Here is a 1,153,433-nt window from a genome sequence, read left to right as displayed (position 1 = left end):
GCACAAAGTATTGGTTCATTACTTATACAAACAGCGAATTTACAGAGATGGAAAAATGATTGCTACTCAACAGAATTATTTTATTTCATTAGTTTAAGGTAGTATTAAACATAATTTCATAAGTAGTGATTTACCAGATGCTTTTAATGGAATAGTTGATTCGTTGCTTATTTTGAGCACTGGTTTTTATGTCATTTTAAAGAGGAGTACATCTTTTGAAATAAGGCATATTTAAGAAATTTAAAAACATGTCTCATAATTATATAATTATTTTAATTAACTTTATTTTCATCTAGTCTTGCACATTTAAAAAAATAATAGGTTACCGTGAGAGTGATGTATAACTAAAATGCAACCCCAGAACTAAAAATCTGAAATACAAATTGGTTGTCAATTTGGGTTTTTATGTTTCCCAATTCCATTTGTCCTTTCTTTCCAAAAAAGTAATATTTGTTTTAGAAAACAGTTCTGTTAAGTCAGTTTATTGACACTAGTATTTAAAATTTTAAGTACCCTGCCTCTTAAAAAAATTATTTAAATTTTTAAGAATGTGGGACTTCTAGTGTATTTACTTTTTTTCAAGTTTGTAAAAGATTTTATTTATTTATTTGACAGAGAGAGAGAGAAAGAGAGAGAGCACAAGTGGGGGAGCAGCAGGCAGAGGGAGAAGCAGGCTCCCCACTGAGCAAGGAGCCCAATGTGATGTGGAACTCCATCCCAGGACCCTGGGATCATGACCTGAGCCAAAGGCAGACGCTTAACCAACTGAGCCACTCAGGTGTCCCTAGTATATTTATTTTAGAGTAATCTAATCTTCCATGCAATGAGTATGTTTTCCACATTTTTGAAGTTTGTATGAAAAGAAAGATATTTAATGTTAATTTTTACTATGAAAAGAAAATGGAAGTGGGATATTTAAAAACAGGTCACTGGTCTTTGTGAAATGGATAACTGATTAAGGAGACTGACTGTAATTGAGCACTTTGTCTTTCCAATTTTTAAGACTCATAAGAAGGCACCTAGTGTGCCTGCTAAAAATGCAGAAATTTCTGCTTCTTAGCTTACTTTCCAAAATAAAAAGTTCCTAATCAAAATAGGAGAAACAATCCATGAATAAAGCCAGGATGGAGATGGAAGTAGGGAAATCTGAAAAGGTGAAAAAGAATCAAAATGTGTGTATAGATGTTAACATGTGGATGAATATTAAGTGGGGATGGGGTAGGGACTCTGACACACAATTATGAGATTGCCTGCCTTATTCTGAGCTCTGTTCAAAGGTAGAGTCTCAGATCCTGGAGATATAATCAAAGTTGTTAGTGTGTTCCAGGAGGAAGAGATGAAGTGTCATGGATGGTGTGTTGGGGGTCTCCAAGACCACTCTCAGGGTCCGTGATTCCCTAGGAGGATTCACAGAACTCAGCAGCTATGATACTTAGTTATAGATTATTATAGCGAAAAGATACAGATTAAATTCAGGAAAGAGAAAGGACACAGAGTGTGGAGTCCAGGAGAAATCAGGCACACGTTTTTGTTGTCCCCTCCCAGAGGAATGGCCCAGTTAGTGCTGAATTCTCACAAGAACAAGGTATGACAGAATGTGCAGAGTGTTGCCAACCAGGTTGGCTCACTAGCTCCTTGGGGGCCTGGGCTTTTATTGGCTGTTGGCCATGTAGACATGCGTGGCCTATGTGGCTGACCTTAGCTATTCAGTTTCCAACCGTCAGAGGTTACATTGATACAGCATGGTCCAAAGCCTCAGGCATACAAAAACAGGTGTTCACCATAAGGCACATTGTTGGCCTATGTGGCATGGCCCAAGGCCTCAGGCATACCAAAGCACTCTTATCAGGCAGGATATTCCAAGCATTCAGAAGTTTTCTCCCAGGAGCTGGGCAAAGGCCAGTTCTTTTTTTGATCTACAGGGTTTAAGTAATGAGGCCTGCTGAGTTAATCCTTTATTGCACAGATGGTGCTGTTCGGAGAGGATAACAAGTCATAATAGAGCCTGCCAGGCTTTACCAAACATACCAAACATCCTACAACTATTTTTCCTCTGGCGGGAACCAGTAAGTCCAAATGAAAGTGATATCTACTGCTTCTGAATCATTGGGAGGGAAACACTTGAAACTTGAAGTTTCATGTGGTCTTTTTATTGTACTTTATACTTGAAAAAAGAAGGAATAGGTGAGAAGGTCATGACCCTTATGAAAAACATTTGGTTTTCTGATGCCTTTAACTTCTACAATGGTGATTCTGACAGAGAGCAATGAATGTCTCAGACTAGAAGAATATTTATGAAAGGAAACCAATAGATCAGGAGGGCTTTAAACCGAAATGAGAAAGGAAGAACATGTTAATACACAGAAGGAAACTAAATCATTCTTCCTCTAAATATGCCTTGCTAATTCCCTTAGCAACTTCAAGTATTTGCTCACATCTTACCTTACCTTGACCACTTAGATAGGCTGAACTCTACAAAATAGCTATTTTCATAATTCAAAGACAATTTCATGTGGTTCAATCTAATATATTCTGCTGCATACACCAAACTCTCTCAATTCCTGCCCCTCAGCATTCTCATTTCCCACTTCCCTACACTCCTTTTTTTTAAATTTTTACTTAGTATTTAACCTCCATCTAAAATACTATAAAAGGAAAACTTATTATATTTACTATTTACTATCCATCTTACTCCTGCTACAAAGATACATGGGCAACTTTAACTTTAACTTACAGATGTATTCCAAGGGCTTAGAAAAGCCCTTGGAACAAATCACTAAATTACTATTTGTTAAACATAGGAATGAACAGATACTATAGCTTAGAAAGCAATAAAGGAGACATTTAGTCATCTATTCAATGGGAAATGTTTGGAAGCAATTCTTAAATCTTCTATGCCAGAATGAGCTAATTGCTAACTGCAAAACTTCATAGTCAGGTAACGGTTTTGGATCCCATCTCTGCTACTTACTCATTCCATAAACTTTGGACTTTTTTTTTCTCCTGTAAACAATAGTTTGCTTATCTTTACATACATTTCAATAATATGCAACTGTAGTGCTGTTATATAAAACACAACTCTCTCCATTCTTTCCTAGAGACTGGATGAGAAATTGCTTTTTACTAAAAAAAAGGAGACCTGTTACAATTAAATACCAATAGGATAGATATGAGTATAGAGATAGAAATAAGAGGATATGTATTTGTTCAAAAAATGTAAGCAGTGAAGGCCAAGGGAATATAAACAGAATATAGGAGGAAGTGGAGAATTGAACAATACAAAGGATAAAAGATGACTCAACTGAGATTCTAAATGTTCCCTGTGAGTGGTAGAAATGTAATGAAGATAAATTGTGAAAATTTTAGTAGCAGGAAATGTAACGTCATGCACTTAGAATAACAAAAATTCACAAAGCTGTAAGATGGAAGTGATCTGATTTAAGGGCAATTGTGATGGAAAAGAGTTAATAATCATATGACTTAAAAAGATCTAAGGCAATTTTAACTATCACCATTGGCTTTCCACTGGCCTACCATGTCTGCCATGATGGGTTTTCTTTTTGTTTCGTATTATTTGGCTGCACCACATCTCCCTTTTAGAGAAGCTCTTTTGGGGGTATCTTGGTGGGGGTTAAGGCTCACCACTAGAATGTAGCCAGGGAGTGGAGAAAATATTGCTTGGGTAATTGCCCCTAGGAGAATTTATGAAATTTGAACAAGAGATCATGACTGTTCTTGTGCTTTTCCATCTTCAAGGCTTTGCTGCCCGTCTGCCACTGATTCTGGCAATAGCTCTCCAAAAAATTTCTTTTTTCTTTCTTTCTTTTTTTTTTTTTGTTTAACATAGTTCATTTCTGTCACTTGTCATCAACAACCTTGACTGCCAGATGTGATTAGTTCTAGATATAGGGTCCAGGAGTGAGAGGTTACCAGGACAAGGGACTTATAGTGATAAAACCATGCAAGGCTCTATGAATTAGAGCCTATCTGGTTCCTGCCATTTAAGTCCAACATTGCTTTCCCATTTAAGTTATTGATTCCTCGTGACCTGAGTTTCTGTCAATATGATTGAGTAAATGCTCACAAACTCTCCCATTATAAAATATGTAGATGAAATATAACAACTAGATAAAATATCACAACATTCACTAGAATGCTGAGCTTGTCAGAATGTAAGGAAACTTCCCACTGACCCAAAATAAAAAGATAGCTCAAAAACTTTGGAGTAGACAGCTGTACCACAGTTGCGATTTGCCTGGAGGTGTTTTCCATTCTTGGTAACAGAAAGGTTTGTCTTTTAATGGACACTTGGAGGTAGAAGAGAAAGCCTTATTAGGGGAGTGGTGGGGGAATTGGTGAGGAGCTGGAACTGACAAAGCTGGGAATCTCTAATGGCCACACCCTAATGAGAGGGTGGAAAGGAAAAGAAAAACTCCACCAGAACTGCAAAGAGAGGATAACTTAGCTGTTTTGTCTTGAGCTCTGGATGGAGAAAAATTCCACCACTAAAAGTTTGTAACCATACATAGGCCCTCATGCTAGTGTGTAATTAAAATTTATCCTTCCATTGTAGCCCTGAAAATGTATAAATGAGTAATTAACATAAATAAGTCTCAGATTGGTAGAACATGAGGATGCTTGGCAGCAGCAAAAACAAATTCTCTTTTCAACGACACTCTCTCAACCCAGGCTGCACAGAATTCCCGCGGATTAAGTCTGGACAGTCCAAACTTTAAAAACCTGCAAGGCAACAAGCCCATTGTAAGCAAGAGCCCGGGGGATCAGACCTCCAGGATCTTCAGATAATAGAATTATACAATAAGGATGTAAAATGAACATTCTTAACACATTAATATTTAAAATAGGAAGAAGAACCACCTCACTGTTTTTAAAATGAGGAAAACAAAGACTTGAAAGAATGTACTAACTTAAAAAATGCAATGGGTAGGGTTAATAGCAGATTGGACAAAGTTGAAGACATGTTTGGCAAACAGACAGTCTGAAGAAATAACAGTGCAACATAAGACAGACAATGCAGTGAAAAATATGAAGGTGAGGAACAAAGAATGACAAGTACTAGCATGTGTTTAATGAGAATGCAAAAATAAGAGAGAAAGGAAGGGGCAGTATTTGATGAGATAATGACTGGTTATTTTCCCAGATTTGTTCAGTATCAAGCATCCACTGATTGAAAATTACAGTAAGTTCCAAGTAGGCGAAAAATAAATAAATCACAGTAAACTTATTTGCTTCTCTGCCTGTTCTAAAGATTTTTCATGATCTGACTTCACCATATACCTACCTAGTTATATTTCCCATGACTAATAATATGCATACAGTGTTATGAAAGTCTGCTTCTTATTTAATATAATTGTTAGTCTTTGCTATAAATTTGCTTCTTCTTAGTATAAAATGCTTTTTTCTTCTCTTCTAGTTGTCAAAATCCTATTTACTTATCAAATACTTTTTCAGAGATCCTTCATGATTATTCTAGTCACACTGATCTCTTTTTTTCTGAATTTCTATTACACTTACATTATGCAGCTCATTCATTCATTCCTGATATTTATTGAGAGTCTGCTATGTACTAGTTGGATACTAGTTACAACAATAAATTTGATAAGAACACTCCCTGTCTTTAGGAACATTAATATTCAGCCAAAATGATAATAAAAATCATTAGAATACAGTGATAAAGTATAAACAAGGTGGGAAAGGAACACATATTAGGATAGAGTAGGGAAAGTAATCAAATATATGGGTCAGTGTAGGTTTCCTAGGGGGAGTGACATTTCTGCTTATACATAAAGATCAGGTAAAAATTATCCAGGCTCAGATATGGGGTAGAGTGAAAAATGGTAAAAGAAAGATTTAGGCAGTGGGACTAGCATGTTTCACAGCTTAGAGGCTTAAGACCATTGGAAATTTTAGGGACTAAAGGAGTTTGATGTGTTTATAATGTAAAGCATAAAGAAGAGAAGGGTGAGCGATAAATCTGGAGTGATCGGCAGGACAGGGTGCAGATCTAGGTGGGCCATATAAGCCATGTTAAGAAATTTGAACTTTGTCCTAAAAGCATTGGAGAAGCATGGAGGGATGTGTTAAGTGGAGGCTATATTATTATATTTCTATATTAGAGAGGTTACTTTCATTGCCATGGAGGAGACCGATTCAAAGGAGGGGAAACCAGTTAAGAGCCTGCAACAATGCTGTAGACAGAAGTTAATGGTGACTGACACCACCATGGTTGCAGTGGGGATAGCAAGAACTGGGCAAATTTGCCAGACATTTGAAATAGGTGATCACTTTTCTTTAATGGTTAGCTGTGCATTTGTTTTGTCTCTTCAGTTAAGCTATATGCTATTTTAAGAGCAGAGACCATGTCTTATTATTCTTTTCTGTCTACCAAAACTTCCAAGTCATCACTAGCTGGGCCTCATAAATATTTGCTGACTGAATGAGTTTGGGGATGGAATTATTCAAACATTGAGAATTTGTAAAGATAGGTGGCTGAGGATCCAGGATGAAATTTTCCATAGTTCAGTTTTCAGGGTAGTACTAAAAATGGTACTGTGATGCAGAGTTCTCAAACATTACCTCCTTAGAGTGGCCAGAGTAGTGAGCTATAACCCTGGTGATGAAGAATGAACCAGTAGTTATAGCAGTAATCTTGGCTCTAGGGCAGGAAGTCAATGCCAGTGACAAACTGCCAATACATGACAATTTAAAATCCAGTAAGTGAAGTTAACAAAGTTGCTTAATAGCTCAGTGGACTTATGGGAAGGGCTGGAAGCCATTTCCATCCTGTATCATCAGGCTGGCTGTGTTATGGGCAATATAAATAGCAGTCTAGCAAGGAATCAGGATATCTCTTTTGAAAATAAATGATAAGGGTTTATTCAGGTTATGTCTGCATGTTCAATGGAGCAAAAATTAGAAATGTATAAAGATGATCATCCCTTTGGAGGGAAATACAGCAGGGGCTGAATGAGATTGAATTGTTTTGTTTTGTTTTGTTTTGTTTTTTTCCAGGATGGGAAATCTATCTCCTCATCCAAATAATTTCTCTCTTCAATTTTGTGAAACTGTAACCATAGTTTCTTCTGAAATGTGACAACTGTATTATATCCTGACTTATTTGGATAATTGCTCACCATGAAACTAAGCACAATCTATACTTTATTGTGTGTAAAATTTTAAGTGAGGATTTAAAACTTTTCTTGTGACAACTAATGAGATTTTTTTTTAAGTAAATCTAGGTATGAAGACTTCTCAACATTAAAAACTGCCTTATCTAGCCTGGTGTGTTCAATATTAAAAAGTGTTTTTTCTGGTATGATGTGCTCATAAAGTAAGCTGGAGCTAAAGAATTTTATGTATGGAGATGACAAACTAGACAGTGACATATTTCCCCAGAAACTTATCACAGGTGTATTTCATAAAAATAGATAGTAATTATTGGGTACATACAAATCTAAGCTTTGTATTAAATGTGTTGTTCATGTTCACAACAAAATTATATAAGAGGTGCTATTATTACTTACATTTTATAGGTAAGGAACCCATACTCAGAAGGTTTAGAAACTTATTCAACAGCCATAGGATTTGAATCCAGTTCTCAGAATCCAGAACTGATACTTTGTACCACTACACTGCTTATAGTCCTAATTAGTGCCTCTGAAGAAAGGAACATCTCTTGTATTTTCTACCAAGTTGGGTGGCAGGTAGTATGGTCTTCACTTTCCACCAATATAAAAAATGATTATTGGAAAGCAATGTATAGTGTAATGTGCTATCATTTCCAAAAGATTTTTATCCAGCTCTTAGGTTTAGAGTTCAAAATTTAACCAGAAGATGTGAGATACACCCTTTTGTTCTCCTGAAATTATTCCCTGTGAATAATGGATTTGGTTGGCTTGCTCATCCCCCAGGTGCTACATGCTTCCACTAATGGGTCACAACTGCAAACTTCTTTGGGCGATTCCCCCTCTTCACACAATCAAAATCTCTCTTTGATTCTCAAATTTTAGAATTCTTTACTTTCTATGACACCCACCTTTGCCATCAGCCCTTTTTTCTTCTGTATTTTTTACTTTATCTCCAAATATATCCACTCTATGTTATGCAAAGTTGCTGATATTAGTTCTTTAATCCGTCTCTCTTTAAACATGTCCTAATTCTACATTACATGTAAACATGTATGACACATACATGTACACACATGCAGGCACGTGCACACACACACACACACTGGCAGTACTAATAAAGCCTTCCTCCTCCCTAGAATGTAAGGGAGGAGACTGCTTGCATGGGCCAAGACAGAACGCTCTCAATTTTGTACTAAATGTTGCTACGTTTATAATACTACCACTGAATCTTTTATGATTTCTAGAATGTGTCATCAAATTTTGTGCAGATAATTATATCTTTTTTCCCTCCCATTATGCTGTTTCATACCTAGTCTATTTAATATTGCTATATATATTGAGCATTCTTGGTTTACATCTTTAATATTTCCATTTCCCAAAGAGAATGTGTGTCTGTTTCTGGGACTGTGTGTTTATCATATTGATTCCTATTTTATTGTAAATTTTATCAGAATGAATGTTAAGTTTTACACAATACCATTTGAAGTTTTGGTGGAGATAAGTATACACCTCTAAACTCTTAATATAAACATTTTTCAATATTGAACCATCTCAGCAGCCCAAGGCTGAATCCTATTTGTAATTCTCTTTAAATGCTGCTAGATTAACTTTACTGATGTTTCCGTCAGAGTTTAGGTCTTAATACTAGTAAGTGAGCTTTGCTTCTATTCCCCCCCTCTCTTTATTTCTTTTTTGAGGCCGTCTTTATTGTAGTTTGGGATTACAGTTATGACTTTAGAGAAAGACCTGGGAAGGGTGTTTTAAAATTTTTAAAAACAGTTTTTTTTTTAATGCTCTGGTACTGGTTCCTAAAGGTTTACCTGTTGAATCATCATTGCCTCATAAGTCTTAGAGAAGTAGCTCTTTGTCCACAGATTTAGTTACTTCTTTGGTAACTATATAGTCTTTTTCTATCTTCTGAGATAAATTCAGAAATCTACATTTTCCTTTAAAATAATTTAATCTGGGCTTCATGCATTGCAATTTAGCATTTATTTACATTTATGCAGCTGACCGAAACTAGGACCCACAATGCTTATTTCTTTTTTTATTATTATGTTAATCACCGTACATTACATCATTAGTTTTTTTTTCTTTTTTTTTTATTCTTATGTTAATCCCCATACATTACATCATTAGTTCTAGATGAAGTGTTCCATGATTCATTGTTTGTGCATAACACCCAGTGCTCCATGCAGAATGTGACAATGCTTATTTCTTTACTTTCCATGCTACCAACCTACTTCTATGAGGGTCTGTTTTTAACCTCATATCCAAGCATTAGCATGGAGAAGGCAGTCCAGGCATATTCCACTGGCTAATCCACTCACTCAAAATTCATGTCTTCAAGTAAGGTGTTATTTATTTGGTGCTTTAGGGTTGTGCTACATACAATAGTAACTTATACTTAAAAAAAAATCGTTTCAGGGACACCTGGGTGGCTCAGTTGGTTAAGTGTCTGCCTTCAGCTCAGGTCGTGATCCCAGGGTGCTGGGATCGAGTGCTGCATTGGGCTCCTTGCTCAGCAGGGAGCCTGCTTCTCCCTCTGCCTGCCTCTCTCTCTCTCTGACAAATAAACAAATAAAATCTTAAAAAAATTAAAAAAGTTAAAAAATTGTTTCATATTTTCCCCCCTATATTCTCTCTTGATTTCATTCAGATTTTACACTAATTTTCATATTTTTTTGGTTTGGGGTTGTTTTTTCCTAGTTTCACTGAAAATGAGACTTCTGTTACTGCTTTTATTGCTGTCTTTTTTACCTTAGTTTGAAAGTGGGAGTTGAAAAAGCAATGTTTCTCCCTGTTCAATTTAAGCAGAAGTCCCTACCATCTTGTTTTCTTTATAGCACCATCATTACCTAAGCAAAATGCTATATTTGCATGCTCCTTAGCTCCTCCATCGTCAAGTTGTATTAAAATCAGTTAATAACCTTTTGTCACCCCCCCAAAAAATAAAATAAAATAAAATCAGTTAATAATCACTGAATGGTTTCTGTGTATAAGTAGTTTTTCAAAAGTCTTCGTGGACATCAAGTTTAACACAGCCTGCCATCCCTTCACTTCATAGTCTCCTACTCTCATCATGAAGAAGTTTATCTGATGGGATGATTTATATTGACTCAATGATCTAAGGCAAAAGGTGAGAACTGACTAAATGGATCTGCTAACATAGGGCAGAAAGGTTGGGGAATGGGGAATGGAAGAGGTAGTGTAAGAATGAACTGTTCTTTTTTTTCTTATGTTCAGTTAGCCAGCATATAGTACATCATTAGTTTTTGATGTAGCGTTCAAGGATTCATTAGTTATGTATAACACCCAGTGCTCATCATAACATGTGACCTCCTTAATACCCATCACTCAGTTACACCAGCAACCCCCCCCCCCCCAGCCTCCTCCCTTCTGTAACCCTCAATTTGGTTCCTGGATTCCAAAGTCTCTCATGGTTTGTCTTCCTCTCTGATTTCTTCCCATTCAGTTTTCCCTCCCTTCCCCTGTGGCCCTCTCACTATTCCTTATGTTCCACATATGAGTGAAACCATATGATAATTGTCTTTCACTGCTTGACTTATTTCACTTAGCATAATCCCCTTCAGTTCCACCCATGTCGATGCAAATGGTAAGTATTCATCCTTTCTGATGGCTAAGGTTCCTCAAGACATTAAAAATAGAGCTACCCTCTGACCAGCAATTGAACTGCTCTTCAGAAGATAGACAGAATTTCAACAGGTGATGAGGCCACTCCCATTGGTGGAAAGGGTTGGTACAAAGGCATAAAGATAGGGAAGAGGAGAGTGTAAACTGGAGACTGGCTGGTTACCCAGAGGAAGGGAAGGGGGGAAGTGAGGATGGCATGGTGATTTAAGGAGTACTAAAGGAAAATAATATTGATATAGCTTACTTCGAGAAACTTCTTCAAAAGAAATAAACTTTAAATTCAATCAATTGCCATATTTCACTCCATCAAATAAAGCCAGCCCTTCCTTTTCCACTCCACTGTCAGTATCACCAACAAAAACATAAAAATTATGCTAGCATGTTTACCGAAGTCTCATTATATGTCAGGAACTTAGCATATACTTTACCTTTAGTAACTTATCGATGTCCCATTTGCTGTTTCATAACATAATGCTATACAGTGGGTATTTTCATGCTTATTTTTCAGCTGAGGAAGTTGAGGCACAAAAAGGTGAAAGAACTTACAAGCCATGTCAGTAGGATAACTGTGGCATGGATCTGGGTAGTCTGTTTATAAAGCATGTTTTTATTGACATATATTATATTCATAATTCTTAGTCTTCTTCGATTCCAAGAAACATGTTTTAAAATATTATTTTCTGATTCTAAATGCAGCTCATAGTAATTTTGGAAAATTTAGGAAAGATAAAAGTGTACACACCAAATCAGTAAAACCATAGCCTAACTTATTTTTTAAGGACAAATTATTAAAAATTTCCCTCTCAGGGTGCCTGGGTGGCTTGGTTGGTTAAGCAGCCAGTTCTTGACTTTTAACTCAGGTCATGATCTTAAGGTTTGGGATGAGCCCTGACAGGCATCCAAGCTTACCGGCTCAGCAGGGAGTCTGCTCCAGGATTCTCTTTTCCCGTCTTCCTCTGCCCCTCCCGTGCTCATTCCCACAAATAAATAAAAATAAATAAATAAATCTTTAAAAAATTTTTCACTTCTCTAATTCAACTTTATAGGGCTAACTATTGTCATAATAGTTTGTAAGCAATCTTTTGCTTCAGCATATATTTACACACATGAGTTTACCCAGCTTATTTATTGACCAATAATATGTTATTTATGTATTTCCAAGTTAGTAGATTTATTTCACTATTTTAAAATTTTCTGATGTATTTTGATTTTGGATCTATAATTCCTCTAATAATGGATATTGTGAGGTTTTATTTTTTCTTTATTGACTTATTTATTTATTATTATTATGTTATTTTAGTCACCAATACAGTACATCATTAGTTTTTGCTGTAGTGTTCCATGATTCATTGTTTGCGTTTTAAATTTTATTTTGTCTTTTGTTATTGTTGCTATAATAAGCTTTCTTGTGAACATAACTAAATTATCTATAGTCATTTAGTAGTAATGGTTTTAGTATTGCTGGGTTTGCTGGGCTATAGACTATACATATTTATAGTATTGATAATAATACCATATTAGACTCCAGAACAGTTGTACCAATTTATCATCCACCAAATGAATATTAGAGTATACATTTCCATATTCCATCGCCCACATTAGGTGTTTTAATCTTTTTTTAATTTTTTAATCTCATGGATTAGGCAGAAAAACCTATATCATATTTTTAAGAGTTTTGTATTTTTATGTGTTCACTGGTTGTAATTTTTATCTGGGGATTTATTGTTTATATACTTTGTCCATTTTTCCGTTGTGATGATCAAACTTTTTAGAAGTTGAGTTGTAGGAGCTCTCTGTGTTTTATAAATATTAACCTTGGGTTTTGCATGTGACAAGAATATGTCTGCTATTTGGTTATTTTTTAATTTGTTAATTTTTAATGGAGAATTAGTACATTATTATAATTCAAATGCCATATTTCTTCTATGGATCCTGAGTTTTGTATCATTCTCCTCTATTCAGCTAGTACATTTTTTATATCTAGATCTTTAATCCATTTAGCATGGATGTTCAGATGTTTGTGGCATAAGATAAACATCTAATTCTCTTGTCCTCTGAAGATCATTCAGTAGTTCTTAAACCATTTACTGACTTAGCCGTATTTCCCCTCTGATTTGAAATCCCATATTCTTCACATTCTTAATTTATTTGACACTCTATTCTGACTTATTTCACTATTCCTATGCCACTACACACTTTTAATATAGTACTTTTTTTACATTATTTTGATATCTATTAGGTTTTTTATTCTTGATCCTTAAGTTTTCCTCTGTGTTATAGTATCCTTTGTCTTCATTTTTGTTTTGTATTTTCTTTCAACTTCTTTCACCTGTAAGGCAATTCCTTAGGTCACGTCCGGGCTTCCTTCTCTATTCTGTCTATGTGGGGTTTCATCTACTGAGTTTAGAAGAAAAATCCACTAAAAACCACAAAGCTGTGAATCTCCTCTTGACATTAATGAACATCAAATATTTTCATATAACCCTGTCTCATCTTATCTGCCTTCTTGATCTTTCCAACTTGAAGTCCCATTGGGATGTCAAAGTCAGTGTATTTGAAGCCAAACCAAAATCTCCTTCTCACCTACAGGAACTTCTGCACAATAATATCCAGTTATAATAACGTAGGTGTGAAGTTTGTAGGACCTGGGTGTCTGATTTGTAAGTATCATCACTAGTATTAGAATGATGATAAACTATGCCAGGTATTGGGTTAAATATTGTACATAATTCTCATCTTAATCCTTAACTCTTCCCTATAGATTTTATGGGATCATCCTCATTTTTTAAACCTCGTCACTGAAAAAGAAAAAGGTTAAAAAATTCCCTCCCAGGATCATTCCTAATAAGTGGCAGAGCTGGACATTTATGGTAGATCTATATACCTTTCTAACACCTGCTATGCAAACGTGCTTCATATCGGTTATGGTGGTCAGGTCTGGAGGGTCTTGGTGAGTGACAGGATGGGATAAGGGGGGAAGGTGGTGGTTTATTATGTAAGAGTTGCCTTGTAGGGTTTGGAAAACTAGCCATACTTCTCAGATTTGTAAGATTCACTAAGTGAATATGTCTTATCACAAAATTTTCCAAAATATCTGCAAATTTATATTGTTCAGAAAACATGTTTAACTCTTAATTAAATACTAAGTAAAATGCCTAAGTAAATGGTATTCTCTTATTTAACTTCTAGCAACTACAGATAACTTCAATCATCACGTTTCCTTTTCCTCACAATAATGGCATGCCTACTTCAAGTTTTAATATATATAAGATACACATCAAGGACATAACATATTAGACAAGTACAACTCTTCAATTTCTTAACTTTTAAGATACATAATTGCTCCACTATGAAGACTTAAATGGGATTGTCACTTTTGTAATTAATTCTTTTTGTTTCATCCTTCTTACTAATTGAAAATAGGCTTTCAATATAGAATGCTTTGAAATTGGATGAAGAGACAGAATTGGAATGAACTTAATTAACTACAAACTGTCCAAATCAATCAGAGTTTGACAGTGCCTCGGTAACACACAGAGTTCATAATTTACTTGAGATCTGCTATGATGCATATGCCATAAATTGCACAGTAGACATGCTCACTGTGCACAAAATTTAGTGCCAGGCTATGAAGTTGCACTGACAGAAAACTGTTTCTGCAACACAGACTATTTGGGGAGGATATACTTTGTATTTTCATTTAGACAACTAATAAACTTTTGAAAGTAAGTGGTTTTCTATTTTGCCCTGATAGAATGTGATATAGGAATTAAAAAATGTTTAAATGTGTTTCCAAGCATTTAAACATTATAAAGGGCATGGTTAGGTCTGTTTGTTTTGTTACAGAGTCTTAAATGAGTCAGTCTTGGGAAATATTAGATATTATAGGTTATAAAGAAATATTTGTCTATGCAATTCTATTATCTCCTTCTTGATGTTATAAAAACAATTTTCTTGATATTCAAAAAGAATATTTACTGATCCTAAAACTGATTAATTACACTTGTTAGTATTTTATGAACTATCTCATGTTTCTAGTTTTTAAGAAAAAATATAATTATCCTTTGTTGAAGAAGAGAATAGTTGATAAAGATTATGACATACTTGGCTAGACAACATTACAGGATTATTTTGGCCAAAGATAATTTATACCAAATAGTCATTCTTCATGTGTAGATATCCTTAGCATATACACAGTTTTCTATATTCTCCAACTATTTAACAAATATAAATTGTCTCCATATTATCAGTGGCTTATTTCAATTCTTGGATATATAAAATGTTTAGAGGAGGAAGGGGAGTAATATTTATGGTATGTCTCCAATATATAGTCATAAAACCCTAAAAGATTATTATTGTTTTTCATCCCTATGCAAGAAACGTTGCAAGTATTTGATGAGTTATGATGAAAATTCAAGAAGAGGCAAATCAGGCATGTTATATAAATTCCCAGCTTGTATCAATGCATAGATAATTTCTGGTTTCTGGAAGAAATATAGTTGGTTAACATAATCCTTATGGCCATGAGATGATCACAGAAATCTTATGTGGCTATGCCATATCTCAGAACAAATGATCCTCAAGGTAGTGCAATAAATAAATGTGGTACCATTGTTGACTTATTTTCAGCTACATGAAAACCTGGACAGTTTCTGGTAAGAGTAAGTTGTATTTTTGAGAGGGCAGGGATCAACTTAGAAAAGCTATTAGAAAGAATAGCAGAGCACAAAAAAACACATCATTGTGGGGGAAAAAAACCCCACAGAAACCCATCAAGTCTTCTGAAATTAAAGAAAAAATTCTTGTTGTAATCAAGTTACCATTTCTTCATTTTTTAAAGATACATAAATCCTGGGTGCCTGGGTGGCTTAGTTGGTTAAGCGTCTGACTCTTGATCTCAGCTGGTCTTGATCTCAGGGTCATGAGCTCAAGCCCTGCATTGGGCTCCATGCTGGGTGTGGAGCCTACCTTAAAAAAAACAAAACAAAAAAACCCATAAATCCTTCTGAACAAAGGTAGGATTTACTAATAAGTATGAAGAAAAGCACACCAGTATTTGTTTATATTTTATTTTCTATTTATTTATTTATTTAAAAGATTTTATTTATTTATTTGAGAGAGAGAATGAGATAGAGCATGAGAGTGGGGAGGGTCAGAGGGAGAAGCAGACTCCCCGCTGAGCAGGGAGCCCAATGTGGGACTCGATCCCAGGACTCCAGGATCATGACCTGAGCCGAAGGCAGTCGCTTAACCAACTGAGCCACCCAGGCGCCCTATTTTGTTTTTTAATGGGGGAGTTTTGATCAACTCAAATTTCTTATTAAGTGGAATAAAAAATTAAGACAGGTGGCTAGAAGAAACATTACAATATTTTTTTCCTTTTTATAATCTTTTGAAGAAAAATTATAATACTAAATACTACTTGAACTGAGCTGAGTCTTTGGATATAAATTGGGTTTCATAAACAGTGAAGTAATGGACATACATCTCTCATTTCAGAATCTAAGGCATTAGAGGTTGCTGATTTTGGGGAGGAACACACAACAAAAAGTAGGAAAAATGCTTCTGGACAAGTGAAATTTATAAAGAATAGAAGGGGAAACTGTAAGCCAAGTAAAATCAACTGGAGTTGACTACTGAAAAGAAAAGATAGACTACCAAATTAATAATGAATAATCATAAAAAAACTTAGGTCAAAACTAAAATAATTTATATATAACAATCTATATATTTCTAGTTCCTTCAATTATTCATATAAATATCATGTGATATCTGTTATAGAAATTGTATAACTCAATTTGGAGACAATATGTTAGGAAAAAAAACCTAAGGCACTTTAGAATATACTGTAAATGTGAGGATTGAGGATATATTCCAGCTGGAAAAGCAAAGTTCTCTTTAGGTTGTAAATGATTTATTAATGGCTAAGCATAAAAAGCCCATTGTGGCCTCACATAAGTACATGAATTTAGAGATAGGGATACTTTCTGAAATGGCTCAAATAGGGCATCTCTGGTGTCACTAGTGAAATGGCTTCTCAATTCTCTGTACGCTAGCATTCTTTTGTGTTTTAATGTCACATGCAGGATATAAATGGTGCCAAGTTGGAGGCAGCATCTAACCTGTATGCTTTCAAGTTCAAAATTATTGGAGATTATTTCTGACCGTGCCTTTGTTAGAAAACTCTGACCAAACTTTAGCTTTGATGGGTCACATTTCACCCCGACCAACTACTGAGGACTGGTGAATGGCCACGTACTGATGGCTTAGGTCATGTGTCAGTCCCAACCAACTATGTGTGTTTGAAGTAGAGGAGGATGGCTGCTCAAAGAAAATCTAAGGAACTTCTCTACCTGCAGGGTAAGTGGGTGCTGATTGTCAAAAATAACAGATACTACTCCCTTCAGGACTACTCAGAAAATATGAGTGCTCTATACCCCCTTCAGTTACAGCAAGGAGACTTGATAGTACTTAGAGAAGAAAACCTTAAAACTATTCATTAAACTAATACTGTGAGAGTACCTTCTGTGTTGCAGACACAGCCCTAACCCCAGGAATGTTACAGTCTAGTAAGGTCAGTGCTACATGGCTCGCTTCTACCACCATATTACCTCTCACAAATAACTCTACTTGTATGAAAATTTTCGTACTTTATGGTGTCTCGTAACAGCAGAGATCAAGCGACATATAAGCAGTAAACAAATATTCTGAGTATGAGGAAACTAATTTGTATAAGTCTCTTCATTCAACTATAATTTTTAAAAATAAGGAATAAGAAGATACAAATGCTACTATTATTTTTTGTCCTGTTTCAGAAGTACTGCTTGTGTATTGCGACAAATTAAAAGTATGTAGAAGGGTAAAAAGTAAAAGATAAAAATCTATCATTCACACCCTTACCCCTTCCCTCATTCCTTAGATGTGAGAGGTGAGAAAGTTTGCAGTTTGGTATGTATTCTTTCTGAACTTAGAATGTGCCATCAACTAACGGATCAAATCTAAACCTCCAAGATATTGTTCAAGGACTGACCACATGGCCCTGAGATGCCTTCTCTAGCCTCTCTTATTATACTCCCCTAAAGGTCCTATTGCTTTAATTACACTTGACTTCTTGCTCTTTCCAGACTGTCTTAAACTTTACGTCATTGGTCCCTTTGTTGATGCTAGTCTCATTATGTAGAGTTTACTTCTATCCCAGTAGTCAATTGGTAAAGTCCTAATCATCCTTCAAGAACCAGCATAATTTCTCTTATTTTCTGTGTTCTGTATAGCACTTGTTGCAATTTTACTCTATCACTTCATGATTTTCTTATTTCAAGTGTATAAGAATAGCACTCTCTCTGAACTGTAAGTTCTTTATTTTTTTCAAAAAGCTCTACTGAGATATAATTGACAAAATTGTAAGGTATTTAAAGTGTACAACACGATGATTTGCTGTTTGTATACATTATGGAAGGATTCCCCTCATTGAGTTAAGTAACACAATTAATCCATCACTTCACATATTTACTTTTTTCTTCTTCTTCTTTTTTTTTTTTGGTGAGAACATTTAAATTTTACTGTCTTAGCAAATTTCAGATACTACTGTGTTACCAGCTATGATCATCATGTTATAGATTAGGTCCTCACATTTTACATTTTACACCTGAAAGTTGGTACTCTTTTGCCAGTCTCTTCCTATTTCCCTCACCCCACAGCTCCGGCAACCACTTTTCTCCTCTCTGTTTCTGTGAGTTCAACTCTATATTTTTTCCCCCAAGATTCTACATGTAAGGGATACCATGAAGTATTTGTCTTTCTCTGTCTGGCTTCTTTCACTTAGCATACAACTCTCCAGGTTCACTCATATTATCACAAATGACAGGATTTCCTTTGTTATTAGGGCTGAATAATTTTACATATATATAAATATATATTTTCTTTATCCATTCATCTGTCTACAGTTTATTTCCATGTTTGGCTATTAGGAATAATGCTGCAATAAAGTACGGATATCTCTTTGAGATAATGATTTTGTTTCCTTCTATACCCAGAAGTGGAATTGCTGGGTCATACAGTAGTTCCATTTTTAATTTCTTGAGGAATCTCAATACTCTTTTCCATAGCAGCGGCACCACTTTATATTCCCACCAATAGTGTACAAGGGTTTCCTTTTATCCACACCCATGCCAGCATTTGTTATCTCTTGTCTTTTTGATAATAGATAGGTATAAGGTGATATCTCTTTTCAGAGATGTGATTGCAAATATTTTCTCCCTTAGGTTTCTTTTCATTTTGTCGATGGTTTCCTTTGCTGTGCAAAAGCATTTTAGTTTGATGAAGTACTACTTGACTTATTTTTGCTTGTGTTGCCTTCGTTTTTGGTGTTAAATCTGAAAAATCATTGCCAAGACTGATGTCAAGGAGCTCACCTCCTCCATTTCCTTCTAGGAGTTTTATAATTTCAGGTCTTATGTTCAAGTGTTTATTCTATTTTGAGCTGATTTTTGTGTATGGTGTAAGATAGGGGTCTAGTGTCATTCTGTTGCATGTGGTTGTCCAGTTTTCCCAATACCATTTATTGAAGAGACTATCTTTCCCGTTATATATTCTTGGCTCCTTTGTTCTAAATTAATTGATTTGTATGCATTGGTTTATTTCTGAGCTTTCCATTCTGTTGCACTGACATATCTATTTTTGTGCCAATACTGTTTTTTTTATTACTATAGCTTTGTAATATAGTTTGAAATAAGGATAATGGCTCCAGCTTTGTTCTTTCTCAAGATTGCTTTGGCTCTTTCAGGTCTTTTGTGGTTCCATATACATTTTAGGATTGTTTGTTGTATTTTTGTGAAAAATGTTATTGGATAGAGATTGCATTGAATCTGTAGATCATTTGGGGTAAATCATTTTGGGTAGTATGGACATTTTAACCACATTAATTCTTCTAATCCATAAGCATGGAATATCTTTCCATTTATTTGTGTCTTCAATTTCCTTCATCAGTGTCTTATAGTTTTCAGTGTACAGATCTTTCACCTCCTTGGTTAAATTTATTCCCAAGTATTTTATTCTTTTTAATGCTATTTAAAAATGACACTGTTTTCTTAATTTCTCTTCCTGATAGTCTTTTGATATATAAAAGTGCAATTGATGTTGTATACTATTTTGTATCCTGCAAGTATACTGAAATCATTTATTTCATTCTAACAATTTTTGGTGGTATGGGCTCTTTAATTACATTTCTGTCACTCATTAATTTTTCTGTGCCTTACAGGTATGTGGCAGGGGTTAGCAAAACTAGAGTTTACTGCCTAAATTTGGCCTGCCACCTGTTTTTGTAAATAAAGTTTTACTGTAACACAGCATAATAGTCATTATATATTGCTTCCGGCTGCTTCTGTGGTACAACAGCACTGTTGAGTAGCTGTGAAAGACATCATATGTCTTGGAAACCAAAAATAGTTATAAAAAAAGTTTGTTGACACCTGGTATAAAGTTTTGCACATAATAGGTATCCAATAAATGCTTGATGAAATTTGCACATGGATATTCTTTAGCTGATACCACCCAAAAGTACAGCCCTAAATTGAGAATTTAAATGACCCAATTGTTTTATTTCTTTTTTAATTTAAACTCAATTAGCCAACATATAGTACATCCTTAGTTTCAGATGTAGAGTTCAGTAATTCATCAGTTGCATATAACACCCAGTGCTCATCACATCATGTGCCCTCTCTAATGCCCATCACCCAATTACCCCATTTTCCCACCCACCTCTCCTCTAGCAACCCTCGGTTTGTTTCCTATAGTTAAGAAACTCTCATGGTTTGTCTCCCTCTCTGATTACTTTCCATTCAGTTTTCCCTCCCTTCCCCTATGACCCTCTGTGCTGTTTCTTATATTCCACATATGAATGAAACCATGTGATAATTGTCTTTTTCTGACTTATTTCGCACAGCATAATACCCTCCACTTCTACCCACGTTGATATAAATGGTAACTATTCATCCTTTCTGATGGCTGAGTAATATTCCATTGTATATATATTACCACATCTTTATCCATTCATCTGTCAGTGGACATCTCGGCTCTTTCCATAGTTTGACTATTGTGGACATTGCTGCTATAAATATTGGGGTGCAGGTGGCTACTACTTAGTAGTGCACCTGTAGCTCTATTTTTAACTTCTTAAGGAACCTTCATACTGTTTTCCAGAGTGACTGTACCAACTTGCATTCCTACCAACAGTGTAAGAGGGTTCCCCTTTTTCTGCATCCTCACCAACATTTGTTGTTTCCTGACTTGTTAATTTTAGCCTCTCTGGTGTGAGGTGGTATCTCATTGTGGTTTTGATTTCTATATCCCTGGTGCCAAGTGATCTATAAAGAACTTATCAAACTCAACACCCAAAAACAAATAATCCAGTCAAGAAATGGGCAAGAAGACAGGAACAGACATTTCTCCGAAGAAGACATAGAAATGGCCAACAGACACATAAAAAAACGCTCAGCATCACTTGACCCAATTGTTCTAACACTGCAGTGTCAAACCCTGTTGGACTGACATCTGCACCTATTTGGATGTTTTATTTAATTTTGCATAGGCAGTCTGTATCTCGGTAATGGCGGCGAAATGGTAGTAAAATAGAGGTCAGAATCATTTTCACCAGGCCAGTTTATATTGGCTTGAAGTTACCTCTTCCTTCATAAGCAAATGTTTTTAGGGGAAAAATTTTATATACCATTTTATATAGATGCATCAAAAGTGTTTTACCGGTTGCTGTCACAACAACCAAAAATATGCTTTGAAAAAAATGCTTGTGCTGATAGGAAATACTTCCAGAATGAAACTCTTGATTATGATCATTTTGATTACAGAAGACATTTTGTTTGTGCCTGGTACAGGCCTTAACATTTCTCAAAAATGCTTCTAGCCCAGCTTTCAATGAGGAGACCACATCTTCTTTGAAAGAGATGAAAAAACTGTTCATGTAATATTTTAGCTACCAAGAACTGGCTAGAGTTTACATCTTGAAACTTTGCTTTTCAAGTGCAAACTTAAAAATGTGTTTAAGAAAAATCCCTAAGTTCCTGAACAAGATACACGCTTAGGCTAAATTAGATTCTGATGAGATGAATTTTTATAGTTGAAGGAGAAATTTGCTGTATGCTTTCAGAATTTTCGATTGAGATAAAATCTACTTAAATCTGGCTTCAACACATTTGATTATAAAATATGCAGTTATAGTGTAATTGAAAGTGTATAGTTTTGAGGACAGATTAGAATCATGGCAAATCCTACCATTTGTTAGTATTTTGTTGTTTTTGTTATTGTCCTCATCAACTGACTTTTATAAGTCAGAACTGCTAACAACCTCAGTAAAATGTGAAACAGATAATACTACTTATTTCATGATTTTGATGATGGGATTAAATGAGAGAACATAAATAAAAATAGCCAACAGTTCTAGACCATTGTAGGGAATCCATATCTATTGACAGACTAAAGAATCAAGGTCTAGTTTAATGATTTAATAAAACCCATTTTCAGATATAATGTGATTAACAATCACATGGCCAAACTGTATCATTTCCCCTTCTGTTTGCAGATTTCAAAGTTTCAGAGAGTATGAAAGCTTTGACAGTCATCTTTTGCCACCAAAATCACTGTCATGACTGGCCTTTTATGGATAATTATTTCATAGTCACTGGAAATAGAGCCTACCAAATTAAGTTCTGATGATAGTTGGCCACTAATAAAATGGAGAGCCTTCACCAATTTACTCTCCTAAAATTACCCTGTCTGTCTTCAAAAGTTGACGACTTACAAACTGAATCTTGAATGAAGAAAGAACATCTCCTTCATTACCAAGCCCTTGAGTTAGTGAGGTTCTATGCCCTCATTTCTCCTTTATTCATTACATATTATTCATATGTTTCAATTAAGCTAGCTGGATTAAAGCCCTTTTGTTTGGTTATTAATCATTTCATTTCAAAATGGTTATTTTGCTGGCCAAGCAGGTCTTCTAGAATTCTCCCTTGACACCATAAACTAATGGGATGTTTTAAATTTAAAATGAGGAATCATTAGAATTTCAGTTAGGTAAAATTAGGAGTAGGCCATACTGATATGAGTACCTGAATATGTCATGCTTCTGAGAAAGACTAGAACAAATTAAGATTTAAACCTTGACACTAAAGGGAAAGTTTATATTTCAGCACTGTGCTTCAGAAATCATAAATCATTAAAAAAAACAGGTTGCTGGAAAACCCGTCTATGAAATGAGAGAATTTTCACTAGGTTAGGGGTCAAACATGCCAGTGTTTCTAGATAGTAAATTTACTATGTTTGGCTAGGTATGGGAAATGAGTTATAAATCTCTGAGTGTAACTGAGTAATTTCACTAGAAAACACATGAATTTCACAGAGGTGAAAGCTAAATTACCTTCCCCTCTTAATCAATGTAGACAACCAATTGAAAATGTGGTGGCCTTAGAGTTTCTCTTTTTTTATACTCAACAACATATCAGTGCCTGAATTAACTGGATAAATGACTTTGCTTACTCAAAATCATGAACATTTTCTCTTACAAACAATCCTTTTAGTCAAGGTTAAAAAAAAAGTTGTTTTTTTTTTGTTTGTTTTTTTGCTTGTTTTTTAGAGAAAGAGAGAGAGTGTGTGTGCATGAGTGGGGGGAGGGTAGGGGCAGAGGCAGAGAGAGAATCTTAAGTAGGCTCCATGCCCCGTGGGGAGCTTGATGCAGGGCTCAGTCTCACAACCCTGAGATCATGACCTGAGTGGAAACCAAGAGTCAGATGCTCAACCAACTGAGCCACCCAGTTATCCCTTTGTACTTTTTCTTTTAAGATTTATTTGTTTATTTGAGAGAGAGAGAGCACACATGAGTGGGCTGGGGAGGGGCAGAGGAAGAAAGAGAATCTCAAGCAGACTCCTCTCTGAGCACGGAGCCTGAAGCAGGGTTTAATCCCACGACCCTTAGACCAAGACCTGAGCTGAAATCAAGAGTCCAATACTTAACCAACTGAGCCACCCAGGTTCCCCTGTATTTGTTTTTTAATCTAAATATTTTTATAGGAATTTGTGCTTTTCCTAAAAGTATATTTATGCAACTTTGTGATTAATCCATCAATAAATTGTAAATTAACACTTAATACTCAATATTATGCTAGTTTATGTGATACGTGTTTACGTAAGCCAAGACTTTGGACAAATAAGTAAGCAAACATGAAAAATAGAGATAAACAAGTCTCTAAATCTTAAATTGTTCTATTTTCAGGAATAATCTCTCTGTGATAATAGTGAATCTTAGGAATTTGGAGATACAGATATGAACAGAGCTTCAGAAACATAAGATATCAAAGGTGGGAAGAATTTTTGAAAAACCAGAGTAGGAGTGTGTGTATGGAGGGCAAGTTTCATGCTAAAGAGACAGCATGACCAAAGGAGAGGAATTTGGGGAAAGAAAGAAAACTAAATAGAGTCAAGTTGTCAGGCAATAAAAGGAAAAGAAACAATAAAAGAAGGTTACCAAGGAAGATAGCTGGGGGCATAATAGGAAAAAGCTTAAAAAAGTAAGCACTGAAGACTGTGGGAACAGGGAACCCTTCTTTGTAATTAATCACAAGAGTGACACAATAAAGTGTTTCGGCTTTTGAGAGGCATTTTAGAGGAGTGATTAAGAGTACTCACTATGCAAACAATGAATCAAGGAACACTACATCAAAAACTAATGATGTATGGTGATTAACATAACATAATAAAATGAAAAAAAAAGAGTACTCACTATGGAATCACACCTTGTGGTTCAAAACATACACTTCTAATTACATGGGGGTGTGTGTGCATGTGTATATGTCTGCCTTTATATCTGAATCTGTAAAATAAAAATAAAAATGCTTCCTATCTTCTAGGGTTATGGTGAAACCTAAATCAGTTAATGTACTTAAAGCACTGGAATATAGTTAGCAGTGAATAAAAGTGGGCTACCTGTTACCGGAGAGGGAGACTTCATAAGCCAATGGTATGAAAGATGGTTTGGAAGCACCTGGAACAAAATAAACAATTGAGTGTGATGTGGTAGTCACTAGACTTTGGGCTCTTACAGCCATAGAGCCTGTCAAACTCATCCTACATCTTCAATATCCAGGAGAGTGCCTGGTGCATAAAAGATATTTAACACATGCTGAGTATTATTAGAAAATGAGGTGAACCAGACATGGGCCTATTTTAATAAGTATGCAAACAAAAAGACACATGTGGGAGACGTTTTAAAGGAAAAACTGTACTGTAGAATATAGTTCAGTCCCAGTTTCGTAACTCAATAGCCCTTTCATATTGATTAGGTCCTTGTAATGCTTCTGAAATTGTTTCATCAAATGAGGGCAATAATATTTAGAGGATTATTGTAATGAAGTGAGAGTTTCCTAAGTTTTCTCAGTTCATTTCTTGTTTATAACATGAGCTGGAAAAATTTGAGGAACTCCTGCGCAGAGCAGCCTTCCCACCATTAGTTCTACCTTTATTGCTTAACTTTCCGTGAAGTTTTTTGAATTATCAAGTACTGAAATTGAAATTCCAGGTTTTCACTGTGAAGTTGAGCCCTAACAGCTGGGCCATGAGTCTCTACCATAACTGTCAATCTTCAGGGAAAAGATGGTGCTCAGCAGTGGAGTGTTCACTGGTTGTTCCCATTTCAGAAGGTATTGTCTGCAAAAAGGCTTTGTAGCTAATATTTAAAATAATCCCAAAGAAAATAAATTTTAAAATAAATTGAGTTTTATTGAACCATGGAATATGAACAGATCACTTGTCCAGCAGGCTTTGTCACCTTAAAATGTCAAGCATTTTGTTGCAACAGTGATGCAATCAGTAATGCAGGAGAGCATTGTCTCTAATTGAGCTCTTAATGTGGTAAATTGTTTACAAAAATGACTGCAAAAATTTTGTCCACACATATGCTCCTCTACAATGCTACTTTTCCTTTCCTCCCATTAAGAAGGGGAATCTGGTCCCTCTTCTCTCCAATGTGGAGAGATCCTGTGACTTGTTTGAACAAGAGAATGATACAGAACTAGTGCTGAAGAACTTCAAAGGCTAGGCCTTATAAAGTCTTGAACCTTCCATTTTGCCCTCTTAGAATTCTGAGAATAAATCACTGTTGCCTTAAGGCACTGCATTTTAGAATGATTTGTTATGTAGCAAAAGGAAGTAGATATCCTCTAACACATGATCCATACGTCAGACAAGTGTATAAACATATATAGTCCAGTGCATCAGAAAGGATAAACCTTTTTCCTTATGAAAAACCCTTATTGTCTCATCAACAAACTTACCTATTTATTTCTAGACTCATCTCTATAAAGATTTTTAAACAAGCTTTATGGTACATAGCATGCTACATTTCACAGAGGAAATGCCACGTGATTTATTACCCCATAAACCCTATGCCATTTTTCTGTCTTTGCTACAAAATGGGAAAGGAGTCACACATGCAAGTTAAAAAGAGGATTTAGGCCTAGAAGGACAGTGTGATGTGAAACAGGAAAAGAGTGGTATGCCCTTCTATTGATGTTAATTTTTATGTCTAGCTTCTGTTTATTTTCCACATCAGACATAACCCAATACCAATTCATCTGGATATATGAGATTGTCTTGTGTGCATGATAAAACACACATAAGTATGTTCTCTTTCTATTTAATTATAATAGAGTGACTCATATCTCTGTCACAATTCTATACTCTGTGACATTACAATATTTAGCATTCATTTAATAAATGCTCTCAACTGATGGGCTGAGATGTATTGGCAACTGTGATAAAATTTATGTTTGTAGATATTACCCAAAATTTTAACTACTAATTTTGAAAGAATCAAAATATTCATTAAGTGTTTTTAAGTCCAGTATACCATATATTATTGCTTGTATGTTTTCTAAGCCAAGAGAATTTAGCTGAAGTCCATTAAACAATTCTTTGAAGCTTTTAAGAACAATATTATGGATGGAAAATTCTCACCTTTTAAATCTTTGAGCAAATGTGCTTAGGTAAAATTTCAACTATTACTTTAGCTATATACTAGTTCCTGTAGTAGAATATATGAAAGCTTATTAATTTAAAATGACTTTTTTTGGGGGGGAGAGGTGAACTCACCAAGCTAAGTTATAATATATATGGGAAGAAAATTATACAAAGCATGATTGTGAAATAAAGTAAAATTACTCTTATTGTTGGTTCCTTTTAAGTGAGGTTGCACTTCTGAGCAGCTCTCTACAATGTTTTATCCAGTCCTACTCAAGAGAATACTTATTTTAGGATTCATCTGCCTACATAAGGCATACACATTTGTTCTATTACAGAGGTGAAAAATAAAATGTATACACTTCATCCAATATAGCAAAATGGGTATAGTGAGACACTTTATGGTCAGATTTTACTATACACAGCCTTCTTCATAAGTGAATTATATTAGCACGTGGAAAACACCAAAAGTGATCATAAGGTAAAAACAAAAGAAAACAAAAAACCCGCATCTCCTTTATGGGAAAGGGGACTGGGTACCAGTATCTACTCCATATTGTTTTGGTAAGGCTATCACACATGGTAGCTGACTCACCTGATCACAGGCTATAGGGTAAGCCAGACTGCAAGTATTCAGTTCTCACGGTTTGTCTTGGTTCATAGAATAAGGACAGTCAGTAAAAGCTTCTTCGAGATTGGTTAGATGAATTCAAATAAAGAGGGTTTGTCTTCTTTAGGGATTGCAAACTGTAGCTGCAACTGATTGTCTTTAATGGCACACAGGGAAATCTGCCTAGAACAAAGTCTCTATACATAGGAAACCAAGAGAAAGAGAGAGCCCAAATGACATTGTTTGAGGCATTTAGTCTTGTATAAAGCCACTTGCATCTACCCATGGACTTCCCAGACATGGACCCAGTAAATTTCATTTTTGATTAAACTTATTTGAATTGGTTTTATGTTACTTACAATTGAATCCCTGTAGTACAGTGCTCAATTCTTACAAGTCAGTAAGACACAAATAACTTTTTTTAAAAGTCATTCTGTATTTCTTTATAGTGATCAGAGAGACTAGATCTAAGACACTTATTTTAGTGAAGTATCTGAGGATCAATCCTTGGAGGACATGGCTTGCAAAATTCTGGGGAGAAATCAGAGTGTGTAATAAAGCTAAATGAACTCATGAGAATGAGATGGGCATTTCTATTCTACAATTAAATAAGTTTTAGTCATTATAAGCCTGTCAATATAGTCAATTTCACCTATTACATATCAGCCCTTTGTGATTTCCTTAGAGTATAAGTCAATGGGGTATCTCTATAGACTTTATTTTTCGGTTTATGTTTGAGTACTTAATTATATGACACCATTCAGAGATCCCCTATCTGAAATGTTTGTGATTGAATCTGTTTGGATAGAGAATTCAAAGAACTTTTTCAAGAACACTTTCTTGCAAGTATCAAGTTTACTTCATGATTCCATTGTATTGTTTAGAATCAACTGTATGACAGGAAAATGGAACTATTTTAAAGGATTTGTTGGATTTAACCTATATTTTCAAATATATAGACATTTTCTCAGTGTAGTTTTGAAAATAGCTCAGCTTTACAAAGTGAGTGCTTTGAAAAGATTCAAGAAGATGTGGTAAATACATACACTTGACATGACTCTGAAACAATGCTAGATGATGTAATTAACAAAGACTTTTTATTCAATAGCCTTCTGTAATAGTTCCATGCTTTTATAATGGGAATTATTTTCATAAAGCACACTAATGACACAGTCTTTACTGTTATCAGTTTTATATTTAAAGGTTTAACTTTTGTATACCACATATGCTTTAGTTATTTTTAGTATTTCCATAATTTATTAACTATAATAGACTGTCAGCTACACTAAATTTGGGAAGTTACAATTCTCTAGCCCATGTTGGATATTTGCCAAATTGTATTAACTTTAGATGAATGGGATCTCTATTTTATTTTGCAAATTTGATGGTAGCAAGTTCTAAGCACCATGTGTCACATAAAGTGGGTGACAGTAGGGTGGTATCTAGATGCAAAAGCACAAATATGAATAATGGAACTGAAGAATCTATAATAAGTTACTGCAGGTGGTCACTCCAGAGGAAGATAGTTCTGTGTAAAAACAGCACCAATTAATGACAGATGAAAAAAAAAAAAAGAGTAGAGAAAAATTCCTCTGGCATATCTAACAACCTAAGTCACCAGGACTATAAAAATCTCAAGTTTTTTAATATGCATTATGAATTTTAATTTTTTCTAATACCCTTAGAATGCTTTAAACTAACTTTTTCAGGATAAAGAATATTCATGCTATGTAAAGTACCCTTCCATACTTTGAAGGTTAATTCATTTTGGCCCAGGATCTTAGCCAGGGGCAACATTCAGTGCCATGAATGAGGCAAAGGTAAGTTTGAATTGCTGTAGACTGAAACACACAGTATGGAAGAAGAAAGCTTCAGGAATTATCAAAATTTTTATGTATTTGTTAAAGCATAGTTATAATATGTATTCCATGATTAATAGTTGCAGCTGTGAGAAGTGTACAAGGTTATGATAGCCTATAAAATGATGGTTATAACATAATTAGTATCTCCCTGGGTAGAACTCAAGGGTATTGCTTATGGAACCCAGTGTGAACCACCTTCAGAGCAGAAAGGAAAGTGAACTGTAGATGTAGTGATAGGAACCAAACAAACCTCATTGTAGAGAAGGGGACCCCGGGTTACTATCTGATCACATACCTGTATCACTTTAATAATTTAAATGAGTGAACCCTTATGCTAGTAATCTAGATTGTTTAAAATAATTTCACATGTAGATATGTTGCATAAGCTTAATTCTTACAAACAGATAACAGAAGCATTATGAAGACTTGTCTAGCACCTGAATGGGAAAGATGTCTTTGAATGACAGGGGCGAGCCTCAGAATTCAGCATCTTTTCACTGTCTCTTTGAATCAAGCCCATTTTATTTGAAGGTCTTTCTCAAAATAGAATCCAATGAAATAAAAAGTAACAACACCCACCATCAGTGTTTTTCTCCTCATGTTCACTTTGGTCCAGATATGAGAGACATGACTTTTGCTCACATTTATTAATGAAAACTAGTCAGAGGTCCCCAACTTAATCACAAAGGTGGGTAGGAAATGCAGTCAGTCTTCCCGTGCATCCAGAAAGAAGAAATGGGATGACACAGGTCTAGTCAGATTCTGCAACACTGACTATTGCAGACTGTTTCTATCATCCTGTTATACCAGGATCCTCAGAGATAATCTGTCTATTATCTTGAATTCAGAAGAAACTTTTTAAAAGAGTTTCATTGAGTGTTCAGTGAAGCACAATGAGCTGGCTAGTAATTTCAGTAGGAAGTTTTTGTTAGGTTGTTCCTGTTTTACACTTAATTGGATAAAGTCACACAGTCTCAAACTAAGCATCATTCTGCACATCATTCTTAACATACTTCTGATCTCAGTCTGGTTCTCATACCTCACTGGCTCATACCTCAATGGTTTTCTTGGAATCATTATAATGTGTAAAGAATCCATTAATCTCAAAATTCAAACCTCCCAGATTATAATATTCAAAATACAAGCCAATAATTTCTAAGAGATCATGACTCTTTCCTTTGTTCTTCATCATAGTCAATAAGTTATATCTCTTCCATAATTCTTGAAGAATATTGTGAATCTTTACTGAGAATTTTTCTTAAAGGAATGTTATAGAAATTTTACCTTTTGCTTCACATGGAAAGCTTTCTAAAATTATATTTTGGTCCCCTTTTCCTTTCTCCGGTTGAATTCCCAGCACAGACTAACAATTTTTCTTTCTGTCTTCAGTCTCTTAACTGTCTTGGTTGTAACCATCTTCACCTCCTCTCCTTCAGTCGTTACCTCAGCAATACTCAAACACCATGCTTCTGGCAGGTGAACCACTGGCACATTCTTTTATCATTAAACAACATTTACTCAACTAATTTTACAGCTATTTGACAAGCTATTATAGAAAAAAATATTTTGTATCTTCACTGAAATAAATGGCTTTGCAAGTAAAATTTTACCGAGCAAGGTGTTAAATGTATTATATCACAGAGCACACTCTAAAGCAAAATTTGTCTAATCTCTTTTCTTGTGACACCATCTTGCAAAATATGCTGGCAAATACTTTCCTATGAGGGATTCCATCACTCCCTGAAAACATTCTTATTTTACCTTGTATCACTGCTTAATGCTACTGACCTTTCAGTAGCACCTATTGTGAAGGATTTTTTTTTTTTCCAAGATGCATTTCATAAAAAAAACAGAAAACAAAACCAACAACCAAGACTGTGTTTTAAAATGCACTTTTGTCTATGTGAGCTTGTTTGCTAAAGATTTGTACAAGCTAAGTTTTTCTTTTTGGAATCTCTTGGATTACTGCCCATACTTTAGGAAAATAGTCCTATTACTCTTTCAATATTTAAAATATTTTTCTTTCACTGATGATTTATAACTGATTTGAAAAGTATATTCAGTTGTTTTTTCCTTCTATATTTAAGCAAATTTCTTTGGTTCTTATCTGAACCAGTATATATTGGTACACTGGCTTTTTTAAAATAATAAATGGTTAGAATTTATAATCTATCAAACACCTCTTGAGCTTGTAGTTTCTTTCATATAATCACTGATATATAATCAGTGATATATACATAGAATGTTTTTAATATTGTCTTTCTTCTGAAAAGTTGAAATGAAGTGAAATAAAAAATTTAAGAGGACATATCAAGGGGTCAGTTTTAGATTTTATTCTGTATCCCTGAATTGAATCACAACTTGAACACAGACCATCCAAAACGTGCTAGGAGTTGACCAGGGTTAGAACTTTTTAAATTTTTATTTATTTATTTTTATTTTTTAAGTACACCCTGTGCCCAATGTGAGGCTTGAACTCGTGACCCTGAGATGAAGAGTCATATGCTGTACCCACTGAGCCAGCCTGGTGCCCCCAGAATTAGAAACTTTTAATGACAGTATGAAATGTATCTGTTTGTAGGTATAATAAAAGCTGCTTGCATCGGTTGCCTCTTTCTTATCCTCCTTATCTATAACTGTATTCTGAATTTGGCAGGGGACTTCATGGGGGTGGGTCAGATTAATTTGAGAAACAGGAATAGAACGGAATGGAAATCAGTAGTGGGTAGCTCACTACATGGTGATCTCTGGTATGAAAACATGATTTAAAGAAAGACTTTCAAAAATACTCACCTATATGCTATTTTATTTTATTTTATTTTTAAAGATTTCATTTATTTGACAGAGAGAGACAGTGAGAGAGGGAGCACAGCAGGGGGAGTGGGAGAGGGAGAAGCAGGCTTCCCACTGAGCAGGAGCCAGATGTGGGGCTCGATCCCAGGACCCTGGGATCATGATCTGAGCCGAAGGCAGATGCCTAATGATGGAGCCACCCAGGCGCCCCACCTATATGCTATTTTAAAATAAGTATTGTAATGATTATAAACAAATATTAATGATAAATTAAACCATTAATAAATGTTCAATCTTAGGGGTTGTTAAATGATACATATTAAAAGTGGCCAGTTTGGGCTTTTAAGTACTCTCTTATTTTTATAATCCCACTTTGCTTTCTTGACTTTCTGTGATCATGAAATGTCTATGTCAATTAAGAGAGGATGAAATAAAAAGTCCTTTATATTCCTTCTAAGTCACCAGCCATAAACCAAACATCTTGAAAACATCTCTTTCCTAGTGAGGGATTAACTCTAGCAATCAAAACCCACCAGTGAATGTGTCAAACACAATCAAGCCTGGCATTTGTGTTATTATAATGTCAATATACCTTTGTTGTCCTAGAAAACTTAAAACATCATTGAGATTATCAATACTGGTACTTTTGCTTTATTTAAGAAATTGATTACTTTAACATTTCAGAATAGAAAAATAAACTTCTCACAGATCAATAAAACACTACTTTCTCCCATGCACTCCTTTCCCCCCTGATAAATGCTCTTGATAAATGCTACTTTTTTTTTAAGATTTTATTTATTTATTCATGAGAGACATAGAGAGAGAGAGAGGCAGAGGGAGAAGCAGGCTCCCAAAGAGCAGAGAGCCCGATGCGGGACTTGATCCCAGGATCCTGGGATCATGACCTGAGCTGAAGGCAGACGCTTAACCATCTGAGCCACCCAGGCACCCCAATAAATGCTACTTTTTAGTGCTAGCTTAGCTAACAGGTTCTACAAACTAGGTTTGAGCAGCTGTTGCTGACGCACTGTTCCATTCTCAGTGTCTCTTTCCTTTTCAGCAGCTCAGCCACAGTCTGGGCACCCAATCATGTACTAAAGACATAAAATTATTTTGATGGGAATTAATAGAAAACACTAGCCAAGAGATGATATAGGGCTCTCTCGACCATGCTCATACTTTAAAGAAAACAAGAATTCTCAATGGAAATAGTTACCAAAGCCAAAGAAACTAAGAAATGAGTAATGCCCCCAATACTTCACCTCACATAAAGATGACATGGTAAGAAGTAAAGATTGTAAAATTTCAAAAGCATTGATTCATTGATTCTTAGCCATGGCATGATATAAGCTCCCTCTTCTTAGTTTTAGTTGGTGTACAAGTGTATAAAATGTATATACATATATATGAATACATATTCTATTAATGATGTAAAATTAACAATATTTTATTATTAACTAATAATAATAACTAATTGCTTGTACTCTTCCTAATAATATATTTGTTTTTTTTCCTATAATCCCATGAGATCAGAGACTATAATCCAAGTGGTCTTAATTCAACATGACAGTGCATATTTGTTCAATGAATGAGTGAGTAGGTACATGAGTGGTGAAGGGAACTCACCATGGTAGACACTCTAAATAGGGGAGGCAGAGTATAATTTTGTGTTTCTTCTAAATGTCAACAGCCATTTTGGAAGGCAAAAGTTAATAATACAACAAAAATTAAGTAATTCAAGACAGTGACAATGGTGTAACAAGGCAAAGGTCATATGCCAAGTGAGTTGCACAGATCATTTTTAAAATAAAGATTGAACCAACAAGGGGTTGGACTGTTTGAGAAAAGATTGGTAGAGAACATGGAACTTGAAATTGGTTATTCAAAAAATATCTGAATTGAATGTCTACTATGTGCCACGTGCTATACTAAGTTTTTGACATGCATTATTTCTGTTAATTCTCACATGTCCAGAAGGTGAGAGTCGTGATTGTCCTAGTCAGCTGACAGGAGGACTGAGGCTTAGAGAGGTTATCAACTTGTACAGAACTAGGAAATAGTGAAGACAGGATTCAAAATCATGGATTCAGAAAGCAGAGCCCTTTGTTTCTATCTGCTACTGTATGTGCCCTTCCTAACTAAATCTCAAAGAAAATCTCTCTCTCTCTCTCTCTCTCTATATATATATATATATAGAGAGAGAGAGAGAGAGAGGCAATATAAATAAGTGTGGACATGGCAGTTCACATGACAACTTCAAATATTTAGGGAACCATGGGTTGATAGCCTGATTATTCTAAGGCCACCTTATATTGAAATAATGACATGGTGATATTGACTACAATATTTTCTACAATATTTGCCTCATGTGTTAGGCACTGTAATAAGCACTCTATGTGTAAAGTCCCACTGATGCCTTACTTCATCTCTGTGATCTCGTACCAACCTGAATTACAGCAGGTAGTAGAAGGCTCTCAGGGCCAGGTTAAGGTGCTTGCTTTTCATTCTAAATGAAAAGACATTTGAGATTTTCAAGTAGTGAAATGATATAATTAAACATATCAATATTTTGATGTCAGTATTTTATGTTTTTAGTGATGACTAGTGAAATTCTATAAATATATTTTAGTAAATTTACTAAGATTGGGAATAATAGATTTTTATGTGTGAGAACAAGTATGTGCTTTTGTGTGTATAATGGTGAGTGGAGCAATGTTCTCTGAGAACTTGAGGGCAGAGATTAATTTGGAGAATAGCACAGTAATACAAGTATAAGATGATAATGTCCTGAGAAACACTAACAATATTAGGAATGGAAAAAATGGGATAGATCATACCTATGGAGGCAAATATTATAACAAAGTAAAAAAACAGAATAGATTCTGAGTCCAAGAACACAAGCAAAATCTTTCTGTAGTTGCAAGCTGGGAGAAGAAAAGAGAGTTCAAATATATCCATCAGAAACTGGGCGCTGTACCAATAAGTGTCTCTCTCTACATTCGAACTACACTGTGCTTCTTATGGCTTGAATTTGCTGGCTGCACAGGCTCTGTAGTAGTCCTCTACTTTCTTATAGGGGTTTCTCCTGCCCAGGTCCTAATGCAGGACATGTCTGAACCCTGCCTGTTAGAAAGTAATCTTTATTTGAACCAATTTCCTAGTCTGAACAGAATCAGTGAATGAGGTGCAGCAGAGGTCTGCTTTCTCGCTGGCTTCTCAGGATGCATTGTAGCACCCAGAGCAGCTGCAAGGGAGGAATGGAGCAGCATATATTCTAATATGGCTAACTTATTCTAATGAGCTGCATTCTCTAAAATCAGACTTGCTGATGTTGGCAGGAAATAAATTTAACTCCCCTGCACAAATAGATGCAAAGCTGAATTCTCGGATACATTTCATTTTCCACAAGGTGATCAAGATTCATAAAACTTCAATTTAGGATCAGGGCACCAGGGAGTCAATGTCCTTGAGAAAAACAAAATCTTCTAATGAGAATTGTGTTTCAGTGGTGTTAATCTCACAGGATCTAATAAACGGACATAGTGGAATTGAATCTCATTTGACCTCATTGTCCTTTCTGCCATCCATTTCATTCAACATCAAAGTAATCAAATACATAAAATCTGCACTATTTGCTTTTGGCCCAGAAAACACTACTGGTGTTTTTAATCAAAAGAACAGGAGATGAAGTTGATGGCACTTTTTTTTTTTTTTTTTTTTTTTTTAAGAGAGCGAGCGCACAGGAGCAGGGGCGGGAATGGGGGTGGGGAGAGGGAGAGAGAGAATCTTAAGCAGGCTCACTCCCAGCCTGGAGCCCGATGTGAGCCCCAATCTTGGCCTCGGTCCCACGACTCAGATCATGACCTGGGTGAAATCAAGAGTTGGACGTTTAACTTACTGAGCCACCCAGGTTCCCCAATGGTGCATTAATTTCTAAAGTTATCAACATCTTCAAAATTATTCTAAGTTCTTAAATCTTCCCTTCATGGCCCCAAATCAAATTAACACCTCTCTTGTCTCCATTTTCTATAGAGCTTTATTAACTTCAAAACAGAAGGTGATAAAACCATCCCAAATATATTCTTTTCACCCTTTCAGCCCCCAGTGCATTATCATCAATAGCTCTTCAAATAACAGCCCATTAAGGAGGAGGAGAGTTTGGCAGCAAAGTGAGAGCTAGCAGAGAGAAGGCTGAGAAGTATGATCACACATAATTTTTAAAACTTGCTTATTTTAAAAACATGGCATACGATCAACCATTCTAACATAAATCATACAAAGCCCTGAGTACATGTCTGGACTAAGGAGTACTTAGAACTTCCAAGACAAGCATTTTGAATTGAAAGTCTAGATTGATGATATAAATAAGTCTTCTACTTGGATTCACCTGGAGATGAGTTTGTATTACTGAAATCAAAGTAATTAATTAATTCTTCCATTCCATGTGGAATAAGAAGCTACTGCTTAAGAAGTCAACTTAACCTCTTAGATTTCATGGTGTCTGACCCTGGATGCTTTAAGGAATCTACTGCTTGTAACTTGGAAATCACCAGTGCTTGTGTCTGTGATCAGGCAAATGTAAGACAAGAGAGGAAAAGAACTTCTTGGGAGGTTGAAGGCATGGTAGTATTTTGGTAGGCATTTAAGGAAATGTGGAAGTGAATTATGAAAGGCAAAATGTATTTATTAAATATTTGGTTATGGGAAATATAATTTCTTAAGTTTGAGTATATAAAGAGTTGATCTGATAAGATGGTGGTGTTTGTAGATGTGTTTAGTAAGGGTTTTGCTAATCTACTGTTAGGTATAAACCAAAAGACACTCAAGAAGAGATGTATTGTCATTACACTTGGAAAAAAATGCAGAATCCATTCCATGACCTGCAGAGCCCCGCGTGAGTGATTCTCAACTGATGCATAGGTACTGTCCATTTTGATTGAATTGGTTCCATGTTCAGCCTAGAGGTTGATAGTTAAGTGTGCAAAAAGGATTGAGCAACACTGCCCTCCATAATAGAACTCTTGATTCTCTCTCTCTAATCTCATGATCTGCACACCCAAAATATTCCTGCCATCACTAGTCTACTCAGTATTAGACTATAAGCCAAGCTCACTTTCACTTTAGGGCTTTGTATTTGCTGATTTTGCTTAGAATGTTCTGATATTGACCACTCCTTCCTTTTATCCTTCTTACCCCTAGTAGATAATAGCTACATGGCAGCCCCTTTGAATGTTCAAAGAGGCCATTTATAACCTATATTAAATATAAGAAGATTTCCCATTTCCAAATACTTTAATCACTTCAAACACTATTTTATTTGCTTTATGGAATTAGTCACTATTGGAAATCTTCATTCATTCCTTTTCTTGTTTATTGGCTGACAACCCTCACTACAAATTAGAGAATGTTGTCCCTGTCATACTATTCACTGATGTATCCTTTGTGTCTAAAACCATACCTAGCACAAAGGAGTATTCACTCTTTGTGTTGAATAAATATTTGTTGAATGAATAAATGAATGAATGAGTGAGTGAGTGATTGAAATGTCAACAAAAGAGAGAATGCACTGGAAACTCTTTCTTGACCATGAATTATTGTTCACTAAATCCCAATGCCCGCTTTATATTATAGAATACATTTTACCTCCTTTCTACTTACAGTATTTTTCTTCCCTAGGCCTTTCTCTTAACTTTTTCAAGCAAAGGCAAAAACAAACTTTGGATCAAAGAATATGCAACACATGTGCCAATGACCAAAACAATTTTCTATCAGAAAATTCAATCAAGGCTTCTTTAATCAGGGCATAAATCTTTCAGACACACATCACAGACGATATGACATTAGATCATAACTGCTCTTATTTTCAAGCTATTCCCCCACATCCATTTTGCAATTACAACCTCTCAGTGATAGAGGAATAGCACTGAAGTAGCAGAGGGAAAGCAATACCCTGAAAAAGCAGTTTTAAACATGATGAACTTTGTACTTTTAGTTTATCTCAGTCTGCAATTTCAACTCTCATGGGACTCAATGAAATGGAATCAGGCAATGCCAATCAATAATCTGAAATTCTGTTATAAAGGGTCTAGTATAAAATAAACATTAAGAACCAGTGTCTGTCTCCTCCTTCTACCAGCAACACCCTCATATCTCCCATGCCCATGGAATTTTTTTTTTTAAGATTTTATTTATTTATTTGAGAGAGAGAATGAGACAGAGAGAGAGAGCATGAGATGGGGGAGGATCAGAGGGAGAAGCAGACTCCCTGCTGAGCAGGGAGCCTGATGCAGGACTCAATCCCGGGACTCCAGGATCATGACCTGAGCCGAAGGCAGTCGCTTAACCAACTGAGCCACCCAGGCGCCCTGGAATTTTTTTTTTTAAGAGAGAGAGGGAGAGTGTGAGCAGGGGAGGGGGAGGGGTAGAAGGAGAGGGACAGAATCTCAAGCAGACTCCCTGCTGAGTGCAAAGTCTGAAGCGGGGCTCCATCTCATAACCCTGAGATCATGACCTGAGCCAAAATCAAGAGTCAGAAGTTTAACTGACTGAGCCACGTAGGCACCCCATCCATGGAATTCTTTAAATGGTGGTGAGAACTGTTTACATCTGTTTGCGTTTTCTACTTTTCTCCAGTCCAGGGAGAACATTTAATGAGAAGAGACTGAGTTCATCCCAGCCAATTTTTTCAGCAATGTCATATACTTGTCTTAAAGAGTGGCTGTTAGGGAAATGACTGTATTTGGCAATAGACATATTCAAAAAAATGTAAATCTGTAAAAAGAAAAACCTTATTAGATAGTATTTTCTTTTTTTTTTAGTACAGGTGAGTAAAATCCTATTATTCAGGGAGATTTTAATGGAAGTATTTGGTTAGTTCATTTAAACTTATTGAAGTTTTAAAGACAGACAATTTCACTTTGTATTTTTTGAACTTGAAGAGTTGAAAATATGCAGTGATAAAAATGATTAAAGTTGAAGTAAGAGATATACGAAAGTGATGTCATATTCCATAATCTACTGGTAAATTGGCTCAAAAGATCTCTTAATTGTTCCCAAGAGTGATGCATGAAGCTTTTCACAATGTAGCCAAACTATGGAACTGGAATATATGGCCAGAAATATAATACGTCCAACTCAGAGAGCATACATTGAGTTCTGGATGGGATACCAAAGCCATAGCAACTGTTCTTTACAGGAGTATCTTATATAACATAAGAACCTTTATAAAAGCATCGTTCTAAATGTAACAATAATAAAAATGATGTATTTCTTTAGTTCTTTTGTACATATGATTTATTTTTACAAAAAGAAACTCTATACATTCCATTCTGTAGATCACTTTGAAAGTTTTTTAAAATTTAAAATTTTAATTTTCATGATTTTTTTCAAATATCTGGAGACCCAAATACCCATCACCCAAACTTAGCAGATGTTGCCACCTTTCTATATTTTCTTAAATGGGTTCTCTCATTTTCAAGCAAATGTAAAGCCATAGATACTATTTAAACACCATAATCAGTAACTCTCCCCTGCTTCCATTATTTGGAAGTTAAAGGTATCAATCCCATAACTCATATCTATCCTCTTCTAGGTTTCTTCACTGCTCTTTCATGCTTTTATCTATTTATCTGCATGGACATTACTTGGGGTGAATTCTTTACTTACTAACTATATGTTTTTGAGCAAGTTAATCTCTTACACAAATCTTCCTCATTTGTAAAATATTGATAATAATAGTGTACCTCATAGGGTTGTTAGGAAACTGATTCATTTATGAGGCACTATAAAAAGAACTTGGTATAGCACATATAAATGTTTGATAAATTACTCATAATATGTTTCAATTCATTATGTCTTTCTTTGTCTCCAAATTAGAGTTTATCCCATCTGTTGTGATTTTCCTTATAATTTCAGTATTTTCTTCATTCTTTTTCACACCTATTTTATTTTTTCCTGTTTCACAAATTCTTACCCTTTTAAAATAGATGTTATCTTTTAATTTACTTGTTCATAGAATTGTTCAGCAGGTTCTACAAATTTCATTTCATCTGGAATAAATTCCTATTCAGATTTTTACCTGTTGGCTGCCTTTTTTGTTGACTCTTTTATTTTGCTTTTACTTCTTTTTTTCTTTCTTTTATTTATTTTTTATTTTTTCTTTTTTTTTCTTGATTCCTTGCTCAGCTTCTCCTCAAATCATCTACCTCTCCACAAACCTATGTTAACAACCTTGTGTATCTTTTCTGTATTTCACTTAACACACATACATGCACATGCACATGCACGCACAGGCACACATGACTGGAAGACATATTTTTATAAAATAACACATCTGTGTTTTGTAGAATACTTGGGGAGGATATTAATAGATCTATGAGGAAAATATCCTGTAATCAAATAGTTTTGGGAAACACTAGATACAACAAAATTGAATAGGTTTCTCTGCTGCCAGACTTCATAGTGCATTTATCATAGAAATGTGAGCAAACTGTGTATGCCTCCAAATCATTTGACAACAGAAACCTTTCTTAACAGGGAAATTCATATACTACTATTATGAGAACAGATTTTAGGAAACTCTGGCCTAACCCTTGCAAAAAGTATCATTTACTCTTTAACTATAAATTCAGCTTTCATCTGTTTGGAAACCAGATGTATTCTAGATCAAGAGGCCAAGCAGCTGTTACTCTACTCCAGCTTCTTATTTTGCATGCAGAACCTGGATTCTTATCCCTTTGCCTGGTAACCAAGCCCCTGCCTAAAACCTAAGGATCAGAAGCAAAGTATCTGTCTTGGTTTCCTGTCCTAGCCTTTGACCTAAATTGTCCTTCCAAGATCCAGGGTGCTGACTCTAAACCCAAGCAGTCTACTTCATGGTCCTCCTACTAATGAATTGTCTCCTCATTATGTGACCCAACTCACAAATTGCTATAATATCCAGATCTTCATTCTTAGTTTACCGCTTATCAATACATAAATTCAGAAGAGCGTATAGATTACAGAAGAAAAATAAAGAATGTAAAAGAATCATAGAGAAAGTGAGTTTTGACTTGGGCATTTATCAAAGTTGGGATGCGCAGGAGTTAAAAGGCTATTTCTTTTTAGCCATCTTTAGTTTTCCCCATACATTGTGTTAAATGAGTTAACATAAAATGAATTAAGTGAGTTAACATATAAGAGTATGTAGCATTATGCTAGTGCAGTAAAGGCAATAAATGTTAGTTCACATTCTGTTCTTCAAGTACGATCATATAGCCAGGAATTCTTCATTTATAATATGAAGAATGTCTAACAAGCATAGTGGGTATCACACTTTTATGGATCAGTTCATGTATCTTAAAACATAATTGCCACAAATTACTAGACAATAGTAAGCTATTTTCTGGTGTATATTATGATTAATAATATTCCTATATTATTAGGATATTTAGGTAACTTTAATAAGTTTGCACATAACTTCCTTAATGGGTAATGGGGCAAAATGGGTAATATATGAGAGGTAGGTAGAATTATTAGCATAGATACAAATGAAGAAACTCCAAATCAGAAAAGTTTAACAACTTGTCCAAAGTAATAAATTTAGTAAGTCAAGCAGCTGGGCCTCTAACTCTAAAGCTCATGCTGCTCCCACTATACCATATTGTTTTCTCACATTGTGGTTAATTTATTTTTTAAAATTTGTCCCTTTACGTGCAATTTGGTATTTTTGTCATTAATAGGCATCTTGCAAATTGTGTCAATATTTTCTCTGCTTTTTAAAGTTGCTAAATGTATATTCATCATCAAGACTGCTCTTTTTGTAAGTAAGCAGTTCCACAAATATACTCTAGTAATTATATAGTTAGTGGTAATAGCAGTAGTAGTTACAGAGTGTTACGTAAGCATGTGCCTTCTGCATGGTTTGAAATATAGATTATGGTATATTCATAATTTTTTTCTTGGTACATAAGTAAACTGAATTTATCATTATAATGACACCTTCATCATTGTGTATCATCTTATATAAATAAAATGTTCTTTAAAAAACATAATTGTATTTAGCAGTAACTTAATATACCCCCAAATAGCATGAAAACTATAATGGTCAGGTGTTCCAGCTCTTATGGATCCTATTTTATTTATTATTATTTATTGTCGTAGGTACCTTATATGCTTATACTATTTAATAAATACAAAAATCCTATGAAGTTCGCCAGGGTCACAGAGCTACTACATGAAAGTGACTGGATTCAAACCCTGGCAGTTGATAAAAGAGCCCTTATTTTACTTCGTATGCTACACTTCTTCCATATCAACTCTCACTGAGTAGGGGATGTATATTTAATATGAGGTTGCTTATAATTAAAATAAATGGAGGGGCACCTGGGTGGCTCAGTCAGTTAAGAATCTGATCTTGGTTTCGGCTTAGGTCATAATCTCTGGAGTCATGAGACCAACCCCCATGTCGTGGGCTCCGCATTCAGTGGGGAGTCTGCTTGAAGATTCTCTCCCTCTGCCCCTCCTCCCAGTCGTGCTCTCTCTCTCTCTCTCTCTCAAATAAATAAATCTTAAAAAAATAAATTGAAAACCAAAATTAAGAGGAAAGTTGTATCATATTATAGTCAGGTAGACGATGCTTCTCATCTCATGTTGTCTCCAATCTCTACAAGAGTGACTAAATCAGATACCTATACAATTCTTTTTTCAAGAAAATGTCAATTCTGATTATATTTTAAGTTTGGCATTTCGTATGGCCAACATTTTTTGGAGAATTTCCTCTTTAAGCAGAGGAGAGATGGAGATGCTAGAAAATTATCTAAGCAGAAGGCAAACAGTTTAAATGTATTGCAGAAATTAGAGTCAGTAAATACTTGAGAGTAATTGTCCAAAAAGGGAGAAATAGTGACAAATGCAATAAATTCCAAGAAATAAAGGCTGGTCAGATACAAAATCTGTTCCTCTGCCAAGAGTAGAATATTTCTAAGCATTGAACATGAGATTCATGACTACAAGGAATCAAGAATACAGTTGACCCTCGAACAATGCATGGGTTAGCAGCTTTGATCCTCTGCATAGTTGAAAACCTGCTTATAACTGTTAACTCCTTAAAAACATAACTACTAACAGCCTACTGTTGACCAGAAGCCTTACTGATAATACAAATAGTCAACACATATTTTGTTTGCTTTATGTGTTATATACTGTATTCTTAGAATAATGCATTTTTCTGCATTTTTTTAGTATTTCTAGGACACACAGTTCATCTGAGAGTTTTTTCAAATCATTACAAATTTCCAAAAATTATTCCAATATAATTATCAAAAAGAAATTCATATGTAAGTGCACCTGCCAGATCAAACCCATGTTGTTCAAAGGTCAACAGTACTAAAAAAGATAAATAACAGTCAATGGTAGAGAAAATAAATAATATTTCAGTGGCAAATCATTAACATACAAAAAAATCAATACAAGTTTTGTCACAGATGGTGAGTGAACAGTGACTACTGATACAACCAAAGGATGAAGCATTAAGTTTTTGTCGTTTAAAAGTCTGGGGATGAAGCAAGAAGGAAAATGGAATGTTAAAGGCTTGAACTCTGCATAGTGGTAGGAGTCTTATATTCCGCAAGATTGTTACTCCCACATGATTATATCTACATATAAACCTAGTTGAGCTGTCTTCAAAATGATCAATAAATCTGACAGAGATGCATTTGCCAATTATTCCCAGTCAATGCAAGGAAGAATGTTTTAGAGCACAGCAAGCAATCAAAATTCTCTTCTCTCCTGAATACCACAAGTACCTCCAGTTTTTCAAAACAATTCTTAATTTGTTCTCATTCTCAAATGAGAGTCTTTCATTTTGTTATTTAGTGATAAAAATTGAATATATGCTAAAACAATGGAAGTTTAAAACTAACAGTTACCTAAGAAATAATCTGGAGTCTAAATTCTAGACTAACATCCTCATGAGGAAATCAAAACCCTTTTAGGCTGTGACTAATTGAAGCTCATGAAGTCAGTTACTTACTAGGTCCTCAGTCTGTAGTCAGATTCTTGTATTATATTAGTAGTTAACTTACTCAATTATCTGGAGCTAATCTCTCTCCCTCCTTTCCTTCCTTACTTTCTCCCTGCTTCCCTCCTTTCCTTCTTCTCTACCTTTTTCTATTCTCTACACCTCTCTCCCACCCTCAACGTAGAAATTAAGGGAAATAACTATGCAATGAAATGGAGGGAAAATAATTTTTCCAGTGCTTTTAAAAAATCTTTGTATATATTCAAGTGTACCGTAATCCAAGTTCTATTGACATCTCTTGAACTATGCTCATATTAAAATAATATAGACCCCAAACGTAATCAAGACATGATAATAGTTATTTAAAATTATGGAGATTCATATTTACTTCTACATTTAACCATCAGATAGTTTAGTTTTCTTTAAAGTGTGTCTGTGGTCTTCACCATGTATGTAAAATTTATATTAAAAATGAAAAAAACGTAATGGAACAATGTTATAGAAAATAAGATGAATTAAAACAATTAGTGAAGTTTGAATAGATCTTCTTACACAGTGATTTAAAACAGCATTGGCTTAAACCTGAGGCAGAAAAAAGTAGAATCTGAATATAGCCTCTTTAGATGGGTCTCACCTTGGTGGTTAGTTAAGGTTTTACACATGTAATTTGGAGAGGTTCGGTGGTTTATGCTTATAAATTGAAAATCAGTAAACCTTCAGCCCCACAGGTTTATCTCTTTTTGCTCAGCATAGCAATAATGGGAATCCCCAGGAAGTATTTGACTTGAACCTTTTGACCTATCTTGAACTCTAGTTCAGTGTTCACTATGAATATCATTTGATCACTTTTTCTCTTTTGCTTCACTTAGCAGCCAATACACTCTAAGATAAATTTGAGGAAAAGCCATTTTTATGTCATAAATTCCTTTGACTTTAATTATACAATACCTTGGAAAACTTTCACATTTCTTTTCTCCTTTTACTTTCCCCAAATATTCACTCTGTCGTTTATGTTAAGGTATTTAGAAAGGCTCCATTATACTTATATGTCCTGCTTATATTTTAGAAAGAGTTAGACATATTTGTGTCCATTTGTTGTATACCAAGACGTGGAAAATGAATAGTATTTTGCTCTTTGGGGTTTGGCAGTGTTGTGTGAATTATAACATAAAAGCATTTTCATTTGCTTAATCTTTCTCTTCCTTTCCAATGCCCAGTACATTAAAACAAAACAAAACAAAACAAAACAAAACAAAAATCCAAATAAACAGAAAATGTCTTGTTGAGATAATAGCAGAGTGACCTCATTTTTATTGTTACCTTCAGATTCAGCTATGTCATTTTTTCCTATATGAAAGCAGACTGGATTTCTTGGCTTTTCCATTGCCCAATTTTTACAGATGTTTTTTGCCTCATTTTGAACTCAGCTGGAGAAAACAATGGTTTTCTAAGATTTTCTTTTTTCTTGAACCCATGATAAAAATGAGTCAAACACATCTGGAATAGTGATGCTGTTTACAGAAATAAAGGTAATCAAGAGAGTTTTAGATTTTTTTTTTCGTCTAGTAAATGTTAATAAGAAACATTTTTCTTCTTATGGTTACAACATCACTAATTCATTGTACAGACTGTGACCTGAGCATGGTCAGTATGTTACTTTAATATCAGTAACCACCACAAAGCAGTTTGGCCAAATTATTAGGACACTAAGACACAAGTCAAAGTTTTTTTTAATATAAAACCAGTGTTCTTACTCTGTCCTATGAAGTATGATAATCCAACTGCAACTTGTTTCTTGTTACTGCTAATCAGTCCTTTTATTTATCTCCTGCTGGCTTCTCAGTATGTACCCAACCTAAGTTGTTTCAGACTTTTTCTCTTCTCTTCTAGGATCTAATATCTACTTGCTCTTCTCAATATGTGGTCCCACTACTATCTGCCTGGAAAGGCTGAATTCATGAGCTTCAGCTTTTATGTTTGTCCCAATTCAATGTTTTGTTTGCACCCATCGTTTGTCTCTCTTTCAAGCCTCAGAAAAATCCTCATCTGTTTTTGTTGTCTAAAGCTAAACCTTCCTTTCTGAGCTCAGATTCCATCATGTCCCAACTCCAGAGACACTTTGCTACCATTTGTAATTCCTCTGGCTTTGAGCTGAAGACTGATGTCTTTTAATTGGATCTCTTTTCTCAACTTCACACACACACTCACTCTCCCTGATGTTCTTACTCTCTTATCCGTGTGGCATGTGAACTGTCTGTAGGACATCTTTCCTTTAAAACTAGTTGACAAGGGCTCTCTCCTTTATCAATAACTTGACTTCCTTGGTTGCCCGTATTTTTTCTAAGAACTACATATGTGTCCTCTTGTCTCTTTTTGTAAAATATTCCCTAAATATCCAATATATTCTGATCCCCAAATCGGTGTTGCCCAAATCTAAATGTCTAATCTGTAGTCACTCAAGCCCCAGTTCATATCCCCATAATCCCTCAGATATTTCAATTTTCTGTGATTTCCAAATCAGTATACACACAATTCCATCATGTAAAATACCTAGTTTAGTAATTATAGTAGTAAATAGGCAATTTATTTTTTATTTGGTATTAACTCTATATTTTAACATGTTATGGATAGGTGAGCCTTGGTTTCTTCTAGGTTTTGAACTTCCAGGTTTTCTGTCCATATCATTACCTTTAAAAGATGACAGAGTTTTCTATTTATATTCATACACTTACTCTAAAAGTAATAAAATAGTGTTGGACATAATGAGGGTTCAGATCCCTCTTACCCTATAATTCTATGATTCTGTGTTTCTCAGCACTATGTACTTAGCTATGAATTTATATGATAATCAGATTCATGTGAAAGAAAAAAAGGGCAGGTTTTTCCAAAATTCTTAACTCAGAGTTATAGATTTTTCATAACGTATAAAAACATGTAAGTGCATTCTGACAGGTTAATATACATGGCAGTCATATCATTTTTTGAGAAACTACACTAATCTGAAAAACAGTTTGAAAATAAAAAGTTGCACATACAAGTTTATTCATAATAAAACTTTTCATTGATTATTTCTAATCTACAATTGTTAGCTCTATTTTTATATAATTTCATTATATACATTTATTTACTATAAACTACTTCCTTTCAGTAAGATGATGCATTAGTTCTATTTTGACCCCAAAGTTCATTACCTTTCAGTGCTTTTTTACATTGGGGTACTTCCTCATATTTTTGATCATTTTATTTAAGAGTTTTCATAAGAAGTACACTTGGTCCCAGTGTCAATGGAGCCAAAGAATATGGACAAGGAAATTTTCACCATGCAGGATACAGAGTCTTACCACTATCACTTATGTACCCTAAATCTTTTGTGCCCACCCTGCTAATGAAGGACCTCAAGGGTCAGCAGGCAATTCAAAACATGTCATTCCACATAAGTTCACATATATTTTTGTAGTATTAATTTCTTCATTGCTGTATCCCACAAAATGCACAAATCAATTGTGGTAATATAGAGATGCAGAATCTCTTTTTACAAAAAGATTTTCTTATAAAGGTAGACTTAGGCACTGAAGTGTATCTTAACTTTTATCAGTTACTGCCTAATCTAATTCTTGTCTTCTCAGCAGGTTTGAATGTGGAATACTTTTTTAAACTTTAATCTTAGATCATTATATCTAGAATAACATTTAAATGGAATTTGGTATTCAAACAGAGGTATAGTTTTTTCATCTCAGTGGGCAAACTGCCCTCATCGTCCACTTTTATCACTTTTCTCTCTTCTTCCTCCCACAACTGAATCTTCATTCTTTGCAATTCCATTGTATTTCATAGTCTATACCTCACAATTTAGGAATAAAAAAATGTGGCTTTACAATGATGATAGTTATTTCATACCTAGTCATGTTTCTCAACAGAACTAATAATCTACTTTAGGATGGAATTTATCTTTTATGTTCTTATAAGAACAAGAACATGGTTGAGCTTGCATAATATATTTAAGCATGTATGAAGTGTCAACAATAACAGGTCACTCAACAAATTATGTGCAAGTAGCCACTTGTATTCCACAAATGTCAAATGCCAGGCAAATTTCACTGGTATATGCCACAATATTTCAACCAAAAGAAGAGCAGAAGTTTGGAGTCTATAAAACATGACCTTCATTTGGCAACAAATGAGGATTTTGTGTTCACGTGAATTGTATTGAGCCCAAAGAAAAGAAATAGGTATCTTGGCTTATGAAGAAGTATAAACATTTAGTCTCCTTGTTTTGAATGGACACAGGTCTTTCCTTTCATGTTTATATGGGTTTAAGACCTTGGCATTATTCCATTCTCTGTCCCTGTACCTGTCCAAACTCAGGGGTATGCTAAACTAGGGAGATCCACTTAGGTCAGTATGGGAGGGGTGATGGGAACACATCTGCTGAATGGAAGTAAAACAGAAATGGACCAGATGGCAGGAGTACTGAGGGTGAAGAGCAGAAAGGAAAATTCCCCAAAGATCTACCAATGGTATTACTACATCTGCTGAGGAAAAGTTGACTAAAAAGGGAGCCAGCATGGTCTCCAGACATCTGAATGAGCTGACTCAGTCAGGGGTTACTCTGCAGGGGTAGAATTAGAGTTGTTTAGGTACAGGGAAGGAATGGAACAGAAAGAAAGAAATGGACATTTTGCCTGATTTCTTTTGTAAGAACATTTCTCCATCTTTGAAAACTACAATTATTTACCAGCAATTAATATGCTTCTGATTCCAATCAACATTATAAACTCTGTAAAAAGTAATTTTCTTTAAAAAGGCCCACTGCTACCATCACAACCGATGTAAGCTTTTGCCTTCATTAAAGCTGTCTACAGCAAAATTTCCTACAATTTATAACAGGGAAAGAAAATAGCTTATTTAGTTTCCCACAGTCTGCAAAAATGAAACAGAAACAGAGATTCTGAAGATATTAAAAGATTAAAACAAAGATATTAAAAGATTATTGGTTTTGCATTGTTTACTTGATATAAAATTGACAGGAAACAAACTCTTTTTTTCTTTTTTTTTATTATGTTATGTTAATCACCATACATCATTAGTTTTTGAGGTAGTGTTCCATGACTCATTGTTTGCATATAACACCCAGTGCTCCATTCAGTACGTGCCCTCTTTAATACCCATCACCAGGCTAACCCATCCCCCTACCCCCTCCCCTCTAGAACCCTGAGTTTGTTTCTCAGAGTCCACAGTCTCTCATGATTCGTCTCCCCCTCCGATTTCCCCCCTTCATTTTTCCCTTCCTGCTCTCTTCTTCTTCTTCTTCTTCTTCTTTTTTAACATATAATGTATTATTTGTTTCAGAGGTACAGGTCTGTGATTCAACAGTCTTACACAATTCACAGCGCTCACCATAGCACATACCCTCCCCAATGTCTATCATCCAGTCACCCCATCCCTCCCACCCCCCACCACTCCAGTAACCCTCAGTTTGTTTCCTGAGATTAAGAATTCCTCATATCAGTGAGATCCTATGCTACATGTCTTTCTCTGATTGACTTATTTCGCTCAGCATAATACCCTCCAGTTCCATCCACGTTGTTGCAAATGGCAAGATTTCAGTTTTTTTCTTGATGGCTGCATAATATTCCATTGTATATATATACCACATCTTCTTTATCCATTCATCTGTTGATGGACATCTTGGCTCTTTCCATAGTTTGGCTATTGTGGACATTGCTGGTATAAACATCGGGTGCACATACCCCTTCAGATCCCTACATTTGTATCTTTGGGGTAAATACCCAGTAATGCAATTTGCTGGGTCCTATGGTAGCTCTATTTTCAACTATTTGAGGAATCTCCATACTGTTTTCCAGAGTGGCTGCACCAGCTTGCATTCCCACCAACAGTGGAGGAGGGTTCCCCTTTCTCCGCATCCCCGCCAACATCTGTCATTTCCTGACTTGTTAATTTTAGCCATTCTGACTAGTGTGAGGTGGTATCTCATTGAGGTTTCGATTTGGATTTCCCTGATGCCGAGCGATGTTGAGCACTTTTTCCTGTGTCTGTTGGCCATTTGGGTGTCTTCTTTGGAAAAATGTCTGTTCATGTCTTCTGTCCATTTCTTGATTGGATCATTTGTTCTTTGGGTGTTGAGTTTGATAAGTTCTTTATAGATTTTGTATACTAGCCCTTTATCTGATATGTCATTTGCAAATATCTTCTCCCATTCTGTCAGTTGTCAAGACCTGGCGGGCAGAAAGGACTGGCATGATACATTCAGAACACTAAATGAGAAAAATATGCAGCCAAGAATACTATATCCAGCTAGGCTGTCACTGAAAATAGAAGGAGAGATAAAAAGCTTCCAGGACAAACAAAAACTAAAGGAATTTGCAAACACAAAACCAGCCCTACAAGAAATATTGAAAGGGGTCCTCTAAGCAAAGAGAGAGAGCCTAAAAGTAACATAGACCAGAAAGGAACACAGACAATATACAGTAACAATCAGTCACCTTACAGGCAATACAATGGAACTAAATTCATATCTTTCAATAGTTATTCTAAATGTAAATGGGCTAAATGCCCCAATCAAAAGACACAGGCTATCAGATTGGATAAAAAAAACAAGACCCATCGATATGCTGTCTGCAAGAGACTCATTTGAGAGCCAAAGACACCCCCAGATTGAAAGTGAGGGGATGGAAAACCATTTACCATACTAATGGACACCAAAAGAAAGCTGGGGTGGCAATCTTATATCAGACAAATTAGATTTTAAACCAAAGACTATAATAAGAGATGAGGAAGGACACTATATCATACTTAAAGGGTCTATCCAACAAGAAGATCTAACAATTGTAAATATCTATGCCTGTAACATGGGAGCAGCCAATTATATAAGCCCATTAATGACAAAAGCAAAGAAACACATCAACAACACTACAATAATAGTGGAGGACTTTAACACCCCCCTCACTGAAATGGACAGATCGTCTAAGCAAAAGATCAACAAGGAAATAAAGACTTTAAATGACACACTGGACCAAATGGACTTCACAGACATATTCAGAACATTCCATCCCAAAGCAACGGAATACACATTCTTCTCTAGTGCCCATGGAACATTCTCCAGAATTGATCACATCCTAGGTCACAAATCTGGTCTCAACCGGTACCAAAAGATTGGGATCATTCCCTGCGTATTTTCAGACCACAGTGCTTTGAAACTAGAACTCAATCACAAGAGGAAAGTCAGAAAGAACTCAAATACATGGAGGCTAAAGAGCATCCTACTAAAGAATGAATGGGTCAACCAGGAAATTAAAGCAGAATTAAAAAAATTCATGGAAACCAATGAAAATGAAAACACAACTGTTCAAAATCTTTGGGATGCAGCAAAGGCAGTCGTAAGAGGAAAGTATATAGCAATACAAGTCTTTCTCAAGAAACAAGAAAGGTCTTAAATACACAACCTAACCCTACACCTCAAGGAGCTGGAGAAAGAACAACAAATAAAACCTAAACCCAGCAGAAGAGAAATAATAAAGATCAGAGCTGAAATCAATGAAATAGAAACCAAAAGAACAGTAGAACAGATCAACGAAACTAGGAGCTGGTTCTTTGAAAGAATTAACAAGATTGATGAACATGTATTTTTATATGTGTATGTATGTAGGAAGGAATACAGTTGCCAGGAAAAAAGGAAGCCAAAGCAATAGTCTTATTGCTCACTCATCCCTAAAATTTGGATTATAAAAACTTAGAGCCTTCCAATCAGGATAGCTTTGATACTTAGGAAGTATTATTTCAGTGTTCTGCCTCTTTCACTCTGAATACAGGTTGTATTTTCCAAGGTTAATCTGTGATGTAACATCAAAAATTCATGTATGTATTAGTTCAGTGAATATTTATTATCATAATCATAGCCATGTCGTAAATGATACATGCAATAAAAATAAAAGATTCTAAGCTAGCTAAATACAAAGATTTAGATTTATCAAATGGAAAACCAGAGTTCATAATAATTTGTTATAAAATATAATTGATAGAATAAAACTATTAGTTTAAGATCCAGTAGCAGAAATATGTAAATAGGAAAGAACAATTTTTGGCAAAGCAGTTTGGATAAATACTTGGCCAGATAAATAGCTTGGCCAGATAGGCTGGATTTAAGGCAAAGAAACAGTAATAGCTTATGTGTACTACATAATAAAAAATGAGGATTTTTGAGTTTCCCAAGTCAGTCCTTCAGAAAGAAGTGAGGGAGCCAGAGAAAGAGGAAAGGAGAAAGAGAAGGGGATGAGAAGACCTATTCCCTACTTGGAATACAGCTACTGAGAAATTGCTGAAGATGGAAATGGTTAAGGGACTTTTTAATTAGGAAATCTATTTTTCAATTTTAAGTTATCTTCATAGTAATGCAACCCTTCCCTGACCGTACCTTATTACTCTAAACAAGTGGTTCTCAAAGAATGATCTTCTGACCAGCAGCCTAAGCATTATGCAGGACCTTGTGACAAAAGCAATTCTCAGGAGCCATTCTTAGGAGACCTAGTGAATCAGAAACTCTGGGAAAAAAGTTTAAAAAAAAAACCAAAGAAACAACTGGGTTCAAGCTCTCCAGAGGACTGTAATGTGTGCTAAAGTTTGAGAACTTCTGACCTACATATAGCAGAAGTCTGCTGTTTCTTCAGTGTTGTTGAAGTGGTACTTCAGAAAATAAAGAAATTGGGTCATAGTCCAGCAGAGATGTTATGAGCAAGAAGTGAGATGCAAAGTGAAGAGAAAAGAATTCATTCATCCTGGATCAGGAAATGAGCCAACAGCAATAAGGTGTTCAATTCAATGAATACTTGTCACTCCCAAGAAATTCCAAAGATATTGTGAGAGACACTGAGTTTAACAGATTCTGTGGCATAGGGATTTGAGACAAGTTTATAAATATTAAACGATGAAGTGACTAATCATAAGTATATAGTATGAAGATTTGGGGAATATACATAATATCTGATAGACATTCAGGAAATTCCCTATTTGGAGAACTATTTAGATTATTCATAAATAAAAAATAATTATCACTTTCTTTATGGTTTCATTAAAAAAAACACCTGGGGCGCCTGGGTGGCTCAGTCGTTGAGCGTCTGCCTTCGGCTCAGGTCATGATCCCAGGGTCCTGGGATTGAGCCCCGCATTGGGTTCCCCGCTCTGCGGGAAGCCTGCCTCTCCCTCTTCCACACCCCCGCTTGTGTTCCTGCTCTCGCTAACTTTCTCTGTCAAATAAATAAATAAAATCTTAAAAACAAAAACAAAAACAAAAAAACCCCACCTAACTCACTGGAAAACAATTTTGTACAGGAAGAGTTTTTGAACTTAGGCATCTTTCTGAGAGTAGAAGTAATTCACACATGGGTAGATGGCCTCTTGTGCTTAGTTTAATACAATTTAATAGTTACAGAATTTTAGTTTTTTAAAAAATGTATTGACAATGATGTGTTTTAAAACAGCTTAAAGTGGTTGTTACAATTTGGGGAGTGTACACATCCCATTTTAGTTATGTGAATAAAAAATATTCTCTTAATGCTTAAGCCATTCCAGTTGCATCTTCAATATTTGAGAATAAAAGAAACATAACTGATAGGCGAGTAAGGAAAGAGCAGCACAACCACTGACAGGTTGACTAGGAAAACATCTCATATTGGGCTCCAAGAAATGTGGGAAGAAAGATTTTTTTTTCACTCAAAATAGGTTGTGTGAATAGGCTACAGAGTTTGAACACCAGTTTCTGTGTTTGCTCATTAGGGATTGCTGAATACACTGGGCACATTTGTATGCCCACTGTTGGGCTAACTGGAAATATCAGCGGTCCAGCTCTGTAATATCTAGAAATAAAAATCAGTAAATTATCCTAAGTTTCTTCAAGCCAGATCAATAGTTGTTGCTTTATACTTTATTGTCAAAAACTTAAGAGCCACAGTTGTTGAAAAGGGAATCCTAGTATTGGTAACTACTGTGAAGCTGTCTGTGCCTCCACCCATTTCTGGGGTTAGCTGGCTTTAGCCCCAGTTGTCAACAACATAATAATTATTTCCTTAACTCATCCTTTTTTGGCTGCTTTCCCTTCTGTATCTCACTTTCCTACTTCCCTAAAATTGCTCCTGGGATCACCTCAAAAATGAACTTCTTACTCTCAAATCCTTGCCTCTGGATCTGATTCTGTTACTAATGTGGGTAACTAAAATAAATGACTATATATGAAATCAGAAAAATAGGAGACACAACAAAAGTTTAAGGTAAGAAGAACCTGAGAACAACATAAGCTGGAAAGTTCAGAACTAGTCCACGCAAAGATAAGGTATGTCTTTTAAATGAAAATATGTACTTAGAAGAGCTTCAGTCAACAGGCACCCAAATATACAGCCACCCACATTTTAATAAACAAATTATTTTCCAATCTTGAGGGTCAGTATGATTGCATTTTTCTCCCTACCCAACAAAGCTTATTTGGATATTCTGCAACTTAGTCTCTGTAGATAATGAGCAGATACTCAAAGAAATTGACAGGCAGCTTGTATCTTTGCAAAACCATCCAATAATATTTTCTGTAGTGGAACACTATAGTTTTTCCAGTAGACAATAGAAAAGAGTTACAATAAATAGGAAAACTTTGCTATCAGAAATCTGGAAAGAAACTGTCAAGAAACTTCACCCTGAAGTTTAATAGTTTGTGAACCATAACTTATTTCCAGTAACTATTTCTGTTGGTAATTATCTGCTATAGGACCAAAGAGAACAGGGCCTTCTGAATTCCCAATTTTGAAGAAGTTATAAAGAAAATCCCAGAGGAGTAAAAAAGCCTACAAATATCTATGCTTGAAATAAGCAGAGATTTGAATACCTGTTCTCAGGAATAGTAGGTTAAATCCTAGACGAGAAACATTCACTATGGGATAATAATAGAGCTAGCAACAGGCAGAAAAAAAAAATGCATCAGACATAAACATACTACCCACAGGAAAAGATCATCTTTATTGGGCAACTGGACATTAACTAGTACAATGCTTTCCTACCCTACCCCCAACACTTTAATATTTTAATTTAATTTCAAAAAAAGGACCAATGCCACATCTTAAGCCCACTGGAAAAAAAATAAACATAGTAATAAAATCTAATTTCAATAGCCAGTTACCATTATACTTTCCACTTTGTAACCCCATTATATCCATCTTTTTTTTTTCTTTTTTACTCTCTCCTCTCTCTTCAAGTTGGCACATTGATTTGAAATTCAATGAAAATCTCATTAAAAATATTTTTGGAGGCAATTCAGATAGCAAGAAGGAGAGAATGACCTGTGGGTGGTCTAGAATGCACTGGATATAATGCTGATGAGGACTCACTCTTTCTGAACACAGCTGCTCCTGATCTGTAGTTTATGTACATCATTATTCCTGGGACTTGGCTGACACATCTATCTCCTAAAAGAAAAGGGAAAATCTTAAGCTCCCAAAGTCTACATGACCATTTCTTGCAGTGATCAGCAATAAACGCCCAAGACTTGCCATAGTAATTGGCCCCGACCCTGGGATGATACAGGCAAGGTTCCAAGTTGAAACCCTGCCTCCTTACAGTGACTACATTGAAAACACAAGTATATGTCTAATAGGTTTGTTGGATCAGCCTGATTCCATAGCATACAATCTATGTACACATGATAAAAAAGATGAAAGAACCTCAATTCTAAGTTAGAAATAAATACACAGGAGACATATTTCACCTAATTCATATAGGCTCTGTCGGAAAGTAAAAGGTAACAATTTCTCTTTTTCACTTTTATAAATTATATTGTAGAATTACTATAAACTCATGTAAAACACACACACACACACACACACACAACCCTGGAAGATTTCAATCCAAAGCTAAATCCTTTTAGAGGAAGGAGAAGAGGTTATATTGAAGTGCAGAAAAAACAGTTTTGAATTTGTTTAAAAGAAATTATGGGACAATAACAAGGTATTATAAATTCGCTCTCTTTTAATGGACATGAGACATAAGAAGGTAAAGGTGATATAATGCAATTCTTCATGATTGAATTTATACTCTTCAAGATTGGCAATTTATGCTCAGGGAGTGTGCATTATTTTTTATTCAAAAATGATTAGAATTTTTCTCCCATTTTAAAAATGGAGAAAATGAGTTGCAAAAGGTGGTGTTGCCAGATCATTATCTTTCAGGAAAGAACTCAGAATAAAACTCTTGACCCAATTGTGGTACAAGGTTTTATAAATTTGAAGGTTTTTGAATTTGTAATTCTAATGTTGGGGTGAGAAACTGATTTATCATTTTCAGACTAATTATCTGGCAAAAATAAGATATATTCAGATAAATTCAGGAGATAGTGAAAACTAACTTTAAGAAAGCACAACTTAAGATGTTTAGAGCATACTTAGTTCAAGAAATCTCTAGATTCACTAGGAATTAGAACCTTAATTATATAATTAATTCTACCACTCCTCTCTAATATGCTATCACACAGTGCTATTTCCATTTATCATGCAAATTTTCTCAAAAATAATGGATGTAAGAGCCATATGGTGAACATTAGTTTTAGGAGGTCACCATCTTTTGATTTAGTTCATGATGCCTTTGGTAGAGCTCTATGTGTAAATATTTTCACAAAATGTATCTTGTTTTACTTATATGCTTCGTTTTAATACATTTTGTTTCCTCTTCGATATGATCATCAAGGTGCTCAGAAATGTTGTTTTTTTTTTTTTTCAAGATTTTATTTATTTGACAGAGAGAGAGCACAAGTAGGTAGAGAGGAAGGCAGAGAGAGAGAGAGAGAAGCAGGCTCTTTGCTGAGCAGGGAACCTGATGCGGGACTCGATCCCAGGACCCTGGGATCATGACCTGAGCCAAAGGCAGCCTCTTAACCAACTGAGCCACCTAGGTGCCCCTCAGAAATGTTTTTAATCATTTATAGTTTCAGCTTTCTATCTTTCCTTTGCATATTTTTCCTCCCCTATCCCACCACAACTAAGATATTTTCTATCTTCCCTGTTTAGTGGTGTTCTTAGTTCTTAATATTTTAATATAAAGTACCTTATATCATCTTGAAACAAATATGTACTCTATTTGCTACTGATACAGTCATTGATTATCTCCTAGTTTTCATATATTGGACATATATTCATACCTTATCTTGTTATTTATATAGCATTTCTTTTTCTTATTCTGTAGTTATTCCCTCCCCTAATTTTTCTTTTAATTGTCTAGAATCTGACCTCCAGTCTCCTTAAACAACCATTTTTTCTACTTACTTTACATACTGGTATTTCCAAGTATTCTGACGTTAGCTGTTATTCTTTCTTACTTCATAGGTGTAGGTAATATCATAATATCATACCTATGCTGTTGGTATCTATTCTCCCACTTTATAAATGAAGAAACTGACACAAAGAAATTAACAAAATTGTTCAAGGATATATATTTGATAAGAATCAGCGCTTTAATTTTAATGATGTTTATATTCTACCATTTCACGTATGTCTCTAGGATGGGTTGCCATAACAAAAGCCACATTAGCTCTGTGACTTGGATGATATCTGTTTCTTGTTTTTGTTACATGTTCTACTTTAGTAGAAAATCTCTACTTTCCTGTGTCGTGGATCCCAATTAACAGAGGCTCTATCATCTGGAAGGTTGCTTCCAGATTTGATGGTTTTAGAGGTAGGAAGAGGAGAATTGGAGAGTTGAATAATGTAATTAAACACTTAATGGAGATATGAAACACATCACTTTTGCTCACATGGCCAAAGAAAATCACATGACAATGATTCCAGTGGATGAAACGTTAGGAGAGCCAGGTAATTGTGGAAATAATGCTGACCACAATTTCCCCATGAGGTAGGCTACTCCTTGTGTATATTATAATTGTAGTGGAGTCTTTCAGTTTTAGGGTACCAATTCCATTACTTCCTTTTCAACAGCACCATAATTATTAGTGGGGGAGAACTTCCTCTCCCCCATTTTGTGTGCTCCTCAAGGGTGGATGCAAAAGTGGACAGTTCCTTCCTATCACTCTAGCACAGCAAGCAGTCAGACAGAGAACCTAAGGGAGTCAGTCAATTAGATGATGTGCTACTGAACTTGAAGCCTGTGACTTGATAGGAAAACAGGAAGAAGAATGGAACAATTCTGACAGAGCAAGCTGACCCAACCACTGCTATTAGAATGATCACTGTTCCATGGGGACCTCTAGAAATCTCTTATTTTATGTTTCTAAGCCTGTTCCACACATTTATACTGTGAACTTCCTTATAGCCTTTTGATAATTTTTTTTTTTTTGCATAAGGGGACAGAGTTAGAATCTGTTGCTTACAACCAGAGAACCCAAACTCATACATACTACTTACTAATATTCTGAAGATATGCTGAGGGTATTTAGGAGATCCAAATGTGAAGTTATAGATGTATGTGTCAATATATAAAATTTATAGAATAAGATTCAGGAATAAACTAATAGTGGTGTTGATATTTACATAACTTTACAACATAACACAGTAAAAAGTGTCAAGAAACCATAAGAAAGCCAGTGAGATCCTGCTAAAGAAGTATGAAGACTCCTTTGCTACAAGATCCTCCAATTCAGATTGCTTAGCACCTAGGTTAGAATCAGTTTAGTGATAATAGGATAAGCACTTCACTAATGTGATTCTGAATGAGCAATTTTCATATTAATGGCTTTCTCACTGTATTAATGAAAACACAATTTGCCACTATAATGGGAACATCACTTAAATTAGATCAAAATTGCTAACATGAACAAGGCTGTTAATAAAGCAAAGCTATTGTATGTGCTAATGGTTCTCCTATTGTATTAAGAATGTTCTTATATTCCAAAATTTGTATTACATTAGAAAAAACTGTGCCATTTTATTGACTGCTTGGTAATGTCTCTTACTGTATATACAAGCCATTGCCATCACATTAACTTTGCATAGATATGCCAGGAGCTGAGTAGAAGCCATATAGAAAGAATTCCACACACAGCAACTAACAATGAGCATTCTCCCTTAACCTGCGACTGTTGTCCTCAGTCATTTGGTATACATTATAAACTACTGAAGAGATAGAAAACACTGTAAGAAAAAGAAAAATTTAAACACTATAGTCATAAAAATAATAATGACTGTATTAGTTTGCAAGGGCTGCTATGTAAAAAAATAATACAGATTGTTGGCTTATACAACAGAACTTTGTTCTCACAGGTCCGGAGGCTAGAAGTTCAAGATCAAAATGTCAGTAGTATTGGTTCTTTCTGAGGGCCACAAGGGAGAGATCTGTTCCAGGACTCTCTCCTTGGCTTATAGAGGGCCATCTTTTCTCCATGTCTTCACTTAGTCTTCCCTCTGCATATGTCTATGTGTCCAAATTTCCTCTTCTTGTAAGAACGCTAGACAGATTAAGGCCTACCCTAATGATTTCATTTTCATTTAAGGACGTCTTCAAAGACACCGTGTCTAAATATGGTCACATTAGGAAGTACTAGGGGTTAGCATTTCAACATAACAACCTCAGGAAAGGAGACGCATTTCAGCCCATAACAACTTCCTGAAGTTATGCATATAGAAACATGTATTTATGAAATGTTTATATGCAAAGTTTGGCACAGGTAGGATTACCAGGTTATTTACAATTATTTAAATGGTTCTGATTTATATGATATGTAAATATCCCCCAAATTAAACTTGAACATGAAATATAACTAATGGTGGAATAATTATCTCACTACTTACAGCAAAAGATAACTAAAAGATAGTAGTAGAAGTAGCAGTTGTACTATATGTGTACCTAGGAAAGGAAACTCAAAAAGAGGAAATATTTTTTTTTTTTAATTTAAATTCCAGTTAGTTAACATACAATGTAGTATTAGTTTTAGGTGTACAACTTAGTGATTCAATACCCAGTGCTCATCACAAGTGCACTCCTTAATCCCCATCACCTATTTCACCCATTCCCCCACCCACCTCCTCTCTAGTAACCATCAGTTTGCTCTCTATAGTTAAGAGTCTCTTTCTTGGTTGGCCTCTCTCTCTTCTATTCACTATGCTTGTTTTGTTTCTTAAATTCCACATATGAGTGAAATCATAGGGTATTTGGGTTCCTCAAAAAGTTAAAAATAGAACTACCCCATGATCCAGCAATTGCACTACTATGTATTTACCCAAAGAATACAGAAATACTAATCTGTAGGGATACACGTACCCTGATGTTTATAGCAGCATTATTCTACAATAGCCAAATTATGGAAATAGCCCAAATGTCTATTGACTGATGAATGGCTAAATAAGATTTGGTAGATATATGCAATGAAATATTACTCAGCCTTCAAAAAGAATGAAATCTTGCCATTTGCAACAACATGGATGAAGTTAGAGAGTATGCTAAGCAAATTAAAAAAGGAAACATTTAAATGATAGTGTCATCTCTGTTAGTTTTATAGATATTTATATGTTCCCTGGTATATAACTTTTTACTGGGTTAAATTTAAAAAAAATTAAAACTCCTAATGCTCTTCATAAGGACTAAAAGATGGTCTCATCACTACTAGCTGAGATTAGGCATGCATTTCTAACACAATGTAATGCCTGGTTGTGTATTGCAGACCTAGCCTGAACTTCCAAAGGAGTCACTTTCTCATGATAGGAAGTAAGTCATGTTTACTTGGCTGTAGTCTATTCATTCATTCAATTAAACAAATATTTAGTAGGCATCAGTATGTGCCTGATGCTGTTGTCAGTACTGGGTGAAAGGAGCCAATAAAAGTCCACACAAGAGGATCTTTTAAATATTTTAAATATATGCAGATATTTCTTCATATTGGTAGGATTAAACAGAATCACCACAGGACTATTTAGTTAATTTTAAATATGTTGCCAATAGAATAGTCAGTTTGAAAGTAATTCACAAGACTTAATTGCTATTTAGCTAAAAAGACCATATGCCTTAAATATTTTTATTATAAGTATTCTCTTCCATTCTATTCTAATAAACTTGGAACTATCTGAGAAAATCTCAGTGTACTGGTGTTTAATATTTGAAATCTTGTAAATGAAGGCAAAGAAACCTAATTTTTGCCTCAGAATGAGTGGTTGAATAACCATCTTTTCCCAACACCTTTTTACCTAAAGCCATGAAAGATGAAATCAATAATTAAGAGACTTTAAAACCATTTGTTTAGCTCTTTCCCCTCCAGTGTTTTATCAATCCTAATGAAAATAAGAAATAAAATGGTTTTTAACATTATCTATTTTCACTTCTTTTTATTATATATATAAACTGGGGATATCATCCAATAATAGAAATGGCACACAAACAACACCCAGGTGGAAGAAGAGAAATGAGAATTTTAGTTGATTTAAAACTGAAAAATCAGAACAATCATAATAAATTAATTTTATAGATACAGATTTTTTCATTAGATCTTAGATTGTATTTTCATATAAATCAACAGCCAACATACACCTTTTTCATAATGCAATTGATTTTTAAGAAAATTTTCATTGATACCTGTGGAGGATCATTTTTGTGTCATCCTGGTTCAAAGGGAAGATCTTGGTTATTGATTGGACTGAGTAACTTGTACCAACTTATATAAAACAGTTGTAATTTGAGAAAACTGGATGCAAGCTGTTTAATTGTGAAATGATATAATGTAACATAATCCTCAAAGCATGTACTTGAATATAGTGCATATGTATTTGCATAGTAATGAATTCTCAAAATAAAGTATAAGGAATTAGGTGAAAGCTAAAAATGAAATAAGATATTGCCAGAAAGAAAACATGTGGCTGCATCACATTAAATTTAAATGAAAACTCTTTCTTTGAAACTCATTCTCAATGCATTTTTGTACTTAAAGAAAATAGTATTTGGGGGAAATATTTTCTAATCTTAGGGTGTGACTGATTGTATTATATTACACATTATATTCCTGACTAGAATAAGAATCAATAAATGTCTTAAATAATAATGTTTTTCATTAATAAAGTCATTTCTTTCATAAAGCATTTTCATATGTAAAATGAATCAAAAGAAAAGAAATACATCTACTGAACATTTATTATATGCTAGAAACTGCCTTGGCATTTTACATGCATTACTTCATTTAATCTTCACAACTCTGTGTGATAAAAACAATTCTCAATTTCTAGATGAGAAAAATCAGGTACAAAGAGACTAAGAAACTTTCTCAAAGTCACACAACTAGTAAGTTTAGAGTAGAGAGTTGAATCTTAGCAGCCTCACTGCAGAGCCGAAGCCCTCAAACCATCAGACCATGTTGTCTCTATGCTATATTCATGTACTGCCCTTATTGATCTTTGGGAAACGCCTATAACATTGTTATGAGTAAATATTAAATTCTTTCAGAGAAATTTTGAAGCTTCCCTATGTCACATAATTAGTAAATAGTCGAGTCCATTTTTGGTACCAAATCTTACTGGTCCAGAACCTTGACAAAGTAGCCTATTGAGACAGCATGACTCTTTCTTCCCTTATGCTCAGGGCTCGATGTACACGTAATTACCTAAAATGTGTCATCTTTTCCAGGTACTTCGAGATCTGTATTACAGAGTGATCTATATAGCCTACCATTCCAATCCTCCAGAATCACTTCAAGGCATTTTAAGTTTTACATGAAGGTAAAACAAAGGGATGCTTTGTACTGTCTTAAGATACCAAACACTGAATGGGACACTGTAAAATCCTTTTCTTTGTATCTATACCAGTCTTTGTTCCATACTCCCAAGGCTTTCAGAAATACACGTTAACAAGGCTTGAGCAGTAACATGAGTAATAAAAGTGATCTGTCAAAATATATGACTTCTGGCCATGTTGGCAATTTCTGTCTCAATTAAGTATCATCCATCTATCCATTCATACACTCAACAAACATTTATTCACTGTGTGAAGGAATTTTTCTAGACACTTGGTTTGTAGCATTAAAAAATAGAAATCTCTATTTAAATAGAACTTATATTTTAATGAGGGCAGGTAGTTGATAAACAGAATAAACAGGTACAAAATATAGAGCATCAGATGGTAGTAAGAGTTAAGGAGAGAAATAAAGCAGGGGAATGTGACAGATATATCAGGAACATGACATTGTTAAATACTATGATGAATTCCTTTCCTACCACTGTGTAACATCTTACCACAAATATATTGGCTTAAAGGAACCCCAATTTATTATTGCACAGTTTTTGTGGATAAGAATTCCAGGCATGTTTTAGAAGGGTCCTCTGCTCAGAATCTCACAAGGATGAAACCAAATTGTTGGCTGGGCTTCAGTCTCATTTAAGGTCTAACGAAGTAAAAATCTGTAACTAATTTCCTTGCAGCTGTTGAATTCACTGCAACTTGCTTCTTTGAAGCCAATAATGGAAAGATTCAGAGAGTCTCTACTGCTTTGAGTCTCTGACTTTAGAGAAGGTTTAGGCCCTTTTTAAATATCTGGCTTGATTAAGGTCAGGTCAACCCAATATAATTCCCATTGTGACTACCTCAAAGTCAACTGATTAGGAACCTTAATTACATTTGCAAAATCTCTTTATCTTTACCATTTAATATAACAATAACAGAGGAATAGCCCATATCCTTTGCTATATTCTATTGGTTGGAAGCTGATCATAGGTTCCACCCACCCTCAAAGGAAGAGGCCTGATCATCCTCAGTTATGTCACCACCGGTAATCAGGGAAAGTCTCTGAGAAGGTAATGTTTGAGCTAATACTTGGAAAAGATGAAAGAGGCCTATGGATAGCTGAAGGAGGAAGAATACAGACAGTAGAAACAGTATGTGTTAAGTTCTTGAGGCTGTAGTTTCCCTTGTGCATTAAAAACAGCAAGAGGGCAAGGTGGCTGGCTCAGAGTGACAGGAAACATAGAAGGGGATAAATTCAAAGTGATAACAGATCATGCAGGGCTTTGGTAAGGATTCTGTATGGGAGATAGGAAGCCATAGAATCTTCTTAGTGCAGGGATGACAAGATCTATCTTACAAATTTAGGAATATCATTTTGGATGCTAGTAGACATAAATGGTAGGAGTCATGGGTGAAAGCAGAGTGGCTTTAAAGGCTATTACTATAATGTTCGCATGCAACACAGTAGTGGTGGTGAAGGTAATGACAGTTTGTAGTTTCTGATATATTTTGAAGGTGAATACAACAGGATTCCTTAAATGATTGGATGTAGGAAATGAAAGAGCCAGAGATAACATCAAGGTTTTTGCATAAACCCTCTGTCACAACTGTTTTGCTTAATAAATTCTCAACACACAATAATACATACTATTGACATGATATCATTTATGATGTTAATTTTGATTACCTGGCCAAGTTGGTGCCTGCCAGGTTTTTCTACTCTAAAACTATTTCTTTCCCTTCTTTCCATACCCTCCTCTTTGGAAGCATCTTACTAAATGCAGCTCATACTCAAGGAGTGAAGAATTAAGCTCTATCTCATTTGGATGGTGGCAGATTTCTTCTACACTGGAGATTTGTATCTATCCTCTGTTCATTCATTAATTCAGTCAGTCAGTCATTGATTTATATTTATGTGCATTCATAGATATTTATGTTATGTTTTATATTTCTTGTATAATTTGTATTTAAGGCTTTATGCTTTATAATCTAATACTACTTTATTGATTTTATTGCTCAAATTGTCCCAGCTTTAGCTACTGGGAGAGCTTTCCAGTTTACTCCTGTGTCCCTTTGACATGACCCTAATCATTTGTTTTTTGAGCATTTCCTTACTTTGGGACATTACAAGATGCTTCGGGTTTATCTTGTATATGCCTTGTCTTAGCTCTAGAATAAGCTATTCCTCCAAGGAATCCTAATTCTTTTTTTAAGTAGGCTTCATGCCCAGCATGGAGTCCAGTGCAGGGCCTGAACTACAACACTGAGATCAAGACCCAACCTGAGATCAAGAGTCATATGCCCAACCAACTTAGCCACCCAGGTGCCCCCACCCAATTATTTTTATAGGACCATGGTATTAGAAATGAAGATTCCTAGTATGTGGGTGCTGTGTGTATTCATTGCTACACAGGACCATTCTTTTTTTTTTTTTTTAAGGTTTTATTTATTTATTTGACAGAGAGAGAGAGGGAAAGAACAAGCATAAGCAGGGGGAACAGCCGGCAGAGGAAAAAGCAGGCTCCCCACTGAGCAGAGAGCCCGACGGGGGGCTCGATCCCAGGACCCTGGAATCATGACCTAAGAAAAAGGCAGACGTTTAACTGACTGAGCCACCCAGGCGCGCCTACACAGCACTCTTCTTAATAGGAAAATATTTTTTAAATGGTATACATGACCATTTACAGTAAATTAATTAAATAAATATAATAAATCTGTATATCATGGAATATTATGCAATCTTAAAAATAAAAAAGCACTATGTTGATATTAAATAAAATTTAGCTATAGCATTACATGAAAAAAAAGCAGTGTGTGCATAACATGTTATGTATATGCATGTATGCTAACATTTGTATAAGAAGAAAGTAAAAAATAATTAGGTATGTCTACATACACAGTATCTTTAGGAGAGTACACATGAAATTACTAAAATAGTTTCTATAGAAAGGAAAACTTGGTAATTATGGGGTCAGAGGAGAGGGAGGAGTAGCACTATATACACACTTTTATATATTTTTAATAGGTATAAACCTATTACACATTCAAAAATATCTTGACTATACTTCAAACATGGGACACATATTTTAGATGGAGCTGTGTGCCATACTATCCAATATACCAAGATACTAGGTAAATAACAGGAGACCAAATCATGGTCAACCAGACATCATTCTTGGTTATTATCTCTCCGAATAGATTATACATTATTTTATAGAATGGCTGCCTTAATTTATTTTTTATGCACATCTCAGTTTCCTCCTTCCATATCACAGCTTCCATGAACTGAGGCCAAATTAATTGTCTTGCCTACAGTAGGCAGTAATTTCTTTTCCCTTGTATTTAACATGAAAAGAAAAGTGTGAAAATTCCTTATAGAAAATTATGTCCTTTCAATGGTATAATTTGCCATTTTCACTGTCCAGAAGCATCTCATCTTGAACAAAAATATCACAGAATGTTATAAACATACAGATTTGAGGGTTCTTGGGACATGTAAACTAGTTATAGGGAGAACCATATTGGACATAAGAAGACAGATTATCCGTAAGGGAAATGTGGCTTGTAGTAATGCAGCTTGGAGTTGGCAGCCAAATATCAGCTAAGAAGGATCTCAGACCCAGGAAAATTTTGCAAATGTTTTAGTTACAGAAGCAAGTAGGCCTCCAAGATACAGTACCGTGAATGAAAGCCAAGAGAATAATTTTAAAAGATGAAGGCATCCAAACCTTCTTCATGGAAAGCTTCTACTTAAGCCTTTAGCATCAAGTGCACTGTTACCTGCCTCAGAGTGTTGCCAACTCCAGTTATGAGTGTCTATGTGTTTGTTTCCTTGAGGTCTGATCACACTGGATTGCGATTTATCTATCTATATGGCCATGTCCTTGCCAAATTGTGAACTTTCACAGCCAGGGGCTATGCTAGATCTCCTGTTACAGACTTAGAGCTTAGTACATGACTGGAAACATTTTCTAAAAATGTGAAGAATAAAGAAATTTAAAAAGGAGAGAAGAAACCCAATACACAGTTTCAAATGCAATCGGCTTTGGGAAGAACAGTCTTTGGGTCATGTACAACTATGCATAGAAAACAAATGCCACACTTAGGCTTACAAAAGATAAGAAAAAGACAAGAGGAAAAAGAAGATGTATAGACACAGATGGGAAGTTTAAGAGAAAAAAATGTGGAAAGGTAATTGGGAGAGAGAAAAAACTGGAAGAGATAACTGTGTGGGAAATGGTAAGATGTGACTGCCATTTATTTTTCAATTCCCTTTCTTATTTAAGAATAATCAAAAAAATAAGCTAGTAAGTTTAAATATAGTGGTTAACATTTTTAGGGCACTTACTATAGGAGAGCTTTACCTAAAATAACATCATTTGGTTCTCACATCAGCCTTTTCTGGGAGTAAATAGTAACATCTTATTTAACAAAAGGAATATTCCAAGAGGAAGTACAGCAAGTCACCATCCTTCCCAATTTTCCTTCTATACTCTTCTGGATGAAAGAGGATTTGATATTCTAATGTGTACTAATCAGTATTTCTACAGCTTCCTGTTTTAATTTCAAATCATAATTACCTTTTTCATCTATAGCTAATAATAGTTCCTTGGTGTTGAATGTATATATCTTGGGCAATGAACATACCACTTTAGTCTTAGACTTTTATGTCTATACATTGCATCTAAATTTCTTAACTAGACCTTCACATTTTCTGAATTGGTTCTAGGGCTGATTTCAACCTAGTTGTATTGGTATAACCAGTGTCTACTCTGATGAGTTGCTGGCTTAACTGTACTTGTCACTGTATATTATATGACCCCAGATCTGGCCTAATACCATCTCCTTATTCTTATGTCCCATCACTTGGAATACAAACCCTTTTATCTTTTTACATGCCTCTAATACTCTGTTAACTTACTCTTCTATTTTTTGCTGTTGGCGTTCCCTGATCTAGAATGTTGTTCTATTCATTCCCTATTCATATCTTTCCAGGATTATTCAGAGTCTTCTATAATCTGATATGGATTGTATCCCCACTCCCAAAATTTACTTGTTGAATCTCTACCACCAAATACTTCAGAATGTGACCTAATTTGGAAATAGAGCCATTGCAGGCTTAATTACTTAAGATGAGATCATACTGGATTGGAGTGATTGTGTGCCACTTATCCAATATGACTGATGTCCTTATAAAAAGAATTCACACGGGGAGAACCTCATAGAAAGACTGGAGTCATGCTGCCAAAAGCCAAGGAACTACAAGAAGCTAGGAGAGAGGCCTCCAGAGGTAGCATGGCCCTACCAACACCTTGATTTCATGTTTCTGGCCTCCATAACTTTGAGATATAGTACAGTGAGAGACAATACATGTCTGTTCTAAGCCACCTATTTGTGGTAACTTGTTTCAACAGCCATAGGAAATGAAAACACCGTCCATGAAGCCATATTTTTGGCCCTTCCTTCCTTCCTTCCTTCCTTTTTTAACCTCATTTGTTGCCCAATGGTAATATTACTTAAAGAGCAAAACAAAACCAAAAAAATTTCATGAGTGTTACTGAATTTCATACTTTTCATGAATTCCAGACACTATGCCAAGAACCTGACATACATATTATTTCATTTTATTCTTATACAGACCTGTAAGACAAGTACTATTATTATTCAAATTTTAGTTATGAGAAAATAAAGCTTCAGAAAGCTTCAGTAACTGTGTTCATAGAGGTAGAGGTAGGACTCAAATTGACATTTCTCTGACTTTACTTTCTAGACTATTGTTCGATTTTTCTTAATGCCACATAACTAAGCATTTACTTATATATATTTTTTGTATTATTCTCAAGATATTTACACATCTCACACCAAAGGAAATAACAGCAATGAGCCCTGTAATCTACATTTACTTTGCTAAGTGTACTTTTTACAACAACCCTTTGTAGTAGGTTCTATAATTCTGTGTAGGTTCAATTTACAGATGAGGAAATTTAGGTATGGTATTTTAAACAGCTAGCCTAAAGCCAGACAACCTTGGAATGCCAAGGCCTGTATCAAACCCCAGAGTGTCCACTCCTAACCATTACCTTGCTCCAACTCCTTATTGGTATCTCTGAGGACAAGGACCATGTTTGATGTTTCAGTTGTTTCCTTCTAGACCTACCATAAAGCTGGAAAGAGAATAAGTTCTAAATAATTTTTTCTCAGTAAGAACAGAAGAGAACCCCAGGGGCAGTATGACTGGAACTGCTCCCAGTGCCTTTGGAAACAGGTCTGGGTTACTCACTATAAACTCTATGGATTGCTTTTTCTCTCATTTGAGAATCTCCTCCAAACCTGGTATAATATTCCACATGAAATGCCATTTAGTCAGTATTTATGGTTGACAGCTTCTACGAAAGTATTGCCTTTATCAGGAGAGTCCTTTCAAACAATAGGGAAATATTCATCTCCAAAAAAGGTTTACTAAAATCAACAAGTTAATCGTTAAAGAAGTTTTTTTTTATGGCATCACCAGTATAAATGAAAAGATACCATAGATATTTTAGAAAGGGAAGCACCTATTATAGATTTTGATTATTTAGATATTTAGATTATTAGATATTAGATTTTGACAAATGGACACTCAGAACTGCATAGAAAATTGTGAGTATCTCCTACTAAAGTGTGTGTGGATATATTTCTTAAATGAGTTCTGTAAGTATGCTAGCCCAAGGAGCAGGAAGTGTTGTAAGTATTACATAAACTCAAGGTGCATTTCTTTCATTCAACTTTTCCCCAATAAAACTTTTTTTAATTACTATACATGTGACTCCCATGTACTCCCTAATTTCATTTTTAGGCCAATGGGAAATATATTTTCTACTGTTGTTATGAAACCTCCAAAGTTAATTACTGAAGATAGCTGGATTATTTTTTTGCTTATCTTTATTCTATTGGGACTATACACCATTTGCATGTAGCAATGTAGGGTGAGTTCACTTCCGACACAGTCAATTATATAAGTCTATCAACTGCTATTTTATTATGAGAACAATAGAGACAGACGGCTTGGACTCTGTGATGAATGTAGATTAGAGAGAGGTCACCCTGACATACATAATTAGTTTTAGAATGTTAAATTAATAGGTAGAACGCCCCTAAGGAAACCATACATTAAGGCTGAAGCTGCAGGATCTGGAGTCCAGCTCCTGTCTGCTGTTGTCAGCACTGACATGGCTCAGCGCACTGCTTGTGAAATGGCATAAGGTATTATGGCAAAACTAAATGGCTGTAAAAACAAAATTTGCATAATACTATGGTCATACTGCATATATTTCCCTCTAGAAACATTTATGCAGCTAAATTATTATGCAGATTCCTAATAGGGGGTTGGCTTAAACAGATAAATCTTTGGGTGCCTTATGAGAACTAAATAGATGTTAAACAAGGGTTCGACGAGCAATCAATGATAATATTCAGAGAAATACTATATTTCTAGTCTGTACTTGCTGTAAATATTAGCTTAAAATGTGAAGGTGAAATAAAAGATTTATTTGTTTTCCCATCTATATGTAGGTAAAATATAATATCTGTGGCAGAACTCATCTACAAAAGAGAGATGAAAGATGATAACCAAATTTGACTTTTGTTTTAATCAATGGCTGACAATTTTATAATTTTTATTAACAATAATATATTAATAATAATAGTAATATTATTATTGTTATTAACCTGGCTGAATGACGAGAAGGATGATTTTTATAGAGAACAAACAATAGGATTTTCTAGATACTTCTAGGAGAAACTTGAAGCAATCCAGAGGCATATCTGCAGTATAATTTATACCATACATTATACTATTTTTCATCAATAGTATAATTTATTTGTTCACATTTTAGTATTTATTATGTAGCAAGTACTAAAGTAGACAGTCTATTATGCTATCTACATTAATATGCAGAGCATACCTTAAGAGATCGATATTATTACCCACATTTTACTGACAAGGTAAATGAGATACCTATTGGTTGTGAGACCCTGATCACACAACAAAATGATGACAGATCATGGATTGCCCGAATCTGAAGCCCATATTCTAATGGCTTTATATGATATTTTTTTCTTCCTATCATTCAGATCCCAAATGATTGAGCTAGACCATACACATTTAGGTTTAGGTTAAGTAAACAATGAGTAAGCATATTCTTTGTCTCCAGCACCAAATTAGATACTTTCCTCAATAATTCTATGGGATGTTTTCTGAATCTATAGCCCAGAGACATTAAGCAAGGTCACTGATCAGAGTGCAAAGATCATGCTTAATTTGTAAATGTTCAAGTTTATCACAGCCTCTGAGAATTCAGTGGATACCCACCAGTGAAAGCTTCAGTGTTTCTAATGCTACCATAAAAATATCAGGTTTGTGTTTGTATAATTTAGGTTGATTTGGGATAGTGGTTTAAACAGACCAATACACTCTGCTCCAGGCAATTATGAAAATTAAAATAAAAAGCTGATCATTATTTTCTCAGAGATAATGACAGTAAAATAAAATAACACAGAATAGCTATCCCCTGCTGTTAGATAAGTGCCAAGGTAAAACCAATTATTTATTTGATAATCATTATCTTATGGAAAATAAATATTGGAAAAGCACTGAGGTATTTTCAAAAGCTGAAGATTCTAATTCTATAGTAACTGAATATTATGGTGAAGCCTTTCATCTTATACTAAATGATTGATCAACTACAAATTAATTCGTCTGTTTTATACATATATATATATCTCAACAGTCACACTATTCTAGTATTTATTTCAGTTCTTTCCTTCTTTAACAAAGTTTTTAGAAGAACTAATTCTCTGAAGTCTTATGGACCTCACAAAATCTAAGTGATCCCTAAATCAACCATGTATTTCTTAGCAGAAATGAAACTTTTGTTTCTGTTTTTCCAAGGAGAGATATACAAGAGGATTTATGCCTGTGTTCAGTCAATAGGAATTAAGTAGCATTTTTGATACCCCAAGTTTTGCCCCTAACTTATTTGTCCCTAACCCGAGAGCTACCACCACCACAAAAAATTAAATTTAAAAAAAATGCCCGTGTTGCTTCTACATACAGGTGTGATAAATCAAGCATTTGAAATGTTACCATGTAGGAGATGACACTTTTGCCTAATTTTCAAATCTGCATTTGCAAATACAGGATTTTTTTTTTTTTTTTTTTAGTGAAAAGGGCAAGCTGGCCTTTATTTTCTTCTTAGCAAATTGCTGAGCTTTCATTTTAGACAGAGTACTGAAATGCTATATCCAGGTTATATATCCAGATATCAGAGTTTGGCATAAGGATGGAGTCATACTGCAAGAGCAAGGAGTAATATTTTAGCAGTAGCTCTGAGGATAAGATTGAATGTTTTAGGTAAAGACTTAGAATCTAGAATAAGGCTATAGAGAAAAAGATACGTGTACATGCATGCACACATATGTGTGCACACACATAAAGGTAAGAGCATTTGAGGTTTCCCTTCTATTGTAGGTATAGGGGTGCTTCTGGTCTAGACAGAGTCAGGGTTCATAGCTTGGTGAGTGGAGCACAGAATGGATTTCAACCGTAATACTCCTTTAGTACAGTTTATGATCCTTACAACCCTATATAGTGTCTATTTTCTCAAACCATGAACCTTCAACTATAGTATTTTGTCAAACACTATTTTCTGCATGATTAAAACAATATATTTTCCCCATATAAAATTGTAACACTGAATAAACCTATTTGAACAATACAACACTCTGTCCTCCATGAAATTCAGATATGTCCAACCCCCTACCATTCCAAACAGAATCATAATAAAACTGAAGAAAATAATAAAGATTTCAATGGAAAAAGAATAGAATCATTACTGTAGAAAATGCATTAGAATATAACTCTAAATATATTGAATCTTCTTGACTTCCACAAAAGGTGTTTTTTGTTTGTTTGTTTTTTCCCTTAATGTAGTTTTACCATTAGGTGCTTTCCTTTTATTATGATATGTTTGGAGAACATCTGACCCTGTTAATCTTGTTGATAGACCCAGAGAGTCCTACAATAACTGCTCACTGCCTCTTTTGGAAAGCCTTCCCTTCCTCCATTAGAACATCATGTGTTACTATAACATTTGGCAATATCTCATAAATTTAACACTGTTTACAACATGCAGCTGTGTTTTATTCCTGAATACAAGAAAGTAATTGTGAACAAGTTTAAACTACAAAGAAAAATTCTTACGACTACCAATAAAATGCACCTATTATTCAATAGGCAATAACCCAATTGAGGGTTCTTTTTTTTCATGATTGATCTCATTTTCTATTTTATAGTTCCAAGAAACTAATGGAAACATGCACAGAGCTGTTTTTTCTCTAAAATCTAGATGTTGCGAAAATTCTCATCAAACACAGTAGGTTGATGACAGGTACAAGGAAATGGCAGACATTTAAATGATCCAAATTATAATTGGTAATTAGCTCCCAAAATTATTCTTGTCTTTTTCAGTTGAAAAGAAGACATTTTTTACAGTTATGTAATTACCACAAAGAAATATAAATATCCTGTTTGGACCTAATATTCATGTGGATTATAACTTACAGTAGCTGAGAATGTATATTTGCCTCTATTATAAAAGTAATATATATAAAGGCATTTTAATAACCTTGAAAGGATATTTCCTTTTAAAAGTTACACCGTCATAAATAAGCGTCCTTAGAAAAAACTAACATCAAAAAAAAAAAAAAAAAAAGAAGAAGAAGAAGAATATAGCAGGAAGGGAAAAATGAAGGTGGGGAAATCGGAGGGGGAGACGAACCATGAGAGACTATGGACGCTGAGAAACAAACTGAGGGTTCTAAAGGGGAGGGGGGTGGGGGGATGGGTTAGCCTGGTGATGGGTATTAAAGAGGGCATGTACTGAATGGAGCACTGGGTGTTATACGCAAACAATGAATCATGGAACACTACATCAAAAACTAATGATGTAATGTATGATGATTAACATAGCATAATAAAATTAAAAAAAAAAGAAAAAAAACTAACATCATAAACTATCATTATAAGTTGTTAACGTTATCTAGAACATCTCTGTACTAGGGAAATTTATTTCTTTCCTTCTGTGTGATTTCAGCTACTGTACATATTTTTTATTTTAGTCACAATGTTCTGCTAATCAAAACTAGCAATATAATCTAGAGAGATCTGGGGAATTAATTAGGTACATCTCATTTCTACTCTGCTAATCTGTGTGTCTTCAGCTTAGGGAAAAGGAGCCCATCATTGACTGATAAACCAAGGAGATTCTATTTGCTTTATAGAAGGATCTGCTAAAAACGCTGGCTATGGTTTATAAATCTTTTAGTCCCATTCTGATATAGCAACATTTGAATGCTGACCTTAAAATGGAAAGCATTGTACTCTGTGGAAATCAGGTAGAGGTATTACCATATTAGCTGATTTTATTTATATATTTTTTTTGTCTATTTTGACCAGAGAGAGACAGAGGGAGAAGTATTAGTTAAAGCTGGAAAGGGGGGCACAGAACCTCAAAGGATGTGGAAGGATGCTTCATGACCATACACCACTTTTATTTGCAAACACTCTGAATGAAGACATGGCAAATCTATCTGCCTGCTAACTGCAATAAAATGAATCTTATCAAGAGGAAAGTTTGAAACATAAATCCAGGTTATAACCTTTTCATTTGAAGGGGAGTATTTGAAAAGGGAAAAGGACAGTTTTTTTCTTCCTTCCCAAGTGGTCAGAAATATCCCAGCAATCAAAGACGTTGCTCTTTCTAACTCAGATTAGAGAACTGGGAAGTCATGTTACAATAAATGGATAGATGCCACAGGTGTATCATGGATCCTTAAGATGACAGTGAGAGTTCAGTGTAATAATTCTCTAAAAGTTTGGATAATTAGGTTTAGGAATCTGGAATCTGTATTCCACTGGCTGCACATATCCCCCAGTAAAGGAACCAACATTTTTCTTGATGGTTAAATATTGACTAACTGGTATTTGCAATCCTTTGTGTGGTTTCTTAGCCAAAATACATGTTAAATTTTATTTGTCTTGGGAATATTTACTTTAAGAAATTATAACATAAGCATTTGCAGTTTAAATAAATTACAGTTCTAGAATTTAAAAAGATAGAAATTTTTCAAAAAATATATTTCAAAAAGTCAGGACATAGGGTTTCTATTTATAAAATAAGTACCATACTTTCATTAACTATACTAAAATGCAGTTTAGTGTCTTGTGTGTGTGTGTGTGTATGTGTGTGTGTGTTGCAGATGTTCATGTGGAGGGACAGGAAAGAGGGAAAGAAAAAGGGAACATGGCAGAGACACTCAGGAGTGCTATAGAGGGCCTGGGTCACAGTGCTCACTCCCAGGGCAGGGAGGAGTTCTGCTTTGGCCCATCCTAGAAGGGCTGTGGCTTTCCTCCAGCCAACAGTTTAATGTCTTTAAAGTGGTTCTCAAATACTTCCCTTTCAAACAATTATTAGGAAAACATTGATTTCAATTACTCATGAGTCCAACATGATACAGATATATTTTGTAATTTAAGGTGTAAGAAGTGGCATTTGCCACTGAACTATATACTTAAAAATGGTTAAAATGGTAAATTTTGTTATGTATATTTTGCCAAAATAAAAAAAAATAAAAAAAGTGATAGAATAAATATTCAAGGTACAATAGCAGTTTGATAAGTTACTAGAATTAGTTGTTTATAATGTCTGATTCCTGGGAACTGCCCAAACTCTCATCTCATAATTACAAGGAGGTCTGCAGAATTTCTGCACACAAATGGAATGGTTTTTATTTAAAACTTGTTTTCAAATTTTACCATCTATAGCAGGTTTCAGAGAACTGGTTTTCACATCCTTTTGTTTTTGTTGTCACTTCCTACCCTGCCAGTAGCAATTATATGGCAGTGGTAAAATGAACACAGAGATATTAAAGTTTTGACAAGTTCATTTCATGTTTTTTTTCCTATAGTTGTAGCTTCTTAAATCGAATTTCCTGCAGAATATAATAAAATTGTGAGTCTCATGTCTCCTTCTGAAATTGGGAGTAACTTTGTTACTGGCCCTGAGAAATTTGTTCTCCATCTAGCAATGGATCAGTTTCACCCCTTGAGCCTGGATATGAGCAATGTCCCAATCTTTAGTCTGATTTTCCTAGAGACTATTTTTGCATTGCCAGAATAGAAATGGCCCCAGAGCAGTGAATTTATACCTCCATAATGAATATGGTTAGTCCACAATCTCATGCCAAGTACATGTTCATATCATCTTTATGACCCACATAATATATCATGGAGCTACAGGCTGAAAAGAAACTAATTAACCTTTAATGAGATGAGGACACTGTAGGACAGTTGGCACTAAAGAACGGCTGCAATTTCCAGACTGAGACATTCACCTGGGCTCCATGCCATTGTAGATCTGCTACCTATGTTTGGCGCCAGCCTTCTCTACACTACCAAGTCTGTCCACAAAAACAAAGCAAAATAAGTCAAAATGTTACTCAAGAGAAGCCTATCCAGCTGGGCTAATACAGAGGATATGGAAATAAGTAAAATGTCTAATATAGCTGTCCTCAAAGTCTTCTTTAGTTAAAGGAAATTATACACTTTGTGACCTCATCATAGATCATTCTGCTTTAAAGGACTTTAACCATGCAGGTATGACATTAAAGGAACATTCTCAAACCAAACAGTGACATTAATATGCTCCCTCTTATCACGATGGAACATGACACATGTTCAATACAGTTTGATTCATATTAAATTTCAGTTGAAGATAAAGGTTCAGTGAGTTGATCTATACACAGTTTCCAGGATTCCCATAATTTCTGGAATTACAGATACAGGATTGGTTGTCTGACAAATGTGCAAAAGAATAATGCTCACAAAGTGTCTATTAGCATTCTGAAAGTCAAGAGAGTAGTCTCTTCGGAGTAGTTTGACCTTCATTCTAATTATGAGCTGACAGTTATTCTAGAAAGAAAATACAGAGCCTGTAAAACATCTTTCTGTTCATATTGATCTTTCCATTGAAACCGGACAAACATTTTTATCCGGTGGCACATTAATGTAGGGAACACTTAGGCATTTATCTGGGAAAGAGTAATGATATCATCCAGACTTCTCCACTATCACCTGTTCAGTTTTCCACATGTAAAAGGGGAGAATTCCATTTCCTTCTCTTAGCTCAAATCAGGCTGAAGTAAATTATAATGAGTGAAACTTCTTCCTTGTATTTATCACACTTAAGTAAGACTAATTCTCTTTGTTTGTAAACTGCATACATGTTATAGGATAGCATTAAGATAATTAAGGCCGTGAATTTTAAGGACTGTTTAATCTATAAAATAATGATATTACCTTAAAACTAGTGACTCATGTTTTTATAGCAAATTTCCTTCTCTCATTAATTCCTGTATCTTCTCAGGTCTAGTTTTGAAGGCCATATGACTAATACTTTGTTTTTCCCCAAACAGTCTGCTTTACTGATTACCAGAAGTATTGGCTTCTCTGAAGTTTATTTAGAAGAATGGGAGAACATGACAGGATTTTCAAGTTAAAAGTAGAGGAAAACATGCTACAGTTTTAAATCACTTTGGTCTTACGTTTAATGGCAGTTATGTGTAGGGAGGAATTATGATCCCAGGATGAAATAGTTTGTCGGTGCAATGTACTAGTAGAAGAATCCCTCAACCTCCTATCACCACACACACAAACTGAATAACACTTGTTATTTAATGGAAACTTGTCCACTAAAGGAGAAGGGAAATTTATTGACTATATATTGTATCTATTTCTTAGGAATATGGATCATTACAGTTATGTGTAAAGTGTTCTAAGCAGTCATCTGGTTCAGTGGTTCTCAAAACCTTGGACATAAGAATCACCCAAAGAGCTGGTTGAAAGTAAAGATGTGCTAGGGCCCACCTTAAGAAATTGTGAGTTAGTGGACCTGGGATGAGACCCAGGAATCTGCCTTTTGAATAAGCATCCCAGGTACTTCTGATGCAGGTGTTCCATGGGTCACTGAAAATGTTAGTTTATCCCTTCATTAAAGCATATGGTTCTGAATCCTAAAGTAAATAGGGCATGAGGAGATTCTTGTAGTCTTGGAATTAGGTTGTGGCAGAACCTCTTGTCTTGAGGCTGCTTCTAATAAAGATTGCTGAGACATTACAGATAAAAGGCTGGTATCCAAGATCTATAAAGAACTTCTCAAACTCGACACTCAAAAAACAAATAATCAAGTCAAAAAATGGGCAGAAGACATGAACAGACACTTCTCCAAAGAAGACATACAAATGGCTAACACACATGAAAAAATGTTCAACATCATTAGCCATCAGGGAAATTCAAATCAAAACCACATTGAGATACCATCTTACACCAGTTATAATGGCAAAAATTAACAAGGCAGGAAACAATAAGTGTTGGAGAGGATGTGGAGAAAGGGGAAGGCAAGTTGGTCCAGCCACTTTGGAAAACAGAATGGAGGTTCCTCAAGAAGTTAAAAATAGAGCTACCCTATGACCCAGCAATTGCACTACTGGGTATTTACCCCAAAGATACAGATGTAGTGAAAAGAAGGGGCTCATGCACCCCAATGTTCATAGCAGCAATGTCCACAATAGCCGAACTGTGGAAGGATCTGAGATACCCTTCAACAGATGAATGGGTAAAGAATATGTGGTTCATATACACAATAGAATATTAGACATCAGAAAGAATGAATACATACCACTTGCATCAACATGGATGGAACTGGAGGGGATTATGCTAAGTGAAATAAGTCAAGCAGAGAAAGACAATCATCATATGGTTTCACTTATTTGTGGAACATAAGGAATAGCACAAAGGACATTAGGGGAAGGAAGGGAAAACTGAAGGGGGGAATCAGAGTGAGGGATGAACCATGAGAGACTATGGACTCTGGGAAACAAGCTGAGGGTTTCAGAGGGGGTGAGTAGGGGGAGGGGGTAGGCCATGATGGGTATTAAGGAGGGCATGTATTGAATGGAGCACTGGTTGTTATATGCAAATAATGAATCATGGAACACTATATCAAAAACTAATGATGTAATGTATGGTGACTAACATAACATTAAAAAAAAAAAAAAAAAAGACTGCCAAGGGCCAATGCTGATTTCTTGGGAGGAGCTACACAATTTGCATTGACCCAGCAGCAATGTTAGGAGAGAAAGGATGAAATTCAAACTTAGAGAGACTTTTCTGAATGAGAACTGTCTGACTCCCACCAAGGCTCTGGAGAAGAAAAGGACAAAGAGACCCCTACATGAAAAATACCTATAATGAGAAACGGTTAGGTATCTGAGCATAAAACAAGAATTTCAGAATTTGTAGCAGAGAGTGACTGATGTTGGTTTATCTTCAGGACCCATGTCAGTTGTTAAATAACTGAATACTTCTCATTTTGAAACATATCTAGTCTTTCTCTCCTTTTGGACAGGGTAAGTTCCCAGGATTAATGGATATTTAGGAAAGTGAAATGAGTCCTAAAGAGACAGAGCTAATACTCTCCCTGCTAATTGGGATAGATCAGGATCAAATGATTTTAGGAAAAATAAAGTTACCCTTAATTTATGAACTAGTTCAGACAGTGTACAGAAGCTTAAAGAAAGAGAGGAATAAGCCTGAGTTTATTTCACTCCTCTTTTCTACTGGCTAATTTACTGGAGTAAGAGAATGAGTATCAATTTTGTCTAACTTTAAGGTCAAGAGGAATGCCTATGTGAATTCTAGCAATATATTCATTTTAGTAAAATTTGATCACCATAGAATAATTTTGAATAATTTGCATAGTTTGCTATTTAAGACTTTTACTGTCACTTAAATTTATATCAAGGTGACTATCAAATCCATTCAGATAACATCTAATCTTCTAAAATAATGTTGCAAATATTGATAAAGATACACCGTGAACTGATCATTTTTATTGTTTTATTGACTTTCTTGGTCCTACAAATAAACCACCAGGGTAAATTTATCTTTCTTATTTCTTGTTACAAAAATCACTCTTCATCTTAAAACTTTACCTTTACCTGTGCTTTTATTTTTCTGCAAGATATTTCTCTATCATATAATTTATTTTCAACAAGTGTCATTGGAATACAACCAATCCACCTGTTTATGTGTTGTCTATGCCTGCTTTCATACCGCAGCAATGGACTTAACCATTTGTGACATATACTGCATGACCTGCATATTTACTCATTGATGTTTTACAAAAAAAGTTTGCTAGCCTTCTTTTAGAATGTCTAGTTGTTCTTTTATATGGATTCCAAGTCTCTGTTTAAATTCTCCATCTCTTCATTTTGTTCATCTTTTCTTCAGTTGTTTTAATATTTTTACAATAATTATTTTAACGTCCTTGCCTACTATTTCCAACAATGTGACTACTACCTCCAATAATTTCTAGGTCTGCTTCTATTGTCTGATTTTTCTCTTGATCTATTGCCATATTTTCCTGACTCTCTTCAAGTCTCAACTTCTAAAAAAAATTATATTCTAGTAATTGTTTTTAAAAGAATAATAGTGACTAAAGTAATGTTACTATTATCCAGAGAGGATTGACTCTTTCCTTTAATAAGCAGATAGTTTTAAGGACCATTTGTATTTAAACAAATTGGGCCTGAGATTCTTTTTTAGTGAGACACAGCCTACAAGTGTCTGAAGGGCAAGCTCTGCAGTGTGTTTGTCAGTATCTGTCTTCTAAAGGCACTTTTTTTTTTTTTCCATAAGCGCCATGAGGCTGTACTTTCCCCTCTTTCACAATAGCCTTCCCCACTTTTGGTTGATGTTGTTGTTTGTCTTCCCTGAAATATTGCCTTTGGAGGTTTTAGGCTTAATAGTTTAGCTTCCTACCTCACACAGATTCAAAATCTTGCAAAGAGAGCATCAGTGAATTGTTTTGCAAGCCCCTTCCTTTAGAATAATTTCAGTGCCAAAGCAGTTCTTTCATGGTGCTTTCCTGCCTAACCCCCAGGTTTCTGCACCACACTAAGTACTCAGCAAATATCCTGTTGGGAAAACCAGCTGTACATTTGGGGCTCCTCTAGATTTCAATCTGTCATGAAGAAAACATGGCCCAAACTTGGTTTTCCTTTCCCCTATTAGAGTCTTTCTGCCTGTAGTTAGGGATCCTCAGTCTCAGCCTATTCCTCCTGGGGAAAAAAATCTAGCTGATGATCTCAACTTGCCCAGGAAAGCTCTTCTCTCTATAAAATTTAATTCATATAGTCTTATCTGGTTCCACAGCTGTACACTGCTTTTAGAAGTATGATTTTTATAATTTGCTCATTTTTTGCACTTGAAATGATTGTTTCCCACTATTACATCTTATTTGGAGGTGGAAATCCCAAATTACATATAATCCTAACTGCCATATTTAAGACCTGAACAATATATGCTCCAACTTACCTTTCTGCCTTTCTCTGTTACTACTCCCCAGGTCACATACTATGCTACAGCAAAACTGGATTTTTTAGTGTTTTTAATAACACACCAAATTTTCCTGCCTCTGAGTCCCTGCCCATGCTGGTCTAAGCAGCTCATACCCACTGGAATTCACTTTCAAATACTATTATTCTATGCAGTCTTTTCTTAAATCCTCATTTGGAAATAATTTCTCCCTGCTTTAAAACACTTTCTAGATGTATTTTACCTTCCTTATAATACACATTTTGTATTATCTTCTCTCTTTTAAAAAAATAATAATCTTATTCTCCTCAAAACAAAGATCATAGTGCCTTGTAAGTAAGATGGAGGCAATTCCTTACAAGTAAGGACTGTGCTTAACTTACTTTATAGGTTCTTATATCTTTTGGACATAAAAGGTTAAGACAGAGCAACTGATCACTTGATAAATCCCTGTTTTGTTGTGACTGTCTGTGCTTCTGTGTTAGGCATAGAACAGCTATTTTAAAAATAGCTTTCTTGAGGTACAATTGACTTACAGTAAAGTGTACATATTTGATGTGTACTATTTGACTAGTTTTGACCTAAGTATACACCCTTGAAACCATAACTACAATCAAGATAATGAACTGATAGGTATCTATCAGTGCAAAGTTTCCACAATCCCCTTTGTAATCTCTCCCTCCTACCCCCAAACTCACATAACCACTGATCTATTTTCTGTTACTAAAGATTGATTTGTCTTCCTGAATTTTGTATAAACACAATCATACAATGAGTGCTCTTTTTGTTTGGCTTGTTTAACTCATTGCAGTAAATATTTTGAGATTTATACATGTTGTTGCATGTTGATGGATATTTGGGTTGCTTTTATATAGTGGTTATTACAAATAAAGCTGTTATGAACATTCATGTATAAGTCTATATTTAAACACATGTTTTCATTTTTCTTGAGTAAATACCTAGAATTGCAATAGCTGGATCATATGGTAGATGTATATTTAATTAAGAAGCTGTGTTTCATTTTACCTCTTTAAATTCTCACCAACAGTTTATGAGAGTTCCAGCTTCTCCAGTCCTTGGTATGGTTAATCTTTTTAAACTATCCTAATGGGTATGTAAAGTAGTATCTCATTGTAGTTTTACTTTGTGTTTCTCTAGTGATAAATGACACTCAGCATTTTTTGTGTGGGATTATTTGTCATGTATTCATTTTCTAACAAGAGGTACACATATGCATACAAACACACGGGCCACTGCTGATTAAACACTAATTAGTTTCCTGCCCCTGAAATTGGCCAGGTTCCCTAATTTAGGAACATGTAGTTGAAATTTAAGAGATTTAATCTCTTTGAGTGACGGAACATTTTATCTTTGATAAAGTCTTATCAAAGTCGCAGTGAGTAGCCTTATTTCTTTCTAAGTCTTTGAAGCAAAGGAAGCTAATTTGGAGAGAGACAGAGAGAGAGAGAGATACATAATTCAAGAGAGGGAGAGATGGAAGATATATACAGGATACTGTTTAGATTCCACACATATCTCTACATTCCAGTTCCCATTATTCCCGAATCCCAACTGTTTTCTGACCTCAGGTCTCAGGAAGCACTACTTTCTTCTTGTTGACTTAATATAGCTCCAGTTGTCTCCTGTAATTTTCAGCCAAAGTTATTCAGGAAATGCTTATTTAATTCATCAAATATCTCTGCATGTTGGCAGTCGATTTTAAATGTTGAGTAGTTATTTTAGAGCAGTTCAAACATTTATTCTTTAGTAAGATGCTATATTTAGCAAGTATAATTTCACTGCATGTAAATATGCCATACTTCATTGTTTTCATTTTGAGCTTATAATAACTTCTGTATATAGTGTTTTCACAGGATTAATGGCTGGTTAGGGTTAATGGCTCTCAGCCATGCCATGGGCCATCAACTCTTCTCAATTGGCCATTAATCCCCAGGAAATGCCTTGTACCTCAATCATTATGGTTTAATTAGGTCATTACGAAGCTGCTGGTTAATTGCCACATTACAAGCATCATGAGATAGGCAGGTGGCTTCAAAGACCAGAAGAATCACAGCAATCATAAAAACAACAAAAAAAGTAACTCACACACATACACGCAGGCGTGCGTGTGTGTGTGTAGAATAACTAGAAAATGTTCACATGATAATTTTTAATTAAAATGTTTAAATTATTATAATTTTTTGAATGAGAAATATAATTGTATCAATAATCCCCAAAGAAGACAGCAAATTTCAAATTTTATAAACAATAATTGGCTAAAAATTTTCTAGGTGTGATTTAACATTAGTACATAGAATTAAAATAGTTTAAAATCTAGATGTTCCATCAACTGGCCACCTTCTCTCGGTGAAACCCTTTGTTTGTTCTGCATCTCAGTCCTCTCTGTAAAAAGGGAAAGCAATGCTAAAATTTGGGGTGCTCTGAAATTCTGGTAAAAACTTAATTATTGAAAATAAATTAAGAAAAAGTTAAGTTTCACAGAAGAAATAGACTTCTGTTAAATCCTATTTATCTTACAAACTCAAATTGAGATATAAAATTATATTTTTCACAAATCACCAATGTCAAGAATAAAAGAGTTTTCACTATACATCCTACAGATATGATGATGATAATAAGAAAACATTATGCATAATGCTGAGTGAAATGTCAATCAGAGAAAGACATGTATCATATGACCTCACTGATATGAGGAATTCTTAATCTCAGGAAGCAAACTGAGGGTTGCTGGAGTGGTGGGGGGTGGGAGGGATGGGGTGGCTAGGTGACAGACATTGGGGAGGGTATGTGCTATGGTGAGTGCTGTGAATTGTGTAAGACTGTTGAATCACAGACCTGTACCTCTGAAACAAATAACACATTATATGTTAAAAAAAAAAAAAGAAGAAGAAGAAGAAGATAGCAGGAAGGGAAAAATGAAGGGGGTGGATCGGAGGGGGAGACGAACCATGAGAAACTATGGACTCTGAAAAACAAACTGAGGGTTCTAGAGGGGAGGGGGGTGGGGGGATGGGTTAGCCTGGTGGTGGGTATTGAGGAGGGCACGTTCTGCATGGAGCACTGGGTATTATATGCAAACAATGAATCATGGAACACTACCTCAAAAACTAATGATGTAATGTATGGTGATTAACATAACATAATAATAAAAAAACATTGTGAACAACTTTATATCAATAATTTTAGCAGTTTATATGAACTAAACAATTCTCTGAAAGATAAAAACTATTAAAGCTCTCATAGGAATTAATGGATAACTAACATAAGCCCCATATTTATTAAAGAAATCAAATTTGAGGTAAAAATTTTTCCCAGAGAGAAAAATCCACAATGAGATGGCTTCATTGAACATTTAACAAAAAAATTATACTTATTCACACAAACTTTTCCAAAAACACATATCTAGGGGCGCCTGGGTGGCTCAGTCGTTAAGCGTCTGCCTTCGGCTCAGGTCATGATTCCAGGTCCTGGGATCGAGCCCCGCATCGGGCTCCCTGCTCAGCGGGAAGCCTGCTTCTCCCTCTCCCACTCCCCCTGCTTGTGTTCCCTCTCTCGCTGTGTCTCTCTCTGTCAAATAAATAAATAAAATCTTAAAAAAAAAAAAAAAAGGCCAAGCAAAGTGCTACTCTTTAAAAAAACAAAACAAAACAAAACAAAACAAAACCAAAAACATATATCTAAACACATGTTCTTCGGGGCGCCTGGGTGGCTCAGTTGGTTAAGCGACTGCCTTCGGCTCAGGTCATGATCCTGGAGTTCCGGGATCGAGTCCCACATTGGGCTCCCTGCTCAGCAGGGAGTCTGCTTCTCCCTCTCCCGCTCCCCCCTCTTGTGCTCTCTCTCTCTCAAAATAAAAATAAATAAAATCTTTAAATACATGTTCTTCTAGTCCCTTTCTTCTGGAAGAGAATTTGTATAAGAAGAGTCATCAGTTTGAATTTGGTAAATATGATTCTTCAGCTTTGACACTAAGGCTCTGAAATGATAGGCATATGAAATAAAAGATTATTAAATAAAGACAAATACCCAATGTCAACATTGAGTATGAAAAATTGTGCAAGAACTTCAAGATACAAACTACTGACACCATACAATATAAAAAGAGTATAAGAAGGAAACATTGAATTCATATAAAGAATTTACTTTCTCATAATATGACACTAAGGAACTTATACATGAACTGTTTTTCTAAAAGATATCATAAATTGTGAGTACCAAATAAATAACTCAGCAAATGTTCAAGGATTTTTTTTTACATTTATTTTTTAATGTAGAAACTAACATATCTTAAAGTTAATTCAAAACAAACCATTTATTAAATGCTCATTATCTAATAGGTACTGTGAAAATTTATGCTGGGAAAACAAGATGAAATCCAAGAAATTTTTAGAAACTAGACTGTTTTCTCAGTCCACATTTTCTGAATGACACAGTTCATCACATTCATTAAATAGCACTGCTGTTTGGTTGTATATATTATGCTGGGAAACATTTTGTGCCCATGAGACCATTACTCTACACACGTCTGTAATGCAGATAATAATAATTGACAATCTCAGGACCAGAGAGAGGGCAAATACATTGGAAGGTTTCCGTTAATTAGTTAATGTGGCCATTAGGGCAAAAGTGTATCTGAATTATAAATTGTTTAGAACTCAAAGGAATAACAGTTCTACATTTTTTAAGCTAGAGAAGAGTTCAGTCTAGAGAACCAATGAGCCTAGTTGGAAATCTGTTCTATGGTACCAGAGATCTCTCTACAGTACGTTATTCTTAATACTGAGATTTTAAAGGCCAAAAGAAGGTTGGTATTTGGGGGCAAGGATGGTGAGAGATGCCACATCCTCTTACTAATCTCAGTGTGTTATGATGCTGACACTGTTTTTGGACTCTTTTCCACTAGAATGTACTCATTCACTCATTTAGGCAATATATGATTACCCACTATGTGACAGGATCTGTTCTAAGTCTTAGAAACATCGTAGTGAACAAGACAAAGTAGGTTAGCTATTATGATAAAACAAATAAACAAATACACTTTCAAAGAGTTTTAACTGCCATTAAGTGAAAGAAAGGAAGATTAATAAATTTAGATTGGGTCATCTGGGAAGACTTCTGTATGGTGCCATTTGAGCTGGGATTTGAATGGACAGAAGCAGCCCTGTGAAGACTGGTGTGGGAAAATATTCTGAAGGCAGAGGGAGTGGTAGCTGCACAAGTAGTGAAGCTGAAATGAGAAGATGCACCTGGCTAGAACATAGTGGGTAAGAGAAGAGCAAGATGAAGCGAGATCAGGGAGGACATTGTTAGCAGCTGAGGAGTTGGGGCTTTCTGCTAAGTACATTTGCTGCCCTGTGAGTATGTTGAGCCACTGGAAAGCTCAAGAAGAGGTCAAAGCAGACAATAGAGATTTGGGTGTCATTGACAAAATAATTGTATTTAAGATCATGAGATTGAATCAAAATGTGTACATAAAGAACAGAAGTAGCCCCAAGATGGGGAAGAAGGCTATTCCTACAATGTGACTATGTGATCTGAGGCTCTGTAAGCACTGGTCTTATTCTTTTTTATTTTTATCAAGTTTAGGAAGGGGAGGTTAGAGAACATGGGTAGTTACTGGAGGCTTCATTAAGAAGGTAAAGTTCAGTTTGAGAATTAATAGCAGTCCCAGAGACAGAGCTGAATTCTGTACTTAGCACAGAGATTTGTCCTCCATTCGTTTCTGCCACCTTGGAAACAACAAATATTTGTTTGAAGCTTGCCACACTATAGGCAGGGAGTAGCCAACTTCCTGCCCAAGACATCAGCCTGAGGGCTCTTCAACCTGGAATCTCAGATTGCTTTCTCCACGTCTTGGAGGCCATTCTTGGAGGGAAAATCCACTGTTATCTCCCTTGATGCATGGTGCAATAGTCAGCAATTCTTAGCAATTTATATTCAGATAAATTGCATTTGCTCCTCTGTGAATTTTTTTCTTTAATTCTAGCAGATACCACAATTGTATTTTAACTTATAAAAATGTTTGTATTTGTTGTCATGAATGGTTCTTTATCAATCTTTTTTCCTCATTAGATTAGAAGTAAAAAGAGCAAATTTAAGGCAGACACAGCAGAGACTACTATTTACAGGGCTTACACACTCCTCCCTAGTGTTGGAGTTTCCTCCAACTTTGTAATATCTTTTTTTCCAGTTCCAAATAATCTTTCTGCCTTTAAGATGGCCCTCTGGCTAGTGTTGACCTGACCACATCTAGAAATTACAAATCTTGTCAGCTCAGAAATGTTGCAGGCTAAAAAGCTTCTCAAAGCCATCATTACTCCTGCTCTCTTCCCAAAGGAAACCAAAGCAGTAAAAACCACACATCAGTCAAGGTCCAAACAATAAAATAGAAACCATTATCCATTTTGAGAAGAGACCAAATTTAATGGAGGGAGTTTGTTATCCATGTATAGAATGGCTGAGAAGCCAAAGAGGGAAATACTGGATAATCAACCATGTTCATCAAGAGCAGGGGCACGGTCATCCCAGGGCTGGAGGGTTGAAGAGAGGGGATAGTGTTACTAGAACCTAAAAGTGGCCCTTTCGGTGGCTGCTAAGGCTGCCTAAAGCAGAGAAGAGAATCCATACCCAGTTTCTCTCTTTCTCCATCTCTCCAATCTGCCGGTCAGTGTCTCCCACTGGCCAAATCCTAGTGAAGGCAGATGGTAGGGGAGGCTGGGAAGTGCAGGCTGTTGGGATTAGCCCCACTGCTGTAGGGAGGAAAGAAGGGGAAGGGCAAGGAATGGTTCTGAGGGCAAACAGGCCGAGGATTACCACAGAGTACTGAACTAGATTATAGTTCAAAAGCGATAAAGACACTCTAGCACTACTCTTTATTTCATAAGTATAAATGCATATATAAGAATATATGAAGGGGGCACCTGGGTGGCTCAGTTGGTTAAGTGTCTGCCTTCTGCACAGGTCATGATCCCAGGAGAGCCCTGCCTCGGGCTCCCTGCTCAGTGGGGAGCCTGCTTCTCCCGTCTCCCTCTGCCTGTGCTCCCCTGCTTGTGTTCTTTCTCTCCCTCTCTTTCTGTCAAACAAATAAAATCTTTAAAAAATATGTATATATATGAAGGATTTGAGCTGCCTTTTTATTCAGTTTTAGGGTCTTAAATAAACCAAGTGTATTTTCCAATTTCCTAATTAAAAAAAAAAAAAACAACCTTACTAGTAACTTAATGTTACTCAAATTCCTACACATTAGAGTATTAAATATGTATCAAAGTAAGATTGAGAAGAAAAAAAGCACATTTTGTGCACATAGTAGTTCCCTACAGGTTTGCTGAAACTTCTGAGTTAAAGTTGGATTTTGGTACACATCTCTTTTCTTGGCAGAGATATACCAAGTAGAGCCTACTGCTAGTAAGTCTGTTCTTTCTTCTAGGTTTTTGTTGATACATAAAAACAGGATGAAACATCTAAACATCTGTGAAAGTCAACTAGTTTATTTTGATTCCTATGAGAACTGCTAAATTTAATTAGCAGGACAAAGAAAAACCAAGTTTACAGTCATGAAGTTTTTCTTTTTTTTTTCTTTTTTTTCTTTTTTTTAAAGATTTTATTTATTTATTTGACAGAGAGAGACACAGCGAGAGAGGGAATACAAGCAGGGGGAATGGGAGAGGGAGAAGCAGGCTTCCCGCGGAGCAGGGAGCCCGATGCGGGGCTCGATCCCAGGACCTGGAATCATGACCTGAGCCGAAGGCAGACGCTTAACGACTGAGTCACCCAGGCGCCCCAAGTTTTTCATGTATTAAAGAGGTCTGAGTACATTAAAGTGCTCCTATCTGTTTATTTATATGTAAGATGTAGTTAGCAACACCCTAGCTACATCAGAGGATTATTGTGAGGACAAAGAAGTTCAAAATGTTTTGAAAATGTATAATTAGGTACAAATGTGAGGTAATATTATCCGTGTTAATTTCTTGTCAATTAATACTTGACATTTTCCATAGCACACTTACAAGAAGTAGGGCTTAAAAATAATATTATGTTTCCCCACCGTGACCGTGACCCATAAGATATGATACTTTAAAAAGAATGACTAACAGAAGTTACTAGTAGAAGAGATTGAGGTGGCAAATGTCCCCACATGCTGCAAATAGTCATTATGGATGACTGTAGTGCATGTGCTAAATAAACAAATGAATAAGTAAGTGATGCTCTGCCCAACTAAGGGCTTGTAGCCAAGTAACCGCTGTAATTTTAAAGAAATAAATTCTTAAAGGAATAGCCAAAAAAGACATGCTTTATCTTAATTTTCTCTTGCTCAGAAGGGAGTTTTACTCCTATACATAATGAATGAGAGTATTTCAAGGGTCAGATTGATTCCATCACCAAAATTACAACTCAGGTTATAGAAAAATTCATCTACATCCTGCATTTTTAACCAAATTCAGTCAACTATCTCCTTAACTACATTTCTCAAGGTTACTTAATCCTCTGTGGGTAGCAACAGCAAAATTTTATATAGGCAAGGCCAACTAAGATTAAAGCTAAATCGAGGAACTAAAATTTTCATTTTACAGAGTTAGTAGAGCATCTCTCAAACTCTCCCAGTCTCACTGTAAAGGGAGTCAGGGTGCAGCTAAGGGATAGTAGAAGTAGAGACTATGGATGTCATCTCAGGTCCTTCTGAAGGATTTTAGTTCTCAATGTAGGTTTTGCTTAGTAGTGAAGTGGTGATCATTTGCTTTAATTCCTTTAACAAATAGTTATTCCTGTGTGCTAGCCCTGGGACTCTCATCAGAGATAATTTTGTGCATTTTGCAGTGCTTAGAGACATTTTTGTTTGTTTGTTTTCACATCTCTCTACTCATCACAGCCCTGGTGGCTAGAGGTCAAGAATGTTGTAGAAGTTTCCCATCCCTACCGCCAAGAAAAAATTATCAAGAAATTGTGGTTTGAACTGATATTTGAAATGATACAAAAAAATTTAAAAAAAAATAAAAAAAAAGAAATGATACCAAATCTGAAATGTCAACAGTGCTGAGATTAATATGCTTTGAGCAAGGCACAGTGCTAAGTGTTAGGTTATAATGATGAGCTAAATCAGACATAAAAGCATTTTGTTTTCATGGTGCTTAAAATTCGTTTTGGGGAAAATCCTTATTTGAATAATAGTCTAAAATATTTTTTCAAACATAAACTGTGATTATTGCTTTGAAATGGCAATGATCATCTTGGGAGAGCACATAGAACAGAGGGATTTGACCTACTCAGGAAAATCAGTTATAGTTTTTTCTAAAAAAATGACTGAATAGCTAAAGTACCAGAATTTTTTAGTAATTTGCTTTTTTCTGTATTACAGATTCACAGTTTTACTCATGTCACTATTGCTCAACTGCATTTTGAAATATATATATTTTTTGGTTAGGTTAATGATTATATATAGCCAAAAGCTTACCTAATCTTTGCTATGGTCTGTAGTTCCATATCCTAAGTTTAAAATGAAGCAGTGAATAAAGCACTGAAAATGTTCTTTAGGGATAGCTTGCCTGGTTTTGTGCTCTACAAAGGACTTTGTTAACATTATATATATATATTTAAGATTTATGCAAAATCTATCCTTGTATTTTTCAGGATCTTGTCTTTTTATCCCTTTTTTTCACACAGAACAGAATAAAAGACATTATCTTTTGAAGAAAATAATAGGCTTTTTTCAATAAAAAGAAATTACTATTCTTTGAGATAATCCATTACATTTTCTCATCTACTCATTTCTTAAGCTGATAAATCTGTTTTTCTGTATCCCTGTTTCTACTACAACTATTTTATGCAAGATCTTAAAGTTCAGGTCACATTTTATTGTCATTTTTAATTGTGGATCAAACCAATTCTTTTGTGAAATTCCTTTAGCTCTTAACTTTTATTCTACAACAGTTTCTTCTTTTTTCTGTTCCTTAGCCCATTCCTTCCCTGTCTCTCTTCCTAGTTGTGTTTCCTGTTCCTGCCCTGATATGTATTCAATCTACGTACCAAGTTCAGTTGTCAACAACTTTACTGTTTGGTTCAATACAGAGAACTCACTTATCTCTCTTGTTCATTTCATGCCCTTCTTGGGGTTTTGGAAATACATAGGCACTGACAGAAACTGTTTAAATATGTAAATAGCTAAACATTTAAATATCTAAATATTTAACATCCAAATCTGTTAATATACAAATAACCCTGGATACTGATGTAATTCAGCCTGAACCTATTCACATATTCTTAGTTGATCATCATTAAAATCTACATCTCCAACCTTTATCACCTTCACCTTCAAGATCTTCATAGTGTCTCAAATTTAACATTTCTATCAAAGTCTCAAAATGACCTTTAAAAAGAAAAAAAAAAAGATTTTCTCTTACTCCTCAGATGGAACTATCTCTGTCAATTAGATTCTCTTATGTCTACTTACCAAAGCTACCACATCAAGACAGTCATGCCTGTTTCCATTGCCACTTCTCCAGTAGTGGTCTCATTATTTCAAACCTGATCAACTGCATCATTCCCCTAACTGGTGACTCCTGTCTATGGACCTCACTACAGCCTCTTCCCTATAATTTATTTCACATATTGTTAACAAAGTAATCCAATATTCCCCAAACACCATGTCAAACACAATAATTTCTTCTTCAAAAGTTATTTTCTTTGCCATCATAATAAGGTTCACATTTTTATTCCTTGTTCTATGTATGCCCTCTTACAAATCTTTCCCTTAAAGTCTTCTTTAAAATACCCTTCTTTAGGGGCACCTGGGTGGCTCAGTTGGTTAAGCGACTGCCTTCGGCTCAGGTCATGATCCTGGAGTCCCGGGATCGAGTCCCGCATCAGGCTCCCTGCTCAGTGGGGAGTCTGCCTCTCCCTCTGACTCTCCCCCTCTCATGCTCTCTCTCTATCACTATCTCTCTCAATAAATAAATAAAAATCTTAAAAAAATATCCTTCTTTAAATTCCTTGCAATATTTCTTCTCAAAGACTCATAAAATACATTTATGAGTACAGTTCCTTTATGACTATTCCTTTCTCAATATTTATGACATGTATCATGGACAGCATCTGGAACTTCATGAAACTACCATATACTGTTAACCATCTTTGTTCTGTTCAACTCATTTCTCTCAAATTAGATTGTAAGATCCTATAGATGAGATGTTGGCCTTATACTTCTTTAAACTTAAAAAAAAAAAAGGATACCATTTTCTCTTCCAACATCTAGCCATTGCCCCAAGTCTAGTGAGCATTGAGACTAGTTGGTGATTCTGTTAATGATGCTTATTGTTTGTTATAGGAAGAAAAACTATTGTTCACTATCATAAAATAACACAGGGAGAAAAGAAAAATTTTAAAAATAGAAACATTTTTAGTTCTGAATTAATTTAATGAATATTTTAAATTATCAAGAGTAGGCATTCTTTACTCAATAGTCTTTTAGGATAATTTCAGTTTGGTATGATCTGTTAGATTTCCTTTGTTTTTCAAAGAAATAGACTTCAAGATGAACCAGTTTTGAATAAAAGTACAGATTTCTTTTATTTCTTCATAGTAAACAAACTCATATAATGCTCAAATAAAAAAGAACAAATTGCTTTCAGTAAGTATATTTTTTCATCTATATTTTCTTCTTTCAAATTCCAAAACACAGAAGAATTGAGATAGTCATCATTTTGTCAAAACCACCTAGCCTATAATTCTGCCAATAGAACTTCTAACCATTCTTCATAAAGCCCCTGAATATATAGAATTAGGAAATCAAACTCATTGGCTTAAACTCCAGGATACAAACCCTTACAAATGCCAAAACACTCACTGTGATACCAGCTCTTCTGTTTCTTTGCTAAGGATTTAGCGGTGAATACTACATCCTGAACATAATGGATGGACTGAGTTTACATGGCATGGACACAAGCACTACTTACTGGACAAGTGAGGAAGACGCAAAACCACCTGAGCTGATTAATTAGTGTCTGATTAGGGAGAGGAGCTGATGACTGATTTTCTCTTTCCCTCTAACTCTTTGACAGCCAACAGCACATGAACAATATTTGTTAGACTATTTTACCCATGCAGTTTTTCACTTTGAATCAAAGAAATGAGAAATTACATTGTTTGTCCCCACATTGATTCGAAGAAGTTAATATGATAGTGAAAATATTGCTAATTCTAGGGATATAGAACATTGAAATGTCTCTAATTTTCAAATGGTCCTTATTATAGGGCCTGAACTTGAAAATTTTTTTTAAAAAGTAAATTATTGAGAACTCTGAGAAACTTTAAAATATATGGTGCTAAATTTTGAATTACAGATAAATCAGCAATGAAAAAGTCTATACATTAAGTGTCATTATATCATACATCAGTATATGGCAAAGAAAAATTAAGCATGATCCAAAATGATTGTGTAATTGTGACAATATTTATGTCACCAGTTATGAATGCATCATTATGGGTTTTTGGATACACCAAATACCAGAACATAGAAGAGAATTCAACTAAAAAAATTTTTGAAATACATGAATTGGACTATATTTTAGCATTCCATCAGTTGTTATTTGATAGTTCAATAACAGTAAATTCTGTTTTTGCTTTGTAACATTACTTTGGGTTAATCAAATCTCCATTCCTTCATAATCTTTCCATTATCTCTTTATATAGAATCCCAATATACACTACTATGGATTTACTGCTATTTAATAGAAAGTAAGCTTCATGAAGACATTCATGTCTATAATAGTGATAATCAATGATAGGTAATATAGATATCATCAAATATCTAAATAAATTTTAGCACACATCATGAGCTTAGTCCTTTTTTCATCTATTATTATTTTATTGTTTATCACTTATGATTCATTTATTTCCTCACTTACTCTCAGTTTGTTTTGATGTATACTTGCAAGGACTCCTGCAAAGTTAAGTTTTATCTTTGCTTTGTCTTTGCAATCCTATCTCATTTCTTTCTTGTTTTTTTTAAAGATTTATTTATTTTATTTTAGAGAGAGAGCATGAGAGCAGGGGGAAAGGCAGAGGGAGTAGGAGAGAATCTCAAACAGACTCCCCGCTGAGCACAGAGCCCAGTGTCGGGCAATGTGGGGCTCTATCTCAGGTCCCAGAGATCACGACCTGAGCCCAAACCAAGAGGCGGGCGCTTAACCCACTGAGCCACCAGGCGCGCCTCATTTCTATAAAATAAATCTGTTCCCATCAAACTGTGAGTAGTTTAAACATAGAAACTTTGTGATCTTCATCTTATATTCTTAGAACAGCACCTGGCAGCTGGCAGCCAGTGGGTTAATGTTTGAGGAAATAAAATGTTTGAGATAAACATTGGCAGCTATGATGCTGTGGAGAAGAAATTAATTTACAGAATTAAATTTGACAGTCCAGTGTGGTTTTTTTTTTAAGTAAAACACTTTTCCCATTTGTAACTATGAACTGCTGTTTCACACACAAAAAAAAAGACGGTAATTACTTTAGATGCATATTTTAATGATTTTATGAATCACTAATGATTGTGCCAAACATGCATTTGAGTATATGTATTTGTTAGTGTAGGGTATGCACAAAGACCTAGCGATAAAGATGTTCATCACTAACTTGTTTACGATAGAGGACAATTAAAAAACACAGTCTGGGAGCACCTCGGTGGCTCAGTCGGTTAAAAGTCTCCCTTCGGCTCGGAGCATGATCTTGGGGTCCTGGGATCAAGCCCCGTGTGAGTTCCCTGTTCAGCGGGGAGTCTGCTTCTCCCTCTTTCTGCCCCTCCCCCTGCTCGTGCTCTCTCACTTATGCTCTCTTTTTCACTTGCATGCTCTCTCTCTCTCTCTTTCAAATGGATAAATAAAAATCTTTAAAAAAAATAGTCTCCCTCTTGAACAACAGGGGGGCTAGGAGCCCTGTGCAGTCAAAAATCAGTAAATATATTTTGACTCCCCCAAAACTTAACTATCAATATCCTAATGTTTACCAGAAGACTTATGATAACATAAATAGTAGATTAACACATATTTTGTATATTATTTGTATTATATATATTTTTACAATAAAGTAAGGTAGAAAAAGATGTTATTAAGAAAATCATGAGGAAGAGAAAGTACATTTATAATACTGTATTTATTGAAAAAAATCTGTGTATAAGCAGACCTATACAGTTCAAACCAATGTTGTTCGAGTCAACTGTATATAAATGACAAATAATGGAAAATTGGTTTGATAAAGTCATGTTAAATAGTAAGACAAAAATATTACCATAAAGAATAGTTAATGGCATGAAAAATGAATACTACATTAGGTAAGAAACATATGACAACATTTATACATAATATGATCCCTTATTTATAAAAGTAATATGTAGAAATATGTCAAGTAGGATTAAAGAACAGAAAGTCAAAGGTAAATGGAAGTTTTCTATGGGTAAGAAAATTGCACATTATTTTTATTTTTAACCTTTTGCTTTTTAGTGTTTTCTGTAATAATCCCATAGTAAACATGTTGCATTTTAAGTGTTACTTTTTAACTGAGATAAATGATCACTGTTATAATGAAAAAAATTTATTTCATGTGGTTACATAATTCACCAGAAAATGTTTTATATACAATTTCTATATAATTTTGGGCAAAATGACTTTCTTATTTTCTTATTTTATCCTTTATCATCTCTAAACCAAACCAAATTTAGATTTCCTAAATTTGAGTTCTCACAATATAAAATTTAATGTGAAAATCAAGTAAGTTCAACAAAATATTTTACTTTAAGCCCAGTAAGTTCTAGACACAAAGATGACCAGATAAGCAAGGTACAGCCTTTTTCCTTAAAGGCTCACAATTAAGAAGGAATAAGACATGTACACTTAGAAGTAGAAAAACAAGAAAAGAGTCATCAAAAGCACAGGGTTTTAGATGTGACACTCTAAGGAATTTCTAAATGTTTGCCAAGAAAATCCTAAAATATAAAACATCAAAGAAACTCACAAAGCATCAGGAACCTGATACTATAAAAGATTATATGATAATGGCACTTCCAACTTATTTCTATCAGGATAATTATAAATAAATAAAATACATTGCATTCTGTTTGTTAGTTTAATGCTTTCTGGAGCTCCACTTCCCTTAAAACCACACTCATGGCTATTAATGGATTATTCTCATCCAGTGCTATATCAATTAGAGGAGCAAATTGGAAAAAGGCAGGATGTAAATCAATTCTTTTTCAAACACAGAGGACAAGTAGATGAACCAATACACATCCCCTGAAGTTTTAGCAGCAAAACAATTTCTGCCTCTAGAAAGAATATTTGAAGAAAAACAGCATAGCTTCATTTTAATACTGACTTCTGTTTGCTCAGTTTTTGTTTTAATAAGATATATTGGTATGTTTGATTACTATAATTTTAATAACAAATAAAAATTTGGGGAATATAATGGTCTGATACTTATCCATGAACCTAACAATAATTATTCATATAAGTTAAACTTAAGTAATTCATTAAACTTAACAGTAATTTTGCTCATGCCATCTTCAGAATATATTATTCTTAGTAACTCCAAAATAAATGTTTAAGTGCAACCAGCTGAGAAGACTAACCAAAATTGGAAAATATTAAATCTTTTCATTAGAAAATTAACCAGTTTTTCTTAAGGTACAATTTCTTAAGGTTCATTTGGAATTTGTCATAGGTCAATGAATATTAATGACTACTTATTTTTTTCCCCACATTGTCCCATTTATCCCTATATTTACATAGAGCAACTTCTATTTCCTCATTGTATAATTGGAATTTATCCAGTTGGACAAAACCAGAGCTAGCTCAATGTTGTATTCATCACCTAGAGCACCGTTGGCCTTCAGTCAATGTTAAATATTAATAACAATAAAAGCTTCCGTAAGCAAAGCCAGGCAAAGCACAGGGGAATATAAGAAATCACTCACTCCAACACCAACAGCTTCACCCTCATCAGAAAAGATCACCCACAAGAGGAGAAGGTAGTATTCCTCTTCCTCTTTAGACCCACTCCCTCAGTTAGCTAGACTATACTATGACAGTTTTGTGATGAATCAACAATAAGGTCTAAAAATCATCCAGGAAATGAATTGAGACTATTTAGCATTAGACCTCTCAAGGAGCCATATTTTAATGATGAAACAAAGGTAGATTCTAAGTTGGGATACATATGTTACCCTGGTTTCTTAAATATGCACTGTTCCCTCCATCACTCTCAGACCTGCAAAGGACCAGAGATTAATGGTCATAATGTGAGAATTTAGTAAAAAAACAAACAGATTCCACAAAGAGCTCCATTTCCAGCCTGGCTCTTACATCTTGTGTTCTAGGGTTGCCTTCTAACAACATATGGGAAAGACATCAAGTGTTCCCAAACAACCTTGGCAAAACTGTAACTGTCAAATCTCTAGCAGAATATCAAGGGCTGTATTTGGCAACCATTAAATAAATGAGTAGGTTTTGGCAGGATCAACACTTCTATGCTCTCTTTCTTTACAACAAAACAAAACAAAAAGTCCAATGACTTCTTTATATAGTCTCAATCCATATAATAAAAAGCACCCTTTCCTGTAATTGAATTGTCATTTTTTACATTTATTTTCTGTAATGTCCTTGATATTTTCTATTTATTTCCTTCAAGATGATAAATGCAAAACAGAAGGCTTGCACTAATTACTGTACTATAGTTGTCTTTCACTCACATCTACTCAACATATTAATACCTGCATCTTAAAGGCTAAATTCATTCCACTCTTTGCTTCCTAATTTGTTACAGTTCCTATAGAAGCATACTGTGACAACAAAACTCTAGCTCTGAAACCCTGTAGTGTGTTAATTAACAAATGCTTCAGGGAGGTAAAAGATGATTGTTAAGGATCAAGTGATTCAATTTTTAGTGATCAACAGACATCCAAGGTTTATAATAATCCTTCATTGATAACACCCATGTATACAAGAAACTCAGCACTAATGGAATGTACCAAATATAAATGAGAAAAAGAAATCTGACCTAATGATTGGATAAGATTTACATGAAATGTACATTCATGCTAGTAAAAATGAATTGTTCCTATACACTGGATATTTCACACAGTGAGTATTCTTACACTTGGACTACCTCACACACTGAATATGAAGCTCTATTTTGTGTAGGCAAGTGATCACATTGAGATAGCTGTCTCCAGAGTACAGCAAATTGGCATTGCTATCTGGGTCCCATTCTTCGTGCAGCCTCACATGCTGTTACAGGCTCTGGGCAGCTGCTATGCAGACACCAAGCAGGCAGCATAGAGAGGAAAGGTGGTGCCTCCACCATCTGGTGATCAAAGACCCTTGGGGGGCTCATATTAGGTCACAAGCTTCTCTGCCACTGTATGACAGGAACTTGGCCAAACACACTTTTTCACTTCTTACCGTCCTCTTGAGGCAGAATGTGGGGTGGGTGGGTATTTTCCTATATGTGCATATTTGGCCTTTTCCAACCCATTCTCAACAGAGCAGCCAGAATCATCTTTATAGAACATAAATCAGATCAAGTCACACCACTGCTTTCCCACTGCACTTAGGAAAAAATCCAAACTGCTTTGGTCACAAGACCCTGCTTAATCTGGTTCCTGCCCAGTATCAATTTCTTTTCACATCTCTTTCCCAATGATTTGTCAGGCTCCAGTGCCACTGACCTCCTTGCTGTTTCTTGCATAAACCAAGATTTTCCCCACTTTTGGGATGAGGTACTCCATCTTCCCTCTGCCTGGAAATGGTTTCCTGTTTTTGGTATGGCTTCTGCCCACCATTCTTTAGGTCTTGACCCAGGTCATCTCCACAGAGAGACCTTCTATGACAACACTTCCTGAAGCACCTCCTGTAGTTATTAGCCATAATTCATGTATTTTCTTACATGCTTATAATAATCCATAATTACTTTAGTGTTTAACAGTTTGGGAGAGGTTTGTTGTCATTTTTCAGGTGTTCCCAGTAGAATGAAGCTTCCTGTGGGCAGAAACCATCCCCTTTTTCTTTCCTATTGTAATCTTAAGGACCCCTTTTTCTTTACTGTTGTAATCTTAAGGCCCAGGAGGTCCTTAGGGGCAACTCAATAGAGATATGTAATTAAATGAATATATCAACACATAAACTGAATGACTTAATGGGAATTAAGGACAAGTATCCCTTGAATACAATTCATTTCAATCATATGTTTTAAAAAATATAACAAATCCCACTTTCAACCAATGGATGGCTTATCAAATAAAGTCAGATTTTCCCTTTTATATTTATCATTCCTAGAATTTACATACTCTAGTTATGGAAGGAAAAATGTATTATGTTGAGCACCTAAATGTTAGTTGTGAAATTAGAGTTTAATTCAACCACCAGAACCACCCTGTGTGGAGGCATTCTACAGATTGGGAGCACAGAATTCAAGAAGTGTTAAATATCTAGGTGCTTGTACTAGTTATTTACTACTAATTTATCACTATAAAGCTCAGATTCAAACTTAAGTGTACTTATCACCTTGGGCTGATTTTACACTACATCTTGGCTGCTTTTGTTGTCAAATAACATCAGGCAGAATCTGAGAAAGACTAAAATCAACTTAAAGAATTCTTGTTGTGTGGATTTAAAAAAAAGTATGCCATGACACTGATAAGTGTTGTCAAATAAACAGTGACAAAATCACTGGGTACTCCATAGTGTCCTTCAGCAGAAGTTTTTGAGTTTTTAAATTAGTTTGTTACAATAATCAAGTAAATAGAGCTGCAAATAAGCATTTCCAGAAAAGTGAACTATATAAGCTTAGCTTAATAAATTATGTTCTTAATGATCAGAAAGGATGATTCACTGACATTCACTATCTCACAATGTCAAGGGACATTTTATTTATTGCAACCATCTATCCAATAATCAAATCCATATTGTTTCTTACTTTTATTGGTCATAGTAGTGAACAATAACATTTGTTTATAATTTAATGTCTTCTGTTATGATGAGTGAGAATGAGAGATTTCCTCAAAGGATGGACTAAAATTCCCTATCAGTAAATACTTGTTTTATTATGTTACAAAAATTTAAATTTTATAACAGTGTTTATATTGAAGGTAGCCTTTCTAAATAAATTACTGTTAGAAATATATTAAGGTAAAAAGCAAATCTATGACAAGAGGTAGCTTTTTTCCTACGTATTTTAAAACCTGGAATAAGCCAGACACAGAAAGAAAAAAAACTACCTGATCTCACTTCTGTGTGGAATCTCAGAAAGTTGAATACATAGAAGCAGAAAGTAGAATGATTGTTACTGGGGTGGAGAGGTAAAGGAAATAGAGAAATGTCGGTCAATGGGTACAAAGCTGCAGTTAGGTAAGATGAATCAGTATACAGATCTAATTACAGCATGATGACTATAGTTAATAATACTGAATACTGGAAATTTGCCAAGAGAGTAGATTTCAGTTGCTTTCATCACAACAAAAATTTTTAACTATGTGAAGAGAAGATATAAATTAGCTTGACTACAATAATCACCTCACTATGTATATGTATATCAAATCATCATGTTGTCATCTTGAATATATACAATTTTTATTAAAAAGTTAAAATTAAATTAAAAATCTGGGTGTGAGTACAGGGAAAAGAAGCAATAGTCAGATCCCCACAGAAATTTTAAAAACCCCAGAGTGAGGATAAACAGTAAGCCCAATATTCTGTCACTTTATAGGTGGATGGAATACCAGTTCTCCATTTCTTATCAGAAGTAGTCATGGGGAAGAGAACATTTCAGGCGTGGTGAACTTCCAAAAATCAGCTCCTCCTTAAAAACAGTAAGAACATTAGCAAAATTTGCCAATATCAACTTTTTCCGAGCTCTGGAAATTAACCAAAGGTTTGAAACAATCTGAGGAGCATTTATTCAAGAAAAATGGCAGAAAATGGTAAGAACAGTGACTCTGATATTTTAACTTGCTCTCTTCATATCCTTCTCTCTATAGTGGCCTTACAAACCCAAAGCTGCAGCCAAGGTAGCTGTGGAAATACAGCAGCCTAGTAGCTGCTGGAGAATATAGAATGGGTTTGGAGCTGCTTATAAAGTTTCATCACTAAATAACTGTCAATATCTTGACCTTTCTGGAAGCTCCCTTGAAAAGCTTTATTCACAGGGGTCATCTTTATTTGACCTGATTCAGTGTTTGGAAAAGCCCCACCCCCCAGGCATCATTGCAAAACAAGCATTAGCAATTTTTGTTTCATGTGGCAGCTGCCTGAGGTTGTGATAACAGCTGGGACAAACAAGAGGTTGACCACAATACATAGGAGGGAAAATCTGAGGAATGAGATGCCCAAATGTGACTGAAAATCTCCAACAACTTTCTGGGGATATAGAAAGCCATGAACATGTGCACAGCTGAGTAAGACCTACATAAGACCAATCAAGGCTCTACTATATCTTATTCTGGCTGGCCTTGAGCTCTGCGTATACAGAAGATAAAGGGTCAAGCAGAATTTTAAGCTGATGGAGCACTGAAAGTATAATCACACATACAGAGCTCCTTGGCAAATAGTGAGAGACATATTGATGCAAGGTCTTTAAATAAATTTATATCCAATCACTAGCTGACCACAAAGCTACCTTATCAGAAACCCCCAAAGTACAAACTTCAGCAGGAAGGAGCTTGTGCTAGTCAAAATCTTAAACTTATTCTGTGAAAAGCTGTCATTTCAATTTTGCTGAGCATAAATAAACAAATAAATACAAATACTGAGCTTGATTTAGCTACTAAAAGTTAATCTATCATGACAGTTAAAGAAGAAATAATACAAATCCTCCACAAAAACTTTCATAAAGTAGAAAAAGAGAAAAAAAATTCCCAATTCATTTTATCAGACCCTAATACTAAAACCAGATGGAAACACTGTAAGAAAACTATGAACTAATATCCCTTTTAAATATAGAAGCAAAAGTCCTCAAGAAAATACTAGCAAACTGAATTCAGCAAATAGACAAATGATTATACACTATCACCAATTAGAATTTATCCCACAAATGCAAGGTTGGTTTAGCATCTGAAAAATCAATGAAATACATTGTTAATAGAATAAGGGATATAAACCACATAATCATCTTAATAGATTCAGAAAAAAACAATTGAAAAATCAACCATCCTTTCATGATAACTCTCATCAAACTAGGAATAGATGGAAATATAGATTTAATAAAGGGCATCTATGAAAAAATCCCACAGCTAACATTATACTTAGTGGTGACAGACTGAATGCTTGCCACCAAATATTAAGAACAAGACAAAGGTGTCTGTTCTCACCACTTCTGTTCTACATTGTACAGAAGGTTCTATCAGGGCCAATTAAGAAAGAAAAAGAAATAAAAGGCACCCATATCAGAAAGGAAGAAGTAAAACTTTCTCTATTTGTAGATGACATGATGTTTTTTTATAGGAAATCCTAAGGAATCCACTAAATTGTTATTAAAACTAAAAACAAGATCAGCAAAGTTGCAGGATAAAAAACCAACATTAAAAACTCAATTATACTTCTATGTGCTAGCAATGGACAATGCAAAAGTGAATTTTATTGTATGTTCCAATACAATATACATTTCTATTGCTTCTTCTCCCTACATTGTCTATACTTTCAAAAGATCTTTTTTATTTGAATGCTCTTTTAACAAATAATTCACCTTTTTCTAGAACTTTGAGGCTTCTACTTTCCCAATTAAAGGATGTTCTACTTTTCCAGTCACCACTGAATTTGGGGTTACAAATATTATTAATAAACACTAATATACACAACCACTTTTTAAAAAAATCGAGTTATTCTATGTGATCACTACTTTGGATCATAGACCTGATTTTAGTGAGGTGGACTACCTTGTACCCCTCTGCATAGTCTTGAGGGGGACTGTACCTCAGGGTAAAACTGTACCCAAGTGCCTTCATTAAGAGTCTGATGCCAGTTGAAATACCTTCCAGTTGAAATACCTTCTTTCGGTGGCTAATCCCAACTGAAAAAAGGCATGCCCCACTAATACCGAAAAATTACATCTTTAAAGAAATAGTAGCTTTTTGATACATGATACACTTTACCATAAAATATACCCTTAACTGTACAACTCAGTGTTTTTAGTATATTCACAGAGTTTCGCAAACCATTATCACTAAGTTTAGAACAATTTTATCCCCCCCCTAAATAAAATCCTCAAACCCATTAGCAGTCACTCCCCATTCCTTCCTTCCCCTAGCCCCTGGCAACCATTAATCTACTTTCTGCCTTAATCGATTTGCATAATGTTTTCAGGTGTCATTCATGTTATAACATGTGCCATTACTTTATTCCTTTCTATTGGGGAATAATATTCTATTATGTGGATATACCACTTCTATGCATCCATTAATCAATTGATGAACATGTGGTTATTTCTACTTTTTACATATTATGAATAATGCTCTTATATAAGTTTTTATATGGACATACATTTTCATTTCTCTTGAGTATACAACTGAGAGTGTAATTGCTGGTTCATATAACTCTTGTTTAACCATGTGAGGAACTGCCAGGCTGTTTTTCAAAGTGACTATACCATTTTACATTCCAACCAGCAATCTATGAAGGTTCCAGTTTCTCCACAACATTGCCAATGCTGGTTATCTTTTTTATTATAGCCATCCTGGTGGATGTGAAGTGGTATCTCCCTGAGCTTTGATTTACATTTCTTTGATGGCTAATGATTTTGAGCATCTTTTCATATACTTATTTTTATTTCTATGTGTATGTCTGTTCAAATCATTTGCCCATTTTTTTAAAAAAATCGCGTTATATAAAAATTGGGTTAATTGCTGAGCTGGAAGTATTTCTTAGGTATTCTAAATAGAAGTCCCTTTTCAGAAATATGATTTTCTTCAATTTTATGGATTATCCTTTTCACTTTCTTGGTGTTGTCTTGGGAAACTCAAAAGATTTTAATTTTGGTAAGTCCAGTTTATCTATTTTATTCTTTTATTGTTTGTACTTTTGGCATCATATCTAAGAAGTCATTGCCTAACCTAAAATCACATTTATTCTGCTTTCTCCTAAGAGTTTTTTTTTTTTTAAGATGTATTTATTATTTGGGGGGGGTGGTAGAGGGGCAGAGGGAGAGGGAGGGAGAGAGAGAATCTCAAGCAGATTCCCGCTGAGCATGGAGCCTATCTCAAGGCCCTGAGATCATGACCTGAGCTGAAATCAAGAGTCAGATGCTTAACTGACTGAGCCACCCAAGTGCCGCATCACCTAAGAGTTTCATAATTTTCTCTTTTATCTTTGATCCATGTTGAAGTAATTTGTGTGTGTGGTCTATCATAGGGGTCCAACTTTATTCTTTTGTGAGTGAATACTGAGTTGTCCCAGCACAATTTGTAAAACAACCAAGGAACCCCAAAACTATTCCCTAGTTCTTTTCCACATCTTTTACCCTCTGTCCAAAAACCAGTATCTTACCTCCTCTCTCCAACCCCCCAATCTTGTAATCAGTCAGAGTAGCTTACCATGACAAAAGGTACATGTCCAACTCAGTTAGCCTGTGTGTCTCTACTCATTATAGCCTCTAGATACCCAGGCACATGGAGGCTCTGTGCAAATCTGTGTCTCTGCAGTCCGCTCAGTGGTGTAAAAGAATACAGTGAATCACTCGCTTGTTCTTCATCCCACTGCCTGGAGGTAATACACATACATCAACCCCATTTATATCTCATTGACTAAGTTTGGCCATGCCTAACTTCGGAGTGGGCACAGAAGTGCAATCCTTCCATTTGTCTGAAAGGTATACAGCTGGGCTTTTTATTTGTATTATTTTAAACAGCATTACTAAAATTTTACCTTTACACTACATTCATCCTTTAAGACACAGCCCAGGCATTGACTTAGTGGGAACCCTTCTTAGTCCATTTGGGTTTTTTCTGCACATCTTTCTCAGAGCATATATCAAACAATTGCAATTGTAGACTTTGGTGGTGAGGGGATCATCCTTAATTGACTTAACTCCATGAGGATAGAGGCTATATTTTGTTTATGCATTTCTAGTTCCTATGTTATATAGTATCTGGCATAGAGTAGTTATACAAATATTTATTCAGTGAATGAATGAATGAGTGAATGAATGAATTTTTATCAATTTCTGGAGATCCAGTTATGTGAGGAAGACTGACCCATCAGGGCCCTCTTTCAGAAGAGTGCTGCACCTTATTTAAAGGTAAGGTGACTCAAACTGAACCTAAAGCAAATTCTGATATATCAAATTTTGTATCTGAGAAAAATTGAAGCCATACATATTCTTTTTTTTGGAAAGATTTTTATTTATTTGAGAGAGAGAGAGCCAGCGAGAGGAGAGGCAGAGGGAGAAACAAGCTCCCCACTGAGCCAAGGAGCTTGACACAGGGCTCAATCCCAGGACCCTGAGACCGTGACCCAAGCCAAAGGCAGACGCTTAACCAGCTGAGACATCCAGGTGTCCCCAAGCCATACATATTCTTACAACCCTCTTCAGATATGATTTCCTCTGAAGCCTATGTATCTCACTCTACCTCACAATGGAGACACAAAGGAAAACTGCTTCTTTGAACCATAAGCCTTGTAGAAGATTGTGAACCCAATTATACCATAAATAAAAATGAAGGATTTTGTGTAGGAGGTTTGTCACTGGAAAATAGGTCAGGACCTAAGGAATTGTTTTTGTTTGTATCACTAAATTGCAATAATTAGAGGTGTATGGAAATAAATAATTCTATTATTAAACACATACAAATACATACAATTATTGATTTATAATTTGGGGAGTATTTCTCTTACCAAACTGTATTTCTCATGCAAACCATATACAGTTGACCGTGAACAACATAGGCTTGAACTGAGCAGATTTTTTTCGATGAATACAGTGTAGGACTATAAATGTATTTTCTCTTCCTTAAAACAATTTCTTTTCTGTAGCTTATTTTACTCTAAGAATATTGTTTATAGGGGCACCTAGGTGGTTCAGTTGCTTAAGTGTCTGACTCTTGATCTCAGTTCAGGTCTTGATCTCAGGGTCTTGGGATCGAGCCCCACATTGGGTTCTGCTCTCAGCATGGAGTCTGCTTGAGATTCACTGCCTCTCCCTCTGCGCCTCCTCTCCCACTCATGTTCTCTCTCTCTAAAATAAATAAATACATCTTTAAAAAATAAATAAAAGTCAGTGTCAAGTTCTGACTACCCAGAATTAGTAGTTCATATAAAAGATAAATTTATGTATTTTTTTCCAAGAACAATAAAGTAGCAGCCAGTACCTAATTTTTGAGTAATTATTCTGTACCAGGCTCTGTATACCTTATTTTGTTAAATCCTCATTTTGGTACTACTTTTATCCTCACCTTACACAAGAAGAGAGGAAGGCTTGGAAAGTAGAAATAGACTCCATGAGGTCATATGGTGCTGGGGTCCTACAATACTACACCATTCTGCCACTCCCCATCATATTTTCAGATGACTTAGATGATATGTCAGAGATGAACAAGGGTTTCAACTTCCATATCATTTAAATCTCTGCTACTTCAAAATAATAAGTTTAGAGGTAACACCCTGGCAAGAGACTTTTAGGGTTGTTTGGCAAATTCTGGCCTTGACCTACTGTGTTTCATTAGCACAGTATATAAGAAAAAGATTTTTAATGCTTTGAGGTTGGGAAAGTATTCATGTTCCATTCCGCACAACTACTCCTTATTGTCATCTACCCCTGTAAGTCACACATTATTTTAATAGCTTCTGAAGACATTTGAGTTTATCATATCTAATGACAATCAACAGCGTCTACCCACATGGTCTCCTTGGTTCCCCCCTTATATTCAGTTTAGCCTCTGACATAGTCCTCATCTCACTGGTAGGGTCCATAATCATTCTATCTTTAATTTTTTTTTTAAGATTTTATTTATTTATTTGAGAGAAAGAATGAGAGAGAGCACATGAGAGGGGGGAGGGTCAGAGGGCGAGGCAGACTCCCCGCTGAGCAGGGAGCCCAATGCCGGACTTGATCCTGGGACTCCAGGATCATGACCTGAGCTGAAGACAGTCGCCTAACCAACTGAGCCACCTAGGCACCCTATCTTTTAAATTTTTAATAAAAATCTCCTTTACCTCAAATTCTGTTAATATGGTCATAACACATATTCATTTAATGTGACTCTTTTGTAAGTTACATTGTGATTTTAATAGAAAAATTGTGTCAAGAGAAGAGAGGCAGAGAAAGCCAATCTCACAGGATGGAATTTCAGACTCTCAGGTTAATGTGAAGTTATTTTGAGGGATATGGAGCTTTTAGGGAGCCACTGAAATCCTAACTTGATACCTATTTCTGTATAAAATAGAACCCAGAAATGCCCAGAGTACTACTGCTGACTGTTATCTATGGGGTTAATTTTGTCTCTTAGGTGAATCATTTTGAGATTCTTTCCTTCAACTAAATTGGAAACAGGAATTCTACTGAATTAATTATTTTTCTCCTCATATTTATAATATGGGAAGAATTAATGCTTTATTTTTGCCTTTTTAAAGAACTTTGACCAGTTCTCAAAAAGTAATATACAGGTAGTAATTTATGTGCTATAATTTATTTACATATAATTAAACTTGTAGCAGAACTCGAAAATTTTCTTGGAAATCTTTATCTTATAAAGTCTAAATTCCGTAAGATAATGTCATAGAAAGTGTAGAAAATATTTATCAATACGTGATTTCTTTTTTGTTTATTTTCTTTTATATAAAGTAAATGGTGAAAGAGCTATTTTGTTCTAACTGCTTTCTTGATATTTCTTTGGAATACTTTTATAATCTGTAAAAGATAAATCTTATATGCTAGAGAATAACCATATAATAATGAAAACATTAGCCTTCCTGTCAGTTTTAAACTTTTTAATCTTTTAGAATTTAGATCAAATTCTCTGCTTGAATTGACAGTCCCTGCCTAATCCTTCCAAAATTTGGGAGCTTTACACATTATCATCTCAGCATTTAATGGAATAAAACTACACACAGTAAAGACAGAAATCCAAAATGCCTATAATTAAAGATAATAAACTCTTTTTTTAGAGATTGCATTTATACTCCAGGCTTTACCCAAATCAGTTGAGGAATTCCCTAAAATGTAATAAAATACTGTTTATCATCCATGTCCTCCACATTTCTCTCAGTTACATAAGGTACCTAGTTTAAGGGGTATTTGCATATGCAATATTTACCTTCCTTGCAATAATTTATTTAGCTGAGGAAGAAGATACTACCTGTGATAAAATAAAGAGGCCAGGAGATAAATAAATCCTCTTTGGACCTCATCCTCTTTGGTCAATCACCTTAGAAGAGTGACTTTTAAAATTCACCTGACTCTCTTAGTAGCAGTCAACCAGCCTAAAATTATCTACAGATTATTAATGCATCATTTCAAGCCAAAAAGGCCTTGATTCATCAGGAAAGCATGTATTTCTTAGTATGCAAGAGTTTTGCTAGCCAAAAAGATCAGTGATTATTATGTAATGTTGATTAGACTTAGAATATCCTGGATTTTAGAGTTAGGAAAGGGTACAGAGTAAAGTGGTCTATACCCCATAGAATCAGTATCCCTTCCACCTCTCAGTTACATTTGCCTACATTCAGAATGAGGGTACTCATCTTTAAAGGATATGATTTAGATAACTGAATAAGGTGTGAATGAGATTTCAGCTTTTCAGTGGAAACACAAGGATTTCCTTCAGTCTAGTACTTGATTTGGTTTCTTTTTGCTTTAATACAACTACAAATCCTCACAATGCTGTTTTCTAAAGCTATATTACATTTTTCAGAAGATTAAAGTTCATGAGCTTTTTAAATTAAGGTATCTAATTGAAATATTTTTTATTGATGTATATTCTGAAGATGTTTCTCCCTTACGTATATTGCTTAAATGTTTTCTAATCCCTCATAGCTAAAGTACCCTGAATATTTGAGGTGACAGTGCATGAAAATAGAAATATATGTATACATACTCATATATATGTATATATATTTTTTATATATATAAAAACTTGAACTTTATAAGAAGCCATTCTTGTGATATTATTGGGAGGTGTTTCTTGAGTATTTCTTTAGCCTCCATCCTTGCAGATAGGAAAAAATATATATATAGTAATTATAAAATATGTAACTTTATATATAATTTAGTAACATATATTTATTATAATATAAAATTTATAAAATTTTAAAATACACCTGAAAGCTAATAACAAACTGCAATCCTTGAAAGCATAAGAATAGCAATCAAGTTAATCTTAAAATATTTCTAATCACATTCCTTCCTTGTCCCCAAACCATTTGTGGATTCTATTTAGTTAAAAAAAAAACAAAGTCCCACCAACTCCTTACCCAGACACCCAAAGCTTTCCCTGGTACGTGCCTAACTTCTATTGGCAAACACTTCTCACTCTGTCCTTTTTATGCGATATACAGGTCTTGTTCTATCATGGTAAACTTTCTCAGTCTAGTCTCCCTTCTCAAAGTAGCCATTCCTGGCTTTTTACATGTCTGGATTGTACCTACTCTCTAAGGGCCTGCATAAATGCTACTTTGATCAGAAAGCCTTTCCTGATTTTATCTGGAGGTATTTATTTCTCCTGCTTCTAAATGACCAAAGGACTTTATTTCTGTCTCTTATTACACTCATAACTTTTTATTTTTCATTGTAGTAATTTCCATTGTTAGCCATTTCTTTCTTCAAGCAAAGGTAGTATCTGAGCATGACTGACTTTTGTATTCTTCACAATGCTGTGCATAGTAAGTGCTCAATATATTACTTACTGATGCAAGACTATAATAGCAGAAAAGTCACCATGACGGTAACAGTAACGAAGACGAATATTAAGTAGTTGTTAAGTACAGAACCCTGGGTTAAGCCCTTTACACTCACCAGGGAGAAACTGAAATACACAAAGTATAAGGATCAATTCATTGAATCTAAATATTCTGGGAATATGTCTATCCCAAATTACTACTAAATAATTTTAGAGATGATCAACAAAAATGTAAAAAAAACACGTTTCTTTGATTCAAAGTGAGCATTATAACAATGTGCTACTGTTATGATAACTCAGAGCCCTAAATGTTCTTCTCAATTTGATAGTTTGGGAAGATTTTTTTAAATCATATACATCGTTAAAGAAAAGACCACCAGTTTCTGGTGCTGTTCACAACCACAGAGCCTGAGAAGGTGAAAGGAATGCTATTAAATGCCACCGAAGCTTAGAAAAAGTGTTTCCAGACTTCATTCATTTCCTCTGTCAGTAAGGAAATACTGTGTTCAGACAATAGGAAAAGAAGCTTGTGATAGAAATTGCTGCAAATTCTGTTTGTGTTGATCCTTTAAGTTCAAACCTTCCGTTTCATGGGCTGCAGCCTTTAAGAAGAGAGCTGGTGGAGATGGATTATTCATTTCTATAATTAAAGAGATACTCAGCCATTGAAATATAATGCCCTTCTCTGTGACTGGCAGCTGCTATGATTGGATGTTAGCAATGGGCCACATGGAAGATGAATTCAGGTAATCTCTAATTTTTTTTTCTCCTTCTCTCAGAAATGCCTCAAATTGACACTAATTTGATAGTCTCGAATCCCAGAGCCCCTTGGATACTGAGAATGGAATGTAAAGAAATTCTCCTTGGTGTCAGTCAGTAACTTTCTCTTTTCTTCAGGTTATAAAAGGTGATTGACAGGAGGAGGCCTGCTCACTGTTCCAAGGGAGATGAACTTGAAAACTGGTTTGGCAGACATCTGCTCTGGACTTTTTTTTCTAATTGGGATACCAGTGATGATGATAAGAGTTTATGGGAAGATAGATACCTTTTAATGCCACTGTCAAAGTCAGATGGCACAACACAGAAGCCCTCAGACAAAATAAAGTCGGGATTCACAAACATATTTTCTGTATTCCTTTTATCCATTCACTAAACACGGAATTAAGGATTGGAGGTAAAAATACAGACCCCTACGCTCATTCTCATCACCTAGGACTTCCTTATAAAATATAGTATTCCTAACCCTTCGTTATGCACATTGTAAATAAGGAGTAAATACAAGTGACTGAAAGAAAGTCAGAAAAAGAAAATAAACTCTCCTTCAAAAGACAAAGAGAATAAAGCAAGTTGCCTATTTGCAGTATGAACTCTGAAGTGAACTGTAGATGGCCCCAAAGAGGCCACACATAGGAACATTATAGGTGATGGAGATGAAAACCCTGAATGGGGCAGGGACAGCCACTTGAGCATAATTAGATGCATCACCTCTCAGTGCACATTACTTTGCCCTGGGCATGTGAAATTTCACACACCGGCCAGGTCTGGCCAGATCTCAGGAGCTTGATTTTATGTGGTCTCACAGTCTATTTTTAATTCTACCATTATCTGGAAAGAACTTGTGCAATATATGTTTCAGGGAATATATATTCAGTATCAACAAGTCTGCCTTCTCATCCAGGGGAACAAAAGCAGAGTAAGTACACAAGCATTACAAATCACTATACTAGCACCCTAGAAAGCAATTTTACTCAAAGTATAGCACTTTCAAAAATACATGAAAGTCAAAACAGAAAAATAAATATGTTACTACTAAATTTAAAATTACAATTAATTCATTACCTGGTACAAGCATTAAAAAAGGAAATCTGAGACATATAAGCTTTAGAATAGAAACTCCTCATATTTCGCTGCCCTAATGTAAGCACCCAGAAGTACATAGCTGACTTATAATTATTTGTTGAGCTAATGAATATGCAAAAATATTCAGAATGCTGGGCCATCTCCCAGATACTGTTCAGAGCTCAGATGATCCAAACTAGCCTAGAAATAGAAAACACCCTGGGCACATCCAGTTCCAACACTGGCTTCTATTAGTCACATTTCCTACTTGATTGTTTCAGAAAATCCAAGTAGAGCTTATTTAATTAGCGGTAAGTATTGCAAGTTGCTAAAAGCACAGCTTTGGCTTAAACCCTTGCTCTTTTCTTCTCCATTGTGTTATTCAATCTCATGTTATATATTCTTCTGTTACAAGGGCTTCCTTTTATATTCCCTGAGGAGAGATAGGAATTGGGAGTCCCATTTGAGTTGCGGGTACTACCTAGATGCAGTTCCTGAAGTACTTGTGTGTTATTTTGTTTTGTAGATTTTCTTAGTATAGATAAGAACAAAATTGTTAGAAATGCTGAAATGATGTTCAGTCATCAACCAGGTATCAACCAGTAGGTGTTCTTCACAGGGACAATGTATACCCTTCATTCATTTAACTCAACAAATACATATTGAGCATTTACCTTATGTAAACTCTGTGCTATAAACTTGGAGAAAGAAGTGCATACACTTTTTGCTGTCAGGGAGCTCATAGTCTCAGAGGTAGAGATGCAGGAATGATCCTTGGTCAAATTCCTCTTTATGGGACAGAAAATGCCTGCCAAAAATGGGCAGACAGAAAATAACTTTGTATCCACCCCACCCAAAAATAAAGATGAAAATTACTATGTGTGATTACTAGTTATTAAGTTAGTCACAGTAATTTCTGTGTGCTCAAACATTTCAAAACAAAATAAGTAAGCAAGTACTGCAAGAAATATAACATGCAATACACCAGTGTTCCCACTAGAATTCCCTTTATCCAAAAACTATTCCTTTGCTGTTTTAATGTTGCCACCAAATAATAGCCTTTATTAGTTAAACCTGCCTCAAAAGAGGTAATGGGATCTTTACCAGATTTTACCACTACTAGTCATTCTGCCCCAGGAAAGGTATTAAGACAGGTGAGAATTTCTCCACCTTCTTTTCAAATACTCATCTGGTCATCCTTCTGTGTCACCCAAACCTTCCAAAAAAAGCGGGGGGTGGGGGGGAGGTGTAGAGTCTAAAATTGCTTATATTTAAAAATTCCTTACTGGTAGAGGGCTAAACCTAATGATATGGGACTTAAATAGTTCTTACTATTACTCATAGTATATAATAAATAAATAAACAGTAGAAAAACCCTTTGACAAGTTTCCATCTCTTCGTGATTCAGAATTTCATCTCATTACTCTTTATAAAGAACTGTAGAGGTGAGTTCAAGATGGCGATGTAAGAGGACTCTGAATCACCTCCTCCTGCGAATACACTGAATCTACAGCTACATGTGGAACACCTTCCTCTGGAAAAAAAATCTAGAAACTGACCAACAAACTCCTATGCATTAGAAAAGTCGAGAGAAGGCCCACATGAAAGCCGGTAGGAAGGACTGGGGGATGCAATCTCACCATAAGCCACACCCCTGGAGGCCACCTGCAGTCAAGAGGGAATTCAAAACCTGGAGCTACTCTCTGAGAAGCAAAGGGTTTGAACCCCACTTCGGCCACTCCCAACTTTTAAGACCTGAACCTGAGGGATGAGCCCCAACCAGCAGGGCTTGTCTCTAGGAGATCCACAAGGCTATAGCCTGAAAAAAGAACTCACGCTCAGACTCACCGCCTCTGGGCCCCACTGTGGAAGCAGCTGATGGAGGCGCTCCCAGACTTTGTGGTGAGGAAGTCCATTTGTTTGTCTTGGAGCATCAGGCTCAGGGGCAGTCACCTAATTTGATAGACATTTGAGGCCTGCTGGGGTGCTCTGTGGGGATGGAGACTGGCAGGGGACCTCTTTGTGCTTTCCCTTGGTCTAGCTCCAACTGGAGGGCTCCAAACTATCATTTTTTTTCTTTAAGCCCAAAGTTTTGTGTTTTTTTCTTTCTTTCTTTCTTTCTTTCTTTCTTTCTTTCTTTCTTTCTTTCTTTCTTTCTTTCTTTCTTTCTTTCTTTCTTTCTTTCTTTCTTTCTTTCTTTCTTTCTTCTCCTTCTCCTTCTCCTTCTCCTTCTCCTTCTTCTCCTCCTCCTCCTCCTCCTCCTCCTTCTTCTTCTTCTTCTCTTTCTTTTTTTTTTCCTTCTTTTTTCATTCCCAGAAGCAGGTGCCATCTCCATTTTTTCCTCTCAGCTTTGGTCAAGTTGATGAGCACCACCTTCATGCTCTCCTCTCTGCCTCACTCCAAAGCGCCAGTATCTCCCAGACAGGAATTTTATACATGACTAGTGCCCTGGTTTTTACTTCTGGTGTCCTGGTCTTTGTGACTCCTGCCCAGGGGACCCCTCTTAATTGTCTGACTCCATTAGCCAGCGGGGCTTGGATTCCTGGGTGCCACGGGACTGTAACAGAGAAGAGTTCTTGACAGGCTGCCACCCTTAGGGCACTGCACAGACAGCCCACTAAAACCACACCCCCAATCTTTCTGTGAAAAAGACCTGTTTGCATGTCCGGAAGCTTTGGCCTGAATCTTAAAAGTTCTCATCATAAGAAAAAAAAATTGTCACCGTGTCTGTTGACAGATGTTGGTTAGACTTACTGTGGTGGTCAATTCACAATATATGCAAATACTGAATTATAATGTACACCTGAAACTAATATGTGTTAACTATACCTCAGTTAAAACAAACAAACTATAATTAGGCCTTACTCAAAGAACAGAGTCACTTCTGATTTCAGCAGTTTCTCCAAAATAGTAGGTAGGGTGGAAAAAAGGCAATCAAAATCCAGCAAATTAAATGCTATACTGACAATATAAAACACCCCATGAAAGGAGCCTCAAATCTGATCTTAGGGGAGTCTTCAAAGAGAAGGTCATTGCTGGGATGAATCTTTGATGTTGAATAGGAATTAGCCAGGAGAAAGTAAGAAGGGGGAAAAAAGGAAAGTGATTCAGAAGAAGAAATAGCACATGCTAAGCGATAATGAACAGCATTAAAATCTAACTCAGAGGGAAGAAAGAGTATGTCCCACTATGGGCATTAAAGTTGAATCTAACTAAAGTATATATAAAAATGTAAGTTTGAGGTATATGGGAGGGGGGATTAGGATGGCAGTTAAAGGTACAGAAGTAAGACAAAGAATAGCGAGAGAAGAGGCTCAATAGGTAGGTGGGTGGGAAGCAAAGTTGGTCAAGATCATGAAGGATCTTATAATACATTGATATGAAACTTGACCCTTAGAATGGTGACCCAGAAATAATTTTAAACCAGGTCCTCAACTTTATGATTCAGAGAGGTCATTGTGACTCCAGTGTGGAGAGAAGGGTAGAGATCTGATAAGGCTGGAGACTGGGAAAGAATCAGGAGTTTCTAACATCTACTGAAGATTGACCTGGGAAGAAACTGACAGTTTTCAAAAAAATTTTGGATAATAGAGATAAGACAAAAGTGAGGGAAAGGGATGAATCAAGTGTGTTTCTAGGAGGGATATTACTAAAGTTTAATAGCCCTTGGTTAGGAAAGAGACTAAGTCTAAAAGAAAGTATATTCTTTTTACTTTTTTTAGAAAGTATATTCTGATAGGATCTTATATAAACTTCTCTGTGCTCATTTCCCAATAAGCAAGCTATTTCATAAAACTAAAAAAACTTAAATATAATTAAATCCAACTGCACAAAAAGGAAGAAAACCCAAATAAACTACTTGTGTATTTTTAAATGTCCTTCCTTTGATATCTATATTTATACTTTTTTGTGAAATTTAGTAGAATTTATAAGTATATAATTTAACTACAATAAAATATACCCATTTTTGTTTTATAGTTCAGTGAGTTTTGACAAATATATACAGTCAAGTAAGCACAACCAAAATAAAGGTATAGAACATTTCTATTACCTCAAGATATTCTCCCTCTTTACCATTAATCTCACCACCACCCTCAGACCCAGTCATTGATCTGCTTTATGCCACTCTAAATTAGTTTTCACTATTACAGGACTCCACATAAATAGAACCATATACTGTGGACTCTGTATCTGACTTAACTCGGCTTGAGGTTCATCCATGTTCATCCATATATATCAGTAATCTGTCTCTTTCTTGTATTACTGAGAAGTATTCCATTGCATAAAATACCACAGATTATTTATATACTACCCTGTTATATATTGTGGTTGTTTCCATTTTTTGACATGAATAAAGCTGCTTGTATATTCATGTAAAAGACTTTTATTAAATTTATAGTTTTGTTCTAGAATTCTCATGATTATGTAATGTAATTACAAGTGTAAGTACATAATCATGCTATTGGAAATAAAGACAAATACATTACTCCCTTTCAAATTTGTATACATATTTTTAATTGCCTCATTCCACATGCTAAAAACCCCAGAATAATTTTTTTAATTAAAAAAATTTTTTTTAATTAATTTATTTGACACACAGAGAGAGAGAACAAGCAGGGGGAGCAGCAGAGGGAAAGGGAGCTGCAGACTTTCCGCTGAGCAGGGAGCCCAATGCGGGGCTCAGTCCCAGGACCCCAGGGTCATGACCTGAACTGAAGGCAGATGGTTAGCCGATTAAGCCACCCAGCACACCCAGAATAATTTTGAATAGAAGTAGTGAGAGTAGATTTTGTCTTTTTTCCCCAGTCTTACAGTGAAAACGTAATTACTGATTTTCAAATGTTAAGCCAGCCTTGCATTCCTGAGAAGAACCTTAATTGGGCATGATGTATTATAGTTTTTATATTGCTAGATTCAAAATTTGTTAATATTTTCCTTAAGGTTCTTTTTATTTATGCTCATGAAGGATATTTATCTTAAATTTCTTATAATTGTCTGGTTTTAAAAACATGATTCTTGCCACTTAATGACCATTTCTGAATGGACACTGGGCATTTTATTTTTTTTTTATTTTTTTTAAAGATTTTATTTATTTATCTGAGAGAGAGAATGAGAGACAGAGAGCATGAGAGGGAGGAGGGTCAAAGGGAGAAGCAGACTCCCTGCTGAGCAGGAAGCCCGATGCGGGATTCAATCCAGGGACTCCAGGATCATGACCTGAGCCGAAGGCAGTCACTTGACCAACTGAGCCACCCAGGCGCCTGACACTGGGCATTTTAAAGATTACAATATTGAGTGTCTGAATTCTGTTGTCTAAAGAGTTGCAGTTTGGTTTAGAAAAAATGAAGTAACTTGAAAATCAGCTTTGTCTCATTAATGCTTTTTTCCCTCTTCCCTTCCTTCCTTCCTTCCTTCCTTCCTTCCTTCCTTCCTTCCTTCCTTCCTTCCTTCCTACTTTCCTTTCCTTCCTCCCCTCTCTTTTTACACATTCTTAGGGAAGGTCTAGAGCAACCATTACTCTAGAACTTTAAAAAAAAATACTGTTGAGTCATCATCTTTCTGGGATTTCTATCAATGCTCCAGTTTTTCAGTAAGGTCTCTCGACTCTGACTGGTTATAAATGTAGTATCTCCTGGCCCAGTGTGACTTCTAGAAATTGTTCCTCTCTCAGTTCTCCAGTAGTTCTTTACCCAGATTCATAGAAATTCATTCTACATAGTCACAAGTTAGTGTTCAGCAACAGATTCAAGGGAATTCTTTTCTTTTCTTTTCTTTTAGGAAATATTCCACTTTATTAAGCTATGTGCTTGAGGTAATATGGGGAATTCTACTGAGATCTTTTTCTGTGTAGCTCCCTGTTCTCCAGTATTCTTCCTCCCTAATCACACCTGCCCTTTTTTTCCTTTAAGTCCAAACACTATCTCCTCAACCAGTGGAATCACTGTCCTCTAGCTTGAATTACCATCTCTGGGCCACCATCTTGAAAGTTTTAGAAAACAGAAATCTAGGGCAATTGTAGGGCTCACCTTATCTATTTTGTTTCTTTTGGATATCACACACTGGTTGGCTGTTGTCTAAAAGATTTTCATGTTTTCCAGTTTTCTTGTGTTTACAGTGAAAAGAAACATCAAGTATTAGTTATTTCAATGTAGCCATAAGCAGAATTCCATAAATATATTTGCATTACATAAAATATTATATTAGACATAAGAAAATGGTCATACATTTTCAATTGACTTTTGAACAAGCCTCAATAAATTTTCACATTGTAACAATTTTAATGTCTTCATTTCTTAGGAAATGATTATATGGTAGCATAAAGTATTTTATTTTTCTGAAAGCTCTATTTATAGGAAAATGTGAGAAATTACAGATGAGGTGAGTTTCAATTTATACAGTGAGATTTAACAAAATATTTTTTGTAAGTCCAGTCACTGAACATGTTTAAGAATGAATTCTCTTTGTCAAAAATCCTACCTAAAAAGGGGGGGGGGGCTGTGAATAGCAGCTGAGATCCAGCGGAAGATAGTTGGAAAGAAGGGAACTGATGAAATGTGTAGACTGACAAGTGGAACCAGTTGTGGGAAATCTTATAAAGCACCAATCAAAACCTATCCCAAATACCCAATTTAAAAATTTGGTGGATAAGAAAACTATTTTCCTTGTGGATTTTATAACCAAGTAAATTTTTCTTTAAATGCAATTCAACAAGCAAACATTCTCAAATGCACAATAACTCAAGGGATTTTGCACCCATATCCACTTACATGGGAGCACTGGTGATGAGAGGTGAGTTAGGTTAATAATAGAACTGGGCTAGTATAAATGCTGGGTTGACAGAGCAGCATGTCATTGTTATATGCCCTGAAAAATGTAGAAATGATAAAACAACCCAAAAAAAGAAGGGTAGTAGGAAAAAAAGTAGGGAAGGTGGTTAAGTTCTTTGATTACTCAATATTTAACAGCTGGAGGCTAAATTAATTATTTTAAGCTGATAAATCAAAAAATGTGATAATAAGCCTATTTAAAATAAAAGTAAACACAGGGAGAGAGAACTTATGGACTAGTATCAGGTGGTAAAGGAGAGGGAGGAGACCGTAAAGGAAGAGGGAACACTCTGAAGTTTATCATTGCATTTAGAATGGAAGAGACACTGTTGAGAAAAATAGAAGACTAAGGGTCTTATGTAAAGTTATAGTTACAAAAACAAAACAAGAGAAAATTATAACTTCCTAGAGGTCAGAAGGACTATGAGCAAAAATAGTAAAGAAAATGCAGGCATCGTGTGAGACCTTAAAAATATATTTAAAAATTAAAAAGGCATAACATTATATGACAGAAGAGTAAACACCTTTCGTGTTTTAAATTATGATGGGCTCTATCTAATTATTATGGAGGAAATTTATGGAGGATTTTTAGATTAGATCAGTAAGCAAACCCAAATACTACTTTCTATACAATAGATACATTCAAAGAATATAATTCAGGCTAGGTGAAAACAAAATAATGGACAATCTGTTCAAGTCAAATGCAACCAAAAAAGAAGCAGTAATGAAGACTTTAATATCAGAAAAATTGGAATTAAGGCCAAAAAATATTAACTGATAAAAATAATACTTTATAATGCTAAAAGTTGTCATCCATGTTGATATTATAGCCATGAATATATGAATATCTATTCTCTAACATAGAATCAGTATTCCATAAAGCAGATAGTATAGAAGATACAGAAAATTGGAGAAAAAACCAATAATGATACCAACATTCCTACAGACCATAATGCTGAATATATCTTGAAAATTTCTTTCAAGATATTAAGTTTAGAAAATGTTTTTAATTTTTAAGAAAAAAAGAAAACGCTTTCTCCTGAAGAGGTTTCAATCTAGAATGCCCTACCTAATTCTATCCAAACCTTCCCATATTTTCAGAACTCATTTTGATTCTCACTTCTTTTTTATTAATAATAGTTGGCACATGTTATGCCTTTATTATGTTCCAGGCATATGTAATCATTTACTGTGTTGTCTCACTGAATCATCACAAAGCCCTATAAGATAAATGGCATATACATGCAATACAATGGAATACTGTGAGCCTTAAAAAGGCAGTAAGTCCTGCCATTTGTGACAACCCGGAGGACATTAAGCTAAGTGAAATAAAGCAGACACAGAAGGACAAATACAACATGATATGGCTTATATGAGAAATATAAAATAGTCAAACTCATAGATGCAAAAAGTAGAATGGTGGATGCCGGAGCATGCGGGGAAGGGGAAAGGAAAATGTATTAGTCAACAGTACAAAGTTTCAATTATACATGATAAATAAGTCCTAGAGACCTACTATACAATGTAGTACCTATAGTTAATAATAATAGATTGTATTGTATACTTAAGATGTGCCAAGAGTGTAGATCTTATGTTAACTGTTGTTATCACACACTAAAATAGTAATAGTAAATAAAGATGGTGGAACGAAACTTCTGCAGGTAATGGGTATGTTTAAGGTATAGATTGTGAGATGGTTTCATGGATATACACTCACCTCCAAACTCATCAAGCTGTGTATATTAAATATGTACAGCTTTTGGTAGGTCAATCATACCTTAATAAAGTGGTTTTCCAAAAAATTACAGATAAAATAAGGAAACAAATGAGACTCATAAATACTTAGTGTTTCCTCAAAGGCACCTTGCTTGTAAACTGTAGAGCTGGGATTTAAAGGCAGCCATTATAACCCCCCAGTTCACCTCTTAACCTATTCTGATGTTAGTGGAACTATCCTTTTTCTGAAATCTCATGGTTTCATGACTAATAAATAAAATGTAAAATATTATGTATTTATATCTATCTATTATGTATTTTTATCAAGTTTGTATATTTAACTTTTCTCTATTTCTCCATCCTGGCAATTTTTCCTTTGGAGAAAGAACTATATCGCACCTTTTCTTTGTACTCATCACTGTAGGTGAAATAATACTATCTAGTGACTCAGAAACTGAAAAAGTAAATGTTGTTTAAATGATTTTGGGAAACATTCAGTTTGTGTAGGAATTCTTGCCTTTCATGTTAAAATGCTAGAGAGATTCACAGCATAGACATGAAACCAAAAGACAAAATGTACAAAATAAATATCAAAGCTTGCTTGCCACTGGCTTTATCTCCAACTTGGGAAGCCTCCTTGCCTCATTCCCTCCTGCCCTCCCTCCTTCCCTCCTTCCCTCCCTTGCCCTCTCCCTCCCTTCCTTTCTTCCTCCCTTCTTCTTGGTCCCCATCACCAAAACTCATCACCTTCCACTCACACACAATGTGTTGAATAAACTTCTTTTTTATTTGTATGTTATCCTATAAGATGTTTTGTTTTATTTTGTGTGAATGGTGTATGTTATGCATCTTCTGCTTCTTGTTTATTTTATTCAACATTATGTTTCTAGGATACATGTGACTGTGTGAACATCTTTTTGTGTGTTGCTTTTTCCTAGGGCTATACAGTATCTCTATAAAGCCTCACATTTTCTTATCCACTCTTGTAAAATGGATATCCAACTTTTCCCCAACTTCTTAAAACTACAAACATCACTGCGAATGATAATTTCATTCATGTTCCCTTACAGACCCATGGAGAACATCTTTGGAAAACAGGAGTAGTATTTATGGGTCATATGGCATATATAAGAATACTTAATTTAACAGAATCAGTGCCATATTTCTCTTCAGAATGGTGTCACAACATAACACTCCCACTAGTACAGGAGGATTATTATAACTCCATGTCCAACTTTCCAATTTTTGATAATAATAAGAATATAAAGTGGCATCACATTGTTCTTTTCCTCCCTCTAAAAGATACTCTCTCTGTAGAAAACATGATCTTTGACATCATTTTTCATAGGACAGACTTTACATAACTTTATAGGACAGACTTTACATAACTTAGAAATCCAGAGAAAAAAACATTCTGTTGTGCACTGTTTATTTTATCAGAAGTAGGCTGTTTTATAGCTAATGAGGGGGTCAAACATAGCTATGTGACTATACCAACAATTTGCTCCTTGTGCTACTACCTTTTAAAAGAACAGAGAATATTCAGCTTACTCTTAATTACATAGGAGAGTGAATCATAGTTCCTTAAATATAAAGAGAACAGTTTATCAAAGGAAGCCACTCCCTGCCAGACATAAAAATTAGGACAGAAAATTTGGCTTGGTTTAGAATTTATGAGAAAATTATCCATAAATTCCATTAACTAAAAATATATATTAACTACTATAAAATTAACTTGAAAGGGGGTAAATATATATTAGCAAGTTTGAAGGGTTTTCACCTTTCAAATTTGCCTGAATATTATTCATTAATGGCAGTTCTGAAAAATATCTTTTTGAAAAAGAATAATAGTGATTATGAACTAAGAATCCACTTTCCCGTAATTTCTTTCTCTAACATTCAATTGATATAGTTCTAAATGATCATTCATAGATAAATTCATAGATAAATATATCAAGTTATTTCATCACTAATATATGCCTGATTTTTAAATGGATAGAATTGATTATCAACCAGAAAAAATACCACCTTTGAATACCAATATTTTATAACAATAACTTATCTTTTCTTCATGGATGATAATACAGCTATATATGATATATAAACAGAAATCTCACAATCTCATTCACTTCTGAATCTCCAGTGCTTATAATACTGTTTGGTTTAAGTCAATGCTTAATAGATATTTATTAAAAGAATATATTTTATAAACAGATCCACTTTATAAGACATTCTTTATTCTGTGATTAGGCCCTTCTACTTTTTAAGATGAAAACTTTTTTTAATGTGATTACATAATGATGGTAGGAAATACTAGGGTTTGTTTCCTTTATTATTTGTTGCTCAATGTTTATACTTGGCAAAATAAAATATGACTACCTTCAAAAATATATTTTAATATGTATTTCAGGTATCAAAAGTATAATGGGTTTAGAATGAGAGTTTATGAGTTTTTGTTGGAATCATTCACTTATGATGACACTGAAGTAAACATATACTCAAATTCTGTATGATCCCCATACCTTCTGCTGAGCATTGAGCTTATTTCAGAGGTATCGTGTTTTCATAAGAGAAATGGTGTGGGTCCTTTAGTAAAGCATATTTTAAAAGAAGGAGTTATTCAACAGTGAGATGGCTCCATGAAAGAGCTCCAAGCATGGATATCATATGATTCCTTTTGAAAGGCATAATCCTAAGAAACAGGATAGAGGTAGGGCATATGAGATCTTCAGATAGTCGGTAATAAGATGCCTTAGGAACCTATGAAGTGGGTTTGAACTGGGATCAGAAATTAGAAGAAGGTAATTCCATTTATCTATCTACAAATTTAGTTGGAGAGAGTTAAATTGGGGCACCATAGTTAAGAGGTTGGGATCTGAAATCACTGATATGGTTAAAATTACAGCCCTGTCTCTTCCTGTCCATATGACCTTGGGCAACTTTTTAACAGTATCCCATCTTTAAACTGGAAATAGTAATAATATTATCAACCAAGGTGGGTTATTGTGAAGATTGATAAGTTAATGCACTTAAATTTCATGACTTGCTAAGACTCTCAATAAACATTAACTGTTATCATTGCAATATTGTAGCTACCTTGTAAGACATCAACATTAATGCATCATATATATGTATAATATATATTTGCTCATATATAATATATATCCATATAAGCTACATATGTATATGCATGTATATTATATATGCATGTTTGTGTATATATACATATATGTGTATGTACGTGTAAGCTAATATATTTTGATTTCTATTTATTTTAGCTCCACTTCTCAAACAGTATGATGCTGCATAGGAACTATGTGCTTATTGTTGTCAGTCTTTCATTTCTTAAAAAAGCATAAGATAGTGATAAGCCACCTTAATATGTCCCTTGGTAGCCACTGTTCCAAGGGCATAAACTACCTTGTAATACTTGTACCACTTGAATCATATTGCATAAACAAAGATCATGAGTTCTGGGTCATTCTGTCTTCTGAAAACTGAAGTAATAGCAAGTTCAAAGCAATATTTTATGGGAAATCACTGAGATCTTGATGAGGGAAAAATAATATATATAATTCATATATATATAATAATTCATATGTATATGAATTATTTCCGTCTCGTTATCTCTCTCCATGAATTATTTTCAAGCTGTCAATACATACAGTGTTCAAGAGGGAATTATTTACCTGATTCTAAAGTCTATTTATGCATTTTTCAGGAACTAGCAAATACCACATTATATTTTCTCTTTTCTTTACCAAATGTTTTCTGATACATCTCCTTCTATTTAAAAATCAAAGGCTCACCTTTAAGAAACTGCATCATTCCCTTGGGCATGAATATCTGTAACAAATATACCAGTACTTTGGTTGCAAAGAGAATTAAGAATGCATTAGCTATTTAACATTCCATGAATGACAAGCATACTCATGCCTCAAATGTAGAACAGAACAGAAACTGTAGCATATAGACTTTAGGATCAACTGCTTTGGTAATTTGACATTGATAGTGATTATGGGAGCATACTGCCATGTTCTTGAAAAATAGGGTCCCTCCTCTAACATGATATTTATCTGAGTTATAAGATAAAACCCTAAGAACAATGCTATACATATTATAACCTTTCTGGAGCAATAATTAGCAACATGTACCAAAAGGCAAGCATCTGGATGATCTCTAATCTGGATGACCATTTCTAGAATTTATCCTAAAGAATAATGGATAGGTGAACAAGGGTCTTCCTTAGAATACAATTACAGTCCTGACAAAAACAAAAAAGTAGAAACAATATAATTTTTCAACAAATGAGAAATGACTATAGTAACCCATGCTATATACACAATAACAAATTTTTGTGAAAATGTATGTAAGGACATCATGTATGTAAATGTATGTAAATATGTAAATATATACAGACACATAAAAGTGCATATAGAAATACATTTATGTGTGCGTATATGCTGGTTTGCAGAGATGTTTAAAATATATCTGTAATGCAAATCACCCAAAGTTTTTCACCTTTCTGTGGTATTGTTTTCTTCTAAAAACTAATTACAGTGTCTGCAGTATTCATGTGATATCCTGTGGAAAATCCCAAACTCCACTATATGTCTTTATAAAGGCTCTCTTTCCCTACTCAAGTATTTTATATTTTTTTAATTTTTTTTTTTAAGATTTTTATTTATTTATTTGACAGATAGAGAGCACAAGTAGGCAGAGAGGCAGGCAGAGGGAGAGGGAGATGCAGACTCCCTGCTGAGCAGGGAGCCCGACGCGGGGCTCGATCCCAGGACTCCAGGATCATGACCTGAGCCGAAGGCAGCCGCTTAACCGACTGAGCCACCCAGGCGCCCCTATTTTTTTTAATTTTTAAAAAATATTTTATTTATTTATTTGAGAGAGAGAGAGAGACAGAGATAGTGAGAGAGAGCACGAGCGGGGAGCCCATTGCAGGGCTCAATCCCAGGACCCGAGGATCATGACCTGAGCCAAAGGCAGACTTAACCAACTGAGCCACCCAGGCACACCCCCTACTCAAGTATTTTTAAAAGCAGGAAATTGTTCTCAGTTTTGTTTCTAAATCAGTTTACATCACAGCTTTTTAAAATTTATTAATTTGATTTTTGGATAGTTAGTATTTTCATGTGCTTAAAATGTCAAAAACTATATGGACATATGTAGAAAACCCTTTCTTTCTTTGTTTTACTTTCAACATACCTTTGCCATTGTATCTGAAGTGAATTTCTTGTAGACAGCATATTGTTAGATCATATTAGAGAGAGAGAGAGAGAGAGCATAAGTGAGGGGGCAGGGCAGAAGGAGAGAGAAAGAATCTCAAGCAGACTCCCTGATGAGCGTGAAGCCTGATGCCTGGCTCCATCTCACAACCCTGAGATCATGACCTGAACTGAAATCAAGAGTCAGACACTGAACTGACTGAACCACCCATGTGCCCCAGTCTCTATCTTTTAATTGGCATGTTTAAACAATTTACATTTAAGACAATTGTTGATATGGATTAAGTCTGCCAGTTTATTATCTGTTTTCTGTTTGTTTCCTCTGTTTCTCCTATGTTACTGTAATGTGGGTTATTTGTTCTTATTTAGGACTCATTTTGATTTATCAGTAGTGTCTTTGAGTATAGCATTTTACATAATTTTCTTAGTGGGTACTTTGGGTATTACAATATACACACATAACTTCTCACAATCTATCAGTGTTGGCATTTCACAAGTTTGAGTGAAGTATGAAAACCTTACTTCATTTAGGTTCTTTAATCTGTCCAACTTTTTAATTATAACTTAACTGTCTTAAGTATTTCCTCTACATACACTGAGCACCACATCAGATGATGTTATAATTTTTTTCTTCATCCATCAAATTTGATTTAATGAACTCATAAGAAGTGGTTTAATTTCTCATATGCATCTTTTTTTTTTACTCATGCCAGTGATCTTCTTTTCTTTCTGAAGTTCCAAGACATCTTTTGTTCTGATTTCTTCCTGCTTAGAGAACTTATTTAGCCATTTTAAGGGTAGATTTGCTAGCAACAATTTATCTTAGTTTTCTTTCATCTGGGAATGTCTTCATTTCTCCTTCACTCCTGAAGGATATTTTTCACAGGATATAAAATTTGTGCTTGACAGTTCTTTTCTTTCAACATTTGAAAATGTTGTGTTCCTCACTGGGCATCCTCCCACTCCTTCTAGCCTTTAGGCTCATCTTTGGTTCATAAGAATTGTCTCTCACTGATCACAAGTTATCATATCTTTAGGCAAAGCAATATGCATCCTGTCTAAAGCCTTCCTTTTGGTGCCATGCCTTGCCTTTGTCAACTTAAATGCTCATTGGCATTTTTTCCTAAACAAGGCATCCACCAGTATATAATCTTTAAGAAAGGGGAAGGCTAGCAACCAATTTTATAGATTTTATTTTCCTGTTTAATGTGTAATGAATTTTTATAAAGTTAAAACTGTTACAATAAAATTGCATTTAAATTAATTTTAAAGTACTTATGTATATACTTGTATGTGCATATAAAAAATTCTCAAACATGGTTCTCAGTTCTTGTGATGCATTAGAATAATCTGGAGTGCCTTTTTTTTTTTTTTTTTAAAGATTTTATTTATTTATTTGCGAGAGAGAATGAGAGACAGAGAGCATGAGAGGGAAGAGGGTCAGAGGGAGAAGCAGACTCCCTGCCGAGCAGGGAGCCCGATGCGGGACTTGATCCCGGGACTCCAGGATCATGACCTGAGCCGAAGGCAGTTGCTTAACCGACTGAGCCACCCAGGCACCCTGGAGTGCTTTTAAAAAATGCTGATACCAGTGGTCTAAACCCATACACTTTGATTCATTTTGCTTGAGTGGGTCCCAAGTTTTGTGTTCTCTCATTCACAAAAGTCAAAATCTCAAGTCATCTTGGATTTTTTTTGCACTTTCATTTTCTATGTAACTAATTCCTGTATATGCTTTTATGGAATTCTTTTCAGTATCCACTTTTCCATTCTGCATTGCCTACCACTGTGCTAATCCAGACTCTCATTAATGTTTACTAGAATTATCATAATAGTGACCTCTTAAATAGTCTTTCTAATTTTTCTCATGGTACTAGGTCTATAAATGAAATGAGTAATAGTTACTATTTACTGAAGATTCTAATATGCCAGACACAGAGCTAGATATGTTATTTAGATCAACAGTGACCTGAAATATGTATTGTATTTTCTTTCCCATATTCCAGAGGTGGAAACTGAAGCACTGTGAGATAAAGAATCATGTCTAAAAGTGGCAGAACTGTGAGTAAAACCCAAATCCATTTGATTTTTCAAGTGTCTTCCCCTAAAATATCCCCTATCTCTTCTCTCTCTCTCAATATCTCTCTCTGTTGTTTTCATTCGGTGAAGATGCTCCTTTGTGTTAAAATTACATGTTTCCTTAAGCTTCTCTAGTCTACTGCATGCTCCCTAAGGGCAGGAACTTTCTGTCTTTCACGCAAAAATTGTCCTATAAATTTTTCAGACTCTAAATTATTTACTGAAATTTACATAAAGAAGATTTTACAGGATAAAGTTTTAAGTTTGCAGCATTAATTTTCTATCTTCTTTAAGATTATGTTTTTCTTTTAAGTCAAACATGATCCTTCATATTATTAATTTTTTTGGTATATCCATTGTTTAAATATGGCGTAAAGATAAATGTCAGCTCTTTTATGATAAAATCTCCAAGATTCCAAATTAGTGAATGAGAACATTATGAATAAGATTATTTAAGTGCTAAAATTGACCCTTCAAAATTAAAATTATCTTACATGGAGGTTAGATGCTATTAATATAGCCTGGGGCATGTATTATTTTTACAAGTAGAAAAATCAATTTAAAAATTAAAAATATAAATTTGTATCTCTTTTATTATCATAATAGTATATAAAATATGCACAGCAAAAGAACTGGACTGGTAGGATGTGGCACTGAAGTGTTAAGCATTTGTGGGATGATGGGATATTTTTTTTCCTACATTCTGCCTTTCTGGGCTTTTAAATTTTTTTAATGATAAATATATTTTGTACTTGAATGGAAAATAGAAAATTTATTTTCAAAAGAGAAGCATGTTAAAAATAATTGCATACCTTCCAGCAAAATCAGAGGTAAATGTCCTAGGAAAACCAAAAATTTATGATTTTACTTTTTAAGTGTCACAACCAAACAATGAAACAATGATGGGGGTGAGAGCCAAATTTTATCACTGACTGAAAATGTTAGGATTTTGGTCAATACATGGAAAGCTTCAAAATATAAATATTGAAACAAGGGAATGACAAAAATAATTTCAGAATAGGAACAAAGAAATATCTCTTACCATATTATTTAAAGAGAAAATTACTAAAACAATCATAACCCAAGGCCCTACTGGACAAATATTTTTTTGGAAGAAGTTACAGCAGCACAAAAACCCACTGGAAAATGTCACTAAGTATGCTGGGTGAGCCAGAGAAGGAATATCTAAATCATACTAAAACTATTTTGATATATGGCACCTAAACATGTACACTATTTACTAAGAAGTTTAATCATTTTTATAGAAATAATGATCTAGTTTAATTATCACAAGGTGAATATTAGTATAGAACAGATAAAAATGCTGAAAGAGATTTTAAAGACCAGCTCGTTAGATAATCAAGCAATAAAATAATAGAAAATAAGCATACCAATTATAAAATGTTCATTAAGTAATTTTATAAATATTTACAGTCCCTAGTATGGATAGGGAAGGTGCGTGTTCCTGGCAGAGGACAGAATATCTGCAAACAACCCAAAGCAGAAATCTTTGTGCATAGGAAAAGCTGAAAGAAAGGCAGTATCATGCAACAGAAAGTTCAGTGAAGTAGAATCTGGTGAACCAAGTTCAGCAGAAGAGAGTTGCAGGGCACAGTTCACATTTTAAATGATACATTGTGAAAAACAGGTGTAATTGGGGTGTTGGGAGGTGGTGGGATATATATCAGTCAGTGTCCAGCAGGAAATAGATGGCACACTCAAGGAGGAATAATTGAAGAGTGATTAATAAAGTGACTTTGCAAAGTGTGGTCAGGGTTAAAGGAAACCAACAAGCGTTGTTGAAACATCCTGGGCTAGCAAACTTGAAGGGGCAAAGGAAGAGGTTATAGGAACCTAAGGAAAAATTATAGCTACAGAAGAACACCCCTGGTAATAAAAGCCATGACCCCAGGAAAGAAAACTCATCACTGTCAAACTATGACCCATTTAGGAGGGAACAGGTGACTCCACAGACATCTCCTGTAGGTGACCTCCCATTGGCCAAATCCAGGGAAAACCAGAGCCTGAGAATGCTATCTGTGGAGATTAGTCTCTAGAGGCCCATAGCAGGGTGAAGAAGGGTAGAGAATAGATCTAGAGGTATAGAGTGATAGGGCAGCATAAGGAGAATAGTGAGCAGTCTGAAGCAGTTGTGCAGGTTAGAAATGATGGTACTTTGACTAGGGAGATTGTTGTGGAGATGGGTGAGAAAAGAGATATCTTGAAGTTGGAATTATCAGGACAGATATCTATTTCTAAAGCACTTCCTTTGCTAGCTCTTACGTAGCCAAATTGCATTTAAATTTGTAAGATTGACTCAACAAATACGAATTTTTTATATATGATTATGAATATCATTAACAAATTTATAACAACTCTATCATTCTCCATAGATGTCTAATTTTGTCAAGTCCTGACTACTTGCCAAATACTAAGTAGCCTCATATTTAATCCTCTTAAAATCTCTATGAGGTCAATGTTATCATATCTATTTTCAGGTGAGAAAAGATATGAAATGAAAGATAACATAATTTGTTCAAGTCAGAGAGGGTGCCACCATTTGAAGTCAGCTCTTTTTACCATAAGCCACCATTTTATCTTGCCTTACCATTCTACCAAACTGTTTCTCTATCTCCCATAGAGGGGATGCTGTGTTTGGTGCTGTGGACTTGTAGAGTATATATGAATCTCAAAATAGTCTTTGAATTTGTAATCTTAATAGAGGAAGGGACATACGTCTTAAGTGATACATGATGTTGCACAAACACAATAGTCACTGTATAAGTGGTATGGTTCACTTCAGAGGATGTCTTCATTGGGGGGGCAGTCTAGATGAATAAAAACTGATCTGTTCTATGGTTTTTTGTGTTTTTTTTAGATTTTATTTATTTGTTTGACAGAGAGAGATAGCAAGAGAGGGAACACAAGCAGGGGGAGTGGGAGAGGGAGAAGCAGGCTTCCAGCTGAGCCGGGAGCCCGACGCAGGGCTCGATCCCAGGACCCCGGGATCATGACCCGAGCTGAAGGCAGACGCCCAACGACTGAGCCACCCAGGCGCCCCGATCTGTTCTATGGTTTTAAGAGGAGATTTTATTGTTGCTTTATATACACACTCATGTACATGGACCCACAGAGAAATCCAGTATGGCATTTTCTGTCACATAAGTACATAAACATAATCCCACTCCTAGTATATTTTAACCAACAATTCCAAATTTCACCTGACCTACTTATAGGTACCTAGTTCATGCATTCTATTACCACATTGTCTGAAAACTTAAGACTATATTTATTCCAAAAGTTATCCTTTTTATTAAAATGTACCAAGAACAAAAAAGGAGAAACTAGAGAATTGTTTGTCTACTATTACCTGTTATTTTTTAGATGCTTTATGCTATCAGTAGAGAAGACTGGCCCATCACATTCTAACACACTTTTCAAATAAATGATGCTGTCCTTTCTGGTCTGTTTCCTGCTCTCACCAAAGACATGTGCCATGCTTTAGAGCATGGTTCTATGTCTCTTGCTTCATCATCACAAACTCAGCTATTGTCCTCCAAAGCACTGATAATTTGAATGGTTTCTGGGTGTTGAGTGTCTGGGACTTAACCTCAACTAGGACTTCTATCACTCTTCTCTCAGCAGAAGTTTCCAGCATGAATTCCCCCTATGTTTCTAAAGTCTTCTTTTGGGGTATTCTCTATTACCAAAAAAAAAAAAAAAAAAAATTCTGCCTTCTCTCAAAAAACCAGCTCTGTATACCGATGGCATGAGGTAACATTTTTAATCTACAAGGCAAAGAAAGTCCTACTGCTCTACATTTGTTTATCTAAGAAGGCTATATTTATGACTTTTAACAAGATTTCAAAAGCATAATGATTTAAAATTTTAAATTTTTAATCATTTGAAAATTTTTCATAATAAAGTTTAAAACTTACCTTATATCATACACACAAACATAGTATAAACATGACAAATTCATAGATTAAAATTATACAGAAATAGTGATTGCACATAAATATTAATACAAATAATGGAAAAAGAATCCTTGGGTCAAATGGACCATAATTGTGTTAAATAATTTTTAACTTAACACTATATTTTAAACACTCTAGAAAACCCAAATAGAAGGACTAACCAATGGGGATTAACTATGCAGTTAGCAAGTATAATAAAGAAAATATACTGGACAATTTCAGTTCTCATGGTGGAATTATTTTTTTAATTTTTAAAAAGTTTTTGATTTTTTAAAAGTTTTTATTTTAATTTAGTTAGTTAACATATAGTGTTATATTTTTTTCAGATGTACAATAAATATAGTGATTCAACACTTCCATACATGACCCGGTGCTCATCATGACAAGTGTACTCCTTAATCCCCATCACCTATTTAACCCATCCCTCCCACTCCCCTCCCTTCTGGTAACCATCAGTTTATTCTCTATAATTAAGAGTCTGTTTCTTGATTTGTCTCTCTCTCTCTTTTTTTCCCTCTGCTAGTTTGTTTGTTTCTTAAATGCCACATATGACTGAAATCATATGGTATTTTTCTTTCTCTGACAGATTTATTTCACTTAGCATTATACTCCCCAGCTCCATCCAGGTCATTGCAAATGGCAAGATTTCTTCCTTTTTTTTTTGTAGGTGAATAATATCCTAGTGTGTGTGTATATATGTATGTGTGTGCATGAATGTGTGTGTGTCTGTGTGTGTTTAACATCTTCTTTATCCATTCATCAATCAGTGGGCACTTGGGCTACTTCCATATTTTGACTATTATAAATAATGCTGCAATAAACCTAGGGGTGCATGTACCCCTTTGAATTAGTGTTTTTGTATTCTTTGGGTAAATACCCAGTATTGTGATTACTGGATCATAGGGTAGTTCTATTTTTAACTTTCTGAGGAATCTCCATGCTGTTTTCCACCATGGCTGCACCAGTTTGCATTCTCACCAGCAGTGCACGAGGGTTCCTTTTTCTCCACATTCTCACCAACACTTGTTTCCTATGTTTTTTATTTTAGCCATTCTGACAGGTGTGAGGTGATGTATCTCGTAATTTTGATTTGTATTTCTCTGATGATGAGTGATGTTGAGCATCTTTTCCTGTGTCTGTTGGCCATCTGGCCATCTTTTCATGTCTTCTGCCCATTTTGTAATTGGATTATTTGTTTTTTTGGGTGTTGAGTTTTATAAATTCTTTATATATTTTGGATACCTTTATCAGACATATCATTTGCAAATACCTTCTTCCATTCTGTAGGTTGTCTTTTAGTTTTGATTGTTTTCTTTGCTGTGCAGAAGCTTTTTTTTTTTTTAATGTAGTCCCAATAGTTTATTTTTGCTTTTGTTTCCCCTGCCTCAGGAGACATATCTAGAAAAAAGTTGCTATGGCCAATGTCAAAAGGTTACTACTGCCTGTCTTCTCCTATTAGATTTTGATGGTTTCGAGTCTCACATTTAGGTCTTTCATCCATTTTGAGTTTATTTTTGTGTATGGTGTAGGAAAGTGGTCCAGTTTCTTTCTTTTGCATATTCCTATCCAGTTTTCCCAATGCCACCTTTTGAAGAGACTTTTTCCTATTGCATATTCTTTCCTGCTTTGTCGAAGATTAATTGACCATATGCTTGTGGGTTTATTTCTGGGTTTTCTATTTTGTTTTGTAATATAACTTGAAGTCCAGAATTGTGATGCCTCCAGCTTTGCCTTTCTTTTTCAAGATTGCTTTGGCTATTCAGGGTCCTTTGTGGTTCCATACAAATTTTAGGATTTTTTGTTCTAACTCTGTGAAAAATGCTCTTATGTTGATAGAGATAGCATTAAATATGTAGATTGCTTTGGGTAACAATATTTGTTCTCTAATCCATGAGCATGGAATGTCTTTCCATTACTTTGTGTCATCTTCAATGTCTTCCATCAGTGTTTTATAGTTTTCAGAGTATAGGTCTTTCACTTCTTTAGTTAGGTTTATTCCTAGGTACCTTACTATTTTTGGTGCAACTGTAAATGGATTGTTTCCTTAATTTCTCTTTCTCCTGCTTTATTATTGGTGTATACAAATGCAACAGATTTCTGTACATTGATTTTGTATCCTGTGACTTTACTGAATTAGTTTACCAGTTGTGGCAGTTTTTGGGTGAGGTCTTTTGTGTTTTCTATATAGAGTATCATGTCATCTGCAAATAGTGAAAGTTTTGCCTCGCCCTTACCTATTTGGATGCCTTTTATTTTTTTGTTGTCTGATTGCTGTGGCTAAGACTTCCAGTACTATGTTGAATAAACGTGGTAAGAGTGTACATTCTTGTCTCTTTCCTGACCTTAGGGGAAAAGCTCTCTGTTTTTCCCCATTGAGGATGATGTAAGGTGTGGATTTTCCATATATGGCCTTTATTATGTTGAGGTATGTTCCCTCTAAACTTCCTTTGTTGAGGGTTTTTATCATGAACAGATGTTGTACTTTGTCAAATGCTTTTTCCAATCATATATATCTTATCATCTTATTGATGTAATGTAGTACCTTGATTGATCTGCGAATATTGAACCACCCTTGCAACCCTAAATAAATCCCACTTGATCCTAGTAAATGATTTTTTTAAATGTATTGTTGAATTCAGTTGCTAGCATTTTATTGAGGTTTTTTGCGTCTATATTCATCAGGGATATTGACCTGTCCTTCTCTTTTTTAGTGGTGTCTTTATCTGGTTTTGCTATCAGGATAATGCTGGCCTCATAGAATGAATTTGGAAGTTTTCATTCCTTTTCTATTTTTTTCAAATAGTTTGAGAAGAATAGGTATTAACTCTTCTTACAGGTTTGCAGAATTGCCTTTGAAGCCATCTGGTCCTGGACTTTTGTTTGTTGGGCGTTTTTGATTACTGATTCAATTTCCTTGCTGATTATTGGTCTGTTCAAATTTTCTTATTTCTTCCTGTTTCAGTTTTGATAGCTTCTGTGTTTCTAGGAGTTTATCCATTTCTTCTAGGTTGTCCAATTTGCTGGTATACAGCTTTTCATAATATTCTCTTGTAATTGTTTGTATTACTGTGGTGTTGGTTGTTATTTCTCCACTCTCATTTGTGATTTTATTTATTTATTCTTGATAATTCTGGTTAGATGTTTATCAGTTTTACTGATTTTTTTTCAAAGAACCAGCTCCTAGTTTCATTGATCTGTTCTATTGTGTTTTTTAGTTTCTATATTATTTATGTCTGCTTCAATCTTTATTATTTCCCTCTTCTGCTGGTATTAGGTTTTGTTTGTTGTTCTTTTTCTAGCTCCTTTAGGTATAAGGTTAGGTTATTTATTTGAGATATATTTTTTTTAAGATTTTATTTTATTTATTTGACAGGGAGAGACACCCCAAGAGAGTGAACACAAGCAGGGGGAGTGGGAGAGGGAGAAGCAGACTTTCCGCTGAGCAGGGAGCCCGATGTGGGGCTCGATCCCAATACCCTGGGATCATGATCTGAGACGAAGGCACCTGCTTAACCGACTGAGCCACCCAGGTGCCCCTATTTGAGATATTTCTTGATTCTTAAGGTAGGCCTGTATTGCTAGAAACTTCCCTCTAAGAACCAGTTCTGCTGCATCCCAGAGGTTTTGGACCATAGTGTTTTCGTTTTCATTTGTTTCCACGTACTTTTTTAGTTCTTTTATTTTTTTTTTAAGATTTAATTAATTTACTGAGAGAGGGAGAGAGAGCAAGTGAGCTGGGGGCCAGGGCAGGGGGAGAGGGAGGGAGAGAATCTCAAGCAGACTCTGTGCTAAGTGTGGAGCCTGATGCAAACACTTAAACCACTGAGCCATACCATTTTAGTTCTTTTATTTTCTGGTTGACCCATTCATTGTTTAGCATCATGTTATTTAACCTCCATGTATTTGTGGTCTTTCTAAAATTTTTCCTGTGGTTTCATAGTAGTGTGGCTAGAAAGGATACACGATATGACTTCAGTCTTCTTGAATTTGTTGAGGCTTGTTTTGTGGGCACTATGTGATCTATTCTGGAGAATGTTCCATAGGTACTTGAAAAGAATGTGTATTCTGCTGTTTTAGGATGAAATATTCTGAATATATCTGTTAAATCCATCTGTTCCAGTGTATCATTCAAAGCCATTATTTCCTTGTTGATATTCTGTTTACATGATCTGTTCATTGATGTAAGTGGGGTGTTAAAGTCCCCTACTATGATTGTATTATTATCAATTAGTTCCTTTATGTTTGTTATTAACTGTTTTATGTATTTGGGTGCTCCCATGTTGGATGCATAAATATTTACAGTTGTTATGCCTCTTTGTTAGATTGTCCCCTTTATTATTATATGTCTCTTGTTGTAGTCTTTGTTTTAAAGTCATTTTGTTTGATATAAGTATTGCTACTCCAGCTTTCTTTTGACATCTATTTGCATGATGTTTCTCCATGCTCTTTCAATCTGTAAGTGTCTTTAGGTCTAAAATGAGTCTCTTGTTGGCAGCATATAGATAGACTTTGTTTTTTTATCCATTCTGTCCACCCTTTTTCTTTTGATCGGAGCATGGTAGAATTCATGGTTCATGAATGGAATTATTTAAAACAACCTATTTCGGTAAAGGTAAAGTGCATGAGGTACTACAACTGTTTGTAAAATGTGAGGTCCATATCAGGCTTTGAGGGTACTGGATAGTTACTGTGTTGAATCAAAATGATAGCAAGACTAATATAATAAATCTGGAACTGTATCACAAAGTACAAAACAAAAAGAAATTAAAATCAGAAAAAGTGATAAAATTATTAGTGGATAAAAAAAGAGATAGTATGTTTTATCAGTATTGGAAACCAAATGGTTTGTGCATTTTAACAATTGTTAAGTATAATTTGGGGGAGACAATGGGGTGCCCGGGTGGCTCAGTCAGTTAAGCGTCTGCCTTTGGCTTAGGTCATAATCTCAGGGTCCTGGGATCGAGCCCCATGTTGGGCTCCCTGCTTAGCAGGGAGCCTGCTTCTCTCTCTCCTCCCCATTTGTGCTCTGCCTCACTATCTCTGTCTCTCTCTCTCTCTCTCTCTCTTAAATATATAAAATCTTAAAAAAAAAATTGGGGAAGGTGATTGTTGATACATGTTGCAGACAATCCTGAATAAGTTTGAGAATAAAGACTACATCTGAAGATCCAATTACTTTCACATTATAAATGAAATAAACAAAAAATATATTTTTGGTGTTACAAATTCAAGCCCAGCGTATTTTACTGGAATGAGCAAACACACCAGTAAGTGGAAAATAATATGATGTCTATATTCACTTATAATGTCTTTCTTCTATTTTATAAAGATACCCAGAGGTATTTTTGTTTGCTCTTATTCTTTCTCTTTAATAAGCCATTTTATTTTCATTTTTTAATAAGTCATTTTCAACAATTTCATAATACTACTCTTCATTCAACTTAAAACCACAATAAAAATTGGTATATAGAGAAATATAGGTGATATTTATACTTGGATTGATTTAAAAATTGTTCTGCTAGAGGAATAGTTTAGTATCACCTGGCTTATGATAAATGTTACCATGTAATACAAGTCTTGAAATTTCTATGTTATCCTTAATGTTAGGAGTTCAACACCTATGCAAATGTAAATATTCAAATTACAGGCAATAGAATTTAGAAGCTAAATTAAACATCTCTGTCTTTCTTTCCTTGGCTAAAGCTTGATGATGGGAAAGAGACAAAACTTTGGTTTTATAAAAGTCTTTGACTATTCTCACAAAGGAATAATCCCCAAAGAAAATAAAGCAAGCATAGATATTATCTTATTAACATTGTATAGAAATATTGTGACCTTGATGGAGATATTAGCCCTCCACCCGTCCCTGACATGCACACACACACACACACACATTTGGGATCATATGTCCTTGTTTATATTTTGGACAAAATTTCATTCTTTATTTTCTGTTACTGTATTTGACAGCATGCACCTGTTATGGCTGTTGCTGTTAGTGTCACCAAAACAAAGTTGTAACTAAGCAATATTTCTTTAAATTATATTTTTTAAATTAGCTCTAAACTGTCACCTGTTTTCAGATGATTCAGATCATAGATTTTATTCAGGAGAGGGGAAATAAGCCTGAGGAAGAAAAACCGTCATATTTTTAGGAGAGAGAATATATAGTGCAACATGAAGAGCCTTAACTAGGACAGAAACATCAGGTGAGAAAGCGGTGCCATTTAGAAAGCAACGTGAAAGTAAAGGACAAAAGAAAGTACCTAACACTTGAGAAAAACCAAGATGTGCTGGTGGAGAAAAGACATTGAACGATATGTAAAATCAGTCCTCCTTTCTCATTTATCATTAGCTTATTCTGTAAAATCGTATATAGTGAGAGTCCAGTTATATTTTCATTCACGTGTTCATTCAATATCTGTTAAATATCTAAGAAGTTTGAAGCAGGTGGGTAGTGGGGATAGGAAATGAAAAAGAATCATTCCCTTTAAGAAGTAGACAGTCTTACTGGAAAGATAAGACACTAACCACCTGTAACTCATTATGTCTTGAAACTGTGTAGAAGATAGTAGGTTGTTAGGTGCCAAAACAAACAGTTAGGAAGCAGGCACTAAAGAAGATTAGAGGAGGGAGCAATAAATGAAGATTAGTACAGAAGACTTAACAGAATTGGAACAAGTTCTTGTAAAATGTGGTAAGAATTTGGTTTCTGATGAGTGGAAGTTTTGTAAGTAGGAAATCCAGCATAAGCCATGGCATGGAGGCAAGGAATGGTGTGAGGGAACAAGATATATCTGTCTAATATTAAAGGATGGGTTGTATTAGGGAGTGTGAGAGAGAATAATAGGAAAAGAAGTATCTAGCTTTTATTGAGCATTACTATATACCAGATTCTTTACAGATTCTCACAATAACATCACAAGGTAAGTACTATTATCTCCATTTTATAGAAAGAAAAAAAAACCTTAAGAGATGTATTTGGAATTGATTAAAGAGACTTTCATAAAAGGAAATGCTATACTCTGTGTGCTAAGTGAGAGAGACAATTTACAGAAGGAAATGCAGATAGCTAAGAAAAAAAGGAGAATATAAATTAGAAGTAGGGACAATACACATTTTGTGAATTAAATTTCATTTTTCATAGACCACTGACTTTTTAAAAACTAATCTGTAAAGTGAATTAAAGAATGCCAGTCTAGGGAAATTCTTAGCTTCAGTGAATAAATTCACAATATTAGCAATGAACGGTGAGAAAGCAAAATTGCTTCTCTTTGAGGTAATGGCAGATCTCATTTGATATAATTTAAAAAAAAAATCCATCATGAAGATGCAAAAATCTGCCATACAGATTCTACTGTCTGTCAGTAGCTAAGGAGATATTATACCCATAAAAAAGTCACTTAATTTTCCTCAGAAATAAAATGGGAGAAGTACGAGTATAGAGAACAGCTGGGCATACTTTATAGAAGGTAATAGACTTGGTTCCTCTTTTCTTTTTTAAGTTTGTAGAGCTCTTGCATCCCTAAATACTTGTCCTTCCTTCCTTCTTCCTTTCCTTTCTACTTTCATTTCTCCCTTCCTTCCTTCCTTCCTTCCTTCCTTCCTTCCTTCCTTCCTTCCTTCCTTCCTTCCTCCTTCCCTCCCTCCTTCCCTCCCTCCCTCCCTCCCTCCCTCCTTTTTTATGGCTTGAATGCTGACATATCATGCTATAGGAAGTTCAAAGAACAGAAAAGTGATTATGCAGTTACAAACAAGAGTATAAAATCTGATAACGATGTGAAGCAGTAAAGGTGAAGCTTCATCTAAGTAACATACAATTAGTATATGTAATTTTTAATTTTTTAAATTGTGAGTGAACAAATGCAAACATTAGGAATAGGTAGTTTACTTTAGCTGAGTTCTCATATTTGGTAACCATGGCAAAGAAAACAGGTCAGTCCTGTGTTTTCCCCAGCTCACAGCCTTAAGAGAGTGTCCAGGTTATGGTGCAACGAGGGCAAACCCAAGGGAAGACTTGTGGACTCCCAGAGTTGAGGAGATGGAGATGAGAATCAAGAAAGGTTAAGGTACCTGAAGTTCATAGGACAGAGAACCAAAATGGAGATAGTTGCACAGAGTGAGCTCTGGAGATCTGTATGGGAGGAAATTACACAAGGCTGAAAAAGAACCATTAGAAAGAATTAATGAGAAGAGAGCTGGTTCTGGTCCTGGACTGAGAATATCATTTGGCTGTTCCTACCAGTCAGACTGGAGAAAAATATAATTCAGGGGGCACTGGGTAGAGTACATAGAAGGATCTAGACTCACTACTAGGGAATAATTAGACAAAACATTGCTCTAGTACAGCCTAACATATTTTACAAGCAAGAATAAAAAGGATCAAAATGTTTCTAAATAATTTTTTTTAAAGATTTTATTTATTTATTCATAAGAGACAGAGAGAGAGAGAGAGGCAGAGGGAGAAGCAGGCTCCGCTGAGCAGGGAGCCCGATGTGGGACTCGATCCCAGGACCCTGGGATCATGACCTGAGCCGAAGGCAGACGCTTAACCATCTGAGCCACCCAGGCGCCCGTTTCTAAATAATTTAATTGCATTGTAAAACAAAGCTCAAAAATATACACAGGAATATAAAAATATTCAGTATCCAACAAAGTAAAATTCACAATTTCTTGTGACTTTGTGAGTTAAGATTACCAGCCATAAAGCAAGTCTCAATAAATTTGAAAGAATTCAAGTCATACAAAGTATGTTCTCTGACCACTATGAAATAAATTAGAAATTAATAATAATTAAAAAAGTGTAAAAAAATCCCCAAACATTTCTAAGCTAAATAACATACCCACGAATCAAGGAAGAAATCAAAAAGGAAATTAGAACACAATTTGAACTGAATGAAAATAAAAACACAACCTATTAAAACTTGTGGAATATCACAAAAGCAGTCCTTAGAAGGTAATTTATAGTACTAACTACCTCTATCAGAAAAGGAGAATATTATCAAATAAATGATCTTGCTTTTTATATTAAGAAACTAGAAAAAGAAGAACAAATAAAACCCAAAGAGGAAAGAAAATAATAAAAATCAGAGCAAAAAATAATAAAATAGAAATAGAAACACAATATAGAAAAATCAATGACACCAAAAGCTGCTCCTTTGAGATTAAAAAAAATTGAAGAGGTTTCTCAGGAATGAGAGGTTTCTACCCGGACTGATCAGGATAAAGGAGACTGATCAGGATAAAGGACAAATTACCAATTTTAGGAATGAGAGAGGTGACATTATGACATATTTTATAAATATTAAGCAGATAATAAGGAAATATTATGAATAATTTTATGCCTATCAAATCGATGACTTAGATGAAATTGACATATTCCTTGAAAGATACAAACTATAAAAGTTTCTCAAGAAGAAAACTGAATAGATTTATGTCTGTTAAAGGAATTGAATTTGTACTTAAAGATCTTCCTACAAGGAAAATTTCAGGCCCATTGGTGTCACTGGTGAATTTCTCCAAATATTTAAGAAAGAAGTAGTACTCTTTTTACACAAATTTTTCCAGAAAATTGAAGAGGAGGAAATATGTCTCAGGTTTCTTCCCAAGCTCTGAATTATCTTACAAAAAAAGAAAACTGTAGGGGCACCTGGATGGCTCAGTCAGTTAAGCGTGTGACTCTTTTTTTTTTTTTTTTAAGATTTTATTTATTTATTTGACAGAGAGAGAGCGAGAGCGAGAGCAGGAACACAAGCAGGGGGAGTGGGAGAGGGAGAAGCAGGCTTCCCGCCGAGCAGGGAGCCCAATGTGGGACTCGATCCCGGGAAAGCGTGTGACTCTTGAGTTCAGCTCAGGGCATGATCTCAGGGTTGTGAGACTGAGCCCCACGTTTGCTCCATGCTCAACATGGAGTCTGCTTGAGAGATTCTCTGTCTCCCTCTCCCTTCCCTCATGGCCTCTCCCCCCCAAAAAAAACTATAGGCTGATATCCTTCTTGTATATAAATGCAAAGGTTTTTAAACAGACTTTTCAACACTATTGATGTGCTCCAACAGTACACAAAATACATCATGATCAAGTAGGGGTTGTCACAGGAATATAAGATTGGTTTAAAATTTGTAAATCAGTCCATGTTAATTCACCAAATTAGAAAATTGAAAAAGAAAAAAGAAGAGCCTTATGATCATCTCAATTCATGTAAAAAGAAAAAAAGAAAAAAAATTCACCACCCATCCCTCATAAAGATCTGCAGCAAACTAAGAATAGAAAGGAACTTCCTCAACCTGATAAAAGGTATCTATGTAAAACCTATAGCCAACATTATACTTAATATTAGGTGAAAGAATGTATGTTTTCTTCGTAAGGTCAGGAAAAAGGCAGGTATCTGTGGAATGAACTAGAAGTCGTAAGCCACAGCTACAAAACAAGAAAAATAAAAGAACTTCAGCTTGGAAAGGAAGTTATAATACTATCTTTATATACAGATGACAGCATCCTCTATGAAAATATTCTAAAGAATCTACAAAAAAGCTACTAGAACTAATAAATGAGATGGCAGATTTCAAGCTACAAACAATACACAAAAAGAAATTGTATTTCTATATAATAGCAATTGGAAATTGAAGTGTAAAACCCAATACCCTCTAAGCTAGCACCAAAATTAGGAAATATTCAATGTTTAATATGACAAAAGATGTGAAAGATTTATCCGATGAAAAATATAAAACATCAGAGAGAGAAAGAAGATAAAGAGGTACATCTTGTTGATGAGTTGAAAGACTCGATATTATTAATATGTCATTTCTCTCCAGATGGATCAATAGACTGAATGATATCCCAGTCAAAGTAGCAGCAAGTTTTTTGGTAGAAACTGACAAGCTTGTTCTAAAATATATATGGAAATACAGAGACTCCAGACAAGCCAAACAATGTTGAAAAAGAAGAAAAGGGTTTGGAGGACTCAGCTAATACTATTTGATTTCAAGGCTTATTATGAAGCTGTAATAATTCAGACAGTGTAGCCTTGGCATAAAGAGGGGCATATAAATCAGTGGAACAGAAAAGAGAGTCCAGAAATGGACCCTAGCATATATGGACAACTGATTTCTTTATAAAGGACAAAGATAATTCAGTGGAGAAAGGAAAGTATTTTCAACAAAATCATGCTAGAGCAATTGGACATTCATGCACACACAAAAAAATTGACTCTGATTCATACTTCATACCATATATAAAAATTAATTCAAAATGAAATATAGACTTAAGTATAAGTCCTAAAACTATAAAACTTCTAAAATAAAAGTATAGAAAAAAATCCATGTGACGTAGGCCAAGATACTTTAGATATAATACCTGAAGTACTATCCATAAAAAAAATTATTTAAGATTCCTTGAATGTCAAAAGACATTCATAGAATAAAAAAGAAACTTGAGACTGGTAGAAAATATTTGCAAAGCATATATCTGATAAAAGACTTGAACCAAGAATATTTTACAAACTCTCAAAACTCAACAACAATAAAAAAAATACAAATAAAAAATGGCAAATGATTTAAGCAGACATAAACCAAAAATGTTATATGAATGATAAATATATGAAAAAATGTTCAACTTCATTAATCAGAAAGAGAATGCAAATTAAAACTACAACTACAATATGTTTAGAATGGCAAAACAACAACAACCCTGAATGTACCACGTGTTGGCACTATGTGGAAGAGGTGGGACTTTCATATACTTCTGGTGTGAATGTAAAATGGTACAACTACTTTGGAAAGAATTTGCAGTTTCTTATAAAGTTAAACAGACACCTATTCCATGATCCAGTCATTTTAATCCCAGAGATTTATCACAAGAAAAGAAAGCATAGTTCATATCAAGACATAGACAGGGATATCCATAGTAGCTTTATTTGTAATAGTCAAAAACCAGAAAAAAACCACATGTCCATCAATAGGTAAACAGATAAACAAATTATGATATATCTATATAATTGGGAATATTACTCAAGAATAAAAAGGAATAAACTATTAGTTCACTCAGCATGTCTTAGTATCAAAATAATTATGCCGAGTGGTAGAAACCAGACCTCCTTCCCCCCCGCAAAAAAACCCTGCTAAATATTATGTGATTTCATTTTTTAAAACTCTCAAAAATGCATATGCCTCTTTAGTGACAGAAAGCAGCCCAGTAGTTACCTTGGGGATGCAAGAAAGTCTGGGGTCAGAGGGAGGCATTACAAAGCAGCAGAGGAAACTTACCTAGATTGTGATCATGGTTTCATCAGTCAAAACTTATCAAATTGTAGTCTTTAGGTATGGTTTATTTTATGTTGATTATACCTCAATAAAGCTGTTTAAAAAGTTGTTATATTGGCAATTACATATGTTCAACCTGTACAAACACTTCATTCTATTTATTCAGAGATATAGTTTGAAGGAATAGGACGGGATTTATATTGAGAATATTGCTTTGTGATTACTTTGTTATTAAATTCCTGTTAGTTCATTTAATTGTCCCACATATATTACTGAGTATCTACTCTGTGTCAAGAATTCTGCTGTGAAAGCTTTTTGCATTGTTTTTAGTTTTCTTCTTCATGTAGGAACTTCTTTTAAAAGCTTAGTACAGAAAAATTGTTCCAATTAATTGAGCATTCTAGTTAATTGTAAAATGGCCAGTTTAAGAAATTTAGAGTAAATAGAACAACTAAAATAGTGGCTTGTAAAGATCAATTTTACTATTCTACTCTGTCAGTATCCTCAATGCTGCCCTCCATGATAAACTACTATACAAATTTTAAAAAAACATAGTTATATGATAGTGTAGCCACTTAATATTCATGAAATGCCATAGGCAACTAAAGAGGAAGGAATCAGACCAAACCATTTTGTCCTCTGGCTTATCAAAAACACAGCTAGGTGACTTGAGGATTAGTATCATTAAGCACATCATTAATATTTTACTGTATGAGAAGAGCACATCATATTTGAAAACCTATTGCTCAACCTAATCACTGTCAACAATGGAATGATGCAAGAAAACAAATAAACAGAAAGTTGTCTAAATTGACTTCTGTGGTTCCAGAAAATTTTATCAATTTAATCATTGATCTTCATCTTCACAGGTCCTCAAGAAAGCCATTCAGAAACCTTTTCATGCTGATATCACTTAAGAAACACATTCAAGTTACCCTCATATTGAAAGTAAGGTGGCTTGCAGCAATTACAGCTGATAAACTTGACATCAGTCACTTAATAACTTTAGAATGAAATATTAATCAGAACATTTATAAATATTCAGAAAAGAAAATGATGTTTATTTGGCAGCAACATGGTTCTACCAAAGTTAATCAATACAAACTAATTTTATTTCCATTCCTAAATTGTCTAACCAAAAGTGAGTAAGAGAAAGCATAGAGAACATCTGGATCTTAGTAAGGTTGTTGCCAATGTTTTCCATCCCATGCATGTATATAAGATGGAAGAATGAGGTTTAATGAAAGAAGATACTGGTACAGTGAAGAAACAGGACCTATGTGATGAGATCAGAAAGCATCTTTATTTTTATCTCTTACTGATCCTTTAAACTAACTCAGAGAGGGATTACTTCCATTTCCCTAGGTAAAAACTGGGGCTGCTCCTTGACTTTTCTGAACCTTCTTAGAGGAGATACTTTGCAGCCATTTTAAGCAGCAAACGCAGACTCATTTCAGAAATTAAATATAAATTCATATAATAATTAAACTATATTTGATTCAAAATAGTTAAAATCTTCCCTCACCCCAACAGGACTTTCTAGGTGGGAAGCTGAAGAAAGGGGCATGATCCACCTTATCTTGCTTACTGCAGTGTTTTTTTTTTTTAAAGATTTTATTTATTTATTTGAGAGAGAGAGAATGAGAGAGAGAGTACATGAGAGGGGGGAGGGTCAGAGGGAGAAGCAGACTCCCTGCCGAGCAGGGAGCCTGATGTGGGACTCGATCCAGGGACTCCAGGATCATGACCTGAGCCGAAGGCAGTTGCTTAACCAACTGAGCCACCCAGGCGCCCGACTGCAGTTTTTTTTTTTTTGTTTGTTTTTGGGTGTTTTTTTTTTTTTTTTATATTGATTCCTATGTACCCTATTTTATGTCTTATTATTGTCTAGTATTTAATTTCACTTTGTTAAAGTCAAAGAAGGGAGGAGAATATTATATCAGAGGACAGGAAAATTCTTGTTTAGGATGACTTAAGACACTTTCACATTCTTCAGATTTGGCAAGGGTTGAAGGATGAGTCTTTCATGAATGCTTTTGTAGGTTCTTCATAGATCCACGATGTAAACTTTAATTTGCATTTCCTAGAAAATGCATGTTACTCTTGCTGGGCCAATCCCCATTCAGTCTCTGATTTCCTGGTTTGCTTTAGATAGTATGTTTATATTTAATTTAGTCTAGTTAGCCAGACTCGCATTAACATTCTCCTTGGATATCTTTTTAATTTTATTTATTTATTTTAAAGATTTTATTTATTTATTTGAGAGAGAGAGAGAGTGAGAGGTCAGAGGGAGAAGCAGACTCCCCGCTGAGCAGGGAGCCTGATGCGGGACTCGATCCTGGGACTCCAGGATCACGACCTGAGCCAAGGGCAGCCGCTTAAACAACTGAGCCACCCAGGCACCCTTGTATATCTTTTTAAATGACTCCAGGCCTTCTGTCTATCTCTGTCCCTTGACTCCATCTTCATCCCATTCTCTTCCTCCCTCCCTCTCTTCCCTCCTTCCTTTCTTCCTTTTCCTTCCTTCCAGTTGCACATCTGGCCATGAAAAACACATATACATTCTATGCTCTGACAGACTGTGGGGATGCAGGTAAATTCCAGAGCAATAGAAACTCTTCCTTTGTTTTGCCACCAGTTGGGTAGCCCATTATCAATCCTCCCGATTTCTCAGGCAGAGGCCCCTTAACTGCAGTGGGGCTTCCCTCAGTATATATCAAGCTTCTATCTGTATAACTACAGTGGCTTCCATCAGTATCTGTCAGGCTTTTTTCTATAATACTGGCACCAGTTCCAGTATAGGGGTGGGGTCTTCGTACCAACAAGCAATTCTCAGAGCACCAGCTGGGTGTCCTACAATTCAATTCAATTCTGACATCATCCACCCAGAAATAGCATCAGATTCCATATGTTGGGGTTCAGCCCTGCAAGACTGTCCATAACTGCACCTGCCACTACCAACTTTAAAACCAGTCTCAAGCCCAAGTTTTTACCTATACTTCTGACTGGCTAGCTAGAAGATCAGAGGTTCCCAAGGCCCCCTCCTTGGGTTCTACTAATTTGCTAAAGAGCTCACAGAACTCAGAGAATGGTGGAATATATAGCACTATTTTCCCAAAGAAATCTTCCCCACAGAAATATTCTCCTTTCTTCATTTTTGTCCCTTTTTATAACCGTAGTGTGATTGAAAGATGTTTAAGAGTTAAATCCTTTGAAAATGCCAGACTGTGTAATTTTATATCTGCTCTGTCTTTGTGCTTCAGTTGAAATCTCCAATTTAATATCCTGATATAGTATGTACTTCTGTAACTACCACTCCACTCAGAGCACTAATTAATAGATCCCTTTCTATCTGAAGCTAGTTTCTGATGGCCTGCTACGTATCCTCTTCAACATTTATAAATAAATACTATGGATGAAGATAGTAAAAGCTTGTTTAGGGTAGCCAATTTCTGAAAATAATGATATAAAATATAATAAAAGTATGCGTGCAGTCCTGAATTTAGGTATAATAAAATATCTTCCCAGGGATGATATTAAAAGAGGGAGATGTCTGGTGGGCAGCAAGTCAAGATGGCTGAATCCCAGGCAGGTCCATCAAAACATAGTGTCTACATATGACAGGCTACTTGAGGATTATCTCTTCTGCTACTTTTTAAGTTTCAATTCAAAGAACTCTTACTCAAATGGCTTCAGTTAGAAGGGGAATTTATGTCTGTAATAGCTCAAAAGTCTAAAGATAGGCCTCGTTCTCAAATGGATCTAGTGGTGTGAGAGATCCATTTCTATTTCTTTTCTTTCCTCCGTAGTGGATTATTTCTCAGAAAAAATACATACAATAGCAAGATGGCCACCTGTTATTCCAACATTAGAATTGTGGCTTAGCAGTGCTGATAGATTTCTTTCCTCAGTAGTTCCAATTTCAGTGCCAGGTGAGCTCAGAAAAGCTTATCTTGAGGCCATACATGCATCTCTGATCAAATTGCTGTGCCCAGTGGTGGAGTTCAACTCCACTTCAACCTTTTGGACACAAGGATGACTTAAAGGAGGGCAAAATTGAGTAGCATCCAATAGGAATTCTAGGTGTTGTTACCAGAAAAGGGAGAACAGAGATTATGTCGGTAGTAATAAAGCTAACTACTGAATCTGGACACAACTTTTCAAAGAAGTTTTACAAACTGTAGTGAGTTTGTTACCGGGTGATGGATTGTGGCATTACTTGGTTCTTGACTTCGAGAGTCGAGAGACTCCATAGAGAGTTAAAACAGCAAAGGTTTTTATTTAGCAAAGTGAAACTACACTCCAGAGACAGAGGAGCGGGTTAACCTATGGGTAAGTCGCAGCCTGCTGTGTTTTGTACTGTGTTTTTTACTGGGGTCTATTTGGTCTCCTCATACCCCTCTCGTCATTTATTATATTACCCTCTGGACCCGCTCTGGTTTCCTCCCCTCCAACATCTGCACATGTTCATGTCTGCCTTCTTCCCAGGAGCACCTGACTGAAACCCACGGGGCAGGGGAGGGAAGGCTAAAACCACAATGCAAATAATATTATAATGACATAACAGACTCGGGGGTACTAGCAGACAAGATTCTCCTTAAGTGTGCATGGTCCAAAGTTGGGAAAGCCCCTGCCGCCAGTATCTTTTGCTTATCACTGTGCTAACTGCAAAAGGGGTTGGTCTAAGGGAGACAGGTTGGTCTCTGGAGGGAGACTGGGCGGTCCCCAGCAATTTGCCATCTAAGGTCCTCCTTTCTCCCCTTCTGCTCGTGTCTGTCTAATTGCCTACTCTAGCAGGTTCAACTATGGGTAAAATTATAAAAGATACATTAAAAATGTCATCTGAGAAATTAGTGAAAATTAGTCATGTTTGGCTTAAACAAGGGAAAGGTAGGGCAAGGGAGTGAGGCAGTAAATGAGAGTTGTTTTCAAACATTATATAAACCAGTATATAAAGTGGAGATTAATCGGTCTCTAGAAGACAAAATTTCGACCAAGGTTTGGAACTTACAGGGAATTTATTTTTATATTAACTAATTTTGCAAAAATGTGTGGTGATGTTAATCAGTTGGAAATAAGATGTCTCATAGGTGTTATATTTCCTTTCATTAGTAGTACTCAATATGATACTTCAAAGATTTAGTTAAAAAAGTGAAAGGCCAAGCTGGTAGTCACACACTGACATTTACTATTCAAAATGGCACAGAATGAAAACATTTGGACCATCCTGCCTGCCCAACTTTGCCACTCTTACCTACATGGAATTATAGTAATAATGCTATTTCCAAATACAGGAGTATCTATTTGCTCAATTTGCTCACTAAGGTTATTTTTGCACTAAAATTTTATATATTATGCTGATTTTTTCTTAAAGATTTTATTTATTTACTTGACAGAGAGAGACACAGCGAGAGAGGGAACACAAGCAGGCGGAGTGGGAGAGGGAGAAGCAGGCTTCCTGCGAGGAGGGAGCCTGACGCGGGGGGACCCTGGAATCATGACCTGAGCCGAAGGCAGATGCTTAACGACTGAGCCACCTAGGCGCCCCTATGCTGATGTTTTTAAAAAAATTTTATTTATCCTAATGAACCCAGTGTTCATTAGGATAAGTATACTCATTAATCTCCATTACTTATTTCACCCATTCCCCTACCTCCCTCCCCTCTGGTAACCATCAGTGTGTTCTCTGTAGTCAAGAGTCTCTTTCTTGGTTTGCCCTTCTCTCTCTCTCTCTCCTCTCTTTTTTTCCATTGTGTTGACTTAATATTTTCTGCCCTGTAATAAGAAAATTGCTAATTCAGATTTAGCTTTAGTAAGGCTGAATTTTCTTTATTTCACAGTTTTATGGTTGTATGGTTTTTCTTCATTTATTCAGAAAACAAAAATCAAGAAGACAAATGAAATAATGAGTTTTTCTTATAATACTAGAAATTAATTTGCTAAGCAGAATTTTGAGTGGGATGAACTATGCTCACCCCATTCAGTAGGCATGACTAATGTTTACTCATTATCCTCTTCTGTTGTTCTAATTATCTATTTATGGGTCATCATTCACTAATTTGACTTGTGGAGGAGTTTTGAGTGTAGGAGGCTTGGGATGGGTCTGCAAATTTAAATTCAGTGTTCTCTAAAAGTCTTAAAAATTAAAAGCAATCTTGTTTATTTGCATGTCAAGAATCCTACTTCAATAGAAAAGAATCTACAGGTAGAACATTTTACATTTTTCTGTGACATCTAAGAAGAATAAATTATTTCTTTGTATATCTGACCACACACGCACACACACACACACACATATTCATTAAAGTTGCAAAAAGGAGTAATTTAATAAAAACAAAAAAAGGTGAGGATAGGGGAAAGAAAGAATGTGAGGCCTTCACCTGGACTAGAACTATAAAGTTATCAGGATCTATGCTGTCCAAAAGGAATGTATTTCTTTATGTGTGCATGTGTAGATATGTGTGTCTATATGTTTGCATACATACATAAACCTATAAATATATTAATATACATACTCCTTTCAGAAATATTAGCACTTACTTCAGAGGAAACTGAACCTAATAATGGCAGTTACCACTCTCATAATCCCATCTGGCAACCTTTTTTTTTTTTTTTTTAAACCACATAAATCTCATCTCATATGCCACACCTAATGGATCTAAGTTTGGGCACCATACCCAAGGAAAGCCAGGCAATAGCTTGCCTGTGACCTCTAAGACTATTGTGATTTCATCCAAATTTATTGGACCAATCAGATTTCCTCTCTTGGGAATTTGAACTAGAGAGAGTGGAAAACATTAAGCAGAAAGAGATCTGTAAAGCGGTACTTCATGAGGATTTATGGCAGAACGAAGTTATAAAGCAAAAAGGATGACTGTTATAGATTGCATGTTTGTTGCCCCCCCCAAATTCATATGCTGAAACCCTAACCCCCAGTGGAATGGTATTAGCAGATGGAGTCTTTGGGAGGTAATTAGGATTATATTAGATCATGAAGGTGGATCCTCCATGATGGGATTAATGTCCTTATAAAAATAGGAGGAAATCTCTCCCTCTCTTTTCCACCATGAGAGGATACAAGGACAAGATGGCCGTGTGCAAACCAGAAAGCAGGCCCCCACCAGACACCGGGCATGCTGGCACCTTGATTTTGGACTTTCTAGCCTCCAGAACTGGGGGCAATAAATGCTTGATGTTCAAGCCACCCAGTTGATCGTATTCTGTTATGGCAGTCTGAGCTAAGACAAATCAGCAGAAATTCAAAATAAACTTATAGATAAGAGGGTAAGAATCAATCATCTCTAGTGAGAACTGAAATATTCAGAAAGACACCATGGAGAAATATGGATTGGGGAGCTCATATCCTTGGAATGATCTCAAATTTGAATGCCAGTCTAGTTCCCACCATTCTCTCCTTTCCTCTTTCCTTGTTCTATTATTTTAATTCCTCATTCTTGCAACTAATTTCTAAATTTACCAAGAGTCAGCATAAATAACTAGTTAATAGGGAAAAAATTAGGATTCAAATTGTAGTGCTGCTCTTTACTGTGTGATCTTGAGCAAGTTACTTAATGGTCAGTGGATCAGTTTCTCATTTATTTTTAAGTCAACTTTATTGAGTAATGATTTACATAAAATAAAATACATTCACTTTAATTGCATAGTAGATAAGTTTGAAGAAATGTATGTATACAATATATATACATTATAACCACCACCATTATAACCATTCTAGGCTTTGATAGTCAAAGCCTAGAATAGGTCCTTCCTCTCAAAAAGTACTCTCATGCCATTTTGTACCCATATGTTCCCCTCCATACATAAAGAAACCCTGACCTCAGGCAAACACTGATCTTTTTCTGTCCATTATTTTAATTTTCATTTTTCCAGCATTGCACATAAGTGTGATGTTACATAATCTTATAAATTCATGCATGTAGTATGTATCAGTAGTATGTTCCTTTTTATTGTTGAGAAGTATTCTACTGTATAGATATGCCACAATTTATTTAGACATATGTTGATGGAAATTTCTTTTTTTCCTGTTTTTGGTTATTAATACAAAGCTGCTATGGACATTTGTGTATAAGTCTTTTGTGGACATTTTTTTTTTCACTTCTCTTGGTTGTTACATTGAGAAGTAGAATTCCTGAATCATGTGTATTTAACTTTATAAGAAGCTACCAAACAATTTCCCAAAATAGCAATGTGTAAGAGTTCTAGTTTATCCACATCCTCACTTAATAGCATCAGTCCTTTTAATTTTAACCATTCTAGTCAGGGAGTACTTATTTTATGTTTTTGCTTTGCATTTCCCTGACAATTAGGGATTTTGAGCATTTTTCATGTGCATATTGGCCATTTGCATATCTTCTTTTGTGAAATATTTGTTTAAAACTGCCCATTTTTAGGGGCGCCTGGGTGGCTCAGTTGGTTAAGCATCTGCCTTTGGCTCAGGTCATGATTCCAGGATCCTGGGATCGAACCCCACATCGGGCTCCCTACTCAGGGGAGTCTACTTCTCCCCCTCCTTCCTGCTTGTGCTCTCTCTCACTATTTCTGTCTCTCTCAAATAAATAGAATATTTTAAAAAACTGCCCTTTTTAAAATAAAATTATTATTCTTGTAATTTTAGAGTTTTATATCTATATATAATCTGAATGTAAATCTTTATTAGATGTAAGTATTTTAAGTATCTTTTCAAACACTGTGACTTGACTTTTCATTTTCTTAACGGTATCATTTTAATAGTAGAAGTTTTAAATTTTAATAAATTCTAATTTATACAATTTTCATTTTACAATTTTTGTTCTTTGATCTTGCATCACCGTCTTGATTACTGTAGCTTTATTATAAGTCTTCAAAACAGGTAGTGTAAATCCTTTAACTCTTTGGTTTTTTTTTTTTTGGTAAGGTTATTTTGGTTATTGTATGTCCTTCATATTTCCATATCCATTTTAAAATAAGCTTGTCCATTTCTGCAGTTCTAATAGGAATTGTGTTTACTCTATCAGTCAATCTAGGAAGAATTGTCATTTTAAAGATATTGAGTAATGAAGATGAATTTAGTCTTTGATTTTTCTTAGCAGTGTTTTTTAGTTTGCAGTGTACAAATATTGCACGTTTTGTTAAATCTGTTTTTAAGTATTACAAGTTTTTGGTGCTAACGTATATAAATTATGTGTATATGTGTGTACATATACATATATGTATATGTATGTACACTTTTGTTTTACAGTTTTTCATTGGTAGTATCTAGAAATATAATTTGTTTTGGTATATTTACATGTACAATTGTAATACTAAATTCACTTATTAGTTCTGATACCTTTTTATTTTTGAAATTCTTCAGGCTATTCTACATTAATAACCATATTGTCTGATAATAAAGATAGCTTTACTTCTTTCTTTCCATTCTGGTTGCCTTATATATTTTTTCTTATCTTACTGCAGTGGCTGGACATCCAAAACAAAGGTGAATAAAAGGGAAAGAATACACAATGCTATTTATTATGAATGAATGTTGAATTTTCAGTTTTCTACATTTATTAAAGTAATAATATAACTTTTCCCTTTAACTATATTAATATGATAAATCTATTGCTTGTTTTTTGGTTTTAACTCAAATTTGAATTCCAGTATAAAACTCTCTTGGTCATAATATATTACCCTTTACAAATATTGCTGGATTTTCTTTGCGGTGTACTGTTAAGGACATTTGTATCTTAGTTCGCGAGAGACATTTGTTTGTCCTTTTTTTTTGGCTTTGGTTTCAAGGTAATTCTGGCTCCATAAACTTAATTGGGCACTGTTTCTTCTTACTCTCTTTGCTGGAAGGACTTGTGAAGTTTTTGTGTTAATTGATATTATTTCTTCCTTGAATCTTGAATTGACAGGTACAGACTTTGAGCCTGGAGTGTTTTGTTTTGTTTGTGGGAAGGTTTTTTTATTATAAAATCAATTTCCTTAATTGACATATGACTATTAAGACTTTTTCTTGTGCCAATTTTGTTTATGTATGTGACTCCATTTCTTAATTCATAAAATGAGTAGAGTAATATACCCCTCATTAAGCTGCTGTGAAGATTACGTAAGTTCATATAGTATAAATACTTAAAGCAGGATCTGACATAGGGTATATACAAAATGAGCAAATATAATAATTATTATTACACACTGAAGCAAGATGAAAAGCACACAGAATAGTCTGTTATTCTAGTTAAATCCTGAGAAGTAATAATTATAATAAAAAACAATAGTTATTTACATTTATTGCATTTATGACATGTCCCCAACTCATTAATAAATTGGATTTCCAATCCACATGCAATGCCAAATTAAACTGTTAGAAAAATTAAATTAAATTTTAGAAACCATTTCAAATAAATAGACTGAAAATATCAAAGTCTGGTAGAAGTAGAGATTTACTAAGTCCTTTCTATTTTCTATTTTTAATTAAAAAAATAGGTATCACTGAGCCCTGGAGTTTCACACATGATGTTAAGACTGAGGACAAGGAATTAGACCAAATGCTTAATAAGGGAGGTTGATTCATGTAGAATTGAATGCTTTTTGTTACCAACAGAGAAGTATGTCAGAGTGGCTTAAAAATGCAGTGTATTGGTGCATATAACTACAATGTTAGAGTTAGTGTTGGCTTCTGTGTTGATTAATCCAAAATTTCATTGATTTCTTCAATTATTCAATTTCTTTCTCTTTCCTCCCAATTGTCATATTCATCTTAAAACAGGATCCTAAATCCTTTCTCCCACATTGAACAATTCTCCTTCCTTTGGTTTGATTGGGTCAGAGTTTAAAAATATACCATTGTTGGCAAATGACTGTCAACACCAAGGGACTACAATGCCCTGAATGTCTCAGGCCTGGGTTCCTGAACAATCTCATGTAAGCGTGATGATGTTTACCATGATTGGCTTAAATAGGGTCCTCTGTGGGGGATGGAATCAATTCCCTAAATTACATTGCAGTTATACAATGGGACAAGGGTGGAATAAATGTTACAGTATCATTTATAATATCCATTATTCTTTATCCTAGTATGGCAGACACTGCTATTTCTCCCCACATCCCACTGTTTCTTTCTTCCTTAGTAATTTTCAGTTTTTAGAATATTCAGATTTTTTAGCCATGTACATGGCCATTTCAAAGAGATACTCTATTTTTCAGGCTCCTAACATGCAGCTGGCTCTGTCCAAATGGTTAATTTCTGGTCAAAGACATATCACGTGCAACTTCTAGGATATATCCTTAAATAGGGAGCATATTCTCCTCATCCTTCTCTCTTCCTGAAGTCTGGGTATCAATTTGATGGCCACAACTTGAATAACCATCTGGGCCAAGTTGAAGATGACTAGCAGGGAGCTTACTTCCCTGATGATCATGGAACTTCAATCTAGATTTTTAAGCTACATACTTCTTTTTCATGAGGGATAGAAATTAATATTTTATTTCAGTCATTATTTATTGTAGGTATCTTAGCATTTTTAGATAAACCTAATTTTAACTTATACTTAAATTTTCCAAAAACTAATGTCTGAATTATAATATTGTGCTTTTAGAATATTATGATATTATTGTACTTTTATCCTAAGAGTATTAACTGGTTGGGACCAACATTGGGGGTATATAACTCAAAGCTCTGTATCCATAGTTCATTAACTTCCTGTAACTTTTTTAATATGAAAAAGAAAATTTCCTTTTTCCTTAGGTAAACATCTGTAGGTTATATTAATCTATGAAATAATTTCTGAATGCAGGATATATGTTAGCCTGTGTTTATTCATATATTAATACTTGCAAAACCCACAAAACATGAACTATATAAGTAGGATCTCTTTCTGTTATCAAACTGAATGATGGCTATAGGGAATCAGTGAGTCCCATTTATTTACTCTGTTCATTCCTTTGCACTTCTGTTCTTCCAGACTCGTTCATCAATTTCACTTTAGTTTATCTTAGTTTCTATTTTTGGCACCTGTGAGATAACTGATGCTTTTTGTTTGTTTGCTTACCTCCCCCCCAACCCCTTCCCACTCAGTCCCTCCAGAAATACTCAGACTAGAGAAATCCATCTTCCACTACCATGAAAACATTTATTTGGGGTCTAACAGAACTGATCTTTATCTTCAAAAGTTAGAAAATTCAGTCACTTTGGCAACAACTCAGGGATTATCTAGGTTCTCCAAGTTTAACATAATAGAAAACTATCTAAAACACCTCTGTTCAAGATGTTCAGCCAGTTAATACTAGAACTTCTATCCACAGAAAACAAGGTCCTCTAAAGGAGAAGCAAAGTCCTGAGCCAAACTTTACGATGCATGTTCCCATGAGGGAGGGCAAGGGGGATGCGGTCCACCTCCTAGCCTGGCTGCCTGGCCGTCTGCGGAGTTGCAGCGCGGAGTATCATTGCAGCGGTTTTTCAGGGAGTAACGTGCTGCACGGTTTCGGGGCTTTGTCTTTATTCACAACACATTCACGTGTCTCAGCGGGGGGTGGGGTGTGGGGGGGGAGGAACTGCACAGTTGCCTGCCAGCCTGTCCTCTTTGACTGTCTGCCGAATAAGCCGAATTGTAACTCTCCATTAGAGAGGGAAAGATACAGGGAGAGGAGAGAGACAGAGACAGAGGGAGACAGAGACAGAGAGACACGCCAGCACGCTGAGATACAGAGGAAGGAAAACCACGCAAAAAGGAGGGGGTGGGGGGAGAAAAAGGATGCTCTCGGCACGCTCATCTGTTAGGTCTTTCTGCAAAGGCGGAAGGCTGCAGGAGCCGCATCAGCAAGCTTTTGGGCTGTAATTCTAACTACTGCCTGTGAACACCGTTGTCAGGACGACTTTGAAGAGGCAATATATCTCTTACACGTAGAACACTTTAGCTCTGCTAAAAACTGGGAGTGCAAACACCCCCTGTTTTCTAATTTAGAGACTTGCATCTTTTTGACACTCAGCTCTACCAAGATACTGCTACTACAGGTAAGACGCAGTTAAGATTTATCTATTTGTGACATCACCGTAGTTTTACACACTTTAAGCATGACGACTTTTAAATATAATGCCTGGTTTACGTTGAACTGCTTTGTTTTATTTCCTAATTATTAGTCTCCCTTGAAGTAAATAATTTTATAAGAAAGCTGCAATTAAATGAGGGAGCCACCAAATCTTTCCTAATAGGAATGTGCACAGTTGTTTGCATTTCCATGAGCTCTTGAGTTCATAGTTAGGAACTGGACCTCAAACTGATCTGAGATGCAATTCATAATGTACATTATTTCTAAATGTATCCAATTATTCACCCTCATTTGTATAAATCATAATCCTTCCCTTTCTACAGTGTTGTGCTATATACATGGTATGTAGTGGTTTTTTTTTTTTTTAACTTTTGTAGTTTGGGGTAACCAGGGATGAGGCATATAACTTTTGGAGTTGGATCAAATCATTACAGTGTGGGTTAATTTACTCATCCAGGTGCATGTGCTGGGATAGTCTTACTAACAAGGTGTTGTCATGAGCAAATATATATATTAATTAAGGTAGCAAACATGTAAAATGTTTGTAATATTAGGAGAAAATGCAAGGATGTTGATAAATCATATGTTTATTGATATTATTGAGTCTCAGGTTTGCTTTTTTAATTAAAATTTACCTTTGTCATTATAACTGTGCTGCATCATTACCTGTCATAATTTTTTAAAAATAAGATTAGCTCTTAGGTGAGGTCATTCAATGTTGCTGACATTACTGAGAAAACTGAAACTACATAGATATATTAAGAATGTGTTATGGGTCTGTAGAATATAGGAGTAATATTGTCAACAGGTTTGTAAAATTTTTGCTCTGCTGAGTTTTGACAAGAGCATCTTGTAGTGTTAGTCACTTGTAACTTTGATTATATTCTGCTATCCCATTCAGGGTACCAGCAACTTGGAAGTCTAATTACATTGCTATATATGATCAGAGCTAAAAGCACTAGGCAATTTTAATTAGAAAGCTACTTTTTACTTGACATTTTAATTTAAATCAACACCAATTAATATATATGTTTCCTATCATTGTGTGTCTGTAATGTTCTATTAACTGTATTTTATATAATTGCTCCTAATCGAATTCCCTAACCTGAAATACTTAACATGCTAGTAATCTGCAATCATTAGAGTTACACGTGGTAGTTAATGGCTTTAACCCTTACATACAATAAAATGTGTAGCATAAGATTAAAGCAAATCCTAGAGGAGCACATGTTTAACAGTAGAGTATTGTGAAAACAGAAGCATTTACATGCAAAAATACATAATTCATTGGAAGCCTTGTGATTCTTGTTCCTGTGCATGACTTATTTCATTTTACAATTTCGCTTACAAAAGGTTTAAATCCATGGGAAGTGTATGTAAAATATTCAGTTGACTGAGGATGTGAGAATTAAAGGAGGAAAGAATTATTACTGCAGTGACTTTTTTAGGACTGGAAGTTGGTAACTAGCATGAATGTAATGAATTCATTTTAGAGTTTCTTCTAAGGTGCACTAAAAAATCAAGAGACGTTGATGTGAAATATATGTCAATATGTGAAATTTTTCAGAAGAAAAAAGTGAATGCTGAAAGAGTAGAGAGGAGGTTTACAGTTTGTAGAGGATAGAATATTTTCAGTAAATGTAATTGGTTTCTTTTATGACTGGCAGGGAGAAAGAGGTATCAAGAATATCATTTCTTAGGCATGAATGAAATCCCAATGGCCAAATATCTGATGGAAAAATAACTCTTCTTTTCACTTAGTTACCATATTTGAATATGCAGTTACCAAAATTATATCTTGCCTGAAAGATCTCTTGGGATCATAAAGTGAGAAAAGTTTCTTACAAACTATTCAGGTCTTTAAAGTTTATTAATGTTCTTTTTTTTTTTTTTGACTCACACAACTTATATGAGTTTTCCTTTCTAAGAAATGCATATACTGAACAAAACGGTTTGTGTGTGTTTGTCTTGACACTACAAAACTAATTTTTAAATGATTTACCCAAAGTTGTTTAGTCCACTCATCCCTTTTCTTCCAGAAAAAGGACATGCGCTAGATTTTCTTCTTTGATAGACTACAAAAGCACCATATTTGTATTTACACATATCAGAGCAATATGTGTAATTACATGATTTATGTACATTCAGTGTCATGCTTATTTTATTTTCATTTCCCCAAACTCTCTAGTTTTTCCAACTATGTAAGAACTTCAAAAATGTCTGATAAGAGTAAATTCATAATTAACATGATTTCCAGGACCTTGGAATTTCAAACTATTTCACAGAGAAACTTTATTTTTAATTATAGAGAATATCCATCCTATTAATAATACTTCTAAATAATGATCCCAAAGTTGTCCAAAACATTAGCAGAAATATGCTCCTGCTCTCAGTTTCCTTATAGTTTCAACTTTCTAATTGACAAAGTTTGAAAAAGTTTGCTTTCAGTACCATTTAAAGTTGAGCTATATCACAAGTAGGAAGTTTATCTGGATCTTTAAAAAGATGAGGTTAGGTTAGATGATAGAGTGTACTCTCTGAGACATTTGTTGAATTTCACTGTGGCACAGAGCATATTGGCAAAGATGGAGCTTGGTTAAGTGAATTTTGAGGCTTTGGCTGATGTAACAATAGTCAAAAACAAGAGTTTGTTTCCTTGTTACCTGAGAGGAGTTTATATTCTGTTATCTGCATGTACATTACATGAGCTCTTTATAACTTGTTGACATAGATTCTGTCTTCATTGATGTGACATTGTCTACTGAGATGTTCCTTCTTGATTTCTTCAGGAATTTGTTCTGGGGTATCAAATGAGTCTTTCATTTGGACTCATGGACAGTTTCTCTAAAACTACAAAAAAAAAAAAAAAAAAAGAAAGTAAAAGAAGAAAGAAGAAAAAACCCATATAATTCCAAGCCCTTTTCATGATGACTTCAATACTGAAACATGAATAGAAATAGCTATAACTAAAATATTCTGAAGTAACAAGCAAGAATATGTAATTAGAGACCTCCAGCTAGTTTTCTGGTTCAGTTACTTCACTTAAAAATATTCTTAGACTGTGGTGTGGATCCTGGAAATCAAAGCTCCTTACTGATCTCAGTGACATAATAGAACTGGCAAGAAGCAGCTTACTCATGCTACCCACAGGCACAAGTTAATGCTGACCCTTGGGAAGAATTTTTGGAACCAAAATAATTGTTGCATTTTTAAGTTATCTAAATGAAAAATATGAGTCTGTATAAAAAAGTTAAAAGTAATCATAATTGTAAATTGCTGATTGGCTATGTTAAAGTCAATTGTAGTCTACATTTTAAAGGTTATATTATAGAAGCCTGACATAGTCATAAACATCCAATGTAAAAAAAATCTGATCTCTGTATTCTTTTCACCAAATAATAATATTTCTATGCACATATTATACAGCCATCCTTAAAAATATAGTAATAGGTGTGTCCTGCTTCAAAGAGGGCTGGTACAGGAAAATCTGTTCATTCAGTAAAATGCTAAATTACAAAGTTTATTATTAGCTTTAAGAGTATTTTTTTCCAAAAAACTAGTTAAAACAGTTTTTAAAGAACATACTTAAATACATTCAAGATCATTAATTTTACCTAAAAAATGTGTTACTTGCACCTTTTTAGAAGCCTGACTACCAAAGTGAGGTAGATTTACAGCCACAGTTACATGAGTGTATGTGTATACTCACAAATGAAAACAATTCTAATTTTAAAATAAAGTGCCCATTAATTTACTTTCCTAAAACTGTGTACATGCAAAATGACAAAACCGTCTCAGTTTATACAGTCACTTGTAGGTTACATAATAGCACTATATATAACAAGGTAAATGAACTTGCACATATGTAGGAAGGTTTAATTGTTAGTTTTATAGCAAATGAAAGCCGGAGATTAAAGAGTTTTTCTTACATGAACTTTCTTTATCAGGTTAAAGGGTTTCTGACATTTTAGGAAAGTTCTGTTCAGATTAGCTTTCAGTGTTTGCTTTAATCTGCAGTGGCAAATATTATATGCTTTAAGGTTACTCTTAGAAGGATACAGATTCCAATTAATTAGTTTCTGATGACAGATATGTACATTATAAGTATAAACCATAGGGTTCCAGTAGAAATTAATTTAATTTTTACAGGAGAAGACTGAAATCAATATTCTCTTTTAAGTATTATAAGAAAACATACTAACCATTGGGAAATTACTTAATGAAGGCAAACTTCTAGTTGTGATTAAAAGAGATATTAGCACTTCAAAAGAGAGTATGTGATGCTTAATCTGTGTTTAATAAACACAAAATATGACTTGGGGGTCCTTTTAAATTGATATTACCCCCAAGATTCTTTTACTTTTTTGGAATGCAAATAATCATTGATTTTTTATAGAAAATATTATAAAAATAGATTAATTGTCATGTAATTAAATTTATTATTTCTTGAAACAGTAATCAGAACACTTAAGTGTGTGAAATAAGGGGAAGACCTATGATAAGAATTTTGGTAAAACTATTTCAGTTTAAAATATCATTTTACGTCCCTATTTGCTAAGGTAAATCTGAAATCATATTTGCAGAATACATTTCTTATCATCTGAAACACCTATAGAATGTCATCCCCATATCTTCCTTTTTTAAAAGCTAGTCTTGTAAATGATGTTTCATCTCCAAGTGAAAACATGTGCTAAGTCCAGATGTTCAAACACAATCACTCCCCAAAGGCTTACAGTTACAGGTTGATTCAAGTATGGCTGTGGATAAATATACACATCAGATCCCTAATTTAAAATTAGAATACAGGCTGTGAAGTGCATAAAAATGGTGAGAGACCACAGTTGGCTGTGTGAGTTCCTTGCTTAAATGAAAATGCGCTTTCTGCCCCATCAAAGTAGCACATTTGAGAGTCAATAATTTCTTACAAAAGTGTTAATATACATGTAAAAGGATACATAACAGATATGACAATATTATCTGAGAGAGAAACATGATTTACCCAGTAACCCCATTTTAAATAAATTTTAAATGGCATTATTGGTCCAGTTGGGAAATTCTGGGGTTCAAAGAATTTAAAATGATTCATTTCTCTAGTAATGTACAGTGATTAAGGCATACAGAAAGAAGTGGACTATAGGAATAATAACTTAATTGTTTTGATTTCCTAACAGTTTATTCAAACTTCACACTAACAAGAAAATCAGAAAGAGAATGCCTTTCCCAAAGGAAAGCTAGCCCTTGCTTCCTAAGGATATTTATGATGTTTTGCTGGCTAATTTATCTAGACAGATAAAACAAAAGCAAGTGGTACAGGATGGAGCAATAGTGAAAACAGCAGACAGATTTATGAACCACAGGGCGACTCTCTTGGGACTTTCCATAATTGAGTTCTTTAAAATTACGCATTTCATTGCTTTATATTTTCCTTTTCTTTCTGTCTCTTTTTATAGTCACATTTCCAAGAGTCTGAATAAGAGTAAGAAAACCCATCTTCAACATTTTCTTAGTTCAAAATTTATTATGCATGTTGTAATCAGATATCCCAACCACTCAATAACTTTCCTTCTACTCAAGCACTGTCACCAAGCCAAAACTGTAAGGTTGAAATGACCAAGAGAAACTCCACTATCAGTGATTGGTGCATGGTATTGGTTTCCACCTGTGTGTGGGAAGGAAATAGACTCTGCCTGGATGAAGGTCATGTTATCAGAAGCGGAGTCTTACAGTTTAATTAGTTCCCTGATTTAAATCCATCTTAGGCCAATCTTTGGCCCACTCTACTTAAATTAATGGAGGGCAAGCCTTACAAAGTTGGGGGAAAATAATTGAGTCTACTGCAAAACTCCATACAAGGGTTAGAAGCACGTGGCTAATGTAATAGATAGTAGTCTTCCTTAGTTCTTCTAATAGAATGGTGCAAGGGGAAAGAAACCAAACAGATTTAATGAACTGCTTCCACTTTTTAAACATCAGAGTGAGTAGGCCCTTGGTCAAGTTGTAATTAGAGAAATATTTCCTGATCAAAGGAAACTTTCATAATTAATAATTACTACTACTGCTTCTGATGTTGCTGCTAGTAATACTGATTGAGTGTTTTACCATATGCTATTCTAGACATATATGCATTATCCAATTACAAAAAAATAGAAATCAAAATTAGTATCCCTGTTTAAAAATGACAAAATAGGCCCGTTTAAGTTAAATATTTTGCTAAAGGACTTATTCAAAATTGAAAAGCAGTTCTGTGCATCTCCCAAGACCTATAACCACTAGGATTTGATATTTACTATTTTAATCTAGGAATCTGCATACTATTTAGTAGCAGTTAAACAAGAGATACAATAGCCATTAGAAAAACAGAAAAGAAGCAAGCATAAAAATATAACGCTTAAAGGGTTTTAAAAATTTGCATCTAGTTAATGAACTTTGGTAGTCAATCCTTGTTAACAACTATACTTCTTTTCCCTCTCTTTTTTTGTCTATTTATTTTACAAGTCTGCAATATATACTTCCTAAAAATGCTAAAACTAAACCACGTTCAATTTCCTTTCTCATTCCCAGAATTTATGAAGTAGTTATTTTCAACTAAATTGTCTAAATCATGGACATGTCAAAACATCAGTGTTATATACTGTCATAAAAATGGGAATAGGTTCTCCTTATTGTGGCTTAGTGCCTCTAGCCAAAAGCAGTGGATCTGCTTGCTGCATTTAAGTCAGGCGGGTTCATTTAAAGGGTTACTGTTCCTCAAACATTCATAAGATTTTAAAACGGATACTATCTGTGCAATGTAAATTGCAGTAATTAATTTATTGCTTTCTAGTCAATGCCAGTCTTCGCTTCAGCTATTATCACTTGAATCCCTTAGGAAAGCAAGGACACTGATCACTACAAATTATTAGCTAAATCACCTCAATTCATTTCATGAAATTATTTTTTTTAAATTGCAGATGTTATAGAATTTACAGATATTGCAAACACTTTAACTACAATGTACACCTACACTGTAATTATCCCATGTTTTTTCATGGGAGAGTCTCCAAACACTTGGCTAATTAGTCCCTCCCTTGACTTAAATCTTACAAGCTATAGCCCACTCTACTTAAAATAACAGAGGTCAAACCTTGTAAGCCTTCATTATACATAGTCTTTCCCAAGCCTTTAGTCTAGAAACATTTGTGTATGTGTGCATGTGTGTTTTAGTTTAAATGAACAGGTGGATAGGTGAGCAGATAAAGCAAACATCTCCGCATAGAAACTCTTAAGATTTGCTGATTTCCTTGCTCAGAATGAAATTTAAAGGCTATTATAAATATCTACATTTGACAAAATTCAGAAGACTTATCTACATCTAGTAAAACTCAAAATATTAAGAGGAAGAATTATAAGAAGTCACAAAGATTTAAAAGTAATTCATAACTTCCTTAAACTTGCTGAAACTATATTTATAAGCAAATCAATAGGGCCAGCTATGTGACTCAGCTGGGTGAGCGTCTGCCTTTTGGTTTCAGCTCAGGTCATGATCTCATGGGTTGTGAGATGGAGCCCCACATCTAGCTCCATGCTCAGTGGGGAGTCTCCTTGAAGATTCTTTCCCTCTGCCCCTCCCCCTCAATCTCGTGTGATCTCTCTCTCTAAAATAAATAAATAAATCTTTAAAAATTTTTAGAAGTGTAAAAAAAAAGTAGAGGAAATCAATACCTTAGAACAGTATAAGACACTCTTGCGCTAAATTGGGTTTAATCCTATCATGTAACAGCTACCTATATGTTTCATGGATTGTCAAGATTTAATTTTTAATTGCATATTTGGCTTTCTTTCCTCTTTTTCAGAGAGAAAGCTTATTATAGTCCTGCCCTTCTTTGATTGTAAGACTGTTTTAAGGGTATGGAGGTTGGTTGAGTAAATGAATACCTAGCATCTACATTTTCTTTGACAAAACTAGATGAAACATTACTTACTACCTCTTAGCTTTGGATGTTGTTTTGACAGGGTTACAGTAGCCACAATTCTCAGCTGTCATCATGTTAAGAAACAGGAATCAGTTGGTTACTGATAGATTTCCCACACCATAACTGGTTTTTAAGACAAACGTGGAGGCAAACAGCTGGAGATGCAGGTTCAACTCAGATTCATCAAGTATGCTGATCAAGGATATATTAATAGCTTTTGGCTAAGATACATATCTGCACATGAATCAGCTGAATGTTGGCTTAAAATATTGGTTTAAACTCAATAATAAAATAACAAAATAGTTTTGGATTATAACCCAAGGTATAATAATTATTCATAATCCATTCTGATATAAATAAATGATTGAAAAAATACATAAATAGGAGTATAGGCAAATCTCCTATACAGAAGAATTCCAAATAATTTATATAAATAGTCTGCCCTGAAGGAGGGGAGGCATGACTCTCCCCTCCTTAAGTGTTGGATGCTCCTCGTGACTTCATTCTGTAGAGTATCGTCTGAAAGGGGGAGGGGATTTTTATAGTGAAGAAAAATGTATAAGATAACCTGTGCAAATTCCTTGTTTAAATGAAAATGTTCTTTCTGCCCCATCAGTGTAACACATTTGAGAGAGTCAATGAAATTTTACATAAGTATTAATGTATACGTAAAACTACCTCACTACCACACCACCTCAGCCAGGTGGTCAAAGTCAACATCTGCAGCATGTCAAATAATAACAAATCCAGACTTAGACAAGGGGAAACTTTATTCAAAAAGATTTGTAATGGGGAAGTTGCTCTAATCTTGGAAATCTGCAAGGGCCTCAAAACTAGACAGTAGAAGCTGTTCTTACGTAGAATAAGAAGGAATAAGTAGTAAGTAAGAAGAAGTTGGGTATTATGGGTTGAGTTGTGTCCACTCCAAATTTTTATGTTGAAGCCCTAACCCCCAGGACCTTAAAAGATAGGGCCTTTAAAGGGGTAATGAAGGTGAAATGATGTCAAATGGATGGGCCCTACAGCAATCTGATGGGAATCCTTCTACGAAGAGGAAATTTGGACACGCTAAGAGATACTGACTGTGCACACACACCCAGAGGAAAGGTCTTGTGACGACATAGTGAGAAGACAATCATAAGGTGATCTGCAAGCTGAGGAAAGAAGCCTTGGAAGGAACCAAACTGCCAACATCTTGATCTTTGACTTCTAGCCTTTAGAACTGCGAAAAAATTAATTTCTATTGTTTAAGCCACCCAGCCTGTGGTGTTTTGTTATGGCAGCCCTAGGAAACTAATAGACTGGGCAAATGAGGGAGAAAATGACCTGTGTGGTTTGATAGGAAATGTGTCTCACTGTAGTCAGCCAATTTTCAGGAAAAGCTAACAAGGGAGCACATTCTGCATTTAGTACTTGCTCAGGCTTGGGGGCAAGCAAAGAGCAGGGGCCCATGGAGAGCAGAGAAGCCTGACAAAAATCTGGTCAAGACAACGCAGAAGGTAACAAATGGGCAATTGTGAGCACTTGGTCAAGTGATAAGTTGTGTAGATAGTATGTTCCCTTGATACGATGTGATGAATGGCACTTCACCTTTGTTGTCTTCCATCTAAAAATCCATAACGTCAGCATAATCATGAAAAAAACATCAGACAAGTCAAAACTGAAGATACTCTACAAAATACCTGACCAGAATTCCTCAAATCTGTCAAGGTTATAAAAAATAAGAAAAGTCTTAGAAACTGTCATAATCAAGAGCCTAAGGAGACTTGATTATTAAGTGGAATGTGGTACCTGAGATAGGATCCTGGAATTTAAAAAAATGCCATTAGGTAAAAACTAAGGAATTCTAAATAAAGTATGCACTTTAGTAGCAATGTCTTGATATTGGGTTCCTTAACTGTGACAAATGAGCCATAGTAATGTAAGATGTTAGTAAACGGTAAAATTGGGTGTGGGGCATATGAGAATTTTATGTACTGTCTTCACAAACTTTCTGTAAATCTGAATCTATTCTAAAATAAAAAGTTTACTTAATGACAGAAACAAAGAATCTCAAGAAGAGTCCATTTCCAACAATATAGCACAAATCCATCATTAAAAAGTTTAAATCTGCCTTGAAGTATCACTTTATCTATTATAACTCATGATTCACCTACCACTTTAGGAGATTGCGGTTTTGGTAGAAAACCAATTTTGCATGTACCAAATTCTATGAAAGGAAAATTTATTTGCTTTATGCAAAGTGTCAATCTATGCAGAATTTAGAATGCCGACTCATGTACATTTACTTCTAGAACATCTTTTCCCCCAAGTCTCCAACTTCATTTGGTCTGGAAGGAATCATACGTACACCCAGGCCTTCACAGATTCTTTTCAATGACCATGGTTTTCAGGGTCGTTTTTGACAGGGGCCCTTGTTGCCCTCAATGCTAAGCCTCCCTCCATGTCTACCTTGCTAATTAATTTATCTGTTATTCTATTAATTAAAAAAAATATTTTTGCATTCTTACAATACAACACTAAATGCAATCCATCAGATAAGAATCCTGCCTTTTCCTTCCAGGAGCAACAAGAACAAAGTCTATTTCATTTAACTACTTCTTGTATTTAAATAAAAAGTAACTTTTTTTCTGCCTCTGGTACCATTCCTTACATGTGCAGAGAAATGAATGCTGACTTTGTTTCTAAATGTCAGGAAGCATTGTCTCATTGTAGTATTTCCACTGATGAAAATACTTTTATGCACCATTGTCGAATTAGAGCTATCTCCCACTTAAGAAATCACCCTGCAAGGATACTGCAGAAATAGCTTTTGTGCCCATAGACTTGAAAATTTTATCACACTCTTCACTTGGCATTTGTATTTCACTTGCTTTGAATTTTTTAAAAATCATTTCTGCTTTCTTTAGGATAATCAAAAAGGGAAATAAGAAGAAAGCTGACTGGGCAAAAGATAGTCATTTGATTTTACTGGCTGCTTGGCATTTTGCTGCTCACTTCATAATTAAAATCTGATTACTACAGGACAAAAAAAAAATTCTCCCAAGAATAATAATATTATTATTTAGCAGATTTTTTTTATTCTTTGAAAAAATGGTTCATGCTGACAAGTTTGAATTATTATAGGTATAGAATTTTATTTTTCCTGGGTTCAATAATTTAATGTGATTAGCCTTTTGGAAAATGAATGTAATATTTCAGTAGCTCAAAAACATGATCTGTGTGTACATATTACACTTAGAGTTTAATTAGGAAACTAATGAGGTGAAATTGGCAATCTGATTGGTGGGGAACTGGTACAGTAAATTTCTATTAGCAGACTTGAGTATTTCCCTTCCAGCTCTGCATTCACCCAACCTCAGAATATAGGAATTATTACATTGGACACCTGCCATCCTGGTCTTTGGAAGCCATCCTTCTGTAAAGCCACCAAATTAATTATAGCTCAGAGTAAGGGAGTAGTGGAAGATTCAACTACTAGTGAATTTACCTTAGAAGAGCAAATTATGGAATAGATTAAATATGACTATTAATTAGATGTAAGTGAACTAATTAACAGAAATAAAGCTTGATGTACAGAATAATTTGTTTAGCTAGAATTTATATTTTTATAAAGGTAGGCATGTATGTACATACATATATTTGTAATATAGTATTCAGTATTGCTGGTGAATGGAAGAGATACTCATTTTCAGTGTCATTGACTTTTGATTTGGAAATCAGAAATATTTATCACCTTCCTATGCAATTCACAAACTTGATGTAATTATAACACACACACACATATATTTAGCACGAGTGTACTTCTCGTGATTTATAGCAAATTCATACTTAGAGCATTTTCCACACTTACCTTCCAACTGTAGGAGTCTTGTTGTCACAAACATCATAAATTCTAATGATAATCCTATCAAATGCAGAGCTTGAATTGAGAGTGAATCAACAATCTCATTGGCTGTTGTGAATAAAACCAACATTCCATTGTTAGATTTCATTTCAGTATTATTGAACCATTATTTATAAAACATTAGATTTTAGATCTAGCCAATAAAAGACCTAAAACAGATTCTTATTTTCTTGTTGAAAGCCAGCAAATTTGTTTAGACAGTAAAGCTTGAATCAGAAGTAACAGTAAATGTGCCAGTATTTACTTACTAATGAAAAAAGTAATGACAAAAACAGTATTAATAATACAGCTATTGGGCGCCTGGGTGGCTCAGTCGGTTAAGCGACTGCCTTCGGCTCAGGTCATGATCCTGGAGACCCGGGATCGAGTCCCATATCAGGCTCCCTGCTCAGCGGGGAGTCTGCTTCTCCCTCTGACCTTCCTCCCTCTCGTGCTCTCTGTCTCTCATTCTCTCTCGCAAATAAATAAATAAAATCTTTTAAAAAAATAATAATAATACAGCTATTGTGTTCTACACATTGTGTAAAGCACTTTACCATTATTATTGTAGTTTATCCTCTTAAAAATCCTGTGTTGTTATTGTTGCAATTTTTAGTGATGAAGATTAGAGACCAAGAAGTTTAATAATTTGCCCAAAGATACAAATACAGTGAGTGCTGAGATCGAATTTGAAGCCAGCCACACCTTTTATTATTTTGCTGGACTACAATTTAACTACCTGCGAATGAGCAATACTTTCCATGGAAAAGACAGAAGACTGATGAAAAGGGTGTGAAAATTAATTTGAAGTGAAATGAAATTCATTGTTAAAGAACAATGTTGGTTCATAATTTCTACACTCCAATGTAACTCAATACTGCCGTTATTCCATAATAAACTGTTTTCCCAAAATGACTACTGCTATAGAAAAAGAAGTACATCTCCTTTTTAAAACACTGATATGTAAAATTAAAATATTATTAGAAAAAAATTCATTTTTTTCTATTAGGTGCTATATTATATATATAATTATATATTGTATCTATTATATACATTAGTAATGGGATTCTTTTTGTGTAGTAGTTGCTTAGATCACTAACTACTTGAGATGGGGGCAGGTAAATTAGAAGAGGAAGTAGCAGGGGAGTTCAATTAAAGGTAAATTGAGCCAACTGAAGATCAATCCAAAATGAAGGCTAAGAGCTCTGAGTAGATAATGTAAATCAATAGAAATTATGATTGGACTGCAAATGGTGTGATTTTTCAAGCTGCTTTTCAGGAAACTATCTATTGTGTAAATTAATATCCCTGAATTTATTCAGAAGTTTGCAGGTGGCATATTCTTGAGCTCCCCTAATCACCATGCCAATTTCTATCCCATATGTCCCAAACATCATCTTGTATAAACTTTCATTCCATATTCTAGATTTCAACAAACATTTGAGCACCTATATGGGCAAAGTAAACTGCTCGGTATTGATAATACAGCAGTGGACAATCTAGTATGGTGACTATTAGCTCATAGCCCACAATCATGCATAACCTAGTGTTGAGTGAATGACTAGAAACCCCAAAACAGATTGTCAACATACCAAATACTAGGTACTAGAGAGGTCCTACCTTACCTAATCATGGAGGATGTATAAATTATACCTTAGCTATAATCTAAAAGATGATAGAGATGAAACTACTCCTCATCTCTAACCCATGCTTGGCCTCCTTATAGAAATTCATTTCAAACCTGGTAGCTGCTGCTTAAGAAAGCCATCTCTCAAAAACTCTTTTAGAAAATGAGCTTGGGGTTCTGGGTTTTATATACTCTAGTTCTTTCCAGCTCTGTGTTACACTGGACTGGCTTTTGTTTCCCCTTCTTTAAAATAAGGATAATAATTGTGCTTATCTTATAACTTGGAGTGAGAATTGAATGAGTATATGTGAAATTCTTGTAGCACACATAAATGTCAGCAAGAATTATTATTAGGCTGTATCTCCATAATGTGACTAGTTTTCAATGGTTAGTTGAATAGACTGTTTAGTTGATTAGGTCAATAATTCATGAAGAAATGAGAGGACCTCAAACATAGGAGACTTACACACACAGATTAATTTTATTTTGAATGTGAAATCTTAAAATTATTAAATAAACTAAAATTCACAAGACCTCAATCTTTGATAATCCTTACAGAAACTGAGATCACCTTATTTTTCATTAGTAAAACAAAACTTTCATTCTGTTTTGAAGAGCATTGTAGAGGGCATTTTGTCATTGTTATTTACTATGGTTCTTGGAAAATGAAACATCCATCATCTCCTTTTGACTACAGTTAAGGCCTTGAATGAGAAAGTGTGGATACATGAACACAACATGTCTGTTAAAAAATATCAGGATCCTAAAACAGTCATATTCTAAGTAACTGAGTAGAAATATTTTAAGTAGTGGAAATATTTGAAAGTCCATCAGTTTTCTTCCATTTAATGTCTCTTTTCACACACTGTGGATTTTTATAGCTCCAAAAAAATATATGCATTTCTATGATGACATATGCTACTCAAAAGGCTGGATTTCAGAAAAGAATGTGAATTGGAAATACTCTCCTCTAGTGAGGTGTCTTAACCTCAGGGGAGCAGATTATTGATCTAGGTTCTGTCCATGGATAGATCAATGTGCACTATTATAAATTATATTAATACCTGATGGATATGTACACATGTAAATTTTGTACTTTTCGGTTTTCATCAAATTCTAATATAGCATGACATTATTGATCTAGGTTCTGTCCATGGATGGATCAATGTGCACTATTATAAATTATATTAATACCTGATGGATATGTACACGTGTAAATTTTGTACTTTTCGGTTTTCATCAAATTCTAATATAGCATGACTTTGGATGGTTAAGAACAATTGTCATAGAAGACATTTTCACAAATGCATCTGACTAAATGAGATTGTTTGCCATAATGCTTTTCTCTTTTGCCTTTATTTCTTTAGATCCATGATATCCTTCATCAGTCCCTTTCAAATTCAGAGGTAAAGTTCATTTCACTGTAAAGAATTCATAAATCAGTCTCTCAAGTCCCAAGTTTTCTCTCAAGCATCATCAAGTGGATAAACATCGCCAACTGGGTTAGACTCAATTGTTCTAACATATGATAGTACATTTGCTCTTTCAGACATGCATTATTCATTCTTATTAATGGAAAAAATCCTAAATAATTCATCATGGTATTTTTTACACAGTTATTGAAATAACTAGTCTTTAGTCATGGTCGTTGTTCATTTATCTCATAATAAAGTGGGATGGTGGCATAGAGATGAAATTTTGTTGACAATACTGAAAACAGGTGCTTGAAATAGATTCATCATGATGAGGGCTAAACCAAAACAAATTTATATTTTGTGGTTGGATACTTTTTTAACAAAAGAAATACACATTTGCTACACATTTTTAAAGAATTCAAGCAATACAGGGAAGAGTGAGGAGCAAACAGAATAGCTTTTTGGAGTGAAATAGGGATTAGTTAATATACTAGTCTTGATGTGCTATATCTGTTAGCTATTGCTGCATAACAAACCATGCAAAATTTAGTGGTCTTTCTTTTTTTCCCCCCTCACAAGTCTATTAATTGGTTGGTTGTTTCGGCTGATCTGCTCCAGTAATGGCTGGGAAACTTGGGCTTGCTCATACGTCTCTGGTCACCTAGTCAATCAGCCAGGAGTTGATTGGTCTAGGATGGTGCTGGCTGGGATTAGTCAGTTCTTCTGCACATGGTTTTCAATCCTTTAGCAGTCTGACCCAGATATGATCTCATGCCAATAACAGATATGCAAAAGAAGTATGAATGTGCAAGGTTACTGGGAAGCCACTGCCAGGGTCAGATTTTTTATTGCCCAATTGAGCAGAACAATTAACACAGTCAACTCAGATTCTTTGTCCTAGAGCTCAATCAAAGGGCAAGACTGCAGAGAGGGCATTAGTGAGAGCCATCAGTGCAATTAATATACCACAACTCACGTTATGCTCCTATTGTGACAGATGACTCCAAATCTCAGAGAACTGACACACATGACAGATTTATCTTTCTGCTATCATAGTCACTCAAGAATACAACTTGATAGAGGCTCCATCTCTGTTCCAGATGATATACAGCATTGTTTTTAAAAGAAAATGTTTGAAAAAAATCTAAATTCCCACTGTGATGAGATTTGTTAACTGAAATATGGTATATCTATTTCATAGGATAATATGTAACTGCAAAATTAATTGGGAAAATGTGTTGATATGCAAATATATGTAAGATATATATTTTTGAAAGATACATAAAAGGATGAAGAATCTGTTAGCCTGGCATTAGAAAGGGGAGGAGAAAGAACAAACACACAGACACACACGTGTGCATAGAGGGTCTTGTGTGTTCATGAGTCTCCTAGAAGTATAAACCAAAAAGAAAAAATAATGGTATGGGGATAAGTTGGAAGAAAACCAGGAGTCAAAGGAAGTCTTCTCAGAGAATATATTTTTAAACTTTTTAAAAAGTTTTAATTTTAATTCTAGTTAGTTAACAGACAGTGTAATATTAGTTTTAGGTGTACAACATAGTGATTCATCACTTCCATACATTACCTGGTGCTCATCACAGGTGCACTCCTTACTCCCCATCACCTATTAAACCCATCTCCCCACCATATTTTTATGTTTTTTGATGTTTGAACCATATAGTTTTATTAGTTATTGATAACTAAACAAAAATATATATAAAAAAGGGAAAACAAAAAGAGCATGGATTGCTGCCAGATACCTGTATTCTAATCCTGACCTACCTCTTACTAATGAGAATTTTAATTTACATAACTTTTGTAAACTAGGATTTTCACCTGTAAAACTAAGGAATAACAATACCTCCGCCACATAATTGCTATGCAGTTTAAATGGGAGAATCTATGTAAAGCACTTATCTGGTATTTGACACATAGTAGCTGCTTAATGAGTTTAATATTTTTGCTGCCATAATTGTTCATTTCATCATTTAATCAAAAGAAATAAATTGCAAGATAGCTAAGGTACAAGTCAAGTTGGATTTCCAATGAGAATGCCGTTCTGGTGGAAAGCACTAGCAAGCTCTCTCTTTTACTTGTAATATAACCTTTGCTCTCTTTCTGATATCTTCCTATCTTAATATAATTGAGAGATCAAAATCAACTATCAAAACATGGCATATAAATACAGTAAACATATTCTTTAATATCGTACTAGAATTTTTGGTTACTCCTTCCTTATGTTAGCTGCATGAAACAAATGAATTTGAGAATTTCTCTGTGTAGAAAATGTAGTGGGGTGATACTAAGTTTTCTAGTGGTGGAAATTTGGACTTTGTTTGCTTATTTTTGTTATTTTGGATCTTGGTAGTTTCAGATGTTGCAAGAGTTAGATAATACTATGGTGCCCTTCGCTGAAGAGAAGTTCTGAACTTTTTTATAAACAGATACATTGGCTTTTCATTTTAAGGCTTGTGCTTTGGGGATCTTATTTAATAGTCTGGGAAGTTTTTTTATTGTTTATCTGCTTTAGACAATAGAAGCCTCTTTCCCCCCAGTCAAAAAACTGAACATAGATTATTAAATGACATCAAGAAACTAATGTTAATTTTGTTAATGTCAGTGTGAATATCTAATAATATAGACATAACTTTAGAGATGCCTACTAAAGTTTTAACGAGGACGACCAGTGAGTAGGATTGCTTACACTGCATCAATTCAGCCTCAAAAAAAAAAAAAGTGTGGTAAATTCTTGATAATTGTTGAATCTGAGTGATAGATTTTGTAATTTTAAGGATATTTAAATTTTTTTCATAATGGCATTTAAAAAAATCTAGACAAATTCTGTATTCAGATTACTGCCCATGTATCATTCTCATCTGACCTTCAAAAAAACCCAACCTTGAACAGTGACCTAGTGTTTTAGAGGTGTAATTTGTGCAAGAAAGCCATCCTCAGAGCCCCAATGATCAGAATTCACCAAGAGGAATTTCAGTTTCAGTTCCCAACATATTCTTCTTTCATGATGAACTTCCATGTTTTACAAAGGACAGCTCTGGGTCAGACCCTATTTATTCTGGATCTTTTCTGGCTAGAGTAAACACATAACATAAGGGAAGGATGAAGGCAATTAACCAATACTTACAGCCTAAGACATTTCATGCATAAGCATCCTTAGTCTCATTGTTATTCATCTTGTTAAGAGTAAAATAAACATGGGTGTAAACAAGGAAAAGAATTTACACTTACTCTAAAAATGAAGAGAATGCCATGTAAAGCATAAACTAAGAAACTTCAATAAATAAATAACCAAGGGTGCATATCTGTCAAGGAAGAATTCATTGCTTATTAATCACAAACTGGATTTTATAATGGTTTATACGTGTTTCAAAGTCCTATTTTTCCAACCCCCAAATGAGCAGTGTTTTTTCCTAATTAAATTGGATTTCTTCCAGTTTGCTTTGGAATACTCACCAAGATTTATTCTTATTTTTATCCATGTGGCGAAAGTAATATAAATAGCAGGTATAAAGATTTTCCTTCAGCCATACTTAAAATTTTAACTGAAAAGTTCCTCCCTATATTAATGTATTCCAGCCACTTGACAAGATAATGCTCCTCTGATGTTGTATATCTGATCTAACCTTTTGTCTTTGTCAGGAAAGGGAAGATTTTTCATGGAGATATCTGAGTTTAAAAGAATGCAGTTTGTCTCTTTAATAGTCAGGTCCGGGAGTTGTGGCATGGTATGCGCTATATTTTGGGACAGGCACATGCCACTTAAAATGAAATGGTTCATTTATAAAGCAATAAGAACACTGGCTAAATTTGTGTTCCTACATGGGAACAGAGAAGTCAAGTAAAGGTTTTAATTTAAACAAAAATTCCCGATGTGCAGTGTTGCTGGGTTTTTGACAGTTGCTGGTCTGATTGGCCATCTTTCATTAGTCACAGGAAACATTAAAGCCTTTCTGGAATTTAATTTCATCAGTGATATAATCAGCTGTTGTTTGTCCTTAAGCATGCTTCACTTGTTCTTCTGATTAGTAATAATCCTTAATATTCTATTACTAAAATCTTCATTTAATAGGAGACTCTACCGAGTTATAACCTCAAGCTGTAACTTGAACTCATAAGTTCAAGAGGACCACTTTTTTTTATTCGTGGCTTCTGAATAAAAGATAATAAATGCTCTTTTAAACTCCTTCAGAATTAGTGAAACAAACTTACACTCTTAAAGAAATTAATTTTCCCAAAGAATAAAAACTAGAAGTTTATTATTTTGGTGGAGCTATATTGTCCCTCCTATTCTGATTTCTCTTCAGTTAACAGCAAACTATCCCTATGTTTGTCTTCTTTACTTACCGACTATATAAAAATAAAGTAAAATATGTTTCAGTAACATAATACTATTTGAGTAAAGTTATTAGTATTTATTTTATTTTATTATTTTTTTAAAGATTTTATTTTTTATTTGACAGAGAGAGAGACAGTGAGAGAGGGAACACAGCAGGGGGAGTGGGAGCAGGAGAGGGAGAAGCAGGTTTCCCACTTGAGCAGGGAGCCTGATGCAGGGCTCGATCCCAGGACCCTGGGATCATGACCTGAGCCGAAGGCAGATGCTTAAAGACTGAGCCACCCAGGTGCCCCAAGTTATTAGTATTTAAAGTATTTTTCTTAAGTTATTCATCTAAGAGAATATGGTTCATATTATATCTTTAGTGTATCATTTACTTTTATAGAAATTAGTCGTTTTACAGCTATCATTGAAAATTCAGGCACTTGACTTTTAGTTTTAACAAGCAGAAAAATGACTTGACATGGCATATATCCTTTATTCTAGAAAATGTCTGCATAATTGTTTGGAACATAAACATGCATCAATCACCAGTAGTTATCCTGTGTTGCACACCTGAGTGGGTAATAATACATGGGATTCTAGTTAGTCTAGCTTGCATTGTTAGACTTGATTTTAAAATGATTATTATTGTACTATATGTTCTTTCAAGGCTCTTCTACTTCCTTTCCCCTTAATTTTACTGTCATGGAGGTTAAAGCTTAGAGCTACAAAAAAAAAAGTGATTCTATTATGTAAGAAAAAAATAATAATTTTATTATTCTTTAAGTGGGGTAAACATTTAAGCAATTTTAAGCTATTTTCCCCAATAAAAGAATTTTTGGGGTCTATGTTAAAAGAGTAAATGTTATTACAGATAAACCACCACAATTGAGTAAAATGAAGTAACATTTATGAAACAGATTATCTAAAATCAGATTTAGATGATCATATAATCAGCTTTGGAACACATATCATCTTGTAATGTTTTAAGTTCCAAAATACAAATATTGGGAATCTCTTTATAATCACCAAATTCCTGCTAACCTAGAACGGTAGGAAAAGGGACCTTTCTGTTTCAGTATTCTGATTAAAATGGATTTATTCTTTTATTAAAATATTATAAGATACAAAGTATGCCACATCTAGTTTCATTTTTCTTTGGCAATTCAAAATATAATGAACTATATATATAGTTTATCTTTCTGAACATTTTTACGATAAAATTGCTGCCAAGCTTTTTAGTTGTCGGTATTCTAGGTAAATAGGACATTGCTCTTGTGAATAATTATACCATGTAGGATTACTATTCATGTCCCAGGTTGATAGAATAATACAGTCTTACGAAATGGTAGAGACCTTATGGATCATCTAATGCGCAATTACTTTTCTGTTAACACGACCCACTTTAAAGTATCCTCAGTGGTCAGCCAGCCAGAGACACAACATCTGAGGCAGTAAGTCTGTGTCTTCTGAGGGGTTCTGAAGCTCTATGATGAGACCTTGCTTATTCGTATTTATAAATGCAAGTTTTGGTATGGTGCTCAGCATATGGTGCTCAATAAACTCATCCTTGAACTGAGATAATAATCAGTCTTTAGGTAAGGTCTTTTAAACATATCCAAACAAACTATCTTTTTTCTGTGTTTTGCCATCTTTTTATTCATTTACTTAGTCAACACTTACTACCATTTAATAGAAGCCAAGTACAGTGCTAGGTGCTGAACAAGATTATTAAAATCCTTGCCACCATTGAACTTACTTATTTTCTGGGTCTGCCAGGAAAAATATTAGAACTCATCACTGGCTAATTGTATTTTAGAATATAATCTCATTGTCATCATATTACTTTATAATAACTGTTCAAATTACATTGATCGACGTTTTACAATTCCTGATTTTGCTCTGGATTTCCCACAGGAACCTTCAATACAGATTATGAATATAAATTATGAGAGGAGAAATGAGGAGTGTGAAAGAGAGGGACAGAGTAAGTTTGAAGGTTACAAGCGAAACATACACACAAACACACACAAAACAGCTATACTATATCAATTTCCTTTTGATTGTCTTTACTATAAGGTTGTGTTTTATGGTTATGTATACACAAAATAACTAAGAAATAGAGACTTGTATTATCTTTTATGATGTCTCCCCAAAGCTGCACTAGTGTTCCCTGTCGAAACTGGGTCTAAGCTTTTCCCTGCTGAGAATATGACTTTGTTCTCATTAAGTATTCCCCACCACCAATGCACATGCTAAACATAACTTTGGAAAATGAATCAAGGAGACTTCTAATGTAGGGTTTTAATCAATGGCCACTTCATTAATAAAATATCATGGTAGTAGTTAGCAATATCAGTTTGCCTGGGCCTGCAGACTTGGTATCCAAGTCACTGTGTTGGGGTTTTATACGTTTGTATAACTTGCCCCTTCCTGGGATATCCTTTGCAACAAACTGTTTCCTCCTCCTCAAACCCCACTTTTAAAATAAGTGTTTCATGGGTTGGATAACATCAAATATTTGGGAAAAAAATGGTATAATAAATGTTAGTCTTTTTCTTTCCCCTCCATAGCTCATTATTAGTAAGTTAGTTAGACCATTGGAAACAAGTGTACCTCCATGGGAGTTTTATGAGAAGTGAAAACCTGAACTCTCCTAGCCAGTAGTTAGAGCTTCCATTCCATGCAGAACAAATGATCCTTTATTCATGAAAAGAGCTACTTCTAACAAATAATTGTGTTTAATGGAAAAGCTATGTTACAACATTCTAAATTCTGAAATATTTACTAAAAAACACAGGATTTAAGTGAATTAAATGGATTTCCTAAGAATAGAAGAATTGAATATTCTAACAGAAAAGTAAGCATTTTGTTTGTTTTATTTTTTGTTTGTTTTGTGTGTGTGTGTATTTGACAAAATTTCTCAAATTATTATCTAAGTAATAATGGCCAGGGATGTTTCATGTGATAAATGGGTAAAATATTCAATACTGGGGAACACAGTTAATGCGAGATTTTGTGAACAAGACACTGTGTGTTAGAGTTTAATATGTATAAATTAAATCTTCTACTTGGAAATATACTAATAAAAGCAGTGAATTAAACATTAGGACGAAGAGATTTGGGCTTATTAATGTGGTATAATTCTATTTAGCAAACCTTAATTTGCTGAACACTGATACTACTGGTAAAATTAATAAGTAGAAACTGTTTATTCAACAAAAGCCAAATATATGAAATATTAAACTTTAAAACTTAATAAAGATATAGTACAATATTAAGAGTTGGAAGGAAAAGAAACTGGATAATTTTAAATAGCCATATGCTAGTATTGACTACCAACAATGAAATGAACAGTTTTACAATATACTGAAGACACAAGAGTGATAAATGTGTTGTTTTCCTTATTTGCTATCTAGTCAACACAATAATTCTTTCTTATACTGGAGGTTTTAATAAAGTGTGCAATAGAATATTGAATGCCTTTTAAATGTCAGGCATCGTTCTAGATGATGGGGATACAAAGGCAGGAGACATCCATGTATTTGGCCATTATGGAATATGTGTTTAAAGGAGATAGATAAAGAATAATTCAAAAATAAAGTAATAAGTGATATAAGAATAAAATTTAAAAGGATGTGACAAAAGATAAAATGTGCATGGTAAAGGGGGACCTGTGTCTGGTCCATCAGGTTATTTTTCTGTGACCTATAGATACACACACACATCACACACAGAATATACAGAATTAGGGGATGGATATATATATATGAACAGCAAATCAAAACTTTTGGTTATAGTAGAAGTGGTTATTCGCATTTAATTGGGACTTATGAGGACGAATTTGGGAAGGTTTTTCATGTTTCTCCAAATACATGATTGATACACCTAAATATGATATTCACATATTGTAAAAAAAACCCAGAAGTCCAATTCTGGGGAAAAATGGACTTAAAATGAGTATCTGTGTACAAATCAATGCACACATTTTGTTTTCCAGAATGACTCTTTTGGCACTCCTTTTTAGGAACCCACTCTGAAGCAGTTGTATTATTTTTAATAAAAACATTATCCACTGGATTCTAAACATACTAAGTGAGGAAATGTTATATTTTTTTATTTATAAACTTTACAGTCAGAAGGGAACTATGCTATTTTATTTACTTGTTGTTATTAAGAGAAAGTGTGACTTCAGTTTTAGAAATACTAAGTTTGGAATGAAAAGAGACCATTCAAGAAATTTGAAGAGGGGCAAGGCAAGACAAACAGGACCAGATAAGGATTCTAATGTTGAAGGTTTAATTTTGAAAGTTATCCATATGGGTGTGTATGTGTGTGTGTGTGTGAATTGTAAAAAAAAAAAAAAAAAAAAAAAAAGACTCAGTTTTGTGTAACTATTAAAAAGGGAAGTCTGAGGGTGACAGGTGTCAGGTTTCAGGGGAATTAGTGGTGAATAAATTATAAGAAAAAGACATGGTTCATGGAGATCACTTTTCAGAGGAGCCTAGTAGTCGAGACTAGGATTCCAGTGATGGAAAGGCATAACTCACCATGATACATCTGTTTTAAACACATATTTTAAAACATTTTTAACATCATTGAAACTGGATACATCATAAAATTGATAATATCATTATAATAGATTATTATTTTTTTAAGATTTATTTATTTTAGAGAGAGAGATCATGAGCAGGGGAAGGGCAGAAGGAGAGGGAGAGAGAGAGAAGCAGACTCCCTGATGATCGCAGAGTGTGACATGGGGCCAGTCTCATGACCCTGAGATCAGGTCCTGAGCCAAAATCAAGAGCCAGACGCTTAACTGACTGAGCCACCCAGGTGCCCAATAATAGATTATTTTTTTTAAATGAAATATGAAGTGATAGTGATCTCCTATTGATGATCTTTTTAGATTTGGTTAAACAACTATTCCCTTCCTGGTTGAGAAGCATACCTCTTTGGAAAGCTTTGGGCAAGATAATTAACCTTCAAGAGCCTGAGAGCCTCTGTGTTTAAAATGGGAATAATATGGGAATAATATAGGGATGCCTGGGTGGCTCAGTAGTTAAGTGTCTGCCTTCGGCTCAGTTCATGATCCCAGGGTCCTGAGATTGAGCCCCACATCGGGCTCCCTGCTCTGTGGGAAGCCTGCTTCTCCCTCTCCTGCTTCCCCTGCTTGTGTTCCCTCTCTCACTGTGTCTCTCTCTGTCAAATAAATAAAATCTTTAAAAAAAAAATAAAATGGGAATGTTATGAAAGCAGCTCATGGCATTATGGGGGCCAAGTAAGAGAAATTATGTAAAAGTGCTTTGTGAAATACAAAGGGTTACAAACATGTAGAGATACAATTATCGTCATTATTAGTCTTTGACTACAGAGGGCTTGCTCTTTGGCTAGAGAGCACAGTATATTTAAAAAGGGAAATCTGGATTGATTGTTCTGAAATTATATTAAAACATCCACCCACTACCACTCATCCTACAAGGCACAACAGAATATAGGTAAAAATCGCATGAACATACAAGGATTTTTTTTTTTCAAATATAAAAATGCGTGTTGAGGTTTTAACGTTAGTTCTTACAAATAACCCATTGATAATAGTTCATGCCAAGTCTGAGCATTTTCAGTTATTTAAATGATCTGATTAGACACAATTTTATAAAACTAAAAAAAAATTCCAACATTAAAATAAACTTTCTTTTTGATATGTAGTCCTTCCTGGATATTTGACCATTGAATCTAATGGAAATTCCTTTTTTTTTTTTTTAAAGTTCCCTGCACTATCCAAGAAAGAGAGCTATCACTTCAAACATAGTCTTGTCACCTGTCAGAATCTCATACCGCCTGAAGATGTACTGTAGGAGATAAAGAATCTGACTCTACAGTTTGCAACATCAAAATGGATTGAATGATTGCAGGCACAAAAGGTAGAATTAAGAAACCTTACTAGGAGACAGGTTTAGCTTGTGACCTTAGGCAATCCACTTAATCTCTCGCTCTCTCTCTCCCTCTCTTAGGCACTCAATCTATAAAATGAGATTTATGATTTCTGCCAGGACCTGTGGTTATAAAGCCACAATGCATATATTGTTTTTGTTGGTCAGAACATTGCATATATATTTGCATAAAAGATTTAGGATTTGGTTAAAATGAAATCGTATAAAAAATAAGTAGGTTGAACATTTGTCTATATAACTGAATTTTCCACAACAGTGGACCTGTAATCTGTCATGTTTCAAATAACATCCCATGGACAGAGAATTTGAGGAAGAAATAGAGGCAGAGAAAAGATCAGGTAAGTTCTTGGATGGGAACTTATCAAGCTGGTAAATGCCTCCCTTTGACGATTGAAGCATGTGTGAATAAATACTTGAAATACCGTGAACCCTGAGTATATACCAGTTTAGGAAAATGAAAATGTAGGTTTGGTTGGTTGGGACCCTCACCAATACATAACTAAGGGATATTATTATAATAGGAGATGATTTTCTGTGCCATGGTTGCTTCCTTTACCTTAAAATCTCTAAATATTGCCTGTTATCAAACCTGGCACTTTATAATTACTCCCACATTTGAAAGAATGAAAACATGATGCCATTTATAGGAAATTCCTAAGAACCTTTTCTTTTTTGCTGTCATTTCCCATTCTCATTGTTCCTTTCTCACCAATGCCACTTTAAAGATTCCAGTTGTTGCTAATAAAAGGTGAAGGTCAGTCTATTCCTCACTCATTGCCAGAAAAGGTCTTTTTCTGCCTCTTTCATTATGTAAGAATTCAGCATGAATGTCTTTATATTGCATAGAATATTGAGAAATGTCAAATGCAATATATAACACAGTCTTTTAAAAGGAATCTTCATTTTCATGATAGACATTTAAAGACATTGATCGTGGACTTCCCCGAACAGAACTATCTTGTCCAGCGTCTTTCTTGTTCAATTCTTCGTAGATTTCTCAGTGCTAGAAAGCCTTCCTAAAATATCAATTGCATTATGTCACTTTCTAGTTCAAAAATCTTTCCTTGCTACTCATATCTGTATTAGAATAGAATAAAATTTATTTCCTTTTTGAGGCTCTGCTCTTATTTTCAATTGAAGCTTCCTTCCCAGGGGTATTTTCCTTGACTTCTGTGCAGTGAAACCATGGTTTCAATCAGACTTGTATGAGCATACAAAGGATAGCCACAACTTTTGGAGTACTTAATGTGTACTTAATTCTCACATAGCCCCATGAATTAAGTGTCTCCATTTTAAGGAAAGGAAGTGAAACTCAGAAAAAATGAAGCACTTTGTCCAAGTTTATATAACTCTTAATTGCGAGAACTAAGAATTAAATCCAGATATGATACCAAATGTGTGTTTCTCTTCACCAGGCTAAGCACAGTCAATAGAATGCCACGTGTCTTTCTATTGTTTATGCTTCCTGCATGGAAATGTTTTCCTCAGTCTTCACTACCCATCCATATCTCACCCTTTTGTTTGTTTGTTTCAATTACAACCTTCTGCAGATAGCCAAAGCTGGGCATCTCACTGCATGGTGGTCAGTTTCTTATACCTGAAAGCATACACTGACAATACTTAGTCCAATCTTGTGATGTCTCTGTTTTTGTGATTTTTGTTTCCTTTTACAGATACTACTTTTTGATCTTCCACTATGCATTTACCTTAGTTTTGACAGAAATACCCGAATTTTTTTCTGGGGAACTAAACCCTGCCTGACTCTTAGATTTGTGTGCTCATCCTCTGTTGGGTGTGAGGAGGAGATTGAGATCTGTTTAATGAACGTATAATTTTCCCTGGACACAGTGATCGGTTCAGGAATAATTATGCAGCGTAATTAAAGTTAACAAAATGCAACGAAACTTCTATTTGTAGGGAGGAGTTCTCTCCCTTGTAATGGTATTGTGGTGGTAGGAATAACATGAGCCTGGAACCTATCTGGGTCCCTTGCCTGAGACTAAAAATAATGTAGTAGAAGACAGAGCTGAGATATAATAGAAAACTCATCCTGATAACAGTTTGAGCCCTGGATCGCTTCTCGGCCTTTTGGCTAAGATCAAGTGTAGTTTGAGCCCTGGATCAAGCTTCACTTGAAGTTGGTCTCTGGAATTTTAGTTAGCAGAGTCAATAAATTCCTTGTTTTATTTAGACGAGTTTGTGTTGGGTCTTCTGTCTCCTACAACTGAAGACCTAGTCCAGGTATTGGCAAGTTGAATAGTTGTGACAGGGACCACATGGCCTTCAGAGCCTAAAATATTCATTATCTTGACTTTTATTTAAAAAAAGTTGCAGACTCCTGAAAATCACATCATAACGAATTAGTGGGGGTTTTGTTGTTGTTTTTGTTTTCGTTTTCTTTTCCCAAGTAGACTTTTTAAGAGATCCCTTTTAAAGAGACCCCTTAAAGATTCCCTCTAAGACAGAGACCTAAATATCTGTTATTTGAGTATTCCCTCACACTCTTCACCCCTTGCCACCATAATCTTAATACTTAGCATTGTTAATAGACATCATGTGAATTCAATATGTATTTATAAACCTGTGCTTTGCAAAGTATGATCTGCATGCAGGAGCCAGTTTCTGATGCTAAGTATGGAATAAATATAGAAGTAACAGGAAGCATTTAGAAAGTTTAATAGCAATTTGATTTTTGTCTCCAAGTGTGTGATCACACATTTTCTCCCTAGTAATTAATTTTATTACATTTTATAAAAGTATTGTTCTGCAGTGGAATGCAGGACAATAGCTGGTTCTTCAACACAGATAGTTTGAGAATCATTTTGTTAAATGCATGAATACCTGATTATCCTTGAATACATATATATGTGCTACATATATATGGCATATTATATATAATATATGTACATTCCCCTTCTTAGGTCCTGAATTAATTAAGGACAGAATTATATTTTATTTATTTTCAGATTTTTCTCAACATTGATTTCAATGTAAAATGTAGTAGGTATTCTTTTTTTTTTTTTAAAGATTTTATTTATTCATTTGAGACACAGAGATACAGAGAGAGAGAGAGAGAGCACGAGCAGGGGGAGAGGCAGAGGGAGAAGCGGCTCCCCACTGAGCCAGGAGCCGGACACGGGGCTTGATCCCAGGACCCTAGGATCATGACCTGAGCCAAAGGCAGATGCTTAACCATCTGAGCCACCCAGGCGCCCCTGTAGTAGGTATTCTATTCTTATTTACTAAGTTAAATAAAATTACAAAGCAATTGTAAACTGGAGGGAAGGAATTGTGCTTTGGGTTCCTCTTATTCTATACTCTATTAAAAGTGGTGGGGGGTGGGAGGGATGGGGTGGCTGGGTGATAGACATTGGGACAGTATGTGCTATGGTGAGCGCTGTGAATTGTGTAGGACTGTTGAATCACAGACCTGTACCTCTGAAACAAACAATACATTATATGTTAAAAAAAATAAGATAGTAGGAAGAGTAAAATGAAGGGGGAGAGAATCGGAGGGGGAGACGAACACATGAGAGACTATGGACTCTGAGAAACAAACTGAGGGTTCTAGAGGGGAGGGGGATGGGGGGATGGGTTAGCCTGGTGATGGGTATTAAAGAGGGCACGTATTGAATAGAGCACTGGGTGTTATATGCAAACAATGAATCATGGAACACTACATCAAAAACTAATGATGTAATGTATGGTGATTAACATAACATAATAAAATTTAAAAAAAAATGGATCTTTCCTTCCCAACATAAGAGGTCCAATTATTCTTTCAGAGATTTTTCCTTCTTAAAATAGCCTCAGTGTTCACTGAGGGATCCACATCTCCCCCAACTTGTTCACATGGTTTAGGTGGGACAATATTATGTGTTGCATGGGTTGATGACATCATACAGGGCTACAGTCATCAGCGTTCGATTTCCTTCTCCACAACACTTGGTTCAGGTATGGGCTGGTGAATGAAGCCTGTAAGTTAGAGCTTCTGTGGAGATCGCTTGGGCTAAGAATCTGAACTTTTTTTTTTAATGTTGGATGTATTATATTTTCTATTTATTTTTGGAATCCCAAAGGATATCACCCCAGGAGATGATGATTATTTTCTTATACCCATGAAGGGAGAGACTCTAAGGGAATGAAAGAAACATGTGAAGATGAGCAGGGTTTAGTCAGGAGAGAAACAGAGTCCTGCCAACATTATCTGAAGCCCCTGAATGAAGGTTCACCTGAAGCCTTCCCAGCCACCATGCTTTCTAAATACATGAGGCAGTAAATCCTCTTTGTGTGTTTGTCTATTCTCCTTAGCCAGGTTCTATCGTGTACTGTAATGCTTTCAAGCAAGGAAGCCCTGATACAGATATATAGTTTAATTCAACATTCAAACTAGCATTTTTTTAAAAGACTTTTTAAAATTTATTTATTTGACAGAGGGAGAGACAGCAAGAGAGGGAACACAAGCAGGGGGAATGGGAGAGGGAGAAGCAGGCTCCCCGCTGAGCAGGGAGCCCGATGCGGGGCTCAATCCCAGGACCCTGGGGTCATGACCTGAGCCGAAGGCAGACGCTTAACGACTGAGTCACTCAGGTGCCCCTCAAACTAGCATTTCTTGATAAATTACTACTACTGAAATAAAATTGAGGTAAGAAACCTAGAAGTTCAATCTTTTTCATATTGTTGAGTTGTTAGAGATGAAAGAGTAGGACCTTTATCTCAAAAAGAAAACTTATATGTAAAAAGTTCTTATAAAACAAAAGTAAATTTATGAGTAATGTTTGATAAGCACTCAAAGGACTAAAGAATTCTGGAAGAGACTTTGGAAAAATGGGACAATATCTTAAGTGCTTCTTTTGCCTCTTCAAATGCAGCTTTATATAATTTTTAAACTGTGGTTAATCTCTATTATCTGACCTAAGATGATCAGAGTCTATTATTAATGTTGAAAACTCAGATTATGGGTGAACTGAATGACAGGTTCTTCTAGTTAATTTGGATTGATATTCCATAGAAAGAGCTTTGAGGGAGCCAAGAATTGTTATCACAATGAATGATCACAAATGGACATTTACTGAATCTGATTTCATACTAGCTCACAAGTTCTTTCTATGCTTATCTGGAGGTTAAAAACAGATATATATACACAATATATATATATACAAAATGATGTTCTCGGTGCTCTTCCAAGTTTTCTAAGTAGTTATATTTATGTATCTATATGTTGTTATAGTTCCATCTTATTTAATTCTATAGTGACTCTTAAGAAGTGGATACTGTTTTTTTTTTTTTTTTAAAGATTTTATTTATTTATTTGAGAGAGAGAATGAGAGACAGAGAGCATGAGAGGGAGGAGGGTCAGAGGAAGAAGCAGACTCCCTGCCGAGCAGGGAGCCCGATGCGGGACTCGATCCCGGGACTCCAGGATCATGACCTGAGCCGAAGGCAGTCGCTTAACCAACTGAGCCACCCAGGCGCCCATTATTAGACCATATTATAGAGGTTGAAACAAGGTAGAGAAAAATCAAGTAACTTAAGTAAAATATTAAGGTCATGAGCTAGTAAGTGATTTGAATCCAATCAGTCTGGCTTTCAAGTTCTTTCTTAAAAACCTTACCATCCCATCTGTACCATTTGTATGAAATGAATGCATGACTCATTTTACTTTTCTTAGAAATAAGTATAGTCAAATTGTTATTGGAGAATTAGTCCCTGCCTTCCACCACACACTCTAAGAAGCATGCCTTTTCAGGCTTCCTCCCCAAATTTAATTAACAGCACTTGAAGACAACAACTTGATCATATAAGTTTTTGTATTCCATATTGCACTGGGTAACTAACAGTTATTCAGTAAGTGTTTGGAATTTAATTGAGAAATTTACCGCTTGTTTGGATATTTTTAGTGTAACTTTTATTTTTGCTAATATGTACATATGGAGTTGCTTTTGATTGATTCAGAAATAGGGAGACTGAAGGACACTTAAATATCAATAACTAGTTTTGGGGGATAATGAGTTTCTAGTAGTGGACAAACTCTCAAGTCAGAGTAGCTTTGTAAGCTCTCTCTTGTAAATACAAAGAAACCCGTTCAGTTGAAAAAGTTCCCAAGTGCTTTACAGATAAATTCTGAGTCTCTTGGAAGATATTGCAATTACTTGCTTGCTGACATTAAAGATTTTGGTGCATCACACACACACACAAACACACACACACACACACACACCAGATAACTGTTGTAAGGTGTCTTCCTTATGCCTCAGGATATTCATAGGAGCATAGAACAAAACACCAACACCTCACATACTAATCAATGTGAGCAATCCAGTGTCTCTGAGGTTGACAAACTGGTTCTGGAAATTGCCCTTGTCAGCATTGCTACCTTCAAACAGGATGGGCAATACAGACTTTCTGAGTCTCTACAGAAATTTGGCTCAGAGCCCACAGAGCAATTGACAATCTTTTCTAAAATTTCTAACTATACAGTGGCTTGGGACTTTATGTTATAATTGCACTCTAAGCTTCAATCCATTTCTAATATGATCCTCAGGAAGGCTGAAAAATCCTCATCTTACAGGTGTTTATGTATTCATCCCAAAGCAAAATTGTGAACTCAGCATTATAGCTTAGAACATAAATCTAGAGAGTGAGAAAACTCACATCACTGCTCCCAGAGCAATTATAACTTAACCTCTTACACTTAAATAGCATTTTATTTGATTAGATATAATCTGAGCTGGTTTTTTCCTCATTACTTACATAAAATAAATTTCTTCAAATGGAAAGATTTGGCCAGTTTTCAGTTTGTTTTTACAAGTATTTGCTAAAACTTAATTGACCAAAAAAAGTTTTAAAGACATGTATTTGATGAGGAAGGTATAAAAAGATTTTAGGTTATAAATTCATGAAGTGGCTGAAGTGGAAGAAAAAATGGGACCAAATGCTTATAATTCTGCAGAAAATAAAAAGTCCCTATTTTTCTTGAGTCCTGATCCAACAGCAAATCCACTTATCAATGTTCTTCAAGTTAATGTAGGCATAAAAATCAAGAAACTTGTAAAAAATGAAGACCCTCTGATTGTATTTTCAGAAATTCTCATTCATTTGATCTAGAATGGAGTTATTAATTCGCATTTTTTGGCTAACACTTCAATGATTCTGACACAGGTAGATTGAGTTACACTCCCATAAGTCTAGAGGACACTAGTATAATCACTACCTTTGCCAAAATTTATACTTAGTATATGTCATCACAGCCTAAAATGTGTTTACAAATGCTGTCTTTATATACATTTATATACAAATAAAATCATATAAAGAATGGTGATGGGTATTAAAGAGGGCACATTCTGCGTGGAGCACTGGGTGTTATGCACAAACATTGAATCATGGAACACTACATCAGAAACTAATGATGTAATGTATGGTGATTAACATAGTATAATAATTAAAAAAGAATGAGAGAGTAGCTACTTCATTGCTCTTTAAGAATGTTCTAGAAGTTAGAAATTATACATCTAAATTTTCTGTGTTTACATATAACAGTTACCTAGTAATGAAGAATGTTAGGTACTCTTAAAGTCTTTATATAAGTAAGATATGATTTCTTCTTTTAATAATGGAGCTTGTGTGCATAGCTATTTTATTTTATTTTCTTAGGAGGGAAATGAGAAAACACCGAGTGAAATAATTCAGAAATGAATATCATCTCTTTCTATGTTTTAAAAATGTATCATATGGAAGAAGTTAATTGCATGAATCTTCTCTTGGGAGAAAACTCTCAAGAACACTATACAGTTTGTAATTAGGTAGATCTGTGAATAACTTATCCAGAAAAGCCAGAGATTTTTCACAGAAAAGTGATTGTTCATGAAATAAGATTTGTACCTTTGTTGTTGTTGTTAAAGAATGCATAGGGTAGAATTACGCTAGCAGAGATTTATAGTTTTCAAAAATGTGATTGAACAAGAAAGGAAAGGCCAAAGTGGTAATATTCTTTTGGAAACTGCTGTATAATTTCTACAAGACATTATAGTTTAGCTGGTAAGTGCTAAGACTAGTGTTCTGCTTAAATGATTGACAATATTGAATATATTTTTCTCTGCCTGAAATTAGAGCTCTGATTTACTCAGAGAAAAAGTTTGACATAATAATTAGAATCCACGCCTCACAATTGTCAGAACATATATCCAGCTTCTTGATTTAAAGAAAAAAAAAACAGAATTAAAGAAACATACACACACATACACACATACTTGCACGCTTGCTTGAAAGAAAGCATAAAATATTTTTAAAGTACTAGCTATAGGCATGTGACTTTTATAGCTTCATTTCAATTAAGTGTGAATTTGTAAAAGTTACTTTTCTGTGTGTTTTTACACACACAACTACTAAATGTAACTGTTACGGACAGGTCAACTTTGAAACCAAATTATTATATGCAGAATTTCTTGGAAATTTTAAATCTAAGTTGGGGAGGAGCCGTTTGGTCAGTCCTCTCTGCTTTATACTCCGAATGTTGGGACTTTTTGCTAACACTTGAATACAGTTGTGAGCCCTGTAGGCAGTGTTTCTTCTAGTGGAACATTTGGACAAGTTTTTAGGTTTTCAACCCTGCACATTACTTTGCATGTCTTTCCTCTTGGGGCAATGAATGAACAAATCCAAGGTGAAGTGTTTAAATTAGACCAGTTGTAATTAGGAGAATTTGGAGAGTATTATAAAGTCTATATGAATATAAAATCACCCCAATTTCTGCCACCTAGCACTTAGTAATTAAAAGTGTTTTCCATTTATTACTGCCTTGATCCTTTTGATTACCCTACCAAGTAGTTATTAAGGTGAATTTGCCACTAGTTAGTACAAGATGGGCAAGGACTCTTCAGTTATGCATTTGTTATTTAAAAAAAAATGTTTCTTTAAGACAGGGCCCATGACTTCTGTTTGATCAGATATTTCATTTTGTTTTTGAAAGTTAGATGCTGCTGGATTTAATATGTTATTTTTAGTCATGATGACTTTGGGTGAAGAAAACAGTGATGTATCTGAGGAGTTGCATATAATTTTTAATACTATAGTTTAAAATCAAATTATTATCTGGTCTGAAAAAGAAGAGGCTGAGAAGGAAGATTAAGAGTAGGGAGAAGAGAAGGAGAAAAAGAAAAGAGTTATAATACTGGCTGAAGAATCATTCTTGAATATTCCATATACCTCATTTGATTCTTATGGGGTTGCTTGGGTAGTATTCAGACCTTACTAGGATATATTTTGCTATTATACCACATCAGGATATATGTCCTGAATTTGAGTGAACATTGATAATTAGAAGCCCTAAAATCTTCAAATGACTGCTCACCAAAATGTAATGAGATAATATTGTCTTATGAGAAATCTGTACTTTTTTTTTTTGTTTTTTGGCAGTGTGTGCATTGTCAAAGTTTATTAGAAAATGTGAAGGAGAAAAGTATGCATGTAAGTTCTCTTTGTACACTTTAGTGTTGACAATAATAAAAATAATTTTTCAAGGGGCAGCACATTTACCTACAGTTTAAAAGGGACTAACCACAATATTGCTCTGGGTGTCCCATGGTAGTCACAAAATACTTTCAATCCTCAAATATAGCCAATTGCCAACATGTCTGTTTACACAATACAACGGTGACATGCTCTCCACCGAGACGAGGGGTGAAGGAGCTGGAGACCAAGACGGCTCAACCTTGTCATGCTTTGCCAAAAGAAAACAATGAACTGCTCAACCTCAGAGACACAAAGGCTCTTTTGATTTAATTCCAAATAAGCTAAGCTCTTTGTCATAAAATAAACCCTTTGCAGGCATTCTGTAACAACAATCGTTTCCCAGGTTTGTTGTAATCATAATTCTCCACAAGACCTCAGTAAGCTTAAAAAGTATTTCCAAATCTTTCCTGGAGGAATAGGCTTTTCTCTGTATTCGTTCTGGGGGAGAGCATACCTGTACTTGCAATGGCTTTGCATTTGAAAGTAGTGAAGATGGGCCTATTTTTCTTTCCTTATCTTCTCCTTTTTAAAAAATTGATAATGCTCATCTTTCTTCCCATGATTTGAAGAATGCAATTGCTTTATTTCTAAAGCTGCTCTTTAAACAAATCCAAATCCTGGGATTCTAGAATTTAAACATCTTTTATATATTTGGGAAGTATGCAAATGAAGGGATTGATGGCCTCATGTTACTACAAAAGTGAAATAAACTCACTAGCCATGAAAATACAAGATAAAATGAACAACAGAAGGAAGCAGTGGCAGGGAGACAAAGAGAGAAGCTGAAGGAGATAGTGATTATTTAGCCTGGCAGAGAGGACAGGACCAGGACCACAAATGATGGGCTAGAATGCTAAAATGTGAGGGGGAGAGAGAATCCTAATAAAATGTGGGTAAAAAATGTTCTGACAGGGGGAATTGGATTCAGAAGTACTGTCCTAAGGGAAATGGTAGAAAATCCATTACTCAATACACATGTAACAGAATAGAACCCAGCCTGGAAACTATGTTGTAGGTAGTGATTCTGTATCAGCTCCTGGGGAAGAGAGTGGAGAAGCTTTGGGAGTGATCTTATTTCTGTCACTATTTTTGATCAGTTCAAACAAACTTGACCATTTTTGAACAGATGGACCTGGAAAAAATGAGACCTAGAGAACTTGAGATAAGAGAAAGGGGCAGAGGGAGTGTCATATGCAGTGCATTTACCAGGATGGATGGGTCCAGGGACAATTATCAGGAGGCTGGGAAGTCAGACACAGTCATGACATGAGTTCTAGTGAGCCGAGCAGTGTCCTGGCAGTCAAAGATTATATCCGGATGACTCTGATGACATTGTCCCCCTCTGTTGGAATTCCCTTCTGTTTCTCTGAAATAGATACCAGCTTTTTCAGGTGGCTGAAGTTTCCCTGATAGACAGGAGCTCTTTAAATGATAGGAAATAAAGACTAAAGGACCAATTTTCTCATTACTTTTATTCGCCATAAACGTATAGGGGCAGTATTCCCCTTGAGTGATTTGACACATCATAGTAGAATCAAATATTTATATTAATACATGTAACCTGAAGCCTCATTCTAATTTGCCTACTTTGGCTGCAAGGTTCAACAGAGCGTGCACCAAAAATGCCTCATCAGATTCAGGCAGACCACGGTAGAGGAGGCATGATGATGGAAGAACCCACTTGTTGCTGTGTGACACCCAGCTTCTGTCTTCATTTCTCTGAGTCACCTTTTCAGTATTGAAATGCATTAGTGACTGAGAGGAATTCTGCAAAGATTAAGTATAAATAAATATCTGACACCATGATTAACATTCAGGAGGATCTCAACTGATATTTCCAACTGTAGAAACTTGTTCTCACAAGTTCATTATGGGATTTATTTGAATGCATTTGTAAATTATGTCTTATGAATAGTTCCATCTCTAGTACTCAGTTTTATTCATCTGTAAAATCAGGGGTTAGGAAGAGAGACTGATGTTAGTATATTCCACATTGTCATAAAACCATATTATACCTTTGGTGGCAATGTCAATTAATATAGCAAATTTAGAAGGTAATTTGTTCATGACCCAAATAAAAATGCATATATCCTAAGCCCCAGAAGTGCTGCTTAATCATTTTAGTCTTTTGAAGCCTTTATATGCCAACTTATATCAGAAATAAACAAGAAATGAATGAATTAAGTAACATTCCTCAAACTTGTTGACTGTGGAACCCTTGTTTGACGAAGCATTTCCTGTAACAACTATTTAGTGGAACATATTTTGGGAGAAGCTGATCTGGGGAGTAGGCAAAATTTGTGCATAAGAATGGAGGAACTCAAGGGCACCTGGGTGGCTCAGTTGGTTAAGCGACTGCCTTCGGCTCAGGTCATGATCCTGGAGTCTCTGGATCGAGTCCCGCATCGGGCTCCCTGCTCGGCGGGGAGCCTGCTTCTCCCTCTGACCCTCCCCCCTCTCATGTGCTCTCTCATTCTCTCTCTCTCAAATAAATAAATAAAATCTTAAAAAAAAAAAGAATGGAGGAACTCAAAACTTCTAAATTATGAATTAATTTCCACATGCCAGACTCCCCTCCCCCATGGGCAGAAGAAGGCAGTACAATGACATTTGATAAGAATATGATGAATAAATGAATGAGTGATATTGTCTCATTTGACCCTTGTAACAAACTTATGAAGTAGGTATTAGTGTCCCATGTTTAAAAAGCAAGGCTACCATAGGCTTAGTCGTCTTTCCAGAATATCACAGCTTTTAGTGGTAAATCCAGACTTCATTCCCAGATCTGTGCTTCTGTCTCTCTTTTATACTCTTTTCATTATATCTGACTGGAGAAGGAGGTCCTACTGGGGCAGTGGGAGGCAGGGAGAGAATCTGCAATCCTTAGAGAGTGTTAAGTATAATTAAGCATTTATAAAACCATAAGTGAATTTAAAATGGTACAGACAGAGTTAGTCTTCAGTTTTTTGGTTATCTGTTGGGGGAACATGGCACCTTAAATTTTTTTAATAAATGGAAGAAAAATTTACATCACATAGCAGCTGATAAATACATCCAAGTGATAATTCTAAGAAGTTATGAAGGCTGCAAAAGTCTAAATAGAAAAGAGTCAATGTCCCAGACTTATTAAATGCATGTAGATAAATAAATGAATAACATAACACTAGCAGCCATTTATTCAGTGCTTACTTTACCCCAGATCCCCACTCACCTTATGTTGGACAACTCACATGAAAAACTCGATAAATTGTTACATCTCTGCTTTAGGGATAAGCTGAGACACAGAGGAGTTGAGCATCTTTCCCAAGGCTCCTCAGTATATGAGCTGAGATTTGAACTCAACTCCAGTGAGTTTCAGATTCCCTATGCATTTTATTAAAGTGTGTTGTAATATGGGGAGGAAAAGACTTTTAAAAGTGAATGTAAGGGAGTGTCACTGTGATGTTATTTACAAATTGAATTTTTATGCTGTCAGGTTAATGGGCTTTAAGCATCACCTGGGTTTTCAGTGTGTGTGTGTGTGAAAGAAGGGAGGAGAGGGCAAGGAAGGGAAGAAGAATAGAGGGGAGAAGAGAGAAGAAGGGAGAGAAGAGGCTTCCATTTTATAAGAGGTTCTTTATCATGCATTGTTAATGTTAATTTTGAAGGGAGATGGCCAGTGACCCACACTGTGAAAGGTAGTAAATTAATAGTGGTGGATTTTCAAGGCTGGAATCTCTCTTTTGCAATCGTGGGCATTTCATTCAGAAGTAATCATGCATCTCGGCTCCCACATTTTAAATTAAATTTCCTTATTACTTTTTAAGTAGCTTGTCATGGATTATTGAGTATTTACTGAATGTTTATACTGTAATTCTCTGAAATGACATATAGTAATTGCTTTAGCTACTGCATCTGATGTCTAATTATTGTAAATGTATGTAAAGAAGTAATTAAATGGAAAAAATAAACTTTTGTTTTCATAGCATCATATTGCAGATTAAGCAGAGGATGTTAGTTCTTTCTCTGATTTTTGGTGAAAACAAATAAACTCACATGCAAGAAAATGATCAACAAGCTGCAAGGATAAATTGATTTAAGATGTGGCTTGCTCATATGTTCCGGCTAAGTTCCACTGAAGATGGCAGAACAACCCTGAACCTGAGCACAAGCTGTGAATTCATGCTGTCCTCTTCCATACCCTGAAGACAAGCCAAGGCTTTTACTGTTCAGCATGTTCCTCCTTCATCTTATAATTCGGATCCAGAACCCAACAGAACATCTCAAGGCACTTTGCATAAAACCGGCCTCTAGACATTTCTGGTTCAGTTGTGCAGACAAAAAAAAACAAAAAAACAAAAAACAAAAAACAAAAAAAACAAAGACTATTTAAAATGTCATATGCCCAAAGAAACATTTTAACAAATATTTAGTTCAATTTTGCAGAGTCTGGTTAATTTTTAAGTGATTTGCTGATCAGCAACCCTTTACTTTTATGAATGATGTAAACTATTAAGAGCAAGATGGTGATAGAAACTGGGCGTACAAAGCTGGAGTAGGAGTAGCAGGGATGAGGTCTATTTTAACATCAAAAACATCAGCACTATATTGGTTAGGCAATGCCAAAAATCGTCAAATGGCCTTTTTCCACGGGAAAAAGAATCACAGCAGGATGGACTTAAAGCAAGATCTGAAATTAAAGACTGCATTATTCCTCTCATCCTTCCAAGGGCAGGTGAACACAGAGGGGCATTTGCAACCACTGAGATAATAATAAAGGCAGACACAAAGAGCCCATTACAATCTTGCTGCTGTAAAGTTTAAGTTGATCCAATCTTTTTCTGACCTTTTGAATTGCCAATTGGAAAAACGCACACAAATGGTCCTCAGCTGAGAAGCAGCTCAGCGTGAGTTCTGGACAACCTGTGGTCATCCCCTTGAGCAAGGAGTTTGAAAAGGGACAAGATCTGTATGTGGCCTCTCAGAACAGGCGACTTTCCACTTAGTGGTTCGGTCTGGAAGTATGTCCCAGACTGCCGACAGGTTTCAACTAGACTCCATTATTTACTTCCCTTTTGGGTGCAATAGAAAATACTCCATTCCTGCCCCCAGGCTGGCAGATCTGACACTGCAAGAAGCCGATAGTCTGAATTTATCAATCAATCTCATTAGTGTGAACAAAGTTGGCTTTTTGCCTGCATCACTACTGGGTAAAATTAATAGTAAGACATCAGGAGAAGCCATCTCTTGGCTACCCAGAAGAATAGGAGTGGGGAAGAGGAATTCTTGGAATTCTATAGCAGTTCTTGGAAAACTTTTAGATTTATAATCATTTCCCCTTTTGCAGTTGCTCAATATGTAAACTTTAAAAACAGCCAGCACCCAGTCATTCAAGATTTTCTGCACTAGCCCCATTTTTCAGTTCTCTCAAGTGACCCTTTGAGGCAAATTCTTGGGAAGCATAATTTTAGAAACATCGCATTTTTAATTAATTTATTCATTTATTTTTTATTATTTGGCCATATGTTTATTCATCTGTTCAATCAACAAACATCTTTTTTTCCCCAGTTTTATTGAGAAACAATTGACATGCATCACCCTAAATTTAAGGCTTATAGCATGATGTTTCGATTGCTGGCCACTGGGCTAGGAAGCTAATCTTATTTTCTTTAAGGCCAAAGGATGGCAGCTCACCTTCCCCAAAGACATTTGATCTGGAAAGTCACCTTTTAGGACTTTCTTAGGTAGTCTAGATGGAGAGACTTGTTCACATATTACTTTTTTCCTGTTTGTTACAAAATGGAGCTAATGAAGTTTAACTTACAGGTTCAAGGTCAAACAGGACCTGTGAACATTAAGCTAGTCAGCATTCTAGCTCATTATATTGGTCAGATAACCAATATGTGCCTTGAATTTCTTAAAACTATGTGAATTGAGTTTGATGATTTCATCTTCATCATTCGATAAATAATAATAATCGCTAACATAGATGTCATGTTTTCTGGCACTCTTCTTAACGTGTATATATGTAAGTTATGTGTTACTATCATTTTACACACAAGTCATCTGGAACAAAGAATGCTTTGAGAACTGCGTAAGGTCACACAACGGTAGCACATGGTAGTGACAGGATCTGAAACTGGTAAGATTAGCTGCACAGCCTGGATTCATAACCACTCTATATTGGTTCCGGGGATATGATCTAATAAAAAGAGACCAACCTTATAGAAGTAGTACCCAAAGAACCGGGCTTTGGAGGCAATAAAGTTGGTAGCTGCAGATTTAAATGAATTTGAGATGCTTGAGGATAGTTGCTTTACCCTTTTCTCTCCTCCGACCACCCCGCCTTTTACACCAGGCCACACAAATCCACATTAAACAATATCTTCTCCATTTAGACTAAAACCAAACTTCCATCATAGAGATTAATTTCTGTCTATTACATTATAATAGATTATTATAAGCTGTTATAGGTTAACAGCAATATGTTATGCATTTTATTGAGGATAAACTGATTTTGATTATTTTGATTCAAGTGAACCATCATTATTGGTTATATACTGGATTATAGAAACTGTGCTAGGATTGGTGCATGTACAGAGGAACTTGGATGAACCCACAGAAAACTCACACAAACACTAAAGTCTTTACAACCAAGCTTTTGAGGATTTCACAGCCTCACCAGTTTTAGGTTAAAGAGTATGTATGATTGGAGGAAAAGCGCTCAAAATATAATCAACATGTTATGTGAATAAAGTCTTATTTTGCTTGGAGATGATAGTTGATGGCGGTGGTGTTTAGTGGGGAGGCTTCATAGAAAAGGTGAATTTGAAATTGAGCTGTGAGAGATTTTTGTCAGGTGTGAGGAACTATTATCTGGGGTCCTAAGCTCTAGAAACAAGATTAGCCCAAGGTTAAAGCTGGCAGAATGCCATAGTTCCACTGTGTATCTTGTGGTCTTGTTGTCATAATGATATGCTATGCTTTAGTCTGTATCAGTCCAGGGACATCTGTGGATAACAGAAACCATTCTAGCTATTGAGGAATCAATTAAGTACTCACAGAAGGGGTTGAAAGACTTTAAGGGCAAGCTCCAGAGTGGGCCTCCAAGACTGATTCCCATCAACACCACAGAGCTGGTCTGCCCAGAGAACTGTTTCCCTGGCCACAAAGAAGAAATTGGGGAAACTTAAAACCTTAGCTGTGATCAGGGAATCAGTAAACTGCTTCTAAATTTGTTGGATTCAGGGTCACGTCTTGGCAGGTACTGTGTACTCAAGCCAATATGGCTTTCTCGAGCACTGCCTTTGTTCCCGTAGAAGTCAGTTCTGAAAATCAAGTTTCCGAATAGTGAGTCTAACTGGCAGAACCTAGTGGGATCTAGAACCTTCCATGCAAGGTAATCTGGAAGTGTGATTTTTACCCCTATAGCCTCTGATGTACGGGAAGAGCCATGAAAAGGAAACTGGAATAGATGTTTAGCAAATCTATGCTATTTGCCACATCATCGCTGTCTGAGAACTAACCACCATGTCAACACATTACCTTAAAATCATTTAAAAGGGGCTTTTGGAGAATCTCTTCTCAATGTGGGGTTGGAGGAGATGTCTATAAAATAGAGATGTCACATGCCGTACCAAACATTGCTAATTGATCCTTGCACTTTTCCCACTGAGCCCCATTAAGCAACCTCCGAATATTTTCAACCAAGTTCCAAAGAATTGCTCCCAAAGTTGACACATTAGATAAAAATCTGTTTGATGTTCCTGGCTGGGGATATGGAATATATAAAGACAGGCCAGAGGGAATCAGAATATGGCACAGATAAACTGGTGAGGCTAGAAAAACAAAGGACTAAGATGTGCCGCCTCACAATTTTGTTTAAGGCTAACCCCAGGAAGAATTGTTACTGTTTAATTCACTAAAATTATTTATACCTCCCTTAACCAAGGAACATAATTTCTGAGATCTTGGCTAAAGCTTTATAAAGCAATAGAAAAAGTGCCATTGTGACTTAGACAGAGCGAATGCATCTAATTTAACTATGCCTGCATAATTGCTGGCAGTGAGCAGCATTCCTGCAATTAGGGCTCATCAGCCAGGCTGGCAGGTTCCCAGTAGAGTGCTAGTGAATTCCGTTGAGCCTGTGGAGAGAGCAGGGGCTGGGTGACATTGTTGGGCCTCTTTCATTTGAGTTACAAGAGGAGCCACGTCTGGACCATGTGCATAATCGTTTGTTTGCTTTTGTCACATTTGGAACCAATTTAAATAAACCCAATCTGTAAACGAGAAAGCAAAAGCCCAAAGCACCTGGAGGGTTTTGATGGAACTCAGTAAACTGAAAGCTTGTTGGCAGCCACAAGGGGGAAAATGACAAATAACGCACTAGTGGGAACGGGAAAATGGATTGAATGGTCACTCCCTGATGGTGCTCCATTTGTAATGTTCTTAAAAGATAATAAGGACCCATGAAGACACAGTCCCTGGAATGGAAGGAAAGGGTGATCTGCCCTGGAAATACTATTTAATTGCTCCATATGAAATGCAAAATACCTGCCTTAAAAAAAAAAAAAATACCTGCCTTAGGTGGCATTAAGTAATTTGTTGAAAAGGAGAAATAAGTTGAGGTGTTTGTGTAGATAGAGAATGCACACTCGTAATGAAACAAAAACCCCACTTGCAAGATTGTGATGCAGCCTGTCCGGTGCAGAGTGCGGTCTCCAGCATTGCCGTATAGTAGGGTCTGGGCTCAGGAGCGGGAAGCGGGCCGATGAAGAGCGTAGGAGACTTACCTAGGAATAGCCCTTGCAGAGCTTTGTGCATAAGATTAAAATATTTAAAAAGTATTTGTCCGTATGAAAGGATGGAAGAGAGAAACTTATGTAAGTCACTTTTCTCCCCTCCTCCCTTACAACTGAATATCCTTTTGATACTTCTGTTAGTGGCTTTTTGATTCTAGATAGCTTAAGAATTTGGGGAAATGGTAGCTTTATCTCCATAAGCCACAGCCTTCTATTTTATTAACCTTTACCCTCTCCATCAGAAGGCCCACACCCCTGTGTCCTTCCCCTTCAGAAATATAGTGGCCACTTCCTCCCCGTCTTCATCGCTCACAAATATTCTGTTTTCTGGAAATAATCGAATACCACTCCTTTGTACTTTGTGAATTTTTAATTACAGTGTTTCCCTCAGAAGTATCTGTCGTTATAGGAACTGTGAACGATAAATTTTTAACTCTTTTCATATTCTCTTTAGTATTCCTTTTTCCTCTTTCTTTTCCACAAATAGTTTTGAGCAAATATGTCATACTATGAGGAGACAGAGAAAGTAAGGTGCAGATAGAGCCTTCAAGAAGATCATATGTAGTGGAAAAGAAAGGCAAATCAGAGAAATCCATAGTACAGGGTGATAGGGGCTACAGTTAAGGTTGGAGCAGGTGCTAAGAGAGAGTCAGGAAACTTTCCCCTGCCCCTGGACATCTTCGGAGAAGTAATATCTGAACTGAACCTTAGTCTGAACATGGTTAAGGCAATGAAAAGAAAAGTGGTCTGTCAAAGCTTGAGACATGAAGATACGGAGACCAGGGGGCATGGTCCCGTGGGCGGACAGTACAAAAACCAAGAGTTTCACTTCACCTACAGCCCCGGGCGCCCCTAGAGGTGAAAGAAAAACGTTTAGGTAATAGATTAGATAGGGCATAAATGTCTGTCTGGTGGTCTCACTTTTAGTGATGCAATGATTGATCCTTGCCTGATTCTCCCATTGACAAGTTCCCATCAATCTTTTGGTGCTACTGTTTCATTTAGTTATAATACTAATATTTCATTAGTGTTTGAAAACAGTGATTTTTTCTCTATCATTTCTACTATAATAAAAGATTTTGTTTTCTGCAATAAAACCTATAACATAAAGATAATCCAGGCTCATCTTATACATCCCCTGCCCTAGACTGGATTCAGCCAGGTTCTTTTATTTAGAGACCCCCTTCCTGGCACATGAGAATGTTTATTTGCTGGCAGGTGACCTGCGCTGCCCATAAGGAGCCTTTTAAAATTGTTATTTATTAGCGTTTGATTGGTCATTTTTGTTTCTTTTGGCAAAAACGAGAATATATCCATGCATGTGTATTTTCTTTCTGACACAAAAGTAGTATGTTATGTTTAGTATTCTATCCTTTATTGTGTTTTGTTTTCTTTACTTAATGGCATATCTCTGATATTTTCTATCAGTACAGGTAGCCCTTCCTTATTCATTTTTGTGGTTTCCTAGTACTCTGTCCTGTGGATAGTTTATTCAGTTTTCTCTAGATGGATATTTAGTATTATTCCTATCTTTTGCTATTACTAATGACGCCACAGTGGATAATACTGCATATAAATCATTCTGTCTGTTTTTCAGTTTAACTTTGAGTCAGCTTCCAAGAAGGAGGATTATTGAGTCAAGTGGTAGAAGCATGTACAATTATGCTAAATATTTACCTATTCTTCTTGGGGAATCTTTGGGGATTATGCTATTTTGCGTTCCTACCATCAAAGCATGAGTAAGTCTTTTCACACACAGTCTCAAAAGCAGAATATGTTGTCAATGAATAGAAATTTGGTGATCTGATGGGTGAGAAACTCTGAAGTTTTCTTTGGTACTTTTTTTCCCCATTTCTAATCTTATGCATCTTTTTTACATAAGCGTCACTTGTGTATCTTCTTTCAGAAAAACTGCCTGTTAATAAGTTTTAGGAAAGACAAGTTTAATAGAGAAGGAGGAGAGAGTTCAGTTCGCGCGTCTGGTATCTTCACACCTTCAACTGATAGCCCTCTCTCTGCCATTCAAATTGGAGAGGTGAAAAAGGGGACCCTCACTCAAGGTGAACTCTTAGTAACCAGGCAACAAATGAAGGTTACCAAGCCCAGGGGGATGGCACTTAAAGAATAAGATTCCCTAGATGAAATTTCCTATTCTCTCCTTTTTCTTTCTCTTATTCTCTCTCTTTCACAGATCATAGAATTTGAAGGCAGGATAGGTCCTTTAAATCCTTAAAATCCAATACCTTGATTTACAGATAGACCAGGGTGGTGGCCAGACTCTTGTTCTCTTGATCAGTTTCTTTCCCCACTTCCACCCCTTCTGGGGCCCTAACTGGGTCCACTGGTGATAAAAATAGTATTACTTAACTCTTCTTGCAGTAAACAAGAAACAGGAAAGATAAACATCTCTTTTCTGGGATGGTAATACTTCCTAGTTATACCCTATTACAAATTCGCATCTTGTAATGTATATATGAGCCGTTAAAATTGCCCCTCCTCCAATTCTAAATGCCTAGATATTCCTGCAGTCTCCTTGTGTTTATTTTATCATATAATTTGCCCTTATTCCCAAGAGGAGGGGAGTCAGTGAAATATACTTGCAGTATATTTTATTCTGTTAAATAATAAATTATCCCAATGGGTTGATTATGGCGTGCTATTGAATGTCAAGAAGAACAAAGAACACCTCAATTTAATGTAACAAATATAGCACTACTTAGAAAATCACGTATTTGGGGGAATTAAAAAATACAGTCACCAGAACCTGAGAGTTACAAACTAGTTGGGAAGATGAAGTATCTGAAGGAAAATTATCTAATGCAGTGCAGAGGATGACTGTCATCATGAATACCACCAAGTTAATAGAGATTAATGCAAAATAAGATAAGGGACCAACAAGTGGAAAGTGTAGGCTAAAGAGTTAGACTTCTTATAATTAAAATGCAGCTGCATTACTTATTTTATCTGTGTGAGCTTTAGTTTCTCATCTGCAAATGGAGATTAAGCAGAATATCTACATCATCGTTGTAGTGTTCTATGAGGCTTCTATAAGAAGAGCATGTAAGGGCCTGATAGGGAAAGCTCAACACATGTCAGTCGTAACTGTTAAGGTGGCTTAGAGAAGTTGAAAAAAAAAATTGAGGGGAGGGTACCTGAGAAAAATTATTAGATTCAGTCATTAGCAAGTCTCAAATGACTTTCAAGAGGGCAGTTTCCACCAAGTGAAAAGGCAGGAAGGCAAAGTGCATCAGGTTAAGGGGTAAATAGGCAATAAATACTTGCCATAGAGAAATCAATACAAGCAGAAATCAATAGAGCCAAGGAAGTTCATCTATTTGAGATATTGGAGAGCAAAAATAAAATAGTAAAATAAATAAATAAAGCAAAATGGTAATGGGAACAAACAGGTTTCTGTCATTTAAGGAAAAGGTAGTGCTTGAGAGCAAAAGGCATTTAACTGACAGGGGTGAGAGAGCACGGTTTGGTGAAACTGAGGGTGCTTTAGGTTAATGCCCTAAGAGTCTTGAGTGAAACTCAAGGGAGTCTCGTTCTTAAGAGCAGGATGCCGTTGGATTTATATCCTGCAGGTTCAAGGGCATTTTTCTGCTAGACAGAGTAGCTTCCCACTATATCTAAAGCTAAAGAACCATAAAGAATTATTTGACCCTGACTAAAGGTTGCACAAAGCCGTGGCATTAATGAATTAAGTTGCAGGACCTTAAAATGTGTTTAGCTGTCATTTGAACAAACGGTCTTGAGTACAGATTAGGGCTGAATGGCCTGCTGCTGGGAACATAACTGGCATCATTGTGCTGACTGAGGACCTCAGTAGGGAAGAACTTAGCACGGCAAGTAACAAATGTGGTTATTTATGCCAACATAGACGTATTTAAGCAATATAAAAATAATTATCTCCTGATTCTGGCTTCAGTACAAAAAGTGGCCTAGAATCTAAAATCTCTTGTTCACATTTCAGAAATACTTTTCTGTCTTACAATGAGTTTGAGAGGCTTGGATTATCATATTCTTTAATGTCAAAGTCCTATTTTAACAGCAATTATAAAATATAGTAGCAAGCAGATGTCCATTCTTCCCAGGCTGTTGTGATGAGTCAAAACAAATCTATTATAACAATTGTAATAAACTGTGTAATCTGCTCAGTGAAGCAAGAAAAATATACAGAACACAGACAATATCCAGAGGGTCATAATTACAGTAGTAATAACAAGAGAGTTATAATAGCCTTGCATGACTACAAATGTGAGGTCCTTCAAACCAGATCATAGATACAATTCTAGTTTACCACTGAGGGATTTTGCTTAAATTCTCTGATTCTCAGTTTCTTCATCTTTGAGATAGAAATAATAATACATAACCTTCAGGATTAGTGAGATAATGAAAGAAGATAAATACATGAATACAATGTGCCTGACACATTAGGTAGCATATTACTTCTTAAGAACTGCATGGATCTCTATTGTTACTTTTCCCACTTCATTTACTTAATCTGCAAATTTTAATCTCAACTCCATCTGATGGGCTGTCATCCAAAATTACTGTTGAAAAATGCTTTGAATGGCACATTGTTGAGGACAGGCACTCCGCCCTCCAGTAAGTCCAAACCAAAGTTCTCTCTCCAGCTCTGGGATAGGTGACTAGTCCTCTGGTCGAATACTAGACATCCTGGCTGGAGTCATTAGTTTACATATAATATAATTTTTTTTTTCAGATTTTAAAGAAACCTTATAATCAGGTTGCTGCATTTAGGAACTGAGACTGAGGAAAAGAAAATATACATTCCCTGGTTTATTCACACATTGCAGTTACACCATTAGTTAACTGTGTATTCACATGCATGACAAAGTGTTACTCCCCCTTTCCCTTGTCCGAGAATATGTATTTGAATTTGCATAAAATTATGAGAAAATAATCATTTCATGTGCTTTTAGCTGGTTGAAGCAAACAGGACTGGAAATACCTGGCAACTAGACTTATAAATTCAGAAGGGTCATTTTGTGTCTGCCCCTGCTCTAAGTTATTTTCAATTATTATAGACAGGAACATCTACTGAAAATAAAATTTAAAAATTAACAACAACAAGATTTAAAATTTCTCATAGGCTTCTTTTCAAGTATGTCTGAATGTCGAATCTAAGCCCCTTAGGTTATAATTGAAGCCTTAGCCTTAAATGCTTTCTCTGATTTCCTAAAATGGTTTTGCTGAATTTCCCTGCCTCCTGAGTAGATTCTCGCCTTAGAAAACTCATCTGCCAAAAGGCATTCCTGTGGAGATATACTGCCAAGCTAGAAACAAAAAAATAGTAAACATTAGAGGCATTTTTACTGCTAAAGCCCCAGAGGCAACAATCTTATCTCTAAGTCTGTAACACAAGCAAATTAATCTGATTTGCATGTCATCTGAACAGAATATGGGTTTGGATAGCTCTGAATCATCTCAAGTGAAAATTAGATTAGCAATGTGGTGAAATGTTGGCCAATAAAAGAGAGGAGAATGTGTGTTTAAATAATTTTAAATGTAAAAGAATAAAAGTAATGGAAAACATACAGATATTTCTTTTTATTTTTTTTTTAAGATTTTATTTATTTATTTGAGACAGAGAGAATGAGAGAGAGAGAGCACATGAGAGGGGTGAGGGTCAGAGGGAGAAGCAGGCTCCCTGCCGAGCAGGGAGCCCGATGCGGGACTCGATCCCGGGACTCCAGGATCATGACCTGAGCCGAAAGCAGTCGCTTAACCAACTGAGCCACCCAGGCGCCCCCATACAGATATTTCTTTAAATAAAAAGTAGCTACTGTTCTATAACAATGATATAAGATGTTATAAAAATCTACAGTCTAACTTGATAAAGTAATGGGGTTAAAAGTCTATTTTTCTGGAACCGAATATAACTTTGGATCTTAAACACCCTCATGAATCTATAACAGCCATGAAAATATTCATTGGTCACTGTACCTAGAGCTTAATATAAGTCACAGAGGTGGATGACGGATGAAATCCCTACCCAAGGTGCTATGCTTGCCTACATGTTTTATTTATGTAGAGCCCTTTGGGAAATATTGACTATCTTTGCCAAAGACACATTTTTTAGTTCATCATGTCTTTTATCAATGTTATCACTTAGGAAAGTGGTATGACTGTTGTATCAATATTTTATATAAACATGGGTTGTTTCTAGTGACAAAAAGAACTTTAATCACTGAACCTGTGCTCTCTTTTTATTTTATTTATCTAAGGGATGCTTAGTATTCCACTGAGTTTCAAACTGCATTTATTTTTTCACATGTACACATCTCTCAAAAGAGATCACTTTTTATCATATCCCAGATTGACTTCCACCATCAGCATCCCCAAACCTCTCTCCCCTAAAAGTAAAAGGTGCAATATACCAAGTGAATTGCCTTGGTAAACAAAACTAAATTTAATAATTAAAACACATTGGCTCAGGGCTACCAACATACTTGCTCGAAGAGAGAAAACACTAGGGTAAAGTTTTACTTCTTTTGATGACTAATCTCAGAAGTCATTTAGTGTCACTTCTGCTTCATTTTACTGTTGAAGGCAGTTATAAAGTCCAGCCCAGTTTGAAAGAGAGAGAAAATAGACTCTACCTTTCGCTGGAGAAGTATCAATGTTACACAGTGAGAAATGAATTTGGGATGGGTTATATATTGGTTCAGCCTTTGAAAAATACAATCTGCCACCCCAGGGCTCCCATCTTGCTAAATTTAAACCATCACTTTCCTTCTTGGCTCTTACTCTTGTGCTGTGAACAACCTTCATAATCATACATGGTGACCTTGCTTAAGGGATCAAAAAGGTCTTTGTTTGATACCAGTTATCCCACTCTTCAGGTATGTGACTTAGGAAAGTTAATTGAAATTCCCAAATCTAAATTTCCATACAATATTGCAGTGAAAAGTAAATGAGGGAATATATTTCATGTGAATAGCACAGTGATCAATATAGAGGTCCTCTTATCCTTGTAGGTACAAATCTACTGGGTTGAACCATATGAAATTGCCATCTCTGAAGTTAAAAATGGTGAACCATTTTTATGGTTCAATCTAATACATTTTTTATGGATAAATAATTGCAACAGTATTTTATTCTGTTAAATCATAAATTATCCCAAATTGAGTAGAAAATTATATTTCTTTAGCTATTTCTGATTTTAAATAGACATTACTTATAGATTTAAGTAATACTAGAAAGTAAAATAAAATAAAAGCTGTGGCAAATGGCAATTCCAAATGTGCCTTTGAATTCCTCAAATCCATTCCTAGTATAATTCTTAAGAGTATGAGAACCTCTTCTAATATTATCACATTTTTAATTGGGCTGAGGTTGACAGTTGGCCAGAAAAGGGGAAATAATAAGTTTGCCACTTTTTTTTTTCTTATCCCTTCCTCGCCCCTCAAATTTAAGACGTTTCCAAACAGCTTACTTTTTTTTTTAATTAAACCTTATGCCTTCTTTATATTCTTTTGAGATCTGCCCCTCAACACCTAAAAGGCCAGTCATTAGCTCAATTTTCTTCATTCTGGGCATCCAGATTTGAATTCATATCTTCAGAAGTGACAGACCAGCCCATGAATCCATTGTATCTCCCTGGTTCTCTGCCTAACTTTGCACATTTAAATGATTTATGGTATTAAAGTTTTCCACATTATTCAGCATTGGCAATCCATCATCTGAGCAAATTATACCTCTAGCCTCCTATCAGTCCAAATGTGTTCAGATAATGAAGCTTCTCCAAAGCTTCAGTCATCTCAAAAAAGAAAGGTACAGAATTCACAAAGGTATATTGGAAACATATTACAAAGCCAGAAAGTTTTTTGTTTTGTTTTATTTTGTTTTGTTTTAGAGCAAGAGGAAGAAATAAAATGTTAAGTTAGTTAAGTAACTTCTTTAAATTTAAAAGGATAAATAAGAGAAAAATGGAAATATGGGAAGGTGGAAAAAATGGACTATAGTTTTATGTTTTCTTCTTTCTTGATACTTTGGCATGTTTCTATTTACATTGAAACATTATTAACTATTTAAAGGGTCATCTCTTGTTGTTGCACTGATACAGCAACCCATCATCAAAGCAAAAAGAAAAAAAATCAAAAGCATCACAGTGATGCATTTAGGGAAGAACAAATCCCCTGAAATCTCAGAGTCCATGAAGGTCAGTTCTTGGGGAAGTCTGTTATATATCTGAGTTCTCTCTGTGAACAATTTTTCCCACACATTTCAGCTTGCTAAGAATGTTCTGGTTTACTCCTGTTGTTCGAGCAGCCTGTCTTATTATTGTCCCCTTTTCACTCTCAAAAATAACCAGGTGTAGGCAATAATATATAACATCTCCCTCTCCTTGAAAATTATAGTACCTTCTTCTTGCTTTGGAGCAAAGAAAGAGAAAAACAAAGGGATCCATTCATAACCAAATTAGATTAGATGCCTCCAATTAAAAGGATCTCGGTATTGCTAATGGAAACATAAAAATAAGTTTAACATAAGGAGAGAGGATTTATAATGATGTTTTAACAATTCACTCAAAAATTAGTAATGAAGGGACAAGTGGTAATATTTCCATTCCTTTGACACCACTAAGATACAATTAATGAATAATGCAAATCACAGTTAATTAGTCATTGAAGTCAAACCCTTCGGTTAAAACTTCTCCTCTCTTCTAACTACTGATTTGGTGTTTCTATCCTCTCTCTACTAACCCCAGAAAGTGGCCTCCAACCTCTATTTGAATATTACCAGTCATGAAACTTAAATCATTTCTGAAGTTTTCCTGGACAGCTCTAACTGTTAATACCTTCTTTCTTGTTTTGAGTAGAAATCTATTTCCTCATAATTTCTAATTATTCCAAATTCTGTATTCAAGACTGTTTCTTACAAAGTGATCCTTAGAATTTTGAAGTACTCTTCCTAGTTAACCATTTCCATATACCTTTTTTTTTTAGTTTCCTCTCATTCTGTTTTTCTTTTTTTCAGTGCTTGTAGATGAAATTCAGTTTTTAATGCTTCTCCTATAATATGATACTCAGATCTATAGATGGTTTTATGAAGCTTAAGTGTTATGTTTTTTCTCCTCACATAGCAAAGTCTGTGTAATAAGTTAAAAAGAGCTACTAAATAACATTGCTTTGATACTTGCTGAAAATTTCATATTCTTAGTCAACACAAATTCCAAGAGGTAGTTATAGCAATTTCCATATTATACAAATGAGGAAATTGAGCCCAGAGAAATTAGATAAAATGCTAAAGATCACCCATGTAAGAAGTTAAATAGAATACAGGACTTAAATCTAGATCTGTCTGATTCCAAAGTCCATATTCTTATCCATTCTAAACTTATACACATGCTTTTTCCAGACAGAATATATTCCCATTAAATTCCTTATAGTTAGCATCATTGAATTTTTTTAAATCTTGTCAGGTTTTTTGGCTTTAGAGTCTCTCATCCTGCATATTGGATATTTCTTCTGGCATTTAATCACCTGCACATATGTTCATTTTACTGCCACTGTCCTTATCCAAATCTCCCATGAACATACACAATAACACAGGATTGGAGAAAGAGGTCAGAGTGTCTAGTGTGAGATTTCTCTGCATACTGGTGTTGATAAACATTTTCGTATATATACTAACTTGTGTTGAATCAAGTTGACTTAATTATTGTGACTTGGTCTATATTTTTCTTATTTATTTCAAAGATATTATTTTGAAAAATTTTAGTAGAGTGCTCTTTAATTATTTTATACTAAATCTTGATGCTTCGACCATTAATTCTTATGTTCACTCCACCATTCATTCATCTACTCTCTGTAGAAAACAAACAAGAAAACAAGCAAACCAACCAACAAATAATTACTGTTGTTAAGTGATAAGAGAATTGGAAGTGTCCGTCATTTGCTAGTTATTTATCCTTGGGCAAGCTACTTATCTCCATAAATCATAAGGAAATTTGTGTGGCTGGAATGCAGGGGTTATGGGGAAAATAAAGAGAGATGATGGTAAAATGCTGCTGTCTGATATGATTTGGAGTCTGTGCATGTCATTGAGTATTTTGACCAAACAATTTATAAGATATGATTTATTATGTTTTTCAAAGTTAACTCTATACCAGTGGTTCTCAAATTTGAACATGCACAAGGATCATCTGATTGCTCCTTAAACAAAGATGGCTGGTTCACATCTCCTAGAGTTTCTGATTCAGTAGGTGTGGTGTGAGCCCAAGAATTTGCATTTCTTCCAAGTTTCCAGCTGTTTCTAATGCTGCTGACTGGGACAGTATACTCTGAGAACCACTGGGAAGATGTGGAGAATGTTAGAAATGATGGGTATCTGAACTAAGACATGGACAGTGGGAATGAGCTCAAGATATTCACTGGATTGGTGATGGATCATTTATGAAAGGTGAAAGAGGCAGAAGAGTCAGAGCTATCTTCAAGGTTTATAAATGGGATGAAGTGATACTGATGCCAGCAATAAGGAATAGAGGAGGAAAAGGCTTGTGATTGTGAGACAAGCTCAGGTTTGGAAGAGCTGAGGTTCAGTGTTTGCAGGACCTGTAGATGGACATCTGCATGATAGACATGGCCATATGGGATGATGTTGGTCTCATGAAGAGCTAACTTTCTAGTTTTAGGAGTGGAACTAGAGGTAAGTTCTTTTTTTCCCTTCCAATAGGTGGGCCTTTCCATGCCGAAAAGAGACCTTTTGGGTATGGGTCAAACACAAACAAGCTTTAATGCCTTTGCCTTTCCTTCATAGGGATCGAAGGGTTACAGTTACTCACCATGTGAAGCAGAATGGCTGAAACCAATAGCAGAACAGAATATATTCATTGGCAGTGGGAAGTAGAAAGGTGGTCAGGTGCTATTAGGTTCTTCTGGTCAGGAGAAAGGCCAACTTTCTCTCTCTGGGTCACATCAGGCATAACTGTAGCATCATAGAGGTGCATTTCCTGTTGTCACCAATTTCCCTGAATAGAGGACCATTGTGTCTTGTCTTTTATAAAGTCCCTGGGTATAGTCTTTTATTAAGAGAGGCTAGGCATCCTAAACACAAATAGTGAACTTATGTCTTTATAATCTATAGCAAAAAAAAAGTCACATTCTCACATTTTAAATGTAGTGTTAGACCTGTACTATAAAAATATACGTTAGCCAGACACCAGCTGCTTTGGGATGGAGTCTATTGACCAAAAGAGACAAGTGTCAGTCAAAGGAATATTTACCTGGGCTGGGAGCTGGAGTGGAGAGGGAAAGGGAGTTTGATCTCTAGAGGGAATTTTTCTAATGTTCCTATACCAAAACAAGGACTGTAGCTAAAAAGAGAAAAAACGGCTAGAGATAAAAATGTGGAAATATTTAAGAATATTTAAGATTAATTGGAGCCATTGGGAAGATGTAATCAAATAGGCCTGGAAGAAAAAATGGCTGATAACATAATTCTGGAAGAAAAAAAAAATGTTGGGAACAGACAGAAGAATGGGAGTCATAAAAAAAAGAGAAGAAGCTGTCAGAGAAGTTGAAGCATCAAAAAGGGAAAACTTATTAGTCAGTTTTGACAGGTGCTTTTGATCATTGCTTCCTAAATATTTACACATCTTCTCTCTTCCAGTTTTTTTTTTAACTAATGAAAAATTTTGAAACTTACACTCTATTTCTTTTTCTTCTATAATATTTATACATGTAAAATGATCTAAAAAAGAATAAATTTGAACTCATGTTGATACAGTCACATCTCAATAATAACTACTTGTATTTTTTGGTGTACCCAGTGTTTCTTATTTTAAATGTCCAGTTTTTCAAGATAAATTTGTAATTATAACAAAATGCTTGTTAAAATATATCCCCAAGTAGGAAAAATCAAGGCACATACAACAAAGACATGTAATTTATTTTGATAACACCCTAAGACACGTCCACTAAAACTTCTAGAAAATCCAGTTTAGGATCTGGCAGAGATCTCGGTGCTGATAGATTAGGGACAGGTCTGAAAATTCAGCTTCTGAAGTCATAGGTGATTTTGTTGTAAGAAGTTATGGACGCTTAACTAATGGTAAGAGTTCAATTATCATTAAAGTTGGGAAAAATTTTGGGCGCCTGGGTGGCTCAGTCAGTTAAGCGTCTGCCTTCGGCTCAGGTCATGATCCCAGGGTCCTGGGATCAAGCTCCGTGTCAGGCTCTCTGCTCAGCGGGGAGCCTGCTTCTCCCTCTCCTCCCCGCGCATGCTCTCTCTCTCTGGCTATCTCTGTCTCTCTCTCTCAAATAAATAAATAAAAATCTTTAAAAAAAAAGTTGGGAAAAATTTTGATAAAAACAATGTTACTAGAAGTTCAAAGTGATGATACATAAACAATTAGCTCTTGCTGTCTCATCCACATTGAACTGTGAGCACCGCAGCTACATGGTGAGATTTGAATATGCCATGGCTTCAACTGCAGTTGGCAAAGTGACAGGCTTTGTATGTAGTCATGACTACGGCAGTTCTTGAACTGCCAGAAACTAGGGAATAACAACTGAGGGCAGGCTTCCACATAGCTGGGGTGATTACGGAAATGGTGTTACCAAATGAAGTGTAGCAGCTTACAAGTTCATATCCTCTGTGCAAGGAGGCTTGAGGGGAAGGAGATAGCAATTGAGAAATGGTGGGGGCAGGGGAAAAAAAACGTTAAGGTTTGGTTTTGTGCCATCTTTTTCTGATGCTCATTCTTTCCCCTTTTTTCACCTGGCATCCCGAGCTGCTGAGGGATTGGGGAACATTAATCTCTAAAATGAACGGTCATTCAGTAGCAGTGGGCTATGCATAAATCACCCAGTTGACTCTCAGGAGACATAAAGCTATTTCCAGAAAGGTCACATTAAAATTTAGCCATCATAATGTGAAAAAAGCAATCACATATGATATTCTAAGCAAACTAAGGGACATTTATTTGCCTATAATAGTAACTACTCGTTGAATTGTTGCTTGGAGACAAAATTATGCAACATGGGCAAAACATTAATTTATTTAGTGAAACAAACTAAAACATAGTAGATGTACCATAAAAAGTAGTTAAAGTCATTATGGAGAAATCCTTTTGATTTGATTCTCATCTCTGTCACTTACTTTGAACCTTAGTTTATATATTTGTTGAATTGAGCTAATAATATTGCACAAAGTTGTTAAGAACATTAGAAAGAATGTGTATGAAATGACTAGTACATTTTATGGCAAGTAGTAGGGTCCCTGTAAATGAGGGAGGGAATGAAGGAGTGGCAGAAGAAAGAACTGGGGAGGGAAGGACTATCTATGTGCCTAAGTAATATGTATACCTAAGAACAATGAGATAGTTTTCCTTCTTTTTTTTAGTACTGTAAAAGATCTAAAGATACAAAACTATTTTTGGGTAAGTTGTCATGAATACTTTAACTGAAATTTTAAAGAATATAACAAGCAGAGATTCAGAAAGTAATATTGGAGATTAGGAAAAGGACAAAATGCATATAACAGATTCAGAAAATTCAAGGCATAGAAAGGAGAATGGCTGGTAACCTGGTAGGGCACGAATCATTAGCATGGAAGAAGATTAAAAACTGCAGAGGTCAAATATGAAAGAGTTTCTATGCAATTTGGTAAGCAAAATATATGGAGGCAGAAAAGGTTTTGAAATAGGAAAAATCAAAAGGATACCAGAGGAAAGATTTTGTTTGGCCAGAATATGAAGAGTGAATTACAAGAGAAACTGAAGCAGGCAAGGCCATTTATAATAGATCATTATCAAGGCCAAAGCTCACAATTATGATGCCTTTGTCAAATCCTTGAGATCACACTCATGAAAAAGAAAAATAAATATGATAGTAACTGAAAGATAATACTTTTTTGGTCATAAAAAAGGCATTTAGTAATTAAATAATATATTAAGATCTTTAAAAACATTATCAGATTTTTTAAAAAGATTTTATGTGTTTGTCACAGAGAGGGAGAGAGGGAGAGCGAGAGAGGGAGAGAGTGCACAAGCTGGGGGAGTGGCAGGCAGAGGGAGAATCAGGCTCCCGGCTGAGCAGGGAGCCCTATGCAGGGCTCCATCCTAGGACCCTGAGATCATGACCTGAGCCAAAAGCAGACGATTAACCGACTGAGCCACCCAGGCATCCCAATCAGATATTTTTTTAATTTCTCTTTCTGTTAAAACTTTCAGGTGGCTATATGTTCTCCATTTTCACAAAATACATAACAATTTAAGAGAAGATACAGAAAAGTCACACTTAAAATGTGTTTAACAGTAAATACAGTTATTAACATGTATCAAGTTTATATTAAAATAGAAATCTACAAGCATCCTTCATTCATCTCTAGGGACTTGGAAACTTTTGTGTTCATTGGGTTTCCTTTTTTTTTTTTAAGTACATAGAAATAAATGCAGACACCTCTTCATGCAGTCATTCCTTTGTTTTTTTCTTTTTTCTTATTTCATTGGTTCATATATATTAGGGTGCTTAAAATTGCTGTAGAGGATTGTATACACAAACCCATGCACATTTTATAGGATGTGTAGGGAATTTTCAAGGATAATTTTGACCATAAAGGGTTTTCAGTACTCTAACTTGATACCATAACTTCAAGTAAACTGTCACACACACGTGGTTTGAAAAGAATGCATAAAATAATATTTAAAAACTCCATGCTTACTTTGTAGGATAATTTGTAAGTTATGGGTCATTTTTGTATTTGACATTCTCACTACTCTATAAAAGCCAATTAGTTTTTTTTTAATGAATCAACTTTCCTTATTTGGATAATGTGATATAAAGGTAAAGTAAAGCTATCAGGTTAGAGAGGCAACATTATAGAATAGCTCAAAGTTGCTGAAGATGCAAGAATTTAAATATAATGAATGGGCACTGCCCTAGGAAGGAAAAAGCATGAAAAACAAACCAACTTACTTTACAATCTTACTACATGTTTTTGGTCACATAAACATTAGATCTCCTGTTTGATCCTGAAACTTGTCATTCAACAAGACGTATGTCAAAGCAAATTAGTGTAGATGGACATCGTATTTTTTTTTTTTAAAGGAGATTGGCAAAGGGCTCAATCTTAAAATAGCAAGTTTGAAAACACTAGTTATTTTGTTATAGCCTGTTGTTTTTGTGTAATTCAGTGACAGTTTAGCATTGATACCCACTGCTGGCCTTATGTTCCCTCATCTGCTGTGTGAAGAAAACATTTTTCCCTTAAAAGTAGCATCCACCATACTAATTGTTTTCACTCCCAGTTCATGTTAAGCATTAGATGAGCAATTTGTCTTTCAAAGCATGTACATGAAATCATTTAACTAAGTCAATGGATTCCTTTTCATGGGATTCAGAGTTTGTATGTAGCTCTAGGACATTGCGATCACCTTCCATCCATAGTACTTGCCTGTATTCAGTCGAACCCAAAATGAATTTATACAACACAAAGAAAGCAGTTACAATGTGAAATATTCCATCAATCGACTCTTCTGTCTCCATGACACCAATGTAGCTGGCTAAAATAAAAATTATGTATTGCTTGTCTGTATGCCAGATAGGCATTATTATCAAGCTGCATCTATGAAATTCCTTTAAGCATTTTTATATTTTGGTCTGCTGAGAACCATATTTTGGAATATTTCTGAACTAATTCCATTGTCATTTTTCATTTGACTCATATGTGTTCTAGATGTGTTAATATCCCTATCTCCTTATTCCCTTTTCCCTACCCCCACATTTTGGACTATTGTTTAGTTTGAAGTTTTCCATGTATTTTAAAGGCAACAAGAGAGTATTATTATTGTTTTATGCTGTCAATATTCATTTAGATTTTTGTATATGTTTATTTAACCTTTTATATTCTTTACTTCTATCATTTCCCTCCTTACATTGTGGATCATTTTCCTTCTGTCAAAAGAACTCTTTTTAGCTTTTCTTTTAATGCATGGTTTGTGATGGACAAATTCTCTTAGTTTTCCTTTTTCTAAGAACATCTTAATTTTACCTTAATTATTTGAAGGATACTTTGAATGATGGCTATTATTTTCTTACAGCATTTTAAATTTGTCACTCATTTGTCTTCTGGTATATAGTCATTTATGCCGAAAAGGCAACTGTCACTCATTATTTTCATTTTCAAGATAATGTGTCTCTTTTTCTTCAGTCGCTTTTGTTGTTTTTTATTTTTTAGTGTTCTTTGCTTTTTAGATATTTTATTGTGATGTGATTAGGTATAGATTTCTTTGCATTTTCCCAGTTTTCGTTTATAGAGCTTTCAACTTCATTGGCTTGGGATTTTTTTTAAGCTTGGGAGATTCTTGGCTAATATGTCTATAAATATTGCTTTGGTCCTTTTTTTTCATGAGACTCTAATTATACTGCCTTAGACTTTCACCATCCTAAAATGTCTTATATTTTCTTCTGAATGTTTCAAATTATTTTCTCTAATATTCAATCTAGATATCTGTTGACCTATATTCCATTTAATTAATCATCTTTTCTGCTTTTTATAATTTTGCTATTAAACACATCTATTAAATTCATGATTTCAGTTATTCTACTTTTTTACCTAGAATTTCAATTTTATTTTATTTTATAGTTTTTACCATATCATTTATTTCATTGCTAATTATTATTTTAAGATCTGTGTCTAATTATGCTAATATCTAGATCACCTGGGGATTTGATTTTATTGATCTTTTTTTCTCTTGGTTTTTGGTCATTTGTTCCTATCTACTCGTCATTTGTCATTGAATGTATGAAAAATTGTGAAGTTCTGTATTTTATCTTTCTAGAGAAGATTCTTTGCTTTCCTTTCAGTAGGCTATTAAAGCAGGAACAGATTACCTTCATTCATTAGGGACTAAGATTGTTCAAGGTTGAGGTCTACTCTATGTGAGGTCTGGTTTATTTCAGTTTGGGCTTTCCTCTTAGAATACAGCCAGCCCATCATGGATATTGACTAAATGTTGATGCTCTTTCCCATAGCTCCTCCGGTTTGATGATCTTTGAGTTCCATTTTTTTCTTCAGTTCTGCTTAGCTGTTTAGCCACTTGGAAGCCACTTTTTGTTTGTCTTGTTACTTCTTGTCCCATAATAAGAGAAGCAAATTCTTGAAGTAAAATTAAAATCAATAAAGATTTGGTTTTCCTAGTCTTATGAAATGACCAAAGACTTTAAGCTACCATTTTCTGCTTGTTTTCTAGGCCCCTTAACACTACCACTCCCCACATGTACCAATACCCACAAAGGCAGAGGAGAAAGCCAGGCTCAAGGCAACACAATTCCCTTCTTTCTAAGATCTCGACTCTCTATGGTTGGCTCCTTCAATGATCTCTGATGCCTTCAAATACTGATTTTTAAAGAAATCTAGATTTCATATTTATTCTTAGTAGATGGACACTGACCTATATTCCATAGTAGCCAGACGTGGAAAGCCCCTAAGATCCTGAACAGAACATAGGCTAATTAGAATTATTTTTGGCCGTAGCACAGGAGGGGAAGCTAAAGAAACAACAAGAACAACAAAATAGAAAAGAGGAAATAAAATAGAAATTTAGAAAAAAATAGTCTTTTTTTTAAAAAAAAGATTTAAGTCTTTTATTTTAGAGGGGGAGAGAAAGATAGAGAATGTGAGCAGTGGGGGAGGGAGAGAGAGAATCTTAAGCAGACTCCCTGCTGAGCATGGAGCCTGACGCAGGGCTCAATCTCACCACCCAGAGATAATGACCTGAGCTGAAGTTGAGAGTTGGACACTTAACCGACTGAGCCACCCAAGTGCCCCAGAAAAAAAAAAAATCTTTTTTTAAAATTTAATTTAATTTTATTATGTTAGTCACCATACAGAAAAAAAATAGTCTTTAAAAATATATTCGTGACAGAAAAAACTTAATCCACGTTAACTTTTGTCAGTCCTTTCGTGATTACTATGTATCACCTCAAAAAATTTATGTCCAGCGTGGTTTTAAGGCACTATTTGAAAGAGATGGAAAGGGAGAATGTTGTAAATCAGGAAGGAATTTCCAGTCCCTAATTCCCATAGTTCAAGAAAGCAATTTCCTGCATCTATATGAAATTCTCAGGGCCAATTTCTTGGCCTACTAAGCCATTTTGAATGAAATAAAATAAGATCTATTGCTCCTACATTCTAATTTATAAAAAAAGAAAAGACAATTGTTAATTTTAGTTTGACGTAGTTTTTAGTCAGAAAAAGGTATTGCTTTTGTTCCTCATAAATAAACTTAAATCACTTATTTATACTGTATAAAAAATACATCAACTCATTTAACAAAAAGGAAACAGTTAAAAGCTACCATAAATTCACATAAAGGTGACAAAATTTTGAATAATATAAGTAAGCCTTAAGAAAACATGTTTTCTCTTTTCTAACATGCTTTGAAAGCAGTAGTCAGACTGGGATTTAAGTGCCATTCTCAACTAAAAGGATTTAAGACTTCTCAGAGAAATAGTTAATTCAAGTGTAGGACAATAACATCAAAATAAGCCTGGAACATATTGTCATACCAGAAAGCCAGGAAGCTTTAATAGACTATTAGAGTCTCTTCAAAAGGGCTGAGTAGGTACCTGAATATGTTCCACTTGTCAAACATTTAACCATGTGTTGCATCAGTAAGAATAACAACTGTAATACATTCAAATGCATAAGTTCATAATGGTACTAAATCAAACAAACAAATAAACAAAACTACCAGATGCTAGGGAACAAACTCGTTATTTTGAAAGCCAACAAATAAAAGGAAGCACTCAAATACTTTTTTTTTTTTTTTTTTCCTGATTTAGAATATAAACTGTGTCTCAGGGTAACCAGAGTTGATGAAGAAAGTTTTCTTTGCTGAAGTATTTCATGAATAAATAAATAAGAAATGATAGAATTAGCATTTCACTATTTTACGAACTAAGATGAAATCATTAATCTAGGCAGTGATAATCAATGGTCGCTAACATTTCAAATAGATACATTATATACACATATTGTAATTCCTGATGGAAAAACATTTAGGTGTTTTTTCATGGAAGAAAACTACACTACCTGTGATGTAGTCTTGTCCTCCACCTCGAGAAAAATGAAACCAGAATCTCATCAATCCTCTAGATGTAATTTAACTACCACTTAGAGAAAGTACCAGGGGCAGAGTTACCTGTTAACTCTGCAAGAGGATCCAAGAGCAGTATCCAAACTGTGGGAAACTGTATAAGATAACTGTTTTGTTTTATTCAACAAAAATTTATAAGGAAAAGAGAAAACAATAATCTGTATATTTGGTGACAATTCAGAAACTTATCTGTAGGGGCACCTGGGTGGCTCAGTCGGGTAAGTGTCTGCCTTCGGCTCAGGTCATGATCCCAGGGTCCTGGGCTCCCTGCTCAGTGGGAGTCGGCTTCTCCCCCTGCTCGTGCTATCTCTCTTGCTCTAGTTTGCTCACTCTCTCTCTCAAATAAATAAATAAAATCTTAAGAAAATATTGGCATATATACTTTATATACTTTTATTTATCTGTATTTTTAAAAGATTTATTTGAGAGAGTGCATGCACACAGGCGAGTTGGGGGAGGGGGAGAGAGAGAGGGGGAGAGAGAATCTCAAGCAGACTCCCCACTGAGCTTGCAGCCTGACGTGGGGTTCTATCTCATGACCCTGAGATCATGACCTGAGCAGAAATCAAGAGTCAGAGGCTTAACCTACTGAACTACCCAAGTGCCCCTATATACTTTTATTTTTTGTGTGTTGTTTATTTTTTGACTCACTTTTGATTAGTCTCTATCTTTTGTGTATATAAGGTGACATATTTACAAATAAAATAATATCTTTTGGATTTCCTTCAAAATAATCTGTAATGAGAGGACTTGATAGAAATAAAAATGAGTCAGGATTGACTATGAGGTCATAATTTTTGAAGTTAGGTAATAGGCACATGTAGTTTCATTATAAAATTCTCTCTAGAGTATATGGACACATAAAGAAATGAAGAAATATGATACTGTATATTAAGCAAAGTATAATAGGTAAGGTGCATTTAAGAAAGTAATATGAACGGCTCAATTTTTTCTACATAAAGAGATCTTGCAAGTAAAATTCCTTTCTGAGGGTCTGAAATTTGTCATTACCAAGATGGTTTTCATAAAACAATATTTCATGTTGTCTTCAGTAATCAAGTTCAATAAACATGGGCAATTTTTAATAAGAGGGAGGGAGAACCACTTAGGCTACTTTACTACCCACAAATATGCTAATGGGGATCAGTCACACCCAATTAAAACTCAAGGAATTATGAATCTTTAATGGATTTATCATGAGATAATTCAGCTGTTAAGTCTTCTTTAGGTTCATGCTAGGCAAGCTTTCTCAAGCTGGAAACCAGTCATCTTCATGACATCATTTTCAAACAGGCTTTGTGATTTTTGTTTGGAAAGAAGACAAAAGGGCTTTGCAATTTGCACCAGAATTAAAATTTCCGTTTATTGATTAGAAACTTCTAAGCTCTACACTATATGTATGAGCTCCTGTTTACATTTAATAGACCAGTTTTGGTAACACTAATTAAAGACTCTAAATAAACTTAGTCACCTGAGTTACTTTTATGTATTTTCCTTCAATAGCTTAACCTGGCTAATCTCCACAGCGCTCACTTAATCTATAGTTTATAGTAGAGCCTGCTGCTTACTTCATTAAAAATAATACTAAACCAGCAAAACGGATTTGAGCCTTGTCTCCTTGATTTCTGTAACAAATGGTAAAGAGAACAGACGTTAACATCAGGCCACCTGGTTTGACATTTCTAGATGAGCAGCATCAGCAGCCTTTCCATACTTTCTTTTCTTCGTCTATAAAATTGTAATAGCATTTCTCTTATATATTTATAGTGAGTGTTAAATGAGATATTACGTAGGAAGCATTTTAAGCCATGCCTAGTATATGATTGCTCTAGTAATTGCCTACTGGTGTAGAAAAACAGACATCTTTTCTTCTGTGGCTGGAACACATGATTTACAAAGACCACATTGCTCTGATGCTATCCTTTTCCATACTTCATCAGGGCAAATCATTTCCTTACCCAGTGTGAGAGTGAGGGCATGTGTGTGTGTGTATGTGTGTGTGTTTGTGTGTGTTGTGTGTTTGGAACAGAGCATCATGTGTCCTGATACAAATGCATGTGTTGATTAGTGGCTTTTGAGGAATTCTTAATCTCAGGAAACAAACTGAGGGTTGCTGGAGTGGTGGGGGGTGGGAGCGATGGGGTGGCTGGGTGATAGACATTGGGAGGGTATGTGCTATGGTGAGCACTGTGGATTGTGTAAGACTATTGAATCAGAGACCGGCACCTCTGAAACAAATAATACATTATATGTTAAAAAAAAAAAAAAAGAAGATAGTAGGAAGGGAAAAATGAAGAGGGGGAAATCGGAGGGGGAGATGAACCATGAGAGACTATGGACTCTGAGAAACAAACTGAGGGTTCTAGAGGCGAGGGGGGTGGGGGGATGGGTTAGCCTGGTGATGGGTATTAAAGAGGGCACGTATTGAATGGAGCACTGGGTGTTATACGCAAACAATGAATCATGGAACACTACCTCAAAAACTAATGATGTAATGTATGGTGATTAACATAACATAATAAAATAAAAAAAGAAAAGAAAAGAAAAAAATGTTCTGAGATGTTGGAATAAGGGAAAGGAAGGTTCTACTCAGGTTGTTTTTGCAGGAGTATTTTCTGCTATTTATTTTTAGACCCGACGAAGAGTAACTTTGCAGTGTTAAGAGGAATAGCCAAGGAGCCCTGTTTGAAACATTTGACAGAACCCCAACTGGCAATCTTGTCTTCACTGGAGTTTTCTCTGCATGCTAATTGTATCTACTAGTATGTATGTATGTATGTATGTATGTATGTATTTATTTATTTTTTAAGATTTTAAGATTTTATTTATTTGACAGAGGGAGAGAAAGAGAGCAAGCACAAGCAGGGGGAGCAGCAGAGGAAATGGGAGAAGCAGACTCCCCACTGAGGAGAAGCCCGATGCAGGACTCGATCTCGGGACCCCGAGATCATGACCTGAGCTGAAGCCAGATGCTTCACTGACTGAGGAACCCAGGCGCCCCTCTACTAGTTATCTATTTAGAAAAGATTTTTTTCCCCCAGCCTTTCCTTTTACTCTTGAATGACATATTTTTTGTAATATAATTATACTTGTATAATGAGTATAAATAAGTCATTAAGATTCACAAACAATGCATAATTAATTGATGTGATTATAATAAGAAATGAGTACACAGAATACATATTTGTTTATAAGCCCATTCAACCATGTAGGCACTGCTAATACTAGAGTTTAGTTAACACAATGAGTAGCAAACTCACTTATTAATGCCTACAATCAGACACAAGATGATACTAATGAAGGAACTTTTCATATTGATTCTACAAGCATGAAAAATTGGTAGTTTTATAGATGCTTTCTAGTGTTAACAAATTTATAAAAAAGGTATGATGATTTTGTGCAATGAGGTAATACCCTAATTTTGGCCTGAGATTATCACCAAATTTCAAAACAGTTGGTATTTCTCTCAAGATTTCCATTCTAATGTTTTATATGAAGTCCACATCACATTTGTTGCTCAAAGAAATATATGCTCAAGGTAGCTTGTTAATTTCTGAATAAGTCTTTTTTTCGATAAGCTAACAAATGAATTTATACACTCTTTTTTTCATTTGTTCATCTGTTCAAATATCTGCTAGGAACTGTGTGATATGCCTGTGTGTGTGTGTGTGTGTCTGTGTGCGTGTATGCACACTCTCACACATATATGTATCTGCACCTTCAAGGTCTGGCTTCTTAATGATGAATATAGCTAATATGAAACATGATTATTTATTGTATTACTTTTTCTTTCTCGAAGCCATGAAATAAGATGAGCAGCTTAACATTTTATATCCAGAATACATTTTGTTCTGTAAGTACAAATAACTATATTTTTAAAAAAGTCATTGGGTATGTTGTATAGTTTCTTAAACTCTAATAACAGGACAAACACTTAGGCAAGTGAGTAGCTTCTGTATTTTCCGAAAGCTTAAAAGATTTGTAAGAATCAAAGGATATGTTTACAGGGTCTTGCATATGCAAAATTGGAATAGCTCATTCTCTCAAGACAAACATCTAAGTTTCTCATCCAAAATATTGAGTACTTGAGCCTTTCCAAGTCTCTGCTAAGATACCCTGACTCATTCTCCTATTCTGGAAGAAGAAAGTATATTGCTTTACTGATAACTGTTCTATAAAGTTGGTTTATTTGAGATTGCCTGTTGGGGTGGCTAGAATAATAGCATTATAAACCTGGCCCCATTCCTAGATATCTGGCACCACCTGAGCCAAGGGCCCAACGGTTCCTCCCCCTTTGTGCCAAGGTTCAGCTCACGCTAGCTAAAATAATTCTCTGGTTCCATTATGGCACTTCTCTTGCTTGCTGCCAGAAATAAGACATTCCATCTGCCTGTCTAGACTCTTTTCTGTCATTACTTCAAAGTGAATTTTAGGTTATCTGTGCCACCCTGAAAGATATTTCCCTCTTTCAACCATAGTTGGACCCCAGATTCTGACAGTCATTATCATAATTAGTTTTTATGAAAAAATTAGATCACCACACATATAATGTAAGTCTAGGATACATTTATAGGGATGTGTTAAGGCTTAGACAATAGTGCCAGACTACCAGGTCGAAGACCTAGTACAACCACTTCTTAGCAGGATGATTCGGAAAATTGCCTAAATATTTTATATTTCAGTTTTCTTATATGTAAAGGACATGGATAAGAATACTCACCTGATAGGTTTAAATGTGCTTAACACAGTGTCTGTACATAATAAGAACTCAGTAACTCTTATGGTAATTATGATGTCCAGGGGTAATATTAACAATATTTAACAAATAGTATGATAGGCCTTTACTTGCTAGGTTTCCAAAGTCACTGCTAAGGGCACCATCTCATCCTTTTTTTAATATATGTTGATCCTTCGTAATTTGTTACCTGGAGTCCCAAATCCCAACTAGTTATAAATGCTTTAAGCTCTTTTTTTCCTCTTAAGTAAAATAACAGTGCTACAGTATTATTCGTGGTTAGATAATTTCTTTTAAAATATTGACAAGAGTGTATTTAATCTTCAATAGAATGATGTGATATTCTCAGAAATCACACACATTTGGTGAGAGCAAGCATTCATACATAACCTCTAGCGGTGATAAGAGATGATCTAGGAACAAAAGCTCTTGAGTGAAAATGCATTGTTTTCTGCTTCAATGCATTTGTGCCCTGGGATAACCAGAAATAATTGTTGAAACAAGCCTCTTGTTAATAATAATTACACTTCGTTCTATGAAAACAAGAACAAACAGCAATTATCTATAATTTCTCATTTGCAAAACACTCTCATTATGCCAAGACTTCTTGTCTGTGTTTGATAATATTGTTATGTGTGTTGGAAAAAGTATTTTTTTTTAATATTTCAAACTACACTGAGCAATGTTTGATCAATACAGTGCAGGCTTAAATGATTCCTGTTTTAAAACAGAACAGCTTCTTTGTGCAGTATATAAGTTATCATAGAATAATGTCTTTTGGATTCCTTCAAAGAAGACAGGTTCATTAACCAAAATAAATATACATTGTTCCTGTATCAGCAAAAATTGCATTAGGAATAAAGAAATAGAAATCAGCCAGCTGGCATTACAAATAGAGTCTTAGAAAAACTTAATATATATGAAACTTTATTTATGTATATAAATGATGAAGTATTTCCATTTTGATACCTTGTTGCTAATGTTTTCTTCCATTCCTATTACTTCAATAATTATGTGCTTAATTTAAATACAATAATTTTGTATTTTTTTTATATTTCATTAAGTGCATTATTGCATTTATCTTGATAGATTATAAATTCTTTGAGGGAAGGAATCATTTAATTCCCTTTGCTTCAGTCCTCCACTGTATTATTCACATTAATGGTTTGCATAGCACTTTTAAGTTTTTCTAACATGAGTGGCAGTTTATCAAACGATCAGCTGGCCAATAGGTTGATTGTTTCTCCATACTGAACTCTAGTTTCCTCATCTATAGAAAGAAAGACGATAATACCTAATTCTCATGGTTTCTAAGAAGCTTGACCATGCATTCAAAGCATTTAGCACAGTGTCTGGCACAAAATTAAGCTCTCCCTCAATACCTATCATGGTTTCATTATCATAATTATAGAGTTGAATCTAAATCGCATTCATTATTTTCATTTCTCTGAAAGGTCAGTATTGTGAGGAATTATACATCTGCCATTTCTTATGTCCTTTACTTTTTTCCTCGATCACAGCTCAACCCAGTATTGGTAACCAGCCATTATGAGGCCTGGAATAAGGCAGATCCGGTGAAGCAACAGCAACTAAACATTAATTGGAACTCAAATTCTTTACATGAATTATGTCAGGTACCAACACCCCTCAACACATCCATGAGTAAAGTAATATGGTTACCTCAACTTTCAAAGTAGATTTCAAATAATCTTTTTTAAGATCGCATAAATAATAAATGGAAGATTTGGATTTAAACCAGTCTGGCTGACTGCAGAGTCCATGATCACCTCTTCTCGAGAGGAAGGTGGATGGCTGGTCTACTCACTGAATATGGGTTTATCCTCCCCCTATAGCTCATAGAGTGACCTTTTAAACAAGTGTCAAGGTCAGCATTTGCCTACATTCTTCAAAGCACCATCTGTATTTAACACATACTATTCAGATTTCTATCAAATTATTATTTATGAATGTATGTATACAAACACATATACGTATATATTCATCAAATATTGTGTATCATATATTATTTATACAATATATTGCATATATCTTTATTTAAATATGTACCTTTCCTGCTTATGTAGTACTCATAATATCTTACTCAATTAATGCTTTTTTTAAAAAAGCACAAAATTGTGGTACCTGTGTGGTTCAGTTGGTTAAGCGTCCAACTCTTGATTTTGGCTCAGGTCATGATCTCAGGGTTGTGAGATCAAGCCCCACTTTGGGCTCCACACTGAGTGTGGAGCCTGCTTGAGATTCTCTCTTTCTCTCTCTCTGCTCCCCACCCCACCAACTTGTGCTCTCTCTCTCTCTCTCTCCAAAAAAAGCACAAAATATATTTTTATTCTCATTTTAAGGTTAGAAAAATGGAATGGAAGCACAAGAGGTTAAATAACTTCCCTACCCATTTCCCAGAGTTATGTTGTCAAATGGTTGATTTTCCCTTAAAAATGCACATACACACACGCACACACACAAATCTCGAGTCTCTCAGAATGCTTTCTAATTTTTATAACCAGAAAGTAGTGCTTTGACATTTCCACAAAGATTATTTGTGAGATTAGCCAAAGGGGAGAGAGGATGCCCTGCATAAAACATAGGTTTGTATCCTTGGAAAGGGGTGCATGCTATTTAGATTTCTTTCTTTCTCAGGAATTATAGGATGTCACTAATTTTTTACTGATGAGCATAGGCTAACAACTACCTGTGTTGTAATTAATTATTTCCCCAATGATTAGACTATCACCAGCCTTATGTAAACCTGTCCTTAATCCTTTCCTAGGATACAGATTGTTAGAATGAATTTATTCCAAATATGTAAAATTCACCTTATACGTGATAATAAAATATACTGACAGATCAGCTTGGCTGAAACTGTAATCTAAAGTTTCCACTCAAATAATTGGGCGCCTGCATTGCTCAGTCAGTTAACTATCTGACTCTTGATTTTGGCTCAGGTCATGATCTCATGGGTTGTGAGCCTGAGCCCCGGGTGGGGCTCCGTGCTCAGTGGGGAGTCTGCTTGAAGATTCTCTCCCTCTGCCCCTCCCCCCCTGCACATGTGCACACGCATGTGTGCTTGCTCTCTCTCAAATAAATAAAAATTAAAAAAATAAATTCTCCACTCAATTAAAAAGCTAAATATCTTATTACTGATTCTAAAGAAGAAACATTTGAAATAGAATTCCCAAGATGAGGTTCAGAGTCATATCACCTTTTTTTGAGATTAATAATGGAGGATTTTACAACTGCTACTGTTACACTATGTCATAGTAATTTATAGAGTTAGAATCTGGAAAATTAGACTTTGGGGGTTTCTCTTTAGAAGTCAGAGTCTAACTCTTCTAATCCTTTACTCCACAAAGATGTTTTCTAAGTTGATAGAAACACGTCCTAACTGATATCACCAAAGCTTTTGCCAGTTTTCTTCCCAGATAAAAAAGTGAGTACACACACACAGTTGTGATTTCAGTCCTCATGTATCATCTTTTTTTTTTTTACCTTGTCTTTTTTTTCTTTCAATCTGACCACCTCCCACCCATACTTATGTTGATACTTTTCACTTTTAACTGTTGATAATCAGTTTTAGTACACAAGGAAAGAAAACGTTTATTTTTAAATTGATATTTTCAAAAACTGAAATTTGTTCATGTTTTTGATAATCCATTTTTTTTAATTTAAGCAACTTTTCCATATCAAAAAAAAATTAGCAACAGTGGCCTAGTAGATATTTGGAAATTAAGGACCTTCTTAGATTTGTTTTTTGTGAATTCCTTGTAAAGATGGAGACATTTCATGTTTAATTTAAGATACACAGTAGTGGGCTTGTGCACAAGAAAATATTTTTCACAATAGCAGTTATCCTGCAACTAATTTGCTTTTAGAGCTTTATGCCTTTAGGCTAACAAACAATCTAAGTTTGTTTAATCTTAATTAAACTTTTCTCTCAAAATAACTTACTTGACTGACAAATGAAATATGTTTTCCCTTTGGACTCATACATACATGAATTAAAATGCAGGATGCTTTGAATCCCTAAAGAGAAAAACACTTAAGTTTTCACTCTGAAGCAGACAGCTTAAGTACTCAATAATATCCATCATCTGTATACTTCCTAGAGTCAGATGTGCCTATTACTTGGTGGTAATATAGACACCAAAGTAGCCTGTTGATGTTAGGAGGGAAAGGTATGGGTTACATTGATCAAAATCTATTTTATTTTTAATTTGCATCTCTGATTTAGTTCTTTTAAATATATATATATATATTTATATATACTGTATATAAATATATATAGTACAACTTTCAATCAATGGTGTCAACCACTGATAATTACACTCTCATCACCCTCACTGTCTCCTTTCACAACTAGCAACATTTTGACAACAGTAAACAGTAACAGTAAAGTCAAAATGTTGCTAGTTGTGAAAGGAGACAGTGAGGGTGATGAGAGTGTAATTATCAGTGGTTGACACCATTGATTGAAAGTTGTACTATTATTCAGTTTCTTTGGAACTGAGACTATAGCTTTTAGAATTATATTGGATAAATCTCTCTTACAGACCCACCATTTAGCATCAGTTCGTATGTCTGACTCTCACTGTGACTCTTTTATTATGACATCTTTGTGTGCCTTAAACTTAGCTCAATAGGTTACAAAGTAGATATTAAATAAATGTTAATTGAATGAATAAATGAATTAATTGGCCACTTTCTAAATTTTATAAAACTTAATAAAGCTATACATACTCAGTTTTGCCTCATGGTTTTGCCATAATACTGTCTATCTAAGCAGATTCTATCACCCCAGACAGGATGATACAAGATAGCTGATGATGCTGTTCGTGACTTACAGTGAATATTTTATTGTTGTTCCTGAAAAGTCAACTAGAACAAACAAATGAATTACTGGATGTAATTCCAACAATACTTCCAAAGAAATTGTAGAGAATTTAATAAAAGCATTTAAAAATTCATTTGGAAATTAAAAAAAAAGCACTTGAAAGCAGCAAAATATGTATTACTGGCATTGCATCAAATATATAAATCAGTTTCTGAGGATTGATAGCTTGACAATATTAAGTTTGACTATCCAGGAATGTATGCCTCCCAGTTTATTAATTTTGTTTTAATATCCTTCAGTAAAACATTATGGTTGCCTCCATATAGACCTTGGATACCTAATAATTTTGTCAAAGGCATTTTATATAATGATTTTGCTATTGTTGATAGTCTTTTATTGTACTTTCTAATATACTATTGCTAATATGTAGTAATTATTTTGGTATGCTTTTTGGTAACCAGATGTCTGACTAAACTTTTTTTCCAGGTATGTTTTGGATATTTTAGATATGTAACAATGTAGAAAGTACAGATTTTTTTCCTTCCTTCAGAAAGTGAGGTCTTTTCTCTCTGGTTCTACCTTACTTACAACATGGGCTACAAACTTTGAAATATATATTTTTAAGATTTTATTTACTTATTTGACAGAGAGAGAGAGACAGTGAGAGAGGGAACACAAGCAGGGGGAGTGGGAGAGGGAGAAGCAGGCTTCCCACGGAGTAGGGAGTCTAGTGTGGAGCTCCATCCCAGGATCCTGAGATCATGACCCGAGCCGAAGGCAGACACTTAACCGACTGAGCCACCCAGGCGCCCCCCAAAACTTTAAAATTTTTTTTAAAGATTTTATTTATTTATTTGACAGAGAGATACAGCAAGAGAGGGAACACAAGCAGGGGGAGTGGAAGACGGAAAAGCAGGCTTCCCATGGAGTAGGGAGCCTGATGCGGGGCTCGATCTCAGGACCCTGGGATCATGACCTGAGCCAAAGACAGACGCTTAACTGACTGAGCCACCCAGGTGCCCCTGAAATATTTTAAATAATAAAGGTGAAAGGGAAGATTCTTGTTTATTCCTTGACATTGATGAAATTGCTCCTGGTGTTTCACCATTAGGTGTATTATTGGGTATTGTATATGAGTCTGGTTAGATAATCTCTATTATAATTAGGGTGTATACAAACTAAGAACTTTTTTTTAAATAAGAAATTTTATTAAATGCTTTTAAAGTCAGCCCAAATGGTCAGGCACATTTTTCCTTAAAATATACTGTGATCAATTATATGCCCTGACAATTAAATATTCTTACATTTTAGTGTAAACTCATCTTGAATATGATGAATTCTTCTTTTAATACGTTGGTTAGTTCAGTATGATAGACTTTCTATTTACCTTTTTTGTTTTCATGTTTATAATCATTATTGGTCTTAAGTCTTCTGTTTTTATGCTCTCTCAGATTTTGTTATCCATAGTATGTGCAGTGTATGAAACACATCAGGACTTTTTCTCTCTCTCTCTTTTTTTCTTATGCTCCAGAGGGCTTATCTATAAAAAAGATGTTATTGTGTTTGAAAGCTTGAAAGAACTGGGCTATAAAACTGCATAGACCTGAGGCTATTTTGGAGGCAATTCTTTCACTACTTTTTTCAATTTCTTCTCCATTTGTTGGTCTATTCCATTTTCTACTTCCTGAATATGTTTTGGTTATTTATGTGTTTTAGATTTTCACATTTGTCAGCTCCTCATTTTCCCTAGTCATTCTCAGATTTTAAAAAATGAATTTTGTATTCTGGTGGTGTCTTTTCTTCTTTCTCTTCTTTCTCCTTCTGTTCTCTCTCCTCATTACATAGAACAGTGATATTAAAAGTATGGATTCTTCATCACCACCATTGTCAGCAAGAATTAACTTTGGGATCTCTGCCTACCACTGTGCACTGTAAGGAAGTGCTTCATATCCATAAATCACAAGTATATAGCCCCAGCGCATCTGCATAATAAGATGTCAGCTCAAATGTTATTAATTTAGTCAAAACTTAGATGAGTTTTTACGTATCTGTAAACATCTGCTCATTTCAAAACATTTTTAATTGATCGAATATTTATCATTATATGTAGATGTTTCACATAACAGGCAAAGTCATTGAAGTATACCATGCTGATGGTTAAGAATTCAGAATACACTTGGAAATTATTATATAGCAACTGAAATGGTTGAAATAATTGTTACTTAAGGGAAATGAAGATAGTTCTTTTAATACAGTTAATGGATTCCCTATGATAGAATTTCTCCTTGGTGGTTAAATAAAAAATCTAAAGTTGTTAAAGGATTATATTAAAAGATTAATATTTTTTTTTCTTTGCAAGTTTTGTTTCTCTATTTCCATATGCCAGGCCCTGTTCTAGATGCTGAGGATAAATAGAACATGGTATAAAACAAAGTCCTGCTTTTCAAAGAGTTAAGGTAGAAGGAAAGAGACAATAAATACATAAAATGAATGTCAAGCAAATTAGTATAAGGAACAAAATAATGAACCCCATCCCAGAAGGATCCTGTTTATGATAGGGTACCCAAATGTGCCTTTCCAACGAAGAGACATTTGACGAGAGACCTGGAAGCAGAAAAGGGGGAAATCATGTACATATTTGGAGGAGGCATTTTTCTAGGCAGAAGAAGCAAGGCATCCATTTGGGAGAAGGTCTGGTGTGCTTAAGGAACAGCAAGAAGAAAGGTCAGTGTGCCTGCCATAGTGAGTGAAGATGGGGAGTCAGGAAGCTCCATGGAGTGGTTTTAATGCCATCCCAGCATTCAAATGTATAATCAGGTGTATGCCTAAAAAGGAACCATCTGTCTTTAGCTATTTCCCATGTTTCCCAAGGAAATATTTCCTTTTTTTCTCTAGAGGTAATCATAGGGGGGTTGAGCATCATCTGCCAAGGAGAGTGGACGCGTATGACAGACTTCTTTGATTGGATGGACCCAAAAACTATTTTCTGCCCTAAGATCTTATGATGAGATGAGCCTGTGGGACACACACTTCACCTCCTACTAATAAGATTTGCCTTTTAACTCTTAGGCAGTTTTACAGGTAGAAAGGAAATTTTGCAATATGGTGAACTGGCATAAAGAAAAGGACATTAGTTTCAGGTTCTGGAGACTTTAGTCCAAATTGTGCTTCACAGCTGTGTGACATTGGGTGTGACTCTTATTTACTTTTTCAGGCTTTTACTTCCAAACAAGTTTTGAAGTAGGCAAACAGGAGGATTTTTAGTGACACCAACACTTCATTATGCAATACAGTGCCCAACCACCTTCATCTATGTCCATTTCTCATTCCATTTTCCTCACAGAATTTGTGTCTTCAGCTTGTTCTTCCTATAAACTTGAGAAATGACTGGCTTTTAAAACAGATATTATTAAAAAATAGGAACTGATACAACTTATTTTTATAATACTTCAAACTTACCAAAAATTATATCATCTCCTTTCCATATCAAAATAACTCCCTGTCACAGTAGGGCAGGTGTTATCATTACTTTTTGATAGAGGGGCAATTAAAAATATTAGTGCTAATGGTTTACTCAACATTACATAGCTGTGCCTCTTAAGTAAGGAATAAAACCTGGTTTTCATATAAGCTGTTTTATTAATGCCCTACTCTGGCTGAACTAGAATAAAAGTACCACCCAACCCTAAATAGTCTCCCCCAGGCATTTATTAAGGATGTGAGTGGGGAAGGCCTTACTCACTCATGTTTTTTACCTAAGTGGTGAATGTATGGTGGAATAAGGCCAGAGAAGGATATTCCTCAGATTCCCTTATCTTAGTAAATAATGGTTACTTCAACAGATCAGTCCAATTAATTAGATTATTTCTACACATAAATTTGCTTTTTCCACCAGAGCATTTTTTTGCTCTAGATTTTGTCCCCTCCAATTTAATATTTTGGCCAGAGAAAAAAAATATGTGACTCTGGTGTAGAGCTAAGTTATGGGGTTAAATATTTAATTCTTAATTGTGACATCAAGGCACATGGTGTATACTCTATAATACTGGATTTTTTTTTTCTGCTTCCCAAAGCTCAGCATTCTTATTGTTTCCTATCTTAAGCAGGTTCCTTATTCTCTAGCAGTGTGGTTGTTAGAGCACTGTCATCTGATAAAACAAAATTATTCAACAGCAGTTGAAGCTGTAATTATAATCAGAGTTCATACTTACGGGAGATGAAATAAAAATTAAAAGTACTAACTTTGTGACATTTTGATTATCTGGAAATTCTCCCAGTCTGACAGATGACTGTATGGGCACATGGCTACATTTAAATGTAGAGACAAGAGACTCCTTATAAATCAAACAAAATTGTTCTGGACTGGATTTCACATTATTGGCCAATTCTCCAGTTTTTTGTGGAATTCTAGGTTTTGATTAGAGATTTAGTTATGAATAATGGACACTTGCCTTTCAAATTATGGTCTCATAAAATGAAAAACTAGTATGTTTTACAATTGAAGAAAAGAGAGAAACAGTCTTTTCTGAAGAGTAAAGGGAATGGTACACATTTCCTGGTTAAAAATTTACATGCTCTTATTTATTTAAAAACGTGTACACCTAATACAAAGTCCTTCTTCTGCTACGCAGGTGGCTCTTCAATTAAGATGCCATTGTGTTCAGCAATAAATCGACATTCATGGAATCATTCACTTTGTTCACATCCTCCAACTCACACAGCAGGGTCGTCTTACATTTTTTAAGCAGAAATGATATAGCCACCAGTTCACTAACTCCAAAAGACCAACGGTATCCAAACTTTTTATAAAATAACACACGAAAGTCTAATGCAACTTCTCTCCCCAGCCTTACCTTCCTCAGCTCAGCTTGAATGAGTGAGTGATAGCATTATTTGAGGAGAAAAGGACCAGCAAATCTAAGAACTTCGCCTTCATGGCCGCTCTGTGAGAGAACGGGGCAGTCATACTAACCTCCAACTCTTCTTCAATACGTGAATTGTTTCTTGCTCAGTGATGGTAAAGAAAAATCAAGTGATGGGGCTCCTGGGTGGTTCAGTTGGCTAAGCGTCTGCCTTCAGCTTAGGTCATGATCTTGGGGTCCTAGGATCGAACCCCGTGTTAGGCTCCCTGCTCGCGGGGAGTCTGCTTCTCCCTGTCCTCACTGCTCGTGCTCTCTCTCTCACTATGTCTCTCTCTCTCAAATAAATAAATAAAATCTTAAAAAAAAAAGAAAAATCAAGTGATAATTGGGAAGACAAATTAAAGTGTATAACAGCATTATACAATTATAAAGTGAACCTAAACTTACCCTCCATCAGATTCTTCTTTAAAGATTTTTGTAACAAAATACACAACCATGATAATTGTTTTTCACCAAACTCAGAAAAGAAAATAACAATTACAGGAGACACAAATTATTGTTTTCTTTTTTATTCTTTATACTTTAAATGATATGATTTATTTTTAAAAATTGTTTTGTTGAAGGATAGTTGACACAGGATGTTACATTAGTTTCAGGTGTACATAGCGATTCACCAGCTCTATGTGTTATGCTGTGTTCATCGTGAGTATAGCTACCATCTGTCACCACAAAACACTGTTACAATACCATTGACTATATTCCGTATGCTGTGCCTTTTATCCCTATGACCTGTTCATTAGGTTCTGGAAGCCTGTACCTCCCGCTCCCCTTCACCCCTTTTCGTCTATTCCCACACCTTCCTCCCCACTGGCAGCCACCAGTCTGTTCTCTGTATTTATGGATCTGTTTCTGCATATTTTGTTTGTTCATATGTTTTGTTTTTGTAGATTCCACATGTAAGTAAAATCATAGGATATTTGTCTTTCTCTGTCTGACTTATTTCACTTAGGATAATACTTTCTAGGCCCATCCATGTTGTTGCAAATGGCAAGATCTCATTCTTTTTATGGCTGAGTAATAGTTCATTGTATTAATACACCACATCTTCCTTATTCATTCATCTATCAGTGGACACTTAGGTGGCTTCCATATCTTGACTGTTGTAAATAATGTTGCAATAAACATAGGGGTGCCTATATCTTTCTGAATTATTATTTCTATTTACTTTGGGAAATACCCTGTTGTATTACTGGAATTACTGGACTGTATGTATAAATAACATTTATTAAAGTGAGTATCTGGTGAGAAATGAGATTTCAGTTTCCACTCAGTCACTTCCTATTTGGCCCCTGGGGCAAAAACCTCATCTTTCATGGCCTCATTCTCCTTATCTTTAAAATGAGGGAAATACCTCACTACATGATTCCCACAGGGAATCATGGGGAGGAAACCAAATCTGTGACCAAACTTGATAAGAGAGAGAGAGACAGAAAGAGACAGAATTTGTTGCAATTATCTGTGAAGACATGAAATACCTCTGGCAAAAGCATGATTGTGAGCCACATGAAACTCAGAAATACAATGATAACACTAAGTATCATTTATTCGGTGCTTACTTCATGCTGGACTGTATGGTAAGTGCCTTCCATACATTCTCACAATTACTCTAGCAGGGAGATACTAAGGCTAAGGGAGGTTAAGTAATTTAATGAATGTTAATATGTGTCAAAACCCAGTTTATCTCTCTCCAGAATCCTTCAAATGATCACTATTAACCTCTTTAATATGTTTGCCTGATCTGTTCTTCCAACTTTTCGGGTGATCAATGTTTCATAAGAGTTGCATTCAAGTGACTGGGGTGGTACCCTCATTTATCTCTGTAAATCACCTACCAGAAAATCAGAATAAGTGAACTTTTGTATATGTCTGACAAGACAAACTGGAAATAAAATGACTAAAATTAAAATGAGTACTTGTTTCAGTCAAACCAACTTATATCCCATCTTTAAAATAAGCAGGATTGGGAGGAGGTGGACTTTAAGTATTTGATCAAAACACTTGCTACTTGTAGCCCTTGAAGAAATGGTTACAGAAGGAAAAGTTTTTAAAAGTGGAGGCAGAAGTAAGTAGTATTTCATATTCAGGAGCTGAATAATCTTTACTTGGCCATATTACACTGTTATCTAAATTAATTTTTACTCATTGATCAAAAAAATCCTTATTGGATGTAACCTCAAAGTCTTGCAGATTTGTTTTTCATGTAGAAAGATCAATACCCTATGTTGGATTTAAGGTCTAAGCAACTTTTTTAAAAACCAAATTAGTGACTGAGGAATTTGTCTTCTCTTCTTTCATTAAGGAAAACAAAGAAGTTTTTGAGAGTTGTAATGTTTTAGAGTTTCGTAATTGACTTGATGGATTGTACTTAATTGATTTAAGGTCTGTACTTATACTTGGACTACAAAGGTTGCACCACCAACATGTAAGGAGCTAAGTGAATAGCAAAGAGCTTTGTCTGCAGGGCTAAGTATCTGAATGCAAAGCCAGAGGAGGAGATAATTTTAAAGAAGGAATTAGAGTTAACTTTTCTAGGAATGTAAGAATCATTATTATCGGAAATGCTTTGTTTTATAGTTAAACAATTGCTGAGTGAATTTTACAACTTAATTTAGACTCCAGGAAAAATAAATGAACTCTATTGAACTTCAAATTAATTCTTCATTATGAAGATTTTTGTTCTTGGCCCTTTTTTCCCCCTACTACTCTTTATACACCCTCTTAATGAAGTATTCCACCATGCTATTTTCTACTCTTCCCTTATGACAATGAGTCAGACATTCAGAGCTTTCTTGTAGACGTATTTCTCTGTATATTCACTTAGCACCAACAACTCAAAATGGGAAACACTGAACTTACTCTGCTTCACACGCTTCCTTTATCTCCTATCTGGTAATAGTAATATTGTTCTTTTAGATGTAGAAGTAATGCTGTCAACCAAAGTTCCATTAAAGCCTCATATCTAATCAGTCATAGGTTTATTTCTTCATCTCCATACCAAAGTGAGAACATCATGACCTTTTATTACAAACTCTGCTGAGATTAATTCCCTTAGAAGAGCACTGAATATCTTTCCAAGATGGAGCTCTGATCGGATCACTACTGTGTTAAAACAAACAAAAACAAAAACAAAAACAAAACCAACTCATTCCTAGCAGTTCCATCTATTTTCTGCTGAGTAGTGGTCAAAAGTATTGGTACTCAATGCAGTCTGCAATCCACTATAGTCTCATCCTTTTTTTTTTTTTTTTTAAATCCAGCTGTCTTTCTCACTCTTTCCCTTCCCTCACTATATACTCATTCACTAAGTACAAAAAAGATGTGCTAGAAGTCTTTACCAGCCTCACGAGTGGTAAAGTTGATGGCAAAGTGGTAGCGTGGTGGTATAGACAGGCATCAACAGAGTCCTGGGCCCCCATTCTGCAATCAGCACAGCTTTGTATTTGTCCAACATACAAATTGAACTACCATCGACATTTTTGCTTGGAGAATTGTTTTATTTATTTATTTTTTAAATTTTTTAAAAAACTTTTAAAGATTTTATTTATTTATTTGACAGAGAGAGAGACACAGTGAGAGAGGGAACACAAGCAGGGGGAGTGGGAGAGGGAGAAGCAGGCTTCCCACGGAGCAGGGAGCCCGATGCAGGGTTCGATCCCAGGACCCTGGGATCATGACCTGAGCCGAAAGCAGACGCTTAACGACTGAGCCACCCAGGCCCCGCTGGAGAATCGTTTTAAAGATTGATGTCCTTTAGAAACATTCATACCTAGCATTTCCAAACCTGATGCCCATTGTTTTGTTGCTCCATAAGTGTTGGTGTGGTCTGACTCTGCTTTGAAATCACTTCTACTCTAATAGCTATTCACAAAAAAGATGGGCAGCATCTATGTAGTCCGTTTTTTTCCAAGAAGCTTTCTTACATTTTTTTTTAGTGAACTGTGACTACTTCCCTCTCTGAACTTCCAAATCACTTTGGATATGTCCCATTCTGTCTTGTATTATAAACTCCTGTGTGTGTCTCATTTCTTTTGGGGAGGAGCTAAGAGCCATTTGGGGACAAAGATAGGATCTTAATTTGTTTTCATAGTTTCCCAGTAAGTTTAGCATAGACCCTTGAACCTGGTGCATACTTAAATTTATTGGCTGAATATGTAACAGAAAGAATGCTGATACACTGTTTTTCAAAGGAGTCACAGAAATTCATTCCCTAAGAATGTTTCAGCGTAAGACACAACCCCTTAAGTAATTTATGAATAATTACACTTTGAGAATCAAGAGAGTTTCTATAAGGTGTTTACATTTCTAAAAGTACCATTTCATTTATAAAGAAAAAAGTTATAAAACTAGGTATGTGCATTATTACCTTAGTATTTTACAATTTTCTCAAAATAGAAAAAAGACAATAAAACTTAACCTAATATCGGAGGCAGTAAGAGACTTTTTAAAAAGTGTTACTTTTTCTGAGTCAGAAACTTACTCCATATAAAATAGAAAACTAGAATATATTTATTATAGTCATCCATTTCATTTCTTAAGTTAGAGTAATGTGATTATTTTTCCTCTGTTCTGCAGGCTCAAGCAGCATATGCCCTCCACCTTGAATGGATCAGCATATCCTCCAAATGTTCTATGGAACTGTTCCTTTCTTTTGACATTCTTGTACAATTCTTGTTACTTTATATTCTAATCAATCCATGCTGGCCAAAACTGCAATAACAATTAATCAATGTTTATATCGACAGAAACAGAGCAATCATGAGAAACTGCTGATCAGTAATAAACATGTTTGGGCCACATTTTGTAAATAGCTTGCAATAAGGGAGGGCTGGGTCTTATTGACTAACTAATAAATGACTTACAATCTATTTTCAAGCCTTAACCAGGCAAGAGTATCTCAAAACAAACAGTAGAGTGGCCATATTTCTAGTGAGAAAACCAAAACTTTTAAGTTGTTATTGAGAGTTTGTGTGGAAGAGGGATACAAGTTAGGTACAGGGAACAGACAGAAGGATAAGTCAAGGTTTATGCAACATGGACACAATGATATGTTTACTCAGATTTATAGCTTCAAAATTGTTCTCTAAATCTGGTCTAACTTTAACTTTCTTTCTAGCAGTTAGGCCTCATTTATTTTCATGATAATTGTTCTTTTTTATTTTTAACTGGTTAACTTCTACTTACTCCTCCTACTTGTTTGTTCTTAAAAACACCCAAATTTAAATCTTCAGTTTGTTTAATGCATTCTTTTTTTGTTTTACCCATGTATAAAATCCAATGTAAGCATTAAATTCCACCCATATGTGTCTCAGTTTACTTACTGCATTTGCTAATTACAGTGTGCATTTAGTCTATTATAATATTCTTGCCCAATTCTCTAAGTCCTTTGTGGGTATTTTAATACTCTTTGCAAGGCACAAAGCTACTTGAGGACAAGAACTAGGTCTTCAACTTCATTTGCATTCATATAGCTCTCAGAAATACACAAGCACGAAGTAATGCTCAAAATTACTTTTTGAGTGACAGGCTTTATAGATAGGATTATAAACTTAAGGCTTACAGGGACTAAATAGGTAACATAAACATGTAAAATTAACAGATACATGATGTGAGAAGGGAACTGACCTTCAAAATTGGAAAGACTTTGCAAGTAAATGGGGCCAGTGACTACATGGAAAACCTAGGTTCTGTCTCCAAATGGTAGCTGCTATTAATTCTATTCCTGGAAGAAAACTTGGGCCCAGTACTATCAAATATTGTAGGTTTTTTTTTTTGTTTTCTGGAGAAGCTATTGTCAAAATTCTATTAGAATTTCTGAATTTTAAAGTTAGGCAATTATTTCTATTTCAACCCACCCTAAAGAACAAATCAATAAATAGCTAATTTGTAGATTGTGTCTGTCTATATCCTATCAGTTAAGAATCTCAGCTTTATGGGAAATTAATCTTAATATATTGGTAATATGAGTGAGTTTAAGTTCTAGAAGTTTGTATGTCTATATAGTTGATAGTTCAGTGGATAAAGGAAGCAGTTTCTTAGATGCAATCAAGTCAGTCTATGTACTTTCAACTTTCATACTTAGAGGTAAATATTTTTGAGTTAAAATCATAATTTGATGGGTATGCAACTTGCTCAGTTGGTAGAGCATATAACTCTTGATCATGGGGTTGTGAGTTTGAGGCTCATGTGTGGTGTAGAATTTACTTAAAGTAAAAAAAAAATATATATATATATAATCTGATGAGAATTTTTGATAGGATTTATTACTGAGTATCTCTTCATCTAGAAGTCTGTTCTAAATTAAAATATGTATACCATATTGCTTTTGGAAACAAAATATAGAACCAAACAAAAAGGAACTATTTCTTAATATAAATTTGGAGAAAATGTTTTGAATTAAATTCTCCAGGAAACTTGGGAATTACAACAATATTCTTGCAATGTTTCTCAGCTCTCCCACATCCAGGCTTTTACCACTTTGTCCCAGCCACATCTGAGTGGATGGGATGATGTAGAACGTGAGGAGACCTTAAAACAATCTGTATGTGCTTTTAAAAATGTGGTGAGAGAGAGAAAGATGACTTTAACTCCCTGCTTTCCAGTGTTTGCCCACCAACTAATTAAACAAAACAAAACAAAAAAACAAAACAACAAAAAACTATCACACTTAACAGAATAGAAAAAACTGAAGTAAAATAAACCTACAGTTAAGCTATTTAAACTAATATAACCTGCTGGAGCTATCTAAGAGTACAAACTTCTCTTAAGAATCCTCAGACATTCAAGCTGGTGCAGCCACTCTGGAAAACAGTATGGAGGTTCCTCAAAAAGTTGAAAATAGAGCTACCATACAATCCAGCAATTGCACTACTGGGTATTTACCCCAAAGATACAAATGTAGGGATCTGAAGGGGTACGTGCACCCTGATGTTTATAGCAGCAATGTCCACAATAGCCAAACTGTGGAAAGAGCCAAGATGTCCATCGACAGATGAATGGATAAAGAAGATGTGGTAAACACACACACACACACACACACACACACACACACACTGGAATATTATGCAGCCATCAAAAGGAATGAAATCTTGCCATTTGCAACGACATGGATGGAACTGGAGGTTATTATGCTGAGCAAAATAAGTCAATCAGAGAAAGACATGTATCATATGACCTCACTGATATGAGGAATTCTTAATCTCAGGAAACAAACTGAGGGTTGCTGGAGTGGTGGGGGGTGGGAGGGATGGGGTGGCTGGGTGATAGACATTGGGGAGGGTATGTGTTCTGGTGATTGCTGTGAATTGTGTAAGACTGTTGAATCACAGACCTGTACCTCTGAAACAAATAATACCTCTGAAACAAATAATACATTATATGTTAAAAAAAGAAAAAAAAAAGCAGATAGCAGGAAGGGAAAAATGAAGGGGGGCAAATTGCGGGTGAGATGAACCATGAGACAATGGACTCTGAGAAACAAACTGAGGGTTCTAGAGGGGAGGGGAGTGGGGGGATGGGTTAGCTTGGTGATGGGTATTAAAGAGGGCACGTATTGAATGGAGCACTTGGTGTTATATGCAAACAATGAATCATGGAACACTACATCAAAAACTAATGATGTAATGTATGGTGATTAACATAACATAATAAAATAAAATAAAATAAAAAAAAGGAATCCTCAGACACTTCCTTCTTGTTGGATATTATTTGCTTAGAAAATATGTCTTTTAAAATGATAGTTAAAGGCAGTCTAAATGCGTAAGTTTATACTGTATCAAAAGGAACCAATTTGAAAGAATTAGGTGGCAAAAAGCATATCTTTCTCTTAATAAATGATACCTTTACTATGATATATGCTGTCTGGTGATGCACTATATTTACTTTAAATGAAATTCTTTGATGCAATATTGTTTTGATTTATTGGGTGGTTTTTTGATTTAGTAGGAAGCAGTTTTAAATCAGATGGGGAGGCTGATTTACTAGAGAAGGTATTTGATTTGATAGATGATGTATCTTCTTCAGTATTCAGTAAGTAATGATTCAATAGTGGATGTCTGATTTGGTATGTGAACTATTAGATTTGATTTTGATCTATTTTTCTCAGTAAGAGATACATTTATTTTAATAGTTGATGTATCTATTTTAATGTAAAATGTGTCAAATTTATGACTTCATGGTTTTTTTTCTTCACTTGTGATTTATGAACTTTACTAGTAATATATATGTTTCAATTAAAGGTAATATGGAACATTCATTACATTCTACCGCAGTTAAAGTACTCCAAACCTATATGAAAGTTTTTCCTTTTTTCCTGATAAAATGTTTGAAGTTATTAAGGTGAAAATATAAATTTCAGTTCAGGAAATATAAACATATCTTGGCAGAAAGTGTGTGTGTGTGTGCGTACATGCGCCTGTGTATGTCTTTGGAATCAAAGTTATATTATATTACAAATTTAGGTTAGTAAATGTCAAATCTTCCTTTTTCCCTTTTGCTCCACAAAAGTGGCTACTCAAGTAACTGTTCTGTTTCCATCTTCTCTAATAAAGAGCTTGCTGATATTTCTCTTTGTATTTAGAAATACTGATTAGCCTAGCTACTAGGCTATCAGGCTTTTGTTTGGATTTACTTTCAGGTTTTCTTACCATCATGGCTTACTTGTCTGAACTTTACAGGTTGATAAATGAATTACTATAAACTTCAGACAACAATTCTACTTGACATGTTTTTGAACCAGCATTTGTGGTATCTGCTTACAATATAAATCAGGGGAATCTATGATTAGAAAAGCTATACACCATTACCACATAAGCTGGAATACAAAATGTGATTAAGATTTGAGAGAAGCAAAATGTCTGACATATGTCATCTTAGTGCAGGTTCCTTTAAGTTTATCCTTGTAAATTTGCTCCTTAAGTAGGAGTCTAGCTGAAGTTGGTAACATCGAAGGAATCAGTCTTTTGCTTTTTTAAATTTTTTTTAAAGATAACCCACAAAATTATTTTAGGGAAACTCCAAGGAATCCATTCTCCGTCTGGGCAGTATCACCCACAAGAGGTTTAAAACTGGTTCTTGGTGGTGGTGGTAGGTGGAGTCTTGTTCTTTCTTGCTCTTTTTATGTATAAAGAATGGATGTACATACAGCACATAAACAGATAAACAGTATATCCGTGATATTAACATTTCATTTGTAGAAATGACAACTAGGTTTTCTCCACAAAGTCTCTTTTGAGAGGCAGTGATGAAGAAAAGGTTGAGGGGATTAATAAATACATTTTGTTTTAAATATTTCGTGATTCACTGTAAGTTCAAATACTAGATTATGCCACATAACCTGGGCGAGACATGAGACTGTTGTTGCTAATGATGTAAAAATCTCTTACATCCTCCATAATATTTTATGGAATTTCTGTGCCAATGAAAGGTGAGCTGAAACCTAATAGGAATTTACAGGGAAGTCGAGTGCTTCCTTTCAGTTAGTCAGGCAACCTAAGCCTACAGCAAGAGGAATGAGCTATAGAAGTCTCCTTAGGAATGGCAAGGGGAGACATCATCCACATCCTAATATGTGTTTATGGTTTTAATGATGCATCTACATGAAAACTATTCAGCCCAGTGCTTGGAGAAACTAGTTTTATCTTTTAAAAAAGCAATCTGCATTTTCTTCTCAAAATAAGAAACTTCCTAAGAAAAATTAATATAATTAATATAATATAAATTAATATAATACATTTTAGTCCCAGAGGAAACAAGTTATCTTTTTAGAAAGCACTTTTTAGTGGCACTTAAGTCACTTCTCTCCCCCGTAATTCATTGTGTGGACCATTCCCCCAAATAGCTCTTAACAAGCATCTCATCCACATCTTTCCCCCACCTTCCGCCAACCTCCTAGATCTACCATTTTCTTCACCACTTAGCTGTAAACTCATGTTAGTGTATTTATTGTGCGCTGTCATTTGGCTTCTTCCATTCTGATCTTCTACGTGTTATGCTAATCCCACAGGTCTGGTGAAAGCCCCAAGTAATGTAGAACAAAATGAGAATCTGCTTCAGGAAGCTAGAGTAGAAAAGGTGGTTGACATTTATACTTCCAAAATTTTGCCAATGTTATATGAATATACCTCATTAAATACAGAAAAAGCAATCAACATGCCCTGCTATTCTACACAATCTTCAACATGCCCTAGGCATCTCCTAATCCTTGCCTCAAAGCCTCTGTTTAGGCTGTGACAAAGTCCTCGGAGAAGCCATCCATTAAACTTATCCCTATCCAAATTCTTAATCGCAGGAAACAAACTGAGGGTTGCTGGAGTGAGGGGTGGGGTGGGAGAGATGGGGTGACTGGGTGATAGACATTGGGGAGGGTATGTGCTCTGGTAAGCGCTGTGAATTGTGCAAGACTGTTGAATCTCAGATCTGTACCTCTGAAACAAATAATGCAATATATGTTAAGAAAAAAAAAAAAGAAGAAGAAGAAGAAGGTAGCGGGAGGGGAAGAATGAAGGGGGGGAAATCGGAGGGGTAGACGAACCATGAGAGACGATGGACTCTGAAAAACAAACTGAGGGTTCTAGAGGGGAGGGGGGTAGGAGGATGGGTTAGCCTGGTGGTGGGTATTGAGGAGGGCACATTCTGCATGGAGCACTGGGTGTTATGCACAAACAATGAATCATGGAACACTACATCTAAAACTAATGATGTAATGTATGGGGATTAACATAAGAATAAAAAAAAAGAGAGAGAGAAAAAAAAAACAAAAAACTTATCCCTATCCAAATTGTGCCTCTCTGTAAAAGATCTCCTCAAGTCCTGTCTCCACCAGAAAACCTTCAGTGACTGGCTTTTTAATTTCTTGCTTTGTGGAACTCCTTTTGCACTTATATAGATTCTAATACAATTAGATTTTCAAACAGACTTCCACATTTTTTTAATGTGTTTCCCCCCCCCCTCGTCTTCTTTAGATTGGATATTTCTCAGGGAAAGTTCATGTTCTAACAATATAAGTAATTTCACAAATGAGGATGGAAGATAAGAAAAAATATGTATCTTAGGAGATTCTTAGGTGAGATGCATGGCAGCTAAATGTCTCCCTGCTATGCTCACTGTATTCTTAAACATTCTCAGAAAAAAAAAATAGAGAGATAATGAAAGAAAACTGTGAGAAAAAATATGTTTGAAAAAGGTATGTTTGAAAAGCGGAAGAGGTAAGATCATTTAAACGAGTAAAGCTGAAACTCAGACTAAGTTACATACAGTGTGCTATGGTTTTGACATCTTCCTGCCCTTACTTTTTAATAGCATGACAATTTATCCAGTTTCAGTAGTAATATTAAAATGTTGTACCCTTGAAATGCAGCCACAAATGTAGCCTAGAAGTAGAAGGAATTTTGAATTGTCAGATAGTACATGGATCATTAACCATTTTCAGGAAGAAAGGGTCCAGAAATGGATTTTGACATAAGTAAGGTCGAGAACATGATTCATGAGCTTGTTCTAAAGACTCTATCTGGGTTATTTAAAGTACGCAGATGGAATAGGTTTTACCAGTTCATTTTTAAAGCAAAGTCATATTTCTTGAAGGGCAGGAACAGTAGAGGGGTACAGAGAGTAAAACGCCAATTTTATGTAACAGTAAATTATTAAGACATGTGACATTTTACAATTTAAAATAATTTTAAATAAGACTGTTATGAGCTGAATTTTGTTCTTTTATCATTCGTATATTGAAGCCCTAACACTTAGTACCTCAAAATGTGACCGTTTTTGGAGATAGGGCCTTTAAAGAGATAATTACATTGAAATGAGGTCATGAGAATAGGCCCTAATTTGAGTAGTGTTATTATAAGGAGGGGATTAGGTCATACAGAGAGACACCAGGGGCTCCTGTACTCGGATGCAGGACTGTGCAGAGAGGAAGCAAGAGGGTGGCCATGTGCAAACAAAGGAGAGAGTCCTTGGAGGAAACCAACCCTGTGGGCACCACTGTCTGTTGTTTAAGCCACCCAGTCTGTGGAGTTTGTTTTTGTTTTTATGACAGCCCTAGCAGACTAATACAATAATCTAGAAAAAAATTATATTGAAAGCCTATTCTAAATGCTAAATCTTCATTTTCTAAGTATAATTATGCTAATATCAAATTATCTTACTTATTTAAGGGATGCAATGGTCTGAATGTTTGTGTTCCCTTAAAATTCATATTTTGGAACTCTAACCCCCAAGGTGATGGTATGTGGAGGTAAAGCCTTTGGGAGGTGATTATGTCATGAGGAGGGAGCCCTCATAATGTGATTAGTGCCCTTATTAAAGAAACCCCAGAGAAATCCCTTCCCTTTGTCCTGTGAGGACAACAGACAGTGGTGCCCACAGGGTTGGTTTCCTCCAAGGACTCTCTCCTTTGTTTGCACATGGCCACCCTCTTGCTTCCTCTCTGCACAGTCCTGCATCCGAGTACAGGAGCCCCTGGTGTCTCTCTGTATGACCTAATCCCCTCCTTATAATAACACTACTCAAATTAGGGCCTATTCTCATGACCTCATTTCAATGTAATTATCTCTTTAAAGGCCCTATCTCCAAAAACGGTCACATTTTGAGGTACTAAGTGTTAGGGCTTCAATATACGAATGATAAAAGAACAAAGATCACTGTCTGTGAACACAGAGTGGCCCCTCACCAGATACAGAATCTACTGGCATCTTGGACTTCCCAGAATGGTGAGAAATAAATTTCTGTAGCTTCTAAGGCACCCAGAGTATGGTATTTTGTTATGGGAACCCAAATAGACTAAGGTGGTAAAACAAATTTATTTTTTTACAACCAGTTAAAAAGTGAGTTCTATATAGGTCATCAGTTTTTCAAATATTTACCTTGGAATCAACTTCAAATATGTAAGTTAAACAATTTCCTGCACATGTCTACATCCTTACCATAGTAGGAATGATTGAAATACGATGAAGCAATGAGGTTAGAAAATATTATATGTATGTAGATATAAAATTTTAACTTTGCTTAACAAAAAATAGTTACTTTTATATGGAAGTAGAACCCTGGACTAGGAGCAGAAGAAATAGACTCACCATCATTTTAAGAAAATTCGCTTGTCTTCCTGGCCTGTTCCTTCATTAGTGATCAAACAACTATATAAACTTAGCTCTAACATTCTAAAATAGAATATGTAAGAAATCACATTTCTTCTTCTTTACAAAAATTCTTAAGCTGTTTTGAAGACATGACTTACAATTAATATAAGTATACAATAATAATAGCTAACATTTATTATTCACTTCGTACATACCATGAATAACCAAGTAGGTAATACTATTATTCCCATTTTATATATGAGATAATTGAGGCAAAGAGAAATTAGATAACTTGCCCAAAATGTCCGTTTGTAAGCTATAATTAGATCATAAACAATGAGGCTTCAGAGTCCAAACTATTAAGTTTATGCTTTATTGAATAAGATTAGAAATATCCTTAGCTATTATTTTTAGAAATCAATTGAAATGATTCACTTGCACACAGACTAGATATACTATGGGTCAGAATTACCCCTTGAAACCTTAGACATAGCACATTGTGAAAGCCAGATCTGGTCAGCTTGCAAGACTGAAACAAGCACCTACAGATCCCCTCTATAAATTATACTTATGAGAAATAGTATGTTTAGTATTCTTTAGTTTTTCATGTAGTCTTCCCTTTCCTATCTAATTCAAGTAATTCTTCTTATAGTCATTAGCTCAAAAGTAGAATTTTCCATCCCTTTTTCAGATCATTTATATTAGGTTCCAGGTTACAAATTGTCTATATTTTATGCTAATTTCATTGGTTTCTCTCTTTGTTACCTCAAATTCTTTTTTTTAAGATTTTATTTATTTATTTGATAGAGAGAGACCCAGTGAGAGAGGGAACACAAGCAGGGGGGAGTGGGAGAGGGAGAAGCAGGCCTCCCTCTGAGCAGGGAGCCCGACGCGGGGCTCCAACCCAGGACCCTGGGACCAGGACCTGAGCCAAAGGCAGACGCTTAACGACCTGAGCCACCTAGACGCCCCTCAAAATTTGAAACTGTTTGCTGACTGCTTTCCCTAAGGTTCATAGCCAATCTTGCTATGTTCCTGAGATTGCAATCATGTAGCAATTTTTCCCTCCCTGTTTCTGTTTCCTCAGTCAGCCCATATTATCTATCACTTCCTTCCTTTTACAACATTTGCAATTTGGCTTAGATGTTGATAATCCTCTCCCCCAGCTTCATTCAAGGATCTTTTTTCCTGTTACTCACATTCTGCCATTCACCATGATATGAAATTCCTGTCTATTGGATTTTGAACTGTGAAATCTACACTCATGTTGCTTAAAGGATATCAAATAAATATCTGCTAAATGCATTATTCTGTATTCTGAAAGTATGATTTGGTTATAAATTTTTCTAGAATAACACGACTTACTTGTTTATTTGATTCTTCCTTTACTAGCACATGATTTTTTCATATTTCATACTTTTTCATCTCTTAAAAAAATGGCATGCTCTTAACCTAAATGTGCTGGATTTTTGGGACTGGTCATTGTGTTGTTAATGTGTGTTTTGTTTTTGTTTTGTTTTGTTTTGTTTTGTTTAGAGAGAGCACGTGCACACTCGATGGTGGGGGGATAGAGTGAGAGGAAGACAGAGAATCTTAAGCAGGCTCCATGCCCAGTGAGGAGCCCGATAGGGGGCTCAATCTCACGCCCCTGAGATCATGACCTGAGCTGAAATTAAGTCAGACACTTAACTGACTGAGCCACCCAGGTGCCCTAATTGATCAGTTTTTTATTTGCAATTTTTTTTCTCTAACCAGACTGTAGATATGGGAGCTCCTTGAAATCTAATCAATGACTTCTACATTTATATCTCCAGCCAACATCCCTCCTCTGAGACTAGTTACCTCTATCAAGCAGCCTATTCATCTTTTGCTCTTGGGTGTCCTAATAATACCTCAAATTCAACATCTCTGAGGCCAAATTTAAAATCTTCAATCTAAGATAAAACCTGCTTATCTCTTGATGTAACATATCTCATTAAATGGGACTATCAGTCATCTGATTGAATGATGCTGGAATATAAGAGTAATCTTTGAATCCTCCCTAAGTATCTCTTGAATTCATTGTCCCCTCTATACCCTACACTCCCCATGCTGTAGTCCCACCTAAGCTACCACATTAGTCTCCTTACTGATATCCCTTCATTTACTTGGCCCATGCCACTATGTCTTAGAAATTTTTTACCCTGATGCTAAAGCAAACTTAATAACTTAAATGTGACCTGTTTATATACCTGTCAAAATCTTTCAGTAGTTCCCCACTGAATTTAGAATGAAGATCAGAATCCTCAGTGCCAGCCCTAATCTTTGCTTATGCTAGAAGACAACCTTTTCAGCTTCATGTCACACTTTGTGCCCTTCACATTCTGTTCTTCAGTATTTCTGGCCTTTAATTTTTTTTTTTTTTTTTTAACCTGGCTGTGATAATGCTGCTGGTTCAGGTCCAGGGATCACACGGGGTAGCAAAGTCCTACATTAAAGTATGGCTGAAAGAGGTTGATGCTCAGAAGGCTAAATAATAGTCAAAATATGGTAACACCTACTATGTGCCAGGTCCTTCTTTAAACACTTTATTCATTTGTTTGTTTGTTTATTTTTAATTTAGGTTCATAATTTTCCTGCAAATGAATCACTTCCACTCAAGATTGTATCTTTTTCACATGAATGACCTCTTTGGAGATGCACCCTGGAGAGCCACTTTAGCTCATAGTTTGCAATTATTTATGCAAAAAATTAGCAATCACCAAATTGAAATTTATATAAATAATTCTGGAAGAAATAAATTTGGGGCTGAACTATACTTTGGAAAATAACTTTATTATCCTTTATTGTAAAAGTAAAAATATTCGTTATATGTTATTCATAAAAATATAAAGTTGAATATGTATATTTCCTACTACTCTAGTACCCATATGTTACTTTGTTTACTTTGTAGTGAATAAGCTTTCTCTTTTTACCTTTAGACCTCCTTCACCTATTTGCAACATTTTTGACTATTATTCATGGTATATATAAAAAATGGACCAATGTCTCAAGAAACTTACAGGCAAATAGAAAATTTATATTAATTTGAGGTTGCTTCCTGCCCTTTGAAAATCAGAAAATTAGTACAAAAACTACTCAATAGTTCTCTAAAAATTAATTTCTATTATTTTAAGGCAGATGTCTTCTTAATGAATAGTGTTACTAACATACTTAGAAGCATGGTAGATTTAAATACTATTTTGCAGTGATTTGTTCTGCATCCATCTGCCTTCTGAAGGAAAATATTTTTTACAGCTGACCTGGTGGCGTCGGTTATGATGGAAAAGCTGTCTCACATAAGCTACTAAAACCAAAACCAAAATCAAAACAACCCACTCAACAAGGGCTACAACACACACCCACTTCCTTGACTCATTCCTCCAACAAGTATTTTTTTGAAGCAGGCCTATATGCCAGCTATAAATGTTATAGAAATTTGGGCTACTATATCTGTCAGTGAACAAGAGAAACAAAAATGTCTGCCTTCAGGGCGCCTGGGTGGCTCAGTTGGTTAAGCGACTGCCTTCGGCTCAGGTCATGATCCCGGAGTCCCGGGATCGAGTCCCGCATCGGGCTCCCTGCTTGGCAGGGAGTCTGCTTCTCCCTCTGACCCTCCCCCCTCTCATGTGCTCTCTCTCTCTCATTCTCTCTCTCAAATAAATAAATAAAATCTTTAAAAAAAAAAAGTCTGCCTTCATGGAGCTTACATTCTACCAAGGGGAGACAGACAGACACTGAAAAATAAATATGATACATACACTATGTCCCACAGTAATAAAGGCTATGGAAAAAGATTTTTAAAGTAGAGCAAATATAAAATCTATTAATGTAAAAAGTAGAGCAGAATAGTAAAAGGAGGGGAATGTATGGGGAATTAGCAGTTTGTAAGTGGAGTGATCAAGGTGGGCCTCAGCAAAGTGATGATTTTGAGTAAAAACATAAAGGAGGTAGAGAAGGCAGCGATGTGGCTATCTTGGGGAAGAAATTGCAGACAGAGGGAAGAGCCAGTGCAAAGACCCTAGGGAGAGAAGAAGCCCAGATGTTTGAGAAAGATCAAGGGAGCCACTGGCCACACTAAAGTGAACCAGGACACTGGAGGAATGGAAGTGATTGGGGGGCGGTGGTGAGGGCGTGGGGATGGGCCAGGGAGAGCACTGGGGCCTTGTAGGCCATTGTGAGAACTTGGACTTTGAATCAGAGTGAAATGGGGGAGCTATTGTTGAGGGCTAAGTGAAAGAGTGATATGCTCTTTCTTACATTTTAAACTCTGGTTGTTTTCTGGGGAAAAATCTCTGGTGGCAACAAGGAGAGCAACGGGGAAGCTAAAGAGGAGATAACCTCAGTCATCATGGTGAGAAATGATGATGATGACTATAATCAGGATGTTAACAGTCTGGCAGTGAAGGTAGTGAAAAGTGCTCAGATTCTAGAGACAGACACACACGTACATATTAACCTTTTTTCTTCTATATTTTATTATGAAAAATTCGAGTGTAAAGAAAAGTTAGACCATTACAATAAACATTTATTACCCAGTACCTAGATCTAGCAGTGTTTAATATTTTATCATATTTATCTTGGGAAGTATTGAAAGTGGCAGACATCATATCTCTCCATTTTGCCATACTTCAGCATCAGAAAATTAAGAATTCTATAATATCACTTAATATCCAGATAAAATGGATATTTTCAAATTTTGTGAATTATCTAAAAATATCCCTTACAACGTGTGTGTGTGTGTGTGTGTGTGTGTGTGTTTGATTCCAAGCCAGAACTTAATCCAGGTTCATACATTGTATTTGAGCATTAAATCTCTTTTAAATTAGAATAATTGTTTATCATTACATTTCCTTTAAAAAATCAGAAGATCTGTCTTATAGAAAGTTACCCACATTAGACTTGCCTGATTGTTAATCACGGTATTGTTTAATTTTTCCTGTATTTCCTATAAGTTGGAAGTTAGGCTTAATGTCTTGATTAATTCAGGTTAAATATCGTTGACAAGGAGACTTCATCAGTACAGCTATGAAGTTGAAGTATAACATATTAGGAAGCACATAGTGCTGTATTATCCAATTATTAGAGATGCTAGAATGATGTACAGTCAGAAGTCAATTGAGACATTCCTTTATTCTGTTATTATTTTATCGATTTTAAAGATTTTATTTAGTTATTTGAGAGAGTGTGTGGGGGGGAGGGGCAAAGGGAGAAGCAGACTCCCTGCTGAGCAGGGAGCTGGATGCAGAACTCGATCCCAGGACCCTGGGATCATGACCTGAGCCGAAGGCAGACACTTAACCGACTGAGCCACCCAGGTGCCCTATTTTATCACTCTAGTGTACGGTTAGATTATTTTGTGTCTATTGTTTTGAATTATAAGGTTTGTTTTTAATTTTATTTTTGAGTGTACAAAACATTTTCATGGTTCAAAAGTCAAAACTGTACTAGTAAATATCCTTGTAGAAGTCTTGCTTCCATCCTTAGCTGCTCTACTTTGTAAACTTTCACTCCCATAGAACAGGGTTTGACAAAATTTGTAAAGGGCCAGAGGATAACTAGGTTCGGTGTTATAGGCCATGTACAAATCAGTGGGTGTGGCTGCATTACAGCCGTCAGCCTTAAAAATGAAACAGCCAGTTTCATCCAGTAATAAGAGAGGAGTCACAAGTTGGCATGTGCAAGCTATGGTGAACCACAGGCAAGTGCAGAGAGACCAAGGGAAGGTGAGACTTCAGGTTTCAGGAGGAAATTGGGGAGAGCTGTTTTGAACAAATTTCCTTGAAAAAAAGAAAAGAGTTCAAGGTTGTGGTGGTTTCTCATTGGCTGCAAACGGTTGTTAGTATGTAATTGCAGAGGCAGGGAGGGATCTTTCCTTCTTTTTCTTAAAAGCAGGAGATGAAATTCCTATAGAAAAAAAGTTCTCCATTGTCAAAATAATTGTTATCTTCCTTCTTCCTGCTGGTTATGCAGGTTGCAAGCCGTGGTCCGGGTATGGAAGCTCCCCCTTCAAGGCTTCCTGACTCAAGCTCTGCATTGGCATCACATTCTGCAAGAGGCCATTCCTTCCAAAAGGGGCCTTTTTAAAAAACCTTGCAAAGAACCGTAAACCCATTTGTATTTCTCTTGGATGCAGGGAGACAGATCCCACTTAGATAAGAAAAAGTCTGTGGTGGAGGAACAAATTACAATTGGCAAACAGAGGCATTCAGCTGAGCTAATACGGTTACAACTGGGGAAAGGTTGAAACAGGGTTTCAGAACACCTGGTCCTAATAGCCTAACCTGATAAATAGCATCCATAGGCTTGTGGGTATGATTGGCAGTGGCATTTGGGACTAAAGAGGAGTGAGTTACAGCTAAGAGGAATGGGTCTCTGACGTTGTGAACAGAGTGAAGTTTCTGGTGACAGACCCAACAGTCAGAGAGATTTCCCCCTTTTGCAAATACTGAGGAATGTAGCTAAGATCATTGTGTCTCCGAGAGAAAGAAGGCAAAAACAAGGTAAGCAGCAGCAGTGAGAATAAGGTTTACAGTCCTGGCCCGGTCGTTTTGGATAAGTTGTCTCCTTCAGCTGTCCTCTACTTTAATTCCTGGAAATCTTCACATTCAGGTGACCAGTTCGTGTACAGGTCTAGTCAAGGTTTGGTGCTTTCTTTATATGTGATACGTGAACCGAAGAATCTGTTCCTTGGAGTTTGGTAGCACAGAGCTTGTTAACAGCACCTGATAGGGGCTTTTCCAACGAAGTTGAAGAGAGTCTTTTGGAGGGGTTTTTTTTCAGTAGATCTAATCTCTGGGTTGCAAGGTGTTAAGATCTTTGTTTCCTGGGAGTGTTCCTAGAGACTGCTCTACTCAAGCATGGTATTTTTCAAAAGAAGCAATTAGGCCCATATACTATTAAAGTATATTTCCCTTTATTAGGTATGGGTCAAAAGCATGATCCAGGTGCATTGGATGTCCTGTGATTATCTCAGTGAGAGTATTTTTTTTATTGAAATACAATTGACCTCTAATAATGTGTCAGTTTTAGGTGTACATCATAGTGATTCATTATCTTTGTATATTACAAAATGATCTCCACAATAAGTGTAGTTACCATCTGTCACCATAAAATATTATTGGCTATATTCCCTATGCTGTTGATTACATCCCCATGACTGACTTATTTATAACTGCAAGTTTGTACCTCTTCATCCCCTTCACCTATTTCATGCATTCCCCCACTCCTCCTTCTGGTAACCAACAGTTTGTTTCTTGTATGAGTCTTTTTCTGATGTGTTGTTTGTTGTTTTATCTTTTGGATTCCACATATAAGTAAAATCATACAGTATTTGTCTTCCTCTGTTTGACTTATTTCACATAGAATAATACCCTCTAGGTCCAGCCATGTTGTCACAAATGGCAAGATGCCATTATTTGTTGTGGCTGAGTAATATTCCATTGTGTGTGTGTGTGTGTGTGTGTGTAATGGAATATATATACCACATCTTCTTTATTCATTCATCTGTCCTTGGATACTTAGGTCATTTCTATATCTTGGCTATTGTAAATAATGCTGCAGTGAACATAGCTCTTCAAGTTGGTGTTTTTATTTTCTTCAGATAAATACCCCGAAGTGGAATTGCTGGATCATATAGTAGTTCTGTTTTTAAATTTTTTAAAGATTTTATTTATTTATTTGACAGAGAGAGACACAGCGAGAGAGGGAACACAAGCAGGGGGGTGGGAGAGGGAGAAGCCGGTTTCCCGCTGAGCAGGGAGCCTGATGCGGGGCTTGATCCCAGGACCTGGGATCGTGACCTGAGCCGAAGGCAGACACTTAACGACTGAGTCACCCAGGCGCCCCTGTTTTTAATTTTTTGAGGCACCTCCACACTGTTTTCCATGGTGGATACACCAATTTATATTCCCACCAACAGTGTATGAGAGTTCTCAAAGGGTGAGAATTTATGGTTACTAAAAAAGACCTGCAATTTAGAAGAACTAATGGCCGTGCTTTTGGCCAGAGTAGTTAAAGAGTTTCTATAAGTTTTGCTAATTGAGTCTTAATGATGTCACTTAGTCCTGAAGACTGAGGGTGGTAGGCACAGTGAAAAGATCCTTACCCATAGGATCTTAGCCATAGAGGAGGCAGTGGCCTGTCCACAAGGAGAACAGATTTTTATTAAACTCATGCAAATAATTAACTATATTGTCATTAAAAAACGTACTCAAGAATTTCCAAATTCTGGAGGGATCAGGTAGGACAATTCATCTTTGCTCACAAAAATTTTACCAAGTTGCTGTAAATCATAGCTTAAGAAAAACAATTTCTTTAAATCCAATTCAGGGGTATGATCTTAGTTCCCTGCATTCCAGAGTCCTTGCCAGAGTCCTTTCCATGAACTTCTCAGAAGATGAACATATTTGTAAAGGTACCAGAGTGAAACAATAACTGTCTACAAATAACAAAATACTTAAGTGCCCATTATTAAAGATCTGATGAGAGCTCCTTACAATGGAATTGTCAAGAGGATTTGCTTATTTTGTGATGTGAATTTTAAAATGATGACTGCTAACATTCTATCAGGACATACCAGAGTTCTTAGAATTTCACTCAAGTTCTGGAGCACTTATATATCTATACAGATGTAACATAACAAAGTGTTAGTATTCTTATTTAACAATGTGTGTCTCATGTAATTTAACATGTCAGCTAAGCCTAGTTAGTTTAATATCTCTCTTTTATAAGGAGAGGGAACACATCTTTTGAGATGTTTCAGGACACTCTGGAAGAACTCAAAGTTCGAAGTCAAAAACACTTTAATCAGAATTTGAATTTTGGGCACTTTATCAAAATATTAAGAATTTAGACATGATACGTAGGGTCACAGAAAATAATGAAACAGTACTTAATTTAACCAAAGTGATAAAAAGATTTCAAAGAAAAATGTAGAAAGTTACACAGCTCCAGAAAGCCATAGCTCTCTTATAGAGAAGACTTATCAGGTCTTTGGTTACTTAGAACAGCTAAAAACAAAACAAAAAGAATCTTTGTTTCCTAGGTGAATTACATTAAAAATAAAGAAACTTTGTTTACAGTTTCTCGTGAGAACAGATCAATAATCTAAGAAAGCTTTGTCCTTTTAACAGAGAGAAAACCAAATTCTAATTTTGCACCAGTATACTTTTGATATCAGAACTTAATTTTAAGTGAATTCATTTTAATCTTAGGTTGACCGCATATGAAATTCCTTTCCCAAGATTCCTTTTCCATAAACTTTTTATGTCCATTTTAGTTTGTTCCTTATTCTCTTCCACTTTCCAAAGTAACCAGCTTTACTTTAGTAAAAATTACTTTCATTTTCCTCAACAAAATGCATTTACATTCTTGATACCTTCTTTTACCAAAAACATACTCCTACTTTCCTTGCTTACTTTTTATATGCAGTCATTTTCTTTTATCCTTACTGTTTTTAGTAGTTTTATTTTTACATATACTAATTAGAATTCTTAACCCTTAGAATCTTTAATTCCCAGCAGATACTAAGAAATAAATAAATTTTGGCAAATTTATAAAAACATTCCATAATTTCTAGAAGTATATTTCCCCTTACAGTAAAAATTGTTTAATGTGGAATAAAAACTATTTATTAATATACATAAACATTTTTTCTCTATAGAAAGAAAAATTAAAAAGCCGAGAAGTAAATAAACTTAGATTTAGCAGTCAGTATCTCCATATATTATCTTATTTGGGAGTGATCTAGATATTCAGTAAATATCCATTACGTAGTTCAACTTAGCATAAACTTTGGTCTCATTTACATTTAGTTAAATTACTTGCTTTTAATAATTATACTTGGATTATACATGAGATAGCCAACCATCATCTTAAGTTATTTCTCTTGTTGATACATTTTGTAATGTAGAGGTAGCATGAGCTTATATGATTAGTATATTTAATACTGATACCCCAAAGAAATGTCTGCTTTTATTAAAAGAGCAAATTTAAAACTAGCATTTATCAAAGATTATCTCAGATTATATGAATTTGAAAATCATTTAGGTTGGTTTCTATTATATTTCTGGAAATTTTTGGAATACTTAATTTATATACATGCTTAATTTTCTTTAAGCCAATGAAATAGATCTTTTATAAATTAATTTTGGCAATACTATATGGAGATGGGAAATAGCACATATCTATAACATACATACATAACATAGATAAACTTAAATGGAAACCTTATAGTTTTATTTTAAAATTCGTGTCATCAATCTGGGACAAAACCTTGAGGATAGTTGAATCCAAATTGTGTTTCTGGCAGATGAACTAAATTAAGGTTATCTGCTCAGATGACCCAAGTCTTTTGGTAAGGATTTTTATTTGCATACTGTGACGATCCCTTTAGAGATATTTTTTGTTCATTTGTTTGTTTGTTTTTGGAATCATTTTAGAAGCTTCTTGTACCAAACAAAGAAGGCATTCCATTGTCCCCAACGGGTTTAGGATTCTTTTTCTTACAGATGTCCCTTAAGGTGGATTTATCTAAAAGGTTCCCCAGAGTGGCTGTGAGAGGAGTGGACTAAGGAAGTGGAGGGTGCAGAGGAGGTAGAGATGGCACTGAAGGGAAAGTGGAAGAAAAATGGAAAGCTGGACCCTCAAGGTAGCCACTGTAAGCCTGGAGACAAGGAAGGAAGAGGAAGGGAACAAGGTGGTGCCTGAGACAGGATGGGGGAGAGGGAAAGAGGCCTCAGAAGCCTTTATGCCTTTTTTTCAATCTTTTATTTGCCTCCATTAATTTAGAAACAGTATTTTGTAAAGAGGCAATTATAGAGTCCTGAATAAGTTTGGAAGCTCCTAGCTCCCATATAAAATAGGCATCCCATTCAGTCTGTTTAATTTTAGGGTCACTATCTTCTAATTTAATCAAGGAGGGGAGGTTGAAAATTCCCAAAATGGCCATTGAATTTCTAAAGTAATTTTGGCTAAATTTGTCCATTTAGTTAAAAATGCACAGAAGGAGGGACCATAGTTTTTAAATATGAAACTGGCTGCCTTCCCAGAAGGAGGACCCTCCTGGGAGAATTTAGCAGATTGGGAATCCCAATTCCCAAACCAGAGGTTCAGAAAAACAAAGGAGTACTCACCAGAAAGGGCAAAGCCTTTAGAGTAACAAATCCTGGAGAAAGTTGGAGAGCTCAACCAAAGGGAAGGAGCTTGAATCTGAGAGGCTTGCTGAACAGGATGCTCAAGAAAACTCATGGAAGCAGAGAGTGCAAAGGGCTCAAACGGGTACCTCACAGGATTCTGGAGGTTGCTAGATCCTCTGAATGTCCTTTGAATCCCACTTCTGATCACCATGTAAAGTCATCCTTAAAAATAAAACAGTTATTTTACGAGTAAAACAAGTTTATTTGGGAATAGCAGAGGAATTGCATGTTGGCACATACAAGCGGTGTTGTGCCAGAGGCAAGTCTGCAGGGACAAAGGAAGGTCACTTTTAGGAGGTTTGGGGAGGAAACTGGGGAGGGCTTTAGGTACAAAATTTACTGGAGAAGAACAAGAGTGTAAAGTCGTGGCAGCTTCTCATTGGTGGCAAGTGGTGATTAGCGCATTGTTGCAGGGGCAGAAAGGGATCTTCCTTCTTTTCCTTAAAAGCAGGAGATGATGAATAATCCTTTTAATGTACTGTTGGATCCTATTGGCTAGTATTTTGGTGAGAATTTTTGCATCCATGTTCATCAGGGATATTGGTCTGTAATTCTCCTTTTTGATGGGGTCTTTGTCTGGTTTTGGGATCAAGGTAATGCTGGCCTCATAAAATGAGTTTGGAAGTTTTCCTTCCGTTTCTATTTTTTGGAACAGTTTCAGAAGAATAGGTATTAATTCTTCTTGAAATGTTTGGTAGAATTCCCCTGGGAAGCCATCTGGCCCTGGGCTTTTGTTTTTTGGGAGATTTTTGATGACTGCTTCAATTTCCTTAGTGGTTATAGGTCTGTTCAGGTTTTCTATTTCATCCTGGTTCAGTTTTGGTAGTTGATACATCTCTAGGAATGCATCCATCTCTTCCGGGTTATCTAATTTGCTGCCATAGAGTTGCTCATAATATGTTCTTATAATTGTTTGTATTTCTTTGGTGTTGGTTGTGATCTCTCCTCTTTCATTCATGATTTTGTTGATTTGGGTCGTTTCTCTTCTCTTTTTGATAAGTCTGGCTGGGGGTTTATCAATCTTGTTAATTCTTTCAAAGAACCAGCTCCTAGTTTCATTGATCTGTTCTACTGTTCTTTTAGTTTCTATTTCATTGATTTCTGCTCTGATCTTTATTATTTCTCTTCTCCTGCTGGGTTTAGGCTTTATTTGCTGTTCTTTCTCCAGCTTCTTTAGGTGTAGGGTTAGGTTGTGTACTTGAGACCTTTCTTGTTTCTTGAGAAAGGCTTGTATTGCTATATACTTTCCTCTTAGGACTGCCTTTGCTGCTTCCCAAAGATTTTGAATAGTTGTGTTTTCATTTTCATTGGTTTCCATGTATTTTTTTAATTCTTCTTTAATTTCCTGGTTGACCCATTCATTCTTCAGTAGGGTGCTCTTTAGCCTCCATGTATTTGAGTTCTTTCCGACTTTCCTCTTGTGATTGAGTTCTAGTTTCAAAGCATTGTGGTCTGAAAATAGGCAGGGAATGATCCCAGTCTTTTGGTACCGGTTGAGACCTGATTTATGACCTAGGATGTGATCTATTCTGGAGAATGTTCCATGGACACTAGAGAAGAATGTGTATTCCGTTGCTTTGGGGTGGAATGTTCTGAATATGTCTGTGAAGTCCATTTGATCCAGTGTGTCATTTAAAGTCTTTATTTCCTTGTTGATCTTTTGCTTAGACGATCTGTCCATTTCAGTGAGGGGGATGTTAAAGTCCCCCACTATTATTGTATTGTTGTCGATGTGTTTCTTTGCTTTTGTTATTAATTGCCTTATATAATTGGCTGCTCCCATGTTAGGGGCATAGATATTTACAATTGTTAAATCTTCTTGTTGGATAGATCCTGTAAGTAGGATATAGTGTCCTTCCTCATCTCTTATTACAGTCTTTGGTTTAAAATCTAATTTGTCTGATATAAGGATTGCCACCCAGCTTTCTTTTGGTGTCCATTAGCATGGTAAATGGTTTTCCACCCCCTCACTTTCAATCTGGGGGTGTCTTTGGGTCTAAAATGAGTCTCTTGCAGACAGCATATCGATGGGTCTTGTTTTTTAATCCAGTCTGTTAGCCTGTGTCTTTTGATTGGGGCATTTAGCCCATTTACATTCAGGGTAACTATTGAAAGATAGGAATTTAGTGCCATTGTATTGCCTGTAAGGTGACTGTTACTGTGTATTGTCTGTGTTCCTTTCTGGTCTATGTTGCTTTTAGGCTCTCTCTTTGCTTAGAGGACCCCTTTCAAGATTTCCTGTAGGGCTGGTTTTGTGTTTGCAAATTCCTTTAGTTTTTGTTTGTCCTGGAAGCTTTTTATCTATCCTTCAATTTTCAATGACAGCCTAGCTGGATAGAGTATTCTTGGCTGCATATTTTTCTCATTTAGTGCTCTGAATATATCCTGCCAGTCCTTTCTGGCCTGCCAGGTCTCTGTGGATAGGTCTGTTGCCAATCTAGTGTTTCTACCCTTGTAGGTTAAAGAAGATGTGGTATATATATACAATGGAATATTATGCAGCCATCAAAAGGAATGAGATCTTGCCATTTGCAACCACGTGGATGGAATTGGAGGGTATTATGTTGAGTGAAATAAGTCAAACAGAGAAAGACATGTATCATATGATCTCACTGATATGAGGAATTCTTAATCGCAGGAAACAAACTGAGTGTTGTTGTAGTGGGGGGTGGGGTGGGAGGGATGGGGTGACTGGGTGATGGACACTGGGGAGGGTGTGTGCTCTGGTAAGCGCTGTGAATTGTGCAAGACTGTTGAATCTCAGATCTGTACCTCTGAAACAAATAATGCAATATATGTTAAGGAAAAAAAAAAGAAGAAGAAGAAGAAGGTAGCGGGAGGGGAAGAATGAAGCGGGGGAAATAGGAGGGGTAGACGAACCATGAGAGACTATGGACTCTGAAAAACAAACAGGGTTCTAGAGGGGAGGGGGGTGGGAGGATGGGTTAGCCTGGTGGTGGGTATTGAGGAGGGCACATTCTGCATGGAGTACTGGGTGTTGTGCACAAACAATGAATCATGGAACACTTCATCTAAAACTAATGATGTAATGTATGGGGATTAACATAAGAATAAAATTAAAAAAAAAAAAAAAGCAGGAGATGAAAATCCTTTGTGAAAAATGCCGTCTCTTGTCAATGTAATTCTTTCCTTCCTTTTTCCTGCTGGTTTTGTAGAACCCAGTGAGTGGTATGTGCATGAGCGGTCCCTCTTCAGGGCTTCCTGACTCTATTTTAGAGGAGATTTCCTTTATTTATTTTCACACAGTAAAACTTAATTTACAAAAGTGTGCAGCAGGTTGTATTTGGCCTGTGGGCCACAGTTTGCTGATTCTGATATAGATAATCATTTTTTAAAATTAGTTTCTGCCTTATTCTTCTCGTGTTTCTTTTTGCATCTTATTTTTCTTTCTTAAACAAAAATAGCATAGTATGTACACTGTTCTTTGCTTTGCTAATTTTACTTAAATCACACATACACAGAAACACACACTAGCACAATATCCATGCATGATATCTTCTTTATTTTGTTTTAGAACTCTATAGTATTTCGTTGTGTCGATGTGCTATAATCTATACAACGATCTCTTATTGATGGGCATTTGGATTGTTTTCTATCTTTTGAAACTGAGTAAAAACTGGCTTGTGAGGTGTATGAGCTATATCATCTCCAGAGTAGAGATATGTCATCTCTTGAAGTAGAATTATTGGTCCAAAATGGAAACATACCTATAATTCTGCTTAATATTGCAAAATTCTACTTCCTATCAAAGTACCATTTTGCACTCCCAATGTCAAACACATGCACGTTTTTCCATAGCCTTGCCAACAGACCGTGCTGTCAAGTTTTAGAATGTTTGCCAATATGATATATGAGATAGTATTTCAGTGTAGTTTTAATTTTTATTTAACTTATTATGAGTGAAATTGAACATCTTTTCATACGTTGAAGGGCCATTAGCTGTTCTATTTCTGTGAACTGTCTCTTATTTTTGCTCTCTTTTTTATTGGGTTTCATGATGTATTTTCAAATTAGAGCCAGTGGGCTTCCTGAAAGATTAGATGTGGTGTGTGAAAAAATAGATAAATATAACTCTAAGGTCTTTGTAAAGATAAAGCTGGTTTGGGGAAGAATGTACTTTGAGCAGGGTCAGGTCATCAGGTCAAGGGAACTGAGATTTCAGTTTCGGTCATTGTTGAGGTGATGCTGTTCATTAGACATCCAACTGGAAAAACAGAGAGGCATTTGGATATATGAGTCTAGATATGGTGGAGAGGCGTGTGCTAGAGATGGAAGTGTAGGAGTCATTTAGATCGAGATGCTGGTGAATGCCATCAGACTGATGGGGTCACAGTGCAACTGTGGAAAAGAGAGAAAAAAAAAACAGGATTAAATACTGTGTCTTTGATATTAAGAGTTAGAGAGAAGAGGAAGCTCCTGTGAAGAATCAGTGAAATAGAGAAAAACCAGCAGAAAGTGGTGCCCTGAAGCCAAATCAAGAACCTGTATCAAAGAGAAATGAGTGACTAAAGCTGGTAATAGGCCAAGAACATGAGGATAGATCATTCAGCATTGACAAGTTAGAACTTCTGTTCTCCCCAGACCCACTCTGGAGCTTCAGTTTGGAGCCCTCTCCCTCCACCGCACAATTTTGCCTGGCTGGCTCTTTGTCACCTTTACAACTTATTTGCACAAAAAATAAAATAAAAAATAAATTAAATTAAATTAAATTAAATTAAATTTATTTGCACAGTGAAACCTTTTTTGATTCCCAGATAAGCACATGACCATTATTTGCTTTCTCTGCCCCCAGAATTCTGCTGCATAGTCTCTGTTAAAGCACTCTCTTTCTTTTAACATTAGAATAGAAGCTCCCCGAGGGCAGGAGTCATGGTTTTTTTGTGTGTTTGTTTGTTTGTTTGTTTGTTTTTTGCAACTGAATTACAAGGTGCATTTGTACAACTGTAATCATCAAGACAGTATGGTACTGGCACAAAAACAGACACATAGATCAATGGAACAGAATAGAGAACCCAGAAATGGACCCTCAACTCTATGGTCAACTAATCTTTGACAAAGCAGGAAACAATGTCCAATGGAAAAAAAGACAGTCTCTTCAACAAATGGCATTGGGGAAAATTAGACAGCCACATGCAGAAGAATGAAACTGGACCATTTCCTTATACCACACACAAAAATAGACTCAAAATGGTTGAAAGACCTCAATGTGAGACAGGAGTCCATCAAAAACCTAAAGGAGAACACAGGCAGCAACCTCTTTGACCTCAGCTGCAGCAACTTCTTCCTAGAAACATCACCAAAGGCAAGGGAAACAAGGGCAAAAATGAACTATTGGGACTTCATCAAGATAAAAAGCTTTTGCAAAGCAAAGGAAACAGTCAACAAAACCAAAAGACAACCAACAGAATGGGAAAAGATATTTGCAAATGACATATCAGATAAAGGGCTAGTATCCAAAATCTATAAAGAATTTCTTAAACTCAACACCCAAAGAACAAATGATCCAATCAAGAAATGGGCAGAAGGCATGAACAGACATTTTTCCCAAGAAGACATCCAAATGGCCAACAGACACATGAAAAAGTGCTCAACATCGCTTGGCATCAGGGAAATCCAAATCAAAACCTCAATGAGATACCACCTCACACCAGTCAGAATGGCTAAAATGAACAAGTCAGGAAACGACAGATGTTGGCGGGGATGCAGAGAAAGGGGAACCCTCCTCCACTCTTGGTGGGAATGCAAGCTGGTGCAGCCACTCTGGAAAACAGTATGGAGGTTCCTCAAAAAGTTGAAAATAGAGCTACCATATGACCCAGCAATTGCACTACTGGGTATTTACCCCAAAGATACAAATGTAAGGATCCGAAGGGGTATGTGCACCCCGATTTTTATAGCAGCAATGTCCACAAAAGCCAAACTATGGAAAGAGCCAAGATATCCATTGATAGATGAATGGATAAAGAAGATGTGGTATACACACACACACACACAGGAATATTATGCAGCCATCAAAAGGAATGAGATCTTGCCATTTGCAACGACATGGATGGAACTGGGGGTTATTATGCTGAGCGAAATAAGTCAATCAGAGAAAGACATGTATCATATGATCTCACTGATATGAGGAATTCTTAATCTCAGGAAACAAACTGAGGGTTGCTGGAGTGGTGGGGGTGGGAGGGATGGAGTGTCTGGGTGATAGACATTGGGGAGGGTATGTGCTATGGTGAGCACTGTGAATTGTGTAAGACTGATGAATCACAGACCTGTACCTTTGAAACAAATAAAACATTATATGTTAAAAAAAAAAAAAAAAGAAGAAGAAGAGGATAGCAGGAAGGGAAGAAGAAGGGGGGAATCGGAGGGGGAGATGAACCATGAGAGACTATGGACTCTGAGAAACAAACTGAGGGTTCTAGAGGGGAGGGGTGTAGGGGGATGGGTTAGCCTGGTGATGGGTATTAAAGAGGGCAAGTATTGAATGGAGCACTGGGTGTTATATGCGAACAATGAATCATGGAACACTATATCAAATACTAATGATGTAATGTATGGTGATTAACATAACATAATAAAAAAATAAAATAAAATAAACTATGAAGCAGAATATTGAAAAAAAAAAAACAAGGTGCATTTGTAGTTAGAAAGTACTCAACAAATATTTGTTGAGTAAGTGCCATTATATCTATGTGTCCCTTCCTATGCCTTCAGCTCACAGGTAAATTATTCAAGTGCCCTCTCTTATCTTTATTCAGTTAGTAATTTTAAGGCCTATTTTCCATAAGTAAAAATTATAGATACCGGATGTTTTAATGATGGCGATATGATGCCATTTTGGGGTGAGTTTTCAATGGGAATATTGGTAGCTATACACCACAGATGGAAAATGATTTAAAAATTAATAAAAGGTGTCAGGAGATGAGTAAATCTCCTGTGTACAGTTCATTTAGAGCATAAGTAAGCATCTTTTAAGAAAAGTCCTTATAAATCCCTCAGGGGGGAAAAATAATTGCTCCATACTCTAAAAGAACTATTAATGAAAGGTAAAACACATAGACTTTGAAAATCAGACCTGTTGTTTGACTTAAGCATTGCCCTCTTTGTAAATAGGATAAAAATGGCACCCTGATCTTCCAAGTAATAGAATCCGGCCACTTAAGGGTTATGACACAACAATTTTTAACTTAAAAATCACATAATCTGAAAATTCCCACCTGTGACTATTGGTAGAGTCAAGTTTGAGGGAGTGCTAGGAAGGATAGAGGTGGAGGAATGTATGAAAGCAGGAGGTATCATGTAGGAAAACGCCATGAGGCTTCAGAGAAAGGACGTATAATACTGAGTGGGATGGGAAAGAGTATGAAATCTATAACCTAATTTTTAAGGTGGATGGGCTGACCTCAGCAATGAGTGACCCACACAGTTACGCAGTGCCCCTCACTTAGAAGGGCCCCATGCTTGGTTTAATGCTCTGCTATTGCCACCTTGAAATTCTCAATAATACTTGAAAACAGGGCCTTGCATTTTCATTTTGCACTGGGCCTCACAAATTATGTGGCCAGTCTTGAAGACCTATCATTGTGGGAAAGATCACTGTAGGAAACCTAAGAAAATAACACAAGCCTAAGATTTTTAGGGGTCTGAGTTCAATTTTAAGCAAGAGTGCTTTTCAGAAGAAAAGGAATTGTGTTAGGCATGAACTTTAACAGCACAGTACAACTCATTTCTCTTCACTCTCATTTGTCCCCTGTACTTCCAGGTGCTAACTCATTAGTTCTAAAAAGGTGCTGAGTTTGTGAAGCTACAATTTATAACATCTCCATATATCTACCTATATGTACTTTAATTACTGGGTTCTGACTTGCACAGCTTGATCAATGCTGCAATGCTAATGTCTTAAGGACTCAGGATTCATTTCATCATGAGTTAGTTATGCAAATGGAATAAAAAAAAAAAAGAGGAAGAGAAAGGGAGAAGGAAATCAGGAACAAAGCCCCAGTAACCTGTATTGATTGCTTGCTATAGCTCTCTTTTATCATATCCTACCTAGGCAGCCTTGTGACTTCCTGACCCTCCAAGGCAATATCTTTGATGACTTCAACCAAGCTTCCAAGTGTTCATTAGTATTAGTGCATAGTCAGAATTACCATTTTGTGGCTAATATCCACAGTCAAGGCATGTTTGAATACTATTTATCTTGAACATAAATGTGGGACAGTGAAGAAATGAGTGAATAGAGCATACTATTATTCTTACATGGAATATGACAGATATTGTTGATTTTAATAAGAAATGACCAGTGTGGTTATGACAGAATCACTGTTCAGTTGTGGCTCATTTTAAAATGTAAATAATTGCAAATAGTTTGCATTAACTTCAGATAAATATTCTCAGTAATCGTAGCACAGTACACCATACCCTCCGATAATCATTCACACAGTTATCATGAAAGAAACCTAACCAGTTTCTTGTTAAAAAAAAAAAAATCATGTATAATGCACCCCGATGTTCATAGCAGCATTATTAACAATAGCCAAATTATAGAAAGAGCCCAAATGTTCATTGACTGATGAATGGATAAAAAAAATGTGGTAAAATGTGATATATATATATATTTTTCTTTTTTTATGTTTGTTTATTTTTTAATTTTATTATGTTATGTTAGTCCCACCATATATTATATATATATACATAATGGAATATTACTCAGCCAGACAAAGAATGCAATCTTGCCATTTGCAATGATGTGGAGACAGCTAGAGAATATTATGCTAAGCGAAATAAATCAGAGAAAGACAAAATACCGTATGATTTCACTTATATGTGGAATTTAAGAAACAAAGCTGATGAACATGGTGGGGACAGAAAAAGAGGCAAACCATAAAACAGACTCTTAACTGAAGAGAACAAACTGAGGGTTGCTGGTAGGGAGGTGGGTGGGGGGATGGGCTAAGTGGGTGATGGATATTAAGGAGGGCACTTGTGAAGAGCCCTGGGTGTTGTATATAAGTGATGAATCACTAAATTCTACACTTGAAACTAATATTACACTGTATTTTACTAACTGGGATTTAAATAAAAACTTGAAAAAAAGGATAAGATGTGAAAAAAAAAAATCATGTATTGTCCACTGATCTTTTAAAAAAGAAACAAAAGCAGTTCTATGGAGAATGGTAGTCTTTTAAACAAATGGTTCTGGAACAACATGCAGAAAAAAATGAAATCATACGCTGACCTTATGCCTTTCATAAACATTAGCTCAAAAAGGACAATGCACATAAATGTAAAACACAAACTATAAAACTTCTGGAAGATAAACTAGAGAAAATCTAGGTGACATTGGATTGACAATGAGTTGTTAGATACACCACAAAAGCATAATCCATGAAAGAAAAAAGTGATAAATTGGACTTAATTAAAATTTAAAACTGCTTTGTGAAAGACACTGTTAAGAGAATGAAAAGACAAGCCACAGACTGGGAGAAAATATTTCCAAAACACATATCTGATACAGGACTTGTATCTGAAATATGCAAGGAATTCTTGAAACTCAATAAGAAAACAAACAGCCTAACTAAAGAGTGGGCAAAGATCTCAAGAGACACCTCTTGAAATATGGAAATGGAAAACAAGCTTATGAAAGGATGATCAACATCATATGTCATTGGGGTATGCAAATTAAACAGTAATATGCTACTACACACCTATTAGAATGGCTAAAATCCAAATCTAAAACTTGTCTTAAAGAGAAGGATCTGTTCATTAAAGAAATAGTCATGGCAGGGTGCCTGGGTGACTCAGTCGGTTAAGTGTCTGCCTTCAGCTCAAGTCATGATCCCAGAGTCCTGGGATCGAGTCCCCCATCAGGCTCTCTGCTCAGCAGGGAGTCTGCTTCTCCCTCTCACTTTCCCTCTCTTTCAAATAACTAAAATCTTTAAAAAAAAAAAAAAATCATGGCAGTCTTCTAAGAAAGGATACTTCTTCAGATTGATTATTTAGACTAAGCATCATGAATTTCAGTGGATTTAATATTACATTTAATTAAAAATATATATACTTTCAGGAATTTAAAATATAGGGGGCCTGTGTGGCTCAGTCATTAAGCATCTGCCTTCGGCTCAGGTCATGATACCAGTGATCTTGGATCAAGCTCCGTGTCGGGCTCCCTGCTCAGCAGAGAGTCAGCTTCTCCCTCTCCAGCTACCCCCTGCTTGTGTTCCCTCTTTCTCTGTCTCTGTCAAATAAATAAAATCTTTAAAAAATGGAAATGAAAATATATAAAAAATACACAAGGAAAGATGTATCTCAGGCATTATAGTCAGAAAAGAGAGTCTTGATCCTAGCTTCATAGCTTATTAACCTTTTACATTAGTTACATTCAGTTGTCTCCCTGAGCTTTACTTTCCAGATGCACAAACAGATAAGTAGCGATGCAGAGGGTTTTCCCAGGCTTCAGAATAGGCCTCATGGAGCATTTGCCCAGTTGAGGAACTTGCCTTTCAGGCTCAGAAGAAATGAGGAGGTGACAGTGGGTCCTCTGAAAGGGAGGTGTAAATGCACACAACACCTTTATCATTTAGAAAAGGAAATAATCACTTAGAGTTTGGAACATTCAAAGCCTTTGTGCCAGCTCATTTTCTTCTTAAAGGTAGACCTACAGAAAACCAGGTCATTGTCAGAAGGTTTCTTGGAGGATATTGGTTTAATCAGACCAGAGAGAATTCGACAAATAGAAAGTTTAATGATGTCAGGCAAGAGTGCCCTAACTCTTCTGCTTTACATTGGGAATGGCCTTTCCATGGGACTCGAGGCCCTTTAGCAGAGTGAGGCTCCCCATTACTGTAATGCCATGTCCGTGTTTGCTCGGCAGTCATCTTTTCCCCACATTTCCGTAGATCTCCAAACATCCTTTTGAATAATATGTTAATTAACTTTTTAGATTAGTGACCATATCTTCAACAAGGAAGGAGAGTCACTAAGAGAACTTAGAGCCTCTCTAAGGGAACTTTTGTGTGTCGAGGCTCTTACAGACTCTATGCTGATAGCGTTGTGTTTTAAGTACATGTTCCCCTATTTGACTATTTGGGTTCAAACTTGGCTCCACTGCTCTACCACTTGCCTCTCCTATCTATTTGATCTTAAGGAACTTGCTTAACTGCCTTAAACTTTAGTTTGCTTACCATTATTGATGATAGTAGCAATGACTATTTTATATTCTTTTTTATAAAAAATGAGTGATATTATGCAAATAGAGCATACAGCTCAGTTTCTGACTTCAGTTAAACAGTAAGTATTATCTGTTTTTATTAGTGAAGAACAAACTTATTTCCAAATTTTGGGTCATGTGTTATCTTTGTCTCCAAGTGATGGATCCAATATATGATGATACTCACTGAAGGAAAAAGTGTTTTGGCTATCATTCCTTGTTTCTCTGGAATCAGCATTTAGACTTCGAGGTGCCAGGACTCTCCCTAGATAACTTCAAAGTCCCTTTGTTTTACAGTAAAATATGTTGATGTACATGCTACCAAATATGAATCAAGTAGTACACCAAAGTGCCCCTGCCCATGGTAAGTAAATGCATAACTTTGGCGCCATGCTACAGAAATAAGATGGGCAAGATGAGCCAGTCCAAAAGAACTTGGATATGGGAGGATGAGTATGAGAATGAAACTGGTGGAAGGTACAAGTGAGTACTGACCAGCATCTGAAGCTTTAGATCAAGTCATGCCTGAGAGTGTTGGACTTTCCACTTACATGAACCAACACTTTCTCTTCTTAAACTAATTTGGGTTGGATTTTTTTAATACTTGCAAACTAAAGCTTCTTAACTGATGTAGCTTATGGCACGGGGCTTTTTTAAGACTCATGAGAAAACACATAACAACACTAGTAAACTGGTAAAAATGGAATAAAATATATAGTAATGCAACACTTTCTCTAGGCATTTTTTGTGCCACCATCATTTTTTTAAATTTTATTTTATTATGTTAGTCACCATACAATAAATTATTAGTTTTTTTTTTCTTTTAAAGATATTATGACTTTATTGAGTTTTCTTAAAAAGAGAAATGAGAACAAACATACACCAACTCCACTGGGTGCCATTCGAATGAGTAGACATACTTATTTCATTAGAGATGCTATTAAAATTATAACCCTTTGTCACACAATCTACCTTGTAATGTAATTGCTTGTACATGTGTCTCTTTTCCCACTAAATTGTTAGCCTCTAGAGAAAAAAGAACGGATCTTATTTATATTTGAATTCCCCACAGTGTCTAGTGGTGCCTTGCAAAACCTCAATAAATATTTATAGAATGAAAAAAATGGATGATCTCTTTGTTCCTTCCACATTTTGGAACTTTGTTCATTCTTTTTAGTGTGCTGTTAACCAAACTCGTGGCTGACCAGTTAGATAACTTAAAGCTCAAACCATTAAGAAGCTACCTGACTAATATGGCAGGGACCAATTAATCTCTGCAGATTTATCCATTTTCTCTGCTCTGTCAGAAGGGACTGTAGATTAGGTAAAACTAGTAAATAACTTCACAAAGAAAATAACTAAAGTTACTCTTATCTTTAGCACAAACATACCCTTCTCAACTCTTAAAAGTAATGACCTAAAATCCTCAGAATAATATCCTATCCATCAAGCCATCTTATAAATAGCCTTGCTTAGTAATGTAGGGAAAAAGACTGAAGGAAATTGTGCCTACTAAATTATGGGAAGAGACAAACTAAAAGAAAATGACCTAAGTTGAATAATAGGACATTTCTTCTTTTTGTAAGTGAAAATAATTGAATATGTTTCCTGTGGATCAAACTGATACCTTTTTGCAATTCCCAAGTTATTTATTTTATATCTTCGCATTGCCCACTGTTGTCTTTGAGGTAAAAGACTTTAAACCATACAGTAATTTCTGTCAACTCCAAAAGTTGAGTTTAGGAGATTCATAAATTTTGTATACCAAGGTTTTAAGAACACTTAAGGTTAGAAGCTCTGTGGGATTTTTTTAAAAATTTGAATTCTGCTTTTATTTGTTTCCTAATAAAAAGTTTCAAGATAAAACCGGAAGGAAATTGGAATATTTGATTATATTTTCTAAATTGTAGTTGCTAAGCAACATGTACTAGATCACTTTGGGTATTTATTAAAATGCAATTTTGTAGGCCTGACTTATTTTTTTTAAATTTTTTATTGTTATGTTAATCCCCATACATTACATCATTAGTTTTAGATGTAGTGTTCCATGATTCATTGTTTGTGCGTAGCACCCAGTGCTCCATGCAGAACGTGCCCTCTTTAATACCAATCACTGGGCTAACCCATCCTCCCACCCCCCTCCCCTCTAGAGCCCTCAGTTTGTTTTTCAGAGTCCATCGTCTCTCATGGTTTGTCTACCCCTCCGATTTCCCCCCCTTTATTCTTCCCCTCCTGCTATCTTCTTTTTTTTTTCTTCTTAACATATATTGCATTATTTGTTTCAGAGGTACAGATCTGAGATTCAACAGTCTTGCACAATTCACAGCGCTTACCAGAGCACATACCCTCCCCAGTGTCTATTACCCAGTCACCCCATCCCTCCCACCCCACCCCCCACTCCAACAACCCTCAGTTTATTTCCTGCGATTAAGAATTCCTCATATCAGTGACGTCATATGATACATGTCTTTCTCTGTTTGACTTATTTCACTCAGCATAATACCCTCCAGTTCCATCCACGTCGTTGCAAATGGCAAGATCTCATTCCTTTTGATGGCTGCATAATATTCCATTGTATATATATACCACATCTTCTTTATTGATTCATCTGTCGATGGACATCTTGGCTCTTTCCATAGTTTGGCTATTGTGGACATTGCTGCTATAAAAATCAGGGTGCATGTAGACTTTTGGATCCCTACTTTTGTATCTTTGGGGTGAATACCCAGTAGTGCAATTGCTGGGTCATATGGTAGCTCTATTTTCAACTTTTTGAGGAACCTCCATACTGTTTTCCAGAGTGGCTGCACCAGCTTGCATTCCCACCAAGAGTGGAGGAGGGTTCCCCTTTCTCTGCATCCCCGCCAACATCTGTCGTTTCCTGACTTGTTCATTTTAGCCATTCTGACTGGTGTGAGGTGGTATCTCATTGAGGTTTTGATTTGGATTTCCCTGATGCCAAGCGATGTTGAGCACTTTTTCATGTGTCTGTTGGCCATTTGGATGTCTTCTTGGGAAAAAATGTCTGTTCATGTCTTCTGCCCATTTCTTGATTGGATTCTTTGTTCTTTGGTGTTGAGTTTCATAAGTTCTTTATAGATTATGGATACTAGTCCTTTATCTGATATGTCATTTGCAAATATCTTCTCCCATTCTGTTGGTTGTCTTTTGGTTTTGTTGACTGTTTCCTTTGCTTTGCAAAAGCTTTTTATCTTGATGAAGTCCCAGTAGTTCATTTTTGCCCTTGTTTCCCTTGCCTTTGGCGATGTTTCTAGGAAGAAGTTGCTGCGGCTGAGGTTGAAGAGGTTGCTGCCTGTGTTCTCCTTTAGGATTTTGATGGACTCCTGTCTCACATTGAGGTCTTTCAACCATTTGGAGTCTATTTTTGTGTGTGGTGTAAGGAAGTGGTCCAGTTTCATTCTTCTGCATGTGGCTATCCAATTTTCCCAATGCCATTTGTTGAAGAGACTGTCTTTTTTCCATTGGACATTGTTTCCTGCTTTGTCAAAGATTAGTTGACCATAGAGTTGAGGGTCCATTTCTGGGTTCTCTATTCTGTTCCATTGATCTATGTGTCTGTTTTTGTTCCAGTACCATACTGTCTTGATGATGACAGCTTTGTAATAGAGCTGGAAGTCCGGAATTGTGATGCCGCCAGCTTTGCTTTTCTTTTTCAACATTCCTCTGGCTATGCGATGTCTTTTCTGGTTCCATACAAATTTTAGGATTATTTGTTCCATTTCTTTGAAAAAAGTGGTTGGTATTTTGATGGGGATTGCATTGAATGTGTAGATTGCTCTAGGTAGCATTGACATCTTCACAATATTTGTTCTTCCAATCCATGAGCATGGAACGTTTTTCCATTTCTTCGTGTCTTCCTCAATTTCTTTCATGAGTATTTTATAGTTTTCTGAGTACAGATCCTTTGCCTCTTTGGTTAGATTTATTCCTAGGTATCTTATGGTTTTGGATGCAATTATAAATGGGATCGACTCCTTAATTTCTCTTTCTTCTGTCTTGTTGTTGGTGTATAGGAATGCCACTGACTTCTGTGCATTGATTTTATATCCTGCCACTTTACTGAATTCCTGTATGAGTTCTAGCAGTTTTGGGGTGGAGTCTTTGGGGTTTTCCACATAAAGTAACATATCATCTGCAAAGAGTGAGAGTTTGACTTCTTTGCCAATTTGGATGCCTTTTATTTCTTTTTGTTGTCTCATTGCTGTGGCTAGGACTTCTAATACTATGTTGAATAGCAGTGGTGATAGTGGACATCCCTGCCGCGTTCCTGACCTTAGGGGGAAAGCTCTCAGTTTTTCCCCATTGAGAATGATATTCGCTGTAGGTTTTTCATAGATGGCTTTTATGATATTGAGGTATGTACCCTCTATGCCTATACTCTGAAGAGTTTTGATCAAGAAAGGATGCTGTACTTTGTCAAATGCTTTTTCTGCATCTATTGAGAGGATCATATGATTCTTGTTCTTTCTTTTGTTAATGTATTGTATCACATTGATTGATTTGCAGATGTTGAACCAACCTTGCAGCCCAGGGATAAATCCCACTTGGTCGTGGTGAATAATCCTTTTAATGTACTGTTGGATCCTATTGGCTAGTATTTTGGTGAGAATTTTTGCATCCATGTTCATCAGGGATATTGGTCTGTAATTCTCCTTTTTGATGAGGTCTTTGTCTGCTTTTGGATCAAGGTAATGGTGGCCTCATAAAATGAGTTTGGGAGTTTTTCCTTCCATTTCTATTTTTTGGAACAGTTTCAGAAGAATAGGTATTAATTCTTCTTTAAATGTTTGGTACAATTCCCCTGGGAAGCCATCTGGCCTTGGGCTTTTGTTTGTTGGGAGATTTTTCATGACTGCTTCAATTTCCTTAGTGGTTATAGGTCTGTGCAGGTTTTCTATTTCTTCCTGGTTCAGTTTTGGTAGTTGATACATCTCTAGGAATGCCTCCATTTCTTCCAGGTTATCTAATTTGCTGGCATAGAGTTGCTCATAATATGTTTTTATAATTGTTTGTATTTCTTTGGTGTTGGTTGTGATCTCTCCTCTTTCATTCATGATTTTGTTGATTTGGGTCATTTCTCTTTTCTTTTTGATAAGTCTGGCCAGGGGTTTATCAGTCTTGTTAATTCTTTCAAAGAACCAGCTCCTAGTTTCGTTGATCTGTTCTACTGTTCTTTTAGTTTCTATTTCATTGATTTCTGCTCTGATCTTTATTATTTCTCTTCTCCTGCTGGGTTTAGGCTTTATTTGCTGTTCTTTCTCCAGCTTCTTTAGGTGTAGGGTTAGGTTGTGTACTTGAGACCTTTCTTGTTTTTTGAGAAAGGTTTGTATTGCTATATACTTTCCTCTTAGGACTGCCTTTGCTGCATTCCAAAGATTTTGAATAGTTGTGTTTTCATTTTCATTTGTTTCCATGAATTTTTTAAATTCTTCTTTAATTTCTTGGTTGACCCATTCATTGTTTAGTAGGATGCTCTTTAGCCTCCATGTATTTGAGTTCTTTCCGACTTTCCTCTTGTGATTGAGTTCTAGTTTCAAAGCATTGTGGTCTGAAAATAGGCAGGGAATGATCCCAATCTTTTGGTACCAGTTGAGACCTGATTTATGACCTAGGATGTGATCTGTTTTGGAGAATGTTCCATGAGCACTAGAGAAGAATGTGTATTCCGTTGCTTTGGGATGGAATGTTCTGAATATGTCTGTGAAGTCCATTTGGTCCAGTGTGTCATTTAAAGTCTTTATTTCCTTGTTGATCTTTTGCTTAGACGATCTGTCCATTTCAGTGAGGGGGGTGTTAAAGTCTCCCACTATTATTGTATTGTTGTCGATGTGTTTCTTTGCTTTTGTTATTAATTGCCTTATATAATTGGCTGCTCCCATGTTAGGGGCATAGATATTTACAATTGTTAGGTCTTCTTGTTGGATAGACCCTTTAAGTAGGATATAGTGTCCTTCCTCATCTCTTATTACAATCTTTGGTTTAAAATCTAATTTGTCTGATATAAGGATTGCTACCCCAGCTTTCTTTTGGTGTCCATTAGCATGGTAAATGGTTTTCCACCCCCTCACTTTCAATCTGGGGGTGTCTTTGGCTCTCAAATGAGTCTCTTGCAGACAGCATATCAATGGGTCTTGTTTTTTAATCCAATCTGATAGTTTGTGTCTTTTGATTGGGGCATTTTGCCCATTTACATTCAGAATAACTACTGAAAGATATGAATTTAGTGCCATTGTATTGCCTGTAAGGTGACTGTTACTGTGTATTGTCTGTGTTCCTTTCTGGTCTATGTTGCTTTTAGGCTCTCTCTTTGCTTAGAGGACCCCTTTCAAGATTTCTTGTAGGACTGGTTTTGTGTTTGCAAATTCCTTTAGTTTTTGTTTGTCCTGGAAGCTTTTTATCTCTCCTTCTATTTTCAATGACAGCCTAGCTGGGTATAGTATTCTTGGCTGCATATTTTTCTCATTTAGTGCTCTGAATATATCCTGCCAGTCCTTTGTGGCCTGCCAGGTCTCTGTGGATAGGTCTGTTGCCAATGTAATGTTTCTACCATTGTAGGTTACAGATCTCTTGTCCCGAGCTGCTTTCAGGATTTTCTCTTTGTCTCTGAGACTCGTAAGTTTTACTATTAGATGTCGGGGTGTTGACCTATTTTTACTGATTTTGAGAGGGGTTCCCTGTGCTTCCTGGATTTTGATGCCTGTTTCCCTCCCCAAATTAGGGAAGTTCTCTGCTATAATTTGCTCCATTATACCGTCTGCCCCTCTCTCTCTTTCTTCCTCTGGGATCCCAATTATTCTAATGTTGTTTCGTCTTATGGTATCGCTTATCTCTCGAATTCTGCCCTCGTGATCCAGTCGTTGTTTATCTCTCTTTTTCTCAGCTTCTTTATTTTCCATCATTTGGTCTCTATATCACTGATTCTCTCTTCTGCCTCATTTATCCTAGCAGTTAGCGCCCCCATATTTGATTGCACCTCATTAATAGCCTTTTTGATTTCTACTTGGTTAGATTTTAGTTCCTTTACTTCTCCAGAAAGGGTTTCTCTAATAACTTGCATGCTTTTTTCAAGTCCAGCTAGTATCTTTAAAGTGATGATTCTGAACTCTAGATCTGACATCATACTAATGTCCATATTGAGTAGGTCCCTGGCAGTCGGTACTACCTCCTGTTCTTTTTGTTGAGGTGATTTTTTCCGTCTTGTCATTTTGTCCAGAGGAGAATAGATTAATTAGAGAACAAAATGCTAACAGGGTAACAACGTCCCCAGGAAATATACTCTAAACAAATCAGAAAAGACCTGAAGCAGTGGGAAAAGAAAGGGAAAGACAGAAAAAAGAAAAAAAAGAAAAAAGAAAAAAATAAAGATAAAAACAAACAGAAACAGAACAAAACAAAACAAAACAGAACGTGATCAAATATGATCAGGCTGGTATGTAGATCAGTGCCACACACTAGATTTTGGGTGTATTTTGGTCTGTTAGATGAAAGTGCCTCCCAAAATTTTAAAGAAAGAAAGACTTATATACGTACAAAATAAGGGTTGATATGATGAAGGGATGGAATATGACTGTAAAGATGGAAATTATAAATTATAAAAAATTTTATAAAAGGAATTGTTAAGAAGTTGTTTGAAAAAGAAAGAGAGGGGCGCCTGGGTGGCTCAGTTGGTTAAGCGACTGCCTTCGGCTCTGGTCATGATCCTGGAGTCCCTGGATCGAGTCCCGCATCAGGCTCTCTGCTCTGCAGGGAGTCTGCTTCTCCCTCCGACCCTCCCCCCTCTCATGTGCTCTCTCTCATTCTCTCTCTCTCAAATAAATAAATAAAATCTTAAAAAAAAAAAAGAAAAGAAAGAGAGGATTTAAAAAAAAAAAAGGGAGAGAATGTGATCAGGCAGGGGAATAGAAAAAAACCATACACTAGAGATTTAGGGTATATTTTGATCTGTTAGAAGAAACTATCTCAAAATTTTAAAGCGAGAACAACTTATATATATATGCCAAAAATACGGGTAACTACTATGAAGGGATAGAATATGACTCTGAAAATGAAAAATAAAAATGTTTTTTAAAAAAGGGATTGATAAGATGTTGGTTGAAAAAGGGAAAAAGAAAAATTTAAAAAAAAAAGAGTTAAGAAAAATTAACTTTGAAAGACTAAAGAATCATGGTAAAAAAGCCATGAATTCTATGTGCATTATTCCCCTAGCGCTGGAGGTCTGCCGTTCTCATTGATCGGTAAACTTGGTCTTGGCAGGCTATTCTCGCTGATCTTCTGGGGGAGGGGCCTGTTGCCGTGGTTTCCAAATGTCTTTGTCGGAGGTGGAATTGCCCCGTCCTTGCCCGGTCCGGGCTAAGTAATCTGCTCGGGTTTGCTCTCCGGAGCTTTTGTTCCCTGCAAGTTTTCTGTACAGCTTTGGAGGTGGAGAGTGAAAATTGCGGCCTCCCTATCTCTGCCTCGGAGGAGCTGAGAACTCGGGGCCCCACTTCTCAGGAGCCCCCAGAGAAAAGCCGTCAGTCACTCCTGTCTCCCCGGTCTCCAGCCGCACTCCGTGCTCACACGGCCTGTGACCGCACATTTCTATCTCTGGCACCCGACCCCATGTGGAGTCTCCAAACCCAGCAGATCCCTGCGGTGTACTCCCGGGCCGCTCCTCCCAGGGGAGGAAGGGGGAGTCTCCCCAGATCTGGTGCTTGTTGGGTCCCTGCTGGAGGAGCAGTGGCCTGACTGCGCCGCGGATCACGGTTTATGGCAACCCTGAGCTGAGAGCCTGCACTTGGCCTCTGTCTCTGCAACTGGCTTCCCCGCTCTGATACCTGAGAGCTCTGCTGCACTCAGGCACCCCCAGTCTTTCTGTGACCCTGAGGGTCCTGAGACCACACTGTCCCACGAGGCTTCCACCCCCAGCTTAGCCACCGGAGTGACGTCCCACAGTGGAGCAGACTTCTAAAAGTTCCGATTTTGTGCTCCACTGCTCTATCACTTGCCAGAAGCGGCGGACGGAGGCCCCTCCCCCGCTGTCTATCCTCCTGAATATCACCTTGGATTCACTTCTCTGCACGTCCTACCTTCCAGAAAGTGGTTGCTTTTCTGTTCAGAGAGTTGTTGCTATTCTTTTCTTCGATCTCCTGTTGAGTTTGTAGGTGTGCAGAATGGTTTGATCCCTATCCAGCTGAATTCCTGAGAGGAGACAAAATCCAGATCTCCTACTCCTCCGCCATCTTGCTCCGCCCCTAATCATTAGTTTTTGATATAGTGATCCACGCTTCATTGTTCTTGTATAACACCCAGTGCTCCATGAAGTGCCCTCCTTAATACCCATCACCAGGCTAACCCATCCCTTCAACCCCCTCCCCTCTAACACCCTCAGTTTGTTTCTCAGAGTCCATAGTCTCTCATGGTTCATCTCTCCCTCCGATTCCCCCTCTTCATTTTTCCCTTCCTTCTCCTAATGTCCTCCATGCTATTCCTTATGTTCCACAAATAAGTGAAACCATATGATAATTGACTTTCTCTGCTTATTTCACTTAGCATAATCTCCTCCAGTCCCATCCATGTTGATGTAAAAGTTGGGTATTCATCCATTCTGATAGCTGAGTAATATTCTATTGTATATATGGACCACATCTTCTTTATCCGTTCATCTGTTGAAGGGCATCTCAGCTCTTTCCACAGTTTGGCTATTGCAGGCATTTCTGCTATGAATATTGGGGTGCATATGGCCCTTCTTTTCACTACATCTGTGTCTTTGGGGTAAATACCCAGTAGTGCAATTGCTGGGTCATAGGGTAGCTCTATTTTTAATTTTTTGAGGCACTTCCACACTGTTTTCCAAAGTGGCTGTACCAACTTGTATTCCCACCAACAGTGTAAGAGGGTTCCCTTTCTCCACAACCTCTCCAACATTTGTTGTTTCTTGCCTTGTAAATTTTTGCCATTCTAACTGGTGTAAGGTGGTATCTCAATGTGGTTTTGATTTGAATTTCCCTGATGGCTAATGATGAACATTTTTTCATGTGTCTGTTAGCCATTTGTATGTCTTCTTTGGAGAAGTGTCTGTTGATGTCTTCTGCCCATTTTTTAACTTGATTATTTGTTTTTTGGGTGTTGAGTTTGAGAAGTTCTTCATAGGTCTTGAAAATCAGCCCTTTGTAGTGTTATTTGCAAATATCTTCTCCCATTCTATGGGGTGCCTCTTTGTTTTGTTGACCATTTCCTTTGCTGTGCAGAAGCTTTTTATCTTGGTGAAGTCCCAAAAGTTCATTTTGCTTTTTCATGAATCCATAAATTTGGATTCATGAATTTGGATTCATCTCCAAATAGCCTTTGGAGATGAATCTTGAAAGAAGTTGCTGTGGCCGATGTCGAAGAGGTTACTGCCTATGTTCTCCTCTAGGATTTTAATGGATTCCTGTCTCACATTGAGGTCTTTCATCCATTTTGAGTTTATCTTTGTGTATGGTGGTAGAGAATGGTTGAGTTTCATCCTTCTGCATGTGGCTGTCCAATTTTCCCAGCACCATTTATTGAACAGACTGTCTTTTCTCTATTGCATATTTTTTCCTGCTTTGTCAAAGATTATTTGACCATAGAGTTGAGGGTCCATATCTGGGCTCTCTATTCTGTTCCATTGGTCTATATGTCTGTTTTTGTGCCAGTACCATGCTGTCTTGGTGATCACTGCTTAGTAATACAGTTTGAAATTGGGCAATGTGATGCCCCCAGCTTTTTCTTTTTCAACATTTCCTTGGTGATTCAGGGTCTTTTCTGATTCCATACAAATTTTAGGATTGTTTGTTCCAGCACTTTGAAAAATGTCATTGGAATTTTGATTGGGATGGCATTGAAGGTATAGATTGCTCTGGGTAGCATAGAAATTTTAACAATGTTTATTCTTCCAATCCATGAGCATGGAATGTTTTTCCATCTTTTTGTGTCTTCTTCAATTTCTTTCATGAGTGTTCTGTAGTTCCTAGAGTATAGATCCTTTACCTCTTTGATTAGATTTATTCCGAGGTATCTTATGGTTTTTGGTGCTATTGTAAATGGAATCGTTTCTCTAATTTCTCTTTCTACAGTTGCATTGTTAGTGTATAAGAAAGCAACTGATTTCTGCACATTGATTTTTGTATCCTGCCACATTACTGAATTGCTGCTGTATGAGTTCAAGTAATTTGAGGGTGGAGTCTTTTGGATTTTCCACATAAAGTATCATGTCATCTGCAAAGAAGGAGAGTTTGACTTCTTCTTTGCCAATTTGAATACCTTTTATTTCTTTTTGTTGTCTGATTGCTGTTGCTAGGACTTCTAGTACAATGTTGAACAATAGTGGAGAGAGTGTGTGCCACCATCATTTTAAAGTATAGTCCTTACCATCAGAATATTGTAAATTAAACAAGGAGGAAGAGATGTAATGTTACTGTCTCTCACAAAGCAACTGTAAGACTACTGTTTTTCCTCCGTGTCAGGAGACCACAGAGCTGAAAACCAAGCTGAAAACCAGGCTACCAAGTCTCTTGTGTAGCCACTTCCAACTCAGCTCTAAGAAAGCAGTCCCCTGAATGTGGGAGGAGGTGAAGAGGGTAGACCACATGGCAGCAAAATCCCTGTCACAGAGCATTGTAGCTCTGCTTCCTGGTACCTTGGTCTACTTATGGATTTCAGATCCCTTGAGAAAGAAAGTAGATGGACCCTATACAATTGACAGGGAATGAAATCCACTCTTGAGCAAGAGCTCCACTGACTGGGTAAAATTCTTATGTTTCCCACAAGATCTGATTCCAATTACTATGGGAAAGGGACAGTATGTGTGTATTTCAATTAACAAGCCTCAACCAGTACCTCTTTGGTATGATGACTGACAAGAATTATTTTGTGGTTTGACTAAATCTATATGGAGATTTTAAATAATCACTAATAATAGTTGTAAATATTTATTTTAAATATATAACAAAGTTGTGGAAAAATATATATTATATTTCTAGGTATGCTTCTAGTTTCTTAAAAATAAATTTAAATTTTTTCTGTTATTAAATGTAAAACTTTTTAAAATTTGGAATACTTTTTATTCTATGGTATTATCTTCATTTGTTTGTCTATAAAGTAGAAATGTTTAGAGAGGCCTTTGTGAAGCTGAGTAATAGAATTCCATAGCTCATTTTCATTCACCAGTATCAATGCTCTATTTATAATTTTTGGATCAGGACAGTGGTTTTAACCTAACAGCCTTTCTTTAAAAGACTTATTGAATTATATTTCATATGTACTTGGATATATATTTATATATTCTAACATATATGTTATACAAGTATATATGTATTGTATACATATTATATATAAGTTTAATAACATAACATATATGTTACACAAGTATATAAAAATACCATATATATATAATGCAAGTATGTATGTATTGTATATATATCATATATGTTTAATAAATATATTTAATATATATACAAATATTTATATATCCATCTTTTCATTTCTATTAATAATTTTATGTATATATATGTGTATATATATATATATCAACCCCAGTTAAATAAGCTGTTCTGTCCAGTTTTACTCCTATTAAATATTTTCCACTTAAAAAAATACTAAAGTTTGAATTTAAAATGTACCCTGAAACATTAGCACACTCAAGTAAAAAAAGCCTCAAAGGGTGGTCAGACCAGGAGTCCGGAAAGAATAGTTAATGGTAAAAATTTTCCCAGAAGCTGCTTAAGTAGAATAAGCATGTAGGGCTGACAGAAGAATGTTTGAGTGAAAGACCCCTCTCTCTCTCTCTTTTTTTCTAGTCCTTTTCATTCCTCCTTCATCCTTGCCGTCAATGTCCCTATGGAGAACCTGGCCTTTAATAGGCCCCTAGTAGTGCCTCTTGCTGTAGTCTTAAACTTCTCTTTTTCCTGTTAAAATCTAATTATCCTTTTATCCTTCTCTAAGAACCTTGCAAGAAAACCTATGTGATAGCATCTCCAATTAATTAGCTCGTATAATTATGTTAATAGCTTAGGATTTTGTTTGTTTTTTTCTTATTTTGAAAATTGCTGGGAGTATTTGTTTTTCGAAAGAAGACTCCTGGAGACTTGAAGACAATACCATAGATTAAATCATAGCTGGTAAGAATTTATGAGGCCTGGGAGAGAGATATATTATGAAAGCTTATGGGGAAGGAATCTTTTATAACATTTCTCAAATTGTCCCAGATAGACAGCCTCTTCTCTGTTCACACATAAGATAGATCCTAATTCAAAACCGCTAAACCTTTTTGATGGTGTTACTCACATCATGAAGTCTCCATAATGTAAAAAAAAAAAGGAAAAAATAGAAGGAAAAAAAAGTAGGAAATAGAATGTGAAGAGATGAGTAATATTTCTGTCTTTCACAGGAATTCATGGCTCAGATACAGGTTCACTGAGATTTCAAACCTGGCACATTAGTAACAGCACAAGACAAACGAAATACAAAATGGACATGACAAATTTGATTTATTCCAGGCAAAGATATACCAACCGAGGGATAGCTATTGTGATATGAAATTATAAATGCTACCATCACATGCTGAAGAAGATAAACAGTCTCTTATTCACTTTGATTTTTCTATGTCTAAATTTAAACTGGAAAAATGCTTTCCACTTACGTGCATTTAAAGGTTAAATCCTATGACCAAGGTAAAAATAAGCACCCCAAAAATGGAGTTTGATTTAAGTAGTGCTGCTAAACCTCCTCCTTGTCATTCCAATAGAACTGATTCATTGCTTGGTTGTGAGTCAAGATGTTTGATGATTATCAGATTATTTATTTTTTGATTAAACTCTTTTCTGCCTCATGCAAGATCAAGCTCATTTAAATGAGGTTAAGGTCTTAGCTGATTCTTTTATGTGTTAAACAGTTTTCCTCTTTCAGAAACTTTCTTTCCATCAGGTGCTTGCAGTTGGAGAAATTTTTGTGTGTCCCCTAAGGAAATGTAAGGAGGGGTGTGCTAAAATGGTTAGTGGAAGAATCAGTAGTTAAATTTTCTTCAAATATTTAATAGGCCTCTAAGGTATTAGAGTTCTCTGTGGATCTACTTAACTGCTATTCTCAATTTTGGGTGACTAATTTTCTTCATCAAAGAAATGGAATCTTTTTTTTTTTAAGATTTTATTTATTTATTTGAGAGAGAGAGAATGAGAGACAGAGAGCATGAGAGGGAGGAGGGTCAGAGGGAGAAGCAGACTCCCTGCCAAGCAGGGAGCCCGATGCGGGACTCGATCCCGGGACTCCAGGATCATGACCTGAGCCGAAGGCAGTCGCTTAACCAACTGAGCCACCCAGGCGCCCAAAGAAATGGAATCTTTGCTGGCCTATGCAAAATACGCTTAACTTTCCTTGTTGACATTTCCACTGATGGAATAATCAGTGTAATTATTAGGATTATCCTGGGTATGGCTAAATGGACTCAAAGTTCATAAAATGAGCAGGATTTTCTTCAAAAGTTCAAAACTTTTAAAAGAATTTGTCATATAAAATGTTCATTGTGCCCAATCACAGTTAATCAATAATATCCTTAAAAATGTACAACTGAGAAAAGAAATAAAATATTTTGACTTAGGCCTTTATAAAATTATCAGCAAGTGGAATATTAGTCAATATTTTTTAGTCATGAAATATGTTAAATATGCACACTAGACATTAGGTACACGTAGTCCCTTTCTGACAAAGAATTAGATGGGATTAGTAAAACACATTGTATTAGCTATTATTCTCATGGTCAAAATGATAGGAACTAAACAAAAGCAAATTTAAAAGCAACAAGTATAATTTATTGGCTGATTCAGCCCAGGAAAAAGTTGAACAACCCACCCAAGAGAAAATGCAGGTGTGTTGCTTGCTGCCAATACACCACAAACCAGGAACCCAGATGCCATTGGTATCCTCTTGGCCTCTTACCTCTACTCTCCTCTCTCACTACAGGCCGGCTTTGTCCAGAGGGCGGTGTTGGAAATGATACCTCTCTAGCTAGTAACAACAGAAAGATATTTATTACATTTATCAAAAGTGCATAGGTTCTTAGGGAAGCTGAAAAAATAGAACCTTGGCTGAATTTCCAGGAACACCTTCCAAAGGCACATTGTAGAACTAAACCACCAAGAGCACTGCTGCCTCTGTCCTTACTGGTGGGTTTCCAACATAACTGTTAGTCCAGTAGAGCTGCTGATGGCAGAAACCTCTGCCTCTGCTCTACTCCATGCTAATAAAACCTATGTCTCATACCATGACTCTTGCCCCAGAAATTCAGTTTTGAAAGTATGTCTCATCCAAAGACACTGGATTGGCAGAGTCCAAAGCCTACCTAGAACCCTAGCTGAAAGGAAGTCTGCAAAGGTAGTTTTAGCCCGTCAGCTTCCGTAGTATAAGAAGGCACTCCAGAAGGAGGTTGAAATGGATAAAGGATACTGAGTAATCCATAATACACACTATAATCATGAAATATGCCTAGGATGTCTTGGGTTTATAGTTTAAAGATACAATTATTAGGAAGAGCTTTATACAATGCTCTTAGAAGTTTAAAAATTCCTAGGGAAGAGCCTCAGAATTTACCTCTTCTTTCATTGATATGAGCTCTAGACTAACTCTGGTCTGTGTAAAGGGTCACCTGTATAAAATGCTCATTGTTATGGTGACGCTGATAGGAACCAAAGTTTCTGGAAAGGAGTGCTGGACCAATAATCTTGTAAGTGTTCATTGTATGTTCATGTGTGTATATGTATGTATGAATTTATGGATTTATATCTGTATATGTACATGAATATATATTCAGGTATCTAAATTCAGATTTACTATAGTGAATAATAAATGCTAAGTAAGTGACAGTGTTACAGAAATTTGGACGTCAGAGATGATACAAAAGTTACAGAAGAATGTTTTCTGCTGCTGAACCTTCAAGCTGAACATTTCTTGGGCAAGGGTCAGAATAGCAAAAGCGCAATTTGGGGATCATAACTGACTCTTCTTTTTTTTTTAAGATTTTATTTATTTATTTGACAGGGAGAGATAGCGAAAGCAGGAACACAAGCTGGGGGAGTGGGAGAGGGAGAAGCAGGCTTCCTGCTGAGCCGGGAGCCCGATGCTGGGCATGATGCTGGGCGCGATGCTGGGCTCGATCCCAGGACTCTGGGATCATGACCTGAGCTGAAGGCAGACGTTTAATGACTGAGGCACCCAGGTGCCCCACAACTGACTCTTCTTAGAGGCAGAGAAGAATGGAAGAAATTTTGAAAAGGAAAATTTGAAGTCAGATTTTACTAACCCTTGATCTACTGGAAAACTTGATGTTTCCTTCTAAGTAATGTATTATTTATGAAGGCATTAAACAGTATTTTAGAAGGTTAATCTAGTAGTGGTGGTATGAAAGACAAATTTGGGAAAAAACCAGGTACAGAAAGACTAGAAAGGAGAATAATGCAAGTATTTATTTTAGGCATGAAATGATACAACTGAACTAGGATGGTGGAAGGAACAATGAAAAAGATGAAGCAAATAAATTGTGTTTTTTATCAAACATAGTTTTAATGTATAATATTTTTTCACATTATTTGGACAATGTATAAAACTTTTTGAGTTAAAAAAACATAAAACATAAAAACAAAACTTATTTTTCATGCAACAACACTCTATATTGCTACATATACTTAATAAAATGGTATATTTAAGTTTGAAAAACCATGGAGAGTTAGATCAGCCTAATTTTCCAAAGCTAAATTATACAAGTTAAATTATTGAACAGGAGCTAACAGAACTTCCAATTAGAGAAGGGGGAAAGCAGAGTCCCTAGAAACTGGTTAGGTAATCAGTATTCCAATTTTCCATTTCCAAGGAAAGCAGGCTTAGAAGATGCATGAACTGTCATAATTTGTGACTTACTTTGCCTGGCATCAGAGTGAAGACTTTAAAGGCTCACATTTCCTAAGGAAAAAAAGGCTAATTAGGTAAAGATGACATGGAAGTAAATCGCAATGTTCTAAAAATCTTGGCAACTACTCTCATTACTTGCTTTTTCATTTCTGCATAAGGGGACCTGTGCTAAGATGGCTTTACCCTCAAATAAATCCTAAACCTATTTCCCCCTTCACTTTATCTGACTATTCACCATTCAAATGGTTGTGTGTGTTTTAGGGAGAGCTTGGTATGCAAGAACTAGAGATGGCGGCAGACAGAGAAATTCTTTCTTGCTTGGCTACCTTAAATTTACTTTCCTGATTACAGGAATTAAAATTCAAGATGATTTTTAACAGTCATTTTAATTGTATTGTACCACTCTTGCCTTTTAAACTAGAGTGTCAGTCTGAAATAAGAGGATTTATAACAGCCATGATTCGCTTTTTTAGAAGGATACACATGAACAATCAATACACAGTAATGAAATGGAACACTTGAGTTGTGGATTTTTCAGATTCAAATTTCACTGGGAGCAAAAAACAAGGAAAGTTTCCTATCCATGCATGTCTATAAAATAGACATGGTGGTATATTATATAGAAATCTTTCTAAATTCCCATGGGCGAAGACTTTGACTTGTTTACAAGTATTTGCTCTTCAAGTTAATTCTATAGCTCTGTATCTGTGTCATTCACTTGACCTTCACTGAAACTATGCCTTGTTCCGAGTTGGATTATTTCAAGTTTGTAACTATAAGTTTTACAGTTTTACCCTAATATCCGTGATCTTTAGAAGAGTATATGGAAAAGTTACATGCCTTCCTTTTCAATATTACTCCCATAGGAAAGATGTCAGAATGCTTTTCAATAAAAGAAATGACTCACCTTTAAGTGAAATGTTAGCCAGTGCTTATGAAAAGGCAGTCCCATATCCATAATTTGCTACTTTATAGGATTAGTTGATGACAAATTGCCCTTTATTTATATTAGAATGCTGTTCTTTTTTTTTCATTTCCCCCAAATAAATTTTAAATTGTAATCATAGTCTCCAATATTAAATGTAATTCAGCAGCAGAAAGGATAATTCTTACTCTTTTCTTTCTTTAGCTTAGTTCGGAATATAAATTGGTGGAGGCTTAAAGCCTCTGTTTCAATTGGCTTTGCTTATTCTCAGCATAACCTTGAAATAAATTTATTGTTTTTCATTTATATTTAAGGTCAGAATGAAAGATAAGTTAGGATCTATTGCACTGTTTGTAACTACCAATAAAATATTTCACCACAGTCTGGGAGTACCTAGTACCTCATCAGAAACGGTATGAAACACAGTCTCTCAGAGGTTACTGTTTTGCATTACTTGTCCATACAAGAAAATAACGTATCTGCACAGCTGAAGTTTATATGATAGAAGATAATAGAATGATATTACAGTTTAGGGATTCTTTTAGCTGAGCTTCTTGGCAAATTGGGGAGCTGCAACATTTTAACAAATAATATTCATTAAATGAATATGTTAAGAGTAAAAATGTTTTCACTAATAAAAACCAGTACATTTCTTTTCATCTACATCATGAATACAAATATTTTTAGACTCAAATTGTCTAACGTGAGTGAAGCAAAATCAGTAGCTAAATACCTCCTATTCATTACTTTCATAATATTACTTCTGTAACATCAGTTAATACATAAATCCAATTAATTTTCCTCAGAAAATTTCTAACCTTTGAAATTGTATTTTACATATATTTTATATGCAAAATTTCACCAATTTTAATTGTACAGTTTGATATGTTTTAACAACTATATAAAGTGTTATAAATCCCACCACAATCATGATATAGAATATTTTCCTTGTCACAAAAAATCCCCTTGTGCTTGTTTCTATTAATTACTCCCATAATTCCCTACCCCTGGCAGCCACTTACCTGTTTTCTAGCCCTCAAGTTTTAGAATTTGCATTTCTACAATGTCATATATAAGTAGAATCATATATATGTAGGCTTGTGTTCTTGGATTTTTAAAATTAATGCTTTTGAGGTTTATTCATGCTGTTGCATGTGTCAGCAATTTGTTCTTTTTTTTTTTTTCCCCTGAGCGTTATTCCACTGTCGGACATACATTTTCATTTCAGATTTGAATAGAAGTGGTGATTGTGGATATTCTTGCCTTTTCCTGATCTTAGTATAGAGCCTGCTGTTGGTTTTTAGATGTCCTTATTTGGTTGAGGAAATTCCCTTCTACTTCTAGTGTACTGAGAGTTTTCATCATGAATGGGTATGGAATTTTGACACGTACTTTTCCTACATCTGTTGAGATAATCATAAACATTTTCTTCTTTGTTCTTTTGATATGGTGAATTGCATTCATTCCTGGAATAAATTTTACTTGTGATTTCTTATTATTTTTGATATTGCTATATGCATTTGCTAAAATATTGTTATATATTTTTAGATCTGTGCTTATGAGGCATATTTGCAATTTTCTTTTCTTGTAATGTCTTGGGGTTTTGTTATGAGAGTAATGCTGGCCTCCAGGTTTTAAATGGGAGCCAAACAATTGTTCTTAGAACTTTCTAGGGTCTGTTTTTATTTTCATATTGAGCACAGGTAGAGTACCAAGAAGTGAATTTCTCTTCTAGTTTCTGAAAGAATTTGTGAAAAATTGGTATTATTCCCAGTCCTGTGGGAAGGTTTTTAACTATAAATTCAATTTCATGAGTGCGCTTTTGTAGTTTGTGCTTACAAAGAATTTGTCCCATTTTATCTAAAGTTATCATATCCATTGGTATAGAGTTGTTCATATATTCTCTAATTATCCTTTCAATATCTGAGGCATTTGTCCCTCTTTCATTCCTAATATTGGTAATTTGTGTCTTTTCAAATCTTTTCACTTCTTTCCTTATCAGTCAGGTAATTGATTTGTCCATTTTGTTGTTTTTCAGTGCACCAGGCTTTGGTTTTATTGATTTTCTCTTTCTCTTAGTATTTTTTTTTATTGATTTCTGCTGTTATACTTAATTTTTCGCTTCCGCTTCCTGGGTTAATTTGCTTTTTTACCCAGGTTTAATTTACCCTTTTGTATTAAGTTTTTAAAGTTGGAATCTTAAATCATTCACTAAGTCTTTGATGTGTTTAAGCACAGGCAGTCCCTGAGTTCCAATTTTTCCACTTTATGATGGTGTGAAATTGGTACACATTTAGTAGAAACCATATTTCAGATTTTGAATTTTGATTTTTTTTCCTGGCATGGTGATATAGGGTACAGTACTCCCTGGTGATGCTGGGGAGAGGTGGTAAGCTGCAGCTTCCAGGCAGTCACGTGATCCCGAGGGTACACAGCTCATAAACTTATAACCATTCTGTTTTTCACTATGAGTACAGTATTCAATAAGTTACATGAGATATTCGACACCTTATTATAAAACGGACTTTGTGTTAGATGATTTTTTCCAACTGCAGGCTAGTGTAAGTGTTCTGAGCACATTTAAGATAGCTTAGGCTAAGCTATGATGTTCACTAGGTTAGGTATATTAAATGCATTCTGACTTAACAATATTTTCGTTTAGGATGGGTTTATTGGGATGTAATCTCATCGTAAGTCAAGGAAGATCTGCATAAATGTTTACTGCTATGCATTTCTCTCTGTGCACTGCTTTTACTGCACTCTACAAATTCTGATATTTTATGTTTTAATTTTTGTTCATTTCAAAATATTTTCTGATTTTCCTTTTGATTTCTGCTTTGATGTATTAGTTACTTAAAAATTATTAATTTTTAGGGGCGCCTGGGTGGCTCAGTCGTTAAACGTCTGCCTTCGGCTGGGGCCCTGATCCCAGCGTCCTGGGATCAAGCCCCGCATCGGGCTCCCTGCTCAGCGGGAAGCCTGTTTCTCCCTCTCCCGCTGTCCCTGCTTGTGTTCCCTCTCTCGCTGTGTCTTTCTCTGTCAAATAAATAAATAAAATATTTAAAAAATTATTAATTTTTAGTTACTTAAAAATATTAATTTCCTAATATTTTGGAGATTTTCCCCAAATCGTTTTGTTGTTGCATTCTAATTTCACTCTATTATAGTCAGAGAACATATTTTGTATGATTTCAATTCTTCTTAAATGTTTTAAGACTTGTTTTATGGCTTAGAATATGGCCTACCTTGATGAATATTCTGTGTACATTTGAAAAGAATGTGTATTCTGGTCTTGTTGAATGGAGTGTTTCATAGATGTCAGTCGGTCAAAATGGTTGATAATGCTGTTTAAGTCTTTCATATACTTATTGATTTTGTCTATCATTTACTAAGAAAGGAATATTAAAATTTCCAATTATAATTCCCACACAAGTCAAGGAAGGCTTCACATTGTGTGTGTAATGATAAGCAAGAGAACTGGGTCCTTCAAGATGTGAATGAGAATTCAAAGAAAGTTAACTGCAGAAAAAGAATCCTAGAGTAAAATATGTATCTAGTAAAAATTAGCTGAACAAAATTATAAAATTTTACCCATTTTGTAACTACAACTATCTTTTATTTTTTTAAATTTTTAAAAAATTTTTATTTTTTTAAAGATTTTATTTATTTGAGAGAGACAGAATGAGACAGAGAGAGAGCATGAGATGGGGGAGGGTCAGAGGGAGAAGCAGACTCCCCGCTGAGCAGGGAGCCTGATGCAGGACTCAATCCCAGGACTCCAGGATCATGACCTGAGCTGAAGGCAGTCGCTTAACCAACTGAGCCACCCAGGCACCCTACAACTATCTTTTAAAAATACTTTTGTTCATAGATAAGAATAAGAACAGATTAGAAAAAAAGTGGAATTTGGGGTATTTGTGAAAATTTTTTACTTTATTATTTTGTTAATGCTGCTTTAATGCACCTTGTATGATAGAAAAAAAAAGTTAGAATTTAGATTCAGTATATTGAGGTAATAAGTTCCTTAATGTGATATATCCAGAGTTTATTTACAAAACTAAAACCAAAAATATTTTCTGTGAAATGAGAAGTAGGTCTGAAGAAGGAGGGAACTGGGAGATTTGGCAATTTAATATTATTGCCAATTCATTAAGAGCCTCATAGTCATGCCAAGGGCTCAATACTTTATCCTACTGGCAATGGGAATCATCAAAGGATTTCAGGGAGTAAAGGATGGGATAACCTATGGAATTTGTCAAGACTACTTTGTCATGGAATTAGAGGATTGAGAGCAGAAAGAAGCAATTAAGCATTGAGAATTCCTCTGAAAGTTAATGAAAGCCTAAATAGGAGGGGGTTGCCCCAACTTGGGGAAAATTTCCTGAAGGAAATTCATAGGGCATCATTTGTAGGTGAATAATTAGAGTGGAGAGTTCCAATAAATTTAGGCTTGATGATAAGTTGCACTAGAAATCATGCTTAAAAATAAGAGAACTTTTATTAGGGGATAGGTAAATGCTTTGTCCAGTTTTAAGTATATGAAGTTTGAGTTCCCTATGGAACTTCTAGGTAGAATTCAGTAGATGGCTAGAAATCAAGCTTGAAGGTGTGGCACTAAATCCTAGAAATCGATGAAATTTTTTAGAAAGGGAGAAAAAGGTTTAAGAATAGTAATCTGGGCAGTAGGATTGGATCAGAAGTCAACAATGAATGGTTTAGGCAGAAGACACAAATCTATAGCAAACTTGGCCATATCATATCATGGTGTTTATTTTGTGAGCAGGTTAACTGGCTCTAATGAGAAGCAAAAGTTCATCTAATTGATCCCATGCTATTTCTGACCAAGATGAAACAAAATGAAAAAATCCTAGGTTTACATTTCTGGGATCATTTCCATTTTGAAATGGTTTGGCTTATTTTTTGGGACAAATCTTGAAGACTTTTTTTCATTTCTAATTATAGGGCATGATATAATACAGTTTTCTCTAAATTAAACCTGTTCATCTTGATCTCATAAACCCTCTTCCTTTCCCCCTCCCCCTCAAAAAAATAATTTTACAACAAATTACATATGAATCTGAGAGTTTGCTTCTTTGGGCAGTTGAACAATATAATTGGATAAGCATCATTAAGTTTAAGAATTCATAATTGTTGTTTTTTCTGCTGTGGTTTTTCTGCTGAGTGACTTTTTTTTTTCAAAGCCTCTTAGAGAACCCAAACTCATTCTCATATCCTCCAGATCTCCATTACCACATCAGCACAGATAAGCCATTGTTGAAAATGCTGGAGTCAAGATCAAGAGCACATTGATCTTTCATAGTAGAAGCAATTTCCTGTTTTCAAAAAGTTGTAATGAGATTTAAAAAATACAAACAAATCTAATATATCCCAGTAGAGATTACAGAGTTGGATAAATGCAGACAAACTGATGTTTAAACTCTTATAACCTTCTCTAACATTCTATTGTTCATTTGCCAGCAGGATTCTCTACTCAAAAAGTGGAGAGGATCTGAGACACACGTGGCCTAAAATATATGTCCCAAAGCTGAAATATATACATAATTTACATTCATTTAAAAAGGGAAGACTCTGTCTTTTGTAGCCTCTTAACTGTTTTAGAGATTAATTTTTATTTCAAAATATGACAAAAAGAGATTATTTCTATGGAACTAATTTTCTAATATTACCATTTGTGCGCTGAGAATACTCAGGACCAATTTTTTACCCCCAGATAGAAGACATATGATGTTATTTAATTATTGAAAGACTTCTGGTATATTAAAACTATAAGACAGTTTTTAGATTTTCAACTTTGAAGACTTTCTTTTAGATATTCAGCAATGTTACCACCCTCTACCAGTAATAACACAGCTATAATCATATCAGAGATGGTTGCAATTCACCATCCATATTTCAAGTTATCACATGCCTTTCAATTAATCATGAAAGAAAATGAGGAAGCCTGTTCCTGCTAGATGCATGCAATATTTAGCTGCCCCAGCCCACCCCCTACACCATCTGTTTCATTTTATTTCCAGTAAGGTCATCACGCTTGCTGAGGGGGACTTTGCCACTTAACCACCGGGCTAATGAAGTTGTTTCCTTAAGGATCTCCCCTTTTCCTTCCAAGCTGTTCACTCCACCTGACCCATCTATGTCAGATTAATATTCCCCAAAAGGCCTTCTGTGATCATTTTATCAGGACAGGATGGTCTGCCTTTCATGAGCTTTATATGAGATAAGAGACTAAATTGGTCTAGGACTGAAACAGTAAACACATGATTATTGATAGTCAAAGCGAAGAATGTTTTCTTGGTGACTTTTTATTTTACATTCAAACTTAATGAACTCTTCCTCCAAAAATTAAAAAATTAATAAATAAATTCTAATTTATTTAACACCGTGTTCCAGGAAGCTTTTATTACTTAAAGATGAGTGTTAAACTTCATTTCTTACCTTTTCTGCTGCCCCCATCTCCCTCTCCATTCCCTAGCACATCCTTTCATCTCATCATCCGTTAACTCTGGGAGGTCTCCAAATAGCCCTTATCCTTCCAGTGCTCTGTCTCTTTGCTTGTGGAGTCTGGTTTTGGCACATACGTTACAATTCACAAAAGCGTGTGCATTTGATGAGGTAGTCCTCAAACATTTCTGTGTACACTAGCCTAGTATCATCAGAGAGAAATAGCAGATTTGTCTTTTTGTGCCTTACTCATTGTACCATCAGTTTGTACATACTTACAAACTATAGCAAACTACTTCTAAACAGAAGGAACTTCTGACCATACTCATTCCTTTGTTCAATAAATGTTTACTTAAGGTATATTACCTTTTATGATCTACATAAAATGTACAATGCTAACAATGATTAAGTTCTTGCTTTCTCTAAGGCAGAGTACACAGAAATTAACATGTATCACAACATTTTCATTAATCCTTAAAAAACTCTCAAAGGTGAGTTTTATTGCCCTCATTGACAAGATGGGGTAACTCAGGTCCATAGAGACTGAAAAGCTTACTAATGCTGCCCAGCTGGGAACTGGAGGGCATCAGTGAACACAAAGCAATACTGCCCTTCTCTTAGACATATCTTACTTTTTATTCATGAGTCTGAAGTAGCAAGCACTGCTTAAGCTTTCTATAGGCCCTTGGAGATTCTGTGACTTGCCCAAGATTATTAGTTTAAGACACAGCTGAAATCAGCTAAAAGATCTATGTTCTATCTATGTTTTGAGATCTATGTTCTTACCACCCTGAACGAGCCCGATCTCGTCTGATCTCGGAAGCTAAGCAGGGTTGGGCCTGGTTAGTACTTGGATGGGAGATCTATGTTCTTTATTTTTTTTTAATATAAACTATTCCATTTATTGAATAAAAACTTATTGAATTATTCAGTTCTGTGTTCTTTTAATGACCCCTTCTTGTCACAATAATGTCCTTCTTTGGTTATTGGAAGGCAGCTATGCTAACCACTATACCACCAACGCTTCGGCATTCTTTGGTTATTGATTTTGAGTTTCCAGTGTAAGTTTCAGCCAGATTAAAGCAAGCAATACAATTTTGTGTGTTTCTAAAAATAATTCTCTCTTGCTTTTATGCCTTCGCCTAATGTTCTAACTGCATAAAGTTTCCACTCCAAGTGAAGAAAAACTGTCAATGTACTAGCACTCCAGCAACTTTATAACGTAACATTGCAAAAATCTGTGCAAAAATCAGACAGCTTCATTTGTCCGAAAGAAGTAGCTTTGTTTGAGCTTTATTATATATTTTTAAGCTAAAGAAAACACAGAGGCAATGATTTAGCATGCAGCATGGGTTTGCCAACACTAGTTCAAATTAGACCTGCCAGCTAACCCCTATTTCTCACCTGTGAGTCCAGCAAATAAATTATAAATGTTGGCACAATATTTATATTATTATTTTTATAGCCCACAATTTACAACCCTGGCTGTCCTTGAGAGGTTTCGTGTATTTGTTACAGTCTCCTCCAGGGAGGATTCATTGAATGGTGACTCGACCTCTGTGCTCAGGGATAATTCAGGCTCATTCTACTATATTCCATTTCCCAAGAAACATTACTATTCCTCATTGATTGTGTACAAAGGATTAATTATGCTGCCACTTGGTGTATTCACGTCCTTGGTGGTTGTATTGACTCACTGACTTGAAAATGGTCAGTACACGTCCTGCAGCGGGAGGTGTTTGTTCTGGAAGCTGTCTCCCTGCTGTAATTTGCTACCACACAGACGCTGTCTGTATTTCAGAAGAACCGGTGGAACAGGCAAGGTCTTCATCAGCTGCTTATTTTTACCTTTTCAAGAGAAAGTAGGTTTACTAAATTAACCAATAGCAGTACACAGTGGTGAAGAGCAAACATATCTAGGCTTGATCCCCAACTCTACCAGTTACTGGCTCTGTGACTCTTAGGTAGGCAGCTTACTTAAACATTCTGTGCTTGAATGTCCTCAACTTTAGAAACGTGGGTAACAATAATCTCCACATCACAGAGTGAGGAGAGGAGTCATTGAGATAAAGCAAATCACCTAACAGAATGTCTAGTAACTGACACTCAGAAATGTAGCCATCACTTTGATGCCATTATTATTGCACATAGATGCTGTTTAGGGGATAGTAAATACGTAGTCTAGGGCAGTGATTGCAAGCTTCTCTTTTTTCTTTTTCTTTTTTTTTTAAAAGATTTTATTTATTTATTTGACAGAGAGAGACACAGCAAGAGAGGGAACACAAGCAGGGGGAATGGGAGAGGGAAAAGTAGGCTCCCCGCAGAGCAGGGAGCCCGATGTGGGACTCGATTCCAGGACCCTGGGATCATGACCTGAGCCGAAAGCAATCGCTCAACCGACTGAGCCACCCAGGCGCCCTTCTTTTTCTTTTTTTAATGATCTATCTAGGAGCTTAATCTCTGCTTATCTATTTATATAATGTGTCTACTTCCTTTTCCTCAGACAACAGAAATAAATGACCACCGTTCAAAATATTCCTCCTTGGACTTTTTTTTTCCCTTCTTAGTACCTTATGTAAAGACTATGCTCAAATAATTGTGAGTTTTGTAACTGTCTAAAAGTAGGTCAGTGATTAACCTTGAAATATGATAGTTTCTTTCCATCCATATCATTTAAGTACGTTTCTTTGGACATAACCAGCGTCACCAAACAAATTTATCTCCCTCCCTCTGATGGGGAAACACACACTGGGATTTCTAAGCAGCACAATAACGCACTGTATCTTACCACCTAGACTGTTAGTACCCTAAGTACCACAATGTGTGCCATTTCATTATTTGTCTATAGTCCAGCAACAACCTTGTCTCACTTCTTCAGTCCTTGCCCTGAAGAAACTAGGTGCTCTTTTTTAAACTATATATAAACCACATCAGAATCCTGTTCAACACTGATCAGTTCTTGCTGTCGTACTTGGAAGAAACCCAAACTCCTCAGCACAGCCTACAGGGATTTCCCTGAGTTGACCCCTGCCTAGTTCTTTGACCCTGTCTCCTGCTTTTCCTTCCTTGGACACTAGGTTCATCATCTTAATCTTCTTGCTTTTCAAAGGCATCAAGTGCATTCCTGACCAGGGATCTTTGTACTTGTTCTTTCTCCTAGAGGCTTTTTCTCAGATCTTCAGATAGTTTCCAAAGTTGTGTCTCCCAGGTTTCTGCCAATACATTATTTCCATTGAAATGCCTTCCTTGACCGCCCTCCCTGCAATAGTCCTTCTCTTTTATCACTCCCATTCTCTTACTCTGTTTCTCTTTATAATACTTACCACTTATAATACTTACCATTTTTCTATATAAAACTTAACCAATATTTGAAATTTTAGTAATTTATGTATTTATTTATTTGTGATCTGTCTCTCCTACTAGAAGGTAAGCTGTAGGAAAGCAAAGATTTTTACCATTTTGTTAATGGCTCTGTCCTGACAATCCAGAGCCTGAAACAGTGACTGGCTGAGAGAAAGTAAGTTAGTATATGAATGAGCGACAAAAGAACCTATCATGTATTCACTCAGAAGTGAGGAACTCGAACCTTTATTATTTCAAACACAGACAACAATGTTTTGTCTTCTTGCTTTTTTTCATGAGAATGTCATCCTCTTCATTTATTGTAATTTATCTATTTAATCATGCAAATACCATTTAATGAACAAGCCTATCATTATAAAAATATGTTTTATCATGACATCCTTTAAAAATCTGCTGGATGAAAAGTAATAGCTATGAATCATTTAAACCATTTCTGTATTTCCAAGGTTATATTATTCACCTATATAATACCAAGAATCTGACCTACTATTTCACTGAAAGTTAATGAGATTCCTCTCACTGAAATAGTATTTTTACTCTACCTGAGTTTTAGAAATACAATTGTAAGAATGTGAGCTACTGTGACTATGATATCTTATTAGTGTGGCCTAATTTCAATTAGAACTTGGAGTTATGTGGGGTAAAAAAAATAATTTGTGTCTGGTTCAACACAGTCAGTGATGATACAGATGATTAGATCATAGTATCCAAATGTGGAGATTTAGTACAAGTGAACATAAAGTAGTTTTTGGTAACAAGCCAATAAAACAAAATAGAATTCATACTGAACTTTCAACCTTAAGGTATGGATATTAGAGTTATTACTCTCTACTGTCCTGCTTACACTACCATCCTGAAATGTATAATAATTTAGTATTCTTTCTAGAAGTTATTTTCCTCCAAGATTAAATTACAGGTCTGTCCCATTATAATGTATTCATTACAGTACATTTCAATGAGAAACAATATAATCTCTAGCAAAATCTTAACAGAAAGGCTCCTGTCATTAAAGATTTTGAATAATATACCCAATAATTTGGAAGAAGGTAGGTATGGATTTACCTGGGTATGAATAGTTTTATAGAAATAACAAAATCTTCATATATAATTACAATCTGCCTAAAAATAAGAACCATTTCCTCATAAAAGCTCACCCCTTCCCTTTGAGAGACGGATTGAAGGACTGAAAGAGCACCGTTCATCTTACAGCCTTTTATTGATTATGCTATATATTCCCACATCCCAGAAAAGGTGTTGGGAGTAAAAGGCAAGCAATTCCTGGTGATTCTCAATATTTACTAGGTGGGACACACACACACACACTCTCACACATACCTAATTGCAACATGTATCCTTAACTTTAGGAAGAGATGAGACTTCCAGAATCTAATATGAATTATCCATCTTTTTCTCTCAACATGGTCTGTACTTAGGTATCTACCATATAATTCAACACTTAAAATATGAAATATCTTGTATAATGTTTTAAGATGCATTTTTCTTTATTCTCAAAGTAGATAATCCACATTTTAAAATGTAGAACCATTATTTCTTAGTAGTTAAAATTTTTCCAAATTCCTAGCCTCATGAAGGACTCATAGTAGATACTAATCAAACAAAAAAAAATCATGATTATGTTCAATCTAGGTCTTAGTACAAATGAGTCACCATTTGTATTAGAATATCAAAGGAAGAAATCTAAATTATATAATCTTTGACCACCTATTTTAAATCAATTTCTAAATTCCAAATCTTCCTTTAAAAAATACATTTCTCTATAGTGCTTAGCATTTTCTTATTTAGTTTACATTTTACTTATTTATTTTGCTTAATGAAAATCATACCCTGTAGAATATAAGCTCCATGGGGGTAGATATTTTTGTCTAGTTAGTTCACTTTTTTTAATCCAAATGACTAAAATAGTGCCTGACACATATAAGTGCTCAATAAATATTTGTGGAATGAATTAATGAAGGAATGAATAATTTCTAACTTTGTAGTCATGAGGATGTTAATATACTTTACATTATATATAGGATACACACACACACACACATATATCCCCTTAAGTGAGCAAATAAATGAGCAAACTTTTGTGATAAGATCATAATGTGAATAAAATGTTTAGTACTAGTATGCACATAAAATATTTCAATATTTTAGAAACCAGACTGGGTCTTAAATTCACATGTATATACAATGTGGTAGTGTTTTAATTATTTTTCTCTCTATCGAAAGGCTGTTAGTCTGTGCTTTGTATGTTACAATTGATTTTTTTTTTAGAATTAAAGAAATGTGGTCATTTGCTTTGTATCAATGGTCAATATCATGTCATAATTTTAGCTATAACTGTGATTATTAGTAATTATAATGGTCAGCACCACTAACACTGAAAATATGAAATAAGTATCTTGTCCAGGGGCAAGTATTTCCTTTCTGAACTCTTCTCAACAATTCAGATAGCTCATTTAGGTACTTACCATATTTTGCTACTTAACACAGTCCTGGGAGGTAGTTGTTATTAGATGATGTTAATTAAATAGAAAAGAATAAGAAACTTTTATTAGCCTTCTATGGATTTATTTTTTCTAGTTTTATTGAGATGTAATTGACATACAACACTGCATAATTTTAAGATGTACAGTATGATTTAACTTATATTGTGAATGGACATTTTGATTAAAAAAAACATGCAAATGCTAACTAAACTGTAGTTCTCTTTTATGTTACTACACTAAATTTAAGTAGGACATCAGTAAGGATGACAAATAAAAGACATAAAAATATCCAGGGGCAAATTGTTTTCTTTCTTGACTCAAAATCAATGAGTTGTGATGTTTGATGGTTAGATGTTAGATGTTTGAAGCTGTGTTAGACGAACGTAGCGTGTACGGAATACCTACTGTATAGTGGGTACTATGAAAGGTGCTCTTTATGCACTGTGATCTCTGCTTTGGGGGTGAAGAAACTGAGGTTTAGATGAATCACTTGCTGGAGGTCACACTTGGGCAGTGGAGTCAGGATCAGAATCGAGATGCAACTCCATTGTGCTTTGAGTTCTTGCTTTCAGTGCTGGCTTCGTTTGAGCGTAGCCTCAGGTCAGACCGGTGGAGTCAACCTTCAGAAGCAAGGCCAGCTTCATGGGCGTGTGACACATATATTTTAGGTCCCCACACTTAGATGGGTCCCCTACTTGGTTTATAGCTCTGCTATTGCCATTTTGAAAATTTAATTTTGAACAAGTGGCCCTGCGTTTTCATTTTGTAGTGGGCTCTACAAATGAAGTAACCAGTCTTGTTCCATGGTTTTAGTACAGGAAATTCACAGAATCATTTCACCTTGGTTATTGCTCATTGAATTATTTTCCTTTTGAAGAAGATATCCAAGCAGACTAAAGTGTCTCCCAAATATGACTATGTGTTATTCAACCCTCCTGTAATTTCATTTTCAATGGACATAATCTCAATCTGATGCTAGTAGGCAAAAACGACTTTGTTTTAGGCTTGTCAATCCTTAGGCCCCACTTAAGGTACAGCTGTGAATTAACCTTTCATTATTTTTTTTTCCTTTTCAGAATACTTTTTAATAGGATAGGCTCCTTTCTCAGCCAGTTTTCTCTTTCAGATTATGGCCAAGGCTGTTAATTCAATTACTTATTCAAATAGGAATGAGAAAAAATTAATTACAAAGGTCTGCAGACAGTCACCTGTTCTAGGTTCCAGGACATTCTTCAGGAGGCAATTGCAGTTCAACTCCTTGATCAAAAGAAGTGCACCAACCTAATGCTCCACTTATTTATTCCTGTCGTATTATTTATTTCCTCTTTCTTTGCCGTCTAGAGTTGTTATATACTATCAGTCGCTAACGGGGCTTTTACGAAAGCAGGAAAAATGCATTTATGTCCTATGGAGGCTGCATGCTAATTACTAATCTGACAGGGTGTAATAACAATACAAAAGCATCAGTAAAGAGAAAAAATGAGCAGAATATGCAATTATTTTATGAAAGAGTTTCTTTCCTTGAGGGAGAAATCTGCACATTTACCATCTGCAACAAAGGAGATGTTGAACTACGTAAGTGAATTACCCTGGCTCTGTGCACATGTGTAAATGGAATAGGATGAACTTGAAATGACATTAGGTAATTTTGTTATTGTCAAAAAATAAAAATAAAGAACACCAAAAGACATGACTAACATGGTGAACTCCAAAGATGTATTTTCACATTTTTTTCAAAGGGCTATAGTAATTCATTTGAGAAATCAAATGCGATGTAAAGTAATATACATTTTCCCAGATCAAAAAATATATATATAAAGCTTTCATTATTCTTCATAATGCATGTGAACTGAACAACTGGAATATGCTATAAGGAAAAGGAATCAGTACATTAACACTCCAGCCTAAGAGAAAGTTTGTTACTAATAGCACATTTATGCAAGGAGTGGAATAACCTGCACAAGGTCCCTGGTTAACGTTTAGAGTCAGTCTTATTTTAAGTAACCATTGAGTTTAAGGGTTTTCATGCCAGGTTCAAATCTAATATTGAGTTCTTACCTTAATTTTTGTGTCTTTTAAGGTTCCAAAAGAGAAAATTAGTTACTCATCCCCCCCACCAAAAAATTGTCATATAACTGGGGAACAAAACTCTTACTTCAACAACACAATCAAATATTTCTCTACTCTTAGAAGTACAGGGTTTGTTGTTGTTGTTGTTTTAATATTAAGGATGCTAAATAATACAGATGGATATTCTTTCAAAATGAGAAAGAATGCACCCTTGGAGATAGGGAGATGTGAACTTGTACTAATCTTAATTGGTTTGTGAATTCCAACACCTAGTGATATCCCATGTGGCCATCAGCCTGCCACTCTCGAACACCTGCAGAGAACCGTTCAAAGATTGTGCTTTGGGTTAGGTTGGATGCCAGAGCAATGATTAAGTTAATAAGGTTGGAGGACAAACATGTTTATGAAAAAGAAGTACATTAGATCACATATGTTATTGTTAACTTTGCTCTTTCTCCTAAGGTTATTTCAGTCTTTGATTATACCTTAATTGATTTGGTATTGAATTTGGTATTTATTCAGAATTTGGGTTTTTAATTCTCAAGAATGGTTTTGTAATAAAAAATATTTTAAATGTAAGTCAACCATTAACTGTATTGAGTAGATATCCCTGAGCTCTGTTGCGAATGACCTGGGGTGTGGGCACTTCAGAGAAGCATTCTCCCCCCTACCCCTTACAGACTGTTCCCAGGTGACATCCATTTGAAAGATGGATATGGTGGAGCTTAAGCATGTCAGTGATTGTCTCCCTCTGTGAACATTTGGAGGATAAGGATCCAGTCTGTTCAACTAGACTTTTAAAGTGACGCTGACAGATCACTGCTTATTAAGCACACAATGAAATGGAAAAGGCATGTGTTTGTCTTATTTTATTCATTTCATGATCATAGAATAAGCAAGATGCGCATGTACCATTTAGGCAGTTTGAAAATATTCCCCTTTCACTTTTTGGAATTGGATGAATTTTTAGTATGCTCTATTATATTATTCTCATGTTTCTCTACTTTCTTATTGAATGTAATTTATTGGAAGTTTATCTCATATGTAAGGATGAACTCATTTCCCTTTTCTCTCCCATCTATCTGGATTATTTGGCATCTTGGAAATAATACATAAGTCTAAGTGTGATTCTAATTTCAATACTATTTTATCACCCAAATCACATTTAGTCCAAATTCATTTTATTTAAGGAAGTGGGTATCTCAAGAGGATGTTTATGAATCATCCCTAGTCTAATGATAAAGTGAGAGTGAGAAAGATCTAATAATGTCATTTTTTGTAGACCTGCACCAATTCCCGATTTCTCTCCCTTGCATTTTCCTGTGCCAACTAAATGTTTTTAAAAAATAAAAGAAAAAAGAAATCCCTAGTTCATATAGGGAAGGAATAATTTCTTTTCTGACTTTGTGAACATGAAGGATATTAGCATCAACAGCTACATCTAAACTGTTTCAGTCCCTAAGAGTATTCACTAAAGCATCATCCTGAAGGCCCTGCCTGCTTTACATTATGATGTGCCCAGTCATAGTTTAACTCTTTATATTACACCTGATTCCTCTGGTGGTCTTTCATATAAATGTTTCAAGGATGTTTATAATGACTGTAGTAAGCAGGACTCAACATCAACATCACTCCTTCAGTCAAAAAGGATTTGGGGGCACCAATAAAAGCTTACTTTAAATAATTTATTAATGTATTTATTTTGACCAGTAGAACCCCTAAAACCTGTGAATTAATTTTTGTCTAGTATAAGCTGTATTTCTGGTTATATTCTGTGACTATCACATGCTGATTTTTTTGGTACGAAATTATTAGACACAATCAGAAGTTACCTGATGAATGTGGTGGCATAGAGAGGCATTGTTATCCTGCTTAGTGTAATGGCACTTATTTTGTTGTAGTTGAAGTTCATTTGCATTAGAGGATTTTCAGCTGTCATGTCATAAAGAAGGCAAAAAAAAACAAACAACAGTTTCAGCCAACACCTGATTTCTTTAAAAATTCATGATCTTTTAAAATGTAGTGGTCTGTTTTTGCAGCTTATTTCACACATTCTATAGACTCAGAACTTACCTTCCTTGTCAAGTCAAAGGGCAATGGCAAAATGTGTCCCAGTGAAAAGCTAGGTATTTAACAACATGGTTGGTTGAGAACTGGGTATTAATATATTCTAAAAGCCCTTTACCCACCAGTCAAAAGATTCTTTGCCTATATTACTTTATTTGATTCCCAGTGGAATCCCATGATAACTTTTTACTGTCCCCAATTTACAGAAATGCAGACAAACTCATACAGGACAGTAAGAGGCAGTGTTAAATCCAGTGTATATACAGTGTTTTGTAAAAGTGTGATCATTAATGAACAACATAATTGGTGAAGCATAATTTAGTTAAGAATTTTTGGTTTTGAATGGAATAGAACAACAAAAAAAAGTTACTAAAAATAACACTGACCACAGCTTAGGTTAGTGTTTTTGTTATGGAATCTTCCTGTCTTTTCATCGGATCTGTTCAGTTTTTAAACAAATCTACATTCTCAACCCCACCTCAGAGCTCATTTCTACTTATTCGTTTTCCACGTATATTTCCCGTTGGAAATCATTTCATTCTCTTCTCAATTCTTACATCACATTTCCCAGAGAATAAAGTTGAGAGGCTCAGTTCACATTTCTGAATCCTGTCACAATATAAATCACTGGTCAACCTGTCATTTGGTTGCCTTTGAGTCACATCTATTCCAGATCCACTCAGCTTAGGTTGAATATGAAGGGTTGTGTGCCAAACACTGTTGCCTAAAAGTTGTCCCTTCAGCAGATCTATGGGATGGGCATGGAGACCTAGAATAAGCAGCGGGCAAATGACAGTAAGATGGGCAGGGGAGGGCACATACCTTTCTTGATATTTATAATGACAAAACTTAAAATAGTCAGGTTTGTCATAATTTAAAGTGATAAACTTCAAAGACATGTTACTGTTAGGGATGGCAAATAACCTATGTTTCATTCAGTGCTCAACTTTCATTTGATACTCAGAGAGCTCACACTGCCACTCAGACAAGTTCAATACAAAAAACTCTCAAAACAGAATTCTTTAGAATCCTTGAGAATTCCCTGGGAGCATCTCAGGATGAGGAGACTTGACTGTTACCTGTATCTTTTTCCTTCTCTACAATTTATATTCTTAGTTGAATTTCTTTAAGAATTCTTTAAGAATTGTATTAGAGAACATTTTAAAATAAAAGGACAGCATTTTAGCTGCTCTAATACAAACCTAACTTTTACAGCTGAGGAACAGAAAGATCCAGAAGGTAGTCAACTTGTAAAAGGCCATCTAACCAGTTACAGCTAAGGATTCAAATACCTTGATTATCATATCTGTTAGTGCACCTCAACCCACACGGCTTCTACCCAAAGCTAAATGTTAAAATATTCTGATTGACAGAAATATACCTTTTATTCAGCATGTTTGGGAACAAGGTAAACTAATTAACTGAATATTCTGTTTTCTGAAGAAATTTTGTATATCAACTCCTTGGGATTATTAATTTTCAATATTTAGAAAAGTGTAAGCTATGCTGTAATGAAAACTGAATCAGATTTATTTGGGATCTTTCTTTGATTCAGAAGGAATTCCAGTGCTACCTTTGAATTCATGTAGTTAGAAAACTATATTCAATTTATGCATAGCACCAAAACAGTTTTTGCTTTTAATGAATGCTGGTTATCCTAGTCTGTTTGGGTTGCCATAACAAAATACCAGAGACTGGGTAGCTTATAAACAACAGAAATTTATTTCTCACAGTTCTGGAGGCCAGGAAGTCCGAGATCAAGGTGCCAGCATGATCATATACTGGTGAGTCCCCTCTTCCTTGTTCATAGCCTGTGCTTTCTTGCTGTGTCCTCACATAATGAAAGGGCAAGGGAATCTCTGGGTTTCTTCTATAAGAAGATTAATTAATAAGTCCCACCTCCTAATACCATTATCTCTGGAAGTTAGGATTTCAACATATGAATTTGACAGGGACACAAACATTTAGACGATTGCACTGGTGTTTTCTTACTTGTTATTCATCTTTTTTACATAAAGGTAAAGTGCAGAAATTCCAAATTGCATAGCTTTTGTATATCTGTTCCACTTGCTGGTTCCTTAGTATCACATAGGTATAAAGTGAAGGAAGATGGGAATTTATTCCACCAGCTAAGCAGGCTTCTACTTTTCTGGTTCTGGGATCTACAGTGGGTTCCCTGAGCACTTGGAAAAACTCTTGGCTGCAACTAGGTGAGTAAGTTTGTTTAGTGAGTCACCCCCTTCTTTGTTCACTTTGCATTTATCAAAGGGGAGAAATATATTAATACAAAGAAATAAAACAAACCAAAACCAAGGCTATAGACTAGCACAGTTCAATAGTAATATAATACGGACTGCAAAAGAACTTTCCAATTTTCAAGTAGCCACATTGCAAAAGTAAAAAGAAACAGAGGAGATTAATTTTAGTAATATATTTAATTTGTCTAATGTATCAAAATGTTTTAATTTCAACATATAAGCAGTATAACATTATTGATAAGATTATTTCGTATTCCTGTTTTCATGCTAAGTCTTTGCAACCCAGTGTGTGTTTTACTCTTACCAACGCTTCTCAGTTTGAACTAGTCCCATTTCAAATGTCCAAAAATCATATCCACCCTGCATAGCTCTAACTTCTCACTTCTAAACAGTCTTAACAGTCCCTGAGGCAAGGGAGTGGGGATGATTTCATCATGATCAATAAATACATTGTAGCAAAACCTTACAGTGATCATTTCATACACAGTAATATTATTGGTTAGAACATCTTTAAAGATATATGCAAATCTTTCAATGAATGCACATTGCTAAATTGTTTATGGCAGAAAACTACAAAAATATAAATATAGCTCTTGTGCTATTAATGGGAAAGAATAAGTAACATCTATATTTTCTATAGTAAATATTTTTTGAGAAGAAAAGAAAAGCAATGTTATCTTAAAAGAAATTATAAAGCAGCTTTTAAATAATAATATTATCTGTGGGTATTAATTTTCCTTGGTGCCAATATATATCTTACTCTAATTGTACAATACAAATGTATGGCTGTATTACTATTCACAGTTTTAACATTATTTAAATTTTGCATTTGCCATGATAATCACTTAAGATGAAGAAAAAGCAATATGTGGGTTAGATATGTACCATGATCTCAGTTTTGTAAAAAGTATATGTAAACATACATAGAGGAATCCAGAAATAAGTACTAAGTTTCTAACAAGTATTTCCTCTAGATAATAGAATTGGAAGGGCAAGGAAAAAAACTGTAATTTTTATTTTGTGTATTGTTTTTTAGTAGTGAAGAATTAAGGATATTTTCACATTTTTGTGTTTATAGCTTTAAAACTAAACCAAAAGTCTAAAAGTGGATAATTCATTTCTCACCATTCATTTCGTTCAGTTAGCTTTATGTTGCTACCATACATTTTTGTCATTGTGTTGCTCTGTCTTAAATTAACTATATTTCCAAGTCTATCAGAAATTCAAGCAGATGCCATGAGTGTTCCAGCCTATTCACACAGTCCCAATAGTGGCAAGATTTTGCACTTTTCATTTATTTCTACCATGTATAGCTATATAACTCCATAACATCTTCAGTTTTGACTCCCTTTGGAAGGACTAGAAACAACTAAAATCACAATAAAGGATAATAATTTAACAAGCAGGACATCTCATTCAGTAATTATGTTCAAAATAGATTCACACTCTCTCTCTTAAAAGGAGGCTAAAGAGAGCCTTGCTTTTCTGGAGAATCAAAGAGTTAATCATTGTTTAAAGTATTATATGTTATGTTAATTTAACAATAAAGAAATTTATATGAGCTCGTCACCAAGGACACAAATCCTCCTGAATTAAAACAAAACAAAACAGGGGCGCCTGGGTGGCTTGGTCAGTTAAGCATCCGCCTTTGGCTCAGGTCACGATCCCAGGGTCCTGGGATTGAGTCCTACATCCGGCTCCCTGCTTAGCAGGGAGCTGCTTCTCCCTCTCCTGCTCCCTCGCTTGTGTGCTTTCTTTCTGTCAAATAAATAAATAAAATCATAAAAACAAAAACAAAAAACAGAACAAAACAGCACTTTACGAGGCTGAGCCATGACAGGATTGGTGGGAAAAACTGACTGTAATCTTTTTTTTAATGTTATGTTAATCACCATACATTACATCATTAGTGTTTGATGTAGTGTTCCATGATTCATTGTTTGCGTATAACACCCAGTGCTCCGTGCAAAACTGACTGTAATCTTTTTTTTTTTTAAGATTTTATTTATTTATTTGAGAGAGAGAGAGAGAGCACATGAGAGGGGGGAGGGTCAGAGGGAGAAGCAGACCCCCTGCTGAGCAAGGAGCCTGATATGGGACTCCATCCCCGGACTCCAGGATCATGACCTGAGCCGAAGGCAGTCGCTTAACCAACTGAGCCACCCAGGAGCCCAAAACTGACTGTAATCTTAAAGGAGAGTAGGAACCCAAAACAGTAAACAGATCCCAGGAATATTTAACTGTCTTCTCTGAGGCATTTGCTTATCTAAGTAGATTGGGCTTTGTTGCCCGGAGGAGCAGGGAGAGGAAGTCAAGGTCAGCACCTGCTTCCCCCAAGCTAGCGGTCCAGGGGGAGAGCAAACCCGGCTTAAACGGGGCCCACAGAATACTCCACCCCCAAAGGAAGAGGAAGTAATCTGACTCCCATTTCCAGGAATAGGGGTGGAGGTGCAAGCAGTCTACACTACCTAAGTAGAGCAAGGAAAAAACAGAAAAGGAAAGAAACAAAAAACCCTTCTGTGTTGTGTCTGCAACTTGTAAGTCATTATAAGGTCTTTTTATCTTTTATTCTGGATGAAATGGGGCCCTTCGAAGGTTCTGAGCACAAAAGTAATAGGATCTGAATTAAATCCAAAAGTACCTCAGAGGCTCCTGTGTAGGAGACAACCTATAGTGGGAAGGGTAGATCCAGGGAGGCCAGTTAGAGGCCACTGCAGTATCTTATCAAGAGAGGAAAACTGGACCAAAGAGACATTCAGTGGTGGTGATGAAAAGAGGTCACCTTCTCGACTGCCTTCAAAGGTACAGCTGTTAGGCTATTCTGACTCTTTGAATATGGGGTGTGAGCAAAAGGAATATGTGCCATCAATATAGTTGAAAACATACTCCACAATCTGGAAATCCCATATAAAGGTTATCTATCATAGAGATATATTTACCTATATGGACTAGGAGGAGACATGTACAAGAATATATGTTTCAGCATTATTGATTATTGTTCATTTTGGTCCCATCATAGGGAAGCATGTGATGTCTTTAAGTCATGTATTACTCGTAACAATTAAAGTGAACCAGATCTATATGTATTAACATGGCCAATTTCAAAAATAGAGTGAAAAAGTGAATAGATACAGTATAACACTCTATGTAAATAATAAAATCCACAATCCAATACTGTGTATTGAGTACAAATATATAAATTTCAAGAAATATTAAAAAACTTGAATTGGAAAAATATGCATGAAGAGGAGTGATAGATTTTCAGGAATGAAGGAAAGTAAGAAAATAGAGCTTGTTTGGAGGTTCTAGCAGGGGAGCGCAGCTACTCGTATACCCTTGACCGAAGAACGGTCCTCCTCTATCGGGGAAGGTCGTCCTCTTCGACCGAGCGCGCAGCTTCGGGAGGAACGCACATGGAGCGGTGAGGGAGGAAGGGGACACCCGCCTAGCCAGCCAGATCAGCCGAATCAACCCTGGCGATCAATGGGGTGACAGATGTCGCAGCCAGATCGCCCTCACATCTGAAAGTAAGAAAATAGAGATGGGTATGTGGGTATCTGTTACAATACTCTGATGTTCTCTGTATTTTCCAAAATTTTCCTAAAATCACTCAATGGCTTAGGCCAAAAAAAGCTGTCACTTTTTTACAAGTCACTTGATGAACATGGATATCATTTTGTACAGTCCCATGCTTGTAGATACTGAGATTCTGTTCAACAATTTTGGCAAAAAATAATTGAGAACTTACCGTGGACAAAGCAATATTCCTAACATTGAAGGAATACTTATAGAACACTATTGTAACTCCAAGAAACACACAATCAGGTGATGTTTCCTGTTTTTGATAAAATTGAGATCTTTTCCTCAAATGAGATAAGAAAGTACATAGCCAAAATAGGATAAGTATGTATTTATTCTGATTGGGAGAAATTCTTGATGGGGTATGGGCGAGGGGGTGGGGAGTACATATGACATCAGGTCCAAAATGTATTCAGTTGTTAGAAGAACAAAAACAGAGAGGTTGCTGATTCTACAGAAATACAGAAAAAAAAGCCAAGCATTTCAAGTGAGTAAATGCAGTAACTAAAACTAAGTAGCAAAACACTTAGAACTGAATCCCAAACCTAGCCAGCCTAGCAAAAAAAAGAGAGTATTCTGCAATTTTTTTTTTCCAACAGCAAAGCTGAGTTTCAGCCCCTGAAATTTCTATGTCATTTCTAAGACATAAAATTACCTATGTTAAGCCTATCATAATTAAATAAAACATGAAATGTTAAATAACATATGTATGGATACATTATGTATGAAAATACTTCGAAAGCTCTGCTATGCTACATGAATCTAAGATACTCAATTTTATAAATGCAGATAAATGAATCTAAGAATAATAATGAAAGCTGTCTTTTTAATACGTACTTACTCAAGGTCATGTATAACAGAAATTAAACTATTAAACTCTGTGCATTGTATTACTGGATTAGTACCTTAGCCCTAAGAGACTGTAGGCACTAATATTAACCCTATATTGCAAATATATGACATGAAGCTTAGAGAGAACAGCTTAGCTAGTAAGTGGTTTTCCAAGGTTCCAGCTGCTAAGACTTTCTACAGCTATCAGGTATTTATGATTCTATGGATGGCAGTACAACTTGGTGGTTGATTTTTAATCTGTAGTAAGGGGGATCTGGGTTCATATTATGGCTCAGTGACTCACCAGCTTGGTTACTTTGACAAAGATAAATTCTCTAAGCCTCATATTTCTCATTTATAAAATTATGGTCACACTAACTACATTAGAGATGTTGTAAGAATATTATGAAAATTAGAGAAGTAATGTATAACTTTAAAATAGTCCTTTGTGTCTAGTGAACATTTGTTTAATTTCTATTATATATTTTAAAAATTATCATCATCAGATAAATATGAAGATAATGGTCATTCTCAGGTTGACATATCAATTGAATTGCAGTTAGGGGATAGGAACAAATTAGGAAGCTTCCTTTAATCACATGTCCTTCTTTCAGGAATTGTTTTGTCACTATTTGGGATGACGTGCATTCTTAATACATTCAACATATTATAAATCTGAGTACTAATAATATCCTGGTATTAAGCATAGATGAAATTTTGACTGTTATAACTTTCTTTTGTTGATGAGGACAATTGAGAGATGATCACAATAGCATTTAGTTCACATGTTTAATCATTCTTGGCATTTTCTGACCGCAGTGTTAGAGTGTGACAGTTGATGATTTAATTTTTATATAATTCTATCTCATTTTTTTCCTTTGCTCCTTTACTTCATCCTTCTTACCTGAATTTTGTGTTAAAACCTCACAGTTACTGGGGAAAGATGCTTTGTGGAAGTAACAAGAGACTTGTTATCCAATAGTCCATACTTAATATATAATGAAGAAGAAAATAACATACTTTTAAGATACACTCGCTAATTTATTGGATTAAAAGTAAATTATGTTTTATCGATGATTATCATTGTCATTGTACAAAGACATTATTTTGTAAAATATTGTATTTTTTATTGGTATTCTTTCCCATATTCACATGATAAAACATTGTTTTCCTAATGTCTATTCACAAGTTCCTAAAACCATAGCCAATTTACAACTGGAAACACAGACTTTCTCCCTTCCTCCCTCTCCCGCCCACCCCCAAGCATTAATCTGTCTAATAAGCACACATTTAAGTAGGCCTCAATTTGCTTTTCTAAACCAATTTATCTCCCCAGTTCCTTAAGTGAACCCTCCATGAAACTAGACTGCACATATGTACCTGTTTTCACAAGAAGATAAGTTTGGAAGGATTGTGATCTATTCACTTTTAGTCAAATACGCAGATGATCAGGGTAGTCCAAAATTACCACTGTCTCTTGTAAAATAATCTTTGTTGAATCAAAGCCTAAACCATTCATAAAGTTCAAGCAGGAGTGTGCTTTCCTATGATTTTAATTCACTTTGCACTAAAAACCTCACATTAAAGCAGGCAAGCTACATCATGATCTATTATGAGGATCAAATCTTAATGCCCCATGGAAGAGACAGTCTTATGAAAATGAGACAAGGAAGAATGAAAATAACCAAGCCAAAAGAGCATTGAATACATGTTAATTTAACTTTTACCTGATCTCTTATTAATCCCTCAGTGTTCAATTCCTCATTATTATTTTCTGTGTAAAGCAAGGTTCCTGAAAAAACTAACAAGAAAAAGCTATTCTGTTTACAAAAAAAGAATTTGATCAAAACTGATCACAATATTAAAAAGTGCCATTAGGAGAAAATACAGTACATAGATAGAAATATGGACTCTGAGATCTAAAAAACAAGGATTAAAATGCTGAGGACTCATTTAATAGGTCTCTTGTCTCCCTATCTTAATCCAGTTCAAGATCCAGCTCTACTTCCTTATCCACAAAGTCTTCAATACAGAATACTGTAGATCACTTCTCTGAAGTCCTAAGCTCTTATTCTCAACTCATTTTATTCTATGTATGACACTGAACTTTAGAGGTAATATATGTATTAAACTTAATTATATTTACAATTTAAATGTAGGCTTCCCAACTAGACCTTGTACTACTTAATGGAAATAGGGTGATATCCCCCATGGTGGCTGGCATAATTCCTTAGACAAAGTTTGTGTTTAGTAAATGCCTGATTTCTAAATTGATAGACATAGTTGTTTAGGCTCAAGACAAAGGTTAAAACCACTGACCTTGACCTCATAAGTTTAAGAGAAACAGAAAAAATGTTGGTTTTGAATCAAGAGCAGTTTCAGTAATTGTTATGGTTATTAAAATTGGTGTCTAAATTACATCCAAAAATAAATAACTTCACACAAAAGCAAGAATAAAGGAAAAGAGGAAGGAAAAGGAGAAGATTTTGACTTAAGAACTGTGGTAATCTATACAGAAATGATTATGTGACCTAGATCAAAGAATCTGGATCATATGTGTTCAATTTAAGACCCTCTCTATTTTAACTCCTGACTTAGGATCTAGAAGTTATTTTTCCTTTCGTCTTTAGGTGGAAAGAAAATAAAACTTCTGCAAGTGCTATTTTCAGGCAGAAGAACACACGTTTTTAGAATGGATTAGCATTTCCAAATAAGTTATACCTTATATTGTTTTGTGCCAGATGTCCATATTTTATATCTGAATAATAAAGAAAACCGTGGGTACTTTGAAAACTTGAAATCTTACTTCAACAGTAGGAATTGAGAGGATTAATAACTATTCGGGGTGTATCTGCACATTTCAAATAAATTCATACTCACAGCTAGAATATCCTTTTTTCTTCCTGTTGCAGAGATTTGCACATGGCGCCACTTCAGCCTGGATACTTCTTGCCCGGTTTACCACCACTCACCTCATGTTGCCTATGTAACATCTATTTGTTTTTCAAATCCCTTTCAAGTGTCACTTTATCAGCAGAACTTCCCTTAGTTTCCTCTGAGATCACCTTCCTTTCCAATAAACTCTCACAGATGAACCCTTCTTTCATTTGGGACCCTTATCTTCTTGCTAAATATGGGAGTCGTTTGGGTGATAATTTCATTTATACCTTACCTCCTCTGGTAGACTGGAAGCTAGGAAGGTGATGATGAATCACATATTTTTATTCACAGTGTCAGATGCAGAGTTAGGTAGTTACCTTTATTGAATAATAAATCAAGGTGATTTATTTTAATATATAAATTAATTTTTAAAGTACTGCAGCTTTTGGGGCACTTGGGTGGCTCAGTCGTTCAGCGTCTGCCTTTGGCTCAAGTCATGATCCTAGTGTCCTGGGATCAAGCCCCACATCGGGCTCCCTGCTCAGTGGGAAGCCTGCTTCTCCCTCTCCCGCTCCCCCTGCTTGTGTTCCCTCTCTCTCTCTGTCTCTCTCTGTCAAATAAATAACTAAAATCTTAAAAAAAAAAAAAAAAAGTACTGCAGCTTTTTCATTTTGATGTGGAAGATGTTCCATGAAAGTTCCCAGTTATTTTGGTATCAGATTCAGTATTGATCAGTATTTTTAATTTGTCTCAAGCAATGAATTATGTTATACTCTTCACAAACCACTTATTATTGGTTAAATATACTGCATTCTTACTCCTCCCATCTAGTTCTGAAAACTAACTACATTTTTGCCCCAAGCTAGCAATAGGACTTTTGCTCCTTACTATTCTTAACACTGTTTTTGTGGAGACCAGTCTGTTTAGGAGCAAAAAACTCATGGACACCATTCCTGCTACAGCTGGCCACTAAAGATGCTCAGCCTCCCAACATACCCTCGTGTCTGTTCAGCCAGGCTCTGCTTATCCTTAAATACTCCCTTCCATCTCATCTTCTTGCTGGCAAACCCAGACTCTGTCCATTCCCTGCTACTCCTAATGTCTATTGTACTTTTATGCTGTTCCATGAAATTTAGCACTTCCTTACATAATGTCTTGTGTTGTTAGTGACTACTTGACGTGTTCTATCTTGTATTCCCCAACCAAAACACAAGCTTACAGAGTCGGGAATTGGGCAAAACCACTTCTGTATTCTAAGGCAGTTCTAAGTACATCATTGCCAGGGTCCAAATTGCCATCCAGGTCAGTCACTACTTATTCATCAAGTTTCAGCCCTAGATGCCTTTGTGAAGCCCCCATCGTGCCTTAGTACCTGGCATATCCCTGTGTAATCCCTGTTTATCAGGGTGTGTTGCCATTTTTTTCTTCTTTCTCTTTATCTCCCCACAAGAACAAAGCTTGGTAAGGTCAGGAATTATGTCTTTTATTACTGGTTTATCCTTAGGATCCAGCACAGTGTGTAGTGGAGGGTAGGGGCTCAATATGTATTTGCAAAATGAATAAATTAATGATCTCAGCCTCCTTTCATTTAGGCAGGCATAAGATTCTCTTATTTTGTAAGAAGATTAAGAAAATTTGTATAAACTCTGAAAAAAATTGCTTAGATTTTTAAAACATAGGGAAAATCAAGTAAATTTTTTAATTAACATTTTACTCTGTGCACAGAGTATAGCATAGTGGTTGGGTCTAAGACTTGACCTTTGCAATCAGACATGTTGGAGTTCTGATTCTGCATGACCTTGAGAAGGTTACCTTGCTTTAATAAAAGCCTCAGTAACCTCATAAAAAGTGAAAATATGACTAAATACCTCACAGTATTGTGAGAATTAAGCAGTGTAATGCATGTAAAATTCCTGGCAGATTGGCTGGCACGGAATGAGTCTTCAGTAAGCTTTAATCAATTATTATTAAAGCATTTTAAAAGGGGAAAAGGCTAAATGTTATTTATTGTGCTTCACAGATGTGAAAACAATCACATATTCCAGTTGATTATACCCTTAAAATGTAACATACATTTGGGCGCCTGGGTGGCTCAGTCAGTTTAAGTGTCCAGATCTTGGTTTTGGCTCAGGTTGTAATCTCAGGGACGTGAGATCAAGCCCGTGTTGGGTTCCACGCTCAGCGCGGGGGTTTGCTTAAGACTCTTTCTCTCCCTCTGCCTCTCCTCCCCTCAGGCTCTCTCTCTCTCAAATAATTACATGAAATCCTAAATAAATAAATAAATAAAAATGTAACCTACAAAGCCCACACACAGACACGTAGAATACCTTTTTATACGTCTATAAAAACCAAACCACCTTGAGATACTATATCAGGGGCTGGCAAATTTTCTCCAAAGAAGGCCAAATAGAAACTGTTTTTGGTTTTGAAACTGTATTGTTTCTGTCACAGCTACTCAATTTTATTTTTGTATCATGAATGCAGCTACAGACAACAAGAACATAAATGAACATGTCCCAATAAAACTTTATTTACAAAAACAGATGGTGGGTCAGTTTTGCCAACCCTTGTGCTAGCTAGATATATGTATAACTCACTATATAATTCTACCACAGGTAATAATTTATCATTTGTATAACACATTTCTGCAACGATGCCAAAACTTTAATGGAGCTAGAATGCTTAAAAAGTAACCTTTCAAAATTATTAATGCATAATTCCACCTTTATGCACATTTGAATATGTGTAATTTCTAATCTCAATTGTGAATAGCTGTTTACGAAAGCCAAAGCTCATGTTCTTCAATGTCGGTGGGTAAATCAAATTTATCATCACCTTTCACCCTGACATAGTACTTTGCAAATAGTAGATGTTCAGTTCACATATACAGAGAGTAAAAACTATGAAAGCCTCATAGCAACCTAGATATAATCTTGCTCCCGTATCTTTAAAGTCAGTTGGGAGACAATATCAATTAGTGCAAAGATCCTGGGTTTTCAATCCAAACGTCTCTCCTTCCCTGTCCAGATGTTCATCTTGCTGACTTTGTGTCCCTGGGTAAGTTCTGTTACAAGACAGAAGTACTAATATTTACCTTCAGGCAATGGTTGTCAACCAGAGGACAGTTTTTTCCCCAGGGGGTATTTGCAACTGACATTTCTGATTGTCACAACTTGGCAGGGAGGGGGTTACTGCTGGCATCTAATGGGTGGAGGCCAGAGATGCTGCTCAGTATCTTACAATGCATAGGACAGCCCCAATTTCTCCTCAAGTCACTATCCGACCCAAAGCGTTGGCAGTGCCAAGTTTGAGACACTGGGATCTAAAGGATTAATTCACACTATGCTGAAAGGTTTGGCAGGAGGCCTGGCTAATAATAAGACCGATTACAAAACTAGTTAATAATAAGACTGATTTCTGTTGACTGGTAGAAAAAAAAGAGTTACGCAAATTTGAACACAAACATGTATAAAAATAAATGAACTATCCATTGTTTGGGCTAGAAGCATGTTGATATCTCGTAGATTAGATAGTAAAATTGATACCTACTCATGTATGTATTGACATCTGGAATCCGTGTGCTCTTTGGGAGCCTGGAAAGGTTTTGAGTGATACTTGGCTGTTCTGTCACTGTTATAGTAAATGTTTTATCTTGATGTTAATATCTGACTTGCTTTAAATTCATGTGGGAAATATGAAAGTTCTATTTCCTATCTTAAAAATCAATGACAACTTTATCAGTGCTGCTAACAACAAGCCCCAGTTCTTATGCAGTAGAAAAGTAAACAAGCTGGAGAATTAAAAGTGACAGAATTTTCACATCAAGGACAGAGCGCATACTTGCAGCTAGCTCTTCTGTATTTGCAGCCTTAAAGGTTCCATCTGGGGATTGAGGCACCTTGAAAGGGATAAGATAACTTCAGCATTGCAATAATGTTTCATATCATTAGGTTTAAATTAAGTAAATAACAGAATACTAAACTGATAATGTATCCTGTTACACTAATCATAACATGGGATCTCCAGCACTGTCTTCACAACCTTCTTCCCTAGCAATAGCCCTGCTGCGGCTTCTGTTACCCATTTCTAGGTGCAACTGAAGGAGGAGGGATCCAGGAGGAAAAACAAAAATCTCTCTCAGATGGCACTTAACAAAACAGGAAAGCATACATACACACCTTGAAACTAATATTCTTACTAAGATGCAAATATGAGTCAACAGTGGTTTACTAGATGCAGTTAAAAGTGGCTGTGATTGTGCCAGTCTTCCATTACATCCAGATATGCCAACTCACACATACAGGTGTCAGTTGCTACCAAATGTGTGTATTGAGTTGAAATGATGGGTGAGGTCTACGGGGAATTGCACTGTTCATGCACCACCTAAAAAGTCAGTGAATCTTCAATTCCAGCTATTTCTGGACATGTAAATCCAATATTGTCAGGTCTCCCATTTTTTTCCCCCAGAAAGCCAGAAATCTGTGTTTTTGAGGTTAGCATAAAATTATCAATCGATAAAATTTAAATAAGTGTACAATTAAAAATTAGTATAAAATGGTACAACCACATTGCAGAACTGCCAGTTTCTAATGAAGGTAAATATATACCCAACAATTCTACTCCTAGGTATTTACCCCAGATAAATGAAAACATACATCTATAAAAAGATTTATGTAAAAAAATACAGCATCTTCTTTTTCATAGTCCCAAACCAGAAACAGTCCCACCATGGCTCTTCAGGTCATTGTTCAAATGACACATTTCATTACCCTCCTGACTGTTGTCCTCTGAATATGTTTCAATTTTGTCTGCATTCAAGTTAGAATGGACCTTGAGTCAACTACAAGATTTTCAATATTCTTTGACAACGAAGAGCACGAAGGATCTGATCTTTGCTTTTTATTACTATCTGTATATCTATAGATGTACTTAAAGAGGATGCTAAGTATTTTGGTAGTTATATTTTTCCATTGATTCATATTGAACATAGTTTCTGAAATGGTTCAAAAACTTCTATATCTGTCCCTGATAGAAAAGGTGTTTGTTTTTTTTTTTAATTCTATACCTCTACAAAAATGTTTTTGGTTTTGCTTTGGTTTTGCTCATATGGCATAACACAATTCATTTTAATCTTGTTGAGTTTGATTCATCCATTTCTGCAAGCTCTTTAACTATATGGAAACTCTATTGTTGATAGGTGGTATCTTTAGGAACAACAACATTGTAATTATCTCCGCCATAATGGAGATATATCATATGCTAAGTATATTTATGTTAGTTATCCCATGTGATTGATGCAATGTGTAGGTGCTCTTTCCTTTATAATAGTTTTATAGATGAGGAAACTGAGATTCAGAATGGTTAACTTACTTGCCTAAAGCCACACAAATAGTAAGTGGGAGAACCAGGGCCCTATACTTAAGTCTACCAATTTCAAAGTCCACATTCTTAACCATTTTAATTTTGATTATTTGAAATTTGAAAATAATTCCTAGTAATTCCATCCATTGGTAAAATGTACAGTAAGCCTTGTGTCAAAGTCCTAGAGCAATAAGAAAGTTATTCTTGGGTGACACACATTTATACTTTTGCTTACATAAGGTAACAAACAAACCAATTAAATTTATAAGTAGGAAATTCACCCACTCTAATTTTAAAAAAATTTTATCCAGAAGGATAAAACTAGAGGCTTCAATAAACCTATCTGGACTTCAGTATAGCATTTATGTCTATTTATAGTTTCCAATCTTGTTCTAGAAAACTTGTATGATTATCCTATGACACTTTTCTTGTGCACTCACATTCTCACATTTCTGAAATCAAATTGCATCTGAAGATGGATATATACATTTAATGAGGTAGAGTTTCTAAGGGTGGAGTTATAACAAGATGTCTCATTGAGCAACTAAGGTAACCTGTCCTAGAATCTTCTGAATGCTAAAAGTCATGTTCCAGTCTGTAGTTATCAATATTAATCCCTGTCTCCTTTTGAAAATGGGAGTTGTATTTTCCTTCTCAATTTTCCTGCATCTCTCTTCTTGGCTTTTTATTCCATGTGATTAATTCCACACTGAGTTTTCAGTGCCATTTGTAAGTTTCTCACTTTGGAATGTAGTAGCCACAAGCCAGCCACAAAGTCATTTAGGACAAGATAGTGTTCCTCAGTACTTTACCTGTATGATCCCCTCAACCATTTCTCTCAATTGTTTGTTTTACTCTTGGAATGCTATGCTTTTGAAAAAAAAAAAAAAGTGGCCTTGTTAACCTGAAGCACTTCTTTGTTTTGTATTTATGAATATAAAAACCTTGATAGATCTTCTGTTTGTCCTTTTGTCCTTGTAAACATCAACTCTTTGGATTTCAGCTTTCCTGACCTAATATTTTTAATGTTATTTTATTATGTTATGTTAATCACCATACATTACATCATTAGTTTTCAATGTAGTGTTCCATGATTCATTGTTTGAGCACAACACCCAGTGCTCCATTCAACACGTGCCCTCCCCAATACCCATCACCAGGCTAACCCATCCCCCCACCCCCCTCCCCTCTAGAACCCTCAGCTTGTGTCCCAGAGTCCATAGTCTCTCATGGTTTGTCTCCCTCTCCGATTCTGCCCCCCTTCATTTTTCCCTTCCTACTATCTTCTTTTTTTTTTTTTTAACATATAATGTCTCATTTTTAACTCAAAAGCTTCCATTTGTTTTTATACTTTGCACATGCACCTTAAAAATACAAGGTTAATACAGATTTCCTTGTTCAATAATGTTGAAGAACAAAAAGACCTAGCATTTTGGAATATGTATAGATGAGACATTCTAAACCTTCCAAAAATTGTAAGCTATTACCCCTATTTGACAGATGCAGAAATGGACATTTTAATTTGTGTAGGTTATATACCCATTAAAAAAGCAGAACTAATCCATATTACTCCAAACTCATGTTCTTAACTAACATTTTTGACAAAATCTCACCTGTCAAGTCCTGTCATACATTTTACCACTTTGCTAGACCTCTTATGCCACAGAATAATACCTACTTTTCCTCTCAACTGAAAAACATATTTCTGAAGATCATATATTCCTTATTTAACCAGGTCATATTTGTCATCTGTGGAGTAATTCAATAGTTTTTTGTTTGTTTGTTTGTTTTACCATATTGATATTTAATAAATATTCTTAAAGGAAAATTCATGTAAAATGTGAATTTTGCACTTATTTTTAACATTTCCCCACTAAATTGACCTGATTCTTATACTTTGGTAGATGTCAGACATAAATCATAAAGAAATAGGCTATTATAAGGGTAAAGAGATACATATTCATAGAGTCTACGGGTTGGTAGGAGGGAAGTGTGACTTCCAACAGGAGAAGTGTAATCATCATAAATGAACTGGACTTCTCATTAACTCCTCATAGCAGAGATCACAGTTTTCTATCCAAATCCAGTATCTTCTTTCCCTATGTTAATAGGGTTTTGCTGAATATATGGTTAATTACATAATTCCCAGGCTCCCTTGAAGGTTATTTTGACCATGTGACTAATTTATCTCCAAGGGAGTATAAATAGAAATGAGGTGGCCTCCAGGCCATGATTTTTAAAAGCAAGTAATTCTTGGGGCACCTGGGTGGCATAGCCGGTTAAGCGACTGACTTTTGGTTTCAGCTCAGGTCATGATCTCAGGGTTATGAGATCCAGCCCCAGTTCCAGCCCCCTGTTGGGTATAGAGTCTGCTTGGATTTCTCTCTCTCTTTCTCCCTTTGCCCCTCTCCCTTCTCTCTCTTTCTCTCAAACAAATAAATCTTAAAAAAAAAAAAAGTAGTTTTCTTGAAAGTTCTGTTTTTCCTTATAATGTCTGGATTCAAACAACAAGATAGGCCTTGGTGGGATGACAGAGCTAGGAAATAGAAGGAGCCTGATTCTTGAGTCAATGTGGATAAGAGCTATCAGCAGACCGAGAACACCTGCCTTGTGTTGTAAAGAAATAACTTTCTATTATGTTAAACCACTGATATTTGGAGGTCGGGGGAATGTCTGTTTGCAATAGCAGTTTAATGTAGTCTATAATATACTCTTTCAAACATTTAACAAAATATATCTACCCTCTTTCATAATTTTACAACTGGGATGATGTCCTAGGGAGCCCAGATTAAAAAAAAAAAAGGAAATAATTATAAAATACACTGATGATATGGAAGATATAGTCTCAATGAGTGTGCAAACGAGGGAGTGATTATGTCTGCCTGAGAGAGCTTTACAAAGTTTTTCAGAGTCGAGGACTTGAAGGACAAAGATTAAATTTTCAAAGAAGTTGGAGAACGACCATCTAGGAAGTGAGCACAGCTTGGACAAGGTTGAGGGAGTCCTGAGTGGATAATGACCTCCTCATGGGAAGTTCAGTTTGGCTGAAGCACTTGGCACAAAAGAAATGAGGATGACCCTGGAAGGGGATTAGGATGAAGAGTTAGACCAGGCCAGATCTTTAAGCACTTTCAATTTCAGGTGTGGTAGGCAGAATAATGCTCCCCCCGCCCCCCGCCAAATGTCTACATCCTAATCCCTAGAACCAGTAAATATATTAGGTTATGATGGGGAATTAAGGTTGAAGGTGGAATTAAGATTGCTAACCAGCAGACCTCAGAATAGGGAGATCATCTAGGATTGCCTAGGTGGGCCCAATGTAACCATAAAGGTCCTTACAAGACTTAGAGGAAGATGTGATTATGAAAAACCAGAGAAATTGTAACAGAAGAGCACTGGGCCCCATTGTGCTGGCTTTGATGACAGAGGAAGGGGCCATGAGCCAAAGAAAGTGGCAGGTGGCCCTTAGAAACTGGAGAAGAAAAGGAAATGGTTCCCCCCTAGAGCCTACAGTAAGTACTGCAGTCCTGTCCACACCATGAACTTAGCTCAGTGAGATCTGTGTCAGACTTGGATTTACAGAAAATAAATTTGTGTTTTTACAACTTAGTACATTTGTGCGAATGTGTCATAGCAGCAATAGGAAATCAATGCTCCTTGTTAAGCCTGACCTTAGAGAAAGAAGAGCACTGGATCAGAATTTCCTCAGAGCATCAACTTGGAAGCAGTGTGTAAAATGGGTTAATTGGGCAAGACCAGACAAAGAAAATCAGGGGCCTATTTGAACAGATCAGACCTTAGATAAGACGTTGGAAGAGGAGAAATAAGAAAGCAGAGAGGAAGAGTGTGGAAGGCAGTGAGAATAAGCTTAGTTTTGGGCCCTGTGCCATCCAGAAAGTGAAGGAGAAAGTGCATTGTGTTTTGGGAAGGCAATGTATGGGTTTATAGAGGTACAGGAGAATAATTCCAGCTTGGGGATACTTCTCAAGATACTGTTATAAATACCAATGACAAACCAAGAATTTTGGCTCCTGTTCATGCTTCTGAAGCATTTATAAATCTCCTCGGTGCTTTTCTTCTCCACGTACTATTTTATGCACACTGCAGATGTGGCTTTACCCTGGAAGCACAGGCCGATGTAAAAGTGACCTCTTGTGTTGCTTTGACGCATTGCATTTCTAGCTTTCCCTGTCATGATTCCTCTGTTCTGGAAACTCTTTTGCTTTTAGTTCCTTTATTAAACAGAAAAGAAACACACTACAATCACTGCAGTGGAAGGGATATAATTTGTGGTATATAAAAACAAAAAAACCAAACTAGTCTATTCTCTACCTTATTTACAAATTATACACCAGTGACAGGTAAATCATTCTAGGGATGGAGTTTGACATAATCCGTTACATTATCTTATAATGGACTGTGAATCTTAGAACAGTTTGATGTTTAAAATTAGATTGAATAACTATTATGAAAATGCTTTAAAATAGAAAATCCGTGATCTGCAATGGCTGGAAACTAGTCTGTTTTCTAGAAGCTATTTTCTTGAATTTTTTTTTTTTTTTTTTTTTTGTCACTAATGAGGCACATGTAGTTCCAGGTGGGAGTATATTATCCCATCTCATGCTACAAACTCCTTTCACTGTGGATTTGAGCCTTGGTGGCCATTATATCAAAACATGCCCATTCATTTTGGTTAGGCCACAAATAAGGTACTCATGTGTTGAGTAAATTCAACCATACAAAACCTGGAGAAGTATCTATGTGATCAATAAAATCAATAATGAGGGTGTCAGTACTTCCTCACAGTTAAAAGGCTGGTATCAGAAATGCTAGAGAGGGAAGACTCTTTCATGGGAAAGTTTCATGATGAAATCTAGAATAATAGGGGACAGAAAAGAATATATGATTGGAAAAAAAAAACAAAACAACTAAATGAAACAGCTTGGGCATGACCACCTCAGATGAAGCATAAGAGAAAAGCCCAAAGCTTAAAGCTGAAAGAGAAAGGTGGGTCTAAAATTCAGAATAGTAAAACAGGGGAATGCTGAGAAGAAACACGCTGGAGAATAAAGAGAAGGTGCCTAGATCAAAGATAGATGATACAGAATCTTAAACAAAGAGGGAAAAAATGGTTGTCAAAGAGAAAGAAAACCGCAGAGACTAGAAACCTAGTGTCGGAGAACATTATTACATATCCCAACCCCAGGAAGAGAATGAGTCAGAAGGATAGAGGGGAAGGACAGAGTTTCACATGTGTAATTAACCTGGTAAATTACAGCATGTATACACTCACCATTCACTCATCACCTATTGTCCCAACAAAACGAAGTGAAATACCAACTGTTTGATGTGGTTAAAAAAAATGGGTTGTAGAATTAGACATCTGGTTTGAACTGAAGCTGGCTTTCATTTCCTATGTGATCTTTGCAAGTTCCTTAACGGTTTATCGTGTTCCTCATCTGTAAAGTGAGGACAGTTGCACCTTCTTCATAATGCTATTTATGAGAAGTGAGATCAGGAAACCTTGTGCCTGGTTAACTTTAAAACTTTAACAATTTGTTGGGAGAATGGCAGGTACTGGTTTCAGTTCTTTCTGCCTATGTAAATCATAATGATGTGAGGGATCAATAAGAGAAATAAAATTCTAAAATTGCTCCTATAACACTTATGTGAAGGAAGGGAAGAAAATAACCATCACCACCTCTTTTTTGGTAGAAAGAACTAATTAAGAACACCAGAGAAGGGAGTTTGAGGCAGGCTACTTGGCAAAAGGTAGAAGTTTTAATCTTTTTACATGTTTCCCACATTAGCATGTAGAAGTTGTGGTAGGAAAAACATTATGCAGTTGCCTTTGTTTCAAAATTCACCGCACAAGATCAGGGATAATCTACTTGGAATAAAGTATGGGCTGTGGGCCCCCTGTAACATCACCCACTGTGGTACTTGTTCAAACTGTGACATCCTGGAGTCAGAACTAGGATTTCTGAAACAAATCCCTAGGTGTGGAACCCCATAATCTAATGTTTTTAATACAGAGGAATAGGTTTCAAGGGTGATTGGGTGGTATTTGTGAAAAGGAGACAGATAGGTTTGGCCTTGGGCCCCTTGCTGTGATCTCTCCTGGTGATTCTGATAACATGCTCCTGCCTATGTCCTGGCTGAGAATTGCTTCAGCAGCCCTTGCTTCTGTAACAGCAAACTGGAATCAGGTTCCTGGCAAGTTTCTTCAACCTGTGCAATTATATACATTGGTAAAGGAGGTGACTACTTTAGTAGAGTCCAAGTATCTGTTTGATGTGGCTTGTTAATGGTACCTCCTATTGGAAATCATGTTATTGCTTCAGGGAGCAGGGCAACCAGGGTGGGTCCATGGAACAGTTACTAAGTAAGGCCAAGAGATGCATGGACTGAGGTACATTGTATTATTATAGAAAAGTAGCTGATGGTAGGAGGATTAAAGTATGGGAAACTTTCATGGGAAAGTTTCATGGGGAAGTTTTCATGGCATGGGAAAACTTCATGCAGCAGACATTTAGGAAACTAAAGAAAAATAAGAAAATAAAATATAATTTGTTTAACCCACTTCTATTTTATGATCTGCATTTAGATCAATTCAAATAAGCAGGATAAATGGAAGAAGCTGAACATCTACCACATATAGTTCACAGCTGGAAAATCTCCTACGCATCTTTTAAGCGTCTTACTGGTCTTTAATCACTGTAGTAAGGTCAGTCACCACACCCAGACTACATGGAGATGACCATTTCTTTCTTCATCCCTTTCTTGTGCCTTGTATTGTGCTGTATTACTCTATAATTATGTTTTTAAATGTTTGTTTTATGCCCTAGAAAATGGTGTCTCCCTTAACCACAGACGCTGGGTCTCATTAATCTCTGTGTACCCCATATGTAGCTCAGGGCCTGGCACATGACAGATCAGTGCACATTTGTTTAATGACTGAAGTTATGGTAAAAGAAGTTGAATAAGTGTTCATCGTCTTTAAGGAAGACCATTTTAATAAAGTAAAGGCAAGCATACAAATTACTATGTTGTAAAGGAGAGTAAGGTTAGAGTCATCAGAGATTTCATCTAATTAAGGGGATTTCAAAAGGCTTCACAGAAAAGATGGTGCTCAAGATAGGACTTAAGGAATTAATAGGTTTTCAACAAATAGAGTGTGTTTGGAGGAGAGTAGCTATTTCAGATAAATGAAACAGCATGAACAAAGGTAGAGGCAAAAACTCAGGGAATATTGAGTGAACAAAGCAAAGGCCATTCTGAATAGAGCTCATTGTAAGAATGGCAATTAGATCTTATCTCATATGCTATATATGACAATCTGTAGAGGCCACCTGTATTGAACATAATTCCTGGGCTGAGTCTGAGTTCAGCATGCAAGAATATCATAATCAATAAAAAATAGCTGCCGTGGACTCAAGAGAATAACATCTCTGAATTAAGGCACTTAAAGCCTACCATCTCTATATAGATATGAGAACAGTGACATTTTCCACCATTTGTAATGACAGATACTGAGCATCAACTATGTGTCACACCCCAAACTAGATATTGCGATATCTATATCATAGCCAAGAAAGACAGTTATGGCACCTAAAAAAATTACAGTCACTAAACAATGGAGAATACACTCACTAAACAAATATTTTCACAAATAACTGTATAATCATAGTTATGGCTACTCCCATTATGGTCAATTACAGGGTGCTGTATGATTGCAAGGAAACCTATCCTAATATGAGAGTCAGATAAGACTTCCCTGAAGTGATCTTAAACTGTTACCTGAAGAATCTCTCTCCCAATATGGGACATAAAAAAGCCAGTGCTTCTTGACATTTATTGAATGATTTTATGAGGCTCCTATAACTTCTGTGTCAACAGCTTAGATAAAGGCTGGCTGAAATCCTTACATTTCTCCTCATTAACCTAACTTTCTCACAGTTAGTTGGAAATCTTTGATAAACAGACACAAACACATTTTCTTAAATTACTAGTTCTCATAGTGTGGGCCCTGCACCAGCCAATCAGTCTCACTTAGAAAACTGTTAGAAATGCACATTCTTGGGTTCTTGTAAATTCCCACATCACACCTACTAAATCCAAAACTATGGATTTAGTGGAGCCTAGCAAGCTATGTTTCAGCAGGCAGACCCTGGTAATTCTGATGCACACTAAGGTTTGAGAAGCACTGCCCTGAAGTAAAGTACACATTTCTGAACAGAAGGGGTTTTTTAATAAGGAAACTCCTCTTAAAGAGTTCCTTTCCCAGTGACAAAAAATAAATTAGAAATATAAATGAAATTTCTTCCTGACCACTTATAAAGTGAAAAGGATTCGATGGCAAGATATTCTAAATTGTTAGGAATGGTTTGTTTTCTTCCCCCCACCTAAAGTCTATTGTATGTGCTCACTTTCATAACATTCTCAAAAAAAGGTAAAACGCATTTTAAGAAATTGTCTTAGTGGAGTGTAAGGAATTACCACTGTGCCCTGAACTGGGTTACCAAACTGCTTAGTTCAAAGGGCAAACTAAGATGAAAAATATTACAAATATTTTACAATTTACAGTTCTAAATAGTGAAAACTTATAGAGATATCTTTCACATCAGCAATGGAGTGTGCTTGACAAGAAAGGAGAAGATAGAGAAAGGTAGAAAGGTAGAAAGGTAGAAAAAGGTAGTTCTGTTTGACTACAGAACTTTGGTCCTGCCAAAGGTACTATTTTATGAGTAGCAAACTGCTTTCCAGAAAAGTTGTGAGATTTGCAGTTATTAAAGACATCTTGTCCAATTTATTTTTGGCTTATAAGCGTTATCTAAACCCTTGCTACTCAAAGTGGCTTCATCACCATTTGAGTCTTCTTAGAAATGCAGACTCTTAGATCCTACCCCAGACCTACTGAATCGGGATCTACACACATTAACACTATCTCCAGGTGATTCACGTGGCCATTAAAGTTTGAGAAGCACTGAAACATTTTCATTATCCAAGGGCAAGACATTGACTGGAAATTTTTCTGGTACAGCCATACTTAATTTCTATAGGTGTTAGAGTTGTGGTATCAACCCTATCAACCCAACCTGTTACTGAAATGTTAATCTAAAAAAAGATAAGTGAGGAAGAAAGGTAATTGCAAACACTAGCAATAGAAGACATTGCTGAAGTTCAACATAAAATATTTAGAAGACCCAAAGCAATATAAATAAAGGTGTTTGAAAATTGTTTATTGAAGAAGAGTAAGTGATAACCATTTGGTCCATAATGGTGCAGGAGCTCTGGTGTTAAGGGCTATCTTATATAACATTTCCCATTAGAATCCATTAGAACAGAAGTCTAAACAAATCCCTTTTGTTAAAAAGAAGCCTTGGAGGAAGATAAAAGAGAATTAATTATACCTGAAATTTGCACAATGAACTGAGAGCAATACACATTAAAAATCAAAGGATCATTGCAGCCTATCAACAGTAAAGATGTCTACTGTGCTAGGAAAAAAATCTTAATTTTTTTAGTTTATGACTATGCTAATTCCCCAAACAGATCCTTGGGAGACATTTATGGGAGGAATGTTGGGAGGAAAATTTTCTCTCTCTTTAAGCACTGGAATTTGTATTTTCTAATGTCACATACATGCTAAAACATTGTCATGGAGGGAGTAAGTTATTCAGAAGTAGATTTAGCCTACAATAATATCAACACTTTCATTTCAAGCTCATTGATTTTTTTTTTTTTTTACCTTAATGAGCACTGGAATTAGTAGAGTACAAAAAGCCCTATATTGGTTGAAAATCTTCTCACAACTCAATTTAATTTAATTTGAAAATAGCTGTTTTACTGTCTCTCAAACTAAATTTAAGAAATCAAACAGAGCATTAACATGTTAATTAATAAGAGGTTCAGTGGGAAGGTAGGAAATGATTAGTTGCATTACGATTCCTTCAGATTTTCTCTAGGAAACTCATTAAAGGGCTCTTCAGAAGTGCTTTTCTGAAAAGATGACAAACACATGACACATGTTCTTCAGAAATCTCAAGGTGTAAGGCCTGTGTCTGGCTTCTCTCCACAGTATAAAGGTTCAAAGGTGTGTTCACAAGGGGAGACCCACCTGAGTGGCATTTGATAAGTGATGTGTATCATATGTCCCAGGCCAAGCGCATGCACCAATGTGGGAGGAGGTATGTCAAATTCAATGTACTCAGTGTAATGGGGAGCCATTTTCTTTGGGTTGGCCAAAGAAAAGTTGTTCCTTATTTTTCTTATAGTAGTCAGAGATGAGATGAGGAATTCTCTAAGTAACTTACAATGTATAGCTCTTTATATTATGCAGAAAGTTTCCATATATATTAATTCTTTTGATCTCAATCACTCTGGTAACTTGGGAGGGTACACATAGTTCCCAGAGGAAGCAAAGTACAGTCAAATGACCCAAACTCATGTTAGCTGTCCTGTTGCAAGTGTTTATAAGCTTTAGGTTCTTTGTCTCTATCTTTTTCTGATATGTAAACATGCAATTTTCTAAAATATTTTAGATGCTTAAATAATATATACAATTTTAGATAAAATATGCTTTAGATATCAGGATAGGAAAGTAAGAGGGCCAGTTATGAAACTAGTACTCAACATACCAAAGTCTTATATATACTCTTGCTAGAGGAAGACCCCAAGATTGGATCTCACCTTTATGCCAGCCAATGGAAGAAAGGAAATAGATGGCATTTAACAATAATTCTCAAAAAGTGTGGTCTCCAACTAATAGTAGGAGTATTACTTGGGAACTTGTTAGAAATGCAAATTCTTGGGGCACCTGGGTAACTCAGTCGGTTAAGCATCTGCCTTCAGCTCAGGTCATGATCCCAGGGTCCTGGGATCGAGCCCCACATTGGGCTCCCTGCTCCGCCAGGAGCCTGCTTCTCCCTCTCCCTCTGCCACTCCCTCTGCTTGTGCTCTGCTGCTCTCTCTCTCTGTCAAATAAATAAATAAATTCTTTAAAAAAAATGCAAATTATTGGGTCCCACCCCAGACTTAGTAAATCAGAATCTTGGAGGGTAGTCTAGTTTAACAAGATCTCCAGGTGAATCAGATGCCTACTCAAATTTGAGAACCACTGCACTACAAAATTAGTCATAAGATAGAAGCATTTGAACAGATACTTATGAGAGGATTATCTTCATGAGATGGGACCTCTTCTATTTTGTTCACCTTTGCATTCTTACCACATAGAACAGAACTAGGCATATAGAGCACACACACCACAAATTCTTCTTGAATCAGTAAACTATTCCTCAAGATGTGTTCTGAAAGTTCTTATAAAGTGGGTGCCATTTAATGTAGCAAAAAAATCTTAATAGAGCAGGACTTCTATAAAAGTATAAATGTAGGCATGGGTGAATAAAACTAAATGCATGGATAGCCAGTATTCTGTAAGCTAGAATAGCTGTTCTCAAATTTGGCTTTTCAAAACTGTCCTCATCATCAGAATTACCTGGGATGGCCCTAGTAATTCTGATATATTCAATAGGTCTGGAATGGGAATTTTAAAATGTTCTAAGATGATAATTTCTATGGACATATACATACATAAATGCATATGTGTGTATATAAACACATACAGTCCTATACACCTATATACTGTTTTCAAGAGATGTGTGCTACTTATGGACTTGAACATATAATTAAATGTATACACATATTTTATTGGAAAAGTTGCCTTGACTTGTTTGAAAACAATTAAGTGAAGAAATTTACCAAGTAAAATTCCCCTACCCGCCTCACTTTCTTCCTGAGGAAAAACAAATGTTTACAGTTTGGTAGCTTTTTCTGAACCCAAATTTAGGTCTGTATTAACACAAAACTATAAGCATTTTTGTTTTACAGAAAATAACAGAATTATTTACACTTTCTTCCAATTTGCAATTTCTCATTCAGTATATCTTGAGCAACCTTCCATGCCAGTATACTTAGAAGGCTAACTCATTCTTTTTAGTAATTACACACTATTCTATAACATGTATGGACTATATTTTATTTCATCATCTGTCTATAAGCATTTAGAACTAGAAATGACAATATAATAAACGTCTTTGCAATTTTTTTGCTGGAGAGGTCCAATAAATGGAATTCTTAAGGGAATAGGTATGTAAACTTAATTTAAATATAAAGTCAATTGAGTTTAAATGATAATGATTTTAAATGAAGGTATATTAATGGGAATCACCAGGAGAATTAATGATCTGAGAACCACAATATTTAAGAAGTTGATTCAGATGAATAAGGGAGAGGAAGGTAAGTCTTCTGCACGTTGTCCTTGATCTGACTTCTTTCTGCCTCCTTCACAGCCATGCTGTGGGTAGTCCTGTCCTGGAATCTACCTTCATGAACTTACTTAACATCTAAATCCTACCTTCAACTTAAATGTGGTAGAGTCATGTTTGTTTTGAGATAATTAAAAAATTTATACAATACTTTAATATCATAAAGTCTCAAGTTAACTTTTTTTATTTTGTCAACTAATGAGACAGCCAAAATAACAAAAGAAACATAAAAAAGAATTTGACAGTCCTTGATAAGCGAGAAATAGGATTAGCTATTTTACCAAATATTTTCATAATTTGATTAAAAATGTGTTTTTTTTACATTTAATACTATTATAAATCAGCTAACCAAGTTTTAAGTGTTTTTGTGATATTTAGTAAGTAAAAATTGGTTTTATTTTCATAATTTTGTTTCTTTAGGGATTTAAACTTACTATAATAATTCACTTTTAAAAAAACCAGAATTCTCAATGGCCTTGTGTGGGGTAGTCTAGACAATCCATTTGGAATCATTAAATTTTAATGTGCCTTTTTGGGTTATTATTCTTTTAAAAAATCAATAATTGATATGTTCCTTGATCTTCCTTTTGTATTAACCATGTTCTTAGACTTTTTTTTTCAGTTTAGTAATCTTTAGTATCAATAGAGAGACACAAAGTTATAGGAACTGTCAGAGTTTAATCATGAATATTTATGCTTTACTATTACAACTGTAGATAACACCTATAAAGAAATGTGGCTTTCCCCTAGGTTTTGGGATTGAAATATCTCCAAGATAGAAACGCAGTAAATTGACGCTATACATCCGTTGTATGGTGCTATTATTTATTAAATTAATTGAATAAATACCTTTAATTTTCAAGCATATATATAGTAGTTATTCTATGCTTTGCTTTTTCCAGAGCTTGATAGTGATTAACCAATGTAATTCTCCTAACAATGCCATAAAATAGATGCTATTATTTTTTTTAACACATAATGTATTATTTGTTTCAAAGGTACAGGTCTGTGATTCATCAGTCTTATGCAATTCACAGCGCTTATCATAGCACATACCCTCCCCAATGTCCATCACCCAGCCACCCCATCCCTCCCACCCCCACCACTCCAGCAACCCTCAGTTTGTTTCCTGAGATTAAGAATTCCTCATATCAGTGAGATTATATGATACTTGTCTTTCTCTGGAACACTACATCAAAAACTAAGGATGTAATGTATGGTGACTAATATAACATAATAAAATTAAATTAAAAAGAGAACAAACCTGAGTATATATCTATCATACAATCTAGTGATTTCACTCCTGGCCATTTATCCCAGAGAAATAAAGACATTTGTTCATAAATAAAAAATTTAAAAAACTGTAAAGAAAAATAGATGCTATTATTAATCCCATTTTATTGATGAGAAAACAGACAAAGATGTTAAGTAACTCACCCAGGGATTCACAGCTATTCAGGAGCAGAGAAGAGACTCAAAACCAGGCCGTCCGGGTTTAGAATTTGTGCATTCAGCCACTAAGCTGCCTCCCTGCACATTTTCAAATATGAAACCTCAATTGAACAATTTAACAACTCTCTTATATCTCAAAAATATATGGGTTTAAGGGAATATAGTAGTTGGGCAAACATCTAATCTTGATATTTTAAAAGTATGTTTAAAAAAAATCACAGCAGAGAGATTGCCTGAGTGGTTAAAGGAACTGAAAACTGGGAAGAAAGGAGGAAACCTCAAAGAAATTGGAGTAATTTGCCTAGGAACAAATATAATAATCTGTATAAACAGGGATGGTGCAGAATACATAAGACCGCATGAATGGTCTGATGACCCATAATCACAGCATAATTCTATATGAAGAAGGAAGACTTATAAAGATGAGTTGGTGGGAATCAAAGTTAAAAACAAAGTTAAGGTTCCCTTTAGTTCTAAGTTTTATGAATGTAATAAATGAGATGAATGTCATAAACTGATTAGCCCTTGCTGTACAAAGGATTCTTTTCCTGCCTTTTTTGAGAAGCCATGAAATCAGTTGTAAAAATTTAATGCAAATTTAAAATATACACAAAATACTCTTTTCTGACAAAAGATTGCTCATGTTTATATAAATAGGAAAACCAGAAAGAGCTGGCTTTTTTTTTTTTTTTTTGCCATTATCTATGGTCCATGTATTAGAAAGCTTTGTCCATTTTGCTAAGAAAGGCTCAGCAATTTATCCTTTAAGAGCATAAAATTACTGAGTGTTAAGTGGTGAAATGTGTTAGAATCATCTCTGGATTAACTATTTTCTGCCTAACAACCTGGAGTTTAGATAAAGATTGAAGTTTACATAGTTTTGATGATGTTTATCAATACCTTGAAGTTTTAAAATGAAATGTTTCCACTCTTGTTGACAAGGTTTCCATTTATGTTCAGCCCAATAAGATAGACTGCTCTTTAGTGTTTATCCAAACCTGCAATTTTGGTGTAAAACGTTCACTTACAATGAATGATGGAACTAAGGACAGGCTTAAAACTTACTTTCCCCACAAATTATAATTGGCTGAAATGGAACAATTTGATGATATCTTATCTGGAGGGAAATGTCAGAAATCAGGCTTAAAGTAACAGACAAGTGGGCATGTGGACAAATTCAGACTGCTGACAAGCCTGCCTTATATGACTTGTATTAGTACCTAATGTGCCAGATCCCAAAAAGGAGAATATGCATTTCACCATGTTATACTCTTACAAAATAATGGAAGGAAAGCTTTCAGATACCAGAAAGTAAATTAATATATTCCACATATTGACCAAGCTCCAGAACTTGATACAGTTCATCACTTTCTCCTTAAACACCTTCTTCAGTTGCCTTGTGAGGCACCATAATCTCCCATACCTCACTGGCATTTTCTTCTTCATATTCCTTGTTAGTTATTCCTCATTCCCCCACCTTCTAAAGGTTGGAGTTGCCAGCACTCAATCTTCCCATCTTTTCTCTTATAATCCATACTCACTTCCTTGGTTTATAAACCCCTCATATTAATGTTAAGTATTCTAGTTTCTGCCCTTTGTTCCACCATGATTCCAGAAATGCGTGTTGAGTATTATCACTTAATGAACTTGCCTAATTTATTAGAAGATTTTAATCATTTAATATATAACATTTTGGAATACTGCAGAAGCTGATGTCCAGGCAAGTATTTATTTTCCAAATTGTCACATGTCAGCCTCTGTATAAGTATTTATTTTCCAAATTATCATATGTCAGACTCTGTACAAATTATCATATGTCAGACTCTGTGCAAACATAGGTTATTTTATGTAATATCAATGCAATCCTGATGGGGGGGTATGTTGATCCCATTTCACAGATGACCAGTGTTCCCTAGGTTACATGCCCAGGCATAATAATAGCTGATATTTGAGTGCTTACTCTGTGCTCTCTGCACTTTAGCTCCTCGATTTACTCACCCAACAGTCCTCATAGGTAGACAGTATCCTTATTTGTATTTTACAGATGAGAAAACAGATTTATAAAGTAACTTACTGAAGATGGCAAAACTAACAAGGAGAATATCTACAGTTTACTTTTTAAACTCCAAAGTTACTGTCTCTTTCCCATGCTGGCACAATGTCTTCTGAGGAGGCAAAGAAAGAACAGTGTTTAGACGGGCTATAAAGACCTGAGTAAGACACAGTTGAGCTAAGAAAGCAGTAGGAACTGTATAATCAAGGGTCAACAAGATGACTGGAAACTCGTCCAAGGAGATAAAAATAAACAAGAGAAACTGTAAGAAGGAACTCTATCTACAATTTTGTTTGATGAATCTGCTGGCAGGTCTTGCCACATGTTATCTAAGTTAGGACAAACACTAAGAGCTACTGAAATTCTTCCATTACCATAAGAGCCATTTCCCTTGATTTGCTAGTTTTTCCTTTTGGTGAATAAGATCCATTTTTTTAATAATAGCTGACTTACCTTAAGGGTTCAGTGCTTCACTCTGATCTTAAATCATGTACTAAAACCACTGTAGGTTGCAATTTATAAAACTAAAGAAAAAAAACTATACTTTCTTACTATGGTTTCTACTTTTTCTTAAGATACATTTTTAAAGTTTAATAATTAAGATGATGAATTTAGCTATCTTACAAACCTGATTCTAACAATTGTACATTTATATTATTTCTTACATTTAAGGAAATCATGTTGACTTTCCTTGCTTAGTCTATAAATGCTATTGAACATCTAATATGTAACAGACTGAACTGTAGGCATTAGAGGTATGAAGATACCTAACATTTTAGTTCTTGCTCTAGAAGTTAATGGCCAAACAGTAGGGGGACACAGTGATAAAAGGGATACTCTGAGCCAATATGTAACAGACATACATACACACAACTAAAAGTAACAGATAAAATAAGGAAATTCATAATTTCTCATGAAGCGAACTTCAGGGTTAAGGCACACTCAAAGTTAGTTGAATCAGCAATTCAAAGGTATTGATCATTAAAGACCAACAAACGTAAACATGCATTCATGGGGATAAACTCAACTGATGTGATAAGCCAACAACTCAACCAGGTGGAAGAAAAAGTGATGGTTGAGGGAAAGGATATGGATTGTAGCCAACTGGTCACAAGTAGTCAAGACGTGTTGGGCATAGAATCAATAATTTAAACAGAATTGAATGTTGAATCTAAAGTCTATTAGGGCCTTCAAGTAAGAGAGTGTCTACTGTCCTAAGATCAGTTAGCCTGATTTTGTAGAGCAGAAAGAGTAAATAGCCATCACAGAGCATTAAATCCCAAGCATGGGGCCTTTCTGGGTACAGGGACCTATGCAGCTGCATTGGTGATATACCCATGAAGCCTGCCTTGCTCTGCCATATGGACTCATTAATTACCTTTCTCCGTTTCTTTATGGATGTTGTAAATAAAGTAGAAGTCATTCCTGCTCTGGGCTAGTAGCACAACAGTGCATTTAATGGGATTCATGGTGGGGGTCTCCCACTCATCCCTGAGTTGGGTACCAGTCATGTTCCATCATGGAAATTGCAGGCCCTTGAAGGGTGTCTCTCAGCCTTGGTTGGGGCAGCAGTTTAATGAGAAGGGGAGATTGACTTCTCTTCTCCCTGCAGCAGTCTCATATTCTCATTTTGCCCTGGGCTCAGCAAATTATGTAGCTGGCCCTGTGCTAAAGACTGGGGAAGGGGATTGAACTTTAGATTTCCTGAATAGTCGGAAAACCTCTTATTATGGGACATGGTAAAGAAGTGAGTGACAATGTTCATATCTAAACCCATTTATTTGGCCAATGAGGTAAAGTTTTAATATTCTTTTACTTAAAAGAAGAGGCAAAACAAACATGACAGAATGTGACCAATTATTTTATTTTTAATTTTTATCTTTTTTATTATTATGTTATGTTAATCACCATACTTTACATCATTAGTTTTTGATGGAGTGTTCCATGATTCCTTGTTTGTGTATAACACCCAGTGCTCCATTCAATACGTGCCCTCTTTAATACCCATCACCAGGCTAACCCATCCCCCCACCCCCCTCCCCTCTAGAACCCTCAGTTTGTTTCTCAGAGTCCATCATCTCTCATGGTTAGTCTCCCCCTCCGATTCCCCTTCATTTTTCTACTCCTGCTATCTTCTTCTTTTTTTTTTTAAACATATAATGTATTATTTATTTCAGAGGTACAGGTCTGTGATTCAACAGTCTTACACAATTCACAGCACTCACCATAGCAAATACCCTCCCCAATGTCTATCACCCAGCCACCCCATCCCTCCCACCCCCTACCACTCCAGCAACCCTCAGTTTGTTTCCTGAGATTAAGAATTCCTCATATCAGTGAGATCATATGATACATGTCTTTCTCTGGTTGACTTATTTTGCTCAGCATAATACCCTCCAGTTCCATCCACGTCGTTGCAAATGGCAAGATTTCATTCCTTTTGATGGCTGCATAATATTCCATTGTTTACATATACCACATCTTCTTTATCGATTCATCTGTCAGTGGACATCTTGTCTCTTTCCATAGTTTGGCTATTGTGGACATTGCTGCTATAAAAATCGGGTGCACGTACCCCTTCGGATCCCTACATTTGTATCTTTGGGGTAAATACCCAATAGTGAAATTGCTGGATCATAGGGTAGCTCTATTTTCAACTTTTTGAGGAACCTCCATACTGTTTTCCAGAGTGGCTGCACCAGCTTGCATTCCCACCAACAGTGTAAGAGGGTTCCCCTTTCTCCGCATCCCCGCCAACATCTGTCGGTTCCTGACTTGTTCATTTTAGCCATTCTGAGTGATGTGAGGTGGTATCTCATTGAGGTTTTGATTTGGATTTCTCTAATGCCAAGTGATGTTGAGCACTTTTTCATGTGTCTGTTGGCCATTTGGATTGTGACCATTTATTAATTATGATTGTTGACACAGGGGGTTTGTTAAGTTAGTCTCTAATTTTTAGTTTTCTTTTTCTTCCCTTCAAAATTCTTTTTTTTTAAAAAAAGGTGATAAAAACATTGTATTTAATGAATAATTTCAAGCAATTTACCTAAGAGTTTGAGACATGTGTATTCATTATATTGACTTTTGTTTTTTATTTTTTATTTATTTTTTATTATTATATTGACTTTTAGCCTTATGTAGTATGAACACCCTTTTCCCTCATTGATTTTCTACGTGGTCTCACCCTAGCTAATGAATTGCCAGTTAAAATATCTCACCAATATAACAGCATTCATTCATTTATTCATTCACTCCACAAATGTCTGTATGTGCAGATACTAGGAGTAAAGAAATTAAAACAAAAACAAAAAACAAGATTCTTCTTCTAAGATTCTTGAAAACATGTAAACTAAGGATTAGGAAATGATATGATAGAAACAGAAAAGCCCAGCATGCCATAATATTCCTAACACACATTGGGAAAGTATAAGAAATATTCCTGGAAAAAGTGGTATTAAAGGTACTCTTGGGCTTCCCAGGATGAGTAGCAAATACCTGTGCATAAAGGAGTAGGACATTTCACATAAGAGGAATCATATATGCAAAAGAAAATGGCATGTCGTGAATGTTGCAAAATGTCTGGATTGCATGGAGGGTCAGTTGTATATGGCAGAAGGGTCTTGAGTCAGTTTAGAGAGAAAGGAAGGCAGCAGAACATAAAGGGCCTTATATATCCTTCATATTTTCCTAGGACTTTTTTCAGTCTCCTTGGCACAGGGACAGAGCCTGTACTCACATTCTGGCAAAAAATTATAGATGGAAATATTTATATAGGTAATATATAAGCTGAAAGAGTAGATGCACCAAACAACACTCATAAAACTTTTATTCAGAGGAACGGAGGAAGTCTAAATGGACCTTACATAAATCTAACATTTTCCACAGTTTGAATAGCAAAAATCAAAGTTAGCTTTATCTGGATTGGATCAGCAATCTGGCTGAAATACTTTGTATTAAACTTCTCCCACACCAGCCTATGTTCTCATGATGAAATGCTTCCTCAATTTGTTCTGAGTTACTGGGAAGGGCACTTCTCCAATACACAGAATGAATCTGGGAAATCAATCTTCAAAGCATTTTGCCCTTGAGCTATCCATATATGTGTGTGTATTTATAAAAGAGAGAGAGGGTTAAAGTTTTTTTTCAATTGTTTATACTCACAGGATACATCCGATATTATGGCAGTGACGTATATTCTTAATAATTTCCAGGATAATTGGCTTCTAATTTGATTGTTTGAAAGTTTAGATTTTCCTTTGAAAATTTTCTTGAAGTAAGGGAATAAGCTTCTCTATTTTGCGCACGCACGCACCCTCAGTTTGTTTCCTGAGATTAAGAATTCCTCACACACACACATTTGAGTATATAGATACATACATCCATGAGGCCAATTCAAATCTAAAAGATATGTCAAAGTGAGAGCTTATTTTGAGAATTAGAAACTGTGATTATCAAATACAGCATACACAACTCTCAAAAGAAATAAGCACTTGATTCTTAAGCAGTAACTACTTCTCAGTGTCCAAATATGATAGGATGATTTTTAGCTCTCAAAACATATTTTTTGAAGGAAGGGAAACAAATTTCTATAATGATCTTAAATAAGCATATTTGTGAGAACAATTGCTTTGTCTTTTCAGAACGCTATTACTGAAAACCTAAAAAGTCTTGATTCTTCTCTCTCCTAATAGTCCTTTTAGACATATGTTTTGCCAAATAACGATAGTTTAAAATACTGTCTTCAGGACTGTCAGAGACAAATGACAATATTAAGTGGTTATGTACTGATGGCATGTTTCTTTGTTCTTAAAAAAATTTCAGATTACTTTCTTTATAACTCTTAACTAAATACCAGGCAGCCGATATATGGGACTCAGAAGTTAGATAGTAAGGAGCTCTAATTTCAACATTGCCTCTGCTGTGAGGATTAAATACGATAATTCAGATAAGACTCTTAGGCCAATGCTTGGTACTGATGAAATTTCATTTTTTATCAGCCTACATGAACATTTGAGGATAGGGGTTGCTTTTCCAGTCTATAGAACTTTTCTAGAAGATCACTAAGAATCTGGGGTTATTCTGATATAAGGCTGGTCTTTGATGGTGTATCAGTAAGGATATTCTGGATTATGCCATGGAAACAAACAATCCTCAAATCGCAGTGGTTTAACACCCCCAAAGTATGTTTCTTTCTCATTCCTAATGAGGGCCAATAGGGGTGCTACTAACCATAGTTACCTCAAGATCTAAGCTGGAGGGCACTCTGTCCCTAATGAGCTCCCAGAATTTTCTTGGCAAAGAGAAAGGAATATGGTGAATGAATCACTGGATCTTAAATCTTCAATAAGAAAGCAGCATGACTCTTTTGGTCCTGTGTCACTTGCCATTCATCTTCCTTCAGATAGGGTGGAGGAGTACAAATCTACCATGTGCCCTAATGGCAACTATCATCTCCTTTTAGATTAACTGTGAGGTGGATAATGAAAAATTAAAAGGTTTTCCTTGTTAGATATTGTGAACAAATGCATCTCTGCTAAGTAGGAATTGCCTAATATTTAGGGGGGATTTTTGCTAGTTACTCTCATTAGAATTGAAAACCTCCTCATAAATGAATATGGCTAAAATCCATATTTATAACTCCAAAGGAATCATAAACAAACTCTGGCTAAATACCCAGTTTCTTTACTCCATTTGCCAGGAATTCGGGAGACTTGGTAAGGACAAGATGCCACAGCACATCAATTTGATAATAAGGCTTGGAGAAATGTGATTTTCAAAGCTCAAACCTATCAGACTGATTCTAGTGTTTGCCAACTCCAGTCTCACATATAATTTTTCAACTAGGACAGGATGACAAAAAAAAAAAAAAAAAAAGGGAAAGAGGAAAGAAAAGAAAAGAAAACCCAAACCCTGCAGCAATTGCCTGAGGTGTTAATATGGAATGCAGGTTCAGATTGCAGATGGGTTTTGTTTCAGAAGCAATGAGACTGCCACACAGAGAAAGACATTTAAAACATCACCTTAAGCTAAACAAACACAACTTTTCCAAGGTGCCTCATCATTTACCTTGGAATGTTGATATGCCCAGGAACAGAAAAGCAGAAATCAACAAGATGACAGGCTATGGAAAGAGCGAAGAATATTTGTGATTAGTGGTGTGTGTGTGTGAGAGAGAGAGAGAGAGAGAGAGAGGAGAGAGAGTAACAACAGAGTTTGCGGGGAGGCAGAATGGGGATATTTAGCAATGGAGATGAATGGTAGCTCCAGAATTTCTGTGTTATACGGGGGTCATAGCATGTGCAAAGGTAGGGGCTGGAAGCTGCATTTTCTTATCTTTTTATACTTTATCTGAATCAAAGAATGGGGGTAGGTGGAGATAATGGGGGGAGGTATAGGCAACGAGTAACCACTCCTGAGACACCAGTGGTGATACCGTATTTTCTATTTTTAGGGCTTTCTTTTTCCCTACCCCAAACAGCAAAGTAGTCATTGTTATTACATTCTAGATAGCACTTGAGTTTTGTTTTAAAATTGTAAACATCTGGGGTTATTTAGAGACTATTTCTGCATTATCTGCAAATGTTCACAACATGCTTTTAAAAGAGCTGAGTGATCTCTTTTTGGGCGAGAAGTTGTCGCAGGTTTGTTCCCACATGCTATATTGCTGGCCACTCAGCCGAGTCAAATACTATCACAATATGACTGTGTTGTCCTGCTGTACATTACATCAACAATTTGGATATAACAAGAACACATTTCCTGGCCCTGGCTGATAGCCCATTTATTCCAAGTAATAGTTGATAAAACACAACTGCAAGACCGCAAGAGAATTTGGACAGTCCCTTGGAGTTTGCTAAAATGGATTAACTGTCTTTCCACTACCACATTTCTTCTTCTGTGAATGTTATTTATAGCTTTAAAATGTTTTCAAGGATAAAATGGTAGCACACACAAGGCATTTTCAGTGCTATGCCGATGATGGAAGCACTCAGAGAAATAACTGTTGTAGTAAGATAATCACTTTTTCATCCTTAAGGAAGCCCATTGTGAAGGAGCAAGCTGCCACTTCTTACTGGCTATTACCTATTGCTGACAATACCTCTTCCTGCTCTTCTTTTAAAAAGGACCTCAAATTAAACCTATTACACCTTAGATCCCAATTACATGGAAATCATAACCTTTCTGAAATGTGTCTAAGCACTAACATGAAGACCCACTCCATTCAATATTCCTACTAACTGGTTTAGGGTCTTGACATTGTCTAGTAAGAAGATTATAGAAATGCCTGAAGGACAATTCCGGGTATAAAACCAAATGCCCCCATGTGTATTACAATTGCCAAAAAAAAAAAAAAATCCCTTTTATCTTTTTATTAATTGTATAATTAATGCATTCTGTGTACTGATAAGAATAATGCCATGTAATTAATTTTTAAGAATTAAAAACTTGCCTTTATCCAGCCTCATGGTCTACTTTCATGTTTATAGCTGTGAATATAAATCTTCTTATCTAATTATAACATGACTGGTTTCACTGTTGAAACAAAGCAGTTCTTTGTCATTTTTTTATTTGATTATGTAATATTTATTTTATTATATTAATTATAATCTATCCAGGAAAAAAATAAGACCCAAGGACTTAAAATTTTAAGTCTTCCAAAGCTTATCAGAAAAATGCCATGCTGCTTTGGATAAGGTATGATATTTCATTTGTTTTCTGTGTCTGTTTTTGTCTTCCATGATTACCCATTCTGTTTACCAAAAGGCTCAATTAGCATTTGAATAGTGAGCCAGAGAGCAGACAGGTTGAGAATTCTTATAGAACTAATTTGGCAGTCCTTCTCTTTTCCCCCCTTCTCCCTTCATAGCCTTTTCTTTGCCTCTAATCAAGCTGCAGTTATTAAAGCTAGAATAAAAGACCTGATTTTCCATTACATTGATGCATGCTGAACAGAGCCTTGATTTGCTTTTTCTTTCAGCAATGCTAATTGGACTCAAAGGAAATATTTAGTTTATAATAGTGAATGAAGAATTCATTTAATTTTAGGGAAAGGGAAAGTCAGCAATGGAGCTAGCTTATATATATATGTTTTTCCAACTGTTTTCCTTTCTTTTAGGAGTATTTATCAGAATGCTTTCATAAATAATAGGGTTATTTAATTATCAATGCTAATAGCCTCAGGTCAGGGAAATTTTTCTGATTTCTACTTGGAAGGGAAAAAAAAATGTAATGTGTTTGGAAAATCTGGTTTCAACTATGCCTAATCAATATATAAGAAAGAATTCATTTAGGCACAATCATTTTCAAGGACTGTTTACACTTCAGGTAGCTGGGTTATCTTCTAGACTAAGGTCTCATCACCACTCTCCACATCAGATAATGAATGGGCTGGGCTTGTTCATGGGACTGTGCTGTTGAGATAGAATGAGTGCAAAACTTTAAACAAGAAGCATGGTTAATATTATATTAGGATGTCATGTCATATGCTGGTCCTCATCACTTTAAACCCTCACTTTGAAGAGGAAGTGCTTATTTTAAAAGTATGAATCAACAAATTAATGGAATTGCATCTCAGAAGAAGAAAAGCAAATTTTCACGTGGTAGAGGGGATTTTTGGATATACCGAGTTCTATATATAGTGTGCTATTTAGATACTACATAAAGATTAAAAGCAAATTCTTCACTTAGAGAAATGTTTTCCCCTATGTCAATGTGCAAAGCTTCCAAGAATGTTCTATCATTATGAAGGTGTTTATATTTTCATCTAATGCATCCCCTCCGATTATAGACTTGGCAAGAATCTCCTTGCCAACTATTTAACAGAAGCAAAACAAGACTGCATTTGAACATTTATGATTTAACTTCTACCCACTTGTTGAAATGAAGCCCTCCACCCATGCTAGTCATATCAAAGTACTTTTACTTCCCAGAAAGCATCATGCTCTTGACTCCGGGCCTTGAATATACTCTTCTGTGTTCTTGGAATCCTTCCTTTCCCCTGTGTGCTTGGCTTCCTTCTATTTATTCTTTAGGAGTCAGCCTAAAAATTACTTCCTCTACAAGTCTTCCATGGTCCTCTATGCCAAATCCCATTAAAATAGCACACAAAATATCCATAATATATATAACTATAGGTTCCTTAACACATGTAGTCTAGCACTTCCCCCACTCTGTGGTGACACTTTTACTTGTAGAATCTCTCCCTACAGCCTCTGGGAACCGGCTGGAACCTGTCTTATTCATTCTTGTGTTGTCAGTGTCTAACATAATGCTTGGCAGAGTGGGCTTTTGATATATATATGTAGAATAAGAAAATTTAGTCCAACTTGGAAAGGTAAAAAATGTAAAGTGAAATTTTAGTCCATTTATTGATTTACTTAAACAACTGGCTGAGGTTTTGATAATCTATAACACTAAATCACCTCAGAACTTTAAATCGTATTTTTGGCAGATGACATTTAAGAAAACATATATTAGCTATTTAATATTTAATATGTCTCATATTGGAATATCTTTATTTATATCATTGGAGCTGTCTTCTCCTTCCATATCTAGAAATTATCTTAGATTAATAACTCCCAAATTAATAACTATAGTCTATACCTCTCTTCTGAGCCCCTTATCCCTTTACCCAGTTGCTTATGTAACATCTCCTTTGAGATATCTCAAAGATACTTTATTTTCCACATGGCGCAATTCATGATCATCTCCCCACCCCACAAAACACCTAGTCTCCTTCCAGTGTCTTTTTCTTATTGAATGGCAATATCATCCATCCAGTTGGGCAAATCAGAAATCTTAGAACCATTCTGGTTACATCTCTTTACTTAATTGCTCATATCTAATATTATAAATCCCACCTTAAAATATATACCTTTCTGTTCTAAGCTACTTACTTGACCTACCCAAGTTGGTTTACTTAAGTCTTTTATTGTCCTGCTCCAACTCAATTTCAATGGAATGATCTTTCCACTGCCAAATTTGAGCACTTCATCTTCTTGCTTAAAATCTTTTTTAAAGATTTATTTATTTCAGAGAGAGAGTGTGCGAGTGCTTGAGTGTGTGCAAGCGGGGGATGGGCAGAGGGAGAGTGGGAATCCTAAGCAGATGTCCTCTGAGTGGGGAGCCTGATGGGCTTGATCCCACGACCCTGAGACCATGACCTGAGCCGAAACCAAGAGTCAGAGGCTTAACCAACTGAGCCATCCAGGTGCCCCTTGCTTAAAAACTTTTAATGTTTTCCTATTTCTCTTAGGTTTCGAATAAAATGAATTAACTTCATTTACAGCACTCCACATAGTTTAGCTCCTACCTACCCCTTATGTACCACACTCCTCATTGCTTTTCCTGCTCTAGTCCCTTTTTAAAGAACCCTGCTTTTGAAGAGTACTCTGCTAGGAGCTTTAGTTGTTCAATAAATATTTGTCAAATAAGTGAACTATTCAGTAAGCTGGATGTTTGGTAGCATGGAAAAAAAACTATATATTGAATTTTTTATCTCCTTAAAAAATCTATCACCATGAATTCTACATAAGCTTTTGGGATAAATCATTATGATGACAATGCCTGAAAAGTGCCTACTATTATCATCTTATGAAACAACAAATTAGCAGATATTTGTATACCCTTCAAGTATTAATTAGTTTATGAGGTGAGAAAGAGCCCGAGTACTTGAAGAAGTGAAAGAAAAGAAGGCAAGGAAGTTAACATTTATCAAGTATCCCCTCCTCTGACCTTTTCTTCCACACATTTTCTGATAACTTCAAAGATATTATTATCTATTCAGTTTTAAAAATCAGGTATTAAAGTGCCAGAAAGAGTAAGTAAGTAGCCTATATTGATTGTATTATCAACGTGTGGTTATACTAAAATGCAAATCTGTAATTTTTGGCCTTCATACAACTTTTCTTTATATCTTACACATATACAGTTTAAATGGTACAATTAGAATTCATTTACCCAAACAAAATCATTTGCTCCTTGGCAGTCAAGTTTATCAGCTTATATATATAACAACTAACTATTTCATTTCAACTTTAACTTCATTAAAAATGGTAAGTAAGTCCTTTCTGGGAGCATATTTATATCTGTTTTTTCAAGTACCTATTTCTCACTTTTAACATCTTCAAAAGAATTCTATTTTGTTAATTTTTCTTTATCGTTCCCCAATTGAAACCAGTAAAAACAATCTTTATTTACCTTTGATATATGCTTGGAGTGGGTTGAAATAGTGTCTTTCCAAAATTCATGTCCCCCAGAAATTCAGAATGGGATCTTATTTGGAAATAGGGCCTCTGCAGACATAATTAGGTAAATATTGAGATGATATCATAATGGATTTAGATGGGCCCTAAATCCAATGACTCGTTATTTTATAAAAAGAGGAGAGAATATAGAGACATAACAAAGAGAGTTATATGAAAGTGGAGGCAAAAATTGGAATTAATGTGTCTACACACCAAGGAATACCAAGGATTGCCAGCAACCATCAAAATTGGAAACAAGCAAAGAAGGATTCTTCCCTGGAGCATTGAGAGGAAGCTTAGCCCTCCCATCTTTAGACTTCTAGCCTCCAGAATGGTTAGAAAATATGTTTCTGTTTTAAGGAGGCAGCCTGTGGTAATTTGTATGGCATCCCTAGAAAACTAACACAGAGAATCGAACTACAATAATACATTTCACTTTAGGGAAGAGTTTAGTTGAGAGAAGCCTCTTAGGTCTGATGTTTCTACGAGCTTCCACCTCTACCACCTTTTCTGAAGCATATGGTTAACTGACTCATTAGTAATGTTTTAGTAGCTTTAAAAGAAGATGGACAGATTTCTTGGTGTCCACCAACTTTAAACCGTGATGGATGTAGGAGACAGAAGTACAATCCCTATGCCTAAACCTGGCCATCTATTTTAGGCAAGAGTATAGATTGGAATAAATCCCTGAGTTGTTTTCAAGAGGCAATCTAAATGACTAAGAAACTTCTTGTTTATGGGAGACAGGAGGGAAAAGTAGGGCAGGTTATTATGGAAGAGTTGATGTGCACACATGCACTCAACCACTTGTCCTTCAAATCTTTGCAAGCTGTAACAGTTAAAAAAACACACACACAAACTTTTGTAAGGGATTACATAAACCATCTCTGGTATTTAGAAAAATGTCCACTGCTTCCTTTTCCACACTGCACATTGTCTCCTATCTATGACTGAAGGTTTTTCTCTCAATTAACCAAAGATAAGAATGACTTCTTCAAACTCCAGACCCATAAATTTAGGAAAGTAAATTCATTCAAACCTGTATGTGATAACAGACCAAGTCTGTCCAAAGTGGATGATGTGCTGATCACACTTTTGGCTTCAGAAGATACAGATCATTAAAGCTCCATCCCAGTGTCTGTAGCTGGGTTGTTTATTACAAAAGTAAGAATCACTAACATGTCTTCTTTGCTAGAACCATAAATCTGAAAGTTCTATGAAAACTGAGATTTGACAACTGCAATACTATAGCTCCCCCTGCTGTTCCAATTCATATTGTCAGCTGCCTCTGGCAAAATCCTTTTTCTTCCCTTGTATTCTGCTCTCCTCTGTCTTGTTTCTGATATCTAGGGTTCCGTTTGCTCTGGAATCCTTCATCTCACCTTTCTGCGCTACTTAGCAACCCAAAGGCAATTTGAAAATCTGTTTTTTATGATTCTTGTGTTAATATCCTTTTTCACATGAAGGTGGTCCCTAAAATGAGTTTGCATTTCTTTAAGATCATTTCAGCTACTCTCCTAGAGCACCTTTGATCCTTTACCTCCTTCCTCTGAAATGCAGTTTCTACTTGCATGGACCACTCACACTAACCTCTCTGCACACTTACACAATAGCTAAATCAACTGGAAACAAATGAAAAGTACATAAAAGCAAAAAATGTTGCTAAAGATTTTTAGGAACAACCAGAGAGTAGCATTTTCAAAGCACTTGCAAATTCTTCTCTTTCGAAATTAACACTGCCAAAATAAAGGAGGCTACATTACCACAGGCTTTTGTGTCCATTAATATAAAGTACTTTTTTTTTGACCATTTAGGGAAAGCTAGTAGGTAGTCATTGCCTCATTTTTTTGCATGAAATGGAGTTTTCTTGCTCTGAGCCATAATTCTGTCATCTTGGATAAATTAACATATATATATGTATATAAATGTGTGTGTGTGTGTGTATGTGTGTATAGTTTAATTTATGACTTGAGGTACATTCTGTGAGGTGCCTGGAGCATAAGTAATGGGCAATTGCATAATCCTGATAAAGTAAGATCTAGACCCGGAGGACATTTTCCTAAGTTAAAATAATCTATTACACAGGGGATAAGGAGTATGTATATTCTTTGACAAGAGTGGATGGAAGGCTAACTAACTTCTTTTAAGGAAGACCAAACTGAAGGTGTCACCTGGTATTTGTATTATAAACTTCCATGTGTGCCTTACGTACTGGATTAGATGCTACTTGAAGACAAGCATTCTGAGTGGTTCTCTTGCTGTTTCAGCATCAGCATAGAAGTCATCTGATGAATTTTATGTGGTTTAAAGAGTTAATGCGTGGTGAGTACTATAGGCCCTGAAACTAGGGCAATATCCTTCCTTTCTAGATTAATCCTAGGATACATTCAAAATGAAGTCAAAGAAAATTCTGATTTCAGTCATTAGCTTTCCACTGAATATTTAGTTTGCTGTGTTTACATTTTCTCAAACAGCAGGGTATTACCTTTGTAAAATATCCTACAAAGTTCTTGGGACAGATATGGTAAGTATGTTACCAGATTTTAAAAAGTGTATTAGATATTCTGGAAGTCAACAAGCCACAAAGGAAATAATTTATGAAATATTTAATTTCCAAATTGTACTCTACAAATTTTTTAAAAAATTGATTGATAAATATTTATTAGCAGTCTTTGTGGCTCATCTCCATTGAGCAAAGCATGATGCTGACATAGTTTTCAAGAGGTGTGGACCTCAATTGATAAAGTAATAAACTTGAAGCTGTTGCTCTCAAAAAGCTTGTAGAAAAGGGTGCCTGGGTGGCTCAGTTGGTTAAGCGACTGCCTTCGGCTCAGGTCATGATCCTGGAGTCCCTGGATCGAGTCCCGCATCGGGCTCCCTGCTCAGCAGGGAGTCTGCTTCTCCCTCAGACCCTCCTCCCTCTCATGCTCTCTGTCTCTCATTCTCTCTCTCTCTCAAATAAATAAATAAAATCTTTAAAAAAAAAAAAAAAGCTTGTAGAAAAGTGTTTCCTGGATATCCCATCACCCAGGATAGCATAATAGGTGGGACCTGCTTTCAGTTAGAACCAAATGTGAAAATTCTTTTCAAACAGCGAGCATGTTAAGCCCCTCCCTCTGCTCCAGCGGTGGGCAGTTGTAACCAAGAAGACCAATGATCAAAGAAGAAAGAGGAATCATAAAGCACAGGAATGCAAAGGGTGTGAAGGAGGAGAAACAACACTGACGAGTAACTAAAACTAGGAGCCTCTTTGGGTGACAAATACCTGGGCACAGGCTTTTTTTTACACAGCATATTACATGAAGGAGTGCAATTATTAAAGCAGAGTCTTGATATGTACTTCAATTATTATAGATGGAGAATACAAATTCTGTTGTTTTGCTCTCAAATTATATTAAAAAAATGCTGATTGTAAAAAAAAATACAATATATCCCTATGTTCATTCATTATCACCCCTACATGGAACTATTAGGAACAATTTTATAATTTTAATTTCAGGTCATTTAAAAATACATTTTTTATTTTATTTTATTTATTTATTTGACAGAGACAGATACAGCGAGAGAGGGAACAGAAGCAGGGGGAGTGGGAGAGGGAGAAGCAGGCTTCCCGCTGAGCAGGTAGCCCGATGTGGGGCTCGAGCCCAGGACCCTAGGATTATGACCTGAGCTGAAGGCAGACACTTAACCCACTGAGCCACCCAGGCACCCCATTTAAAAATACATTTAATAAGCTTAAAAACACATTAATAATATTATTATTACACAATAATTATATACAGAAACTTTATTTGCAGCAAGTAAAGAGACCACAGGGCATAACCTCCAAAGCCATGAGTCCCCAAGCAAGGGTGAATGGATTCCTTTTATTTAGGGTTAGGATGAATATTCAGAAAGGGAGTTTCATCATCATCTGTAGAGGTGGGCATAAGGTCACACATGCATCTTAAGGAAACATGCCAATACACACACTGTATGCTAAAAAACCCACAAAACTTCCCATGTAAAATAATACTTTATTTCTCTCTTCCTCTGTGTGTGTGTGTTTAGACATTTGGTTTTAAAAACACAAATGAGATTTTATAACATTGATATTAATATCCTGATGGAATTAAGTAACCATTCCTAGAGACTGATAAAATGCTAACTATGGGGGACACAAAGAAGAATTAGTAGACCCTATATGTATAGAGAAAATAAGACAGAGGGAGCATCTAGACAAAAATGGAAATAATTTATTTTCAGTGTACCTGATTAGGTGTTATACAAACTCCTCAGTAAATAAGAATTTTAAATGTATCATATCTATTGGGTTTATATATATTTTGTCTGTTTTATTTTAAGACTATTTACTATACACTACACACACACACATTTACTACTGGAAATTTAGTTATTCTCAATTTTTCACAAGTTAAATAATTCTTTAACATATTATTAGATTCACAGAACCACACCCAGTAATTACTGCCAACATTCTGAATCCTAGTGTGATACAATCTAGGAAAGTCTTACCTGTCACAGAATGTTGTCCTAGCAGAGTTTATTCTTGTCTGAATGTGCTCACATCATAATTATGTCAACATTCTCCACTGATGTTCCATGGGATAGCCTTCCTCAGGATATTAATAGAGAAGCCAGGGTGAAAAAAGTTTCATTTAAAATTAGTTTGGGAAAGATGGGTGAAACAAAGTTCAACAGTAGTTCAGGAATTCTGAGCCTTGATAAGATACCAGTGTTCAGGATGCATGCCAAAGAGAGATAAGATGCCTGGTTTCCCAAATGAATTTCTTCAAAGAGCCTAATTCTGAGCAGTGGACCTATTTAGGTCTTCTAGACCTAGAATTCAGCGGCATCCAGTTTGGGAAATGTTTTAATCCTAACAGTGTGCAGTACATGAAGTTCTTAAGATTGGGGTGATCAATTGCAGCGTCTTCTGGGAAAACTCAAGCTGAGGCATATTTTTAAAAGAGGCAAGGAAAGCCCAGTAATTTCTGTATTTGGACAATAAGTCCATTTTTTAACTTATTTTTTGATATTAGTATATTTGAGCACCAATAATTTTCTCCTTAAGATCTATCTAGAGGCAAACAGAAGTGTTAAGACGCCAAAGTTATCTTGGAAGGAATGCTAATCATCTCTGTTGTACAAAATTTGCATCTATCTTTGTGAACAAAATTATCCTTTTATAATTGTCTTATTTCAAAATGACTGATACTTTTTACTTCGTTTAAATAGAGCTTTTTCTTCTCTTTCAAGTTCATATTAGCTTCAAGAAAAAACTCACAGCTGAGCCTGAGTTTAGTTATTTAAATCCATTCTATTCATCAGCATTAGAAAATATTCATATTTTCACAAAATATATACAGCATCAGATACTCCTTCAAATCCTTTACACCATTTCTATTTGGTAATTATCCTTCTAGCAGTGTTTATTAAATAGAGATGGTTTTACCCCTTTGCCGATAACCGAGGAGAGAGAGTCAATTGGCAGCAAATCTACTTAAAATATAAGCACATTGCCATTAGAACCAAATACATATATTTGAATGGACAGTATTTATTTTTATGTCATGAATTTCTTTGGAATTGAACTATTTGTCAAGTATAAAATGGTAAGGAGCATGGATTCGTTTGACTGCTACAATATAAAAGTTGTATATAACCCTTTCTCAGGTGAAGCTCACCATTTTGCTTGGTTAAATTCTAGACTAATAAAAATGGTCTCTGAGGGCGCCTGGGTGGCTCAGTTGGTTAAGCGACTGCCTTCGGCTCAGGTCATGATCCTGGAGTCCTGGGATCAAGTCCCGCATCGGGCTCCCTGCTCGGCAGGGAGTCTGCTTCTCCCTTTGACCCTCCTCCCTCTCATGCTCTCTGTCTCTCATTCTCTCTGTCTCAAATAAATAAATAAAATCTTTAAAAAAAAAAATGGTCTCTGAAAGGGAAAAAAAAATGGATTCCATTCACTTTTTTTTTAGAGATTTTATTTATTTGACAGAGAGAGACACAGCGAGAGGGAACACAAGCAGGGAGAGTGGGAGATGGAGAAGCAGGCTTCCCGTGAAGCAGGAACTGGATATGGGGCTCGATCCCAGAACCCTGGGATCATGACCTGAGCCGAAGGCAGATGCTTAAGACTGAGCCACCCAGGTGCCCCAAGGAGTCCATTCATTTTGATAGTAAATAAATGAATGCGTGTAAGAAAAACAGAATCAGTTTTATCATGTTATCCTAATTTTATTTATCATGTAAAGCTAATCAAGACACACTTCTCTACTAAATGATTTAATATTTATAAAGCATTTCACAAAATTTCTTCTTGATAAACAAAAGCAAACTTTCATAACTTCAATTCACTAAACTAAAAAAAATGTAAATTATGTCACTAAATCATTATTTGAATGAATAGAAAAAAAATGTTACTGGTAATAAAACATCAACTTCCATCTATTGAACACCTACTATGTATTAAGGATTGTAACACTCTATTTTTCCAGTTGTTCTAAGATAAATTGCAGGATTCACATCTGTTGTTCAGGGATGTGTTTTTACCTCCAGCCAATGTGTGGGGTCAGCTGAACCTGAGCTGCAAGGCTTAAAGAGAGGTTGGGTGGTTTCCTCAAAAGTAATATTGGGAGTCTATTACCAAAATAAGGAACATTGATACTTAGCAGGAAAATCAAGGTTTTACAACTTCCAGCCTTTTGAAAGAATCACCAGACTTACATATTTTTTTTTTTTTTTTTTTTTTTTTAGATTTTATTTGACAGACACAGTGAGAGAGGGAACACAAGCAGGGGGAGTGGGAGAGGGGAGAAGCAGGCTTCCCGTGGAGCAAGGAGCCCGATGCGGGGCTCGATCCCAGGACCCTGGGACCATGACCTGAGCCGAAGGCAGATGCTTAACAACTGAGCCACCCAGGTGCCCCCAGACTTACATATTTAACAGAATTTTAATCCTCAGTCATCTTCTGCTGGTAACAGTATGGGGTTTTGTTTCACTTAATATCACTTGAATTCTCAGCTGCTCTCTGGATCCTTCACCTCAACCCTTTGATTCCTATCTTATGCCTACCATTATATGTAAATATTTTTTTAAAGATTTTATTTATTCGTTTGAGAGAGAGACAAAGAGTGAGAGAGAGAGAGAGAAAGCACAAGCAGGGTGAGGGGAAGAGAAGCAGACTCTGCTGAACAGGGAGACCAATGCGGGACTCGATACCGGGACTCCAGGATCATGACCTGGGACAAAGGCAGACACTTAACCGACTGAGTCACCCATGTGCCCCCATTATATGTAAATATTTGCCAGCATTCTACTCTCTGTCCATTGTACATTGTCTTTTCCCCTTAAACAACCATTTTGAAGCAGTTAAATTGTTGTTGAATACAGAAAGGAGAGTGGACTCAGTTCTGCAACAACTTTCAAAATAAGAGCAGTAAGTGTGCAGTTCTAACCTTTGAAGGACAGCTCTGGCCATTGTCCTGGCAGAATGCCCAGGATTGAATCTGCCCCAGTGTTTTATGAAAATGGGCAAATAATATCATCTATTGGAGCTGAAATGTTTAAGGAAAAATTAGACCATCGGGAAAAGTTTGTTTATTATTTAAATTTATAGATCTATCAGTTAATTTCTCACCTAAGAGGTTTTTTGATCACCAGCCCAGAATATAGATTAATGATAGTCATTTACAAATAGATGTTTTCTCTTACAAAAACAAAGTGGGAAAACCAAGTATTAAATAGTTCCCACCTAGAGATTTTAAGAGTCCTATTTATACTAAATGAGATTAAGTTGCCTTTCAGTTATTTTCTCTTGACACACTAACAACTTCTCAAACAACATGCTTATTATTAAACTCAATGAAAATAAATTACAAATAAGAAAGAAAAGATGGAGATTTATTTTGGAAATCTATTTCCACTTAATACTTTCACGATACTTTGACATTAGGAAGTTTTGTTTTACTAAACAACAGAAAATTGAGATGTTCTGAGAAAAGTATGTGTTCAGATAAGTTGTACTATGTATTAAAGTTTTTTAAGCAGCAAATCAAATTTTAATATATTGTGCACTTTTCACATCCATAGCAATACAATTTTAATTGCATATTAAAGTTTGAAATCCATAAGTACCCGGAAATACTTTTTAAGATTTCTAGCATTTTAATAGAATAGTTTATGGAAGAAGAGAGAAAAAAAGTACCAAGTCAACATTCTTTGAATAAAAAAAGACTAAAAATGAGCATTTTTAATGTGTGTCTAATATAACCAGTCATCATCAGAAAACATAATAGCTATTTATCTTTGCAGTCACTTTGTTAAATGGAGGCAATGGAATTTTGATCTCTTAGAATTTATAATCAAAGATAACTAGCAATGAAGAGGAATATGAGTTAATTGTTTAGCATTTAGAGTGACATTTTATATCTCAATGTGCATTCTAAGAAAGTTACAATAAGTGTATTTTTTATAAAAGTGATAGTTTCTTAGTTCAGTAATTTGCTGCTCCTCATTGTTTCTATTTTATGCAGGTGCTTGCAATTATTTCTGATATCCTAGGTATAAAAATTACAAAATATTTCCAGTAAATACATTACTGATGACAAAAGTGTCATAACAGAGTTGAGGCTGCAAACAGACATTCAGCCTATAATTTCTTCACTAGATCTTGGAGCTAGAGTTCACTTGGCTTTCATTTCCTTCTTTTAAGATTTGGCATTCTGGACTCCCATCCCTAAAGATGTTACAGAATGTGCTCCATATCACAAGGCTGGTAAGGTGATAAAGACTTCATTTTAGTTCTAACCAGCACTGCACTACATCATGCTTAAAACAAAACCAAGGAGCAACAATAACAAAAAGCAGTATGCTTTATTTAATTGTTTTCTTCTAATAGCAGAGCTAACAAATTAAATTCCACCTTTACCAAGAGCCTTTAAACATTAACAGGAAGTGTGTAAGAAATTTAATGGCTGACTGAGCCATAATATATTATTCATGTAATGTTGGAACTGTTCATGGTACATCATTCACCATGTAAGAGAAAAACCACATTATCTCTGTGTATAATTTGAGAAAGCACTATGTTCAATGAACTATTATGTAATATAATAGTTTCATATAATCTATATAATGTTCCTTATCTCATTTTCATTGAATGACAAGTTTTAAGTAAAATTTAAGTAGCTTTCATAGCTGTTATTTATAAAAATTCACAAAGAAATGAGAGGGGGGAAAAATACCCAAATTATAATGAATTAAGATAAGCTGCTCAGAGATTGTTGTGGATGGGAAAAAATACACCATCAGAAAAACAAGTAGTGGTGTTATAATTTATATTCATTTATTTATTTATTCATTTGTTATTTTATTTATTATTTGACACAGAGAGACACAGCGAGAGAGGGAACACAAGCAGAGGGAGTGGGAGAGGGAGAAGCAGGCTTCCCATTGAGCAGGGAGCCTGATGTGGGGCTTGATCCCAGGACCCTGGGATCATGACCGGAGCCAAAGGTAGATGCTTAAAGACTGAGCCACCCAGGTACCCCATAATTTTTAAGAAACCTATATTTCTTTCCTAATTTTATTTCTAAATGATGCTCTGACTTTTGAAAGGTTTCTTGGCTGATTTCTGACTATTCTCCTAGTATTGGTAAAGAATAGTTGCCATCTTTTGAATACCTACTAAGTGCTGGATGGTGTTAGCACTAAGACTGCCCTGAGCCATGATAAATATCTTCCGTTTTTCATCATTACCTTTAGGTTATCGTTAGAGCACCTTATATGTATAAGATTAATCAAACAAAATAGAAATACCCTTGTAGGTAAATGTAGATTATGGAAAAAAGTCCTTCTTATAAGATATAGGAACATAACTGGTTATATCCCTGCTGCTTATTTGAACACAATATTTCAATATGAGAAAGCAACCTGGATATATGGCCAACAATTCTCTTTTGTGATGGATAATGTTTATGCTTTTTACTACTGTAAGTTTTAACTGTTATTTCTTATATTACTGCTATTACTGCTATATAAATATCAACTGTCATTTCTTATATTTATCCCTGATATATCTTTGTGAAGCTATAATGGCATTATTACAAATATTCATTATTATGGCTTCAAAATAAATTACTCTGAAAAATTGTTCTAAGAACTAGAACCACTTTCTTTCATTTATTTTGTTTTATTTTATATTTTTTATTTATTTTATTTATTTATTTTTAAAGATTTTATTTATTTATTTGAGAGAGAGCACATGAGAGGGGGGAGGGTCAGAGGGAGAAGCAGACTCCCTGCCGAGCAGGGAGCCCGATGCGGGACTCGATCCCGGGACTCCAGGATCATGACCTGAGCCGAAGGCAGTCGCTTAACCAACTGAGCCACCTAGGCGCCCTTAATTTATATTTTTTAAAGATTTTGTTTATTTATTTGAGAGAGAGAGTGAGTGAGAGCACGAGCCAGAGGAGAGGAGAGGAGAGCTCCCCCGCTGAGCAGGGAGCCAGACACGGGGCTTGATCCCAGGATACCGGGGTCATGACCTGAGCTGAAGGCAGATGCTCAACCAACTGAGCCATGCAGGTTCCCCTAGACCACTTCCTCTTTTAAACCTAACCCAGTTGTGATTACCTTCCCATGAGGAGCCTCCTTTCTCACCTTCATTAAAAGCAGGTCTCGAAAACAACCAGACCAGATTCAGTTCTGCAATGCATTAAAAAGAAATAAACATTTTACTGAAATATCAGAGTGAGATGTAACCATGGGGTAAACTTCATAAAATCCTCTTTGAACCTCTGTACTCTCTGCTCACCACCCAGAGTTTTTTTTGCCTCCCAAACCATTTCATCTACCACCTCCCATCACCCTGCTTGGTGTAGAGCATGGGTGCAGGGACAGGGGATAGCTGGTAGAAGAACTCTCCACTTCATGTACCCAATGAATTTACTCCACAGAGGGAGAGAGTTGGAAATTCCTATAAATTGAGCCTTATGTTTATGTGAATATTAGCTCAAAGACCCATCTTGGAACTTACCAGCAGTAGTACATCCGAAAACTTTTTAGTAGATGTGAGTCTCATTTTTTTTTTTTTTTTTAAGTTGTAGGAGTGGAACTTAATCTCTTCCTCATAAGATTGCTTTGAGGGTTAAATGAGATGAGGTAGGTACAATATTGAGAATATAGTAGGCCTCCAATAATAGTTTCTTTCCCTGCTTAAACTGTAGCATGTGGACTTCTTTGTCTGTATCCTGAGGATACTGGTTTCTTGATCCTTCTTGAGAAGTTTGCTATGCTTCTTTCTCTCTCTGTCTCTGGTCTCAGTGAGTAAACTGCATATTCTGCACGCAGACTCCATGAAGTTTCACCCAGTGCTGACTGCATACAGCACTCCAACACAAATGTGAAAAGCTTATTTCATACCCTGTGGAGCCAGGCAAGTGTTTAAGAGCCATAGCACAATGAAGTTGACATTTGTTAAAAGTATATGACATTCCTAATCCATTGAGTTAAGTGACTATAATTCACTAATAATTCAGCAGAGGATGTTGGACATGTGGCAATAACAAAATTAGTAGTTTTGGTATGTTATAATTTTATTCCATTAGTTATAAAATACAAGATAAAGCTTAATGCAAAGGGCCCATCCTGCCTTGTCCTTTCTTTCACTCTTATACTTGTTATACTGGACATTCATTCTTTTTTTTTTTTTTTTAAAGATTTTATTTATTTATTTGAGAGAGAGAGAATGAGAGAGAGCACATGAGAGAGGGGAGGGTCAGAGGGAGAAGCAGACTCCCTGCTGAGCAGGAAGCCCTATGCAGGACTCGATCCAGGGACTCCAGGATCATGACCCGAGCCAAAGGCAGTCGCTTAACCAACTGAGCCACCCAGGCGCCCTGGACATTCATTCTTTTTGTTAGTTTGGGTTTTTGTTGTTGTTGCCGTTGTTACTCTTTATTCTTACTTATTTTCACCAAAGCTCCCCTACACTTGGTCCGTATGATTTGGGTGATAAATCCCACCTGTGTCTCCAAGACTCGTATTCTCTTTAGATCTGATGACTCTGACAGTTACATTACAGGAGCCATACTACTTGATTCAGGGATAGCATCTGATCCAAGAAGAGCAAATATACCTGCTGTACTGTTGAGCGAAGAGAAGGCAGCCCATTGAATCTGGGGTCTTTTCCTTAGCGTAATGATTTATTCACATTGTCCGACTTGAGGTGATGGGAGGTGGGAGTTGTGCTGGCAACTGCTCGTATGGAATGAAGACAGAGGACACAAAATTAAAGAATGAAAGAGAAGAAAATTCAACCCCCGTGACATTGCTTAAAGTTCTGAATCAATGTTTCATATGAAAACTACAAACTACCTTAATTTTTACATGTGTTTCCTCATTGTAGATAAGCCTATCTTGCTATCTGGATTTTTTTGTGTATATGTGTTCTACCAATTAACTACTTTTGCAGTTTTAATCTTGTATTATTTCTTCTACTTTGTTTTGTGTGAAAGGAGGGAAATAAAAAAAGCTGGAATCCCTCAAAAAAAAAAAAAGTGTACATGAGGCTGCCATTTGACATATTTTTGTAAGCCCATAAATTTCTATTTTTCTTTAAGCCAATTTTATTCGGATTTCTATAACTCATGATATAAACACTCTTCTTTTTTACTTCCTTATCTCTATTTTTCTTTTGTGAATAGTGATTTCCAACTCATCCTTTTCTATTCACTCTGTTTTTTTTCTCTTTCCCTTCATGTACCATTTCCCTCCCTCTTTGTTATTCTACAGTTTAAGTAAAATTATGAAAATCGCCCCACATGAACAAAAATTCTTAAAATCATTTATTTATGATGTCTTTCCTTCCTTGAAGTGTTACTTGCCCTTTATATCTGATGTCTTTTTAAGACCTTTAATTAATTTCTATAACGCTTCTGAAGAGACCCGGCATGGCACCATGCACCCTATATGCATTCAAAGTATTAATTAGAAATAATGATAATGATCAACCTCATGAAACATTTTTAACTCTGTCCTTATTCACCTGGCAAGCTGTGAACATGAAAGATGGACAGACTACTGGCCACCAGGAAGCAGAATTAATGAGCAGGGACAATGTCTAATTCTATATATTTTTAATCATGTTTATTACAGTTAGCACTCAATTTAAATTAATAACATTAAGAACAGAATTAGCAATTCCCTTGTCAGATAAGTCAGTGGGTTCCATCCTAATAGGCAATGAACCAATACGTTGTGACAGCCATATTTTTATTTGTTCTTTCTTCCTCCTTTGGCTTTTCCATGGAAATGCTGAAGAATTCATTCAAAATACCTTAAAATAATCAGCATTTCTTCATTTCCTCATGTCTTCCAAAAGCAGATCACATACTGGATTCTCTTCCAGGGAATTTCATGTGGATTTACAAAGCCATTTTCGTATAACCTGGACCAACCATCTTTAATTTTATTCTGAGACAATTCTCGCTTCTCTGAGATACTGCTTCACCTGCAGAAATGTGAGCTGGGAAGAAGCCAACAGAGTGAAAGCAAATGTGTGTGGTCTGGACACGGCATACAGACGCTTCCAGGATCAGGCTGAGGGCTCAGAGTGGGGATCAGCTAAATCCCTTGTTTTTCCCCTTTCTCGTTCAGTCTTGGACAATGTGTATAAATGCACATCAGGGATAAAAGTAGTTACAGAGCTTGCCTTCTCCCTAAGTGCATTGTCACAAGGAACTCAGGGACATGACATATATTCTTTGGATATTCTTAAATTATACTTGGGATCTTAATTTTCCACGCTCCTTTTCCTTAGGCCAGTTCCACTGATATAAACTACTTAGTAAAATCAATAATTCTTCTCCATTGTAGTCTATACAACCAAAATTTTGCTTGTTTAAAAAAAAATGACATAGGTATATTGGTAGAAAAAAGACTGGAATAATATATACCAAATGACATATTTGGTTTCTCAAGGTGCTAAGCTAACATGGTAGTTATTTTTTTAAATTAACTTTCTACTTTCTTAAGTGTCTAGTTTTAGTGTGAGTTAATTTTTCATAGTAATCAAATTTTAAGTAAAAAAAAAGTACATTTTTACTCTAGTTCCCTGATATTTTTCCTTATGTATCCAAAGATTTCTAAACGAATGTGTTCATCCGGTTATACACAGAATGTTTCCCTGAATTAACTATAAGAGTAGTATAAGGAAAGAGTATTCGGTTTAAAATCACAATAGCCATTGCTGCCTGCTCAGGCTGTAACATAATTTCTCTTTAGTTTGAGTAAATAGTATATTTTTTTCTGATGAAAAGAAGGTGATGGGCTACTTGTTTTTGTAAAAGAAGATTTGAGTATGGCAGAGAAAGAGTGAAGTACAGAAATATAGTAAGAATTTTGAATTGTCTAGGAACTTCCTAAAAGTGAAGAGATGTGACCTCACTTCCCTAGGAGGCAGAGAAGGAGAAGATGGGCACTGAGAAAGTCCGAGGTTTCCTAAGAAAATGTGGAATAAGGACTCTACCCACTTCTTAAAAAATTGAATTAAACATGGGAGAAAATAACATAGGATCCATGGCTATTAAGAAGAGGGGAAAAAGGGGCTCCTGGGTGGCTCAGTCAGTTAAGCGTCTGCCTTCAGCTCAGATCATGATCCCAGGATCCTGGGATGGAGGCCCGCATCGGGCTCTCTGCTCCGTGGGGAGTCTGCTTCTCCCTCTGCCCCTCTCCCTCACTCATGCTCTCTCTCACTCAATCTCTCTCAAATAAATAAATAAAATCTTAAAAAAAAAAGAGGGAGAAAAGGAAAAGTAGAATTCAAGTGAACTGATTTTCTTGCTGAAGTAAAAATAAGCAGGTAGGTTACTTCTCTGCAGTGATTTTTAAAATGTAGTCATTCAATACCATCTGATTAACATACAAAGACATGATATAAAATTGATTTATACATAAATATGTCATGTCTTTAAACTGCTTTGCTAAGGTGAGTCTTCTAGTGCCCTTGCTTTCTTCTTGTTGCCCTTGCTAAAGAACACAATCGAAATCTTGGCTGGTTGAAGCTATGCTGGGATAACACGGCTCGTTTGGCTTCACCAATGTGATACGATAGAATATTTTATTTATTTATTTTTTGAACAGTTTTTCTTGGTTTACCCCACAGAAATAAATTTCACATCATGATAAATCATTGAAAACTTTGTATTCTCAAAAAAGAAAAAGCAAACAAATGAATCTTTTTGAAGGTTTTTTAACCTTTGCCTATATAAAGGCTTTGATAATTTTTTATTTCTTTAAGCCCTAAGGAAAAAATGACTTCCAGTTTCATGATTCCAGAAAATGGAATCTAAGCCAATGAAAGTAAGAAAGATCTATTAATGATAGTAATATATAATGGTGAGGCCACCTTACTGAAAGATCCTTTTCATTTACTGTAAGATATATTGACACTCTACTTTAATCCTTGGGATACACATACAAAGTCACGGTAAGACACTTTAGACATATGTAAGCCTAACTCTCATGTTTTTAAGTTCTTGTTACTACAGTAATGAACTTCAAATACATCAAATAGAAAAGATCAGTCACAAGCTTATACACTTAGAAGTTTCTCTGCTAGGAGCACAGACTGGACTTGTAGGGATACTTTATTACTGGTATCTGTAGGGGGAATCTCCTCTGAAATAGGATGAAATGTTAGACTCTTCTTTCTTTCATGTATTAAGCTAAAGGAACAATTTTAGTGAACTATGTAGTAAGTGACTATTCCCCACCGGTCCCTGAAATTTAAATATTCCTATACCAGTGGTCCTGGCCACTTTGAACTTTTAGTTTCTTAAAAGTTGAATGAATTCACACATTATGCCATAAAAAATTATTTGTATTTCCCCTAAGATAAAAAGGACAGACCATACTAAAGAACGTGCCCTTAAATTAAGTAGTAGTGACAAGAAGAGCAAGAAGAGTTATTATTTGTAATAACTAATCAGGAATGTTCTGTTTTGTATGTTTTTTTCTGAAAACCACATTAAATATCAATTATGCTCTTAATGTTCATGATATTAAAGAAACAACCAGAATACTCAAAGTATCCATTATACGCAGTTCTGATTCTGTTACAGGAGAAGGTAAAAACCTTCTTTTGTAATAGAGCACATTGTTACCTTATATATATTAATTGTTAGCAAAGAATGAGAAACGTAGGAAAAAGAATGAAACTTTTCCATTTGAGCTTTTAAAGGATTTCTGAGTCCCCTTCCCTTTTTTCTGACATATCAATCAGGAAATGTGATTATAATTCAGAAAGAATTATACACTTAACTATATACTTAAGTAAGAGGTTTGACTGGGCTGTTGGCTCTGAGGTTCAAGTAGCATTTACAAAATCAAAATCATGAGACACAGAGAACAAGGTTACCATTACCATAGCACTGAGAGACTCAGACGAGTGCCCAAGGGGAGTTAATATGGTTAGGGTTACCCATGTTAAGCGGCATCTTATAGAACATTCTGTCTTGAGTATTACTTCTATTTAAAAGAATAGCCTAATTCATTTATGTCAAATGTGGCTTTTGGATATTCAATTTTTTTAATGTCACTAAAATTATCTCAGAGGAGTAGCTCTGACAGGTCAATCATTGCAGATGGTAAGTGCTTTGTTAATTATACAGAAATTTAGAAACAACTGTAGAATGTCTTGCCTCAGGAGAAATTTCTCTCTTCCTGTTTGAGAACTGCTCCTCTCTACTGAATTAATTTTATGTTTGTGAACAGATAACAATCTCTGCCACGTGGTAGAAATAACTCCTTGCTCCTTGCTCAGATATGCAAGTGTAAATAAGCAGAGAATATCACAAATAAACAATGCCATTCTTTTTTAAATAATGCAGTGTGTGTAATTAGGAGTATGCAATTACAACAATGTACAGCTCTCAGTGTAACAATTAGGTTTTCAGTAAAATGTAATTTGTTCCAATGTAAATGTTTTACCTCAATTCAGAAGATTCCCTTGAGTTGTTTCAATAAGCATATTTCTTCAAATACGTGCAGTTGTATACTGTGTTCCAATATACAAATCAGAGAGGACAGCTCTGTTATAATAGGCTAGTGAAATTTTCAAAATATGAGGGTTCCAATGTTATCTTGAGATCAGAAAGTAGGGTGATCACTTTCTGAGAACTGTTGACATATTGCCTATGTGGTAGATTGTATGTGTGTGTGTGTGTGTGTGTACACACCCCTTTTTGTTGTAACTTTGCTGCTCCTTCCATAAAGAAGTGGAGTCTTGATCCCCACTTCTTGAATCTAGGCTGGCCTTGTGACTTGCTTTGACTACTATAGTGTAAGTGATTTTATTTGACTATCAAGGCTTTGTTTTAAAAGACTTTGGAATGTGGTCCTGACACTCCCATGTAAGGGAGCTAACTAGCCTATGGAGGAGGAGAGGCAGGTATAGAACTGAGGCTTCCAGTGATAGTTGACATCAACTGTCAGACATGTGAGTAAGGCCTCTTGGGTCTTCTAGCCTTGCTGACCCCTAGCTGACTCCAGCCGACTGAGTAAGACCAGATGAAATGTGTAGATGAATTCTCCAGTCAACTGATGGAACTGAGAGAATAAACTAATTATTTTTGCTTCAACCTCTACATTTTAGAGTGGTTGCATGTAGCAAAGGGCAATTGAAATAGTCCTTCAAGTTTTCTTCTGTCACAGTGTTTGGTGCTACCCCTGAATCAACTTTGTTTCCCCAGATACATTAAACATCATGACATGTTTAATGCTACTAGGATTTGAACTCAGGTCCCCTACTTCCTTAATGATTTAGCTCCTATCTACTTCCCTGGCCTTCTGTCTATTGGTCTAATGGGTCGTCAGATTCCTACCCTGAAGCTGTCTTTCCCCTAACTCAGTCATGGAGCTCACCATCATGCACAAGGTTCTTTCATCTCCCTGCCTTGGGACATGATGTATTGCTACAAACTGCCTACATCATCTCTATCAGGAAACCTTTTCAGGATTGCCCCCTCCCCATCAACCCAGGCTATGTTGGGTGTCCTCGTCAATATTTCAGTCACATCTTCTTTTTGTATTACAAGAATGAAGACCTACAGGGTGTAGTAGTAACTTTGTGTTGGTTTTTCTAGTGTCAAAGACTGCCAGACTTTGAGGTCAGGAAACATGACAATTTTATCTTCGTATCCCCAGGGCCTGGCATAAATAGAAGACATGCAACAAATACAGGAGGAATAAATGGACAGCTGAATGAAAAAAATGAAATTTCTAAATGAACAAAGGGGCTCTCTTTGAATTTATCAAATATAAGATTAGCTACAAATGAACAACGTTAATGTTGGGATTAGAAGGGAGGTGGGGGAGGGGCGCCTGGGTGGCTCAGTTGGTTAAGCAGCCAACTCTCGGTTTCAGCTCAGGCCAAGATCTCAGGGTCCTGGGATCAGTCCTGCGTTGGCCTCTGGCTCCCTGCTCAGCAGGGAGTCTGCTTCTCCCTCTGCCCCTCCCCCTGCTTCTGCTCTCTCTTTCCCTCTCTCTCTCACACTTTCACTCTCACTCTCTAAGAAATACATTTTAAAAATCTTTAAAAAAAATTAAAAAAAAAAAGGCAGGTGGGGGAAAGATTGTGTAGGGCCTTTTCTACCAAGTGTAACAAGAGGACGACAGAAAATTTTAAGCAGGGGCAGGATATGAAGAAGTAAACCTTTAGAAAGATCCCTCTAGCTATTTTGTGGAACCAGAAGATACAAAATTAAAAATAAAGAGATTACTTAGGAAGCTGGAAAATTTCAGTTATTTTTTGATAATTTTACCAATTATAAAAGTCAGGATTGAAAGAAAAGTGAGATTTAGAAGCAGGAGTCCTGAGTTCAAATCCTATCAGTTGCTGTTACCATATACCCTGGGTCCATTATTTATTTGCTGAGATCCCCAGTGTCTTCATTGGTGAAATAAATATTATAATTCAAGGTAATAGGAATAAAAGGATTAAATGGGGGAAACATGGTAATGCATTGTAAACTATAATGCACTAATTAAAAGCTAGATGATTAGAACTGATATTTTATACTTTCATAAGACATTGGGATTTTTTTTAATGAAAAATCTCACGAATTTAAGTTTTAGGTTTAGCAGTACAGACACTCTTACCAACATATAGCTGATTGGTTCTCACTATACTATAATGGTAAACTGGAAAGGTATTTCTGGTTTTGCTTTACTGGAAAAGCAGACAATAAATGGAAAATATCCTTGTAAGAGAAAAAATCCTGTTAAAGAATTGTTACAGGATAGAATTCAGTTATCAGGTTCATTTGAAGACAGTCCTAGTTGTCTATTGGCATGTGACAAACCACCCCAAAATTTAGTGTCCTAAAACAACAACCATTTAATTATGCTCATGGATTCTGTGGGTCAGGAGTTTGGGTAGTGACAATGCTTTCTTTTGTACCCTACAGTGACTTTAATTTTAAAGGGTATATACAGTGACTTTGTAGGGTACAAAAGAAAGCAGTGACAATGACTTATCTCTGTTCTATGATGTATGAGACCTAAGTTGGAAAGATTCAAATGGCCGGGAGCCTGGAATTATGTGGAGGTTTTTAACTCACATGTCCGAGGCCTGGGCTAAAAAGATTGAAAAGCTGGGTACAGCTGGATCTACGGATATCCTTCACGTGGTCTCTACATATGGCTTAGTCTTCTCTCAGTATGGCTACCTTGAGGTAATTAAACTTATTACTTGCAACAAGAGTGAATGTTCTCACAAACAAAACAGAAGCTTCATGGACTTTTGTCACGGAGCCTAGAAGTCACAAAGCATGACTGCCACTGTACCATCTTGATTGAAGTAGATCCAAACCAATCTAGATTTAAGGGGAGAAGATACAGACCTCACTCTTAATGGGAAGAATGTCAAGAAATTAATGGACATGTTTTAAAATATCCACACAGTTTCACTGAGGGAACTTAATACATGTTTTCTTTTTGAAAATGTGTGCTAATCAAACCATATATTATCTATGTGAAAGTCATTGAAAAGAAGATAAGGATTTCTTTTGAACTTTAGTTTTTGTTATTCTCATGATTTTTTTCCAATGTCCCTCAATAAAATTGAGCAGCAGTGTAGAACATTCCAGTTTGAGACTATAATTTAATGAAGTAGTGAGAGACATAACAGAAGAGGTAGGCAAGAGTTAAAACAATGGAGGAATTTAGGGGCACCTGGGTGGCTCAGGCGGTTGGTTAAGCATCTGCCTTTGGTTCAGGTCATGATCCCAGGATTCTGGGTTTAGAACTCCCCCCCCCCCCACCCACCCACATGTTAATGTGAACATATGAGAGTTTATTTGGTAACCAAATCACAAACTGATCAAAATACTTCTACACATCCATTTTCTAAATACTTTCTCCTTGTATAAGTTGTGTTTTTTTTCCCCCCAAACAGTGATTTTTTTTTTCACTCCTTGTTAAAGCAAACCATTTTATTGAAGGGAAAGATTAAGTGCTTATTTTTCAAAATTATTTTCTAAGTTGTATAGTTTTGACAGCCATTCATCATAAGAAATATTAAGTATTTATTTCTTTTAAGAGCCCTTAAAAAAAAAAAGAAAGGTGGGTAATTTTTACACTCCATCTTATTTATTTATTCATTTATTTTTACAGTTTGATGACTTGTGAACCTCATGTGATACAAATAACAGCCTCTCTGTCATTGAAAACATATTTTTATAATTATTATTGCCATCCTTTTTGAACTGTCTGTAGCACATATATAATTCTAGTTTCAACTTATTAGGTTTAATAAGCAATTAAGGTGTTATTAAACCCACTGAATGAACTTCCAAGTGTAGTGATAGCTTTTCAGCCTTACTCTAGACTCTCTCTCTTCTCCTCGCTCTCTTTCCCTCTCTCAATTCTAATCTGTTAAACTGCTCCATTAGTGGTTGTCTTGTAGTTAAAAAAAAATTTTTTTCCCACTTAAAGCCTTTTTTTTTTTCTTTCGACAATCTGTTGAGGACATGCTTTTTTGAATGCATTGTTTCTTTAAAAGCTCCTTTAGCTTTTATTTTTATCTAGCAAATGCATATTTCCAAAAGAAAAAAAGCTAAGAAAAAGCTAAGAAAGGTTGGATCATTTTATTTATTCAACTGTATAAGAAAAATGACTTAATTTGTTCTAATATGTATTTCTTCATAATTTCAGCAATATTTTCAATGCCTCTGACAGCACTATTTGCAAACAAAATCATGCATTTTAATTTGTTACCAAATCATTTGCCACATATTGTCTCAGTCATTTCTACTGTGTCAGGAATAATTACTGTTTTCTCAAAAGGGAAATTTTTTGTCTTTCATAAGGAAAAGACTTCAAAAGAGACTCTGAATGCTATTTTAAAAGTATCTTGCAAATTGTGATGGCTTTATTTTAACATTAGTACTCATATCTCAAGGCAACATAAACACGTAAAGCAAATTTCATCTGTATTTCAAATTACCACTAGATAATTTCACAATTTTCACCAGTTTCTTATGAGTTCTGATGGTTTTTTGTTTGTTTGTTTTTAACATAGTGCTGTGGTTAAGGAAAAGCTTCTATTTAACGAAGAGTGGACAAAGTGTTAGCTTGGCTATGTTCTTGTTGCCTACTTGGGTTTCCATTATTAGCATTATCTTAAATTTATGGTTAATCTGCAGTAATCTTTTTTAAACTACATCACCAGTTTACTGAAGTTAGTTTGTTTAAATTTTAGAGGATAATCCATAAATCCACATACACTTTGTGTTTCAGTAAGCTGAAAGTTGAACAAACAGTGAGGGTGTTTCAATGATTCTCCTGTAGAACTTTATACTTCCCTCAGGATAATTTAATAGTAAATCACACATAATGGTCTGTCCTATGGACCCAGTGAGGGAGCAGAGTCATTCCATATATTTGATATCATTAAAGTCTTTTTTCTTATTTTTGGATTATATTCTCTAATATTTTCCTCTGTGCTCACCAGCATATGTCCCCACATGTCTTGGTGTCTTAGTCCTTTAGACCTCTATAACAAAATATCACAGACTGGGTGGCTTATAAACAGCAGAAATTTATTTCTCACAGTTCTGAAAGCTGGGAATTCCAAGATCAAGGTACCAGCATGGCCACATTCTGGCTTCCTTGTTCGTAGCCAGCACCTTTTCTCTGAATCCTCACATGGTGAGGGGGCTAGGGATCTCTGTGGGGTCTTTCTTATAAAAACATTAATCCATTCACGAAGACTCCACCCTGGTGACCTAAACACCTCCCCAAAGCTCCACCACCTAATACTAATACCTAATAATAATTATAGTGGTTAGGAATTCAACATATGAATTTGGAGGAACATAAGATTCAGACCATAGCACATGTTATATACACATCACACTCCTAAGAATTTTGTTCTAGATCAAACTCCTCCAGAGATGGGGAATTTACCTCCAAACAAGAAAATTATTCTAATAACTCTGACAGTTCTAACTGTTGGAAATTCCATTGTCATACTAATTCAAAATCTATTTACTCACAACTTTCACCCACTATTCCTAGGTCAGCCAAAGGTGGCAGACCCAGAATGAGAATCCCTTATATATTTTATTATTTATTCTTTAATGCACATCATTTGGGTTTTCAAATGATTTGTATGGCTAAAACGGTTATCAACATCATCTATACAGAGATTTCTTTCATGTATTTCCAAAATAATTGTCTAATATATTTTAAATAATATGGTAATATTAAATAAGTTTGTTCATGAACTGTTTCATTACCTGATTCACCAGTGGAGGAAGTTTGAAGTTCTCCAGGATAGTTCTTCTGAAGTGACCCACAGAGATTCTGAAACTTGCATCTCTAGCTCTTTTGGCTCACTTGGAAAGAACTCACTTTCTGTATGGATGGTGCCTTTACTAAAAATTGTTTCTTCATTTCAATGGCAAGAACTGATGTGATCTTTGAGATGAAGGTTTAATCTTGCCATTTTAATGTGAAACTGAAATCAGGGAAGAGGATGAGTTTGAGGGTTGCATTATGAATGCCATACAAAAGGTGACACCTTAACATATTATCTGAAAACTCTCCAAATTGTCCATCATGTAATGATGGACACAATCTGAGAAGAGCTTGCTGCTTCTGGTGGTGTGATTTTAGCTTCTGGGACAATAAATATAAGAACAGTGAAAGGTACACAGTCAAAAATACCACACTTCAGCAAATGTTATAATCTTAGGGTTAGCAGTGTTGGTGATTGTCCTTATTAAAGGTTTGTTTGGGCCTTATAGACTTCTAAAAGCACAGCACATTTTTCTTTAGGGTTTTGTTTTTTTCTTGAAGACAAATTCTCAACACAGTGGATTCTCATTGGGTGGCCTGAGAATGAACTCTCCAATGGGCTTTTAATAGCCATTTTAAGAACAGAGTCTGCTTTATAAATATCAGAGGACAAACTGTTGGTTGCCAAAGGGGTGGGAAGTAGGCGGATGGGTAACTTGGGTAGAGAGTTGTGGGAGGTTTGGGCTTCCAGTTATGGAGTGAGTAAGTCATGGGGATGAAAGGTATAGCACAGGGAATATAGTCAATGGTATTATAATAGTGTTATATGGTGACAGATGGTAGCTACACCTGTGGTGAGCATACTGTAATATATAGAGTTATTGAGTCACTATGTTGTACACTTGAAACTAATATAGCATTGTATGTCAACTATACTTCGATCAAAAAAACAGTCTATTTACATTTCATGGCAAGGACATATAAATGGATTTCTTCTAGTTGTGATTATGTACCTTTTATCCATTCACATAGAATTATAGTGACCTTATAAAATGCCCCCACACTGGACACTTTTAAGAGTGAAAGCATTGTGGGGTGCCTGGGTGGCTCAGTCGCTTGAGCGTCTGCCTTTGGCTCAGGTCATGATCCCAGGGTCCTGGGATTGAGTCCCGCGTTGGGCTCCCTGCTCAGAGGGGAGTCTGCTTCTCCCTCTCCCTCTGCCTGCCACTCTGCCTACTTGTGCTCTCTATCTCTCTGTCAAATAAATAAATGAAATCTTAAAAAAAAAAAAGTGAAAGCATTGTGACTAGCAATCAGGGTAGGACAAGAGGCAAAGGCCAAGACTGTCTCAGGCTAGCCCAGATATATCTCATCATTCTATGTAAAATGTCTGATGGCCAGCAAGACACAACCAGTGAATCCCAGGACCTCCACAAAAATGTTCCCCTAATCTGACTACCTCAGAATCCCTGGGCTTTTTTTAAAATGCTGCTGCCCTGGCCTCACTCCCAAGATGGTTAGCTTGTCCATATTTTTAGGTCTCTAGGTGATTCTAATGACAATCATCAACTAAAACTAGTATGGGCTACTTCCCTTTGAAATCCTCTAAATTTGTATTTCACACTGGAATTAGCATATGCACACTTAACCTTATATATCCTCCATATTTTCTTCAGATCCAGGAAGCATATTTTCCCCTTTTAACATCTTAAAAATCCAGATATATCTTAGAACTGATGGCATCTTAAAATCAGGACATAATTTTCAGTGCCTCTGCATTCATGAACTTGGTTTATTCCTGGAAGCATGACTGAACTGTAGCCCATAAATGTTGATTTTTCATCAACAAACTGAGTATCAAATAAAGAAAGAATATGAGATCTAGTTGTTGTCTGAGGATTTTCTGTTGACACCTTCAAAAACAAGCAAGAAAACACAGAAGCATCAAATTTTGCATAATGGTATCACCAAATTTGAAAAAAATTTCCTGGAGGTGTTAGGCTCTTTTAAGAAATATTTCTTTAGGGCGCCTGGGTGGCTCAGATGGTTAAGCGTCTGCCTTCGGCTCAGGTCATGATCTCAGGGTCCTGGGATCGAGTCCCTCATCGGGCTCCCTGCTCCTTGGGAGCCTGCTTCTCCCTCCGCTTCTCTTTCTCTCTCTCTCTCTCTGTCTCTGAAGAATAAATAAATAAAATCTTAAAAAAAAAAATTTCATTATTGGTGAATCTGGTGGCAAGAGAGGATGATACTCTGTGGGAAAACTCAGGCATTAATGACTCTGAATTGAAGATTGATTCAGAATAAATGAATACAAAGTAAAGAAGTTCTAAGAACTTCTTAAAACAATTGTTTACCTTAATTTTTTTCTTATGTACAAGAACACTATGATAAAAATCTAAGTGTAGATAAATCTAAAACAGTTCTTTAAATTAAAGATGACATATAAAATAAAAACATGATGTTATTATTTATTTAGCAGGATTTTTTCTCAGTGATATATGAAAATTTTTTCTTAATTCCAGTGTAATTAACATACAGTGTTATATTAGTTTCAGGTGGACAATATAGTGATTCAATAGTTCTATACATGACTCAGTGCTCATGATGTAAGGGTACTCTTGAAAATGCTGTATCGTAATTGATGTCTGAGATTTGATATATGATATATACACGAGGCCAAAAGAAAAAGTAAGTTGAATCCTTTGGTAATTTTGCTGACTATTCCACTCAGACAGCACATGCCCCAGAGTCAGGGTATAATAAAGCACATTAATATCAGATAATCTCAGTTCCTCTGTACCTGTCATAATGTAAACATTTTCTCACAAAGTGTGTAAATTCAGAATTAAGGGTTTTTAAAATATGTTCCTTTAAACTAAGCAAAGGAATTATCTGAAGCTTTATCTAGATTGTTCCATGTTAGAAAAAAATCTGGGTTATTTATTGACATTTCAAGGGCTCTATCGAGTCTACCCAATGACCACCACCAGCCAATGCCTGTTTAGGATGTCACTCCACTATACAACGACACACACACACACACACACACACACACACGAAATAATAGCACTCCCTATCAGACTTTAGAGGATGCTTGCAATGTTTTCAGCCACCAAACACAGCCAGAGAGAGGAAATTCGGGCCTGAGTAAGGAGGAGGTTTGGTCCCTGCCCCCATCTTCCACAACTTTGCTCTCCAGTTGTGTTTCTTTTCAGACTCTACGGGGAAGCCCAGCTGCCTGCCAGCAGACAACAGGCTGAATGGTAGCCAGCTGCTTTATCACTGTGTTAGCCAGAAGCCCTCATGAGAAATATTTTTCCTGGAAAATAAATTATAACATGTCTAAGTGGTGCCTGACAAAGCTAAACAGGAGGCATGCCGCTCTACTGCAAATTCATCTGCAGTCTCTGGGTAGAGAGACAAATAAAAGCACTTCATCAAAATCAGTCACAGAAACCCAGGAATACCCATAGGAGACCACTAAACTCTAAATACCAATCAATTTCTCCAACTTTTTTTGTCAAACTTGCAAGTCCTTTTAAGCACTGTCTTCTGGAACTGCCAGGCAGCCGCTGGCTGGTATGGAGAAAGATCAGAAGGAATACAGTTTGGGGGCCTTCTATGACACAGCAGTTTATCTAGCTGAGGACCCTTACTGCTGAAGGGTTTTTTTGGCCTTAGAGCATCAAATAAGGTTAAAGCTAAATGCCTGCTTTTACTTCCGTATGTTTGCAATGTCTCTGCTTGAAGAAGTTTGCCTAAATATACTGGGGAAACAATACAAATAGAAAGTGTGTTAAGAAGCTGCCCCTCTGACTGGCAAGTTTAAAACTGCAACCCTGAAAGTAATTCAACATGGGGCCTGTAGATATTTTAATATTTGCTGGTCCCATAACAATCACAATTTCACTGGGGCGAGGTACTGATGATTTAATAAGATGCTAGTCTCGCTATTGACTTTGATTTAATCAAAATCTTACAATGATATTTAATCAAGGTATTTATGATGCACCTGTTATGCTGAGGACCTTTTGTTAGGTACTGCAAGTGATCATCAGAATATCTACCTTCGAGTTTGTATTTTCATTCCAGAATCTAATAGTCAGAAAAGATAGTTTTTCTCCAGGCTATGCCTTTGATTAGTTGTGTGACCATGAAAAAGTCAGTTAGATTTTGGCATGTGGTTAACATATAAAGAAATTCATTTTGGACAATAGATTGGGACAGTAAGAGCATGGAAAAAGGAAGACCAACTTTGAGCCCATAAAATTATGGAGAGCATAAATCAAGGTGACAATAGACATGGAGAGAAGTGGAAAGATCCGTGAAATATTTTGGAGAGGGATCCAAAGGTTCTACAAAACATTAATTGCCAGGCTAAATACCTTCTGTTAAATTTACATTGATTCTGTGGAGCCAGTGAAGTTGTCACTTGGAGGACTGCAATATTATACAGCTTTTTTATGACAAGGTGTGGGACCCTTCAAATGTCCTTTAATCTTGTTGGAGATCAGTCTTTTCTATGATGAAATATTTTGGTCCATCTCTCTTCCAAGCATATACAAAGAAAAAACAGATAATACGTGTGAAATAGTTGGAAAGGAAAATTATTTTTGGATGTGCAAGGCAATATTATTATTTGCAGAAAGGTTTTAAGTGCTAAGGACTCAGGTAGGTGAGCCACTTGCTTTTAAATGGCCTCCACTAATAACTGCAATTTACATAATATAAAATTAAAGACACTAAATAAACTAGAAGAGTTGGAAAAATATGCTATTTTATTAAATGCATCACATTCAAATTAGGGAAACCTAAGGCCCAATATCACAAGGTCAAAGTAATCTTACTCAAGTCTGACTTCAAATTGCCTTAATTTATGAAGTAGTTTCATCCATGAGGACATTTCCAAATGAGGTAATACTAAAAAAGTATTCATGAAATTATAGTGTCTACATTTTGATAAACTCTAATTCTATCCAGATTGTGCTGGATTTACTGATTTTTCCTCATGGCTAATAACATAATTATGTTTATATTATAGAGTTATCTGACTTAAAAAAAGGCAAAAAAGGGATGCCTGCATGGGGTTAAGCATCTGCCTTTGGATCAGGTCATGATCCCAGGGTCCTGGGATCAAGTCCCATATGGGGCTCCTTGCTTAGCGAGGAGCCTGCTTCTCCCACTGCCTGCCACTCCCCCTGCTTGTGCTCTCTCTCTCTGATAAATAAATAAATAAAATCTTTAAAAGAAAAAAGGCAAAATGTATGTTCTTAGCACGTACGTGTGAACCACTGGGCTGATATGCAACGTGAGTTGGGTTAGACAGAGGGATCTTTATTATATGAGTACAATTAACAACAACAAATAAAAGCAAAAGTGATTTCAAACATCAGGAAATGTTTTGATTTAAATTTCTTTTTAAAAAAGAACCCAAATGTCATGGAAAAATGTTGCTGACCATTTTTTTTAGGAATTCAAGTAAAAAAAGCACTTGTGACCTGCTTTTTAAAGAACAACTCAATTACAGATATTTTAATTGACAAAGTTATAAATAATTCCATAAAGTTGTTTACTTCTTAGTAGAATTTTAATAAAGTCTGCCAATATTTAACAGATATTTTAAAACTCTCATGTAGCTATATCATTCAGAAACTGACCTAAGTATTTCTGGTCATGTAATAGGATATGTCTCCATACACATTACTTTGAAAGATCTCATAGTTAAAATCTGGCTTAAAATAGGAAGCCTATCAAAAATTTTATCATTAAAACAAAGTTTAAGTAAGTTATATAAGTGATGCTTCATAGACCTTGGCTCCATGAGCTATCCTCAGACCCACACATTCTTTTTATTTTGTGCACTTATCTCTTAGTAGCAAAAATATACTATTGAAAAAGCCCTAGAATTACATAAAAATTTGATGGCAGTTGTGAGAAAGGATAGATTTGACATGACCCAATTGTTTAACGTTAATAAAAGTAATTTGTTTTATAGATACAGGAATATTTCACTGTACCTACATGCAAATGTAGGTTAGACTTAGAAAGATTGCAACGAGAAACTGGAAAATCATTAGTAACCTTAGCGTACTTCAAATTTCTGGTTTGCTCTCTCTCTCTCTGCGAATTTCGTTTTTGTTTTTGTTTTTTCTTCACTGTAGAGTGGTTTTTCCTTGTTTTTATTTGTTGGTTTGTTTTGTTTTAATTTGATTTTTGATTTTTGTTTTTTTCAAATGAGTTTGTCCAGAGCAGGAATCTTTTTGTTGTTAACACCATCAACCAACTGACTTGAACCCCTGGTGACCCAGCTCAAAAATATCTTTTAAAAAAGTTGGTTAGGGGTGCCTGGGTGCTCAGTTGGTTAAGCATCTGCCTTTGGTTCAGGTCATGATCCCAGGGTCCTGGGATGGAGCCCCTCATTGGGATCCCTGCTTTTCTCTCTCCCTCTGCCCCTCTCCCCTGCTCATGCTCACTCACTCACTCTCTCTCTCTCTCTCAAATAAATAAATAAATAAAATCTTTAAAAAAAAGTTGGTTAGTCCACCATGGGTGAGGTATCTGCTCTACTCAGTTGGTTTTGACCAAGGAGGTGAGCTCACATAGTCCAAATGTGTAGAGGTGAGTAGGAGGGGCAAAAAATTCCCTAAAATTTGTAATGGGGCTGGGCAGGTGCCCAGGAATCTTCTACTCCATTGTTAGTTCACCAGTGCTTAATTTCATGGGATGTGCATATTCAAATGCTGATGGCTCAGTGCCAGAGTGTTTCTTGGTCTGTTTTAACTTCTCTGTGATAAGTGTATTATACATATGAAAATGTAAACTTCAAAGAATGAAAACACATTCTTTCCATTTGGGACCACATTTGAAATGTGGCCAGGCAACAATCAACTAAAGTTAATTCCTATATACTGACTGGTAGTTTCTAGGGAAATTAATAAAAAAATAGCATTTCAATTATAGCAAGTCCCAGAGAAAAGAAATTCTATAAGGGAAGATTGTCTTGAGGCCAAGAGGAGGGGGAAGAAACTAAACTTTTTGTTACATACTTAAAATATCAACCTAAATGGTTAAATGCAAATCATTTCCCACATCTTAACTATCCATTATAATTACAGCTAACATTTATTGAAAGTACACCTATATATGAAGCAGGATGCTGCTTCTTAACATACAGAATTTCATGAAATACTATGAGGTAGGTATATTTCTGTTGAACATCAGAATATTTAAAAGTTGCTTGTGAAAGGCCATGAAATGAGGAAATAGAAGAGCCAGAATTCTAACCCAATTATATCTGAAACCAGAGCCTAGTTCTTTGCTCTATGTTTTTCAATCTTCAGGGTTGTTGTTTTAATCTTTACTCATAAAAAAAAAGGTCTCATACACATACCAGGAGTAATCATATCTTTTCTCTTTTTTCCATATAAGATTCTTTCTGTTAACTGTTCTAAGTATAGCATTTAATTTCCAATATTTTGTCATATTTAAAAAAAATTATATAGTGTTTACTTATTGTTTGCAGATATTTGTACTGTAAATCCAAATATTATCATAATTAAGGACCACACACATCGAGATTTGTGAAATTGGTGGTAAATTTAAAATCATGAAACTACAGCTATAAAGGCTAATGTAGTCGTCCCAACATAAATGTAAAAGAAAAATATTAAAACATATTTTTAAAAAATTAGAGGCATGGGGCACCTGGGTGGTGCAGTTGGTTAAGCTTCTGACTCTTGGTTTCAGCTCTTGTGATCTCAGGGTCCTGAGATCAAGCCCTGCACCAGGCTCCACACTCAATGTGGAGTCTACTTGAGATCTCTCTCCCTCTCCCTCTGCTCCTCCTGCTCATGCTCTTTCTCTAAAATAAATAAATCTTAAAAAAAAATAGAGGTATAAAGTTAGAGAAGCAAATTATAAAATCTTTTTACCAGAATGTCTTTCATCCCTATGTATATATTTAGTTGTCTTTTCTACACATTATACATTGTAATCGATATGGTTAGTACCTAAAACTCAAACAGTCTCCTTATTGATTTCTGTTTCTGGTCTTTGAGTTTTATTCCTTTTCCCATCATGCCTCTCCATGTCCTAACTGTCTCCTAACTTAATTCAGCAGCTGTCCTTTTAAATACTTCATGCCAGAATTAAAGAGACCACTAAATTCAGATTCCTTCTACCCAAATCAAGGTGAGAGTGTGCCAAGTGGAGAAATGGATTGCAGGTATTCCAAGATGAATCCTGGAACACATTTCCTCATAGGAACAGTGTGATAAACCAGAATAAAATTATTATATTATTCTGGATAAGGCGCTTAATGTTTGAAAAAGGTGAGTTGATCTGAGAAGTTAAATAATGCTAGAACCCTCCTGCAAACAGACTAATAACATACTTACTTAGGGGACACAGCCCAAATGTAACATAGTAGTGTTACATTGCAGCACACCCTAGCCAACAGCATTTATGGAACATATGATGTCTAGAGCACTCTGCCATTGGGGCAACGGTTATAGGTCCTGCTTTAAGAATTTTACCGCTTAGTAAGGAGTTGCAATGATTTTTGATTTGACTTAAATTACTGAGATGCTTAAAAATTATTGAAATTAAAGTTGACAAAATTAGTTCAGAATATATTTGAAAAGCAGTATAAATTTTCATTTATTTACAAAGAATATAAAGTACAGTTGTTTATTTTTAGCATTTTGTATGGATTTATGTTATGTAGAGGTACACACAATAAGTTAAGATGTGAAATACCTGCATCCAATGATATGGACAACTCTTTAAAAGCAAAAGGTGAAGGTAGATTAAGAATAGATGCTGAAAGGCAAAAAACCTAAAGCTACCAGAAAGAGTGCTATATTTCAAATTGGATAAGAGATAATATGTTTATAGCCAGTAGATGAATATTTAAAGGACATCAACCTCATCTCTTAGAATCAGATATGACATGTTTAAATCAAAGGGTGACATCATGTATGTGTTTATTCTAGAGGCATTTTTGTTAACATTTTCAACAGTTTTAATCACACATTATTTGGTGACTCATCTAACTGCTAAATTATGATCTCCCCAAATAGCTAGATGTACTTTTATGTAGTTTATTACATAATTATAGCCAGCTGGATTATTCCATAGTCATAAAATTATGAATGATGACTTTAAAAGAATTTGAATTGGCTGATTATAAACAACAGTGCATTCCTTAACTAATGTTTATTTTAATAAAAATCACCGACTCCAGAGAATTTGCTTCAAGCAGTAATATTTTCTATGCATCCTTTATTTTTACTTCCTTTATTATAAACTCCTAGAATGAGTTATTAGAAAAAGATGTTTAGCACAATATGACATTATGTAATTTTTAACTCCTTAATAATAATTTTCAAAATTGGTGATGGAAATTGATAAGCCATTTAATAAAGACCTGTGTGTGTATATGTGTATACATACATATTTTAGAAGTTTGTAGCTATAATTCATGTACAATTCAGGGAGCTGTTGTTTTAATTGCCAAGTAATAGATAAAAAAATATTTCTTTTCCTGTGAATATCAATGTTTTAATTTTTAGAATCATCAGATCTATATATATAATATAATTATAATATTTTATTTTATGAATATTATTAGCTGAAGGTTTAGAGAGACTCCCTTCTTCTTGACAAGTACTTAATCAGTGTGTTCTTTCTATACAGTATGTGAGTGAGTAAAATAGATTTTCAAAACATAGATAATCATCTATGTATCTTTAAACAAAATTATTCTTGTTATCTAAACATTGATTAAAATTATTCTTTAATATGTTATTTGTAAATGACATATTAGATGTAGGGCTAGTATCCAAAATCTATAAAGAACTTATCAAACTCAACACTCCAAAAAGAAAAAATCTAGTCAAGAAATGGGCAGAAGACATGAACAGACATTTCTCCAAAGAAGACATATAAATTGGCAACAGACAAATGAAAAATTCTCAACATCACTCATCATCAGGGAAATACAAATCAAAACTACAATGAGATACCACCTCACACCAGTCAGACTGGCTAAAATTAACAACACAGGAAACAACAGATGTTGGCAAAGATGCAGAGAAAGGGGAACCTTCTTGCACTGTTGGTGGGAATGCAAGCTGGCACAGCCACTCTGGAAAACAGTATGGACTTTCCTCAAGAAGTTAAAAACAGAAGTACCCTATGGCCCAGCAATTGCACCACTAGGTGTTTATCCCAAGGATACAAAAATAGGGATTCGAAGGGGCACATGCCTCCCAGTGTTAATAGCAGCAATGTCCACAATAGCTCAAACATGGGGAGAGCCCAGATGTCCATCAACTGATGAATGGATAACGAAGATGTGGTTTATGTACACAATGGAATATTACTCAGCTATCAAACAGAGTGAAATCTTGCCATTTGCAACAACGTGGATGGAAATAGAGTGTATTATGCTAAGCAAAATAAGTCAGTCAAAGACAAATACCATATGATTTCACTCGTATGAGGAATTCAAGAAACAAAACAGATGAACATAGGGGAAGGGAAGAAAAATAAAATAAAAGATAAAGACAGAGAGGTAGGCAAACCATAAGAGACTCTTAAATATAGGGAACACACTAAGGATTGCTGGAGAGGAGGTAGGTGGGGGAATGGTGTAATTGGGTGATGGGCATTACGGAGGGCACTTGAGGTAATGAGCGCTGGGTGACATATGCAACTGATGAGTCGCTAAATTCTGCCACTGAAACTAATATTATACTTTATGTGAGCTAAGTTGAATTTAAATAGAATTTTGAAAAAAAAAAAGGGAAAAAAGAAAAAAATCATTCTTCACACCCACTATCCCATATTTGTTAATAGAAATGTTTTGAAAGTTCAAATGATGCTGATTTTGTTTTAGTACCACCTGCCACTTTCATCTGAGATGTGACATCCACAGTGAAGTACCTCAACTGTCAAGCTCTGTGGGCACAATCTGTATATTGGTTCCCTTGGAAAGGTCACCTGACAACATCTGTATGCCCAAGACAGTTAACAAAATACCATCTATATAAAATGCTTCCTCTTGGGCGCCTGGGTGGCTCAGTTGGTTAAGCGACTGCCTTCGGCTCAGGTCATGATCCTGGAGTCCCTGGATCGAGTCCCGCATCGGCCTCCCTGCTCGGCAGGGAGTCTGCTTCTCCCTCTGGCCCTCCCCCATCTCATGTTCCCTCTCTCATTCTCTCTCTCTCAAATAAATAAATAAAATCTTAAAAAAAAAATGCTTCCTCTTTAGGGATCTTTTCCTGTATTTTTAAATAAATACATTACATGTAACATTAATGAAACATTTTCCATATTGTGCTTTCCTTCTCTTATCTTGTTGTGACATAAATATTAAAATAATCTCTCAGAAATAAACTGGTTAAAATCTTGTAGTACTGTGTTCTTCTGGAGATAATTTATCTAGTTCATCCTTTCCAGATGAAACGAAGAATTTAATATGGTAAATAGTCAAGAAAGTCCCATGGCCCAAGAGGCCAAGTTTTCCAAGTATATTGAGCAGAGGGACAAAAATATAACATTGAAATGATTGACTATCGTTAAGAGTGAATAGTATAGAGGTGCTAATACCACATGATTACCTCCACTGTACTCATAAGGAAATTGAACCTAGAGTGAAGGATTTATCTAGATTTATTTGCCTCCTATCTAAGTAAGATTATCTGCCTCTAAATATTATATTCTTGAGTTTAACTAAAAAACACCATGGTGAGATTTTTATTTTTTATTTATTTTAAAGATTTTATTTATTTATTTGAGAGAAAGAGAGAGTGAGCGAGAGAGCAGGAGCAGGGGAGCAGAGGGAGAAGGAGAAGCAGGCTCCCCACTGAGCTGAGCAGGGAGCCAGACGCGGGGCTCCATCCCAGGACCTTGGGATCATGACCCAAGCCTAAGGCAGATGCTCAACTGACTGACCACCCAGGTGCCCCCATGGTGAGATTTTTAAAATAAAGTTGACAGGATAGAAAATATAGAAAGGATAATTTATGGTATATGATATGTAGAGTTGGTGAGCTTTCTACATTTTTGTCTAACAAGCCTTTAGAAAAATCAATCACACATTAGGATATATAGATAAAGCCCTGACAAATATCTTTACCAAGAAGAAAAAAGTCTGACAGACACTGAACTATAGATGTCGTATGTTTCTGTCAGTTACAAAAAAAGTAGGGATGTTTATTGTAAACACAGTATCTGATAAAATGTTTGAAAAAAATTTGGAAGACGGACAGCTGAATGACACATGAGTCTGTAGGTTATTCTTTTCTCTCTTTTTTGGTGCTGGAAAGAACAGTGCTCTATTTGAACACTACAAATTAGGAGAATAAGGAAGTAAAATATTTCCGTAGTCAAGGGATATTGCTTAGGCCTCATTCTACCATTTCCTGGCTGTGGGACATTGGTTTAGTCATTAATCTTTCTGAGCTTAATTTTCTATTTAAACAAACAAACAAATGATACAAAATAATCATATTTTATTTGGAGACTGAATTCCTTAAGAACTTGTTTTTTCAAAATATATGCAATTTTGAGGTGAATACTGGTTCAGTATTTTAGAGATCCTTGGTTACCAGCTCAAGCTCCATTGTCACTTTCTTGACCAATCAGATATAAATGGCTAACATGTTCTTAGAAAATATTTCTTTAGAGAATATTGTCTATTGGGGTGCCTGGGTGGCTCAGTTGGTTAAGTGTCTGCCTTTGGCTCAGGTCATGATCTCAGGGTCCTGGGATCAAACCCCGTGTCTGGCTCCCTGCTCAGTGGGGAGTCTGCTTCTCCCTCTCCTTTTGCCCCTACCCCTGCTTTTGCTCTCTCTCTCAAATAAATAAATGAAATTTTAAAAAAAGAAAAAATAAGAAAAAGTTGTCTATCAAAGCCTGAATCTAAAATCAGTAAAGATAACAATAAAATTTATTGACCTGAAAATATAATAGTAGGAATAATAACAATATTAATGATAATGGTAAGTGTTCACTGGAGACTTAATATTATCGGGTTCTATAAGCATAATCTCATTAGATTCTTACAACAGCTCTATGAGTCAAGGCCTACTGTCTTCATTTTCTAAGCTTCCATAGAAAGTGGCAAAAACACAGTTTGGATCAAGAAAGCCAGACTTTGTAGTCTGCAAAGTTATTAATGATGCCAGCTCACCTTCTGTACAATCATACTGTGATTTTCAAATCTTCTGCCATGCTTCAAAACCATGTGTGTGTGTTGGGGGGTGGTGGATTATGTGTGACTATCAACTGTGGTCTTTTAGAGTAGAAGTGCCTGGTAACGGGAGGGCTTCACATATTTTTGGTACTAATGCTATTATTTTTTTTCCTTTTGTGTCTTATACTTTTTAAAAAAATTTTATTGTTATGTTAATCACCATACATTACATCATTAGTTTTTGATGTAGTGTTCCATGATTCACTGTTTGTGTATAACACCCAGTGCTCCATGGAGAACGTGCCTTCTTTAATACCCATCACCAGGCTAACCCATCCTCCCATCCCCCTCCCCTCTAGAACCCTCAGTTTGTTTTTCAGAGTACATCATCTCTCATGGTTCATCTCCCCCTCCGATTTCCCCCCTCCATTCTTCCCCTCCAGAATATATTCAAGCCAAATAATTCTGTAGTCTTCTGTCACATCGTACCATGGTTTCTAATTATAGGCCCATCTTTTTTACCCACATAAAAGCTCTGTGAGGTATGGACCATACATCATTCATTTTAAAATGCCCATAATGTTTCTCATAGTGAATCCTGAACAATATATTTAACAAATACTAAAAGAACAATGAACAATATAAAGCCATGTAACCATTTAACTCTACTCCAAGAGGCACAGAACTACATAAGTATATCAAAACAGAGTTCTTATATATGTACTCTAGACAAAATATACTTGCCTTCAGTGATTGACCATGTGCAAAACTAAATTAGAACAAGCTTCTTATATAATTATTCTTAGATATGTAAAATCAGTTAGTTCTCAGAGCCATTTTATAGAATGCTCCTTGTACCATTGAATATCTCTAAAACAATCAACATGGTTCTATGCTAAGAGTATTTCAGTGGTTAGTTTCTCTTAGAATGAATTGTATTTCAGAATATTAGAGAGTACTTGAAGATGTGCTTTGCAAAGCAAATGCCAGTTTGAATTTACAGTCTGTCCTTTTAACCTCTGATCATGTCAGGGATAACAATATGTTTTAGTATGTCAGTTATCCTCCCAGATAAGTAATACCTGCCATAGAAATCATTAAAACATGTTAAGGCATTAAATTTCATTATAGCAGTTCTTATTAGAGAGTTACATTAATTTGTTATCAGACTTTTTGCATCAGTAGAAATAAAGAATCAATTCTCAATAACTCTGTTCTTTAAACTGCATAATGATCCCTTATCTACAACAGGACAAACAAATCAAACAGTATTTTTAGTGGGTAATTTTTCACTTTGGACTATATTATGAGGACCAAAAAAATAACAATAAAAGCTTTTCCTGACAGTTTCATAATATGCAAATCGATGTGGTTCGCACTGCTTTAATAAATGGAGCATCATCCTGATGGTTTGGAGGAGTGCTAGCTGTGCTTAACATATCCATCCATCTTAACATTCTTGCATTTATTCTGTTTAGAAGATGGCTAAATCTCAGTGGAGAGAGCTTTAATTTCCTTTCAAATGTCATTGGCTTGGAATGCTTTGATCATGCTGAGATTTGTCCAACCTCTGTCATGGCAATTCTCTGTTGATTTCAGGCTGATTTACTTTGTACATCAAAGGCATGAAAGGACCATTCTACAACACATGCTTTTAGCTTCACATTTTCAAGTCTCTTGAATACTCATGAGCCATATTGTTATAAGAAATGGACCACTGTTACGCACTTAGAAAGAAAGGTTACTAGTTGCATCCAGCCTTTATTTGCTTTTTTTCAAAAGCAAGGGTTCTTATGTGGCTATTCCTTAATTATTTTATTATTTTGTTCAATTAAGTACTTACTTTAAAAATAGAAAAGATGACTTTTAAGTTACAGTCGAGTAACATGTCAAATTTTAATTTGCCAGGTATAAAACTCTTCAAGTGATGGAAAATTTAAAAGTCAAGAACTAAATTTAACAGGTATTTGAAAAAAGCAGTAGTCACAATGGTTTATACTCCACTGGTTTCTGATCTTATATTTCAGATATTGTAATAGAAAACATTCTAGAGAAATAGAAATAATTTTTTGTTATTGAGATGTAATTGACATACATTATATTAGTTTTAGATGGACAATATAATGATTTAATATATAAGTATTACTGAGAATGATCACCACAGTAAATCTAGTCACCATCTGTAACCATAAAAAGTTGCAAAAACTTTTTTTTTTGGTGCTGAGAACTTTCAAGATCCTTTTTTCCAGCAAACTTCAAATATGCATTATATTACCATGGTAACAAAAGTTACCGTGCTTCACACCACATCCCCATGACCTATTCATTTCACAACTGGAAGTCTGTATTTCCTGACCCCCTTTGCCCATTTCATCAAACCCCTAACCCCTTCCCTGTGCTGGCAGCCACCACTCTGTTCTCTGTATCTATTTTGTTTTTTATTTTGTTTTGTTCGTTCATTTGTTTTCTGTTTTAGATTCCACATATAAGTGAGTTCATACAGTATTTGTCTTTCTCTGTTGGACTTATTTCACTAAGCATAATAACTTCAAGGTCATCCATGTTGTCACAAAAGACAAGATTTTATTTTTTATGGTTAAATAGTATTCCATTATATATATAATATAACATATTATATATAATTTGAATATATATATAATTTTATAATTATAATTTATAATTACATTACATCTTGTTTATCCATTCGCCCATTGATCGGTGCTTAGGTTGTTTCCATATCTTGGCTATTATGAATAATGCTGCAATAAACATAGGGGTGCATATAACTTTTCAAATTAGTGTTTTTGTTTCTTTTGGATAAATACCTAAAAGTGGAATTGCTTGATCACATGGTGTTCTATTTTTAATTTTTTGAGGAACCTCCATATTGTATTCCCCAGTGGCTGCATCAATTTACATTCCCACCAACAGTGCATGCGGGTTCCCTTTCTCTACATCCTCACCAATTCTAGTTATCACTTGTCTTTTTGATAACAGCCATTCTTATAGGTATGAGGTGATATCTTATTACAGTTTTCCTATGATAGTGATGTTGAGCATCTTTTCATATACCTGCTGCCTATCTGTGTGTATTCTTTGGAAAAATGTCTATTCAGATTCCCTGCCTATATTTTTAATCAGTTTGTTTGCTTCTTTTGCTATTGAGTTATATGAGTTATTTATATATTTTGGCTATTAACCCCTTATTGGATATATAATTTGCAAATATTTTCTCCCACTTGGAGGTTGTTTTTGGTTTGCTCTGTTGATGATTTTCCTTCCTGTGCAGAAGTTTTCTAGTTTGATGTAATGACATTTGTTTATTTTTGCTTTCGTTGCCTTTGCTTTTAGAGTCAGATAAAAAAAACAAAACAAAACAAAACAAAAAACCATTGCTAAAACTAATGTCAAGGATCTTATAGCCTACTTTTTTTCTAGGAGTTTTATGGTTTTAGGTCTTGCAAGTCTTTAAATTTGACTTAATTTTCTGTGTTTGGTGTAAGGTAATGGTTCAGTTTATTGTTTTGCATGTGTCTGCCCATTTTCTTCAGCACTGTTTATTAAAGAAACTATTATTTTCCCATTGTATATTCTTGCCTCTTTTGTCATAAATAAATTGACCATATATGCTTGGGTTTTTCTCTGGGCTCTCTATTCTGTTCCATTGATCTGTGTATCTCTTTTTATGTCAATACTATACTGTTTTGATTACTATAGCTTTGTAATATTGTTTAATATCAGGAAGCATGATGCCTCCATCTTTGTTTTTCATTTTCAGGATTACTTTGGCTATTCAGGGTGTTTTGCAGTTCCATACAAATTTTAGGTTTTTTGTTCTATCTCTTGAAAAATGCCATTGGGATTTTGATCTATCTCTTGAAAAATGCCATTGGGATTGCATTCAATCTGTAGATTGCTTTGGTGAATATGGACTTTTTAACAATATTAATTCTTCTAATCAAGCACAGAATATCTTTAAATTTATTTGTATCTTCTTCAATTTTTCATCAATGTTTTATATGTCTTTCACCTCCTTGGTTAAATTTATTCCTAGGTATTTTATTCTTTTTGATGCAATTGTAAATTAGATTTTTTTTGATTTTTCTTTCTGATAGTTCATTTTTAGTGTAAAGAAACATTACAAATTTTTGTATGTTGATTTTGTATCCTGCAACTTTTCTGAATTCATTTATTCATTCTAACAGTTTTACCTAGAGTCTTTAGGGTTTTCTATATATAAAATCATGTTATTTGCAAATAATGACAAAATTACTTCTTCCTTTCCAATTTGGATGCCTTTTATTTCTTTGTCTTGTCTGATTGCTGCAGCTAGGATGTCCAGTATTAAGTTGAATAAAATTGGTGAGAGGGGGCATCCTTCTCTTGTTTCTGATCTTAGAGGAAGAGTTTTCAGCTTTTCACCATTGAGTATGATGTTACCTATGGGTTTGTCATATGTGGCCTTTATTATGTTGAGGTATGTTCCAGTATACCCTTCTTATTGAGCATTATTATCATAGATGAATGTTAGATTTTGTCAAATGCTTTTCCTGCATCTATTGAAAAGATTTAATGTTTCTAGGAATTTATCCTTTTCCTTCTAGGCTATCCAATTTGTTGGTATATAATTGTTCATAGTAGTCCCTTATGATCCTGTGTATTTTTGTGGTATCATTTGTAACTTCTCTTTCATTGCTGATTTATTTATTTGAAACTTCTCTTTTTTTTCTTGGTGAGTCTGGCTAAAGGTTGGTCAATTGTCTATCTTTTCACAGAACTAACTCTTTGTTTTAGTCATCTTTTCTATTGTCTTTTTAGTCTCTGTTTTGTTTATTTCCACTTTGATTTTTGTTATTTCCTTCCTTCTACTAAGTTTGGGCTTTGTTGGTGCTACTTTTTCTAGTTCCTTTAGGTGTAAATTTACATTGTTTATTTAGAGATTTTTTTTTTATTTCTTGAAGTAGGTCTGTTTCACTGAAAACTTCCCCCTTAGAATTGCTTTTACTGCACCCCATAGATTTTGGTAAGTTACATTTTTGTTTTCATTTGTCTCAAGGTATTTTTTATTTCTCCTTTGATTTATTATTGACCCACTGGTTGTTCAGTAGCATGTAGTTTAATCTCCAAATATTTGTGATTTTTCTAATTTTCTTCTTGTAATTGATTTCTAGTTTCAGACCATTATGGTCAGAAAAGATGATTGATATGATTTCAGTCTTCTTAAAATCTAGTGATACTTGTTTTGTGCTTAACATATGATCTGTCCTGGAGATTATTTCACATGCACTTGAGAAGAATGTGCATTCTGCTGCTTTGGGATGGAATGTTCTGTACGTATCTATTAAATCCATCTGGTCTAATGTAATGTTTAAGCCAATGTTTCCTTACTGGTTTTCTGCTGATGATCTATCCCTTGAAGCAAATGAGATATCCCCCTATTATTATTGTATTGCTGTCAATTTCTCTCTTTAGGTCTATTAATATTTGCTTTATATATTTAGATGCTCCTATGTTGGGTGCATAAACATTGACAAATGTTATATCTTCTTGTTGGATTGACCTTTTTATCATTATGTAATGCCTTTTGTCTTTTATTATAGTCTTGTTTTACAGTTTATTTTGTCCAATAAGAGTATAGCCACCCCAGCTTCCTTTTGGTGTTCATTTGTGTGGAATGTCTTCTTCTCCTTTCACTTTTGGTCTTTGTGTGTCCCTGCTTCCAAAGTGAGTCTCTTGTAGGCATGTAGATGTGTCTTGGTTTTTCTTTTTCTTTTCTTTCTTTCTTTTATTTATTTTTTAATCCATTCAGCCACTTTATGTCTTTTGACTGGAGAATTTAGTCCATTTACATGTAATGTAGTTATTGATAGGTATGTACTTATTCATAATTTGTTAATTGTTCCATGGCTGTTTTGTAGCCCACTCTGTTCCTTTCTTCTTCTCTTGCTCTCTTGTTTTGTGGTTTAATGAGTTTTCTGAGTGTTATGCTTATATTTCTTATTATCTTTTGCATTTATACTATAGGTTTTTGGTTTATGGTTACTTACATATAACAGCTTATATATATATAAAACAGTCTATTTTAAGTTGATAATTTAAATGTGAATGCATTCTAAAACTACATTTTTACTTTCCCCCAACTTTTTATGTTTTTGATGTCACATTTTATATTTTTTGATTTACTATATCCTTTAACAAATTATTGTAGTTATAGTTATTTTTACTACATTTGCCTTTTTAAAAAATTCAATTAGCCAACATGTAGTACATCATTAGTTTCAGATGTGGAGTTCAATAATTCATCAGTTGCCTATAACACCCAGTGCTTATCACATCACATGCCCTTCTTAATGCCCTCACTCACTTACCCCATCCCCTTACCCCCCTCCCCTCCAGCAACCCTCAGTTTGTTTCCTGTAGTTAAGAGTCTCTCATGATTTATCTCCCTGATTTCTTCCCATTCCATTTCCCCTCCTTTCCCCTATGATCCTCTGTGCTATTTCTTATATTCCACATATGAGTGAAACCATATGGTAATTGTCTTTCTCTGATTGACTTATTTCACTTAGCATAATACCCTCCAGTTCCATCCATGTTGATGTAAATGGTAAGATTTTTGATGGCTATGTAATATTCCATTATAAACATAATAATATATCTCACATCTTCTTTATCCATTCATCTGTCGATGGACATCTCAGCTCTTTCCATAGTTTAGCTGTTATGGACATTGCTGCTATAAACATCGGGGTGCAGGTGCCCCTTCAGATCACTACCTTTGATCTTTGGGGTAAATACCTAGTAGTGCAATTGCTAGGCTCTATTTTTAACTTCTTGAGGAACTTCCATTCTCTTTTCCAGGGCAGCTGTACCAGCTTGCATGCCCACCAACAGTGTAAAAGGGTTCCCCTTTCTCTACATCCTTGCCAAGATCTGTTGTTTCCTGCCTTGTTAATTTTAACCATCTGACTAGTGTGAGGTAGTATCTCATTGTGGTTTTAATTTGGTTTTGATTTGTATTTCCCTCATGATGAGTGATATTTGAGCATTTTTTTCATGTTGGCCATTTATATGTCTTCTTTGGAGAGATATCTGTTCATGTTTTCTGCCCATTTCTTGACTGGATTCTTTGTTTTTTTGGGTGTTGAGTTTAATAAGTTCTTTATAAATCTTGGATACTAACCCTTTATCTAATATGTCATTTGCAAATATCTTCTCCCATTCCATAGGTTGCCTTTTAGTTTTGTTGACTGATTCCTTTGCTGTGCAAAAGCTTTTTATCTCGATGAAGTCCCAATAGTTCATTTTTGCTTTTGTTTCCCTTGCTTTTGGAGACATGCCTAGCAAGAAGTTGCTGCTGCAGGGGCACCTGGGTGGCTCAGTTGGTTAAACGACTGCCTTCAGCTCAGGTCATGATCCTGGAGTCCCAGGTCGAGTCCTGCGTTGGGCTCCCTGCTCAGCAGGGAGTCTGCTTCTCCCTCTGACCCTCTCCCCTCTCATGTGCTATCTCTCTCTCTCTCGTTCTCTCTCTCTCAAATAAATAAATAAATAAATAAATAAATAAATAAATAAATAAATAAAATCTTTAAAAAAAAAAAAAGTTGCTGCCTCAGAGTTCATAGAGGTTGCTGCCTCTGTTCTCCTGTAGGATTTTGATGGTTTCCTGTCTCACCGATTATTGTAGTTATAGTTATTTTTACCATTGTTTGCCTATTTAACCTTCATACTAGCTTTATAAATGATTAATCTACTAGCTTTACTATATGTTTACCTTTACCAGGGAGACTTATACTTTTATATGTTTTCTTATTACTAATTAAGGTCCTTTCTTTTCAGCTTAAAGAAATGCCTTTAACATTTCTTGTAAACCTGTTGGTGAATTTCTTTAGCTTTTGCTTGTCTGGAAAACTCTATCTTTCCTACAATTCTGAATGATAATCTTTCCAGGTAAAGTATTCTTTGTTGGAAGTTTTTTTTTTTTTTTCCTTTCAGGCCTTTTGTCTATATTGTACCACTTTCTTCTGGCCTCCAAAGTTTCGGCTGAAAAATCTGCTGACAGTCTTGTGGGGGAGTTCACTTGTATGCAACAAGTTGTTTTTTTCTTGCTTCTTTTAAGATTTTCTCAAGTTTGACATTTTAATGATTGTATTTCTTGGCATTGATTTTATTTGGAACTTTCTGGGCCTCTTGGATTTGGATTTCTGTTTCCTTCTCCAATGTAGGGACACTTTCAGTCATTATTACTTTAAATTTTTTTCTTTCCCTTTCTCTTTCTCTTCTTATTGGATGCCTAAAATGAGAATGAGGATGTTATTCCTTTTATTGTTGCCCTATAGGTCCCTTAAGCTATCTTCATTTTAATATTTTTTTTCTTCTCTATGTGAGCTCATTGCCCTCTCTTCTGGATCACTGATTCTTCCTTTTGTTTCATCTGTTCTGCTGTTAAACCCTCCTGTATAATTTTTAAATTCAGCTTTATATTCTTCAGCTCCATGACTTCTGTTTGGTACTTCTTGATGTTTTTTTATCCTTTAAGTTCTTACTGTGTTCATCCATTTTTCCCCCCAAGTTTGGTGAGCATCTTTATGGCCATTACTTTGAACTCTTTTGCAGGGAAATTACTTATCTCTGTCTTATTAAGGTTTTATTCTAAGGTTTAATCTTGTTCTTTCATTTGGAACATATTCCTCTGTTTTCTCATTTTGCTTGACCCTCTGTGTTTGTTTCTATATATTAGGCAAAAGAGCTACCTTTCCCAATCTTGAAAAAGTGATCTGTGTAGGAGATAAACCTTATCATTCAACCTTGCCCTAGTTCTTGGTTGTGTCTCAAACCTTTGTGATTGTCCAAGCATCCTGATTTTTCTTGATAGGTCCCAACTGTTCAGGATATGCTGAGTCCTGTGAGTATTCCAAAGCAAGGGATCTCAGCACCTAGTTTCAGGCTAATTGTAAGCCAGACCCTGAGGCAGCAGCTTTTAAAGTGTGCAAATATATACAGTCTTGTGTGACACAATCTTAAACCCTGAAGGCCTCCAGACCAGGATATCTGGAGTCATCCCCTAGGTGACAGTTACAAAAATCAGGGCTTCAGACAAATGTATAAACTTCTTTCTGTGAGGTACCAGTGAGCTGAAGCACAAAGTTGGTATCCCTGGCCTATGTTACCTGAGAACTCCAAAGCCTCTATATCTGAGGCAAACCTGAAGACTAACCATTTATCAGAAGAGCTCCAAGACAAGTAAATAGTCCTTTCTTGCAAAAAGACCAGGTGTGTTTCAGTCTGCTGTCTGTAGTGTCCTGGGGTGGGTAGGCTGCCAAGAACTATCCCTCCAATTGTAATAGTCCTGTGGGACTCCAGAACACAAGCCCCTCTGTCCATTAGAGGCAGGTGTTCAGGGAGCATCCTCTGTGCAGACTGTGCATATCCACTGGCTTTAGTGGGGCTGTGGGAGAGTGCAGAGCCATGGCGCACACCCACTGGTTTTTGTGGAGCTGAGGGATAGTGCAGGGCTGGGGTGCACCCACTGGCACTATCAAAGTAAAGGGAGAGTACAAAAATGTTGCCTGCCAGTGCCTCAGTCCCAGGAGGGAGTCCCGGTGGACACTTGCCCCTCGGGCACATGCTTTAAGATTAAAAAATGAATCTCTTTCATATGTTGGGGTCTAGGCGCTTTCAAACTGCTGCTTTTGTGCTAGCCCCTGGGGTGAGTAAGTCTGCTTAGGAGCTCTTTAAGAAAAGTATCTCAGTTGTCTGCAGTTCTTTGGGTTTCATGGATGTGAGCCCCATTGGTTTTCAAAGCTAGACATTTTGGGGGCTCATTTCTCTGTTGCCAGTCCCAGGAGTTGGAGTACCTATGTGGGGCATGAACTCCTAAAGGGGAAGCCTCAGATTTATGAGCTCCTTTCCAATTGTAGGTTTTCACACTGGGGATGTAGTTTTGGTGGATGTAGTTTTTATGAGACTATGTCTCTGCCTGTCCTACCTGTTTCCATGTGGCTCTTTTATTGTTTGTTGTGAAGGAGCTGTTCAGCTAATTTTCAGAGTGAATTGTTCCATATTTAGCTATAGATTTGGCATGTTTGTGGGAGGAGGTAAGTTCAGGGTCTTACTACATTGACATCTTGGACTACTCCAGAAATAACTCTTGGTTTCTCTATCCATTTACTTCATGTTGCAGGACTTCTGTAAATCTTTGTTCCTTTCTGCTATTTGTGACTTAGTCATTTATGTGTGTGTGTGCATGTGTGTGTTAGGCAACCAGATAATGAACAGAAAAAATAGAAATTTAATTAAATCTAAGTTGTCCAATTAATATTTCTGATTTTAAATACAAATAAATTTTATCTATTGATTCTTATAAAAACAAACCAGAATGCTAGAAAATGTGATATTACCATCCATTATGATCATCATCACCATCATCATTTTCATCATCTTCATTGGGCAGAGACGAATAATGTTAGTAATAAGAGTGTTAGAATTTAGCTGTGATGGATAGATTATAAAAATAATAAAAACAGCTAGCATTTATTAGGCACTTACAGTGTACTTAGCGGTTTTCTAAGATACAGTTTTCAGAACTGTCTTCTGAATTAGTCAATTATTTACATGATTCTACAGATAAAGAAACTGAAGAGTAGATAAATTGTCTAAAGTCCAATGGCAGATGATTATCAGAGCCTGTATTTCTAACTTTTGTGCTCTACTGTCTCCCATATAGAGTATTATACCTTCATTAGTATTAAATATTTTATGATAATTTTAGATTTTAAAAGTTTCCTCAGTGATATTTTACTTTTTTACACCTAAAGATGTATTCATCTTATCGGTGGCAACAATCTAGTGAATAATTCAAAATTTTCATTATTGAATTTTGGGGTGGAGGGTACACTTGTTTTATAAAGATTTAAACATCGCTATAATGAAACAGTTATTTCATTACTTAAAATTAAATAAATATTAACTTTCTATTTGTTTATTATTTAATGAAAATATTTAAGCAATTTTTTAGACCTTTTTGTTGTTTGTAAATCAGAAATATATGTGTGTATATATATGCATGAAATATATATTATATATATTATAGAACATGGACAAACTAATAGAATTTTATAAAATTATATGTTCACAAGTCTCTGATAATTATAGCATATTCAATTCAATATAATAACCACCATTAAGTCTTACATATGCTCTAATTACTGATTAAAGCCTGTAAACATTATAATTATTTTTTGGGATTCTTCAGTAATTCATTGAAAGAGAAATTGTTAGAAGAGTCTTGGGTGGAATACCTGTAACATTATGTCAGATAATACTAAACACCTACAGTTAACTCTGCAGGGAAGTATCTTCAGACCTTATAACTTAACAAACTATAGATATATCAAGTGAATTATTTTTGTGTTGGTTTAACTGAAGTCTAAGCCCTGGAAAGACTAAAAAGTGTCAGATATATTTAAGCATTTAAATATGTTGGAAATATGAAAATATAATCCAATGTATTCTTCAGAATGTATTGAGAAATGATTAGAGTGGTTTAAATGAAGGTAATTGAATGTAAGGAAGTAATATTTTAATCCTAAATTCTATTCATAACAATTACTTTAATTCTTCTTAAGCCTTATGGAATGTGAATCATTGAAGTTGTATTTTAAGCTTTTATTTCATAACTTGTTTTATTATTAATGATTCTATTTTGTATTTGTAGTGAGCTTTAAAAATAATTTAATAAAATAATAATTCACCTATTAAAATAAAGCCTATAATGAGAATGACCTGAAAGGTAAATAATTAAACTCTTCAGACATTATTGATGAGAATTTATTGCTGTTAACAAGTTGAATACCAACTCTGAGAATATGAATGTGGGTAGTGATAGAAAGTCTAAACCCCAGAGATCATTGTCACCTGTTTCTTTAATCAAACTATTATCACATCAAAGTATGTTATCTAGACCTTCAATACTCCTGAAAAATGATTTCTCACCCAATTTACAAGTTACACACAATATACATCCTGTATCTTATGTATATTATTATATTCTATGTATAGGTAACTATATTTTTATAGTATGTATCATAATATACATTAATGTAATATATAAAATACATATAAATATTTATATTACATATAAATTTGATATCTAGTACATAATTTATATCTGTAAAATCACAATCTACCTTATTTCTTCTCTTTTGTGATATTGTTTAACTGGTAGCTGGTTTGAGGGAAGAGGTCATGTGCTAGAAGTATGTACCTTGATTTTAGAAACATTAAAATATGGGAAAATGTTCATGTAAAAGCCAGGAACATAAAATATATACCCCCAAATTCAAATCTGAGCCCAGATGTTTTCTCATGAGTTTATGGAAACCATATATTCACGTAATAATTCTTTGGTTTTCACAGAGTCTTTGAAATGAATCAATTTGGTGCATTCTACAAAATGCCAACACTCTCCATAAGTTCTGAGTATTATCAAAGCTTAAGAGTACTATCAGTTAAAAAGTACATAATTTGGGCACCTGGGTGGCTCAGTTGGTTAAGCGACTGCCTTCGGCTCAGGTCATGATCCCGGCTGGGATTGAGTCCCACATCAGGCTCCCCCTGCTCTGTGGGGAGCCTGCTTCTCCCTCTACCTCTGCCTGCCACTCCCCCTGCTTGTGCTCTCTCTCTCTCTCTTTGTCAAATAAATAAATAAAATCTTAAAAAAAAAAGTACATAATTTGGACTACTTTTGAAATGGTGTTATGTATCTAAGCTGTATGTACTGCACATTTCCTACATTGTTAACAACAGTTTTATAACAATTACTCTGTTTCTTTATTTACAAGGAAACAGCCCCTCTTCATTTCATTCTTGGCCCTATGGAAACGGCTTTTGTGAGAAATCTGGATTCCATTCCCAGTATAAATGCAAACTGACTGGCACCAAGTCTATGAAGTAGAGCATTTATACAGTATACTTAGCCAAAACAATTCACTTACTTATAAGGAAAAAACCATCATTTGGGTCTGTGAATTGGTTTCCTGTGTTGATTATAGTCAACATTAAATAGAAAGAACTTCGATCTCCATGTTTAATTGTTCTGTACTTCTCTCCCGATAAGTGGAAATTATACCAGTCCTTATTCAGATAGCAAGAAAATAAATGAGACTAGAACTAAAGTACATTTTCCATAACATGGAGAGCATAAAAAAGCCTTTTTAAGAAATTATTAAATAAAAAGTCTTAGTGTCTCCAGTATACACCACCAAAAAAGCAAAAAAAAAAAAAAAAGTTTATAAGTTTATATTTAAATACCTTATTTCTTTATTTAAATGGTGGCAATATACAAATGTAAATTTGCACTTCAAGATAATATTCATGGCAAGTATATCATTTCTTGTCCATGGAACATAACAAACCCCCTTAAGAAACCATGTAATATATTCATTTAAGCCTTTTTGGTGCACAATAAGAGTTCCCATTTAATGAACATCTATCATGTGGCTATTATACTTACATTTGCAACATGTACATTTGCATTAATTCACACAATAGCATATGCATTATTGCTCCCATTTAACAGATAGGAAAACTGAAGATACAGAGATTCTTTATATATTCATAAAGTTAGCAAATTCACATTGAACATAATTATGCTAATGTAATTTGCTAGTAAATAAATTAGGGATAAAAAAGCAAATAAGTTCGTTGTAATCCCTGAGCTCTCTGAGACTATTGACAGTTGGGTAAATAATATGTTTAATAAGCAGCTGGTAAGTACTTGAACTCAGCTTCCAAGTACTATACTTTTGTACTATATCTTGGCAGATGAATGGAACATGTTAAAGTAAATCTACAAAAAAGTCTGTATATTATCGTGATTTTTATTCTTGCCATTTCTATCATTAGACCATTTGAATATATATTAATTTCATTTGATTTAGGCATATGTAATTTCCAATCATGGCTATGAGTGAGGTATTCACAAAGATGCAATGAATTGGTATTGATTTGAGCCTTGAATTGATCTTGGAGTATAAAGAGTGAAAAAAAGCATATGTTGCTTTAACACATAACAGAGAATTTATTAATATGCTGAGAAGCTATGTATAATGTGTAAATGGAAATCTCTCATTGTAGCATTCTTTCATGGTTCTAAATGGTGCCATGACTGAGGTCATGCCATGATGTTAGCATGGTGTGTGAAACTGTAATAGCTTGGCTTTTTTGACAGATTTTTCATTTAAATATTTGGCTCCACTTATATAGGAGGTTGCCATCATTTGTAAGCTTTCCTCTTTTTCGTCTTGTAATCTCTGCAGGATGAAAAATGTTCTGATGCTATGGAAATTATTCCAGCACAGATGCATTTAGATTGCAGAAATTGCTTTGAGTTGTTTAAAGTAAGACATTTTTTTGATTGTTTCCATGATGATTGGATGCTTCATTAACCCCTTTATTGTTGACATCCTATGGAGACTCGATATGTAGTCTTAATTATTTTAAAAGACAATTCTTTGTTATTTAGCTGGTGATTAAAAACACATTAAAAGATGGCACAGAAAGACTATTTTTGTTCATTACCAGATCTGAAAATCTAATCATGTAGTAGGAGACTAATTTTCACATAATTCTTAAAACAATAAGTACACTACTGTAGAAATTATTTGTGCTGCCTATATCAGTTAATTAACCAAACTGCACGAGAGAGAAAGATGATTATTTTCTATTAATCAAATGGAAAAGTCAAGAGTGGACACTTTTATCAATGCTTTAAGAAAAATATCTCAGAGTGAATTCATGTGATGAAACTAAAATATTTGAATGCAAATAGAGAAAATACAAGGAAGAAAAACAATGCACTGAAAGCATGTGAAGTCAGTTTAAAAGAAAGAAAGAAAATGCCCAATGACAGAATTATAGGTTTTAGGCAGAAAAACATGAGGGCAGAGATACCATGTCTATTATGCAATGTATATATATTCCTAAGTAAAATATGTCACACTTGATCATTGCATAATACAACACATTTACCTTCGTGCATATAGTGACACGTAAATATGTATTTCACAATGTTTACATACTGGAAGCTTCCACTTCGAATAATCATTGCAACTTTAACAATAAAGGAAAATGTGATCACTCTAACATATTTCAGAAGAAAATGGCATATGCCACCCGGAATATGAGATTATTTCCATTATGAAGCTGTTACTACAGTTGCTAAAACTTTTAGGACAAAGAAATCCTCTTTTTTTTTTTTTTTTAACTTGAAGTCCCCACTTTTTCTGACCCCTCACCAAAGGCTTTTATTTAACAATGAGCGAATGTTCTGTGAGCAGGTTTTTCAACTAAAAATCTTCCTTCCCGTGTTTACTAATGTGCCAGGCAGTGAACTAAGTAGCTTTACATATAATATCATTTCAATCTTTAGCCAAAAATTTACCAGGTAAACATTATGTCCATAATATAGATGAAGAAATTGAGACTTAGAGAGATTAAGGTTAATAGCTAACAGATTTAGATTTAGATTTACACGATAATAGCTAACATTCTACTCAGGTTCTGTGGAATTCCAAAGCCAAGGAACTCAGTAACTACTATTGCACTATTGCTCACCTACTGTGCCTTTTGTTTTTCGTTTGTAACAGGCAAGGATCTAAAAATAAGTTTATTTTTATCAAACATACACTATTCACAAACATGTTAACTTTAGTCTTAAAAAGCCTGTGTAGTCTTTCTTAAAAAACAACAACAACAACAAAAAAAAACATTGCTGTGTTCCATTGACTCTCTTATTCATTTAGCCAACATGTATTGTATTGTTATTATGCTTAGTGACCAAAGCTCATTGGTAGAGTCTGTCATTGGCTCCCATGTGGGTAGTAACATGATATTGGGTTGTGTTAATATTACATTAATTTCCTTCATTCTCCAAAGTGACATGACACATGATCTTGAATTCTAATAGGGAAAGGGAGCAACTTAAGTTAACAAAAGCCAAGCTCATCCTTCTATTTTACTATATTCTGTTTATGCATATGGGGACAATGTAAAAATCCCCTACAACTGAGATTTGGCTCTTCATTGTCTGAACATCTAAAGAGAGTTAAAGCAGTTTTTTATTCTCACATCTGAGTGTTATCTAATTTTAATTTTAATTGAAGGCATGTAAAACAACTGGCTTCTGTTAGGCGTCAATTGGACTTCCTATACAAATAACAGTCTCCATCAAAAAACTGACCAGATGGCAACTCAGGTAAGGGTAAGATAGATGACTTTCTAAAACGAGGGATGCCCCACATAATGAGGGTCAGCTGAGAGGTATGAGTGTGATTTGTTTTGATGAATAATAAATTCATGTAAGTTACACAATAATTGTGATGCATGAGTTTGCATTGTAAATTCCTGGAGGATCAGTCTTACGTGATGGAGCACAGCTGCCTTTTTGGAGCAGATATCATATTGGAGGTCAGAGTAGTTTAAGGGAATGGGCAAGGCTTAGTGTGAGGAGAGAGCCCACACTGTTTAAAGCTTGAACTTTTGAACTTTTTTAGAATTACGCTTTATAAACACAAACTGGAAATACAACAAAGAACAGAAATTTCCCTCCTTTTTCTGGGGCTTGACAACAACATCTTCTGCAAGGAAAAGACATCTATTTGCCAGAGAGGCAGAGTGAAGCAGCACAACATTCATTTCTATCTTTGATGACCAACTATGCCAATGACTCAGAGCCCCATGGCTTTCCTGTGCTAAATGTACACATGAACATAGACTATATAAATACATGTACTGTGGCTTCAGCCCAATTTTAGAAATTTATTCTAAAAACCATTTTCCATGAATAATGTAACAATTTAGAAGCAAAAATTGAGAAATATAATGAATATTAAAAAGAAGCTTAGTGTTTGAAAACATCTGAATTATGAGACTATATGCAGCTATTTTCTGTGAAGAGAAAAAGAAAATTTTCAAGTAAGTTAAGTCAGAGTTAAAGCAAATAATAAGCTGAGAAATGGAATTGGTGACCAAGTAAAGGCATAGCTTGCCCTACAGAAAATCCAGGAATATGTTTGCCCTTCAGATAATTAAAAATGTAAACATTGGCAATTACATGTTTTGCCAATTACATGCCTTTCTCCTTTTATTAAAAAAGATAGAAGGAACAATATATCATAAAATGGAAAAAACTCCCAACTCTGAGAATTAAGTTGGAAGGTCAGGCCTACATAACAGAAAATGAAATGGACAGTTGGCATTCATCCAAAGAATTGTAGGGTATCAATCCAAATAATTTAATGCAAATAAAATGCTGTAATCTTGATGATTCAAGGAATAACCCATCAAGGCAGCATCTCATTAACCTGTTAAACTGGCATTTATTTAATTTGTAATTCTTAGGTCCCACTTGAAGATTATTGTAATAGCAAAAGCTTGTCGTTTATGCTAACTCCATCCTACAGTAAGGGAAGAGCAGCTCCAGGATAAGTAGTTGCAAGAAAACATAGTAACTTTCCAATGTTACTGAAAGTCTTAAAGAGGAAAAGAAAAAAAAAAAAAAAAACCTTATGTCTAGACAGTATTTTTTTTATATGTTTAAGATACTTTCTTACAATTAAGTAATACATTTCTTTGGACATAGTCAGAAATTTAAAAAAAAGTTATAGTCTATATAATAAAACTTAAAAGTTCCAGGTTTTTGCACATCTTTATTTGCACTTATTTTTTACAAAACAGCAATAGCTGGAATACGAATTTTTATATGGTTATATAAATTCAATTATGATAAGGCCAATACCTGGTTCAAGAAACAGGACACGGCCAACCTTCAGAGGCCACTCCTTGTGTCTTCTTAACAAAAGCAGCTGCTATGTTGAGCTGTGTGGTAATTATTTTCTTGCATTTATTATTTATCATCCAAGTGTACACCTCTAGACACCAATATTTAGTCTTGCTTATTTTTTTAAAAAATGAAAATTTTAAAAATGTAGTTTTCACCTTCATCCTCCTTTTCTCCCATTTCATTTATCTGTTGAAGAAACCAACCATTGGAATTATAATATTGATTTAACAATACTAATATAGGGGCCTGGGTGGCTCAGTCTTTAAGCATCTGCCTTCAGCTCAGGTCATGACCCCCGGGTCCTGGGATCGAGCCCCGCATCGGGCTCCCTGCTCAGCGGGAAGCCTGCTTCTCCCTCTCCCACTCCCCCTGCTTGTGTTCCCTCTCTCACTGTGTCTCTCTCTGTCAAATAAATAAATAGAATCTTTAAAAAAAAATACTAATATAACCACCAATAAGATGAATGAAATGTTTTATATTCTTATGCATATTCTTTCCCATATCCATATTGTTAGAGCATATAGCCATTAAATATCATACTTCCTGAAGTTAAACTCTCATTTAGTTTTGGCTCCAAAGTAATTATATATTTAATGCTCATAACCAATCTTTATGTTGATGTATTTTTGGATATGGTGGTTGTCTAGAGCTCATTCTCTAGTAAATTCCTGAGAAATTGAGTTTTGATATAAAATCTTTTATTCACATTTTCTTTGAGTATCTTAAAATTTTTGCACCATTTTCTTGTGTCATAGAAAAATCACTGTCAAAGTCTTGTGATAATCTCTTTTCATTCACTCTTTTTTGTCTGATATTCTTAAGCTTTTTTTATAACTTTTTCTTTAAAGTTTACTAATTTTATTAAAATATATCTTAGTGTTTATTGCCATGCATTCAAATTAACAGGCAGATGGCATGTTTTTCAATATGTAGTTTCATTGTTGTTGTTTTTTAATTTCAGTAATTTTTTCCCCCTCAAATTACAGCTTATAGTATTCATTCTATTTGGTGGCTTTAGTTTTATTCCTCAAGTATTTCTATTATTCTATGTGTTGGAACTTCATTTTGTCTGTTTTCAATATTTGTCATTTTCCCCCAAATTTCTTCTCTTTGTTAATTTCATTTCAATTTTTATACTTTCCCTCCTTTTCAACTTTTACTTCATTTGCTTTTGATTTGGTTGTTCCTGTCTTCTGGTTTTGTCTTTATTTTTGAAATAACTTTTTCTTTTATCTTGAATTCTTTCCTGAATTTTGTCACAACATGCCTGAGTTTTTCTAAAGATGATTTATGTAGTTATTTCATGTTTTATAATGTTTTCTTAAAGCCATTAGTGTATTTTGGAGTAGGTTTGAGTTGTAATCTGTTTTATGGGCATTTTTTTCTGGTTATTTCATTTTCAGTATGGCTGTTACTCTATTCAACATTGTCTTTTTCCTTTAGTAACTTCACATTCAATGTGATCTTGCTACTTTGCTATAAATTTCCTTTTAAATTAAAATTAGTTTTCCTGAAATTTTAGAATGTGGGAATCAATTTAGTTTTCATACTTCACAGAGCTCCTTTTGTTGTTTTGTGAAGGGTTAAAAAATATGGCAACTTCCTGTCTGAGGTTCTTTTGACTCTTCTCTTTTTTTCTAAAAACTTCTTTTAGATAAGTCTAAGATAAGTCTTTTTTTTTTTTTTTTTTTTTTTACCTAAGTCTTCTCTTTTCTGCATATCTATTATCCCTCTCCTCTTGAATTTTGATGGTTCTCAGATGTTTGCCCTCATTGTTCTGGAAGGAAGGAAGCCCTTAGCTTATGAAGTTGCAGAATTTATTAACAACCTCTTGCTCTCTTTGTTCTCAAATTAGCCCAGGGTGAGTTCCACTGTAAACCTACTGGCTATTCTGGTTTCTCCCATTCCCAGGTCTCTCAGAAGTTTCATTGTTTTCCTCTGCTCTCAGTAGTCCTTGACATTCAGGTTTTTTTATGTTTTTTCCTATGCGTATAGTTTGTATCCTAATATATGGTAAATGTTGTCCATGGGTTTTCGAATGACCGTTAGTAGTTCTGTGTGCTTTTAAATGGAGATTCAAGGAAATTCAGAATCCATTATTGTCTCAGAATCCTATCAGTAATATTAATGTTAATAGTAAAAATAGCTCTTGAGTTTTTATATATACTAGCCATTGAGCTAGGCAGTGTGTGTTAGATTATCTCATTTAATTTCATAGTAACACAATTATGCACTATTATTGCCTTTATTTTACAGATGATTTTTTAAAAAAGATAAATGATGTTACCTACTATCTCACATGTAGTGAAGGGTGGAAGCAAGATTCAAACACCCATCTAATTAATTCACAAGTTCTTCCTAACTCTGGCATCGACAATGTGTTTTAGAGTCCCATGTTCCATAGTGTGTAACAGTACTTCTTAATTTAAGTGAGTAACATTTTTTTCATATTTTTGGTTTAAACAAATGGTAATTCATTTTCTCACTAAAATCAGGGGTACTGCTAATAGTCAAATCTACTTTTATCTAGATAGTCCTTTCTTTCTTTTATTTTTTTTAAGATTTTATTGATTTATTTTTCAGAGAGAGAGCGCACATGAGCAGGGGGGAGCGGCAGGCAGAGGGAGAAGCAGGCTCCCCACTGAGCAAGGAACCCGATGCAAGACTCCATCCAGGACCCTGGGATCATGACCTGAGCCAAAAGCAGACACTTAACTGACTGAGCCACCCAGGTGTCCCTAGATAGTCATTTCATTTTTCACAGTGATACTACTCTTGTCTGTGTAATTGTTACAATGAAGTTCGAGAGAACTTTTCATTTAACTTCACAAAATTCCCTGTTTTGTTGTTTTTATGAATAATTTAGAAATAAAATGTCTTGCTATATGAGGGCTTTGGTCATTTTCATATGATGATTTTAAAAGTAAGATAGAAAAGGTGAGAAGTGGCTTGTTGTAATATAGAGTTAGTTAAAATACAATTCCAATTGCTTTAGCTCCATAGGACTGAGATATAGATGGAGGCACACAGAAGTTACCAAACAAAATGTTAAAATATTCCTCCCTAATAACTTTTGTTTATGGCACCAAACCATGATAAAAAGGACAAGAAGAAACCCCTTGTTATAGATCTTGTCTGGGATCCTTATTCTTTGGCATTTTAGAGGTTTCATCACCACAGTGCATGCCATCACCAGATATCTAAGGGTTCATAAAATATTCTCTTGGATACTAATTTTATTTCAAAGAGAAGGGAAACCTATTTTCCCCACATTTTCTCCCTCCCTTGTCCAAAATGGATCAAAGTCAAACATTCTCAAGAATTTTGCAACAAAAGTAGTTAGCTGGGATCAAAAGAAATGACAGGAAAGTTCTTATGAAAATATTGAAACATTTAGTTTGGAGAAAAAAACATCACTTCTATAGTCAATAAATTGGGATAAAGGCACATTCAAATATTTTCTATTTTTATTTTATTCTCATTCTATTTGCATTGCCTCTCCATATTGGTATGCATCCAATAGCCACAAACTTCTGACACTGGAAATCTAATGTTTTTCCACAGAATGCCTAACATTGTTATACATCAGGTCAAATATTGGTAATTGAAAGGTATCCTAAAACTGAATCATCTTTTAATCAATGGATGAATTAATCTTTATTACTTCTGTTAAATACCAAACTTATAAAGCATACTTTCCATGCATTAGTTTTTTATATTATTTCTTTAATACTATTTCATATAAAATGACCATATCCTCTTTATTTTTAAATGTTAATTCCAGTATAGTTAACATACAGTGTTGTATTAGTTTCAGGCATACAGTGTAGTGATTCAACAATTCTGTACATTACTCAGTGCCCATTGTGTTAAGCATACTCTTAATCCCCTTCACCTATTTCACCCATCCTCCCACCCACCTCCCTTCTTGTAACCACCAGCTTGTTTTCTATAGTTAAGAGTCTGTTTTTGGCTTGTCTCTTTTTCCTTTGTTCATTGCTTTGTTTCTTAAATTTCACATATGAATGAAATCATATGGTATCTGTCTTTTTCTGACTGACTTATTTCTCTTAGCATTATAATGTCTAGGTCCATGCATGTTGTTGTGAATAGTGAGATTTCATTCTTTTTTGTGGCTGAATAATATTCCATTGTGTGTGTGTGTGTGTGCACACGCCACTTCTTTATCCATTCATTTATCGATGGACACTTGAGCTGCTTCCATAATTTGGCTCTTATAAATAATGCTTCAGTAAACATACAGGAGCAAATATCTTTTCAAATTAGTGTTTTCATATTCTTCGGGTAAATACCCAGTAATGGAATTACTAGACCATATGGTACTTCTTTTTTTTAACATTTTGAGGAACTTCCATACTGTTTTAACTATCTGAGGAACCTCCATACTGTTTGCACAGGTTTGAATCCCCACCAGCAATGCAAGAGGGTTCCTTTTTCTCCACATCCTCGCTAACACTTGTTGTTTTTTGTGTTTATTTTAGCCATTCTGACAGGTGTGAGGTGATACCTCAGTAGAGTTTTGATTTGTATTTCCCTTACGGTAAGTGACGTTGTGCAGCTTTTCGTATGTCTGTTGGCCATCTGGATGTCTTTTTTGGAGAAAGGTTTGTTCATGTCTTCTGCCCATTTTGTAATTGGATTATTTGTTTTTTGGGGGTTGAGTTTCATAAGTTCTTTATATATTTTGGAGACTCACCCTTTATTGGATATGTCATTTGCAAATACCTTCTCCCATTTCATAGGTTGCCTTTTAGTTTGTTGATTATTTCCTTCACTGTGCAGAGACCTTTTGTTTTGATGTAGTCCCAATAGTTTATGTTTGCTTTTGTTTCCCTTGTGTCAGGAGACAAATTTGGAAAAACACTGCTACAGCTGATGTCAGAGTCATTACTGTCTGTGCTCTTTTCTAGGATTTTTATGGTTCCAGGTCTCACATTTGGTCTTTAATCCATTTTGGGTTTATTTTTGTGTATGGTGCAAAAAGGTGGGTGAGCATATTCTTTTAATGAAAAGTCAGGTCATGTGAAATAATAAGTAGTTGAATATCTGAAAGTAGAAATTTTCCAGAAATGCTGGGATATATGACCTCTTTAGATAAATATCCTTGTAAGAGATGCAAGAGCAATTTTTTAATGGACAAGATTAATGAGGACTATAGAATCACTGAGCCATGGACTACCATTTCAATTATTTTCAGACTAAGGATATTACATGTTCAAGATGTTTCCCACAGGTCTCAGATCCATTCGTCTAGTCTGTGTGGGAACTATGCTGAGGACATAATGTAAATGATTACACTAACAACATCTAGTCTTTTTTTCTAAGGTAGAAACACCAAAAAGTGTGTGTTGCTTGATTGAAATATGACATTCATCACTATTGGATTATTACTGTTTTGCAGATAAAACTATTATATTTGTGTCTCCAAATTCATCAGACAAATTATGTTTTGTAACAGCATCTTTACATCTGTAGATCAGAAATCATCACTGGGAACTTGAAAACAAAATAACATTATCAAGTTTAGTTTCTTATGAGAGCTAAGCCACTATTCAGATAGAATTATTAATTTCCAAGTCATTCTAAATCCCAAGGAGGAAGTGGCTAATTTAAATTCTCCCTTAGACTTTGTGAGCTGTCTAGTGGTATGATGAGCAAAATCAACATGTTTTTGGTAGAACACCTGATTTTCACACTGATTATACCTTTTAGTTAAAATGATATTCACATTAAGGTTTTGCTCTTCCTATAGTTGAGCTTCAACAATAATTCTGTCTATTCATTCATCCACTCTCATTTATTCACCAAATATTTTTTGGTATCTCCCTCTGGTCCTACACTATGCTGGCCACTGGTAATACAATGATGAACACTTATAGACATAGTTTCAGTCCTCTTGGCAGTGACACTCAAGTGGTAGAGACCAATCTTACATTTGTTGTGTGGATATTGATTTAAATTATAATTTTTATAGAGCATCTGAAGGGGAGGTTCAGAGTTCAATGAGAGTTTAAGAGAATTTGGTCTTGGAAAGAGATAGAAACTGATGAGATTAAAGAATATGCAAGAGTTAACTAGGAAACATGGAAGGAAAGAGAATTTCAGGGAAAAAACACAGTATTTATTAAAGTTCTTTTGGAGTGTATGGGCTCAGTTGAGTCCAGTTTTGGAAATATTGGACTTGGGATACAATTATGATCTTTAAAAAGGACTTGAAGTAATTTGAATATATGATTCTAAAGCTCTGGGGAAATGTGTGTAGGAAATAAATAAAGACATGGGTGTGTATGAAAGTCTTAGGGAGTAAGTATAGAGTGAAAACAAGAAATGGATTAGGATAAAGCCTTGAGAAATTATGACAGCTGCACCTTGCAGATGCCATAGAACTTATAAAAGAGAGGAACCAGAAAGGTGTGAGGACCACCATGTAAGTACTTTGAGAAGAGGAAAAGAACTCTTCCTACCCCAAAATAATTACATCACCAAGGCCCTCATCTATATGCTATTCCATTGGTTTTATTGTAGAATCAGATAATTTTTAAGTGTTATTTAATTATTTGCAAGATTTCTAGAAATATCCTCAGGCTTCAAAACCCACTGTTGCAGAAGATATAGCAGGTGTGCAAATGTAATTAGAAGTTGTGACTGCGGTCTCAATACAACTACTCCATTTGAAAACACTATATCCTAAGATTATAAATTAGGATAGCTCTCTGTTATCAGGTAGTATGCTCCTAACACCCTTTTCTATTCTATCTATCCTGAGGGTAGGCTTACTTGCTTGTACTTTTTGCATTTCATCTGATCTGGGTTGTCCAGAATCCATATAAGATGACAGACAGCTGAATAATTGAAGGCACATAAAACTTGTATACTCTCAGGCTTTCTTTTTAGCATCTAGTCTGGCAAGATGACTCAAAAAAACAGGATGATAAATCCTTAGGAAGGTAGGAGGAAAGTTCTCATGATTGAGTCTTCGAGATGGACCGAATTCGGTACACAAGTCTGTAAATTATAGAAATCTTTTTTGATGCGATGAGCTCCTTACAATGAAATGGTGACAAGCACAATTCATCATAGACCCTCAAAATTGGCAAAATGTTAAATGTTATAATAATTAATATATTTTTATTAATTCCTCATAGCTGATAACATTTGTCTGGACACCTAAAATGTATATTTTAAATGAACATGTATTAGTTTTTACTTTTCTATTTAATGAACATCAGAGACTAAGATCAAGGTAACATTTGCTACTATTAAAAATGGTCCTATAATTTTTGCTTGCTTGGTTCTAGTATTAATTGTGATTTGAGAAAATTTAGTTTATGACATTGGTGCTAACAAGTTTCATCTATATATCAAATCATTTCCTTATAAGAACTGACCTTTGCAAAAGCACACTCAGAAAGTTACGAGGTTTGGAATTAATCCAAATGGCAACTTTTTTTCCCCTGTTGATTTAAATTTAAGCATAAAGGCTATATTGTCGTTACAAACTTTTATATATAGTATCAAAGTCTTCAGTTTTTCCAATTCATATGACAGGTACAAAATCTTTTCCCTAAGCAAAGTAAGAATAAGGCTAAAAATAATCCCATACCACATAGTTAGAAAATTCAGTATTGGAAAACATTCCAAAAGAAAATGATTTTTCATTAGGCTATGAACATAATTCTGTAAACTCAAATGTTGCTGTTTCTAAAACATTAATATGAATGAAATGAACAGTCTTTAAGAAATAAAAAAGTCTCATTTATGTTGAAAAATAAGTAATTTTTTATCTGTAATATGTAGGCCAATTAATTGTACATTATTTTCCTAAATATCCGCCTCAGATATTGAGTAAATATAAAACATTGGTTTAAGGGGAGAGGGTAGTTCTTCAGAAAACCATCTTCCCTAATGGGGACCATCTTTTAGAAACTCTAAGCATGTGGGCTACATTCCTTTAAGATATAAATGACACCTCTTCGTTATATGTTTTTATATTTCTGGCACTCGGCATTGTGAGTGGTATGTTGTTGGGTTAATAAATGTTTGGCGAAGAGGTAAAAATAAAAGCACAGTGCATTAATAATTTCTGGTTACAAACTGTAAGTTTTAGAAAAATAGAATATTCTGTTTAAACTAAAGCAGCCATTTTGGCTAAAATGATTAGCCTAATGCAGAGAAACTGCGTTGTCATTTCTTTACCTTTACACAAATTAGACATAAAGCCGACCCCTGACTGGGACATGAGCAGGGAGAGATTAGAAGTTAAGGTGCTCTGGGGTCTTTTTGAAGATGGTTACTAGTGGGGAAGAGAGCAATCCTATTGTGAAGGGGTGACAAGATGAAAGAAGCTTCTGTTCACTATCAAGATCAGAAAGAAAATTGAAAAGCAACGGAGAAAGAATATCACAAAATGTTAGGCTTATGTTAAGGGAAAGAGCATAAGAAAGAGCTTCAGGGTACAAAGTAGCCCTTACCTAGCACCATCAAGAATTGGCCTTGCTTACTGAGAACACACCCATAATATACACACACATGCACCCCACATGCATACATGTACACATATTCCATACATAAATGTGAACAATTCGTGAGCACTTGCTAACATTACATTACATGATGTAAGATTTTAGGTACAGAGATAGAATTGGCACCAGCCATACCCTAATCAATTCACTATCCTGGCATCTTGCTTCTCTCATAAAATATGGGCACAGCATCTCCATTCAACTACACAGAGGTCTCATGTTACTTTCATGTATTGCGAGTCAGGTTAGGGATAGAAATCAAAGTAAAGGGAAGCAATGTGAGGGCTGCAAAACAAACGACAAGATCAATCTTGACTTTCTTTTTAAGTCTAGAAAGAAAAAAAAAAAAGCCTTGATCAATCAACACGTATTTATTGAGTGAAAAATCTCATTAAAATCTTAAATGTTAATTTTGACCTGAGAACATTTTTACATTCTTTTAATTAGACTTTTAAGCAAATATATTCTATTTGTGAGCTCTTATGAGCTAGTATACCATTGATCACCAAGTGTCTTGATATATGATCTGAATACTTTTTAAAAAAAATTTAGAGGAGACCACCATCTTTTATGTTTAATTAAGTATTTGAATTTTCTTAAAAAAATCTTTTCTGTATCATAGTTAAGAGTAATAAATGAGCTTTACAAACCCCAGAAGAAGCTGAGAAGGAAATTGAAGCAACCTATTCTTGAGTCATTTTCTTTTTGTAATCCAGTTACATCTTAATTATTTTAAACTACTTTGGAAGTTAAATTTTCTCTTATAAGCACTAGCACCCTAATGAGAGAGACATTTATAAATAAATAGACATTTTTGTGACTTGAGACAGTTAATTAAGTTTCCAAAGACATTTAACAGGTAGGAAATTATTTAGCCATTTAAATGATTGGACTTACTCTCTTTGGGCTGTTTTATTCTCAAAATAAGTAGGACCTCCACCAACAGTAAGCTAATATAGACCATGCTTTGGTCTTTTTTAAAGCCTGAATTAGTATGGTGATTCATTTCAGACTTTAAAACTTATTGTAGTAGATTTAAAAAATTCACAGCCAGTATGGAGGAAACTTTATGGTAAAAGCAAAGGGAAGTTGCCTGGGAGCGGAAAGGGGAGCAACAACCATCAAAAAAGTGATCATCAAAAGATAGGCTGGTATTTGCTGATATGAAGGGTATACTGAGCTTCTAAAAACAGTATAGAAGTGCTGTGTTCCAGTTAACGAGTTAAAATCCTTTCAAAATGTCAGAGAGACAATCTAACGAGGCTTCTCCATTTCTAATTCTACACAGTAACAAGGTTAATCAAACCATGAAGTAACACTGAGAGCTTTCACAATTAATGTTGTAAAATACATAAACCAACAGCTAATTAATCAGCCCTAAGGTCACTATATCGCTTGCAGAAAATTAGTAACAGCGAAGATTCATGACAGAGAGAGAGAGAGATGACAGGTCATGCTCTGTGAGTTTCAATTTTAACTAGCGAAGACTGTCAGAGTTCCATCTAAGCTGCAGTAGTCTCTCTCGCTCTTTCTTTTTTAACAGCAGTAGAAGCTTGACTAGTATTGGAAACAATTATATTTTGAACATATTTAGAAAGTTCAAGTAACTATGTCCCCTGTAGTTTTTAACTATGGGAAGAGAGGAGGATCGTTCAGTTAAATACATGAAACAAGCTTACTAGATGACATTTTTAACCTTTCAAACATTTTAGCGTAAAAATGTCTTACTTGCCTTTTTCATGCATACCAACTTCCAGTTTAACATATGCCCAAGAAAGATGAGAATCAGAAGATAATCATAAGAAATTAACTATATGAAAACATTACTGTAAATCTTTTGTTTTAGATACAGGAACTGAAATTATTATTTGTAAGCCTCATTTTCTTGGGGAGCCCACATTTGAAATCCCAAATAAAAGGAAATAAAGATAATATTCTAGGTATATTACTGTAGTACAAAATGATTTTGAATTTCTTTCAGTGGTTAAGGAAAATGAATGAGCAACAATAAATAAAACATCAATGTTTATGAGACCTTGTTAAAGGAAAAAGTAAAGAAATTAGTGATTCTAGGGAAAAGAGATTCTGGGTCAACAGAAATAATAAAAAATCTAAGCCATTACAGTATTGGGGGGTTATGTGTCCAAAGAGATAATTACCTCTTTGAAACAAGAAAAAGAAAAATAGATAAGTAAAATGCACATTCAGTTTGTAGTTTGGGGAATGATTTTTTGGTTTGTTAGGTGATAGAATTGCATTTAGAAATTAGGTGTATTTTATTTTTTTTAAAGATTTTATTTATTGAGAGAGAGAGAATGAGAGACAGAGAGCATGAGAGGGAGGAGGGTCAGAGGGAGAAGCAGACTCCCTGCCGAGCAGGGAGCCCGATGCGGGACTCGATCCAGGGACTCCAGGATCATGACCTGAGCCGAAGGCAGTTGCTTAACCAACTGAGCCACCCAGGCGCCCGAAATTAGGTGTATTCTATCATCAAAATTAAGTATGGCTTTCTAATCATTTGTAATTTTAAAAGTTTTTTCAAAAAAATGGATCAAACTCTACACACTGTCTTGTTTTTTTTTTTTAATTTTATTTATTTATTTGAGAGAGAGAGACAGAGATAGCAAAAGAGAGCACAAGCGGGGAGGAGAGGGAGAAGCAGGCTTCCCACCAAGCAGGGAGCCCGATGCGGGGCTGGATCTGGGGCTCGAACCCAGGACGCTGGGATCATGACCTGAGCCGAAGGCAGATGCTTAACCAACTGAGCCACCCAGGCGCCCCTCTACACACTGTCTTGTACTTTGATTTTCCCCACTTATATATCTCTTGGGACACATCCCATATTAGTGTATACAGATCTACTTTTTGAAAACAAAATCATATCCTTTTCTATATGGATATAGCACAATTTATTTAACCACTACAGCAGGTATGAGCATTTCTTCCATATATACAAATATCAGTCATTTTAGGTTCTCAAAATAAGTGATAAATCTGTTTTAAAATAAAAATTACTCCCTTTGATAAGTATTTTTGCATTAAATATTAAAGCAATACAAATAGCAAAATTAAAAAAAAATACAAGAATAGAGAAAATGCCCATGGTATCCAATCACAGAGAATGGTTATTAAGATTAGGAGAATATTGCTTATAGCATCTCTCTTGGAATATACATAACTAAAAGAGAGATAGCTAGGGAAGAATAATTGTAGTAAAATAGAATGATACTATATTTTTAACATTTAAATTAAATTTGTTGTACTTAAACCAAAAACAAGATAAAGAATTTAAGGAGAAATTGAAGAAATTGTTACGGTGCAGATAAATGTGTTTTTTCCTCATATAAAATGTATTCTTAAAAGATCATTCCCAGATTAAAAATAGTATAAAAATATTAAGGGAAGTAATGTTTAACTATAGTTTTCAAAATAGATAAGGTTTATGATTCCCTAAAGTGAAAGATAAGTATAATGGCACTCATACATTCCTAGCTCTCCTCTATCCATAACCTATTCTTTTATTATTATTATATAAACAATTGACAAGTTTTCACCCATTTTTGTTCTATTTTGTAATTGTAATAAACATTTTGTAGGGATTTAATTATCTGATGAAATCATTCAATATGCACCACCGATCCTTTTACTATACATTTTCATTCTTTAGGCCCTAATTTGAATTCATCATTTGGAAGCCCATTTTTTTATTGTTAAGTAGTGTTTTGCAGGGTGCCTGGGTGGCTCAGTCATTAAGCGTCTGCCTTCGGCTCAGGTCATGGTCCCTGGGTCCTGGGATGGAGCCCCGCATTGGGCTCCCTGCGCCATGGGAAGCTTGCTTCTCCCTATCCCACTCCCCCTGCTTGTGTTCCCTCTCTCACTGTCTCTCTCTGTCAAATAAATAAATAAAATCTTAAAAAAAAAAAAGTAGTGTTTTGCAATGTTGTGCTATAAATAATCCTACTTTAGGGGAAACCCCCAAGTTGCAGCATGCGTGGGCAAGCGAATCCAGCACTATAGTTAATTTCTCAGTAGCTGGTGAAAATTGCAATGAAATTGATTAAAAATATAAAAATATTTAAGATTGATTATTAAATATGTATTTGTAAGAGTTAAAAATCTTAGAGGAGAAAATACCTGTAAAATCTTAATGGAGAAAGTACTAGTAATTCACAACTCCCTCTTCTCATCCACTTACCACTTCTCTTTTTTGCTTTCCTAGCTCATCGATCGATCTATCTACATATCGATTGATGGATCGATCCATCCATCCATCCATCCATCTATCCATCTAATCTGTTGATATGGGGTAAAATGCTTGTTTGGTGTGGCTTTTTTAATTATAAAAAGAGTTCTAGTTTTCAATGACTATAATTCTGCTCATCCTTCCTACTTTGAGTACTTCTTTTTGATAGAACAGGGAAGAGACAATGATGGAAAAAAATAATAGAATGTGATTTAAACAGTATTGCCCCTCCACAACAGACATAACCTGGGCCAAAACATAATTATGTCAAAGGCTGAAGCTGAATTGTCTGTGTATGTTGTTTTGGTTTTCCTGTCTAATGTCCAGGGTAGTTGCTTTCATACATTCAGTTAGAATGTTGTGCCAAAAAAATTCTTATGGAACATTACTAAAATGAAGCTAAAATCCTTAATAAACTTGCAGGACTCTTTTGTATAAAGCTCAGATGGTGTTGCACAAATGTCCCCCCTATCCAGATAAACTGTTTTATCCTTATATATGCCTTGGAGTTCAGATATATATGCTCCCACCCCCCGAAAACACACACAAACACTCCATCCCACTGTATAAATAAATCAGAGATAAAGTGAATCTATCTTATTAGAAAGAGTAAAAACAGTTTTCTTTGGTTCCTATTCACCTATATAATGTGATTTCTTGAAGAATAAGATCTTAATTATTATGATTTATTCAGCATAGGAGTTCAAAGTTGTGCATTTTACATTTTGATTTGAAGATTCAAAAAGCCCTTTGCTATGAAAAAAAAGCCATTTCTATGATTACTTTATGAAATACAGTTCACTTGAAAATTGAGTGTATATAGCAAGTAAATTTTGACTTTAAAAAGTGAGACTGCCTTGCTTTCTAAGCTCATTTTTTTTAACATTTGATCCCATCTTTTCCTCCTTTCCACAGCTTTAATAAAATGGGAGATGAATGAAAAATGTTTTTGGGCCTGATTATAAAACAGTGAGCATTTCCTGTATGGGCACATGTGCATATGAATTACCGCGGAAATGGATCTTTGATTACTCCTATAGCTTTATGCAAGTTATGATTTGTGATATCAGTGAGGACCAGAAATCATTTTCAATATTTTCATTGCAGCACAGAGCAAGCCTCCTATGGAAAAACAAGTTAAGTGTTGTGCTAGCTGGTTGCTCTCCCTATCATTACAGAGCACTTTAGGAGGTCCCCTTGTATTCATTTCAGCGTATGGTTTAATTTAAAAGTAATTCCAAGCATTTAACACGCTTCCTTCATTTTAAAGAGTACTTCTTAAAAATGAAAAGGATTCAATCACTTTTTGGAGACAGGCAGAGGGTACAATATAAATGTAAGTCCCATCAGTGCAGGTCTGATGGTTTCTGATTTAAATAGTTTTTATTAAATATGAAATGTCCAAATTACCTAATCATTGTCTCCTGTAAGATAAACACAGTTTTCCAGGCCTTTCTCCAGAGTCTTATCTCAGAGCTGCAGGATGTCAGTTGATAATGTTGCCTTCATGTTAGACAAGCAGACAAAATAATTTGATTGTACTGCTTGCCATGTTGTTCTAAGCAGTTCTTTAAGAACTAAAACCACTTTGTTTCTGGTGGCATGACAAAGCCCATTACTTTCATTTTTTTGAACTCCTTAAAAAGCTTCAACATCAATAAGACTGCTTTCAGAGCACACTGGTATAATGTGTTTAGTCTTGTCTCATCTATCCATCCAGAGGTAGACATAAAACAAAAGTTAGGATAGTAGGAAAAACGTTTTTCATGCTGCAAAACATGGTAAAATTACAGGTAATTACTTTTTAAACTGACAATCACTGAATTGAGTGTTTAAAGCTAAATTTTAAATAAATTATTCAAAAACCTATAAACCTAAATCCAAATGCTAGACAGTAACTTCTGTACTGTTTGAATAATATTTTGCAATAATCACACAAAGAAAGACCATGAAAAAATGATCAAAATGATCTTTACCATTATTTTCTAGGAGTAAGAGTAATATATTTTAATTAAAAATGTTAAATGATAAGTCTTCTAATTATTTTACACTCGTGAGAGAGAGGCATAGGAAATGTAAAAATCACTTTAATATAATGAGAACTTTACTCCGAATAGGAGGGTAGGCTGAGGGATTGGGTATTTCTAAAGGATAAGCTTGAAAAAAAACAACAAAAAAACCAGATCCTTGCAAAAACAGATTTAAAATCAAAGCTTAAGGTGAATGGACACCCACTTTGTGACCTTATATAACACACACACATTTTAAGTCCAGTTTCCTTATTTATAAAATAAGAATAGCTACGTGAAATTAGAACATCTAATCAACTGGCTCTAGCCTGATACTGATTGAAAGAAATCTACACAGTCTCTGACCTAAGGTTGCTTACATTCTGGTCCAGAAAGCAAAAACCATAATCAAGTCAATGTACACATAAATATAAAATTGGGACTATAGTAAGTATTATGAAGAAGAGCGGCATAGAATTGTGAAACCTCCAGCTTTGCTTTTCTTTTTCAGGATTGCTTTGGCTATCTGGGGTCTTTTGTGGTTCCATACAAATTTTAGGGTTGTTTGTTCTAGTTCTGTGAAGAATGCTGTTGGTATTTTGATAGGGATTCCATTAAGTCTAAGATTGCTTCGGGTATAGACCTTTTAACAATATTTGTTCTTCCAATCCATGAGCATGGAATGTCTTCCCATTTCTTTGTATAATCTTCAATTTCTTTCATCAATGTTTTATAGTTTTCAGAGTATAGGATTTTTCACCTCTTTGGTTAGGTTTATTCCTAGGTATCTTATTATTTTTGGTGCAATTGTAAATGGAATTGTTTTCTTAATTTCTCTTTCTGCTGCTTCATTATTAGTGGATGGAACAGATTTCTGCACATTGATTTTGTATCCTGCAACTTTACTGAACTCATTTATCAGTTCCAGCAGTTTTTGGTGGAATCCTTCCAGTTTTCTATATACAATATCGTGTCATCTGCAAGTAGTGAAGATTTTACTCCTTCCTTACTGATTTGGATGCCTTTTATTTGTTTTTGTTGTCTGATTGCTGTGGCTTGGACTTCCAGTACAATATTGAATAAAAGATTCCAGACTTCAAGTTGTATTACAAAGCTGTAATGATCGGGGCGCCTGGGTGGCTCAGTCGTTAAGCGTCTGCCTTCGGCTCAGGTCGTGATCCCGGAGTCCTGGGATTGAGCCCTGCATCAGGCTCCCTGCTCCGCGGGAGGCCTGCTTCTCCCTCTCCCACTCCCCCTGCTTGTGTTCCCTCTCTGGCTGTATCTCTCTCTGTCAAATAAATAAAATCTTTAAAAACAAAGAACAAAAAACAAAGCTGTAATGATCAAAATGGTATGGTACTGGCATAAAAATAGACACGTAGATCAATAGAACAGAATAGAAAACCCAGAAATAAACCCACAATTATATGGTTGTTCCAGTTTTAGTATATGTGCTGCTGAAGCAAACACTTTATGGTCAATTAATCTTCAGTAAAACAGGAAAGGATGGGAAAAAGTCTCCTCAACAAATGGTATTGGGAAAACTGGACAGCTACATGCAAAAGAATGAAACCGGACCACTTTCTTTCACCATACACTAAAATAAACCCAAAATAGATTAAAGACCTAAATGTGAGACCTGGAGCCATAAAAATCTTACAAGAGAGCACAGGTAGTAATGTCTCTGACATCAGCTGTAGCAACATCTTTCTATATATGTCTCCTGAGGCAAGGGAAACAAAAGCAAAAATAAACTATTGGGACTACACCAAAATAAAAAAAAAAAAACTTCTGCATAGCAAAGGAAATAATCAACAAAACTAAAAGGCAACCTATGGAATGGGAGAAGGTATTTGCAAATGACATATCCAAAAAAGGGTTAGTCTCCAAAATATATAAAAAACTTATGAAACTCAACCCCCAAAAACCCCTAATAATCCAATTACAAAATGGACAGAAGACATGAACAGACCTTTCTCCAAAGAAGACATCCAGAGGGCCAACAGACACAGGAAAAGATGCTCAACATCACTCATCATAAGGGAAATGCAAATCAAAACTGTACCGAGATATCACCTCACACCTGTCAGAATGGCTAAAATAAAAAACACAAGAAATAACAAGTGTTGGTGAGGATGCAGAGAAAAAGGAACCCTCTTGCACTATGCAAACTGCTGCAGCCACTGTGGAAAACAGTATGAAAAAGTTAAAAATGGAACTAACCCATGATCTAGTAATTGCCCAAGTGGGTATTTACAAAAAATACAAAACACTAATTCAAAGGCATACATACACCCCCATGTTTACTGCAGCATTATTTACAATAGCCAAATTATTAAAGTAGCCCAAGTGTCCATCAACAGATGAATGGATAAGTAGCTATACACACACACATACATGTATGTGCATGCACACACAACAGAATATTATTTAGCTATAAAAAAGAATGAGTTCGGGGCGCCTGGGTGGCTCAGTTGGTTAAGCGACTGCCTTCGGCTCAGGTCATGATCCTGGAGTCCTGGGATCGAGTCCCGCATCGGGCTCCCTGCTCGGCAGGGAGTCTGCTTCTCCCTCTGACCCTCCTCCCTCTCATGCTCTCTGTCTCTCTCTCTCTGTCTCAAATAAATAAATAAATAAAATCTTAAAAAAAAAAAAAAAAAGAATGAGTTCTTGTGATTTGCACCAACATGCATGGGCCTAGATCGTATAATGCTAAGCAAAGTAAATCAGAGAAAGACAAATACCATACAATTTCATTCATATGTGTAATTTAAGAAACAAAACAAATGAACAAAGGTAAAAAAAGAGAAAGAGACAAACCAAGAAACAGACTTAACCATAGAGAACAAACTGATGGTTAACAGAGGGGAGGTGGGTAGAGGGATGGGTGAAATAGGTGATGGGGATTAGGGAGTGCACTCATTGTGATGAGCACGGGGTGATGTATGGAATTCTTGAATCACTATATTGTACACCTGAAATTAATATAACACTGTATGCTAACCGTACTGAAATTAAAATAAAGAAAAAGAGCTGCATGGTTCCATGACAGTTTGTATTAAGGACAGTTTAAAGTACTTAGGGAAGTTAGAAAAGATTTGTATGAGGACAAAGATGTGCTGCAGTTTGAAGGAATGAACTGGATAAATAAAGAAGGGAAGAACATTCTGTGCAGAGGGACTTGATATGTAAAGATACAATGTCAAGGAGGCCTGAAGGAAGAACTAGTAGTATAATAAAGAAAGAAAAACATGGTGGGAAGTGAGGTTTAAAAAAGGGAGACACCCAGTGTGTTGGAGGACACTGTAAGGACTTTTGTCCTTATTCCCCTTATTCCCTGAGGGAATCCTTTGAAAGGATTTAGGAAGAAAGATGATTTCTAATCTGCTCTTCAAAGAGACCATTCTGAGCCACGATGGAGGTTCTGGGATTGAAAATGTGTGTAAATTTTCAAATGCTTCCAGTGCTAGCTGGGCAATACTGGTTGTCCTTATCTTTATTATGACCACATTCTGAAGAGAATGTTACCTTTTTCTTTTTCATTTCATTTATTTATTGTTACGTTTTTAAGAACTAGGGATAGGACTAATATATATGTGATTATAATACAGAGTAGCAAATAGATGCAAATTTATTGGCACAATGAAATTGTAGGACAAATTTTTCAACAAAAGGTCCATTAGACAATTCTTAGATTTTAAGTATGAATATTCTTTCCAAGGAAAAACAATTCTTATATTCTAACATGATAATAATTCTACTCTTATTAATTATAAAAATACATTATGGAAAAGTAGTTATAAAATAATATGTTTAAATGAATGCATTTATAATTGAAATTATAGAAAAGTGATACATTTATGCCCGGGTTTTATTACTTAATCTCTTTTTTATTATTATTACTTAATCTTTTTAAGTTACATAGACTGATAATATTCAGTAACTCCAAAACAAACAAACGAACGAACAAAACCACACAGTAATATCTATAGCCTCCAATTCAGGAAGCAATGGGAGAATGATTATGATAGAAATACCTGCTCATTTGGGCTCTCCTTTAGGAGAAATTGGCATTCCCACCACCAAGTAACTATAAACTTGGGCAAGTTACTTAGCTTCTATGTGATGCAGAACGTTCATCTGCAAAATGAAGGTGCTGATTGGAATGGCTACTAAGATCCTCTAACATGGTGCCTTTAGATACCCTTTAATTTGTGATTATGAAAAGACTCTCAATGAACTGCTGTTGGGAGCCTGCCATCAAAACCATCTTCTTTTGTTCATCTGAGTATCAATATTATAAAATAGCACTTTGGGAAAATTGCCAACAAACTGTATCATAATGAATATGTCTGTTTATTCCCTCATTATCAGTTATCAAAGTTTGAATTTTTCAAGGTATATCCAGTGTATTTTATCACCACAAAATTCTATCTTCCATCAAATTAAAATCACCAAGAATAATTGCATTATTTTTTCACACTACTGTTGATATATGATTTTTTAAAAATATGAATTGATGCGCACATCTGGTTAAAAGATGTTTCCCCTGCTTTTTCTCTAAGTACTTGACTAACTTCTTAATTCTGAGGGATCAACACTAATTTCCAGTGTTTACCAGCAATCATAGATGACTAGCAGTTAAAAAGCCATCAGCCCTGTCACATTTTTCAAAGAACATAATCCCTTTCCAGATGGCCCTTCATTTGGCTAATGGAGAGCCTAAGGGGATAAAAATGTCACCTGTTGTAGCTAGTCAACAGTATTAATAAAAACACAAAAATATACCATTCATGTAATGGCAACAACCCAAAAACAGATTTATGAGTTCCTTTACTGAGTTCATTTGCAATGATCATAGTTTTAGCATTTTAAAGTTTCCAGTTCCTCTCTGAATGTTCCAACGCTAGTTCCAAAAAGCACCAAAAGATATTAGAAAATAAAAAGTTATTTTCAAAAGCTAAGAAAAATTTAAACATTGGTTAAAACAATGTAAATAGTTTTTAAATGTATTTCTCATGTGAAAGAGAATAATAAGGTAAAGAAACATCCATACCTGTTTTTTGAAACTCTGGTAAGATGTGGGCAACTACCTTTTCTAATTCACCTCTACTAAATTACATTTTACAAACTAAGCTAATACAACCCAAATGCTGTTTTTCAAAAGGCTCTTTTCCTTTTCCTCGTCTCTAATTTTATACAAAAGATGCCTGCTGTCTGCAGTGTATTCTCTACCTGGTTAAGTCTGACTGACCATTCAAATTCCAGTTCACAATACCCATCTTTAAATTTCCATTATTTGTATCCTTATTTCGAGTGACTAACAAGGTCACAGGTGCTCAAAAATGAAATGCATGAATGGCTAACCACTGCAAGGAGATTTTTCTGAAGTCATCCTTTCAAGTCACCCCCTGAGATTATGTTACAGAAGATGTTGAGTCTAATTTAGAGGTTAATCCAAAATCATAAGTGTATTAGTTAAATTCTTACTAAGTCATTTGCTTTTAATTTGTATGGAAAATTTATATCTTAGTTACTATGCAATAGAGAAATGTAGCAAGACAATATACATTTAAAAAGTTTACTAGAGTCTATTTTTTGTTTCTTTTTTATTTGTTGTTTGTTTTGTTTCTCAAATTCCACATGAGAATGAAATCAAATGGTATTTGTTTTTCTTTGTTCTTATTTCACTTAGCATTATACCCTGTAGATCCATCCATGTTGTTGCAAATGGCAAGATCTTATTCTTTTTTTATGACTGAGTAATATTCCATTGTGTATATATAACACATCTTCTTTACCCATTCATCTATGGATGGATACTTAGGTTGCTTCCATATCTTGGTTATTGTAAATAATGCTGCAATAAACATATGGGCTCATACATCTTTTTGAATTAGTGTTTTCATTTTCTTTGGGTAAATATCCAGTAGTGGAATTACTGAGTCATATGGTAGTAATTCTATTTTTAATTTTTTGAGGAACCTCAGTACTGTTTTCCACAGTGGCTACACCAATTTTCATTCCCATCAACAGTGCATGAGAGTTTCTTTTTTTCCACATCCTCACCAACACTTCTTATTTCTTGTCTTTTGTGGTAATAACCATTCAGGAGGGTATAAAGTGACATCTCACTGTGGTTTTGATTTATATTTCCCTGATGATTAGTGATGTTGAGCATCTTTCCATGTATCTGTGGCCATTTATATGTCTTCTTTGGAAAAAAAGTTTTATTCAGGTCCTTGGCCCATTTTAAAATTGGATGATTTGTTGTTTTTTGTTTTTTGGTGTTGAGTTGTATAAGTTCTTTATATATTTTGGATATTAATCCCTTATTGGACGTATCATTTGCAAATAGCTTTTCCCATGCATTAGGTTGCCTTGTCATTTTGTTGATGGTTTTATTCACTGTGCAAAAGTTTTTTATTTTGGTATGGTCTCAATAGTTTAATTTTTTTTATTCCCTTTACCTAATGAGACATATCTAGAAAAATGTTTCTATGACTCATATCAAATAAATTACTCTCCATGTGTTTTTCTAGGAGTTTTATGGTTTCAGATCTCACATTTAGGTCTTTAATCCATTTTGAGTTTATTTTTGTGTATGGTATGAAAACAACAACAACAAAATAGACTCTGAAATACAGAGAACAAACCTAGTGTTTGTCAGAGGGGAGGTCACCAGGGGGAATGGGTGAAATAGATAAAGGGGATAGTAGGCTTATTGTGATGAGCACTGAGTAATGTATAGATTTGTTGAATTATTATATTGCACACCTGAATCTAACACTGTATGTTCATTATACTTCATTTAAAAAAAAATCCACTAGAAATAAAACAAGCCAGGCCTGTTAGCTTATTTTACCTTATTTTTGTTGTTTCAGTGAAGTAAAACCAAGACACAAACATTCCATAATTTCCTTTTTTATGGCATAAAAACATTCCAAAATGATATTTTATGTATTTTAAATCATCAAAATTTTTACTTTTCTAGTTTTCTAGTGTGCTGTACTTTTTCTTCTTAAAAGTTATAGAGTATATTGAAAGCAAATGTCAACAATATGCATGCATAATATCATTATATACCCTTAAGGGATATGGTAAAAGTTCAACAAGTCTCCATAGTTCATTGAACAAGTCACTAACAAAGAGGTAAAATAGCATTTTTCTTCCAGGTCTAATTATGATGCCAGTGTCCATTCAACTACCTTTAATTATCAAGAAGGGGCATAATTAATAGTGGGAAGTCTTCCCACCAATAGCTGCACACATAAAGTAAAACTACAAGATGAGAAACTGGTTTAGATAGTCACACAATTAAATTACTGTGAACTGAAATACTGCTTTATGAGTTTATTGCTTTGGTTTTGATATTTGCCTAAAAATATGTAAGAAAGCTTTCAGGGATAATTTTAAAATTAATTATAACAATAAGAACTTTGGAAAAGATGTAAAATTCTCTTAAACGTAGTAAGATTCCTAATCTAGCATTATACAGGAAGGAACATGTCCTTCAGTTGGAGTGAAACAGAACAAAACAAAACAAACAGTCTTGATGTTAGTATTTTATTTTGTGAAATCTTAGAAACAGTATTTCAGAGTAATTAACTAAGTGCCTTGGCCAAATTCCTCATTGCATTCTTAGCAAATTTAATAAAAAAAATTTCAGATAGTAATATTTAATCAGTTTTCTAGAAGTCTTTGTTTTAGGCCCTGTAGCACATGAAAATGATTATACATCTCATATTGAGTACTTATATATTTCTACTACTAAATATTAGTTGTTCTAACTGCATTATAAAATGGAAGTTATAATTTCTAAACACCAAGGCCTATTATAAAGTTTGCATGAGATGAATCGTTGAAAGTATTCAGCACATTATTTGGGAAATAACAAATCCTTGATGAATGTTATATAATAATTATATTAAAATACATGGGAAATAATTAATTATGAAGAGCCTGCCTCCACTAATAATACATTAGAGTAAGTATAAGTACTTTAAGTTTTAGTTACATGTATAAATGTCTCTTCAAGTCATGGGATATAGAATTCTCCTTTTTCACCTAAATTGGCTATATAAAATAATTTTCTTATCTACCAGCTGTGATCATCATTTTTTAGAGAGGGAAAAAAAAAAAAACTAGAATGGTATTTGCTTTCCTAACAAGACAACTATTGCATTGATAAAGGTACATTTGGAAAACTTAATCTCAGGAAACAAACTGAGGGTTGCTGGAGTGGTGGGCGGTGGGACGGTTGGGGTGGCTGGGTGATAGACATTGGGGAGGGTATGTGCTATGGTGAGCGCTGTGAATTGTGTAAGACTGTTGAATCACAGACCTGTACCTCTGAAACAAATAATACATTATATGTTAAAAAAAAAAAAAAAAAAAGAAGATAGCAGGAGGGGAAGAATGAAGGGGGGGAATCGGAGGGGGGACCAACCATGAGAGACTATGGACGCTGAGAAACAAACTGAGGGTTTTAGAAGGGGGTGGGGGGATGGGTTAGCCTGGTGATGGGTATTAAAGAGGGAACGTTCTGCATGGAGCACTGGGTGTTATATGCAAACAATGAATCATGGAACACTACATCAAAAGCTAATGATGTAATGTATGGTGATCAACATAATTAAAAAAATAAATAAAATAGGAAATAAAAAATAACTATTCCCTTCTCATTTTTATGAATACACTAGTCTCATTAGGTATGTACTATTGTATTTCTTTGAATAATTCAGGGACTAACAAAAGAACATCTGTGAATCAAAGTACTACCACTTAAAATTTAAATTCGCAGAAAAAAACAGCATATTAACTACCACCAATATCATAGAATTAGCCAATTATGAAAATGATCATCCTCGTTTAACAAAGTCAATTGGAGATATTACAAGGATGTTGTCCAAGGTCACTGTGACTGACAAGTGAAATGTACAGTCTGCTTTTTTGATTCAATTTTGTTGCTAATTGATACATTTCAATGGATAATACAGTAACTACCTGGTACTAGACTTAATTTCTTAAATGCTTTGAAAGAATATTTCAGGGGCGCCTGGGTGGCTCAGTTGTTAAGCGTCTGCCCTTGGCTCAGGTCATGATCCCAGGGTCTTGGGATCGAGCCCCACATCGGGCTCCCTGCTCTGCGGGAAGCCTGCTTCTCCCTCTACCTCTCCCACTCCCCCTGCTTGTGTTCCTGCTCTCGCTGTGTCTCTCCCTGTAAAATAAATAAAATCTTTAAAAAAAAAAAAAAGGAAAGAATATTTCAAACACTTTACAAACATTTAATTATTTGTCTATTTTTCATATTTTTTTCAACACTGTAATTTACCTATGTTTGGAAACTGCATTTGCCTTGTTTACTGCTGTATACAGGGCAATAATGCCGGGATGCAATAGGTGGTCTGTAAATATCTGTTAATAGACAAATCAGTCTTGAAACATGAAGCAAGACTAAGCAGCTGCTTCTGTAACACTGAGTTTGGAGTTTTTTGAAGACCTAAAAAAATTCCCTTAAAAAAATCCTTTATTGAGTATGTACAGAGAAATGCGCTAGTTACAATGGGGGATGTAGACTATGAATTGAAGTTTATACTTTGCCCCCAGGAGTTTACAATACAGTAGGTGAACTAACAAACAATAGTAAATTACACATACATTATGAGAAGTAAAAATAAGTATAAGGGCATAAAAATCAGTAGTGATTAGAATAATCAAGAATAGTTCTGGAAGATTAAGTAAATGGGTGTGTCAGTGGTGATAAAGAGAAAGTTGTGCAGACAAAAACTTAATGGAAGCAAGATCAACTTGATGTGGTCCCAGACTGGATGTACAGGCAAGAAAGGTTGAAAGAGAGAGATAGGTGATACCAGACTGGATGGAGGGAGGGAGAGGGCGAGAAAATGAGAATGACAGCAAAGATAGTTATGTTTTTAGGGAAAAAAATGAGTAAGAAAAGGGATGCAAAGGAGAAGCTGGTTTGAATGCAAATGGTAAATGATGCATTTAAGATAACATGTTAGGGTTATTTTCTAGGATCCTGTTTTAGCTGAGTGCATTAGTAACAATTTTGCTGCTACAATATAAAGTGGTTAGGGGAACATTGAGGAATGTGTAGGTAAAAGGCTAGATAATTGAGATTTATTTTAGTGAAGAGTAAGCTTTCATATTAGTACCATGAAGAATGTGATGCTGTTAAGTTCATTATAGTGTTGCCAATTATCTGATAATTTACTGGTAAATGTGACAATTTGACCTACATTTAATAGTAAGTGATAAATCTTAAGTAGGTGATAATTTTGCTCCCTTATGTCAATATTTGAATATATCATGAAGTATATGTTTAAGTACTGATACAAAATTATAGGTTAGCTCCTACTATGCTTCAGGCACTTACTAGGGGCAGAGCAAAGTCAGGAGTAAAATTAAGTTTACAATTTGAGGGAGAAGTAGATACATATTTAATACCGTGCAATCCAATATTTTAAGTGCTTCACCACTGATATAAACAAATTACCTGGACTGGACACAGGACAGAGTGGCATTTCTCCTGGATTGAAGGAGGATTCAGAAATCTCCAGAAAGGAGATTTCACTTGAAATGTGCCTTAAGCAAAGATCAGTGTTACAACAGACAGAAAAAATAAAAAGGCAAGGAGAATAAAATTGGGGGAGGAGAGTATAGAAAGATCATGAATAAATTATCAGAAGAATTAACATATATCATTTGTTTTATGAATGGTATATATCTCAAAAGAGCTTACATATTAGAAATAGAAAAGTTGGAAGGGAAAAGAGATTTCAGCTGAGCTTTGCACTGCATTGTACATTGTGTTTCTCAATAGGTAAAAGTGAATTATTGAGTAGAAAGGGATAAATAGTAATAGCAACCCTTGGACTTCCAGTAGGCAATAGAAAAAACGCTTACCTCTTTGTGCCTAAGCAGTAGATTCCACCAGTCTGGATATCAGTGTGGGGCTTTTCCAGAAAAAGGGTCATGTTCAGAGAGCCTAGATAACTTTGAAATTAAATTTGGGGTGGTACTTTTAGGGGTACCATATAGCAGAAAGTAGTAAATCAGCATGGTGTTGCAACCTAAAGAACCAATTTTAAAAAGCAAGTGAAGACATATACAAGGCAATACCCACACATACCTACACATATGTATTTTTATATATACATATTCACCCATATACATCTGTAGACACAGACGTACATACACATATAAATGGACAAAGGTGCATGTTTTATATGCAGATTTATTGTACTCTCTTAAAGTTTCCATATTATTCCATGGCATGGTATAACAAAATGATTTCATTATTTCTTTATGGAGCATTTTTTCCATTTTTTTGGACTTACAATGAATAATATAATAAACATCTTCATACATATAACCTTGCCTACACTGATCTTGTACCTAGTAAATATTCTACTATTTACTCATTTTTAAAAAAGTCTCATTCTCTCATTCTCTTAGATTTGGGTAGGTATTAATGTTGCTAGCAATTAATAACATCTTTTTCTTTCTAGTACTTATAATTTTAATTCGAAATTTAATACATTTGAAAAGCTATGTAAGGTAAATTTGGGAACAAATGTCTTTGTAATGATAATACTTTTAATAGAAATGCCTTTAGGAATGAATCATTCTGTGTATTTGCTGTAGATTTCTAATAGATGATATTTAACATGAATTAAGAAATATTCCTTCTATTTTAAACTTATTCACTTTCAAAAAATCAAGAATAGCTCTTCAGTATTAATGTGTTTATATTTTTTATGCATCAAATGAAATGATTGTAAGGTTATTTTTCCTCTTTTGTTCTCTTTAACAGATTGAATTCTATTAATAAAGTTCCAGGTACTGACTCATACCTTAATTCCTGGAATAATCTCTAATTTATATTTGTGTCTTATTAATTTAATATTCTATGATACAAATCTTACTGATACTTGTATCTGTGTAATTTGTATTTTACATGAGTGTTTGTATGCTCCTATGCATTTCCTCTGAACTTTATTTCTCTAAAACAAATACAGATTTTTCTATTATTCTATATTCCAGCTTAATAACATGGATATTAAAATTTTCACCTCTACTAATATCTGGTCTTCATACCATTTATGTCATGTACCCATATTTTCTATTTCTAAGTTAGTTTAGGTGACTGATGCATTCTTAAAAATCTGTTAACTTAATTTCTCTCATTTAATCTAGATTGCTAAATTTATTGGTGTGAATTTACACGTTTTTCCCAATTACTTTTTTAAAAAGCAGCATTTATGGTTTTATGATGGCAATATTCCCAAACAAGTTATTCACACTCATGGACTTGTACGGCTCTTCAAAAGCTCTTATTAATTTCCCCTAATGGCACATTAATAATTCACCTAGCTCAGTCGATTAATTTAAGTCAGAAGGCAAATGCTATTTTTTCAAATAAAATATCAATGTTATATTTTGGAGTCAAATTGAAATTTTACTTTTTTTTTTTTTTTAAAGACAAAATAAGAGACGATAAAAAGACTTGCATTTGCAACCTTGGACCATACTCCGGTTCCTGAGGGATACACATATTCTCCCTTCAAATTAGAAGTATGAAAGAAGAACATTTTGTGAAGCAAGGGGAAAACAATTTGGATGGAGATACAAAAATGTCAGGCTTGATATCATTTCTCGTCCCCTCAGCTATAACAGACATTATTAATCAATGAATTCACTAGGTATCCCTGATGTAACCTGTAAGTGATTACCATTAGCAAGAGCAATGGAATCTTACTCTTGGACAGAAAATCAAGAAAGTTAGTTTCAAGATTCTACCGTGATCTTGAACACCACTTTAATCTTGGGCAAATCACTCACTTAGAGATTCTTCATCTATAGCAAGAGGCCATTCAAAGTTCCACTGGAATTTGGTGGGTAGTCTCACTGGGCTACTGTAGGAGGCTATGATAAAGCAGTAGAAGCATCAGACATCTAAATAGAATTATCATCACCAAAATTGCATAAAATCTAACTAAGGAATATCCTTTAGATGCTTTTACCACCAGTTCTTCAAGTGTTAATGTGTATTTTTTTTTAATTTTTGGAGAGAAAAATGATAAATACATGTGAAGGAATTTAAGATGCCCACAGACCTCATCCAAAATCAAATTCGTAGTCAGGCAAGAATGCTAAAAACAACAAAAAACACATAAATAAAAACCCCAGTAAGACTGAAGTATATAGGTAAAGTTAGAAGACAAAGCATGACATGGCATTATTCTGTCCTAAATTACAAGATATATCAAGTACATTCTCTTTTATTGTAGCTTTTTCTGAATAGCTTTCTTTTATTCCTTGCAGTCCCTGCAGTATTATCACAGGTTCTCTATAATCATAGTATTGTGGCAATCTATGATGATTATAATTTTTACCTGGGATTTCAATATTATGTTTTGATGATTTTCTTATCCTGGTGGAATTTTCTAAAATATTTGTTTAAATTGCTTCCTTTTTTTAAGTTTAAAAACTAGAAACAGAAAATAGCTACATTGCAATATCTGGGTTAATATAACATGTAGGTACCATATTCTTTAACATTAACTATTAAAGAATAATAAAGCTCCAGAGGGGGAAAGACTCACTAAAAATAGATGGGATTTAAAATTATATTTTCAGCCTGTTAATTTATCATATGGAGTAAAAATAAGCCATAGGTAGGAAATGGAAACTCTACCAAATACCTCTGTGTTGCAGTAAACTTAATTATACAGCACACCATAAAATGACAGTAATATTAGAGAGGAAAAGTAGCAATTTCAGATGTGCAATAACTGCTTTTTACAGGGATAGAAATTACATCAAGCACATATACCTATTCAGTCTAATACTGTTTTCTAGTGAGAGCCAGTGGGATTCACAGTCAAGGGGAGGGAAAGATTTAACTAAGAAATCTGCTTAGTTCAGAAAAGGCTTGACTACAAAAACCACTGAATGTAAGTGTTTTCATTTGCTAATACATAATAGGTATCTAATATAAAAATTCACATTTAATCTTTAAATGTATGTGTACACATGTAATTGTAATAGCTTCAATCAAAACCATTATTAACGGATGAATTCTTGGCTCTTAAAGGGGCTCTGAAATGCTTTTTATTACGTCTGTTCTATGTGTATATCACCTAGAATAACTTTATGAGGATAGCATCCTATTATGAATTTAATTGAATGAATCTTAATGCTTCTAAAGAGGCTCTTATATAATCATGCCAAAAATCTTTCATTTAAAAATTCAAAAGATTGTTACTGACATCCTGTTTTAAATTGAAAAGAGTATTATTGACTTTCTGCCTTCTATTATTATTTTCCTTAATTTAAGGGAAATTAACATAATATCTTTCTTGGTGTGTTTGTATTAGGTTTTTTGTTATTAATTAGTGTACCAATCATGACCTTGCTTGATATCTGTGCCTAAAGGTTTCTATAAAGAAGATTTCTTGCCACACAAACCTTGTTTAGAACGATAGCTCTGCCACGTACTATCCGTGTGACCTCAGGGGAATTCTCTAAAATTGAATCTATTTCCTCATCTATAAAATTGGTGTATTAATCTTCACAGATTTTATAATTGTTATCCAGAGTAGAAATAATGCATGTACAGTTGTTGCTACATTGCTAAGCAAATAGTAGGTTGATAAAGTACCGATAGCTGTTACTTCTTTTATCGTCATATACATGGTGTGATACACACTTGACAGGAGTTCTAATTTCAGTTTTAAATTTCTCTTTTGACCTTGGGCAAAATCAACGCTTTCAGGGAATTAATAATATCACTTATGTTCGTCAGATTATTGCAAAACCTCCAGATTCTATTAAAACATGTGCCTTGCTACGTTTGTCAGATAATTATTATCTCACATAAAAAATAAATTAAAAGTGGGGCACCTGGGTGGCTCAGTCGGTTAAGCGTCTGCCTTCGGCTCAGGTCATGATCACAGGGTCCTGGGATAGAGCCCCGCATCGGGCTCCGTGCTCGGTGGGAAGCCTGCTTCTCCCTCTCCCACCCCGCCTGCTTGTGTCCCTCTCTGGCTGTCTCTCTCTCTGTCAAATAAATAAATAAAATCTTTAAAAAATAAATTAATTAATTAAAAGTGACAGAATTGTGTTTCAAAAAACAGAAGTATGACTGTGGCATAAAAATATCACAGATTACTAAGTAGAAGTTTTACCTGACTGAAAACATAAAATGCATGCCTTTAAGGCTAAAGGAATTGGAAAGGGGGATTTTTTAAAAGGAAAGTGATTGTTAGAATACCCTAATTTTGTGCTCATGGAGTTAAAAAGAGTAATGGAGAGATAGTTTAGGAGGAATGGGCCCAAAGTTAGCTTTGATAGAACACAGTGAAATGTGTCCTGATAATCCTGAAGGAGGCATTGGTGAATGGATAAATTCTTCCAGTGTCATTGACAATAGGTTTTCATCAGCTGGGGCAAAAATTCTATCCCTACTTGTTTGTTAATGCCTAAAATTATTTTATCAGGTGTCCAAGTTTTTTGTTATACAACTAGAGGGTGAAAAAGCTCTATGCTTTTTTTTTTGCAATTTACAAAGAAATTTAATATGGTAATTGATTAGTCATGAGAGAAGGGGAGATGTTGCTAAGCTTGAGGAAATCCATCTCTTTACCCCAGTTTGCTAGTTAAATGGAAAATATGGTAGCAGTGACAGTGGAATCTGTCAGCTATTTTATGCTTCATTTACATTGTATAAAACACACATCATAGTTGATTGTCAGCATGAATATGGACTGTGCTTTTCAAAAGCTGCATTCGTCGCCTTTTTATTTTTTTATTATTTTTTATCTTATGTTAATCACAAAAACTTTTTTTAACATATAATGTATTATTTGTTTCAGAGGTACAGGTCTGTGATTCAACAGTCTTGCACAATTCACAACACTCACCATAGCACATACCGTCCCCAATGTCTATCACCCAGCTGCCCCATCCCTCCCACCCCCCACCACTCCAGCAACCCTCAGTTTGTTTCCTGAGATTAAGAATTCCTCATATCAGTGAGATCATATGATACATGTCTTTCTCTGATTGACTTACTTCGCTCAGCATAATACCCTCCAGTTCCATCCACGTCATTGCAAATGGCAAGATTTCATTCCATTTGATGGCTGCATAATATTCCATTGCATATATATACCACATCTTCTTTATCGATTCATCTGTCAGTGGACATCTTGGCTCTTTCCATAGTTTGGCTATTGTGGACATTGCTGCTATAAACATCAGGGTGCACGTACCCCTTCAGATCCCTACATTTGTATCTTTGGGGTAAATACCGAGGAGTGCAATTGCTGGATCATAGGGTAGCTCTATTTTCAACTTTTTGAGGAACCTCCATACTGTTTTCCAGAGTGGCTGCACCAGCTTGCATTCCCAACAACAATGGAGGAGGGTTCCCCTTTCTCCCCATCCCCGCCAACATCTGTCATTTCTTGACTTGTTAATTTTAGCCATTCTGACTGGTGTGAGGTGGTATTTCATTGAGGTTTTGATTTGGATTTCCCTGATGCCAAGCGATGTTGAGCACTTTTTCATGTGTCTGTTGTCCATTTGGATGTCTTCTTTGGAAAAATGTCTGTTCATGCCTTCTGCCCATTTCTTGATTGGATCATTTGTTCTTTGGGTGTTGAGTTTGATAAGTTCTTTATAGATTTTGGATACTAGCCCTTTATCTGATATGTCATTTGCAAATATCTTCTCCCATTCTGTTGGTTGCCTTTGGTTTTGTTGACTGTTTCTTTTGCTGTGCAAAAGCTTTTTATCTTGATGAAGTCCCAATAGTTCATTTTTGCCCTTGTTTCCCTTGCCTTTGGTGATGTTTCTAGGAAGAAGTTGCTGTGGCTGAGGTGGAAGAGGTTGCTGCCTGTGTTTTCCTCTAGGATTTTGATGGACTCCTATCTCACATTTAGGTCTTTCAACCATTTTGAGTCTGTTTTTGTGTGTGGTGTAAGGAAATGGACCAGTTTCATTCTTCTGCATGTGGCTGTCCAATTTTCCCAACACCATTTGTTGAAGAGACTGTCTTTTTTTCCATTGGACATTGTTTCCTGCTTTGTCAAAGATTAGTTGACCATAGAGTTGAGGGTCCATTTCTGGGTTCTCTATTCTGTTCCATTGATCTATGTGTCTACTTTTGTGCCAGTACCATACTGTCTTGATGAATACAGTGTTGTAATAGAGCTTGAAGTCTGGAATTGCGATGCCACCAGCTTTGCTTTTCTTTTTCAACATTCCTCTGGCTATTCGGGGTCTTTTCTGGTTCCATACAAATTTTAGGATTATTTGTTCCATTTCTTTGAAAAAAGTGGATGGTATTTTGATAAGGATTGCATTAAATGTGTAGATTGCTCTAGGTAGCATTGACATCTTCACAATATTTGTTCTTCCAGTCCATGAGCATGGAACGTTTTTCCATTTCTTTGTGTCTTCCTCAATTTCTTTTATGAGTATTTTATAGTTTTCTGAGTACAGATCCTTTGCCTCTTTGATTAGATTTATTCCTAGGTATCTTATGGTTTTGGGTGCAATTGTAAATGGGATCGACTCCTTAATTCTCTTTCTTCTGTCTTGTTGTTGGTGTATAGGAATGCCACTGATTTCTGTGCATTGATTTTATATCCTGACACTTGACTGAATTCCTGTATGAGTTCTAGCAGTTTTGGGGTGGAGTCTTTTGGGTTTTCCACATAAAGTATTATTTCATCTGCAAAGAGTGAGAGTTTGACTTCTTCTCTACCGATTCGGATGCCTTTTATTTCTTTTTGTTGTCTGATTGCTGAGGCTAGGACTTCTAATACTGTGTTGAACAGAGTGGTGATAGTGGACATCCCTGCCGCATTCCTGACTTTAGGAGGAAAGCTCTCAGTTTTTCCCCATTGAGAATGATTATTCGCTGTGGGTTTTTCATAGATGGCTTTTATGATATTGAGGTACATACCCTCTATCTCTATACTCTGAAGAGTTTTGATCAAGAAAGGATGCTGTACTTTGTCAAATGCTTTTTCTGCATCTATTGAGAGGATCATATGGTTCTTGTTCTTTCTTTTGTTAATGTATTGTATCACATTGATTGATTTGTGGATGTTGAACTAACCTTGCAGCCCAGGGATAAATCCCACTTGGTGGTGGTGAATAATCCTTTTAATGTACTGTTGGATCCTATTGGCTAGTATTTTGGTGAGAATTTTTGCATCCATGTTCATCAGGGATATTGGTCTGTAATTCTCCTTTTTGATGGGGTCTTTGTCTGGTTTTGGGATCAAGGTAATGGTGGCCTCATAAAACGAGTTTGGAAGTTTTCCTTCCATTACTATTTTTTGGAATAGTTTCAGAAGAATAGGTATTAATTATTCTTTTAATGTTTGGTAGAATTCCCTTGGGAAGCCATCTGGTCCTTGGCTTTTGTTTGTTGGGAGATTTTTGATGCCTGCTTCAATATCCTTAGTGGTTATAGGTCTGTACAGGTTTTCTATTTCTTCTTGGTTCAGTTTTGGTAGTTGATACATCTCTAGGAATGCATCCATTTCTTCCAGGTTATCTAATTTGCTGGCATAGAGTTGCTCATAATATGTTCTTATAATTGTTTGTATTTCTTTGGTGTTGGTTGTGATCTCTCCTCTTTCATTCATGATTTTCTTTAGTGGGGTCCTTTCTCTTTTCTTTTTGATAAGTCTGGCCAGTGGTTTATCAATCTTGTTAATTCTTTCAAAGAACCAGCTCCTAGTTTTGTTGATCTGTTCTACTGTTCTTTTGGTTTCTATTTCATTGATTTTGGCTCTGATCTTTATTATTGCTCTTCTCCTGCTGGGTTTAGGCTTTATTTGCTGTTCTTTCTCCAGCTCCTTGAGGTGTAGGGTTAGGTTGTGTATTTGAGACCTTTCTTGTTTCTTGAGAAGGCTTGTATTGCTGTATACTTTCCTCTTAGGACTGCCTTTGCTGCATCCCAAAGATTTTGAACAGTTGTGTTTTCATTTTCATTTGTTTCCATTAATTTTTTTAACTCTTCTTTAATTTCCTGGTTGACCCATTCATTCTTTAGTAGGATACTCTTTAGCCTCCATGTATTTGAGTTCTTTCTGACTTTCCTCTTGTGATTGAGTTCTAGTTTCAAAGCATTGTGGTCTGAAAATAGGCAGGGAATGATCCCAATCTTTTGGTACCAGTTGAGACCTGATTTATGACCTAGGATGTGATCTATTTTGGAGAATGTTCCATGGGCACTAGAGAAGAATGTGTATTCTGTTGCTTTGGGATGGAATGTTCTGATATATCTGTGAAGTCCATTTGGTCCAGTGTGTCATTTAAAGTCTTTATTTCCTTGTTGATCTTTTGCTTAGATGATCTGTCCATTTCAGTGAGGGGGGTGTTAAAGTCCCCCACTATTATTGTATTGTTGTTGATGAGTTTCTTTGCTTTTGTTATTAATTGGCTTATGTAATTTGCTGCTCCCATGTTAGGGGCATAGATATTTACAATTGTAAGATCTTCTTGTTGGATAGACCCTTTAAGTATGATATAGTGTCCTTCCTCATCTCTTATTATAGTCTTTGGTTTAAAATCTAATTTGTCTGAAATAAGGATTGCCACCCCAGCTTTCTTTTGGTGTCCATTAGCATGGTAAATGGTTTTCCACCCCCTCACTTTCAATCTGTGGGTGTCTTTGGGTCTAAAATGAGTCTCTTGCAGACAGCATATCGATGGGTCTTGTTCTTTTATCCAATCTGATAGTCTGTGTCTTTTGATTGGGGCATTTTGCCCATTTACATTCAGGGTAACTATTGAAAGATATGAATTTAGTGCCATTGTATTGCCTGTAAGGTGACTGTTACTCTATATTGTCTGTGTTCCTTTCTGGTCTATGTTACTTTTAGGCTCTCTCTTTGCTTAGAGGACCCCTTTCAATATTTCTTGTAGGGCTGGTTTCATGTTTGCAAATTCCTTTAGTTTTTTTTTTGTCCTGGAAGTTTTTATCTCTCCTTCTATTTTCAATGACAGCCTAGCTGGATAGAGTATTCTTGGCTGCATATTTTTCTCATTTAGTGCTCTGAATATATCATGCCAGTCCTCTCTGGCTTGCCGGGCCTCTGTGGATAGGTCTGTTGCCAATCTAATGTTTCTACCATTGTAAGTTACAGATCTCTTGTCCCGAGCTGTTTTCAGGATTTTCTCTTTGTCTCTGAGACTCGTAACTTTTACTATTAGATGTCAGGGTGTTGACCTATTTGTATTTATTTTGAGGGGTGTTCTCTGTGCCTCCTGGATTTTGATGCCTGTTTCCTTCCCCAAATTAGGGAAGTTCTCTGCTATAATTTGCTCCAATATACCTTCTGCCCCACTCTCTCTTTCTTCTTCTGGGATCCCAATTATTCTAATATTGTTTCATCTTATGGTATCACTTATCTCTTGAATTCTGCCCTTGTGATCCAGTAGTTGTTTATCTCTCTTTTTTCTCAGCTTTTTTATTTTCCATCATTTGGTCTTCTATATCACTAATTCTCTCTTCTGCCTCATTTGTCCTAGCAGTTAGAGCCTCCATTTTTTATTGAACCTCATTAATAGCCTTTTTGATTTCGACTTGGTTAGATTTTAGTTCTTTTATTTCTCCAGAAAGGGTTTCTCTAATATCTTCCATGCTTTTTTTCAAGCCCAGCTAGTATCTTTAAAATCATCATTCTGAACTCTAGTTCCAACATCTTACTAATGTCCATGTTGATTAAGTCCTGGCAGTCGGTACTGCCTCTTGTTCTTTTTTTTGAGGTGATTTTTTCCATCTTGTCATTTTGTCCAGAGGAGAATAGATGACTGAGAGAACAAACTGTTAACAGGGTAACAACAACCCCAGAAAAATATACACTAAGCAAATCAGAGGACACCTTCCAGAAAATGGTCGCTTTTCTGTTCAGAGAGTTGCTGCTATTGTTTTCTTCAATCTCCTGTTGAGTTCTTAGGTGTTCAGAATGGTTTGATCCCTATCTAGCTGAATTCCTGTGACCAGACAAAATTTAGGTCTCCTACTCCTCCACCATCTTGCTCCTCCCACTTTTGAGTATGTTTCAAGATGATCTGGTAAGCAAGTTCATGTTATCCCTCTGCACATATATATTTATGGTCTGTTTATGTTATGAATAAACTCCCTTCTTCCTTTTTCGCCTCATTCCTTTCTTCCAACCTACTCACTTCACCTGCCTACTCACCTAGTTTCCTTTCTTCCTTCCTACATACTTCCCACATACTTCCCTGGAGATGGATTTTTCATGTCCTTTCATAGGAAGTATTTACATTTATCTTTGTCTAATGTCTAAGAATGTGAGGACTAAGGATTGCAACCCTAAATTTCTTTATTTTCTCTGGTTGGTAAATTACAGAATATAACCAACAAGTGACATACTGGATAATTTGTAAAATAGAATCAGCCTTCTTCCATAAATCTGAATATGTGTTCCTTAGAGATAACATTTGAAATATTCGCTCATCTCTTAGGTTATTGGCCACACATGCTATATAGCATATGTAATAATGTTAAAGCAGAATTAATAGGATATTCCTCTTGGAAGACTGAAGAGTATGACAGGGCATTTTTAGGATGACTGGGATAATTGGTAATTGGTAATTGCCTACTTTGACAATGTATTAAGCTCTTGATATACGTTAACTCTAACCTTACAGCAACTCTGGGCTGGTAGACGATGTGATCCATCTTATTGAGAAAAAAATGATCATCAAAAAATCAAGGATTAAATCCACATTCAATAGTAATAAACAGTAAGATAAGTATTAAAATGATTTTGTGAAAACTCCAGAGCCAATGGAATCAACTTTTTACCACCTACTTTTAATTTTTCTATCATTATATAAACATTATTTCTGTTTTTTACACCTGTAAGGGTTATTACAAAAATAAGATGAAAAAACTCTGAAGATATGATATCAATATTTTAGATGTCAATTTATTTCTTAATTTTTTTAAATGGAAATAATAATTTTCACACTTGTAGGAAATAAGTAGTCAATAAGAAGAGGTCAAAGATATTCCGATGTGTTGTCATTCAAAACTTAAGTAGTGCTTTTCAGATTGAAGTAAGCATCTATCACCAGCTGTGTGAGCTCAGGGGAAAAAAATATGTTGCAAGAGTTCATTATTTTTCTCCATTTCTAGCCACTGTCCCGATTCAGGTATAGCAGCACAGATGGTGTTGTGGTAAAGACACATAACACTGTCAGGAGCTGTAACATATGGCACAAATCTGGCATTCCACGTTCCCACAAGTTTCAAGGTTAAGACAGAAACTTGTCATTTTTTTGACATTCAATTAAGTTTTTCCTTTGTCTTTACATTAAAATATAAACGGATCTTTCATGAGATATTTTTCCCATAACTAACTCATTCCCATTACTTATTTTTTTATTTCATTAACATTGAGCCAATGATGTTTTGAATTATTTTAGTGTATCCTGTGTTATATGATCAGTATATTCTTAGAAGTTATTCCATTAGAAATTGAATTATAGTCAAATAGATTAAAGAAGCTTGAAAGAAGGGTCAATGTGTGATGCTTTTGCAGCCAAAGTTATACCTTCCTTCTCATATATGTAATTTTCATACATATGGTTTACTTCACATAAAAATGTGAATATACTTATTTTCATCAGTAAATTACAGATTTGTTTTATGGTGTATATATATATATATATGTGAAGATGTTCTTTCCTGGGAGTATAAATTACAAAATTTCATAGGACTATAATAATCTAAAAAATTATGTGATAAAAAAATTCTACTAAGGATAAAAAAGCAGTAAATACCAGGCAATGAAGGAAAAAATGTGGTATGACATGAAGCACACATAAAAATAAATCTAAAATAATGGGCTCTCCTTCTGGGATTTTTTCTTTGAAATTCAATAACTTATTCATGTTTGCTCTCATAGTCTTCATCTAGATGACCCTTCATCACACAGTACAGAACAATGAGCCATCTTTCAGTGTAAAAAACTAATTAGAGAAATTTAAAATATGTATATGAGTATAGAGGGTATGTAACTCAACATGCATGCTGAAGGGTATTGATTAGTGTGCTTTCCCATAAAAGGCTGAATAAATTTTCTCTTTTGGATGCACACCACTGGAGTAGAGGAATAGGATTAAGTTGTTTTCAGAAAGGTGTGTTTGGATTTCCAAAACATTGAACCACAAAGGCTAATGTTTATAAGGAGCTGAAAACTGTGTTATATTTAGGACTACATAAAATATCTTCTTAAATATCTCTGAATCAAGTTAGATTACTAGACAGATAGGATGTTTCCCAAATTCAGTTTCTCAAAGGAAATTAACAAAGTCAGCTATATTTTTGTGGACCAAATGGGAAATTTAAATGAGAGGATGGTGAGAATAACATGTATAGTGACACATCAGGTTCCAGAAAAATTTTGAATGGTGGAAATGATGGGAGCAAATCTAATACATTGAAACTGAAAGAATTTTCCATTACATTTCAAATAAACATGTATAAAAGTACAAGTGAAAACAATTGAGTCCTTTTATAGGAAGTAAACCTAGAATCAACAGTGTCAAGAGTGTAGCATGGGAGTGTGTGGGTGGCTCAGATGGTTAAGCGTCTGCCTTCCGCTTGGGTCATGATCCCAGGGTCCTGGGATCGAGCCCCGCATCGGGTTCCCTGCTGAGCAGGGAGCCTGCTTCTCCCTCTCCCTTCTCCCTCTGCCTGCCTGCCTACTTCTGATCTCTCTCTCTGTCAAAAATAAATAAAATCTTAAAAAAAAAAAAGTGTAGCATGGCCACCAAGAAATTGATTGTAGTTCACATTAATAGAACTATTATATTCAGAAAATGGCCTTAATAGGCATTGCATAATTGGGTTTTATTACTTCTCCAGCCTTATTTTTCACCATTCATTTAGCTTGCACTCCAGAATCCAGTCATAGTGAGTTTTGCTTAGTTTCTCAAAGGCAATGTGCTTTCTTACTTCAGTGGTGGAAAATCATTCTTGACTTGATGCCTCAGATTTCACCCTAGAGACCCCATGATCAAATTAGTTGTCTTCGTGCATTCCTGCTGCACTCCATACTTAGTATTTAGTAATTCTATTCTGATCACACTGCCATGAAATTTTGCCTGCCTTACTTGATTCCCCCCATTAGACATTAAGCTCTATGGAGACAGAGCCATGTTTATTTTGTGATCACCATTGCATCTTCTATGCCTAACAGAGTATCTGGAACACATGTATCTATTGAATAAGAGTATTCAAATAAGGAAAGAGATTGTTCAATCCATTGTACCTGTGCAGAGAACTGCAAAATAAAGTGCTCTACTTTGGAATGTCACATGTACATTATCTGGCTAAATAATGTACCCAGAGGAGAAGCTACCAGTAGGGAGAGGGGAGAATATTCTATCTAAGACAGAATAGTTATCTTCAATAAGAAGAGAACCACTAGATAGGCTATAGTATTTTTTTTTTTTTTTTTTTTAACCATAGAAGGACAATTATACATGTTGCCTGCAGCACCAGAAGACATAACTAATCTTGACGGATGGAAGTAATACAGATATTAGTTCTACTTCATCATAAGAAAACATTATCTGATGATTAGCTCTGTTAGAAAATGGAATGGGCTCTTCTGGCATAAGTTGTTTGTCATTGGAATTTCCACTTCTGTGGGAAGAATAGAAATTTGTAAGTTCATGAATTATAAAAGGAGTAAGACCACATGGTTTTGTAGGGGAGGAAAACTCATTTTCCCTCTACCCTTCTAGATTCTTGGCTGAGACACCACACCCCCTCGTAATAAAAGATTAGCAAGAGAAAAACAAACAGAAGTATGATAACATGTATATCTCCTGTATAAATGGGAGATACCCAGGAATAGTGAGTAACTTCAGGGAATAGCCCAAGCCATCTCCTTAAATACCATCTGCAGGGAGAGACATAAGAAGTTGAGGAGTGCAGAGCCTGTTATGGGAGGTTATTAGGCATAGCACAATAAATGGAGAGTATGGTTATTATGCAAATTTAAGTCCTTGCCTTCTCCATTAATGCAAATTTGTAGAGATTTTAGTCATCCTCTTCCTGGTTCAGAGAGGGAAATAGCCTTATAAATGGAGATTTTGCCTGTAAAGATACATGTTTCTTACAAAAAGGTGACTTCTCATTTTCAGAGCTTCTTCTGTTTTTTGAATATAATCAGCCTAAAATAATCCTTATGCCAAAGAGGCCTATCTTAGGGTAGCAAATTCTGTTCCCCTTCAGTTTTGAAGACAGATTTAAGATTACATGGGATTATGTGGAGGAAGAAGGCTAAAGAAAAAAAAAATGAAGCAAAATATGTTGGAATGATAAACAATTTTTAGCTGCTGTTTTCTTTTGAGGTGACATTCACCAGCACTTACTGCGGTCCAGACACTGTGCAGAAGCCTTACGATGACACTTTGTCACTGTTTCTAATAGGAGATATTTATAACTACCAATCTTGGGAATAGTTGATTTTCCAATTATTATATGTCTATCTATACTTACATATAATTTTGTGTTTTATTTGGATACTTCACATTAAATTAAAAGGTATTTATTTAATAAATACTTACATGATGTTGTATGTCAGAAACAATTCTATGTCTTTTATTTTTTTATTTTTTTATTTTTTTTTAAAGATTTTATTTATTTATTTGAGAGAGAGAATGAGAGAGAGAGAGAGCGCACGAGGGTCAGAGGGAGAAGCAGACTCCCTGCCAAGCAGGGAGCCCGATGCGGGACTCGATCCAGGGACTCCAGGATCATGACCTGAGCCGAAGGCAGTCGCTCAACCAACTGAGCCACCCAGGCGCCCAATTCTATGTCTTTTATAAATAAGAAATGATTTAACCCACATGGTGGGCACTGTGTTTATTCCTAATTTGCAATTAAGAAAACTGAACCACAAAGAGGGTAATAACTTCCCCAGTGTCACATGTAGTAACTCAAGGCACTTGGAATCATCTGAAGAAACACCTCTGACCAAATGGCTAGGAGACACTCTAATATATTCATTTTAATTACTGCAGACTATTCTCTTGTATGAACATACTAATATAAGTGTTTGAAAATTGTTATTTTCAAAATTTTTGTGCTATTTTAGGAGCACTTTTTATAAGCAGTATATCATTCCATTTTGAAAACTTACCCAGTCTCATTCTATCTTTTAATTAGTGAGTTTAATCTGTTTACATTTATTTTCTTAATAGGTGTTTTGAGTGTATTTCTTTAGTCTTACCTTGTATTTTCTATTTACACTCTTAATTTCTTGGCCTTTTTTTTCCCTCTTCCTTTTCTGCCTTTTGTTAAATTGAAGATTTCCCTATTCTCCCATACACATATTATTTTCTTCTCTCTGCAGCTTTAAAAAATATAGATTATATATTTCAATGATAACTTTAAAGTGTTAAAGTTCATGCTTAATATATTGATATATTTTCATCTAACAAACTTTATGATCATGCAATATTTCTATCTCTTCTTCATAAGGACTTCAGTATGTGTTAACTATTTATTAACTATTTCTAACAACTTATTGCTTATTTTTTTCCTTAAGCACTACACACATGCACACACAAATATCATGTAAAGATTATTAGTTACTGAATACATACATATATTCTAAAATTTTCTATGTTCACCATTATACTTTTACCAATGCCTTTCCTCTGTTCACACTTTTCTTTTAGTTAAAATCTGTGCTCTAATTATTCATTTACTGAGAATTTATGTGGTGAACTCTTAATCTTTGTATGAATGGTTTAGCTAGAAATAATATTTTAGATTGATAATTATTTCATCTTAAGATTATAAAGGTATTTATTTAATCTATTTCTTTTTTATTTATTTATTCATTTATTTTTATTTTATTATGTTAATCACCATACATTACATCATTATTTTTTTTACTGTTTTTTTAAATTATTATGTTATGTTAATCACCATACATTACATCATTAGTTTTTGAGGTAGTGTTCCATGATTCATTGTTTGCATATAATACCCAGTGCTCCATGCAGTATGTGCCCTCTTTAATATCCATCACCAGGCTAACCTATCCCCCTACCCCCCTCCCCTCTAGAACCCTCAGTTTGTTTTTCAGAGTCCATAGTCTCTCATGGTTCATCTCCCCCTCTGATTTCTGCCCCCCTTCATTTTTCCCTTCCTGCTATCTTCTTCTTCTTCTTCTTTTTTTTTTTAACATATAATGTATTATTTGTTTCAGGGGTACAGGTCTGTGATTCAACAGTCTTACACAATACACAGCATTCACCATTGCACATACACTCCCCAATGTCCATCACCCAGCCACCCCATCCGCCCACCCCCCACCACTCCAGCAACCCTCAGTTTGTTTCCTGAGATTAAGAATTCCTCATATCAGTGAGATCATATGATACGTCTTTCTCTGATTGACTTATTTCGCTCAGCATAATACCCTCCAGTTCTATCCACGTCATTGCAAATGGCAAGATTTCTATTTCTATTGATAGGATATTTTCCTTTGTTTTTGTTTGGTTGTTTGTTTTGTTTTTTTGTTTTGTTTTATTTTGTTTTTGTTTTTTTCCTTCCCAGGTAATGTCATTTGTTTCTGGCTTTTAAGATTTTCAAATTATCACTGATGTGTGCAGTTTCTCTATCACGGTTAGGTGCACATTTTTATTTGTATTGTTCAGTACTTGGAGTGCCTTCTGAATCAGAAGCTACATGCCATTCCTTCATTCTGAAAAATTATTGCCATTTATTTTTTTCAAATATGACTTCCAGTCCATTCCCTTTATTTTATTTTTCTGAAACACTATAGATATATGCTGGAGCCTCCATTGTGTACTTTGTATTTCTTAAAATCTTTTAAATAATATTAACTACTTATGTTTTGGGATGGTATCCTAAGTAAATTCCTCAATACATTTTCTTTTTTTCTTTTTTAAGATTATTTATTTGAGAGAGAGAGAGTGTGTGTGAGTGGGAGGAGGGGCAAAGGGACAGAATCTTCAAACAGATCCCCACTGAGTGTGGAGCCCCACATGGGGCTCAATCTCATGACCCATGAGATCATGACTCATGAGATCACGACCTGAGCCAAAACCAGGAGTCAGTTGCTAAACTGACAGCCTCCCAGGTGCCCCCTCAATACCATTTTCAAATTCAGGAGGTCTTTCCTCAACTGCATCAACCATTTAGTTTACTGAGGTGGTTGTTTTTTTAGTGATACATGCTTCTTTATTAAGATTTCTTATGGGTCCCTTTTCTATCCACTTGCTTTCTTTTATCTCTGTTTATTTTGCTGTTTAATAGCTGATATAATTGTTATTTGTCTCTTTGAGGATTGTAAGCTGTTATTAATGTGCTTTACAGTTTTATTCATATAATAATTTCATCTTGGGTAACTTTAAGCTCTGATTGGTGATTCTGAGAACTATTTTTCTTAGTTTTATGTTTCTTCATCTGTTTTGGAACTTTGGTTTTGAGTAGGAGTTTCTTTTTCTCTTTCTTTCTTTCTTTCTTTCTTTCTTTCTTTCTTTCTTTCTTTCTTTCTTTCTTTCTTTCTTTCTCTTTCCTCTCTCTCTCTTTCTCTCTTTTTTTTCTTTCTCTTTCTGTATCTTTTCCCTTTCATACTAATCAGTGTGGTCGTTACCTCTGTCTTGCCCTTGAGTGCTTATTCAGGTCCTGGGCCTTAGAGTAACAGTTTGGTGCTCTCACTCATAAGCAAGGAACATAAATGACCACCCAAACAAGTAGGGAACTTGGTTCATTTCTTATTTATGAAGGTGTATCCTCCTGCTTTCATAATTTCACAAATTCATATAAATGACAGCCCTGGGGAACAGATTTTTTTTTTTCTTTTTAGTCTTCTATAATAGTAGGAGCCCTGGCATCTAATCTCTGCTTTAAGTATTAGGTCTGGCTCTATAAATCCATTTAATGGGAGCATTTTTAATTCCAATGGCCACAGAAAAATTGACCTCTTCTTACTGCTTGATTTTGAAGTTTAATCCCAAAAGACCACAGGTTGTAGTCCTACTCATTACCTGTCCAGTTTGTGAGGCCTACTATATACTTACAGTTTTTTCCTTTTCTATCTTATGTGTAAATATTATGTGATTGGTGTGATTTTACTGTCTTCTTGACAATAATTCTTCTAATTCATTAATTGGTCATCTGTGTTTGCTTCTGTTTATGATTGTGGAGGCATTGTACTTATTTCAGGATATTGATTAAAAGAGCAGAACTGGACTTAAAACATAGTAACACAGTATTGCTCATGGAAAGTCAAATGCATATATACTATACAGAAGATTGTATGGAGAAAAGTAGGGAGGAAACAGTCTTTTATGGTATACCCAGGGACATCAGTGAACTGAGCTTAAAAGGATTATGGTTTGACAATCATTTGTAGGGTTATATAAGCGGGACTGAGTTTCAGCACAACAACATCGTCTGTAATAAGAAATTAGTGTTGTTGATATGAATACCATTGGTATTGTTGTTTTGTTTGTATTTAGTTTGTAAATCTTTGGCTACATATGTGCACAAGAGTCCTACATATATAGACTTTAACCTCACTCTGGAAATGATCTTAATTATTCAATATAATAAATACAATGTGAAATAAATATATACATTTCCTTTTAAAGGGAAAAACTTCAACTTTAAGTAACATTAAATTCTATGATCTCATCCTTCTAATAATTATGTGAGGTAGACTCAACATTGATCTTGTTTCCCACATTCAGGTGAGGAAATATACCAAGTGATTGTCACAAGGTCAAATAACTAGTAAGCCACGATATAAATTTGTTTGCAGAACTCTTACACTTAAGGACTGAGAAATGTGCACAGACACACGGGGAGATAGGGAAAAGAAGGATCCATTTGTCAGGGAATGACTTAATTTCATCAAAGCTTTAGCACTTGCCCAGCTCACAATTTTCTCCAAAGTTCTAGTATACATTGGATTTAAAGATAAACAAAGCCTGGGCTTCCCACTGCACATGATCAAAACCTGAGAGAGAGGGAAATGTAAGTCCTGTAAAAAAGAATTAAAAAAGAATTTACAAGATACAGAAAATCATTAGATAATCAGTCACTCAGAATACATATCATGGTCTATATTGTCTATATTGTATACTTCCCCACCTTTCTTCTGGGACCAAATGTTTTTAGGTACAGACAAGTTTTCAATATTTTTGAGAAAAACCTTAGCAGTGGGAAAACATTTTAAATGTGACTCTGCCTGTGTGTTTTTGAAATGGTTTAAACAAAGGAGAGAATGATTTTCAGGTTTTCCAAAATTAGGTAGTTGAAAAACTACTGTAGAAAATTTTAGGATGATGGCAATATTGTTTGAGTAGAAAATTAAAATTTCATGGTATAATATTATTACCCTTTTACCCATTAGGTTTCGACTGCTGTAGCCAATTTAAAATATAACTTTTCTTTTTGGAGCTAAAAACAATTCCTATCTTATTTCAAATGAATTATTTGTCACACTTACAAGATCATTTCACAGGGGGAAGAAAACGTTCCTTGTTGCCATCCCTGTTCCTTTTTAACTGAAGGAAATGATGTACTTTTTAAAAGTTCTGTTAAGAACTCTTCAGTGATAATTAATATTTGATGTTTAAGACAAATTAAATGCATAATATTTTAATATGTAAGATCTTGTGAAAAAAGGAGAGAAACAATTTGATATAGACATATTGCATCTTGTATATAACTGTATTTCAAATCTTTGGTGATAAGCTTAATTTCAATTTCACAAAGCATCTCTTTTTTATTATCATTAGGGAAAGTCATAAGCCCAGAATTTTGGCTAGATGGCCTTTACCTCAGATTTTAAATAATTGTTGCTACAAAAAGATAAATTAATAGCTATTCAAATTCAAATAAAAATTAAATAAACAATATATAGTTGAGCATTAAAATTTTAGTGAAAGCACTTGTCAAAAGATTAAAAAAATTGTAGAATGATTATTCACAATATCTTATATTCTACTGGTGATTTAAAAATCAGAAATAAAAATGTTAAATTAATAGTGGAAAATAGCACATGTCCAGCACTCAAAATTTTTCAGTAGTAGAGGCAACAAATTATTGTATAAATAGTATGACATATATTCAGAGCCATTACTCGTAAGCCTAAGTTAAAAATAGTCGCCCTGCTCACTGCCACCTCTTAAGTCAGTAGGAATGTACTGAATATCATATTGCTTAGACATTTAAACTGTATCTGCCAGACAGCCCCCTGAATTCAAAATGAGACAAAGTCTTTGTACAGTTCACCCTTAAACAATGTGGTGGTTAGGGGGTGGACAGCTTCCACCTTGGGTGTACATTGAAAAATTTGCATGTAACTTTTGACGCCTCCAAAACTGAACTACTAATAGCCTACTATTTACCAGAAGAATTACTGATAACGTAAACAGTTGGTTGGCACATATTTTGTATGATATACATATTGTATACTATATCCTTACAATAAGGTAAGCTAGAGTAAATAAAATGTTATAAGAAAATCATAAGGGAGAGAAAATACACTTAAAGCACTGTACTGTATTTACTGAAAAGTATTTGTACAAGTGGACCTGCACAGTTCAAACCCATGTTGTTCAAAGGTCAACTGTATTCTTTTTTTTTTTTTTTTTTTTTGCATGGGTGTGAGGTGGGGGGATTAAATATGAGCACCAGAGCTAAGAAATATTCATGATATAAAAAAATGTGATTGGTAAGATAAGAAGTCAATGGCTTCAACATAGGTATTATGTTGGTATTATACTGACTATATGTTCAGTTCAGTCCGGACCTATATCATTTGTTTTTAAGTTACTTTATGATGTTGACCAATATTAAAAAACCTCTAACAAAATATAAGAAAATTGTAAAGGATCAATTATATTTGGCATACTAAATTTAATATGACAGAAAATACTTAAAAAGTTGATAAAAGAACCTTTTCTTTAGCATATAATATTTAAAATTTTTATGGATAATTAGTATGTGCCAACTTTTTAATAAATGCTCTATATGCACTGACTCAATTTATTCCACATATAGTAGGTTACATGTATTTTCATTTTTATATGAGTTAACAAAAATAAATAAACCACAACACACTTCCTGATAATTTTGTTATTAGGTTTATTGGTAATAAGAATCAAAGAAGTTTTGGGAGGGCATCCATTATCAACCACAATGCAAACTCCAAAATAGAAGTTCTTCTTTTTTTAAATTTATTTGTTTATTTTTAAATTTTTATTGTTATGTTAATCACCATACATTACATCATTAGTTTGATGTAGTGTTCCATGATTTATTGTTTGTGTATAACACCCAGTGCTCCATGCAGAACGTGCCCTCTTTAATACCCATCACCAGGCTAACCCATCCCCCCACCCCCTCCCCTCTAGAACCATCAGTTTGTTTCTCAGAGTCCATCATCTCTCATGGTTCGTCTCCCTCTCCATTTTCCCCCCCTTCATTCTTCCTCCTCCTATCTTCTTCTTCTTCTTCTTTTTTGTTTTTTTTAACATATATTGTATTATTTGTTTCAGAGGTACAGATCTGTGATTCATAAAATCAGTATATTTAAGGGTTAGTGACCCAGCATAGCAAACCCTAAATATGCAGAAGGGTGAAGTGACCTCCAATGAGTCGTGACCTCCAGAGAATTTTGACTCTCTCTCTCTTTTATAAGATTTATTTATTTGTTTTAGAGAGAGAGAGAGAGCATGAGCAGGAGGGGCAGAGGGAGAGGGAGAGAGAATCTCAAGCAGACTCCATGCTGAAGTTGAAGCCCAGCAAAGGGCTTGATCTCACACCCTGAGACCATGATCTGAGCTGAAACCAAGTCGGACACTTAACCTACCAAGTCACCCAGGTACCCCGAGAATTTAACCCTCTTATTCAATATTTGTTTTGGGGGTTCTTTTATTTAAGACTTTATACACACACATACACACAGACACTCAATTTTAGGAGAATAATAAGAAAATTTCTGTTGCTTTTACTAAATATTTACTAAATATTTAACATTAGTAATATATAAATACTAGATACTATCCTATATATGCTATAAATTATGTTATATTTATATATACATAATTGAACTATATAGTTCAATATAATTGAAAACAATTTCATGGATATTTAACATGTGCCCTCATTTTTCTAAATGCATTGAAGGTATTAACTCAATTTACCCCATATAAAGTAGATAGCATGCGATTTCATTTTTAACAATGAAGGAAGAGAATCATAAACTTGGTGTAATTTTGAGAAGTCAGAGCCTATGCCCCTAATGTATATTGACATACATGAATATAAGTATGTATAAATACAATTAGAGTACATCATGAACACACTCTGTTTTTCCTCTTAAATAATTCATCCCTTGAAAGTGGGTCTTCCTCTCCGAGATTCCACATCACTATCTCTTCATCTTGCAGTTCTTTCCGGCTTTTCCTCTTAACCCTCCCACAGCTCCTTCTCAGGCTCCTTTTATTTAAATATTGTGGTCATCAGAAATCTATCATTCACCCTTTGTCATTTGGTTCTATATATAGTTCTTATGTAGTCTGTGGTCTTCATGTATCTAAGATTAATAAATCTATATCATCAATCTCTAGTTCTTTTTAAAAAGTACATTAATGAGCTTTTATTTTTTTTCTAGGTTTATTGAGATATAATTGACTTATACCATTGTATAAATTTAAGGTGTACAACATGATAATTTGAAAACATATATACTGCAAAATGATTATCACAGTAGGATTAGTTAACATCTCTATCACCTCACATAATTGCCAATTTTTTCTGTGGTGAGACCATTTGTTCTCTGAGCAACTTTCAAGTATATAATACAGTACTGTTAAGCATAAGCCCACGCTATGCATTAGATCCCCAGAATGTATTCATTTTATAACTGGAAGTCTGTACAATTTGACTGACATCTCCCCTTTTGCAACACCTCTCAGCCTCTGGCAACCACCATTCTACATTCTGTTTCTATGAGTTCGGATCCTTTAGATTTCACATGTCAGTGATACCATACAGATTTTTCTTTTTCTGATTTATTTCACTTAGTGTAATGCCCTCAAGGTCTATCCATGTTGTTGCCAGTGGCTGGGTTTCCTTCTTTCTCATGGCTGAATAATGTTACTATTAATATCACATATGATATTAATACGAATATTATATATCTATAGACTATATACAGATATATATATCTGTATATAGTCATATCTGTATATAGTCACATCTTTATCCATTTACTCACAGATGTTCACTTACGTTGTTTCTGTATCTTGGCTATTGGGAATAATGTTATAATGAACATGGAAGTGCAGATAACTTTTTAACGTCCTGATTTGAATTCTTTTAGATATATACCCAACTGTGGGATTGTTGGGTAATATGATAGTTCTATTTTTATTTTTTTGAAAAATCTCCATGTATTTACATAGTGGCTGTACCAATTACATTCCCACCAACCATGTATATGGATTCCCTTTTCTTAATATCCTCACCAACATTTATCTTTTGTCTTTTTGATAATAACCATCTTAACAGGTGCAAGTGATATCTCATTATGGTTTTTCTTTGCATTTCCCTTATGATTACTAATGTGAACATCTTTTGATGTACCTATTTCTCATTTGTATGTCTTCCTTGGAAAAATGTCTACTTAGTTTCCTGCCCATTTTTAAATCAGATTTTTTTTTTTTTTGCTATTGAGTTGTATGAGTTCTCTTTATATTTTGAATATTAACTCCTTATCAGATATATGATTTGCAAATATTTTCTTCCATTCTGTCATACGTTGCTGTTTTTGTTTTGTTGACTGTTTCTTTTGCTGTACAGAGATTTTTAGTTTGATGTAGTCCCAGTTACTTTTTTTACTACTTGATGTAGTCCAAATTACTATTACTTATGCTTTTGGTGTCATATTCAAATAATTTTTGCCAAGACCAATGTCAAGGAGATTTCTCCATATGTTTTTTTCTTGGAGTTGTACAGTTCAAGGTCTTATGTTTAAGTCCTCATTCCAGTTTGAGTTCATTTTTGTGATTGGGGTTAAGATTGCCATCCAATTTCATTCTTTTGCATGTGAATATCAGTTTCCCTGCATCATTTATCCAAGAGACTATCGTTTACTCATTGTATATTCTTGATTCCCTTGTCAAATACTAATTGACCATATATACAATGGTTAATTTCTGGGCTCTTGATTCTATTACACTTGTCTGTTTTTATGCCAGTATACCATACCATATCATACATATTGTTTTGATTCCTACAGCTTTGTAATATAGTTTTAAATTGGGAAATATGATGACTCAGCTTTGTTTTTTTCTCAGGATTGCTTTGAGAATTCAGGGACTTTTGCAGCTCCATACAAATTTTAGGTGTTTTTTATTGTGAAAAATACCATTGGAATTTTGATAGGGATTGCATTGAATCTGTAGATGGCTTTGGGTAGTATGGACATTTTAACAATATTAATTTTTCTGATCCCTAAAAATGATATCTTTTCATTTTTTGTATCATCTTCAAATTTCTTTCATCAAATTCTTATGGTTTTCAGTATATAATTTTTTTACCCCTTTGGTTAAATGTATCCCTAAGTATTTTATTGTGTTTTTTTATGTTATTACAAAGGAGATCGTTTTCTTGTTTTCTTTTTTTGGTTAATTTGTTACTTTGTTGTTAGTGTAGAGAAATGCAACTGGTTCTTCTCTATTGATTTTGTATCCTGCAAACGTACGTAATTTGTTACTTAGTTCTAACAGTTTTTTTTGGTGGAGTCTTTTGGATTTTCTCTGTATATGATCATATCATCTGCAAATAGAGATATTTTTACTTTTTCCTTTCCAATTTGGATGTCTACTTTTTCTTTTTCTTACCTGATTTGTGTGATGAGGGCTTTCAGTACTATGTTGAATGGGAATGGTGCAAGTAGACACCCTTGTCTTATTCCTGATCTTAGAGGAAAAATTGTCAACCTATCACCATTGAGAATGATGTCACTGTGAGGTTGTCTTATATAGCCTTTATTGTGTTAAGATACATTCCTTCTGTATACAATTTGTTGAGGATTTTTATCATGAAAGGATGTGGTATTTTGTCAAATGTTTTTACTGTATCATATGATTTCTAGTTTTCATTCTGTTTATATGGTGTATCATATTTATTTATTTATATATGGTGAACCATCCTTGCATTACTGGGATAAATCCCACTTGATCATGGTGTATGATCCTTTTAATGTGCTGCTAAATTCAGTTTACTAATATTTTGTTGAGAATTTTGCATCTACATTTATCAGCGTTAGTGGCCTCTAGTTTTCTTGTAGTGTACTTAACGGGCTTTGGTATGAGATTAATGCTTGTCTCGTAAAATCAGTTTAGGAGTGTCCTTTCCTTTCATCTTCTGGAAAGAATTTGAGAAGATTGGTATTAATTCTTTAAATATTTGGTATAATTCACCAGGGAAACCATCTTGTCCTTGGCTTTTCTTTGTTGGGAGGTTTTTTTTATTGCTAGTTCAGTCTCTTTACATGTTATTGCTCTCTTCAGATTTTGTATTTTTTCATGATTCAGTCTTGGTAGATTTTATATTTCTAGGAATTTGTCCATTTCTTCATATTATTCAATCTGTTGGCATAAAATTGTCCTCAGTAGTCTCTTAGTCTCTTTGTGTTACTGTGGTATCATTCATAATGTCTCCTTTTCCATTTCTGATTTTACTTATTTTAGTCTTATGTCTTTTTTCTTTGGTTAGTCTAGATTAAGTTTTACCAATTTTATCTTTTAAAAAACTGGCTTTTAGTTTAATTGATACTTTCTATTTTCTGATCTTTTTTTGCTTACTTTTTTTTTTGATCTTTGTTATTTCCCTCCTTTTGCTAATTTTGGACTTAGTTTTTTGTTTTGTTTTGTTTTGTTTTGTGTTTTTCTCCTGATGTGTTGAGGTATAAAGATTTGAGATCTTTTTTTTTTTTTTCTTAATGTAGATATTTATCTATAAACTTCCCTTTTAGAACTGCTTTTGCTGGGGGCCCCTGGGTGGCTCAGTTGTTAAGCATCTGCCTTCGGCTCAGGTCATGGTCCCAGGGTCCTGGGATCGAGCCCCGCATCGGGCTCCCTGCTCCGTGGGAAGCCTGCTTCTTCCTCTCCCACTCCCCTGCTTGTGTTCCCTCTCTCGCTGTGTCTCTCTCTGTCAAATAAATAAATAAAATCTTTAAAAAAAAAATAGAACTGCTTTTGCTGTATCTTGTAAGTCTTGGTGTGCTTTATTTCTGTTTTCATTTCTCTCAAGATATTTTTTTGGTTTCTTGTTTGAGCTCTTCTTTGACCTACAGCATGTTAAGGAGTGTATTGTTTAATTTCTACATATCTGTGAATTTTTCAGTTTTCCTCCTGTTAATTGATTTCCAGTTTCATACCATTGTGGTTTGGAAAGATACTTACATGATTCAATTTTCTTAAATTTGCTAAGACTTGTTTTGTGACCTATCATATGATATATCCTGGAGAATATTCCATGTGCTCTTGAAAGAATATGTATTCTGCTGCTGTTGGATGGAATGTTCTGTATATATTTGTTAGGTCCATTTGGTCACAGGTATAGTTCAAGTCTAACTTTTCCTTATTGATTTTCTGTCTGGATGATTTATCCATTGTTGAAAGTGGAGTATTGAAAATCCCTGCTGTTATTGTTCTGTTGTCTCTTTTTCCCTTTAGATCTTTTAGTATTTGATTAATATATTTAGGTGCTCTGATGTTGGGTACATATGCATTTTTTATTGTTATATCTTTTTGATAAATTGATACCTTTATCATTATATAATAACCTTCTGTTTCTTATTACAGTTTTTGGCTTAAAATCTATTTTGCCAGATATAAGTATAGCTAACACAGCTTGCTTTTGTTTTCCATTTGCATGGAATATCTTTGTCCAACCCTTCACTTTGAGCTTATGTATGTTCTCAAAGTTGAATTCTCTTGGCAGCATATAGCTGGGTCTGATTTTTTTTTTTTTAATCCATCACTCTGTGTCTTTTGATTGGAGAAGTTAGGCCATTTATATTAAGGGTAGTTACTGATGCGTAAGAACTTCCTGATGCGTCTTTTTAATAGTTTTCTGGCCTTTTCATTGTTCCTTTGTTCTTTTCTCCCTCTTTGTTGTCTTCATTTGTGAATTGATGATTTTCTGTAGTGGTATGCTTCCTTCTCTTTTCCTTCAGTGTATCTGCTGTTGATTTTTGCATTGTGATTACTATTAGGTTTATATAAATCATCTCATAAATTTAACAGTCTTATCATGGTAATGTTATGCTAACATGCTATCATGCTGATAACATCTTTTACTTCAATCACATACAAAAGGTATATCCTTTTACACCCCTCCCCCATGTTCTGTACGCCTATTACCCAACACATGGGTCCCTTGGTATATGGTACTGGCTCTCACAAATCCCACAAAGCTCCTTTTGCCTATGGATTGATGCCCAATTGTTGTTGATTGAGTGTGAGATATTACAAGGGACATTTTATTCAACCATGTTGCTCCAAACTCCATTTCTTTCCAGAGTTCTATATAAAAATATCTTTTGAACATCCTATGAATATATCACATGCATCTTAAATTAAGTGTTCAAATTGAAATATTTTTTTAAGATTTATTTATTTTAAAGAGGGGAGAGGGACAGAGGGAGAGAATCTTTCAAGCAGACTCCCCTCTGAGTATGGAGCCTAATGTGGTCCTCAGTCTCATGACCCATGCAATCATGACCTGAGCGGAAATCAAGAGTTGGACACCCAGTGAACTGAGACACATGGGTGCTCCTTGAACTTATTTTCTTAAGTGTATTCTCTCACCATATTTCTGCTTCTAGTTAATGGCATTGATACCCTAATTAGTGAGTTGATTAGTGACTTTTCAAGTTACCTGGAGTTATTCTTTGCATATCCTCAGTCACTAAATTCTGTTGATCTTGCTTTTAAAACATATTTTTAGGGGCATTTGGGTGGCTCAGTTGGTTAAGCATCTGACTTTTGGTTTTGGCTTAGGTCATTACATCATGGGTTGTGGGATCCAGCCAGCATCAGGCTCCCTCCCTCTTCCCCTCTCCCCACTTGCATGTATGCTCTCTCTCTCTCAAATAAATAAATAAATAAATCTTTAAAAAATATTTTTAAATCATTCATCCTAAAAGAGGTCACATTTTCTCACCCAAACATTGCAAAACCTTCCTAATAAACCAACTTCCCACCAAATTCATCTTTCTTATCGCCATTTAAATTATTTTCTGACAGCTAAAACAACAAAAAGATCTTTTTGTTTTCCTACTTAAAATATTTTAATGGCTATATTTATAATATATTATAAATATATTATTTATAGAAGCAATTGTCATGGTGGGTGATGGAATTTCCAAAAGGCATAGAGAATACCAACATAGACTAGTTCCAGACTTCAAATACCATATATACTCTTTCCTAAACTAATCTAGACATTTGTGGCTTAGGCATCAAAGCTATCACCCTTTACCGCTTTAAAAAGAAAAGCATACCTTGTACTTCTTATTGAGCATTGCATGAGCAGGTAGAAACCTGGTGCTGAACAAAAGTACTACTCAAAATGTTGGCATTAGTTTTAGAAAGTGAATGAACCTAATGACTATATGACAAATACCTTTTGAGTCAGATGGCTGCCAATTTTTTGTTTTCAGTAAAATCACCTGGTAGACCACTGAAAATAATTTTTGAGATACACTGTTATGTGATTTTTTTTTTAAGATTTTATTTATTTATTTGAGAGAGAGAGAATGAGAGACAGAGAGCATGAGAGGGAGGAGGGTCAGAGGGAGAAGCAGACTCCCCGCTGAGCAGGGAGCCCGATGCAGGGCTCGATCCAGAGACTCCAGGATCATGACCTGAGTTGAAGGCAGTTGCTTAACCAACTGAGCCACCCAGGTGCCCCTACACTGTTATGTGATTTTGACATAAAACTCAAAACTATTTATAAGAATTGAATACCAGGACAGAACATAATTCTTCCTATACCCATCTACATATTAGTGACCAAATTTTCAAGACTTATATCTATAAAATAAAAAATAAACAAAGATTTTAGACTTATTCTAACAATAAGACATCTTTATTCATGGATATATGAACTAATTATAAAAATGTCTTATCATAGTTACTAAGAATAGAGCTCAAATAGCATGTTGTTATTTTGAGTAATTCATGATTGAAATCTGTAATATTTTATGTTGTATTTCATTTCATGTTGAAAATTCATCCTAGAGGAAAAGAATATCTAGAGTCTTTATGGACATAAGAATTTTTTAAATCAATTTTTGTTATTTTTAATTCAGAATTATGATAGAATATATTCCAGGATGTAAATGTAATACCAGGAAAATAATTCCTTAGGGAAAATGGAATAGAAATGTGAATTCAAGAGGAAAAATGAATAATGTAAAGTTTTCAACTATTAAAGAAGGACATGTTCAAATATTTTCAAAATAGATGATGATTTTCATATTAACTATAGAAATTAGATTTTATTCAATATATTTAAGGTTTATTTTAAATTCAGTGTTATTTATAAATTCCTAGACATTACATTGTCTGCTATTACACTTACAAGAAAAATTTAAGACATCAACCTAATTTTAGGGGGTGTGTCAAGCAAAAAAAGCATAAAGATAATGAAATGTAGAATCAAGTCAAAATTCCTTATGTGGTTACACTTAGTTATCATTTTACTATTCTAATCGCATGTCCCAACATTCATTTTACCTCTCATGTTCCATGTGCCTGACAAGTCATTGTGGCTTTACTGGTCTCCTGGATTTTGTTTCTTCTGCTTAGAACCATCTCTCGTCTCCTTTTTACTAGAGAGAAACTGTATGTAACTGATGTCAGTCACCTGGCAGTCACTAACACATTGTAGATTCACATTAATAAAATTAGTTTTCATTTATTGAATTCATGAGATGTGCTAGGCAGTGGGCTAAGCATTTTACAAGCCCTGCTTTCTTTAATCCTCACAAGGATCTTAATGATGTTGTAGCCAAGACTCAGAAAGGTAAGTCGGAACACTTACGTCAAGTCAAGTAAGAAAGGAGTCTTGTTGATTAAATGAATAATCAAATAAATGTTTGTGAGCTGTTGCTTTTATCCTATTTTATCTGCTTCTATGACAATGGATTTCTTTAGATGTGTAATTTCTGTGAAGTAGTTCAGCCCTGTGAACTGCTTTTGTTTTTGTATTTAAATAGGAAAAGTCATTATATTTTATTGTAAATAGCTGTCTAATACCCTCTCCTCTGACAAATGATAAGCTATTTGAGTCAGGGATTGTGAATATCATATTCACATGTCCAGCATTGCACACATTGCATATACTGTGTTTTCAGTATATACTGAAGTATGTACTGTGTTTTCAGTAATACGTATAGAATCCATGATTGGTCCACCCCATTTTAGAAGTTCTTCTTCAATGCTTGTGATCTTGATCTTTAGGAACCCTATTTTTGAATACAATGTTTCACTTATTCTCATCATTCTTGCATCACTTTCTTGATTTTGTTTTATCTGAATGCTCCTGTATTGTTCTTTAACTAATATTTCTCTTTACATTGAATGTTTTTATCTCTATGACATTTATTTGTTTAATCACCACTACTAGTTGACTATCTGTATTGCTGATTATAAGTAGGGTAAAAGCAAGTACAAAACGGTATTATCAAAATTCAGCTAAACATTATCATAAGCTATGCCTGAGGTTCCTTTTCTGTCTGTTAAAGATTACCAGCAATTAGAGACATGTTAAAGACAGATTGGCACAAAATTATTACTTTCAACCTTGATTTAATCAGGATTGAAAGATCATGGAAAAGGGACTCACTTTTTATGTTATTCAACTTAGCTTAATGGCATGACTTTGTGACCCCTAAAATTATTTTGGGTACTCTACGAGATAAGCTTATAAAATGCTTAATCCAGTGCCTGGCACATCTCATGTATACAGTAAATATCATGTATTGTTATACATATCCCACACTTTGTAACACGGTTGTGGGTAACACTATCTTGCTCCTATGGAATGGGATCAAATGTGAGCCTGTCCCTAGAGTGGTAGTTCACTGAGACTGTCGATCCTTTCTAGGTAATTTCTGCCTACTGCCATGAATGTTAATATTTATAAAGTTTCTGACAAAGAAAGGCATTGGAAATTTCTGGAGAGTATTAAACTAAATTGAAAAAAAAAAAGAGTAGGAAAGGGGGTTATATTGAGTTTGATTCACTAAGGAAGCAGAAGCTACTAGATCTATGTGCACCTTCCACAGAATCAGAGTAAAGCTTGCCTCAAGATGTCACACTATTAAGCAAAGAGCAATTGTGTGTAACAATTTCTGGAAACTGAAAGAGGAAAAAGGAAATTGCACTTCTGGCAACTTGCTCACAATTAGTCAAGAAATGGGTATTTTTGATACTGAGAGGAGAATAGTAAATACAAGTTTATTGCTGGACTTAATATATGCTGCTGAGAAATTGTGTTCAATTCCAATCATATTTAATATTCACTGAGAGTATGATTATTAAAAATGTGTAGTGAATCTCTTGCAAATATACACAAAAAATAAAATGTCACACATTTTAGAGTAATAAAACAAAAAATAACAAAAATTATTATACCTTCCATATTTTATTAAATTTCCTGCTTTAAAAAACAAAAGGCCAGAGCATTAGGATTCCCCCAAATACACTAATCCATTTTACTCCCATACCCAGATTAGTTATATTAATTAATTAATTAGTTAGGGAGAAAATAAAGCACAGATATTTGTGAATTCCTAACAAATATCCCTGTACATAATTAAAAAGGTGAGTATGTAACCTGGGTCTGGTGAATTGCCAACATCCATAGAAGAGATACTGCCAGAATACTCTGGAGTGTCCAGTTGAAGTTGACATTTACGAAAGAAACTGAGTAAAGAAGTTCACTGTAATTAACAATGAAGGAGTGAGAATTGATTGAGAATCCATAGGTTGACAAAGCACACCCTATTTATCAACTTGTCATTTGAACTGTCTCTCATTTAACATGTAAACACCATCTGTGTCAGCGCTTTCCTCTCCAAAGCCTAAAATTGTTGTAAGCTTGTTTCCAGAGAAATCAGCAGTCTGTGGCATTTAATGTAAATGGACAAGGTTGTCCAGTCTCAAGATAGCTAATATAAATGGGGGTATGTAGAGTCTATACTCACTGAGAGAGTAGGTGAAATCCTTTGATGACTAATATCTGTTTTGGAAGCCTTGGGAAACTACTAATAGTTTTAATAAGAAGACAAGAAGTATTTGGCACATTTACTCTTTATATTTTAAAATGCCATACCTGCAACAAATTGTTACCTGGTTCCTGAGCTGGTCATTTGGCTCCTCTCTTAGTTTTTGTTTGTTTTTCTTGTTTACTGTGGTAAAAGAGATTCTTGTTTACTGTGGTAAAAGAGATATAACTTTTTTATATCTCTTTTACACACAAATTTTTATGTGTACAATTTTAAGTGTACAACTCGGTGGCATTAAGTACACATTCTACCAACCATCCCAAGAACTCTTTTTATCTATCCAAACTGTGTTCCCATTAAACTACTCCCTATTACCCTCCCTCCCCAGCCCCTGGTAACTACCATTCTACTTTCTTTCTCTGTGAATTTGACTACAGTAGGTACTTAACAGATGTGCAATTATATAACATATGTCCTTTTGTGACTGGCTTATTTCACTTAGCATAATATCTTCAAGGTTAATCCATGTTGTAGCATGTGTCAGAATCTCCTTCCTTTTTAAGGCTCCGATATTTCATTTTACAGATATATCACATTTTGTTTATCCATTTATCTGTCAATGGATACTTGGTTGCTTCCACCTTTTGAAAGATGAATAATGCTGCTGAATAATGAATTATGCTGCTATGAACATGCATGCACAAATAATCTTTTTGAGTCTCTGCTTTCAATTTTTTTTGTGTGCATATACTGAGACGTAGAATTGCTGCAACATATGGTAATTCTGTGTTTAATTTTTTTGGGGAACTGCCATACCATCATGGCTTATTTTTATCCAAAGGAATCCATACTGATTTTTTGTGTGTGTGTTTCTGTCCTCATATCACTCTCTTTATACCACCAGCACCACACTCTCTCTCTCTCTTTTTCAGATTGGTTTTAGCAGGGGAAAGTCATTATGAAGCCCATTAATCTTCATTTTTCACGGCAAGATTCATTTTATAGGACTGGAAGATGCAGAAATGGAACCACGCAGCACTTCGTCAGCAGCTAGGATTTCTAAATGTGATGCCGAGTGAAAATTAAACACAAGAGACCAGACAGCAGCTCTAATAACTCAGTAATTTCTAAATAAATAGACTGAGATTGATGGAAATGAAAACAGTTTTCTCTAACAAGGGAAAGTGTGCAGGGTAGTAATATTTGCCTCAAATATGCTTTGCATAAGGGATTAAAATTCCTGAAAGCCTTTCATTTTCCCATCAGAGAATTTGTTTCTTCTATCAATCAAATGGTGGTTAATTATCATATTTCTAGGAGCAGCTCATTAATTCATGAACTAAAAATAACTAGATATTTATGTAGGAAGATAACATATAATAACAGATAACTTGAACGGCTCTGCCAATGTAAATTGTCTTCCAATTGCATGAAAGTTTCAGGAGGTGACTGCATGCTAAAAGTTTATACCAGCTGTTAATTTCAAGAATTTAAGAAATTTTGAATTTTGGAATGAAATAAATTTAAAACTACATCCCTAAGGAAAATCCTTCTCTTTCCATTTGATCAATTTTGTTTGGCTGTTAGGTGTTGACAAAGAAAGTTACAATCAAGGGAATAAGAAACTGGCAAGGAAAGAAAGTATTAAAATGACAAACTAGGTCAAGGACCTTGAAAAAGGGAATGGGGGGGGAAGCACCAAGAGAACTGGGGCCCTTATCTTTTCTCTCCTCAATTCCAAAATATTCCCCTAATTTCAGAAAAAAATATATATTTAGCATACTATTTAAAAACCTTCTGCTGCAGAGTTAACTCTTTCATACTTAAAATAGCGATGATTGGGAAATGTAACTTGCTTATTTCCAATTGTTTTATTTAAAATAATTGGCAGAAAGTATATATAATGCATGAGATTGATGGTGAATTAAAGAATAGTGATTAAACAAAACCAGTACCCATTTTTAAGCCAAGAAATAAATAATTTTAATTTAGAGAAAATTTGATTTACATTTTAAATTTTTTGACCAATGTTATGTTTTTCTAGCACTGAGACAATTTCAACTACTATATTTGATTTATATATAAGGAACAAAGTTGAGGTCATCTGGAAAGGGAAATTTTAAAGGAGGACATTAAAACTCAATTTGCATAACAATTTACATAATCTCAATATGCTAATTACCCCATCAAAGAGAGGAGGACCAACCTTCCCAAAGATGTATAACATTCCAATACAGGCATGAAAAGCTCTGACTTTTGCCCTTGTTCCCACATTATCCTTGCTGCTTGCCTCTGAAGAAAGTCTCAGGTACTGCACAGATATGCTACCAGTTGTAAATCTGTTTGAAGAATCTAGTTTAATTAAAAATTTCTCTTTTATATCTCTGCAACTTTAAGCAAGATAAATATTTGTAATCCAGAAGTATAAATATTAAGATTGGCCCTATGTCATAGTAAAACTAAGTTTGACTTAGAACTTTCAGTTTTTACTACCTCACTGTGATCACATGAAGCTGGGACATGTGTTCTCTCACTTATGAGCACATGCATATGCCTAGAACATTCTTTCATATCCTCTTTTTCAGGTTTACCTCCTCTCCCACTTTCAGGTCTTGGCTTAGTCATCACTTCCTCCAAGAAGCCTTCCCTGATTCTGTACATGCCGAATATGTTCCTGTTCTTCTATCCTTCCATCATCCCTTGCGTTCCCCCATCCCTCCTCTCAGCAAGTACCAGTAAAATATCATACTGTCTTGTGATTGTCAGTTAATCTATTGCACTTCTCCTCACCAGACCTGCTAACTTAATAATGGCAGCGATTCTACCTGTTTTAAGTTACATTATAATAAATAATCTAACACGGTGCTTGCCCTGTAGTTGACACCTATTTATTGTGCAATGTTATTAGTCTTCTCTGAACAAAAACATTCATTCTGTTTTTGTGCACAGAATTGCCTATTGACATTTAGAAAAATTAACTTGTGATTATTAGCTTTTACAGCATTGCCACTGAGTCTAGAAGCACAGATAGACGCTTTTAAAAATAGTGTATTATTTCATTCTTCTTTTTTCTAAGATTTTATTTATTTATTTGAGAGAAAGAGAAAGCATGGGGGAAGGAGGGGTGGAGGGAGAAACAGACTCCCCGCTGAGCATGGGGGCTGGGGTGCTCCACAGTCCAAGGGGGCTCCATGCAGGGCTCCCTATGGGGCTCCAGGACCCTGAGATCATGACCTGAGCCGAAGACAGACACTTAACTGACTGCGCCACCTAGGCACCCCTTGTTTCGCTATCCTAAGTTCTCATGGACTAATGGTTTTAATTTAGATCAGTGCTTTTCAAAATTAACTGCATAAAAATATCATGGGAAACCTGTTAAAATTGAGATTCTGATTCTGTGGGTCTGGAGTTGGGCATGAACCCAACTATATTTCTATATTTCTAACAAGTTTTTAGATATTATTGATGCTTCTATGGACCACACTTTAAGTAGTATCATTTTACAGGAAATACTTTTTGCCATTTCATCATCTGAAGTTATGTCCTTAAGATACAGATATGAAATGGCCAAAAAGCAAGAGAAGAAAGAGGCAGAGGAGGTAAAGGGTGGAGAAGGAGGAGGGGGAAAATGGGAATGGGAAGAAGAGGGAGAGGAGTCATTCTACTAACCAAGGAAAGTGGCAGCTGCCTTCCCCATATAGTGTGTGTGTGTGTGTGTGTGTGCATTTAGGAAAAAGAAAGGCATTAGAGCAAAACTACCAAATTATAAGCTAAGTCTTAGACCAAAATGTAGTTATGATAAACACTGAGAATTTAGTGACAAGATGGTCAACAAAGCACTTCTTTTAGAGCATTGAATGTAATTGAAAGCTCCTGTGTTAAAGGATAGACTTTACAATAGCAGGGTTGAAAATCTATTATTAATAATAAAGAGGAAGAGGCTGGCAGACAAAGCAGATTTTCAGAAAGGAATTCAAAAATCAGTTCACTAAAGTTGGAAGAAAATAAGACTTTGATGCACTAGGAGGAAGAATGAGAAAAATTTTTTTTTCAGTAGAACAATAGAGGGGAAGAAAACCAGGAAATGAAGGCTCAGGCATCTAAATTTATTTTTTAAATATTTATTAAGGAATTACTAGTTCAGGCACTTTATTAAAGTTTATGGAATTAAATATTAAATAAGGCATTAAAAATATTCAGTTTCTTTGGGTAGACATAAACATAAGTGAAAAAATTACAATAAATGTGTTACAAAGACATACGAAACAGGAATTTTATACTTAAAATGGGAGCATCTGACTGCCTGGCTGGAAACACATGGGAAAGGTAACAAGAAGATATTTGAGCTAAGTGTTAAAAGATGAAAAACTGCTCCATTCTGTACTCTTCTCACCCCCACCAAGAGAAGAAAGAACATTCCAGGCAATGGAAGTTACTTGAAAAGATATGTAAACTGAGCCATTCTGGGGGCATTTGGTATTACTAAGGAAGGTAGATAACAGTGTGTGATTATAGGAGTGTGTGTGTTTGAGAGGGAAAGGAGGGATGGAGGGAGAGAGAAAACAGAGAGAAGGAGGGAAAGAATATATAAATTCATTTTAGGGGGAAGAAGGGAAGACATTTTTTGTTGGTTGGTTCAGAGGAGTCATTTTGCACGTAAACTCTATGCGGCTTTTGGGGCAGTATCTTCCAGCTTATTTTGAAAAGAGGAATACTATTGGTGAAAATAGAGAAAAAAGTGATAAGAAAAACATAATTTGATGCAGTATTTTCATATATGAACACTTTATAAACTATATACATTAAGCTTTCAGAGGGAGGAAACAAGGAAAGTTGAAGAATAGTAATAATTTACTACTATAGAGACCTTGGCTTAAAATATTGCCCTGTCTGAGTTTCAGGTCACAAGTCAAATCACAAAGTGAAACTATGTTATAATAGTGTTTATGATGTTAGTTATGATAGTAATAATTATGAATATATAAACATTTATAATTTTCATTAAAACATACCTTAGCCTCTAAAATTTCTTAGGATTAGTTTGGATGGTAATAATGGTACAATAAAACTCTGGTTTAATTTTGAATTCTTCTTTTACTTCCTTACCTTTTTTTTAATAAAATGATAGGATTAAGCAATTGTATAGTAAGTTAAAGAGACCAATCATTTTTAACTGAAGTCCTAAATAACAACAATAACATAACAAAAGAGAAGTACAAATGCAAAGTAACAGCTTTAATACACATGGATTTATCTTGTCTCTATCACCTATCAGCCAGTATATCCCAACATATAACATAGAAAAGGGAAATTAGTCTGGTTTTGCAATTGACTTGCAAATAGCATCACAGGCAAGTGGAATTCAATGAAAAACTACAGCCGACAGACATTTCTCATTGACTTTCATTAGAAATGCGGGCTGATATAGGAGTGAGAAGACTGTGCCTTGGGGTTTGGCAGTGTTATTCTGTAGGAGAACTACCAGGAAAATGGAGTTCAGTAGCTTCACATCAGGGAAATGCTTAAAAACAGTGTTAATTTTTCCCTAATTCATTGTTTACAGAACAAGAAGAATAAATAAAGGAAGGATACCAACTTTATCATTCTCAAAGCTGTATTCCTGAAAATGACTAGCAGTGTTTCAGTAGAATAAAAATTCATCTTCAGTGAAAGGATCTGTTTAGTCAGATTCATATATATATATATATGAATATATAGGGTTTTTTGTTCTGTAGATAAGTATTATCCACCTTTAAGTCCTGGGCACTGGCATTTTATGAGAATATACTCCTGGAATATTTTATAATTCACATCTTGCATAAAACCAGATAAATGCTGACAACTGAGAGATTTCTATTCACCTCCCAATGGTTACTGACTACTGTTATTAGTAGCAACACATTTTGCAATTTGAAATTATGTGATAACTGGCATACTTCACATTATTTTGGATTTTGCACATGAAATGAGTTTCACATAAATTTTATGTTACATTATTTTAAATTGATGTAATTCAATTTAATATAATACATATTTTTAAAGACACATTTGAAGATTTGCTGTCAAGTATTTTATTCCCAAAACTTGACCTAATTTAACCTCTCAAACTGAAATGGTTTTGTCCTAACTTGTTGACCCACTTGTGTTTCTCAAAGAAATTAAAGCTGAAAGAATTAAATGCTTCTATGATATAATAATAAAATACTGACTTTAATATTATATACTTGGATATCAAATCTTATTAGAATTGTTGCTTGTCTTCAATCTTAAATATTTAATACAATTAGGTAGATTAATGACTTTTAAATTTTATTTTATTAGCTGAGTAGTCATGCCTGGTTCTTACTGTACATAGTGTTGCCATAGTTATTTTCCTTTTAAGAATGTGACTTTTGTAGTACTTATCAAGATGGTATTTTTACGTAAAACCCGATACTACAGGCCTATTTAGTGCACTCAATAATTGAGATTATTTGAACATTGCTAAAATATATGTTCCAATGAAGAGAAACATCTATTTAATAATCTTTTCATTTTTATGGAAAAAACTTATATCTTCCTTACTAAAAACTTCAGACTTTGTACCATATGTCAAAGACATGTTATCTCAGGTAATGGAAATTGTGGATATATAGCATAAGATGTCTTAAGATAAATTACTTAATAATCCTGACAGAAGAACAATATGTGTCTTTTTTATTTTATTTTTATTTTTTATTTTTTATTTTTTTTTAAAGATTTTATTTATTTATTTGAGAGAGAGAGAATGAGAGAGAGCACATGAGAGGGGGGAGGGTCAGAGGGAGAAGCAGACTCCCTGCCGAGCTGGGAGCCCGATGCAGGACTCGATCCAGGGACTCCAGGATCATGACCTGAGCTGAAGGCAGTCGCCTAACCAACTGAGCCACCCAGGTGCCCCCAATATGTGTCTTTTTTAAAGATTATTTTTGTAACACTCTTTAGAGTATAAGTCTGTATTTGCTGTTTTCTATCCAATAATGAGAAAATTCTAGACTTAAGTAGTAGCAAGTAGAAAATATATGTTTACAATATAACTGATGGACTAATTAAATTAGGTTTCACTATAAGAAATAAAATGACTTAGAGGTCTCTTCCTCTAAATAAGCACTTTTTAAATACAAGGCTGTAACTAAACCAGTGCTTTCCATGATATATCACTAAGAATGATAGTAGTTTTAGGAATTTGTATAATGAGCTCTTTAGAATAGATGACTACAGTTCTCATTTATTTCATCTGAGAAATCCAAACTGTTAATACAATATTAAATCTAATCATATTATGTCCTAAAACATTATTTGAATTCATTGATGTGAAGGCAAATGATCATAAAATGTTCTCTGAAGTACATTACAGAGGAAACAAATACCCTAAGCATTATTTCTGAGAGAGGACAGAGTATTAAAATGCTACTAGATGATGCCCAGCTTGGGCTTAGAGAATTAATGAAGAACAAATGTTCTAGGTGATGTGTAAGCGTGCCATCCTCTCTATGGGATGACCTTTATTCTTCCTCAGTTAGCTAATGAGGATTTCTTTGTTATCTTTCTTGCTGAAGGACCTCAGGGCCTTGTATCATTATTGAGTGAATACAATGTCACCTCAGCTGGCAGAAATATTTTGTCTCTTGTCAGGAAGAGAAGTTTCCTTATGTCATCTAGAGAAAGCACAACACAGGGACTGGCAATTGAGACCAGACATTTCAATCAGTAAAGTCAATCTAGTGAAGATGTTTAACTTGCTGGAGTTGTTTGGATCAGAATATTTAAAATCTCTCAAGTCCTGGAATGTAGAGTATCTGTTATTATGGATGAAGAAAAAAAGTTGCATTAATCTATACTCAGTATATATCTTATCTAATAGTCAATTTTATTTGATTAGGATAACATCTACTTTTTATGATATTATGTATAGATAAGTAAATGAATCCTTTTGGTTCCCAAATTACATTGACACAGCCTCTCTGACCCAAATTCCCATACAGATTCAACTAATGGGCACAGAAAGAGAGAAGAAAGGAAGAAGAGATCCATGTAGCAGCATACCAAATAAGCATGACATTTTCCTTTTAACATTCAATTTATTTTAACAACAAGAACAACAAAAAAGCACTGGGGAATACCAATGTATTGGTGTGAAAATAAGGATACCAGAAGGTACTATGTGAAATGACAGCCATAACTTACATCAGCAAGTCTTTTGGAAGGCAGGTTTTCAGGGAGCTTAAGTATTAGCTCTGACTCTGCATTTGAAATGCTTTAGGATGTGACTGTAACTCTCTATGGGTTAAATCCTATCATTTAACTATTGAACTTTCTCTAGTCTTCTGAATGCCATCTAGAGACTTGTCAATATAAGGTAGTAGCAAAGAGAAAGTATAAAGCCTATGTTTTCTGAGGATTAATGGCATCAATGATTAACTGCTGAAGTTACACAAGTTTGTAAATAGAAAATGGCTCCGTGTTTTTACTTATTTATTTTTAAAGGGCTAAATTATAAGAAGGTTTCAGCCAAGGGATTTCATGATACAGCTCAAAAGATTTGGCTTTAGGTGGCTGGAATAGGAGGTTTGACTACAACAATGTCTAGCCTATAAACCTGGGTAACAGATACATTTTCTGAGCCACAGTTTCCTCTTTCACTGGGATAGAAAGGAATTTTCCCCATAGAAATTGGGATAGAAAAGGTACTACAGGCTCTAGAGGGTTAATTGAATGACATGCAACATGAAAAACTGTTTTAACAATTTAAGGTCTACCATCATTTATCAACATATTATAGTCAGTGTTTATTAATTTTGTCAATTACCTTGATGCTCACATCAAGTGGATCAAGTTGACAATTCTGGCCCAACCATGGAGAATTCATAAATCAAATACAAGATTGTACAAAATGGCTAATTAACTGGATATATTAACCATGTTTCTGGCTTCTGTGAACTTTGTACTTTAAATACCGACCCTATATGCATATGCTGGTATGCCTTATTTTGGACAACCCATTAATATGCTTGCGTCGTCTTGCCTTGGCCTCCTGCCTCCCTTGTCCTCCCCACCAGAAGTCCTCCTCCTAGCAATATAACTTTCAAATACAAACCAAACAATCCATAGTCCTTGCCTCCAACCACCTACCTTGCTGTGCTCTCACAAAAAGGCCACCGTTCGCCTACTCTAATCACTGTAGTGTCTGGTACCAGATAGGTAGGGATAGCCCCTATGCCCCAGAGCTAGATGAAATTTTTCAAACTAACCAATTCTAATCCCGCTGATCCTACCCCACCCATCCCTTCCTATAGAAATTACAGTAAAAGTCCATATGCACAGCCTTTCTTCTTTCTATGCCTCATAGCTGTCCCGGGTGCTTTCCTATGTGGTTCCCCAGGTGTGTGCCATGCCCCCTCCTCTTGGGCACTGTGAGTAATAAACTCTCTTTTCAGTGGCAATTGTTTCCTATCTGTTGAACTTACTACACCTCAGATTTTCTATTAATTCACTTTATTTTAAATTACTAGGTTACTTTTATACCTAGCTGTGCTTAAAATTACTTTGATATATTAAAAGACATAAAAAATAATTATTTAGATAAGCTGTCTTCTCCATGGCCAAGTAGTCTAATGAAAGAACTCAAAGGGGTATTCTGATAAACATGTTTTAAGGTATTTTTTTATTTAGGTTGTCTTGTTTGAACTTGCCATATCCATATTATTTGAGCCACTCACTTAAAATATTTACAGGTATAAGCAGGAGGAAGTTACTACTTTCTTTTATTTTCACTTATTCAGAATTTATTCAACAGATACTTATTATGTACCTACTGTGGTGCTAGACACTGTTCTAAATGTTGGAGATATAATAATGATCAAAACTGACAAATGTCTCTATTCTCATAGGACTTACATTCTAGTGTGGAGACAATGAAAAGATAATACGATACTGATAAATGAGATCCGGATAAGTGCTAAGAGGAAAACATAATGCAGCGAAGGGTGATATATGTTGCTGTTTGTGTGTCTGTGTGAGAGATAGGGAGAATTCGATAGAGTGACTAAGCACTCTGAGAATGTGGTTTTTGAGTAAGAATCTGAAGGAAGTCAGGGAGCTAGCTATGAGGATATCTGGAGGAAAAGTATTCCAGCCAGAAGAATAACAAGTGCTGAGATCCTAAGTGAAGAGCAAAGTCAGGGATCAGAATAGAGGCTGCTGTCATTGGGCATAATGAACTAGAGGGAAAGTAGGAGGACATGAAGTCAGAGGGTAAATGGGAAGGGAAAGGAAGGCCAATGGGGGCACCTGGGGATGAGAAGCATTTGGAGCCATTAGTTGATATTTTAACAGAACCTCTTTGGTTGATCTGTTGAGCGTATACTATAGAAGGGTTCAAGGGCAAAAGTAGTGAGACCAATTAGGAAGCTATAGCAGTCACTGAGTTAAGAGAGACCATGGTGGCTTGGGCAGGAGCTGGCCAAGTTATTCAGAAGGAAAAATAAAATGGATTTTTTAATAGAGCTTGAGAAAGAGAGTCAAGGATGACAACAAAATTTTTAAGACTGGAAGAATAGATTTACTATTCATTGAAATGATAATTTAGGGAAGGGGAGATGGATATCAGAAGCTCAGTTTTGGATGCATTCAATTTGAGATTCTTATTGAAAACCCAAGTGGAGATGTAAAATAGGGAGCTTGATATATATATATATATATATATATATATATATATATATAGTTCGTGGAAATATCCCAGCCAGATGTAATTTGGAATTCATTGGCATATTAGTTATATCTAAAAACACCAGACTAGATTAGGTCACCTAAGGAGCAGGCATATTTGGCACACGTTAATATATTATCACAAAGTGAATGCCTGGGTAACTACTATCCACGTCAAAAAAGAATATCAACACCCAAAAGCTTCCCTCGTGTACCTCCTAATCAATACATATTTCACTAAGTATATTTTTTAGTTTGGTGGTTGTTTCCCTTCAGCACATTAAAGCTATCAATCCAGGTTCTTTGGATTTCATTTTTGCTGTTGAAAAGGCCACTGTTATTCTGTTGCTCCTTTGATCATAGTATTTATTTTTCTCCCTTCTGGCTGTTTTTAAATTTTTATCTTTTTTTTTTTTTCTTTAGATGTTGTAGTATGAGGTGACTACATGTGGAATTCTATTTATTTGTTCTTTCTTGCTTTTAGGAGGCTTTGTGAATATTTGGCTTGATGTGTTTAATTAATTTTAGAAAATTCTTAGCCATTATCTATTCAAGTATTTTTATCTCATTCTTTTTTCCCTTCAGTCTGTAGATCAAAACCTTCCTATTATGTCCTCTGTATTCCTATTGTTCTCATCTGTATTTTCCATCTTTCCATCATAATTTCCATTCTTCTTTTTGGGAGTTTTTTTTTTTTTAACATGTCTTTTATTTAAGTTCATTAATTTTCTCTTCAGTTCTATCCAATGTGTTCATGATCCCATATCTCAAATTTTTAATTCTATTACACTCTTGAGTTCTGAAATTTCTGTTTCTTGAAGATTTTGTGCCAGAATTCTCAATCTTGTCTTTTATCTCCTTAAAAATAGCACATATAGGTACTTGAAAGTTGGGATCTGAGGGCTCCAATATCTGGGGTTTCTGTGTGTCTGCTGTTTCTGCCGGGTTTTGGGGATTGTTAGGTTTTTGTTTTATTGTGTTCATCTCTTGTTCCCTTGTGTTCATGGTTATGATTTGTTTTGTATTTACAAAACTGTTTTTAGAAATAATGAAACCTAAGATGATCTGTTTTTCTTGAGATAATTATCTTACCTTGTCTTATTCATTATTTTCATTTGCTCTTGCTGGTATCTGGAGCCAAATCACCTCAATCACGTTTTAGAGATTAAGTCTTAATCATTAAGATAATTCAAAGCTAAGCTTGAAATCCTTATGAGCCCCTATTTCCCTCTCTTACTACTAAGTTATAGTCATTTGAGATACAAGCCCAAAATAAAGAAGGATCACCTGGGCTTCTCTATTGACCGATACTCTATTCTTAAATCTAGATGCCCTCAAAAGCATTGCTCAACCTCTTAGCAATCTCTATATACATGGTAAATGCCCACATGGGAAAAGCAATCCTCAAAGTGGACACCTTCCTTAGAAATTCATACTCCCCATGTCCTGACCATAGTATCCTGGGGGAAATATAAATATCTATCTATCATCTATCTGTCTCGCTATGAAATATACATATATATTTTTCTAGCTCTTCTCATTGTCCTCATTATGTGGATTGTTCTAAATCACCTTTCCTCCATTACTAGAGATTCTCCAAATGCTGCACTTCTAAAGTTTGCCCTTTTTCTTTTAGATTGAAGTCAATTCAGCACAAAATAAAATTTGAGAATGCAGTAAACTAAGTAAATACAAATATGACTTGTTCATGTTAGTATGTACCTTTAAAATCTTTTTGACTATGACGCATATTCCACAAAACACCCTAAATACAATAAAACATCTTGAAGCTAATGTATTAATTGTCCATATTGGCGTTCTTCCTTATTTATACTTTGTAAATGCAAGCAAACCTTGTCCATTATAACACTTTGCAAGCTACCACAGAGTTTCATTTTTTAAAAAAGCAATTATGGCAAAGTAGCTGATTCTGATAACTTCTTCAGTTTTTTTCACTTCAAAACAAAATTCTTTAAATTCATTTTAACTTAAAGATCTTCAACACCTCCTGTATTTGAAAGATGTCTTTTTTTTTAAGATTTTATTTATTTATTTGACAGAGAGAGAGAGAGAGAGAACGCGCACAAGCAGGGGGAGTGGGAGAGGGAGAGGGAGAGCAGGCTCCCCGCTGAGCAGAGAACCGGATGTGGGATGTGGGCCTCGATCCCAGGGTCCTGGGATCATGACCTGAGTTGAAGGCAGACGCTTAGCTGACTGAGCCACCCAGGCACCCCTGTATTTGAAAGATCTTAATGGACACTGTGTCCATAGGTAGGCAAATCCCCATGATTAGAATTAATTTTTTAAACCTTATCTACTTTCCCATATACTTTTTGAACTGAAGTCACCTGGAGCAACAGAAATTTCAGAGACACTTGGATCAAACTTGCATTTGGGCTTCAGTTCTGCCATTTAGTAGTTCTTTTTTTTTTTTTTTTAAGATTTTATTTATTTATTTGACAGAGAGAGACACAGTGAGAGAGGGAACACAAGCAGGGGGAGTGGGAGATGGAGAAGCAGGCTTCCCGCGGAGCAGGGAGCCCGATGTGGGGCTCAATCCCAGGACCCTGAGATCATGACCTGAGCTAAAGGCAGACGCCTAACGACTGAGCCACCCAGGTGCCCCAACCATTTAGTAGTTCTATGACTTTGAGTAACTAATGCTATGTCTAAATTTATTCATCTCTTAGAATGGTGATGCATTCATTACCTTTCCATATAATTAATAGTACCTAACACATACTCATGAGACTGTTAAAAATATTGTTTAGTTTTTTCTGTAAAACACCAAAAGAGATAGTGCCTCATTTTGTGACCTACAGCCAGATATTTATTTTTACAAAACACTATTTTAACCAAATCTTTAATTTTTTTAATATAGAATTTTATCTTTCATGCAAAAGATAATGAACCTCTTATAATTGCTCCCTACATTAGACTTTACTTTTAATCCAAAATAGATGGAATATATCATCTATGTTCACTGTGGAGAATGTTACATAAAGATCTAGAACTTGAGTTCTTTTTTTTTTTTTTTTTTTTAAAGATTTTATTTATTTATTTGACAGAGAGAGAGGCACAGCGAGAGAGGGAACACAAGCAGGGTGAGTGGGAGAGGGAGAAGCAGGCTCCCCGCCGAGCAGGGAGCCCGATGCGGGGCTCGATCCCAGGACCCTGGGACTGCGACCTGAGCTGAAGGCAGACGCTTAACGACTGAGCCACCCAGGCGCCCCTAGAACTTGAGTTCTTAACAAGAGTTAGTACATTGAGCACACTCATGAAGCTTGACTCAGAGTAGGTAACCTCTTTCTTACACTTTATAAACCCCTCAGAATATGTATTGCCTTTCTATGAATTCCTTTCCAGGTTTTAGCACTTTGAGAATAGCCCTTGACCTGCATACAAAAGTTGGGGAATAGGAGGAAACCTAAATAAGCTTGACTCACTTCAAACATTGCCAAGGCCCAACAAATATCTGGAACTTGGTATCAGAGAAAATATGAACAGAAGCTTCTTCAGCTGCCAAACCATTTCTGAATGTATTTGGGTGTCCATTAGGAATAGATTCTAGGGGCGCCTGGGTGGCTCAGTCATTAAGCGTCTGCCTTCGGCTCAGGTCATGATCCCAGGATCCTGGGATCGAGCCCCGCATTGGGCTCCCTGCTCTGCAGGAAGCCTGCTTCTCCCTCTCCCCCCCCCCTGCTTGTGTTCCCTCTCTCGCTGTGTCTCTCTCTGTCAAATAAATAAATAAAATCTTAAAAAAAAAAAAAAAGGAGTGCATTCTAATGTAAAAAGCAGAAAATCTGACAGTGGCTCAGACAAATAGGAGTTCATTTTTCTTATAGATCAGCAAGTAAATATGCAGGCATTCCAGGGCTGGTGTAGTTGCTCAAAGATGTAAGCAGGCATCCTGACTCATTATATTTCTGTGCCCTACCATCTTTAGTATACACTTCAGGACTTTTGCTTGCACCTCATGACCAGAAAATAGCTACTTCACCTCTAGACACCGTGTCCTTAAGTAAAGAACAAAAAGAGGCAAACAGTGAAAGGATTTCTTCCAGCAAATCCACCTTCTTATTCAAGATGGGTTCTCTTTTCCCGGCAACTTTCATTTAAATCTCCTTGACTATAAAGTGTGTCAGTGGCTTCCCTTAACTCCTAGGAGAGAGAGAAAATGGAGTACTTTTCTTTCTAGTCTTGGTGGTAAAAGAATACAAGTGAGAAGAAAGCTGGGAATGGGTTTTGAGGATGACAACTATATTATTTATCACAAAGTAAAAATCTAATGGGAAAACTTGAATATATATTGTCACTACGTATAATTCTTTATATTATCCTGATACAAAATGATGGAGCAAAAATTTCAACATGGACAAATGCCATGTAGAAACCTGATAACTGTTGCCCAACATGCATCATGATTTTAGATATCCCTCCGTGTAATGGGAATACTGATATACGTGTGCTTGTACTCTCTCTAGAACATTGCTATGTATCCTATGGAACAGTGTGCCTTAGGTCAAGTTTGAGTATATTGAGTGTCAGGTAATCTGAAGTCCACTGGTGTGTCTGTAACAGCTGGCTTTCCAGTATGCTTCTCCTAAATAGCTTGAAATTGTTCTCCATATGTGTGTTGTAACATGTGAATGTGCACATCAAAGAAAATGATGGTACAATAGAATAATATTTTGAGTACAATGAAATTAATTGTCTATTTATACTGGGATCTATTTACATTTTCCATTCCACTATTTTTGAAAACAAAGATGTTCAGGTATAAGTTAAGCATATAAAACTTTGTATTTTTGTCCTTGCCTGTTTCATATCATTAGGTTATCACAAGCCATAAGATGATATAGTACAACATAGGTAGTATAATCCACAGCAGTAGGCAGTATATTAGGATGTTGGACAATGAAGAATTTGTTCATTTTTTTTTATGTTGGCCACCTGCTATCATGTTAAGGTTAATAACCCAAGACTAAAGAATGAAGGGAAATGCAGATGTAAAAAGTCAAGAAATGTTATAGTTTATATTACCTTCTGAATTAAAGTTCACATTAAAGAAAATTATTTCAGTTCATGCAAGGTTCTGAGTCAATGTCTGCAGCTATTATTAGTGAGGAAGTTTTCTGATAGCCAGGTAGATTTTTGTTTTTTTTTGTTTTGTTTTGTTTTGTTTTTATTATTATCCATTGATGAGACCCATTGTCTGATTCCCGCATGTACCTCAAATATTATTTAAGAAGCAAGACTTTCAGGGTCACCTGGTGGCTCAGTCAGTTAAGCGACTGCCTTTGGCTCAGGTCATGATCCCAGGATCCTGGGATTGAACCTCATCAAGCCCCTGCTTCTCCCTCTCCTTTCACCCACTCCCCACCCCCTGCTTGTGCTTGCTTTCTCTCTCTCTCTCATAAATAAAATAAAATCTTTAAAAAAAAAAGAAGCAAGGCTTTCGGTTCAAGGAGGAGCCATAGAAAAAAAGTGCTTGTGGTTTTTATTTTTTTATTTTTTTATTCTTATGTTAAACCCCATACATTACATCATTAGTGGTTTTAATAGAAATGAAAAGATCAGAATATAAAAAGAAAGTTGAATACATAAAATGTAAATATGAAAATATATCCAGGCCATTTAGTTATCATAAGTAATATGTTAATAATAAGTCAAGAACCAGTTAATACTTAGAACAGCATATTCGGTCTAGAGTCATTCTGAAGTCTGAAAGTCAATTTTTTCAAAGTTTGAGTTGAAGCTGGCTCCAGAAAGAATCAAGTTAAAGTTTTTGCCTTTTACTTTGCTCTTTCACAAATTAGTAGATTACAGTCGAGTCAAAAACCTATTCAAGAGTATATACAGGAGTATGGAGATTTCCACACACTGAATTTGAGTAGATTCACAGTTTTCCAAACATACTAAATTACCAGACTATTAATATGTCATAATTTTTGTGTTTTTTTCATAAATGACACTTTATTACACTATAATTTATATACCTTACAGCTGACTTCTACTTTATTACTTTTTTATCTCAAAAATAAGTCAGGAATACCTGTTAGCTACCGGCCATGCTACACATGGCTACTGTACATTCATTTTAGAGTCCTTTCTAGGGGACACATTGATACAATAAAGAACAGATGAGTGAGCATATGGTTTGTTAAGTCATGTTTATAATAATTAGATCCAGATCACATTTAAATAAAGGGTCAGTGGCACATAAATTGGAAACTCTGACTTAACACTTTTAGTAGTAAGAGGTTAGGGGCATTATTACCAATGTGAATAGAAAAACCACATGTCAGGAAACAAACAAATCTAATTATTAAAATCTTAAAATACAACACTGCATAAGAAGGTAGCACATTTCAAAAATACGTTTAATGCTTCTATGAAATATTTACCAGATGGCCACAATTGTTACAAATCCATGGCAGATATATAAGTATTTCTCAATCTAGGATATATGAACAGCATAAAACATGTGTGGACATCAGTTAATAAAGATATTATTATAGTATTTTTATCCTAGCAGAATAGCTGTTTTTACATCTTTTTAGAAAAACTTCTTATATTTTATCTCGTTTGGCAAGGTCATGTATATCAGTGAAAATGGATTTAATACACACTATTTGGGGATGAGAACTTTAGAAATCATAGCCCTAATACTATTTGGCCATTGTAAATATACTAAATTTCTCAAGTATATTTCTCTGAATATGGAAAGCTTTGTGATTTTAAGGTAAGTTTGTCAATACGAAATGATATGACTTTCCTTGGGTATTTTTTATTATTTTTGATAAATACAATAATCACAGATAAAATCTAGAAGCTATAATAAGTTAAACATATAACTGTCTATAAAGCCAAGATAGAAAGCGCTGTGAATTGTGTAAGACTGTTGAATCACAGACCTGTACCTCTGAAACAAATAATACATTATATGTTAAAAAAGAAGAAAATAGTAGGAAGGGAAAAATGAAGGGGGGGAAATCGGAGGGGGAGATGAACCATGAGAGATTATGGACTCTGAGAAACAAACTGAGGTTCTAAAGGGGAGGGGGGTGGGGGGATGGACTAGCCTGGTGATGGGTATTAAAGAGGGCATGTATTGAATGGAGCACTTGGTGTTACACGCAAACAATGACTCATGGAACACTACATCAAAAACTAGTGATGTAATGTATGGTGATTAACATAAAATAATAAAATTTAAAAAAATGTTTAAAAAAAATGAAGTTTAAGAAGCCAGCAACATTTGCAGTTCAGTGACAGAGTGTAACACTTGAGTTCTGGAGCCTTCTTGGCTTCACATTCCATGCCCCCTCTATGGCCCTGCCACTTGACTCCATTACAATGCTAGCTGATTCTGCCATCAGAGTTTATTGTATCCATGTTAGAAAAAGCTTTCTATGCAAGGTTCTTGTCAGAGTGCCTTAGGACAGAAGGTAGGAATTTCCCCACCGATAGTACAAGTCATATTTTGTGCCAGTTTACTAATGCATGTTTGTACACTAGATTTGCTCTGTATCTTGCTTTCATTGTAATATACAAATTCATACGAGGCATCTAGCCCTCCCAGCCCCACCCCAACTTTGAAGCTGAACTATAATTACTGAAAGGACTTGATATTGGCTCCACAGTAACCTGGCTTACATGAGTTCTCTGATGTGAAGAAGGGTTAGTCATTGAATTTACAGCCAACAGGCAGAGGACATGAAGATGAACCTTAAAATATAAAACTCTATTACTCCCTACAAATCACGGTATACAATTATTGACACTCAGGACAATTAAACAGCTATCATTAAATCAGCAAAAAAAAAAAAAAAGGATAGAAAGGAGATAATATAAAAATCATCTGTGGCATATTTCCTGTAAAATTTATTTCTACTTAAGGAGTCTGCCACAGCATTTACACAATTCATTGTAATAGTAATAATTATATTGATAATACTCATACTACCTTGAATGCTTGGCATGTATTAAAAGCTTCAATATTAGCTTATCAAACATCCTTCTCAAAAGCTCAACTTACCATCAGCTATCAGTTTTTCTTTATTTTCCTATTCCACTGTGTCACAATGCTTAAAAATATATGAGTAATCATTAGAAAGTATATATTTGCATGAAATATATTTAGCAAATAAATGTATACTTGATGCCCTTCTTGAAGAATCACAGTTCAAATTACTATATTAAAATCTTCACAAAACAGTAAAAACTTCTATTTATGGTCTAAGCCCAAATGTATTTTCCTATACAACTCTTTTTCCATATCACACTACTAACGTATTTTCAAATTCTAGGGCTTTATGAAGCACGGTTGGGGAAAATTACCTTTGGCTTATAAAATTTTCACTTATGCCCACACTTAGAATTGCTATTCATTCATCATATGCATAACAATCTCCTGGATAAGTGTTTTTCAACTTTTTTCAGAATTGCCAAATTCAGGTTTCAATGGTCTACTCAAGTTCTAGTGAATCCCCAACATGGAAGTAGGACCAGGTAGTTTGACTAGATGAGTCTAATCAAAAAAATACTAACATAGATCATTGAGGCCTGTAAGGACAATTTTATGTGCTTTCTTTACACTTTTCATTAGAGAATGCGACTCAATTTGGAGGATTGTGATCATCGAGTTACCGGTAATCCAAGGACACAATAAAATTTTTTTAAAAATGATAGGCCTAGGGAAACAAGAATGAATTAAAAAGAAATCTAGGTTAATGGAACGAATATAACACCAATGTCAATTAACCTGGTAGGAACTAGCATGAAAAGGGAGAAGAGAGCTCCACTGGAGAGTAACACCATGGTCAATGTGTGGGAAAAGGGATTTGGACGGGGTGGTTGCCAGAGAAATTAGAAAACCAGTACATGAGACTCTAGTTTCTCTGATTACCTGGACAGAGGGTAGAATTCAAAAGGTAGATATTGGTATAGGATTTTTTTTTTTTTTTGTCCCATTGAGCTCAATGAGACTTATTGAGTAAAACTATGCTATCGTGCTGCAGTTTAGAGGTTAAAATGCTGCTGATTTTTAATTCCGATAGAAATCATAGTGTTTTAAAATAGAAGAATATAGAAACTGGTACAGATGTCATTCATTAGTTCACTTCTAGGCCTCACTTCTTACTTCTTACTTACTAGGCCTTACTTCTAGGCACAATCATGTCTACCTACTCTCTTTGAGCTAGGAGTTCCTGGTATACTATTCAATGGTAGAATCTCTTTGGAAGAAAGACTGGCTAGCACATCTATATTGGTTATTTAATGAATTAAGTGGGTGCATAATTATGAAAACCAAATGTGTCATCATTTAAGGTCTAATTTCTCTTGGAGGCTAAGTTGTCCTTGAGAAGAGGCTATACATGATGGATTTTCCTTAGAGGGAGGACTCCTGCAAACAATGTGTTAATAGCAGCCAGGATTTCCCTGGGGAATAAGAGCTTCTCAAGTCCTATCACCTCTATCTGTTTGTCCCTTCCTGTTCCTCTGAATCCCCTCCCATAGTTATCCCTACTTCAAGGTTGCTGAGAGTACTTAGACTTGGCATCTCCCCAATTCTCAGAAATCTGGAAAGGTAGAAATAGAGGGACTTAGTTGGAAATTGTGATCTCCTTCATACATAGTGGATGTTCAATAAATTTTAATTGAATGAATTAATTTATAAAGCTGTGACTGAGTTGCTATCATTAGGACATTTATTTACTCATCAAAAATGATGGGAATTCCCTTAGATTTATTTACAAAGAAGGGTCAAAGCTGCAGATGGTCAGATTAACATGGGAGTCCAGATGGTATCTTGTTTTGTTTTGGTATTATTTTTTTGATGAGACAATTCCAGATTTCTCTAATTTATCTCAGGCAATTTTAAAAAGAAAATAAAAACCTCAAAAAAATGAAAACAAAACAATTTCAACATCTCTACATGTATTCTAGAAATGTCCTTTAAATTCTGTTTTCCTGTGAAAATATTGCTATTAAATATAGAATCTTAATATCAACTGGACTTGAGGTAATCTTGCCTTTGGTAAATATTTTTCAGAGGGTTAGCTAGATTACAGCCCTTCATTGCTAAGGTAAGGAGAATCTTCACTAAAATTAGAAAAGATTTAAAATATTTCAGGAATGCCACTGGTCATTTTCAAATTCACCCTGGGTATAATATAGATAATATATTTTTTGTTTCTTCTCATTTCCAGGATGGATAGGCCTGAGTTTACCCCAAGGCTGAGAAACCAAGCAGAAACACTTAATTTGTTCAATTACCTTCAAAATTTCAGTGATACAACATTCTGGCTCAAATTGAGTATGTTATAAAGTTTTGGTTTTTTTTTTTTTAAGTATAAAGCATTATTTTATTAGGGTATTCCTGTGATTTTTAAAAATCTTTTGTAATATACTCCTTTCTTCAATTATACAGTATAACAAATTTACAAGGTGGGAAATAAATTTTGATTTGATTCCTTATAAAACATGAGATTCCAATCAAGTATTGTTGACACTGTTGTTCTCTGCACAACACTTTGAGTAGCAACATTTTGGGGAACAACCTGAAAACTAAACTCAAAACTCTGTAGTATGAAACACAAATTTAAGAAAAAGATTGTAACTAGTTAAATCTGAAGAGACAGGACAAAATTTTAGGATCATAATCAAAATATATAGAACTTAATAGACATTGAAATACTAATCTGTAAATTTTATACATTATGTTATTGAATGACTACTCAATATTTACAGAGAATAAAAAAATTGAGGACAAATGCTTGTGGACTCCTTGAAGTGTGAGGCATCGGGCATCTCACTTGAATTTAAATCAGTTTTCACTGGCTTCCAAAGATGAACTTCAAAGTATTTGTAGTCTCCTAAAAAATATTTGAAGGATTGCATTGTGACCATGTATGCCATTTTTCAGGAGAGGGAGACCACAGATCCCAGATGTTAAATGGCTATAACAAAAAGATTCTGAAGAGATTCTGAAGTCTGATTCCTCAGTTATCAACTTCAGGAAGAAAATAAGTGGCTGTGGCACCAGAATTATATCTGTTATCTATATCTATCTATACACATACACAGTATACAAACGTATAAACACAAATATATGTATAATATATGCATATACACACATACACACATAAACACACTGTTAATAATTTATATTAGGAAGTTAGGGGTAATTATGTGGGATAAAGGTTTTACTTAACCTAAAATTAATTAAACAGTCGTTCAAGAAAAAATGTGGAGTATCTCAAAGGCCACCTAACATTAGCTATGGTCAAAATACAGCTGATGACTATATCATTTCAGTATAAATTATCCTATTTGCAATTGGCAACATTTCATATATATCATATTGTCAAAATTTCAAATATGTATATAAATACAACTTAAATATGTATTAATTTTAAGATCCCTATAGGGGACAGTCTTGTTATTAATACAGTGAAGAGCAGATGCTGTAGCATATGGCATACTAACTCATATTTATGTTAATTTTATGTAAATAGGATTTTAATACAGCAACATTAATCTGTTGTTGCTTTGGTTTTCTGATGTATCACTTTACTCTGATTTTGGATGAGATTAATGTAGGTAGTTTAGACTTTCTGAAAAAGTCCCTTTTTAGCAGTGTAAAGAGTAACGAATTCCTTAAATCTTTAACACACATGTTTAAATAGAATGTCAGATCCATAAAGAAACTAAGAATTTATCTAAATCTTGTTCTTGTGTTCAATCGAAGCAGATTTTTAAAAAATACAAATGAGAAACAACATGGTATCAGTGGAGAAAATAAACATAAGTTTAATTTCAGCTAAACAGCTATCATTTGGATAGGTAAAATAGATTGGAGGAAAATTCCCTAAATTATGTTCTTAACTTGGGGATGTTATTACAAGTATGTATATATTTCTTCTATTTTAGAAGTTAAATTATTAACTGGACACTACTTTTATTAAGGAGATTCTGGCTAATCATTTTTAAGGTGTGTTCATCTGCTTTTATGTTATAAGCACAAAAATGTACCAAGTTTGTGTATATATTTATGTATGCATGTGTGCATGTATGTATTTAATAGTAATGCAACTTTAAAAATTACTTTTTAAATTGATATATAATTGACATATAACATTGTATGTTTTAGGTGTGCATTATATTAGTCTTAGTTTAGTATGTATATATTGTGAAGTGACCACAATATATACATGGATACAACATCCATCACCACACATAATTACAAATTTCTGTAATGAGAATTTTAAGATCTACTCTCTTAGCAACATTCAACTATGCAATACAGTGTTGTTAACTATGGTCACGATGCTGTACACTACATCTCCGGGACTTATTCATCTTATAACTGGAAGTTTGTACCCTTTGACCCCCTTCACCCGTTTTATCCATCCCCCAACACCCTCCTCTGGTAACTAACAATCTGTTGTATCTAGGGGTTCAGTTTTTTATTTTTTAGACCTCAAATATAAGGGATATCTTACAGTATTTGTCTTTTTCTGACATTTCATTTAGCATATTGCCTTCAGTATTTTTTTATTATTAAAGTTTTCAGAATAGATATATAATACTTCACATCCTAATAGATGAAATATATTGGAGGAAATTTACCTCTTTAGTTTACTCAGAATTGTATTAACATTATGCCAAAAGAAGGTATAAAATGGACTATTTGATACTACTTTGATATTTATTACAAATTAATGATGATTTATACTAAATTAACATATTGAGTTTTAACTATTTGAAATTATATTATGAACTATAATATTATTATACAATATTTAGCATCTTATAATCCAACACTAAATTTAAGGCTATTTAAGGATATTTGAAACACAATGAGTCACCTAAATCTCACACCTGTAATAAAATTTTATTGGTTTTGTGGTTTGGATTTGCAGGAGTCTGGGAAAGAAATTGCTTATCTTTGCCCACTTAAAAATAATTATTTTTAAGGTGTTTAACAGGCATTGTTTTTAAAAGGTCAGATTTATAGTTATGTAGCTATAAAGCAGAAATACATGTGGTTTGATCAAGTCAGATCTTAAAAAATATATAATTCTAGTCCAAGAAGAGGAATTAATGTCCACCTGTAATTTAATCCAGTATAAAGTCAATTTCCATAAGTAAAGGAAGCCTGTGGTGATTTAAACCTATGAATGACATTTTTGTGGGGAATTGATGGATATTTGAATAAGGACCAAACACTGTTATAGGATAGAATGACACTAAGCCCAATTTATGGATAAATCTAAATTTCAACAAGTTGTTTTGAATCTTCTTTTGGACTCATTTGTTATGCATGTGAAATCTTTTTTTGTGTGTGGAAGAAGTTTATATAGAAATGTATTTAAAATGCATGTTTAAAATGAAAACTTTTGTTGTTTGATAATATGAGACATTATGATGCAAAATAATCCTACACTGATTCATAAGAAAATATCACTAGTAGTCAGCCTAATGTTGAAATTTAATTAAAGGGTCAGATTATGTTTATCATGATTTGAGCAGAATGCATTGTTTAATGAAATATTTGAAGTGGAGAACAATTTTAACAGAGAGAATATGTTCCTTTTCACGTGACCTCATACTATCTTTATAAAGCAATGTTTTCCTGATTATTGAAATTACCATTTAAAATGTAGTTCTAGATTTCTTATAAATTTTGAGACAAATGATGGCTCCTATCTCATGGAAAGAGTTTCAACTTCTGAAATCTAACTAAAACTTGGGACATATGCTGAGGTCTGTAAAATCCCGCAGCTGAAATCCTGTATTCTTCTAAGAGCCAAGCCATTCTTTGTAATTGTGATAAATATTCCATATATTTGTTTCAAAAGATATGTGATGTCCTGAATTTAAGTAGAAAGGTTAGGGTATCTCATCCTGCCTCATAACATGCGTAATATTTTCTGAAGTCGGCAGTGACATACTCACACAAAGAAAACAATTGATTTTTAGTTGGGGTGTTTAGAATTTGACATCATGAATGCCATTCTTGTCCATGGATTGTCATTGCAGCCTGTTGACAGTGTTTTTTTTTTTTTTTTTTTTTATGTTTTAAACAAAAATCTAAAGTACCAAAGAGAATCTAGGAGTTCTGCTACACATATATAAAATCATGAATACCTGAAATAGAAAATAATTTCTTGACAGATATACATGCATGACATTTAATTTAAGAAATGATAAAAAAGTATAGAGAGGCAGGGAGTAAAGCATATGTAATATCCTAAGTTATCAAATAAATGTGTTGATAAATGATGTATCATAACAACACAAAAAACAAGAATCCTATTGTTAAATGATTGGACGTTTTATTCAGGGGAGAACTGTCACTTTGAAAAGTCAATAAATTCTTTTTTATTCTCAAAATCTGTGGTCACTGGGATGACCTGGGAATTTATAATCTAGCCACAGCAAAAGGACAACTCATGTCATCATCAGGAGAATACTATCAGATCATATGTCTTTACTTGACAAGAGTTGGCAATTTAATCTTAAAAGATCCTTGCCAATGAGGACAGCTTGAGGAGTTCCACTGCTGTGGTAAAGATTTGACATGTCATTGAGGGATGTTGTGCAGAGGCCTGACAATAAACCAGGACTTGCTAATGCAGTTTAGGATTGCTGTAAAAATTTATTAGAAACCAGAGACTGTAAAATCACTATACTTCTTCAGAACTGTTTTTCTTTCCCTTGCTGAATATTTATGTGATGTTTAATGCACAGTACATGTTTTAAAACTTGTTTCCTGATGGTGTAAAAGAAGTCTATTATAATGCACATGAAATTGCACAAAATTCAATTAAATGCATGAGAGAGTAAGCAGAATGTCCACCTGTAAGCCCATTTTGACAAGATTTTTTTCATTGATGGTTTTGGTGTCTGTAAATTTAAGGAGCTTCAGTAATGGCACTTATGTTTTAAGAAACAAAAGATATTTACATTCATCTGGGGATTAATTTGACAAAACTTAAAAGCATGTATGACTTGGAGTAGCAGCATTCTATGTGTTTTATTTAGAAGGGATGGAGAGAAAATCTAACCGTAAAGTTACTGTTAATTGTCAATGCAACTGTAGCTGCTAGGTGATTCTATATAATCTGTATTAAGTCACTACAGGAAAACAGAAAAAGGCAGGGTAGACACAATACAATTCTGTGTCTGTTTTTTGCAGTATGCCAGCTCTCTAAAAGGCATTTCCAAATAATTATGTGGGTGAACTAATACCTAGATGTAAATCAGAAAATACCATGCCTTTTCATAGCTCCAGATATCTTCAAGCTACAACTTAAGGTAAGTGAGAATATTGATAATACATCAACAGATAAGACTAAACTTGCCCACCCAACCCTCACATCATGTTCAAGGTAATCTGCTAGCTGCTATGGGAATGCAACTATAAGAGACACAATAAAAAATATGCAGCACAAACAAATACTTAGGAGTTTAAGAGTGCTATATCCTGAGAGATATATCCTCAAGGTGACTGGCCAGCATGAAAGGATAATTAAAGGAAGACATATATTGATTTGAAATTTCTCTGCCCTACCTCCCAAGTATACTTTAGGATCTTAAAGCTATCTCTCACCTGATAAATCCGTTGTATGAATTTACTCAAATAGCTGTAACCATTTTATTCTCTGCTTTCTATTTATTCAATCTTTTCCCATCCTCTTCAGTAAAGGATAAACCTCATTCTGGCCATCCTCAACAGGAGTTCTTAACTCTGTGTCACTTCTCTCTGCCACGAGTACCTGGGGAAAAGCGTATGAGACTATTTGGGAGGAACAAATCATATTGGGAGCACTCTGAAATGGTTGAAAGACTGACAGGACGATCAGGCATACCTACACAGAGAATATAGTTTGGCAGTCAATTTCTCATTGCTTTATTCCCATTTAACAATGGAGCCATTTTTGCCTTGAGGATTGTGACTGCTACTGAGTTGCATTTCAGGCTTTGCGGCATTTCCTCTGCATTCTGCAGACTTGGCACTCTCATTCCACTTCACACTAATTGTGATTGCTGACTCGTGCCTTGGATGGGAGGCTGCCAAAAGGGCAGATATCCCAGAGAGACATCATTACCCAGGTTGGCAAATACCTGAGAGCCCTATTTAATGATACAATCTTATTTTACAACGAGGGGCAGGCTTCCAGTCTCACAGCATCAGTTCTTAGCCATAATATTGTTTGGCAAAAACCTTTCATATTCCTTTGTAAAATAAAAAGAAATAAACCATGGGGATATAGATCAATGGTAGATGATCAGATACCTGGAAAGAGTTGGAAAGATGTGAATAGCTCTAGGGTAAACATACTTATCTAACTGCTGAAGAATAAAAGTTGATGCCTTTCCTAGAATAACTTAAGAAATTATATACATAAAAATAGCTTTCTATAGAGAGTCAGGACTCTTTTTTTTTTTTTACCAGACTTTGCTCTGATATTCATTCTGGAATTGAGGTCACTGCTAAGTCACTGAAAACTAGATGGAATGGGTATGACAGGGGACATAGGATCTCTGTAGCACCCAGCAGGATACACAGGACAGTCTTTATATTCAGTGTTTGTTGTAGTGCTGCATGCTGAAAAGACTAAACATGCTGCCATGCTCTACCTCTGCTTTATTTGCATGATTTTTAAATGAAAACTAATATATGTATATGGTAGAAAGGAAGAAAGAAAAAGAAAGAAAGAAAGAAAGAAAAAGAAAGAAAGGAAGAGTCTAACAGTATAGAATAAGTTCTCCTTACCCAGATTCCAAATCCACATCACCAATGGCTAAGATATCCATTTAAACTATGTCAATCATGTAAAAAAATTTTTAGTCCATGATGCAGCTCAAAGTTTGACTCCTACTTTTTCCAGACCTTTAACTCATAAAATATACCTTCACTTCCTAGTTAAATCTCATCCATAGTTTTATAATCACCTAGTAGAGACAAAGAAAGGCAAAAGAAACAGGGTAACTTCTATGCAGGGAAAACCTTACATAATACCATTCTATCATCTTTTTTTGTGACACATTTTAATGGCAACAATTGTTAAAAATTATTTTTGTATATTTCAAAAACTGTCTACACATGCAAACATAAATATGTGGGTGTATGTACACACTTTTCTAAAATATGTGTATCAAAGAAGAGTATGCACACCATTTATTTTATTTTTGTAGCAATTATATATAGCAACACAGGTTTCTGGCTTTCTCTTGAATAACTGAAGAATAATATTATACTCCATTATATGGATTTGTCCCAATTTCATAGTGCCTTTAAGGACATTTATTATTCCCACTTTTAAAAAAATGAATCGCCTTGTATATACTTCTGTACATTTAAAGAAGAAAATCAGCTGGGTTAATTCCTGGAAACAAAATTACTGGTCAATGATTTGATTATTTAAATTTTTGAAATATATTATTAAATCACTCTCGAAAAACTGTCTCAATCAACACTTGCCACAATACGTATGGGGAAAGTGCCTGACTTTTTAATACTCTTACTAATGCTGTGTATTTTCAAACTTTTCCTACTTTACCTTTTTTAACTTGATAGGTGAAAAGTGGAATCTTATTTACATTTTTTAAAGTGCCAAGCTAATGGGTGAATATAAGAACTTTAGCAACATTTTAATGTGGGTGAATCAAGCACAACTTTCAGCTGGAAAAGTTAAGAGCCCCATTTCAAATTCACAAAATTGCTCACTATGTTAGTGATTATGCATGTGATTCTCTTTTAATCAGATTAAATTAACTAGCATATAGATTTTATTTGAATAGACACTAATTAAAGACCACCAACTAAACTTATTGTGGATAATCATGGTTTTGAAAATTAATGGTTAAAGAAAGGGAAAATTTTTTTAAAGATTCTAGGCAGATAATTACACTCAATTTAAATCAATCTTTAGTGTGATAAGTATCTAGCTGCAGGCAAGTATTATGGCAATAGGATTTTTATAGTACAAATCCTGAAGTATAGAAAAGTTTCAACTCAGTGAAAACATTTGAAAACAATAAAAGGTTTCTTTATTGTGAAATTACTGAAGCTTTATCACAAAAGTAAATTTTGTTAATAATGACAGTATCATAGCTATGCATAATTCTATAAGTATTCAATTTAAAAAACCAAAATACTTGATAAATACCTATAGCATACCAATTTAGTTGCTAAGATATCCATTTAAACTATGTCAATCATGTAAAAAAATTTTTAGTCCATGATGCAGCTCAAAGTTTGACTCCTACTTTTTCCAGACCTTTAACTCATAAAATATACCTTCACTTCCTAGTTAAATCTCATCCATAGTTTTATAATCACCTAGTAGAGACAAAGAAAGGCAAAAGAAACAGGGTAACTTCTATGCAGGGAAAACCTTACATAATACCATTCTATCATCTTTTTTTGTGACACATTTTAATCTTCCATTACTGAAAATGTTCTTCTTGCCCTTTTTTCCTAATTTTTGGGATCCTAGTTTAGGAATAAAGCCCATGTTTCTTAAAATATTCAACTTTTTATTTTTAGAAGGTAAAACTTTTGCCAGGGAAGAATATATATATATATATATATATATATATTTTTTTTTAAAGATTTTATTTATTTATTTGAGAGAGAGAGACTGAGAGAGAGAGCACATGAGAGGGGAGAGGGTTGGGAGGGTCAGAGGGAGCAGCAGACTCCCTGCCGAGCAGGAAGCCCGATGCGGGACTCGATCCAGGGACTCCAGGATCATGACCTGAGCCGAAGGCAGTCGCTTAACCAACTGAGCCACCCAGGCGCCCTTGCCAGGGAAGAATATTGATACTTTATGTGGAAAGCCATCAGATTCTCAATTTCCCCATCTGCTGTCTCATGCTCTCTTACGATCTTCTTTCTTTTTTTTTTTTTTTTTTTAAGATTTTATTTATTTATTCATGAGAGACAGAGAGAGAGAGAGGCAGAGGGAGAAGCAGGCTCCCAAGGAGCAGGGAGCCCGATGAAGGACTCGATCCCAGGACCCTGGGATCACGACCTGAGCCGAAGGCAGACGCTTAACCGTCTGAGCCACCCAGGTGCCCCATGATCTTATTTCTTAAATAAAAATTCCTCTTAACTTGAAACTACTGTGTAGGGAGGATAATCTTAAACTGTCAGTTTATAAATAAATAACACAGATAGAAAGCAGCCTTGTATCCTAACTAATGTTAGTGTCAGTATGTAAGGATATTTAAAAAAAAGTTTTTTTATTTATACATAGTTAAATTATTATCTAAGGATTTGAATTCATAACATAACTCCATTACAAAATACAGTGACAAGCAACTCTAAAACGTAAATACCTTACTTACACAAAATATATTTTTCATTCACCTTTCATGTCCCATAGAGAAATGTGATCCAGACTGTCCGGGCCCCTATCACATTGTTTGTTTGAAACAGCGTGAGAGGGAAAAGAGAGATTGGAAAATGGGCATTTTGTTGCCTCTGTCTGGAGGTGATACACATGGTTTCAAATGAAATTTCATTAGCTAGAATTTATCACATGGGTCTGCCCAAGTGGTGGAGGGGTATGAAATAAAATATTATGTTTGCACAGAAGGAGGGAAAAAAATTACATTGGTGGAGACTAGTAATTTCTACAAAATTACTTTTTATAAAAAGGTAATTTCCCTAAATGCCTTGATATGAAACTATAGCAATTAAGAGTGTGTTTTATTGACATAGGGTTGAACCAATAGACCAATGAAATAGAATAAAGAGCCCCCAAAAGATACCTATAGAATTAGGACTTTGAGGTCTCACAAAAGTGACTCTCCCCTTGGTAAAAAAAAAGAGAGACTATTCAATGGAGGTAGGAACATGGTTATATATAAGGAAAAAGATAAAATCCAATCCTTATTTCATACAAAAAAATAGCTCAGTATTTATCAAGGGTGTTAAATCTAAAAGAAAAATTCAGACTCAGTAGAAAATGTAGATAAATATTGCTTAGAACTTGGATAGGAAGAAAGTTCTTAAACAAAAGAAAAATGTAACTGTATTAAAGCCAAGAGCTTTTGTTCATTAGGTACCCTAAGAGAGCTTTAAAAAATTATACCACCACCAAAAATAACAACAAACGTTTTCAATTGCTCACAACCCCCAATATCTCCCATTGTAGGTGAATATAACATAATATTTATACATTGGATTATTTCCAACAGAGAAATTAAATAAGCCATATCAGCAGTTGGTGAACCTTAACAATATCATATTAAATGAAAAACTCCCAAACAACTAGATATAGCGTGATGTCCTTAAATAAGCTCAAAAATTGAAGTACAACAAAAATTGAAATACAAATACAATCCAATTGAAATACAGAGAGGACAATATCCATAAATGCAACAAACTGTATTAAAAGGAAAAGAAGAAAATGGCCAACATGAATTTGGGTCATAGAGTGTGTTCACAGGTGTGGACTACATTATTAAAAGTAGTTAACTAATTAATAATGAGAAGATGTTGTGAATCAAGGATTATAGCTAATCCAGTCTGTGAACCTAGGCACTTAAATAATTGATAGAACCCAAAGTTATATTATACATAGTATAATAATGTGTATAATTTTAATAATACTTTAAATATACTTTAAATAATATTTTGAATAATACTTTAATAATATTTAATAATAATGTAGTATAATTTTTGGAAGGAATTTTCATAGACACAAAATAAGGGCTTGATTTAACAATTACTTCTGTTTAAAAATGGAATTTTTAAATAACTATGAGCTCAACATGAGCTAGTTGAATACCATAGCTGTGTTTTAAAAAGTTAAAGTGAATTCTGTGAAATGAAGATTTGTAGCATTCCTCTTGATCAGGTCCTTCCAGTCAAATCACTCTACTGTAACCTCAAGTTAAATACTAGGAACAGTTGTGAAGGCAACATTTGAGAGAGGCTTCCTAACCAATGGTGGCTATACAGCATAGTGGTTTTGGTGTTTTAAAATATGAATATAGGGGTGCCTGGGTGGCTCAGTTGGTTAAGTGTCCAACTCTTGGTTTTGGCTCAGACCATGCTCTCAGTTTCCTGGGATTGAGCCCCAAGTCGGGTTCTGTCCTCCACACAAAGTCTGCTTGAGATTCTTTTCCTCTCCCTCTGCCCCTCCCTCTGCTTGTGCAAGTGCTCTCGCTCTCTCTAAAATAAATAAAATCTTAAAAAAATATGAATACAAATCTTCATTTCAACTATTTACTAGATATATTGGATAAATGACTTTAAAAAAAAAGATTTTATTTATTTTTTTGACAGAGAAAGAGAGACAGCGAGAAAGGGAACACAAACGAGGAATGGGAGAGGGAGAAGCAGGCTTCCCAGTGAGCAAGGAGCCCGATGCGGGACTCAGTCCTGGGCTCCAGGATCATGACCTGAGCTGAAGGCAGACACTTAACGAGTGAGCCACCCAGGCGCCTCAAATGACTTCAATTCTCCTAAACTCCATTTCCTCCTTTATAAAATGGGGATAACAATATTGGAAATTAGACCGTTAGTACACTGCCTAGCGTGAGATAATCTCACAGGATATGAACTATTATTATCAATTTGATAGTTTCCTACCATTTTTTCTGGAATTCAGATGATGAGGTTTACAGAAATCACTGTTACATACAAGATAGTTAATGAAACTAAATAAATTTGCTTTAAGAAGATTTATAGGCTAGGCTAGGATACTCTGGGGTGGGATAGGGAGGGGTCTAGGAATCGATTGACATGATCTTTTTTTCAAATATGTTAAAGTATTATGATTTAATAGAAGGGTTAGAGCTATTTGGGGTGGCTTGAGAGAGCACAACTAGGACCAGTTGATGGAAATTCCAGGAAAGCAAAATTAAGATTAGAAATAAAAATTTTTTTCTAATTAAATATCTGTCCAATTTATAATAAATTATTCTATATGGGTGTATTATATAACCAAAAATAATACAACAAAAGAGGCATGACTTTTTAAATTTTTTTTTTTTTTAAAGATTTTATTTATTTGACAGAGAGAGACACAGCGAGAGAGGGAACACAAGCAGGGAGAGTGGGAGAGGGAGAAGCAGGCTTCCTTCAGAGCAGGGAGCCCGATGCGGGGCTTGATCCCAGGACTCTGGGATCATGACCTGAGCCGAAGGCAGACGCTTAACGACTGAGCCACCCAGGTGCCCCTTGGCATGACTTTTTAATATAGATCTTAACCCTGGGTAATAAGTCACCTACACATCCCTTTCATTCTCTAATGTTTAATGATAGAAAATAAAGTAAGGATATAAAAATTAACATACTACCATTTCCTCTAATAAGGATGTAGATTCTTAGTGCTTTAGCACTATATTGGTTTCCTATAACTTATGCAACAAAATACCACATACTTTATGGCTTAAAACAAAAAATATTTTTTCTCTCAAAATTCTCGAGACCAGATATCAGATATCAGTTTCACCACAATGAAATAAAAGTTTTGGTAGGGCTCCCTCCAGAAGCTCTACAGGAGAATCTGTTGCTTTTCTCTTCTATCTTCTGGTGGCTGCCGATTTTCCTTGCCTTGTGACTACATCACTCCAATCTCTGCCTCCTTGGTTGCCTTGTCTTCTCCTTTTCTGTTGTCAAATCTCCCTCTGCATCTCTCATATAAACCCAATTATGATGATATTTAAGGATAATCTCCCATCTCAAAATCCTTGATGAATCTCATTTGTAAAGTCTTTTTTTTTTTCCATAAAAGGTAATATTCACTGATTTCATGGATTAGGCAGTGCATATTTCGGGGGCAATAATTTAGTCTAGCATTGGTACCTTCAACTTGAATTAGTTTATTTGGTCATACTGTTTTGACTGATCAAGCCAACATTTTTAGGGATCAAAATCTATTTCCATGTCACTATAACTTTCTTTGAGAGGTAGAGTATTGACTACTAGACTCCAGATTTCTTATTAGTCTGGGGAGGATACAGTTTTTATGACATCCTTTTTTTCTTCATGATTTACAGTGTAAACCAAGGGTCAGCAAACCTTGGTGCATGCACCACATGTAGCCACTGCTTATTTTCATATGGTCCTCAAGTTAAGAATGGGGCGCCTGTGTGGCACAATCAGTTAAGTGCTGAACTCTTGGTTCCAGCTCAGGTCATGATCTCAGGGTTTTGAGATTAAGCCCCGTGTTGTTCTCCACACTCAGTACAGAGTCTGCTTGAGATTCTCTCTCCCTCTCCCTCTGCCCCTCCTGCTCGTGCTCTCTCTCTAAAATAAATAAATATTTAAAAAATAATGGTTTTTTACATTTTTAAATGGTCAGAAAATAAAAAAGAATATTTTGTGATGTCCATAGCATGTCCATAGATTTCAAAATTCAGTGTCCATAAATAAAGTTTTACTGGAACACAGGCATATTCATTCATTTATTGTCTGTGGCTCCTTTAGAGCTACAATGACAGAGTTGAGTAGTTGAGACAGAGATCACATAACCCACAAAGCCTAAAATAGTTACTATTTGGTCCTTTACAGGGTAAGTTTGCTGACTTCTGATATAAGTGGTTTTCTCTGAGTCTTCAAACTGCTCTTTATATGTGAAGATAAACTTTTGGATTACGTTAAAACAAAACAAAACTTCTCTTAAGTGATTGACTGGGTCTTAAAATTGAAGGCCTTAGCTTCCATTGAATATTATCTCCATAATACATTAACAGAATCTACTTAGGTGCTCAGAAAGCCAAAAATTTGTCCTTATTCTCCTTATTATCCATACCCTGAGGGCAGTGATGAAGAAAATCCTTGCTGGTTTTTGAATGGTGGAGGAAGTTTAGGGATAGAAATTGAGAAGAAGGTGTAGTCCATACCTTAGAAACAAGACTTGAATAGCATTAAACAAATAAACAAAAAATTAAGTAAGAGGTTTCTTCTGCTCTTCAACAACCATTTAGTTGTTTTAGTATACATTAAGGAAAATTTCTATCTGTGTATGATCATATTGAACTGATAATAAGCAAGATTTAATAGTATGTTCTATTTATTCAATGTGAAGATGAGCAGGCAATTCACAGTAAAGAAATTTATGTGAATGTTGCTCAAAAAATTAACCTTTATGAATACACTTGATGAAAGCTTAGTTTGCACTTTAGAGAGTCACAACTACATGAAACGATAAAATACGTTTAGGTTAGGACTGTACATGATAAAATCATTTTTCATTCTTCAGTGAATTCTTTCCATTAACAATGATAAAAATCTTGCCAAACTCAGACCATTATCAAATTAAATCCTCAAGCCAAGAACTATAAACTTTACAATCCTTTTGGTTTCTCTCTCATGATTTTTAATATATCTCAAATTGGAAGTATAATCATATACATATGTATGTATACACACATACACACATGTACATACACACATATATGTAACATGCACATATATACATATGAAGGTAGATAATGTATATAGTGAAGATATGTGTGTGCATGTGTATGTGTGTATATATACCTTATATTAACATGCATATTTATATTAATATGTATACCTCATCTATCTATAGATGGGTATAGGTCATCCATTTATATATCATAGAAGATAAAAATGAACCCAACAGTTGGGCTACAGTTGACCAAAATTATGTTTCAAGTTTCTAAATTCCTAATAATCAAGTCTTGTTTTAAAGGCAATGTCATTTGGGTTTTCTGGGAAATATCACCCTGCAGATATGGAAGTGGTTTTACTCTTTTCATACTTTGTGTCCAAATCTCATTCATCACCTAGAATTCATTAGATATTTGTAGAAATACTGAACCTATTATGTTTTATAAATGTATCCTGTTTTAATTTAGCTTAGGGTATAGATTTTCAAGGATGAATTAGCTGCTATTTTTCAGCTTCTAGTTGACAGTGAAATACTATATAGAAGTTGTTCTCCTAACCCTAGTTGTCAGTCACAAGCTTATTTTAATAGGTTTCTTTATTAAATCTGTATCTCACTTTTTTTTTATTCTATAAATCCATTTGAGAGAGATTTAAAAAATATGTTTGTCTTGGCAAGGAGGAAGTAAAAGAGGTGAGAGAAAATCAAATTGAATTTATGCATTTATGTATTTTCTTCATATGAAAAGTATCAATATGCTTAGAGTTAAAGAAAATTGTTTTATTTTGAAAATAATTTTTTCAATTCCTTTTCCAAGATGTGATGTCTTCAGTTATATTTTCTCAATAAAATGGATGCAGTTATCAATATTTCTACCATTCTTGGAGATTAAAAAAGCCAAACTTTTTTTTTAAATTAAGTCATTTTTTGAATCATCAGCAATAGTGAAAGAATTCTTTTTTTTTAAGATTTATTTATATGAGAGAGAGAGAGCGCATGAGCGAGCACAGGGGGAGGGACAGAGGAAAAGGGAGAGAAAACCAAACAGACACCATGCTAAGCATGGAGCCCAATGCGGGGCTCTATCTCAGGATCCTGAGATCATAACCTAAGCCAAAACCAAGAGTCAGATGCCTAACCAACTGCACCACACAGGTGCCCCAATAATGAAAGAATTCTATGCCATCAAGAAAGGCACTGATTATATGGTTTAATAGCAGTAATTTTTCCTGTTTTACAAACACTAGTTATAGTTTATCATGTTAACTTTTAATAGAAGGGGTCTTTCAAGAGGCTGAGTATATTCTATTTCACGCTTCATTACACTGTATATATATTGTAAATGATATGTTATTATCACATATGAAGATAATAATTTATATATTCTTTAGAACTGCTACTCAATTACTATATATAAGATGTGTGTATGTTTTCATGTGCCTATGTGTACAGTAGTGTTATGAAGTATAAACTTTGGCAGAGATCTGGGTCTGCATCTCAGCTTCTTGTCACCCTTAGACAAATACATTTTCTGAGATTCAATTTTACCATTTGAAAAATGCCAATCACATAAGATTTTCATGATGATTCAGAGCTATGTCAAATATATGTCATATATTTAAGGTTAAAAATTAGTGCCCATCCACTCTTTTTCTCAACTCTTTATGATTTTATGTGTTCAAGTTTTTAAAAAGAGCTATAATTACTATTTAATATAACATTTAAATTTTTTTTAAAGATTTTATTTATTTACCTGAGACAGAGAGAATGAGAGAGAGCATGAGAGGGAGGAGGGTTAGAGGGAGAAGCAGTCTCCCTGCCGAGCAGGGAGCCCGATGCGGGACTCGATCCTGGGACTCCAGGATCATGACCTGAGCCGAAGGCAGTCGCTTAACCAACTGAGCCACCCAGGCGCCCAACATTTAAATTTTGACTCCTATATTCTGTGTTGTCTTGACCAAATAGCCAATTATCCCTCAGATTATTTTTTCTTCTTTTATTCTTTTTAAGTTGACTCATTAGAGCTAAACAATCTCAAACTAATTCTTACGGTATAAAACACACAACATCAGAATATAAAGATCTTGGATATACTCTGGTCATACTTGTTATGTAAACTCAGTTCAAAACATTTGTGTTGATTATTCATTGAGTCTGTGCTTTTGATGGTCCATCAACAAACAAGTCACCAAATCTGAGGTATGGCATCCAATTTTAGACAGCTCTAATTATTTGATAGTTTTACTTAGGGAGAGCCAACATACAGCTGCTCTGTGTGACTTTATTCAGCCCATCATTCCATATAAATGCTAGATCATGCATCCTCTAAGTCATCTCATTTCTGGGCTAAACATAAGCCTCGTTGTCCCTTGAATGAAGACAGTTTGCCTCTTTGTTCTCAATGGACTTCCTATCACTATTACTGAGCCAGAAACTGTAATAAGTATTCTCTCATTTAATGATCACACTAATCCTAATGAGATGGATTAGGACTATTGTCACCTTCCCCACACACATTATTTTAGGTAACAGATACAGAAACAAACAAACAAAATAGTAAGGTAGCCCAAAATACACACCAGTATGAGCTAAAACTTGGCAGTATGGTCTATTGACTAAACTGTTAAACATTACAATAACATGGATGGGCTCAATTTTATATTCTTTGTAGAATGTAATTAAATAAAAACTACATTTCAAATGTGATTTCAACAAAGCAAAGAACTTTGTTTGTTTTGCCCTGAACACTCTACTAGAGATCAAGAAATAGCATAAATTTATTTTTTTTTCTTGTAAAACTGAGCAAGAATATTAATTAGGGATACAATCATCTAAATCTCCTAAAGCATAATATACTGCCCTGGAAAGTCCAGAGGGACTTTAAAACCCTCCTTGAAATCTTTGACAAGACTTGTATTTCTGAGAGAAGTAGGTGATAATAATGAATAGAACCCCCCCTTTTTAGAGGAAGCATACTTAAGGGAAAGAGGAAAGGCTAATTTCTCTTCTTTCTGGAATGTGGAGATAGGTCTCCCATAAAAGAATTCAGATAGGAAAAATGGTGGAAAAAATAAGGTTTTAAAATACTGATTTAATTACTGTGTTATATTTAGCCAATTGGAAATGACTACCTTGATAGGTGTATTGAGAAGGACTTTGAAATGAATCTGGTATTAGTAGGAGAGAGTGCCATAATAAATTAGTCATGCCTGCCATGGGCTCATTCATGATTGGGAAGGAGCAACATACATGCGATATATTTGCTCTTGCTCAATATTGTGCACTCTGGTCTAGCCCCTTTCACTTTTCTGTGAAATTCCAGGACACTTACTACTTTCATAATATTTGAAGAGTCATTAAGACATAGCATAAAGAACATGCCTCTATACTTATCATTCTTGATTACTCCCCAATAAAAAGCTCTATTGGTATCAGTCTTTTTTGAGTTTGATCTTCATACTTTTCCTGCCTCAGATTTCCCCTGCCCCTCCTCTCCTCAGAAGTGTCTCCCTGTCATACACATGCACAGAGCACACTCAAAAGCATCTTTTCTATTGTGTGCATTGGGCATAGATTTTTCATGAGAAATGAGTTCTTTGTATAGATAATATATTCACCTTACTTTAACTGAATCTTGACTCCATTAGGACGTTTCCCAACGAGTTCTTAAGAGAAACTTGCATTCTCCAGTGGCTCACAGAGCTGAGGAGAAGGTAATAACTTCAGCATCCTCCTCACTCACTAGAGCTACTCAAGACTTTCAGACTATATCCTCACATGAACTCTTCCTGCTTTCAGAACCATAGCACCCAGCAATCTACTCCACACAGTTTCTCATCTATCGGTTTTATAGTCAGTCTCCCTCATCCACTGAATATTCTGGTACCTGTTCCATAGTTTTTTGGTTTTTTTTTTGAGTCACTCTAACATTCTCAGTGTTTTAAATAAGACCACGGAAAATCTACGCAGTATCCTAACATTTCATATTATGTGATATGACCTCTCTTCAATATCAGTTTTTCCTCTCAGTGCCACATGATGAATTTTATTCTTACCCCTTCTACTTCCAAAATCTGCAGGCTCTGAAAGCCCACTCTCAGATTAAAGTCTTCAACCATATCAAATTGTTGTTGTTGTTGTTTGCTGTGTTACACCCACCACGATGATTCAACTTCATTAAGATCACAAATTCCTGACTCCTTTTCTTCTCCATACTTTTACTTGCTTTCTTAAATTTTTCAGTCTAACATATATACCTTTGGGAAACATCCTCAATTCCTGTGCCTCATTTGTTTTTCCAACTCATCATTCTGAGGAAAAAAAAGAGACCTTGGATGACCTCAGCTGTTCATCTTTTCTTCAACTGTGTGTGGGCTGCTTAATGCTCTTAGAGAAAAACAAAACAAATGCTGTTTTGTGGCATCATGTTTATTTTCTCCAGCTTCACGTCCTTGTCAGGCTTACTGTTTCACTTCTGTACTTTAGCTCATCCATGTTTGCCCCCTCAAAGACCTCACACTGTTAGCATCCCCTCTTTTTCTAGTATCCTCAACCTCCTTCTTATTGTCTTTTTCCCATATATGGGAAAATGTTCAAGTTTCTTTCATATTTAAAAAAAATATTCTCACCCAATTTTATATTCACACTGTAAACAACACCTCCTCTCTCTTTCTCTCTCTCCATCTCTCTCTCTCTCTCCCTCTCCCTCTTTATTTTCCTGAGGGTAAAGTTTCCTGAGGAAATTGTCAACTATACTTATGCTTTCTCCTTTATCAAATGTAATTGCTTGGCTTCCTCAAAAACTACAAACCTACTTTATGCTTTCTATGGTGTTTCTAAGTTTTTCTCAACAAGGGCAGTCATGTTCCTAAATCCAATAGACAGGGTGCTTTTCTTTTCTTACATGATATCTCAGAAGTGTTATAAATGGCTTGACCATTTTTTTCTATTTTTAAATTAGGGTAAAATTAATACACAGTAAAATTGACCCTTTAGTGTGCATTTCTGAGAATTTGACAAATGCATACAATTGTATAACCACCATTAAATTCAATTTATAGAATTGTTCCATTGTCTCCAAAATTTCACCAATGTCCCTTGTAACCAACCTCTCCCCCTTTTCAAGACTCTGCCAACCACTGATCTGTCTTCTGTCCCTATAATTTTACCTTTCCACCATGTTGTATAATTAGAGTCATACAATATGTAACCTATTAAATCCAGCTTCTTCTACTTAATATAATACATTTGATATGTACTTCACCATCATGTTATGGTATATATCAGTATTTTATATTTTATTGCTGAGTAGTATTCTGTATGGATATACCACATTTAACCATTCACCAATTTAAGGATATTTGGGTTATTTATATAGTTTGGAGCAATTAACAATAAATCCTATATAAACTTTCAGGTACAGATATTGTGTGAGTGTAAGTTTTCATATATTTTGGGGGTCTAGGAATGGGAGAGTTGGGTCATATACTAACTGTATGTTTAACTTTATGAGAAACTGTCAAACTGTTTCCAACATGGTTGTACTTTCTGTACTACCACCAGCATATTAGAAGAATCCAGTTGTTCCATATCATAGCCTTAATTACTATCAATTGCTTTTCTCTTTTTTCTCCATCAGTCTAATATGTATATAGTGATATCACACTGTGGTTTTAATTTTCATTTTCCTAAAAATAATGTGGTGGAACACATTTTCATGTGCTTACCTGCCATCTGAATATATTCTTAATGAAGCATTTGTTCAAAAATTTTGACCATTTTAAAAATTGGGTTGTTTTATTATTAGAGCTTTGAGAGTTCTTAGTATACTCAGGATAAACATCCCTTATCAGATAAAATGTTTGCAAATGTTTTCTTTAAATCTGTGGCTCATTTTCTCATTATGTTAAAGGTGTTTCAACAGTAGAAGTTTCTAATTTTGATGAAGTCTGGATATCAATTTTTTTTCTTTTATGAATTATGCTTTCGGTGTCATAGCTACGAAATCTTTACCTAAAATTTTCCCCTATGCTTTCTTCTAGACATTTTGTAGTTTTATTATTTTATTGTTTTTAAGATTTTACTTTAAGCAGTCTTAATACCCAACATGGGGCTCAAACTCACAACCCCAAGATCAAGAGTTGCATGTTCTACCAATTGAGCCAGGCAGGAACCCTTAGACATTTTATAGTCTTAAATTTTACCTTTAGATCTATGATCAGTTCTGAAGGCTGCATTCTTCCTCCTCTTCTCCCTAACTCTTCATCCTCCTCTCTCCTCCCCCCTCCCCTCCCATCCTATTATGGATTTCGATTTCATCTCTATCTGGAATATATAATAATAGCCACTCAACTGGCCTTTTTCTAGTTTCCCTCATATCCTCTCTAATACATTCTTCAAACTGTATCTTTATTTCTATCCTATCTATCTGTCATATTTATTTGTGCATCCTTGGGAAAATCAAAGATTTCTAAGCTTCAGGGTTTTGCTTTTTTTTTTTTTAATCTATATGCAGAATAGTGCAGTTTTATCACCTGGTTGTTGATAAAGTTCAATAAATATACACGAGAAGACATTTTATAAAATACAAGACTTTTACAAAATGCTTATACCTGTCATTGCCTACTATGGTTAAAGTCCTTTCATTTTTTTGTCTATAAATTAATTTTCTGTAAACCAAACCAACAAAATTACCTATTGCAATTATAAAAATTTCATACTGTTTGCTTCATTTCCATTGTAACAATAGGGATATGTTATCTCTAAGAATTACACAAATATGGAGGGGGGGAAATCGGAGGGGGAGACGAACCATGAGAGACCATGGACTCTGAGAAATAAACTGAGGGTTCTAGAGGGGAGGGGGTTGGGGGGATGGGTTAGCCTGGTAATGGGTATTAAAGAGGGCATGTACTGCGTGGAGCAGTGGGTGTTATGCACAAACAATGAATCATGGAACACTACATCAAAAACTAATGATGTAATGTATGGTGATTAACATAACATAATAAAAAAAAGAATTACACAAATATTTTCTATTGAATAAGCTTTGAAAAAAATTTACATGAGTGTATTTCTTACATGTTAAAGACAGCAGGCCCAGACTATTTACATTAAATCTAATGTAAACTAAAGGACATTTCATCCACTCAAACACCTTTATGATTAAGAGACTAAGGTAGTTAATATAATTGCACAGTTATAATCTCAATTTTAACAACCTTAAAATAAGAATGAATGATGATCATGATTCATATGATTCAGTACATAAAAATTATCCATAAGTTTATTACATTGTTTAACAAAAAAAGTTTTTAGAAGTCATTTGTCACACTAAAAATGAAAACGTCTTACTATATTTCATGTCTTAAATTTTGGAAAATTAAATCAGTAGCCATTCATGGCCTTTGAATATAATACACATTCCCTATGCTTTGTAAGTTACCTAACAGTTGCATTCTTGGTACTTTTATATACCTATATATTTGGAAACAGTAAGCAAAGTGAAGAGAGACAATATCTAAATGTGTATTTTACGTTGAGCTCAAACATCAAGACAATAACCAAATATATGTATTTCTGCTCTAAATATATATAAATTCATGAAATATAGGAAATTTGAGAACTGGCACATTTTATAATGAGCCTAAAGAGAGTTGGTATTCAATAAATATTTGTTTTTAAGTGAGTAAGTAAGTGAATAAATTACTGACAACTCAAATGTCTGACAACTTTCATTTAGAAAACCTCTCTGAATTCTTTTATCCAGGGCCTTATCTTTACATGTATCTTTTTTAAAAGGACAAACTCTGAAAATATCACTAACAACTTGAGTTTCATTTTGTGGTCTCTATCTCTGTAGACTAGTAGGCCCCTCTCTTTTTCTGAGTCTCCAATTGTATAATTGCTTTAAGTTGTGATCATCTGACCAGATGCCTGAAAATTACCTGATCTATTTAATATAACTTGTTTAGCTGAATCAATTTAATTTCCAGGCCATATGTTCACACAATTATTTCACTTAATCCATTTCAAGGTGGCTTCCTCTTTTGCGCCTTGCTGATTCACCTCCCTTTGATTGATCCAGCTCTAGAATAAGTAATGACCTACATGAGCATTTTAAAATAACACTGCTGAAAAATCAAAAGACACATTCTATTCATCTTCTCACACCAACCATTCCAGGAATAATAAGTTGTCTTTAAATTCTCTGTCTTGCCTTTTTCTTTCACAGAAAATGAAAGGCTTATAAAAGGTATGTCCTGATCATACCTACAAATTAAAATATGAATATTGGATTATCACTGAAGGTGCAGTAAATTCCAGTTAAATCAAAATATGATCCATTACATTTTCTGTAGTAATTTATCAAAAGTCCCCTTTCACTTTTTTTGTGTGCTGTGCAAAACTGAACATTTAACAAATATGACAAGAGACAATGTAATTAACCATTTTCCACTTAGAAATGTAGGCAGTTCTACTTTCTCACCTTTTCACATTAATTTGAGTTTTAAAGTTTCTTGACTGTACCTGACTTGCAATAGTTTTAGCTAGAGTATCAAGTTTTGTTTTAAAGTATAATTTTCTTAGGAAAAATAATGGAGATTTAAATGACAACATTCTGTTCTGTGTAAATTAAGCCCAAGTTTGCTCCTGTTTGTCTCACTTTAGATGGTCATCATGAATTAAGGGAAATAAAAAGGCATGGAGGGACACTTTTTTTTTTTTTGCCTTAATCAACCTCCTTGCCTCTCTCCTCCTTCTTAGAGTCATGATTGAACCACATTAGACTTTTCTTACATGAGGTTTTCTGCAGTATCAGAATATTTGTTATGGGGGCGCCTGGGTGGCTCAGTCATTAAGCGTCTGCCTTCAGCTTGGGTCATGATCCCAGGGTACTGGGATCGAGTCCCACATGGGGCTCTCTGCTCAGCAGGGAGCCTGCTTCTCCCTCTCCCCTCCCCCTGCTTGTGTTCCCTCTCTCACTGTCTCTCTCTCTCTGTCAAAAAAAAAAAGAATATTTGTTATGCCTGCCACCCTTTTTATTACTGGTAGATAGATATGGGGAAATGGCCAATTTCTGTACCTCATTTTCTTACATAGAGATTCCTGCTTATCTTTGACATAAACTCTTCTTTACTCACTAACTTGAATAGTCTAACATTAAGTTTCATTTGTTTCAGGGAGTATTTTTTAAAAATAAAATAACATCTTTAGAGTTTCAAAAAAGTATATTAACCAAGAGGTCTTTGTATTTCAGATAAGAACCACTGATATTAAATTTCAGATCATTGATAATTTAGTCTTCCAAAAGGATGAAGTTGACTTACGCAGTCTGACTTTCAGTAAGAAGTAGTAGCCCTAGCTCTGGGAGTAATTTAACCTTACTATGTCCTTAACCCACTAAATCTAACAGATGGGTGGAAAATTCATTAATTTTCACCATGGAGTATTACATCTTTGGGCTCTAAATAGATATGGATATGTGAGACCTGTCAACTCCTACTGATTTACCTATTTCCTCCTGAATGTTTTAAATATTTCTTATTTTATTTTATTTTATTTATTTATTTGACAGATCTATAGTGAGAGAGGGAACACAAGCAGGGGAAGTGGGAGAGGGAGAAGCAGGCTTCCCGCGGAGCAGGGAGCCCAATGCGGGGCTCGATCCCAGGACCCGGGGATTATGACCCGGGGATTATGACCCGAGCCGAAGGCAGATCCTTAACGACTGAGCCACCCAGGCGCCCCGTTTTAAATATTTCTTATTAGTGGATAGTGCATTTCTTAACTTTATTCCCTATAGTATCAAGTAATGACAAATTATTTGTTGATTGACTAAAGCAACAGATATCATGTGATTTATAGGATATTGGGAAAAAATCACATCATCTAAAAAAAGATACATCAAATTAGATTAAACCTAAGTACTTAAGTTCTGTAATACAAAAAAGTGTATCACTCATTCTGCAAACTTAACTAATATATTTATTAGATCAATGAGTACATATTAAATGCCCAATATATACAGAATGAGATAGGGTATATGTAATTGATGCTATAAGGGACCTCATGAGATCCCCTTACTTTGATCATTTCACAGCACATGGGTCAACTAGCACTTGCATTCTCTGTCTAGGGGCTTTCTCTGGCTGCTTGGCTACTTTATTACCTATGGGACAAGCTGGACCACTATCTCCCTAGAAGCAGCTTTAACCAAGGACCAATGGAAGTTGATATATAAGTATCCATCTTCTTACCTCTCGGGTTGGGTTAACTCTGAGCACATGTTTTATACTGGGTCCCAGATTTCTCTAGAAGGATTCGGTTTCATTTACCCACAACAGTAACTTCCTTAAAAAATAAACCCTGACTGGCTGTCTTCCCTGGTTTCCTTCCCATTCCCCTAGTGTTTGGACCAAAGATGACATTCCAAAATAACTACTTGCACTGGGATCCTTGCCTTAGAATTTGTTTCCTAGGAACCAAACTAAGACAGAGAGATATAGATGATACACATATAGATACTGATTTAGATGTAGATGTAGATATAGATTTACATATACATTTACATCATCATCAGGATGAGATGCTGGTCATCAATTTTAGATTATATTTCAAAAATAATTTATTATGTACATTGAGGCCACATTTTATAGTCAACATCTCTTCCTGTTTAAAGTCCACTAGTAAGTTTCAATAAATAAAATGATGGTAATTCAGGAAAAAAATTCATTATATTTAGAAACAAAAATAAGAACATAAAATAATGAATTTTGCATTGATATCATTTATTAGTAGAGTAGTTTCTCATATTTTTTAGACTGCAGAGTATGAGTAATAAAGAATTTATCTTAGTTTTTGTTTTATTATCCTTATAGCTATAGCCAATTTCAGTTGCAAATTAACATCTCACTTTGAGATAAAAACTACAAACAAAAATAGGGTCTTTAAAAACAAACATTTTCTTTTAAGTGTTTCTAAATTATTATAATTCTAATTCAATTTTAACTCTTAATTATTATTAAAAATCAAATTAATGTTCACAGTATTACAAAATATCACTATTTCCCAAGGCTACAAAAGATGTCACTGAAGCAAACGAAACTGAAGCTCTGGATGTTGCATTCACATAAATGCTTTATAAAAAGTAACAATAGTTTAAGGCAAAAAAATTTGGAAAAACAGTGCAGGGAGTCAATACTCATTTGCACTTTATCTAGGTTCAACTAACAATGATCTTTCATGTATCAGTAGTATATTGTCAGAACAGGAAACTGCCATTGGTATGATACTGGTAACTAAAACATAGACCTTAGACAGACTTCACCAGTTTTTATATTCACTCTTTTGAGTGTGTTTCTGTGTGTCTGTGGGTGTCTGTGTTTGTGTATGTTTCTAGAAAATTTTATCACAAGAGTAGCTTTGAGTCACCATCTCCTCAATCTGGAAACAGAACTGTTCCATCACCATGAAGATACCACTTAATGTTACCCCTTAATATTTGCATCCTCCCTCAACCCTAACTTTGGGCAATCATTGAACTTTTCTCTACCACTGTAACTTTGTCACTTTGAGAACATTGTGTAAATGGGCTAATAGTACAATATGTAAACTCTTTGAGATTTTTTTTCACTCAACATAATATCCTTGAGATTGGTCCAAAGTCCCTGCAAGTATCAATAATCTGTTGCTTTTTATTGCTAAGTAGTATGACATTATATGTATGTACTATTTATTTTAACTATTCATATGTTGAAAGACATTTGCTGTGAACATTTGTGTACACTTTTTTGTGAACATAAGTTTTCATTTCTGTAGGATACATACTTATGAGTGTATTTGTGGGGTGCATGTAGGTATATGTTAGTTTTTAAAGAAATGCTAAACTATTTTCCAGAGTTGCTGTACTATTTGTACTCTCACCAACCATGCATGTGACATCCAGTTTATTTTCATTCTCAACATCAGTTACATGCTTTTTTGACTATCATACAAATCACATTGATCACTCTAGAACAGTGATTCTCAAACAACTTAGTTGATTATACCTAAAACCACCCAGGGAGTACAAATGCAGAAGTCCCCATTATTATTAATGATAACGGCAAGAGTTTATTGCATTTATAGTGGGCCAGGTTGGCCCTAGGCTATTTAGTTTCCACAATAACTCTTTTAAGTATGTTATTAATATCATCTTAATGATAAAAAAATTAGACTAAATTGATTTAATAACTTACTGATGTTCACACATATAGTTAAGGAGAGTGTCAGTGTTCTAATTTCAGTTTGAATTCCAAATCAAAGCTACTTCATTAATAACATAAATTCATGAACATAAGCTGGATATGAAAAAATGACAGTAATTAATTTGTTGGGATGAATTTCCCTTAGCTAAAGTTAGTTTTTACAATGCTGATGACTAATTTGTAAGGTGAGAAAAGTTTAGACCCTCTCATATACCTTTGAAATACAAATATCAAGGTCAAAGTTATAAAGAGTTATATTGTTTTGTAAAGAAGAATGACCATTTTTTAATACTTTATTTATTTGAGAGAGAGAGCGCGCATGCACGTGCACAAGTAGAGGGAGAAGCAGAGTTCCCGCTAAGCAGGGAGCCAGACTCGGGCTAACAGATCCCAGGAACCTGGAATCATGACCTGAGCTGAAGGCAGACACTTAACCAACTGAGCTACCCAGTTTCCCCAAAGAATGACCATTTTAATTAAATATATGTTTCAAATATATGAAAGCTATGTTATTTCCAATATCAGAAATTTACTGAAATAATACCAATAAAAAAGATACTTTTAAAAGTAATGGAGACATGACTTTCTGTACATTAAATTTGGAAAATTATGTCTTGTAGCAAACTTGTATCTTATAGAAACTATTTTCTGGATAAGTGCTCCTATGAGTACTGGATAACCAGAAGACCATAATCTCATTCAAGATACAACAGTTTTAATAGAAAATAATTGTGTTTTCTATTGCTTGCCATATACTGAGAAATGATGTTGTATATTCATTTAATATAATGAGAATCTCATTTAAATGACATCTATGTAAACATTTGATGTACAGAATGATGTTGGATTCGTACTCAGCTTTTGCTGACATGTTAGCATCTGTCTTCAATCTGTTTAGAAGAATGAGCTCCCAGGTTGTTGTTTGTTTATTTATAACATTGCAGCTTTTTTCCATGGCAAAAGGAAAGACTTATTGGAAAGATGCTTTCTTCTAACTTTAAGAATTATAGTCTAAAATACCAGTTTAAAACATCAGTTTGTAGGCCAAATTTTTAATTGAAATGTGTATGTGAGCTACCTAGCCTAGAGCAGCAAGGTAAAGTGTTACTACGCAAATACAATCACTCTTGTGGAAAAATACTACTATGTTAAAACAACATCTCAGGCGCAAAATCTCTGCCTATCTCCCCACCCCTAGGATTGGAAATGATCAATCACCAGCTCTGTTCTAACTCCTTATAACCCAAAGGATACTTATAAACTGCATTTCCCTTTCTTTGCATGTGTATCTTAGATTTGCCTTTTGTAGGACCCAGGAAGAATGATGAAACTTGCTACAGCTAATTTAATTGGATAGGGCAGAAGTGTAACATATTAATCCAGTCACATTGAGTCTTTAACTCATAACCTGATACACTACACTTGTGAAGTAGGCCCTTTAACACCTGGCCATGTTCTGACTTCTGCATAACTTTAGTCATATCCATCTTGTGAGAGATCTTGCTTCCATTGATTGATCCTGCTCTTGGGCTTTCAAGTGGGCATAGCTCTTTCTTGCCTCAGGAAACTCACATAGTCATTCCCTGTTGTTGAAATGCCCTTGTCCAAACCCCAGCTGGCCATATCAATGCATCCCTCAACTTTACTTTCTCAGACTTCCAAATTGACGTCAGTGTTTCTGTTCTATTCTCATATATTCTCCAGTTTTAGTTTGTATATATAATTGCAAAATATGATAAATGCTATTTGCATGATTATTTGTTTAAAGGCAGACTTCTACAATAAAATGGAAACTCCATCAGGGAAGGACAAATCTTTCTCCTACATATTTAGTGCCATGACTGATCCCAGTTGTGTAGAAAGAGTTCAATAAATATTTATTGCATGAATCATCTGCCCATAAATACCTGCTCTGCTAGCTTACAGAAAATTTCTGAAAAAGTTGCTATTAAGCAAACCTTTTGGTTTAAAATAGAATCCAAGGTCAGAGCAAGTCAAGGATCAAGTTCCAAATGATGTACTTGTTAACTTTGAACAAAATTATACTATAGCTCTTTATGGTCTAGAAATACATGTTTCTTCATCTAATGCATGGAAAGTGTTATAATTATTAGTATAATTATATAATTTGGCTAAAGTCTTATATAGAATTCTCAACAGAGAGACCAAGTAAATTTGTTGAGCAGCCAAACTTTACTACAGTGCATTCTGCAAAAATGGTGTAAATCCAACTGGGAATAAAAAAAAAAAAAATACACTTTTGCCTTACATAGAATATTTCACTCCCATCATCCCATAGCTGGGCCAGTATGACTGTGATTGAGACTTTAAAAAATAATGTTTCTTGCATTCTTTAAACAATGAGTATTTTTTCCTTAGGGAGAATATTAAAATCAGATTAGATTTGGTAAGGTATTTCTATGACAAAAATGTCCAAATCTTACCTGAATAATGGATTGAGGGTAAGAACAGCATTTATTATTTTATTTAAATGACAAAACATTTTAATTATCTATAAATTTTAAAGGATCAATGTAATTTGGTCCAAGCAACACTATTTATTAATACATTTGGCTAGCTTTCTAAAATGTGTAACATTAATATAGCTTTGGTTTGTACTATTCATATTTTTTTCCTAAATTATAGGATTAACATAGATATTAAAAATTTATTTAATATCTTAAGCCTAAAAAAAATCTGTAGATATCTTAAACGTTATTTAAAACTTTACTTTCTCTTGGACCACTATCAGAAAACTAAGCCACCTGGATAAGTACTAAGCTTTCATTGACACAGAAATTCTAGGTTTCAACTTCGAAATTTGACAATCCTGTAACTTAAGAGCATATTTATTTATTTATTTATTTTTTAAAGATTTTCTTTATTTTACAGAGAGAGAGAGAAGGACAGCGAGAGAGGGAGCACAAGCAGGGGGAGTGGGAGAGGGAGAAGCAGGCTTCCCGATGAGCAGGGAGCCCAATGTGGGGCTCAATCCCAGGACCCTGGGATCATGACCTGAGCCGAAAGCAGATGCTTAATGACTGAGCCACTCAGGCGCCCCAAGAGCATATTTAAAATGTAGTTATAATTACTTAAAAAATAAACATGAAAAGGATTCTAATTGACCCCAAATATGTAAATTATATATGTTACATAAATTCTGAATATAAACATCATACTTTTTATATTTCTTTAGCCTCTAAGAACATGCTAAAATATGATCTTAGGTCACAATTTTGCTATGATCTGAATCTGTGATGACTTACAATAAAATGAAAGTAATGCAAATATTTATTTAGGTTAATGTTCATTAAAATATTCTTCCCAATATGAAGATGATGACTATTTATCACAATAAAGGGCTGACTTAGTTTCCTAAAAGAAGTAAACAAAATTAGGGGCGCCTGGGTGGCTCAGTTGTTAAGCGTCTGCCTTCGGCTCAGGTCATGATCCCAGGGTCCTGGGATCGAGCCCCTGCATCGGGCTCCCTGCTCTGCAGGAAGCCTGCTTCTCCCTCTCCCATTCCCCCTGCTTGTGTTCCCTCTCTCGCTGTGTCTCTCTGTCAAATAAAGAAATAAAATCTTTAAAAAAAGAGAAGTAAACAAAATTAAATATATCCTTGTATTTAGTTTCCTTAAGGTACAAAGCTATGTATATTTTTTACAAGAAAATAAACAACCATATCAAAAAATTTAAAGGATATTTGATTTTCCCACATAATGTCTATTCTGAAGTATATAGATCTACACAATCAATACAAATAAAATCAGGTTTCCTATCCATAACTGCATCAAGTAAAAGTAGCACTAAATCAGAAGGTCCTTGGGGATGCTTGGAATTAGATTATGGTCAATGTGATACATATGATAAGCACTTTGTGGGACTGCAAGGGAGAGCATCAAAAAGGCATCTACCCTCAAGAACACGTGCATGTGTTAATTAGAAACCCAGACACCTTTCAAGTGGGCAATTCCATAGAGTATGCACCAGGGTCAGGAGCGGCAGAAACTGATATTTTTAACATTGATTAATGATTTTTGTCAAGCAGAGTCATCCCTTGGAGGGTACTGTCCTAGGGCAGCTGCAATAGTGAGGAGACTCCACTTTCATGGACATTTTAATTATGTTCAAAAAAGAGAAGAGAGGTCAGCATTTCACCCAACCTTCGCTCAAAAGTAGGGCTCCTACTGCCACCCTGCTTCTACCTGAGCAACAAGCCTCCCAAGAATTGCTGGAAAAGCCAGATAACAGATAAATGATCAATATTCTTCTCATGTTTCATATAGCCTTCAACTCAGCATGCTTCTATCATTCAGAGTTTATTGAAAGTTAGCTGAAAATTACCGCATGTTTTTCTACCATTTCAAACTATTGAACTTGGAGAGCGCACAGCTTTTAAATTAAATTCAAGGGAGACTAGTTTTTGCATAAAAGAAAAAAAGTCGTAACAGGTGTAAGAAAATGGAATTTAGACTAGGAAGACAAGTGGATGTTTTATAAAATTTGAACTGACTCACAACAATCAGAATACAACCAGCAGTAGTTTAGGGATTAGTCTTTAAAGATGACGATGACTGTGTCATGCTGATACATGCAAGCATCTCCCAAGAATTGACTGGCTTGTGTTTGTTTAGTAAAGATTTCCTACAGGTTATCCCAGTAAGCTTGATAGCTTGTTAACAAAGAGTTCCTGCCCAAGGGCACCTTCTAGACATTTCATGTTGTACTAAATACCATCATAAAATTTACGTTTAAACAGAAAACAGTCTGTTTATTAAACCTTGCTGAGTTTCCCACCTTAGGTACATATTTGCAAACCAAATTTACAACACATCATGTGTTGGCTCATATCTCAGATACCAGGACAATGCAGCAGGAGAAAATCAGACATTAATAAAAAGGATAAGTTTACCTCTAGGTATCATTTTGCTATAATTAGTACGAACTCAGAACACTTCTGTCACTTTGATAGACTGAGAATTCTCAATTAGCATACAATGTAAAAAATGCTTTGGTACTGGAGGTTTGCGTGGCAATGATTGTGTGAAAGAGAAAATATTGTACTATCACCCCACTTTAAAAAAATGTTATTTCCAAATATACATTTGTTTTACATTTTAAAACATGTTAACCCAAACATGTGTAGCTTGCCCAAGATTATAAGATTATAATTGTGATTGTTTCTTTCTCTAAGGGAAGTTGGATCCTTCAATAGAGAAGAATGGCAGTACATGTTAATAGACATAGTTCCATGAGAATTCATTATATACACACGCACACTCTAAATATATGGGTTAAATGACCTTCTATTGTTTGCTTGAAATTTTAATTCATAGAAACTGGTCAATATTTTAAAGAGACTTCAGCATAGCAGTATGGTATTTTAAAGAGAGTTGGGAAAAGAGAAAATAGCGAAGACACCACTAGCTAAGACTGAAGCTGAGTTATTAGAAGTGAGATTAGTTTTATAAGGTACCTTAAAAATAAAACAAAAAACAAAAAGATACAACAATCACAAAACACTGATTTAAGGAAAGATCATGAAGTGGATATCAAAGAGAAGAACACTTGTAAATAAGATAAGAATAAAAACACATTAGACATAATCTTAATTCTAGACTATAGTCACCATTGCCATACACAAAAAAGTTTTGATTTGCAAAATAAAACCTACATCCCTAATCCCAAAATTTAATCCATGGTCATTGTCACCACCACCACCATCACCACCAACATTATCACTATAATCACCACCCCCACTGCTATTTCCTTCTCTTTCTCAACTTCCTCCTCAAATATTTGAAAATCTGTTATATGCCAACCAATTACCTAAGGACATAGAACTAATAAAAAGTGAGTTTTGGCTACAATTTAAAGTCTATTTTCTCTTGAGTTCTCAGCTATTTATAAATGTTCTTAATTTACTAAAAATTACACCTCTACAGTTCCAAATGTGCTAAAAATGATTTTAATAAATGGCTTTAAGCCATGTATAGAACAAAAAAATGTATTTCAGTTCCTAATTAAACACATTGGTTAGATTTATATTTTAATCAAATTTAGCATTTAATACCTTTACTTTTGAGCACAAAAATATTTTTTAAACTAAACTTTTTACTTTGAGATATTTGTAGATTCACATGCAATTGTAAGAAAAAATATAGAGCGAGGCACCTGGGTGCCTCAGGCGGTTAATCATCTGATTTCTGCTCAGGTCATGATCTCAGGGTCCTGGAATCAAGCCCCCAGCCAGGCTCCATGCTCAGTGGGGAGTCTCTTTCTCCCTCTACCTCTGCTCCTCCCTCTGCTCCTCTCCCTGCTCATGCTCTGTCTCTCTGTCAAATAAATAAATAAAATATTTCCCCCGTTCATGCTCAGTCTCTCTCTCAAATAAATAAAATCTTTTTAAAAAATATTTTATTTATTTATTTGACAGAGAGAGAGAGAACAAGCAGGGGGGGCAGAGGGAGAGGGAGAAGCAGGCTCCTCGCTTTGCAGGGAGCCCAATAGGGGGCTGGATCCCAGAATCCTGGGATCATGACCTGGGCCAAAGGCAGATGCTTAACTGACTGAGCCACCCAGGCACCCCTAAAATCTTCAGATTTCCTAAAACTACAGAGTTTTGGAAAATCTTTATATACTCTAAACAGCAGTCCTTTGTTGGATAAATGATTTGCAAATATTTTTCCCAGTCTGTTTCTTGTGTTTCTGTGTGTGTGGGGGGAGGGGGTGTAAGAGGGAGACTTGTTTTTTCATCCTTTTAATAGGGTCTGTTGCAGAGCAAAGACTTAATTTTGAAGAGGTTCAGTTTATTTATTTTTCCTTTTATGGATCATGGTTTTGATGTCAAATCCAAGAACTCTCTCCCTAGCTCTAGATCCTAAAGATTTTCTCCTATTTTTTCTAAAAGTTTTATAGTTTTATATTTTTACATTTTAAGTCTGTGATCTATTTTGACTTAATTTTTGTATAAGGTATGAAATTTTATATAAGGTGTGATTGAGGTTGGTTGTTGGATTGATTGATTGAGTTTACCTTAGATGTCTAAGTGTTCCAGCACCATTTGTCGAAAAGGCTATCCTTCCTCTGTTGAATTGCTTTTGCTCTTTTGTCCAAAATCAGTTGGGCCTATTTGTTTGGGTCTATTTTAGTTCTCTATTTTCTTCCTTTGATCCTTATGTCTATTCCTCCACCAACACCATGTTATCTTAATTCATGTAACCATATAGTAGACCTCAATATTAGATCGATTCCTCTGACACTATTCTTTTCTCCCCAAGATTGTTTTGTCTATTCTAAGGTTTGTGCCTTTTCAGATAATTTTTTTTAAAGATTTTATTTATTTATTCATGAGAGACAGAGAGAGAGAGAGAGGCAGAAGGAGAAGCAGGCTCCCAAGGAGCAGAGAGCCCGTTGCGGGACTCGATCCCAGGACCCTGGGATCATGACCTGAGCCAAAGGCAGACGCTTAACCATCTGAGCCACCCAGGCGCCCCTTCAGATAAATTTTAGAATAAGTTTGTCTATATCTATGTAACATCTTGCTGAGATTTTGGTAGAAATTGCATTAAACCTATAGATCAATTTGGGTAGAACTGACATCTTTGCTGTGTTGCATTTCAATACATAAAGATGGTATTTTTCTTTCTTTTTTTTTTTTTTGAAAAGTTTTTCTTTGATTTCTTAAATCAGTTTTTTTGTAACTTTTAGCATATAAATCCTGTATAGCAAATACAGTTTTAAAGAATAAACTGCTTTTTTTCTCCCGGGTGATTTTAATTTTATAAACAAGAGAAAAACCCAAGCAGAATTAATTTAGGGGGAAAAAAGTTAAAAAAAAAAAAAAAACAACACAAAAAACAAGAAGAGACAGGTAAAGCATTGCTGAGCATGCAGACGAGGAGGAGGAGGAAGAAGAGCCAGTGTTGCGTGGTGTGGTCAAAGTGCCAGGAAAGGCCAGTATACACCGTTTGCCAGAAGTGCTGCCACGTTTCTGAGGCTAAGGAAGCCCTTCGTTTCTGCGCCCCGCTGCTGGCCAGACCACTAAGGTGCAGGTGTATGACTTCAGGATGAGCCCTAGAACCCTGTCAGGCTACAGATGTGATGAGGGCCATGGATTTACCCCAATCAACCTCCCACCTTCACCATCATACAAGTGAAGAACCTTTTAACTTTCCTGTCCAAAGTTCTCTGAGAATTTCTTCACTTTCAGGACGTCATCTGCATTCACGGTGGGCAGGGTGGTGGCCAAAGACCAGAACAAGTCCGACATGCAAACCACAGGCTCTGATTTTGATACTAGGGATATCCATCAGGTCATCTCCGTGGCACCTGGGTCCCTGGGTGAGCGTAGGGTCGGGAGGTCATCAGTTAATGGTAGAGGGGCAAGAAGTACCACAGACCTTTTTGAAGTGTGTTCCTGACTGTACTGTTGAAATACTGTTTCTCTGTGAATACACAGTTGTTTTGGAAATTTTTCTTAGAACAGACAAGGGACTTAATGTTAACAGAGCTACATGTGAAAACCAAGCTGCTCTTCTGGAAACAGTATGTGGAAGTTTCATTTTTATAAGGTGTTAGAAAAACTATAGCACTGTTTGTCCAAGGTGTTGACTATTGGGTGTCTAGTGCCAATTAAATATTTAAACTTTGTTAGAAATCTTCTGAAGGCATATATTAAATTATGTAAACAGTGGGAATGTCAAGCAGATATGTATTCTGGCTCCATATAGGTATTTTTGTTTTGGCTTATTTGTTTGATCCTGATCATTCTGGACTTTGTAAAGCATGATCTCATAAAGTACATTTGCTGTGGAACTAGATAGAAATTGTTCTACTGCAGAGTAGATGAATGACTTTAGCCAATTTAGCTCCTTTATTAATTTTCCCATATCTTACATGGGAATAATGGCATCTGCTTTAGAAAGGAGTAATAATTGTGCTTAGATTAAATGTAGTGCTTAGAACATAAGCATTTAATCATTGGTACCTTATCACTCTCATAAACTTGTATGAAATGAAAGGGTATTCATATGGTAGCAAGTTAAACAGTAGTACAAAATATGGAATAATCAGGATTGTACAGTAGACATTCTTAAATATGGTATCATTTTAGAGGTTCTAGGAAGATCTTTCACTCAAAATACCTTTCACAATCTTTGATCCATCTAAAATCCTCCCATTAAATTGAAGCTCTTCTTTTTTAATTATTTTTCTTCTAAAATGCAAATACTCCTGGGCAAAATAAGACATCAAAACTTTAGTAGATACAAACAACATTTTATAAATTGCTCTAGCAAAATAGTTTTTGTGTGCAACATTTTATCATGTGAGAAGATATTTGTTCATGTCTTGAACATTTCTCAAGAAAATAAATTTTGGTTGAGGAGCCTGAAAGGTAAGGAGCTGGCCAGACACAGCGGAGAATAGGACAGGACACATCTGTTTATTTATTTTCTGATAAACATGACCAAAGTATGAACCGCTGGTTCTCAACCATCCTGCATTTTAGAATCATCTTGGGAATTAAACACATACACACACACACACACACACAGCCCCCTAAATCAGGGCCTACTCGAGAGATTCTATTTTTGTTTAATTGATCTACACTGGGGCCTGTACATCAATATTTTTTATCAGTATTTTTTTACATTTCACCCTGACCCATGATTCTACATGCAAACTAGGTTGGAAATGGTCTTGCATATAAATTACAGAAACCAAATGGAGTGAAGTGTTTAGGTACACTGGAATAATCTCTAGATTAAGATTCAAAAGAACCAGGTTCTAATTCGGAATTTTGTGAAAATAATTTGATTTTTCTAGATTTTCTCCTATCAATTGGAAGAATACAATAATTTATTGCATTTAGTTAAAAAAAATCCTTATTCTAAAATAGTATGGTTCTAAAATCAAAGACATTTAAATTTCTTCTTCACTTGGCTATTTGAATCAACATTTGCACGTAGACTCAATATGACAGATTGCCCCTTAAATAAGCATTAGATTAATGGATGGTTAGAGGTAGTTTATATATTCCATCCCCAAAGTGAAGCTTTATCAGACATCCTGAAAGGGACCTGGGCACATTAGGGAAAATAACATTTCCATTCCAGATTCAATACGATCCATCAAATCTGTTCACTTGCTGTCAGCAGAAGTTATTGCCAGATGCTAGACAGGAATAACCAGAACATTGCTGAATGCTACCACTTAGCTGCACAAAACTGTGGGGAACAATTCTCCCTTGTTTCTCCAGATTCTGCTCAAACATTATGAACTATTAGCTTTACACTTTTAGTAGTGTGGCTCTGAGAATAAGGATCAGCTACCCTCAAATCCTTTGCAAATAAATTGTAAAAATCCAATCCCACACTTAGCTTATATGCTTCAGTAACAGCTATATGTTCCAATGTGTTCTAAATAATCCCAAGAAATTATTCTGGAATCTGTGTCAGCTATTTCCTGCTTCTGGAACTATAATACTTTAATGAATTTCAACTTAAAAATGTAAATTTTGATGTTTTGGTTAGGAAATAAATCCAAGTAGCTTTAGGTTCTGAGTGGATGAATATGAATGCATACGGACACGTATACGCTTAAACATTTTTAAAAATTTTATTTGCATTATAATAACAGGGCAAAGCAGACTTTTAGCTAAAATAATGGCAGTAGAAGCTATACCCACTGCCAAGGGTGCTTGTTTTGGCTTATCTTAAGATTGAATCTAGCTCAGAGCACAAACAGGCAATTTCATGAGAGATGGAGTACCAAGTGCTAAATCAAATAGATATATAGGTAAATGCCTAATGAACCTCTGAAGCAGATGTGGACAATTCCAGTATGCTAACTATTATATAAAATTGTTAGAGAGTGCAAAATAAAATCATATTAAGGCATAGCACATGATATGGAAAATAGACAAAAGCAAAAAGAAGGCTTTTCCAGACGCTTTTAAACTGAATTTTGTTTTAAACATTTAGCATATGTATGTTCTGAACAGCCTCTTTCAAAATACTTTTAAAGATAATTTAGACTTTAACTGAACTACATTTCCAATTGTCTCAGAGCCTCGTACAGCCCTTATTTGCTTTTTTTTAATTCAGAGGAAACAAAAATTTAAAAATTTTTATAATGTCCGTATGTTAGCATTAAATCCGGTACTGTAGAAAAAGAAACAACCATCATCTTTTAAAGGTTTCCACCTAGTGGCAAAGTTATTTTGAGCAAAATGTAGGACCTAAGTTATTAAAGCAGATTGAAACAGTAACATTAGGCAAATGTTTCATCCTTAGCCTTTAGTGAAGTTGAGAACCATACATTATATACATTCAAGGTGTTAACAGCAAGTGACCCACTAAACAATGTCTTAGAATAAGGCCACTTTTCTTCCTTTAGGTTTACTAGCTTGCTGCCTCAATTGCTGTTAGAGATGTCATAACTAGGAAAACTGTGAGAAGTAGTTTGTTGTAGGCTTCGGAGAAAGATGCAGCATATAAAGTAGTAATTTTCTTTAAGATTACAAATAAAATGTTGTATATATAGTCAGATTACTCATAGTGAATAATATTGGCCTGCAAATAAGTGAGGTGATACAAACTCTTGCCATTAATTAATCATACAAATTTGGGGAAGACCACCTTTCTAGGTCTCCATTTTATGCTCTGTAAAAATGAGGGGGGTGAAATTATATCAGGGACTATATACCAGTAGCCATGGGCCAAAAAGGCATTTGGCTTTTTGTGTATTCTGTTTAATTTATACATAGTAAGGGAGAAGGATAAAGGTGAAGGGGGGGGTAGTTGGGAGTATTTTAACTGTAGATAGAACAGGCAGTCTGTTGAGATATTTTAGACACTAGCTATTACAATTTTTATGTTGCCCACCTGGGTTTTGGAGACATTTGAGCTTGTGTCTCCTGTTCTGGATGATTTGTAAGGTGACATCTAAATTTAACATTTGTCAGAGTTATCTATGTACCATGGAAAATCAATGTTAATGGCTAATACCTATTGAGTTATTATGTACCAGACTGCATGTAATCTAAATCCTCACAACTGCTCTAGAAGTAGATAACTATCATTTCTTTTTTTCCTAATGAATGAAGAAACCCAGGTTTATGGAAGTTAAATGATTAGCCTGAAGTCACATAGCCAACAAGTGGCAGGACAGGGATCCTGGTATATTGCAATCCAGAACTCAAGCTCTTAACACATTTCAAACTGGGGATGTGACATCTATATTTTACTTATTTTTTAAAGATTTTATTTCTTTATTTGACAGAGAGAGAGAGCACAGCACGGGGAGTGGGAGAGGGAGAAGCAGACTCCTTGGAGCCCGATACAGGGTTCGATCCCAGGACCCTGGGATCATGACCTGAGCCAAAGGCAGAAACTTAACCAACTGAGCCACCCAGGTGCCCCCGACATTTATATTTTATAGTTGATTAGTCACTTTCTACCTTGCCTCTCAGTATACCTCAGTTTTGAAGATGTATGCATGGAAACAAAGAGGTCATCTTTTATTTGTAATGTTTGTCATATTTTTGTGCCTACTGTGATTCATATAATTGGAACATATTTAGTTAAAGATAGGAGCAAAGAATAAGGCAGAGAATTAATATAAGTTTTTTTCCATAAGATCCTGTCAGAACTCCAACATTGATTTGTGTAGCAAAAATGTTGCAAAGCACTTAAAATAGAATTTGAAATATCTCTAAAACAAATACAGCATTTGGGTGACATACTTTATGAAACTGGTCCTGTGATTGTAAGGCTGATACTTGTTTACCAGGGAGACCAAAGAGTTCCCTAATCACGTGATCAAATGCAAGAAATGTGGGCTTTAAACGTTTACAATCTCCTCTTCTAAATACACATTTTAGCAACATATTTGGTACATCAGCAAGGGACAAGGGCGGGGGAGTAACTAATTTGGATTCTTCCTGTGCACAGTCACATCTTAGATTCAGAAATCCAGTGATTAAAATGAAAAGATTACCACAGAAACTTGCATGTAACATGACATATTCCAACAAGTTATATTGTACATTAATCATACGCAATGTGTGCGATTCACATCAGTTCATCCTAAAGGAAAGGGCAGCACAGTGACTAAAATTTTCACATTGCCTTTCCAATAATGTTTTACTGTGTGGTTTTCATGTGAAAATTGCTGAAGTCGGCCTTAAAATGCTAAAGAAATTCTAAGCACATTCAGGCACCTAAGCTCATTGTGCATTTGAAATTGCTCCATGCTCTGCTCTGAATAAACTGACCACTGAGGTTAATAGTCATCATGCTAGGGCTTTCTGACCTATTGGAAATTTAGATCTTAGCTTACTTTGTACTGCAGCATCCTGTGCTGGTCCTCCAAGGATTTACAGCAAGCTGTAGAAAGCAATTATGAGTTTGGGAAGAGATGAAGCCAGAGAAAGCAAGATTAGCTTCCTAAAATTTTCCTTTTCTCTTTTTTTACTTTAGTGTTTCCCTCCACAATGAGTTAATAGAATGAGGTGGAGAAAATTCTCCCATAGTTTGGAAAGTTGAACCGCTTTCCTTGCTTAGGTGATAGCATTGACACTTCACACAGAGGGCTAATTTAAATTTACATTTAATGTTCTGGAAATTAATTACAGAGAATAAAGATAATTGTAAAAGCACCCCCTAAATGCACTTCCAAAAATAAACAAACCACATCATGATTACTAAGCAGCCATCTAATGCTTAATTTTATGCACAGTGGGAAGGGCACCAGTAGTCTGGAAACGGATGGGGGGAGAGAGGAAAAAATACTAATTTGAAATATGTAACAGCAGAGGTAGTTTTATGTGATAAATGACCTGCAGCTTTCCCAGCAGGAGTGGAAGTCCTCAAAGCCTTACGCATGGAGTCCAGGGATGTGTTTATTGGAATTTGGGTCTAGCCAGTCAGCCAAATGACTTAAATGATGATTTGACCAACTTCAAGCCTTTTTCCTGTGCCAGTGGGTAGATGTGCCAGTCATAAGCACATTGCTTTTTTTTTGCACATTGCTTTTGCTGCTATGATGAATTGGTTGTGTATCAGTCAAACAAATTCCTTTGACTAAACTTATCTTTTTATATAGAAGACTGAGACTTGTTTACCTGGAGAGGAGGAGTCACAGTGTGATCAAATTTATATTTGATATTATTTTAGAAATTTGAGTGTAGAGCTCTATTTTTTAAGTGCTGCAGTTAACTTCAATGGGGCAAATAAAACCATTTGTCAGATGTCCCTACATGGCGTCTACCAAAACATTTGTTGGAATTATGATAGAGGGCAAGAAGGAAGAGTAGCATGAATAAATAATTTGTGTTTATATGTCAGATAATCAATGAGGCCTCTATTCCCTAAGTTTTATTTAAAATAAAAAGCCTTCTCCCCTCTTTCTCAACTACAGACTGGATGGCTGAAATCAATGGTTTATTCTTTCACAGTTTTGGAAGTCAGAAGTTCAAAATTAGTATTGCTGGGATGAAATCAAAATCTTGGCAGGGTCGCCTTCCCACTGGAAGCTATAGGAGAGAATTTGTTTTCTCCTTTTCCATTTTCCACTGATGGCCAACATTCCTTTTCTTGGGCTATATCACTCCAATTTCTGCCTCTATGGTCACATTGTCCCCTCTCTTATGTCTCCAGTTTATCTTTGCCACTCTCTTATAAGAACCCTTGTGATTGCATTTAAGGACCATTCTGGAAACTCCAGAATAATTTCTCCATTAGAAGATCCTTAATTTAATCACACATCCAAAGTCCCTTTTTTGCTGTAAAAGGTAACATTCACAGACACCAGGGATTAGGATATGGACGTCTTTTGGATGAGGACATTATTTAGCCTACCATAGTCCACCATCTGGTCTACAAAGATTCAAATCCATCCCACATGCACAATATATCCATCCCACATGCACAATATATCCATTCCATCCCAACATCCTCAGAAGTCTCAACTCATGAAAGTATTACCTCAAGTGTAAAGTCTCATCTAAATATTCTGAGCTCAAAAGCCTCAAATTGCATCATCTAAAGAATCTAATTTAGAAATGAGTTTGAGTCTGGATATGATCCAATCTGGGGCAAAATTCTTCTCAATTTCTACATCTGTGAAACTAGGAAACAAGTTATTTGTTTCTTTTTTTTTATGTTATGTTAATCACCATACATTACATCATTAGTTTTTGATGTAGTGTTCCATGATTCATTGTTTGCATATAACATCCAGTGCTCCATTCAATATGGTCCTCCTTAATAACCGTCACCAGGCTAACCCATACCCCCACTCCACTCCCCCCTAAAACCCTCAGTTTGTTTCTCAGAGTCCATAGTCTCTCATGGTTCATTTCCCCCTCCGATTCCCCCCCTTCATTTTTCCCTTCTTACTATCTTTTTTTTTTTTTTAACATATAATGTATTGTTTGTTTCAGAGGTACAGGTCTGTGATTCATCAGTCTTACACAATTCACAGTGCTCACCATAGCACATACCCTCCCCAATGTCTATCACCCAGCCACCCCATCCCTCCCACCCCCCATATTTGTTTCTAAAGTACAGTGGTGGGACAGGCCTAGGATAACAGCTATCTACATTCCCAATCCAAAAGGGGGAAAACCAAAGGAAAAAAGGAGTCACTAACCCCAAAGCAATTTCAGTATCCTGTCAGTGTTCATTAGATTCCAGGGGCTGGGAATAATCGTCTGTGGTTTGAGGCTCTGTCTTTTGGCCCATGACTCTGGCCTCTGCATACACAGCTCTGGCCTTTGCTCTTATACCCATGACACTGGCATTTGGACCTACAATTCTCTACTTGGAGTTTTATTTCCTTCATTTTATCCTCTCTTTGTCCCTTTCAGACAAAGATGGCAGTATTTCTGCTGGTAAATATTTCTCAAATCTTGTGGGTCTCCAGGATCCCCTATGTCACAGGTATTTATGGCAAGAGTCCTCTCTACAACTTTTCTGGATAATCCCATCTTTATTTGTGGCTTCTGCTGAGATGGTTGAGTGGGTCTGTGAGTCATATGCTTGTACTCTTTAAGAACCCTCTGTGAGAGAGTACTCTGAACTTTTGATTGTTTTGAGACAGTGACCAATGGTTGTCCAGCCATACCCATAGCTTTATATTCAGAGTTCATTTTCCTCACAGTAAGTCTCATAATTTTAGAACTTTTTGTAATCTAAAGAGGCTGAAAATTTCCCAAATCATGAAGTCCTGGTTTATTTTTGCTTACTACTTTCTTCCCTGAGTTTTCCTTTTTCCTCTGATATTTGCTATAAGCAATAAGAAAAAAAATAAGGCTGCACTTAAACCCTTAGCTAGGAAATCTCAGTGAAATATTCAAGTTCATTGCTTATAAGTTCTGCTTTCCATACAATAGGTCATATTTCTGCTAGACTTTCTGATGCTATGTAATAAGGATCACCTTTCCTCCAGTTTTCAATAACATGTGCTTAATTTCTTTCTGAGCCTTCACTAGAAGTGCTTAAACATCCATAATTCTATCAAGAGTTAGTTCAAAGCAATCTAAGCTTTTTTTTTTTTTATCATGCATCTCAAAATTATCCCAGCCTCTACCCATTACTCAATCTTAGAGGCACTTCCATATTTTCAGGAATTTGTTACAGCAGCACCCTACTCTCAGTATCAAAATCTGTTTTAGTTTCCTGTGGCTGATGTAACCAATTACAACAAATTCAATGACTTAAAGCAACAGGAATTTATTCTCTCACAGTTCTGAAGGCCAGAAGTCTGAAATCATTATCACTGGACCAAAATCCTGTTCTCAACATGACCACACTCGCTCTGGAGGCTCTAGGAGTGAACTATTCCTTACTTCTTTCAGCTTCTGGTGATTGACATTCTTTGGTTGTGGCTACATTACTTTTCAAGGCCCACATTTTTAAATCTCTGTCAACTCCATCTTCACATCACCTCCTTTCTGTGTATGTGTAATCTCCCTCTGCCTCTATGCCTTGATAAGGACATATATGATTTAAAATCCACATGGATAATCCGTAATAATCTCCGCTCCCCATCACAAATTTTTTTTTAAAGATTTATTTGAGAGAGAGAGAAAGAGAGAGCACAAGCAGGAGAGGCAGAGGGAGAGAGAGAGATAATCCCAAGTGGACTCCCTACTGAGTGTGGAGCCCGACGTGGGCCTCGATCCCAGGGCCCTGAGATCATGACCTGAGCCAAAACCAAGTGTCAGGTCCTTAATCAACTGCAGCACCCAGGTGCCCCACAAAATTCTTAAATAAACCACATATAGAGACCCTGCTTCCCTATAAGTTAACATTTATAAATTCCTATTTAGGTCCTGTCCTATTATTGCAATCATAGTGTCTGACTTTGAACTCAAAATTACTCAACAGCCACTTTCGTTTCTTCTTGGAATTGAACACTTAATTTACACCTATTCACTTTTCTATACTCACTTTTTCCTGAGCCTTTCCTGTCTTCATAAATGACATCATCAGGTGTTGAAGCCAAAAATTTAAGAGTTGTTGTGAAGGTCTGACCTATTACATTTAATCCATCGATAAGAATGATTGATTAGGACCAAGATATTTACTTCTCACCTTTTCTAGTGCTACCATCCTGATGCAAGCTATTGCTATTTATTGCTATTGCTATTTCTCTCTGGACATTAGCAGTAACTTCTTAAACTATCTCTCGGCTTTCATCCTAGCCTCACAATCTACTCTTCCAAAAGTGATCAGAGTATGATCTTTCAAAATCTGGTCAGCTAATGTTAATCCCCTGGTTAATACCATTCACTGGTTTCCTGTCCATCCTCGAAGTAAAACTCAGATGTCATACCTTTACTTAAAATGCATCATGTAATCTGTAGTCTAATAGATTAATTTTCTCTTTCAAATATGGGCTTCTTTCTTAACACACAATAAATTAAAATGGCCACTTCTATTCTCAAAGGAAAGAAAATATTTGTTAAAATGGAAACTTTTTGTGCTTTAAATAATGTCACTTAATTATATATTTAACCTTGCTTTATAAATAATATCTTCAGGTACCTTTGAAACATATTTAGAAATATGTGGTTTTGATTACATTTAGATGAACTTTATGTTTATTGCTTAGTCTGTAGTGGGTATTTTACTAGTATGAGGTCTGGACCTACAGCTATCTTATTAATTATCACTTGATAAAGGTGTTAAAGTTTTCATTGTAAGGCCAAAAATCAACAGCGATTTATAGAATGCTTGCAGTGAGCCCAAATACGTACACATAGTAAGTTGGAGGAATATATGACCTGTAAAAATGTCTCCTTTTTCCATTTTGTCATTTAGTGCCTCAAAATTAAAGGAACATCGTGAAAAAAATTATACTACCCCAAAGTAAAGATGTTGGTGCAAAAGAACACACACACACAACTGAAAGTTATCAACACTTTTAGTCAGCTAAAAAAATACAAAATTAAAAAATTATACCTTTTGCTTGTCATATTGTTAATTGTGTTAATACCTATTGTTTTGTTTTATTTTATTTTAATTCCAGTACAGTTAACAAACAGTGTTATATTAGCTTCAGGTGTACAATATAGTGATTGAACACTTCTGTACAATACCCGGTGCTCATCACAAGTGTGCTTCTTAATTTCTATTGCCTATTTCACCCATTCCCCCATCCACTTTCCCTCTGGTAACCATCAGTTTGTTCTCTATAGTTAAGAGTCGGTTTCTTGGTTTGTCACTCTTTTTTTAACCCCCCTTTGCTCGTTTGTTTTGTTTCTTAAATCCCACATATGAGTGAAATCATGGTATTTGTCTTCCTCTGACTGACTTATTTCTCTTAGCATTATACTCTCTAACTCCATCACTGTTGTTACGAATGGCAAGATTTCATTCTTTTTTATGGCTGAGTAATATTCCATTGTGTGTACGTGTGTGTGTATACACCATGTCTTCTTTTATTTATTTATTTATTTATTTATTTATTTATTTATTTATTTATTATCCATTTATTTATTAATGGACACTTGGGTTGCTTCTATAATTTTGCTATTATAAATAATGCTACTATGAACATAAGGGTGCATATGTCCATTTGAGTTAGTTGGTGTTTTTGTATTTTTGGGTAAATACCCTGTAGTGTAATTATTGAATCATAGGGTAGTTCTATTTTTTAGCTTTTTTAAAAAAATATTTTTATTTATTTATATGAGAGAGAGAGAGAGCAAGGGGAGGAGCAGAGGGAGAGGGACAAGCAGACTCTGTGTTGAGTGTGGAGCTGACACAGGGCTCAATCCCAGGACCCTGAGATCACGACCTAAGCTGAAACCAAGAGTTGGACACTTAACCGACTGAGCCACCCAGGCACCCCTCTATGTTTAACTTTTTGAGAAATTTCCATACTGTTTTCCACATTGGCTGTACCAGTTTGCTTTTAATACCTATTGTTAACAAAAATATGGAAAATGCAATAACTCAGATACAGTTTACTTATACATTGTGCTTATACTTGCACAACCATTTTGGAGTTATTTGACAAAAATCATCGTTACCCAACTGTTCATACCTTTGAATATAGATCTTCCCTTTAACTTAATAAAATAATCAGATATGTGCAAGAAGTTTATATGTAAGGTTGTTCATTATATCATTTACAAGAATGAAAATTCAAAAAGTCTGAAAGCTAATCTAAAAACTTAGAGAAATGAATGAATAAATTATGTTACATTATATGCTGAAATACCGTGTGGCTATTTAAAATCATGATTTAGAAAAACATCCTATGGCATGAACAAATCTTCCGGATATATGATCAAAGCAGTTTAAACAAGTACATGTGCCTTATTATACTCGTTTTGTGAGACATGCACACATAAAAAGATCTCTTACCTGTTATCCCAATCAGTGATGCAGAATCAATATTCTTACAATTCCATGAAATTATATGCATACTCACACATAAGTGCTCTGTAATCAGCTATTATCTATGTCAATAGACTACAACAAAATAAAACACATTTAAATTAGACTTAAAAAATTGTAAATTGAGCCTTTCATCAAGGGGTGCTTTGAGGTATCTAGGAGATGTTAAGGCTGAAGATAAAGAATTCCGTAATTTCAAGGGTACTGATAGTGCCATACTGAATATGACATTGGTATTCATTCTGTGGAGGGTGCAATTTGGTAAAACCAACCAAATTCATGTGTTTAAGGAAATATTACTATTGTGCTTATGAATACCTATTTTGTACCATAAAAATCTTATGAGTATTAGATTTTAATAATTTAATATATGCTAAAAGATTAGTTAAAATAAACTAATCTTTAAAAGTAATCCGTTCTTGTTAAAGGAATCAGAGAAAAAAGTATGGTAGACTCCAGATTCTGAGCACTTTCTTACCATTCTTTTTATAACTATAATATCTTCACTCTTAGAAAGGAACTTATGCATTCATCACATCATATAAGTAATCAAAAAATTGTCTTTCTATGCACTCAATCAATCATATTCTATTCCTTTCTTTACTGTTTCTCTTTCTCAGAGCCAGAATTATTGTTACCATCAGCTACATAGGACTGTCAACTAATAAAACCTAAGTCATGTGCTTTCTAGCTCCCTGTATTTCTTCAGGGATGTTCTATGAAAAGAGTTCACATCAAATCCAAGAGAAATGGGAAGGAGTTGCTACTGCCTCGAAATTTGCTTAAATAAACACTTTCATATAGGGTGTTACACAATGTGTATATGTATTAACTATCCTAATTGCACATTTGTTTAACATAAAGCATTTGTTTTACCATAACAACTAAAACCCAGAAATGCAATCTAAATGATAATGAACACATACACATAGTCAAATGTATGTTTTCAGCTTGCTCAAAGATGGGTAAGAGACTCTAGATCAATATACTAGTTAGATCTACCATAAACCATTGCAAAGGACTCTGGAATCTAGGTTAGACTGTGTCTTTGAAGGCCTGCTTCAACTTTTCTAACATTCTATCATTCCAGCATTTCTTTGTGCTCAGAAGGTAATCAATCACTTGCAGAGCTGTCTTGTAGGTCTTGCACATTTTTTGTGTCCTTCTTATCCCTGGTACTTCCATTTTGATAAATGGTATTTACAAGTTAGTCCCCTTCATTCAATGGAGCTTATAGCTCTGTTAAAACAGGGAAAACTTTCTTCATCTTTGTATGCCTAGAATCAAACAAAGTGCCTGACACATAATAGGTTGTAGATACAATGAATATTAAAAGGAACGACTATAATGATACTGATATTTTGAAAATGTTATAGAAAATCAAAATTGTAGAATTTCAACAATGACTTCCCAAACAATGTTGACCACTTATTTACTTTTGAGAGTAATTCAGGTTTGATATAAGGTCTTTATGAAACTTATTTTAAAAATAATAATATAAGAAATAGTCTAATATTATGAAGACTATTATGGAGATTAAAAATACTTCTAGAAATTATAGGATACATTTACATATTCACTGAAAGCAGATAGAATAAAAGAAATTGATTAAGTGAGCTCTGCTTCGCTTTACATCCTGCAAAAAGACAGTAAATTGACAAAAATACCCATTTTATGTATCTAAGAATATATTAATTGCAGAAGGAAGTTAATTAGTATTTTGATCTATATGCAAGGTTAAGTGTTTAAAAAAGCACAAATGCATGTATCTATCCATTGCTATCCTAGCTCAAGAACAGAATGGATCGCATAGCAAGGGAGAATATGTGGGCATGAATGTGGGGATGGGGCTTATGTGGTGTATACACATGGAGAAATGTGTGTGTGTGTGTGTACATGCACATATGTATTCCTTGTGTTGGAAATGCATCAGGACAAAATTCTAAACTTAATTCTAAGACAAAAATAAATAAATGATGCAATGAATGTAATTACTTTACTTACCTTTCTTTTGTGAATACATTTGGGAGAGTGGAAAAAAATGTTTGCTCTCACTTATGCTTAAACAATTCAAACCTTCCCCGTTCCCTAGGTAATATGGTGTTTTTACTTGTTTGTGAGCGTGTGGCCTTCTTTTCTAGAAGACAACCCAAACAAACAGATCCATATTCAATCTGTTGCAGGCTTTTTTAATATAAATAGAAGAACTTTTAAAAAGTCTGTCCTATCGGGTGCCTGGGTGGCTCAGTTGGTTAAGCGACTGCCTTCGGCTCAGGTCATGATCCTGGAGTCCCTGGATCGGGTCCCACGTCGGGCTCCCTGCTCAGCAGGCAGTCTGCTTCTCTCTCTGACTCTCCCCCCTCTCATGCTCTCTATCTCATTCTCTCACTCAAATAAATAAATAAAATCTTAAAAAAAAAAAAAGTCTGTCCTATGAATGTTGGTAAATTGTGTAGCTACTTTTCTCCTCTACTTTCATTGGGGTATAATTTGGGGGACTACTATGTGGGCAACTAAAAAGCTACGCAGATGTGGAAATTTCTCTCAATCATTAACTGTGAAATATAAGCCACAATTAATGTCTATCATCAAATTAGGAGATAATGTTAGTTTTCACACTTGAGTTCTCAGCTTAATGCTTTAACTATCCTTATTAGGGGCTCTTAGCACATCAAAAGAGAGATCAGCAAAACAAATGATTAGCTCTCTGGTCAATTTGCTAGGCTCCAATGGTAGTTTAACTTGGTAGCAGTGCATTTCTAATAAATGTAATCCTCACTTATTTAATGAACCTAATTTTAGCATAAATACAAAGTATAAATATAGGTAATGTATATTATAATTTGCTGCCTATACTCTTTATACACACAAACGCCCATAGGTACATATAGATATATGTTATTTTCAATTGCATAAAAACTGTAAAAAGGATCACTTTATAATTCCAGCTAAATTGCCAAATTCAGTATTTTGGTTTCCAAACCCTCTTTTTGGCAAGCTTTTATCAATCTAGCAGAAGGAAGTAGAGTATATGTCCTCTTTTAAAAGTCCTACAAAAGCTTACTCTCTGGATTTTCTTTTTGCCTCCAAGAAAACATAAAGAGGAAGGTTAAATGTCTGTTGCTTACAACAGACAATGCCTGGGGAGGTCATTGAATGAATACAATTACCTGTTTTATTTTTCCTAATTGGTGTATGCCATGTTTAACCAACAGAAATTCCATCTTTCTACACAGAAGAGAAACCTCTCTTATCTTATCTTATCAAAAAAACAAGTTGGGTTTTATTTAAGCCAGTAAATTGTACATAGTATTATACAATGAATTTCCTTTCCAATTAATTTGTCTATTCTAATCGGTTTGATAGGGGAACTAACTCATTTAACACTTCAGGCAGATGCTTAGAATGTCTTTGGGGAATTGACCACTTCATTGCAGTTAAAAAGTGTATTATTTGGAGGAGTAAATGGATACCAGATCTCCTTTTATGTTTTGGACCTTGGTACTAAATTGTAGTAGGCCACACTCCCACTGTTAGCCTTAATAGGATTAGTTTGGATATTAACAAAAGAACAATTAACACCTGCTGATATGATCACAGATGGTATCAAAGAGTAAGAGGAACTCAATTTTACAGGGACACTCATTTAAGGTTTTTTACTGGGAGTGCCCGTATAAAAATGGCTACAAAATTCAGGGACTGTATTCTATGTAACTATTAGTGATACACTATTGAAATTGGTATGAAACTAAAAGTCTTTCTCTAGCTTGCTTAATTCTGAGGAAAGGGTCCCTATTTGATGGTCTATCAGCTAATACTAGCTCTGTGACTCTGGGTATGTTTCATTTCTATGAGTGTAGGTTTGTTTACCTGTAAAATTGAAACAATAATAGCCCCCCGTTTCTGGGATTGTTGTGAGGATTAAATGAGATAATCCAGGTAAAAGGCATAATCCTGTTTCTTATATATAAATGTGAGTCCTTATTGTTCTAATTTTTGTATTGTCTCTAATAATTTATAGCCTGCAGGGAAGCTTTAAAATTTTGAACTTAGTCAAAAATACTTTTTGATTTTGATGGGTACCATTTGCCCAATTTCCAAAGAATGTTTATAATTTTAGTCATGAAGTGATAGTAAATTTTATCACATGCCTTTTCAACTTTAGAAGGGTTTTCCCCCCCTTCTATCTGTGTAATGTGCTTCATTAACAGGTTAGACATTTTGGAACAATTTAATAGTTAAGTATTATTTTTATATATTGCTATTTCAATTTGCTAATAGTTTCTTTCCTTCAATTTTCAAATGATATTAGTTTCTTGTGATTATAGTATCTCTGTTTAGATTGTGTTTTAGGGTCCTGATAGCATTACAGAATGAGTTGGGGATATTTAGGGGCTTTCCTATGTTCTGGATCATTTAAATCATTGTTATATATTCCTTGAAATTTATAAAATTTCACACTTGTGTTTGTGAGCAAAGGGCAGGGAATGGAAGGGAAAAATGATTAACTCTTTCCAGTTTTCTTTGGTTATTTATATATTCAATTATAAGTCTACTTTAGTAATTAATATTTTTTTTAGGAAAAGCCCAGACATATAAGAATTCTAGAAGAGCCAAAGAGGTACCAGAACAAAGTAGAATCTTTAAGTTTCACAAAGGAATTTCACATGTATTTACTAGTATTATATCTTTTGGATCATCCAAACAAATTTCAGAGTAACCATGAAACAGGAAACAAAAATTTAGACAATTTAGACAAGAAACAGAAAATTAGACAATTTAGATTCAAATTCGAATGACCAGTACCACCTCACACACATTTAAAAAGAAAAAAAGAAAGAAAGAAAGAAAAGAAGAAAAGGAAAGAAGAGAAGAGGAAAGAAAAGAAAAACAACAGAAAATAGCAAGTGTTGGTGAAGATGTAGAGAAATTGGAACATTCATGCACTGTTGGTGGGAATGTAAGATGTTGCAACCCTTGTGGTTGATGATTCCCTAAAAAGTTAAAAAGTCAATTACCATATGATCCAGCAATTCCACTTCTGGGTATATACCTAAAAGAATTGAAAGCAGAGCCTCAAAGGGATATATGTACTCTCTTATTCATAGCAGCATTATTCATAATAGCCAAGAAGTGGAAGCAACCCAGGTGGCCATCAACAGACGAATGGATAAACAAAATGTGCATATACATACATACACAGTTGTAAAAAGGAAGAGAATTCTTACACACACTACAACACAGATGAACCTTGAGGGCACTATGCTAAGTGATATAAGCCAGTCACAAAAGGACAAATACTCTATGATTCTACCTATATGAATTTCCTAGAGTATAAATTCATAAAATTCATAGAGACAAAGTAGAGTGGTAGTTACCAAAGACTAGGGGAGGGAGGAAATGGGGAATCATTGTTTAATGGGTACAAAGTTTCGGTTTTGCAAGATGAAGCGGGTTCTAGAGACAGATGGTGGTAATGGCTGTACAATATATGAATATACTTAATACTTTGTAATACTTAATACTACTGAACTGTACACTTAAAAATGGTTAAGATGTATATTTTACCACAAATTATTTTTTTTAAATCAAATAACAAGTAAGTGACAGAGCTAAGCCAAGAAGGACTTCCAGATCTAGAGGCATTTGAACTCTTCTTGAGCACCCTAAGCCTAATGGAACATATTTCTGCCATATCTAGCTCCTAAGATAGATTTTCTGTGATATTTTTGTCTTTTTGTACTTTTATATATTAAAAAAGAAAAGAAAAACACATAAAAGTTGAAACATAAGGCCCTAGGGCAATACCTAATAATTTTCTTTCCAGAATAGGTTTTCATACTCTTAGAAAGTCTTCCTCCAGGGAGCCTTTCTTAACTTTCCTAATATTTCACTATGTGCACCTGTCGCCTTCAACATACCCACTTCATCCTAGTCTTACTTTGTTCATATTTCTCATCACTCCATATGCTAAATATCTGCTTATTTTCTCTTTCTAGAATGGCATTCTCTGAAGAATAGTCAATAAAAAGTTAAAGACCTAGGTTATACCCTCTATTTCTACTCTCATGGCATGGATTTCAGTTACTTAGGGTTTTTTCTTTCCTGTTAGTCCTTAAATTTTTGTATACATGGGGCCCAGTTAATAAATCTCTGAGGTCTTATTCTATGAAGAACACTATTCTAGATTCCAGGGAGATAGTAGTATAAAACTTAGAAAATAAATTTTAAAAAGGCCAAATAAAAATAAATAAATAAAAGTAGTATAAAACTTAGAAAATAAATAAATAAAAGGCTTCTCTTCCTTCATTGAGCTCATGAAATAGACGAGATAAACAATAAGTAAGATAAAGAAAAGCAATTTGTATTTTGTTGCATATATGATAAAAGGAAAATAAAGCAGGGAATAGGATATAAGGGATCTAGATACGTAGGAAATTTTAGATCAGGTTACACAGAGAATATGGCTTTTAATCAAAGACCTAGTGAAAGGGAGAGTATTATTTTGCTAGAGCCGCCATAACAAAATACCACAGATTGGTAGCTTAAACAACAGAAGTTTATTTTCTTACAGTTCTGGAACCTAGACATCTAAGATCAAGGGGTTATCAGGTTTGATTTCTCCTGAGGATTTTTCTCCTTGGCTTGCAGATGGCCAGCTTCTTGCTGTGTCCTCACATGGTCTTTTCTCTGTTTATGCATGTTATACATATCCCTGGTGTCTCTTACTCTACTATTAAGGACATCAGTCGTATTAAATTAGGGCCCCACCCTAATGGCCTTTAAAAAGAGGCCTCTAAAAAACTTAACCAGTTCTTTAAAGATCTATTTTCTGAATATGGTTATATTTTGAGGTACTGGAGATTGGAATGTCAACATATAGATTTTTGGAGGACACAATTCAGCCCATAACAGAGAGGGAATAAGTCATGTAGCTATCGGGGCAGGGCATTACAAAGAGAACAAGTACAAAGGCCCTGAAGTAGGAACATGTCTGACAGTGTTCTGACAACATCAAAGAGGCCACTGCAACTGGAACAGAGAAAAGAAGAGAGAGATAGCAGATGAGGCCAGAGAGAAAACAGAGCTAGATCTTGTATATCATTGTAAGACCTACCTTTTTTTATTTTGAGAGAAATGGAATACCATTAGAGGGTTTGAGCCAAGGATATATGTTTGGACATATGGTCAGCTAGGACCTCTCTGATTGCTGTGTTGACAATAGACTAGGGTGGATGGAAGGGATACAGAGGCTCTTGTAATAATCAAGATAGAATATAATGGTGGCTTATTATACAATTGTGACATTGGGAGAGGTAAAGGTGATCAAGTTCTGGAGTTTTGTACTTTTTTTAAGATCAAATTAATAAGATTTACTGGCAGACTCTATGTGTGGAATGACAAAAAGAGAAGAATTCTGGATGGCTAGCTACTGGAAGAATGTAGTTATCTGTGACCTAGAAGGAAGGGTATAGGTGAAACAGGTTTGGGAGAAATAGAGGGGGATTTCAGTTTCAGTTTAATAGTAAAATAGATAAGTAGATATAGTAGTAGGCAACTGCATATATATACCTAGCCAAATGAAAAGACAAAGAGTTCAGAAATTATAGCTCTATATTATATCTATGGTGATGTTATACCTGTGATGATAACAAGTAAGAAGAGGGAAAAGAGAAGAGAAAGAAAAGAAGAGATTATTATGTTACCTTACAAAGACTTAATGGGAATTACCAAAATCACAATAGTCTTAGTACTAGCTGCTCTGTTAAAACAAGAAAAAAGATTTGGTATAGTACCTGTGTTCTGAGAATTCACAGCTTATGTCAAGGTGTTAGGTCTTGTGCTTTCCATCCTTCCACGCCACATGTGGGTGAGGGAGCAAAAGAAGCTGTGTTCTTGGGTAACTGTTGACCTTTTGATGAGGTAAAGATATTATACCAAATGTGTTTCTTGTCTTGTATCCACCAATAAAGCTAATTGCAAGTCATATTTTATTGAAATCCATTTGTATCTGTGAGTCTGGTTAGTTAACTTCTAACTGCAGTTGTGGTGTTTCAGTAATATGAAGACTCAATACACTCCTTTGGAAATCAGGACCTGCAAATTCCAGTGCTCACAGGAACTAGGCAGGTAACATAAGTAAGAAAATATTTAAGAAAAGAACTGAAAACAGCTAGAGAGAATGGTTGTGGCAGGCTGAATAATGTCTCCCAGCCCCCACTATGTGATCCATTTAAGAACTTGAGATAGGGAAATTATCCTGGATTATCTAGGTGAGCCCAAGTAATCAAAAAATCCTCTTAAACGGAAGCCCGGGAAGCCAAAAACAGAGAAGATGATTCCACAAAGGAACCAGAGGTTGGAATATGTGCTTTGAAGTTGGAGAAAGGAGCCATGAGTCAAAGAAATGCAGGTGGCCTTTTGAAGCTGAGAGTGGCAAGGAAACAGATTATCCTAAAGAGAGAAGGAACAGAAGGAGCACAGCCTTCCTCCAGAAGGAACACAGCCCTGCCAACACTTTGATTTTAAACTTCTGACCTCCAGAATGGTAAGAGTATAAATTTATGTTGCTTTAAGCCACTACCCTTTCACAAAGCCATCATGATCAATTTTTAAACTGAAATTCAACTTTAAAAATAACCACACACAAGAATGGCCAAGGATTGAGCATTCAGGGTCAATTCAGACTGAAGACGTCCAGTTTTCAACTGCTGTTAAATTGTGATTTCCAGGAAAATATTTTGCTTGTTATTTTACTTTACTAAAAAATTGTAATAATGGACGCCTGGGTGGCTCAGTTGGTTAAGCGACTGCCTTCAGCTCAGGTCATGATCCTGGAGTCCCTGGATCGAGTCCCGCATTGCGCTCCCTGCTTGGCAGGGAGTCTGCTTCTCCGTCTGACCCTCCCCCCTCTCATGTGCTCTCTCTCTCAAATAAATAAATAAAATATTTAAAAAAAATTGTAATAAAAAAACACCGTGTCAAGTGTATATAATTTTACATGCCATATATAATTGGTATGAATAATAATTCTCCCCAATGATAATGCTAATTACTTTTAGGCAAAGTAAAAAAAATAGAAAGGGCAATGGGTCAATTCTTTGTTCACTCATCATTGGTTTCCAGCACTGCAAATTTAAGTCTAATTTTAAGAGGCAGATTTCCTAATCGGTTACGATAAAATATGTTAGAAGTTCTGCTTTCACAATTAATCATGGCATGTGAGTTCTTTGATTTTCAATATGAAATTTGCTTCCACAAATTATAATCAGTATAAATTGGGAGAACCGTACCAAAAGAGACAAATTTACATTGCTCTAAATACTCTAAAATGTTGATAAAGTTATTTATTTATTTATCAGAGAGAGTGAGAGAACGAGCGCACGAGCAGGAGGGGAAGAGGGAGAAGCAGGCTTCCTGCCAAGCAAGGAGCCCGATGCGGGACTCAATCTCAGGACCCTGGGATCATGACCTGAGCTGAAGGCAGAGGCTTAACCGACTAAGCCACCCAGGTGTCCCCTGATAAAGTAATTTTTAATGGTATGCATATAGAACCATAGAACCATAGCTGAAATCTGAAATAAATACATAAGTCAAAATATTTAATCAATAAAATTATCCAGAAAACCAATCAGGTTGTTAACACATGACAGTGTATGGCTAGTACTCCCTATAGTTCAGAGAAAAAGAAGGATAAGATGATAGGGAAAATAAATAATTTTTAAGAATTTGTAAGGTTCATCTTTCAAATCTCCAGTATAATCCTTCAAATTAAAGAGTGCTATATTTAACTAATATTTAATCCATTTCTCTAATAATTTTAGAGGTCACACTAATTAAGATAATGCTTAAAGCATAATGTATATTGGATCAGAAATATAAACCAGTCACAATCAGACCTAAAAATAAACTATCTCAGTTCAAGTTAAGAATTAATTACTGGGGAACTTCTATTTTTGGCCAAAATGTAGTAGCAGAGACCAGGTTAACCCTCTTGCCAAAAACAAAGAAACAAACAATAAAACTCAACAGACAAAGTATATGAAACAGTAGTTTTCAAGATACTGGATATCAGGCAATAAGGGAGAGTGATCGTGGAGAGATGAGAGATAAATCCTCAAAGGGTCTCATCTCATCAGCGGGTTCAGAGAGAAGATCTGCAAGAGAGAGAACTCAAGAGATCTATAGAGGGAACCCTGAGTGTTTGTTAAAGTACTGATCAACACGTTTGTGAGGAAACTATCACCCCCTAATAGGGGCAAAGACAGAACCACCTGGAAGGATTAGTAGAAAGAATACTTGAAACACAAACAGGTCTGGGAATATTGTGTGTTTTACCAACCAGATTAGAAAAACTCATAATTTGCAAGGCATTAGATAGAATATCCGAAGGTTTTGCCTCAGTGGATGGGGTGGGGGTGCAGGTTGGATAACTAGTCCTAGACAAAAGATGGCTCTTGTCTTGCCAAATGAATTTTAAACACAAGTCTCAAATGATGAAACTGTTCCCATGTAACTTAACTGTATCCTAGACAAAGTTCAAAAACATGTAAAGGAGTACAAAAATATATTGACCAAAAATTTTTACAGTGTCTGGCATTTGGCAAAAAATAACAGGCATACAAAAGGCATTCGAAAGGAAGATATTCCTGATGAAGAGAAAAATCAATAAACAGAAATTGGCCCAGAACTGTTACAGATACTATATTTAGTAGGCAAAGACTTTAAAACAGTGGTCACAATTGTGTTCCTTATGCTCAAACATTAAGTAGAGTAGGGAAGATATAAAAAGACCCAAATCAGATTTCTAGAGAAGAAAACTGAAGTATCTGAGTTGAAAAAAATACATAGGATGATGTTAATAGCAGATTAAACATTGCAGAACTAAGATCAGTGAACTTGAAGATAGCAAGAGAAGCAATCTGTAATAAAACAGAGAAAAAAATTTTATTAAAAAAAAAGGAAAAGAGCATCAGTGAACTATGGGACAACTCCAAGTGACTTACCCAAGTAGAAGAAGCATGAAGAAAACTGTATGGCATGATATAATCAAATTGATCAAAACCATTGATAAAGAGAAAATCTTAAAAGAAGCCAGTAGGAGGGGAAAGAATTATTATATACAGGGTAACAAAGATATGGATGCCAGCAACATCTTTATAGTACTGAAATAAAAACAAGTCAACCTAGAATGCTATACTAAGCAAAAATATATTTAATAATGAAAGTGACATACTTTTTCAGACATACAAAAAGCTGAAAGCATTCATCACCAACACCCCCCCACACACACACACTGTAAGAATTGTTAACGGAAAATGATACAAAGAGAAAATATGGATCTATAGGAAGGTATGATAAACATTTCAAAATACAAAATTGAACACTTCATGAGAGAACTGTTTCCAGTATATGAATGCTGCAGTATTTGCTTCAAAGTCAGTAAACCAGGTCAGGCTATTTCACGTGTCCACTATTTTTGTCTGAATCACCATGCATTCCATCCTGCATCTTCTTTCAGTTTACTTGAAGTTTACTATTTACCTTTTGGCTCCTCATACTTGATTTTCTTTTCCCTACCTTAAAGCCTTTAAATGCTTATTTATATACTTGTCTGTATCCCACATGATACGTATTTCCTCCATACTTTTTACAACATTCAGCCTGGCCATAGACTTTGCCTCAGTACTCAGAAAGTACTCCACTTGACTTTGTATGGTTGCATTTAAATTACATACATTGTTTAGCAAGACTAAGGAATATACATTTCTTAGGCAGAGGAGTTCACAGATGCTCTATTCTCTAAACATGATACTACTCCTGGATGTAGAATTGAGAACATAGGAAGCAGATAACACAGCTAATAAGGACTATATAGGTATGATCTTGTGTAAGCTGTCCTTTTCCCGCCTCTCTGATCTCATCTGTCTTCTTGAATATCTTTCATGAAAACCTACTTTCATGAAAACCTACAGTTACTCATATGGCTAATAATTGACATGTGACTTTAGATAATCCCCCATACCATGATCAGGCCCAGGACATTTTTCTGATTACTTGCTATCAGGTCAGGCAGAGATGTGGATTTTCCCACAATCTCCAGCTCCGAATACCTTCCTGGGTCAACTTGAATACAGCTTGAGGGAACTATGGTGAGATTTTATTTAGGCAGTCAATATTGGACTGTGAACCACATCACCCAGTGGCTGTGCTAAAGAAGTGCCCAATACATGGCCACAGACTGGCCATGTATTTCTTTTTTGGCATCAATATTTATAGAATAAATGTATATGAGCAGGTACAATAAAGTTTGATGTTTCCATCCAGAACACACTGTTTTACCACCAAAGAATACAGACTCATTAACTTAGGCTGCAAGACTAATTGGCCTAGTCTCTTGTATTTGAATATGAGGGCATATGTGTTCTTTCTCAGACCTTACTCTGAATAAGGCTTTCTCCATGTTTCAGCTCCAGGAGAGGTAGACAGCATGCAGTGGTCTAATGCCAGTTCAACAAGCACCTTAGCAAGATGCCCAATTGTGTCACCATTATGGCCAGGTGGACCAATTCTTGTGCCTTTTAAGCAAGTGGATTCACGTTCAGTGATGGACCCAGAGCCTATAGAAATCGTGAATGGGTAAACCTGCTTCCAGGAACACCTGTCTCTCTCTCACACACACACTCACACACTCAAACACACACACACACACACGCACACACACAGAGCTACCTTTGGTGGTTCAGTTTGAACCAATTTGGAGGCATTATTTTCAATATTATGTGTTCCCTCTACAACTGTTTTTTTTTTCTCCTTTTTACTTTATATTTTGTTCAAATCAGGATGTGAACATTTTTTACTTCATATTTTGTTCAAATCAGAATGTAAACAAGGTCTGTATGTTGTAAGAAATTTGTTGATAGGTCTCTCAAGTCTCTTTTTCTTTTTTCAATTCAGTAGTTTTTAGTATATTCAGAATTGTGCAACTATCACTACAATCAGTTTTATATTTTCATCACTCAAAAAGGAAACCCTGTACTCATTAGCAGTCACTCTTCATTTTTTCCCCATTCTACCAGCCCTAGTCAACCAGAAATCTATTCTGTCTTTATAGATTTGCCTAATTCTAGAAATTTCATATAAGTGGAATCATACAACATGTGGTCTTTTGTGATTTGTTCTTTCACTTAGCATATTTTCAAGGTTAATTCATATTGCAATAATTATAGTACTTTGATCTTGTTATGGCTAAATAATATTACATTTAATGGATATGTCACATTTTCCTTATTCATTTATAGGTTGATAGACATTTGGGATGTTTCTAGTTTTTGGCTATTGTGAATAATGCTGCTATAAATATTAATGTACAAGTTTTTGTGTGGACATATATTTTCACTTTTATTGGGAATATACCCAGTAATGAGATAGCCAAACCATATAGTAACTATATTAAGACTTTTGAATACCTGCCAGACTGTTTTCCAAAGTGGTGGCACTTTATATTCCTTCCAACAGTATATGAGGCTTCCATTTCCTCCACAATCTTGCCAATGTTTTTTATTATCTGTCTTTTGATTAGAACCATCTTAGAGTGTGCAAAATGGTATCTCATTGTGGTTTTGATTTGCATTTCACTGATGGCTAATGATATTGAGCACATTTTCATGTTTTTTGGCATTCATAAAAAATTATTTAGATCTTCTGCCCATTTTTTAGCTGAATTATTTATTATTGAGTAGTAAGTGTCCTTTATATATTCTGGCTAAAAAAATCTTTTTTATCAGATATGTGATTTGCAAATGTATTCCATTCTGCATAATGTCCTCTGAAGTACAAAAGCTTTAATTTTGATGACATCCAATTTATCTGTGTTTTCTCCTATCACCTATTACCTATCACCTCTTATCACCTTTTTGCCTCATGTACCTAAGGAGACTTTGCTTAATACAAGGTCACAAAGATTTCTTATGATAGTTTACTCTTATATTTTGGTCTAGGATCTGCTTTGAATTATTTTTTGTGTATGGTGTTACTTTTGTTGATTGAAAACATCTAATCTCACCATTAAGTGGACAGTGGAAGTACAGCTTTCAGCCTACCCAGTGCTACTCTGAATGTTGAACTAACCCATATTAACTTTACTGTAGAAATACAGGAGTGTCTCCTCTACCCCTTCCCTATTAACACTGAAAATTCCTTGATTTCTGCCTAAAATGTCTATCAGGTCGCTCTTTTACCAAGTTCAATAAAATGATGCATTCTACCCAGGAACTTCGGTTTCTCCTATTATCCACTCATAATAATTTCACATGTATCTGAATGTACTCTATAGGCCATACCCTGCAGATGCCAGTCTCTTTAAATAGTACATCAGGGATAGGTCATCAACATAAATAACACTTGGCCTTGATAGTCTCAGGTCACCACTGATAATGCAAATTCCTTCATTATAAAACAAGGTCGTCAAGATTTTTTTTTCAACTTTTGCATTTTTTTCACATTTTTTCCTTGTTTTTTAAAAGATATACTACTTACTTTGGGGTGCCTGGGTGGTGCAATTAAGTGTCCAACTCTTGGTTTCAGCTCAGGTGGTGCTCTGGGAGTCGTCGGATTGAGCCCCACCTAGGGCTCCATGCTCAGTGCAGAGTCTGCTTGAGACTCTCATCTGTCCCTTCCCACCACACTGTCTCTCTTGCTCTCTCAAATAAATAAATAAATCTTAAAAAGATTATATATATATATATATAACACTACTGACTTTGACGCAGTGAGTGGTCATGAATGGGGGAGAAGTGAGAATAATGATTTAAAATCATTTCCTTTTTTTTCTGTTTTATTTATTTTTTATTATGTTCAGTTAGCCACTGTAAAAAAATAAAAATAAAAAATAAAATCACTTTCTGCAGTGGTAGTTCCTTGAAAATTAGATTCTATGACATCTTTCTAGAAATTACAATGTTCTCTGTAATTAATCTTATAATTTATACTACACTATTAAACAAACCTTTACTACTTTCAAACCTAGTGCAACAGTTGCTACTAAAGGGAGGCTGAACTATAGCCAGCATAACTACTACACACATAAGACATCATGATAAACTAAACATAAGGTTTGTGGTGCTTTTCCAGTCCTTATAAAGTATTCCTATACAAAATAAAGTCATATTGGTTCCAGACAACACATAAAATGGGATGGTCATTATCTATTAAAATATCAAATTTATTTTTTATCTCAAATGGTATAGGTGGAGGTGAGGGTGTGGTCAGGAAAGGTATACAGTGGAAAACGAAAACGAAAACCAAACAAAACAATGGATGAATTCCTACTTTTTATACATTTTTTTCAGTGACTTGAGAAATGAGACAAATCACAGGGCAATTAAAAAAAAATTTCTTTGTAATATTAAATCAGCACTTGAGTGATGAAGAATTGGTTTTATAACATTTAAATTATCAGTTTAAAAGTAAGAACAAGCAAGAAAATAAAAAGAAAATATAATTTGTTATCCCACTGGATGATATTATTACAAATTCACAGAATTACTTATTTCATGAAAGTCATTTGAAGATAAAAAAATCAAACCACTAAATTCTTAATGAATAGAAATAAAATGTGGAAAAAATTTAATGGGCTTTAAAGCTAAACTTTCAGCTTTTAAAAGTAAGGTAATAACAAAAGAAAATTAAAGTCTTAAATTACTCTGCACATAACCTTTGGTACAAATATAAAGCTGTAATACTAACATATAGTTTACTCATACTTTATAGTTTACTCCTTGTAAAAGTATACAGTGGCCAAGATGTTGGACCCTAATTGTTGAAAAACAACACTAATTACCATTTATATTGCAAAGAACTATCATCTACAAAATAGATTTCTTTGTAAGAATTATTAAATAAATTTAATGTACCAAAAAGCATATTAATTTTTTTAGTTTTTATGTTAAGCAAGAATCTAACCATTCTGTATAAAACAACTGACCATTATTTTTCCTCCACAGATTTATAGTGACATTTCTCAATAAAGATTTTTAGATGATAAAAAATTAACAGTGATGTGCCAAATTTAATGGTTACTAGTTCAAAAACTTTTCCTTCAAATTCATGGCAAGGTAGCCCATTTAATAATGTTTCTCCTATTATATAACAAGGTTACATCTGTGGTACAGTACTTTCTCACAGGACTATGACTCCTTTCAAAATGGTTATGGGGATTTAAGTCTAATAATTTGCTTCAGGACTAGTCTTGCTCTACATACTTTTGCTCTGTGCATAAACAAAGATATGTCCTAAGAACTTGATATCATATTTGTAAAAAAAGAAAAAACAAAAACTTTATCTTTTGACATAACTTAAGTTTAAATGTTATTTATCAGGATATATTATTTCCTTTGTTAAAAAAAGAAAACAGAAAAGATGACAATAACAAGAACCAATGTTTAGTAAAAAGGAAGCACAAACTTCCCTATTGTCCATCTTCACATCTCCCCTCTCCCCTTAGTCCATCAGAAAATTTTGAAAAGCTTTTTATAAGACATTTAAAGGAATTGCTTAAACCTAGAATCACGGGGCTCCTGGGTGGCTCAGTTGTTAAGCGTCTGCCTTCGGCTCAGGCCACAATCTCGGGGTCCTGGGATTGAGCCCCCCATTGGACTCCATGCTCCACGGGAAGCCTCCTTCTCCCTCTCCCACGCGCCCTGCTTGTGTTCCCTCTCTTGCTGTCTCTCTCTCTGTCAAATAAATAAATAAAATCCTTACGAAAAAAAAAAAACCTAGAATCATAACCTCCTTCCTTTTTTTTTTTTAATTCAAAGAAATATCAGCATCCTCTTATAGTAAGAGACAAGATAATGAAACCCATTGCTTCAAAAAAGGGCATGTTTTGATGAATCTGAACAGGTGGCAGGGAGACTCACTAATATCCACTCCACCTTTTGCATGACTTTAAAGCAATTATTCCCAATGTGTGGTCCTGCAGTATTAACATCACCTAGGAGCTAGTTAAAATGCAAATTCTTAGGTACCACCAAGACTTACTGAGTCAGAAACTCTAGGGCTGGGGCCCAGCAATCTGGGGTTTAACAAGCCCTCCAGGTGATTCTGATGCTGGTTCAAGATTTGTGAACCACTGTTTTAACGCCATGATATGGAGAGTGGAACAAAATGAAACTGCTGTAAATCCTGATTCAGAATCATAAACTTCAATGTTATAAACTAGGCTGGAAATCTTGCTCTTGCACTTCTTAGGAGTATGCGGCTAGGTAAGATGCTTTTCTTATCTTTCTTATTTATAACATGGAGAAAATGTCACATATAGAGAGCATATTATATATATGCATATATATATAAGGTTATTTGGGGTATAAAAAATAATATGTGCAAAAACTTGTTAGTGTTATTCAGAAGCAGGCTATTATTAATGTTTGCTATAGTTAAAACAAATAATATTATTAAACAAGAGAATAAATAGACTCTTAAGAAGAGTTAAAAAAATTTTCCTGAAGCCTGAATCAGGTTCTCTAGTTCTAATTCACCTCACATACCCATGTTTAAATATTAGTCATGGAAATTATGTTTAATACACAAAAGTAGAAGATGGTAAGTTTCCATTCAGGCAAACCAAAGGGGCCTACAAATGATGGATTTATTTAATAGACGAATCTCTCCATGTTAGTTCTACCTTAGAGGGTTTAGCACAGACTCTTCATACATGAATTTCTAAAAATGCTTTTGAAGCTATTAAAATATTGCGATCTCATCCGCAAAATGACCTTAGGCCAAAAGAAGTAAGGTGTGTACAGTTTGGTATCTCAGAGAGGGAGATCAAAAACAAAACTTCATCAGTTAGTAAAGGGGAGAAAAGTGTTTACATAGTTTAAACATCTATAAGAAAACTGACTCAAAGTTTTATTTATTCATTTACCTGTTAAGGATAAATATTTATGTCTTAAAAATATCTTAACATGAAAAATATAATTTTAAATAAATTTTCCATGCCCCAGTAGCCCCTGTTTACTTAAGATTGGTAATGTAGTCTCTTAGCTATCTGTCATGTTGACTTTACTGAAACACATCCCTTTTTCCTCTTGAATTTCTTTAAGTCACACTGTGGGCTGTTAAAGTCTCTCTCTAACTCTCTGGACAGAGAGTGCTAACATGGAGCTGGAGTTTTCCAAGGGAGCTGTTAGGATCTGTTGACTTGATGATCCATTAATGACACCTGAATGCTCACAGCAGCGCCCACCTCAGCTTGCTGCTCTTTTAGGCTGGCCCATTGAGGATACAGGTGCATCGTAAGCACCCAAATCAGCCATGAAGGTCATTTTTATTAGTGGCTTCTGCTTACAAAACAGGGCTCCAGGGCACTATGATTCAGTCTAGGCGAAACCCTGACAACTCGGAAGAGTCACAGTGTTAGGGACCAGTCGCATCTTGTTATAATAATGAAAATAAGAAGAATAGTACTGTTTTCACTTTCGTAGACTCCTATGCCCTATTATGTAAAAATTTAAACAGAGTGGTTTCCCATTCTATACCTTCATTTCTCCCCTCTAGTAGTAATGAGTTTTAAAGTAAATCAGCACTCCATCTCTTCTTGGTGACCTAAGATTAATTCCTTTGGAAATACCACATTTAGTTTGCTGAAAAAAAGTCCAGTGAGCCGACATAACTCTTAAAAAAGTTTAATAGACTGGCAATACAAACGTTGGTAATGAAAGATAAACATCTTTAAACTCCACTTAGGGAGTACCCCCTATGTGAGCTGAGCCCCACATGAAGCACCTGACCTACATACTCTTTGCTCCAGACAACCTTATAAGATGTAAAACAAACAGTCTTTTATTGTTTGACACTGAGAGGCTTCTTTTAAACTTTATCCTCAACTTGTGTGTTTCATTTTAGTTAATGGGATAATAATAGGCATTCAGCCATTTTAATTCTACCTGGAATTTTATTTGCCTAATTGTTCTTTGGAACATACTTGAAATCATTGGAAAAGCCCACCAGTATTTAAAAAGTTTTTTTTCTCACTATTCTTTGTCACACGAGTAATAATAGTCCTTCTACCTTAAAGATATTAGAAAATAATACACTGTACTTGAGTAAAGCCATCTATTACAAAAGGAGTTGTAACATAGCAATACTATATTTGGGGAGAAAAAAAAAACTTGAACAAATATCCTTCAAAGAACCACTCGGTTTTATAAAGTTGGAGAAAAAGCACAATGTTGAAGGAGCTTCTAGTGCATGCATCTGCATTTTTGGTTTGACATAAACTGTTAACTGAGCTGCCACATTTGGCCAATATCATTGAAGAAATTGATTACTGATTCATTGTTAATATTTTCATTCATAGAAGAAGAACTCCTTGGTGATTAAGACAAAATACTTTTTTTCCTGCATGTTTTGTATGATGCATCACTATATGTAGATTTGGTTTCCAAGTTCTTTCATTTTCAATAATAATACATCTGTTGAAGTATATTTCATCCTCTGGACAGCCTTATGCATGGATAAGCTGAAAACTTCTTTCCAACTTGCCCAGTGCTTCCAGATGACATCTGAAGCAGGATCTTATGTCACTTAGTCAAAAATCTTCTCTGGTTTCTTGATGCAATAAAAATAATACAAATGTTCAGTGGCCTCTAATTTAGAACCTTCCATGATCTGGTCTTGATACAGCTGTAGACCTCACTTTAGTTATTGTTTTTATGCCCTTACAACCAAACCTGCAGTATGGCAAAAATATCTTCCATCAATCTCCACTTAACCTGCCTCTGCTTAACTAGTGTAGCAGATTTAACCATGCTCTCCATTCTCCTCTCTAAAATATATGCCTGACATTCATCACATGTTCCTCACACACAGATGGTAGGCTAATTGCTATTTGCACCTCCATTTCATCAACCAATTGAACAATATGATTACTGAGAGAGGATTGTGCCCAAGCCTATTTATACATTTTGCTATTATTATAATTACAATAATTAATTATATAATAATTGATAACTATAAGTTGAAAATCACTTTTTTCCCTGTGAAAACTAAGTAATATACTTTGAAAATAATAATAAATTCATGTCTCAAAAAGTATTGCTGTCAAATCAGTTGTGCCAAGGTAGCTGTAAAATATTCGGAGAAAATCACAGCAAACTGGAAAGATTCTGCATTTATATTTCTAGTCAAATATCTTTAGGTTTCACTTGTGACATTTTAAAGAAATTGAAAATGTAATTTTAAAGTCATATATCTTGGGTGTGGCTTATGCAAGGAAGGTGACAAATTTATAGGAAGACGTGTACAATAGTGGATTAGTGGTGACAATTCTTTTGGAAAGAATTTATGGGTCATGCAGAAATCATATATGTGGTGACAAAAAAAGACATTCTAAATATGATGCAGAGGATGTTGTACCAAATCTAGAACTTTTTTAAAAAACCAAACATGCTCCTTTTTATTATGAACATTTTCAAACATTTGTGGTAGGTACAGTTAGTTTTTTATTGGACTATAATATTTGGAAAAATGTACATATAAGCTTGATGAATTTTCATAAACTGTATACATCTGTGTAATCAGAAAGAGCCTTATGCGAACTGGAACAGGTCCCCCTATTATTCCTTTCAGCCACTGCTCCTCATTCTGGAAGAATAACCACTTCTTTTAACAGTATAAATTAGCCTTGCCTCTTTTTGTAACATATATAAATTATATATATTATTGTGTTTGGCTTCTTTCTTGTACCATGTTTCTGAAAATGTTTACTTCATCCAACTGTAGGTCATCCAATGTTGTGACAGCAAACTATTCTTTGTATCATCCTAGAGCAGATACTGGGTGGATTTAGTGAAGAAAAAAAGGCTTTTCCCTGATCTTTTTTATACAGTTGACTTTTGAACAATACAGGTTTGAACTGCACAGGTCCATTTATATGTGGATTTTTTTTTCTTTTGATAAATACAGTACTGTAAGTGTATTTTTTATTCCTTATGTTTTTCTTAGTAACATTCATTTTTCTAGCTTACTTTACTGTAAGAATACAGTTTACACAAAATATGTGTTAATTGACCATTTATGTTTTTGCTATGGCTTCCTGTCAATAGAAGGTATTAGTTAAGTTTTTGGGGAGTCAAAAGTTATATGTGGATTTTCAACTGCATGGGGAGGTTGGCACCCCTAATCCCATCATTGTTCAAGGATCAAGTATATATACCAATTTTGCATTTTATCACTCAGTTCCCTCCCCCCGAACTGTTAGGCTTTTTTTTTTTTTTTTTACCCATATCGTCAAAATGTAATTTCTATAAAATTATACGCATGATCCTGTTTACCTTATTAATGAGAGAACTGACAAGATGGTGAAGCTAATTCAAAAAGCATTTGAGGAACCAAATAAGCACGGGGCTTGAAAGGATGATGTTAGGATAAGATTCTTTTGCTAGGTGAGATGCAAAATCGGTAATTATCCTACAGGATGAAAAGCTCCAAGTTAATGTGCAACCTCAGAATATGGTCCCTAAATAATTGTTAATAGTATGTTGAACAAAGTTGTATCCTCCTAGAAAATGAAATAATAAATAATCATTGAATATGCCTGTTGGACAGTTTCCCAGGATAACACTGATGGAACACACAGATGTCATTTTGCCTTATTTCGTATCTATCCATTATGGTCAATTTATATCACCCTTCCACTCTGGTCTTTATGATCACCCAGCTGGAAGTCCAAGGAGCTAGGCCAAGGATCACTGGTAGTACATGGAATATGCTCAATATGAATGTGGCGAGTGAATAATTGTGTTCTGCCACCCTAGGGGCATATCACTCCTTGAGCAGAAATGGCTAATTAAGAACATAATTAAATTTTAAATCATAGCTGGAGAAATTGTACTGTAGAAGAGAGATAAATTAGAATACATCATGGTGCAGTTAACAGGTTTGTGTTCTTAAAACGAGTAAATATGCAGTGGGAAATAATTGATTTATAAAGTACTCTGCTTTTTCAATTTTCCTTTTTCTGTTTCATCTTTTTGCCCTTTCTTTTGACTCTGCATGATTTGAAACATTCCCTTTGTAATTCTCTCTTCATTTTAGTCTTGTTAAGTAAAACTACAGGAACCATTTATCTCAAGTTTCATTTTAGCCATTTTTCTTCCCTTACCAGAGCTTAGAAAGGCTGTGTTAAGTCCTGTTAAATCATGGGCTTTTATGGTCACCAGTTACCTCTCTGGTTCTGTGACCATGCCATTTTCTTATTGACCACTGTCAAGTGCTCGCTACTCATCTCATTGGACTCATTGGAATTTTATTCATTCCCTTTTAGTGTCAAAAACATTCTTTTCTGCAAAACTTTGTTAAATACTAATCTTTTATCTTTAGCTTTTCTAGAATAACTCCAAGAAATCCTATCATTTAGGGAAATGTGTAATGTCTCAATGAATATAGTTTAATCAGACTTTTTCTTGTTTTCTCAAACTTCTTCTAAATAACTGAGGAAAATAAGTTCTTGCTGAGATGGTTCTGAATTATGTATACTGTTGTTCAGACTCACTTTTCTTACTTTTCATAACTTCAACTGGGTTGATAATACAAGATAAGAGATAGGATGACATAGGGGTGCCCAGCTGGCTCAGTGAGTAATGCATGCAATTCTTGGTCTCAGAGTTGAGAGTTCAAGTCCCATATTGGGCGTGGAGCCTATGTAAAAATAAAATCTTAAAAAAAAAAAGAGAGAGAGAGAGAGACAGGATGATGTAGTGTAAAGCATACTTTTTTCTTCTTGAACTCTGAAAGTACAAGGAGTAATTGATAGAAATCTCAAATTACATTTTTGTGAAAATTCAGGAAAACAGTTTGATGATAGCCTGAATCCTCAGCTTTTAGCTTTATGTGACTGAATTAAAATTAAAATTTAAATAAAATTCAAAATTCAGTTCATCAGTCACACTAGCCACATTTCAAGTGCTCAGTAGCCACATTTGGCTACCACACTGAGCAGTGCAAATATAGGACATTTTCATCATCATTGAAAGTTCTGTTGGACAGTGCTGACCCAAAGTATGCAGTAGTTGTTCAGTGCAAATGTGCACACTTGTGACCTCAGTTACATTTTTAGGTAAAGTGTTTCTTACTTTTACAGAATTTTACTTACTGAGTTCACTAGGGACTGGTACTATCAAATGGGCTTATAAATGAGTTGGAAGTGACAACCCAATGATATCTTCAAGTGTGCAGATGAAACTAAGTTCTTCTGGGAGTAGAAATGCCAAATTGAAAAACTATGCCTGAAGCCTTTATGAGGGGTCAGATATGCATCAGAGGAACTTCTCTCCAAGCAAGTATAAATGTGACAAATAGAGTTGGAAATGATTTCATCATTATAGGATTTTGGATTCTATTTTCCTGGTAAACAATTGGCCAATGTTGGTTTTATTACTTAACGTGTTTTCTTCTCCAAAATAACAAAGTTTGGTTATAGCTCAAAATAGTAAAAATAAATTTGGGCAAATAAATGATGAAGAAAGTATTTCCTATATGTGACAATATTTAATGCTATGTATCCGTGAAAGGAAAGCCTCGCAGAGGTGATATTTTAACTTGTTTTAGTAGTTTTAATAGTTTAGTTGTAATTTTCCAAGTAGAAATGGAGGAAAAGGCAATCCTTGTGGAGGGATCAACATAAGCAAAAACACAGAAGCATAAAAGAGTGAGGGGTGTTGAGAGACAAATAATTCTTTGTGGTTGAAGCAAAAGTGTGTGATGTAATGATTTAATTTTAGAAATAAGTACCAAGCCTTATTGTGTAAGTTCTGGATAATATGCTGATCTTTTTTTTAAGATTTTATTTATTTATTTATTTTGGGGGAGAGAGAGAAAGAGAGAGTGATCGAGAGAGATTATGAGCAGGGGGAGGGGCAGATGGAGTGGGAGAGGGAGAAGCAGACTCCCCGCTGAGCAGCTCAATCCCAGGACGCTGGGATCATGACCTGAGCCGAAGGCAGACATTTAACCAACTGAGCCACCCAGGTGCCCCATAATATGCTTATCTAAAAGATGAATAAAAATAATCATTAAAAGGAATTCCTTAAGCAGTAGAATAAATAATGAGTATTTTAGAAAGATAACTAGCATTAATAAAGATCACTGGTTCTCAACAGGGGTGATTTTGACTCCTAGGAGACCATTGACAATGTCTGGAGATCATTTTGGTTGTCACGACAGGTTGGGAGGTGGCTACTATCATCTTGTGGTAGGGAGAGGGGTGCTTCTAAGTATCTTATAATGTATAGGATAGCCCCCACCACAAATATCCAACCCCAAATGTTGATGGGGCTCACGGTGAGAAACTCTGATACAGACAATGAATTGGAGAGATACTTGAAACAATAAAATCATTTAGGATGCTGATACAATAGTACCTTATGGAATGAAGTTAGACTCATTTGTTTATTCTTAAGTTTGGAAAGAGAGTATTGACAGGGTGACTACAGAGTTAATCAAATGTTCTAAATAAAAAAAACTAAAAGGAATCTGTTGCCTCTTTTATATGTTTGGTGTAATTTATAGAATGATTTACTCACAAATGTAATATGAAATGAAAACAAAGTTCATGAAGAATATATTGTGGCATTCCAAGTAAAATTTTAAAAAAAAAGACCTATACTGACACATCTGGATTTTGTTTTAATTATAAGGAAAAATAGGGAAAATCTTATACTTTTCTAGAGAGAATATAGAGTTACCTAAAAATGCAAGAGGTGTTCAGCATCAGAATTCTCCTCAATAACATTAAATTTCAGGAGGACATGGTATATCACAATTTCATGCCAAAACAAGGTGTTTTTCATGAGCAAAAATGAAAGAAATACTTCCAAATTTTACAAGACACAAAATATATAGATGAACAACATATTCTTATTGAAAAGGTTACTTAAAGATGATAAACAGTAAATGATTAAACTTAAAGAGCTCAGTGTGCGAAGGATTTTGGGCTCTTTTGCTATTTGGTAAGCCCAGGAATTAAAGATTGGACTTTTAAATTTTAGCCATGTAAAGTATAAATCCCATACAAAGCTTGATCCTGCTATTCATACCTGATCTATATGTCTTTGGTTGCTTTTAATATCTCGAGATCAGCATATCCTGTACTTTATATAGGATTTGTTTCTCGGTTTGATTACTTCAAATGATAATGGTTCCCATTCTGTTGGAGCACTTTTCTAAAATGGCTAAGAAATTGACTAGTTGGGTCATTGCCTGCTATAATTGCTTTGCAAAGTTGCAGGTATGTTGTTTCTATAATCTTATCCCCATAAATGAGGAGTTCCATAAGGAAATATGGTGGCATTTGTAATTGTACTTAGGCAGTGTGCTTCCTGTATGTTTAAAAAAAATTCCATTAAATAGTCCGAGTCTCTGGATTTTATTTAATAATGAAAGACAAATAAAACAAATCATCTTCTTTCAAGTTTTTTATTTAATAACTCCTTTTCCTTGTCTGGAAGCAGGAAATTTTTATTCTTGTGAAAGACTCAAGAAATTTTATGAAAACAGTGATAATGAATGAAAATGTTTAAATAGGATCTGGAAGATAAAGTGTGGTGTTTAAAAATATGTGAAAATGCCACTGGTATGTGTTTCATATTTTTAAAACCTGAATTATTTCTTATCGATTTGGAATATTTCATGGGATTTGGCAGAAATTTTTAACATATATGTTCTGGAATATTTAGTTGTTTTACATAAATGATTAAAGTCATTTTGAAATAGAACATAAGAATTACATATGTTAACTTGGAAAGCAACAAAAGCTACATCTATATGCATTAAGTCAAGAAGACAGAAGATTCTCCAGGTTTTTCAGTTATTTTACTTCTTTTTATAGTTAGAGGTTCTGAAGAAACTTGATTAGTGTTTGCTTATTTGTTTTAATGGCCAAAAGAGATGTTTAGAATACTTGGTTTCATTTTTTCCAGGCTAATATTACCCCAGCTATGCAGTGACAAAGTCACTGGTATTTCTTGGTCTGAAGTAGACCAAAACCCTTTTTTTAAAGTTTGTATTAAAGTACAATATATGAACAGAAAGTAAGCACCTCAATAATTTCCACCAACTGAATATCCTTGTCACTTGCACCCAGATAAAGAAACCGATCATTTCTGATACCCCATTAGGCCCTCTTCTGCTTCCCCCAAAGGCAGTACATTATCTTAACTTCTTATAGCACAGATTACTTTTGTCTGTTTTTACTTCATATAAAAGGGGTAATATAGTATATGCACTTTTATGTCTGACCACTTTAGCTCAACATTATGTTTGTCTGATTCATTCATATTGTTGCATGTACTTGTAGACAGTCATCATCATTTCTCTATTATTATGTGAATATACCTCAGTTCATTCTACTATTGTTAATGAGGATTTGAATAATAACCAGGTTTTAGCTACCACAAATAGTATGCTGTGAACATCTTATTACATGTCTTTTGGTAAACATTTGTACACATTTATGATGAACATATACCTAGAAATGGAGTTCCTGGATCATAGAGATGGCAAATGTTTACCTTCAGTAGAAACAGCCAACTGGGTTCCCAAAGAGGCTGTACCAAGTTTGCACTTCCAGAAGCTGTGTTTGAGAATTCTGGTTGTTCTGCATCCTCAAGAATACTTGGTATTTTCTTTCTTTCTTTTCTTTTTTCAAGATTTTATTTTTTAAGTGATCTGTATACCCAATGTGGGGCTCAAACTCACAACCCCAAGATCAAGAGTTGCACGCTGTATCCACTGAGCCAGTCAGGTGCCCTTTCTGTATTTTCTAAATGGCTTATTCAGGTGATTATTGAGAGGCATTTCATCATGGTTTTAGTCTGTATTTCCCTGACAGATTTTTGTACGTTTAATGGCCATTTGTATGCCATCAAAGAGAGGAATGCAAAGGAATGTTTTAAAAAGTGATAGGTGGACAGGAAAGGGGATGAGTGGGTGTTACCTGAAATCAGGAAGATGCCCTTGCCTCTGCCCTGGAGAGCACTCATAGCTAAGCTGAAGCACTGCTTCTGAAATGGGGCTGTCTCAACTGCTGCTGTTAGTACCTCAAAATGCTGGAGTCTACACTTCCTTCGTAGTTGCCTTTCTGTTAATTTGAGAGTTGAAAACAGAAGGACCTTTTGTCTTGCTTTTGCCTTCTAAATTCCTACCAGTGCCTCCCACTTGTAGGACCTATCAGGAAACCAGCCAAGAGAATCTGGAAGTGTCATTTCCAGAACACCACCTTTCCCTCCCAGTAAAGAGAAAGCTTGGAAGGCCGGGAAGCAAACTGCATACCCAACCTTCCTTCTCTTACCTGCCTACTGACTATCTATCTAGCCCAGGACCCTTTACCTTAGCCCTCTAAACATCAAGGAGCAAGGAGGTTCATCAGGGCGATAGCCATAGATATCTGCATATAAAAGTATATCAACATTTTTAGGCAAATGCTTAATCAAAGTTTCATGTGTGTAAGCACTTTATAAAGTGCTCTAGAGAAGTAAAAAAAAAAAAGTAAAGTACTTGCCCTCACAACACTTATAACTTATTAGTGAATGAAGAAAAATATACATGTTATGTCAGTGAATAATACAGAAAATTGGGAGGCTGAATTGTGATAATAGACTGAGTCCCAAATGATTTTTCTGAGAGCAGGAGGGAAGAAAGGACAGCTAAAGTAGTTTGGCATGCCATGGGGTTGAACTTTATCTCAAAGGGTAAATAATATTTGCAGAAGTGAAGGGAAGAAGGAAAAGCATTCTGAGCAACAGGAGGAATATGAATGGAATAGAGAACACAGGATTGAGCTGTGACATCTTTCCAAAATATTAAGATTCTATCTTATTTTGACTTAAAGTATGCTTTAGAAGAATATGCCAGAATTAACAAACTAAAATTTTATAGCAAGATTGCTGTTAACTTGGAAATCTAGAAACCACACTGCAGTAAGAATAAGGGAACTAAGATGTTTATCTCAGAGAGGAGAAACCAAAAAGGAATGCCTATGAAGTGTTATGTAGGAGAAAGTATAATAAACTTTTTTTGGTTATTTGAAGAGGAAGAGCTTGAGTCATTGCACTAAAGTTAGAAGTACTCAGCTATAAATTCAATGAAAAGGAATTCTTTAAACAATTGCTATCTAAAAATGAAACATACTGCTTCATGCAGATGTAATATCTCCAGCCTTGAATTATTCTCACAGAAGTTAAGTGATCAAGTGTATCAGGCAGAGGATTCCTGCATTCAGAACAAAGATGATGATCACAAAGCCCCTTTTAAAAAAAGTTGGGGTAGGTAGCATGGCATTTATCAAGAAACCCGAAAAACAGTTAGTTTACACTAAGTTTTTCTTACCTGCCTACTTTGTGCCAGGTACAATAAAGGGAATGGGGAATAAAATAATTCAGTCTTCTCTAAAATAAATGTAAGGAAAAAAATAATAAAAAATAAAATAAATGTGAAGGAAACTTAGTCTTATAAGGTGCTCCATGGGAAAAAAAAAAAGTGAGTCTAAAGTAAAATAATGTCGAGAAATTCTGTATCCACTTAACTTCTTAATAATAATTCACAGAATATAGAACACTTTCATGACTCTGCGATGTTTTTTGGTGGATGAGTTTGCTTAACCTCTGTATCATGCAGCATTTTCCAAATTTATCTCAAAAAATAATCTTTTTTTTAAAAAAAGATTTTATTTATTTATGAGAGAGAGAGAGAGAGAGAGCATGAGCAGGGGGGAGACGGAGAAGCAGACTCTCCGCTGAGCAGGGAGCCCGACATGGGACTTGATCCCTGGACTCCGGGATCATGACCTGAGCCAAAGGCAGACACTTAACTGACTGAGCCACCCAGGCACCCCCCAAAATAATCTTTTTAAAGTACATCAACAGTCTGGAACTGGTGCTTCCACAGGACTAATTTTTTTGTATACATTTTAATTATAATCACAACTACCGCCTATGGGAGCCTATGATCTAGTAAGGGAAATAGGTAAAACACAATTTGTCTCAATGGTGGGGAGGGACAGGAAGGAATTTCTGGAAAAGGTAGTATGTTGCTAGAAGCTATAGGATACTCAGGGATTACTGGGAAAGAGGATGGGAAAGGGTCTTTAGACCTAGGAAACTCCAAATGTGAGGTCCTACTTGTGATTATGATACTTTCATGAACAGCATGGCACATTTTTAAAGAAATGTTTAATATGGACTTGATATTTAAAATATATTAATACAGATTGGTTTTGCATCTCAGATTTTTTGGTAGGGCCACTACAAAGGTTATTGAAACACAGAATTATATGGCCCAAATGTGGGAAAGAAGCGTTGGGGCCCTCAGGTCAGAAACCTTTTCTAGAATGGTCTAACATGAGCCTATTATGTATTTAAATATTTTTAGTTGCTGGGAGCACTCTATCTCATGATGTATTTCCCCCCCCTTACATTAAGATGAAATCAACCTTTCTGTAACTTTCACCTGCCCCAGGTCTGCATTCTTGAGCTGCAGAGAAAGAACTCTGGGCTTTATTACTTTGGGAGTACCAGAATCATTTTCTATTGGTGATGGAATTTAAAATCAGATCTATTTAATGAAGTTTTCACTTGCTCTGCACATTCATTTTAAAACCAGACACTTCACCACTTTTAACATGTGAAATATATCTGTATGTCTTAAAGTTTTCTTAAGACTACAATATAAATATTGAATTTTATATAACCTTGTATTTATCAAGGGAGTATTTTGGGGATTTGGTTTCAGCATCTTTTTGTAAAAATGTTAGATCTTAGGAACATTTTCATAATTCAGCAGGGTCTACAATGTTAATGGACCTGAGCAGCAGGATCCTTGGACTACATACTATAATTACTCCTCAGAGTGCTTGTAATTTCAATTCCAGAGCCTAATGCTAGCTGTAATTCATTTGTTTTTCTTCTCTTATTGAAAGTGATTCACAGCAGCCCACTGATTTTGGAAATCTATTGCTTTTGCTCAATTCTAAGTTAGTAGTCAAAATTTAAATTGAAGTATGGTATTGGAAAAAACATGGTACGGATTGAAAAAAAATTAATGGATAGCAAATATTTTCTATGAACAAAAGATTCTTTTAAAACCATTTAAATCACTCAGGGACAAATTAGAATTTTCTTTCTTCTTTTTCATCTCAGGCTTCAAGTGTTCAGAATACTAAAGTTTAAGGAAAATATGTTCTTCTTTTGGTTGAAATTAAATAGTTGCAAATTACTCAATAACTTCAAATTCCAATTTAAACATGAGATACATGCAATACATCTTGATAATTTGTGTGTGCGTTGGTGTGTGTGCAATTGGTATCTCAAAATTAATATGTATAAAACTTGAAAATTACTTTAGCTTAGCTTTGAACAGAATTAGAATTTTAGGTATGAAACAGGTTGTATGATTTTATAAAATGAGGAAACTGAGTCTAATAAAAGTTAAATGATTAATGTTAGAATTAAAAGTGGAAATTTCTTAAGTATTTCACCAAGTATGGTTGGTGTGCTTTTATACTTGCTAAAAGACCATTAGTATTACAACAAATGTAAAAGTATTTTGGCTGTTCAAATAGTTACGGTAGTTTTATTTTTATAAGTATGGTTAAAGGACACCTAGGTGGATCAGTTGGTTAAGCGTCTGCCTTTGGCTCATGTCATGATGGACCGAGGCCCCACATCGGGGGGGGTGGGGATCCTTGCTCAGCAGGGACCCTGCTTCTCCCTCTGCCTGCTCTGCCTGTTGCTCCCCCTTCCTTGTGCGTTCTCTCTCTCTCACAAATAAATAAATAAATAAATTTTAAAAAAAGTATGGTTAGGTTCAAGAAAAAAAGAGAAATATGAATTTGAAAATGAAACCTAAATAAACCTAAATCACAAAAGATGTAATACTCATTATTTCTAATTTTCATGGTTTCTTTTTTCCCCCACCAGGGAAATCATCTCTTGGGATCTTACCTTATGAAGAACTTCTTACGGTAAGGACATTTAATCAATCAAAATTTTATAAAATGATCATAACATGTTTATTGCTTGACATTATCTGTGTTTTCAAACAGAATGCCCATATACAAAGGACTGAGAAAAAGTAGATTGCTCCTGTTTACAGGCATTCTTTTTTCCCATTAACCTGGTCAACTTATTTATTTGTTTATGAAACATAACCTGGTTTATTTATTTTTTTATGGTACATATCACCACCTGATTTTTATTTGTTTATACCTTGGTTGACTATCTTTCTCATTAGAAGGTACCTTCTATTACTTACTGACAAATGTCTGACCTATGCTAGATTTTTGTTGAATAGATGCATTAATGATTGATAAATAAAACAGGATGATGGGGTAGATTGAGTGGTTAGAGAGAGAGTGATGATGGCTACGTCTGCTAGAGTAGTCAGAAAAACCTTCCTGAGCAGGTAACACTTGAGTGGAGATATGAATGCTGAGTTGGAGTCAGCAATGCAAAAACAAAGACTTAGCATATTCCAAGTAGAGGGAATGACAAATGCAAAGACCTTAAGATGGGAAAGAGGTAGGGGACTTTGTTTTAAAGATCTATAGATTAAGATCTCTCAGTCTTGGAAATTGTCTGGAGTACTGGTTTCTAGAACCAAAGTCCTAATGGGCAGCATTAGTCAAATGCCACCCCACCACCTTGATATCACTTACTAAATGCACAATAAATACAATTTTCATGATAGAGACAACATGGCATTTACTAGAGAATGACACAGAAATCAGCAGCTGGAAGAACAGGAAACTTGAAGTGCCACATAGACATGTAAACTAAGAAGCAAGGAAAGTTTTATATAGTTGAAGGAACTGTAAGCATTCATTTGAATAGTTTAAGGAATAGCAGTAGGGCTAGGATGGCTGAAGACGTAAGCAGAGGTGAGAATTGTAGGGGAAGAGGTCCTTCATAGAGCCAGACATGTGGATGCTTTAGGATCTTGTTGGTTTTTAAACTATCTTTTTCAGTAAATAATAATGGCTGAAAATATCGTTTCTGAAGCCAGATTGAATCTTCATACAACCACTTACCAGCCTATAACCTTGAGCAAGTAAATATTGTTGTTTGATCTGAACTTCCTGGTCTGTAAAATGGTACTAATATTTGAATATATGTCATATTGGTTTTGGAGTACTAAATAAGTTAGTTTGAGTAAAAACTGGAGAATTTTAAGTATAGGAGTTACAAGATACTGCTTGAATTTTAATGGAATCATTTTGGCTTTTGTGTGGAGAACTCACTGAGGAGTGAGAGCAAAGGTTGAAGTAGGAAAACCAGTTAGGAGACAATTGAAAAAATCCAGTTTGGAGCAGGACAGTGGCAGCAGGGAAGATGAAAAGTGGTCAGAATCTAGATGTAATTTGAAGGTAGACGGAATAAAATTAGCTGTGAATCAGTGGAGAGATTGGAGATAAAATAAGGAGTCAAGAATGACTTCCATGTTTTCTGATATGAATAACCAAAAGGATAGAGTAGCCTTCACTGAAATTTGAAAGACACAAGAAAAAACATGTTCAGTAGGAAAATAAAAAGTCTCCTTTGAACATGTTAATTTTCAGATGCCAGTTAAACATCAGAGTGGAGATGCTAAGTAAGCATTTAAATATTTACCTTAGGATTTAAAGTCATGAGACAGGATGAAGTCACCAAGAGAGTGGATCAAAAAGAGAAATGAAAAGATCTAAGAACCAAATACTGAGATACCTTAGTGTTGGACATTGAGGTAGGAAAATCACCTGAACATTAAAGAAGAAAGTGCTTCAAGGTAGAGGGAACCGTCAAACATGTCACTTGCTGCTCTTGGATTAAGTAATACCGGGTGAGGATGAAAAACCAATGTAAGGAGAAAAATTGAAAACAGTGAGCACAGAAAACTGTCTCAAAGTATCTTTCTGTAAAGGAGAGCAAATGAAAGAAGTGTTAGCTAGAGGGGAGGTGGGAATGGAAACAATCTATTGGAGAGAATAAGGTTGATGATGAAAGAGAATGATATCCCTGAGTGGATAAGAAGCCATGGACTCTGGTTCACATTGCAGAGGGCCACTTACTAATGGGGGTGTGGAGGTTTCATCTGTATCATTTGGATGAAAGAATAAATGGGTATAGAAGTTGATAGGAGGGTGGGAGTTTTGGTGGAAGTTATTTTGATTTTCTCAGTGAAGTAAGAGATAAGATTGACAACTGAAAATCTGATTGAGGGAGGAGAAGTTGAAGATTTAAAGAATGAAAAGGCATGTTACAGTTGTCTATGGGAAACTTAATTATTAAGTTTTAAATGAATTATTAAGTATTAAGGAAACACTTAGATTCATGTTCAAACATTTAAAAAGAGTACCAGTCTTCTCTCTTTTCTCTTCTTTGTTCTGTTCCCTCTCTCTTCTTTTCTTCTCTCTCTTTCCCTATATATACGTATATGACCAGAAAGAAAATTTTTGAACTCGTGAATATGGAAATCTTATTGTTATTTGTATGAAGTTAGAATGTTGGAAGAATCATCTTCTATAAACTGATATCACTAAGATTTGTAAGATCTTTGAGAGAGTGGTGAAATAGAAACTAAAATTTTCAATAAATTAGGAATAAAATGAGGGACAGAAGCTCACTATAAAGCGTGGTATGTGGTAATATTTGATGACATGATTCAATGCTAGAGCATGTCAGAGGGAAGGAAGAGGGAATAATCTAGAATTGGAGATAAGGCTTAGAAAGGACACTTAGTGGAATACAGGCTTATGTATGTGAGGAAAGAGGGAGAAAAAATGTAAAATGATCCATTGAGAAAGCACTATTCTCAGAGAAGATCCAAGGCTCCTTTGAGCAAGATGATGAAAGAAACATTCAGAGTCAAGTTTGAAGATACTGCATTATGAATTTTGAAGATGATGCACTGTGAATCACACAGAGCACAGTGGGCAAGTTTTAGGAACTGTGGAAGGCTGGGAGAGAGGAAATAAGCAGGGGCTGTGTAGAGTCTAAAGGGGTGAAAACGTGAGAAATGAGAGGTAAAATCAGGAGCTTCTTAGAGTAATCTGAAATAAACCAGAACGAAGGCTGTAGGGGTGGTAGTTTCATAGAAGGGAGAAGTGGTGAGAACTTTTTGGTATCTGGGGTACTCTCTGCACTATTTCTCAAGGCAGTGGGAAGCAGGAAAAGTCCAGTATTTTACCCACACATCTCTCTCTTGACCATCATTGTGGAAGCTTTTGACACCTGGTAAGGAGTTATCTTAATCTGTGTGCGAAAAATTAGAAGTATGTAGTGAATTCATAGTTCATATAATACTCATTTTCAAAGTGAAGTAATAAAAAGAAATACATATATTCTGAGCCAGGCCAATTGTTATCTCTTGAGATTACTTGGGAAGGGATGGTGGTCACTATCCTGGAGTTTCCCACAAAATTTCACATTGAGTACAGGTATCTTGTTTAGGTCGATCTCAAATTATTTTCCCTTATTTTTCCAAATAATTTGGATTTAAACAATAGATGGTTATGTTCAGAAGCCATCCCTTTTGTATTTAATTTCTCCATTGACTTGATTAAGTGCAACAATTTTTCTAAGATTTCTCTCACCAGGAGGTTTTTCACGGCTCTCTTTGTTATCCTTTCTCTTCTTTTGGTTGTCTGGCAATGAAATCATAATCCTATCTTTTACAACATCACAGGCTGATAACAGCATGAATACACTCAGAGGATTCTTGTTCTCATTAAGCTTTTAATTTCTTTATTGACTTTAATTAAATTTGAGAGGCTTTTTCAGTAACAAGAAAGAAACATGTTTGTATGTTGGATTAATAACACTGTATTCACTAGATTATAGATGATATTTGGGGGGGGAAGGATAAGCTTTTCTCTTATCCTAGAATCAGAAATGTGATGTTTTCCATCTCTGAATTTCTTGCTTTTAAAGGAGACATTCTACCATATGAACCACCATAAAAATTGCACTACTTCCTAGAAAGATGTTAAGAAGCCAGTCACTCTCAGGTGAAGCTTTCTAAACAGTATTTTAGCTGATTTACTTAGTGTAAATTATACTGAAGAGTGCCTATGTTTTTAAAATGCAATGAGGATCTTTATCAGTTCAATGAAAAGTATTTATTGAACACCTCTGATGTGCTATTCACTGTTCTAAGCAATGAACATCATTGTTGCTTGAGGGAAAAAATGTGCCTGCTCTCATAGAACCTGTATTACAATATAGTAACAGAGATAAACAACAAACAGGTAAACTGATTTAAATAACATTTTAAATAGTTAATAGTTATATGAAACTTGAAAAAATTAAGCAGGATTACATGATGGAGTGACTGGTGAGATGGAGGGTGGGGACAAGAGAAAGTGGTCAGAGATTTCTTTGCACAGGTGATAATTCATCCAAAAGAATTATTCATTTATTACATTTAGTCTTTTTTTTGCTAGTTTTGAAAAACTGATTAAATCTGCATGTTGAATTAAAGTAACATACCAGTATTTGGAATTAAAGCTAGTGGGAAGACATGAAAGTTTATTTTAAATAATAAATAATTTTCTTAATTTCCATAAAAGGATCCAAATCAAATATATTTACTAATGATTTGAGGCTCTTGAAATAATTAGAACCTTGCCATAAAGGGAAAAAATGAAGTAGATATAAATGCACAAAACCTGAGATTTGCTCCACTCTGGGTAATATTCTATAGCTACACTCTCCAACTAGTCAACCCTAGTCACATGTGGCTATTGAACACTTGAAATACGGCTATATTTCACACTGAGATGTGCTGTTAGCATAAAATAAACAATCTATTTCAAAGGCTTAGTACAACAAAAACCAAAATTTTTAATTGACTATAGGTTGAAATGATAATATTTTGGACAGATTAGTTGTAATTATATATATTTTTAATTAATTTCACCAGTTTCTTTTTACTTTTTAAAATGTGGCTACCAGAAAATTTAAAATTCTATATGCAGTTTTTTTTGTGTGTGTGTGTGGTCACATTTTATTCCTGCTGGTCAACACTGCTCTGTAGAATTGCCAAGTGTCCCTTAAGTGAATTAAATGATCATGAAAGATGGCATATTTTCCAATTTAGGTGACAAAATCCAAATAGAATTTAAGACAAAATAATACTGAGGTTATATTATGACCAATGTCTATTAATATTTGGGAATGATGTGCTAACACAAAATAATCTTTGAAATCTAGTGATTTTTGAATTATGTTAGGAAAAAGAACATTCTAATTTGTTGGGAGACATAGAATGTCTTCTAGAATACCTAGCTACATTGACTAAGTCAAATGGATTTTCATTCTTCATGATCATGTACAGTCTGCACTAAAACTTAGATGTCTTTTTCAGATATCACCTTTGGGCAAAAATAAATTTTTACTTTCATAAATGAAGTTATTCTAACTAGAAATTGCACTGATATTTTTCATCTGATCCAAATACTTTTGCACACAGACCTTGGTCTAAGTAATTCAACCAGCCATATGAACTGTCAGAAAAACATTCTCTCTAGGTTGAAACTATTCTGATGAGAAAGAGGTTATCTTCTCTTGTTGTCACTTGTTTGCTTGCTTGCTTGTTTTACACAGCCATTTCCCATGCTTGTGAGGCATATTTTAAAGGCAGAAATAGTCAGAAGTAAAACATTATATGTGTGACAAATATACCAGTTCACAATTACCAGTTTAGGGTAAGTAGAAAAGACAAACCCAGCTTTAGCTAAAGTCCTTAAATACATAAAGTTTCTATAGAGTTCTTGACTTGATAGAGCACAATAATACCCTATCTGGTAAATACTTTTTAGAATTTCCAAATGTCAGGGTTCTTCCAGGCCAAATGGAATTCTTTTTAACAACAAGTAACTGGTTATTAGAGGATAAGCTCTTGTGTTGGAGATTTCTCTTGAAGGATTGTATTTTTCACTTCATGCTTGTATGGATCTCTTATTCATGCTGATCAAACTTAGAATCTTTATATAGTGATTACCATTACTGCATAACAATTACTCTAATACTTAGTGGCTTAAAACAGCAGTTTTGCTATGCTCACTGATTCTGTGGATTAAGAATTTAGAAAAGTCATAGCAGAAATAGATTTTCACTCTTCAGTGACGTCTGGGGCTCAGGCTTAACACTTAACACTTGGGGGTGAGTGACAAATATCATCTGGAGTTGTCTTCATTCATAAATCTGGTTGTTCATTTTAGCTATTAGCTTGGACCTTAATCTGGATTCTCAAATGGTGCATCTGTATCTGGTGTCTTCATGTGTCTTGGTCTTCCTCATTGCATGGCTTCCTCAGAATGGTTAGACCCTACATGTCGTTTCAGAGTTCCACGAGTGAGTGTTACAGTGAATAAGACAGAAGCTGCATTGGTTTTTATAACTTAGCCCCAGAAATCATAGTGTCACTTCTGCCCTGTTGTATTAGTTGCAAGCAAATCACAAACCCAGATTCAAGGGAAGGAGGGAACATAGACTTTACCTCCTGATGGAAGGAGTGTCAGAGAACTTGCACATATGTTTTCAAACCATCAAACACTGGAGGACCAGTCTCTCTTCAAAAGAAGTCTTCAAAAACAATTATAAAATTGTAAAGGCAGATACTAATGGAACAGCTATTTTTCTGGTAGTCTAATATAGATAATTATATGATTTTTATTATTGGGTGTTGGGAGTGGTAGGAAAAAAAGTTCCTTGATCCTTTAAGAAATTAGTAAGTATCTAATTTTTGAAACTTGAAAAGAGGATTTGGAATTTAAGCTTTCAGCATCAAATCTTTTTTGCTTTCACTATAATAACTCATTTTCCTCAAACTGTTATCTTTTTAATTCCTGAAAATAAATTAAATAAATGCATTGGTATTACTTTTTTGAATGAATATTATATATTTATATCTAATAGAAAATTAAGCCCTACTGAATGAGACTGTGATCTTTGGAGAATCATTATTTCTTTCATTCTTTAAGCTTTTGATATCTATTTAAGATTATATGCTTGCTTATTTTTAAAATAATCACTCTCCTAAATGATCTTTGAAATATTGTGTGCTCATCTGTTGCTCTCATGCACATATAAGATACATCTCTAGGTTAGTCCTTCAGAATATTCCAGTGAGTACAAAGATACAGACCCTGCTTTATGGAATTTATATTTTTAGTAGAAAGATACATAAAATAAATAAACATGCAAGTAACAAAAAGATATCAGGAAGTCACAAGTTTTATAGTGAAAGAAAAATGGGGTGAAAATAAAATAGAAAGTAAAATAAGGTGATGTAATAGGACTGGAGAAGAGGTGTGATTTTGCTTTAGATTAGAGCATCAGGGAAGATCTCAATGGAATTACAATATCTAAACTGGAACTTAAATGACAAGACAGCTGTAGATTTGTGAAAAGTCTGGGAGCTAATGGTGACTATAATGGTTGGTTTTATGTGTTAACTAAGCTATAGAATGCCTGATAGCTGGTAAAACATTTCTCTGTGTGTCAGTAGGAGTATTTCCGGAAGAGATTAGTGTTTGATTCAGTAGACTAAGTAAAGAAGTCTGTCCTCACCAATGTGAGTGGACTTCATTCAATCTGTTGAGGGCCTGAATGGGGCAAAAAGGCAAAGGAAGGGCAAATTCACCCTCTTCTTGAGCTAAGATGTTCATCTTTTCCTATCTTCAGACATTAGAGCCCCTGGTACAAGGGCCTTTGGACTTGGATTGAATTATACCAGTTTGTAGAGGGCAGATTATGGGATTTGCAGACCTATATAACTGTATGAGTCAATTCCTATAGTAAATCACCCCTTCCTTCCTCCTCCCCTCCCCCTCCCTCCCCTTCCTTCCTACCTTCCTTCCTTCCTTCCTTCCTTCCTTCCTTCCTTCCTTCCTTCCTTCCTTCCTTCCTTCCTTCCTTCTTTTTGTTCCATCATCTATCTATGATCTATCTATCATCTGTCTATCTTCTATCATCTATCTATCATCTATCTATATCTATCTATCTATCTATCTATCTATCATCATCTATCTATCATCTATCTGTCATCTATCATCTATCTAATCATTCTGTCTATATCCTATTAGTTCTGTTTCTCTGGAGAACCCTGACTGATACAGTGACTATTTCAAGTAGAACAGCATTACCAATCACCACCTTTTTTTTTATACCTTAACACTTGCTCCCTTTTGCCTATCACCTACTTCTCCTTTTCAGCAAGAAAACAAACAAAAATTAAAACAACAAAAAATGAAAACAACTTCTCTTTTAAGATCCAACTCAGTTATCAATTTGCCTTTTTTCACCTTACAAAATAGTCATGTCCCTGTCTATCTTTTCAGAATGTTTTACCACTTATCATATTGTATCACTAGTATTTGGTTTGTTGCTGTTTATTTTCTTATTAAATGGAAGCTTGACTGGAGTAAATCTGTTTGTTTTGGTTTTAAATGGGGTGGGGTGTATGTTTGTGTCTACCTCAGTGTTTGGCACATAATTAAGTCAAAATTGTTTCTTTAATGTAGTTTTGAATCCAAAACACATTTTTTTTTTTTTTTATGTTAAGAGACTGCTGTTTGATAGTAAATATTTCCGAAAGACTTCAGTTCATTCAGTTATATTTGACCATATGTCTTTGCCAATCCTCCATAGATGACATGATGGGAAAAACACCTGATAACTCACCTGGAACAATTTTAGAACTTGAAAGAAAGTTTAATGAATTGACTATATTTTTCAGTCAGTGATAACCCCTGAAAAGAGGATTGATACTTGTTGTATGGGATTTGCAGCTTTTCTAACACATTCCAGTAACTAATCACCTCCTGTTAAGTGTAAATGTGTTTTCAGTGTCCTGCTATCTGAAGAACTACTCTAGTTATTCTTTGGTAATTACAGGTTAGCTTGTCTATTAAGAACTGTGACATAAAAATAACAGTTGTGATAAAGCCATAAGTGTGCATTCTCATGCAAGAAAAAAACAGGAGAGGAAACATCCTTTTCTCCCCTTTGTTTTCCTAAAACTCCTGCATCCTACTAGTTCTCCTATCTCTTCATCTGCCTTTTTTTTTTTTTTTTTTGCCTACCTTGGGTTCTTTTCCTGTTTAACTACAGTTCTTACCTAAAGTTCTAAGTTTATTTGATTATTTTCTGTCTAAATTCTTGCTACTTAATACTGCATTGTTATTTTGGTTTCCAAATTATAGAAGAGGAGTGATGGTAATAACAATTGATAACTAGACCACACTTTAGACTTTCTAAAGAAATTCCCACTAATTACCGCATTTGATAAAGCTTTTATTCCTGTGAATCTATGGCCTGCAAAATGGTGTTTTTAAACTATCTGTCTGTATTTTAATCTTTTGTGTCATCCACCTCACTGATAATGCTAAGCTTAGTTCCCTGACTACTCTGTAATGATGTGGTGCTGATAAACTTCTTCGTTATGATCACGTTTTAGTTGCTTTCATTTCACTCTCTTACAAAAATGCTCTTTATCAATTTTAAAATTTCAAATTCTGCTTTTATGAAACATTCTCTCAGCTTTCATCAACATCTCCATTCCCTAGCATTAGGAGAGCTGACCAAATAAAATTGTTATTTTTTCCCATTGTATGTTATTAGAGGTTTTCAAATATTTATAAGTAGTAATGGAAATTCCTCAAAAGAAGTAACCATTATAACGTAAATTTCTTATTACTTAAGGTATTGTATATAACAGGTTATACAGAAAAGCTTTGTGGCAAGTTGATTTTCAGGAGAAATAGTTTTGTTAAATAATTTGGTAAACCAAAATACAAGTGAAGAAGATGACTTTTCACATGTTCTAATAAAATATATATGTTCTTATATTAAAATCCAGTACTGTTACACTTTGATACCATAGAGTCCCTGAGTTCCTATAGTCCCACTGAAGCCTGCTTGAAGTTGATAGGTTTTACACAAAGGTAAAGTTTAAATGAATTAATCTTGGATTAGGAATTGTATTCAAAGCATGGATTCAGTGCAGAACCTGAAGGGTGAAGAGCTGCTCTTCGAGAGGTTATTAATAACACAATGAAGATGGTAGCATAATTCCTGTTGAGTTGATGACCTTCTTAATTAGGTGTTGACACATGTATTCAATTGAATTTAGTAATTTATTGAATTACTGATCATCAGCCTGGAAATTCTTACTTCAGCTAATAGATCTACACTTAGTATACTTCCTATAATAGGACTTAATGTTGAATGCCACAGTTTAGAAAACTGAGAATGGAAAATGAATGGTGCCCGTTACCTTTATCAGCCAGTTTTTTTAATCAGTCAACATAATCAGTGAGTGCATCCGAAGTGCAAGACTCTGGGTGAACACATATCTTATGGCATTTAAATAAAAATAAAATATTCGTAACTTTGAAGTGGAGGAAATGCTTAATGTAATTAATAGAAAATAACTTGATATCTAGTTTTTTGGCTCTCAGTTGGATCTGCATTTATCTAGGCAGAAAGGGTTCTTTCACTTAAATGACGTGGCTTATGTATAAAGTCACACTAAAGCAACTGAAGTAAGAGTTAGAAAAAGTGTTGCCATGTAATCAGAGAACTGAGAAGATGCGGGTTTTGGGTGGAGAGATAGTACCTTTTACCACATTCACAGCCATCCAATTAGGAAGAAAAAATCCTAAGTGATAATAACTGAGATAGAAATTTGTTCGAGGGGCACCTGGGTGCCTAAGTAAGTTGAACTTTCCAACTCTTGATTTTGGCTCAGGTCATGATTTCAGGGTCAGAGGATTGAGCCCTATGTAGGGCTCTGTGCTCAGCAGGGAGGGGAGTCTGCTTGAGATTCTTTCACTCCATTTCCCTCTGCCCCTCCCCTCTGCACCCACTCTCTCTCTCAAATAAACAAATAAATGTAAAAAACAAAAATAAATTTGTTTGAAAGCGTTAGAAAAATGTAAAAACCAATGATAAAGACTCTAAGAAGTCAACTTAAAAAAATGGTAGATATAGACAGACATGTATGCAGTCAGCAATTTAGACCAAATACATAGAAGTTACTTCTCAACAGAGACGGGCATAAAATGATGATTGTAATACCCAGAGTTACAAAATAACATTAAGTAGGTGATATAGAGGGAAAACTTGACCTGATAGTTTCAAAAATAATCCTTAGACTGGTGTAAGGATTTCCAATGCTTATGGTACTAAGAATTATATCAGAAACCCGCTTTTTATAACGAAAATACATATAATTATGCTTTAAGTAAATAACACAATAAATTAAATAAAATGTCCTGTTAGGGAATGCTGTCATTCTTAATCAATTGTGTTGTTACTATGATAAAATTCATTCCTAAATAATCTGCGATAATTAAACAGGAAAGGTATTTGGATATGGTGAATCTCCCTTCTCTCTCTTATTATTGTAGTTAAGGTGAGAAGGTCAGGTTAGAAGTATCCTTAACAGAACTTGGTTTCAGTAAGGCTTGTTTTTGTCTCTATGTGTTATATTCAAACTTAAACATATGGAGAATATATGCTGGCGTTAAAGTATTGAAAGAAGGAGGCCATTAGACTGGGGTGGCTCTAATGCCTCAGTAATCTATTTAAGCAAACCAAACCTACACCAGAGTCAATGCACTTGAATCTAAGAAAATGAAACCTAACAACAATCAGTCACAAACAGACGCCAAGTCTTTCCCAAATCAGGCAACTGCTTAAGCTATAACCAGCCAAATAATTGCTTTGCTTCATTGTCTTCTCTATAAAAACCTTGCCCCTAGCTCGTCTGTGGAATGCTTTCAACCATTCTTGGTTTGCCTATGTGATTCCACTAGAAATGTGCTCAAACAAGCTCTTGAAAATTTTAATGTGCTCTGTTTTCCTTTTTATACGGGAGAACATGGCTAATTATAAGATAAAATTTTCCTTGTAGAAATTAAATCCTATCAGAGAGATTAAAAACAAGCATTTCTCAATATATGCTAAATAATTTAAGCCTGGATATTATTAAATGACAATTTGTACTGTTTCAATTTCTACAGGAAATCTGAAGTGACAGTGATCATTGCTGTGTGTCAATTAAGACTTTTGGTTGCAAGGTACAGAAAATTTAACCTAGATTGGTTCAAACAAAAGGCAAAATTATTATCCCTGGAAACTGAGACTTCCAACAATACATACAAACTCATTAGCTGCTTGAGTCAGAGGGTCAAACAATGTCCTTCAATCCATTTGTTCTCTAGATCTTGGTTCTCTTTCATATTAGCTGTATTCTCAGACAGACATACTTTCTGTGTTTGCAATTTGGGTACCACTAGGTCAACTACTGCAAAGAAAGCAGATGAATTCTATATGAGAAATCTTAGTAAAACCTGCTCAGTTGGTTCTGATGAGGTTATGTACCCATCTTTGAGCTAATCACTGAGGCAGAAAAATGTGAGGCTTTTATTGGCCAGGTTTGTCACATGCCAGGCATGTAACTACAAATGGAATCATTTTCAGGGGAACCACATGCATTGGGAATAGGGGATGAATATTTCCCAAAATGAGAATGAATAGCCAAAAACATATATTTTCTACTACATGACAGATCTAGAATAACCTGGGTAGTTTTATAAAGGAACCTGGAATAGTTTGGCCTTGAAGAATGGATGGACATGACTCTAATAAATAAGAAAACGGAAACTGAAGAAGGATTCAGAATCTTGAATGTTATGGCCACAAATAGAATTACTGTCAGTGAAGATAACGCTTTTAAAAAATAAGAAAGATCATACTAAATGCAGACAAACTAATAAAACTTTTATGAAATCATAATCAATTGTAAAAAATAATTTACAAAATAATTTATTCCAGAATCAACTATTTCTGAATTCCAGAAAACTAGAGAAAGATGTTGATTATTTTTCTTTTTAATTATATATTTTTTAAATTGTTTAGGAAAAGTTAAAATTTAAACACCAGATTATTATTGTACTCTAAAATCTCTTGCGGATTTTCTTTGGCTTCCTGAACTTCAAGTTTACAAAAATAATCAAGTGAACTAAAAGTGAATAGAAGGAAAGTCTGCCACTTTGAAAATGTAAGTTATACTATAGATGTTGTATCCTTAGTTTTATTTTCTACGGAGCCTGTTGTAAACCTTGGTTGCTCAATCATTAATCACTTTGATTGGTTTATGTGTATTTGATTAAGGCAAAGTTAAAACTATTGCTTTTGGTGTGATTTAGTAAGGAAACATAGTCAGGGGTCAAAGAGGAGAGAACAGGGAAGGGGAGTGAAGGGAGAGGAAGAGAGAGAGAAAAAGAATAGTCTCGAACATGAAATGAAATATCTTCATATGCCAGATATGAGAGATTCAAATACCTTTGATCTGTGGAATGTGTGAAGTGTATTTCTATTAGAATGGAAATGCCTTGCAGTGTGAGCTTTCTGCATTATAAGAAGGCGATTGGTTTTCCATTCATGCTTCAGCCTTATCTTTTATCATCAAAGGTGCTGCTATTTTGGTATCAGGTCCTGAAATGTGATGACAACATATGACCTTCACAGATTCTGAGTGAAATCCAGTGGGTGGTATGTACACTCAGACCTGTGTTCTCTCAGACACAATTACTTACACTCAGGATAACTTTACATCAGCTGTGTTAATGATGTTGTATCATCAAGTGATAACATGATCACAGCTTTTGACACTGATTTTCCTAGGTATGGCATCAGTTTTCTTATAAACTTATTACCTTTTTCTTTTCTTCCATTAAGCTCCATTTTATTTTGACTGTGAGGTTAATTTTCATTAAGTCTGAGTGAAATACTGAAGGGAAAATATAGACTCTGACAACTTCAACAAGAAAGGGAAAAGAACGTGGCAGGAGATTTCACAACAAACGTAAAGGAAGACAAGGCAACATTGTGTGGTTGAAATTAAAAGGAAAGAAAATAGATGCTTAGAGTATCAGCTGTGGGGAAATACTGGAGTTTATCTATTGTTCTTAAAGGGAGGTTGAATGGGCCGCAGAGTCTGTTTTATTTAGCATATTAGGCAACTGTGCAATATATAATTAGAATTGTCAGTTAATTTTTAAAAATTATTTTAACTGTTGGAAAAGATTGAAATTTAAATAATGAGATGAATGAAACAAAGGATTAATTTATTTTAGTATATGATCTACCTTAAACTTAGGAATATATTACTTGAACTTTAAGAAAACATCTTTCTCACTGGGTGTGTATATATGGATATGTGTAGTGTTTGTATTTTATCTTCCTTTTAAATTCGCATAATCTTGTGTTGACGTGTTTTAAGATTGGGCTTGCCGAGAGTAGTTATTACTCCGTAAGAACTACCTCTTGAAGATCTACTCATTTAGCGTTGAGGACAAGATTTTAAAGCTGAGAAAATTAGAAAATGTCACGCACTGTACACACACTCTCAAAAACTGGTGAACAAATGAATAGTTCCTTTTCCTGGGAACTTAGAAGTTTAAATCAAATTTGCCCAATTTTGGTACATATTGAAAAATATTTTGTTTGTTCTTTGCTTCTGGTATTTTTATATTAATGTATTTGAAACAAAATTTCTGTGTGTAATTATTTTGAAACAAAAGCATGGGTCAGACACAGGAGTTTCAGAGAATTTAAGGATCTATAGTGACCAAATATTTAATATAATTAGAATTTTCAATTTTCCTTCTTCTCCCTGAAATTAGACTTGATAAAGTTGGGGGATTACTTAAAGTTTATCTCTCAGGAATATCATCAGCATTGTTCAGAGATTTCAAATATAAATCCAGTAATAACCTAGAAAATACTATCTCATCAGTTGATCTCATCAGATTTGTCTTAAATCTGTTTTTTTTTAAAGGTGAGTTTCTTTTTGTATTTTTATAATTTAAAAAATTGGAAAAGTTGAAAATGAAATTGTAGAAGATAATAATATTGGAAGCATCCATAATCCTGCTATTCAGAGAAAACATTTTATATATTTTATTATTACCTTTGTATAAATATCAATTTTTTATTTAAATTGAATTTATATTACATATATTTTTTTGCATTTTTTAAAAGATTTATTTATTTATTTATTTATTTATTTATTTATTTATTTATTTATTTATTTATTTTTTAGAGAGAGAGAGAGGCAGAGGGAGAAGGAAAGAATCTCTTAGATTTCCTGCTGAGCGCAGAGCCTAACACTGGGCTCGATCTCATAACCCTGAGATCATGACCTGACCTGAAACGAAGACTTGGTCACTCAACCAATTGAGCCACCTAGGCACCCTTGTTTTTTTGCATTTTATTTTAAAATTTTATTATAGATGATTTCCTATATCATAGAATATTCTCAGGATCATTTTAATGAATGATATTTCAGTCTTTGAATATGCTGTAATTTATTTAAAATTTCCACAGAATTTGGGTATGTTGTTCTTTTTTCCATTTTAAAACAGAATTATAAGTATTTATGTACATTAATCTATAAATTAGATCATTTTAATATATATCCATATATAAAAGCAACCTTAAAGATGCTAACTGATAATGATACAACACTAAAGGCACAGTCCATGAAAGAAATAAATGACAAAATGGATTAAAATTAAGATTAAAACCTTTTGCTCCATGAAAGATAATGTCAAGAGAATGAGAAGACAAGCCAAACACTGGGAGAAAATGCTTACAAAAGACGTATTTGATAAAGGACTGTTGTCTAAAATATACAAAGAACACTTAAATTTCAACAGTAAGAAGATAAACAACTCATTAAAAAATGGACCAAAGACCTTAAGAGACACCTCTCCAGAGACTATATGCAGATGGCAAATCAGCATATGAAAATATGCTTCACATCATATGTCATCAGGGAATTACAAATGAAAACAATGATGTACCACTATATGTCTATTAGAATGGCCCAAATCCAAAAATACAGACAACACCAAACTCTAGTAATGATGTGGAGAATTGGGAACTCTCATTCATTGCTGGTTGGAATGCAAAATGATGCAGCCACTGTGGAAGACAATTTGGTGTTTCTTTACAAAACTAATCATAATTTCCAGCAATCTACTATTTGGTGGGGCACCTGGGTGGCTCAGATGGTTAAGCGTCTGCCTTCGGCTCAGGTCATGATCCCAGGGTCCTGGGATTGAGCCCCACATCGGTCTCTTGGGTCAGCGGGGAGCCTGCTTCTCCCTCTCCCTCTGCCTGCTGCTTTGCCTACTTGTGCCCTCTCTCTATCTCTCTGTCAAATAAATAAAATAAAATTTTTTCAGAAAAAATCTACTACTTGGTATTTACCCAAAGGAGTTGAAAGTTTATGTGAAAGTCTTATGTCCACACGAAAACCTTCACATGGATGTTTGTAGCAATTTTACTCAGAATTCAGCAAAACTTGAAAGCAACCTAGATGTCCTTCAGTGTGAATGAGTAAACAAATGCTGGTACATCTAGACAGTAGAATATTATTCAGCACTTAAAAAAAAAAGAGTTATCAGGCCATAAAAAAGGCATGGAGGAAATATATACACGTGTTACTAAGTGAAAAAAGCCAATCTGAAAAAACTATGTATACTGTATGATTCCAACTATATGACATTGTGGAAAAATGAAAATTATGTAGGCAATGAAATGATCAGTGGTTGCGAGGCATTTTGGGAAGGGAAGGGATGAATAGGAAGATCATAGAGGATTTTTAGGGCAATGTAATGATGGATATATGTCATTATACGTTTGTTCAAACCCATAGAATATTTCACTAAGAGTGAGCTGCAGTGGGAACTGTAGACTTTGAGTGATTGTGATGTGTCCTTGTAGGTTCACCAGTTGTAACAAATGTATCATTATTTTATAGAGGAATGTTGATAAAGGAGAAGGCTTTATGTGTGGGGAGCCATTGGGTAAATGGGATATTCCTGTATCTTCCCCTCTATTTTGCTATGAATCTAAAACTGCTCTAAAAAGTAAAGTTTAAATTTAAAAAAAAATGCTGACTTAGATAGGCAAAAATCTTATCATATTTTAATTTGCATTATACTTCTAGCAAATGAGAAAAGAACTTTTATTTTTTATTTTTTTAAGGTTTTATTTATTTGACAGAGAGAGAGAGAGCACAAGTAGGGGGAGCATGCAGAGGAAGAGATGCTGCTGAGCAGGGAGCCCTGGGCGGGGCTCAGTCCCAGGACCCTATGATCATGACCTGAGCTGAAGGCAGACGCTTAACAGAGTGAGCTACCCAGATGCCCCAGAAAAGAACTTTTAAAACAAGTGTATTATTCATTCTGAATTTTGTTTCTTAATTGCATATTTATATAATTTCCCTTATTTTTTATTGCTTTTTAGTATTTTTTTTAGTATCCATATTCAGTTCTAAGATCTACTAGGACTTTAAAGTTTTATGAAGACTATAGCATTCTTTCAATAACAAATAAGTAGCATTCATACCCAATTTGTGAGCTAGTAGCCATTTTACTCCTTTTGCTAAAGACATCATTTGCAAAACTTGATCTTGTCCAAGCTACCTAACGGGATTGTAGTGGTATTGCTAGGGACAAGTCATTATTAATCATTGGGGAGGTAATCTAAGGTAAGCTTCTGTTGTCACATATTTTCTAGAATTTCAGATTTGCTATTGTATTTTGATAATGTATCAAACATTAGTTAACATGAAATTGAGATGACACAAAAACTTTTTGGGGGTGAAAATAATTTTGACACATCAAAAAAGTTTATGTGATTATATTCATAGGTATGCTCAAAACTGTGTATTTGTCCAAATTATCACAGGCCTGTTCCAAAAACAAACAAGCCAAAGAAACAAACCAAAGAACTTAAGGTCCTCTAAAGATACTGTAGTGTATGAGTCAGCTGGGACTATCATAACAAATTACCACAGGCTGGGTGGTTTAAACAACAGGAATTCATTCTTTCACAGTTCTGGAGGCTAGAAATCCAAGATCAAGCTGTTGGCAAATTTGGTTTCTTGTGAGGCCTCTTCTGGTTTTTCAGAGGGCCACCTTCTCACTGAGTCTTCACAGGGCCTCTTTTCTGTGTGCTTGTTGACAGGGAGAGACAGAGTTTTCTCTTTTTAAAAGGAGACTAGACCGGGTGCCTGGGTGGCTCAGTTGGTTAAGCGACTGCCTTCGGCTCAGGTCATGATCCTGGAGTCCTGGGATCGAGTCCCGCATCGGGCTCCCTGCTCGGCAGGGAGTCTGCTTCTCCCTCTGACCCTCCTCCCTCTCATGCTCTCTGTCTCTCATTCTCTCTCTCTCAAATAAATAAATAAAATCTTAAAAAAAAAAAAAAAAAAGGAGACTAGACCTATTGGATTAGGGCTCACCCTTATGACCTCACTTAGCCTTAATTACCTCCTTAAAGACCCCAGTTCCAAATTGTCACATTGGGGGCCAGAACTTCCACATAGGAATTCTGGGGAGACATAATTCAGTCTATAGCAGATATTTGCAGCTTTTGTTAAACCAGTTTATAATTTTTAAGGGAAAGAAAAGATTCTGGGGCACTAGATTTATAATATGTAAAATTTCTAAAATATTAACTTGGAATTGATATCAAAGTAAGTGGAGTAGTACAATAAACAAGACTCTGTTTCCCACCATGCACAGTTCATTTCAACAAGTGGGAGCTTTACATAACTCTGAGTGACAGTGTTCTATGGCATCTTCTCTTGCTTAAGAAAAAATGCAATGCAGTGGACGAATTTAGGCAAAATGTGCACTTTATTTTAAAATTTATAATGTGTGTAAGCGTATATGAGGACTTTTAAAGAATAACTTAAATCCTCCATTGTGTCACAGTAAATGAAGCAAATGCCAGTTTATCTCTTTCTTTTTTCCTGCTTATAACTTCTTATATGTCCACAGGTTAAAACAAAGTTATTTAAAATGTAGTCTCCAGGAGCCATCTGCCACTCCCATTCTCAGATTCTCTTGGGTCAGCTCTGAAGTTTGGCTGTAAGAAAATGTACCCCTTTAAGATCATTCTAACAGATGGTTATTTTGATGGTTTTCCAGGTTACTCTGTATTTTATTTATTTATTTATTTATTTATTTATTTATTTATTTATTTATTTATTTATTTATTTTTAAAGATTTTATTTATTTATTTGAGACAGAGAGAATGAGAGAGAGAGAGCACATGAGAGGGGGGAGGGTCAGAGGGAGAAGCAGACTCCCTGCAGAGCAGGGAGCCCGATGCGGGACTCGATCCAGGGACTCCAGGATCATGACCTGAGCTGAAAGCAGTCGCTTAACCAACTGAGCCACCCAGGCGCCCTACTCTGTATTTTAAAGTGAATGTATTGGTGACCATCTGAGAAAGTGCCCACTGAGAAAGTGACTTTTTTCTTTGCTTTTTGTTTTTTAATTTCCATCCACCTGAAACATCTGTTCATGAAAATGACTTTATGGAGAAATTGTGACATCCCCTAAGGCAATCCTATCACATTATCTGTAGTGTAAGCAGAAGCAGATCTGGTTGCCTAATAGAGCTTCTGATCTAGCAAAGACTATATTATATATTATATTTCTGACTATTTTCAGGGTAATGTTCTTTCCTTCACTCACAACTATATTATAATGGTAGTCTTGAAAATAAGTATCCCCTTTCTCTATACGGATTTTAGTATTTTTTAGGCTAAGGGTGTTACTTTTCTATGCTGCCTGGAGTTATAGTGGTTTAGTGTGCCTGTGTTTTTTAGATTTGGGTGTGTAATTAATCTTTGAATTCTTGTTGTTTGCTCGAATAATGTTAAATGAATATATACCAGGGCTACAGTGTAGATCTAGACATAAACATTTTCTTTAAGTATTTTAAAGGTTAATTTTAATGTACTGTTTTATTCCTTCTTTCAGAATTAATATGAAATCGTAACATTAAACACCATGAAGTTGAGATACATGGTATGATGAAAAAATTGTATGAGGGAATGGACAGTGCTCAGCAAAGTTAGGGAAGCCTTTCTTGAGCAAAAGTCTTTTTCCTGATATCTGAACTGTGAGGAGTAATTAATTAAGCAAGGGCATGGTAAGCAGAACCCAGAATTTGTAGCTGGTAGTCTGCCACTCTTAAGTCTTTTGAGCTTTTTCTAAATAACTGGAAAAGACAATGCAAAAATTTGAGCAGGGAGTTACTTCATCTTATTTATATATTTAAGTAAACACTTTGCTCAGAGATGAACAGAGGGTATCAAGAATGGATGCAGGAAGACCATTTAGAAAGCCATTACCTCTAGCTGGGTGAGAGATAATAGAAATTAATCCAGAGAGCTGGGGAGATTCCTGGGGAGAAATCATTGGTTTTAGGAAATATTTAGGAGATAAGTTTGATAAGACATGGTGATTGATGGGATATGGGAAATGAAGAAGAAGCTGATCTAAGGATGATTCCATTCTGAGTACAGTACTGCACTCATCAAATTTGGGCATAGAGGTTTAATTTTCAATGCATGGAGTTTTGGATATCAAATAAAAAGTTGAATGGAACTATAGCACAGAGAGAAATATTTTAAGCTGTGCATATATAATATATAAATGATTGTGAGTGAGATTACCTACAAAGATAAAGAGCTAAAAAAAGTTAAGAAAGTACTTCAATTTACATGGAAGAGAGATTATACTTGTCCCTCATAGTTCTAATGTAAATTAGTACCAGTAGGTATAAATTACAGATAAGGTAATTTCACATAAGTATTAAAAAAAAGGTTTTAGACCCTAATGGCTTTAGGAGTAAGAAATTAGTTTTGGAGGTGATAATTCCTCATTGACATATGTGATATATCAAAGACTAGACAACCAGAGAGTTTTAGACATTGACGATTCTTTTTTAAACCTGATATTATTATTTCTATTATAAAATCAAAAGAGAGGCGCCTGGGTGGCTCACTCGGTTGAGTGACTAACTCTTGGTTCCAGCTCAGGTCATGATCTCGTGGTTGTGAGATCAAGCCCCACGTGGGGGCTCCATGGTCAGCATGGATTCTGCTTGAAATTCTCTTTCTCCCTCTCCCTTTGCCCCTCCCCCTGCTCTCTCTCTCACTCTATCAAATAAATAAATCTTTAAAAGAATAAAATAAAAAGAAATAAAATATTTCACTTTGTTTTTTGTAACTTGTTAGAAGGAATATGGATTCTTTAATTATTTTAAAAGATTAGTAGTGATGATTTAAAGAAAATAAAATGAGAGGAAGAAATCAGAAAAAGAAGAAACTTGACAAAAGTCAATGATTTTTTTTTTTTTTTAAGATTTTATTTATTTGACAGAGAGAGATACAGCGAGAGAGGGAACACAAGCAGGGGGAGTGGGAGAGGGAGAAGCAGGCTTCCCGTGGAGCAGGGAGCTCCATGCGAGGCTTGATCCCAGGACCCCAGGATCATGACCTGAGCCAAAGGCAGACGCTTAATGACTGCGTCACCCAGGTGCCCCAAAAGTCAATGATTTTTTAAACATTGTATACCATCCATAGTTACAAAGCTAAAGTTGCCATATTTTAAAAAGTCCCTATTTAAAACAGAGGTTTGATGTTTCCATGAATCCCAGGGTTAGTCATCATACTTAGAGAAATGGAGAAATTATTCCATGTTGCACTTAAATTTTATGGAGCATTTTGCAGTATCATTTAACTGTTTTAGGTTTTATGTCCATCATAGTAATTGTCCTCCCACAAAGATATGGTAAAAAATAGAGCAATGGGAATAAGTCTGTAGATAAGTCTTAAAAGCCACTGTAAACATCACATAACCCAACAGTTTTGGTATTTTGTTCTTTCCCTATGAATTATTCATGGCCAGAGGAGTGCCGAATCATTTACTGCATTCAGCAGTGGGGTACTTATAAAATGCTGCATGAGGAATCATTGCACATTTGTGACCAGAAGAGTCAATATGTGAGAGCCATAGGTTTTTTTTTTTTTTTTTTGTCTGCTTTTCCATAACCATTTTAATGCCTAAAGAATGCTAGAGTTAGAAGATACAGAGGTTCTATTCAACTTCATACTTCATCAGCTATTTTGAATGTTATTACTACAGAATAACACATTATGTTGTAAGCAATAGAAAGACTATATAATTATTGGGTTGCACTCGGAAACACTTTAAAACTTGGTTCTTGTCAATCCGTACCTTTAAACAGCTGTTTTAAAATCTTGGTTATTTTCAAAGAGAAAGAATGAGCAAAACTCATGAGAAATGGTGGGGCAGTTAATAGGGTTTCCTATAATATTCTCCATATCTGCATTCTTTTGTAGGATACAACATTTACTGAGAGTACTAATTTCGATCTTTGTGCTAGGGCAGTACTGTCCCATAAAATTGTAATGGGAAATGGAAATGTGAATCACATATGTAATTTTTAAGTTTTTATAGCCATACCACTATACTATACATACTATTGGTAAAATTATTTTAATATGTTTTATTTTAACAAATATATTAAAATATTACCATTTCAACATCTAACCAATATAAAAATTGAGATATTTTACCTTTTTTTGTGTGTGCTAAGACATCAGTATCTGCTTTGTATTTTAAACTTATAGCACATCTCAGTTCAGACTAGTGACATATTCAAGGGCTCAATAGCTGCACATGATTAGTAGCTGTTATATGGCATGCAGAATTCTAGGTACTCAAACATGGCATATTCATAATTTCTGATTATCCCAATAGATATGTGGAAGTTGAGAGACAAGAGTAAGGATTTCGGGATTGAAATCTAATATACACCAAAGCAAAAAGAAGTTAATTGCTAAGAACATAAAACTCAGCTTCATTACTTATATATGAAATCAATAAATGAATTGTTTGTGAACAAAACAGAGTATAATGCTAGGTAATTGACAAGGTTCTTGGCTTTGCAGGTAAATCATAACTGTGAAATAAGAGTTATTCATATTTGATAGTGAAGGTAGTAAACAGAACTCTTAATCATCCATGGTGGAGTTGGGGTCAGAATGGTATATAGATCCATGGAAAATTAGAGGGAAGAAGTCTCAAAAATTAACCAAAAATATCCTTAGGAGTTAGGATTGCACCTTCATTTTTTTTTTTTTTAAGATTTTATTTATTTATTTGAGAGAGAGAGAATGAGAGACAGAGAGCACGAGAGGGAGGAGGGTCAGAGGGAGAAGCAGACTCCCTGCAGAGCAGGGAGCCCGATGCAGGACTCGATCCCAGGACTCCAGGATCATGACCTGAGCCGAAGGCAGTCGCTTAACCAACTGAGCCACCCAGGCGCCCCAGGATTGAACCTTCATTTAATTATCTCCAGTTCCCAGGAGAAACTAGAGAAAATTGGTTCACCTTTTGATAGCTTATTAAAAACTAATTCAGATGAGTTAAATGAGTCAGTTATAATATTGCCTGGGGATTCCAGAAGAAAAATTAAATTAAAAAGTGTTGACTTTTGGGGTGCCTGGGTGGCTCAGTCATTCAGCGTCTGCCTTCGGCTCAGGTCATGGTCCCAGGGTCCTGGGATCGAGACCCACATGGGGCTCCCTGCTCGGCGGGAAGCCTGCTTCTCCCTCTCCCACTCCCCCTACTTGTATTCCCCCTCACGCTGTCTCTCTCTCTCTGTCAATTAAATAAATAAAATCTTTAAAACAAACAAACAAAAAAAAAGTGTTGACTTTTCCTATCTTTTGGTTGTAAACACCACTCAGAATCACTTAATTTTTGTAAAAGAATATTCTATATACCACAGTTAAGAATGCACAGATAACACAAGTTTTTTTTTTTTCAATATATCCTACTTAAGTATTTTTTTATGGCATTTCTTTGCCATCTTATCTTAGTGGTTCTGATTATTCTCCCTAGTGTCTATGATCGGCAGCAGGAAAAAGGCAAACCTTAAAATAAGGTCTTACTAAATGTTAGCAAAGTTAAGATGTTAAGAATTAACCCACATGTATTTTTTCAGGGATGTAATCAGGTAACTTTTCCCTGTGGGAATGGGATTTAATATTTCATAATACAGATGGAGATTACAGTCTTATTTGTAGCAAGTAAAATATGGGTATGTTTTATTTTTTGCCCTACTAAATCACCTGTAACAGCCAGACATTCTGGAAGAACAATTAGGTGTAATGAGTCATTCTTTAAAATTTCACCAAGAGTGAGAATACTGAATTTCTTTTCAGGGCTAAGTAAAGCTTCAGTGTAAGTACCAAATATTTACAACGGTCACCAGAGTTATCCAGTTACTTTTCCTATTAAGAATTTCATATATAGAAAAGCAGCATAAGAATTATATACCATTCTTTTAACAATGTAGCTTTTTAAATCTTTTGAATCTGTTTTAAAGTTTTATCAGTAGATACCAGCAATTTATTCATAATGTTTATATGTAGCATATGAGCATTCTGTAAAAATAATTCTCACTGCAGTTTAATGAAACTGTTATCATACAATAGTATAAATTTTCTGAATTATAATATGAAACATTAAGGGGGTTTTCTTTTTCTTCTTTCTTTTTATGGTATACTAGGAATCTTATTTCCCTGAGAAAATAGAATAACTAATATTTGGTAATTTTTTCAAAATTTGTCTCATTAACATTTAATACCTTTTCTGGCAGCTAGGGTCTTGGAACTCTTCTCTAGTTACTTCCCTCCACACCCCTGCCCAGCTTCAAGACAGATTTCTAGATTATTGTGTGCATCTCACTATCCTTTACAACTGTTCAGTTTCCAAAATCTTAAACTCTTTATTTGAAACCATCTATCCTCTCAACCTTCCAATTCCCTCACTGGCACTGCTACTGACCCTAGCCATCATCCCTCCTCCCCCCCTGCATATCCACCTGCCTGCTCCATCCTGCACCTCCAGTGACCTAGAACTTTGAGCTCCATTAATAAGTCAGTCTGTAGCTGCCTTTGCTTACCTGTTATTGAGCCTGGACACATTCATCGCTCATTTCAACTAGGCTCTCTTCAGATGTTTTATTACTTTGTTCCTCTTAACTAACCTTCCACCACAGAAAACTTGCCACTGAGAACAGGAATCAGTTCAAGCATTTGATTTGTCTTCTCTTCATCTCAGCTGCTGAGGACTTCTAGAGAAACATTACTAGCCCTGCTGATCAGGTCCATTAAGGTTATGAATATAGAATCTTCTCACTTAACTGCTCTCTCTCTCTCTTTTTCCCCTGGTTTTCCCAAAGAGTTTATTTGGGCAGACCTAGGGACAGGGAGGCTCTACATGTAAAAGAAGATGTTGGGCCTCTTGGTGGTAAAGCATGGCTTGTGTTGGCAACTCGGGACCCAGCAGGGCAGTGGGAGCTTGATGTTGGAGTTATGGAACTGCTTGCCTGCCAGTGGGTAGTTGCTAGCTGCAGTCTCCTCCACCATCATGATCTGGATCGAGTGGAACCGGACACAGTGCCAGGCGCCCAGGTGTCAGTTGCACTAGGTGACAGCTCCAGCAGTGGTCAGATTCTGGTCCTCTCAGTACATGTTGTGGGTGCCACTGCCAGAGTCACAGTGCACTCAGGTGCTGAAGTTCTTCACCCGCAAGGTGGAGTTCTTGAACACCTGTCCACAGTAGACAATTTCCCCTGAAGACTTCCATCTTCAGCTGAGACACAAAGTACCAGAAGTGAATCTTGGCAACACCATGATTAGGTGTAAAGATTCACCTGGGATAGAGGGTAGGCGTGTGGCGTTTGGGGGTGGGAAGGCTACTAACCCTTACCCTCAACAGATGTCTTGGATTATTTCCTAACTGAGAAAACAAGTCAACAGTGATAAAATTTCTTGCTGCCTCCTCTCTTTACCGTCTATCACAGATCCTTCACATTTAGCAATACTAGGATTTATTTCCCTTTCTCTTCCAATTTCAGAGAATGAAATACCTTTTCCTTTTCAGGGTTAGTTCTCCAACCATGTTCTTGATATCTCTTTCTTCTATGTACTCTAGGAACTAAATTCATCAAATTTCTCCTCACTTTCTTGGATCTTCAAACCCTTCTTTTCCACAGACCCTTTCTTAAAGCAAACTAAAATGTTTACTTTTCCCTGTCATAAGTAATCTCTCCTGCAACCTTACATTTCCCTCGAATTAAATTCCATCTCTGTCCTATTCACATTCATACTTTAAAAATGACTGATTTCCACATCTCCTACTCATCAATTTGCCCAGTGTAATCTGTCTTCTATTTTACCCATTTCCTCAAATACTCTTTGGAGTATTGACTCTTATACTCCCTATTTGATGAATTTTTTGTTTGTCTCACTTCATCATGGTCACAAAGAGACATTGCTGGCTCCTCATGTTTTCTGTGAGATTGTTTTTATTCAACAAGAGAACATCATATTCTTAGCTGTGAGTGCCAGGGCCAGCTCCTAACAACACCCAGGCCTTGCTGTTAGAGTCAGCCAGTTGCTGGATATTAAGGGGCTGATTTTCTCCTTCTCAACAACAATGATGGTGATGATGTCAATAACAAATGATAAGTGCATTTAGTGCTTATGTTGTTACTATTTTAAATGATTGATATATATTAAACCTTTTAATCCCCACAACACTCCTGGATAGGTACTATGATTTTCTCCATTTTGTAGAAATTAAGACACCAGACGGGGAAATAACTTAAGAGAACAACAAAGCTGATAATATTTAGAGACCAGATATATCAGCTATTTCTTACACACCATTGCATAGTTCCCAATCGTACTTGTCTCAAGGACTTGGTCTCTTATTTTGCATTAGCTTCCTTGTGATTGTGTAACACACAACTCATCAGTGCCTTATCTTCTGTTCATGCTGAATCTGTCTTGCGTCCTGCCCCAAGACATCTCTGTTGCTACTGAGGCCCACTTGGTATCTTTGCATGAGCAACCTAGGAAGGGCAGGAGAGTTAAAGCTTTTGGAGCAAACATTTAATGTTGCTGAGAGTTATATGTCAGACATATAACATATAAATTTTTTTGTCATAGTTATTAATATATTAAAGTTTCAAAACTTTGTCTTTCTCCTTCATTCCAGTATATGTGAATGTTAACACCATCTAACCTACCACCCAAATGAAACAAATTTTAAGGAAATCATTGACTCTTCCATCCACTTCAACTCTTTCTCCTCCCAAACTTTCATCATATAATTGCTGGATAACTTAATATTTATTTTATCTCTCAAATACCCTCTCATATCCATTCTTTATTAACCTTGCTATCTTTATTTCCAGTATCTCACCATAATTTGCCATAATAGTGTAACCCAGTCAAATGAGTTTTCTTGCCTACTCTCCTTGACATGTCACAGTCTATCCTTCACTTTCCTCAGTCTTTTAAAGCATAACCCCATTCATCACTAATACTACTGACTTGTAATTGATTACTTATTTTTCTGTGACTCTCAAGGGTTTATCTATCTTGGCATTATTGGCATTTTGAGATGTTTAATTATTCATCATGGGGGCTACTGTTCTTTTTATTGTAGGATGTTTAACAGTACCTCTGGCTTCAATCTAGTAGATGACAGTAGTGTCCTCTCCCCAGTTGTGACAAAGAAAAATGTCTCCAGACTTTGCCATATGTCCCCTGAGGGGAAAACCACCTTGGGTTAGACTCACTAGAAAGTGAGTCCTTTAAGACAAGGGTTATATTTTATTGACATATATCCCTAACACCAAGACCATGTTGGAAAAATGGTAAGTGTTCAATAAATATTTTAAGAATGAATGAATGAGTCCTCTCTCCAAAGTATTATCTTTTTAACCTCAAGGGCCACTCATATCTGTAGCTTTTAGCAGTTTTCTGTGCCTATGTCTGTTTCCCCAATTACATTGTATGACTTCCTTATATCCTTAACCCCCACAGAATGAACGGAATACAGTAGTTTCTCAATAAATACTTACTCAATTATATTTAATTATTAAATTAATATCTATAAATTATTCCATGAATATGTTCAGACCACATGTTTTTCTCATTTTGAAGCTACTGTATGATAACAATTGTATGCCCTCACATTTTGCACAACTTTCCCTTTGTGACACTTATGGCAGCTATAATTAACAACCATGTACTTGTTTAATATCTGTCTCTGTAGGGTATTTGAGACTGAAGACTGTGGATACCTCTTTTTTTTTGCCCCTCCCGCATGGCTAAGATAGAACTTTGTGCAGAGTACATATTCAGTAAATTATAAATCTTTGTCGAATGAATGAAACAAATTCATGCTGCTGCTAAATGACATGCAAAACTTATGTACTTGGAGAATTTGGCTCAATATGTGTATCATGGTTCACTGATTTATATGATGCAGCATCCTTGAACCTATATTATGAAGTTTTAAAAAGTCTCATCTTTGTCAAATTAGTGAAATTAGTGAAATTAGTGAAAAAGTAATTTGCCTCTCTAAATCGCTTGACAAAAGAGAGAACTTGAGGCTGTCATAAGTCAATACAGATGTTTGATATCCCAGACGTGAAATATCCTGTTGCTCAGCATGTTCATTTTTTTCCAGTACTAATGAATTAGCCCACAGAGCTTAATTGACATACTGACCTTGAAAACTCTAGAAAATGATCTCTTCTGCCAGCTTCATTATCTATGGCTTTATTAGCAAAGGAAATTTGACAATAAAACATGAAACAATCACAATTAATCTACATACAGATGCCATAAATTATACTTCTATCAAGTAAAAATAACCAGTGTAATCCCTAACATTGGATCTCACAAAAACATTTAGTCTCATATTCCAAATATGAAATAAGTAGCTTTGTTTTATTTTTGTCTGAAACTACTTATTAACCCATATTTTTTAAATCTCAACAGTGGATGTTTTATAAGAATTTCATAGAACAGAATATTGTTTAAAGACTCTAAATTTAGTGTCTTTTGAGGAATGTTCTCACATCAGAGGATACCAGCATGCTGTCTTAAAGAACATTAAAACTAAGAGAGAAAAAATTCCCTTTTCATACATATTTCTGTGTATTTTCTTTCCTTACCATGGTTTCCTGTTGTTCCCAGTAGGGATCCCAATTTTAGAATATGCGGTAGACATCTATACTATAGAAGCTAAAGCTCAAAATTGTTCGGGAGAAGCTAAGATACGGCTTTTCATTTGACAAGAAATTGGAAGCAAAGAAATCATAGTAAACAACCTTCAATAAATGACCTCTAATAGAAGTTTGACATTTTTTTTTATTAACTGACTTATAATATTCTGATGGAAATATTATGTCAAAATAAATTTGAAAATGATCCTAACCAGAAGCAGTCATATGAGGCACCTGTTGACTCATCTATATCACACATAACTTAAGGAAGAAGACCGTTGTTTCTCACAAAAGTGTGTGACTGTGTTCCTGACAGGGAGTAAAAATTACAAAAGTAATAAACTGGCTTTTTAACTTAAAAACTACTGATATTTATGTGGATGTTTTATTTTAGCTGAGAGCATCTCTATTATACAAGTTTTTATTCCTTTTTAACTTCTACTGAATACACAGTTATTTTCCAGGACATAAAATGTGTTATTATTTTGTTGATCAATTGCCTGTAAAATCATATCCAAATCCCCAAGATAATAATGGTCATTCTTCTATCTACCTTTCTAACTTCACTCCCATTTGTCCCTTTTTTCCTGTCCTTGTAACTTCACGCAGTATGAAAGCATCCTTAGTGCCTAAACAGGCAGTGTTTCTGGTGGTGTTACTTCCTGTGCCTAGAATGAAAGCCCCACTTTTTGCCTCCCTGGCTATATATATATAGCAAGGTATAATACTATACCTTGCCTTTCAAATCTCAGTTTGAGCCAACCCTATTTCCTCTCTGAAGCTATCATTGACTCTTCCAGGCAGGCTTAGCTGCTTATTCCTCCATATACCCATCTTCTTTGATCTTTTTTCCCCCCCTCCCATTCTCTTCACTCTAAAACAAATTGTCAGAGGTGTTAGTCTTAAAATCAATGGACCTGGTAGAGTCACTTGCCTCTGCACTGATCAGACCACATTTAGAAAATATCTTTAATTCTTGGCTATTGTAGAGCAACATTGATGAATCAGAGCATGTTCAGAGACGAAAAGGATCTTAAAGCCATTATATCATGAGCTTCCATTTACGCATTTATAAATTGGGAATAATAATATCTGGTACTGTTCTAAAAGTGAATTAAAATAACACATAAAAATGCTGTTAACTTGAAAAGTAAATTTTTGTAAAAGTATTCCGTTCCTATTTACCAACATGACTCTCCCTGTATCTTGAAAGAATAGACTTGCCCACCATCTTGAAAGAATAGACTCCCCTGTATGTGTTTGTTTCCTTTGTTTATAAATAAACTTGCAATGAAATTACTATTTTTTAATTTTTAATTTTTGTTCTTATTTTTATCTCCTTGACTGAATATGAGCTTCTTCATGGCAGAAACTGGTGAAATTATGTTCATATCCTTTAATGCCAGCACATTAATATTAAGCACACAGTACACAATCTTTAAAAGAATATGAAGAATTGAAATGAGTTTACACCAAGGGAAAACATTATTGTTTTCTTTCAAATAGCCAACAGGCCATCATGTAGAACTTCATTAGCTCTAAATGGTAGCACAAGAAAAAATGTGAGTAGCTAATTTCATATCAGTATTGGGAAAATACTGAAAACTTTAAAAAAGGAGACATAAATGGTTTGTTATCCCAATATCCAAATAACCTCTGCTAGTTGAAATACTTGAAAGCAGTTCATACAAATGATTACATACAGAATAATTTAAAAGGTGTAAACTAAAAATAAGAGCCTAACCTTATATTTCTAGAAACCAATCTTTACCATATTCTTTAAAAAGGTATTATGTATATAAGTGTACATACATGGGGACACCTGGCTCAGTCGGTTAAGTGTCTGCCTTCGGCTCAGGTCATAATCCCAGGGTCCTGGGATCGAGTCCCACATTGGGCTCCTTGCTAAGCAAGGAGCCTGCTTCTTTCTCCCTCTGCCTACCTCTGTCTCTCTCTCTCTCTGATAAATAAATAAAATCTTAAAAAAAAATAAGTGTACATATACGAACATAGCTACATCCTTAAAATATTTTACACTGAAGTTATTCTCCCTATTCTCATTTATATTGGGTGGGTCCATCTCTCTCTCTCTCTCTCTGTATCTCCAATTCTTTATTATTGGATATTATTGAGCTTATTAATATGAACAATGTTGTCATGAGCAGTCTTGTACATGGATACTTTGAAGTATCTTGGGGACTTTTTCTAAAGATTTAATGTTAAAAGGAGACCAAAGAGATAGACTGCCATGAGGTAACAATATATTCATTAGTGTAACTTTTCAGAGGCTTTTCTTTAAAATATTCCTGCATTGTAAGTGAAGCTAGACTAAATGGTTCCTAACAGCTCTTCAAAATTCTAATATAAAAATTAACAAATTTGTTTGTTGCTATTTACATCAAGTAATGCTTCTCAACTTTAGCTTTATATTACAATCATCTGGAGAATTTTTTTTTTCCTTTTTTTTTTTCCCATCTGGAGAACTTTAAAAAAAAAAAATAATGCTCAGGTTCCAATCCTGATGAATTAAATCAGAATCTGTAGGGATGGGTGTCAGGCTCTTTTAAAAGTTCTTAGATAATTCTAATGTGCATTTAGTGTTGAGAATTACTGACATAAAATTCAAGTCATTAAAATTGTTTATCAATAAGTTTGAAAACAAGAATGGCAGTAGCAAAGGTATAAGAACCTTACGGAATTGATTTTCTTCTCTTATAGCAAAATGTGGGAAGTATGACAGTCATTTAAAGAGCAGAAACAAACTGGAGAGAATCTCAGACAATGTCAGTACAGGACTTTGGTAAATGCTGGTCATTTTCTCTGAGTAGATACTTCCTTTTTTCAACTCTTTCTCTACTGGTGCCTTATACAGTGGAGGAGGGTCCATGTCTGCCTGAAGTCTTTCTCATTGTTATTCATTGGTCCAAGGAAGCTGAGATGGGCATCTCAGTTTATTTAATCAGTGGTTCTCTCAAGAATGTTAGAAATCATCTCTGTGTATCAGGACTGATATGTAGCAACGTCCATCAGAAGAGATTAGTAGGCTTCTGTCAAAGTAGATGCCGCAGGGTAGAATGAAACCTGAAGCTAGCTTAAGTAATTGGGTTCTTGTTCAATAAAAGTGCTTGTTTGTGCTGTGTAATGAAAGATCTTTGGTGCAATGGATGTCTGAATCCAAATACCCTTCGGATTTTCTGATGGATAAAGAGATAAGGGTGAAAGGGATTTAATTTAGAACTATTGAAAAACTTTAAAGAGATTAGAAAAAAATTGGCAAATGCACTTTCTTTTTAAAAATCGGGATTCTTTGTTACTTATATGGGCTGGTTATTTTATTTTTGTTTAATTGACAGTAAAACTTTTTTGTTGGTTTTGTTTTTGTTGCTTTTTTTCCACTATCCATTTGCCATCATTAACTGACCTTTAAGATTCAGGTTATGAAGAAGATACTAGAGAAATTGTTATCTCCCAGCCCATGTGGAGATAACCTGAATTTAGGAAGTGTTAACTTTTTTGGTCTCATTGGAATGTTTTATCAAAGTTGTAGGCACAGCATTGGTGAATAGAACAAACCTTATGTCTTGATTCAAGTGATTTTTTTTTCCATAAAGTCAGTACTCATATATCTAAGCTTCTCTTAAAAAAATCGACATTTAAACCAGATTCTTTTAAGAACACACTTTAAAAAGTTATCTAATTAAAAGAATAATGTGAGCAATCAGAGCAGTGTGGAATAGTGGGTGGAATTTGGCGAAATATATTAATCTCAACAATAAAATCATTCACGCATTGGGTTTTTTAAAGCATTGTTTCAGATAATTTCAGTAAGTAATTATTTGAATCTATTTACTTTCTTTGGGATAACAAATCTGTTTGGGAAATGAGAAATTAAAAAAAAAAAGGCCTTTTTCTTTTCATTTCACTCATTTAACACTTGAAGAAATAAAAGGTTTTATTTGAGGAAAAAAGTTTAGGGATACACAACTTGAAGCGGGGATGGAGATTCACACTCAGAAGGAAAAAAATTTGTTGACTGAATAGGATCTATATTTAAACTCCCTATACTACGTGGCACATTCAGAATATTTTGATCTTTGGTGCAAATCATATGCATCTTGTCCTCTCAGCCTCTTATTTCACATCTATATATCATACTCTCTAACCTTCCCATCATTGAGTAATCTAGTCATTCATACTTCATTTTTGTTCTTCTCTCAGGTTTCCCTCTCTTCCTTTCTCTCCTCTGGAGATTATTATATTATATTATAATATAACTAATATAATATAATAATATATAATATAATATATTATATAACATATTAATTATATATAATTATTATAATATAATATAATATAATATAATATAATATAATATAATATAATATAATATTATTATATAATATTATTATATAATATTATATTATATTATTATATATTATATATAATATAATATTATATATATAATCTCAAAGATCATTTTGTGAGTCAGAATTATAACAAATAAATGCTTATTGAAATCAGCTTCTCTTCAGAGTTGCCTAGCAGGCCACATGAAACAGCAGAGCTAGGAAATAAGAACACTGAGTTGAAGCAAAAGTTCAACTTAAAAATTTGTAAGTCTTGGTAGCTCCTAATCACTTTAGAGATACATTCTCTTTTAGCAGAGGGTCAAAGGCACAACAGATGATGCATAGCTATGCTGAAGATGGGAGTATCTCCTGATATAAAACGTCACTCTCTGCCTCTGGGAGGCTGTCATGTGAAGGGCTGAATTAGTAATACTTTTGAAAAGAGACAATTGTCTTTTGGAGAGTGACCCTCCTCTTAAAAAAAATTCAGGAGTTGGACTTCCCATTTATCTCTCAATGAGGAAGGAGACCTTCTCCATTTTCCCTGACTAACTCTTGACTTCATTTTAGAACTGACAAGTTTAAACAAGATGAGAATCAGATTACCTCTGCCTATCTCATTCTTTGGCTCTAGCTGACAACGTAATTAATGTTGCTGTAGGAAAAAGAAAAAGGATTCTTGACGAGAACATTTTCCTCTCTGTCTTTTACAGGCACATTCTTAAGAGGCTAGGTGGTCTTTTTGACACATTAGTGGGGGAGGTATCACACACAGATGTCCTTGATGATTTTTTGTATGTTAATTTGTAAGTTAAGCCCAAAATACGTTTGTCTTTTTATCTTTTTATGGTGCACAGAAGTTGATAATTTCCGTAGTGTAAAAAAAAAAAGTAGCATCCAAAACAAAAGAAAAAATCATACATACAAATGCACATAATTTCTTTTGCTGGCCTTCCCTATAACATATGATTTTCTTTAGCATGTTTGTTTTGGGATATGTTTCTGGGGAAATTCACTATAGCCAAGTGCTAGAGTTATACCAATAGCTATCAGGTTTCTGTTACAGCTAGTTCCCCTCAGTTCAGGGCTTTACATGTTCTTACTTAGACTATCAAAATTGTCTTGCAACATCATTCCTACAAATTCTAGTAGACTTCCCATCTTCTCTTGCAAGTCGGGTTTCCTCCTCAGAATCCTTTAATTTCTCTTTTTTACTTACAAAGTCAATTGTGAATGCTTTATTTTAGCACTCAGTTGTCGATAGCTACACCCATATTTGAGTTCCTGTCCTGATGCTTTTATATGCTTCAATTTCTGTTCTCTAATTAAGTTATATACATGGGAATATTCAGACCTCACCCATCATATTCAGTCGACATGGGTTGCTTTTATAATCCATCTATTTACTATAATTCTTCTCATTTATCAAGACCAAGTTTAAATTCCATTTCATCCATAACTTTTTCCCCCTCATTTATACTCTGTTCTCAGCATCCTTGCCCACCATCCACTACCAACATGGGGACTCCATCATAATTAACTGCTAATATTTTCTATATTTGTTCCTGTACTATTGCAAATGCACAGTACTTTGTGATATATTTATTCACATTTATATCTGTCTGCCTTATAAGAACCACAAAATAGGAATAAAGTCTCTGTACCTAATATACTCTCTACTCAACTCTTTGTAGATATATGAAATGGTTTAAATACTTGTTATAGAGAATACATATAAAGTTTTTTCTTACATTTATTTTTTAAAGGACTGATTAGAGTATTATGAAAAAAATGTACTAAGAATGTCTTGGATGCTTTCTATAGACAAACTTATATTCTGTCAAGAAGAGAAACCAACATCTGTTTTCAAAGGGAGAAAATTTTCTTTTTTTTCTTGGTAGCAATAATGAGAAACACTTTAACCTCCTGTTTTTTAGTCAAAAGTAGAATGGTGTAATTTATCATGCATTGATTTGTTGTCTCTGAACCTACAAAGTAGGTGCTTTGACTATTTCCAGTCAGCATAAGATGTTATATATGTTCAAGGTTGCAGATGAGGACCATTAGAATAAGTCCTTTGGGACTCTTAGGAATGTGGCAAAGAGTTATCATACAAGTAATTAAGGATGCAAAAGAAGGAAAGTATAGAAAGGTATGATGGCTTTAAACGTAAGCTGTCTTCTAATGAAGTTGATGTCATACCATTGTTTATAGAAATCTATGTAGAATAAAACTCCAAAATTCTCATTTTGTGATCATAATTATATTTTGAAATGATTTCTCTTTATAATTGGAATCAATATTTGATCTAGTGGATCCTAAGTATGCTTAGAATTAAGCATTTGTAAGTTGGAAAAACTGAGGAATATAATAGGCATGAATCACTCTTTCAGTTTTAGTTTTTATGATATATATTTAATATTTACTGTGAGCTTATTGTAAGTAATAATTTTCTCCTTCTATAAGGGAATATGTAATTGATAATGTATGTAGAGTTTTCAGTAAAAATAATTAACAAAATGGTCTTAGTACATATATTCTGCATATAATTAAAAACTTCCATTTGCATGGAATGAGGACATATCAGGATTCATATCAAATGGCTGTAAAATACCTACTTAATGTTATTTAACCTTCCATCAAAAGCTTATTTGATATTACTTTTTTTCTCTACAGAAGTATCTTTATTTTAAAAGATTTTATTATATTATAAATTTATACAATAAAATACTATTAATATTCCTAATAAATTATTTATAGAGTTAATGCAAATAAAGCACCTAGCAAACTGTTTTCCACAAAGTAAACACTTAGTAATATGTTTCTCATTGCTATTAACATTATTTATTTTAATGGCTAAATATTACAGCATGTAATTTATTTAAGAGATCCCCTATTAATGGACACTGCTCCTAAAGTTTAAATTGAATTTTAATTGAATGTTCTCAATTAAATTTCTGGATTTAATTGAGATTTCTTTTTTTTTAATTTTTAAAGATTATTTGACAGAGAGAGAGAGAGAGAGAGCAAGCACAAGCAGGGGGAATGGGAGAGGGAGAAGCAGGCTCCCCGCTGAGCAGGGAGCCTGATGTGAGGCTCAATCCCAGGACACTGGGATCATGACCTGAACCAAAGGCAGAAGACGCTTAATCGACTGAGCTGCCTAGGTGCCCCTAATTGAGCTTTCTGATTCAAGTTGCCTGGTGAATGAATATACTGTTCCTAGTTTTTCAAATAGTGTATGATAAAACATGATACGCTATACTTAAAAACTATACAAAAAACAAATCCATTTTTCTTTGACGAGTCAGTAATCCTTTTAGGGATTATCCCCTCTAGGTTCATAATTTTGACCCCGAGTTTTCATTTTGCTATTGATTTATGCAATTATTAATACTTTTTATTTATTAAATACTTTTTAATTATATTTATTAAATATTTTTATTTATTAAATATTAAGAAATATTTGCAGAGGGGTGCCTGGGTGGCTTGGTCATTAAGCATCTGCCTTTGACTCAGGTCATGATCCCCGTGTCCTGGAATCCCTGGGATCGAGCCCCCGCGTCGGGCTCCCTGCTCAGCAGGGAGCCTGCTTCTCCCTCTCCAGCTCCCCCTGCTTGTGTTCCCTCTCTTGCTATCTCTCTTTGTCAAATAAATAAATAAAATCTTTAAAAAAATATTTGCAGAGAAGAAAAAGGTCTTTCATAAAGATAAATAACATGAATAAAACCTTAAAAGCCATCTTTTTATTATTCTCCATTTAGCTCATGTGAACTTGAGATCAAAAGTGAGAAGCTCCCTACTCACAAAGAACATATAGTCTAGTGGGGAGTAACATAATGAACGAATAACCACTAAAAATTCCTGTTCTTATTACATCTTCCTTCATAATCAATTCACTAAATACCTTGTTATAAAATTAAACTTTTAGAGATTCCTGTGTTGGCTTTCACAAACCTGATCACTACTAGGGTAAAGAGGTAAAATTGAGTTCTTCAGCTTGCACTTTGGTGAATCAACCATATTGAACCACATCTTCTTTGAAACATAGCCTTCAATAGCCAACAAACTAATGCTTCTGTACCAGATTTCCTATTGGTATTTAGTTCTATTCCTGCTCTCTGTGCTATAACACAGAGCTAAAAGTCTAAATGACCCAACTCCTTTGTCAGCATTGATTGCACCAATGAGAATGGAAGACTATTTACTCTGATAGTAAAAGGTATATGTGTGGGTTTCAGCAGATAGAAATTTTGCATCAACCTGTGGCTTTCCCCAGTGAACCTCCTGCCTTATTATTACAACAACTGTGACTTTTAGTGTCCAGATACTGCAGAGCTAATAACCTTCACTCCTACAATGCGTTGAATGGTCTTATAAATACTTAACACCCTATATTAAATCATTTTTTGTGAAATACCTAGAATAGTTTTGTTTTTCTGACTGACCACAGAATGATAATTTATTCTTAAATATTTAACAACAATATAGTTAACTTCTGCAGCATGTATGATCTGTTTGGGTAAAGGCACAACTACATCTAGGACCCCTAGGTGTATCACCCTAAGTTAGAGAAGTACAAACATTTGAATACTGTCCCACTTAATCACTTATTTGGATGAAATGATTTGTCCTTATTAATCTCTGTTTTCTATAGTTTGTCTTGATATGTCACTTTAGTACTTTAGTTATCAGATGTTCCTTGTTTCAAAACCATTTTTTAGAGCTGCTTTCTAAATGTTTCCTTCTGGTTGCCCAAATCAGACCTCAAAGCCATCATTACCACCTATATGCAAATTATTTACTCACTTCACTCTTTGTATTAATGATAACAATATTTTTCATGCTTCAAAATCAGAATAATTTTTGCTACTCCTCTTTCATCCTGCTGCCACCAAATCATGTCAACTATTTATTAAAAATCTATTATAGCTAAGTCTTTCATTTTCATTCTTATTGTCCTACAGTCCAACCATTTGACAAGACAAATTCTACATTTTGGTGGGAATTGCAATGCTAATAAGCTTAAATTGTGCTGGAGTACCTGGGTCTCACAGATTCTGTGAGTTAGTGGTGCATAAAACTATATGGATGTTAGAGAATTATTTTATGGCCAGAAGAGATAGAGGAAAGGGGAAGAAAAGAACAAGGGACTAAAATATTTGTAAAAACTCTATTGACATTCCTTAGGCTGTTTTATTCATTCAGTAATCTCTTAATCAATGAGCCCCATAAAGGCATGAACAGTATGTATTTATTCTAAATACTACCAGTGCCTGTTACTTGGAAGATGCTCACTGAGTATTTATTTATTGTGTGACTGAGTGAATGCTGTAAATATCATGTCCTAAAGGAAATGATACCTTGATCATACTCTACAAAGTTCAGAGTATATCTGGACAATTATATTGTTTATAATACTAAAAACTGAACTGTGTGTTTACTATAGCCCATGTTATATTAGTATCATATCTGTTTATATTGCCTTTTATAGTAGACTTCGATTTACAGGGTTTTTTTTATCTTTCTATCCCTGGTGCTCATAGATTATTGAACATAGCATATAGTTGATGCCCAACTAATCCTTGTTTTATAAATGGATATTCCAGGTAGAATTTCAGGCTAATCATAATAGTATACAAGGGAAGGTTAAGAAATTTTCCTCCTCTCCCTCTTTCTCTCTCTTGCTCTCAAAGAAATAAATTAATAATTAAAAAAAGGGGGGGCTCCTAGGTGGCTCAGTCGGTTAAGCATCTGCCTTCAGCTCAGGTTATGATCTCAGGGTCCTGGGATGGAGCCCTCTGTCATGTCAGCCTCCCTGCTCAGTGGGGAGCCTGCTTCTCCCTCTCCCTCTGCTACTCCCTCTTTCTTTTTCTCTCTCTCTCAAATAAATTAAATAAAAAAAAGAAATTAAAAGTATTCATTGTGGGGGCGCCTGGGTGGCTCAGTCGTTAGCGTCTGCCTTCGGCTCAGGTCATGCATGAATCCAGGTCCTGGGATCGAGCCCCGCATCGGCTCCCTGCTCCGTGGGAAGTCTGCTTCTCCCTCTCCCACTCCCGCTGCTTGTGTTCCCTCTCTCACTGTGTCTCTCTCTCTCTGTCAAATAAATAAATAAAATCATTAAAAAAAATAATAAAAGTATTCATTGTGAAACAGAGAAGAAAATAACAATGATGATTTTTAAAAGATATAAAATGTCTTAATATGGGACGATTAGTAAACTTGGTTTGTTATATACCATAGTCTTGAACCTGGCCATGTTGAAGAAATTTCTGGGAACAAACAGTAAAAAGTTATAAAGCATAAAGTTGAGCATTATTATGCTTACTCTTAGCAATACATGGACTATTTAATGTTATAATAACCATATTTAGGTGGTATATTCACATTTCAACTGCATTAATGAAAATGACACTAGTTTCCATAGCAAACACAACACTTACTGTAATTTATTTACAATTAAGTGCATAATTATAAATATATTTATAATGAAGTAAAATTAAAAAATGATGTTCTTAATTGTCAGGCAGTTTCTAGATCATCTAGAGACCCAGGCTTATCGTAGTGTAGCTTTTCTCTCCTATATAGCCTGAAAGTCCTTTGCGTTCAGCCAATGAATGAATGGGGAGAAACATGGAAGATTATATTTGGGTGGTTTTAAGACCTGAAAGCGGTGCAAATCATTCTCACTCAGGTTGATTTGAAATTAGTCTCTTGGTTACCTGTAACTTACAAAGAAGCTGAGAAATTCAATCTGTATGCACAGAAAGAATTAAAAGAAGAGTTTAGCATGCATGCATGTATCCGGTCTCTCTCAGTGTGTAATTGCTTAAAACCTGGGATTTAAGTAGAGTTTTATTTAATTCCAGAATCACCAAGTTCTTTCTGCTATAGTGTAGTGGCATCATTCAAGTACCAAGAGCTGATTTTATGTAAACAGAGCCTTTGACAGCCCCCAGCCACCCTGAGATTAGAGCCATGATCACCACCCAGATGCAAAGTAACTCCCCTGACTTCACTCTTTGTGTTGATGAAATGCAGAGGTGATATATACATTAAGTAGGCTCTCAGACAAGATGACCTCTAAGGTCGATAAAACTTTAAGATTAAATGCCCATCACCTCTGGGTTCTACTTAATGGGCAATGAAGGGACCATTGAATGTTCCTTATCAAGAGAATGACTAGATGAAAAAAAATTATGTTTTAGGAATATTACTCTCTTTTGTTGCAATGTATATTCAACTGCATAAAAGAGGATGCCTGAGATCCAGTATTATTTTTTTGAAAAGAATAGTAAAATGTTAAATAAATTTAATTGAAAGAGAATTAGTTCAAAATTATTTAATTTCATGTAGTTTGTTTTGATAAGTAATCCTTAATAATTTAAGGACTAGTCCATATTGCTACTATGTGTGATCTATAAAATAATTTAATTCCTTCTATGTATCTAATTATATATCAAAATCAGTGTTATTCTGAAAAAATATCATAATAAAGTGAATATATTTGATGGGCTTATGATTCTTTAAGGAATAGAAAAAATGAAATTAATTTTAATGAATTTAATTTTAAATAAACATTAAATTTAATGAATTTAATTTTAAATAAACATAACCATTCTTTCTATCCTCTCTTTGAGATTTTCTGTACTGAACATATATATTCATCTATTATCCAATTAAGGAAGTTTCTCTTATGGTAATAAGTGTTATTATTTCTCCTTCCACAAGAATTTTTAGCTTTATAAACTTCTCATGAATAATGTTATTAATAGGTTATCATTTTTTATTTATACTCATTTGTGTATAAGCAATTTTATATAGTCATGCTGCCAATCTTCTCAGGTCAATTTATGTAATATTAGTTATTCATATATAGTTTTGAATTTGAATGCTATTTTTTATATAATGTTGCCTTTGGGGGCTAGAAATCACATCTCTATTTTATAATTCAATATATAATAACAGAATTATGCATTCAAACAGTATAAAACAAGTACTTATTAAAGGAATAAAATATAAGGAAAATGTAATCATTTGTAGACATATTATTAAAATTTATATATTGATACAACATGAAAAAAACCCTTATGTTCATGTTGAATAGCAAACTCAGTATCACTTATGTGATAGAGAACATTTTCTTAATATAACTTATGGGTAATTTCAATATGTATAATATAGATGCTAAAAGCAAACAGTAGAGCTTTGGACAATGAAGAACTGTGTTTTTTAAAGAATACAAATCATATATGAGAAGCAATATAGCATTTGGAAAATAAGAGATGAGTTATTGGATAAACCCAGAAAAGTTCAATTTCTTTTTAACATACTATTCACTATAACCAGTGAGTTGTTTGTGATTCTTATCACTTGGATTCCAGTATCACAGAAGTTAATATTATAGCAAAATATCAGTGTCTGTCTCTGTATCATTCCTCCTCCAAGCTAAGTTATCTTTTCTCCCTAAACTGTCAGTGTCATCATGACCCTACTTATAAAGAATTAAGGTACTTTAGATCAGAATTCTATAATAAGTCATTCTTAGTTCTGTTCTGGAAAATTGACTTCTTGTGGCCTGTATCCTGTAATTGTGGTAGCTAGATCCCAATTTCAAGCCACTTTTGCTTAGATCTTACCAGTCTCCAGGGTCTTGAATCCTGACCCTATACATTTGTTTCTGGCAAATACCCTGCTACTTGCTTATAGACTTTCCTTTTTTTTTTTTTTTCTCATTGCTCCAGTGGATTTTATTTTCTATTTATCTTATTTAAATTCAATTAGCCAGGGGTGCCTGGATAGCTCAGTAGTTAAGCGTCTGCCTTCAGCTCAGGTCATAATCCCAGGGTCCTGGGATTGAGCCCCACATCGGGCTCCCTGCTCAGCAGGAAGCCTGCTTCTCCCTCTCCCACTCCCCCTGCTTGTGTTCCCTCTCTCACTGTTTCTCTCTCCGTCAAATAAATAAATAAATAAATAAATAAATAAATAAATAAATCTTAAAATAAATAAATAAATTCAATTAGCCAACATATTAGTCATCATTAGTTTCAGATGTAGTGTTCAATAGTTCATCAGTTGCATTTAACACCCAGTGCTCACCACATCACACGCCCTCCCCAATGCTTACCACCCAGTCTTCACAACCCCCACCCACCTTCTCTCCAGCAACCCCCAGCCCACTTCCCATAGTTAAGAGTCTCTCATGGTTTGTCTCTCTCCCTGATCACCTCCCATTCAGTTTTCCCTCCCTTCCCCTATGATCCTCTGTGGCGCTTCCTATATTCCACATATGAGTGAAACCGCTTGATAATTGTCTTTCTCTGATTGACTTATTTCGCTCAGCATAATACCCTCCAATTCCATTCACATCAATGTAAATGGTAAGTATTCATCCTTTCTGATGGCTAATATTTCATTGTGTATATATATATATATATATATATATATCACATTTTCTTTTTTCTTTTCTTTTTTTGAATATATATATATTTTTAAATTTTTTGTTATGTTAATCACCATACATTACATCATTAGTTTTTGATGTAGTGTTTATACCACGTTTTCTTTATCCATCCATCTGTTGATGGACATCTCGGTTCTTTCCACAGTTTGGCTACTGTGGACATTGCTGCTATAAACTTTGGGGTGCATGTGTCCCTTTGGATCATTACATTTGTATCTTTGGGGTCAGTACCTGTAGAGTAGTTGCTGGGTCATAGGGTTGCTCTACTTTTAAGCTCTTAAGAAACCTCCATACTGTTTTCCTGAGTGGCTGTACCAGCTTGCATTCCCACCAACAGTGGAGGAGGGTTCCCCTTTCTCCACATTCTCACCAATAACTGTTGTTTCCTGACTTGGCTAACTTTTGCCATTCTGACTGGTGTGAGGTGGTATCTCATTGTGTTTTTGATTTGTATTTCCTTGATTATGAGTGATGTTGAGCATTTTTTCATGTGTCTCTTGGCCATTTATATGACTTCTTTGGAGAAATGTCTGTTCATGGCTTATAGACTTTCCTGATGGTAATTATTTGTTTTACTACCTGCTAGAATCTCTAAATGTCACTTCCTTCTAAATAGCCCTTTTCTGTGCTCTTTATGTTTACTGGATTATCCTTTCCCTCTGTATTAGACTTCCTTTATGAAGTTTGTGCCAACTTCAATATACCCAGATTATGAGATCTTTTATTATGCCCCTCAATCCACATATGGGATTCATGAGTAAAATAGAAACCTTATGTCATCCTACTAAATTCTGACTAAAACATTCAAAGGGACATAAAGAAGAAAATCTATGTTAACTGTGGAATTTTGTGAGGGATGCATACCATAGACTAAATAAGTTTGTCATGCATAATACCTATAGGAACAGACTGAAGCAAAATATTGGCAAAAAAGATTGTGAATGGCTTTCATTAGGGGCTTAACAGAACCCTATAAATAATCACTAACTTGGTGGTGTAAAATCTAGTGGCTAGAGAAAACTGGGATAGATGTGTGTCCACTCCTTAGAAGTTCTTTAGGCACTTCAGATCAGCGTTGGTGTGAGTGCCCCAAGAGCACACGTGGCCACTGGAAACATGAACTGGTTGGAAACATCTCCTTGATGTAGTGAAGTTTGTCTGTGATCCACTGAGCAGTGTCACCAGAATGAGAGTCCCATACAACCAAACCATTTATCTAGAGTTGATGTCAGGTTAAACAGAAAACTAGAAAGAATAATGTAGCAGTTTTGTCAAATCCAGAGACAACACTTTGCTCTGTAGGTCTGCCCATATGTGAGAACCCTACAGAGTCTCCACTGGCTCTTGGGTCCTAAGACTGATGTAAATGATCAAACAGCTCTGTAGCTGAACACATGGTTGGAAGAGTCCCTAGGCAACAGTGAAACATTTCTTTTCTTTCAGCAGAAAACCTAGGCCTCATGTTCATGATTAAAAAACATTTTTAAAAAGGAAAATAGTGACAACGTCATTAAGCCTTTGAATTTTTTTCAACAACAAAAATATGAAGACTATAACATTCAAGAGAAACATTTTTAAAAATGTTAACTACAAAAGCAAAAGAAAGTTGGCAAAAAAACAGATGACTTAGAAGTTGGATATTTCAAAAATGAATGTTAGGAAATGAATATTCTGCTCAAATACTAAAAAAATGAGGGCAAGGGGGACACACTGTACTACAGAAAGTCTGAACTTTGGAAGATGAACTTGAGAATCTTCTCTCAAACTGCAGAGAGAAAAAAGGAATAAAAATAGTGAGAAATAGGTCAGTAGATTAAAAGAGTAAAATTCCAGTTTTTAAATAATTGATATTCCTGGAGAATAAACTAGAATAAAAGGAGGAAACACAATATGAAAAATATAATGAAAGAAGACATTTCTCAGCAGATTGATGTCTGAATTTTAGGTATCATCCAGGCAACCAAAAGCTAATAAAATTCAAAACTCCAAAATAGGAAAACTGTTATGTAGAAGTCCTGTTTATATACATTCAAACACTTTAATCATTGAAATAAATATAAATAATCATTGGACTATGATTACTGTACAAAACATATAAATAAACATAAATCCTTATAAATATGATTAATATATTAAAATTAAAAGCCATAATTATTCTTAATAGAGAAAATAGGTGATATTTTAAAACCACTATTAAGTTTTCACATTGCTGTCTATGTATGCATGTTGTCCTTTAGAAGCAGAAAAATCTGTATGAGAAGACAAGATACAGGTGTGAGAGAGATTAAAATTCAGATTAGTAACTGAGTGATAGAACACATGCAGGAATCCCTATCTATTGTTGCTATTGTGGTCGGTGTTATTGTTACTATTATTATCATTGTTTCTTTAGGCAATTTTAAGGACTATCCTGGAAGGGTCTGCAGTATAAGCTAAGTGTTTTTCATTGAAAGAAGCATGATATATTAGGGACCAGTGAGAATCATTTATTAGTTACAGGGTATAGCCAAGCTCTATATTTGAACTTCAGATGTGATTTGTATTACTTGGTGTCTTAAAAGTGGCACTAAATTTTAATTTTCCCCACACCTCACCATTATGCATAGTCATATACCAGATTTATAGAAGCCTCATTTAATTTAAAAAGCTCAGGACCTTTTGTTTCTATAGCATAAACTTTGTTATTAAAAATGCAAATATCCCGGGGTGCCTGGGTGGCTCAGCCATTAAGCGTCTGCCTTCGGCTCAGGTCATCATCCCAGGGTCCTGGGATCGAGCCCCGCATCGGGCTCCCTGCTCTGCGGGAAGCCTGCTTCTACCTCTCCCACTCCCCCTTCTTGTGTTCCCTCTCTTGCTGTGTCTCTCTCTGTTAAAAAATAAATAAAATCTTTAAAAAAAAATGCAAATATCCCTGGTAAGTGAAGTCCTTTAACATATATGTAGTTACTTTATAATACTTTTATTGTAAATAATAATTTAAATATATGAGAATGCTGATTTTGATGCCAGGTATGATGGTTGGCAAGTATGAAGGAAAAGAACCATAAAGACTTGTTACATCAAAGTACCCATCATAGAAAGGGAGAGAAGTATAGAAGCCCAAACTGATAGGATTGAAGATAACCTTTGCTTGACGTTCCATTTTTCCTTAAGTTGGCTTAGGGATGCATCTGAGTCAAACTTCACATAAGTTGTGTATTTTGATTTTGTCATTAAATGATTAGAATCTTTTCAAAGGCTTTCTAGTCTTACAAAGAGATCATTTTGTACCCTTCATCTAAGGTCATTTACCAATGTTCACTGATTCTTTTTTTTTTTTTTAATTTTTTTTTTTTAAGATTTTATTTATTTATTTGACAGAGACAGAGATAGCGAGAGCAGGAACACAAGCAGCGGGAGTGGGAGAGGGAGAAGCAGGCTTCCTCTCCAGGAGGGAGCCCGATGTGGGACTCGATCCCAGGACCCTGGGATCATGACCTGAGCAGAAGGCAGACGCTTAACGACTGAGCCACCCAGGTGCCCTCAATGTTCACTAATTCTTAATAATAAGGATCAGAACCAGGTATCCATCAGGAATTTTATGGCAAAAATGAAGTGATTTCCTCAAATACTTCCTGATATTTGATTACATTTTAAAAATTTATGGATAAATTCATTGGAGTTATGAGACTAGAATAACATAAATCCCAGAGAGTAGAATTTAAACTAAATCTTAGAAACTTCTCACCCAATTTTCAACATTATTCAGGAACCACTTCTACAAGTTCCCAGGCATTGAAATAATTATCAAGTTTTTCTTTTTAAATAAATGGAATTTGTTTTCCTTCAATTGAACATGTAACACAAATAAAAGTACAACAATTCAGCAATTTTGAAGATAGTGTAGGTAGCTTGGAGTTCCTTCTCATTTTTTCCCCTCTGGCCTCAACACTTTCCCTACTTGGCAGCTCTAGAAGGCTACCTGCAACACAGTTTAACCATCAATATAAATTCATCTTGAAATCTTGTAGAGTTTGGGACTTCTGGCCCACATGAGAGAGACTTTTAATATTAGGCTATCTTATTTTTTAAAAAAATTAAATGCATTTTCCCACACCTCTTCTTCCCCTGTGACTTGTATCTAGTTTGTACTCTATTGACCTACTTTGAGATATTTAATAAATAATTTCACCTCTCTTTGTCTTTATGCCTCTGTTTCCAATTCATTTATCAAAACTATTGTGAATGAAAAGAGTTGTTTGGTTCCTTTTCCTAAATCAAATATGTATGCTTAATAAAGACTTATACATGGAAGCTATCTTTTGGAAGATTCAGTTGTACCAGAAATAGAAGTATTACAGAGAAAAGCTGTGTGCACACAAACCCATGCATGTGACGACAGAGCAGTGAGAAGCCTATATTACTACCCCTAAAATTAATTGTTAGTCTTGTCTGTGCTCTGTAACACTTAAATATTTGAATACCAATCTAGCTGATATATTCAAAATTGGACTCTTGCCTCAACTGTCAGTTTGAGGTTACCACAGTGATCTCAGACTCATGATAACTATTTTATCCTGCTCCTGATACTTGATCCTAAAGCCTACAATTGGCTCTGACTCACAGGTTTCTGTGACCTGGCACTGGAGAATACTCTGAAGCACTATCAATTCATGATGAGAAAAGAAAGCACATTTATAGATTAGCAATTTGTAAACCAGAAAGGAAAAGATAAAGTGAATCAGAAAATCTTCATAGGCCATTATAATAATATGGAATTAAATGATAAATGCCCGTATTAAGATTATATTAGAGCTGGAAATGGTGGATGACATTTCAAAGCAAAGTTAATAATGTTAAATACTAATTGTGATGAGGAACAGAGTAAGAAATTATTGCCCAACTCCTAAGTTGGGTAGATTAAGAAAATGTAAGGAGAGAAGTTGGGAATAGGTACCAGTTTTAATTAATTGCTCTGATATGGATTATGAACTCTGTTAACATTTGAAGAAATAAATTGAAGAGAGATGATCTGTTAGTTACTGTAGACGACAAGACTTTTTCTACATTGAAACTTCAAAAGTGAGAAGTTAAAGACTCTGACTCAGTAGGCAATATCTGCAACAAGATTTGATGTAAAAAAATTAGATGTATGCTTAGAAAAAAAGGTGGTCTGGGAAGTGTACAGTCCCTGAAGCAAAGAAAGGAGGACTTCAAGAAGATTGAAAGAAAGTAGACTGAAAGAAAAATTTCTGATTTGGCAAGAACAATTGCCATTACTTTGCTTAACACTGCTACTTCAGTCAAATATTTAGTCATCTACCACTTAATTCCTCATTCTATGTTTTCATTTCCTTCATGTAAAATGCCTCCCTCTTCCAAGTATACATTATCATAAGCTTATCCTTTTAAAATACCTAAAAGAACTATTATTTTTCATAATTGATACCATTCATTAAAGTTATTAATAAATTGTTCTGTAATGCATTTTTAGTATTTTAACTTTTATTTGTGTGTATATATATATGTGTGTGTGTTAGTTTCATCATATAAACATCACATAAATTATTATATTACTTTTGTTATATATCCCAGAAAAGTTCTGATAGGTTGGAGATACAGACTTAAAATCAGCTTCAATATATGTATGTATATAAAATTACTTCTCAAAACTCTCTCTCTCTCCCCCTGGGTACCTGATACCTGGCTGAATTGTATGAAATGTATCATGAATCATAATATCAAATGTGTTGTTTTATTATATAATGGAATCTCACTTTATCATGAGTACATTCAAGGTAAAAATGTCACAGGGCATGGAGCACTGGGTGTTATGCACAAACAATGAATCATGGAACACTACATCTAAAACTAATGATGTAATGTATGGGGATTAACATAAGAATAAAAAAATGTCACAGAGAGGAACACTGAGTGGACATATTTAGGCAATGAATTATTTGCATGGAATAAACTTTTAGGGCTTGTTACCTTTCATTTGTGCAACACCAATTGAAGACACAACCTTTAGTGATTCTGAAAGTGTTGAGTAACAATAGGCCAAATGTAATCTTACAAGTAAGTTGGGAAGTGTGTTGGGGGAAAGGAGAGGTAGGTATATGCAAAAAGGAAGATTGATTTTTCTTTGAAGCGGTTTCAGAATGCTTTAACTATTGAGGTTTTGCTTTGCTTCACTGATTGTTGCAGATGGTTATCTCATATAATCAGGGCAATACTTAGCCCAAACTGTTATCTCTAGAGCACTCAAGTCTACTATGAACTTCATCAGTTGACTCTAAAACCTCTTTTATTTTTTTTTAAGCTTAAAATGTTAGAATAAAAGTCCATCCTTGGCTTTTCCATATTTCCATCCAGGTTTGGGATATGCTCTATTATCTGATGAGAGAGAGAGAGAGAGAGAGAGAAAATGAACTGGAAACGGAGAAAATGTGTCTTCCAACTCTTAATCCAGATGTTCTTAGTAAAAAATATAGCATAAGAAATTTAACCAAACATTTTAAATAACAAACATAAAAGGAACTCTGCATAATGAGAGATACCATTTGGGCAGTTTCTTAGGGCAAAATTTGTGATAAAGTTAATGTAATCTAACTACTTATTGACTACAGTGGAGTAAAGGATTAACTTAGTAAAATAAACACACCAGTACTAAACGTGTCTTTTGAATCACTACACATTTGGACAGAATTCCAATATGTGTACATTATTACCTTACTTTCTTAAAATTGTGTTTGTAGGTCAAAGATTGAATAGCTATGGGAAGATTTAGAAGCGTTCCTCTTATATTCACAAAATATTATTAAGAATTTTCCTGAGATAATTAACTATATACTGCTGTAATAATTGTAGTATGTCACCTTAGAATTTACTTGAGAATTCAACAGGAATAGTAACTTCATACTAGAAACAGGAATTGGGTGAGACAAGGCCACCTATATTTTTTCCATCTCTTCCCATCTCTCACTGTGTTCTATGAACACTGCCCTCTTTCTCTCCTTCAACCATGCCAATCTCTTTCCAGCATCAAGGCACTAATAACTACATACATTATTCCCTCCATGGACATTGCTCCCAAAACCCCATCTTTACATGGTTGCCTACTTCTTGTTATTAGACGAGAGCTCAAATCTTCCCTTCAGTCCCACATGTTACATGTGCAGGCATGCACTCTTGAGTGCACAGACACATAATCCTAAGGCATTTACACATTATTCTCTCCGTGGGCATTGTTCCCTCCATCATGTCTCATCATTAGATGAAAGCTCAAATCATCCCCTCTGTCACATATACTGTGTGTGCGTGTGCACACAAGCACACACACACACACACAAAATCAGTCTTTTTCTTCATAGTACTTAGATGAAAGTATCTTGTCTGTTCTTATTTATTGTGTGTCTCCAGCTGTTAGAACAAACTTTGTGCAGAGCAGTAGTCTTTCTTATCCTCTCCTGATATTCCAATGCATAGATCCGTATCTACTTAGAGTGGGAACTCAATAAGCATTTGTTGAATGATTGTAGTCTTTTAATAAGGCAAAGGACAGCACTGTATGCCTGGATCCTCAGAAATTTTTTACAATTATATCTTAATATTCTCCTAATATTTTGCTCACTTTGGCTTACAGATGTTGACCATTTCTTCATTAGCTAGTATTAAGATGAACAGGACTTATACAGGTACATGCCATTACTATGGAGACCAGCATGGGAATGAAGATTATTGTAGATTGCTAAGAGGATAGCAAATTTGTGTTAAAATTACATATATATGTTCTTTTTAACCCTTGGGTATTGTGTGATCTGCATATTTATTATTAAGTTTAGCTTAATGCATTGTTGCCATTTGCTAAACGTATTTAAATCAATTCCTATATTTTTATGACTGAAGATAGATGTTGATATATACATGTATGGCAGAGTTTTGGAGGCCGAATACTTATTTGTGAACATTGCATATTTAACTGTCAGTGATTTGTATTTAGAAAGCATTTATATTTAAATATGTTCTATATTAGACAACTACCAAATGCCTAAACTCAACTGCATATTTAAAATTTTCCAAGGATGGTTGAAAGTGTAAGATGGTAATTATCTTTTTCTGATGTGTTGGTGCTATTAAAATCATATCATGATAACTTATCATTTACATTTAAATCTTGTTAAAATTTCAAAGCCCTGTGCAGAAAATATAAAAATAAGTGTATTTAATATAATTGACGTAAGATTGCTATTTTCCACAATTTTTATGAAGGTAATAAAAGAGATCCACTTTTGCATGCCTCTTCAAACAGCATTTTGAATTCTATCAACATCACACTCCTTTTATCCCCAGTAGTTGAAGTCCCAAAAGACTATCTCACCACAAAAATATCTGAAATATCAACTCTATGCATATAAATACAGTTGGAAGGAAAAAACTCTTCATGACTTTAGAGATGTCAATTTTATTACAAATTGTTCCTTCTACACACAGCAATGTGAGCATATGAGAATATGTGTGTAAATTAGTGTGTATTTCTTTCATTTTCCATTATAATTCAATGTGCAAAAGAAACATAAATGGAAGTATACTGTAAAATCAAGAGTTGCCACAGACTGGTTTACATGTGAACTCTTTATACTTTATTTTCTAAATTTACCACAGAGAACTCAGGTTAACAAATGATACATGGGCTCTCATCATCCCGAAGTTCAATTCTTCTTTCTCTTGAAATTTTACAGGCCAGTCAAAAATGACCTGCCTCTTTTTCTCCTTCCTCCCATATATTGCACACACATGCACAGTCTAAAAAAACAAGATTTCTAGTTTTTCTTTCTCTTTTGTTTTTAAATTATCATTAGCAAGATCTTCCCGATCGTTCACACTGAAAAACATGGTTGTATTGAATATATTTTCCCTTGATCTCACACATTTATTTAGTAACAATGATGAATTAAAATCCATCTGTGGCACATATGCATCCAGTTCATTCCAGTCTCACTGTTAGTCCCTGGAGCAGGATAATTAACTTGGATTGCTTTCTTCAGTTTTTGTTTGTTTGTTTTCCCCTGCCAATCTATCCTATATAGCTCATCAGGAAAACAAAATAGAGCACAACTATAATTATGATGCTTGTCACCCTACAAACTCTCCATGATTCTTCATTGCCAAAAAAAGCGACTCATATACTTTTGTTTAATCATACTTTTAAATCAATCAATCAATTACGCTTAATTGCAAAAATTCAAATTGAAAAACATATAGAAAGGGAGAAAAAAATCCCTTTTACTATCTTTTTCTAGAATATCACTCCTTTTTCAGTTAACATATAATAATTAACAATAGGGATGGTATGTTTCCACACCTGGTTTTAAAAATTGCATGTATGTGTGTGTGTGTGTGTGTGTGTATGCAAAAGAAACTTGTGACCATATTAAAAAAAGAGAGAGAGAAATACTGGTATGATGAATTGGCTGCTTTTTAACAACTAGATGAATTGCAATTTATGTAGCCATTTTTCATTAGAAAAGTAAACATAGGGGCACCTGGGTGGCTCAGTCGGTTAAACGGCTGCCTTCGGCTCAAGTCTTGATCCCGGGGTCCTGGGATCAGATCAGACTCCCTGTTCAGCGGAGAGCCTGCTGCTCCCCCTGCTCGTGCTCTCTCTCTCTCTGTCAAATAAATAAATAAATTCTTTAAAAAAAAAAGAAAGTAAACATAGTGTTTAGAACCTAGAAATCTTCTATAAACTTGTTTAATTGAATTTTTTATATTTTACCAATGTAAGACCAAATATTAATAAAAAAATATTTTAATTTGTGAACTCTTAGATAATTAAAATAATAAAAACTTAGGTTTCTCTAAGTGTTTTGTTTACTGATAGAATGAAAAAGAGTCTTAGATTTAATAGATACTCAAAAAATATTTGAATCATGGGGCACCTGGGTGGCTCAGTCGTTAAGTGTCTGCCTTTGGCTCAGGTCATGATCCCAGGGTCCTGGAATCGAGCCCTACATCAGGCTCCCTGCTCCGTGGGAAGCCTGCTTCTCCTTCTCCCACTCCCACTTGTGTTCACTCTCTTGCTGTGTCTCTGTCAAATAAATAAATAAAATCTTTAAAAAAATATTTGAATCAATTAATAAATGTATGATACTTATAGGCATCAGTTTAATTGATTTAAAAAACTTGGGGACATATGTTAATATTTTAAGGCATTCTGATATATTTTTATTAACAGTATTGGACAAAGTGATCTTTATTGCAATATATACAAATTAGGAAAAACGACTTATTAGAAATAAAAATGTTGTTCCTTTTTTGTTCTTTTGTTACCCTTCCTTTCTTATACTCTGATGTTTGATACTTAAATTTATATATATTTTTCACAAGCCACCTACATAGTTTATATGCACAATTAACTTTAAAAACTGATGTCCTTATTTGTTATGCAGTTAATAGTACTTGATATTTCTGATTTCATTTTTTTTTAAGATTTTATTTATTTATCTGACAGAGTATAAGCAGGGGGAGCGGCAGGGAGAGGGAGAAGCAAACTCCCTTGCTGAACGGGGAGGCTGCTGTTGGGCTCGATCCTGTACATTACTCAGTGCTCATCAAGAAAAGTGTACTATTAATACCCTTCACCTATTTCACCCATCCCCCCACCTCTAGTAACAACCTGTTTGTTCTCTATGGTTAAGAGTCTGGTGTTTTGGTTTGTCTCTTTTTTCTTTTTTTTTTTTTTTAAACTGTATGGTATTTGTCTTTTTCTGACTGACTTATTTTGCTTAGCATTATACTCTCTAGACCCATGCCTATTGCAAATGATGAGATTTCATTCTTTTTTTATGGCTGAGTAATATTCCACTACGTGTGTCTGTGTATATTTGTGTGTGTGTGTGTGTGTGTGTATACCACTTCTTCTTTACCCATTCATCTACTGATAAACACTTGGTTTGCTTCCATATCATGGTTGTTGTAAATAATGTTACAATAAATGTAGGGGTGTATATAACTTTTTAAATTAGTGTTTTCATATTCTTTCAGTAAATACCCATTAGCAGAATTATTGGATCATAGGATTGTTCTATTTTTAATTTTTTAAGGAACCTCCATACTTTCTGCCACAGTGGCTATACCAGTTTGTATTCCTGGCACCAGTGCACGAGGGTTCCTTTTCCTCCACATCCTCACCCAACACTTGTTGTTTCTTGTATATTTGATTTTGGCCATTCTGAGGTCCTCGGTAGCTCGCTGTGATCGTATAGTGGTTAGTACTCTGTGTTGTGATTTTGGCCATTCTGACAGGTATGAGATAATATCTCATTGTGGTTTTGATTTGCATTTCCCTCATGATGAGTGATGTTGAGCATCTTTTCATATGTCTGTAGGTCATCTGTATGTCTTCTTTGGAGAAATGTCTGTTCATATCATCTGCCCATTTTTTAGTTGGTTATTTGGGTTTTTTTGGTGTTGAGTTGTATAAGTTCTTCATATATTTTGGATACTAACCCTTTATTGGTCATGTCATTTGCATATATCTTCTCCCATTCAGTAAGTTGTCTTTTAGCTTTGTTGATTGTTTCCTTCACTGTAGAGAAACTTTTTATTTTGATTTAGTCCCAATAGTTTATTTTTGCTTTTGCTTCCCTTGCCTTGGGAGACATATATAGAAAGATGTTACTATTGCTGATATTAGAGAAATTATTGCATGTGCTCTCTTCTAGGATTTTTACAATTTCAGGTCTCATGTGTAGGTTTTTAATCCATTCTGAGTTTACTTTTGTCTATGGTGTAAGAAAGTGGTCCAGTTTCATTCTTTTGCATGTAGCTGTTTGGTTTTCAGCATCATTTGTTGCACAGACTGTTTTTTTTTTTTCCCCCATCATGTATTCTTGCCTCCTTTGTCATCCCAATTAATTGATGATAGAAGTGTGGATTTATTTCTGGACTCTCTATTCTGTTCCATTGATCCATGTGTCTTCTTGTGTGCCAATAATCATAGTTTTTTGATTATTACAACTTTGTAGTATATCTTGAAATCTAGGATTTTAACACCTCTAGTTCTGTTCCTCTTTTTTCAAGATTGCTTTGGTTATTTAGGGTTTTTGTCTGATGTAAATATTGTTACTCCAGCTTTCTTTTCACTCCATTTGCATAAGTACTTTTCCATCCCTTCACTTTCAGTCTGCATGTGTCTTTAAGTATGAAGTGAGTCTCTTATAGGCAGCATATAGATGGGTATTGCTTTTTTATCCGTTTTGTCACCCTATGTCTTTTGATTGGAATGTTTGGTCCATTTACATTTAAGTTAATTATTGACAGGAATGCATTTATTGCCATTTTGTTACATATTTTCTGATTTTTTTTTTTAGTTCTTATCTGTTTCTTCTCTTACTCTCTTCTTTCATGATTTGTTGGCTTTCTTGAGTGATATACTTGGATTCTTTTCTCTTTATTTTTTTGCATATATATTATTGGTTTTTTATTTGTGTTTACCATTAGGTTTGTATATAACATCTTATGGATATAGCAGTTTATATTAAGTTGATGATCTCTTAAGTTTGAACCCATTCTTTACTCCTCTTCCCCAGCATGTTTTAAGTATACGGTGTCATACTTTATATTCTTATATTTTGTGAATCCTTTGACTGACTTTTATAAATATACTTATTTTTATTGCTTTTATGCTTCCTACTTTTCTTAATCCTATATATGGTCTTCCCTTTGCACTCAAAGAGTCCCCTTTAACATTTCTTACAAGGCTGATTTAGTGGTCATGACTTCCTTTAACTTATGTTTGTCTGGGAAACTCTTTCTCTCCCTCTTTTCTGAATGATAGCCTTGCTGGATAGAGTATTCTTGACTTCAAGTTTTTTCTTTCAGCACTTTGAATATATCATGCAACTCTCTTCTGGCCTGCAATGTTTCTGCTGAAAAAATCAGCCTTACTGGGTTTCCTTTGCATGTAACTGTTTCTCTTGCTACTTTTAAAATTCTCCCTTTATCACTACTTTTTGCCATTTTAATCACTGTGTGTCTTAGTGTAGACCTCCTTGGGTTGATTTTGTTGGGGGCTCTCTGTAGTTCCTGGACCTGGATTTCTGTTTCCTACCGCAGATTTGGTTAGTTTTCAGCTATTTTTTCTTTAAATAAATTTTGTGCCCCCTCTTTTCTTCTCCGTCTGGTATCTCTGTGATGCAAATAGTATTGTGCTTGATGGTGTTGCTGAGTCCCCTAAGTCTATCTTCATTTATTATTATTATTTTTTCTCTCCCCTGTTCAGCTTGATAGCTTTTCATTACTCTGTCTTCCAGGTCACTGATCTGTTCTTCTTTCTCTAGTCTACTATTTATTCCATCTAGTGTATTTTTAATTTCAGTTATTGAATTCTTCATCTCTGAATGGTTCTTTTTTATGTGTTTCTGTCTCTTTGTTAAGTATATCACTGAGGTTCTCCACTCGTTTCTCAAGTTCTTTGAATATATTTATGACCATTACTTTAAATTCTCTATCAGGAATACTACTTATCTCCGTTTCATTTAGCTCTTCTTTTGTGTGATTTTGTCATGATCTTTTATTTGGGATATATTCCTCTCTCTCCTTATTTTGTTTAACTCTTTGTCTGTTTCTATGTGTTAGGAAAGACAGCTATGTCTCCTGCTCTTAGAAGTAGTGGCCTTATGAAGAAGAGGTCCCATGGTGTCCTGAATTACAATGTCACCTGTTCACCAGAACCTGGTGCTTCCGGTGTGTCTCCTATGTGTGTTGTGTGCACCCTACTGTTGTGGCTGAGCTGCATTGGCCTTCAGTCCAGTCATCTATAGTGGCTCTCTATTGTAGGCAGAGCATGGTTCCTGTGTTGTTAGTGGGCCAGTTTGGCCACCTTGGGCATGAGTTGAATCAGGCCAGGAGTTTACTAAAGATGCAGTAGCGATGAATGGCAGGGTATTTTCCCTGTGTTGTTTTCTGAGAAGCTTTTTCTGATTGGCAGTGTCTGCAGTTAGACCAGATGTCTGCCCCCAACCCACTGCTGGAGCAGCAGTTAAACTGGTGTATGTGATTATGTTCCTCTCTCCCTGGGATGGGAGTCACTTCAGAGTGTTGCTGGCCCCTGTGTCAGGGCTGCTTACACACTGCCAGACCTGTGATATCAGTTTAGATTGCCTCCAGCCAAGAGCTTATTAGAAGGGGCAGGACTGTAGGAGAACACAGTGGGTAGGGCAAGCAGGTGTTAGCAAGGTTTGCCAAGGTCCACAGTGGGAGGGGACCTGCAGCCACAGGGATTGAGGCAGGCCCAGTTGGAGGGAGTGGATCTGCAGAAGCATACAGGGGTAGGATATGGTGTTAGTGAGGTTTGTGTGGGTCTGCTGTGGGAGGAGACCTGAAGCCAAGGCCTGGTTGGAGGTTGCCTGTTCTCAGGAGAATGCAGTGGCACCATGGGCTTTTAGTAAGTTAGATGAAGAGAGTTCAAGCTTTGCTAGGTCTTGGATGTGTCACTGTTTCTAGGCTGGGGAGCTGGATAGGGAAATGGCTCATGCCACCTCCTTTGTTCCTGGGGAAGTCTCCCATGATCCTTCTTTAGAAGGATCTTTACATTTAGCTGTGGAGTTTATTTTGTAAGCCTTTGTGTTGTTTTCTGGGTTATTTGCACTGATGTGGGTGTTATCTAGTTGGATCTATGGGAGAAGGTGAGTTTAGGGTCCTCCTACACTACCGTCTTCCTTGGAAGTCCTTTTTATAGAGAAATACCTAAATTTTATATATTTTAGAGAAATATCTAAAATTCTTTCCTCATCCTTACTTGAGTTGTCTTTTTATTGTTGAGTTATAAGAATTATTTACATATTCTGTAAATTATTGATTTTAATCCTCATATAAATATTAAAACTCATGTCATGAGTTTTAAATTATTTTAAATATTTGATTTAACCATCATATAAATATTAAAATTCATGTCATGCCCCCACTGAATACAAGTCTTTTATCAGATATATGGTTTGCAAGCATTTTCTCCTATTCTATGAGTTGTCTTTTCGCTTTCTTAAACATGTCCTTTCATGCACAGATTTTTAAAATTATACCCAGTTTTTCTATTTTCTTCTTTTGTTGCTTTTGCTTTTGGTCTCCTATCTAAAAAAACATTGTCCAATCCAAGGTCACAGGGTTTAAATCTGTTTTCTTCTAAGAATTTTAGTTTCCACTGTTATGTTTATAGTGTTATTTTTCATATCTTATGTTAATTAGTGGTTCAACTTCTTTATTTTGTATTTGGATGTCCAGTCATCCCAGCACCATTTGTTGTAGATTGTCCTTCCCACACTGAATTGTTTTGGCACTCTTCTTGAAAATGAATTGACCATAAATGTAAAGGTATGTTTCTAGACTCTTGATTCTACTCATTTGATTGTTAGGTCTATCTTTATGCCAGTACTACCATACAGTCTTGATTATGGTGCTTTGTATTAAATTTTGAAACCAGGATTTGTGAGTCCTCCAGTTTTGCACTTCATTTTCAAGATTGTTTTAAATATTCTGAGTCCCTTGCATTTCCATATTAATTTTGGGATCATTTTGCCAATTTCTGAAAGTAAAAAAAAAAGCTAGAATTTTGATAGGGATTGCATTGCACCTATACAATGGGGAATACTGTCATCTTAAAAAAAATAAATCTGATTAATGAACCCAGGATCCTCCACAGATTTAGGCATTTTAAATTTCTTTTAGCTTATGGTCTTACTCCTCTTCTGTTAAATTAATTTCTATAAATTTATTAATAGTAAAACTAATATATTTTACTCATTTTGGTGCTATTGTAAATGGAATTGTTTATTTTCAATTCATTTCTAGATTGGTCATTACTAGCATTTAGAAATGCAACTAATTTTTAAATATTGATGTTATATCTTTCAACCTTGCTGATATATAGAACAAATCTTACATTCTTAGGATAAATCCCACTTGGTCATAATATATAATCCTTTTATATATTTTTGGATTTGGTTTGCTAGTCTTTAGTCAAGAATATGTAAGTAATATCAATCTGTAGTCTCTCTCTCTCTCTCATCTCCCGCCCCCCACCCCCCGCCATTTTTTAATGATGTCTGTCAGGTTTTGGTATCAAGGTACTATTTGCCTCGTAAAATAAACTGAGAATTATTGGTGGCAATTCTATAAACATTTGATATAATTCACAGGTGAAGCCATGTGGTCCTGGGCTAGTCTTTGGGGAATTTTAAAAAAGTACCAATTCAATTTCTTTGTTATTGGCCCTTGAAGATTTCCTGTTTATTTTTGAGTCAGTTTTAGCACTTAGCATCTTTTTTAGGAATTTATTCACTTTATGTAGGTTATTTAATTTGCTGGCATAGAGTTGTTTATATAACAAATACCCTTATGATCTTTTAAATTGTTTCAGTGTAGCAGTAATATGACCTCTTTTATTTCTGATTTTAATAAGATGTTTTCTTTCTCTTTCTGTCTCTCTCTTCCCGCCCCTCTTTTGTTCAATATAGCTAATGGTTTGTCCGTGTTCTTGATCTTTTCAAAGAAACAACATTTGATTTCATTGATTTTCTCTGTTTTCTATACTCATTTTCACTTATATCTGGCCTAATTGTCATTATTTTTTTCCTTCTACTTGCTTTTTGTTTAGTTTGCTCTTATTTTTCTAGCTTTTAATGGTGGAATGTTAGGTTATTGATTTGAAATTTTCATTTTAAAATAGGAGTTTGCGATTATAAATTTACCTTTAGGCACTGCTTTCACTGCATCCATAAATTTTGATACATTGTGTTTTTTTATTAATCTCAAAATATTTTAGTATTTCACAGTGATTTCTTATTAACCACATCAGTTATTTAGTGATGTGTTCTTTAATTTCCACATATTTGGGAATGTTCAAATCAACTTTCTGTTACTGATTTCTAATTTCATTCTATTGGGCTCAGAGAAAATGCTTTTAAATATTTCAATCCTTTAAATTTATTGAAGTTTGTTTTATGGCCTAGCATAGGCCATTCTTCTGATAAATGCTTCCTGTGCATAGAATAATGCATATTCTGCTGTTGTTAAGTGTAGTGTTACTTGTCTGTTAAGTCTATTCATTTTATGGTGTTTTTAAGTCTTCTATTTCTTTTAATATTCTGTGTAGTTGTTTTATTTATTACTTAAAGTGGATTGTTAAAGTGTCCAGCTATTATTGTTGAATTGTCTATATCTCTCTTCAGTTTTATCAGTTTTTGCTTCATATATTTAAGGTCTTTGTTACTAGTTACAAATATGTTTATAATTGTTATTTATTTTTGGTGGATTAACCATTTCACTAATGTAAGATGTCCTTATTTGTCTCTATAAAAATTTTTGTATTAAAGGTTATTATTTTTTAAAGTTTTTATTTATTTATTTATTTGACAGAGAGAGACACAGCGAGAGAGGGAACACAAGCAGGGGGAGTGGGAGAGGGAGAAGCAGGCTTCCTATAGAGCAGAGAGCCCAATGGGGAGCTCGATCCCAGGATCCTGGGATTATGACCTGAGCCGAAGGCAGACGCTCAATGACTGAGCCACCCAGGCACCCCTTAAAGGCTATTTTTTTGATGTTAGTTTAGCCACTTCAGCTCTTTTTGGTTACTATTTACATGGTATATATTTTTTTATCATTTATTTGCTACCTATTTGTGTTTTTTTTAATAAAAATATGATTCTTCTAGATATAACATAATTAGAACAAGTTTTTTTTTTCTTCTTTTGTTCCTTTTTAAAGACTTTATCCATTTATTTATTTGAGAGAGAGAGCACAAGTCAGGGGAGGAGCAGAGGGAGAGGGACAAGCCGACTCCACGCCAAGCTCAGAACCTGACATGGGTCTTGATTCCATGACCCTTTATATATATATAATATATATAAAATATATATTTTTTATATTTTTCATATTTTCAATAGAATAGATACCTTGGTCTACCTTCAATTGTACAGAGTAATTTCAATTAATAAGAGTGAGAAAATATATTTGCATTTTACAATGCATAATTGATGACAATTACACCAACACAATGTAATGTTTTTATTGATGGGATAATAGAACATTACTGTATAACCATCATTAAACAATAAAGCATCTTCAATAAAATTAAATGTAATTTTGTTTATACCATTACATATAATGTAAAAATTATTTTTTAGGAAAAAGTTTAAAATAGCCTCTGGGATAATTTGAAATATACCATTGCTTCTTTCCATGCTTGTAAAAGAAGCATACTGTATGCATCAAAATTAATTTTCATTTTAACCCAGTATATAATCATGTTAAATAATTTGTTTGAATACTAGATTGATAAAAATATCATTTAGTACAGTAGAAAATATTTAGAACTAAAAAGTTCCCTTTCAAAGCAAATAAATCCTCTAAAGTTTCCACTGCAGCTACTTTGTTTTCATGACATTTATATTTTAATTCTTTTTGATCCAAGATTAAAACTTCTTGGTTTTAAAGCAGTTTATTTTTGTACCTGTTACAATCAGCGTCAAATGAATATGCTATGACACATTTTTAACTTCAAATTATATTTAGAATGGTTCTTGTTTTGTCTTTTCTAATTGACAGAATTACATATATATTTTACCAAATATTTATTGTTATTAGTTATATATTATAACTGCTTAATTATACATATATAATTCTATCACTAAAGACATATGAAAAGATAAAATAAGGATCATTTTAAGTATAATGATTATATTCTAAGTATATTTATGTAAACATATATAGCCTTAATATGTCCGTTTCTTGTAACACTGGTTGGTGTGTCATTTAGAGCTCTTGCCTTGGTTGCAGAAATAAAAATCAACTTTATGTTAACTAAAATTGCCAAAAATGTATCTGGAGGATCAAAGACTTTGCAAGAGTGAGGAGTCTGGAGGAAACAAATGAAAAGAAACGAAGGCATACCTGGGGAGCCAAAGAGATAAGAGCTGGAAAAAGAATGTTTTCATGGAGTTATGGGGTGGGGGGGGAGAGTGGAGGGAAGGAAGCAGGAAGGAAGACTAGTGAAATATTGGATAAAAATATCAAAGAGATACACAATAAAATTTTCCACAACTGAAGGACATGATTTTTTTTTAAATTGAAAATATCCACACTAGGCACATCATTATGAAATTTTAGAATACCAGGGTTGTAGACAAAGTCACAAGAACTTCCAGAGGGAAATAATCAGTTCACATTCACAGTTTCAAGGATGGGAATAGCACCGGACTTATTAACAGCAATACCCTAAGCTAGAAGACTGTGGAAAATTGCTATCAAAATTCTAAGGTGGCAAATAGCAGTATAGATTATTAGGATTAGCGAGGTGACAATAGGAGATGAAAACTGAATTACAGCTTCTTTTTTTTTTTTGCATGTAAAATGTAGAAAAAACAAACAACAACAACAACAAAAACTCCTAAAGCCCCTTCAGAGGAAGCTAATAGAGGAAACCAAGTAACAAGATAATGGAGTAAACTAAGAAGAAGGAGGAACATGTCTAGCCTAAGGGCAATACTTACAAATTATTTTCTGTACTACTTTTTGTTTTTAATTTTTTCAAAATGAAAAAAAATAGAGTGATGTTTAGAGCCATGTTAAATATTTACTCTCTACCATAAAAAAATCAAATTATTTTTAATGTCTAAAAGGTTAGTCTTAAAATTACTTAGAAATGCTTTGAATATAAGAGATATATGTTATAAACATAAGAAGTTACAATGGTAAGTGTTCTAACTAGAGTAACTCTAAACAGATAGTAATGCCACCTAAGAGATCACTTGGAAAATTGTGTGTTAAATTTTGTTTCCTTTCAATTACATTTATTTATTTTTTTATCCTTTTTTTAAATGTTATGTTAATCACCATACATTACATCATTAGTTTTTGATGTAGTGTTCCATGATTCATTGTTTGCGTATAACACCCAGTGCTCCATTCAGTACGTGCTCTCTTTAATACCCATCACCAGGCTAACCCATCCCCCCACCCCACCCCACCCCAGAACCCTCAGTTTGTTTCTCAGAGTCCATAGTCACTCATGGTTCGTCTCCCCCTCCTATTTCAATTACATTTAATTAATTAAAGACAAATAGTTTGATATTTTCTGCCATTAAGGCATTGGAGAGACTGATGTGTTTCAGACATTTAAATGATATAGCTACCCATAAGTATGTTTTGGTATGTATTGATTCTTTGAATAGATAAAATAAGTGTTCTAAGAACCTGTGAGTACTTGGGATGCCTGGGTGGCTCAGTCGGTTAAGCGTCTGCCTTCGGCTCAGGTCATGATCCCAGGGTCCTGGGATCAAGTCCCGCATCGGGCTCCCTGCTCCGCGGGGAGCCTGCTTCTCCCTCTGCCTCTGCCTCTCTCTCCCTCTATCTCTCATGAATAAATAAATAAAATCTTTAAAAAAAAAAAACAAAAAAAAAAACCTGTGAGTACCAGTGTCAAAGAACTATTCCTCACTGCAGAGAAAAGTACCTGATCTCAACTTGTCCAACTACCAGCTCTGCCAACTCAGTGACTAAGAGAATAAGGGAAGATATATAGCCACGAATTTAGCTATATTTAGTGAGGATTTTGAATTTATTAGGAGACATCATAATATTTAAAATCAAACATATAAAAATAATAATTTCAAGAGTATGATAATACAAATTATTACTAAGGCCAGAAAAATGTTAGAGAAAAAGGAAAGAATACTCTTATCCTAAAGTATGTTTTCAAAATATATACTTCCAATCATAAGAATAGCCAGTCTCAAGGACTTTCTCTTCCAGTAAAGGTGGATTAGCTAGTTGATACCAACCCTCTCTCTGAAGACACTAAAATGACAGAAGAAATTTTTTAAATATCTTGTCAAAAATGCCAAACACACAAAAGCATGTATATGTGTATGTATTTATATAGGTATGAATATATAACTGAGCCAAGAACTTGGAAATTTCCTGGAGGCATTTGTCAATATATATCAGGTAGCTGAGAAGCTGAGCTGTGTTTTTGAAAAACTCAAATGGCAAAGTGGACCAAAGTGAGAAATCAGAGTCACTTAGCACTGTAATTGCAAAGGGCTGTACCGTAAAAGTAAGAGTGTTTTCAAAATTGCTCGATCTTTGAAAGGACTCCTTCCTAGTTTCATGCCATTTTGGTACTTTGGAAAATCCCAAACTCTTAACAAGGATTAAGGGATTTCTACATTTCTAATCGCTGGCAAAAACAAGCAGACAAACAAAATCAAGCAAAAGAATCATTTTTGAATAAAGGTAACATCATTCTTAACCCTAAGATATTTTCACAAATGACGTTTCAAATATAATATACAGCACATCATGACAGATAACAAGGAACAGGAAGATTCAAGACACTGCGAGAGAGAACAGAGCAGTCGTTATTCTTTTGATTGCCACAAAAAAAAAAAAAAAGAATAAGCATATGTAAATTCCAAACTATTAGAGGGAAATATTGAGTGACACATTTTTTCTTCTTTTTTTTAATCAATGCAAAAGAAGGCAAAAGGTGAAAGGAGATAGAAACAGAATGGGGAGGACAAATAGCATATAAAATGTATATGTCAGGTAGAGAAAGACAAATACTGTCTGATACCACTTATATGTGGAGTCTAAAAAAGCCAAACTTGTTGAAGCAGAGATCAGAATGTTGGTTATCAGGGGTTGGGGATTGCAGAAATGTGGAGATGATAGTTAAAGAATATGAACTTCTGGTTGTAAGATGAATAAGTTCTGGGGATCTAGTGTACAGAGTGGTGATTATAGTTAATAATACTGTATTATATACTTGAAAGTTGCTAATAGAGTAGATTTTAAGTGTTCTCAGCACAAGAAAATGGTAATTATGAAATGTGATAGAGGTGTTAAAGTGATAATCATTTTACAATATATAAATGTATCAAATCATCATATTGTGCATTTTAAACTTACACAATATTATATGTCAATTATATCTCAATAAAGCTGAAAAAACAAAATGTTAACTTTAAATATAAACTAAGCAATAATTGTGTTAAATTTAAATGGAATGAATGTTTCATTTTATTTTTTTAAAGATTTTATTTATTTATTTGACAGAGAGAGAGTCACAGCGAGAGAGGGAACACAAGCAGGGGAAGTGGGAGAGGGAGAAGCAGCCTTCCCGCTGAGTGAGGTGAATGTTTCAATTTAAAACAAAGATTGTTAAACTGGAGAAATAACAAAATCCATATTTTGCTTTTATTAACCTGCTCATTAACTTGTATTCTGTAACAAAGAATACAAGAAGTTTGAAAAGAATAGAACTGGTATATAATTGCACATATTAAACACAAAAAAGCTGATATTGCTTGATAGTATTATCAGGAAATGTAGGCTTTAAGGTAATAATCATTACAGAGATAAAGAGGATCATCTCCATATATCAAACATAAAAATCTAATTCATGAGGAATACATAGCAGTTCTAAATTTGTATGCAGCTATAACATGCCCTCAAAGCATATGGAGTGAAAATTGATGAAATTGACAGGGGAAATAGAAAAATCAATGATCATAGTGGATGTTAACATGCTTTTTTTTTTTTTACTGTATTAATAAATAGAAAAAAACTGACAAAACTTAAATAGTATATAGAACATTTGAAAAGCAAATCAACAAAACTGATCTAGTGAACTTGTTAGTATATTGTACTCACCTACTGAAGAATATATCATTCCAAGCACACATAAAATATTTGCAAACATTGCATTATGAACTAGACATAAGTTTTAAGAAGTTTTTTTGTTTTGTTTTGTTTTTTGTTTTTTGTTTTTTGTTTTAAAGATTTTATTTATTTATTTGAGAGAGAGAGAGAATGAGAGAGAGCACATGAGAGGGGGGAGGGTCAGAGGGAGAAGCAGACTCCCTGCCGAGCAGGGAGCCCGTCGCAGGACTCGATCCAAGGACTCCAGGATCATGACCTGAGCCGAAGGCAGTCGCTTAACCAACTGAGCCACCCAGGCGCCCAGTTTTATGAAGTTTTAAGGGACTGAAATCATATAATATGTGTTCTCTGACTATAGTCCAATTATACTAGAAATCAAAAATGAAATTGAGAAAATTCCCATATATTTGGAAATATATATGTATAATTACATACATATACAAATATCTATACATACAAATATACATATACATACAAATATATATATATACACAAACATATATATACACATACATACACACACATTGCTAAATACTTAAGGAAAAAAGAGTATCACAGAACTGGAAATTAGAAAATATTTGAAGCTGAATGATAATGAAACACTACCTATCAGAATTTGTGTTATACAGTTAAAGTTCTGCTTGGGAGAAATTAATAGCCTTATATATTTATATTTTTTAAAAAGAAGCTATCACTAATCTGTGTATCCATTTTAAGAGGTTAGAACACAAACAATATATAGCCGAAGAAAAATAAAAAGATGGAAAAAATAGAATTAAGAGTAGAAATTAGAATTAATAAAGCTATGGTAATTAGTAGAAATTTATAAAAGCATGCATATGTAAATATATATGCTCTTATAAGCATATATGCAATGGAAACACATATAGGCAATGTAAAGAAAAAATGCCCAAGTATTTTTAATAGACTTATGAAAAATCATTGATGTGAGAGAACAAAATAAAGACAAAAATAACTATTATCAGGAATGAAAAGAATAAACATTACTGTAGATCTTCTAGAGTAAACATTAAAAATATAAAAGAAAGTTATAAACAAACTTTATGCCAAAAATGAAAATTTGAATGAAAAGGGAAATTTATAGGAATGTACACCAACCAGGATTGTCACAAAAAGAAATAGAAAATTTGAATATTAATATACTTTTTAAAGAAATTTTTAAAAAATTAATTAAAGTTTTAAAGTAATTAAAGTAATTACTTTAAAGTAATTACACAGTATAAAGTAATTATACAGTAATTAAAGTTTTCCATAATTTTCTAAGATCAGTTGGCTTTTCTAGCAGTTTCTAACAAATGTGCATGAAAAATAAGAAATACCAATATTTCACAAATTTCCAAAGTATGAAACAACAAAAAAACAGTTAAGTATTTTTGCTTTTTTCTTCCCCCCTGGTAAAACATTGACACTAAAACCCAGCAAAGAGAGTACAGGAAAATACTATTTTTAGGTAATCTTAGTCATAGTCAGAAATTCAAAACTATTAAGCAAAATTGAGAAACCCATATCTATAAAAAGTAAACACAAAAATGTGCTCATTTGAGGCTTATTTCAGAAATTCATGGTTCATTTAACATTTGAAAAATCAATAAATACAATTTGCCACATTACAGAATAAAGAAAACTCACATTATCTCAATAAAGAAAAAGCTGATTAAATTCAGAATCTATTTATAATAAAAGAAAAAAAAAACCTCAGCAAAGTAGGAAGAGAACTTTATTAAAAAAAATTTAAAAGATACCTACAAAATTACACAGAAGACATCATCCTTAATATTTAGTCTCTAAAAAACATTGACATTTTTCCCCTTCGAGAACAGGATTAAGAGATGGGTTTTCAGGGGCGCCTGGTGGCTCAGTTGTTAAGTGTCTGCATTCAGCTCAGGTCGTGATCCCAGGGTCCTGGAATGGAGCCCAGCATCGGGCTTCCTGCTTAGCAGGAAGCCTGCTTCTCCCTCTCCCACTCCCCCTGCTGTGTTCCTTCTCTCGCTCTGTCTCTCTCTGTCAAATAAATAAATTCTAAAAAAAAAAAAAAAAAAAAAAGAGAGATGGGATTTCAGTATCACCAGCGCTGCTTAATTTTGTTCTGGAAGTCTTGATGTATTTAATGAAGAAAATGATATAAAATTTAAAGGGATTAAACACAGTATACCAACTTTCATTTAAGTAGAGGATATGATTATCTACTAGGAAAATAGAAAATCTACAAGTGTATTATTAAAATTAATAAAAGATTTTAGGAGCACCTGGGTGGCTCAGTCATTAAGCGTCTGCCTTCGGCTCAGGTCATGATCCCAGGGTCCTGGAATCGAGCCCCGCATCGGGCTCCCTGCTCCACTGGAAGCCTGCTTCTCCCTCTTCCGCTCTCCCTGCTTGTGTTCCTTCTCTGGCTGTCTCTCTCTCTGTCAAATAAATAAATAAAATCTTAAAAAAATAATAAAATTAAATTAATAGAAGATTTTTAGCAAACCTCCTGACTAGAAGATTTTAGTAAAAGTTGATGAATTACAGCTCCATGTAACATAGCAAAGAATCTCGAAAAAAACATTTTTATAGATTTCAAAACAAAGATAAACATTAATGTTTTAAGTATGCAAACCCAGCTGGTAAGACTATAGAAGGGGAAGTAAGCAATAAAATTAAAGGCTGGATATAAAGGTGGTATGATCAGGAAGAGGTGGTATAGGGAAAGCAGGATGCTTCTGTACTGCAGGTGTATGTGCTGTGATAATTACATGGCTAATGTCTTTATCATAATGTGTCAAAGCTAATCACTTATATTTTATGAACCTTCTTTTATGTGAGTTATTTATAAAGTAAGTAGCTTGAACTCTGGGCAGTTTGGAGAGGTAGTAATATGGAGGTGGACAGAAATGAAAAAGCACCATTTCACAATCAAAAAGTGCTTGATAAATTAGCCATGTAGAAGGTATTTTACCAAAAGTTTCATTCTCTTAATTAATTAAAACAAACAAACAAAAAAAACTGTTCTTCTGTTGTAAGCCCCAAAAACAAAAGTACAAAAGAAATAAAGAATGATCAAAGCTTGTCACTTTGTTTTGAGATTTAGTGACTCCTAGTTAAAAGAGTTTCTGAACACTTTCACACCTTATGGAATCATAGCTTGAGTTAGATTTGTGTCATCTGGAGGAAAAAAAAAAAAAAAACAACCTCAAGCATGATTGAGACTTAATTATATATATTTGTGATTTCTATAGTTCGTTTTAAGGACCTGTATTGTCTTTCAAAGAGACTGTTTATTACTCACTTGTGTTTGGTTTTCAAATAGATAACTCTACCAAATGTTCTAAAAGGATACTTTTATTAGATTTTTAAATGAATTTAGGAAACAATGGTTTCAATTTACAATAAGTGTTTGTCTCCCAAACTATTATAAAAAGTAGATTAGTGAGTGGAACATTAATAAAATTACACTGTTGCTGGAAAATAGTGGGTGCAGTTTTACTTCTTTGAGAGATGCGTGTTCTATGACTGAACACACAAGTCATATGTCTGTATTTAAAGAAGGATCAATATCCAATTCTTAGGCGAAAGCGTCTTTTTTTAGAGATGTGATGGAGCATGTCAAACCTAGTTAACTCGATCTATTAAAAGTTTATCAAAAATAGAATAGATGACAGCATCAGACTCTTTTATGATTGGTCACTCACAGGTGGCTAAAGTTTCATAAAAGACTCATTCACGGTGTAGGGCAATCTTTAGTTATTTGAGGAACAGTGAACAAACTTATTGAAATTCATGACATTACAGCCACCAACAAATGTTACATAGGCAGTTTTCTAACATGTATGGACCCCCACAAAATGTGATTTCTTCCTTTAGAAGTCATTTAGTAATAATTATTTTGAATCACCCATGATAGCTATCATAAGAACATTAAATAAAAGAGATTTCTCTAGTATTTACTTATAATCTTCTAAAAATTGAAGTTTTAATCATCATACCTAATATTTGAACATGTTTAAGAATTATGTTAATGGCTTTTTTGTTTATTCCTATCACTATCCACACTGCCTTGTCTTGAAAGTTAGGCTCTCATAACCCACAGAAATTTCTAGTGGCTGGCACTTGCATAAAATAGCTACATTCCAGATTAAGAAAGAACTATTATATAATTAGAATTTGATATGCAGAGGTCATTTTGGAAATCTAAATTGTGATTGAAATATTTATTATACAAAATATATCATTGGCCATGCTATGCAAGGAGGGTTTGCCAGAACACCATGGACACAACTTAATTTTTTCCTAGCAATCAAGATGTCTGTTTTATTTACATGTAATTAATAGATATCCACTAGGTCCATTCTATACCACACATTCTGATTTCTATAGTTGCATACTTCACTAAATTGTTTTATATTTCACTAACAAAAATAATACTTGGAAATAAAACTGATGAAGAAAAAATTGTTTTTTTTATTATGGCCATCAAATTGTATGAACTTCTATGAGGAAGATGCTCACGTTATTTAAATGAAGAATAAAGTTACCTTTTTTGAGTTAAAATATGTATCTTAGGGGAATGATATAAATAAAAGGCATTTACTAAAACATTGCTAATTGTATACATTCTAGGAATTTTTAAATTAATCCAAATTTATGTTTTCATGATATATTAATCCAGGTGATTGTCATTCATCCCCAAAATATTTATTGAGTATAATTTATGGGTCAGGTGCTTTTCTAAGCACTGGATATGAAGTTGTGAAGAAGTCAGACAAGTTGCTTCTCAGAGTTTATATTCTGATGGAGAGAGAAAAAAAACTGAGATCACTTCAGATAGTGCAAACCTCTATTATACAAAAAAAAAATTATATTGCAATGACAAAGACTGTAGGTGTGCTTATTGAGGTATCATGGTTAATAAAATGCTCTTTGAGATGTGATTAAATAGGCCACATTCTGTACTAGAAGAAATTGGTTATATCAAGGTCTTGAGAAAGAGTTTTCCAGGCAGAGTGAATGGTGAGGTCAAAAGCCCTAAAGTAAGACTAAAGCTGGCAATTCTTTTTTTTTTTTTTTTTTAAGATTTTATTTATTTATTTGACAGAGATAGATAGCAAGATCAGGAACACAAGCAGGGGGAGTGGGAGAGGGAGAAGCAGGCTTCCTGCAGAGCAGGGAGCCCGATGTGGGGCTCCATCCCAGGACCCTGAGATTATGACCTGAGCCAAAGGCAGACGCTTAATGACTAAGCCACACAGACGCCCCTAAGTCTGGCAATTCTGAGGACAGATTATAAAGCCAGTGTTGTTGAATCCTAAGAAGCAAGTGAATGATAGGATATAAACTCAAAAATAGAGAAGGACCAGTTTGCAAAAAGTCCTTTCATGACATGGTAACATGTCTGAATTGTAGACTCCATATAATGAGAAGGGAATAGTATGATCTGAGTGACTTTTCTTTTCTTTTCTTTTTTTTTTTTAAGATTTTATTTATTTGAGAGAGAGAATGAGAGCATGAGACGGGGGAGGGTCAGAGGGAGAAGCAGACTCCCTGCCGAGCAGGGAGCCTGATGCGGGACTCGATCCTGGGACTCCAGGATCATGACCTGAGCCGAAGGCAGTTGCTTAACCAACTGAGCCACCCAGGCGCCCCCTGAGTGACTTTTCAAATGCATTCCAGTTTTGTATGGAGAATGAATCACAGATACCAGTTACATGTTATTACTCTGGTTAGGCAAAACGTGTTTGCAATAGCTACAAAATTGTTGTAGCAATTGTTTAAAATTATCTTTGCCAGAGGCTGTTTATCTGGGAAGAAAATCTCAGGAGAGAAATTGATTTGAATTTTTTTTTTTTTAAGTTCCAAATGGCTTGAATGATATGTTTAATCTGTGTCTTACACAGTCTTTTGACAAGTTTCAGCTTGATAAAGCAAAAAAAATAAGCAATGACATTCATATACTTTTACTAATATTTTATTAGAAATAGTGGTTTATAAAGGAAACTGTAGTATAACCTAATGGTTTTATATTTAATTTCTTTTAGAAGAAACAACAGGGTTTTTTAAAATTAAAAATAAATCTTTCTAACACATTATTTGTTGTATTAAAAATATGAGTTATTGCTCCTTCTCTTAGCTATGGCAAATTACTAATTTTCCTAACCCTTAGCAGATGCATCTTCAGCTCTGTAATTGATTAGAGTTCCTCAGACTTGTCTGAAATAACATCATTCCAAAGAATATTAATTGGTATGCTGCAAAAAAAAAAAAAAAAAGACCCATACCCACTTATGTTAAATCACTTGAGCCTTTAATGAAGTAAAACTGCATCATTGTGTATTTTTTTTTTAAAGAGTGCAAGCAGGGCGCTTGGGTGGCTCAGTTGGTTAAGCGACTGCCTTCGGCTCAGGTCATGATCCCAGGGTCCTGGGATCGAGTCCCGCATCGGGCTCCCAGCTCAGCAGGGAGCCTGCTTCTCCCTCTGACCCTATCCCCTCTCATGCTGTTTCTCTCTCTCTCTCTCTCAAATAAATAAATAAATAAAATCTTTTAAAAAAAATCATTTAAAAAATAAAGAGTGCAAGCAGAACTGCACATACATATTTAGTATGGGACAGTTTTTTCTTTCTAACAGTGTGCTGTTCAATCCTACCCAGCAGAGCACCATTTGAAAGGGGAAATAATTTAGATAATTGAAGCATAGACCTCATTATGAACATTGAGCTTTTATTATCCTTAGATTTGCGTAAGTATTGTGTGGCCCTTATAAACCTAGCTAGGATAAATAAATTTATCTGTATCTATATATATCTATATCTCAGTCAGTTTCCATTTCTACATGTGGCTTTATATGAGCTATTTAGAATTGCTTAAAGAACATACTTTCCTGTTTTTGCTTAGTAGGAAACACAAACTACAGATTTTCACTATTCTATAGCATGCTTCTGTTAGTTCTTCTCAATCTAAATTGTGAAAACTGGTATATTAAGTAAAGGATCAAAATGCCTCTGTATAGACCTTCCCTGCATGTATTTAGCATAATGACTGCTTGTGAGTTTCCTTGATTATCTGATCAGGGAAATTCCTATTCCTGATTACCATGTGGATTTTCCCTATGTGCTGTTGGGATTGACTAATATTAGTTCAGAAGAGTTTGAATTTAGTCTTTCTTCACTGTAGAAGGTAAGTTTAGGGCACCTTTCTGTTCTTAGAGAGACCCATGATTATTTCTAATATCTATTTTTTTTTTTACTGTTTACTGTGCAAATTTGCCTTATTTACTTATACTATGATTTTATACAATTTTCATATTATTCTGGATGATAAATGTAAAAAAAAGGTTGCCTATAACACATAGCTAGTTCCATTTCTCATTCATCATGAAGTGTAATCTTTTATATTAATTAGAAATAAATGTTTTTGACAGCAATGTCCATAATAGCCAAACTGTGGAAAGAGCCAAGATGTCCATCAACAGATGAATGGATAAAAGATGTGGTATATATATATTACACACACACACACACATATACACACACAATGCAATATTACTCAGCTATCAGAAAGGATGAATATCCACCATTTTCATCAACATGGATGGAACTGGAGGGTATTATGCTGAGTGAGCTAAGTCAATCAGAGAAAGACAATTATCATATGGTTTCACTCATATGAGGAATATAAGAAACAGCACAGAGGATCACAGGGGAGGGGAAGAAAAAATGAAATGGGAAGAAATCAGAGAGGGAGACAAGCCATGAGAGACTTATAACCATGGGAAAGAAACTGAGGGTTGCTGGAGGGGAGGTGGGTGGGGGAATGGGGTAACTGGGTGATGGGCATTAAGAAGGGCATGTAATGTGATAAGCACTGGGTGTTATAGGCAACTGATGAATTATTGAACTCTACATCTGAAACTAATGATGTACTATATGTTGCCTAATTGAATTTAAATTAAAAAAAAGCAATAAAGAATACTTTCCAAGTTAAAAGAAAAAAAAGAAATAATAGCCCAAATGAATAATCAATGGATAATAAATAAATAATAGCCCAAATGAATTATCAATGGATAATCAATCAATAGATAAGCAATTTTTTAATTGAGCACTCTTTGGGATTTTTTTATTTTTTATTTTTTATGGTTGGTTCATTGAAGAAAAAGTGTATGATACAGTCAAACAAACATGTTGGGAGATTATGAGGGAAGTGCAAATATTTGACAATTATACTAAACATAGTTATCATGATTTTCAAAGTTAGCATGTCTTAGTCATTAAATATAGAAAGAAGATAAAACAGAATAGTTGTTAGGAACATTAGACATTGATGATGAACTTTTTTTGACTTTTTAGCAATAAAAGAGCTTAATAAAAATGTTGCATTTTTATTTTGGCTTTGGCCTTTGTTTAGGCTTTAATATTCTTTTAGAAAATTTAGGTAAAGTACATTATGTTCTGTTTGGTCTGCTTAATTTTTTCATATTCAGATTTTCAGCTTAGTGCTAAAATACTTTCAAGATTTTTGAACAGAGGGAAACACTTATAGGAAGAAAGTAAAATAAAATAATCTTAGAAACCTAATTTAACCAACCAGTTATTATGCTGAGGTAATCTATCCATATGTTCCACCTAGCCTTATTACTTCAGTCATTAGTACTGGTTACCCCTTCTTCTCTGTGCTATGGCTTGTTGTATTAGTATTCATCATCTCTCTTCTTCTTGAGTGCACCATTCAAAATTATGACATATTAATCACAGACATTAGGGTTTGAAATGATCTATTACTGTAGGTCATCTCATACCCTTTAGAGGGCAATCCTTCTTGCTATATTATACAGTGCTTTTTATGGGTTATTTTAAGTTTCTCAAGGAATGAAGATTTTCCCTTTTCCTTATTACACAACTAGTTTCCCTATGGATTTCACTCTGCTTTGATACTCTAACTAGTTGCTAACAAGCAAACCATTTCTTTGACACATGTAAAATTGCACAGACTTGTAATACCTGGGGCACATTGTGCTCTTTAACACTGTTATTAATATGTTAACAGGTGGAAACTTATCATCTGACTGCTTGGAGTGTGAAATATCTTATACTCATTTCATTTTCAATTCTTTGTAGTTTATGGTTACACTTGATTAAAGGTGGTACTGTGAACACTTCAAGTTGTTTTAATTCAAGATAAAAATGCTGAGGACTACATTCAGAAATATATTAGATATCGATTCTCTTGTGGCTTTAGCACTTGTCTAATCTGAATTCAAATGCAAAAATTTTGAAACAGAATGGTAAAAGTGGATTAATGCTTAACCAAACTGTAATCAAAATTAGTAAAATAAGTGCTGTGGAAGAGTTATAGAGTAGTATCAGGGAAATACTAGAAAGCAACTTAATATACTAATATAATAGGTTTTCAAATATGGAATTTGAGAAGATTGATGATGGATACTCTTCTTTTTATGTTATAGCTTTTCTGCATTGCTCTAATATTTTTCAAGCTAGGTGCATACTGAGGAATGGTGACATTAGGCCTATTGGTATAAAAGAAGTATCAGTGTTTTAGATGTGTTTGGTCTACATATTTAAGGATACCCTTTCTTGATTTCTGCTGCTTTGTTCCCGTAATACAAAAAGGAGTGTGAAAATCAAACACCAAACAACCGTACTTGGAAATAAATATAGTAATTCTATCCTAAATAATGTTAGGTAAAAGATTGTCCTTATGCCATTAAAATATTTCTTACTTTGAACATAATGGAAAGTTGATACATTATATAATCATTTGAAACCTTGAGTCTATGATGAAATTACCAATTAATCCATGTCTACTTTCTAATGGAATATAATTATGTTTCATAACAGGTCCAGCTAAATTTAATTTACTTATCCTCGGGCCTAAAGATGGAGACTAGCTGAGAAACTAATAGCAAATGCAGACAGGAATCACTCCCCAGAAAGTCTAGTCCTCCACAGGTTCGGTCTGTGGCTTCAGTGAAGGTGATCCATGTCTTCATGCCCTATGTCATGCTCTCAAATTTTCATTCTCAAGGTTATGTCACTCTCTCAAGATTTTTCAAGAGAGGGTATATCTGACTGAATGTGAAGCATACAACTGTTGCCTCAGTATGTTGGGGAGGAAAATCTGAATCTAATTATATTGGTTTTTCTATTGTAGGAATTAAACTAGCTCCCATCAAGTCTATATAGTGATTAGAAATTGCTTAATAAAGGTGTAATTCTAGAAAGTGGGAAGAGGTGAGTAGGGAGACATTAGAAAGCTAAAGTAAAAGATGCTTCAAATATTTATGTGTGACAGTGACTATAGTAGCTATTAAATGGAATTAAAGTGAATAAGACAGGGGCACCTGGGTAGCTCAGTCAGTTAAGCATCCAACTCTTGATTTCAGCTCAGGTCATGAGCTCATGTTTGTAAGACCAAGACCTGTGTTAGACTCTGTGCTGGGCATGGAGCCTACTTAAGATTCTCTCCCTCCCTGCCCCCCCATCTCTTAAAGAAGGAAGGAAGGAAGGAAGGAAGGAAGGAAGGAAAGAAAGAAAGAAAGAAAGAAAGAAAGAAAGAAAGAAAGAAAGAAAGAAAGAAAGAAAGAAAGAAAGAAAAGAAAGAAGGAAAGAAAGATAGAAAGAAAGAAAGAAAGATAGAAAGAAAGAAAGAAAGAAGAAAGAAAGAAAGAAAAAGAAAGAAAGAAAGAAAGAAAGAAAGAAAAAGAAAGAAAGAAAGAAGAAAGGAAGGAAGGAAAGAAAGAAAGAAAGAAAGAAAGAAAGAAAGAAAGAAAGAAAGAAAGAAGAAAGAAAGAAAGAAGAAAGGAAGGAAGGAAAGAAAGAAAGAAAGAAAGAAAGAAAGAAAGAAAGAAAGAAAGAAAGAAAGAAGAAGAAGAAAGAAAGAAAGAAAGAAAGAAAGAAAGAAAGAAAGAAAGAAAGAAAGAAAGGAAGGAAGGAAAGAAAGAAAGAGAAAGAAAGAAAGAAAGAAAGAAAGAGAAGAAAGGAAGGAAGGAAGGAAGGAAGGAAGGAAAGAAAGAGAAAGAAAGAAAGAAAGAAAGAAAGAAAGAAAGAAAGAAAGAAAGAAAGAAAGAGAAAGAAAGAAAGAAAGAAAGAAAGAAAGAAAAAGAAAGAAGAAAGAAAGAAAGAAGGAAAAAAGAGAAAGAGAAAGGAAAGGAAAAGGAAAAGGAAAGAAAAAGAAAGTTAAAGTGAATATGACACGATGTTTACCCATATGGATTTAATAATTTGTCAAAATATATTATGAAGAACTAATATATATTTGAAATAGTCACATCTGAAAACATTTAATAATTTATTTCCTCTGGATAGCTATTATTAATTATTAATTGTTGGGAAAAAATAAGAAAAGCAAGGCATTTACCTCAGATGTTTTGTTCATAATAGGTCATGGAATATAAACTTTTCTAATACATGAAGAATAATAACATTATGTAACTCATAGGGCTATTTTAAAGATTAAACTAGGTAATGAATTTATGGTGCATAGATCACATCTGGCAATTAATTACAAAAATTAATGTTGGGGCGCTTGGGTGGCTCAGTCAAATAAGCATCCGACTCTTGATTTTGACTCAGGTCATGATCTCAAGGTTGTGAAATCAAGCCCCACCATGGAACTCAATGCTCAGCGCAGAGTCTGCTTAAGATTTTTCCCTCTGCCCCACCCCCAGTTCATGCACTTTCTCTCACTCTCTCTAATAAATAAATCTTTAAAAAAATAAAAAGCGTTCATGCTAATAAGAGTGCATGTTTATCTCTTATTCTTTAGACCTGAAAAAAAAAACACCTTAGTGTGTTGTTGCTATTATTATTACTACTAATAATTATGATAATACTGTTTTGTCTTGCATGTAATACAGTAGTTTTGTAAGGTTGTCAAGTTTGAGTTTCAGATTAAATTTTATAATCACTGGCAATGTATTGTAAACCTGTACCAAATATCTATTTATATATGGTGATATACAGCGCATTTGCAATAGACATATATAGCTCCTACTCTCTGCTGTCAAATTCAATGTATAATAATATCCATATATAATAAATACTCATACCTAAGTTTATATTATTTGTTTATTAGTTTATTTTCCCTAGTTGCCTCCTCTTGCAAAATATAAGGACAATGAAGGTAGTCATATTTTATCTTGTTTACTGTTGTATAGGCAATTTACCAGTGCCTCACACGTAATAAGTACCTAAAAAATTGTCATTGGAAACTATATGGATTCACTAGCAACACAGGTTCTATTCTCTTAGCTCTTCCAAAGCATCTTTAATCCAATGAGCAAATTTGTAAATTTGACATGTTTGTCTCTACCATCACCCCCCCCACACACATTCCCCAGAGTTTTAAAACCTGCGTAAGTAGAAGACAAAGATATTTCTTAATTGATCAGTGTCTTTCCTCACTTTTATGCACCTCATGCTTATATTTCTTTTAAATGTGAACTAACTATATATATATATGAGTCCCTAATTTTGTTCATTCTTTACTAGTAATGACTCTTAGATCTTTATCTTTCCACTTTGATTGCCATGAACTTAGTGTGACCCTTTAAACAACTTCATTTTATACAGTGGTTTCTGCAGTAGCTCCTTTAACTCCAATCTTTTATAATCTCTAGGTTATGGTCTGCTCTATCCCTTCTGAATCCCTCTTTTCCTGAATACACTGTCCTCTAAGGAGCACAATGTGTCTGGTTGAACAGGTCCATTTCTATGTGGATTTTCTTCCATGAATACAGTACAGTATAATAAATGTATTTTTTCTTCCTTATGATTGTCTTAATAATGTTTTTTTCCTCTGGCTTACTTTATTGTAAGAATACAGTATACGATACATATTACATACCAAATACATGTTGACTGACTATGTTATTGTTAAGGCTTGTAGTCAACAGTAGGCCGTTGGTAGTTAAGTTTTTGGGGAGTCAAAATTATATGTAGATTTTTGACTGTGGTAGGTACTAGAACCCCAACCCTTGTGTTGTTCAAGGATCAACTGTAATTTCAATTTCTATATCACAAATACCTTCATATGATTGTCATTTGCCTTGAATTTATACAAAAAGTAAAAAATGGCTTTTCTGAAGTTCTTATTTTATATTAGGAAATATTCTAAAACAACTTGCTTGCATTATTTCATTTTATTCATTCCTTTGAAATCCATTTAACAGATAAAGAAACAGGCTTGTAGACTTTAAGTTGTGAAAATTCACATAGTCTCAAGATTTTAGTTCAAAATATATCACTCTTTTGTAAGCCTTCTAACCACAGTTCTGGATTCATATGTATTTGCCTTTATCTCTCAATTCCCTAAAGCTTTAAGGTTTTCATAAGATGAGCACATTGATATTCCTCAGGGTTTTTTGTTTTTGTTTTTGACAAAGATCTTTTTATGCTATGGATACTAATAAATACTTCCTTCACTGATTAATGTTGTAATAGCAGACCTATAAAAGGTACATGGAGGAAGTGTAAATCTTAGAGCCCAGTCAGAAATTGTGCTGGCTAGTGACTCTTAAAAAGTACTTTTCAAGGCCAACTTGATTGATGATATCATTATAGTTTCATTTTTAAAAAAACTGTGCATTCTGTTATGAAACAAGTCCAGTGCAACTATACATCTGAAAATTAAGCCTTGCTTTGTTTGCCCTTTTACATTTATTCCCATGGCAGTTTTATGAATATAAAGCATATCCTTAAATATTTCTTTATAATTTCAAAATCTCCAAATAGCTTAATAAAGTTCTCAACCTCATAGTGGGCTCTTGTAAAGTAAATTATAATTGCCTCTAGTCAGATATGAGTTGGAAAAGATTGATTCTTGTATTATTTCTCTACATTAGCCTAAATATTTACACCCATATTTTATTATTGGGTTAACTATTTGGAACACATTAGAAATGTGTGGAGAATAAGCACGTAGATGGTTTTATTAAATGGACAGTATATGATTTTACAATACACCTATAATAGCTGTCATCTGACTAATGCCAAACACTGTGCTAAGTCTTACATTTTGACGTATTTAATTCATTAAATAATTGTTGGTCAAATACCTGCCATTTGCTAGGGAATGTTCTGGGTGCTTGCAGTGTAACAGTGAAAAAGACAGCAAAATCCTTGCCTTTATGAAATGAATGTTCTGCTGGGCCTCAGTATCTACTGTGAAGTAGGTACTATTTTATTCCAGCTTTTTAAATGAGAACTTCAAGGTTTCCTTGGACAGTAAGCTACTTGCCCCTATCACTTTGCAGAGCCAGAATTTCACTCACGTTTGTTTGACTTTGAATTGTAAGCACTTAAGCGCTGTCTTATATTGAAAATTAGTTGGCTAAATAGATTAAGCCACTGCATCAATACTGTACTTAAAATGTTATTTAAAATGTTACCAAAATATTTCATGTGTTAATACTTTGTATTTTGAATTATACTTTAAATTTGTAATCTCCCTAGTTCCTCAGTTATTTTATGGGCTTCCTGTACCTCTGCCTGTGAATGATATGGGCACTCCCTATCTGCGTTGCCTTGAGTGATAAAATATGGTGAGCTATAGGAGAATCATTAACTGCATAGGAAGCTGGACTAAAGGTGGATCCACTTAAAAGAATTACTTTGAAAGTGTAAATTTTAGTTTTGTAAACAAAATGGAACTTGTTCCGGAAAGTAAATACATTATCTGATGAGTATTATTTAGAGGGTCATTAAAGTGAAGTAAATATAAAGTAATCTAAAATTCTATCTCATATAATAATAAATATCAAGTGATGAAATGATGTCATTTTCTAGAAGAAACTTTTCTTAAAATCGTTAAATAGTTGAGCAATGTGAAAAAATTATCATCTATCTATTAATCCTCTATCTATCTTATATATATATCTAGGAAATCTGCTTGTCAACCCCAGAGGGCAAGAACTGAGTCAATTTTACCAGTAAACAAAAGGCTCTATTTCTGTATGCTTCATGTTCAACTGGTCACAATCTCAAGAATGAGGCTAATACATAGAGCAAAATATTTTTGGATATTTTCCTTTTGTTACAATGAGTTTCAAATAGTGATAACCAGCATTCTTCATATAGAATTAGTTAATAGGTTATATTGATGAGAGAGATAGTCCCTAGGTCTTACTGTGGCACTTTGAAAATTTTATAGTGTATAAACAATCCTCTGGGGAGCATGTTATAAAGGGGATTCTGGATTTCCTGCTGTTTATAAGTATAAGGTGGGCTTCCTATGGAATTTTCATTTTTATTAGGAACTTTAGGTAATTCTGAGATTGTCTCTGGTCCCTCATTGGGCTACCAGTGGACTACCAGTGGTAGTCATCAAAAAGGACAGACTGTTACATGCAAAAATTAAAATAATTTTAAAATAATTTTAGAAAAACAGTATAGTGTGATTTTCTATCATAAAAGTTTTTTCTTAAAAGTTACTTGCCTTGGGGCGCCTGGGTGGCTCAGTCGTTAAGCGTCTGCCTTCGGCTCAGGTCGTGATCCCAGGGTCCTGGGATCGAGCCCCGCATCGGGCTCCCTGCTCCGTGGGGAAGCATGCTTCCCCCTCTCCCACACCCCCTGCTTGTGTTCCCTCTCTAGCTGTGTCTCTCTCTGTCAAATAAATAAATAAAATCCTTAAAAATAAATAAATAAATAAGAATAAATAAAATCTTTAAAAATAAATAAATAACAATAAATCTTTAAAAATAATAATAGTTTATTTAAATAAATAAATAAAAATAAATCTTTAAAAATAATAGTTTATTTATTTTTAAGATTTTATTTATTTATTTGACAGGATCATGACCTGAGCTGAAGGCAGACGCTTAACGACTGAGCCACCCAGGTGCCCCAAAGATTTATTTATTTTTAGAGAAAGAGAGTGAGCGGGGAGAAAAGGGGGAAGGACAGAGGGAGAGGGAGAGAAATCTGTTGGGGTTAATGTAGAGCATGAAATCAGCCATAATACCTGGCTTGCTAAAATGTAACACAGAGGCCTCTGGGGGCGAGGGAAGGTTTCTGAGAAGGGCATAGGCCTTTGGAATGCTGAGGCAGGGTGACCACTCTGCCCTTGGAATGCTGCGGGGAGCTGCCTTCCCTGAAGCTTTCTTAGCCCAAACAGCCACCCTGTGATCTAAGATATGTATGCATTGTCCCTTAGGCTATGTTTAGCAGAACTCATAGAACACGCAGATTAGCATATCCATATTGTATCTTTCCTGTAAACAGATCCTCCTAGTTCCAGTAAGACCCCTTTTCACACATCACAGTGCTTAAGAAACAGTGATAAGGATTTGTGATTATCCTGAAGGACCAATAAAAGCCGGAGCAAAGAAGAGCAAAGGGTCTTCATCTCTGAGCGTTGACCTCCTTGCCTTCTCCTCTCTTTCACAGCAAAGTTTGGAGTAATCTTTCATCTGTAGGTACAGGGAGTGCTGGCCATCCCAGCAGAAATCCCAAGCGGACTCCCCATTGCATGAGTAGCCTGATGTGAAGCTTGATCCCACAACCCTGGAATCGTGACCTGAGCCAAAATCAAGAGTCTAGATCTTGCCATATGTGTCACTTCATCTGGCTATTCAGTCATATCCTTTAATATTCTTTGTAGTATCCACTAATCTAGTAAGTAAACTGTTTGCTGTGTTCTGTGGGCCATTCAGGCAAAATAATTAAACCCAGGAAGGGGTCTTAGGAATCTCCAGTGTATAGCCAATCAGTCAGAAGCACAGGTAACAACCTGGACTTGTGATTGGCATCTGATAGAGGGGCAGTCTGGTAGGACTGAGCCCTTAACCTGTGGGATCTGACTTTAACTCAGATAGACTGTCAACATCGAGCTAAATTTGTAGGACACCCACTCATCGTCTGCCAAGAATTGGAAATTTGTGTGGTGGTATTAGAAAACACATAGCAGAAAGTAGAAATACTATATTAATTGTGAATACTTTTTAAATATTTTTTTTCTTTCATTGGCCCTTTTCTTAATGTAGATTTCATATTTTGACTCCTCAACCCTTCTCTGTGTCTTCCTCCAGGAAGGGTTGAGGAATCAAAATATGAAATACTAAAGGGGTTCTTTAAGAGAACCTTGATGAGAGCAAGAAACCACAAGACAGTAAAGAATATCAGCAAAGGGTAAATATGTGGGAATATCTAGATGAATATTAACTTAATGAAATGATTTTAATGATGTCTTCTGGGATTTAGGGACAAATAGGTGGAAGACAGAGGATTTTCAAGGCAGTAAAAATATTCTTTATGGTACTATAATGATAGATACAGTCATACATTTGTTTAAACCCATAGAACATAAAACACTAAGAGTGAGCGCTAATGTAAACTATGGACTTTGGGTGATCATGATGTGTTGTAACAAAGGTACTACTCTGGTGGGGAATGTTGGTAATGGAGGCATAGGGTATGTGAGAAATCTCTGTATCTTCCCCTCAGTTTTATTGTGAACCTTAAATTGCTTTAAGAAAATAAAGTTGTAATTTAAAAAAATTTAGAGACAATAAAAAGATAAGATATAATGAACAATTTTAAAAACAGTAATATGACAATATAGCAGATACAGAAAAATAAAAATCTGAATAATTTTGTGAGTGCTAACCAATTTGATCCCTACTGAAACCTTTCTAAAAAAAAAAAAAAAATTAAGGAAAACATCACAAAGCAATACAAAACAAAAATCTAGGCTTAGATGCCTTCTTTGGTGAACACTTTCAAATATTTAAGCAATGGATAATTTAGTCTTGCACAAAAACTTCCAGAAAATTTTAAAAACCTATGAAAACAAAAACAAAGAGCAGCACAAATGCTTCCAGAAAATTTTAAAAGCCTATGAAAACAAAAACAGGGATGCCTGGCCCTTCTCTTAAATATGAATGTATGCATACTCCAGGTCCCAGCAATTGCAATCCTAGATATGTAGCAAAGAAGAATACGTGCAAGAGACATGTACAAAAATACTCATAGCAGCGTTATATAGGATATTTGGATAAATGGAATTATCATACAAATAATGGAATAATATACATCAATGAAAACAAAAGACCTACAGCTACACTGAACAACGTGGCTGAATCTTAAAAATATGTAATTGATTGGGTGAATGACACCTGACATAAAAGACTATATGCTGTATGGTAACATTTATACATGTTTCAAAAAATAAACCAAATTGGTTTTAGGGTTTTATGTTTGATTGGTATAAAAAAGTAAATATAAAGTGATTACCATGAAATTTCACTTACCTTTTAGAAGTGGGGAGTAGGTAGTTATTGGGAGGGCATTTAAGGGTTGGATTTCTATGTTGCTAGCAGTACTCTATTTCTTAATCTAGTTGGTGATTACACAAGTGTTGGTGATAAATTATTGGGCTCTATACTTTTGTTTACTTTTGCATGTGAGATATTTTATAATAAAAAGGGTTAAAAAAACAATTCAGTTTCAGCATCTTCTTCAGAAACTTTTAATAGATTCTTGGGATGGGAAGGAGCTGGAAACACAGTACTAAGAAACCAGAGCTCTGTCCAGGTTATCTCCCCGAGTGGCAACACAGTGCTTGGAGGCAAATTACTAGAATCAGGACATGTCAATCAGGTGTGCAGTTCTGTGGAAACAAACATTCACAGCAGCAGCTCTCTTAACACCACTGCTTGAGACCGAGCTAACTAAAACAAACAAACAGCAATAACAAAAGGGAAACTAGATTCGTGAAGCCAGGTTTCAACTTTACATTCTGTCAGATGTCCTTGCACAGTTGCCTAGAAATATGTCCTATCTGGTCTCTCTCCAAATGGCCATCTGCAAACAGGACTTTCAGAAGTGGGATTAACTAACTTTCATGACCAATACTTACTTGAAAACTAAGACTGTGCCATGGATGGGGTGGCGGTGATTAAAGTACTTTCTAAATTAATTGAGAAAGTTTAACTGCTTGTTAGCAACACTTAAGGTAAAGGTGCTGTTGCCAAAAGAAATAGATTTAAAATCATCTGTTGCCTATGGCTATTAAAAATCTTAAAATTGTGGTTTTAGCAAAATATCTGGTTCAAACCTCAGTTATGAGGGAGGATTATATTTAAATTTTATATAGCAAACATATTTGAACTATGTGACTATTAAGTCCAATAAACATTAGAACGTATATTGGACTCAGTGGTAAACTATATCTAAGAAGGTCGGCATCACAATATTAGCCTTTTAAATATTACATCATTCTACATTCAGGCCCCACTTTTCTGTCAGTAAGGGTCTCCTGCTGCTTTGAAACTGATTTTCTCTATTGTTTGTTTATAAAATCCCAAAATGATCTCCTGCATAAAAATAACAATTGTTAGTTTCTGCTCAACATTTTCCTCTCCCTTTTCTCAAATTCCTATTTATGTTGTCTTTAATTTTGGAGACTCTCCTTTCTGTTTTCTTTAGCTATTTGTTTCTTTATGCCATTCGTACAGTAATGAAACCACAATTTATGCAGTAAACTCAATCACCTTTAGTATAATCTATGTTATTATAGTCAAGTGTCTTTCTGATTTTACTTTATTATTTTACATTTTACTGATTTATTAACACTTAAATTTTGTCTTAGGCTTTCTGCCTATTGTCTCTACTGTCCCTAAATCTCAATCATTCCATGATTTCCATTACCATTTGTTGCTAGTGGCTACCAAGTCAATATTTAAGCCCCAGAGAGCTGTCATAAGTACTAGATTCATATTAACACCAACACATCCCAGAACTTGGTGATGGGTAAGGTAGCCTTTTTTATTTATTTACCACAATATATGTTGAGCACATCTATTGTTAGAGAAGAAATTTCTAAGTTTATTAGTGTGGTTAGGATATGGAAAAGCATTTTCAGGTGGAAAGAAGTAATTTCAAGTAAGTAAATGGTTTGAGAAATTTAGAGATTCTAAATTCATGAGTAACTGTCCAACATCAAGGATCAGAAAAAAAGAAAAATGGATATCTTTTTAAAAAGTCAGATTTATTTTGATTTGTTGGTATTTTCTTAAATTTTAATTTCAATTTTATTTCACCTGAAAAGCTCATTGCTTTCTATATGTGAGTCATTATTCTGTTTATTAAAACCATGTGGTACAGTAAATCTTAAAGGCTGAGATCCTTTTAGAAATATTATTATGATTATTATGAAAGAATTATATACTCAGTGCCTTGAATACACAAAAAAGAAATAAACAAAAAGATGTTCTTTTTTGTACTGTGAAATGGTTTGTATTTGTACCTTCTCAAAACCTTCTCAGAGTATATATTCTGAAGCTATGGCATATTAAATATGAAATACAAAAGGACCTGAAAATTGTAAAAAGACTTAGAGTCCGCTTATATGAAAATTATTTAAGTATAAATTGAAAATAAAAAGGTCAAAATATTTTTTCACACTCAGTACAAATGGTATATTTTATTGGTTTCATAAATTCTTATTCTTCAGACATGCTAAACATTTATGACATACTTAAAAATAGTAAGAACATTTGCCTTCAAATGGCACCCTTATAACATAAGTAGGGATTCTCAAACTTGAGCAAGCATGAGAATCTCCTGCAGGGTTTGTTAAAACTTAGATGGCTGGACGGGGAGTCTGCTTCTTCCTCTGACCCTTCCCCCTCTTGTGCTCTCTCTCTCTCTCTCAAATAAATAAATAAAATCTAAAAAAAAAAAAAAAAAAAAAACTTAGATGGCTGGAAAACAAAACAAAAAACAAACAAAAACTTAGATGCTGGGCCCCACCCCAGAATTTCTGATACAGTAGTCAGTCTGGGCTTGGGACTGAATATTTGCATTTGTAGCTGTTCTTAGTTGATGCTTTCCGGAAGACACATTGGGAAGCATTGACATGTAATAATAGTACATTCTTTCACACCTGTTTTAAAACATTTTACAAGTTTAATATGCTACATTGATAGATATTTGAAAAAGTTAAAAAGTGTAGCTTGACTTAGGACTTATATAATGCTGTCCCTTTCAGAAAATTCTTATTTAAACCTTGACCAAGGCATTTGCACATTTGAGATAAAATCATTTACAGATAGCTTCAGGGAACAATTTCATTGTATTAATTCCTAAACCAACATGCTTACTGAAATATCACAAACTTTCAAGTCTCCCCACTGGAACAACACTGTGCAAAGGACAACTTATTTGGAGAACTATTTCAGAAAGAACTCCAACATCATGAGTGATTATTATGCACAGCAGGTGTTAAATGAATTATTTATCAAATATGTTTTCATTATTTCTCAGTGAAAACACTGAAGATCTACTTTCCAAGCACTCAATTTCAACAATCATTTGTACACAGAGCAGGCCTTTACTTAGACAAATATTTATGGATATGCTTTCATATGAAAAATGAAAGCTATTATAAACACAAACACTGTACCATATTTTGAAAGCGTAAAGTGAATAATTAGTAAATAATTATGCCATTTGATAAACAATTTTCTTCATTGCTCACTTCATTTTATGTCTTAACATTCGGCAATTTTTTAAAGGGTATATTATACCACTCTCTCAAAGAAAAATATAACCTAAAATCATAAGCTGTTTGTGCAGCTTGATATCACAAATATTGCAATGATGAGTTCATTTTAAAGTATCAATGAACAAATAAACTCAGAGAAACAAGAATTTTAACCATGTATATAAAGATTTTATGTACGTGCATATTAATGGTATGAGTCCGTTAGGCCAAATAGATCTGTTAGATCCTTGCTATGATCAGCAAGGATATGGATGTGTGAAATGTACATATATATACAATTACTTGTACAGCACAAACACAGACTTTCCTGGCACAGGGTACCTATTTCTCCTTCAAATTTTCATCATACAATAGACCTGAACTGGGTAGAGCTTAGCTTTTAAAATCTAAAGAGCCCAATTACACCATGGGATTGTGTTCTTAATGCCAAGATTCTTTGCTTTTAAATAGATGTATTAAAACAAAAAAATTATAAAAAGAAAAGTAGTTTTACAGGAGAGTTGTTTAATTTGATGCGTCAGTTAGGTTTATAAAGTAACTTCAGTAGCCTCATGTAGGGAACCTGAGGGATGTGAGGTACAATTGATCATATATGTCATCATTCTTCAAATGGAGATAATCATCTTTGAAAATACATTTGTATGAATCCAAATGCCTAGTTACTCAGTCTGGATCTATGCCATTTCCCTCCATTAAAACAACTGGTCATTTCAGTAGAGATATCAATGGAACTGTTTATTTTATTTCTTGTAGGATATATTTATTTTGCAAGTGATTCTTTGATAGTTCAAATAGTTTATTGATATCGCTATATCCTAACTTTTATGAAATATCCTAAACTCTTTAAGACCAACCAAAGACTGGCATGGAAGGAAATTTATTACAAAGGTGAATAAAATTATTGACATGCCATTTCAAATAAAATCGAATATATTATTTTCAAAGAAAAGTAATTAGTGGTATAGAATAAAATTAGCATAGCATCAAATCTAGGTACTTCCTAATAAAACTAAATTTCTCATGAAATTTTGTACTTATTGAAAGAACCATCTGGTGGCTCAGTTACAGCTAACCATTTTTTGTTGGATTTTCAGTACACATAATTATAGTTGAGGAAATCTGATATGATATGTCCAATTCTTTATAATAATTAAGTCTGTAACTGTCATTTCCCAGTAAGAAGAAATCATTTTTGGAAATTGGTTTTGTTTAGATGTCACAACAAAGTCCTGGGCATGAAATTGTATGTTCTTTTCTTATTACAAATTGAAATTCTATAGGTGAGTAAAGAAGACAGAACAGCGGGCGCCTGGGTGGTTCAGTTGGTTAAATGTCCAACTCTTGATTTTTGTCTCAGGTCATGATCTCAGGGTCGTGAGATGGAGCCCTGAGTCAGGCTCTCTGCTCAGCAAGGAGTCTGCCTGAGATTCTCTCCCTCCTCCTCCTCCCCCAAAAGAAGACAGACACTTTCTGTAATTTACAATTCTAATAAAGGGCAAACTTAATAATGAGTCTGAAGAAATCTGACAGTGACCATACATGTAAGAAGTTATTTACTAGTTCTGCGTCATTCAGCCATCTACCAGAAAACAATAAGGGATTTAAACAAAGTATCTCTCTTACAAAAGTTAATTTGAACATTGACATAATTAATTACCTCTTTGAAGTTATTAAATTGTTAAAAACAATTCTTCACTAGCACTCTATTAGTGGTTGGTTATCCTGAGTTCAAAGGGGGGACTAATTTAGTGTAAATGAAGAAAATATTATTTAAAGCAAGAACATACTTTCCTCCTTTTTCATAAGGACCACCAATATGAAACTAAGTTTTTTTTTTCTATCTTTAGTTACAAGTAAAGAAATGGATAATTAATTAATGTCTGTAGTTTTAGGAAGGGGAAAGGGAACATGTTGGCAGGTTAAGTGTAAGAAGTGTGTTTTTTTCATTTCACAGTGGCAGGCTTTAATCTAAGTAAGTAGATAAAGGAATCAATTCCAAGGAGAGTCTTCTGGAGTCCATACATTAGAAGAATATGCTGGCTTTTTTGTATCAGTTGGTATTCTGGTAATTAAGTAATAAGACTATGCCCCGCTGTTTATATAGCAACTCAAAAATGGTGTCTATTTAATTGTCAGGTTGTTCATTATCACTCGTATATGGTATGGCTGAGAGGGCTGGAGAATCTAAACTCATTGCTCTAATAGGAAACACTTCCCATATTACTGTCTGGTTGCTGCCACCTGAGAGAAGACAATTAAAGTAAATTGGGGACATTTTCCAGAGCTGTAAAAATTGACAAGATGTGCTGTTAAGCCTTTCAAATGGAACCTGACACTTGATCAGCAATTTTGCTGATGGGGGGGGGTAAAAATCACCAATATGAAAGAAAAAGCTCCATGTTTGAAAACTATGGAGATTTTTGTTTTCTCTTGAGAGTAAGAGAAGATGAAGATGGAGCTGTAGAACATTTAACTTTACAAAATAATTTCAAATCCTTGTTTCTTATTTCTAAAAAAACAAAAACAAAACAACAAAAAGACCTGAAACCCCAGAATGAACAGAAGGGAAAATAGGGAAGTGTTTAGAAGTGGTATGCAGGAAACAATATTTTCAATAACCAGACTCAAAACAAGTCCACTGGTAGTAATAAATAATAAAGAGAATTTCCGAAGCCTTTCTTTCCTGGGAATGTGCATAAAATTTTTTGTATTTCATAACTAAGAATCTCTGTTAAAGTACGTGAAATATTGTTTAGAAATCATATTCTTTCCACAGAATTGTTACCCCTTATATCACTAATGAGGGCTTTGTAAAGGCCCATGAAAGGAATTGTTTTCCTAGTTGTTTTCATTGTGATATGAGGCAAGATATTTACATAGATCCTGATATAAATTTTGAAAAACTAAGAAAATTTGTTAAAAGGGAATAGAGAAAATACCAAGCTTTTGTCTGATTTTACATGATCCAACTATTAAAAAGATATTCATTTAACATTTACAATTTGCTAGATCTAGGAGTAAAAATTCTGAGAAATGACCACTTCCCTTGTTTAGTCTTAAATCAGAAAATGAACTAAAAGAATGCCTCACAGACTCTGAACTAGCATGAGAAGACTGTAAGAAATAGGATGAATGAATTTAAAATGGGAATAAATGGGGGCAAGATTATTGCTTTTAACTGAATCAAATAAGAACTTAAGATTTACACTTAAGATAAAAAGGGACACCTGGGTGGTTCAGTTGGTTAGGCATTTGCCTTTGCCTCAGGTCCTGGAATAGAATCCCGCATTGGGCTCCTTGCTCAGCAGGGAGCCGGCTTCTCCCTCTGCCCCTCCCCCTGCTTGTGCTTTCTCTCTCTGACAAAATAAATAAATAAAATCTTAAAAAAAAAAGAAAAAATATGTTTTAGATAAAATGGGAAAATTCCAAATACACTGCTGTGTCCTGTCTCATGGTAATATTATAATTTATGGAAAATAAAGACATGTAAATATTTGTTAATGTAAATATTTGTTACATTTGTTAATGTAAATATTTCCTGTTGTGCATACTTCATGGTGTCAAAACCATTGTTTCTAATATGGTAATCTATTTTTGCTTAGCAGGCATTGCCTTACAACCTTGAACATCACAGTAGACTAGGGGCCATATAAGCTAATGGACTCTGTCTCACTGCCTCTTCTCAGCATCATTCCTTTCTTTCTAAAATAAAACAAAACTGAATCTTTTGACTTAAAGTTGATGCAAATGTTTAAAGTTTTTGTTTTTCCGGAAAAGTCTCCTAGGGAACATGCAGAAGTATCCAGAGTATATTTTAAAAAGGATGAAGAGAGAAGCTCCAAAGCCTAAATTTAAAGCTGAAAGTTAGCTATGAGACCTTCTCTCTTTCTCTCCCTGTCCCTCTCCGTGAGTGGATGCACAGATGGATGGATAGATAGATAGATAGATAACAAATATCTCTCTATATACACATACAAATATCTCTCTATATACACACGTACATATATTCATTCTAAAGGACTGTAATTCAATACACAGTAGGAGCAAGATCTGAGAATGAAATAATGAAACTTGAAAAAATTCAGAAAATTATTTTTAGTGATCAGTATTAAATATTCAAAGTGACCAAGTGCAACAAATACAAATAAAAAACAATAAAAAATAAGCAATAGTGCATACTTAAGCAAACAGTGATAACATTCAAGGAAAAAGGATTAAAAGAATCAAGATATTAAGGAAAATCTATGAAATTAGGAAAACCATGTACCTATCAACATACATAAGAATGCATATATGCCTGTGTAGTTATATATGCAAATACTTATTTATATACAGATATATGTGTGTGTATTATATCTGAGATTATTTCTTTGTATATTTTACTTCACATAATCCTATATATTAAAATCTCAAAAATTTTAGTGACTTTATTCTATATGGCTATGCTTAGGTATTTTATTTTTATATACGCTGGCAATTTCAGACCATTTCTTCGTCCCTAAAATGTGTGTGTGTGTGTGTGTGTGTGTGTGTGTGTAGAGAGAGGGAGAGAGAGAGATACAGGTATAAAAATGAATGTCACTGAAATAATCTTAGAAATCTAAGAGAAACGATTAATTGGGATGATGGATTTCCAGATGACCAGGATTCTGTGTTCAGTGGCACAATATGATAGTCATTTTCCTATGAAATCACAACTTGTGTGTGTTTATTTTTTAAACATATATATATATATTTTTTTTTCTTTTTAACTCTTTTTATTAAGATACATTTTTCTAAGCAAATTTAGGTTCACAGCAAAATTGACAGGAAGGTACAGAGATTTCCCATGTACCCCATGTCTTTACACATGCATATCCTTATTATCAGCATCCTCCACCAGAGTGGTACATTTGTTACAATGGATGAACCTATACTGACACATCATAATTTACATTTTGGTTCATTCTTGATGTTCATTCTGTGGGTTTGGACTAGTGTGTATTGACATGTATCCATCATTATGGTATCATACAGAATATTTTCATTACCTTGATAATCCTCTGTGCTCTGCCTATTCATCCCTCCCTCCTAGCAACCAGTGTTTTTTTTTTTTTCTTTTTTACTGCCTTCATAGTTTTGCCTTTTCCAGAATGTCATATAGTTGGAATTATGTACTATATATTAGTAACATGCATTTAAGATTCCTCCGTGTGTATTTATTTATTTATTTATTTGTGGTTTGATAGCTTTTTTTTTTTTTTAAGATTTTTTAAATTTATTTATTTGAGACAGAGAGAATGAGAGAGAGAGAGCACATGAGAGGGGGGAGGGTCAGAGGCAGAAGCAGGCTCCCTGCCGAGCAGGGAGCCCGATGCGGGACTCGATCCCGGGACTCCAGGATCATGACCTGAGCCAAAGGCAGTCGCTTAACCAACTGAGCCACCCAGGCGCCCCAGCTTTTTTTTTTTTTTTAGCACTGAATAATATTTCATTGGATGTACCATAGTTCATGCATTCACCAACTAAGGGACATCTTGGTTGCTTCCAAGTTTTGGCAATTATGAATAAAGCTGCTATTAACATCCATGTGCATGTTTTTCTTTGGACATAAGTCTTCAACATAAGTTTTCAACTCCTTTGGGTAAATACCAAGGAGTATGATTGCTGGATTGTATGGTAAGAATATGTTTAGTTTCCTTAAGAAACCACCCAGCTGTCTTCCAAAGTGGCTGTACCATTTTGCATTTTCACCAGTAGTGAGTCAGAGCCCTTGTTGCTCCACTTTCTCACCAGCGTTTGGTGTTGTCAGTGTTTCAGATTTTGGCTATTCTAAAAGACCTGTAGTGGTAACCCATTGTTTTTTTAATTTGTGATTCCCTTAAGACAAATGATGTGGAATATATTTTTATATGCTTTATGCCATCTGTATTTTGGTGAGGTGTCTCTTCAGGTCTTTGGCCCATTTTTTAATCAGGTTGTTTGTTTTCTTATTGTTGAGTTTTTTTTTTTTAAAGATTTTATTTATTTATTTGAGAGAGAGAATGAGATAGAGAGCATGAGAAGGGGGAGGGTCAGAAGGAGAAGCAGACTCCCTGCCGAGCAGGGAGCCCGATGCGGGACTCGATCCCGGGACTCCAGGATCATGACCTGAGCCAAAGGCAGTCGCTTAACCAACTGAGCCACCCAGGCGCCCTTTATTGTTGAGTTTTAAGAGTTCTTTGTATATTTTGGATAACAGTCCTTATCAGATGTGTCTTTTGCAAATATTTTCTCCTAGTCTGTGGCTTGTCTTCTCGTTCTTTTGACATTATCTTTTGCAGAGCAGAACTTTTAATTTTAATGAAGTCCAGTTTATCAGTTCTTTCTTTCATGGATCATGTCTTTGGTGTTGTATCTATACTCGTGGTCATCTAGATTTTCTCCTATATTATCTTCTAGAAGTTTTATATATTTGTATTTTACATTTAGGTTTGTGATCCATTTTGAGTTAATTTCTCTGCATATTTACTCATTACTTTTCCTATTCTTCCTTCATTCTAGCTTCCTTCTGTGATCATTGTTCTTCTGCGTGAATAAACTCTTCACAGAATATCCTTCCCACAAGTCTGAAGGTGATGAATTCTCCTAAGCTTTCCTTTATTTTATTTTATTTTTTTACTTTCCTTCTCTTTCATTTTTTTGTCTAAAATATCTTTATTTCACCTTCTTTCTCCATAGATACTTCTGCTAGATATAGAATTCTAGGTAAGCAGGGTTTTGTTTTGCTTTGTTTTTCAGAATTTTGAAGATTAACATTCCATTATTTTTTTGGCTTTTTTTTTTCTATTGATAAGTCAATTTTAGTCTAAGTTTCAGTCCTTTGAAGATACCCTGTCACTTGTCCTTTGCTGCTTTTGAGATTTTGATTTATTTTGAGTTAATTTTTGTGAATGGTGTAAGATACGTGTTTGTATTCTTTTTTTTTTTTCATGTGGATGGCCAGTTGTTCAAGAACCGTTTATTGATTAAGTATATTTTTCCATCAAAGCATAGGTCAAAAATGTAGGTGGAGACTATCTGTCAAAAATTCCCCAGAAATCTATTTTAATTACAGTCTTTCCTTTCCAAACACAAATTTGTATAAGAACCTGTAAAATAGGACTTAATAAAAATTTGAACATAGGTAGTTTAAGATTTGTCCAGGTACAGATAACAAAGCCATTGCAAATTGGCTGATGACAGGGGATTTATTTGCTTATGTAACTGAAAGATGTGTGGGTTGTGTTTTCAGGTAAGGATAAATTCAGGGCCTCAATGAATGTCACTAGACTCTTTGCATAGCGGTGTTCATTTTTTCTTCTGTAGTGATTCGATTTTCAGAGAAGCTCTCTCAATAGTGCAGTAAGGTGGCTGACTTATTGCTTCAAAACTTTTCCTCATCAGTTCAAATTGGAATTATGGGACTTAATTTGACTGGTCCAGTTGGAGTCATTTGCTACTCTAAAGGGTACACAAGGCAGTGGCTGGCCTAGCCCCAGTTCATATGCCTGCTACCTTGATGTTGGGGTTTATTCAGCCATATCTACATTATGTGGGCTGACAGGGGTAGAAGGATGCCCTGAGAGAAATTTGTAATAATGTTACAGAAATCTGGAAATGAATCAAGAAAGGATAAGCAATTAACTGAACTATAGGATGATGAATACTTCTGTATAGAATAAGCATGTGCAAATGTTTAGCAGGAAATGATAGAATGAAAAATTAATGGTATTGCCAGTATTATTTTTATCAGGCCACATTGCTCTCATTTTACTAAAATGACTTTAAAATTCATAGATTTGTTTTTGCCATCCTGAGTAAACCTGAGTAAACTTGTCTTTTGAGGAAAGCCAAGGTTTATTAGAAGCTTTTGGAATATCCAGCCTCTAGTTTTGACTAGTATTGTGCTTTGCTCTCCTCATTTAAAGGTTTTATACAAGCTTATTCCTACTCAGTGCCATTCGTTTCAGGTTTTGTTTGTTTTTGTTTGTTTTTAAGAAATTTTCCTCTTTCTCCAAATGATCAGATTCTAATATCACCTTTTACTGGTTCAAGAACTTGTCTTTACTGAATTAGTATTGATTTTACTACAGACTGTTCTTAGAAGAAGGAACCCTTTGGTTTAACATGTAGCAATTAGTGTTCTAAGAAAGAATGCTTTGACATGTTGTTGAATGTACTTAGGAAGCCAAGATAATGCTGTCGATGACTGAACATTTAAATGTGCTGTGTTGATCATGGTTTGCTGTATTCCATGTGATTGTGCAGCCTTTGGACCGTCACACACACATGGATGGTGATGTCCCTGTGTCCCCAAGCCACTCCCATTGCCATTCCCAAGAGAATTTTGGTTTATGTAGCATTCTGAGACTATTAAGAATGGCATTACAGTGCTTTACCTGTTGAATAAGTAAATAGAAAGTTGACTTCAGTATCACAAGATAAATGATTTGTTTACAAAATTAGGTACATTGACTGGTATTAGTAACAAATTCCTTAACCCATATTTCCTTGTAATAATAACCACTATTATCTGGTGTGACCATTGCATGCCCAATTTTGCTTTAATAGAGTTGTTATCCACGACACATCTCTTTGCTGAAATTTCTGAAAGATTGTAAGTAACTAAAGGGAAACCAAGGTGGTTTTATGAAAAAATTTTCTGGGCTAACATGTCACTCATGGAATAACAACCTGGAGTGGATGACAGTTCTCACACCAGCTGCTTGACATCTGAACAGCTGCGAATGCCCTCGGAAATGTCACACCATCAGATAGGCTCTGAGTGTGTGAGTAGCAGAAGTGTGTCTGGTAGAGGCCAGCACCCCAGGCCATGACTAACACCCCAGGCCCCATCATCCCATAAGCTTGAAGCCGGGGTAGAGCTGTCAGTTTAATAAATGAATAGCCTTTTTGTTTTGATCAGCATTGTCAAGGCTTATTTCAAAAAAGGACTGTGATGCCTCTCACAGCCAAAGTCAATTGGTACAATTTCAAGGTGAATTTATTCATTCTTTATAAAGTTCTGTGCACGAATATATCAAGACAGTTGAATAAATTGAAATAAATAGACTTGGAGTTACATATTCTCCCAGTAATTGAAATAGTTTCCCCCCAATATATTTATAGTAATAATTCTACCTTTATGAAACCCAGTCTAGCTACAGAAAGGAAAGCACAGAATTACCATTTTGATAACATATTTGGAAAATGCAATTGGGGCTAATATGTTGATAAGGGCAACTGAAAGTTGTCCTTGCCTTTAACCATTCCATGTTAAACTTTGAGTAAAGCACCAGCTTTACCACTTGATAAGGATGCCTGATTAGCTTGCACTGATGTGCAAATATTTACCTTGAATTTGGTCATTTCTAAATAGAAATGCTGGAACACTAGCTCTTTCTGTTTTACAGTATTTTGAATTTGAGTTGCATATATATGGAACTAAACATACACACTGAACTAAAAAGTGGCATCAGTGTTGATGTCCCTCTGAAATGAGCAAATTAAGTTAATTTGATGGATAAATTATTTTAACACAAATCACCTCAGATATCATCATTGCATTTTTTAACATATACAAATAGTTTTGACTTGCAGCTTTGAGGCTCACTTATTATTATTTTTTCTTTATTTTGCAAACAGGCAGATGCTGGATCATAATCAGAAAGGGTTACTGTAACAAAGTTCTCACGATTATAGCAGAAAAACCTACCCAACTTTATCTGCATGTGATTGAGACAGAATTAACCTCACACACTTACAACATGCTGTTCTTAAAAGGATTTTCAAAGTATAAAATATCTTATCTGGAAAGTTTGGTTCCTCTTAAAACCAGCAGTAAGCCTTGGGAAATGCTGCAATCTGAGGTTTGGGAAGGAAAATGCTTTGACTTGATAATGAAGGACACCTGGGAGTGATTGGCATTTACTAACAGAAAAGTCGAATAATTGAGGTATAATGGTAAGAAGGGGTTTAGGGAACAACCTAGTCCAAAGCTAATCTTTTGAAAACTTGAAGTGATATCTGTGATGTTTTCCCCCTTTGACAAGGAATCTATAGAAGTGATCAGACTGATCAACTGAGAACGATATTTTCCTTCCATTATCTCTTTTTATCTCATTTTTTTTTTAAGCAAATTGAAGCTCCCTCCCCTAGCCATCAGTGTGCATGTAAGTTCTGATGTGCAACCCATGGGCAAATAAGCATTTCTTAGCTAATGTCTGGAACATTATTATTTTATAAAACATAAACAATGTGTAAGTTACAGTCAGGCTGAGGAGATATATGGCTTAAATAATGTATATTTCAAAAGAATCTTTTTACCTTTGGGTCATTGAAAAAAATATATATATAGCCAAGTTGTTATTAAGAGTCTTCTTTCATAGTTCTTCCAGGATAACCCAAATAAATGAGCTGAAAATCTGAGCTCTGATTTTAGTTGGTGGACATGTACATACTCATAATGCATTACCAAAGTAGCACCTTTGTTGATAGTGAATAGATATATCTATTTTAGAGTCTGAGTTCACCTTAAACAAAAGGGAGCCTGGGGAGTATGGAAGGAACAGCCATGTTGCTTTGAATATACAGGCTTTCCTGTTGGTTTAAACTACATGTCAATCATCAATACTTTAATAGGGGAGATGCTGTTAAGGAAGATATGACTGATAACTCTTACAAACTGAGAATATGGGAATCGCACTCACCTTCCATTTTTAGAGTTTGACTTGTATCTGAACACAAAATGACCCCTTGAATAAATAATTAGAATGGTATTACCTCAGGAGACCATGTCTGAAAAGGTAATGGAAGTTTCTCATTGTCCATGCTTTTTGCCTTGTCTTCTCCTAATAATAAGCAGTTATTCATTTCAAGGAATTTTTTTAGAGAATTTTCATATAAAGATTATATTCTTTCCTCTCCAGACAACAGACAGTAAATTTTGTCCTGATGCTGATGGTTATCCAATTTCTTTATAATGTTCATGGAAGCATCTGTTCTCCCCATTATTTGGAGCTCTGCAAAGAACATCTAGAGTAGCGGTCAGCAAATTTTTTTTTTCTGTAAAGGGCCAGAGAGTAAATATTTTAGGCTTTGTGGTCTTTGTTGCAACTATTCAACTCTGGTGTATAGCACCAGTCAGAGACATATGTAACTGAGTGAGCATGGTTGTGTTCCAATAAAATTTTACTTACAGAATAGATGATGAGCCATATTTGACCTCTGGGCTGTAGTCAGCTGGTGCCTGCTCTAGAATAAGAGGCATCTAAATAATCAGAATCTATTGTTCTAATTCACATCAGTAGTTAATATAAGCTATTTTTACCACTTCTTGGAGTCGGGGTAATTCCTGATGAAGATTTGTACCAAACTATTAAGCTCTTTAACCCCACATTAACCTGATCAATTTCTTCTTACAGTTGCACAACAAAATAGCAGTTATATGTTAGAACTTAATATTTACTTTCTTGTCATAATATAATTAAGTTCCTCTAATTTTTATAGTGGACTTTTACTATGGGCTGGATAGTAGAGATTACAGTGTTCTCTATTATGGAGCAAAAAAAAAAATCATATAAACTACCCAAATAAATTATTTACATTTGGGATGTGTTTTATAAGAAGAAAACTAGGGTACTAATAATGAAAATAATTTGGTTAAGGGATTCTACTTTATACTGAGTGGTTTAGGAACCTCTTTCATCTTGCTCTCTATCATTAGGAATACATGGATCAGAGTGGGGCCCTACCTGGGCATAAGTTCAGGGTCAAGAATAGACTAGTAAATTTGAATATTCTAGGGGCGCTTGGGTGGCTCAGTTGGTTAAGCGACTGCCTTCGGCTCAGGTCATGATCCCAGAGTCCTGGGATCGAGTCCCACATCAGGCTCCCGGCTCAGCGGGGAGCCTGCTTCTCCCTCTGACCCTCTCCTCTCTCATGCTGTTTCTCTCTCGCTCGCTCTCTAATAAATAAATAAAATCTTTAAAAAAAATTTGAATATTCTAAAAAGATAATGAATTTTCTGTATAGGTAAATGTGACAAAATACAAAAGGCACAAAAATATATCATAAACATAAAATTTCTTTCCCACATACCCCCAACTATGCAGTTTTTTCCTCTAAATGCACTACTATAACCATTTTTTATTCATTATATGAATGAATTTGAGTTTTAGAAAATACAACTTGAAAAAGATATATTGATTTCTTGCCTTTATTGTATATTCATACATTAGCATATGGAAGCTCACTAGTATATTTACAAGTTAATGGATATTTTATATATTTCTAATGGTTTACTATTATACAGAGCTACAGTGAAAATATTCATACTTAAAACTTCATGTGAGATATCTGTGTTAGGAAGCAATATTCCACTTTTCTGCATATATTGTGGGCAAAGGCACTAGCTACTGTTTTATTTTGGATTATCTCATTAAAGAGGTTTGTATGGAAAATGACTATGGAAGAGAGAGATGGTGTCTCTCTCTGGAAGGAAAGCAGATTTATTAGTCAGCATAAAAGTTTCAGATTCCTAAACTCATGGTTCCTCAGCTGTTACACAAACCCTTAATGCAGGCAGCATCCATTGGGCCAACCCTGTTATCTTTGTGGGACTTGAAAGGACAAAGGGAACTGATGAAAACATATAGCTTAGGTTCCTTGCTATCTCATGAGTGATAAAGTTCTTCATTTTCTGGCTCAGGAGTCTCCAATCTTCTTTCATGCCCAAATCCCTGAAACTGTGACAGGCTAATTGTTATCTCAAAAGTAGGGGAAAATTTCAGACCCTTCATAGTTCAAGATAATCTGTAGGATAAAATCCTAGAATTGGAATTGTGGAGCCAAAGTTTATATGGACTATAAATACATTTTAATGTTTGTATTAACATCAGCATTCATGAGAGTGCCTATTTCTCTTTCTCTAATCTCACTAACAAATTGTTACCCATATTTTGATATTTGACAGTTTGCTGAGTGAAAATGCTATCTTGGTGTATTTTTAATTTTAATATCTTAGTATATTTGGATTTCACAATGAACGAGTCTAAATATTAATCCAAGTACTTAATAGCTGTTTATATATACTTTTTTGTGGAATTGTCTTTTTTATTTTCCTGTTTTTTCTATTTTTTTTTACTGATTATTTAGAGCTCATTAAGTATTAAGAAAATAGGCTATTGTGTATCACACTTGTTACACATATTTCCGTCCGATTTTCATTTATCTTTTTATTTTAAGGCTTTTCTTATGAATGGGAGTTTTAAAATATTTTAAGTAGACAAATTTATCAGTATTCTTTTTGAGGCTCCTCGATTTATGTAATAGTAGACCTTTCTTACTCAAAGATTTTGTAAAAATTAAGTTTTGCTGCTCTTTGTGCTTCTCTGATATGTATTTTTGGGCATTTAGATTTTGATTCATCTACAGTGTATTTTCAAGCAAGGATTAAGATACAGATCCATCTTATTTCTTTTTCTGGATTAGGATATTTTTGAAACAATGAATACCATGTTAGAAATCTTAATTGAGATTGGAACAACAGAAAAAAGGAATTTCCTCGAGAATAACTTAATCACACACTTGAGATAAACTATTAGCTGAATTTACTAAACCGTTAAATTAAACATTTCAACTAATTACCAACATACTATTGAATTGTAAGCTTTGCTTTGGCCATGAGGCCTTCTTCACAGAGGGAGGAGATGGGGACATATTCTCTAGTGAGGTCATTTCTCAAGACTGATATTTTGATCATCTTTCTTTCCCTTCCTTCCTTCCTTCCTTCCTTCCTTCCTCATGAATCTGACAAATCTCCCTCAAAGATCAATTATTATTATTTATTACACTGATGTGTATATTTTATGAACTTCTCTATTTTTAATCTCTGAGATTCCTTCTTTATCTTTCCCTCTTCAGTATTTCACTACATTCTCTTGTACGTTGTCTTTTTTCTTTATTGTGATTTTTACAGATGTCTACACTATGCATCGCCCTTTACTGACGCTGCTTTTCAGAAAACCTGTATCCTCTTCTGCTTTCTGGGCTTTTCTTACACTCCTGGCTCATTCTCTAAATAAATATTTATTTCTCTAAAACTTGCTGGGTTATTTCCTCAGAAAAAGGACTGCAAGTAATCTTAAGCTCTCTCCTCTTTGTTATATGGGGTAACTTTATTGTTGTTTGTTTTTAATGTTTGTAACTCAGCTGCTCTCAACCATGTACAGTCATATTTATTTTGTAAACATGAAGACTATGAAGTTTTTGGCTAAAAGGGAACTGCTCCTATATTTTTCGTAAGTCATTTTCTTTTTTCAATTATCTCCACATCATATAATCTAATTAATTTATATATGTTTATTTAGATTATGATTACTTTTTTATTTAAATTCAATTAAGTAACATATAGTATATTATTAATTTCAGAGGTAGAGTTCAGTGATTCATCAGTCTTATATAACACCCAGTGCTCATTACTTCACGTGCCCTCCTTAATGTCCATCACCCAGTTACCTCATCCCTCTACCCTCCTCCCCTCTAGCAACCCTCAGTTTGTTTCCTGTGATTAAGAGTCTCTTATGGTATGTCTCCTTCTCTGATTTCGTCTTGTTTTATTTTTCCCCTCCCTTCTTCTATGCTCCTCAGTTTTGTTTCTTAAATTCCACATAGATTATGATTACTTTCATTTTTCTTTTTTCAGAAAAGCAATATAAGCTTAACTCTAGATATTATTACCTCTGGCACTTTTCCATCATTCTGCTCACTCATTTCTGGATGATATCTCTATAACAGTGCTTTTATTAAAAACTTTAACTTACACACTGTTCAAATATATAGCCTTTATTTTAAGACAGATATGCATTTTCTATTTCCTTATCAGCAGTCCAGTGACCCCATTCCTCATATACTTAATTCATCTGCTCAGGTCAAATAAGCTCTTGTCTTTCATCACCATTGACCCTGATGATAATTAATCAAAATATAAAATTTTATTTTGTTAAAGCTTATCTCTGTATTTCCTTTCAGTTGGTTCATTCCATGTAAATCTATAGGGATAATGTAGGAAACAAAATAAATAAGTGGTGAGAATATGTGCTAAGTACAGATCTGTCAAATAACTAACTTTTGGCTCCATGGAATTGAACTGTCACCATCAGAAAAACAGCTGTCTGGCCAGATCTGTCATTTTTGACTCCGGAATCTAGAACCCTGGAGTTCACCATCAGGGCCGTCTGACTGTTGTGTAAGCTGTATGGTATACAACAGCATCCCTATACATCATAGATATAGTTGATACTAAGAAAATATTGGCAAAGGATAATATTAAGTGATTTCATTTTATCTTTTTTAAAAAAGGCATGTTACACAAGTTTCCAACTGATGGAATAGTTGTCTTGAGGAAGACTCATTTTCAAATAAGCACAAAGGTTCCTTACAATGCTTATCTTGGGCGGTAGTAAGACTAATGGATCCCTGCACACACTCACCAAAGTTTATTCATGCATACCACACAGGGATTCTCAGCACCACATCAGTATCTCAAGGCTATATCCTTGGAGCAGTCTCTGGGAGTAGGAAAGGCAAGTGGAACCTACATTCCAAAAACTGGGTGGGGGTGAGAAGCCTCTGAGTGCCCAGGTCCAGCTCACGGGTCACCTGGCAGTGACATCTTTTCAATGACCTTCCCCAACAATGACTGACTATTTATTTATTTATTTATTTACTCCCTCACTGGAATGGTATCTGGTACATGGAGGTTGAGGAAATATGTACTGAAAAGAACAAGGGTTCTCAACCTTGACAATATTGACATTTTTGCCCAGATAATTCTTTTGGTGGGTGGTGGTGTCCTATAGGATGTTGAACAGCATCCCTACATGCCAGTAGACCTCTGGCACACGACAACCAAAAATACCTCCAGGAATGGGAATGGTCAAATATCCACTGTGGAACAAAACTACTCCCCAGATGAGAAAGACTGAAGAAGAATAAATTAATTGGGTATTATGTATTCATCTGGGTGCTACTGAGACTTTGTTGCTACCATATAGCTATAATGATTCTTCCAATTCAGATACATTCTGTCCTCCAGTATCTTTTTTTTTTTTTTGATCAATACTATCCAATTATAGTGTTATAATTAAATTGTTCACACATAAGAGAAAGTATTCATTTGATATTTTCAAAGCAGACTTTTTTTTAAACTGCCCGTTTACTTTCTCGAAACTTTTCATTTACTTCAGAAAATCCCTACATGACTTAATTTTCTTCAAATTTCATAGATATTTGACACTTCCCACCATTTCAAGGCTTTGAACTTTCAGAACTTGCCTCGAAATCTTCTCACTTGGTATTAATGGTTTAATATACCTGAAAGAGATCCTTACTTCTATCCTCCCTACCCCATGTTTGAAGTTTAGTACCTTCCTTGCTATGGAAGAACTAACTTTTCATAGCTAATTTCCACTTGCTTATTTGACTCTGTCTAATGTCTGGTACAGTATTTCCTTTGCTCAAGTGGCAGGAAGATATAACTACAGTGAGCTTGTGGCTGATTGTGGTGATTCTGCTGAGTCAGCCTTGGTCCCAGGGGGTGAGGGGGGGGGGAGGTATGAAGTTTACTGACCCCCTATCTAAATTGTTGAATTTATTGGCATCAGCATAGATATTAATTATATTCCCTTATTCCTTTAATATCTGTAGAATCTGTGGTGATGCCATTCTTCTTATTGCTGATGCTGCTAATTAGTGTCATTTCCTCTTTTTTTTTTTTTTATTCTGATTACTCGGGTTAGAGGTTTATTAATTTTGTTGATCTTCTTAAAGAACCAGCTTTTGGTTTCATTGATTTTTCTATATGCTTTTCTGATTTCTATTTTATTGTTTTTTCCTTTAATTTTCATGAATTTCTTTTGGGGAGGTAATTTTTCTTTTTTTCTTTTTAGTTTCTTAAGTTTGAAGTCAGTATTATTTATTTGGACCTCTCTTTTTTCCTAACACAGGTGGTTAGTCTTATTAGTTTCCCTCTAAGAACTATTTTTAGCTGCATACCATATATTTTAATATTGTGTTTTAATTTTCAATGAATTAAAATTATTTTGTAATTTCTCTTTCGATTTCTTCTTTGATAGATTTTCTCTTCATATGGAACTATATTATTTAGTTTTGACATATTTGGGGATTGTCCAAATATCTTTTTTATTAGTGATTTCTAATTAAATTCTGCAGTAGTCAGTGAACATACTTTGTCTTACTCAAATCCTTTTAAACTTATTATCCACTACTGAGGCAAGACTCTTCTGATACTCTGCTCGGTGCCTCATTAATTATGAGTTTTTCCACTCTGCCTGGAAAGCACAGGTGCTCCTCCCAAACTGTGAGATCTCCAGAGTTCTATCTCTGTATAATTCTTGTAGTCTGCCTTGTAAACTCTAGCTGCCTTGGTCTTGCTAAACTCTCAGCTCCATCTCTTGTACTGTATGTAGACAGTCAGAATTAGAACAGAAGATAATTGAACAACTCCAATGTTTCGACTGCCTTACCCATCCTGGTGTCATGGCCTGAGAACTCTAGGTAGTACAAGATGGTACAATTGTACAGTTAAGTACTTTTGCTCTTTGGCCCTCAGGGATTACTGTGCTCTGTTTCCTGCTGTCCAGTATCATGAAAATAATCTTAAAATATCTTTTGTCTAACATTTTTGTTTGTTTCAGGCTGGAGAGTAAGTCTAGTTCCTGTTACTCCATCTTGATTGAAAGACCTCAAAAACATTTTAAAATTTACAATCATGGAAAGTGTGCCATTTTTAACCATGTATGCCATTCTGACCCTGAAGTCATCAATGTTAGCTTTACTTGTCCTTTGAAAGACTCATATGTCTCCTTTGAATGAATCAAGTTTCTCATCCATTTTACCTAGACTTTTCTATCCACTTTTATGAATCAAATTCTTTAGGGTTTAAATCATCCCCTATATCTTTTGTGAAACCCCATCAATAAACATGTATTAAAATAATATGCTAGTTTTTTTGTGAAATTGTAATAAACATCTATGGGAATGTCTTCACCACTTCTCCTCAAAAGTCATCTCTGTGACTTATAAGGGTGTGGCTGTTTTTACAAGATCTCCTCCCACTATGTCTGATTGAACCAGAGGTATTTAACTCAAAAGCAGCAACATTAATTATATCTCAAGAATTTTGAGTTGGGGTTCACTAGTACTCAATTATTCTCCTTATGGGTTGACTGTAGTCTAGCAGTGAATGAAAAAGCTGAGAATGTTAACACGGAGAGAGAAAGATGTATGTGAGAAAGAGAGGAGAGAAATGAGAGAAAAAATGGAATAGAATGGAAGACAAAAAAAAAAAAAAGAATGGAAGGAGAGGGAAGTGGGATGGAAAAAGAGTTCAAAGAGAGTATTAAATAGTTAAACAAAGGGGCTCAGAGTTTTGAGGAGTGCCTTGTCACACCTTCCCTGGCTTCCTTGAAATATCCTGCAACCCTCATAAAATGTTTTCCCCTCTTGCTTAAGGTGAATCCTTTTATGTATATAGCCCATTAGTCAGTGCTTCCTAATATAGGGATTTTAATTAACATTTAAAACATGTTCACTGAGGGCGCCTGGGTGGCTCAGTTGGTTAAGTGACTGCCTTCGGCTCAGGTCATGATCCTGGAGTCCCTGGATCGAGTCCCGCATCGGGCTCCCTGCTCGGCAGGGAGTCTGCTTCTCCCTCTGACCCTCCCCCCTCTCATGTGCTCTCTCTCATTCTCTCTCTCTCAAATAAATAAATAAAATCTTAAAACAAAAAAACAAAAAAACATGTTCACTGTATTCAGGAAAGCCATTATCTGGAAAGTTAAGGAAATAGTGCCAAGGTACAGATTAATATGTAGACAGTTGAAGTTAGACAGTATTTAAGAGAGGTTTGGAAGATGATATTATCCTCGAAATTTAAGAAAGATTTCCCTATGTGGAGACAATAAAAAAGCCATTCCAAGAGAAGGAAATATCATCAACAGAGACATGGAGTTAAAACACAGCAAAGAGAAGAAGCAGTGTTTAACTGGTTTAACTGTGTATATATGTGTGTGTGTGTGTGTATATATATATATATATATATATATATATATATATATATATATATATATATATATATTTGTGTATTTTGTGAGACACAAAGGAAGCCTTCAGATTTAAGATTCTGGTGTTGGACTTGATGTGATGGGCATTGTTAGGAGTGGCACATTTTCCCCCACTTGTTTTTAAACAATGACATGATGAAGTATGCTTCTAGGAAGATTAGTCTGATAAGAAAGCACTGGATTGATTAAAGAGCCTAGAGCCCAGATGGAAGAGATGGATTAGGAGGCTGTATCAGTTTAGAGACATCTAGCTTTGGGTCACAGAAAAACCTAACTCCAGTGGCTTAACAAAAGAGAAAGAGAGAGAGAGAATTTAATTTATCAGATCATACAACTAAAACATTCATGGATAGAGCTGAATTCAGAAAGTGACAGCTTTAGGGGCTCATATGATGTCATTAGAGCTAAATTTTCTCTGGCGTATGTCTCACCTCTGCTGGCCTACCTCAGCAGCTCCACATTATCACATCTGTCTGTTCCAGATTCTATTCTCTGGGTGGAAAAACGCCTAAAGAAGCCCCAGCATCAATTTATCTGAAGTTCATGTCTAGCAGTGAGAATAGACACCTTGCTAGACTCATTCCCAAATTCCTGGGCTTTATTATCATTGGCCAACATAGATCATGGACTCATCCCAGAATATCCACTGTGGTCAGGAGGATACAGTGCTTTGATTGGTCACATCTGGTTCATGCATTCACCCACATAACATAGAAAGGTGGATGCTTGCCTTTGGTTTGTTGCTCAATGCTAGTTTATCCCAAAGCCTCATTTTGTACATGATTTCATATTTTGTGATGAGAGAGAACGATACCATTTATAAGGTAGAAATGATAATTTCCTGAATTTTCAGTCACAAAAATATATTTAAAAGACAAAATTTCAGGTGTAAGATTTTTAGTTTAGTTTTATTACGTATTACAGAACACATTGCATATGACAGATTTCTTCTTGCTGTGAACTTTCGCAACATACATAACCTCTTGAAATCAGGAGTTTATAATGGAAATACTGATGCTGCCTTAACTCTGCTAAAGTGAACTGTGCTGCTGTGATAAGAGAAAAATGCATGTTTGCCTTTGGACAGCTCATCGTCTTTCCAAATCATGATTAGTTGGTGGCAGGACAATATAACACCAAATCATATGCAAAGATAGCCTGGATTTGAAATATGAATCTTTTGCCAGTATAAGAGAGGAAGATGACAGTTGTAATCTCTTCAGATTCATAATTTACTAAGTTGTAGGCAGGTTAGCAGTGATTGATCATCCCTGGGCAGGGTGTAGGCAGTTTTAAAATCATTTTATTGCATTACGCAAATGTGAAGTTTGGAAGTTTTAGGTTGTCCTTATCTCTACCTTAAGCAACTCTTGGGGACACACTTAACTCTAGAAACTAAATGTATACAAGGACATGCTTATTGCTGTAGCTTATCTTCTTGGGTATTACATATTACACAGTGGATTGTTTATGGTGTGAAAAGTATTGTGTTATTTTGAGGACATAAAACACTACAGAAAGAAGTGTGGCAAAGAACTATGGGTTTTAGTATCCAATAGTGAAATGAAATTTGTTACTGCCTCTGTAGTCAACAAAGAACATTGTGAGATGAACTTATTCAGGGTATAGTAGCCGGGGCAGAAAGGCTGAACTCGTTCTCCATAATAACTAAGAATTTGTTGTGGTGTATCATAGCAAGAGATGTTTTCTGTTCATAGCCATCAAGGGACAGCATATGAAGACAGCTGAACAATATAAATGAACAATATAAATGAAGAGATTCTCAAGGATGGCTTTGTGTAGGCTTCTGCTTTATTGTCACCTAGAGAAAGCATTGTCAAATTGATGTGGCTTGAGACATGGCAGAGGGAGTATCTTTGGAAATATCAAGGGATATTTCCTCTTACCTCAGATGTCTCTTTTTCTTACCATATCCCTTATTCCCTTGCAATGGTAATTCTCTCTCTCTCTCTGCATATGTATTTTTTGTATTTATATATATATATATATGTAATGTATTTATATATGTATAAAATACATTATGTATACATATGTATAAAATACATATGTATTTATATATATATAAAATTCACTTTATTTAAACTGAAAAACTAAACAGTTCACTTATTTCTCCTACCCCCGATCCCTCTACCAATCTGCCAGCTCTATCTATGAACTTGTGTTTTTTTTATTTTTAATCTTTTTTTTAAGATTCTGCTTATAAGAAATCATACAGTATTTGTCTTTCTCTGTTTTTTTATTTTTGTTGATTGGTTTTGTTTTGTTTAGTTGTTTACCTCACATACCTCTCTTTGTTTTGATATTTCTGACTCTCTTGCAAGTACAATTCTTAAGTGTGATTGTGTGATGAATCAGAGTTTAGGGCGCCTGGGTTGCTCAGTTGGTTAAGCGACAGTCTTCGGCTCAGGTCATGGTCCCGGAGTCCTGGGATTGAGTCTCACATCGGGCTCCCGGCTCAGTGGGGAGCCTGCTTCTCCCTCTGACCCTCTCCCCTCTCATGCTGTTTCTCTCTCTCTCTCAAATAAATAAATAAATAAATAAAATCTTTTAAAAAAAAAAGAATCAGAGTTTAGTACTCTGAGCTTATATCACTTTAAAAGCTTGCCTGAAAGATTTACCACTGTTAAAAGATAAACTGAGGCATATTGAATTTTTTAAAGAATTTATTTGAGGGGTGCTTGGATGGCTCAGTTGGTTAACATCCCACTCTCGATTTTGGCTCATGTCATGATCTCAGGGTCCTGGGATCAAGCACTGCATCAGGCTCTGCTCTCAGAGGGGAGTCTGCTTGAGAATTCTCTCCCTCTGCCCCTCCTCTCACTCATACTCTCTCTCTCTTTCTCTCTCTCTCAAATAAATAAATAAATCTTTTTAAAAATGAATTTATTTGACCAAAAATGTATCTGAAAAGGGCAGTGCCAAATTGGAAGTGATTAAGAGCTCTCCATGGACAGCAGCTCTGGGAGAGATTGTTATAGAGAGAAGGTAGGAATAAGGTAAGGAAATTATTGATTGGCTGTAGCTTAAAGCCTAGCTGACTGTGATTGGTTGTCTGTCCTTAGGTTTCAATTCTATAACCTTGAGGCATTTACAGGCTTAGATTTTAGTTTTCTTACATAGGTCATTATGGAATTAGAGCTACTTCAGTCTAATGGCCTTCTTGTTTAATTGATTTAACACCACTCACTGGGGAGACTCCCTCCCCAAACTTTCATCCTTCTAGAGCTACAGTCCTTAGTTGCCTGGAGGAATATAAGTATAGGAGGTAAAGTTCAATTAGCTATAGAAATTAAGAAAGTGTGATTATCTTCATGACATTACTTCATTCCATGGAAATCAAGTCAATATCTAACATCATGTCTGACTCAACAATAGAGAGATTTTCACAAATATGTGTTTGATTCACACATGCACTATTTGTGTGAGATGCGTTCCTTCTTTGCTACCATGTCATGGAACAGAAATTAGGCGTTACTTTAGATAGATTAAAGATCAAGTTTGTAAGAGACACTTAACAAAGCAAGAGTCTGCAAGAAGTGTTAGTGGCTCCCCAGTCTCTCATTATCTGTAAGATTACCTATGTGATTGTTCAAAACTACTTTAGCCAAAGAGTCAAGTGATTATTGTTGAATTGTTACTGCTTCGGTTATGGAGGTGGCTACCTCTCCTAATATTTGGGAGCGATTTCTAATCTAATCTAATTAGATTTCTAATCATGCATTCACTGACAATTATTCTGACCCAGGAGAGAAAGTTTCTCCCTATGTAGGCAAATCTGGAGTCATGTATGCCTCCTGGAAGTTTCCATTTAAGGCCCTTATGGAGGTTTAATGGGGCAGACCAAGAGGAGACTTCTGATTTATTATGGATCTTAACAGGGATAGTTAAACATCCCAATAAGTATTGACCTCCAATTCAACAGTTTTCTGACCATTCATTTGCCTATTGAAACTACCATTCACTGCAGACAAAAATGAAACCAGGTGGAGCACAGAGATTCCAGCTAAGGTCTGGTTATTGATAGATCTATTATCTGGAATTTCCTGATTGGCCTTTTCAAAACAGAGATCTGAGGAATTGGGATGACATTCTGTGAGATACTATCTCATCCTAAAGGGGTCTTTTCCAAAAGCCTTGCCATGAAGAGTTAGCAGGGAAACAGAGTATAGGAAAAACTGGTTAGAGGTAAGACTACATATCTCCAACATCATAAACTGATTGAAGTTTCTGGTGGTAGATCAAACAGAAAAGTTAGCCTTCTCAGCAATGGCCTGGGAGATACAGATGATGACATTATCTTTCTGTGCCAAAGCTAGAGTAAAGGAAAGAAAGAAGAAAAGGAAGTTTTCATGTTTAGTTAAGGTAGGAAGTCTTGATCCATTGTTTTGGGAGAAAGCAGTCTACCTCAATGTCAGCTACTTTTATTCCTCATCAATTTGATTCACAGGTCACCAACATTTGCACAGGACCATATGTCAGCTATAGCTTTCTTCAGCTGTTGAGATAAGCATTCAAGGCTCAAGTCCCTGAAGTCTGGCTGCCATCTGTGAATTGAGGAGGACCTGAAATGGCCCCTTCCAAGGAGATTCAAGGGCAATCTTTGTTCTCAGTGATTCCAAATCAGAAGGGTGGGAGAAAACTGGAAATGTTAGTTTGGAAGGTCATAGGCAGAGATTTAAGGAAACTAGAATTCAGGATCCAGTCCAGTTTACAGGTGTATAACACAACCTCAAAGACAATTTAATAGGATTAAAATCTAGCATGAACTAAAGTGCAAACATAATTTTTCTCTCTATACTTTTATCCATTTTTTTTTACCAAAGATAATCACAGTAAAACTAATTTGTGTGCATTAAACTTGGCCTGATGATTCACATAAGTATAGCAAGAATAGTTATTGACCATGTAAACTCTTTTAAGACTGCTTTGATAGAACTTTTCATAAGAAGTCTGAGGATGAACTCTGAAAGCTTCAGATACCAGAAAGCCAAGCCAGGGATTGGTCATCAGATTTACTTGCAATACATGTCAGTCAAACCCTTGGTAATATTGCCAGTGTTTCCAATTGTGTCCTTTTATAAGGGGAGCAGATTATTATTGAATTTATGCAAATAACTATACTGCTATGAAAAGAATACTCAAGAGTATTCTGGAGGGATCAGGGAGAAAAAGTAAATGTTTTCATCTTTGTTTACAAGGATACACTTTATTAAATTGCTGTAAGTAATTGACAGCTTAAGGAAAGGGTTTCCTTAAATCTGAAAAAAAACCCAAAAAACAAAAAACCCAAAACCAAAAATCAAAGCATCAAGGAACCAGCAATATTTCAAACTGTCATAAAAATTATAATCAGCCTCCTTAGTTCATTCAGTCCCGTGTAATATTTGATATGCTTGAATCCACTTTTTCCACTATTTCTGAAAATTCTTATCCAGTTAAGTTTTATGAGGAAAGTTATCAGAAACCTGAGGTTGCCAAAAGTCTTTTCCGTGAATCTCCTTGAAGATGAATCACTTTTTCAGGAGCACTTTTGTAAAAGCATTGGATTAAAACAGTAACTATCTATGAAAACACTTAAAGATGTTCATTGTTAAAGATCTGATGAGAGCTCATTATAATGGAATTGACAAAGAAATTTGGTTATTCCTGTAACATGGCAACACTTTAAGATAATAATGAGAATTATGACTGATAACATTATGCTGGGACATATCAGATTTCCAAAAATTTCACACAAGAATTTCTAGAACACTTACAGCATATATCTACAGAAATGCAACATAAAGAAGGCTTAATATTACTTCTTATTTGACAATGCTTCCCATGTAATTTAACATATCAAAGTATCCTAATTCGTTTAACATCTCCCTTTTTGTAAGGAGAGAGAACCTGTTTTTTGAGATGTCCCAGAGACCCTTTGGAAATCTCAAAGCTAGTTCAAGGTCAAAGAAGACTTCATTTAGAATTTCACTTGGGGAAGTTGGTTGAAAATATCAAAGGGTTTTAAAATGCTCGGTTAAATAGGATCATAGGTCGCTGTGATACAATATTTAGTTACTCATTTAACCATAGTGACAGCTAAAGACTCCACAGGAAGATATAGAAGGTTACATAGTTCTGAGTGAAATTTAGCTCTTTTAATATCAAGAGTACTAGATTTAAGTAATCAAACACCTAATAAAGATAGCAAACACAGGGAATTATTTTGATTAAAATATCACTTAAAAGCTAAAGAAAACCTTTGTTTTTTTTGTTTTGTTTTGTTTTTATTCTTGTTTTCTTTTGATCAAATGAATAATCTAAAAACACTCATTTCAGCAGATGAAAGAAAATTAAGGTTTATTTTTACACAAGTACAGCATTGATATTAAAAAAAACTTTAAATTCATTTACCTTTAAAATGCATAAAATTCCTTTCCCAAGATTCCTTTCCATATACCTTCTATAAACTTCTTTATTACATTCAGATTTTGTCCCTTTTTTTTTTCTTTTTTCTTTTTCAACAACCAGCCTCACTTCAGGGCAAAATTACTTTCTTTTCCCTCAGCAAAAAAATGTATCTCCATTTTACAGTCCCTCTTTTACTGAAAACACACATCCTACTTTAATTTCATTTGGAGATATTTCCCATATTCTAGTAGTCTTAATTATATTTATTAGAATTTTTTTAATTGAAGTATAATTAACATACAGTATTATATTAGTTTCAGGTATGCAATATAATGATTGAACAATTCTATTCATTTCTCAGTCCTTATCAAGATAAATGTACTCTTAATTCCCTTTATCTGTCTCCCCTCCAACCACCTCCCCTCTGGCAATCACCAGTTTGTTCTCTATATTTAAAAGTCTGTTTTTTGTTTGTCTCTTTCTCTTTGTTTAGTTAACTTGAATGAAATCATATGGTATTTGTCTTTCTCTGACTTATTTCACTTAATATTATATCCTCTAGGCACATCCATGTTGTTGCAAATGGAAGGTTTCATTCTTTTTTATGGCTGAGTAGTATTCCCTTGTATGTATATACCACTTCTTTATCCATTCATCTTTCAGTGGACACTTGGGTTACTTCCATATTTTGGCTGTTGTAAATAATGTTGCAATACACATAGGGGTGCATTTATCTTTTTGAATTATTGTTTTCATTTTCTATGAGTAAATAGTGGAATTAGTGAGTCATAATTTTTTGAGGAACTTTCATACTGTTTTCGGCAGTGTCTACACCGGTTTGCATTCCCACCAACAGTGCATGAAGTTTCCTTTTACTCCACATCCTCACCAATACTTGTTATTTCTTGTGTTTTTCACTTTAGCAATTCTGACAAGTATAAAGTGATATCTCATTGTGGTTTTAATTTACATTTCCCTGATGATTAGTGATGCTGAACTTCACTTCATATGTTTGTTGGCCATTTTTCCAAAGATATCTATATATCTTCTTTGGAAAAAATGGCTATTTGGGTCCTCTGCCCATTTTTTTAAGTTGCATTCTTTGTTTTGGTGTTGAGTTTTATAAGCTATTTATATATTTTAGATATTAACCCCTTATCTGATATATCATTTGCAAAAATCTTCTTCCACTCAGTAGGTTGCCTTTTTGTTTTGTTGATGGTTTCCTTTGCTGTGCAAAGCTTTTTATTTTGCTGTAGTCCTGATAGTTTAATTTTACTTTTTTTTCTCCTTGCCTGAGGAGACATATTTAGAAAGATATTCCTATGGCTGGTGTCAAAGAAATTACTGCCTATGTTTTCTTCTAGGAGTTTTATGGTTTCAGGTTCCACATTTAGGTCTTTAATCTGCTTCAAGGTTGTGTGTGTGTGTGTGTGCGTGTGTGTATGGTTTAAGAGAGTAGTCTGGTTTGATTCTTTTGCATGTAGCTATTCAGTTTTTCCAGCATCATTTGTTGCAGAGACTTTTTTTTCCCCATCATGTATTCTTGCCTCCTTTAGAGGCAAGATTAATAGATTACATAAATGTGATTAATAGATGATAGATTAATAGATTATATAAGTATGGATTTATTTCTGGACTCGATTCTGTTCTGTTGACCTATGTGTCTATTTTTGTGTCCAGTACCATACTGTTTTGATTACTACAGCTTTGTAGTATATCTTGAAATCTGGGAGTATGATCCCTCCAGCTTTGTTCTTTTCCAAGATTGCTTTGGCTATTTGGGGTCTTACGTGGTTCCTTACAAATTTTAGGATTATTTGTTCTAGTTCTGTGAAATATGTTGTTGGTATTTTGATAGGGATTGCATTAAATCTGTAGTTTGGTTTGGGTGGAAGCAGATTTTAACAATATTGGTTCTTCCAGTATATGAGCATGGAATATCTTTCCATTTGTTTGCATCATCTTCAATTCCTTTCATCAGTGTTTTATAGTTTCCAGAGTACAGGTCTTTCACATCTTTAGTTAAGTTTATTCCTAGGCATGTCATTATTTTTGGTATAGTTACAAATGGGGTTTTCTTTATTTTTCTTTCTGCTACTTCATTATTAATGTATAGATATGCACCAGATATCTGTATATTAATTTTGTGTCCTGCAACTTTACTGAATTCATTTATCACTTCTAGTAGTTTTTGGTGGAGACTTTAGGGTTTTCCATGTATAGTATTATGCCATCTGCAAATCCTGACAGTTTAACTTTTTCTTTACCAGTATAGATGCTTTTCATTTCTTTTTCTTGTCTTATTGCTGCATGTAGGGCTTCCAGTACTATGTTGAATAAAAGTGGTGAGAGTGGACATGTTTGTCTTGCTCCTGATCTTAGAGGAAAAGCTCTCAGTTTTTCCCCATGGAGTATGATGTCGGCTGTGGGTTTTTCATATAAGGTTTTTATTATGTTGAGGTATGTTACATCTAAACCTACTTTGTTGAGGGTTTTTATCATGAATTGATGCTGTTTGTCCAATGCTTTTTCTGCATTTATTGAAATGATCAAATAGTTTTTATCCTTTCTCTTGTTGATGTGATGTATCAGATTGATTAATTAAGAAATATTAAACCACTCTTGCATTTGGGAATAAATCCCACTTGATTTTGTTGAATGATTTTTTAAATGTATTGTTTGGTTTGCTAATATTTTCTTGAGGATTTTTGCATCCATGTTCATCAAAGATATTGGCCTATAGTTCTCTCTCTCTCTCTCTTTTTTTTTTTTTTTTTGCAGTGTCTTTATCTGGCTTTGGTATCAGGGTAATGCTGGCCTCATAGAATATATTTGGAGGCTTTCTTTCCTTTTCTATTTTTGGAATAATTTGAGAAAAATAGGTATTAACTCTTCTTAAATGTTTGGTGTAATTAACCTGTGAAGCCATTCAGTCCTGGACTTTTTTTTGTTGGGAGTTGTTGATTACTGATTCAATTTCATTGCTAGTTATCAGTCTGTTCAGATTTCCTATTTCTTCCTGATTTAGTTTTGGGAGGTCTTATGTTTCTAGGAATTTATCCATTTCTTCAGGGTTGTCCAATTTATTGGCATATAATTTTTCATAATGTTCTTATAATCTTTTGTATATCTGTGTTGTTAGTTGTTATTTTTCCTCCTTCATTTCTATTTTATTTATTTGAGTCCCATCTCTCTCTGTATCTCTCTCTCTCTCTTTTTTTTTTTTCCTTTTTGATGAGTTTGGCTGAAGGTTTATAAATTTTGTTGATCTTTTCAAAGAAACTGCTCCTGGTTTTATTAATATGTTTTATTGTGTGTTTAGTCTCTATTTCATTTATTTCTGTTCTAATCTTTATTATTCTCTTTTTTCTACCAGCTTTGTACCTCTTTTTCTAACTTGCTATGGTATCAAGTTAGGTTGTTTTTTGATTTCTCTTGCCTCTTGAGGTAGGCCTAAATTGCTGTAAACTGCCCTCTTAGGACAGCTTTTTGCTGCATTCCAAAGAATTTGGACCATTGTGTTTTCATTTTCATTTGTCTGCGTAGATTATTTAATTTCCTTTTTGATTTTTTGGTTGACCCACTCATTGTTTAGTAGCATGTTATTTAGCCTCCATGTATTTGTGTTTTTTTCAGATTTTTCTTGTGATTGATTTCTAGTTTCATAACATTGTGGTTAGAAAAGATGCCTGATAGGATTTCAGTCTTTTTGAACTTATTGAGACTTATTTTGTGGCCTAATATGTGATCTTTTCTGGATGATTTTCCATGTACACTTGAAAAGAATGTGTATTCTCATGTTTTAGGGTAGACTGTTATGGATGTATCTCTTAGGTTCATTTGGTCTAATGTGTCATTTAAAGCCACTGTTTCCTTGTTGATTTTCTGTCTGGATGATCTATCATTGATGTAAGTGAGATGTTAAAGTCCCCTGCTATTGTATCACTCTCAATTTCTTCTTTATTTTTGTTAATAGTTGCTATATGTATTTAGGTGTCATGATGTTGGATGCTTAAATATTTACAATTGTTACATCCTCTTGTTGGATTTTTCCCTTTATTATTATGTAGTATCCTTTGTCTCATTACAGTATTTTTTTAAAAGTCTATTTTATCTGATATATGTATTGCTACTCCAGGTTTCTTTTCTTTCTTTTTTTTCTTTTTTTTAGATTTTATTTATATATCTGAGAGAGAGAGAGATCATGAGCAGGGAGGAGGGGTAGAGGGAGAATCAGACTCCCCGCTGGGTAAGGAGCCTGATGCAGATCTCAATCCTGGGACCCTGGGGTCATGACCTGAGCTGAAGGCAGATGCTTAACTGACTGAGCCACTCAAGCACCCTCCAGGTTTCTTTTCATCTTCATTTGCATTATAAATGTTTTTCTACCCTTCACTTCAAAACACAATGTGTCTTTATGTCTGGAGTGAGTCTCTTGTAGGTAGCATATAGAGTGGTCTTGTTGTTGTTGTTTTTAATCCATTCAGTCACCCTATGTGTTTTGATTGGAGCATTTAGTCCATTTAAAGTAATTATTGATAGGTATGTACTTATTGCCATAGTGTTACTTGTTTTTCTGTTTTTGTAGTTCTTCTCTGTTCCTTTATCCTCTCTTGCTCTCTTCCCTTGTGGTTTGATGCCTTTCTTTAGTGATATGCTTGGATTCTTTTCTTTTTGTGTGTGATGGTGTATCTGTGAAAGGTTTTTTTTATATGGGGCTATCATTAGGTTCATATATAACATCTTATGTATATAGTAGTCTGTAGTAAGTGGGTGGTTGCATAAGTTTAAGCCCCTTCTAAAAACACTAAATTTTTACTCCCCACCACACATTTTATGTATATGATATCATACTTTACATCTTTTATTTTGTTAATCTCTTGAGTGATTTTATAGATATAATTGATTTTACTGCTTTTGTGCTTTAACCTCCGTGCCAGTTTTATAAATAATTAATCTATTATTTTAGTTATGTTTGCAGTTACCTGTGAAATTTTTTCCTTTCACAATTTTCTTACTCCTGATTATGACCTTTTCTTTCCTTTCAAAGAATTCCCTTTAATGTTTCTTCTAAGGCTGGTTTAACTGTGATGAACTCCTTTAAATTTGTATGTGTGTGTGTGTATGTGTATGTGTGAAACTCATTATCTCTCCTTCTATTCTGAATGATAACCTTGCTGGGTAGAATATTCTTAGTTGAAGGATCTTTCAGTACTCCAAATATTCCATGCCACTCTCTTTGGTCCTGTAAAGTTTCTGCTGAAAAGTCAGATTATAGCCTTATGGGGTTTCCCATGTATGTAACTTTTTTCTTTTCTCTTGCAAGTCTTGAAATTCTCTCTTTATCACTGCTTTTGCCATTTAAATTATTATGTGTCTTGTGTGTCTTAATTATTAAGGTTGTACTCACCAAGAACTTCCTCTGGTATGGAAAAGAAAGCTGGAGTAGCAATACTTATATCAGACAAGGGTTGGTTTTGTTGGGGATTCTCTGTGCCTCATGGATCTGGATGTCTCTTTTCTTCCCCAAATTAGGGAACTTTTCAGTTATTATTTCTTCAAATAAATTTTCTGTTCCCTTTTTCTCTTTTCCTTCTGGGATTCCTGTAGTGCAAATATTACGCTTGATGATGTCACTGAGTTCCCTTTAACTTGTTCTCATTTTTTGTTCTTTTTTTCTTTTGCTGTTCAGCTTGGTTGCTTTCCATTATTTTGTCTTCTAGGTCACTGATCCATTTTTTTTGCCTCCTGTAATCTGCTGTTGTTTCCTCCCAGGTGTATTTTTAATTTCTCTTATTGAATTCTTCATCTCTGATTGGTTCTTTTAAATATTTTCTATCTTTTTCTTGAAGGTCTGACTGAGATCCTCCACTTTTCTCAATTCTAGTGAGTATCTTTAAGACCATTAATTTGATTTTTTTTTTTTTTTAAGGCATATTGTTTATCTCCACTTCATTTAGCTCTTTTGCTCTTGTTTGGTCCTGTTCTTTCATTTGGGACATATTCCTTTATCTCCTCATTTTGCCTATCTGTGTTTGGTTCTTTGTATTAGGAAAGCTAGGTACATCTCTTGCTCTTCAAAGCAGTGGCCTTATGAAGAACAGATCCCCTGGTGCCTTGTAGAAAAATGTTCCCTATTCACCAGAACCAGGCACTTCAGGGGTGTCTCCTATACGTGTTGTGTGGATACAGTCCAGCTGGCTGTATTTGCCCGCTTTGCCTGTTGAGGGTGCACTGTGCAGGGTTCAGTTCCTATACTGTAAAGAAGCCTATATGGTATTGTCATAGGCTTGTAGTTGGGTGGTGTCAGTGGTCAGACCAAATGCCTCAGCTTGTCTGCCAGGGATACAGATGCTGAAATGCAGTGTGCTCTCATTGCCTTCTCTTTTGAGAGACCTTTGTTGGTGGGTGAGGCTGGCAGTCAGACCGGATGTCTGCCTTGAGTTCTTCTGCTGGGGCTGCGGTCATACTAGTGTGTGTGGTTATCCTTCCCTCTTCTCAGGGCAAGAGTCACTTTAGAGTGGTGCTGGTCCTTGCCAGAGCTGTTTGTAGGATGTGTCAGAGTAAGAACTGCTTTGGAAGGATGTTTGTTCAGTGGGGCAGGTTAGATGGGGCAGATCAATGGGAGGACATTGGGGAGGAGTATACACTGTTAGCAGGATAGGTAGAGGGTGTGCTCGTTCCTGAAAGTGTTGGGCTATTAGGTGGGGGTGGGACTAGATAAATGGTACCCACCAGCTCTGTTTTTTCTTTTTTAAGATTTTATTTATTTGAGAGAGAGGGAGCTTGAGCAGGGGGAGAGGGAGAGGGACAAGCAGACTCCCCACTGAGTGGGGAGCCTGATGTGGGACTAGATCCCAGGACCCGGAGATCATCACCTGAGCTGAAGTCAGATGCTTACCTGACTAAGCCACCCAAGTGTCCCCCACCAGATCTTTTGTTCTTGGAGAAGTTTCCTAAAGATCCTTACTCCTCAGGACATATTCTGAGATTAGCAAATAAATCTTCACCTGTACCCAAGGTGCTTTTCAAACTGCTGCTTCTATGCAGTATCTCAGTGGGGTTGTTTGTTATCTGGCTCTTTAAGGCCACAGATTCAGTTTTCTAAGCCCTCTAGCTCTCCCAGAGTTATGTCCACTGATTTTTAAAGTACCCAGAATTAAGGCTCGGTGATTGTAAAAATTCATAAAGGTAAGCCCCACTGATTTTCAAAGCCAATGTTTCTAGAGACTTATCTTCTCAGTTCAGGTCTCCCATGCCTGGGGTTCCTGGTGTGGGATTTGCTTCTCTCCCTGCACTGCTTGTGGTATCCCTCCCATTTGTGGTTAATTTTTCTGGGAATATGGTTCCTAACCACTTCTGTGCCTCTCCTTTCTAATACAGTGTCCTCTCTACAATTAACTGGAAAGTCTGTTCTGTCAGTCTTTGGTTTGTTTTCTTAGTTGCATGGATGCAGCTGTTATCTGGGTGTGTCCATGAGGCAATGTAGGCTTAGGATCCTCCTACTCTGCCATCTTCCTCTTCCCAATCCCATTTATTGGAATTTTTACCTCTTAGATATCTTAATTTCAAATGAAAATGGAATAAAACAACTGCAAGCTATCTTTTGTACCAACATTCTTTAGATTGGCAAATTTCCTAATTTTTTTTTTTTCATTTTTCAATGTAGTTTTAAGACATCCAAATATCATTTAGTTTCTCTAAGAAGCCCAAAGTAGATAAACCCATGTTCAGTAATTGATATTTCAGTATTTTATCTTATTTGGAAATGATCTAGATACATAATGAGTATCCATCATCTAATTTACTCAGTAAAGTAAATGGTTTTAAGTTACCAAAAATATTTGGGGAAACTATTTAAATAGGCATAACTATTGTGGAAAAGTTTACTTACAAACTTTTATCTTACGTCTGTTTAATTCATTTCTTCTTAGTAATTATGTCTAGATTAGTCATGAGAATTTCATGAGATGCCAAACTAACCATCATCTTAAGTTATCTTTTTTGGCTGACAAATTCTATAAGAGATCACATGACCTCATCTGACCTTTAATAAGCCTAGGTGGAATAAAAGTATTATATTTAATGCCAATAACTCTAAAGACATGCCTGTTTTAATTAAACCAACAAACTTAAACCAGCTTTAATACCAAATATTTTCCCAGATCATGGAAACCTGAAATTCACTTGGATTAAGTTCTATTATATTTCTGAGAATTTAATTTATATAAGCATTTTTCTTTAAGGCAATTAAATAGAGCTCTTTTATAAATTAATTTTGGCAATACCATCCAGAAGTAGAAAATATCACATATCTACAAAACACACACAGGAACATACACACAGATGCAGAGACCTTATAGCTTCCATTTTAAATTACTGCAGTGAATTAAGTGTGATAATACACAACTCAGTAGTTATAAAAGAAGTTGATTCTCTTCAAATGACATTTCCTTCTTTATTCCTGCTTCTGATAAGAATTACCTCCTTGCAGTTTGCATATCAAAGAGATGGTCTGGATAAGAGTTCTGGAGAAGGACCCCAGGTATAATTTCACATCTTAAAGGCAAAGAGGAAAAAAAAAAAGCAAGTTTCTCCAAGATTTGGGTTCCCTACAATCAATATTTACAAGGCTTTTGAGAGGAGAAGGGGAGGTTTTGGGATTGGTAAGAAGGACTGGTGGACTTTGAATTGTTTCTGGAGCCACACCATTGGTCATGAAAAGACTTTGTTTCAAAAACAAAGACAGCTATTTTTAATTCCTCAAAATACTGGGTTGCCATCTAACTAATGTCAAAGGACTGACACACTCCCCTATTTATGTTAGAATGTTTTTCTTTCCCTCTGTGTACATTTAGCTTAGGGAGAAGGCCTAAAAAAAATTCCTATCAGGCTCTGAATATCATATTACAATTTGGCCGGATTTCTGATTGTAATATTACTAAATCCTTTTAAAATGTCTTCTAAGGTTTCAGCCAGGAGAAACTATTAATATTTTTAGCAGCCTTAAACAACACCCTGCACCCAAGAGACATCCTCAAAAGGGTGCAAAAAATTAACTTCATAAGATCTAGAGTCACTCTCAAAAATAGCCAAAAGAAAGAATCATTAACCTATATGTCCCGTGCAGGCAGAAAGCCAAGTCAAATTTGTAAAATGCGACAAGTAAGAAAGCAATAGCTATCCCTGAGAGAGAGGATCAATAACCAATTGGTCTGGATTTGGAAAGAAAGGGACAATGTGAAATTTTATTTCTCTCTCTTGACTGGGCTCAGGAGATAATCTATTTGCTAAAACTTTTGAGGATCCTCCCTGGGTTAAAAAAATTCTTTAAGTATGGCCTTTAGTTTGGCCTTTGACTGAGGAGAGAAAGATACCTGAGGGTTACCTGAAGCCTCAGCTTGAGTTACTTTAAAAGGTAGCTGTTTAATAGTCTTTTCAGAGTGGAAATTCAGACAAAGGATTACTAGAATGAATATTCAAATCAACGAGGAAGGGGGGGTGGAAATAGGAGTTACCTCAGTCATATATATCAGTCCTACAGTCTTTAATTTTAGGTACTTTTTATCTCTTTAATTTTTCATTAGCCTTTTGCAAGGAATCTTTCAATGAAACCATTTTCAATTTTGAAACCTTTTGGAGGCTTCTGCATGCCAATTAAATAGGTATTCCATTCTCTTTTTTGTTTATCTGTTTGCTTTAATTTTGGAGCTGCAGTTTGTAAGATAGTCTTGAGGAAAGGAAGTTTTGGAGATTGCAAGTTCCCTATAGTGGCCATTGAAGTTCCAAATTTTCTTTAGTCAAGTTGGTCCATTTAATTAAAAATGTGCTTGAGGAGGGACCATAGTTTTCAAACATAGTTTCAAACATAGTTTTCCAAAACTGGCCAGAGTACCTGAAGTGGGGCTCTGCTGAAAGCATTTAGAGGTTTGGGATCCCACTACTCAAAGTTGGAGGTTCTGAAAAACAAATGAGTACTCACCAGAAAGGACTAAGCCTTCACAAAAACACAAAGGACAGTCTTTAAACAGATCCTAAATAAAGACAGGAGAACTCAAAATGAAAAGGGATTGGAACTCAAATCCAGGATAAAATTTACCTCAAACTACAGGGTCAGTGAGAAAGTAGTTGAGTTCAGTAGGCTCAGTGGGTACTGGCACCTGTTTGTTCACCAGCCTCAGAGTTGTTGGGGGTCTTCTCTGGATCCCAATTCTCTGACACCAAGTGTTACTTGACCTGAAAAGTAAACTAGCCAATCATTTTACCAGAAGATAGGTTTTTTCAGGAATAGCAGAGGAATTACAATTTGGGACATGCAAGCTATGGCAAACCATAGGCAAGTCCAAAGATCAAATAGGAATGTTAATTTATAGATAAATAGAAGTTGGGAGGGGCTGCTTTGAACATAAGTCCATTGGAACAAAGAGAGAACCCAGGGTGGTGATGGTTTCTCCTTGGCTAAGTTGTGGTATTTTCTTATTGGCTGAGCTTATTCCTGGGCATGGAAAAATTCTTCCTACTGGAGGAGTAAAGTAGAGTTCTACCTGTTGGTACTGTCTCTTCTGGTTGGGGTCTGCAACTGATGATGAGTTGTAGGGATTAAGAGCTTCCTCTCTGGCCTCCTGACCCCATTTTTTTTTTTAAGATTTTATTTATTTATTTGAGAGAGAGAGCGTGAGAGGGGGAGGGTCAGAGGGAGAAGCAGACTCCCCGCTGAGCAGGGAGCCTGATGTGGGACTTGATCCGGGGACTCCAGGCAGTTGCTTAACCAACTGAGCCACCCAGGTGCCCTGTGACCCCATTTTAAATGAGGTTTCCTTCATTCAGTTTCAAAGGAGAAGTGGACGTTCATGAGGAGTAATCTTATCTATTAATATTACATGTAGACCATGTCACACACTTTCGCACTCCCATACTCAACCTCAAATATTCTCAATTCTACATTTGGTTTGTATCTGAAGACTGGAAAAACAAGCAATCTTCACTATTAGCATGCTATTGTTTACAGGATTGCTGTAATAGAGACACAGTATGAGGCTTTTTTTTTTTTTTTTTTTATACAAAGACATTCTAAGTCACCTGGGAAGAAAAGCACAAATAAAAGGAAAGTGATTATGCAAATATATGCCCATTTGCAGCCATTCTGTTTCTCAGCCTCAGGCAGAAAACGGACAGATGTAAAAAATTGGAAGTTTTGTGTGGATTTTATTTTCTCTTTTCTAATAGTCTCTCTGTTACTACTTCTTCTCTGGACACACTGTCTTCTTTGGTATTTCTTAAACACATGAAGCTCACTAATGACTCACATCCTTTGTTCTTCCTTTTCTCTTTCTCTGGCTAAAATACTTTACCCACAGATATCAACATTCCTTCCTCCCTTATTCAGTCAAATCTCTGCTCAAAGTTTATCAGTGAGCCTATACTACTCTTTAGATGTAGATGGGCAGAAAATAGGTAATATCAATGCTTCTAGGTTTGAAAATCAAAAGAACAGTAATAAAAGTTACCAGTGATACTATAGACAAAAAGATGTTTCAAGGGAAACAGTTTGAATTGGAGACAAAATGAGTTTTAAGATAGTCCTGTGAGCAGCAGGAAATCTAGGTATGTAGCATAAGAGGTCAGGGTGGGAGATATAGATATGGAATTTATCGCTGTGCAGGAGTGAGTTAAAACTATTTAGGTATCAATAGAGAGTAAAAGAGTCATAAGAACCCAAAACAAAGCTTCAGAAAAATATCTAATGAGTGAAACTTGAAAGAATGAAGAACAACAAAAGAGAAAAGGAAGCCAACATGCAGAGAAGGGAACATTGAGATCCTGGAGACAGAGTGTAGCTGGAAAGATAGCAGGAAGAGTTTTAAAAAGAAAGTGAAAGTCAACTGTGTCAAATAATGGCTAAAAACAGGTCTTTAGATTTGTAAATTTGTAAATCAGTGGAAAGAATGAATGTAATAGAAAATTAATTGATACCATCTGTTGACAGTGAAGGTGGTTAGATGACTAAGTTGGGCAAAGTTGCTGTATCTGGAATAGTCTTAGCAGGAGTAAAGCTACAAGTAAGGTTGGATATTATAAATTTGGAGTAAACTCATTACAGATAAGGAATACTATTCTGTTGCAACATTCAAATGAGAAAAAAAAAAAAAGTTTTGGTTTACAAGAATGGAAGTTGATGTGAAAAACTCAAAGGGCCAGAAGACAAAAATCAATAATTTATACAATATAATTCTTTTTTTTTAAACAACATGATTCTTTAAACAGTAAAAGAATTTAGACAATTTTAGTTTTGTTTTGTACTTACAACTATGTTCCCAGAGTTGAGGACCACATAAGTCACAGACTACTTATGGAGCCTACAGTGCTGAGCACTGTGTTAGGTTCATATGAAGCACTTAGTATAAAAGAATGTTGTAGCTTGTAATATGGATGGCATTTATTGGAACAAATGTGATTGCATAGCTAATGTTGTCCTTTTCCAGTGTTTTCAATATCTATCTAAATATCTCAGGGTAATTCATTTTTTTTTATTGTATTATCAGAATTTAGGTGGGATGGAGTCTTGTATAGTAAATACATTATAAAATTCTGTCTCCCAATATTCAAATTTTTACTATAATCCGGTGACTAATAATAATAGTTTTTTATGTAAAAAACATTTATCTAGTGCTTATTATGTGCCAGGCACTTTTAAAATTTTATTTGCATTATTTCATTTGATATATTCAAAACAACCCTATGTATCCTCCGCTAAATGAGAAAACAGTCATGATAAAATAACTTTTCTAAGGTCAATCAGGAAATGGATGAGCACAGATGAGGTATCACATTTCAACTATCAGATTTGACACACACACACACACACACACACACACACACACAATGCCACACCTTGCCGCTGGTAACGATTTTGGATTGTTTGGACAATGAATACAGCTTTAGTTTGGTGAGAAATTCTTTCATTTCCAGTTCTACAAGTTATTGGATAAATATTTGTACACCAATCAGTTTGTTTCTAATTTTATCTTTTTCTTGTAGTATCTTCTCAAATGCAGCTAGTTTTGAAATATCCTCCCTCAACTCTGCAGATTCATCTGATATACTTTCTTTCCAGTGATCTCAGGTGACTGTTTTACTAAATATTTTGCCACTACACAGTATGTGTCACTGTTTTTCCATCCTTCTACAATGGGCTTTAAAAAAAAAAAAATCAATCCCCTAACCTTTTATAACAGTTTAATAATTTCTAGTCACTTTATGCTTATTTTCAAAACCAGTGCCATGTATTTTATGTTTGCTTGTGTGTATGTGCATGTGCATATATTTTCATCATTCAAACATTGCCACAGCAATGCTGTTTAAGTAGCCCTGCATTCAGTGACATACTTAATTACTCATACATGTTTGGGATGGCTTTGAGTTGACTAATCCAGGCTATAATTACCTGGAGTTGGCTATATCTACATATTAGGTCCACATCTCTCATTTCCCTGGATGTTTAAACAAGCTGGGAAATCTTCTTACTGTAATGACAGAAGAACAAGTAGACATGGTCAATCATAAAGGCACACTCCAAGACATCTATTGAATCCTGTCTGCTAGTAGCCCATTGGCCAAATAAATTCGTATGGCCATGCCCAGAGTTTATGGACAGGTAAATATACTTCACCCATCATGGAATCATTCCAAGGGTATGAATGCATAGCATTATTACAGGACACTAAAGAATTATGGCCAATATTTAATTTTCCATAATGAGATTTTTTTTTAATTTTTTATTTATTTTTTATTTTTTTAAAAAATTTTATTCTTATGTTAATCTCCATACATTACATCATTAGTTTTAGATGAAGTGTTACATGATTCATTGTTTGTGCACAACCCCCAGTGCTCCATGCAGAATGTGCCCTCCTCAATACCCACCACCAGGCTAACCCATCCTCCCACTCCCCTCCCCTCTAGAACCCTCAGTTTGTTTTTCAGAGTCTATCGTCTCTCATGGTTCGTCTACCCCTCCAATTTCCCCCGCTTCATTCTTCCCCTCCCGCTACCTTCTTCTTCTTTTTTTTTTTCTTAACATATATTGCATTATTTGTTTCAGAGGTACAGATCTGAGATTCAACAGTCTTGCACAATTCACAGCGCTTACCAGATCCCACCCCACCCCCCACTCCAACAACACTCAGTTTGTTTCCTGCGATTAAGAATTCCTCATATCAGTGAGATCATATGATACATGTCTTTCTCTGTTTGACTTATTTCACTCAACATAATACCCTCCAGTTCCATCCACATTGTTGCAAATGGCAAGATCTCATTCCTTTTGATGGCTTCATAATATTCCATTGTATATATATACCACATCTTCTTTATCCACTCATCTGTCGATGGACATCTTGGCTCTTTCCACAGTTTGGCTATTGTGGACATTGCTGCTATAAACATCAGGGTGCACGTACCCCTTCGGATTCCTACTTTTGTATCTTTGGGGTAAATACCCAGTAGTGCAATTGCTGGATCATATGGTAGCTCTATTTTCAATTTTACCAATAGTCCCAAGGTTGATGAAATAGACATGACAACCAATAGCTCTCTTATTTTTGACCATTGTTTATAACATAAATTACTTCTATAACTCTTAAATATTTATTTTAGAAACTATGAACTATGGAATATAAATTACTAAAATTGATTTCTCATCTGGTGAAGTGAGTTTAACACATACAGATATAACAATGGTCATTTTTAACGAAATAAGTATTTTGATTTTTTTATCTCATAAAATTCCTGTGATCTAAAGTAGTGCATGGAACATAGTACACACTTAAGAAGGATTTATTAACTTGAGTCATTAGGTGTCATGTAAAACTTGATTTTAATTTAATTTAATCCCATACAGGGATTTGTCATTATTTTCCTTTCAATGTGAAAATTATATATGTGCATGGTAAATTAAATGCAAAACATGCAAAATGTAAAATTCTCCACTCCAAATTCTACACCTTTGTTGCCGTCATCTTCTATGTGCTTCCGCTTGTTGGACTTTGGCATACTGGATTTTTAAACATTGTAAAGACTTGTGCACAAAATAGAGGCACTGTTTTTAGTCACCCTTTCTAAACTCTCTGCCCTTCAGAGATAAAGAATTGATGTGAAAAAATATGTCCAGTCATCAGAAGGCTCCTAAAACCTATCAACTCCTTCTGCCTTTCTCTCTGCCTGAGTGGTTGCATTATTTTCTTCTGCTGCTGGTGGCTGTAGTTGGTAACTTACCCATAATTAAGACAGAACTCTCAAATTCATAAATCTTATGTCTCTAATTAATAACTTTGCTCCATTAAAAATAAGATATTTATTCCCTTGAAAAAGTAAAAGCTGATCTTAGTGAGCTGTATCTAACTAATCCTTTGGTGTATTCTCTGCTTTTGTAGGATTGTACTGTGACTCCTTGGCTTCAACTCAAATCTGGTCTTCTCATTCAGGCACTTTCTAATTCAAATAGCCCCTGCATTCTGGTTTGCATTTCTCAGCTACTTACCCTAAAATTTTGGTTAATAATCTTATGAAGGATTTTTCTTCCCAGTTTTAATAAGGCCCTAGAGGAATTTAGCTATTTTCTTTGTCCTTTTATTAGTGTTTTCTTTGCTTCTTCACAAAACACAGTAGAATTGGAAAAGGCTCCAGCAAGTCTGGGGAAGGTTTCTGGACTTCCTGGCTACCAGCCCCTTGAATTCACAACCAAGCTCTGGGAATGGTGAGCCTCTGTTTGCTCTTCGTCTGTAGGGACCAATTTGAGAAGGAGAACTGGGTGTAGAGCAGGAAACACTGAGGATATACTAGTATCTGCTGGTACTTCTGTGTCTTATTGTCTCTAACCAGCTACATACAGCCTTCATAGCTAATGGCTGCTACTTCATTTCTGCTTTGCAAGTTGCTTGCAGCTTTACTTTTCATCCATCTCAGACTTGGAATCATACAAGGAAGGAAATTATGGGAAATGTAGTTTCCAGTGTAATGAAGTTATTAATAGAACAACCCTTCACCAATACAATAAACAGAGAAGTTCAGGAAAAGTGTTCAAAAAAAAGCAAACTAAAAGGTAACACTCTGTCAATAGTTGCAAAAAAAAAAAAAAAAAAAGCCAACAAGATGGGAACTGTTGCTTAGCATGCTGTAATGTATATACATAGGAAGAGACCTTAGAATGAAATTTTAGACATACTTCAAGAAAAAAGTTGTGAACATAGTAAAAATGAGGGGAAAATTGCTGCAGTTTCCCTTATCTTTTTTAGAATATTATTTAGGTATTAGGTTGGATTATATAACAGGATTCTAAATGGTCTTTGATACTTAGCTTAACTAAAATGTTTCTAACAACTTTATTTTGGTTTTGCTTTTACTTTTACTTTTTACTTTCCTGATCTTTGATTCTTGTGACTTTTTGAAATTTCTCCAGGGGCTTTTCCCAGGTCTTTGAGAATAGGCCCAGGATTTTTCAGCTGGATGCTCTGAGTATATGGCCTGTTGATTGACATATAATGGATGTTTAATATGTATTTTATTAATGAAAGAATAAATGAGTAAATTTCAGTATATATTTTTCTAACCCTCAATTCTTTACATAGTATGTACCTATAATATATAATCTATAATTCTTTAAATATTGATTGATTATATTGATTAATGCCTAAATGTATAAATCAACATCTAAGACCATTAGGAAGAACCTGATTTTATTAAAAACAAATTCACTAATTAGAAATAATTTAGTCTATTAACAACATGGATACCAAGGCCATTATAATATATTCAACCAATTGCCTTTTTTAAAGCAGCATCTAGGTATTTTTCTGGGATGAATAGAAATTGATCTAAAGTATGAGAAAATTGGAACAATATAATCCAAATATTAAGCTAAGTAAATATTTAAGGAAAAATCACATTTGAAACTTTGGAGAAAAACTTCACAAAGCTTAATAAAACAGAATTAGTTTCAACAAAACTTCCTTTTTGAATTAATTGATTTCCAGATATTGACCGATTTAGTACAATAGAATATTTTAAAGCCTGTTATTGCAGATGACATTTTGGAGTTTGCAATGCCCAAGTATTTCAATTTGAAAAGTGGAAGAAGGAAATCCTATATCTATATACAACATATGTTTGCATAAAATCAGACAAATCATTCCTACAAATCCTGCCTGAAAATTCCAAACAAATTAGAATGACCTATAATAACTATAGTAAACACGGAAACAATTTCAACTACATAACATTTACTAAAGCTGTTATACATGGAAAGGTTTAAGAAGTTACAAAGAAAAGAAAAATATAGGAAAAAACTTCAATTCACTTCATTTAACAGTTAGAAAAATCATATAAATTAAAATTTTAAAACTATTCAGGAAAAAAATAATTAAATAGATGGATGCAGTAAAGCATGACTATTAAATTTTCTATGTCCATAGGAGTGTTAGGCATGACATATTATGATAAAGATTGGATTAGAAGTCAAAGAAATTTTTATTTTAAAAATGAGAAAAATAACTTACATTATATAATTGCCTGTTCCAGTTTTTGGCCTCCTGCCTTCCTCCTGCCATGCTCTAGTAAACTGTATTTTATAAAAGGGCATAGTATTATAACATTTCACAATATAACAAGATTACATATTTGTAGAATGCTAACCATGGCATACTTCTCAACTATTGCCTGTAATGAGCTACATTCTTCTTTGAAATATTTAGTGTGTGTTTTCATATAAGTGAAACTAAATCTTATGGGTAAATATATATGATTGACATTTCCTTTGTGCAAATAGATGATGCAATATTAGAACCAGGATGCAAGGCTAATAGTAAGAAAATGTATTACAAGACACTTGGATAATGTTTGAGATATGTAGTATTAAACTGTAGTTAGAACAATCTCAGTTTGATAATACCTATCATTTCTTTTAGATGTAAACATGGTATATCAAAATCAGAATTTGATCAACTATGACAAACTTAGTAGAGTGAGCTTGGGAAATTATCCTGGGATTTAGCCATATTAAATTAAATAGAAAACATAGGAATGATGCTGGGAATTTTTATTTATTGCCTTATTTATTTAGTTAACATGTCACAAACCATGCTGAATTTAAGGAAGATTATGAAGGTATTAGTAAAATCTTCCGGTGCTTGAGAAAATAATCAATTGATCATAACTCAGTAACTTCACACTTTGTTTTAACGAAAAGGCATGCATTTTCAATAGTAATTTAAAGTGATAACCAAAGTTCTTCTTTATTTAGATTTATATGCTCTATATATGTGATGGTTAATTTTATGTGTCAACGTAGCTGGACTATGGTACCCAGATATTTGATCAAATACTATTCTAGATGTTTCTGTGAAGATGTTTTTTAAAATGAAATTAACATTTAAATCAGTTTACTTCAAGTACGGCAGATTATAACCCCATAATGTGGGTGGGCCTGATCCTTCATTTGAAGGCCTTAATAGGAGAAGACTGATCTTTCCAGAAGAAGAAGCAATTCAAACAGGCCACTACCTTTGAACTTGAACTATAACATCATTTCTTCCCTGGGTCTCCAGCCTACCAGCCTGCCCTGCAGATTTTAGACTTAGCAAGCCTCCACAGTGTCATGAGCCAATTCCTAAAAATCTGTCTTTCTGTCTCTGTCTCTCTCTCTATATCCTGTTGATTTTGTTTCTCTGGAGTACCTTGACTAATACAATATATTGTTGAGATATTACAGTTGTATTCTGTAAACTTTGCTTCACTTTTTCACTGAAGGCACCATTAAAAGTCAGAGTTTTTATTTTTGGTATGATTAATTTCATTTCCTGGAAAAAAAAAGGGCTAGGAGTTTACATAAGACTGATTTGTGAAAATTTTGTCAAGTTTCATTATGGAATTATGTTTCTTTTTTATATGGATAAATAATGATATTTGCTAAAGTTGCACTGCATGGAAGCAGGTAGGAATTATCTATGATAAGAGGATACTTTTGATGGTTTCAGGTGATTTAATCTTATTTCTAAATCACCACAGGGCTAAATATAAAGCCTTAATCTAAATAGAACTTTAACTGTGTGTTGAAGAAATGTTTTTTATAAGTAGAAATATGAGTTTTCTTTTACTTTTTAAAATTTACTTAATTTTAGGAGAAAAATATGACATGACTCATTCATTCTTAAGCTCTTTTCAGTTTAAAAATGTATTGCTAATTTGTCCTACTTAAAAGGAAATAACATTCTTTTTCAGCTTCCACCAAGTTCCACAAAGTCAGGCAGATTAAAATTTTTCTGTGTCTGAGCCACTTCATTGAGCGTAAAGCCCCAGGAACCATACATTCCACCTGTTCCTCTTTGCCCCTTCCCCAAGACTTTACCCAAATTAAAAGAATGAATAAGAATTGCTTTTGATCACACATCAGAATAGAACATTATAAGTAAATTAATAATTTCTGTCTGAAACAAAAGATTGTCATTTGCATATATAACCCATGGTGACTATGAATATTCTTTTTTATTAATTTAGGTGTCCTTGATGTCCTTGATGATTTGACTTGTGTATTTTATACATCTGCTACTATAATTATGAATAACAACAACAAAAAAATAGAGAAACTTGAAAATCTTCATGAAAGAGAAATAATAATTTTTTTAAAATATTTTATTTATTTATTTGAGAGAGAGAGAATGAGAGACAGAGAGCACGAGAGGGAAGAGGGCAGAGGGAGAAGCAGACCCCCTGCTGAGCTGGGAGTCCGATGTGGAACTCGATCTCGGGACTCCAGGATCATGACCTGAGCCGAAGGCAGTCGCTTAACCAACTGAGCCACCCAGGCACCCGAGAAATAATAATTTGAGTCAATACAAATGTGTGGGGGCCTACAATGTAACTAGCACAAAATGCCAAATTAAATCTTCAGATATTTTCATCATCTGACTGTGCATGTAGACTATTCTATATGCAATATAAAAATTTCCTCTCAGAGAATCAATGAAACAATTATCTGTCTATCATCCAGCTATCTAAGTCTCATCTATCTGGAAAGATATACTAGCAGTACTTTAACTCTTTTGCTTAGTCACAGTCATTTTACAGCTTATTATGTTTCCAACCACATATTCAAATCAAAATACTCTTTCATTCTACTTTCCTTTAACCAAATAAATCAAGTGCTGTTATTGCAAAAGTGCCATATCTTTGAAAAATACCAAAATTTGACATAGAATTTGAACAGTACTATAGCAAATATTTTTTTCTCTTGCATTAGGTTGAACTATACAATGACTCCTATATCAAATGGAGTTTACGCAGATGATCTTTATTAAGCTTTCCAAACCTAAGAATGCAGTTCTGGGGTGAAAAAGTCTTTGTCACATGCACATGAATATGAGGTAAAAGTTCAGTGACATAAATGATATCATGACCAACAGACTTGGGGAGGTCCAAAAATTGCCTTGGTTCAAGGTTCCTGTAGGTGCAAAAGTAGATGAGAATATTTAAATTGAAATGAAATAAAATTGGGCGCCTGGGTGGCTCAGTCGTTAAGCGTCTGCCTTCAGCTCAGGTCGTGATCTCAGGGTCCTGGGATCGAGCCCCGCATCGGGCTCCCTGCTCCACGGGAAGACTGCTTCTCCTTCTCCCACTCCCCCTGCTTGTGTTCCTGATCTTGCTATCTCTCTCTGTCAAATAAATAAATAAATCTTTAAAGGAAAATAAATGAAATAAAATTAACTAAAGTCAAATGTTCAATTCTTCAGTCACTGAGCAAGCCACATTCCAAGTGTCCAATAGCCACATGTCAGTACTGTTTTGGACAGTGCAGAATTAAATATTTTCCTGAAAGTATATTTAATAAAATTATAACAATAATTAACATTTATGTAATACTGGAACATTTAAAATGCTTTATCATATATTATCTACTTATTACAAAACATAAGAGAGTTTAAAAGTTTTATTTTGCTTTCTTGAACGAGAAGTTCAAGGAAATTAATTTCATATGGCCATTAAAGGCAGATTTGTGGGGATTTAGCTTAAATATTCTGATTCTAAATAAGAAGTGATCTGTTTCACCTGACTTTTTTGTATACCTATAGCTTTAAGCTAGTGTAAGAGGCAAATTTAAAAAAATATTTTTAACTTTTTTTGGTAAATACCAGCATAACATCATTTGTATATATTCTCAAGATCGTTATTTTGAAAAATAGTTTTTGTATGTATAGATCTTTATATTTATTAGGTAATCAGTATTAATTCCTTATTGTCATATCTTGGATGTTTACAGTACTTAGCTGATACTAATTTTCTTTTAGACCTCATGCCCAGCATAAAATGTTCATCCCTTGGTATGTAAAAGAAGTGAAAAGCAAACAAAATAATTATATATATATATATATATATATATATATATATATATATATATATATAAAATCAGATTTTAGCATCCTATTTGTTCATTGTTTTTGCCACAATTACTGTACTTGGATTAATAATTATAATTTTTGAACCTAATAATTTATGCATTAATATTTTGTCCTTGTCATGTCTTTAATTTTTGCAATTAATTGTTTTAATAATGGAAAGGTTAATTGTGCCATTCATCAGAATTGCTTGTTGTGAAATGGTAGATAAATAAGAACCTTACAGATAAAGGGCATACTTACTAATCAAGTTTGTCATTTCTTTAGAAAGTAAACTTGCTTCTACAGCCTAATATATTTATTTAATTTGCAAAATCTTGGGAATCAGAAATGTTCCTGCTAAAACAAATGGAGGTATAACAAATTGTCAAATTTATATTTACACTCAAACATATCCAGAGCTGCATTATATTTATCTATGTCTAGGTATATGTCTATGCAATTTGTGTACATTAAGCACACATGAACACAGTGTATACTCATTTATTAAGCTATTAAATTAGAAAACCAAAATTTTGTTCTAAAACCATGATCAGATACCATGCCTCTTAAAATGATTAGTGCATGGTAGATAACTTATTTTTGGAAAAGTACTAAAAAAGTGCTAGGAAGATAATGAAGTAAATTTTCATACCTCTAAAATAGCGATTCACAAAGTTTGGTCTGGGGCTACTGGTATGAACATATATTTAGGAACTACCTTTGAGGTCTAGAACAGAGGCCCAGAACAGTATGTCTACATGAATGTCTGCGATTAGGTAAGGATTTGTTTTTCTTTCTCAAAAATTGAAATCCAGAAATAGGTAACACTGGATGACTAACTTCTGACATTTTGCTTATCCTTATCTTTGGCTTTTACTTGCAAAGTTGCTTCATGGTTATAGGTTGGTCATCAGAACATAAGCCATTTCTGGAAAAGGAGAGAATATTAATAGTACAAATTCCAGCTGAAGCAGCTCCTTTAAAGAACTTTGGAAGGTCTATCAAATGATTTGTATTTATATATTGATTTTTGTATGTATCAAACACATATTTCACTCCAAAAGAAACCATCTTAAAGTGTTACCCAGTTACTACATCTCCCACAAATTCCAGGACATGAGTGTAATGTATGATCTTCCCTGTCAGGGTTGAATATTGTGTCTACTAATCTAATGAACCATATAGTACCCAACGTGCTGAAGATGGAAGAAGATGGAGAAGAAACACTGTAACAAAATAAAAATGCCCATTTTAAAATGGAAAACACTAAGCAGTCATGGTCCTTATAAATGATTAGATGTCAGTGAACATAAATAATATCAGTTACCTGTTCTAGAAAAATTCCTGAGTTCATCCCGCCACCTTGGTTATGACCTTAGTAGGGCTCTCCTCTATGATGTTCCATGGCTAGATCTAGGTGCTGAAGTAGAAATTCTTGCTGGAAGTGGCACAGCTCACTTCCTATTGCTGCAGCCCTAGGGCCAAATGATTGTTTCTTAAAAGTTCATATCAACAAAGTTTATATTGTCTTGTTCTTCTTTTATTCTTTTCAATATATTTCCTTCCAAAAATTTAGTAAATTTCTAGTCTCTGCTTCTGGTTAATTCCTTGGTTGAGTAACCACAACCAAAAATCTTGTTTTCATACAGTTTTAAGCCTGGGAACTCTTGCTGTTTACTTCCTATTTTGTAAGCTCTGCTTTTAATTACCATGATCAGTCTTTTCCTTTCTGTACCTTGAGAATTAGCCATTATGTCAAGAGCTTTACTCCTAAGCTTCTTTCTTAAAACTATTGACCCAGAAAACAATGGTTTGAGCGGGGAAGGCAATAGCTTTTTTCTGTCTTTACTAGAGGGCTTGATACCAGCTTTATCTTCTGCTAAAGCTTTAGTTTTAAAGCCACCACAGACAACCATTTCAATTTAGAATCTAGAAGCAGTTGGATTTTCAGTGTTATAAAGTTCCTACTTATAAGACATTTCATTGACATAGATTGGACAAAGGCAGATAGCAGAATTTTCCTTCCATCTCTATTTTCAGAATAGCTTGCTTTACTCTGAGATTATCCCTACTTTATAGAACTTTGCTAGAAGTGGTAAGAAGGGAACCAGTAAATGCCAACACAGTCTCTACCATTTACCTCTGTGGTTCAGATGGCTTCCTTTTCTAAATAACTTGTGAACTAACCACATCTTGCAAAGACAATTCGTAATGAAGGTTACAGGTTGGTCATTAGAAGACAAACATTTTCATCCCTATTCTAGACTCCAGGAAAGGGAGAGAATATTAAGGGTACCAATTCCAGCTAAAGTAGCCTCTTTAAAGAGGCTTCTTTGGAAGATTCAGAGATAATGATCTCTTCAAAGATAAGTTTGTGTAATGCCATTTTCAGTAAAGATTCTTTGCCTTTAAGCATGAATTTTGGGGTGCCTGCATGGCTCAGTCGTTTAAGCATCTGCCTTAGGCTCAGGTCAGGATCCCAGGGCCCTGGATTGAGTCCTGCGTCTGGCTCCCTTGCTCAGTGGGGGGTCTGCCTCTCTCTCTCTCCCTTTGCCCCTCCCCCTTGCTCACGCTCTCTCTTTCTCTCTCAAATAAATAAATAAAATCTTAAACAAACGAAAACATCAGTTTTAGCCTTTCCTTTGGAAGAATTGATTATATAGATAGCCTGGTATTTGGGACAGAGAGGCATGTGTTTTATTCATGCCACAGGAAAAGCTAGTTGCATTACACAAGAAACCACAGTTGTCAGCAGTAAGTTCCCAAATTCTAAAGAGTGATGATGTCAGTTCTTGAGAAAAGTTTGATAAGGGGAGGAAGAGGATACACTCACCAGTTCAACCCATTGATAGCCAGGGTATTACAATGAGTCCCCCAGAAATCTGTCACCCATTTGATCATGCAATAAATAGTGATTGAACCCTATTATGTTGGACACTTTAATAGGATTGGGAAAACAAGGATGAAACAAGATTAATACAATCCTTGCCCTCAGAAACCTTACAAGGTAGCATGGTAGACAGACAAAATTTAATTTAAAAGAGAAATCCATGTTGTTATATAATTTGTAAGAAACAAAGATTGCTAAGACACTGATAGTAAATATTGAGTGTTTCTCTTGTTCTAGGCACTGAAGTGCTTAACTTTATTAGTTTATTTAGCCTAACAACTCTATGAAGCATTATTATCATATCTATTTTATAAATTATGAAACTGAAGAATAGAAGGGCTAACTGTGTTTCTCAAAACCACAGTTATTGATGGCAGAGTAGGTCTTAATACTGTTATTTTAATATAGAGCTATGTTATTAATCATGCCACTACATTGTCTTTCACAAAACAAGACAGAAGGAACTTATTTTAGAGAGAGGAAAAGTGGACTTGACACCTGAACTGAGACCTGAGGGTTGAGAAGAAGTCATCCATGAGAAGTGTGAGAAAAGATTTTTTCAGGCAAATAAACTGTTTGTTGGAGAATCTCAAGATGGGAATGGGCACAATGTGTTCAGCAAACTGAAACAGGTCAGTATGTTTGGAGAACTGTGAACAAAAGAGCCAAGTGATGATGGATCACATGGAATTTTTTGGCCATGATAAAATTTAGATTTTATTCCAGGTGCAAAGGGGAGCCATTGAAGAGTATTAAAAACCATTTTCATCTGCAAAACATTGCCATCCTTTTCAAGGTGTAATGAAGTTTTAGAATACTGTAGCAGAATGGTTAAAAATGAGACAGCCTCTTAAAATATGGCATCTGATCATTCTATTCTTCACAGAAAATCAAATCAACATGATTTCAAGTATTTTCAGAAAAAGGCACTTTAGGTTGAAATCTTTTCATTCATCCACATCCGTCTTTTGTCTAGTGGCTTCTCTGTGGAATACATAGCCACAAATACTTCTTATTTCTTCAATCATAGAGAAAGAAATGAACAGATGGGAGATCAAAGGAGTAGCTGAACAGAGAATCTGGCAGAAATATATAGCAATTTATAGGTGGATGAATAAAAATTTGAGGGGCTAGTATAGAAAGAGACTATAAAAGTGACTCTTAGTTTCTATCCACATCAGTATGGATATTGAGATATTGTGTGATCTTTTCTGATAGGAATTGGTATCAGAATTGGTGGCTGAGCTTTCCTCTAGATAGCCATAAGAATTGCTATTAGAACATGTGTTCCTTTAGTTAGGTCCATTCACCTCCTCTCAGATCTAGCAGGAATTTCTCTAAGTGACACTATGCAATGACAGCTTCTAAATTGGACACACACTTTAAGACCAAAGTCTGCTTAGGATATTCAGTCTAGATCTCAGTGATCGCTTTCTGCCCATTATATTGCATTCCTTTTTTTTTTTCTTCATTCAGCATTATTTTATGTTATTTTATGTAGACATATTCTGGTGTCCTTTGAGGTTAGCAATTGTTTTATTCATCTTTCCAGGTCTTATTACAGCACTGAGTATACATTCAATAGCTGTTATGTCAACAGCACAATTGTTTACAATTTAAGACAGACAAACATTATGATCATGATTTAGATACTTCCTGCTCTAAAATTCTTTGCCTCTGTATCCTCCATAAATATGGGTATAAATATTACTTATTGATTTTTTTTAATACATGAAAATAAACCATAACTCTTGAAAGCAAAGTCCATTTAGTTACTTTCCATTTTCTATTTGCATTCTTTCCTTCAAGATCTGTTTAGGTGAAATGATTTTTCAGCATTTCTTCTTTAAATCTTTTAAACACATATTTATTAAGACCCCTAACACTATTTTCTCTTTACTTATTTCAGTGCTTAAAATTTAGATTAAGTTTGAGAGGGGCCTTCCTCAATTGGATAAAGACCATACACACACACACACACACACACACACAAATACAGCTAACATGAAACTTAATGATGAGAGATTTGAAATTTTCTCACAAAGATCAGGAGCATGGCAAGAGTGTCCTCTCACAACTCTGTTTCAATGTCATACTGAGTACTAGCTAATGCAATAAGACAATAAAAAGAAATAAAATTTATGCATCTTGGAAGGCAGGAATAAAACTGTCTTTGTTTGTAGATGGCATAATTGTGTATGTGAAAAATATTTGTTTAAAACAATCCTGGCACTAATAAACAATTATAGCAAGGTTGCAGGATACAGAATTAATGTAACACAGTCAGTTTCTTCTTTGTACACCATCAGTGAACAAATGGAATTTGAAATTAAAAATGCAGTACCATTTATATTAGTCTCCCCCACAAAATAAAATACTTAGGTATAAGTTAAAAATGTGCAAGATATATAAAAGGAAAACTACAGAAGTTTGATGACAGAAATCAGGTTATTTTATGAATATCAAGAAACTGATTCTGTAGTTTATGTGGAGAGGCAAAAGCCCCAGAATAGCCCAGAAAATATTGAAGAATAGTTGGAGGACTGACACTACCTGACCTCAAGACTTACTGTAAAGCTAGGGTAATCAACATAGTGTGCTGTTGGTGAAGAAATAAGTGGTTCAATTGGACAGAGTAGAGAGCCCAAAATTGACCCATGCAAATATAGTCAAATGAACTTTGTGAAAGGATTACAGGCAATACAATGGAGAAAAGATAGTTTTTTCAACAAATAGTGTTTGAAAAACTAACTGGACTTCCACATCCAAATAAATAAATCTCTACACAGATTTTACATCCTTCACAAAAGCTTATACACAATATGCATCATGGACTTATATGTAAAATAAAAAATATATATAACCCCTTGAAAATAATATAGATAAAAATCTATATGACCTTGGGTATAGTGATGATTTTTTACGTACAACACCAAAGGCACATTCCATGGAAGAAATAACTGACAAGCTGTACTTCATTAAAAGTAAAAACTACATCTCTGGAAAGACACTGTCAGGAGAATGAAAACACAAGCCATACACTGGGAAAAAATATTTGCAAAGACATATATGATAAAGGACTGTTATTTACAATATGCAAACAATTGTTAAAACTCAACAGAAGGAGGGGGGAAACAAATAAAAAATGGGCAAAAGACCTGAATAGACACCTCTCCAAAGAAAATACAGATGACAGTAGACACATAAAAAGATATTCAACATCATATGTAATAAGGGATTTGCAAATTAAAATAACAAGATACCACTACATATGTATTATAATGGTGAAAATTCAAAACATTGACAATACCAAATGCTGGCAAGGATGTGCAGCAACAGGAGCTCTCATTCATTGTTGATAGGAATACAAAATGATACTGCCACTTTATTTATTTGTTTGTTTATTTGTTTATTTACTCATTTATTTATTTAAGCTCCATGAATGCAGGGCTTTATTTTGTTCAGTCTGTGGTGTGCCTGATACTGCCATTTTAGAAGACAGTTTGGCAGTTTCTTACAAAACTAATTATACTTCTCACTGCATCATCCAGCAGTTGTGCTCCTCATTATTTACTCTAATGAATTGAAATCTTACATCCACACAGATACTGCACACAGATGCTTATAGCAACTTTATTCATAATTGCCAAACTTGGGAGCAAGCAAGATGTCCTTCAGAAGGTGAATGGGTAAATAAACTGGGATACATGTAGATGATAGAATATTATTCAACACTAAAAAGAAATGAGCTCCTAAATCATGAAAACACATGGAGGAAACAAATTTATATTAGTGAAAAAAGTCAATATGAAAAGTCTACATACTCTATGATTCCAACAATATGATAATCTGGAAAAGGCAAAACTATGGGGACAGTGAAAAAAAAATCGGTAGTTCCAGGTTTTGGGAGTGAAGTAGGGATGAATAAGCAGAGAACACAGAATTCTTAGGTTGGTGAAGCCATTCTATATGATACTGTAATAGTGGATACATGATATTTACATATTTCTAAACCCATATGATGTATAACACCAAAGGTACCCAATGTAAAATGCAGACTTTGGATGATATTGATGTGCCATTGTAGGTCCATTGATTGTAACAAATGAACCACTGAGGTGTGGATGTTGATAATGGGGGGTGGGGAGGGGTTGGTCTGTGGATGTGTTTGGTAGAAAGCATATAGGAACTCTATACTTTATGCTGAGTTTTGTTTCTCACATAAAACTGCTTGAAATATGAAAGTTGTTTTTGCTTTGTTTTGTTCTTATTTTTATTTCTTTATCATTTGATTTTATTTCATCATCATAAGTGTATTCTTTAATCCCCATCCACTATTTCCCCCATTCTCCAGCCCCCCCCGTAATCATTAATTTGATCTCTATAGTTGTCTGTTTCTTGGTTTCTCTCTCTCTCTCTTTCTCTCTGTTTCCTTTGCTCATTTGTTTTGTTTCTTCAATTCCACAATTCCACATATGAGTGAAATCATATGGTATTTGTCTTTCTCTGACTGACTTATTTCACTTAACATTGTATTCTCTAGCTCTATTCATGTGATTGCAAATAGCAAGATTTCATTATTTTTTATGACTGAGTAATATTCTCATATATATACATACATATACCACTTCTTTATTCATCTATTGATGGACACGTGGACTACTTCTATAGTTTGGATATTATAAATAATGCTGCTATAAATATACAGGTGCATGTATGTCTTTGAATTAGTGTTTTTGTATTTTTTTTGGTAAATACCCAATAGTATGATTACTGGAGCATAGGATGTTCTATTTTTAATTTTTTGAGAAACCTCCATACTGTCTTGCACAGTGGCTGCACCAGTTTTCAGTCCCACTAACAGTGTACAAGGGTTCCTTTTCTCCACATTCTTGCCAATGCTTGTTTCATGTTTTAATGATTTTAGCCATTCTGAGAGGTGTGAGGTGATATCTCATTGTGGTTTTGATTTGCATTTCCTTGATAAGGAGTGACGTTGAGTATATTTTCATGTGTCTGTTGGCCATCTTGATGTCTTCTTTGGAGAAATGTCTGTTCATGTCTTCTCAATTTTATTGAATTGTTTGTTGTTTTGGGTGTTGTGTTTTAGAAGTTCTTTATATATTTTAGATACTAACCCTTTGTTGGATATGCCATTCGCAAATATCTTCTCCTATTCAGGAGGTTGCCTTTCAGTTTTGTTAATTGCTCCCTTCGCTGGGCAGAAGCTTTTTATTTTAATGTGGTCCCAATAGTTTATTTTTATTTTTATTTCACTTGCCTCAGGAACATATCTAGAAAAATGTTACTACAGACGATGTCAGACTACTGTCTGTGCTGTCTTCAAGGACTTTTATGGTTTCATGTCTCATATTTAGGTCTTTAACTCATTTTGAATTTATTTTTGTGTCTGGTGAAATAAAGTAGTACAGTTTCATTCTTTTGCATGTGGCTGTCCAGTTTTTCCAACACCATTTGTTGAAGAGTCTCTCTTTTTCCCATTGTATATTCATTACTCATGTCTTGACGATAAATTGACCATGTAATTGTGGGTTTATTCCTGGGTTTTCTGTTCTGTTTTGTTGATCTGTGTGTCTATTTTTATGCCAGTACCATACTGTTTAATTACTACCGCTTTGTGATGTAACTTGAAATCTGGAATTGTGATACCTCCAGTTTTGGCTTTGGCTAATTGAGGTCTTTTATGGTTCCATACAAATTTTAGAATTGTTTGTTCTAGTTCTGTGAAAAATGCTGTTGCTATTTTGATAGGGATGACATTAAATCTGTAGATTTCTTTGGGCAGTATAGAGATTTTAACAATATTTGTTCTTCCAATCCATGAGCACAAAATGTCTTTCCAGTTCTTTGCATCATCTTGAATTTCTTTCATCAGTGCCTTATAATTTTCAGAGTACAGGTCGTTCACCTCTTTGGTTAAGTTTATTCCTAGATACTTTTGTTTTTGGTGCTATTGTATGTAAGATTTTTTTTTTTTATTTCACTTTCTGCTGCTGTATTATTCACATATTCAAATGCAACAGATTTCTGTACACTGATTTTATGTCCTGCAACTTTACTGATTTCATTTACCAGTTCTAAGTAGGTTTTTGGTGGAGTCTTTAGTGTTTTCTACATACAGAATCATGTCATCTACAAATAGTGAGAGTTTTATTTCTTAACAATTTGGATGTTTTTAAAATTTCTTTATGTTGTCTAAAATCTGTGGCTAGGACTTCTAGTCCTGTGTTGAATAGAAGTGGTGAGAGTGGATATCCTTGTTTTGTTCCTGACCTTAGGGGAAAAGTTCTCAGTTTTTCACTTTTGAATATGGTATTGGCTGTGGGTTTTTCATATGAGACCTTTATTATATTGAAATATGTCCCCCCTAAACCTACTTTGCAAGGAGGTTTTATCATGAGTGGGTGTTGTACTTTGTCAGATGCTTTTCCTGCTGAAATGCTCATATTGTTTTTTCCCTTTTCTTATTGATGTAATGTATCACATTGGTTGATTTATGAATATTAAACCAGCCTTGCATCCTAGGAATAAATCCCACTTGATCATGGTGTATGATTTTTTAAAAATATATTGTTGGATTCAGTTTGCTTTTATTTTGTTGAGGATTTTTGCATCTATATTCATGAAAGATATTGGCCTGTAGTTCTCTTTTTTGGTGGTATCTTTATTTGATTTTGGCATCAGGGTGATAGTGGCCTCATAGAATGAATTTGGAAGTTTTCCTTCCTCTTGTATTTTTTGGAATAGCTTGAGAAGAATGAGCATTAACTATTCTTTAAATGTTTGGTAGAATTCATCTGTGAAGCCATCTGGTCCTGGACTTTTGTTTGTGAAGTGTTTTTTAATTACTGATTTAATTTCATTACTGTTGATTTGTCTATTAAAATTTTCTATTTTTTCCTGCTTTAGTTTTGGTAGGTTATATATTTTTATTTTATTTTTTTATTTTATTTTTTTTTAAAGATTTTATTTATTTATTTGAGAGAGAGAGCACATGAGAGGGGGGAGGGTCAGAGGCAGAAGCAGGCTCCCTGCCGAGCAGGGAGCCCGATGCGGGACTCGATCCAGGGACTCCAGGATCATGACCTGAGCCGAAGGCAGTCGCTTAACCAACTGAGCCACCCAGGTGCCCCGGTAGGTTATATATTTTTAGTAATCTATCCATTGCTTCTAAGTTGTCCAGTTGTTTAGCATATAGGTTTTCATAATATTCTGTTACAATTATTTATATTTCTGTGGTGTTGGTTGTTATTTCTCCTCTTTCATTAGTAATTTTATTTAGACCCTTGTATTGTTCTATTGTTGAACTATTTATTATTTTTAAATTTCTATATCATTTTATTTCTGCTCTAATCTTTATTATTTCTTTCCTTTTACTGTGTTTGGGTTTTGTTTTTAATCAGCTCTTTTTTTTAAATTTTATTTTATTATGTTATGTTAGTCACCATACATTACATCATTAGTTTTTGATGCAGTGTTCCATGATTCATTGTTTGTGTATAACATCCAGTGCTTCATGCAATACATGCCCTCTTTAATACTCAACACCAGGCTAATCCATCCCCCCAACCCCCTCCCCTTTAGAACCCTCAGTTTGTTTCTCAAAGTCCATAGTCTCTCATGGTTCATCTTCCCCTCCGATTCCCCCCCTTCACTTTTCCCTTCCTACTATCTTCTTCTTCCTCTTTTTCTTTTTTTAACATAGTGTATTATTTGTTTCAGAGGTACAGGTCTGTGATTCACCAGTCTTACACAATTCACAGCGCTCACCATAGCACATATCCTCTGAAATACTTGGAACTTCTAGAAGGATAAGCTCATGGCTTAACTATCTTGGTATCCTTTGGTGAGGCCCAATGCTTGCAACCTAGGGGACTCTCAGTTGATATCTTTTGCATGAATAATATGTACTCTGCCTGTCTCTAGGCAATTTTAGTTATTGCCATGAAATCTGCATCATACTTGTATTAGAATATCACAGTTTGTGATATGTGTTTAAGATAAGAATGGAATGCTAATGAAGTAAAATATAATACTGTCATTTAAAGGAAGGACCTTGCTCCCCAGTTAAATATGGTTTTATTTCTAAAATCATGTACATATTTAAATTTTACTAAAATTATTTTTAAGTATCTAACATTATTATATGGATTATTTCTAAAATTTTGATGTGATAAATATGTCGTGCATTTTTTTTTTTTAATCCTTAAACATTGATAGATCCTTGCATTTCTAGGATAAATCTTACCTGGTGACATTATATGTACAGTTGACCTTTGAACTTTGAGAGTCCACTTGTACTTTTTTTTTTTTACAATAAATACAGTACAGTACTATAAATGTATTTTGTTTTACTTACGATTTTCTTAATGTTTTCTTTTCTCTAGCTTAATTTATGGTAAGAGAATAAGAATACTTATTATGCAAAAAATATGTATTAATCAACTATTTGTCTTATTGGCAAGGATTCTGGTCAACAGTAGGTTAAATTTTGGGAGAGTCAGAAGTTACCCAGATTTGCAGCTATGCGGGGAGTCAGTGCCCTTAAGCTCTGCATTGTTCAGGGGTTACCTGACTATGATGTACTGGTGAATTTGGTTTGAAAAGACTTTATTTAGGACTAGGACTTTTCCATCTAAATTATTAAAAGAAAGCAGGCTGTGGTTTTCTTTTTGTACATATGTGTAGAATGAACATCAAAAAAAAATTCTAAGTACATTGTTATCTTTAAAACTTGCTCTTTTTTGTGCTCTGAAAAATTTATATATATGAAAGGAATAATTTACTATTTGACAATTTTCACTGAAAATATCTATAAAACTGTCTAGGCCTGAAAAATATTTTGTGAATATTCTACTTTGAAGCACTATCAATTTTCTACTTTAGTTTTGTAGCTAATTAGAATTGACTTTGATGATTTTGATCATACTTTCCAACTCTCTCACTTTAGAATTTTCTAATTCATTAGCAATAATTTGAACATATTTCTTTATTTTTTTTCCTCAATAGCTGCTATTTTACTTTACTTTAAAAATTATGTTTGTGTTTCCTTTCTAGTATTTTTAATTAAATTTACAGAGGAGTCTCTTCAAAAATTTTAGAATCAACAGTTTGCTGTTGCACTTTTTTTCCTTATGTTGTCTTAATGTGTTTTTCCCTTCTGTAGTTAAATTATATATTTAAAACATTTAGCACTGTGAATTTACCTCTGACCAAAGCTTTGACCACATTTCATAAGTTTCAGCATATAGTATTCCCAAAGTTTTATTTTTTAAGAACTGTCTGTAATTTCAAGCTTTAATTTGTACTTAAGTAGATGTGGAGAGATTAATTTTTTTAAAGTTGCTAAAATTTGTTATTGATTTCTAGTTCTATTTTATTATGATCAGAGAATATATCTCCAGCTGTCTCTGAATGCCTAGTTGATTTTCTAAAAGGGAAGAATGACATTTTAGGATTGGCTCATTCTATATGTAGATGGTGAAAGTATCTACCTTATCTAGTTTTTTAATTTTTTTCCATTTCATTAAGACCTCTGAATTTAAAAGGGCATTGAAATGTGAAAAGGAGTAATGTTTTTATTTTAAAAGTAGAGTTTATTTTGAAATTCCATGACTTCCAGTGGCATTCTTTCTGGATATTGTTTTGCAATAAATTAAGTTTCATATCCTAGGTCTAATCTATATTCCTGATGCTTCCTGTCTAAGCCAAGAGGTACTTACTGCCAGACCTGATATGCTTACTGGGAATTGGCTCCTGGTACATTTCTAGACAGTCTTGTATTTTTGCTGATATGACAAATGTTCTAGGAAAAGTAGTCCTCCAAATTTTTCTGCTACACTCAAAAGACAGACTATGTTTGCACAAATAGGGTGTCTGGTGACTTCTGTCATATTCTGACTCTTGTTCACCCTATGCGATACATGCTTGTTTCCAATAAGGCTTCGTTGAAATTAACTAATTATCATTTATTATTAATGTTTTTTGTTTGAAGTATATAGACCATCCAGTGTTTCAGCAGATGTGAAAGCCACTATTTCATAATGATTGCTTTAATAATAAAAAAGAAAAAAAGCAATATGAGGTGATAACAATAGCAATTTCTATTTCATAACAGTATAGAGGTTGTTTGTTTGTTTTCCAGAATACAACATGAATCAGTATTAATCTGTACCTGGAAACTAAGTGTTCTCAGAGCTTGGTTGGTTTCCAACTAGCTGACCTTTAGCCACATTTAAGAAACAAGGGTGCCTGGGTGGCTCAGTCCATTAAGCATCTGCCTTCAGCTCAGGTCATGATCCTGGGGTCCTGGGATCTAGCCCTGCATCAGGCTCCCTGCTCAGCGGGCTCCCTCTGCCTGCTGCAACCCTATTTGTGAGCTCTCTCTCTCTCTCTCTGTCAAATAAAAAATCTTAAAAAAACAAACAAACAACCAGAAAACTTTCTTTAGTTTGCCACTAGTTTAAATAAAAACACATCTATTGTTTTCTGTCCACACCAGATTTATAGAGCACTGTTTTAGTAACTACTATGATTACAAAGCAAGGATTATTTTTTTCCTGTTTACAGAGTAGACTCAGAGTGGAGGAGGAACATGTGTAGAATGAAAGTGAAAATGCCATTTAGACGAACCATGAGAGACGGTGGACTCTGAAAAACAAACGGGGTTCTAGAGGGGAGGGGGGTGGGAGGATGGGTTGGCCTGATGGTGGGTATTGAGGAGGGCACGTTCTGCATGGAGCACTGGGTGTTGTGCACAAACAATGAATCATGGAACACTTCATCTAAAACTAATGATGTAATGTATGGGGATTAACATAAGAATAAAAAAAAATAAAAAATAAAAAGAAATCATGCTTCAGCAAAGTAGGCCAAGTTAAAGGTTGGATTTTAATAACACACTGCTAATTATGCTTTTCTTTCTGCCTTCCACCACTGTGTACTTACACATCCCATATAAGAAATGGAACTTTCTGATATTTCCTAATATTTTAAAGTGATGAACTGAAATTATCCTTTGAAAAGCATAACTGTTAGTAATAAAAACCTGCTATATTTCTCTACTGTGAAGATGTATTTTAAGGACAAACAGGATACTTCTTGTCTTAGCTGTTCTTGTGCATCAGTTAAATTAGAATGCTTTGATATGTTAATTATTTATAATTCTAAATTATGCATCTTCTAAAATTAAAGAAATACATAACCTATAATTTATTACTCATTTAGCATGAAAACATGTTCTTATGTGGCTGTTTCTCGTCTAGGTCCAGGATTTGTGTTTTGATGTAAAACATATCAACATATGGCTTCAAGTACATGATGGGAAAGTTCAGTTATTTAAAAAGATGTACACACAAAACCTATATCATTTGTTTTCCACTTCAGTTTTACCATTTTTATGTAATAATGTTTTAGGCCTGTGCTGTTGAGATATCTATATCTATATGTCTATCTGTGTGTATATGTATGTATTTAATTTCTGTGAAAATAAATACACTAAAAATGCATTAAATTTATAGTAAGTTGAGGCAAATAGAGGATTCCCTGTAATGAAATATGTTATTATGTAGTGTTTCATTTATTACTTCTAACAGGAAAGATTCTATATTCTTATCCATCTCTAGGTTGCACTGAAGGGAACTAACTGTACTAGGAAAACTAACTAGAAAAATACAATATCCTTTACCTTCATGATCTAAAAACAAATTATCTAACTTACCATCTAATCCCTTAAACAAATTAATATGGTACAATTAGTGTTAATTGTTGATGTATGTGTTAGTGATAGCCCAAAGAAGAATGCAGTAAACACATCTATAAGCAAAAAATGCTTCCTAGCTAAGGATTTGTATTATTTAGGAATATTTATGCAAAAATTTGAGAGACAAAACTAAGGAATATTTTTTCCGACAAAATACTTTGGATGAGGTGGTCAAATATTTTTTATTGTTATGTTAATCACCATACATTACATCATTAGTTTTTGATGTAGTGTTCCATGATTCATTGTTTGCATATAACACCCAGTGCTCCATGCAGAACGTGCCCTCTTTAATACCCATCACCAGGCTAACCCATCCTCCCACCCCTCTCCCCTCTAGAACCCTCAGTTTGTTTCTCAGAGTCCATCGTCTCTCATGGTTCGTCTCCCCCTCCAATGTCCCCCCCTTCATTCTTCCCCTCCTGCTGAGATGGCCAAATATTAAAAGACCAGTGTGAATCTTTAAAAAAAAATCCTTTCTAAGAACAGCAGTATTTTATTGATCATCTATTTGAATCACCTTTACTGTTCAGGAAATCGAGATTTTACCTCCAGTATATTCATATAAAAAGATCTCTCTAAGGGAGCATTAGAAAGTACTTTTGTCAACATTCTATTTCTCCCATAATTCCTTATTATGAAAGATAATCATACCTTATAATCTAAGCCAATATTCCCTACAGCATAAATCATTGTAACATTAAACCTTAATATTTATTGCCTGTTCAGTCTTGCTGCTGACAGTCCTATTAATGCTTCGCTTAGCAAGTCAAAAAGCGATACCTCAGTACTATATAGTACTAGAAAAGATTGAGAAAACTCTTTGTACACAAATCAGCTGAAAGCATAACTTATCTGTTACAGCACAGGAAGATTAAATTCATGGCCATAAAAATCCCTGCAATCATGGTAACTGGAGTCGAGGTTGCCTCTATTGCTTTAATAAATCCTTTAAGTGTGCTCTCAATATTTCAACAATTCCTGACAAAACTTGTGTGCTGTTTTTGTGAATCTGCCTACCTCAAAAGTCCTGATGGTGAATATTTCATGTGGCTTACCACTTCTTTGTGTCTCTAGGAGAAGCTAGTGCACTGTTTGCTTGTACTTCTTAATACCTTATTAGTAGAAGATGGATTTGTGCTTCTAGCCTTTCGGCACCTAATTTTCTGTTATAGAAGATAAACATTTTATTTTTGCAAATGATGAATGAAGTGATTATGTTTCACAAATTTTAAGGCCACAGACCATTAACTGAGTCTGTTTGAGCACTTGTCATTTTACCCGTATGTATACACCATGAAAGGGGAGGATTGTGTTGTTATAATACCTGGCTATTGCCACAAAAGATCCTTCATAAACTTCATTTGAAAACTTTATTTGAGTAGGGATAAGGCAAGAACAAATTACTATAAAAATTTACCCTTTCTGAGAGAAATTGATTGCTCATATTTAAATTTGGATTTGAAGTAGTGACTTACTTGCTCTTTATATTTAGGATCCCTGATATAGTGCCAGCCAGAAGATTACGACAGACCATAATACATTACATTAGAAGTGTACAATAGTTGTATATTCCTGTTCAACTATATATCTATATCTATATCTATATCTATATCTATCTATATCTAGATATAGATATAGATATAGATATAGATATATATCCCTTTATTGCAGATTTATAATATTAGGCAAAATATCAACATTGGAACATTCAAAAGAAATAGACTTTTAAGATACTTCTCTTGCTGGGTATTTCAAGGAAGTACCTATTGAGCATTGATTCTAATTTCTATTTTAGGAATTAAGGCTTGACATTTCTTAGTAACATCACTAGGCAGGCAAGGTAAACAAAATAATTTCTGGAGTGTCTATTAAGGAATTTCATAACACAGAGGTCACTGTTTCTAGAACATTAATTCCACTACTTCTTGACTCTAGAGTTTCTCTGTATGGAGCCATACAACCCACATGTGAAGTAAGTAGGTTTATAAACCTCTAGACAGATTACAACCTCAGCTGGAAAATTAAGAAAGCTTAAGGTTTCAAGAAGTTTTTGGATTCTTTTATTTGCAGTCCTGATATATCTCCTTGTGATATCATCTTAGATCAAACTAGTTTATTTTATTAACATATGGCTTTTCTCATGATAACATCACTAATATTAAGAGAGGTCTTTACTGCCAGGAGACAGGTCAAGTGCCTCTCTGGTCATCTTTAGTCAGACATTCTGCTCCTTTTCATTGAATACCAGTTGGATGCTTAATCTTCAGAACGTGGCCCTCTGCACACCTCCCCTTCATCTCTTCTGTTTTTCTCTGTGCCTTACTGACTTGACATATTTAATATCTAGGAATTAAACCTACTATATTTCTTTTACATGGTATATTCCATTTCTGGTAGTTATGACTCAGCAATGGGCATTCTATATGTAGAGGTCTTAAATTACTTTATGTAACTTGATTTGCTGATTATTAGAGTTACTAGGTTTCACAAAAAAATGCCACTTTGGTTTAAAATAGTATGTCAGGAATTATTTTATAGAATTTGTATCTTCTGTCCAGCATATAGAATAGAGTAGAATTGCTCCAAAGAGCCTTATTAGTTGTGTGACTTTTACTAATAAACATCAAATTGCAGAATTATCTAAAATTACCTAATAATCTCTTGAGTGCATGGAGTATTTTCACCTCTGGTTGAGTGTAACCCTCTTGTGGCAGAGTAAGGGCAGAATAAGGAGATATCTAAGCAAGCTATCCAAAATGCTCAAACCTGGAACCAGGAGTCTTTGCACTTTTGCCTCCTTCCAGAACACCATTTCCTCCAGGCAGCAAGGTTAGCAAGGAGACTAAGCCAAACATGTAGGTGAGACATTATATGTGTTGTCTTGACTGGGGACAAAAAAGAGAATCACAAATTTTGTAGTTCTGATGACATTCTCAAACCCTGAGACTTAGAATCATGTACTTAAACATAATCAAACCAATTAACTGACAGAAACAGAAAGCATATCAGAAGTTATTCTTCCTTGTTTCTGCCCCTGATTCTACCCAAGTTTTTGCTCATTGCTTCCCATAGGATGGTCTTATATCACCTCTATGGCTCTATTAGGCTCACAATTCTGGTTCCTTCAGCTGGTCTGTTTTAATGTCCTTGGAGCTTAGTTTTTGCTTATTGTAGAGATCTATTTTCCATACTTAAAAAATGTTCACTTTTATCTAAAATTATGAGGTATATTTTAGTTTCTCCTTGCCTCTAAATGCCCCAAAACAAGTAAGCTTTACTTTATTTACGGGCTGAAAAGATTCTGACAAACTCATAGATGCTCTAAGAACTGCTGAATATGGTATGCTTCTGCAAATTCAAAAAAGAAGCTTGAAATCTATCCTCAGACCTAATTAAATAAATAAAACTTTGAGATATTTTATAACATTAAAATGTAAAAACTCATATCTCTAACCAGCCAGATTCTCAATTTATAAATTACTTTCAGTAATTAATAAATTGTTGAGAGAGTTACAATAAAATTTGAATAGAAACCTAATTTCATTGGGATCTTTTATGGCAGATATAATGGCAATATGGTATAATTTAATAAAACAATAAGGGCCTTGGTTTATGAATTATTTGCTTAGTACTGTGTTAGTTTTTGCAGAGAATTAAGTGATAATCTTATGCGCCATCCTGAGTTTTTTCAGTGTATTAGCTAATTGAGACCTCAAAACAGCCATATGAGTTAGGAGGGTCAGACTGAAGGTAAGGGTTTACTTGTTCAGTTAATCAGGAATTTGAAAACCTGTCTATTTTCAAAGCCTGTGCTCTAATCATTACCCAGTTTTGCCTTCAAGGGATTTTATCTTTGAGACATTGGGTATGGAGTAAGAGATCAGTAGATGTTTATTAATGAAGAAGTGAATGAATGGAGGGGAAAGAAAACACATAAGTAAAGCAATTTCTTGTTCTTGGAGTAAGTACCTTGGAATTTGTACAGGATTTTAAGACTAGTTACTATTATAGTGAACTCTGCTTCAAGATAGCCAGTTTTCACCTCCCCAACTTTAAATGTAAAGGTGAGTTAAAGGAAAAAGGTGTTACATTTGGCTAATTATCATTTGCTGGTAAGAAGGAAGAAGAACATTTTCATTTACTAGGGATACTGTGTCTCTGTAAAAAGAAATTATGTCTTTAAGCCAAGTAACCAGAATTTATCAAATAGGTAGGGTTAAAGCTTGAAAATATTATGTATAGAAAAACTGAATTAAATGAGATTCTCTGTTTTAAGCTGCTTCTAGCTTTGAGCATTTTGTGGGAAAGTTTTGTAGAAGTTCTGTGTCTCAGGCAAGTAAACTGCTAAGGTGTTATAAATTTGGTTCTTCTGAAATTTTGAGAATCAAGGACAGTATCTTTGACACATTATAAGATGAAGGAATAGATATCTAGCAAAAAGTAAAAATACTTGACAAAAGATGGATAAAATAGAATTGATTCCGAAAGTCATGGCAAATGTAGTGTTTCCTAGTATGTTAAGCTCATATGGTCCTGTAGAAATTGTGGGTTGTTGGAGACAAGTGTGCCTTCAATTTTTTTTTGAGTTAAATTAATCATTTAAAAGCAATTCCTTAATGCTTAATGTTATACGGAGAATAATGGCCCCCCAAAATATCATAAACTTTTGAACCTGAAAATGTTACTGCACATGGCAAATGAGATTTTGCAGATGTGATTAAGTGAAGGATTTTGATGGGAGAGATTATCCTGGGTTATCTAGGTTGGCCCACTATAATAAAAAAATGTTCCTTATAAAGTAAAGAAAAGAGAAGAGAGAGTCAGAGTAGTTGGAGGATGGAAGCTGAAGTTGGAGCCAGGTAGAGCCATTAGCCAAGGAATGTGGCAGTTCCTAGATACTGGGTGTGAAAAAAAGGGATTCTCCCCTAGAACCTCCAGGAGGAATGACAGTCCTGGCAACATTTTGATTTTAGCCCAGTGAGACCCATTTTGGACTTTTGACCTCTAGAGCAGTAATGTAATAAATCTGTGTTGTTTTAAGCCAGTAAATTTTATTAATTTGTTACATTAGCAATAAGAAACTAATACACTTGACATAGGAAAAAATTAATGTTAATTTTTTTTACTTTTAATAATACATCAAGCTGCTAAATGTTTCTGTTCTCTGAATTTTTAGAGGACAAGAATGGAAGAAATGATACTTTTGTTACTCCTTGAAGAATAAGTAAAACTAGATGGGTGACCAATTCTTTTGGATTTGTCCAGGACTTTCCTAATTTTAGTACTGAAAGTCCCACATCCTGGAAATTCTTCAACTCCAGGCAAATTGTGATTGTTGGTCATCCTACAATAGGATGAAATTCTAGATTAGTCAGCCTGTATCCTCATGAATGATGAACCCAGCCCATTTGTTGGGGGTCTGTGTTGTACTACATAGAGAAGTTGAATTTTACAAATGGCTTATATAGTAAAGCATGCAGAAAAAATTTGCCCATGTTCAAAATTATTCTTGAAAATTCCTTAGGATGAATTTTGTTGAAGACAGGCATATTTTCTCTCAGCAAGTCTGACATTGCCAATTTTTGTCCCACAGATACAACAGATTGTTCTCTCTGTGGTTAAGCCCCAGAAGGAATTGACTTGTGTTTAGGAACCTTGAAAAAACCACATAAAACTGGTTTATTGAGTAGTCTCAACTCATTGGGGGTGTAAACATGAAGAGTTTGTTTTTCTACTACAATCACTGCTTTCAAACATGGTTTGTCAAAATGTTTTTGACATCTCTGGCAAATAATTTTCAGTCACTCTGATTAAAGTTCACTTCAATCATTGTAAAACTTTTTTTATCTTAATTAGCATCTCCTGCCCATGTAGACTTGAGCTGGGGGCTCCCTACTGCAGGAGTAGTAGGAGGTAGGGAAAGAGGGAGGCTTTTTTGTCTCTGAAACTTCCCCCTCTTTCTCTTCAAGTCCTCCTTATAGCAATGTGCTGGTAAGATGAGGAAAGAGAGTAAAATATATCCACTTAATTGATGGCTATGTAGTCAATTTTCTTTTGGTAGTTTCTACTTCTCTGGCTAGGATGGACTGGCCTCTAATTTGCTCCTTTAGGAAATAGGTATGAATTTATCAGAAGGCCACAATGGATCTCCTCACTTTCCTCCCTCTAGTCATTAGGAGTGATTTCCACAGCCTTCATCCTACTAGGGCTCTTTGGTCCAGTAGGCAGCCACCTTGGGTGATTTTTAATGAATTTTTCCCCTGCGGTCTTCCTAATGCTGTACTTTTTTGACATATGATTGTGAGATAGACTTTTATCCCAAAAGGAAAAAGTAGTTTTTCATCCTTAGAATGAAAGGTCTGAGTACAAAGAAATAATATATAGGTAGTCATCTAGATCACTCCTCTCCTTCTCCACCAAAATGATAGAAACGTATATTCAGAACTTTAGATAAGATCATTTAGTATGCATGGATGTATACTACAACATTATGCAAACCAGATTCAATTATGCAAGCATTTTCTGTTTTGTTTCAAGATTCCTAGAGATTCAAGATAATTATTTTGTGTCTGTAAGATTCAGAAGGGGTAAGATTAAGCATGTATTCAGAAGTCCACACTTGCATTCTTCTAAAATCCGTAACATTTTTCTGCTAACCATGGTGTCTACATTATACAATGAAGCTATAGTTCAAATACTAAAGTGAGTGTTTTAAATTTAGTCTAGGTTAAGCACTTGTGTAAAAAGATAGGTTTTTTTTAATAAATTTCCTGAGATATCACTTGTTAATAATGATAAATATTTCTAGTTTAATTAATCACCTCACTAATTTATTCCAGCCTAATCCTGTATTTCTTAGCGATATTAAGGATGAGTATCTCAGAAGGATTTAAATAGACTCTATTGGGAATCACACTTAACATGCAAAATGATTTTAAACTCATCTTTCTCCATACTCCAAGTGTCTTAATTTGCTGTTCATAAATCAATATATTTAGAAAAGACTAGAAAGTAATTTTCAGCCAATTGACTAATAATATGAAAACAGTTTTATTTTATGTCACCTAAAAATATCACATTGTTTATACCTGAGCATAGTTTATTGTTTCTGTAAATGCTTTAGAATGGTGTTTTCAAATAATGTTAAGATTATTCCAAGTATGCTAATAGCTACACTATAATAAAGGGGTTCCATGGTCAAAAATGCTTATTGAATACTAAAAATGATTTCTCTTTAAAGTCTTGGCACATATTAACATATTAAAACTTTTGATAAGCCTTATAGTATAGAAATCTCTAATTTATTTAACTGAACATTTCTCAAACATATTTAATCTTGAAATTTTGGGGGGAAACATATTAAAATAGTTCAGAACACTAATGTTCATTAATCTCAATTTTCAAAATATTGCTTGAAAGCCTTCTTAGTAACATGAGCAGATTTTTAAAATAAATGCCTAGTCTATTTTAAAATATGAATATAAGATCAGAAAATTTATAAAAATTAAGCTTATATAAGACAATCTTTACCCAAAACACAGAATTTATATTTTACAGTTAGTATGCTCCATATGTTCTATTGCCTGTACACAGAGTTAGACTTAACTGTAGATGAAACCACGTGATGTTACTTTTAGAAGTCTTCTTGTAGAACAGGTAGCAAATGAATGAATGAAAACAAAGGTAATAGGGATGGAGAAGAGAATACAGATTTGAAAGTATTTAACAGGTAACTCAGTGGGACTGGGTGACTGAATTGGATATAGGGACAAAAAGAAATTACTTACGATGGGATATTCACTGGAGGCACAATGCAAACATGCATATAGGAGGAGGAGAAGATAAAGCAGGGAGATGGTGAGTTTTGTTTTTGATTCTTTGGGATTAATTCTTTGTTATCTTGGTAACAATCAAAAACAGATATGCAATGGTAATTGAATATATGTAAGAAGTTCAGGGGAAAGATTGGGACTAAAGCTAAGTAATGCATTATCAGCATAAAGGACATAGTTGTACATATGGAATCATATAGGATTATTCAGCAAGAGAATCTTTAGTCAGAAGAATAATGTAGAATACAAAAGCATGGGCAGTACACACTTTTGAAAGGTGATGTTGGACCAAAAGGGAACTGAAGTAGAGCCAGGGAAGAAATAAAAATGTTAGGGGTGTGTATGAGGAAATCCACAATACTTCAACATCATAGTAACCAAGCAGCTAGAGAATTTCAGGAAGAAGGGAGTGATTGATAATGCCAAAATGTGGCAAGGAACCCCAATCAGAGGAATGTTAAACAATTCCTACTAAACTTGACATTTGGGAGCTTATTAGAGGATTTAGTGAAAATACTTGAAAAAATTTTTGTAGCGGAAGTCAAATATCAAGAGCTGAGGAAAAAACAGTGAGGAATAGAAGGGTTGAAATGATTCAAGAGGGGAGCCTGGGTGGCTCAGTCATTAAGCGTCTGCCTCCGGCTCAGGTCCTGATCCCAGGGTCCTGGGATCCAGCCCCGCATCAGGCTCCCTGCTTGGCGGGAAGCCTGCTTCTCCCCTCTCCCCACTCCTCCTGCTTGTGTTCCCTCTCTCGCTGTGTCTCTCTCTGTCAAATAAATAAATAAAATCTTAAAAAAAAAAAAAGAAATGATTCAAGAGTTTTAAATGGCTTGGACAGGAGAAAGATTTTTGTATCAACTGGAGGCAATGAAGTGTGGAAGGGGAGTGGAGAATGTGAGCACTTAAATTTGTTTATAGACAAAAGGGAGGAAGCAATGGAGGGGGCACAGAATAATGAGTCCTAGGGAACAGGAGGGCATAGTATTAAAAACACAAGTGGATACATAGGACTGAATATAGAAAGGAACTCTAGGAAGATCAAGGGAAAAGTAGTAGCCTAGATATTTCAATACCTCAGGGTCAATTTCCTTGATGTTACTGCGGACCGATTTCGTGTTGAGAGTGAGGAAACGTACCATCAAAAAGAATAGTGAAGATTCAGGAATGTTTTTGCAGTGAATGGGAGGGAATGCAACTGGTGAATTCTGGGGTGATTTACTTGTCCTCTGCATGGAGAACAATCAGTTTATTCTAGTACAGTATTTTATCTACTATCTACTGTCCTTTACAATTTCCTAATTTAGTGATATATTTAGGTTTTCTGTCTTCATTATGTTGGAGTTTTTTCCTCCCTTACTTTTTTTTTTCCCTTCCTTTTTCTTCCCTTGTCTTATGTTGCTACAATTCCATATACAACTGACCCTGAACAATGCAGGGCTTAGGGATACTGACCCAGATGCAGTAAAAATTCTGCATATAACTTTTAACTCCCCCCAGACTTAGCCATTAATAGTCTACTGTTAACCTGAAGCCTTACCAATAACATAGTCAATTAGCACATATTTTGTGTGTTCTATGTATTATGTGCTGTATTTTTAAAATAAAGTAAGCTAGAGAAAAGAAAATGTTATTAAGAAAATTGTAAGGAAGAGAAAATACATTTACAGTACTGTACTGTAAAAAAGCTGCATTAGTGGGCCCATAAAATTTAAACCTGTGTTATTCAAGGGCCTGTATAGACTACTGCTAGGATAAGCATTATTATACATATATGAAGATAGGTATGTATACATAGGAATGTTTGGAAAAGTGAAAATCCTGACAAAGTGCCCTTATTAGAAGAGGTGGGAATGGGGAGGGGGGTGGGAGGATGGGTTAGCTTGGTGATGGGTATTAAAGAGGGCACATTCTAGGGCGCCTGGGTGGCTCAGTTGGTTAAGCGACTGCCTTTGGCTCAGGTCATGACCCTGGAGTCCCTGGATAGAGTCCCGCATCGGGTTCCCTGCTCGGCAGGGAGACTGCTTCTCCCTCTGACCCTCCCCCCTCTCATGTGCTCTCTCTCTCTCATTCTCTCTGTCTCAAATAAATAAACAAAATCTTAAAAAAAAAAAAATTAAAAAATAAATAAAAAATAAAGAGGGCACATTCTGCATGGAGCACTGAGTGTTATGCACAAACAATGAATCATAGAACACTACATCTAAAACTAATGATGTAATGTATGGGGATTAACATAACAATAAAAAAATTAAAAAAAAAGAAGCGGTGGGATTTTCTTTATTATAAAGAGTCATGTAGTCATAATTTTTAAAACATCTTATTAAAAAAGTAAACTTCTCTATCTTGTTATAGTTTAATATCTTTATTTTCTGTTGTATTTTATTACTTGCAGAAGGAACATTTTCTTATGTGTCCCAGATGAATATAGTTTCTCCTGCCTAGGATACAGTCTTCCCACTTTTTTCTTTTCTTTCTTTCTTTTCTTTTCTTTTCTCCTTTCCTTTCATTTTCTTTTCCTTCCTTTTCTTTTCTTTTCCTTCTTTTCTTTTCTTTTCTTTTCCTCTTTTCTTTCTTTTCCTTTCCTTTTTTTCACCCTGCCCCCTCTTTCTTCTTCTTTTTTTAATGTTTAGGAGAGTTTAGAATGCATTACATATATAGTTTATTTTTTATTAACTTACTTCTCTTGTCTCCCTCCTAGATTGTTAAATCCTTGAAGGCAAGCACCTGTTGAAAAAGGTTAGCTAAATATTTATCACCTTAGGTGACCTCAGAAAATGTTAGTTCCTTAGTCCTTCTCTCCTTTCCTTCCATTGTATATTCCTATAGAGGTCTAAATATGGCACCTATCACATAGAGGTTCTGGTATGTTTCATTTGAATTGAACTGATAAAGTTGCATTTCCCTGGAGTGAACTAGAACTGCTGCTGTTTTGCTTCTTCTTCTTTTTTTTTTTTTCCAAAGATTTTATTTATTTGACAGAGAGCGAGAGCGCGTGCGCGCACACACAAATGGGGGAGTGGCAGGCAGATAGAGAGGGAGAAGCAGGGAGTTCGATGTGGGGCTCGATCCCAGGACTCTGGGATTATTATCTGAGCTGAAGGCAGAAGCTTAACCGACTGAGCTATCCAGGCACCCCATTGCTGGCTTGGTTCTTAAAATTATTAATTATTAATCTTTCCTATTTTCTTTCTTTCTCTCTCTCTCATTTTATACATGATTTATAACTAGCTGTAATTTTCTTTGCAAACTTCTGAACCTCTTTCACAACCTTTGGGGTATTCTCTGCTTTGAGATTATTGTGGGAGGAGAATCCACCTCCCATGAAGCATGCTGAAATGTAGAATACTTATTTTTGTAGCTCCTTTGCAGCTAGGAAGCAGACCTCAGAATGAATTTCAGCCAATTTCACACCTGGTATTGAGATAGTAATGCAGAGAATCCATTCTGGCTGTGAGGATAATAATAATAGCTGCAATATCCAGTTTCTAGGGCTGGCCATATTTATGGTTCTAGCAGCAGTGCCAAGTGCCCAGTACTGTTGGAGAACTGCTAGAGTTCAAACTTACAATGCTTGGGGTGTCCTCGCTGGACAGATACTGGGTATGGATTGTATTTTGCTGTGCAACCTCTTTGTTCCTGCTTATGCTTTTTAACCTAGTTCTTGAATTTTCCTGGTAATTCAGTGAGCCACACAGTTTTGTTTTTGTTTTTGTTTTAAATAACTTTTTTTTTTTAAGATTTTATTTATTGAGCGAGATAGTGATAGAGAGAGAGCATGAGAGGGGGAGAGTCAGAGGGAGAAGCAGACTCCCCGCTGAGCAGGGAGCCGGATGTGGGACTTGATCCTGGGACTCCAGGATCATGACCTGAGCCGAAGGCAGTTGCTTAAACAACTGAGCCACCCAGGTACCCCTGTTTTAAATAACTTTTTAACCTCAGTTAAGAGTTGGTTTCTTTTACTCATTGCAAAAAACATTGATATGTCAGAGAACAGCATCATTTTTATTTTATTTTATTTTTTGTTTAATATCACTTGTTTTCTTGTGACAGTTTGACATAGATTTGGGATATGACATATCTTATTTGGTACATAAGTAAAGAATTTATTTAATATTACTTTTAGGTAGTAGGAAAATTGTGTCCTTATATGTAATTTCTTACATATTACATATAATTGCTTACCATGATTTTAAGCACAGATTGTATCAGAGGTATGCATTTCAAATTTCAGTTATTTTTTACATTTTTAATCTTAACATGTCACTGATAAAAAGCTGGGAGGTTTTTAATACAATTTTGTTGAATTAATTAGAACAAATTATAGTTCATTTAAACTACCCTAATTAATTTTTGCTTGTGCTATAGTGTTAAAAACTTTGTGGGCATTTGGTGTGCACTCTTTGCAAAATGAGGAAATATAACCTTATCACCAGTTAACATATCAAGTGTCTAACTAAATTTAGCCGAGACTTGTCCTATTATACAAGTTCCCACTTATCCAAGTTGACTCCCATTAGCCACTGTGCCATAATGGCTTGTGGGAAGACTGAACAGAAAATTGAATTAATGCAAACCATTTCTCAATCATTTCTCATTCTCATAAAATAATTAAAGCTGATGGAAGAGGGCTCATTAAAACGGAAAACATTAGGCTCATTAAAAAGCCATTAAACCATCTCACTTCTCTGATTTATTTTATTGTAACCTTATTTGGCCATTGTTTAAAAGTCACTGCACCCAATATTTTTTTCTCATCATTGAGGAAATGTGATTCAAAACATACATTCTGGCTATGTGGCCATTTGATCTTAAAATCATCTCATACTACTTTTGCTTAGTTTCTAACTCTTTGAGATTAGCAACTGACTACTGCAGATTGGAAATCAGGTAACAATATCCGATTAGAATGGATTTACATTCCAGCATTTATTTCAGCTAATCATAAACTACACAAAAGTTCCCTCTTTTTTTAAGATTTATTTATTTGAGAGAGAGAGAGAGCATGTGCACATGGTGGGGGCAGAGGGAGAGAATCTCAGACTCCCCACTGAGCGGAGAGCCCAATACAGAGCTCGATCCCATGACCCATGAGATCAACCTGAGCTGAAATCAAGAGCCAGCAGCTTAACTGACTGCACCACCCAGGTGCCCCAAACTGCACAAAAGTTCTTAATCTTTTAACCTTATATTGTTTAACTTTGAAGCTGAATTACTGCTTATGCAGCCAAAATGAATGTCCATTGGTCACTGTATGATAGTGTGTTGTTTTGTTTTGTTTTGTTTTGTTTTAAGCAGCAGTAATCTCTGTTGCCAAACCAGTGAGAGATCTAATCTGGGAAAATACATCTCTGTGAAAGGTTTCAGTTTGTATAGGTTGTGCTTTAAGTATGATGAAATTAGATGCTAACGGGTTTTCTTTTTTTTTTTTTTTTCCCTTAAAAATATTTCCTTAATATGCCTGTGCAAGTATAGATCCAAATAAAACTGACTTGGTTTAAAAAATAATACAGTACATATTAGAATTCATATAGAAGATAAATACATTATAAGATATTCTTGTATTAGGAAAAGTAACACTAGCAAAGCAATGGACAAGCCCTGAAACCTCAATGGCTTCATCTTAATGTCACAGTCTGATGCTGCTTTTGGCAGCTTTCTCCATCTTAAAATGGTGCCTTCTGGAATGTGGTAGACATGATGATGTACTGGCCATATCCTCCCTCATAGAAGGACTCATTACATCTAAAGACTGATTAAAGCAGGTATATGAAGGCACAACTGTTTTAATGTAATATGGGACACTAAGAAGGCCCTTTTTCTTTCTTTTCTTTTCCTTTTTTTTTTTTTTTTTTTTTTTTTAATCTCTGTAGCTCCCCGAGAGGGTAATTCCAGTGCCAGTCTCTCAGCTTAAATTTGTTCCTCTGCCCAATCTTGTTTCCTTCCTTTTGGTCCCATAGTTATTGTTGATCCCAAAGGCACTATTTAATAAACATTCCATATACTAAACTCTATCTCAGAGTTGGCTTTCCAGAAAATCCAGTATTCATTGTGGATAATATAGTCTCCAGTGTTCTTGAGGCAGATAATTGATTATCCATTGGCCAGAATTAGTCATATGGCACCAAATGAACTACAGGCAGACTGTTTATATGTTGAAATTCTTGTTGATCCCTCTCTGTACAACATACTAAAAGTCATTTTGACACAGTGAAAATATTATTAATCATTGTAGTCATTACAGAACCATCTTTATGTCCAAGTCTTTTGGATTTTTATATGAAATATTATATCCATTTCCTTTGTGATGATTTAAATTGTTCCTTATTCTTAAAAAAATATATATTTTTAAAATCCTTCCTCAGCAGTTTTGGTGTAGGTATGAAGAAAGATGAAAACTAGGAACTTGACTTTTTAAATTAGTTAACTAATTAATTCTTTTTGTGGGGGGCTGCATGGGGCCACAGCCTGATTGAATGACATTATGCCTACTTAGAATCCTGGTTTGATATTTTATTAGAATAACTCCCTCCCATTGTGAACCAAATTTTGTGTTTGTAGCACAGTAAAATAATAATCATCCTAATGATTATACTAACATAAGAAACTACAATGATAATTAAAAATTATGGAGAACTAACTGTTTTATAAGCTGCAGTTGTAAAAGTAGTTAGCATTATTGTCCCGATCTGATAAGAAATGAAAAGAGGCCTTGAGAAAGTAAAAAATTTGCTTACTATAAGCCAAATAGTAAGGATTGCTGGAGTTCCATTTTCAACTCCTCTGGCTCCAAAGCCTGAGTCATAACTATTGTATTAGACTCCTTGGGAGTCATACCTTAAATGTTTTTGTCCAACCTTTCTTCCCCTTAAAGTCATCATGTAACCAAATGCCACTGAACACTTTCCACTCTCTATATTTAAACTAAGAATAATGGACTGAGAGCCTAGAAAATGCATTAGTTTAGAAGTATCTCCAAAGCAAACAGCATGCCAATTTTCCCTCTCAAATGCTTTTGAGTCTGTATTTGTTGCTTATGGTTTTATATTTATGTTCTTGAGTAAACTGGGAAGTTAGTCACATGACATGGGTGTGACTTTTATGAATGAAGTAACACCGATACTGACGGTTCTACTGACTAATATTATACTGATCCTGGTAACACTCATACTTATGTTTAAATTTACAGTATGAATAGTTTAATCTCAGATCTAAATGAATTAAAACATGTTTAATTTGAATGAAGAATGAAACTGCAGTTGCAAGAGAAATGTCTGCAAAAATGTTGACTATCATTTGGCAAAGTCTCGGAACATCACAAGTTGATCAACACTAAGGATGATGCAGGTTAACTGAGCTCAGAATAGATGCATACAAATCAGACATTTAAGCACACATTTTAAAGGAGAGATTTTTAGAATAAAGGTGTGAAGATACGCCATTTTTTTTCGTCATCAGTGCACTATCTTTGTATAAATGTACATGGAAATCCTAAATACGACCAGAACTTAAACTGGTAATCATGTTACAGCACAAGGGAAATCAACTGGATGATTTTAATACCTCTCACCTGACTAACGTAGCTTCATGAATCCAATTTTACTTGTTACCACAATAGAGATACTAGTTCTTATTCAGATCATTCTCTCCCCAGAACTAGGCTGGAAACACTGTTGAAGCCAGCTGCTCCGTGTTCCATTTCCAGGCTTCCAGTGCTTTTCAACCATGCATTTCTACACATACAAAGATACACACTCACGGGTATTCAAGCTAGTACCCTCTATTTGGGTGTGTTCATAACTGCAAATCAAGTAATCTAACCTTGTTCTGAAAGGCATTTTTTTTCCCTTCAGGGTTTCAGTGCATAATTCTTCTCTGACCCACTCATATAAGTGTTGTTATAACATCAGTATTCCATATACCTAATATTTATAAGCATTTAAGTTAATTCATCTTTTAAATATTAGAGCAAGGATTCAAACCCACCCTTTCTGATTACCAAAAGTAATCATTTAACAATATTGCTGTATTAAGTCCCCATTCATCTCTTATCCTTAAAAAGGCAAATATATTTCCTTATTTTGAAATTCATGGAAGTATACCATACTTTGACCTTATTTTCTTACTAAGATTTTTTCCTTTACAACAGTTTTAGACTTCTAAAGCTTATGAAGATAGTACAGAGTTCTCATACTCTACAGCCATTTTCTCCTATTATTGACATCTTATATTAATATGGTATATTTGTTAAGATTAATGGATCAATATTGATACATTATTATTAACCAAAGTTTTTTCACATTTCTTTAATTTTTGCCTAATGTCTTATTTCTTTCCAAGGATCCCATACAAGATACCACATTTCCTTTAGTCAGCATGTTTTCTTAGACTCCATTTGGCTGTGACAGCTCCTCAGACTTTCTTGTTTTTGATCAAGTTGATGGTTTTGAGGAGCACTGATTAGTTATTTTGTAGAATGTTCCTTCATTGGGATTTTCTTGTTGTTATTTTCATGATTAAATTGGGGTTGTGAATTTTTGGTAGGATAATCACTGAGGTAAAGTGCCATTTTCACATTTTCCATAAAGAATGCATATTATTAACATAATTTATCACTATTGATATTAGCCTTAAACAGCTTGCACATCTAGTTGTGTTTGTAGGGTTTTTCTATAAAATTACTCTTTTCTCCCCTTCCCATACTTATATACTCTTTAGAAAGAAGTCACTATGAGGATCCGACATTTAGATTTGAATATTTATATTCTGCCTCCTTAGAGTATCTACCTCAATTGTTTGGAATTATTATGCATGAGATATTTATATCTTATCTCTCACTTATTTATTTTGTAATTGCTTATTATATCAGTATGAACCCATGGATATTTATTTCATACTTTGGGTTATAAGCCAAAACTACTTTATTTATTTTGTTTGCACAAATGTTTCCATTTTGGCCATTGAGAATTCTTTCATTTGGTTCCTGTGTTCCGTGACACCACCATCATTGTGGCCTTCCTTTCTTCTTTCCATCATAAGTTACTGCACATTTTCTTCTGTATCAGCCATTGGCTGTAATCGGTCATTTCTTTAAAGTTCCCTGGTTTCTTTTGTCAGACAATGAAAGGTATCTGAAATCAAGACTTGGACAGTAGGTGTACTCATTGCTACTGGAGTATCATGCATCCATGCCCTCTCAGCAGACAGAGTAAGGAGTATATATGTGTGTATGCTAACTGGTGTATATACAAATGTGTATAAATATTTCTCTATAAAACCAGCTCTATCTATATTAAGCTAAACATGAGTTGATATGGATGTCTCCAACTCTAATCTGTTACTACATGAATCTTTCTGTCCTCCCCCCTTTGCTTATTTGTAAATTCCCATTCAAGTAATAAGAAACCTGGCTTGTGCCATCTGCCATTTATTTACCTAATTATTTCTTTCCAGTTTACATACATAGGAGTATCAAAATTATAGACTTATATCACCAGTAGAAACGACATTATCAATGAGACTACAGTATTTATGTCCTTTTTTTTTAAAATCGTGTTTTATAGGCTCTCCTTACTTCAAAATTACTTGGGTGAGCATCATTTCCCCCACTTTCTCAATTGATGTTTCATACAAATTTAATAGAGTTAGATTCAGACACCTTTGTGCTACTGTAAAGTTCAATGAGTTTTGACTAATATATAGTGCATATATATACTAACATATAATATCTATCTATCTATCTATCTATCTATCTATCTATCTATCTATCTATCTATCATCTATCTATCTATCTACCATCTTGGTCTCATACAGAACAGTTTCACTACCTTAAATAAATCCCCTGTGCTTCACCTGTTCAACATTTCTCTTGTCCCATCCTCTGTCAACCACTGATCTTTTTACTGTCTCTGTAGTTTTGTCTTTCCCATAATGTCATACATACAATCATACAATATTGTAGCCCTTTCCAACTAGCTTATTTCACTTACGAATAAGCTTTCAAAGTACATACATATCATTTGTGGCTTGATAGCTCACTTTGACAGTCTCTCTCTTTAATTAGCATATGTGAACCATTCACATTTAAAGTGATTCCTGATGTATTTGGAATAATACTACCTTTTTGTAACTGTTTCCTATTCATCATAATTGTCTTTTGTTTCTTGCCTCCCCTTTTATCCCTTCTCCTTTTAACTGAGCATTTTTTATGATTCCATTTTATCTCCTGTATTTGCATATCAATTAGGTTTCTTTAAAAAAATAGTGATTTGCCTTGAAATAACCCAAATCCTCCCTTTAACTAACACTATGTTGCTTCACATGTAGTACAAGTAACTTATAAAAGAGCATGTTCAGTTCTTTCCTTCCATGCTTTTTAACCTTGCTGTAATTCATTTCACTTATCCCTATACTATAATCATTAAATATATTATTAGTATTATTACTTCCAACAAACAGTTTTCTTTTTGGATCAATTAAGAATAGGAAAATTAAAAAAAAATATTTTCCCTTCAATTATTTCTTCTTTGGTGCTATTTCCATTCTTTATGTAAATCCAAGTTTTAAACATACCATTTTCCTTCTTCCCAGGAACTTCTTTAAACATTTCATATAAGGTAGTTGTGTTGTCAGTGAATTTTTTTAGTTTTGTTTGTTTGCGAAAGCCTTGTATCTCCTTCACTTTTAAAAGATTATAGAATTCTAGGTTTTTGGTTATTTTCTTTCAATACTTAACATATTTCCCTCTACTCTCTTCTTGCTGCATGGTTTATGACAAGAAGCTCACTGTAATTCTTGTCATTTTTCTCTGTAATTAAATTGTTTTTATCTTTAGCTTCGTCTGAGATTTCATTTTTATCTTTGTTTCTCTGCAGTTTGCATACAATATGCCTAAGTATAGATTTTTTGGTCATTATCCTGTTTGGTTCTTTGAGCTTCTTGGATCTGTGGTTTGCCATCTATTAATATTTTGGAAAATTTTCAGTAAGTATTTCTTTAAATATGTCTTCTTCTCCATTCCTTCTTTCTTCTTCTGTTATCTAATTACATGTATCTTACAGCTTTTAACATTGTCTTGAGTGTACTTTAAAAAAAAAAAGTTTTTAAATTCTTGTTTTTTCTCTTTGCATTTCAGTTATAATGTGTCTACTGACCTATATTAAAGCTCACTTATTTTTTCCTCTACCATGTCCAAATGTTCACTTCTAATGAGCCCATCAAAAGCATTCTTAATTTTTGTTGCAGTGTTTTTGATTTCTAACTTTTGTTACTTTCTTAGAGTTTTCATACCTCTGCTTTTATTATGTATCTGTTTTTATATGCTGTCTTCTTTTTCCATTGGAGTCCTTAATGTAGTAATCATAGTTATTTTAAGCTACTTTTCTGAGAATTCCAACATGCATGTCATATTTGAGTCTGGTTCTGATACTTGCTTTGTATTTTCAGACCATGGTTTTTGTTGTTTCTGTTGTTTGTTTTCTTTTTTGCCTTTTAGCCTAATTCATTAATTTTTGTTGAAAGCCTGACATAATGTATCAGATAGTAGGAACTAAAGTAAATAGGTCTTTTGTGTGAGATTTTAGGTTAGTCTGACTAGGAGTTGGGTGGTGTTTAATATTTACTATAGCTGCAAGTAGTGGATGCTTCAAATTCCTGTGTTGTTTTTGATATTTTGTTTCTCCCCTTGTCTTTGGGCTTCCCTAAGAACTCATCCTTAGAGTCAGTGTCTTGCCCATCTCTCAACTGTAATCCTGTGTTATTGATTTGGAGCTCTTTTGTTGTGATAAAGAGTGGAGGAAGGGATGTGTTTTATAATCTTATGATTGAATCTCAGTCTTTTAATGGGCCTGCATTCCTTGCCTATGTGTGACCTTCACAAGTGTTTCTTAGATTTTTCCAGGCTTAGGTGAAGGGACCGTGAAAGCCTGTATTTGGGAAAATTCCCTTCCCCCAGCTCAGACAACAATCAGTAAATCTTTTACAGGAAATATTAAGCCTTGTTCTATAAAATGCTCTGAATATATTTCCAAATGGTTTCCTTTCCATCTGCCAGAGCCCTAAAGCCTTCTTTTTCTTGGCTCTTAATGTGAGAATCTGTTGGGGATTTTTGAGGTAAATACATGAATATGTGGGGATTCCCTAAAACTGTGGGCCCCTGGACTTTCTCACTCTTAGGTTAATTCATACTGAGCCTGTAGCAGTTTGTCAAAATAACCATTTAAGTTTATTGCTGTAGCAGGCTCTGCTTCAGGTAAGCAGATTTTTGCTGTGACACCTTGGATTCACCTCCCATTCTAGATTTCAGGGTGATTGTTTGCTCTGTGCCCTCTGTTCTCTAATGGATTCAAGAAAAGTCATTGATTTCAGTTTGTTCAACTTTTTTCTTGTAAGACTGGAAGTGATGACTTCTAAATCTTTAAATGTCAGAGATGAAAACAGAAGTCTTTTTTTACCATCAAAAGTATTGGTTCAAGGCTACCATATTAGCTTGAATATAAAGGCCTAACACAATGCTGGACATAGAGTAGTTATTCATTAAATATTAAATTCCTTTCCTTTTATTTTCTCCTAATGAAGTAAGGTTCAATTTGTGATGTATTAATGCAGTATACCCTATTTTCTCTCTGTCTCTGTCTCTCCCTCTCTGAATCATTTTTACAGTAATTTTGACTGCTATAAGTCCTCCAAGCCTTGTATTTGAGTATCAGTCATGTTATTATTGGTACCATTAAGAGCTATTGCCATAATAAAGCGATTCTAGGCACTGAAAAAGTGTAAAAATTAAATTGTAGTAGAAGGAAAGCCTTTTTCCAGACTGAATAAACAGTCATAAATTCTAGATTCCTTAAAGTGATATCTCCAATTATTCTCATTTGTGAGCAGTTACTGGAGAATTTGTAATTCTCTCTCTTTTTTTTTAAAGATTTTATTTATTTATTTGAGAGAGAGAGAATGAGAGACAGAGAGCATGAGAGGGAGGAGAGTCAGAGGGAGAAGCAGGCTCCCTGCCGAGCAGGGAGCCCGATGCAGGACTCGATCTCGGGACTCCAGGATCATGACCTGAGCCGAAGGCAGTCGCTTAACCAAGTGAGCCACCCAGGCGCCCCGAGAATTTGTAATTCTCTTAACAAACTTTATACACAATAGACATTGGTTCTCAAATAATAATCTAAAATGTTCAGTAGTAATTAAGAGACAGAAATACTTTAGAAATCCCCAGCTCCAAAAAGTTTCCATGATAGCTATAGAATTAATGCTAGGAAATAGGAAAATTAAGAAAAAAAAATTGTAATAGATTTTTATGCTATGTAATAAATAACCTCAAACATAGTGAGCTCAAACAACACACATTTATTATCTCATAGTTTCTATGGGTCAGGAGTACAGGCATGGCATAACTAGAGCTTTTATAAGGCTACAATCAAGATGTAGACCGTGGTTGGGTTGTAATCTGGGGGATTGACTGAGGAAGGGTCCACTTCTAAACTCCTTCAAATTGTTGGCAGAATTTATTTCCTTTTAGCTACAGGATTGAAAGAAACTTGATTATTTGAAAGAAGCAACAGAGAGTGAAAGAAATTAATAATACAAGTCTTTTATAACTTAACATGATTGTGGGAATGACATCTCATCACCTTTGTTGCATTTCATTGGTTAGAAGCAAGTCATATGTTCCACCCACACTCAAGGGGAGGGTATTATACAAAGCATGAACAAAAGGATGTAAAAATCACTGAGAGTCACTTTAATGTTTGTCCACCACAGAATGTTAGTCAGACCCAGGTAATATTCAGCAGAAGCCAAGTCTAGAAATTGCTGTTGCACTTGGAGAAAAGTCAAAATTGTGTGGAAAAATACGATCTATAGTTACCTAATTTTGTTTTCGTTAGTTATAATTCTTAGGTAAAATTGATGACATTATTGAATATTAAATGAAAGGAAATTGGCTTATAATTCTGTATATTCATTTGATGACAAATCACATGTAGGTAATTATTACATGAGAAAAACAACTTTAGAAAATGAAAATATGTTTATTGTTCATAGCCTTCACAAATTAGACATTACATATACCAAAAGACATAAGTAAGTTGTACAAATTTGTAAAGTTAAAGTAAATGCATATGTACATTGATTAACAAAAACATATTGTAGAAAATTATACCAATAATGTCTTAATAACAAAAAGTTAAATACATAAGATAATATCATGAATCAATCTATAATTTAATACTACTAAGGATGTCTGTAACAGCTCCAGTGATCATTCAAGACTCTTGAACAGTTGTCTATTACTCCACAGAAAGAAACTTCCAGAGTCTCATAAGCAAAATGTGGTACAAAGAATCCCAGAATAGGAAATCAGAGACATGGGTACTGCTATGAATTAACTCAGATCTTAGACACATCCATCAAATCTTCATTTTGAAGAGGAGCTGGATGGTGGTTATGGTTTAATTGAACTATAAAAGTCATTTCTGCTTCTACATTCTGTTTCCAAACCTAAACAAGTACCGATTAAGCTCTTCTAATAAAATGTTCAGAGAATGACACAAATGATCAGGAGTTGGCTGTAAGGGGTGAAAAATACCTTCTTAGGCATGTTCAAAAAGCTTTTGTAAGTTTGGGCAGGAAAACAGAGTTAAAGGGAAGTAGTCACATTTTAATTTAAATAAGACAAAGTACATTGAAAAATAATTAAAATTAAATTTTAATTTAAATAAGACAAAGTACATTGAAAAAACAAATATGCTTTTGTGGGAAAAATAATCTATAATTTTATTTAACTCACTGTGTATTCAAATGTTAAACTCTTATTAAATTCAGAAATAGACAAAGATACAAAAGAGGTCAGTGTATATGATATTTAATTCAAAGATAGAGTTCCTTTCTCTCATTTTTACCTACTTATTTTCTTTTATTTTTTAATCAAGGTATAATTGACGTGTAACATTCTATTAGTTTCAGGTGTACAATATGATTAATTATTTATATACACTGGGAAATGATCCCCGAAATAAATTTGGTTTCCCCTGTAGCCATGTAAAGTTACATAATATGCAATATTATTGACTTAGTCACAATGCTGTATATTACATCCCCATAATTTACTTATTTTATGACTGGAAGTTTGTACCTCTTGAGTCCTTCATCCATTCTGTGTCCCCCAACCTCCCTCCTTTCTGGCAACCACTGATCTTTTCTCTACATCTATGAGTTTTGTTTTGTTTGTTCATTTGCTCTGTTTTTCAGATTCCACACATAAATAAAATCATACAGTATTTGTCTTTGTTTGAGTTAATTTCACTTAGCATATTACCCTCATGGTCCATCCATATTATTTCAAATGGCAAGACTTTATTTATTTCTTTCTTTTAAGGCTAAATAGTATACTATTGTGTATATACAACATCTTCTTTATCCATTCATACATCAGTGGTCACTTTTGTTGTTTCCATATTCTGGCCCTTGTGAGTAATACTGCAATGAACATAAGGGTGCATATATCTTTTCAAAATAGAATATTTGTTTTTTTCAGATGAATACCCAGAAGTGGAACTGCTGGGTCATATGGAGCTATATTTTTAGTTTTCTCAGGAGCCGAGATACTGTTTCTCATAGTAGCTGCACCAGTTTACATTCCACCAACAATGCATGGGCATTCTCTTTTCTCCACATCCTTAGCAAAACTTGTTGCTTCTTGTCTTTTTGATAGTAGCCATTCTGACGAATGTGAGGTGATATGTCATTGTAGTTGTGATTTGCATTTTCCTGATGATTAGTGATGTTGAACATCTTTTCATGTGCCTGTTGGCCATTAGTATGTCTTTTTGGAAGAATGTCTATTCAGATCCTCTGTCTGTTTTTAATTGGATTGGTTGGTTTTGGTTTTGTTGTTGTTATTGGGTTCTATGAGTTTTTATATTTTTTAAATATTAACCCCTTCTCACATATATGGTTTAAACTACTACCTCCTATTCAGTAGGCTGACTATTTATTTTGTTGATGGTTTCCTCACTGTACAGACACTTTTTAGTCTAATGGAATACCATTTGTTTATTTTTGCTTTTGTTGCCATTGACCTTGGAGTCAGATCCAAATAATACCACCAAAAGCGATGTCAAGGAATTTACCCCTATGCTTTCTTGTAGGAGTTTTATGCTTTCAGGTCTTACATTCAACTCTTTAATCCATTCTGAGTTAATTTTTGTGTATGGCATTAAGATAGTTGCCCAGTTTCATTATTTTATATGTGGCTGTACAGTTTTCTCAATACCATTTATTGAAGAGATTGTCCTTTTTCTGTTGTATAGTCCTGTCTACTTTGTCATGGATTAAATTGTCATATATATATATATGGGTTTGTTTCTGTGCCCACTGTTTTCTTCCATTGATCCATGTGTCTATTTTTATGCTAAAACTATACTGTTTTGATTACTATAGCTTTGTAATGGAGTTTGAAATCTGGGCATGAGGTATCTCTGGCTATGTTCTTCTTAAGATTGCTTTGGCTATTAGGGATCTTTTGTGGCTCTATACAAATTTTAGTATTGTTTGTTCTGTTGCCATAAAAAGTGGCATTGGAATTTTGATAGGGATTGCATTGAATCTATAAATTGCTTTGGGTAATATGGACATTTTAATAAGATTAATTCTTCCAATGCATAGGCATGGGGTATCTTTCCATTTATTTGTATCTTCTATTTATTTTATCAGTGTCTTGTAGTTTTCAGTGTATAGGTCTTTCACCTCTTTGGTTGAATTTATTCCTATATATTTTATTCTTTTTGATTCAATTGTAAATAGGGTTGTTTTCCTAATTTCTCTTTTTGATAGTTTCAATTCATTATTTAGTGTATAAAAATATGTAACAGATTTATGTATATTTTGTATCCTGTGACTTTGCAGAATTTGTTTATTCTAATAATGTTTTTGGTGAAAACTTTAAGGCTTTCTGTATATTAAATCATGTTGTTGTCTGCAAATGGTGACAGTTTTACTTCTTTCTTTCCAATCTGGATGCCTTTTATGTTTTTTCTTTTCAAATTGCTCCAGCTGGGACTTCCAGTGCTGTGTTGAATAAAAACGGTGAGAGTGTACATCCTTGTCTTGTTCCTGATCTTAGAAAGCTTTCAGATTTTCACTATTGAGTATAGTAGCTGTGGGCTTGTCATATATGGCTTTTATTATATTGAGGTACTTTACCTCTATATCCACTTTGTTGAACATTTTTATCATAAACTGGTGTTGAATTTTATCAAATGCTTTTTCTATGTCTACTAAGATGAGTAATGAACACACAATTTTTTCCTTTATTTTGTTACTGTGATTTGGATGGATAGTCCATGATTTGGAAATGTTAAGCCATTCTTGCATCCTTGGAATAAATCCCACTTGATCATGATATATAGTGCTTTTAATGTATTGGTGAATTTGGTTTGCTACTATTTTGTTGAGTATTTTTGCATGTATATTGATCGGGGTGTTGGCCAATAATTTTCTTCTTTTGTGGTGTCTTTGTCTGGTTTTAGTATCAAGGTAATGCTGGCCTCATAAAATGAGTTGGGAAGCATTCCTTCCTCTTTAATTTTTTGGAAGAGTCTGAGAAGGATAACTATTAAATAATTTTTGATGTTAAGTAGAATTTACCAGTGAAACTATCTGGTCCTGGACTTTTGTTTATTGGGAGGTTTTTTTTGGGGGGGGTAGTTTTGGATTACTGATCTAATCTCCTTGCTAGAAATTAATGTCTTCAGATTTTCTGTTTCTTTGTGATTCAGTTTTGGAAGATTGGGTATTTCTTGGAATTGATCCATTTCTTCTAGGTTGTCCTCTTTGTTGACATGAATGCTTCACAATAGTTTTTATGATCCTTTGTATTTCTTTAGTATCAGTTGTGACTTATTTTTAATTTTTGAGTTTTTTGAGCCCTCTTTTTTTCTTGGTATGTCTAGGTAACAGTTTATCAAATTTGTTAGTCTTTTGAAAGAACCAGCTCTTTGTTTCATTGATCTTTTTTTATCATCTTTTTAGTCTCTTTGTTTTTCACTCTGATCTTTCTTTCTGTTAACTTTGGGCTTCATTTATTTCTCATTTTTCTAGTTCCTTTAGGTGTAAACTTAGATTGTTTATTTGAAATTTTTGTGGTTTTTTTGAGGTAGGTCTGTTTTACTATGACCCTCCCTCTTTGAATTTCTGCCTCACATTGATTTAAGTATCTTGTGTTTTCAATTTCATTTGTCTCAAGGTATTTTTTAAATTTTTTCTTTTGATTTCTTCATTGATCCATTGGTTGTTCATTGGTATGTTTTTCATTTTCACATATTTGTAATTTTTTTCAATGTTATCCTTCTGATTGATTTCCAGCTTGTTTTTTTGTTTTGTTTTGTTTTGTTTTGTTTTTCTTTTACCATTGTGGTCTAAAAAGATGGTTGATAGGATTTCACTTGTCCTAAATTTATTGAGACTTGTGTTGTGGCCTTACATAATCTATCCTGGAGAATGTTCCATGTGCACTTGAGAACAATGTATATTCTGCTATTTTGGATGGAATGTTCTGTATAAATCTGTTAAGTCCTTCTGGTCTAATGTGTCATTTAAAGCTGATGTTTCCTGGGGCTCCTGGGTGGCTCAATTGGTTAAGCGTCTGACTCTTGGTTTCGGCTCAGGTCATAATCTCCTAGGTTGTGAGATTGAGCCCTGTGTCGGGCTCCATGCTCAGCAGCGGTCTGCTTGAGGATTCTCTTCCTCTGCCCCGCCCCCCACTTGCACACACACACACACACACACACACTCTCTCTCTCTCTCTCTCTCAAATAAATAAATAAATCTTAAAAAAAAAAAAAAGCTGGTGTTTCCTTATTGACTTTCTATATGGATGACCGATCCATTGATGTAAGTGTAGTATTTATGTTCCCTGCAGTTACTGGATTGCTGTCAATTTCTCCCTTTGGTTCTGTTAATACTTGCTTTCTGTATTTAGGTGCTCCTGTGTTGGGTGGATAGATATTTACAAGTGTTATATCTTCTTGCTAGATTGACCCCTTTATCATTCTATAATTCCCATCTTTGCCTTTTATTACAGTCTTTGTTTTAAAGCCTGTTTTGTCTAATGTAAGTCTAGCTATACCAGCTTTCTTTTGGTTTCCATTTGCATGAAATATATTTTTCTATCCCTTCACTTTTAGTCTGTGTGTGTTCTTATATCAGAGATAAGTTTCTAATAGGCAGCATACAGATGGGTCTTGTTTTTATATCCATTCAGTGATTGTATGGTAGTAGAATTTAGTCCACTACATTTAAAGTAATTATAAATAGGTATATACTTTTTGCTGCTTTGTTAATTGTTTTCTGGAGGTTGTGTAGTTCTTTCTTGTTCCTTTCTTCTCCTCTTGCTCTTTTTACTTATGGTTTGATGGTTTGATGTCTTTCTTGAGTGTTATATTTAGATACCATTCTCATTATCTTTTGTGTATCTACTTTAGGGTTTTGCTTTGTGGTTATCATGATAATTATATATATATATATATATATATATATATATATATATATATATATATAGTGTCTATTTTAAGTTGATAGCATGTTAAGTTTTAATACATTTTGAAACTCTATACTTTTCCTCACCCTCTCCCACATTTTGTTTTTGATGTCACATTTTACATCTTTTTCTTTTTCTTTTGTGTATCCCATAACTAATTGTTGACATAGTTATTTTTATTACTTTTGTCCTTTAACCTTAATGCTAGCTTTATAAGTGATTAGTTCACTACCTTTATTATATATTTACCATTATCAGTGAGATTTTTAATTTCATGTTTTCTTCTTACTAATTAGTGCCCCCCCCCCAGCTTAAAGAAGTTCCTTTAATAATTTTTGTAAGGCCAGTTTAATGGTAGTGAATTTATTTAGTTTTTGCATGTCTGGAAAACTCTTTATTTTTCCTTTAAATTCTGAATGATAACCTTGCTGGGTAGAGTATTCTTGGCTGCAAGTTTTTGCTTTTAGCACTTTGAATATATCATGTCTTTTTTTTTTGGCCTGCAAAATTTCTGCTGAAAAATTTGCTGTTAGTCTTATTGAGTTTGTCTTGTACATAAGTTGTGTTTCTCTGGTTGCTTTTAGGATTCTCTCTTTATTTTTAACTTTTGACATTTCACTTAAAATGTGTCTTACTGTGGATCTCTTAGGGTTCATCTTTTTTGGAACTTTCTGGGCTTCCTGGATCTGGATGTTTTTTTCTTCCCCAGGTTAGGGAAGATTGCTGCCATTATTTTTTAAAGTAAATTTGCTGTCTGTTTCGATCTCTCTTCTCCTTCTGGGACTCCTATTATGAGAATGTTTTTTCACTTGATGCTATCCCATAGGTCCCTTAAGCTATTCTTCACTTTTTAAAATTCTTTTTTTTTTCTTTTTCTCTATTGAATGAGTTCCACTTCCCTGTCTTGTATGTCACTGATTCTTTCTTCTACTTCATCTTGTATGCTGCTGAACACCTGTAGTGTTTTTTGTTTTGTTTTTAAGTTTAGTTAATGTATTCTTTAGCTCTTTGACTTTTGTTTGTACTTTTTATATATTTTCTTTGTTGAAGTTCTTTCTGTGTTCCTATATACTTCCTCTGAGATCAGTGAACATCTTAATAACCATTACTTTGAACTTTTTATCAGGTAAATTACTTATTTCTGTTTCATGAAAATTTTTATCTGGGGCTTTGTATGGTCCTTTATTTTGGAACATATTCTTCTCTTATTTTGCCTGGCTTTGTTTTTGTTTCTACATGTTAGGGAAAACAACTACCAAATGTAGAAGGAATGGCTTTGTGGGGATCAAACTTACTGTTCAATCTTACCTTTGTTCTTAGTTGTCTCTCACACCTTTGTGATTCTCTAAGCAACCAGATTTATTCCTGATAGATCCCAGTTGTGAGGGTGTGTCAAGACCTTTGAATGTTCCAAAGTGAAGGGTCTCATTCAGCCCCTAGTTTGAAGCTGATTGGAAGTCAGACCCTCAGGCAGTGGCTTTTAAAGTATGAAAATATATACAGTCCTATGGGACCACAATTATAAACCCCACTGGCCTCATCTTCAGCCAATCTAGAGGTGTCCCTGGGTGACAGTTGCAAAATCAGGGCTGTAGGCATATCTATCTATCTATCTATCTATCTATCTATCTATCTATCTATCAATCATCTTAGGCTTCCTCTTCTGTTTATAATATATATATGATATCATATATATATTCATTCCTTTCTGGGAGATACTGGTGACCTGTAGCACTGCCAAAGGAAAGTGCAAAGATGGCTTTTTCTAGCCTACGTTCCCTGAGAGCACCTTCATAGTCTTTAGTTGGGTTGTCAACCTGAAGCATATCCCTTAGGTTAGAAGCTCCAGGATAAGTAATAAGGTTTTTTTTTTTTTTTTTTCCATAGAGACTTGAATTTATTTCAGTTGGTTGTCAGTGCAGTTTCCTGAATACGGTAGCCTGCCAAAAACTGTCTCTTTAATTGTTTCACTTATATCAGGCCCAGAAACAAAAGATCTCCTTGCCACCAGGGCCAGTCTTTCGAGGGGGAATTTCCTATGTGAACTGTGTCAGCTTTGGTAGGATCATGGGGGAATGCTGGGCCTGGGCATGTCCACCTACCTGCTTTGGTGAGGTGGGCTGTCAGGGAGTGCCAAGCCAGGGCATGTCTACCACCTGGTTTGGGCGAAGAAGGCCTGCAGGGGAGCATCTGCCTGTGGGGTTTATCAGGGTGTAGCCATAGGAGGGGTACGGGGGCAGGATACACCAGCCCAACAGGTTTAGCAGAGATGGGCAACAGGCGAGCAGTGACATGGGATAAATGTTGTTATCAGGGTAGAGGAAAAGTACAAAAGTTGTGCCTGCCAACACTGGTGCCTACAAGAAAAGACAGTGCACAAATGATGCCCACCAGCACCATTATCCCTGGAGAGAGTTCCAATAGGCCACTTCCCCTTTGGCAGACACTTTAAGATTAACCAATGAATCTTCTTCACATATGTTCTAGGTGCTTTATAATCTGCTGTTTTTGTGCTGGGCGCTGGGGTGAGTGAATCTGTCTGTGAGAACTTTAAATATGTAGTCTCAGTTTCATATAGTCCTTTGGGTCTCCTGGACATAAGCCCTGCTGGTTTTCAAAACCAGGTGTTTTAGGGGCTCTTCTCTAGTGCAGGTTTGAATGTTTAGGTGCCTAATGTGGGGTTCAAACTCTTCACTCATCAAGGACACACTCTGTATTTGTGAGATCACTCCACTTGTGGGTCACCATGCTGTGGGTGGGTTTTTCAAACTGCATCTCTGCCTCTCCTAACTGTCTCATTGTGGCTTTTTTAGTCTTTGTTACAGAGGAGCTGTTCAGCTAGTTATAAGGTCTTTTTTCAGAGAGAATTGTTCATATGTAGCTGTATATTTGGTGTGTTCATGGGAGGAGGTGAGTCAGGGTCTTCCTGTGCTGCCCTTTTGAATCACTTCCTCCTCTACTACTTTTTAAGAAAGAATTTCTCCTTCTGTTTATTATCATTGAATAATGATTATTTTATTTTTAGAAGTGCAGGTCAGAAAGCAAAACAAGTTAAACATTTGTTCCAAATAATAAGTTGTTTTTTTAGAATGGTGACAGGGGATATTTATTTAGAGAGAATCATGGAGATCTGTAATATAAATACCAAAGCAAAGTTTTCTTTCTTTCTTTTTCTTTCTTTCTTTCTTTCTTTCTTTCTTTCTTTCTTTCTTTCTTCTTTCTTTCTTTCTTTCTTTTTCTTTTTCTTTCTTTTCTTTCTCTTTCTTTTCTTTCTCTTTCTTTCTTTCTTTCTTTCTTTCTTTCTTTCTTTCTTTCTTTCTTTCTTTCTTTCTTTCTTTCATGATTTTACTTATTTATTCATGAGAAACAGAGAGAGAGAGAGAGGCAGAGGGAGAAGTAGGCTCCCCAAGGAGCAAGGGGCTAATGTGGGACTCAATCCCAGGACCCCCGGAACCATGACCTGAGCCAAAGGCAGACACTTAACCATCTCAGCCACCCAGGCACCTGAAAGCAAAGATTTCTTAATGTGGACTCATTCACAGTCAATACTGGAGATTTTTAAATATAGAATGAGCATGATCTTTGCCTCCAAAACATGTTGGTTTAAAATCTTGGTTGTTACCAACAGTGCAAAGTCATGGACAAGTTCTCTCTCATACTGTATCCTCATTTTTAAATTGGATGTTACTATTCCAACATAAGAGACTAGTTGTAAGAATTAAATGAGGTAACTTAGGTAAATAAACTACCTAGAATGATTTTGGTACTCAAAAATGATATCACATGACTGATATTTTAATGTCAACAATTATGATTATGAAACCTTTCATCCTATAGTTGAAAATTATATTAATCCACATAGTAAACTAGTTCCACCTCTATCTGCCTCAGTGGAATGGAGAAACTCACATAAATCTCCTTGTAGAATGTGGAGTATGGTTTTAAAGAAAGAATTCAAGGGTATAGAAGAATTTCTGTTTTTCCTCTATTTGCATCATTGGTGATACAGTTTAAGTGGTATGCTATCATAATATTTTAAAACTATGGAGCTGAGAGATTATTTACTCTTTCCCCACCATTCAAAAGATGAAAAAGAATGAGGAACTTCATCATTCATTTAAAAAATATTGAGTACTCAATGAAATGGTATGGATACATTGGAGACAAATGGATGACTGAATGAATACTAAACAAATGGATAAACAAATGACTCTACCTTGACTCTCAAATAGCTTATACTTGAGTGTGATAGACAAACATTAATCAAATCATTCTACAAATAACTATTCCAGGGAGGTTGTGATATTTTTCATGGTTGTAGGGTTCAAGGACTAAAATCCAATTTAAGGCAATGCCCAGAAATAATTTATTGCACACTGTATATATTCTCAATTTTGTTTTTTTCTAAAAGTTTCACACTTTTTCCAATCAAATGATTTCAAATTTTATAGCTTAAATATATTATGCTAATCAAATGATGTCAGTAACATTTATCATATTTGATTCTCTCATATGATGAACTGTGTAACCTAAAATCTTTCAACTTAATTATTATTTTTTTTAAAGATTTTTATTGATTTATTTGACAGAGAGAGACACAGCGAGAGAGGGAATACAAGCAGGGGGAGTAGAAGAGGGAGAAGCAGGCTTCCCGCAGAGCAGGGAGCCCGATGCGAGGCTCGATCCCAGCACCCTGGGATCATGACCTGAGCTGAAGGCAAACACTTAATGACTGAGCCACCCAGGCGCCCCTCAACTTAATTATTGGTACATTTGTAATTAAATCATTGTAGTATTCCAGATGATATTTTTTGCAAATTTAGTGTTCAGTAAAGCTTGTGTGAACATATAAATTTAATATACGGTGTATATCATTTGCTTACCAGATACATAAAAATTAATGGCTTTTGTACTGACATAAATCAAAAGTTAAATAGTACAGTCACTCTTAAATACACTTACCAATACTAGTTAATAGGTAAATAGTATGGCTATTTTCAATATATTCTAAAAAAAACCCAGTACTCTAGGGCAAAAAAAATATGTGGTACCCATAATAACAAGAACTCTTATTTATTCAGCAGTGGGGTTTTTTTATGCATACAGCCCTGGTTTAGCATTTTACATTTATTAGCTCATCTAGTCTCAACCTCAGCATCTGAAGTATATACTATTACTAGTTTCATTTCAATTATAAAGAAAATGAAGCAGAGAAAGAATAAACAACTTGGCTTGGATCACATTTCTAATCAGAATGCTACATAAAAGATGTGATAGGTGACAAATCTATTATACAGACAGTATGAATTACAGACATTCAGAAGGAGGGATCATGGGGGTGGGAAGATGAAGAACATTTTCATTAGGTTGTTGCTCTTGAGTCATGGCATGTAAAGCCTGGAATTCAGATGAGGGTGTATTTGTGCTGCTGAGCTATGGCTAAAATGACATGTTTATAGACAATTATTTTAGTGAAAGTATGAGGAGAAAATCAAGATGAAATCCATGATCCATGATGTAATGGCAGGAAACATTGCTGGAATGGTAGGTTGGTTCAATTTCAAGGGATTTTAAAAATCATGGAAGAAAAAAATGCAAAGAACTTGTTTTTCCTTACTATGTGTAAAGGATATCTGCTGTTCTCTCCTATCTCATTTTATAAAGGAACTTCTCCTGTATAGGATACTGTTTGAAACTAGAAAAGCATCTCCTGGGTTGGCAACCTGTACTTGGGCCTAGGTATGAGAACATGGTCCAGTACTCTCTCATGCCAATGGGAAGAATCAGATTGCCTTTTATATTGATTTGTAATGGTACTTTCAGTGCTGGTATCTGCCATCTACATGGGGACTAAAAATGAAATAATGATATATATAGATGCTCCATAAAAGCTGTAGAGTAAACCAGAACTCTTATTTATCATAAGTTATTAGAGACAGTTTATCTCTGAGTGTACCTTCAAGATAATAAGTGACCAATACTTTTCACCCAATCCCATATCAAGAACCTACAGATAAAGTATATTACAAGTAAATAATGGAGAGCTGAGGCCAATAATTTGAATTGATATTGTTAGTTTTGTGGTGCATTCATTCTAAATTATTCTGGCTTTACCAAGTTCTGGATATTGAAAAAACAAACAAAAAAAACCACTTACTGTTTTCATTGATTTTGAATAATTCGGTCACATCCACTTAAGTTCATGTGTTGCTTTAGCTAGATAAACTTAGTGTTAAGAGTGTCTCATCAAAAATAAATTCTGAAGAAATCCTTAAATATCTTATCATTTTCTGTGTTTTCATAGTCCTTTACATTTTAAGTCACTCCTTATCTTTTTACTGCAGGGCAGAACAAACTGACACACTTCTTTAGATGAAAACAGGCATCCTTTTCTATATGGTGGTCATGCAGAAGCCAAAGCATTTGTGTTACAAGAGTGCCTGGGTGGCTCAGTCATTAAGTGTCTACCTTTGGCTCAGGTCATGATCCCAGGGTCCTGGGATCAAGCCCCGCATCGCGCTCCCTGCTCACTGGGGAGCTTGCTTCTCCCTCTCCCACTCCCCCTGCTTGTGTTCCCTCTCTCACTGTGTCTCTCTCTGTCAAATAAATAAATAAAATCTTAAAAAAAAAAGCATCTGTATTATAACTCATCATCATCATAATGTTTCTGAGGTTTTTCTTTTTTTTTTTGTTTTTCAGCATATTTTTAGTGTGCTTCCTTGGTTTCTTGTGCTTAATATAACTGGAAATTTACTCTTATGTTTCATAGAAATGTGAGACATAAAAGCATAGTTATTAAAACTGCATAATGGAAACTGATACTTAAATACTTAATAATAATTAATAATTCTGTATCTCAGAGAAATGAAAAAGGACTTCAGGCACATACTTCCAAGTGAATTATCTTCTCTGTCTAGAGCTTTCTAAATAGATGGTACCTTTGAATTCCTATTAGGCTGGAGAGAAATAAAACCATCAAATGAAATATCAATGTAGAAGTTATAGTATAAATAACAACAAAACAACAGCAATAACAAACAGCAACAACATCAATAAAGCATCAGTAGTTTGAGTGGAATTGTGAAATACCTGTTTATTATTTAAATATATACAAAAAAAAATTTACTTTAAAAAGTTCTTATATTTTACCTGACATACTTTCTTTGGAAAGTGAAAGCTATTAACCTGAGGAGATTTAGAAGACAATAATATTTGAAAACAGTAATTCAAAGCTTCTATAGCATAAGGAAATATGAGGAAAAGCTAAAGTAATAAACATGGTACTTTTAGCCTCTGAGATTTGGTAACTGAAATTGGGGCACTGTGGGACACTTTCAGGACTTCTAGAAAGTTAAAGGAAGACATGAAAAATAAGATGGTCATAAGATAAAGCACAGCTATACTAATTAAAAACTAAGCTTAATTATTTACGCCTTTTTGTACCTTAACATAAAGTTTGATTTACAACTATCTATTTGATTGCTCTGTGATAAATTGTCAATACAGTAAATGCTAAGTTGACAATCTGGTCATGTATTCAACATATAAATAAGATAAACTTCTCAGGGAAGAAAAACTTAGTAATTTCTTTAGTAAAAGAAAACCTACTCTATCTCCTTTCATTTAAAGGAAAAAAATATAAAGTTCTTCTTGTTTGTTTTTTTTTTTAGATCAATGTTTTGCTGTGGAACATTTCATAAAGTACCTTGCATAGTCATTTTAAATCTATAAATTTAGGCTGCTGTTTTTGCTTTTATTTATACCACAGGAAAGGTATATGTACTTTGTGGTAGTTTAGTAATTGGAATAATGAGACAAATAAAGGAAAATGCAAGAAATTAATGCCTAGTGAATGATTTTAATTAGTTGGCAACAGCTTTTAGTAGTAAAGAGAAAATAGGATGTACAATGACTAACATTCACATAAATATTATTATGCTATCATTATATTTATTTAAAATATGTTTTAATAGACATTTTAATAGGTGGATGTAAATGATTTATTTGATGCTTTTAGAAAAAGAAGATAAACTCTTAGACGTAGCAAAATAAACTGAGTACATTAAAATATTTCTTCTTTCTCTAACCTGTATTGAAGTGATAAAGGAAGAGATTTAGGATCATAAAAGGAATAGTAATAAAGCTGAGGTCCTAATTTACTTCCGAGTTTTATTTCAACTTAGTTCTTCATTGCTGTAAGGCACAAAAGTTATTGAATTTTACTACATTCACCTCACGCTGGTTTCCTATCAAACAGAATATCAGTAGAACACCTCTGCTGAGCTCCCTACATGAAATTGTCCTTTTGTACGTCTCATAATCTGCTGCGATATGGCCAAGCATCTGGCGGTGACAAGCAGACGTCTTTGATTTATTGGCTAATATCACCACTTGTTAGTGGATGGTTGAGCAGGAGACTAAAAGAGCATAAAATCAGAGAGAATAAATTATGAAGGCACCGAACTGTGCCATTATAAACCCTTCCTTGTCACAGCTGTGACATCTCATAGGAAATGGAGGATGACAGCAGCGTTCCTTCTTCAAAGGGCCAATACCTTCTACTTGTGATCCTGACCATAAATAAATAAATAAAGCAAACAAACCACATAAGCAAGTCAGAACTCAAATAAGAAATGCCTTTCTCTCAATAGAGCACTTGGGTTCCAGTTTTCTTCTTTTACTTTTGAAAGTAGTACAGAACAAAGCCAACTTCGATTAGAAGCATACACTAGGAGAGCTCCAGGATATTAAGTACATCTGTCGTGTATGCTGGAACCTAAAAACTCAGGAGGTTGACTTACCCTACATGGCTTTTCCCTTTAGTCTCCCTGAGAAGCTTACTCTTATTTAAATTGGTTACCCAAATAGTGTTTTAATAGGTCAGTTTAGCCAATCCACACGTACTACAAATCTCTGCCTAGCAAATGACTTAAGTTTACCTGTCTTCAGGTAATATCTGATAAAACAATGATCTAGAGTAATTTAAAAATTGAATTGGCCTTTTACATTAGTATAATTTATTAAAGTAATCAAAACACGTCTGAGAATAAAAATTTGTTAAAAATGCATAGTAGTAATAAAATTACTATGCACTAGTGGAGAGAACATACATCTTGGAACTTGGAGTCATTTCTTAGATTTTCATCCTCTAATATATTACCACATTTAAATATCTAATCAAGTTTCTTTGAAATATAACATTTACTTTATTCTATATTGAGATTTTAATATCTTATACATTCTGAATTTAAGTAAGATTAAATCAAAGAAAAGGCAAATTAAATGAGTATATCCTTCACTTTCACAAACACTGTCCCAGCTGCATACTTTCATTAATTCATTTCAATAGTCATGAAAGGATAACTTTTGAGTTCAGTCTTATGCATATCATTCATAGGGAAATGACTATAGAAAGGTGTTGTACGGTGAGGTTTAGAATTGTCAAATAGTGTATCCAGAGAACTCTAAGTTAAATGTTTTATTACCAAAATAATAATAATTAATAATAATAATAATAATAATAATACATAAAGAGGGCAGGGAGAAACGTTTGGAGGTGATGGCTGTTTCTATGGTATAGATTGTGGTGATGGTTTCATGAGTGTATACTTATCTCCATATTCTTCAAGTTGTATTCATGTGTATAGAAATTTTATATGTCAATCATACCTCAATAAAGTGGTTTTAAAAAAATCAGTGTGGATAGAGAAATAATGCATCAGAAGAATAGTGGGAGACAAAGCTAAAGAGAGAAATTGAGGGCATATTATCAAAGGATCTGTCTGCCATGAAGTATGTTAAATCATTTATTAATTTATAGTCTACCTTATTTTAGAAAGAGTTTTTTACTAATTACAAAGACATAAACTATAGCAAAATGCAATAAATCAAAAGTAGGTTTAAAAAATAAAAATAAATATAAATTTAAAAATGAAGCCAAGAATAAAGCTAATACTGAACTGTAAACCATAAGCCTCTTCAGTATTATAAAGATGGCTCATAATCTTTGCTCAAAGCTTTTTAAAAAATATTTTTAAAGATTTTATTTATTTATTTGCCAGAGAGAGAGAGAGAAAGAGAGAGCACAAGCAGGGGGAGTGGCAGGCAGAGGGAGAAGCAGCCTCCCCACTGAGCAAGGAGCCTGATGCAGGACTCCATCCCAGGACCCTGGGATCATGACCTGAGCCAAAGGCAGATGCTAAACCGACTGAGCCACCCAGGCATCCCTTTGTTCAAAACTTTTTATCAACTATCATAAAAAGAGAAATTAGATGAATTGTAGTAAGAAAACCTAAATATTGAGTTAGGAAAAAAGAATGACATTTGTAGGACAACTTTTATATTAGCTTATATATTCTTATTATATAACAATAAAGTATTGAATTGAGATCAAGCAATTCCATGGGGGTAGGGTGTGGTAGGTAACTAAAATATTGACTAGATATGTGGAATAGGTGATTGCCTTGTATAGGCATTCCCATTTCTTTGAACAGAGCCAAAGTTTACTTCCAAGTAAGTCTAAGACTTTCAAATTATTTCCAAATTTGTTTAAAAAGAAAAAAAATTCTATGTATTTTTAAAATTTATTTTCTACATTTATGCAATCACATGAATGGGTTTTTACTCAAGTTGGAGGGTACAGCTGATACATAATGGCACAGTGTAGTAATGTATGTACAGTCATTTGGTATATGAAAAACTCACTTTGATGTGTACTCATGGATCCTTCTAACAATGGTCATCTTACATAGAAGCTGAAACTTAGATTAAGTTAGATAGAGGCCTTTGTAACCTCTGATTAAGAGTAAAGTGTCCACTAAAATCCTTCAGTTAAAAACACCAACAAATGCCCCTGAATCAGAAGATGATAGACTCTATAGATAATTCTGGCCTATATAACCAACTCTCCAGAGAGTTTCAAAAGTGATGTTTAAGATTATATTTCCACTTCCTAGTGATTCTCTTCTGCCTCTTTTGGAGCTAGATTAATTATTGGTTTCATGGATGTAATTTTAGCTATAGATTAAATCTTATTTTAGAGCAAAATCATAAATTATATATATATACATAAATATGTACATATGTGATATATGTGATTATTATCACATCATAAACAACAACTTTATGCATTTGATTTCCAATAAAGCAGCCAATTTAAAAAATAATTTATACATTTACATATAAACATGCACATAAACCTGCATCTTTAAATATTTAAATGAGCAAATTATAAATTTTATATTTTTACATAATTTGTACATAATACACATTTACATATAATCATATTTTTGGAGTATATACTGTATTTTGACTATACATACTTGAGTGCTAAGTGGTCTATACACATTATTTTAGTTAGTCTTCTCGAAGTATCTGGAACGTAGGTATCATTATTCAGTAGTTCAGAAATATGAAATATCCAGCTAATAAGTGGAGGAGCTCAGATTCAAAATTGGATCTCTTAAAATGAAAGTCCACTTTTTTAAGCAGATCATTCTTTTCTCTATAATAAATTGAATGATGAAGGATACTAAAGGCCTAAAATATTATTATTCCAGTAATCTAAAAGGAGGGATTGCGTGACATAGTTGTAAAATTTTGTGTCTTGAATTAGCTGAGATTCCCTGCCAAAATTTCTGGTTATTATCTGTTACTTGTTTTCAAGGTACTGACCTGCTCCCTTAAACCTTTTGTTTTGGTTTCCCAGGTACATGGAAAATGCCTATGAATATTTTCTGTCCTGGGTGTTATCCAATCTTTAATAAAATGTATGGCTGTTTAGTTCCTATATGTGAAAAGGAGCCATCTTGACTATAAATGGATCTCAACAATCCAAAGGGCATTCTCAACATCTTCACATGTAATGAGATAGTGTCAAAAATATGCTTTCAAATAAGATGATTCTTTGCATTAGAGAAAGCAGCAATAATGATGTGGACAACTTTTCTATCAGTCTTAATTTCTTTGGTTTGAGGTAACCCTGCAATTAAAACATTACTGAGGCGAATTCTCAATGGCTCAGCACTAGACGCTTCTTACACACTTGACTGGATACAAGTGTAGCCATGTGCAGCCATGTGTGGTAAATCTGTCAGAACTAACAGCAGGGGCTCTGATAAGAGTCCTCCATCAGTAAGCCTACTTGATAGCTCAAGGTCTTTGAATTGTTATCATAACCAGCACCTAATAGTGAGACCAGTAGTAAGGTCTGCTCATATTTCCTCAGTGTGTTTCTGAACTTTTCATAGGTTTATCCTATATTGGGTATTTAAGATCATGTTGTAGTTTAGACCTAACCAGAACTTAAGTACTTTTTTTCCCTTGATGAGAGGGAGAAATTTGGTATATGAAGGAGGGTAGAAGAAATTATTTTCTAAATACAGTAGCATTTTTTGTGAGGATAAAAAACAATAGAAAGTATCTTCCCATTCATATTCAGTAATCATAACACACAAGCTCCTATTTTAGATTAAGCATGTAAGTTACAAATTCCTGATGCTAGGCTTCTCCAATCTCTACTTGAACTATTCTACTAATTTCAGTATAACCTAGTTTTTCTGCTCCAGCCAGATTGGCCTAACACTACACCTTAACTTCTTCTTGCTTTACAGTGCTTCTATTCTGTTTAGACACTTCAGGATTTCTCTCCACACCATATCCTTACCAATGGGTGTTTCCTGGTCATGGCTTTAATCTGAGCCATATCAGTATACCATTGAGAACTGATTATTGAACGTTACGTATTCAAAACTTTTACTCATGGCCTAGCATCATGGACTTTTTTTCTGAAATTTTATGCAAAGATAATGCATCCTTTCTCACCAGTTTCACGATTTTGAAGAATTAACATATATTCAAATTAAGCTTGCATATTATGGAGATTTTTTAAAAAAATTTATTATGTTATGTTAATCACCATACATTACATCATTAGTTTTTGATGTAGTGTTCCATGATTCACTGTTTGCGTGTAACACCCAGTGCTCCATTCAGTACATGCCCTCTTTAATACCCATCACCAGGCTAACCCATCCCCCCACCCCCCTCCCCTCTAGAACCCTCAGTTTGTTTTTCAGAGTCCATAGTCTCTCATGGAGATTATTTTTAATGGTCATTCAATATATCCACAGTTTATACCAAAAATAGGTCTTTAATCCAATTGTAAATAGATCCATGCTATGTAATTTCAAAATCGTGTGTGTGTGTGTGTGTCTGTGTTTGGGTGGATTTATTGCCATTTCTCATTTAGTAGTTTTGCCACATGAGTAATTATGTCAGAAGATGCAAAGGCAAAAGCTATCAGGGACCAGGAAGGTAAAATAAGTGAATAAAAGCAGGAGAAGTATTAGAAAAGCCACAGGGCAGTCTCAAAATTAAGTGGTAACAGATTCAAAGCTACAGTTGCGGAATGTAATGGGAGTTGTGGGCGCTGTGGCGATTTGAAGAACGCATGCCCTACTCAAAGTGGTCCTGTGTTACTCAACTCTGACCATATGCAGCCATGTGATGACATGTTTAGATTAGCCAGATCTTCTGATGTTATTTATAGAGAATTTGGAGATCTGGATTTGTATTTGAAATTTGAGGTTTTTTCTGTATTGGAAAACAATTCACAGCATAGAACAAGCGCAACCATTGGTTGGTGAACTCACATGAGTTCTCAGGTTATTAGTCTGTAAATTCTGAGTATTTCATAGAGTTGAGAGATTCTGATATTGATAGAATAATGAAAAGAACACTTTAAAAGAATCTAGGAAGTAGTTATCTACCATTACTGACAACATCTTAGTTCATTAACATTAGATACAACATAAAACATGTGTAGTAAAATGATATTTCAAGAATGTTCCAACCTTCATTTCAAGAATGATATTTCAAGAATGTTCCACCCCAATCAAGATAAATAATGTATCCATCAATTGAAAAATGTTCCTTATACTTTCCAGTCAAACACAACCCACCACAGGCAGGCACTGGTTTGATTTCTATCACCTCAGATTAGTTTTGCCTATGATAGTATATCATATAAATGGGTTCATTGGTAAATGTTCTTTTATTTATTTATTTATTTATTTATATTTTATTTATTTATTTATTTATCTATTTATTTATTTATTTATTTAAAGATTTTATTTATTTATTTGAGAGAGAGAGAATGAGAGAGAGCACATGAGAGGGGGGAGGATCAGAGGGAGAAGCAGACTCCCTGCTGAGCAGGGAGCCCGATGCGGGACTTGATCCAGGGACTCCAGGATCATGACCTGAGCCGAAGGCAGTCGCTTAACCAACTGAGCCACCCAGGCGCCCCAGTAAATGTTCTTTTATATCTGACTTTTTCACTTGACAGTGTTTTCGAGATCTATCAAGGCTGTATGTACATGAGTGGTTCATTCATTTTTATTGCTGACTGTAGTGCTCTATCATTTGTTCATGTATTCACTTGTTGATGGCCACTTGGGCTGTTTCCAGTTTTTGGCTATTATGAATAAAGCTACTATGATCATTCTTATGCAAACAAACAAACAAACAAACAAACAAAACAAAACACATACACACACAAAAAAAGAATGTTCCAACCTGGATGATACCTGCATATAATGATCAAAGAGTTCATGAATATTTTTTTATACTTAAAATGTGTCTAAAATGAACACAGTGAAAATTTGAATAGAGAGTGAGGGGAAAGATTTTGGGGTACAACAACTATATTACAGTTTTAAATCTATAATTTGTTGGTTATCTAACATTGCATAAGTCAACTGATCTTTCCAGACTTAGAGTTTTTGTTGTTGTCGTTATTGTGCAGTGTTGGATTAGGTTGGTTGTTTGATAAAATTAGTGTAGTACATAAGATGGATTATGGAGTCTTTCAAAAGAGTAAATGTTAAAACTATAGGTGAAATGATGAGAACATCGTTTGGAAAACTGTGTGACCTTCACAATTTACTTACTGTTTATGAAATGTTTTAGATTGAGGGGTTTGAGTTAAAACTTCCAAAGCTCTGGTATTGTGGCTTTACTGATTTCATAGGAATAAATTGGGATGTTATATCACTTTGGAGTCATAACCAAAAAGAACTTTCACAGTTGAAATTGGCAATAACAATTTCACTTGTGTTTTCACAATGCATAGCGTTATTTGGTTTTCCTCTTTAAAATGTGGTATGGGCAATTCATAGTAGATGGAGTGTCTCCAGTTTTAATCACTTCACTTTTCATTTGAAAAGTAATTCATCATGAGGAGTCAGTGGGGTATAGAGAGCACTAATTGCAGCAAAATATCAAGGACAGTTTTCCTCTGTATTAATTAAACATTAATGAGTAAACTTATTTGCAAATGCATGCTGCAGGGATGGACTTGTCTATCTATGTTTGGTAAATACTGACATTAGGTGTCAAAATAAAGCACGTTAATTGATTTATACAGGAATAGTTTAAAAAGATTGCACCTGGCTTGACATTTTTCTAGGTTTTTATGGAGTAGTTTCTGATAAATTATTTATAAAGAAACTTTTCTTGACCTATCCTAATTACAGGAGTGATTGTTTCCAAACTAATCAATTTTGTATAAATTTGATTTATCAACTTAAGGAATTCTGTAGTAGATGATGAGGAATCAAGTTTCTTTATATTTTCATAAGGACTATGTGGGAAAGTCACTTTTTCCTTGATTATTAGAAATATTTTTTAAGATTTTAGATATTTTAGTTGTTTTTAATTAATGGTTTTTATGAATGTATTCAAGTTTGTTTTTTTAAAAATAACATATTATTTTAAATAGTGTACTTTAGCTATAATCCAAAAACATTAAACAAAATTAAAAGCCTAAGGAGTTCACTTAACTCAAACGTTAAATCTTAAAATAATGTTTTAAGTAAGCTTGCCTTTAATCTTTTAGAGTGTATATGATAAGTTTATACACTGAGAAAAGGCATAAAATAAAGCTTTTTGGGGGGTGCCTGGGTGGCTCAGTTGGTTAAGCGTCTGCCTTGGGCTCAGATCAGAAAGTCCTGGGATCAAGCCCTGCATCTGGCTCCCTACTCAGCAGCGAGCCTGCTTCTCCCTCCCCCTCTGCTGCTCTCCCTGATTGTGCTCTCTCACTCTCTCTGTGAAATTAATAAAATCTTTTTTAAAAATAAAGCTTTTTGGCCTTTATATTCACTTGTTCTGTAGATATCAAAAGAATTTTCCCAAATAATCTTTAGTTAGTTGGTATGTAATTTTTGACCAGATTTCCTCATACTCTTTTCCAAATGATTCCTCAGCAATGTTTATTTTGATAGGTATAGTTGGATAATAATTTGGAAACCTCAAAATTATAATTGATGTTTAAAAATAACTATACCTTCCATCAAATAATTCTAATTTCTTACATAAGAAGAGAAGTTACCAATAATGGAGTAAATGGCAAAAACACTGTGCATACTGTTTTAAAATATTAGTATAGTATTTTTTAAAAGGGGAGAGAAAAGAAAAAATCATCTGTTTCTTAGAATGGCTTATAAACTCCTCAATTTACTCAATTTACTCTGTTTTCAGTAGTACTGTTAAATTTCACTCTATATTCTCTTGGAAAATAAATGAAAGAAGGAAGATAAACATTACCTGTAAAGAACACTAACCAGAAAAATGTTCCCATGGAAGAAATAAAATGTAATCATATATATTTCAATGAATTAAAACAAAACAAAGCCATATTCAATAGCATAATGGATCCATTGTTTGATGTCTGTTATAATGATGTACTACATTTACATAGGCATTGGGTCTATTTCCTATTCTATTCCATTGGACTGTTATCCTATTCAAGTACCAGTCTCAACAATGACTTAATTATAGAAGCTTTAAAGTAATATGTTTGAATGTTGGTATAATTAACCCCTTATAAAACACACACACACACACACACACACAGTATTCCTGTTTTTCAGGAGTTTACTAAGTATTCTTGTTGATTTATTTTTTTCATTTGTGATTTATAATGAACTTTTTAAAACCTGGAAAAACCAAGTGGCATTATTAGGATCATGCTGAAGTTATAAATTAAGGAAAATTGACATTTTTGTACTATCAAGTCATCTTCTCCAGGATCTAGGTATATCCTTCCAGTTGTTTAAATCTACCTTTTACGATTTTCAGGAATATTCTGGAAGTTTCTTACTAGGGTTTATGACTGTGTATTCTTTTTATAATCGAAATGTGTCTTTTAAATTATTTTATTATTTATCTTACATTTGAAGGTAATTGATATCATTACATTTTATATCCTGCTATTTTACCAAATTTTAAAATTATCTTTTATTGTTATTTATGGGTTTTCCAAGTACACAGTCAAGTAATCTGCAAATAGATGCTTTGGTTAGTACTTCCAAAGCAGTGTTAGATAGTGGTGAAGATAGTGGGTATCCAAGTTTTGAGCATGACTTTATTGGATACCTTTAATATTGTTATACAAGTAAATTGCATGCTTTGGAGCTGAGATACACACATTATGTTAATGAAATACCCACTTATTCCTCTTTTTTTATTTTAAAGACTTTTTTTATTGAGGTATAATAGACATGTATTAGTTTCAGGTGTACAACGTACTTATTTGACATTTGTATACATTTCAAAATGGTCAACACAATGTCCAGTTATATTTTTCACCTTACAAAGCTAATACAATAATAATGACTGTATTCCCCAAACTATACCTTACACCCCCATGGCTTATTTATTTTATAGCTAGAAATTTGTACTTCTTAATCCCCTTTATTCCTTTTGCCATTCTAACCCTCCCCTCAGGCAATTATCACCTCTTTTCTGTACTTACAAGTCTAGATTTTGTTTTGTTTTATTTTTTAGATTCAACGTATAAGTAAAATCATGCACTATTTGTCTGTCTGACTTATTTTACTTAATATATACCCCCAAAGTCCCTCCATGTTGTCACAAATAACAAGATTTCTTTTTTTTAATAGCTGAGTTCCATCGATGGACACTTTATCCATTCATCCATTAAAAGACACTTTGATTACATATCTTGGCCATTGTAAATAATGCTGCAGTGAACATAGGGGATGCATATATCTTTTGAAATTAGTGTTTTTATTTTTTGTATAGATACCCAGAGTGAAATTACTGGATCATATAGTAGTTTTATTTTTAATTTTTTGAGGAAGTTCCATACTGTTTTCCATAGTGACTGTACCAATTTACATTCCTATCAATAGTGCATGAGAGTTCCCTTTTCTCCACATCCTCACAGATACTTGTTATTTCTTGTCTTTTTGATAATGGTCATTCTGACAGGTGTAAGGTGATTTCTAATTGTGATTTGATTTGCATTTCATTGATGATTAGTAATGCTGAGCATCTCTTCATATGTCTTTTCTTCACCTGTGTGTCTTCTTTGGAAAAATGTCTATTCAGATCCTCTACATATTTTTTTTCTGCTTATTTTTTAATTAGATTTTTGTTATTATTGAGCTATATGAGATCCTTATATATTTTGGATATTGCTGTCTTATTGCATATCTGATTTGAAAATATCTTTTTCCATTCAATAAGTTGCCTTTTTGTTTTTTTGATGGGTTTCTTCATTGTACAGAAACTTAGTTTGATATAGTCCTATTTGTTTATTTTAGCTTTTGTTTTCCTTGCTTGTGGAGTCAGATTAAAAAAAAAATCACTAAGACCAATGTCAAGGAACTTACTGCCTATGATTTCTTCTAGATACTTGTGGTTTCAGTGCTTGTATTTAAGTCTTTAATCCATTTTGAGTTAATTGTTTTATATGATGTAAGAAAGTGGTCCAGTTTCATTCTTTTTCATGTTGCTCTCCTGTTTTCCTGGCACCATTTATTGAAAAGACTGTCCTTTCCCCATTGTCTTGTCTCCATTCTTGCCACCTTTGTCATAAATCAGTGACCATGTATGTGTGGGTTTATTTCTGGTTTCTCTATTCTGTTCCATTCATCTATGTGTTTGTTTTTATGCCACTACTATATTGTATTGATTACTATAGCTTTGTAGTATAGTTGGGAATGAGGGAGTTGTGACATTTCTGGCTGTGTTCTTTGTCAGGATTGTTTTGGATATTTGGGGTCTTTGTGGCTCCAAACAAATTTTAGGATGGGTTGTTCTAGTTCTGTGAAGAATGGCATTGGAATTTTGATAGGGATTTCATTGAACCTATGGATTGCTTTGAGTAGTATGGACATCTTTTTTTTTTTTTTTTTTTTTTTTTTTTTTTAAAGATTTTATTTATTTATTCATAAGAGACAGAGAGAGAGACAGAGGCAGAGGGAGAAGCAGGCTCCCCGCGGAGCAGGGAGCCCGATGCGGGACTCGATCCCAGGACCCTGGGATCATGACCTGAGCCGAAGGCAGACGCTTAACCGACTGAGCCACCCAGGCGTCCCGAGTAGTATGGACATCTTAATAATATTAATTTCTCCAATCCATGAGCATGGAATATATTTCCATTCATTTGTGTCTTCCTCAGTTTTCATCCATGTCTAATAGTTTTCCATGCACAGGTTTTTCAGCATCCTTGCCTAAATTTATCCCTAGGTATTTATTATTATTCATCTGATTGTAAATGGAATGTTTTCTTTATTTCTCTCTCTGCTAGTTCCATATTATTGCATAAAAATGTAATAGATTTTGTACATTAACTTCATATTCTGCAACTTTAGTGAATTTGTTTACTAGTTTCAACAGCCTTTTGGTGAAATGCTTGGGGTTTCCACATAGTATCATGTCATCTTCAAATAGTGACAGTTTTACTTCTTTTCCAATTTGGAAGCCTTTTATTCTTTTTCTTGCCTAATTGCTGAAGCTTGGACTTCCAATACTGTATTGAATAAAATTGGTGAAGGTAGGCATCCTTGTCTTGTTCCTGATCTTAGAGGAAAAACTTGCAGCTTTCCACCATTGAGTATAATATTAGCTGTGAGTTTGTCTTATATGGTCTTTATTATTTTGAAGTAGGTTTTTTTTTCCCTGTAGACACTTTGTTGAGTTTTTATCATAAATGGATGTTGAATTTTGTAAATGCTTTTTCTTCATCTATTGAGATGGTTGTATGATTTTTATCTTTCATTTTGTTAAGGTTATATATCACATTGATTGATTTGCAAATGTTGGACTATCCTTGCATCTCTGGAATAAATCCCACTTGGTCATGGTTTATGATCTTTTTAATATATTGTTGAATTCAATATATTGTTATTATATTTTGATATTGTTAATATTTTGTTAATATTTTGTTGAGTATTTTTATTTTAATATCTATTGTTCATCAAGGATATTGACCTATAATTTTCTTTTTTTTTGTGGGATCCTTTTTTGGTTTTGGTATTAGGGTAATATTGACCTCATAAAATGAGTTTGAAAGCTTTTCCTCCTCATCAACTTTTTAGAAGAATCTGAGAAGGATAGCTATTAAATCTTCTTTAAATGGTTGATAGAATTTACCAATGAAGCCATGTGGTCCTGGAGTTTTGTTTGTTCAGAGATTTTTGATTACTAATTCAATCTCCTTGCTAGTAATTTTCTATTCAGATTTTTTATTTCTTCATGATTCAGTCTTGAAAGATTATAAATTTCTAAAATTGATCCATTTCTCTTCAGTTGTCCAATTTGTTGGCATATAATTATTCATAGTAGTCTCTTATGATCCTTTGTATTTCTTTGGTATCAATTATAACTTTCTTGTTTTATTGATTTTTCTATTGTCTTTGTAGTCTCTGTTTTATTTTTCTCTGATCTTTATTATTTCTTTCTTTCTACTAACTTTGGCCTTCATTTATTCCTTTCTCTAGTTTCTTTAGTGCAAAGTTAAATTATTTATTTGATATTTTTGCAGTTTCTTGAGGTAGGCCTATATTGTTGTGAACTTTCCTCTTAGAACTACCTTTGCTGCATCTCATAGATTTTGGTATATTATGCTGCTGTTTTCATTTATCTGTATATATTTTTTTATTTCTTCTTTGATGCTTTCTGTAGTTGTTCAGTAACATGGTTTAATCTCTACATATGTGGAGTTTGTCCAGTTTTCTTCTTGTAATGATTTCTAGTTTTATACCAATGTGGTCTAAAAAGGTGCCTGATGTTATCTCAGTCTACTTGAATTTATTGAGCTTGTTTTGTGGCCTAACATGTGATCTGTCCTGGAGAATGTCCCATGTGTACTTGAGAAGAATATATTGTGCTGCTTTTGGATGGAAGTTTCTGTATATATCTATTAAGTCCATCTGGTCTAATGTGTCAGTTAAGGCTGGCATTTCCTTATTGATTTTCTCTTTTTTTTTTAAGATTTTATTTATTTGACACACTGAGAGAGAGAGAGAGAGAGAGAGAGAGAACACAAGCAGGGGGAGTGGCAGGCAGAGGCAGAGGGAGAAGCAGGCTCCCCAAAGAGCAGGGGGATCCCGATGTGGGACTCGATCCCAGGACCCCGGGATCATGACCTGAGCCAAAGGCAGTTGCTTAACCAACTGAGCCACCCAGGCGCCCTCCTTATTGATTTTCTGTCTGGATGATCTATCCATCTATGTAAATGAGGTGTGAAAATCCCTTATTATTTTGTATTGTCAGTTTCTCTTTATCTCTCCTTCAATTCCGAGTGGTAACCTTGCCAGATAGAGTATTGTTGGTTGAAAGTTTTTCCTTTCAGCACTTTGGATATATCATGCCACTATCTTCGGCTTGCAACATTTCTACTGAAAATCTGCTCATAGTATTAAAGGAGTTCCCTTGTATGTAACAAGTTGTTTTTCTCTTGATGCTTTTAAGATTCTTTGTAACTTTTGACATTTTAATTGTAATGTGTCTTAGTGTGGCTCTCTTTAGTTTCATCTTCTTGGAATTTTCTGGACTTCCTGGATCTGGATATTTGTTCTCTTCCTTAGATATGGGAAGTTTTCAGCAATTATTTCCTCAAATAATGTTTCTACCTTTTTCTTTCTCTTCTCATTCTGGGACCCCATAATGTAAATATTATCCTACTGATGTCCTTGAGGTTACTTAACTACCTTCATTATTTTTTTTTCCATTAGCTGCTCTGTTTAGGTGAGTTCCATTTCTTTATCTTCCAGCTTATTGGTTTCTTCTTCTTCATTCAGTCTGTTATTGAACCCCTTTAGTTTATTTTTCAGTTCAGTCATTATATGCTTCAGCTCTGTGAGTTCTGTTTGGTACTTTATTTTTTCTGTCTCTTTGTTGAAGTTTTCACTTTGTTTATTCACTCTCTCTTGAGTTCAGTAAGCATCTTTATGACTATTACTTTGAATTCTTTATTAGGTAGATAATTTATATGTATCATTAAGGTCTTTTTCTGGAGTTGTGTCATTTTATTTTGTTTGATACATATTTCTCTGTTTCCTAATTTTACTTGACTTCATGTGTTTGTTTCTATGTATTTAGGCAAAACAGCTGCCTCCCTCAGTTTTTAAAGTGTGGTCTTTGTATATGATCGTCCTTCTCATTTAATCTTGCCCTAGCTCTTGATTGTCTTTTGAGCCTTTGTGATTATCTAAACTGCTTGATTTATTCTTGATAATGCCCCCATTGTTTAGGGTTTGGCAAGACCTGTCAATGATCCAAGGGGAGGAATCTCATTTAGCACCTAGTTTCAGGCTGATTGGAAACCAGACTTTCAGGCAGCTGCTTTTAAAGTATGAAAATATATACCATCCTGTGGGGCTGCAATCATAATCTCTGCTGGCTTGCAGACCAGGACATCTGGAGGTGGCTCCTTGGTGACAGTTGCAAAAGTCAGAGCACCAAATGAATGTATAAGCTCCTTTCTGGGAAGTCTTGTCTAGCTGTAGTAAGGCCAAGGATGTTGTCTCCCTCCTTACATTCCCTGCAGGTGCCTCCTTAGCCTCTTGATGTCTGGGAAACCTGAAGCCTATCCCTCAGATTGAACTTCCACGATAAGTAAATAGGCCTTTTTCACAGGAAGACCCAGATTGTGTTCAGTATGCTGTCTGTGTGTAGTGCCTTGGGGGTGGTGGCCTGCCAAGAGCTGTCTTTTTTTTTTTTAAGAGCTGTGTTTTTGATTGTTACAGTCCCATTGAGTTCTGTTGGCTACCCAGGCCAGGCCATCCAGGGGTGTCTCCTGTGTGGATTAAGCACATGCATAAGGCTGTTGGAGAGAGTAGGGAGCAGGGGATGTTCACTGACTTCAGAAAGGCAGTGGGAAAATGTCCTGAATGCATGTACCCATCTGCTTCACTAATGCAGCAGAGTGTCTTTTCTGTGGGTGAATGCTAGCTTTAGGCTGTGAGCAAGAGGACTCAATGACATTTTGTGCTCACCTGCCCCAGCCAAGGAGCAGGAGAGTGCTGCAACTGCCTGTGTTCTTTGGCCTCAGCAAGTACTGCAACTGCTCACCCTTGCCCACCCCAGCAATGTGGTGGGAGTGTACCACATCTAAGTTCACCTGCCTGTGCTATCAGGCTATACTTAAGAGTTCATCATTGGTGCCTGCCAGTGACCGTCTTTAGAGAGCATCTCAATTGTCTCTGGCTTTCTGGCTGATGTCCCCAGATAAGCAAACGAACTCTTTATCGCATATAATCTAGATGATTTGCAAACTGCTTTTTAACCCCCTTAGTCTCAAGGTGAGCAAGACTACATATGAACCCTCCAAGATGGGAATCTTAGTTTCCTTCTTAGCACTTTGGGACCCCTACACATCAGCCACATTGGATTTCCAAGCCATGTCTTCAAGCTAAGTTGCCTGATGTGGGGCACGAACCCCTCACTTCTCCTGGAGAAGCACCTGTTTGCTGAGATTTCTCCCTGTATGTGTCCCCAGGTGTGGTTTTGTTTTGTTTTGTTTCATACAAGGCCATGATTCTGCCTCTCTTAGCTGTCACAGTAGACCTTTTATCCTTTGTTCTGGAAAATAGTGCACCCAGTTTTCAGATCTTTTTCAGAAGGTAGGGATCTATATGTAGCTATAGATTTGGTGTACTATGGGATGAGGTGAGTTCAGGAATTTCCTGCACTGCCACCTTGGACCTAAAATCTATTCCTCTTTTATTTAGTCTTTTAATAATGAAAATATCTTGTCAAATGCTTTCTTTGCATTCAGTGTAGAAAATGATATGATTTTCTTCCTTTTATTAAGTTAGTAAATTATTAATATATTTCCTAATATTAAATTACCTCTGTATTCCAAGCAAACACTTAAGTGAATCACAATGAATTATTTAGTTGACATTTCATTGGATTTTATTTCCCAGTATTTTTTGTAGTTTTTTGCTTCAGTATACATAAAGGAGATTTGTCTGTAGTGCTTTCTTTTTGTAATATCTTTGAATGTTTTGAAATAAGTTTTTTTTACAAAACTTAATATAAAATATTCAGAATGCTGTTTCTTCATTAGTGCTTAGAATTGGATCATTTGCCATCAATTATCTGATATTTATGTTTTTAGAATAACCACATAAAGGCCACTGGGTCTGGTTCCTTTTGTGTTGGGACATTTGGAAAATTCTCTTTTCCTTTTATGGAAACTGGATAGTTTAGAATTTTCTATTGAATGTAATCAATTATGGCTAAATTATATTTCTAGAGATATTTCCACTTTATTAGGTTTTTCAAATATATTTGCAGTGAGTATTTTCTATGATCATAACTTTAAATTTTCTATCAGACATGTAACTTTTATCTGTTTTGCTTAGATCTCTGGCCATGGACTTGACCTGTTCTTTCATTTGGGATAAATGTCTTTGTCTTCTAATTTGGCCTAAGTCTCTGTGTGTGTTTCTATGTGCTAAGAAAGTGGGCTACATCTTCTGTTCTTGAGAGTAATGGCTTCATGAAGAAGAGGTCTTTTAGTGTCCTGCCTTGTAGTGTCCTCAGTTCCCCAGGGCCTGGTACTTCTGGGAGTAACTGAAATGTGTACTGTTTATGTTCTACTGTTTTGTTCTGGCCACTTTATCCTTCAGGCCATTCATCTGCAGAGGCTCTTTGCCTATTGTCAGCAGTGTTTAGTCACTGTCCTGAACGTGGTGTATTTTAATTAGGTGTGCTCTGATCTGTTAGATGAGACCTGTTGCTACCACTGCTGGAACAGGGGCTCTGCAAAACTCCTGAGTGGGGAGATGTGGTGTGAGCAGGGTTTTGGGCTGGTCTGAGGGAGCAGGCCCTCTATGCTGGGACTAAGGCAAACATGACTGGGAAGGGCAGTTCCACCAGAGTGTGGGGTGGGGGCAGGAGTTGGTGTAAGCAAGTTAGGGAGTGAGTGTCTGCACTATGCTGGCTTCTGTGGGTGGCCCTCTGCTTTTACTGAGGGGCAGGGGAGGGAAATGTTGCCTACCAGTTCCTTTGCTGCTGGAGGACTCTCTCTTTGAAGCTGTCTCTCTGGGACACACTCCAAGATGAGCCAATTACCTCACTCTATGTGCCACAGGCACTCTTCAGATCGCTGTTTCCATGCTATATGTTTGGGAGTTGTTTGCCTACCTTCTCTCTAGGAGCAGTGGAATGCCCTCTGAGCTCTATCTCAGACACACGAGCTGACCTTTATAACTCCAGGCTTAAAGCCCTGCTGGTTGCAAGAACTCACAAAATTTGGCTCCTCTTGCTTTCCAAGCCAATTGCTGTGGTGCTTCATTTTCTCTGTGTACTCCTCTGTGTGTTAGTCCATCTCACACCTTTCTCTACACCTGCAGCTACCTCTCCACCTCATTGACTATGATCCTTTCTCTCTCAAACCACATCTCCACACTTCCTACCTTCTTTGATGTGGCCTCTTCTCTACATTTAGTTGTGAAATTTGTTCTGTCAATTTTCAGGTCAATTTCTGGGGTATTTAGGATGATTTGATAGTTATCTAGTTGTATTCATGAGACCAGACGAGCTTAGGATCCTACTCCATCTCCATTTCCAACTGCAATTTCACTTTATATTACCTTTTGACCCATTAGTCTGTTCTTAAAATTTCCATGTGGAAGGCCTTTCTCGAAATCGTTTTTTTTTTGTTTGTTTGTTTCTTTGTTTGTTTGTTTTGCTGTATTTCTAATTTTGACATTAATTTCATTATAGTCAGAAATGCAGCTTATATTATTGTTTTCTTTTGAAGTTTAATAATGACTTTCTTGTGGCCTAATATAATGTCAATCTTTGAGTATATTCCATGTGCATTGAAAAGAAAAAAAATTAGGTGCCTGGTGGCTCAGTCAATTAAGCATCTGCCTTTGGCTCAGGTCATGATCCTGGAGTCCTGGGATGGAGCCCTGCATCGGGCTCCCTGCTCAGTGGGGAGTCTGCCTCTCCCACTGACCCTCCCCTGTCTCATGCTCTCTCTCTATCTCTCGCTCACTCTCTCAAATAAATCAATAAAATCTTAAAAAAAAGAAGAAAAAATATTTAAATTTCATGTTAAACATCTATTTATAAAAATATTACTATGAATTATGTTGTTAGGTCATTTATATTCTATGAATTTTTTCCACTGGATTTATTTTGAATTTTGAAATATTTGTTAATTATTAACATGCTTCTCTTTCAAATGGAATCTTTGGTAGTTTTAGCTTTAGGACAGTTATGTTATTGGTATTACTTACTTACTTAATTTTTTTAGAGAGAGAGAGCAGATGGGAAGGAGCTGAGGGAGAGAGAGAATCTTAAGCAGAATTCATGCCCAGTATGGAGCCCAATGCAGGGCTCAATCTCATGACACTGAGATCATGACCTGAGCCAAAATCAAGAGTAAGACCCTTAACTGACTGAGCCCCCAGGTGCCCCATGATGTTAATTTTTTTATCCCATCATTTGTAAATTTTCTTTTGGTTTTAGAAAATATATACATAGTTGGTTTTGGTGATTAGTTAAAAAATCTTTTTTCCTTTATGGCTGCTTTGAGCCTACTTTCATTTATCAATACAACCAGTATATTTGGTCTTACTTTTGATATATGATCTTATAACACATTAATTTATGAGCAGTTTATTTTTAAGTATCTTTTGGTATTTAGCACTTTTTTTGTATTTTTATCATACTGGTTACCATTATAATGATGCATTTAGTTCCCTGTTTATAAGATACTGTTGATTGGTTTCCTATTATGGATTATTGTGGGTTTAATTTGTAACTTCTTTACTCTGTTTTTATTTTTTCTAAATTAACATCTGATTTCAAATGACATTATTTATTTTCAGTTAACACTGCAAATCAGTCAACAAGCTTATTTTGAATTAGAAATTCTTTTCTACGTTATTTTCTGATATTTGATGTTGTTTTATATGTTTTGTCAGAACATATAACATTTACCTAATATTCTCTCACTTTTATCCCTATGACCTAGTCATGGTGCTACAATTAAGTATGTCAATGCCCACCAGTACACCTTGGATTGAAACTTCTGTCAACAACTCTTGGTTATCTGAAGCTCATTCTTGAAAAATTTCTTCAGGAAAAACTTAAAAGAACCAAAATTTGTTGATGCCTTGTAGACTCATAATTGTTCTATATTATACATGAAAAATAATTTTGCCTTAAACTTAAAATCTTTGTACCAATTTTTTTTTCTTTGACCATCTTAAACATATAGTTCAATTGTGTTAAGATGTGCTGCAGTTGATAAGTCAGATGGAAATATAATATATTATTTAACCTTACTTGGTACTCTTTTTTCATGGTTGAAGATATTTATTTGTTTGTTTGTTTGTTTTCTTTATATTTAAACTACAGTGGTCTTTTTCTAGAATATATTTTGGGTTAAACCATTCTAGGGTGATTTTCTCAGTTACACAGTTTCACTTCCTAAATATAAGTTCAAGTTCTCCTTAATTTGGGTAATATTTTTTAATTACATATTTTGCCATTTGTTTTGTTTTGTTGATTCGTTTTCTTCATTAGAACTTCAACTTTATCTATTTTGGTTGTTTTTTTTCCTCTGAGAACTTCAATTATATCTATGTTAGATCTTCTTTGTCTTCTAAAATGATCATCTCTTAATTCTTTTTATTGTATTCTCTGTTTCTGTTTGATTATTTTCTCATTTCTTTCTTTCTGTTGTTATAATTTCAAATGTGTCTGTCCTTACTTAATGTAGCTTCTTGTTTACTCTTAATTTCTGAAACATTTTTTCCATATTTTCTATTTGTTTCTTGAGCTCTGTTCTCTATTATTTAGTCTTATCATTTTGACTTTTTAAATTTCTAATTTATTCCTTTTTTCTTTTTTATATAGTTTTCAAAACTTGTTTATATAATTTAGTAATGTTAAATTAGAATACTTCACATATTTTATGGCACTATTTTTCTTTTTTAAAGATTTTATTTATTTAAGAGAGAGAGAGCACAAGTTGGGTGAGGGACAGAAGGACAGGGACAAACAGACTCCCCACTGAATGGGGAGCCTGACATAGGGCTTGATCCCAGGACTCTGAGATCATAACCTGAGCCGAAGTCAGATACTTAGTTTACTGAGCCACCCAGGCAACCCTATGGCCCTATTTTTCTATTATGCCTTAGTTAACTATTTCTACATTATTTAGATGGTCTTTACTTTTATCCTTCTAGTCTTTTCATATGTAATTTAGTTGCAACTACTTTCCCTTCCTCATATTTAAATGAAATGTGTTTTTCTGTAATTAAAACACTGTTCCATGAAAACAAAAGCAAAAATGAACTATTGGGACTTGATCAAGATAAAAAGCTTTTGCACTGCAAAGGAAACAGTCAACAAAACCAAAAGAAAACCGACAGAATGAAAGAAGATATTTGCAAATGGCTTATCAGATAAAGGGCCAGTATCCAAAATCTATAAAGAACTTCTCAAACTAACACCCAAAAAACAAATAATCCAGTCAAGAAATGGGCAGAAGGCATGAATAGACATTTCTCCAAAGAAGACATACAAATGCTCAACATCACTCATCATCAGGGAAATACAAATCAAAACCACAATGAGTTACCACCTCACACTAGTCAGAATGGCTAAAATTAACAAGTCAGGAAATGACAGATGTTGGTGAGGATGTGGAGAAAGGGGAACCCTCTTACACTGCTGGTGGGAATGCAAGCTAGTATAGCCACTCTGGAAAATAATAGGGAGATTCCTCAAAAAGTTAAAAATAGGGCTATCCTATGACCTAGCAATTACACTACCAAATACTAGGTATCTACCCAAAGGATACAAACATAGTGATTCAAAGGGGCACCTGCACCCCAGTGTTTATAGCAGTAGTGTTCACAATAGCCAAACCATGGAAAGAGCCCAGATGTCCATCGACAGATAAATGGATAAAGAAGATGTGCTATAAATATACTATATGTTGGCTAATTGAATTTAAATAAAAAAAATAAAATCTTTCTAAAAATTGAAAAAATATATACAATGGAATATTAGCCATCAAAAAAATGAAATCTTACCACTTTCAATGACATGGTTGGAACTAGAGCGTATTATGCGAAGCGAAATAAGTCAATCAGAGAAAGACAATTATCATATGATTTCACTCATGTGGAATTTAAAAAACAAAACAGAGGATCATAGGGGAAGAGAGGGAAAAATAAAGTAAGATGAAATCAGAGAGGGAGACAGACCATAAGAGACTCTTAACTATAGGAAACAAACAGACGGTTGCTGAAGGGGAGGTCGGTGGGGGGATGGGGTAACTGGGTGATGGGCACTAAGGAGGGCACTTGATGTAATGAGTACTGGGTGTTAAATGTAATTGATGAATCACTAAACTCTACCTCTGAGACTAATAATACACTATATGTTAATTAATTGAATAAAAAAAAGGAATAGTAGAAACCAAGGTAGCTGTCATACCTCATATCTCTAGAGTACTCTCTTTTGCTGTTGCTCTGACTCTAGGAAATATAGCATTTATGTAACCATGTCTGTATTCTGATATTCATATCCTCTGAGTATTTCCCCACTTTTAGTTATCTGAATATTTCGTCTTTCTCACACTAACATTCTGATTACTGCCTTGTTTAATTTGGAGTCTGCTCTCCATATTTTCTTCCTAAGAGTGAGAAACATAAGAAGTATTCTCAAAAGTTAGCAACAAGGTATGAGGTTTACATTTTTGGCATTATTATTAAAAATTTTTGAAAATATGAACAATTCATTTTGATAAGAGAAAGAAATCAAGTATAAAAATTGGATAGGATAATGTAAATTATTTATTATTTACAGGTAATATGACTATATACTTGAAGCCTCCACTTAATTAATTTAAAAAATGCTGACAATTGCTAATAATAAACATTTCAGCAAGTTTGTTTAATAGTCTAATTTATACACTTAAGAATAAAAATTTGGTACTATAAATGTTTAATATTGTAGTTTTATGATATATTTTAGTATGTGGTAGGGAAAGCACATGATCATTACTCTTTTTATTTTTTGCATATTTTTATGGCAATTCTAATATCTTTACATTTTAGATTAACTGTAGGATTATTTCATGATGGAGATTTTTGACTGGGATGTTACTAAATTTTCATGACAGATTGAATTACAAGAATTAACCTCCTTATGTGATTCAGTCTCTTATAAAAGTCTCTTATTTTATTCAGGTGTTGTTTTATGTTCCTTCCTGGGGAATTCTAGGTTGTTTTTTTTTTTTATATAAATATTGTTCATTTCTAAAGTTTATTTAGTAACATCTAGTATATTTTCTTAAAAAGTGCCAGTAGATGTTCAGAAAATTTTTGATGTTTGCTGACTTAATTTAAAAAATAATCAACTTCCTAGAAATGTTTTGAATGTGATACTATCAGATTTTTAAGTAAATGATATCTTCAAGTAGCTATAAATTAAATGCACAGGTGTGTGTGGTGGGGGAAGGGGCAAATGGCATGCACAATTAAGTTGGCTAGCACTTCCACAGCAATTTGTAGTAATAGTGGTGATGGTGGACATTTTTGTTTTATTCTTTACTTTGTTGAGGATATTTCTAGGGTTTTATTATGAGGCTAATGTTAAATGCATGCTTATGTGTTTGTATATTCATGAGTTCATGAAGAGGTTAGAAGAGTAGAATATTCTAGGAAGAGGAACCATAATCAAAAGGATCCTAGTGTCTGTAGTGCTAAAGGAATATTAAGAGGATTGGTGGGACAGGAGAAGACAGAGGCAAGTGGTAGAAATTAAGTCAGAAGTGGGGAGGGCCTGACCGATCATGTAGCACAGAGAAACATTGTAAGGAGTTTAGCTTTGGTTTCCCCATTGTAAAAGGGAGCCACTGCAGGACTTTCAGCAGAGTAGTGGCAAAATCAGATTTGTATTTTTAAAAGAATCATTCTGATAGTAGGATCTCTAATTCCATATTGTCTAAAACTTTATGTTATTCTGCTTCCCATTTTTCTCAAACTCATAATTCGCCTTTTCAAACCACACTGTATAGTGGAGCATATAAAATCAGGCAAAGTGTCATTCAAGCAATGTGTGCTTGGCTTCTGTTGTTGTCAAATGAGAATGATTAGAGATTATGAAATTTTTTCTGTTTATTTGCATACAACTCCAATGGACACTGAGACTTTGAATGGGATTAAATTGAGTTATTTGTACACTTCCTTCTTATCTGCCACCCCAGTGTGTAAGAACATACATTTTAAATAGATTATATGAAGTCTAAATCCTTTACATGATACATTAAAACTAAGCCATAAGCTCTGAGTTATGAGGTGCAATACTTAATTTTCTCATTTCTTCACATTTCCATTTTGTTAAATGTTAATCAATTCCTGCTGTTTTGGAGGTCAGAAATTTAAATGTTAGAAATAATACCCGTAAGGAAATACATTTATTGATATTTAAGTCATTGGAAATGAAAGGATAGAGTGAGAAACATTTAACATAGAACTAAATTAAATTTACATCATATACCCCCAAAAGTGTGCATTTTATGACTGTCATTACTATACATACCACTGAGTAAAATGGAATATTTTAGTTATATCATGTTGCTTATTACCTACCAGGGTTTCAGGGTGTGACAACATTTATTTACTTCTAATTGCTCATTTTACAATACTACACAGTGTTAAGCTGTGTAGTGCGCATATATATTCTTTCATTTAGTCACTTATTTAATGATCCATTCATTCAACAATGGTTTACTGAATGCCTGCTATGTGCCAGGTGCTGTATTAGATGCTTCATATGTAATAGGGAATAAATAAAGATCTCTGTCTTAGTGTTGTTCTCATGTTAGTAGAGGAAAAGAGGTTAAAAAATTATAAATTATGCAGCATTTTACAAGATGATAAGGGCTATGAAAAAACTGGGAAAAAAAAAATTGAGCAGAACAAGGGAGATGAAGCCCAAGCAGTTGTGGCAGTTTTACTTGAGAGAATCACGATAGACCTCACTGAGAAGGTAATATTTGACAGATCTCTGTCAGAAGGAGGAGGTAAGGAGTAATCATGCATTTGTCCTGAAAGAGTGTTTCCCTGGGTGGGAAGCAAGCCAGTATGACTGGACAGGATGGGACATAACTAGAGAGTAGAAAAATATGTGAGCAAGTAACAAGAGGTGAGATCTCACAGAGTTTTGAAGGCATTTTAAGGACTTCATCTTTTATTGTGAGATGGATGAGGACCTATTTCAGGATGTTGAGGACTGATTTCATCTGAATTAGGCTTTGAAAGAATCATTCTGGCTACTCTGTTGAGAATAGTCTGAGGAGGACAAGGGTAGAAAGCAAGCAGTTAAATTAACAAGCTGTTGCAGTGATCCAGGAAAGAAATGATGGTGTCTCAGACCAGAGCGGAAATTGGGCATAATAAGAAACATTTAGATTCTGGATGCATTTTTTAATTTAGAGCCTAGATTTCATGGATTAGGAGTGTATATAATATGGAAATAAATGTTTGTTTATTATTAATTAATTAATTAATTAATTAATCTATTGCTGTGAGTTGGGACATTGAACTTGAAATGTCTTTTAGACAGCCAGAGAGAGAGGTAGATTGGGCAGTCTGTATATGGATTGAAGTTTGGAGAAAAACCTGGCATGGAGATAGAATGATTGAGTATTGATGGTTTGCCAGGTGATGAGACTGAGTGAATGCTCCATGGAGTGAATATAGATAGAGAAGAAGGTAAAACTAAGCTCCTACACTCTCAGAATAAAGGGGTGGGGAAGGAGAGGAACCAGCAACAGAGTCTATAAATAAATAATAGGGTGGTAAAAATAAATTCCACGTGGGGCTAGCTTCATAGACATATAGCCCGTGTAGAACCTCACATTCAAAAAGACCCTGTGCTTCTTCTAATGCTCTTCTTTCACTGTCTTAAAATTCTCTATACTGTTTTAACAAGGGGCCTCATGTTTTCATTTCTCAGTGAGCCTTGCAGATTACTTAGCTGGTCCTGATTCCGTGGCACATGAGTAATGTATCAGACACAAGTAAGAGGCCTAACATCTAGGTAATGAGTTTTGTTTAAGAGAAGACTTTTTTTTCCATAAAATTATACATATGCATGAAAAACAATGAAATCGTCAAGCTACAGATCCATTTCTTTCCTTCTTTTATGTGATATTTACACATTTATTTAATGTCCTTGCCTTCTATTAATTCCTTAATGCTTACCTATTTTCCATCATCTCTACTCAGGCTTAAAAATCATGAGTTCACGATTTACTTATATTTACTAATACATTTTCTTTCTTTTTCCATATACTTATAACTTCAAATTCTAGCACAGTTTCTGACACATAAAAATATTTTTTCAATTATTATTTGCTGTCAGATTTTCCAAATGTTGTAGTAACAACTTACTTGATAATTGATAAATATGATGGCTTTTTATCTTTCCATAATCTTTATCATTTCTGCAGCCATTGATAGGTTTTCTTTTTCCTTTGTCCTAGATTTGTCTTACCTTGGATTATTTTGAACTATATTATGCTCATTCTTTTCTTCGCAGTGCTCTTTTGACATTTTTTTCTTCCTCTTTCTCTTTGTTTTAAATAGATACATTAATTCGATATAAGTAATTTAGGTTAATAATTAGTCCCCAGGCCTCTTCTTTTCTTCTTGTTTGCTGTTCCTTTCATATATTTCTATAACTATTACCTTCCAATTATAGTTATGCCTCTCTCTCCAGATTCAAAACTAAATGTGTTCCTGGCAAAAGGCCATTTCAGTCTCTGTTATTCAGTTATCTAACCCTGGAAATCTTCCAACTGTCTGCTATTTCTAACTGCCTTATATCTCTTGACTATGATGCTGTCAGCAACCTACCCTCAGAAACTTCCTGAACTCTTACTTGTCATTAATGGACTGCTCCTCACTTTCCATATTTAGAGTCATATTTTTATATCTTCCTTCTTTTCTATGTTCACTGCCATCAGCCTGATTCAGTCTTTTAGCCTGTCTATTTAGATTGCCAAACTCTCCTTAATCCAAGCCAATCCATTCCATACAAAGTCAGAGTCACATATCCAGAGCATAACTTCCACTATATTAATTAATCTTATAAACAATAAAATCTCCAGTCGCTTCCTATTATTCCTGATTCCCAAAATGTGTTAGGATACTCTGGCACACTAAAACCAGTTGTGAAATATATCACCAGTGGCAAAAAAGGACAGAAGCCCTTCCTAGTAATGAAAACACAGATAAAATTCAAGAATGGCACATAACCTACAAGTTGTGTTATATATTTCACAGCTCCAAGTGCTCAGTCATTACCAACATACTATAAATAGTCAGGGTGTTTAGGAATTATTGTAATCTGTAACACTATTTGTCTTATTTCTTGTTTTTTTTTTTTAGCTTTCTTTTGTTTTTATTAAAATACATGGGGTGCCTTGTACATACAATAATCGTTTTGTCTGTTCTGACACACACACACACACATACAAACCTACTCCACAAACTCCTACTTTCCTCCTTTTACAAATCTTTCTACTCTTAGCCACTTATTTTTCCTCCATCTTCACATGCCAAATGCTTATCTATATTCCAAGGCCCATTTTAATTGATGCTCTTCCATCAGCTTCACAAAATCTCTCATTTTGATTTCTGATGCTCTTTGTATTCTTGGGTAGACACATTACTTCGTCTATCTTATAGTCACCTGTATATTTGTATTAACTACCTACAAGACCAAGTGTTTTGTGTGTATTCATCATGGGATAGGTCCCAGAAGAGTATCTTGAAATGGAGCAAAAAGAGACTTAAAAACAGATGTTATAAAAATCTTGGTTCTTTCTTGCATGCAAGAGAAAATACAGCTCCTACCTAACTGTATGGTGAGATTCCTCACTGGTGTTCCTTACACTATGTTTTCCAAAAGAATTAAATACATCTATCACATGAAAGTTAACATTATGTTCTCTACATTGATGCATTATAACCATAATTACAATGACTACACACATAGTAATTATTAAAACAGAAAACCAAAAAGTTTTGAGTTTTTAAATAATGTAAGTTCTTTTCAGAATGAAATGGATGTATTTCCTATCTAATTAGCATATACATCCAAATTTCCAGGCAAAACAGATTTGAGCTATATTATGATGATGCAGAAATAATATAGTTATTTTATACCTTATAACCATTGTGTATATTCTACTCTGAGGTTCATTCTCTAGTAGTCTTTTTTTTTTCTTAAGGATAGAATTTGAATGGGGAGATACTGTAAGTCAGACATATTGTACATACTGAACTAACGCAGGAACTTTAAGGATTATACAAGGAATATGTGACAAGTCAAACACAGAATTTCTTGCTTACTGAGAGGGAGCTGAATGGAATATCAAATGTTTGTAATAGCTTCAGGTTGGGAGAATTGCCAATTTTGGAATTTTGAATTTTTTAATGTCCTATTATTTTTACACTTAGAAATAGTATACCCCAGCTATTAATAATTTTAAAATTTATTAAAACAATTGTTTTGTCATGATGAATGAAAAAATTCTATTTATCTGAAAAAAATAATGTGAAAATTAAATGCTTTTTTTAAAAAAAATATTTTTTAGAGAGAGAGAGTGCATGTGGGCGCAGGAAGGGCAGAAGGAGAGAATCTTTTTTTAAAGATTTTATTTATTTATTTGAGAGGGGGAGAAAAAGAGAGAGAGAGAGAACAGTGAGCTCGAGAAGTGGGAGGGGCAGAGGGACAAGAGGATTCCCCACTGAGCAAGGAGCCCGATGCAAGGCTCAATCCCAGGACCTTGAGATCATGACTTGAGCCGAAGTCAGACACTTAACTGACTGAGCCATCCAGGCACCCCGAATAGAGAGAATCTTAAACAGTCTCCATGCCCAGCACAGAGTCGGAAGTGGGGCTTGATCTCAGGACCCTAAGATGATGACCTGAGCCAAAATCAAGAAGAGTGAGATGCTTAACCGACTGAGCTACCCAAGCACCCCCCAAATTAAATACTATTGAATTTATATAAAGAAATTATTTAATACCTGTATATGTTTTAGCAAACATACTGTATAATGATCATCAGAGTTAATAAATAAAACTAGAGTAAAGGTGAAAGCTACAAAAAAATGTAAATCACTAGCACTTTGCTATAAGTGGTGCAAAGGGCAGTGGAAATAGTCTAGCCCCGCAAAAAGATTGTTTAGAATTGCTGGGACATGATGGTAATTTATTTTTGGTCAATGTTATTATCCTTTTAAATTCCTATACATGATGTTCCTCCTTATTGTTTGCCCCCAAGGTGGATGGCTTTCATTATACTACCTTCACCCTCGGTATGCCATTACTTGTCACTTCTGCATGTAACATAAGAAAATGGAAGAAAATGTCAACTATACTTTTAAATGAATATTATGTGTATTTTTCATATAATGAACTTAATAATTGTCATACTAGTTTTCTGCTCTAAAATCTTTGTTATATGTGATCTCATTTAATTTTCACAACTGCTTGATGAGGTGGGATTCCCATTTAAATGAGATGCAGGGAGGCCATGTGATTTTCCAAAACCACACAGATAGTAAGTGGTGAATCTGTGGTTCAGCTCAGAAGTCTGTGCTTTTAACCAGCATGCTCACATATCTCATTAGATATCTGATATGGAAAAAGGCTTGACAAAGAAATTGCTGCTATGCATAGATAAAATGATGAAGTAGCCTGCAATGAAATACTGATCCACCTATGCTTTCTAATTTAACATATTAGTATTAATTATTTCTAATTAATTGGTAATTATTATTAATTTCCTTTAACCTGCACAACAACCCTATAAGGTGGGTATTTTTTTTACAATGAGGGAACGGCATCTAAAGAGGTTTGAAACTTAAGTGAATGGGGGAGTAGAAGTTTAAGTTTAGGTTCTCCATGACTCATGTTCTGAACTAGTTAATTGGAGGCTAAAAAATAAAATCATAAGGAGAAAGAGGGAAAAAAACCTATAATAGTCTTGTTTTGATAAACAACCAATATTAGATTCACAATATATAGTTTAACGTTAATTAACTCTCAAATGATCTAAATTATTAAGCTTAAATCAGAATAGAGAATATTACGTTCAGGAAAAATGTACTGACACATAAGGAGATGTTAAGGAATAAAAAAAATCACATTTGATATCACTTAGGAAAAATAAACTTTAGAATGTAAGTTTCAGAGGCAATAGTATAGTGTTCATTTGCTTATAACATAAATTTCTTTAGATAATGCTGATGCCATGTTTGTGACTAAAAGTAATGATTATAAAAAGGAATTTTTACAACATGAGATTTTCTTTAGTTGAAGAAAAGGAAAATTCTTACAAAGACACTCATATACACACATACACAGACCCACAGATAATAAGTTTTTGTAATGGCCAGCTTCCCATTGGAAAAGACATCATTTTAATGTCACTTTTCAAAATCATCTGTTTTTTTTTTAATTCAGAATTTCTCTCATATCATTGTGGAAATAAATGGAAAAGTGGATCCATTTTACAGTCTGTCACTTTGGTCACATTTACTTAACACCCATGATGTTTTTAATAGTCACCTGTTATCATTTAAAGAAATATTTAATGGTGTAAAATGTCACAATTTGTAAGAAACTGGAATCCAAGAATTGAAAGGGTCCCTATTTCCCCACTTTTTTAAATAGTAATTTTGATTCTCTGTGTGAGAAAAATCTGGTTGTACATGATCTAAATTTTATATTTTTAATTCTGAATTTTAAGGGTAAGACTCTTCTTTGCATAGTAATGTGAGGAACAGAAGTGATAAAGTTTTGATGAGAAGAAATGCTATGGACACGAGTACGAGGCCAAGAATAATTATATGATCCATAGTCTTACAGTTGTTATTTCAATCTTTATGTGATGATGAAGTCACCTGTTAAGGATTTCATTTTCCATTGTAAAATAAAGTGTCCCTTAATCATACCTCTAGGAAAAGTAGCACAAAATCAATGTAAACTAAATGGAGGAAGGCATTTCAAAATTGCGTTGACTGAGTCTAAAGGTTCAAAGATACATATTGACAGAATTCTTCTTGGGTGAAACTTTCCAAGGGTTTGGAGCTAAGGAACTATTTCTTTATTATATAGTAGGTAGTACAGCTTAGTGTTTATGAATGTAAGTGTATTACTCAAATCATGGCCTTACTCATTGGTGTGTGATCTTGTGCAACTCATTTAACCCTTCAGCTTCTCAGTTTCAACATAAAATGGGGATAATAACATTATATATCTTATGGAATTATTAAAAGTTTAAATGATTTAATATTTATTAATATGGTCAAGAAACTGTCTAACACTGCTGAACTCAGTGCAAGTTAAAGACACAAGCACATGCACAGAGAGTGTTTTTATGCATTGGGCATTTTTATGAATTACTCCACTTAAGAATCCCTGAAGTACTAACTTTATATAAAAATAAGGTTGTATAATTTTCAATAAGTGTTTTATTCATTTTATAAATGAACCTAAGGCACAGAGAAACTTGTTTCCTCAGGTTTACACAGTTAGAAAATTTAAGTTGAGACTAAAACCCAGTTTACTTCTCTGCAAAATGTATTTATTTTTCACTAAAGTAGTGATTTTCAAGTTCTCTTCACAACATACGGATAAAATGATAGAGACTATATTCTAATGATAAATGAGACACCCCTCCAGTTGTCCCCACATGTTTGGTATCCCCAAATTTCACTAAATCTTCATTAAACTTCACTAGTATCTTTCCAGTAATGTCTACCAGCCCTTTTGTTTTCTCTCTTTTCTCTTATCAAATCAGGGGATAATTTCTCACTCTCATGGAAAATGCTATGAAAATCCAAATTCAGAGCCCATCCTCCCTCAAACCCGATAGGTTTTCCATCACTAAAATACCCCCATGTAGAAATGAGCAGCTACACCTCCAGGTTGTAATACAATCCTAAAACATATAGAAGGAAATAAAAACAAAATAACTCAAAACTCGTCAGTGACTTCTAACCACATTTTTGAGTGATGATGTCTCAATAAGACAGTCAGAGGTAAGATGAGCTCTGGGTTACAGAATCCAGTGAAGCCTCCTTGGTCTTTGGTGAGTTCCTTTTCTGTCACTTTCATTAGTATGGAATTTTTTTTTTTTTAATTAATACAACCATGCATCTGCTCTAGTTTATATGATGAAAGGAATTAATTTAAAAATTTCAGTACTTTATATATTAATAATAACAGATTATTTGCCATACCTCTCTACCTCTCAATATTCAATGAGACACTGTGGTTAGCAGTATATCACAAGAGCTCTGTTGAGAACTGTTTTGTTACATTGCCTAAGGTAGTGATCTAATGATTAGCACTTTTGACTTCTAAAGAGAAGCACATAGGTTCACTTCTCATCATTTTTTTTTCTTTCTTTCTTTCTTTTTTTTTTTTTTTTTTTTTTTTACTTTGGCCTGTTTTCCAATCTAGCTGTGCCTTAAATTTCACTTTATGTATGACTTTTATATCATTTTTAAATTTAAATAAGACCCAAAGGCCTCTAATTCTAGGAATAAAGGAGCCACGTAGGAACAGAAAAGGTGAAGGGGGAAAAGAAAGTGATTGATGTGAAATAGAAAGGAATTTGACAAGGGGAGATACAGATCTTTTCTGTTTCCTATGTTACAAATTTGAACAAATCGAAGATTAAAAATCTTCTGTGCAATTTGCCTAAAGTCCCAATTCATCCTCAGATTTTTTTAACATAACCAATTTAAACACTTTCTATTATCTCCTAGGATCAAAAGAATCAATCAACATCTTCTACAGTCTTATGGGTCCTCAATCATGCTTGCCCAAGGCAATGAAAATCAAATCAAAGCTGCCTCTATGGGTAGGGAGTTATAACTCAATATAACAGAAAATACCTCAGTAGTAAAAAACCTTGCATAAAATGAAATGTAATTCATGCTCATTGAAAACTATATCCTTTCAGAGATTATAGGGAGATTTTCTCAATCTGTTCTTCTTCCTTCAAAAGGAATTTTTAAAATGTCAACCTGTTATTCTTTCTGAGGCAGAAGATTAATTTTGTAATCAATCCAAATCCTATGTTCCTAATTTTATAGATTTCTCTTCACTTTGATAGCTTTAGATTATGACATTGAATTTAGATTTTTTTTTGAGAAATCAACATTCATTTTGAAAACAGTAACTATCGTATATAAATATGCAAACCTGAATATTGACCAGTATGATTGTGTGTGTGTGTGTGTGTGTGTGTGTGTGTGTGTGTGTGATAGATATCCAGTGTATTTGTTTCAGTAATAGCATTGGTCAAAAGGTAGCAATAGAAAAGACAAACTCAGGACAGTCTTTCAATCCGTATTTTAAATGTAACTAGTTTGATTACAGTAAAGGAAGTTTCTCTAAAATGGTTTGTCTGGGTGTTTCATTGCATATAGATCTGAACTTGCTGTTTTGTTTTTATTATCTCTACTTCTATCTGCTATATATAAAATGTATATTAGAAACAATTCAGTAAGGAAATTTGAGATTTTGAATTTTTCTACCTTTGTGAAATGTAAGGAATCCTATATTTCTAACTGCGTTAGATGAGAAAAATTCTTTCCCTCCCCCACCATCAATTCTGTTTTCAATGATTTGAAGAGATGTGCACTAAAATCTCATTGCTTTTAAGATTCATTACTTATTTGGGGTTCCTGGGTGGCTCAGTTGACTGAACGTCTGGCTCTTGATTTTGGTTCAGGTCATGATTTCAGGGTCATGGGATTGAGCCCTGTGTCAGGCTCCATGCTCAGAGGGGAATCTGCTTGAGATTCCCTCCCTCTCCCTCTGTATCCCCCCTGCTCCATTCATGCATACTCTCTCTCTAAAATCAATCAATCAATCTTAAAAAAAAGATATATTACTTACTAGTACTACTACTTATTACTTGATGAAGGAAATAGAACAAGTAAAATACTTTGATCACTTAATATAATAATAATTTAAATTATGATAGTGAAAATTATATTTGTAGCCATGTCCACAGAGTGGAACTGGGGTAGGATGCTCCCTACACTATTTCCATACTTTGGGGATAAAAAGAAGCATACTGTAGTCACATGTATCCACATTATATGCACATGTTTATTATGTTCCACTTAAAATAAATTTTCCTATTTTGTGTGGGAATGCCATCATGGATAAAGCATGGAATTTTTCATTTTTTTTTTAAGAGTCCTAGTATCAACCATAGCATTTGTAATCTGTATATGACTAAAAATATCAAAATTATATTTATTTATACTGTTTATACCCACCTTTAGAACTAACTTTAGAATACTGAAACTGTTAAGTTTAAGAAAGCCTATCTTATCTTTTTAAGACTTTATTTATTTATTTATTTGAGAGAGAGAGTGTGTGAGACAGAGATAGATCATGAGCAGGGGGCAGAGGGAGAGGGTGAAACAGACTCCCCGCTGATCAGGGAGCCCCACATGGACTGGATCCCAGGACCCTGGGATCATGATCTGAGACGAAGGCAGAAGCTTAACTAACTGAGCCACCCAAGCGCCCAAGGAAGCCTATCTTATTGGCTCACATCTACTAGTAATAACATGCATGTTTTTATTTTTTAGTTCTTATTTTTTTGAAGATTTTATTTATTTACTTGAGAGAGAGCGAGCGAGTGCATAAGCAGGGGGAGGGGCAGAGGGAGAAACAGAAATGGAGAAACAGACTCCCTGCTGAGCAGAAAGCCTGATGCTGGGCTTGATCCCAGGACCCCGAGATCATGACCCCAGCTGAAGGCAGACGCTTAACTGACTGAGCCACCCAGGCGCCCTTGACATGCATGTCTTTAAATGGAATTTGTGAATCATTTTTCAAAAGGCTATATATTTCCTAAATTATATTTAAAATTATTTGAGGTGGGTGGTAGGTAGGTGGTGAGGAAGAAAATGAGACAAATACTTTCGAAAAGGACAGTATTGGATCTGAATACATAGATTATAATTACTATTCTAGATTCTATCTTGATCTCTAGGATGTATAAAAGAAAAATGTTGGGGTGCCTGGGTGGCTCAGTTGGTTAAGCATCTGCCTTCAGCTCAGGTCATGATCCCAGGATCCTCTTAGCAGGGAGCCTGCTTCTCCCTCTCTCTGCAGCTCCCCTTGCTTGTGCTCTCTTGCTCTCTCTTGGTCAAATAAATAAATAAAATCTTAAAAAAAAGAAAAAAGAAAAATGTTTTCATTGAAATAGGAATAAAAATTGTTTGAATGTGATTTATGAAACATCAATGTTTTGGTCATTATGATTTAAGATTTACATGTAAAGTGCTGCATGTTTATATCATGGGAAATCCATGCTTTTCCTTTATGGATTTCACTTCTAGATTTTGCTTTGAATTGCAATATTTAAATAACAAAATGATTGTCAAATTAAATTGAATTTAATCTGAATAATATAGAAGCAATGTTGCCAAATTTCATTTAGTGTAATTCTGGAATGACAAGAGGCCTTAGGTACTTTAAAGATTGTGTCAGTTTTATACAGTTAGGTTAGCCAAACTTCAATCTGGAAACTTACCTTGGTTGTAGTTTGTTTCTTTTTCTAACATAGTAAGACACCAATTATTTTATGGGGTCATTTATGTAATACTTTTATCATGTTTTATTTAGTGCATATGATTTTTAGGTGAAATATTTTTAAAGAAATATTTTCTGATTATTTAGAATTTTAAATCCTTTATAAAATATCAAGATAGATCTAACTTTTCTTTTTATTCATATGCATGGTAACTTATTTCTCTGAAATTGGTATACAAAATGAGGGACTCTAAAGACAAAGTCAGTCAGTACTGAGGACTTGATTTTATTTCACTGGTCGAGGGCCAAGCACAAATGTTACAGAGAAACTGATGCTCAAAGATATCAAATAACTTTGTCCATGATTAAACAATTAGAAGTCTGTGGAGTTGGTATTTATACAAAGAGTGTCTGATTCTTAGTTTTGTACTCTTTTCCTTATGCCATTTTATAATACTCAAAATAATATTGGAGGAAGAGGATGTGACCCCACCTTGTCTCTTTTGATATCAGTTGAATACCACCTCAAATTTCTGTACCTCTCAAATCTTTTTAGGTCTTCATTCAACAAAATAATGTCACTGCCTACATTATAAGCTAGTAAAGGAACCCCAGTTCATCAGTGTAACAAGTTTTCACTCTACCTATTTCCTGTTTTAGAATCTGGGCTCTTACTTTACTTGCAACCTAGTTAAATAATCTGTTATGGTTTTATGAATGCTGGCAGAAGATACAAAACTCCAGACTCAGGAATAAAGGACTTAATTTTCACACAACAGCAAGTAATAGGAGCTTCATGTTTGCAACGGTTCCTCTTATTGCTCAAGTTCCATGGGAGTAAAGCATTGTGGCCTGGGTGGATGCTACATGCATGATGGTTTTACATCATAGCCAAGAAACAGAGAGTTGTTGGCATACCTCTCTTTTATAGCAAGTTTGCTCTTTATCCTGGAGGGAGATCTCAATTTATCCCCCCTAAATTGCTACTGAAATACAATCTTGAGAAATATCCCAGGTAGAGATAGGTCTGGGCCTTGCATTCATGGCAAACTCACCAAGACCATGCTGGAATGATCAGGGCCTCTCTCAACATCTGTTATACCTTCCAATGATTCCTTATTGATCTTTGGTTATATTTATACCCAATATTCCCTCCATTTTTTTCTATCATTTTGTATTCTCCCTGACAAAATCTTCTGTCTACTTCACTCACCCTCTGCATTCAAACACAACTCACTAACACAAAATATGGAAACAAAAAATAAAACCATAAAGTTTTAGGGGTGCTATATTTATAATTCACATTTGTACTCTCCTAGAGCAACATTTTACAACTTCTTCTAACTTTTATAACCAAGTATTCTTTCCCTGTCTCTTTTTTAGGTGATTGACCTGCTTCTTATTTCCCCAAGAAGCAATCTGAATAGGATTTCCAAAGGTTTCCACATCCACAGGAGCTAACATAATAATAGCTATGCCAATAACTTTTGCTATTCATTGTGTTATTAAAAATGAACTGTTTCTGTTCCTGGTTAAGGCTAAACTCTTCACTTATGGAATACCTTCTCCTCTGGACTATAAATGGAAATGGTGCAATTGCCCACCTCTCTCTGGCATTATCAACTTCCTCCACTCTTCTGGATTGTTTTAATAAGCATGCAACCATACTCCCATCCAAATTTTTTTAATAAGTGAAAGTCTACATATAATGGGATTCAAGGCTCCCTACCTCTACTATCCCCAAAGAGATCTTTGAGCTTTTTTTGCATAACAAAAAAAATTAAATGTGCTGTCATAAAGAATGGGCCACATATTCTGGGACCTTTTTGGCAGTACAAAACACTAACAAACATTTGGAAATTAAATGTTTTATTTAATTCTATGGCAGGACTTCTTTTTCTACTAGATTCTATAAGTAGAAAAGGAATAGTGTATAGTCTTCCAGATTAAAACTAATAGAAACCAGACATCAATTTGTATTCTGATTATGATATTATTTTTGAAAATGATTATAAGGTGCATAACTTCATGTCTCGAATTTAGTAAGCATGAAATAAATATTAATCAGTAAAAAGAAAAACTTAGAACCCCATACATAAATAAAATATTGCCCTTAATCAGGATTTATCAGTCTTGAATTACTCATTTTTAAACAACTGCCTCTACATTTCAACTATTTCTTAGCATAGTCATTTTTCAAGTTTTAATTTTCCATATACTCACAAAACTCCTTCTAGTTTATAATTTTAGTATCTCCAAAGTAATCCCATGGCATCTAAAATTAATTTTAAAATGAACACTTTAAAGATCTGATATATTCTTTTTGTGGCTAAACTCATTGGACCAGGAAGGACATCTATTACGCAAAGCTTTCCTGTTTTAGGTTGTACATGGCTGAACATTTTCCCTCAGTTTCATTGGGCCTGAGTTTATTGTTTTTATTGTTAAAGGTAGTTATAATTTATTAAGTTGTTGGGTATAAGGAAACAACAACAAAAATGCTAATATAGCAAATTTATCCTCCAAGTTAACAGCGACAACAAAAAAGCATGAGTATATCTTATTTTGTTTTACAAGAGAGAGAAAGATTGTTGACTCCTAGTGATGACCTGGGGAAAGAATATTCTCTTCATTCTTGATTTTGTATCTTTTCCATTTAAAAATACTTAAATAAGTCCATCTTATTTCTCTTTTGCTTATTTGAATTCTCTTCAACATTCATTATAATTTTAAAAATTATCTTTTTATTTCTCATTTAAGACTAACAAAAATGTTCCAACTCCTCTAACTCTTGTGAATAGTTTTGTGTAGGCATAGTAGTCAAAATCATGGCAGCTGGATGAGCAGTTGGGAAGAAGCTGGAGTAAAGTAACAGCAGGACTAGTGGTCATGTAGACACCTGGGACATTCCAAGATCGGTAGCATATTATTGTGTACATTTGTGGTTTGCAGCATGAGGTCTGGAGCTGAATTATTTCTCTTTCAGTCTTGTCTCTCTGGGTTATTAACATAGCAACCTGAGGTAAGTTATTTAACTACACTCTATCCTGATTTTCTTAATTGTAAAATAGTAAAAATAATAGAATCTACTTCATAGAGTTGTTGTGATGATTAAATGACTTAATATATACAAACCCATAAAAGGGATCCTTGTACATAGTAAGTACGAAATAGTTCTTAGGGAAGCCAAAATGTAACTAGGAAGACCAAAACAAAGATATTAGAGGAATTTGAAGCCCCTGGCACCTACAGATAGATCAAGCATTAAATACAGTCAAACATGTAGCCAGATTAACAACAATAACAACAATGGTGACAAAGAACACTGAAGAGTTATATAGTTGTAATTACTCAACACATTATGTCTGGCTTTCAACAAAGGAAATCACAAGGCATGCTAAAAGGCAAGAAAAAAACACAATCTGAAAAGACAGAGAAAAGATAATAAATAGACTCACATGTGACACAGATTTTGGAATTATCAGTTAGGGAATTTCAAATAATTATGTGGAAGTGTTAAAGGTTCCAATGGAAAAGCAGATAGCTTGCAAAACAGACGGATATATAAGTAGAGAAATGGAAACTCTAAGAAAGAATTAAAGGAAATACTAGAAATCAAAAAGATTGTAACATAAATTTAAAAAAAATGCATTTGATGGACTCATTAGCAGACTGGTCATGGCCAAGGAAGGAATCAGTGAGCTTGAAGATAAGCCAACAGAAATTTTCTAAACTGAAATGCAAAGAGGAAAAAAATATATAAAATAATTATGGAGAATTTTCAAAAAGTATAACAGAAACATAGTTGGAATAGCAGAAAGGGAAGAAAGAGAACAGAAGAAATATTTGAAGCTATTATTGCTGTGAATTTTTGGAATTAATGGCAGACACCAAGCCTCAGATCTTGGATGCTCAGAGCCAAGAAAAATTCCAAAAAACCCTATATATAGATGTATATTCAAACTTCAGAAAACCAAAGACAATGAGAAAAATCTTAAAAGATTATCTTTTTTTTTTTTTTTAAAGATTTTATTTATTTATTTGACAGAGAAAGACACAGCAAGAGAGGGAACACAAACGGGGAGTGGGAGAGGGAGAAGCAGACTCCCTGCTGAGCAGGGAGCCCGATGCGGGACTCGATCCCGGGACTCCAGGATCATGACCTGAGCCGAAGGCAGTCGCTTAACCAACTGAGCCACCCAGGCGCCCTTAAAAGATTATCTTTTAAGAGGTAGGGGAAAATACACTTTACATATAGAGAAATAGAGTTTAGACTGCATCAGGAACCATGCAAGCTCAAAGGAAGTAGAATGGAATATTTAGCATTGATAGAGGAAAAAAGAAAACCCACCCACCAGCCTAGAATTCGATATCTAGTGAAGTTATTTCTCAAAGGAAAAAGGGAAATAAAGACTTTCTCAGACAAATAAAAACAGGGAGTTCATCAGCAGAGCTACCCTGCAAGTAATGTTAAGAAGTTCTTCAGGGAGAAGGAAAGAGATATAGGTCAGAATCTCATATCTACATAAAGAAAGCATTTCAGAGAAGGAATAAATGAAGAAAAAATATTATTTTTATTTTTATATTCTTAATCCATCTGAAATATATCTAAGGTAGTAATAGTAACAGTGTATGGGGTGAGTATAACATATGGATAAGTGAAATGAAAGACAACAATGTCATAAAGGAAGGGAAAAAGGACTTTGGGATTACTCTGTTATAAGGCAACTATACTATATATGAATTTACATAATGTTATTTTGAGGTAAATTTTGATTAGTTAAAAAAGTATAATGTAAGTTCTAGGGAAATCACTGAAAACTTTTAAAACAAAGTACTGTATGCTGTGAGAGGAGATAAATGAAGTCACATAAAATGCTTACATAAAACTGAAGAAGTCAGAAAAGAAGGGGGGAAGAAAGACCAAATACAATGAGTATAATATTTATAAACATGTTAATTATTAATCTACTGATATCAATAGTCATTTTAATCTGAATTTTCTAAATACATCAATTAAAAGATACTATCAGAGTGGATACAAGACCAAATTGTTTGTTATCTACAAGAAAAGCCCTTTAAATATAAAAACTCAGGCTAAAGTCAAAGGATTGGAGAAAGATATATCATGTTCACATTAATCCAAAGAAAGCAGTAGTAGCTATTTATAAATTTCAGCAAAGCATATTTTAGAATAAGAGAAGTTATCACTGATAGAGTGTTACATGATGATAAATAAATCAGTTTTCCAAGAAGACACAACAATTCTAAATGTCTGTGAACCTAACAACAGAGAATCAAATTACAAGGGCAAAAACATCTGACAGTACTACAATGAGGAATAGACAAATTCACTATTATAGTTGGAGAGACCAGCAACCCTCTTTCAGTAATTGATAGATGAAGCGGAAAAAATCAGTAAGGATATAGTTGATGTTAACAGCGCTATCAGTCAATTTATCTAATTGATATTTATAGAATACTCCATCCAACAACAGCAGAATATACATTCTTCTTAAACTTGCAATTGTATTTGCCCAGATAGACCATATTCTGTGCCATAAAACATATATTAACACATATAGATTAGCTATCATACAAAGTATGCTCTCAGACAAAAATGGAATTAAATTAGAAATCAACACCTGAAAGATAACTGGAAAATCCCCCAAATATTTGGACATTTAACAGTACTTGTCTAATAAAACATGGATCAAAGAAAAAGTCTCAATAGAAATTTAAAAATATTTTAAATAAAAATAAAAATAGAACTTAACAAAATGTGTGAGATATAATGAAACCAATGTTAAGACATAAATTTATAGCATTACACAAATTAGAAAAGGAGAATAAAAATCAATTATCTAAGATTTTTACCTTAGGAAACTAGAAGAGTTGAAGTCTAGACAAGCAGGGGAAAAAAAAAAGAACAATAAAAATTAGAACAGAATCACTGAAATTGTAAACAAGAAAACAATATAGAAAACAACAAAACCAAAACCTTATTTTTTGAAAAGAACAATGTAATTGATAAATGTTTCACTAGGCCAATTAAGAAAAAAAGATAACAATACCAGAAATGAAAGAAATATCACTCCTGAGCCCATGGACAATAAAAGTGTAACAATGGAATTCTATAAACAACTCTTTGTCCTCAGTTTGATAATTTACATGAAATGGATTAATTTCTCTTAATACACTAGCTACCAGCACTCTTACAAAGAGAAATGGATAATCTGAATAAGCCTATATATATTAAATGCATTGAATCAGTAGTTAATAACCTTCTAAAAAGAAAGCACCATGGATGAAAGACCTCAATGTGAGACAGGAATCCATCCAAATCCTAGAGGAGAACATAGGCAGTAACTTCTTTGACATCGGCCACAGCAACTTCTTTCAAGATACATCTCCAAAAGCTAGTGAAACAAAAGCAAAAATGAACTTTTGGGACTTCATCAAGATAAAAAGCTTCTGCACAGCAAAGGAAACAGTCAACAAAACAGAGGCAACCCACAGAATGGGAGAAGATATTTGCAAATGACACTACAGATAAAGGGCTGGTATCCAAGATCTATAAAGAACATCTCAAACTCAACACCCAAAAAACAAATAATCAAGTCAAAAAGTGGGCAGAAGATATGAAAAGACACTTCTCTGAAGAAGACATACAAATGGCTAACAGACACACGAAAAAATGTTCATCATCATTAGCCATCAGGGAAATCCAAATCAAAACCACATTGAGATACCACCTTACCCCAGTTAGAATGGCAAAAATGGACAGGGAAAGAAACAACAAATGTTGGAGAGGTTGTGGAGAAAGGGGAACCCTCTTACACTGTTGGTGGGAATGCAAGTTGGTACAGCCACTTTGGAAAACAGTGTGGAGGTGCCTCAAAAATGTAAAAATAGAGCTACCCTATGACCCAGCAATTGCACTCCTGGGTATTTACCCCAAAGACACAGATGTAGTGAAAAGAAGGGCCATATGCACCCCAATGTTCATAGCAGCAATGTCCACAATAGCCAAACTGTGGAAAGAGCCAAGATGCCCTTCAACAGATGAATGGATAAAGAAGATGTGGTCCATATATACAATGGAATATTACTCAGCCATCAGAAAAGATGAATACCCAACCTTTACATCAACATGGATGGGACTGGAGGAGACTATGCTAAGTGAAATAAGTCAAGCACAGAAAGTCAATTATCATATGGTTTCACTTATTTGTGGAACATAAGGAATAGCATGGAGGACATTAGGAGAAGGAAGGGAAAAATGGGGGGTGGGAGTTGGAGGGAGAGATGAACCATGAGAGACTATGGACCTGAGAAACAAACAGGGTTTTAGAGGGGAGGGGGGAGGGGGGATTGGTTAGCCTGGTGATGGGCATTAAGGAGGGCACATACTGCATGGAGCACTGGGTGTTATACGAAAACAATGGATTGTGGATCACTACATCAAAAACTAATGATGCATTTTATGGTGACTAACATAACATAATAAATTTTTTTTTAAAAGGTATGCATTAAAAAAAAAAAAAAGAAAGCACCAGTCTCAGATAATTTCATTGGTAAATTTTACCAATTAAGGAAGAAATAATGCCAGTTCTCCACAGTCTCTTCCAGAATATGAAAACAAGGAGGAAGCACTTCCTAAGCCATTCTACAGAGCACGCATTACCCTAATATCAAATCCATATAAAAATATTCCAAAAAAGAAATACTATGTGTCAGTATATCTCATGAACATAGAAACAAAACTGATCCAAAAAATATCAAATAAAATTGAAAAATGTATAAATTAAATTATACAAATGACCAAGTGGGATTACTCTATGTATGCAAAGCTGGTTCAACTTTTGAAAATCAGACTCTGTAACCTACCACATCTAGAGGCTAAAGAAAAAAAATCATATCTAATCATTCAGAAAAAGCATTTGAAAAATCTGACATTTGTGATAAAAACATGCATAAAATTAGGAAAATAGGGGCTCTTTCCCATCTTGATAATGAATATCTTCAAAAATCCAACAGCATATTAATGGTGAGAAACTGGACTTTCTCCCTATTTGGAAATGAAACAAGAATGCCCTCTCCGAGCATTCCTATTCAACATTACAGTGGAAGTCCTATCTAGTCAATAACACAATAAAACAAAATAAAAGGTAGACAGGGAAGAATGAAATAATGCTGTCTTTGTTAACAGGTGACAAGATTATGAAAATCCCAAAGAATTGAATAAAAATTGTTGGAAATAACAAGTAAATATGGTAAGGTGACAAGATAGGACAAGGTAAATATTTTTTCCAATATGCCAGAATGAAAAATTGGAACTTGAAATTAGAAGAAAAAAATATATTTTAATAGTATCAAACACAAGAAATATTTAGGAATTAATCTAACAAAATATGTACAGGATTTATATGCAAAAAACCCTGTTAAACTCTGGTGAAATAAAGAAGATATAAATACAGAGAGATAGTCTTTGTTTAATGGATTAGAAAACCTAATATTGTTAATATATCAGTTCCTTCCAAACTTGTTCTATAGATCCACACAATCCCACTTAAACCTCTTTGTAGATACTAACAAACTTACTGTAAAATTTACATAGAGAGGCAAAAACACCTGGAATAGCCAACAGTATGCTGAAAAAGAAAAAAAAAGTTGGAGGGACCCACCCAATCACATACAAAGCAACAATAATCAAGACAGCATGACATTGGCAAAGAATAGAACATAGATCAATAAAATATAATATAAAGCCCAGAAATAGACCCACCCTTCTCACTACCCAAATGTGGGCTATGCTCAGTGATTTACTACAGAGAGTACAGTGGGGAAAGGAGTAAGGGGAAAGTAACTTTATAGTGGAGAAACATGACAAACTCTACCTCAGCCATGTGATCAAGATGACTAATACAGGCAGTAGTATTAAGTCATCTTGGTGGCACATATCTTTAATAAGGTATGATGAAATGGCACTTCACCTCTATGTTCTTCCTCCTTAAAATCCGTAACTGTGGTCTAATCACAAGAAACATATTAGACAAATCCCAGTTGAGGAACATTCTCAAAACTGACCAGTACTCCTCAAAACTGCTAAGGTCATCAAAAACAAGGAAAGTCTGAAGAAATGTCATAGCCAAGAGGAGCCTGAGAAGATATGATGACTAAATGTAATATGGCGGGGAGCCTGGGTGGCTCAGTTGGTTAAGTGTCTGCCTTCAGCTCAGGTCATGATCTCTGGGTCCTGGGATCAAACCCAGCATCTGGCTTCCTTCTCAACAGGGAGTCTGCTTCTCTCTCTAGCTCCCCCTCTACCCATTCCCACCATGCGTTTTCTCTCTCAAATAAATAAAATCTTTAAAAAAATAAATGTGATATGGCATCATGGATGGGATCCTCGAACAGAAAAAGGGCATAGTTAAAAACAACAAAAATCTGAATAAACTGTGGACTTTAGTATATAATATACCAATGTACCAATATTATGTAATAATATTGCTACCAATAATAATAATAATAATGTACTGATATTTGTTCATTAGTTGTAACAAATGTACCATACAAATATACAGTGTTAATCCTAATGGAAACTGGGTATAGGGTATATGGGAAATCTCTGTACTATTCCTTGTGATTTTTCCAAAAAGTTTCTTCCTTAATTATTTAATTTTTTAAAGATTTTATTTATTTATTTATTTATTTATTTATTTATTTATTTATTTATTTATTTATTTATTTATTTGACAAAGAGAGAGAAAGCGCAAGCAGGGGAAGCGTCAGAGGGAGAGCAAGAAGCAGGCTGAGCAGGGAGCCTAATACGGGACTCAATGCAGGGCTTGATCTCGGGACTCCAGGATCACAACCTGGGCTGAAGGCAGACGCATTACTGACTGAGCCACCCAGGCACCCCTCTTTCTTAATTTTAAAAATAGATTTGCTAAGGTCTAGCTACTGGAGATTCTGATTCAGTAATCTGGCACGAGGCCCTACAAATGCCGTTTTTTAATAGCTCCCGAGACAGTAGAAAGCAGAATCAAGAGGCACGGGCTAGATTGTAAATTGAGTGAAGACAGCAACTTTGTAAGTAAAGCTAACTACTTATACAGCCTACCAACCACAGTACCTGGCTTGAGTAGACAGGAAATTAAATACTGTAGTGAGAAATGGAAGTAGTTGTTACTATTTAGCAGAGGAAAAAATATACTTTTAACTTATTAGTAAACAGTTTTGATGGTCTGCACATTTGTTCAAAACCCAAATACATAATGAAAATATTTTTATTCCACATAACATCTCTGTTGATATGGCAAAATGTGTATTTGCCATATTGTACAAATAATTAAGCAATTACAATCTTTTCTGTGTCACAATATTAGAATCTCTTTTGTGTTGATGAGAAAAAGATTAAATTTCAAACTTGCATTGAGAATATAAACAGAAGTAGTATGCTAACAAAGATATACATATTTCATGGCATTTCCCCTCTGCAACAGATAAATTTTCTTTGAAAATATTTCATATATGTTTATGTACATACTTGTAACTAAAAGGTCATTTTTTGGATTTCCATTTATAAATGCCAGTGCCTAGCATAATAGAAATTGCAAAAATAAGGGTTTGGAAAAAGAAATGCATGAATTAATGCATGCACTGAAGGCCTGGAAAGATACTAGTATGCTTAAAGTGATGTTCCTGCTGAATCCCAGTTCATTACAACTACTGATTATCCCAGTTTAGTATCTTCATTCACCTTTATTGTATGTATCTGTATATATATATGTGTGTATACTATGTGTACCATATGTATATATACATATATATACAAATCTAAATATCTGAGTATGTATATTTAGATTTACATACACTGTTATTTATAAAGGAACCAACAAACTAGGGGAATAATTTTGAATGCTCACCAATTACAGAATCAAACATGTTATATTCAACTTTTACAAACTACCTGGCCAATTTTATTAAAATACTTGGCCATAATATCTTCCTTATTCAAAATCTAATTTGCTCATTTTCTTCATATTAACATTTCCACCAGAGGGTGCAAAAGGGAACACAATTGAGATTTATCTCGTATTTCATACTAAAAAGTAGCAATGAAGAAAATTTGAAGAAATGGGCTAGAATTATTTTTACATTTCTAAAAATTATGAAATTTAATTGGTTCTTTTAGGGTGTGAAAATCGTTTTATATCCAATTTGGGGAAGCAGTACTGTATAGCAAAATGGTTAAGGATGGTTACAAGCAAGGCTAGGTTTATATTTGGCTTTGATACTCACTTTTTGGTTTTCATATTGGGAAAATGGCATATGCCTCTCTAAGCTAGTTTCCTTATTTCTAAAATGTCTCAGGCACCCACCACAAATTTCAGATTTTGTTCGGCACTAGGGAGGATACTGTTTTAAATTACAAGATAATTACTAAGCAGACCTACATTTTTAATTTATAGAGTTAAATAAGATTTGAATGAGACAAATTTTTTTGTACGCATTTAATTCAGCCTATAACACATAGCGATAAATAAATAGTAGCTGATACTGCCTTTCTTGCCTCTAAAAGTGTTCTGTACCCAATTCCACCATGGGCGTTGAGGTACCCCATACAAATAAGTAATTCTCGGACACCAGCAGGGAGTCAGAATTCAACTCAGTACTATCCTAGATAGCATTAGATCACACAGGTTAGGGGTTCATTTTTACAAGACTACTCCTTTACTCCTTGCATACACCAGTCACAATCCTAGGTTGTTACCTGTGTTCTGACCAACTGGCCATGAACTGGAAGTTCCAACAATCCCTTTCAACTCAGATCTCAATAGCAAGTCCAGTTTGTTACTGGTAACTCTGACAAAGTTTCCCATAATCCCCTCCTTGGGTTCAATTAATTTGCTAGAGCAGCTCATAGAACTCAAAGAAACATATTTAGTAGATTACTGGCTTATTATAAAAGGATATAACTCAGAAACAACAGATGAAAGAGATACATAGGGCAAGGTATGGGGAAAGGGCTTGGAGCTTTTTTGTTCTCTCCAGTGTGCCACTCTCCCCAAATCTTTATGTGTTCACTAACCTAGAAGATCTTCAAACCCAGTCCTTTTAGGTTTTTATGGGAGCTTCATTACATAGATGTTATTGATTAAATCATTGGCTACTGGCAATTGATCCAACTTCCAGCTTTTCTCCCTTCCTTGGAGGTGGGGGGCATTATGGGTGTAGGACTAAAAGTTCCAACCCTCTAAACATGGTTGGTTCTCTCAGAAGCCAGCCCCCATCCTTAGGTGCTTTCCCAAAGTCACCTCATCAATGTAAAACTCCTTTATCACTCTCAACACTTAGGAAATTCTAAGAGTTTTAAGAATTTTGTGCCAACAGTGGCAAAAAAGACCATATATATTTTTCTTATTATAAATCACAGTATCACAGCCTCCCACATTATTGGAGAAGAGCAGGAGTTCAAGGTTTTTACAGAAGAAGCAGAGATTAGTGCATTGTTGCTGGGGCAGGGAGGAATCTTCTTTTCTTTTCTTAAAAGCAAGAGATAAAATTCCTAGGTGAAAAATGTCCTTCTTTGTTTAAATCACTCTTTCTTATTCCTGCTGGTTATGCAGGCTGCAAGGAGTGGTACATGACTTCCAGACTCCATTTTAAATGAGGTTTCCTTTATTTTCACGTAAATATGAGATTATTTAAATAATGTGTTATTGAACTTAAGAATGTCATTTCCTCTCTTTCTCATTTCAAGTTATAAATCAATCTCTCATCATGCCCTGGAAATATAAACAAGACCTATATTCAGAAAGATATGAGGCATGTGCACTTAAACTCACTTCCCCCACAGAACACTAGGTGCAGTAGATACAGGAGGTCAGGAAGAAGTTTTGGTCAAATTGGCACGAGAAAATAATCACATTATATATGGTCCCTCTGATCCCTCTGAGCTCCTAGTTATTCGGTAGGTTTCTTCTCAGACACTCCTCGTAAATTCCAGTTGTGCTTTTTATTTGTTTCTTTGTTTTACCATGTAGGCTTTATTATGTCCAGTTTCCAACAGACCTACAATTTTAACTTATGGTTCACAACCATTCAGATCAATTCTCATACCTCCTCTTTTATAATTGTCCCCAATACTTATTATTATTATTACTGTTTATTTATTTATTTATTTATTTATTTATTTATTTATTTATTTATAGAGAGGTAGGGAGAGACAGGGGGAGTAGCAGGGGGAGAGAGAGAATCTTAGGCAGGCTCCACACACAGTGCAGAGCCCAACATGGGGCTCTTTTTCAGAACCCTAAGATCATGACCTGAGTTGATATCAAGAGTCGGATGATTAACAGACTGAGCCACCCAGGTGCCCTGTCACCAATACTCTTTGAAGTGTTTCATTGACCTATGTCATCAAAGATTTACTAGAGGATATGATCCAAACCCTTTGAAAAAACTTTAACCATTAATTGAGCTATCTTTAGCCATCTCTCCATGAATCATAATGCTTTCTTTCTTCATGTCCCAAATGGTCAAGAGAAAAACACATATGGCTTTTAATGGTTCTGCGAAATTTGTATGATGTTCAGTGGATTCTATGCCTATAACTCCTTTATTTCATGTAAACTTTCTGTTTGATACATGGAAGAATCTACTCATCTTTAGCAATTAACACAACTAATTCTTGTTATGAAGAATATCTGATAATATGCTAACCATCTGAGTAGTGATTCTTAATAACTAGAATCTACCTGATCTTTTGAATGCAATATTAGCACTAAATTTTCTGAGTTAGTGGCCATTGATGGGGAATGCCAGAGTTCCCAGTGCCCCATGAACTATCCTTCCACTGCGTGAAGCAAAACATAATGTGTGTAATGATGGGAAAAATGGTTACAGAGCATGGGGGATGTCAGCCATTCCTCAATATTAAGAGATCAATGTATCTTGCCTCTGGTGACATGTGTCATTTAGATAGACCCCCAATACATAGCTACAATAAGGTGCTATATTTGGTTTAATGTTTGATCTGTGATTAGGAACAAAACAGATCCATGTATACCTAAGCTTATCTCAACAAAGGATATTTAGTTGCCCTTTTGCTCTTGCTGAGTACAAAGCCAACTTCTTGTTAATCTGTCAGTCATCAGTCATGTTAAAACAATTCTCCCATTTTATATCATAGATATTCATGGTAGATTTTCCAAAGTTTAAAGAGGGTAGGACCTTCATATGCAGATTAAAAAAAAAAAACCCATACAACATGATGCTTTCATTAGTATTTTCAAAATTCCTTTCATTCCAGATCATAACTTTTTAATCAGTGTTTTTTGTAAAAATGGAAAATAACGGAAAGTTCAATAAAATATACTAGGTAAATATCTGGACAGTAACCCAAAGTTTAAGAACTGAGTAAGTTTATTATTTTTGTAATAGATAATACTTGTTCTCCAAAGTTTATATATATGCCATTATCTTTTATAGAAGTCACAAAAATGCAAATACCAATAAATCAGAAAGTATAATAATGTTTTCAGGTCAAAGTTCAATATCGATATGGAGATTAAAATATATCTTTAGCTATTGAAATACTACAGAATATACTACTATTTAGTTAGACTATACTTTGCAAACTGCTTGATACTCCTGAATAGCAAGGATATTAACTTAACTAATGATCCTTTAAATGGGTATGTAAAATATAATTTAAGCTACTTGCAACATGAAAAAGAGAATCATCATTTGTTACTGCCAAAAATCACTGGCATGTGGAAATCAGAAAATCATTAGCCTTGATAGGAATAGCTTAATACAACAAAGAGACCACGTTATTTAGAGTAGTTAAATGACAATTGATGCAACCACTGGTGAAATGTTAAAAAAAAGCAGATACGATTTAGTGAATGATAAATTTTTCACTTAGTATTTACACATGCAAAGGAACAGAAATCTTTGCTCATTAACTAATGCACTTAGATTGTGAGCCAAAATGCTTCAGACTGTAGCCCTAATTGTCATAAATGTTTATCTCTGTGCAAGTTTAATTTAGGCTTAAGGAGAAATATTATCTTAAGTGATGAGTAAGTATACATCTTTTTCATTTTCTTCATTAGCTTAAGTTGGTTTCCTTAAATTTCTGCTCAGATCCCTCCTCTTCTATGAGGTCTCCTCCATAATACTCCAACTAGAATTAATCTTTTTTTTCTTTCATTATGCTACACTTTTTTTTTTACATCTATTATAACAGTGTGCCTAATGGTATATTTATAGGCATACTTTATTTAGCATTGCTTTCTAGAGCACCAATTTTTCATAGCTGTTTAGTGGAGTGTAATACTCTGCTTTCTGCAGTTTGAATGGCACTTGCCAACCTGTTTTATTTATGCTTTTGAATCTCTTTGCCATTAACAAGCTATGTTTCATATGACGGTGTTTCCTATTTGATTCTCAGGAAATATATTAGAAGTTTCCCAAAATATGAACAAACATGGACCATGGACCATTTTAATGTCCTTTAAACACAAGAGGGCATGCACCATCACATATATGAATATGGACTAGCTGTAGGTCACATAGATGGATATGGACTAGCTGTAGATCCACCCTGTCCACCATTTGAACATCTATAAAAATGAGAAGTCGGTCAGTTATCCCACACTTCATGTTAACTTAATTTTAAATCACTGTGTAAGAAACACATCTCCAAAGGGGCTATTGTGGCTGATTTATTTATTACTCACATTTATGGAACTCTCTTCTACTCCATTTCAAAGTGGAGTAAATGGGATATGCCTTTATTTCTGTAGGTACCTGTGTGCACTTTAATACTGAGATTACCCCCAAACAGAGATAATACCTCAGTGATAAAATTTTAACAAACTATTAGATCAACTAAATAACATAAATGTGTGGAGAGGGCAAAGTTAGCTTGATAAACGGAAAATCACATTAAGTATTAGCAATCGAACAATTATCTACATACTTAAAGAGGGCAGTAGCTATTAAAGTATAATTAATTGTTTCCAAGAAATAATGTAAATAAAGTGTTCCTGTGCCTTCCAGTTTTTCAAGAGAAACCAGATCTGACTTTCATGATCTTTTTAAAATATTGGTTAATTTAAATTATAGTTCTTTTCAATATTGTTCAGTTCAAATCAAATACTTTTGTGGATGAGATCCAGCTCATGGGCTACCTGTTTACCACTTCATAACCATTCTTCTATTTTTCCCTCTATTCCTGCCTTCTTTGATGTTCTTGTTCTTGTTTCATCTATCCTTTTTCTCTATGTATGTGTTTGCATGTGTGCATACATGTGTAGCTTGATAAATTAGTGCCATTCAGTCAAGTATAAAATCAGACATAAGAAATATAAAAAAATAACAACATGAAAGAAAAAAGAAGCTAGTACAAATATAGATGTGGTCTGGTAGTATTGACCAGTGTTTTGGCATGATCATAGATTTAGCTTTAACCTTTTCATTTCAAAAACAAAAACTTAAAAAAAATCATACCAATTTCTGAGAGAGAAACTGGATTTTCCTCTTACTGAATTTTGAGATAAAATAAGCTTTCTGTACAGTATCATACACAGTATCCTTAAGAACATGTCTACAATAAATATGAGTTTTGTAGGATCAGTTTCTATTGTGTTTCTCTGTGTAAGACAAGGCATATTAAATGCAAAACCTAATTTTTTCTGTGGTTTCAATGAAGGTACAAAATGATGAAAGTCAGGAACAAACCTGATAACTGGCTTCAACTGTCAGAGAAATGAATAGAATGTATATAAGTCTAAAGGCATTTTATTCATTTTTGAATCCTTGGAGCCCTTAGCACCATTTCTATATGTAGAAGATGCTCTATGAAAGTGAGGTGAAGGCATGGATTGAATTAAGTACATATTTGATGGTGGATAAAAAGAAGCATCTTGAGTATAAAACATTAAATTTAAGAAAAAGTCATTTACATTCTACAGGCCACAGTGCAATTAAAAATTAACTTAAAAAGTGTTTTTGATATCTCATGGGCATTTTTTTACACAATTAGAAATATAGGTCCACTACATATGCTGGCAACTATCAGGTGAAACTTTAAAAAATGGTAATATTTAGTTAACAGAATGTATCTGATGATTTTTGTCAGTTTTGTTTTTTGGTTTTTGTTTTTGTTTGTTTTTTTTAGAAAAGGATCTACTCTGAGGCAAGATTCATTTGGGTATATTTGTAGATCATGTGCATTCTTTATCTTTGAAAATCAAATCTTTTATCAGAATATAATCTATGAGGGTCTCTTTATATTAATTTTGGCTGGTAGAAAGAATTATTCTATCAATACATTGCCAAAAGTGGCAATGAAGAATCTTCTACCAATATGTGTATATATATATATAAATAGCCATATTTACCACTGTAGGTCACTAAATGTGTAAAAGAGATACAAAACAGGATTACTCTAGGAAATTATTTTTACTAATTTCCAATCCAATCAAATTCAAATCAAACTTTCCCTTTTTTCTGTTGTCTAGGTTAGGAAGCTACAGATGGAATTTCAGTATCCATCTTCAAAATCTTTACCATTAGTTAGGATTCTTACTTCATTAGCATAGAAGCAGACCTCAAGCTGACTTATTCTAAAAGGCAAATATATCAGAAGACTTTGAATCTTTTGTGGAAATCAAGGATGGTAATGTTGCTGTGCCATGAAATGAGAGAATGACAACTTTTTCTTTTACTCTCACTTGTGCTTGTCTGGGTATGTCTTATTTCTGTCCTCTCACTTTAGACTAACTGACTCTGTAGATGCTTCTAACATCTACAATTTAACATCTACATCTAACAATCTAACATCTACAGATTTCAGTCCTATAGGTCAAGCTTTTAGGAAGAGATCAACTTGCTCTGAATCTCAAGTCCAGAACTGTCAGGGAAGAGAATCTTTGTCCCAGCTTAGATCAAGTTTTGACACCTGAACCAATCAAGAGCTTCCAGGGGTAGATCACACTGTAAAATGATGGCTTTCATTGCAGCCATGGATGGTGTCAGGAAAAGCAGTTCACAAGGGAAGCAGTCTTTGAAAAAAGGGTGGGAACTATTGGGCAGGAAAATAAGTATGTGTTTGCCACCATGTTATTCTATATATTTAATGTGACTAGGACATCTAGTATTAGGAAAAGGTAAAGCAGGCAATATTCAGATTTGAAGGAGACTGAGAGCCTTTTAAAATATAATACTGTATTCCCTCATAGCTGGAGACAACTGATACTATTAGGGGACCCCCAATTCAAAACATTATACTTAGACCTCATCTAGTTGAATACCCAAAGTTTTATGTGAGGAAGTTGACAACCAAGATAATTAAGTGATTTTTCAAGATCACATTAAACACTGGAAACTTCCAAGTTATCCAAAAATAGCCTACATATTTCATACTTCTTTTTAGGACTGGAGACTAATCCATTCAAGTATTCCAATGACAGGGTTTTCAAAATTTGGTCTCCAGGTACCTGCATCAGAATAATTAAAAATGCAGCTTCTAGTGCCCCCTCCCCCAGCCCCCTGAATACTGAATCACAAACTCTATTGATTATAATCTGAAAAGTGCATTCTTAACCAAGTCCTTGGGTAATTTTTATGTATGCTGAAGTTTGAAAACTACTGCAGTTTGGTAGTACCAAGTCCTTGACAGAAAAGGATTAGTTGACCAATAACCAAAAGTAATAGAAGCCCAGGAGGGACTAGAAGGACAACAGAGAATACCCAAAAAGTTACTAAAAAGGTAGAAAGTAAGTTCTTGACCTATTTCAGATTTTCCTCATAAATTGACCTCACTATAGTTTTTACTTCCCCAATGAAATCTTTAAACTGCTCTTTCTAAGTAGTGAAAAAGATGGCATTAATTTGGGAAAGATACCATTTTAAATGGGATCCTCCAGTAATATTCACTATTCCAGATCCTCACATTGCCCTTTAGATAATATTAGTGTTATTTACACATTGTTTTTTCACAACCATGTTTTTCTTAACTACTGTTGCATGCATTTGGGTCATCCCATTGGACTATATTTATACACATTTTAATGTTTTATGAATATACTCTAACTACTGAATATAAAATATGTAAACTCATATAAATCCTGTAGATGATTTTCTTTCCATGTTTTAAATGATTGGTCTTTTCTTTCTAATTACAGATGTATAAAAATTTAATAGCAATTCATATGCACATTATTTTGGTATTACTTGCATTGCCATAGCTCATTCTTTCTGAAGGAAGTTAAAAATTAACTTGATAGTTTAAATTTTATTGATAGATTTCCTTATGCTATAAAAGCAATTCTTTGCATGTTTGTGCTTTGGTGCATTCTGGAATAAAATGAACTATTCTTCAGCTCCAAAAATATAAAAGATAAGATGCATGAATTACTGAATCTTCAAAGGTTGTTTTACATCTGAAAATTATATTGTAATTTGTTTTTAGTGGCCCTATGCAACTTTCTGTATCTATATATCTTTAAGGTTAATAAATATAGTAGAGTAAAAAAGTATTTCAAATTTGATGCAAGGTAAAATGTTTTTTTAAAGACAATAATACATTACCCTGAAATGTCTTAATTTTTTATAATGAGCCTTATGTAATAATTCAATTTTTAGAAAACCTTTAAATACTGATTTGTGGCATTAAATACATATTTTTCATGCTTTAAAAAAAACTTGTCTATTCACACATACATGAATTCAAGTATATGAATATATAATCAACCTTTGAAATCCACATCATTACAATGGGAAAATAGATTGGCTAACTCAGATCTCTCTTTTTACATTTTATATGGATTTGAGAAAGATATTTAAGTATTTTAGTCTCCAGACTATCTCACAAAATAAGCAAATAAAGAATTGTCAATTTTACCATCAAATGACTATTACTCATTTTGTTTATTATACCAATGAGAACTCAAAAATAAAATTTACTTAGTAAAAAGTTGCCAAAGCAGTACAGATTCTTAGGAGAAAGGATATAATTGAAGTGGTGTGTATCAAAACTAAAACATTGTGACACATAAAAGTTTAAATGTAAATTTTATAGGTTGCTTTACATTTGAAATTGTATTCGTAGAGTAGTGCAGCCTATTGTGGAGGATAAGTGAGGAGTTTGTCATTTGTCCCTTCAAGTAGGATAGATTATTTAAAGAGATTGCAGAGAAACTGGTAATGATTGAGAAAATACCACACATGTAATCTTTGGTTTAATCCATCTTTTATAAGTCCATATCTGAGGGAATATTAGGTTAATTTTTTTTGCTGCTTTTGCGGTTTTCCAATGTAATCTAAAAGGCGTACTCGCACATCTGCATCACCTTTGGAGCTATAATATCTCTCTTTTGGACTCCAGAAAAATGTGTATATGATTATTACTATCATGGGTTATGAATAGTTTGTTAATTTTTAATGTCTAGGTTAATACTTATTTGCATATCAGAAATAATGTGATTATTTTGACTTTTGCAAATTGATAGTCAAATGGCATTTCAGAGTATTTTCTAGTCTGTTTTAAATCATATCCTGTTTAAAAACCATTTTTCTCAAGATTTTGAACCTTTTTACCTACTTTGTTATAACATAGTTTAAGATTATATTAAGATGCATGTCAGAGATCACTCAGAGAAAGATAAGAAAAAAAAACAAAGTAACCACCTCTCATAGACCACCTTTTCTATCATAAAATATCTTTTATCCTAATTACATTCCCTGATAGTTGTATCTGTTTAGGGTCATATGCCAAATACAGGAAAGTTTCCAAACACACCCCATCTTTAAAATTTGATTTACTCTTTTCCTGCCTCTTATTGGTTGGTCCAGCCAACAGTGCTTCTCCCTATAATAATGTAATCGACACTCCAGTATGTGCTTCTGAATATGAGTTCTGTCCTAGACAACTTCAGTAGAAACAGCAATTTTGGAAAGAGCTATTCACAACCAGCAATTCCATTTCCAAGACAGATTATATATGTACAAACACACACACAGACACACACACACAGACACACACACAGTCTTTGACACCATTCATCACTGAAATATTCTTCTAAAAGAAGTAGATTGATTTTCTTGGATAATCACATTCTGCTGTGAAGTAACAAGAATAAGTTGGAAGCATAAACATATTATTCAGCAAGGGAAATTGATACCTGTATAGAACTAGTTTTGCTGCTGTTGTTGCTGAAAAATCAGGAGCTCTTAGTTTGTTCCTGCTTAACCATGTAATTTGTTTCCTTTATCTTTCAAGAAAGGTAGTTTAGAATTAAGAACTTGTTTAGAAATGATGCTTAAGATTTATTCAACGAATTTTTAGTTGTGGTGGGATGATACAGGTTCAACATAGAGATCACAGTGTCTGAGTAAAATGCAGAAGGTATCAGAGTGAAAAGTTAATATTCCAGCAATAATCCTAACAAGCTATGTGGCAATGGCTAATTCAACTAAACTGTCTCAGCTGAATGATAATATGCAGTAAGAGGAGTATTTTGAAAATCAGAGAAAATGTTGTACGTAAAGTGCTGAGCATGGTGTTGGCTCATGGTTTGTAGACCCTTATGTGTAAGTTTCTTTCCCCCATGTCTTCCTCAAAATAGTGTATTGCATGAAAGGAGATGTTATGCCAAGTTATAAATTCCTGGCATTGTATGTGGATTGCCTTGGAATAATTAGCATTTTCTCACATTTTAAAGTATAAATCTAAAGCTAATAAGGTCAGTTTTACCTTGCAAAAGAAAGATCTGAAAGTTTACCAGATTTGTTGCTGAGTTTAATTGACTAAGTTTGAAGTACTAGATTTTTCAAAATTCCTACAAAATTATACTGGTATAGAATTTATCAACTTTAAATTCTCTTCCCCTAAATGACAACTGAATTAGCAGCCATAATTTGAAAATTAGAAGAAAGCATGTTAGAGTTATATGTTACTTTCTTTTTTAGAGTGGAAATCCTAATTTCTTGCACATATGTATTCAATATACCATAGTCAAATTTCTAACAAGGGTTGATGTTTGAGAAGTTTTACATAGTCTTTCTTTTTAATGTTTCCTCTATGGCCTCCTCTTCTCAATGAAGGAAGAGATCTCACATACCTTTCCTTTAATATAGTGCCACATATCATATTTTGACATGTAATATGTCATTTGGAATTCTAAAGAGATATTTTATAAGTTTTAAACACATCTGCTTTTATATTCTTTAAAAAGAGGTTTATAGTATTTGAACTTCCAGTTTACAAAAGTAGCATAAATACATTAAAAAAAGTCAAGGTACTTACAATATTTTACATTCTGATATGCCCTACTTTGTACTTTTTCTTGAAATCTTTTCCCTTTGAGAATCACTACCCTAGAGCTTATAATTTTAATAAGACACCTTCAACATATTTAAAAATCTATATTTACTTTCTGAATGTTAGAATATGAATAAGCCTCTGAGAAGATGTTTAAAGAGACAATTACTATGGTAATTAAGGAAAATTTTATACATAATCTCTAAATCTAACTGTAAGTATATTTGTTGAATGGTGTGGTATTCATATACAGACTTTTTTAGAAAGGACATTTCCTTTTATTTTGATTTTGAGGAACTCTGATTGATTCATCTAATTATCAGAAAAGAACTTTTCTTCCATGTGTGCAAAAATACCACATTTAATGTAGTTCCTTTTTTCAATATACACAAGACTATATGCATAATGTAGCAGCATATATGCCATTCTATGAGAATTTATTTTTTAAAGCAATTTGGCATTGGAATTCTGAGGCTCAGCTGGAAGATTACTGAGTATTATATTCTTTCTATTGTATATTTTTATTCATATTAAACATTAAGATAAGTCTGTACATTTTAATTTCTAATAATATTTTGCAACTGTTAAGCAAATGGCATAGAAATTAAGCTGGTTTATTGCTATACTTTAAAAGATTATTTTATTTGTGATAGAATTATCAGTCAGGATAACCTTAATATTTCAACCCTAATGTAATATCTATTAAGTTATGACGATAATTTGTAACCCTTGTAGTATCAGGAAAATAACTTTCAAAGGTTTTACCATTAAAATGTAAAACGTATTCATTGGCCACAAACTAATCTTTCCATTAGTGATATGATGTAAGTTTGAAAAGAGAATGTAGAAATCTTCAATAACATCCAGGTAGCAAAATGTGATTGAGTCACATCACTACACTTTGCAATTGATAATTTCTATGATAAAAATGCAAATAATTGAGAAAGAAATCATCTCGATGATCACATATTTTCTCCTGATAATTCCTGTTCTCTACATACACTGGTCAGTTAGACCAAGTAAATAGAAAACAATGGTTTTCTCCTTCTGTTGTTTATCAGATTGCCTATATGCATATATATATATATATATACATATATATGTATATACATATCTAGGTTTCTACACCTCATGAAAGAGGGGGCCAGGAACATTTATTTTTTATTTTTTTTATTTTTTAAAAACTTTATAAAAATCATTAAAGATTCTAATGTTCATCAAGGACCAAAAATAACATTAGTTAGGTCAATGCAAGGTATACCTGGATATTAGGTGGCCTCATGGAAGCATTTTTGAAAAGCATCTCCTTTCTGTATAAGTGAGAAATAATGTGGAAACAGAATCTGGATTAAGGTTTTTCTTTTTACATCTACTCTTCTGTTCCTATTTGATTTAGTACACTATAAAGATCTGGCTCTAGTATACTACTTTACTTCATTCTCCTACCTCTGTCCCTGTGACTTACAGTGCTCCCATTTTGCCCGCTCTGCTGTTCCTCCCATGGGTCAAACCCGTTCTGGCTTCAAGGCTTTACACCACTCTACTCCCACCTGCTGTGCCCTTCCTCAGATTTCACCTGATTCACTCCGTCATGTTGTTCAGTGTTCTATAAACATATCCTGCTCAGAGAGGCCACCCTGGCCACCACCCCATTACACTGAGATTTTCTGTATCATATTTATAGCCCTATTGATATCTGAAATCCTTTTGTTTATTAATATTGATATGTTTTTGTGTGTTTCATCCTCACCTGTTCTCTGGTGTAAGTTCCACTGAGGACAGATATTTTATGTATATCATTACATTCAGTTATATTATAAATTCCAAAATAATACTGTTGAAATAAATTAGTTGAACTTAGAAAAAAGTCTAGTTTTCATTCCATGATGTAGCCTCTGCCTAATCTGGCCCTTGCCTGGAACTCTCTTCCCATGTATTCCCAGTGTTTCCTTCTTTGGATTTCAGCCTCCGTGCCTCAGGACTGCCTTTCCTAAAGACCTTACTTAAGTAATTGTCTCTATTTTGCATCATAGGGATCTATTCATTTCCTTCTTAGCACACATTAATGATCTATATTGTTTTATTTATTCATTTGTCTACCTGTTTATATTTTTATTCATTTGTATGTTTATGTTATTATTTCTTTCCTCTTAAGATAGTAAGTTTCATTGTCTTTTGTTCATTGCTGTGACCTCAATTTTTAAGGAACTAAAATTTTTTTGAGAAGACAGATCAACAAAGAAATAATTAGAATTTGATGAAAGTAGCACATAAGAAATATACACTGGTAGTGGTGGTAATGTCCAAGAGGGGGAAACTAAGAATGCTTTCTCAATTAGCTCCAATAACTGGATAGCTGATGGTGCAACTCAAGACCGCAAATTCAATCATGTAAAAGAAAGAATTTTTCTTTACTTCACTGGACTGAAGTGATGATGAAGGGGTTCTAGGGATTCTAGTAAATGTTTAGAATAGGTGGTAGAAGAAACGAGAGAGGATATTGGTTGTGTGTTCTTGGTTAAATAGAGAACTCCTCCTAGGTAGAGAGACAATAGTACTTAACAATTGTTTTCTAGTTTTAACTGCTAAATATAAATGTGACTGACCATATATTTATTTTTCTCAATTCACATTACAACACTATGCACGTTTTGCCCACTACTGATAGTTGGGGACATGAGCCTCTATACACAAATGCCACTGATGTCATTCCATGTAAATTCAAACTAGGGTTAATGGCAAAATTCTACAAGTAAAGGTATAGCAGAACATACTTGATTTCCCAGGCTCTTATCATAATAAGAGAAGTGTTCACATTGTGGGCATAGCTAGACTGGATAACTCATGGCTAACTTTCCAGTAGAGATGGACCCTGCCCCCATCATCCTGTATGTACTTACAGGAAAAGAGGGACAGGGAACCTCTATATGACTACATAACAATGGTAGCTCTCCGGTATAACATGACCTCATTAGAAAACAAGAGCCTCCAAAATAACTCAGAGTTACAGAACCAGACTTACTATTATTAAACGGGAAAGTAATGAGCATCCAGACCAACTGGATTTGTTTCTTTTCAACTATAATGGGCCTATTTTGTGTATGTGTATATCCATTCCGATTATATATATCTTATTGGGTATTCCTATATTAATTATAGGTCTCATAACAATAACTAAAACAGTGAACCTAAATACAGAATGGGCATTACAAAAAGGCTTTAACTGTAAAATAAATTTACACATAAAAAGATGGTAATAATTTCTTTATTTAACAGTTTTGAAAATGTTGCCTAAAACATACACATACATGTGTGCCATTAGAAGGCTTTTTTAATGTATGTTAATAAATGTCTCAAATGAAGCTTTCTTTTTACTAAATTATTTAAATCATCGATGTGGAATGAGATGAAATATGCAAATGGACATGTTTGCTATTTAGTCCTAATTTTATAATTCTGAGTATTAAAGGTTATTCACACTCAAATGTCACTACAAGATCACCAAAGTGCATGTGATTATTGCTAGATATAGTAATGGGTATATTTTGTTTGTTTTATTTATATTCTCTTAAAGGCACTGTACCAGTTATGGTACAAGAATACACTAGTAAGTCAATGAAACAGAAATACATGGTTCAGAAGCAGTAAAGAGAATTTTATAAATTTTGTATATCATAAAATTGTCATTTCATATCAGGGGAGCAAATTTGCACTATTTTATTTTTATTTGCCATTTTGTTAATTAAAAAAAGGAAAATTGGCCACTTCATATTCATATCCTAAATGAGTGACAATCATTTTAGTTTATAGGTGACGTAACTTGAGCCCTTATTAAGTGAAAGGAATTGTTCTAATAATGTAATCTGCTCAACAACACTAAGACATAGGTACTATTGTTATCCCTATTTTGCTGATAAAGAACTAGTGATAGGGAATAATTAACTAAACTAGTCAAGGTTAGAATTGTGAACAAGTGAACATTACCTTAGGAACTCAACATTTTTTTTTAAGAAAATTTTTATTTTGTGGGAGGAAGATGGGGGGACAGGTGTTGAGGGAGATGTACATATTCTTTTAAGCTGCATAAACACCAGAAGTAATCTTACAACCAGGCAATTATGTAAAGATATTTATTGCAACATTATTTTTAGAGTGAAAAATTGAAGTGTTATGGAAGACTCTAGAGCTGTCAAGAAGAATGAGGATAATCCATGTGTATCTATAATAGATATTTTTGGTAAATAAAAGCAAATTATAAAACAATACATAGTGTGATTCTATTTTGAAAAAAATTCATACAATATAGATATACATAGAAATATAGTGAATATAACTATGTAATACATATACAGTATGTAAAAATGTGCTGAAATGTTATACACTAATAATTAAACATGAGAGATGAGAGCCTGAGGGAAATGATGGTTGTGATATTGTGATTTATAAGAAATATGTATTCGGTTATTCAGATGACCAAAATATATTTCTCATGTATATTTGGTCTGTGTCCACAGTTTCTGGCTCATAGGTCCCCAAACCCTTGGACTTTCTTAAGTGTTGAGAGTGATAAATGTATTTTTGGTACGTTAACGAGGTGACTTTGGGAAGCACCTAAAGATGGGGGCTGTAGCCAATTGTGCCTTGCAGGATTGGAGCTTTCAGTCTCACACCCAGTCCTCTGGGGAGGGTAAAGGGGCTGGAGGTTGAATCAGTTGCCAGTGGCCAATGATTTAATCAATTTTGCCTATGTAATGAAGCCTCCATAAAAACCAAAATGATAGGGTTTGGAGAACTTCTGGCTTGGTGAACATATGGAAATTTAGGGAAAATGGCATGCTCTGAGAGAGCACAGAAGTTCTACAAACTTTCCAAATACCTTGCCCTATACATCTCTTCCATGTGGTTGATCCTGAGTTATACCCTGTTGTAATAAACTGGTAATCTAGTAAGTAAAATGTTTCTCTGAGTTCTCTGAGCCTCCTTAGCAAATTAATCTAATGTGAAGAGGAGGTCCTGGGAACCTCCATTTATAGCCAGTCTGTCAGAAGTACAAGTAACAACCTGGACTTCGGACTGGTGTCTGAAGTCCAAGGAGGAGGTCATGGGAACCTTTAATCTGTATTTGGTTTGTCAGAAGCACAGATAACAACCTAGGCTTGTGATTGACGTCTGAAGAGGTAGGCAGGGAGGTGCAGTCTTGTAGGACTAATTCCTTAACTGCAGAATTTGCTACTATCTCCAGGTACTTAGTGTCAGAATTAACTTGAATTCTCAGACCCCCTGATGGTATCTGAAACTTGATTGTTGGTGTTGGGGGAACCTTCCTCCCCATTATGGAAATTGAGTCTCAGAACAACAAAAAGAATGGTAATGCCACTTTTTAATACTTAATCTTCCAGTTTTTATTTAATCATTTTTGCTAGGTAATTATTCTTTTTAAATTTAAAAAAGTAAGTGCATTGTTTGGAGTATTTAGATACAAAAATTAGTATTGATTCCTAACCTTGCTTTTAAATTTGTAACTGAAATATATCTTGTTTAAGAAATTTGAAATACAACGTACACAAGATGTTGCATAGAACCAAATGAACCCATGATATTCATTGAGCAATTTCATAATATTCCCTTCTACCAGGACTTTGCATCAGTGGTAATATTGATAATTAATTTATTTCTGAAGTAAGTCACACCTTGTTTTTATCCTAACTCAAATAGGAAATAATAATCAATTAGGAAAGTATAAGCTTGTATTCAAATTCTATCACTATATGATAGCAGATAAATCATACTGAATCTTTCCATCTCCAAGACCAGTAATATAGTACAGCAACTTCTCATTTTAATCAGATTACATTTAAAAGAAGGTATCAGTTTTTATGGTATAAAAGTGCTTGTGGTGATTTGTAGAATCAAATTTACCAAACTATATGTAATTCTTAGTGCCTCTGCACATATTTGCATGTGACAATAGGCTTGAAACCCCATTGTGCTTTCATTGAATTTGGTATGTAGGAATCTCTTTAATATCAGATAGGCCAAACTGTAATCCTTCTTCTGACACTAAATTTCTCATGTTTCAGAGTCCCCTTTTTCTCATCAGCAAAATAGGGTTAGTAGTATTGCCTCATGAGGTTGTTGTAAGAATTAAACTGAGTTATAGGGTACCTGGATGGCTCAGTCGATTAAGTGTCTGCCTTGGGCTCAGGTCACGATCCCAAGGTCCTGGGATTGAGTCCCGTATGGGGCTCCCTGCTCAGTGGGGAGTCTGCTTTTCCCTCTCCCTCTGCCCCTCCCCCCTGCTCCTTCTCTCTCTCTCTCTCTCTCTCTCTCTCTCAAATAAATAAATAAAATCTTAAAAAGAAACCTGAATTATATATCATGATATAATATAGACATCAATTAGTATAGATTCAATATATAGTAAATTTTAAACAAATATTAGTTCCCTGCCCCCTTGAAAAGAAACCAACCTAGGAAACTTGCACCAGTTTAACTGAGCTGAAATACATATACCTTATTTAATTTCTACCTTAACTCATATTCTAGAACTAGTAGCTTTTTATGATCAAAGATTATAAAAGATTACAAAAAATAACTCACCCAGGGGAACAGAAAATTGGTGTGCATCAATCTATAAGACCATATTGTAGGATTTTACTCAAAGAACTTCAGTTCAAATCCTGACTTGAGACTTAATAGTTCTGTTACTTAGTTTCATTTGCAAGCCATGTTTGACGTAACCAACAGGAAGGTGGTACAATCTATTGGCTAAGATTATGGATACTAGAACTGAATTACTTGGGTTTAGTTCCTGGAATCTCCACTCTGTAGTTGTATGACCTTGAGCAAATTCCTTCTTAAACTCTCTACATGAATTTCCTTCTCTGTCAAACAAAGATAATAATTATAGATATTAATATGAGGGTTAAATAAGATATTATGCTGAAAGTACTCAAAACAATGTGTGTATACCAAATGCTATGTAAATATTTGCCCTTGTAATTATTTTTTTTGTAATTATCAGACTCTTTTGAGGGTTAAAGTGAATACACAATATTCATAATAATATATTTGTGATGCAAAGTTTAATTTAGGGTCATTAATTTTGGGTGCCATTCTTATCATATATCCCTGCTTATAAACATTACACAAATTCTAGTGGAGCCCATAAAATTAGGGGTTTTGTGCAATGAGAAAAAAATAATGTTTTCTTAAATATTCACAATGAAACAAATTATTGCCTTGAACTATTGAAATCATACCTATTTCAAGTAAATTATTAGGAATATCTTGAACAGAAAATATCCCCAGGAGTTCTGTGACAATAGAATGAAAAATTATAAATATAAGAACTATTGTTAGCTAGGTTATATTGTTTTTAAAAAATGGAAAGTGTAGGGGCGCCTGGGTGGCTCAGTCGGTTAAGCAGCTGCCTTTGGCTCAGGTCATGATCCCAGGGCTCTGGGATCCAGCCCCGCGTTGGGCTCCCTGGTCCGAAAAGGCTGCTTCTCCCTCTCCCTCTGCCTGCCGCTCTGCCTATCTGTGCTCTCTCTCTATGTCTCTGTCAAATAAATAAAATCTTAAAAAAAATTAAAAAAATAAAAAATAAAAATTGGAAGGTGTAGATTTCCTTTTTAAATAATGTATAAAGTTTGAAGCCTATTTCAAGGAGAGAAATAAAAGTTATTTTTTCAATAACATAGTTTCATTGATATATAAAGTTAGCACATAATTTCTATTCCCTTTATACTTTATATAGAATAGGAGAAATACTAATTTTCAGAATTTTAATAATTAGTAAATTTTCATACTCAGATGAAGTGTGAACAATTAGACAAAGATATATGTGCATAAATAGAAACTTCAGTTTTTCATCATTCTTCTCAATTACAGAAAGATGTCATTTAATCTTTATTAAAATTTAAACTTTTAGGGCAAAAAGAAAACAATATAATCATAACTGTGACCTTTCTGACATAGAGATATTCTAATTTGCAATTCATATAACGAGCATAATTTTTACTTGTCTTTTTATAAACTTACTTAAATGTGAGTTTACATGCCTGGCATGGTCTAAATTGTAACTGGTATTAGACAAATAAATCAACTAAAGATGATGATGAACCAAATTATTAGATATCAGAGGGTTATGCATTAATCATGTTTTTGACACTGACTTCTGATGTAGTGCTCTAAAACTATATTCTTAAATCTCACATTTTTCCCCAGTGGAGTTGTATATGTGGATAATAACACTTCATTGCTCATATCTATCTGAACACTTAGAGAAATATTCTGATTCCAAATCCTTAGTTCTTACTGTTATTCCATGCTACAGTCTTTCAATAATTGTGGTAGGTTCATTTTTTCTAGGACTTCTTATGACCTCTAGATGAAAAAGGTATGGAAATACATGTCTAGTAGATGCAATAAATAGTATTTCCGCAGAATTAAAGATAATGTCATTATTCTTCTCCTTGATGTAAACAAAAACAATGAAACTATATATTTTTACTAACCTCACAAGTCTTAATATTTTATGCAATGTGATTGCATCTTATTTTATACTACTAATCATCCACAGGCCCTTAATTTTTCCTGACTATATATATGATGACAATAAGACAATACAAATTATTACTTGACATTAATGATCATTTTACCAGCTTTCTAGTTTTCCAGGCTCACTTATCATAATGTTTTTTTTATCTTAGCATACTGAGACAGAACTATAACTCATATACAATATTCTATCCTCCCCAGCATTTCTCAAAAATCATTTCCTCAAACCGTAAAACTGTAAAGCCCTCCTTTTTCACAGAAGATCAGAAATAGTTTATATAGTCAGATATGGAAATACTCTGTGCTATGTTCCACTTTATACAGTAATATTCCCAAGAGTCTGAGAGGTTAGGAATAGGGGAAACAATTTAATTATCTTTTAGCAATATTATCCATTTTATTAGGAATAGGAATAGTTATTTTTCAAAAGTCTATAAGGTTTACTGGACCACCCATTGGGAAATGTTTCATTACATGTTTTATTTCACTTAATAATGACCTTTTTTTGAAAAAAAGATATGTACTTATCATTTTTGCTATATTCCATCCTGATATGCTTTCCAATTTTTCACCTTATTTATCAGTTTTATCTCCCAAAGCACTTATTAGTTATAGCCATTCATTGACTTAGCAAATATTTATTGATGACTGTTTGTTAAGTGCTGTTTTCAGCACTAAAGATACACCAGTAAAAGCCTCTATCCTATAGATTTACCTTTCTACAGGGTTGAGAAAACAATAAGCAAACAAAAATTAATTAAATACACAATATGTTTCTTGATAGTTATTGTGAAGGAAGTTTTTTTTTTTTTTTAAAGATTTTATTTATTTATTTGCCAGAGAGAGAGAACAAGCACGGGCAGTGGCAGGCTGAGGGAGAAGGAGGCTCCCTGCTGAGCAAGGAGCCCTATGTGGGATGTGATCCCAGGATCATGGGATCATGACCTGAACCGAAGACAGATGTTTAATTGACTGAGCCACCCAGGTGTCCCAAGAAACAGTTTTAAAGTGGACTCAAATGCATGGCAATTTCAATTTTAAATAGTATGGTAAACAGGAAGGAGGTGAGAGAGGTAGAGTGAGTAATGTTGGTATCTGAAAGATGAGTTTCTCAAACAGAGGGAACAGAAAGTATAGATGCCTGGAGCTAGGTGTATGCCTGGTCCATTCAAAGAATACCAAAAAGGCCAGAAAGCTAGAAATGAATGGGTGAAGAAAAATAGAAGGCAAGGTCAAATATATAACAGGGATCTTTAAGGATTTTATAGGTCAATGTAAGGACATAGGTTTTTACTCTAGGTGACTTGAAAAGCCAATAGAGAGTTTTGAGCAGAATAGCAAGATCTGGATTTATATTTTATCAGAATTATTTTGACTGCTGCATTGGGACTAGATTGAAGAGGGCAGGGGGTCAATGAGCAAAAAAACAGGAAGGCCACTTCACATGCTTCTACACTAATTAAGGTAAGAGAGGATGATGGCTTGGACAAGATTATAGCAGAGGAGGTCATGGGGCAGGGTCAATTCTGCATATTTTCTGAGGATATATTTAGCAAGCCTTCCTCAAAGAATTAAGAATTACTTGAAGGTTTGAGGCCTTAAATAATTGGAAAGATAGAATTGTAATTTTCTACGTTGTAGAACACATTTTGGTGAGGGAGATAAGAGCCTCTGTTTTTAACTTGTGAACTTTGACAGGATAACACTGAGTAGCACTGAGTAACATGGAGCTGAATATAAACTCTGGAGCACAAAATAGGTATCCAGACCAAGAATATTCAGTATAGCGATGATATTGAAAGTAATGGGATTGCATGAGATCTGTAGGGGTGTTCAAATAAAGAGAAGAGATTTAAGGGCAAAATCTTAGTCTTGGGCTATTCCAGTATTCAAGGGTCCAAATATAAAGAGGAATTCACAAAGCAGACCGAGAAAGAAAAGCCAATAAGACAAGAGGAGATCCATGAGATTAGTAGATGAGTGAAAGTATTTCACAGTGGCGGAAGTAATGAAACTTCTGATATTGTATTTTTCAATATTGTCCTTTTATTGTCAATAATTTTTATAATTCTCACCATTTTTATTTATAGCATTTTACAATCATACTTTATTTATTGAATAATTTAACTAAATATAACTGAGGGCCTGTCATGCATGACATATTAACATCCACCCATTATAGATATTATGCTAAGAATGAAACATTTAGAGATCTCAAACAGATCCAAACAGACATTTTTCCTTTAATAAGTGCTGTGAGATTCAGAACCTGAATTCTTCATAGAAGAGGAGAATGAAAGTATAAGAAAAATGCACCAAAAAATGAGATGGTGCTTCTCAGTCTTAAATATTTTGAATTTTTCAAGGAAGTAAGAAAGATTGGCAAGATTCCAGGTAGAGCAAAGAGCAATACGATAGATTTTGGAAGCATGAGATAACATAGCACACTTGGAGAATAGTAAGTATACCTTAATAATGCCAGGGTTCAGAGACATAGCAAGATAGGACAGAAATTGAACTAAGAACGTGAGCAAGACTCATAAAAATGGACCTTGCATGCATGCTAAAGTGTTTTTGAAAGTCTCTGTAAGTGATGAGAGTCATTAAAGAATTTCATGTTATACAAAAGAAGTGTGTGATTAAGGAAAATTATATTGGTAGCATTTTGGGGTTAAACTGGCAATAAGTAAGATGGGTTACTAAATTATCTGTAGTAGCTCAGACAAGGAGCAGAAATAGGCATCTGGAGAGAGGGATGAGTATATATTATATATTATATGAAGCAGAATGAGCATGATTTAGTGACTTAATAGAAAGCGTATAAGATAAATCTACAAGATTATTAGGTCTTTGTTAGTGAGAACTAAAATAAAGAAGGAAAATCTTGTGTGTGCACATGTATTTGTTTTATAAACAGAGCTCCAGAGAAAGATTAAATATTTTTTAAAAATCTGACTTTGGGTCTAAAGGGCATGCAAAAAATAAAAATAAAACAAAATATAAGTTTAGGATTTAAATGAAAAATTCTCACTGAAGATATAGAATGTGACACCATTCTATGAGGAAATTTGAAACTGAGAGAGCATAGATCACTCAAAGGAGCATTTAAAGAGACAATGGACTCTGAGAAACAAACTGAGGGTTTTAGAGGGGAGGGCGGGAGGGGGATGGGTTAGCCTAGTGATGGGTATTAAGGAGGGCACATATTGAATGGAGCACTGGGTGTTATAAGCAAACAATGAATCATAGAACAAAAACTAATGATGTCAATGTATGGTGACTAACATAACATAATAAAATAAAATTTAAAAAATAAAAAATAAAAACACACTTATGTAGCTGGGAAAAAAAAATGACATAAGAAAAAAGTCAATGATAAAACACAGGGTGAGACACTGAAGAGTGGTAGAATAGAAAACCTGAAATACTCCTGAGAAATAATAGTATAGGAGGAAGAAGAACAGGGAGAGAGTTGTATAACAGGACCAGCGGAGGGTTGTGTTTCCAAAATTAAAGAATAGTCATTAGATTCAAATATTCCTAAGAAATCTAGGAGCAAAGAGGTGAAGAATGTGAAAAAATGACCACAAAGTTTTGAAATTAGGGAAGTCCTTTTTACTTGAGAAATTGGTGATATAATTGCTTCTCATTATTGATACAATTGGTTAATAAATATTAAATAAACACGTTCTTATATAGTTGCTGAGAACATCATGGCCGTTACATGTGACTTATGAGACTATTTCAAACCTAACAAAGTTTGAAAAGTCTTAGTCCCCACAGTTGCTGGCATTTAGACTGCCAAAGCTCTGGAAAGTTTTGTTACATTGGGATATCACTCAAAGGCATGTTTATAGTTTTTTTTTTTTAAATGAAGTTGTTACCTCAAGTAAATTCTGCATCATGCATTGTGTTAAATTGGCAGTGTGAATAATTCTTTCCTTGTTAACTAGAGTTAATCTGATGTAAAGTTAAAGTGTTCATAACTGTTATTTCACAATTTATATTTTTTCTTAAAATAATACATGCTTTAGTGTAAAGAAGGCACACCTAAAACAACCTGAAACATTATGAAGTTATGTAAGGTAGAAGTTAATCATCTTCTACAAACTATCTTATATTCCATCCTCTGCACTCCACTCACTGGCTAAGAGTAAGTATGAATGGTCATTTGTTCCTGCACATCTTTAAGGACATATCTATTATCACTACCCAATAGAATTTTCTGAGGTGATAGAAATAATTCTAATCTGATTGTCCAATACAGGAGACAATAGCTACATATGCCTCTTGAGCACTTGAAGTGTGACTCGTATGACATTTTAAATTTTATTTAATTTTAATTAATTTGAGTTTGAATGACTGCATATAGGTGATAGGTGATGTGGGAAACAATGGCAGAAGAAAAATTATTAAATTTCCTTACTACCTACAACCCATTGACAAGTCCTTAAAACACGCAGAGTGACATTCCTCCAGGAACTCAGCTGCCTTGATGTTAATACTTTGCTAAGGGGAAAAGGCAATCTTAGCCTGACCTGCCCCCCACTCCCACTGGGTTCCTGTAAGTCTACTTTAACATATAAAGATTCTTTTGGAAACTTCCTTTATCTCTACCCCCCAGATACATCTTGGCAATCATCCCCCAAGCATATGGCGCACCAATACACATCTGAAGGTTCTCATGACTAAGGTTTTATTAGATGGTAATAAATAACATTTTCCCAACAATAGCCAGCTCCCTCAAGGTCCTGGAAACCTTGCTTCCAAATTCCTTAGAGACTTAATGCTATTCCTAACCCCCTCCCAGCTTGAAAGTATATAATGGGCCACTCCTCATGACCCCATTGCAACTCTTTCTGCCCACGGGTCCTGTCCCAATACTTTAATGAAATCATCTTTTTGCACCAAGGACATCTCAAGAATTCTTTCTTGGCCATCAGCTTCGAACCCTAACGTCCTTTCCTACATCAGTAAGTAGGTACCAATGTTTAATTTATTAACACTTTGAGTTCTTGTTATGTATCAGGCACTATTCTAAGATACATAGGTGTGTTAATCCGTTTAATTCTCACAACAAATACATTAGATGAGTACTGTTATTCTCTCCATTTTAGAGATAAGGGAATAGATATAAGAAGTTAAATGAGTGATTTAAAAACAGCACTGATGATAAATTCTGTGGTGTATATTCAACACTTGTTAGTGCCAGTCGCTAGGCTAAATGATTGGTACTAACCCACTGGTCTAGCACTGGTGCTAATGTTTCATACTGGTTCTAGTCAGTAGTCACACCTGCCCAGTAGGGTGTGTTATGTTACTACCCTCAGTTTTCAGGTTAAAAAATAGTCTTGGAAGAGGTTCAGTAACTCGTTGAAAGTCATAATAACTTGTAGGTCCCAGACAGAATAGCCTGCGTGACCTCCAAACTTGCTTTCTTCACTTGCGGAATATTAATGTTTTCCTGACAAGAAGCAAAAGGAGAGTCAGTTTTCTGGCTGGGTCATGATAATCATGAAAACATTTTCTTGGACTACCTTTCATCATTTTCCTATTCCCAACAATGACAAAAAGCACCTTGGCTTTCAGAAAACTTCCCTCTGCTCTCCTTTCCCCTTCCTTCCAAAGGGAGAAAAATTCTGCCTTTTAATAAGTTCCATAAATAGCCTTAATATTTTATTTTTTATTTTTTTAAGATTTTATTTATTTATTTGAGACAGAGAGAATGAGAGACAGAGAGCATGAGAGGGAGGAGGGTCAGAGGGAGAAGCAGACTCCCTGCCGAGCAGGGAGCCCGATGCGGGACTCGATCCCTGGACTCCAGGATCATGACCTGAGCCAAAGGCACTCGCTTAACCAACTGAGCCACCCAGGCGCCCTAGCCTTAATATTTTAAAGAGTGTCTCCATTTACACAAGAAGAGAATAGTAGAAAAGTGAAAGAAAAGCTATTTGAATTTGTTAAGTGACTGATCAGAGCTCACTTAGGGTCCTTGTATCTTTTAGAGCAGCTTTGCCTCACCTGCTTCTCCTTTGTTTATCACCACACCTGCCTTCAGCTGACAGAGGAGATTAATTCTACTTTAGAAGAAATGTTTCCACTTTGCACTGAGAAGGGAAATGTTTCATAATCCACGTAGGAAATTTGGCCATATTACTCCACTGACATTCTCAGTCTTCCTGACTAAATATCGCTCTTATCATAACTTTTGGCAGAGCTGTGAGTTACAGACTTGGTATTTTAATGTGTAGTTTTCTTCAATAGCTTAATAGATGACATTTTATAAACTAAAAAAAAATTGCCTTCACACTCTAATCTTGAATCACTAAAAATCTATAATCATTCCAATTAAAATCTGAATGTATTGCCTTAAAAATGCAATCTTAGCCAATATGTTGTGATTTGTTGTCATATTTCTAAAATTCACTGAGTTCAAGTCATAATTTATTAGAGCTGAACTCATTTCTTATCTTAGTTATCTTTTTTTATATTTGATTGATTGAGCATATTGTTATTTAGGCTCTGAGCATGGAGGAATACTGTGCATGAGACATTAATCAGGAAATTATGCATTGATTTCACAACTGGACTTTACTTTGTAATATTGTATTAGCTCTTAACATGCAAATTATTTTAGGTAATTACCTCATTTTTCAGTAGCCATTTGATGGATAGAAGTTTCATGCAGATTCTTTTGTGTAATTTAAAATCTTGTGGCGATTTGTTTCTTTCCCTATTCATGAACAGTCCAGTTTCAATTGTTATACATCAGATTCATGAGGCCAGTTGTAGAAAAACCTAGCTGTACAGCTCATTCTCCCAGTTTCTTTCAACCCTAACTTAAGCTAGCAATTTGAGCAAGTGTTACCAAAAAAATATCTGTCTATATCTAAAACTGTGCCTGGGATTGTATTTTTGTATCATTCAAGTAAAAGCTGAAATAACATTTTAGCCCATAGATATATCACAATGCATAATTAAGAGTAAGATTCTTTGTCTTTCTAGCCAGTTCAATTAACCAAGTTAGTTATTTTCTTTTAAAAAATATATAGTCTTCAAGTAACTGAATGTTCCACATTACAAATGCATGTCTCTTTTCTCCAGTTTTAATATTAAGTAGTTTAGCTAATATTCAAAACAAAATAGCTTTAATTAATATTGTAATACAGCAAAAATATGTAGGTAGACTATTATGCCTGCCATAATTGTAGTTGTCAAACACATATAATGTATTAGCAGATCTCTCATCCAGAGTTTTATTACATATATTTATATATGTGAACTGCCCAGGATAGTCAGACCATTCTTTCCCCATATTTTTAAATCTAGAATGTCACATAATCATGACTGTTTGATGTGATCTTGTCTATTCAGAAACTTGCTGCTGTAAAATAGCTTCTCCATAAATGTCAAGTAATGTAAAATTGAGTGCCTATATTTAAATAGATTTTAACAGATAATAAAACTCTTGAGATTAAAATGGTTTCATTTAGGGAGGCAGACAGTTCTTTCCACAGTGTGCAATTTATGTGTCATGTTATGTAAAATACAATTTTAAAAATACTTTTTAAAAAGCACAAATGAAAAGTATCTATTGAATAAAAAAAAAAAGAAGGTAGTGTTCTCATTGCAGGTCTAGTTGAAAATGTGAAATATAATGACAAGGTATAAACTTCTATTTTCTAAACATTGCTTTGACTAGATCTGCTTCCTGCTAATTCCTTTGGGGGTTATTCCAGAGATTCAAGCTATCAAAACAGAATTTTTACTCACAACCTAACCTTTCTTTATTTAAGACAAAACAAAGGAATTAGAGAATTTTGACACACTCTTATATGAAGCATAAGAGAAAATTGCTTTTCCATTTACAAGTATGCATTTGGCACTTTATCTCTGAACACCCAGATATATCACAGCTTACAATTGGTTCACCAGCACAAAAGATGTATCTTGTCTCTTTAGAGAATAGCTACTGACAGCCTTTTACTCACTAAATATTAAAATGGACATGTAAAATTAGATGTCTGATAAATAGTATTTTTTTAGGAAGATGAATTTTTGGGCTAATATTCCGCAGTCTCTAGAATGGGTTGATGGTAGGAAAGCAAAAGGTAGAAATCCCCATTAGGTTGCCAAAATAGTTTGTACATGAAGGAAAAGAGATCTCACATGGAAAGGGGTGACAGATGGATTCCAAATGAGGGGCCAAATATGAGAGATGACAATACTCCCAAATCAAAGACAACCAAGAGTACATCTGAGTCAAAGTTGGGTTTATTGAATTGTTGCAAAGAGGGAGATTGCACACACTGGGCTTGGGACATCTGTTAAGAGGGTGTTAGGAGGGTTTTATGTTAGGATTTGATCTTGTATTAGGTGATTTGGGGAAGGGTTCAAGGAGATGGAGATAATTTTGACTGAGTATCCTAGTAATTCTTATTTTAAAAGCAGGATATGTGGAACAATTCTAAAGGTGAAATTGGTAAAGAAGCAGCAATCACTAATGGTATGGGTAAGGAGATATTAGGTCTTTTTTGTTATTTAAACACTGTTTTAGTTTTTGTCTGACATGATTATGGATTATGGAATTTTTTATTTTGTTTTTCTTGATTCGTTATGGTCACAGAGTGCCTGGTCTGATCTTCAGTAGGAGAACACCCAGCCTAGTTGACAGTGCTAGAATACTTTCTGAGCTGTTAGTTTTTTGTTTTTTGTTTTTTTTCACTCTTTCTCAAACACAATACAAAGAGACAGTTGATGTTAGCAAAGGTCTATTTGTATATAGGGGTGTTCATATTCAGAGAAAACAGGAGTCAACATTTTAAAAATATGAACTGTGGGCTAAATTTTTATATTTGTTATGTACTTGTAAGAGATTGCAGTATTTGTCTCCATTTACCAGATGCAGCAACTAGTGGTGGGAGTCAATTAGGTAATTTGCTGGCAGGGACACAGATTATAAAAGGAAAGACTGGATTTCAAACTATGATCACTCAGATGCTAAAATATATTATTTTTCTGCTTCAACAATATAAAGAGCCTATATTTCAAGTTAGAATTGGAAGCAACTTATGGTGTCATGGACCGAATTTGGCAGTCCAATATGGAACTTGATTTGGAAGAAGAAGAGGCTGAGTTTCTTTTTAAACATGTTAAGTTTGAAGCCATGATAGAGCATCATTTATCCATTTATTCATTTATTAAATTTGTTTTAACATTGTTATGTTAATAGACATTTGAGTTATTTACAGATTTGGGCTTTCACACATTTTTGTATGTATTTTTTGATATACTATCTATTCAGTAGGAGTGGAATTGCTGAATCCAATGATGTATCTTCGAACTTAGTAATTGATACCCACCTGTTTTCCAAAGTAGGTTGTACCAGTTTATACTCCCTCTACCAGTATATGAAAGATTCCTTTGCTTCAGATACTTGACATCATTGACTTTTAAATTTTGATCTTTCTGGGGAATTATGTTAAGAAAAATGTGGGTTTTAGTAATAGTAGTGTTTTTTTACTTTGCATGGCTCTGATTGTTAACACAGTTAACCTTTTGAATGTTTATTGGCCATTTGGATATTGTCTTTTGTTAATTATCTTGGCAATCTGTGGGTGGGGATGGCTTCATTTTCTTATGATGTGTAGGATTTATTTGTATATCCTGGATATGAGCCTGCTGGGGGTAATATGTGTTGCAAATATATTTTCCCACAGTGTAGCTTATTTTTCACATTTTTAATGACATCTTTTGATGAATGGAAATTCTTTATTTTAATATAATCCATTTTATCACTCTTGGATTAGTGCTATTTGGGTCCTGTTTAAGAAGTTTTAGTACTTTGAGATCATGAAAATATTTTCCTAAATTATCATCTAGAAAAACATTATTATTATTATTATTACTATTATTATTTGCATTTCAGTATTTAGTTAATCGAGAATGGATTGTTGTATATAGTAGGGGATAAGTGTTTTTTTTTTTTTCCCTTCTTCCTTTTTGATATCCAGTTGTCCCTCACTATTACTTGAAAACATCGTTATTATTCACTACTCTGCTGTATTATTTTGGCAAAAACCATGGATCTATATATGTGTGGGTCTCTTTCAGGGGTCTTTGTTCTGTACCTTTGGTGTATTATTGGGTTATTTTTCTAGGTTTAGACTGCTAAGAATAAAGTTGCTAGGAACTTTCTTGTTCCAGTATTTGAGGATTTATGTTTTCTTTTCTCTTACTTAGGTAAATACCTTCCTTATTTTCTCTCAGCAATGGTTTCTAGTTTTCATTGGACAGATTTTGCACATATTTTGTTGTTATCCCTAATATTTCATTTTTTGGTACTATTGTAATGGTAAATTTTAATAATAATTTTCATTTATTTATAATTATTATACAATAACACATTTTTATTATTTTCTTTTATGAAGTTACAAATTTATGTTCAATTAAAATTCACCACATTTATCATATAGTTTTATGACTTTAACGAAGGCATTACAGTTGTGTAATCACCACCAAAATCATATAAAACAGTCCCATCAGTCCAAACATTCTCTTGTGCCCTTTCGTAATGAAAGCATTCCTCTAACCCTAGCCCCTGGAAACTACTCATTAGTTTTCTGACCCTATAACTTTGCCTTTTTTTCAGAATGTCATGTATATGGAATCTTATAGTGTGCAGACTTTTGAGTCTTTGCTGCTTTCATTTAGCATAATGCATTTGAGATTCATCCATGTTATTTCATGTATCAGTGATACATTCCTTATTATCGCTGGCTAGTATTACATTATATATAGATCCATTCACGTGTTGAGAAACATTTGGGTTGTTTATTAGTAGAATGGCTATAAACATTAGCTTGGGTAAATTCCTAGTGGTGGAACTGAGGAATGAATGGTAAACATGGAACGTATGTTATAAGAGAACACCAAACTTTTCCGAAGTGCCTATACCATTTTGTATTTTCACAAGCAGTGTATTAGGGTTCTAGTTCCTCCATACATTCACTGTGGCAAGGTCTGCACATGTGCACGTTCACATGTGTATGTGTTTCATTTTTATCTCAGTTTTAGCCATTTCAGTATGTAGTGATTTCTCATTGCAGTTTTAACTGATATTTACCATAATACTCATAATGTTGAACTTCACATTTTGTGCTTATTTTCCATCCAAACATATTCTTTCATGAAGTATCTGTTCAAAATTTTGTTGACTTATTAAATTTAGTTCTTTGTTGTTTTTTTTAATATTGAGTTTTGACAGTTCTTGATATATTTTGGACATGAGACCTTTCTCATATATGTACTTGTAAGTATTGTCTCCTAAACTGCGTTTGTCTTTTTACTCTATATAATCTCTTTCAAAGAGCACAGATTCATAATTTTAAGCCCAAATTATATTTTTTCATTTATGGATAGTACTTTTAGAGTAGTGTCAAAGAAATCTTTGTCTAACTCATGGTCACAAAGATTATCTCATGTATCGCCTTCTAGAAATTTTATAATTTTGAATTTTATATTAAGGTCCGTGGTTCATTTTGAGGTAATCTTTGCACTTGATATGAGGCATGTATTGATGTACTTTTTGTCATATTTCCAATTTTTTAAAAGATTCTTTTCTCCAATGTTGTGGCTTGGCACTTTTATTGAAAAATCAATCATTTGTGTGGGAGTATATTTTTGGTCAGTTTGATTAGAGGCATATCCATTTAATTGATATTTTTAAAATATCTTTTGAAATCAAAGAAAATTAAATAAATGGATAGATATTTCATGTATATGAATAGGAAGACTCAATATTATCAAGATGTTGGTTTTTCTTGATCTACAGATTCAGTGCAATCCCAATCAAGATCCCAAGCAAGTTATTTTATGGATATTGATTTTAAAGTTTATATGGAGAGGCAAAATAGCCAAGAAAATGTTGAAGGAGAACAACAAAGTTGGAGGACTTACAGTACCCAACCTTAAGACTTATTATAATGCCACAGGAATCAAGACAGTATGACATTGGCAAAAGAATAGATAAATTGTTCAGTGGAAGAGAATAGAGAACCCAGAAATAGACCCACATAAATGTAGTCAACTGATCTTTGACAGAGGAGCAAAGGAAACAATGGAGCAAAGATCCTTTTTTCAACAAATGGTGCTGGAACAACTGAATATCCACATTAAGAAAAAAAAAAGAATCTAGACACAGGCTTTACATTCTTTGTAAAAATTAACTTAAAATGGATCATAGACCTAAATATAAAACACAACACTGTAAAGCTCCTAAAAGATAACATAAGAGAAAATATAGATGACTTTGCACATGGTGACACCTTTTTTCCCTTTCTTTCTTTCTTTCTTTCTTTCTTTCTTTCTTTCTTTCTTTCTTTCTTTCTTTTTTTTCTTTCTTTTTAAAGATTTAATTATTTATTTTAGAGAGAAAGAGAGAGAGCATGGGGGGAGGGCAGAGGGAGAGAGTCTTAAGCAGACTCCATGCTGAGTACACAGCCCGATGCAAGGCTCCATCTCATGGCCCCGACATCATGACCTGAAGCAGACCAAGAGTCGGCCACTGAACTGACTGTGCCACCCAGGTGCCCTGATGTTACCTTTTTAGATACAATACCAAAAGCATGATCCATAAAGAAATAATTGTTAAGTTGGACTACAAATTAAAACAACAATAGGAAATCATTGCATATTTATTAGAATGGCCGAAATCCAGAACACTGACAATACCAACTTCTGGGGATGATGTGGAGCAACAGGACCTCTCATACATTGCTAGGGGTAAGGCAAAATGGTATAGTCACTTTGGAAGACAGTTTGTCAGTTTCCCAACAAAACTTGAAATACTCTTACCATACAGTCCAGCAGTTGCACTCCTTGGTATTTACCAAAAGAGTTGAGAACTAATGTTTACACAAAAACCTATGCACAGATGTTTATACCAGCTTTATGTATAATTTCAAAAACTTGGAAGCAACCAACATGTCCTTCAGTAGGTGAATGGATGAATAAACTGTGGTACATTAGTTAACACTATCAAGCCATGAAAAGAGATGAGGAACCCTCAATACATATTACACAGTGAAAGAAGACAATCTGAAAAAACTATATATACTGTATGATTCCAATCGTATGACTTTCTGGAGAGGTAAATCTGTGAAGACAATAAAAAGATCAATGGCTGTTGAGGTTGGGCAGAAGAAGTTAGTGGAGCACAGTAGATTTTAGGGCAGTGAAAATACTCTGTATGATGTTATAATAATGGGTATATGCCATTATACATTTGTCCAAATTCATAGGATATACACCAGGAGTGAACTCCAAAGTAAAGTATGGGTGATTATGATATGTCAGTGTAGTTCATACTTAGAAAATTTCGTGCCATCCTGATGAATGATGTTGGTAATGGGAAGGCTATGCATGTTTTGTGGTAACGATTGTATTGGAAATCTCTGTACCTTCCATTTTTGTTGCAAACTTAAAACTGCTCTAAAAAAATAAAGTCTTAAAAAACAGAAAAGAAAGAAATAGCTTTTGTTTTCATTGACTTTCCTGTGAAGCTTTTCTAGTTTTACTGACTTCTGCACTTTATTGTTTCTTTTGACTATTTGCTTTGGTATTAGTTTTCTATTTTTTTTTTCTAATTTTATAAGGTGGAAGCACAGATAATTAATTTGAAACTTCTGTTATTTTCTGGTATAATGATTTAATGCTGTGACTGTTCCTTTAAGGAATGCGTTGGCTGCATCCCATAAATTTTGATATGTTATGGTTTTTATTTTTCCTTCAATTTAAAATATTTTCTAATATTTTTTGTATTTACTTTTTGGACTCATGGACTTTTTTTAGAAGTATGTCATACTATGAATTGTGCCATAGGGATGCATTTATTTGATGTGTAGTATAAACAGTACAGTGCTTGAACTGCATAGAAAAGGTCATTAACTATTATTAATCTGTTGTATTAATCACAGAACCAACACTAACAGTTATTTGTCAAGTCACCTGAATCCTGGTACCATAGATTAGAAAGTTATTCTGGGAATTATGTAAATGTTAAATTTATGATGCCTAGTACCATTCTTTGTAAATTTTAAGTCCTTAAATGCTTTTCTTTTTTGCCATCTCTTCCTCACTCTTTTTTTTTTTCAGTACCAGTACTGTGTACCACACTTTGTTTTGTTGTTGTTGTTGCTGTTGTTTTAAAGATTTTATTTATTTATTTGAGAGAGAGAGAGAGAGAGAGAGAGAACAAGCGGGGGGGGGGGCAGAGGGAGAGGGAGAAGCAGGCTCCCACTGAGCAGGGAGCCCAGTGCGGGGCTCAATCCCAGGACCCTGGGATCATGACCTGAGCCGAAGGCATCTGCTTAATTGGCTGAGCCACCCAAGTGCCCGTGTAGCACACTTTGATGCAGGGAGCTAGGTTTCTAGTATTTCATAAGGAAGTAATATGTTCCTAAATAAATGCTTAAAAAATAAAGTTGTGGTGACCTGTTTATGTTATTTAAACCAAGCAAACAGATTTTAGAGGAAGAAATACTATCACTAGGAAAATGCATTCTTTTTGAACAGTGGTATAGCTGTCTGAATATTTTTTTTGAAATAGTGAGTTTCTTAGTGTGTTGATATTTCACAAAGCAATTGGATTTGGTGAACTGCAAAATAAGAGAATCACTTTTTTTCTTTTTTTAATGATTAAATGTAATTGGGAGCACCTTTGATCTTTCATACTTGGTCAAGATATTGACAAGTTTATTGGTTGCTGCATATTTTTATATCCTATGTAAATTCCTATGAATGTCCTTGAGCTTTGTTCAGGACGTGGTTAAGTTATTTGGAAACAACTTGATCTTTTTGGGTCTTGCTTTTCAGCTTTGTTAGATGAGATAAGAACTACATTTCTTTTAGGATTTATTTTCTTTTCTACTGAGGCAGGAACTTTTTCAGTGTTCTAACCAACATTCCTCAAATTATGAGGTTTTCCATCTTGGCTGATGGCAAGAGTCACTATTCTTAATCCTAATGAATATGTGGCATAGTTCCCTTTTAACCTTCAGGTGCTTTTTTCTGGCTGTGGGTAATAGCTTCATAGCCATGCACTGATCACCTGATTATGCAAAGGGGACCCTCAGAAGATCTTTAGAGTTATACCTCTGTCATCTGTTTCCTCTATGCTACTCTGCCCTGCAAACTCTAGCCACCTTGGCTTTCCTAAACTTCTACTTCTGTCTCCTCAACTCAGGTAGACCTGACCACAATCTCCCTAGGTTTGCTTTTTCTGTACCACAGCCTGGTAACTTTCTCCAGCTGAGGCAGTGTCAGGGATTACCACATTTATTTCTTCTCAGAGATCACTATCATTTTTTGCCAAGCTGTTTTCCTAAGTGTCTGTGCCTTTCACTGGGATATATATATATATATATGATATATATATATATCATATATATATGATATATATCATATATATATAATCATAAAATATATGAAAATGCTCTGTAAACCACAAAGTTCTATGTAATCATTACATTTTGCTGTTATATGAGAATGAATTAAATAGTGACTGAATGCTACAGAATATCTTAAATATTCCAACATTAGCATTGCAAATTATATATAAATTTTTTGTATTTTTAAAATAAAATATAGAAGAAGCAATGGTGAATCCCATTATATGATATGGTTATACAGAAAGTCAAGTTAATATTGATGGTAAAGAAAATTACTTTGTACTATGGATTATCCTATACCACATACCTGAAAGTCATCTTAGAGGCTCAGGTTAGTTTATGCTGCATGTCTAGATGTTTCCATCTCATGACTACCCTAATTATTTTCATCAACTTATTATTTTTCTGTTTATTTTATTCTTAATCAAAAGGAAAAACTGTGATAATGTCTTTTATTTATTTATTTTTTATTAGAAATAGATGTCTGCTGAGAAGAGAGTGCTATGTCTCAGTTTTTGCTTACTTGAAGGATGCTATTTTTTACATAATGTGAATAACTCTTGAATGTCTTTCTTCTTATGTTGCAGGTATATGAAGTATGAAAGTAAGACCTGCAGTAATTTTCCTTAAGGTAGGGACACTTTCATTTTTTGTATTTCCACTTGTTCAGCATTACCTATACACAGCACAATGAAGGGTTTCTGAGAAAGTTGACCTTATCAAAATGGAGATTATAGGGAGAAAATGCACTCACCTTGAGACAAGCTATAAGACAATTAGATATATCCCCTCTCCAAAGCTTTCTTTGCTGTCATCTTAAATCATAAATTATTGAGATTTTTGAATAAGTGAAAGTTCATTGTTTTCATCTGCTCCATCTTCAGATACTTAATGAGTACATGCTAATGCAAAAGAAAATTAAAAAATTGATTTTTAATAGAAAAAGAGTGAAAATTATATGATGTACTTGCTGAATATTAGATATTTCATAAAGATATTCTTAATAAAGCCTATGAAGACAATAATAGGAAGAATAACATGCAAAGGGTTTGAACAGCCTTATATTACTCATTTTGGGATGTGTAATAAGTGAGGAATGTGAATAGGAAGTGAAGTAAATAACAGTCATAATTCAAAATATGGGTAGATGAATTGAAATTGAAGAGGAAGATGGTTTCAGGAAGACATGTTTATTATGTTTTATGACACAGCATGTGCCTCTCTCATTCATTTGGATAGGTGAGAGCTACTGGGAACAGATAATGGGACATGCTGACTGCATAGAACTGACAGTTGATATTGAATGAGCACATCTAAATCATGTGGATTTTTTCTATTCAAGTCCAGAGCAATTGGTTATTATGTCTTTTCAAGCAATTAAACTGTATAGGGCATGGGGCTGTGAGTTTTTTGACCATGTTGACTAGACTTTTTAACTGATTAAGATGGTCCTGGTAAATGATACTACACACTAAGTTGCTTTAGTATTTGCATAATGGTAAAATATTTCCTCTTGTATTTGTTTTTATATGGAGCAAATTAAATGCCAAGGCAACCAAGTAAAATAATCTCCCTTTAGAAAATTGAAAATAAAATTTTAAGCGCTCTCAAAACATTAAATATCCAAGGGCTATGGTGGGAAGCTCCAGGAAACAGCATATTTAAATAGGTACAGATTGTCTTATCAGTGTCCTATTATCAACCATACAGCTCAGTATAGCAGGTATTAGACATCTGTGCAATAATAGGTAAACTGGTAGAAATGAATTACAAAAATTGTAGCACCTCTTTATTTAAATTGAAAAACTTTTTTATTTCTTTGTAATCCTCTTCAGTAAGTTATTAAATTTTTTTTTCTTAAGATGGATGGATTAAAAATATGTGACTAAGAGATGAAGATTTCAATCTAAATTATAATTATTTCCTACATCTGTTCTGATACATTTAGAATGGTTTGTGCTTGTAAATTAGGTGTTAATGAAATAAAAATGTTGTAACCATGTGGAACTTCAGAGTTGGCAATCGACTGAAGAAGATTCTGTAAATTCTCCAAGGATGTGCTACAGCAATGAAAGCTCTTGTGAGCCACCCACTAGACACAAATTGTGTCTTTATGCACTTAACTATTAAATTTAAAGTACCTAAAAATTGCCAAAGGGAAGCGTTAGTAAGAACTGTCTTTTAAAGACAAGCATTCTACTTTTATTTGTGTTTACTTTGTTTCTGAGCCAGTCAGCTGCACGATGTATAAAAGGCATAGTGTCTTATAGCCTTCTAATCTATTCCAGAGGGATGCAGAGAAATATGCCAAGTCATCTTTAGAAGATAAACCTTATAAAAGATATGAGATAAAGATTATAAGATAATTTATTTTACCAAAGGCAACTTATTCTCAAAATTATGTTTATAATCAAAATTCCAAAATAATATGCTTAGATTTATCTAAATGCGACACCTATATAATTTGTGGATTATTAGAAGTTTTGAATAATCTAGGTGAAATAAGTCAATCAGAGAAAGACAAATACCATATGATCTCACTCATACGTGGAATTTAAGAAAGAAAACAGATAAATATATGGGAAGGAGGAAAAGAAAAAAAGGAGAGAGGGAAATAGCCATAAGAAACTGAGACTCTTAGCAATATAGAACAAACTGAGGGTTGATGGAGGAAGGTGGGTAGGGGATGGGCTAGATAGGTGATGGGTATTAAGGAGGGCACTTTTTATGATGAATGCTGGGTATTGTATGTAAGTGACGAATCACTGAGTTCTACTCCAGAAACCAATATTGCACTGTATGTTAACTACCAAAAGATTTTTTCGCCGTATATTTTTATTTAAATTCAATTAGCCAACATTAGCTACCTAAAATTTAAGTTAAAAAAAATAACAAAAGAAATGGTTAAATAATATGCAGATGCCTCCAACAGGTAAACAAAAATTTTTCTTGAACTTTACTTCAAGTTGTGGGTGTGTAGTTTTGCAAATAAAACATCCTATTTAATTAGATTAAATGAAAATAAAATATTTTCAGCAATGCATCAGCTAAGACAAAATTGTTACTAATTCACATCATGATTCATGAGTTATTTTGTAAGTATTCTCCAGTAAGGTACACACTTCCAAGTACATCTCACTTCACTGCTGGACTTGTCCTTGTTCTTTATGTTCTTATTTTCTTATGTGCTTTGTATTACCATTTGTTTCTCTTTTTGAAGAGAACAAACATGTATTATCAAAAGTAAGATCCCAAACAACTCTCTTTGTTAGATTGACACATTTTTTAAAATATTGCGTTTTTTAATTTATTTATTTCTGTATTGCTATTGAAAAATGAAAAAGTAAAAAAGTAGTAAAAAAGAAGAATTCAGTAAGTAATTTTTGACTAATAAATTGAAAACTGATATGTGAACAATTATCCAAATGGGGAAAAAAATAAAGACAACACTTATGGCAGTGTTTGCTTATTTGATTATGTTTTTTCTTCTGAAATATGCAAGCTTATTTTGGTGGTTGGTGATCTTTTTCAAGCACTTAAATTTAAATGATAGGATTTCAAATTAAGTTTCCCAAACTTAAAATATTTTTAAAGTGTTAATTTACCAGGTTTTTGTTTTTCTTTAAGCTTGAAAAAAGTATTTTGTCATCTGACATAGTAGTTAAGGTTCTTAAGCACCTCCCTTCTGAGCTGCCACAAGATTTAAAAGGCAGGACTGCTTTGTTTAGTCAATGTTCACATTAATGAAAAAATACTACCACCCAACTGTGTCCTTTTGTACGCACATTTTGTACAGTGTCTATTGTGAAAAACATCTCAGCTGAGCAGTTTGGTCAAGTACAGCAAAGACATACTTTGTCAATCAAATATATGTAAAAGTTAATGAACTATAATAAAGGATATTTATAGTGTCCCTTTTTTTTTTTTTAAGAATTGCTAACAAAAAAATTGAATTTCAAAATAAAAGTTGGCACAAGTATTTATTTTTTGACAACTCTGGGTCCTGCCAAACAACAAAAATGCATTTATTGACTTATTTGAGGGCTCTAAATATGTAGCTCAGTATTCAAATTGCCTTTTACTGTAAGGATAAACACTTCTCCCTTTCGTGATTTTTTTTCTTTTAGAATATGAATCTAAAATTGAGGAGCTGTAGTAAAAACAATTTATCACTTATGAAAAATTCTCATCCTACATCTTAGAAACCTTAATTTATGATTAATTTGTCAAGACACTAAAAACAAATTTATTTCATTCTCAAAGCATTTACCTTCATTATAGTTTCTTAAATATATTAGAGTATGAGAGATAATAAAAGCTGTAAGTTTTGAAGCATATAGGCTAATTAATCCCATTGGGTTTCCTTCCCATCAATATTTGCTGACCTAAATCATGTTTTGTTACTTGACACACATTTCTTTTACCTGGGCTATTCTTCCAGATATTATCTATGACCAACAGATGGATTTGAGAGATTTTGCATGCAAATAAAATCAATCATATTATTTTTCCAAAAAATGACTAAAATGCTTTTGCTTTTAAATTGTTTGTTTAAAATATATTTGAGTTTAGAATCAATCCATTTGCTCTTAAAATTGGAAATGATTCCAATTGAAAAGATAATTGCAAATTCTAATCACTACAGTCATATCATTCCTATATATGCTTCTCCAAAAAAAATAACTTGGTAACAAACAAACAAAAAAAAGTAAAGGACCTTTTCTCCAAAGATTTACTCTTTTAATTTATGCTTATTTACCATACCTGACTTTATCATACTCATTCATAGTTCATTGAAACTCAGGATTCTTATTTTTTGAGAGTTTTACTGTGTTTTCAAAGCTGATTTGAACAAAATACAATTTTTACAGTTCATTTAAATGTAGCACTTCCAGAGAACCATCTGAGATTTATTTCTTCAGGAAAGTTTAACAATGGTAATATAAAGAGAAGGACACTCGAAAAACAAAAAACAAACAAAAAATGCTTTAACCCACTACAGAAATACCTTATCAAGCTGGCTATGAGTATTCCAAGCATTATTATGTAAGTGCCTCTTAAAAATGCATTTATTAGATTAACAATTCACTATGAAAGGTTCTTGAAAGACTCTTTTAATTAGTTGTGCCACACTGATGAAGCTGATACTTAATCACTTTTTTACAAGTAAATATTAGGCAATGATTTTACTGGCTGATTCCAAGCAAATCATTTAGTATATCTCATGTTATTATTATTTATTTTTGTCAGCATAATGGGAGTTTTCTTTTTGTATAAAGTGAATCTTTGAAAAACTCTCTTCCCCAACATAGTCTTCTCTGAGTGTATTTTAATTTTACAAGCGTGAACAACAACTACTAGACATTAGTAAAAACAAGTGAAAGTTATGACTACTGAAGAAGAGATTACAAAATTCTCATGATTCATATTATAATGGCATCCAGATTTGAAAAGGGAAGTTAAAATAGTAGTAGTAGTAATACTACTACTACTAGTAGTAATACTACTAGTAGTAGTAATACTAGCAGTAGTAGTAATGAAAAGTAGAACTGAAAGAAAAGAATTTGTCCAGATATAGCATTACCTTCCAATTTGAGATGACTGTCTATAAATTTCTTAAATAGTTCCAAAGAGATTTTGTATATACCCTGTAATTTGTTGTAGTCTTTTAAGATAGTTATTTCTCCAAAAATATAATCTATCTCTTTTTTTTCCAATGTACACTGAATATTTTTTGCTTTTTCTCTTGTCCATATCATTGAGAAATCATGTCTTCCATATAGTGGAGAAACGTTTGTGTTCTTGAAGATAGCTTTCTGTTCTTCCAAACTATTTAAATAAGCATTATAGTATTTTCCTCTTCTATTTTATCTTTTTTCAGTTATTTATTACTTTTCTCAACACATCTACTTATTTTCTTAAAATAAATATATAAAACACAGTACTATAATCCTAGAAAATTCTAATGGTATCCAAATTACAAACAAGTTATATTTCCAATGTGTATTTATTAGATTGATATTTGGACCTTAGAACATATTGATATAAAATCATGTGTTATAAATAGGTTATTTTTCCAGGTTGTATTACAGAACACTTACTTAAGTCAGAGTATGCAGAAAGAGTTCACATTTATATTTCAAAAAAATGTAGATAAAATGTTTTATGTTTCTTCCAAACATTAAATGAGATGTTTAGATTCATTTATAAAAAAAATATAACTAATATCATACAAGTACTGAAATTCTAGAATTTACCATTAAAAAATTAGTTAACAAAGTTTCATAAGATTTTAGTTGGTGAAGTAGGAAAGTAAATGTGTACAATCATCCTGATACTTTCTGCTTTATGCTGCTGTTCTATCATTGAGTACTCTGGGAGGTTTTCCTACTTTGGGTCCTATTAAGACATCTGAAAACTTTGAAAAACAAAATCACCATTTCAGGCCTTCAGTTTGTTTTCATGTTCATAATTTGTCATCCCAGGGAGAATCTGCAATGAATGTTCTATAGATTCTCTTTTCAGTGGTAGTCCCATTAAAAATTCTCAGGTACTCACAGTTTTATTCCACACAAGTACAGAAGGATCTCTTTGCAAAGATAGTTATTTTTGTTCTGTTGAAAGGCTTCAATGATTCTTTCAGTTTGTTCATTTCCTTAAGGAAAAGACCAGTGTCAGACATAGTGTCCTATGGTAAAATCAACATCTGGTTGTTGTTTTTTTCCTCTAACTTGTTAAGGTCTTTGTCTAACCTCCAAAATTCTTATATCATTTTTAAATGTAAGATTAGCACTGAGCCCATGTGAGAAGTTTTTTTAAAAAGTGATAATAATTTCATTCCTGTAATAATATGTGTTTATTAAATAAAGTAAGTCATGGAATCAGGCCAAATAATTTTGTCATATATTATTATTTTTGTTGTTATTATTTTAATAGTATAATCCACAGTAAGTCTTTTCTATTTCTGTTGTTAGATTTGGGATGTTATACATTGTAGGTGAAAATATTTTTCTTCAAACTATAGTCATAATAATAGCTTATCCTTCGATAAAACCTCTCTGGGCATTTGGTATTCTGGGCTTTTGTTTGTTCATTTGTAGTCACATCTAGGTTATTTTTTCCCCTTATAATATTTCTAATATTCCTAAAATGGTTTGGCTGACAGTTTTAGGTGATGAGAATTTCAGTACATGCTACAGTCTTTCTTCTGCGTTTTTGATAGCTATGAACACTCTATTTCTGCCTGTTCCCATCTGGGCAATAGCTTTCCTTCTAGCTCCTTGAAAATGTTTCACAGCTCATCATTCTAACAGCTTTTCCATGGAAGTTCCCCTTTTACATGCAATGTTTATTACTTTTCCCTTTTTTATTCTTGGGGACTTACTGGATTTTTATCAGATATAAAAAATAAGTGTCTAAATAAAGCTAAATATGTAATATAAATAAAATTCTTAAAAATAAGTGACTAAATAAAGCTAAATATAATATATTATGTAAATAAATGTATATTTAATATTTACAAAATATAAAAATAAAAATAAAGCAAAACCACATCCTTTAGAAAAAGCTTTAAAAATATCTCAATGATAAGATTTTATTACTTATTTCAAGTTTTAAAAATGATTAAATTTATATAAATTCTGTTCATTAACAAAAAAGAATATATGTTCTTATTTAAATAACCGAGAAGATAAAGTTCTTTTCTGGTTTCTTTTCTACTTTCCCTCAAAATGTTAGAGTAACTCAGTGCTTATTCTGTGTTTTTTTGTTTTTGTTTTTGTTTTAGCCAAACTCTTTTAGTAGGTGTCTCACCATGACTTCTAAACATAGCCTATTTGTTAAATTGCCAGACCTGACCTATCTCATAATTTTAAGATTGTGCATCTGACTCAACATGTCTTCATGGATGCCATCTTCATTAGTGTGTCCTGTGAGTTCTATTTGAAGAATAGAACTGTCTGTTTTGATCCATCTCCTTGGCTCTCATCCTAGTCCAAATGAGCACCCACCTTTCTTCTGGTGATAGCCCTTTGACTGACCTGCTTGCTTCTATTCTTGCCCCTTTACATCTTTTTACTTGCTCTTCTCTTTGCAAGAAAATTCTTACCCTGACTTTGCCCTTGAATCTCACCTTTAAGTGGGAGGATGGTAGACACAGCTAAGATAATATGTGGGAAAATACTTTTTAAACAGTAAAATTCTCTGTAAACATTAGGCATTATTTTTCTTAACATGACATTTTATACATACCTGGTCTGGTCCACAAGTAAACTCGGATTTCTCCCCAGATCTGCTCCTTCTGCAGAATTCCCTGTCAGTTATGACAATATTGTCCACTCAGTAGCTGGGAGAGAAACGTCTGTAGCCATCTGTAATATTCATCCTACCCTTTCGTTGGCTGACCACTCAATCACCAGTACTGAAATTAACTTCCTTAATATATTTCAAGCCAATCATCTCGACTAATAATCCTCTAGTCCATCATAATGTTTTATTTCAATGAACTGAACATTTAATTGACTTTTCTGAATACACCCTTCTATTTAATCCTTACCTCATCTGTAGTCCCTATTGCTACAACGTTATAAAATCTAAATTAGTTGATGTTACTCCTGCTTACATCCTTCAACAGTATTTTTTAAACTTTAATGGGATGTGCACTTAAATCATTTGGTAAGATTGGTAAAATGATTTTGATTAGTTAACTCTGGGGTGGAGTCCAAGATTCTGCATTTCTAACAAGTTCCCTGTTGATGCCAGTGCTTCTTGGATAATACTTTGAGTAGTAAGGATTAGATGACTCCCAGCCATACTTAGAAACTAAAACCCATCCATGGTCTATAAATTCATACGTGATCAATCAATCTCCTCTTTACCTTCTTTAACAGCCTTTTTTCATTTGTTGCAACTTCCTTCCTCAATCTCTATATTCTGGGCCTTCTTTCAGTTCTTTGAAAGCATCATGCTAATTTTTTTTGCCTCAAGGTATTTGTATAATAAGCTCAACTCTGTTTGTAATAACACACCTCTTACCCAATACTCACCCTTTTCTAGGTAATTCTTACTTATCTTAGATGCCTTAACTTAAATCCCACTTCTTCAAGGAAGTCTTACTTGACTTATATACTTCTGTCTTTTTAAAAAATTTCTTTTCTATTATATCCTGTGTCCCCCTCATAGTATGTATAATAGCTGTGATTAAATAATCATTTATATTATCAATGTTTCAATATCTGTAACCTTCCAAAGATGTAAATTCATTGAAAGCAGTTCCTCCCCCACCTCTGGTTCAGGTCTGCATCTCCTGTACTTAGCATAATAGGTGCTGTATTTCCTGCATTTAGCCACATAGTTGATGGTCTACAAATAGTTGTTAACTGTGATTATTTATGAAGAGTATCTATCCTTTTTCTTCATAGAAAGGGAATAGAATTTATCAGATTTAGAATTTTGGAGCCTGCTGAAGGAACAAATAGAGAGGCTAATAGTTTTGCTTGCTATCTGTGAAGAAAGTGAAGTATTCCCTGATAGTCACATCTATCAGTGGAGAACAAAATGATAGATGGGAGAAAGATCAGCTAATTCTTGTGAAAATGAGTTGGCACTTGGTCTAGTAACAAACCAGTTACTAAAAGTAGTGTGATGAGAGTAGATAGGATAAACAGGGCTGAGGAAACTAGAGATAAAAACTAAGGGTGCCTGGGTGGCTCAGTTGGTCAAGTGTCTGCCTTCAGCTCAGGTCATGGTCCCAGAGTCCTGGGATTGAGTCCCATGTCAGGCTCCCTGCTCAGCAGGGAGTCTCCTTGTCTGCCCCTCCCCTGGCTCATGCTCTCTCTCTCACTCTCTCTCTCAGATAAATAAATAAAATCTTAAAAAAAATATGTAGAGACATGGGAGGGTGACATCTGGGATGTGGTTGGTTGGCTGCAATAGACTCAAGTCAAGGCATTATAGTTTGGGAAAGGAAATTGTCAGAGTTCAGAGGACCAAGGAGCAGAGTGAAAGCCTCAGTTATGCATGGGCTGAATGAAGGAATGAAGAAGAGGGAATACTCAAGTTTGAGTTCAGAGTCAAATCAGGAGAGAATTGCTGCTGAATGCTAAGCAAAGACACAATGAAGCCACAAGTGTTAAAGTCCTGAGATAGGATAGTCAGGAAATTTGAAGACGGGATGGTAGACTAGGGATTGAGGTACGTAAGACCAGGCATCTAATGCCTTAGGACACTGCAGGAAGGACTGCAGTTGAGTGTTCTAATGACCACACCACATCTCCTTGGCAAGCTCACTGTGCTTCACATATGATCTTTCTTGTGGAGAGGAGTATAATATGGATAAGGCAAGCTGGGGTAGGCAAAAAGCACCTACACTCAGTGTTCAGAAGCAGAGATGGATATTGTTTCAGAGCACTTTATTTGCCTCAGTTAACCAACTTTGTTCCTAGACTGATATCAAAGGATATGGTGGGAAATACCAGTGCCCAAATAAAGCCTTGGAAAATTTTTTTGAAATAAGGAAAGTTGGCCATGGAGACCTTTCTGTCCTGCTTTCTGTATTTACTACCTATCTCTTAATGGTTTTCTTTCCAAGTCTACTGGATCTCTCCCACTGACCTAACCCAGTGCGTTTCAAAAATAAGTTTGTGTTGAAATGATCTTGAAGTCTTGTTAAACTCAGATTCCTGCTTCCCATCCCCTCAGAATTTCTGATTCACTAGGAATAGGTGGGACCCAACAATTTGCATTTCTAACAAGTTCCCAGTGGATGTTGATGCTATTGGCCCAGACCCACACTTTGAAAACAATTGACTTAAAACTTCTACCCTGCTACTTTATCCAAATTTGTCATTCCCTGATGTAAGAAGCCTATTTAACTAAAATCGCATGTTTCCCTAGATCTGAAACACATAAACTAAAATCAAAATTATTTTAGGGCATATAAATTCAGCAAAATTTAGTCATCTGATGAAATCATGTATACAAATATGTGAATAATAGCAACAATAATTTCTCCAGCTTTATTCGATTTTTGTTGACTGAGATGGGTCTCTAATGAGAAGAACCTCAAGCAATATGACCAAATGAAGGGGGAAACCTTCTAAATTGTAAGGAAGGATTTTCCTGGGCAGAGTGTTCATATATTTGATGGAGTCAAATTACTTCTTCTGTTGTACTTCCTTCACTTCTAAATCTACATGCTCCACAAATTTGCAAGTTCTCCCCCACCCCCCAACCCCAGGTTTACCATTTAATTTCTAGCAATTCTAGCGCAGGTGGTGGAATAGAAATTGTGTGTCCAAAGTAGAGGAAGGTAGGGTGACATGCAAGTGAATTCTTTATATGTTAGAAACCACCTGTTCCATATATTTTGGCCATCACCAGAAATTTTTAAATGTCAGGATTCATCTTTCTTTAAATATTTTCCGCAAGTTTGAGCATATTGCCTTGTTTGAAAGTGTCTGTGAAAGAACCATTTATTTTTGTCAAGGAACATTGTTCACCATGGCACTTGTTAAAAAAAGTAAATTAGACTCTAGTGTACTGCAAAATTACTCTCTCTTACATCACATGGCATTTCAATGAAAACATAAGAAAATACTCTGATTTGCAGGGGTTATATTTTTAGTAGTGTCCTCTTAAGTGATTTTTAACATAATAGTAGAAGTGCTAATTGCTGTGGTGACTTCAAAGGTGAAATCTTGCTTCAAATTCAATGGCTTGATTTTGCATCTTTATCTAAGCCTTAGGTCACATGACTTAAAGCCGAAAATGACTACAAAGTATTATTTTGTGTTTTAGCTTAAATAAGGAAGACAAAATAGAGTCCATTGGAAGGAAAGCTAGAAACACTCACAAAAGCTGTCAGTCATATACGCTGTTTGACTTTTTAAAATATGCCTTGTATTTTTAAGAGAGTAAATGTGTTCTTAGAATTCAGAGCTTCTATTTTCTTACTCAAAAGGTGTTTTTAAGTATTTAAAATACAGTAAACTAACTTCCTCCCTCCCTCCTTCCCTTCCCTTCCCTTCTTCCTCCCATCCTTTCTATCTTTTTCTTTCTTTCTCTCTCTCTTTATTTCCTTCCTTCCTTCCTTCCTTCCTTCCTTCCTTCCTTCCTTCCTTCCTTTCTTTTCTTTCTTTCTTTCTTTCTTTCTTTCTTTCTTTCTTTCTTTCTTTCTTTCTTTTCTTTCTTTCTTTCTTTCTTTCTCTCTCTCTCTCTCTCTATTTCTCTCTCTTTCTTTCTTTCTTTCTGCCAAATTTGTTTTGTGTTTTTCCTCCCTTTTAATCACAGATAGAAAAGATATTCTGTGTGTCACTTAGTAATTCTTCAGCCAAGATATCTTCAACCATATTACAATGGACAAGGTAATTTCTTAGATTTCACCAGTTTAATAGCCTGACCACTTAATATTTGGAAAATAGAAAGGATATTCAGATTGCTGCCATAAATTCAAACTACATCTCCTCTTATATATCAGCTTTGATAATATGTCCTGAAATATATTAGAAGCAAGTGAGTTTTTGAAATTAAGGTCCATTGTTTTTTAGTATTATCTTGATCCATATGAACAAAAATTGGGAAACCAGATCTTTTATTTCAAATTTACAACTTGATTATTATGATAATGCATTTCCTTAGCAGTTTGGTTTTGTTCACCAACACTGTGGGTCCTATTGCACAAGCCTTCTTTACATTGTTTTTTGTTTTGGGGGATGGGGCAGAGGGAGAGGGAGAGAGAGAATCTTAAGCAGGCTCCATGCTCAGATGCAGGGTCTGATCTCACAACCCTGAGATGGTGAGCTGAGCCCAAATCAAGAGTCAGTGTTTAATTGACTGAGCCACCCAAGCACTTTTTTTTTTTTTTTGAGAGAGAGAGAGAGTACATTGTTTTAATAGTTTATCCAATCACCTTTAAAAAAATCACACCAAAATTAATATCATTGCATTTAAAACACTAATAGGGGCACCTGGGTGGCTCAGTCATTAAGCGTCTGCCTTTGGCTTAGGTCATGATCCCAGGGTCCTAGAATTGAGCCCCACATCGGGCTCCCTGCTCAGCAGGAAGCCTGCTTCTTCCTCTCACACTCCCCCTGCTTGTGTTCCCTCTCTCTCTGTGTCTCTCTCTGTCAAATAAATAAATAAAATCTTTAAAAATAAATAAATAAAAATAAAACACTGTAATAGACTCATAAAGAATATTTAATAATTAATAAACTTGAGTCTGCACACAAGTAGCTTACAGTCTTTGTAGGTTGAATTGAATAGAGATTTTTAGACGCCAGAACTAAGTTCATTTAAAACCAAGCATAGAAAGTTTTTGATCCCTATATTTTAAAAAAGGATTCCTTTCTCTACTTTTTGTTCCCCCAAATTCACTTTTCCAAAATGACTTCTGCAATTGCTACATCTACTCCCACGGCTACTCCAACTGACCCAGTTACTCATCCTGCTACTCTAGCCACTTTGCTAGGTAGGCACAGCTTCTCTAACCAGCTAGTGTGTCTGTCTAAGCTACTCTGATTATCCCCTGGTTTTTCCATTTGGCCTATCTCTTTCAATTAGAACAGGTACTAGGAATAATTAAGCTTATCTTTCAAGTGAGTTTCTTATTTGTGTTTCTGACTTCAACCTATTCAGATTCCTAGTTCTTTTTCTTCTTCCAGAACAGTAGTGTTCAAAAAAATAATAATAAATAAAAATAAATTTGAAAAATAGCACTGGAACCCTATTTCCACATATATCTACCAAATTAAGCAAGTAAGCAAACACATAAACAAACAAACACCAGTTAAAAGTGATAATGTTCTGATATGGAGTCTTACCATCTTCACTTCTGATTTGCCCCATAAATTAGTGCCTAGGGTGAAAATACAACCTGATTTTAAATCAGTGATCTAGGACAGGAGTTGGCAAACTAGGGGTCATGGTTCAAATTCTGTTCATGGACTGTTTTTGTACAGCCCTTGAGCTGTGGATGCTTTTAACATTTTTAAATGTTTGGAAAAAAGTCAAAAGAAGAAGAATATTTCTTGACATATGAAAAGTATATTACATTAAAACTTCAGTGTCTGTAGACCAAAGTGTATTGAAATACATTCAGGCTCATTTGTTTATGTATGACTTAGAGCATTGGAGCTGAATAGTTACAACCAATACCCTATGACTCACACACTAAAACATTTATTGCCTATCCCTCTATAGAAAAATGTTGTCAATTACTAATGTAGAATATGGGCTCTTACAGTGGTTCACTCCCAGAAATCATTTTGCACTTTGAGAGACAATGAAATACAACTATATTCAACCTCAAGTAGCTAAAACAAATTGATGGAGACATTATGTATTCTAGCACACATAAGCATTAGAGTACCAAAGGCTTAAGAAATATCTGTGGGGAAAACAAAATGCTTAAAGTTAAGGAAAAAAAATCATAATTGAAAGTGCCATTATTTAATTTTATCAGTAGAATACTTCAGTCATTTTACAGAACATCTGTATTTTTAAGGCATATCATTTCAGGAATTGTGAACCTGAGGTTCCTGGTGTTAGCCTTCAGCCAGTTTCCTGAAGGAACTCTAATAGGGCCAAGGAAAGATCCCAATTCATTTCACCTGTCCATTCCCTCTCTCCTAAGGCTGATGGAATAGTTATGCCATGTGTTAATCCACCCCTTCTTTTGATCACTGCGTGGTTAGTTTTATGAAGGAAATAGGACCAAAATGAAATATACATTAGAAATTAATTTATTTAACAAATATAAAGAAATTCCATTGAGATCCATCTACTTTGAAGAATGGGAGGTATTTTGACAGATGGAAATGGTAGTTGGAGTAATATTTAAGATGAAAGGTAAAGCTTGAACAAAAATCCATTGATGGGAGGGTATGGTATGTATTTGGGAAATATATGTATTTCTAAGCTACTAGAACATATGGCACATATATAAAAATTACTTAGGACATATAAGATGATCTTGAATGTGATAATAATTTGCTAAAGCAGTGGAGAACCCCTCAAATTTTTATGAGGCAGAGGGCTTTGATCAAACCTATGCTTTAGAATTACAGTCTCTAAAGTGGTGTGTGCATTACCATGGCTTGGACATCACAATCCTTTGAAATATTGAACACAATATTGGAACTCCTTATATTTGTTTTTAATGTATGTGTTATAATAAAGAGCTTTGTAATGCTAGATGGGTTCATCTGGCACTGGCATTTGATATGTGTGTCAAACAGTTTCATGTCAGACATAGACAGTCAAGTATCCTTAACCAAGTGTGGAGATTTTAAGCCAGTGGGAATGGCAGTTCACTCTTCATTTCATCTAGCTTTCAATTCACCGTTACTTATTGACATTTATGTCTACCTGATAGTGGATTCATGTATTATATTTTCCAGCTTTAAGCTTAACTTTGGAAAACAGATTAATGTTTTATGAAAAAAAAAGATCATTCTAATAATGCAAGCATAAGCAATTAACAAAAATGACAGTGATGCCACAAATTTAATCATAAACTGTTGGTCACCAACATAATGAGGTCAGACAATTATGATCTGATCTGCCTGTAAGTTGGCCAAAAACAAATTATTAAGGGACAACTGGAGTTTACAAAAAATATCCACTATTATTAGTGATATAAATTTGTAATCATGCTTAGGAGGCAATTAAAAATATTATTTTATTTTCATCTCACCCTTCAAACATATCTATTATATCATGTTGTTTTATCATGTGAAAAATTGATATTAGCACAGTAGTTCAATACACAATGTTATAAATAAATGCTATAGTGTATATTAGAGGTCAACTTCACAACCTTTGACTGCTAAGTGTGAGTAATGAAAAAACTTCTGAGTGGATTAAAGTAGAGATTATAGATCTACAAGAAGTAATCTACAATGAAGGGACATTTGGAAGTACTTTCCCTGGCCCTGGCATGAATTGGGATTGTGTCAATTATGAAAGGAAAGGAGGTAACATGTGCCTGGGATATTATGAGATGACATGGATGAGATGAAGAAGTCAGAGAGCACAGTGAAGCTGAATGCATGAGTGATGCCTCAATATGTGTGCAGTGATATCAAAAGGGAAAAAAAGGTAAACTTAGGAACACAGTGAGGTTCCTTTTTGTCTTTTTAAAAACATAATTATTTAACATTGATTTCATTGTTTTCACTAATACATTTCTTGAATAGAATTTGGTGATCTAAGTCATCCCTGAAAAGTGAAAAGCTAACAGAAGAAATTAATTGACCTGTATTTTCAATACTGATCGCCACATGAAGTATAGAACAGATGTTTTCTGATTTAAGGTGTGTGTGTGTGTGTGTGTGTGTGTGTGTGTGATTTCTCACTTATCATGTTGTAGTACGGATTGTTTTAGCAGATTTTCCATTTTGAGAAACATAATACACACTTTTGGAGGTTGTCATTATATGTTACTTCATATTACAAGATTCCCACTCTGAACTGTATTTAAAACTTCCACGTCCTAAGAGTTAAAATGGCTCTAAAAGTAATTTCTCTTTGTACTCATGTTTTATTTTTTAATTAACATGTAGTTGAATCAGTTGCTGTATCACATATTAGATAACTGGAATGGTGTAAAACTTAAAATACAAAACTTCACAATAAAATTTGATTTCTTTATTTCTGTTAGTTGTGTGTATTTGGCACGTTTGGGTTGCTGCTTCATATGCATACAAATAATATTGTTTTCATATATGACTGAACTCTATCTAGTACAATATTTTAGAGTAAAACTTCTATTTCAAAAATTTCTATACCAGATGGAGAAGTGCCTTTATCAACAGGAAAGAAGTGATAATAATTGTTGTGATAATGATGTAGACCATCAGTATTATTTTTGTATGCTACTGATTGAAATCATTGAATACTTAGTGATCGCTCAATTCCTTTCCATAGCTGAGTCCTTCAGAGCCTGTGAATACAGTAACTAATGCTGTTTCCTTTTTGTCTACTTGCCAACAAGCATAGCATCAGAAATGTGACCATCTTCTATTAACTAAAAAGTGTCAGGTGGCATGTATACTTCTGTACTCAGCCCTACACTTTACTGAACATATTTTATCTTGATTCTTTTCTCTGAATATAGTTGCTATATTTATTATTGTAAGCCATCTAAGACAAATTGTGCAAAAATCTTATATGAATATATAAATATTATACTTTCAAACATAGAAAAATATATTGATGATTCCTAGAATATTTTTTATTTTGTATAATTTTGTCAGTGATTGTCAGTGATACTGTGGCTAATACTGACCTTTTACAGAAAGTATATGAACACTGGATATAATCCAAATTTCAGATTTAAAAAGAACTATCAAATTGAATTTAAAAAAAATAAAAAGAACTGTAAAAGCATTATTCCTTTCAAATTTTACAAAGAATAGGTGTTTTTCCCATAACAGTAATACATGAAATTATGAAATTATAGGAAATTTTCAGATAATAGAAAATAGCCATCCTGCTCAGTGATATGTTAATATATTACTTTTTATTCATTTGTGTGTGTGTGTGTGTGTGTGTGTGAACTTAAAGATAATTGCAAATCTGAGTGCACATTTTCCAGATGATGTTTAAAATGTCCTTACAGAACTTTCACAGTTTTCTCACCCATACCTAATTCCTTAGGACTTTTTTTTTTAAAGATTTTATTTATTTATTTGACAGAGAAACAGAGAGAGAGGGAACACAAGCAGGGGGAGTAGGAGAGGGAGAAGTAGGCTTCCTGCGGAGCAGGGAGCCCGATGCGGGGCTCTATCCCAGGACCCTGGGATCATGGCCTAAGCCAAAGGCAGATGCTTAACGACTGAGCCACCCAGGCACACCTCCTTAGGACTTTTTTAAAGCAACCTACATTCATCAAGCTTTTCCACAGTGTCGACTTAGTTTTCATACAAACAATAATTTTGTTTGTTTGTGGGTATAGTTGGGCTTATTAGAGAAAAGCCCAGGAGTTGTGATGATTGAGCTACTGTTGGGCATCAATAGGTGAATTTTGGGAGCTATTTTTGATTGTACTTAGCTGGAAAGGGAAATTTTAAAGTAAAATGCTAGGATTCACTATATATCAGGATTCCCCTTTATTCAGGTATTTGCTCTATAATTTACTTAATTTTGCCTTACAAACACAGCTTGAGAAATGTCATTGATTAGGTGTAAGGTGTGAAAAATAGGAGAGCAAAAAGAGGTTACTAAGTTAAAATATATTTGGGGAAAAGAGGTCTTCCCTCTTTTATCAACTTCTATATTTGAAAACATTTACTTAATTTTTTACAACAAATTGTGTAATTTTCAATATGAAAATTTTAAATTAAATCATTTAATTTTAAAAGTTGGAAAGTTAAATGACAAACATTATTTTAGATTTGCAGTAAAATGTGTTTTATTCTTTACCAAATATACACAGTTTTGAAATTCTATCTCATAATTTTCTAAGGCTCCTAGTTTATTTATAAATCTTAGTTTATTTATCTTTCAGCTGAGCATTGTTCTTAACCTTATATAGTAAGGTCATTTATATGTTGAATTTCTATATTCTTGTTCTGTGTAATTTACAATCTAAATATTGCATCAGTGGGTTTTTTCTAATAGACGTCAATAGGAACCATTTCCATTTATGAACTTAAGGTGACATAATTTAAATTAAACAATAATGTGACAGTGGTAGAGATACCAAAACATATTATGTACCAAGAACATGGATTGAGCTGATTGTCATACAATGGAGTCACAGACACAAACCACAAATGCCAGGCAAGGTTTATTGGAAAATACCTACAAGCAAAGAAATAGAGTGCATGTATTATGTGAACTCTGATTATCTCACCATTTAGTCAAGGTATAGATGGTCAACATGCCAGGAGAGATGCTTTACATATTTATATTTTGTGGGCAGTGGGAGCCTCTGCTTAGAGAAGGGGCCTTATTAGAAAGACATAGCCTCTGTCTCCCAGTGACTGGCATCAGCCTGTTCTTCTGTTGAGATAATTCAGATCTCCTGAGCCGGTTCTTTATTAAAACACTAAAAGTGGAAGGGAAATGAACCTCCAGTGCGTGCAAAGATTCATCAGGGTATTCAGGTACCATCTTTTCCTCTTCAAGTCCAGAAACTATTCATGTTTTAGCTTGTCAAATATGTCATTCCTGGGTAAATCTCTCACTGAGAGGAAATGGTAAAACGGTGTTATAACTCCCAATGATATGTTTTTTTTCAGAACCTCTTTGTAGTGAAACAATATAAAAACAATATAAATCTTCTTACTTCTGCAGTTACCTAATATAATTTATATAATCAAATCTAAATAATTTCTCATGAATTGCCTCATCCATAATGCCTATGGGCAGAGTGAGAAAAGTCATCCCATTTACACAAGCAATGTTCATCCTTTGTCCAACAAGGGAAAACCAAATTAAGGGAATACAACTTCATTATATAAGACAGAGGAAAAGGTGTTTTATATATACACACACACACACACACACACACATATATATATACACACACACACATATATAATACACACACACACACGTAATGGTCAGTATTTACTGAAAATTTACTAAAAAATTATCATTCATTCCAGAAGGCAATGAAAAAATCAAAAATCAAGAGAAAAAAGAAATGGCAATAGAAATAGGTCCACAGGTGTTGTATATATTGAAGTTTTCAGACATGAGATTTAAAGTAATCATGGTTCACATTTTCAAGAAAAATAGCTGATAGGAATCCACAAAAAGAAAAAACAAAGAATTAAATTGACATTCTAGTACAGAAAAAATATAACTGAATTGAGAACTTAATAAAACAGGAGATTAGACTTATAGAAGAGAGAATTAGCAAATTGGAATGATGATTTTGAAACAAAGAAAGGAAAAAAAAGACATATGGGCAAAATGAAAATTTCTAACAGACATATAAGTCTTAGAAGGAGAATAGAGAGAATAGGACCAATGCAGTACTTGGTGTTTTACTTAATTTTATAAGAATTTTCCCAAAGTTAAAGATGAGAGATAATGATCAAGATGCTATTTATTTATCTTTTTAAAAGATTTTGTTTATTTAGAGGGAGAGAGAGAGAGCAAGCAGAGGGAGGGGCACAAGGAGAGAGAGAATCTTAAGCAGACTCTGTACTGAGTGTGGAGCCTGAAGTGGTGCTTGATCTCACAACCCCAAGATAATGGCCTGAGCTGAAATCAAGAATCAGACGCTCAACTGACTGAGCAACCCAGGTTCCCCAAATCAAGATGCTATTTAAAGGAACTACCAAAAGAACAACCATGGAGAAGGCCTAGAAATTACCACTCCAAATTGTTAAGGGAAGACAACCAGTTTCATGGTCAATGCTTTTGGGGGGGGGGGGAAGTGAACTCTTACATTGTACCTAATGTATACTTAAGATGTCTGATGTATTGATAGTACATTTCTTCCAGAAATTCTGAAATGGAATTGGACAAAAGAATATCCAAAACTAAGCAAACTAAGTAAGAGTCTATTATTAACTCCAAGAAAAAAATTTGTATCAAGAAGGGAATGTCACCATCTATGAACCATTGCTTTTCTTGGAAAGAAGGAGAGATAACTGTGTTTTGAGGACATGTTATATAAAAAATTAAATCCTCTTATTTTTTGGTAATATTACACAATAAATATTTAAAAGTGAAAATAATAAATAACAATATAAGCATATTATGTTAAAGTATAGAAGACAGAAAATGTCAAAAAATTAAATAGTTGATAACATTTTTTTATTCTAGTAAAAGGGAAGCAAGAGGGCAAAAGATACAAGGTGATGTATGCTGGGAACAAGGTCTCTGTTTCTCTTATAAGTCTATGTCTTACCTATAAATCTTATAAGCCTTTATCTTATCCTCTATATGTGAATAATAATAGTCCTTACCTTGTCTGTTTTTTTTAAGGCTCAAGTTATACAAAAATGTTAGCACATTGTCAGTCACAAAGTAACTGCTCATTAAGTGCTAGTTATTTAATTAGTAGATTAATAGAAGTAAAATAGAAGTGATTATAGCAATTTTAGGAATTAAGACATTATTTCAATTGGTTAACTTTATGTATTTTGCAAGCAAGTTGGCAAATTAATATATAAACTGTGTAAATATGGTTCATCTTCCATGACTTCCTTTTTTTAAAATTTTTTATTGTATGTTAATCACCATACATTACATCATTAGTTTTTGATGTAGTGTTCCATGATTCATTGTTTGTGTATAACACCCCGTGCTCCATGCAGAATGTGCCCTCTTTAATACCCATTACCAGGCTAACCCATCCTCCCACCCCCTCCCCTCTAGAACCCTCAGTTTGTTTTTCAGAGTCCATCGTCTCTCATTGTTCGTCTCCCCTTCCAATTTCCCCTCCTTCATTCTTCCCCTCCTGCTATCTTCTTTTTTTTTTTTTTAACATATATTGTATTATTTGTTTCAGAGGTAGAGATCTGTGATTCAACAGCGCTGTGAATTGTGCAAGACTGTTGCATCCATGACTTTCTTTGCTCTCCTCTCTATACTTCCTTTTCTGAAATGTATGTCTGAGAGTTTGGTTAATGGATCAGAATCTTGACTCTTTCTACATTTCAACCTTGAGCATTCTTTAAGTTGGCAATGCCACATCCCAACTATCCCCTGATATTCTATTCTCCAGAATTCATCTGGGGTGACATCTTTAGTCCTAGGGCTGGGAGAAAAAATAAAGAGCTGTACCAGTCTGTATCTATGATATCACTAATTTTCAACCCACATGTAACTGCATTCCGCATGCATTTCCTCCGTAAGCCATATTTCGTTGGTTAATAGTGATTAATTTTATGTAAATTTTAAATAAAAGTTTAAGCAAAAAACACAATATCATAGAAGTACTTGAAGTAATGAAATTGTTTCCTTTATTGCAAATTTTATTTTAAACCCTCCCAATTATCATCTTCATTGACAATATAATCAGGACTTAATGCTGAGTTGTTGTTAATTTTTAATGCTACTTATGTTGTTTAATACAGTGTATAATTTGGCACTGAATCTTTTAGTAGAACTAAGATTTGACATCCTCTATAATCCTCTACTCAAAACTAATATTTTTAATCAATTAACACCCTTCTCCTTCCCACCCCACCTGTATTACATCTTAGAATGTATTATAGTAGTGCAGAATGTTTAACATTTTAAAGTATTTATAAATGGGATTTCACTTTTAGAAAGTCAAAATCATTACAGAGATAGTAAAATCTTCTCCCAGGATTAAAAATATCATAGTTATAAAATATTATAGCTGGAAGTAACTTGACTTCTCAGCAAATTTTCAGCTATAGACTTTTTCTGTTAATCAAGATGTGTCACTGCTTCTAACTGTTCTAAATGAAGCTGAATATTTAGAATAAGTCTGTCTTTTTTGGAAAAAAAATATTGTAAAATTGTAGTTCATTTAAATCCTCAGAGACTTTTTACCAACATGATGCTTGAGCACCAGTTTTCCTGTGACTTTCACCCTGAGTTAAGGATGCATTTCTTGAGGCTTAGTTTATTAAGACCAGATAATGTTTTCAAAGGGATGCATAGCTCCCATTCCCTTGGGAATATGTGGGTGCCTGTCTAGTCTGAATTTCAGATACTGACAGAGAATCGTAATTACAATATAGCTGCAGTTTCATGAATATTCAATTACTCCATAAAAAGAATTAACTTGAGCCATAGATCAATTACATGAACGTTGATAAATTCCTTTAGCAAGTATGATATTTTCAGGGAACAAATTCAGGTGCAAGAGAAATGTCATTTTCTTTACTTTTTTCTATAATCCAAATTAACCATTCTGTGTGATAGCAGAAAATTTAATGTCCAGTTTCTTAGTTATTTCAGGTTTAAACTCCATCATAGGCTGCTCTCCTCCTTTTTGCTCTCTTCTCTTTCCTGAGATGGCATCAAAATCCGGGGGGAGGATGGGATGAGGTAGTTTCTATGACTTGCATAATGCTATTGTATGAAAGAAGGTCCCAGCACCACTTTTTCATCCTCAATGGTGTTACTTACCCACTGGGTCTTTCTTTTATCTGATCACAAAAGGTTGGTATCTGCCATTAAGAAGTTCATGTTCTCACTTGGTCACTAGCTCTACTGTCCATTGTAGCATTGGAGAATTACTCTTCTGGTCCAAACTTAAGATCTTTTGGGGCTAATACTGTTCATTACATTCCATGTTTATAACCACACTGGGAAAACAAACAAACAAACAAACAAATACATGGCCGCTCACTGCAACATACTGGGTTTACATGTAGGTTATGAAAGTCTCTCTCAGGTTCTTTAGATAGCAATCTGCTCTTTTATTTCATATCCTGAATGGCGGGGGACTCTGTGGGTTGTGTATCAGACAAAAGGTGAAGCACAATTCATGTCTATTCTTCAATACTCAAACCTGTATGGGAGTTTTATTCCACTCTCCAGCTAACTCTGGATGTCCTGCAGGATGCAAAGCTTCTGATCGAAGTTTAACCCTCTTATGTTCTACTTCAGCTCCCCTTCCTCTCTAGTTTGTAGGAGTTGGTTTAGGTGGGGATGGCAGTGTCAAGCTGGGCAAGAGGTAAACAAAACAAAACACCACAAGTGTGCTAATGTCTCCCCATATCACACAGCTATACTTCTTTGAAAGTTATGCTCAGGACTAAAATCCCGAGTGTGTTGAGTTATGATTGTTTGATTAGAAAGTTCCCAATTGATCATCAGTGATGGAAATTATTATAGGATAATGAATACTGCATTCTAACAACATCAGTAATGGTACTCCCTTCAATCACAATCTTGAGGTTATCAAATGTCATAAAAAATGAAAGCCCCCCAAAAATCAAAAGTCCAGAAATTGAGAAGAAAGAAAAGAAAGGTAAAGGAGAAAGGAATGCTGGAGCCCTATTTCTTGTATTATTTAGGACCTGGTTTCTTCCCGTTCTATTTAACCAACATTCACATGATCCATGAAGTCCTCCTTCACTCTGACCAATCCTGTTGCCTCATACCTATTTGCTTGCACTGTGCTCTTAACTCATGTATCAGTGTTCCCCTTTTTAAAGCTCAAGCACTGTATTTTGCATATAGAAGCCTGTTAGTATCTGTCTGTTTTATATAAGTATATATTGTGTGTCTGGTGAATATTGTATAAGTGAAATGTTGTTTATTTAAATATTTTATCATTTAAAATATAGGTTGAAAAATTTTAAAAACATTTAGCTTGCTGGAGTGTTTTAGGTAAGAAACCTGGTCCTTTGCCAAAATACCAGGTATAAAGGGTGGTTTAGACTTGAGAGGCAAGAATGGAAATACAAGACTGAGATTAAGATGGTTCATAGGTCAAGGTTGAGAGTCAGAGAGCAGGTTCAAAAGAGCCAAAATTTAAGGTCAGAGTCAAGAACTCTGGGCTCTGTTTCTGGTTGGAACTCTAGGCTTGAGGATATCATGTTTAGGCTCTGTTGAAACAAGGTAACATAGTGATTAAAAGCATTCCAACTGCCCATTCTGAGGTCAGCTAGTCATGTATATGAATCCTCATTTACTCTTATGACTTCATAAATTTAGTCAAGTTGTTTAAACTTTATGGATTTTTTTTTTTTATAAAATAAGAGTATTAATAGGACTTACATAGTAGGATTCATAGTGAAGTTCTTCAGGTAGATCAGAAAAATTTATTCTCTTTCTCTTTCATGGTTTATTTTGTGGCTTATTTGGAGATACTGTGGGCAGCTAAATCTCCACCAGCTGGTTATAATTTCTCCCTCAGTCTACTCATCTAAGGTTCTAGTTCCAATGGGTATTTCCTAAAGCTAATGAACTTAAACTCAGGGATCTTCCCAAGCTCTGGGAGGGAACTTAGCAATATGTTTGCATGGCTATGTTTTTGCTAATTTTTAAAACTAAGATACACTTTATATTATTTTTCATAAATCCCCCCTACCCCACAAAATTCCATGTTTCAGGATCTACATAATCCAATTCTGCCCAGCCTGGGCTTTTTTTGCTGAAGTCACCTTACCCTTTAAAATCCTCCCAGATCACAATTTTGAACAACCATAGACTGACATTATTTCAAGAGCCAGTGTATGCACTTCAAGTGCGATGTGACAGCGATCCACCATTTTTCTCAAACTCTAGAGGAAGCACATCATCATCTCTAATCAGCACCTTCTCTTCAACCTCACTCAGTTGTATTGAGCCCATGAATCAGTTGATGTCACTAGGAATGGACTTCCTAAAGCTATCCTTCACTAGGCTTTACTCTCCCATGGATAGGGGAATTAGTATTCATAACACACTATCAGTTCTTTCCAAAGAAATGTTCTCATGAATTTCCAAATTTCTCTGTCTCCAACATTTTTTATAGTCCAGGGGTGATGATCAACTAAAGATTATACAACAGGTTCTTGGGTACCTCATTTGTAAGTCCTGCTTTGGAGATGTAGCATATCACAATGGAAAGTAGAAGGCACTTATGGTCTTAGTGCCTCTGATGAACTGAGTAAGGATGCATTTTAACAACTATCTCACATATACAAAACCTGAAGAATACCTAGAAAATAGTGAAAATTCAAAAAAAATTAGCTATTATCTCTCAGTATGCCTCTCAGAACTGGCCTGGGTCTAGAAATGACCGATGGAATGATGTCTGAGTCATTGAAACCAGTTTTATAAGAAATTACAGGAGAAAGGTGGGAAGGGTGAAGAGAGCTACTGTAAGTATGATATTAACTTTTTAGAAGACTAATGTTAATTTATCTTTGAAAAAATGAAAATAATATTGTAAGCAGAAATAGTCATATTTCTAATTTGGGGATATATAATTTGCAATTTTTTTTTACATTAAACAAGTCTATATTGAGTTGAGTCAAGTTATTTTTAAAATTCTTTTTACACTTTCTGATAAGGATCAGATTAATGTAATTTAATTGCACTTAACTATTATAATTTGCATCTTCCCCCTAATAAAAATAGGGCTTCAATAAAAAAAATAAAGTGATATGGTTCTGTACAGGCACCAAATTTAATTTTCTATTGTTTCCATTTTAGGTAAAATGTAAAAGTATAGTGTTTCTTTGCAAAAGTAATTGCACAAAGTTAACTACATTTAAATTCATAGAAACATGATTTTTGTAGACCAAAAGAAATAGAGGCAGCTAGAATATAAGAGTAGGTAGATTAGCCTGCATAAGCATTAATAATGTTTATTTAACCACCCTTCCTTATTCTTTAGTACAATATTCTTTACCATAAAACAAAAGATGTGGGTGGATTGTTTACTTGTTTTCTATTTCATATTCTAAGGAGAAATATATGAAACTAATTACCATGCTCAGAAAAGAAAACCATTCATATGGAAAATGAAATTTGAAAAACAATGTGCATATATTTCAGCTCTAATAGTGCAAAGAAGAACTTGCACATCATTTTCCTTAGGGTGTGAAATACAGGTTCTTGAGCATTTATAGTCTCCATAAATTATGTTGTCTATTTTGTATGTGGATGTCTTTAAATGTTTTAAAAATGCTGTATTTTATTTTGCATGTTTAAATTATGGTGTAATTTTTTTCCAATTGTATTTTATATATATTTGCCTCTCATTTTGTGATACTTAAACAGGAGAGAGATAAGAGAACCAACTAAAAGAAGTTTGTACTAGGGAAAAATTATATGAATCAATTTGTTTCTGAGAGTATACATTCCTAGTGGAAATAAAGATGATGATCATCACAGTCATAATAAAAAAATAATAAATACCACAATGAATATTTGGGGTTTTATCCTACTTTCTTTCCTTTAAGATATCACAACTCTTTATAGGAATCTTGCTCTGTCCATGTGATTTGGCTGGGTAAAATCACACATCTGGCCCCAGAGCAAGAAATAACTCACATCTTATCAGTTATGCCTTTTCAACTCACTAGGTATGGGATAGGTTCAGAACACATGCCACAACAGGCCATAATTTCTTAGCTCTTTTGAGAAGGATAAAAAAAGTTGTTTATTGTCTGCAAATTTCCATCAAGAATGAGCATAATAGTTAAGCTGTTGAGATCAGTGTTCCTACTATGTGAAGAAAGTCCTCTTCCCACAAAGAGGAAAACAGACTGAGAGCAAGAGTTGGAGACAAAGAGGTACCCTAATGACAGTCTGAGATTTAGATTTAGCAGAGGCTGGAGATAATTCTGTTGTCTGGATTTTTAATCTACTTGAATAAATCAATTCATTTTTTCCTTAATTCAGTCTGAGTTGAATTTCTTACACTTGCAACTAAAAAGGTGGGTCAAAATTAATGGCAGACCATTAATTTTGTTGTAGAATTGTGTAAGCACTCACACAAATTGTCATATTAAATTTCACAAGTCTTTGGAGTTGTTAAAGTTGGGGAAATGTAAAGAAACAAAAAGTTATTGAAAGATCCATAACTGATCAAAGGAGGAACGAAATCAGATGGAATTAATATATTGTTGAATGACAGCCTCTGTGACTTTTTTATCTCTCCATTTCTATAATACTAAGATGATACACCTGCATTCTATTTCCTGCATCTTGCAACTGTCCTTTTCATCATCTTTCTTTCTCCATTTTAGATAATGGGCATTGTCACTATCTGTACTTTAAAATCCCTGAAACATTTTTACTGCTCTTGTGTCTTTTCTACCTTAATTAGTGGTGAAGAAAAAGTTCTAAAAAAGTAAAATGTTTAAAAATAGGTTATATTTGATCAAAATATTACATACTGCAATGCAGGCTATTTACTAAAAAATGTTTGTATCATTGAGATCATGTCATATAAATGCAAAAACTATGTTCTTTATTCTGTGTACTGATCTTTTTTTTTTAAAGATTTTATTTATTTATTTGACAGAGAGAGAGAGAGAGAGCGTACCAGAGGGAATGGAAGGCAGAGGGCAAGGGAGAAGCAGGTTCCCTGCAGAGCAAAGGGAGTGGATGCAGGACTCGATCCCAAGACCCTGGGATCATGACCTGAGCTGAAGGCAGTCACTTAACCAACTGAGCCACCCAGACATCCTTCTCTGTTCTGTTCTTAATCAAAGTACATTATGAGATATTTGGTTAATAAATGTTCATAAGTAATATGAAATATGCAGACATAAAAAAACTCATTTTTTTAATTTATATTTTACTTCCAAATTTGAAATAATTTTAAACTTAGAGAAAGTTAATTTCTGGAAAACATATCAGTTAGTTTTCCTAACATTAGGAAACATCTAACATTATTATGGGACATTTGTCAAAATGTAAAATTTAACATTGGTATTAACTGAACTACAGACATTATTCAGATTTCACAAATTTTTTCACTGACGTCCTTTTTTCTCTTCCAGGATCCCACACTGCATTTAGCTGTCATGTCTTACCTTAGTCTCCTCTAATGTGTAGTAGTTCCTTAGTCTCTCCTTATCTTTCATGATTTAACACTTACAAGAATTTTTTTTTACTTATTTTGCTGAATGTCTTCCGATTTGGGTGATCTCACATTTTCTCATGATTAGATTGAGATTACACACTTGGGGCAAAAGTAACAAAAAAGTGATGTGAATTTGCCAGACCATCCATGTTCTTAATATGGTATATCTCAGGTGGAATTTACCTGATAACTTGGTTAAACTGAAGTCCACTGGGTTTTCCCACATTAAAGCTATCATCTGTCCCCTTCTAATTGACAAATATCTTAGGATAGAGAATTTGAGAAAATACTAATTTCCTGGTTCTCTTCAAACTTTGTTCTACTTTCTCAAATTTGTTTTGACTTTTCTAGTTTACTTACTTTTCTATACAAATGTTAGAATCAGCTTGTCTCTATCTATGAAGGTTCCTGCTGGGATTTTGATTGAGATGGAATTGAATCTCTAGATCTATTTGTGGAGAAATGATATCTTAACAATACCACGTTTTCCAATACATGAACACAGTATATCTCTCCATTTATTTAGATTTTCTTTTATTTCATTGTTACTTTCCAGTTTTTAACACATAAATCCTGCACATATTTTAGATTATACCTAAATATTTAATTGTTTTTGTGATGTAATTATAGATGGTATTTTATTTCAAATTTTAATTGAGCATTGCTAATTTTTATAAAAGTAATTGATTTTTTTTCTACATTGACCTTGTGTTGTACCTTTGCTAGAAGTCAATTATTATTTCTAGAAGTTTTTTATTTTAATTCTTCGGAATTTTCTTTGTAGACAGTCATGGACTATAATTTTGCAGTTTTAATTCTTGCTTTCCAATCTGTATGTCTTATTTAATTTTCTTGTTTTATTGCACTACCTAGGATTTCCAGTACATGTTGAATAGGAGAGATAAGAGAGGATCTTCTTGCCTTGTTTTTGAGCTTGGGGGAAAATCATTCAGTAATTCATCATTAAGTGTCGTATTATCTCTAGGTTTTTTTTTATAGAGAGTTTTTATATGTCCATTACTGGATTAAATAAGTTCTTGTGTATTAAGAATTTGCTGAGAGTTTAAATCATCCATGCATGTTAAATTTTTTCAAGTACTTTTTGCATCAATTGAGATAATCACATGTATTTTTTTTTTTTTTACTATAGAAATATGTTGAGGCACCTAACTGGCTCAGACAGTAGAGAATGTGACTCTTGATCTTGGGATTGTGAGTTCAAGCCCCACATTGGGTGCAGAGATTACTTAAAAAAATATATGTTGAATTACTTTAGTTCATTTTTACGTGTTGAACCAGCCTTGCATTCATAGATTAATCTCCACTTGGTATACCTATATTATTCTTTTTTTATGTTGCTAAATTTGATTTGTTAGTATTTTATTTTATTTTATTTTTTAAAGATTTTATTTATTTAGTTTAGAGAGAGAGAGAGAGCATGAGTGGAAGGCGCAGAGGGAGAGGGAGAGAGAATCTCAAGCCAACTCAGGGAGCCTGAGCCTGACATGGCACTTGATCCCAAGGGCATGATCCCTGAGATCATGACCTGAGCTGAAACCAAGAGTCAGACGCTTAATCAACTGCACCACCCAGGTGCCCCCGCTAGTATTTTATTGAGGAGTTTTGTGTCTCTGTTCATTTGCTCCCTGCATCACCACTTTCCTTTTGGAAGGAGATACCCCCAACCCTTCTGGTTGCCCTAGTTTCTAAAATAAACACTTTTATTATACAGAGTGTGTCTTCAAATAACATTATAGTGCTTCACATGTAGTATAATAAACTTAAAACATAGATTTCTAATTTCTCCTCTCAATCTTTGTGCTATGGATATAAGATTTTTTTATTTTTACATATGCTGTAAGCGCATATTACATTGCTACTATTTTTGCTATATATAGTTACCTTTTAGAGAAATGAAAACTAAGAAATAAGTGAACTTTATTTTACTTTACTCCACTTGCAGTATTATTCATTTATTTATGTAGATTCAAGTTTTTTCTGGCATGTTCCTTCTGTTTGGAAGGTTTCTTTCAGGGCACTTGGGTGGCTCAGTTAGTTAAGCATCTGACTCTTGATTTCGGCTTGATCATGATCTCAGTGGTTGTGAGATTGAGCCCCACAGAGTCTGCTTAAGATTCTCTCTCTCCCTTTCCCTCTCCCTCTGCCCCTTCTCCCATGCTTGTGCAAGTGTATGTCCCCCCCACCTCTAAAAATAAAAAAAAAATTAAAAAAAAGAAAGTCGTCTTTCACATTTCATGTAATTTAGGTATTTTGGCAATGACTTTTCTATTTTTGTCTGAGAAAGCCTTCATTTTTCACTCATTTTTTAAGTTTTGTACATAACTACGTTTTAATAAATTTAAAAATGTTAGAATAGTTGTAGATTTACAGAAAAATTTCAGAGATAATTGAAATTCCCATGTACTCTCAGACTATCTGCTCCTATTATTAACATCTTACATTAATACTGTACATTTTTCATAATTACTGAACCCATATTGAAACATTTTTAACTATAGCCCGTCAATTATTCAGATTTTTTTAGTTTTAATCCACTGTCCTTTTCTGTTCCATGATTGCCACATTACATTTAATTTTAATGTTTTCTTAGCTATCTCTTGGCTGTGACAGTTTCTCAGACTTTCCTTGTTTTTAATGATCTTGACATTTTTTGAAGAGTAGTGGCCAGATATTTTGTAGAATATCTATTGGTTGGGATCTCTTTCTCATTATTAGACTGAAGTTACTGGGTTTGGGGTATATGCTACAGAGGTAAATTGCCATTCTCATCACATCATATGAAGAGTACATACTATCATCATGAATTACCACTGTTGATGTTAACCCTGATCACCAGATTGAGGAAGGGTTTGTCAAGTTTCTCCCCTGTAAAATTAATCTTTTCTGTCCTTTCTCTTGTCTATGTGCAGCCATCATTTCAGTATTTGGGTACTTATGCCAAACCTCTGAGGGGGAATAATATACATATGTATTCTCAATTCTGCATGAGATATTTGTCTGGTCCTCATTTATCCTGTCTATTCCTCTTTTAGGAATTATTCCTCATTTATCTATTTATCCATTTATTCTATCATTATTTATAGCAGTATGGACTTGGAGATGTTTATTTTATCCTTGGTTTATAACCCCAAATCACTTTATTTTGTTGAAATTTTCTAACATTGCTATTGGGAGCTCTTTCATGTGGCTCCTGTGTCCCTATGATATATCCCCATTATTGTAGCTTTTAAGTACTCTTTTATTTTGGTACTAAACAATTACTTCAGGCTTAGGTTGCTTCATGCTAGAAACAGCTATTTCTACAAAGAGTCTTGGTTCCTTTTATCAGAAAATTGTATTAGAAATAAAAATCTGAGTGTTAGGTATGCTCTGTGATCCTGGGTTATTATTGCTTCTGGGCTTCTTAGCTTATAGATTAAGGAAATATATATGAATATACTAACCCATGTATATACACATATCTGTAAATGTTCCCATATTAATCACATACACATATATTAAGACAAACATGAGTTTATATTGATGTCCCCAACTCTAATCCATTACTTCATGTATCATTGTAACCTACTCTTTTTGATTATATGTAAACTCCTGTTCCCAACAGGAGCACTCTCGCTCCCATAATCTATTACTCATTTACTTAGTTGTTCTATATATATTACATATTTTTAATATATATATATATGTGTTTATATAATATGTATGTTTCAGAATTGATAACCCATACACCCATGGGAAAGTAAGTTTATTAACTAGAGTATAGTATAGTTCCTAGTAGTAGAGAGATTTTTCTATTTTCTTCTAGATGCAGTGGGTTTTCACCAGTGCCCTAAGATAACCAGTATTTCTTCTCTCCCCACAACCATCAAAAAGTTAAGATTTTTGTTTCATAGAAGAGATAGGGCAGGAGGATCCGAGTGGGGTTTCTTGCCCTTACTACAGTGGCCCCTGTCTCCTTTCCCCAGGCCTGAACCAAGAGCAATGCTTTCTCAAGACTCTCCTTAATAATTTTTGTGCATGGAACCTTGGAGGAAAAAAAATGGTATATTTTTACCCACCAGGCTTCACACTCTCTTGACAGCCTATATTTTGCCTCCTGCACTTTCTTAACTAGTTCAGCTAAATTTTTCTGACCAGTTTTCTGCTGCATCAGCTCCAGGAAAACAAGTTCTTACGTCTCATATCTCCCTAAAGGTGCTTATCTCTTTTTAGATTTTTGGAGTAAGTGGTTGCCCTGTGATGCTGGCTCTTTGTTAAACTGAAGAAAAATGTAAAGCCAGTTTGTCTGGCTTTATTTACTTATTTAGGTGTATGGATAGGGGCTACACTCTTTCTAGCTCTCTAGCTCTCTATATCTCTTATTGGTTACAACAGAACCACCTCTAGGAAAGGAAACTCCAGCTGTCCTTTGTTCCATTAAAGTGGTATAACTTGCTGGTAAATAATTATAGTCATTTCACAAGTAGAACAGAAGACTTAGTCTAGGCCTCTGCTACCAAATTAAACAGAATATGACCTATTATCTAAGTGAGTCCTAACTTGTTATTGTATAGAGCCATAGGGAATCTAAAACCACTATTTCTTGTTGCACTACTTATATGAGATGGACATGCTCTCATCAGAACTGAGTTTATTATGTGCCTGACACTGTTCATGTATTGCCTTACTTAACCCTTGTAGCAAACGTATGAAGGAGACAACAGGAAAATATGACTTAAAATGAGTAAGAAATTTGCCCAGAGTTGAACATCTAGCAAATAGCATGGATGAGATTTGAACAAAAGAAACTTAAGTTCAGATCCCCCACACTTAAACACGGAACTCCTCTTCCTTTCCTCAGGAAAAAAGTAACCTTCAAATAGTCACACTGGTGAATGAAAAATAAAACTTATCATCTATGTTCTGAGCCAGTTGGCCACACTTTTGAAAAGTGAATAGAAGATAGCTTTGTCTGTTTTGCAAAATAAAAAAAAGCTGCCTCTGTGAAGTTTTTGAAATCACTTTTTGTTCTTCTTTGTGCTGGCCCAGCTAAAACAACTGTTACTCTTTTGGTGTCCTTAAATAGAATGCGTTTGCTAAAATACACTCTTAGTTAGATTTCAGTTCTTAGATACCAGCTAGCTAGTCAGCTTTTCCTTGTATGGTGAATGACTTTTTCACAGTTAATTACTAATGCGATCCTCAATTGTGTAGAAAAATACCTTGGATAAAGCTTAATGTTAATGAGTAAAAGTGACCAATATTTGACCTCTTTTCATAGAGTCTTAATTGAAAAATAAGTAGTTATCCTAAAATAATCATGGACTCCAATGGGACTATGGTTGAGATGATAATTGCTATATTAGGCTGATTGATTAAGGCTATGAAAAGTTATTAGTGTGAGGGTGAAGGATCACAAATTTACCTTGTCCTTAGTTTAATTTAAATTCTGTCAGTAAAAGGGGAAATAATTGTGGTACTCATAGTTTATAAAAAATCATTTTCTCTTCTAAGTAATATTGTTTCATTCTGTAAGCAATTAATCCAAAAATAAATTACTACCCACAACCATCATAGAAAGCATTATCTTATAACATTTTCTACTTTTTGTTTTCCCCATTAGTCTATTGACATAAACTATCACCAATTAAATGCAAAGAAATGTAAGGCCAGGATTATTGAATAATTACTTATTCAAACTTCATTAAAAGTTGGTAACGAAGGAACTAACACTTATTCATCACTTACTATATACTATAGAATGTTCTAGACATTTCACATATATTTTATTTTACTATAATAGGATTTGAAAAGATAAATTCTATTATTCCTATTTTATACATAAGGAAACCAAATCTCAAGAGAGGCTATGAAACTTGGGTAAATTTACACATTTTTTTTAAGTGTCAGTGAACCATGTCTCATCTGCTCTACTTTATAGCGAAAATAATTTCCAAAATTACTTTTCAAAATTATTAGTCTGGTTCTGAGAACTTGTTAATTTCTCCAAGTTTTCTAATAAATGCATCATCAAATAGTTATTGTATGGAGCAAAATATAGTACAAATTTATTCAGTAAACAAATAGGATTAATAATTTATCTGATATGTCAAGATAACAGGGTAATTACTCTGTTATCCCTTACTGTCTTTTAGCAAATGTAAACATGTGATATTCATGACTGGAGGTGTTAATAAGGCATCTTTGGAGATTTCAACCATACTTAGCAATACTTTCAACCATACTTAGCAAAATCACCCATCAAAACAAAACCAAACAAAAGTGGGGGGGAGGGGAGAGAAGGAAGGAGAGAGAGGAAAGAAGAGAGAGAAAGAGAGGGTAGGAAGAGAGTGAGGGAATAAAAATACAAATGGAGATGGGAAGGAGGACTTTAGAGCTGGGTGGACCTATTTTCAAGTTCTGGCTCTAAAACTTACCAGTCATATGACCTTGAGCAACAGGCTCAACTTCTAAGATTACTTTTCTAAGTTGTGAAGAAGGAATAATAATGTCTGCCTTATAAGACTATTGAAGCATTTGATTATACAAGTATTTCTTGCATGGCTCCAGTATCACATGAAGACTCAATAGCTGTTAATTTTTTTTTTCCTTATTCTATTCTCCTCTGTGTTCTTGTCTAATAAGCAGCATCAGTTCTAAATTGTACTTTGGAATTTGGCCCCAATTATGGGGCAGTGTTTTAAACCATAATACCAAAAATAACGTGGACCCAGGGGAAAAGCTATTTGATGTGGTAATGGTTGAAGCTGCTCCTGGTGTCTTAATTTATACTGAAGTAAAAATACAGAAATCCCTTAGGATGATGACTCTTCAAAGCTTTCAGGAAGCATTATTCTCCATAGGAGTAGAGAATTGCTTTACATTCTTCCCTTTTAATGTGTCTCATTATACCTTTCAAACATATACATTTCATTACATGCTTCCATTAAAGCATCTCATTATAACTTTCAAATATGTGCATCTCATTACATCTCTTTTAAGCATCTTTACATATTCTCCATTTGTGGATTTCATTAAAGCCTTTCCCTTGTATATCTCATTACTAAATTACTTTCATGTATGTTATTATAACCTATATTTCTCATTACGTTACTTAAACATGCACATCTCATTACACCTTTCTATTTATGCATCTCATTACACTCCTCAAAAATGTGTATCATATTACATCTTTCTCCTTTGCATATCATTACATTTGTCCAATTATGCATCTCATTATGCCATTTCATTTATGCATTTTATTATACCCTTCCTTTTATCCATGTCATTACACCTCCTAAATCCAAGCATCTAAGTAAATCTCTATGCCATTTTATATACCTCACAGATACTATCTTCATTTTTTCATGTGTGTTTTTTTCTGGTACCCCTTAAAAATATGAATCTCTTGGAGGACTGATGGCATTACTGTTCTCAAATATGCATATCTGCTACATATTTATCATATTTTAGAAGATGTCCCTTTTAAACTCTTATTTTTCCTTTTCTATTGAGACCTTTTAAGAAAGAGTGATTCATGCTGTCCTTGATAATGCCAAGTAATATATCTCATCAAACCCTTCAACTAGAAACATCTCCATTATTATGACTTCTTTGCATTCCTTGTTTTAAACCTTCTAGTATTCTTTCAAATATGTGTATCTCATAGCTAGCCCTTGGATAGGCACTGCTATTTACCCTTGACCAATTATGTTTCTTTTCCTTCCTTAAATTATCTCTATTTTAGATGGTTGGGATTATAGTATCATCTGATCATTATCCTCACCCCTAAATGGAATTTCCCCTGTTGTTTGCTCTTCTCTAGATTATTACTCTTCTATTCAAATATCGTCTCTCCCTGAGGCAATAGATGCCTTTGGAATACATTAAGGAGTCAAATATAACCAAATAGTCCATGTGTTACTTTACATAAATTTTATTTTATTGTCATAGCATTTTTGTTGTAGTGCTATTTAAAAGCTTAAAATTGCTGAAATTTCAACATTCACTGTGTGCTTTAATTGTGTAGTTTGTTAGCAATACTGAAATAAGCTGTATTGTGGCATTTATTAAATGGACATTATAATCAAGATTTTACCAACAAGAAATCCACTTTAATCTAAATAATATTCCTAGTATTCTGTAAATTTGAGTATATATTGGGATACTTACTAAGTATAGTTACTTGAGAACATTCACAGATATCGACCCATCTAGTGCAGACATACCCCAGTTATCAGAAAGAACACTGAATTGGGTCTATAATATTAACTTTAATGTCACAGTTCTTTCTCTTGTCATGTAAAAATTTTATTATGTGCAAAAATAAGAATATTTTTAGTTTACAAAAGCATCAAGATAACTTGTATATGTACATGTATAATCCATAAATGTGTATGTATGTATAATCTATAAAGCAGAGAAAATTTGTTACCAAGTTACATTTTAAGTTGGTTTGTGACATTTTGGATTTCTTTTTTATTCAGTCATTTTTTTTTTTCATTCAACAATTATTTTGAGCTCCTGCTATGTACCAGGTACTGTTCCAGGTGCTAGGAATACAGCAATGATAAAACAAGATTCATGTCTAATGGAAAATATATTCTTAGTGAGGTAAAAAATAATAAATGAACATATAGTGAGAAATACAGCAAAGAAAGACAAGAAGGAAATGACATATTGAGGCATCTAGAAACAAACACCTAAGGGTAGTTCTTATCACCTCAGGCCTAAATGGGCAAGGAAAGGAATATGTCATCACTAGAGCCAGTGAGAGCTAGAATATGGAAGACAGGCTGCCAGAGAGGAGTTGTGGTGGGATGAAGTCATTGTCAGAATTGTAGAGTAGAAGAAAGAAGAAAGCAAGGGAAAAATATCCCAAGTTCTTGCTGCCCATCCTCTCATCTCCCTTTGGTGCCTCCCATTGTTTGAATCCAAAAGCAATATAGAGAGAAGCCTGGTGATATATGCTCTAGGTAGAATCTTGGCTGTATGGTCTCTATTAGTTTCCTAGGGCTACTATAAAAAAATACCATGAACTTGGTAGCTTAAAACAATATAATGCTAGTCTCTCATAGTTCTGGAAGATAGACATCTGAAATCAAGCTGCCAACGGGGCAACATTCTCTCTGAAGGCTGTCTGGGAAAATTCTTCTGTGCCTCTTTTTAGTTTTCTGTGGCTATCTTGACATTCTTTGGCTTGTAGCTCCAATCTCTGACCCCATCTTTACATGGTGTTCTTCCCTATGTGTGTCATCTCTTCTTATAAGGACAACAGTCACTGGATTTAGGGCCTACTCTAATCCAGTATGACACCATATTAACTTAACTAATTATATCTGCAAAAACCCCATTTCCAAATATAGTTACATTCAGTGCTTCTGATGGCATAAGAATTTTGGGGGAGGACATTATTCAACCAACTTCATAGTCCATGTAGTAAATATTCCAATATAGTTACCACCAAAAGATGTTTTATAGAAGATTATATTTATTCTTAAAATACTAATTGAAGGAATTAATAATATACTATGTCAAAAATTATTAATATACTATTTAAAAAATTGCCTATGACCTTAATTGAAGTCTGTGCTGTCCTATTCTCTCCAGATCTGCAGCACTACTCCTAAGACAGGACAGGTTACACCAGTGGACAGCAGAAATGTATTTTTCTGATGAAACCAAAAGAGCTTACCCTGGTCTACATGGCCCTTTATTATCTGTCCTTAACCTCCTCTCCAGCACCTTCTCATACTTTTTCCCTTTGCACATTATGTCTTCATCATAGTGGTCTGTTTTTCTCATTTCTTCAATAAATCCAGGATGGCCCCCTCTTCTGAGTCATTGAACCCTGCTAGTGCTTTTTCCATATTTTACCATGGCACACCTTTTCTTAGTGTTCATGATTCAGCTCATTGATCACCATTTTTAAGAAATATTCCATCAGCAACTACTTATCTAATACATTTCCCAGCCCTATGCCTTTGGTACCCTCAATCACAATAAGTTGTTATAATTTTTATTTTTTTAGCATTTATTGCTTACTACTACTTATTTACTTAATACAGGTATATTTTTTGCCTCCCTCACTGTCCTACAAAATCTATAAGGGCTTGCCTCCCACTGTCCTACAAATTCTACAATCTTATTTCTCTTGTTTATCACTGAATTTCCATTACCAAGAATACTTATGCTACTTTGTAGGTAAGCATGAATTAAATGAGTGAATTAAATGGGGGAATAGTTTCCCTAAATTTTATTCTTTAATAAATCTGCTTAAAAAATTCTGTGATCATAATCTACATCCTGAACAAGGTATTTCTCTTTCTGAATTTTGAAATGGATGAAGTGTAAGTGCCAAAAGAAATACTGGCTACATTTCACATGCCTTGGTATTTCTAAGAAACATTAAACACTACAAATACCCAGTGGGATAGATAACATTTAAAGATACCAAGATAAAGAAACTGGGTGCTGTTTAATATTATTACAATTATATAGAAGCAGTTTAGGTGGGGATACTTTCATTATTGTTTTATGCTAGGAAGAATGTTCTCAGGTTTCTAGATGATTAAACATGTTGTAGTAGTTACTAGTATTTTAGGGAAAATGGCTTTATACAAGTTATAAATTTATTTAGTGGAAAAAAATGCATAAAATTACTGACTTAATGTCTTTGTCTTACTACATACATAATTACATATTTAAAATATAACATGCTTTCCTTCAGTGGCTAATATTTTATTAATTGCCAAATGATCAAAACAGAGTAAATTGAAAGTAGAAATTATAAAGAAATAGAAGTAAGAAAGTTGGAATTATCATTTTGCTTTCATATTTATTTTTATATTTATAATACAACTCATATAATATCAAAAAAATCAAAATTTAGCCTGGAAAAAACAATGAACTCTTTCACTAATTACACAAGGACTTTTTTCCAGACTAAATTTGAAATATTTTGGAAAAAAAAGTTGAGTATTTCTCTATTTTGTTAGTTCCTATCCACAGATAAAAAAAATGCTTTTGGCCTGGGTGGCTCAGTCAGTTCAGCCTCAGAAGCTTGATTTTGGCTCAGGTCATGATCTCAGGGTCCTGGGATCAAGCCACACAGGGGCCACACGTCCATCTGGCTCCCTGCTCAGCGTGGGGTCTACTTCTCCCTCTCTCTCTGCCCCTCCCCTATTCCACTTGTTCTCTCTCTCAAATAAATAAATACAATCTTAAAAAAAAGAGACACTTGTATACTCAAATCAGAGATATATAACAACTTTATCTCTTTAAGCCACTCACCTAGAAAAACCAGTTGTGGCACACGTTTTTAACACCCTTTGTGATATCATAAAGATTTTTATTTGGGTCTTTAGGACATAATGACTACACTTACAAATGCTGTCTCCAAACTGAATCAGCCCTTCTTGCACACACACCAAAAACAGATATGACTTTATTCCCAAATCCAGGCATGCTTTACATTTGCATATCTTTGAATTCTTTCCTGGTCCTGAAATATAATAACTCCAGGCAAAGGCATTCAGAAGGTTTTAATAAGACTGAAATATTAAAATAATATAAAATTGGCAATTTGCATAGTTATATAATGAGTAATAGTATTTACTGAACAGTTACTATGTGTTCAGCACTGTGCCACATACTGAGACAGAAAGAGTTATACAGTTATTGGCTCCATTTCACAGATTATGAGGCAGAAGCTTAAGAATTTTGCAGATCTTAATTCACAGAGCTAATAAATAGAGGAAGTGGGTTTTAAACAATGCAGTGTTGACTCCAGACGGTGCGTTCCTAACCCATACTATATACTAAGTATTGTTAGCTTACTCTTAATTTTAAGAATCATTAAAATCAACTCCTAACATACAAATATCTACTAGAAAGATATTTCTTTGGGTTGAGACACTGTTTTCTTATGACCATCTCTTTTAAAATTCAAATAATCCTTAAAAGATTTAATACACTAAACTTCTGTTTATTTGTAAGCACACCCACTCATGAGATCAGGGGCTATGCCATATTCATCTTTTAATCCCCAGGACCTATCCTGGCACTCAGCCCAAAGTACAAGTATTTAGTGAATGGATAATGCACATAGAGATCTTAAACAACTATATGAAGATACTAGGCAAATGTGAGTCTGAGTCTGTATGTGTGTGTATGGAAAACAGAGAAAATTAATTTTGATATAAAGAGTATATAAGAAAATGAAAGAAAGCATCATATTCTTCATAGGAACAGAGGAAATGCTCTTAAACTGATAATTTTTAATCCAAAAATAAAGGGAGAGAGTATAAATAGGAAATAATCCCTGCTATAGGAGTGCCTAGGTGGCTCAGTCGGTAAAACAGCTGTTCTTGATTTTGGCTCAGGTCATGATCTCAGGATTGTGAGATGGATCCCTCCATCGGGCTCTGTGCTGGGTGTGGAACCCTTCTAAGATTCTCTCTCTGTCCCCCTCCTCCTCTGCCCTTCCCCAGCTCACTCTCACTCTCTCTCTCTCAAAAAAAAAAAAAAAAAAAAAATCCCTGCTGTAAAATACTGTATCGCTATAAATACACAGCTGAGTATATGGATTTGTTAGCTGTAATAAATAAGTTAATAATATATAATAAATATATGATATAGGATATATTAGGTTATATATGATTATTAGAAGGTGATTTGTATGATAGAAAAAAGAAAACTTAGAGTAGGGCGGGGGGTTAGAGGGAGGAGCAAAATTTAAATAGGATGAACAGTGTAGACTTCATGAAGAAGGTGAAATTTGAGCAAAGCCTTTAAATAGGTGAAGGGGTTATTAAAGTGGCTATCTAGGTATGTTCTTTAAATTTTGATTCTAGCCAGAGCAAAGTTCTAGATCAAAGATCTTTTTTTTTAATTTAATTTTATTATGTTATGTTAGTCACCATACAATACATCATTAGTTTTTGAGGTGATCCACGATTCATTGTTTTCGTATAACACCCAGTGCTCCATGCAGTATGTGCCCTCCTTAATACCCATCACCGGGCTAACCCATCCCTCCACGCCCTTCCCCTCTAAAACCCTCAGTTTGTTTCTCAGAGCCCATAGTCTCTCATGGTTCATCTCTCCCTCTGATTTCCGCCCCCTTCATTTTTCCCTTCTTTCTCCTAATGTCCTCCATGCTATTCCTTATGTTCCACAAATAAGTGAAACCATATGATAATTGACTTTCTCTGCTTGACTTATTTCACTTAGCATAGTCTCCTCCAGTCCCAACCATGTTGATGTAAAAGTTGGGTATTCATCCTTTCTGATGGCTGAGTAATATTCCATTGTATATGTGGACCACATCTTCTTTATCCATTCAGCTGTTGAAGGGCATCTTAGCTCTTTCCACATATTGGCTATTGTGGACATTACTGCTATGAACATTGGGGTGCATATGGCCCTTCTTTTCACTACATCTGTGTCTTTGGGGTAAATACCCAGGAGTGCAATTGCTGGGTCATAGGGTAGCTCTGTATTTAACTTTTTGAGGCACCTCCACACTGTTTTCCAAAGTGGCTGTACCAACTTGCCTTCCCACCAACAGTGTAAGAGGGTTCCCCTTTCTCCACAACCTCTCCAACATTTGTTGTTTCTTTCCCTGTCCATTTTTGCCATTCTAACTGGTGTAGGTGGTATCTCAGTGTGGTTTTGATTTGAATTTTCCTGATGACTAATGATGATGAACATTTTTTCATGTGTCTGTTAGCCATTTATATGTCTTCTTCAGAGAAGTGTCTGTTCATGTCTTCTGCCCATTTTTTGAGTTGATTATTTGTTTTTTGGGTGTTGAGTTTGAGAAGTTCTTTATAGATCTTGGATACCCCTCCTTCATCTGTAGTGTCATTTGCAATTATCTTCTCCCATTCTGTGGGCTGTCTCTTTGTTTTGTTGACTGTTTCCTTTGCTGTGCAGAAGCTTTTTATCTTGATTAAGTCCCAAAAGTTCATTTTTACTTTTGTTTCTCTAGTTTTTGGAGACGTATCTTGAAAGAAGTTGCTGTGGCCAATGTCAAAGAAGTTATTGCCTCTGTTCTCCTCTAGGATTTTGATAGATTTGTGTCTCATATTGAAGTCTTTCATCCATTTTGAGTTTATCTTTGTGTATGGTGTTAGAGAATGGTTGAGTTTCATTCTTCTGCATGTGGCTATCCAATTTTCCCAGCACCATTTATTGAAGAGACTGTCTTTTTTCCATTGCATATTTTTTCCTGCTTTGTCGAAGATTATTTGACCATAGAGTTGAGGGTCCATATCTGGGCTCTCTATTCTGTTCCATTGGTCTATATGTCTGTTTTTGTGCCAGTACCATGCTGTCTTGGTGATCACTGCTTTGTAATATAGCTTGAAATTGGGCAACGTGATGCCCCCAACTTTGTTTTTCTTTTTCAACATTTCCTTGGCGATTCGGGGTCTTTTCTGATTCCATACAAATTTTAGGATTGTTTGTTCCAGCACTTTGAAAAAATGTCATTGGAATTTTGATCGGTATAGCATTGAAGGTATAGATTTCTCTGGGTAGCATAGATATTTTAACAATGTTTATTCTTCTGATCCGTGAGCATGGTTTTTCCATCTTTTTGTGTCTTCTTCAATTTCTTTCATGAGTGTTCTGTAGTTCCTAGAATATAGATCCTTTACGTCTTTGGTTAGGTTTATTCCGAGGTATTTTACAGTTTTTGGTGCTATTGTAAATTGAATCATTTCTCTAATTTCTCTTTCTACAGTTGCACTGTTAGTGTATAAGAAAGCAACTGATTTCTGTGCATTGATTTTGTATCCTGCCACATTACTGAATTGCTGGATGAGTTCTAGTAATTTGGGGGTGGAGTCTTTTGGGTTTTCCTCATAAAATATCATGTCGTCTGTGAAAAGAGACAGTTTGACTTCTTTGCCAATGTGAATACCTTTTATTTCTTTTTGTTGTCTGATTGCTGTTGCTAGGACTTCTAGTACTGTGTTGAACAATAGTGACAAGAGTGGGCATCCTTGACGTGTTCCTGATCTTAAGGGAAAAGCTGAGAGCTTGAGGATGATATTCGCTGTGGGTTTTTCATAGATGGATTTTATGAACTTGAGGAATATTCCCTCTATCCCTATACTCTGAAGAGTTTTAATCAGGAAAAGATGCTGTATTTTGTCAAATGCTTTTTCTGCATCAATTAGAGGACCATATGGTTCTTCTCTCTCCTCTTATTAATGTGTTCTATCACACTGATTGATTTGCGAATGTTGAACCACCCTCGCATCCCTGGGATAAATCCCACTTGGTCGTGGTGGATGATCCGTTTAATGTATTGTTGGATCCTATTAGCTAGGATTCTGTTGAGGATTTTGGAATCCATATTCATCAGGGATATCGGTCTGAAATTGTCCTTTTTGATGGAGTCTTTACCTGGTTTGGGGATTAAGGTAATGCTGGCCTCATAGAATGAGTTTGGAAGCTTTCCTTCTCTTTATATTTTTTGAAACAGCTTCAGGAGAATAGGTATTATTTCTTCTTTGAATGTTTGGTAGAATTCCCCAGGGAATCCATCAGGCCCTGGACTCTTGTTTTTGGGGAGGTTTTTGATCACTGCATAAATCTCGTTACTGGTTATTGGCCTATTCAGGTTGTCAATTTCTTCCTGTTTCAGTCTTGGCTGTTTATAGGTTTCTAGGAAGGCATCCATTTCATCCAGATTGCTCAGTTTATTGGCATATAGTTGTTGATAATAATTTCTTTTTTTTTAAAGATTTTATTTATTTATTTGAGAGAGAGAGAATGAGAGAGAGCACATGAGAGGGGGGAGGGTCAGAGGGAGAAGCAGACTCCCTGCCGAGCAGGGAGCCTGATGCGGGACTTGATCCAGGGACTCCAGGATCATGACCTGAGCCGAAGGCAGTCGCTTAACCAACTGAGCCACCCAGGCACCCAATAATAATTTCTAATTGTTTCTATTTCCTTGGTGTTAGTCATGATCTCTCCCCTTTCATTCATAATTTTATTAATTTGGGTCCTTTCTCTTTTCTTTTGGATACATCTGGCCAGTAGTTTATTGATTTTATTAATTCTTTCAAAGAACCAGCTTCTAATTTCGTTGATCTGATCTACTGTGTTTATGGTTTCTAATTCATTGATCTCTGCTCTAATCTTAATTATTTCTCTTCTAATGCATGGCTTAGGCATCATTTGTTGCTTTTTCTCTAGTTCTTTAAGGTGTAGAGTTAGTTGGTGAATTTGGGATTTTTCTCTTTTTGAGTGAGGCTTGGATGGCTATGTATTTCCCCCTTAGGACCGCCTTTGCAGTATGCCATAGGTTTTGGACTGATGTGTTTTCATTCTCCTTGGTTTGCATGAATTGTTTGAGTCCTTCTTTGATTTCCTGGTTGACCCAAAGATTCTTGAGCAGAGTGGTCTTTAGCTTCCAAATGTTTGAATTTCTTCCAATTTTTTTCTTGTGATTGAGTTCCAGTTTTAAAGCATTATGGTCTGAGAAGATGCAGGGAATAATCTCAGTCTTTTGGTATTGGTTGAGACCTGATTTGTGTGGTCTATTCTGGAGAAAGTTCCATGTGCACTCAAGAAGAATGAGTATTCTGTTGTTTTAGGGTGGAATGTTCTGTATATATCTATGAGCTCCATCTGGTTCAGTGTGTCATTCAAAGCTCTTGTTTCTTTGTTGAATTTCTGCTTAGATGATCTGTCTATAACTGTGAGGGGAGTACTAAGGTCTCCTACAATTACCGTATTGTTATCAATATGACTATTTTGGTTAACAGTTGGCTTATGTAGATGGCTGTTTCCATGTTGGGGACATAGATATTTACAATTGTTAGATCTTCTTGTTGGATAGACCCTTTAAGAATGATATAGTGTCCTTCTGTGTCTCTAACTCCAGTCTTTAGTTTAAAATCTAATTTGTCTGATATAAGAATTGCTACCCCAGCTTTCTTTTGAGGTCCGTTGGCATGGAAGATGGATCTCCATCCCTTCACTTTCAGTCTGGATGTATCTTTAGGTTCAAAATGAGTCTCTTATAGACAGCATATGGATGGGTCCTGTCTTTTTAACCAGTCTGCAACCCTGTGCCTTTTTATGAGAGCATTTAAGCCGTTCATGTTGAGAGGGATTATTGAAAGATATGAATTTATTTTCATCATGTTTTCTGTGAAGACCTTGTTTTTATAGATTGTCCCTGTAAATTTCTGTTGTATATAACTCTTGGGGTCTTTCTTCTTTTATAGAACCCCCCTTAATATTTCTTGCAGGGCCGGCTTAGTGGTCACATATTCTTTCAGTTTCTGCTGGTTGTGGAAGCTCTGCATTTCTCCATCCATTCTAAATGACAGCCTTGCCAGATAAAGTATTCTTGGCTGCATGTTCTTCTCATTTAGTACCCTGAATATGTCTTGCCAGGCCTTTCTGGCTTGCCAGGTCTCTGTGGATAGGTCTGACGTTATTCTGATGTTCCTCCCTCTGTACATAAGGAATCTTTTCCCCCTAACTGCCCTTAAGATGCTTTCCTTAGTTCTAAGATTTTTTTTTTTTAAGGTTCCATTTATTTATTAGACAGAGAGAGAGAGCGCGCACATACAAGCAAGGGGTGCAGCAGGCAGAGGCAGAGGAAGAAGCAGTCTCCCTGCAGAGCGGGGAGCCCGATGTGGGACTTGATCCCGGGACCCTGGGATCATGACCCAAGGTGAAGACAGTTGCTTAACCAACTGAGCCACCCAGGCACCCATCTTGGTTCTAAGATTTACGAGTTTTACTATTACATGCCAGGGTGTTGGCCTGTTTTCCTTGATCTTGGGAGGGGTCCTTTCTGCCTCTAGGACACGAGTGTTTGTTTCATTCCCCAGATTAGGGAAGTTCTCAGCTATGATTTGCTCAAATATATCTTCTAGTCCTCTCTCCCTCTCCTTCCTCTCCGGGATTCCAGTAATTCTGATATTGGAACGTTTCATGGTGTCACTTATTTCTCTGATTCTATTTTCATGGATTCTGAGTTGTTTTTCCTTGGTCTCCTCTTTTCCCTTTTTATCTATTAAATTGTCTTCCAGGTCACTAATTTGTTCTTCTGCCTCACTTACCCTAGCTGTTAGATTATCTAGTTTAGATTGGATCTCATTGATAGCATTTTTAAGTTCTGCCAATTTAGCTTTCATTTCTACCCTTAGAGACTCTGTGTTGCCATTAATTGATTTCTCCATTCTAGCTTTTATCTTCACAATTGCTAGCTTGAATTCCATCTACAACATCTTGGTTATATCTGAATCCATTTGTAAATCTTTGACATAAGTAATAATTTCTAAGTCTTTCCTATTTGGGGGGTTCCTTCTCCTAGTCATTCTGTTGAGGGGTGGTTGAGAGAATGTATAGAGTCCAAATTATTGGCCACAACCCAAGCAAGATGCACCTGTTTTCTAGAGACCTTAGGTTGCTGGCCTCTTGTTTTCTCAGGCTGTCTTCAGGGGGAAGGGCCTGCCGCACTGTTAGTCAGGCAATCCTGTTTGGGCAGAGTGGCCCTGCCCCCCTGTGGTGGGGGATGGGCTCAGTGAAAACCAGTTTTTGGGGGCTTTTGTTCTCTGACGGCTTTCCCTTGCGGCTTTCTGCATCTCTTCCAAGAGTCAGAGCAGAAGAGATCGTTTCCAACCCTCTGCCTCAGAGCAGAGAGATCTCAGTCTGTTCTTCAGTGAGCTTTCCAGGCCACACTATCTCTGTTTCTGTCTGTGATGCTATAAACTGCAGTGTCCTGGGTTGTGCACCCCTCAACAGCACTCCCAGTCCTCACCTCCAGGTGGGGCACGTCTCTCTCCTTTGCGCTTCTAAAACTGCCAGCTGCCCCCAGTTTGCACACTCGGCCCTGCCGCTCCAGTTTCCAACAGGGGCTGCCCTAAAGTCCTTTTCCCTGCCTCTGCAGGTCTGCGAATTTGTGTCCCGTCCCCAGTGCGGTAGGCTATCACTCACCAGCGGTGCAGGATCCCCATGGCCAGGCTTCCTCTGGCTGCCATCAATCCTCTGATATCTGCCCATGGAATCATGGCATCCTGCTTCATACCTTGAAACCAACCACCTGCGATATTTTGTTTGTAGAGTTCCAGATCTTCTTACATCTCAGGCTGATTTTGTGGGTGTTCAGAGTGGTCTGGTAGATATCCAGCTCAATTCCGGGGACTGGTTGGAATAGGGTCCCCTACTCCTCTGCCATCTTTTCCCCCAGCTAGATCAAAGATCTTATTGCAGAAGATGTCTAGCCTATTCAATGAACTACAGTAGGTTGACTTATTTTCCCCATTTGTCTGTAATTATCTTGAGTTAACATTGAATGTTCTGTGTACTCAACCCTGGCAAACCAGGACAATTTGTCACCCTGAGTCCAGCACTGAGGCCAGTGTGGCTGGAACAGAGGAGTGGGAAAGAACAATGTGATGATGTCAGAGTGATAGTGGAATGATATTATTGCTTTTAGATCATTGTAATAATGTTTGCTTTGGGGTTTTGAACGGAGGAAAATGTAATCTGATTTTTTTTTTTTTAAGATTTTATTTATTTGACAGAGAGAGACACAGCCAGAGAGGGAACACAAGCAGGGGGAGTGGGAGAGGGAGAAGCAGGCTTCCCGCCGAGCAGGGAGCCCGATGCGGGGCTCGATCCCAGGACCCTGAGATCATGACCTGAGCTGAAGGCAGACACTTAATGACTGAGCCACCCAGGCGCCCCTATAATCTGATTTTAAAAGATCATTCTGTAGTAGTACAATAATGGAATCAGAGAGACTAGTTAAGAAGTTAGAATAATCAGATTGGGGCAGAGAGATTATGGTGGATGCTGTATCAGTTTTCTAGGGCTGCCATAATAAGATACCAAAAATTGGGTGGCTTTTTACAACAGAAATTTATTTTCTCAGTTCTGGAGGTCACAAGTGTGAAATCAAGGTGTTGGTAGGACAGTGCTCCCTCTGAAACCTATAGGGGGAAGATTTTTCCTTGCCTTTTCCAATTTCTGATGGATTGCCTGCAATCTTTGGTACTCCTTGGCTTGTAGATGTATCACTTGATCCTCCATCTTCTGTCTGTATGTATTTGTCTCTGTCTCCTAATTTCCCCTTTTTATAAGGTCACCAGTCATATTGTTTAGAGTCCACATGAATGATCTCATTTTAACTTGATTATCTCTACAAAGACCCTATTTCTAAATAAGGTCATATTTTGAGATACTAGGGGTTAAGACTTTGATATTACCTTTTTGGGGGGATACAGTTCAACCCATAACAATTATAGATACCAAATACTAAATGTATTTTGAAGGTAAAGCAATCAACATTCCCTGACAGATTAGATTTGGGAGGTGAACAAGAAAGAAGTGAATTGTAGTCCCAAGATTTCAGCATGAGAGACAAAAGAGTTGTTGTGATCAAGTGACTCTGGAAAGGCTGTGCTTAGAATAAATTTAGAAGAAATATCAGAAGTTCAATTTCAAACATGTTGAGTTTAGAATATCTGTTACTTTCTAATTGAAGATGTAAAATAGACAGATACCTAAGTTGTCAAGTGAGAGAAAGTGAGAATGGGAAAGGAGATGCTGGAATTTGAAAAAAATATATCTATTTTGAACCTAAAAATAACTTTAAGATTGTTAAGTATTAATACTTCACTTTGTAACCCAAGAAAGTTGATCTAGGAAGAAAATGAAAGATAGATTGAGGTAATTGACATTTGGAAAACACTAATTTGGAAATGAAAATACCTATTTTAATTGAAAAAATAAAAACTTTGGGATGAAGTTCACAATTGCTTTAAAAATTTGAGAGCATAGCTACTGAAACTAACTATATCACAAACTGTCATAGGAGCCAGCACCGTCAACGTTTGTAATGGATGGCTCCTTAGAGTTCTGGCACACTGTCTTTGGTACAGACTGGCATCATAGTGGATTAGCTTTTCAGTTTCTTTCCAGCTCTTTTTCCCTTCCACATACACAAACTGTTTGGGTCTACTTTATTTCTATCAAGCCAGAGTAAATGAGCTGAGATAGAGGAAGAGGGAAAATTGACAGGGGATACATTCCTGACCAGCGATTATTATCTATTCTTTAACAGATTATACATGTCAAAGAATGAACAGAATTTGTAATCTCTCAAAATAAAAATCCCATCTTGATTTGGATGAAGTTGAAAGGAATTTAACCTTTAGAAAGTTATACTTGGATCTAACTTTTGAATATCTGCCAGTCATACTAGAGTATCTTTCCAACAAAGATCTAGAATTTTCCACATTTACTCTAATTCTTTAATTTCTCTTTAATGAATTGATTATGAATTTGGAAAAATTTCAGATAAAATATATACCATTAACTTTATTCTTAAACATTTTGAATGTCCTATTATAGGCTTTCTCAGCCTTAAAACTATTAACATTTGGGCCACATAATTCTTTGTTCTGAGAGGCTGCCCTTTAGCACTTTCAAATTGAGACAACAAAAATGTCTCCAAATATCACCAAGTCTCCTCGAGATGGCAAAATTGCCCCCAGCTTAGAATCATTCATGCAATAGAAAAGCAAACTTTCTCTGTTTTTCTTTTTTTTGTTTGCTTTTATCTTTCAATTGCATTTAAACTGGGTAGGAACTGCCATTTTACATTCTTACCCTCTATATCCGCATGCATTGTACTGATTAACTTTTGGAAGTCTTTCTTTTCAAAATTAGGCAAAATTAAAGATCTAGTAAGAATTAGTCTTTCTGGTTTCTAATTAACCATAATTCCCTATTAGTTAGCTCTTTCATACTTATCAGGGCAATGATAATTGACGTCTGTAATAAACCCAAAGCCCTGTGAAATTCTCAAGTGCCTTTTGAACATCTACTAAAGGATAATTTTCATTAAGTATGGTTTTAATGTTGAGTGTATTTTATTCTATTCAAGTTCTTTAAACATTGGGGTTATGTACATTGGGGTTGTGTACAACTTCTCCCTCTCTTTGACCAGAGCTTAATGCAGAGGCAATACTATTAAATCCTTTTCAGCTCACCAAATTAATAACATTAAGTTATCAGCTCAAGTTAGACTTTAACTGTATTTGTTGTTTGTTTCTTAATTTCACCTACCATACTATAGAAGACATTTTCAAAGCCCAGACCACATACATTCCTATGTTACCTTCTTCAGGAATTAATTTCAACTTAGGAAACACAGGGCCTTTGACTTTTAAAAGATTATACAGAAGAATTATATCTGGCAGCACAAAGCTAAACTGCATACCCCTAAATGGGACTCCAGGCTTCATGTAGGCTGTCTCAGTTCCATGATGGAGCTCTTAGAAATCCCTAAGAAACACAAGCAATTTGGCTGGTACTTGTCAGATAATGAGTCATCATCATCTCAAATGCCTGCTACATCCTAAATTATACCATTTATTCATCGAACACAGAATGTACCATGAAGAGAAAAGCAAACTCATTATGGTGATTAAAAAAATAAAGTATCAATTTGTGCAGGAGAAATAAAAAGCAAATATTGTGGTAAGTATATTATGGACATTTATATTTTCTTAGTAATAAATGAATCAAAATAAATTCAAATAATTACTATTAGAAAGATAAGTTCTGTATCAGATTTATATGTCTTTCCTGATAGGAATGATGAGGGCTGATTTGCTTTGAGTATTTCTAAAATATGTATCTAATGGGATGGAAAATATTGGAAAGAGGGTTTGGAATACTATTTTAGATAGAATGGTAAAGGGGAGATTTAATGTGTGACTTCTGAATGAAGTAAGTTAGCCACCCTTGAGAAATTCTGAAAATCTGAAGATCTTCTGTTTCCTCAGGCAGTGGTATCAGGAAGAGAAAGCCATTAGGCAAGAGGCAGCTTATATAAACAGCCAATATGGATAAGGCAAGTGAGTGAATGAATGAGGAGACCAATTAAAAAATTAACAAAAGACTTGAATAAATATTTTTCTTTTGTGTATTTGAATGACTACCTGGTAATTACTTGCTCAAATATAACTTCATTTCCTCCTTCCTTCGTGCTATTAATGCCATATAAATTACATCTTTATATCAATTAAGTTTAATAATACAATTTTTTTCAATAATACAATTTTACAGATACTGTTTTTTGCAATTAAAAAAAACTTTTAGAAAAATGGACAACAAAATATATAATTATAATTGATTTTATAATTCCCCTTATAATTATATTTACTGGTACTCTTTATTTCATCATGTGGATTTGAATTACTGTCTGGTATTACTTTTATTCCACCTGAAGAATATCCTTTAGTATTTCTTGTAAAGCAGGCCTGCTAGCAACAAATTCTCTCAGTCTTTGTTTATCTGGTTGTGTAATTATTTTGCCTTCACTATTAAAAGATATGAACTTTTGGGGCGCCTGGGTGGCTCAGTCGTTAAGCGTCTGCCTTCGGCTCAGGTCATGATCCCAGGGTCCTGGGATCAAGCCCCTCATCGGGCTCCCTGCTCGGCGGAAAGCCTGCTTCTCCCTCTCCCCCTCCCCCTGCTTGTGTTCTCTCTCTCGCTGTGTCTCTGTCAAATAAATAAATAAAATCTTAAAAAAAAAAAAGATATGAACTTTTAAAGTTCATTTTTGCGTTCATTTTTGCTGGATTCTTGGTTGACAATTGTTTTTTGTTTTGTTTTGTTTTGTTTTCTTTCATTTCAAATGTCATACTGACCACTGCCTCCTGGCCTCTATTGTTTCTGATGAGAATTCAGCTGTTAATCTTAATAGGGTTCTCTTGTGCATAATGAGTCCTTCTCTTGATGTTCCAAAATTTTCTCTTTGTCTTTATCTTTCAACTGTTTGTGATGTGTCTAGCTGTGAAAATTCTTGTTATTTTACTGGAGTTTTGTTAAGCTTCAAAGATGTGTAAATTTTTTTTTTTTGTTTAATCTAATTCAGAAAGTTTTTAGTCATTTCCTTTAGTATATTTTCTGCTTCTTTGTTGCCTTTCATTTTAGAACTATCATATATATATCAGTTTGGTTTTGTCCCACAGATCTCTGTGGCTCTGCTCATTTTATTTCTTTTGGTTTTGTATGTTACACTGGAATACCTCTATTGATCTATCTTCAAGTTCATTGATCATTGTGATCAAATCTACTATTGAATCCCTCTCATAAACTTTTCAGATATTTATTTTCAACTCAAGAATTTCTATTTGCTTCTTTTTTCATGATTTTTATCTCTTTATTGATATTATTTATTGCTAGGTTGTTATACTATCTTTTCATTCTTTAAACAATAGTGTCTTTCAGTGTTTTGAACATATTTCTAATAACCGATTTGAAGTATTTGTCTAAGTCCAACATCTAGACACCTTCAAAGGCAATTTTTATTGCCCATATTTTTCTACTAAGTGGGTTATACATACTTTCATTTGCCTATTTCATAATTTTTGAGACATTTTATATGATATATTGTAGCAACTCTGGATTACATCCTTATCCCCCAGAGTTGATTGTCTTTGTTACCTTATGTTTGTTTATTTAGTAACTTATTTTTATAAATTCTGTGAAGTCTGTTTTCTCCATAGCTGATATCATTGCTCAGATTTTTCTTTAAAAAATAGAAACAAAAAAACACTTAAATCTGGTTTCCTAAGTCACCACAGCTTAGTGTGCAGCCAGTATTTGGTCAGAAGTTGTGCTTAAGCTCTCTGAGCCAATAAGGCTTCCATGGATCTCTGTGTGTCTGGCGGGTACTTTTAAAGTTCAAAGTTTTTACAAGTCTGTCATGATTTCAGCAAGGGTCTAGGGACTCTTCCAGTTGCTCCTGCATGGGCATAGTTTCATATAGGTACACAGGCTTCCATACCACCAGGCATGAGCATAATCTAAGCAGGATCCTTCTATTTGCCCTAGGTCTCTCTGTTAAATTTCTGTTCAGTCAGCTGTTTTTCTTCCTACTATGGAGATGTTTGCCTACTGTGATCTCTGTGGTTTTTGACACCACTCCTGGGAATAATTTTTCCCATTCTATGCTGCAAATAAAATCAAGCCCTTCAGGCAAGGACACCTTGCTGACTCTTTTCATAGCCTGCCATGCCTACCAAGGACAGAATCTCTACAACACAGAGTTGGACTTGTCAAGAAGATAGGAGTTACTGGTCCTCACAAGCTGCCCTGGCAGTGTCTGGAGTGGAACTTCTACACCCTGGAGCTTAGGGGAGAGTATGATAGCTATAGGTCCTCATAGGCCCTCCTACTTGTCTAGTATAGAACATCTGTAACATCAAGCTGAGTAGTTGGGAATGTGGCAGCCTTGTTGTAAATACTGCAGACTCCCACTGTTCTTACTGAAGTGCAGTGGATTTTTTTGAATAGATGCTTACAATTTTTTAATATATCTTTTGTTCAATTTTCAGAGACTAACAATTTTTTTCAATATTTTTCCAGTTTTATCTCTTTTTCTATAAAGAGAGAATCTATCAAGTTCCTTACACAGCCATTCTGAAAAATTTTGATTTATTTTAATATAGGTCCATTTAAAGTATGTAAAAGCAAAGTGGCAGAATGGATTTGGTGACTTATCAGATCCCTTTAAATTCTTACCTGTGTATGATTCTCTAAAGCATAATACATACAGAAAGATTCTTTTACCCCTTACCTCCATGGATTATAACTTCTTTTGCTGACCTCAGTAATTTTTCCATCAAAGAAGTTGACCACATAAATAGATTAAGTTTTCTTTGGGTTAATGATTTACTAAAACTGACCAATGATTTAGTTTTATCTTGAAATTTAAATAAATATGAATATGTTAAAATGCTTACCTTTCCCCCCTGTGCCTTTACCTAAATTTACCTCTACCAAAATGTTTTTGTAATATTTAATTATGGAATGCACTGTTTTCTTTCATTTTTCTGGTGAAATCAACTCCAATAATGCAAATAATTAAATTCTAATAGTTAAGAGAAAACTTTGTGCTTCAGGCCAGATAGCACCTTTAAGATATGCCCATAAAATGGGCTCAGTTAAAATGGTAACCATCAAGGAGAAAGTGGTATGGCAGAACTCAGCCAGTTTACAAGTTTCCTTTGTTAGATTTTTTATCATTTCTACTCTCTTCCCTCAATTCTGAATCTCTTCTGTAATTTCACTGTTCTCCTGTTCTATGTGTGGAGTGTCTAAAATACCTCTTTCTGGTTCTAATAACTTCTCAGCCATTACATATTGATAAATACAGCATAATCCACAAGAATTTCTGTGATAGCACTAATTAACAAAGTTTTTAAAATTAAAATGTCTACCAAACACTGGTGATTTAAAAAGAATTTTAAAAGGCAATCTAAAACAATATATCATAAAACAAGTTAACAAGCAAATACTTTCTGAAATTCAATTTATGGGCAGGTAAAACAAAAATGTTTGAGTTGAAAATAATTAAGAGAGCATATGCTGTTTAATATAGAACTCAGTGCTTGGAGTATTCTGATAATATGGCTAACCTTAAAAAAAAGCAGCTCATTATTTGGCAGACAGCCAAAGGAATATTGGCATATATAAGTAGTCCCTGAAAAGTATACAAGATGTAGGAATTAATTATCCTAAACTAGTTAATTGTTTCTTTTTACTCAGGGCATGAACTTATTTTTGATAACTCTTATTAATTAATTTCAGGGGAAAATCCATATTTAAGATCTCAAGAAATCTTTCTTGAATACATTGTGGTAAAAAAAATAAAAAGGAAACACTTTCTTCTTTTATTATAAAAGATTCTGAAAGGGGTGGCATTAACCTGGCTTGTTACCTAAGAATCAGAATTTAAAATAGTGACAGTGTACAGTTTTAAAAAATGATATCAGAGTATTTTCTTTTAACTTGGGTTGCAAGTGTGTCCAAATATACACTACGAAAGAACTATGTATCATTAGCAATATAGTTAAACCTAACATACAATTATCTAAAAATAAGACTTGTTGGGGTTCACCAGAGCCAATCCCTCAGGGCCCTGGAAGACTCTTCACTTAATGTTGCTAAAAAAATAAACTTTATAATATTAAATCTGCATTTTTCTTTTTATTGGCCAGTTTCTGGGTCATCTTCTTGCTCTACACTAACTTAAGCCAGGATGTGTCTTTTCTTATAGTAGTGTCCTTATTACTAATTGAAGACAGTTATCACACTGGGACTCTTCAGCATCTCAAATGCAAAATCTTAAATTTTGTTTGTATTCAAGTCTAGTTAAAGAAGCTGCCATCCTTCCATGTTCTCCACCAGCACCTAGTTTTAATTCCTCATTGTCTGTCTGTGTGGGACTGCAGTTCTGCTCTGTCTCCATGGGTGCCTTACTTGGTCATCACACCATATTCTCTAAGACCTGTAGATTCAATGTTTTGTTAGGATCTGCTCTGGATTGTAAAGCTGAGGAATTTTTCTTTTTGTTTTCTTTTTCATCTTCACGAAATTGTGGTTGAGCTAATAAATTCTAAATTTTTTTAACTGCATGTAAATCATTCACTGGAAAACTTACAGACCCCTGTGATATTTTATTTATTTCTTTAATAATTTTTTTAAATTTAAATTCAATAAATTAACATATAAAGTATTACTGGTTTCGGAGGTATAGGCCTGTGATTCATCAGTCTTATATAATACCCAGTTCTCATTATATCACATGCCCTTCTTCAGTCCATCACCCAGTTACCCCATACCTCCATCCCCCTCCCCTCCATCAACCCTCATTTTGTTTCCTATGATTAAGAGTCTCTTATGGTTTGTCTCTCTCTCTGGTTTCAACTTGTTCTATTTTTTCCTCTCTTCCCCTATGATCCTTTGTTTTGTTTCTTAAATTCCACATATCAGTGAGATTATAGGACAGTTGCCTTTCTCTGATTGACTTATTCTGCTTAGCATAATACCCTCTAGTTCCATCCATGTCATTGCAAATGGCAAGATTTCATTTTTTTTTTTGATGGCTACATAATATTGCATTGTATATGTATACCACATCTTCTTTATCCATTCATCTATTGATGGACATCTGGGCTCTTGAACTATCAGGACTTCATCAAGATAAAAAGCTTTTTGCACAGCAAAGGAAACAGTCAACAAAATCAAAAGACAACCCATAGAATGGGAGAAGATATTTGAAATGACATATCAGATAAAGGGCTAGTATCCAAAATCTATAAAGAACTTATCAAATTCAACACTCAAAGAACAAATAATCCAATCAAGAATTGGACAGAAGACATGAACAGACATTTCTCCAAAGAAGACATCCAAATGGCCAACAGACACATGAAAAAATGCTCCACATCACTTGGCATCAAGGAAATACAAATCAAAACCACAATGAGATACCACCCCACCGTAGTCAGAATGGCTAAAATTAACAAGTCAGGAAATGACGGATGTTGTCGAGGATGCGGAGAAAGGGGAACCCTCTTACACTGTTGGTGGGAATGCAAGCTGGTGCAGCCACTCTGGAAAACAGTATGGAGGTTCCTCAGAAAGGTGAAAATAGAGCTACCATATGATCCAGTAGTTGCACTACTGGGTATTTACCCCAAAGATACAAATGTAGTGAATCCAAAGGGGCACCTGTGCCTCTGTGATATTTTATTTGAGACCTTGCCCTGCAGGGTAAAGTATTTTAATGTCCCTATCTTTCCATGCCTTGATGTGTGGGCAATATTTTCTAGAATACAAATGTATATCTTATTTCAATTTGATTATGAAAAAAGAGTCCAAAATTAACTAGACAATGTATTTTGGGGGTCAAGAGTCAGAAGTGTTCCTGTTGCTGGTAAAGAATCTGTGATTTATTGTATTTTGAATTTCTTCTTCTTGAAATACGTTATTAATAAGACAGATAACTAGCTTAAGTATTTAATACCTTCACTCCTTTTGCTTATTAAAAGAGCATGAAAACATTGTCCCCAGTATCTAGCATAGAATTTAGTCTAGAGTAATATTTCATAAATATTTATGTAAGTGAGCATATCCTTAAGCAACATTAATACATTCAAATGATTTTTTTTTTTTTTTTTTTTGACAAAGAGAAAAGCAATGAATGACACATATTCGCCTTTTTTTTCCCCCTGGAACTTTATATCACCCATCACCTGTCCTCCTCCTCTCTGGGAACCACCACTTTGTTCTCTGTATTTATGAGTCTGTTTCTATTTGTTTGTTCTGTTGTTTGTTCATTTGATTTGTTCTTTAAATTCCACATAAAAGTGAAATCGTATGGCATTGTCTTTCTCTGTCTGACCTATTTCACTTAGCATCATTCCCTCTAGGTCCATCCATGTTGTCTTGAATGGCAGGATTTAATTGTTTTTATGAATGAGTAATATTCTATATGTGTGTATGCATACACATACACATATACCACATCTCACATCTTATTTATCTATTCATCTATCTATGGGCATTCCATATCTTGGCTATTATAAATAATACTGCAATAAACATACAATGCATGTATCTTTTAGAATTAATGTTTTCATTTTTCTTTAGGTAAATACCCAACAGTGGAATTACTGGATGGTGTGGTATTTTAACTTTTAATGTTTTGAGGTCCCTGCTTACCATTTTCCATAGTGTTTATATCAGTTTACATTGCCACCAACAGTGCACAAAGGTTTTGTTTTTGTTTTTGTTTTGTTTCTCCACATCCTTGCCAATACTTATTTCTCATCTTTATGATACTAGCCATTCTGACTAGTGTGAGGTGATATCTCATTGTGTGTGTTTTTTTTTTTTTTTTTTTTTTTTTTGCATTTCCCTGGTGATTAGTAATGTTCAGCATCTTTTCATGTGTCTGTTGGCTATTTGTATGTCTTTTTGGAAAAATATTCATAACTTCTATCCAGTTTTAATTGGATTATTAGATTTTGGTATTGAGTTGTATGAGTTCTTTACATATTTTGGATATTAATCCCTTATCAGACATATCATTTGCAAATATGTTCCCCACTCAGAAGGTTGCTTTTAAATTTTGTTGATGGTTTTCTTTGCTATGCAAATATAATAGATAAACTTTAAGGAAGATCTGGGAATATTGGTGGCCCTAGAACACAGGAACTTAAGTGAAGTTGATAGAATTTTTCTGACCATTGAAACATGTATCTAAAAGCAAGGGTTTGATATAAAGCTAGGGAATAACCATAAGACCTATTGTCCTACTGGTGTAACAAGAGGATATTCAAGACTGCTTTTACATTATATTAAATATGTTATTTTTTCTATCGAGATTAAATTCTCCTTATTACCCAATTTACAATTTGAAATGTTGGCCAATTCTTTTTATTTTATTTTATTTTTAAAATTTTTATTGTTATGTTAATCACCATACATTACATCATTAATTTTTGATGTAGTGTTCCATGATTCATTGTTTGTGCATAACACCGAGTGCTCCATGCAGACCGTGCCCTTTTTAATACCCATCACCAGGCTAACCCATCCCCCCACCCCCTGCCCTCTAGAACCCTCAGTTTGTTTTTCAGATTTCATCATCTCTCGTGGTTTGTATCCCCCTCCAATTTCTCCCCTTCATTTTTCCCCTCCTGCTACCTTCTTCTTCTTTTTTTTTTCTTAACATGTATTGCATTATTTGTTTCAGAGGTACAGATCTGTGATTCAACAGTCTTGCACAATTCACAGCGCTCACCATAGCACATACCCTCCCCAATGTCTATCACCCAGCCACCCCATCCCTCCGACTCCACTTCCCTCTCCAGCAACCCTCAGTTTGTTTCCTGTGATTCAGAATTCCTCATATCAGTGAGGTCATGTGATACATGTCTTTCTCTGATTGACTTATTTCGCTCAGCATAACACCCTCCAGTTCCATCCACGCCGTTGCAAATGGCAAGATCTCATTCCTTTTGATGGCTGCATAATATTCCATTGTGTATATATACCACATCTTCTTTATCCATTCATCTGTCGATGGACATCTTGGCTCTTTCCACAGTTTGGCTATTGTGGACATTGCTGCTATAAACTTCAGGGTGCACGTACCCCTTGGATCCCTACATTTGTATCTTTGGGGTAAATACCCAGTAGTGCAATTGCTGGATCATATGGTAGCTCTATTTTCAACTTTTTGAGGAACCTCCATACTGTTTTCCAGAGTGGTTGCACCAGCTTGCATTCCCACCAACAGTGGAGGAGTGTTCCCCTTTCTCTGCATCCCCACCAACATCTGTCATTTCCTGACTTGTTAATTTTAGCTATTCTGACTGGCATGAGGTGGTATCTCATTGAGGTTTTGATTTGGATTTCCCTGATGCTGAGCGATGTTGAGCACTTTTTCATGTGTCTGTTGGCCAATTCTTTTTATTCATTATATTTTTTTGGAAGGACTTCAAACTCTGTGTATCACTGAATTTTTTATTCTTACTGCTCCCAAACTTAACAAGAGGATCCCTTTGGAATCCTCTTTAAATACTCTTCCTGTCTCAAGCCTCATTTTTAGATATCATGCAAATATTCCTTAAATGCTCTTTTCTTTTTAAAAACACTCATTAATTCAATCTTTCCAAAACCATGAATTATTTTCTGGTTACAAACCTAAGTCTAGAATACTCTACCTAGCTTCCAATGGTAGAGTAATCGGATCCCATGCTACCATTTCAGCCTTGTCTAACAGACATTTCTGCCTTTATCAGAGTATTTTTCTTTCTCTGCTATAAAAACACTCTCCACTTCTATGAACATGATGCTCATTTTTATCCTTGCATAAATAAAATTTTACCAATTCAAAAGTTAAACATTCAAGTTAAAATACAAAGATCTGTTTTCCATAAAAGATTTATTGACTGATCTTTCATTAATAATTCTCTTCTTTGAAACCCTATAGTATTTTTAGTATTATCATACAGTTTAGTCCTTGACTATGTATACTATTTTGCATTAATTCTTTATTATTCTGTTATATTAATTTTGCCACCCAGTTTAGAGAGCCAGTTAAAGGGAATTTTTAACTACTAGTTAGTTGTCTTAAAGCTTATGGTGTCAGTAGTATAGATTTGATTTGTTGAATAGTTATCAATTCTTCTATTTATAGAGTGAATGTTTTAAAGTTCTTTCAATCACTTGACTGTCAAAAGAGGTCTAAACAATTTAATATTATATTTTGAGGCTATTAAGTTGGATTTGGATGTTTATTTCTTATTAAAATAATGTATTTAATTATTGAATCTAACAAATAAAAGAGAGGGTTGTTACCTTTGTTCTATTGTTTCGAATAATCTTTTGTGCTTACAAAGCTTGAATGAAGAATTATTAAACAGTGATGCTCCTATTCATGCAATACCATTTGATGAAGGAGTTTGAAAGGAAAAGTGGGTCTTCACGGGCAGAGTCATATTGTGAAAATGTGTTAATGGTATCACATTCTCTTTGCCATATGAATGTGTTTGACTGACATTTATCTGCTTTTCTCCAATGATGCATGGCTTGTTCATTGTGTTGGGCAGAGTTAGCTGCCAGACATTGTGACTAGAGAATCAATCTGAGTCTCTTTATTTCTTATTTGCATTTCCCCTTTCAATATCCTTTATTTATTGTTGTAGAACAATTAACACAATTATTCATAATAAATTTGGGGCTATGTTAAATGTAATTTTAAACCACAGATTTCCAGATTTTCTATTCTAATACCATCATTCCTTCCAAGAAACAAGTAGAAGGGTGAAGATGGATCCCACTTTTAACTTACCATTTTTATTGTATCTTTAAAAAAGAAAAAAAAAGTAACATTTCACTGTGTGAATTTAATTAAAGTAAATGGAGAGTTTAAAAGATGGAAGAATCATGTTGCTTCTTAATTGTGTTGTTGACTTAACATACAATGATTCTTTCCAACTCACCCTATATAATACCATCGGCATTGTTTTAATACAAGTTCATTAAGAAAAAAAAATCCTGCTTCACTGTTTATTTCAGAATTAAACCCATAATCTCTGGGTGAAAATTACCTATGTGCTTTCTTTAGGATTTTATTGGTCTCTGGTTTGAGCCATTTGAGAAGTAAATTGGTTAAACCACACTTTTTCATTCAACTTGGGGTCATTATACTTCAGTCTTGCATCAAAAAGTAATTTATTTACTTATTTATTTAAAGATTTATTTATTTATTTGAGAGAGAGAAAGAGAGAGAGAGCGGGGGGGGGGTGCAGAGGGAGAGAATCTTTCAAGCAGAATCCACACCGAGTGCTGAGCCCTTTGCAGGGCTGGATCTCACAACCCATAAAATCATGGCCTGAGCCGAAACCAAGAGTTGGATGCTTAACCAACTGAGCCACCCAGGAACCCCCAAAAGGTAATTTAGAGGGGCACCTGGGTGGCTCAGTTGGTTGAGCATCTGAGTTTTGATTTCAGCTCAGGTCGTTATCTCAGGGTCATGAGATCAAGCCCTGTGTTGAGCCAGGCATGGGGCTCCAGGCTCAGTGCAGATGAGGGAGTCTGCTTGAGAGGAAAAAAAAAATTCTCAGTATCATTAAGAACAAAACTGAAAAATAGATAAAGACAGGCCAAGAACCCAGGTAGAATTTAATAAGGTGGAACTAATATTCCAAGTAAGATTAAAGTCATCTAAGTACTCTGGCTTCAGCATTTACTAGCATTCCTATACCCTGTACTAAAGATATTTTAAAGAACAAAAACTACATCCAAATGATATGCTCAGAAATTTCTGTTAGAGTGAAACCCATTCTTTCAGCTCTACCTAAAGGGAAGAATCATCATGAAGCTTAAATGCAGTTTGAGTGAAAACAAAAAGTGTCCTCATGTGGGGAAAGGACTTGGATGAGGAATTAAAGGAAGGTCTGAGTCTACATGCTCCAGAGTGTGTTGGGCAAGTACTTATCTATCTTTTCTCCTATGTGGTATAAAAAGTAAAATGTTCCACACATCCACATTGGGAAAACAAAACCAAACCGTGAGAGGCATTGTAGTAGCCAAGTCAACATTACTAACAAAGCCCTCGAAATAGCACCAACTATGACAAAACCAGATACTTAGCTAATATTGTCTGTCTTCCTGCACCAAGCACTGTGATAATTGGTGATTGGTGAGACCAATAAATAAATCAATAATTATAGTAGTGATTTTATGTCAAGATGAGTAAGAGAAGCAGGGTAGAGGATTTGTTCAGGAGGAAGAGATTTCTTTATGAGCTGATTCCTAAATATGATCAAGCATGAGCCTCATCATTCCATCATTCTTACTAGAGAAATGCCAACTCTAAATTCAACTTTGTCTTAAGTCTGCCTTTGATTTTTCTTAGATTACTACCTTTATGCTAATAAGTACATTATTGTATTTCCATATCAGTTATATTCTACCTGAAGGAAATTTTAGAGAAAGTATAGTAGTGGGCATCTTCGTCTGGTTTTAGGAGGCCATATTGTATTCTTTAAGTGGTTATGAAGATTCATAAAGACATTATGAAGAGTAGGTAAGATATATAACATTATTTTCCTACTCTCTACTATTTAGTGGAAATTTATTTGAAGGACAAAATGCTGTAGATTTAAGATCACTCTAGGTGTAACTTGCTATTCAAAAAATAGCAGTTCTTTTTAAATAATGTAAGTTTAAATTTCCATAATCAAAACAAACATTTCACTAAATCAATGTTAGAGTAATTTTATAATTATTTCTGGGAAAGAGTAATTTTGAGTAGAATTTTTTTATAATACTGAAAATGAAGTCAATTTTTAGAACAAAAGTTCCATCCACATGGATGATAAAGTACTTTAGCATCAGTACTAAAACTGCTCATCCCCCCCAATATAATAATGGTTTAAAATAAACTAAATTCTTCATCTGTGGAACATTACACACACAAAAAAATTATTGCTTCAAGAGATAGCAAGTCTTAAACCTGTTTCCCAAGATGTGATTCCAAAGTGCATCAGGAGGACTGCGTTTTGGAATATGAAAGGGAGATAAAACTGATGGTTCTGATTAAATATTTTGAATCTCTCTTTTTTAATGGAGATGAAGAAAGCACATTTTGTATGGAGTTTTGTTTTGACTCAGCTTGCCATGAAGCTGTTTAAATCAAGTCTTATACCCACATTATTTCAGTTGCCAAAAACATCAAAACAGCAACAAAGGAAAAGCTAACCTTGTATTTTCAGCTTGTATTTCGGCCCTTGTAAACAAGTTACCATGGAGATGATACCCAAGTGAGCTACAGGCTTGACTCAAAACAGCCACTGTGTGTGGACCCTCAGCACAATATAACGTGGCATTGGTGCTATTCATGATAAAAACCTTCATATATCCTCTGGTATTTAAAAGTTCTTCTGCAGCATGCCAGGTAAAAGCTTAAAATTTGTTGAAACTGTCATGGATTTGCTTAAAGGCAACAAAATCAGGAAGGACAAAGAATTACATCTTTGAATATTGTAAATTTGGTAACAAATTTAAAATTTTTGAAGGTAGTAATTTGAAGTTGTGTTCTTTGAGCCTTTTAAGGAAGATGCAGTCTAGAAGTCTTGACTGTAGCCTTTTTTTTTTTTTAAAGATTTTATTTATTTATTTGACAGAGAGAGAGATAGTGAGAGCAGGAACACAAGCAGGGGGAGTGGGAGAGGGAGAAGCAGGCTTCCTGCCGAGCAGGGAGCCTGATGTGGGACTCGATCCCAGGATGCTGGGATCATGACCTGAGCTGAAGGCAGACGCTTAATGACTGAGCCACCCAGGCGCCCTTGACTGTAGCTTTAAATTATTTTCTTGGTGCAAATCATTTCTAAAGAGGCTAAATTATATCTGACAAACAAAGCAAAATAAGCCCTGTCATTATGGACCCCAATTCTGTCTTCCACTCTGTATAGGCTACAATGGCATGGAAACCCCTAGCAAAGTAAAGAACAAACACATATTTTATTAGCTTAGGTTTCATTTTTTGAAAATATTTCAAAACCATAGAAAATAGCATTCCTGTATCCAGTAAAAATTTATACATATCCTTTCCTCCTCTAGATTTGTTTTCTAGTCTAGTTCCCATGTGAAAAACTACAGAAACTTTGGGTTACTAGTTTATAAGATTTTTAACAATTGCATAATATTTTGACTTGAAAAACTCAAATATCTACATTCTACAGAATTTTCAGTTTTCATGTTTAGCTTAAGACGTGCAGTTGATATCTACTTCTTTTTCTTCTTCAACCTCAAGACATAAAAAAGTGTTATTAAAAATATTTTATCAGAAGACAAATGGCATATCTATTCTATGAAATACAATTTAACAATTAAAAAAGATGTAACAGTTTAATATATATTAGTATATTCTATTACATATACTATGTAATAGATATAATTAAATTGAATATTTTTGTATATATGTATATACAGAAGATCCCAATTATAGAATAAAACCCTATATAATTATGTTAGATATAATTTTGAGTGAAAAGTGAATTGTATAATGATATAGATAGAATTTTATTTAACTAAAATTTTTTAAATTACCAAATAAAGGGTGCCTTGGTGGCTCAGTCATTAAGCATCTACCTTCGGCTCAGGTCATGATCCCAGGGTCCTGCTCAGCGGGAAGCCTGCTTCTTCCTCTCCACTCCCCCTGCTTGTGTTCCCTCTCTCGCTGTCTCTATCTCTCTGTCAAATAAAGGAATAAAATCTTAAAAAAAAATTACCAAATAAAATAGTGATAGGTACATATATGTGTTTGCAGATGCATAGAAAAAGAAATGGAAGACTATAAGCAAACTGATAAAATTAGTGTTTATTTCTGGGTGGGGTGGAGGAAGGAGAGAGATTGGTAGAGCTGAAGAAGAAAGGCCTGGATTGGAGACATTAAATTATCAAAGAGGATATTTGGTCTTATGAATACTATTTTTTAAAAACAATTAGAATTTATTCAGGTATTACTTAAGCAATCAATTTTTAAATTAAAGAATCTATAAGAACTATTTGAAAGAACCCTGATTTTTCCCATGAAATTGGTATATCATTTTAAAAGTTTTCATATATGTGATTTGCCTTTAGAATGGTGTTGTTTTATTCTATTCCAATGAAAAAAAGACCAATTCCAGTGCCTGACCACTCAGTATGAATCACCATCATCTGGCCACTTACTAGAAATGTAAAATATCTTTCCCTACCTTTAGACTGTCTGATTCAAAATCTATTTTTAAAAAAATATACAAAGTGATTTGTAGGCCTATAAAATTGAAAGAGTACCATTCTAGGGGGTTATCTCTGGCATGAGATTGACCTGCCACCCAACCAAAAATGATCATCTTCTTCCTATCTTATGTCATATTATCTAGTACTAAAAATAAAGTTAAATATTTTATTGATCATCTTGGTATATCTCGATCAGGGACCTTTTGAACTGCCATTTGTCCTTCTGTTTGTAGTCTTTCTACTTCAAAAGATAGATACTCTGTCATCTATACTTGTTTATTCTGTGATGCAGTTGATTAATCTAACTTGAATTTGGTGCTAAAGGCACAGAGAACTTTGAATATACCTCCACTAGCCAGTGATCGGTGAATGTTTATTGAGTAGAAATGCCCCTAAGAGTAATTCAGGTAAGATCTGGTTTACATCAGTACGAGGCTACTGATGTAACTTGTAAATTCTAACTTGAGAATTAAATGGGCATTAGAGCATGGTAAAATACTTTCGAATCAAACATCAATTAGAAACCTGATTCACTTTACCATTCTTAAAGCAATCATTAAGAGTATAGGTCAGGGTGATACTTTGGGTCAGATAACTATGTCGTGGAAATTGTCCTATGCAAGTTAGTTAGCATGTTACTAGCATCCCTGCCCTCTACCCACTAGATGCCAGTAGTACCACCCCCTTCCAGTTGTGAAAACCAAAAATGTGCCCTGGGAAACAACAATACCCCCAGTTGAAAACAGTGCATAGGCAAATATTATTTCATCTTTTGTCATCATATTGATATCACCAGGCTTTACAGCTACAACTGGAAATTGATGTTCCCATTTTAGACAGTAGGACCCCCAAAAAAGGCATATCACGTAATATGTATACATTAAAAAAAACACCAAAAACAAAACAATGCCTTCTAAGTTCCACTCACTAGTTGATTTCACAGGATTCCTGTTGCCTCCAAAATTCTTGAGTCATTCCATATTCATTTTTCATCTGTTTCTTTACTTTCCTGCATTATCTTCCCTCCATTTTAGTTTCCCATCTACTTTTATCCCCTTACTTCATTTCCAGTTCTCCTTCCTTTCTCTTCTTAGTACATACTCATTTATCTTTTCTAACATAGCCATATTTAATAGATTTTTACCAGTATTGTTGTAGGTCTTATGTTTTAGTCTTCAAGTTGGCATTTTTAGAAACAGTAATATCTGCCTCTACTGACTAACAGAAGAAAGAATGACAGCCCAGTAACATTGGAGATGACAGAAGGAGAAGCTGGTGGAAACAAAACTCCCCTGGAATACAACGAAATCAGCATATCTGAAAAGGTTTCAGGACAATTTCAAATACTGTTTCACACTTCTGAATTAAAGATAATGGAGTGAGAAATGGAATATCTGCTCAAGGAGGTACCAAACTCTTCTGTTAGACTTGCCACATTTTCTTTTGCAAAATAAAGTCTATAAAGCAAGAATTTTTATAGGTTATCAGTAGCATTAATGTGAAAAATATAAGCTTTATTGCTAACCATTTGAGATGCAAGGAAGCTCTTCCTCTCTTTCTCACAGAAATTGGATGACCATGTGGGCTGACAGCTCCCTAGTGTTATAAAATAATGCAAACAATATTTTTTCACCCCAAACAAAATTGGTTAAAATTACATTTCCCCAAGTCATATGGAAATGCACTAATTTGTAACTTTCTAAAGCCAACACATTTATGCTTCAGAGATACATAATTCAGTAACAAACAACAGACTGAATTTTGATCAGGTTTTAAAAATGGGTACAATAGCCTTCTCAGACTTCAAATGAACTTTGAAAACTCTCTTGGTATTCTCTCCCTCATGAAATTGTAAGGACAGAATTCCCTTGTTTTGTTTTGTTTGTTTGTTTGTTTGTTTAGCAATATGCAGTGAGGAAAAAAAAGTGAAAAAGTCTTGCATATTTGTATAATATGTAAAGGCTCCAATGATTAAAACAGCCTTCAGACTTAATAGCAAGCATTTTATTTTAAAGGCAATAATTCTTCAAGAACCTGGAGGAAAACTACATTATTGTGCTTTTCCTTTTTGGAATTGATGGCTACATTATGTGAGGTAGGTGAAGTAAAGCATGATAATAAGCAGTTCTGATAGGAAAAAGATTAATGGGAATTTATTTTTCTCCATTTTTTTAAGAAGAAAATATCATTTGGATTCTCAGCATTAAAAAACAAGAAGACCACTACATAATGTGTTAGTTAGTCCTCCAACTAATAGCAAAATGTACATATAGATTTTTATAGTTAAGTCCACATTGATAGATAATTTTCTATCTTCTTTCTAAATGATTTTATAGGATATAAACAGATTGACAAAGCAGGGATCAACCATGCCACAAGATATTATTAACATGATTCAACAATCAATAGTAATAAAGTAATTATTTGAGAATATTCTTATAACTTCTGGACACCTGTTTTCCTTTGTTCTTTTTCCTTATAAATTTTGTTTATATTTCAATGCACTTAGTATTGAAGAATGAAGTCATATTTAGTATAATTCATAATTTTTTCTTTGCTAATTAATTCTTTTAAAGTTATCGTGAGTATTGTAGTTATTGGGGGAAATAAATCCAAACTATTGTTAAAAAAGAGTAAATTCATACTCTATGCAACCACATATTTTAAATTTAGACTTCATAAGTCTTGGAGTTTTATTTCTTTAAGTAAGATGAAAAAAATACCAAATTGAGCAAAATCTATGAAATCATTTTTATTTTCATTATTGTTCAAAGGACTTTAGCAGGATTTGTACTGTTTCATTTAATTATTAACGAACAAGAAGCAATTGCAGGGATCCCATGTGAATTGTCTTCCATGCTTTTTTTCCTGATTCTCATTTTATTTTATTTATTATTTTTTTTTATAGATTTTATTTATTTATTTGAGAGAGAGAGTGAGAGAGAGAGAGAGCACAAGAGGGGGGAGCGGGAGAGGGAGAAGCAGGCTCCCCGCCGAGCAGGGAGCCCGATGCGGGACTCGATTCAGGGACTCCAGGATCATGACCTGAGCCGAAGGCAGTCGCTTAACCAACTGAGCCACCCAGGCGCCCTGATTCTCATTTTAAATGTGTAAACCTATTTAATGATAGGATTGCAATAATGGTTAACTGTAATTTTTGATTCAATAATTGTGCAGAAAATCTTATTTGAATATCTTTTCAAAAAGCCAATTTAAAGTCCTGAGATGCTTACTGAAGTTGACCAGTCCCTACATGGAAAAAAAAGTCATAGATAGGGCATGTTAGGCTTCAGATTATCTATCTATTACACATTTGTGTAACCAGCACACCTAAATTAGCATATTTATTGGAAATAACCATACTTGGCAGTGACTGAGAAAGGAAAAATTGAGAGCTCCTTATCATTTGACTTCAATCATCACGTATAAACATCATAAACATAACGTACATGGTTTTTTTGTATAGAGTATGGGTACAGTACTACACATTTGAAGCATTCAATGTATATTGCATTTTTTGCCAGCAATTTAGAAAACTTTTTGAATGAGATAATTGATTTTCACAACAAGTCTTTTAATCAGGTCAGTGGCAGAAACCACTTCAAACATGACCTAAGTGAGGGGAGAGGAGTTTTTGGTTCATTAGAAAACTCAAGGATAGTTCTGGCTTTGGTTTTAGCTGTATCCATATCTACAAATGTCATCAGACATCTACCCTTCCCCATCACTCGGTGTTCTGTTTTGCTTTATTTTGTTTTTCTTACCATTTTGGTTACATTCTAAGGCTTATTTTCTGCAAGTCTGTCAGCAACTAACTCAAAGCTTGAATCTGGTAGACTGAAGAACTCTACTTTTCTGGAAGTTTTGGTATTGGTTCTGATTGGTTTTGAATAAGCCCACCCACCAAACCATAATGGTCTTAGTTCTCAAAGTGTGGGGCAGTGGAGAATGTAATTTTGGTCATCTGTAGAGACACTTCTGGTTGCTATAACTAGGGGCAAGGTTGCCACTGGCATCTAGTTGGTAAAAGCCAAGGATGTTGCTAAATGTCCTACAATGTACAAAACAGCCCACACCTCACAACAAAGAATTATCCCGTCCAAAATATCAATAGTGCTAAGGTTGAAAAACTTTGCACTAGAAGTTGTATTAGTCCTGCTGACCCACAATGGGTTATAGAGAGATAGGAGTAAGAGAGACTTATCCAAGAAAACTGTGCTGTAATGAGAAGAAAAGGCAGTAAATGCTGATAAGGATCAACCCATATAAGCAAGAGGGAGTATTTTTTTACCTCTAGGCCATGAGTAGGAAAAAAAAAAGTAAAAATCAGAGTTTTTAACAATGAATCTTTACCTAAATATGTTTGGTAAAGTTGACTTTTCTTATCTTTTTAACTCATAATTTGTCTTTGTTCCCAGTGAAGTTTCTTGGTGTTAGATAAATAATCTGCATTTTGCTAAGTTGATATGAGTCAGAAATTCTGCACTATTAACACATTATCTGGCACTTTCATATTTTAAACAAATATAGTCTTTAAAATTATTTTATGTGTAACTATTTTATTGTTAAATCAAATATTCTAATTGAAAAGAATTTTATAATCAGAAGGGAAAAATTTACTCATGTGGCAGATTCTAGTCTTCTGCAATTTTTTTTGTAACTTGAAGATGGCATTTATTTTGTTCTTATAGTAATTAAATTGAAAATGTTTATATGTTCATGAAAAAGACTTTTAGAGTGAATAAGAGGTGAGAAAACCTCATAGCACTTTGGATTTTTTTTTATTTAAAGGACATTAGGTAGTTTATTTTGCAATTATTCTTTGATTTGGAATATTCCTCTTCAAATATTTCAAAAGTAATTTCTTTTCTTCCTTAGAGTCAACAGTAATTAAAGTATTTTTTAAGGAAAAAATAACACTAATGCTAAAGGTTGTTTGAACTGTTTCTTCTGTGTGTGTGTGTGTGTGTGTGTGTGTATGAGAGAGAGAGACAGACAGACACAGAGCAGAGACAGAGACAGATAAAGAGAGAATGTATGTTCAAGAAAGTTGTTAAGCAGTTCTATATGGCATGAAAGTTTTGATCCCAAGAATCAGGAACAAAAAAGCACAGAAGGCACCTTCTAAGAGTAAATGCTAAATTGCTGTATATTTTATAGTCAGATGTGTGTGTACGCGTATGTGTATGCTCACATCTGACCATCAATCAGACCCTCCAGCTTGCCTCCAGGAAAGTTGAAAGAGTGCGTCTCACAGGAGAGGAAAATGCATTTAAAATTACTGCAGCCATAAAATAAACTGACATAACCCAAAGCAACAAATAATGGGGGGGGGGGGACTCTTCTGGGGCTCTGTCTCTTTCAGCAAAGATTTTGACTTTCTGTTTTTATTTCTTGTCAGTGATCCTGGGTGTGTTTAAAATGACATAAAATGCATTCATTATGCCCCCAGATTCCAAATGCTTCAGCCTGTCTTGTACATTCCTCAAGAAAATGCAGACTTCTGGAATAGAGAGCAGATGTAGAAGCAAAATGACAGCCCTTGTGGGATGTTTGGTGGCTTAAAAAAAATCTCCAAGCAATTTTCTCTATTGCATCATGCCTGAAAAGCAGCTTAATTCCTCTGTTATGATTAAAGTTGATTGATTGAATTGATCTGTGATGTATCCTGTTTCCCTAGTTTACAAAGATGCTCAGGAAGAGTGAGGAAGCTGTCTGAATAGGATCCAAGTGCTTAATATATGCTGAGGTCCCACTTAACATTTATTATCTGTTATCGAAGGTAGGAGAAAAGCATGTAAATTATATGGATGTCTCTGATTCAAGGAAAGGGAAAGATAAATACTTATGCACTCAGTGATTTTCATCAACCATTTTCTTTTAAAGATTTTATTTATTTATTTGAGAGAGAGAGAATGAGAGAGAACACATGAGAGGGGATAGGGTCAGAGGGCAAAGCAGACTCCCTGCCGAGCAGGGAGCCCGATGCGGGACTCGATTCAGGGACTCCAGGATCATGACCTGAGCCGAAGGCAGTCGCTTAACCAACTGAGCCACCCAGGCGCCCCATCATCAACCATTTTCTAAAACAAACCCCATCTTTTTTTAGACTTAACAGTAACTTTGTAAAAAGATTTTCCTCTGCGAGGAAGGTAACCTTTTTTTACCTTACCATTGCTTATATTAGTAAAGAAACTTGAAAAACTTCAAGTCTGACTCTCAAGGTTGTTTACTAAATGTAATTTGCAGTAAAATTTAGGACCCTCAGAAACCTAGGATACTTTAAAATTATTATCTTCATGAGTTTTTTTTTTCCCAAAGGGATATTAAAAAATGAAGAAGAGAATCATTAGCAGATATTCCATCTGAATTTGGATGGGTGGGTGGGTGGGTATGAAAATGAGGTGAGGAAGTAATTTCCAGCGCTCCAGATATATATGCTTGTGAGGTACAGAATTTACTTAGAATCTGTCAACTAAATACACCAAAATGTTGATAGGTATACAGTATTTAATATGCAGGGGAAAATGTATAAGATTACAGCAATCTATGAATTATAGCTTAATCTACTTTAAGCACATACCTTCTCCTTAATCAGTTTAGAGATCCACTGCCAATTTTTTGACAAATTTTTTGCAATTATGGTATTTTTATTCCTATGGAGGTCTAACATAAGAAATATATAATTAGCAGTAAACTTTTAAGGAATGGAAATATTTCAAATTTTCTTTACTGCTAGGAAGCTCTTTAAGGATCTGGCTTTTAGAGTCATATATCTGCATAATTGCATTTTCTTGTTCTCACAGAAGTAAGCACCTTTGTTAAGCACCCAAACCTCCAGGTTTTAGTCTCAATCACAGCTATTACCCCTATAAGCCAGATGTAGTAATAAGAATAATGTAGTAATGTAGTGATAATATTAATTAAATATATTTATTTAATTATTTATATTTATATATTATATAATAATATATAATATAAAATAACAACTACGAAAAGAATACCAATTCAACGGCGACCAGGTGTGAGCTTTTTATGTGCTGGTCACTGTCTTAAGTCCATTATAATTATTACCTTATTTAATCTCATAACAACCTGTAAAGCTGATACCATCAACATCTCATTTTATAGGTGAGGAAAGTAAGGCACAAAGAGGTTAATTTTTTAATTCTTATAAAGCCTGCTTTCTCTCTCTTCCTGCCCCATATGTCAAGCTTGAAATGGAGCATTGCTTGACTTCCATAGCATGCGGGACATTATGTGGTCACCACTCAAAAAAAATTCCAAAGATTTAATTTTTTATTTTACATTGCCTCAGGGCCACAACTACAAAGAGAAATAAATAACAGGCATATATACTTTTTTTCTTTCTTCCCAAGTTTAGCCATTTCCAACAACTCCTTTTCCCATTTTTTTCCTTTCTAACTCAAATTCAGAAGTATCTGGTTTGGAATTAAATTTATCTTTGAACACAAGTGACCACATGTTTTCTGAACCTGGCACTGTTAGTGGAAATAAAAGCAATAAAAAGGCATTTAGGGTTGCCAGATATGATATAGGACACCGATCAAATTTGAATTTCAGAGAAACAATGGAAAACTTTTAATATGAATATAACCCAGGCAGTACTTTGGACATACTTATACTACTATTTTTTCAAATTTATTTGAAATTCAAATTTAACCATTTATTCTACATTTTTAATAGCTATTTAATTGTATTTTAAATGTTAACTCCAGCAACACAATTTAATAGCATTACATATTTTCACTTCAGGGACATACATTTTCATTGTCACGAATATACTCTGATATTAAACATGCATTTCTTTACATTAAACTTCTAGAACTGTGTTATTTCAAAATGATAGATAATACCCTAACCCCATGTAATGCATAAACCTTCGCCATCCTTGATAATTCATCCTTCCTGCCTGCCTGTCTTGTTCTTTCCTTCTCTCTCGAATTTAACACATTTCTCTACTCTTCTAAATAAAATTTTGCATTCCATCTAAGTTGTTTGTAGTGGTTAAATATTCCCAATTCTCAGCCCCCTCCAAAATGTTTAGTGTTTTAATTTTATGGCATCTCCCTTAAAATTCCTCATCTTTCCCAAGTCTAACACTGTATTAAAAGTTTTCAGTAATTTCTCTCTTATTTTTTAAAGAGAGATTAAATAAGCCTTGGCTTAATTCAGTAGCTGAACTGTATCATCAAATTTATATATATTTATTTTTCTCTCGTGTATACAAAATTTCAACTTTAAGGTGGGACTATATTTCTTGGAAGTGTCTCAGCAGACACCCTTTATCTGTTAAAGGTCAGAAATGCTTATTGTCCTTGCTTAAATCAAATATTTAAAAGGAATAGATTAAGTTGACTGGTTTAGATCAATCAGGACATGGAAGATGATTATTATCTGTGGGCAGTTACCCCTTGAGGACAGTTACATGGAAAAATCAGCATACTTTCATCAAGAACAAAGGGCATATGTAATCAACAGTGTTACTAAACATGGTACATGGTGGTTGAGATAAAGAGAAAAGGGCTAGTCTTTAAAAAAAATATTGGTAATGGTGAAACAATTCCAATAATTGCTTGGTCTTCAGATTATTTACCTATCGAACACAGAAGGAAAACTTCCTCTGGCTTAACAGTAAACTAAATAGGATTCCAAACTATTTATTTATTTATTTATAAATGGAGAAGTGGCAGCAGTTCTTTGACATTTTGCTTCTGGCAGAATAGAGACTATCACATGGTGAATACCCCATTTATTAGGCAAAATGAAGGGTTCTCTGTCTCCAGAAGGTGAATTCATTGCCCAGCCGGCTTAAGGGCTTTGGACTAAGTTCTAGCAGTGTTGTTTTGCAGAAACTTAAACCCTTACTTGGCCACTATTCTAAGTCAGGATTTTTTTTTTTTTCCCTTCCTAAATCAGTGACAGATTTTATTAACAGTAAATAAAAGCTGTTGTGAGCTCTTAAAATGTGCAGTACTGAAACCAGTAGGTACCATTACACTGTAAAAAGCATTTCACTTAAAACAAATGGTCATTTAAAATTACTTTTGATAGAAGAATTAGAGCTGTCTTATTATTGATTATTGCACTTTTGCTACTCCTTCTCAGTGTTCCAAGGGTATGTAGAAGTCTCAGTGTTCCAAGGGTATGTAGAAGTGAAATTATATCTATACTCTATTTTCATTCCTTTAGTGTGATTCTTCAATATACACTGTCTTTAGTAAAATGTGGAAAGTTTTTTGCCTGGATCCCTTTATAATTTTTGTTTTACTGTCCTTACTTTCATTATCTTACTGGGATGGGAGAGTTTCTAATGTGACTTTCAGCGCAGTGAATGTGAAACTCATGTGGAATACATATTGTAATTTAGTTTAATGACTTTTAATTCTATAGTACCCTTTTCTTTTATGTTACAATATTTAAGATTCAGTATATTTAAACACACAAGGTTGGCAATTTTTTTTTTGGTGAACTTTATTGAGATATAATTCACAGACTGTACAATTCACCTATTAAAAGTTAAAAATAAATTATTTTTAGTATACTCACAAGAGTGGTGCAACCATAACCATAATACATTTTAGAACATTTTTATCACCCACAAAAAAATTCCACAGGACCTGTTAATGGTACATTCCATTTGTTCCCAACAGCCTAAGTCCTGGGCAACCACTGTTCTACTTTCTGTCTCCACAGATTATCTTATTTTGGACATTTCACATAATGAAATCATGTAAAGTATAGTCTTTTATGATTGGCTTCTTTTACATGACATCATGTTTTCAAGATTCTTTCACGATATAGCAGGAATCAATATTTCTTCCATTTTTATTGCCCAATAATATTCATTTGTATAGACATGATTTGACTTTTTAAAAAATACATGCCTCTTCAAAGTATTTTACTTATACTGTGATATCAAGATGACAGGGGCACCTGGGGGCACAGTTGGTTAAGCATCTAACTCTTGGTTTTGGCTCAGGTTATGATCTCAAGATCATAGGATCAAGCCCCACACCGGGCTCCATGCTCAGCACAGAGTCTGCTGGAGATTCTTTCTCCCTCTCCCTCTGCCCCTCTTGCTCATGCTCTCTCTCTACCTCTCTTTCTCTCAAATAAATAAATAAATAAATCTTTTAAAAAATACCAAGATGAGAGAATACAAATTTAAAATAAAGATCAGAAATTTTGAAATTTGTATAATCTAGATTGACCTCTACTTACCCTACACATCCTACCTCATTGAATAAAATGGGGCTGGAAAAAATATACTGGAAATAGGGAACATACTCATACAACTTAAAGATGATATTATATTTCATCTTGTTGAAATTATCAATATCAGCCATTTTTAATCCTATTATTTGCTATCTACTGCCCATAAGTGATACTTATCACAAGTCATTTTTTGGGTTTTTGTTTTGTTTTGTTTTGGTTTTTGTTTTTTGTTTTGTTTTTTAACAGGAGGTACTTCCTGTTCTCGTAGAAATTCCCATTCTTATAGAAAACAGTTTATCAGTCATTTTGTCTGTTCTAGTTATCCAGACTACCCATGGGGCCATGTCCTTATAACAAATACATTTATTAAAAGTTATATTCTTGAGCAATGACTTCTCTGTTGTTGAGAATTCTGTGGATTATCAAGTAATTAATCTTTCTTTCCTCATCATGTATGTGTGAATTATATGTAGCTGTCAGACATCTTCTCTCTCTTGTTTCAAAAATATCTTTATATCTATAAATATATATATATATTCTTACATGCATTTGAATTCCCAAGAATTTACATATAATTGAATGCACTTAAATATTCTAAACATGCAGAGAAAAAAATATGTCTGTCTGTGTGTGTATGTATGTGTGTACATGACTATACCTATAATTATGTCAGAACATTATATATTATTATTGGGCATGTTATATTATTTTGTGTTGTGTCTGCCTCAGAATTCATATATGAAATCTTAGTCTCTAAAATGAGGATATTAGGAGGTGAGGCCTTTGAGAGATCTATTTCTGTTGTTTGTAAGCCACCCAGTCTATGGTATTGTGTTGTAGTAGATTGAACGGACTAGGACACTATATGAACAAAATTGATCTCTTTTCCCCTATGATTTAAAACAAAACAAAACAAAAACTTATGCATTCTTTTATGGATTGAGTTTATATAGCTTTTCTTATTGACATAGGAAATATGAAAAGTTATAGCATGCTATCACATCTATTGTATTTATTGCATACGTCATTTATTCTTAGTTTCTTGGAAAAATTTTCTCCCTCCTTGGGACTAATATTTCACAAGTGTAACTTGTAACATGAAATTCTACAGCATTTGTTCATCATGAACAAATGCCTATTTATGAATTCTTGTCTCAGAAGCTAATTTAATTGGTGAATTCCAACTACTATTGCTTATTTCACACTTCAGTAGGTAAAGATGCATTAATAATCGAAGTTTCAAACTGTAATTAACATTAGCTTTAGGCTCCTGACAATGAAATGATTACATTTTAATGTATGGGTTGATAAACAAAGTAATCTAACATATGAATAAACAGCAAAAATAACTTACATTTACTCTTTCTCTGCAAATTGATACATGCATTTGCATGTTATAAAACACAGAGAATAAATGAATGTTAAAAAAAATGTATAGGGCGCCTGGGTGGCTCAGTTGTTAAGTGTCTGCGTTTGGCTCAGGTCATGATGGGATCGAGCCCTGTATCAGGCTCCCTGCTTGGTGAGCCTGCTTCTCCCTCTCCCTCTGCTGCTCCCCCTGCTTGTGCTCTCTTTCTGTCAAATAAATAAATAAAATCTTAAAAAAAATGTATAGACTGACCATACAACACCTATACCTAATCAATTCAGCACACCAAACTGAATTTGAGACATATTAACAAAAATATTATTTTTCTGGTAAATGTTTTTCTTCTGCCTTCATTTCCTTTCACAGTTTTCTATATTATTTAATTATGCTCTTATATTCATTTTACTCTGTTCTTAATTGAATTAATTACTTTATAAAGATCCCTGAATGATGAATTTGTATGCTAATATCTTGTTCTTCTAGCACACAATATTATCCAAATACATTAGCCTGGTATTATTTACCTTTATGTTGAGAAAGATTGTATTGATGATATAATGTCAACTGAATGTTGATTCAACATGCCTGTATTCCTGACTTGATCTTTTTTGAGTGATATTTTCTGGACTTTTCCAGTATATTTTAAAAATGACAGTATTTAGAATGGTGCAAAAATCTAAATAACTGAGGTTGCTATTGTGGTACTTTAACATTTCCCAACAGGTTACATCTTCAGGTGCCCAAGGATAGGGACACAGTATAACTTCTTTTTCAGGGGCATTTGATTGCTCAGAACTTCTCAATGCCTCAGTTGTTTGGATAGGTTCAAATGTACATACTTTAAGGTTATTAAAGATAAGATGGCCTTTGAAACAAACTCACAGAAATTGAATGAGGTAACCAAAAATATGAATTAAATACATAGTCTGATCTCAGATGTCAGACTACTGAACTAAAAAAACAGGCTTATTATTCCTCAAATCAGATCTTAGTCATTATGAGAACAAGTTTAAAGTCACCTACAGTTTTCTGTATTTGTGTTCTATGCCCTCTGGAGATAGCTAGAATTCTATATAGAGTTAAGACTTAAAGAAGAAACTAATCAGGTACCTAATATTTGTTAGAGTTTTGATGGGGACTTCAGCAAAAGTAATTTTATGCAATTCTAATAATAAATTTGTAAAATAAATAATACCTTAAATTCCAACCAAAAAAAAAAAAACTTTAAGTTTCAGAGACATGATTTGTCCCATATAATAGGGAGGCTCTGAATTTTCTTATTGCAAATCAAGTGTTGTTAGTGTAATGCCTCATGGATTTTCAATTGCTAAGAGAAATATAAAGATACACACACACACATATTATATGCCCATCACTGTTTTAAATGTTTTTTACATGGGCAATCATATCTTTCAAATGAGGACTCTGTGGTCCAGAGAGATTAAACAACTAAGAGGATTCAACAGCTAGAAAAAATATTGAGACCTTGAGTATTTGGCTCTAGGTATGTGTTGTTATTAGCCACACTTTCTTACCTGCTTTCTGTAAAGCATTTTTTTTAAAGATTTTATTTATTTATTTAACAGAGAGAGACACAGTGAGAGAGGGAGCACAAGTGGGGGGAGTGGGAGAGGGAGGCACAGGCTTCCCGCTGAGCAGGGAGCCCGATGCGGGGGTCGATCCCAGGACCCCGGGATCATGACCTGAGCCGAAGGCAGACACTTAACGATTGAGCCACCCAGGTGCCCCTCTGTAAAGCATTTTGAGTGGGTACTCATCTCACTTTTCTTTAAATATATGATTATTGTTATATATAAAGTCATGAATGAGAGCATGAGAGTCTCCCTTCTTCGTCCTTTGAAGATGTATCCTAGAGTAACTGAGGTTTATTTTTCCTCTTATTCTTTTTTGCATTATTCTAGTTATGATGATAGCATAATATCAGTGTTTCAGTAGTACACTCTTTTAGATTTATTATTAGTTAAGTGTCAGATTGATCTCTTTTGTTAACTTTTAAGATAATCTGACCAGATGGCATTAAGAATCCATTAATTAAATTAGGAGTTATAATAAAGATATACAATATTTTTTATCCTTGGGAAGGCTTAACATTTCATTCCCTTTCTTCTATTTGTGTTCCATAATCCCAAATATCATGAATAATTACATGCAGTTATTAAAGAAAAACTCTGTTGAGATGGAAATTCTACCAGATGCTGTTATAATCACTGTTTCTTACAGTTTAAATTTTAGCAATTGTTTGAAGACAAATTAAAAGGAAATGGACTTTTTAAAAAAAATTGAAGCTATTGTTACATGTTATATTTGTGTTCAGATATCTAGTATTATCTGCCAACTGTTTTTCTTTAATCTTCATACATGGTAGATAGGGATAACTCTAAACAAAATCAGTTTTGGTCGTTATTCTTAATGACTAACCAGAAACATCTGAAATATTTGATTAGACTCTGGCATGGAAATGTTGTTCTGTCATAATAAAAATACTCTTTAATAACAAATAATATAGTAATTTCATGAACAAAACAACCAAAATAACTCATCAGATGACATTCCTACCTTAACCTTTCTTACCTAGGTCTTGAGATTGTCATAATGACTTAGTTGCTAAATGCTAATTCTTCCAATTTGTTCTGGAGATTCTTATACTTTATAGTATCTCAGACTCACCTGCAGATGATGTTAAAAAATAGAAGTTCTTAGGTCTCACTAGCAGAAATTCTGAATTAGTAGGACTGGGGTAGGGTCCAGGATGTTCATTTTCAACTGACATCCCCTTCTGCTCTTGGTGCTTTTCTAATGCAGGTAATCCACAATCCTTGTGTTGAGAAAAAGTACATGGGATCATGGGAATAGCTGTGAATCAGAGGTACACAGGGAGTGATTTCAACATTTGCATGCCAGAGCACATGGATACCTTCATAGAATTTCACATCAGATTTCTGCAGCACAATCACTTCTCGGCCTTTTGGCTAAGATCAAGTGCAGATTTCTGCAGCACATCTCTAACTGAGAACCATTTGACCCATGCAATTGAAGTCACACATGACCATCATCAGAAACAAACTCTTTTCCCCCCTTCTTTTCCTTTCCCTTCCCTTCCCTCCCATCCCCATCTTTTTTTCTTTTTTTTTTTAAGGACTGTTGTTTAACTGTGCCTCACTGCTGCTTTATGTGTGTATGTGTGAGGTTCTAGAGAACACACTAAAATTCCCATGCTTATATAAACAATGATTGATGGTAGAATTGACAGGATCTTGAATGCTGCTTTTTCTCAGATTTGGCACAATACTTATAGAAGACAAGTGTCCTTTTCTTTGTCATTAATTAGGAGAATAGTCAGTGCAGTATTAATATTCAAGATAGTCAATTCATGGAATGAAGTTTTCAGGCAGCAAAGATTATAACAAAATTATGAATCTACTCTCCAACTCCTACCCTCCCCACTAGTGAAACTGCAATATGAATGGAAAAGGGCACCTATTCTCATTATGATCTTTAGACTGTCATCATCAGGGCTAATTCTAATGTCACACTATGGATGATGAGTAGTTGAAATCCAATTTGAATGCATGATACCATGTTTAATTTACACTACCACCTGTCAATAAGAAATAGACTAAAGCATATCTTCTGAGCTATCCATAGGGAATATTCAATTATAATTAACCTTCCTATTTTTGTTAAATCTTTGTCCTGAAATGGATTGTTTGTGCCATTTCTTATTCTTGTAACAATCTGTCACTAGAAAGGATTTGAATTTTAATCTAATATTCTGTGAGAAATACAATAGAGGATGTTTCTTTTAATCTCCTCTGTACTGCTATTGCTTGTCTATTTCATTTCTTTTCCATAGGTTAATTATGACTACGGTTGTAATCTTTGTGCAGGTGCAGGATACTCTGGAAGGCTGTGGAAAATGATTTTCCACAAACCATATTGGATACAATATATGGCAAATGGGAAATTTCATTTTTTCTAACTTAGTATTAATGAGAGGAAAAGAATAATTTTAATTTAAATGATGCAATTTAGAGCATATGAATTCATGCTATCATGTGGGTAACTTTATAAAATCACTTTTAAGCAATAATTAACTGCTATTTATAACCTAAAAACCGTAATAATTTAGATGTTACCTCTAAAAATATGAAATTGAGAAAATAGCCTTTGCAGAAAATTAGACACTCTAGTAATGTATCTTCATTTGAGTAAGTTTACTGGAGTTGAAAATGTTACTTATGTTTCTTTACTCTTTCCCATCACAATTTGAAAATTAATGAAGCAAGAGCACTTTCCCACCCTCCGTATTTTAGAGGTAGGTACAAGTTCATCATGATTCTCCAGTCATGAGGGAGCAAGGACTGAGAGATTGGAGGCCGTGCTTACATGTTAAGCAGCACTTTCTTCATAGGTTCAGTGGAGGAGGTGAGTATGAGCAACTCTTTTGCAGACAGTAGGCTGGATTTTACAAGCAGCCAGGTTTTACAGACACAGGCATAACCACATCCTTGCTCTGACACTGTGTGTACTTGAGCAAGCTACTGTACTTTTCTTAGCCTTAGTTATATTGATTCTTAAAAGTAAAGTAGGCATAATAATACCAAGCACAGAGAATGGTGTAAGTCTTAAACGGAATTCATGGACCTAGTGCCAAGGAAGCACCCAGAAAAAGACAGCTAATATTTTACTTCTACATTACAAATACTTAAATTCTAATTCCATAAAATGATGAATCAACTCTTTTCAGTGTTTTTTAAGGGGCAAGAGGAAGAGAAAGAGGAATTTGGAATTCTTTCCACTTCTGACATTTAGTTAGCCATACATGTTCTTTTCTTTCCCGCCCGCCCTCCCTCCCTCTCTCCCTCCCCCTCTTCTTTCCTTCCTTCCCCTCTCTTCCTTTCTTCCTTCTTTCCTTCTTTCCTTCTTTCCTTCCTTCCTTCTTTCCTGCCATCCATTCGTCCGTCCATCCATCCATCCATCATCTCATTAAATCCATGCAATCCAAAGAGAGAAAGTCCAACATAAACCTGAGTTAAAAGGAAGGATCCAGAAGCTGGACTGACCCAAAATTCATTCAGGAAGTATAAAACCAAACATCAAAAAATAGTTGGTATTATTTATGTATTTAAAAATAAGTTATTAAAAATCACTAAAACAGCAACTAGAAATAGTATATAACTAATGCAAGCTCAGTATGATTATTTTAAAAAATACTTTTGATAAGGTGAGTCTTTAAAATGCAAATTTCACTCTCCTTAAGGAAAAGAATGCCCAAATGAAAATAATGAGACAACTGATGATCTCTGTTTTCTTCTCAAAAGAAAAGGGAATATCTTCATGCTTCTATAGACATTTGTTTTGAATGTGTACTTATTACGAGAAGAATTTGAATGGTGCAGCACTTTTATAAAAGTAAATAAGTAAATGAATAAGTGAATGTGATACTAAAATGACAAATTTCGTCAAGCAAAAATGGAAACTTTGCAATACCTAAAAAGTGACAGAGTAGAAGTGTGTGTGCTTTCAGCATATCCTCTGAGCCAGCTAGCTTGTGTTTCCATGATGACTCTGCTGCTTAGGGATTACTGCCTGCATCTCAGTTTCTGATCTGTAAAATGTGAACAAATAATACTTCTTTATTCTTAGGTTTGTTATGAGAATTTAATGTTTCTTATTTGTAAAACATTTAAAGCAGCAACTGGTACATAATAAATGCTATGTTGGTAACAATGAAAGAAATACATTTACCTTTTTTTTTTTAAAGATTTTATTTATTTATTTGAGAGAGAGAATGAGAGAGAGCACATGAGAGGGGGGAGGGTCAGAGGGAGAAGCAGACTCCCTGCCGAGCAGGGAGCCCAATGCGGGACTCGATCCAGGGACTCCAGGATCATGACCTGAGCCGAAGGCAGTCGCTTAACCAACTGAGCCACCCAGGCGCCCATACATTTACCTTTATACTATATTTTCCTTCAAATGAAGCAAAAATAATCTTTTTTTCTCTATTACACAAACCTGTATCTTCATACTCAAAGAGCAAAAATTGTCATTTGACTCTATTTCAAGACATGAAAAATGACCATAGGTGATCTCTATACGTAATTTCTTTTTTAATCTTCATAAAAACTCTATAAAGCATGTACTCTGATCCCCATTTTACATATCAGGAATGTGTGACTGATTAGTAAAACATTTTGTTCTAGATATTGCCTAGTCATAGTCAAGTGTGGCATATCACCTTTTGCCTTGAGGCTACATTTTAGTGATTACAGGTGAATTTCTACCCCCAGATTTAGCAATTCTGAGGATTAAGTTCATAAAAGGGAGCTTCACTTTCCAAGGAGAAGTTAATTCCCCTAATGCGTCTCCTAAAATGACAGGTGTGACTTCACCCCACTACCTACAATGGCTGTGCTGGCCACACATGATCTGTTTCTATGTTTCTATTCCCCTGGAAGCTCAAACTACCATTCCCACATTATATTCACATAATGGGTGTACAACATAAGGCAGTTAGATGTTAGGTATGTATATTAAATCAATAAAAGGCATACATATATCAATTTTCTACCAATAACAATCAAAGGAGATAAAAATGAAAGATGCCTTGAGTTTCCTGAGATCTTTTTCAACCATTTGTGAGGTTTTTAGTATCATTTGTTTTTTCTTGTTTTTAATTTTGAGGAGAGGTTTCAATGTTTCCCTTTATATCATTGTACACTGATTTTTTTAACATTATTTTGTTATGTTAATCACCATACATTACATCATTAGTTTTTGATGTAGTGTTCCATGACACTGAATTTTTTTTTTTAAGATTTTATTTATTTATTTGAGAGAGAGAGAATGAGAGAGAGCACATGAGAGGGGGGAGGGCCAGAGGGAGAAGCAGACTCCCTGCCGAGCAGGGAGGCCGATGTGGGACTCGATCCAGGGACTCCAGGATCATGACCCGAGCCGAAGGCAGTCGCTTAACCAACTGAGCCACCCAGGTGCCCATGATGACACTGAATTTTTGTCACATATCTTAACCTTCTTTCTTCAAAGTGCTCCTTTAAGGCAACATGCGGTTTTCATTTTGAGTAGCTAATTTATTCATCAGTATTACCTGTAGTAACTTGTACCAGACAAGCTGCACATAGAAGGATGCAGACAGACCCTTCTGTTCTCAAGGTGATTCATATTTATTGAAGCTAACCTGTTTCTATCCATGTTCACTTTTCTTAAACCTGCCACACAGCAAAAGAAGATATCCCACTACTTTTTTCTTTCTTTTTCTTTCTTTCTTTCTTTCTTTCTTTCTTTCTTTCTTTCTTTCTTTCTTTCTTTCTTTCTTTCTTTCTTTCTTTCTTTCTTTCTCTTTCTTTCTTTCTTTCTTTCTTTCTTTCTTTCTTTCTTTCTTCTTTCTTTCTTTTTCTTTCTTCTTCTCTCCTCTTTTTATGACTGGTAGGAACATTTCAGCTTCTTAATCAGAAACAACAAGTATAAAATACTAACAATATGCATTTCTTGATGAAGTTAGCAATAGGGGAAAATCAAACACATATTCTACACATAGAATGCAGGTTACAGGATAATTTAATTCAGTTATTCTGAGGCTAAGTCAAATATTTTTTTAATATTTACTACATAGCATGTAATACTCATTTAAAGAATTAATGATTTGTGATAATAAAGGCCATAATAATGAATGTGAATTAAGCTTCTTAACAGTTGCTTACTGTATTAACTTAATTTTCAGGGATTGGACATTACCTATATATGGTATTAATGGATAAATGCAATGTTTACGAAAAATAAAATTTGAAAATATAGTAGTATATCAATTTAAGCAAGTTTATTCATTTTATATGAAAAGCTCAACTTTTTATTAACTTTTAAACATTCAATATTTTTTTTTAAAGATTTTATTTATTTGACAGAGAGAGCACAAGCAGAGGGAGAGAGAGGGAGAAGCAGGCTCCCTGCTGAGCAAGGAGCCTGATGCGGGGCTCGTTGCAGGGCTTGATCCCAGGACCCTGGGATCATGACCCAGGCCGAAGGCAGCCACTTAACTGACTGAGCCACCCAGGTGTCCCTAAACATTCAATAATTTTTAAACAAATATATCTACATTAGATAAAATTTAATAGAACCACTTTAAGTATTTTAAGTACTTGAAAAACTGGTTTTGTGTTATTTTCCTATAATTCAATGGAGGTTCCAAATGAACATTTGAAATAGAATATTTAGCATAATTTGTAAAATTCTATAACTAGGAAATCAAAAGGAAAGAATACTGAGTTGTGTGTGGTAATTATAATAGGAAATTACTTCCAGTGCTATAGAATTCAATAATTTCCTAGTCACCTTTCACTACTACTTCAAAGTAAAAGAACCAGATATAATTCAGAAAGCTTTCTTACAAATTGAATCCATTAGTCTGTTTACTAAAGTTTAAACAATAGAAGGATACTTGTATTAAGGGTTCTTATATCATTTTAAACCTAATATGACATTCTATATACAAAATAGAATATTAATTCTTAACCTCCGATTTATTAAACCCTTTGGACTCACAGCCTTTCATCTTAGAAAATGTCTATAATTTGCCCATTTGCTCAGGGCAAAAGTATAGATTATCTTTGATTTCTCTTATCCACTTACTATTGTATGCTGTATAGATTCTATTTTCAAATTATATGCTAGATCTTACTTCTCGTCATCTGCAGAGCTATAGTGCTAGTTCACTCCACCATCATCACATCTGGCAGAGAGTATTGCAATAACATCAAAACTCATTTCCCTACTTTTGGCTTTAGCTCCTTATATCTATTTTCCACAGAATAGCTAGGATGATCCTTAAATTTATTTTAAAAAATCATGTTTCTTCTCAAAACCTATCCTATAGCTCTCTATTTTAATTAAAATAAAATCTAGATTCCTTATTATGGCATACAAGGGCCTACATTATATAATCTCTCCTAGATCTGTGGATACTTGTTTTTTATTGTTATGTTAATCACCATACATTACATCATCAGTTTTTGATGTAGTGTTCCATGATTCATTGTTTGTGCATAACACCCGGTGCTCCCTGCAGAACGTGCCCTCTTTAATACCCATCACCAGGCTAACCCATCCCCCACCCCCCTCCCCTCTAGAACCCTCAGTTTGTTTCTCAGAGTCCATCGTCTCTCATGGTTCATCTCCCTCTCCAATTTCCCCCCCTTCATTCTTCCCCTCCTGCTATCTTCTTTTTTTTTTTTCTTAACATATATTGCATTATTTGTTTCAGAGGTACAGATCTGTGATTCAACAGTCTTGCACAATTCACAGTGCTCACCATAGCACATACGCTCCCCAGTGTCTATCACCCAGCCACCCCATCCCTCCCACCCCACCCCCCCACTCCAGCAACCCTCAGTTTGTTTCCTGAAATTAAGAATTCCTCATATCAGCGAGGTCATATGATACATGTCTTTCTCTGATTGACTTATTTCACTCAGCATAACACCCTCCAGTTCCATCCACGCCGTTGCAAATGGCAAGATCTCATTCCTTTTGATGGCTGCATAATATTCCATTGTATATATATACCACCTCTCTGGATACTTCTTAACTTTACCCTTTACACTACACCCATATTTTAGGTTAATTCTCATCTCAGGGCCCCCATACGCACAATTCCACCCTGACTGATGCCCTTCCCCATTTTTTCATAACTTACTGTTTCAGTACGTTCAGGTCTCAGTCGGTTAAGCATCTGCCTTCAGCTCAGGTCATGATCCTGGAGTCCTGGGATCGAGTCCCACGTCAGGCTCTCTGCTCAGTGGGGAGTCTGTTTCTCCCTCTCTCCATTCATGCTCTCTGTCTTTCTAAAAAAAATAAATAAATAAAATATTTTAAAATATCATCTCTACAGAGGGACTGTCCCTGCCCATCATTTCTAAAGGTATGCCAGTAAACTGGCTCTCAGAAAAAGCAAAGCAGCTCTGATTTGTAGCCTTTGCCATTCCCATGGTATATTACTCCCCTGCCCCTCACCCACCCCCATGACTGATTTCAAATTACCAATGGTTTAAAAACTTACTTGCAAAATTCCTGAATATTTCACAATAAGCTCTCCATCGAACCACTATAGGCTGACTCCAGAATAACACTGAATCTGAAATAGTCAACTGTCTTGCTATCCTCACCTATTCTCTATTCTCTATCTTCTACCTTACTTAATTTTTCTCTTATTTGTATTACCTGAAATTATGAGTTTGTTTGGCTATTTTCTGCTTCTCCTCAAGAATATAAATGACATTAGAACAGGAAACTTTTGTCTTTTTTGCTACTGTATTCTTAACTTCCAGAATAATCCCTGGGACACAGTAGAGTCTATAATGATTTGATGAGCAAATGAATAAATAAACGAGTCAAGTCTATGTGCTATCCTCCTTGCTCCCTAAGAAGCTGGAGCTAGGAACTCATGCCTTTGAATTCTTAATGGCATTGTCTACTTTTTGCCCTCTACAAGTAAGAGATAATCGGGAAAAGACATCCTGTTTTTTAAGGGGGCAGAGAAGGAAGGAAGTTTAATCCTTACTTAGACTTGAAATAAACTCATGTGAAAACTCTGTTATACAGATAAAATCACTATAACATTTTGAGCATTTTATTTTTGCATATGATTGAAAGACTGCCAAGATGTCTTGGTATTTAGACTTGTATGATGTAACCCAATTTTCATTACTTAAAGTCTACCAATAGATCATACTTGCTCAATTAAATCCAATGATAATTAGTTTATTATGTCCATAATTATCTTCTTTGTAGTAGTTACATAGAGAATCTCCTTAACAAAATAAAGGACATTTTAAAATCATTTTCTGCAAAGCCAACCCCAGTTTGACAATAGGTTTTATTGCTTTTGAATACCTTCTGCCGTAATAAAGCCAAATGGATTTTTCCATTAATGCAAACTACTCACATAATACCAGCAGGGTAAAATGGTGATTCTAAAGAGAGAGTAAATAATCACTGACTCAATGTCCCCATTTAAGAACTAAAACAATTATGTTTTCCTGTCTCTCTCCTGAGGCCATTGAATGATCTATTTGATATATTTGGAATTAATTGTAGGTAAGGAAAAAAATGTTATGAGTATATGAGATATCCAACCTTGTTTCATTAAGCACCACCTGTTTGAAAGAGTGTTTTTGGCAATTTACTCTACCTTCATGAATTGACAACTTTGAGACCTAGAGAATTCTGTTCTGAAATGTGCTCTTTAGTGACATAAAAACATCCAGCTGTATGATATGTGCTCATCCTGCCTCAAGATGATGACCCTTCTAGGGGCATTTGAAACTTGGCTAGTTCTTTGCTATGTTGGACATTTTGAAATTGGCAAGTATATTAAACTGTTACCCAGATTTTTTTCGCTTCACTGCCCCTAAACAATAAAATTGGCATAAGATTCTATTCTCAAGAAAATGATCCAACAGTGTTTTCTTAGTCCCAATATGCTGTTGCCTTAATAACATTATCACTAACATAACTTCCTACTTGTTCTATAAATACAGAAATATAAATCCTTTTTCAACCACTGAAATTCAGGATAGTTTAGAAACACTGTATGCTATTGGGTATTGTGTGTGTATTTTTTATGAGAAATAAGTCATTCATGCCTCAACTTACACATTTTAGAAGTGAGCATGTCTACTCTCTACCCCAAATATACTTTGACATGTAGTAGTCACATTTTGGTGCCTATAATGAGTCACAGAAAAATTTGCAAGATAAGTCTCTCCATATTTATATCTGCCAAAAAGAGAATTTTGTTTATAAAATCTCATCATGGAAACTCAGGGTAAATCCAGCTTCAAACAGAGGATAAGGTTTCCTTCACTACAGGGATTCAGAAGCTGCTACTTCCACATTTACACAAAATAAACTACAGGCAAGTCAGAATTGCAATCCAAGCAGTGACCTCTATCTGAGCCCTCATAAACCAGATAATTCGCCTCTGCCCCAAGCAGGCTACATACTATGGAGATATTAGATGCTGACTGCATGCAGATCTTCTCAGTAAATCTACTCATAGCTGTGACTCCCCTCTCTAGAAAGAGAAATGCTCAGTGGAAATATAAACAAAGCCATCTTGGATTTCCTAAAAATCAGTTTCCTTTATAGAACTATCTGCTCACATGACAGCTTTTAAATATTGGTGCTCAAATTAAGGTTTCCTGGCTAGAGGTTGAAAGCTGATATTCATATCTAGTCTGAAGGTATTATGGTAGTTTTCTTTTTTCTCCTAACAAATTGAAAACATATTTACTGTGTCAAAATATTTCTAATCAATAGATACTATCTTAATTGTATAATGTACTAGCAGAGATAATTACTTCTAAGCAGCATTTTGGATAAGTCAGTAGTGGAATTATGAATAGGACGATAGTTTATTAAATCTGTATATGAAATATGCATACTCATTCAGCAAATTCATTTTCTAGCCACATAGAAGCGCTTATATTTCAGCATTGTATCAATACTTCTTTTTAATAAAAAGCTTTCTTATTTACTGAGCATTCTAATTTAACAGATTCTTTGTGCTTTTTTTGTTTATAAATTTAAAAAAATTGTTGGCATTTTTTAACAGGAAAGCTATAAAGTCATTTTGATTTATAATCTATAGACTGAAGTAATGTCAATCAGGTTACATATGAAGGGGATTCACTAGACTCTAAATTCTTTGAGAGGACTAACCATGTCTTCTTCGTAACACTTGTGAAGTGTTTTCCCTTCTGCTTTTCTACCTATTGGGGACAGTACATAAGCAAAGAACTGTATAGTCAATGAATTTTTGAAGTGTGAATGGAGGGTTATGGTTAATTGTGACTTGTGTCTGAAATTTGATCAGCCTTGCAAATTTGGATTCCATGTGATGGTGTTAGAGAGATCCTGCCAATTTGGAAGTCAAATAAAATGAATAAATATCAGTTGATAAAGTGGACAAATCCTTCACAAATTAAAGTGGGACTGTAACTAAAGCCAGATGAATGAACATTGGATACACATGTGTATAGCAAAAGCCAGTTGGAACTTGAAGTTGAATGTCTTACAACCCAGCTTGGCCAGTGTGGTCAACACAGACCATCAATTCAAAACAACCAATGCCAGATCCTGTTAGTTTTAAAAAGATCATGCCTCCCAATAATGTGAAAATAATCTCACCGGTAAATTTAACTCTATTTGAATTATATCATTTGCTTCCTCAGATTTGAATATTGGTTTAAATAATATAATTGTGTATCTAAAATGAGTATTAATATTTTTTAATGAAGACATTCACTTGGTACATACTACGCTGTGGCGCTAGGCTGAAATACCACAGATATGAATAATTTTTAATTCACTATAGGAAAATTTGCAGCACAATCTATGAGCCCAAATATAGAGATGTTTTGAATGAAATCATTATTTATCTAAAGTCTAATAGTTTAGATAACTAAGGAACAAGAATAGGCTTACTATGAACAACTCAAGGGGATGGCAAAGTTTCTAGTTATATCCATCAGATTTGGTCTTAAGAGATTAATATGCTCTTTTAAAAAAAAAGTAAAGCTGAAAAAGAGGAATAATTATATAGATCTGTAGTTGGGGGAAAAGACAAAACTGGAGGAGGGAGCAGCATTATCAGTATTAGAATCACCTGTGGAGCTTTTCCAAAGGATTATCTCCTTGGGTTTTCCTTCTTCAGATATGAATCAAAAGATTTGGTATGGACCCAAAGAGAGATATTTTGAGAAAGTGATTCTGTTATTTCCTTTCCTCCTTCAACTTAAGTAACAATTCTTCAACTAGGGGATGATGATGATAATAGTAACAATTATAGTAATAAGATACTAATAACTGATTGATGTAAAGAAGGCTTCTGATTGTTTGTTCAGATAATTTTTCTATAACATTTTCCAAAGTAGCATATCATGGAATAATGTTCCAAGGTATATTAATAAGACTATCTCTCAAAAAAGAGAGAGAGATAGTGATAAAGTACCATATTCAAATCAACTTTGGTAATACATATTAAACAAAATTAACCAGTTTCTTTTTTGTACTACTTCGCAGAGTCTTTTATATGCAGATGTGTATTGTGATCCTCTAAAGCAAAGACATAGTAAACAACATATACCAAAATTATTTGGCCAGAATATATCATTTTCTACCCCTTACTCTCATTATTAATATATTTCAGAATGATGCAAATTAAGATAGTTTGGACATACATTTATTTAACTTATATTATTTCAACATGTATACTTAGGTTAATATTTTATGTGTGTAGTATATACTGTTTTGTAAGCCTTCAAATATAGTTACCTTGAGCTTGAGGATAAATCTTCAATACTTGAATGTAACAGATAGGTGTACTTTTACAAATCATTTTTAAATAGTCTAGGAAAAAAGGCAGCAAGAAGCAAAGCATCTGATAATTGGAACAAAAACAGCAGTTAGTAAATTATTACAAATTACTGGTCATTCTTCGAGTTGGTTTCTCTGAAGCTTGTATTTTTATCTCAATAACTTAGTGGTGCAAAATCAGAAGAGACTGAGAAGGAGGCAGATTACATGGAAAACTAACATGGGGCTATCTGAGAAAGTCGGAAAGGAGAGAGAAAAGTAAATAGTTTCTATGAGAACATGGAGATAGAGATTGACAGTGACCTTGATTAGAGCATCTCAGTGTATTAGGAGGGAAATAAACCAGATTAGAACAAGAGGAGTAGAAACAGCAAAATGACAACTCTTTTTTTTTTTTCAGAATTCTCTTTAAATACCTTTGTAAATAAACACAGTTCAGTAAGAGTATATAGGGATTTGAGAGTCAGATAGGAAGGAGCCACCAAAATGTTGAGGACAAGACATTAAGTTTTCTAGTTTACTCTGAGAAATTTTTTTAGAAGTACAAAATGGACTATATCTTGGTCAATATTCCATAGCTTTTGCTTTATTTATCGTATATGTATATATATAAATTTATAATTTAAAATATTTATAAATATTTATGTATTTAAATATATGTTATATTAAATATATTTATATAGCTATAAATATTTATATATTCAAATATGTGATATATTAAATATATACATATATGTAAATTACTTTTATATATGTAAAATGAATAAAGTAACAGCTATGGAATGTATTTTTGTGTATATGTGCATATGCCAAAATATTATGCTCCCCAAATGCATTTTTAACATCTTTGTTGAAACACTTCACTTTTATGAAGAAGGTTGTTCTCAGAAATCAGCAGTAAACCATGAATAAGAAAGGCAACACTGAAGAGGAAAGAGAAAGAATAGTGAAGAGGCAACTTTGGAAAGCACCGTTTGAATTGGACTATGGGTGGGCCAGGAAATCTCTCTGTCACTCAGTTTCTTCATCTACTAAATGGGGATAATAATTGTACCATGTTGATAGGATTATTTTGAAGATTCACCATGTTAATACATGTAAAGTCCTTGGAATAGTTTCTATCTTATAAACACTGATCAATAAATGTTAGTTACTATTGGGGTGCCTGGGCAGTAGTTTGGATGTCTGACTCTTGATCTTGGCTCAGGTCTTGATCTCAAGGTCGTGAGTTCAAGCCCCACATTGGGCTCCTCACTGGGTGTAGAGCCTAGTTAAAAAAAAAAAAAGAGGTTAGTTACTATTAACTGCTGTAATTGTTATTGTTGCTATTCTTATAACTATTCTACTATGGGTAACAGACTCAACAAACAAATATGTAAATAACATAATTTCAAAAAGGGATAAAAATCACAAAAAATAATAATAGGACAGAAAATAGAAGAGTATAGAAGACTACTTTAGTGATGGTGATGTGGTCAAATGATTTGAAGCAGAATTATTTTCATAAACATGATATACAGATTTACCTAACATTATATAACAACTCTAAATATAGATTTATAAATCATTCTGGAGTAAAATATAACATAATTTAAAAAATACAGCTTTACACTCAATGTGTCTATATATTTATATGATATTCTGATATGCCCTTACATATAGTTGGTACAGATTCTGAATAGTAATTTCAACAGGAATTAAAATGTTGAAGAGTTTTAAATGAACATGTTAGCTATCCATAAAAGTGTGGAAAGAGAATTGTTTCAATTTTATTAGAGTATTGATGAAAATGGAACAATGAAGTTAGCCGAGCTATATGGAATTAAAGTGTTTAGTGTACTAGTCATAAACTCATGTAAGGAGCTCATCTTTTTATCATATTAGTAGGTACAAGTGAAAATATACTTACTTTCTCAGTCTAACATGTTCCAGATAGACTCAGACTAAATTTGTGTTTATGCAGTGCAAAGTTTAATTGAATTCCTCATATTCAGGCATTTTGTGGCCAGATACACAACAACAAAATAATTCCTGCCTTTTAACAGTTTTGAGGTTTGGATTCATTGGTTTTGTTTTCTAAGTTCATCTAGTTGATTATTTTTTAAACGGCTGTATCTAACATAGATTCATTCTGAATAGTCAGAAAATAATTTATAAACCACAGCACTTTATTTTTAATATTTAGGAAATGTGAGCATGATAATAGTGGACATAGTCATCTGTAGTCTAAGAAATCTATCCTACAAGGAGCAGGCTCATAATACTTAGAAATACAAATGTTAAATCAGAATAAAAGTGTCTCAGCAGTTTAATTTGGAAATGTGTATGTGTAGGTTATTTCTTCTTTTTATAAATAACTGACTGTTTTGATGGTTTTAAGACACAGTTGTGTAATAATTGCATGTCTATAATGATTGAAAACATGAGTAAAACAAAATCTATGCAGGTAGGGGCAGTCCCCCGAACCCAGAGTAAATTGCACATTCTGTCATGTCTGATTGCTTAAAAGTACAAAAGGCAAAATCAAAAATAGACTCCACAAATCACTCATACTTAGAAAAATTTGAAATTAAATCATAGTAAGTAAATATTACTAGAATAGTCTCATAGTTTTCATAAACATAGAATCAACAGTGCATGTATGCTTGCTTTATTAGCTCCTATTGATTGACACCTTACAAAAATCTAAAAGAGTTATCAGTCAATAAAATTTAACACTGCACTATAAGTTTGTGCTACAAAGAATTTTAAGAAATAATCTGTGACTTCAAGGAGTTTATTGTCAATTTAAAATGAAATTTTAGTATTCAGTATTATATGAAAGCAATTTACAGAATCAATACAATTCTTACCAAAATTCCAATGGCATTTTTCACAAAAATAGAACCAACAATCCTAAAATGTGTATAGGACCAGAAAAGACTCTGAGTAGCCAAGGCAATCTGGAAAAAGAACAAAGCTGGAGGCATCATGGTCCTTGGTTTCAAATTAAATTACAAAACTACAGCAATTAAAACAGTATGGCACTGGTATAAAAAGAGGCACATAGGTCAGTGGGACAGACTAGAGAGTCCGGATATAAACCCATGTATACATGGTTAATTAATTAATGACAAAAGGGCCAAGAACATAAATGGGGAAAGGACAATCCCTCCAGTAAATGGTGGTGGGAAAAATTGGACAGCCACATGCAAAAGAATGAAACTTAACAACCATTTTGCACCATGCACAAAAATTAACTCAAAATGGATTTAAGATTAAATATAAGATTTGAAACCATAAGACTCCTAGAAGAAAACATTGGTGGTAAACTTTTGGCATAGGTCTTAGTGATGATTTTTTGAATCTGACACCAAAAGTAAAAGCAATAGAAAGCAAAAGTAAACAAGTGGCCTACGTCAAACTAAAAAGTTTCTGCACAGCAAAGGAAACCATCAAACCAAAATGGCAATCTACTGAGTGGGAGAAAATATTTGCAGATAATATAACTGATAAGAAGCTAGTATCCAAAATATATAAAGAGTTCACACAAAAAACCCAAACATTCTGATTTAAAAATAAGCAGAAGATATGAATATACATTTTCCCAAAGAAGACATATAAATGACCATAGACACATTAAAAGATGCCCAATATCACTAATCATCAGGGGAATGCAGATCAAAATCACAATGAAATAGCACCTCACACCTGTTAGAATGTTTATCATCAGAAAGACAAGAAATAACAAGTGTTGGCAAGGACGTGGAGAAGAGGGAATCCTAATATACTGTTGGCGGGAATGTAAATTGGTGCAGCCAGTATGGTCTCTCAAAAAACTAAAAATAGTACTACCATATGATCCAGCAATTTCACTTTTAGGTATTTATCTGAAGAAAATGAAAACACTAACTCAAAAAGATATATGCACCCCTATGTTCATTGCAGGATTATTTACAATAACCTAGATATGGAACCAACTCAGCATCCACCAGTAGATGAACACGTAAAGAAATTGTGTGTGTGTGTGTGTATACCTGTACACACACACACACACACACACACACACTGGAATATTATTCAGCCTATAAAAAGAATGAAATCTTGCCACTTTTAGCAACATTGTTGCCATTTGCAACAACATGGATGGATCTTCAGGGTATTATGCTAAGTGGAATGAGTCAGACAAATATGGATAACCATATGATTTATTTTATATGTAGAATCTTAAAAAAATGTTCATATACAGGAAACAGATTAGTTGCTGCTAGAAGCAGGGAAGATAGTGTTGGGTGTAGGAGAAATGGGTGAAGGGGGTCAAAAGGTAAAAAATTCAAACAAATAAATATTATGTCTTGATTACCTAAAATAAAATAAATACAATTTTAATCTTCAACATTACATGAATGCTTTTTAAGTGAACAGAGTATGACATTGGGCTAATTAAAAAATAATTATCATGATTGAATGCTTTAGAACTATAGCAGCAGTGTTCTAGAAATGGAAGAGACAATGTCTGTACAAATATGTATATGGACATAAGCTTATGTTCTCAGAACATTACTAATATTTAGAGTTGAAGTCCAAAGGCATACAATATGGTATTTTGGACTCTGTTAAAAACATCTCCCTTATATTGTGATGATTAAAGAAATTCAGGCATAAAATATAATCTTGTTTAATTTTACAAAATAAACATCTCTAATAATGTCACCCAAATAAGTTCAATTTTATGGAACAACATTAATGTTTTCTAATAAGGAAAATGCCACCTGTTGTGTTTTCAGAAGAAGAAAAAAAATATTTTTGGCTGAGTTCCTTTTCTTATATAAACTTGCTACGTGTGAACATATTCTAACAGTATATCCTGGTAGTGGAACCTGCATGACAGCATATTATGAAAAGAGATGAGCAATATTAAATGAATGAGAGCATATTGAAAAATTTTGCCTACAATTGCCTTGATCCTTTGCTAAAACGGAGTCTATCATCTATCAGTGGATTTCTCTTGTCCCTTTTATATTGGTATGGAGCTAATTCTTAGTGTATAACTTGACAAGATAAAGTAATGGGTCTAAACCTAATAGAAGATCCAACTCATGATCTAAAATAATTTATAGAATATAACTAGGAAGAAAGAGCATTCATTTAAAACTGAAACATCCAAATATGAGGTCAATAAGAAGTGTACCCTAAATATACTTAGGCCAAGAGAAAGCAGGAAGTAGAAGAATGGAGTTGAGTAGAATTTTTTAAAAAAAGAATTTCTGGAAATCACTGGATTCTAGGTGACTTTTGAAACAGGAACCACCTGAGTTCACATGGGATTGAGGTTCCTACAAAACCAGGCCGAGGAAAAAAATGTATTTAAAAGTATGGATGTAGCACTGAGGCTAGCTTTTTGCATAAACAATAGCATACTGATAAGAGTTGTTAAAGGGTGGGCGCCTGGGTGGCTCAGTTGGTTAAGCAACTGCCTTCGGCTCAGGTCATGATCCTGGAGTCCCAGTATCGAGTCCCACATTGGGCTCCCTGTTCAGCGGGGAGTCTGCTTCTCCCTCTGACCCTTCCCCCTCTCATGTGCTCTCTCTCTTTCTCTCAAATAAATAAAATCTTTAAAAAAAAAGAGTTGCTAAAGGGCATTATAGAGAAGAAAAATATGAATCAATTTGGAGAACTCAAAGAATGTAAATAATAGTAACTATAACAAGACTTTAATTTTTGGACATATGGAGCATGTTCACATGCATTGTCTGATTTGATGTACACAAAACCTTCTGAAACAGAATTAGGACTATCATTTCATCTTATTGATGAAAGCATTAATGCTCTTTCCTCTTCTGTAAAATGGAAATAAGAGTACCAATCTGCCTGGGCTCCTGTAAAAATTAAATGAGATTATGCATGTAAACAGTTTATCAGTGTGCTTGGTATCTTTTAGGTGTTCATTGAATAATTCTGATATTAAAAAGAAAAAGGTAGAGGGAGTTTAAATATGCTGCCCCATGGGTACATACTTAAAAAGCCTGCGACTTTTTATAAAGCCTTCTGACTTTTTTTACTTTTGACTTTTCTTCTACTGCTATTTTTATATAAAAGATGCCAGGCTTACAAAATGAGCTTTAATTATATTTAATGTGTATTTCTCAATTTGTAAATTTTATTTAAAAAAAAAAGAGAACCCTCTTACTTTTTAATTTTTTTTAATCTTAAATTAATTTCTCCAAAGGAGAGGACTATCATATTTGTGAACTCAGAATAAATCCAGTCAATTCAGTCTTCTCCGATGATATAAGCCCTCTCCATTTCAGTCTGGTTGAGTCTCAGATCTGTAAGGCATATCTACGGCCATGGCAACTGTGGGAAGGAGGTATGTGGCACCTGGTGGTCATTATCTGTCCGTGCTGTTTTCTCTGAATTCTGTGTATCCTCATCTAATGAGCGGTACATAGGAGTGACTCTGATCCAGTTAGTGACCATGGGGCCTTTCCAGGGCTATAGGTTTTCTCAGCTGCTGCCAAGCATCTTTCAGAGAAGCACGGGAACATCTGAATACTCTGGCACCCCCAGCCTATGGCACAGGAACACTTTTAACTATCTTATGCTTCAGTGACACCCATGTCCACTACTGCCACATCCCTCTCTTTGTTTGCCACTGTAAATCTTTCCGCTATTTGTTTAACTACAGAGTGAAACACAATTTCTCCCTGCTCTCATGTCCCTAAAATTGCCTGCGGTTTCTGCTTTTTTTTCCTGTCACACTGGCTAGGACAAGGAGTAGGTAAGGGTGCAGGGTCCCTTCTAGAGAAACACAATGATATCGATCATGTTTCTGCAGTGAAGTAGAACACAATGCCCAGAAACAAACCTATAATAAAGTGATCAATTGTTGTTTGACAAAAACACCAAAACAATTTAATGAAGGAAATGGCTGCCTTTTCAATAAATCATGCTGAAACTAGATACATATATGAAACATAAATAACTTCAACCCCCATTTCACTCTATAAACAAAAATTAATTTGAGATGTATTAAAAGGCTAAACATAGAAGAAAATATTGGAGACTATATTTAAGACTGTGGGGCTGGCAAAGATTTCTTAGGCTGAATGCAAAGAGGTCTAACCATTTAAAAAATGCACAAAATGAAATTTTCTTTATCAAAGTTAAATAACTTGCTAATAAAAAAAGTAAGACAAGGAAAGGCAGGCTATATACTGCTAAAAAACATTGGCAATATTTGCATCTGATAAAAGATTATATTCAGAATATATAATGATATTCATAACTGAATAATAAAAGATAACTCAATAAAACTGGACAAAAATTTGAGGAGACAGCATAAGAAGAAATGCACATATGACAAGATTTTCAACAGCCTTAGTCATTGGTGAAATGAAAATTAAAATCACGAGACACTGCTACATATACAACAGAAAGAGTAAAATTTTAAAGACTGGTAATGCCAAATATTTCTGTTGATGTGGAGCAACTGGAATCTCATACAATATCAATGTGTGTGTAATGGAGCAAAAACCACTTTGGAAAAATGCAGATTTCTTATACAATTAAACATACATCTCTCCTATAATACAGTGATTTCTACTTCTAGGAATTTACCCAAGATAAATGAAAATAAATATCTATAAAAATTCTCAGACGGTTCAAGGCAGGTTTGTGTATTTCTAATAATAAAACACTGTAATATAGCAAATATCCACAAACAGGAAAATGGATAAGAAATGTGTGATATATTCATACAATGGAATAGGACTCAACTGATACACATGACAACATGGATGATCTCAGATACATCATACTGAATGGAAGAAGTCTGATTCTAAAGATTCCATTACATAATGTTCAGGACTAGGAAAACTAATCACTTTATTGGTGGTAACTAGAATAGTATTTTTTCTGATTGTGACAAACATTAATTGTAAAAAGCACAAAGTAACTAGGGTGATGAGATTGTTCTCTCAATTGGATGTAGTCCAAGGATGTATATACTTGCCAAAACAATTCAAACTCTGTACTTAATATCTGTGTCACTTGTTATATATGAATTATATCTCAAAAAATTATGTGTAATTTAATTTCTTGAATTAAAAATGCCTTGAAAGAAAGTTTATGAGTCTGGATAGTCATAAAGTAGATGACTTTTGAATAAACCTTGGTGATATTCAGTGACTTATTTAGCTATCAAACTCCTGGTTGGGGGATGGCTGGGTAGCTCAGTTGGTTAAGCATCTGCCTTTGGCTCAGGTTATGATCTCAGGGTCCTGGGATCGAGTTCCTCATCGGACTCCTTGCTCACTGCCCCTCCCCCTGCTTGTGCTCTCTTTCTTTCTCTCTCTCTCTGTCAAATAAATAAATAAAAATATTAAAAAAAAAACACCTTTTAGTTGAAAAGCTGTTAGGACCTTTTCTTGACATTTATGCCCTAAAATTGTTCTATGGGTTTTACTGTTGTTATTGTTTGACCTATGTTTTTTTTTTAAGGATAGTCCATGTAAAAGGAGAATTAGACTTTTTCTGTATAGCACAAGGGGTAGAAATAGAGTTGCTGGTTGGAAGTGATACAATAGTTGGAGAAGAGCAACTATATTAATTTAAACAGTAGTATTCAAAACTAAACCTAGAGGATTTATTTGGTCTCCAGAATTCCCTTTTTCTGGAGGGTTGTATCAATAGCTGCACGTTTTTCAGAGATGCTCTCTAGAAGGTTCTCATATTGCACAATACATGTAAATGAAAGAATACCCAGAAATATATAATGCTTGGGTATGGAAAAGCCATTTGGATATAGTTCTCTGTATTGAAAGTAAAGAGACTTTTTTTTTTTCTTTCTATACCATTGGGGGATAGGCCATGGAATAGTGCCCAAGAATACTGAAATCACCATGATATTGAGATAGACTATGACTTCAATTTATTAATTAACAGCGGAATTGGTTCAGATTCTTTTAGTTGTAACAACTCAAATAGCATTCAAAATGAAATAAGGAGACTCATTCATTTTATATTGCTCTTCAGTTTGGCTTCCTCATTTTTTCATTATGAAAACTTTAAATATAAAATGTTTAAAAACTAGAACAATAGCCCCTATATATTCATTATTCAGATTCAGATTTATCAAGGTTTTTGTCATTAGGTTCATATATATCTTTCCCTTACTTTTACTGAGTTAACATGAATTCCAGATATTTAAGCCTTATGTATTTTGGTTATATCTCTTTAAAAAGTAATGTTTTCTTAAAAAATTCATTGTTCCAGTACCATTAGATTATCTATCAAAGTTAATATTTCATTCATTCCAGAATGTCCCATGTTCTGCTTTTGTCTCTTTGCTTCCTTGTGGTGTTATTTACTGTGTTCTTTTTCCCTCATATTCCTTGTTAGTGGTTGTTATCTCTAGAAAGTTTGTTGGTTTAGGTTTTAGTAAGAATACTTCAAGGAGGTTCTGGGTGTAGTTTAGCTTTCTGAAAGCAATCCTATTGCTCTCATCACCAGGTTTGTGACACAGCAGTTCAGGGTATCCCCTAATTGTCGACGACCATTTTACTTTCTGGCAACCCTGAGAGTATCTTATTTGAAATCACAAGCAAACAAAGCAAATTTGCAGTGGACAGTTTGCCTTTGATCTTTCCTTCCTTCTTTTCTGTGACCATCAGTCATCCAGTGTTTTTTTCAGAGTCCTCTTCTAGGACTTACATCTTCCCTTCTGAAAGGTTTTGGAAATTGTCTTTCTCCATTTCCAAATAACAGCTGTTTTATGAGTACATGTATTACAGGAATGCATCTAGAAGGGAGTATAATTCAAAATGACTACCACCACCCCTCTTCAAAACAAACCACACCTATTCATCCGCTTTATCTACATTTGCTAGTATACAGGAAAAGAGTGTGGTAGGGTCCTTTTATTTGCGTTGAGATGTCCTCTGTTGTAGAGAAAAGTCTTGAGAGATTGATCTAATTGTTTTAACAGCTGGGTTGGTGTTAGTATGTAGATACTAACTTATCTCGGTAGTTTGCAATGACAGTAATTACTGTTATCCATCAATTTTCATGGAGGACGGTTATCCTAATTCTCCCTTTTGGAAACCATCTTATTTTTCTGATTTTGTTAGGTTATGAGACCATTACTCTTGCCTTTGTTGTAGGTTACATTACAATAATGATGTTATTGACTGACAAAGAAGGGCACAACGTATGTTCCTTTCTCCCTTAGTCTTAGGATTCTCCCTACATGGTGTTCATCTTAGCTTACTTCTTCATATCTGTTTTTCAGAGAAACCAGGAAACAAACATATTAGGTTCAACTTAAGAATTATAATACAACTGCTTGGGGAAATTATGTTAGACCATTATCTCAAATACATAAATATCGCCATTTTTTCCAAATTGTTCCCAACTATCCACCTTGATTCCTAAATTACTAATCTGAATACCATTCTAAACTCTATATTTAATAAAAGATTTCATTCTTTATCATCTTCCTGGGGATATCTGTTTTTTTCTGTTAATCTCTGTGTATAGTCTGGGTATAGGAAATGCCCAAGGAATTTTGAGAAAAGAGTGACATCTTGTGTTAGTTTGCTTGGGCTGCCATAACAAAATACCATAGACTGGGAGGCTTAAACAACCGAAATTTATTTTCTCACAGTTTAGGAGGCTGGAAATCCAAGATCAAGGTGTTGGCAGCTTTGGTTTCTTCTGAGGCCTCTCTCATTGGCTTGCAGATGACCACCATCTTGATGTACCCTCACATGGCCTTTCCACTGTGCATCCTGATGTCTCTTCCTCTTCCTTTAAGGACACTGGGATTGTATTAAGGCCAATATTGCAGTAGGTCCCTACTCTTATGACTTCATTTAATAAGTATCTCTTTAAAGGCTATAAATCCAAATGAAGTCACATTGAGATTTAAGGTTTCAACACATGAATTTGGAGGAACACAATTTAGTTCATAGCCCTCCTTAAAAGTATTTTTTTTCTGATCTATAAATGTTTGTATAAAATTAATCATCCAAACCATGATGTATTAGCTTCACATTTTGAGTATGCATGCCAAAGTCTAAAAGCATATTTATTATCAGACTTGAATCGCAGTCTGTCTAATTAGTTGTTTGCAAATGAATCATATTTACATTGTGTGTGTGTGTGTGTGCACTTTCATTTTAGTTATTTCTGGTTTTGATGATTCAGTAAAATAGTCCCCTCTACACTATTACTCTCACTCCCTTATAAAGAATGCACGAAACAGATATTTGGATCTGACTTTATGTCTGAAAATCTACTCTTTTATTTTTTTAGGTTTTTAAAATGGCACCACTCCTTTGAAAGGTAGCACTTTTTAGCTGCTTGCCTCTGTGTATAAATTTTAATTCCTTCCCTTAGTGCATATATGATAAGTTAGAAAAAGTGTTTAGTAGTTTACATTGTTCACTGAAATACAGTGAAAAAGGAGACTCAGATAATAAGCAAGATATTAAATCAGAGAGAGATTGGTAATGAAATAAAACAAGATAGTGACTTGAATATAAAAATCTGAATAAAAAATGGGTGAATTGATGATTGAATTTTTACTAAAATTATGTCCATTCCATATGGAAGTAATATTCTTAATTGAACAAGTGGTCTAGAAGGCTCTTTTAAAATAAAAGTTTTGGAGAATCATTTTATATTACGATACAGGCTGTGTATAATATTCATTTTTCATTGTTAGCTATGTAAAAATCACTGTGGGTTGTTTAGGGTCAAAACTGTATGTTTTGAAAAAGTTTTTATTCTTACAAAAGACTCTTGCTAAATTAAGCTCACATTCATAAATTCTTATGATTGTTCCAAGTCTGCAACTTAGGACAAACTAAATCCCAAACTGTCTCCTGTCTACCATGGGTTAAGACAATTAGCAGCAATTTGGAGTAATGGAATTAGACACTACTCAGGATAAATGCATGTCTTTGGTTTGCCTGATAAGCTGTGACTCTGTGATTGAGAGTGAAAGTTTATGTGCCAGACAGAGGGGATTGTCACCTTGATTTTTTTTTCCTCTTCTGAAGTCTGTCCTAGACCAGTTCGACTGTTAAATTTCAATTAAACTAAATTTGGTAAAAAAAAAAAACCAAACAAACACACACACACACACAAAAAAGGTTGGAAATGTAAGTATATTTCTTTTATCTAGCCTGAGCTGTTGGCAAAGCAAACTGGCTTTTCCATACTTGGCATTTATTAATAATATTTTGAATACCATTGCGCTTTTTAAGCTGAGTATGGTGGAATCCTCTTGTGGGATTATTAAATGAGTCGATTTGCATTCTAATGAGAACAAATGTTTGGGATTGCATTGTTAAAATGCTAAAACGGTGTGTGTATAATTATTTTGCAGCTTAGATTCGCAGAACTCATTTCCCCAAACTCCTTTTTTTAAATAACTAAAGAGTCAGAGCCTACTGACGGCTGGAGGGGAGGTGATTAGGGTAATTTAAACTGTTCACAAATGACTTTGCTACAGAATGAAAGCATTTCTTTGGCTTTGCCAGGGCTCCTTTCATTATCTTTAAGCGGCCGCAGTGTTGAGTCCCATAAGAAGTCTCACCAAGCTCTCTTTCCTTGTACAGTTTCTCATTTGTATTGATTAATCATTTTGTAATTCCATTCTAGGTTGACTTGCTCATCTTTAAGGCATTTGCTGCTTTTTCCTTGCTTGTCTATCCTGTAACGGTTATGTTGTCTGTTCTAATACTTTAGCTTTATCACTGCAAGTCAAGCTTTAAAACATTAATCCCTTCATGCTTTAATTTCATATTCTATTACCAGAATGAATGCAAATACTGTTTCCTTTTTCTCCTTTTTAATCATCTTTATTACAGCTTTTGCATACGGGGCAAAAGTAAAGTAAGCTTTTATTATTTTGAGTGTATCTTCCTTTTTTTTAGTTTTTCAACTCCCTTTCTTTTATTAGTTTTAAATTCTGTTGACAAAATGCAAATGTTTACTGAAAATATTTGTGGCCTCAAAGCTTATTCGTTGTTGCCAATTTTAAATAAAATATACATATTATAATTTAACAGTCTTAAGCTACTATGGTAACAGTTGAAATGTTTTATCATCAGATTTTCAAGTATTTTGATTATTAGCCTTGACCGAGAGGAGTTCATTCTGATGACAAAGTTTTGGAAAGATGATGATTTTAGATTTCTTACATCATACAGCTTGAAGTTGGAAAAGAAACTGGTGGGGATATAGTTCACCCTACTCTTTTTGTAGATAATGATTATGAATCCAGAAAAATAAGCGGTTTTCCTGTAGACATAAATAATAATTTCATGCATGTTTATTTAAAAAAATAATATAGCAGAGTCCTGTTTGTAAGTTTATATTGTGATGACCAATGCTTTATTAGGCTAAATGACACTTTATGTCTATTGCATAAATACATATTTATAAATATGCATACATAATACAAATATAGTTATGTTGAAAATATTGACAAGAATATTACCTTGAACAACACAAAAGTGTGAAAATCATTCAGTAAAACATTATTTTATGAGTTACTAATTAATATAATGTAAGTAGGTGGCTTTAGTTAAAGCAAATGTTAAAATTTGATAATATTCAAAAATAAAGAAAATGCTAATTAATTAATGTGCTGATGGCTATTCCCTGCTTGAGACATTAATTAAAAGCTCATGAATTGATGTCAAGACATTTTATAATCTAAAAATTGGTACTTTTGTTCAAAGTCAATCTTTGATGATTTCAATTCAAGAACTTAAAAATTTTTAGAATATAGCATGTTTTAAAATAGTAGTACACTTGCGGGCGCCTGGGTGGCTCAGATGGTTAAGCGTCTGCCTTCGGCTCAGGTCATGATCCCAGGGTCCTGGGATCGAGTCCCACATCGGGCTCTGTGCTCAGCAGGGAGCCTGCTTCTCCCTCTGTTTCTCTCTGTCTCTCATGAATAAATAAATAAAATCTTTAAAAAAAAAAATAAATAAAATAGTAGTACACTTGCAAAAATGGGTAAATTTCAATAACACTAATTTTGCCATTGCTAAAGGTTTATACTGAGAAATCATTTAGGACCCATTAGTTTGCAGCACATAGCCAGAAACATGACACAGACCAATTTAAACAGAACAGTGGAAGTTTTTTAGCCCAAATAAATGAGAAGATCAAAGGTGGGACCAGCTTCAGTTTATTGCTTTATATAGGTTATATGAATAGCCTATAAATAAATATTATATAACTTATATTGGTTTGATCCTAGACAGCGTGCTTGGATCATATGGTTTTCTAAAGAAATTCAGTAGCTTTGGGGAAGGACGGGGAATGGATGCTAGCAAGAAAACCCAAAAATATCTACTATATAGAATTATAGGCAAAAGTTTCTAGATTGTAATATACTCTCCAAATTATTATGCTGAACATAGCTGTAAAAACAATGGACTCCATTTCGTCACTTTCTCTGTTTCTTTCACTCTCTCACTATTTCTTCCCATGTGCTTTCATCTTGGGATTCATAGGATATGTGAAAGAAAGGGGACCTGAAAAAATGAGTTGAAGTGAATGCAATTATTCCATATTCATTTCATTTTCAGACTTAAGATACATGGTAGGTATATACATCACAAACAAACCTTTTCTTGTATACAGAAAAATTACAAACTTTGTTCTCTACAACTTTGAATCCTTTAATCTTTCTGTGGATGAATAGCTCCCTCCTCCTGCCCCCCAAAGCCTTAGTCTGTCATGACCTTTCATACCTGTTTTGTCTTTAGAAACAGCTTTGTAAATGTCACAAGCTTAGGATTCTTTTCAGGGGCTTTGGGTTTCAGCTCTATAACCACTGAGTAATCAAATTCAGGTTGGTTGTGGTTCATGATATTTATTGACTGCTAGTTTGGCTTTAGGACCCTAATGCCATGGGTTGAAGTGCCATATTGACCTATTATCAAAGAAAAGTCAAAGGCTGTGGGTCTTGTTAGTTTCTTTTGTTGTTGTTGGTTTCTATATATATTTTATAAATTTCCTAAATTACCTACAATCTTAATAGTTTTAACTTTATGATTTTTCTTCTGTTGATATGCAAGAAAACCAAAAGAAACATAGGCTTTGACCAGTTTGCACCAGGATAATAGCATCCAAAGACTGAACTAAAGAATGATGGCCAAAACTAGGTCTTCAAATGAAATTGGCAAGGGAAAAGTCACTAGGCATTTTATAGGCATAGGGAAAGCTCTTAACTTACAGAGATCATGAGGAAAGACAAAACTGAAAATTGAAGGACTATTAATTACAAAAATGCACTATTATAATAGGATGATGCTGATATTTCAGAATTGCTTAGAAAAATTATCATTCTTGTAAGCATTAACCTAATTTTTGAAATACAATAAATTAAGATCAAATCTTTAAAAGTAGTGATGATCCAGATAATTGTATAAAACATACTAAAAGCTTCATGGTGAGAAATTTTACTCAAGAGCCAAAACCTGTTCATATCTGATGATTAGACTGGAGCAAACACTATTGGAGTTGATTAAGCATACAGTTACCTATTGTATGAATGCAGTGAAATGTGTTGCCCTGAACCTGTTTTGTTGGTGCTTTCTAATTGAGTAGCTGTGCTGTTCAAAGGATGTTAGTTAAGGGTATTCCATAGTGTGTGTGTGTGTGTGTGTGTGTGTGTTTGAATCCATAATTCAGGTTTGCCAAATGGCTCGTTTTTTTTTGTTGTTTAAAAATAAGCATAAATTCCCTGGAAAACATGTAAACCATGTTGTATTTAAATGAAACTTTATGTTTCTGTTACTTTTACACCTAAAAAAATAGAGAAACTTCTTTGTTTTAAAAAACGTTCATATCTTTATTTTTCCTTGGCTTTTGGGACTTTAAAAAATTGTAATTTTGCCAAAACAGTGCTAATTAATTTACCAAAATATTTAAGTGAGTTCAGAACTCTGACGATATTGATTTGCAATGGGTATGCTTCTTGGCAAATCTTCTTCTTCTATTTGTAATAAATCCAGTTACTCAAAAGTACATGTATTATGCTTTTCTCTTCTTAAAAATTTCTCTTTGCTTCTTTCTATCCAGGATTAAAGTGCTTAGTAACACTATAAAGGTATTTAGCTAGCTTTAAGAATCGCCTACTAGTCTGTAAGACATGGAAAAATAAAGATTCAGCATAGATAAGCAAATTAATATACTTAGGAAAAATTAATCCCAAGTGGTTTTATAAGTTACTGGACTCAAGACTATAAATTATGAGCTGTGAGGGGATTTTAAAAGCTATTGTGAACCATTGGCACAATGTTTTAGTTTAGTCAAAGGCCAAAATATTAGGCAGCTTATCAAAAGCAAAACAAATAGCATAACCACATTTTTTTGTGTGTGTTTTACAACTTAGAAAATGCTTTGGCATAAATTTTTATAATATGCTCACAAAATCCTCTTGTGGCAGGAAATTTTTGAATACTTGTCTTCATTTTACAGATTAAGAATCACAGTTATAATGAGATTAAGTTACTACCTGAACCCACACAGACTGCCACAGTAGATCCAAGACTTGAACACATGTTTATCTCTGTTGTTTCTATTATACTGAACTGTTTCCCAGATCATTACAATCCTAGCAGATTGGATAAAAGTCTCAGTAGATCTAAAGAAAGAGTACAATGAAAAGATCCGGGAATTAACAAAGGGTATAATATGATGTCTTAAGTGATAAATACTAAATACTAAATTAGGTACATGGTATAAAGAAATAAACTAATAAGTAAATAAGGACATCAGCTTATCTTTAGATAATTTATGTAGTGAAGAGAATGTGTGTGCAAAAGAAAAAAAAACTTTCAAGAGGTTTGGGTATAAAATTTTGGGGGGAGGACCTTGAGGAAGATAAGGTGATTGCATAACATAGAGTCAGGCTATTGAATATAGTAGTCACACATGAATATTGAATGCTTGAAATGTGGCTAATACAAATTGAGAGGTACTGTGTGAAATATATAAAAATTTTGAAGACTTAGTATGCAATATAAAATATTTTATTAATTTTATTATTTATATAATATTTATATAAAATATTTTATTAATTTGTTATTTTTATATTATATAATTTATATTATATATAATATTTATATATTATGTGTTAAAATATTAATATTTTGAATAGACTGGGTTAAATGAAATATTTATTAAAGTTAATTGCATCTCCTTTTCAAGCTCCTTAAAACATGGCTCCTAGAAAATTTTAAATTACATACATGGCTCACATTATAACCTCATTGGACAGGAACTGATATAGAGAGAATACAGAGGCCTCTGCCCCCTGCCAAAGCTGGTTAAAAAATGAGATAAGGAGCGGCTCTCAGAAAAGGAGAAAGGCAAGGAATCAATAGAATAGTAGAAGTTCTTTGGTGATATAAATCTTCGATCCAGATTACTAACCACAAACCTTTCTTGTGAACATTTCTTGTGAAAAGGCTTATTTTTGCATATAAGACAAAGGGGGTTAACTCTTCAGTATCACCTAAAGACATAGGGACCTTGGGCTTGAGGGGACTGGAAAATAGTAACCTAATCTCCAGTCACATCTTGAATTAATTAAACTAATAGGAAGAGCTTTGGACTTCATCATATTATAAAATAAAAATTTAGTTGATTGAAAAAATTATGGAACCACTCACTTGGCTCTGGGTTAAAAACACATTCTTAGGAAATATATCACTTTAAATACCAGCTTAATCAATCCATTCAATAATATATAGTGTATACTTATCAAGTGTTTTGTGTAATGGTGAAAACAGAAATGAATCCCACATCAATGATATCATGGCTGCTGACAATATCTGCACTAAATAAATGAATATTGAAAACATGAGTCTAAAGGAATTGACGTGGAGAGAAAGTGGTTAGTGTTATGAGGGCTTGATGGAGAGAGAATTTTCATCTGGAGATATGCTGCAACTTCATAAAGAATACAGCATTTAAATGGTTTTTAAGGAAGATTTGGCTGTAAGTATGTATACAATTTTTGAAGAGCATATTCTTTGTACAATTAACAAAGTTAACATAGAAGAGAAAGCTTAATAGGAATGAATAATTTAAGTTGATTAGAGTGAAGAGATTTTAAATTAATGTTCAGTATGAAAAAATAAATTTGGGACTTATCTTAGATGGCCTACAATAGTATGGTAATGAATTTCAACGAGGGAGATAGGATCATATAGTGGCAATGTTAAAATAATAAAAAAATAATAATGGTTTAATAATATGTATATAAAAAATTAAGTCAACAATATGAACTTGTTCAGTGACTGCTGGATTAATTCAAAGGAAGTTACAGTAATAAAAGAATAACAACAAAACAATTTAATCTGCTAATGTCTCACCTATTTTTTTTTAAAGATTTTATTTATTTATTCATGAGAGACAGAGAGAGAGAGGCAGAGGGAGAAGCAGGCTCCCAAGGAGCAGGAAGCCCGATGCGGGACTCTATCCCAGGACCCTGAGATCATGACCTGAGCCGAAGGCAGACGCTTAACCATCTGAGCCACCCAGGCGCCCGTCTCACCTATTTTTAAGTAATTCCAAAAAATTACGTTTAGAATGCAGCATTTGCTAGTAGTTTCTCAGATTTCTTTGTCTTTCTTAATTGGTCTAATCCATGCAGAATCATTCCTTCACTCCTGGACTCAGTTGAGATATTGTACCACAAAGCCTGAGGTCTGGCTTCTTGTGTAGCCTTTGGGGAAAGAGATGAAACAATCTAGAAATGGAAAGGCCAGTGAGAAACAGGAGACCAAATGTATCCATGCAGATACATTTTCTTTTGTTTTGCCTCTGTGTATAGTATCCAGGTGTGGTTCTCTCTACAGCGAACCTTCCAATGAATTCCCACATGACAGCAAATACATTTGCTGTGTGACCTTTTATATTCTTTGCAGCTCATTGGGAAGCAGTAGACAGCACAGTAACATGCTTGATAATTTTCCTTGACTCACCCTCCTCACTCAGGGCTTACATTTTTTAAATTATTATCAGCATTTTAATTTTTGCATCAGCATGTTAATCTTCTTCTTCTTTCTCCTCCTCCTCCTCCTCCTCTTCTTCTTCTTCTTCGATACAGGCTAAGGAAGACAGGGATACTGACAAATGTGATTAAGTCAAAAGGAGAGCAGCAACACTCATTAACATTTTTTAAAAGTGCTTTCTATGTTCCAGAAATTTGTTTTTAGTACAGTTATCTTTGGTAATATTTACAGCAACACCATTATTTCCATGAGGAAATAGGGGCTCAGAAATGGTAAATATATTACTCAAAGTTAAATAGATAGTAAGGGAGGAAACAAAGGCTCAGAGAGTTTGGAGAAGTTCCTTAAGGTCATAGAGGTGGCAGAATAAATAAAGGCTCAGAGAGATGAAATAACCAGTTTGATCCAACTCCAAGTTAATGCGGGCAGAAAAGAGTTTCACAGTCTGACATGACTAGCTCCGTGGACTGAGATTTCAGCTGCTTTGTCTCACTCCCTCTTCCGGAGAAAAGATGAAGAAGTCTTTAAAAAAAAAAAAAAAAAAGGCTAAAATGATTAAGACATCTACAAAGAAGAAAAGATAACTTCAGGAGACAAAGGAGCTTTAAAATATGTGAAGTGTTTTCTTATGAAAAGGACATTTCAGATTCAGTCTATATAACTCCAATAGCAAAAGAATGAAATAGCAAAAGAACTCATTTTGACTCATTATAAGAAAGAACCTTCCTGAAAATTGGAACTCCTTAAAAATGCCAAAGGTTTGTGATTTTTCCCCATCATTGTTAGGGAGTAGGAGGGATAAAATTAGGTATGAAAATTTTTAGAAAGACCATTCCATGGAGAAATCATTGGAGTAAATTATCTTTATAGTAGTCCTTTCTAATGCAGAGATTGCATGATTTTGTGATTTTTGAATTTGCCTAATGTTTGAATGCACTAAAATTTTAAGAGCAAGACGTTATAAATTGTTACTATGAATAGATACTATGACCATTTGCCCCCAAATTTCGGCTAGGCAAAGATTTCCTTTTAATCATGCAAATGAATACTGGAAAATAGGCATCTCATTTACAGTGTCATGAGTTTTTAACCTTAAACTAATACAGTGCCCACATCATTTTATTACTATTTTGGAAAGCATTAATTCTTCATTTTATAAAAATAATTGTATAAAGGTCAAGGTAAGGTTTCCATGCTTGATAAAGAATGTGTTGGCGTCAACTTTAACCCAATAATTGCCCTCTGTTTCCAAGAGTATTATACATAAAACTTCAGTGACAAGTGGAACATATATCAGCTTTGAGTAGGTGGTAAAAATACCCAGGGAGCAAATGTAGCTTTTGAGATCTAGGTTATATTAAAATATCTCATTATTTAAAATATGATATCCAAAGCTAGATTTTCAGTCAGATTTTATTATGAAACTTAAGTCATAATAAAAAAAAGTTTATAATTATCATTAATATCAACAATTTTTTGTATACCCCCAAGTGAAATTAAGGGTTGTTTCATTATAATTATTTTATATGTCAAATAAAACTTAAAAAAACAAGAAGTTTTATAAAAGTTTGCTGTTTTCAGAGAGGCAGAAAAAGAGATGTCTCAAGAGGGTTATCCAGTAAGAGAAAAGGAGTCTAAATTGGAAAGAGCTTCTTATTACAAAAAGGGAAATTGACTTGGTTGAACAATTTTTTTAACCTTTGATGAAAAAAAAAGCACATTTATATAACTTGTGGATTTTCCTAAGCATCTTAGGATATCTTAGAAAGCATGACCTCATAAACTCACAAAGAATGTCTTACACACTGCCCATTGCATATAATTTTAAACATTCAATTTAATCATCTTTCCTTGATATTTTTGGAGTAAAAACAACCATAGCCTCATCGAAAAAGCTGCAGACATCTCTGCTTTTTAATCCAAATGTCTCATGTACATAATGAGAGGATCATAGCCTGCCCCCCACAGGGGTATTACTTGGTTTTACTAGAAGAATCTTCTAATGTTTTCTTTCAGTCCTTCCCCTCCAAACATTTATTATTGAATATCATTTGCTCAATGTAGGATTTTTTTTCCTCAAATCTTCACTCAGTTGACAGTGCATCATAGTCTACCACTTTCACCCACCTTCTCATGGATGTGATGACCAAAGTGAGGGGAACAGAATCCTGTCTCAGGGCTTTCCCCTTGAGTTCCTCAAAGTATGTTGTGATGGTAGCTGTTTTATTATCTACCTGTCATGCCAACATAATTCGAGTTGGTGGATCTTGTTTTGGAATGTGGCAGGCTCCATGTGCAACCCAGGTTACAATTGTGAGTTACTGCAGGAAGTTTTTAAGTAATTTGTCCTCTCTCGGAGATCTTTATGTTCAGAGATGGTATCCCCATGAAATAGAATAGAGACAGCCATAGGCTGATGAAATAGATATCTACATTGAATCATCTTGTTTTACAGTCAAATTTTATAAAATATATACACCTTTAAGTAACAAATGTTTCTATCGTTTATTGGCTCTGTATTCAGCAGGATGTGAATCACAGAAATTTTTCATCCTGATTTTGTCTCTAGAAATTATTAAGTAAGACATGACCCTTCTCACAATGGTATCATAGTCTATTTGAAATAGATTTAAGGTTTTACTATTCAAAGACTGAGAATGGGTGTTCCTATTTGGGGGGTGTGTGTGTGTGTGTGTGTGTGTGTATTGGAGTTGTAGTGCAGTCAGATGTTGTAGTTCCATTTCTTGAGTGTGCACCTGGGATTGGAAAAATAATTTCTCTGACTTCTTTTATGATTTGGATTACAGTTATAAACTAATGCTCCTGTTTAAATTTTGTTGTTAGACTATTGTATATATGGAGAAGAGTAATATCATCTATTTCATGGTGGCCTGATGTCACAGTTCATGATCCTTCAAAAATTAAGCAGATGCACCTAAATTTCCAACATTCTGTTTCATATTAGAAGGATAGTAGCAAGGCAAATCCAACAAAATAATGTCCTTATTTCCTTTTATCTAGGCTTATTGCTAACACATTTATTGAGACATTATTTTGGAGGATTGGATGTGTTGTCATGAAATTATTAGCCACACATGAAAAATTATAGATCTTGTTAGAATTACTAATATTCTCACTCACTATTAGCCCACCACTCCAGAAAAAAATTACCATAACAATATTAGTATTGTTGATGCAAAGTATTGTGCCTATCTTTGACACAAAGTCATATGTATGTCTTTTACATATAGTTCCCACCAGAAGTCTGTGGATTTAAAAAGAATGAAGAAAAGCCATATATGTTATTAAGCTACACTTGTCTTTGTTTGGCTCTGGTGCTATGAGCCAGAAATCTTGCAATATTCTTTTCTACATATCTGCAGCATATTTCCTAAGAATTTCTCACTGCCCTTAAGAGAGCAAGGTATTTCTTCCTCATCTATTGGGCGATTCTGGGAGTCAGACTTGAGAATGTCTCATTTCACATGGCTTGATGCCCCTGCTCACACTGATAACTCACCAAGGGCTCAAGATTTTATTTTAGTCTGATTAGGCTGTAACCTACCACATGGTTACATAAAACAGTGTTATAACGGTATGCATTCAAATAAAGCACCAACACCATTAAAAGAACTAGTTAAGTAAAAAATTGGGAGAAAATCTTCTTCCCCCACTCTGTCAACAGCAGGTTGATTTAGACATCTTCCTCATTAGTAAACTACCTAAAAACAATAGGCTATAATGAGGTTAAGTTGGCAGCTTCACATTGCAGTATAGCTTGGGGGTGTGTGTTCTTTTGGTAAAGGAGTGTATTATTACAGAGAAAAAATTTAACTGTATCAAATTAAAATCTCAGTGACAGACTAGCACATGTCTGCATGTCACCATAGGTGGCTGTGCCTGACATTTCCTAAGGGACAGCCTATAGTTAAATAGTACTGAAAGGCACCACAGGCGTTATAACAAATGTATAGGGGACCATGAGCAACAATGGGGCATAATCAAGCCATTTGAGCTAATGGCTGATGCTGTGTTCAGTGTATTACACTTGTGCCATTCATATCAGTATGGCTAAGCTTGGGTCAGTGTTTTCATAATAGAGCTACTATTTTAGAGGTGTATAACCTGGCAATAAAAATTGGCTTCCAGCAAAAACTTGACATACAGGACAAGACCTCAGCAAGAAAGTGGTTTTTATACATTTTTTTTAAGATTTTTTATTTATTTGACAGAGAGAGAGACAGTGAGAGAGGGAATGCAGCAGGGGGAGTGGGGGAGGGAGAAGCAGGCTTCCCGCTGATGCGGGGCTCGATCCCAGGACCCTGGGATCATGACCCGAGCCGAAGGCAGATGCTTAACAACTGAGCCACCCAGGCGCCCCAAGAAAGTGATTTTTGAGAAATCATATTTTGTTGGGGGGGAGAAGGTGTGGAATAAGTTTTGTTGTTTCAGATGCCCATTTGAGTTTCTGAAACTCAGAATACAGCTCAGAATTGGAAATGGCATTTGTAAGTTATTACACTGCAAGGAGGAACCAAATTGGTCGAACAATACTTACGGGCTTAGTTGATAACATTTTTATCTTTCAAAATGTTCTTTCTAGATTTTTCAGTGGGAGTATATGTAATGATTCACAGTCCTTTATTTTGATATACAGAAAGGCATGGTTGCATGAAGATCAAGGAGTTAAAGTGTATTTTCAGAAGATAATATATTATGATATGTTGCTTGGTTTTTTTGAAGTTAAACTCCTTAATAACACCTAATTCGTTAATCCTATTATTAAATGTCATAGATTTTTTACATCTAAATATTGGAAGGAATCCAATTTCCACACAGAGCTGGAAGATGTATCACTGTTATTACCATCATAATCAGCTGTTCGTTGCATCTTCAGTCTGTAACCAATGGTTTACTGGAGACTTGGAAGCACTAACGTGACATCCAGTATTTGATCTCATGGATCTTTGATTCATATGTTGTCATAGAGAGATATATACACAAAGAAGAAATAAGGTAAAACAGAACAAAATTTATAAATGTATATGCTGTTGCACACTAAAACTTAATGATAGTTTTCAGAGTAGATATTTTGAAAGCTTTATTTTAAATGTTTACAGTAGGTATGGGGATTATTTGATTATATGAATTGAGTTATATAACAAGAGAGAAGAGAAAGGTGTTGAGAGATTTGGAAAAAGGGAATAATGTCAAAAAGGTAGAGGTGAGGACATTAGTAGAATAGCTACTTTTGACTGAAGAAGATAAAAATAGTGGTTTTGATGTTAGTATTATTAATAACTATTAATAATAATGTTAATAATAAATAGTATTAGCTTTATCAGCTATTTCTATTGATGATCACTATGTGTTAGGCATCAAGCTGCTTTACAAGCCTGAAAGGACATCTATTGATAAATAATTGCAATTTTCTCACAAACACTGCCATTGCATATTACTCCTTAGACAATATCTGTCAAGCTTCAGGGTATAGAACATCAACAGATATATCAAGTTAAACTTGGATACCCACACTATTGAAATAATGCATTTTCCAAAAGGAATGAAGGAGCTAGACGGGCCTTAGGAAAGCTAGACTCCCTGACCTTTTAGTCTGCCTAATAGAAGTTGTCTGAGAGGCCTCATAAAACATTCTCTGTTGTATGATATGGTGTCACTATCACCACTTTGGCTCAATGGATTTAAATAATGGACATTTATTATTCCAGCTTATGTTAATATGAAATGGAAAAAATATTAAAAATCTTTTAAAGGCAGGATTGAAGAATTGAGATAGGACTGAAAATAAATTAATTTGACCCCCTTTCTTATTTATCCAGAGTTGTAACAAAGACTTGACTAGATTAGAGAAAGCCCATTTGTAAATTATTTTCATGAAAGAGACAGAATCATCTCTGAGGTTATAGAATTTTTTTTCCCCTTCGTTAATGAGAGCCATATCTTACCTTACTTTAAACTTTTCCACTTGTGTAAATCTTTCAATGTGACTCTTTGTTTAACACTGAATCTCACATCAGAGACTTGACAAGTTGAGAGGTGAGTTATCTAGAGCAAAAAAATTAAGCTTGTCAGAAGCAGTCCTCCCACACAGAATTAAGATAAGATCTCAGATTTTTAAGTTTTCAAGATAATAGTTCTAAGGAGATATTTTTATCCCTACCACCAATACTGAGTAGATTGTGGAAAAAACAGTTTTTCTCTCCTATGTTTGAGAGTCACTGTTTTTAAAGAGTTTCTGATGTTTTTGTTGTTGTTAAATTTGTCTTAAAGAGAGATATGTACTTTGGGGATTCACAGTTATTAGAAGCTAGGAGGCTATACGGAACATATTTTTTTTTTCTTTCTTAACCATCATTTAGTAGTTCCCAGAAAGTGAATATATATATATATATATATGTATTATAACAAGGATTGAAAGGAGAATGGAAGATTTATTTAAAATGGATTGGGTTGCACATGGAAATATGCAGCTCAAAAGGTAAAAAAAGCAATAAAAGGTAATCTCCAAGTTCCAGAAATGAGAAAGAAACTCAAACCCATAGTAGTGAGATAGTGTTGAAACTAAAAAACTCAAGAATCAGGCACTGATTTAGAAACTGGGTTCTCAACACCCACACAAAAACCTAAACAGGGAAAATAGTGTGCATAGCAGAAAATGGGAACTGGGCTCCCTACATAATGGATGACACCATAAAGGAGTAGTCCTTTCTGTGAAGCAAGAACTAAAAATAAAATTAAACCACTAGCCATGGGACTAGGCACAAAAGCCAGTCATCCATCCTGGGTTCTGAGTAGTGCTAAAGTGACCTGTGTGACTGACTCAAGCCGGTCAGTGTCAACACTGCAAATAAAAACTGTGAGGTGGTAAGACACTTTGTGTTCCAACAATGGCAAATATGAAACCACTGCAGTAAAGAAGCCTCTATTTTCCATGCAGAGAAGGGAAAATGGTAGACTGAGTACACAGAAACCCAGTAAACATATTGTAGATTAAAAAGTATCTTGAAGATTCCCAGGCGAGCAATTAATTTATATCACATGTCTTTATCCCCCCCCCGAATCCAGTTACAAAGATCAAGAATATAAATAGGAAAAAGTCCAGCATCAATTCTAAATATGAGGAAAAGCTGCCATGCTCGTGCTAGAGATTTTGTTGAATAACTATCATAGATAGAAAAAAACAGTATAAGATTAAATAAAAAACTCATTTTTTTAAAAGTCACAAACTATCAAATCTCACTCAAAAAAGACATAGATGACTGGAATAGTTCTATAACCATAAATGTATTGAATTTTTAGTTAAAAACCTCAAGCCTGTATATACACAACAAACAGATAAACAAAAAAACAAAAAAGAAATTGACAGCCCTAGATGGAGTCACTGGTGGATTTTCTCAAACATTTAAAGAAGCAGTGATCACACTCTACCCAAACTCTTAAAAAATTAAAGAATAAGGGATGCTCCTCAAATTATTCTATAAGGCCTCAATTACCCTGACACCAGACCCAGACTAGACTATTTTAGGAAAAGTATAGAGAAGTGTCCCTATAAGTATAGATGCAAAAATCTAAACAAAATTTTACAAAATAAATTCTAACAAGAAATGCAAAGGATAATACATCATGACTGAGTCAAAGTAGCAAAGACATGCAAGGTTGGTTTAACATTAGAAAAATCAGTCAGTGTTAATTCTGACTAGAAATGAAAAAAAAATCTATGTGATCATCTGCATGTATAAAGAAAATGCTTTTGAAAAAAACCATTTATTTGTGATTTTTAAAAAAATTGATAAAAATTCTCAGCAAATAAGAAAGAGAAGGGAAATTGTTTAACCCCCAAAAATGGCATCTATGGAAAACCTACAGCTCAAACAATAAGTATTATGGAATCTGAGTATTTTTTCCTCTAAAATTAGTAGTAAGGCAGAGAGGTCTGTTCTTATCACTTCTATTCAACTTTGCTCCCTACGTTCTACCCAATGAAATGAAGCAGTAAGGACCAATAAAGATAATAAGTCAATAGAGAGCTATAAAAAATGCATAGATTAGGAAGAATAAACTTTTATTGAAGTTAGGTCAATCCTATAGAATGTAATAAAAAAAAAACCTGCCATCACTATTGAATTGTAGACTACAAGATGAGTATACAAAATCAATTGAACTTTTACATACTAGACACAAATAATTGGAAATTAAAATTTAAAATAGCATTTGAAATAGAATTAAATATATGGAATATTTATGGATGATATGAAAGAGATCTGTAAAACCTGTACTTTGAAAATTATAAAACCAATGAAGATGTTAAAGAAAAACTGAATAAAAAGAGATATTATTCAGCCATCAAAGAGAATGAAATCTTGCCATTGCAAACAAACAAACAAAAAAAGGAATAAGGAAGCTCCATTTGCAGTAACTAGAGGGTATTATGCTAAATGAAATAAGTCAGTCAGAGAAAGGCAAATCCATATGATTTTACTCATGTATGGAATTTAAGAAACAAAACAGATGAACATAGGGGAAGGGAAGGAAAAATAAAATAAGATGAAAACAGGGAGGGAGGCAAACCATAAGAAACTCTTAACTCTAGGAAACAAACTGAGGGTTGCTGGAGGGGAGGTGAGTGGGAGGATGGGGTAACGATGATGGGCATTAAGGAGGGCACTTGAAGTAATGAGCACTGAGTGTTATATGCAACTGATGAATCACTAAATTCTACCTCTGAAACTAATAATACAGTATATGTTAATTAAATTGAAAAAACAAAAAAGAGATATGCATCATAATCATGGAATTGATTACTAAAATGTCAATTCACTCTATATTCATTAGGTTTACTCCTGATCAAAAGCCCAAAAGTTTTGTTTTTTTCTTTTGCATGAATTGACTAGCTGATTTTAAATCTTTTCTGGAAATACAAAAGATCTTCCAAGAGCTTTGAAAAAGAAAAAAATCAGTGCAAGACTTAACTTCATTTTAAGTCTTACTGATAAGACTTACTTACCTATAGTAATCAAGATAGTGGCTATTGACATAAAGGTAAACAAATAGGTATTTTGAACAGAATAGATTCATAAATATATGGCCAATTGAATTTCAACAGAAATGACAAAGTAGTTGAATAATTAATGTAAAAAAATGACATTTTCAACAAATGATGCTGAAATAATTTAATACTTATATGCAGAAACAAAAAAACAAAAATAAATAAAAACCTCAACCCTGAGGCTCCTGGGTGGCTCAGTTAAATATAGACACACACAAAATAAAAAAATATGAAACTTCTATGTAACAGAAGTAATTTAAATAATCAGGAAAATTATAAACTCTGAGATATGAATTTTACATATATTACAAACTCGATAATATAGAGTGTTTATGTTTTAACTTTAAGGTAAAACACGATACTGCCAATAGACTAATGGACAAAATAAATTACAAATGGCTAATAAACCAGTGAAGATAAGTCCAATCTCTTTTTGCCAATAGTTCATCCCTAGGTATTCATTCTTTAAGAATAGTCATGCATGTGCATTCACGTGAATGGAAGTTATTATAGCATAAGACTGCAAAGCTAGATACAAATTAAATGTCTAATCTTATAGGGTTGGTTAAAATGTGGAGCATCCATACAGTGGAATAGAATAATGTCATTGCAAATATCTAAAGAGATACAAAAATGATGGTAACATATTTATTCTCATGTTGTTAGAAAATATAACTTTAAACACTCATAGACATAGGCTAGAAACTTGTCAAAAATGTATTAATGGTAGTTTTTTTTCTGACACTGTAATTAGGGCTATTTTCACTTTCTTTTGCTTTTCTGTATCTTCCACACACTTCTACAATGACCTTGAGTTACTTACTTAGTAATAAGTAAAAGTAATAAGTAAAAGAAAAGTGAGTATGGGGAATAGAAACAAAAGAAGGTTAGAGGTTAGCAAGTGCCAGGTTATGACTTTTTTTTTTTTTTAATTTTATTAGTAGTGGAGAACAACTGAAAGTACCAAAGAAGAGAACTCTTTCTCACGACTCATTGTTTAACTCTATATGTGACCTTTTATGCCACATATTATAACTCTTTAGGATAACAATGAGATCTTTAGGCATTGGGACTTTTATAGTCATCTTTCTACCCACAGAAACTTATATATAGTCAATGGCCAATATGTACAGCAATTTTCATATAAAAAATCACAAGAAATCTGAGGAAAATGACCATATATCTGCATTTTGCAAGTCTTGCCAAGCCCAATACTTGAAACAATGTTGAAATTGACTTACCAGAAGGTAAACTTGAAAGGATATTATGAAACTAATAAGGCTAATAATTTCCAGTTATATTATATTGGAATGATTATAATAAACTTTCTAATTAGTTAGGACATTTTACTTATATTGGCAATTCAAAAAGGATGTATGATCATAAAGCATGTGGCAAGACACATGTGTAATACTGGGGTTAATAGGGTGGAAAGTTCAATGAGAAAATAAAATTAAATGAAATGTGAAAGTGCATGAGACCAAACTAAAAAAGCTACAACAGATGACATCTGAGAAAAGTATGAAATTTTTCATGACAATGAATGAAAATCGTTAGGATGAATGGAGAGGACATGAGGAGAAGGAGAGTGATCTATAATATACTGGAAAAGACTGACTTGAGTAGAGAATAGAACTTCCCAATAAGTATTTTTCCCAACGGAGTCAAATATTATAATCGTGGACTTCCAATTAAATATAGAGTATTCTTGTGATTCATCTCACCAAATCATGTGCATTAGGTTTAAAATTCACAAGCTCAGCAGATAAGCAAAATCTTTCTCAGCATCCCCAGGTAATCAGATGACTAAAGTTAAATGTCATGGGAGATAGTAAGCAGTTTAGCATATTCATCATTAATCTAATAAGGGTCTTAAGAGGAGGCAGAAAGCACTTAATTTGCAAAATTTCTTATTTGTATTATAGACCCAAAAAGTGACAAATACACATAGTTATCTTAAACATAGAAAGGGTGACTCATTATAAAAATTTTTAATTATTTACCCATAATGTACAAATAAAACAAATATATGTGCTTATATAATCTTATTCTGTCACTTTTACTCAAATTATTTAAATTAGAAATAAGTACCCAGAATGCTTCATATCAATAGATAGCATTCTCTACTCTTTTATAAAACCTGATGTCTGTTCTTTAATTCAATGAACACTTACTATATACGGATGGCATATTCAGCATTTTATTAGATACTGTGGAAAATGAAAATGGCAGAAAATACAAGACTTGTTTTATTTATTTATTTATTATTTATTTATTTATTTATTTATTTTTAAAGATTTTATTTATTTATTTGAGAGAGAGAGAGTGAGAGAGAGAAAGAGCACAAGAGGGGGGAGCGGGAGAGGGAGAAGCAGACTCCCTGCTGAGCAGGGAGCCCGATGCGGGACTCGATCCCGGGACTCCAGGATCATGACCTGAGCCGAAGGCAGTCGCTTAACCAACTGAACCACCCAGGCGCCCAAGACTTGTTTTAAATCAGGTTTCTGAGAAGCAAAGCCTAAAAGTAACTGACAGAGGGAGTGCCCCTTAGGAAAATCCTCTCGAAGCATGGGAGTGATACCAAATGTGGCAGGAAAGAGGAACTGAGCAAGGATATGTCTCAGGCAAAGTGTAGCCTTGATCTTATCCACAGATGAGAGCCCTGCAACCTGACCAGCACTGTAGAGTTGTTCTTTCATGGAGGCAAAAGGGCCCTGGCTCTTTATTCCCCATGTCTGTCAATCATCAGCTATGAGGAGGCTTTGAGAAGTGAGAAGCTTAGAGATATCATCTAGTCTAGGGATATTCTCCAGAGGAGGGCCAGCTGTGAGCCCCATTCAGCTAGGGGAGTATGCAGCCCACTAGAGGAAATAGACACAGTATCTACTACAGGTCTTTTTCTTTTCTCTTTCTTTAACTTGGCTGTTTACTTCTTAGGTTTCTATTTTTCCAACAATCCCAACACATACTTCTTTTTTTTTTAACTATGTCATCCTTTCCATGTTTGTCACCCATGTGTTAATATTGCTTAGTGAGTTCCACTGGTACCACAGGCCTTCTTCAATCCATTGGTGGTACTTATTATCATGAGATACCTGAAACTCAGACTAGTTGACTTTCTAATCCAAAGCCTTGAATGACTTCTCAAATCCTTCAGCATGGCCTATAAAACTCTAAAGATCTAGATCTCCAATATTTTTCTGGTACTCTTTCCTGTCAGTACTACTCCCAACACACCTATTCAACTCCAGTCACATTAACCTCTTTGTTCAAACATGCTCAGCATATTCCTGCTCAAGGTCATTGCAATTGCTGGTCACTCTACCTAGAACATTCTCCTTGTCCAGTAAGTTTACTCACTTTCTTTAGGTCCCTGATCAACTATCATTTTGTCAGTTGTGTTTTTGTGATTACATAATCCAAAATAGCTCCCCACTTAAACAGGTTTATCACTATCTGGAATATTATATATTTTTGATTGATTGTTTGAGTAGGTGGCTGTCTAATCAATCTAGAATGTAACCATACCTGTAAGAGCAAGGATATTGCTTGTTTTGTTCACTGCTGGTTCCCCTACACCTAGAACAATGTAAAGGCCATTGTAAGTACTCAATGAATATTTGGTTAATAAATATATAGGTGCTGAAGGTGAACAAAAGAGAAAATACAATTGTCAGACAAAGCTATGCTGAAATAACTTTTGTGCTTAGACTTTACAGGTAAGGAAAAGATTTACAGGCAGGAAAGTAGACAAGAACTTTTCAGGCAGAAAAGTGATCTGGTGTCTCTGAAGCAGGAAATACAAATGCCTCTGCAATACTTTGCCCATGTTCTCTACTTCAGTGTTAGTCAAATAATCACAGCAGTTTTCTCTATGAGGATACCTTTTAGATCTATATTCTACTTTCTATTACAGGGAATCTTGCTCGTTATTTCCGTTTATATGGTCTGTTGTCACCTTAAAAAAACTCTTTCTGGATTTATTGCTCTCTTTGTGGCTATGGTACTAGAATTATCAGATACACCTCATTATCCCTCACTTTCTTATCTCATCAGTTAATAACTTTTATTGATTCTTTTCTTATAATATCCTTTATTCTCCCCAAACCCACTGCCACAGCCATATCCTAATCTGTCATGCTATATTTGCCTATTGACTGGTTTCTCTGACTCTAGACTCTGCCTGTTTAATTCATTCTGCCCAATAGTGCCACATGAACAACCATGCCACTCAATAAATTTCTGAGTGTATTTAAATCTGTCAAAACTTGGTAGTCAAGACCAACTTCCCACTTTGTTCTCTTTCTTCTTTCTATGAAGTCTCAATTTTTCTCACATTTGTTTTCACTTTAACTTGTCTACTGTTGTACTTTGACCCTATTTTCCATCATCCTAGAATGCTATTCTATCCCTATACTGTAAGTTTAACCTATGCTTTGGAATCTGGCTCAGACCTTCCTTCTACATATGCATAAATTGCCCTGAACAATCCATTGATAAGGGCCTTCTAAATTCTTTGAATGTCTCAAATTCTATTCTTTATTATTCACTTGGAAAGTAATCATTTATTTCCATGGAATATATTTCCCTTATTTTATATTGAAACATTATTTGAATGTGTTATTTTCTTTTACCATTTTTCTTTTCAATTTTTTTTCTCCAAGAGGATTTTAAGTTCTCTTTGGGGCAGAGATAAAAATCATGGTGTAGGAACATGTTACCTAGCCTCCCCTGCCCCAGGAACTCTTGAACGGTATCTTCAAATTAACCTCACTAAATAGGTTCTACCACCCACAGCAAACCCCAGGACCACTCATAGGATAGAACTGCAGTGAATATTTATATATGTTACCCTTTCTGACTGAAAGTTTACTTACTACTTTTACATGCAAATTTCTCACTTAGCCTGTAAGATTCACTCAGGAACAAAATCGTGTCTTTCATGATTTGGTTAACCTTTCTAGGTAGCTTTTGTTTCTATTTCCTTTTTGTTGGCTCAGCACCATGAGGTTCCTTCCACTATAGCTATGATTTTTAAATATGAGTTAAGATTTTGATTTGGAGGAATTAAAAGGATAGGCTTCAGAGTCAGATTTGGAGTCACACTTAACATTGCCCCTTTATTGTCTCTATTACACAGAACAACTACATTGTGCTCATTTCAGTTCCTAAAAATAACTTTGTCTATGAATGAAACCAAAATGTCTTGTTGTTGTTATTCTAGACTCACTATAGTAAGGTGGATAGATTCTATGGCGTATTTTTCTTTTGTTTAAATTTAAAGGGTATGTGTAACCATACACAAACTGAGAAGGAAAGGGATAGAGAGGGTGTTGTAGACTGGGATAGCTACTTTAATTAATTCTTCAGGGAAAACAGTCTCATCTTTGTTTTACATAATTTTATTCTTATTAATTTTCATTGCTCTTCTCTTGTCTGACACTTACCTGATGGCGATGTGTGGTCGTTTTCTTTTGCTATTGGAGAGCTCTGGATGATACCTGGTTTCATTACAAAACTTTCCTACAAAAATAGCATCAAAATACATATTTATATTTAATGTTAGAAGAAGCAAATCTGGAATATTATTATTCACCTGGCAGTTATCTTGCAATTAAACCTTTATGCTCCTAGAATATGCCAACATAGTTAATGTTATTGCATTTTATTTTATGTCATATGATCTCTTTATCTTTTGAGAAATAAGCTGACAACTTCTGTTATTCTAGATAATACTCATTTCTTCCAAGCATGCACAGCTCTAAAAATATTTAACAATGCAGCAAATATTATTAACTGAAAAAGGAATACTTCTTTCAGCAAATTGGTTGAAAGAGTATTATTTTTGTCAGTTGGAAAGCTTCTGCCTTCTAATAACAAAAACCCTGACTCAAAATGACAAATAATAAGGAAAATGTATTATTGGTGTAATAGAAAGTCTTGATTCATGATGTCTGTCTGGGTTGGTTGATTTATTGGCACAACAGTGTGATCAACTATACCACTTCTTTTTATTTCTGGTCTCTGCCATCATAAACATTTGTTTCATTCAAGATGGATGCAACATTTTCAGCTATCAAATCCAGAAAGAATAACAAGAGGAAGCAAAGAGATCATCTCTTTCTTCATCCTCTCCTAAGAAATAAGAAAATTCCCAGAAGCCAGTGAACAAACTTTCTCCCATCCCAATGTCTCATTGATGAAACTTTGGCCCCATAACCATTCCTAGTATAATCAGGCTCATTCTTTGGGCTACTACAGGTCAAATTCCCAGGGCTGACCTCATGGCCATGCAGTTTGTACAGCAGCTTAGTTTAATATGCTGCTAGTGCCATTTTGAAATTCTTTTTTTTTTTAAAGATTTTATTTATTTATTTGAGAGAGAGAGAATGAGAGACAGAGAGCATGAGAGGGAGGAGGGTCAGAGGGAGAAGCAGACTCCCTGCCGAGCAGGGAGCCCGATGCGGGACTCTATCCAGGGACTCCAGGGTCATGACCTGAGCCAAAGGCAGTCGCTTAACCAACTGAGCCACCCAGGCGCCCGCCATTTTGAAATTCTTAACAATTTTTAACAAGGGACATGCATTTTCATTTTGCATTGAACCTTACAATATTATGCAGCTGGGTCTGCATATTCCCCTGAGGTAATTAGCTGTATGGGACGGGGTGGATACCTATATAGAACTTGGAGGTCTCTAAGGAAGGAAGATGGGATGCTGAGTGGACAACCAGCAGATTCCACTTCACTTATTATTTGATTTTAGAACTGGTTTGACTCCATTCTAAATCACTAAGAACAACAATAGTCAGTGAAATGACCAGTTTCATTCATACTAGGGAATTAATTCCTCAGGTTAAAGAAGCTGCTGAGTACAAACTGGAAATTGGTGGTATAGTGGAGGTTTGAAGGCAAGTGACTGAGTTAAAGCATCCCTTCCTACATTATTGCTCTTGATGGCACCTAAAAATTGTACATTTACCCTACCAAACTGATTCTCTTTCACTGATACCTGTTTCCTATACTTGATGTATTACATGTACAGACACACACACACACACACTCTCACACATTAAAATTTTTCAGTGTTTCTCATTGCTATGAAAGAAAACAGAAAATCCTTAACCCGTATTACAAGGTCCAGCATGATTTTCCCATTCTTCTCTCCCGTATTGTGTAGCACTTCTTGCTACTTCAGTCTCTGAGCTCTGGTCACCTGGCTGTTTCAATTTCTTTAGAGTTCCACGCTGTCTGCAATTGAGGAATTTTTGTCATTGCTATTCTGCCTGCCTCTTTTCCCTTCCCTTCTCTTTATCATAGTGAACTTTTACTCATACTTAAAATCAAATTTGGAGTAATTTCCTCAGAAAACCTTCCTTGCACACGATTCTAGACCCTGTTATTTTGTTATCAGAACCTGTAAAATAATATTGGTTCTTTTTATACTGTATCTCAGGTTGTATGTATACTTTTATCAGTGTTTGCAATGTGTAGATTAAATACCAAGAGAGCTTAAGCCTAAGAGATCAAGGATGACAATCAAAAATTAACTTTATAAAGCTTTTTCAAAATTTGGGTCAAATCTATTAGAACCACTAATGGGTAATATGTGAAGATGGAATTTGGGTCACGCCCATAACTAGAGATTTTGTTGTGTAGAGGGTGACTTAGATTAAGCTTCATAAATACATTTAATTGGTGTGCCTGTTTTTTCACTCAAACATACAACTTTTAGGTCACTTATTCTGTGATTTGGACCTAACTAATCAGCTATTTTAATTTAAGCAGGAAAGTAACAAAAATATCAGAGTATAGTGATTCAGTGACATACCCATATATGTTCTTTTGGTCAGATAATTTCTAAGGTACCTTGAGGATTCTTTTAAACTGTGCCCTTTAACCTTACTATTTCACTGAGTACCTTCCAATCATTTTATTATCTTTTGAAGCTTCTTACATTGCTTCCAAAACTCAAAACATTGAAGTGCTTATGAATCTGATGGGCTTGAGATGCTTTCTAATGAAGACTGGGGGACAGATTTTTATTTCTCTCTTGGCTAGTTGTCCTCCATTGAAGACATTAGACACAACTTTGAATTTATGTTTTCACTAGGCCTCTTTTCAAGTGTTAACAATATGATTGGTGATCTGATTGCTAATTAAAGGTCTGGAGTTAAAATAGAATTTTCATTTTAAAAATGAAGTGTGTGTGTATGTTTTTTGTGTCTGTGTGTGTCTGTGTATCTGTATCTATCCATATACACATTCATACATACACATTAGTGACTGCATTGTATTTTAGAACTCAGAAATTATACCAAACCCATTAATTTATTCACTAGAAATTTACTATCTTCTATGACTGCAGGTTCTCATCTAAACCTTAGAGATAGAATAGCAAACCAAACAGAAGGATAACACTGTCATGTAACTTATATTCAGTGATGGAGAAAGATAATGACAAATAAATAAATAAGTTAACATAGTGGTAAGCTTAAAGATAAGATAGCGGGTTAGGGTGATAGTTATGCAGCAGGAGTGACTGAGAAGAGAGTTGCTATTTTATATAAGGAGTCAGGGAAGAGATAGCAGAACATGAGATATTTGAGTTATAACCAAAATGATTAGAAGGAATGAACAATTTGAAGATTTCAAAAAAATTAGCTGAAAATAAACTTAATTCAGCCATGAGATTGAAATTAAGAACACCTTTATCTATATAGAAACTTTAATTTGTTGGGACATACTTTCTAAGTCCAAAAAGCTTTGGTGTTGGCTATTTCTATTTTCTGATTTTGATTGCATGAAGGGCAACACCTGGCTGTTACTCACAAAAGACACACTGTTCATTCTTCCCCACTGAATGTCCTGGTTGCCTCTGATTGACTATGCCATCTTGTATAAATTACTTATCTTTTTGGATGCTGTTATTCAAAAAAATTACTTAAAAGTTTAAAACAAACAAAAGAACATTAATGCCTGTCCTGTTATCTTGTCAGAGGGTGCGCTTGTAAGAGAAACTATAAGATCATACTTAAGGAGAAGATTTGGGAACAGGATATATAACTCAGTATCTGGGAAAGCTTGGGCAAATCACTTAGGATTTCTGAATCTCAGTTCTTGATCTATAAATTATGGAATAATAAAATCCACATCAGAGATCTTATGAGAATTAAAGGTGATTATTTTTGGAAAGCAACCTAGCATATAGTAAGCACTCTCAATAAATCTCAGGTATTATTACTTTCATTTTAATCAGAAAAGGTAGTGACCATGAAGGTTTTTTGTAACTGAAAGAAACTATAAACAGAGGATATAATTATGTGTTTGGTAATTAGTCATACAATAAATGATTAGGTAGTAGCTTTAAGCATTTTGCTGAATAATTATCTTATATTTTTTCTTAATTTGTGACATTTTGACTAGAGAATTGGGCTCTTTTAGAATCATTATATTCTACCATAGTTCATCCCTGTTTTTTGGAATTGTCTGTCCAGAAATATCCTTTTTTACTTGGGGTACTATTCATGTAATAAATCAGCATATTTATTATCTCCAGGGAGGTAAGTATTTCTTGTCCTCTTATAGGGGAATGAATATTTTCATCTGACACTCCAGTCTTAAAGAGACAAAGAAGTATTTCCTTCCTTATGCACTAAGTACAAGGTGAATGAAGATAAATGGAGACATTTTTAGATACTCAGAGGAATAAGTAGTCAGAATAAAAGGGCCACTTCCATTTTTAAGCTTAAGAAAGCTAGCGAGGCCACAATGAATAATTATATATTAAATGAAATGTGCAATTATTAATGGTACTGTCTCACTTCTAGCAATTTAATTGTCTACAGAGACTATCCAAAGATACTACATTATATTCTCTAGTTTTTTACTTCTTTGCCTACTGAAGCTTTTATAATGATTTACATTAGTAATAGGCTTTCTCCAGTTCACTTAATTTAATCATTCTCAATTTATTCTTCCTTTGATGGAAAGTAACTAAGAGTGTAGAGTTCCCCCAAATCAGAGCTTTTACCTCTATACACACAGGTGCATGATTAGTATACACTTCTCAGCTGTGCAGCTTTTCCAGAAGTTCTATCTATAAGGCAAAAACCATAGATTATAGTCCTACTTTAAAGGCAGGAAAATGATCTTGTTTTGTAACATTAAAGAAAGTAATGACAGAGCAATGACAATAGCTAACACTTCTCAGACACTCACTATATGCCCCACACTGTGCCTATCTCTCTGGGTGGATTTCCTCACTTAATCCTCATTTCCAAACTATGGGGAAGGAATGAATACGATCCTTACACTAAATGGGCAAACTGAGACCCTACGTAAGGTAACTTACCATGGTCACATAATCAAGATGCTTTGGCATGCTCATTTGAATTCAGACACCTAGTCTGACCTTAGAAACTATGTTTTAATCACCATTGATTGATCAGTGTAAGTCAAATTATATTATTCTCCCATGTACAACTTTCCAAAAGTTTCCATTCAGACTTCAGCACTTTTTGGCCTCAGTCCTAAAAACCTCTTTTTCCAGGTATTCGTATATTTTACTCCCTCATTTCATTCAGTTCTCTGCTGAAATAGTAACTTCTTAAAGAAGTCTTCCTGACCATGCAATCCAGAATAACAGTCCCTGTCACTCTATTTCTTAGCCTGCATTTCTTTCTTCTTTTTTCTTTTTCTTTCTTTCTCTTTCTTTCTTTCTTTCTTTCTTTCTTTCTTTCTTTCTTTCTTTCTTTCTTTCTTTCTTTCTTTTTCTTTCTTTCTTTTTCTTTCTTTCTTTCTTTCTTTCTTTCTTTCTTTCTTTCTTTCTTTCTTTCTTTCTTTCTTTCTTTCTTTCTTTCTTTCTTTCCTTTTCTCTTTCTTTCTTTCTTTCCTTTTTAAGATTTGTTTATTTGAGAGAGAGAGAGAGACTGAGCTCAGGAGCAGGGGGAGGGGTAGAGGGAGAATTTCAAGCAGACTCCCCACTGAGTGCAGGGGCGGTTAGGGGGGTTGTTGATCTCAGGACTCTGAGATCATGACCTTAGCTGAAATCAAGAGTCAGACACTTAACTGACTGAGCCACCCAGGAGCACCCTTTATTTTTCTTCATAGGTCTTATCATTATCTCTGACAACACTCCAAATTGTGAGAAAAAAATCATATAATTAACTTCTAGACTCTGGAGATTCAGTGATAAACAATGCCAACAAAATCCTTTTCATTGTATAGTAAATTTGTAGTAGATAAAATGGATGTTGCTATCTGGTTGATACACCTACTTCTTTAATGGGATCAGAGGAATTCTCCAGTTGCCAGATTTCTGCTCTATTATCCTTGATTCTTCCATAACTGATGCTTCTAAAGATAGATTTTGAGAGTCATTTCCTGTAATTTTTAAATATATTTTTTACAATCCAAAACTAAGTTAGAGTTCTTTTTTCTTACCTCTTTGATGATAATAGCTAAGGGATATAAAGCTTGGCTTTTGACAGCTAAATCTCCGTCCATATGAATAGAATGGTTAGAGTGTTAAAGTGGTTAAAATGTTAGAGAAATAAGCCAACATGCATAGAAAATGATTAACTAAAGCAGCCGAGAAACATAAACGTCCTGTGTCCAGTTAAACTTGAAATCCAGATGTACCTCTGCCTTTATAATGGTTTGATTATATGAGATAGTACTTTTTATTTATTTATTTTTAATTTTATTTATTTATCTATTTACTTATTTTAGTACTTTTAAAACCAGTATTCCTTGTCTTGTCTAGTTTTGAGTTATGTTTCTCTCACTTATAAACAAATAAGTTGTAACTAATATCATTAGATCTACTGTGTACCTACTCATATCCAAGTGTACAATTAACAGTTATGAGCATCATCAAGAAAGGAATTGGAAATGAAGAAAGAAAAACACATTTTTTTAAACACAGAAATCATGTGTAGTCTTGGTCAATATCATAAGGGAAGTTGAAACAGCTGCCAAAATAAATAGCAAAAAAACCATGAAGAAACTAGTATATAAAAACTAAGGAAGAGCATAAAACCTTTCAGGTAAGAAAATGGAAAGATTGAGATGGAGAATAATTGGCATTTTTAAATTTTTAAAGGGGAGTGTAGATTTTAACCAGTACAGTCAATGCATGGATGGTAAAAACTTAAACACACAGAAGACAATCTAGAACTGAATTCATTGTGCATTGTAACAAGCTGAGCATAGTGGATAAGGTACCTTGTCAAAAAAACACGTATGCATGGCTATTTAGGATATGGTGACAGAGGTTTGTGTAGCTGTGGTTGGGTACAACTGAAGCAATGAGAGGGTAACAAATTAGGATTTAAGTTTCAGAGTAGCACAGAACTAGTATAAAGAATTGAATCTGTGTGGACTAACTAAAATAATCTGGTAGGATTTGAGAAAGAAAGATGAACTTGAATACTATATAACGGAGAGGTGGAAGGCAACGGATAGGTAAGTGTAGGATGAATCAATGTCTTAAGTGCTCCTAGCTCATAGCACTAGCATAGTGTACTTGGAGAATACCCGAGGAAGCAAATGATTAGCAAGGATTTATTGGGAGTAAGTAAAAATTAAATCCCTCTTCCTCCAGTCAGGTCATTCATTGCTCTCTTTTTTTCTTGTCTGGATTAGGTAGTCACTATTCACTATTCCCACTCCCTTCCTTATTTTGCTTTCTTCACCTTTCCCACCTTCCCCCCAAACTTCCTGCAAGCCACTCTACTAATTTTCTTATTCTGAGGTCACTCATGACTTTCTACCCGCTAAACCCAGTGATCTTTCACATATCATCCTCCTTGACTCTTCTGTTTGTCTATGGAGATGGGCAAAAGCACACCCTTTAAGGTACACATCTGAGATTTGCAAAGTGCAAAGGGACCTCCTCCAAGGAAATTATTAAGATTCTGCATGTCTGAAGTCTAACATTCATACCTTATATCTGCTTTGATTCTGTCAAGTATAAATCTAAACTGATCCACTGTTTGCATTTTAAGTTGTCCCTGAGGTACTCACTCACAGGCATTTTTTCAAGAACTGGTTCTATTTGAAGGGAAATATGGGTTAAGGAAAGCTGCACATAGGAGATGAAACTTCTCTTAACCCACCTTTCTCCTCAAATAGATCCACTAATCCCTTTCATGGCCACACCTCAGTCTCAGCTTTTACTGCTGTACTGTAATTATCTGTTTATTCTCTGTATTCTCCATCAGACTATGAGGAACTTGAGTGCACTGACCAAGTTTCATTCATCTTTAAATTCTTATTAATTAGCTACTTGCCACATGGTAGGTACACAGTGAATTTCGGCAAAACTGAGCAGAATTGTGCCATTACTCCTATAGCATTCTTACAACTGTCTATTATAATATGAATACACTGTATTATAATTTATTTTCTGTGAATTTATCAAGAGAAAGCTTCCCAATTTATTCATGTTTTTGTTTTTTATTGCCTACTACATACTATTTGAAATATTATTGCATGCCTAAATTAAATAAATGAATGGGTGAATGAATTAGTGACTAATGAATATGATGAAATCAAAATGATTATTGAAGTTTGAGGCATGAGAATTAAGAGAATGGCTGGGAATTGGCAGGAAATGTATATCTTGTTGGAAAATATTCAGTTTGAGATGCAAGGAAAATCCAAATGGACAGAATCTGTAGCTCAGAATCATTTGTATTCTATCCCCTGTGCTTCAGTTGCATCATGAAATAGTTTGTTTCTGTAGTTCTACTTATATTATTCATCCACCTAGAATAATCCTAATTTTTCATTTCTTTTTTTTTTCTTTTTCTCTTCAAAGTCTTATTTGTTCTTAAAGATCCTATCTAGATCCCGAATCCTTTCAAATCCATTCCTGGTTCTGCCCAGTTGCATGCTTTTTTCCCTCATATGGACTATTCATATTTCAGATATGTCTTAATAGAAGCATTTAATACAACCTATCCTATATTATGTTTACATGTGGTATCATCTGCAGTAAATATTGAGGCTTTGAAAAGCAGAGATGAGGTTTCAATTTTATTTACAATTCCTAGATAGTTTTGCACAAAGATATACCATATACATATATACCATGTACATATATATACCTTGCAGTATATTATCTTCATAGTGGTTAAATATATAAAACTGGAGATTATGTAAGAGCTCAGCAATGTAGACACATTAAACACTGTATATGTATATTAGATATAGTAGAGTAATAGCTGTAGTAGATAAATATGTGTGGGAGCATTCAGCTTTGGGTGGTGATCTGTATATCGCACCAAAATTAGTAACTCTGTTGGAGGGATCAAAACTTGTGTCACGGGTAATATAATTCTTAGATTATACCCATTCCTAAGGCATAGAGTTAAACATTTCTTTTTCTTTAGCTCAGGACTTAAATTCTGTATGTATCTGTGCTGCTGACCAGGATCTCTGAGAAATACAAGTTTTGAAAATGTCAAACATTCATAGAGTTTACATAAATTACACTCTAGATTTTTTGTTGTTGTTGTTCCCAAATGGTTTATCAAGCTTGGGAGAAAATATTATACATAATTGCTACACCTTAGATTGCAATATACTATACCAAACTAATCATAGATATTTATAGCCTGCATAAACTCTGTTTGCCCATCCATGGCAAGCATTTAATAAAGCTAGTTCATCTGGAAAGGAAGTTAAATTAAATAATCCAAAATGAATGTGATGCATATTCACAAAAATGTGGTGTTTGGACTGAGCTAACAAAAAGGAAGTCAGGCCCCAGCAAAGACAGACAAGCTAGAATCCAGTCTTTCTCTATATGTGAGATATTAGGTCTTCACTCTCTGTCCATTCTTTTATGTCCATGCTTTTTAGACATCGTGCCTTGGCCCATTTTATTAAATCCTCTAAAATCCAATACATCTCTATTATATACTGCATGGACACAATGAAAAATTATCTTCCAGCAGCTATATAGAAATTTAAAAACTGTATAAGAATATTCAAATGGAATTTTCAAGGTAGGTTTTACTTTCTTAACATGAGAAGAAAATTAATTTAAGTGTAACTGTGCTGAGGGAAAGATGGTAAAATAAATTCTGGTATTTTCATTCTTAACATACTATTAAATTTCCAAAGACTTGAGGATAGTAATTGTCTATAAAAAAGGAAAATCCCAGGGCGCCTGGGTGGCTCAGTTGGTTGGGCGACTGCCTTCAGCTCAGGTCATGATCCTGGAGTCCCGGGATCGAGTCCCGCGTCGGGCTCCCTACTCGGCAGGGAGTCTGCTTTGCCCTCTGACCCTATCCCCTCTCATGTGTTCTCTCTCATTCTCTCTCTCTCAAAATAAATAAATAAAATCTTAAAAAAAAAAAAAGGAAAATCCCAGGGCATTTAATTGAAGATCATTTTCCACCACTGTGCAAACTAAAGAAAAACTTAACAGTGGCATGTAGCAATGGTAGGCAAAGTTATTCTGGTTCACGAACAGGCTATCAGGCTATGATACAGGTCTACAAGCTTTTAGCTACAATTCTAAAATCCAAGTAGTCCTAAATTAAAAAAAAAAAAAAAAAATTGGTCAATCATTTGTTGTCAAACGTCTCTTGACTTTACCTGATAGAAAGGGATACAAAGTCTTTTTAAAATTTTTTGTGTGAGGGGCACCTGGGTGGCTCAGTTGGTTGGGCAACTGCCTTCGGCTCAGGTCATGATCCTGGAGTCCTGGGATCGAGTCCCGCATCGGGCTCCCTGCTCGGCGGGGAGTCTGCTTCTCCCTCTGACCCTCCCCACTCTCATGTGCTCTCTCTCATTCTCTCTCTCTCAAATAAATAAATAAAATCTTTAATAAAAAATTTGTGTGTGTGAATAGCCAAACATTTTGCCAGCATATTAATATGGTGTTATATTGTATAGGATGCTCTCTTTTTAAAATCAAGAACATTTTGAATTCTGAAACACATCTAGCCCCAAGGATTCCAGATAAGGGACTTTGGATGTGATGAAATCATTTTCCCTCTCAAACCTGCAACATTATCTCCCTCCTCACTCCAAACCACATACGGGAACTCAAATTTCTATTTGCATTTTATGGTTTGAGATTTTTGTTTAGAGACAGGGTTTTGAGAAGGGAAGTAGAGATATTAAGAGTATATTTTTGCCACTTTCCCTACCGTAGTCAAACAGGATTTGAACTTGTATATTGAGAAGGATACGAACCAGAGGTTGAAAAAAATCTTTTTTTTTTTTTTTCTGAGTTACTGAGAATTTGGGCCAAAGCAGATTTCTTTCATGTCCCTGTAACAAAGTGTGGTATAGATCTAAGGAACAGTCAAGTATTCTTATCACTTTCCCATTCTGGCTGGCACTGTGAAAGCTGCTGTGTTGGAAACATAAGGAAACAAGATTCTTGACGTAGCCACTGGTGCTTACTTCGTAAGACCCATGAGCAATGGCAGCAGTTGATTTGGAAGTGATTTGCCTTCAAATGACTTGGAAGGCATTGAAAGTCAATAAATGAATTCTAGAGCTGGCAAAGAATATTCTAGACATAACTTGGTGACTGTAACTGTGACACTAATTTATGAGTCACCTAGAGGCATGTCTTTGGGGAATCCAAGTAATAAGTGAGGGACATTTTTAGAGAGCTAAGTTCTTGAAAATGTATGAAACTCAGCACTGTTCTAATAGGGACATAAATGTAAAAGTGAAACAGATAGGGCCAGGTGGCATTTTGGTTTGGTAGGTTGGGTTTTGTCTGTTTATAATTACCATCAATAAGAAAATACTAAGACTATGATATGAGCAGTGCTAAGGCCAATGCTCCTCAAAATACCACAAAACTCTCATTATCCTTGTTAGTATATTCTATTTTCTAGTTAAATTTTCCAAACCTCAAAATTAATTATTTGATTGTAAAAGTTGGTGTCTTTGCCTCTAAAGAATCACTGTGCTTGCTTCCAAGTCCATTGGATATAACTCAGGAATGTCTTCTTAATTTGCCTAATATGTCTACACTCATTCCCATTGCTATATTTCAGACATTTATTAGCTCACACCTAATTTATGAGGATAGCCTTCTAAATGATGTCTTTGCTTCTACTCTTTGATCCCTCCAATTCCTATCTCTGATGTCAAAGTTTTGTCATTAAACCCAAAGTTTAATAAACTAACTCCATTTCTCAAACTCTCTTAATGGTTCTCGTTGTGAGACGAAATATCCCAAATTCTCATCCTAGGCAGTATGGTCCTTCATAATTGGAATCCAATATATATTCCCAACTTTATTCTTAATCTGACCTTTCATTCTATTACCCTCAACAGATCACTCACCAATCAAGATTACCTTAGACTTCCTATCTATTCTCCACTGCCCACTAGTGTCCCCCTGGAATGCATGTCCTATTTCCTAGCCTCCTAGTGGAACAAGTTCAGACCTTAGTATGGTACCAACCAGGTATGTGTATTTATTTTCTCTTTTAAAGGTGTGCCAATATCAAAGGAAACCATCTTAACAGAGACTTCTTAAAACAAAAGTCCTTTGTACTCCTAAGCAAGAGGGAAATCATTGTGTAGGTATACTATAGACATCCGTAGAGATGGGTCTCAGTTTCCCTATTAATCAAAACTTGTTCCACCATTTTTCTTGCCAATTGCTGAATAAACTTTGATGGGTTTGGCATCTGACTATTGGAATGATGTAAAAAATGGGCATTCAGAGCCTAGGGTTCTGATGGTGAAATGATATATGAGTGTGATTCTGGTGACTACAACACTTTCTTTTGGTCAAATTTGTAATTTCTACAGAACTAGAAGAGCATTAGTTACAGTGTTACTTGACCACTTATAAATTGTGCAGTTTAAACAAGTGAATCTCTTCAATTGCTAGCAAGTAAGGAGAGGGTGGAAAAGTCATTTATTAAATGTACTTCAGGTAACAGTGAAGGTCTGGAATTGAATGTTCTCTTGAAAATATTGATTGTTGACCGATGAGGGCATTGGAAGCATGGGGTTAGGGGTATTAAAAATGTTTTTGTGTTTCTTTGTTTTTGTTGTTGTTATTTTATAAGGAGAAATATATCCCAGATATTTAGCTTCTAGAAGACATATCCACCATTATGTCTTTGATGTGAAACTCAGAGCCATTTCCCAGTTACAAAGACAGTATGTCCATGCCATTGAAGACATTTAGAGGCACTTAGAATGGCAGATACCAAACTTTTCTGTTTGTGTGTGTGTGTGTGTGTGTGTGTGTAGGATTTCTGTGTAAATATTACGTTTTTGAAATACATTTCATGAGTAATTTTCAATAATCTTCCCCCATTTATCTAATTTCTGTTAAGGCTGCAAATCACAGTATGTTCTGTGGCCTCTCTCCACCAGTCATATGATGCCTTCCCTATTTCCCTGGCATCTGTACATAGCTCATTATGGTGTGTGTATGGTGGTGAGCAGGATCATTTTATTCATCTCCCAGTTTGCTTTAGAGTTTATAAAGATTTAAAAATGATAGACTGTCCTGTCTGAAGTGAACACTGTAATATGTATATCTGTTTTTGATCTTAAAAAATCATAGCCAAGTTTGTACATATGATCCTGTCAACTTTTACATATAGAGCATAATGCACTAATAACTATGTAGTGGTGAAAATAGTCTTGGACGACATGAAAACTCAGGCCTCTCCTCTTTTGAAAGTCAAGAAAAGTTACGTTCATTAGTTCTTTGGGATAAACATCTAAAACAGGATGACTTTGCCTAATATAGCACAGAGCAGTGTATTTTTACTATCAAGATATGTAAAAGTATATTAATGATCAGATAAATTTATTGAACTGCAGGCTGTGCATTGATAGTTTTAAAATTAGGGCTTTTCTTTTTAAGTAGAATATACTCTCACAGTGAGTGAAGGCAAAGAGTAAAGAAGAGATAAAAAACATGGAAACTCCGTGTTTGACAAAGTAACTTCCCGAAAAAAACAAAAAAATCAAATACTGCATGCTTATTATATAACAGCTACATCCACTTGTTCTGTTCTGTCAGTTACTTTATAAGGTAGAGGCAAGAGAAACTTTGAGAAAGAATTTGAAGAGGAAAATGCACATGTAGCAGAATAGTCTAACTGGAAAGACTGGGCTCTTTTATACTTATCTCTTATCTGGCATGGAAATGAAGCTAGTGTTGTATTGCTCTTCTTCCAAGCCCCAGAGGACTCAGAGAGTTGGCTTTTACTTGGTGTGACTTCTCAGAGCTCCTTGTGGCCGGTGGATTCTCCAGGGGGACTTATTGATACTTGTTAAAATAAATTAATCAGAACAGGGGCTCTTCATTAAAGGAAATTGTGGGTGAAGAGTCTGAAGTCCACAATTCTGTAAGTCAAACAGAATTAGAAACAAAATATTCTTACCTGCATTTCTCCTTACAGGAAGCTTTGGAAAGGAAAGTTACCGTGCATTACTTTTCAAAGGTGAAAGAAGAGTTCACTTGTTCAGAATCCCAACAAGTCATATTTCCTTCCTGTAAGGGTTATGAAGAACAACTATAAAATTGCATGACTCCAAGTGGGAATAGGTATTTTTTTGTGAAAAGGGCAAATACTCCTTTAACAAATACTTTCATTGGCAAATTGTTAATGGGGCTATCATGAAAGGCTTATGTGATGATCCAGGAGATAATTGAGAAATTTGGGATACTTGTTCTTCTCTACCAAATCTGGCTTATGTTATTTCTGAGCCAAGCTGTTGACCTTTTCTTACTTCTTTTGTTAAGCTGTGGCACCAAAAGGATTATGTATCCAAACAATTTTAGAGAAGCTTTTCACCATGAGAAAAGTAGGGGGCTTAAATTTATTGAATACTGCTGCATTTAACCTATTTAATTGGAACACGTTAATTAGATCTAATTGCAAAGTTGTTTTAATTGGAAAATCAAGCATTGCACTGATATTGGTGTGCATGATTAAACAAAGTAACTGAGGTCACCAGTAGATTGTGTAAGATTCATGCCTGTGATTGATTAAGTATGAAAGTTAATCAATTTAATTTATGTGATTGATGTTAATTCTTTCCTTTTGAAATTGCCTGTTCGTATCTTATTTTATACCATGTGTGGAATGTCAACTAAACTACAGTAGCTCTTCAATTTGTTTATTTTGGTATAATGATGTGTTTATTTCTGATCTAAGTAATTTTAACATGGTTTTTGTGTCACTAATTAAGATTTTCAAGTTACTGGAAATAAAATTAGATTTTCTATTAAGAAAATTTAATTTTCCTGGGGAAATAATTCAAGCAACATGGGAAACTTAACCTATTAGTTCCATTAGTGGAGTTGATAGTTTATTGCCTTAAAACATATGCCACGCAGCTCAGGAACAAAGGTGTCCCTTTTTTTAATCATCTCAGTGTCAATGTGCTTTATGCTTCCTGATCACAATGATGATAATTGTAATAATAATGAGAAGATGAAGAGCATTTATATAGTACTTATTATGTACTACTTATTATATAATACTTATTATGTGCCAGGCATTGTTTTAATTTCATTAAATATAATAACCCGTTCAATAACTTATATTATGTAAATGCATTTGCTTCTGTGAATTTTCTTTTATTAAAGTCACAGTGGTAGTATCTTCTTATGTATTGGTTGCTGTCTTTTGCACAATGGCAAACATACATAGTTAAGTCATAACAAGATAAAATTATTTGCTTAGCTTATATATTTAGTAGATACTTGATACATTTTCATATTTAACATTATAAAAGTTGAGTCTATTCATATGATTGGATCTTTACCTTGTATCAGTCAGGATTCTCCAGAGAAACAGAACCAATAGGAGATACTTACATCTTTATCTTATCTCTATCTACCTATCTACATACCTACCTACCTACCTATAGAGAGAATTCCGTTAAGGATTTCTTTTAAGGACTTGGCTTCTGTGATTTGGGACGGGGAATGGGTTGCAAGTCTGAAAATGTAGGGCAGGTTGGCAGGCTAGACACTCAGGCAGGAGATGATGCTGCAGCTCTGAGACTGATATCTGTGGAGAGGGCCACCGGGTTGGAAACTGACACAGGAGTTGATGTTGCAGTCTTGGAGAATTTCTTCTTCTTCAGGAAACCTCAAATATTATTCTTAAGGCCCTCAACTAATTGGATGACATCCTCCGACAATATTGCGGATAATCTCCTTTGCTTAAAGATAATTGATTATAGCTATTGACCACATCTACAAAATGCTTTTACACAAAGACCTAGATAAGTGTTTAAGTAACTGGGTACAATATGCTAGCTCTGTTGATATATAAAATTCACCCTCACATAACTTGAATTTATATTAATTGTTTATAAAGATGAGTAGGAGTCATGAGAATGAATATATACCTAACTACAGCAAAACATCAATATAGTATTATTCTGCAGTTAGATAATAGTACTAATAACTTGGCAATAGTTTGCAATGTTAAAGTTGTAACAGACTTTTTAGAAATCGTTTCTGCCTTTCCTTTCAATTTTCCAGACTCCCTTGTAGCCTGGGGGCATGGAACTCAGTTTTTATGCAAAAGACATAACTACAGGTCTCCTGAGGAAGGGATGTTGTCATGAGGAAACTTTATTTTTTTTTCTAAGTAAAATATAAAATAAAAATAAAATACAAATACTGCCTCACAGATTTTCTTCTTCCCTTTCTTCTTGCCCAAGGTATAGAAATTAAGCCTAAAGAGTGGTAAGCACAGGCAACCATAAGGACAAAGCCAACATGCCAAAGATGGCAGAGCTGTGAGAGAGGAAGAACTAGCTTCCCCAAAGGATAGGGCTGAGTTGTTACTCTTGGCTACTACTCCCTGTCACTGGGCTTGTTGTGTAGGAAAAACAATACACCTCTGTTTTAAAGCTGCTACAAGATGTGGTTCCTTGGGTCTATTTGTTTTGCTTTTGTTTTTGTTAGTATCAGGACACAATCCTAACTAAAGTTTTGTTGGTTTTTGTTTTGTTTTTACTATTTTTATTAGAAAAGGGAGCATTTATTTATATTTGTTGGATATGCAAAGCAAATTGTGATAAAGAATTGCATTGTCATCTTTCACAATTAATGTCATTTTATCAGGAGAGATAATTCTAAAAGAATATTAAAGAGTTCCAAACTTTCCAAAGCAAAATCAAGGGCTCTTCCAAGAATATGCAGTGTTGACTAGGAGGGACTATGAAATCATCTACATACTGGTTTTTGCTGAGCTGTATTACTATCCCTATTCCTTAGTAACTGATATTATTTAAAGTTAATTTCTAATGTAAAGGAAAATAGGACACACATGTCTATGGATTTTTGGAGGGGGACACTCAGTTAATTGAAGAAGGGGGAAAAAAGAGATTCAAAGGTAAGAGTGAGAGTAGGGTACCTGAAAATTAATGCTATACTTTTTTTCAACTGTTTATGAGTTAGCACCTCTCCTCCCCAGAAATGAAAGGGAATCATGGTGGTATCAAAAACATAATCTTACCTTTGCCTTGTTCTCATATAATGTTTATTGTCTGGTATACATTCATAAAGAAATATATACTGGGTCACTGAATGAATGAAAAGCAAACTTGTTAAACGTCAAGGTACCAGAGATACTCATGTCAGAAGTGCTTATAGAAGAACAAACAAAAAATAACAAGAACTTAGCCTAAAAAGGAAGTTTCAAGAAGATACATGAATTCTATGAAATTTTGAAGTGTATAAACAAAGAGAATGCCATTTTACATAATAAAATCAAGACTACAGGAGTAAGAATCACTTCTTGCAATTTTAAGTTAAAAAATGTATACAGGGTATCTCTTGTAGTTTTAAGATTTTAAGTTATACACACATGTATGTATGTTTATGTGTGTATATATTATATATGTGGTGTAAAATAAGGAATAAAGAAGAAGTTTTTATTCCAAGGGTTTTCACAATCTTGAAGCATAAATACAGGCAGATCTTGGCATTTCCGTGTGTTATTTTCCATATGTTTGCAATAATTTCCTTAATTGTTCAGAAGACCATGACCTCAGTGTCAGGCACTTGACACATAAACAGCCAACACTGTGTGTAATGGAGAAGTTGCTTACAAACATAAGATCAACACTTATAAATTTGGTGCTTTTACAAAGATTCCCTATTTCTTAGTTCTCTTGAATGATAGGGAAAATGTGGGAACACTGAAGCTGCATTCTAAAATGCCATTGATAGGCTGGAGCTGACAAATGGGTATCCTCTTAGATCAGGCATGAAATTAGAATTCACTTCAGGTCCCAATGATAACTGAGATATTTACTCAGTTATCATTAATCAAGGAACCTGAAAAGAGAAATACAGAAATATATCTTTGTAACTACTACTATCTAAAAGGAAAACAAAATACAGACTAAAAGGCTTGCATGGTGTAAGAAAATGCAATAAAACATATTCCACTAAGGGAATAAAGAATATTATAACATGTTCAATAGAAAATTGACAGCATAATCTAGAATTATACTGCTCGGTATGGTAATCACTAGATATATGCAGCTATTGAGCTCTTCAAATGTGGCTAGTCCAAATCAAATATAGGGTGTAAGTTAAAAGACATACTGAGTTTTGAAGACTTATTGAAAAATAATTTAATAACTTTTTTATACATTTAAATGAAATATTTTTTGATCTGTTTAGTTGTATAAATTATATTGAAGTTAATTGCTACCCAGAAGCTATATAAGTGTCTGCTCCCCAAGCCCACATTATTAGTACTAGTAAGTTAGCATCTTATTTGCATGTATTTTATTTCTTTTTCTTGCCTAATTAATCTCATTAGAACCTCTAGTTCAGGTTGAATGTTGTGTAGAAGTGATGAAGTGGCTACCCATCCTTATTCCTGATCTGATTGGAAAAAAAAAAAATCAGTCTTTAAGCACTAAGTATGATGTCAGGTGTAGGTTTTTGGTAGATGACCTTTATCAGATATAGAAAGTTCCTTTGTATTCCTGGTTTGCTGAGAATTTTTACCAGGAATGAACAATGGATTTTCTCAAAGAAAGAAATTCTTTGTTTATTGGAGCAATCATATTTTTTATCAGTTTGTTAATATGGTGAATTATATTATATTTTGCATGTTAAACCAGCCTTGCATTCCTGGGATAAATCCCATTTAGTCATGATGTATTCCTGTTTATATATTGCTAATATATATATTCCTGTATATATATTACTAAAATTATGTTTAAAATTCCCGCATCTATGTTCAAGAGGAATATTTAGTTTGTAGTTTACTTTCCTTGTATAGTATTTATCAGGTTTTGTATCAAGGTAATTCTAGTTTTATAGAATGAGTTCAGAGGTATTCCCTTTCCTACAATATTTCAGAAGAGTTTTTATATGGAAATCCGCCCTCCCCAAACCCCTTAATTTTTTCATGGAAATCACCTGTGAAGACACTGGGACATAGCTATTATCTTTGTGGAAAGGTTATTAACTACAACCTGAATTTCTTTAATAGATGTAGGGTATTCAGATTACTGTATTTCTTCTTTAGTGAACATTGGTAGTTTATATCTTTCAAGGACTTTTTCCTTTTCATCTAAGCATGGATTTTATTGACAAAAAGGTTTTCATAAAGGTTGATATTTCTTGTTTTTAATTTCTGTAAAGTTTCTGTAGTAATGCCACTTCTCTCATTCTTGATATTGATAATTTGTGTCATCTCCTTTTTTTCCTGATTGGTTTTGGAAAAGGGTGGCCAATTGCACTAATCTCAAATAACCAGTCTTGGGTTTCTTTGGTTTTTAAATATAAATATTCTGCGTTTGTATAATTAATCCCCACTTTGCCTTTATTACAATCTTACTTCTCAGTTGTATTTCATTTTCTCTTATTTTTCTAGTTTCTTTTTTTTTTAATTTTTTTTTTTTAGATTTTATTTATTTATTTGAGAGAGAGAGACAGAGATAATGAGAGGGAACACAAGCAGGGGGAGTGGGAGAGGGAGAAGCAGGCTTCCCGCGGAGCAAGGAGCCCAATGCAGGGCTGGATCCCAGGACACTGGGACCAGGACCCGAGCCGAATGCAGACACTTAACCGACTGAGCCACCCAGGCACCCTAGTTTCTTTTCTTTTCTTTTCTTTTTTTTTTTTTTAAAGATTTTATTTATTCACAAGAGACAGACAGAGAGAGGCAGAGGGAGAAGCAGGCGCCCTGCTGAGCAGGGAGCCCGATGCGGGACTCGATCCCAGGACCCTGGGATCATGACCTGAGCCGAAGGCAGACGCTTAACCATCTGAGCCACCCAGGCACCCTAGTTTCCTTTTCTTAAAAGATTTTATTTATCTATTTATTGAGAGGGAGAGAAAGAGAGAGAGAGAACTTGTGTGAGTGGGGGGGGGGGGGGGCATAGGGAGAAGGGAGAGAGAATCCCAAGCAGACTCTGCTCTGAGTACAGAGAGACTGACAAAGGGCTCCATCTCACGACCCTGAGCCAAAATCAAGAGTCAGATGTTTAACCAACTGAGCCACCCAGGCGCCCCTTATTTTTCTAGTTTCTTACATTGGATGCTGTAGTCATTGATTTGACACTTTCTTCTATTCTAACATAGGTATTTAATGCTGCAAAATTTCCCTTAAGTATTGTTTTGTCAACATCTACCATATTTAGTAAGTTATATTTTCATTTCCATTCAGCACAAAATACTATTTTTTCTCTTGAATTATTTTTTGACTCATGGGTTATTTAAATATATGTTGTCTAGTTTCCAAATCTAAGGAGTTTTTTTCCAGAGATTTTTCAGTGTTTAATTTCTAATTTAATGCCATTGTGGTCATAGAACAAACTTTGTATGCCTTAAGGCCTTTTAAATTTAATGAGACTTGTCTTTTAAATTTAATGAGATGTAATGGGACCCAAATATGAATATCTTGTTAAATGTTTGATGTGTACTTCTGAAGTATGGATGTTCTGTTGTTTTTGGATAGAGTGTTTTATAATATAAAGAGTTGCTGATTGGTTGTTTAAATTTTCTGTAACTTTACTGATTTTTCTGTCTACCTATTGTTTCAGTTATTGAGATGGGATATTGAAATCTTTCATTCTTTTTTTTTTTTTAAGATTTTATTTATTTATTTGAGAGAGAGAGAGAGCACAGCAGGGAGGATGGGTGGAGGGAGAGGGAGAGGGACAAGCAGACGCCCTGCTAAGCGGGGAACCCGACTTGGAGCTTGATCGCAGGACCCTGAGATCGTGACCTGAGCTGAAGTCAGATACTTAATTGACTGAGCCACCCAGGTGCCCCTGAAATCTTTCATTCTTACTAGAAACTTATCCTTGAAGTTTTTATCAGTTTCTGTTCCATGTATTTTGAAGCTTTGTTATTAGTGCCATAGCACTAAGGATTTTTTCATTCTCCTGATTAATCAATCACTTTATCATTTTTAGAAAGAACTTCTTTGTATCCCTGGTGTTATTCCTTGATCTAAAATTGTCTTTCTCTGATACTACTTTAGCAACTCTAGCTTCTTTTGGATTATTATTAGCAGGGCATATCATTTTCTGTTTTTTTTTGTTTTTTTTTTTTTGTTTGTTTGTTTTTTTACTAGGTATCTATTAGTGATTTTATATTTAGGTAGCACCTAGGTAGATTTTGCTTTTTTATTCAATCTGATAATCTCTGCATTTTAGTTGGGAGCATTTAGACTATTTATTTTAATGCAATTATTTCAGTAATTCTTATGGTTCTATTCCCTGCCCTTTTCTTAGTTACTTCACTGTCACTCTTTTGTTATTTTAGTGCATTAAGTGTATCTTAAACATAGGGAAAAGTCAAGAGTACCTAGCTTTTAGCAATTTGATTCAACATTTTACTGAAGGTTCCTAGCCAGACAGTAAAGTATGAAATGAATAAATTGTGAAAAGATTATAAAGGAAGAAAGAAAACTAGAATTATCTTCAGATGCTTATTTAGAATACTCAAAAGAATCAATACATAAATTATTTAATTGGGGTTGCTAGATTTAACACCATTATTAAGGGATTGGTTTTACTCACTAACAATCGGTTCTTGGAAAATCATTCTTTTACATTGTGTATTTATGTTGAGCATTTAACCATTTGTGGAGGGACAGCTAAAATTGATGGTTGTTTTTTTCTGATAGTTTCTCTACCTTGCTCGGTTTATGGCTTTGTCTGTAAAGTTTATGTCCCCTAAATTGCATGACTATGATAACTTACTCTTGCATTCACTTGGTTTGGTAAACACTTTAAGGCAAAATATCTTGCTTACTTTCTATGTTCCTATCTTCACTCAGTCATTAATATTCTTGCCAATGAATCTTGTCATGGAGGAGAACTTATCCAGTAATTTTAGTTGTTTTTAATGAGACAGTTTGTCCATTTCCCATCTGCCATATTGCCAAAAAAGCTTAACCTATATAATTTTCACAGCTGTATAATTCACAATGTATAATTCTTACAATGCTATAATGAGGATGATAAGAAAAATTTCAGTAGTTCCATCTCAAATACTAAAATTAAAATGAGTAAGACAAACAATTTACTGTCTGTCTCATAGTTTCTATAGGACAGAAGATAAATTAGAACTTTTTTTGTCTCTATCTAGTGCTCTTAAGAGCATTTAAATGTGATGCCCTGAATTAAACACAAAAGTTATCTGAGTATACAATACAAAGAGGCTATTCTTTACTATATTTCTGTATATTTATATACATTTAATTTAAGCTTTCGTTAGATTTTTTTCATTAGGTCCATTTTAACCTAATTATTCAACAAAAATCTCTTGAGTACGTACCATGGGTTTGCCTCTTATAAGTAGACAAATTATTAAGACACAGACTGTTTCTCTATAGATTATGACTTTCAGGTTGTAAATGATGAAAAATTTGACTTACTCTGACTTAAAAATAAAGATAATTAATTGATTTACACAGCTGAAAAGTGAAAAAAATCAAAATTATTTCAGACATGCTTTGAGTCAGCAGCTCAATAAAGTAAGCTGAGATCAGACTTCTTTCTGCTTTGACTACAGTGGTGTTGGCTTCCCCACCAACCCCCACATACTGTTACACTGGCCCTGCTTCTCTAGGCTTTTCCTCTTATGGTAGAGTCCAGGTTTTATATTCTCATTTTATATCTTCCATGAAATAAAAATCAGTCTTTTCTGATAAGAAGAAGTTTAAAAGAAAAGTGAAAAGTTTTCCCTTATAGAAAAACTCAACAAATATATGCTCACATCACATCACATGAGCCTACTTAGGATATGAGTCTATCTCTGAACCTAGTTACTTTTTTTTTTCCTTATGTTAATCCCCATACATTACATCATTAGTTTTAGATGAAGTGTTCCATGATTCATTGTTTGTGCATAACACCCAGTGCTCCATGCAGAATGTGCCCTCCTCAATACCCACCACCAGGCTAACCCATCCTCCCACCCCCCTCCCCTCTAGAACCCTGTTTGTTTTTCAGAGTCCATCGTCTCTCATATGAACCTAGTTACTTTTGAGATAACAGGACATGCTGATTGGCATGGGCCTGGAACTGAGGGTGATTTCAACTCTATTTAAGCCATATGACTGATAACAGTGGTTGAGAGAGAAGGGGTTTTACCAAGATAATTCAGAGACTATTAAGAATAAGGAAGTTAGGGCTGCTAGGTGGCTCAGTCAGTTAAGTGTCCAATCTTGATTTTGGCTCAGGTCATGATCTCAGGGTTGTGGGATTGAGCCCTGCCTAGGGCTCTGTGCTCAGCGTGGAACCTGCTTAGGATTCTCTCTCCCTCTACTTTACTGCCCTCCACCCTGTCCCCTACATACTCTCTCTCTCAAAATAAATAAATAAATAAATAAATAAATAAATAAATAAATAAATAAATAAATAAATAAATAAAAAATAAGGAAGATCCATTTTCAGTGACATGGATGGGGCTAGAGAATATCATGCTAATCAAAATAAGTAAGTCAGAGAAAAACAATACTATACAATTTCACTCATACATGGAACTTAAGAAACAAAAGAAAAAATCATAGGAAGAGAAAAGAGGCAAAATAAGAAACAGACTCTTAACCATAGAGAACAAACTGATGGTTACCAGAGGGGAGGGGGATGGTGGGGAATGGGTTAAGTTGGTGATGAGGATTAAGGAGTGTACCTGTGATAAGGTGTTGTATGGAAGTGTTGAATCCATACAACCAATCCAATATAGTGATTCACTATATTGTGAATATTATATTTACTACATTCACTATATTCACTACAATAGTAGACTATATTGTACACCTGAAACTAATATTATACTGTATGTGAACTAACTGGAATTTAAATTTAAAAAAAAAAGAAGAAAGAAAGTGAATGGCGGCTGGTGATGGGAGTGGGGAATGGAGAGGATAATTACTTCTGTGCTCCATAACATCTTTTAGAAATTTTTTGAATTGGGAACTTTAAATCATCACTAAAAATTATTGAGTCATTGAGTGTAGTCAAGAAAAATTGTCAAATCTTAAAGCGGCAGACTAATATTAGGCTAGACTTCTCTTTATCATGATGTTTGACTGCTTTTTAAATATAATCATATGATTTAGATATATTCCTATAAATTTTATTCTACTGGTTTTTCACTGCCATTCCTGCTTGTTGAGTCTTTTCAGAATCTTGATTCTGTCAACTGTCATATAAACTTACCCTTCTAGACTGAGGTCACCTGAAAATGTGATAAGCATACCTCCTTTATCTCTAGCTACCACATAGATAAAAATGTTTCATAGGATAAGGCCAAATATACTGGTAGAGCTTTTTTGCCTTTTTTTTTTATATTCATGGCAAAAACTTGAATAAGTAACCACTAGTACATGATAAAATTAGGGTAAAATATTCAGTTGTTCTACTAGTATCCATGTCAGTAGTAAGCATTCACAATCACATACAATTATAGTCAGGGTTAGGTAAGGGTAAGAAATTAAAGAAATGTCAGGTTTATCTGTTGTACAGAGTTCGTGGTTTAAAAAAAGAGACAGAGAACAATGATTTTACATTTTGATGCATCCATTTCAACTATGTCAAAACAGACAAAAGAGTTCAGTCTTACTGTGTTAGAATGTCTACATATGTGGTATGCATCTGTAGGAGTGCTGACAATACTGACTCCATCTTTGGCCCGTCATCTTGTTCATGTTTGCTCAATGACCTTTCTTGGGGCTATGTGTCCCAGGCTCTTGGAGATTAACATACATACCTTAGAAATGCCTGCTGAGCCTGGGATGGGAGGAAGCTTGTTTTGGCCTCCCATGAGTCTGTTAGAAATACAGGTACCACAAAATCTAACTAAAGTTTAGCTATCAATTAAATGCGTGCAAGCCTTTTGAGGTGCATGTATTTGATCTTACTAGGATGCCCTTCTTCACATCCCTTTGCTCTATAAAACCTGTGGACTAAAGTCTGGATTTGGTGGAGAATAATTTGGAGCTGCTGTGGATCATTCTCTGCCCGATCCCCCCATCAGTAATTTACCCTGAATAAAACTTCATGTAAACTGTATGCAGTGACCTCCTTCATTTTCTGGTCTCAAAGTGCCTTCTCAGTTTAGGGGATACTTTTGGTCTCTCCCCCCACCTTCTAACAGCATCTATTGGTTCTTGTTCTGTAAAATTACCTACTAGCCATTTATTAATAATCCACTCTACCTTCCCAATTGGTCTGGTGCTTTGATAGTGTAGTTTCCAAGTTCCAATTCACTTATTTGATCTTTAATGTGACCTTTTTTCGCCTTGCCTCTTGTCATTTCTGCCTGCTTCATCTGTCAGTATGCTTTGTGAACCCATGTTTGGTGGGACATGCTGTGTGAATTATGTAATTTATTTATTGATGATGCATTTCTCTCTATAAAGGAAAGCTAGTAACTCAGGAAAAATGTAAATAGAACTGGGACAGCAAGCCCTGTAAGTAAAGGCTCACAGACTTTTAAGGAAAATCCTTTTTCTTTCCACCCAAAGCCAAGGTCAAGGCAGGAAATTTTCCTTAGTGCCTCTCTTGGCTAACACTGTTTTATTGTTTTCACTGTTATTTTCATTTTGTTTGTCTTGTTGAAGGCCACAGTACATCTCCACCTACACTAAGGTCCCTGTCTCTTGTCCTTGAATGACCATTAAAACTTAAACCCCTAGATTAGGTATTGTGAACTCTCTTAGGATAGCTGTAGTAACAGCTCTCTACTCTGCTTTTCAGCTATCTTCATTTTGGCCTCTTTCATTGAAAGCTCCCAGTTCCTTTCCTCATTCTTTTGTTTTCTTTACTCTCTTTAATAATCACAGCTGTGAGACCCTTCTACTATTAATGAAACTCAGACCTAATTAACTACTCCCAAGTCTAGGTTGACTACAGTAAGGATATGTATTTCTTTCTGAATTATTATTATTATTATTATGCACTTATCAAAGTGTTCATATGTATTATCTCAATTCCATCATTCCGTTCAACCCAACACAAGATATTCTTCTTTTCAAAAGACACTTAAAATTCATCTTTGTAGTTATTTGATTTGGGGTGGTACAGTGCAGTATTAATACATTAAAAAAATAATCTGTGCTGGCCCACTTTGAATTCTATCATTATATTATGTCATCACACAATATTAATATTTATGTCTAAAATAATACACTTATGTACATTAGGACATTTTGGGATACAATTCTTTATGTTTAGTATTCCTTGCTTAGATATATGAATCTCTAATATAGTATTAAGTTTATTTACAATTTTTACTACTGCAGATTATTAATTTAAATACATTTGTGATTGCGATTTTTTTTCCAGGCTGTATGAAGTATGTACAATATGTACAGCCACATTCTTTTACAAATATGTTTATGTACTTTATTACATCAGGAAGTAAGAGATAAAAGATAAGTAAAGGAAATTAAGTTTTTAATTCCTGATTTTTAAAAAAATAGCTTTTAGTCTGTGAATTTCTATTCTCTCTTGCTAATAAGCTATACCTATTCAGATGATATGTATAACTTAGAAAATATGACTGAGAGAGAAATGTGAGCATTCTATCCTACATTCATCAAAATGGAAGTCTCTTATCAAAAGTACACTCTTGATGATTTGGTAATAGATTTAGAGCTCAAAAAAGACTAAACTAAATAATTCTCTCTTAGACTAGGAAGGCACATTTTGGCCAGCATCTGGATGATACCAACTTAACTCCTTTACACAATACTCTTTTCACAATTCAACTTGACCTTGAATGTGATTGTTTTTCTAGCTGTAAGTGCTGCTCTTAAATATATGATACCTACTGTGTAGTCAGATGGGTAGCAGATCTGAAATGTACAAAATTAGAATGAGACGTGTATACCCAGGTGCATAGAGTTTGTGAAGGCCAGATCCAATCCTGTTGTGATGAAGTGTTAACTTGAAAGGATTGTTAGCCATAAAAAAGTCCCCCACCACGTACTCAGCTACACCTACATTCAGTTAGTTAATGTGGGCTCCATTTCTTTGCTTGAGGTGAAATTCATGTGAACTGTAAATTCTTGATCAGGAATATTTCTCTGGCTTTGCCTGGCCAGAGAGACCCAGGGAGAGAAAAGCCCTAGGCCAAGAGCATCCTGCTGACCAATTGTAGCTAGTCTGCAGCTCAGAAATGAGGAAAGAAACAGGGCATCATTAGGGTACATGGAAAATTTAGGTTTTTTGACATTCTGTTTCCAATCTCCAAACAGTGTTGATTAGTTTTCATTCATTTCCTGCCCCAAACAAAAACAAAACAAAACAAAAACCCACAAAAAACAAAAACAAATAAACAACAACAACAAAACTTCCATTCTGGAGATAAAGATCTCCTTCCTGTTTTAGAAAGCAGTAATGTTAAGTCCCAGGAAATGATAAAATTGATCTGCTTCTTTGCAGTACCAGGATCGGAGGCATCAGCAGGTTCTTAGAAAAAAGTGTTGCAACTGGAACTATAGGAGAATAATTAAGGATAGACTTGGGAGAGAGCTATAGACCTAAATCCAGATAAGTGGGACTAGCAAAAGATGGTGTAGTTGCAGAAAGACAGAACCAACCAGTGAAATGGAACATGGCATTTTCAAATGACTTTAAAATTAGAGAAGTGAAAAACTTTCCTAAAGATCCTATACCAAGATAGCACCTAACACAAATACTGATGCTTTTTTGTGCCTTTTCAATAAAATGGGAAATAAAGCACAAAGGAGTACAGGTTACATAAAAGATGAGGCTGGATCAGAGCAAAATGAATATGACAATGGCATATTTGGATGGGTAGCTTAGAATGCTTCATTCCTTCAACAAGTATTTACTGAGCCACTATTTTTGGTTTTGTTGTTCCAGGCACCATGCAAAAGAGATACTACAGTGTGTAAAACCAAAGATAATCTCTGAAATCTTCACTTAAGTAAAAAAAGAATGACATAAATAAATATAAAATTATAGCTATGTTATTGTTGGTAAGGGGAGTGGGGTGATAAGAGAATATGATAGGGAGGGCATACTGATATACAGGTGATGCCTTCTTGAGAGAGTGAGTTTTGAGCTGAGATAGGAAGAAAACATAGGAATTTGGTAAGTGGAGAAGGGCAGTTTTGGGCAGTGTTCAGAGTTCTGGGGGCAGTTCTGGGCAGAGAACACTGCATGCCAGAGTCTCTGGCTGAAGGGAGAATATCAGTTGTGAAAGATTAAAAATATGAAGCTAAAGAATGAAAATGAGCATACAAAGAGCTGCAGACCCCCAAGTCTGATTATTCATGGTCTTGTAAGCCACATAAAGAAACTTTGCCTGTATCTTAAGAGAACTGGAAGCCAAACTTCAGTGTGAAGAACGGACTTGTTTGTTATCATTAAGAACAGATGTAGGCTGACTGGGAAGGAGTATACTTTTAGGACTGGAGAGGGATGATAATGATAGATTGGTTCAGAGTGCAATTGGAGAGGATTAAGAGAATGGGGAAATGTGAGATATATTTGAGGGAAAAATCCCATATGCAGATAGATGCAACAGCAAGCAGGTAACGCAGCTAACCCCTGCCACTCCCTCTCAAAGAGCAACATTTGTCAGAGGTTGTTCATAGTGCTAGGGCCAGTACATCTTCAAACTAAATGTCACTCTCTGGTGCAGGTTCAGAATTTTTAAATGGTTGCTATTGTGATAAGAATAAATCTTAGGGCGCCTGGGTGGCTCAGTTGGTTAAGCGACTGCCTTCGGCTCAGGTCATGATCCTGGAGTCCCAGGATCGAGTCCCGCATCGGGCTCCCTGCTCGGCAGGGAGCCTGCTTCTCCCTCTGACCCTCCCCGCTCTCATGCTCTCTCTCTCTCTCTCTCTCAAATAAATAAATAAAATCTTAAAAAAAATAAAAAAAAAATAAAAAAGAATAAATCTTAGAGAGGGAGACAAACCATAAGAGATTCTTAACTCGAGGAAACAAACTGAGGGTTGCTGGAGGGGAGGTGGGTGTGGGGATGGGGTAACTGGGTGATGGGCATTAGGAAGGCACTTAATGTAATGAGCACTTGGTGTTATATGCAATGGATGAATAATTGAACTCTACCTCTGACTAATAATACACTATATGTTAATTGAATTTAAATATAATATTTTTTTTTTAAAAGAATAAATCTTAGCATAGAAAGTTCAGGGGCCAGGTAATTGAGAGTACTTTGGTAAGGAGAAAAGTATACATGTGGGCAGAGGACAAGCACAAGCTTTAGAAGAAAATTAAGTTACTTATTTCCTTAATATTTTTTTTTCCTGAAATGCATATAAGTAATATTCCCTGTTTGAGTTTTGTGTGATTATTTTTACGGAGATGGATGATGGTGGTAAAAGATATAGAAAACTGACACATCCTGGAATCCTGCTACTCATTTTGTTTGCTCTTTTAGAGGCTTATTAGAATTATAGACTCTCAGGCCCAAACTCAGTCCTACCTGATAAAAATCTATTTGTTAACAGATCTCCACGTGATTTGGATGCACACTCAAGTTTGAGAACCACTATTTGAAAAAATTCCTAGTAACCATCCCAGAGATGGGATGGAGCACTGAACTACTGCACATGATTTGACAAACTGCAGTCCCTTTACTGCTCAGAGTCTTAACATACACATTCATACAACATGAGCTGAAGTTTATTTTTAAGTGTCATATACGTGCTCAGATACCACATTAGTCATATGTCTGTCTAATGCTGTTCATAATTAAAAGAAAAGCACACCAACTTTTGAAAATGATAATGGATGAAAGTAAAATCAGTTGCAATGACAAATGAAGAAGAAAAATAAGTCATAGCTCACATTCATTAAAAAGAAAATGCCCCCTGCAAACTTGAGATAGAATGTTCCCTTAACCACAAACTTAAGTCAAAAGATCAAAAGCCTTCTTTAAAGTTGTCTGTCCATGGAGGTTCTTACAATTTCCCCTCTTTTCATTCAAAAACAAACTGCCTACCTTCCAGTTATCTACTGCTATGTAACAAACCAATCCATAATTTAGCAGCTTAAGACAAGTGATCACTATATCTCATGGTTCTATAAATTGACTGGGCTCACTTGAATGGTTCTAGGTTGGGGTCTTTTCAGTCAAATGGAATCAGAGGTTGGGGACATTTGAAGGCTTGACTGGGCCTTTTGCCTAAGGTTATTCATCATGTGATGGGCAGCTGATGCTGGCTGTCCTCTGGTAGCTCAGTTGGTGTGCGGATTTGAATGGCTTCCCATGGTCTCTCCATGTCCTTGCCTTTCCAATGCAGGAAGAGAAGGAGAGAAGAGAGGATAGGAGAGACACAGAGAGGGAGGGAGAGAGAGAGATTTCTAAAGAACATTAGACAAACTTAAGCAGAAGTTCCACAGGTAGAATGGAATATATAATCACTACAAATTAGATGCTGTTTTCACCCCTCCCTAAATATAGATTTCATTTGCATCATCATCTCATCTGCTAAAGGTCATTTTTTAAATGTGAATTTTTAAATGTCAGCTAACAAGGAAGTTTGACTACTCAATCTCTCCTGTTATTCTGACTCCACAAGTCTATTATTAAGAACATTTTAGTAGTTGATTGCTGATATTCCTAATTAAGCATTGGTTTGTGTAAATTGATTTAAGGTGACATAATTTTTAAAAATCACGTGGTACAGAATCTGCTGGATAGTTCAGTTGCATATCCCTTTCTTGACCAAAATGCATTAAGTGGATTTGCACAATGAAATATAATTGTAATATAATTGTTGAAACTCCCACTGAGCCACAGATTACATGCTCTTAAAGACCATTGCTCAGGGGTTTGATAGAGGAAAACTCTGCTTTGGATGGAAGAATGAACACAAATCCTTAGACCAACTAGAAAACCTATAGAGTCTTTCTAACTTGATGATCCTATAATTCTAGTGTCCCTTCTACATTTAACTTGGGCAAATCATAGAGGGCTTTCTCCTCAACTCAAGCCCCTTAGATGCTTTCTCTTTTTTTTTAAAGATTTTATTTATTTATTTGAGACAGAGAGAATGAGAGAGAGAGAGAGCACATGAGAGGGGGGAGGGTCAGAGGGAGAAGCAGGCTCCTTGCCGAGCAGGGAGCCCGATGCGGGACTCGATCCAGGGACTCCAGGATCATGACCTGAGCCGAAAGCAGTCGCTTAACTAACTGAGCCACCCAGGCACCCCCCTTAGATGCTTTCTAAAAGAGATTCAATTAATTGCTGCTGCCATGTCACCATCAAATTATCTATCCTGTGAAAAACCTGACTCTCTAATTAATGTTGTAGCATATGTGCATTAATCTGTCTGCTCCTCCAGTTCTGTAATGAGATAAAACTCACTACGAGATCTTTCTTAAGGAATAATAAACTGACTGACTCGGCACGACACCATCACCTAATTAGTAAAATGGTGACAATTTTGAAATCCCTATGCTGTGGTATTTCTTTAAAGAAAACGGTTTTGCAGATTTGCAAAGGGACACAAGAAGGGATGTAAATTTAGCAGTTAGCAACCTTTGACTAAACAAACAAGGGATGAGATGGAATCAATACTGCCGGAAAGAATTTCTTCCAAACAGTCCAGGGAATCTGGAAATGCAAGAAAATAAATCTGTATCAGAGAAAATGGTCTGTTTATACTGACATCTAGTGGTCTTCGTTTTCACGTTTGCCCATGCCTAAATGAATTCCCCAGGAAAATGGCAAATACAGAAAATTTATTATTCTCCTTTAAAAAAAATCAATACAAACATATAACTGATATAACATGTAATTTTACTAACAAGAATTAATATTTCACAAAACTACATGAATTGGTATCATCTCGTGATTGGAAGACCTATATTGGAAAGTGGTAATGGTGAATGAATTATGATTGACATGATGACCACAAGACACAAAATAATGTCTGCCCTGACGTATAAATATGTCCATTTCTTTGTGTTGAACCATGTGGCCATGGATTTTATCTATAGATATAGATATATTTATATAGAGATATATTTTATATATAGATGATTTATATATATCCATCTATCTATATAGATATAGATAGGTGTATCTATGTATATCTTTATTTCAGATAAATGAAACCAACTAATCAGAAGTTTATATATACATATTATATATACATTTATAGTTTATATATCTATATATATAAAATTCATCTTATACAGATAGATACATAAAGATATGTCTATATATATCTTTGTTTCAGATAAACGAAACCAACTAATCAGGAGTTTCATGGTATAAATACCTTTGTGAAAAATAAATTATCTTGTGGCAGATTTATCTTAAACTAAGGACTACATTCCCAAAAGGTTATAATGCAGAATACCGTCAACTTCTGTTTTCTGATAGTTTACACTGGAAGAGTTTGACTAGCTCTGTTAGAATATGTGTATATAAGGTAGGGGGGTGGTAATGCAGAAGTGCATACAGCATAATTCTAAGTCTGTCCTGACACTTAGGGTAGGCCTTTTGTTTAGAACACATTTTTTAAGAGAAATTAAGAGAAGAGTAAAATTTTGAAATAAAATAAACTATGGTACTTCTAAACAGCAAGCAGCAATTTATACAAGTTACAGGCTTGTTAAAATCTAGGGACTTATGAAATTGCTAAGTAATATTCCCTCTAGCTGCTTCAGAAGAGAAAAATTTTGATGAGCAACACTTTTTAAGAGGAAGGTTTTAAGTTGCACCAAGTTCTGACACTTGAGAAAGTCTACAGAGAATTCCATCTTCTGCATTACTCTGATCATATCTTCTGGATCATTGTAGGGTAGACCTTATCCACTATGGATAGATGCCTTCACTCAACAATTCATTCAACTAATATTTACAGCCATCTATACACCAACCACTGTTAATGAGTCTGAACCAGTACAAGCTCTTAGTCCTTAACAGCCCATGTCTTTGCCTCTTTACCAAACGGAAGTCTTACTCGGGGTCACAAAATTTCTTTGTCCAGCACTGCTCCATGGACTGTCTTTCAACCATCATCATCCATATTCTGTGATATTAAATATAAAGTTTCAGAATGTCCTTGAAGTTTACCTCTGTCCACTTATACGTCCCTGTACTTGAAGGCACATAGAAACTGCTTTGACCTTTGAGAATGTCTTTTTCTCTTTGCCAGACGAATCCCACACAGCCTGACACAGTAAGCATTACTTCAAAAGCTCTCCATTCTACTTTATTCTCCCATGTGGTAACCATTTTGCCTGCACATGTCATGGGTGAATATTTTGAAAGACCAAATGTGACAATGATATTTCCAAGTTCTACTCTGAACATGCTGGAAAACATCTTCTCCTTAGAATATGTAATGAAGTTAAATAACTTGACTTTTTTGGATAGTAAAATTTATATTGAAGCATTAATTCGTTGTACAGTTGCATGATTTAAACACCACTACTTGCCCATGGAAGGGAATTACGGTAAACAGATTCATAGAATTTCTAGCCCAAAAATTTGTCTGGGTGTTCTAGGGCATAGCCACAGGCAGATTTCAGAAGCCTTTTAAATATAGGAATTGAAAATGCTTCATACATGTACCTAAGGATAAGGAGCAAAAATTTACTTTTAACATCTATCCACAGGCTTGAATTTGACTGACTTACAAAATCTTCCTAAAGGAACAATATTAAGATTCAGTAAAAATATTTAGTGATGCAACATGTCAAACACTTGCTGTACATCTGCATAAGTGCAGTGCCCTTCCATCACCTTTGGTTTTACTGTGCTCTGAAAAATGTAGCCACTGCCTGGCAAAGTGTCATCTTTCTCAGTCTAAAACAAAAGATCAGTGAGATTTTATTTTGACAGTGGCCAGAGTCTCCGTAGTATTTTGCAAAAGACATTTTGATGGTAGCATATAGTCAATAGTACTTACAGGTGTATACATGTACATATTGAAATTTATCAGTGATAATTTTAAATAAGTAATGGGGTATTTATCTTAACTGTCATGCCACCCAAAGTGTCACAAAATCCTCCATTAATGAGTATACTAAATATCATAAATGTCTTTTATAGCCTTACTCAGATAATCAGCTGTATGTAACTCTCCTGTCTCATTTATATATTATATAAATATATATTTATATTTATTTCATATATATATATATATATTTATATCTTTATTTCAGACGAATGAAACCAACCAATCTGGAGATTGACGCTATAAATAGCTTTCTGAAAAATAAGTCGCGTCATGACAGATTTATTTTAAACTAAGATAACTAAACTAAATGGAATTTTATAGAGAGAGAGAGAGAGGGAGGGAGAGAGAGAGAGAGAGAGTCAGATCCCAATCTCATTATTCTGTTCTCTGATTTAATTATCTGGGGTGAAACTTCGGTAAATGTATTTTAAAATACCGGTGGTAATTCTAATTGTATCAATAGCTATATGGTTGAGAATTCTGGCATCTTGTTTCTATCCTGCCAGTAATACTCACTTTTCTTTTGGGTGAAAAGGGGAGTAAGGATGGATGATATAAGCCAATAACACAAAATTCAAAAGAAATAAAACATATATAGTAAAAAATAAACCTCCTCTTAACCCTAATTCCAAGCCACTCAGCTATCTTCCCCAGAGGCAACTATTACTACTAGCATCTTATATCTCCTTCAGAAATAATGTATTCACAAACAGGCATGATTTTTCCTTCAACAACTCTTTTCTGCTTCCCCCTTACCATATGAAAGGTAAGATACTATACAAACTCATACGAATATTGCTTTTTAAAATATTTAATAATACCTATGAACACCTCTCTATATCAGAACATGTAATTTTGTTTTCTTCTTTTTAACAATGGCACAATATTCCATTCTATGAATAGGGCGTCATCTATGTAACTGGTCCAATTCCAATATTTCAGTCTGTGTATTTGCCCACTTAACACTGTATCAGATGTGTGAGAATATCTGTAGAATAAATACTTGGAATAGATGTGCTAGAAGAAGATATTGTGCATCTCTCATTTTGATAAATAATACCAGGTCACCCTCCCGAGAGATTAGACCACTTGACACTCACCAACAATATGCAAGTCCTTTTTTCTATCTTTCCAACATAACACATTAGCAACATTTACATAACTACCAGTCCGATAGGTGAAAAAAATAAGTATTTCATTGTGGTGGTAAGCGTCCATCTTTCCTCAGGGATGAGGTTAAACATCTTTTCTAAGACACATTTGTATTTTATCTTTTGTGGGCTATTTGTTCATATCCTTTACCCATTTTTCTGTTGGATTATTAATTTTTACCTATTGGTTTCAAGGTCCATTTTATATATTAAGAAAAGCATTCTTTTGTCTTGAGTTTCATATGGTGGGATTTTTTTTATCCCTATGTAGGTTTTTTAAATTCTTCTATGAGTAAATTTCTTAATTTGGTTTTAATTAGTTAGGTTTTGATACATAATAGAAAAGATCCCTGTACTCTGAAACTATTTAGATATCTTCAAAGCTTCTTGTTTTTATAGTTTCACTTTTACATCATTACATTACTTATTTTCTCAGTCCAAAATTTACTCTAAATTTTTGATTAGTATTGTTTAGTATTTGATTTTTATATCTCAATATTTAGTTATTTATATACTACCTCCCCTATTGGATTTAAGTTGACATACATAAATTAATGCAATATAATATATGAAATGAGATTAAAATAAATAAAAACAGTGAAGAAAAAAATTGGTTTAAATAAAGCAGAGACATATGTGACTTCAGTATACAAATTATATGTAATGAAGAAAACTATTCCATTTTAAAGTGGACTACAAATTTAGCCATAAGCTGTATGATAGTGTGAGAAGGACATTAATCAGTTAATAAATTTACAGAATTATTAAAATTAATCTAATCTAACTAACATAACATGTGCACACACATAGACATGTAAATACACATACACATATACCTTTTTTATCAAGGGTATCAGACTATTTCCTAACACGGAAAAACAAATGATTCCCTGCATTTTCAGATAAAGAATATTAAGTAAGTGATAAGCAACACTCTGGAAAACATCCTTAAACACTGAGTGGATTCTATTAATCTGTTTATTTATTGTCTCTCTCTTTTTTTTTAAAAGATTTTATTTATTTATTTGAGAGAGAGAGAATGAGAGAGAAAGCACATGAGAGGGGGGAGGGTGAGAGGGAGAAGCAGACTCCCCGCCGAGCAGGGAGCCCGATGCGGGACTCGATCCAGGGACTCCAGGATCATGACCTGAGCCGAAGGCAGTCGCTTAACCAACTGAGCCACCCAGGCGCCCTATTTATTGTCTCTTAATAAGTCTGGCAGCATCAAACTAAACACAGTTTAGTAAACCAGAGCTGCATATATCAATCCTGGATATGACATGATCAAAGCGTAAGTTCGTTTGGGTTTTTTTTGATGCTTTGTAAAAAGGAAATTTTGTTTTTTAATCTAGAGTAATGCTGAACAACATGTTGTTCAGATACTCTCCAAAATGGTAGTTTTTTCAACTGAGCTTTAAAAAGTACTTAGTAGACACAAATATCAAAATTCACTTTTTGGAAGTATACGTGTTTTAACTTGCCACTTGCATAGTCATTAATGTTTATTCTTTGACAAATTCTATAAATAGATGATTCCTTACCTACATTGTAAGAGCCTCAAAGGCAGAGATTATATTTATGTTTATATTTATATTTATATATTTATACTTAAATATCCATAGTACATAACTTCAGAAAAATGGTTGGTTGGTTCTCAATAAAATCTAATGGGTTCATATGAAAATGGTTCTATTTCCATGATAGTTCCTACAGATAGGAAGGGATACCATTTTTTAAAAAACAGTATCATAATATTTTACTAAGAGAAAGATAATTATTTTAACCTTATGCTGAAAAAAGACGGATTGGTTTATTTCAGCTTGGTTTGCACAAGTGTGTTTTCTTATAAACAGACTAAGAATAAATAATAACACTTTGTTATTATAGATAATAATTGACATCAAATTTCATTTGTGTCACCTTAGTAGATTTTATCAGTTGAAGAGGATTGTCTGTCTTGTTCAACTTTGTACTTCCAGAATTTAGAACAGTGCCTGGAATATTAAATATCAAATTAATAAATGAATAAGGGCTACTGTTTGTTTTTGACATTAAGTAGTTTAATAGACTAGGGTCACATGATTATACATCTTTAAAAAAGAATATAACATGTATAAATTTCTAGGATGAAGAGCGTCGTAGTAATGGTAGAATTTTCTAGAAAGTGACAGAACACTCTTACCTTAAGTTACTTGCTAACTGTATTTTATGAAATTGGTTAGTCTTACTGGTTCTTTGGTAAATAGAAGTAAAAAGTGCTTCATTGTGTTAGTATTATATTTCAATGTGAGGAAAAATACTATTCTACTTAAATTTTTCATGTGGTCATGTCCCAATATCTTATTCTGGTAGAATTCAGAACACTTAATTTGACACTTCATTTATTTATTTACTCATTTATTTATTTACTTACTTATTTAATTCATTAATTAATGCATTCATTCATTTTTATTTGAATATAATTGACACATGATGTTATATTAGTTTCAGGTGTACAATTTAGTGATTTGACAAGTTTATACACTATGCTGTGTTCACAAGTGTAGATACCATCTGTCCTGTTACATCACTAGTATAATATAATTGACTGTATTCCTTTTACTGTGCCTTTTATTTTTGTGACTTATTCATTGTGTAACTTGAAGCATGTATTTTCCTCTCCCCTTCACCCATTTGCCCTCCCCTGACCTCCCTCCCCTCTGACAACCAACAGCTTGTTCTTTGTATTTATAAGCCTGATTCTGCTTTTTGTTTATTTTTGCTTTTTAGATTACACTTGTGAGTGGAATCATGTGGTGTTTGTCCTCAGTCTGACTTATTTCACTTACCATAAAACTCTCTAGGTCCATCCTTGTTGTCTCAAAAGGCATGATCCTATCCTTTCTTATGGCTCCATAATAATCCATATATATATACATAATCACATTTTTCTTTTCCTTTTCTTAAAGATTTTATTCATTTATTTGGGAGAGAGACAGAGAGCATTAGTGGTGGGAAGGGCAGAGGGAGAGAGATGAGCAGACTCCCTGCTGAGTGGGGAACCTGATGTGAGGCTGGATCCCAGGACCCTGAGATCATGACCTGAGCTGAAGTCAGATCCTTAACCAACTGAGCCACCCAGGTGCCCTAAGTCCAGTTTCATTCTTTTGCATGTGGCTATCCAGTTTTCCCAGCACCATTTATTGAACAGACTATCTTTTCCCTGTTATATATTCTTTTTTTTTTTTAAAGATTTTATTTATTTATTTGAGAGAGAGAATGAGATAGAGAGAGAGCATGAGAGGGGGGAAGGTCAGAAGGAGAAGCAGACTCCCTGCCGAGCAGGGAGCCCGATGCGGGACTCGATTCAGGGACTCCAGGATCATGACCTGAGCCGAAGGCAGTCGCTTAACCAACTGAGCCACCCAGGCGCCCTCCCTGTTGTATATTCTTGCCTCCTTTGTCACAGATTAATTGACCATATAATTGTGGGTTTATTTCTGGGCAATCCATTCTGTCCTATTGATCTCTGTGTTTACTTTTGTGCTAGTACCATACTGTTTCGATTACTATAGATTTGTAGTGTATCTTGAAATCTGGCATTGTTCTTTCTCAGGACTGCTTTGGCTGTTTATTTAAACTTTAACTGTTTATGAATGTATTGCCTCAAAAAATGTATTACCTCTTCTCCCACATAAATTATAATAGTAATTATAATTACTATTTATAACTCTGGTATATTTTAAATTTTGTATCATATTTCAATTTCTTATACTTTCTGATTATGTTTTTCCTTTATTCTCTCTATTACCTGGATTTGTCATTTGTTGATTTAATAGTTATAAATACTGTGTCTGTTTTGATGGTTATCCTTTATATCAGTTTCCACTTATGTTCTCTGATTTGTTAGATGTATCAAATCTATAAAGTGTTTTTTCTTCAGTACTTTAAAAACATTTACTCCTTATTCTTTTACTGTATCTAGTGGTAACATTGGAAAATTCTGATGCTAATCAGGTGGTCATATCTTTCTATATCTTTCTGTAAGCAAGAGTTTTTAGCATTATTATTTTGTGTTTGATGTTCTTAAATGTCACAAAAATGTAGCTACATATGGGTTTTGTATTCTCTCTCCTGATTAGTACTCTGTCAGCGGTCTGTAATCTTTGTGTTACACTAGTGTATGCACTTGAGCTACTGTAACAAAATATCACAGCCTGGCTGACTTAACAGAAATTTATTTTTTACAGTTCTGGAAGTTAGAAGTCCAAGATGAAGGTCTGGCTGATTGAGTTTCCAATGAGGGCTCTTTTCCAGGCCTGCAATTGTTGCCTCTTGCTTTGTCCTCACATGGTCTTCCTCAGTGGGTAATTTGATACCATGAATATAGAGATCTCTGAAATCACTTTGAGAATCACAGCCTTAAATATATCCTGTATCTCAGGCTCCTATCTTCCTCCCATCCCAACACAAAACACATACATTGCCTTTTACAACGGATTTATTTCTACTTAAAGATTTCCTATATTGATATTTTGGTCTTTAATTCATATAATCCATGCTTTCCTCTTTTGTAGATTCCTTAGGGTATTCTTGGAATTTTTTCAGTCTTTAGTATCAGTTTTGTGTTCCCCTTTAGTGTAGGCCATGCAATACAGGAGCAGGGAAAATCGTAAATTCACCACCAGTTTAGTGGTACTTTGAATTCATGTCTCATTTCCCAATCCATCTGCTGTTATTTATATTTTTGAGTCTTCAGATATCTCTTTTCAGCCCAAGACATGTAGGTACATTCAGTGAGAGAGGTTTCTGTAAGTGGAATCTCCCTGTCTTGGCTGTTTAAAAGAGGGAATTTGAAAAGTTATGCAGAGAAGAATAAGTGATAAAATTGAAGGAGAGGGTACAGCTGAAAATTAGAGATTGGGCAATATTATAAGTGGTAAAGTGCTTGGATTTTATTCTAACAAAAATTAGAAATCCCTGAAGGATTTAATCAGATCATAAATATAATATGATTTACACTTCAAATAGATCACTTGAGCCGCTATATGGAAAATTAATTGTGAAAAGATATTTATTGATAGTTTAAATATAAGATATGAGTTCCATAAAGAGAAAACACTTTAAAGGTGAGAGTAAAGTAATATGCCAGTAGATAGAATCTAGGGAAAGAGGAGAGCAAAGGGAAAAAGATGATACTGATATTTTTTGGCCTAAATAGGTAGGTAACAATAACATTTACTTAGATGGGAAAGATTGGGAAAAAGCAAGACTTGAAGCTAATATAAAGGGATTATTTTTTCCTTTTGGACATGCCACATTTGGCCTATCTGTTAAACATCTAAGTAGATATGTCAGCTGCACAGTTAGATACACTTTATTCCATTGCCACAGTTCTTAACTGATGGTGAACTATTTTGGATACAGGTCCTAAAAAAACTTTTAAGGGTGTGCATGAAACACAATGATATTTTTTTTTTTGCACAAATACTCATTATGTCCCAGTAATGCCATGTTTCCATATGTAAGAATCATCCTTTTTTTTTTTTTTTTTTTTTTTTTTTTTTTACAGCCTTTCAGAAACGTATTTGATGGTTTGATTGTAGGTCGGTCATTCCATAGCAAGCCCAAAGTGCTTAAATTTCATTATATTTGTATCATATTACAAATGCAAACGAGTATTTGTTTCTTTTGTCTCTTTTATAATGAGAATGTAATATGATACACCAGAGTTCCCAATATCTGAATTATTCAATTTCAAATAACATCTTGCAGGATCTTTATTTTTAGCTCACAGTGGTCTTTTCTCAGTCCGAGTCACTTTAATATGTCTCTGACTGTGTGTGATGAATATATGATCCCTCATCACTTCATTTGGTCCTCTGGCCTCTAATAATTGACTGTTACTCAGAGCCCCTGCTTAATGAAAGATGTTCACTGCCTTCTGGAATTTTTTGTCATCTGGAATTTAGAACTTTAAGACAACCGAGGTTTCTACTTGCTAGAAAATCATGATGATCTTTCAACAATTCATCCTATCAAAATTATTATCCTGTCAGGAAAGATGTACACACACACACACACACACACACTGTTCATAAACATACACACTGTACACACAGTAGAGAGCAATGTTGGAGTGACCTATGTTTTCTGCATTCCATCTATATCTCTCAAGAGGTGGGATATAGCAGGAGCCATGTTTCTCCAGAAAATAAGAGACAGAAGCAGAATGATATCTAATTAAAATGTTTACAGCATTTCCTATGGGATATAAGCTACTGACATTTTCCAGACTGCAAGCCAAGAAATGCTAAGGATTATACAGATGTACTTTGCAATCTACAATTGCCATGCAATGAAAACATAGTTTAGACACAGTTCAGGAAATATGGGTTGGATAACCTTTCTTTAGAATTCAAAAATTAAAAGTTAGGTCCTATGAGAACTTATGGTAAGTTGAGCAGCTCATCTCTTCTCAAAGTAAATCAAGAATCCATTTCCTCTGCTTCATAGGACGTCTTCCTCTGGAATGTATCTGAGTCTGCCAAAACAATAGTTGCTTTGTTGTTTATCTTTTTCTTCCTAACTGCTCTCATATCTACTTTAACATTCTACTCTTTCCCCCTGATTATCACACTCTGGTTCTCTAGCATTATTATATTTCTTAGATGTAAACAGTGTTATTAACCTCAGCTCCTCCTAACTTCTCTGTTTCTTAATTCCTCATAGTATTACTCATTGATACATTCAAATAGCAAATGTTTATTGAGCAACTGCCTTGTTCGAGATACCCTTTAGGGGAAAGAGATATATCCATAATTAGTGTAGAGAGAGCCCCTGTTCTCATGAAGCTGACATGTTAGTACAGGGAGAGGACAGAGAAACCAGAAATAAGCAATCAATATTATTTGCTATAGTAATGAATACCAGGAAGAAAACAATACACACTAAGAAAAGAAAGTGATAATGGGGAGGGTAACTTGGGTTTTTGCATTCAGTTCCTCAGAATGCATATCTTCACTTCCTTTCTTCAAGGACTAATATGCCCAAGAATTCATTTTTCTTCCACTCATAAAGGCATTCATGAGGCCACTAAATCCTCAGCTTATTTCCATGTTCATTTCTTTTTTTTCATACATTACATCATTAGTTTTTGATGTAGTGTTCTATGATTCATTGTTTGCATATAACACCCAGTGCTTCATTCAGTACGTGCCCTCTTTAATACCTATCACCAGGCTAACCCATCCCCCCACCCCCCTCCCCTCTAGAACCCTCAGTTTGTTTCTCAGAGTCCATAGTCTCTCATGGTTCGTCTCCCCCTCCGATTCCCCCCCTTCATTTTTCCCTTCCTACTATCTTCTTTTTATATATATATACATATATATATATAATGTATTATTTGTTTCAGAGGTACAGGTCTGTAATTCATCAGTCTTACACAATTCACAGCACTCACCATAGCACATACTCTCCCCAATGTCTATCACCAAGCCACCCAATCCCTCCCACCCCCCACACTCCAGCAACCCTCAGTTTGTCTCCTGAGATTAAGAATTCCTCATATTAGTGAAATCATATGGTACAGGTCTTTCTCTGACTGACTTATTCGCTCAGCATAATACCCTCCAGTTCCATCCACGTGGTTGCAAATGGCAAGATTTCATTCCTTTTGATGGCTGCATAATATTCCATTGTATATCTATACCACATCTTCTTTATCCATTCATCTGTCGATGAACATCTTGGCTCTTTCCATAGTTTGGCTATTGTGGATATTGCTGCTACAAACATTGGGGTGCATGTACCCCTTCGGATCACTACATTTATATCTTTGGGGTAAATACCCAGTAGTGCAATTGCTCAGTCGTATGGTAGCTCTATTCATTTTTATTTGTCTAAAATAACTATTTTAGGAGATAATGGAAAGTGAACTTTGTCACCTCAAGCATAATTTCCAATTAGCGATAGAAATAGGTCTTTGCATTATTACATAGAACATCATTGGTTCCCCTTTTCTCACTCTCTTACTTCTAGACCATGAACAGAGGTCCTTTTCTAATAGCAACATCTGTCTGTTTTTTTCTATGTATAATTTGTTAAAAATCCACAGAACTTTTGTGGGGAAAGGAAAAAATCCTATACATTGAGACAGAATTGGTTCTTAAGCAAATATTTCTTTTACTAATCACTGTGTGTGAAAAGGTAATAATATACAAATATCATTCCCTTGAAGAAAGAAATGGATTGCAGTGGAATGGGATAGGAAGATTTTATTATTTCAGTAACATCAGTTCAGATAGAATATCTTAAAGCTTTGGAACTAAGGAAAGCATTCCAAATTAAGATTTCTACTAAACCAGATTTTACCTAGAAGACCTGTAGAAACATTTAGAAGCTTGGTGTGAGTTTGGGTAATGAATGAGTATGTAAAGTATGAGTATAACAAGCCATTCTTAACTATTAAGGAACTCTATGCCCAAATCTGTGTGCTAATGATGACTCTGGGATGATTATTAGTTTTTTAAGGAGTATTTCTTAATACTGCTTAAACTGTTATATCTTCATTTCCTCTCCGAAAGGATTCTTTGAGTATGGCTTCTGTTTGTTTGTTTGTTTTTACTTGTGGTCATTACCACTCATCTAATGTGCAGTAAGCACTTTACTGCCATTTTCATATGTCCATGCATAGCTTTCTTCCTTTATACGAGGCACTGTGGTAGATTTAATAGTGAGCATAGCAGATGAAGTTTTCCTCTCACAGTCTATGATATAATGTATCTTTCCATGTTGATAAATATTCATTAACACATAAATGTCTAAATCTGTATTTCATATATTATTTAACCTTGCCCTATCGCCAGACATTTAGTTTGTTCTCTACCTTTTTCTATTATTCACAATAATTCTCCACCTATGGAATCCCTGAGACCAAATGTCCCTTCCTTCTCACTCAGTTCAATTTGACCTCCTACCCTCTCATGCAGTTTAGAGCCAGCTGTTGATCTGATTGGATTAAAGTCATTCGTACTAATGTAAGGAATACTTTCCATGCATACCAAAAGAGTTTAATCCAAAGTGTGTAGTGGCTTTTGACATTGTCAAATTCAGCCAACATCAGTTCTTTAAGATCCAATTCAGTGAAAATCAACTTACCAAATATTGAATTTATGGAATTACTAATTTTAAACACTTAGTAGTTTCTCATTTCTGAACGTTTCATAAGAATGGACAAGCTTTCCCTTAAATGCAGATTTTTCTCTTTACTTTTGAGGTCTTATGCTCTGCCTCTTCACTTCCTCTGACCCTGATTCTTTCTTCCCATCCCTTTGCCCTTGCATTTTCACTCAAATCTCCTCCTGTCTCCTACCTGTCTTTGCCCCTGCTCATGCCTCTAGCAATAAACAGCTGCAGCAAATTATCCTGGACTGGATTTAATGTATTTTTCTGATAGTTTTCTGAGAATTGGTCATTTCACAAACTGGCTTCAGGCATATTCCCTCTACCCACCTCCCTCACTGAACCATTGCTGAAAACATGGCTTTTACTTGGAGATTTCAGGTAATAATACTTGCTTATTCAAGGTCAAAACACCTTCCTTTGTCTAACCTAACAAGGATTTATGTACATGAATCAGAACAGTAACTTCACAACATTCACCTTACTTTCACACCAGATCAAGGGGTGTCCTGACAGTTTGAAGAAGGTGAATGATATATATATATAAATACTTCTAATTTTACGTTCATGAATAGAAAGGATTTCCTAAATTTAATTTATAAATGACAACTGTGGCTGACATTTTTCGCCTATGTTATTTTTCATTATTTTTCAAAGAAATCAATTTTGCCTGGATGCCACAAGCTGACTCATCATTTCTAATTTTTCACAAAACCTTCATAGGCTGAATTCAAGCATAGATACTGGAAATAGTCTTCAGAAAGTTTTCCCTCATCCTAATATACTTGACAATCCAAGGTCACAGCTGGACTTGAGATGGTTACAGAGCCACACAGCTGGTGAGCCCCATGATTCTGCCATGGTAAATAGGAGTTCTTTGTAAGTGGGAAAGCCAGAAATGAATCCTAATTTCACATAATAGAAATATAAATCAGAATCTCTTCTTTTTTTTTTTAAAGATTTTATTTATTTATTTGAGAGAGAGAGAGCATGAGCAGGAAGGACGGGGAGAGGGAGAAACAGACTCCCCACTGAGCAGGGAGCCCAATGTGGGCTCAATCCAAGAACTCTGGGATCATGACCCGAGCCAAAGGAAGACACCCAGGCACCCCAAATCGGAATGTCTTCTGTGCATTGCAATTGCATGGACATTGGTGGTAAATTTTGTTCTTCCTGTATCATTTCATCTTTTTATCTAATCACTCTCTAGCACATGGAAGCTACAGGCAACCCACAACTGCAAATATTTACTATGTTTGAGAATAAGAGAAACAAAACACAGTCCAAGAAAGTAAATACATTGCACTATATAGAATTTAAAGTAAACATTACATAAAGAGGACATAATCCCTCCTTTGTTTTCCTACTTGATAATATAAATCATATAGAAAGCCGTAACATAAGATATAGTAGTTACCATGCATTTAGCATAATGGCTTAAACACATTTTCTCTGTAGGAAGTATTCCTGTGATAATAGGCCAATATGAAAAATTGCCTGTGATAAAATATGAACACAAAAGATAACTCAGCACCTATGGCACCCCAAATACAATATAGTGTAACAAATATACATTTATTTAAATGTGTAATACATACCATAAAATCTTATCAAGTAAATGTCACTATATAATTCCAGAGAGTTTTCTATGATAATTTTCTAAAATATTAAACCAACATTTAATAAGTTTAAAGTCTTTGCCCCATTTAGTGGCTAAGATTTTATATCAAAAAACCTTTACATTTTATAATGCCAGCATTCCAATAAGCACTAGCCTAGCCATTAAAACACATTAATCAAATATTATTTATTCTGTTTGAATTCATCTAGGCCATGAAGATAAAATTAACTCTTTTCTGAATGTATATGAAGTTGTGGCAAAAGAAGTTCATATTAACCAAATGCTCAGATAAAGAACTCTCTAGACACCTTTATTAATAACATGGTTCGTATGTCAGACACCACCATTTGCCCACCCCAGATCTATTTGTTCTTTCTACCATGCTTAGAATATTGTTGTTGTTTTTTTGCTTTTTTTTGTTTTGTTTTGTTTTTTTATGGTGGATGATAGATAATGATTGATATTACTCAACCATCAGAATCCTCTTTCTTGCTTTGACATCCTGCCTTGTGACTAAAGGTGGTTTTGAGACCATTTGAAGTTAATGATCCTAAAGGAAAAGTCTTACAGGGTTTTCTGGTAAATTAGTACAGACAAAGCTGCCCCTCTGTCTCACTGCTCACTTCTTGCTATGACCATGACCATGGTGTCCAGATTTGCAGTAGGAGACAAATATAAGAAAAAATGCAAACATGCTGATTATGGTAGAGCAGAAAGATAGAAAAACCCATTCCTCACCCACACTTAGCTTGGTTTACTTAAAAGAATAAAAGCTGTCTGACTCACAGGCTATTTTCTAATTCTTCTTCCCCACCTAATTTTTTATTTGAAATCTGAACAAGAGACTTTGTTATCAAAACAAAATTTTTAGTGAACAACTCTACCATGATTCAGGACCCCATATCCAGATTTCAGAAATAAAAATAAAACTCTTAATCTATCTCAAGTTTGCATTATGTTAGAGATGTTCATTTAGTTTCTTTGCTCTCCTTTTATTTCCTTGTCCCAGTTTCTTCTCTTATTATTCCCCCAGATAGAAGCTAAAAATACCCAAAATTCTGTGACTCAGTGACCTTAAAAATGTAAAAACAAGAATAAAGAGGAATCCAGTTTTCAGGACATTTTAGGGGTTCCAGCATGACTGATGCAAGGGTTGTAGAACTCTTGATTACTTTGTAGTTGTGACAAGGAGAAATCCACGTCATATAGTATAACACCAAATGACAAATGCAAATAGTTCTTGCACTAATCAGAGATTACCTTCGAGTATCTGATCACTAATGCCACTTTTGTTGACCAGCTGACTTACTGGATTGAAGTACTTAGAGAATTCCAAGGCTATGAAATTGTACAGTTAAGATGCTTTTGACTGGAGATACCAAAATACACAACAGGAAGTAGCTAATGTAATGGGGTGTATTAAGCTCACATAATAAGTCCAGAGTCTCCTGATTCTAGGGCTTGTGGAGTGGCTTACACCAAGCACCCAAGGTCACTCCACTTCTGATACTCAGTGCATTGGTAATGCCTTGCTACATAGTTATGAGACATCTGCCATACCCCACAAGACAATATCTATAGCAGGAATTATGTAAATAGGTAAGGCAAAATGCATTTCTTCTCACATGCTGGTCTCTTTCCTTAGGAGGAAAACTCATTTCCAGAAGTCTCTCAGCAGGTTCTCCTTGTGAGTCATCGGGTAGAGCTGGATCACAGGGCTTTTTTAGATCAATGGGTGGCAACCTAGAATGGGATTACTTTATCTGGGCTGGAGGAGATATCCAACCTCCTTGTAAATACAGTCATCTAAATGATATTCAAATAAAATTGAGGCTCAACTAGTGATGACTATCAAGTTCTCTAAGGGTTTTTTTAAGCTTTTTTTTTTTTTTTTTTTTTGAAGAATTTGGAATAGCTGGCTATGTTAGTTTCTTAAGGCTGGCATAACAAAGTGCCACAAACTGGGTGGCTTAAAACAACAGAAATGTATTCTCTCACATTTCTGGAGGTCAGACATCTAAAATCTAGGTGTTGGCCTGTTTTCTTTGAAGGCTCTAGGGAAGAATCTGTTTTCTGACCCTTTCTTAGTTTTATTGCTGGTGATACTTGTCTTATAGATGTTTCCCTCCAGTCTCTGCCTCTGTCATCACATGGCCTATTTCCTGCATCTCTGTATCCCTTCTCTTCTTATAAGGACACCAGTCGTATTGGGTTAGGGCCCATAGCAATGACTTCATTTTAACTTGATTACATCTGGAAAGGCTCTATTTCCAAATAATTTCACATTTACAGGTACTGTGTATTAAGACTTCAGCATGTATTTTTAGAGGATACAGTTCAACGGATAATACTGATGGGTGAAGGAATGCTTGGCGTGTGTGGAGTAAGGAAAATGGCCCTCAGAAACACAAAAACAGAGCTACACTTGAGAATACACATGGTAGAAACTAATACACAGTATTGTCAGAGCATTGCCAGTCAGACAAACTGTTTAATTATTTTTAGTTTTTCTCTCTCTTTAAGATTCAGATTTCTTCAAGTGACAATTAGATTGGCTATGTTTGAACAACAAGCCATCCTTTGGCAGGAAATAGAGGAGACTGATAGAGTGCTTTGATATCCTACCAAGGCTTCACGCAATATCAAAGAGGTCATTCCCTACAGGAAAAATAGGTGTGTTTACCAGAAGAGAAGAAAAGTGCAATGGAAGTAAAAGTAAAAATGTGCACTACATAACTTAGTTAGTCTTGCCTTGTCTGCCCCAGGTTGGCAACTGGCTCCATGAGTGCCACAATGGCAGTCGGAAATTAGGATAGTCTTGGTTCCCCTTGGGTAGCCTGGTCACAAGGCTCTGTAGGAGACCTTTGATCAGGGGAGAATCCTATAGAAAATGGTATAGCATATGCATTAGACAATAGAAACTGAAGGCAGATATAAGCAAGCAGTCTGTTCATTTTGGCATGCCCCAGAAGAATATCAGCTCTGAATATAGGTACAAATAAATATAATATTGACTGCCATATTTATGAATATTTTATAAACAGATTTTGTGTCATCCTTAGCATTGGAAAGGACTTACAGAGCAAAGAATTTAAAGTAGAAGGAAAAGAGAAATAAGAACAATATGGATATAAATTTCAGTTGTCACTAACAAAATATATAAGAAATTAATTTGACTCAGTGTATAGTTTGACATACTGGAATCAGCCCAAAGTTTGGGAAGACAAAAAACAATAGAGATTAAGGAGACCAAGCTTCAGAGAGATCGGATTGAAATCAGGATTCTGTTCCTTGTTGTATTTATGAGACAGAGTACAAGGAAGGCATATAGTGCTTGTTATATGAATGCATGCTTAACAATAGGTATTTGTTAAATGAATGAATGAATGATGAGTCAGTAAACGTGAAGGTAGCTTATGATGAATTCCAGTGTGTTTGTAAACAAAATAGTGGGAAAGGGAATATACGCATGCAGCTGAAACTCCTTTTCAACTGTAATGTAAATGACACTACACATAAAATAAGAAACAAGAACGATGCTTCACGGACTCTGATGATCATCTACGTACTGTGCCTAATCTCAGGCATTCATTGAGCACCTTGTCCTAGGGAAGGCACTGTACATAGTATTAGGAAAATACGCCAAAGTCCCAAAGTCTCTGCCTTTGAAAAAAATATAAACTGTTTGGAATTAGGAAGGATGGCATATGCTTTTATCCAAAGCAAATAGAAATTGACCAGTAGAGGTTTGAGGAACCCAGTGAGAGAAAACAGAAAGGATTGATTTATTTTGACTGGTAAGACCAAGAAAGTCTTCACCATTAAGATAAAACTTGAAATTGGGTACTAAAACTGTTAGTAAGTAAAAACTAAAATCTTTTGTTTCCTGTGTTTTTTCTTCTTGGTAAAAAAGAGATGTTAGGAGAATATAACGGTTATATAATATCAGTCAAAAGGGACTGGAAGTCAAACAGCCTTTGGTCCTTACCTAAGTGATTTTTTTTTTCTTATGAAATAGCATTTATCTCACTGTGATTCACACACTCCTCAAAGCTCACTGTTAAGATTCTTTCACTTTTTAAGAGCTGCCACTTAATTACCCAAAAAGATATTATGAGGGATTAAAAATGTGAAAGCTAAAGGTGTTACAAAGTATCATATAAATAAACAGTTTCATTTTAAATGTTGGAGAGGAAAACATGTATGTTGTTTGCAGTAGTTCGATAGATTAGCTTTACAAGGAACAAGCAGGGACAGTTTCACTGCAGCCATCTGATGCATTGGATTCACTTGCATCTTCGCTCTATATTCCCTTACTGAGCTCTGGTCCTCTGTCTTATTTAGATAAGGAGGAGCAATCTGTGTGTGTGCTGGGGGTGGGGGTTAGTTTACCTTCCTTAACCACTTATTTTCCTGAACTATTTATCAACACATATTCCAGTAAAGATGGTAAGGTAAAAATTGAAGGGTGAGGAGAAAATATAGCACTTTTAAAAAGCATAACTGAGTTTGTGTTGAAGGGTGCTTAGGCTGATATATGGCAGCATTCTAAAAAATAAATAGATAAGTCACTTCGGTGCAAAACCCAAAGCTTTATACTTACCAATTCCCTTGTGTTTTGTTAGGAGTTCAAATATATTTGAAGGCACTCCAGTATAAATTAGAATGGTCTCCAGATGTTTTGGCACTGTAAATGACCAGGCTAAAATTCACTTTTAATGAACTGTATTTTAATGTCAGTCTCTTCTGTTTCCTTAAATGACAAAGAACTCATCTGACTTTGTAATGAATGTTCAACTGTTCCATTACTGAGTCTGCCATTTATTGTGCCTCTGTATTTTCCTGTGAATTCATGGTGATTTTACATGTGTCTAGTAGGAGAATGGTTAAGATTTAGAAAGAGAGTAAACCTAAAATCAGTGGGACATGGATTCTCTGGGTAGAATACAAAAATCTAGTTGTGGCAATTTCCTTACTGAAAACTGCAGGTTTGGAGGCCAGAGAAAACGTAAATAAATACAGAGGATACAGAACAGAATAAATAACCTGAGATCACGAGCTTGGAATCCATGACTTTGAGTTAACTGTAATTCCTGTATCTCTTTTATGATATTTAGAACGAAGGTTTAAGAAAAATTGTGTCCAAAGATTTCATAGAACTCAGCTTCAGGATTATTTGGATCAATGTATTTGGAATTGCTTTTGCTTTGTAAACTTACATACATATGATGTTTTCTCTGCTGTTCTACCCATAGAATTACAAAACTCTTGACATTATAACTAGATGGAGTGAAAGGTTATAAAACTTTCTATATAGATTTCTCCTTTCAAACATAATGGAACTGCAGTGCTAAAACTCGGAAAGTGGCAGGCAGTTCATAGAGTTGGCCATCTTAAGTGCTTAGAAGATCCTCTAGGAAGGAAGGTAGGATGGGGGGGGCATTAAGAAATTATCAGTGGAATGGATGCATAAATAAAATCTATTGCACATTTTCTTCTAGGTAATAAAAAGTGACTTGTGATTTTAGAAAAAATCAATGTGTAGAATTTATATTGATTTGCATACAAATATAGAAATATACAAATTTATAAATAAATGAAATCATGTATAAAGTGGTATGACTCAGCAGTTTATCCATTACTTATGGATTCTAGGTCCTGTGCTGAATGCTATATGAATAATTTGTCAAACTAATATGACAACTCCAATCACCAAATAAGTAAATTGAAAGGATGACTTTATTGAATCATATTGTTTTTCCGATTCCACAATAGGAAAGGAAATATTTTAGATTAATAAATGTATGTTAGAATTTGGAGTAAGGGAGAAATATGCAAGCCTTTATAAAAAAAATAACTCTTTACTTATGATATGTTAAGCCTTTAATGAACTTGACATATTTCCTCATGAACATACTTTTCAACCTTGTTCCCTGAAGCTCACTGTTAAAGTAGATAAAGCTGCCACTCTGATTGTAGTCATAAACTACCCAAGAATATTATGTTGAAAGATGATCCCTTTAAGACATCTTTTATTTCTTGCATCAATTCTATTATCTAATTTGAATTTATGAATATCAAAAGAAGGTTTGAAAACAGATTATGGAAAAGCTTCAAATCAGTGGGCTCTTTGAAATGCACTTGGTTTTACTGTATTGCTATTTCATTTGCTTCCTGTATTATACCACTATTTTGTTAAATTTTGCATTTGAAATGTAACTGCCTATTCAGTAATTCCTAGCATTAGTCAGATTTCTTGGATTACATAAATATTGATTTACTTTTACTGTGACTGATAAAAAGAATCACTATCACTGAAGCGTGAAAAAAAAAAAAAAAACCCTGTTGAGAAGACTATTCAAATACTTTCATTTGAGCAATTTCTGTTTATAAGGTTCTAAATATGCCAAATTTATTACAAAAGACAAATTGGATTGCTTGAGTAAAATTTGGAACGACTGTGTCTCTGACTTTTTGGCTGTGAGTCCTAGAAGCACCATCAGGAGGGTGCTCATCAGTATCCCCACCAATGGAATGTCAGAGCCAGTTAGAATCTTATACATCTGATAACAGGGAGTGCCTATTAAAATGAACAAAACAAAGAAATAAGTAAATTATACTGTATGTTAAGATGGGAATTTAATATATTCTAGTATATTCATTTACTGTGTAAGGTTGTAAGATGCCAGGTCCATAACCATGAGGTTGAAGCAGGGTGTGACCAAATTTCTGGAGATTATCTAATTCTCTATACCATAGGCCAATCATATTTCTTTCACATCTGAGGCAATGCATGGGAACAGATGAATTCTCTTCAGTCCATTTATTTCCTGCGTGTACACTGGGGTTTCTCAGCTTTAGCACTACAGACATGTTGGGCTGGATGAGCCTCTGTGGGGGTTGGGGTGCGGGTAGGGGGTCTTAGTCATTGTAAAATGTTTTAGCAGAAGCTCTGGCCTCTACCCACTAGATGTCAGTAGTACCTCCCCAGTTGTGACAATAAAAAATATTTCCAGACGTTGCCAAATATCCTCTGGGGGTGAAAATTTCTCCAATTGATCATTACTGATGTCAACTGTAATATCTTCTTCTAACATGGAAGCATATCATTTTAAAAATATCAGCTTACTTATCCAAATAGCCTGTGTCTATACAACTAGCTTAACTTCTCCAAGTGGGCAGACAGATTTGTAGAAGAGAATAAAAAAGAAACTTAAGGAAAGTCTAGGTCAAACACTCTGTTTTTTAATTCTGACACTAGTGGAAGGTATGTCACATTTTGCATGACATCGGCCCGTATTATCACCTATTGTGCTTTATTTGCACGTATTCAGCCAACAGCTAAGGACCTCGTGAACTTGGCTCCCTGAAGGGTCAGACTCTCATGCCTGTGAGTTGTTCTTAAACACATTTCCTATTGCATTAGGCACGGATAAGCTCTTCTTTAATGTCAGGCATGCCTATCATCTTATTCATCCTCATTTTCTTCTAGAATATGTGTGGACAATGAAAAGGCAGTTCTGCCCTATGGATTCAGTTCCTGTAATGCACCTTTCTTACAATGGATTTAATACCTCTTTCACAGAGTTTTCATTTGTTTTCTTAAGGTTAAAGTGCATGTGCAGTGTTTTTATCAACTGATGAACAAAGTGATCTTTAAATTTTACGATAGTGGTTTAAGCAGTGATTCCTAAATTGTGGTGCCTTGATCAGTAGTATCATCCTCATCTGGGAACTTGTTTGAAATGCAAATTGTTCAATGCCATCCTACACCTTGTGAGTCAGAATCCTGGGGGTGCCTTAACAAGCCTTCCAGAGGATTCTAATATACATTAAAGTTCGAGATCCACTGGTTTATAGGCTTCATTTTGGGCAAAGTTACAATTTATCCAACTGATATGTGAACACCAAATGCTCTGTAATGTTTTTCCTTTAGCTGTCAGTGTGATAGCTGAATTTTACAAGGGAGAGAGCTTTAGGAAATTAATGGCAAAGCAAAATTTCCATACTGATAGCATCTCCCAGGCTCATATTCACCCCACATTTTTTCCCTTTCTTTTCTTTCTCTGCTTGTAAGAGGCCATAAAGCCTTTTCCCTTAGCCCGTGTAAATTGGTAGTAATTGACAGCCTGACGGGAGTTGGGCTATAATTCCAAGTTTGAAGGAGCCAGGGATACGAACTCTTGCTTCACCTCTTAAGATGGATGAGAGGTCAGGAGCAAGGAGCAATGGGGTAAAGGGTTCCCTGGAAGCTTGGACTCAAGGCTATTGCCTGCAGCCTTTGCTTTCAGTACATTGAGTTCAGCATGAGGGCTGCCAAATGAATATACCTCTCACCAGCATTACAGTCATTTTTCTTTTTAACCTACACCTGAATGACCCAGAAAGGGTTATACCCAATGACAAATTTATCCATACTGGCTGACAAACTCCAAGTGTTCCATCACCCTACAGAAAACAGTGCAAGAAACTCTAAGCCAAGCTTGTGCTCCACTTAGCAAATGGCAAATAATATCTTTCTGACAATTACAAGCTGTTTCATGCTACTGACATGTCAGCAGCAGTAACTGAATATATAAAACTTCTAATACTTTCAGATCTCAGTCTACACTTCATCCTGTCAACATGTGCTTCTTGAACATCTATTTTGTCCAAGAACAATGTATGTAAAATTAAATTTTATAGTCCTTTATAGTCCTTGATGCCTATAGGCATCAAGTTGGTCATAGTCTCATCAAGAAAATAATCAAAATTATAGCTATTAAAGAGCTAAACGCTATGATCAAGTACATGTCGAGAAAAAAACATATCTTGATTTTAAAGACAGTAGGAAGGGAAAAATGAAGGGGGGGAAATCGGAGGGGGAGACAAACCATGGGAGACTATGGACTCTGAGAAACAAACTGAGGGTTCTAGAGGGGAGGGGGGTGGGGGGATGGGTTAGCCTGGTGATGGGTATTAAAGAGGGCACATATTGAATGGAGCACTGGGTGTTATGCACAAACAATGAATTATGGAACACTACATCAAAAACTAATGATGTAATGAATAGTGATTAACATAACATAATAAAAAAAAAGACAGTATGTTATTTTATGTTTTACTCTCATGACCTCTTGCTTGATACTGTTTTTCTCAAGTCATGTGTACTTCCTAATTTTTAGCTCAGAGATATGCCAAGAAAAATCTCTATGGACTTCATTTTAAGTCTAAATTTCCACTGATGCCTATATATGCTTTCCATACCATACCACATGCCACTTCTGAAATACATGAACTTCTGAAATTGTAATCACAGAACATGGGAGTACTGAAGATCACCTAGAAGATCTTCTGTATTACAGGCATGTTCCTCTTACCCTCATTGTGTAGTGGCAACCCAGTTTCTCCTTGAGGGTCACAATTAATAATTCCATAGTGCAGTAACTATCTTCTTTGCCTGTTGATTTACAGGCATGGGGATCCCAAAGTGGCCAAGTGGCAGACTCAACTTGCAGTTCAGTGGAATCATTTTGTGTCTCCTGAGGTCATTCTGCAGATCAGCAACAAGTGTGAACTAAAAAGTTGTTGTTTCACTTCCTTTCTCTAAATTTCATAGAAGAATCTCCTTATGGTATACTCTAACCAGAAACATACAAGCAAAGGAATTCTGGAAAATGTAGTTCGGCCTAGCTAAGTTGAACAATAAGTAGCCAAGCTATTTTAAAATTGTAGTAATTTTTCGGTCTCTCAAGATTGAAATCACCATATATTTTTGGTTTAGAGAACTTTGTTTATGTGGAAGCATTCTTCCTTTGGAACAAAGACCTCTAGAAGAGCAGAACCAAAGATTGTGTGAATAGAAAGCAAAAATTTTGGTAGTAGAATGCTAGGCATAATATTGAAAGGAGCCACTATTATTTCTATCCCTTGATCCTTGGTTATTAAACAAAATCATATACCAGATGCTGATTTCATGCATATACTTTATCCTAGAGTACATTGCTCCAGCCCTGCAAGATGTTTCCACCTAACTGTTGCTGTAATTGAGATCCCCAAGGGGCCATTCCATCATCCCATCAAGCTAACTGCCTCAGCATGATGGAGAACATGATAAACCTGTAAATCTTAAGGCTGTGGGTATATTGCTGAATTTTATTTGCTGTGAAATGACTTTCTTGGTCAAAAGTGATGCTATGTGGAATACTGTGGATAATAAGATATCCAGAAAATCTGTGGTAGTTTGGGAGATGTACTGCAAGCACAGAGGCCACATCTATATCCATAGTAATGTCTATTTCAATAAGAACAAAGTGCTGCAACAACTATGTTGGAAGAGGTCCAATATAATCACCCTGACAACAAGTACGTGACTGATCCTTTTGGAAATGGTGCCATAATGGGGCTACAGTGTTGGGTTCTGCTGTTGGCAGAAGGGACATTCAGGAGTGGCTGTAGCAAGATTGACCTAGGTAAGTATCCATGTAGCCGACCCTATAAATAACTTCTATCCCTATCATAATGGACACTTTATTCATGAAGCCATTGCATAATGACAGGAATGGCTGGAAAAGCAGTTAGGAATGGAAAATATATATGAAGTTAGGGAGATTAAGAACAGGCTGGAACCCCATGAGGGCAAATAGAAACCTGTGACAGTTGTTGTCTCTGAAATTTCTGCTATGGGTGCTCTACAGAAACCAGTTTCTTGTGATGTAACTAAACACACACCTGGCCCAGAAGTCAGAGAAGCTGAGGGAAGATCCAAGGAAAGGTAGAATAGTTGCAGACCCAGCTATAGATTCACACCAATGAGGTCAGTAGACAGATCTGTGACACTGCGCACGAGCCACAAATTGGTTGCTGTTTCACTTTCTTCCTCAAAAATCTCATAGAAGAATCTCCTTGCTGCCTACCCTAACCAGAAACATACAAGAAAGGAATTTTGGAGAAAGTAGTTTAGTCTAGCTAAGTTGAATGTGGCTGGCCCTGTTTAAATTGCAATAAATTTTAGATCCCTACATGATTGAAATCACCATATATTTTAGTTTGGAGAATTTTGTTTATAAGAGACATAGTAGGAAGACTTCAGAATTGGCAATCTGGGGATTAGGAGTTTCTGTCATAGTTTCATCATTACCTGGACATGTGACCTTTGTTAGTCATTTGTTCTCACTTGGCCTTCATTTCTTCAACTGTAAAATAAAAGGGATGTACTAGATAATCTTTTAGAGGCCTCATTTTATAATGGATAAAATAATTGTATTTTTAGGATGCTGAAAATCAAGTCCTAGTTATGTCAACTCTGTGATTTTTTACAAGATCTTGGGCTTTCTCAAAATTCAGTATCCTCATCTGTAGAGATAATACTTTAATCAGGGATGCTGTGAGAATTGATTGAGTTAAAATATTTAAAGCCCTTAAAATCATGAGGGGTGTGCAGTGAGCACGCAGTAAACATTAGGAGTAGTAATTTGCCTGTGAATTTCATGATTGCTTTTATTGTAGAGGTTTAAAAACCATATTCATTGTTTCAGAATCTGTGCTTTGGTTTAGGGAATTAAAAGGAAGTTGCTATAGGTCTTTGTAAATTTGTTTTACCATTTGTAAATCATTATTTTTTCCTCTTTTTTGAAACTGATCCTATTAGTATGGATGCATTGAATATTCATAGAGGTGGACATTGTATAGATATCCAAATAAAGCAATTATTTAGTAGTCTTAATGAAGGGTGAATATAATGGTATAGAGAATTATTGATTGAATGAAAAATGCTGACAAAGGAGCTTTCCCCCTTTAATGATAAGAGTGTCCAAAGAAATGTGTTTAACACTTAAATAATGTTGATGTATGTTTTCCAAATTTGGAGAACTACTATAAATGTACCTTTTTAGACACAAAGACTAACTCTAGTAGAATTATTCTTTTATTTTATTCCCTCACCAATATTCAAATTTATTTCAGTAATTCCAAACATCATGTAAGATTGTGTTATGAAGCCCACTCATCCCATCCTTCCTAAATATCTGTATACTGCTTTTGTTCTTGTGAGCTAAGTCAACTGATTCTCTGATCTCACTCTGTTCTTATTTAGAGTATATATAGGCCACCTGACTGAAACAGAGTCATTATATACAAGTCATGACTCCTTCGAGTGTAGGAGATAGGAATTCAATTTAAAAATCAGCTTAACAAAACAAAACAAGACAGAAGGAAAGAAGGAAGAAAGGAAAGGAAAGGAGGGGTAATTTATTGTTTCACATAAATAAGAAATAAGGTAGTATCACTGGCTTCTGACATGACTGGATCCAGAATTTTAAATAACACACCAGCTCTCTATCTCTGTGTCTCTACTTCCTTTTTCCCTGCCCCATCTCTGTGTTGCCATCATTCAGCTTTGATATGTATTAGCAGACTTTCCAAACCACTGTATCAGGGATAGTGGCTTCTAGAAACTCCAAGAATTTGTCCTCAGAGCTAGTGATCCTAAAAAAAAAGAGAATTACTCCATCTCCCTCAATGTCTATAAACTCTAATATACTATATTTTGATAATATGCCCATATGTATCAGTCTACTTCGTTGCCATAAAAGAATACAACAAACTAAGTAAATTGAATGAAAGAAATTAATTTCACAGTTCTGAAGGCTTGAAGTCCAAATCAAGGCATTAGCATAGTTGGTTTGTGATGAGACCTTTCTTCCTGGCTTATAAATGGCCACCTTCTTACAATGTGCTTGCATGCCTTTTCTCTGTGTGTGAGTAGAAAGAGAGAGAGAGAGCATGAGTGAGCTCTGGTGTCTCTTCCCCTTCCTACAAGGACACCAGTTCTATTGTCCCCACCCTCATGACCTCATTTAACTAAATTATCTCCTTAAAATCCCTATCTCCAAATACAGTCATATTAGAGGTTAAGGTTTCAATAAATAAATTTTGGAGGGACACAATTCAGTTCATAACACCCTATATAAACAAGTCACTGTGCCTAGGTTGATACTAACCTAGTAACCTAATTGGCTGATTGGAAGAGCTTTGCTTGAGGTCCACACAATTGACAGTCACATGGTTAAGGGCAGTGGTCAATAGGAAAAAAATACAGGACAGTAAAATTGATATCAAATGGATATTCACATTAAGATAGTCTTTCTGGGGTAATGTCAACAAGATGGTGATATAGGTCATTCCTTCAGTCTCCCTCACAAGAAAGCCAACTAGCAACTATCCATAGAGAAGATGCCAATGTAAAAATCTCCAGGACTCAAAGCTGAGGCTGAACCACCCCACTTGAACCACAGAGATTGAGAAGGATCATGTTAGAAGGGTAAGAATGGCAGCTACACTCTGACTGCATTGCCCCTCCTCCAGGCAAACCCACCCTCTGAGCTATGATTTCTCCAGTGGGAAAAAATAAAAGCACAAGATAGACATTGAACACCTCCTGCGGACCTTCCTGGGAAGCCCACCTCTGTCTCATCTCACATAGATCACTGGGGTAATGTATGAGATCTAACCACTGAGTTAGGATAAAAAGAAGTGGAAGGTGGGGCTTACTGCAACCATCCCTCAGATCTTGGTCTACCACATTCCTCCTTGCAGGGGCACCTGAGCAGAGATCCTAACCAGTGACTCTGCCCATCTACAGAACCAAATCAGTGGCCCCATCTGGCCAGGAAGCTTGGTGGGAAGTTCTGTGTCAACAAGCTGATTTGGTCACAGAATCTATTTTATGGCTCCATTCAGGCAGGGAAGAAAATGTAAACCATGACCCACCTACTGAGTATAGCCTCTGGTCCTAACTGATGAGAGAAGTTAGGTAGCTACAAATCCCATCCTACAGGTGAGGTTGGACAAGAAGCCAAGCCAGCAGTGCTCCCCAGCTGTTGAGTACAGCCTCTGGCCTCTTGCAACCAGGGAGCCTGAAAAGTGACTCTAAACAGCCTTGGAACTTAACCTATGGTATCACCCAGCCCTGCCCCACAGCAGAGCTCAGCCTACAGCCTTGTCCAGCTGCTGAACACCACCTGTGGCCTCATCTAAGTGAGGACTCCAGCTGGTGAACACACCCAATATCAGAACATAGTCTATAGCCCCACCCAACTAGGAAATATGTCTTATTTACATGCTTTTGTTTCGTGTGTTTTCTGTATCTGTGTTTACCTTAACAATGAAATGGTAAAATGATGGCTGAGTCACATGATGGCTGGTTTCTAATCTGAAGCCACATGTATTAATTCTCACTTTATTAACCAAAGCTAGCCAAATGGCCAAGGCTGAGGTTAATATTGTGGGAACTATAGTTATCTAACAAGAAAGGCAAAACATAAATGGGAATAAAAATCTGCCTATCATAAATAGAATAATATAATATTGACAAGAAGTGGCATCGCCCAAACTCTGAGGGTTATGACAGGATTGGTGAGAAGTAGCTGTCCTCTAGGTTTCTGAACAGGTGAGATCTAGGGCAGTGTGATTAATTCTGTGTGGGTGGTAGAGTGAAAGGAAAAGTGAGGATCATTATCTAGCATTCTGAATTGAAATACAAGGCCAATAGTGATACTATTCAAAGATAGGGAACAAATGAATATGTAAAACAAGATGTGATGAAGTTTGAACAGGGAGTAAGATCACAAGCTTGGACAAATTTCACTTTGAGGCACAAGTGATGTATGTTCAAGAGAAATACCCTAGTAACTTAAATGAACACAGTCTAGAATTTAAGGAAGAAATCTCGGCTAGAAATAGATATTTGAATCATTGGCATTTAGATCATTAGTGAAGCCAATTCCCTGAAGAGTATGTAGAGTGAGAAAGAAAGAGAATTAGATTTCTGAGGACCAGCAACATTGAAAGGCTAGGCTAAGAAATAAGAAATCAAAAGAAGAAAATTTTTTTGAGATGAAGAAAACAGAATGTTCTAAGAAAAATCAGGAGTTATTGGATTTTTTTTTGTTTTGTTTTGCTTGCTTTGTGTTGTTTTGTTTTGGTGGAGAAAGAATGAAATGAAATCCAGAAAAACAACATAGTGAAATATTCAGAGAATTCAATAAGATAAATACTGAGAAATATGTTTTGTCTGGTTTGTCACTGGCATGCCCATGTGTTTTGAAAGAGGAAGTAGACAAAGGTCCCTGATGTTGAGGGGGGTGGTGAAATAAAAGTTTAGGTATTGCTTAGTTCCTCTGCGTGGACATTGAAATCACCCAGGATGTGGGTAGAATATGAGGTAGAGAAGTCTCTCAGCCAAAGCTTAGTGTATACTTAGTGTATTGGGGAGGTAGTAGAAGGTAGAAGAAAGCTTATCCCTGGTTTCCTGATTTCTTCCTACTTCTGTTATAGCTCTCAACTTAAGCACTACTTCTTTAGGGAAATCTTGCTTGAACCTCATAAACCTAAGTTAGGTGTCCCCTAAAATTCCCTATAGCATAATTTGGTTATCCCATTATATCTCTTACACATCTGCAATAACATTGAACAGTTGTTTTTCTCTTCATGAGGCCATTAGCTCTGTCAGCTGATTTCAAGATTATGCCTATTATTTCCTATCTGTTTAGCACTGTAATTGGCACATAAAAGGCTCTTCAAAAAATGTTTGCTGTAGAATGAATAAATGAAAAGATAAGCAAACAGGAGTAGGGGGAAATTTCAAGAAAGCAGAGGGGTTTACCCAAGGCTACAAGAATACCAAGGAAAGCAGACTACAATTTCTTTTCTTTTTTTTTTAAGATTTTATTTATTTATTTGAGAGAGAGAGATAGAGAGAGAGAGAAAGCATGAGTAGGGGGAGAAGGAGGCTCCCAGACGAGCAGGGAGCCTGACATGGGCTCCATCCCAGGACTCTGGGATCATGACCTGAGCCGAAGGCAGATGCTTAACTGACTGAGCTACCCAGGCGCCCCAGACTACAATTTCTGCTCCCCAATAAAAAAATCCAACAACACCAGGATTACTGCTGCTTCTGGAAATACTCTAGCCTAGAACTGTGAAGTTCAATTATTGCTGTGCATGAAAAATTTAGTACAACTTCAAGTCTACAAAAATTTTTTGGTATCACTGGAAAATTCCAGATTACATATTTTTTTCAGGAAGAATAAAGTAACTAATCAACTTTTAATATTCAAAATTATAGATGTAAAACAAGCTATCATAAGTAAAGCAGATAAGAGTATATGTTTTTAGTCACATTATTTGCGATGCTAAGAAAGGGCTTGGATTAAAAAAAGATGGAAGTCAGTAGAAAGGGGCAAATAATGGAGGAAAATAAAAACCAGGAAAGAAGGGATATTGTTTAATTAGATGAAACTATGTATGACAGTATTTACTGGTGTTTTGGACTCTACTATGCACTATATTCTATACTTTCAGTGAAAAAATAAATGATTTCTTTATTTCTTACGTAAACAAAGTAGCCATTATTATGGAAAAGGAAAATATTCAGAGAGTATGTAATTTGTTATACTCTGGTGTGTGGAAGTTATTCAACTGGTGTGTAGACCCTACCTTGGTTGTCAATACATGGGTATTATAGTGGGTTTTCAATACCAAGAATTTGAAATGAAGGGCACACTGTCTGGAGATTAAACTTTATGATGACAGACTATATTTGTATGCATATGTATACATATACCTGAAGGGGTGTGTGTGTGGGAAGAGAGGGAGAGAGAGAGACGCTAATCACAAAGATGGATTTTCAAGTCAGCAAAAAACTCTCTAGATGTCATATGTTGATAACTGGACTGAGTAGATTTAGTATTATTATAAACAAAAAAGTTGCTAATGCCAAATTGGTAATACCATTTTCAGAATTGTGTCTGGATGAAATAAGTTATCACAAGCAATGGGATTATATTTTCAGCTGCTAATATTTCTACTATGGAATTTTTTAATGGTCACATATATACTTTGAGGATATAATCTTATTCAGCAAAATTTAACCCTCGTATTTATGGAACAAATGTATAAGATTTCTTTCTTCCTTCCATGCTGCATATGTTAAGTGGTAATATTTTGAGGCCAATGAATTAACTTTTTTTTTTTTTTTTTTTTTTTTACAGCAGCCTTCAGGATAAGTAGAAATTACAAACTTAAATTTAATTAGAATAGGGCGCCTGGGTGGCTCAGTCGTTAAGCGTCTGCCTTCGGCTCAGGTCATGATCCCAGGGTCCCGGGATCGAGCCCCGCATCGGGCTCCCTGCTCCGCGGGAAGCCTGCTTCTCCCTCTCCCACTCCCCCTGCTTGTGTTCCCTCTCTCACTGTCTCTCTCTCTGTCAAATAAATAAATAAAATCTTTAAAAAAAATTTTAATTAGAATAAAGATGTATTGTTTTAGCAGCTACTTGGGTAGTGAATAAGGGAGACAACTATAAATCAATATAAAATTAAATATAAAACCAAAGGGAATCTTAATTTTATTATGTAATACATTTAATTGTATCTTATTCTAATTTTACATTTGAAATAATATTTTCATTGTTTAAAGTGATAATTTCAAATACAAATTAAAGTAGTATGTAGGTATAAACTGCTTAAAAGTTTTAGAGATTCATGGTGTCCTGGGGTCTTTTACTGTGTGGAGAGTCCCCCTTTGCTTCCGCTTTGACATTTAAAGACAGGTGAGTTGACTCACTAACAGGATCACAGGTTCTGGTTTTCCATTGTGTTTGTGGAGGTCACAAGGTTACAGAATTCGATTTCCTTGATGTCAGTCTCAGTCAGTCAGTCCCCACATGTACTAACTCTTAGTTATGTTGTTCTAGACTTTTTTTTTTTCTTTTTTTCTTTTACCTTTTACTTTCTGGAAGGGAAGAAGATATGTGCTACTTAAGTTGGCTTAGTGAATATTTAATGTTCTGGGAATCACATAGTAATATCTATAATGTTTATAGAAGAATAAAAGTAAATAGTAAAACATTACAGATTTTATTTTATAAACATTATCCTATGTGATAATATTTGAACTTTTTTATTCAGGTTTGAATAACTTTCTCCCCATAATTAATTACATTTAGTCATAAGAATACATCAATGATATTTGTTCACAATTTACTCCTTAACTTTAACTGAGCTTTGTCTACTGAATTAAAAATATTTAATAATTATCTATTATATATGATATACTGTGGCTAAGTACAGTTTGGCAACCAAGATACATGAGCCAGGAACATAGGATCAACTAACTCCAACTTAAGAATCATGAAATTAAGGAGAAAATAGATCCCTTCTTAAAACATTTATGAATTTAAACAATAGGCATAAGCTTACAGCAGGAGACTCTACACAGAGACTAGAAAACAGAGTCTGATGGGACTACAACATAGGCAATGGGCTGGGGGCGGGGGTGGAGACATAGTGGAGGACTTAGAGGAAAGGGCCAAAGGCTGAGACTAAAATTGGACACATTTGTTGCTAGTAGAAATGCCATCTCTTTGTTTTGCCCCTGAATACAACTAAATAGCAGATACTTGTCACTGATACATTCATTCAACAAAAATTTACAGAGTCTAAATGTATAAAGTATTGAGCTGCTTGCTTAAAAAAAATAAATGCAGGGGCAAGACACATGCATCTCTGGAGAATTGTATTTAAAGCACCTTTAAAAAAATCTTTATTGACAACCATCTTCTCCTGGGATACATATAAACAATTTTTTTTGGTTTGATTTTTAAGTTTTTAATCCTAAAACATATATAAATGTCATTTTTTACAAGGTGTTGAGAGATATTGAATTGGTGGTTTTAGATATTATTGGTTTGGGAAGGTCCATTCTAAACAATAAAAGTATATGTAATGTTTTGCTGGCACAGTTAAGAAGCTACAGAGCCAGTGTCTCAAATCCTTCTTCTTCATCTCTTCTTCCATGTCTGAGGTCAGCTCGCTGATTGTGTGATTGAAATCAGAGAAACCTCAGGTAATATATATTTGAAGGCAGTTGTTTTATTTAACCCTGGATGATTCAATCTTATATGACTTGGTTAGATGACAATCACCGAACCATGAAATTTCATGTATCTCTGCGGCTATTGTTGTATAAATAAAATCATTGAGGAGAGTTTCATTATAGTGAGAGCTACTATGTGAGATGTATGAGAAAAATAAGTTGGTAGAGCATAGACAGGCAACATTTATATATAAAAAATGATTTATATGTATTCTAATTTTGTTGAAGTTTCTATTATCATGTTAATAATATTATTTTATTTCATAAGTTAAAACCAGTCCCTTATACCATATACATGAAATTTAAAGATGCATGTAATACTTAACTCATTAGCAAGTGGTATCATCATGCATCTAACGAATAAGCCCACTGTTACTATAGGACACTTTATTTTGAAATATTTCGGTAACAGAGATGAAGCAATAATAATACAAAGTGCTGAGCATTGGGAAAGACTGGGAAGGAAAAGAAAGAAAGAAAAAGGAAGGAAAGAAGGAAGGAAGGAAGGCAGCAGAAAGAAAATCGCAAAAGCACTGATTCCTTAGGGGACATTAAGATGTGGACATCTTAACTTATTTTTTCTCTAGAGTGTAATAATTGGAAGGAAAAAAATAAGGCAAAATGTGTCAAATTTGATTGGCACTATATACAGAAATAGCAGAAGATTTTATAATGAGGCTGAGAATGTGGAACTAATGAAGAAGTATTACGACAAGAAAGAAAAAGGAGGATTGGTGTGGGAAACTGGAGATGAAGTAGAGTAGTCAGTGAGGAGATCAGACAATTTTTCTAACCTTCCAGGAACTGAACACACAAAGGAGCCCAATTAGAAATAAACTTGCTAGAAGAACTATTTCATAGTAAATTGGGGATTAACAATTTGCCTAAAGGGAATGAAATCAGAGCATTTGAGCCTCCTTGTTTCAGAACCACTTGCTTTGTTGTTTTTTTTTTAAGTTTGATACAAATTTCTTGCTTTTCATACACACACACATTTTAAATCATGCATAAAACAAATTAACAACTAACCAAACTTTCTGATTTCTGAGAGAGGAATCATCTTCAATTGAATCATGGATACAAGGAGATCTAAACATATTTGTCCTATGTTTTATCTTATTTTGTTGATACTAGGTCACTATGATGTATTCAGTGGATATTCAAGAATTCCCTAGAGACATTTTATCTGCTAATCTAACCTGTAGCTTCTGCAGATACAGGTTAACATATATCTGAGATATACAGAAACATGATACTTAGCTTTAATTTGACAGAATATAGATGAACAATTTAGGGTTCTTCTTTGATGCTTGAATAAATTAATTGGAAAGAACAACAATAACAAAAGAATATCTTTTTAACAGAAAAATGAGCAATACTTAGGATCAAAATGCTTCTGCTCCAGGATCTTGTATGGTATCAATTCTGGTTGCGGGTCAGTCACTAGGTAAACCTAGAGGGAAACAAAGAAATTTTAATTATCCTTGTGACTCCATGAATAACAACGGTGTGGTTTCTCATTTTCCACTTAAAGATATTCTGTTTTCTTTACCACAATATACTGCAAAAGAGGAAGTTTTTGATGACCCCTTGTTCTGGAGTCAGTGGTTCTCCACAGTACTCATGGCACACAAAAAGTTTAGTCCTTTTGTGGCTATTTCAGATTTTTTGGAGGTAACACTGACATCTCACTTTTGAGGATCTCAACTTGTCTACACACGAGAGGGCAATCTAGACAGAATTTGGAGAATTAGCTGCCATGTGTTAAAACCATTAGCTGGGCAAATTTATTCATTCACTCATTCTACAAATATTTATTGAGCACCTGGTATGTGGCTGGGTACTTAGGGAAAAAACCTCAAACATAATACATTCTCCATCCTCAAGGAAATGACAAGCAAGCAAATAATTTCAATAAAGTGTGATCAAAGCAAGATTAATGAAGCGGGAGGGAAAACTAGGCATTTGGAAGAAAAAGGATGGAGTTAGAGCAGGATTCCTTAAAAAGTAGGACACTTTTGAAATGAGTCTTAGAAAGCTAATAGAAAACTGAAAATAATTACTTGAAGATCAGTTTTTTTGGGGAAAATGGGGTAAGAGGTAGTGTTTAAAAATGGAGTTCATGGAAGGAGTATCTTTAATCCAGTATTTTACTAGCAAATTTATATTGAGCAACTATATTCTTGTTTTGGTGAACCCTGGAGATAACAGTGAACAGGCCAAAAAAACGTTTGATCTTGCATGGAGCATTCATTTTTGAGGGGGACAGACAATATATAGATTATTGCAATAATAGCTAACATTTATAAAGTACATACCCTGTGCCAGGTGCCATTACCAGGCTTCATATAAAACCATTAATTTATTTTTTTCATATTGAAATTCAATTAATTAACATATAATGTATTATTGGTTTCAGAGGTAGAGAGGTCAGTGATTCATCAGTCATATAATACACAATGCTCATTACATTATGTGCCATCCTTAATGTCCATCACCCAGTTCCACATATCAATGAGATCATATGATAATTGTCTTTCTCTGATTGACTTATTTCGCTTAGTATAATACCCTCTAGTTCCATCCATGTCATTGCAAACGGCAAGATTTTTTTGATGGCTGAGTAGTATTCCAATGTGTGTGTGTGTGTGTATATATATATATATATATATATATATATATATATATACCACATCTTCTTTATCCATTCATCTGTCGATGGACATCTTGGCTCTTTCCACAGTTTGGCTATTGTGGACATTGCTGCTATAAACATTGGCGCATTTCAGGTGCCCCTTCAGATTACTACATTTGTATCTTTGGTAAATTCCCACGAGTGCAATTGCTGGATCATAGGGTAGCTTTATTTTCAACTTTTTGAGGAATCCCCATACTGTTTTCCAGAGTGGCTGCACCAGCTTGCATTCCCACCAACAGTGTAAGAGGGTTCCCCTTTCTCCACATCCCCGCCAACATCTGTCATTTCCTGACTTGTTAATTTTAGCCATTCTGACTGGTGTGAGGTGGTATCTCATTGAGGTTTTGATTTGGATTTCCCTGATGCCGACTGATGTTGAGCATTTTTTCAGGTCCGTTGCCCATTTGTATGTCTTCTTTGGAGAAATGTCCGTTCATGTCTTCTGCCCATTTCTTGATTGGATTATTTGTTCTTTGAGTGTTAAGTTTGATAAGTTCTTTATAGATTTTGGATACTAGCCCTTTATCTGATATGTCATTTGCAAGTATCTTCTGTTCTGTTGGTTGTCTTTTGGCTATGTCCACTGTTTCCTTTGCTGTGACTTTTTGATGAAGTCCCAATAATTCATTTTTGCTTTGTTTCCCTTGCCTTTGGAGACATATCTAGCAAGAAGTTGCTGTAGCCAAGGTCACAGAGGTTTCTGCCTGTGTTATCCTCTAGAATTTTGATGGATCCCTGTCTCATGTTTAGATCTTTCATCCTTTTTGAGTCTATTTTTGTGTGTGGTGTAAGGAAATGGTCCAGTTTCATTCTTCTGCATGTGGCTGTCCAATTTTCCCAACACCATTTGTTGAAGAGACTGTCTTTTTTCCATTGGACAGTCTTTCTTGCTTTGTCAAAGATGAGTTGACCATAGAGTTGAGAGTCCATTTCTGGGCTCTCTATTCTGTTCATTGATCTATGTGTCTGTTTTTGTGCCAGTACCATACTGTCTTAATGATCACAACATTGTAATAGAGCTTAGGTCAGGCACTGTGATGCCGCCAGCTTTGGTTTTCTTTTTCAACATTCCTCTGGCTATTCAGGATCTTTTTTTGGTTTCCATACAAATGTTAGGATTATTTGTTCCAGCTCTGTGAAAAAAGTTGATGTTATTTGATTGGGTTCACATTGGATGTGTAGATTGCTCTAGGTAGCATAGATGTTCTAACAATATTTGTTCTTCCAATCCATGAGTAGGGAACATTTTTTAAAACTTACTACAACCCACTGAGGAAGTTTTTATTTTTATGAAGTAAAGTGGGGAAGAGTCATGTATAACTAGTAGCATGGTGGGCTGGGTCTCAAAGCTGGGCAGCCTGGATTTAGGGTTTATTTTTTCAAATACTGTAATAAATTGCCTATCAAAATAAGTAAATGAATATATAACATAACCTTAGGAAGTGGTAAATGATATGAGGAAAAAGAAAGCCATGTGAGCAGGGAATGGTTGAGGGGGAAGATGTTATTTTAAATGGCAGAGAGCAGATATTGTCAGTACCCTGCAGATAGCCCTCAGGTTTGACCACTTCAGTAGGTTCAGGCCAACCTCCAACTACTTGTACCTGCATGTCTTTGTCTGTGGGCTTTTTCTGAAGCCAAAGGAAGAATGTTCTGGTTTGGAAAATGGCAGAACTGAAATGGAATGGAATTAACACCTCCTAGAATAGCTGTCAACAAATGACTTTTAGGACTCAGTCTACAACCATCCTAAGCTTTCTCAGCCCTCATGAAAGATAACTCCAAAGTATGTTCTATACTATTTTCTAGAATTTTCTGTGGGATTGGGCTCCACTGGCCCACGGTGGTGGCTGGCTTAATTATGTGCTCTTTATTGGCTCTGTTATTTGTCTATATCACTTCCTCACTTCTGTTCCAGTGTTTTATTTTACCTCCCAAATGAACTGTTGACTTGAATCCTTGTCTTAGGTCCTTCCTTTCAGGGAACCTAAACTAAGATAGATTGGCTGGTCAGGAAATGCATCTCTGGGGGAAATTTGGGAGTAGAGCATTTTGGGTAGAGGAAAGTGTGCATGCCAAGAAACTGAGAAAGACAATAGCAAAACCACTGTGCCTGGCGGGAGTGGAATGAGCATAGGGAGTAAGGGAGAACTGACCTTGAGGAGCAAGAAAGGACCAGGTGGCAAAGATCTTTTTTGGGCTATGGAGAAATGTTTGGAAAGTGAAAAAATAAATAGCACTGTTCTATATGAGGCAAGGGGAAAAACAAAACCAAACTGGTAGAGTATTAACTTTAAAAGCAGATTTTAGAGAATATCTAACCATTTCTCTTTATAAATGAGGGAAATGTGGTCCAGGCCACCTTAATATAAACAGAAAAAGACAAGTCTTCTATTCAAATATGAATCCCAAGTCTGTCTTATTCTCAGCCTACATTTGAGAGTCATGTTCATCTTGGAAGCTTACCATGAGAGTAAGCACAACAAATCAAAGTGAAATGAATAAAAGAGACATAACAATATTAAGAGTAATACATTAGAATGAACTAGTGATATTTTTTTTTGTTTGTTTTTGATTTTGTTTTTTTACCACTGATTCTCCACGTTCAATGCTTCTAACTCCCAGCCTATAAGATAGAGCATCTCTTTCTATTCTCCCCAGTGAGGGGTGAATGGGCAGAGTTGCAGGTGCTATCTAGCTACTGAATTCCATGTGGGCATATTTAAGGCAGGTCTGGAAGCCAGGCCAAATTTCAGATGGGCATCTGGGTACAGGAATTTCTGCTCTGTGGGCTTCCCATCACAAACCCTGTCATTAATGTGGATTCTAATACCTGCCAGTAAATGGGTACTTGATGTCACTAGGTAACTCAATCATCAGCTTAAAGCACTCTGTCCAAATAATAAGATTTGTGGATTGAATCTTTGTGCAACTCTCTGTTCCAGAACTTAGCAAACACATGGTGAATTTATTTGGTGTATTTGCTGTTTACTGCATGAGATGAAATGAATTCTAGTAATGCCAAAGGGAGGGATTGAATCGTTTATTAAGTACAGTCTTGGACAGGTGTCTCAAATGCCAATTCTAGGATTTAATCTAAGCTAATCTTCAGAAAAGTTAGATTTAATGGAAATGAGAACCCAGAGGAATTTAGAGTGAAGGTAGCTGGATGTTTAAATCTCGAACACTGCTATTTATGGCAATCTTTTAAATAAACTCTCTTACTTGGTTGTTATCCTTCTGTGTTCTGAGGTAGAAAGTGTTTGGAAACTGATATTGACTCACTGGTAGGCAGGAGTTACACAAAACAAGTTATTTACTCTTTATCCCTAACCCTGGAATATAGTCAGTTATTTGCAAATGAAGCCACACATTCATATCTGAGATCAGCCCACAGAGTTTTTGGTCTCTGCAGAGTTAGTACATATAGTATGAACTTGCAATCTACCATATAAGCCATATTTTCTGATGACAAAATATGACACTAGAAGACAGAGTTTGAAATTGATAAGGAAAGACTGTATATGGCCACCACACATCGTATCTTAATATTGACAAGTCAAAGAAAATGTGGGTTATGCATCACTGAATGCAATTTGTAAGATGTATTGGCAAGGCCAAATTTGGAAACTAAGTTCTAATATTTGTCTCCTTTTTAAGACACTGTATGTCTTACCAAATAATAAAAATATTTCAGTTGTGGCTTAATATTTTCTGTATATATCTATATGATATATATAGCTATGTAGATATAGATATAGTTAGGCTTATATGTCTATATAGATACAGATAGGCTAATTAAAAAAAACATTGATTACCAACAACACAGAACTAAATTAAAAATTGTACAGATAGATGCTGGAAATATAGAAAGGATTCATGACATATTTTGTGAATGTATTATTAATCTAAGTTAATTTTACCAGAGATGGTATTTGGGAGCTCTTGCTGGCAGCTCTTATGACCCTGGAAATGTCTTGATAGCATATTTATTTTTTAATATTAAAGAGAAAAGTGCTGGCACAGAAACAATTGCTAATAACCTGTTTTCATGCTATAAAATCTGAAGACTACTTAAACTAATAATTGGCAAGTACAAGTTTAAATGGAAGGAGTATAGCTGAAGTAAATAAGGAAAACAGCTCAGTAGGGAAACAGGTTGAGGTGAAACAACATGAAATAAAACATTCAGTGAAGTTACCAGATAAAGTTTCCTAGGCTCTGCAGAAGTTAACAGAGTTTTCCTTTCTCTTCTTTCTCTCCTCTTTATTTTTTTTCTGTCCTGCCTTCCATCCCTCTCCCCTTCTTTCCTTCCTTCCTTTCTTTCCTTTCCTTCTTTCAGATACATCTTCCCGACAAAATATTTTATCTTCTAGAACAGGGGTTAGTGAGCTTTTTTATAAATAGCCAGATAGTAAATATTTTCAGCTTTGCCAACCTTACAGGCTTTGTTGCAACTATTCAACTCTGCCACTGTATTCTGAAAGCAGCTAGACAACAGTAAATGAATAGGTATAGCTGTGTTCCAATGAAACTTTATTTACAAAAAACAGGCAGTAGGTGAGATTTGATCTGAGGACTGCAGTTTGCCAATCCTTGTTCTAGAAGGTGATCTTTTTTTTTTTTCTAAGATTTTTTAAAATCTCTACACCCAACGTGAGACCTCAAGATGCTCTACTGACTAAGTCAGTTGGATGACCCTAGAAGGTGATCTTTTTTGACATTTGCCCTGATACTACTCTGTTTCATGAAAAACAGAAGTATGAGTAATATTTGCTGGGGCAGTATTCAAAGAATGAACCTAGTTATTTTGCTCATTATGGGTCTTTAAATACAAGATAGAATTATTTATAAATATTTAGTATCTTCTAGAAAATGTTTTCAGTGTTTCACATATATGATCTCATCTAATCCTGAGGATAATACTCTAAATTTTGTGTGATCATCCTCATTTTAAAGAATGTGAATTAAATGTGCAGCAATGTGAAGAAACTTGGATGTAGTTTTGAAGTGTCCGTGTTCAACTTAAAGCCTTTGTCTTCTCCACATATTTGTGCATGGGTATGTGTATAAAATCTCTACACACTTTTGTGATGAAAAAAAGAATTTACCTCAAAGACCTCATAACAGTGAGAATGTACATAAGCATGCCATAAAATATAATATACTGTGAGAATTGCTACAACTTGATTTCAAACATTCTATATTTCACCTTAAGAAGGATTTATTAGTTTCTAAATCAGTTCTTCTTCCTTTAAAACATATCCAGAATTTAAGTAGGATGGTATCCAGTGCCAGTGGTTTTCAGCTGAGGACAGTATTGCTACCCAGGGAACATTTGGAAAGTGGCTTTAGGACTATAGCAGTGCCTGTGAGGAGGTGATGACACTGGTGTGTGGTGGGCGAGGGTCATGGATGCTACAAATCCTGAAATAAGAGTGACAGTCCCATGGAATGAAGATTTGTCATAACCATAATGCCAAAAACTCCCCACCCCTGTACACTTCTCTCTCTCTCTCTCTCTCTCTCTCTCTCTCTCTCTCTCTCTCACACACACACACACACACACACACACACACACACAGATGTTGGCTTGTGGCATATCTTATTGATTACCTACCCAGCAGGCAGTTCTTGCTTCTTCCTTACTAACATCATTTATTAACATAGCACTTAGATACCAGTGAGCTCTGGGAATGCTGACTCTTCCCCAGCTGCAGAGGATGAATCGCATTTTTTAAACCATTTTTTTATTCAGTCACAGTAACCCTCATTCCACTCTGCCAATGATTAGGTTTAGACCTGGGTATCTGACTCTGGTCTAGCCTGGTAGATGTAAGAGAAAGCTTACTTAACAGCTCCTTGGAAAGATTTCCCTCTGTAATAAAAAGAGAAAGCTGAGTAGGAAGACATCTCTTTCTTCTTGATTTGGACATTATCATATAAGAATTTCATTCTTGGAATTGTTGCAGGTATTTTTCAACTATGAGAGAAAAGCCAAGAGAATACCAGAGAATATTGGTGCCTGACATTATCGAGGGCCTTGAGTAATCTGAGGACTTCCTATTTTAGGGATTCTGCTATATGAGAATAACTTGACAATGTAGACTACTTTCAGTTACGCATTCTCTTAGTTTCATCCAAAAGCATCCAAGTTGTTGTATAAGAACTATAATTCCCGTTTCCCATGACCAAAAAGGAATATATCAGGAGCAGAGCCAAGGTACAGATTTGTCATGTTTGGCAAAATCTCTGAGTAAGACTTGGGGGAATCTCTAATAATCCATGCCCAAGTTCAAGTTCAAAGCAGAATATATATGTATTACTCTGGCTTGGAGAAAATTATTTATTCTTATATTAAAGTGATTCATAAAGTACAGAAAACATTACTTGCTTTGGAAAAAACTTAGAAGACAATTTTCTGACCTTTAGAAAACTGCATTCTTTCTAGGGCATAAGTTAGTAAAAAGTTATTTCTGTAATTTTAATGAAAAGCAGCTCTGTAGGAGTATAGTATAATAAATATTTTTTCTTTCTAAAATATGCTCTAACTCTTTTTATACCAAAATAATTTAAATTACTGAAATATAATTTTTATAGCTAATAATAATCTGGACATAAAATAAGTAATTGAAAGGTTTATAAATTGAGGTGCATGGAACCATGTGGCAGCAGGCAGGTAGAGAGTAAAGAAGGGGATATCACTTGCCACAAAAGATATTGAAAAGAATATTTGATTAGGACTAGTAATCATTCTGGTCCAGGCATTTCCACCAAAATTAGTATTCTCTTTTCTTATATGACATTTTTATTTTTTGACTCTTTTAATCTAATGACCTGTTCTATAGATTATATCTATAGAAGAAACTTTAAAACATCTATATTAAATCTATAAATTCAATAGAGGACCATTAATAAGATAGAGAAGAGTTGAGGGGGTTGGGGAGTGAATTCGCCCAGGTTGATTCTGGAGATTATCAGTACTTCATCTTTATTTCCCAACCAAGTTTGAAATGTATCTAAATTGGAATAATCTTCTTTTGTCTTTTTTGAATGTCAGTCCTTTCGATGGTATATAGAATCCCATATTTTCTTAGTGCTATTAGAGTTTTTTTGGACATGCGGGTGTGGGAGGGACAATAAGCATTTGCAACAGAATCTTCATCTCAGTGACTTTTCCAGTGCCATCTGAATTCCTGCATATTGTCTACATGTCTATTCGGAAGAAGAATTAGATAAAAAATAGATAAAAGGATGTAAACACGCAAAGGAAAGGAAGCGCTCTCTTGTTCAACTCCCCCAGCCGAGCTGCTTCCTGATTAAAATACTAATATATGGCAACTGGCCTGTGAAGTCTATGCCGAGGCATGAGAGTTTGGCATGATCAAATGAATGTATCATTTCTGCCTCCTTCTGTCAGCAGTAACTGAGCAATCCAGCTTGGTGATTGGAAGAGCAAATTTTCTTTGTCCTGCACATGCTGTATTTATCCTTCACGAATATCCACAAAACTCAGCAGGGATTTGGCTGAGAAAGTAGAATCACTCCTTGCAGAAAAACTGGTAATAAATCTTTGTACAAGATCTGAAAGCTGCCTTCAGAATTTGCCGGAGGAGGCGTGTATAGCCAGGAGTAAGGAGATTATGTAAACTACAGAGCAGAACTAGGGGAGCTTGGCCAGGCGAGGCCCAACTCAGAATGCCCTCTGAATGTTCTCTTAGCAAGAGAGACTTAGAGGTTCACGCTATGGTCTGAGGGTATAACCCTTTCCTTCTACTACTGGGAGTGAAATAGGAGGTTTGCATTTTCTCTGTTTTCCTTGAAATACATGGAAATTTAAAGGAAATTTTCTATCTCTGTCTTGGACAGCATGCTTTAAAAGTCAGTTTTGATTTTATACATTTACCTTAAGTATTGCTCCATGATATTTTCATTGTCCTCTAATTATTTTTTTCCTCTCAATAATTTGAAAAATAAACTTTAGAAATGGGTTCCGGAAATGAAATTTCAGTGTGCTCAGACAAATACCTTCATGTGCATCACATGGAATGCTTATTTAAAAATGTTAGAATCTGGCCAACTCCCCCTTCCCTTGATCTGCAGAGAATTTGAATCCTGTGGGGGCAGGCCCAGAAATCTGCTCTTTTAACAAATTGTCCAGTGATTCTGATATACACTAATGCTCAGACACCACTGTTTTAGGAACTTAGTAGGGAGGGTAGACTGAGAAAGAAAACAAGGTAAGGAGCTATGAAAATAAACAAACCAGCTGGGGTTTTTTTTCATCCATTGTTTTGGTATAGCTTAAGTATCACTAAATACACACCATGTTTGCTTTAGGAAGCCACTTTACTCATACATAATATATATTTATGAGGATTTTTCTTAACAAACATCAATTTTATAAATAGGATGAAAAGTTTCTAAGTCTAATTTGGCTGAGTCTGGAAAACAGACCATGAAATCTCATAGGGAACATCTTTCTGTATAACCTTACAAAGAGAATCATTGTTTTCTATTTACTTTCCTCTTTATGAAACACGTCTTCTAATATTGCATTCTTGTAAAGCATAGATCAAGAAACTGAACCATGCCCTCAGGGAGAGAAGGAAGCTAGGCCAAGATGTTCTCAAATAAAATATATTAATATAATAATTATAAAGGTGCTTTGATTTGGAGAAATACATCAGGGAGTATTTGGTTGGTAAACCTCAATAACTTTTATTAAGTTATTTGAAGGAATATTTACTAGTAACTATAATGTTTACTCTCAAGCACGCATTTCTCTCCACAGATTTTTCAAGAACTATACCAACTTCATCAAACTTTTTTTTTTTTTTAAGATTTTATTTATTTGAGAGAGAGAATGAGAGAGAGCACATGAGAGGGGGGAGGGTCAGAGGGAGAAGCAGACTCCCTGACGAGCAGGGAGCCCGATGCGGGACTCGATCCAGGGACTCCAGGATCATGACCTGAGCCGAAGGCAGTCGCTTAACCAACTGAGCCACCCAGGCGCCCTTCATCAAACTTTTTATCTCTTCTCAGGAAACACAAATTTTCTGCTGTAACATACATAGAAGTGAATGAATACAGTGTGGTACAAGATTGAGATTTTGGCAAATTAGAGAAAGCTTCCTCTACTTTAATTTTAAGATAAAAAATGGCTCCCAGATTCCCACTATGAATGTGGACCTAAGTCTACCAGAAATGAGGCTTCTGCTGAAATTCTATTATTCATTGGCTGAAACAACCAAGATTTTTCTTTTAGATTCTCAAGTGCAGTGTTTCAGTTTGAAAATGGTAGGGGAAATATATTATTAGATTAATTAGGTAACTAGAAAAATTCACAACTGCACCTTTGACAACACATTTAGCGTGTCTGTATTAATGAGGTAGACCATAAACTTTCTAAAAATGATATATGCAGAAACACTTATTTATTAGATATTTATTGTGAAAGCTGATGACAAAAGACCTTATAGTCAAAGAAACTAAGCTCTGTAGATAATAATCAAGGTCCTTTTTTTATAGTCTTGATTTTATATTTCTTTATTCATAATTATACACAAATTTTGTATATTTGTACTTTTATATGCATATCTTTAGTTTATTTGTAAGGTATTTATTACTGGTTTTCATAATTGAAACACTAATGAGGTGGTGGAGTTGTAGCCTTGTGTCTCTATCAGGCAAAATACAAATCAAAAATCTTGTTACTCTCAAAGGGAGTTGTTATTTCGTTCTTTATTTTCTTCTTTTTTCTTTATTAAGGCATATGAGATTAGTTTATATGAGGGTAGATATTATTTGCAGGCATTTAAATATTCTTTCAAATATCTTCTGAATAAGGAAGTGAATATTTTCTCCTGTTCTCAAAAAGTACAGCTGTGAGTTTTTCTAATTGCTCAATTAATCTAATGATACACTTTCCCTATCATTATCAAACTAATATGTTTCAGCACCAGAGCTGTATTCTCTACTGGAGCTGTCTTGTTTGTTTTTGATAATATTGACTTGCAAAATTGTCTACATGCTTATTATAATTTAGTAATATACGCTCCATATTTCCCATTATGAATGGAAAGAATCTTTCTGCTAAGTTAATAAATTATCTCAAACATTCATACAAAGTATAAATATTTTTAATGTAAAATAAGTTGCATCAGAAAATTGCTGTATGTTGTTATAATTGATTTTTTATAGTTTTTTTTTTCCTTTTTGTGAGATTTTAGAGAAAACTTAGTATGTCGGTTTCCTTGTCAGATTCACAAAACTCCAGAAGTGAAATTTTTTGTAAATGTCTTTCAGTATTATTATATATTATTCCTATTTCAAATGCTAGTTTTCGTAGAAGGATTGCTTCTCTGCTCTTGCTCATAGGTTGTTTGTCCACATGATCATTACAGTCAGTGTTCTCTTCATGGATTTCAGGTCTCATTTTAATCACCGTAATTAAGCTCCTACCACAGGCCAGGGACACAACTGGGCCTTTTGCATACATTGTCTCCTTGAATGTTCCTGTTGACTCTTTAGGGTAAGCATTGTTTCTGTCTTATGGGGGAGAAAACTAAGATGTAGAATAAGGAATTTGAAAGGACACAGAGTTAGTAAATAGTGGGCCCAATGTGCCAACCTAACCTTGTTCCAGAGCCAGTGTAGTTCATCTTTATGTTTGATTGCCAGGGATCATGTTGGATTTATTACCCACAATGCTGAAATTCTGACTGATTCAACTTGTGCTCTAATATGAACCACAGCTCTCTCTTAGTCTGAGGGAACTCCAAGCCTTATTAAAGTGTCGTTTTGATCAGCTTGTTGAGTTCCCTTTGAAATTTGTTCAGAGGTGCTCTCTTGGTTCCCATCACATCATTACAATTTGGTAAGTTTGATCTTTGTTCCAGTTACAAAGATGGAGATGTGAGCAATTCTTCTCCAAAGGTCCCACGTCCTTTTCTCTTTCCTGTGCTTTAAAAAATAAAAAGCTTCTATATAACATGCTTGACTTCTACAATTAGGGGTTTGAATATAGAGAAAATAATGCTAAGACTTGCCATGCCATTTTAGTGGCACATTGATCAATACTAAATATCCAGAATAACTCATTTAAGAATAAATATTCTATACAATTTCTCCATTATTTAAAAAATAAAATTTTCAAGGAAAATATAAAACCCTTCACCTCTCTTACTATAATTAGTAATTAACATATTTTGAGTTATTGCTATTATTTTCTGATTTAACATTGCAAATAATATTTATAGGATTAAAAGTTTGCTGAAAATATTCTGTCATTTTATATTTTATCCATTCGTATACCTTTTGTATTATTTCTAATCATTTCTATTTTGATCTCTATAATATAATATACCTAGAAGAGTAAATGATTTTCTAAGATTTATTCATTATATATCTATTTTATTAATTATATTATTTTATTTTTATAATATATAATTATTAATAATTATATTAATTATTTATATATAATCTAAATACTTGAAGCAGATAGAGAAAAATGTACTTTAAAACAAAGAACCCTATAACTTGAACACCTGTTTCATGTCAGTGTTTGTGTAAGGTATCTGGAGAGCAAAATGAGTACCCAGTTGAAAAATATATCAGTTATTCTAGAAATCATAATCAGACTGCAGTGAATTTTATGGTTGTTTTTAATATTGTACTTGATAGGCATAATATAATATACCTTCAGTCTCTGATCTCAATTGTCAACAAAGCGATTTTGCTATATTATGGAATCATTGTATGAAAAGAGAAATCAAAGCTAACTCAGCCATGAAAAATTAAAAATAAATGCTTATGTATGACATATAGAAGCTTATAAAAATGTCTCACTCCTTCAACTGCTTTCGATGACATGATAGTTAAAAGCCCATCAACCTGAACTTGAAGTTATGTCTTGACCACTGTCAATATTTTGAGGAGGATATTATTCACATGTCATTCAAGACCTAAACATGTTTTTATCATCACTGTCAACAAAGCCATAAATAACAAATGTCATGTGTCAAATTCTTGTTTCATATCAGAAGAATACAAATAGACAAAAAAAGAACTAAAATACAATCTATTTTAGTTGATTTAGGCATTTTAGACTTCGCCTAACTATTAGTCTGTTGGGTCTCTTAGAGAAATAAAATTTTCCTTGTGTCTCAGATTCCCCAACTGAAAAATGAAGGCTTTTGGGCAAATGATACTTCAAGTTTCTCGAGCTTTAAAATCTTATCATTTCCTACCTGAAGCTTTAGCTGATATGTTTGAACTATTTTAAAAGTGACCTTGGTCCTCCACAATGAGGGTTTTCCGTCCCTCCCCCACCAACACAGATAGTAGACATGGCCCATATAAAGCTTTCTTTCTTTACATTATGTTTTGATGTAAGAAATGTTGTCTCAAAAAAGCAGCTTCTCTGCATTCTGCATATTTGTTTTGTAGTTCATGCTCTTACTCTTATTCAGCAAAGTAAACAAACATTCCAGTGGGGTTAAGGATTAATGGCAAGGAATTGCATGACTGTACAGCATGTAACCTTGAGGGAAGAGATCAAGGGAAATGTCAGTCAAACACCTGCCCTTAGTGCAGTTGCTAATTAATTCGTGAACATTGACTCGGGTTGCAGATTTGCTAGTGTACAAGGGAATCAAGTCCCATCCTATAAATACTGCCTGGGTTTAATGAGGCTTTAATAGGATTAAATGGTTTTAACTTTATGACTTCATGTTTTTGATTATGGTTGTGTAGTGCTTTTTGATATGGATAGATATGGATTTCACTGAGTTTGAACAGTAAACTCTATGTGAAGGGTAAGGGGAATAAAAAGGAGAGAATGTGTCATTAATTCAGTAACTTAATTTTCTGAATTTTAAAAGAAGTAAACATAATACATTACTCAGAGTCTCCATCTAAAGTAATTACCATCTAGTTAAATAGACTGTTTTCTATTAATCTGAATCAGAACAATTTTGCCATATCAAAGTGTCAAATGTATGTAGAGCTTGATTCTAAATCATTTTAAAAAATATATTTCACTACCTTTCATATTTGAAGATGATATACTGATGGTAACTATTGCTTTATTGTAGATCTTTGTAAAATTAGAATACCACTGTGGATTTGTTATTGATCACTACACGTTTCTATTATTAAAATTTCACTTTGACCTCTCAGAAAAACTGAAAAGTGATTTTGTCATGCTGCCATTTCAGATGTTAGAAACATTGTCATATATTCCAGTATATATAACCAGTAAGGGTCAATGCTCAGCTCAGACTTTATTATTATTGTCATCATCATCATCATCATTAATTTAATCAAAATTACTAGAAAACTACTAGTTAAAACATATTTATACACATATTCTGTAATATAGGGTGTTTGTGTAAGAATACGGTATTTTTAAGTTACTATCTACTGAAGGGCGCCTTGGTGGCTCAGTCAGTTAAGCGGCTGCCTTCAGCTCAGGTCATGATCCCAGGGTCCTGGGATTGAGCCCCTCCGCCTCTGGCTTCCCTGCTCAGTGGGGAATCTGCTTCTCCCTCTGCCCCTACCCCCATTCATGCGCGCGTGCACCCATGCTTTCTCTCTCTCAAATAAATAAAATCATTTTTTTAGAAAGATGTCTAGTGGGACATGTGGTAATTGAGTAAATCAAGTTTGAGTAAACTGAGTAAATCAAGTAAATCTTTCTGATTATAAAACAGTACCACTTCCTATTTATCTTAGGGTAAAGGCCATAATTCTTAATTATGACCTATGTTCTTGATCTAGCCCATCTTTCCAGACCACTCTGTACTAGGCACTGTAGTTACTGTGATATAGAAAATAGACAAGATCTTTGCTTTTAAAGATACAGTTTATAGTATAATGGGAAGACAGAAAATAAATGAGGAAACTAAGGTAATTTCAAATAATCATGAATGTCATGAAGGAAATAACAGCTGCTTAATAAAGAGTGACTAAGGCAGCGATGATCAGCTTAGATCTGGTAGCCAGAAAAAGCTTCTTCAAGTAGCTACTATTTGAACTGAGAACTGATAACAAAAAGAACCCAGCCTTGCAAAATTCTGGGAGCAGAGTATCCCAGACAGGGAGAACAGCTAATGCATTAAGCTCCAAGGAAGGAACAGGCTTGACAGTTCTAAAGGATTGACTGGAGCACAGTCATGTAAGAGGAGAGAGGCATGTCATAAAGTAATCTTGGGCAGATCCCATCATAGATTTCTAAGGTACTGATGGAATTGCCCCATGCAATCCAGTTTCCTGCCCTGTGTTTAGTCCCTTAAGTGAATGCTGTCCACTTCAGGCCTACAAGCATTATGCTTGTTTCTTTTCACTATGACTGTTATGTACCCAGCTTCTAGCAGAATGTCTAGTCCATAGTGAATACTTAATAACTATTTGTTAAATCAAAGAAAGAAATATTTTCGCTAATTTTTATCTGTATTGCTCAATGAGAAGAGCTATCATGCTTCCCAACTTCTTACTCCCTGAGAAAGATACTTTTAATTAGTTCCCAAATATCAGGCCTAATCTCTTTTTATGTTTGTCTTGCCTACTCTTCACTGAAGAGCTTGAAAGAGCAAGATGCTTACTTTGCTAGACTTTCTGGCAGCTGAGGATGGTCAGGAGAGCCAGTTCTGATCAATAAGACCAGAAACCCATGAAAAGGTATTTTCCTTCTCATTGAAAGGGGACATATACACTTTTATTGCCCTGGCTACTTGTGCTTCTTGTTTTGTACATGCCTGTGAAGACGTTATGCTTGGAGTTAGGGCAACCATCTTGTGACCATGAAAGAAAAACCTTGAAGAATTGCAGAGCTGTTAACCCAGCACCCTGATATTGTGAAGCTACTGAACCAACCCATGATATTGCATACCCCCAGGCTTCTAGTTAAGTAGACAATAAATGTTTAAAACATTGATAATTGAGGTTTCTATAATGTAATGCCCCATCAGATTTCCCTGCCTCATTGTTCTGTACGTATTTTTCCAGGACATCTCTTATTCTCACAGAGAAGCCAGGTCTGTCATCAGACTGGAACAATAAAAGAAATTCCTCTTATAAAAATTGTTGTTTTGGGGGCGCCTGAGTGGCTCAGTGGTTGAGCTTCTGACTTGATTTTGGCTCACGTCATGATCTCAGGGTCGTGGGATTCAGCACCATATTGGGCTCCACATTCAGTGTGGAGTCTGCTTGAGATTCTCTCTCCCTTTCCCTCTGCCCCTCCACCCACTTGTGCTTTCTCTCTGAAATAAATAAATAAATAAATAAATAAATAAACAAACAAACAAACAAACAAACAAATAAATAAAATCTTTAAAAAATTACTGTTATTTTGGTTTAGTATGAAACTCCACATATACTGGTCACAAGCTTGTTACATAGTATCTTTCCTAATACTGGCCTTTTATCCTTTGAATTATATCTTTCTACCTGATTTTCTTTCCCTGACTCTCTTTCTCCTTATAGCTTTTATATGCACAACAAAGAGATAAGACTTCTCTCGTGGACCTTTGCTTTTGGCACATTTGATATATAATTAGGTTACTAATTTATTTGTATGTCCAGTGCAAGCCTTTTAGGTAAGGAAAGCCCTCTTTCTTGCTTGCTTTTCCCAAATAAAAAGAAAATGTATGCCATTTTGATACTTTTCACTCATATTTTTACAATTTAGCTTCTTTAACTGAATTTGACTATTTATATTTGAATACGTAGCTGTAATTCCCTAGAATGCCAGTGTAGTGTGGAAAAATAAAAAATTTTTGAGTTCATGTTTACAGTTTTTGGTTTGTTTTTTTAATTTTATTTTATTATGTTATGTTAATCACCATACATTACATCATTAGTTTTTGATGTAGTGTTCCATGATTCATTGTTTGCGTATAACACCCAGTGCTCTTGTTTTTTTAAGATTTTATTTATTTGAGGGCACCTGGGTGGCTCAGATGGGTCCTGGGATCAAGTCCCACATCGGGCTCCCTGCTCAGCAGGGAGCCTGCTTCTCTCTCTGCCTCTCTCTCTCTCTCTCTCTCTTATGAATAAATAAATAAAATCTTTAAAAAAAGATTTTATTTATTTGAGAGAGAGAGCACAAGTGGTGGTGTGGGGGAGAGGGAGAGGAAGACAGAGTCTCCTCACTGAGCAGGGAGCCTGACATGAGGCTTGATCCCAGGACCCTGAGATCCCAAGAACTGAGCCGAAGGCAAACACTTAAGTGACTGAGCCACCCAGGTGCCCCTGTTTAGAACTTTTCTTAAAACTTTTCAGTGCCTACCAGAATCACAGACTCTATGTTCTGCCTCAAGCATAACTCACAGGATAGATATTTTTCCAGGTAAGGACTTAATTTTACAATACCTTCTTTAATCTTCTGCCAATTCAAAGCCATATCCCATTGTCATCAATTCCAGGTTAGGCTTAATAGTTAGGCTTAATAATAATAGTGAGAGAATAATCTTTATGATGTTTGCCTTTTGAGTTGTATTCTTCAAATTTTATTCTCTTGTATAGGTTTGTTGGTTATTTCTATAACTCTTTAATGAGTCATAGAACATATGTATGTGTGTGTTTGTTTAAGTATGTGCCACGTTGTCTTGCTCTAATTGTTTCCATTTGTTGTCTTCAGAAAAGCAGTCTCATTCCATTCTTCATAGTGTTTCCAATCCCTAGAATACAGTCTGGTATTGAGCAAGAAAATAATAAATATTTGGTAAATTGTCAAATGAATGAAAGGATGGATGAATGAATCAAAGAAAGCATTAATATTACTTTCCACATATTATACATGTAGTGACTATATATTTCTGTGTAGCTAGGAGTTCATTTGTCAAGCCTGTGAAAATCCTGATATACTATGGCCTCTGGCATAGATTATGACACCTTTTAATATGATTGAGCAATTTTGTAACTCAGTTTCCACATAAATAATAACAAACATCCTTTACTGTTAACATCAAAATTGAATTAATGTGATAAAATATTTTTATGCAAACTGGAATGTAATCAAGTAGCTCTAGCTTCCTGTGGCCACAAATGCTATTGATGGATGTTAAATGAACTCAAGGGTTTTTTGTTTGTTTTTGTTTTTGTTTTTGTTTTGTTTTTTAAAAGAATCTGTATTATACCAGATTTTCTTTGGCAAATTCATGGAATAATGATTTTGAGTAAGTGTTAAGAATCATAATTACAACATAAGTTATTTCTTTTTCCACATATTTCTCCCTTCTCAGTTGTGCTGGTTGAAAATAAACAGTATTTATCAAAATTAAAAACTAGAGAGACTATCTCCTATCAAAGCACTTCATCCTAAGTGTTTAAAAAGAAAACCATGAGGAGCAGATAGAGGCAGCAAATAGAAGTGATCAAGGGGAGTTCTGAGGCACTGTGTGGCTATTTATTCTGGGGCAGTCCCCTCTCGACCCTTTAAATTCAACAAAAGGGTTACAGATACAGCCTAGCCTGTGGCCCTTTCTAAATAACTATTATCATATAGATAGAGTAACCCATGCTCACAGGGAACATGAATTCACAGATGAAAATAACCAGATACCTAAGAAATACAAAGGATGAAAATAAATCAAATGAAATAAATAAATAAATTGAACAGCATCAAAGACATAATTACTGAAACAGATGACTGAGAATTTAACATGATGAATATAAGGCTAGATAATAGCAATATGAAACAAGAACAATAAATAATAAAAGGAAGTACTAGGAAATATGAAAAATGTAATAATTACAATAAAGAACACAGTCAATGAGATATAGAGCTCGAAGGATAAAGTTGAAAAATGAATTAGTGTGTTGAAAGATCAGGCTGAGGAACTTTTCCAGAAGGCAACAGTTAAGGATAAAGGGCTTAGTTTTAAATCAGCAGAAATATTGTCTATATAAATAGGTTAAACTCCTCAATTGAAGCACTTAGTAACTCAAAGTGGATGAAAGTAACTAAATAAAAACAAGATCTAAAAACATTGTCTACAAAGACATTTAATACAAAAATAAATGGCAAGGTAGAAAAGACATACTAGGTAAGTATATGCCTATGGAAAACAGTAGGAACAAGGTAACATGACAAAATATGATTTAAAAAGTAACTAAAAAGTAACTAAAAAGGTCTAAGAAGGGTATGCTATTCCAGTAAAAAGACTAAGAGAATAAAATACCATAATCAATATAAACTTCTATGCACCCAACAATATCACCTCAAAATATATAAAGCTTCAAATGTCAGAAGAGAAGTACCAATAAACCTACTACTCTAGTTCAAGATTTTAATACATTACTCACAGATAGTAATAGATCAAGCAGACAAAAATAAATAGAAATATTGGAGGCGTGAAATACAAGATTCAAATATTTATTTTATAGATATATATTGTGTAAGAGTAGATAAATAGACAAATGTTTAAGATTTGAATTATAGTATGTGTATGTGTGTGCATGTGTGTGTGTGTGTGAGAGAGAGAGAGAGATGGACAAATAGACAGAAATCTATAACCAAAATTTAAAGAATATGTTCTTTTTGAACAGACATGCAACATTTACAAAGTAGACTATGTATTTGACCGTAAAGATAGCATAAGAAACAGGATTTATATAATCCTAGAGGCACTGAGTCTCCATTATTCTAAGACTACATGGTATATTCTTTTTCACATAACAAAATCATCTTGATATGAAACAATATTGGGGGAATTAAATTGCCTGAAAAAATAGCATAGTTAAAGAAAAGGCATTCACCATCCTAATACCCTACACACAAACATATAGTTGTTTTCTGTAGTTCTTCAGCCTTGTGTGATAATCATATTTTATGGAATTTTCTAAAGATATGTTGCTTTAATAATAGTTATAATGTATGAAGTATTACTTATGTGGCACATAGAGTGTTAACAGTTATATTTTCAGTATCTTAATAAAAACTTCATGAAATAGGTAAAACTATGCTAATTTAATGAATGAAGAAATTGGGACATAGATAAATTAACTTTTCAGCAACTGATCAGAACTAGAATGTGAACCAGGAAAGCTTGATTCCAGATACCGAGACTTCCCCAGAGACCAGGAATGTTACTTAAGAATAGGGCTAGCTAGGTACAAAAAGCATTAAGTAAATGCATGTCGAATTGAATTAAATACCCTTCACTGTAATGAAATTCTGACCACAAAAACAGAGGTCAAATATCAATGCCACTTTGGGTACATAGCTGATAGAAAATAATTTAAAATAGAGTAAAATAAATATCACTGCCAGCCTTCATGGAACAGTATGCAGAATCGCTGTCTTAGCAATGAGCTACATGTATCCTTGCAATGTACTGTTTCATGAGTGCATGTGGTAATTACAGCCATAAGATCTGACTAAATCAATTCCTTAATGTAGTAATGGCATTGCAAGAGTAGTAATGGTAGCATTAATATCAATAACCATAATCCTATGAAAGTTTGGAAACATAACGTCTCCTAGAGACTATGCAGCTATTTGCTAAATACATTTTTTAAAGGGGAAATAATTTATTTTTATTGGCTTTGACCCAACAAAATATTAATATCTTTACATCATTTTTATCTTGCTAATAAAGGAGTTCAGAATTTTTAACATATTCTTGCTAGGCAGTGCTCCAAAGCTTGCCCTCTAGTTGGTATTACAGTATCAGTAATTGGTGTCTCACATTAACATTTATTTAAAGCTGCTGATTTAACATTTAAAAATTCTGGGGTTAATGGATCTGTATTCACAGATCCATTAACCTCAATAAAAACAAATGGAACCTCTTGTGAACTAAAATCAGTTCATATCATGGATATGCTTTCTCTAATACTCACAACATTTAGATGGTCCTGATAAAATGTCAGGTCATAAAAAAGGTCTACTAACATCATAATATTCAAGGTGATTTTCAGTCTTTACCATTGTTATTGTCCTATGCAAGAGAAGCATAGCTTCTCTATATGGTATGGTCCATACAAAAACTATCTCTCACACATAAATTTGCTGCATCTTATGGATTCTTACAACACTCTAGAATTGCCTTCTCTAAAACTTCTGTGACTTACTAAAGCCCAAGGTGCTACCTCAGTACTAAGCATAGACCTCTAAATCCTAGGTACTTCAAAATCTGATCTAGATTCTCTTTTTTTAAGAAAATAAAGTAATCGGACAGAAACTTGCATGATCTAGGCACTACTGCATTCTATTTTATTTATTTTTTTAAATTTTATTTTATTATGTTATGTTAATTACCATACATTACATCATTAGTTTTTGATGTAGTGTTCCATGATTCATTGTTTGCATATAACACCCAGTGCTCCATTCAATATGTGCCCTCTTTAATACCCATCACCAGGCCAACCCATCCCCTTCTCCCCCTCCCCTCTAGAACCCTCAGTTTGTTTTTCAGAGTCCATAGTCTCTCATGGTTCGTCTCCCCCTCCAATTTCCCCCCCTTCATTTTTCCCTTCCTACTGCATTCTAAATAAATATTGAGAACTGGAGGAAGAGCATTACAACAAGTTTTACTACTTTCTAGCAATGTAAGTATGGGCAAGTCACTTAAACACTTTGAGTTCAGGTTGTTTTATAATAATATTCAAGTATAGGAATGCTTTTATGTGTTTTTGTTTTTTAGTATTTTGAGGTTTAAAAGCAGCTTTTTTCCCCTAAATTAATCAGGTATGGCATACATTCACACACAGTAAATGTACAATTCAAATGAAGAATTAGAACATTTAAAACATCCTAAAAATTCCCTAATATTTATTCTTAGTGTGAATATACCACACTAGAAGAGAAACCATTTTTCTGACTTGAATGAAATCTTTCAGTAAATAGTACTTTGTATCTGGCTTCCTTCAGTCATTGCTCTGTCTGTGAGATTTATTCATGGTCCTGCGTGTAATGGCAGTTGGTTCCTCTTTACTGTTGTTGTGTAGTATTTTATTATACAGACTTACCACAATTTATTTCTTCTCCTGTTTTGAAGATTTGGGCTATGTCCAGTTTGGGACATTAGGAAGGATGCCCTTTTTAAAATAAAACTTCCCATTACTGTGGTAGTATCCTTTGAATAAGAAAACTCAGAGCTCTGCTATCATCTTCATGCCTTTAGAGGGTATTTTAGTTATCCATGGCCATATAACAATCGACTCAAAACATTCTAGCTTAAAAAAAATAAAATTTTTATTATTTATAACAACTTACTGGGTCAGACTTTGGTCATGGCTAGGACAGCAATTCTTTTGTTCAACAGGGTGTTGACTAATTCACCTGGTTTTAGCTAGCAACTAACCTGGGCTGAAAGATCCAAGGTTTCATATTCTTGTCTGACACCTCATTTCTACCCTAAGTAGCGTTTTCTTTTTTCTTTTTTTTAAGATTTTATTTCTTTATTTGTCAGAGAGAGAGAGCACAAGCAGGGGGAGCGGCAGGCAGAGGGAGAAGCAGGCTCCCTGCTGAGCAAGGAGCCAGATGTGGGACTCGATCCCAGCACCCTGGGATCATGACCTGAGCTGAAGGCAGACACTTAACCGACGGAGCCACAGGGCATCCCCCAAGTAGCTTTTTCAAATGGCTAGCTTGGAATTTCTCACAGAATTGTGTACTCAGGGTTATTGCTTCTATGGAATAAACATGGAAGCTGCTGGATTCCTTAATGTCTAAGGTTGAAACTGAAAAAGGGTCCTTCCACTGCATTTTATTTGTTATAAGACCAGTCTGTTTCAAGGGAAGGGATAGAGTAGCCACCTTTTTTTTTTTTTTAAAGATTTTTACATTTATTTAAGAGACACAGAGAGAGAACATGCATGCAAGTTGGGGGAAGGGCAGAGGCAGAGAATCTTTCAAGCAGACTCTACACTGAGTACAGAGCCAGACATGGGCCTCAATCCCCCAGCCCTGAGATCATGACCTGAGCTGAAACCAAGAGTTAAACACTTAACTTACTGAGCCACCCAGGTGCCCTGAGTATCCTTTTGATAGTCAGAATTGGGGTCACACATACCATATGCTAAATTTTATATCCCTGATGTAAATTCACTCACACAAAGACATCCTTATCCTCATTTTGGATATGGGAAACTAAAATTTACAGAGAGAAGACACTTGCACAGTGTGTCTCAACTTTTAAGTGAACAAAACCTGGACATAAACCTGATTGTACTTGACTCTGAGCCTATGTTCCTCATTATTATCTTACTTTGCCTACAGAAAAACATTAATTCACATTTTGTATTTCTAGGATAAAAAAAGAAAGAAAGAAAAGAAAGAAAGAAAGAGAGAGAGAGAGAGAGAGAGAGAGAAAGAAAGAAAGAAAGAAAGAAAGAAAGAAAGAAAGAAAGAAAGAAAGAAAGAAAGAAAGAAAGAAAGAAAGAAAGAAAGAAAGAAAGAAAGAAAGAAAGAAAGAAAGAAAGAAAGAAAGAAAGAAACTCTGAAGTTGCCTTACAGGCTACATTACACATTTTTGAAACCATGGGCATAATTCATATTTATGTTGCAGTCATCATTCTCACTTTACATAGTGGATTCAAGACATAGATACCATATGTCTATAGGCTGGGAACCAATTATTAATTCATTTAGGCTGTTGAATAATAAATTTTGTTGTGGTACATTTGTTTAGATTGATACGAGGTTGCAGAAGGTCATCTTTATCCTAAATGAGAGCATGTGACTTTCCTGCTTAAAACCATCTATAGGCTTATTTAGAAATAATCCTAAGCTAATCATGGTGCAGGAATCTTATAGTACTCTCCAAAACATGCCAAGCTCATTTCTACTGACTGGAACTCTCTTCCCCCACACCCTAGCATCACTAACTCATCCCATCCTTATAATATATGCTCAAATATCAGTTTCACAGAGAAGACTTTCCTGACTTCTCCATCAAAAATAGAGTGCTTGTCAGGCTTTGTCCCCTCTGTTTTTGATTCCTTATTTGAAATTATAGTTTTTGCTTGATATTTCTTATCTGTTTTCTTCACTATAGCATAATCTTCAAAATGGAAAGTAAATGGTTTATTTTTTTCTATATTTGTATATCATACACTCAGTAAGTGTTTATTAAATTATAGTTGAGTGCATGGATGGATAGCTTGTCATATTTTCTGAATGAGTCCCCACCATGTGACTGACTACTCAAGCCCCTGCTTTTGTTGAGATAGGTATAGCACATTATACCCCCATAATATTTTAAGTGTATCTTTATTACTGCCCTGGACTTATTGTGCTATCAGTGTTGCTTTACTTATTTGTCTCTTAGAAGACTGAGATCAGTGTTATTGTCTTACTCATGTGCTTATTCCTAGTATCTCACACATTGCATGATATATTATTGGTACTCAAGATATGTTTGCTGGATGAACGTAGAATAACCACTCCCTCCATTAAAAAAAAAAAAGCTATAGCACTTAGTTTAATCTACTGTTAACAAAATACAATAGTTTTACATCAAATTGGCATTTTAATTTAAAATACATTATAATTACCTAGAAGATTGTATGTTGGGAAGATTGGCTGAAAATGACATTGTATCTTGAATCCATGTAATTTAGTGAGCAAGATATGTTACCCTAATTAAATTTCTAAAGAGTTTCTACCATTTTAATGCCTAGTTTATAATTCAGAGAAAATATAGCCTTCAAATTGGAAAGTCATTTGCAAGGCACAATCACCATGTTGGAACTTAAAGTAGTCCTCTGCTCAGCTAAAATTTCTTCGGGTGACCTTAGAACGTCAGCTCAACACTTTCAGTTTAAATGGCCCAGTCTATAAAATGGAGATGTTGTGTGTAATGGGTCAATGGCTAAATAATGGTTGTTTTTTAGAGTAAAATACCGTGAGTAGGATTATAGTATCTACACACCTAAGGGATTTTTTTCTGTCCTTTTCATTATGACTTTGCATGTGATAAGTGGATAAAAGGAATCAGAGGTTCATAGCCCCACTCCAGGCTCCAGGCAAAATAAATCAGCTTTCAAGAAAAAAGACACAAATATTTAAATGTTGAAATCTCTGTCTACCTTTACTTTGACCCAGTTTTGTCTCCTTCAGTGCAAAGATGAGTATAAAGCCCCGTTATACCCCTTTAGCAGATTTTACAGAGCTCATCTTTGTGTTTATTTTTTTCTTTCCAGTTTTCCCCCCACAAAGGAATACACAAACTAATTTGCCAGTGTTAGAATCCTATGAACTCAAATTTTCTGCCTCCCAGGAATCTCCTGACCAATTTATTAGTGTCTTTTCTGTATTTCATTTATTTTTTTTAACCTGGAAAATAGGAATTTCACATGGATAAAAGAATTCCCAAGAATAATCTGAGAATTAGCACAAAATTAATATATATCAACAAAAGAGATGAAAAAATACAATGAGTCTGAAAATTTAATACTTAACACTAAATCAAACTGTTAAAGATTTAATGACTGAAATTGTATGTGATAGTGTATTTCCAGAAAAGGCTTCCAGTACCAGTTACCAGTTGCTCGTGGTAAACACTAAATTGGTTTCCAGAAGCTTGAAATGTCTGACTATATATAATTAGGCTTTGAAACCTGTTCCAGAATATCAGATGAGCATCAGAAGCTGACTCTTAAAAAGCTTTAATTACTATGAAAATAGTTGATGACTTCAAACATCAAAGTCTATTGTCTTATAAGTAGTATTAGTTTATTATCATAACATATAGTTTGGTAAATAGGGCATAGCCAAGTTTAGAAAATAGTGAAAAAAATATTTAATGTATTTCTCTATTTAGCAAAATAGACATTGTCAGTTTTCTGGTGCTGTGAGTTTGTTTCAACTCTACTAAGCATCAACTAGATTGCATTCTCATGTTGGAGAGTAGAATGCATCACTGTGTGAATTGAAATGCATTACTCTGTGAATTGGAATGAATTAGGCACACTCTATTGCACTTCTCTCCTGTCATATTTCTGCTGTTCTAAAAATGATTTCTTTAGGAGTTTACTATCAGATTCAGGACAACACTTTATAAACAAAATTTAATGGAAGCTTTCATCTGTTAAATTTCATTACAACTCATATTAGCTCCTTTTTACACTATAAATGTGCTTATTGTGTAAGTTACAGTTATATTACCCACAACTGTCTAGGCAATGCAATGGTTTAAGTACCTCAGGAAGGAAGGAAGAGAAAGTTTTTTTGCATTAAATACTTATCATTTTCAATGCTTTTAAAATTAAAATCAAATCATTTTTTTTCTTTTATAAACATGATACTTAATTTGGAGAAAAAAAGTGTAGTTTGATCAAGATAACAATAATCCCAAATCCCCAAAGGTCCAATATTGAAGCTTTATATTTTTAATTAAAGTTGAAATAATTGGATTTGGAGAGTGAGGGCTATTTGAAGGAGGTGATGGAAACACCTTTCTCTTATCTGATACATTTCCAAAATTAGGTGTATATTCTTATACCAAAATGGCTTTTAAATTGTTATATGTCCTTAATAATTCACCCTCCATTTGGACAAGTTGATATTGTTACCTCATTTAGTATAAGCATTTAGAATTTTGTATGGTGAATGTATTGGAGAGTTCAGAGTATAAAAATCATGATTCTCTTTGTTCTAATTCTGTGAAAACTGAATTCACATGGAGAAATGACATGGGTCTCATTTCAATCCTTTACATTTTATGCGTTCAGTGTTTTCTTTAAACTTCATGATCTGAGAGAATGGCATGTGTGTGACTGTGTGTGTGTCTGTGAGTATCTATGGGTATACGTATATATTAAAGATGAAGGTGTTTAATTTGGCAGCACATCCTAGCAACATTTCTGACATTGGCTTTGGTTTTCTTGGTGATTCTGTCCAGGACTCCAGAGTGTTTTTTTATGCTCATGGATTTTTCACTTTGCTCAAATTAAGTCATTGATCACCAAGTTCAACGCTTTCCCCCATTACTAGAGCTTGCCAGGTGTCACTTCTTAGCAGGGGGAGGCTTCTGTGCTGTTGCTTAAAATCATTGCTTGACAACAACTTACTTAACACATAATTCAATAAATATACAAAGTGCACAGGAAAACTGACAATACACTTGTTTGAAGATAGCAATAATGCAGCATTAATATGCATGTTTTTTGTTTGAATACATGTAGTAATATTTGTTACATTGATATCTAACTAGGGATAAATAAATAACACCCTCATTCCTATTTTAAAGATGAAGTATCTATAGCTAATTTGAATATTTTTGCTTTATATATGAAATCATAATAGCAGTAGAGAGCCATCTATCTATAGAACTGAGTGGGTATAGCAATGTTTATATTAATAAAGTACTCAGTAAGGCTGAATTAGGAAATACACTGTTTCTTTTTTTTTCTATTTTTTATTATGTTATGTTAATCACCATACATTACATCATTAGTGTTTGATGTAGTGTTCCACGATTCATTGTTTGCATATAACACCCAGTGCTCCATTCAATGCATGCCCTCTTTAATACCCATCACCAGGCTAACCCATACCCCCACTCCACTCCCCCCTAAAACCCTCAGTTTGTTTTTCAGAGTCCATAGTCTCTCATGGTTTGTCTCCCCCTCTGATATCCCCCCCTTCATTTTATCCTTCCTACCAGCTTCTTCTTTTTTTTAACATATAATGTATTGTTTGTTTCAGAGGTACAGATCTGTGGAAATATACTGTTTCTTATCTGGCCTCTTAATATGTATCTACTTTATTAACTTAATCTTTGCCTATATTCTATTTTTGGTGTTAAGTTGCTGAAGTCCCATATATACTAATTCAAGTTATATTTAAGGGACCATGTACTTATATATCTAGGGTTCTTTTACCATAATCTGAATTTTTCTATCATAAATATCCTTGAAATTAATGGGATCTCCCTTCTGATGAGTTTTGAAAATGGCTAGCCCTGGTGAAAATAAGAAAATCATTTACCTCTACATATCCAATATTTAATTGCTTTATTACCTCAAAAGAATTATTTAAATTTCCTAGACTCTCATTTTCTTAATTTAAAAATTGGAATAATTGTTATCTTACAAATTTTTCATGAATACCAAATAAGTTAATATAATAAAAAGTAAGCATCACAGTGTCAGGAACACAGCAGTACTCCTCAAATGTCTGTTCATCTTCTTTCATTCCTTCCTGTGCCATTCCTGGGATTCATTTGTGTCATCCTACTCCCTGACTACTTAGGCTGGTGGTTGTTGTACCTTTGTAGATGGTGGTCTTGGTTACAGTGATTATTGGAATGCAGGAATGTTGCTTAACCCTGTCTACGACATTATTCCATTTGCTCTTTATGACTGTCCAATGAAAAATGTCTTTCAGGTACAAGAAAACCCTCTAATTTTCAAAGCAACTACTTTATTCTCACTGAATAGATTCTATGAGGTTTTATAACAGGAGATCACAAATTCATTCTTCCTCTGCCTGCTCTTACATTTATACTACTTATAGAATGTATTTTGATATATTTGATGTTCATTCATTTAACCTCAACAACATTAGATGTATGTACTCTTGTTTAACCTTCTTTCCATCCTCATGTGTTACTTTTTTGTTTGTATCTATACAGATCTATACAGATCTTTTTTTAAAAAAAAAAAGATTTATTTATTTGAGAGAGGGAGAGAGAGCATGTGCATGGGGGGAGGGACAGGGGGAGAGGGAGAAAGAATCTCAAGCAGACTCTGCACTGAGGTAGGAGACCAATTCAGGGCTCTGTATCACAACACTGAGATCATAACCTGAGCCAAAACCAAGAGTCAGTTGCTTAATCAGCTGCACCACCCAAGCACCCCCATACATAGAACCCTTTCACTCCTTTTCATAATGACTGATGAAATTGCATATAAATTCTCATATAAATGAACAGAATTATATTTTAAACCATGACAGAATGTTTCCTGTTTTATTTTGTTTTTTAATGGAGGCATGGATAAGACACTATGGGAACAAGATTGGGAAAAAGTTATGTTTGGAGAAGCTGGAAAACCACAGAAGAGGTTTTGCTGCATCTTGACACATGAGTAATAGATTGAGTAGAAAGATAAGAAAATAATGTCCACCCCTAAAAAAATGTAAAATAAAAATAAAGAACAGAGCCAAGAGTATAAAAGAATACCAAGTGCTTGGGGAAAGGTGTTAAATGTGTTACGGCTATCACAGCAAGCTCTCTGGTGGTTATTTATTTCAGTATCAGTTTTAATAACTTCTGTATATTTGCAGGAGAGCAATTTGAAAATCACCAGGTGTTTAATATATCAAATGCATTAAAATCTTAATCTTAGATAAATAACTGTGAATACTTATAACATGAATGACAATCCATTAAATTTCTTTTACTTGATTTACTATAATACATCTTACTTACTGAGTTGAAGATTGTATACAAATTACTACAATTATATCCAAACTATGTTCAAGTAAGAAACTAAAGGATAATGGCTGTTTATTTCTCACCATCAATATCAGTCTCTTGCTTATTTCAGATTATGTTACCATAATGTGAAAGTAAAGGCTTATCTTACTCTACCTTTCCAAAATATTTTTACAAATGCCAATGGCATAATAATAATAATAATAATAATAATAAATTCCAAGATGTCAATTTTATAATGTGTTGTTTAATAGGCATGGCCTTTATTGCAGTGGGAATCTGGTTCTCCCTTTCTTAAATTATAACAAGTAAAATGGAGCTTTCATAATCTAGAAGAGAAGGCGTATTTTAGATATCCAAAAAGAGAAGATCCTCTCTTGGACTGTAGTAGAAAGAAAGGGAGGATGGTGAAAAATTATGAATGCCTCAGTGAAACAGTTGTAGTCAATTTTATAATACTTTTTCAGAGTTAAACATGCATGGATCTCTTCTATCTCTCTCTCTCCCTTGGTCTCTCTCTCTCTCCCTCTCTCCCTCTCGTTCCCTCCCACTCTCTGTGTCTCTTTCTTTCACTTACACACACACACACACACATTATTTTTAGAAAAAAGAAGTTATAATAACTTTTGATGAGATTCCATATAGTGAGACAAATCAGCTAATGCTTTATTAGAAAAGCATAATATTCCCAAAAGCAAAGGCATACTTGATCCTGCTTACAGGGGATTCATGAAAGGGTCTTTCACTGAATCAATTTCAATACAGTTCCAATGATAATATCTCACAAGAGTCAGTGGAGATTTTGTGGCGATCACTCGTCTGGGTATCTACTAAGGTAGAATGTGCTTTCTGCACAGGTGTGGAGTTAGAAGAGAATATCAGTTTCCTATTCCATGTGAGATATATCCAGGTATTAATCATAACACTCCAAAGTCAGTGGGCATAAGCAGCCGTATCTTAATATGAATCTGAATTTATATAAATAAATAGATAAATGAATAAATGAATAAATAAATAAATAAATAAATAAATAAATAAATAAATAGATTTGAGGACCTTTCTATTATTACTATAAAGGAAAAAAAAATGAAAATGCAAAATAGTAAATATACATGATGTATACTTGAGATCATCCTGTATATACAACTCTGTATCCTGCTTGCATCACTAAATCAAACATTGTTTCTTGTGATCCTCAGGAATTTGAAGTATATTCTACTTATTAAACTGATAAGAACAGATATTACACTTGATTTTAGCCTAATGGGATTTCACAAGAGTTTCCCATGCAGCTGGTAGGCTCAATGAATCTTAGGTCCAACTTCATTCTTTTTTTTTTTTTAAAGATTTTATTTATTTATTTGAGAGAGAGAGAATGAGAGAGAGCACATGAGAGTGGGGAGGGTCAGAGGGAGAAGCAGACTCCCTGCCGAGCAGGGAGCCCGATGCGGGACTCGATCCAGGGACTCCAGGATCATGACCTGAGCCGAAGGCAGTCGCCTAACCAACTGAGCCACCCAGGCGCCCGGTCCAACTTCATTCTTAACAATAAGTCAGAAGACAAATCTCAGGTTCATGTTTGTGCGTAGTAGTATGTATCAGTGAAACTGCTCTGGTTAATATAGAATACTCATTTCCCATAAGTATGATATATCTGCTGCATTAGCTGGGGACTCAAGCAGTCTACAAAACTGGTACATTAGATGCTAATGGTTGCAGGATTTTTCACTAGAATAGCATGACCTCAGATGATAAAAAATGGAGCCTGCCCTTAAAGTAAGAGTTGACAAGCTTCTCTGTAAAGGTACAGATAATAAATATTTTTGGATTTGTGGGCTAAAAAGACAAAATTGAGACTAGTATGTAGTGAATTAATTAAACTTAATTGTGAATTAAGACAAGAAGTAAATTTCTATAAATTTTTTATTGATGACATTCAAATAATGATAACTGAGTATAAGTTTTTTTTTTTAAGATTTTATTTATTTATTTGAGAGAGAGAGAATGAGAGAGAGCACATGAGAGGGGGGAGGGTCAGAGGGAGAAGCAGACTCCCGATGCGGGACTCGATCCAGGGACTCCAGGATCATGACCTGAGCCGAAGGCAGTCGCTTAACCAACTGAGCCACCCAGGCGCCCCTGAGTATAAGTTTTTTATAGGGCACGTCTCCTAATAAGAACAACATCGAACTTATCTGTAGGTAACAATTAGTGTTACTTACCATCATAGTAGAAATGTGGCCTTTATCCCATAAAGCTTCTCCTTGCTTTTCTGAAACACAGCGATCTTCCCTTCTGGGAACTCAGCAAAATGTCTTCCATGCCCTATTGGGCATATCTATACTACCCTCATAGTCTTGGAGAACTTTGCATGTGGAACCAGGTTAAAGGACAGGCTCTGGAGTAAGACACCCTGGGCTTGGATTCCAGCTGAACTACTTGTGGACTTTGATTTCTTACTTAACCTATCTCGAAGCTTCAGTTTCCCTGTCTATAAAGTAATACTACCCGTCAGAGTTGTGTTAAGGTAAAATAAGTGCATTCATGAAAAAATGTAGAATAGCGCCTGAAATTTTATAAAATACTTAATATGAAGACTATGACTTTGATGTCTTTCAACCATTTAAAAATTAAACTGTTCTTAGCTTATGAGCCATACTGAAAAAGCTGCAGGCTGTCATTTGCTAATCTCTGCCCTAAAGTGAATACTGTGTGCTGGTTTACCCACAACTCTCACTCCTTGAATGTGTTCTTGTCTCCTTACCTTCTGGGAGTGCTGGTTGCTGCTAAACAGCTGTCTAGAAATCTGGAATTGTCCTCCTCTGAAGGGAGCTGTTTTACCAGAGTAACAACCCATCTCCAAGGGCAGCTGCATCCAATGGCTAATCAAGGTTATAAAGGCTCTGTTCTCACAGACAGGATAAATCCGAAGGACCATGCCAGCTCCTGAGCTTCTTGTAGGATCATCTGAGATCTGTGTTGCCACCCCAATGCGGCACACCATTTCCTCTGCCCAGTTCTGTTTCTCCACTGTCCATAGGTTTTCTTGAGAGGACACCTCAAAAAACTTTAGTTATCCTACCCCAAACCCTACTTTAGATCATTTGCATCCCCCACCTGCTTTATTGGCAGTTTTGCACAGCTGAGTTTATGTTCCTCAACTTTAAGGTGCTCACATTACTCTTTACCAGTCACACATGATTTTTAGGAGCTTCATAAAGTGGTCCTTATAATGTATTTTGAGATGCAAAGTAACACTGGGACACTGTATTATTTTCATATGATTTTCATGTTCTAATATGATTCTGTGATTCTCCCAGAAATGAAGCTGAGTGAAATAAATGTAAAAATATTTAAGGCCCAATTTTTACTTATATTCTGCATCAAAGAATCTTCCAAATTATAACCAAAAATGCTTTCTCTTTATTGGGGTTGCTTTATTCTAACACCCACCCAAAGCGACCCAATTTTGTATTCAATAGGATCTTGATTTCAGTCAGAGAAAAGGTTCGAATGAGGGAAAGATTTGCAGTCTGGTTATATAAATACAAATGAATGTGAGCTACAAAGTTGTACCTTCCCCAGCTTAATGCAATAGTATTGCTACTGATCTGATGAATAAAGTGGAACACAGAGGGTATTGTGATACATTGCGATTATAAAAAGATGCACATTCGTTAGGTTTATGACCTTATATGAATGTAATGAAATGTTGGCAGATAGCAGTACTTCCACACTGCCAAGAATTTCCTTAGCTAATAGAAGACATAAATAGGAAACTATTTCTATGAAAATGTACTTTTTTAGGGTTAAATGAGATTTCATCTTGCCACAAGATTGGGTAGCTTTAGAACAAATACAAGAAAATACTATACATAATGAGCAGTGAATGGATGGAACTTTTTACTTCCAGAGGTAGACAGAGGCTGATAAAATAACTGGATTCAAACAGGGGCTAAAGTAATGCATGATTAATGGGTCCATATTAGCCCCAATACTAAGTTTGTCATTATCTTGGTACTCTATTTTTTTACTTCATAGAGTTAACTTCAGAGGAGTACCATTTCCTTCAGAAATGATCGTTTAAAGAGAACTACCTGAGTCATTACTTGGTTATAATATGGAAATTCATTCTTCTGCAAGGATGAAGATTAATTTTAGTTTCATATTACTAAGATGGCCATTTCTTTTTTTTATTATGTTATGTTAATCATCATACATTACATCATTAGTTTTTGATGTAGTGTTCCATGATTCATTGTTTGCGTATAACACCCAGTGCTCCATGCAGTATGTGCCCTCTTTAATACCCATCACCAGGCTAACCCATGCTCCCACCCCCCTCCCCTCTAGAACCCTCAGTTTGTTTTTCAGAGTCCATCGTCTCTCATGGTTCATCTCCCTCACTGATTCCCCCCCCTTCATTCTTCGCCTCCTGCTATCTTCTTCTTTTTTTTTTTTTAAGATTTTATTTATTTATTTATTTGACAGAGAGAGACAGCGAGAGAGGGAACACAAGCAGGAGGAGTGGGAGAGGGAGAAGCAGGTTTTCCACGGAGCTGGGAGCCCGATGCGGGGCTCGATCCCAGGACCCTGGGATCATGACCTGAGCCTAAGACAGACGCTTAACGACTGAGCCACCCAGGCGCCCCTTTATTTATTTATTTATTTTTTTAACATATAATGTATTATTTGTTTCAGAGGTACAGATCTGTGATTCAACAGTCTTGCACAATTCACAGCACTCACCATAGCACATACCCTCCCCAGTGTCTATCACCCAGCCACCCATCCCTCCCACCCCACCCCCCCACTCCAGCACCCCTCAGTTTGTTTCCTGCGATTAAGAATTCCTCATATCAGTGAGGTCATATGATACATGTCTTTCTCTGATTGACTTATTTCGCTCAGCATAACACTCTCCAGTTCCATCTACATTGTTGCAAATGGCAAGATCTCATTCCTTTTGATGGCTGCATAATATTCCATTATATATATATATCACATAAGATGGCCATTTCTTCCCATACAACGTAACTGACAAAATTTCCAGGATTTTGACAAACTGAATATTGGGGTTAACATCCCAATATAGAGCAAGACTTCAGCAATGACTGCATCAGCTCCCTCAAGCTTGTTTACTGTACATGATCATATGTATTCAGTAGTATCGGCATCACCTACCTGGGAACTTATTAGAAATGCATATTCTTGGGCCCTACCCCACATTTACTGAATCATAAACTCTGGAGTTGGGGCCCAGTTGTCTGGGTTTTAGCAAGTCCTTCAGGTAATTTTGATGCCCATTAAAGTGAGAACCACTAATGAAAGGAAAAGTAAAATGAAATGAGATGAAACGAAAGGAAGCAAAATAAAATAAAACTAAATTGCTATGACAGAAAGTATGTTGCTACAAGTGAATGATCGTAGAAATTAAAAGTTGTGCACATTGGGAAGTTTTTGTTTGTTTGTTTTTGTTTTTAGATTAGGCTCTATCAGGAAGTTATTCTCTCGATCAAAAAGATAGGCTTATATGAACTCTTCCCATATTGGCAACAAGAGGCATATTTGAGAAATAACATAGTGAGAAAAAGAAGCCACCCCTAAGAGAGAGTGAAAAAAAATGCAGCATCTGAATTGGAACAAAAGAAACACTTTTGGTTTCAGGCAGTTTAGTTCCTGAGATTTTCAGAGCTTGAACAGACTCAATAATTAAAGATTGAACAATGAGTTTTTGAAGATAGATTCACTGAAAAAAAAAAAAAAAACTACCAAAAAACAAGTCCCCCTCCCTTGCAATTAATAGTAAAGTTTGTAATTTAAAAATAAAAACAAATTATCCCCTTTATAAGTCTTGGGGCATAAAGTGCCAAGTTTTGGATCAGCATCACAGCAATATCTTTACTTAATACTTGCATTTTCAATAACTGTGAAGGTGATACAAATGTATGTATAACAAAGCATATTATAATCTCAATTCTTCTATTACCCACTTCTCTCTCCCTCTAGATGCTTCAGATCTTCAACTTTATTCCCAAAAACTTTCCCCCAATTCCCAGCTCTTAGTTTTCTTCTTGTTTCTCCCTTCTTTTTGTATGTAGATTGACTTTATCCCAATCCAGTAATAAAGAACTCTTTGTCTTTAAGAGAGAAGAGGGGAAGTGTGGGCTAGCAATTGCAGTATTTTCTTTGGGAAGCCAGGATAAAAGGATAAAAACATGAAAGCATTCCTTGTTAAATACTTCAATTCCCTTCCAACTGAAACTGACTGGTGTTGGGCTGATTGAAGAGGATCAGGGAACTAGGGAAATGAAAGAAGAGGTTCTAAATTCTTCTGCCCTACTGACAATAGTTTCTTGACCCACATACAGTCAAAGATTTCACCACCTCTTAAGTTGGTTACCAACTGCGGGTTCGTTCTAGAACAAAACCATGCCTTGTTTGTATCTTGTTCTAAGTATCATTAAGTCTGTTAGCTGTTTAATAAACACAACATTACTGCTATTCCAGAGTGTCAGTCAGGCATTACCAACTAATACTTTTATGACATTTTGAATAGTTCTAATTTAAGTAACCTATTCTGATACTGTTCCTAATAGCTATCTGTACCTGGTAAACCTGGACTAACAATTGAAGTAAATAACCCTGGGCCCAAAGTTGGAATTTAATAGTATACTTATAAAATGATGCATTCAAACATGCCAGATTATAAAAGTGAAAAGTGAAAAATAAACCATTTGACCATGATTTTTCTCGACATGGTATCCAATAATGTTGGATTTTTTTTTTCCACTGAATAAACATTTATTTTGGAAATTGGTAGCTACACACTAAGTCTGAAAATACTAACAATTCTTTATTCAGACAGGAAAAATCAGGGCATTATGTGTAGTGGATATTTATGAGTGCTTGCTCTTCACAATAAAATTTTTGCATATAATTATCCTGCCATATTTTCTCAACATCTGTATACACTACTTTTTTTTGAAGATTGATTTATTTATTTGAGAGAGAGAGTGCATGTGAGTGGGAGGAAGGGCAGAGGGAGAGAATCTCAAGCAAACTCCCTGCTGAGTGAGGAGCCCTATGAGGGTGCTCGATCTCATGACCCATGAGATCATAACCTAAGCAAAACCAAGAGTTGAACGCTTAACCAACTAAGCTACTCAGGCACCCCTAAACTACTCTTTATGCTTTTCATTTATTCATTCAGTAGATTATGAGTTTCACCTCTACCCCAGGCACTCATTTAGCTATGGAGAATATAAAATAAAACAAACCCAAACCCTTGCCCTCATGGAGCCAACCTTTCAGTTGAAACTATGACTCAGAAGAAGTAAGTAATATGCCCATATTTATATACTTCGTAAGTGCTGTAAACAAATGTTTCAAGTCTGCATGACATAATAACTTGTTTTTTTAACCATAATATTATATTCAGGACTTTGAGTCAGTGCATCTCTGATTTATTCTATCTTCCTGATCATGGAGTAGATATTCCGATTACTAATCAAAATCAGAGATATATGCCCATTTCTTTACTCTGCCACATATAATCATCTCTTTTCACTCGAGGCAAAATAAGTAGAACTGGGTGTAATATAGTGCTACTGAGAGACAGAAATGATATAATTTGAATGCCAGTTAAGCAATATATGAGAAGTCAGTAGCTTTAAAGGCAATATGCTAGTGTTCCAAAGTTTAAAAAAAATGTAATATACTAAAAATATAATCAAATCATATGCTTTATAGCAATATAATAAGATATTACTTCTTTGGAAAAATTTTAACATACTCTAAATAGTTTATGGTATCTAGTTGTTTTCAGACATTCATGAATATATTAACATTCAGGAAAGGGCTTATGATACTACATAAAATGTATTTTTTCCCTTCTTATGAGCCATATTATCTTAAATGTCTCTTAAGATGAAGAATCAGCTAAATATGATATTGTGCTTATTCTTATGTCTGATTCCAAAACAAACATTACATATAACAAGCATTCTGGTGATAAATTCTTAGTTGAAAGAGCATTCTTTTGGCATTATGCAAGTAGTTTATAATCTTCAATTCAATGAACATGCTGGGTTGCTCTATTTCATGTAAAGAGAATAATAGATTATAAGCTTAACTATTACCATTTCATATTTTATGGTCTCCCCAGCATACTTGGAGGCTCATTTTTCAGCATGACCTCCAGTGAGCACACATAAGTAAACAGAATCTTAAATTTGCTTAGAAAATAAGAGCGAAAATGTTTTGAATTAAATCTTGTTCAGCCAGAGTGGTTAGAGATAGAAATATGACAAACTCTTAAATGAACATGAAGAAGCATCATGGCATTATTATTACCCTTAACCCCTCTCAGTGAACTTACAGTGTATAAACTATGTTTGAACATGTTTAGTTGCATACAGATGACAGTAACTCGGCATTGATCAGAGATTGGGAAAAAAGAAAAAATATTACACTCACTCAAATTTAACTCAACTTACAAAAAGAACAGTGTTTATACGAAATATCAGAAAGAGGACTAGTATGTTTTCCTTGACCTTGGTAGAAGTTAATAAATATTGTAAATATCAGGTGTGCATTCCCTATGCCTACACAGTATCATATATTCAAGTGAAAAGTTGCAAACAAAAATCTGATTAGCTATTCAGTTGTTATATAGAAAAAGCAGAAAAATAATAGATTAGAGTTTGCCACTTTCCTACAGATATTTTAGCATAGTATATATAAGCTTCAGAAAACCAAGAGATGATTATTTCTATTGAAAATCAACTATGGGCATCAACTTTCACTTCCAGATATAGAACTAATACTAAATCAACTCTATTGGTTTTGGGGTTTTCAATTTTTTTTTCTTTTAAAATTTTATTGAATTTATTTGAACTGAAAAAAATGTTCATGCATTTCTCCCCTTGTCTTACTGTCAACCTCTTGCAACCATCAATTTCTTCTCTGTATTGTCTACGAGTATGTTTTTGTTGTTGTTGTTTGTTTTGTTTTGTTTTGAGAGTCCACATAAAAGAGAGATCATGTTATTTGTCTTTCTCTATCTGATGTATTTCACTTAGCATAATGCCCTTGAGGTCCATCCATGTTGTTACAAATAGCAAGATTTCATTCTGTCTTATGGCTGATAAAATTCATATGTATCACAGTTTCTTTATCCATTCTTCCATAGATGGACACAGATTGTTTCTATATCTTGGCTACTGTAAATAATGCTGTAATGAAAATGAGGTGCATATATCTTTTTGAGTTAGTATTTTCATTTTCTTTAGGTGAAGACTGAGACATGGAATTGCTAAATCATATGGTAGTTCTATTGTTTTTTTTTGAGGAACCCCCATACTCTTTTATTTACTGGCTGCACCAATTTATATTACCACCAACAGTGCACAAAGGTCACCTTTTCTCCATAACCTCACCAACTGTTATCTCTTGTCTTTTTGATAATAGCCAATCTGTCTGGTGTGAAGGAATACCTCATTGTGGTTTTGGTTTCCATTTCCTTGTTGGTTTATGATATAGAACTTCTTTTATTCAAAAGAAGTATCTGTTGAGCTTCTGTATGTAATCTCTGGAAAAATATCTATTCAGAGCTTATGCCCATTTTTTTTAATAAAGATTTTTATTTATTTATTTGAGAGAGAGAGAGAGAGATAGCGAGAGCAGGAACACAAGCAGGGGGAGTGGGAGCGGGAGAAGCAGGCTTCCTGCCAAGCAGGGAGCCCGACGTGGGACTCGATCCCAGGACCCTGGGATCATGACCTGAACCGAAGGCAGACACTTAACGACTGAGCCACCCAGGCGCCCTTATGCCCATTTTTTAATCAGATTTTTTCCCTGTTGTGTGAGTTCTTTATATATTTTGGATACTAACCCCTTATTAGATATATGATTTGCAAATATTTTCTCCCATTCAGCAGGTTGCTTTTTGTTTCATTGATGGTTTCCTTTGATGTCCAGGAGCTTTTTAGTTTGATATAACCCCACTTGTTCATTTTTGCTTTTGTTGCTTTCAATTTTAGTATCAGATTAAAATAAAGTCATCATGAAGACATGTGCCAAGAACCTTACTGTCTATGTTTTCTTCTAAGAGTTTTATGGTTTCAGGTCTTAAGTTTAAGGTTTTAATCCATTTTGAATTAATTTTTGTGTATGGTGTAATATAGTGGTAAAGTTTCATTCTTTTGCATTAGGCTGTCATTTTCCCACTACCATTTATGGAGGACACTGTCCTTTCCCACTGTATATTCTTGGCTCCTATATCACAAATTAATTGATGTATAAACCCATATATGTGTTGGTTTATTTCTGGGGTTTCTACTCTCTTCCCTTGATCTGTGTGTCTGTTTTTATGCCAATTCCATACTGTTTTTGATTACTATAGTTTTGTAATATAATTTGAAATCACATTAGGATAAAATCTCCAGCTTTGCTCTTCTTTCTCAAGATTGCTTTGGCTGCTTGGGATTTTTATGTGTCCATACAAATTTTAAGATTGTTCCATTACTCTGAAAAATGCCATTGGGATTCTGATAGAGGTTGCATTGAATCTGTAGATTGCTTTCAGTAGTGTGGACATTTGAACAATATTAATTTTTTTTTAAATCTACAAACATAAAATATCTTTCCATTTATTTGTGTCTTCTTTAATATTTTTTATTAATGTCTTATACTTTTCAATATGCAGGTCTTTCACCTTTTTGGTTAAATTATACTAAGTATTTTATTCTTTATGTTGCAATCATAAATGGAATTGTTTTCTTAATTTCTCTTTCTGATAGTTCATTATTAGCATATATAAATGCAACAGATTTTTGCATATTGATTTTGTATCCTGAAACTTTAAATTGTTTATGAGTTCTAACAGTTTTTTGATGCAATCATTAGGGTTTTCTGTATCTAATATCATGTCCCCTGCAAATACTGACAATTTTACTTATTCCTTTCCAGTTCCTATCCCTTATTTTTTCCTTGCCTAATTGCTCCAGCTAGGACTTCCAATACTATGTTGAATAAAAGTTGTGAGAGTGGGCATCCTTGCATTGTTTCTGATCTTAGAGGAAAAACTTATGGCCTTTATTATACTGAGGTACATTTCCTCTGTACTGGCTTTACTGAGTGTTTTTACCATAAAATATTGAATGGACATTGAATTTTGTCAAATGCTTTGTCTGTATCTATTGAAATGATATGATTTTTATCCTTTATTTCGTTAATGTGGTATATCACCTTGATTGATCTGCCAATGTTGAACCATCCTTGCATCCCTAGAATAGATCTGGCTTGGTTATGGTATATGATCTTTTTAATGCACTGCTGAATTCAGCTTGCTAATATTTTTGAGTATTTTTACATCTATGTTCATCAGGAATATTGACCTATAATTTTCTTTTTTGGTGGCATCCTTGTCCAGTTTTGGTTCCAGGGTAATGCTGGCCTTATGAAATGAGTTTGGAAGAGTTCCCACGTCTTCTATTATTTGGAAGAGTTTGAGAAGGATTGGTATTAGCTCTTTGAATGTTTGGCACAATTTACCAGTGAAGCCATCTGGTCCTGGACGTTTCTTTCTTTGCAGGTTTTAGATTTCTGATTCAATCTTCCTGCTAATAATCTGTCTATTCACATTTTATATTTCAAAATGTCAGTCTTGGTAGGTTGTATTTTCTAGGAATTTATCCATTTCTTCTAGGTTGTCCAATTTGTTCTAGTTGGACAACCTAGGATAAACATCACAAAAATATAATGCAGTGTCATTAAATATGGTCATTTAAGAGTTGAATCATGTCTAAATTATCAGAAACACTAGTAACAGCAGTATTTTTTAATTTGTGATTACAAATTATACAGCATATTTGTCTTCCAACTTTTTCTAAATGCAGGTGTTGAAACTTTGAATTATTTCTTTTGATAAGAGTTCATAATTGTGATATTTTTCATTTTGAAAGAATGAAAATCACTTTCTAAATTTTAAATGTATTTTTTTCTTAATACAAATAATATATTTCAACCCATATCTTTGATGTGACTCTTTTTGATATGCCTATTTGAGGGTTATCTCTATTTAAAAGTGAAAATACACAATTGCAATTCTATCCCTGGCTTGGTGTAAAGACTACTATGTACAATTGCATGTGGTATTTAATAGGATATCTTTTATATGCCACTATAGTGAACTGTGATTTTGAGAAATTTTGAAATATTTTGGAGAAAGGAATTTACAAAACTTAAGTGGTAGAGAATATTTTGGAACACTATCTGGAACCAGCAACAAAATACAATATTCTGAACTAATTTGCAGGTGCACTTCCGGAAAAGACCTGTATATCCTTGTGAAAAGAAAACTAAGTGAAGACAAGTGATGGAAAACTTGTGTTATATTCTCAACTTTGTTACTTTCTTCACCTAAAACCCTGGAAATATTTCTTATCCATATGATGCTAATTAATAGAATAAATTAATAGAATGCTAATGACCATGTCATTCTATGAAACAGTTATTGACTGTCCTCTATGGCTTTTGGCGTATTTATTAAATATCAAGTGTGCTAATTACAAATACTTTTTCTTAACATATCTCTAGTTTATTTGTTTCTAAACAAAAAACTCACAAAGAGATTGTACATTATCTCTCATTACATTTATGGCAAGTCTATCTCGACCATAAGGGTATCTGCTTACTCTTCTTTTCGATTATTAGATTTCTCAGGTTAAAGTGATCACTATATATGAATAGATGAGTGAAGTAATTAATTAAAGAATGTAGGAATTAAAGAATACATAAAAGGGACGCCTGGGTGGATCAGTTGGTTTAGCACCTGAGTGGTTTCTTAAACTGGGTGTGCTAATACATTTGGGAGTGATGGAGGGTTTAGCATTCTGTTATTTTTTTAATATTAATTTTACCAATCATAAAGGCAAAACATTTTTTAAAAGTCCATAGTTATGGAACAATTTTATAGCATAAACTTTAGTTTCCAAAATCTGTTTCAGCTCTGTTACAGATATGAAAGTTATTTTCTTTAAAAGAGCTCTGTTTTTGTGTGTGTGACTCAAAATTTGGAAAGACTTTACATCTATTTATAAATGTAAAGCCAATACACTTAAAACGGAATTTCTTACAGTATTTTTTCCATCCATTTAAAGAAGCACTCATTACAGTTATTATTAGTCATTACTTTGTCACTGCATATGTTCCCCACTGGAATGTAAGCTCCTTGGGGTCAGGATCATTTCTAATACATAGAATAGGGCCTAATACATAATCAGGATCTAATTAATATTTGTTGAATGCAAGATTACACAATAATGAAAATATCAAATTATTTTCAAGGCAAGTTAAGCTAAAACAGTCCTCTGTTTAAGAAGGAAGCACTTTGGGGCGCCTGGGTGGCTCAGTTGGTTAAGCGACTGCCTTTGGCTCAGGTCATGATCCTGGAGTCCCGGGATCGAGTCCCGCATCAGGCTCCCTGCTCGGCAGCGAGTCTGCTTCTCCCTCTGACCCTCCTCCCTCTCATGCTCTCTGTCTCAAATAAATAAATAAAATCTTAAAAAAAAAAAAAAAAGAAGGAAGCACTTTGTATTGCCTTTCTTAACCTTTCAAAGCATCTTGGAAAATTCTCATGCCCTCTATTTTCTAGCTGGCACATTTATTTTTTTAATTTAAATTAAATTAGCCAACTTATAGTACATCATTAGTTTCAGATGTAGTGTTCAATAATTTATCAGTTGTATATAACACCCAGTGCTCATCACATCATGTGCCCTCCTTATAAGTGCATTGTTTTGCTGAATCTGTCAGGCCAAGTCAAAATTAATTTCACATTTGAATTTCAATGCATCTAAATGGTTCTCTGATGTGAGGTAGGGTTTCCAAGCACTTTGGCAAGGTTTTCTATTTCAGCTATTGGAAATCTATTCAAAGGGTATGTCTTTAGAATAGAGACACTAGATTTCAGAGATACGAGATTTAATAATTCATGCAAAAGTAGAAAAAAATTTGGTTCAGAAGTCAGGTCTCTTGCTATTTGTTCATTTTTCTGTCCACTGGAAAACTCTGTTGGAATGGCAGTTCTCCTCAAACCTTATTTATTATAGCTAAATATTTTATTTATTTATTTACTTTTGCTTCATTAAAAGGAAGGTTTGCATTTTCATGAATCAATATTAGTTGAGTTTGCCTTTTGTGAAGGATAATCACTGGTTATCTTATAAGACCCTCTATTTTAGTTACATATATAATGAGGTATATAAGATACTCCAGATAACCAATAGAATCAAAATATTTATAATAGATAATATATAACTTCGACACTGAAATATTAAATTAGTTGGCTAGGTGGTTATTTATTACTGTGAACTTTGATTCATCATTTTATTTATATTTCTAAAATACTTTTATTTGCAGTTTTGTGGCTACATGTACAAACACACAGAATCTAATTTGGCAAACAGATATGTGTGTTTATGGATAGGTACCCCCAAATTTTCCTGTTAATTCTTCTTCTTATTATTTTTTTAAGATTTTATTTATTTATTTGAGAGAGAGAATGAGAGAGAGAGCACATGAGACGGGGGAGGGTCAGAGGCAGAATCAGGCACCCCGCAGAGCAGGGAGCCTGATGCGGGACTCGATCCAGGGACTCCAGGATCATGACCTGAGCCGAAGGCAGTCGCTTAACCAACTGAGCCACCCAGGCACCCTTTCCTGTTAATTATTAAAAGAACCAGAAGAAGTTCAGTTAAAATGAATATACTTAAACCTAAACTGTCACACTAGTGAAAGTAAGTTTGATGAGAACTTTGCATGAAAAGAAATTAAGAACTGTGAAAATACTTTTTATATTTAAAAAATTCAAGTATAAATAATTCAGAAAATAAGTAATGAAGTGCCGATTTTTAATATGCAACTTCCACCAAATTAAATGATACAAATACATAACTTTATTTACTTTCCTTTTGACTTTTGCAGTAAGATCATAAGACTCATTACTACAAAAATATTCAAGAACTTCATCAATTTTCTAAGTCAGTTTTTTTTAAAACCCACCCTTTTAAAACACACACCAGTTTTTCTTCCTCAAGTACTACTGCTTGTTTGGCAATTATTTGTATTTCCATCAACTCTGTAGTTGCATAGTTTTCTTTTTCTTTTAATGATATCTAACATTTGGATACCCATTATGTGTCAGGCCCTGTTCTAAATGCCTTGAAGGCATTATCTCATTTCATACTTACAACATCACTATGTAATAAGAACTATTGTTGTCCCATTTTATAAATCAAAAACTAGAACATGGAGAGATTGCTACCTGTCCAAAACCTCAGTTAGTACATGATAGAGCAAAATATTGAACCCAGGCAGCCTCCAAAATTTACATATTTAAAACAAAGGCATCCAGGGGCGCCTGGGTGGCTCAGTTGGTTAAGCGACTGCCTTCGGCTCAGGTCATGATCCTGGAGTCCTGGGATCGAGTCCCGCATCAGGCTCCCTGCTCGGCGGGGTGCCTGATTCTGCCTCTGACCCTCCCCCGTCTCATGTGCTCTCTCTCTCTCATTCTCTCTGTCTCAAATAAATAAATAAAATCTTAAAAACAACAACAACAACAACAACAAAAACAAAGGCATCCACTTCCAAAATAAGCTTCTCTCATAAATATTAAAATTATATGTGGGGCGTGTTCCTTTTAACACCTTTGGAGAATCATTTGCTTTGGTATCCTATAGTAACATTTTCCATTGACTCTTACATTAGGTGAGAAGGAATGTTTGAGTGGATACTAGTTTTACAAATAGTCTTTACTAGTCAATATTTTTATTTAAGACAATTTTTGTTGTTCTTCTAACCTTGTAAATTTAGGAATTCTAATAATCAATACTCAATAAGAATGTCCCACTGCACCCACTGATGTTTATCTATATAGGGATATTATATATTGAGCCATAGGGGCCTGGAAAGAGCACAGTTGAGACTAGTATCTAAGTATTCTGATCTCCAGCACTATTTGTGAATTGGCTAAAAACCTCAAAGAGAGGGAACTCTATTTTCTCCTTCCTTGTTCTACCCTTCACAGGGCCCAATGCATAGTTTCACATTAAAGATTCCTGAACAAGAGACTAAGATCAGATTTGGTTTGCTAATGGTTTACAGTTTGAGCAGAAATTTTTTTAGAGAAAATTATTTGTGGGATATAATCTTTTTCATTTTTAGGTTAAAGCAACTTGGATAAAATTTGACTATTTTTTAATTGAAGTATAATTGATGTACAATATCCTATTAGTTTCAGATGTACATCATAGTGATTCAATATTTTTTTTCAAGAGAGAGGAAGCAAGTGTGCACCTGTGTGCAAGGCGGGTGGAGGAGGGGCAGAGTGGGAGGGAGAGAGGGAATCTTAAGCAGGTTCCACACCCAGCACAGAGCCCTGACTTGGGGCTCAATCTAACAACCCTGAGATTATGGCCTGAGCCAAAATCAAGAGTCAGTCACTTAACTGACTGATTCACCCAGGTGCCCCTATGATTCAATACTTTTATACATTAAGAAATGAACCTCATGATATATCTGTCACCATACAAAGTTATTAGAATATTATTGACTAGGGCGCCTGGGTGGCTCAGTTGGTTAAGCGACTGCCTTCGGCTCAGGTCATGATCCTGGAGTCCCTGGATCGAGTCCCGCATCGGGCTCCCTGCTCGGCAGGGAGTCTGCTTCTCCCTCTGACCCTCCTCCCTCTCATGCTCTCTGTCTCTCATTCTCTCTCTGTCTCAAATAAATAAATAAAATCTTTAAAAAAAAAAAAGAATATTATTGACTATATTCCCTATGCTGTACATTACATCTCCATGAGTTATTTATTTATAACTAGAAGTTTGCACCTCTTAATCCCCTTCACTTATTTTAACTACCCCCCTCAGTTCCTCCCCACTCTGATAACCAACAGTTTGTTTCCTGCGTCTATGAGTTTATTTTTGTTTTGTTTATTAAATTGTCTTGTTTTTTAGATTCCACATGTAAGTGAAATCATATGGTATTTGTCTTTCTCTGACTTATTTCACTTAGCATAATACCGTCTAGGTCCATCCATATTGTCACAAATGGCAAGACTAATTCTTTTTTATGCCTAATATTTCATTGTGTGTGTATACATAGACACATATATTTTTGCATGTGTATGCAGCTATATATATGTGTGTGTGTGTATGTATATATGTGCCATCTTCTTTATCCATTTATCCATTAATGGACACAGGTTGCTTCAGTATCTTGGCTATTATAAATAATGTTGTGATGAAAAATCTGACCCTTTAAAGTTCATGCCATGTATTTGTTGATTCTTAACAACTTAACATTGGTTTTTCCCGTATCATTCCTCACTTATTAATCAAGTCTCTGGATCTTCTGGGTTTCTCCACAAGTCTATAGAGTCTACTTTTTCTGGGCTATTGACCAAGATTTTGTGTAAAATGAGAGATACCTGTATTATCCAGCAGTATTCAGATTTCATCAATTTAAATTCTGGCCACTCTCACAATTATGTTGAATGTCAGGAAATATGTTTTATAACTTTTAATTTCCCCCCTAATTGTTAGTTATCACTTTACCATGTATTATGATCTGTAGAAATATCAAAATCAAAAGAAACACTAATCCTGGAGGGTGTGGTAGCCTTTTATTTTCTATAATGGGCCAGGTGCATCTATGTTTTGATCTTTACTGATTTATAAAACTGCTGTTATCCTGCCAGTGATGCACTTTCTCTGTTTCTTTTCCAAAGGCAAGAAGTCTTTATGTTGCTTTCTTTAAATCCCAGCTGCTGACTTCCAGTTCTCTAGAACAAATCTTATTTGAAAAAAATATGTAGGAAATACTAAACAATGTACTTTTTCAGGTTGCAAGATTGTCACTACGAAGGTATCTACCTATAGTGTCCTTAATTTTTTTTCTACCCACACTGAATAAGAATCTTACAGTAATAACTTTTCTTGCTATACAAATGACATTTCTTAGTGAATTATAAATTATAATTATAAAATTATAAAACTTTTATAAAATTATAAAAATACTTCTTTTTGTTTTTTTTAGGGAGAGAGAGCATATGCAAGCAAGTGGGGGGAGGGGTAGAGGGAGAGGGAGAAAGAGAATCTTAAGCAGGCTCTAGGCCTAGTGCAGAGCCCAATCCAGGGCTCAGTCTTAAGACCCTGAGATCATCATCTGAGCCAAAATCAAGAGTCAGACACTTAACTGACTGAGCCACCCAAACGCCCTTAAAAATATTTTTAATCTATTAGTTCAAATTCTTCACCCATCTCCCATTTTTGTGTGCTCTTCCCCTGTGACAATAATGTTTAATTTTGAGCACCTTCAATAGATATAATAAATAATGATAAATTAAATAAATAATAATAAAATTATGTTTGCTATATAAGTTTGGCAATTAAAATAGGAGGGTTTTAGTACGAATTTGAATCTTTTCTGAAAGCATAAACTTTTAGAATTATGAATAAGGAAATTATAGAAATTTATCAGTTATATGTGCATCTTTTTATGACTTGGCAATGCAAGGACCCTGGACTCCGGGACCAGGTACATAACATAGAGTCTTTTTTTTTTTTTTTTGTAAAGATTTTATTTATTTATTTGACAGAGAGAGACACAGAGAGAGAGCGAACGCAAGCAGGGGGAGTGGGAGAGGGAGAAGCAGGCTCCCGGCAGAGCAGAGAGCCCGATGTGGGGCTCGATCCCAGGACCCTGGGATCATGACCTGAGCCGAAGGCAGACGCTTAACGACTGAGCCACCCAGGCGCCCCATAACATAGAGTCTTAAGGACACATTCATTCCTATAGGCTTCTGTACTTATGGGAAGAAATATGTTTACTACTAGTCCTTTGATCTTTCTCTGAATTGAAGTTTTCTTATCACACACCGGCAGCATTCAAATCCATGAATGTCTGAGTACCATCTACAGTTGACAATATTTTTGAGAGACTCCCCATGGAATACTTCCTTTTCGAATGCTCCCTGCACCATGTTTATTAAGTTGTATCATACTCAACAAGATTTCCTTGTGAATCTCCTCCAACGACCCACTGACATTCTAAATAGAGTGAACCACTGATTAACTGGAAAAGTCAATTAATCAGCATTGTTTTCTTTTTCTTCCTGAGCTCCAAGTGAAGGATAAAGAATTTAATAGCAATAACAATAGCTATGACAAAAGAATTATAAGTGAATTTTTTTTCCTGTAATGTGACTAGGATCAGTCAACATTAATTCTGATCTGTGGTGAACAAATTTTTAGTTTTGAGGCTGCTCATGAATCATGGGAAAAATAAATTAGGTTTTCTACAATGTACTTTCCAAGGTATATATGGACTAACACATCTAAGAAACATTTCAACCCACTAGCAGGAGGAAAGAAAAAATATTTCATGACACTTAATGAACAGGAACCTTTATTATTTAAGACTATACTATTGTTTCATGCTTTTACTTAACCAAAGATTATAATCAGTATGTATATTGTCATTAGTATCTTTTGGGAAATCTGGTCAATTGTTAATGTTTCCCTTGCTCTGAGGACTTCTCTATCTCCCAACAAGAGTGGGCTCTGAGTGCCTGAAGTCTGTGGCATAGCTGAATGTCTCAGGAGTGGATTCCTTGTGCAAGCTGGGCAACTGGCTTCTCTCTCCAGCTGGTTAGTAGCACACGGGTGGAACCAAGGACACATTTTCAAGAGCTGTGTGGGTATTGCATGTGGAGAAAATCAGAGGAAGGCAGACTGCAGACTGAAGCACATCAGTTAAGAAGAGCCTATTTGACCCTTGTGAATAAGAAATCAAGAGAACGGAAGCTTTGATACCTCATAACTTTTTATTTCCTGATTCTATGTTTCCTGGCTCTACGTTTTGCTCCTGAGTTGTACCACATGCCCCTTGACCCTTGAACATGCTAGGCCAGTATAGTTAGCCAGATATTTTCAGCCAGAACAATCTTAACCAGCATCCACTAACTAGCATTAAGTCTCTATTACTTGCTCTCCCAGAAACTATTTTTCTTAGGAGAAGATAATATTATTTATAACTTTCGTTTTGATGTACTTCATATACAAAGCACCCTACTTGCATTATCAAATTCTCATGACTTTGAAGTGAGACTTTGGCATTATTATTTTCATCTTGATAATTGAAGACACTGTGCCCAAGGAGGTTAAGAATACTGCAAGAGTGCTCTTGATGAAATGCGGATTTGAATCCAAGCAGTCTGGTACAGAACCCATATTTGTGCACTCCAACTCAGTTTTGAAAATTAAATAATAATGATGGAGATTATTTCCAACATATGGTATTGGGGAAATATGCAAATATTTGTGAGAAAACAAGTATGTGTGTGTATGTCTATGTGCACGTGTACATAGTGTGTGTACACATGTGCATGTGTATGTGTGTATGTGTCTATATCCTTATATAAACAGATATTCACTTATTTAGCTGTGTTAGGCTATTGGTTACATATGAAAAAATTCATATATGAAATTATCTGTAAAGTTTCACCAGCTTTTGTATTTTGTTATGTTTTCTGGGAATACCTTCACATATTACGTGTCTGAGTAAAAAATGTAACCTTGTACAATGGGCATAATTGGGCCACTGGTGCCTACTGTTGATTTGCACACTCAACAGATCTCTGAACTGAATCCCCAACTTGGGCTGCTGCCTTCTGTAAGCAGTCATCACCTTTGCATAATGTCTCTACCCTGAGCTCTAGCTGGGCAAACCTAGTGAGACAGGGTGAATTTTAAAAGGCCACCATAAACTGAGCCACAAATTACCAACAGATCCAATGGTTCAAGAATAATTTCCTCTTCAGCTTGAAATGTAACTATGGCTCACTGAGAAGCTGTATTACCTCCTCATTCCAAGGAAGGCCTGTCAAAGCATAGCTCACAGAGTGTAAAGTTTTTAAAGTGCATTTGTTATAGCTTGCTAGTCTGACTATTAAAGTGAAACACTACACACCGTTAAACCTTCAAACTAGCACTGCACAAATACTTATCAAAAATACAGCCTCTGGGAGATTTGTTTACTCTAGAAATATGCTGTCTTTGCAGTTACTTTTTCCTTAATGAGAAGGCAATGCAGGATTTGTCTTTTCCACTGGAGGGCAAAAAGCCAAATACGGGGAATTGCCCTTAAAGTAACATGGCTATACTCAATTTCTAGGTGGGGGTTCAGAAATTTTCCTGAAAACACTTTAAGTTCTGAAATCTAGTTCCACATATGAAAATCTTTCGTTTTGCCTCAAAATTTTGTATTCAGCACGTTACTGATACATAATATGACAATTGAAAGTGTAAACCTGAAAAAAAGAAAATGTGCACCTGAAAATATGCCCCTTGACTTAAGAGGTATTATTTTCCTAAAACTATAATGATATATATTCCTTTGCTTTTGAGATAATCTAAAATTATCAGGCACTTGGAACAATAATAGGTTGAATTAGTACTGTTTTGAAGCACTGAAAAAGCATCTGTCTCCTTTTGTAAACTCTTACATGAATTCAATTCTTTGGCTTGAGCCTTGAGTATGGCATTTGCTTGGAGAATGTGTGGCCTGCCTTGTCAAACCATACAAGGTAGAGTAGAGGTAGAGGGGGGAAAAAAAAAAGTAAACCTTCAGAGGCATTTTTTTGCTTTTCCCATTTAATTTTTCATTTGGGTTATAAATGACATCCCAACTAGAAGGAAGCCCACTGGGTTCATCAGGATCCTCTGCTGGCTTAATCGCAATCATGACACATGTAGACATGCACACTGAGAGAATTAGTGATTACATCAAGAAGAGAAGGATGATCAATTATTCACCACATGCCACCAAACACAAGAAGCATGACCACTGCTTGTCTCTCGTCTTCTCTCCTCCAGATACACAAACAAAGCTCTTTCCACAGCCTACATGCTATTGAGAGAAATATTCCTTTCAAGCAATTCTCATTTTCACCAAGTCATCTGCATTTGACTCTATAACTGGACAACTATAAATAAGGAAGTAAGTTAACGAATGCCTTCTCAGTTTGATTTTTTCATTCCTTTCTCTCCATTTATTAAAAAAGAAGAATAAAATACCCAGGTTAGTGACCTTAAGAATAAATTTATTATATAAAATTCACCTAGGAAATCCTGTAACATAAGCCTGAGTTATTAAAGCTTCTAGATAATCTTTGAAGGTAATGTGAAGGGTTTGGTAAATTCCTTCCATCTTTCTGTGTTTAAAAGAGACACTTTCCATCATGGGGAAAACAATAGAAATTATCCTGACACTAAAGAACATTCCAGTCATTTCTTCTATATATGGATACTCTGGAATAAAGGGATATGGGCAAGGAGGTAATTACTCAGTGGTAATCATTGCTTTGTGACCCATCACTGTTTATTTATGAAGTGTGCAATCTTGGGCAGGTCACTTGAATTTATCATATTTATGCCTTTCACATCTGTATAATACCTCATCTTCCAGCATTACATACTTCACTAGGTTGTTAGAAGAATTAAATTAGATGATATTTGTAAAATCACTCAACTGATGTTACTTCCCATCTCCCCCTTTATGGCTGTTACAAAATTGTTCAACATCTTTACCTGTTATTAAAACTTATCATGGGCCAGAAAGAAAGTTACTTTCTCTCAGGTTTTCAGATTCTCTTTATTACTTCTGAAAGAAGCAATATGGCTTCTTTCAAAATGTCTTTGTTCTATGAGCTCTATATTTATTATGTAGCTTTATCATTTATTGACACTCAATATGTGTTAGGAATTACGCTAAGCTGTCCTTCACTTACTATGATCTCTTTGCATCCTCACAATAATCCTGAGGGAAAAAATCCATAATAATTTCCATTTTTCAGATAAATAAACTGAGACTCAAAGGAGTATCCTCAATCTCAGGCCTGTGAGAGTCCACAATCAGTGCTCTCAAATGGCATTTCTCAGATTTTTAATGTATAGACAAATCCCCTGGGGATCTTGTTAACGTGCAAACTCTGACTCAGCAGGTCTGGAGTGAAGCCTGAGAGTCTGCATTTCAAACAAGCTCCTGGGTGATAACTTTGTTGCTGGTCCTTAGAGCACACTTCGCATACCAAGACTGAAACACCGTGTCACACAACTTTAAATCTAGGCAATGGACACTCAGTAAATATCAACTAAATTAAAAGCAAAATACTAGTCAAAGGTTGGAGAAAGAAAAATGAAAAATGACATCTGCTGATTTGTTCAGGTGGAATTTTTCTGGAATTAGTGACTAATTTTTTGTTGGGACCATGTCATAGTAAGAACAGTTATATGACTCTGTGACAAATGGCTTTTGTCATTTTATGTGTTTCCCTCTGTTGGGCCAGTTTCATTGACCTTCCTAAAGCCCCTAGCCATATTTGACCTGGTAGAGATTCTTGACTATCCAGTAGACTGGAGGGAAGATACTGCCTTTTCTAAACGGCTACTTTCCAGATCCTTTCCTCACATCATGTCTCCATCTGCCTGACTGAGTAAGAACACTAAAAGTCATGTTGGGCTCAGATGAGAAACCAGTAGGATGGGGTTTTTTTATTGAAATAATAGCAGCCTAGCATTAAGGAAGGAGAAGGAGAAAAGAAGAGAGAGAGAGAGAGAGGAGAAAGGAGGAAAAATAGCATTGGAGATGAAGGAAGATAAACACAACGACCATAGACTTTAGAGTTGTTGAAGCCTTAAAGTCCTGGAGATAAGAATGGTTAATAAGGCAAGAGAACAAAACCTAGGAGTTAGTGTGTCTCCTGCTTTTATCCTGAGAACAATGTGTATCATTAGTCACTGTCCAACATAGTCCAGGGACACTTTCCCTTTGGCACATGGTTGCCATGTGACTTCATTTCCAGAGAACTTACTCTTGGTTCCCCTTCTTGGAAAACAAGGTGAATGAGTCAGATAGCAACAGACATTTATGAGGATCTAATATGTGCCAGGCACTGTGGTGAAGAAGAGACAGTGTGGACCCAGATCTCATGAAGCTTAGCGTCTAGCAGGGAAGTTGGGGACAGGAGCAAATGCAATCATCCCTATTCAGGCTCTGCCATAACAGGACTTAAATTTCTAGCTTCTAGCCAATAATCCCCAAAGTTTCCTTTTCTGATGTTTACTTATAAACCTTTGATACTAGCCAACTAATTATTCTGTATGTGATTCGACTAAGAGAAAAAATAAAAATAATTTTCATCACTGTGTAGAAACACAAAGACACCCATATGCCAGCATTTTTCTTTTGTCATTGTATAATTTTATATTTTATATTGAGTATGACTGTGGTCGATTAACATAGATTCTGATTGCACATGTAAATATCATTGAGGTAAGCATGTCCAAACCAGGTAGAGACAGAACAATTGTGTGTGATAAGACAAATCACCTAAGTAAAGAAAATTGCATTCATTTTTTTATCTCTTGTATTCTAAATGATGGTTACCTGGGTCAGAAGTGATAAAGATACATATTCATGTAAATATATGTTCATGGCTTCATTCAATCAACCCTCAGATATGGTTCTGGCATAGGGAGCAAAACTAAATACAGACCTAAGCTCCACTTACAGAGCTTACAGTCAAGTAGGAGAAATAAAATAGTAATAACGTGAATAAGTGTGCACAAACCAAGAACATGTTATGAAATAGTCTGGAACACAAAACAAAGGAATCTGAACTAAGGTGTCTTTTGGGGAAGGAGGCTCCCCTAGGAAGTGACTTGAGCTGATCTCTAAAAGATGACTCAGGAGACACAGAGGATGGGGCCAACCCTGTTGTAGAAGGGGGCATGACATAGTCCAAAAAGTCAAAGGCCAGTGTGTCTGGAGGGGCAGAGATTGTAGAAGGAAGATCAGGCAGAGGCTATGTGTAACCTGGTGTCCCTTAGATGAGGATGGCAATGACCATATAGCAAAGCAAAGCAAACAGTATTTCTGTGGTTCAGCCCTAAACACAATAGTTTAGGTGTGTGGAGGAGGAGTGTGATACAAGTACCAGGAAACTATTCATGTTTCTTTGTTTCTCAGTCACTTTGTCCTAAGGCTTCTTACTGAGTTGGCACACATTGTCCATGTGTTCAGGTGCCCAGATCAAAGTGGGCTTTTCTTGTTTCTGACTTTGCACAGAAGTTCTTTGCTACTTCCTATTTCCTCTTATGCTGCAACAATTAGATTTGCATTATAACTCCTTATATAGCAAAAAATGGTGCTTTGTGTGAAATCCTAAGAGTTGTCCATAGGGACTGGGATGGAGCCACATATTTTACTAAAGTCATTGCAAATAGTTGTACAAATTGTGTAAGGGCCAACATGTGTAACAGATCTGTTAAATAACCACTGGTTACCATTTTCCTTGGCTCATACTTGCCCATTCATGCTGTCTCAACTGGATTCCAAGATTTCAATTTATGAGGGCCCTCAGTCCCACAGACTCACATAAATAGATCTCTGGTCAGACTATTAACCCAAACACACTCCTATCCCTAGCATATCTCCTATGATGTTTATTCACTAATTAGGTTTACATTCCAAGAACCTGTGCTGTGATAGAAGTCCCAAATATATTTAAATGAGTTGAGACTTTATTGAGAAGCTATTAAGTGTAGATACTACTTCATTCATTTATTCATCAATTCATTCACCAACCATTCATTTCATATCTCCTAAATGCCCGTTAAAAGATAATAGAAACCCAACTGATACAATGGTGAAAAAACAAACTTGGGTCCCACATTTGTGGGAATCATTGTGGCATAGCACTGTTCTGAGAATCAATTGAGGCAGTGGATGTGAAAGAATTTTGAAAATGACAAATATTACACATGCATTAATCATTTTATTTACTACCCTTATGCTTAAGCAATTTGGAATATTTTCAGGGCAAAAATGCTAACATCAATAAAACATGGAGAAATAAATTTTATAGGAAACAATAGAACGAGATGGTGTATTTCATACTCTAGTTCACCAAGGCAGTTAAATGTCAAAGCAGGCATTTCAAGTTGCCGTGAAACAGAGATTTCTTGGAGGAGACAAAAGTTGAGCTGGCCCTTGGACAGAGGAATTTCCATAAAGGATTACCAGTACTACTCTTCCTTCTTGACCCTTAGAATGTCTTATGAATAAGAATGTCTATTGTAAATCACTGCGTTGTTTTGCCATATTTAAAATAGAGATCTCATTGTGTATCACTGCCATTATAAGTCGAAGGACTAGATCTAATTATTTCTCCTCTAAAAGCGTGGTTGTGAAACAGATTTAGATTTCATTGCTCCTTAAAACTAAATGGAAAAGAAACTGTTGGTTTTACAAAAGAGACAGAAAGGTGATTTGTTTCTTCTACTGAAAATGCAGTAGATTCCTTGAGGTTTCCTCTGCCTCTGCTGAATCATAGTATGGTCAGTTGGAATTGATATTCAGGTCAATATCATTCTTTAAAACTGGTAATTCTTTGTAGATATAATTTGTTCCTTATATGTTACTTAATACATTTACAAAGGAACTTCACATACTTCCAGGAAACTTTTGGCCATTTCAACTATCATGAAACAATAACATAATACAAAACCGTTAGTGAAATTGGTGAGAAAATGCCTCAACATTTGTTGAAATAAAAAGCAGTGGTATGTTTCATTAAAAAATTCATAAGAAACAAAGAACACTTCCAACTACACTTTTGATTCAATATTTTATTCTTAGCTCCACATGGGCTCTTTAATACAAGATATTAAATTTAAAGTAAATATGGATGTCCCTCGGAAACCAAAGCCTTTGAAGAAAAATGTGAAAATATATGTTAAGAGTATATATACAGAGCAATTTTGATTTGGAACCTTTTTGTATAACCATAGTAGTTAGAAAAATGTAACTACCTATTAAGTTTATTTTGTTTCCATATTTAACCGCAATTACCCTGTGCAGGGGAATTCTTTAAAAATTTAATTCTCCCTCTTACTTTTTTATTTTTTTCTGCTTCTGCAAGCCTTTTCCCCTCATGTAAATTGCAGCAGGTGCACAAAATTGAAGACATCACAATTAAATGTAATCAAATATTTTAGGCACTAAAGAACAGCTCCAGGAAAACAAGTCAAAAGAAAAAAAAAAAAAAAGGCTTTAAGTGAGTGGATTTTCAAACACCCAAGGTACCATAGGACCAATTAAGAGAGTCAGATACCAGGACACATACTGACATTAATTATCTTTGAGTTCAGGGAAATAAAAAAATAAAAGCAACAATTATCATAAAAAATCTCCACACAGTGCTTGTAAGTTGTGCTAATCTACAACACACCTGGGTTTCAGATATTTAAAGCGAATACTCAATCAGTTGGTAACGACCTCACAGATGGGCTCATGGGACATTTTTCCTTCCTGTGATCTACCAGTCAGACAGAGGGGCTAAAATGATGTCCAACAGCTACGTCTGCTTTATTTCGCATCACTCACATGAGTTGCAGACAGAAGCATTGCATAATTTATTCAATAAAGTAAGTCACAAAGCCAGTATTCTCTTTAGGGGATGTTTATTCAAATAAAAGGAAAAGTCAAGAATAGATATTCAAGGTAAAAATTTGTATCTTTAGAGTCTCAAAGTCCCAGGATGTCTCTGTAAATTTATTCTACCTGAAGCCAGAAAGAATCTTACTAAAGAGAACAAATATTTCAGTCTGGGAATATGGGTTTTCATTTTTTAAAATGCACAGGAGGGGGCAGAGAAAGAAAGCTAAGTGCTATCAGACAAGAGGAATAGAAAGGAAAAAAAAAAACTTTTTATTACAATTAACCTAAATTTGATTGGTAATTTGAAACAAAAGCAAAAAATTATAACCAAAAAGAGGCTTTTAAAGTACTACAAGCTTGCTAGGTATCTAATAAACAGAGGAGAAATTAACATAAATATAAATTTTAGAAAGGACTATATAAATGTTTTTAGATTGAATGCCCTCAATATGGTCCTGGTATAAATATAAAATCACCAATGTATCTTACCAAATTTTGGCATAATAATTTAATATATTAATATTTGTCAGTGTACTCCTGGGAGACAGCAAATATATTTTTTTGTTTTGTTTTGCTTTCTTGTTTTTTGTCTTCTTGCCCCCATGTCCCCTTCCTGTACCCATGGAGGTGACTCCCTTCTTCAGGAAATATAAATTTAATTTATATATAATTTTTCAAACTCGGACATCAATTTTATTATGTTACTTATCTCGAAAATGTAGCTGTTTATTTTGTCTCCTAAATCAGTTGAGGGCTGTGATAATGCATGCGATAATTTCTTAAAGTGTTAAAAAGTATATGACGTTAGATGGCATGTGATGTTTGTATGTATATCTTTTTGTTTGTGCAAATTTGAGTAAGTTTTCTAATATGGTACGAAATAGAGAATACATATGTAGGTATACTTAGGATCTGTTTCTTTTAAGATTTATTTATTTATTTTAGAGAAGACGAAGAGGAGCAGAGGGAGAAAAATCTTTCAAGCAGACTCCCCACTGAGCACAGAGCCCTCTGGGCAATGCCGGGCTGGATCCCAAGACCCATGCATGATGATGACCTGAGTCCAAATCGAGAGTCGGCTGCTTAACTGACTTAGCCACCCAGGTGCCCCTATAGTTAGGATTTTTAAAATCATTTTGTTTATCAGGTCCACAATTTTAGTAGAGCTTCTAATATGAAATTGGAGAGAACAAATATGCAGTTCTGTAAGTACTGATTATCAATACACTGGTCCTAATATATTATGGAAATTCATTTTTAAATCGTATACTTTGTGGTAACACTTTGATTCCTTGACAATTATATGCCTTTAGATTAAACAGCAAATGTTTAGTGGCAAAATGTGAGTTATTTTTGTTGTACAAATGCACATAGCTATATAAACTATGGCATGCTCAAATATTTAGTCAACCTGTTTATTTTTTTTTAAATGAATTTATATTTTAAAAATGTAACCTTGGGTCACCTGTGTACCTCAGTCAGTTAAGTGTCAGACTCTTGATTTCAGCTCAGATCATGATCTCAGCGTCATGGGATCCAGAGCCCCACGTGGGCTCAGTGGGAAGTCTACTTGAGATTCTCGCCCTGGCCCTCTCCCCCTCCTCCTGCTCACATGCTTTCTCTCTCTCTCTCTCTCAAAAGTAAATAAATGCATCTTTTAAAAAATGTAACCTTGAGATCTTAAAAAGTTTTTAAGAATCTTATCAAATCTAGAAAAAAATACAAAATTGACAGACTTTACTACATCCAAATTTAAAATGTATTTATACTAAATTCATGATAAAAAAGTTTTAACAGATGAAAAATTGGAAAAAAATTGCCGCACTTATGTAGTAAAGAGTTAATAACTTTACTAAATAGGATTACTTACCAACCATTTAAACAATATTTTAATTTACCCAATTATAAAACTTATAATTTGGGTTGCCTATAAAAGAGGATATTTAAATTAGATAAACACAAAAAATAGTGCTAAAATTTACTAATAATTAAGAAAATACACTTAACAATGACATTTTTAAAATATTAAATTTATAAAAATGAATTGATAATACATAATGTAATCACCATCACAATAAATAATAAACAGGTAAATATAAATTATGTTTATTAAAGGTTTTCATTTACAATGTTGTATTACATATTAGAATTAGTCACATGTTCATCACTTAGAGATTGAATAAATAAACTATGGTGCATCTATAAACAGATAATATTAACCATTAAAAATGTGAATTTTAAATTTATTATCATGAAAAAATTCTGTATATGTTCTATTCACAACTTGGTTTTTCACACATGTTTGGACTGAAATAAATACCACAGATCACTCAAAACCAAAATTCTATGGTTGAAAATAAAATGTATTCTTTTTTTTTTCCCTCTTTCTCTCAAACCTGCAGCAGACATGTTTTGTTTTGCCAACAAAAATATTGTTTTTATAATTGAGCAATCAGTGAGATTATGATCAAGGATTGTCATATAAAAATCCAGATTTATGACTCCTGAGAAATCTGAAGGTTTGGCCCCATTGGCCCTACATTTCAGGTGGGAAGTGTGAGCTAGGCTTGTATAACAAATGGGTCTACGCAGATGCTCTCCAGTTAGCCCTAGTCCCTACCATTCCCTGTCATTTCTGACACTGACTAAAGGAGTTAATTGCCATTTTAATTGCATTTGAACTCTTGTTTTCCTTTGGTAGGGAAACATTTCTTATACTATTTGGCCTTACTCATTTGCATGCTTTGCAAGTGTTTGTTTACATCCCAGATCTGCTCTTCTCAACCTGCTTCAATTTCAAGAACCAAGTGAAAAAAGGATACATATTATTAAACTTCACTTTGCCCTGACAAGTGATAAGCAAATGTCCAAATTTTCTGACTAGTCTTGTTGTTTAACCTTTAACTCTAATGCTCTCCTATGTAAACTCATACTTAGTCCCAGAACTTCCTGACATGGCATTGCCATTTTGGATCTGTGATTTTCACTATGAATATGTTTTTTTCTTTATTAGTGTATATAACAACTTTCACTGGTGTAAGGCTACAATGTTTTGAATGCTTATTTATATGCCCTGTGATTGGTACCATTTTTATTATCCAGTCTAAGAAATTTATCTAAATTGCAATTTTATTAATAAGGGTTTTCTTCTTATTAAGGATATTTAGAGACCTATTTATAATTGAACAAAGCTAAAAGACAAAATAAGTGAAAAATAATATGGTAAGCTTTAAAAAATTATAATTCAATATTTTTAAATAAAATATATTCAGTGTGGTACTCTTGAAGTTTTCTCAGTAAAGGTAAAAAGAGTATCGGGACATCTCACATACTTAAAGTCACATGTGTCTAGTAAGCATCCTCATTTAATTGAGGTTTAAAACCATGTAGCAATTGTAAATTTTAAGAGCCCATAAAAGTTTGTTTGTTTGTCTTACAATTAACCATGCATTTTATTTTAAGCAAAAAAAAATAAATAAATACATTTTTTTGAGTTTCTATTTTGTTTTTTTTGTTTTGTTTTAATTTTACTGTCCAGTGGGCCACATCCTACAATCAGTGCTAGGAGGGGAAGAGGAATGAGGATTAAAAAGAAAGGATTAGAGGGAGGTGTGTGGAACTAGAGAGGATGAGTGATGTTTTGCCCTTGAATATTTTATTTTCTTAATTGAAAAAAAAAAAAAAAAGAAACGCTTAGGACCTAAGGACACCAGCCACTAAATCAATTCCTTTGTATGTACAAAGCAGATCAATGAACCTGTTTATTTATTCCTAAAATTATCTACCCTGTTATGTGGAGGAATACCCAGAAAAGAGTATACAGAAATGTTGATTTCTCTTTGTCTTTCATTCTTCTCTACAAATCTTAGTATGGAGGGAAACATATAAAACACCATGTTCAGTGATATCTTCTTAGAAATTAGGGGGAAAAGTAGAGGGCTTGGTTTTTCAAGTAGGAAAGGATGACTAAATTTGTATATATCTACCATGATTTATTTTCTTCTCTTTCCCTTTTCTCTCTCAACTCTGTATAAACAGAAAGAAAATGTTCTTTTCTGTCCTGACAAAAGCAAAGCCAATTATCCCAGTGGACAGAGGTTTTCCCAAAAGATTTATTATAACAGTGTGATGTCAGGCTCATGATTGCAGCAATCAGTCTAATAAATTTAAAACCAAAAGAAAAACTCATGAATGTATATCTTGTATCTTCCTATTCTCATCTTTTTATATATCTTGTGTATAAATTCTTATATCTGGAATTTCCAGTGATCATTTTTTTAACTTCAGGATTTTATATTTAGATGTCTTGAAAAAATACTTGAAATGCCTACCTTGATGGATACATGTATATACATATCTTGACTTTTTATGAAGAGCTCTTTACCTCCTTAACTTTTAAATTCATTTTTGCTACCTGGTTGAACAAATTTAATAACGTACTTAGGCTTACTCAAATTCATGTTACTGCTAACACTTAAAAAATAAAAAAATAAAAAGATGATCCCTAAGTTATTAGCTTCAGTTGTTAGCTAAAAATAAATTATCCTCTCCATACAATGAAATTTCAAAAGGCATGATTGGATCCATTCCTTTAATTACTTGAAAAAAATGACTTTTTTCTTTCTTTTTTTTAACAACTTTTCCCAAAGTGCATGTCATGAAGCAACTTGTATTAGAATTCCTCTTAATATTTTGATTAAACCCTACATGTTGCATTTATACACGAGTGAAATATTTAGAAGATAGATTACATTTGTAAGGAAAACAACTGCTGAAATGTAGAATTGTGAGATTACTTACACTTTTTCTCTTTATTATGTTACTTGAATTTTTTAAGAAGGTCCTTTCTGAAATGTCCCTCTTTCTACTTCTAATTTGAAAACCAAACAAAGCATATCATTTAATTGGCCTTAAAACTAGAAAAATAACTGAGGACATGACCTGTGTAGTAAATAAATTGTATGAGTTCAGAGGATCTTAGATCTTAGTTACAACTAGATCATTTGTACAAGTTGGTTTATTCATTCAACAAACATTTGCTATTCTGATACAAGGAAGAACCTGACAGGAAAAGCCCCTGTCGTCCTGTAGTTTAGGTTTGAGTTGATAGTGGGGGGGGGAGGGGAGGAATAATCACAAAATAAAAACATGAAAATGATCATTGCAGATTGTGAAAACCACTATGAAGGAAATAAATGTGCTGGTGTGATCAAAAATTGGAAGCAGAGGATTTACTTAAATGGGAAGGAAGACTCCCAGAAAATTATACTTAGGCTGAACTGAGACATGAATGGTAAAGAAGACCCAAGTGTAGAAAGAGTCTGCCCTACAGAAAGTGAATATGCCTAATTTGGGGGGAAAAAAAAGGAAAGTTAAGATATTTTAAGAACTGACAGTAAGCCAGTGTTGCGAAAGCCAAATGGCAGAGAATGTGCACAACCTCAGGTCAATTTGGAGAGAAGCTCTGGTGCCAGATTTTGCAGAGTTTTTAGACCACAGTAAGCAGTTTGAATTTTGATTATATTTGTATGTCATGCAGGAGGGGAAAAAAGGATATGAAAGATGGCAAGAGTGGAGGGATGTTTAAAACAAACTAGTTATTCTAGTTTTATATAGTGAAAACAATAAATCACTAAAATCCCACTGTTTATCCAGTTATTGCCAGAAACTTTTATATTTAGAAATAATCTTTAAAGTTGCAAGCAAATTAGATTTCATTTAAAGTCTGTAAGATTGGGCACACATGATCATAGGACATTGATAGAGCATAGGAAACACGTCAATCAACTCAGCATGAGTAGAAATACAGTGGTGTTTCTCCATCATACTTCAGTGCATAAGTTAATTTTACCTTTTGGTAATTTTTAAAATGCTGAAGAAGGAAATGTTTGGATAATATGTAAACAGCTGAAGTATAATGTAACAATGATATTCTAAAATGTCCATAAAAGAAAAAAACCACAAAGATTCTACCATAATTTATTTAAGAGTGATTCATTTTACATAAATCATGAAAACACTCAGAACAATAAATTTCACACAGCCACAAAGAGTTTCTTCTTTCACTTACAGAACTGCCTTTTGAATTCATGTTCCTATATTAAAGAACCTGTCTTATATTGCTTAAATTTGTGCTTTCACTAAACAATGAGGATAATTTATTGTCATACTTTGTTACAGTGTGACTTTTATATCTTCAGATGGAGCTGCTTTGGATATTTTTATGCTTTTAGGGGGTCTCTATAATATTATCAATTCCTGAAGTTTAATTCTTTGTGTTCATCCAGATGTTATTTAAAAAACATTAAATATACTTTTAGTAACTTTCTATTTAAAATAAACACAATTATTGCTGCCATTTTCTCTAAATATGCCATGGTAATTTTAAATTTAAAGCATGTAGGCTTATATTCACTGAGTTAGATTCATTGTTTATGATAGGCATTTGGAAATAAAAGAATGCAAGTACTGTATAGCAATGAGAACATCCACGTAAATTGAATTTTCTTTATTATAGGTCTAGAAAAGTAGAAGCAAATTATATTAAAAATAACATAATTGAGAGATAATATAGTTGGGGGATTTTTAAATCTCTTTGATATGATAGCAGGATTTTAAGGATCTTTTTTATCAGTTGAGGAAGAGAAGTGAAACATTTCTCTAACCTACATGAATAGTTGCAGATGTTGCTTTAAAACACACATTCACTCACTTCACATTTTTGGTTTAGGATATCTGTTTGTTTGTTTTTTTCTTCAAGTTTTTATTTAAATTCCAGTTAGTTAACATAGAGTGTAATATTAATTTCAGGTATAGAATTTTGTGATTCATCATTTACATACAACAACCAGTACTCATCACAAGTGCCTTCCTTAATATCCATCACCCTTTACCCATCCCCCCTACCTTTCCTCAGTAACCCTCAGTTTGTTCTGTATAGCTAAGAGTCTGTTTTCTATTTTGCCTCTGTCTCTCTTTTATTTTGGCCCCCATGTTCATCTGTTTTGTTTTTTAAATTCCACATACGAGTGAAATCATATGGTATTTGTCTTTCCCATACTTATATTCCATTGTAGGGACTAAATTAATAAAGTAACTGAAGACAAAAAATTCTATAGAAATAATTTTTAAAATCATACTAAATGAATTTTTTCTCCAAATACAAATATCAATACAGATTTGCAAAATGTTTAACTTCATATGATTTCTAAATCTGAACCCAGGAGCCCCTGGGTAGCTCAGTCAGTTAAGCATCCATCCAACTCTTGTTTTAGGCTCAGGTCATGATCTCAGGGTCACGGGATTGAGACCTGCAATGGGCTCTATGTTGGGTGTGGAGTCTTCTGGGATTCTCTCTCTCCTTCTCCCTCTGCCCCTCCCCCTGCTCCTGCGTGCTTTCTCTCTCAAATAAATAAATAAACAAACAAACAAACAAATAAATCTGAATACAATGAGAACCCATTCATCAAATAATTTATATCATTCAAAATTGTCCCATTTTGAATCATAACTTCTTAAAAGGAAAAAACATGAGCTTATTATACATGTGTTTTAAAAGCATTATGAAATGCAGTTGTTTTATGCTATTCTTTATATTTCTTATAAGCAAAAGAATGCCTAAAAGAGGTACTGAAAATTTGTAGATGAAGAATTAAAAAAATGTATCAAACTTTTTCAGTTCTTTCCTATATTGTTGGAAGAAATTGTTTTGGTTGATGAGTTTTTAGAAATTTCCTTGGATCATCAATAATCATCACTGTAGTAACTAGGCAAGCATATGTATTTGAATTATGCTTATATTTCTTTCTGATTTTTTTTTTATCTTTTGTACCTCAACTATATATATTTGAGTCCCAGAGCTAAGAATATAGTAATGCTATTTTTTTATCTTCAAGCAAAACAGTATATTTTCCTTCTGATCAATTAAATTGTATCAGTATCACATTTTTTTCTAAGAAAATGTAGATGTACTGCTTGTGTTAGTTATGTATTACCATTTACCAAATTACTTGAAATTTAGAACTTAAAATAATGAACAACTCAATAATAAGACAAATGACCCAATCTTTTAAAATGGACCAAGATTTGAATAGTGATATATACAAAGAAGAGATGTCAGCAGTTAATAATCAGAGAAAAATGCTTAACATGATCTGTCATCAGGGAAATGCAAATCACAGCCACAGTGAGCTACTACTTCCCACTACTATAGCAAATTTCCGAAGGCAGATAATAATAAGTTTTGGCAAGGATGTGGAAAAATTGGAACCATCGTACATGGCTGGTGGGAATGTAAACGGTGCTGCAACTTTAGAATACAGTCTGGCAGTTCCTCAAAACTTCAACATGGAATTATCCTATGATCCAGCAATTCCATTCCTAGGCATACATCTAAGAGAAATGAAAGCATATTTCCAGTAAAAAAAAATTACAAATGAGTGATCAAAGCAGCATTATTTATAATAGCCAAAAAAGTGGAAACAATTCAAATCTCCATCAACTGATGAATGGATAAACAAATATGGTATATCCATACAGTAGAATATATAATTTGATAAAATGAAAAGAAATGAAGTGATATATGCTACAACATGGATGGCCCTCCAAAACATTATTTTAAGTGAAATAAGCCAGTGACAAAAGACCACATGTTGTATCATTCTATTTATATGAAATGTCCATAAGCATAGAGACAGAATGTCTCTATGTCTAAAGACTGAATTACAACAGTGATTGCCTAGGGCTGAGCACTGAGAAGCAGAAGGTGATGGGGTGAGGGGGAGGGGAGTGACTGCTGTTGGGTAAACATTTATTTTGGGGATAATAAAAGTATTCTAAAATGAGATTATGGTAATAGTTGTACAACTTTGTAAATCTATTTGGTACCACTAAATTGGACACTTTAAACTGGAAAACTTTATGATATGTCACTGCATCTCAATAAAGCTATTATAACAAAAACAACAAACATTTATGATCATATTTGTGTGTGTGTGTGTGTGTGCTAAGCTGGTGGGTTCTGGCACAAGGTCTTGCATGATGTTACAGTCAAAAGTCACCTGGAGGGGTGCCTGTGTGGCTCCATCAGTTAGGCAGTCGACTCTTGATTTTGGCTCAGGGGTCCTGAGATTAAGCCCTGCGTCTGGCTCCATGCTGGGCATGGAGTCTAATTAGGATTCTCTCTCTCCTTGTCCGTTGCTCCCCACCCTCACCCTTCCCCACTTGTGCACTCTCTCACTCTCTCTTCTCTCTCTCTCTCAAATAAAAAAAGAAAGGAAGGAAAGAAAGAAAGAAAAGAAAAGAAAAGTCCCAGGCATCCCCTGAGATTTTTTTCAAATGAAATATTAGCAAGTGCCATTTTAAATAATTTCATTTTCTCCTTTCCACTGATTCTCTTTTTAAAATAGGTTTAGTCCTACTTGATGGTAGCAGGGGCAGGCAGAACATTCCCCACAATAGGGTACTCAAAAAAAAGAAAGAAAGGAAAGAAAGGAAAGAAAGAAAAGAAAAGAAAAAAGAAAAGAAAAGGAAATGAAAGAAAGAAAAGAAAAAAGGAAAGGAAAAAGGAAGAGAAAAGAAAAGAAGAAAAGAAAAAAAGAAAAAAAAAAGTAATCTGGAATCACAGTCGTTTGAAGGCTTGACTGGGCTGGAGGATTCACTTCCAGTATGGCTGACTCAATTGGCTGTTAGCAGAAGGCCTCAGTTCCTTGCCGTGGGTTTCTCTACACCGGGCAACTTTAGCGTCTTCATGACATGGTAGATGACTTTCCTCAGAACAAGTGATCCTAAAAAGGAAAGCAGGAGCCACAATGTCTCTTATGACCAAGTCTTAGATGTCAGATATTGTCACTTTCACAATATCCTAATTGCTACACAGGCCAGCCCTATTTACTGTTGAAAGATGCTACACAAGGCTGTGACTTTTAGTAGATGAGAATCATTAAGTGACATCTTCTCTAACCACATTTTCTTTTTTTCCCCTCATTTTCTTTTACTTTTTTCTAAATTTTATTATGTTATGTTAGTCACCATACATTACATCTTTAGTTTTTGATGGAGTGTTCCATGATTCATTTCTTGCATATAACACCCAGTGCTCCATTCAGTATGTGCCCTCTTTGATACCCACATTTTCTAAATTGAAATTAAAATACATATTTTACATTAAAACTATTTGAAGTAGGGACAGCTCCATAAAATTTGAGTATTTCCTGTTATATTTCCAATGACTTGACTTTTTAAACCATACTTCTCAACTTAATTCACTTTATAGAAGGAATCCATTAGAACATTATGATATTTACTACAGCTGTCATAAAGGGATCTCATATTATTATTCTCACCTTCCTAAAGAATTTCTCAAAGATTTTTTATGGCAACTGAGATGTGCAAAGAATTATTAACTATTGAGGATTTTTTTAATTTGACAAGATAACAAGTTTTAGTTTCTAAATTTCAATGCTCTTAGAAAAGCAATTATTAATAAGATTTTATTTACATATTTCCCCTGTGGTTTGCATGCTGAAAAGCTGCTGATATTTGTATTTCTACTGTTTATTTTTTTCATGGTACTTGAATTAATTTAGGGTAACTGCATACACAGAATTAAGGGTAACCATGATATAGACAATCCATGTTCTTAAGTCTTCTTGCTCTTTTACCAGGTGAACAAAATAAAGATTATATTACATATACGTATTGAACAGAATTTTAGAGTATCTTTCTTCTCTTTGTTCACCTGCTATTTCCTATATATATTCTTCAGGACTGGCCACATTATCTTCTCCACTACTATTCAAGTTTTATTCCACCTCTCTGATACAGTAACATTTGTGTATTACTCTATCATTTTGAAATTTTGCTGAATGATCTGGCTTAACATCTAGACTGAAGCTTCTTGTGGGCTTGTAGACTTTTCCTCTGCATCTCCAAATCTAGTGTGTAACACCTTGCAAATTATAGACACTCAATAAAATGAGTTGTTTACTTAGAGTTGGAAAGGGTATACAATGTCATCTCTTCCAGCATCCTACACCAATGAGGAAATGCCTTCTACAGCTATCCTAGCAGATGACATCCAGCTTCTGTTTTAATAAATTCATTGATGAGGAAGATGCTTGGTATCTTATTAAACAGCTCATGATATAGTTGTTGTTTTTTTCAAAAATTTTAAATGATGTTGAATTGAAATATGTTTCTCTTCGATTTGTAATTATTAATACTATTTTTATCTTTGATAGTAATAAAATATAGCTTTAAGATTTCTGAGTAGTTTCAAACATTTGATCAGCTCTATTATGACCCCAAATTATATTATTCAGACCTCCCCATTCACAGATTTCCTCAATTTTCTTCTTATGAAATAGTTTTCATGCTTCTTCACATATTATTTTCCTATAAATTATCTCCAGTTCACCCAAAAAATGGCACCTTGAACTGAAAACAAAGCCACTCATATACAGAGAATAAAAGGCTAAATATGTATTGTAAACATCTATTAAGGTGGGTCTTTGAATGTGATTTAAATCTATTTCTCACAATTGTAATTGTGTGGTCAATTAACCCCACCTGAGATTTTTTCTTTTCTTTTTTTTTTTTTTAAGATTTTATTTATCTGACAGAGAGAGACACAGTAAGAGAGGGAACACAAGCAGGGGGAGAGGGAGAGGGAGAAGCAGGCCTCCCACCGAGCAGGGAGCCCGATGCAGGGCTCGATTCCAGGACCCGGGGATGATGACCTGAGCCAAAGGCAGACGCTTAACGACTGAGCCACCCAGGCGCCCCCTGAGATTTTTTTCAAATGAAATATTAGCAAGTGCCATTATAAATAATTTCATTTTCTCCTTTCCACTGATTCTCTTTTCAAAATAGGTTTAGTCCTACTTGATGGCAGCAGGGGCAGGCAGAACATTCCCCACAATAGGGTTCTACAAATTAGAATGCAATCAAATTATCAAAAGCCACCACGTCATCAGAATGGGTTCTATCTAATCTCATTCCTTGGGTTTACTTCCATGCAGCAACAATATTATGAAGGTATTACCAATTAAAGAAGGTATCCATGAGTAGTTTACTCACATTTAACCACATTTGCAGGTGAGGCAAGAATTCTGTAAGACCTAATAAATTTTTGAACAAGCAAACTCATTATAATTCCTATTATAGTTGACCCTTGAAGAACTCGGGTTAGTGGTAACAAATTTTCACATAGTCAAAAATCTGCTTGTAACTTTTAACTCTCCAAAACCTCTGGCCTAGTGTTGAGCAGAAGCCTTACTAATAACATAAATAGTTGATTAACACATGATTTGTATGTTATATGTATTATATACAATATTCTTACAATAAACTAAAGGAAAAAATGTTATTAACAAAGTAATAAGAAAAAGAAAATACATTTATTATACTATATTTATTAAAAAAATCCATATATAAATGGACCTGCATAGTTCAATCTCATGTTGTTCACAGGTCAACTATATATATATATTTTTTTTTTAATTAATTTATTTATTTTAGAGTGAGAGCATGCAGGGCTGAGGTGGAGAGGGAGAGACAGTCTTAAGCAGACTCCACATGATCCCTGAGATCACGACCTGAGCAGAAACCGAGAGTCTTGTACTTAACAAACTGCACCACCCAGGCACCCTCAGGTCAACTGTATTTAAAAGCCATATTCATTTTATAGTAACCAATCCTTTGTTGCGTGTGCAAACCCTTTCCAAACCACCCCCAGGTCTGCTCCTAAGATGGAATGAGCTCGATCGCATTTTGTTCAGCATTTAATTACTATCTAATTCATTTGCATATAGCTTATCAATTTGTACTATCATTAACATACAGAAGGGACAGCCATGACTGAAATGTAAATATTGGCATCTATGCAATCCAGTATCATAAAGACCCTCTTCTTTATTTAATAAAACTCCAAATGTGTTCCTTGGTTTATCTTATCCTTGTGGTTGCAGGAATACAGATATTCTGTATTTCTATTTCTCCCAATCTCCTTTGAACTCATTAACAACATACTTTATTGCCACCAACTAAACCTAAAACTTTTCCCTTCTTCAGTATATTAGATTGCCCACATGACAAATATTGAAGTAATCATAAATAATATAGAAGAAAAATAAAGATAAATTATATTTCTTTGGCTTAATAGTAGTAATAGTGAGCACTTATTTGTCCTGAATATGAGCCAGGTACTTTGCTCCAGGTGTCATATATCTCTCTTTTATTTTTTTTTTAAGTATAGTTGACACTCAGTGTTACATTAATTCCATGTGTATAGCACAGTGATTTGACAAGTCCATACATTACACTGTGCTCACTGCAGATGTAGCTATCATCTGTCATTATACAGTGCTAGTATAATACCGTTGACTATATTCCCCGTACTGTACTTTTTATCCTCATGACCTATTCATTTCATAACTGGAAACCTGTATCTCCCACTTGCCTTTATTCATTTTGTTCATGCCCAACCTCCCTCCCCTTTGGCAACCATCAGTTGTTCTCTGTATTTATGGGTCTGTTTCTGCTTTTTATTTGTTTGTTTGTTCGTTTGTTTTGTTTTTTAGATTCCACATGTAAGTGAAATCGTATGGTATTTTCTTTCTCTGTCTCGGACTTATTTAACTTAACATGATACACTTTAGGTCCATCCATGTTGTCACAAAGGGCAAGATCTCATTTTTTGTTATGGCTAAGTAATATTCCATTGTATATGCCATATCTTCTTTGTTCATCCATCGATGGACCCTTGGATTGCTTCCATATTGTGGCTATTATAAATAATGCTGCAATAAACATAGGGGTGCATATATTTTTTCAAATTAATGTTTTCATTTTCTTTGGGTAAATACCCAGTTGTGGAATTACTAAATCATATGGTATTTCTATTTTTAATTTTTTAAGAACCTCTATCTGGTTTTCCATAGTGGAGGCATCAATTTACATTCCTACCAACATTGCATGAGGGTTCCTTTATTTCCACACCGTTGCCAACACTTGTGTATTTCTTGTCTTTTTGATTCCAGCCATTTTGACAGGTGTAAAGTGATATCTCATTGTGGTTTTGATTTGCATTTCTCTGATGATTAGTGATGTTGAATATCTTTTCATGTGTATTGGCTATCTATATATCTTGTTTGGAAAGATGTCTATTCAGATTTTCTGCTCAATTTTTATTTTTATTTTTTTTAAATTTATTTATTTATTTTAGAGAGAGAGAGAGAGAGTGCACGAGCACACGAGTGGGGGGAGGAACAGAGGAAAAGACTCTTCAAGCTGACTCTCAACTGAGCTCAGAGCCCAATGTGAGGCTAGATCCCTTGACCCATCAGATCAAGACCTGAGCCAAAACCAGGAGTCAGACGCTTAACTGACTGAGCCACCCAGGCACCCTTTCTGCCCACTTTTTAACTAGATTGTTTGTTTTTTTTTTTTTTGGTGTTGAGTTGCTTAAGTTCTTTATATATTTTGGATATTAACCCCTTATTGAATACTTCATTGGCAAATATCTTCTCCCTTTTAGTGGGTTCCCTTTTTGTTTTGTTGATAGTTTCTTTTGCTGTACAAAAGCTTTTGATGTAGTCTCAATAGTTTATCTTTGCTTTTGTTTCCCCTGCCTTAGGAGACATATCTAGAAAAATGTTGCTATGGCTGATGTCAGAGAAATTACTACCTGTGTTCTCTTCTAGGATTGCTATGGTTTCAGGACTCACATTAAATCTTTAATCCATTTTGAGTTTATTTTGGGGTATGGTGTTAGAAAATGGTCCAGTTTTATTCTTTTACATGTAACTGTCTAATTTTCCCAGCACCATTTTATCAAAGAGACTCTTTTCCCCATTGTATATTCTTGCATCTTTGTCATAAGATAATTGATCATATAAGCGTGGGTTCATTTCTGGACTCTCTGTTCTGTAACATTGATCTCTGTGTCTATATTGGGCCAGTGCCATATGGGTCTGAGTGCTACAGTTTTGTAATATCTTGAAATCCAGTGCCACATGGCTTAACTTGCTGTATTCTCATAAGAATCATCATGAGAAGTATCAGTATCATCCCTTGATAGAGATGACAAAACAGAGGCTGGCAGAGTTGAGGGCAAGTTACAAACCCAAGCAGTCTAACTCTAGAGTTACAGTTTTTATCTGATAGAACACCAGAATCATTTAAAACTTTGGCCTTGTCACCTAGTTTTCTTATTTTGTTTCTAGTGCAAATATATTTAATTTGGGGGATGTACCCGGCAATCTAAACACTGTTTATTACATATTTTAGTAGATAAATTTTTGTACTAATTCCTAATAATCTATTTTCTGGTGAAATTTTGGAGCATTAACTATTTGCAACTTGGAATCCTCCTATGCAGTATGTAATTTCAAATGAAATACAGGTTATTTTATTTTAATCATGTCACGGCAATTTTTGATTACATATTCTGAGAACTTATCACCAGTATCACAATTCTCTGTAGAATTAAATGACCCCCTTAAGAATCCACTTTGATCCCAACAAAAGCACATTATAATAAAAATGTTTCCATTGAAGGAAATGAATCAGCTGAGGTAAAATGAATTTCCCATTTTGTGGATTTAAGTGAATTAAAATTTATCTTTTATCACAGAGTGAGAAGTCAAATAGAATTATGTAGAATCATCAAGAATCAAATTAACCCATTCTTTAAATATCTGTAGTTGGGGGGCGCCTGAGTGGCTCAGTCAGTTAAGTGATTGACTCTAGGTTTTGGCTCAGGTCCTGGGATGGACCCCAGAGTTAGGGTCTGTGGTCAGGGGGGAGTCTACCAGGGGATCCTTTCTCTGCCTCTGTCTCCACCTACCCCTCCCCCACTCATCCTCTCTCTAATCAATCAGTTGATCAATCTTTAAAAAAATGAAATATCCTTAGTTTGAACCACTCAATAATTGGGTATTTATAACATCAGACACTTTCACTTTTCCTCTCAGAATTTTCCTACTTATATCTTTACATAATGGGTTTTCTTCTCCATTTTTAAGTGGTGAACAAAACACAGACATTTAAGATGGGAGCCTCTTAATTCTTATCCTGGTTCCTGGAAAACACACACACAGACACACAGTGCACATGTTAAGAGAGTCATGGACCATCTGTGCAACTCATTACCAAATAAAAGCTTTTAAGCTCTTTATAAGCAGTTGTGAAATTGTGATTACTGTTTTATTGTTGATGGCATTAATGTTGGAGGGCTGGTATTGATAGATATGACTGCAATGAATTTACCAGGAAGAAAACTTTATTAATAGTGTACCTAAACATAATGAAAATTCATATACTGTGCCCCCCTGTTTGTTTCATCTGGATCATTATAAAGTCTAAGTCAAATGTTATATTTAAATAAGTAAAGTTGTTATATCATTTTTTCTTTTCTTAAAAAGTCAGTTCTGGCTGGTAAAGATCTATTCAGGTAAATCATAAACATTACATTTCAAGCTCTTTAAAATACACTTTTAATAAAATGCTAGTGTACAATTACTTGAGACAATCAAGGAAGCCATCTGGTGAAACCTACCACCTGGATATGGAATAAAGGTTATTGTTTCTAAACATTTGTATGAATTTTTTTTGTGCACATATTTTTCCTTATTTAGAGTGTCCTTTTTCTACCTCCTTTGGATCATTTTGAATCTTTGCTGTTTTAGTCTTCTTTACATGATGCCTTTTTTTGAAACTTCCTTCTTCATTCATTATTTATTTTTCATTCACCAGTCACTTATTGCACACCTACCAGGTGATTTGCCCAGGTATTTCAGCTTTATAGATAATGTACCTAAGGACTCAGACTCAAATCACGGACTTCTTTATCCATGGAATTTCTATGGCACAGGTTCTACAGCCACACTGAAAATCTCTATATAGTGTGATGCCAATCTTATTTTCATCTTTTGTGTTCTGTTTTCAAATAGCCCTCCATCCACTCCCCTTAAATATGCAGATGCTCCTAACTCAGTCAAACCCATTTTGCAACCTCCCACTCTAATCTCTAATTTTCACACTTGCAACCAGTACCATGCCACATATTTCAAAAGAGTCTAAGATCTTAAGCTAATCTGAAAACATCTATTCATCTTCAAGTTCATTGCCTTCTCATCAACAGTAATGGAGCTTTCTCTGTCCCTTGTATCAACTACATCAGTCAACCTAAGTGTGTCTCAGTATCCCCTATTATGGTATAATCACAGTTCAACATTTAAATATGGATACTCTGGACATCAGAAATAGTCCATTCATCTCTTAAGACTATTTATAAAAGGGGTCCTTGGGCAGCTCAATCATGATTAATTATCTGACGCTTGATCTCAGCTCAGGTCTTGATCTCAGGGTCATGGATTCAAGCCCTGCACTTGGCTTCATGCTAGGTGTGGAGCCTACTTAAAAAACAAAAAAACAAAAACAAAGCTATTTATTTATTTATTTATTTTAAGATTTTATTTATTTATTTGAGAGAGAGAGAATGAGAGACAGAATGAGAGACAGAGAGCACGAGAAGGGGGAGGGCCAGAGGGAGAAGCAGACTCCCTGCCGAGCAGGGAGCCTGATGCGGGACTCGATCCGGGGACTCCAGGATCATGACCTGAGCCAAAGGCAGTTGCTTAACCAACTGAGCCACCCAGGCGCCCCCCAAAACAAAGCTATTTATAAAAGAAAATGTTTTGGCAGAGTTTGAGGGTTTTCCTGATATGAACTTGATTGAATAAGACTTCTTTTCCTCTTGGTTTTACTTTTGATCTTTCAAAAATTTAAAATTGACCTAGGAAATCATGTATTAGATTTAATAATAAACACTCCTTTTAAGATAACTTGAAATGTCCTCTACTGGATCTAGTATTTTCATAGGAACTACAAGATATTATTTATGAAAACTCTATAAACTTCTGATAGTGTAATGTCTTAAGTGTTCCCCACTAGTACTTGTTCACTGAGTTACTCTTAATTACTAAAGTACTTAATTTTCTTTCTTTCTTTTTTTTTTTTTTTTGATTTTATTTATTTGCGAGAGAGAGAATGAGAGACAGAGAGCATGAGAGGGAGGAGAGTCAGAGGGAGAAGCGGACTCCCTGCTGAGCAGGGAGCCTGATGTTGGACTCGATCCCGGGACTCCAGGATCATGACCTGAGCCGAAGGCAGTCGCTTAACCAACTGAGCCACCCGGGCGCCCCTCTAACTTAATTTTCTTGAGCAGTCTGACTACCACACACACTTAGCCAACATTACCAAAGTTGATACTGTAATTTTACATTATAGGTGGTGAGAATTCCCAGTGTTCCCATTTTCATGAAGGACATTTTATCATTTATGCATTTTCAACATTGTTTTAGGTTGAGCATGATTTTCTACCATTATAGCTTTTTAAACTATGATTCTGTTAGTAAAGTTTTACCCCTCTCAGTTTATTTTCTTACTTGATGCTCTGTTACCCCAGGGTGCACGGTGAGGCATAGTTACATTACTTGTAGTAATAAATAATAATAATATAACAGCAACAAAATAATAACTATACGATAGCATTTTCTTGAGGACTGACACGTACCAGGTACACTGTTAAGCCCTTGCTATGGATTCTGAAAGTAATTTTACAAAAACCACCTGAAATACGTGCTATTTTTTTTAAAGGAGCCTCCATGACCAGTGCGGCGCTTGAACTCATGACCCTGAGATCAGGGGTTGCATTCTCTACTGACTGAGCCAGCCAGGCACCCCATGAAATATGTACTATTATCCTCATTTTAGGGATAGGGATAACCAAGGCTTAAAGATTAAATTTTTATTAGTCTGAGCACACCCAAATAGGATATCCTAGAGTTTAGGGAGTCTGATTCCAGAGTCCATGCCCTTAATCATTATATTATCATAAAATTTTTAAACATGTAGGCATTGCTGCTCAAAGATTCACCACAGATTATTACTAATCTATGTCAATAACACAGATGTAACCACACCTCCCAACCAATCTACTTGTACAGTGACACCTCATTGCAGAACACTCCTTTTCTACTGTAAAAAGCACACTACCCAACACATGCTCTGCTATCCCAGGTTTTTGATTGTTGAGTATTAAATGGATTGGAGAGCAGGAATGGATGGGACATAAAGTTGTTTGTCCAATATCAAAAGAGTGAGACTACAGTATCTTCAGTGATAGAGTGCGGCACTTAACAAATGGCACCTGCCTAAGCACTTCTATCTTCTAAACCTCAATATTAGAAATGCAACAGTGTGTAAACCCAGTCCTTTTCTCCTTACCACTTATATGCCTCCTCAGCCTTTTTATCATCAGAGCAACATGGGCAACATGGGTAAGTGCCCCGAGGTCAAGGATCAAGTTTAATTCTGTTGTTTGAGATTTACCACCGAGCAATGAATCTAAATATTTATCTTGATTTACTGATTAATCGAAAGATGGGTTACAGAATCTGTAATACTACTACTAATAATGATGCTTATACTGGGGCGCCTGGGTGGCTCAGTCGGTTAACAGTTTGCTTTCGGGGACGCCTGGGTGGCTCAGTCAGTTAAGCGTCTGCCTTCGGCTCAGGTCATGATCCCAGGGTCCTGGGATCGAGTCCCGCATCGGGCTCCCTGCTCCGCGGGGAGCCTGCTTCTCCCTCTGCCTCTGTCTCTCTCTCTGTCTCTCATGAATAAATAAAAAAAATAAAATCTTTAAAAAAAAAAAAAAACAGTCTGCCTTCGGCTCAGGTTGTGATCCCAGGGGCCTTAGATTGAGACCCGCATCAGGCTCCCTGCTCAGCGGAAGGTCTGCTTCTCCCTTTCTTTCTTCCTCTGCCTCTCCCCCTGCTTGTGCTCATGCTCTCTCTCTCAAATAAATAAATAAAATCTTTAAAAAATAATGATACTTAGACTAATAATAAAAAACATGGAGTGAATAATTACCTATCTAGAATAAATAAATGCCAGTGAAACATACAGTCGACCATCCTCAGAGGCACCTCATTTTCATCAGAAAGAATAATTCTTCCTAATAATTTTCCCTTTTAAGATATTTTCAAGCATACATTTGAAGAGAGGTGTCCGTCTACCCCAGTGTTTCTCAATCCTGACTGACTGCATGTTAGAGTCATCTGGGGAAGCACTAATTCATGCCAAAACCTGCTCACATTTGTGGGAAAATCAAAGATTCTCTGGGGCTGGAACTCCAAAAGTGGTAAGTTTTACATGCTCCCCAAGTGATTCTAAAGTGCAGATTGGCTTGAGAAACTGTGCTAACTATATATGTGTGAAAAGATAGATAGATTGAGCCATAAAGGGAAAGAGTTTTTGTTTGATAATTCTGTAGAATTGAAAATAGCAAGTTTCCCCCCCCCTTTTTTTAAACTAAGGCTATTGATATGCTTAACATCATGGGTATGAAAGAATGCTAGCAGATATTTTTAACATTATCCTCAAGACTACTTTGTTTCACTTGACATTTTGTTCTTTACCTATATGACCTCTGCCCACAGAAGCTGAATTAGAAAACAGTTGTACTGTAGAAGTTAAAAAAAAACTGTTTAGAAAACTGCAAAGCATTTCCCCCTGCAAAACCCTTCATTACCACCTAACCTAGAGCCCTAGATTTGGTGATAGGAGAGAGTAGGTTAATCAGCCTACAGGATCATTTATTTTTTATCCTTTCTCTATAGGCTATCAGCAAGGGCACCTACGTAGGAGACTTATTTTTGTAATGTGAACAACTGTTCTTTAGGAATGAAATTCTGTTCTGCTGACAAAAGATGTGAGAAAGCTTAGGGTGCCCCCTTGAACTGTCTGACACTTTGCACAAAAGGTAAATCTGCTAAAAATATATTTTTTTAAATACTTGAAATTCTCTCCCAACATTTTCTAAAGTGCCAAAGAATGAGAAATCAACTACTGGAAAAAGGCAGAAAGAACAGAAAGGCTAACAAGGCTCACAAGAAAGCAATTTTCTGAGAGGGAAAAAAATGTAGTTTTCTAAAATTGAAGAACATTATTCCTTCAAAGAAAATGTCTCAAAGTGTCCTTTAAAAATATCAGTCCCTGGTAAAATCAAATTGTGTCATTTTTATTGAAGTAACCATAGATTTGTCAATTTTGTAATTGGCTTGGTTGGGTCATCCAATTTGACATCTGTGGGGATTTCACCACAAGGCATTCTTATTAATTTTTTAATAAATTCCACAGATTGAGAATGGTAAATAATAAATGATATAGAGCTCACAAAGTCAATATTTAATTTAACATAGACTCAGGGAAACTAACACTATACATATACATAATTCTATGGTTTGAGTTTAAAGATATAAGGATTTTTATCATAAAAACTGAAAACAATAAAAACTAGATCAAGGTATTAAAAGTCATGAGACTATAACAAATCACAGACTTCTTTTTTATCATTATTATTATGTTATGTTAATCACCATACATGACATCATTAGTTTTTGATGCAGTGTTCCATGATTCATTGTTTGCATATAACACCCAGTGCTCCATGCCGAACGTGCCCTCTTTAATACCCATCACCAGGCTAGCCCATCCTCCCACCTCCCTCCCCTCTAGAACCCTCAGTTTGTTTTTCAGAGTCCATCATCTTTCATGGTTTGTCTCCCCCTCTGATTTCCCCCCTTTCATTCTTCCCCTCTTTCTAGCTTCTTCTTTTTTTTTTTTTTTTTTAACATATAATGTATTATTTGTTTCAGAGGTCCAGATCTGTGATTCAGCACTCTTGCACAATTCACAGTGCTCACCATAGCACATACCCTCCCCAATGTCTATCACCCAGCCACCCCATCCCTCCCACTCCCACCACTCCAGCAACCCTCACTTTGTTTCCTGAGATTAATAATTCCTCACATCAGTGAGGTCATATGATACATGTCTTTCTCTGATTGACTTATTTCGCTCAGCATAACACCCTCCAGTTCCATCCATGTCGTTGCAAATGGCAAGATTTCATTCCTTTTGATGGCTGCGTAATATTCCATTGTATATATATGCCGAATCTTCTTTATCCTTACATCTGTCGATGGACATCTTGGCTCTTTCCACAGTTTGGCTATTGAGGACATTGCTGCTATAAACATTGGGGTGCACATACCCCTTTGGATCCCTACCTTTGTACCTTTGGGGTAAATACCCAGTAGTGCAATTGCTCGGTTGTATGGTAGCTCTATTTTCAACTTTTGAGGAACCTCCATACTGTTTTCCAGAGTGGCTGCACCAGCTTGTATTCCCACCAAGAGTGGAGGAGGGTTCCCCTTTCTCTGCATCCCCACCAACATCTGTCTTTTCCTGACTTGTTAATTTTAGCCATTCTGACTGGTGTGAGGTGATATCTCATTGAGGTTTTGATTTGGATTTCCCTGATGCCAAGCGATGTTGAACATTTTTTCATGTGTCTGTTGGCCAGTTGGATGTCTTCTTTGGAAAAATGTCTGTTCATGTCTTCTGCCCATTTCTTGATTGAATCATTTGTTCTTTGGGTGTTGAGTTTAAGAAGTTCTTTATAGATTTTGGATACTAGCCCTTTATCTGATATGTCATTTGCAAATATCTTCTCCCATTCTGTCGGTTGTCTTTTGGTTTTCTTGATTGTTTCTTTTGCTGTGCAAAAGCTTTTTATCTTGATGAGGTCCCAATAGTTCATTTTTGCCCTTGCTTCCCTTGCCTTTGGCGATGTTTCTAGGAAGAAGTTGCTGCAGCTAAGGTCAAAGAGGTTGCTGCCTGTGTTCTCCTCTAGGATTTTGATGGACTCCAGTCTCACATTTAGGTCTTTCATCCATTTTGAGTCTATTTTTGTGTGTGGTGTAAGGAAATGGTCCAGTTTCATTCTTCTGCATGTGGCTGTCCAATTTTCCCAACACCATTTGTTGCAGAGACTGTCTTTGTTCCATTGGACATTCTTTCCTGCTTTGTCGAAGATGAGTTGACCATAGAGTTGAGGGTCCATTTCTGGGCTCTCTATTCTGTTCCATTGATCTATGTGTCTGTTTTTGTGCCAGTACCATACTGTCTTGATGATGACTGCTTTGTAATAGAGCTTGAAGTCTGGAATTGTGATGCCACCAGCTTTGGTTTTCTTTTTCAACATTCCTCTAGCTATTCGGGGTCTTTTCTGGTTCCATACAAATTTTAGGATTATTTGTTCCATTTCTTGGAAAAAAGTGGATGGTAATTTGATGGGGATTGCATCGAATGTGTAGATTGCTCTAGGTAGCATTGACATCTTCACAATATTTGTTCTTCCAATCCATGAGCATGGAACATTTTTCCATTTCTTTGTGTCTTCCTCAATTTCTCTCATGAGTATTTTATAGTTTTCTGAGTACAGATCCTTTGCCTCTTTGGTTAGATTTATTCCTAGGTATCTTATGGTTTTGGGTGCAATTGTAAATGGGATTGACTCCTTAATTTCTCTTTCTTCTGGCTTGTTGTTGCTGTATAGGAATGCCACTGATTTCTGTGCATTGATTTTATATCCTTCCACTTTCCTGAATTCCTGTATGAGTTCTAGCAGTTTTGGGTGGAGTCTTTTGGGTTTTCCACATAAAGTATCATAGTATCTGCAAAGAGTGAGAGTTTGACTTCTTTTTTGCCAATTTGGATGCCTTTGATTTCTTTTTGTTGTCTGATTGCTGTGGCTAGGACTTCTAGTACTATGTTGAATAGCAGTGCTGATAGTGGACATCCCTGCCGTGTTCCTGACCTTAGGGGGAAAGCTCTGTTTTTCCCCACTGAGAATAATATTCGCTTTGGGTTTTTCATAGATGGCTTTTATGATATTGAGGTATGTACCCTCTATGCCTATACTCTGAAGAGTTTTGATCAAGAAAGGATGCTGTACTTTGTAAATGCTTTTTCTGCATCTATTGAGAGGATCGTATGGTTCTTGTTCTTTCTTTTATTAATGTATTGTATCACTTTGATTGATTTGCAGATGTTGAACCAAACTTGCAGCCCAGGGATAAATCCCACTTGGTGGTGGTGAATAATCCTTTTAATGTACTGTTGGATCCTATTGGCTAGTATTTTGGTGAGAATTTTTGCATCCATGTTCATCAAGGATATTGGTCTGTAATTCTCCTTTTTGATGGGGTCTTTGTCTGGTTTGGGGATCAAGGTAATGGTGGCCTCATAAAACGAGTTTGGAAGTTTTCCTCCCATTTCTATTTTTTGGAATAGTTCCAGAAGAATAGGTATTAATTCTTCTTGAAATGTTTGGTAGAATTCCCCTGGGAAGCCATCTGGCCCTGGTTCTTGTTTGTTGGGAGATTTTTTATTACTGCTTCAATTTCCTTAGTGGTTATAGGTCTGTTCAGGTTTTCTATTTCTTCCTGGTTCAGTTTTGGTAGTTTATACATCTCTAGGCATGCATCCATTTCTTCCAGATTATCTAATTTGCTGGCATATAGTTGCTCCTAATATGTTCTTTTAATTGTTTGTATTTTTTTGGTATTGGTTATGATCTCTCCTCTTTCATTCATAATTTTGTTTATTTAGGTCATTTCTCTTTTCTTTTTGATAAGTCTGGTCAGGGGTTTATCAATCTTGTTAATTCTTTCAAAGAACCAGCTCCTAGTTTCGTTGATCTGCTCTACCGCTCTTTTGGTTTCTATTTCACTGATTTCTGCTCTGATCTTTATTTTTTCTCTTTTCCTGCTGGGTTTAGGATTTATTTGCTGTTCTTTCTCCAGCTCCTTTAGGTGTAGGGTTAGGTTGTGTATTTGAGACCTTTCTTGTTTCTTGAGAAAGGCTGGTATTGCTATATACTTTCCTCTTAAGACTGACTTTGCTGTATCCCAAAGATTTTGAACACTTGTGTTTTCATTTTCATTTGTTTCCATGAATTTTTTTAATTCTTCTTATATTTCCTGGTTGACCCATTCATTCTTTAGTAGGATGTTCTTTAGCCTCCATGTGTTTGATTTCTTTCTGACTTTCCTCTTGTGATTGAGTTCTAGTTTCAAAGCATTGAACAAATCACAGACTTCTAAAGGCTAAATCATGAGTCTAGGCTAAAACATGAGTCCAGTTAATCAGTTTATTCATCTAAGCAGGGAAGCACCTGGATGTCAAAATCAAATCCCCTAATTTCTTGTTAAATTGAAACATACCAAAAACCAATATTAATGTTTAACCAATATAGCTTTTCCAAAATGGGTATTCAAGTGGCAAAAGATCTTGAATGATGAAGGAAAAACTCATTCACAAAGAAGAGAAGATAATAATAATTTTTGAATTTGCAGACATGGATTCGGAGGAAAATATTCTCATAAGATCATAGTTACTGCAATTTAAAAATGCTAAATAACTTCAATCCATTTTGACTAAAACTTGGTTTTACTTATTTTTTTTTAAAAAATTATTTTATTTATTTTACAGAGATAGCGAGAGAGGGAACACAAGCAGGGAGAGGGGCAGAGGGAGAGGGAGAAGCAGGATCCCTGCTGAGCAGGGAGCCTGATGCGGGGCTCAATCCCAGAATGCTGGGATCATGACCTGAACCGAAGGCAGATGCCCAATGACTGAGCCAAAGTTTAATATAGTCCCAGCTTAGTGACCAAATGAATTTATAAAATGGGGATTTTTCATGCAAAATGTGGCTTTTACTACCTGATTTTACTGGAGAAACAGAATTGGCATAAATTAAAATTACATATTTGAATATTATGATTAATAACCTCAACCAACCAGCAAGCTATGCCCAAAACTTTAAAGACATCTTAGTAAGCAAGCACTAAATGTTTACATAACGACGGAGAAATTTTAAGTACCACTGTAGACTAGTGATAAAGAAAGCCTTTATTCTGTAAAAGGTATTTAGTGCCTTCCACATCATATAAATAGAGTTAGCTGCCTGTAGCCTTTGCATATAGCTGATCCTGTCCGGGGTTTATGGCAAGAAACTAAAGAGGAATTATTGCCCAAATTTGGATGAGTGGAATACAGTGAGAGAAAAAGTACAAAGGGATTTATATATAACTAGATGAATGTAACTACCAAGCAATTTGGAATTAAAACCTGTCAGTGACAGATATACATATACCGTCCAGCAAGTATCTTCTGCATTTATTGACTCAACAATAAGGTACAATTTAGGGTCAAAAGCACCATGCCAAAGTAAAAAGTCAGACCAATGGGCACTGAGGGTTTTTTTTTTTTTAAGATTTTATTTATTTATTTGAAGAGAGCGAAAGCGAGAGAGATCACAGAGGGAGAGGGAGAAGAGGACTTGCAGCCGAGTGGAGGGCCTGATGCGGGGCTTGATCCCAGGACTCTGAGCTCATGACCTGGGCTGAGCTGAAGGCAGATGCTTACCCAGCCGCGCAACCTAGGTGCCCCTGGGCGCTGAGTTTTAAATTACAACTCAGAAATAAAGGAGTTTGTCAGCAATTAAACAAGATGAACTTGATCCTCAATTTTAAATCCTACAGTGGTTTTCCATCGCACTTAAAATCCAAAAGCCAATCCCTGGCTAACCGGGAGAGCACTGTCTTCTTCTTGGGCATTGTATACTGCCTTTCTCTTTCCTTCCTGTGCCCCTTACCCCTTGTCTCAGGAACAAGACTGTAATTCTTGTTGCGAAGTTCTGAGAGTCCCTGTTTCTTATGTCTGCACTACCTTCTCATCTCAGACACCGGGTACCAGCAGAGCCTTCCCGAATCAGAACTCCTCCTCTCTCACTATCACTCAACACTAATTTCTTCATAGCACTTACCTCCATCCAAAAATCTCTTACTTATTTGTTGACACACTTATTTCCATTATTTTTTTCTCTAGAATGTAAGCTGTATAATTCAAAGAGTTGACCTCTTCTACCTTGTTCATCATGTATAACATGACTTGGACTCGCGTTGGTGCCTAATTGATACTGACTTACTGCATTTTTAAATTTCATGTATTTATGATATATAGCATTATTGTGCCCCAATCTTGTTTCTAAACTCTTTATAAATACTAACCAATATAACAACTTTATGAGTTAGGTACTGGTATTATTTTCATTTTACAGATTAAAAAAAAAAAAAATGTGGGGGGGATATAGGGTGGTTAAATTACTTGCCAAATGTCCAAAAAGATAGTAAGAGGCAGAAAGGATTTAGAACCAACGGTCATGTTCCAGGGTCTGTGCTATTAGCTCAACAGTTTGCTGACTTTATTGTAAGCTATTAAGACAATGTTAGGAATAGAGAAGATCTGCAAGGTTTGAGATAGAACCTCACAATTCAGTCCATTGTGTAAAGAGTGGCTGATTTTCAGAAAGTTCCACAGTGTTGTGAGAGCTTTCATTTTGGGACTTCACTTTGTACAATATTCCTTTGCATTTCCACTTCAACTTCTAGACTAATTTCTGCATGTCTTATATGCCCTGCTTCCTTGACCAAGTTTCTGAGTTAGTGTTTTATTCAGGGAAGGGAAAAAAATCTTAAATTAGCATTTCCTAAATTATGCTTGTTGAACACTGGTGTCCCATGATATTTTGATAGGTGTTCCCTTTAAAAACTACTTCTGTGTTGAGAAAACGTATGACTAAAGAGAAGTAAATGGTTAAAAAGAAGGAGAATAATTTGTAACACATATGAGAAAAAAATGTAATATGGTGTAAGTTGGCCCCAAATTATGAAGCCATATGATGTTTACAAAATGTTATTTTCTATATTTCTAGGGTCTTTTATATTTATTAAAATGCTTTAGGCTAAATTGAATTTTAAGTACTAAATGAAGCAACAAGTGACTAATTCTCTAAATTTTTGAAGAATTGAGGATTGCATTTAAATAACATTCTAAAAACATTTTCATTCACATATTATTATGGCACTTTTTCTTACTTTACCCAAATAGCCAATGAGGATTTGAAGTTTTCCTAAACCAAGTTTCTGCCTTTCCATTAAGAAAATATGAATTCCGTTAATGGCATTTTCTTTGTGGTCCTATTTTGCCAGAGCTCCTAAAGAAATTCAGCTAAACCTAAGATCTAAACTCTATCAACCCTACAGCCTGCAGAACCGACATCTCATATCAGAAAGATTTATGTGGTCTATCACCAAAATTTAGCTTTCAACACAGTTATTAATCAGCCTGCTGTGATCCTAATATTTCTGAATGACACAATTTTCTGTAAACCAAGAAACCTTCACCAAATTAGGAGTGGGGGAAGGGAGTAGAGAGGGTGGAAAAGAAATTGAACATGGCCAGAAAATGAATTATTCCTGGAAGAATTGGGCAAATCTAAATGCCTGAAGTTTTAAAAATAATCAGGGTCTAAGGTTGTGTGTGTGTGTGTGTGTGTGTGTGTGGTGGTGTTTTTCCTCTCCTCCTCATCTCCCCATTTCTCCTTCTTCATCATCACTACTCCTTTTGCCAAACATCTTGTCTCATTTGTCTGATTTTCTGTACAGATTGGTGTGTTGATATTTGTTTTAATACCATCTTCCACTTATTATTTAAATGCTCTCTTCCTAAGGGGGTGTGAGACATAATTATTTGCATTCAGAATGTGAACCAAAATAGAAACTGGAATTGCCTGTTTACAAAATTTAAACTTCGGATGAGGAAAATGGATTGTGAGCAAATGTCAAGTATGTCATCACTGTAGTTGTGTTTTAAGGAGAGAAATAGTTTTAAGCAAACATTTAGAGCGTTTTTGCCCAATTAAAATTCCTCCATTGTTTTTATATTTGTATGCGTCAGGGTAGAATCTAAATTATTTTTATTTTTGTTTTCCTTTTTGTGTCCTCCCATAGTGAGCCCAACTGTAATTTTCTTTGACAGTCTTTATGTTTTCTTCTTATTCCCATTAGTGTTCTGTTTGTTATTTTTTCCCCTTCATATCACTGTCTCCTTTCTCTTTTAAACTTTATGGCATCTGTATCTGTTGAGATAATTGGGCCAGAATCATAATCTGTGTCACAATCATCATTTGATGGGTATTTCTGCATATATATTTAGATGTTAGAAATGCTTAGGATCTAGACAAAATGAACCAGCCACATCTACCGTAGAATCTGTATTCATTTTTTTGATTTAGTGGTGGGAGAAATATGGTTTGTCTTAATTAAATGAAAGAGAGGATAAGTGAGATGGTGTCATATAGTCTGTATTAAATAAACTCTTCCATTTAAATGACACACATTGAGAAGAATAGCTAGCAAATGTAGATGGAGAAAATATGTGGGATTCTATCACAATGAACAGATTTGTGATTGCTTCCCAACAGGATCAGGAAATGGTATATCATGAAAACGTCATTCACGTGTATTCTTTCAAAATACTTTGACCAATAGCCTATTTGACCAGATACTTTTATTTTTTTTCAAATCTCTAAAACATTGTAAGTCAATTAATTTATTAGTAGCAAGTAGACAAGGGACTTAGTCATGGCAATTTTTTTTTCATCTGTAAAATAATAACTGGGCTTTCTTCATAGATTTAGAATGAGGATTAAATGAAATGATACATGTGAAGTTCTTAGCACAGTGCCTAGAATATAGTAAGCATTAGATATATATTTATTTATTATTACTAATTCATATTTATATCAAATATAGGCTGGGTAATGTGGTAATGTGAGAGATACAGAAATAGATGGCATGGACACTGCTCTCAAGATGTTTTCAGTCAAGATGAGAAACAAAATATAATGTAAACCATACTGTATTGTTCAGTATGTAATTAAATGCTAATTACATAGTAGGAAGTATAAACACTATAGTAGATTAGAGTAGAAATATGTAATATGAATTATGTCATTATGGATGGTAGTTGTTATTATAATAAATACTTTCAGTAGTTCTAAATCATGTACTGAATTAAAAAGAAGAACTACATCATGCTCACATTTAAATCTCCCATTATTATGTCTGCTGTGATATGTCCTTGTTGATTCCTCACATTTCTTCATCACATAGATCTTATCCATCATTCAAGACTAATTGCCCTCCCCCATAACCATTAAGTTGATCTTTATAAAATGTAAAGAGCTTATTCATAAATTCGAAATATATTCCAAACCCCTCTCTAAGGCATAAAACCTATGTGATCTGGTCCCTGCCTGTTTCTCCAGCATTGTCTGATCCTATACTCTCCTTTGTTTATCTGGCTGGAGTCATCATCAGTCAATTCTGAGAACAAGTCAAAGTCTTCTCTCCCTAGGATATTTATATGTTCTGTTCACTTGCCTAGAATGCTCCATTCTTCTCATTTCCCCATCATTTGATTTGTATCTAAAATATCACTGTCTTCCTCCAGTTCTCCCTCCATACCATCCCCAAATCCATGCCATTGGTTTCTTTCTTAGATCCTTGTTTCCTGCACAAAACTTTTTGCATGTTAAAGTATTTTATTTATTTGTTTGAGAATGTTTTCATTAGCCATTTGTCTCTCTCCTCCATGGAAGTGTAAGTTTATTGGAGGTTGGGAACACGTCCGTCTTACCATTACGTCACAGAACCACAATAAACATTTATTTTAAAAGTGGAAAGATCACCCTTCCCAGTTTTTTTCCCCATTTCCATGTTCCCCAGGATATATGTGTGAACTGAGGTCATTGCTAATGCTTGATCCCATCATGAACTTGTCTTTCCTTGATCCCTTTATTGATGTTGCTCCCTCCTCCTTAGGCTCTAATCCTGTCTTCTCTGAAAATTCCACCCATTTTTTCACTTCATGATAGAAACTTATTTTTAAACAAACATGAGCTAGCTCTTCCTCTTTTATTTCCTGAATGTACTATTTGTTTCTTCTTGTAGTAGTAAAAATTTTGAATTATAATATAGTTTTTTTAGCACTTGCTTATCCCCTATGAGCTTTGCTATCAGTCTTTGTGTCAGGTTTCTTTGGTTACAAGCAATAGAAACCACCAGTGGCTAACTTGAGAATTAAAAAAACAAAAAGTTTTTTTTGTTTTGTTTGTTTTAATATATGAGGCAGCTCATGGAATGGATCAAAGAGTAGAACCACCAGGCTTAAGGAGAGGCAGAAATAGGATAACTCCTAGGATCAAGGGATTTAAAACAAATTAAAAGCATCATCAGTTTCCCACTGTCACAGAATGAATAAACTTTTCTATTAGTTCATTGTACTCAGGATCCAAATTCCTGGGGGAGATTTTGATTGACCTAATCTGGGTCATTTTCTATCCATATTATGCTAATATTATAATCAGCACCTTTTATTAAGTGTCCCATCAAAATTACAGCCAAATGAAGGGATTGTGGTCTCTAACAAGTAATTGAGGTCATCTATTTATAGACAAGAGAGGATGGCTCTGAGCGGGCAAACACAATACATTTTGACTATAGCAAGCTTCAATGAGAGAAGAAAGAACCCCTTTTCCTGACCAATTAAAGAACATAACAAAATATACCATATGTATAATGATACAAGCATGCTTTCCTGATGATTGAAACCATATTTTTTTAAAAGTTTTAAATAAGTGTTATTGTTTTGCTACCTCATTTCTTTTGGAGTTTTTAGACTGAGAGGCAGAATTTATTTTTCACTTAGGTCCAATAACATATTATTATAACAACAGACAGTAATAGCTTTTAAAATTTAGCATAATATGATCATGACTTAAAGGTATAAAAGGATATGGTATGATTTCTATGTATCATCATAATTAGGGATTTATTAGAACTGATGTGTCACTACATATTAATTGGCTTGAAACTGAACTCTCATTTAATTCATTCATATGACTGTGTCTACACCACTGACCAGGTTTTAACATGCATATAACTCAGTGTACTACAAGTTGATGGCTTATATGCTCAGTAGTTCTTTCAGTGAATAAAACATATGATCCATTTTGACCTACCACCTGTAGCATTTCATCTCTGATAGTTCTTTTTGCCTGGTGTTTAAGGTAAAAGATAATTAGATCAGGGCTCTCAAGTTATCAGAGGGGAAAACAAGCCCATGTATTGACAACCAGTGTTTTATGAGAGGACTAAAATCTGAAGAGTTAAAACCATGCTTATGCATTTCAAATGGGGAACTCTCCTCTCTCTGTCTAGAGGAAACTAGAGGAAAATTGGTTGAAAAATCCAATTTATATAGAGGATTTTGCAAACTACTCTTCAGACCAATGAGTATGACTTTGTTTCAGAACTTTAGATCAAATAGATTTTAATACTTGATTTATGTGATTTTTTACTATCTTGCTAAATTGCCTGTTGCATATGTTCATTATATAAAAATAACTCATTTTGAAAAAGTATTACAAATTCCTAAACATATTCAGGTTTGCCAGCATAATTACCAAAGATGGAAGAGAGGAAGAAAGAGAAAAAGAGAGGGAGGGAGGGAGGGAGGAGAGAAAAGGAAAGGAAAGAAAAGGAAAGAAGAAAAGAAAAGAAAAAAGAAAAGAAAAAACATGCATGTGTATACATATGTGAATGCATATTTATATGGGTGCCTATATATATATTACACTGTGGACACAAACTGGTCCATTTGCAAACAGCCATCTTATCAGCATCTTAGCTTAGCCAAATCTAAAGAAAAACTTGTTTCTTTGTTCAGTCTTAAAAAAATAAAAGCTGGTTTCTTAAAAAAAATACATATGTTACATATATTCATTTGATTTAGATCCAAAAACACATTAAATTGAGACACTTTAAGATTAACTTTAGAAAAGCCTTTATTAATGAGTTAAAAGTGAGTTGGTAAAAATAATTTAGTAAGACTTTCTTAAGGTCTCCTGTGAGCCTAACACTCCACGAGGCATTGCTTTTATTGCTCAAAATCTAATTGTGATTTATAGGTTCAGGTCCTTCCTCCTAAACAAGGCAGGAAAATTAAGGTGAGATCTGTCTCCTCAACTTCCCTGTGTAGCTTTCCACTTCAAGCTCTTGTTTTCCCATCTTCCTGTATATAATTTTTTATACCTGTGTCTCCAGTGTTCTAACTTGGTTAACCACTGCACTGCCTTCAGCTCTGTGGTTGACAGTCTTTTTTCCTGGGAAGACTTCCTTGACCCTCATCTCTCCTCCCAAAATTAGGAAATGTGTAGTCTCTACCATATTCTTGCACTTCACCTACTGCCATCATATTTAGCCCAATGCATTATAATTGCGTATTTTCTTTTTTTTTTTTTTAAGATTTTTATTTATTTATTTGACAGAGAGAGAGATAGTGAGAGCAGGAACACAAGCAGGGGGAGTGGGAGAGTGAGAAGCAGGCTTCCTGCCGAGCAGGGAGCCCGATGTGGGACTCGATCCCAGGACCCTGGGATCATGACCTGAGCCGAAGGCAGATGCTTAACGACTGAGCCACCCAGGCGCCCATAATTGCGTATTTTCTTACATTTTACCCAGCTGCCCTGGAACTCTGGGAAGGCATGGGCAAGTCTTGTTCATTGTTCTGTGTTTAATGGCCACTCCATAAATAGGTATTGAATAATGATCTTGTTTAGGTTTTTCTCCCAGCTCCTCTCACCCCTGCCACTTCCTTTCTCAAACAAAATGCAGCAGCATCCTTTGCAAATGCAGTTCTGGAAACCAAACTGGCCTTATGTGCATAGTGAGAATCTTTCTCCTCCTTTTTTACACTACTTGAATATGTCCTAGCCTTTCCACCCTGACCACGTATTCAGCAGGTTGACTGCTATAACAAGATGTTTCTGTTTTATATTCCTGAGTGCACAGCATCTGAAGCAAGTACAAGGTGACTTTGCTGTAACTCAGCAGTCTTTTCAAAAATGTCTTTTCCCCCCTTTTAGGTCCTTAGAACACTGTCATTAAGGGCTGAGGGGTGAAGATACATTAGATAAGAAAATAGCAGACAGAGACCCTGAAGCACTTTAAGAAACCTCAATCTGCAGGAAATCCTCATCTTGGCTCCAATCATCAGAAAACCTGTTCTTTACCACAGGTAGGTCTGTCAACATATATTTCTTTTAAGACTTTCTACAAATGTCCTTCATAGGAAAGAGAGTTTTATTTTTCCCTTACCTCTAAAATGAAAAATAAAATTAACTTTCCAAATTGGAAAGATTTTACTGAAGTTCTTATAAATGGAATGATTTTATTCGGTAGAAAATGCAGTAGTTTCTATATTGAATCATCTTTGGGAATTCTGCAGATGACGTCTCATCGTTTATTCTAAAAAAGTTGCTTTAAATGATGTGGTATATCGGGTGCCTGGGTGGTTCAGTCGTTAAGCGTCTGCCTTTGGCTCTCAGGTCATGATCCCAGGGTCCTGGGATTGAGTCCCACATTGGGCTTCCTGCTCAGTGGGAAGCCTGATTCTCCCTCTCCCACTCCCCCTGCTTGTGTTCCTGCTCTCGCTGTCTCTCTCTCTGTCAAATAAATAAATAAAATCTTTAAAAAAAAAAATGATGTGGTATGTTGACAGCCATTTTGATACTTCTGCATCTAACCACTGAATCTCTATGAACACAAGGGTTCTATTTTTCCAGAAAAGGGATTCATTCAGTTTCAAATGGAAGCAGATATGTTTTAGGTTGGAATAAAATTAATATAAATAATTTTCAGTTACTATTGTCTTGTTATCTTAATTTGGGAGACACCCTTAGTATAATAGGAGATTTTAAAAAAACCAAAATATTCAATAACACTTGTTAAAAATGGTAAGGTAGACATGACTATGGACCATGACCATAAATAGAGGAACCAAAACAATAGATTTTACAGCAAGGGAGAGAGATTGGTTCAACTCTGAATATAGCATGAGCCAGTGGGAATTTAAAGCCAAGGAGCAGGGTGGGGGTCAGTGGATAGGAAATTGCTAAAAGGAATCACCAGGATTCTTACTGAAGACAGTCCAAAGTGATCAGATATCATCTGGGAAATGGTGGAGAATGAGGAACCTGATCAGATATCAAAGGTGATCAGAAATTGAGGGTGGGGTGTTATGGTTAAAATGACCTAGCAGGGTTTTTATTCAAACTCAATTTTATACGAAAGTGAACAGATATACCTAGAATAAGGTTTAGGAGGCTGACTCAAGTTTGGTCAAGCAAAGAATCTTTGTTAAAGTTTAGGCTTTTTGTTCGTTTTGTTGCGACTTGCAGTCTTGTAGAAAAACCACATCAGGTTGATGGTACTTTTCCCCTAAGTCTGTTTCTTAGATTCCCCATATATAATATAGCTTTTTTTCTCTCTCTTTTTTTTCCTTCTGGTATGTTTCTAGGTAAATTTGCCCATCTCCAGAAGGAGTTATAAATCTATTGCTTGAAAAGTAGTGGGAGTTGGATTCAACTGAAGGTGCTATAGAATCCTCAAGATGTAGAACCATCTAAGGTTAACCTGCTATAAAGATTATGGGAGGAGAATCACCAACGAATTCATTGACTCAAGCCTTTGTTAAAACAGTTGCAACATAGGAGTAGCTCCAAAGTGAGCCTCCTGAGGAAAGCAGGCAGCTTACAGATTTTATAGGATAGGTTAGGGAAGATCAAAGTTCAGTTTTATTCAGACTATTTCACTGTTTAATTTCTTGGAAGCTATGGGAAAACTTTGGTTGTGTTTATCACAATGTCTCTTATGTTATTAAACCATAGTGCTTGAAATTGCAGAACTACTTATCACTATTATTATATTATTTGTATATTCAATCTATTAACATAATTTATTGGATTCTATACTAGATGGTGTTCTGAACTGATATATGTACACTATGCTTCCACTATAATATTTACATCATATCTTTGGAGAGGCCAAACACTCTTTAGTCTCTGGGACTACTGAAGTTTAAACCTATAACTGAATCTCTCTCGTACTGCTTTTAGTACTTTCTCATTCACAAATGTCTAGAAATGTAGATCTCTAAATATTAAACAAGTGTTTGCCATCGTTATGTCATATGTCCATGTGAGCTAATCATCATTCACTTCAACATTCCTTTTCCAATTTTGCAGTTCTCTCAGCCTTTCAGGCTTTCTACTATTTATATAATTATTTGTTGATCCTTCATCTCTTTTTCTATCCTGATTACACAGTCGTTTATCTTAATTGTTTCTACTTTTTTTTTTTAAAGATTTTATTTATTTGACAGAGAGAGAGACACAGCGGGAGAGGGAACACAAGCAGGGGGAGTGGGAGAGGGAGAAGCAGGCTCCCCTCTGAGCAAGGAGCCCGATGTGGGGCTCGATCCCAGGACCCTGGGACCCTGGGACCCTGGGACCAGGGCCTGAGCCGAAGGCAGACGCTTAATGACTGAGCCACCCAGGCGCCCCTTGTTTCTACTTTTAAATCAAGTCTTTTACCCATTTTTTTGCAGAATCCCACTGCAACCTCATCCTTGTTCAAGCTTTCATGCCCTTTCTTCTAAACTAACACATTTTATTGCTAATAGGTCTCCATTTCTCTACCTCAAAACTGAAATTCAGCCTATACCCAGGTAAAAAAGATTTCTTAAATAGCACTTCTATTCTTTCTACCAGTTCATAAAATTTTAGATGCATTTCATTATCTTCATTTTAAACTTGAGGGAACAGCATTTTCACCTCTGAAACCTCATATGATTAGTGCATAATTTTGTACTTAGGAAGTATACTGTTGAATGTATCAGAAATGAAATAATTGCATTTTTTAAAGGTTATAGATTCCTAGAAGTTTATATGTACTCACCTTATTAATTAGAATTTGTAACAAGGGGCCCTTGGGTGACTCAGTAAGTTAAGCATCTGCCTTCGGCTCCGGTCATGATCCCAGGAGCCTGGGATCAAGCTCCACATCAGGCTTCCTGCTCAGCAGGGAGCCTGCTTCTCCCTCTTCCTCTGCTGCTCCCCATTTGTACTCTCTCTCTCTGTCAAATAAATAAATAAATAAAAACTTAAAAAAAAGAACTTGTAACAAAATAACAATGCTTTAGAGTTTTCAAGTCTTCGGAAGTGAAGTGGGAAGGCAGAGGCGGAGGTTTGGAGGCAATTTTGGGTAAATTTCTAGTTCGAAAACAACTTCCCAAATGAAGATACAATACAAACCTGAAATGTGATAGTTTCGTGGAGGGCACAGAGAGAAGAATTTCCAGACTATTTTTCAATGATACAAATGAGTAACAATACTCTTTTTTAATTTTTTTTTTTAACTCAAAGTACAAACTTTCTTAATGGGTCTCTTTCCTAAAGGGAAAAAAGCTGCCAGCCTATACAGTTTTATTACTGGCCCGAGGCATTGTAGTTTATTTCAACCAATTAAAATAACAATTACTGCAGGAAATGCTAATAGGAGCACCCTTATGCTGGTGAGTTCCCACTACTCCTCTTATGATTAAAACCCCTCAACTTCAAATTTTACTTATTGTAATGACTACTTTGACTTCAAAAGAACTTGTACAGTACTTCGGAGGAGTACATTTTATTTATTGCTTCATTTTCAAATTTTTGTTCTTAATGCCTTATAGAATCTTTTCTACAGTATTATAGCCCAGGCTTTACCTCTCTCTACTTCTATTGGGAACACTCTATACCTACCAAATTATAAAAACCAGTACCATACTGCCTTGGTCTGACAGGGGGACTATGGGTTCTATTGCATTGAAAATGTTAGGGTGTTTCCGTAAAGGATTTCCAGTGTAAGCTGCTTTATTGCTGACAACAAAATCATCATACCAGGCATCCCAACTTGACATATGAAAAAATCTCAGTGGTAATAGTGATTAACATATCTTTTGCATTTAAGTTACTATTTTTTTTAAGAAGAGAAAATTATACAGTTAGTGGGTTGTTTAGTCAAATAAACCTATATCAGGATGTACAATCTAGTAATTAGGTGCATTTATCTCTTTTGACACCACAGGAAAATACTCTGAAGACTCTAGGGGCAAAATACTCTGACTTGGATTGTCATCTGCAAACACATGACCTCACATAGCAAAAGGAGTGCTTACCCAAACATAAGAAGTATTTGTTTAAGTGCTTGGTTACTTAAGGTAGATTAATGTATAAGAAATAATTTTTAATAGTATATCTTACATATTTTATGGTTGTGTTTGCCTTATGTGTCATCATCTTAATAGAATCTATACTTTATTTGGGAAAAGAAAAAAAGAGCTACAGGACTAATGCATTTCTATCATCCTAAGAATTTAGGTATTTAGAGATTATTTAGCATTTAAAATTACCTGTGTTGACCAATGTCCAAAGGAAGGAATGCTGAAAAATGTAAGATGCTCCATTGTGACATGTGTTCTACAGTTAAACATGTAAATTCAGGTATTGAAGTTTTCAGTACATACTTCACTCAGGATTAAGAATTTTTTTGTGGGGGTGGGTTGTTTGTTTTAGTGGAGATTCATAAATGATCATAATTACTTTTCTTTAAAAATATCTAAGTAGTACTATAAATATTTACAAGGTCAATGAATACAGATCCATTTTATTATGTCTGGCAGCTTGGTAGAGGTATTTGAAATTGACTCCTGAACTAACAGTAGGCTTCCCATGAGATAATACCACCCTCATTATTCTAGCCCAACAGATTCAAGTGTTCTAGATAATCTCTGGGAACTTTGTTCTCTCTGACCTTAATTTTCTGATTCTCTTTTGTTTAACAGCTTTCTTTTCTTGATACTACCTAACTTTAAATATAATAACATAATTGACTCTATTCAAGTCAGACATGTTTTAGTTGACTCCATTTTACTGAGGTGACAGGAAAAGAAAAATTAATTTGTTCTTTACTTCTAAAGAGGAGGGTAGATCCGAAGAAGAGCAGCCTCTGTTTTGGGGAGAATGGGTGTGGATAGGATGTCAGTCTGAGAGTTCAGTGTAGGCTTGAGGGCATTAGATGCTTTAGGATGAAGGAGAGATCTCAGTGAGAGAGAGAGAGAAACTTTGAGAAAGGAAAGAATAATCAAATAAATTTTGTCAGTTAGGTATAATACTCTCTTCCACTCATGCCTTCATAAAACCATTAGAAAATTTTATAAAAATTACTCAGCAGTGCTATAGGAGAATGTGATATTGTGACATAATAAAAATATATATATTTGGTTTTCATACCCAGTTCCTGGCATGAGCTCCTAAAACCCTGTAGTTTCTTGAATGATAGGAGTGAGAAGAATAATTTTTATTACTCATAATAAGCCCCATTTCGTTATATCTAAGTTTATGCTAAAGAGTTGACCCTTGGAACATGGAGGTTAGTTGCTAGAGGAACCACTCATGTGATTAGAAGGTTGGGACTTTCAGCACAATCCCCCAGTCTTGGGGAGGAGAAAGGGGCTGGGGACTAAGTGAATCATCAATGGCTAGTAATTTAATTTTCCATGACTAAGTAATGGAACCTCCATAAAAACCATAAAAGAATGGGTTTGAGGAGCTTCCAGGTTGGTGAACACAGTAAGGTGGTAGGAGGATGATGCATCCAGAGAAGGTATGGAAGCTCTGTGCACATCCCTTATGTCTTACCTTATGTACCTCTTTATCTGTCTATTCATCTGTATTCTTTATTATATTGTTGAAAACCAACCTCTGTGCTCCAGAGCTGAAACATAACACAAAACAGAGTTTGGTGATAAAGAGGAAAGATAGTTTTATTACTTTGCCAGACAGAGGAGGCTGTAGCAGTCTAAAGCCTTCAAAACTGCAGACCCACCTGGGATAAAAGGTTTTATAGGAAAATATAGGATCTGTTGGTTTCAATCTGGTATGAGCTGCCAGCCACGTTCCTCATGTCTTCAAGGTGGTCTCATGACTAGTGCTGACACCGGCCATTTGATTCTTGTTACTAAGTATACATCAAGGTCAGCAAGATGTCAATATCAATACTGAGTTCCTGGAACAAAGGATTCTACAGAACAAGAAGTGAAGGGGAGGGGGAGGCTTCAAGAATGAGGAAGAGAGAAATTTGTTCAAAGTCAAGCCTTGCTGAAGCATTAGCATGTCCATCTTAATTTCCATCCATCTTTTACATTTCTATAATAAACTCATAATGTGATAAACTCATAAATGTAATAAACTCATAAATGTAAATGTTCCCCTGGGTTCCATGAGCCATTGTAGCAAATTGCTGAAACCAGAGAAGGGGATTGGGGGAACACTAATTTACAGTTGGTCAAAGTATGGGAGGCCTGGATTTGCAACTGGGGGCAGTCTTGTACTGCTGAGCCCTTAAACTGTGGGCTCTGAACTAACTCCAGAGAATGTCAGAATTGCTCAATAAGCAAGAAAAACCCACACATTTGGTGTTGTAAGTAAAGGAAATAGGAGTTTTTCTTTTAGAGGAGAATTTGGAATTTGTGCTATTTGGTTTATTGATGCATGTAGATCTGCTGACAGGGACTAGTTGAGAGCAGGGTAGTATTTTTATTTTATTAATCTACATTCTGGTGATGATGGCCTCATCTCATTACCTATAGATGTAATTCTCGTTTTACTTGAGAGTCAAAGTCTGAAATGCCTAGTAAACACTTTCAAAATTAACATTAGATTCCAGTAAGATTCCATTCTATTAGAGTGCCTGCCTGTGGATTCTCAAACTATTTTCCTTATGATTGTGGTATGCATTTGTTATTGTCAGAGAGATAGAGAAAAAGAATTATCATGCTAATCAGAAGGAAGAATATACTAATGATAATTGTTTATTATAGCTGAACATTCAATTTTTTTGGACATTCAAGAAACAACAGCTATTTTAAATGTTAAAATATTTTCAATAAAATAAATATTTTATAATATCTTTGGCAGTTTTAAGGAATATATGTAATATTTTCTATAGTCAATTCTTTTTTTTAAGATTTACTTGTTTATTTTAGAGAGAGAGAGAGAGCATGCACTCATGCATGCACATGAGCGTGGGGGAGGGGCAGAGGGAGAGGGAGAGAGAATCTCAAGCAGGGGGCTGACATGGGGCTGCATCTCATGACCCCAAGATCATGACCTGAGCTGAAACCAAGACTTGGATGCTTAACCAACTGAGCCACCCAGGTGCCCCTCTATAATCAATTCTTATGTCACCGCCATTAATTAATGACAAGTACATAATATTAATTGTAATTCAATGACCATGGTGGTAAGGATAATGGGTAGAGGTAGGATACAAAACAAGTATTGCCTAAAGATTATTATAAATTTAAGTGGATAAGTACAATGTTTTGTATACTGTCTAAGAATGGCCAGATAAAAAGTTATATGGGTTACTTGTTTAAAATGCAGATTCTTAGGCCTTATACAATGAGTCCTATGGAACTAGAATCTGCAAATATGGAGTGCAGAAATTTTTACAAGATCTAAGTTAAAATTATGCACTGTAAACCGTGATAGTTAACTTGTACCTTTGGAATGTCTAGACAATTTCAGGCAGGTATTCAGAAGAAGACAATTCAAAATAGTACCTTTTATTATGAGCAGGAAATGTTGCCATTCATGTTGATTGAACACAGTAAACCTCTTACTTTGACTTGTCTTCAGTTGGAACTATTCTATCTTGGCACAATACTCTACTTTAGAATAGAATAGTTAACAATAGCTAGAACAATAACAAAACAACAAAAAGCAAAACAAAGAGACTACGATTGCCATGTATACATTCATTCATTCAACAGTTATCTACTGAGTGACTAAAATGTACACCATGGATTCTTAACATTACAGTTGCATTATCGAAAGTTAAATGACTGGTATTTTACAGTACTTTCTTAATAGTAAAGCTTGAAGGTAATTCACTCAATAAACCTATGCATAGTCCTTAATTTTCTTGATAGTTTAAGCTAAAATATTGTTTTCATTGATTCTTTTGCAAAATTGCCTCAGTAATCTCCTTTCCTAAGATAAGAGACTATTTAGATATCTTGGGATAATGGAATAAAAATATAATTTTTAAATTATTTGGTAATTTAATTCCTATTTACCTATAAAAATACATAAAGCAGTTTGTTAGGTATTTACTTTCTATTAAATAAGAATTAAATCAGGACTTAGCAGAAGCTGCTTTTAAACTCTGACTTTCCAAAGTAATTGCAATTTTGTAAGCCTAGTCTCTTTCTTTATAACCTTGTGCCTTTATATTATATTTGTACTACATTATTAGAATGATAACACTTGGTATTTAAAAAATATCAAAAGACATAAATGATTCCATGACAACTATCTATGAAAATTATCACTTGGAATACAGTATTAATTTATGATGATACTATGTTATTTTTAATCTAACTTTATATCATATATAATGATACAACTATTGTATAAAGCTTTAAACTAATTGAAATTAGACTGATTTTATATTTTGATATAATAAATAAAACTTTTTGGATACTTATTGCAAATGCTATCATTGTCCAAGTAGAAACTATGTAAGGGGATGCCTGGGTGGCTCAGTCAGTTGAGCATCTGACTCTTGATCTCAGCTCAGGTTTTGATATCAGGGTCATTGGTTCAAGCCCTGTGTTGGGCTCCATATTGGGTATGGAGCAGAAGGAAGGAAGGAAGGAAGGAAGGAAAGAAGCTATGTAAATTGGAGGTATTTTCCCACTAATATTTATAAATTTCCCTCAAAGTATTTGAATATTTTATTTGAAGTTACATATTTCAGTATATATGCCTAAATAGCAGAATATTATCAAATAGAATTAACCTTTCAAGAGTATAATAACTCCGAAAATAAGTGAACACATGAACACCTGAGAACCTGTTGGAAAGGAATTACCAAGAAGTAATAAACTAGATGAACCTCAATTTGTAAGACAAGGTGCAGTTATCACACAGAATACATATACATGATGTTTTAACCACTTATACCTTTATCCTTACACTTTTATTCTTTACATCTTAATAATGTTAATAAAAATTAAAAGGTTATATACATTCCATTAAATCATAGAAAATATATTGAGCTAAATTTTAAATGAAACAATCAAGAGTAAAATTAGTGAAAAAATTTATTTTTATTTTTTTTAAAGATTTTATTTATTTATTTGACAGAGAGAGACACAGTGAGAGAGGGAATACAAAGCAGGGGGATTGGGAGAGGGAGAAACAGGCTTTCCACTGAGCAGGGAGCCCAATGAGGAGCTCGATCCCAGGACCCTGGGATCATGACCTTAGCCGAAGGTAGACACTTAACGACTGAGCCACCCAGGCACCCCATAGTGAAAAAATTTAAAAGGCAACTCGAAATTACCTGAAAATAGTGCAATAGAGTTTTGTATAAGTGATCATAATGGTTGTATTGATAAGACATAAAATATCCTAACTAGTCAGTCCACCTTAATCTGCCTCTTCCAGAAATTAGGGCTATCTCTGGACTATTAAGTTATGAGAGCCAATAATTTCATACGTAATAGTGCATATATCATTAATTGGAAAATTTTCTTAGGAATTCAGAAATTTTGGTGATTTACTTATAATGTTTTTGTTCAACATCAATAATGTGCATTAAGTTAGTTTGAAAACTTTTAATTGTTTTTACAGCCAAAAAACTGTTGCATAACTTACCTAGCATTTTGCCTGTGTCTGTTACTTTTATACATTTGACCCATATCAAATTGAAATGGACATAGTACTTCCAGGAAATGACTTGGGCTTTCATATGTTTGGTGTGCCTGCATTTCTGTGGTTCCCTCCACTTGGATTGTGCTCAATAATTGTACTGTCAATAGTACTATCTGCAATGATGTGTTCTTCTATCCTAAGTTCATGTGATTACTAAGCATTATAAATATGGCTAGTCTGAATTGGGAGGTGCCATAAGTAGACATACACACTGCTTTTCAAAGACATAGTATGAAAACGAGATGTAAAGTATCTTACATATTTCGTATTGATTACTGTTGAAATATTTTGGATTTATTGGGATAGATAAAATTTATTATTATAATCAATTTGAATTTGGTTTTGTTTTTGTTTTTCTATGACTACTAGAAATGTTTAAGTTACATTTATGGCTTGCATTATATTTTCACTGGATGGATGAGTAGTTTATGGATTTTTCCCCTCTCCCTTTCCCCACTCCTATGTCCAAACCATCAAAGCATCCTGTGTCTTTGTAAGCTGCACGAGGAGGTTTATGGAACTATTTATACTATCTTTGGAGTACATTTGATCACCGTTCCTAGATTCCAACCTCCTTGAGAACAGAGATGATCATACTGGTCAGTGTAACCCTGCAGCAGTAACAGAGTGACCTGCACAATCATTTTTGTTTGGTTGGTTTTTAGTTGACGTAATGGTGAAGGGTTTTGGCTTTCAATAATTGGAGGTAGAGGTCATAAAATCAAAGGCTTACAGAGGCATTTTTAAGTACAGTAAATGGGTGAAAGGTGAGATGGATAAGATAGGAGAGCATTATGGAAGTTCTGATAAACTCAAGAGCAAATGCCCCATCTAAAGGAAGCACTAGATTCTTAGCCAACTTTGTTTGGTCATGCAGATGTTCTAGTGTAATGCTGCCACATTTTCAAGTTGCTCCAAATCATTACTTCTCAAAACTCCCTTCAATATTAATATAATAGTCCAAGCCTTTTTAAAACATCTGCCAGCAAAAGTATCTCTGTGAGCTGGATCTGGTACACAGGCCACCCAAATGGTTTTTCTTTCCAGAAGTTTCCTTCTTTGTTTTAGAACTCTATTCCCTGTTATCGATAAGGACAATGGAAGGTAAAGTTGCACATTAGTCCCACAAAATAGTAACAGACAGAAAAGAGGACCACAGGAATTCAAAGTTTCTGACTATCCTTCATGTTATTGAATCTGTCACTCTCTGTAATTAGGAGATGGCATTAATCATTAATTAGAGAAGAAACCCTCAGTGAACAGTGTGAGATATCTCCATGGGAACACCACTGGCTTAATCTCAACAAGAGTGAGAGATATGGGAGTACAAAACAGATTTAGTGCACATCTCTGTAGGTCTGACTTAGGTAGCTAATATTCCATCCATGTAAAAACCAAATAAAACACATTTTTCTTTCTGTGTATAGCCATATTTTCTCTTTCATCCTTTTCTTTTAAATCTTTGGTGATACGTTTCTGTTTGAATGAGGTAGTCCGACCTATAGTACTCATCGGAGTGAAATATCTTCTCTACCTGCAACATCAAACACTGAAACAAAAGAGCAGTTGTACTGAGTTCATTGAGATTCACTGAAAAGTGTTGCTCGCCTGCAGAGCAGGTGAAAGCTTCCTGCCGGTTTCTCATTTAGGGAAAACCTCTTGGCTTATGCCTCAAGAACTGTACAAGCCTCTAAAGTGCGGTAGTGAGGACTAGACACAATTTTTGCCTATTGAGATAGTTAAGTTATATAATGGAATAAGGATTAGGGAATTAATGAGGAAAGAAAAAGGGAGATATGATGGACTCAACAGTCTGAGTCTTTTTCTAACAAGCTGCCTCATGGTTTGTTTGTGTTGTTTTTTTTTTTTTCCCCCATCTGCTGGGGAGTTTGAAATACCACCTTGTTGGAAAAGTGCTTAAAGAGGAGTGTGTTACAACTTGTCTCATCCTTCCAAGCCAGCTACATCTTACCTTACATTTGAGGGGGAAAAAAATTGCATCCATTTCTATAAAATCATTTCTTTGTTTCAGACCTTTTCATAAAATCTTGAGAAAGCACCATATAAGATAGAAGCAATCAGGGATTTTCTGGGCATACTCAGGGAAAAGACAGCGGATTTTGGTGTGACCCATTAACTTAAAAGGTTGGAAAACAAAAGCAGATTCTATTTACTTGGATAGATTGATTTTCTTATTGTAATGTGGCAAAGAATATGGTCGTACAAATACTTTTATTATTAAAAAATACCTCACTCCGTGCCAGACACAGGTGTAAGAGCTTACCATACGCGGTCTCATCTACTGTTCCCAGCTTGAGGGAGAAATTGTCATTGTCTCTATTTTATAGAGGCTTAAAATGGTTAAGTCATTTGCCAATTGATCTCACTATCACCCAGCAAGTAATTGGCAGTCTAGGATTTGAATTAAGTCTACTCTGACTCCATAATTAACTCTTATAAATAACAACAGAACAATAGTAGCAACCACCTGTATTGCATTTACTATGATCTGGGAACTGTTCTAAGCATTTTACATATATTAACTTTTTAATCACAGCAACCCTTTGAGGTAGATACTACTATTATCCTCATTTTACAGAGGGGGAACTGAGTCACAGAAACCCATTAACGCCAATAATTTATTAACATGAGATATAACATGCGAAGTAAAGTGGGTCCTTCTGAAATGATGATCATTAAATTTATAAGGTGCATCATAGTCCCTAGATGGTATTTTCAACAAATATTTGCTAGGGAAAATGATTTTTTTTCACTTTCACTTCAGTAATACAATTAATTTATTCATTATCAAAGTCTGTTGCTTTGCAAACTCGGAGCCTGGTAATAATTAACTTTAGTCGCTCCTTTGCTGTAATGCAGGAGACTCCCCTTGTCAAGCTTCAGTATACTTTAAAGGCAAGCTACCGTTATTATTGTTAAATCCTAAAGATTCTCTTTGTCAAATTGTTGTTTTGTCCTTCTGTTGCTATTGGTTTCTGTGGTGGCCTTAAATCCCACCTGGTAGTATAGCTGTAGGTCCCCGATTCCTCTTATATCCAATAATAATAAATTACACTTCTTGAATAAGTACTAACACATTTCAGAAACGTTTTGGTTGTCCAAATTAAACATGATTAAAAAACAAGCTCACACTCCGAAAAGGCTGCAGGGTAAGGGATAGATGATCCAAAGAATACCAACAAAAAATGTAAACCACATAGCTCATGATATTTGATCTAATTGCATGAAGTATATAGATGCCTTTCATGAAAATAAATAAGTCAGCCAAAGCATTGAACTGGAGTGACTAATGTAGTACGGTGATGGAATTGTGTCCTTCTTTCCCCCCACTTAAAAATAATGATAGGTTTTTCTGGAACCTGCTTAAGTAAGTGACACTCGTAGAGATGGATTGCTATGCTGTGACATATGGTGCACTGATATCCCGGTTGTATTGTAGAGATTATTACTAGCAGCAAGATTTTACAGTTATTGCCCTGTCAGAGCTGGTGTTTTAATCACTATCATCAACACCGCCTTCATGTTTTACCTCATCTTCTATCCAGCAAGCCATACCAGTGTGTCATCCAAAGAGAAACTCATTTGTTTGGGCCCATTATTTCATTAAGATATATATTTCACGGGGACAAGTGAAAAATGACTTTATGAGGAGGGGAAAAATACTCATAATAGGGAATAGAATTTAAGGACTGCAATTATTGATCTGAGGAGTCATAATACCAGTGAGTTTGTGAAGAATCCCATAAGCCTGCCTTAGAGATGAGGGATGACTGAGGGTGCAGGTGTTTCCTCTTATTCCTGAGAGCAATTAGAGATCCAAATTATTTCCACTGTCGCCTAATAAGGCAACAAGTGTCACCTGATGAAGTTAATTCGAAGCACTAGCAATGTAAACATAGCTCAGCTTCTTCAGTTTACTGGCATTTTGTATATTCCACAGCCTGAGGGAGCAGAGGCAAAGAATGCAAACCATCAGTACTTCTACAAATCACAGGCAAAGGAGAAACTGGAAGTGAATTAAGAGTCATCTATCATTTGACCTTTAGTTATTTTACCTTGCTTAAAAAATACAGTAAAATCAAATAAACCTTTTTCAATAAACCAGAGCCCACCTCTACCTCATTCCCAAGGTTTTCAAAGCCAACTTCCCCAGGTGTCAGTTGTCAGTTTCACAAGGCGGACTCTACCATAATATTCTCATTTTATTTTGTTTAGAGGGAAACTGGACTATTTCCTCAAACCTTTTTCTACCTCCCCTTTGAAATATAAATGGGGTGAGAAGCTTTGATGGTGAAAGTTACAGCTGTGGAGCTCTTTTCCCCTTTGTTTGTTACAGTTGACCTCTTTCCCAGCACATTAGTTTCAGCCTCAAACTTAAATTGCAAGGTGTTGTGAATAACGTGTTTGTCACTTCGGGCTTTGCTGGTAGAGCTGTTCTTGCCCAGGGTCTCAGCACAAGCACCTCCTAAAAAGCCAAAAGAGACAAATTTCTCCTGTGTGGAGCACAGCGGGTCAGCCCCTTCCATGTGCTCAAGATTTGTGGCTCCTGTCATGGCAGCCCATTCTCATCTTTCAAGTCCTAACAGTTCACAAGCCTCAAATCCCTTTGAACTCAGATTAAATGGGTTCTGGAAAACATGCTGCTGTGTGTGGAGGCTTGAAGTTCTCCTGAAGTACAATGCATCCCAAGCCTTCCTAGACTACCCTTTGACTATCTACCTAAATAGCTCAATACCAATCCTTGGTCTATTTATCATCCAAACATGGTGTGTGTGGGTGGTTATGTATATATGCATATTTATGTATAATTCAGCATGCATATTTGTATCATTTTACTCTCTTGGCAAGCACATTTCAAGACCCGGCTTTCTCAGCCAAAATGAATTTCACAGCTTAAGTATAATGCCATGTCTCTTCCTTGCCAAGTACAGGGGACACATTGTGATGATTTCTCCCCACTGAGCTTAATCTGCAAGTCTTATAGGACATTCCCACTTCAGTGTGATCCTAGAGGAAGAAATACCTAATCTATAGGGCATCAGGAGACAGGAGGGCCATTTAGTCTTTTTAGTCTTTTTTCCATCGTTATCAGTATTTTACAAAGATATCCCAAACTTTCTAGCTAACCTTAACGATGCTCTATGTTCTTTTATTGATAAACATCTTAAACTCTGTCCAGTTTGATAACTTAAACTGACTCTTGTTTAAAGTCATATTTAAAAAAATCATTTATAAGGTGCTTGTTAAAAGCATCTTCTGTTCCAGCAGCCCAGGGACGCAATGAACCAGTCTGTTGTGGATTTTATTATTTCAGCTGTAGAACAAGTGTCTATCTTCATTTCTTTCAAGAGTCCATTCTTCTTCTACTTCTCCACACTTTTGGGAAACTTTCCTTTGATCAATACCTGTGTTTTGGTACCATCAGAAGAGGGGAGACTGTTCTTTATTATTATTGCTTTTTTTTTTAAGTGTTTTAAAGTGTTTCTGAAGGTTTGGTTTTTTTTTCATATATTCTTCCAGGTGAAATTTAGAATAATTTTGTAAACTGTGTTCCCCCACACCCCACCAAAACATAAGATTTTGACTGATGTTGATTTCTATTGTTTAAACAGTTGGGGGAGAATTGAAATATCTCCATCTTGATTATCTCCATTATTTGTCTTGGCAAGGCTCTCCATTAATCCAAGTGCTTCTATACTCATTTTTCAAGTTTTATAGTTTCTTCTTTTACAGATCACTTATTCAGTTTGTTTCTATGACTTTTATGACTTTTAAAATTTGTTGTTGATGTGAGCTAGATCTTTTCATTACACATTTTCTAATTGAATATTGATAATGTTTAAGAAAACCATTGACATGTGTCTTTTCTAAACTTCTGATTAAATTATTTTATTAATCCCAAAAGATTTGGGTTTATTCTTTTTGTTTATATAAAATCATATCATCTGTGTATGAATGATAAAACTAAAAAGTGATAACTTGGACTCTTTTTTTTTTAATATTTACATTTCTCTTATTTTCTCAATCATTATTATTTGCCATAATGCCCTTCAGAACTTCCTAGTATTGAACATACCCTCTACATTCTGTAGGACCCGGGTCAAATATTTCCTCTAGGATGAAGAATACCCCCACTTACTTCAACGATAAGTAATATCCTCATTCTAGTAGTCTCCATGCAATATTACCTCTCTTACAGTTTATAACACTTTTCTTCTCTTATTGTGCTTTTATATTTAACTCTTCCTAAGTATTGGAAGACAGAGATCATGTCTTTGCTTTCAATGTATTCACCAAACATTTGCATAATAAATATACAGTTTACTTCATATGTGGGGTTTTGTCCTCAACAACATGAAAATTATAATAGTACTTATCTGTGAAGTTGCTATTATGATGATATAAATAGGTGAATAAAATAAAGTTATTACCAAATATGCATACTATGTTTCCTTTATAAAAATATGTCACTTTTTATTCCACATTTTTTAGCAATAGATCCCACCAGCTTGTCTTGTGTGGAAGCTATCTCTCTAGCATTGAGAAGTCATTCCAGAACCATTTTTGTGGATTAGGGTTACACTGGCACTATACATTTCTCCAGCATGGAAGTCTTTTTGTAAGGACAGGCTACTCATTTTACTTAACTGTAAAATATTTACCATTGAATTCCCTCAAAATGTCTGAGTGGGTTCCATCCCTCAGTAGTGATTTATCTACTTCAAGTTTATCTGCTTGGTGTTCTATGCACTTTGTATGATTATATCTGGTCCCTCCAACCTGCCCAGTTCAAAAGCATTTTTGACTTTCACTTAAGTCTTTTCAGTATAGACTGAGGCAAAAAAAAAAAAAAAAAAAAAAAAAAAAAAAAAAATTATTTTGTTCTCCACTATAGCCTTCTTTGCCTTTAGTGTACTCTTTATTTCAGGATTACCAAATGACCTCACTGCTTCTCTAGATGAGTTATATAAAGAACATCTAACTTGTTATGAAATTACCACCAGTTAACTTTACTGGTCATTATTCATTTCTAAATTGCAATCACTTTCTACACAATATGTGTTTCTCTGTTTGCCTCACTTTGACCTTTCTCTTAAAATGGTGTATTTTCACTTGTCATAATCATTTGCAAGCTTTTTGCATCTTTCAAGACTTTTGTGAGTTGTATCATATGGTCCTCTGCCCAGGGTTTCACAAAATTTTTCAAACATTCTTGAGGTGTCCTATTTTTCTCCACATTTCTCTTTTTAAAAATTGTTATTCTTTCTCTAACTATTGCTCTTATGCAGTTATAGTCCACTTGCCATTCTCATATTCCTAGAATCATCACTAGTCCCATGTTGGGGGAAAGGGGTGTCATTTGATATTTTGTTTTCCATTCACTTCATCAGGGTCAATGAGTAGAGTTGGTAGGTTATGTCCTATACTGGGACGCCTAGATGAAGGAACAAATGCAGCTGAAATCTAGTCTGTTTTCTGCTTGCCAAGATAACCTGGTCTATTTCCCCACAGAGGAAAGGGTGTCTTTTGCTGATTTACAGAAGTCATTGTACATGCTAATGTGATCTTGCCCCTCATTGGAAACAATGTTTTTTAATCAAAAGATCAAAGAAGAAAAAGAAAGAAAGAGAATAAAACAAATGAACTACTCTTTTGAATATCACTCTATTCAAAGGAATTATTTGGAGGTGGTGGTAGAGAAATATAATTGTTTTATTTCTCTAATGAGGTGTATTATAATAGAAATTATAATTAAAGAGCTGGGATTATGCCCATGAGTAGATATTTAGGTTATAATAGGTGTCTCTGCAACTTTGAAAATTTTTTTACTAAATGCATATTCATTATTTATTTAATTCCATTTATTTTCTTTATCACTTCTCTTTAGGTATCTGATGAAGCAAATGTGGTTTATGTATTTGAAAATTCTCTTTAAAATAGATTTTAGTAAATATTTCAATTTTAAGGAAAACTGATTTTCTAATTAAGTACCCTATAATGTTTAAAATATCTAATGAGGCATATATATGGATATATGTGATATTTCCACAGAAGCCTGCATCATTTAAATAGTTTAATATAGATGTGTTAATGGTTATAAAACCAAAAGAGTTGATTTCATCATTTGTTCATTAGTAGCCATTTTCAAGACATCAAAACACTTTTAAATCATTGATGAGCTTTTTTTTTTTTTATTTGAGAGAGAGAATGAGAGAGAGAGAGCATGAGGGGGGGAGGGTCAGAGGGAGAAGCAGACTCCTCACTGAGCAGGGAGCCCAATGCGATTCCGGGACTCCAGGATCATGACCTGAGCCGAAGGCAGTCACTTAACCAACTGAGCCACCCAGGCGCCCCATTGATGAGCTTTTTTGTTAAAGACATTGATGATAGAGCACCTGGGTGGTTCTGTGGTTAAGCATCTGCCTTCAGCTCAGGTCATGATCTCAGGGTCCTGGGATTGAGACCCCTGTTGTGTTGGACTCCCTGCTCAGCTGGGAGTCTGCTTCTCTCTCTCACTCTGCTCCTCCCCCCGCTCGTGCTCTCTCTCTCTCTCTCAAATAAAAATAAATAAAATCTTTTAAAAAAGAGACTGATGATAAAGTAAAAGTGGTAGTCTTTAAAGCTTTAGTGTAAAATATACCAATGGAGGTACCCTATTAAACTTATTTTTTTTTAAAGATTTTATTTATTTATTTGAGAGAGAGAGAGCGAGTACATGAGAGGGGGGAGGGTCAGAGGGAGAAGCAGACTCCCTGCCGAGCAGGGAGCCCGATGCGGGACTCGATCCAGGGACTCCAGGATCATGACCTGAGCCGAAGGCAGTCGCTTAACCAACTGAGCCACCCAGGCGCCCCAAACTTATTTTTAACAGTGTATTTTACTGGCCTATAACACATACAGAAAAGTTCACTCATCATCAGTTCAATGTGAAAACACTATGCCACTAGCAATCAGATTGAGAACTAGACCATTGTCAGCACACTAGAGGCTTTGTGTCAGTCTCTACCCTATCTAACCCAAAGGGAACCGTTATACTGATACCTGATGTTGCTGTCTCTAGATTTATTTATAAACTTTGCTCTTTTGGTTGTTCCCTCAATATTATGTTTGTAAGATTTGTCTGTGTTGCATGAAGAAGGTAGTTAGGTCTTTTTTTCTTTTTTAATTTTATTATGTTATGTTAATCACCATACATTACATCATTAGTTTTTGATGTAGTGTTCCATGATTCATTGTTTGCATATAACACCCAGTGCTCCATGCAGAACGTGCCCTCTTTAATACCCATCACCAAGCTAACCCATCCTCCCACCCCCCTCCCCTCTAGAACCCTTAGTTTGTTTCTCAGAGTCCAAAATCTCTCATGTTCGTCTCCCCCTCCGATTCCCCCCCCCTTCATTTTACCCTTCCTACTATCTTCTTCTTTTTTTTTAATATATAATGTATTATTTGTTTCAGAGGTACAGGTCTGTGGTTCATCAGTCTTACACAATTCACAGCGCTCACCATAGCACATACCCTCCCCAATGTCTATCACCTAGCCACCCCATCCCTCCCCCCCCACCACTCCAGCAACCCTCTGTTTGTTTCCTGAGATTAAGAATTCCTCATATCAGTTAGATCATATGATACATGTCTTTCACTGATTGACTTATTTCCCTCAGCATAACACCTTCCAGTTCCGTCATTGCAAATGGCAAGATTTCATTCCTTTTGATGGCTGCATAATATTCCATTGTATATATATGCCACATCTTTTTTTTTTTTTTTTTAAGGTTTTATTTACTTGACAGAGAGAAAGACAGCCAGAGAGGGAACACAAGCAGGGGGAGTGGGAGAGGGAGAAGTAGGCTTCCCGCGGAGCAGGGAACCCGATGCGGGGCTCGATCCCAGGACCCTGGGATCATGACCTGAGCCGAAGGCAGACGCTTAACGACTGAGCCACCCAGGAGCCCCCCACATCTTCTTTATCCATTCACCTGTTGATGGACATCTTGGCTCTTTCCCTAGTTTGGCTATTGTGGACATTGCTGCTATAAACATTGGGTGCACGTACCCCTTCGGATCACTACATTTGTATCTTTGGAGTAAATACCCAGTAGTGCAATTGCTGGGTCAGAGGGTAGCTCTATTTTCAACTTTTTGAGGAACCTCCATACTGTTTTCCAGAGTGGCTGCACCAGCTTGATTCCCACCAACAGTGTAGGAGGGCTCCCCTTTCTCTGCATCCCCGCAGTTATTTTCTTTCAGTACTTTAAATATGTTGTGTATTGAAAATTTCTGACTTTTGGCTTTGATTCTTTTCCTTCTGTCTATTACCTTGTCCCCAATTCCTGCTTCCCTCAGCTGGACTTGAAGCATTCAAAGACTTTTTTTTTTTTTTTTTTTTTTTTTGTACTGAATCCATAATTTCAAGTTGTTCTCATTAGGAGTTTTGGTCCCTTACAATTTCATCATAAGCAGTAATAAAATTTGTTTTTTAATGTACTTAAAACCATAGTCTAATAAAATGACCACTGCACTGAAAAATCTGAATGTAAAAAAATTAACAACAGTAAAGCTAAAGGTATTTTTTAAATGACTCAATAATGGCCAGTTTAGGTATTTTTTAAACAGTAAGTAAAGCTTAAGGAAATTGAGAGATACAATTTTCTGTTTGACAAATATCTCTTTCCTGTTCCCACTACCCCACCCCATCCCAAACTGAATAATTTTTGGTGGTTTCTATTGCACAAACAGTTTGTGAAGTGAACACTTGAATGAATGAAGAAGGAAATGTCTCTGCCTACTGATTTGGGATAAATACCTACCTAAATCATCCTGAAAGACTTCAGGTCCTCTTATCTTTAAATTCAAGTGTTAAAATAAAGATGAAGTTAATTATCATATATAAATAACAAATCTGCCTGACAAAGAAAAAATAAAGGGACTGAATAAGAGCTCAAAATTTTAAGATACTATGGTAACCAAAACATCACATCAGTTGCTTTGAAACTTAAATAAAGATGTGTAAAAGAAATTATTTATATACCTGGCTTATTTATGCAGTCATTGAATGCATTCAAAGACTTTAGCCATTATTAGGGGTTTAGTGCTCAGTACTACTTAGAAAGAAAGGAAACAAGAGAAAGAACATACGGACATACAAAGGGCTCAATCAACATAAATTTATCTTAAAGCATAGTTTGTCTTTTTATAATATGAGGTCAGCCAGCATGTAAGTTTCTGTATTATAATTAAGAATAATAAAGATTTCCTGATCCTAAATTCTGCCTTTCTCTGATCATCTCTATCTTCACTTGCAATTAAAAAGATCATACACTAAAGGAGTTGGTGTCTCTTATTGACTTGCTAATCAATTGTTTATTTGTTCTACAAATCCATTCTTTTTCCAAAAACTGACCTAATTTTCACAGCCTTGATTAAACTGAGAACCAAATTAGAGGATTTGTTTTCTTCTTCAGTTCTCTATATTACATTGGTTTAGAGGTGAACAAAAATATACAGAAAATGAGCCTGCCTTTGGGTGAGATTTCCTTGCAGGTTTAAGTATTTGTCAAAACAAAATCTGCTTAAAATGTGTCAGACTTGTCCATTATTCTTACTGTAAAATGTGGAATGAAAAGGGTTTAATATATGCAAATAAAATAATCATAACTAATATTTACTCAGTACTTATTATTTTCACTGTGTTAATGTGCTTTGTGTACCTTTTCTCCTTAACTCACACCAACCCTATGAGGTAAGTATTATTGTTATCTCTATTTTACAGACTGGGTGAAAAATCGGCCTAGAGAAGTTAGAGTAGTTGCCTAAAGTCATGCAGCTTTTAAATGGGTAAATCAAAATTCTTCTTATAATTTGACTTCAGAGCTAGTGTATATAAGCACTCCATAATTCTACTTCCAGTCTTTCTTTAATTAAAAAAAATTTTTTTTCCAATTCATTATTGAAGAAGTAATGAAATACATGAGCCTTCTAAAATATGTGATGTATGCATATTATCAGCATTAAATAAAGTTTACAGTTCTCTTGTTTACTTTTTAAGTACTTAATATAACAAATTTTGATTGAATAAATATAAAACAATTTGTTAAGTTGGAAATCTAGTTGATTTTATTAAGCTATTCTATATCATGGATTAGAAACTAAAGTGTTAGTTTAGTTGAGACAATAAGATGATCCAGATTATAACCCATCTGCATAGCTGGCCTATTTATTTTATTTGCTGTAGAAAAATGAATCAAATTGACCATTGAAGAGGTGAATCAGATCTATCATGCCATCTAATTTACTCTGCAGCTCCAGAAGCTGACCCCTGTCTATAAAATGTAGAAAGTTTAAAATGATAGTAAGAAAAATATATCTGGATAACAAATAAACTATCTGTTTTTGTAGGTATAGATAGGTATAGATAAATACAGATATCTATCTATGTAAATGCTTCTTGCAACTTTTGTTCTTCTACTCTTTAAACTTGGTATCCAAAGTAATTGCATGAATTGTGAATTCTTTCATAGTACAGTAAGAATGCATGATCACAAATATTTGCTTATCTTCATAAAATCTGAGGTTGAAGCGACAATAATATCAATCATCTGTATTTGCACCTAAATGAGACATTATATGAGGCCACTTCTGAAGAAGCAAGGCTTTTTTTTTTTTAATTGCTTCCTCCAAATTATTAAGTTTTTACTGTGGAATTATCGGTGTAGTGCCTCATACAATGAATATTTTCTAGTCTTTGAATCAAGTAAAATCTAGCTATCTAGCTATCTGGTACCCTCATTTTCTCAAATATTTTCTCTTTACAAAGTAACAACTAAATCGATGTTCTGAATTGTTACTGTCTTGTTAGATAAAAGTTCACTAATTTCTATAGATAATGATTTAAATATGTGGGGTAAACTATCACTTCTAAAGCAGGTACTATGTGTCAAATATTATTATAACTACTTTATAAATGGTATCTCTAATCCTCACTATGAACTCGTGGTAAAGCTATTATCATCCTTATTACAAATAAGGAAATTGGCCTTCAGAGGAAATTCACTTGTCTATGGCCACATGTCTACACCAAGTAGTATGAAGAGGATTTATATAATAGTGTTTAATTTTTTAAATGAGTGCTCTTTCCATGAATCTAGAATTCCCTGGAACTCAAATAAATGATCTCTGATGTCGTAGTCATTTAGTCACTCAGAGGCAGTACATATAATGAGATCAAAAGTCCCAGGGCAACTATCAATGTATTTGAGAAAACAGACCAGTCAAGCTAACTGACTAGTTTGAAACTTTGTTCCCTCTTTATATCAAGCAGCAAACAACAGAGATATTTGTCCCAAGATTGAAAGAATTATGACCAATGATCTGCATCCTGAAGGCTAATGAGTATTATCAGTGGTTAGGGATTCAGAGATCTTAATGGCAGAAGTCAAGCTATCAGTACATTTCATTTGACAGCAATCCCATGACTTACCCATAGTCACTGAAGACAGTTTATGGTGGATAGAAATGGCATCTTAAAATGAGTGAATATGGAATCCCAAATACAAATATAACATGTAACTAAAAATCAACAATCATTTGAGGAAAATCAATGGCATGAAAATTAAGCAGCCAAATTAAAAAAATGAAAAAAATAATATCCAGTTTCACAATGTCGATGGAGTAATCACAAGTTTAGTTAAAATATATTTTATATTCTCAGAGTGAGAATGGATATTATATGGTTGGGGGTTAGGGGCTTGGGGGAATCAAATAAAATCCTTGAAAATGGAAAAATATTATCATGGAGGAATATATTGTTTAGATTGCACATGGATGGAAGAGACTTTTTTTAAGTTGAAAATGGGGATGAACTTAATGAGACTACAGTAAAGAAGAACAAAGATAAAAAATTATGAAAGAAAACTTAAAATGCTTAGATGAAAAAGAAAAGTAAATATCACTATTCCTCTAACACAACTTATAAACAGAGAAATTGATGAAAAAGGAAGAGAAATAATTAGAGGCAATAGAAGAAAATAATCACAAGCTAATGCAGTCATAATTATTTACAGCAGAAGTGACAGCCAACACTTAAGTGGCATACGTGAAAAAAGAAGTACATCACACATGTGCAGAAAAGTTATTAAACCAAGACTGATGAGAAAATCTTAGGATTTTTAAATAGAATTTAAAAACAATGAACTACAAAATAAGAGTCAGTAGCTCAATAGAGTCAGGAGAGTTGCTGATTTTTAGATGACAAGGAAATGATAATACTCAGCTATAGCAATATACAAGAGAGAAGGAAAAACAAGTATGATTTTAGGAATATAAGAACTGAGAATTCTAACCACTCACAGTGATATTCTTAAACATTTTGAGAGAACATAGACTAGCAAGATAGATTTAAAAATTCAAAAAGCAGATATAGAATAAGAGAAAGAACAGAGCAGTCAGTAAGTGATATGATTAAATACAAAAACCTTTTGATTTTAAAATATAATAGTCATTTGGGAAAAGAAATTTCAAAGAAATAAAATGATGGGGAGGGAAATTGTGGAGTCGTGCTAGAATATTCTATGACTTAATGTAAAGCTTAAAGCATGGAAATTTTACTATCTCTTGTGTATGGTTACATCAAGTACAGAATTATAATCACAGGAATGGGGATGATGCACAATAACTGCAGGAAAGTAATGATGTCTAAAGAGAGAGAGAGGAGTAACATTAGAAGTAGAAGGGAATATTATCTGTACTAATATTTTTACCTTTTAATCTCAAGCAAAAAAAAAAAAACAAAAACAAAACAAAACTTAAGATTAGCTATAGCTAGAGGGTAGCCACCCCAATGGTTGCTGTGTTATTCATTGTGATTTTTTTGATATCTGAAATAGTTCATACTAACGTAAAATATCATGAAAGTATGAACAAGTGAATAAGGGGGAAAATGGTATTTCATGAAACATGAACTAATTCATAAAAAAATATTCTTACCTTCTACTTAGAAAACTGACAAAATCAAAATATTCACACAGTGTCTTCTGAGATAGGCTAAAGAGGTAAATTTAGGTCCAAATATGAAAGTAGTTTTGAATAATTGTTATAATTTTCTGGTAAAAATGAATCTGCCTAAGCATGAGAATGCAGCTGAATCTTAAAGAAAAAACTGGTAATTTTAACTATATAAAAATTAAATGATCTTTGGAAAGGAAATATATAAGCAAAGACAAAATTTTAATTGGCATATTTGGGTAAAATATTTATTTCCTTTCTATAATGACCAAAAATTAACACAGAAATATAAAAATAAACACTAAAATTCAATAACAAAAAGAGGATGATGTAGACAAAAGATTAAATATATGAATAGGCTATGAAAAAACAATATAATATGCATGTTTCAATAAATGTATTCCAAGTAACTGAATTTGGGAATGCAAATTAATATGGATTTTTTTCAACTTTTGCATTTGCAAGAATAACAAAGTGATTAATGGTATCAGTTTGGAGTAAGGTTGTGGGGAAACACAATATCTCATTTACCAGTGACAACATACATTTGTAAAGCATTCTTACCAAGTCAACTTAACAGTAACCATCGAAATTTATAATTTGCTTATGTATTCCTCTTGCCACCATTATAGAACTAGGTTTTTAGCTCAAAGAAATACAGAGATAGGCACAAAAATTCATGTTCATGAATGTTTAATAGAACAGCATTTGGAATAGCAAAAAAATTCAATATAACCTAAATTCCCTTCAGTAAAGGAATATTAAATATACAATGGTATCTTCATAGTTTATAATACCGTAGATAAAAAAATGAAGTGAAACCTATATGGGGAGACCTGGAGAGACTTTCATGTCACATTAATGAGGAAAGAATATTTCAGAACAATACACATTAAGCTATTTCTGTCTAAATCATATAAACTAAAACCTATAATTTTATGGTACATATATAAGTATGTAAATACTGAAACAGAGGTCTTGAAGAACAATGAGCAAGCTTTTTACACTGATTCCCTGCAAAAAGGGAAATGCATCTTTGTACCTTCCTCTTAATTTTGTTGTAAAACTAAAACTCTAAAAAAATAGTCTGAAAAATAAAGAGAAAGTTGCAATTAGAGATAAGGAGAGGTGTATCTGTGTATTTTTTACTTACTACACTTTTTGATAATTTGAATGTTTACCATGAGAATATATTCACATATTTAGTTTAATTAATAAATGTATTTATTATTTATTAGATCAAATGTTTTAATACCAGCTGGAGACCCTCTACTTTTCCTTTGAGGCACTTATCAAAACTATAGGACTTGAAATGACTTGAGAAAATCTCTTGTTTAATATCTACAATCCCCCTAGCCCTTTCTTCATGGTAACTTGAAAAGCTCTAGGCATCATATCTGTGTTTAAGGGAAGAAGAAAGTTAAAAAGGAATGGTGCTGGCTGTATCTGTCTTTTATTAATAAGGACACAGAAATTCCCAGAAATCCACAAAGAAACTACTGCTTACAACTCGCTGTATATAACTATGTTACATGGGCAAGCCTAGCTATAGAGAAGGCTGCGAAAATTAGTATTTAATTTTCTAATCTTTATACTTCTATAGAATGGGGAAAATGCAAAGGGCTATTGGGTCAGCATCTATCATATCAGGCTTTAAAATTTTTACCTGATAATTTAAATTTTATCTAAATTCTGTTGATTTCATTTAACTGATAACATAAAATATCTGTACTCTAGATCCTTGCCAGAAAATGTAATTTCTACCTCACTGCCTCTAACTAAGTATGCATAATTGTACGTAACTGTGGCCAAGAGAACACAATGTTTAGGAAGGCTTTACTGGAGGATATAGCCTGTCCATTCCAAATACTTTAACTTCTACTCTGTAAGTAAGCCATCTAGCTCCACACCATGAACTCTCCTACCTTGATCCTTTTGCTTTCAGATGTTTTTAAATCACTTTTCGCAAATTGATCTTGACATTGATACCATCATCCATTCATGGAGAACATTATAAGAAACTACCCTGTGAAACTAATTACTATGTTTTCTTACAAATTATGTTGTATCTGTAGTGTTGCAGAATTTAAAACTCCATCAATTGAACAATTGCTATGGTTTGAAACTTTTTTTAATTAAAGGGTAAACACTGTATTTTTTTTTCCTGTGAGATCATATAGTTTTCAACAACATGACTTTTAATGTGTATTTTTGTTGTTGTATGGTTGTGGTATATAGTTCATTTAACTAATTCTCCTCTGCTCAGCGTGCAGCAATTTCCAGTGTTGTTGCTATTATAAGTTTCAATGAACATCCTTGTCACTAAATCTTTTTGACCCTCATTGACTATTTCCAGCAATGGATTAATGAATAGGGATGGGTTTAAGTCTTTTAATTTCCAATCAAGTGGTATTTTAAGGGAAATGAAGGACATGAACTGGTAAAAAGGTGACTGGGGAATATTTTATTTGAAGGAACTGCTATGATTAAAGAAACAGCAGTAAGTCTAATTTGGCACAGCAAACATATTGATTTGGTAGGAATGATGATAATGTTGGAGAGTTGAGGATGGAAATGCATTCAAAGAACATGCTGACAAGCAAGAGGGCAGGTGTGGCAGAGGTGATAAAATCTTCCATCGTAGTTTGAATGAGTTGGACTGGATTTGCAGATGGTATACCACCTTTGATGCCATTTGAGTAGAAGGATGATAATGGAAACATAGGTTTGGAGAAAGCTTAAACTGACCACAAGGCATGCAGTGAAATTAAGTTATATGAATGGCAACTGGAATAATAGAAGCATTATATGGTCGTTACTGGGATTTGTATTAAATTGCATGTTAATGCTGTATCTGTGTTTTCCTTTTAAATTTTTAGCTTTTACTTCAGGAAGACATGTATGAATGCAAAAAGTGGTTATATATTTGTATCTTTAGAGTAATATTTTCTTTGACTCCCTCTTCTTAAATTCATACTGTAATATATTTTTTCTTCATACATAAAGAATCCTACCTATCTCTAAATGTACATAAAACCATGTATGTATACTCAGAGACACACTTCAATAACATGTACCTATACAATGCATGTCAAGGTTTTTTTAAACGGTTTTTCAAAAGGAGATCAATTATACATAAATATTTGAAACTTGGTTGTCTCGTTCAGTAGTACCTCATGCAAACCATTTGAGTCATCTGGAATATTTCTAATTCTTTTTTGTTTTTTCAATTGTACAAATTTTCTCATGATATGGATATCCCAGAATTTATTCAACCATCCTTCTTTCTGAACACTGGCTTTTTTTCCTTTTTCCCCCCCATTATTAAAAATGGTCCCTCAAGCATTCTTGCTCACGTCCTCCGCAGACCTAAACATATGACTCTCCAAACTGGCTTAGCCCCACCTGCACTCCCCATGCCCACAACTGGCTTTTTGCTCCAGGGAAAGTCAAATGGCCACCGTTACTTCATATCTTCATCATTGGTTCTTGAAGCATCCTTTGAGGGTTAGGGTGGGTTTCCACCACACCTGCCATGAAAGAGGCACTAATGTCCAAAGTACTAACTTTCACCAGGAGCTCCCAGAGGAAGCATTCAGAATACAGGAGCGGATGGGTGGGGTGCAGACAGGAGAACTGGAGATGGAAAATTCATCGCCTTTCCTTACTCTCATCAATGACTATTCAGAGGGCAGTAGTTTCACAGAACCTCTCAATAGATGTCACTTGTGATTGAGTAAAGGGCTATGTTTCCTGTGAAGCTGTAGCTAGCTTGGTAACACAACAGTTTATATACCCTTTCCCTTCTTCCCTGACTCTCTTACTGCGCTGGATTATACCTCTACTAACCTGTTAACAATAAAACTGTGTCATGGTCTCTCTTTTGGTGGAGGGTTTAAGCTCAAGTAATGTCATTGATTTTATTTAATATATAATTTTATTTCTGTGTGAAAGATTTGTGTGTGTGTGTATGTTTTCAAATTACATTTTTCATGAATTCTTTTTTTCATATTTCTTTTTTTATTCTTTTATTTATTAATTTTTTTATTAACATATAATGTATTATTTGTTTCAGGGGTACAGGTCTGTGATTCATCAGTCATACACAATTCACAGCACTCACCATAGCACATACCCTCCCCAATGTCCATCACCCAGCCACCCCATCCCTCCCACCCCCCTCCACTCAGGCAACCCTCAGTTTGTTTCCTGATATTAAGAGTCTCTTATGGTTTGTCTCCCTCTCTGGTTTTGGCTTGTTTCATTTTTCCCTCCCTTCCCCTATGATCCTCTGTCTTATTTCTCAAATTCTTCATATCAGTGAGATCATATGATACTTGTCTTTCTCTAATTGACTTATTTCAATTAGCATAATACCTTCTAGTTCCATCCACATTGTTGCAAATGGCAAGATTTCAGTTTTTTTGATGGCTGCATAATATTCCAGTGTGTGTGTGTGTGTGTGTATGTGTGTGTGTGTGTGTGTATCTCACATCTTCTTATCCATTCATCTGTTGATGGACATCTAGGCTTGTTCCATAGTTTGACTATTGTGGACATTGCTGCTATGAACATTGTGGTGCACGTAACCCTTTGGATCACTACATTTTTATCTTTGGGGTAAATACCCAGTAGTACAATTGCTCGGTTGTATGGTAACTCTATTTTCAACTTTTTGAGGAACCTCAATACTGTTTTCCAGAGTGGCTGCACCAGCTTGTATTCCCACCAACAGTGTAGGAGGGTTCCCCTTTCTCCACATCCCCACCAACATCTGTCTTTTCCTGACTTGTTAATTTTAGCCATTCTGACTGGTGTGAGGTGGTACCTCATTGCAGTTTTGATTTGTATTTCCCTAATGCTGAGTGATGTTGAGTACTTTTTCATGTGTCTGTTGGCCGTTTGGATATCTTCTATGGAAAAAATGTCTGTTCATGTCTTCTGCCCATTTCTTGATTGGGTTATTTGTTCTTTGGGTGTTGAGTTTGATAAGTTCTTTATAGATTTTGGATACTAGCCCTTTATCGGATATGTCATTTGCAAATATCTTCTCCCATTCTGTCGGGTGTCTTTTGGTTTTGTTGACTGTTTCCTTTGCTGTGCAAAAGCTTTTTATCTTGATGAAGTCCCAATAGTTCATTTTTGCCCTTGCTTCCCTTGCCTTTGGCAATGTGTCTAGGAAGAAGTTGCTGTGGCTAAGGTCAAAGAGGTTGCTGCCTGTGTTCTCCTTTAGGATTTTGATGGACTCCTGTCTCACATTGAGGTCTTTCAACCATTTTGAGTCTATTTTTGTGTGTGGTGTAAGGAAATGGTCCAGTTTCATTCTTCTGCATGTGGCTGTCCAATTTTCCCCAACACCATTTGTTGAAGAGACTGTCTTTTTTCCATTAGACATTTTTTCCTGCTTTGTCAAAGATTAGTTGACCATAGAGTTGAGCGTCCATTTCTGGGCTCTCTATTCTGTTCCATTGATCTATGTGTCTGTTTCTGTGCCAGTACCATACTGTCTTGATGATGACAGCTTTGTAATAGAGCTTGAAGCCTGGAATTGTGATGCCACCAGCTTTGGTTTTCTTTTTCAACATTCCTCTGGCTAGTCAGGGTTTTTTATGGTTCCATACAAATTTTAGGATTATTTGTTCCATTTCTTTGAAAAAAGTGGTTGGTATTTTGATAGGTATTGCATTAAATGTGTAGATTGTTCTAGGTAGCGTAGACATTTTCACAATATTTGTTCTTCCAATCTATGAGCATGGAACGTTTTTCCATTTCTTTGTGTCTTCTTCAATTTCTTTCATGAATATTCTATAGTTTTCTGAGTACAGAATCTTTGCCTCTTTAGTTAGATTTATCCCTAGATATCTTATGGTTTGGGGTGCAATTGTAAATGGGATCGACTCCTTAATTTCACTTTCATCTGTTTTGTTGTTGGTATATAGAAATGCCACTGATTTCTGTGCATTGATTTCAGATCCTACCACTTTACTGAATTCCTGTATGAATTCTACCAGTTTTGAGGTGGAGTCTTTTGGGTTTTCCACATAAAATATCATATCATCTGCAAAGAGTGAAAGTTTGACTTCTTTGCCAATTTGGAAGCCTTTTATTTCTTTTTCTTGTCTGATTGCTGTGGCTAGGAATTCTAGTACTATGTTGAATAGCAGTGGTGATAGTGGACATCCCTGCCATGTTCCTGACCTTAGGTGAAAAGCTCTGTTTTTTCCCATTGAGGATGATAATCGCTGTGGGTTTTTCAGAGATGGCTTTTATGATATTGAGGTATGTACTCTCTATCCCTATACTCTGAAGAGTTTTGATCAAGAAAGGATGCTGTACTTTGTCAAATGCTTTTTCTGCATCTATAGAGAGGATCGTATGGTTCTTCTTCTTTCTTTTATTAATGTATTGTATCACATTGATTGATTTGCGGATGTTGAACCAACCTTGCAGCCCAGGGATAAATCCCACTTGGTGGTGGTGAATAATCCTTTTAAAGTACTGTTGGATCCTATTGGCTAGTATTTTGGTGAGAATTTTTGCATCTATTTTCATCAGGGATATTGGTCTGTAATTCTCCTTTTTGATGGGGCCTTTGGGATCAAGGTAATGGTGGCCTCATAAAACAAGTTTAGAAGTTTTCCTTCCATTTCTATTTTTTGGAACAGTTTCAGAAAAATAGCTTTAATTCTTCTTTAAATGTTTGGTAGAATTCCCCTGGAAAGTCATCTGGCTCTGGGCTCTTCTTTGTTGGGAGATTTTTGATTACTGCTTCAATTTCCTTAGTGGTTATGGGTGTGTTCAGGTTTTCTATTTCTTCCTGGTTCAGTGTTGGTAGTTTATATGTCTCTAGGAATGCATCCCTTTCTTCCAGATTGTCTAATTTGCTGGCATATAATTGCTCATAATATGTTCTTACAATTGTTTGTATTTCTTTGGTGTTGGTTGTGATCTCTCCTCTTTCATTCATGATTTTATTTATTTGGGTCCTTTCTCTTTTCTTTTTGATAAGTCTGGCCAGGGGTTTATCAATCTTATTAATTCTTTCAAAAAATCAGCTCCTAGTTTCACTGATCTGTTCTACTGTTCTTTAGGTTTCTATTTCTTTGATTTCTGCTCTGATCTTTATTATTTCTCTTCTCCTACTGGGATTAGGCTTTATTTGCTGTTCTTTCTCTAGCTCCTTTAGGTGTAGGGTTAGGTTGTATATGTGAGACCTTTCTTGTTTCTTGAGAAAGGCTTGTATTGCTATATACTTTCCTCTTAGGACTGCCTTTGCTGCATCCCAAAGATTTTGAACACCTGTGTTTTCATTTTCATTCGTTTCCATGTATTTTTTTAATTCTTCTTTAATTTCCTGGTTGACCCATTCATTCTTTAGTAGGATGTTCTTTAGCCTCCATGTATTTGAGTTCTTTCCAACTTTCCTCTTGTCATTGAGTTCTAGTTTCAAAGCATTGTGGTCCAAAAATATGCAGGGAATGATCCCAGTCTTTTGGTACTGGTTGAGACTGATTTGTGACCCAGGTTGTGATCTATTCTGGAGAATGTTCCATGGGCACTAGAGAAGAATGTGTATTCTGTTGCTAGGGATGGAATGTTCTGAATATGTCTGTGAAGTCCATTTGGTCCAATATGTCATTAAAAGCCTTTATTTCCTTGTTGATTTTTTGCTTAGATGATCTGTCCATTTCAGTGAGGGGGCTGTTGAAGTCCCCCACTATTATTGTATTATTGTCAATGTGTTTCTTTGATTTTGTTATTAATTGGCTTATATAATTGGTTGCTCCCATGTTAGGGGCATAGATATTTAAAATTGTTAGATCTTCTTGTTGGATAGACCCTTTAAGTATATTATAATGTCCTTCCTCATCTCTTATTATAGTCTTTGGTTTAAAATGTAATTTGTCTGATATAAGGATTGCCACCCCAGCTTTCTTTTGATGTCCCTTAGCACAGCAAATGGTTTTCCACCCCCTCACTTTAAATCTGGAGGTGTCTTTGGGTCTAAAATGAATCTCTTGCAGATAGCATATCTGTGGGTCTTGTTTTTTAATCCAATCTGATACACTGTGTCTTTTGATTGGGACATTTAACCCATTTACATCCAGGGTAACTATTGAAAGATATGAATTCAGTGCCATTTTATTGCCTATAAGGTGACTGATACTGTATATTGTCTCTGTTCCTTTCTGGTCTATGTTTCTTTTAGGCTCTCTCTTAGAGGACCCCTTTGAATATTTCTTGTAGGACTGGTTTGGTGTGGGCAAATTCTTTTAGTTTTTGTTTGTCCTGGATGCTTTTTATCTCTCCTTCTATTTTCAAAGACAGCCTAGCTGGATATAGTATTCTTGGCTGCATATTTTTCTTGTTTAGTGCCCTGAATATATCATGCCAGTCCTTCCTGGCCTGCCAGGTCTCTGTGGATAGGTCTGCTGCCAATCTAATATTTCTACCATTGTAAGTTACAGACTTCTTGTCCCAAGCTGCTTTCAGGATTTTCTCTTTGTCTCTGAGACTTGTAAGTTTTACTATTAGATGTTGGGGTGTTGACCTATTTTTATTGATTTTGAGAGGGGTTCTCTGTGCCTCCTGGATTTTGATGCCTGTTTCCTTCCTCAAATTAGGGAAGTTCTCCACTATAATTTGCTCCAGTATACCTTTCTTCTTCTTCTGAGATCCCAATTATTCTAATATTTTTTCGTCTTACGGTATCACTTATCTCTCGAATTCTCCCCTTGTGATCCAGTAGTTATTTATCTCTCTTTTTCTCAGCTTCTTTATTCTCCATAATTTGGTCTCTGTATCACTAATTCTCTCTTCTGCCTCATCTATCCTAGCAGTTAGAGCCTCCGTTTTTGATTGCACCTCATTTACAGCCTTTTTGATTTCGACTTGGTTAGATTTTAGTTCTTTTATTTCTCCAGAAGGGGATTCTCTAGTATCTTCTATGCTTTTTTTCAAGCCCAGCTGTTATCTTTATAATCGTTATTCTGAACTCTGGTTCTGAAATCTTACTAATGTCCATATTGATTGGGTCCCTGACAGTTGGTACTGCCTCTTGTTCTTTTTTTTTTTTTTTTTGAGGTGAGTTTTTCCGTTTTGTCCTTTTGTCCAGAGGAGAATAGATGAATGAGAGAACAAAATGCTAAAAGGGTAACAGTGACCCCAGAAAAATATACACTAAACAAATCAGAAGAGGCCTTCCAGAAAATGGTCGCTTTTCTGTTCATAGGATTGCTACTATTCTTTTCTTCGATCTTCGGTTGAGTTTGTAGGTTTGATAACTATCTAGCTGAATTCCTAGGACCAGATGAAATTTAGGTCTCCTACTTCTCTGCCATCTTGCTCCTCCCCCTTTGTTTTCAAATTCCTTTCAAAAAATAGTTCATGTTTTCACCATCAGTGCATGAGTACCTTTTATTCCACATTCCTATGGTGGGGTGTTGTAGCTCTTTTAACATTTTGTTGGACAGTTTATTTGTTTTTTGTTTGTTTTATAACATTAAAAATTAATTCCAGTAAAGTTAACATACAGTGTAACATTAGTTTCAGATGTACAATATAGTGATTCAGCAATTCCATACATCATCCATGACAAGTGCACTCCTTAATCCCCATTGCCTATTTCACTGATACCCCACCAACAACAACCTCCTCTCTGGTAACCATACATTTGTTCTCTATAGTTAAGAATATGTTTCTTAGTTTCTCTCTTTTTTCCTTTATGTGTTTTTTGTTTGTTTCTTAAATTCCAATGTGAGTGAAATCATATGGTATTTGTCTTTCTCTGACTTATTTCACTTAGCATTACACTTTCTAGTTCCATCCATGTCATTGCAGATGGCAAGATTTTATTCTTTTTTATGGCTGAGTAATATTCTGTTGTGTGTATATACCACATCTTCTTTATCCATTTATCTATTGATGGACACTTAGACTGTTCCATTTTTGGCTGTTGTAAATAATGCTGCTATAAACATAGGGGTGTGTGTATCCCTTTGAATTAAAATTCACTCATTTTAAGTGTACAGTTCAATGATTTTAGTAAATTTATGGAATTGTACACCACGAACATAATCCAATTTTAAAACATTTTCATGCCATCAAAAAGATCCCTTGTGCCCATAAGCAGTCACTCTCAAACCCTTCCCTGACTTCCATCCCCAGGCAACCATTACTCTAATTTCTTTCTCTAGATTTATTCATTTTAACATGCCATATAAATGACATAATACAATATGAGCTACTTCGTGACTGGCTCAGTTTACTTAGCAAAATGTTTTTGAGGGTCATCATGTTGTAAGTATTCATAATTTGTTCCTTTTATTAGCAAATATTATTATATTGTGTGGATATACCATATTTGTTTAGATATTTATCAGTTTGTGGTTGTCAATGTTGTTACTACTTTTTGGCTATTATGAATAATGCTACTATGAACATTTACACCAAGTATTTGGATGTATGTTCATCTCCCTTGGTTAGATATCTAAGACTGGAATTTTTCGGTCATAGGGTAAATTTATATTTAAATGTTTTTAAAGATTTATTTATTTATTTATTTATTTGAAAGAGAAAGAGAGAAAATGATGCATAAGTGGAGAGAGGGGCAGAAAGAGAGGGAGAAGGAGAGAAGCAGATTCCCTGATCATTGAGCCTGATGTGAGGTTCTATCTCACAACCCTGAAATCATGACCTGAGCCTAAATCAAGAGTTGGATGCTAAACTAATCAATTGAGCCACCCAAGTTCCCCTATTTAACTTTTTATGAAACTGCTAAGCTTTTCTTTTTTAAAGGAGTTGTGCCATTGTATGTTCCCCCCAACAATGAATGAAGTTTCAGTTTCTGTACATCCTTGCAAACACTTGTTACCATCTGTCTTACTTTATTAAAGCTATTCTAGTGGATGTAAAGTGGTATCTCATTGTGATATTAATTTGCATTTTCCTAACAACTGATAATGTTGAGCGTCTTTTCATGTGTTTGTGGTTATTCATACATGTGCTCTAATGAAATGTCTACTCAAATATTTGTACATTTTAATGGGTTTTTAATCTTAGTATTAACTTGTAAGAGTTTTATTTTTCCCCTTTTTCTTTAATAATCTAGATACAAATCCTCTATTAGAAATATGCTTTATAAATACTTTCTTCCAGTCAGATCTGGTCATTTCACTTTCTTAGTGGTATTTTTGGAAGTGCAAATTTGAAATCAAATTTTAATTTTGATGAAATGTAATTTGTTATTTTTTTTTCTTTTATCACTTTTGTTTTTGGTATTATATTTTCAGAAATCTAAATCAGGTATATAGAAAATAAATAAGGATATAGAAAACAAAAATTATTAACCAACTTGACCTAATTGAAAAAGATAGAATGCTCCAGTCAGCACCAACATAATATATACTCTTCTCAAGTGCACACCAAACATTTATCAATTTAAACATATTCAGGACCATAGAACAAGTCTCCATATATTTAAAGTAATAAGTCATAAAACATAGATTCCTTGATTGAAATGGAATTAAGTTAGAAATCAACAAAAAAATCCATAAAATCCCAAATATTTGGAAACTAAATAATATGCTCCCAATTAATCTATGAATCAAAGAAAAAAATAAAAGGGAAATTATATAGTTTTGTGAATTGACTGAAAATGAAAATAACAACGTATCAAAATTTGCAGCATGCTGATGGAGCTGTACTCAGAAGGAAACTGATAACACTGAATGCCTTTTTTAGAAAATAGAAAAAGTTTTAAGGCAATTATCTCATCTACCCCTTTAAGAAGCTAGAAAAAAGAAAAGTAAATAAACCCAAAGTGAGTAAAATAAAGAATGTAATAAAGACAAGCATGGAAATCATTGAATTCCAAATCAGAAACACAATAGAAATAAATTAAGAAACTAAAGATTGGGAAGATCAATAAAACTGATAGAACTCTAAATTGATCATTTGACAAATTAATCAGGAAAAAAATGGAAAACACACATTTTCCAATATCAGGAATGAGAAAGGTGACATCACTAAAAATTTACATATATTAAAATGACAATAGGGGAATATTATGAACAATGTCAAATTAATAAATTTACAACTTAGATGAAATAGACAAATTTCTTTCTTTCTTTTTTTTAAGATTTTATTTGTTTATTTGACAGAGAGAGCAAGAGAGCACAAGCAGGGGGAACGTTATAGGGAGAGGGAGAAGCAGGCTCCCTGCCAAGCAGGGAGCCCGATGCGGGACTTGATCCCAGGATGCTGGGATCGTGACCTGAGCCGAAGGCAGACGCTTAACCATCTGAGCCACCTGGGTGCACTGAAATAGACAAATTTCTTAAGAGACACAGACTACCAAAGCTCACATGAGTAAAAATGGATAAATGTAATTATAATTATTAAAGAAACCAGAACTCTCCCTATAAAGACAACTCTGGGCCAAGATGACTTCACTGGGGAATTCTACCAATTAAGGAAGGAAAATAACAAACAAATAATTCTAATTAAACTTTTTCATAAAATTTAATAGGAGGTAATATTTCTCAATCATTCAATAAGGCCAGCATTACTATGATACCAAAAGTTGACAAAGACATTATAAGAAACAAAAATAACAGACCAATTACTTCATAAACGTTGAGGCCAAATTCTTAAAATTTTCACAAATCTAATGTAACATTTTATGAAAAAGATAATACATGATGATAAAGCAGTATTTATCTAGGAATACAAATGTTATTTGACATTCAAAATCAATGAATTCTCCTTTCCTTAAGCTTTGGGCTGTGCACAATGACCTCCTTCCAAAGAATACAGTATGGAAAGGGGGGATAAAAAAGTAACTTCACAGTAGAGAAATCTGACAAACACTGCCTCAGTCAGGTGATTAAGATCAAGATCAACAGTCATAAGTCATATTGATGGCATGTACCCTGATATGATATGGTGAAAATGGCACTTTAGTTCCCTGATTGTCTGCCAAAAAACCATAATCCTAATCTAATCATGAGAAAAATTGCACACAAATTTCAGATGTGGGGACTACTTATGAAATACCTGACCACTACTCCTCAAAATTGTTAAGTATATAAAAAACAAGTCAAGTATGAGAAACTGTCACAGCCAACAGGACTGTAGGGTAACATGACTGCTATGGAATGCATGTTTGTGCCCTCTCAAAATTCATATATTGAAACCAAATCCCCAACGTGATGGGATTTGGAGGTAGGGCTTTGGGGAACTGATTAGGTTAGGAGAGCAGAGTCCTCGGGAATGAGATTAGTGTTCCTATAAGAGACTCTAGAGAGCTTCCTTACCCCTTCTACCATGAAAGGTTATAGCAAGAAGACTGCCATTTATGAACCAGAAAGCAGGCTCTTACCAGAAACTGTATCTTCCTGTGTCTTGGTTTTGGATTTTCCAGCCTCCACACTGTGAAAAATAAATTTGTTGTGTATAAGCCACCCAATCTATGATATTTTTGTTTTAACAGCCCAATATAAACTATGACAATGACCAATGTAATGTGATGTCCTGGATGAGCTCTTGGAGGAAGAAAAAGACATTAGGTAAAAACCAGGGACATATGAATAAACTATGGATTTTAGTTAATAATATGTCAATATTTCCATTAATTATAACAAATGTACCATACTGTTGTAAGATATTACAAAAAGAGGAAACTGGGTGTGGAATATGTGCAAACTCTTTGTAGTATATTTTCACATTTTCTGAAATCTAAAACTATTCTGAAAATAAAGTCAATCTATGCAATTCACTATATAAATATACTTAAAATGAAAAACCAGATGGTCATCTCATTAGATGCAGAAAAAACATTTGACAAAATCCATCATCTATCCCCAGTAAAACTCTCAGCTAATTAGGAATATAAGGAAACTTCCTCATGCTGATAAAGGGGATCTATGAAAAACAGCTAACATCATATTTAAAAATGAATTAATTCTTTTTACATAAGAAAGGCAAATATGTCTTCTCTCACCACTTTTTTTATATTGTCCTAGAGGTCCTAGCCAGTGTCTTATGGTAAGAAAAAAAAAGAAAGGGATCTCAATTGGAAAAAAAAAAAATAACACAACCTTATTTACAGAAGATACCTAAAACAAACAAAATAATAAAAACAAAAATACTAAAAAGAAAACCTAAAAACAAAGAAATACAGTAGAATCAAGTGACTATACCAAAATATAGGGTTATATAAAATTCTATTGTATTTCTATACCAGTAACGAACAGTTGGAAATTGGAACTAAATAATCATTACTGATGACATAGAAAATATGAAATATTTAGGATAAATATGGCCAAAGATATATAATACTCATGCATCAAAATTTACAAAACATTGCTGAGAGAAATTCAAGAATTAAATAAATGGAATGATATACTATTTTAATACATGAGAAGATTCTATATTATTTAAGAAGCCAGTTATTGATTTATTGAATGATATATTGATTCATCCCAACCCCAGTCAACATTCAAGTAGAGTTTATATAAAATTGACAAGCTAAATTTCTAAATTAATTTCTAAAATTCATATGGAAATACAAAGGACCTAAACAAAACAACATTGAAACAGATCAATGTTGGAGGATTCACACTTTAAATATTATTTCAAGGGTTCATTGATAAAGGCTATTTGATAACAAATAGTTTAATGGAAGAGGAAACAGAGTCCAGAAACAGACCCTTACTTATATGGTCAATATATTTTTAACAAAAGTTTAAAGGAAATTCAAGGGAGAAAGGATAATCTTTTCAACAAATAGTGCTTGGACAACAGAGTGTCTATCCTCCTGTAAAAAAAAAAAAAAAAAAAAGCACTTCAATCCAAACCTTGCACCATATGCATACATTAACTCAAAATAAATCATAAACTTAAACCTAAGAGCTTAAAACTATAAAGCTTCTAGAAGAAAATATAAAATAAAATTGTTATGACCTTGGCTTAGGCAAAGGTTTATTTGGTACAAGAAAAGTCCAGTAATTGATTGATTGATTGGTATTTAACTCAAAGCACCCATTAGAATGTTTAAAATTGTTAGAAATGACCATACTCAATATTATCAAGGAAGTAAAGCAACTGGTAAGCCTGTATGCTGCTGGTGGGATTGTGAAATTGTGCAACCACTTGGGAAAATATTAACCATATGACTAAACAATCCTACACTTGGGCATTTACCAAATGAAAATATGTATCAACACTACACTTATACACTAATATTAAGAGGAGCATCATTTGTAATTTATTTGAAAAGCCGAAAATGTCCCAAATATCCCTCAATAGGTGAATGGATTAACAAAATGTGATAGATACAATAGAACATTACCTAGCATTAAAAAGAAAAAGTAATCAACACTGACTATTGATGCACACTGCAACATGGATGGATCTAAAAATAATTATGCTGAATTCGAGACCCAGAGGGGGAAAAAAGTACGTAATATATGATTACATATGCAGTTGATTGTTGAACAACAGGGAAGTTAGGAGCACCTCCCTACCCCAGTCAAAAATCTATATATAACTTTGAACTTCCGTAAAACTTAACTGCTAATAATCTACTGTTGACTGGAAGTCTTACCAATATCATAAACAGCCAATTAACACATATTTTGTGTGTTATATGTATTATATACCATCTTCCTACAATAGTATCTCACTTTTTCTTATTTTTTTTGGTTTGATGGTGAAGTTTTTTTTTCAAATTATCACAGATCTCCAAAAAAATTTTCCAATATATTTATGGAAAAAATATGCTTATAAGTTGACCTGCACAGTTCAAATTCATGTTGTTCAAGAGTCAACTGTATATAAAATTCTAGCAAATTCACCATGAGAGGCTGTGGACTCTGAGAAACAAACTGAGGGTTCTAGAGGGGAGGCAGTGGGGGGATGGGTTAGCCTGATGATGGGTATTAAAGAGGGCACGTATTGAATGGAGCACTGGGTGTTATACGCAAACAATGAATCACGGAACACTACATCAAAAACTAATGATGTAATGTATGGTGATTAACATAACATAATAAAATAAAATTTAAAAGAAATTCTAGCAAATTCAAACTAATCTATAGTGATTCTCAAGATTCTATAATCTATAGAAAACAGATTAGTGGTTTCCTGGGAGTGGAGTGTGGAGGGGGCAGTGTTTGATAAGGGTAGGGCATGGTGATTACCAAGGGGCATGAGGAAACTTTGAGGGATAATGCATATATTTATTTGCTTGCCTATGGTGATGGATTCCCTGGTGTATAGTTAATTAATCATACATTTTAAATATATGCAGTTTATTGTATATAATTTACACCTCAATAATGCTATTTAAAAAAATTAAAGGGGGATGAGACAAGAGAAGGTTGAAGGTTTGTGTACGTGTGTGTCTATCTTGCACTTTAATCTTTTAAAGTATTCTTCATATATATTTTTGTTTTGTTATTGTTGTTTTCATTAGGTGTTTATCTTGTTCCTCTAGCAGTTCTGTTTCACTAAGTATTGTGATTATTCTACCTGATTTTGATCTTGCTATTAGGATCCCTGATGTAGGCTGGTGTTGTTCACTTCTTCACTGGGCTCAGTTCCTATTATGGGAGTGCATATATAGGTATCCTGTGGATGGCGGAAGCTAAAAGTCTTTTAGGACCAAGTTTTGTAGGGAAGCTACAATACCCTAGAGTGGCACCCTCCTGGACTCCAAGGGAGGAAGACCCAGCAGTCTTTAACTTTGGGGGCTCCAGGAGATTCTTGATCATTTTAGATTAAAGTTCAAGCATATTCACACATGCTTAATGGTGACCATTCTGCAAGAGGTCCACAATTTTCTAAACTGAAAACTTTTACCTGAATGCACTGTCTTCTGGTCCCTACTTCTATGACCTGATGGTCCCCTCATCTCACTCAAGCACTTCTGGGAAGAAATCCCCTTATCATATCTCTGACAAGATCCCAGCAGAGCCCAAGATATCACCACACCCAGTTAACTGCATGTCCAAACGGCTGGTTGGCACTGGAGTATGTCAGAGTTAGATATGCAGATACGGGCAATGTTGTCATAATTTCTCAGGGGTTTCAAAAGATATGTTTTCAAATAAAAATAATGGACATGTTTATGATGGTCTAAATGGTTTACAAACCTCCTGAGAGTACAGCTTGGACTGCGACAGAGCCATGCTGCCCATGTACTCATAAGCCTCCTCATTAGAGCATTATTTTAAAAAATAATTGGTCCTTTTAATCTATAACAGAACATGGACTCACAGGCTGTCAGCGATTAAAATTAAACCTTATTTGCCTTTTAACATAGTACTATATTCTTGTGTAATTGAGTGGGAATTGATGCCAGTTGTGTGATGGATAGTAAGCTTATCCAACATGATGGAGACAGATTTCTGAGAAGACGACTCTGGTGTTTTTGTGTACGAAGGGGATGAGTAGACCATATCAGCAACATTTAATTATTCTTTACGTAATTATTCATTTGAGGAACACAACTTTTCAGAGAAAAAGAAAAGAAGACAGACCAATACAATTACTATTTGCCTAAGTACACTGGTAGGAAACTGTAATTAGGTTTTCATTAAATTTGCATGAAGTGATTTTTAAAAAAATAACAGGAGTTAAATGCATGCATCTAAGAACAGAAAGTTTGGATGTGAGTTAACATTATAATATAGGCTGAGTTTTTAGGCAGAAGTACAACAAGTGATAATTTCTCAGATTTAAATTAAAAGCTAATGAGTTTTAAAAAGAAAGTCACTTAAAATGCAGTTTCATGAAATATATTCTAAAAAACCAGTAGGAAATTTCATTATGGATACTTCCTAGTCTTATTTGTGAGCTAAATTTTGTTTGTACATGTGACTTTACGAGAGCTCAGTTTCTATATTTAATATTGTCTCTCTAGAACAATGTGTAATTGTCTGTATTTTGTTTGCTAAACCAAGTTTATTAATGTGCTCCTACCAGTATTAATGGAGAAGAAAAATCAGCATTATTTGTGAAATGTATGAGCTACACCCAAAACCTGTGCCCTTAAGTAGAAAGATTGCCACTATTTAATTTTAAAAAGCAGAGAATCTTTTCCAAAATGTAGATTGAATAATTGAAATGGAAAGATGGATTACTCCATTCATACATCTCAATTTTTGTCTCAAATTAGCTTCTCTTTAGGTGAAAATTATTATATTTCTCATCATTAATAATATTTAAAGACTTAACATCACGGACCAAAGGCTGTTCTCTTTGGATCACACAGATATTGGTACTCTATAATACTCACCTGGCAAAACCGTAACTTTTTAAGTGCAACTGGCTAACAATACCACACCTGTACCTACACAATTGAACACAGGTGGAAACTCACATGGCTGCTGGCTGCTCTCCCACCTTCCCAACTGTCTTAAATCTCTTCTTGTCTCCAATCTCAGTTCTTGCTTCCAAAACAAGCATTCAGAAGAGAATTTCTATAACTCCCACTACCACATATCCTGAACTACCTTCATTAGTGCCAGTACTCTGCCTTCTGTGAACACTCTGAATGAACAGTGACCCCAGCTAAGGGCAACGTGTTTACTCGTGCATAGGATCCTTTCTCCTCTTGCGTATGTGAGTATTGATCTCTCCTCCAGCAATTCTTCTCTTTGTCCTATATTATCATTTTTCCCTTTTAGGAAAAAATATACAAATTTGGAAATTGAGTAAGATTACTTTAGGCTTTCCTAAACTTACACTAGAACATTTTCTAATACTCTTGCTTAAGAATCACCTAATCCTTGGGGATGTATTTTTCCTGTGAAAGTTATAAAATTATCAAACATATTGCAGTTAAAGGAATTTTACAGTGAGTAAAATGTACTTTACTTACTTTACCACATATCACTCCACTAGTTTACTCCGCTTTTTGTTGCAAATGAACAAAGCTTTTTGTTTTTTCTTTTTTTTTTTTTAAAGATTTTTTTTTTATTATTCATGAGAGAGCGAGAGAGAAAGGCAGAGGGAGAAGCAGGCTCCCAAGTAGCAGGGAGCCCGATGCGGGACTCGATCCCAGGACCCTGGGATCATGACCTGAGCCGAAGGCAGACGCTTAACCATCTGAGCCACCCAGGCGCCCGCTTTTTGTTTTTTCTAAAAGAAAGAGTTTTATTTGAGCCCAAGATAGGACAGGTACCCTGTATACACAATCTTCAGGAAAAGAGTGCTTCCGAGAAGGAATGTTTGATAAGGGTTATATATATATATATTTTTTTATCTCAAGAGTTACAAATCGTCATGACATAAGACACTCCAGAAAATTACAAACTTTATCTTATGCTTTTAGATTTGTGCAAGGTTGCAGGCTTCAGAGGCATGGGAATTTAGGGAGATTCTTATTTTTATGTTAGAAATGTTTCTTTTAGATTATTTGCTAACAAAGCAGATGTACAATGTGTGCTTGGGGCAGAAATAGAGCCCATGCTCTGAAGTTTGGTCAAGCCATTCTGACCTTGGTAAAAGTTAAAAATACAGTTTCCCTGGGAGCCCAGGAGCAGAGCCCACATTAAAAGTTGAAATTTTCTTTATCACTATCTATCCATTTATTGATCTTACCTTTAGTGCATTTTAAAATATAAAAAAGGTACAATTTTATATGATGTACTATTTACTATTGATTATGGCCCCAAACCTGTAAAGCTTGATGTTAACTTGTGGAAGATTAATTGCAAACTGTTTTCATCTGGAAACATGCAACTATTTTATGTCCTACAGGTTATTAAAAATATACGTGTGTATACATATATATGTAGTTTAATTCCTGTAAGATATCAATCTGCTTTATGTATAACTTCGCAATCTTACCCTACATTCTCTTTTTCCAAGCTCTCCTTTTGCTGAATCGTCTTTACCATCATGCTGGTTCTTTCATTAATAAGTTAAATAGAATTGATCACTATCTATTTGTATGAGACTAACATTTTTTTAACTTTTTTATTTATATTTTCATAGTCTCAATCAAATATTTCCTATTAAACATAAATATGTTATTATTTCCTCTTAAAATAGCCTTCTCTTGACCCTACTTCCCTTTTTAACTATTACTCAATTTCTTTCCACTTTAAAGCAAAATTCATCCAGAAATTTAATGCTCTCCATACACTCTAGAACTCACACCAGTCTATTTCCCTCAACTCTCCATCAAACTATCTTATCAAGATCACCAGTCCTCTCCACAATAGTTAATTATCCCATTCCACATACTACTTATCAGTAGCATTTCCCACCATTTGTCCTTGACTTGCAGCATACCATTTTCTTTTGGTTTTCTTCCTCTCCCACTGGCTGCTTTTCTTAATATCCTTGGTTGATTTCAATAGATTTTAATGGATTTTCCATGTACCTTAAATTTGCATGTAATCAAATACAATGACTCTTTTTTTTTTTTTAACTATCGACTGGCTACTAGCAATTTTAGAAATATACTGTTGATTTCTTGCATTCTCCATGTGTGAGTATTGATCTCTATAAAAACCTTAGTCAAGTAGCAGTAAACTTAAATAAATTATATGAATCCAGAAGATATATTTATTATACTGCAACTTCTAATATAACTGAATACTAGTCTGCCATATTTAGAAATAAATTCAAACTTTTATTTTAGCCATATCTTCCTCCATCGTGCTCACAAATAACAGAATGTTATGATTTGCTCTGTTGTTTTGTAATCTGAGACTATATAACCACAATAGTGTTGTCTTTAAACCAATCTTTTTTATTGTATTTTTAAAACATGTAGTAATTTCAACATAAAATTATCCTTTAATATATATTCTTTAAAAATATACAGTAAATTTGGTAACATATTTCAACATTCATTAGAAGGACTTTTACATAGTTTTGGAAATTCCCTGGAAAACCGAAAGGGCAATTTAATTGTGATTTTTAATTCTGTGACTTTCTTGCATCACTAATATAAACTATAGTGCCATTTTGCATTTGAATTCCTACTTAAAGTCTCTAATCCTTTTAACTGAACTCGTTTTTGAGTAGGGATGGAGGACTTCAAGTTGATAGAATAGTCCTACTGAGTCCATTTAACTAGAGTCCTAGTTCCCTCAGGAAATATCTGATTGGTTTAGGAGCACACAGCTTCTTAGAGATCAGAATTTTCTTAATAACTTCAACACAAGTAATGGAGGGTTCTATTTCATCACACTCAATATAACACCTTAGACTTCATGAACATTTGTCCATGTAACTCTAAACTACTGAGGGATTAATAATCCTTATATTTGAATATGTATAAATGAAGAGTATGCTTCCAAAAAATAACAATAAGGCTTAGATGTTTTCTGGTTTTGTTGCCATTAGCCCATACATTTATGAAATTCTTGAGCAGTTGCCTCTGACCTATTTATGAGCTTAAATAAAAAATCTCATTGCAGATAATATAACTTTATTATATTTCTTTTAACCTCAGCCATATTTCATGTCTTCTAAATTACTCACCTTTTAGTTCTGGATAACTTTAGACTGTTTCCATAAAATGAAATACTGAAGGACAAATACTTAGAAAAATTAAAACATTTAAATACATACTGTGAAGGCTATTCCCTAAGAAAGATGATAAATATATTTTGAGCAAAGGCAACATCATTGGAAAGCATCTAGTTTCTGAATATGCCTCTTAATACATTAATATACTTAGATTTCTTATTTCTGGTATATTTGTTCCAAGAGTAATCATATCTCATATGTACTCAAAAGATGTGTGCTGTGCATCTAGTTTTAAGATTGTGTTCATCAAATATGTTAACACTCTCTGAATTTGGAGACTGGATGATGAGCTCATTTTCCATTAAATTATTTCTAGACCAGGGAAAAACTTAGTATACTGGTTGAGTAAAGCCAACCACCTAATTCAATCACTGGGGTTGAGGGCTTTTAGATCAGGAATGTTCTCATTTTTATCCCTACAAGAAACCCACTGCAAACCCAGTTTAGATGCTGTAGTTAATAGGTACTCAATAAATGTGAAAGGAAAAAGGAATAAAGATGGGAAGAAAATCAACCTCAGTCTTGCCTGCTGAATTATAGAATTAGAAAAGTTTCAGAGTAAGGTTTCTGAGAATGTGAATTCCTCAATATCAGTTATTTTCTTTAAAAGTATCTCTGTGGAATTTTAAGGAAAATTAGAAATTTCTACATGTTATAAATAACTGCTACTGTCTGTAAGTCATTTTCTGCAAACATAAGACATTTTATTTAAAAAACTGATTTGTAATAACAATATGTTACTTAGGCAATGTATTTTCAAAGGAACTCCTGTTCCTAAATGGTAAAGTATCTTATCCCTCAGGTGCTTGCTTTCTAATGCAACTGAGGCATGAAATAATTACTCAAAATAGACTATTTTTTCTAAAGCTCAATATGCACTGATTCTGCTCATGTGTTTTAACTCACTCAAGTGATTTCTATCATCGTCAAAGGAATGCCATTGGTATTTTAAAAGCATATCGCCTAGTTGGGTCTAATAGTTCCATTTGATCAATGCTCTAGATGTTCTTTTTCCTGCATCTCCTTCCTTGCACTACACTGAAATGAACGAACCCATGCAATGCATAATGGAAAGTGAACATTATGAAATTTATGGAGTAATTTCAGTGAAACTTCCTTGGCACCTATTGATCAGGTCACTACTTCTCTCACTGACAAAAATACTACATTTAGCAGACTACATCTTGAAACATCTTTATTGTGGATTTTGTTTTAATATGAGAGAGTTTCCTTTCCTGGCACCAACTACAAGAAATATTTCATTACAATATCCCCTGAGAATCTTTTAAACACACTTTATATTTTAAACACATATTTTATCTTTCTTTTCCAGTAATCAGATCATATGCGTTCAAAACTAAATATTATTATGAAAGTTTCAGTCCAGAATTCATATTTTTTAAAAATAGAAATAATAATAATGATAATAATAAACAACCCATTGACTTAACATGAACATTCAGACTATGGAGGGCTATAGAGTCAGGGGGAAAAACCTTAACTCATTTTTCTGTTTTGGGAGTTGATTTTAAGTAGATTTTGATAAGTATTGGTTCAGTTTGAAAACTTGAAACTGAACTATTTTTTCAAAAGTAAATTTTTCTGTGAGTGCCCGTCATTTGATAATTTAATGGCATGGGCAGAGGGGCCGAGGATGGAGGCACTGGGTGGAAACTGACAGAAATTTCGTAGTACATTAGCTCTTCCTCCTCTTATCCATGGGGGTGCGTTCTAAGACCTCCAGTAGATGTCTGCAACTACACATAGTACCAAAGTCTATATTTGTTTTTTTTTTCCTGTACATACATACCTATGATAAAGTTTAATTCATAAATTAGGCACAGTAAAGAGATTAATAACTAATAATAAAATAGAATAATTATAACAATACACCATAATAAACATTATGTGAATTAGTCTCATTAGTCTCTCTCTCTCTCTCAAAATATCTTCTTGTTCTGTACTCACCCTTCTTCTTGTGATGATGAAAGATGATGAAATGCTTCTGTGATGAGCTGAAGTGAGGTGAAGGATGTAGGCACTGTGATATAATGTTGAACTACTGTTGGCTTTCTGACCAAACGTCAGAAGGAGGATCCTCTACTTCTGGATTGTGGTTGACTATGGGTAACAAATCACAGAAATTGAAACTGTAGATTAGGAGGGACTTCTGCAAAATAAGAATACTATAATCAGCGTGTGGGTGACTGTTTTCCTACAGTCAGTAGTCAATGGAATGAAGAATGGAAAAAATTCCCAGGTATCTGATGAATTACCAAAAATCTGGATTCAAATTCAGAAAAGTATTTTAGCCTCTCCAGGATCATTTGCCCAACAACAAAATGGATGAAAGCCAGGCAGTCACTTTTTTAAGTTGCCACATATTTTTGTGAACAAGAACATGTTGTGCTTCTTTTTGTGATATAGTCATTGCATCTGCAAATATCAATTTGTTGCGTTTTTTTTTTCAGTGGTAGGAATTTTTTATTTTGTTTTGTGTTTTTTCCCCTTCCAGTGAAGTTTTTTAAAACTAATCATGGAATATGCAACCTCTATTACCAGAGGTTATTTCTTAAATATTCATATTCCCTACTCAAATATGATCCACTAGCTGGTTCCAATTTAAGAACTATTGCTGATCTGTAATGAGATGATACGGAAATTAAGACTATCCATTTAGAACATTTTATAGCATGTTGACATTATTGTGGTATTCATGTGCATGATCATTTTTGTAGCAATTTACTTATTTACAAAAATATCAATATGCAGGGGCGCCTGGGGGGCTCAGTCGTTAAGCATCTGCTTTCGGCTCAGGTCCTGATCCCGGGGTCCTGGGATCGAGCCCCACATCAGGCTCCCTGCTCGGTGGGAAGTCTGCTTCTCCCTCTGCCACTCCCCCTGCTTGTGTTCCCTCTCTTACTGTGTCTCTGTCAAATAAATAAATAAAATCTTAAAAAAAAAATCAGTATGCAAGTGACAGGA

At 34.7% G+C, this 1,153,433-nt stretch overlaps 2 pseudogenes; one reads left to right on the top strand and one right to left on the bottom strand.

Annotated features, from left to right (window-relative positions):
* The first annotated feature begins 184,335 nt into the window (after nucleotides 1-184,335).
* LOC123837043 (U2 spliceosomal RNA) lies at nucleotides 184,336-184,505 on the top strand (annotated as a pseudogene).
* Nucleotides 184,506-581,540: 397,035 nt separating this feature from the next.
* LOC123835461 (large ribosomal subunit protein eL20-like) lies at nucleotides 581,541-593,724 on the bottom strand (annotated as a pseudogene).
* Nucleotides 593,725-1,153,433: the final 559,709 nt, after the last annotated feature.

The sequence above is a fragment of the Mirounga angustirostris genome, unplaced genomic scaffold (genome assembly GCF_029215605.1).
Source record: "Mirounga angustirostris isolate CCGP_5_RB_7025 unplaced genomic scaffold, mMirAng1.0.hap1 SCAF_7, whole genome shotgun sequence".
In the NCBI taxonomy this organism is placed as follows: Eukaryota; Metazoa; Chordata; class Mammalia; order Carnivora; family Phocidae; genus Mirounga; species Mirounga angustirostris.
Note: the sequence above shows the minus strand (reverse complement) of the source record. Positions and strands in the feature narration are given on the sequence as shown.